The 1,067,455-nt window shown below is 47.1% G+C and overlaps 183 protein-coding genes, 4 long non-coding RNA genes and 23 other non-coding genes across 368 annotated transcripts; 112 read left to right on the forward strand and 98 right to left on the reverse strand.

The window, feature by feature from the left end:
- Positions 1-41,150: 41,150 nt before the first annotated feature.
- Positions 41,151-59,532, forward strand: LOC117891244 (tyrosine-protein kinase RYK). Its single transcript, XM_034796590.1, has 10 exons — positions 41,151-41,304; positions 45,982-46,109; positions 46,173-46,410; positions 46,479-46,647; positions 46,712-46,869; positions 46,933-47,081; positions 55,622-56,037; positions 56,107-56,247; positions 56,305-56,601; positions 56,670-59,532. Exons 1-10 carry the CDS (start codon positions 41,169-41,171, stop codon positions 56,779-56,781), a joined length of 1,944 nt encoding a protein of 647 aa, XP_034652481.1. The 5' UTR covers positions 41,151-41,168; the 3' UTR covers positions 56,782-59,532.
- On the forward strand, positions 48,463-49,550 carry LOC117891243 (sideroflexin-1-3-like). Its single transcript, XM_034796589.1, has one exon. It carries the CDS (start codon positions 48,570-48,572, stop codon positions 49,533-49,535), a length of 966 nt encoding a protein of 321 aa, XP_034652480.1. The 5' UTR covers positions 48,463-48,569; the 3' UTR covers positions 49,536-49,550.
- Positions 59,533-68,425: 8,893 nt separating the features above from the next.
- LOC117890225 (probable salivary secreted peptide) lies at positions 68,426-68,929 on the forward strand. Its single transcript, XM_034794963.1, has 2 exons — positions 68,426-68,633; positions 68,702-68,929. Exons 1-2 carry the CDS (start codon positions 68,460-68,462, stop codon positions 68,876-68,878), a joined length of 351 nt encoding a protein of 116 aa, XP_034650854.1. The 5' UTR covers positions 68,426-68,459; the 3' UTR covers positions 68,879-68,929.
- A 4,236-nt stretch (positions 68,930-73,165) lies between these two features.
- LOC117891352 (transmembrane protein 177) lies at positions 73,166-74,346 on the forward strand. The gene is made up of 3 exons (XM_034796783.1): positions 73,166-73,386; positions 73,449-73,905; positions 73,972-74,346. The coding sequence occupies exons 1-3, from the start codon at positions 73,214-73,216 to the stop codon at positions 74,317-74,319; spliced, it is 978 nt and encodes a 325-aa protein (XP_034652674.1). The 5' UTR covers positions 73,166-73,213; the 3' UTR covers positions 74,320-74,346.
- A 1-nt stretch (position 74,347) lies between these two features.
- Positions 74,348-76,406, reverse strand: LOC117891345. Its single transcript, XM_034796776.1, has one exon. It carries the CDS (start codon positions 76,326-76,328, stop codon positions 74,517-74,519), a length of 1,812 nt encoding a protein of 603 aa, XP_034652667.1. The 5' UTR covers positions 76,329-76,406; the 3' UTR covers positions 74,348-74,516.
- Positions 76,407-76,517: 111 nt separating this feature from the next.
- On the forward strand, positions 76,518-77,652 carry LOC117891351 (probable cytosolic iron-sulfur protein assembly protein Ciao1). The gene has a single exon (XM_034796782.1). It carries the CDS (start codon positions 76,606-76,608, stop codon positions 77,611-77,613), a length of 1,008 nt encoding a protein of 335 aa, XP_034652673.1. The 5' UTR covers positions 76,518-76,605; the 3' UTR covers positions 77,614-77,652.
- Positions 77,630-78,603, reverse strand: LOC117891353 (DNA excision repair protein ERCC-1). Of its 2 annotated transcripts, XM_034796785.1 has the most exons (3): positions 78,463-78,602; positions 77,989-78,432; positions 77,630-77,930 (listed from the first exon to the last, which is right to left on the reverse strand). In XM_034796785.1, exons 1-3 carry the CDS (start codon positions 78,574-78,576, stop codon positions 77,742-77,744), a joined length of 747 nt encoding a protein of 248 aa, XP_034652676.1. In that variant the 5' UTR covers positions 78,577-78,602; the 3' UTR covers positions 77,630-77,741. The 2 variants fall into 2 exon arrangements, with proteins under 2 accessions (XP_034652676.1, XP_034652675.1); XM_034796784.1 differs by having other exon boundaries at positions 77,989-78,603.
- A 42-nt stretch (positions 78,604-78,645) lies between these two features.
- LOC117891350 (eukaryotic translation initiation factor 3 subunit M) lies at positions 78,646-80,150 on the forward strand. The gene is made up of 3 exons (XM_034796781.1): positions 78,646-78,804; positions 78,942-79,121; positions 79,181-80,150. The coding sequence occupies exons 1-3, from the start codon at positions 78,760-78,762 to the stop codon at positions 80,117-80,119; spliced, it is 1,164 nt and encodes a 387-aa protein (XP_034652672.1). The 5' UTR covers positions 78,646-78,759; the 3' UTR covers positions 80,120-80,150.
- A 37-nt stretch (positions 80,151-80,187) lies between these two features.
- Positions 80,188-81,656, reverse strand: LOC117891349 (GDP-fucose protein O-fucosyltransferase 1). The gene is made up of 2 exons (XM_034796779.1): positions 81,496-81,656; positions 80,188-81,425 (listed from the first exon to the last, which is right to left on the reverse strand). Exons 1-2 carry the CDS (start codon positions 81,614-81,616, stop codon positions 80,335-80,337), a joined length of 1,212 nt encoding a protein of 403 aa, XP_034652670.1. The 5' UTR covers positions 81,617-81,656; the 3' UTR covers positions 80,188-80,334.
- A 34-nt stretch (positions 81,657-81,690) lies between these two features.
- On the forward strand, positions 81,691-83,607 carry LOC117891347 (cysteine--tRNA ligase, mitochondrial). Its single transcript, XM_034796777.1, has 2 exons — positions 81,691-81,805; positions 81,859-83,607. The coding sequence occupies exons 1-2, from the start codon at positions 81,795-81,797 to the stop codon at positions 83,549-83,551; spliced, it is 1,704 nt and encodes a 567-aa protein (XP_034652668.1). The 5' UTR covers positions 81,691-81,794; the 3' UTR covers positions 83,552-83,607.
- Positions 83,566-85,211, reverse strand: LOC117891348 (transmembrane protein 39A). The gene is made up of 4 exons (XM_034796778.1): positions 84,841-85,211; positions 84,539-84,771; positions 83,913-84,474; positions 83,566-83,854 (listed from the first exon to the last, which is right to left on the reverse strand). Exons 1-4 carry the CDS (start codon positions 85,108-85,110, stop codon positions 83,588-83,590), a joined length of 1,332 nt encoding a protein of 443 aa, XP_034652669.1. The 5' UTR covers positions 85,111-85,211; the 3' UTR covers positions 83,566-83,587.
- A 64-nt stretch (positions 85,212-85,275) lies between these two features.
- LOC117891354 (cytochrome c oxidase assembly factor 5) lies at positions 85,276-86,001 on the forward strand. 2 transcript variants are annotated; one of them, XM_034796787.1, is made up of 3 exons: positions 85,276-85,372; positions 85,596-85,822; positions 85,900-86,001. In XM_034796787.1, exons 2-3 carry the CDS (start codon positions 85,622-85,624, stop codon positions 85,939-85,941), a joined length of 243 nt encoding a protein of 80 aa, XP_034652678.1. In that variant the 5' UTR covers positions 85,276-85,372; positions 85,596-85,621; the 3' UTR covers positions 85,942-86,001. The 2 variants fall into 2 exon arrangements, with proteins under 2 accessions (XP_034652678.1, XP_034652677.1); XM_034796786.1 differs by lacking the exon at positions 85,276-85,372 and having other exon boundaries at positions 85,568-85,822.
- LOC117891343 (ATP-dependent RNA helicase DHX8) lies at positions 85,938-89,969 on the reverse strand. The gene is made up of 2 exons (XM_034796765.1): positions 86,634-89,969; positions 85,938-86,571 (listed from the first exon to the last, which is right to left on the reverse strand). The coding sequence occupies exons 1-2, from the start codon at positions 89,869-89,871 to the stop codon at positions 86,024-86,026; spliced, it is 3,786 nt and encodes a 1,261-aa protein (XP_034652656.1). The 5' UTR covers positions 89,872-89,969; the 3' UTR covers positions 85,938-86,023.
- Positions 89,970-90,030: 61 nt separating this feature from the next.
- LOC117891344 lies at positions 90,031-95,106 on the forward strand. Of its 9 annotated transcripts, none has more exons than XM_034796772.1 (8): positions 90,031-90,294; positions 91,410-91,717; positions 91,778-92,304; positions 92,367-92,812; positions 92,875-93,097; positions 93,247-93,300; positions 93,370-94,098; positions 94,166-95,106. In XM_034796772.1, exons 1-8 carry the CDS (start codon positions 90,139-90,141, stop codon positions 94,951-94,953), a joined length of 3,231 nt encoding a protein of 1,076 aa, XP_034652663.1. In that variant the 5' UTR covers positions 90,031-90,138; the 3' UTR covers positions 94,954-95,106. The 9 variants fall into 9 exon arrangements, with proteins under 9 accessions (XP_034652663.1, XP_034652664.1, XP_034652665.1 ...); XM_034796773.1 differs by having other exon boundaries at positions 93,385-94,098; XM_034796767.1 differs by lacking the exon at positions 90,031-90,294 and adding an exon at positions 90,470-91,192.
- Positions 95,107-102,132: 7,026 nt separating this feature from the next.
- On the forward strand, positions 102,133-165,063 carry LOC117891763 (SH3 and multiple ankyrin repeat domains protein 1). Of its 13 annotated transcripts, none has more exons than XM_034797397.1 (14): positions 102,134-103,191; positions 118,201-118,247; positions 134,597-135,127; positions 141,540-141,557; positions 155,730-155,855; positions 155,928-156,259; positions 156,324-156,492; positions 156,828-157,022; positions 157,228-157,294; positions 158,512-158,964; positions 159,492-160,113; positions 160,178-162,199; positions 162,269-162,935; positions 163,782-165,063. In XM_034797397.1, the coding sequence occupies exons 3-14, from the start codon at positions 134,951-134,953 to the stop codon at positions 163,938-163,940; spliced, it is 5,007 nt and encodes a 1,668-aa protein (XP_034653288.1). In that variant the 5' UTR covers positions 102,134-103,191; positions 118,201-118,247; positions 134,597-134,950; the 3' UTR covers positions 163,941-165,063. The 13 variants fall into 13 exon arrangements, with proteins under 13 accessions (XP_034653290.1, XP_034653288.1, XP_034653287.1 ...); XM_034797396.1 differs by having other exon boundaries at positions 162,269-162,932; positions 163,779-165,063; XM_034797398.1 differs by lacking the exon at positions 163,782-165,063 and having other exon boundaries at positions 162,269-162,433; positions 162,555-162,746.
- LOC117891785 lies at positions 135,320-136,028 on the reverse strand. The gene is made up of 3 exons (XM_034797456.1): positions 135,762-136,028; positions 135,582-135,705; positions 135,320-135,524 (listed from the first exon to the last, which is right to left on the reverse strand). Exons 1-3 carry the CDS (start codon positions 136,026-136,028, stop codon positions 135,433-135,435), a joined length of 483 nt encoding a protein of 160 aa, XP_034653347.1. The 3' UTR covers positions 135,320-135,432.
- LOC117891786 lies at positions 136,030-136,857 on the reverse strand. 2 transcript variants are annotated; one of them, XM_034797458.1, is made up of 3 exons: positions 136,676-136,857; positions 136,332-136,598; positions 136,030-136,266 (listed from the first exon to the last, which is right to left on the reverse strand). In XM_034797458.1, exons 1-3 carry the CDS (start codon positions 136,797-136,799, stop codon positions 136,199-136,201), a joined length of 459 nt encoding a protein of 152 aa, XP_034653349.1. In that variant the 5' UTR covers positions 136,800-136,857; the 3' UTR covers positions 136,030-136,198. The 2 variants fall into 2 exon arrangements, with proteins under 2 accessions (XP_034653349.1, XP_034653348.1); XM_034797457.1 differs by having other exon boundaries at positions 136,030-136,269.
- LOC117891787 lies at positions 136,873-137,548 on the reverse strand. Its single transcript, XM_034797459.1, has 3 exons — positions 137,267-137,548; positions 137,069-137,204; positions 136,873-137,011 (listed from the first exon to the last, which is right to left on the reverse strand). Exons 1-3 carry the CDS (start codon positions 137,486-137,488, stop codon positions 136,926-136,928), a joined length of 444 nt encoding a protein of 147 aa, XP_034653350.1. The 5' UTR covers positions 137,489-137,548; the 3' UTR covers positions 136,873-136,925.
- A 4,720-nt stretch (positions 165,064-169,783) lies between the features above and the next one.
- On the reverse strand, positions 169,784-236,655 carry LOC117891764 (neurogenic protein mastermind). Of its 4 annotated transcripts, XM_034797401.1 has the most exons (7): positions 236,378-236,655; positions 235,744-235,873; positions 216,303-217,331; positions 187,005-189,137; positions 172,477-172,780; positions 171,249-172,418; positions 169,784-171,174 (listed from the first exon to the last, which is right to left on the reverse strand). In XM_034797401.1, the coding sequence occupies exons 3-7, from the start codon at positions 216,987-216,989 to the stop codon at positions 170,510-170,512; spliced, it is 4,959 nt and encodes a 1,652-aa protein (XP_034653292.1). In that variant the 5' UTR covers positions 216,990-217,331; positions 235,744-235,873; positions 236,378-236,655; the 3' UTR covers positions 169,784-170,509. The 4 variants fall into 4 exon arrangements, with proteins under 4 accessions (XP_034653292.1, XP_034653293.1, XP_034653294.1 ...); XM_034797402.1 differs by lacking the exons at positions 235,744-235,873; positions 236,378-236,655 and adding an exon at positions 217,696-217,780; XM_034797403.1 differs by lacking the exons at positions 235,744-235,873; positions 236,378-236,655 and adding an exon at positions 217,668-217,686.
- LOC117891784 (RNA-binding protein 8A) lies at positions 172,708-360,293 on the reverse strand. Of its 2 annotated transcripts, XM_034797455.1 has the most exons (3): positions 360,131-360,293; positions 359,592-360,029; positions 172,708-172,726 (listed from the first exon to the last, which is right to left on the reverse strand). In XM_034797455.1, the coding sequence occupies exons 1-2, from the start codon at positions 360,189-360,191 to the stop codon at positions 359,593-359,595; spliced, it is 498 nt and encodes a 165-aa protein (XP_034653346.1). In that variant the 5' UTR covers positions 360,192-360,293; the 3' UTR covers positions 172,708-172,726; position 359,592. The 2 variants fall into 2 exon arrangements, with proteins under 2 accessions (XP_034653346.1, XP_034653345.1); XM_034797454.1 differs by lacking the exon at positions 172,708-172,726 and having other exon boundaries at positions 359,476-360,029.
- Positions 198,974-199,455, reverse strand: LOC117891790 (acylphosphatase-2). The gene has a single exon (XM_034797461.1). It carries the CDS (start codon positions 199,416-199,418, stop codon positions 199,068-199,070), a length of 351 nt encoding a protein of 116 aa, XP_034653352.1. The 5' UTR covers positions 199,419-199,455; the 3' UTR covers positions 198,974-199,067.
- On the forward strand, positions 237,282-238,975 carry LOC117891777 (high mobility group protein 20A). The gene is made up of 2 exons (XM_034797443.1): positions 237,282-237,976; positions 238,047-238,975. Exons 1-2 carry the CDS (start codon positions 237,546-237,548, stop codon positions 238,810-238,812), a joined length of 1,197 nt encoding a protein of 398 aa, XP_034653334.1. The 5' UTR covers positions 237,282-237,545; the 3' UTR covers positions 238,813-238,975.
- On the reverse strand, positions 238,864-239,487 carry LOC117891791. The gene is made up of 2 exons (XM_034797462.1): positions 239,325-239,487; positions 238,864-239,268 (listed from the first exon to the last, which is right to left on the reverse strand). Exons 1-2 carry the CDS (start codon positions 239,392-239,394, stop codon positions 238,997-238,999), a joined length of 342 nt encoding a protein of 113 aa, XP_034653353.1. The 5' UTR covers positions 239,395-239,487; the 3' UTR covers positions 238,864-238,996.
- LOC117891768 (macoilin-1) lies at positions 240,039-248,989 on the reverse strand. Of its 4 annotated transcripts, none has more exons than XM_034797416.1 (11): positions 248,854-248,989; positions 245,575-245,940; positions 244,589-244,733; positions 244,399-244,525; positions 244,196-244,322; positions 243,373-244,133; positions 242,534-242,896; positions 242,361-242,465; positions 241,625-242,298; positions 241,366-241,558; positions 240,039-241,302 (listed from the first exon to the last, which is right to left on the reverse strand). In XM_034797416.1, the coding sequence occupies exons 2-11, from the start codon at positions 245,652-245,654 to the stop codon at positions 240,674-240,676; spliced, it is 3,204 nt and encodes a 1,067-aa protein (XP_034653307.1). In that variant the 5' UTR covers positions 245,655-245,940; positions 248,854-248,989; the 3' UTR covers positions 240,039-240,673. The 4 variants fall into 4 exon arrangements, with proteins under 4 accessions (XP_034653307.1, XP_034653308.1, XP_034653305.1 ...); XM_034797417.1 differs by having other exon boundaries at positions 240,674-241,302; positions 243,559-244,133; XM_034797414.1 differs by having other exon boundaries at positions 240,674-241,302; positions 248,776-248,970.
- On the reverse strand, positions 250,041-257,532 carry LOC117891766 (SR-related and CTD-associated factor 4). 3 transcript variants are annotated; one of them, XM_034797406.1, is made up of 10 exons: positions 257,347-257,526; positions 256,443-257,045; positions 255,972-256,250; positions 255,689-255,841; positions 255,506-255,622; positions 254,177-254,507; positions 252,800-253,537; positions 252,261-252,740; positions 251,862-252,188; positions 250,041-251,623 (listed from the first exon to the last, which is right to left on the reverse strand). In XM_034797406.1, the coding sequence occupies exons 1-10, from the start codon at positions 257,374-257,376 to the stop codon at positions 250,617-250,619; spliced, it is 4,065 nt and encodes a 1,354-aa protein (XP_034653297.1). In that variant the 5' UTR covers positions 257,377-257,526; the 3' UTR covers positions 250,041-250,616. The 3 variants fall into 3 exon arrangements, with proteins under 3 accessions (XP_034653297.1, XP_034653298.1, XP_034653299.1); XM_034797407.1 differs by lacking the exon at positions 255,972-256,250 and having other exon boundaries at positions 257,347-257,525; XM_034797408.1 differs by lacking the exons at positions 250,041-251,623; positions 251,862-252,188; positions 252,261-252,740; positions 254,177-254,507 and having other exon boundaries at positions 253,365-253,537; positions 257,347-257,532.
- On the forward strand, positions 258,074-259,192 carry LOC117891780. Its single transcript, XM_034797448.1, has one exon. The coding sequence runs from the start codon at positions 258,157-258,159 to the stop codon at positions 259,111-259,113; it is 957 nt and encodes a 318-aa protein (XP_034653339.1). The 5' UTR covers positions 258,074-258,156; the 3' UTR covers positions 259,114-259,192.
- Positions 259,139-259,876, reverse strand: LOC117891789 (U6 snRNA-associated Sm-like protein LSm1). Its single transcript, XM_034797460.1, has 3 exons — positions 259,717-259,876; positions 259,465-259,649; positions 259,139-259,402 (listed from the first exon to the last, which is right to left on the reverse strand). The coding sequence occupies exons 1-3, from the start codon at positions 259,769-259,771 to the stop codon at positions 259,229-259,231; spliced, it is 414 nt and encodes a 137-aa protein (XP_034653351.1). The 5' UTR covers positions 259,772-259,876; the 3' UTR covers positions 259,139-259,228.
- LOC117891770 (general transcription and DNA repair factor IIH helicase subunit XPD) lies at positions 259,961-263,376 on the forward strand. The gene is made up of 8 exons (XM_034797426.1): positions 259,961-260,071; positions 260,131-260,588; positions 260,644-260,774; positions 260,839-261,059; positions 261,122-261,503; positions 261,562-261,843; positions 261,917-262,195; positions 262,443-263,376. Exons 1-8 carry the CDS (start codon positions 260,067-260,069, stop codon positions 262,992-262,994), a joined length of 2,310 nt encoding a protein of 769 aa, XP_034653317.1. The 5' UTR covers positions 259,961-260,066; the 3' UTR covers positions 262,995-263,376.
- LOC117891779 (GTP cyclohydrolase 1) lies at positions 263,999-271,063 on the forward strand. 3 transcript variants are annotated; one of them, XM_034797447.1, is made up of 5 exons: positions 263,999-264,426; positions 268,465-268,674; positions 270,120-270,285; positions 270,348-270,464; positions 270,677-271,063. In XM_034797447.1, exons 1-5 carry the CDS (start codon positions 264,228-264,230, stop codon positions 270,804-270,806), a joined length of 822 nt encoding a protein of 273 aa, XP_034653338.1. In that variant the 5' UTR covers positions 263,999-264,227; the 3' UTR covers positions 270,807-271,063. The 3 variants fall into 3 exon arrangements, with proteins under 3 accessions (XP_034653338.1, XP_034653336.1, XP_034653337.1); XM_034797445.1 differs by lacking the exon at positions 263,999-264,426 and adding an exon at positions 267,564-268,123; XM_034797446.1 differs by lacking the exon at positions 263,999-264,426 and adding an exon at positions 267,564-268,075.
- LOC117891783 lies at positions 266,302-267,193 on the reverse strand. The gene is made up of 2 exons (XM_034797453.1): positions 266,833-267,193; positions 266,302-266,766 (listed from the first exon to the last, which is right to left on the reverse strand). Exons 1-2 carry the CDS (start codon positions 267,157-267,159, stop codon positions 266,449-266,451), a joined length of 645 nt encoding a protein of 214 aa, XP_034653344.1. The 5' UTR covers positions 267,160-267,193; the 3' UTR covers positions 266,302-266,448.
- Trnaw-cca lies at positions 269,993-270,064 on the forward strand. Its single transcript has one exon. It is a non-coding gene; the product is annotated as a tRNA-Trp (tRNA).
- Positions 270,508-270,578, reverse strand: Trnag-gcc. The gene has a single exon. It is a non-coding gene; the product is annotated as a tRNA-Gly (tRNA).
- Positions 271,584-271,655, reverse strand: Trnaw-cca. Its single transcript has one exon. It is a non-coding gene; the product is annotated as a tRNA-Trp (tRNA).
- Positions 271,766-271,836, forward strand: Trnag-gcc. The gene has a single exon. It is a non-coding gene; the product is annotated as a tRNA-Gly (tRNA).
- On the reverse strand, positions 272,023-272,094 carry Trnaw-cca. Its single transcript has one exon. It is a non-coding gene; the product is annotated as a tRNA-Trp (tRNA).
- Positions 272,662-293,823, forward strand: LOC117891761 (helicase domino). Of its 7 annotated transcripts, none has more exons than XM_034797380.1 (16): positions 272,662-272,866; positions 273,493-274,144; positions 274,216-274,519; positions 274,736-275,021; positions 277,509-277,613; positions 279,021-279,827; positions 280,067-281,351; positions 281,679-281,865; positions 283,165-283,301; positions 283,366-283,552; positions 283,804-285,975; positions 286,250-286,468; positions 289,321-289,356; positions 289,454-292,561; positions 292,625-293,065; positions 293,463-293,823. In XM_034797380.1, the coding sequence occupies exons 2-16, from the start codon at positions 273,504-273,506 to the stop codon at positions 293,466-293,468; spliced, it is 9,921 nt and encodes a 3,306-aa protein (XP_034653271.1). In that variant the 5' UTR covers positions 272,662-272,866; positions 273,493-273,503; the 3' UTR covers positions 293,469-293,823. The 7 variants fall into 7 exon arrangements, with proteins under 7 accessions (XP_034653271.1, XP_034653269.1, XP_034653274.1 ...); XM_034797378.1 differs by having other exon boundaries at positions 289,454-291,886; positions 291,926-292,561; positions 292,625-293,823; XM_034797383.1 differs by having other exon boundaries at positions 289,454-290,575; positions 292,856-293,823.
- LOC117892773 lies at positions 274,555-274,662 on the forward strand. Its single transcript, XR_004648753.1, has one exon. It is a non-coding gene; the product is annotated as a small nucleolar RNA Me28S-Am2589 (small nucleolar RNA).
- LOC117892783 lies at positions 278,188-278,317 on the forward strand. Its single transcript, XR_004648763.1, has one exon. It is a non-coding gene; the product is annotated as a small nucleolar RNA psi28S-3316 (small nucleolar RNA).
- Positions 278,341-278,477, forward strand: LOC117892787. Its single transcript, XR_004648767.1, has one exon. It is a non-coding gene; the product is annotated as a small nucleolar RNA psi28S-3316 (small nucleolar RNA).
- On the forward strand, positions 278,512-278,644 carry LOC117892785. Its single transcript, XR_004648765.1, has one exon. It is a non-coding gene; the product is annotated as a small nucleolar RNA psi28S-3316 (small nucleolar RNA).
- Positions 279,877-279,985, forward strand: LOC117892772. Its single transcript, XR_004648752.1, has one exon. It is a non-coding gene; the product is annotated as a small nucleolar RNA Me28S-Am2589 (small nucleolar RNA).
- On the forward strand, positions 281,943-282,079 carry LOC117892786. The gene has a single exon (XR_004648766.1). It is a non-coding gene; the product is annotated as a small nucleolar RNA psi28S-3316 (small nucleolar RNA).
- LOC117892781 lies at positions 282,114-282,246 on the forward strand. Its single transcript, XR_004648761.1, has one exon. It is a non-coding gene; the product is annotated as a small nucleolar RNA psi28S-3316 (small nucleolar RNA).
- LOC117892784 lies at positions 282,269-282,405 on the forward strand. Its single transcript, XR_004648764.1, has one exon. It is a non-coding gene; the product is annotated as a small nucleolar RNA psi28S-3316 (small nucleolar RNA).
- Positions 282,434-282,578, forward strand: LOC117892778. The gene has a single exon (XR_004648758.1). It is a non-coding gene; the product is annotated as a small nucleolar RNA psi18S-841/snoR66 (small nucleolar RNA).
- On the forward strand, positions 282,599-282,743 carry LOC117892777. The gene has a single exon (XR_004648757.1). It is a non-coding gene; the product is annotated as a small nucleolar RNA psi18S-841/snoR66 (small nucleolar RNA).
- LOC117892780 lies at positions 282,775-282,919 on the forward strand. Its single transcript, XR_004648760.1, has one exon. It is a non-coding gene; the product is annotated as a small nucleolar RNA psi18S-841/snoR66 (small nucleolar RNA).
- LOC117892779 lies at positions 282,951-283,098 on the forward strand. Its single transcript, XR_004648759.1, has one exon. It is a non-coding gene; the product is annotated as a small nucleolar RNA psi18S-841/snoR66 (small nucleolar RNA).
- LOC117892770 lies at positions 283,609-283,718 on the forward strand. Its single transcript, XR_004648750.1, has one exon. It is a non-coding gene; the product is annotated as a small nucleolar RNA Me28S-Am2589 (small nucleolar RNA).
- On the reverse strand, positions 293,984-294,075 carry Trnay-gua. Its single transcript is given in 2 exon segments — positions 293,984-294,019; positions 294,039-294,075. It is a non-coding gene; the product is annotated as a tRNA-Tyr (tRNA).
- Trnay-gua lies at positions 294,614-294,705 on the reverse strand. Its single transcript is given in 2 exon segments — positions 294,614-294,649; positions 294,669-294,705. It is a non-coding gene; the product is annotated as a tRNA-Tyr (tRNA).
- Trnay-gua lies at positions 294,987-295,078 on the reverse strand. The gene is given in 2 exon segments: positions 294,987-295,022; positions 295,042-295,078. It is a non-coding gene; the product is annotated as a tRNA-Tyr (tRNA).
- Positions 295,427-300,136, forward strand: LOC117891765 (telomere-associated protein RIF1). The gene is made up of 4 exons (XM_034797405.1): positions 295,427-295,639; positions 295,708-298,219; positions 298,280-298,503; positions 298,575-300,136. Exons 1-4 carry the CDS (start codon positions 295,538-295,540, stop codon positions 299,943-299,945), a joined length of 4,209 nt encoding a protein of 1,402 aa, XP_034653296.1. The 5' UTR covers positions 295,427-295,537; the 3' UTR covers positions 299,946-300,136.
- Positions 300,735-309,859, forward strand: LOC117891762 (protein lava lamp). 2 transcript variants are annotated; one of them, XM_034797384.1, is made up of 7 exons: positions 300,735-301,119; positions 301,195-301,266; positions 301,336-301,428; positions 301,497-309,225; positions 309,293-309,407; positions 309,461-309,663; positions 309,718-309,859. In XM_034797384.1, exons 1-7 carry the CDS (start codon positions 301,054-301,056, stop codon positions 309,807-309,809), a joined length of 8,370 nt encoding a protein of 2,789 aa, XP_034653275.1. In that variant the 5' UTR covers positions 300,735-301,053; the 3' UTR covers positions 309,810-309,859. The 2 variants fall into 2 exon arrangements, with proteins under 2 accessions (XP_034653275.1, XP_034653276.1); XM_034797385.1 differs by lacking the exons at positions 309,293-309,407; positions 309,461-309,663; positions 309,718-309,859 and having other exon boundaries at positions 301,497-306,023; positions 308,434-308,675.
- Positions 311,448-330,934, reverse strand: LOC117891767. Of its 4 annotated transcripts, none has more exons than XM_034797412.1 (13): positions 330,392-330,933; positions 323,290-323,765; positions 317,308-317,378; positions 316,952-317,049; positions 316,070-316,885; positions 315,812-315,894; positions 315,546-315,758; positions 315,048-315,491; positions 314,413-314,985; positions 314,133-314,349; positions 313,846-314,066; positions 313,625-313,794; positions 311,448-312,628 (listed from the first exon to the last, which is right to left on the reverse strand). In XM_034797412.1, the coding sequence occupies exons 2-13, from the start codon at positions 323,519-323,521 to the stop codon at positions 311,966-311,968; spliced, it is 3,801 nt and encodes a 1,266-aa protein (XP_034653303.1). In that variant the 5' UTR covers positions 323,522-323,765; positions 330,392-330,933; the 3' UTR covers positions 311,448-311,965. The 4 variants fall into 4 exon arrangements, with proteins under 4 accessions (XP_034653303.1, XP_034653302.1, XP_034653301.1 ...); XM_034797411.1 differs by having other exon boundaries at positions 315,998-316,885; XM_034797410.1 differs by having other exon boundaries at positions 315,546-316,885.
- LOC117892680 lies at positions 331,398-332,137 on the reverse strand. The gene is made up of 4 exons (XM_034799085.1): positions 332,075-332,137; positions 331,839-331,994; positions 331,617-331,781; positions 331,398-331,553 (listed from the first exon to the last, which is right to left on the reverse strand). The coding sequence occupies exons 1-4, from the start codon at positions 332,135-332,137 to the stop codon at positions 331,398-331,400; spliced, it is 540 nt and encodes a 179-aa protein (XP_034654976.1).
- Positions 332,950-334,866, forward strand: LOC117891778 (5'-AMP-activated protein kinase subunit beta-1). Its single transcript, XM_034797444.1, has 3 exons — positions 332,950-333,871; positions 334,229-334,459; positions 334,544-334,866. Exons 1-3 carry the CDS (start codon positions 333,236-333,238, stop codon positions 334,688-334,690), a joined length of 1,014 nt encoding a protein of 337 aa, XP_034653335.1. The 5' UTR covers positions 332,950-333,235; the 3' UTR covers positions 334,691-334,866.
- LOC117891775 (phospholipase ABHD3) lies at positions 334,896-337,916 on the reverse strand. 3 transcript variants are annotated; one of them, XM_034797439.1, is made up of 4 exons: positions 337,731-337,916; positions 337,006-337,368; positions 336,544-336,721; positions 334,896-336,491 (listed from the first exon to the last, which is right to left on the reverse strand). In XM_034797439.1, exons 2-4 carry the CDS (start codon positions 337,200-337,202, stop codon positions 335,280-335,282), a joined length of 1,587 nt encoding a protein of 528 aa, XP_034653330.1. In that variant the 5' UTR covers positions 337,203-337,368; positions 337,731-337,916; the 3' UTR covers positions 334,896-335,279. The 3 variants fall into 3 exon arrangements, with proteins under 3 accessions (XP_034653330.1, XP_034653331.1, XP_034653332.1); XM_034797440.1 differs by lacking the exon at positions 337,006-337,368 and having other exon boundaries at positions 337,731-337,908; XM_034797441.1 differs by lacking the exons at positions 337,006-337,368; positions 337,731-337,916 and adding an exon at positions 337,369-337,495.
- LOC117891769 (DENN domain-containing protein 1A) lies at positions 338,044-347,122 on the forward strand. 8 transcript variants are annotated; one of them, XM_034797418.1, is made up of 10 exons: positions 338,044-338,479; positions 338,680-338,874; positions 341,129-341,399; positions 341,460-341,513; positions 341,595-341,855; positions 341,917-342,372; positions 343,888-343,920; positions 344,018-344,563; positions 344,911-345,426; positions 346,212-347,122. In XM_034797418.1, exons 1-10 carry the CDS (start codon positions 338,463-338,465, stop codon positions 346,722-346,724), a joined length of 2,862 nt encoding a protein of 953 aa, XP_034653309.1. In that variant the 5' UTR covers positions 338,044-338,462; the 3' UTR covers positions 346,725-347,122. The 8 variants fall into 8 exon arrangements, 7 of the variants coding, with proteins under 7 accessions (XP_034653309.1, XP_034653311.1, XP_034653313.1 ...); XM_034797420.1 differs by having other exon boundaries at positions 346,215-347,122; XR_004648656.1 differs by lacking the exons at positions 344,911-345,426; positions 346,212-347,122 and adding an exon at positions 342,648-342,815 and having other exon boundaries at positions 344,018-344,107.
- LOC117891781 (glutathione S-transferase 1) lies at positions 346,950-350,053 on the reverse strand. 3 transcript variants are annotated; one of them, XM_034797452.1, is made up of 4 exons: positions 350,050-350,053; positions 347,869-347,964; positions 347,748-347,796; positions 346,950-347,685 (listed from the first exon to the last, which is right to left on the reverse strand). In XM_034797452.1, exons 2-4 carry the CDS (start codon positions 347,961-347,963, stop codon positions 347,155-347,157), a joined length of 675 nt encoding a protein of 224 aa, XP_034653343.1. In that variant the 5' UTR covers position 347,964; positions 350,050-350,053; the 3' UTR covers positions 346,950-347,154. The 3 variants fall into 3 exon arrangements, with proteins under 3 accessions (XP_034653343.1, XP_034653341.1, XP_034653340.1); XM_034797450.1 differs by lacking the exon at positions 350,050-350,053 and adding an exon at positions 349,360-349,364; XM_034797449.1 differs by lacking the exon at positions 350,050-350,053 and having other exon boundaries at positions 347,869-348,013.
- LOC117891772 (E3 SUMO-protein ligase PIAS1) lies at positions 348,180-354,819 on the reverse strand. 7 transcript variants are annotated; one of them, XM_034797431.1, is made up of 9 exons: positions 354,521-354,819; positions 353,085-353,771; positions 352,771-353,011; positions 352,479-352,713; positions 352,235-352,401; positions 352,073-352,161; positions 351,856-352,006; positions 349,682-349,944; positions 348,565-349,641 (listed from the first exon to the last, which is right to left on the reverse strand). In XM_034797431.1, exons 1-8 carry the CDS (start codon positions 354,644-354,646, stop codon positions 349,682-349,684), a joined length of 1,959 nt encoding a protein of 652 aa, XP_034653322.1. In that variant the 5' UTR covers positions 354,647-354,819; the 3' UTR covers positions 348,565-349,641. The 7 variants fall into 7 exon arrangements, with proteins under 7 accessions (XP_034653326.1, XP_034653322.1, XP_034653321.1 ...); XM_034797430.1 differs by having other exon boundaries at positions 348,565-349,639; positions 349,678-349,944; XM_034797433.1 differs by lacking the exons at positions 348,565-349,641; positions 349,682-349,944 and adding exons at positions 350,216-350,430; positions 350,571-350,634 and having other exon boundaries at positions 354,521-354,818.
- Positions 354,931-356,737, reverse strand: LOC117891776 (phosphorylated adapter RNA export protein). Its single transcript, XM_034797442.1, has 5 exons — positions 356,617-356,737; positions 355,803-356,556; positions 355,645-355,736; positions 355,318-355,594; positions 354,931-355,253 (listed from the first exon to the last, which is right to left on the reverse strand). The coding sequence occupies exons 1-5, from the start codon at positions 356,659-356,661 to the stop codon at positions 355,045-355,047; spliced, it is 1,377 nt and encodes a 458-aa protein (XP_034653333.1). The 5' UTR covers positions 356,662-356,737; the 3' UTR covers positions 354,931-355,044.
- On the forward strand, positions 357,089-359,462 carry LOC117891771 (protein SDA1 homolog). Its single transcript, XM_034797427.1, has 2 exons — positions 357,089-357,641; positions 357,718-359,462. Exons 1-2 carry the CDS (start codon positions 357,165-357,167, stop codon positions 359,380-359,382), a joined length of 2,142 nt encoding a protein of 713 aa, XP_034653318.1. The 5' UTR covers positions 357,089-357,164; the 3' UTR covers positions 359,383-359,462.
- A 121-nt stretch (positions 360,294-360,414) lies between the features above and the next one.
- Positions 360,415-362,826, forward strand: LOC117891773 (phosphoglucomutase-2). The gene is made up of 3 exons (XM_034797436.1): positions 360,415-360,825; positions 360,886-360,987; positions 361,055-362,826. The coding sequence occupies exons 1-3, from the start codon at positions 360,665-360,667 to the stop codon at positions 362,661-362,663; spliced, it is 1,872 nt and encodes a 623-aa protein (XP_034653327.1). The 5' UTR covers positions 360,415-360,664; the 3' UTR covers positions 362,664-362,826.
- Positions 362,827-364,123: 1,297 nt separating this feature from the next.
- On the reverse strand, positions 364,124-367,071 carry LOC117891774 (vang-like protein 1). The gene is made up of 2 exons (XM_034797437.1): positions 366,424-367,071; positions 364,124-366,368 (listed from the first exon to the last, which is right to left on the reverse strand). The coding sequence occupies exons 1-2, from the start codon at positions 366,683-366,685 to the stop codon at positions 364,864-364,866; spliced, it is 1,767 nt and encodes a 588-aa protein (XP_034653328.1). The 5' UTR covers positions 366,686-367,071; the 3' UTR covers positions 364,124-364,863.
- A 218-nt stretch (positions 367,072-367,289) lies between these two features.
- On the forward strand, positions 367,290-367,382 carry Trnay-gua. Its single transcript has 2 exons — positions 367,290-367,326; positions 367,347-367,382. It is a non-coding gene; the product is annotated as a tRNA-Tyr (tRNA).
- A 67-nt stretch (positions 367,383-367,449) lies between these two features.
- Positions 367,450-371,969, reverse strand: LOC117890315 (tetratricopeptide repeat protein 37). Its single transcript, XM_034795102.1, has 13 exons — positions 371,804-371,969; positions 371,540-371,754; positions 371,290-371,482; positions 370,637-371,235; positions 370,502-370,579; positions 370,026-370,440; positions 369,787-369,969; positions 369,548-369,732; positions 368,702-369,490; positions 368,213-368,644; positions 367,982-368,156; positions 367,737-367,924; positions 367,450-367,667 (listed from the first exon to the last, which is right to left on the reverse strand). The coding sequence occupies exons 1-13, from the start codon at positions 371,894-371,896 to the stop codon at positions 367,508-367,510; spliced, it is 3,705 nt and encodes a 1,234-aa protein (XP_034650993.1). The 5' UTR covers positions 371,897-371,969; the 3' UTR covers positions 367,450-367,507.
- An 11-nt stretch (positions 371,970-371,980) lies between these two features.
- LOC117890317 (cytoplasmic tRNA 2-thiolation protein 1) lies at positions 371,981-373,223 on the forward strand. The gene is made up of 3 exons (XM_034795103.1): positions 371,981-372,103; positions 372,159-372,316; positions 372,376-373,223. The coding sequence occupies exons 1-3, from the start codon at positions 371,996-371,998 to the stop codon at positions 373,199-373,201; spliced, it is 1,092 nt and encodes a 363-aa protein (XP_034650994.1). The 5' UTR covers positions 371,981-371,995; the 3' UTR covers positions 373,202-373,223.
- Positions 373,199-374,677, reverse strand: LOC117890318. Its single transcript, XR_004648570.1, has 6 exons — positions 374,564-374,677; positions 374,278-374,330; positions 373,935-374,025; positions 373,677-373,750; positions 373,543-373,604; positions 373,199-373,295 (listed from the first exon to the last, which is right to left on the reverse strand). It is a non-coding gene; the product is annotated as an uncharacterized LOC117890318 (long non-coding RNA).
- Positions 373,819-373,893, reverse strand: LOC117892764. The gene has a single exon (XR_004648744.1). It is a non-coding gene; the product is annotated as a small nucleolar RNA Me28S-Gm3255 (small nucleolar RNA).
- A 598-nt stretch (positions 374,678-375,275) lies between the features above and the next one.
- On the forward strand, positions 375,276-377,857 carry LOC117889966 (putative uncharacterized protein DDB_G0282133). 3 transcript variants are annotated; one of them, XM_034794529.1, is made up of 4 exons: positions 375,276-375,408; positions 375,482-376,691; positions 376,740-377,040; positions 377,100-377,857. In XM_034794529.1, the coding sequence occupies exons 1-4, from the start codon at positions 375,369-375,371 to the stop codon at positions 377,148-377,150; spliced, it is 1,602 nt and encodes a 533-aa protein (XP_034650420.1). In that variant the 5' UTR covers positions 375,276-375,368; the 3' UTR covers positions 377,151-377,857. The 3 variants fall into 3 exon arrangements, with proteins under 3 accessions (XP_034650420.1, XP_034650421.1, XP_034650419.1); XM_034794530.1 differs by having other exon boundaries at positions 375,482-376,448; positions 376,545-377,040; XM_034794528.1 differs by having other exon boundaries at positions 375,482-377,040.
- Positions 377,199-380,107, forward strand: LOC117889969 (NAD kinase 2, mitochondrial). 3 transcript variants are annotated; one of them, XM_034794534.1, is made up of 7 exons: positions 377,201-377,821; positions 377,885-377,932; positions 378,394-378,640; positions 378,835-379,075; positions 379,129-379,335; positions 379,390-379,792; positions 379,851-380,107. In XM_034794534.1, exons 2-7 carry the CDS (start codon positions 377,893-377,895, stop codon positions 379,952-379,954), a joined length of 1,242 nt encoding a protein of 413 aa, XP_034650425.1. In that variant the 5' UTR covers positions 377,201-377,821; positions 377,885-377,892; the 3' UTR covers positions 379,955-380,107. The 3 variants fall into 3 exon arrangements, with proteins under 3 accessions (XP_034650426.1, XP_034650425.1, XP_034650423.1); XM_034794535.1 differs by having other exon boundaries at positions 377,199-377,932; positions 378,847-379,075; XM_034794532.1 differs by having other exon boundaries at positions 377,201-377,932.
- Positions 380,044-382,021, reverse strand: LOC117889968 (probable ATP-dependent RNA helicase Dbp45A). The gene is made up of 6 exons (XM_034794531.1): positions 381,883-382,021; positions 381,282-381,823; positions 381,051-381,217; positions 380,640-380,998; positions 380,424-380,577; positions 380,044-380,362 (listed from the first exon to the last, which is right to left on the reverse strand). The coding sequence occupies exons 1-6, from the start codon at positions 381,956-381,958 to the stop codon at positions 380,083-380,085; spliced, it is 1,578 nt and encodes a 525-aa protein (XP_034650422.1). The 5' UTR covers positions 381,959-382,021; the 3' UTR covers positions 380,044-380,082.
- Positions 382,022-382,058: 37 nt separating this feature from the next.
- LOC117889964 lies at positions 382,059-384,941 on the forward strand. Of its 2 annotated transcripts, none has more exons than XM_034794525.1 (10): positions 382,059-382,371; positions 382,427-382,590; positions 382,648-382,778; positions 382,836-383,059; positions 383,121-383,275; positions 383,329-383,434; positions 383,491-383,644; positions 383,738-383,912; positions 383,975-384,266; positions 384,320-384,941. In XM_034794525.1, exons 1-10 carry the CDS (start codon positions 382,117-382,119, stop codon positions 384,911-384,913), a joined length of 2,250 nt encoding a protein of 749 aa, XP_034650416.1. In that variant the 5' UTR covers positions 382,059-382,116; the 3' UTR covers positions 384,914-384,941. The 2 variants fall into 2 exon arrangements, with proteins under 2 accessions (XP_034650416.1, XP_034650417.1); XM_034794526.1 differs by having other exon boundaries at positions 382,060-382,371; positions 383,741-383,912.
- Positions 384,909-387,099, reverse strand: LOC117889965 (solute carrier family 28 member 3). The gene is made up of 6 exons (XM_034794527.1): positions 386,942-387,099; positions 386,590-386,884; positions 385,762-386,526; positions 385,381-385,708; positions 385,134-385,314; positions 384,909-385,070 (listed from the first exon to the last, which is right to left on the reverse strand). The coding sequence occupies exons 1-6, from the start codon at positions 387,069-387,071 to the stop codon at positions 384,961-384,963; spliced, it is 1,809 nt and encodes a 602-aa protein (XP_034650418.1). The 5' UTR covers positions 387,072-387,099; the 3' UTR covers positions 384,909-384,960.
- A 145-nt stretch (positions 387,100-387,244) lies between these two features.
- Positions 387,245-390,526, reverse strand: LOC117891240 (solute carrier family 28 member 3). The gene is made up of 8 exons (XM_034796586.1): positions 390,283-390,526; positions 389,470-389,523; positions 389,197-389,407; positions 388,930-389,131; positions 388,101-388,865; positions 387,716-388,043; positions 387,483-387,663; positions 387,245-387,416 (listed from the first exon to the last, which is right to left on the reverse strand). The coding sequence occupies exons 2-8, from the start codon at positions 389,521-389,523 to the stop codon at positions 387,334-387,336; spliced, it is 1,824 nt and encodes a 607-aa protein (XP_034652477.1). The 5' UTR covers positions 390,283-390,526; the 3' UTR covers positions 387,245-387,333.
- A 926-nt stretch (positions 390,527-391,452) lies between these two features.
- LOC117891312 (protein anachronism) lies at positions 391,453-399,141 on the reverse strand. 3 transcript variants are annotated; one of them, XM_034796724.1, is made up of 5 exons: positions 398,555-399,140; positions 394,356-394,708; positions 394,036-394,275; positions 393,051-393,123; positions 391,453-392,824 (listed from the first exon to the last, which is right to left on the reverse strand). In XM_034796724.1, exons 1-5 carry the CDS (start codon positions 398,845-398,847, stop codon positions 392,347-392,349), a joined length of 1,437 nt encoding a protein of 478 aa, XP_034652615.1. In that variant the 5' UTR covers positions 398,848-399,140; the 3' UTR covers positions 391,453-392,346. The 3 variants fall into 3 exon arrangements, with proteins under 3 accessions (XP_034652615.1, XP_034652614.1, XP_034652616.1); XM_034796723.1 differs by having other exon boundaries at positions 394,347-394,708; XM_034796725.1 differs by having other exon boundaries at positions 392,672-392,824; positions 394,040-394,275; positions 394,347-394,708; positions 398,555-399,141.
- Positions 399,142-406,488: 7,347 nt separating this feature from the next.
- Positions 406,489-407,712, forward strand: LOC117890059. Its single transcript, XM_034794692.1, has one exon. It carries the CDS (start codon positions 406,515-406,517, stop codon positions 407,673-407,675), a length of 1,161 nt encoding a protein of 386 aa, XP_034650583.1. The 5' UTR covers positions 406,489-406,514; the 3' UTR covers positions 407,676-407,712.
- A 1,853-nt stretch (positions 407,713-409,565) lies between these two features.
- On the forward strand, positions 409,566-422,976 carry LOC117890058 (putative sodium-coupled neutral amino acid transporter 11). 2 transcript variants are annotated; one of them, XM_034794690.1, is made up of 11 exons: positions 409,566-409,703; positions 409,989-410,301; positions 412,970-413,029; positions 417,367-417,681; positions 417,914-418,028; positions 418,100-418,352; positions 419,447-419,517; positions 419,609-419,770; positions 419,966-420,078; positions 420,199-420,390; positions 420,856-422,976. In XM_034794690.1, the coding sequence occupies exons 2-11, from the start codon at positions 410,245-410,247 to the stop codon at positions 421,117-421,119; spliced, it is 1,602 nt and encodes a 533-aa protein (XP_034650581.1). In that variant the 5' UTR covers positions 409,566-409,703; positions 409,989-410,244; the 3' UTR covers positions 421,120-422,976. The 2 variants fall into 2 exon arrangements, with proteins under 2 accessions (XP_034650581.1, XP_034650582.1); XM_034794691.1 differs by lacking the exon at positions 412,970-413,029 and having other exon boundaries at positions 409,567-409,703.
- Positions 422,977-423,143: 167 nt separating this feature from the next.
- On the forward strand, positions 423,144-425,601 carry LOC117890056 (phenoloxidase 2). Its single transcript, XM_034794687.1, has 4 exons — positions 423,144-424,206; positions 424,265-424,360; positions 424,417-425,178; positions 425,232-425,601. Exons 1-4 carry the CDS (start codon positions 423,223-423,225, stop codon positions 425,445-425,447), a joined length of 2,058 nt encoding a protein of 685 aa, XP_034650578.1. The 5' UTR covers positions 423,144-423,222; the 3' UTR covers positions 425,448-425,601.
- A 120-nt stretch (positions 425,602-425,721) lies between these two features.
- LOC117890057 (angiotensin-converting enzyme) lies at positions 425,722-428,000 on the forward strand. The gene is made up of 6 exons (XM_034794689.1): positions 425,722-425,809; positions 425,874-427,133; positions 427,195-427,412; positions 427,470-427,592; positions 427,663-427,841; positions 427,900-428,000. The coding sequence occupies exons 1-6, from the start codon at positions 425,762-425,764 to the stop codon at positions 427,908-427,910; spliced, it is 1,839 nt and encodes a 612-aa protein (XP_034650580.1). The 5' UTR covers positions 425,722-425,761; the 3' UTR covers positions 427,911-428,000.
- Positions 428,001-440,491: 12,491 nt separating this feature from the next.
- On the forward strand, positions 440,492-443,550 carry LOC117892681. Its single transcript, XM_034799086.1, has 3 exons — positions 440,492-440,548; positions 442,876-443,081; positions 443,112-443,550. The coding sequence occupies exons 1-3, from the start codon at positions 440,492-440,494 to the stop codon at positions 443,548-443,550; spliced, it is 702 nt and encodes a 233-aa protein (XP_034654977.1).
- Positions 443,536-447,859, forward strand: LOC117891669 (serine proteinase stubble). 2 transcript variants are annotated; one of them, XM_034797235.1, is made up of 7 exons: positions 443,536-444,975; positions 445,042-445,172; positions 445,434-445,664; positions 446,502-446,613; positions 446,680-446,933; positions 446,999-447,292; positions 447,357-447,859. In XM_034797235.1, exons 1-7 carry the CDS (start codon positions 443,552-443,554, stop codon positions 447,470-447,472), a joined length of 2,562 nt encoding a protein of 853 aa, XP_034653126.1. In that variant the 5' UTR covers positions 443,536-443,551; the 3' UTR covers positions 447,473-447,859. The 2 variants fall into 2 exon arrangements, with proteins under 2 accessions (XP_034653126.1, XP_034653127.1); XM_034797236.1 differs by lacking the exon at positions 445,434-445,664.
- A 36-nt stretch (positions 447,860-447,895) lies between these two features.
- LOC117891673 lies at positions 447,896-448,727 on the reverse strand. Its single transcript, XM_034797244.1, has 4 exons — positions 448,472-448,727; positions 448,325-448,410; positions 448,114-448,264; positions 447,896-448,053 (listed from the first exon to the last, which is right to left on the reverse strand). The coding sequence occupies exons 1-4, from the start codon at positions 448,710-448,712 to the stop codon at positions 447,902-447,904; spliced, it is 630 nt and encodes a 209-aa protein (XP_034653135.1). The 5' UTR covers positions 448,713-448,727; the 3' UTR covers positions 447,896-447,901.
- A 567-nt stretch (positions 448,728-449,294) lies between these two features.
- On the forward strand, positions 449,295-451,652 carry LOC117891671 (serine proteinase stubble). Its single transcript, XM_034797243.1, has 6 exons — positions 449,295-450,087; positions 450,141-450,454; positions 450,514-451,033; positions 451,092-451,199; positions 451,256-451,354; positions 451,416-451,652. The coding sequence occupies exons 1-6, from the start codon at positions 450,015-450,017 to the stop codon at positions 451,481-451,483; spliced, it is 1,182 nt and encodes a 393-aa protein (XP_034653134.1). The 5' UTR covers positions 449,295-450,014; the 3' UTR covers positions 451,484-451,652.
- Positions 451,653-451,948: 296 nt separating this feature from the next.
- Positions 451,949-457,955, reverse strand: LOC117891670 (ATP-dependent 6-phosphofructokinase). 6 transcript variants are annotated; one of them, XM_034797240.1, is made up of 9 exons: positions 457,163-457,954; positions 456,188-456,529; positions 455,970-456,124; positions 455,754-455,862; positions 454,222-454,410; positions 453,715-454,157; positions 452,807-453,649; positions 452,657-452,745; positions 451,949-452,201 (listed from the first exon to the last, which is right to left on the reverse strand). In XM_034797240.1, the coding sequence occupies exons 1-9, from the start codon at positions 457,307-457,309 to the stop codon at positions 452,167-452,169; spliced, it is 2,352 nt and encodes a 783-aa protein (XP_034653131.1). In that variant the 5' UTR covers positions 457,310-457,954; the 3' UTR covers positions 451,949-452,166. The 6 variants fall into 6 exon arrangements, with proteins under 6 accessions (XP_034653131.1, XP_034653130.1, XP_034653129.1 ...); XM_034797239.1 differs by lacking the exon at positions 455,754-455,862 and adding an exon at positions 454,985-455,093 and having other exon boundaries at positions 451,949-452,745; XM_034797238.1 differs by lacking the exon at positions 455,754-455,862 and adding an exon at positions 455,470-455,578 and having other exon boundaries at positions 451,949-452,745.
- Positions 457,956-460,522: 2,567 nt separating this feature from the next.
- LOC117891675 (14-3-3 protein zeta) lies at positions 460,523-468,261 on the reverse strand. Of its 4 annotated transcripts, none has more exons than XM_034797248.1 (8): positions 468,218-468,261; positions 464,078-464,306; positions 463,893-464,006; positions 463,657-463,783; positions 462,753-462,876; positions 462,486-462,649; positions 462,122-462,250; positions 460,523-461,419 (listed from the first exon to the last, which is right to left on the reverse strand). In XM_034797248.1, exons 2-8 carry the CDS (start codon positions 464,137-464,139, stop codon positions 461,264-461,266), a joined length of 876 nt encoding a protein of 291 aa, XP_034653139.1. In that variant the 5' UTR covers positions 464,140-464,306; positions 468,218-468,261; the 3' UTR covers positions 460,523-461,263. The 4 variants fall into 4 exon arrangements, with proteins under 4 accessions (XP_034653139.1, XP_034653137.1, XP_034653141.1 ...); XM_034797246.1 differs by lacking the exon at positions 468,218-468,261 and adding an exon at positions 467,019-467,158; XM_034797250.1 differs by lacking the exons at positions 462,486-462,649; positions 468,218-468,261 and adding an exon at positions 467,019-467,160 and having other exon boundaries at positions 462,122-462,285.
- Positions 468,262-468,603: 342 nt separating this feature from the next.
- Positions 468,604-469,694, forward strand: LOC117891676 (mRNA turnover protein 4 homolog). Its single transcript, XM_034797251.1, has 3 exons — positions 468,604-468,755; positions 468,821-469,068; positions 469,135-469,694. Exons 1-3 carry the CDS (start codon positions 468,728-468,730, stop codon positions 469,618-469,620), a joined length of 762 nt encoding a protein of 253 aa, XP_034653142.1. The 5' UTR covers positions 468,604-468,727; the 3' UTR covers positions 469,621-469,694.
- Positions 469,695-469,887: 193 nt separating this feature from the next.
- Positions 469,888-470,261, reverse strand: LOC117891677. The gene has a single exon (XM_034797252.1). The coding sequence runs from the start codon at positions 470,251-470,253 to the stop codon at positions 469,918-469,920; it is 336 nt and encodes a 111-aa protein (XP_034653143.1). The 5' UTR covers positions 470,254-470,261; the 3' UTR covers positions 469,888-469,917.
- Positions 470,225-471,443, reverse strand: LOC117891674 (transcription factor AP-1). The gene is made up of 2 exons (XM_034797245.1): positions 471,263-471,443; positions 470,225-471,164 (listed from the first exon to the last, which is right to left on the reverse strand). Exon 2 carries the CDS (start codon positions 471,136-471,138, stop codon positions 470,257-470,259), a length of 882 nt encoding a protein of 293 aa, XP_034653136.1. The 5' UTR covers positions 471,139-471,164; positions 471,263-471,443; the 3' UTR covers positions 470,225-470,256.
- A 1,073-nt stretch (positions 471,444-472,516) lies between these two features.
- Positions 472,517-483,555, reverse strand: LOC117892446 (histone acetyltransferase KAT6A). Of its 4 annotated transcripts, none has more exons than XM_034798689.1 (7): positions 483,419-483,555; positions 476,714-476,913; positions 475,950-476,213; positions 474,464-475,547; positions 473,951-474,391; positions 473,608-473,890; positions 472,517-473,536 (listed from the first exon to the last, which is right to left on the reverse strand). In XM_034798689.1, exons 2-7 carry the CDS (start codon positions 476,883-476,885, stop codon positions 473,342-473,344), a joined length of 2,439 nt encoding a protein of 812 aa, XP_034654580.1. In that variant the 5' UTR covers positions 476,886-476,913; positions 483,419-483,555; the 3' UTR covers positions 472,517-473,341. The 4 variants fall into 4 exon arrangements, with proteins under 4 accessions (XP_034654580.1, XP_034654581.1, XP_034654579.1 ...); XM_034798690.1 differs by lacking the exon at positions 483,419-483,555 and adding an exon at positions 479,042-479,210 and having other exon boundaries at positions 475,950-476,207; XM_034798688.1 differs by lacking the exon at positions 483,419-483,555 and adding an exon at positions 479,042-479,210.
- LOC117892448 (facilitated trehalose transporter Tret1) lies at positions 479,481-480,974 on the forward strand. The gene has a single exon (XM_034798693.1). It carries the CDS (start codon positions 479,570-479,572, stop codon positions 480,905-480,907), a length of 1,338 nt encoding a protein of 445 aa, XP_034654584.1. The 5' UTR covers positions 479,481-479,569; the 3' UTR covers positions 480,908-480,974.
- Positions 481,386-482,839, forward strand: LOC117892449 (facilitated trehalose transporter Tret1-like). The gene has a single exon (XM_034798694.1). It carries the CDS (start codon positions 481,420-481,422, stop codon positions 482,755-482,757), a length of 1,338 nt encoding a protein of 445 aa, XP_034654585.1. The 5' UTR covers positions 481,386-481,419; the 3' UTR covers positions 482,758-482,839.
- An 832-nt stretch (positions 483,556-484,387) lies between the features above and the next one.
- LOC117892450 (protein eiger) lies at positions 484,388-489,945 on the reverse strand. Of its 4 annotated transcripts, none has more exons than XM_034798699.1 (7): positions 489,019-489,945; positions 486,965-487,090; positions 485,582-485,889; positions 485,428-485,520; positions 485,295-485,371; positions 485,093-485,188; positions 484,388-485,025 (listed from the first exon to the last, which is right to left on the reverse strand). In XM_034798699.1, the coding sequence occupies exons 1-7, from the start codon at positions 489,184-489,186 to the stop codon at positions 484,655-484,657; spliced, it is 1,239 nt and encodes a 412-aa protein (XP_034654590.1). In that variant the 5' UTR covers positions 489,187-489,945; the 3' UTR covers positions 484,388-484,654. The 4 variants fall into 4 exon arrangements, with proteins under 4 accessions (XP_034654590.1, XP_034654588.1, XP_034654589.1 ...); XM_034798697.1 differs by having other exon boundaries at positions 485,093-485,206; XM_034798698.1 differs by having other exon boundaries at positions 485,295-485,383.
- Positions 489,946-491,691: 1,746 nt separating this feature from the next.
- Positions 491,692-493,640, reverse strand: LOC117892451 (putative gustatory receptor 59e). Its single transcript, XM_034798700.1, has 3 exons — positions 493,499-493,640; positions 492,160-493,437; positions 491,692-492,090 (listed from the first exon to the last, which is right to left on the reverse strand). Exons 2-3 carry the CDS (start codon positions 493,258-493,260, stop codon positions 491,983-491,985), a joined length of 1,209 nt encoding a protein of 402 aa, XP_034654591.1. The 5' UTR covers positions 493,261-493,437; positions 493,499-493,640; the 3' UTR covers positions 491,692-491,982.
- LOC117892682 (putative gustatory receptor 59f) lies at positions 493,398-494,875 on the forward strand. The gene is made up of 4 exons (XM_034799087.1): positions 493,398-493,450; positions 493,507-494,410; positions 494,461-494,613; positions 494,667-494,875. Exons 1-4 carry the CDS (start codon positions 493,398-493,400, stop codon positions 494,760-494,762), a joined length of 1,206 nt encoding a protein of 401 aa, XP_034654978.1. The 3' UTR covers positions 494,763-494,875.
- A 699-nt stretch (positions 494,876-495,574) lies between these two features.
- LOC117892445 (E3 ubiquitin-protein ligase ZNF598) lies at positions 495,575-499,020 on the forward strand. The gene is made up of 6 exons (XM_034798687.1): positions 495,575-496,073; positions 496,140-496,285; positions 496,347-496,910; positions 496,967-498,209; positions 498,277-498,474; positions 498,558-499,020. Exons 1-6 carry the CDS (start codon positions 495,795-495,797, stop codon positions 498,756-498,758), a joined length of 2,631 nt encoding a protein of 876 aa, XP_034654578.1. The 5' UTR covers positions 495,575-495,794; the 3' UTR covers positions 498,759-499,020.
- A 696-nt stretch (positions 499,021-499,716) lies between these two features.
- LOC117891662 (cyclin-dependent kinase 4) lies at positions 499,717-505,301 on the forward strand. 2 transcript variants are annotated; one of them, XM_034797218.1, is made up of 7 exons: positions 499,717-499,892; positions 501,153-501,367; positions 502,986-503,151; positions 504,275-504,410; positions 504,465-504,793; positions 504,849-504,984; positions 505,043-505,301. In XM_034797218.1, the coding sequence occupies exons 2-7, from the start codon at positions 501,265-501,267 to the stop codon at positions 505,124-505,126; spliced, it is 954 nt and encodes a 317-aa protein (XP_034653109.1). In that variant the 5' UTR covers positions 499,717-499,892; positions 501,153-501,264; the 3' UTR covers positions 505,127-505,301. The 2 variants fall into 2 exon arrangements, with proteins under 2 accessions (XP_034653109.1, XP_034653110.1); XM_034797219.1 differs by lacking the exon at positions 499,717-499,892 and adding an exon at positions 499,917-500,004.
- A 303-nt stretch (positions 505,302-505,604) lies between these two features.
- LOC117891661 (dolichol kinase) lies at positions 505,605-507,627 on the reverse strand. The gene is made up of 4 exons (XM_034797217.1): positions 507,322-507,627; positions 506,740-507,223; positions 506,026-506,677; positions 505,605-505,960 (listed from the first exon to the last, which is right to left on the reverse strand). Exons 1-4 carry the CDS (start codon positions 507,483-507,485, stop codon positions 505,743-505,745), a joined length of 1,518 nt encoding a protein of 505 aa, XP_034653108.1. The 5' UTR covers positions 507,486-507,627; the 3' UTR covers positions 505,605-505,742.
- Positions 507,628-508,985: 1,358 nt separating this feature from the next.
- Positions 508,986-535,037, forward strand: LOC117891659 (myosin heavy chain, non-muscle). Its single transcript, XM_034797214.1, has 13 exons — positions 508,986-509,077; positions 510,030-510,281; positions 516,342-516,557; positions 521,767-521,923; positions 524,620-524,741; positions 527,065-527,088; positions 528,211-528,303; positions 528,375-531,114; positions 531,190-531,494; positions 531,565-532,095; positions 532,164-533,459; positions 533,526-533,689; positions 534,310-535,037. The coding sequence occupies exons 2-13, from the start codon at positions 510,150-510,152 to the stop codon at positions 534,467-534,469; spliced, it is 5,940 nt and encodes a 1,979-aa protein (XP_034653105.1). The 5' UTR covers positions 508,986-509,077; positions 510,030-510,149; the 3' UTR covers positions 534,470-535,037.
- A 338-nt stretch (positions 535,038-535,375) lies between these two features.
- LOC117891660 (scavenger receptor class B member 1) lies at positions 535,376-540,235 on the reverse strand. 2 transcript variants are annotated; one of them, XM_034797216.1, is made up of 7 exons: positions 538,830-540,235; positions 537,440-537,736; positions 537,277-537,368; positions 536,989-537,216; positions 536,640-536,912; positions 535,984-536,575; positions 535,376-535,920 (listed from the first exon to the last, which is right to left on the reverse strand). In XM_034797216.1, the coding sequence occupies exons 2-7, from the start codon at positions 537,702-537,704 to the stop codon at positions 535,589-535,591; spliced, it is 1,782 nt and encodes a 593-aa protein (XP_034653107.1). In that variant the 5' UTR covers positions 537,705-537,736; positions 538,830-540,235; the 3' UTR covers positions 535,376-535,588. The 2 variants fall into 2 exon arrangements, with proteins under 2 accessions (XP_034653107.1, XP_034653106.1); XM_034797215.1 differs by having other exon boundaries at positions 537,440-537,711; positions 539,296-539,312.
- Positions 540,236-542,095: 1,860 nt separating this feature from the next.
- On the forward strand, positions 542,096-551,290 carry LOC117891641 (scavenger receptor class B member 1). Of its 2 annotated transcripts, XM_034797186.1 has the most exons (7): positions 543,829-543,967; positions 547,995-548,116; positions 548,999-549,251; positions 549,316-549,489; positions 549,564-550,135; positions 550,194-550,315; positions 550,373-551,290. In XM_034797186.1, the coding sequence occupies exons 2-7, from the start codon at positions 548,056-548,058 to the stop codon at positions 550,751-550,753; spliced, it is 1,563 nt and encodes a 520-aa protein (XP_034653077.1). In that variant the 5' UTR covers positions 543,829-543,967; positions 547,995-548,055; the 3' UTR covers positions 550,754-551,290. The 2 variants fall into 2 exon arrangements, with proteins under 2 accessions (XP_034653079.1, XP_034653077.1); XM_034797188.1 differs by lacking the exons at positions 543,829-543,967; positions 547,995-548,116 and adding an exon at positions 542,096-542,135.
- A 1,616-nt stretch (positions 551,291-552,906) lies between these two features.
- On the forward strand, positions 552,907-554,869 carry LOC117891642 (scavenger receptor class B member 1). The gene is made up of 4 exons (XM_034797189.1): positions 552,907-553,576; positions 553,636-554,038; positions 554,101-554,351; positions 554,419-554,869. The coding sequence occupies exons 1-4, from the start codon at positions 552,959-552,961 to the stop codon at positions 554,695-554,697; spliced, it is 1,551 nt and encodes a 516-aa protein (XP_034653080.1). The 5' UTR covers positions 552,907-552,958; the 3' UTR covers positions 554,698-554,869.
- Positions 554,870-556,845: 1,976 nt separating this feature from the next.
- LOC117891647 (ejaculatory bulb-specific protein 3) lies at positions 556,846-558,279 on the forward strand. Its single transcript, XM_034797194.1, has 2 exons — positions 556,846-556,989; positions 557,792-558,279. Exon 2 carries the CDS (start codon positions 557,803-557,805, stop codon positions 558,178-558,180), a length of 378 nt encoding a protein of 125 aa, XP_034653085.1. The 5' UTR covers positions 556,846-556,989; positions 557,792-557,802; the 3' UTR covers positions 558,181-558,279.
- LOC117891645 (m-AAA protease-interacting protein 1, mitochondrial) lies at positions 558,269-559,366 on the reverse strand. Its single transcript, XM_034797192.1, has 3 exons — positions 558,961-559,366; positions 558,612-558,907; positions 558,269-558,546 (listed from the first exon to the last, which is right to left on the reverse strand). The coding sequence occupies exons 1-3, from the start codon at positions 559,267-559,269 to the stop codon at positions 558,405-558,407; spliced, it is 747 nt and encodes a 248-aa protein (XP_034653083.1). The 5' UTR covers positions 559,270-559,366; the 3' UTR covers positions 558,269-558,404.
- A 1,546-nt stretch (positions 559,367-560,912) lies between these two features.
- LOC117891646 (60S ribosomal protein L19) lies at positions 560,913-562,046 on the forward strand. Its single transcript, XM_034797193.1, has 3 exons — positions 560,913-561,016; positions 561,279-561,385; positions 561,455-562,046. The coding sequence occupies exons 1-3, from the start codon at positions 561,012-561,014 to the stop codon at positions 561,952-561,954; spliced, it is 612 nt and encodes a 203-aa protein (XP_034653084.1). The 5' UTR covers positions 560,913-561,011; the 3' UTR covers positions 561,955-562,046.
- A 298-nt stretch (positions 562,047-562,344) lies between these two features.
- On the forward strand, positions 562,345-564,589 carry LOC117891643. Its single transcript, XM_034797190.1, has 4 exons — positions 562,345-563,850; positions 563,914-564,112; positions 564,173-564,370; positions 564,430-564,589. Exons 1-4 carry the CDS (start codon positions 563,125-563,127, stop codon positions 564,561-564,563), a joined length of 1,257 nt encoding a protein of 418 aa, XP_034653081.1. The 5' UTR covers positions 562,345-563,124; the 3' UTR covers positions 564,564-564,589.
- Positions 564,590-565,384: 795 nt separating this feature from the next.
- Positions 565,385-571,169, forward strand: LOC117891644 (dentin sialophosphoprotein). Its single transcript, XM_034797191.1, has 3 exons — positions 565,385-565,985; positions 569,565-569,706; positions 569,817-571,169. The coding sequence occupies exons 1-3, from the start codon at positions 565,945-565,947 to the stop codon at positions 570,474-570,476; spliced, it is 843 nt and encodes a 280-aa protein (XP_034653082.1). The 5' UTR covers positions 565,385-565,944; the 3' UTR covers positions 570,477-571,169.
- A 7,033-nt stretch (positions 571,170-578,202) lies between these two features.
- On the reverse strand, positions 578,203-584,405 carry LOC117891952. Of its 2 annotated transcripts, XM_034797812.1 has the most exons (9): positions 583,490-584,405; positions 582,928-583,229; positions 582,753-582,860; positions 581,897-582,722; positions 581,177-581,729; positions 580,670-581,092; positions 580,417-580,611; positions 579,723-580,357; positions 578,203-579,658 (listed from the first exon to the last, which is right to left on the reverse strand). In XM_034797812.1, exons 2-9 carry the CDS (start codon positions 583,174-583,176, stop codon positions 579,426-579,428), a joined length of 3,222 nt encoding a protein of 1,073 aa, XP_034653703.1. In that variant the 5' UTR covers positions 583,177-583,229; positions 583,490-584,405; the 3' UTR covers positions 578,203-579,425. The 2 variants fall into 2 exon arrangements, with proteins under 2 accessions (XP_034653703.1, XP_034653702.1); XM_034797811.1 differs by having other exon boundaries at positions 581,897-582,860.
- A 353-nt stretch (positions 584,406-584,758) lies between these two features.
- Positions 584,759-586,715, forward strand: LOC117891959 (dnaJ homolog subfamily C member 21). The gene is made up of 2 exons (XM_034797831.1): positions 584,759-585,485; positions 585,539-586,715. Exons 1-2 carry the CDS (start codon positions 584,880-584,882, stop codon positions 586,592-586,594), a joined length of 1,662 nt encoding a protein of 553 aa, XP_034653722.1. The 5' UTR covers positions 584,759-584,879; the 3' UTR covers positions 586,595-586,715.
- On the reverse strand, positions 586,633-588,222 carry LOC117891964 (LHFPL tetraspan subfamily member 2 protein). The gene is made up of 3 exons (XM_034797836.1): positions 587,125-588,222; positions 586,946-587,059; positions 586,633-586,885 (listed from the first exon to the last, which is right to left on the reverse strand). Exons 1-3 carry the CDS (start codon positions 587,534-587,536, stop codon positions 586,743-586,745), a joined length of 669 nt encoding a protein of 222 aa, XP_034653727.1. The 5' UTR covers positions 587,537-588,222; the 3' UTR covers positions 586,633-586,742.
- A 151-nt stretch (positions 588,223-588,373) lies between these two features.
- On the forward strand, positions 588,374-589,656 carry LOC117891965 (wnt inhibitory factor 1). The gene is made up of 3 exons (XM_034797837.1): positions 588,374-589,187; positions 589,241-589,351; positions 589,406-589,656. The coding sequence occupies exons 1-3, from the start codon at positions 588,781-588,783 to the stop codon at positions 589,506-589,508; spliced, it is 621 nt and encodes a 206-aa protein (XP_034653728.1). The 5' UTR covers positions 588,374-588,780; the 3' UTR covers positions 589,509-589,656.
- A 609-nt stretch (positions 589,657-590,265) lies between these two features.
- On the forward strand, positions 590,266-592,202 carry LOC117891966 (troponin C-akin-1 protein). The gene is made up of 3 exons (XM_034797839.1): positions 590,266-590,451; positions 591,352-591,671; positions 591,746-592,202. Exons 1-3 carry the CDS (start codon positions 590,437-590,439, stop codon positions 591,912-591,914), a joined length of 504 nt encoding a protein of 167 aa, XP_034653730.1. The 5' UTR covers positions 590,266-590,436; the 3' UTR covers positions 591,915-592,202.
- A 128-nt stretch (positions 592,203-592,330) lies between these two features.
- On the forward strand, positions 592,331-593,173 carry LOC117891967 (putative gamma-glutamylcyclotransferase CG2811). 2 transcript variants are annotated; one of them, XM_034797841.1, is made up of 3 exons: positions 592,331-592,772; positions 592,836-592,943; positions 593,010-593,173. In XM_034797841.1, the coding sequence occupies exons 1-3, from the start codon at positions 592,459-592,461 to the stop codon at positions 593,050-593,052; spliced, it is 465 nt and encodes a 154-aa protein (XP_034653732.1). In that variant the 5' UTR covers positions 592,331-592,458; the 3' UTR covers positions 593,053-593,173. The 2 variants fall into 2 exon arrangements, with proteins under 2 accessions (XP_034653732.1, XP_034653731.1); XM_034797840.1 differs by having other exon boundaries at positions 592,332-592,772; positions 592,836-593,173.
- Positions 593,075-594,544, reverse strand: LOC117891969 (protein CDV3 homolog). The gene is made up of 4 exons (XM_034797843.1): positions 594,309-594,544; positions 594,155-594,237; positions 593,713-593,989; positions 593,075-593,632 (listed from the first exon to the last, which is right to left on the reverse strand). The coding sequence occupies exons 1-4, from the start codon at positions 594,534-594,536 to the stop codon at positions 593,381-593,383; spliced, it is 840 nt and encodes a 279-aa protein (XP_034653734.1). The 5' UTR covers positions 594,537-594,544; the 3' UTR covers positions 593,075-593,380.
- Positions 594,545-595,630: 1,086 nt separating this feature from the next.
- Positions 595,631-617,191, forward strand: LOC117891956 (putative fatty acyl-CoA reductase CG5065). 4 transcript variants are annotated; one of them, XM_034797817.1, is made up of 12 exons: positions 595,631-595,871; positions 598,490-598,773; positions 598,834-599,259; positions 602,081-602,519; positions 602,594-602,725; positions 602,784-602,912; positions 602,970-603,034; positions 603,728-604,166; positions 604,228-604,359; positions 604,415-604,543; positions 604,611-604,718; positions 617,174-617,191. In XM_034797817.1, the coding sequence occupies exons 2-11, from the start codon at positions 598,494-598,496 to the stop codon at positions 604,702-604,704; spliced, it is 2,265 nt and encodes a 754-aa protein (XP_034653708.1). In that variant the 5' UTR covers positions 595,631-595,871; positions 598,490-598,493; the 3' UTR covers positions 604,705-604,718; positions 617,174-617,191. The 4 variants fall into 4 exon arrangements, with proteins under 4 accessions (XP_034653708.1, XP_034653706.1, XP_034653709.1 ...); XM_034797815.1 differs by lacking the exon at positions 617,174-617,191 and having other exon boundaries at positions 604,611-604,856; XM_034797818.1 differs by lacking the exons at positions 602,081-602,519; positions 602,594-602,725; positions 602,784-602,912; ... (4 more) ...; positions 604,611-604,718; positions 617,174-617,191 and adding exons at positions 604,955-605,153; positions 605,214-605,453; positions 605,510-605,641; positions 605,698-605,823; positions 605,882-606,122 and having other exon boundaries at positions 595,633-595,871.
- On the forward strand, positions 606,448-614,567 carry LOC117891955 (transient receptor potential cation channel protein painless). The gene is made up of 4 exons (XM_034797814.1): positions 606,448-606,509; positions 610,658-610,884; positions 610,940-612,934; positions 613,000-614,567. The coding sequence occupies exons 2-4, from the start codon at positions 610,666-610,668 to the stop codon at positions 613,528-613,530; spliced, it is 2,745 nt and encodes a 914-aa protein (XP_034653705.1). The 5' UTR covers positions 606,448-606,509; positions 610,658-610,665; the 3' UTR covers positions 613,531-614,567.
- Positions 615,607-643,687, reverse strand: LOC117891951 (sodium channel protein 60E). 5 transcript variants are annotated; one of them, XM_034797807.1, is made up of 28 exons: positions 643,651-643,687; positions 636,353-636,564; positions 632,213-632,421; positions 631,739-632,149; positions 631,457-631,676; positions 631,265-631,399; positions 630,472-631,198; positions 630,198-630,412; positions 629,967-630,137; positions 629,712-629,905; positions 629,546-629,648; positions 629,365-629,493; positions 628,438-628,452; positions 627,821-628,063; positions 625,608-627,760; positions 625,208-625,535; positions 625,049-625,149; positions 624,269-624,443; positions 623,857-624,153; positions 623,353-623,507; positions 622,381-622,514; positions 621,630-622,299; positions 621,154-621,513; positions 620,958-621,066; positions 620,719-620,900; positions 619,094-619,212; positions 618,365-618,607; positions 615,607-618,286 (listed from the first exon to the last, which is right to left on the reverse strand). In XM_034797807.1, exons 1-28 carry the CDS (start codon positions 643,685-643,687, stop codon positions 617,733-617,735), a joined length of 8,601 nt encoding a protein of 2,866 aa, XP_034653698.1. In that variant the 3' UTR covers positions 615,607-617,732. The 5 variants fall into 5 exon arrangements, 4 of the variants coding, with proteins under 4 accessions (XP_034653698.1, XP_034653699.1, XP_034653700.1 ...); XM_034797808.1 differs by lacking the exon at positions 619,094-619,212 and adding an exon at positions 620,271-620,371; XM_034797809.1 differs by lacking the exons at positions 619,094-619,212; positions 628,438-628,452 and adding an exon at positions 620,271-620,371.
- LOC117891970 lies at positions 633,366-633,967 on the forward strand. Its single transcript, XR_004648664.1, has 3 exons — positions 633,366-633,488; positions 633,611-633,709; positions 633,783-633,967. It is a non-coding gene; the product is annotated as an uncharacterized LOC117891970 (long non-coding RNA).
- On the forward strand, positions 634,158-637,718 carry LOC117892460 (mitochondrial thiamine pyrophosphate carrier). The gene is made up of 2 exons (XM_034798711.1): positions 634,158-634,237; positions 636,690-637,718. The coding sequence occupies exon 2, from the start codon at positions 636,708-636,710 to the stop codon at positions 637,716-637,718; it is 1,011 nt and encodes a 336-aa protein (XP_034654602.1). The 5' UTR covers positions 634,158-634,237; positions 636,690-636,707.
- LOC117891961 (loricrin) lies at positions 637,820-639,477 on the reverse strand. The gene is made up of 2 exons (XM_034797833.1): positions 639,328-639,477; positions 637,820-639,234 (listed from the first exon to the last, which is right to left on the reverse strand). The coding sequence occupies exons 1-2, from the start codon at positions 639,343-639,345 to the stop codon at positions 638,041-638,043; spliced, it is 1,212 nt and encodes a 403-aa protein (XP_034653724.1). The 5' UTR covers positions 639,346-639,477; the 3' UTR covers positions 637,820-638,040.
- A 76-nt stretch (positions 643,688-643,763) lies between the features above and the next one.
- On the reverse strand, positions 643,764-647,308 carry LOC117891971. Of its 2 annotated transcripts, none has more exons than XR_004648665.1 (5): positions 647,243-647,308; positions 646,795-646,799; positions 646,125-646,299; positions 643,897-644,366; positions 643,764-643,845 (listed from the first exon to the last, which is right to left on the reverse strand). It is a non-coding gene; the product is annotated as an uncharacterized LOC117891971 (long non-coding RNA). The 2 variants fall into 2 exon arrangements; XR_004648666.1 differs by having other exon boundaries at positions 647,238-647,279.
- Positions 647,309-648,208: 900 nt separating this feature from the next.
- LOC117891958 (angiotensin-converting enzyme) lies at positions 648,209-650,610 on the forward strand. Its single transcript, XM_034797830.1, has 4 exons — positions 648,209-649,362; positions 649,415-649,981; positions 650,042-650,355; positions 650,423-650,610. Exons 1-4 carry the CDS (start codon positions 648,338-648,340, stop codon positions 650,437-650,439), a joined length of 1,923 nt encoding a protein of 640 aa, XP_034653721.1. The 5' UTR covers positions 648,209-648,337; the 3' UTR covers positions 650,440-650,610.
- Positions 650,611-650,689: 79 nt separating this feature from the next.
- Positions 650,690-674,677, reverse strand: LOC117891957 (sodium/potassium-transporting ATPase subunit beta-1-interacting protein). Of its 9 annotated transcripts, none has more exons than XM_034797829.1 (8): positions 657,971-658,040; positions 656,865-657,303; positions 656,624-656,761; positions 656,445-656,525; positions 656,192-656,383; positions 656,072-656,132; positions 655,086-655,140; positions 652,017-652,174 (listed from the first exon to the last, which is right to left on the reverse strand). In XM_034797829.1, the coding sequence occupies exons 2-8, from the start codon at positions 656,922-656,924 to the stop codon at positions 652,162-652,164; spliced, it is 600 nt and encodes a 199-aa protein (XP_034653720.1). In that variant the 5' UTR covers positions 656,925-657,303; positions 657,971-658,040; the 3' UTR covers positions 652,017-652,161. The 9 variants fall into 9 exon arrangements, with proteins under 9 accessions (XP_034653716.1, XP_034653718.1, XP_034653719.1 ...); XM_034797821.1 differs by lacking the exon at positions 652,017-652,174 and adding an exon at positions 652,512-653,597 and having other exon boundaries at positions 653,675-655,140; XM_034797825.1 differs by lacking the exon at positions 655,086-655,140 and having other exon boundaries at positions 650,690-652,174.
- On the reverse strand, positions 660,327-664,352 carry LOC117891960. Its single transcript, XM_034797832.1, has 3 exons — positions 663,593-664,352; positions 661,651-662,602; positions 660,327-661,583 (listed from the first exon to the last, which is right to left on the reverse strand). Exons 1-3 carry the CDS (start codon positions 663,684-663,686, stop codon positions 661,076-661,078), a joined length of 1,554 nt encoding a protein of 517 aa, XP_034653723.1. The 5' UTR covers positions 663,687-664,352; the 3' UTR covers positions 660,327-661,075.
- On the forward strand, positions 665,637-666,276 carry LOC117891968 (leptin receptor gene-related protein). The gene is made up of 3 exons (XM_034797842.1): positions 665,637-665,654; positions 665,718-665,973; positions 666,037-666,276. Exons 2-3 carry the CDS (start codon positions 665,752-665,754, stop codon positions 666,142-666,144), a joined length of 330 nt encoding a protein of 109 aa, XP_034653733.1. The 5' UTR covers positions 665,637-665,654; positions 665,718-665,751; the 3' UTR covers positions 666,145-666,276.
- Positions 666,628-669,921, forward strand: LOC117891954 (TBC1 domain family member 31). The gene is made up of 4 exons (XM_034797813.1): positions 666,628-666,937; positions 667,002-667,115; positions 667,179-669,597; positions 669,668-669,921. The coding sequence occupies exons 1-4, from the start codon at positions 666,663-666,665 to the stop codon at positions 669,785-669,787; spliced, it is 2,928 nt and encodes a 975-aa protein (XP_034653704.1). The 5' UTR covers positions 666,628-666,662; the 3' UTR covers positions 669,788-669,921.
- Positions 669,787-671,245, reverse strand: LOC117891962 (cyclic AMP-dependent transcription factor ATF-2). Of its 2 annotated transcripts, none has more exons than XM_034797834.1 (2): positions 670,132-671,245; positions 669,787-670,074 (listed from the first exon to the last, which is right to left on the reverse strand). In XM_034797834.1, exons 1-2 carry the CDS (start codon positions 671,177-671,179, stop codon positions 669,947-669,949), a joined length of 1,176 nt encoding a protein of 391 aa, XP_034653725.1. In that variant the 5' UTR covers positions 671,180-671,245; the 3' UTR covers positions 669,787-669,946. The 2 variants fall into 2 exon arrangements, with proteins under 2 accessions (XP_034653725.1, XP_034653726.1); XM_034797835.1 differs by having other exon boundaries at positions 669,787-670,062; positions 670,132-671,243.
- A 19,736-nt stretch (positions 674,678-694,413) lies between the features above and the next one.
- On the reverse strand, positions 694,414-695,175 carry LOC117892683 (seminase). The gene has a single exon (XM_034799088.1). It carries the CDS (start codon positions 695,173-695,175, stop codon positions 694,414-694,416), a length of 762 nt encoding a protein of 253 aa, XP_034654979.1.
- Positions 695,176-711,686: 16,511 nt separating this feature from the next.
- Positions 711,687-734,297, reverse strand: LOC117891071 (homeotic protein distal-less). The gene is made up of 7 exons (XM_034796244.1): positions 733,346-734,297; positions 731,213-731,388; positions 729,007-729,200; positions 712,723-712,864; positions 712,559-712,663; positions 712,272-712,491; positions 711,687-712,164 (listed from the first exon to the last, which is right to left on the reverse strand). The coding sequence occupies exons 1-7, from the start codon at positions 733,474-733,476 to the stop codon at positions 712,146-712,148; spliced, it is 987 nt and encodes a 328-aa protein (XP_034652135.1). The 5' UTR covers positions 733,477-734,297; the 3' UTR covers positions 711,687-712,145.
- Positions 734,298-739,970: 5,673 nt separating this feature from the next.
- On the reverse strand, positions 739,971-740,512 carry LOC117890643. The gene has a single exon (XM_034795595.1). It carries the CDS (start codon positions 740,412-740,414, stop codon positions 740,184-740,186), a length of 231 nt encoding a protein of 76 aa, XP_034651486.1. The 5' UTR covers positions 740,415-740,512; the 3' UTR covers positions 739,971-740,183.
- A 12,011-nt stretch (positions 740,513-752,523) lies between these two features.
- Positions 752,524-752,942, reverse strand: LOC117892286. Its single transcript, XM_034798406.1, has one exon. The coding sequence runs from the start codon at positions 752,925-752,927 to the stop codon at positions 752,568-752,570; it is 360 nt and encodes a 119-aa protein (XP_034654297.1). The 5' UTR covers positions 752,928-752,942; the 3' UTR covers positions 752,524-752,567.
- A 380-nt stretch (positions 752,943-753,322) lies between these two features.
- On the reverse strand, positions 753,323-754,027 carry LOC117892287. The gene is made up of 4 exons (XM_034798407.1): positions 753,974-754,027; positions 753,764-753,919; positions 753,547-753,711; positions 753,323-753,472 (listed from the first exon to the last, which is right to left on the reverse strand). Exons 1-4 carry the CDS (start codon positions 754,019-754,021, stop codon positions 753,323-753,325), a joined length of 519 nt encoding a protein of 172 aa, XP_034654298.1. The 5' UTR covers positions 754,022-754,027.
- A 1,285-nt stretch (positions 754,028-755,312) lies between these two features.
- Positions 755,313-756,893, forward strand: LOC117892280 (origin recognition complex subunit 4). Its single transcript, XM_034798400.1, has 2 exons — positions 755,313-755,573; positions 755,631-756,893. Exons 1-2 carry the CDS (start codon positions 755,382-755,384, stop codon positions 756,807-756,809), a joined length of 1,371 nt encoding a protein of 456 aa, XP_034654291.1. The 5' UTR covers positions 755,313-755,381; the 3' UTR covers positions 756,810-756,893.
- Positions 756,894-756,973: 80 nt separating this feature from the next.
- Positions 756,974-757,962, forward strand: LOC117892285. Its single transcript, XM_034798405.1, has 2 exons — positions 756,974-757,297; positions 757,359-757,962. Exons 1-2 carry the CDS (start codon positions 757,115-757,117, stop codon positions 757,794-757,796), a joined length of 621 nt encoding a protein of 206 aa, XP_034654296.1. The 5' UTR covers positions 756,974-757,114; the 3' UTR covers positions 757,797-757,962.
- A 950-nt stretch (positions 757,963-758,912) lies between these two features.
- On the forward strand, positions 758,913-765,442 carry LOC117892283 (rhythmically expressed gene 5 protein). Its single transcript, XM_034798402.1, has 3 exons — positions 758,913-759,589; positions 764,149-764,335; positions 764,502-765,442. Exons 1-3 carry the CDS (start codon positions 759,476-759,478, stop codon positions 765,110-765,112), a joined length of 912 nt encoding a protein of 303 aa, XP_034654293.1. The 5' UTR covers positions 758,913-759,475; the 3' UTR covers positions 765,113-765,442.
- A 1,506-nt stretch (positions 765,443-766,948) lies between these two features.
- On the forward strand, positions 766,949-769,275 carry LOC117892282 (NF-kappa-B essential modulator). The gene is made up of 7 exons (XM_034798401.1): positions 766,949-767,075; positions 767,261-767,651; positions 767,722-767,824; positions 767,888-768,195; positions 768,385-768,546; positions 768,626-768,991; positions 769,054-769,275. The coding sequence occupies exons 2-7, from the start codon at positions 767,361-767,363 to the stop codon at positions 769,180-769,182; spliced, it is 1,359 nt and encodes a 452-aa protein (XP_034654292.1). The 5' UTR covers positions 766,949-767,075; positions 767,261-767,360; the 3' UTR covers positions 769,183-769,275.
- Positions 769,198-771,177, reverse strand: LOC117892278. The gene is made up of 5 exons (XM_034798398.1): positions 770,393-771,177; positions 770,163-770,326; positions 769,985-770,094; positions 769,469-769,928; positions 769,198-769,400 (listed from the first exon to the last, which is right to left on the reverse strand). The coding sequence occupies exons 1-5, from the start codon at positions 771,103-771,105 to the stop codon at positions 769,312-769,314; spliced, it is 1,536 nt and encodes a 511-aa protein (XP_034654289.1). The 5' UTR covers positions 771,106-771,177; the 3' UTR covers positions 769,198-769,311.
- Positions 771,178-771,246: 69 nt separating this feature from the next.
- LOC117892279 (tyrosine--tRNA ligase, mitochondrial) lies at positions 771,247-773,012 on the forward strand. Its single transcript, XM_034798399.1, has 5 exons — positions 771,247-771,466; positions 771,529-771,861; positions 771,919-772,493; positions 772,562-772,750; positions 772,810-773,012. Exons 1-5 carry the CDS (start codon positions 771,330-771,332, stop codon positions 772,968-772,970), a joined length of 1,395 nt encoding a protein of 464 aa, XP_034654290.1. The 5' UTR covers positions 771,247-771,329; the 3' UTR covers positions 772,971-773,012.
- On the reverse strand, positions 772,981-773,872 carry LOC117892284 (nucleolin 1). The gene has a single exon (XM_034798403.1). It carries the CDS (start codon positions 773,819-773,821, stop codon positions 773,054-773,056), a length of 768 nt encoding a protein of 255 aa, XP_034654294.1. The 5' UTR covers positions 773,822-773,872; the 3' UTR covers positions 772,981-773,053.
- A 608-nt stretch (positions 773,873-774,480) lies between these two features.
- LOC117890409 (larval cuticle protein 9) lies at positions 774,481-774,964 on the forward strand. Its single transcript, XM_034795221.1, has 2 exons — positions 774,481-774,587; positions 774,649-774,964. The coding sequence occupies exons 1-2, from the start codon at positions 774,576-774,578 to the stop codon at positions 774,913-774,915; spliced, it is 279 nt and encodes a 92-aa protein (XP_034651112.1). The 5' UTR covers positions 774,481-774,575; the 3' UTR covers positions 774,916-774,964.
- A 236-nt stretch (positions 774,965-775,200) lies between these two features.
- LOC117891437 (histone-lysine N-methyltransferase eggless) lies at positions 775,201-779,707 on the forward strand. The gene is made up of 8 exons (XM_034796910.1): positions 775,201-776,419; positions 776,484-776,601; positions 776,665-776,960; positions 777,016-777,277; positions 777,340-777,845; positions 777,902-778,627; positions 778,687-779,400; positions 779,473-779,707. Exons 1-8 carry the CDS (start codon positions 775,340-775,342, stop codon positions 779,677-779,679), a joined length of 3,909 nt encoding a protein of 1,302 aa, XP_034652801.1. The 5' UTR covers positions 775,201-775,339; the 3' UTR covers positions 779,680-779,707.
- Positions 779,708-780,380: 673 nt separating this feature from the next.
- LOC117891438 (epidermal growth factor receptor substrate 15-like 1) lies at positions 780,381-808,409 on the forward strand. Of its 4 annotated transcripts, XR_004648624.1 has the most exons (14): positions 780,381-780,751; positions 780,840-781,076; positions 781,168-781,928; positions 781,990-782,311; positions 782,371-782,460; positions 782,724-782,786; positions 782,985-783,182; positions 783,247-783,717; positions 783,781-783,969; positions 784,040-784,111; positions 785,926-786,487; positions 786,546-787,267; positions 800,363-800,365; positions 808,399-808,409. XR_004648624.1 is itself a non-coding variant. In XM_034796912.1 (12 exons), the coding sequence occupies exons 1-12, from the start codon at positions 780,686-780,688 to the stop codon at positions 787,175-787,177; spliced, it is 3,663 nt and encodes a 1,220-aa protein (XP_034652803.1). In that variant the 5' UTR covers positions 780,381-780,685; the 3' UTR covers positions 787,178-787,617. The 4 variants fall into 4 exon arrangements, 3 of the variants coding, with proteins under 3 accessions (XP_034652803.1, XP_034652805.1, XP_034652804.1); XM_034796912.1 differs by lacking the exons at positions 800,363-800,365; positions 808,399-808,409 and having other exon boundaries at positions 786,546-787,617; XM_034796914.1 differs by lacking the exons at positions 785,926-786,487; positions 786,546-787,267; positions 800,363-800,365; positions 808,399-808,409 and adding an exon at positions 784,485-785,642.
- On the forward strand, positions 787,645-789,483 carry LOC117891442 (glutathione S-transferase 1). Its single transcript, XM_034796918.1, has 3 exons — positions 787,645-787,740; positions 788,640-788,751; positions 788,818-789,483. Exons 2-3 carry the CDS (start codon positions 788,657-788,659, stop codon positions 789,392-789,394), a joined length of 672 nt encoding a protein of 223 aa, XP_034652809.1. The 5' UTR covers positions 787,645-787,740; positions 788,640-788,656; the 3' UTR covers positions 789,395-789,483.
- On the reverse strand, positions 789,512-791,323 carry LOC117891440 (neuralized-like protein 2). The gene is made up of 3 exons (XM_034796916.1): positions 790,718-791,323; positions 790,355-790,657; positions 789,512-790,285 (listed from the first exon to the last, which is right to left on the reverse strand). Exons 1-3 carry the CDS (start codon positions 791,211-791,213, stop codon positions 790,170-790,172), a joined length of 915 nt encoding a protein of 304 aa, XP_034652807.1. The 5' UTR covers positions 791,214-791,323; the 3' UTR covers positions 789,512-790,169.
- LOC117891443 (coiled-coil-helix-coiled-coil-helix domain-containing protein 1) lies at positions 791,358-791,919 on the forward strand. Its single transcript, XM_034796920.1, has 2 exons — positions 791,358-791,441; positions 791,503-791,919. Exon 2 carries the CDS (start codon positions 791,505-791,507, stop codon positions 791,865-791,867), a length of 363 nt encoding a protein of 120 aa, XP_034652811.1. The 5' UTR covers positions 791,358-791,441; positions 791,503-791,504; the 3' UTR covers positions 791,868-791,919.
- LOC117891441 (suppressor APC domain-containing protein 2) lies at positions 791,877-793,718 on the reverse strand. The gene is made up of 3 exons (XM_034796917.1): positions 793,646-793,718; positions 792,308-793,204; positions 791,877-792,246 (listed from the first exon to the last, which is right to left on the reverse strand). The coding sequence occupies exons 2-3, from the start codon at positions 793,196-793,198 to the stop codon at positions 791,935-791,937; spliced, it is 1,203 nt and encodes a 400-aa protein (XP_034652808.1). The 5' UTR covers positions 793,199-793,204; positions 793,646-793,718; the 3' UTR covers positions 791,877-791,934.
- Positions 794,194-797,536, reverse strand: LOC117891439. The gene is made up of 4 exons (XM_034796915.1): positions 797,110-797,536; positions 795,597-795,895; positions 795,177-795,515; positions 794,194-795,095 (listed from the first exon to the last, which is right to left on the reverse strand). Exons 1-4 carry the CDS (start codon positions 797,128-797,130, stop codon positions 794,453-794,455), a joined length of 1,302 nt encoding a protein of 433 aa, XP_034652806.1. The 5' UTR covers positions 797,131-797,536; the 3' UTR covers positions 794,194-794,452.
- LOC117891436 (ubiquitin carboxyl-terminal hydrolase 43) lies at positions 797,651-812,072 on the reverse strand. 2 transcript variants are annotated; one of them, XM_034796908.1, is made up of 7 exons: positions 811,064-812,072; positions 804,435-804,521; positions 802,198-802,422; positions 801,858-802,127; positions 799,939-801,793; positions 798,982-799,871; positions 797,651-798,903 (listed from the first exon to the last, which is right to left on the reverse strand). In XM_034796908.1, exons 1-7 carry the CDS (start codon positions 811,655-811,657, stop codon positions 798,853-798,855), a joined length of 3,972 nt encoding a protein of 1,323 aa, XP_034652799.1. In that variant the 5' UTR covers positions 811,658-812,072; the 3' UTR covers positions 797,651-798,852. The 2 variants fall into 2 exon arrangements, with proteins under 2 accessions (XP_034652799.1, XP_034652800.1); XM_034796909.1 differs by lacking the exon at positions 804,435-804,521.
- Positions 812,073-822,287: 10,215 nt separating this feature from the next.
- On the reverse strand, positions 822,288-823,673 carry LOC117890261 (segmentation protein even-skipped). The gene is made up of 2 exons (XM_034795018.1): positions 823,419-823,673; positions 822,288-823,344 (listed from the first exon to the last, which is right to left on the reverse strand). The coding sequence occupies exons 1-2, from the start codon at positions 823,549-823,551 to the stop codon at positions 822,380-822,382; spliced, it is 1,098 nt and encodes a 365-aa protein (XP_034650909.1). The 5' UTR covers positions 823,552-823,673; the 3' UTR covers positions 822,288-822,379.
- A 6,301-nt stretch (positions 823,674-829,974) lies between these two features.
- On the forward strand, positions 829,975-831,385 carry LOC117890924 (WD repeat-containing protein 89). The gene is made up of 3 exons (XM_034796055.1): positions 829,975-830,038; positions 830,090-831,062; positions 831,119-831,385. The coding sequence occupies exons 1-3, from the start codon at positions 830,011-830,013 to the stop codon at positions 831,354-831,356; spliced, it is 1,239 nt and encodes a 412-aa protein (XP_034651946.1). The 5' UTR covers positions 829,975-830,010; the 3' UTR covers positions 831,357-831,385.
- On the reverse strand, positions 831,377-833,276 carry LOC117890925 (eukaryotic translation initiation factor 3 subunit J). Its single transcript, XM_034796056.1, has 6 exons — positions 833,116-833,276; positions 832,861-832,949; positions 832,539-832,658; positions 832,180-832,477; positions 831,976-832,112; positions 831,377-831,905 (listed from the first exon to the last, which is right to left on the reverse strand). The coding sequence occupies exons 1-6, from the start codon at positions 833,129-833,131 to the stop codon at positions 831,843-831,845; spliced, it is 723 nt and encodes a 240-aa protein (XP_034651947.1). The 5' UTR covers positions 833,132-833,276; the 3' UTR covers positions 831,377-831,842.
- A 563-nt stretch (positions 833,277-833,839) lies between these two features.
- On the forward strand, positions 833,840-834,203 carry LOC117891263. The gene is made up of 2 exons (XR_004648616.1): positions 833,840-833,930; positions 833,985-834,203. It is a non-coding gene; the product is annotated as an uncharacterized LOC117891263 (long non-coding RNA).
- A 344-nt stretch (positions 834,204-834,547) lies between these two features.
- LOC117891903 (prenylated Rab acceptor protein 1) lies at positions 834,548-835,562 on the forward strand. The gene is made up of 3 exons (XM_034797726.1): positions 834,548-834,739; positions 834,800-835,006; positions 835,078-835,562. The coding sequence occupies exons 1-3, from the start codon at positions 834,654-834,656 to the stop codon at positions 835,367-835,369; spliced, it is 585 nt and encodes a 194-aa protein (XP_034653617.1). The 5' UTR covers positions 834,548-834,653; the 3' UTR covers positions 835,370-835,562.
- Positions 835,563-835,572: 10 nt separating this feature from the next.
- On the reverse strand, positions 835,573-838,674 carry LOC117891902 (peptidyl-alpha-hydroxyglycine alpha-amidating lyase 1). 3 transcript variants are annotated; one of them, XM_034797723.1, is made up of 6 exons: positions 838,442-838,674; positions 837,990-838,185; positions 837,686-837,926; positions 837,121-837,620; positions 836,607-837,062; positions 835,573-836,017 (listed from the first exon to the last, which is right to left on the reverse strand). In XM_034797723.1, exons 1-6 carry the CDS (start codon positions 838,523-838,525, stop codon positions 835,842-835,844), a joined length of 1,653 nt encoding a protein of 550 aa, XP_034653614.1. In that variant the 5' UTR covers positions 838,526-838,674; the 3' UTR covers positions 835,573-835,841. The 3 variants fall into 3 exon arrangements, with proteins under 3 accessions (XP_034653614.1, XP_034653616.1, XP_034653615.1); XM_034797725.1 differs by having other exon boundaries at positions 836,532-837,062; XM_034797724.1 differs by lacking the exon at positions 835,573-836,017 and adding an exon at positions 836,093-836,139.
- A 48-nt stretch (positions 838,675-838,722) lies between these two features.
- On the forward strand, positions 838,723-849,995 carry LOC117891904. Its single transcript, XM_034797727.1, has 3 exons — positions 838,723-838,997; positions 839,052-839,247; positions 849,984-849,995. Exons 1-2 carry the CDS (start codon positions 838,766-838,768, stop codon positions 839,213-839,215), a joined length of 396 nt encoding a protein of 131 aa, XP_034653618.1. The 5' UTR covers positions 838,723-838,765; the 3' UTR covers positions 839,216-839,247; positions 849,984-849,995.
- Positions 849,996-878,405: 28,410 nt separating this feature from the next.
- LOC117891900 (myocyte-specific enhancer factor 2) lies at positions 878,406-883,923 on the forward strand. 16 transcript variants are annotated; one of them, XM_034797705.1, is made up of 9 exons: positions 878,406-878,941; positions 879,694-879,897; positions 880,132-880,450; positions 880,777-880,875; positions 881,010-881,146; positions 881,199-881,395; positions 881,457-881,860; positions 882,308-882,376; positions 882,918-883,923. In XM_034797705.1, the coding sequence occupies exons 1-9, from the start codon at positions 878,888-878,890 to the stop codon at positions 883,130-883,132; spliced, it is 1,698 nt and encodes a 565-aa protein (XP_034653596.1). In that variant the 5' UTR covers positions 878,406-878,887; the 3' UTR covers positions 883,133-883,923. The 16 variants fall into 16 exon arrangements, with proteins under 16 accessions (XP_034653596.1, XP_034653597.1, XP_034653598.1 ...); XM_034797706.1 differs by having other exon boundaries at positions 882,939-883,923; XM_034797707.1 differs by having other exon boundaries at positions 881,223-881,395; positions 882,939-883,923.
- A 2,833-nt stretch (positions 883,924-886,756) lies between these two features.
- LOC117891899 (electron transfer flavoprotein-ubiquinone oxidoreductase, mitochondrial) lies at positions 886,757-889,488 on the reverse strand. Of its 2 annotated transcripts, none has more exons than XM_034797704.1 (6): positions 889,353-889,488; positions 889,084-889,227; positions 888,676-888,902; positions 888,032-888,603; positions 887,517-887,966; positions 886,757-887,457 (listed from the first exon to the last, which is right to left on the reverse strand). In XM_034797704.1, exons 2-6 carry the CDS (start codon positions 889,109-889,111, stop codon positions 886,920-886,922), a joined length of 1,815 nt encoding a protein of 604 aa, XP_034653595.1. In that variant the 5' UTR covers positions 889,112-889,227; positions 889,353-889,488; the 3' UTR covers positions 886,757-886,919. The 2 variants fall into 2 exon arrangements, with proteins under 2 accessions (XP_034653595.1, XP_034653594.1); XM_034797703.1 differs by having other exon boundaries at positions 889,084-889,222; positions 889,353-889,459.
- Positions 889,489-890,113: 625 nt separating this feature from the next.
- Positions 890,114-894,528, reverse strand: LOC117891527 (FMRFamide-related peptides). Its single transcript, XM_034797027.1, has 2 exons — positions 894,400-894,528; positions 890,114-891,579 (listed from the first exon to the last, which is right to left on the reverse strand). The coding sequence occupies exon 2, from the start codon at positions 891,572-891,574 to the stop codon at positions 890,504-890,506; it is 1,071 nt and encodes a 356-aa protein (XP_034652918.1). The 5' UTR covers positions 891,575-891,579; positions 894,400-894,528; the 3' UTR covers positions 890,114-890,503.
- Positions 894,529-897,033: 2,505 nt separating this feature from the next.
- On the forward strand, positions 897,034-901,072 carry LOC117891355 (putative fatty acyl-CoA reductase CG5065). 2 transcript variants are annotated; one of them, XM_034796790.1, is made up of 6 exons: positions 897,034-897,131; positions 898,960-899,138; positions 899,257-899,350; positions 899,436-899,599; positions 899,664-900,707; positions 900,772-901,072. In XM_034796790.1, the coding sequence occupies exons 2-6, from the start codon at positions 898,972-898,974 to the stop codon at positions 900,854-900,856; spliced, it is 1,554 nt and encodes a 517-aa protein (XP_034652681.1). In that variant the 5' UTR covers positions 897,034-897,131; positions 898,960-898,971; the 3' UTR covers positions 900,857-901,072. The 2 variants fall into 2 exon arrangements, with proteins under 2 accessions (XP_034652681.1, XP_034652680.1); XM_034796789.1 differs by lacking the exon at positions 897,034-897,131 and adding an exon at positions 898,587-898,591 and having other exon boundaries at positions 898,972-899,138.
- Positions 901,073-901,707: 635 nt separating this feature from the next.
- LOC117890030 (oxysterol-binding protein-related protein 9) lies at positions 901,708-911,226 on the forward strand. 2 transcript variants are annotated; one of them, XM_034794646.1, is made up of 15 exons: positions 901,708-902,137; positions 903,883-904,011; positions 904,342-904,569; positions 904,660-904,737; positions 906,121-906,346; positions 906,517-906,640; positions 907,875-908,270; positions 908,338-908,489; positions 908,546-908,647; positions 908,707-908,881; positions 908,944-909,079; positions 909,136-909,222; positions 909,774-909,895; positions 909,994-910,099; positions 910,163-911,226. In XM_034794646.1, exons 1-15 carry the CDS (start codon positions 901,940-901,942, stop codon positions 910,247-910,249), a joined length of 2,346 nt encoding a protein of 781 aa, XP_034650537.1. In that variant the 5' UTR covers positions 901,708-901,939; the 3' UTR covers positions 910,250-911,226. The 2 variants fall into 2 exon arrangements, with proteins under 2 accessions (XP_034650537.1, XP_034650538.1); XM_034794647.1 differs by lacking the exons at positions 901,708-902,137; positions 903,883-904,011; positions 904,342-904,569; ... (1 more) ...; positions 906,121-906,346; positions 906,517-906,640 and adding an exon at positions 907,494-907,543.
- On the reverse strand, positions 902,355-903,718 carry LOC117890033 (elongation of very long chain fatty acids protein 7). Its single transcript, XM_034794649.1, has 5 exons — positions 903,566-903,718; positions 903,386-903,500; positions 903,122-903,215; positions 902,795-903,041; positions 902,355-902,717 (listed from the first exon to the last, which is right to left on the reverse strand). Exons 1-5 carry the CDS (start codon positions 903,579-903,581, stop codon positions 902,395-902,397), a joined length of 795 nt encoding a protein of 264 aa, XP_034650540.1. The 5' UTR covers positions 903,582-903,718; the 3' UTR covers positions 902,355-902,394.
- On the reverse strand, positions 904,633-905,792 carry LOC117890032. Its single transcript, XM_034794648.1, has one exon. It carries the CDS (start codon positions 905,775-905,777, stop codon positions 904,755-904,757), a length of 1,023 nt encoding a protein of 340 aa, XP_034650539.1. The 5' UTR covers positions 905,778-905,792; the 3' UTR covers positions 904,633-904,754.
- Positions 911,227-912,043: 817 nt separating the features above from the next.
- LOC117890244 (protein transport protein Sec24A) lies at positions 912,044-918,022 on the forward strand. Of its 2 annotated transcripts, none has more exons than XM_034794990.1 (10): positions 912,044-912,217; positions 913,650-915,200; positions 915,265-915,391; positions 915,456-915,955; positions 916,016-916,241; positions 916,308-916,930; positions 916,988-917,214; positions 917,275-917,372; positions 917,436-917,574; positions 917,645-918,022. In XM_034794990.1, the coding sequence occupies exons 2-10, from the start codon at positions 913,668-913,670 to the stop codon at positions 917,754-917,756; spliced, it is 3,585 nt and encodes a 1,194-aa protein (XP_034650881.1). In that variant the 5' UTR covers positions 912,044-912,217; positions 913,650-913,667; the 3' UTR covers positions 917,757-918,022. The 2 variants fall into 2 exon arrangements, with proteins under 2 accessions (XP_034650881.1, XP_034650882.1); XM_034794991.1 differs by having other exon boundaries at positions 916,019-916,241.
- A 1,881-nt stretch (positions 918,023-919,903) lies between these two features.
- Positions 919,904-920,380, reverse strand: LOC117890251 (glycine-rich cell wall structural protein). The gene has a single exon (XM_034794998.1). It carries the CDS (start codon positions 920,360-920,362, stop codon positions 919,931-919,933), a length of 432 nt encoding a protein of 143 aa, XP_034650889.1. The 5' UTR covers positions 920,363-920,380; the 3' UTR covers positions 919,904-919,930.
- A 262-nt stretch (positions 920,381-920,642) lies between these two features.
- LOC117890252 (keratin, type I cytoskeletal 10) lies at positions 920,643-921,226 on the forward strand. Its single transcript, XM_034794999.1, has one exon. It carries the CDS (start codon positions 920,726-920,728, stop codon positions 921,125-921,127), a length of 402 nt encoding a protein of 133 aa, XP_034650890.1. The 5' UTR covers positions 920,643-920,725; the 3' UTR covers positions 921,128-921,226.
- Positions 921,227-921,812: 586 nt separating this feature from the next.
- On the forward strand, positions 921,813-922,291 carry LOC117890929 (H/ACA ribonucleoprotein complex subunit GAR1). The gene has a single exon (XM_034796063.1). It carries the CDS (start codon positions 921,848-921,850, stop codon positions 922,220-922,222), a length of 375 nt encoding a protein of 124 aa, XP_034651954.1. The 5' UTR covers positions 921,813-921,847; the 3' UTR covers positions 922,223-922,291.
- Positions 922,292-922,407: 116 nt separating this feature from the next.
- LOC117892684 lies at positions 922,408-922,772 on the forward strand. Its single transcript, XM_034799089.1, has 2 exons — positions 922,408-922,513; positions 922,567-922,772. Exons 1-2 carry the CDS (start codon positions 922,408-922,410, stop codon positions 922,770-922,772), a joined length of 312 nt encoding a protein of 103 aa, XP_034654980.1.
- A 452-nt stretch (positions 922,773-923,224) lies between these two features.
- On the reverse strand, positions 923,225-923,912 carry LOC117890586 (glycine-rich RNA-binding protein 2). The gene has a single exon (XM_034795523.1). It carries the CDS (start codon positions 923,707-923,709, stop codon positions 923,320-923,322), a length of 390 nt encoding a protein of 129 aa, XP_034651414.1. The 5' UTR covers positions 923,710-923,912; the 3' UTR covers positions 923,225-923,319.
- Positions 923,913-924,258: 346 nt separating this feature from the next.
- LOC117890588 lies at positions 924,259-924,723 on the reverse strand. Its single transcript, XM_034795524.1, has one exon. The coding sequence runs from the start codon at positions 924,695-924,697 to the stop codon at positions 924,326-924,328; it is 372 nt and encodes a 123-aa protein (XP_034651415.1). The 5' UTR covers positions 924,698-924,723; the 3' UTR covers positions 924,259-924,325.
- A 958-nt stretch (positions 924,724-925,681) lies between these two features.
- Positions 925,682-926,742, reverse strand: LOC117890605 (elastin). The gene has a single exon (XM_034795544.1). It carries the CDS (start codon positions 926,559-926,561, stop codon positions 925,710-925,712), a length of 852 nt encoding a protein of 283 aa, XP_034651435.1. The 5' UTR covers positions 926,562-926,742; the 3' UTR covers positions 925,682-925,709.
- Positions 926,743-929,016: 2,274 nt separating this feature from the next.
- On the reverse strand, positions 929,017-940,040 carry LOC117890791. Its single transcript, XM_034795865.1, has 2 exons — positions 940,013-940,040; positions 929,017-929,476 (listed from the first exon to the last, which is right to left on the reverse strand). Exon 2 carries the CDS (start codon positions 929,470-929,472, stop codon positions 929,110-929,112), a length of 363 nt encoding a protein of 120 aa, XP_034651756.1. The 5' UTR covers positions 929,473-929,476; positions 940,013-940,040; the 3' UTR covers positions 929,017-929,109.
- Positions 930,714-931,205, reverse strand: LOC117890790 (glycine-rich cell wall structural protein). Its single transcript, XM_034795864.1, has one exon. The coding sequence runs from the start codon at positions 931,156-931,158 to the stop codon at positions 930,766-930,768; it is 393 nt and encodes a 130-aa protein (XP_034651755.1). The 5' UTR covers positions 931,159-931,205; the 3' UTR covers positions 930,714-930,765.
- Positions 932,802-934,025, forward strand: LOC117890769 (prisilkin-39). Its single transcript, XM_034795838.1, has one exon. It carries the CDS (start codon positions 932,969-932,971, stop codon positions 933,728-933,730), a length of 762 nt encoding a protein of 253 aa, XP_034651729.1. The 5' UTR covers positions 932,802-932,968; the 3' UTR covers positions 933,731-934,025.
- Positions 933,989-934,335, forward strand: LOC117890803. The gene has a single exon (XM_034795877.1). The coding sequence runs from the start codon at positions 934,025-934,027 to the stop codon at positions 934,283-934,285; it is 261 nt and encodes an 86-aa protein (XP_034651768.1). The 5' UTR covers positions 933,989-934,024; the 3' UTR covers positions 934,286-934,335.
- Positions 935,041-935,674, reverse strand: LOC117892700. Its single transcript, XM_034799111.1, has 3 exons — positions 935,507-935,674; positions 935,271-935,441; positions 935,041-935,202 (listed from the first exon to the last, which is right to left on the reverse strand). The coding sequence occupies exons 1-3, from the start codon at positions 935,672-935,674 to the stop codon at positions 935,041-935,043; spliced, it is 501 nt and encodes a 166-aa protein (XP_034655002.1).
- On the forward strand, positions 936,952-937,458 carry LOC117890797 (probable H/ACA ribonucleoprotein complex subunit 1). The gene has a single exon (XM_034795873.1). The coding sequence runs from the start codon at positions 937,038-937,040 to the stop codon at positions 937,344-937,346; it is 309 nt and encodes a 102-aa protein (XP_034651764.1). The 5' UTR covers positions 936,952-937,037; the 3' UTR covers positions 937,347-937,458.
- Positions 937,573-938,968, forward strand: LOC117890751 (odorant receptor 47a). The gene is made up of 4 exons (XM_034795810.1): positions 937,573-937,910; positions 937,969-938,158; positions 938,212-938,827; positions 938,892-938,968. Exons 1-4 carry the CDS (start codon positions 937,601-937,603, stop codon positions 938,940-938,942), a joined length of 1,167 nt encoding a protein of 388 aa, XP_034651701.1. The 5' UTR covers positions 937,573-937,600; the 3' UTR covers positions 938,943-938,968.
- LOC117890787 (cuticle protein CP14.6) lies at positions 938,968-940,319 on the reverse strand. Its single transcript, XM_034795862.1, has 4 exons — positions 940,259-940,319; positions 939,666-939,847; positions 939,535-939,610; positions 938,968-939,455 (listed from the first exon to the last, which is right to left on the reverse strand). Exons 2-4 carry the CDS (start codon positions 939,842-939,844, stop codon positions 939,300-939,302), a joined length of 411 nt encoding a protein of 136 aa, XP_034651753.1. The 5' UTR covers positions 939,845-939,847; positions 940,259-940,319; the 3' UTR covers positions 938,968-939,299.
- Positions 940,320-942,463: 2,144 nt separating this feature from the next.
- On the forward strand, positions 942,464-943,397 carry LOC117890763. Of its 4 annotated transcripts, XM_034795827.1 has the most exons (3): positions 942,464-942,950; positions 943,020-943,025; positions 943,059-943,397. In XM_034795827.1, exons 1-3 carry the CDS (start codon positions 942,516-942,518, stop codon positions 943,260-943,262), a joined length of 645 nt encoding a protein of 214 aa, XP_034651718.1. In that variant the 5' UTR covers positions 942,464-942,515; the 3' UTR covers positions 943,263-943,397. The 4 variants fall into 4 exon arrangements, with proteins under 4 accessions (XP_034651718.1, XP_034651716.1, XP_034651715.1 ...); XM_034795825.1 differs by having other exon boundaries at positions 942,464-943,058; positions 943,146-943,397; XM_034795824.1 differs by having other exon boundaries at positions 943,020-943,397.
- A 235-nt stretch (positions 943,398-943,632) lies between these two features.
- Positions 943,633-945,859, forward strand: LOC117890736 (mitochondrial sodium/calcium exchanger protein). The gene is made up of 6 exons (XM_034795788.1): positions 943,633-943,898; positions 943,947-944,350; positions 944,408-944,764; positions 944,824-944,942; positions 945,003-945,308; positions 945,371-945,859. Exons 1-6 carry the CDS (start codon positions 943,639-943,641, stop codon positions 945,569-945,571), a joined length of 1,647 nt encoding a protein of 548 aa, XP_034651679.1. The 5' UTR covers positions 943,633-943,638; the 3' UTR covers positions 945,572-945,859.
- Positions 945,860-946,008: 149 nt separating this feature from the next.
- LOC117890777 (larval cuticle protein 65Ag1) lies at positions 946,009-946,604 on the reverse strand. Its single transcript, XM_034795848.1, has 2 exons — positions 946,503-946,604; positions 946,009-946,448 (listed from the first exon to the last, which is right to left on the reverse strand). The coding sequence occupies exons 1-2, from the start codon at positions 946,512-946,514 to the stop codon at positions 946,041-946,043; spliced, it is 420 nt and encodes a 139-aa protein (XP_034651739.1). The 5' UTR covers positions 946,515-946,604; the 3' UTR covers positions 946,009-946,040.
- A 1,139-nt stretch (positions 946,605-947,743) lies between these two features.
- On the reverse strand, positions 947,744-948,189 carry LOC117890795 (larval cuticle protein LCP-17). The gene is made up of 2 exons (XM_034795871.1): positions 948,158-948,189; positions 947,744-948,088 (listed from the first exon to the last, which is right to left on the reverse strand). The coding sequence occupies exons 1-2, from the start codon at positions 948,167-948,169 to the stop codon at positions 947,786-947,788; spliced, it is 315 nt and encodes a 104-aa protein (XP_034651762.1). The 5' UTR covers positions 948,170-948,189; the 3' UTR covers positions 947,744-947,785.
- Positions 948,190-951,288: 3,099 nt separating this feature from the next.
- LOC117890754 (mediator of RNA polymerase II transcription subunit 12) lies at positions 951,289-952,781 on the forward strand. Its single transcript, XM_034795813.1, has 2 exons — positions 951,289-951,932; positions 952,000-952,781. The coding sequence occupies exons 1-2, from the start codon at positions 951,504-951,506 to the stop codon at positions 952,684-952,686; spliced, it is 1,116 nt and encodes a 371-aa protein (XP_034651704.1). The 5' UTR covers positions 951,289-951,503; the 3' UTR covers positions 952,687-952,781.
- A 537-nt stretch (positions 952,782-953,318) lies between these two features.
- LOC117890713 (glycine-rich cell wall structural protein) lies at positions 953,319-957,576 on the reverse strand. 5 transcript variants are annotated; one of them, XM_034795751.1, is made up of 13 exons: positions 957,314-957,576; positions 955,641-956,277; positions 955,529-955,582; positions 955,247-955,363; positions 954,917-955,183; positions 954,707-954,823; positions 954,509-954,643; positions 954,353-954,445; positions 954,092-954,289; positions 953,921-954,028; positions 953,750-953,857; positions 953,598-953,687; positions 953,319-953,534 (listed from the first exon to the last, which is right to left on the reverse strand). In XM_034795751.1, exons 1-13 carry the CDS (start codon positions 957,326-957,328, stop codon positions 953,410-953,412), a joined length of 2,064 nt encoding a protein of 687 aa, XP_034651642.1. In that variant the 5' UTR covers positions 957,329-957,576; the 3' UTR covers positions 953,319-953,409. The 5 variants fall into 5 exon arrangements, with proteins under 5 accessions (XP_034651642.1, XP_034651643.1, XP_034651644.1 ...); XM_034795752.1 differs by lacking the exon at positions 953,921-954,028; XM_034795753.1 differs by lacking the exon at positions 954,509-954,643 and having other exon boundaries at positions 953,320-953,534.
- Positions 957,577-959,184: 1,608 nt separating this feature from the next.
- On the reverse strand, positions 959,185-960,268 carry LOC117890780 (troponin C). Its single transcript, XM_034795851.1, has 4 exons — positions 960,121-960,268; positions 959,882-960,056; positions 959,566-959,817; positions 959,185-959,322 (listed from the first exon to the last, which is right to left on the reverse strand). The coding sequence occupies exons 1-4, from the start codon at positions 960,130-960,132 to the stop codon at positions 959,294-959,296; spliced, it is 468 nt and encodes a 155-aa protein (XP_034651742.1). The 5' UTR covers positions 960,133-960,268; the 3' UTR covers positions 959,185-959,293.
- A 2,238-nt stretch (positions 960,269-962,506) lies between these two features.
- On the reverse strand, positions 962,507-962,981 carry LOC117890792 (cuticular protein 47Eg). Its single transcript, XM_034795866.1, has 2 exons — positions 962,961-962,981; positions 962,507-962,885 (listed from the first exon to the last, which is right to left on the reverse strand). The coding sequence occupies exons 1-2, from the start codon at positions 962,970-962,972 to the stop codon at positions 962,544-962,546; spliced, it is 354 nt and encodes a 117-aa protein (XP_034651757.1). The 5' UTR covers positions 962,973-962,981; the 3' UTR covers positions 962,507-962,543.
- A 493-nt stretch (positions 962,982-963,474) lies between these two features.
- LOC117890786 (trafficking protein particle complex subunit 2-like protein) lies at positions 963,475-964,275 on the reverse strand. The gene is made up of 5 exons (XM_034795861.1): positions 964,135-964,275; positions 963,910-964,079; positions 963,765-963,852; positions 963,626-963,705; positions 963,475-963,569 (listed from the first exon to the last, which is right to left on the reverse strand). The coding sequence occupies exons 1-5, from the start codon at positions 964,165-964,167 to the stop codon at positions 963,524-963,526; spliced, it is 417 nt and encodes a 138-aa protein (XP_034651752.1). The 5' UTR covers positions 964,168-964,275; the 3' UTR covers positions 963,475-963,523.
- A 16-nt stretch (positions 964,276-964,291) lies between these two features.
- On the forward strand, positions 964,292-965,519 carry LOC117890778 (protein Vhl). The gene has a single exon (XM_034795849.1). It carries the CDS (start codon positions 964,399-964,401, stop codon positions 964,963-964,965), a length of 567 nt encoding a protein of 188 aa, XP_034651740.1. The 5' UTR covers positions 964,292-964,398; the 3' UTR covers positions 964,966-965,519.
- Positions 965,520-965,523: 4 nt separating this feature from the next.
- Positions 965,524-968,499, reverse strand: LOC117890720 (WD repeat-containing protein 48 homolog). Its single transcript, XM_034795762.1, has 9 exons — positions 968,195-968,499; positions 967,886-968,105; positions 966,827-967,821; positions 966,665-966,769; positions 966,463-966,602; positions 966,202-966,397; positions 965,958-966,152; positions 965,795-965,900; positions 965,524-965,722 (listed from the first exon to the last, which is right to left on the reverse strand). Exons 1-9 carry the CDS (start codon positions 968,234-968,236, stop codon positions 965,679-965,681), a joined length of 2,043 nt encoding a protein of 680 aa, XP_034651653.1. The 5' UTR covers positions 968,237-968,499; the 3' UTR covers positions 965,524-965,678.
- Positions 968,500-968,755: 256 nt separating this feature from the next.
- On the forward strand, positions 968,756-969,385 carry LOC117890781. The gene has a single exon (XM_034795852.1). The coding sequence runs from the start codon at positions 968,849-968,851 to the stop codon at positions 969,308-969,310; it is 462 nt and encodes a 153-aa protein (XP_034651743.1). The 5' UTR covers positions 968,756-968,848; the 3' UTR covers positions 969,311-969,385.
- Positions 969,386-969,530: 145 nt separating this feature from the next.
- On the reverse strand, positions 969,531-973,739 carry LOC117890712 (F-box/LRR-repeat protein 6). The gene is made up of 9 exons (XM_034795750.1): positions 973,379-973,739; positions 971,972-972,871; positions 971,696-971,906; positions 971,450-971,625; positions 971,245-971,385; positions 971,017-971,184; positions 970,724-970,956; positions 970,529-970,663; positions 969,531-970,472 (listed from the first exon to the last, which is right to left on the reverse strand). Exons 2-9 carry the CDS (start codon positions 972,857-972,859, stop codon positions 970,262-970,264), a joined length of 2,163 nt encoding a protein of 720 aa, XP_034651641.1. The 5' UTR covers positions 972,860-972,871; positions 973,379-973,739; the 3' UTR covers positions 969,531-970,261.
- An 80-nt stretch (positions 973,740-973,819) lies between these two features.
- On the reverse strand, positions 973,820-975,045 carry LOC117890759 (UPF0605 protein GA14893). Its single transcript, XM_034795820.1, has 3 exons — positions 974,907-975,045; positions 974,438-974,852; positions 973,820-974,378 (listed from the first exon to the last, which is right to left on the reverse strand). Exons 1-3 carry the CDS (start codon positions 974,948-974,950, stop codon positions 973,863-973,865), a joined length of 975 nt encoding a protein of 324 aa, XP_034651711.1. The 5' UTR covers positions 974,951-975,045; the 3' UTR covers positions 973,820-973,862.
- On the reverse strand, positions 974,997-977,143 carry LOC117890741 (NADPH:adrenodoxin oxidoreductase, mitochondrial). Of its 2 annotated transcripts, XM_034795795.1 has the most exons (5): positions 976,857-977,143; positions 976,086-976,458; positions 975,857-976,028; positions 975,133-975,795; positions 974,997-975,101 (listed from the first exon to the last, which is right to left on the reverse strand). In XM_034795795.1, exons 1-4 carry the CDS (start codon positions 977,141-977,143, stop codon positions 975,146-975,148), a joined length of 1,482 nt encoding a protein of 493 aa, XP_034651686.1. In that variant the 3' UTR covers positions 974,997-975,101; positions 975,133-975,145. The 2 variants fall into 2 exon arrangements, with proteins under 2 accessions (XP_034651686.1, XP_034651683.1); XM_034795792.1 differs by having other exon boundaries at positions 974,997-975,795.
- On the forward strand, positions 976,577-977,076 carry LOC117890805. The gene is made up of 2 exons (XM_034795880.1): positions 976,577-976,690; positions 976,763-977,076. The coding sequence occupies exons 1-2, from the start codon at positions 976,588-976,590 to the stop codon at positions 976,837-976,839; spliced, it is 180 nt and encodes a 59-aa protein (XP_034651771.1). The 5' UTR covers positions 976,577-976,587; the 3' UTR covers positions 976,840-977,076.
- A 74-nt stretch (positions 977,144-977,217) lies between the features above and the next one.
- LOC117890801 lies at positions 977,218-977,771 on the reverse strand. Its single transcript, XM_034795875.1, has 2 exons — positions 977,623-977,771; positions 977,218-977,567 (listed from the first exon to the last, which is right to left on the reverse strand). Exons 1-2 carry the CDS (start codon positions 977,636-977,638, stop codon positions 977,299-977,301), a joined length of 285 nt encoding a protein of 94 aa, XP_034651766.1. The 5' UTR covers positions 977,639-977,771; the 3' UTR covers positions 977,218-977,298.
- A 223-nt stretch (positions 977,772-977,994) lies between these two features.
- LOC117890785 lies at positions 977,995-980,796 on the reverse strand. Of its 4 annotated transcripts, none has more exons than XM_034795857.1 (3): positions 980,575-980,796; positions 978,995-979,404; positions 977,995-978,244 (listed from the first exon to the last, which is right to left on the reverse strand). In XM_034795857.1, the coding sequence occupies exons 2-3, from the start codon at positions 979,311-979,313 to the stop codon at positions 978,141-978,143; spliced, it is 423 nt and encodes a 140-aa protein (XP_034651748.1). In that variant the 5' UTR covers positions 979,314-979,404; positions 980,575-980,796; the 3' UTR covers positions 977,995-978,140. The 4 variants fall into 4 exon arrangements, with proteins under 4 accessions (XP_034651748.1, XP_034651749.1, XP_034651751.1 ...); XM_034795858.1 differs by lacking the exon at positions 980,575-980,796 and adding an exon at positions 979,749-979,792; XM_034795860.1 differs by lacking the exon at positions 978,995-979,404 and having other exon boundaries at positions 980,575-980,789.
- A 941-nt stretch (positions 980,797-981,737) lies between these two features.
- LOC117890806 (cytochrome b-c1 complex subunit 9) lies at positions 981,738-982,147 on the forward strand. The gene is made up of 2 exons (XM_034795881.1): positions 981,738-981,958; positions 982,027-982,147. Exons 1-2 carry the CDS (start codon positions 981,827-981,829, stop codon positions 982,060-982,062), a joined length of 168 nt encoding a protein of 55 aa, XP_034651772.1. The 5' UTR covers positions 981,738-981,826; the 3' UTR covers positions 982,063-982,147.
- On the reverse strand, positions 982,129-982,844 carry LOC117890776 (39S ribosomal protein L18, mitochondrial). The gene has a single exon (XM_034795846.1). The coding sequence runs from the start codon at positions 982,739-982,741 to the stop codon at positions 982,154-982,156; it is 588 nt and encodes a 195-aa protein (XP_034651737.1). The 5' UTR covers positions 982,742-982,844; the 3' UTR covers positions 982,129-982,153.
- A 95-nt stretch (positions 982,845-982,939) lies between these two features.
- LOC117890746 (tafazzin homolog) lies at positions 982,940-986,100 on the forward strand. 4 transcript variants are annotated; one of them, XM_034795802.1, is made up of 5 exons: positions 982,940-983,376; positions 984,514-984,847; positions 985,084-985,320; positions 985,385-985,773; positions 985,832-986,100. In XM_034795802.1, the coding sequence occupies exons 1-5, from the start codon at positions 983,230-983,232 to the stop codon at positions 985,874-985,876; spliced, it is 1,152 nt and encodes a 383-aa protein (XP_034651693.1). In that variant the 5' UTR covers positions 982,940-983,229; the 3' UTR covers positions 985,877-986,100. The 4 variants fall into 4 exon arrangements, with proteins under 4 accessions (XP_034651693.1, XP_034651695.1, XP_034651692.1 ...); XM_034795804.1 differs by lacking the exon at positions 982,940-983,376 and adding an exon at positions 983,823-984,021; XM_034795801.1 differs by lacking the exon at positions 982,940-983,376 and adding an exon at positions 984,220-984,367.
- A 49-nt stretch (positions 986,101-986,149) lies between these two features.
- Positions 986,150-987,837, forward strand: LOC117890748 (proto-oncogene serine/threonine-protein kinase mos). The gene is made up of 4 exons (XM_034795805.1): positions 986,150-986,270; positions 986,330-986,478; positions 986,537-986,750; positions 986,808-987,837. Coding segments are annotated over exons 1-4 (1,200 nt in total). The 5' UTR covers positions 986,150-986,268; the 3' UTR covers positions 987,643-987,837.
- An 834-nt stretch (positions 987,838-988,671) lies between these two features.
- Positions 988,672-1,020,084, reverse strand: LOC117890723. Of its 4 annotated transcripts, XM_034795767.1 has the most exons (9): positions 1,019,493-1,020,084; positions 1,012,124-1,012,854; positions 1,002,674-1,002,872; positions 999,257-999,325; positions 992,226-992,278; positions 991,328-991,397; positions 989,936-990,475; positions 989,087-989,875; positions 988,672-989,027 (listed from the first exon to the last, which is right to left on the reverse strand). In XM_034795767.1, the coding sequence occupies exons 2-9, from the start codon at positions 1,012,156-1,012,158 to the stop codon at positions 988,788-988,790; spliced, it is 1,995 nt and encodes a 664-aa protein (XP_034651658.1). In that variant the 5' UTR covers positions 1,012,159-1,012,854; positions 1,019,493-1,020,084; the 3' UTR covers positions 988,672-988,787. The 4 variants fall into 4 exon arrangements, with proteins under 4 accessions (XP_034651658.1, XP_034651660.1, XP_034651661.1 ...); XM_034795768.1 differs by lacking the exon at positions 999,257-999,325 and having other exon boundaries at positions 988,788-989,027; XM_034795769.1 differs by lacking the exons at positions 991,328-991,397; positions 992,226-992,278.
- Positions 1,020,085-1,024,597: 4,513 nt separating this feature from the next.
- Positions 1,024,598-1,025,250, reverse strand: LOC117890782. Its single transcript, XM_034795853.1, has 2 exons — positions 1,024,892-1,025,250; positions 1,024,598-1,024,827 (listed from the first exon to the last, which is right to left on the reverse strand). The coding sequence occupies exons 1-2, from the start codon at positions 1,025,190-1,025,192 to the stop codon at positions 1,024,679-1,024,681; spliced, it is 450 nt and encodes a 149-aa protein (XP_034651744.1). The 5' UTR covers positions 1,025,193-1,025,250; the 3' UTR covers positions 1,024,598-1,024,678.
- Positions 1,025,251-1,032,574: 7,324 nt separating this feature from the next.
- Positions 1,032,575-1,033,908, forward strand: LOC117890762 (epimerase family protein SDR39U1). Its single transcript, XM_034795822.1, has 4 exons — positions 1,032,575-1,032,713; positions 1,032,786-1,033,228; positions 1,033,292-1,033,522; positions 1,033,582-1,033,908. The coding sequence occupies exons 1-4, from the start codon at positions 1,032,692-1,032,694 to the stop codon at positions 1,033,774-1,033,776; spliced, it is 891 nt and encodes a 296-aa protein (XP_034651713.1). The 5' UTR covers positions 1,032,575-1,032,691; the 3' UTR covers positions 1,033,777-1,033,908.
- Positions 1,033,909-1,034,371: 463 nt separating this feature from the next.
- LOC117890774 (general odorant-binding protein 67) lies at positions 1,034,372-1,035,302 on the forward strand. The gene is made up of 3 exons (XM_034795844.1): positions 1,034,372-1,034,481; positions 1,034,564-1,034,767; positions 1,034,826-1,035,302. Exons 1-3 carry the CDS (start codon positions 1,034,434-1,034,436, stop codon positions 1,035,216-1,035,218), a joined length of 645 nt encoding a protein of 214 aa, XP_034651735.1. The 5' UTR covers positions 1,034,372-1,034,433; the 3' UTR covers positions 1,035,219-1,035,302.
- Positions 1,035,303-1,035,419: 117 nt separating this feature from the next.
- Positions 1,035,420-1,036,581, forward strand: LOC117890758. The gene is made up of 2 exons (XM_034795819.1): positions 1,035,420-1,035,875; positions 1,035,934-1,036,581. Exons 1-2 carry the CDS (start codon positions 1,035,509-1,035,511, stop codon positions 1,036,575-1,036,577), a joined length of 1,011 nt encoding a protein of 336 aa, XP_034651710.1. The 5' UTR covers positions 1,035,420-1,035,508; the 3' UTR covers positions 1,036,578-1,036,581.
- Positions 1,036,582-1,036,628: 47 nt separating this feature from the next.
- LOC117890753 lies at positions 1,036,629-1,038,513 on the reverse strand. Its single transcript, XM_034795812.1, has 3 exons — positions 1,038,328-1,038,513; positions 1,037,676-1,037,859; positions 1,036,629-1,037,605 (listed from the first exon to the last, which is right to left on the reverse strand). The coding sequence occupies exons 1-3, from the start codon at positions 1,038,395-1,038,397 to the stop codon at positions 1,036,741-1,036,743; spliced, it is 1,119 nt and encodes a 372-aa protein (XP_034651703.1). The 5' UTR covers positions 1,038,398-1,038,513; the 3' UTR covers positions 1,036,629-1,036,740.
- Positions 1,038,514-1,039,078: 565 nt separating this feature from the next.
- LOC117890691 (nucleoporin NUP188 homolog) lies at positions 1,039,079-1,045,343 on the forward strand. Its single transcript, XM_034795683.1, has 8 exons — positions 1,039,079-1,039,226; positions 1,039,287-1,040,524; positions 1,040,584-1,040,693; positions 1,040,751-1,041,715; positions 1,041,777-1,043,832; positions 1,043,900-1,044,054; positions 1,044,109-1,044,322; positions 1,044,380-1,045,343. The coding sequence occupies exons 1-8, from the start codon at positions 1,039,201-1,039,203 to the stop codon at positions 1,045,262-1,045,264; spliced, it is 5,649 nt and encodes a 1,882-aa protein (XP_034651574.1). The 5' UTR covers positions 1,039,079-1,039,200; the 3' UTR covers positions 1,045,265-1,045,343.
- A 331-nt stretch (positions 1,045,344-1,045,674) lies between these two features.
- LOC117890710 (glutaminase liver isoform, mitochondrial) lies at positions 1,045,675-1,053,816 on the forward strand. Of its 9 annotated transcripts, none has more exons than XM_034795742.1 (7): positions 1,045,677-1,046,091; positions 1,048,589-1,048,689; positions 1,050,941-1,050,970; positions 1,051,658-1,051,897; positions 1,051,968-1,052,341; positions 1,052,398-1,053,425; positions 1,053,489-1,053,816. In XM_034795742.1, the coding sequence occupies exons 1-7, from the start codon at positions 1,045,870-1,045,872 to the stop codon at positions 1,053,636-1,053,638; spliced, it is 2,145 nt and encodes a 714-aa protein (XP_034651633.1). In that variant the 5' UTR covers positions 1,045,677-1,045,869; the 3' UTR covers positions 1,053,639-1,053,816. The 9 variants fall into 9 exon arrangements, with proteins under 9 accessions (XP_034651631.1, XP_034651633.1, XP_034651634.1 ...); XM_034795746.1 differs by lacking the exon at positions 1,045,677-1,046,091 and adding an exon at positions 1,048,208-1,048,338; XM_034795743.1 differs by lacking the exon at positions 1,050,941-1,050,970.
- A 572-nt stretch (positions 1,053,817-1,054,388) lies between these two features.
- LOC117890764 (probable ascorbate-specific transmembrane electron transporter 1) lies at positions 1,054,389-1,066,156 on the forward strand. 3 transcript variants are annotated; one of them, XM_034795828.1, is made up of 6 exons: positions 1,054,389-1,054,709; positions 1,056,242-1,056,412; positions 1,064,870-1,065,093; positions 1,065,170-1,065,392; positions 1,065,465-1,065,629; positions 1,065,683-1,066,156. In XM_034795828.1, the coding sequence occupies exons 2-6, from the start codon at positions 1,056,291-1,056,293 to the stop codon at positions 1,065,822-1,065,824; spliced, it is 876 nt and encodes a 291-aa protein (XP_034651719.1). In that variant the 5' UTR covers positions 1,054,389-1,054,709; positions 1,056,242-1,056,290; the 3' UTR covers positions 1,065,825-1,066,156. The 3 variants fall into 3 exon arrangements, with proteins under 3 accessions (XP_034651719.1, XP_034651721.1, XP_034651720.1); XM_034795829.1 differs by lacking the exons at positions 1,054,389-1,054,709; positions 1,056,242-1,056,412 and adding exons at positions 1,064,338-1,064,354; positions 1,064,717-1,064,815; XM_034795830.1 differs by lacking the exons at positions 1,054,389-1,054,709; positions 1,056,242-1,056,412 and adding an exon at positions 1,061,545-1,061,701.
- The last annotated feature ends 1,299 nt before the right edge of the window (positions 1,066,157-1,067,455 follow it).

Consider the following 1,067,455-nt stretch of genomic DNA (forward strand, 5'->3'; position numbering starts at 1 on the left):
GACAAACAAACGAAAGGCGAATGTGAATGGGGAAGTGAATGTGGGGGAGTGTGCCGAGTGTGTGTTTGCTTTGGGGGAATCTCTCTCTCTCTCTCTGTAACTGATTTAAATGGAGCAGCAGACATTCAGCCAGCAGGGCGCACTTCCAGGAACAACTCGCGAGGGATGGCAGGATGCCTGCTCCCCGCTTTGGTGGCTGGTGGTTCCACCATGCCAGTCGATAACATATTAACGACATCGACTCAATCATAATCAGAAATGGAGCGGAGTATTACAGGGAGCGGAGCAAAAGTTGAACAGTTTCTGCTTAGTCACTCGCATCATCTGTCAGTCTGCCACGCCCACGCCCCCCGCAGCACCAGCTCCAGTGCCAGTGCCAGCCTCGACTCCTGCTCCGTTTCGGTTCCAGCCAGTGACAAATTGAGCATTCGCCATGCGAACGGAGATGATGAGGCGAGATGAGCAGAAAATGAGGCAAGAATGGATGCGATATGCTGGGGGATGGTGGAAAACTTTTCAATTACTTGCCAGCAACCAGAAGGTGGAGATGCAACAGCCCGAGCAGTGGAAAGGGAGCGGAATTCTAATGAATAATAATCTCCTCCACTTCTCCGACCACGAAACATTTGCCATCCATTAGGGCATCGATGGAGAGACACGTTTTCCGCATTGGACGTTGAAGTTGTTTTCTTGGACGATTCCTTGCAGGAACAATATTGACTTTGCTCCTGCCGAGATGCCTGCCATAGTTCCTCATTCTCCAGGACAAGCGACAAGCAATTAAAAGGACATCGAAGGGCTGCCCTCTGACCTCCTTCTTTCAATTACAAAGTGGCTTTCCTTTCTAATTGAATCGTAAGCCCGAGTCCATTCCGGTTAATGCTCGTTCTCTACACCATCTCGGCACTCCACTCGCAACTGTGTTTGCTTTTAGCTGTTCTGCTGCCTCCTCGAAAGCAGTGGATGAACTCCCACTGAGTGAATGTTTGTTTGCTTTAAATGATTAACTGGTTTCCCGGCTTCGGACCATCCCAAGAAGAGCAGTAAAAGCTTCTCCGAGAAGGGAAATCAACCAATTGAGGTACCAAAATAATAGTTAAATATTAATTATATTTAAATTACATACAGAAACCACTCCAAGTTCATTCAACTTCCTATTCTAACTTGTTGTCAATGTTGTGCATGCTATAATTATTTAATTGCTAAGCAATAATTTAAATATTTGCGTAAACCTTCCATGCGCTTGGTGCAGAATCTGTGCGCCATGCAAACTGCTGCTCAATAAACAGCACAGCACAGCATGTCCGCGCACAAATTACAAATTGTCTATACAAATTAGTTGGCAAAACAAGAATACATCGATTTTGGGTGGGTTTACACCTACCCCTGATTTCCCGCTACCCCTGATATCCTCCACCCCATTGGAGTGGTCCATTTTCCATTTACAGGGACAACAAAAGCAAATGTCGCTCGTTATTTTTAATCAGCTATCAAAATTTATTGCTGTAAATTTGTCTGGCCGCTGGGCAGGTGTTTCCACTTTCCATTTTCCGGCTTCTTCCTATTACAGCTTTCGGTTCATTATAATTTGCAGAGTGGAAATATTTTACGCGAATTTAATAAACTTGGGGAATTGGGCAGCCAGCCACATTAAAGCTAATAGAACTGATAGGGGATGTTAGTTATGCGCTCTGCGCTCTGCGCTTTTGTGGTGGATGCATCGAGAATTTTCGATGGGGATTTTCGCTTATTCTCAAATGGAGGAGGAGTAGCTGGCAGCGGCTGCCAGTTTGAAATTTGGCCTTAAAGGCAAGAAGAAGTTGCACAAATTTAAATGCAATTTTCTTAACTGAAAGGAATATAATTTAAAGCTTCATTCAGTTGAGGACATCTGAACATATCTCAGAAATGGGACCACAATCATTGATTTATAGCCTTCCCAGTCAGGCATATTCTTTTCTTTGAGAGGAGAAATGGTTAGCAAAATGGTTATCAAGTCTCCCTCTTTCTCTTCCATCTCCTTGATTTCATGAGAACCCTGACTAATCTATGCGTATTTCTCCTACAAATAAATCCTTGCATTTGCAGGCGAAGAGACTTATTCGAGTAGTCCCATTGTAGTTGGTCGTCTGTTGTGGTTAATATTGTCGTTGCCATTGTGGTTGCTGTTGCTGCTGCTGCTGTTCGAGGGTCCAAAAGCACTTAGTGGCCATTCAATCAAGAACCCACTAAGTGGAGTTAGTGGACAGGCTCAATGGCCATAACGAAAGAAATCACAAGCAAAGGAGGGTCTTGGCCTGTCCACGGAAAAGTGTCCGAGCGTAACATGAGATTTGCATAATATTCTTTTATGGCTCACGGTTTTGCGGTCGTGAAACCCGCACTCCAGCGAGACAGCTGGATGGCTGCCTGTTTGAGGGTTCATTGGCTTTGCTGGGGCGTTTATTGAGTGGCTCTTAATCCCTGGCATATTTCAATTAGTGTCAACTTATTTTTTTTGATTTTCTACAAACATTATCCCAAGGAGAAGTTCCATTCTCGGCTGTCGCCCACCTCACTTATCATTTTGCTTTGCTTTGCGTTACTCTAATCTGTGTATCCCAGACACACACACAAACACACACGCACACACACACACAAGTATGAGGGTTGGTCACGCAAGACTGCGGTGACAAAAAAAGGAACATCGAAGGAATGTGCCGTATAGACTGCTGGTGTACCCTGTACAATTTATTGTTGAATATAATGTTCGGGGTGAAGAGTCGCCCTGCAGCATTTAGTGGAGTTTTTCCACATTTTACCTTTAGTTCTTTGCTACTTTAACGTCCGACACTGCCCGTGAAGAGGGTGTGAACAGCCCGAGACGCTTTTAGCATAAAACTTGGAGTCTCATATGCCTTAATGGACAACTATTGCGTTATGGAGTACAAATATTTGTATAGTTTCTTGTTCCTTCTGTCACCCTTCCATCTTCCATCTCGCCCTACACCAGCCATGCGTGTGTGTGTGTGTGTGTTTAAACAAACCCTTCAGCAATCAACTCGAAATGCTGACAACTAAGGTGGGTAGAATGGAGGGAGGATGGGTGGGTGGATGGGTGAAGGGTGAAGGGTGTCATGTAATCTCCGCTGACTCGCTGGCATTTCTCTGGGATTTCATTTCAAAGGTGTTTCATTACGGAAAGTAAAGCGGAATTGCTGCAAAGGTGCCTTGGCATCAGATGCTACAAGGGTAGCATCAACCCAACCCAACGCAACCCACATCCACGTGGATACGTGTCCGTATCCGTGTCCCATGCTTCCGGAATTTCACGCATTTCTGCGTGGCCTTAAAGCTGCTCCCCACCTCCCCGCCTCGCATCGATTGACACAGACACACCTCGCAGCGCCGACATGGCTTGGCGTTGTCAAAGGTCCGAAAGTCAAACCTTTGCCTTCCTCGAGGGCGCGTCCCTTTTTTTTTGGACAAACCGCAAGCTCATCAGCAGCAGGAAGACTGCGATGCCAGACCAGACTGTCGTTTGTTTACATAACAACGGAGCAGCGAGGCGGCAAACGCCAAGCGACAAGTGACGAAACGAAACGAAACGAAAGGATACCATTCCGAAGTGCGAGACCGGCCCGAGTGTGGGCACATGCGCACTTGACTCGGAACCAATTCAATCGTCTGCCCACACCCCCCTGTCCATGCATCCATGGCTGCTGCCTGCAACTGTTGCTTCTCTTTCTGATTGCACTGGAAATCGACACTAATCCAATCAGTCCGCATCAGCCAGAGTACGAGTGGGGACTCCACTGCGTGGCACAGCGGCTAATTGCACAACCAACGGCCGCAGGCAGCGACAAGAGATTTGATTTGCAGCCAGCCAGACAAATTGATGGACCTGCCCAATACACGGGCCAGCACTTATGTACATAAATGTACCGCTACGACAGCGATTTAGAACTCCCACAAATAGAAGTTCATTCAGACTAGTGGGAGATGGGAAACCCTTGCAGCTACTTTCCAAAATTAATTGAACATTTTGTTGGGCTTAAACCCTTTGCCGCACACGTGACTTAAATGGTGGCCATTAAGCTGCGACTCCCCTGATAAGAGACCACAAATCCCACAGTCGTGTTCTTATCAAGCATAACACACACACACACACCCACACCCATTTCCATTACTCTCTCAACTCATTCCACTCATTCCTGGTAATGACTAAAAAAAAGCTGAAAGTCTGAAAAAAGCGGCAAAAGATGAAGAAAGAGCAGCGCGAGAGAGGTTAAGCCAGACAGCAACCCCGCCGCAAACAATGCAACAAATGGCAGTGCTAAAGCGGATAACGGACACAATAAGCAGCCACAGTAGTAAATGGAAGAGGAAAGGGAACTGGAAGTGGCAGTGGCAGTGGAAGAGCACTAAACAGTTGCAGGAACTGCAGGGAAAGCTGCCACAGAGTGCCAAAGTTCACACCAACCCCACAAGGGAGGCGAAGGAGTGAATGGGAAAAAAACGTTGGCATGTGGATAATAATACGAGAGTAAAAACAAATATGCGGCACAGACTTGGCTGAGGCTGAGGCTGATGCCGAGGATGAGGAAATGGAAAATGGAATCAAATCGTAATAAAACGAAACGCAACAAAAATAAGAGAAGAGCTGGGAAAGGAAAACTAAACGGAATCCCCCTAATGCGGCATGTAAACAGAATGGGCACGTGACCTCGAAGGGTGTAGCTGGGCAGGGCAGGGCAGCAGGAGGCGGAGTCTGGACAGGATAAACAGCAAAGTTGCAGAGCGGCCAACAAATTGCCGCTTGAAAGTAATCCTGACAGGCTGCAGATTGTTGCGCCATCATAAAACCCCCTCGGAGGTGGACACGGACATTGAGACGGCGCCAGGATTCAGCATCCGTAAAGGGAAGCACTCTGCAAGCTTGCAGACATTGCACTGGCCAGAGGGAGAGGCTTGAGTTGTGCATTATTCACACGAGGACGGACCACACTGCCCATTGCCATTGCAACTGCCATTGCCCCATCCTCAACTCCGATTGCATCTGCAGTCCGCCCCGACTGGCTGTCAAATCAAACATCTTTGGAGCAATCTTCAACTGAAGGGCGAGGAAAAGATGACTGGCCATCGAAAGAGCATGCCCATGGCCATCTCTTCGTTTCCTTCTCAGCTGTCGAACCATTTTCTGCCACTTTTGAGGGTTTACTGCGTTGCTGCCACTTTCTAGGGCTGTCATTCATGTTTCTCTGTACTGTGAGAGGCGAAGGGAAGAGAATCTTTCCTTTGTGCAATTTTCGTTCGTTGCAAGGGCATTGAAATATCTGATATATTTCTGAAATTATTTTCTGGGCAGTTGAAACACTAACCGTATGCAAGTGCTGCAGGCCCTTTTCCATTGCTGAAACAATCACAAGAAGATCAGATAATCGTACAATGGATAAGCTTTACTACAGCCCACACATCTCGTCATCTTTTAAGATACTATTATTGTCGAGCCAAAGTAGAATCAAAGTCGCAGCCAACTTTCAGTGCCTCCGAAAGTCAGCCATGCAAATCGGGAAAGCCGCCTCGGGGGTGTCGGAAGTGACGGGAAACTTTCATGGCCAGACCAGACTCGAGGACAGAGACCAGTGGAGAGCAGTGGACGAAGCCATGACAGTATTGGGTGGCGGCCAAAGAGGATAAAGACAGCCGCAACATGCAAAATCTGTACATGGGATGAACCCAAGGAGAAGGCAAACTTCTTAGCTGAAGCCTTTTATTGGTCTCCTTGGCTGGATGTTGCTCCACTCAACACCACAGGGGAAAGAGGGAGTCCACCGAGTGGCGGAGCTGTACTAAAGTAAATGAAGCGTGACGCTTTGTTTTCCTTTGATTTAGTTTTATGAGTCTGCATCGGATGTAATTGAATTATGCAAGTTGGCGCCGCCGCCGCCGCCCGACGGCAGACGACTTTATTAGCATTCGATCGTAAAGTGTGGGTGAAGAGGGGGATGCAGGGGCATACAGGGGGTTACAGAGATACGGCTGAAGGGATGATGACACGGATGATGTGTCTGTGCAGGCCAGAAGGCAGGATACAGGCGGACTCAAACATGGTACGCTTTTTAGCAGTGATATTTGAATTTCAGATGATTCCCCTCCTCACTCGCAATGAAATGAGTTGGAAAATATGTGGAAGTGGAGACAGGATGCAGGATAACAGCGAAGGGAAGGCAAAATGAAAGGCACTGCCACAAGCCGTTGCACTGATAAGCAACCCAATGAATCCGCAATTCGATGGCAACGGATTCTCCATCGAATGAAATCGAAATCGGAATCCATAATGGAATGACAATGACAATGTGGCGTGGAACAAAGCGAAGCTCAGCCTAATTGACACCAATGGATGACGTGTGCTGGTTCCCGGGAAAGAAACAGAAGTCGACACTGAAATCGGACTCGGATGAATGGCCATGGAGCAGTCCAACAAGGGATTGCTCTCTGGTCAACTCTCTGGAGAATTCGTCGATTCGTCAACTGCCTCGAAGCATTTGCAAGGGGTTCTGTTTCAATATTCTGCGGCATATGCCCCTTCCAATCCCCTTCCATTCCCCTTCCAATAATTAATATGTGGGTCGCCATGGAGACGGGGTGGCTCAGGTGGAAGTCAGTCGGGGTGGAGTGTCTGTCCATCGAGTGTGCAGCTGAAGAGCATCATCCAGAGATTTGGAGGAGTACTCAGAGCGGGGAGAAGCTCTCTGGTCTGACAGAGACAGCCCCCTCCTGGGGCTACCCATTACTGTTTCGTGAACTGTCAAACCGATTTGCTCTTCACGAGGCTTCACGCTGGATAGGGATGAGTCGGAGGACACTCAGTGACAAATGGGAATCAGAAGCATGCAGCAGTGCATTCCATGCACCCTGATCCTGTTCCAAGGATGCAAGTGGTTCCAATTGGGAGCTGTTTGTGTCGTGTTCCGATTCGATGGGGTGTGTCCGACAAGGACTAAGCTGTGTCGGACGAGGCTGGGGTCCGGCATCAACAGGCAGACTGCAGAATGGGATGGAATGGGATCCAAAGGGGAGGCCATGGAACCGACAACAAGTTTAGGAGTAATCTGCGAATTCGGTTAACCATCGACTGGTGCAGTCATCAGCGAGGCAACACTGCACTTTCCATCCCTTAGGCCCACCTCAGCAGACTCCCATCCGAAGTTATCCTTCACGTGGGAAAGTTGCCCGAAAATGCTCACGTCCTCAGCACGTGACCAAAATGTTTGGCCGTAAACAAGGAAAATATGGAAATGAACAGACGAAGTCGGAAAATAATGTGAGAGAAGACAGAGCAGAGCTGAGTGGAGCGGAGAGGAGGAAGTTGGGAGTCGGGAGTCCGTAATCGGGTTGATATATTTATCCTCCTGAAACTTTGCACGCAGCGGAGCGGAGTCCTCTTCAAATATTCATCAAGGAGAAGCGCCAAGGAGTTGGCTGCCTGCGACTTGAGTTGAGAGGCGTGACCACGCCTTACTTCCCAGCTCCTGCGGGTGTGGACATTAACCCCAATTGGCTAAATGGCTCATTAGGTCAGTGGGGAGTTGTCGTTGTCGTTGCCTTCACGCCACCAACATTCAATGGAAATGGAAATGGAAATGGATGTGGAAGTGGAATGGAATCGCAACTGCGTTGCACTGCTGCGTGGTCAGTTATCATTAGGAACCCTATTGGGAGCTCACGAGCGAGCGATTAAGCGAAAGGATACAATGGAAACAACAGGAGGAGCAGCAGGAGCAGCAGCAGCAGCAGGAGCAGCAGCAGCAAGGCCAAGGCGAAGGCGAGTCGTAAGCGCTTCCACGTTGAGGATGGATCTGCCTCCCTTCGATTCAATAATATTAATTGACAACATGGAAACATTCCGCCGAATCGTTGGACTCGGGTTACACTCTGCCCATTGTCCAATTGGAAGTCATGTCCGGGATGGGGTTCGGTTTGGGGATGTTTGTTTAGGGACAGAGAAGGGCGCGGCCCTGCCTGAGCAAATTGACAGTGGAAAACGTCTCCTCCGCTTGAGCTCGAGAGTTGATTAATTGGCCATAAACCAAATGATTATCATTCCCAAAGGCAAACGCGGGGGATGCGCAGGGTAGATCCCATTCCATTCCATTCCATTCCATTCCATCCCAGTAGGACAGCTCTCTCCCCCTTTTCCCCTTTTCCCTTTCGATGCTCGAGTACCAGACATGGCTCTGGATTAGACGGGAGATTCTAAGTACACGGGGCATGTGGCATGTGGCATGTGGCATGGTGTGGGGGTAAATGCCACTTGTCGCTGGCTCTTCACTCTCTCTCTCTCGCTTTACGAGCGAGTTCCATTTCCATTCGCCTGGGCACCGTTTACCGTTATGATTGCAGAGGCAGACTTCCACCGTTGGTCTGTCGGTCGGACGCTCTGCCAGCTGGTGATTTCCCTTGAAGTTGCCCCACAATCAAAGGGATGGGCACGCGGTGTCGGTGGATGTGGCAGAGCGCCAGGCAGTAATTGCTTAATTTGATTACGTGCCGCCGTAAAAAGCAGAACAGGAAATTTGCACACACACAGGAAAAGGTCCGTTCAGGGTAATGAAGTTTGGATGTATGGATGGATGGATGGATGGAAGGTGGGAGAGTCTGGCAATCCTCCCTCCCCCACAGAATGCGGACGATTTTAAACTTAATCGCAGATGGCGAAGACTTCAATTCATGTTTCGGCTGAGCCTTTCGCCGCCTCCACCCGAATGTCGCAGGCAATTTGCAACAAGCAACAAACAAGTCGGTAGGTGTGGTCGGGGGAGGGGAGATGGGGAGAAGGGTAGCAGCAGGAACAATGGCGTCAAAGGATCGAAATGGGAAATGGGATACCGTTCGCCTAGTGCGATAATTAGAAGCGCCCCCCAGTGCACGCTCAATTAGAAGCTTGTAAGCTCCAGCCCGGAGTGGGAAGAGTGGAGGAATGGGGCAGCAGTACATGAACATGGAAACACTCTCTTCCACAGTCGTGGCTCTGCCACACTGCCACCCCATGGCTGTAGCCTGGATGCAGACACGCGATGATCCACAGCAGAGCTCAGAGCAGGGACCTGGGGGAGTCAGAGAGGAGAGGCTTGAATGTCTTAATTAACTGTTGGCTGCACTCTGCAAATTCAACAGGCCACTAGGAGGGTGGAAGGGGCAGGGGCTGCTACTGTTTGCCTCTAACTAATGTCGGGGAACGTTGTGCCTCATATTTATGATTTGCAATTATTCTACAGGATTGAGGCGGAGTGCGGAGCGAGGAGAGGTGGAGCCAGGAGTCGAGTCGGTGGACTGTTGCTGGCTGCCTGCGCCTGTGTTTAGGTGCCGCTTATCTGATTTTGGGTACACGAAGAGTGCACGTCCGGACGTGCACACGTCGCCATCATTCACACACACACACACGCACACACTTGCAGAGGGTGGAAATGAATTTGAGTTGTTGCTTTTGTTGTTTTCTTGTGTATTTTTTGTTCTTCCTGCGTTTCGGTAGAAACGACGCCAGACGCAGTCGAAAGTGTTTGCCAGACTAATGGAGCAGGGAGAGGGGAGCTGGTGGCAGGGCTCGCTGTAAATCCTGAGGATTGTGGGTTGCAGTGGCTGGTGGGGGGGCGGCGTGCATTACATGTCACTTGGCCATAAAAAAGTTTATGTCTGACATGAGCCCAAAAAACAATTTGCATATTTCTGCACTGGATAACAACTTAATTTAGGAGACCCAGAGATATCGCAGGGGGGCAGGGGTAGGCGGAACCTGCGCAACCAACTGGAACAGCGATGGCGGCGCCGGCAAAGGAGTAATTAAAGCTGACTGGAATGTATATTTCCCTAAACGAATGTGTGCCCGAAAGCGGATTCCGTGGGGAGTCTCAGGGAGGCTGCGATTGGGAGGCACCTCTTATGGGGCGCCTCTTTTTAGTGCCGGTTCTTACACCTTTTCATCGCGAACTCTGCGGGTGGCAGAGAATGGATTGAAATTGCTTTTCGCTTCTACCATTTACTTCACTCTGAATTTCGTTTGCTTTCATTTGTTCCTTGGCTCGCTCTGCGTTCCCTTTTTCGTTCGAGTTTCCTGCGCTGCAGGATTCCCGCTGGCCTCCATGGGATGGCTTCGGCTCCCGCTGCTCCAAGCCTTTAGCTACTTCTGGTGCTGCTGCTGTTGCTTTTGTTGCTGCTGCTGCTGGTGCTGCTGCTGCTGGTGGTGCTGTGGAAATGCAATTTATTTGCTGTCGCGGGCATTAAGCGCGCTGCGCTGACTTTTGACTGACGCCATATTTTCCGCCACATTTGCAATATTCGCACGAGCCGAATGCTTCCGCAGCTGCTTTATGGCTGCTGGTGCCACGCCCTTTGCGAACACAAACCCACTCCTGCCACATGCCACATGCCAGAGCATGGCATGGCCTGGCAAGCTTTCATTTTTCAAAACTGTCAGCTGCGCATATTTCACAGTCGCCTTTCCTTTTGCCGGAGCACTCACCTAACCACCGCAGTGCTACCCCCACACCCCCCCCGTTCTTGGGCCACATCACCCTTTGTCCTTAGCCATCGAAGTGTGGAGTTAATGGCCAGAGCTGTGAAGTGCTGCCCCAGAGGCGGAGGCGGAGTAGGAATATGCTCTAAGTGGAGTGCCCCAGCTCCAGCCAGTCAGAGCCCAAGAAAATCCATTTGCCTTCACTCCTCGACGCTTTAATTACGCAACGGCAACGGCAACAAGAACAACACGTGACCAGTGGGTGGAGCAGGACCAAGAACAAAAACCCAGAACAAGACCAAGACCAAGACCAAGATTATGCAGCATTTTTTCATTAGGGATGTCAGACGAAACGAAACGAAACGATTCTTCTTCAACTGCTCGCTCCCTGCGGCAGGCGGTGCGACGGAAGTGGATCGACAGGAGCGGCAAGAGGCGACCCTTTGTGTCGCAGCTCAATTCAGAGATGAAGGTGCTGCTCGGGTGTGTGCGTGTGTGTGTGTGTGCGCTCAGCTTCGACTTGGAATTAGCATAATCAACATGAAAAGGCAGAACAGCAACTCACTGAAGGCTCAACCCCCCCGACTGCAGCTCAACCTTCTCTTTGTGACTGTGGTCGAGTTTCTGGAGCTGAAGAGCTGGAGAGCTCCTTTAATTACACAGCACTGCACAAATGATGAGCTGGCAAATTTCCACAGATTCGTTGGACGAGTGGGTGTGGGCGCCTGTCTAGGTGGGCGTGTCGGGCGCACTGGCAGGCGGTGACTAAGAGTTTTCCAAAAATGGCCCGCAGCCATGGGAACAAGTCAAAGGAAGCGCAGAGAGAGAACGAGAGCAGAGCAGCACGAACCCCAAACGAGCACAGACAAGGCGATTAGTGTGTCCATGGAGTGCTGGCCAAATGCTTCGAGGGCTGGGAGGGACCGCTCCTTCGCATTGAGATGGACTTGAGATAAAGTGGAACAAAGGGAGGCCATTCTGCCACAGCAGAATTTGAATGAATCACACGATAAAGAGATGTCAGCAATGAAACGAATTAGGATAATATGTTAAGTGCCAAATAGATGGGGGGATGCGGAGGCGGAGGCGGATGCGGATGCTCACTCTCCATCAAGTCGAGCTCAAAACAAAGAAGGAAACTAATATAAAGTAATACTCGTTGGGAAGTTGCCGTAAATCTCCATTTCTGGTCGAGTGCCAGTGCCTGGACTATTAAAAATTCCAAGCTGCGATTGATGGAAGCCCAAAGAGGAAACTCAAGCCAAAGGATGATATCCGTGCCATGGCAGCAAAGCAAAGTAAGAGCCCTGCAAGAGCCGCGCACTGACAGGTCAAAGTCAAGGCGAAACCGCGGAATGGTACGGCTGACTTATTGCAGATTAAGCTGTCATTTCTCTCTCGTTGGCTTTGGCCAACTCCAAGGGCTGTCCGCAAGCCCGTAGCAGCTCTAACCAGCTGACAAACTGACAAAGTTTTGGCAAATTGCTTGAATGGCCGATTGCCTCACACTCGGCACTTCGAGCTGGACATGCAATTAAAGTTTGCGGTCCTCGGACACTCGAGGGACACCCATGTGAGCCGGGCAATCCCTGCAGCAATTGTACTTGCCACTTGAGAAGAGTTTCTCTCTCTCTCTCTCTCTATCTCAGCACTGTGAACTTCTGAGCTGCAAACTGCAGCAAGAACACTTTTAATTGTTCAACAACTTTCAAGTCCTTTGCAGTTGTAGTCCCAGTCCTAGTCCCAGTCCCATTGCCAGCCCCTTCATCAAAGATGCAAGTAATGTTTGTCCATGAACATGAAACACGAAGCATGAAAGTCGCCGCACAATGGCAGTGGCAAAGGCAAAGTCATGACAAAGTGAATTGCCTGCAAGTCGAAGAGAAGAAAAGGAGTTTCAGGGGAAATATTCGATGGCTGAGATGCACTGCGAGAAAGGAAATGTACAACCAAAGCACTCTTATGACTTGAAATGATGTGAGAAATTGACTCTAGCTGCCGCTGTTTCCCTCCGTGTGGCAGGGCATCTCCCTTCCTGCATTGTGAATGTAAATACATGTGCGAAAGCGACCACCTGAGAAATCAGCACGCCAGGAAGGAAGCCGCATGGAGCAGAGCACGCTGAGGGGCACCCACCGACTGCTCTCGGAGGTTACCAAATCGCTTTACCTCCGCCACAAGAAGCAATAAAAATGATACTGAAATGCCGCCCACTCATTGCGGCTGGCGCGAATCCTCCCGGGGCAGGGCCATTATGCTTGTGTATTGATCTAAAATTGAATGTAAATTGCGGCAACTCGAATGATGCACGTGGGAAAGTAGCAGCTGCCGTTGCCGAGACTGAGTCGAGGAGTCGAGGACTTGGCAACGTTACCAATATTGCTGGGCAACAGCAGGGAGCGGTCTGGACGCTGTCTGGGTGCACGGCAGGGTGTCGCTGTATCCCTTACTGCCGAGTCATTCGGCGGCCATTAAAGCCACGGCCGCAACACGTAACCCGGGCACGACTCCCTTTTGCAGCTGCTGCGAGTCTTGCACCCGTTGCATCGCAAGTGTCGTTGACTTTTGCGCTGGACAATGTTGCACCCTGGCCAGTCCGGGGTCCAGTGACTCGTAACTCTTCCAGATAAATATGGAGGGACATTCCGGGCTCCTGGTATCGGGTGTCGGCTGTTGACCGCCCGTGTGTCCTGCACCGAACTGGGCCATAAAGGGCCATTAAATCTTATCTTGGTCAATTGGCTTTTGCTTACATTTTTCACCTCTGCTGGGAATTTATGCTGGAGGGGTCGGGGTCGGGGCTGGGGCTGGTGCTGGGGCCCAGACATGCGGATAATTTAAATCAGCTGCTGGCCGAAACCAAAGTGAAACACCTGTGAAAATTCCGGACTTTCGGCACTTGCTTTGTTTAGCGGGAAAGAGGCAGAGGCAGAGGAGCGAAGGAAACGGAAGCGGAAGCGTATGCCAATGGAATTTGAAATATTCCATAGCTGGCAGCAGGCGAGAGCCCCCTCACCAGCCCCCCCGCTTGTCGTACGTCATGCATATTCCGCTTGTTTATGCTCTTTTCCGTCTTCCTTCTACACGGCTCCGCGCCGCCCCGCTCCTTGTTATTCTTTCCATTCGTTTGGCTTGCTTCCGTTTTATGACTCCATTTTGTGTGTGGCATCTCCATTGAGCTGTTGCCCCCAAAGCCCCCTCCCCACGTCACTGTCGTCTCTGCCACAGATTTTACGACCCTGATGGCGCATTAAATTTTATAACTTATCAAAGAGCCCAAGCCCCAGCCCCAGCCCCACCGCCTCACAATGTGTCATGTCAGAGTGATGATGGGCGGGCAGTGGGGTAGTGGGTGCGAATCCCTCGAAAGTCATTTAAATTTTGGTTAACTGTAAATTGGCTCGCTGTACCTCTCGCCACTCCCCCTCTGCGCCCTGCCTTTGCGTGCGTTAATTGAATTTTCCGTCAAACAAAAGACTCTGCGGCTGAACTGTGGCTTGTCACACCAAAAAGCGGCACTCCGGGGATGCGGATGTGCAAGTGGAAGTGGATGAATGTAGAATGAATGCCAGAACTGTGCTGGAGCGGGGGGGCCTCGTTTACTCATGTATCGCACATGTGACACAAGAGAGAGAACGGAAGAGAAGTTAACAAATGACATTTTGGACACAACTGTACTGTTTTTAAGCATCCTGTACTCAAGCTTCCTGTACCTAATTTCCGTTTATTTCTAAGCACAAACGTGCCGTTCCTTGATGAAGTTCGAATTATAATCTGGCTCATTAAAATCTACTTAATATTCCAGGACAAATCCACAATTTATCAGCCAAACTAACAGTTATTCAGACAAACGTAAATCTCCCAATCATTTGCACAGTTTCATTGTCTTTCTGTTGGTTCCCTAATTTATGAGAGCTCTGAATTTGTTTAAGCAGCAAACCCATATTCCGTTTCAGTACGTCACATTTGATTATTTGATTGGACAGCTTTCGCCCACCCCCACCCATCTGTGTCTCATTTCCCATTCCCGTAAACACACACACACACACACACACACACACACAGACCAAAAGTGCAATTGTTATTTTGCAATCAAAGCCAATTAATGGAGCCAACAACAGGATTTTGCGTCTGACATTGATCTCTGCAGACATGCCCCAACGTCCAGCTTCACCCACTCGACCACAAGAGTCAAACATATGCACGAAATACGAAATGTATTCGCATTAACAACCAGCCAACCAGCAAGCGAATATAAATGTGACCATTTGATTGGTATACATATATGTACATACATACACATACATAGGATGTGTACGTGTGTGTTCTGTGGTGGGGTCTGTATACGGGTACGGCAATTGATTTAAATTAAAATTTAAATGGAAATCAATTAATTCAGATTGCCAGTGATTTTAATTGAATATCGCTTTGTGTCCCAAAACTAAAGCCAAAATCCCGCAACGTATGAAGTTTCCGACGGTGGGCAGAGCAGGCAACTCCAAATGGGAAAATATCGATGGAAAATGCAAAAAAAAAGATGCGACAAGAAACTGAAACTGAATTAACAGTGGGTTGGGTTGGTTTGGGTTGGGGTTTGGGTTGGGGGACAGACAAGTCAGTTTTCCATGCATCGAGTCAATTACGTACATTTTCAATGACGATACAATTTTTGTGGCTTTTCTTTTGCATCGATGGACAGAATGCATTCAGAAGACCATGTACCATGCCCCTTTCCCGCTCATAAATTGGCTTTGGTTGCAAAATTAACAATTTCATTTGATAAATCAAAGGTTCATCCAGCAGAGAGAAACGCACACATACAGGCAGACAGAGAGAGATGGGAATTTGTTCACTCAGTCACATGTACAGCTGCAGTTGCCGTTGCATGCATCACTGGACAGTGGCAACCTTTTGTGTGTCCATATTCAACATGACACGAACACCCACGCATCGTGGAGCATTCATTATGCATTGTTGCTTACCCCTCCCCACACACACACACAGATACAGCATTTGCATAATTGCATCTGTCAATGGCATTGGCATTGGCTTGCTGGCCGGGCCTGGCCATCTCTTTGGGTGTGCTATCCACATCCCACACATCCCAGTCTCCAGCTCTCTGAATTTGTGTTGCACATTTGAAGCATTTTACTTTGTGTTCAATATGTTGAACATGCAACCTTTTGTTTGCTTTGCCATGCAAAATGCTGCACAAATGTTCCCACAAACGAAATCGCAGCGAGATCTCAACGGGATCAAATGCAACTGGAATAGCGCCACTTGTGGTGCTATTGGGAATAACCCAACCAGAGCAAAAGTACACAGTTTTTCGTGTACTCCGACTGTTAGTGTAAATATGTAATGTAATATTCCTATTCCTTACTAAACCCATCTTTGGGCTGCATTAAAGCTAAACATGAAAACATTTTGTCAGCTGAGAACTTTGTTGATTTTGTTATAAGTGCACTTTGGGGTCGGTACCCCGGACTCTTGTATTTGTTTTTACACTCTCGACATAAGCAAACACAATTTGGCGCAGACACAGACCCAAACCCATTGGGGGCGAGCAGAGCTGTCGCAGTCCGTGTGCCAGTCTGGCACTCGACTAAAATATATCTGGGGGAAAATGACAAGAACATTTTAAAATCATACGAGTAGCAGGTAAATATTGACTGAATTGACCCACACTCAACGCTTGTCTGCCATGATTGCCTCCCCACACCCCACACCCCACACACAGAGGCGGCACCAGAGGACCGTGCTTTGGGTTATCAGAATTTTAATTAAAAGACCCGAAAGTGTAGGGGCGAAATGTGCGCAAATATCAAAATATGCAGATGGAAAATACGCACCGATTCTGGCTGCATTTCCCATTGAGTTCGATTAAGTTTGTCTAATTTTGTGGCTGCATCAACTGCACTGCCAATCGATAATCGTTTATCGAACTGAATGACTCCACTCTAACGGGACTTTATTTGCCGCTGAATCATGAGCTTTTTCGTACTGTGAGGAGAACTTTTATGGCATTTACTTTATTTTGCTAGTGTGGGTGTGTGTATCCATGCATCACTGTAGCCATGTGTGTGTGTGTGTGTGTGTGTGTGGGTTATTGCATGCACTTCATTTATTTTATGCGTTCGCTGTATCCTTAAATGTTCATGCATTTTGTTAGTCACTCTGCCCTTCCCACGCTCCACACCGCTTCCCTTCGTTCCGCTGCATACAATTTATTTCGTTTTTATTATCATTTCGTGCACTGAGAGTGCCGTGCCGTGCCCCAGCCGCTCAGCACCGAAACCCACACCCACACCCACACCCACGCCCGGAAGGAACGGAACAAATTCAAAGAATCGCCTGCAATTGACCTCCCAGCTACCCTCCCCCCACCCACACGAAATGCTTTTCCCGGAGAATGAAAAAAAATGAAAGGGAAATAGTTTTCGCCCCCTTGTAAAAATATGTAAAGTTGCAACACGTTCGTTCTGGCTTGGCTTGGTCCTTGCTTTTGTTGTGCCTTAAAAAAATGGTGAGCCCCACAGAGAAAGAGAGGAAAAAGATGGAGGAAACAATGACAGACAGGCGGGTAGACTGAGCGGAGCAGAAAAAGACAATAACAACAAAGCACAGTGGCAGCGACAACAAGGACACCGCTTCATGGCGCTGGGACTGACTGACTGGATGGTGTGCCAGAAGCACGAAGTGGGGACACATGGAGCTGGTTCTGCACTGGGTAGTAGATGGGGAGGGGAGCTGGCACTACGTACACACATATATGGGATCCCCTGTCTATTTAAGTTGTTGGGGCAATTTTTTCCATTGTCGCAGTTGTAGTTTTCTTTATGTTTTGCGTTCAAATAATGCCATTTCGTAAATTGCTTCAATTCTTTCACCATCCGAGGACGGACCCCCAACATCCAAGCCCACATCCAACCACCACTTTCACCCTGCAGGCCAATCCCCCTCGGCGACTCCTGGCAACCGCACACCCTTGCTGGCATATTTTTTTAGGGCTTCCAACACAAAAACCGACACCGATATGTATAAGTTAATAGAGAGTACATATGTATCAGTATATATGTAAGTGTATATGTATATATATGTACCAGTATGTGTGTCTCGTTTGAACAATTCTGTTGTGGTTCTTTTCCTTTTTTATTTATTTTTTTGTCTCCATTCTTTTTGTTGTGCTGCCGGCCCTGTGGCCTTTTAGCTCCGGCCCTGGAACCTGGAGCCTGGAGCCTGTTTTCCCGGCTTCTGGCCTCCTTTTCTGTTCCTGCAGCTGTGGTCCTAACTGGCTTTTGTTTCATTTATCCAACACGGCCCCAGACCCTGGCACTGCCCCAGCACCAACACCTATCCCGCTACTATTCACACCCGACGTGTGTCCAGGTCCTTTTGAAACTTTGCCTTTTGTTTGCCGCGAAAATCAATTAACGCGCTCAATGAGCTTCAGGAAACTTTTGCCCCAACCCCACACGCAACTCACGGGACATGGGACCCACAACAAAGCCAATTTACAGTTAACCAAAATGTAAATGTCCCCGCCAGGGTGGAGGCAGGGTCTGGGGCAAGTGTCAACTGCTTTGATAAGCTGTTAAATTTAATGTGCCTCACTGTCATAAAAGTCTGTGGCAGAGACAGCAGCAGGCCCAGCCGCAGCCGCAGCCACAGCCACACAGCAGCGAGGAGCGAGGCGAGGCGAGGCCACAACACGAACTCAGGGATCAAAAGGCATATGAAGACATTAATGGAAGGAGAAGGCAACCAAAACCCACCACCAGCTCAACCAAGTGGGGGGGTACGAGTACTCAGGAGACAGATAGACAGAAAATCTGCCGATAAAAAAAATCTCTACAATCAGGACTTTAAGGACTTTGAAACAATGAACTGATATTTTATAAACCTCTCGTCAGATATAAGTATGGCTACAAATGTGCATGTGCCGTGCCTGCAATAGTTACTACCTTCAGATGCACTTCCCGGCATAAGCCAACAAGTGCAGCACAAGCCCAGCTCAGATGATAGCAGCTGGCCAAAGTTTGCGCTACAACAAAGAGCCATCCATCACCTGCTCGATTCCCACGTGCATCAGCGATTGAATTGGAATCGGAATCGGCATACGAATGAGCTTCAGCTGCCGCATTTACATTCAATTTCGAGATCAACGCGCGAACATAATGCGCCGGCATCAGCGGCCTCAATCCTCTGCAGCTTGAGGCGGCATCAATTTGTATTCTTTTATGGCAATGGTAACGGCGCCAATGCGATTTGAGGCCCACCCCAGAGAGGCGCAGTCTCAGGCTCAGGTGGCTGCATTCACACATGTATTTACATTGCCGATAAGCGGAGCTGGGCTGGGCTGGGCTGGCAGCTTTACACTCTGGATTGCTGCCGGATATTTGTTCGCCAATCGAATCAAGTTTCAGCTCAGTTTAAGGCAGGGCTCGGCACCCATACAATTAACGAACCGTTTTTGCGTTTGTGTGTGAAGACGCACGCAAAACGGAACATTGGTATTGGTGCGAATCACTGTAATACGCTTGTACGTGAGGGCAGCGCAGCAGCAGCGCAGCAGCAGCGCCTTGTCCCGCACCCATGGGATAGGGCCGTGCCGAGCCCTGGTTTAAGGGAACACTTTCAACGATTGCCTTGTGCGTCTCTGCATTGAAGGCGAAAGACAAACCGCAAACTTTAATTGCATGTCTGCCTCAAAAGCAAAGACAATTGACCAGTCAACCAAGTGGCTGGACTGGACTCTGGCAATTGTGTTTGATTTGATAGGCGGCTGTGTGCCGTGTGTGCCGTGCCGTGCCGAGCTCTGTTGTGCCTCCTTTGGTTGCGTTGCGTTGCGTTACTCGAGTTGCGTGTTTGCACAAATTGCGGTTTGTGGGCTAGCTCCCACTGCTCCCTCTCGCTACTCTCCACTCTCCACGCTCCACTCTCGCCATCTCTGCTCTGGACGTCATGTTTGTGTCTTTTGTATTGCGCTGGCTTTGGGTTCGGAATGCCATTTATTGGCCTGGCTCTGATATCCAAGGTTCTATCTTGCATTGTCATTGCCTTTTCCATTTTCTTCACACTCCCAACTGTCACACATCCACCCATTCACTCACACACTCTCTCACTCCCTTTCCATCTCACTCTTTTTTATCTTTTCCAAGCAATTTTCACTTGGTTTGTTGCCAAAATCGTTTGCTGCTTTCTCTCTGACGTCTTAAAAATGTGACTTATTGTCGGTTTTTTCTGTATTTTTGGTTTCTCCGTACGAACAACAATTAATTCCGATTTGTATTTCTTGAGCCATGAAATTAATTTCGGCTCCTTGTAGTCCGCCCTCATATCAGGCCTTTTGGGACTCGGCTTTTGTGTTGTGAAAAGTTTCATTAACTGCCTGCCTTTGACCTAAATCAAGTGTTGAAGGGAGTCCAGTTTATTCAGTATTCACTAGAAGCTATTCAGCAGAGCTGGCCAGGACTCTGGCCAAGAAAAGCAAACCAACCAGAGACGGCCAGCAATATGGACAGAAATTTTGGAATGTTATTCAGCCGGAATGAGCATTGAGCTAGCTCTGGTGCGGCGGCCATTGATACATCGTTTGAGCACATCGTAGACTCGACTTTTGAGTGGTCTTTCATAATTTCTGGTTTGCCGTTTCCGTTGCCATGACACAGGCCACCCCTCCACCCTCCACCCTCCTCCCACCTGCCCCTCTTGATCAGGTGCGCTCAGGCATGGCTGTTCCGTTCCACATGCATGAGTGCATCTTGACTCTCGATATGCCAGTTGCAAAATTGTTTTTCGTGCATCCCCACTCCCCAACCCCGCCTGACAGTTCGTTCGTCTGCACAAGCGGGTGTCGTGGCAACCGTCAGGCAGGAGCTGGAGGCAGAAAGATAACCTGAAGCTGAAGCTGGAGCAGCAGCATTTGCAATACAATCAGCCCGGACTCTCCACTGGAGTGGGCGAAGTGAAGGTGTTCCCAAAAGCTCCATCTCCTGTCTCCCCTCGCACTCAACGAATCTCTTTCAGATGCCCTGGACTGTGCTCCCATGTAGCCTTTGAGTGGCTCATCATTCGCTATTATACGGCTGCAGCGTCCCCTCTCGTGTGTCCGCTGCGACATCCGTTCCATGGGCTTCCAAATTGCTTTAAAATGCCCTCTGTGTGTGTGTGTGTTCGAAGCTGTTGGAATTATGGAAATGGCGCCGGACAAATTAGTTTAAAAGGCAGAACCAGCCGAGTTCCTGCTGAACAGCAAAAAAAATGCTAAATTAATTTCAATGCCTGTGCAAAAGGACAGCAAATGAAAATGGAAAATGGAAACCTTGTAGCTTTAGCTGGAACTCAGTTAAATTCCGTTTGACAGTGAATAAAACTGCTCGCGTTGCGTCTGCCAGTCCGTCTCTTGCTGGATGCGTGGTGCGGGGTGCGGGGGGGAAACGGAGAGACTGCCTCAACAAAATGCAATTCATTTGGCGCCGTTGTCGACGCCGTTGGGCGCCATTTTGCTGCTTCACATCCACATCCACGCCAGAGGGGAGACGAGAGACCCAAAGCCCCTTGCCATGAGCAACTTTTCTTTTTTTTCTCCTGCGCTGCTCCTTTTTCTTTAGGAAAAGTTTCAAGTTTACCAGGATTACAGTGTTCAAAAGTGGTACCCTTCACCCTCCACCTCACTCCTCGCTGACTGGGTGCCGTAATGTGCAAAGTTCGGTGCTAACGGCTGAGCAAGGCTGGCCAAGTGCACTAAGGCCAAAGTCGCCACCAGCCAGCGCTAGACCAATGATTCTGTTTGCTTTTAGCGCGAAAAAGGATTAATCTTCTATTGGAAAACATTATTTTGTACATTGGATTATTCTCGGCCTGCACACGCTGTCTTCTCTGTGGCAGAGCCCTGGCCTAATAAGGCAACCTAATACAGAGGCCCCAGAGAGACACCGACCCCACCCTGACACTGAGCAGCTTACGCAATAGTTAACTCCATTGCCCCACACCCGAGCAAGCAGCCAGAACCAATGAATACGAGTACGAGTCTATCCGAAATTATGTCGTTATTCAGCGTAAAAATTTATGCAAATTGTTTTCGGCTCATGTGAGACGTAAACTCGTTTTATGGCCAAGTGACATGTGAATCCAGCCAAGCCCCGTGCCCACCCCACTCCATTAGTCTGGCAACACTTTCGTCTGCGTCTAGCGTTAGTCCCCCCCCACCACCCAAGGGTAAAGAGAGAGAGAGAGAGAGAGAAAGAGAATTCCCAGTACGTGTGTGTGTGTGTGTGTGTGTACGATGGCGATGTATGCACGTCCGTGTACTCTTCGTGTATCGCAGATCAGATAAGCGGCACCTAAACACAGACGAAGCCCATCCACCCTCCTCCATTGCTGCCAAAACAAACTTCGACTGGAAATTGCCACCTCTCAATCCTCTCCATGGGCGAGGGCAAAACGCGCTGTAGAATAATTGCAAATCATAAATATAAGGCGCGACGTCCTCGACATTATTTAGTGGCAAACAGTAGCAGCCCCTGGCCCCGGCTTTGTTGCCTGTTGAATTGGCGGAACGCAGCCAGCAGTCAATTAAGACATTAAAGCCTGGAGATCGCGTGCCTGCAGCCATGGGGGAGAGTCTTTGGAAAGGGGACTGTGATTTTAAGAGAGTGTTTCCATGCCAGTGAGTGCCCCTCGGCCTTCCCTTCCTAATATTGACCAGCTCAAGTAAGCATCTGTCATGTGGCTGGGATGCTGGTCCTAGCTTTCTAGAGCTTCGGCTTTCATTTGAAATTCTCTGAAATATTTGTTGGTTTAAGTTGCAGACCTGCAGACAGAAGCCAGCGTCTGAGAACTCTGCCTTTCCGGGCGTGGGTCAGAATGCCCTGCGCGTTTGACATAATTTAGAGCAAAAAAACTCCTCCGCCCTCCATCAGGCACGGCCTTCTGCCTGCTCTATGGCCTCTTTATTTCGCAGAGTGCAGCCAACAGTTAATTAAGACATTCAAGCCTCTCCTCTCCGCCACCATCGCCGACTCAGTCAATTTCCATGCTCTGAGCTCTGCTTTGGATAATCGCGTGTCTGCATCCAGGCTGCAGCCATGGGGTGGCAGTGTGGCAGAGCCACGACTGTGGAAGAGAGTGTTTCCATGTTCATGGGCTGCTCCCCCATTCCTCCACTCTTCCCACTCCGGGCTGGAGCTTACAAGCTTCTAATTGAGCGTGCACTGGGGGGGCGCTTCTAATTATCGCACGAGGCGAACGGTATCCCATTTCCCATTTCGATCCTTTGACGCCATTGTTCCTGCTGCTACCCTTCTCCCCATCTCCCCTCCCCCGACCACACCTACCGACTTGTTTGTTGCTTGTTGCAAATTGCCTGCGACATTCGGGTGGAGGCGGCGAAAGGCTCAGCCGAAACATGAATTGAGTTCTTCGCCATCTGCGATAAAGTTTAAAGTCGTCCGCATTCTGTGGGGGAGGGAGGATTGCCAGACTGCGGTTGGGGAGTCACTCTCAAACCACTCGCCCACCTTCCATCCATCCATCCATCCATACATCCAAACTTCATTACCCTGAACGGACCTTTTCCTGTGTGTGTGCAAATTTCCTGTTCTGCTTTTTACGGCGGCACGTAATCAAATTAAGCAATTACTGCCTGGCGCTCTGCCACATCCACCGACACACCGTGTGCCCATCCCTTTGATTGAGGGGCAACTTCAAGGGAAATCACCAGCTGGCAGAGCGACCGACCGACAGACCAACAGACCAACGGTGGAAGTCTGCCTCTGCAATCATAACGGTAAACGGTGCCCAGGCGAATGGAAATGGAACTCGCTCGTAAAGCGAGAGAGAGAGAGTGAAGAGCCAGCGACAAGTGGCATTTACACCCACACCATGCCACATGCCACATGCCCCGTGTACTTAGAATCTCCCGTCTAATCCAGAGCCATGTCTGGTACTCGAGCATCGAAAGGGAAAAGGGGGAGAGAGCTGTCCTACTGGGACGGAATGGAATGGAATGGGATCTACCCCGCGCATCCCCCGCGTTTGCCTTTGGGAATGATAATCATTTGGTTTATGGCCAATTAATCAACTCTCGAGCTCAAGCGGAGGAGACGTTTTCCACTGTCAATATGCTCAGGCAGGGCCGCGCCCTTCTCTGTCCCTAAACAAACATCCCCAAACCGAACCCCAAACCGAACCCGATCCCGGACATGACTTCCAATTGGACAATGGGCAGAGTGTAACCCGAGTCCAACGATTCGGCGGAATGTTTCCATGTTGTCAATTAATATTATTGAATCGAAGGGAGGCAGATCCATCCTCAACGTGGAAGCGCTTACGACTCGCCTTCGCCTTGGCCTTGCTGCTGCTGCTGCTGCTGCTGCTCCTCCTGCTGCTCCTCCTGTTGTTTCCATTGTATCCTTTCGCTTAATCGCTCGCTCGTGAGCTCCCAAAAGGGTTCCTAATGATAACTGACCACGCAGCAGTGCAACGCAGTTGCGATTCCCTTCCACTTCCACATCCATTTCCATTTCCATTGAATGTTGGTGGCGTGAAGGCAACGACAACGACAACGACAACTCCCCACTGACCTAATGAGCCATTTAGCCAATTGGGGTTAATGTCCACACCCGCAGGAGCTGGGAAGTAAGGCGTGGTCACGCCTCTCAACTCAAGTCGCAGGCAGCCAACTCCTTGGCCTTCTCCTTGATGAATATTTGAAGAGGACTCCGCTCCGCTGCGTGCAAAGTTTCAGGAGGATAAATATATCAACCCGATTACGGACTCCCCGACTCCCAACTTCCTCCTCCGCTCCGCTCCACTCAGCTCTGCCCTGTCTTCTCTCACATTATTTTCCGACTTCGTCTGTTCATTTCCATATTTTCCTTGTTTACGGCCAAACATTTTGGTCACGTGCTGAGGACGTGAGCATTTTCGGGCAACTTTCCCAAGTGAAGGATAACTCCGGATGGTGGAACGAGAGGTGGGCCTAAGGGATGGAAAGTGCAGTGTTGCCTCGCTGATGACTGCACCAGTCGATGGTTAACCGAATTCGCAGATTACTCCTAAACTTGTTGTCGGTTCCATGGCCTCCCCTTTGATCCCATTCCATCCCATTCTGCAGTCTGCCTGTTGATGCCGGACCCCAGCCTCGTCCGACACAGCTTAGTCCTTGTCGGACACAGCTCCACCCCATCGAATCGGAACACGACACAAACAGCTCCCAATTGGAACCACTTGCATCCTTGAACAGGATCAGGGTGCATGGAATGCACTGCTGAGTGCTTCTGATTCCCATTTGTCACTGAGTGTCCTCCCACTCATCCCTATCCTGCGTGAAGCCTCGCGAAGAGCAAATCGGTTTGACAGTTCACGAAACAGTAATGGGTAGCCCCAGGAGGGGGCTGTCTCTGTCAGACCAGAGAGCTTCTCCCCGCTCTGAGTACTCCTCCAAATCTCTGGATGATGCTCTTCAGCTGCACACTCGATGGACAGACACTCCACCCCGACTGACTTCCACCTGAGCCACCCTGTCTCCATGGCGACCCACATATTAATTATTGGAAGGGGACTGGAAGGGGCATATGCCGCAGAATATTGAAACAGAACCCCTGCAAATGCTTCGAGGCAGTTGACGAATCGTCGAGTTCTCCAGAGAGTTGACCAGAGAGCAATCCCTTGTTGGACTGCTCCATGGCCATTCATCCGAGTCCGATTTCAGTGTCGACTTCTGTTTCTTTCCCTGGAACCAGCACACGTCATCCATTGGTGTCAATTAGGCTGAGCTTCGCTTTGTTCCACGCCACATTGTCATTGTCATTCCATTATGGATTCCGATTTCGATTTCATCCGATGGAGAATCCATTGCCATCGAATTGCGGATTCATTGGGTTGCTTATCAGTGCAACGGCTTGTGGCAGTGCCTTTCATTTTGCCTTCCCTTCGCTGTTATCCTGCATCCTGTCTCCACTTCCACATATTTTCCAACTCATTTCATTGCGAGTGAGGAGGGGAATCATCTGAAATTCAAATATCACTGCTAAAAAGCGTACCATGTTTGAGTCCGCCTGTATCCTGCCTTCTGGCCTGCACAGACACATCATCCGTGTCATCATCCCTTCAGCCGTATCTCTGTAACCCCTGTATGCCCCTGCATCCCCCTCTTCACCCACACTTTACGATCGAATGCTAATAAAGTCGTCTGCCGTCGGGCGGCGGCGGCGGCGCCAACTTGCATAATTCAATTACATCCGATGCAGACTCATAAAACTAAATCAAAGGAAAACAAAGCGTCACGCTTCATTTACTTTAGTACAGCTCCGCCACTCGGTGGACTCCCTCTTCCCCCTATTAGAGTGGAGCAACATCCAGCCAAGGAGACCAATAAAAGGCTTCAGCTAAGAAGTTTGCCTTCTCCTTGGGTTCATCCCATGTACAGATTTTCATGTTGCGGCTGTCTCCATCCTCTTTGGCCGCCACCCAATACTGTCATGGCTTCGTCCACTGCTCTCCACTGGTCTCTGTCCTCGAGTCTGGTCTGGCCATGAAAGTTTCCCGTCACTTCCGACACCCCGAGGCGCTTTTGCCGCCTTGCATGGGAGGCAGGCAATTTCCTTTGGCTGACTTTTGGGGGCACTGAAAGTTGGCTGCGACTTTGATTCTAGTTTGGCTCGGCAATAATAATATCGTAAAATGTGATTGTCGTGACTGATTGCACTGGAACGGAGCGGCGGAAGTTGGCAGCGTTTTCTTGCAGTGCACTTAACTTTATTATTTCCCCTTTCGCCTCCAACGCCACCCAAAAACTACTCGCACAAACTTGGCCTTGTTGCTCGGTTGAGGCGGCTGTCGGCTGGCGGCTGGCGGCAGTTGGCGGATTTGAGTTAGTGCCAAGCAGAAAGCATAAAGTGTTGGCGCATTATTATCTTTCGGACTTCATAACTTCTGGCCATAAAGTCCTGATTGGACGCCGGAGTAGGGCCAAGCGCCCAACAAATTGTCTGACATGAAATAACACATTTTGCCCCGGCCAAGAGCCATTGGCCCACTCGAAAGCTGCTTCCCAAATAACTTGCACGCCGCACTCGCTCATTATTTCCACATTTATCGAGCCAATTAACAGTTGAGAAATACGTGAGGCAATCCTGGCGGAATGGCAGTACGAAGCCCGGACGAGGATGGCCATCAAAACGAAAAGTATTTAAACTGGAAATGATATAAAAGAAGCAAACAGACAATGAGAGTGGCGGCAACGAAGGAAGTCACCAAATGCTGCCAACCAAATGGTTCGACAGTTGCGGAGGAAAGGAAGAGACCCTTTCGCTGGCCTGTCATCTTTTCCTCGCCTTTCGGCTGAAGATTGCTCCAAAGATGTTTGATTTGACAGCCAGTCGGGGCGGACTGCAGATGCAATCGGAGTTGAGGATGGGGCAATGGCAGTTGCAATGGCAATGGACAGTGTGGTCCGTCCTCGTGTGAATAATGCACAACTCAAGCCTCTCCCTCTGGCCAGTGCAATGTCTGCCAACTCGCAGAGTGCTTCCCTTTACGAAAGTCAATTAAGACATTAAAGCCTGGAGATCGCGTGCCTGCAGCCATGGGGGAGAGTGTTTGGAAAGGGGACTGTGATTTTAAGAGAGTGTTTCCATGCCAGTGAGTGCCCCTCGGCCTTCCCTTCCTAATATTGACCAGCTCAAGTAAGCATTTGTCATGTGGCTGGGATGCTGGTCCTAGCTATCTAGAGCTTCGGCTTTCATTTTAAATTATTTGTTGGTTTAAGTTGCAGACCTGCAGACAGAAGCCAGCGTCTGAGAACTCTGCCTTCCGGGCGTGGGTCAGAATGCCCTGCGCGTTTGACATAATTTAAAGCAAAAAAACTCCTCCGCCCTCCATCAGGCACGGCCTTCTGCCAGCTCTATGGCCTCTTTATTTCGCAGAGTGCAGCCAACAGTTAATTAAGACATTCAAGCCTCTCCTCTCCTCTCCGCCACCATCGCCGACTCAGTCAATTTCCATGCTCTGAGCTCTGCTTTGGATAATCGCGTGTCTGCATCCAGGCTGCAGCCATGGGGTGGCAGTGTGGCAGAGCCACGACTGTGGAAGAGAGTGTTTCCATGTTCATGTGCTGCTCCCCCATTCCTCCACTCTTCCCACTCCGGGCTGGAGCTTACAAGCTTCTAATTGAGCGTGCACTGGGGGGCGCTTCTAATTATCGCACGAGGCGAACGGTATCCCATTTCCCATTTCGATCCTTTGACGCCATTGTTCCTGCTGCTACCCTTCTCCCCCATCTCCCCTCCCCCGACCACACCTACCGACTTGTTTGTTGCTTGTTGCAAATTGCCTGCGACATTCGGGTGGAGGCGGCGAAAGGCTCAGCCGAAACATGAATTGAGTTCTTCGCCATCTGCGATAAAGTTTAAAGTCGTCCGCATTCTGTGGGGGAGGGAGGATTGCCAGACTGCGGTTGGGGAGTCACTCTCAAACCACTCGCCCACCTTCCATCCATCCATCCATCCATACATCCAAACTTCATTACCCTGAACGGACCTTTTCCTGTGTGTGTGCAAATTTTCTGTTCTGCTTTTTACGGCGGCACGTAATCAAATTAAGCAATTACTGCCTGGCGCTCTGCCACATCCACCGACACACCGTGTGCCCATCCCTTTGATTGAGGGGCAACTTCAAGGGAAATCACCAGCTGGCAGAGCGACCGACCGACAGACCAACAGACCAACGGTGGAAGTCTGCCTCTGCAATCATAACGGTAAACGGTGCCCAGGCGAATGGAAATGGAACTCGCAGCAGAAATGTTCCCTCGTGAAGCGAGAGAGAGAGAAGAGCCAGCGACAAGTGGCATTTACACCCACACCATGCCACATGCCACATGCCCCGTGTACTTAGAATCTCCCGTCTAATCCAGAGCCATGTCTGGTACTCGAGCATCGAAAGGGAAAAGGGGGAGAGAGCTGTCCTACTGGGACGGAATGGAATGGAATGGGATCTACCCGCGCATCCCCGCGTTTGCCTTTGGGAATGATAATCATTTGGTTTATGGCCAATTAATCAACTCTCGAGCTCAAGCGGAGGAGACGTTTTCCACTGTCAATATGCTCAGGCAGGGCCGCGCCCTTCTCTGTCCCCTAAACAAACATCCCCAAACCGAACCCCAAACCGAACCCGAACCCCATCCCGGACATGACTTCCAATTGGACAATGGGCAGAGTGTAACCCGAGTCCAACGATTCGGCGGAATGTTTCCATGTTGTCAATTAATATTATTGAATCGAAGGGAGGCAGATCCATCCTCAACGTGGAAGCGCTTACGACTCGCCTTCGCCTTGGCCTTGCTGCTGCTGCTGCTGCTGCTGCTCCTCCTGCTGCTCCTCCTGTTGTTTCCATTGTATCCTTTCGCTTAATCGCTCGCTCGTGAGCTCCCAAAGGGTTCCTAATGATAACTGACCACGCAGCAGTGCAACGCAGTTGCGATTCCCTTCCACTTCCACATCCATTTCCATTTCCATTGAATGTTGGTGGCGTGAAGGCAACGACAACGACAACGACAACTCCCCACTGACCTAATGAGCCATTTAGCCAATTGGGGTTAATGTCCACACCCGCAGGAGCTGGGAAGTAAGGCGTGGTCACGCCTCTCAACTCAAGTCGCAGGCAGCCAACTCCTTGGCCTTCTCCTTGATGAATATTTGAAGAGGACTCCGCTCCGCTGCGTGCAAAGTTTCAGGAGGATAAATATATCAACCCGATTACGGACTCCCGACTCCCAACTTCCTCCTCCGCTCCGCTCCACTCAGCTCTGCCCTGTCTTCTCTCACATTATTTTCCGACTTCGTCTGTTCATTTCCATATTTTCCTTGTTTACGGCCAAACATTTTGGTCACGTGCTGAGGACGTGAGCATTTTCGGGCAACTTTCCCAAGTGAAGGATAACTCCGGATGGTGGAACGAGAGGTGGGCCTAAGGGATGGAAAGTGCAGTGTTGCCTCGCTGATGACTGCACCAGTCGATGGTTAACCGAATTCGCAGATTACTCCTAAACTTGTTGTCGGTTCCATGGCCTCCCCTTTGGATCCCATTCCATCCCATTCTGCAGTCTGCCTGTTGATGCCGGACCCCAGCCTCGTCCGACACAGCTTAGTCCTTGTCGGACACAGCTCCACCCCATCGAATCGGAACACGACACAAACAGCTCCCAATTGGAACCACTTGCATCCTTGGAACAGGATCAGGGTGCATGGAATGCACTGCTGAGTGCTTCTGATTCCCATTTGTCACTGAGTGTCCTCCCACTCATCCCTATCCTGCGTGAAGCCTCGCGAAGAGCAAATCGGTTTGACAGTTCACGAAACAGTAATGGGTAGCCCCAGGAGGGGGCTGTCTCTGTCAGACCAGAGAGCTTCTCCCCGCTATGAGTACTCCTCCAAATCTCTGGATGATGCTCTTCAGCTGCACACTCGATGGACAGACACTCCACCCCGACTGACTTCCACCTGAGCCACCCTGTCTCCATGGCGACCCACATATTAATTATTGGAAGGGGATTGGAAAGGGCATATGCCGCAGAATATTGAAACAGAACCCCCTGCAAATGCTTCGAGGCAGTTGACGAATCGTCGAGTTCTCCAGAGAGTTGACCAGAGAGCAATCCCTTGTTGGACTGCTCCATGGCCATTCATCCGAGTCCGATTTCAGTGTCGACTTCTGTTTCTTTCCCTGGAACCAGCACACGTCATCCATTGGTGTCAATTAGGCTGAGCTTCGCTTTGTTCCACGCCACATTGTCATTGTCATTCCATTATGGATTCCGATTTCGATTTCATTCGATGGAGAATCCATTGCCATCGAATTGCGGATTCATTGGGTTGCTTATCAGTGCAACGGCTTGTGGCAGTGCCTTTCATTTTGCCTTCCCTTCGCTGTTATCCTGCATCCTGTCTCCACTTCCACATATTTTCCAACTCATTTCATTGCGAGTGAGGAGGGGAATCATCTGAAATTCAAATATCACTGCTAAAAAGCGTACCATGTTTGAGTCCGCCTGTATCCTGCCTTCTGGCCTGCACAGACACATCATCCGTGTCATCATCCCTTCAGCCGTATCTCTGTAACCCCCTGTATGCCCCTGCATCCCCCTCTTCACCCACACTTTACGATCGAATGCTAATAAAGTCGTCTGCCGTCGGGCGGCGGCGGCGGCGCCAACTTGCATAATTCAATTACATCCGATGCAGACTCATAAAACTAAATCAAAGGAAAACAAAGCGTCACGCTTCATTTACTTTAGTACAGCTCCGCCACTCGGTGGACTCCCTCTTCCCCCTATTAGAGTGGAGCAACATCCAGCCAAGGAGACCAATAAAAGGCTTCAGCTAAGAAGTTTGCCTTCTCCTTGGGTTCATCCCATGTACAGATTTTCATGTTGCGGCTGTCTCCATCCTCTTTGGCCGCCACCCAATACTGTCATGGCTTCGTCCACTGCTCTCCACTGGTCTCTGTCCTCGAGTCTGGTCTGGCCATGAAAGTTTCCCGTCACTTCCGACACCCCCGAGGCGCTTTTGCCGCCTTGCATGGGAGGCAGGCAATTTCCTTGGCTGACTTTTGGGGGCACTGAAAGTTGGCTGCGACTTTGATTCTAGTTTGGCTCGGCAATAATAATATCGTAAAATGTGATTGTCGTGACTGATTGCACTGGAACGGAGCGGCGGAAGTTGGCAGCGTTTTCTTGCAGTGCACTTAACTTTATTATTTCCCCTTTCGCCTCCAACGCCACCCAAAACTACTCGCACAAACTTGGCCTTGTTGCTCGGTTGAGGCGGCTGTCGGCTGGCGGCTGGCGGCAGTTGGCGGATTTGAGTTAGTGCCAAGCAGAAAGCATAAAGTGTTGGCGCATTATTATCTTTCGGACTTCATAACTTCTGGCCATAAAGTCCTGATTGGACGCCGGAGTAGGGCCAAGCGCCCAACAAATTGTCTGACATGAAATAACACATTTTGCCCCGGCCAAGAGCCATTGGCCCACTCGAAAGCTGCTTCCCAAATAACTTGCACGCCGCACTCGCTCATTATTTCCACATTTATCGAGCCAATTAACAGTTGAGAAATACGTGAGGCAATCCTGGCGGAATGGCAGTACGAAGCCCGGACGAGGATGGCCATCAAAACGAAAAGTATTTAAACTGGAAATGATATAAAAGAAGCAAACAGACAATGAGAGTGGCGGCAACGAAGGAAGTCACCAAATGCTGCCAACCAAATGGTTCGACAGTTGCGGAGGAAAGGAAGAGACCCTTTCGCTGGCCTGTCATCTTTTCCTCGCCTTTCGGCTGAAGATTGCTCCAAAGATGTTTGATTTGACAGCCAGTCGGGGCGGACTGCAGATGCAATCGGAGTTGAGGATGGGGCAATGGCAGTTGCAATGGCAATGGACAGTGTGGTCCGTCCTCGTGTGAATAATGCACAACTCAAGCCTCTCCCTCTGGCCAGTGCAATGTCTGCCAACTCGCAGAGTGCTTCCCTTTACGAATGCTGAATCCTGGCGCCGTCTCAATGTCCGTGTCCACCTCCGAGGGGCTTTTATGATGGCGCAACAATCTGCAGCCTGTCAGGATTACTTTCAAGCGGCAATTTGTTGGCCGCTCTGCAACTTTGCTGCTTATCCTGTCCAGACTCCGCCTCCTGCTGCCCTGCCCTGCCCTGCCCAGCTACACCCTTCCAGGTCACGTGCCCATTCTGTTTACATGCCGCATTAGGGGGATTCCGTTTAGTTTTCCTTCCCTGCTCTTCTCTTCTCTTATATTTGTTGCGTTTCGTTTTATTGCGATTTGATTCCATTTTCTTCTATTTGTTGTGGCTCGCGTGGCGCTGCTGCGACTCGCTCACATCCTCAGCCAAGTCTCTGCCGCATATTTGTTTTACGCTCGCATTATTTTCCTTATCCGCATCCGCATCCCTGTCCACCCTGGCCACCTCCCTGGTGGGGTTGGTGTGAACTTTGGCACTCTCTGGCAGCTTTCTCTGCAGCTCCTGCAACTATTTAGTGCTCTTCCACTTCCATTTCCACTTCCATTTACTACTGTGGCTGCTTATTGTGTCCGTTATCCACTTTAGCACTGCCATTTGTTGCATTGTTTTGCGGGGTGGCTGCTGTCTGGCTTAACCTTTCCCGGGCTTCTGCAGCCTTTGCGCCCATATTTCGTGCAATTGCCGGGAAGTGGAATGAGTCTCGAGCTGGAGGCGTGCTTGCCACGCTTTTAATCCCACGGTTGCACGCTGGGATTAGTGGTTTGGTCTGTTATCGGTGGCTGGTGGCAGCCCCTTGAGAAATCGAGGCCTTATCACTGCCCATTTACCTGATGCCAGCTTAATGGCCTCCATTTGAGTCACGTGCTCCACGCGCCAAAAGCTTTTTCGGCAGCGGATTGTCCTGATTGTGCATAGAATTGACAAGGGGTTGACACGGTGACCCGGACCCGCTGGCTGATGCCTGGTTAGCCATGAAAATTTCAATTATTTCGAAAGGCCTTCTTATGATCTGTAATTGGTTTTTCTTTTCGATTTTTTCTGCTTCGCGACGGACTTTTGGCCTTAATTAAAAGTCCAAAAGTGTCCCAGGGTGCGCTCTGGGTGGGGGGGACCATCCTGTCAAGGCGCTCCTCGCTTCGGTAATGAGGCATGCCCCACCGATCTAATGGCGAACTAATCAACCTTTTTTAATTGAATTCCTCTAGCTGTCCGCCCATGTCCCGTCCAGACTGGGCCGGGACGGGACAAGAGGGGACGGGGAACAAATCAACGAAAGTTATTTCATTAAAAAATTTTAATTGACATTCGTTCTTCCAGCAAATTAAGCATTTTGTCGTAAAAATGTTCGGGTCCCTCCCCCCAACACAGCGACAAGCTCGGGAATGGACATCTAGGCCATCTGTCAGCCGGACAGGACCTGTCGCTTCCCCTTCCCCGTTGCCAAACTTTCTGTTGCCAATCAAGCTGACAGAGCTCATATATACGAGTACGAGTACGAGTTCGAGTACGAGAAGTACATACTTCCATTGCTGTTCCTTCCTCTTTTTTGTTTTGCCTGAACTTTTGTGCAGAATTCGCTGTTTGGTTGTCCCGTGCCTGGCGCCTCCTCTTTTTTTATTTGTAGATATTTTGATGTAATTACTGCGACAAGTTGCCCAATTTGCTTAGTTCGGAGTTCGTTTTGTTTAATTAGTTGGAAGATTGTTTCCACGAGCAGGCCCGCTGGCTCCTTCGGCTGTTTCCAACACTCAAATCGTTCCGTTTCGTCGCTGCCTTTTGAGTGACAAATTGAATTTGCTGCTACGAAATAGAGGGCTACTTGGCAGGGCCATACATCCATCAGCCTCTCCACTCACACAAGCACCAGCAAAAAGGGACACATATCCCCCTGTACTTCAACAATTAGATAAGCTTTGGGCAGTCTCTGTGTTTGTGTGTGTCAAGTCTATGGTCTCTATGGCCACCCCTCTGCGGATGGGGCCCAAAACGCACTCGAGGGGCAACACTCTCATCCTTCACACGGAAACATGCCACACAACATGCCCCAAAATGCAACTGAAATCACTCTCGAGGGCCGCTGCGCTTCCAGCGTTTCCCAGTGTTGCTTAGCACCGGAACTAGTTCGCTGCCCCAAACGGAACTTAGAATTTCTTCTGGGAAGGAGAGTTTGAGGTAGCTAAGCGAGAGATCTGGCCGAAGTTTCTCCATTGTGTCACACTTTAACAATAAAATAAACATTTCCTTTTGGCTAAAAGGCCAACTGTGAACCAGTTCGCTGAACGGTTTCCTAACACGAACCAGAACTCGACACGAAATTAACGCAACTCGACACAAGCTCGAGAGTGCAATCATAAACAAGAACGACAACATTTATGGCTGGCCATTTGCAAAAAAAGAATGCGCAACAGTTGCATGTGGCAGACGGGCAGCAACAAAACAAACAATTGTCCTTTCTCCTGCCCTAAAACCCCTCTCCCAAAAAGGCCCCGCAGGCGTCAGAAAGTACTTACTGCCGGCATTTCGGCAAAGCTCCCCTGCCGCTCCTGCCCATAGCTCTGCGCATGTGCCCACAGCGGAGACGAGACGAGCCGAGCCGCAGCTCGTGGCAGCTTCGAAGAGAGTCCCAAAGCGAGTCGAGTGCTCGGCAGGATTCTGTTGCCTGCTGCCTGATTCAGTCGCTCGCCACTTTTTCGTACACACGGTCACTCGAGGACCTCGAGCAGCGGAACACACGCGAAACACTCGGAACGGAACTCGCAATCGGTCGCCATCGAAGTTGTCGCTGTCGTCGCTGTCGTCACTGTCGTCCGTCCAGTCATCGTTGACACAAAACAACAAGCTGTTCCCGCGACACCAAAAACCAAATAATTAATAAAGAAAATCCCGCCCTGCCCACGACATCATCAACATCATCATCGTTGTTGTCGCTGTCGTCGGAGTTTATCGTTATCATCCGTGTTATTCAGTTTGCGGTTATTTTGTGGTCATGCCCCAGAGGCGCTCCAGGTGCATCCCAGTGAATCGAAATAGGGCTCAGGCTCAGGGCTCAGCGCTCAATCAGAAACCATAGCCGCAAACAGAGCCGAGAACCAAGTGAGGTGTTGGTGGTGTGCGTGTATCAAGTGTCGAGTGCCGAGTGTCTGTGTCCAATCGCCTCGTAAAAGGATTAAGTCTGTGAATCGGCCCACATCATTCGAGTGCTGACAGCCGGAAAGCTGATTGCGTTTTGATAAGTAAGCATTTAATGTGTTTTGCTCGCCCTCGAGTGGCGACAAAACCCGCCACGCCCCTGCAACGCTTAAGCACCCCCACCCGCCCCCTGTCACAGTCAATAGCACCCATTTCAAACTTTCAACTGGAACTAAATAAATAATTTCATAGCCTCCCCAGCCCACTCTCAACCCAACCCACACGTTTTGCTCTCTCTCTATTTTTTATTTGCTGTTCTGTTGTCGCCTTGCGTGACTGTTTGAACTTACCCAAGGAGGAAGTGTGTGTGTTTCGTGTGTGTGAGAGGGTGGACATGGCGTCTGACACTAATTACAATGTGCGAGATTAAAAGCTTTCCTTTTGCAACGCGTTGCTGTCCCACACAAAGTGCTGAAAAGAAGGCAATAAAAAAAAGCTGTAATGCAAGCCCCAAAGTAGAGCTCCAAAGTGAAGTCCGAGTGGACCCATTGAAAGTGAGCAACCCAAAAAAAGTAGAGCACAAAATGCAAATCTTTCGTTGCGCTTGGCCAGCTTTGAATGGTGCAGACCCGCCACTTAGCACCACCCCCACACCCCAGTCCATTAAATCCCATCCCAAACAAATCTTTGCACGCCAACGCCTCGACACGACACGGAACGACAGCGTCTACGTCCACGTCCACGTTGATTGAATGCCCAAGTGCTGCCGGACCCAAACAACAAGAAAGTGAAAGTAAATGTCGAGCCCATAGAAAACTTTCTTCGTCTTTCAGCCCTGCCACATCCTGGCCACGTTGCTCCAGTTTATGGCGCACGCCCCGGCCCCTGATTAGGGGTCTATGGCAAAAATATGCATAGATTAGGCACGCTTTTAGCGCTCAATTGTGGGACACTCTGCTTGATGTTTCAATTAGGGGCATAAAGCTCAAAAGTATCCACAGAGAGAGGGTGGGGCGGGGGAGCCTGACCCATATACCAGGCTCAGATGTCTGAGCAGCCACCCAAGTCGGCCTGCCAAGTCAGATTTGCTCGTTTGGCTTTCAAAATATCATTTTAATAACCAAAATGACAGCCATAAATAAATGATTATTGCCCATTGTCTGGGCTGGGGATTGTCGTTGTCGTTGGCGTTGCCATCTTTCCCCATCCCGTTCCCCATCCCGTTCCCCTTCCCATCCCCCTTCCCGTTCCAAGGCTTTAAAATGGCCCTCTGTCGTTGAGATACTTTTATGGCACTTGGCAGATAAAAGTCCTGGGTGTTGTCGCTTAGCTCCTTTTCTGTCACTTTGCACAATAAATTTACGCCACATAATATTGAAAATTCCCATCAGAGATGGGACCACACCGCACGGTGTTGAGTTAAACTCGTAAAACGTAATTGAGGTTGTATTTCATGTTGAATGGCTGCCCGCCCGTGCAGACCGGGCAACCGGGCAGACCGGGCAGTCGCCTGTAAGCTGCCACTGGCCCAGGACCTGGATCAGGCACTGGATATGTGAGATGGTCATTATGAGGTTATTTGCCATGGAATCACTTGCATACGAACGAGCGTTGCTTACATCCAGATGCTGCTGGTGCGGTCAGTCCTTGGCTTCTCTGGCGTAAATTCTGATCTGGTTTCCAAGCGAAAACTGAAGCCTTTCGGGAGCAGTGCTCTGCCCACAGTTGTGGCTTGGAAATTGCCAGTTTTGGTCAATTTTATACCCGGCACACGGATAATACAAAAGGTATATGCTCTACGTGACAATGTTTGGGCAGTAACTAAAGGATGTGCTTCATTCTTTTCGATCAGAGAGATCATAAAGATATAAAGAATTTGATAAACATTTCGGTCAGGCGCTGGTTCATATATTAAAGCTCAACGTCTGACATCAAATGGCGTCAAATATCAATTATTTACCAAGCTTATGGGGTGCACAATTGCAATAGTTGCTGCGAACACACTTTGTAATTAGAGCAGCTTTGGCATTAAGTGGAAACTGTCCTCGTGCGAAATTGCACAAATTTCGAATTTAATTGCCGGGCCATGTAGTCGAGCCGAAACAGTCCACAGTCCACAATCAGGAATGCCTGTCATTATGGGCCGAGAACAATTTGGGGCATGTTTATGTACACGTATTTAATGGCCACACATGGGGGGTGGCGGGGCATGGGAGGCCAGAATCGGTTGCTTGTCGAAGCGCAGCGACAAAATGAAACAAAAAAGAAACAAATTGTTGGCCTGCCCCTCTCCCGAGTGCCCCATTCTCCCTAATGTAAATTAATTGCTGTACAAATTAGCCAGGCCAACGAACATTTTGGACATTAGGCCCAGGACAGGCAGGAAAACAAGTGGCAGGCGAGGGCTGTTCCCCATTTGGCAAACATTTTGGCGCATTAAACATACAACAATCCGAGCTGCGAATTGCGAATTGCGAAATGTCAGGTAAACAGTAGCCAACTGTCGCTCCATTCTTTTAATCAGTTATCCAAATTTATGGCCAGCCATTTGTCCTGCGGCAGCACGACGGGTCTGCGCGTATTCCAATTGCAGTTCACTTCATCGAAATATTAAGTGGAATATATTTGCACGAGTTTAATGAAGTCCACCCGGGGAGTCGCGCTTGTTTGCTCTCCAAATAAATCCAAACACCGAATAGCCACGGGAAATGCATTTAAATTTAATGAGACAGCCAATAACAGAGCAGTGCAATTCGATATTTTGTGTGCTCAGGGCCGGAAAACTATACGAAAAATGATCAGCCGCTGGCTAGCACAAATTGGAGGTTCAGCAACTTTTGCTCACTCGCATGCGAATTTTGTTTTTGTTTTCGTTTCCGTTTTTTTTGGGGATTTCATCCCGTCGCAGATTTAATAGTCAAGGAGATGGATATCCTAGGCGGATGCCCCACTCCCACTCCCACTCCCTAAGGTTGTTTATCGTTAGAAGGAGGCAGCAGGCACTCTCCAGCTCGAGAATGCCCCGCGGCTGTTGACTCCCAACAAGCAACAGAGAATGGGGCCACAAAGTGGGTTCTGGGGGCAGAAGCTGGCGTTTGGGGTTGAGGAACTGGAAACGCTAAGCAAACACACAGGGCAGGGCCTAGGCACTCAGGAGTGGAGGTGGGGATGGACGACTGTTCAATCGCTGGAAATAAAATATTAACTCTGCGCCAACCCCCCTGCCCCATGCCCCATGCCCACCGCTCCTCTGCCACAACCCCGCGATTCAATTAGAAGCGAAAGCCATTTTATAATTGAAACGAGCAGGCAAGGGAGCCTCGGGCCGTCTCGCTGTGGCAGCCTTTTCAATCTAGGCCCGCTGCGGTGAGAGGGGTGGAGACGGGTAAGCCAGAGAAAATAATACATATCGATAAATATTAGCAGGGAAATGGAAGCAGGCTGGTGGCAGAGGCAGCGGCAGCAATGATTATTGTTCATTAGAGATCCAACTTATGGTACAGCTCCTCCACCTTCCTCCACCCCCAGCCCCCGCACCAGCTCCAAGCTACAACTCGTGGCAAGTAATTGAAAAGTTTTCCACCATCCCCCGGCATTCATTATGGCTTCATCTTTTGCTCATCTCATCATCATCTTCCCTCGGTGGGGCAATGCTCCATTTGTCACTTCCCCCAAGAAGGCATATGGAGCTGCGGAGGCGTGGCAGACTGACAGATGATGCGTGTGACTAGCAGCAACTTTGGCTGTACTCCTTGGAATATTCCATTCCATTCCATTCCTGATTATGATTGAGTCGATGTCGTTAATATGTTATCGACTGGCATGGAGGAACCACCAGCCACCAAAGCGGGGAGCAGGCATCCTGCCATCCCTCGCGAGTTGTTCCTGGAAGTGCGCCCTGCTGGCTGAATGTCTGCTGCTCCATTTAAATCAGTTACAGAGAGAAAGAGTGAGAGATTCCCCCAAAGCAAACACACACTCGGCACACTCCCCCACATTCACATCCCATTCGCATTCGCCTTTCGTTTGTTTGTCTTTTGAATTATTAATGAATGCATTCGCTGAATGGCTTCGACAGCCCAAGGATTCGTCCTCCAGCAGCAGATGTGAATCCTTTTCCTTATCCTTCTCTGGATGTTGATGATGATGATGGAGATGGAGATGGTGGTGCCGATGGTAATGTTGATGTTGATCTTCCTCTTAATCAAGTGCCTTCTTCTTGGCATCCTGCGGCACTTTGTGGCCGCAGATAACTTTAATTAAAATGGCCGCAGAATTCGTTGGCCGCGCCCACTTTCCGCCCACTGCCACAACTATCTGCTGCTTGGAAAACTTTAAAATTTCCAAAATACTCAAAGCGGGAAAAGAGTGAAATGGGAAATGGGAAAGCGAAGGCAACAAACTTTTCCGATTTCGATTTTTATTGCCGCTAGAAAAAGGAACGGCAGGAGAAACAGAGCGAGAATGAGAAGAGGAGTGGAGCGGAGAGCATTCCCATGGAGATTTTGTGGCAAGTTGCGGGGCAGTTTCACAGTTGCTGCTGCTGCTGCTGCTGCTGCTTCTTGGCAACAATTTCATTTTAGCGGCACTCACTGTTCCTGTTCCTGTTCCCCAGCTGCCAATTCCATTGTCATGCCTACGCTGCCCTGCACTTCGCTCTCCTACCTGCCCCATGTTGCAGTTGGAATTCATTCAGGTTACCTGCACACGCAACCAGCAGGAATTGTTGGGGAGAGAGTGGGCTGCAGCGGTGGCAGGAGCAGCTGAATAAACAGAGCCACAGCAGGGATGGGGGGGAAAGGCAAACCACTTGAACCACAAACATTTCGAATGCCAAAAGTTGTTGTTCCCTTTCTGCAGTTCATAATTTATGCCAAACAAACACATAAATATTACCGCAAATTTATTAAAGCCACTTCCCCTTCCCCCGCTCCCACAAATGTGTGTGTGTGTGTGTGTGTGTGTGTGTGTGTGATGTAAGTGAATTCTGACAGAGTTTGCCCCCGAATGCATCCAGCCACCGGAGTCCTCTGAGCTGTTAATCTTTTCTTTAAGTTTATAATTACTTTTTATTCCCTGAAATTCGCATTTACAAATTGTTGACTCTGGCGGGGAATTACTCAACCAGAGGACCACAGGAGCACGCACTCAACCCCCAACTAAACCCCTCTACAGCATTCATCCGCTTCATCTGCATTTGCAACTTCTGTTGCAGCTTTTCGACTCGCAAACTAAACCCCTTTCAATTCAAGAGGAAGAGGACTTTAACAAGGACTTTTACACATTGAAAAGAAACCAGAGACGGGTAAGGGGCAGGGACAGGTGTTTAACGAACCCATCGAATGGTCAATGTGACAGGGGGAAGCCCAAACACCGCACACCAGAGCAGACAGCAGACAGAAGGAAGATCCGGAACAGGGGCAGCAGCAGTTGACAGGAGCTCAGCCAATAAAAGTCCTGCAAAAGTCTGTCAGAGTGGAATGTGGTGGACACACCGATGCGGCTTTGGTGCGACAGCCGAATCCAGACAGTGGCGCGGGAGGAGAAGCCAGAAAAAGGGGAACAGCAGCAGCAGCAACCGCAAGCAAAACAAAACGAAACAAGCAAAGAGAGGAGGAGCGGCAGAAAAGTTACAATTTTCGTCAGGCAGACATCGTCCTGCCATCCCTTCCCACCCAACTTTGCATCCGCAACTTTTAGCAGGAGTTAAAATTTGATTTTAACGCTTCTTTCAGAGCCGGAGTCTGCTCTTTGCGCGTCGTCTGTTTGTGGCAACCGCAACAGAGGCAACTGGATTCAAATCAGCAACAACAGGAAGCTTCCCCCGTGACGGAAGTGCCTGCTCCACCCGCTGCCACACACACACGCTGAGATTGGCTGGCAAAGAATGTGCCCCAGGGAGCAAGTGGAGCTGTTGAAGTGACGGGCACATGGCCCAACAATTTATAAGCTGCACCCACTAGGCCATCCTGCCCCACTGCAACAGCCACTGCATCCTCCGCAACTCGCTATGGCCAGCTACAGGGAACGCCAACATCCGCTGCCGCTGCTGCTCCTCTGCCTCTCGCTGGCCACTTGGCGGGCGCCTTTGGTCAGTGGCTATCTGAACATTTTCATCAGCCACCACGAGGTGATGAAACTGATGGGTAAGTTCACTTCCTAATGAAACCACATTTCGATTTGGAGACAAACCCCAGACTGACACGCTCCCCCCCCCTTCCCAATGCGCCACCCTGAGCGATGATTAATAGTTGGGGCACAAAGTGCGACAGGACACATTCATTGATCCCCGAACACAACACGGAAACACACAAGGCAAACCCCAAACAATCCCCCAAGTCCCAGCACCGTATCGTAGTCATTAATAGTTCTGAAATTATACTTGACCAGGGAGTGGGAGGGAGTGGGAGGGAGGTACTAGGTGGAGCAGTGTGAGGCAATGGAGCGAGGAGTGGCCGGAGTGGGGAGCCAAACAGAACAAATCGCACACAAATCGATTTCCGTTCCGTTCTCCCGCACTCCTTGCTGACAGCGGCAAGTAGCTTTTGCTGCCTCGTACACCCCCGCTTATCCACCCCACACCACTCCTCTTTCGCTCTCCCTCTATCTCTCTCTCTCTCTCTCTCCTCTACCCACTTTCCGTGTTGTTTTGCTTTTCGGTTGTTTGTTTTCTTGTTTTTCCGTTTGTTGCTTCACGCGAATTCCTGTTATTGATGGCGCCGGCTCCAGATCGAGCCAAGGCCAAGACGGCTCCTCTGCCTCTCCCCTCTGCAGTCTTTTTCCCAGCGATAGACAAGGCAGGATTCATTCAATATGCCACAGCGGCATGGCCTCGTGCCTGTCGTTTGGCTCGCGATTTTCCTGCTCCTCGCGTTGATTAATGGATCACAGGAATCCGAATGGAAATTGCGAGAGAGGGAGGAACACAGAAATTGTGAGTAGAGGAGAGGTGAGGAGAGGTGTCCTAGTTGCTGGCTACCCCCCGCCACTCCATCATTCATCGCTTAGTTGGTCACAGCATTTTCCGGCACTTGACCGTAATTGGAGCATAAAGGCCTCCATCTCATTATGCAGGCCTCGGCAGTGCCCACGCCACTGCCACAACCCCCCTGTATATTACCCTCTGCCCAGCGTTTCCTGGCTGCCAAATCAGAGGCACTTCAATTAGTTGATGGCCCAAAAATAATCCAAATCAACATCAAGTGGAAATGGAAGTGGAAATGGCAATGGAAACGGATACAACATGGATTGATGGATGGATGAATGAGCGACTCCTGCGCCTGCTTGTTCCTCACCTCGCACTCACTCTCCTCCCCTCCCCTCTCCACCCATCCACTTCACTCTCCTTTGTACGCTTTCGATTGCATTCGAGGTCGATGGGGCATGAATGCAGGACCCTTCCTGTCGCTTGCCAAAGAGACTCCACTTCACTCCTCTCATTTTCCCTCTCTCTTTCTCCACCTCCTCCCTCACCCCTGTCCCACTGACCGGCACATGCAAATCGGATTTCATTAGCGACAACTCAAAAGATTTTCCACTTTGTTTGTTGCTCACTGCAATTTCCTTTGCTTCGATTTCATCGAGATTCTCTCTGCTTTCGCGTCGTTCCACCACCCAACCGCCCCAACCCCTCTGTACCCTGTAGCTCGTTATGTTTTCAACTGCCAGTTAACACCCCTCACCCCTCTCCCTGCCCACACCAGCACCTTCCGACTGCTCTGTGGATTCGGGGTTGTTGCTGTTCCCATTGGAAAATTAAGTGTCAGCACGAAATCAAAGAAAACTGACCCGAAACTCCCCCTGCCAACACCTCCTCCCGCCTGAGCATGATTGCTCTTCCACTCAACTCCCATCAGTTCCAACTCAATGTGGAAGACTCTTCAGGTGGAAGAAAGACTCCAGACGCCTCCATCTTCCAGCATGTGGACTGGGACTCTCCACCCCAGCAATATGTTGCATCCTTTGGGCTTCTCCTTCCTTTCTTCGGTGTCTGTGAGTTTCGTGGAACTGTAAACAAAGTTCGACGATTGCCCCCTTCCACTTCCCCCTTCTCCCTTTTCAATGAAGTGACGACAACATTAAAATTAAATATTTTTTACGCTTTTGTTGAAGAATTTCCTGCTCTGAGTTCAATTTGGTTTCTGTTGTTCAGTTCTTCAGTTGCCCCAGAAACGAAAGCAATTTCTCCTCGTTTTCCGCATTCGTTGCCAGCGAAACTGACACCCACCCACACTCCCCCCAGCATCCTACACCCCGCATCCCCTTCTCCACCTCCACCTCCATCTCCTTGAAGACTTTCCCGGTTCAAGGGTGCGTAAAAATGCAATTTCAACAAGTTTCGCTTTGATGTGCACACTTTTCCTTTTTCCTATTTTCCTCTCTCCCCTCGGACCAACTGCCCCCTCTGCCATCCATCGCTCCCCCTTTGGGCCGACCATCAACCTTCGGAGAGGAAAAAGCGGAGGAAATTTCCCGTTGAAAAATGAAAAGTTAATGCAAAAGAAAATTATTTTTAATGAATAGAAAACAGTCCGAAAATCTGCAAATTAATGTGCCCCCACCCCACCTACCCATCCCTTGGGGTGGCTCGACACTTGGAATCCATCATGATTGCCTTGCCTCCGAGGGGGGTGTGTGGCGGGGGGTGGCATAAAAATCTGTTCCAATTTGGCGATTCTCGCCTCTGATTCGTGGGACAATTACACGGAAATGTCTGGGATTCCGATTCCCCTTTAATCAGCCGACAAGGAGTGCCACTGCACTTCCCGTGCATAGAGTGGGAGAGAGGGTGAGGGGTTAAGGGGTAGAGGGAGTGCTGTCTCCGCACTAATGACACTAATTATCCTCTTAATCTTTTATGCAAATTGTGTCTCTGTGCCAGAGCTGGAGAGCTAACACGGGACTGCCTTCCACCTGCCACCATCCAGCCACAGGCTGCAGCCAATCCTCTCCAGTTTCCAGTCTCTTCCCTTCCTGCCTCCTTTCTGCATCGCTGCCAGTTGCGGTTGCAGCGTCACGTGTGTGCGGCAGAGTCATTCAGACAATCGCAATCGCAGGTATTATAATTACGGCAAAGGGGGGAAAGGAGATTCATAAGCGAGGAAACTTTTGCAGGAAAAGTTCGGCAGCAACTGGCAGGATGGCAAGGGAAGTCGCAGGCGAGGGAAGAGCGCGTGATATGAAAGACGAGCAAAGTTTGACACGGCCACAGAGCGGAGAGGGAGGTGAAGGAGGTGAACGAGGATACTCCAGCGGCAGGTTGAACTTCGGCAGCGACAGTGGGAGGAGGAGGAATGCCAATTCGGGATACTTAAAGCGCAGTTTGAGTTAGACGATTGTTGCCCCCAAAGAGGCCAATCGAGATGAGGGAACTGAATTAATTGAGGCTGTCGCAAGTGCATTCCCCATCCACTCTCGTGTAGAGCAGTTTGTCAGGGTTGTCCTTTGACAGCAGAAATGACTGTCCTTTTCGTCTGTTTGTGCATATTTGATGGGGAGTCGAGTCACTTTTGGGTTATGTTTGGAGAGGAACCTTTCCCTGTGAGTGAGAGAGAAGTGCCACCAGCTGCCAGGTGGCTAGAGTACTCGCAACCGCCCAGCGGCAAAGCCAAAGGAGAGTGCCACAGTTGTCCCACTCTGTGCCACAGTTGTCCCACTCTGTGGCAGAGTTAGAGCAGCGCACGCTGTGGGGGGCAAAGCAATTTGAGACTCTAAAACGAATCCAAGATGAAATGGAAACAGAAACGGAGCATGGAGCTGGATCAGTCGGAAGACGAAGATGTTTAGAGTGGAGGAAACACGGAAGGACGAAGGATGGAGGATGAAAGCGAACGAAAAGCGCTTCTCTTATTCTGTAATTGGATTTAAAATTGTTTTAAGCAGCACGGGGAGCGCTTCGCTTTGTTCTATTCCAAGTGCAAGGTACACTCCTTCCTCCCTCCCTCTGCCACCCCTCCACTCTGCCAGTCTGCCGGAAGCGGAATCGCAACATTCAACATCCGGTGGAGTCTGAGGCGGAGGCACAGGCAGGAGGCGGAAAGTTGAAGAGACCAAACAGCATTCCCCGCTCCACTGGCTCCATGCAAAGCGGGAGAGGACGAAGCTTATTCTGATCCCCGGGAGTAAATAATGCACCACACAGACGGGGCAGGGGAGGAGCAGCATTGAAAGCGGATGAAGAAATTTAATTTCACGTCGTTTTAACTCAAGCAGGTCGACTTTCATTGGCATCTGGCAGAGAGGAGGAGGATGGAGGAAGAGAGGATTAGGAAACGCTTCAGAACTCTTCGGGAATCCAACGAAAGATGATTCCAGCAGTTGACACCTTTTAATACATCCAATCCGACCCTTCCCTTTCCCCATTCTGTCTCTGATTTGCTGGAGTCCCAGATCCCAGATCCCAGACCCGCATTGTCGCGACTTTCCCGCTGCTGCTGCTGCTGGTGACGGATTCGATTTCGATTATTATTGTGTCTTGGGTTTTGTTTACCCGCCAGTGTTGTCACCTTTTCCTTGCCTTCCACCTCTTCGCTCCGCTCTGCACCCTTCGACCATTCGTTCCCTTTGTGCCGAAGTGAAAATCAATTTCCGCTCAAGGGCGTCGGCAAGGGGACTTGAGGGGAGAGTAAACAGCAAATGCACAAAGTTTGCTCAGCAGGGGGAGTCCTGGAGCCAGAGTCTCCACACTAATGGCGGGGGTGTGCCACAGCAAATTGCGAGGAAACTTTCCCTTTATGTCTGCACTGCATCCGCATCCGCATCCGCACCCGCACCTTGGTTCTGCTTCTGATTTGGTCTCTCGCCTCTTCTCTTATCCTTCGCAGGACTCGAGGCGGATCTGTTCTACGTGCACGAGGGATCCATTAACACATACGCGATGCACTTCACCGTCCCGGTGCCCGCGGACGTGCACGAGCTGGAGTTCTCCTGGCAGAGCCTCATCGCCTATCCGGTAAGACACCTGACCGGACCGGACCAACCCCCAGACATGGACACTAACCAGTCCCTCCCACAGCTTCCCTACGCCATCAGCATCGAGTACGCCAACGACCAGGACGCCCTGGGCACCCCAACACTCAGCATCCCCCACAAGGGCCTGGTGCCGCAGGAGATCGAGTCCTTCCTGGTGTACCTGCCATGCACGGGCAACGCCAGCCTCCAGCTGCCCGTCAACGTCAACATGGTGGTGCGAGGACCCCCGCGCTTCAACGACACCAGGCTCCACTTCAAGCGCAACAAGATCTGTGCCAAGGGTAGGTGTCCATCACCATCAGCATTCCACACCCATGATCCATCACCATCCATCTGGTCCAATCAACAGGCATCTCACCCGAACCGAACCAATCGCCAGCCCCCGCCCACGCCCCCTCCCAGGGCCCTGCCCTGCTGAGTGCCGCAGCCTGTGCTCTCGGCCTGGTCCTGGCCGTGGGCCTCGTGGCCAGCATGATGTATTTGCGGGCTCGCAAGCAGCTTCGCCAGGACTCGCTGCAGTAAGCTTCCATCCATCCTCCTCCTCCAGTGCCATTAACACCTTCTGCTCCTCCTTTGCCGCAGTACGAGCTTCACCACCGCGGCCTATGGCAGCCACCAGAACGTGTTCATCCGCCTCGACCCGCTCGGACGGCCACCGAGTGCCACTGGCTCCTACGCGACCATCGCCAGCCTCAACAAATACCCCGGGGAGACGAAGAAGTCGTGCAGCATATTCGACCGTGAGTCCTCCTCCCTCCTCCTCACTGACCACTGCCGAAACGCACTCCAAATCCACTCTACAGGTTTCCGCAGCTCCCCCGTTCCGACGCCCTACGCCACCGCACTGCTCCCGATGGGGGACCAGACGCAGACCGGAGAAACAATCTACTCGAAGCCAGAGTCGATCTGTCCCTCGAGGATATCCTACTACGCCTCCTCGCAGCTGACCCAGGTGAGTGCTAGAGATAGATAGAGAACTATCTCCCCATTAGAGCTGCCCCAAGGGGGGGTTGATTTGGATTGGAAATGGGATTCAGATTCAGATTCAGGCTGGAACTGGAACTGGAATTGGGATTTGGAGGGAGGCTGCCCTCGGGGTAAATCAAAGCCTTTGAAATTTTGCGGCACGTGGCAGCCAAATGGAGATGGGAATGAATCCCGTTGAAGTCTCGATTCGGGGTTGCCATGGGAGCTCCGCTCCACCACTCTAATTTGTCCCAAGCACCACACGATTGCTCCCCAGGCCACGCTCTCCTCCATCCACTCCATCCTCCGCTGCGGCCACCTTTCCTCGATGATAAAAATTAAATTCTAATTTATATTTACGAGCTGATAAAGCTCCCGCAGTGCGTTAGCTCGAAACAAGAGCCAAGAGCCATTCATAAATATGCGGCTTTCCCTGCTACCTTTCTGCCCCCTTCCCCCGCAAGGACTGCTGACTGCTGGAGAGACTGAGTATCCTTTGGCTGGGGCAGGTTTTGTGCGGCACTCAGCCGGCACGTAGCCGCTCCTACCTCATGTGGGACGTGGGTGAGGACACGACACACAAACCCACTGCCTGGAAACCCAGGTGAAGGATGCGATGGGAGTACTCCCGTGTGGCTGAGTGGAGAGTGTGTCTGCCTCAGCAGATGTGGCGGGTGAGGGCATAAATGTTTAGATAAGCAAAAGGTGCACCATGGAGGCAGACAGTCTGCCGCTTCTCTGTATCTTTGCTTTTGTTCGCCCTTCACCGCAGAGTGCAAATTATCAACTCAACCCAAACTAACCCAAGCAGCCAACTTATCTAACCAATAAATCCCTTAGTTTTGCCTCAAAATTAACTGCCAAGTATCCCGGCACACAGCTCCACCGAATGATTGTGGCCCAACGTGGAATTTCTTTTGGTTTCTTGCAAAAATCTTTTAGAAATTAGAATAAATTATTTAGCAGCCTCGCAATTGTTGTCCTCGTAAACATTTCTAGCTCCGACTGTGACTTTTATTCGTAGAAATTCGACTCGTATCCTACCATGGAGCTCCTCCTCCTAAGGCATCATAATCCCCTGATGTCTGAGCCCATTTTCGTCACCAAGTTCCATCCACGCATAAATAAATATTCAATTTCCTTGGAGACGTGTCAGGGCCTGCTTCTCGGGATTGTTTGCTCAACGATTTCTGTTTGTTTAGACTTCAATTTCACAGTCATTATGGGGAACAGCTTCGTCCGTGTGTGGGGAGCTGTCTGTCACAGCTGACAAATAAATTCGACAGATTTTGGGAGCGATGTATTTCTAAATTTGCATTCGAGTGCGAGTGGAAGAGCAGAGCTCCCCTGCTGATACTTGTTAGCCTTCGATTGCAGGTCCATTTGGGTAAAACAGAGCTTATCCCCTGAAGAATGGAATAAGAAATTCCATAGTGAAATTTGCGGCGCTCTTAAATAGTTTGAAATTTGCGAAATGGCCCCTCTGCCCCGTGTGGATATTGATCAGCCCAAGTATGACCAGAGTACTTATGTGGGCAGGGCGAAGCACTTCTTCCTGGTGACCAATCCGCTCAATGTGCTCGCCAGCAACAAGAAGCTGGAGGAAGCGCGCCAGATTGTGCTGAAGTACAGGGCCGGCAAGGAGGTGCCCGAGTGCGAGACGATTGAGGATGTGTGGAGGGCCAAGTACCTGTACGATTCGGCCTTCCATCCGGAGACGGGGGAGAGGCAGATCATCATTGGCCGCATGTCGGCCCAAATGCCAATGAACACGCTCATCACCGGCGGCATGATGGCCTTCTACCAGAGCACACGTGCCGTCGTCTTCTGGCAGTGGTTCAATCAAACATTCAACGCCATCGTCAACTACACGAACCGGTCGGGTGCCTCGCCCGTTAGCAAGTCGCAGCTGCTGACCTCCTACTGCCTGGCCACCAGCGGTGCCCTGGCCACGGCGCTGTCCCTCAACCGGGCTGTGAAGATGATGAATCCGCTGGTGGGTCGCCTGGTGCCACTCGTGGCCGTGGCTGCCGGCAACTGCATCAATATACCCTGCATGCGCATGCAGGAGATTCGCAACGGGATCGTCCTGCTGGACGAGAAGAACACTGAGGTGGGCGTGTCCAGAAAGGCCGCCTGCCTTGGCATCTCTGCTGTTATCCTAAGCAGAATCAGCATGGCCATACCCGGGATGACCATGACGCCGGTGCTCATGAACGTGCTGGAGAAGAGGGGCTTCCTGGCAAAATACCCAAACTGGAATGCTCCCATCCAGACCCTGTTCTGCGGCTTTGTGCTGATCTTTGCCACACCCATGGGCTGTGCGTTCTTCAGGCAGCGAGCTGCCATCAAGGTGGCCAGTCTCGAGACGAAGGTACGCGAAAATATCCAAAAGAAACGACCCGATCTGGACACTGTATGGTACAACAAGGGCTTGTGAGGAGCAACACTTTCTTGGCTGAGACATTTATCTATCTTAAAGACATTTTCCAGACACAAATGCAAATACATACAAATGGCAGTTACATCAATTGAACTTTATCCACGCGCATTCGAGGCATGGGAGCAAAAGTCGTATCCATTCGTATCCTTTGCCAGTCAAAGTTCCGCCGAATGGTGCAGGGGAACTGCGTGTGGAGGAGTTGGAGTTGTGGTTGTTGGGTCTGAGGGTGCTTGCCATAATTATTGTTGTTCTGTTCCCCACTCCCCAGTCCACACAGACACAAACTCCTGCTCGTGTGTTTGAGAGTTAAGCGAAGTGTAGCACAGCATTCGGTGGGGGGTGGGCAGAGCAGAGGGTGGCAGGGTGGGGCTCACTCATTTAGTCAAACAATTACATACAAGTGCACACAGATACACCAGACTCTGCTCTGTTCACTTGTGTGGAAATATCTCATTTGGGTGTGCAGCCCACACTCCACACTCCACGCTCTCTGCGGCTGCCACATGGCTTGCCACTCCCCATGAATTCTATTAAATCAGTCTATAAATGTTGGCCAAATTGCTTTAATGTGCAGCAAAAGTTTAGCAAACGGCAGCGTGGTGGGGAGTGGTGGGGAGTGGTGGAAGTAGTGGAACATAACAATAAAAACGGCAGCGAAAACAGAAACCGGAGTACGACCATGGACTGCAGACTACAGACTACAGCTGCTGAAACATGGCTTTGTGCTTGTTTAGAAACACTTGCGAAATATTATTGCAGCTCCAACAACAAAAGAGAGTGGGCTCCCTGGGGGGTGGACAAGGGGGGGAGGTTGTGGCAGACACCATGTGCAGTGGCACCATAAGCGGCGTCGATTTGCTGCCAGTGAGGCATTGGGATATTCGATCCTTCAGTGGTCCCTTCAGAACAGGAGTTGTAAGGAAAGAGCATCGAATGTCTGAGGATGGCAAGGGCTTAGGGAGAGGCCAAGGACATAGCGGCTTAAGGAAAAGCCAAAAGAGACCTCCGAAACAGAGAAGAAAACAAAAGCGCAAAAAGGAAAGTTGTAAATTAATTGCCAAGGAGCAGCAGGAGCTTGTCGCGGTGTTTTATGGGGCTTACTGGATCAACAAATGGCAGTGGAAGAATGGAGACCAAGGGCAGGTGCTAATTTAAAATGTTGTCGTCGCGCCATTACAGAAATTTGTAATTAAACAAGCAAATGAAGCGCGCCGCATGGGGCATAGTCAACCCATTGGGGTATGGTGCTCCCCGTCCCCAGTTGGAAGTGGAACCTGGAGACACGTACTCTCTCTTAATGGACAGCCCCACAGTTGTTCTTTTTGATTAAAAAACATTATTTACACTTGCCACAAAAGCTTTATGTAAAGCAAGAGAATGCATGCCCTAGGATGGACAGTTAATGGGCATTTTGTGTGTGTATGTGACCGGGCAGGTGGCCTCTCCAAAGGGTTGACCTTTGAGCCAAAGGTTGACAAATTACCCGACGACCCGTCAGTGGATATTTTTTTCCCTTTTTTCGGCTGCACCTCCAAGCCAGATGTACCATCATTTATCCGCTGGCAAAGTGCGGCGGATGCTTTTGTCTGGCATTACACTATTGATTGCTTCCTGTCAGCCTCAGAAGAGCAAGCCGGATGCCACTGACCGAGTGGCGGATGTTTCTTTTGTTGCCGCCGCAGCCGCAGTGATTTTTTTCTGGCCCAACACTGTGGTTTGGTTCGGTGTGGAGTGCATCTACGCGGAGATAGAGGACCGCAGAGCCCTCCTAAGGCGTCAGATTGCGACAGAGCGACATGGAAATAATTCGTTCAGAGCAAGGAAACAACATTTGTCCATTAACCATGAATAAGAGTCCTGTCCTTGGTCTTCATTGACAGATTTCCAATAATATTTTCACACTGATACGCCAGATTTTCCCTCAGGTCATCGAACTGCTGTGGCAATTGCAAATTGATTTAATTTGTGGAGTCAACAAGCTGGGAGCTGGCAATCTGGCGCATCTGTAGGCCATTAACGTAAATATGTATAAATTGTGCGGTCATTGTAAAATGCCGACTGGGAGCGCTGGGCTGGGCGTGGCCGGGGCACGCGATGCCTAATTGAAAGGCAATTATGCGTTATTAAGTGCGTGTACAAGTAAGCGACGACTTGGGTTAAGTATACGCCACCTTTAATTAAGAGTAGATACCTGGCCCAACCCCCCGCCAACCGTCCAACCACCATTGGCACCGCTTTTCAATTATGCATTAAGCGAGAGCGAGAGAACCTTTTCGGTGTATGCGACCCGAAACGCTTATTAAATGGCGTGGCAAACGAGGCTGAAGCGAGGCTCATCAAAATGCCATGCATCAAAGGGGAACAAACGTAGAGAGGGGGCAGAAGCAGACGCAGGCTCAATCGATCAGGCATAAATCAAACGAAATTCAAATTAGTTTCCCCAGCAAATTAGAAGGCGCACAGGGCCTGGCCTGGCCTGGCCCGCCTGCCAGCATCGTCCTCCTCGAAATGGTAAAATAATGGAAGTTTCTGGCAGAGAGAAACCAGAGAACTGCCGGAAAAACTCTGAGCTCAAGCTGGGGCCTTGATTAAAGGCTTTACCAAAGACGGGAATAGGAAGGGAGCGGGGGGAAAGCTTGTTGTCAGGTAAATTGAAATATAATTGAGCCAGTCCTGGCCGTCCGCCCGACTGGCTTCGGTTCATCAAAGCTCCGCCTGCTTCCGCTTCAGCCATCAGTTCTACTAATGCCAAGGCGACAGGTCGCATGCGTAATATTCTCAACCCGCCCTGTCACTGCCACATCGGTGGCATGGGTAGGGGCAAAAGGAGCAGCATCAGCAATTTGCATAGTCGACAAGCATTTTGGGCCTGCACAGTGGCACCAGCAACACGATTCCACAGAGTTCTGCGATAAAAATTCCGAAAATTCATTGCTAGCAAATATCAGAGAAAAAACACTCAACTTCTGCACAATTATAGTCGTACTATTTCTTTGCCTCGAAAATAAATTTCATCAGCGGTTTGGTTGTCCAGTGAAAAGTTGTTCACCGCCGAAACTTCATTAAAACATTTGCCACTCTCTGACCGCAGCCCCAGGCCACTGTGCGAAAATGTTTTGTTGCTGTCGAAAAGTTGTTTCTGTTGCATTTTGGTTTGCTCGTCACTCTGACGTCAGAATGGCGCAGTCCTGGCCCAAAATTGTCATCAAGCGTTTTTAATTACAAGCAACGTGGGGGGCGGGGTGGCAGTGAGGTGGAGGAGTGAGGAGGAGATGGCTGTTGTTCCTGCGGGCAGCCGTAGAGCTGCAAGTGACACAAGCAAATCAGACGCCTGTCAGGCCCGTGCTTGTGCACTGGTGTGTGGGTGGGTGGGCTTTATGTGCTGCTTTTGTATGTTGTTTGTGCTTACGTCATGTGCAGGCCAACCCCCAACCCAACCCAAGTAACACACCACCCAGGGCAGCAGCAGCAGCAGCAGCCATGTGGTGTTGTCATTAGAAATGTCACAACAGAGCAAAGCAGCTGCAAGCCAACATCAGCATCAGCACCAGCATTGCCTCCACGCCTGTCATCTCCTTGACGCCCAGTAGAGAGACTAGCACGAGGACCAGGACCAGGACCAGGGCCAGCACCTGCACCAGGACCACAGTCAAGCGAGAGACCCCCTTCCGAGAGGCTGCTCTACCATGCAGCATAGAAACTCTCTTCCATCGTATCATAGAAATGGCAATTCGAAATGCGATCTCTGATGTGATGTGAGAGTGCGGGGTACTGTGGGGTTGGGTCCAGCAATTGGCAGATATTTCGACTCTTTGCCAATTTCGAATGAAAAGTCAAGCAATAATGTCTCCTGTGCTCGTTCGACATTGGCTTTTAATATGCCAGCCTAGAGTCAGAGCTCTCAAATGAACATTTTCACTGGCAATTTGAGATTGCCATTTAAGAGAGAAACTCGCATAAAGTGCAGCTGGGCGGGAGCCAGAATGAATGTTGCTTAAATTTATTGATCCAATCGGGAAAAAGAGAACACTAGCAATGAATCGATCCGCTGCCCAATTCCCATTGTGATGAGTTCAATGCTAAACCGATTACCTGAATTCTAATTAAAATTCTGCGGCCCCTCATTAACGCCAAAGCACACACATAGCAAGCAGAAGGGAGAATGAGAAGCAAAAGCTATCACCCCTGGAGCAGCAGCCGGATCAAGGTCCAAGGTCTGAGCGCATAAAAGCGTCGCCGGTGCAGACAATTGTTTCTGTCTCTCGGCTTGCGGCGTGGGGGCAGTGGGGCTGCTTCCAGTTTGCATGTTGAGCGACAGGGATTTATAGCCGCCCCACTGATGTCCTTTAAGGCAAAGCATGGCATGGAACCCCAACCACCATGGAGGACATGTCCCAGCCTTCAGTGGGAGAGGGAGAGGGCTTTGATGATGGAGTGCGATATTGTTGCGTTTTAATTGAATTTTCTTTGTGAAGAAAGCGACAGAAGCGGCAAAAGCAAAAGCAACAGCGACAAATACAATAAAGGACAAACAGCAGAAATCACAAACAAGCCACGAGTCGGGACGGGAGCTATAGGAAGGGCAAACAAGGGGCGAGGGGCTTCAGGAAAGTGGCAATGACGGCAATCATGAAATGAAATTCACTAACAAAAGGCAGCAAGCCAACCCAACTATTGTTTTTATTGCCTTTTGTCGTGGCTGTTGTCGTTGTGGTTATTGTTGCAATTGTTGCCAACTTGGTCCTGGCCCTGCCCTGGAATGCCAGCAATGTCCTTGTCGCCCTGTCTGGGCGAGCGCCTCCTCCCTCTGTTCCTGTACCTGTAGCTGCTCCCATTTGGCCACTGCCGCCGGACCACGCCAAATAATATAATTCCCCGCATATTGCTGGCGGTTGCTTTTAATAAAATTCGAATCCCCAGGCAGTCCGCGTCCACCTGCTGCTGCTGCTGCTGCTGCTGTTGCTCTGCTCTGATGAAGATTTAGTGTCCTTGGGATCCCAGAGGATCCCACTTGAGCCCCGCCACAGTTATGCAGATTTGAGAGCGTGTGAGAGAGGGAGAGCGAGAGAAATGAAGTGATTTCTCTTGTGTTTATTAGCCGGAGTTTCTCTTTTTCGGGTTTCGGGACTGCAAATGGTTTTATGAAAATAAATGTGCTGCGTAGGCTAGAATCCAAGTGGCAGAAGCGAAATTGGAGATGGAACTGGCTGGAGAACGGGAACGGGGACTAGGAAATGGGAGGATATCTGCTTTCCTGCTCCTCCCTGACTCCTTCCCGACTTCTGCTAGCATCTCAGACTTTGTTTACACAAGACGAGCTCGCAATTTCCTACAGCTGAGCTCCACTCCACTCCACTCCTAGCTAGGCAAACATTATGCTCGGCGAATTAAAGCTTTTTTGCCAGCCAATAAATTATTCATGCTCCAAGACAACTGAGAATGGGGGCGGAGGGGGGCACTAGCCGGAGAGCAAGACAAAATTATGGCAACGAACGTCTTGGGGGGAGGTGGCGGCAACGGGCGGCATCGGGCCAAGTGCCTCGGAGCGGAAACGGAACTCAATTCATTAAAATGAATGAGCGCAGGAGCTGGGGAGCGAGCCGGGCAGTTGGGGCACATCGCAGCCAAGTGCATGACTAACGGTAAACGGATGCAAACTGAAAGATGCAAATCCGGCAGCTGGAATTGCTGTTGCGACTGGCAATGTCTTTGCCTGTGCCTCTGCCACTGGGCCTTTTGGGGCTAGCTTTTGCCAATCTTTGAGCTAAATTAAACGGGACCCGGACCCCGACCCTGGCTTGTGCATGAAAATATGGAAATTTATACAGTTTCATCAACTATTCTTCGACACTGCCCTGGGCGGAACGGGACCATTGAAGTCCTGTAATTGCAGTTCGGAATATGCCAATATTCTCCCTCTCTCTCTCTCGCTCGTCTCAGGCAGCTACTAATCTTTATCTCTTTAAGATCTAAGGAGCCAGAGATCCCCAGAGGCATAAAATGGGGCCAGACTGTTGATTCGTTTTCGTTTCGTTTCGTTTTCATTCATAATTCATTCCCTCTCTCTGTATCTGCCCTTGCAGCCCTGCAGCATGTCCACTCCGAAGAGCAGCCGTGGCATTGGTGGCAGTGGCAGCCTCTTTGGGGGTTTCGTCAACGGTGGCAGCACCATCACCATGGCCAGTCACAGCGAGAAGACCAAGGACCGACTGCGCCGCATTCCGAGTGTCCAGCCGGGTGCCCTCAGCTACGAGCAGCTGGTCAAGGAGGGCACCTTCGGACGCATCTACGCCGGCAAGCTGGGCGACTCGTGTGACGCTCTGGTGAAGACTGTCATCGATGGGGCATCGCTCACACAGGTGGCTTGCCTGCTGCAGGATGCCTCGCTGCTGATCGGAGTCAGCCACCAGCACATCCTGGCCCCGCTGCTGGCCAACACCGAGTTGCCCGGCCCGCCCGAGATTGCCTATCCCTATCCGTCCAAGGGCAACCTAAAGATGTGAGTAGAGCGGATTGATTCGATTTAAGGGAATTATCGACTTATTATCGACTGTTTCCATTTCCAAAGGTACTTGCAAAAATCACGAGAGTCCAGCACTGCGCTAAGCACCCGACAGCTGGTGGAGTTCGGGCTGCACATCACCAAGGGATTGGCCTACTTGCACTCACTGGGGATCGTCCACAGAGACATTGCCACACGCAATTGCTAGTAAGTAGCAACGAGAGTAGCAGCAACCCGGCATCTGGCAACTCTTTCTCGTTTCAGTGTGGACGAGGAGGCGTACGTGAAGATCTGCGATGGCGCCCTGTCGCGGGACCTCTTCCCGGACGACTATGACTGCCTGGGCGACAACGAGAACCGGCCACTGAAGTGGCTCGCGCTGGAGGCGCTGCAGAAGAAGGTGTACGGGTCGCAGGGCGACGTCTGGTCCCTGGGCGTGCTCTACTGGGAGCTGGTCACCCTCGCCCAGATGCCGCACGAGGAGGTGGACATATTCGAGCTTACCAATTACTTGGCTGCCGGCTTCCGGCTGGAGCAGCCCGTCAATTGCCCCGATGAATTGTGAGTAACTCGATCCGTATGGATGCCACCCGCCCCTGGTCATGTCCTAATCATCCTCCTGCCCTCAGCTTTACCGTTATGAACTGCTGCTGGCACTGCGAGGCAAAGCAGCGGCCCACGCCCTCACAGCTGCTCTCGTATCTGCAGGACTTCCATGCGGACCTAGGCATGTACATCTGAATCTGAATCTGAATCTGAATCTCAAACCGAGCAGTAAGCCGGGGGATTGATGCTGGATGCGTCATAAGTGCTGTTCAAGGGTTGGCCCGGGGGCGAAACCCAAGATACTCGTAAAATAATTGAAAACTTTTACATTTTAAATGTGAGAGATTAAATGCGAATTTTCCTGTACGAGTTCGGGCACGCAAAAACCAATTAAAACAGAAGCCAGCTAACTTCAGATACGTAAGCAGAACAGATACGAAATAACACAGATAGAAATGCAGGTGCAGATACAGACAGGCAGACACACGCACGTAGTAGGAAAACAATAGAGTTTTGTGGATATCAATTCCACCATTCGTTGACATCAGCCCGAAAGAATGCTAAGGCAATAGCTGCAGGTGTATTGAGGGTGAGATAAGATTGAGCATTTAAGTAGATAGAAATTGAATAACTTCAAGAAAACACACACACACACACACACACATACAAGGGTAAACAAATAAACAAATCGGTAAATGATAAATGATATATGGATATGTGTATGATAAATGAATGTGAATTATTGATGTGCATATTTTATTGAATGTGTAATATACGTAAGCAAACGTCCTGGAAAAGAGAGCAGAGAGAGGAGAGCGTACAGTGTAAGACAGAGAGAGAGAGAGAGAGGGAGAGAGAAAGATGGCAACAGAATACAGAATCTTTTGTTCTCAAAATGTTGTCCTCAATTGTTAAAATGCGATATATTTATTTACCTTGATTATAATAATTATTATTAGTATGGCTATTGAGTATTTGATGATGTATTGTACCATAACGGGAAGTTCAAAACAGTACCAGAAATCAGGTGAAAGAGCACAAGAGCAACTGTTACGTGGATCGCAATGGATTAATGGCAGGAGTCAGTCAGGGGCGTGACCATTGCGATGGCCAAACAATGATAGCACACCCACACACACAGGCACACAGAGAGCACACACAGAGAGAGAGACGAGGCGGCATGCAGCACACTTCATTCACACCTCACTTTTTCACCACTCAGCCGATATCGCACTTTCGATTCATTTCGATTTATCCTTCGCTGTCAAATTATTTTTGTACTGACTCTGCGAGTAGTAGGGGGACTTGAACTGCATTTCTTAGGCCTAGCTACGAATTCCCTAGCTTAAGATGTTCTTGTTGTTAGGTTTGTGACTTTTAGTTGAATTTGTCAGGAATTGTTTCTGTTTCTATTTCTGTTTTATCTAGATTTACGTCCTTACATCTGTATATTAATTTGCCTTTTTGTTTAGCCAAGAATAGAGGCAACTAAAAGTTGCCACACCAATCCCCAAAGCCCTGGCTAATCGCAGGGCTATTCCTAGAAGAAAAAAATAGCCATAAAAAACGTAGTTTAAATGTTGAATGTCACAAAAATGTCACTAAAATGGTACAGTCCAAGCACGGACACAGCACACCACAAGATAACTAAGGAAGAAATAGCAAATAAATCCCAAGACAACTGCTTGCTTTTTCATCTACGAGTAGTTATTTAAGCTCTCTATATGGTTTATTCTTAAGCTTCGCACTTGAAAATGATAACGAAAATGTTACTAAGGCAATTACCGAACACGGCACGGCACTACTATCTCTCCATTTACGAATAATATACACAAACAAACACACACAAAATAACAATTACATACACACATACGTATGTACAGACTATGTGTATCCCGGTTGCTGCCAGGCAGCACTAGCTCATCCCCACCCCACCCACACACACACATACACAGCTACATGCATAGATATCCTACGAAAGCAAACAAATTTTATATAGATAATAGAGCAAACGAGAGAGAGAGAGAGAGAGAGAGAGAGAGAGAGAGAGAAGAGAGAGGGGAGAAGACAGTGCGCTCTTAAATCATCTCTGAATTCTTCACTGGTAGGGGTAAGGAAGAGGAGATAGAGGAGCTGCCAACTACTATAACTAACTGAATGTGTTTCATGTTTATCTAATATATGTATGTATGTACGTATGTACATAAATATGTATGTATGTATTTATGTATGTATGTGTATGTGTGTCTATATCTTTAAACGTCTATTTTGTCGTCTAATTGAATAATAACTGTAAACGCTATTAAAGCAAAACGAATGGAAAGGAGAAGGCGAAGGCGAATAAGAAAATGGAAAGAGCCCAAAGCACACACTAGCACACTCTACACAGACACACACACACGCACATCTCACACTCTCAGATATACACAGATATACACTCTGGGAAACTCATTTACATGTGTTGCCCGCCCCCAAAGGGATAACAAATTGTCATTCACTATGTCTATGTCTCACTCCTTAACTCTTTATATAAATGTATCTCCGTATCTGTCTAACTTTAGATATACTCTCTATACCGTATGATTGCATGTGAAAAAGCAAAACCAAAAGCAAATACCAGACTTAAGCGTATTCAGAAAATATTTGCTAAAACAAATACACGACACTTAAACACCGCCCAGGCCCACAGTGCCATCACCATTCCCATTAATCTGCACTATCCGAAGAGTCTAGTCTCTGATGGATGGTTTGATGGCTGGGTATGGGTGTGGGTGTGGCACTAGTGGCCAGAACGCATAACGAAAAGCGCTGAGCCACACTGAGGCAACTGAAAGAAACAGAAATTCAATTTTTGTGAAACGAGAGCAAGTTAAGTTAAGTAAAGCGAAAGCGAAAGCTAAGGCGGAGGCGATGAGCGAAAAACTAAGAACTAAGTAAATAAATAAATGTTCCTTTTGAATCATAAACGAAAACTGCAAACAGAGCAATCTCTGAGCTGGAATTAATGGTTTGGTTCGTATGGGGGCGAACTCTGCCGGGCACTTTCAGGCTTTCAGGTTGCATCTCTGGACTCTGGCATGTTTGCTGTGCGTGTCCAAAACTGAGAGATGCGTATGTCACCCACTCTCCTTGGATATCCGTCAGACTCGTTTGCACCCCGCTGTAATTATAAAGTACTAAGAACAACTGTCACGACATGGGAATACCGACTATGAAATTCACAATCTGCCCGTCACAAAATTGGATATACCCTCTGCATTCGGGAGGTGCTGGGGGGTAGTCCATTTTTTCTGACGTCGTCCTCAAAGCTGTCACTGAACCATACGCTTTTTCCACCCTTTCTCATAACGACTAACGACACGGACTTTGAGTGGCAGCCCCAAGCCGGGGGACCAGGAGCAGGAGAGGCTGCGTTATATGTTTGCTCTGCGAGCGGGCAAAAACGGAATCTGAAAGCAAAACAAACTAAATGGGAAAATCCGGAAGGAAGTTTGTCGTGGAACAACATCGTTGGCACTGCGTGCCGCCCCAATAAGTTCCGCCCCATATATCCTGACAGCACAGGCACCGTAGCGGAAATAGGACCAAGACCCCTACAGGTGGCTCCACCTCCCCCAAGGGGGTTACTTGTCTTCAATGTAGGACGTGAGGAGTGAGAGACGCCATTGTGCGTAGGATTATATGAGTAATTATTCAGATTCTGATTGATTCGGAAATCATGCGTGGTAATTAATGAGCAATTAGTGCTCGCAATGCGAGTGTCTGCCCAGATCGATTTTGTGGCAAAGTGTATTGATAAGAGCCCCCGATTAGTGAGAGCTGCAGCTGCAGCGTGGAAATTAGTTGCACTCTGCAACATAGTTTGGGATCGAAGAAAATCAAAGCTGTACTTCATGAGCAGTGGAATCTCCAGGAAGAATAAATGGAAACAATTCAATTTGAATTCACTATAAAATAGACTGTTGTTGTTCAAGTTGTGGCACGCACCTACACATGTAGATTTTAACAATAACAAATAAATAAAAAGTAAAAACTCACCCATATTAAGTCATATGTAATTCTACACTTTTTTCTGCAAGCATTTCGCCGCAGCTGAATTTCGTTTCTTTGCACCCTTTTCTAACAGCCCGTTCACACACACACGTGAACCGATTTGCAAATTGCAATTCCAATAGGAGCACAAATTAGGAGAATATTAATATCAGGTGAGGTAAGCCTCCACCAACACTGAGGGACATATTCCAAGATTCGAAATGCCGCACCTTACACAATTGTGACACTTGCAGGGAGAGCGCCTCCGCTTATTTTTTTTCTTCTCTCTCCTTTGTGCCTTTTACTTGATGAGTGAGAAAGAGACAACATTTCGCGCCTTTTTTAAGTATTTTCATTGACTCACACACACTACAACGCAAGATCTCGCGACCAAGCGCACATTTTTCACTTAAAAAAAAGATAATTGCGTACATGCATTTATCAAATATAAAAAAACATTTATTGCACTTCACTTTCACTTGCAAATGCACTTTCTCTGCTCCTTCTATGACATTTTGCAGCTAACCCACTGGATCACACACTTTTTCTTGCACTTAAAAAGCAATTTTGAGACATGTTTGGCGTTAATTCACTTCTCCACTTAATGGCACAGCATATTGACAATTTTTCTTGGGGATTTTTCACTATTTTCCGGCTTTTCACGACGCGAAACGCGGAGCAGACTTTGACAACGCGCTGAAAAAATGAATATGAGGAGAGCAGCTTAGTGCTCGCTCATTCCAGTGCTTCCATGCTCTCCTTCAGTTCCTCTTCACAATTGCTCTCTCATTTCAAGCGGATCTCTCTGCACTTCTTCTTCCACGCGAGAATTTACACGATGGAGTGGGAAAGGAACGACAATTCGCGCCTTTTTTAACATTTTTTCACCGGCGCACACAATTTGCAAGGCATCTCGTGATCAAACGAGAAGAGAAGTGAGACATCTCATGCCCCGAACGCTTATTTCACCGCACTTGCACATATTTCTGTAGATTTTACTCGGTCATATCCCTCTTTTATGGCCATTTTCCTTCCCCGCACTTGATCACACACTTTCTCTTCCACTTTAACATCAATTTTGAGAAATTTTTGACGGTAATTTACTTCTAAACTTCATTGCACAGTTGCGCGACAATTTTTCCTTATTATTTTTCACTATTTTCCGGCTTTTAACGACCCGAAACGCGGAGCAGTCTTTGACAACGCGCTGAAAAAATTAAAGTGAGAAGCGGTGCAGATTTGCATGCGTAGGAGGCTCAGTGGTGGCGCTCTCCGAGTTCCATGCTCTCTCTCGGTCCACTTTCATGCTCTTCCAGTCTGCAGAAACTTCCCCTCATTTGAAAAGAAGCGTTAACCCTAAAAAAAACTGATGTAGGGAGGGGCTTAGGGATTGAGAGAGAGTGTGATAATTAATCAGGAATTAGTGCTCGTATTGCAAGTGTCAGCCCCGATCGGTTTGTGGCAGAGTGAATTGATATGAGCCTATGATTAGTGAGAGCTGCAGCTGCAACCAGAAACTGAGTTACACTCTTCAACAAAGTTCTGTAGGAGCAAAAGTGGAAACCCTTTCAGCCGCATTAAATGCTAGAAAAATTTGTAAATTTCAGCTCTCTCATTTCAAACAAAAAGGCAACATTTAATTTTTAATTTAATTAAAATTCCCTAACCAATGGTATGTATCGACATTCCTAATGTACAATTTAATTATTTATTGATGTTTGTGAAGCATGTTGGACAGTGTGGGGACAGTACATGAGCTCGGGGGTGCTCAGCCCGGTTTTGACAGGCATAAATCAGAATTCCTGATTGGGCTTATCGGAGCAGTTTGGAATTTTAATCTATTTAGCATTTAATTGGCAAAGCCAAAGAGCAGGAATCGACATGAAATATGCAAACGCGAATTTAAATCATTTATGAGACTTTATTATTTATGAATTCTGCTGATTTGTGGCAAGAGTTTCGGTGCACTCGTGTAATCCCATCGCAAAAACCAATTAAACATGAGTAAACATATCAAAAGAATTTAGTGCCAATGATCGAATCGTTAGATTACAAATAATGCACATTTTATTCGGGTTTTCGTATCCCCTACAACCTCCCCTCTGTTCTTCTCCACTAAATATCGTGTGCCCAATCGGTTTAATTGTGTATGCAGTCCGCGTACGCGTGGAATGTTAAACAAATTGCGGTATCGCGGACATATTGGATTTATGCATACAAATATCTGGGATATATTATGTGCTGCAGATGTGTTTTTTACCACGTTTAATTAAAATGATGTCCAACCTAACCCCCCACATATGTATGTACGTCCATGGACGGGTACATATTTCTGTAAACCACAGAACACGAAGCCACAAAATAAATAGATTTCGTAGTGATGGAAAACAGCCAAAAAAAAAAAGAAAATAGTGCGATTATGTATGTTTACAGGGTTTTCCGCTCGCTCCGCAATCACTGGTTTCCGGGCTGACTGGATTGTTATTACAGTTTCCAGTTATGGCAATGGATTTTCCATTTGATTAAACGTAAATATTATGGGAAAAACATTTCCACAGCTGGACCAGGGAATGGGAGCCAACAAACTGTCGACTGGCAACTGCAAATTGAATTGGAAAGTTCATCAAATTGACAGGGAACTGTAGTTAATTGTAGACACAGGATGAGATGGATGGTGGCAGATCAATACAGCTCTCCGGATGTGGCTGAGGCTCTGCTCCTGATACTTGTGGCTATCCCGTTTGTGTTTGCTGGTGGTATGCCGAGAAGTTTGCATTAATTAAAATTTTACACCAGGCTGCACGAGTGCAACGATTGCAGCAGCAGCAGCAAAAGGGTAGAACTCAACTTGATAGACAGCAAAACCAACAATTAAACACTCACAGGAGGTGGGTTGGCACCAGCTACGATCAAATCTAAACTTTTGTCTGCCACAACAACAACAACAGAGTAAGTGAAAATAGTTGTGTAGCCATACCGGCCATTAGATACCCCCTACTGGGGGCTTCTATAACTTCAATTTAGACAACAAAAATGGCAAAGAGATTCCAGATTTCAATTGAATGCCATTTTCATCGTTTGTATGAAAACGGCATACCCTCGGCAGGGTACACAAGAACACACAAAAAAGCAAAACTTATCAGGCGGAGCAGCAGACTGCAGCTGTTTTGGCCATTTGGCTGAATAATTTGTGGCGTGGTCGGAGGGTTTGGGTATTGATAAAATGGCAGCAAGAACAGTTTACAAGTTTCAACTGTTTACTGCTGACAAAGGGTCACAAATCAAGTGGGACGACAAATGGTGGAAGCAGCAGCATGCCACCACTCCACCCGTTGGGGTAGTGACTAACCGGAAGTCGCCCAGCCACCACTTCCATACCCGAACAGGAGTTGGGATCGTGGGTCGTTCGCCTGCAGTGTTGCGATTTAATTAAAGCGCCATTAAGTCAGCAATTAACAACAAAAGCAAGAACAACATCATCAACAACAACAAAAGAAATATCAACATTCGAGCGAACACACAGAGAAGGGCAAAAGAAAAAAGGAGCAACAACAAAAGAGCAAGGGAATGGGGCAAACAATTTTGACGCGCCCTGTGGCTAGGGGTCTTACCAGCTATTGTTGGCCCGTTTCCTTTTGCCTGCCTTTACTCTCCGTTTTGTACTCCACCAGGAGGTTACACAAACGCACGGAGGAAAAAAAAACATTTTCTTAAACAAATGGAGTCAAGCCAGACCAAAGAAGTTCTGTTCTTCTGTGCGCAGCGTTCAAATTTAGATTTAGATACTATTTAGGGTGCTCAAATCTTCGACTTTCCTTTGTGTTTTTGCTTTTGTACCGCTTGGAGAATTCATTAACGATTACAGTTAGGCATGCGGCTGGGTATTTTTAGCTTTTAAACACCCTCTGATTTTGTACCGTTGCCAGAAACTGTTTTGCATATCGCAAATGACAAACACGGCAGTGTTGCTCCTACCTCCCACTTTGTCCTGCTGCCCAACTGCTCGCTCTCGCTTTGATGTTTGCCGGCAAACTGCACCATGCAACGCAATGACCTTTTGAATCCTTTGCGATAGTTGCAAGAAAAATATAGCCACCCTTGGATCGTGATAGTTTAAATAAAGAAAAATAAATATATTATTGTTAAGGTTACATTTTTATCCTGCACAAATCCCACGGGTTAAGTGAAGTGAACAAATTTTAAACTGAAATATTTGCACTTAATTAGCCCGCAAATTCAGCTAAATTGAATACAGCTTAAATTATTTATTTAGTATTTATTTCTGGGAACATTTAATGCTTATTAAACTCTCATGTTTTTTGCCATTTCATTGAATATTAAAGCGCCTATTTATACTGCATTTTGAACATTTAATATTAATTTGTGTGAAGTGAGCAACAAATTAATGCGAGGCGAGCAAAGATGGGAAAGAAACCCCACAATTTGTGTCAAATCAATATTTCTCTCTGGCAGTTTTGTTGCATATTAAAACTGCCATAAAGCTGCTGGAATATTTTATTTGATTTACACAGCATTTGGGAGTCTTTTAATTGGTTGTCATGCCTGAGCGTTGAAGGCCAAGTGAACTTCCTGAATGGAGGTTCCAGAGATTCCCTTTGAGATGAAATTGCAGGTCTGTTATTTTACCTTTTCCTCATTGCATTAGCATAGCAACTAGACTCGAATTCCCAATTTAGCAGGAGGAGCGAGATGTGTGTGTGAAGAGGGGGGGGGGCACAAAGTGCGCATTCAAAACATGAAATGCGAAATATAAAATAATATAAGCAAAAAAGCAGCACACGCTGCTGCCTTTCCACTTTGCCCCTTTTTTGTTGCTGTTGTAATATTTGACTTTGTTCTTTCGTTGCGACGAGAAAGTTTTATTAGGGGTACGTGTCAGGGTTGCCATGTCTCTGGGTGTGCGAGGGGATGTTTAGAGTTTAGAGCTGGAGAACTGGATAACGGGTGGCAGAGGCAGGCCGACTGTCGAATGAACTGAAACTGTCAAAAGTGCACATTCCGCACTTGACATTTTACCAGAGCGCAGCTTGAGCCCGTGCCCCTTGCCACAGCGCTTGCCCCTTGCCACACAGGGCAGGATGCCGTGCAACCGATTGGCATTGAAAGCGCAAATGAAAGGGAAGCCCCGTTTTTGAATGGCAGTGGCAGCTTGCGATGGATGGAGCGATGGAATCCCAGACATCCCAGAGGGGGCAAAACCAGCCAACAAATACCAACGGCACGCGTCCACCCCCCGCCCCATGCCCTCCGGGTCGTTGTCGACCCCCTGTCAGGCAGTTAAAAGCGGCAAATGGTAGCAAGAACGTCGTGGCACAAAACCCAGAAATTTGCTCTCTGTACGTTTATTGCTTTTAAATTTGGCAATTGTCGAATCTTTGCCTTGGGAGTGCATGTGTGTGCGTGTGTGTGGGGGGGGGCTTGTGGGTGTCGAGTCTGGAAATCCGTCCGCCCCCCCGCTTGCTACAACAAATTGCTTATCAAGCGGGGGCGCATGTAGCAGTCAATGTCTGGCGGGGTTGGACATGGAAAATCAGCCCTTAATTTGGCCAATTTAAAAATGGAAATCGATTCCCCCGAGTACTGCAGCCCCGCTGCCAGCTGCCTGCTGCCTGCAGCCGTCATCCCGCCGCCCTGCGAATGTGTCAATAAAATGTGATTAACAAGTTTCTGCATAAAATGCCAGCACAGAGACCCCACAATGACTGTCGCTGGACTGGCGGCTGGCTGCAATCGGATAATGGCGATGTCTCCCCCGACATTCCCCCAGGCATACATATCCTCGCATCCTGCGAGAGTTGCTTTGTTTCCCCCCTCCTGCCTGGTATTGTGACGTGTTTTTTTTGTTGTTGGGAAGCGTGGCAAATTATCCCTTTCATAAGTGACAAATATGTCTGATTCGAGGGCACCCACACCCTGCTCCTTGCTCCCTGTCCCTGTCCCTGTCCCTGTCCACCCTTATCAGCACGAAAGAGCTGCTGGGCTGCTGGGCTGCTGCAAGTAATGAGGTTTTATTTCGAAAGCAAGTGACTCGGGGGTTTTGTAATTCGCAATAAATATGCAGCCAAACCAGAGGAGAACAGAACTCAGTGGCAGGCAGTGTCAGGCGATAAGGATGAGCTTGCCGTTGGAGTGGCTCGTTGAATGGCAGGGCTGACACGCCCCTTCAGGGTCTGTGGAAGTGTAAATGCTGCTCTGCTGATTGTGGTGCATTCTGTGAGGGATTCATCACCACATCCGTGCTGCGGATAAGACTGGTACTTAATTAAATTCAAGCGTAATGCTCACAGATTGCCAACTGCCTTTTGGGGGTAATGTTAATGGCCAACTGAATGTATGTATGTACATACCTTGTACACATTGCACTTTCAAAGCTTCATATTTGTGTTTGCATTGCAGTGAAACAGAATTAGGTCGGTCTGCTCAAGGGGGGAGGGTGTACAATTCCGATGCAAGCTGCAGTACAATCGTACCCCATGGTGCCCAATGGTTTTACCATTCATTTGTGCTCAAAGGAACGTTTCATAGTTACATATGTCCATCGTATTTATATTTCTGCGTAATTTAAGATTATTTTCCAAGACTAGTACGACCAATAATTTATTAATATCAAACAAAACACACTCAGCTGGAGGCCGCAGTTGGAGACTGCAGAATTGTAACTCGAGTATTTTCACAGCTTTCATGTTTGTCACCTTTGAATGGCTTACGATTTAATTCGCATTAAATTTGCGGATTATTTTGCCATTAATTTAGATGTACAACTATCACCGTCTCGTTGTTTAATTGCTTGTTTGTTGCAAGGATTAAGGTTGCCCACACATATTCCAATTCCAGTTGGTTTGTCACTTCAAAGGACTCTTAGGTAACATTCTGTATCCAGGCGACGCATTTGTGTGTTTTAGCTTTAATGTGAAAGTGTTTAAAAGTGTTTTTAGTTAAATAAATGCTGTATAAAAGCCACACATGACCCTCTCTATTTATACCGAGGTACAATTCGCAGAAACTGTTTTATTTTCGCTTAGATTTAAATATTTGGTGCATTAATTACGCGACCCAAGTGAAAGTTGAAGTTATTTCACATTCATTCTGATGGGTATTAATGTGAAATATTTATTTTAAATATATTTCATGATTAATTTAAAGTGTTTTGTATTTATATTAAATATGCGCCGTATTACGAAAGAATTTTAATACTTTTATGCCCAAAATTAAAGCGAATTCCAATTGTTTTCAGTAAGTTTTATGCCTCATATTATTGTTACCATTCGCTTTTCTTCTCCGCATAGGGACCGGGCATGCACTTCAATCTCCGAAAACCCCCCCACGTTGATTGAGTGATTTAAATGATTCGAAGATTGGGATTTCTGTTGAAGCGACACTATCTTTCTGGCGAAATGTATCTGCTGAATTTTAGATTCCAAATCTCAAGAGCTTGCAGCGTTGATGACCAAGCAGAAAGTTGTTTTCCTGGAAGTATGTTTGGCCACCCTTGTATTTAATTCGGAACTTGGCAATTGTTTTCAACGAGCGCCGCGCTGCCGTGAGTCAGTAATCTTATCGGTAGTCTGATTCCGAGGCGCGGGCTTTCTTCAGTTTTGATTTCTTTTTTTTGCAAGACCTCGCCAGAGGTCTGCCGCCACCCGCCACCCGCCACCCACTCCCCATCCCGCTAAGATAAAGCAAAAGTTAATTAAAGACAAAACTCGCTGTAAACACTGCGTTACTCACGGCAGTTGGGCTGGTGGGAGGCGAGTGCCTGCTGCTATATAAGACAATGCGCCCCAGCAGCTGACACACCACACTTGCCCAGAACGCTAGCCATGAAGTTCCTGCTCACTCTCGCCATTCTCGCTGCCGCGATCTTCGTGTGCTTCGGCTCCAGCGCCACCTGGGGACGTCGCAACAACAACGACTATCTGCTCTCGCGCCAGGTGGAGGTGCGCAGTCCCATCAAGAACAACTACTGGAACGTCAACGTTGACTTCCCACGTGCGGTAAGTAATTCCCCCGAACTTCAAGTGGAATGCAGCACTCAAATCATACGATTCGCCACTGTTTGCAGGGCACCGTCAACTACTACAACATCTCCGCCATCTACGTGTACGATAACTTCAAGAACACCTCCGGCGCCACTCCCGCCCTGTGGTCCGGCGGTCCAGGCTACCGTTTCGCTCAGATCAACCTCCGCAGCCAGGTGAACCGTGGCCTCAACTCCACCATCGAGATCTATGGTCGTTAATCCAAGGATCAAGGAACACCGAATAAATTTGAATAGAAACCTAAAATCAAACTCAAAACTTCTATCTGGGATCGTTATTGATGTATGCTCTGATCTCTCAAATCAGCTGCCAGATGGACAATGTTTGTGTGGATATGGGCAAACATTTAATATCTACAACAGACTCTATTGATGTGTCTATGTATCCATCTCTGACCGCAGAGTATCTACTTATGCAGATATTAGCCTTCGGTCAATAGCCGAAACTCCCCCAAAATGTGTAGAGCTTTCGGTTTGTTGTGGAGGCCTGTCGTGTCTCCGGGCACAAAGGATGAAACTGGCATTGAAGAGGCAAAGGAAGAGTTTTTCTTTCTCCTTTTTTCTTTGGCAGCCTGCGGCGTAGTCATCTAGCGAGGCAAAACATTCAATATTTAATAAATATGTGTGATGGAGAGGTGGGCTGGAGTGGGGTGGGGTGTGATGTGCCGCAAAATCCTGTGTAGCTCAGACAGACTGCCAAAAAGGCTGCAGGGCAAACCGGAACAAAAAAAGAATTGAAAGAAGAACGTTTGGGGACGGAGACTTATTGGCCTTGGCTCATTTGATTCGAAGGGATGCATCCCTCCATCCGGGCGGTGTAAAATTTGTATTTCAAATTGCCGAAAGCAGCCCCAAACACGGTCAAAAGGATATGTCGAGGCGGAGTCCCTTTTTTTTACCCATTTCCCCAGTTATGTATCGAATTTAAATTTCAATTTTAAACGTCTTCGGGCATCCGTCTGGATCTGTTGGACACCGCTGCGAATCCCGGCAGCAGCATCCCAAACCCCAAATCCCCAATGCCCCGACCCCACACAATGTTGGTGTTCGGCCAACACTGGGAGCGATAAATATTTATACAGAGCGCACAAATGTTTGAAAAGCTGTCAACGAAATGTTTCACTTAGTTAATATGCAAAGCGCGCCGGAACTGCCACGGCAGCAGCCCGGATATGTTTACGGATACGGATACGGCCACGGCTGTGAGCTTGAGGCTGTCCCGGGTCCCTGCCACCACTCCCAGTGCAGTTGTCGCGGAGAGAGAGAGAGGGAAAAAAATGGAATTGGTCTCCAAAAAGTCACGTAACTGTGCAGTGCAGAAGCAACGGCAGCTGGGGGTGCATCCGAATTCGATTTGAAGTCTGCTGCGTCCACTCCACTCTGCCCTCGCCATGTGGCTTTAAGACTGGCGTCTGCCAAATGTCGCTTCCGGCCGCAGTCCCTTGTCATTCGCAACCCCATCGAACCCCAACGAAATGCCTAGCATAAGCCTCTTGCTGGCTAAGCTGACCGCCACACCAGTGTCCAGGGAAACCGAGCTGCCACATACAGTCCCCACACACACACACACCCACACAGCCTCCCCCTACTCGCTGTCAGCGGCAACAGCTTGCCCTGCAATTACTTCAGACTGCCCGGAAATGTCGCGTCGACCCCCTCCACCCCAAAATACAGCAGCAGCAGGACGAACAAGGGGCAGCAGCTGCTTGGAGCAGGTTCTGGCTCCGCCACGACACGATGTGGCATGGCATGTGTTGGCCTTTGGCTTGTCTGGGCCAGGACCAACTGTCAGCATCCGTTTACACAGCCCAACAGGGCCAAGAATCATTGCAATGTTCGGCTCCAAATCGCTTCTCAATTAGCAGCAAGGCAGGGGGGAGTCTGATCGGGGGAGCTCTGATTTTGTTGCACAGTGCTTACCGGATTTACCGGAGCAGGCACACACAGACCCAAAGCAGGACGAATTCACGGGTGTCGTTCAGGGCACTGAAATTGCTGATTTTCTCTTGTCCCTGCTGGCTGCTTGCTGCTGCCTGCTGGCTGCTGGCTGCTGCCTGCTGGTTGTTGTGTGGCAAGCAGCATTGATTTTTAATAAATAGAAATAGCAACTGGGCAAACCAATCTCAGTTGTGATTATTCTGGCGGCACGTTTCGGCCACGGCCAGGTGGTGCACGTGGTGGACAGGTCAGGAAAAGCATTTCAAATATGCAACAAGCTGGCCTGGCTGGCTGCGGCATCGTTCTCGTAGGGGTAATGAAGTATTTATGATTGGACTGATTGGCTATGTGGTGGACACCTTGGCACCTCCCGCTGGCTCCCGCTGCGACAGGCGCTGCTGGGGATTTGTGGCATAACAAATTTTTGTGCCATATAAATTGTAAAATACCACAAAATGGCAGCCAGGCAGGGAGCGGCACAGACCACGGACAGCGGCAGGACAGGCGGTGGGCGGTGGGCGATGTACACAGCAAACTGGAGCATTCGGCAATCAATATTGATGATGGCAGCAAATCAAAAGGCAGCAAACTTCTGCACATTCGACAGGAATTTGGCATTTCAGCCAGCCAGCCAGCCAGCCAGCTAAAACGCATCCCGTACAAACATTTGCCCCGACTGTTGCAGTTCTTTATTCCGGACTTGTTTGACCAAAATTCACTGAGCCCCTGCCCCAGCCCCAGCCCCAGCCAGAGCGTGGTTTCGGATGGATGCTCGTAGACATTACCTGAAAATTGGCACAGAGTTGAGCCAGGCAAAAAGTCCATTAATTCGGAATCCAACTAGTGAAATTTTAATCCATATCGAGACCATCAAAGCTGGTACATTTTTTGGAGCAAAAACACAGTCCACAAAGGTACGAAAAACTCGATCCTGTGGAAGATATTTCGGTCTGTTCTTTTTTTGTATTTTGTGGGCAGATTAAATTCTACTAAAGGAAGACCCTACATATGAAGAGACGAGCTACGCATTGGTTTATCAGTGCAGGGCAATGCACTTCCTGCGGGCGCTCTGATCCGCTTTCCGCTTTTTTTCCGTACTGCCCCTTTTTTTTCTGCCTTTTCCTCACCCACCTTAAAAATTCGTATGCAAAACACAAATAAGAGTGAAAAGAAATGGAATTTGGATAACGCATGAAACCTTATCCATGGAGAGCAACCTAAGATGTTTTATCGGTTAGCACTTATTCATATATAACACTTATTTATATGTATATCATTTGAACCGTTTTTGGTTGTTCATTGCAAACACACACACAAACACAGAAGCTTTTAACGGTGTTCATTTGTGCAGAAAATGTTTCATTTCGCTCATCAAATTTGACCAGCTACAAACTGTCTTTTGTTTTGCTCTCATTTTTTGTTTTAAAATGTACATTTGCTTATTTACCATAAAAATCAATTTACAGAAATGCAAATATGTGCGTTGGAGCAGAGCAATAGGGCAATAATTGCTTAGCGGCTCTTTTGGGGCTTTTTTCGAGGAGGTTCTTCGCTGCCAGTTTAAGTAATGGAGCTAATGGAGGCTATTTTTATCCAGATCTGGATGATTTGGCCAACATTGTTGTACGTTTAACAAAAACCGGATCAAGCACCAAATTATTCCATTTGGTAACTTTAATACATCGCGACTTTTGATGTTCTATGTAGAAACATTTGTTTATTTGTTTATTTATTATCTATTTAGAAATAGATTTAATTTCTTCCATTACTTTGGAGAGTATTCTTAGCGGGTTAAGTTCCTCCTGTTTTATAAATTGATACATACATATGTATGTATGTATGTACATACATTACATACACACTTGAACTACGCGCCCACGAATAAATTATTTGGCATAATCGACTTGCCATTCTGACAAGAGGTGACCGGTAAGGAGATGGAGTTGCAGATTTTGCGATTTCGACTATGGCAAAACGCAAAATCCGCAACATTCTTTTTCCCTGTATTATTGTTGTCCACCTCTTCTTAGCATCCACAATATTACCGCGCGAAGTGTACCTAAATTTAAATGCTACTGTTAACTAACATAAACTCTGTAATGTTAGCCCAACGGATGTTAAAGTTAACATTTTAATGTTAGGACAGGTAGCAATTAGCTGAATGGCCATTGGAAATTGGACTGGAACTAATTATGATGCACATAATCATGTGGACCATTTCCACCCACGTAACTTTAAATGTAGTTTACCTATTTCATGTAGTTGACCTTTATGATTTACCCCTTTTTTTGCAAGCAATCCAATAAAGAAAAGTCATGAAAATCAGCCAATCTTGTGGAGAATTTAAAGATGATTCGAGTAAAATTACAGTTTTAAAGCTGAGAGTATTAACTAGCTGGTAATATTAAAAAGAACATCAAAATCGAGGAATATGATTAAAGATTACGGTATATTTACGGTATATTTTAAAAATGAAAAGGAATATTTTGGTATATTTTTAAGGGTTCCTAGGTCACACTGTCAATTACACAACCTGCTGTTTCAAAACAACAACAAAAATATCAAAAATCAAACCTGCATTAATTGATAAAATACAATATGTATATAGCACCGAAAGCCGGTGGCGGCTTCTTTGGCTTCTTTAAGACTGAGCCTGGACGCCGATTAGTCTTTTACACAGCGGGCGCCACGACAGTTGGCCTGTTTGTCGGCAACTTCCTGCCTCACACATTCGGACTGAAGTACTACCGAGACTTTGTGCAGTGCTACCAGTGGGTGAGCTGCTGACTGCTGTGAAGAAGCCACTCTGATAATGTTAATTGCTTTATTGCAGCAATGGCGTGGAAAGGCCCGTGCCGGAAGCAGTACAGAAGCGGCTGGAGCAAGCGTTGGACAAACTGCAGGTGGAACCCTTTGAGCGCAAGTTCGTCAAACCCTTCACCGTGTTCGGCTTCGATCTGTTCCAAGCCGGGACCACCAAGTTGCGCTTCGGGTCCGCTTTGGGCATACCCGTGAACTACGCCTATGGCAGTACTGCAGAGATCAAGCGAGCCGACATTCGCTTTAGGGACCAGCAAATTAATTGGAGCTCTCCCAGCGGCAAGCTGCTGGAGCAGGCCATCGTGCTGACCGAAGATGAGCAGATCTTTGGCCTGAGCAAGGCCATTCTCCAGCTGCAAACGTACCGGGTGCTGCTCAACTCTATATTCCCCTCCGTGAGCTTCCTCATGGTCTACACCATCGGACACTACCTGAACCTGCGCCTCAATCTGTTCGCCCGCCATGGCAGCGTAAGTAGCGGGCATATGGGTCAAGAGATTGTTTAATCACCTCAATGACTTCTTTCTCCTGCTCAGGTGCGCTTTGTGCTGTACTCCATATTGGGTCTGTTCGGCGTCGGCAGTTGGACGTTCATGAAGGACTTTAATCAGGTGGCCACCGATGCCGAGATTGACAAGAAGCTGGCCACCCTGGGGCCGCAATTTGTGGCCTCCGGTGCCAGCTTCTACGACAAGCATTTAAAGAAGAACATTGCGCTGAGGGAGCTCATCGGGGATGACACCTACACCGCCTTGGGCAACGAGAACTACATGCTGCGCCAGAAGTCCATGCCGTTGACGGCACGCCAGTTATTCTTCCTGGAAAAGCTGCAGGAGCTGCAAAAGGCGCAGACACAGCAGCCACCTCCAACCGAGTCGCAATAAAAAATGCACACACTGACTTTTTGCTTTACACTTTGAACGATTTCTATGGTTTACAGTGGAACAGGAGAGTTGTCCTTAACACGTTTCGTATTGCATATGTCCCATAAATTGACTAGATTCATGCGCCCCGCCGGGAGTGGCCGCTGGAATGGTTACATGGAATATTAGGCTTACAAACTATAGAAAGGTATTTATATTTAAAATGTCTCATCGCCCACCACATCGCTGATGGTGGCGACCAAACGTCGGGCATGCTCCACGGCACAGGTGGTTGTGACCAGTCCCAGATGGATGCAGAACAACTCGTAGACTCGCACCTTGCCAGGCGCCAGCTTCGGGAAGCAGAGCTCGGCGAGATCAAAGTAATAGTCGACAGAGAGGGCACCGGGCTCGGTGGGCGCCTTTATGGCACTGCCACTGGATGCCGCTGTGGCCAGAAAATGGTGCTGCAGGTCCAGCGTTGGGCTGAGAATGCCGCCCGACTGATCCTCGAACCAGAGGAAGTACGAGTAGTGGAAAACCTTGTCCTTCCACATGACCGTAGTCTGGCCCTTCTTGAGATATCTGCGGGCAAACTCGACCATGTTCCACAGCTTAGTCTTCGTCACCAACTGATTCGTGCGGAGATCGGGGCCCAGCATCTGTCCACTGTTGCGATTCACATACATAAAGTGCACCAGGCCGGGAAAGTCCTCCAAGTAGGTATCAATTGAGATATTCCGGGTGGCCTTTACAGCCAGAAACTCGGCAAATTCTAGCAGCTTGGCCTCCACAATCGACGCCGACTCGTACAGCTGGTCCAGGTGTGCGCTGGAGCTGTCGCACGAGGCCAAAGTGAAAAGCTGCTTCAGCTCCTCCATGAACGCGGGCACGTTCGACTCAATCCTGACAAGCAGCTCCCGCTCAAAGTTCTTAAAGTATTCCATGTACATTTTGCGAAGATTCTCCCACTTGGCTGTAAACTTTTTAATGCAACTCTCCAGGTCATCGAGGTCGCCGCACGTCTGCTTCAGGTGCCGCTTCAAGGCGGCCAAGGTTTGCACGATGAAGGGCTCCAGATTCTCAAAGGCTGGCTTCAGAGCGTCCGAGTCGCCCTGGTGGTGCACCATGCTGATTTTCTGCACCACAAAGAAGCAGTCGTAGATGCAGCTGGTGAGCGGCATGTTCGCGTACTCGATGACCTGCAGCAGCACCTGGTTGCCGTGCAGGCGGGAGATGTGCACAATGGTGGGCACACAGCCAGAGTTCTCGTCGTGGGAGGCGCCCTGCAGGAAGACCGGCACAACACTCTGCGATGGAGAGTGCTGAGACGACTGAAGCGCACGCGACAAGATGCTCAGAAAGAGCAGATCGGCGGCAGCCAAGGGCACTGCGTGCTTGGTGCTATTGGCGGCCACCAGCTTGTGGGAGATCATCAGCAGGACATGGGCCCGGGGTAGGCCGTCCTGGCGCAGCTGCTCCAGCGTGGAGTCGAGTGTCAGGTGAATGGTGCGCTTCAGCTCCTTGTTGACCACCAGCTTGGGTATGGCCTCGATCAGATATGTCTGATCCTCCTGCCCCAGCAATGTTTCGTAGCACTCGAGGCATTGCGTCAGCAGCTCCTGTTGCATGGCCCCCGCCTGTGCCCCGAAGATATTCGCTCCATAGCAATACCGCGATATGGCTATGTTCGCTCCCATCTGCCGCGTCAGCTGGTCCACCGGCACATGTCCAATCTTCAGGAAGGTGAATCCCAGCAGTTCGCCAAAGACCAAATTGAATCCCTTCTCGCACTGGAAGCTGGAGTAGGCGTTGTCAAACTGGCACTGCATTATCTTCTGCGAGCTGATGATGGGGCTGAAGATCTGCACCAAGACGTTGCTGTCCATCGGACTGCTGGAATTAGGGGCGGGGGCGGATTCCAGCAGTCCTTGGGCGACGGCCACATCGGAGATCTTCTGTGTCAGTGGTGCGTTCAGTTTCTGATAGACAACATCGTTGCCGCTGTTAAACACAACCAAGCCGTTCATATTCGCATTATTTAATTGGCCAAATACGTGAAAATAAAATCGACAAATATATGTATACAAATTTCTTCACTTTCACTTGTGCTGGGTAACGGAATGTTGAACGCAACCAGTCATTTTACAGCACCCACCCACACATACAAAGCAGTGTCGTTCTGCAGCACTGGACAAATCAGCTGTTGCTGCTTTAGTTTCTTCTTCTTAGCACATGCGCTTTTGTTATCAATTATTAAAAAAATAAAATTCCGGGAAAGTTCAACTTCGTCTTTATAGTATAAGTATGGGACGTTTAATTCTGGAGCACACCTTGCAAGGCCACAAGGGACGGATTTGGGGAGTGGCCTGGCATCCGAAAGGGAACGTTTTCGCCTCTTGCGGCGAAGACAAAGCCATCCGCGTTTGGTCTCTGTCGGGGAATACTTGGAGCACAAAGACAATTCTCTCGGACGGACACAAGCGCACCATACGCGAGATACGCTGGTCGCCGTGCGGCCAGTTCTTGGCATCGGCCAGCTTTGATGCCACCACAGCGATCTGGTCAAAGTCCTCCGGCGAATTTGAGTGCAATGCCACGCTGGAGGGGCACGAGAACGAGGTGAAGAGCGTCAGCTGGTCGCGATCCGGTGGGCTGCTGGCCACTTGCTCCCGGGACAAGTCTGTCTGGATTTGGGAAGTGGCTGGCGATGATGAATTTGAGTGCGCAGCCGTGCTGAATCCTCACACACAGGACGTGAAGCGTGTGGTGTGGCACCCGACGAAGGACATTCTGGCATCCGCCTCCTATGATAATACCATCAAAATGTTTGCCGAGAGCCAGTTGGACAGCGACTGGGACTGCACAGCCACACTCTCCTCCCACACGAGCACAGTGTGGAGCATTGACTTTGACGCCGAGGGCGACCGGCTGGTCTCCTGCAGCGATGACACCACACTCAAGATCTGGAGAGCCTACCATCCGGGCAATGATGCTGGGATAGCCACGCCAGATAAGCAAACCGTCTGGAAGTGTGTCTGCACATTGTCTGGCCAGCATTCGAGAGCCATCTATGATGTGTCCTGGTGCAAGCTGACGGGCCTGATAGCCACCGGCTGTGGTGACGACGGCGTTCGGATATTCAAGGAGACCAGCGACTCGAAACGCGATGAACCAACATTCGAACAGCTCACCGCTGAGGAGAGTGCCCACGATCAGGACGTCAACTCGGTGGAGTGGAACCCCGCTGTGGCCGGACAATTGATCACCTGCAGCGATGACGGCACCATCAAGATATGGAAGGTGTCCGACTAGCACTCTGATCAATGTGTTCGTTCTAGTTTATAAGTGTTTCAGCAACGTGTAGTTTGATTTGTATACAAATGATTAAAAACATTAAATTACAGAGGAAGTTCCTCGCCTTTGCCCTACTGCAATTTATGCTACTTGCTAAGAAAGGGCTCTTGCAGGGTTTTGTAAAGCTTTTTGGCCTTGCGTGGTCCCAGACCCATCACCTGTGACAGTCTCTCCTCGCTGGCAGTGATCACATTGCCCAAGTTTCCAAAAGTCTGAAGCAGCGTGACGGCATCCGTTTTGTTCACGGGCTTGATGTTGGTCAGAGCAGCCACAAGCTGGGTTTAAGATCAAGATTGTAATGTTATGAGCATATTTTATGGCATTGTTGTGTACCTTTTGGTGGGGATTCGAGTCGACACGTTCCATGATCAGGTCGGGAGGACGCTTCTCGAACTGCTTGTAGGTTTCAATCATTTTGCCAGCCTCCTCGGCATTCCAGGCCAGCATCATGGTTAGATCTGCCAGCAGAGATATCCGCGTCAGGCTCTTGAGAGCGTTGTGCGGCTCTGGCGTGTCTACTTGCACCAGCAGGACACGCAGCTCGTACATCTTGCCCAGTGCCTTCAGGCGCTGACAAATGTAATCTGGATTCAGATTGTGATACTTGAGCGATAGGAAAAGGATGCAGGTAGTGCGGCCCACCACATAGTCGGGCACAATATCATCCCGATACTCCAGTGGAACGCTCTGTATGGACTTTAGGATCGGATTTCCTCGTTGCTTGCTGTGGACAAGGACGCTGTGGGGATTCGACGCCGGCTTGGCGACTGTGATTGAAGCGGGGGTGCTACTATTAGCGGTGGATGTCGTGGCCGCTGGAGCCAGGTTGTTGCTGGGCTGCACCTTAGGCTTCTTGGGCGAGGTGGGCATTTCCATGGACCCCAAAACATCATCAAAGGAATCGTCGTCGAAGTCATCCATCCTGTTCTTCAAAAATACAAATACAATGCTCTTTCTCGGTATATTTACGGTATATTTCTAAGGGTGAGGCGGTATGCGATCGACGGTCACACCTTTTCGTCCAAGACACCAAAGTGTGTGCGTGCGTGTTATTTTCAACGAGAATTAATTCAATAAATAAAACACATTTACCACAACCATACTATGACTTCGCATCCTGTTTTTATTGACCTCTCCTTGGACGAGCAGGTAAAGTTGGAGTTGCAGCTATGTGTGTGTCCCGTTCGTAGACAGTCTAACCCGAATTTGAGGTTATGTTGTCCCGAAAGGGTGCAAAACAAAACTACAAAAAATGAAACTATAATATTTCAATATATTCGCAATAGGTGCAAGAGCTGCGCAAGTATTTCAAGAAGTTGGGAGCCGAAATCTCATCGGAGAAGTCCAACAAAGGCGTGGAGGATGATTTGCACAAAATCATTGGCGTCTGCGATGTCTGCTTCAAAGACGGAGAGCCAGCCCAGATCGATGGCATCCTCAATAGCATTGTGTCCATAATGATAACGGTGAGTGAGAATCATCCATCAACCCAGATGTTTGGGTTTTAATTGCTTGCTTCTTGCAGATACCCCTGGACCGAGGGGAGAACATTGTTTTGGCCTACTGCGAAAAGATGACCAAGGCGCCGAACCAGCCGCTGGGCAAGGTGTGCCTGCAATCGCTGTGGCGTCTGTTCAACAATCTGGACACGGCCTCACCCTTGCGCTACCATGTCTACTACCATCTGGTGCAGGTGGCCAAGCAATGCGAACAAGTTTTGGAAGTCTTCACAGGCGTGGATCAGCTAAAGACCCAGTTTGCCAATTGCCCGCCATCTTCTGAACAAATGCAGAAGTTGTATCGTCTGCTGCATGATGTGACCAAGGATACGAACCTGGAGCTGTCGTCCAAGGTAATGATTGAGCTGCTGGGCACCTACACGGCTGACAATGCCTGTGTGGCACGCGAGGATGCCATGAAGTGCATTGTCACCGCCCTGGCCGATCCCAATACATTCCTGCTGGATCCGTTGCTGGCGCTGAAGCCTGTGCGCTTCCTGGAGGGCGATCTCATCCACGATTTGCTTTCCATCTTTGTCTCCGACAAATTGCCATCGTACGTTCAGTTCTATGAGGATCACAAGGAATTTGTCAACTCGCAGGGACTCAACCACGAACAGAACATGAAGAAGATGCGCCTGCTGACGTTCATGCAGCTGGCCGAAAGCAATCCGGAAATGACCTTCGAAACCCTGACCAAGGAGCTGCAAATCGCTGAGGATGAAGTCGAACCCTTTGTCATCCAGGTGCTCAAGACGAAGCTGGTGCGAGCCCGCTTGGATCAGGCCAACCGCAAGGTGCACATTTCATCGACCATGCATCGTACATTCGGTACACCACAATGGGAGCAGCTGCGGGACTTGCTGCAGGCCTGGAAGGAGAACCTCAGCTCAGTCCGCGAGGGTCTCACGAATGTTTCATCCGCGCAACTGGATCTGGCCCGCACACAAAAGCTGATACACTAGGCACCACCCCAACCATCCGTCAAATACCTAACGAAACATATTCGAAATGAGACACAAATTTCGTACCATTTGAATTACAATTGAATAAACTTCTAAGTAAATCGAATGTAAAAACAAAATCTCGTTAAATGCGTCCGGATTGGAATACTTTTCTAGCTTATAAACTACATAGAGAGTAGGTCGAGAGTAGTTGCTGAACTGTATTTAGCTGAGATTTATAGCTCCTCGTGCGCCTTGGACTGCTGGCGGTCCTTCTCCTTGGGGAAGGACCAAAAGTAGGATGGAAAACCGTGCGAATCCCTCTCACGTTTCACGAATGCGCTATACGATGAGATGCAGTTGCCAATGAAATGATTCGATTGCCCCAAAATGGCCAAGTCCAAGTAGGGATCATCTTCGGGCAGCCGGTGCACGCTGATGCCCATGCGACTGAGCGCCACGTTGAGCTCGCCAATCATGTGATTAGCATCCGAGGCCACAAACACGGACTTGATCTCATTGTTGGGCTGCGTCTGGCGCACGTTCTTGATTGTCCTCTTCAGCTGGCGCACTATGGACTCCTTGGTCTGCATGCAGAGCTCGGGATAGAGCGCGCCACGCTCGTTCTTGTAGCCTAGGCACTGGGGCGACGCGAACAGATGCTGGCTATCCTTGACATGCTCACAGGCCCTCACCCAGTCGATGCCATTGCGCAGGTGGATGCCCACGAAAGCGCCACGGGGCAGCACCTTGCGTATAAAGTCCCTGGCAGCGTCCCGATACTTGGCACTCCATTGCATGTGCTTCTGCAGCTCTCGGTTCTCCAGCTGGACGGGGAAGCTGGCTGGGGCGCCAGTAAAGGCCAACACTGGCCAGGACTCGGCTGGGTATTTGCTTTGCCACTTGGTTGCCATGGTGCTGTGGTGCACATCGAAATGCAGGGGGCCATAGAACTCCGACTTGACAAAGTCAATGTTGTAGGTGTCCCAGAAGGGGCCAAAGGGATTCCCATCCTTGGCATGGCAGTTGGGCTGGTCCGGATCGTTCTTCTCCTGCTGTAGGCTCTTGCGCTCCATGTAGCAGAAGGACACACGCTCCGATTCCGGCCAGACGTCGTCCGCCAGATGCCACATAAAGTCCGACATCAGTATGACCCGATGGTAGTCCTTGAGCGGCTCCACATCAAAGTACGTATTGAAGGGCACCTGGCGGGAACGCATCTCCCCCTTGCGGTACTCCACCCATGGCGGCAGAATGAGGGTGCGATTCAGACCCTTGGCAAAGGCCAATGAGCCCAGAAAATGATCAGCTTGGTTGCCAAAGCGCCCTGAGGGGGAGTACACAAAACTGTACGTGGAATATACAGATGCAACAGAGTCCAAATGTCAGAGACTTACCCATGCAGGGACAGTAGGTGAGATAGCCGTTGGGGTCTCGCTCCAAATTGGCCCATGCTGTGGCCCATGTCGCTGTGCAAATTAAATAAATAAAAGGCAACTTTAATTTAAGCCACTGCATTCTGCCGGCTTCGTCTTCATCCACTTCTGACCGGATGGCAGCGCTGCGTGCCAAGCGAACCGGATTCACACGATCTGGCAACCCTCGCCCGGCGAGTCAATTGTTGATTGTTTTGTTATTGTTGTTGAACATAGTTTTAGGTTTTTAAAATTCGTAGAAAATAGTTGAGAAAAGGAACATGTTGAGCCAGTAAGTGAGATGGCTTGGCCAAAACCATTACCAATCCCTCACTGTCTGCTCAGTTTCAGCAGGGAGCTGATCCTCAGACCCTGGTACTGGCAGACCTTGAGAACGAAGACAATCCGCCGCAACTTTAGCGATAGTGCCACAGAGTCACCGCCGTATCATTGGCAGAAGCCCGTCGGCCAGCATACGGGCATAACTGTCTACAACAATGGAATGCGCCGGAAAGTTCCCCTTGTGGTGCGTAACCCGAACATGGTCACCTGGTACACATGCGGGCCCACAGTGTACGATGCGGCGCATCTGGGCCATGCCAGCACCTATGTGAAGGTGGACATCATACAGCGCATCCTGCGGGACTACTTCAAGTTCAATCTGGTCACCGCCATGAACATCACAGACGTGGACGACAAGATCATCCGGAAGGCGCGCGAGTCCGGCTGCGATTGGCTGGGCATGGCGCGCAGCTATGAGGCAGAGTTCAGACAGGATATGCTGCGACTCAACGTGCAGCCGCCGGACATACGCACCCATGTGTCAAGCAACATGCCCGCGATCCTACAGTTCATTGAGGAACTCATCGGTAAATCGCAGGCCTACGTGACGGAGGACAATTCCGTGTACTTTGACGTGTCCACCTACCCGCACTACGGCAAGCTGCAGCGACTGGGCGGCATGAGCAGCGAGGAAAAGTGGAATCTGTTCAAGCAGAACAGCGCGGACTTTGCGCTGTGGAAGGCCAAGAAGGAGGCTGACGAGCCAAGTTGGGCGGCTCCTTGGGGCGGAGAGGGTCGCCCCGGCTGGCACATTGAGTGCAGTGCCATTGCCGGCTTGTTTTTCGGCAGCCAACTGGATTTCCATGCTGGCGGCCTAGACCTCAGGTTCCCCCACCACGAGAACGAGGAGGCGCAATGCTGCGTCCGCTACCAGACCGACCAGTGGGTCAACTATTGGATGCACACGGGCCAGCTGAACATAGCCGGGGACGAGAACAAAATGTCCAAGTCCCTGGGCAACGCCATATCCATTGCCGAGATGCTGCGCACGTACACCGCCGACGAGTTTCGAATGGCCTGCCTGTTGTCCAACTACCGCAACGCCATGCCCTACAGCGAGCAGTTGATGCTGACTGCCCGCCAGACGCTGCAGCGCTTCAAGAACTTCCAGGCAGATCTCAGCGCGTACACACAGTTCCTCAAGCCGATTCGGAAACTGGATGAGGGGGCACTCAAGGCGCAGATAGCACACATGGCGACCGAGTTCGACAACAGCCTGCGCGATGACTTCGATACGGCGCGTGGCATCAGCGTGCTGATCGATCAGATGACCAGCATCAGTCGCTGCATAAATGAGCAGCAGGCGGATGCAGTGGAGGAGCCGGCCTATTGCCTCGATCTCCTGACGGCAGCCGGCAACTTTATAAACCGAGCCATGCTCACCTTTGGCATTTCAAAACTGGCAGAAACCGAGCAGAGCCTTTCACTGAAGACACCTCTCCCTGCTGTGGGTGGTGGTGGCTTGGATCCCGCTCTTTTGATAGCGGACGTCCTGGCCATGCGCGCCAAACTGCGGCGAGAGGCGACATCCGGGCATCAGAAGAACATTCAACTCTTGACCGCATGCGATGAGCTGCGCAATCTGCTGGAACAGCATGGCATCCAGATACGCGACCACAAGCAGGGCAGCTCTTGGGTCTACGCCACTCCCGCTGCCATCGCCAGTGAGAGCAGCAGCAGCAGCAGCAGCAAATAGTGAAACTAAATGGCTGTGTCTATGTCATGGTTATTATTACATAAATTCAGATCTAAGACTCAGTTTGAATGGTCGCTCGGGTGGGATGCTGCCGTGCTCTGATTTGTACAGATCCTTGGTTATGAGATAGTCTCGGACTAGCTTGAAGAATGCTCCCATGCTGGTGAAAGCCACAAAGCTGATGGAGAGCACAAAATGCCACTCGATGGTGGCGGCGCTGAGAGAGGCGATCTCCACCAGCAATATGGCTGCCTGGAGTGTGGCAAGTGTCGAATAGATGACAGTGGGATTATGAAATAGTTTCTGTGGAGAGAGAGAAGTAAATATTTTGGTGGCCTATAAACCTCCCCCTTCCACTCACATAGAAGCGCACATGGCTGGCATTTCCGGGTGTGGCCACCGTCACCAGTCCCAGGCTGCGATAGAGTCCTCCATTGTGCTTCACCACAATGCCATGGCCATAGGCCGTAAACTTCGACCAGGTGAACGCACTGGCAGCCACAATTAGCTGCGAGGGCGCCGGGTCTCGGTCGATTCGCTGCCAGCAGCCCAAGTGCAAGGTGGCCCGGTGCAGGATGTCGCTGTACTTGGCGGGATAGAGGTACGCAGCGCACAAACTGAACGCACCCAGGCACACAATGATGCAGTGCTGTGCGGCCCGCATCACATTGTAGTTGATGCTCACGGCCAGGCAGCAGGGCACCAAGCCGCTGTAGTAGGCATTCAGCATGGAGGTGAATATTAGCTGCTTGAATCGCTTGTTAAAGTCCTGCCGCAGCGTCTCTATCTCCTCGCGAATGCGCACCGCATTGCTGGTGCAGCTGTGGACGGGCATGTCGTTTATGTAGACACCGGGCAGCTCGAAGCGAGTGCGCAGAAACGGCTCCAGCTGGAAGCCAAAGATGAGCAGATAGATGATCACCCTGTGTGGAGGAGACGTAGACATGTCACAAACAAACCCTCAATATTGATTTGAAGCTGGCTTACGGATAGGTCAGGAAGAGCAGCAATATGTAGCTGTGCTTCTGATACAGTTTCAGAGCACACAGGCCCAGGCCCAGCTGCACCAGGCCGCCAAATGTGTACTTGATCGCCGTGCGAATTATGTGCTGCGTCTTCTCGTTTGCCTTTACCTTGGCCAGCAGGACACAGTAGACCAGTCTTCGTGTATTCAGTATGAGTATAAGATATCGCAAATACGGATCGATTAGCTCTATGTTCTGCAAGTAAAACCAAACCAAATCTATCTTAATCTTCTGAAATCTTTTACTTTGGCACAGCAAACCCACCACCATGTGCCTTGTGTGGGCCTGGGTCAGCCACCAGTTCGTCCGATAGATGTTAATGAACTGCACAATGGCGGCACCGAGTGTGAAGGCGCACATTATCAGCTCGCTTAGCCACTCCGATGTGGTAGAGTGCTCCGGAAAGGGAACATGTTTTGGCATAGTGCTACCCGGCGTCTGGGACGGCGGCGTTTTTCCGCCCAGCATGTTCGCATAGGCATCCTGGGCTTCGCTGGAGCTGCTGCCGTCACTGCTGCGCTCTTCATAAGCCATTTTTAGTTAGCCAAATGTCTTTCCTAGGACTTGCAGCTACATTTAAACAATTTCAAGGTATTTAATGTTTTTGTGCGGGTGGAAAACAACAAAAATGTACTCGTAACAGTGCTGTTAAACGCAACGTGCGTGCCGTCAGCTGATGATGACATCTAGTACTGTAAGTGGTACGACAGAGAGACGCTTGGCAACACTCTTGGCCAGCCACAGTTATCTCAGCTGGATTTTGTTTTGTAACTTATTTTAATTTAAAGATTTAAACCATATTTCTCAAAAATTTAAATTTATTGTCAAAACCATAACAAATTCTAATTCTAGTGTTCGTTCGGCAAACAACTCTTTTTTGAGTACAAAATTCTCAGTAACTTTTTATAATATTCAACACAAAACTGAAGTACCTGGTCAATGCGGACTCATCTCTGCGACCAACCAATTTCGCTGTAGCGATTAAATATAAAAAAAAAAAAAAAAAAAAAGATTTAAACAAAAATACGCCTAGTCAAGCCCTAAAATGATGCGCTACGAGGGCAACGAAAAGTTGGCGGACGAAACAGCCTGTGCCGGAGTGCGTGCCGACTTGAAAATGTGCCTGCTGGAGAGCGATTGCTGTCGAGTAGACCGCAAGACGCCGCGCCAGTGCCTGATGGACAACAACGTTCCGCCCGAGTGCCAGGTGCTGCGCAACACCTTCTACGAATGCAAACGCTCCCTGGTAGGTGTCCCAGATGTCTGCTGTCTGAAAAATAATGCTAGAATTGAAATCTACTTGTATTTATTCCGCCATTTCAGCTGGACAACCGACAACGCTTTCGCGGACGCAAAGGCTATTGAGCATCAAACGGAATTTGATTTATTTTTAAGTGTTTAAAATACAAATAATTCTACAATGGAGATGGATGGAACACCAGTTGTATTAATTGCGACGCCGCCGCACGCGAGATATGCGCCAGGCATTGGGCTCCTCGTACTTGTTGTAGAGCGGCTCGAGGCGCTGGTTCTTCTTGAATTTGCTGAGCTTTGTGGGGTCGGAGAAGCGGAAGAAGGACGGCGCAAACTCCACCAGCCACTTGGGATCGATGGTGGTCACCTCGCGCATGTACTCCTTGGTGGTCTGCACCAGCTCGTGATAGATAACCCACTCCGGCTGGCGGTTGAAGAGCGCGCTCGAGGGATGAATGTAAACCACCTGCGAGTCGACCAGAGTGCGGTAGCCCTCCTGTGGATCCTTCTTGGCCGCATTGCGAAAGAAGCCCGAACAGACGGCCTTCTGGATGCGCACCGAGCTCTTGCCCGCCGACACAACGTCCAGCTTGTGCCTGTCCATGATGCCCAGCAGCTGCTTCCGCACATCCTGCGACCGCTTGAGTGTCCGAATCTGCACAAAGTTCTCGTAGCACCAGGCATTCGAGAACTTGTTGTTCTTCCAGCTGTTGTACACGGCCAGCAGTGTAAGATGATCGCCTGTGGGGAGAAAAGAGAGTTAAGCAAGGCATTCCATTGGAATTAGTTTATCTGTGACTTACCCTCGGCCTGGTTGAACTTTGCCTTCTTCTGATCAGCCAGCGCCTGCTTGTCCTTGGGCCTGTAGAACACATTCTGCACACTCAGCATCGAGACAATGGTGAGAATCTCATCGGAGCACTGCAGCGCCACCGACATGATGAGCATCTTGGAGAGATTCGGCTCCAGGGGGAACTCGGCCATGCGCCGACCCAGCCGCGTCAGCAATCCCTCATCATCGAGCGCGGACAGCGAATGCAATTGCTCGAGGGCCATGACCAGCGACTCCACGGGCGGGGCGTCCATGAAGTCAAAGTGCAGCAGATCATTGATGCCCATCGTCTTCAGCTGGAGCACTGTGGTGGCCAGATTCGTGCGCTGAATCTCCGGCACGGGCGTGGGCAACATCTCATCGCGGTAGGCGCGCTCCGTGTACAGGCGGTAGGTCTTGCCTGGACCCGTGCGTCCGGCACGGCCCGCCCGCTGCTTGGCCGCTGCCTGCGAAATGGGCGTGACCACCAGGGAGTCCATGCCCGTCTTGGAGTTGTACACTTTCTGCTTGACAAAGCCGGGATCCACCACATAGAAGATGCCGTCAATGGTCAGCGAAGTCTCGGCAATGTTGGTGGCTATCACCACCTTGCGGCTGCCGGCGGGTGCCGGATCGAAGATGCGTGTCTGCATCTCGGAGGGAAGTGCCGAGTAGACGGGGAGTATTATCAGTTCGGGCACATCGGGTCCGAGGCTCTTCATGCGCTCGTACAGGATCTCGCAGGCCGTGTCGATCTCCTCCTGGCCGGTGAGGAAGAGCAGAATGTCGCCTGGGGGCTCGCGCAGATGGATCTGCATCACGGTGATCAGCGAGGCGTCCAGGTAGTCCGTTTCCGGCTCCTTCGTGTACAGCACCTCGACGGGGAACGTGCGTCCGGGTATCGTGAAGATGGGAGCCTTGAAGAAATACTGCGAGAACTTCACAGCGTCCAGGGTGGCGGAGGTCACGATCAGCTTCAGTTCGGGCCGCTTCTGCACGGCAGTCTTCAGCAGGCCAAAGAGCACATCCGTGTGGATGGTGCGCTCGTGGGCCTCGTCCAACATGATCACCGAGTATCCACTGAGATCCGCCTCCATGAGGCACTCGCGCAGCAGCATGCCGTCCGTCATGTACTTGATGATCGTCTCCGGGCTGGTGCAGTCCTCGAAACGGATGGTGTAGCCCACCTCCTGGCCCAGCCGACAGCCGTACTCTTCGGCCACGCGCTTGGCCACCGACATGGCGGCCACACGACGCGGCTGCGTGCAGCCGATCTTGCCGCGCGCCGTGAATCCGCACTCGCCCAGATACTGGGTTATCTGCGTGGTCTTGCCGGAGCCCGTCTCGCCGATGACGATCAGGATTTGGTTGTCGGTGACGGCCTTGATCAGATCATCGCGCAGCTTGTAGATGGGCAGCGACTGGCGCTGCTCGACCAGGGTGAGGTCTGTCTTCTTGCCGAAGGACGACTTCTTGCCGCCAATCACGTGCTTCTTCCACTCGGGCACCTCCGCGGGAGCGGCGCCCATGCCGCGCATATTGGCCGCCAGATTGCGGGAGCTGTCCTCCTCGGGCAGCGGGTCAATCCAGTTCTTGTTGAGGTTCGTGGGCAGAGCCTCCATCTCCTGTTCGCGCTGCAGCATTTTCAGTTCGCGCCGCTCCTTGGACAGGGCCGACTGCATCATGGCAGCCTGGGCCAGCGAGCCGTCGGGATTCTTTACGATTCTCACGGGCGAGAGGTCGTGCAGCGCCCGGCCATGCCCCGAGAGGAATGGCGGCTCCTCCTCGACTATCTCAATCTCGATGTCCGCTTCGTCGTCCTCGTCCTTGGGCAGCAGACCCGTCTCCTCGTCAAAGTCCGGCATCTCACTCCTGTCCAGAACGCCAGAGCTAATCATCTGCTTGATCTCCCACCGCTCGGGACTGGAGATCCTGGTGACGCGCTTCCTCGACTCGCTCTCGTCCCCGTCCAGGCTGTTGCCCTGCAGATTCAGCATCGAGGTGCTGCTGCTGAAGGGACCATCCGGATTGCGGTCCCTCAGCGAGCCATCGTCCTCTGGGGTGTGCGAGAGGGGGTTCAGATCGCGTCCCGACTCCTGGTCGACCTCCTTCATGGACAGCGACACCTTCTGGCCCGTCAGAGACATCACCTTGACCCTCACCGTCTGATTGCGGGCGACCACTTCGGTGACGTCGGTGACTCGGCCCTCGGCTCGCAGCTGCGAGATGTGCACCAGCCCCTCCCAGCGCTTGCGCAGCCCAAATAGCTGGACGAAGCACCCGAAGGGCACAATGTTGGCCACCTTGCCGGAGTAGATCTTGCCAGCCTCCGGATCGTCGGCCATTACTGTGTTGGGAGGTGGCATTTTGTCATGGCGACGATCGCCACGATCTCCACGGTCACCAGAGCGCGACCGACTCCGTTGTCGACGCTCGTGGCGGTCCCGAGAGCTGGATCTGCGGCGACCACGATCTCGATCTTCGCGGGATCTGCTTCGGCGGCGTTCCCGATCGCGATGCTCACGTGATCTGCTGCGTCTGCGGCGTTCCTTGTCGCGAGATCTACTCCTGCGTCGCTCCCTGTGCCGGTCCTCGCGCGATTTGCTCCTGCGGCGCTCCCTGTTCCGCTCCCTATCCTCCCGTGATCTGCTCCGCTTTCGTGTGTCTCTGTCCTTGTCGCGACTTCTGCTGCGATCCCTTCGCTTGTGGGGTCGTTCTCTGCTCTCCTTCAGCTCCTTCTTGTCCTCGGTCTTGCCCTCGCCTGGGGCCAGCGCCTCCAGCTCCATCATGGCCGCGTCCACGTCACTAAGGTCTGTCTTCTTGCCCACAGCATGCTTCTCCTTGGTCTTTTCTTCCTCGTGCTCGTCCTGGCCCTCGCTCTGGCTGTACTTGTCGTTGGGCAAGGCCAGGCCGGGAAACATTTTCATCAGCTGCGATTTCTTGTCATCTTTGCTGCCGCTGCCCGAGCCCAACTTCTCTTCGCTTCCGCCTCTCGGCCGACTCGGGCGCATGAGGTTAATGATGCGCTGCAGGTTCTGGACGAGGGAGTCTGGAAATTCGGCCCCATTCTCGAGCAGTGCCTTGCGGAAGGCGTCGTACGATCGATGCTTGTTCTCCAAATCGATGATGAACTCGGCCAGGTCCTTGTCATTGATGCCCAAGTGATTATCGAGCTCTGTGCAGATTTTCGAGACCAGCGACAGGTACTCCAGTTGCTGCAGTTCCTCCATCTCGGCAGAGCATTTACTTTTATTTCGATTTTTTGTTAAATTTTCCACTGCAAATGCAATTACAAACAAAATGAAATGCACGCCGCCCGATCAGCTGTTTCTGAGCGGCAGTGTTGACTAACTGAGTCGGCTTTGTGTGTATGGTGGCAGCCCCATTTGAATATCAGTACGATTATTTGACTTGACGCTCGCCGTTTTGATGTTTCTCCGTGTTGTTTTACAAAGTTCATCAATTAATTATTGCTTCGTTCAGTTGTGCCAAACGTAATGGCTTCGTTCTTCGACTGCTTCAACAATTTCGTGCAAAAGGGCGGCAATGTGGAGGAGAATGTTGCTTCGGACGACACCAAGGTAGAGGGACAGCAGCCGCGACAGTCAAGAATGGAAACGACAGCTCCCCTATCTCCTACGCCCAGCAATGGTGTAAGTATATCCTCGCATAGTTTTCCCTTTCTAAGTGTACCTGTGCTGGCATGAGTTTGCTCACATTATTCGCAAATATTTGGAAATCTGCGACTTGCCTCGCATCTAGCAGCAGCCTGGTGCTGCCAGACCAAGCCAACGCAAGAGTTTTTCACAGTACGCAGGTCTGGCAACTCTTGCCGTGGGCACGCCATATTTTACCAAACGAATTGCGAAAATCACGTTGAAGTTGTTGAAAAAACGTCGTAGTTTCCCTGAACGAAAACTGCAAAGTTGAATTGCATGTGTGGGTAGTTGCATGTGGGCTGGCCAAGAATCGCGAGCAGAAGTTCAATAATTTCCAATCGCCGCGAGTGGTACAGCCAAGTGGAAGAAGAAGCAGCAGCTCGACTTCAGGCAGCGCAGCGAGTAAAACAAAATCCGAAACGTAAAGACAGAGACAGACAACAAAATGATGAAACAAACAGTAAACAAAAGCGGCAGCAATAAGCCGAAAGTGCAGTTCCCGCCGGCCACATCTTCGATTATAACATACAGTCCCAGTAAATTCCTGGCCAGAGTTGGTTCTTCGGAAAACACAGGCACACAACACACCCAAACACACGCACACACACACACAACGGCAACAACAACATCAGCAACATCAGCAGCGGCGGCAGCATCGCTCACGGGCACAGCGAAAACAAACAAATCGTCGGTGGTCGGTACACCCTCGTATTATGTGGTCAAAGCGGGCTCCTTGGGCAGCGCCGCCTCGATTTCAGGCGCACTCAAAATGAGTTCGCCGCCCAAGGCTCCCACGGGATCAGCCAGTGCCATAAGATCCCCCGCACAATCTATACACATCAGCCCCGGATCGGTGATAGTGACAACGGCTCCCTCAACGCCCACAGAGAGTGTAATTTATTACTGAGTATAGAGGCCACCTCCATCCGCAAACCTACCACCTGAATGTTCCATCCCATGTTCATCCGAAGAGAAAGAGACACCATTCACCATGTTTCATTTCTCATCCGATTAAAGCAACTTAATTTCAAATAGTTTTCGTTCTTGCTACACCCTGCACCCAGCTAGTCCAACTAATCCCATTTTCGGCCTCGCCTCTCTCCCTGTAGTCCAGCACCATTTCGGCTCCCAGTGAATCGTCGTTTGGCGAGAAAATGGAACACAGTTATATACGCGATGCGCCACGTTCCGAGGTATCCAATGGCCTGGCACCTACACGCCACATCCTGGTTAACCATCCGCCGCAGTGCACCAACTGCCACACATATCCGCAGCAGGAACAGGAGCCGGAGCAGACACATGCCCCACCCTACGATGAGATATCCGCCAAGGAATCGATGAACGAGTGCGCCAGAATCTCCAAGTATGTGAAGAACATTAATTCCGATGAGCAGGACTGGGTGGCACGCATAAATCAGTGAGTATAAAGCTGCACATCCACGATGGTCGTTTGTTAACACTCTTTTGCTCGCCGTAGATCTACCTGGAGCCCGATACAAAAGACACTGTTCGACCGGGTTAGCAGCATACTCGATCTGGATCAGTTGGCGCGTCTGGCGAACGATAAGCGTCAGCACGAGGCTGTGCATCGTCGTGTGAGCGTGGACAAGTCCGCTTCCCGGATGCGTCGGGCCTTGGGCAGCGTCGCCTGGGATCAGCGCATCACTCAGTGGCTGCATACACTGCTGATGCAGTCCCTGCCGCCCTCGTACATGGCCTCCTATCTGGACATGATGCAAACACTGAAAACCAAGCTGCCGACTCTGATGGACAAGCTGCTGTTTAGTCGGCCACTCAGCAATAACCAGGAGCTGCTCGCTCCCGTCATGAAGAAGCGTTGGGAGCCAATTATTCTGCCCAAGAATCGTCAGCTGCCGCACAATGCCATCATGGTGGTGCTGTCCAATATGCCCGCCAGCAGCCATGTGCCAGAGCGCATGAGCAAATGGTATCGCTCCCTGGCCACAATCTGTCAGGTTGTCCAAATCACATTGCCCAACACGAGTAAGTGCCACCGCCTCATGTGATAAAACAGAATATCTTAAGCATTTTGTATGACCCCGCAGACGATAGGATTGCCAATCAAAATCTGGATCAGGTGGCCGAAGTCATTGTATGCCTCACGCGTGTCCGCATCAACGAGCTGCGTGCCGAGAATCCAACACGTGGCATCATCCTGGTCGGCTTCAATGCCGGCGCATCACTGGCCCTACAGGTGGCCCTCTCTGAGAGCCTGGCCTGTGTCGTCTGCATGGGCTTTGCCTACAACACATTGCGCGGTCCTCGTGGCGCACCCGATGACCGCATTCTGGACATCAAGGCGCCCATTCTGTTTGTGATTGGGCAGAACTCGGCACGCAGCAGCCAGGAGGAAATGGAATCGCTGCGCGAGCGTATGCAATCGGAAACTTCGCTGGTGGTCGTCGGCAGTGCGGACGATGCCCTGCGTGTGCCCAAGAGCAAGCGACGCATCGAGGGCGTCACCCAATCCATGGTGGATGCCATGGTGGTGGTAAGTCAAAAGTCCGCCGAAGCCTGGAAATGTTCTCTTATCTGTGGCTATTCCGTTTACAGGACGAAATCTATGAGTTTGTGAACAAAACACTGATGGATCCTCCGGGTCCGCGTGTACCCACGGCCCTGCCCAGCCAAGGCATACAGCGCGGCCAATACAAGGTGCAGGGCCTGGCATACGACAAGGGAGGAGCAGGAAACCAGCAGAATCGCAAGCGTAAGGTTGATGGTGGGCTGGACGAGAGCGGAATGCCGAATGCCAAGAGCAAGTTTGTGCCACACAGTGAGTATCGTCTCGATTATTCCGATCATTATCCCACTACTAATACCTACCCGCATGTACAACTAAAATCCAAATCAAATCCAATCCAAATCAAATCATAAATGCCCCAAAAACCTGCAAATCAAAATCTTCAATCTCTGTCCAAAAAGGCCGCAGGCCGAAGGCAACGCGTCTTGTTGATCCATTTGCTCCCAAGCGAAAGGGTAAACTCATTCCAAGTGCAAACGCCATTCAGTTTATTTGAGCCACAGCCCCATTTCACCGACTAACAGTTTTACCCCCTCCAGTTGGAAGACCTCGCACACGCCCACTGCCACAGCCGAATACAGCCACTCCAGCTGGCTCTGGCTCTGGTTCTGGCATCCCGCACAATGGTGTAATCGACGCAGAGACACTAAATCAATCCATTGAATTCATACTAGATGACAGTCTGGACAGCGATGATGCTGCAACGGCAACTGGATCTGGGTCCCTAGCAGGAGTAGCTGCTGGATTGCTGATACCCAAGGTGACCGCATCCGGGGCTGGTGGAGCCATCAAGTCGCTTCCGACGACGGTTAACTTGGCCGCTGGCACCAAAATCAAGATGATACCCTCCAATCAGTTTGTCCAACTCAAATCCCTGACGCCTCAAAACAAACTGATCAATTACACGATGAACAAGCCCACCACAGCGGCCACCATTGGCAGCATTGTGAAGACTCTGCCCAGCTCCACCGCGGGCGGACAACAGTACTTCACCCTCAAGACGCCGACGGGGCAGACAACGAAATTTGTGGCCACCGCGTCGCCAGTTGGCGCTGCAGCAGCAGCAGCAGCAGGAGGAGCGGCGACACCGCAACAAAAGTATACGGTGTTCAAGAATGCCAGCGGCATGACCATGCTGCAGTTGAACAAGAATCAGTCAGGCAATGTGGATCTATCGAGCATCATCGATATGCCGATTGTGTTTGCCGACAATGAGGGCAACATACCCGAAGGGCAGAAGGATCCAAAGATAGGTGAGGATGGTTCGGGAGGGGTGTACGCTCTTTACATTGTTTCTTATCTAAACTTTATAATCCACAGTGCCAGCCACACCCGGTCGCACCTCCAACAGCAAAAGTCCGATCATAATCAGTCAGAAGATCATCAAGGAAAGCGCCAAGCCAAACAGCTCTCCGCTCGTCACTAAAGTGGGCAACAACATTGTCCTCAACAAGGGTATCCAGCAGCTGTTCACCAACACACAAGGTGGCACGACCACCACGATTGGTGGCCACAACAAGGTGGTCATTCTCAATCGGAATCAGATGAAGCCGATGGGCAATATGGTAACCCCAGGACAGCGCCTGCCCATACGTATTGTCAGCAGCACTCCGAAGGGTGCCTCTGTCAGCAGCAGCAGCCCTGGCAGTTCGCTCGTGCTAGATCCCGCCACAGGATCCCTAAAGCCCATGAATGTGCAGACGATAAAGTCGTCGTCAACAGCGTCGACCCTACCCTCGGGCACACTCCGTCATACGGGCAACATTAGCGTGGGCAACAAGACGTACCCACAGTTTCAGGTGATCAACAGTGGCAGCCCGGGAACGCAGCAAAAGTCCACAACAGTGGCGGGAGACGGCAAGATGCCCATGGGGAATGTGAGCATCAAGTCTGGCACAGGCATCAAGCAGGTCCCCGTGCTGATGCTGGCAAATCGTACGTCTGCTGGGTCGTCTCCAGCATCCACCACTCCTGGCGGCGCTGCCGTACGCCGTGTCGTCAACATTTCCTCTATGGCCAAGCTGAGTCCTAGCCAGGCCACCTCAGACTCGAAGGTTGTCAAGCTACAACCGACGAGCCTGTCAATTTCAAAGCAGAGTCAGAAGTAAAATTTAACCAGCCAGAATACGCGTACTTTGTGCGTACATCGAATCGTACAATTTTGTATATAATTGTGTACGATTCCCAATTAGTTTTAATGAGTTCTAATTTTTAATTCACCTTTGCAGCCGCCATGTAGATTGTTGCTTGATAAAATGTTATTTAACTGTAATAAAAAAACCACAAGTCCAAGATACTAATGATACATTTTTCATTTATAAGCAATCAATAGAGATTTCATTTGCTCCCAAATGAAGCGAATGCTGCAAATGAGAATGCTCCATAATTCCACAAATCATAGATTCTGATATAGAATTTTGGAGTATTCATTAATAAAATAAAAACTTACCGCTTATCAAACCAATTCTGGGAATATCTTAACGGAGGCAAGTGTCATCATTTCATATAAGTTGCACATTTGCAGAGGTCTGCGAATTCCTTAGCTTGGTTTTTGGTTTCTTTATTCATGGTCCGACCTTATGTACCTGTCCCTAGATAACAGAGAGAGAAAGAGATAACAGGAAGCTATAGCGGCGTGAGAAAATTATTATCCAATCACCAAAAATTCCATGGAATTTGAAAAACGTTTTTCCGTCCTCAAAGTGCAGTGCGTTCAGATAAAATAAAATAAAAACCAATGCCAAAGGCAAGCGGCCAAGACTGACGTTATGTAAGTACGTGTGTTCACACGACTTCAGCCAGAGACTGTCCAACTGTAGCATTTTTTGCTTAGAAATGCAATTCGTGGACACTTTTTGTGGTTGAAGCTAAAATTTCATTGAAGTCCCAGGGATTATATGTACATACATATGAATATGTATACATATGTACATATATGTGAGTTTTCTTGGTATTTTCATGCTCGACTCCGTAGACAACCTTAACCCTTTCTGTCAGTTAGGGGTCAGCAGTTAAATTAACTTAAATTATTCTTAAAGTATTTATTAATGCATGTATGTACATGGATAAGAAAAATATTTTAAGCGAGGCACACGAGTTTAGAATATATTTCCGCCATCCACATTATTATGGATGGATTCCAATCAATCTTTCCATTTCATTCATTTGGATTGCTGGGCTGTAAAGGGTTAATCTCCTTTTTGGCCACTAGGCAAATTTTCGATCGAGGCAAAAGGAAACAAAGAGCAGAGGAGAGCAAGGAGGGCACTGCAACTGGAACTGGGGAGTAATTTTAATATTTTTTGTAATCTGTTTTTTCATTTGCATTGTCACTCGTGTTTGGCATATATTTAATTACATTTTATGTACAGGAGTATATGTACATATGAACATATGTATACATTTGAATATATCTTTTTATGGAGTCAAGGGTAATGGCGACTTGGTCGAGTTTTGTGCACTCAGTACCGCGCCGTAGTTGATCAGCAACGGATCATTCGTGAATATAAGCCAAAAGCATAAATCAATGTAAGCCGTAGGACTCCAAACTTTAAACTGAGAAACTGAAATCAAAATATATCCAAATTATTTAAAGAAGAATCCATGCAAGTTTGGACCAAAAGTGAATTTAAATAAAAATTCAATACAAACCCCAAAATCAAACCCATTTGCCCGATGGGAATTTTACCCTGTTGGCTACTTTCTGGGACATTTTCCCAGCTTGTCTGCTTACGCAATTGGAATATTATGTGGAGAGCCCAGGCAATTGCCAGAGTCCGATCCGTAAATCGCCAAATGCCAAGACGCAAATCGAAACTGATTTAAAAATGTCTTTAACTGCTGCTGGTGGCGGGTCTGGACTGGCCAGGTCCTACTACCACCTGCCGGGGATTTTTGTTTATAGTTTTTGTGCGACGGTCTTAATTCGCGGCAATTTGTTCGAACCAGAAACCCACTGGGCCAGCGGGCAGGCAAGCAAGCAGCAGCCACATTCGGTTGCCACATGCTGGCCCCATGTGCGTTTCGGTGATTATTATTTTTTCTGTTTAACCTAATTTTCTGGCAAGTTTGTTGCACATTCGGCCATAATTCGTTCAACAGCAGTGTCTCACCAACTCCTGCCCGCAGTGAAACTGAAATTGTTCAACTGTTAGATTACCGCAATAGAGGATCTTCTATTTTAAAATTTTCACCTCTCACCAGCTTCCAATACTTAGATAAAGCATGGAACAAGCAGTTCATTCTACTTCTGCTTCTGAAAACTGCTTTGGTGAGAACAGTACACCTAAAACTGCAACCTGTGGTTGTACACTTAAACTTCTTTTGTTTTCTAAAACTCATCCATATTCGAATTTACTGCGATGATATGCTATGCTCTGCTAGTTTTGGTTTAATTGCAACAACTTTTCTTATACATTTTTAACTACCTCCAGCTATAAAATATATTTTTCGAGTGAAGCTCAATCTTTAATCTGCAACGAAACCAAACACTGCTTGTATTAAGCGCTCCGAATCCCAATCCCCTCAAAATGTGTCACTTTTTCGTTTCCCTTTTATGCGGTGGTTCCCTCTTCCCACAATTCCCTGTCAACTGCAATATTTGAGTGAAATGGCGCAAATCCTTCACGAATATCCTTCATCCTTTGCACAAATACTAATAAGCGGCCACTCGCGCGAAAAGCTGTCCGAAAAGAGGATGAGAAAGACCCAGAGTAGAGGGATGAAGAACACTTTTGATTTTGCATATCTACTGCATGTACAGAGGGGGTGAGGGAAGTGAAGCAAAAGCTGATAGTTTGGGACTAAAACCCGTTGCCTGGCCGCCTCTTTCCTCCTCTTCCCTGTTCAAATGGCGGCTAATAACATGCAAATGATGGGAAAATACACGGCAAAAGAAATCCGGGGATAGTTGGTTGGTGGCGGGGCAAGAAAAATGTTGCCGCTTCGTTCGTTTCACTCTCGCTCTCTCCTGCGAGCTCCTCCTTTCTGTTTACCTGTTGGGACTCAAGGTGTGTTACTGTGTGTTATTGCATCTCTTCTAGGAGCATCTAATGTGTGCCGCTTCACCTCTCCTGTCACGAACATCATCTTTGGGAGGCGGCCCTCTCCTTACAGCATACAAATTTCTTGTCTGACACTTTCAATATTTCCTCTCAGGAGGTGCATAGGGGGGCGATGGAGCAGGAGAAAAATCAGCAATATGACAAGCATAGTCAGCAGCAGAATAAAAAGCAGCTTGGCGAAGAGGGAGAGAGGAGGATTTTGCAGCCAGTCAACAGTCTGATTATGAAGAAAGGTGATTGTGCAGGGTGAAAACTGTGGGTGTAAGAAACAAAAAAATGGAAGCATAAATGTATTTTATGTCGCAAACGACTTCCGTTATTAAGTCTACCATTGAATATTGACAAAGCTAATTAGTTTAACCGTTTCTATTTTATTTTACAGGTTATAGACTTTGAAATACAACGTTTCGGGAATTGGCCACTACCTCGCAGTCACGTGATATCGAAATGCCAATGATCTATGTTATTTTGTGTGTTTCTCTTTGTATATTTCATGTGATGTGACGTAGTGGAACATTCCTGGCGTTGTCCACAACTACATACATTGACAATCATTAAGCAGTGTATATTTACATACATTCTTAAACTGTAAGCTTTCTATTAGTGTATTAGTGTCCCTTCAGCTGTTGGCAAGCAGTTCAACAAGTTGCCTGGAGTGTTTTATCAGCAAGGAAAGCAGTGGACCGTCAGCAACCTGCGTATGCTTTATTGCTTAAATTGTCTCCCCCATATCCAAAGTTTTTCCTTTCTTTGTCTTTTTTTAGCCCCACTGGTGAGCTGGGAGCTGCGATGGCCAAAAGTTTGACACAAAAAAAACAACGCGAAACGGGAAGGCTGCTTGCCATCTCCTGTCATCCTGCTTATCCTCCTGTCCCACCACTCCACACCAACCTTGAGGCCTAAAAATAGCAGCAACAACTGAAACGATGGCATGGCAATCCCCAAGGATTTGTTACCCTGCCTTGCCCTGGTCGGCTGGTCTGGGTCTGGGTCTGCTGGAATATTATGAATTACAATTTTCTCAGGTCGCGTTGTGAGTGCTGACATTGCACAGCAGTGGGGGAGGGGGAAACTGAAGGACATAAATTCATTGCATAATTCCCATTTGAACCCACCTTCTGCTGTGTGTCTAAATATTTTGCATAAATTCCTCATTAACTGATTACTTTTTGGGATACATTTTGGGAGTGCTTTTTGCTCTGCTCTTCTTTACATTTACAGTTACATTTACAGTTACATTTACATTTACATTTACAGTTACATCTATTCATATTCACATCTGACAGTGCCTCACGCGAACTTTTCTCAAATGGTAATCTCTCAATCATAATCTTGTTGCATAAGTACGGGAACGGGAGCGGGACGGGATGGGGACTGGGTACTGTAGCGGTGTGATGAAAACGAAATAAAAACTGAAATTCAATGCAGTTGGAAAAGCATTGCCAATCGCTAAATGCTTCTCAAAGCATTTCCTGCACTCTCAACACTTTTTGCACACTCTGCGATCACTTTCGCTCATTTAGCCCGGAATATCTGAGCCAATTTTCACTTTCCTCAACGTCCATTCAGATTTCTGGTCTCTCCGCCTGCTGCACTCGACGCATGCCACGCCCAACAGGCCACAGCCCACATCCCATGCCATCCTGCCCGTCGCCTGCCCCTCGCTGTCCCTCGTCTGTCAGTCAGTCAGGTTTGCGGTAAATGTAAATGAAAATGCAAATGTAAATCACGAGGTTAGTGAGATGTGAACGAAGCGACGGAGCGTCTGTGAGTCTGCGTCTGGCTCTGGGTCTGGCTGGGGGTCTGGCTGGGGGTCTGGTCGGGTCGGTGGAAGTCTTTGGACTTTCACTTGCCACAATTTCTGGGCATTTTTCTGCTTTGCTGAGCGCCAAGCATTGATCCATCTCGGACGCTCGTATTTGTCTGCAAGAAAGAAGCATCCTCAATCCCACAAAGTTTTCGATAATATAACATGAAGTAAAAGAAGTCTGAGATTTGATTTTTGGTTACATCGAAACTATTTAGAGTTTTTTATGGATAGATTTCCTCAAGCTAATGCGCTGCTCAGGTCAGCCCGAAGCTATCCCAACACGATCCAAGTACTGATTGTTATTTATTGTACGTACAAAATGTTTGTTCGTCTGCTACTTTCGGCCTGGTCCAGACGAAGCGAAGCTGCCACCCAGCGTGGGCCGTTATGAAAGCGTTGCCAGTTGCTAGTGGTGGGGGCGGGGCGTGTCATGCTTCATGCATGTTGCACCAGCAGCCAGAGCCCGTTGCAGTGGCCGGCCCGGCTCATAAATCGCGCATAAACAGTCATTGGTTGGGGGGTAACATCCATCTAGCAGGTGCAGTGGCTCTCAAACTGTTTTTCTTTCCACGCAACTGTCCAGAGATTAACATGTTGCACGGGTTGCGCATGTCAAGGCCATCGATTTGTATCAATTTTAATCCATATTGATAGGTATAGCTACAAGCGGTACAGTCTGATCAACAACACATGAAAACCTACACACTCTGGCAACTCTGCGAGGATGGGCTGTCAGGCAGTGGCAGAGACAGATAGAGGGAATGGAATGTGTGTTCTAATCCTTTGATGAATTCAACCGGAAAAGGGTGCCACGAATTGGAGGCAATTTAATATTGCAATTTCAGGCCTATCTACCTACCTTCACCCAAATTCTACTGCGTAAACCACAAAGCCTGTGGTTGGCTCGTCAATGGATATCCTAATGGAAATTCGCTGAATTATTAGAGGCACGAATATAACGGCAACAGCAAAAATGCAGCAAAATGCACTGCCTCCCACTGCCACTACCACAGCAACGCAACTGCCTTCCCTACTGCCATTATCAGCACTTCCCATCCCATGTCATCTCCACTCGGTGCTGACCTTAGGGACCTCACGTGTATTCAGTCAACAATTTCATTTCCTGCCAAACAAATGAGCTAAAGATTTACATAAAATAAAGCAAATAAGCAGACATTCAGCCATTCAGCAGGGTGTATTTATATAAATGTATAGTTCTGTGAAAATGTTTTGCTGACTCAATTTTGTTTAAACATCTTCCATTTCGGGTTATAAAAATGCCGAGGGATCTCGGGGACTGTCGGTGCCTTCCGAAGCAAACTTTAAGAAAAACAACTTAGGATAAAAACTAAAAAAGAAAATAGTGGAAAAAAAGAACTTTCATGTGAATGAAACAACAAGGACCGCCCCTTCTAATAGGGCCTGGCCACAGTCACCTGCACCACCCAAGGAGCTGAATGCATTGGCGGAATGTCAGGAAAATGATAAACGATACGTAGGAAGAGAGCAAAAAAACGAGGAAAAACCGTCAGGAAACGGACCGAAATGCCCAAGTGTCCCAAATAGGGCTAAGAAATAGACAGGACAGTATAAAACGCAATCAAATAGAAAAACGATAGTACAGGTTTTCAGTGAAGAAAATATGTCCCATTTGGTACATTTAGCTCATCTTAAGTTACCTACGTACCTTTGCCACATATATTCAATTTAATTATTGAAGGTAATTCTACGTAGGTCGGTTCTTTTCAAAGTAAGAGAATGCTGCCGCCAAACGGTACCAACTATCGATATTTTTCTGCCTCGAGCTCATAAATGTAACGCAAACATGTGTGAGCTCTATGGTTTGGGTGGATTTTACCTAGCTTGCGATGAATTTTTCTTTTCTTTTCATACCTTTTTACTTATCTTAACTTTTGCTGCAGAAAACAAGACGAAATTGATTCGTCTATTGAATAAAATTCTAGTTTTAGTTATAAGAATCCAAACTTGCTGGTAAAATTAAATGGAATATCAAAATTGAGAAAGTTTGTTTTTGTATTGGAAGTGTAAATGCATATATTTTTTTTGGTATATACCTTAAGTATTTTTGTGCTCATATTTGAATCGCAAAAATGAGTCCGGAAGAACGTCTGGCAGGAGAGAAATACTGGCTAGTATACAAAAATTAAAATAAGAATTAATATCTTAATATTAAATATGTGTACGCGTAATGTTCAAGTATTGAAAATATACAGAAAAGAAAGAACATACATAAAATTAAGAAAAGACATACCTTTTTTCTTATTATACCTTCGAAGCAAAAGAATGTCTCACAAAGTATGTTTTGATAATAATGTGGTACTTTTGGTATATTTTCACGTGTCAGGCGAGATATTTGATCGAAAACTACGCTGTCACACTGATAATATGGTCACACTAAAAACTCGCGCGAACACGAACGGACGGGGATAGTGTCGAATTTGTTTCTGAAATCAGAAAATTCCGATAAATCAGTGATAAAAATTGATAAATTTGAAAAGATAACGAAATTGAAAAATATATGCGTACATCAATTAGATTTTTAATTCCAAGAGGTTGATCTGCGCGTTTTCTTCTGTGCGTGCGAGTGAGACGGGAACACAGAGAATGCAAGTGCCTGATGAAGATGATAGAAAAATAACGGTGCATCAAGTATTGAAATAAGATTCCAGTGCAAGCATTTTCTAAAACCGTTTTGAAAAATATTCGAAAATGTTGTCTCAAAATCAATTGAAATTCGTCAAGTGAAGTGCAAAAACAGAAACGAAACGAAACCGGTTCGCCTCCGCAAAGAGCAAACCCAATAGCAAAACCAAAATCAAAGGCAGCGCAAGAATTTTTGTTGTTTGGCCAAAGTAGCGCTGCCGGCGTCGTCGCCGTCGCTGCCGTTTGGTGCGTCCGTGTGTTTGTGCGTGCGCGTGTGTGTGTGCGAGCATCTTGGAGAAAAGAGGCAAAGTCAACGGGCAAAGGAAAAGGTACGCAGTGATAGAGAGAAAGAGAGGCAAAAAACGTGGTAGGAATTTCTTGTTTTTAGACAGGCAAAAGGCAAAAGCCAAAAACAAAAGCAGAAACCTGTTCCCTGCAAGAAAACAACGACGACGGGGCTCTGCTGCCACAAAAAGTGGCACAAGTGAAAATTCCTGCCTTCTTGTTGTTGTCTTTTATTATGATTTTTTTCGGTTTTTTTGACAATTGCCAAAAGTGAAAATCAATTGGCCAAGGCGCGCGCGCACAGAGAGCAAAGGAAAGAGCGAGTGAGTCCTGTTTTTTACCCAACCCAAAAATCGGAGAACGAAAACCTGACGAAATAAAATACCGCTAACAACAAAAACAAATGTAAATCCTTAGGAGATTGCAACAAAAGTAAACAAATTTCAACCGGATTGCGGGGAAATTCTGGAAAAGCAAAAAAAATAAAAGAGAGAGCGGCAAGTGGTGGAGAGACGGAGAGAGAGGTCAGTATCCTGGCAATGTCAATCATCCTTTATGATTACCGATAGATACCGTATAGGAAAGATTATAAAAAGCAAAATGAAAGTCTAAAAGGGAGGAGAAAATATATGTATGTACATACACCCACTCACATGTGCATGTGTACATACATTATACATATGTATGTAAAATTGATCATGGATACTGGACTTTGTAGAAGAAGATGGAAATAGAGGGATATCTGTACGAGCAAGAAGTGCATGGGAGGGAATCAGTTGCTGCTGTTTACAAAATCAAGAGGCTAAACAAGAAACAAAGGAGAGAAGGATTAGAGTAAATGAAGATAAATAAGTCAATCATAGATTGAAATACTTTTGGATCGTGTGGAGACTTATACAGAAGGTGTTTGTTCAGTTACATAAAAATGCAAACAATAATGATTCAGTGCAAATGAATAACCATAGATAGCAGGTGTATTGTTTTCTATATTTTACAGTCAAGTGTTACATGCACACTTAAACACCCCCTCCATCACGGGTTCAACCTTCACCCCGCACCCCTGAAAACTGAATAATAGGTACCCTTTACCCTGACCATCGGTACTCGTAATTGCCCGCACACGGTCATGGTTACTCGATTGTGAAATGGGCATTAGGTGGCTGGTAGAAGAAGCTCCCCCTCACTCCCTTACATTTGAATTAAGTTAGTCATTGGAATCATTTGCTTTGCATTGATTCACGATTGGCGTTTACTTTGCTTTGATTGTGGGCTCTGTTTCTTTTACTGCTTGTTTATTATTTTTGCGTTTATTATTATTATTATTCTTTTGTTTCTGCTGCTTGGTTGAACTGCTACTTTTGTCCTTTTTCTTCTGCTGCTTCCAAACCTCTTGCCTTTGTTGGTTCTTATTTGTTCCATATTCTCTGCACTTCATACAGTGCGTCACAAAAGTATTGTGTGCAGTCAATTTCTGTATGTATTTACATATATGTATGTTTTATAAACGTTAATACATATCTGATTCTTATCTTTTTCCCTCTCAAAATGTGAGGTTTGGTCAATGAAATAACTCTCAAACTGTTTTTCATCTTCTATTTGTTTTTGTCTTCCCCTTATCGCAACTTTTTATGATCCGCTATTGACCTTCACTCTCTCGAGTGTTTCTTTTGTGGTCTCGTTTTCTAGGCAGTTTGATTTTTGGAATTGCACGCATTCCTCACGCCTCTTCCTCACTCTCTCTCTCTCTCTCTCTCTCTCTTTGTCTCTCCTCCCCTCTTTGTGCCTCTTGGTTGCTTTTCCCTGCCCAGCTGCAGTTTTGTTGTTGCTTTAGCTGCTGTAGTTAGTCATGACGTGACTTGTTCTTGTTTTAGCGCATGCCATTGCTATTATAATTGTTGTTTTTGTTGTTCCGCAAGCGTAACAATAAAATTTTAAACTGGTCCCCGCCACGAAATAGCTTAAACTTTTTATATGTGCTGTTACAATCGTGCTTTATCTGATAGTCATTCGCTTGCGGCACGTAAAGCCGCTCTTGCCGGGCCCGTTGCTCTCTGTGCGGTGTGGTGCGGTCTGTGGAGGGATAGGAAACACGTAGAGATATCTGAGATCACAGCCGAATGGGATGGATGTGTAATTGTTTCAACAAGTTTTAATATGATGCTATACACTGGTGTCCGAACAGTGGGTGGAAACAGCACATTTATCCAATACCTTTTCATAACTATAAATACCAGTGTACTCTCCCCTCTATGTATCGCTCGTTTCCTCCAAAAACAATTTACAACTTTCTGCTGTAAGCATGCGAGTGTGTGTCCAGAAATGTGTATTTTACTTTTGACCCACAAAAATTTCAATTTTTTCTGCGTTTTGTCCGGCATTTCAACCAATTTGCATAAATTACCAGAATTCGATTCATTGAAAAGGCCCAAATGCGAAAGACTCTACTTTTATGGTCACCCCACAGCGGAGGCAAAAGCAATTTTTGATTAATTTAATGTGAAAAATGTTGCTATTTTTCTTTCTCTGTTGCTCCGTAGGCGTAGATCTGAGATTTTGTGGCTGCTGTTGAAGTTTAACAAATTTTGAAGCAATTTTTGGTAGCTACTTTTGGGGTCAGTTAAATAGAGAACAAAGGGGATCAGATAGGGGGACAGATAGGGGGAGTGGACTCCAATATTTGAATGCCTTACAAATACATTCAAGCCATATTAGCCATCCTTCCAACCCTGGCACAGGACCCATCTCAGGGAAACATTAGCAGTTTCTCAACAAACTACAGAAGAGAGCGAAAAGAAAAAGTGGAAAACAAACGACGCATACACATAAAAAACGAGATTGGAATTAGGCTCGGGAGAGAGAGAGAAAAGCGAGCAACAAAGAAATATTACCAGCACAAGCCAACAAAAACAAGGAAAATCGATTTAAAACAGATGATTTGGCAGCCACCCACCTCCGACGCTGCGTTGGCTGCCCCTCGTGTTATGTATCCGTGTCCCAGGCCCCAATTCCAGTCCAGTCCCAGGGCCTTATATTTCACAGGCCGTTAAGATGTCGTCTGCATGGTGTCGTAGAGCGAGAGAGGAGAGGCTGCTCCTGCTGCTGCTGTGCTGTTCTGGCAAATACAGTAAGTACAGTGGAGCGGTGCGTGACCCGAAATGGCAGACAACGTAGCGTAGTGTGGGTGAAAACTAAAGTTATGTGGATAGAAAAAAAACTATACCGGAACATGCGAATACAAATAGGAAATTCTGTCTAAATAATAATCTAATCTCTTATATGTAAACATATTTTGTCCATAGAAGGGGTTGTAAATGGTAGGGCCTAACATTCCGCGCAATCCAAAAAGGAAATTTCCTTTGAAGCAGTAACCACTGTAATGCCCCTCACTTGCCCTTTGCTTGAAATGCCCGTTGATACTTGCTGTCTCTCTCCTTCTGAAACTCTTCAATTCCTTTTATTTATATCTTCGCCCTGCTGCTGTTGTTTTTTCTCTCAATTTCTTTGTGCCAAAATTCTCGTTGAAGCCACACAACACAACAGCTGTTCGTATATTCGGCCCGGGCAGACAGACTCTCTCTCTCTCTCGCCTGGGTTTACTCACTCTGTCTATCTTTACTCTCTTTTTCTGGTGTTTGTCCTGTCATTAACACTAGCAGCGATGCTGGCAGGGACGCCAGCGCCGACGGCGGCAGCGACTGATGCGGATTTAATGAGCAAATGATTAGCATTTTCACTTTCTCCTCCCCTTATCCCACTTCCACACAGCTCTTACTCTATTTCATTCTATGTGGCTGATCCTTTAAGTGCAATATATGTATTTTTCTCTTTTACTTCTGTCTCCTTCACTGTTCCTAATTTTGGCTTGCGGAAGAAGTTGAAAATAGTTGAAAATAACCCTGTCTGCCGCTCTTTTGTCCGTCATTGTACAGATAAGAGAAAGGAAGGTGGGAAGGTGATAAAAGGGAATCAGGGAACGCAGGGGGACACGTGCCGCATCAGGCGTATAGATAGAGTCCAGGAACATCGCCCCCTTAAGCGTGTCCATATTAATGATCGCCCGCCACATGCAGAGATTTATGGCGGACCAGATTAAAGAAAAAGGCAAAGGTAAAAGAGAAAGAAATGTTGGTGGAAAAATGGTTTACTTTACCCCTTAAACTGGAGGTAAGAATTATGAAAAGAAATCAGATAATTTATACTTACTCCAAAACGCTATGCCAATTTTCATGATGTGGAAGTCCTTTAGTGTTTCAAATTGATGCACTTTTCAACGATAGCTATCGGCTCTCATTCATTTCTTGGACGATGCAATCTGTGAAAATACGGAAAATTCCGACACTTGCAAAACAAGCTAAAAGGAAAGTTTGAACTTTTATCAGGTAACAACAATGAGAGGACGCTGTGCCCACATCCTGTCCCAAATTAAGTTACCTTCCCTGCACCACCCAAAACTACCCTGCTCTGTCTCTGTGATTTTCCTGCATAATGCAATTAAAACGGAACGTAAAAAAGCAAACAGAAAAATGATTTTCACAACAAACAAGAGAGAAACAAAAAAGGGCAAAAACAAAGAAAAATACGCAAAGGCAAATACAAAAAATCAATAAGAGAATGTGGAGAGTATGGAAAAAAAAAGAACCCAACCTGCCACCACAATGCGCAACAGAAACAACCGCAACCAAAGGGTGGGGAGTGGCAGAGGCAGGGCAAGAGTCAGCAAGGAAAATCAATCTGGCCCAAGGATTCTACCATGTGTAGTATATACGCATATATAATGCACCTGCGAACGTGATATATTGCAATGTGTACATGTGTATTTATTTAACCCCCCACTTGGAGACACAAGCGACAAATCCAAAATATTCAACATTCAAGTGTGGAAACATGTGTACAATGTACTACATAGTGAGTGTGTCCACTTTGAATAATTCATCAAGAAGAGTTATGTTTTCGATAGAAATTTGCCTTTGTGCAAGCAGGATTAGTGAAGATGCAAGCGAGCAAAACTGTGTCAGGATTAGATGGAAATTGCAAGAAAAGATTGCAGATTCTGTTGAGAATTTCTCTGGCTATCCTTGCACCTACCACTGTAACGGCCACATTGATGCTTGTCTAGAGTTTCGCTGATAAAGGATTCAGTTGTGTTTGAGGTTCCATGTTTTAAAGTCAACCAATTATAGGGCAATGGATTTTTGTTTTAAGCTATCTCAAAACCAGAACCAGAACCAGAACAAAAGGCCGTAAGCCGACAACAAACAGTCGGAAATCGCTGGCTCTAATTACAGTGCGCCTTTTGTTAAAAGCCGCCAATGTTTCTGTCTGGAAGGAGGTCTGCAGGAAAAGAGAGTAAAAAGTGTGTGTGTTAGCCAAATGGAAATGGAATGCATCCATCAAAGAGTGTCAATATTAATTACAGCTAAACAAATTAAATTGATGAATGAATCCAAAGTTTGCATTAAAATGGTGCAAATTATAATTTGTTGTATGTTTGTTAGCTATTTGTATTATAATTTAATAATGTTTCTTATTATCTGCGAATTTGCACACCACTAAGAGACTTTGTAGTACTTCCCAGCGATGATTCAGTGGGAGGAAATCTCCTATCGCTTTCCCACTGCCTTGAACATTTCACATCATGAAAACTTATTATTTCATTCGTTTATTATTGTCGTCCGATTAAGATGTTTCTGCGGAGGAGGAGCCCCACTTGATACATCCGCGCCACGCGAACTTCCTCTCCGGCTCAAGGCTAAACGTGTCCGCATTGTATTAAGATTGTTTTATCGACAGCAGGGCCTCTCCCTCTCTCTTTTTCTTTTACTCAAAAACTCTCTGCAAATTTTTGTTTTGGTTCTGCATTAATGTACTTACTTGCTCTCTGCGGCAGCTCTGCTGAAACATTCTGTGAAATTTACTTTGATATTTTAATGGAATTTGAAACAAACCAAATGGAATATCAGATTTGATGTAGGCCCGACTGTAGAGCAGTCGTTGAAAGGCTGTTAGATGAATCCAGAAGAGGACTGTGTAATACTTCTTTCTCCTTGGCCTCATAGCAAGGTCGCATCTTCGTCAAACTTGAGAGATTTATCTGAAATTATGAACACAATTATAGCAACATTAAATGGCCATTACAATTATGACTATAACAAAAGTAGGAGCTAAAAGTGATGGCCATTTGGGGGGCAGCGGCAAGATGTTCTTCCATGGAAGGTAAATCAGCATATTCATTGGCAGCAGATGCCTTGGCTTCACGACATTAATTTAATTCATGGTAGGGATGGGCCTCCATTGCTGCTTTGTGGGTGCCAACCCCCAGAAGCCAAAGCAGAAACAGAAGCCAAGAACGTGCCAAAGTTCAGAAAGTGCCTGATGAGAGAAAAAGTGAGTGAGGGAGGGAAGGGGGAGCTTTAGGACAGAGGAGGAAAGTTGAATCACGATGAAAGTTCAGATAGAACTTTCTCAGCTGTGAATTCAATTAAAGTTTCGTTCGCTCAAAGCCAAAATCCAGTTAATTTGCAAATAATTTCCACAATTAAATTAAAATGAAGATCTCACATCAGAGTCCCAGACCTAAACTCCTCGCCTCTCGACTGCCTCCACTGATCCAGTGCGGAATTATAATAAATTTCCCCATGAGCGAATCTCACATTAAAATGGGGGAAAAAACCGCAAACAGTAAAAGCAAAAACAAAACAAATTTCTTTAATCGGAACTTATTCCTCTCTCCACTCCATTCCCCTTTCCACTTATCTTCAACGTCTGCAGCAAACAAAAAAAAATAAAGAAAAAAAAGCTTCATAGCTTTATTTCCGCTTCTTGAATGCAACTAAATTACGCTAATTACTGCCGTCCAAGTGCAAAACGCAAAAACGATGAAAAAGAGTAATGCAAATAATGAATAAAACAATGAAAAACAGCTATGAAAAAGTGGAAACGAAAAAAGAGACTATAAAATACACTTTGACGGTCATTTGCTTCCTTTGATTGCTTTTTTTTTTCTGGTGACACAGCCTACCAAACAAATTAGTACGAGGAACCTGACATAATAAATACAGCCACAATTCTTGATAATTAATGCCGCACGTACCATTCGATTTCTAAAGGGATTAATTCCCGTTCGTCTATTCATTATCCATATGTACTTGTGTTACTCCTATTCAATCCTCTCCACGTCGTCCAGTTAACTCTCGCCCTTTTCATTAGACATTCCAATCCTTTCGGTACATCACACTTTTTGTACATCACAATGTAGCGAATATTCCCTTGCAAGGCTTGTCATTCTAGGGTATTAAAACCGACGTTTGGTATATCCAGAAAGGGATTCGTAGGGAAAAAGCGATGTAAAAACAAAATAATAAATTATGTAACGCTTTTCGCGATGATTTTTCAGCGCAGAAAATTTTGTTTAGAAAGTGTCGCCGCAGAAATAGAAAGAAAACCCGAAAGAAAATTAGGAAAAATTGGGAGGAAAAAAAGAGAAACCCAAAGTGAAGCGCAAACTTTAATGGCAGCAAAAAAACAATGAAATGGAAATCAAATAGAAATCAATGGACATAAAACGAAAGTGAGGAACGGGCAAGTCTCTTGGGGTGCGTTTTTGGGGCTTGGTCTTTGGTGTTTTATTGGTGGCAAAAGAGTGTCCAATGATGGGTATGTAACATTAATAATTAATTTTTAATGACAACAAAGCCAGCAGAATGGCTACGCTACAAAATTGGCTTAAATATTTTAAAAGCTAAGCGGCATTTGTCAAAAATATTTGGCACAGCGACGGCAGCGGCAACAGGAATAAAAAGTACAGTAAGAGCAGACACTTATTAACACTAGACAACAGGCTTTCAGTTTCCAGTTTATCTACAGAAGCAGAACCTCTATTTTCAAATATTTATCGGGTACTGTAAGCTAAGCAGAGACTTGTTTAATTTGGATACAGCAGAAACAAAAGCTACATTTTATTAACATATAATTCAGCAAGCTGCAAATGACACATCAAAATCCTGTTGGACAGGGCTTAAAAGCAATTTCCGAGCAGTCCCTTTACTCCACAGTCTACAGTCAAGCAATCAATCAATCAATGTATCGATCAAGAGCCATCAGTCAGTGATGGAGCCCCTCAAAGAAAAACTCAAAGAAATGTAATTTAAACGTGGGGACAGTCAGGCAGGGGGTTCCGTGTTCTCTTCTCTTTGCGGCTTCTCGCGAGCGCGGAGATTGGAAACCCGTTTGATGCCACAGCCAGAGCAGTGAGCTAAAGGTAGTGGAATCACAAAAAAAAATGCGCTAATAGAATTTTAACGGGGCAATGGAGGGGAGCTCTGGCGAACGCTGAAACGCCCAGTCCAGTAGTCCAGAAATCCCAAAAGGGCGTGGCATAAAGCCAGGCGGAAGGCAACAACTATGGCAACAGTTAGGCAGCAACATACAATCTCTAGAGCCGCAGCTACACAGTTGTTGGGTAACTGTAATCAATCAGAGCGGGCCAGGCCAGGCCAAGACCTAGGCCCACGGCTAATGAGTGGCCAGAAGAGGCGGAACCAGAACTAGGAGACTTAATTAACTACAAAAAAATGCTTACAAAATTCAAGCAACAAATTGTGTAATATTTTGTAGGCTCCTTCTACACGATACGTTTTCTGCCGATGGTTGTACCTTCTCGTCTACATGGGAGTATCTCCAAATGTAATAATTCTCTAGAAGAAGAAACATAAGAGAGAGTATTACATTTATTTCTATATGATTTTGACATATTTATAAGTGTCTCCAGTTCCTGTACAAATATTTATTCAAGTTATGTTCGAAACCATTTGGCAGCCCATTAAACGGAATTCTCCCGAATGGAACCATTCCCATGGATAAATTGCACTTGTAATCGATTTCCATAGGCCAGAAACTTCAGAAAAGAATAGGAGGGAGGGGAAATGTATCCAAACTCCCCATACATTCCATATATGTACATATGTATGTAGTATGTAGATTTGTATTTGTTATGTTTTTACATATTTTCGCATTAAAATGCAAATCACGTTACGCTTTGGCGTGGCCCATAGCCTTGCCAATTTGAGGAGCATTCTGGGTCCCATGCTCTCTTGCTCGTAGTCTCGTTTATGGCCAGCAACAAGAGATACACATTAAGATACAAGATACAGATACACACATTTGTCAGATACATGTGGGTGTCTGCACAAGTGTGTGTTAGGCATAGAAGATAAAGAAGTGGAAAAATAAAAAGAAACGAACAGGAATATGTTGATTATGCGGAGTGGACAAAAGGCGTGGCTCTTGCACTATGAAGGAAAACATCCTGTTAGGCATACAAAATATATGTACAACGATAATTGGAGGTTGGGGATCTTTGTTTGTCAATGGATGGTCAAAGGGCATCTAATACGGCAGTACCAAACCTTAGACCACTAAACAAAAACAAAATTAATCTGCAAACACTTGAATGGGGAATATTTACGACTACGGAAATGCTTATTGACTTTAAGGCTTAAACGGAAGCAATAAAAGCAAGTATTTATGTGCCTTAGTTGGACACTTTTGCTGTTCTTTTATGGAGCTTCTTCTTTATGCTTCTTAATCAATCGATATTTAATGGCATCATTGCCTGCCAATATAATATAAAATATTAACAAGCTCGCAACGAAAAAAAACACCAAGACGACAAGTTACACATCAAACAAAAGCGTCCAAGTAGGTATTCACTTCATAGGGGACTGAAGAGATGCAAACAAAAGGTCGACGAAGTTCTCTTGAATACTAAATATTTGTCTGTTTTGTTTGGGGTTCTTTCTAATAGGAGGTTTTCCATACGATTACACACACACACAATAAATAAGCAAGAGTCGGTCTCGAGTTAACATTTATAAGGTACATTTTCTATGTATGTAGATATGTACTACATATGTACATATGTAAGTACATACATACATATAGATATCCGTATACACATGGGTTTTGCGTGTTCTCTTTATATATTCTTGTAAATGTTTTCTGACAGGTTCTCAAAAAACAACAATGGCTCATATTAATTATGCCTTTAAAGGAATTTTTTTCAAACGAAATTACAGAACATTTATTACACACGTCAATGTCCATACATTCTTCACAGAATACTGAAATATAAGCATGGAAATGAAATATTTTAAACAAATATTCAAATGAAAGATGAGCAGAAAGAACACAAAACCAGTGGAAACCAGGATCTCCTTTCCTTCACCCATTGGAATTTTTGTGCGAAATATGTGAAGACTCCTACAATAAATGGCTCATGTTTTGTAGTTTTGTTAAACTGCGTTGCGTGAATACTTGGCCAACGGACAGCTACAAGTTGGCTGTAATGTGCCCAAAACAGCAATGAAACCTCAATTTCAATTCAACGTCTAATTTGTTGTGCTTTTTTTTGTTTGGTCAGATTGGGCCCACATGGCCTGTCATCCAAGCTTATGCTCGCAAGCTTTTGGCCATTTATTGATTTTTGTAGGCGGTCGAACAAGAGGCACTTTTTTATGGACTCTTGTGAGTTGCCAAATCAAAACAATGTCGAAAATTAATGTTTCAAAAATAATTTTGATGGATAATTGATGGACAAATGATGTGATGATGCGACAGGTGTGATGAGTGCCAGAAATGGAGGGCCATCGGTTGGGAAATAAAAATCAAGTTTAAATCGAAACAAAATAATTAACACGAAAATGCTGTTTGGCCACGAATAAACGAAGATTTACTTGTTTGCTGCTGGCTGGTCGGTCAACTTTCCTAAAGGTTCCGGTAAACCGGTTCTCTTTTTCTTTTTTTGTGTAAAAACAATTTTCAACTGATTTGAGTCTGGGGCAACACATTCTTTGGACCTTCTCTCTGCTCTCTCCGCATTCTGTCTTTCTCTTGTGGCATTATAAAACCGTTTTTCGTTTAGCGCCAACGTTACGTGTCCGTTAGCACTCAATAACAATTTTCTTATGGCGTCAAATGTTTCAATTCTCCACTGACAACACAGACTCGAAATGTAATTCAATTTTCGGCGAAAGAAAGTTGAATGAACTCCACCCCTCCCCGCTACAAGAAGGTCGTTGCGAATGCACGAAAAGATTAGGGCGCCCCCAAAAAAATTTTTATTTTTATTTGATTTGCTCTTTTATTTGGACTTTTTTTAAATTAATTGAATCAATGTCAATCACTGGGAATGCTGAAAAGGAAATTGTGATTGTGATTGGGTTCAATCAAGATAAATGTTTGGCAATTCAAGTTTTGCTTTTGCTTGAATAATTTATGTGGGAATTACGATTGCTGCGAGTCGCTGCTGTGTCTTTGCTCTTTTGGTTTTAAATAAGTTAAAGGGGAGTCATCTTAAATGAATTAAATTAATTTAATTGACATAAATAATATACACATAGAAATAGGTAAAAGAGTAACACAAGTTTTGCGGTGCATCATCTCTAATTTCAAATTTTCACTGAATGTTTCACTTTCATTGGATTTAATTTCTCTCGTTTGCATTGTTATCACCCTTTTAACCATTTGTCTGTCTCCCGCCCCGCCCCGTTCCATATTCCAATACACCATTCACCATTCCAATGAGCCATTTCTCTCTCACGCAGCTCAAATACATTTTTCTTTACTTCTGTCTCGGGCAAACTCCCCGAGCAAACACCACCTCGCCGCCACACCTGCCTGTCACACTCGTCTTCTCATTCTCCTTCTCCTTCCGTTGCTTCTTGGTTTCGCATTCTCTTTTATTTTTGTATATTCGGTTTTCCTTGTTTGCATGTTTTGCACTTTTCGTTGGCTCGGACCAAGTTTTTCCTGCTTTAGCATTCCAATTTCTGTTGATACGAAATAAAATATGTTTTATGGATTAGCCTTAACCAAGACAGGTATGTCGTTTGGGCTTGTAGGTTGCATCCATCCATTCACTGGTTATCATATGAGCAGAGCTCAGCGTCTTTGTTTTTCATTACACAAATATCGATTCCCTTTCTACTTCTATAAACTACTATAAAATAACTTGGCATCATGAAATACAGCGCCATGAATCAGCTTTATATTGCCTAGTCTTGGCTTTTAGGGTATCCCACATTCGGTATTACCTACCTTCCGTCTTCGGTGCCTGCCGCCTGGCGGCTCTTCTCTCTCTCTCTCTCTCTGCTGGTGGCTTTTGTTACTTGCGAACGAATCATCTGCTCTCAGCTGTCGGAGCAGCTTGAAATCTTTTGATGGCTCAGCATTTACATTTCATTTCGGATTGGAATTCATTTTTTTTTGTTCAGCTTCTCTTTTGGTGGGTTTCTGGTCTTTTTTTGTGTGGCGGTGGTGTGGTCTCTTTTTGTGCTTGATTTATTTCCAAACGGCGCTGCGCTTTTCATAGCCCCAACAAACGACGGACTGATTGGCGGCCCTGAGATGACGGTACTGGAATGAGGTGAAGGAGGAGGAGGAAACGCACATTTTCTTTGTCGTTTTGAAGGCTGTTTGTGATAAGGACTTTGAATAGTTTATTTGAATCCTAATTGAATGCATTCCTGCATTATTGATTACACACTAATTGATACCGACTGCAAGTCCGAAACCAAAACCAATCCAAATGCAAACTGGCAAAATGAATTACATTTTATTGCAGTTGCCTGTAATTATGTTAATTTGGCAAATTTAATGGCCCACTAGCACCATGTGTGTGTGTGTGCGTGTGAGTATTTTGTGAGCGCCTGTCTGTATTTTATTGAAAGCGACAGCTTTCAGGTACAGACACAGCCCGCACTTAACAAAAATTTAAGTTAAAAATAATTATACGCGTATGACTGACTGACTTTGGACAAGGAATGGGGAAATGTGAGATGTGAGTTGCTGATGGGCGTGAAATGAGTTAAAGGCTCTCCACTCTAGAAAAAGAAACGTGAACATAATAAATGATTTTTCATAGACAGACTGACTGGCCCTCGGGCCTCAGAATCTTTGGGAAAGTGTCTGCTCGATATGGGAGGAATATGAAAAGCTTTCCAATGGAAAGCCAAATATTTAGGCAGAGAGATAATGCTACTTCTTATTCTGCTAAGCATCATGATCGGGAGTAATTTATCATTTGATTTCTATGACTGTCTCAGTTTGGGAGAGCTTTTGTGCCTACCATGCCATGCATTGCATTCCTATCCATGTTACACATGAGTGTGAAAGCTTCCTGTACTCGTGTGTGTGTGTGAGAGCATAATAGAAAAGGAGAGAAGTATATCAGCTTAATAATTGTCAGGAGAGGCAAAAAAGCAACATTTTGCAATTAACACACGCGGCATGCTCGGTCGCTCGTTGAACGCGTTCCTCCAGTTCGTTGCGGACGGCGGGAGGCCCGCGGCAGTTGCCGATGCAGATGCAGATACAGAAAATCTCTGCATGAATCTCCGCCGAGACATTGACTCCAATTGAGCAAAGGCAAATGGAAGGGAAGGCAGAGGGGAGAGGGAAGGAGACCCATGTGTGGGCTTCATTTACAACTCACTCAACTTTACGTGTGTTTGGAGGCTGGCGGAGGAGAATGGAACTTGGGACTCGGACTGGGATTTGGAGCCTGGAATTGCAATTGGGAGTTCGCCCACAGAGTGCAATGCGTTGTTGTTGTTGTTGCTCTTATTGTTGCCTTCTTCTCCTACTCCTACTCCTACTGCATCTCCCGCTGTTTCTCATCCTCCCACTTCGCCTCACTCCTCCTGCTCCACACCACTCCAGTCGAGTGTCTGAAGTGTCGACATGAAGTCTGACAATTGCAAAAGTTGTTTATGGTAAAACAGAGGTGTGTGTACATCTGAATGCGAGTATTTTTGAGCTTTTATGTTTGTTGTTGTTTTTTATTCGGCTTTGACATAAAGTGAAAGATTGTGAGATTGAATGTACTCTTGAATGCTCTTGATGAATATTGAATCAGTGCTACCCACAGGCGGCATCAGGCATCATCCGTTCTTCTTTTGCATTAAATTCATCCATTTTCACATGGGGTAATATTTCCTGCACCCCGTATCCAAATGTATTTATATAAATTAGCGCAGAAACAAGTCGAAAACTGTAGATTAGTACGAAAACCGATTGAGCGATGCTCTAATACCCCATTCGGCAGCAGTTTGGAGTACTCAAACGAGTAAAACTTGTTTTTCTTCATTCTGGCTGTAGTAATTAACCGATTGCAATGATTTTTAGTGGCTTTGTGTTCCAACATGTGTTGGAAATTTGTTAATTTTCATTAAGCAAAAACAAGAAAAGAAAACGAATACAAATCACCCTATTTGCAAATGCTCCACATGTACAGGGAGGTGATGATGATGTTGTGGTTTCTGTTGTTGCATGCCCCATGGCTAAGTAAAGCAAAGCAAACGATGCAATTTTATGCGCAGACGCCTAAATTGAATGCAACGCGTAGCCGCAGCGGCAGCAGCAGCAGCAGCCGCGACAGCAGCCAACGAGCCGTTCTACAAAAGGGAGCCCACAGTTTGACATCCACTGTGTGGGCACACACACACTCTCTCCGCTCTGTCTCTCTCTTTCTCTCTCTGTGTATGCATGCTCCCTAGGCAGCCTCCTAGGGTCATTAACATGGCCAGCAGAAGCAACAGCAGCAGCGGAGAGCAGAGAAGGAAAAAAGAGGCAAACAAGCGAAGAGAGAAGCAGAGAATAAAACGTAGACGAGACACAAAAGCAAATGCAGGGTTAGTGCATGGTCTAGAGGAGTGGGGGTGAAGCGGGGACAGCGGATAAAAACGCGACCCTGGAGCCACAAAGCGCCTCTGCATTTGTGGGTGGGTCCGCCGCTGCTGCTGCTGTAAGGGATGGGTGGGGGATCAGGAGCTGGAGCTGGAGCTATAGCCTCCGCCATGCACTCTGCCTGTGATGAAGTTTTGTACTGGGGTCCCCGGTCCAAGGTGTTTGCCAATGCCTATTTCCGCGACTGTTTGTTGTACGTGCCGCGGGGACGATTATTTCTAGACAGCGGTTTGAAAGGGGACGGTTGGAGTCCGCAGGGATGCGAATGGGATACACACACAAATTGGATGTAACACGCTCTGGTGGTATCCCATTAATGGATATTAACGAGGGAATATCTTAATGGAAAATATCCGATAAATATTTAACGATACTTTAATCAGTGCTTCCTGAGCGAGTGCTAATTTATCTGACGATAATTGAGGCAATAATCGATGATTGTCGATATTTGAAACACAAATTGTTAGACACATAATATACAATTGGTCTAAAGGAAGCCACAAATTGCTTTAGCCATTTTTTTTAAAGTTGGAACTTATGACTAAATAAATACTTTGTTTTTTGCTTGCCCAAGTAAACAACGGTCTAAACATAGACCATCTCTAGCGCCTCCAGCACTTTAAAAGGGGGGAAACTCTGGGAAAAGTTGGAACAAATCGGGTTTTCTCGATGATGATTTATGGCAAAGTTTTTCATGAATAGTTAATCAGTTTAAAACTTTGTTTACGCTGCAGCAAGAAAACTCAATTTAATCGTTTTCTCCCTTTCTCCCCTTTTCTGTTTCTTTGCAGGTAATTAAATGGCAATTTCTCATCAATTTCATGGCATATTTCACGAAGTAAGTCTCCCCCTCCCCATTAATCTATCAAAAGGACAAAATATAAGTTGACTCCTTTGTTTGCAAATTTATTTTTTGTGTGGGTTTTTTGTTGAGTTCCTTTGAAACACGAGAACGCGCTTTGTGGTCCGGTCCGCTTATAAATAGTTATGACTGTGTGAGCATTATTTAATTATTTCATCATGGTGTGAATGAACTTTGATGGCTATTGTGTTACTTTTACTTGGTTCGAGGTCCAAGCTCCCGACACTTTCGCAGACCTCAGAAGACCCATTTCCTGTTCCTAATACCCGCCTCACATGCAACCATTTTCAAGCTTTTCATTTTGCTATAGAACATGGCGCAGAGACGAGAGAATGACCGACTATTAACTTCATTTGCTGACTTTCACTGATAATGTCTGACAATTATGTATTGCTATAGTCGATGGCTTTTGGCTACCAACTCTTTCCCTTCCATCTTTCATTATAATGTCATAATTAAGCCGCTTGACGTAGAGGTCAAAGGTTCCGAAGAGGGGTCAAGCACGTGTCTTTCAACCCGTTTAACCCCATCCTTCCAATTAGTATTCAGTGTGGAGCGCGAGGGAAGGTGACACGAACGTGTTAACTCGTCAGGTAAACGGAGCTGTGGAAAAGAACTCATCCCTCAGCCCAGAGACCTCTTCATCCGCATTGATTTGTGTACAGAATTAGCATTTTCCCCCCTCCAGCTTGGGAAACAATCTCAATCTCAATTTGTTCAGTTTCCGCTTGGCCGACTCCTCATCCAACTTCACTCCGTCTCGAAGCAGGGTCTAATGGCTTTTTAAAGTGACCAAAATTTGGCTTGTGCCCCGCGTAAAGTGGGTAAATTAAATGCTGACGCTTGGCCAAGAGGTGGGCCAACCGAAAGATTGGGCAACTTAAACAAACAACTAGTCAGGGGTACAGTACAACTCAGCTAAATGTTGGCCCCACAAGCTTTATGGGGCATATCTAGAAGTGCATTGACCAAGAACTCAGTAATTGTCGATGGGAATGGTTGAAATACGAAGCTAGTGAAAGGTGAAGGGAAATATAGAATGAGTAGGAGAGAGAGAATGGAAATGCACAAATAAAATTGATAGAACAATTTAAAAAATTGAATTTTGATAGGTAGAAAAGATAAATTAAGATAGATATGATAGATAGAATATGATAGATAAATGATAATAAACAGGAATGAATAATGGAAAATAATAATGAAACAAATTGTGCTTATGACTAATCCATGAACAGTCTGCAAAAGCATATTTTATCTATAATTATAAATAATGTATCAATTTTTTTATGAACTTTGGCGGATAAGTAATTTCAGGCTGTGTGAAATGGAAACGAATTCCACGTCCGATCTCAAACGAATGCGAGCAGTATTAAATGACACACCAGTCCGCTCAAAGATCAAAGTTCAAACTGCCAGCTAAAACAAATACCCAAATCGCTACCAAATGGCATTTTTGAGAGCCACTTAAACCCACCACGAATTTTGAATAATAAAAAATTCGATTGCTTTGGTTTTGCCATTTCCTGCCATCATTTAATTTCGATCGCTTTTATTAGCCATCTACATTTCACATTAACAATAATCGTGTGCCAGAACCAGTTCTCAAACACATTTCATAGCGAAAGTAATAGATTTGAATTGATTTAATGTATTCGCAATCTTCACAAAACTTTGCTCCACAGTAGCCAAAAATCGAAACACGCCAACAAAAGCTGAAATTGAAATTAAAATTCATCGCGAAACGCCAGATTTTGTCAACCACTTTTCGGTGTAAGAGATCGCTTAGTGGATTCCCTGTGTCTTTTCATTGTGCACTGATTTATGAATACACTCGAAGTTTGAGACTGGCTGGGGGATCTGGGGCGAGTGTATCTTTTGTCACCGGTATTTTTGGCACTAATTTGACAAGGTCGCCGGCCAGCTGTAGAGCTGTTGTGCTGTGGTCTGGCAGCCGCCGTTTATCCAAAGAAATCACGACACAAACACGTTCGAAATGATTTCATTTTGCGTCTAAGCTTTTATTTCGGCCTTTGTTTGTTGTGATTTTGTTGTGTGTGTTTATTTTGCATTTTGGTAGCCCGCCCCTCTGTCGCCTCGCTGTATCTTTGTACCTGCGAGTCTCCAGTCAGCGCATTTAAAACGATATTTGCATAAACATTTGACGTCTCTTGACATAGGTGCGAAATAGTTGCCGTGAAATGTGGTCATTCATATTAATTTAGTGGGTCACCCCACTGTGGCTGTGGCTGTGACTGAAGATGGTGACCCCGATCGTGCGGATTTCCTGTTAGAAAGGCTCTGATTGTTCCCAGTCCGAGAAAAGTCTCTTTGAATGGATAATGAATAGTCAAATTTGGCTTCGTGACTGAAACTGGCAGACAATTAACCCTAGAGCTCCTACACAGAGGAGCTCAGAGCTCTCCCCACCTGCTGTGGGCGCACTTTGAACCCGTGCAGCCCGTTGGTCCCTTCCCTTTGCTTCGGCTCTCCTTCATTTCATTCGTTATGTAAGGATGATTTTGGGGCGATAACAGCCCAGGCAAAAGGCAAAGCTAATTAAATTATAAGCCAAGAGTCCAAGACTATCCCCGAGATGCGCCAGTGAATGGGGTCACCGCCTTCGTGGCCTTCCCCCCGACCCCACCACACGAAAACTGGTTAAATAATATCCAAATGGATGTTCGTTGTTGGTGTTGATTTGACCATAAATTTTGTATGCTTTTGACGCCGAACCAACCGACAAACGACCTGCGCCTGCTCCAGCCCCGGGCCGGCCCATACCGCAAATAAATCTCCCAGCCCCAGAGATGAGGTAATGTTGCATGCAACTCTTGTAAGACTCTTGACACACAGTGGGACAAGGAAGCGGCAACTGTAGGAAAGGTGGTGCAAGCAAAAGAATATCAATATAAGTTTATTTAAATGTTGTATTCCTTTTTAATTCTTAGCGTTTATGTTGTCGAATTATGTATTATTTTATGCCATTTACATTTTCTTTCCATTTCTGCATATATGTACATCATATTGATCCGCTCGAAGGCCCAATGCATTCTGTCTGGGTTTCTGGCACATAAAAAGCTTCAGCTGCGGCCACTTGCTGGTCCACTTCATAATTAATTATTGTTTAATCCGGTACGAGTATTAAGAGTGGCAATTACTTGGAAATCTAGGTTCTAGTTTCACATGAAATATCTTCTACTGTTTCTTCCGTTCCACAAATTGGAGCTGTCCCACCCACCGTGCCTAGCCTGGCATGGGACTCCCCCATGAATTATGCGTAGACATTTTTTGATGGTATGTTTTTTGGGATGTTGTCAGGCGTTGTCAACGCTGTTCTTTTTGGGTACTGTCAACCGCACCATTTCGATTGCATTTTATGGCCATAAATAACCCCAATGGCTAAATGAATGATTTGTGGTCAAAGAGGCAGCATCGTAGTGTCGATGGAAGGCCTTGCAGACGTTGCAAATCCCAGCTGAACGTTTGCTCGGTCGAATGTTAGTTAGTTGCTGCACTGGCTAATAATCCGATCAGGCTGCCTCTTTGGGCCACTTTGCATACGAGTTAGTGCTCTAATAATGGCCGAGAAGAGTCTGTGGTCTGTGGCAGCCCGATGGGCGGTCCTCCAACCTCTGCAATGCAATTCAATTAATTAGCCTGGTCAATAGCGGTTGCCGTTTGCAGTAGTTCTTTTCTTATTTTGCTGCTGCTGCTGCTGCTGCCGTTTTTCTTGCCACACGCGTGTGATGAACATTTCCGCTGTGCAACAGCTTCACTGTGTGTGCTTGCCGCTGTTGCAAGCTGCAATCAAAATTAATTAAGGCACAAATGGAGGCAGGCACAGAAAGAGAACACAGTGGTGGAATGGGCGAGGAGCGGGAAGGAGCGGACTATTTGCATGGGACATGTGGCATGTGCAAGCAGGTGGGGGCATCGGCAGTTAGGCATCTCGCTCGCTGCTGTATGTATTCTCTATGGCGACCTGCCACTTTATTGCCTTTTACCGCAATGTTGCACCAATTTACATTGCACCTGCAGCGACTCCAGCTCCAACTACGACTCCGACTCCGACAATGTCTTTGTTTTTCCTTGCAGCAGCAGCAGGAGCATCGAGTGCATAATTAGATGCTGTGCTGCACGGCCAGTGATTGCTGCTGATCAGTTAGAGGCAACTGGCAACTGGCAACAGGCAGCAGTCAATCATGGAGTTGCCTCCGCTGCAAGTGAAGGCTGCCTCCTGATGTGCTGCTCTGTGTTGAGGGTGCATAAATTAATTAAGCCAGATGGCTGGCCAAACTGATGTCTACAGGGATATCGCTTCTGGTCTTTCCTCTTCAAAGGATATACTATGTACACACAATCTTCATCTTGCACACAGAATTAGTGTTCTGTTTTTGCAAGTAAAATCAAAGTCAACATAAATTATAATTTATTTTAATTCATTTAATAATCGCTGTCGCTCTCTTCCTTCTGCCTTTCCGACTGAGAGATATTGTTGTGATTGTTGTGAAACATGAAATCTGAGACGGAGAGAGAACTTTCCCATGGACACAGCACAAGGGGGAGGCGTGGGGGGAAGCTGGGGATCTGCATCTGCAGCAAAGTGAAATGCATAATGAGCATAATGTTGCCGCTGCACGATGCCACAGCAGATGCCAATGCCAGATGCAGATGCGAATGATAATGATAATGCCTTCCAGACGTCGTCGCACAGAGACGACACCTGAGCGAGTGCTGCCTGAGAGCCGAGAAAGACATGTGGACAGGGAGAAATTTGAGAAATGTGAACAGTAATTAAATGCAAAATTAAAAGCGCCAAGCAAGAAGACGTGCGACAGCTACAGCTACAGCTACAGCTTCAGGCAACAACGTCAGCGATTCAAGATAATGCATAATTGTGGCAGACAAAAGGAAATGTTGCCGAGAGAAGGAACTAGAAGGCTACAAGGGGTCTGGGTCTGGGTCTGGGTTTGCATGCAAAATATGAGAAGAATATCTAATACCTGGGGCGATGGATTCGCTTTCGAGTGGCTTCTCCCTACTGATTCTCCTTCTGTTGGCTGGCTGTTGCTGCTGCTTCTGCTGCCATAAAACGGTGTTCAAATTAATGGCCAAGTTTCACATGGCTGAGAGAAGCGGCGCAGATGCCACACAATTGCCAATGGAAATTGCTGCTATCTCTGGCATGTACTCGTGTCCCCTTGCGAAAGTTGTGTGCACAAGATACAAGATACACGCTCGTACAAGTGGCAAGATACAAACTAGAACAACAGAGAGAGAACATGGCAGTGGCATCTGCCCAACGAATATGGGATACTCTATGGCAAGTAAATAATAAATGGGAATGTCAATGCTAGTTCGAGTGACTTCTTCCATTCTTTACTCCCTGCATGGGTATTATATTTTCTTGGTAATATTATTTGGAAAGTGCTTCTCTTCCTTCGACCAAAAGTCTTACAGAAGCTCTTGTCTGGCTATTATTTAACAGCCACTGAGGAATGCCACTCAAAAACAATATTCAATCACATATCGAAATCGACACGAACGAACAGTGGCAAGAACAGATGCGGAGCAGAAGATACCACAAAACATTTACGAACACACTGTACAAGAAGTTATAGAAGTTATAATTAATGGTGCCAAAAACTTGGATATTGCTGCTTCTCTACTCTTGCCACTATCCTTTTAGGCCATAAAGACTATTTGTGTGCGTGTGTGTGTGTGTGTGTGTGCTTTGCTTTTTGTTTGTTCCCGCTCCTGGGAGGAGAGGCCGTAAATACAAAACAGAACGCAAGAAACTTTATTTGGGTTAGCGATTGTTCAAAAATGCATAGCGAGTAGAGGAGGACTCTGAGAGCAGGGATAACTAGCTCTGGGGGTGGCCTGGAGGGTATTTAAAGAGCTGCAAGTGCCGCAGGAAAGTGGCACGAACTGAATAAAGCTCCTGCAGGAGCCCACTCAAGAGGCAAAAGGAGAAATAACACCAAAACCAAGCTAAAAGCTACTGAAAAATGTGGGTGTTAATGGCGCACAGCGAGGAGCGTTTCCACATTCATTTTCTTAAGAAACTACTCCCGAGAGAGGAGGAGTATCCCGTGATTAGTTACACAAGCCGCTCGTCAGGCGGCAGCAGCCCTCGGTTGCTAACAAGCTCTGGCTTTAAGTGTGTGGAGAGGGAGTCAACAGCATCTGGAGGGACATATGCAAGCGAATATTAGTAGCTGGTGGCACCGCTTTAAGCGACACAAATACATATGTGAGCATATAAACTTGTGCAACTCTATTATTTATATGTCAATCAAGCGTTGGCTTTGAGGTACGAGTATTTAAAACAAGCCACCCACTGAAAACCGCACAGCAAAAGTTTTTAATATTTAAAATTATGTCTTGGCCTGGCCAACTAAATTGCTTTCTCGGACAGAGACAGAGACACATAGAGAGAGAGAGAGAGGAAATGGAGACTGTAGCAGACACAAAAACAACACAGTGGGTGCCACAGCACGAGTTGCAATGTGGGCGAAAGTAGTTCAAGTGGTTTTTGCATCCACCTGATGACCTGACTTTCTTGTCTGTGTGTCTGTCGGTCTCTTTGTCTGTCTGTCGGTGAATGCAATTTGTATGAAATTGATTATTAATGGCTTTGTCATTGAGCAAATTGCGAATAAATGATCTTTAATGTTTATTACTCTGTGCAAGTATCGAGTATCGGAAATTGAGAGTATGGATACACATCCATTTGCATATGTATATCCACCTACCTATTAGTCGATCTATTAGCCATCGTAGTTCCCTGTATTGTTTATTGAGCTATCTGCTAAAGCTGTAATATTTTTCACTGGGCAGTTCTTTGCGTGTCCCTGGGTACTTTTCATTCGTCGCTTGGCAAACAAATTTTCAACTGAATAACTAGAAAAGCGTTTCAAGAAAGAACCGTTCTTCAAACAGGTACGAGTTGAACACAAGATGGTGTAGACACTGCCTTTTGGCGCACAGAAGCCGCTTGATGGGCTCTTGGACATTACTCTTCGATATCGGAACATTATTAACGTCAATTAATTCTAACTGCTGCAAGTCGAAGGCTATCTATCCATTAAGTGCTTAGCCACTAAGTGAATAGGGAGTGGGGAGGAGAACGGCGATTGAATCGATGGATGGGATGGGATGGCATCCCGGGGGAGACCTGTTTACCCGCTGCTAAAATCCTCTGCCCCTGAAAGGTAGGTTTTCGTTGTATTTTGTTGTTGTGTGTTTAGTTCTCGTATTTTCTTGGTATTATTTCGTTGTGTTCCTCTTTCCTGGGTCGTCGTCGCCGCCTCACGATTCCCCCCCAAATCCGATTATTATCAGGTCTCACGTGAGTGCATGCTTCATTGTATTTTCCACAGTTGCAGCTTTTGTTGCTGTTGTTTTTTTACAGTTGTCGTTTTCTTCTGTGGAAAATTGCTTTGAACTTGAAAAGTTTCCCACGTGACGCGAGCAAAATGAACAGAGAATCAACAATCCCTCCTCGTTCCTGCCTGTCTTTACCTCTTGCGATTTTGGTCGTGCCACATGTGGCAGAGCTGCACTTTGCATGTCATCGTCAACGGTGGTAAACACCTCCTACCTGCCTCTACCTCGGCTAACGGTGCCGCTCCTGTGCCCCTGTCCCCTCCTTTCCTTTTCCCCTTACAGTTTTCCATGCCCTGATCTTTTGTCTCTTGTTGTGGCAAGTGTCGATTTTCAGTTTCGTATTTAATTGGATAGTTTTTGCTTCGTGCATTTCGTATTTATTCTCCATATCTTCTCTGCGGGGGGGTGGAGGAGGTCTTTTAGGCAAAGTGTTTGCGGCTCTCATATTCGTGAGCGTTTTCTTTTATTTGTTTTTAATTTCTGTGGGAATTGAAATTACTGCAGGATATTATCATCTGCTGGTTGCACAGTTCCATTAGCGGATGTTCATGAGTGAAGCTTTCCATTTGTTTATGGGAAATTTGTACAGGGAATCAACGGATCACCGATAAAATAATTCTTTAGTGCATCTACAGCTTGAAATTACAGTAAACGCTGATCCACTGACCACTCGGGGTAAAGAGGTCCAAGAGGAACTGCATTTTTGCATTGGAGATGATTTTGAGAAGCACTGGAATGCATTTGGCTGTGAAAGAAAACGAAGTTGGCTGCATAGGAGCCACATTCCCGCATGGCCATTAAAGCTCTGGGGTGACGCTCATGCTTCTGGCGTGCTTCTGGTTCCATCTTTGGAGCACTCTCTATAGAGCGCCGCAGGTTCGTGCCGTTTCTTCTCCACTCGCGAATTTAGTGAAAATTTGCAATAAAACCTTCCCATTTCCTTGTCCCCTTGCAACTTACATCTCACACGGAGCACAGTGAACACTCTGCGAGCACGTTCCAAGTTAGCAAAGCGTAAAAACAAACAGCTTTTTACGATTGCAGGTCAGGGCGGGAATCGGCCAAGACTTGTGGCCAGTCTGACTGCCTTTTTCCTATCCGATGGCAATTAAAAAGAACTTAGCACATGGTCGCGACACGGCCGCGACATGGGAGCTAGGGATAGCTCATAATTGTCAAGTTCAGGGTTAAGCTGGGCCAAGGGGCCCCGGCCTTAGGTCTGGGTCTGGGTCTGTCCCTAGGTCTGGGTCTGCGCCTTGGTTCTTGACAGAAATCACCTGTCTCGCTGTCACTTTGAGTAATTAATTTGAAGGCCTTTTAATCTATCAAACCACGCACACACCCCTCTCACCTTCTCGTTGATGTTGGGAACCGCTTCAAGAGAATTTTACTTCTGATTTAATGAGTTTTTTGTTACCGTCTTGGCCAAAGAAACGATTGAAAAGATTTTATTCTTAATGCAAACAGTTCAATGAGCTTTGTTTTAATTAAAATCTAATTAAAAGGTGTTTAATTTTATTCTTTTTTGTGGAAGTTCTTTTTACGAGTAGAAGGGAGGATGTCTTACAGGGTTAAGGCTGTATGAAATGGCACAAAAAGCGTAGATCCAGCGAAATCCGACACCCAGAGAGGGAGCATTTTTAAAATAAAATCAAGTGTTTTATCAATGTTTTTCTGATCCGCCAAAGCCTTGGATGCACTCTCTGGTTTCAAAATCGACTACAGCCGGCTCCTGCCACTGCTTCGGCATCTTCCCTAATGTCCTCTCTAATGGCCGCCCATCACAGTGGCGGCCCCTCCATATGGTCTTCTGATGATGATGAAACCTAAGCGGCTTACGATTCAGAGACCTCTAAACGCACAGAGCTGTGCTGTGCTGTGCTGTGCTGCGTAATCAAATGCATGTAATTTGAGTTTAATGAGTGTCAAAGTTATTAAAAATCATTTGCTGTTTGTTGGCCGCCAGTTATGGCAGCCGCCAACTGGATTTTTCTGCCAAACTGGCTTTCAGCTTTCAGCTTTGGGCTTTGGCTTTCGGCCAAGTCAACTCATGTCGAGTCGATTCGATTCAAGACTCCATGAAAGGCAAAAAGTTACAAAATTATTTCGAGACATTTTTGGGCACGTCATCAGGTCTAATTACTATCCAGCACCCCCTCTCTGTTGAAACGTTCTGGCCAAATTTAATGTGTCAATAGATTTGAATGGCGTTTGGGTTAAAACCAAATTGAGTTATTAGTGGGACACGGCCGAAACCAAAGCGAGATCTCTCAATAAATCTGTTTTTCTCCATCAGATATTTGTTATGGTGGCAGCAGCAGACAGTGTCGGACATTGGCAGTTTCGCGTATATCCTCCATTGTTTTCTAGTCAAAAATTCGTAATGAATGTTTTGAAAAGATCTGTTCTGGCTGCCATGAATCAATTTGAAACAGCAGTGGCAGTGGTGGTAACATTTATTGATACATTCCAATGGATCTCCTTCTACAAGTGTATGGCAATTGGTTTTAAGTTACTTTTATCGTCAAGGAGAAGAAGGGATGTATGATGGAGGTGGGTCTGCCCATTGGAAAATTCAATTTTTCTGTTCAAGTTGTGGGCTCTGTGTGGATACTACACCCACAACATAGCACTTTGGCCCTCGCCTCGCTCATACTCGCACTCCACTCCACTCAATCACTGATTTGATTGTCGTTAGCCGCACGTGTGCGGCGTCTGCATCCAGCTGCCTGCTCAAAAGGCGTATGATTGATGGCGCAACAGACACAGGCACTAACAGCAGCAGCAGGAACCAAATGATGAAGATGGAGTCCTTCACCGGATAAGCTAGACATAAAATATGAAACTATCCCTGGCTGCTGCTGAGCTTAAACGTAAATTTAATTTATTGAGGAAATTGACAGAAATCATATTTACACGTTAAATAGAAATTAATCATGAGAAGGCACATAGAGAGAGAGCTTACTGGTTTCTTCCGTATTGCCCTTGCAGTTACCGCATCGAACAGTTTGAGCTGCACTTGATTTAACGTCTTTCTGATTAAGAGGTGTGAGAGAGAGCAGTGTAGAAGTTTTGAAGTCTCCATTTCTTACTTCTCCAATTTCGTATTTCGCCACGAACGTAAGTAGACGCAGTTTGTTGTTGTTCTTAATGCCGATCGTTTCCTCCTCATTGATTGTGCTCCCTCCCAATTCGGTCATTCCATTGCTCTCTCAGCAACAACAATGCCCTCACTGCTTGCAAGCGGGAGAGGCTCTCTCTGCAAATACGGGACTATCGTGGGAAGCAAACGAAATAACAAACGGGACGCTACTCTTTCTGCGTAACAAGCTTTGCCTTTCATTCTTTTACTTATTGCTCGACTCAACAATTATTAGCACCCTTTATTTTAATTTATAAAAGCCTGACTGTATGCTTGTGGTGCTACCATTTGTATGGTCATGTTTCCAAGTCGTTTCTGTTACCTGTCTGTCGGTTGCCATTTGTTTTTGGTTTTGCACTCGGAAACCGGTTGAATCGGTTTACTGCGACACACACACACACACCATACACGTCATTTTTGCATTTGCATATCATTTTGTTTTGCTGGACTTTTTTTCCGCCCGATTCAATTTCGTTTCATTTGATTTGATTTGATTGCACAAATACAACTTTTTGTTGCTCTCTGACGTAATTTTTGAATGCTGAAATTAGTGAAATTTCGTTAGAGTATTGCTCCTGTGTCGGCTTAATTAATTGATCTCTTATCATTGGATAATCAATTCTTTTTAGAACTTTTCAAATATTATAAACACATAAATAAACATTGAGGTTAGCCAGTTGAAGTTTTAGTTCCTCTCGAATGTTTATGTGCGAATACTTTATCCAGACACTGTGGTTTTGGCTTAATTCCATTGTCGAAAATGTTTTCCCAATATCCAATGACTACATTTTGTGCATTTTGTTACACCAACTTTTCTTCATTATTTTCTTTTGCTATGAAATGTTGCCAAAAACGATTCCGAACTATGCTTCCCTTTAAGTAGAACTACCCACAGATGCAGCATCTGTGTCTACCTTTCTAAGAGGAGGTGGAGTCCTGTAACTGGATAGGGCCACCTTCGGTGTACCGAATAAGTTGTGCGGTTTTTGCTTGCTTTCAGTTTTAGTTTCAGTTGATTTGGCAGTTGATTTGCTGCTGCATTTGCTGTTGGTGGTCTCTGTGGTGGTTCTGATGTTCTCCGACAAAGGACTGATTGCTGCCCCCAAGAAAGAGTTAAGGGCATGGGGTAGGGGCCCTGACTCTAGGGTCAGAGTTAATTTTTCGTATTGTATTGAGCATTTGCTCCTCCCACTGCTCGTATTGCTCCTCCCACTCTCTGGAGGCTTCTCCCTTGAGGATTCTTATTCCATCTTCAGTTTGTTTGGGAGCATAATGATGCCACTTGATTGAAAATGAACGTGACTGGAAAACAAGTGTCGGGGTTAAAGTTTTCTCTCTTCTTATTTTGCTTTCGATTCGCTACGCTTCGTTCCTGCTCCTCCTCTGCTGCTGTTGCTGGCTCTTGGAATAAACAGAAAATGGCAAAATAAATTAGCCAAGAGATGCTTTCAGCCAGAAACGTCTTTGAATGTACTCAGCCTGAGCCTCAGCCTTAGAGTCAGGCTTGTTTTGTGGGTGTGGGAGTGAAGCGCCAGAAGCTAGTCACAATTCCCGGACTAAATTGCATTTAATATTATTCAATTAAAGTTTCCATCGCTACCAGCAGCTCGGGCGCCATTTTGTAGCATGTTTCCTAACCGAATTATGTGCGCATTTCCGTTTCCGGCGCACGCAACACTGCGTCGAAGGGAGAGGGAGTCACAGTGGTATGACAAAATATTAAAGACCTGGAAAAGTTATAAAATGGCAAATCTTCCCATTAGAATACATCATAAGATGTTTTGCAAGTGCATTTTTTAATCAAGTTCTCCTACAACCTTTTCGCTCCACAGTGCAGCGTGAATAATAATACTCGTAGTTTACCATTCAGTGAAGTTTTCCATGCGGGTGGACTGTGGATGGGATTGCATTTTGCATTCGTCTTGACGCTTGATGCTGGCAGCCACAACAAAGTGGACGGGCGCAATGAGTGGCTATCCTGGAGCCTGGTAACCACCAACCTCGTCCCCAAAAGGTGAGACGACAGAGTCCCACTGCTCACGGCAGCCAAAGGCAATTTCAAATGTGCATGGAGCATTATGCATAAACGAATGTATTTTCCGATTACCGTCAAAGCGTGTGAGAGTGTGTCTCTGTGTCTGTGCCACATGCAACTGCAGCACTCGGGCGCATTGTCGCAGTGGGGGCTGCTCTCTCCACTAACCCACTGAAATGGGGTCTCTAGAGAAACTGCAGGGCCTGCGCTCGATGCTGTAACTAATCCAACAACCAAAGCCCATCCGATGTGGCATATTTGAAACTCAATTTACACACGGATGACCTCTGACCCCACACAACCTTTAGCCTGTCGCTCTCTCCATCTCACTCTTTCCGGCTGACTCGTGTCATTTCCAGTTTGTCGCACTTTTGCCAAAATACAATTTCATCGCCTTCCATAAAGCCTTGAGAGAGTGCAAGTGTCACAAACACTTAACTCAAGGAGGTGGTGACCCGTTCTGCCCCTGCCCTGGCAGGCAGGAAGGCAACAAGTGCAGGAAAGAACCCTTAAGACCGCTGGCAAGTCGCTGTCAAGTAGGCCAAAACCTCGCAAACAAAAAATAAAGAACTGCTGACAAGTGTTGTTCGCTCAACATTTGTCATGTGCCAAAAATCCATGAAAACATTTCGCCTGCAGATGGCAAATGGAAAATGAAAAGTGCAACAAGAAGTTGAGCCAAAAACCAGAAACCAGATGGAAGCAGCAGTGCAATAAATATTTAATATGTCATTTGGTAGAAGTAGAACACAAATTAGAATTAAACAATCGATAGAAACAGTGGGCATTAAAAAAGTCTACTAAGAATAGAAAAAAGAGCTAGCTGAAAACGAGATATCTCTTTCAAGTGGTAATGGAATTAATAAGAACGAAAGGAGTAGGTCCTTTAAAGGTCATCAATGAAATACAAATCTATAACTTTGACACTCTCCCACATGTGCGGTGGGCTGTGTGTGTCCCCTCTATGCAAACCAAATAAATGTTAGACCGAAAACAACAGACAACAGACAGTAGACAGGCAGACACACCAGACAGACAGCTGATGGAAGAGGAATTGGTAGTTCAGGCACAGGCACAGGGACACGTTGTTTTGTGCTAGAAATTTGTACTTTGACAGCCGCAAGACAGCTGTCTGTCCAACTGTCTGGAATGCTCATACCCTCGCCACTTAGGGGTTGCAAACAAATTAACACAAAACTCACACAAAAAGGGGGGCAAAAAATGGCAAAATAAACTTTGATTTACTTTACTGACAGTTTGTGGAGCACTGCAAAGCACCCCAGCGACCATTCGCAAAGGTCGAGCATAATTTTCCCATTAGTTCAAGTGAAAAATCGCTGGCAATCAGTGAATGGGCGAGCGTTGTGAGAGGAGGGCTCACGCATGTTGAGTCCAATTGCTGTCCAGCAGAATCAGATCACATTATACATATATCCAAAACACAACTTTTCAAATTAAAAGTAAAAAAAAACTGAAAAGTCAATCAATGCAATCGCTGACTGACCGGAATGAATGGAACCTATAAAAAAATCAATTGAATGGTAATACCAAATTACATACCCAATAAAACCATTGACCTGACCCGTGTTACCTGTGGAATTGACTGTCTACTGGCGGCAGTTAGCGCCAAAAAATAAGATCGATTTTTTTAGTTTATTGTAGGCTACTAATTCAAATCAGAACATATTAAATGTGAGTGCCCTGCGCTTAACTCCATTAAACTTCCACATAATCCCACAGATTTTGTGCAGCGAATCAACTTGGTCTTTATTGGTCTTCGGCTTTAATCTTTCTGGCTTGATTAGGAACAGCATTAAACCCCCCGTGAATGACCTCCAACCGAATGATATGCGCCAGCCACGTGGCGTGTGACTCGACTCCAATTAAATACGCGTTCTTCGAGGCTATAAGCACAGCGCCACTAAAATCCAAAACCACTTTCGGCTTATCAACAGTTACGATGGCCCCTTTGCCTATCAAATATCAATGTCTTGGCCACGTTTCCCGGTCTTATCAAAAAGAAGTCTACCTGTGTTTGTGTGTATTGTGCCTCTCTTCCCACTTCGCACGATTGTTTTGGTTGCGTATTCATTGGCTGATAATTTCACTTGAGCCATTCGAGAAGTATTTATATTTGGGTTTGATTGACAGGTGCGTGGTGGCCAAGGTAACGGGCCTTTTGTCTCTGCCTCTGTCCTGAGTCTCACCTGTTTAAACGCAGTCTTCATTTCGTTTCACGTATTTACGTACTTACTTTATCATTTAATTTATGGATTTCGGTGAAGTTTTTTGACCGTGACATCTTTTTCTTTCTTTCTCTGGCTTTTTATTTATTGTTTGTTGTGAACCAGGGCAGTGAACCAGGCAGGGTGTCACTCATTCATTTGTGCACACAACAGTCCGTATATTAATGGGAGAAGGTTATTATTAAATATAAATGGAGCTGAGATAAAGAATGGAAAGCCTGTACGAACTCAATTCATTCGAGAATAATTCTTCAACTAAATGTAACATTTCCAAATGCCATCTAAATGCTGTTAAAGATGCATTAAAACCATTTAGTTGTAATCTTTGAAAGTCTCTTTGTGTCTCTTCAATGGATGGCAGTGACGCGAATTCCCTTTCATCTCTCATTTAATCCCCGCTAACGCACACACACACATGTATCCTGGATGGCACATCCTCATCGCACTCATTATGTTTCAATGCCTGCAAGCATTTTCTATATTCCATTTTTGCACCCACCCCCTTCTCTCGCGTAGTGGTAACTAGTTGAATGCAATCATCAACACGCTCCGCAATTAAATGCGACAAAGTGCAGACTTGTTGGTGGGTAACCCGTTCCGCCCACAGTGTGCCGCCAGCAGTTACCTCTGCACCGGGCCCCGCACCGCTCCTCCAGCCTGTGTCAGCACACAAAGCGACAACTGTCAGCGCGCGGCACACTGTGGCACACATTTGCATGCTCTGCTCTACATACAGCCACCACCCCCTCTCCACATACCCTCTCCTTCGCCTTCGCGTTGGAGCTTAGCGTGTGAATTTAATTTGTGCATAATTGCAGTTGCCACTGCAATTGCCACGCAATGTGGCAGATACAAAATGTCAATATCCCAAAACTACTGCCACAAGAAATGCTTTATGCGGTTTTCTTTCCCTCTCGTTTTTATCGCCAGCTGAAACTGTCTCCCAGTTGTCAGCCGCGTCCTCCAGCCAGTCTCCATCTCCATCTCCTTTGGTGAGTCTGAGAGACGCATTGACAGACGACAGATATTGCGTCGACTCCTCCAATTGATGGAGGGTTCTGCGTTTCGGTTTGCTGCAAATGTAAACCAATTTACAAATTAAGTATTCAGCAACGCCAGCAGCCAGTGCTGTGGAAAACGGGTTTCACCTACATATGTACGTGATGGGGGAGACAGTGGGTGGGAAGCAGTACGGGAGGAGGGAGTCACAGTCAATGGGTTAAATGGTTTGTCTTATGTGAATATGTGAATGAAATTGCCATGGAAGTGCATTTATCCAACAGAAAAAGATAAATAAAAGTGAAAAATTAATGTACAAAGTTGTTTTTCAAGTGGTTTGGGCCTTAAATGATATAACCATTAAATAGAGAGATTATAAATTATAAGTGCCAGTGCCATATCCAATGTTAATGTATCTCTTAGAGAGAGAGAGAGAGGTAGACACACTCTCAAAGCATCTTCGTGTGTATTTTTAATGTTACTAATTTCATAAATTTGTTGCTCGTTTTAGAGATCCATGATGCGTCCCAGTCAACGGAAGAGTACTAAAACCTTCAACGAAATGTCCAAACGAAACGCGTTCCACCAGAAAAAGGCACCAACCTACCGACCAATCAAATAAGCATTCAACTTAAGCGAAGTGCACGAGAGAATACCATTAGGGAATCATCGAATCGATAAATAGTAAGCCGCAAAAGGAAGGAAGGATAGAAAGGAAGGAGAGTGTTTGCACACAGGAGAAGAAGCCCCTGCCTGCACACAGGGGAACATTGGTAGAGATAGAGAGAGGGAGTTGGAGAGAAAAGCCGTCAAAATTACGACGTATCACCCACCAACACCGAAAGTCAAACAGAACCCGGCCAACATGGACGCCACGTCCGGGCCGGGTGCGTTTGACGATGAACCGCCGCCAGAGCCACGAGACGGATGGCTGCTGGTGCGCATCCATGTGCCGGAGCTGAACGTCTACAAGTGTCTGCAGTTCCCATCGGAGCGTCTCGTCTGGGATGTCAAGCAGCAGGTGCTCGCCTCGTTGCCAAAGGTATGTACCATCCCATCATCATTATCTCTTCATACTGTATATAGAGCGAAATGCAACGCGTGGCATGCTACACATGTTTGACCTGGAATGACATACCTAGATCTATGGCAAGCGATAGACAATCATAACATGAGTCTCTGTCTCTGTAAAAGTGATATTTCGCCTTCTTTCGCATGGAAAAACTCTTTGCCTTTTCTCATACAACAATTTAGAATAATTTATTGAAGTTCAATTTAAACGAAACATAAATAGAGTCATTTGAGTCAGTGCATTTGCGTTTAGGTATTCCAGGTATTAGCTGGTCTCTATATAAAGCCTGGTGGCAGCTCCTCATCGTAGGCGTAGATCAGCTCAACGTAGTAGGAAAATATAACCAGCCAGGCGTAGATCAATAAACCTATGAGCGAAATGTAACTATAAATCCATGGACATGTAGCCTTATGCAGATTATTACCCGATGTGACAATTGTCAGTAGAACTATGACCAGGACCAGGTGGTACATGAGCAGGACCAAGATGTGCACCGCTATCCAAATTGGTGTGAAGATTAGAAAGGGCGTAAAGAGCATTTCGTTGTTCTGCGAATGAAGTATTAACAACTGGGTGGATAAGGGTCGGGTCTCTCTCTACTCACATTATGCACTCCGATGCAGAGCAGGGCGGCTGCGACAATGCCAAAGAATGAGAAGACCATCGTTGTCTTGAGGGCTGCCGGAGCGACGAGTGTCTTCTCCTGGTACTCATTGGGGAAGATGCACTCCATCATGAAGGCGGTGCCGGCCACGATGTAAACGAACCACGTGAGAAAGATGCAACCAAAGAGCAGTGTCCCGGTGCGCAGCGCATAGCAGAAGCAGCAGCTGGAGAAGATCTTCTTCAGATACTTGCAATGACAGGCCATCTTTGGTGGCAGTTACTGTTGCTCAAGGAACTATTTTAAGGGAAACAATTTCAATTTTTAATTTTTAGTGTGTGAGAGGCTTTATGTTCTTCTACTGAATGAACCCAAACAAACATTTTAGATTGAGATTGTTGACAGGCGGGGAGATGGGAAGATGATTGGCTACTTGATCAAAAAATGTTCTCATCCCTCAGCTCAAAGTAGTGGGAGAAGACGACCAAATAGGCATACAAATGCACTACTGAGGAGTATTAAATCTTAGATCAGAGCTCTTAATATCATTGGGTAATGCGCAATACTCACGCAGGTTGAATGTCTGAATGAAGGGTCGTCGCATGAAGCCAGAGCCAACGTGATTCTCCTCCACATTGTCCTGGGTGGAGCCCGCAATGAGGCTGCCGATTAGAGCCAATATAAGGACAATCGAAATTACGCCAAACGTTATCAGCCAGGGGAACAAGAGATTTTTCTTTTTCTTCAGTGCGCCCACGAACAGGACTATGGACACGGCCACACCGATGGCGCAGGGAACGGACAGAAACAAGTAGAAGATCTGGCTCTCGGCGTACTCTGTGTGGGCGTGGGCGAGAGGGAGGATCAGTGATCAGTGATGGTTGCACAGCCGCTGGTGAATCATACCTAGCCACCTTCAATGAATCCATACATCAGCAGGGCCACCAGCTGCAGCGTATAGGTGAGGGCCGTGTACATGGCAACCAGGAAGCATCCGTACCTCAAGCTACAGCAACCGCAACATGTTCTCAATAACATGCTCCAATTTGGGGCATACTCGTGTCTGTTTCTCGAAAAAGCTGTGAAAATCTGACGTAAAACTCCAGGGTACTAAATATACTCGTATATTTTGATAGTAAACCGGAGAACAGAAAAGGATGCTAATCAGGGGATAAACGGATCGTCGTCGCTTGCGCGGCCAAGAGCCTTGTAGAAGGAGTGGACTACCATTAGCGAGTAGATCAATGCAACTGTAAGGGATATTCATTAGTTATGGAACAGATATTACATGGTGTCAATGACCTCACCAATGATCAATATCTGTACGAAGATGGCACTCGGTGGCGGATTCTCTGCAATGATATCGACAATGCACAAAATGATGTACAAAAACAGAATAATTGTAAAGACAGTCAGCCAGAAGCGGACGGGTCCTTGACGTCTCTGAAATGAAGCAAAAAGAAACGGTATTCAGACTATTAAGACTGAACTGGACTGGGACCCACCCTTTTGGCACCGTAGATTAGCAATCCGGAGGAGATGATGCCCATTGTTAGGATTCCCGCCATCAGGATGACTGCCCAGCTCTTTTGGGATGTATTTCTCACGAAAAGGCAATCGTTGGAGTGGGTAATCATCTCGCCCACGTGGAAGCTCAAAAAGAACAGGGCAATGATGAAGCAGCCACTGTCCAGCGACAAAAAGAAGCAGCACTTCTTAAATAACATCCTCAGTGAGAAGATTCTATGCCAGAAATAAAACTCAATATAATTTTGACTAAAAACTTAAAACTCAAAGCTCAGTTGACCCCAAAAGGAGGGAATGCATTACTGTGTACAGAAGGCAGGTGGCAACTCCTGTGTGTCGAAACTCACGTAACCTAATAGCAGGATAATCTCTGAACAGCCATAGCTAGATACATATATCGATGCCTCTTGGTATGATAAGCAGATGAAACTAATACTCTTAATTTCTTCAAAGGAGCAGACTTACCTCCTCTACCATGGTGGTAATAAATCAATTTGCAAACAAATAAATGCAGCCTTTCATTGATTGGCATTGCATCCAAGCCAGAAGCTGCCACGTGCCCTTAAAGCTCGGCCACGCCCCTACAAAGTCCTCAATTTGAAGTTCAATGCAATCAAGACCCAAGACCGGACGGCCAGAGTCGTGCCCGGAAAATCGTGACGCTGCAGATAGAAGAGATATTTGACAGTTGAATGGCAGTCCGCCTGTCAAGGGAAACTCCAGAGTCGTAGAGAAAGAGAGAGAGAACTTTGAATGGATCGAAGCTGCCGATACCGTGGACTTCAAACTATTTCCACTGTCGATACTAATCCTCTTCACCGTGGATCACTTGTCACGGTACCCTTTAGGGGATTTTAGGTTTTTCCATGACGGAAACGAAACGTCCGCTTCAGCAAACCCTTCTGGCTCAATCCTTTGTCGCTCTTCCTGTGTTAATTAACGCCCAAACAATGGCCAATCGATTCGTACACATTTAATAACAAATTGCTGGACAAATTGTTGTCCAAACAATGTCAAAACCGATGCGGGGGCCGGACCGGGCCAGGCCGCGCCCATTCTGTTATTGGAACCGCAAAACCATTGCAAATCGAACGGAAACTGGACCGAAACCGAACTGTGCTGAACATTCAACGTGAACTCGGTTGAACCGAAACACAATGACCTCCAGCTAATTGCATGGCCTGGTCCCGGTTCCGTTTTGGGCCAACTCAGCAAGTGGCAACCGGGGACATGGGGGCTGGGCTGGCGATGGCGATGGAGTTGTTTTAGTGGTGTCTGTTTCGCTTTTTGGTGAATTATGTTGTAAATTCTGTGCAGTGTGTTTGCGGTGTGGGAAAACAGAGCGCTCTGTTTGACTCTTTATGTGTTTATAGCGTTAGTTTCAGAGGATTTACTTGTTTGTTATTTAATGTGAATGTGAATTCTCTGCATCTTTAAGTAAAAACTATCATTTCACTTGAGTTCTTGTATCTTTGGAAAGCATATCAGGTTCTTAGCCCATTTCCTGCCTTCACAGATATGAAAATATACATAGCTACATATAAATCAATCATCAGGCAGGTCACATATCTTATCGCGGCTTTACAGCACAGAAAGAAGAGCGAGAGAGAGAGAGAAAGAGCTATTTATATCTATGTACATACTCGTGGCAGGTGCCATAAAGAATACAATTCATGGCATCATGGTGCAAATATTTGCACCTCAATTGAGGTGTTGCTTCGTTTTGTGATAGCCAGGAACTGAAGAACTGAGTCAAACCGAACGAGTCAAAGACCAAAGACACAATTTTATCGGATTCTCAGCCATTATCTGGTTTCATCAGACATTTATGGCAAAAGAAAAGTATTTATTTGCCTGTCCTTTATCAGGCCATCGGCGAGGGTTGCTTCAGCTTTACATTGCACACAGCACCAGAGTGCGTCAATCAATCCATCCACCAGTCAGCTCGGAGTGTCAATCAATCAGTCAGTGCTACACTTTAGAGCAGGGTGTGGGTGGGCCTCTTGGAGTTCACTTCCGCCTGCTAATCAAATCAAATCCAATCCACTCAAAAGCGAAGCTTTTTTCTATGATCTGCTGCTGTACAGTACGAGCTGTATCTGTGTTTCTTTCTGGGTGGGCGATACGTACCGGTTTCCATTTAAGTTGTTTTCCATGTAATGCTCAGGGCTCTGTGGATATGGTTATGGCTATGGCTAGAGACTTAGTTATTAAACCACTTTGCCAGATAAGAAACCAGTAAGCAGATCTTAGCCAAAATGTGGCCCGTTGTTCCTTGGTCGATTGACACGTTATTTGGTATACACTTCATTGCAGCCAACTGGTGACGATGGAAGACTCGAGACGCACAAGCGAATGCTGCTAAAGAGACTGTCACAGAATATTTAACTCTTAAGGACTTTATGGTATATCTCAGAGGAACAATTGGTAATGGGTTCTTTTCGATATCCTATTCTTGTTCTAACTATTCCCTTATTTTCAATTGGACTGCTCCTCTATTGAGTGTCTCTGCCATGCCATCAATAAATTGTAACGCTGACAAAAACTTCTTAAGCTGCAGATAAAGTTGTGCTAAAAGTATATTTAATTGAATGCCACCAAGCAGAGACAGTAAGGATCCCCTTGACAGGCTAGAGTTCATGAAGCAGCAGGCAGAGTGACAGACAGGCGGCGTAGAGCGGGGTCTTTAAAGCGAGAAATTCATTTTAGCCGAAAGGAAAGAGGAAATGTGGTCAGCGTGCCCCCCTCAGGACTTGTCGCGGTTCAGATTTGTGACCAGAGCAGAGCGCGACTTGATTCAATTGAGAATTGGAAATTGTACGCTGCCGAAAAGAGCCCGAGCAATGTCAATTAGGCAATGATATAATGGGTAATCCCTCAATTAGGCCAACTTAATGGGTAACACGAGTAGCAGGCACATCCTTTGCGCAGTGATGTTTCTATCAAAAGTTTTCTAATGCCATGGAAAATGTAGACATTTTCGCAGGGCCTGCTGTCTCCGCTAAAACCCTTGACGCTCGTTAGATTTAATGATGCTGCATAGTTTGGGCACGCACGACATCATTTCAGCGACTGGGTGGTGCCCCATTCTGTGTCCCATTCTCGCTCTTGAGCCTAAGTGGCATAGAGACCTAGTTATACGCGAGGACACGATGACATGTGTGTGTGTGTGTGTGTGGTGTGTGTGTGTGCGTGTGTGCCTATCTTTGAATCTCTGTCTCTCCATTGAACCGTTAATTCCGGCAAGAACTTAACTTGCAACATTGTCATCCTCTCCCTTTCTGCCTGTTGTGTCCTCGGTGCTCTGTGGCTCCTCCATTTAAGAAATGTCACATACTTTTGTGGATAATTTAACCCCACAGTCGACCCTGCAAGCGGGAGCGAACTTCTCCTTGAGGTTCAGCCATTGTTCTGAACAATAAAGATGCCGCCGATAGGCAGGCCAAGTGTAGTGGCGGTCCCTACACTCGATTGAAAGAGAGCAAGTAAACCCAGTTGATGGGAACAATGTATATGTATGAATGAAACAAATATACATACATACATATGTAAAAATGTATCATCTGGGGCATGCATGTAAAGGTCATGTGGGAGCCATGATTTAAAGCGTTTGAATATGCGTATATCTGGCATGCCAAAAATACAATCAAGCATCAAAATATTCACAAAATGTACAAAATCATCTGCCCTGAAAAATTGCTTATGCGTAATATGTAAAGGATGTGCCAGACATGAAAATGCAATGTACATGCATAAATACATATGTACATACATGTACATATACAAAGTTATAGTTATACAAGCGGCATGTGATGCGAACTGACAGCCCCAAAACCACACCAGCAACCAACCTGCAAAACAAAACAAAAAAAAAACCACCACATTTTACTTTTTAATCATTAATTCAATTTGTTTTCTGTTTGAATTAATTTGTCGTGCTTTGGGAATTTTATTTAATTGAATATTCCACAAAAAACAAACTTTACAACACAACAACTGATGACAACGCTGGGCATGGAATTGGAAACGAAATGGTGCACCTGGCAACCCCTGGCATCCAACCCATTACGTGTGCGTATACGCAATGTGCTTGACCTTTTGAACCGTTGCTGTACCGTCGCATGTGATGTAAACAAATGAATGATGAACCATTGGAACAATGCCATCGCTGCGGATTCTTCTGCTGCTGTGGCTGCTGCATTCGTCTTGTGTCTTCCACTTGAATGAATGATTCACGGCGGCGTGGCACAGGTGGCCTTCTGGTTTAAGGTTGGTGCTTGGTTCTCTACCTAAATTCATTCAATGACGGGCTTAACGCTAAAAAAGCATCTACATTTAACTCTGATAATATTAATTTCCCATATCTAGATGCCCGCCCAAACTCCCAGGTTCAAAGTGTGAGTTTTCCATAGAGTGTTTTGCCATTCGGTTAGGTAGGGCCATGCTCCAACGTCTCATTGAATATTTATTAATATTTAAGCTTAAGTTTAATTGTAATGGACACGGGGCCTGCAGCGGCTCTCAAATACACTTATTTACATATTTGCTTTTATGTAAGTCTTTGTGTACAGTGAATACACCGCCTACGCAAATACTTAGCCGGCAACAACATTTGGTTTACTCGCCACAAAACGGGCCAACTTCAGTTCCAACTACGAAATGTGTCAAGTACAGCAAACAGTTACAGATTTATGGCTCGAAGCGACCACGCGACCAGGAACTATTTTTCCCTCCGTATCGTTGGAGCTCTGGTGGTGCACTCCGTCCTCGAACAAGCACAGCTCCTTCTCCCTCCCCTGCCTACCCGTGTAATTCAATTAAAATGCAAAAAAGGAAAAAAAGATTTTAACGCTTCAGGCGTCAGGCGTCAGGCTTTCTCAAATGGACCACGAGAGGAGGGAATGGGAGTGGGAATGGGAATGGGCATGGAGCCATGTCCCTGTCCACTTCACACAGAGTCTGTGAGTGGTTTCGGGTCGCCATTGGACAGTTCTCGATAGCATTATCATCTACAGAGGGACAACCGCAAAGAGGGAAACCACAAAATATTTCAACTGCATTTCTGACGCATTTTTTATCAGTAGGGGCGAACCATATACTTTTTGGGAAACAAACTAATAAAAAAGAAGGAGGGAGATTCCCAAATATTTCTGTAGATATTGCGGTTAGGTTTCATTAATTGCTTTTTGTTTTTTTTACGGAATCCGGGAACAACTTTTCGATATACGCCATTTATTGTAGATATTTTCGTGCCGCTGTTAATTTATTTATTTCATCGCATAAAACAAAAACAGACAGAGCCATACTTTGTTTCTGAATCAATGCTAATTATTGTTGCTCGCAAAGTGAGTTTTTTTAACAGTTCATAGAACTCCAACCAGCCCCAGCTCACGACCCAGAACAACACCCAGCTGCCGGTGTCAGCCGTCCTCCAAGCGACCTTGACTGTGAAATTATTTGCTCTCTTTTTGTTGTTTCTGTCGTTTCTGTGCCTGTTATTATCTCTTTGGGAATCAATGAATGTTGCATAAAGCAACGGTAATTTACTCGAATACAATGGCAATCGAGCAATGAGGGTCGGGAGTGCCAACGTTTATTACAAAAGTCGTTCACAAAGAGTAAGCCAACCAGAGTGGCTGCAAAACTGTCCACGAAGCAAACAACAAAGCGCATGCGACAATAATTGCCAGCTAAAACCTGAAAACCAATTTCTTTCGAGCTGATCTTCAAAATGCGTCATCAAATTAATAAGTGTAATTACAGGCATACAAATTTACATGTCGCGGGGTTACTAATATTATTGTTTGTCAGGTTTTCATTTTATTTTCATCTAGAGCAATTGACGTAATTAATTCGGAGGAGAGACAGAGGATTAACAGAAGATCAAATACAAATAACGGAGAAAAGACACATAAGAAAAGAAAATATTCCGCCAGCATGTGTTACGTTGAGAATAATCTTTTTGTCAAATTAATAAAATACACTGATTAATGCATAATTTCTCTTATTTATAAATGACTCGTAAGCAGCCGTTTCCAGTAGATGCAAAAATGCGTCGCTTTGTTGACGCCATAAAATCGCACTTTATTATCGAAAATTAAAGTAAAAACTGTTCAACATTTATGCAGCTGTGTCAGACAGTGGCTCTAAGACTGCTCCATGATTGCAAAAAGCATAAAGAAAACGAAAAAAATCATTTTCGGAATTTAGCTCTTGTGCACACAGATTAAAATAAATCTCTAGGCTAATATTTTTCTATTTATAGTTTTATTCTATTCTCTATTTTGATTGCCATAAAAAATCGTTCAACATCTACTGGCAGTATTTTCGGCTTTAGCCATTTCTACAATCATTCGCAATCAGCGATGAAAGTGTGCTCTGTTGGATCCCGTGATAAAACCTTCTCTAAAGCTGTACAACCAGCGATTTAAAATCTCTGGGAGGTCGCCTCGTAAGCTGCAGGCAAATTGAACAGTACACACACAGACACACACAGACTCAGGCACTCAGAAACGCACCCGCATCCCCTCCATGTGTGTGGCACTCTAACTACATTTTTTAATGGCAATTTTATGTTGTTTTATTTCATTTAATGCTCGGCTACGTTCATTTTTTTGTGTGTTTTTGTGCAAATTTAAATTTGATGTTGGTTTTGGGTTGCTTTTCAATTTCCGTCGCCCCAACACTGGAGAACAATGAACCATTTCCGCTGGCTGTCGGCGTTCGAGTATGTTTTGTGTGCATCAATTTGTTTTAAAATATAAAAATGTTTGTGTGTGTACGATAATCGAGTAGATGGTGTGGGGGGCCATGCCAATCCCAGCCCCCAGCATTTGAGAGCAGTCGAGGGAGCAAGAAAACATTGATGCCATAACGGATATTATAATTATAATGAATCAAGTGTTAGGGAGGAGGGCGGGGCTAGTGTTATTTCCAACACCATACAATTATTAACCATTATCGAGTAAACTTTATCGTTGTTGTTTTCTCTTTTTTGCTTGCAGGTAAGAAACGAATAGAACCCGACCCAACCCGTATACGTATACGAATATGCCCTGAGTGCCATTGAGTGAGTACAAAAGTCGCATCGCAGAGGAGTTATCGTCAAGTATCTCAATCTCGCACTTCAGCCATTTATGGCGTACTTAAATCACAGCTCAATTGGTGCCATTCGAGTCGTGTCGACTCGACACGAGAGCTGGCATAAAGGAGGTGCCCGGCACCGACCAGAGTTCCCTATGACCAAATGCAGACGAAGAACTCTTTTTAGAGAATAAAACTTGCGTCGGGAACTATGCCAAAAGCTTGGTTGGGGATGAGGAATTCTGCTGTAGTGCTTCTCCTAGTTCTCATATTGGTCCTCACTTGGTTGCAATAACTTGAGCTATTTAAACGTTGTGGCAACGTGGCAAAGAGTGGGGGTCGATGCATTTGCCTTCATGCTGCTCCATCCCCAAATATGCCAGCAATTTACAGGGCGTGGCCTGCCTCTAGCCCTAGTTGAAAGTAACGCCAAAGAAAAGAACATTTGACGCCAGCGAAAATGCTCGCAGCGCCGAATGGAGCAAACTCTGATGAAAAACGGGGAAAAGGGGAGGACAGTCAGCCACAAGAGAAAAAGATGGAGTAGGAGAAAGAGGATGAGGATGGGGCAGATCGTAGGAAAATATCTCGAGTTCATTTCTGGCAAAATTGACTTCGGCTAAAAGGAGCAGCAGGAGGAACAGCAGGAGGAACAGAACACAGCCTGGAAGCCAAACAAGACGCAGATTTTTCGATACAATTTTCTGAACGGTTTACTCTGGGGCCTTCTGCTCTCTCCACATTTCTATGCATACCCTGTAAATGTCTTGGCCGAAAGAAGGGTGTGTGCCTTAGCCGTACTTTTTGGCTTGCCACATTATAATGGTAGCTTCTTTCGCATTACTACAGGGTCTCAGAAATTCCCTGCTTGTCTTTCCCCCATTCCATTTGTGTTTCTTCTAGCCTCTTGCCACGTTGGTTTTTCCTTACCTATCGCTGGGGACTGGGCTCTGTGGCATTTTCTGTTTTCGCGCAGTTTTTCCACCTCATTTACGCGGCGACGCCAGAGAGGCCGGAGAGTGTCCTTCAGTTGCAGGCTGCCGTTGCATAGATATCTTTTGGATGCAAGCCGCCACTGCCGCGGCTGCTTCGGCTGCTGCTGCTGCTGCTGCCATGTGGCTGGCTAAATTAAAGTAGCAAAAACCCGTTTGCAGATACCGCGCACGTGCAGCAGTCATCGAGACCCGCAGCCTCTGGTTTGGGTTCTCCAATTGCATCTCGAACCGACTCTGCCACACCGCTCCGCACCGCACGGCAGTCCAGCAATTTGGCAACATGCAAGAGGAAAAATGTTTGGAAAAAGAAAAAAGATTTCGCATTTGTTTGGTCTTTGGTGGCATAATTCGCGCGCCTGGCGACGCCCCAAAACGTACACAGATGCTGGCGGTGGGGGTGTGACGTCTATATGTCTCTGGGGGGAGCTGCCATCGATTTACGAGCTGTGAGATTTCATGCACTGCCGCCTTTCCCAACCAATTGGCAGTATTTTTTGCGCCTTTGATGGCCAGCTAATAGGGAAATTGTTGCCACATCGGCAGCTAAGCTATGAAATGTTCCCTAATTACAGGGCCCTAGTGATGAGCCCTGATATTCGATCATTTCTAGGACTAAATCGTATTCTTCTAGGCACAGTGGGGGAAGATTCTAGATGGTCTGTCCACATTTTTCATTATTGAAGTAGAATTTTCCGTGTTCTTTGGCATTCCTTTTGGTGCTCTCATTGCCACTTATCCCTGCTCTATTTTCAAGTGAAACAAATTTATTATTAGATATAATTTTCTGTGGCTGAGTGTTTTTGCTCTCTTTTTTACCTCAAGCCGCCACACTGGACCGTAAATAAAGGGCAGGCAGGCAGGCATACCGCAGGTCTGCCCACTTTCCTGGTCAGGGCTTTCACAAGAGGGAGGGAGCTGCCCCAGAGATTGATTTAATGCACTCCAGTGGGAGCAACCAGAACGAGAACGGAGCGAAGTGCGGAGAACGGGCAGAGCTCAGATGCTGCCCGAGCACGTTCCGTTGTCAAATATGGCTGCGGTCAGTTTTTGCAACGGCATTCATGGCGGAGGAAACGGCAGCAACTGGAAACTTTGCTGCTACTGCTGCTGCTGCTGCATAAATTTTCGTACTCTAGTTGCTTTTACCATTTGTGGGCACCCTTTTTGCCTCCATTTACCGTAAGCTGCTGCTGCTGGCACTAACATTCAAATCGAGAGAAGAGCACAAGGCAAATATGTAGCATGAGCCGTGCATTACGTACGTAAACTCCTGCCTCTGTCTAATGGAACTCTAGCAAATTAACCAAAAAAAAAATAGGAAAACAAAACCTGTCAATGGTTGACAGTTATTGCAGCTGTTTCGACTAGACTAGTTTCCTTTACATATTTCCGTCTCTCCATATCGTATCTCTGTTGTTTTTCACACTTGGCCAGCAGCTGGATTTTATCAGCCAGTGGGCCATGTGTGGCGGAATAGTCTAAAAATATTGCTGCAATTCCTTGACTCCACCACCCGCCACCCGCACAATTCACACCTGAAACTGAAACTGAAGCAATTGCAAAAAGACTTCAGAGTTTTAGCGATTTTATTTATGGAGTGGAAACGATTTGAAGTGAGCTCCCATTTGCCGCATTCTCACGTTAATTGCTGCGCTGACGGATAGATTTGCACTGGGTAGATTGGATTTGTATTGCAGGGCATTCAGCATTCAGATGCTACGCTTTAAGTTATAAATATCAGAAATAGACCACCAAATGGACTCCCGTTCTTACATCTCTGTTTGTTTGTATTTCGCCACGAGCGCAGGTAGCAGCATCTTGTTGTTGTACTTATTGCCAATCGTTTCCTCCGCACGCTCTCTCTCCCAATTCGTTCATTCCATTGCTCTCTCTCTCTCTGCAAAAACAATAACAATGCACTGCTTGCAAGCGGGAGAGGCGCTCTCTGAAAATACGGGACTTTCGTGTGAAGCAAACGAAATAACAAACGGGACGCAACTTTTTCTGCATAACAAGCTTTGACTTTCATTCATTTACTTATTACTCGACTGGTTTTGTAATCTTCAATAATATATTTATGCCTCAGTTGATGGCCAAGTTGAGTGCCACTGCCACACAATACGAATGGGAAGGTCTCATCTGTTTTGATTGGATCCGATGATCTGTTTTGATCATTCGATTAGAGACCGAAGGGCTTCAGAGGCTCAACAGACAGCCCCGAGCTGTCATCTGATGTTGATTTTTTCAGTTTCAGGTGACAACTCGCAGCCACTCGGCTAATTGCGGCAGTGCCCCATTGCGGCTGCCTCTCTGTACACCTTTGTTGCGCTTTCTTTCCTGTGGCTGCCAACTGTTGACCGATTGGAGTCTATTTGGGTCACATGAAGCTTCCAGCAGTAGGCTGCATGGAGCTAGCACAAGCAGCACATCACATCAGTCAGAACATGCCTCGTGCCGCATGCCGCTTGCCGCTTACTGCCTGCAACGTGTCGAGGCGCACTGAGACGGAAGTTTGTTTGCCAACTTGTTTGCCAGTCAGTTTGTTGCCAGTTTGCTTGGCCGTTTGTCCATTTGTCCGCTCGGTGTTGCATTGATTGGGCGAATGTCTGCCAGCATCGCTAGCGGACATGGACTCTGACACGGACACGGACACAGAGGGGCTATGGCTATGGTCTGATCCGGTCCGCTCCGAAAGTAAATCTAGAAAGGGGTCAATGGGCACGTGGATGGCTTGGATGGTTGCTCTGTATTTATTGTTGGTTTCGAAGGGAATCAAAGGCACTGAAGAATGAAAATGGTTTAGTTTTTGAATTTAGATGAAAATTCTTGTGCTCAAACGAAAAGTTAAGCAAATAAATGTCCATTGAGTTGGTTTTTGTCATCCAAATAGAAGAATGAGAATGCGCCATCCTTCAGTATATTTGTTTTTTTCTCCTTCCTGCATTAAAATTGTTTCATTTTCATTCACTTTTTGTGTGAGGGTTGTTAGTTTGGGTAGCCCTCCCTTGTTCTGACCAAAGTGGGGCAGAAACGGGCAGCCTGAATGGTGGTGGGGATGTGGAAAAACCCACAGTAATTCCACACAGTCTGGCCATAATGGAATTAATGCCCAAATTGCTTTAGAGGTTTGCTCAAACGAAACCAAAGGAATCCACTGTTGAAAGGTGGATGACAATTACGTGGTGGAGAGCTGGAGAGCACACCCCCCTGTGCCTGACATAAATTACCCTGGCAAATAGAGAGAGAGAGAGAGAGAGAGAGGAGAGAACGTTCGAAAGAAAGTGGCCAGAACAAATGGGTGAAATGCTTGGCCCAATGCGGATCGGATCGATTGGATTGGAACCGCGATCGGATCGGAGCGCACGTTTGGCATCAAATCGATTAGCGATTTGAGTGCTCCAAGCAAATGGTCAGTGAAAGAAAATGATCACTGGACTTGGACACGTTGCGCATGTCCGAGGCGACTCATGGTCATCATGATCATGATTGCATTTGTCATTATCATTATCAGGCCTCGCTCTTGCCTGTCTGTCGTGTGTTGTGTGTCGACGTCTGTCGTGTGTCGTGTATCGCTTAGTGGCGCATTGTATTGTTCTACATTGACCAACGGGATGGAATGGAATGACTTTGACATACAAATGGAAATGGACAATGGAGAGTCGACAGTGGTGGCCTCTTTGAGGCCTTTCACTGGGCAGGCTCATGTTCCCTTGCTAATTTCTGCTCTTGCACCAGGTGCTAATGCAAAATGCACTCCCAAATGGATTTTTCAGAACTTTTTCCAGCACCTTTTCCCCAAAACGGAGAACTCGAATTGGTACATGTATCGGATTTTGCGTCACAAATAGATCTGATCCAATGGATGCAACGGAATCTTAAGGAAACTCATAAATACCGATGAATGCTTAGACGGAGGGCTTGAAAAAGTCTCTTTTGAGTTGCTAAATTTCATACATTTGAGTCTCTTTTGTAGCAGAGTTTCAAGAATTGTTTGACGGAAGCGTGGGTGCCATAAGAATCTCGTGTCATAGTAATATTTACTTAAGTGTATCCTATGTTCGTTGCGGTTTACATTTTTGCGCTCTCCCTCTCTCTCTCTCTCTCTGGTCTTTGTTTATGCTTATTTTGTTGTTGTTTGCCAGCCACACTCTTTCGTTGCTCCCTTCCCTTCCCTGAGCTCCACGATGGCTTACTGTGTAGATGAATATGAAAAAATGCTTGAAAGCATTTCCACCGTTCTTTAACCCCCAGCGGGAGCTAAGAAAACGCCAACGAGGAATACTTGGAAGACCCTTTACACTCACCACCGTTGCAGGTGCCCTGCCCCATCAGAATTTGTCGCATGTTTCTGCCCAGACAGCAGGAGGAAAGGGGAAGGGATGGGATGGCATGGGGAGAGCAGCATACAGAGGAGTCTACTTATCCCAGTCATAATCGGGTACGGGAATATTGCAGATGGATGTACATATGTACATACATATGCACATACATACATATGTTCTCTGTCGGGTTTTTGTTTTTAATGTCTGCTTTTGCTTGTTTTTGTTTGTTGTTGCTGGTGCTGGTGCTGCTGCTGGTCTCATGGGCCTTCCTTGGGGTCTTGTTTCTATATAAATATTGATTTTCCCCGGGTTTTGTGTGTGGAATTTGTTTAGGTTTCTGGCATTTACTGAATGTAAAATTATAGATACTCTATGGCTGCTCGCCCTAGAATGATTTTCTACTGCTTATCAAACTGTACAGTTGAAAGTTAACTGTACTGCACAAGCTTTAAGCAGCAGACGATCTCCTCTGATGCAAGTCTCGAATGGACTAATTCTTCCGCTACTTGGAGAACTATGTAGGTGGAAGTCTGGCATGCTGGGAACCGGAACCCGCCACTAGCACCACCCCCGCCGTCATGCAACAAGGAGACGAAGCATAACATTGCCGGCGACATGAAAATATCTTTGCAACAAGAGATTCTGTCATGGTTACTGGCCTTAGCTGTGGCTTGGCTTGGCTTGGGATTTTGGAAGCTCTCTTTGGAGGGGGAGGAATACTGCCACATTCCGTGCAACATTGTCAACGGTTAAACTCTGAAAGGTCTCGTCTCCTTTCTCTTCCGCTAGTCTTCAGCAGCAGCAGCGTTTCCCATTCCTCTGCTGTTTTGCAGAAGTTTTATTGCAAATGCCTGTCACCTGCACTCACAGTTTTATGCTGCCTGCCGCATATCTCTCTGCCCCTCGCTGATGCATCTACTGTGAGGCACGTCCACATCCACATCCTTTGACTGCAACTAAATTCCAGCAATTTGTGCTCTTAGTTCACCTTTCGACGCTGTCTGTCGAATGTTCCTTTGTGCCTAGTCCTAGTGCTGGTACTCGAGTACTCGCGTAGCATTCCTTTAGCATCCCTGCCATTCCTGGCCTGTTTGTCTAAATGCAGCAAAGTGTAAGAAATATGAATGGCTGATGGGCGTAACGATGTGCTGCTGCCACGCCCCCTCGATGGAGGCAAGCATGCTGCAGAGACGCAGAGAAGTTCAATGCACTTGACTCAGATAAATGTTCAGTCAGCGGCAACCCAAAAGAAGTCTTCAACTTCAACACTTTCTTCTGCAGCGAGAAGACGAAGCCCTCTGCAGCCAGGCGAACAATCTGCACAGCCACAGAGAGCTCCAGCAGGCCACATCTTCGGCTGTGCTAGCTCTAGTTCTCCTTTGGCTAGAACCGAATCTGTTGCTGTTTCTGATGCTGGTGCTGTAGGTGGGCATGACAAGACAAACATCTTGGGCACCGCCAACAGACAGACAGACAGGCCAAAAGAGGCGCACTTTTGCCCACGAAAAATGTAGCGAAACGAAACTAGTTTCGAAACAGAGGAGGAGCTCCCAGCTCCGGCGCTGTTCCCCCTCTGCGACGACTACTTTATATGATAACCAAAAGCTGTACAAGGAGCAGCAGAGACTTAAGGGTTCCCACTCGGCCTACGATGGGATCGAATGCGATGGGTTGGGTTGGGATGGGTTGGGTTGAGACGGGATGTTGCTTGTAAAGTTTGCTGAATGGCTTTGACTTTGAAGCAGCTGCAGGCGGCGGCAGTCAGCAGGCAACACGTCATTGACCTCAACGCGGGGAGCGCTCCATTTCGTGCACTGAGAAAATGCAGGGCCAAAAGCCAATCAACTTGAAATTAATTACAGAAATCCGTAGTCAATGCACGCATAAATTAATGTGCAACACCCAAATTAATGCGATTGTCAACTTAGAGGGGTAAGAAAAGGGTAAAGCACAGTCCAGATCCAATCCAGATCAGAGTGCCCGCACCGGAGAAATACATCGCCAGGTCCAGTGGCTCGAAATTGGCCAAGAAAATCGAGCACGAAACTAATTTCCAGGCGGGCAACCGGTTTCCAGAACGCAACTTGGGCTCAAGTCACAGCCAGGCATTGTTCGGCTCCAAACTCCAATTCAAAGTGGGGGCTGCTGCCCGGCTGGGACGTGGCTCTGTGGCTAACCACAGGCATCCTCCAGCTCCTCCTACTGCTCTGTTACTGCTGCTGCTGCTCCCTTTTGGCCAAACGAGCTTTAAACTTATAAGATGATGTGACCAAGTCCAAGCCCCAAAGCCAAAGCCTTGGCCCGTATGCCTGCCTGTGTGTTTGGAAGAATACATAAATTGATGTTGAAGCTTCAAGTTGGGACTGTGGCTGGCGCTGGCTGCAACTTGAGAAGTCGAGGCATCAGCGGAATCGGAGAATGTGCCAGAACAAAGACCGCTGCACAATGGGCGAAGGAAGTGCCAAAACTTGAATTCATTCTAACAAAAGAAACGGAATTTTTGCTCTTTAAAGTTCCCCAAGCTCCAATCTGGAGCTAATGTAGAGGAAGTTCTCCCATTTAACCCTAATGGCACTGAGGTAAAGAATGCTTTATTTTTCTTTGCTTTTCTATGCCCCATCCCCAAGGCGAAAGACTCTATCTGAATAAATAAACCCAAACCCATTCTCGGACGGTCGGACTCTGACGCACACAGCCGTGCGGCTAATGTGTTCTTTAAACCATATTTGCTCTAAAAATGGATTGGATATCTTTTTTGTCTCAAACAAATGCACGAGTCTATTTGCACAAGTGTTTAAATATGTATTTGCTGATAGTTCAAGCAAAATCGGTAATTGGATCGAGTGCTGCGAGAAGCCACGTCCCCTCTTTTTTTTGCGCAATTTTTGTTCATTTATAGCCCATGGTGCAGCCTCTGCTCCCTGCTCTGTGGCCTGTTTCCGTTATCATTTCGACTCTCCTCTTTCCTTTCTTTTTTTTTATTTTTGTCAACAAATTCTGTTGTGGATCTTTGGATATTCGATACCTTTTGAGTGCGAGTTGGATAGTGATGGGCATGGCATGAGCCTTGTGGGTTGGATGGTAATGAGAGACTGTACCGTACTAAAACCGTCTGCATTCGCATTCAGAAGCTCCCAAAACGCCGGATAACATTTCCAACCGAAATGCTTAAGCTAAATAAAATAATTAAATAAGCAAATGAAAATTTTGCTGACGCTAATGAGGCCATAAATGTATGTATGAACGAGTGTAAAAGACTTGACAAAAGCCGCAGCCAAAAAGCGAAGCAAATTCAAGCCCTGACTTCAGCTGCAGCACAGTGCAAGCAGTGCCACAGCTATGTCGTTGCGACTCTAATTGCTGCCACAGAATGAGATTACGACTAGGCAGCAGCAACTAGCAACAGCAGCAACAACAACAACAACAACTAGAACCGACGGCAGCAGCACCAGCAGAGGCAGCAGCTCGAGCAACAGATGGTCAGTGATCGGAGGCAGGCGACCCACTTCCATGCTTGGGGTGGCTGCTGTCCAGTCCATTGGCTATCCATGGCTATTTACTTTTTGCTGGCACTGTTTATGCTTACCTGCTAAGCGTCTCTCCGTGCTCCGCTCTCTACCGCTCTCTTCGCTCTCCTCCCTCTGTTTCTCTCTGTTTCTCAGCGTTGCTTTCAATCAACAGGCAAACAAATGCAGCAACAGCAACACAGACGCAACAAAAAAGTCGCAAGCACATCCATCCACTACTGTTTGACAATGTTTATCAATGATTTCTTTTGTTGTTGCTGCTGCTTCTGGTGCTGCTGGTATCTATTGTTGTTGTTGTTGCCAAGTGGTTGCCTTGGGGTCTTCTTATTGGAACAGGAAGTCGCTTATTTGCTGGCAAGTGCACATCGCACATCGCGAACATCACATTGACATTTACTTTGGATTCTATTATCGCAGAGAGAGAGAGAGAGGAGCTTGACACTCATCTGCTGCCCAGTTTCCGTCCAACTGTGCGATGCTCACACTGTGCAAAAGTTCCGCTATACCTGCAATAAAGTGTCTCTCAAACTGTCAAGCGCGCAAAAAAACTCCACTCTCAAACTGCTCAAACTGCATTGAATGGAAATTTCCATGAATGGTCCTTCGCGATGCATTGGGTGCCCGTCCAGTGGTTATGTTGCATGCCCGATGCAGTTGCAATTTCGCAATGATTTATGGAGAAATACCTCCCCCTTGGCACTCCCCATGGAATGCATGGTATACACATTCCGCATGCCCTGCCCCACTTTGTGGCAGAACAGAATTTATCCCCACCCCCTAAAACTGGTAAGAAAAATGGGAAAAACTGTTTGAAAAGTGTTTTAAACCCAAAAAGTTCTAAATTACTTTTGCAACAGCTTCCAGCAGGGAGGGGGACACGGCCAGGAAATGGGCTACCTCGGATTACAAAGATTGAACCCCAACCCTGTGCCCCTGAACGTGGATGTTTTTTTATGAGCCGTCTTACGGATTGCAAAATCGAAATCAGAACTCATAAAATTGCAATTTGCGCAAACAACTTGACTTTGAGCCACATACCCCCAGATCCTGGCTGCCACGACAGGGTAGAACTTGGAGCAGGGTAAGAAAGGGTGGGGCAGGGCAACCCCCGAATGCCGAAAGTTGGACCACTCCCTAGACCCGTGGCAGCCTGAGGGCAGGCGGCGTGTACGCGTATTCCCTTCTCATTGGGGGTCTAGGGCAGCGACGTGTCTGCAATTTGCATGTGCATGACTGAGACTGAGACTCGTACTGAGAAGGAGACGGAGACACAGATGGGTGTGATTTCGAAAGGAAAGAGGAAGGGAGAGGGAAAAGGGATGGGCATGGCATGGGGTGGCGCCATAAAAACCATTTGGCGCAAAGCAGTTAACGTGTTTTGTTGTTTTGTGAAGGCAGAGGGTGAGTATGCACTAAGGGACGGGGTTTACTGCTACTTTTGGGGGGCGTGTTAGTTTGTGCGGTTGATACATACACATTTATGCGGCCAAGGGGTGGATTGTGGTGGATTTTCCCCCCAGATCTCTGGGATACAACTATCTCAACAAAGTAGCGGGTTACGTGACTGGCAAGCGAAACTGCATCAACTAAGAGATGGAGACTCACTACTTAACTGGTTCTTAGAGTTCTGCAGCTAAAGTGCAGGTTGAAGAGATGATTGAGTGTATTCCAATGAAAATTTGAAGCAGGATAAATAGGAAAAAAAAGCAATGGATGAATAAATGTACAACTACCGCATAAAAGTGCTCCCCATTCGGAACTGTCGTTAAATTATATTCTTATGTTTAATTTGTAATTATTATTGTAATAACTGTCGCCCATAAATGATGTGCCTGATGCATTAACCAACACTGGCAAAGGGGAAACTCCCAACTGCAAAGAAACTTCCTCTCTAATGGCAACATTTGGCACATTATGAGACAACATGCACACCGCCTGCCTCTCAATGCCCAGGGGCACTTGCCACACTTGCCACTTGAGGGGGCGTAGAGCCCAACGAGAAGAGCACACACGCAGTTTGCATAATTAATGCAGTGGCAGAGAAGCAATGCCAAGCCCGTTATACACTCCACGCAGGGAAGAGTAACGGCAGGGAGAGTTCTCTCTCTCTATCTCTCACTCTTTTTTTTGTTTAATTAAAACAAGAAATTGCCACTTAAAGGCAACGGTAAATTATGAAAGTCTCTGCCGCTCTGCTCCCGGAAGAGAAGGTGGAGGCTTGCAGCAAGCAGTCGCTAGATGGCGCTCCAGTCACACTCCTGTCTCATTAGCGGGCACATTGTGAAGGATTCTCTGAACAGGAAGCAAACAAAACACATACCTTTGCACATATGTATTGTACTCGTAGTACATAAATGAGAAGCAAGTTCGCCCATTGGCAAGCCGGAAGTCCTTTGTGCGACTCTTGCACACGACTTGAGCCACGTGAATGGAGCTTCTGATTCGCACAGAGAAACATCCAAACACACTCGCACATTTACACCTCCACTAACACTTTTGTTTTGGTTGTTGCAGGAACTGAAGGAGAGCTTCAACTACGGCCTCTTTGCACCGCCCTCGAACGGGAAGGCGGGAAAGTTTCTGGATGAAGAGCGTCGGCTGGGCGACTATCCATTCAACGGGCCCGTCGGCTACTTGGAGGTGAGTTGAGTGTGTCTTTGCCTCCTACAAATGTTCATCCTTTCTTTTTGTTTCTATCCTTTCCGTGTGCAGCTCAAGTACAAGCGACGCGTATACAAAATGCTGACCCTGGACGAGCGCCAGCTGAAGGCGCTGCACACGCGTGCCAATCTGCGTCGCTTCCTCGAGTGCATCAACGGCGGGCATGTGGAGAAGATTGCCAAGATGTGTGCCAAGGGACTGGACCCGAACTTCCACTGCTCGGAGAGCGGCGAGACACCGTTGAGCGTGGCGACCGGTGCCAAGAAACCCAACAAAGTGCTCATTGCTCTGGTCAATGGCGGAGCTCTGTTGGATTACCGGACCAAGGACGGCACCACGGCACTGCACCGGGCTGTAGAGCACGACTCCCTGGAGGCGGTCAGGTTGGGCAGACTCACCCTCATGCGATCCCACGATCCATTTTCTAATCATGCTCTACCCTTTCAGTACCCTTCTCGAGCTTGGTGCGTCGCCCAACTATCGCGATGGGCGTGGCATCACTCCCCTTTACATCTCGATCACCAGAAAGTGCGAATCGAAGATCACGGAGAGCCTGCTCCATGACCATGCGACGCTGGGCATCCAGGATAGCCAGGGCTGGAACGAGGTCCATCAGGTGAGTCGGTGGCGGTCCATTGAGACGTGCCAGTCTCGTAGATTTGTATCTGCAAACGCTTGCCCCCTCCCACGTCCAACGATTCTCTGGTGTCGCCCTCCAAACTGGTGTCTGCCCCGCCCCAAAGTTGCTGAATGCCAATTAATATTTGAATTCTCTCTCTGTTTACTCTCTCTCTCTTCTCTCTCTCTAACTCAACTCTATAAACAAACAAAAAAAACAAAAAAACGCTTGCTAACTCTTTTGTAACCCGCGGGGGTTGTATCTGCAAACTGCCTCTGCACCTGCATCTGCATCTGAATCTGAATCCTTTGCGCACTGTTCGAATGGGACAGGCCTGCCGGCACGGGCTGGTTCAGCACTTGGAACACCTCCTGTTCTACGGTGCTGACATGGATGGCCGCAATGCGTCCGGCAATAGCCCGCTGCATGTGTGCGCCGTCAACAACCAAGAGGCTTGTGCCCGAATGCTTCTCTTTCGGGGCGCCCAGCGCGGTGCCCAGAACTTTGCCAACCAAACTCCCTATCAGGTAAAACAAAAGCCCCAAAATGTATCTCTAGTGAATGGAATTTACAAGTAGTTGGTAGTTTTTTTTTCTCCTGCTGCTGCTGCTGTAGTTTAGCATTTAAGTTTAATTATATTAAGCTCTAAGTTAGTTAGTTGCTGCTGGTTTTGGGTGTGCCGTGCCTGCTCTGTGCTGATCATCTAATGCCTCTAATGTCTATTTTCTATAGGTGGCTGTCATAGCTGGCAACTTGGAGCTGGCCGAAGTCATTGAGAACTACAAATCGGAGGATATTGGTAAGTCATCACCACTCCAGGGTTCCATTCGCCATTTGACTCTTAAACACTCGACTTGTGTACTCGCCACAGATGTTCATATGTTCATAATCATATTCATATATTTAATTCATATTCAAAGTTTCCGAAATTACAAATGGAACGGAGCGCTGGCTGCCGATAAACCAGTTGCCATTTTCCATTTTCCAGTTTTGTTTTGTTTTGTTTTCTTTTTTCTCACGTTTCTCAGTTCTCTGTTTGGATTTGTTTACTCTCTACTCAATCTATTCCTTATTATACATATATCATAACATATATCTTTAAATATATACATATATTCACCATCAATCACGCCGGACTTATCCGTATAGTTTCCTTCCTTTCTTCTGCCATTGAGCACTGCTCTCGTCATTTCATTCATTCATTCATATTAGTCATCAGTCATCAGTCAGGTCTCCCTCCTTCATATCAATGTATATTAGTCCCATGTATAATTATTAATAAATAAATATGCGTATTATTCCTTACAAGTTCTAACTTTTAAATGCAACTAAAATTACAATTATTCACACATTTTCGTATGTTGCATTTTGCATTTGCTTGTTTGAGATAAATACCCATAAATACCCAATAATATTTGCTCTATAATTGTTACCGTTTACCGTTACCGTTACTGTTACTGTATCCAAATAGTTTTCCATTACCATATGTGTACCATTCCATTCCATATTCCATACTCCATTCAATTCCATTCATTTCACTCTGCAGCCATTTTGGCTGTTCTTGTTCCTTGTTTTTGCTAGTGTTTTGCGCTCTCTCTCTCTCTCTCTCTGTCTCTCAGCGAAGTTTGTTTGTTCTTTGACAAGACATTGCTAGAATGTCCTTAATCGAATGCTTTCTTTGTTAGAGTCGTTTGTCAACCTTCACATCAGATCAGACATAATATGTACCTACATATGTAAATATGTAAATATGTATGTACGTGCATTACATGTCCTTTGGCTCCAGTAAGTAAGAGTAAGTAAGTAATCCACAAGGATGCTCCGCCTTAGAATCCCAAGAAATAGATTGAGTAGAGCTCCAACATTTCTCCAACAGAGAGGTGAAGGTGTTAATTCGGACGGATCCCCAGCCACGATTCCCACACACACAAACACTACATGATTCACCGTACATACATACATACATACATACATACATATAAAGCGAATACTATCCTTACTATCCTTACACCACAGTACCCTTCCGCGGACCGCCGCGCTACAATCCAAAGCGGCGCTCGGGCATCGGTTGGCTGAGCGCCAATGGGGCCGCCGGTGCAGCTCTGCTGGCTGCGGCTGGCGGTGGTCTTGGTGGTGCAATGATCAATGGCAATGGCATCGGAAGTGGCAGTGGCAGTGGCACCGTCAACGGCAGTGTTGGCGGTGGGGGTCTGATGATGATGATGATGCATCAGAACCACCAGCAGCAACAGCATCAACACCAACAGAACCATCCCAGCAATCCACATCATCTGCACCACCAGCACCAACACCAGCACCAGCTTCAGCTGCATCAGTTGCAGCTGCACGGTCCGCCCTCGCCATGCCCCTCGGAGCATATGCTGGGCGCCTACAGCTCGGCCAGCTCCAGCCTCTCCGAGGGCTCCTCGGGACACCGTTCACACGAGGACGACATCAGCATTGTGACAGGTAATCCCATCATTTGCTGCCTTTCATTTGATTTGCATTTTAAGTTTAAGTTTAAGTTGAGTTTCTTAATTATAAAGAGTTTCGTGTAAGGAAAATTACTCTGTACATAAAACATAAATCAAAACCACAACGAGCGGCTAAGTATGTACTCCATTCCATTTCTTTTATGATAAATATTACTACTCGTATATTGTGGGCATGCATTTCTTAGTAGATTTTTGCATGTTGATATTTATTTATACGAATCCTCATTTGAATGTCCCACTCCAGCGGGAAACCCTGTGATCCTCTGTGATCTGTGACTGAACAGTTGATCCACTGTTCCTCTGATTCATTCGCATTTCATTCACTCGTTCACTCGAATTATTCACACAACAGTTCCACATCTCTGAGCATCTCTTAGCCACATTCTGCAACCGCTTGCCAGAGACTGTTCGCAAATGTGTTCGAATGAGTGGCATCCACTCTGACCCACACTCTGACCAACAAACTGACTCTCATTCTGCCCTTGACTTCCACCCGCACAGACAAATCGCTGGGCGATACGAGCGACATCATCAGCGACTCGTCGGGTGTGGGCACCAACTCGGACTCGGCCGCCTGCTCGATTGGACACCCCAGCACCACTGTGGTGTGCATGGAGCCGTATGTCGGCAACACAGTGGGCCACATCCGACTGCAGCCCGGCGACGTCATCGAGGTGGTGGGCAGCACCGACTGCGGCCTCCTCGAGGGCTATGTCAGGGGCACCAATCAGTCGGGCTTCTTCCCCGCCGACTGCGTCCAGGAGGTCAATCTGCGGCAGAAGCACATCACCAATGTGATGACCGCCAGCACGGGCATGCCCGCTCCCCAGCAGGCTCCGCTTCAGCCCCAACAGCAGCAGCAGCCATCCTCCTCCGCCTCGTACCAGGGATCGCCACAGCTCAGCCTTGGCGGCCACTCGGGCAGCTCGAGCACCCTGCTGCAGCAGCCCCACCACTCGCCCTCGCTCTCGATGACCAGCAACGGCTCCTGCCAGCAGCCCCAGTCACAGTCCCAGCAGCAGCAGCAGCAAGCAGAGAGCAACGGCGGAGCTGGAGCCCCTAGCAACAACAACAACTCCATTGGACAGTACAGCAGCGCCACGGCGCCGCGTATCAAGAAGAGGTATGAAGATGCAGAAACCCCAAAATCGAATCCAATATCATAAATAATCCCTGTCTCTTTGTAGCGCCTACAATGCCCCACGATCGGTGGTGCTGCACCGTGCCAAGCGCGGCTTCGGCTTCATTTTGCGTGGGGCCAAGGCCAGCTCCCAGCTGATGCAGCTGCGACCCTCGGAGCGTTTTCCGGCTCTGCAGTACTTGGACGACGTGGATCCGGGCGGTGTGGCGGACATGGCCGGACTGCGGCCGGGCGACTTCCTGCTGACCATCAACGGGGAGGACGTGAGCGCCGCCTCGCACGAGCAGGTGGTGGAGATGATCCGCTCGGCGGGTGCCCTGGTCAATATGACGGTGATATCGCCGCAGTTCCCCCACCAGATGCAGGCCACTGTCCAGTATCTGCCCAGCGGGGCCAGGGCAGGCAGCCAGCACTTGTCGAGTGGTCCGAGCACACCGCAGACTTCGCACCGCCAGTGCGCCACGCTGCCACGCAAGATGTCAATGGGACCGGGCAGCCATGGCGGCTCCTCGGCCGGGGGCAGTGTGCGGATGGCACCCATGCCGCCGCGAAGGGACCCCAAGACGACGCTGAGCGTGGGTCGTGCCAGGGCCAAGTCCATGGTGGCTGGCCTCGAAAACGGCGGCGAGAAGGAGGACGATGTGCCGCACACCAAGTCCAATTCGGTGGAGTCCATTGCCACGTCTATAGCGGCGTCGGCGTCCACAAGCAACGGCAACGGGAACGGCAATGGAAATGGCAACAACAATCAGACGGGACCCGGCACCCCCGTCCAGCTGCGCACGGCCAGCATCAAGGCTCGTCCCACGTCCAGTCGGATTACGGCCGCCGAGCTGGAGGAGCTGTTCCAGCGGCAGCAGGGCGATGGCAGCGCCGCCAATGCCAGCCGCTATGCGACCATGATGACCAGCTCCCGGTTCCAGTCCGGCACAGACAGTGGCGCGGCCACGCCGCCCGCCACGAACGGATCCCCCATGCGGAGCGGACCCCTGGTCTACGGCAGTGTGGCGGAAATGAAGCGCAAGACGGCCAGGAGCAAGCATGGCGGCATCATCGGCACTGGCAACGGTACGTTGCGTGGCAAGCCAGTGGCCACGCCCACAGTGGGTGGAGCTGGTTTAGTGGGCGGCGCTGGGGGACGCGACTTGAAGCGATTCCACTCGACGCCCGATCTGCACGGTGCCCAGCTGCACGGCTCAGTGTCGTCCATCTGGCAGGCGGCCGGCAAGGGTCATCACTCGCAGGACGATGTGGCCACGCTGCACGCTTCGCTGCAGCGTCTGAACACCATGGAGGGCAAGGGCGGAGCCGGACAAGTGCTTCCCCCACCCAATCATCCCCCACCGCCACCGCCTGTCGGCCAGGTGGTCAAGGTGGAGACCCGAAGCAGCGTCTCGGAGTACGAGAGCACCGTCTCCCTGCAGCAGAAGCTGAAGAAGCGGGCCGAGAACGATGCCGTGACCAGTGCGGCCATCGATGGCGTCCAGAGCAGCTTCAATCCCTCGGCCAACGCCAAGATCTATGCCTCGCCCCAGGAGCTGCGCAACGTGATGGCCTGGAAGCTGCGCCAAGCGCAAGAGAAGCCGCCCCAGGAGACCTCCGCGAGCTCACAGCAGCAGCAACAGCAGCCACAGCAGCCACAGGCACAGCACCAGGTCAGTTCCCAGTATGCAGCTCCCACACAGATGCGTCCTCAGCAACAACAACAACAACAACAGCAGCCACAGCAGCCCACTGGAGTGCCCGCCTCCCACTATGCGGCGCCTCAGGTGCAAGTGCAGCAGCAGCAACAGCAACAACAGCCTTCACCCCAGTCCCCGCCTGCACCACCGCCACCACAGTCACAATTTCAGCCAGCGCCTGTTGCAGTTCAGCAAGCAGCACAGAATGGAAATGGAAGTGCCAGTGGAGGTGGAGGTGGAGCACCACCCATACCAGAGCCGGACTATAGCTGCAGCGAGTCGGATGGGGAGGACGAGAACTCAATTTTGGTGGCGCGCAACACGAAACTCAACGAGAAGATAGCCCTGTTCGATGTGCCAGAGACCAGCGGCAACAGTCAGGCCAGGTAAGCCCAAGTCAGCGGTGTGCTATCGCCATGTTCTAATCGATCCTTCTGTCTCGTCTCCCCCCACAGTGGCAGCAGCTCAAACTCTGGCAGTGCGTCCATCTCGCATTCGTTGTCGGTGGAGGAGATACAACGCATACGCAGCAATCTCAAGACCTCCAAGTCATCGCCCAACGGCTTCGCAAAGAAGTCAGAGGAGGAGCAACAACAGCAGCAGGTGCAACAGCAGCCACAACCACACCCAGTAGCAGGTCCAGGCGAAGACGAGTGTGACACTAGCAGCTCGGTGGTAGGAAACGATCAAGAAGGTTTGATGGCCATAGCAGGAGCAGCAGCAGGAGCAGCATCTGTAGCTGCGAAGCCCACAGACACCATCAAGAAGAAGCCGACAGTGACCATTGTGGAGGAGCCGAAGACTATACCCGATCAGCCCATGACCAGCAGCAAGCCCATGGCCAAGACCACAATCAGCATAGGAGGAGCAAGTGCAGGAGCAGCCACCACAACGCTGACTGTCAAGCAGTTGGTGCAACAGCAGCACGCTCCCGCTATACAACAGCAGCAACAACAGCAACAGCAGCAGCAGCTCGGCAGCAAGCCGACAGCAACAGTGGCCACAATGGCCAGCAACATCAACATGAAAGCTCTTGGCGGCAACAATGCCACATCAGTGATGAGTCCGCAGGTTCTGGGACGCATACCCAACGTGCATCACCATCAGCAGCAGCAGCAGCAGCAACTGCAACAGCAGGCTAATCCCAACCAGAAATTGATTGCCACGCAGCAGCAGATTCTGCAGCAACAGCAGCAGCAGCTGGCCCACCAGCAACATCTTCAGCAGATCCTCAAGGCGAAGGCAGCCGCCGCCGGGGGAGCTAGCAACACGGCCGCCTTGGTGGCCAAGCATCAGCAGCAGTTGCACAAGGGAAACAGCGGCCACGAATCGGAGATGGAGCAGCGTTCCGACCTAGAGGACGACGACGGAGAATTGAGTCCCTCGCCGCCTGCTAAGGCATTCCAGCGGCACAACTCGCTCACCCGCAAGCAGGCAGCGGCCATTGCCATGCAGCGGGGCGTGACTCGCACCTCGGCCGTCTCGCTGATGCAGTTACCGCCGCCCTTAGAGGCCGACAGCGATGGTGAGCCTTCACAGCACACACTGCAACGTCAGCATCCACATCCTCATCCGCACCAGCTCCAGCTGCAGCAGCAGCAGCAACAGCAGCAGATCCAACAACAGCAGCAGATGGCCACGCATATTGTGGGCGTATTGCCCAGCGGACAGTTGGTAGCTGTTGCCTCTGGTGCTGTTGCTGGTGTGCCGGGCGGAGCGGCTGTGGCGCAGCCTGGCAACAACAATATGCAGCTATGCACCGAGAACTTGGTCCTGGCGCCACCGCCGCAGTTCTGCGATTGTAACGATGCCAAGCACGCGCCGCAGTCGCAGCCCCATCTGCCTGGCAGCCAATACCATCCTCAGCAGCATCAAAATCAGCAGCAGCAGCAACTCCAGCAGCATCAACTCCAGCAACAGCAACAGCAACAGCAGCAATTGCAGCAGCAACAACTGCAGCAGCTTCAACAGCAACAGCAGCAACAACAACAACAGCAGCAGCAACAACAGATGCTGCACCACCACCAGCGTCTGTCTGGTGGTGCTGGAGCTGGAGCGGTGGGCACCTTGGGACGTGTGCGCATCGTTGGCTCCATGCCCAAGGCCAATCACCATAGACTGCACTAGGCTGGGCTGTGAGAGCTGCAGGAGCTGCGGGAATCAAATCAAACATTTGCCAAATCGTTAATTCGTTAATTAGAGTTAGTCAACAGTCATTGCCATTCACAACGAATAGCAGCGGCTGCCTGCAACCGATGAAAGACGCCACAAGTAGAGCATTAAGCAAACACACATAAGGGGCACAGCAGGAATAGCAATGAATCCGTTTCGGATACAAAACCAATCGTTGCTACTTCTGTATATTTCAAGCAAATACACAACATTCAAGTTCAAAGCGCTAAACCCACAAGAAAGTAATTATAAATTCAGAAATTGTAGAACTAGAGGCAGAGATTATGTTCATGTGTCTCCAATTTGCCCAAGGAAACGCAGGAAACTAAACGAAACACAATCTTAAATTACATTTATTATATTTATTGCGTGTGATATACATTTATGTAGGCTGACCGAGACCAGCAACTAAACAACAATATTTCTAATCTAATGACAGAGCAAGTGCAGGATGCAATGTACGTATGCAATATTTTATTATGTTAGTCACAAAAACCAATCGCACTCCTTTTCCAACCATTGAAAACAAACTGAATCGAACTGAATGTATTTCGTTTCTTTGGTTTGCTTTCGATCTGCACAATTTCAATGAAATGTCCCCATAGAAATAACTATAAACACACATGCATACATACTGACATACAAATATGCATAAAATAACCGATTTAGTTCGTAATGTAGGGGGCCGCCAGGGCAAGTTCATTTCTTCAGTATCCATCCATTGATCATTCGTGTTCGTGTTCGTGTTCGACTAGTGCACAAAACATTTAAGCGACATTAACATTATTAATCCAATACACAACTAGCGTAGGTTTTATATACTTACATATGCCTAAAGGAAAGTAAAGGAGAATACAATACGATAGAAGTTGCACCGAGTAACAATAATATTTGAATTTGAGCATTTAGCCGAATATCCAGTCAAGTCAAGTCAACTAAACTAAATACTAAACATATACTAAAACTTATAATGTTTTTAAACATGAATATGCGAGTATATAACACGATATTCCATACGCGGCAAATTTCATAACCCAAAACGAAAACAAAAACTAAAAGCATATTGGAAATCGAAAACGAATACAAAACGTAAATTTTTGCTAGTAAAATTTACAGATTTTTACTTTTAAACGATTTTTTGTACACTTGTTTTTTATAGAAAAACCCCTTAAACTTGCCGAAGTATTATGAAAAAGAGAACACGACGGATTTAAGTAACGTATTATATTGAAAGAGGTTCTCAAATGTTTGCCAGCGCTTAACGCAAATATTGTCATAGGCAACCCAATCTTATAGAATGCGTTTTCACGAGTAACATTTATTATAACTAAGGCTGATTTTATTGCATAATTCATACAAAAACACAACCACAGATAAAGATACAGTTACAGATACACATATAGGCACTGAGGCAGTAACAGAATCATAATTCACACAAACATAAATAATGCAATTAAAGAATATCGAAGTACGCCTCTCACCAAACAAGAGATTGATGCATTTACACTGTTTAAACGAGGATGCAGGCTCTTTGAGATATTGCAAGAATTGAATGGTAATACGAGTATAGTGAAATCTTTCCCATTGGCAGGCCGCACCATTTCCCTAGCATTTAAGTGTTGAAAAGTTAGTACACATAAAGCTAAACCACAAACATAATATAACTTACATATGTACAAGTAATTATTGGCAGACCTAGCATCTAACTAGATTCGATTACACTTTTTAGTTCTCGCAATAGTTGCTAATTATTTGTAAATTGTTTTAGTTGAAAAACACACACATACGAGCACACACCCTTACATATACAGAAATATGGTAAGCCGTCAAGCTTGTTAGCTTTTAAGTTAAACTGCCTGGGGGATATCCCTGTGGTTTGCTCAGTTGTATAAGTCCTACAGACGTCTAGACACGCATCCGTATGTAAACCTATAATTATGCCCATTACATGTAAACCAATCTACGTTCAGCTGTTTAGCGTTCAATGTGAATGCCGGAAGCTGCACGAGCATAAGGGAATATTGAATATGCATACACCACAATGATAATGTTTAACGATTAAAGCACTCTACCCTACATACAAACACAAACACACACACACACACACACACACTTTAAAAGCATGTATTTAAAATTATGTCAAATATCTATAAGTCGTCAAATATGCAATTATGTATGAACATGCGTATGAAGAATCAATAAATATGAATGAAAACTTTATTCCCTTCATGTCCTCTGGATCCTCCTGGAAAAAAGGTCCTTTTACCGATCTGGAACTAATTGCCCGAAACATAGCGATTCAAGGCAGCTAAGGAAATCCCAGATCGGCCAACAAATAACGGGGAAACCGAGTTTTCTCGATTTTTAGATCTGCTGATAGCCGGCAAGCAGTAATTTTAGCGATTGCACACAAATTGTGTAGCATACTTTTAGTTACTTCTCTGAAAGCAACAACATACAAAGTTGTGGCATACTTTAGGTTACTTCGCGATTGAAAAAAAAAAATTCCGTTTCATAGCATCCAGCTCTTGACACATAGAAAAAACATAAAACCAGCTACTTTCTGCTGATTTCTGTTGGCCTGGTACTCGGCTTGAAAATTTTCTGGTTTTCGGCCATTTGAGGGAAGCAATTTCAAAGGATGTTGTTGTACAAAACTATGACAACAATAACAAAAACAACTTTTGTTGTACAACAACAACAACAACATAATTTAACAACAACAATAGGCCAGATTTGTTTTGTCGTTTTCTCCTTTATTGGTATGCCGATCATGACATGCCACGCCTCCTCGTCATCGGGACAATGTCCCGGATCGCTTTCAGTCGCTTCGGGTGCCAGGACATTAAGGATAATGCCAATTTACCGTTGTTTTTATATACAAACTACAGAATGCTATAACTCGGCTGTATCCTGTCAGATCAGGACATGCAATGCCTCTACGTGATCGGGACAATGTCCCGAAGGGTTTGGAATCACTTCGGATTCAAGGACATTAAGGATAACGCTATTTTAACGATGTTTATAGGTCGAGTCCCTAACTCGGCTGTTTCCTGTCGGATCAGGACAAGCCACGCCTCTTCGTAAGTGGATGAGTCTCCTGAATCGTTTGAAGCGTTTTAAGGACCTCAGAACTGCAGGACATGGCTGTTTTACGCTATTTTGTAATATGGATCATTTCATCCTGAAAGTATGCCACACTTTTCAGAATCAAATCAGCCCCCAAAAGATACCCTGTTAATTTAACTTAAATATCAGAGCAGCCCAAAAGTATGCCATACTTTAATTTTATAAAAACGGAGCACAATGAATTTCAAAATTTTGAAATTGGCGGTTTCTTCTCTGTGTGACCACGGTCTTATCGATAAAATATACAGTCTGACCCTCAGGAGCATACCGAAATATACCTTCTCATAAACCGATGAAAATCGTATTCCTCGTTTTTGATGTTCTGTTCACTGTCGCAAGCTACCTGAGACTCTCAGCTCTGTAAATATAGTTTTGCTAGATAAAAGAATCAATTTTCTAGAAGATTAGCAAGTTTTGAGACTCGCTTTTGTTATATTAATTGCTTTTTAAAATATAAAAGTGCTTCAAAACACATAATGAAACTATCGATAAAATAATAGACATATCGAGTATATGACTGATACTTGACACAAGCTAGCCGCCATGGAACGATGGTGCTTATGACATTCAAACAAAAATGCGGCGTTGACCATTTAAAGCCTGCTCCTTTTCGTAATAGAGATTTTGATTTCAATCTGGATCCTGCTGTATCTCTGAAAAGTTGTTACAACCGGTTATAAAAACAAGTTACAATTTATTTACAAAAGTAATATTTTTCTATTTTATTTTGTTACTTTCGTTCTGTTTCTTTAATATTAAAAGAACATCTATAAATGTTTGATTTGCTTCCCAACATTTTCTTTTTTTTCTCGGAGGACAACAAACGGCAATCAGAAGACTCGTAAACTTGCATAATCCTGCATAATTCAGAGACGTAGGCTTGAAGACAATATATCTCTCGTTTGCGATACGCTCTCGCAGCTTTCGTGTTTTAAATAATTAGAGTTTTGGTTTGCCGCTGGCAGTTTGCCTTCTCGTTAATTGATATTAAGTTATGATTTTCTCTTTTTTTTCTGGCCGGGATGGGGATCGGGCGCAGGCGTCGTAGAGAAACTGATCAATGGAACTGCGTGGCGAGGTGGAACCTCAATCAATAACCTCCACTTACGATCTAGCTCGCTAGTTTGTTTCGCGTTGAAATATATATGTAATAATAATATGCCGTATTGGATATACATAGGTAATAATAATATGCTTGTATATATATAATATATAATTTGTATTTAATAATATTTGCGGTTTTCGTATAATAATTATAAACAAATCTTCATCTCGCATCCGTATCATTTAGCATTAGTTACAAACTACAATTCGCGTATTTTTATTCATTTATAATTGTAATAGTAAATTTTGTTAGATTTTTCCTTAGTTTTTGTTTTTCTGCGGCTTAAATACTTGTTCTTTTTCTTTGTTAGTTTTTGTATGCGTGTGTGTGTATATGTTTGTATGTGTGTATGTATGTATATCTTTTGCTAGGCGTGTGCTGTGGAATCGCTTTTGCTTTTTCCTACATATTCCTGCCGATCCATCCGAATCACGAATCTCGGCAGACACTGCAAAAATGGCTGTGAGCTGTCTGTATGTCTGTCTCTGTAACTATATATGGTAAGTAGATCTGTGGAAGTGGCATCTGGGTGCCTGATTCAAAATTTCTATGGCCTCAACGGAACATCTAACTTATGGACTTATGGAATTGCTCTAATTAGTTGTCGTACAATAATTTCATTGCTGGAATCTCTGGCGTTTTCTTTTGCTTATTTTTGTTGCTCAATAGTGTTCATCCTCCTCCTCCTCCTTCTATTCCTTTTTATCGTATTCTGTGTGGGCGTGGCATGGCATCACTTTGTAATGCGGCCAGGCGCATGCATTAAATATAAATTTCGATCTCTTAACCAAAACATTTTGTGGATCCCTAGTACTAATTATACATATACTCGTAAATCGATAGCGCTGCTTTTACAAAAGTCAAATATATATCTATATATGTATGTATGTATGTGTGTGTATATATCGAGTCGCGTATATATGCGGATGTGTATGTATGTTTGAATATTATGTATGTACGTGTGTGTATATATCAATTTATTTAACAAACTACTAATAATTACGTTTCACTACCAAAAACTACGCATAGGTGTATATATAATATATTCATATACAATATATGTATGTATATATGTATATAGTGTATATCTGTTAAATATGTTTTGTTTGCGCTGTTCGCGCACTGTTGCTTCGCTTTTAAAATTCCATTTAAAAATGAACTCCATTAAAAAAATTAATGTACAATAATAATTATAATTATAATAATAATAACTGTTTCTCATTCTCGAATGAATTCTTTCGTTTCTTTTTTAAAAGTTCTCCCCCCCTTTCCCGCGGTTTGTTTTGTGTTTGTTTTTTGCCTTTTGTTGATTTATTGTTTGATTCGAAATTTCTCGCTTATTTCTCAATTTTGTGTTTAAGCATTTAAAATATCACCAATATTTCTGCTCATTCTGCGACAGATTCTCGTTTCCGGTGCCCCGTTTTTGTTTGTTTTTTTTTTTTTTAATTTTTGTTGTTTTTTGTTTGTTTGTCGATTTTTTGTTTTATAAAAACTAAATAAAATTAAATACAATATAAAATGTACAACTATTTTGTGTTTTGCTTTTGTTTTGTTTATCCATTTTGTTGTTGGTTCTTTTGCTTTTGCTCTCCATTGTTTTTAGTTTTTAGTTTTACGTTCTTTGTTCTTTGTTATTTTTTCTTGTGGCTTTTGCTTAAGTAATCAATTCAAGTGGGGGCGGCGCACTACGCACTACGCACTGGGCGTGGCACAAACATTTGCATTAAGTACAAGTGCTTAAGTTTTCTGATTTTGTGGTGGCGTGAATATTGGTTGCTTTTAAAGTACTTGTGAATACTTTTGATTTTCCTCAGTTAATGGCCTGGCATTTGGTTATGTATATGGAATGTCTTGCGAGCCCTAGCCGCTGCCACGCCCAGCGTCTGCACGCCCTGCACCTTGGACCTTGGACAGCTCGGAAACGATATGATGCGGTGCGTTACAGAGGAGCCAGCGTGAAACTAGAAATTATGGTACATAGACGAACAAACTTAGCTTAGGGATCCTCGTACACCCGCACGAGTGGGTTAGGTATAAATTCACACACACAATTAACGAACAAAATAACTTCATTGGCAGGGACGGGGCATTGGCATGGGCATGGGCATGAGCCTGGGGCGGGTTGGGTTCGGTTTGGGATGGGATGGGGCTGGCCTAGACCAATAACAACAATAGGCAACAAAACAAAAATTGTGAACAAAACTGAGGCAACAATGTGGTGGTTAGTGGTGGTGTGTGGTGGTGGTGTATGTGGTGCTGGTGGATGGTAGAGACTACTTCAACGAATCTACGGCATATTGAAGTCCTGCAGATTAAAGTTGTCGTTGTCGAGGGAGTTGATCAGATCCTGCGTGGAGAAATTGCTATCCACGGGCAGGTTGTCAAGGAATTCGAGACACAAGTCATTCGAGTTGGCCACCACCGAGTTGATCGTCTGGCTTATCGAGCTGGCGCTGGCAATCGTGCTGGATGCATTGCCACCACCCGCTCCCACCCCACCGGCATTGACGCCAACGCCGACACCGACGCCACCTCCATTGTTGTTGCTTGCCGATCCCGGGCCGCCGACCTGTCCCTGAGCCTGACTCTGCATCTGCAGCAACTGTTGCTGCTGGTGCGTGGTCGTGGTGGTGCTCTGGACAAACTGCTGCTGCTGCTGCATGGTGATCTGCTGCTGCGTCTGGGTCATGTGCATGCTGGACATCTGCATCTGGCTGGCCATCATGTTGCCGCCACCGGCCGCCGACTGCTGCTGCTGCAGGAGCTGTTGCATCTGCATATTGCCGCCGCCACCGGCACCCATGTGCTGCTGTTGCTGGCGCATCAGTTGCTGCTGCATCTGCGCTGGAGTCAGCTGCATTTGCGGCACATTCGGGCCGGACATCATGCCGCCGCCTCCGCCATTGGGTCCGCTGCCAGGCGCATTGGGGGCTCCGTTGGGCATGAAGTTTCCTGTTAAAGAAAGCGCAGGGGAAACCAATCAAGTTAATAATCATCGACATGGATCCCGTGTTTATTTCACTCACCACCATTGAAACCGCCTGGGCCCTGTCGCATGGGACCGCCGGGTCCGGGGCCACCGAAGCCCATCTGCGACTGCTGCTGGGACATCATCATGTGCCGCCATTCCTGCTGCGATCCCATGGGCATGCCGTCGGGCGTCACTTGGACATTGGGTGGCCGCTGCTGGGGTCCACCCATGGGTCCGCCTGCCCCGCCGCCGTACGGGCCTCCCATTCCGCCACGCGGGCCGCCGCCAGCTACGCCGTGCTGCTGCATGTACATGGCCGCGTGCTGGGGCCGCATCATCGGTCCGGAGGGAGGGATCGGCTGCTGAGTCATGCGGCGCATGGCCGCCGCCTGGGCGGCGCTGTTGGGGAAGCGCCCACCGCCGTTTCCGCCTCCACCGCCCACTCCTCCGACTCCGCCAACTCCGCCGACACCGCCGCCACCCACCGTCTGCTGCATCATCTGGGCCTGCATCAGCTGCGCTTTGGTGGCATTGTACTCCGGCGGAGGCGGACGCGCGCCGGACATGTGCTGCTGCTGCTGCTGCTGCTGCATGGCCTGGGCGCGCATCATCTGCTGCTGCTGCAGGAACTTGGCCTGGTTGGGCCCTGGGCCAGGAACCTGGCTTGGTCCTGGTCCCACTCCACCTCCGCCACCGCCCATCATCATCTGGGCATTGGGGCCAGCCGCATTCGGGTTCATCTGCATGGGGTTCATGGGTCCGCCCATCTGCATGCCCGGCATGCCGCCCATCGGTCCTCCCATCTGATTCATTGCACCATTGCTGGGTCCACCGGTGGGCCCATTGCTGGGCATGCCGCCACCGCCGCCATTGCCCACGCCCACTCCGACACCCACCCCAACGCCCACGCCCGGACCTTGGGGTCCCTGTTGCATGAGCGGGACATTGGGTCCGTTGGCATTTGCCGCTGCCTGCGCCTGTGCGGCTGCCGCCGCCGCTGCTGCAGCTGCCGCTTGAGCCTGTGTCTGCCGTTGCCGCATGTTGGGTGGCACCTGCTGCTGCTGTTGGGCGGCTGCCTGTTGCTGTTGGGCAGCTGCTGCTGCCGCCGCCGCGGCTGCCGCCTGTTGCTGTTGCTGCTGCTGTTGCTGTTGCTGCTGTTGCTGTTGCTGCTGCTGGCTGAAGCTCATGCTTTGGCTTTGGGAGAGCGAGAAGCCATCGGAGGGTACTGTGGAGGGGGAAGGGTTTGATATTGGCTCTACAAAAAGAGAGGGATTTGCACTTACCGTTTGCGTTGCTCATATTTTGATTTGGTTGCTGCTGCTGCTGTCCGGAATTGGGCCCGCCATTGCCCACGCCCACTCCAACGCCAACGCCCACTCCAGCTCCAGCATTTCCGCTATGCGGTTGCTGCTGCTGCTGCTGGGGATTGGGTCCGCCATTGCCAGGCTGCTGCTGCTGCTGCTGTTGCTGCTGTTGCTGCTGTTGCTGCTGCGCCTGCTGCTGGCTGAAGAAGACTCCTTGTTGGGCGGCCACGGAGACATTGCTCTTCATGTCGCCACTCAGATGCAGGTGCTGACCAGCCGACACCTGTGGGGAAAGGGAAAGAGAGAAGAGAGAGTGTTGCGGATTAGCATGATTATTCATATGTTCATAATTGTGCGTGGAGTCTATCGCCCAACCAGCGCCCATTCCTGGCACTCTCCTAATTTGCCATCCAGGCGACACATTTCGGAAGCCAAGACCTGACACATTGCTTGGCGTTCACATCCTAAGCCGCAGCCAGAGACAGATCCGCAGTGGCCACCCCAGCAGCTCCTGCTCCATTTGAGGCTGTCTCATTTGCTGTCAGCTCCATGTGTCACACACACACTCGCAGCCAGAGAGAAACAGACACAGAGACAGAGAGAGAGAGTGAGAGGCTTTCAAGCTTATTATAGCCATCGCGATGGCTTTCGAATCCTCATTGACTGACAAACACACACACACAAAGAGGGAGAGAGGGAGAGAGTGAGAGCAGGGAGGACGACGAGAGCAAGGCATAAATCTTTCGGCACTTTTCATAGTCAACTTTCGTGTGTCTGTTCTGCTCCGTTCTGCTCCGTTCTGTTTGCCTCTCTCTTTCTATCTGCTACTGCTGCTAATACCGACTCTGCATGGGCGAGCAGCATACGAGTATTTGCCATTCATTTGTTATTGTAATGGGCCCCAGACAGCGGCGCAGCCCAAATGCAAAATAAATGTAGCAAAGAGGTGGTAGGGGAGCGATCGACCTCCGCTCTGCTGGCATTTGCCATCATCCCTCTTCTCTCCGCGCCACGCCACGACGCTGTCCTCGCTGCTGTCCTCGTCTCGGGTATCGTCCTCGTGCCTGCCGACTCCTCTCCCACTCGCACTCGCTTGCTCTTCAACCAGACGCATCAGCAGAGGCAGCAAAAATAAATCTTGACGCCGCAGCAACGCTTGGGTTGAGCAGTGACCACTGTGGAACCACCGAACACCCTGGATTCGAAGTAATCTACAGGTAATCTTCATGGCTTTCATGAGTCCCTCTGTGTGTTTTCGAGACCTTAAACAGTTTGTCGCAACATTGATTGCAACATGTTGTGGCTCTTTGCTGCATTTGATCTACAGTAGTGGTTGCTGTTGGCATTTGCATTGCCGAGAGTGCCGAGAATTAAGTATTTACACCTATTCTGGATCAGCAAAATCTGTCGATTATGGCAAAGTGCTAGGGTATCAAGAGCTTCGTCCACAAAGGTTTTTCGGGCTGTGGCTGTGCCTGTTATTGTTTTAATTTATCGCGTGTGCGTGTGTGCGTGTAGGTGTGTGTTTTTGCACACTCCACGAATTTTCATTTGGCGCTCGCTCGCGTGTAAATGAGAGAGCGGTCGGCCGGCTGCTCGGTAGAGAATGAGTGGCGTAAAGTACACTGATTAAAAGTCATGGACTCTCGTCGGGGGCTAATTGAAGTTTAGTGCCTTGGCTTTGGCATTGGACTGTTCTTGCTCTTGCTCCTGCTGTTGCTGTTGCTCCTGCCCTTGCCTTGTTCGACTGCGTTCCATAAATCATTTCACCCGCTACTGCGCCACTGAGCCTGAGGTGTGAAAGAGCCGCCCTGCTCGTGTGTGGGGCATGGGGCATAACGCAAGTGTTAGCCAGCGAGTGTGAAAAGTCTGGGAAGAGACGAAGAGGCCGAATAGCATACATTTTGGGAGCAGAGTGCTGCCTTATGGGCATCTCCTACACGTTTCGCCACACAATTCCCAGCAGCAAATGGAGTCGATGAGCTTTGGTTGAACATCGATTGGCGTAAGGGTAGCAGGGTAGCAGGGCAGCAGGGAAGATCGAAGGGAACAAGTTCATAAAACAAATCATTACTGCAGCTTTCATAAAAGAGCAAACACACATAGTACGCCCGCTCACACCGCTCACACACAACGCCCACACACACCGCCCACACACAATGCCCATACATAAAATATCAATAACAAAAGTTTAAAGGTAACTGCCGAGGACGACGACGACGGCTTGGCGGCCATGTAACCACACCAGAAGCAGGAGCAGGAGCAGGAGCACGAGCAGGGAGCTGTGGATCTGCAGAGGGGTGCTGAGGCTTCTGGGGCAAGCCGGAGACGCCGCACGAGCGCGTAAATCCTGCAGCTATTACCCCAGCGCCGCCATATTGATTGCGACGGAGACAACCGCACACACATCCACACACACACAAGAGTAAGGGAGATAGAGAGAGAGAGACCAGCAGCAGCAGCAGCAGCAGCAGCAGCAAGGGCTCTTCTTCTAAGCAGGAAATGCGCATTTGACAAGCCAAAAAGATTGCCGCACGCCCCACGCGCTGTCAAGGGAATGATATCCTAGTGGATGGTGGGGGCAGCTCAAGGGGCGGCGGGGGGGTTACTGTGTGGATGGTTGTGGGTGGGTGGGTTGTTTGGTTGGTCCGTTGGTTTGGGTATGCCTTGCATATAGACTTGACAATGATATATGTGACTATCCTGCGTGTGCCTGTGTGTGCTGTGTGTGTGTGTGTGACATATGTAAGCCTGAGCGCAAAAAGGAAACGGAACCAAACCGAATGAAATAAAACTCCAAAAGAAGTTCGGTCCCCTTTCAAGGGTTCGAGTTTAGCGGTGGAGGTGGGGGAGAAAATGAAGAACAGAGCGGCACTGTACACTAAGCTGACCAGGCACAACTGTACAACTGGCATTCTGCGGGGTAGTCCTTAAAAACTTCCGCAACCAAAGACTGCACTTAGGCTAATCGAAAGTACCCCCAAAGCAGGTGCGAAAAGTCTCAACAAAAAGCTATTTTGATTAATTATTTTACAGACACAAAACCCTCCCCCTGCAGTCTAGACTCTAGACCACACAGCCGCACACACACACCCACCCCCGCATCCTGAATAAGCCTCTTTTCCATGCCAAACTACTGGTGTAATTGAAGTTACTTAAAGTAAGTAGAGCAGCAGGCAGCAGGCAGCAACATCCAGTCCACACTTTGTGCCGTGCCGTGTCTGGCAACGGACCAAAAATTGAAGAGTCAATGAAATTAGCAAAGAGAGCCGGCCACGCCCACTGACGACGCCCACTAACAACTATCCAAAACATGATTTAGTCTGCGCTTTGCTTTAGTTTCGCTTTTCGCTCCCATTTTCCATATTTCTCCTGCCCCTTTCCTTCTCTTCCCTTCCCTTCTCATGTGTTTTTTATTTTTGGCACTGAAGCCAAAAAATCCAAAATGAAGCCAAGAGAGTGTACGGCAGGCGTACAGGGTGGGTGGCTGAGCCCCCTGGAGACCGAGTGGGGGGCACCCTGTTGGGTGTCTGTCATTTGATATTTGTGCGACATAAACTAGCTGCTGCCTCTCCACTGCTCTCCTCTCTCCTCTCTACTCTACACTCCTCTTTGTCTGTGTTCTTCAACAAAGTTATGACAAGCAAAGAGAAAGAGCGAAGAGGAGCTAAAGAAAATCTCATTTGGCAAAGCGTTAAAGCGGAGCGAATTTGATTTTTAATTGTCAGCGACAAGCAGGCCAAAACAGACCCTGAAGCTCACAAAACGGGAAAGTCATAGAGGAAAATAATTTGAATACAAAGGTATAAATATTCCTCTTATGTCATTAGTGTCCAAGGTTTCATTTCCTGTTGACTAACTGACTGACTGATTTCTTGGCATAGTTCAATCTTTCTCCTAATCGAATCGCTTTCCCGGCCTAACCTGCAAGTGCTCTCTGCAAAGCTCGACAGGCTCGACAGGATGCCAACGGAGTGGTTATAACTTTCACAGAGCTCGACCTCGACAACAACAAGAGAGAATCACATATCCATTCCCATTCTCATGCACTGTCCCATCATCATCGTCAGCATCGTTGTTGATGCCGGCATATCAGCTAACTTTCCACGCGGCAAGCGGCGGGCTCCACTCTATGCCAGATCCCAAAGGATGCCAGGCCCCATCCCCAGAGTCCACATGCACATATGGGTGTGCCTGTGTGTGTGTGAAAACTTTTGAAACAGTTGCAGTTTGCACACAATGCCAGACAATCTGCAACCAGCGAACCCCAAACTATGGGGGGGTGGCTAGAACAGGGGTAGGATGGATGGACACAATAGCTGACTGGTCCACACCCAATACCCCCACTCCCGCTTGAATGCGGTTGCTGCAACATCGGTGTCCGTGTCCATTTGTGCTTGTGTGTGTATTGGGGCTGCTGCTGCTGCTGTTGCAGCATGTCAATGATCATAAATTAAACTTGCAATAATTATAAATTAAATTTTGGCATAAATGGCCCATACCCTGCCCTCCCTCCCATACCCCTCCCCCTTCATCCGCTACACATACAGACATAGTAGAAGGACAAACCATCCACCACCCATGTGTGCCACAAAATGAACTGCACTATATGCATATGTCATTCGGTCGGGAAGGCGTAGTGCACGACGGAGCTCGCTTAAATTGCTGGGGTTTGGCGGCAATGGATCGATTCGATTCGGTTTGTTTGCTGTGCTCTGGGTTTCCTCTCCCAGCACAGGCACAGATACAGATACAGATACACACCGGGCACAGCAGAGCTTGCAACTCATGCACACCTGTGTGTGAAATTTATGAAAACATTTTAATTGATCGCCTGTCAGAAAGTTAACTCAGGCCAGGCCGGACTTTCCACCTGTCTTTCTCTTTGTGTGAAATTCAGAACTCCGCAATACCCTACCACTATCGGCATATCGTGGTTGAGAGCAATGAAACCCATCTATGGACTCAAAACAAATACCGAATGTACAGCAAAATGACACCAACTGAGTTACCAAAAATAGTATTCGTCAGAGAGAAATGGCCAGACGCGAATCAATAATCTCTCAGGGAATGCGCAATGTGGGAGAAATTGACAGATATAGAACTCTGTAAATCTGAACAGTGATTTCATTACTTAGATTCATGTAGTGGCATTTTGCTTGATTTAATTGCGAGTACAAGGCGGAAGGCAGAGCATAAACAATCAAAAGGCATTTCGCAGTTCGTTATTTCCATTCGTTGCATATTTCTCTTGATGGATTTTTAAATTATATTTAATTTGCAATTGCATTTTTAATCTGTTTGCAGTTTCAGTTGCAGCTGTAGTTGTAAACGTAGTTGGCTTTAATGGCCCCAAATGCCACAAAGCCTCGAGCCAAGAGACTCATTCGCAAGTCATTTGGAGAGCGGAGAAAAGAAAACGGCATCGATTTAGTACAAATATTTTTGCGTGGCGTGCCGGCTTCAATATTTGATTTAAACAGTAATTTTCCGTGGATAATGCAGCAGCAGCTAATTGGCATCATTAAGCGATCCGATCCAATCCCAATCATAATTGGATAATCATATTTTTCCCACTAACGAGCAGCACCCAGAGAAAAAACCCATCAGATGATCAGGTCAGATCAAATCAGATGAGAACCGAGTATATGCTTATCGCCATTGGTTGGACTGGCCGATAAGAAAGCGGAAAGCAGCAAGCAGCACGCAGCACAGTCTCGGGGATGAGTCACAGGGCTAGCTGGCTGGCTGGCTGGCATCTGATAGATAAAGCAGCTGCATGGCTACAGCTACAACAAAACAAAAGAGCGATGACAATGTTGCGGTTCTACATCGAAATAGCAATGAGAAGAATTCTTCCACACCTCCTACTCCCCCTTTCGCTCTGCCGAGTGCATCTATGCTGTGCAAAGCAGATAAAAACGCCACAGAAACGCGCGAGACTCGCGCCACTGACTCAGCGCGCGCGACTTGGCGACAAAGCAGAACGTGACGACATTGTGCCATGGGCGAGACAGAGAGATGATCAAGAAAGGTATGAAGGGGGCAATGAATGACACACGAAAAGCAACAATTAAAGTACAATTTTGTTTGATACATTTGCTTAGTATTCCCTGATGGTTTTATCAGATGTTCTGTGTCTTAAAAGCGATCGATCTACGAAACAAAACATCGAATTTGGTATCAACCAGACTCGAGTCGAGCGGCGATTACTACACGGCGCGTAATTTGTTTGTTTGGGGCAATGGGAACAGTTGGGTGCTTCAAAAAAGTGCATTTACATCCACATGTCAAAGTTAAACTTTCCATTGCTGCAAGACTTCTTCGGCAAAGGGAAAATGATTACCTCTGTGAAACATTTTTGGATTCGTGTACGTGAATCGACAAAATGGAAAATCAGTTTCCTATCTAAAATTGTAGGCTTATGTGTATACATATGTATGTACCTTATTGCTGCTGCATTTGTCTGCACAAGGATCAACATTCGTTAATATTATTTACTCATCACAGGCACACGCACACGCACAGTACAGAACGCACACACAGACAGTTTGGCAAATAGACGAATGCTAACAAAGAAAATTTGAGAAGGAAGAACCCACAGACAGAAATGTTGCAAATTTTGCCAAAATAATCGAACCGTTGCTGTTCCCTCTCCCATGGTATCGGAAAATTACCTGCCTGAAAACGTAGCATCCTGAAACTTATTTAGGTATTTTTCAGAACAAGAACAGAGGCGGCAACCAGATGGGAAGGAGCAAAATAAAGCACAAAATGCCAATTGTGAATCGTGCAAAGAAACACAGTAAATAATCGAGGGATTATCGTTCAAGTTAATTATGTGAATAATGTGATTAAAACCGCAATAATCTTCCATTAGAGTAATCAACAATTATTAATAATAAAAGCAGCCACGAAAAAGGTCCAGTCCCAAGCACTGAAAGGGAATTAGGTAAAGAAGATCTTTAGAGTCACCCACTCTCTTTCACTCTATGGGTTTCACGCTCGCCATAGAAAACTATACTTTTTTTTTGCACAGCCAACATGCCGCCCTTCATCCCGCATCCCCATACCAGTAACCTCAACCATTTACATTTTCAATTACTTTGGCTCGACGAGCTTTCAAGTGACGGGCATTAGACACGCACCGCAACCACTCGCTCCCTCCGCCCTACACTCCCCACCACAGCAAAGATCAGATGTGCAGAGCAAAACTAGACGAGACGAGAAAATTTAGAGAACATATAAGGCAAACGCTGAGAGGTTGGTTAAAGCTAACGAGAGAGTCAAGAAAGAGAAGACATTACAATAAAGAATAACGAGTGGAGTGGAGGATTAAACACCAGATGGAGAATTATGAGAAGATTTGAATAAATAACACATATTTGTGAGAGTAAAAAAACCAACATTCCAATGGTCTAAGCTTACTTTTTTGAGAGCATTTATCTAAGCTTCTCCTACGGTTAGTCGATAGAAGGGTAGGACAAGAGATGGCAACTCAATTTGGGTGTGGATAAACTAATGAAAAAATAACCCTAAACACTGGAAGTTCTACAGCGAAGCTTTGGGATATGTAAATTCGTTTCAAATCGGTTGCTGAGTTGTCATTCGAGTGCAGCAAAAGGGGTAAACTTTGGCGGAACAAATAAAACAGAAAAATTACTTTACTATTTAGCGTGACAGTAGGCGCCAAATGGGGTGGGCATGTAGGGGACAGTGGACTGAATTCTCGTCTCGTTTTTATCGATTTTCTTAGGAGCAAACTTTTTTAGAATGTTCTATTTTTAAGCAAAACGGAACTGCAAAGGAATTCATTGACGTCAATATATCTCATCCACGTGAGGAATGGCAACGAAATCTAACTCCGAGCAAAACGAAGAGAGAGATGCAAACGTGATAGATAGATACACTTCTTGCTGAGAGTATGAGAGGTGAAGGACGATCAAAGATCGCTACAAATCACATCTGCCAATCTAATCGGAGATTTGCCAGTTCAACAATTCCATAATTACCGACTGATCCCTCCCTGATCCCACCCCCCTTGGCTAATCCCTTTAACGTTTTACGTTTTCCGTTTTCCGCAGTCTGATTTCGTGTTAAGGCCATAAAAATGTGGCAAATGTACAACAACTTTTCCGACCACTTGGCTGTTGTTGTGCTGTTGACCTCTCGCCTTGCAACTGGTCCTTCCTCGCTGCTGCTGCTGCTGCTACTACTACTGCTGTAAAAGTAATTAATTTGATAAAGTGGCCAGGCAAAACGTTTGTGGCATGGGGGCATGGAGCACGGGAATTGGTATGGGGATGCCCAAGGTGTCGTTATGAGGGAGCGAGAGTGAGGGACTCGTTTGGAATAGCAGACATATTTATGACTACACACACATGTGTACACACTCACACACAAGTGTTCTAGGGGCAACAGATTGTGCGTCCAGGTTGGGGGGCAGTTAATGAAATGAGTTTTGTTGTCAACGCGCGAGGGAAAGCAACCCAGTAATATTATTTTGTGTGTGACCAGAGCAACACAATTTAATGGAATTTGAAATGCTGTTAGTGCCGTTAGCACATCTCCATCGCCTCAACCCCCTCTCTATCTCTCTCTCTCTCTCTCTGTATTTGGCTACAATTTACGCTTGACCAAAGCTCTTTTTACTAGGTTCCTGTGCCTGGGACGCTTCTCTGCCTTTAAGGGAGATATTTTACAGTTGCAGCTTTTACATATTCCATGAGCTGGAAGGGGGGAGGCCATGAAATGTAAACAAATTGTGCAAATACTTGGATTTTTACTCGCTTTTGATATGAACGTACACATGTAAACCGGACTGCAGTCGGTCGGTGATAACAAAACTTTGAGCTCGTCTTCTAGGCAAACGAAAAGGGAATTAGCTGCTCCGACTAACTGATACAGCCCAAAAGAAAACGGGCAACGACTATCTCTATGTCGACCATCTCCAGATGCCCCAACTGGGGGGGGCGGCAAAACATTTTGTAAATCTTTTTGGCAAGAGCCAGGGCCTCCAGTTGGAATAGCTTTTTATGCCATGGCAGCCTATAAATATGGGACGTGAGATGTTTGCAAAGCACATACCCCTCTACCACTCTACTATCTCACACGGAGAAAGAGAAGAAGATGGAAAAGAGTGCTGCGAAAAGTATAGCATACTTTTTCGCGTCCGCAAGGATTTGTTTTCGTTCTTGGACGCTCTTTGGCTAAGTCGAGATTAGAAAAATTAAACTAAAAGAGAGTGAGAGAGAGAGGGCAGGACACAGCAAATCGGAAGCAGAGCGAACAGCAAATTATAGAAGATAAAATGCAGAAAATGTTGAAATGTAGAAGGAAAACTTTTCTCTTTGCGAATAATTTCCATTAAAATAGATTAAAAACTGAAATATTTATATCTATCTGTGTGTGTGTCTACACCCAGCCAATACGCAGCCTTCTTCAGGTAACTCCGGGCGATGCCCGGAGACGGTGAAAGTATTAAAAGTACTTGCCACACGGCTTAGGCTGCCACCTTCCTGCCGAAGCTCGTGTTCGTGTTATGTATAGCAGATTACACCGTCACAATAATCCAGAAGAAAATGGGAAAACACACATACATCTGTAGATTTGGTGGTGGTATGGAAGGAGGAAGGGTTGAAAGCACATGCGCAAATTTTAAATGTTACGCCAAGAAAAGCGAAAATCAACGAAGCAGTTGAGAAAAAATGGAGTAATCACTACGCAAAAGTGGCCACGAGGCCCCTAGGAAACGGGAAACAGAAATACAAGCGTTAAATGCTGGCAATGTGTGAATAAACCTGAAGGACATTTCTGCCATATGATGATAAGATAATCCTCAAAATCAAACAGTACACTTGTACATACATATTTGTACATGGAAAGCTTAAGCAAAAAGCTCCAACACATTAACCCCAAAAGCTGTACAGAAGAGGATCAATAACCAGCAAAATATTCGCACATAGTTGTGAAAATTCACGAACGAAAGGAAAGGGAAAGGCAAAAAGAAACAGAAATGTAAAGAAAAGGTAAACGAACGTAGCAACGATCAAAATCTTTTAAAGCTAAATAGCATTTAATCAATAAATGGTGAAAATAAAGGGAAAACCTAAAAAAAAACTTCATAGATTTCAGTACATTCATTTAACCCCTTGAAAAAGCGGTCATAGTTCAACTGTTTCTCCACAACTCAGCCCACCCATCCTGTCCATTGCCAACACTTGCAAATGGATGGGAAATGCAGGGAAAAAACAGCGAAAGAATATCAAATGAAAATATTACGAAATATCCAAAAAATAAAGAGAGACCATGAGCCAGAGAAGCAATCATTTTTGAGCAACAATTTCGATGCGCCAAAAAGCATCGGCGGCATCGGCGGCTTTAATGTACCGTCCCCGTCCGCGTCCCCGTACCTATCCACCTATCCCCCGGTAACTGACACGAATGGGAGTAAATAATGTGACCTTTGAGAGCATCAAATGCGTTAGGTAATGGCAGGGGCCTAAAAACAGAAATGAAACCAGAAACTGAATCAGAAAAGAAGCGAAGAGAGACAGAGGTAGAGAGGCAGAGAGAGAGAAAAAAAGAAAGAGAGGCGAGACAGAGTCAGCGGGTAGGCAAGCGATGAGTTCGAATCTTTTGATGTGGTGGGTAGGGGAGTGTGTGGCCAAACAGTCTATACAACATGGCTACAACAGCAACAATTCGTTGAAATATGAATGCATTAAGACGTGTATAAAGAGGAGAAAGTACTTGAGAAACTGGCAGCACACAATTCCCACCATAAGCATGTGCTCTCTCTGTTTTATAGATAACTTTTCTCTCAGTGTTCTGCTATTAGTTGGACATAAAAGTTCATACACATAAATAGGTTCGCGCTTTGCTCCCACTCGCTCTCTCTTTTTTTTCGGAGGGGGCTAAATTTATAGAGGTTAATCCCGTAATACTCGCATAGCCAATGGGCAAATGGGCATTGGAGTAATCAAAAGGGAACAGAAGCGCGAATTATGTGAAGAGTTTGCTAGCATCTTTGTATCTTCGTTTGTCCTTTGTGACTTTCCAGGATTTGTTTTTATTGCCTTGACGCCTGCGCATTCACTGTATGCTGCCGATGCCTAGATCTCTCCTCTCTGCTCCTGTGGTCCATCGTTGGTTTTGTCTTTTCCGTTTGCTTTTCGAGGTTATAAATTATTTATTGTTTTTTGATACAACATGATTTCGAATTCGAAATGGAGTTGGTTTTGCGGCTGCTTCTGCTTGCTGTTGCTGTTGGCCTGGGCCCGGCGCTTGTGGGTGGGATACGTGGGGGGTCGGCCGCATGTGTTACTCGTGTTTTGTGCTACTTCATTAAGTCGCCCAGGGCAGGTCATAAAATTTGATATGACTCTGTCTCTCTTCTGCTCTCTCTCTCGCTCTCTTTTGTACCCCATACGTCCTGGATACCCTGCCACCCAGGCAACCATCCTGGCAAGTATAATTTCCGCACATTTTCACGTTTTGCACATTTCCGTTGCATACTTTTGTACGCTCCGGCATTTTGATGACGCTTTTGGCCAGGATCTCTCTCTCTTCATCGTTGCCACCAAACCCCACCTCTCTCCTTTTCCACTTTGATGGCAAAATATTTTATACAAATTTGTTGGTTGCTAGAACTACAGTTCTCGTGGCTGTTGTTGTTGCTGATTGCGGATTGTTGCTGGCATTTTAACGAGTTAATGCAGAACATGCAAAATGGCCAACATTTTTGAATTCATTGAACTTTTGTCCTGTCCTGCCTGCCAGTACTGCGTTTCACTTTGACTTCACTTTGACTGCGTTTCATTGTGCAACTGCAGCCAGAAGAAGTATTCAGAATGCTCCACTTAGAGCATTCCACTCACGATAAAGGTTCATGTGTAGATTTCTGATCTAAATTATATTTCCTTTCCACAGATAGACTTTGGATTGCACTCCGCCTTGCTGATTATATTTATTGAAAATTATTTTCTTCCATCAGGTCCTGAGTCTTCGTTTTCGTTCACAATCTCTCTCATTCGTTTCCTTCTCCCATCTTTCTTGTCATACTTATTCTAGTGTACATTTTACGCTTTGTCTGTTCATTTCATGTACTTAAGTGTTTACCACTTCCACTTCCACTTCCACCCCATTCCATGCCATCCCAAGCTTCTCCTCCTTTTCCGTTATTATTATTATTGGGCAAAGCAAAGGGGTAAAGGAGAGAGAAATGGAGCACCCCACTCGTTGAATCCGATGCTGGTTTTGGCTTTTTGCAACCCTCTCGCTGGTCGCAGTGCCTGCCGCTGTTTTGGGGGCTTTTTAATGAGTCCTATGCAAATATATCGTTAGACTTGAGTGTGTATACTGTGTGTTGTCTTGGGATGTGCCTTGTACTTGATAAGCAGCTGAAGATGTGGCAAAGAATTTATTCCCCTTTGATTATTGCCACCAGCAGCAGCAGGAGGAAAGCCAAAATGCCTCAAAGGAGCTAAAACTGAAACCCGATGCTAATATTCTCGGGCTTAAGGAGACGGCACCACCATATCCAGTGGACAGTAGAAATAAAAAAATATTATAATAACCCACCCACCGACCGGCCTCAGAACAAATTTCAATCTCAATCGTCAACAAGTTTTCCTGTGTCCCTAGCGGCTCGCTCCCTCCATCTCCATCTCCAGCAACTTCTTCTTTTGGCCACTCTCAACTTGCTTCAACTATTTTTATATTCACAGAGGTTTGACGCTGCTGGGGATAAATTGTGGCAGGGTAGGGGTTGGGTACTGGGTACTGCTGAGGGTTAATGCATGAACAAAATTCATGGCAAAACTTGAGCTGAAATGTGCCCGGAATGGGCTGGCTTGGCTCGGACCGTTGCCGTTGCCGTGGCCGAAAAACGAAAAACCGAACCCGCTTTCCAGAGCCGTATCCTTTTTCGCCAAAAACCAAACAGAGCTCCCTCTACCCCACTCCCTCCTCACTCACTCACTCTATTCTCTCTCTTCTCTTCGCTTCTCTTCTCTCTTTTCGCTTTTCGTATTTTTTTGGCTGCTTGCTCTGATGAAAACTACTCAGCGACATGGAACTTAACTTAAAAAGTTTTGCACTTTCATTTTGTAAATGAAATGTAGTTGCTGTTGCCGTTGTTGTTGCTTTTGCTGCTGGGAAATAGCAGGAAAACAATTTGGAGCGGATAATGAATATGGGTTAGGTTCTGCCTCAGTGTGAGCGTGTGTGAGTGTGTGAGTGCATGTGGCTAGGGAATATTGCTTTTGTGAGAGCACTCCTTTAGTTTAGGCTCCTGCTGCTGTTGCTGCTGCTGCTCTTCCACATGACAGAGGTGGCAGCCGCTTATGTGGGGCCTGCCTGCCCATGGAGGAGAGACAAAATAAATGATTACAATGTTCGGTATTTAGGATTGTAGTCTGGTTTTAAAACGAGTGTGAATGAAATAATGTGCTCATGTAATTTGATTCTTTTATCTCAGGTCGAATTTACTGCACTTCTTTTTGCATGTTGGCTAATGACATCTTCACAAGTCGAGCTTCTAAAGTTTTCCTTGCGCTCTGAATGTTGAAGATGATCTTTGCACAAACAGAGAATGGGAAGAGCACACACCAGAACCTAGCCCGACTACCTTCAGAAACTTCCAGAGTAAAAGCAGAAGCAGCAACAGCTATTCATTTCATTCTAATTTTTCTGTTTTCCTCTGCCCGTGGCTCACGTAATGAAAGTGGTGCACATAACGGACATTGAGGAGGAACAAGCGAGAGCATTTGACAATAACGAGACGGGCCACAGCACACGCCACTCGTTTCCGAACGGACGAAACGAAGCCGAATGCCGAGAGCTGCCAGGCAATTTTTTGAACAGATGTGTGTGGTAATATTAATGGACAGAGATAAAGTTGTGCTTGGAGCAAGGGGCTAAGGAGGGTTAAATGTTCAATGGCAGCGTGAGAGTACAGTCAGAGAGAGAGAGAGAGGAAACACACTGAGTATGAAAGAGAGCGAGTGAGTGGGAGGGAGGGAGGTTGGTAGGATGTCGAAATGTTTGCGTGGCGAGGCTTGTTTGCCCAACATGATTTATGATCCCCAGCCACAGTGAAAGCTGAACTGAGTGAAAAACTCCACATTAAGAGCGAGTGCAAGGGGGAGGACGAGTTGAGTGAGTGTGCGCTGCGATTTACTCAAAGAGAGCAAAGAACCAACCCCCGGCACAAGCTTTTCTCTTTCGCACTGTTCGGCGTGTACGATGTGTGTGTAAGTGTCTCGTTTCGGGACTTTGTGGAAAAGCCGTTGACTTCGTTACGCTGATAATTCAAATATTCATGGAAATTTACATACGTGTCAATGGTATTAAGTGGCGTTATATTACGGGATGCCATGGGACTGGGAATGGACTGCAATCTGGGCCTGGCGGCAGAGTCCATCAGAGTGCCAAATTACCCTGGGATACCCCTCTTAGCTTATACATAATGCTAGGAACACTTGATGTCTGAGATCTCGACTCACCTGAATGCCGTGCGCTCCTCCACCCTGCTGGCTGATGTGCAGCTGCTGCGTCTGCTTCATCTGCAGCGTTGTTGTAGTCGGCTGCTGCTGCTGCTGCGCCGCATTGCCACCAGGACCCGCATTGGGATTGTTCTGCTGACCCCCATTGCCGCCACGCTGCTGCTGCTGCTGCTGGGGACCACCCTGTGGGCCGCCACCCGGCTGCTGCTGCTGTTGCTGCTGCGGCAGATTACCAGGCTGCTGGTTGCCATTAGGACCGCCACGAGGCGGACAGTTGAGGAAGTTGGCAGCGGCAGCGGCGGCGGCTGCCGCATTTGCATTTTGGTTGCTGAAAGGCGAGTACTGCTGTTGCTGCTGCAATTGCTGCTGCTGTTGTTGTGGCACCTGTTGCTGCTGCTGTTGCTGCTTGCTGAAGTTTGGCAGGCCACCCATTTTGGGGCCATTCGGGTTGGGATGCTGCTGTTGCTGCTGCTGCTGCTGGTGATGTTGCTGTTGCTGCTGTTGCATGGCCTGCTGCTGCTGCAGTCGCTTGAGATCGAAATCGTTCTGAGAGGAATAAAAGAGCTCCTGCTTGATGTCTAGGAAGTTTTGTTGGACATTCATGCCAGGACCAGGACCGGCACCTGGCCCAGGACCCTTCTGGTGGAACTGCGGCGGCAGATGCTGCTGCTGGGGCTGCTGCTGCGGTGCATTGGGACCCAGGCCAAAGTCGTTGGGGAAGCCGCCCCCATAGTCGTTGTAGCGTCCGGGCTGACCCTGGCCAGGACCACCCATCATCTGGCCATGCTGCTGCTGCTGGGCCTGCTGCTGCTGTTGTTGCTGTTGCTGCTGTGCCTGCTGCTGCTGCTGCTGCTGCTGCGGTTGCATGCCATGCGGAGGACGGGGAAAGCCGCCCATACCGCCCATAGCGCTCTTGTGCTGATGCTGCTCGGCCATTTGCTTGAGAGTCTGGGCGGCCAGCGGATGCTCCGACATAAGATTTCCGCCACCAGAGGCCTGTCCGCCTCCCCCTCCGCCTCCTGCACCAACCACGCCACCGTTAGGGCCATTAGGGAAGCCGCCGCCGCCACCACCACCAGCGCCGCGCATCTTCATGGCCTGATTATCCATGCCCATTCCGACGCCGAAGCCACCAAAGCCATGGCCCAGACCGCCCTCGGACTTCACATTCAGGCTGTTGATAAGGTCCTGGGCATTCGGGGGCTCCACCTTGATGCCGTCCTCCGTCTTGATGTCCAGCAGTGGCTTCTCGTCGAAGCCGTCAAGGAAGCTGGGATTGAAGTCCTGCAAATTGTTGATGAGATCCTTAAAGGTGTCGTTGTTCTCCGAGTTGTCATCGCCCAGGAGATCGGGAAAGCCGGGAAACTGCCCATTGCCCCCGTCCTTGTCCAACGAGCCCAGGTCGGGGAAGTCGTGGTCGGGCTCCCGCTTGCACTCCACTAAATTGGCCAAATTGCCGAGGGCCGACTTCTGTTGCGCGGACATCATGTTGGGTCCCATGCCCATTCCGACGCCAACTCCAAGGCCACCGAGTCCACCGCCGCCGGGTCCCTGGGCCATTCCGCCAGGACCCCCGCCACGCCCATTATTGCCGAGGCCACCCAGTCCGCTGCCTTGTTGGTGCTGGTGTTGATGTTGCTGCTGCTGTTGCTGGTGCTGATGTTGCTGCGGATGATGTTGCTGTTGCTGCTGCTGCTGCTGCTGATCGCTTCCGTTGTTGTTGCCACCACCGCCGCTGTTGCCACCGCCTCCGTTTCCACCACCACCGCCGCCACCGCCCACTCCGGGTTCGCTTTTCACCGAGGTGTTGGTCAAGGCCTTCACTGTGACATTCGTGCTGATCTGCTGCGGCTGCGAATTGGCCGCAGAGGTCGTGAACTCCAGCTGCTGGACGATTTCCACTGAGAATTTGGTTAGATTTTCAGAGCCGTTGTTGTTGTTGCTGTTGCCACTGTTGCCGGTGTTGTTGCTGCCGCTGTTGCCGTTGTTGTTCCCATTGTTGTTGGCATTCGAGCCGTTGTTGTTGTTGCTGTTGCTATTGTTGTTGTTGTTGTTGGGCAACTTATGCGGCGGCTCAAAGTTCTCGGCGCCATTATCAACATCCTCCGCTGGTCGTTTAAGGAATTTTTGTTGCTATAAATGGAAATGAATAGGGAAAAAGAAAGAAGTCAGTTGGAATCGTTGATAATCGTTACAAATTAAATAATCAATAAATAAAATCTAATTTAAAGTCAGTTTTGAGCTTCTGGAATAGAACCCAAGATTCTCCCTTAAACTAATGGCAGGTTTATATTGTTTAAATGCATTCAATGACACAACTCTTACCCAAATATTCATAGATAGTTCGTTTATAGTTTTTTCGTTGGGTTTAGGCAAAGTTCAGTTCAGAGGCGATATTTGGACACACTTCGTTGTAGATTTAGATTGGAGTTTGAGTTTCAGGACGCGTTTTTAAAAGGTTCGATCCGATTGTTTCGTGGAGAGATTTTAGGCTTTAGCCTGACGACAGTGTGAGCAATGTCGTACAGTGTTAGTGTTGAGCAAGGGCGTCGACAGTGTTGGATAGCAATGTCGACTGCTTTGCATTTTGTTGCGTTTGCTTCGTGGGCGCATTTGGGTTTTTTTGTATGTTGATTTTTTTGTTCTCTTTTGTTCGTTTTTGGTTTGTTTTTTTTACAGAGTTTTGTTTTTTATTCTTTTGTAATTTGATTTTCTCAGCTGCAGCACACACACACAATAAAGAAATTATTCATATAAGCTTGTTTGCATGAACATATGTACATATGTATGTATGTATGTATTTATGTTTGTATGTTCTTTCGAGAGCCACAATTCGATTAACACTCTGGACAAAAGCTCGACGACAATAGCAGTAACAGCAACAACAACAGCATTGGCAGAAGCAGCGCTGACTTGGCAAAAGTAATCAAAAGAAATTCACTCCCAGAGACGTGCACAAATTATTGAAAGTCTACAACAAAAGCGACAGCGACAGCAACAGCGACATTTTGTTGAAAATCGCAAGTGCAGAGCCCGCGCCAATAACTTAATCCACCCAGTCCACCATACCGACTAAGAGATACCCATCATGCACCTCGAAAACGTAAGTGCATTTGTTTTACTACAGAAACATAAACAAGGAAAAGTACTACTGAAAATATCTTACAAAAAATGCAAACGAAATACTTCCATCTCCATAGATTATTCGATGCAACCTTGCGAGTAAAGGGTACAGGGTATAAACATAACAGAGAGGCCAGGCGAATGAGAGAGAGCAGCAGCAGCAGCAATAACATAAAAGCCAAAGACACTTCTAATCAGTGGCGTAGCAGAGGGGGGTCGGGCGGTCGGTTGCCGCAGCGTAACTCTGGCTCCCGACTGCAAAGCTCTCTGAGAGCAAAAGAGAACAAGAGCACACGCAACTGTGTGTGCGATGTGCATGGATGTATGGGTGTACATGTGCATCTGTGTCTTCCCGCTGAAGCAGGCGCCGACACGTTTTGTTGTTGCTTCTGTTCCGTTTTCTGTTTTACTTGTGCGCCGTTCGCTTGTTGCCTGCGTTCTGCCAGCGTGCTGCCAGCAGATAGATAAAGGGTAAATCGAACATAAGGTAAGGCAGAGAAGACTGCACTTGAGAGCGCTACACTCTTCCCTACCCTTCCATTGCGTATGCCCCGAGAGCGGAACAAGATAAGAGTTGGGTGATGCAGGAGGCCAAAGACGGGGAAAGCAACACTAAAAAAACAATCACATTTAAATCAGAATGGGTTTTCTTTTCAGTTGTATATTTTCTTCCCCCCACCCGACCGGAGCGTGACGGGGAGCGCACGCGGCTTTTTCTGCTGCTATTCTGCTTCTAATTAATGCAAAATGTATACAAAATAACCGCGAATAGACGCAGCAACATCAAAATGTGAGTGAGGGGTGGAGAATCCACAAGAAAAAGAAATAGCAGCAACAGCAACAGCAGCTCAAGCTCATGCTGAGGACTCTGATGCAAAGAAAGTTTCAAAATGCAAATTCTAAATGAATAGCGAGTGCATCCACATGTCTCGTCTCTGGGATGGGGTGGCACTACTGCACTCTGACAGTGGATATATGTAACTCAGGAGTGTTCATGAATGCACTCACAGATGTACAGAGAGCAAAAAATTATTGGAAAATCATTGCACGAGTGTAATAAATACACCAAAAATATCATCAAATAGTATGTCAAATGCTAAACGAACAGGGATTCTCTTCCAACTGAATAACAAAAGCGGATCCCATTCATTATGCATTCACATTCATGCACACACACACAGAGATGCAGCATTCAAATCTAATAAGTTTCTGACGCTTTGCAACACTCGGACTGCAATTCAAACCGTGTCCGGTTAGCTCCCTGCCCACTAGACTGTCATGATACCCTACCTTCGATACATGCGCCAACAGTTTTCCCATTCGCTAAAGCTCATTATGAATAAATGACGTTTCATAAATTTGCTTCTCTGCCTCTTCAGCGCCCGCCCATCTATCATGCACTCTCTCTCTCTCTCTCTCTTTCTCTCTCGAATATCTAGTAGCCGCATCTCTTTCTTGCTAGGTGCTGGCTGCCTTTTTTGTTGTGTATCTCTGTTCTGGCATCTAGCGATGGAAACGTGACACAAAGAATGCAAACCTGCGTTGACCACAGTGGTTAAGGGGGAGTGTAAGCAGTGGCACAATATGTCAGAGATAGAGAAAGAATTACAGAGGGATAGAAAAGAGAGAAAGAGATGTAACATCTCAGAGCGGAATGTTCGTTCAAGCAGCTCGCACAATTTACAAACTTAAAAGTAATTTAGTTTTTTACGACTCCACTGCGGTAATAAAAATGCTTTGCCCCCACACCACCAACCCACCAATCTAGTGCCATCTCTTTCACCTATAACTTAGCTGTACCCTTTACCCTCCACCCACCCAAACACCATTTCCCTTCTCTGCTCCTCCTACTGCTTCACACTGCACATTTACATTTATCGATGTCCCCATCTCCTTCGTCGAGCTCTTCTCTTTTTCAGTACCTTTTTAGTGGTGCTGTTGGGTGGCTAGGGGCAGGTCTGATAACTTTGTTGGTGGGTCTCGTCTCATGTCTAGTGTATGTCTGACCGAAATCTAGGTGCGAACGAAAGGGTGGTGGGGGGCCGTGTGGGAGTTGTAGAGCTGTGAAGAGATGAGCATGCTCAGAGCGATGGAAATCAAGACAAGTGGAAATCTTTCGTTTGGAGAAGAGATGAGCCTCTTCACTGATTGCAATTGCAGCTCCATCGATGGTTTACGATACATTACATCGATTGCATACGAGTACGAATATCGATTGTTAGCCAATTCTTTTCACTTCTTCAAGTAATTGGTCTTACATCAAATTCCTTGCCGCGTATATCTTTTTTTTTCTTCCTTCCCAACAATTTCTTGTGTGACATTTTTCATGTTCTATTTGGTTCGGTAAGTTAAAGAGAAAGTCAAATATTTCACAGCTTATGGCTCGTTTCTCTATCTCTCAGTTAGCGTACCCATCTCTCTCTCTCTCTCGTTTTCTCCCGCTCTGTTTGCCTCTTTCTTTAATAATATATATGTATTTTTTCTGTTTGCTTTAAGCGCAAATGAAATAAAGCAACAGAAATTATGCCGCGAACCTTGACACATTAAAAATAAAGCAACAACAAAAGGCAAGCGCGTGAGCAAGAAGACGTCGCCGCTGCTTCCTCCGCTCCTCATCACTCCCTCTCCCTCTATTCCTCTCTGTATCTGTCTCTTTCCCTCAGACAGTCAGTACATTTGTTTGCGTGTAAAAATAAAATGTGGAAAAGCTTCTTTCCACGTTGACGACGCTCCACCGTTCATTTCAGTTTCTGGTTTCTGGTTTTGTTTTTTTTCCTCTTCTCGATGCCAATGCACAAACAAAAGCGAGCGTCCAACGCGTCGTATGATTAATGCGAATTAATGGCCAAAGCGAGAGTCCCAACACTCAACAGTCTCTCGAACACTCCACCGACGACGAGCACTCGCCACAAAAAAAGAGCACCACCCAAAACGGAAATCGTCTCGTTCCGTTTCGTCTACCCAGCAGCAGAGCAACAACGAAAGAAAAACATCAAATCAAATGATTCGTGGAAAGCCTTCGAATCGGATTCGTGATGATGGCTTGTTGATTACTGTGGGTGCTGAGAGAGGGGCGGCCAGCAACTGTACAAGCCGTGAATAAATATCACTGAAGATCTGCCTTCACACAAAAAAAGCAATACAAATCGAGAACTGATTTCGATAACAGATTCCTTCGATAGCTGGATAATTGTTTGCAACCTGATAAGGGTAGATCGATAAAAGCCTGATGAGCGTCTGCAGAAATCAATAACAGCAGCAGATTTCCTCTAAAATCATCCAACTCATCCATTTATTCAAAATAATTAATGAAGAAGGTAGCTTTAAACGAGCACTGAAGTGTCAGACACCCCAATTCCAATCCGTGCTGCTGTTTCAGTTTCTGTTCGACAATCATCAATTAATTCCTGGCTATTTCTAAACCCGTTCCTTTCCTGTGAAACCACTCTACATATTGCCCCGCCCACACATAATGTTTTGGCCTTGTTTAGCGATGTACTCCCTACATTCACACTGCCCGCTCACGCAAAATGCCCCTACACATTCCCTCGTTAGCTCGCATTTCATTTTCCATCCTATTTATTTGTTGTGTACATTATTAACAAGAAAAATGACCACAGGAGAGGGAGAAATATGGAAGAAAATTATAAATCATTATTCAACTCATTTAATGTGAAATTATGTTGCCCGAAAATTAATTAAACAACAGCAGCAACAGTAACAGCAACAATTGCAATAAAAGTAAGATTAATGTAAGCCAACACATTGAAGGCGGAGTAGAGCGCCAGAGTGTCAGGCAACGCAGCAACAATTTCCGCATTGCCAAAAGGCTAACCGCAGGGTGTATTAAATAGAAGGTAAGGCAGTCCAAGGAATTATTTGGTAAACTGATAAAGGAAGAGAGAGCGAGACTCTGTCTTGTCTGCTGGTCAATCTTTGGGCTAAGATTTTCCAATTGAGTTTCTGTCTGCGGCTTGTTGCTCGCTTCCAGCCAATTGTTCCTGTTATTGCTATTGTCGCTCTTGGGCTCGAGTATTTTGTGTACTGTGTTATACGTACATATGTATGTACATATGTATGTATGTATATGGATGCAACTATTGTCGTTGTCTCTTACAATTCCCATTGGAATGGTCGAAGATGGTAGACACTGTACTACTCTGCAGGAAAAATGTAAGTCCTAATAATATTTGGCAGTTACCCAAAAATATGGAAGATGGAGATCAGTCTTTGTATTGGGTATAAAAACAATGTGGAACATCCTAATATATGTAAGTTAACCTCATACTAAGTTTTTACACCTCCGGAAATTCCTAAGTGTTTCTTACACCCAAGATTTTATTTTATGGAGAAGACTCATTCCCTTCGACTGTTTGCCCACAAATTTGCATAATTTTCAACCGCTAGTCAATCCAATTGTTCTTACAAACATACACACACACGCACATACAGACCGACTGAATGTGGAACCAAATGAATAAACGAGTATGTATGGAAAAAGTATAATTGCAAATGTGCTCTACTTCATGGCACTGTGAGCATGCCCCACATTTGGTGAGGGCATAGCAAACGACCAATTTCTCGCTGGGATCTGTGGCCAGCTCCTCCTTCTCTTCACTTCTTGGCCCCAAAAGCCCCAAAGCAGCAGCCACTCATAGAGTACTCACACACACACTCGCATAGAAATCAAACAGAAATTTAAATGATTTTCTCTGCACACTTTCGGATTAAACAAAACTGTTCGTTCACTTTGATATTTTAGCAGGCCACTGAACATATACATTTTAATTTATTCACAATGTTATGGAGAACGAAATTCGGCAGGAAAACTGAATATGTTATGTACATAAATATTTATGTACAAATTTCTCCAATTTCTTGTCCTTTAATGTAATTAATGCTGTTAATAGAGCGGTAGATACAGGGATACAGGCGACAGGCGCATTTTTGTAAATTTCCTGTTGATTTATTTTGAAATTTTGATTTATGTATCTTAATTCTTGCCGTTTTTACGTCTTTGTGCTGGGAATCTTATACAGTCTGCACCTAATAAATTTGCATTTGCCATGCATAATTGCACACAAATATACACACACACACAGACACGCACGAGCAAGGAGGAAAAAATGAAGAAGCAAATGTCAAATAAATAAACCGAAAAGCTACCCCTTCTTCGGAATAAATATTTATATGGGGAAACAACCTCAGCACAGATCTTTGCACAAAAAAACTCGGAATTCCCATGAATTACTGAGCTTATCTCACATTATTTTAAGAGCAATTTAAATATGTACATATGTATGTATATTCTGCATAAATATTTCACCGGAATACAATCTTTTCAGAATCATAGTTAATCATAATTATTAGTAATTGTATGATCATGCGTAAAATAAATAATTTGCTTTGTTCTTTGGCTTTGATTTTCTATTTAAGTGATCATTTTTATCCCAAAGGTTTTATTGTTTTTATATTTATGAAGTGATATTCAGATTTTACTGAAGAATTTAATGGAGTATTATATAAATGTGTTCCATACACTTAACAAATTACAAATTGTCCTTTCTTTTCACTTTATTTATTTCATAAAAACCATTTTTAGTTCCAATATAAATAGTTTTAAAAGCTGCTTTTGTATTTTAACAGATTTCTGGAGGGAGTATTGTATTTGTCGGAGAAAATATCTTTAATTATTTTGTTAAGTTCCATTTTATATCACTCTTTGTATTGCTTAAAGATTATTCAGTTGCTGTTGCGGTTTTAATTGGTTTTTGTTAACACTTTTTAGGATTTTGCCCTGCACCTAATGCCACTTTATGTTGCTGCTGCTGCTGCTGGTGATGCCATTGTTGCTGCTGCTTTTTATCGCTGAGGAAACGAACCGCAATGAAAACTACACGCGCACAACAAAAAAACCGACAGCTTTTCTTTTGCTTTTGCTTTAGCTGGTGCTGCGGCTATTACTGCTCCTACTGCCACTTGCCACTGCTGCTGCTGCTGCTAGTGCTGCTGCTGCTTGGGGCTGCTGCTTGGGTGTCGTGCGCCGTTTGGCAGTCGGTTGAGTACTGGCACGAGCCACTGTCAGCGAAGCCCCAAACGGCTCGAACAACGAGCGACCCCAACGAGCAACGGCGACAGCGACAGCGACGGCAACGGCGACAGAGTCAGAGACGCCAGCAGCGAGAAAGTTTGCGTTTTGCATTGTTGCAGCGACGCTGACGGGTGCTCTGCCAGAGTGTGCCTGTGTGTATTTTTTGCGTGTGGGGGTGTGTACGTGTGGGAGGGTGACTGTGAAGCATGTGTATGTTAGCCTTAACAGCGGACTGTTGATAAGCCTCCGACTCTGCTGCTGCTGCTGCTGTTGCTGCTGCTGTAACCATGTTGCATGTCAGCTCAGTCGCCTGCCTCTCTCGGTGCTCTCGCTCGCTCGTTTCGGCTTTCATGTTGAAACCAATTCGTTTGTCATTTGTTTAATGACACAAATATTTGTACAAAGTGTTTGCATTTATGTATGCCGCGACCCATGCGATGGATGCCAACCTGTACGGTGGGGCTCTTCCCCCGCCCCTTCACCATTCACCTCCTCCGCTCCACGGCATTTTCAATTTCCATTTTTCTTGGCGGCGTAATAATTGTTGGCGACATGAAAGTTGAGTGAAACCCCCAAAAGTTCGAGCCATCAATTTGATTGCCACTAATAGGCTAATAATAATCCTAATAGTAATAATATTGCTCATAATGCGAGCATTTTTTCCCTCTCCTTTGGGCTTTCAGTCAAATTGAATTCCATTCGGAGAGCTGTTAAATTAGGTTGAGCCTACAAGGACACTTGACTCCCGTCCTGCCGCCACACGTATACTCACACACACACACAGCAACCAAAATGGAAACCCTTACAAAAATTGGACAGCGTTCCTCCAGCCAACCCGTCCACCCCTTAACACCACTCCACTCTCTACGCAAACAACAATATTAAACAAGTAAGTAGACAATAATCTAAGAAACCCGACTACTAGATACCCTGTCCTACATATGTATGTACTTATGTATTGCATTCCCTTTAGCCTATACCTATACCCTATGCCCTCATGCTCTGGACTATAACTCATCTGACTGGAAATCAATCAGAAAATTTATAAATAAAAGCTTTTAAAATCGAATCGAATATACATAGCTCCAGACTATACGCCGAGCGAACTCAAAATACCCTTTGTGGAAGACGAGAGTACCAGGTATGTAGATATACATATGTATATACATACATGTATGTAACAACTAAATAAGGAAGTGACACCGGAAACAGGCAGCGACGTCAGCGTCGGCAGCGACAGCATCGACGCGTGGCAGAATACGCAAAGGAATGCGAGGAATGGAGAAGGGAGCCTGAAGCTTGGAACGCAGGATAAAGTTGTTTGGAGGAGAAGGCGTTAACAGCAGCCCACGGGCAAGGAATCACTCAAAATTGAGTCGAACGAGAATGAGAGAGAGAGAGCGAGTAGCGCCTCATCCTCCATCCATTCATACTCTCCGGCATCGTTCTCTTTTTGTGTTGCGCTGGCTGTTCTCTCACTCGGGTTACAAGGCAACGACACCGGCCGGCTGAAACTAGTTAGAGCCCACCACCAACAACCCTACATTCTGGTCACAGCTCTGCTCTGCTCTGCCTGCACTCATCCTGCCACACACTTTGCAGCTTAACCTATAAAACTTCCGCAACAACAACAACAAGAACAGCAACAAATAGGAACAACACTGCGGATGAGAATATGTTTACTTTGCTCTCGTCGCTCTTTCTCTCTCTTTTCTCTTTTCCAAAGTCTGGGCTCCTGTTACACACGCAAAGAAGTTCCCAACACACATGCGCACACACACACACACACACACTGTTAGTTACGAAGCTGTTGGCATTGCTGTTGTTGCTGCTGCTGCTGCTGCTGCTGCAGCGCTGTCGTCTCTGTCAGTGGCGTACATTTATTTGATTTTGTTGTGATTATGCGCGATGGCGACGCCAAAGCCAGCGCCAGCGCCAACGCCAACGTCAGCGTAATCAGCGACCCATGGAGGGCATTCGGCGGTGTGTGCCAACAGAAACTCACAACACTGGCAAGGGGCAGAGCAGGGGCCCCCAATAGCAAATCCGAAGTTCTGATACACTTGATAGGAATGCATGTGGAAATTTTCCAATATTTTAGGAGTTCAAATTTCATTAGCTCCTACAACAACCATCCCCTGGCACAAATTTACTCTTTTGTTCATGGCTTCAAAGTCGTCAACTTTTGGGTTGAAAATCTCGATGTGTGTTAATGTTACGCCAAATCTTGTACTTCAGGATGCCGCCTGCCACCTATTTTGTTTTATAGATTCAGTTAAAGGGAAGTTCGATACTTTAGCCATAATCTTTGTGGCGGGTTAGTGTATCCACGATATATATCGTGTCTTTTTTGTTGCTCTGTTGTTGCCCGTTGTTCTGTTGCTTCGACGCTGTTTGGCCGTGTCGTAAAAACTCATTGCCAGTATGGGTCGTCGCTCAACTGGAAATGTGGCCGACCAGGCCAGAGAGCCAGCGGCTGCTGCAGGTGTCTGTCTAACCAAGTCTACTAGTCATCATTTAGTATACATGTTCATACATACATACATATGTACATAGATTTGTACATTTGTATGTATCCTATGTAAAAATATGTACATATGTATGTACATAGATGTACATACATACATATACCCGTATGTAATTGAGTTGAGCATTTCTTTGTGATGCTTAATTAGCAGCTGGCAGCCTGTTTTCCACTTTTGAGGTTTACAAATAATGCTCGATGTGGCAGTGGCAGTGGCAAAACTACAACAGCTAATAAACTATATATGTATGTATTTTCTACACAATTTCAAGGCCCAAAAGACACAATTACAACATGCATGTAAGACTATTGCTCCAGTTACTTCTCATCCTTTGCTACAGATCGAACTGCCGAATGATTCTGGTGGATTCTGGTGGTAGCGTATGGTAAAACCGTTAAATGTATGGGTCGGTATCTCCTTGGTGGGCGTAAAGTCTGCTCGCTCGATGATGGAACGCGGACTGCCAAAGTTGAGGAGCCAGAACTTCAGCTCGTTGACCTTGGGCAGGGTGCCCTCCAGCTGGCCCTTGACCGTGCCCTCGTCAGTGTTCATCACCCAGCCGCGGACATTGTTCAGTGTGGCCAGATCGCGCGTTTGCTTGCGCAGGTGTACACCCTGCACTTTGCCAAATACCTCGAATCCGCAGGCGAAGATCTGCTCCGGTGATCTTAGCATTTTCGATTAAGGAAAACAAACAAATTTCGTGTTGTCGTAACAGAACAATTTTTGATTTGTAATTCTCGTTGTAATGTTGCTGTTTTTTTTGGTTTAACTAGTACAGTGGCTAGGCAACCTGGGCATGTACACATTTACATACATATTTAAGTACACATGTTTTATCTACTCTACGATTGATTTCCATCCTCACAATTGTCATTTAAAGTCAAGACTTTTAAGCACTCTTTTAATTTTATTAAATTACCAAACAATTGTCAGTATCGGTACTACTACCGGTAACTTCTGCCTCGGTATACCCTCTGCATGAAAAACAGCAATGACTATGGAGGAGTCCCGCTAATGACATTGTATCTCGTATTGTACACTCGTATCTATCGCATATCCCTTATCGGCACGGGGGACCTATAAATCATACCCCACACACACACAGTTCATCTCATGGCAATCCAATCAACTGGCAGTGGCCACAAAAGTTTTGCAACCACCAAAACAGGGGCCACACAAGCACCCACCCACCCATCCCCATCCTCCCGCACCGGCACAAACTCCTACGTATGTATGTACGTATGTATGGGTAGCCGGCAATAACTAGCGGCGGGCTAGAGATAAACAGACAACATTTGGCGCTAATGCAAACGCGCAACGTCAGCGTCGACGTCAGCGTATGGAGCGATTCTAAGGCAAATCTTTAATATGATATTTATGGGCCAAGGCGAAGGAGCAAACGGACAGCAATGAGAAAAAGAGAGAGCGAGTTAGAGGCAAGTGATAAATGACTACAGCTACATGCTTATGTATGTGTGTATGTACATATGTATGTACATCTCAACTCCAACAGCAGCAGCAGAAGCAGAAGCTCAAACTCCAATTCCAAGTCCAACTCCGACGTCGACGTTGCTCATTCAAATGTAAAAGCACGAGCCTCAGTCACAGCCACAAGTCTCAGCCTCAGCCCGTTGTCGCTTCGCTTCGCTGTCGTTGAGCCGAAGGTGAGCAAGTCCAAGGTGTACTTATCTCTAAGGTGAGAGGGACTCCCACTCTACTCTTGTGTATGTTTTGCATCGAGAGTACCGGGAGACTGTTCCCGAAGCGTATTTTTTAAAAATTGTGAGAGTGGACTCTGAAATGGCTCACCTTACTAAATTCACCTTGAACAAGCCAAATCAAACAAACCGAAACCAACACACGAGCACACACACACAAATAAAATTGAAACGCTTCAAGGGATTTCGCATGGCTTAGCTCAGTATTACTGTTGCTGTTGTTGTTGTTGCTGCTGGTGGTGATTGTGACGGCTGGCCCCAAACTGCTCTTCAGTTGTATTGTGCATCAACAAGCTCGAAGGCAGTGCAGTGAGAGAAAGAGAGTGGGACCCGATAGAAAGAAAAGATCAGCCAGAGGCAGGTTTTAACCGTTTCAATGGAACTTCTGGCTGTGAGACAGATCTAATCTGCTTCTTTCCTCGAAGGATCTTTTCCTAAGGTACTACACATTTTTACGTATGTATGTATGTATGTATGTATGTATATTCCCCTCTACACATTTATGTAAATTTAAACAGATAAAATTCCATAAATGAATTTTCAGCCTTTCCCATTCCTCCTCTTTCACAAAAATGACAAACAGCACTGATTAAAATTAAATGTATGGAAAAGTACTGATCCCTAACAGTCCTAAATAGGCATTTCCCGCAATTCCATTTTGAAAATTGAATTGTGATGCAAAGCTAAAATTAGCTTAAAATAAGTGTGGCAGATACAGCAACAATAGCAACATGAACCAGATGTAAACACTTCCCCAACAAGAAAGCTGAGAGAAGCCTGCAGACAAATGCAAATGAAATGGGAATAATGAGACGACGAAGAAGCAGAAGCAAATGCAAGAAGGAGTGGGTATGAACGTAGTGGAGTGGAGTGTAGAGTAGTGTAGGGTAGAGTAGTGGAGAGTAGTGGAGAGTGTAGAGTGCTGTAGACTGCAACTGACCGAACGGAACAGCAACTGAAGGCTGGAAAGAGAGCAGGGAGTGCAAGTGGGACAACAGTGTCGGCTCCGGCTCGGCATGGCTCTTAATATCACCAAACACACACATACAAACACCGCTCGGATTGGATTTGCTTACGCGGTGACACAATTCTAAATCCGTGCCTGTGCATACATACATATGTGAATACATATGTATGTACAAACATATGTACATACATATGTACAGCTGCGGTCAAAATAATAGATATAACATACTGAATAATATGAAATTCTCAATCAAACAGAAGTTTACAGTTATAAAAAATAAGAATACTGCACTGTCCTCCACTTATTTGTTGATGCTATGTATGTACATACAGTGGCTCCATCGCATAATCGGACAGCGGTTTCCTCTTTACGAATGTGCTCAAAAAGTATATAGAAATGCGTTAGACCAACCGTTTTTTCACTTTTTATACAACTTAATAGTATTAGCTATCCAAATCATAAACAAAAAGTCATAATTTTTAGTGAGAACAGTTAGTTTTAATCGAAAAACCAAAAAAAGTCATGTTTTGAGACTCAACGCATAATCGGACAGGGCAAAAATGCCAAAGGAAAATCCCGTTTTTTTTTCCAAAAATCTTTTCATAGTCCCGGTTTTTCTTATCGAATGTATGCCATGGATGCCTGGATATATACCAGACAAAACAAAAACATTTTGTATGCCCCCCCCAGGAGAGCAATCCTTTTTCGAAATTTCGCTTGCTATAGACATAGAACACGGAAGGAAAACTGCTCGGAAAACCGCCAAATGGATTGGAAAAGGCTAAACTATGGTTCACTAAATAAATATAAGGATCCATAATAAGTTTAGGCTGGTCAAAATTGTTCGGGAAGGCCACGGCTAACATATGAGCCAAAAGAGCATTCGATATTAAAAAAAATTAGTCAAAATAACTTTAAAAATTCATAAAAATTAGAACCTACTTCAAAATTGATCGGGAAAAGTGGTTTTCCCAAAGAGGGGATCTTATACATTGGAAAAGTACCATTTGTATGAGAGATTTCCCCGACCTAGTACATTTGTGGGCTCTAACATTGAAATAATTAAGTCGAGAACTTGTACTGAGAAAATTAATTTATCGAATAAGGCATTTTGATGCTATATCATCGTAAAATCAAACTTTTTTGGTAGCATTCATTCAATAATATCTTTTAATAATAAACACTATCAAAAAAATTGGAATTTTAGAGGATATAGCATCAAAATGCCTTATTTGATAAATTAATTTTCTCAGTACAAGTTCTCGACTTAATTATTTCAATGTTAGAGCCCACAAATGTACTAGGTCGGGGAAATCTCTCATACAAATGGTACTTGTTCAATGTATAAGACCCCCCTCTTTGGGAAAACCACTTTTCCCGATCAATTTTGAAGTAGGTTCTAATTTTTATGAATTTTTAAAGTTATTTTGACTAATTTTTTTTAATATCGAATGCTCTTTTGGCTCATATAAAAGTTAGCCGTGGCCTTCCCGAACAATTTTGACCAGCCTAAACTTATTATGGATCCTTATATTTATTTAGTGAACCATAGTTTAGCCTTTTCCAATCCATTTGGCGGTTTTCCGAGCAGTTTTCCTTCCGTGTTCTATGTCTATAGCCAGCGAAATTTCGAAAAAGGATTGCTCTCCTGGGGGGGGCATACAAAATGTTTTTGTTTTGTCTGGTATATATCCAGGCATCCATGGCATACATTCGATAAGAAAAACCGGGACTATGAAAAGATTTTTGAAAAAAAAAAACGGATTTTCCTTTGGCATTTTGCCCTGTCCGATTATGCGTTGAGTCTCAAAACATGACTTTTTTTGGTTTTTCGATTAAAACTAACTGTTCTCACTAAAAAGTATGACTTTTTGTTTATGATTTGGATAGCTAATACTATTAAGTTGTATAAAAAGTGAAAAAGCGGTTGGTCTAACGCATTTCTATATACTTTTTGAGCACATTCGTAAAGAGGAAACCGCTGTCCGATTATGCGATGGAGCCACTGTATGTATATAAATTTATTTCATTGGGTTCCCCGATATTGTCTACCTTAATTTATTAATTGATTTCTTTCTCCTGAATATACTCCAGAATAAAATTAGTAAGCTATTCAAATGACTGAAACTGTATGCAGGGACTGCATTTGTGTGTTTACGTTATAATAACAGTGTCAGATGTGAGCTTTTGAAATTATTGAGATTTTGATTGCGATGCGAATTCAATGAGAAACGTATGCCATACATATGTAGATATAAGTTGCTCCTTTGGTGAAGCGCTTTCTTGGCGCTAACTTATCTTTAGTCCCGATCCATTCATTCTCATGTTTACTTACGGTTCCATCTGCCCCAAATGCATTTTTACACGACCAAATAATGTCAGAACTCACCTGCAACGAAATAGAGAGAGATACATAGAGTGAGACGGAATGCTGATTAGCAACAATTGCAGCGTAAACGCAGTTCGCATGATAATTCAATGGTCTAAAAATACAGCCAGCAACAACAAAACAGCGTCAGCGGCCAAATAAGGCAAACAATTGCAAAAATCTGCATGTGGCTGGCTGCCGCTGCCTTCTCCCAATGACGCCGCTGCCGCAGTCGCTGCTCTGACGTCGCAGTAGACGACGACGCACAGCAAGCTAAAAATAATTGACGCTGTTCGCTTAGAAAATCCAAAATTAGCCATTGCTGAAAGGCACAGTGGTCAGCATTCTTCCAAAAGTAGGCAGAAAATAAAAGGGAGTCTGATGCCCACAAAATAAGAGGTAGAAATATTTAAAATATCTCAAATTAGTTCTGACTGTACTCTACGAGTAACGGGTATTTACAAAAGATAAAACATTTCCGCAGAGATTTTATAATTTTCGTGCAATTACTGTTTCAGTCGTCACTGTTGAGCACGGAGAGACGTGCGCAGTGACGTCGACGGCGAGCGACAGCAGGTTGGCAGAAAGTCTGCCACTGATAACGGGAAATGGCATGCCATGCCACAAACACCAGCAGCCACAATAAGGAGAGAGCCATTCCACATTCGCTCTCCACCCCACTCTATTGCCGGTACGTACGTTTCTCACACACACACACTCGTTCTCTTTCTCTCTCTCTCAGGCTTTTGTGTGTCTTTCTTCAAGCTCTCTCACGCCAAAATAAGCAAAACAAATGTAAAGTGTGCCTCCTCCCCCTCTGGAAATACTTCGTACAGAAGCCCCACCACCCAGCACCACACCAAACATCCCCTCTACCGACAACCTAGGGCATGAAAATAAAAATGTGGGCACAACAAAAATGAAAATTGTACGCGAAATGTGCCGCAAATGGCAGCAGATTTGCCATTAAAATTTACAAAGGTTCTCGCTCTCGTCATTGAGAGAGACAGAGAGCTCCAACCGTTGGGTCACAAGGTATAATACGCTGAAGGTAGGGTGGTGCCAGTAAACCTGTTCCCAGTGTAATTCAATGTTCACAAAAATTGGTTGCAAAACACGAACGAGTGAGAGCGGAACCGACCCTAGCCTCAATATATTTTATGCGGTGCTATGATACCAGACAGAAGCAACTCCAGAGAGAGTGGGAGACAAAAAGGGGCAGAGAAAGAAAATCAAAACAACAGAAAGAAAAGAATCGCAAATACATGCATAAAAAAAACGAACTCCCTGAATAACGTACTGACTAAGTGACTTGTGCTCTCTCCATCTCTTTCTGAGGACTGTTAAATAACAGCTGAAAATTAACAGCGGGTGTTTTTAGAACAAGCAATTAAAGCTGTAATCAAGCAATTAGAAGTACAATTACCAAAAAGTTTGAGCAAATTGTTGTGTGCGAAGAAAGAAGCTGTGAAACAAACTAAACATTTGAACCATTTTTGGAGAAAACTGCAGAGGGATATGAAAAAGTGCGGATTGTATGCGAATTATTGGAATTCATTTCAGTCCATTAAAACGATATTAAGATTCAAAGCCTTGGTTCATTTGTTTCCATTTGTTTGATCCTGGAGTCGTCACCAACAGAACTTTGTCATAAATCTGCTGCCACATAACCCATACTCAGAGTGTTGCAGCTGCAGCTTCAAATTGCAACTGAAAACTGAAAACCTTCCTGTGGTCACTTTGTTGTCAAGCGGCACCAAAAACGTCGCATATGTTTTGTAAATTGTTAATTAATTAATAGTATATTCTTACATCCATAAAGTGCAACACAACTGAAAAGTGCTAAATAAATCATTGACAGTGACGGAAAAAATTTACATTTTTTCACAGCAACAATTTATGAGCACCGACCATATTATATATCATTTTAATTTTTTGATTTTTGAAGTGCATTGTAGCGCGAAAATAGTACATAATTTCATTATGAATGAATGACAGTGAGAAAACCATATAATGACAGCCAAACAACAATTTGGTAGAAGGGACACACCACAGGAGAACGGTAACGCAAAAGGAGCTCAAAAATTCAAGATATAATTAACTTAAAAAAAAGTCTAATCTAATTCCATTTAAAATTGTAAATATTTGAAAGGAAAATTTAATACAATTTCTAAATTGAATGTCAGTTTGTGCATACATATGTATGTATGGACAAATGTTTACAATATTCTGCAATATTACATATACAAATTTTGTATATTCTTACTCATGTATTTTCTTTTAAATCGTGACTTCATCCACGCCTACAGAAGTTCCTTTAGCTGCCTACTTTACCATACTATTTCTGGTTTAGTTTGGTTAGTTTTTGTACTGGCATTTGTTGCTGTACGAGCATCTTTCATTTTGACGGCAACGATTTGCAATCAACTTAATTGAATTCTGTTCGATTGCAATGACAAAGACATGGACAGAAGAGAGAGACAGGAGGAAGAAAGGGAGACAGAGTGTGAGAGAATGGGCTGTCAGGCCCTGAAATTGTCTTAGCGTCAAGTGGATTTCCGATATCAGAGACTGTCTGATGCAGTAGGTCTGTGTGACACAACCAAAAGACTCGCTCAACATGATATTGGTAGCTCAAAGAATTCAGGTGTCCCACTGTATGCTTTGTACAGAAGAGATCGGTTGCAAATTTACTATTGGTTATGATGCAAATCCAACAATCCCATGTGCATTTCCTGGAAAATTTGACAATAGAGCTATGAGGGTATCTAAGCCTTCGTTGCTTGTTATCTTGCTTGTGTTGCTGTTGCACGATATTCAATTAAGCGACATCGTCGCCATCGTCACTTTGGTGGCATTTAATCAAATGAAATTTGCACTCTATTTATTTATTTTGTTTAGTGTGAACTTTTGTTTGTTTATGTCAACGCACCAGCAAGAGCAGCAGCAACAGCAATAGCAATAGCAGCAAAATCAGTTAATTCAATCTGCGGAGAGGGAGCCCCGGATTCGGCTGAATGGCTGAGGGGTGGTGGCAGTGACGGTGCGGCAGGGTGGGCCAAGAATGGGGGCAATTAACAGAGACAGGCAGGAATAACTTAAAACCCCAGGCAGAAGGCAGGACATGCGCACTTAAGCCCAGAACTTTAAGCCATGCCACAAATTGTTGAAAGCTGTGCGGGCTTCTGCTACACTCGAAGAAGGGTGCAGGAACGGCCGTTCCGTCCCTTCACACGGACCACTACGGAGCGTAGGTGGACGAGAGGATGGCCTCGAATGGTAAATACCGTTAAGATGGTAACCGAAAACAGACAACTTCAGATAACCCAAAGATAGTTGTCAAAGGGAGGGACGGGGATGTAGGATGGAATTTGCGGCATATGCCAAACAAAAACTGTGCAACATTTTCCGGGTGCTACTCTACTCTACTCACTCCCCCTCCTTCAGCTAATGTAGACAAATTTTTATCGCCTGCTAAAGTTTTGTGTTGGGAAATTGGTGTTTTTTTCCCCTTAGAGTACGGGTTGGTTCTTCCCTGGCGTTGAGAGAGACAGAGAGAGTGTGTCCTAGACGAAGAAGATTCTCTGCTTGTTGTTCACGCTAAATAGGCTCGTTTCTGCGTCGTTAATAATAATAGTTATGATTATGATTATGGTGATGCTGACGCTGATGACGATGATGTTGACATTGGTGATGACGGGAAGGGCTGATGAGAAAGTGTTGATGGCACGGGAGGGGGGCGGGATAACAACACGATTAGAGGAAGGGAGTCCAATGGGAATCTCAATCAAAATTATTAATTTAACAGAACATCCCTAAAGCTGTTGATGACAGGGCAAGCAGAGGGTCTTTAGATGATGACGATGGCTGTGATGACAGAAAAACTAATTTTTTGTCGACATTTTCAAATACATTAAATAAATCCTAATACATACATATGTACATATGTACGCATATACGCATATTATATACGTATATAATGGATATTCAAGGAATTAGGAATTATTTTAAAAATATTTATGTGGGTCGAGGTACAGTACTTGGATCCACAAAAATTACACACCTTATTCCCTTTTGCTCTTTCCATTCTAATCAACAACAACAGAAAAAGTCAAATCCAAAGAGAAAACGAAAGGAGTCAGCGACAGCAAAGCAAAAGAGATCCACCGCCGCCACCCGCACTCCATAGGGAGACCATGGCTGATGCAGGGCTGCAGCTGGTGGGTTGGGCTTTCTGGCTGGGTGGCTGACGGGGTAAGGAGGCTGCTTGGAAGAAAGAGAGAGTGCAGCTAACAAGCAAAACGTCAACAGAGACGCAGACGCAAACGTTGCTGACGAGCGAGCGACAATACAGCAGCAGCGGCGACGTTGCAGGAGGCAACTTCCAATTATTTTTTATATTTCTTCCCAACAACAAAAAGCACTGTGCGGCATGCCACGGGAGGGGATCTAGCTGTAGGGTTGATTCAAAAAGTGGATTATGCGGCTGCTTCACCAAAAAATAGGTCCTTTTTTCTCCGTTTTAGCTTTCCTTGCACATCTTGGCTGAAGGATGGACGTGTGTGATGAAAAGTGGGCGCGGCACTCAATAGAATGGCATGGGATTTTCAGTGGGGAAGCGAAGGTGGTACCACCGCCCCACATGGGGGTTGGGTTTCGAAACGGGGAGTTCCCCGTGTTATGAAAATTAATATCAGGCGAAATGAATGTTTGAACATGAGGAATGAACAACGAGGAGGAACATGGTGCCGGTGCTCAGTCTCAGTCTCAGTAATTTATATTTGTGCCTTATGGTTCGTTCTTATCTCCTCTTTTTTTAATTTAATGTACTATTATTAACAACTAATAACAATTTCGGGAAGGGAGGGACAGACAGACCGAGAGGCTACAAATATTCAAGTCCTTCGTTCCATGGTGCCAAACAAAGCTTTTAAGCTTCGTTGAGTTTACATAAACAAATACACAGGCACATCAAGACACACACCCACATAGACACAGACACGGACATGCCATCACACATGCATATATCCGCACTCACCTCTTCACACACCCCCTTTGTACAAAAAAGCGAACGAATAGCGGCGCCCCACTACACAGTAGCTTCAGAAGGCAACCAACAACAAGAGCAAATCAGTGGGGTGTAGGGTGTTGTTAAAAAGCATGACCAGAGGAGCGAGGGAGAGAGTCACAAAGAGCACAACACATTCAGCACGAGACACAGAGAGTGTGGAAGAGGCAGTCAGTTGCTGCCCATGTGCGACACTAGAAATGGGAACGAGAGACGAAGAGTGCCAGGGACCGGACTCTGTCCGACACACTGCGTGCATAAAGTTGCTCTACACTAATATTTATTGATGTTTGTACACGTAAAAACAGTTTTCATTTTAATTTAAAATGGGTTTTCTTCGAATAAAATAGAATATATTATTTTATTCTTGATTTTTTGTTATATTATTCCAATCAAAGCAGGCCGCTTGTCCAGCAACTTTTCATTTGCACTGTACGCACGCCAAGCGTCCGTCCCTATACTTAACGTTACATGAGCTCTTACTCTCTCCCACTCCCGCTCCCACTCGCCCCCTCTGTCTGTTTCTGCTTTGTTTGCTGCCGCTTCTCTGTCTCTGCTGCTGCTGCGCTTTGCAGACAAATTTCTATAAATTATGCATTGTGTGTGTAAACACGACAAGTTGAATTGAAATTACGGATTTAAATGTGAACCAAATATATTTTATAACTCTCAGTGCACAAACGTATGTACATACATACTTACATACGCACATACATACATACATACATACATATGTGAAGAAATTCGACGTTTGGGTATCTGAGAATTAAAAGTCTCCGACTCTCAGCAGCCGATAAAGTTTGCCAGGCAGGAACGGTGTCGGATTGCCTTTTCCCGACTATGGGATACTTAAATATACTCGAAGAGTGCGTCTCTTTTTTGGACTCATAAGGATAGTATTTTCCTTTTCTTTCTGACGGCTATCTCTGCGAAAACATTACACCCTCAAGTACCCTGTAGTACATACAGTAAGCAATCTCATAAATTTAATTGCTTAAAGCGAATTCTGCCGACAATTGTCAAGCTATACCCGCCACCCTCGGGAAACCCCTCGCCCCTTCTTGATATTGCCTTTCTGGTTGTCTCCATTGTCACCTTTTGAACTTCCGGCGGCGGCATCGTCGCTTTCGAGTGTATGCATCACCCTGTCCGGTTTAGCGGAATATACAAAAACAAAAAAAAAGTTCACTCAAACGTAAATTTGTTGTCCACATGTCGGATGGACTTCATTGTCTCAAAACGACAACCCTCCACCCGCATCCACCCCATCATCGTTCTGTAAGTCCCCTTGCCACACGATTCATTTAACATTTATACATACGAGTCGTATCTGTTGCTGCGCTGCTGCTGCTGCTGCTTCTGCCGCGAGTTTTGTTCGTTTGAAAACATTTCGTCATCGGCTGACATTGATGACGATGACGTTGCCCCTCCAGCTGCCGATAGCCACAGCCACCTCCTTTTGTTGACTCTTTTTCAGTACGTTCGCTTTGTGTTTCGTCGTCAAGTGTTGAAAACGTACTTTTATTTTCGCATTTAACGTGCAGTCAACATTCGACAATAAAAGGTAGAAGACTTCAAAGAGGGATTGTTCCAGGCTAAGAGAAGTACATACAAAATATCTATCCACTTAGTTCATACTTAATGTATGTACATATGTACATATGTACATATTTTCTATGTTTTCCCAATGGCATTCTAAAGATCCTTAATGTAATGCATCAATATAAGTAGAAACGAAAATTCCCTTTCAATCTATCTGTATTTCACAGCTCGCCTTGGAGCCAAATCCGATCACCGCTCTTTTGCGAGTCCCCGAGTCAATGGGGCAGTTTTTGGGTGGTGGGATTGATGGGCCACAGGGGTTGGCTGATTTTGTGAGATTTTCTGCACAGAAATGTGCAGAACAAATGAGCATGCCCACACACACGCACACTTGTCCGTGTGTTTGTGCAGTTAATTTGCCATTTCCGCTCCAGTAAAATAATGAAAATGGTTTGTTTTCTCTCTTTAGCGCCCACACTTTGCTGCTGCTTCTCCCCACCAGGCATACAATGGTCAAGAGTCTTTCCATTGTATTCCAGGATGCCAAGGGATATCTCAAAGCTAAGCTGATTAAAAATCATGGTAAATATCACGCATACGCCGCTCATCAGCTCATTTTCGACTTTTAGTCTTTAATTTCGAAGAGGGAGGAAAGTTCATCACACACAGAGCCTCCCTCCAATGCTGGCTGGCATTCTGAAACGAGAATCGCAGATGGAAAAGTGCAAACAGAGTCCACTGGCAAATAATTTCATTTGGATTCATAAATTAACAAACTGAAAGGAAGAGCACACAAGAAACTAAAAGGGATGTGAGACTGAGCCGCCTGGACTTCCATACAAAACTCAGAAATTGTCTATAAAAATAGTCGCCTTCTCTGTCACATGTTGTGCATCCTTCTACACCATTTTCTATTGACACAATACCTAGGAGAGATTAATCAATATACACTTATTGCTGTTTAATGTACATATAATGTATGTAAACCAATAATCCTTAAACTTCGTTTAAACTTTACATCATTAGCTTTAGTTTTTTTTTGTATTTATAACTAGCGACTCGAATTTCTCATTAACGAACAAATCAATTGAATGAACATTTGCCTTTGACACAAGAGCCTTGTGCTTGTGTTAATTTTCCTCATATAAGTGCATTGCTCTGTATCGGGTCCCTTTGCCCCGCCCCTCATGCCTCTGACAAGAGCTCATTTCATGTAATCGATACTCAAATTGAATGCAAGCCTGGGGTTGTGGCCTCGGACACGGCCGAGGCGTTGTTCGGGATGCCAAAGAGGGAGTTTATGCGCCTCGCGCCCAATGTAAGGGTTAACCACTATTCCCATCAACTTCGCATAATGGGGCAGGAATTTGGTAAGCTCCTAGCGGAAGCGTTGTCTTAAATTTGGCAAACGTTTGAGCATTGAAGGGACAAATTTAGGACGTAATCGTAGAAAAGTTCTATAGAAATCACAGGATTTATTTCTTTCTGTATTGAAGGCTTGCGAATACCACTTAATAGAGTTCCGAATCTTTTTCGGTTATCGAGAGGCTAGAAGCACTCTGCAGAGTGCAGAGTCGAACGCTAACTTGCCGCGTCATGCACACGCCATGTGTTTGGTTTTGGGATTCGGTATTTCGCTTGTGTACATATCTGGACGTTGTCGGACGGTTGTGGAGATTTGGGATTGGGGGGATGCTGCAATGGCTAGTAGGCGCATAGAAAATAAAAGTAAGCACAGTCTATCCATGTTCGTATGTACATACGTATCTGTGTGTGTGTGATTTCTTGACTGGTGCCTGTGTGTGGCTGTTGGTACAACTTCAAAATGAGTTTATCGATTTTTAAAGGCAAAACCGAAAGAGCAACGCCAGGCGCACAAGAGGCAAGAGCCACGAAGGCAAAGGTATCATAAAGGTAGTAGGGGGCAGAGCCTTTGGGGGTGGGATTGGGATGTTCGCCTGGCTTGTCTTCTGCTGGGAGGGACCTTGTTGATGATGTGAAGATGGATGGCTGGCTCAGTGTAAGGCCACGAAAAAAAGTAAAATAAATAAAAGTAAAGACATGAGCACAGCTTCCAGTTGCCTCATTTGTCTTTTATCCTCCCTATCCCTACCCCAGCAAGCACTTTTCTATGAAAAACCTCAAATAAAAACGTACAAAAAACAGAACGTTTATCATACGATTATTATTTAAGGGTTAAAAGTCTACCTCCAATCACAGGCGTAGTCTGCCTCCCCGACTACATTTAGAATGTGTTACGCCTTTGTCTTGTTTATTATTTCTGTCCTGGCAACAACAGCCACAGAAACAACAACAAATGCAAACAGCAAAACGTAAAGCAATTAAAATGTTTCGAGACAATTGACAAAAAGCCAGATTCAGCCCGACGAACTTAAAGCTTTCATTGTAGTACCATCGCAGGGCAAATGCGAAACTTGGAAGGGCAGGCGGAAGCAGTGGAAATAGCGGGATGTAGCGGTGGAGCAGGTTGGACAGTGTAATGGGGAGGAAAAGCGTCCTACCTCTTGTGGAAAATTGCATCTTTAATATGCAATGAAATTTGCCAAACATAATAAATAAAATATGCAGAATTTCATGTTTGAGCAGCAGCATACACACACAAAGCCTCCCTCCCAAAAAACGCCACCCTCCCTCCGCCACCCGCCCATTTGTAACCCTTGCCGGACCCCGCTCACACTGCCACAAGGATATCTTGCACCAAAGAGGAAGAAGCCTTTGAAGTGCCACATGGCGGGATGGGTATGGGAATGGCAATTGGGGATGTTGCACCAGCGAACACCCTCTCCCACCGAAAAGTGCAGGCCTGGGCATGATGTGCGAAACTTTGGTGGAAAATTCCGTTTGGCCCCATTTTGCTTGGTGCAATAGTGAAAAAATATGGGAAAAGTGTAAGTTTTCTGCTCAAAATGATTGCTTAGAACTGCAAAAAAGAATAGAAACCAATCCCCCTGGAAGCCTATAGTCTCCTATACGCTGTATCCACTTCCAAGGTGGGGAATACAAGCCCGCCTTTACGCTTTACTTTCTGCATTTTCAGGTTTCCTTCGATTTTCTGCTCTCTTTTTCGGGTCTTCTTTGTCGAAATGGAATCGATTTTTTCGAACCAGCCCAAAACTCTTTACTCCACCCCACCACACCTCACCAATAATTCTTCCATGCTCCTCCTCGTGCGCACATCTCTCATTTGGGGCACGGGCCCAAAGACAGTGGAGACACCCACGCAAAGCGTGCAGACCGTTCAGGTGAATCGCGTCTGCTGGTGAGGGCTTGAAGATAAATGAAGTTTCATTCAACAGAAAATTGCAAAGTTCTTAATACATCAGTTATAATTATTGACATATCTTTAAGCATGAATTTAATATTGTTTATATCTCCCACAATGATTAGTTGAATTTTGAGTCATTCAAAGTTTCATTCGAAAAAAATGCTGTTCCCCCTCCACCCATTTGTGTCCATTGCTTCGTGGAATATGAATAAATTATGGATGATCTGTAATAAGTTTTCCGACCCTACGGCTTAGTCCCTGAGTACTGGGTAAACAATGCTACAACAGTGAAGCAACAACCAAACAACTAATCAAAGCTTGCAACGATACGCCAATAATATGTTGTCACTTGTCAATCAAGATGCAACAGCAGAAGCAGCGAGCTGGCAGCAGGGAGCAGGCAGAAGGAGCAGGAGGTGAAGGCACTTGAAACAAACAACAATCTACTCGTGTGCTCTAGAGCTGCAGCCATATGGTGGAGGGGTGGGGCAGTTTGACGGTTGCACATGCAACAACTTTTGTTTCGTTGGCTGCGCTTTGAATGACTGACTGACTGACGGCTGTCAGAAAATGCCACACGACCCCCAAGTGAAGTGAAAATTGGCAACAATGACTGAAAGGAGAGAAACGAACCCTCTCCCCGAACACCCCCCCGACGAAGCCAATAAAAATGAGAAAAAGTGCAACAAGATGAAGAAGAAATTGCAACACGCGACTTTCCCAAAACACAATAACAACAAAGCACACACACACACACACACACAACACAAACACAACGCATAATAAACAATATCTTTTTCGCTGTGTCTTTCTGCTGCGGCTGTTGCTTTCTTGTTTTGCATGTTGCACCGGCTTCGATGGCCTGGCCGCAATTTGCAACGATTTTCACTGCCGCAGTTGCAGCCACAGCCACAGCAACAGCCGCAGGCGGCAGTTAAAGATTTTCAAAAACAGTAAAAAGCTGGCAAATAAATGAAAAGAAAAGTGAAAAGCAGTGTTAGATTAGGCGCCCCATCCATCGAACCATCCCATTGATGATTAATTCATTCGAGAGATGCCACAGCAACGTATGGACCGCGAATAGAGAAAGAAGAGTGGCCGGATCTGATTTTGGCAGCCAATTTGCCATTTCTATTTTAATTTTTTCAAAATGCAGAAGAAAGTCTCAAACGAAATAAGTTGTCTATGCTTGTAGCCGTTTGCCTATGGTACATTTGTACAGCGACTCATTCAAACATTATTAAAAACTCTATTCACAAATGTCTGGAATAGTTTTAAACATATTTTATTTTACGCAGTTTTAAAGCAAAGTTTTTCCTCTGCCTTCTGTCACTTAATGTCGTTCTCTCACTCTCTCTCTCTCTCTCTCTCTCTCTACATATCTCTATATATTTTCCTTGTGGCCTCTTGTGTTCCAAAGACCTGACTAAGCAAACTTTTTGCATATGAAAAGAACTTGAATTAAGAGGGGAACGGAACCCAAACAACAAAAAGCCGAAGCCAGCAATGAATAATTATGAGGTGAGGCGGGGTACTGACATTGGCAGGCGGATGCGGAAAAACTTTTCCACTCAAAACTGATCTCAGAATAACTCACGTTCTGGGTTTGTGCGACAGATAAAAGATGTTTGTACGTTCGTATGTACGTTTGTATGTGCTCGTAGAAGCTCGACTCGAACTGGTGTCTGGTAATTACAGAAACAACAGCAAGAACAGCGATGATTAAGTCGCTTTTGAAGGATTGTCGACAGAACTAACAATTATATAAGACTGCAGAGTGTGCAGCAGCAACGAGTCTTGCATCATGCCACACATCACATGGAAACAAATCAAAATATACCATAGTTTATAGGTTTTGTTGTTGTTCAAGGTATTTTCAAATGCAGTCCACTAAGTAGCAGCACCTACAAGACGAGTACGAGCAAAAGCAAAAGCTTGAAAAAACCAACTGCAGATACAGTAGATGGTGGCTACAGCAAATATGTACATACAGTAAGTTGTATCTTGTGGCTGGGCTACAAGTTTGAGGGAGGCTCATGCAGCTCGAATGCGAACTCTGGGTGAAACTGAACCGAAAAATGAAAGAGAAAAAGACACAAAAATCGCTGACCTCATTATTACTTCTTGTGTATGTGTACATATGTATGTGTGTGTATATGTTGCCCACCCCTCTCTTCTCTTTTGTACTCTGAAGCTCAACGCTCCACCATGCACCAATATGAAGCAACTATGCATTGATGAGCGTCACCCCACTCAGAGTATCTGCATCTGCATCTGCATCTACTGTATGCGATTTGCATTTGACGAGAAAATGCCCAGACTCTTTCCCAATACAAATTCACAGTCATTTCACAATTCCATTTCAAAGAGAAGTCACTGCCACTGAAGTGCTGCTGCTGCTGGGGCTGCTACAGCATTTTTCAATGGGTATCGCATGGCACTTTGAGCACTTTTCTATGGAACATCACATGGAATCATTACCGATTATGGCTAAGGTGATGCCTGCATATATTCTTTATAGAATTTAAACCGAAGATCGTACAAATGGAGACACATAATATTATAAATGAATAAAATATTAAGTATTTGGATAATTAAGACACTCACCACATGAACACTGCTCTGCAGTTGTCCGGCTAACATCGTCTGTGCCGCCTGTTGTTGATGCTGCTGCTGCTGATGTTGTTGCTGATGTTGTTGCTGCTGCTGATGTTGCTGGGGATCGGGCAGCTTCTTGTCGGTCTTCTTGGCCGCCCGCTTATTCTTGCTCTCAAGGAAGCGCTTCTGCAGGGCCGTGGTCTCCTGGTTCTGCTGCTCGCAGACGGTGCTGAAGGCCTGCTCGTATCGCGGCACGCAGTCTGTCTGTCTTCGTCGATAGTTCTCCATGCGGCGTCGTAATCGGTCCACAATGGGCTGTCGCTTGGGAGGAAGGGCATCGCTAGGCGATGGGCCGCCCCCGCTGTTTGGTCCAAGGCTGACTCCTGGATTTGGAGGGCCGCCAGTTCCGTTTCCGCCAGCAACATGGCCGCCGACAATGCCGCCTGTTGCTCCCAGGTTGGCATTGTAGGGAGAGTGCTGCTGCTGTTGTTGCTGTTGCACTTGTATCTGCTGCTGTTGCTGCGCCTGTGCATTGTGTTGCAGTTGCAGTTGCTGTTGCTGTTGCAGGTGTAGGCCCAAATGCTGCTGATGCAGTTGGAGATTCAAATGCTGATGCTGCTGCTGTTGCTGTTGTTGCTGGGCGACGGCTGCGGCTGCTTGGCTGGCTTGGAAGACTGGCAGGCCGCCCGCATCCATAAATGCGTCCGTGGTGAGGCTTTCGCTGTGCTCTCGTTGCTTCGCTGCTCTCGTCTCAGTCGGCGTCGAACGCTGACAGCGACGAAATCACGAAGAACAAGACGCAGGGCCAAATCTATATGTATATATATATATATATATTTATATATATATATTTATGGTATATCTATGTCTATAACTGATGTATGACTACTAATGGCAGTGGGCTGGCGTATTCATTGGGTGGTTTCCTCTGTATGGAACTCCGTGGGGGTTTCACGTCGATCGGTGCAAAGGAAGCTGGAGAAAGTGGAACCAGCCAAACTTCGGCAAGGTCGTCATCTTGGTGGTTGGTGGCAAGCTCTGCAGAACGGAACAGAGAAAGGAAAGGGTAAGTGTTGAATACTTTTGAGATTGTTCTTTCAATTATTGTATGGATTATGTGAAAACAGAACGTGAAATTTGCTGATAAGAACCGACGACCCCACAACCAAAGAGAGAAAGAAAGAGACAAAGATCATAGCAAAAAACCCCAACAAATTATGAACAGAATAGATCAAAGAACTGATAAGAATGCATCCGAAATTCTCCAAATATACGGACGGACGACATGACTGGTAATAATGAACAACAGCGACAAAAACTGATTAAAACATTAATCGCCAGCGAAACGCGAGCGGCTGTCGCGCGTTTTCTTACACACAAACACAGACACACACACAACTACAGAAAATCGCGTGTCCAAAGCACGGCGGCGTCGGCAGCGGCAAGAAATTGACAAACTGAACAACTGCCCTGCGCTGCGTCTGGCGCTTGAATGAATGACTGAATGATGGACGATGGAGCTTTGAGTGGGGGAGTCAACGGTCGTTGGGTCGAACGATGGAGTGGAGCCCGAGCCGAGCCGAACACGAACACAAATACAAGCGCGACGACACCGTCGGCGAATGAATGCAAAGACGACGAACGCGAACGCGAACCCGAACGACGAACAACTGTAGATGTTGCAGAGGCGAAAATGATAAAAGAAACGGCAAAAAACAAAACCTTTTGCAACCTTATGCCTATTGCAATACCGCACGTGGACTGAAGGGAGAGGTGGGAATCTGAATGGAAGGACTGTGACTTGTCCGCGGTGGCGCGGCAAGCAAATTAAGCTGTAAACAACAGGCTATGGCTAACCTAACATAAAGAAGCCCCGCCACCCCGTCAGAACCTTTCCAAGAAAATACAGACACAGACATCAGACACTCAGTACGAAGAAAAACAGGTTTCGACAAAATCGAGCATTCGAAAACATCGCGACTTTACTCGCGTTCGATTCCCCATACAAACGAACGGCGGTTCGGCCGAACGTTTGAACAGGCGCCCAGCAGCAGCAGTAAGCGTGGGCGAGAGAGAGAAAGATAGTGAGCGAGCGGCGAGTGTGAATGAACGAGACTACAGAAGAGAAAAATTGAGAGCGAGAGCATTGTTTACATTTGCCTTTGCTGTTGCTCTCCCTCCTCACAGGTGGGAGTAAATGAGATAGTGTGTGTTTGCGTGTGTGAAAGAGAACGGAGAGCAGAGCCACGAGAAAAAAGGTCAAACTTGCGTGGATTTGTTTGCTGTTTTTGGCTAATACTGTTATTGCTATTGTTGCTTCTGCTGCTGTTAGCTTTTTGCGTTTAATTAGAAAAAAAGAGACGTAGTGAGTGAACTCATTGAGGTAGGCGTTGATAAGCGTTTACAGTGTAATAAAAAACATTTGTGACGTCAAGAAATAGCAAGAAATCATTGATGGCATTTTATGGTTAGAGAAAGAGAGAGACAGAGAATCTTGGAATTTTTAATTAAATTCTCTGACTGCCGTTCGGTTTGAAATCATTACTTTTAGCACAAAGAAATCGATGAGAGTCATGAAAGTTCAGGCATAATAAATCCTTCGTGCAGTGAAGATATTTTACGGTAACTGTAAAAGTGAACATAAGAAAATTCACTCAAGACGAGCAGTAATTCGAAAGGGGCACCAAGCAATGATGGAGGGGCTGAAGCAGCGGCGGCACGCACACACACAGATATTTTGCAATCAGTGGCAACATTGTAAACGTCATTATTATTATCAATGCGTATGTGCATATATACACACATATACACATATTTATGTACATCTTCATCATCGTGGAGAGAACAAATAGAAGAGAGATAGACCGGAACAGCAGCAAAAATATGAGAGCGGAAAGAGAGCGGGGGCATTTAATGTCTGCGTGAATCTGTATGGTACAGTGGAAAAAATCAGTTCAGTGCATGTACCTGAGGACAACATCACATATGTATCTCTCTCATCCTGAAAAATGTATTTTTCGATAATTCCACTTCCAAATGATCTTTTTGGTCTCCCCCCTCAGTTGAGAAAAAAACACAACTGAAGGCGCACAAAAACAGAGCCACGGCACAGTGAGAGCAAAAGCAGATAGAGAGCACAAAATGTTAACTTTTCTGTTAACATTTACAGTACTGGGAGCAGCACAGAAACATTGCAAAATCGGCGCGAATTAAAAAATTGCCGGCGACGACAAAACCGCGGCATATCGTTGGAGCCGTCGCGCGATTCTAACCGCCGCCGACCACCACTCAGTCGACAGACAAAATTTTCAAAGAAAGCACCAAACGCGCCAAGCATCAAATGCACGACGGCGACTTTTCAGGCAAAACGGCGGCGACTTACGTCGCGCGTCTATCGCAAAAACGAACAGGCGATCAGGAGGCGTTAGCAGCGCGACTGCGGGAGCGTTTTTACTCGGCAACGAAGCACTGTTACTGTTAAATGGGATTGAGAGAGATTGTAACAACACAGAGAGAGTGACAGACTAAGAGAGAGAGAGAGAGTGTCTATCTGTCTGACAGAGCGTGTGTTTCTTCTGAGTGTCGGTCTGTGTGCGTGTGTATGTGCGGTTGTCTGCTAATGCTGTGAACCAACAACAAAGAGGCAGAAAAGCGTCGACAAGAATTGATTTTGTTTTTATGGCATTTGCATCTTATTAAAATTTTATGAGCACACTCTACATATCTATGTATGAATACATACAAATACATACACATTGTACATGGTATTTAGTGCTTATAACCATCTGGTTCTGATTTTGATGTACTATTTATCTAATAAATTAACAAAAATAAGTAAAGAGAGCGAGAGAGCGTGCGACATAAAACGCGCGCGTTTCCAACAGCGTCTCAAGGCTGCGCCGCTCGACTGCGGTTAAAAGCGCGCGGTCGTAAAGACGATGCCAGTGCCTCTGCCCGTGCCCCTTGCCCATTTCCTGCTAGCAACAAACAGCAATCGATGCGCTGCCACGGCTGTGGGCCCATTAGAAAACGACGCCAAACAAAATGGTGCCGTGGCGAGCAAACTGACGAAAGCGACACACGACAAACGGTAAACGACAAACGACAAACAAAAAGTCAATTTTATCGGAAACTAACAGGCAACAAGCAAACACAGCCAGAGTCCCCTCAATGAGGCAGAGACAGAGAGAGAGAGAGAGAAAGGTGGAGCTAAACAGAGAAAAACAATGTTGTCTCTGCCTTTTCCCGAGTTTTGTTTATGTTTGTGTGCTTGTGTGTATGTTTGGGGCCGGCCTGGAAAAAGCTCTGTTTTCCATCCCCCTTTTTGGCACGCTGAGCGCCTAGTCCAAATTGCGAGAAAGATCCGCTTTTCGAGCCAAAAACCCACCAGAAGAAGCCCAAGGAGTTGTCGCACTCCGGACTACGCATAAAATCACCAAAAAGCACGGCTCGTCCTCCGAATGCCACATGCCACAGCAGGATCCCGCAATGGACCGCAGCATCCATCCGGCGGCGCCAAAGGCAGAAGCCCGACTAAGTCCGTTGAGAGCGAGCAACAGCAAAATCCTCCTTCATCGCGATGGGAGTTCCAAGGAATGAGAGTGGGTGGGTGGGTGTTTGGAATGAGTCTCTGCTGGTCCAAAGTGTATTTATACGGGGTGAGGCTTTCCAGAGAGAGGAGCTCCTCCTTGAGGACCAAGAGGGTCCTCACCTCACCCTGTCGTTTATTGCCATTATCTGGATTGTACCTGCACATGCGCTTTGGCGGAAAACTTTGAACAACTTTGCTTCTACCTCCACCCTTCGAAGTTATTTTTATACAAATCTATTTGCAGTTCAAATGTTTAATTTAATTTTTACGAGTTGACTGTACCGAGTACCGGAGAGCGGCCCAACGTCAGGAATGATTTTGCGGGACGAAAAAAATCGTTTTATTCAAAGCATTTTTATTTTCTCTTCGAGCACTTTTTTTCTCACTCTCTGAACTGCATCCCATTCGGTTTGTAATTCTGTTCGATTCTATGTCTTCCATAATTTGTCACAGGATTCCTCCCTGGCGGTTCCTTTCAGAGATTTCTGTTTGGTTCACACGCAGCAAAGAAACCACAAGACGAACCCACATACCACATATGCACGTATGTATAAATAAATAAGAGTTGAGGAAAGCCCACAAGTTAAATGCAAATTACCAGGCGAACCTGGGAGCTGGGACCCGGACTGCTGTTGTTGTTGCACAGCTGCCTGCAACAGCAACATCAAGCAGCAAATACTGACAACAGGTCCCGAAACAGATGTCGTCTGCAATTGGCATCACTGGCGGGGGCAGAGCGGAGCGGAGTGCAGCAGCTCAGGGTGGGATCATGCACATGTGGCAAGCGACCGACCAACAGCTGCAACATGCAACAATATCGTGCAACCTGGGGGCCCCAAGTGCTGCTGCTGCAACATGGCAGTGGGCGCCACTGTTGTTGTTTCGTGCCACCAGTGACGCGGCGCACAGCAAACGGCAGTCGGTAGTCTCCAAGTGGCAAGTGCCCCATCCCGATGTACATATGCACATGTATATGTAAGTGTTCCCCCACGTGTGTGTGTGTGCATGTGTGCAGACGAATAAGGAAAATTTGCAAAAGCAACAAAATATAACTAAACAAGAAACAGGGAATCAGGGAAAAGCTGCTTGGCGGAGGGCCGAAGCCTCGAATACCCTTTATACAGATCGCTCCTGTGGCTGTTTTGTCAGATTTGGTAGAAGCCGTGGATTCGTTGTATCAAATTTTCCATTAACAAAAGGACAAAAACTATGTAGTACCCCACAAATGATTAGGAATTTGGTGCAGTGCGTGTGTCAGATGATTCGAAATCCTGCCAGAGCTAAAGCTGATTCAAATGATTATACCCAGAGAAAAGGGTATTATCCACGACAGAAGCAAACATAGCAACAGCAAGAGCCAATGGAACCGGTTAAGCCCCAACGAAACTATCACAAAAAGTAGGCAAAGTAAAAGAAATAAGGTGGCCGACAGGCCGCGACCAACCAACCTCTGGATAAAATTGTCTTCGGTCTTCGTCTTCTGCTGGTTCGGCGTTTGCTTGAACGTTCGTTCGTTGCTGAGCTCCCGACTTGGACCAAGTTGAAGGCGTTTATTATTTATTTCTTAAGAAGCACTGTTGATGTACATATCTTATTGGTAGAATTAATTAGTCATGTCCATGCAGGAGAGTAATGATCTAAGGAGTGCGTCGCCTAGGTACAGACGTTCCATTCACCATCTCGTACGAATGAGGTTGTGACATCCAACTTAACCCATTAGTATCTCCTCCGATCACTGCAGTTAGCTCCAGCAGCAGAAAGACCAGCCCGAGGAACCGTTGCAAAAGTATATTTGTTTCTGTATGATTGATTTTTTAACAACTGGCACGAAAGGAAAGCGAAGCCCTCTCTATATACTTCGACCAGATGAGCGTTATCTGGTTGGTTGTGTATGTATACTAATTATAAATCTTTGCCAGGGTTATCAGCATGGATCAAAAGGCGTATGTATATCAATAAGCTATCAACCTACAAAAACAAAGTACAAACTGCCCTTGAAAGTGTAGCAAATAAAGAGATGTCAACGAGAACCATTTCAGTTCAGCCCATTGCCACACCTCCGATAGTGCTGCAACATCGAAAGTTATTCGTTCTACCCCGCGAATCGCTTGTTGTCAATCGACAATCGACAGGGATAACAGCAGGAATAGAAAATTAATTAAAGTTAACTGAGCGAACTGCGGAACATTCAATAGAGGCAGGCAGGCAAGCGGGCAGGCAATCGGCCATTTATTCATTATTCTATAACTTTACGGGAGGTTTTCCTCCAACCATCCGCCTTTGTGCGAAAGTCACCCCTGCGTGAGGCAGGCAGAGGCAGAGCAGGCGGCGGTGGCGGCGTCATGCCACTGCGTCCTCAACGAGTGGTTAGATGTTTAAATGTTGTACAACACGGGTTAAACGGGCGCAGCTGTGTGGAGGATAGTGATGTCCACCGGTTTGTGGAAGCCCAAGAAGTGGCAGCAACAGACAAATCGACTGCCGGAGGAAGGGTGGGATGGGAATTAAACAATTCTCGAAAGCAGAAATCCAATACGAAGTTGAGTACATACATATTTATATGTACATGCCTACATAAATAAAAATGAAATTGCAAACAAAAGCGACGCCAAAAAGGTTATTTCACTCACTTTCCATGTTCCCTAATATTTTGCCATTCACATTCAAAGTATTCGCATCGGTGATAATCCGATGGAATTTTTACAATACCAAAGAAAAATTTATTTCACGATGCCTCCCAGAATTGTTATCGAATTTTTGAGTATTCTTTGAGTTTTCGTTCTGAACTTTGTGATTTCTTTTCAAGATTAAACTATTTATTTTTGTTATTTTCGTTCAGTGTTTTGCCCATGGTGCAACGGCGATTCGGGCTACCGCGAGTCTTCAGACAAAAGGATATGCGATATTTTTAGACTATCCTCAGAATGAATGCACGATTGGTGGCTGAGCAGGTGCGAGTTATCCTTTGAGAGAGCACCAAAAACAGAAGGACAGAGAGAGGGAGAACCACTCAAATATATGCATACATATGTATGTATGTATGTACATATGTGTGTACATATGTACATACATGTGCACATATGTATATCTTTTCATATCCTCGCGAGCATTTCCACTCTCCTCCCCTCTTACCCAACACTCCCCTTTGCCGCTAATAAAGTACTAAATTGTTCGCCATTTCGGCATGCTTTTTGCTAAATGAACATACAGCACGCGGGGAACTATAAAAAAACAGAATAAAGAGTAAACCGGCCTCCGGTCGACTATAAACTGTACTACCCTAATCCTTTTAAATAAAATATTTATGAGTTGCACGATGAGGAGAAGCATTAAACGAAGGAGTCCCTCCCAACAAACGTAAGAAATTAATATACATATGTACATATGTATGTATATATGTATGTACAAGTACATTGTAGTGTTAAGAAAATATAACAGTGTCTATATAGTCTAGGAACAGATAAAATAAAGTCTTTGGTGAAATAGAAATTGATATTATGTACTAATTAAAATCCTGATTCCTTATATTTAAAGGAAAGGTGTTGGGCTGGGCACACCATCGTTTTGTATCACATTATCGGATCGTTAGGGTTTGCCCTGCCCCTTTCTATCCACAAAGTGTTAATCAACTTTGCCCCAGAGACTCGTGCTGCAATAATAAGTAATACTTCATACACGCGTAGTTTCTCCAGTTTTTTTTTGTTCTATTTATATTGATTTTTATGGGCCTCAAAGTTGATTAGCGTTAATTAATGCATGCTGTTGAAACAAATTGAACTAAACGAGATGTTTGAGTGCCCCGGAAATGCACACACGAGAATAGATAAACAAAAAGATACAGATACATATGTACATACAATATGTACATACATACACGCATACGCATTTACATACATACATACATACATAAGAGTATGAACGAAATATTTGACCTAGTAATTAAGCCAAGAGTTTAGCAGGAACATCTAATAAAGCTAATTAATGAAGTTAACTTTATAGCGATTCGGACTCTACTCACTTTCTTTCCCCCCTCTCTATCTTTATCTATCTCATTCTATTTATTTATATGTACGTATTTTTGTACATAAACATACATATGCACATTGTATACATACATACATATGTATGTATGTATGTATCTGGTTCTTCTTCCTCTATCTATCTCCCTCTCTGGCTCTATTCCAGTTGTTTGGGGCAACCTGTTTGGACCCCCGTCTTGTGTGCACAACAAAAGTAATTTCATGGAAAACTATTTGTACACCCGGAATGGGCATGTAATTGTAAGGTTAAAGGGGTATATGTTATTCGAGCAAGATACAGTTGTGTTCAATGAAATAGTAGTGCCGCGCCAGACAATTTTCTCAACTATTTTTGAAACCTTTCCAGTCTTTCGAATTGAACATGTGATACCTTTTTGGAAAGCCTGATATGTACACATTATAACCCAGAAAGAGTCCTGGAACATTTGCATTCCATCTTCTTGTTTTACATGACTTTAGAAAAACACCCATAAAAAATGCTGTTCAATAAAATAGTAGTGCTGGGTGCAAGTATTAAAAAAAAATTTAAAAACAAATTAAATCAATTCAAAAAAGTTGCCATCAGTAAGCTTAATTTATATATTGAATATTTTGATGAATGAAATGTTTAAATGTAACGGTACTTTTGTTTTTTGAGCGTAGAGCGTAATCATTGAACGGTCTAATATGAAGGACTTAAGAATTAGACTAAAAACTAAAATCAGGAGGTATAATGGAATTCAAAACTAATTTGAATGTGCTTTTACTGTTATATTAAATAGTTTAAACTAAAAGAAGCACCCTGAAAAATGATTTTTTATGCGAAAAAATTTTCTTTTAGTAGATGGTCGAAAATGGTTGAAGGCAAGACCATGGTCTTCAACATCCTCAAAAGTTATGAAAACAATTTTATATCGCTCTGAAAGTGTTTTGATAGTTAATACACGACTGATTACACATTATTTAGTTGCAAGAGGTCCCCGGAAGCTACGCGTTTGAGAATAAAAGCACATGGGTACACGACTCATGTTTTGAAAAATGAGGACATGAGGCATGTGGACTGGGCCGTGTCACAGTCCAAAAAATACTTTTGACAGATGAGTGTAAAGTTGTTTTATATGGTAAGAAAGACTCAAAAGAATATGTTTGGTGTTCACAGATATCTGATAACTGCCCAAATTCTTGAAAAAAACAACATTGGGGATGTTGAGTTGACCCTTATGGGCTACAGCCCATATGAACTCTTACTTCCTAGCCTTATACTGACGTATTTCATAAAGTGGTGTGTGCCAACATACTTTTTAATACAATACAGTAATATTACTATTGAAAAATGCCTATCAAAAGGATCTGTCATCAAGATAATGATCTGAAACACGCAAGAAAGCTCGCTAGGAATGGAATTTTATCCGAAGAGGTCGACACTTTTCCATGTCTTGCTCAGTCTCTAGACCAAAATCCCAACGAAATCTTATTGTAAAATGTGAAATGTGTTATTACTATTACAATTCCGTCAACCAGAGCACAGTTTTGTCAAGGTGTTTAAGAATTATAGTCTCAGATCTTATTTAAGCTTGGGCAGTACCTTATTTACACATGACAGGTGGGCGTAAGGCCATAGTGAAAACAAATTTGATTAAAAACTACATATTAAACCTCAAGAAACATATAGAACATGAAACATATGCATTAATTCCACTTTCGTTGTTTTTTTCGATTTTCTAAAAAAAAACTACTATTTTATTGAACAGCAGTTTTCATGGGTATTTTTCTAAAGTTATGTAAAACAAGAAGATGGAATGCAAATGTTCCAGGATTCTTTCTGGGCTATAATGTGTACATATCAGGCTTTCCAAAAAGGTATCACATGTTCAATTCGAAAGACTGGAAAGGTCTCAAAAATAGTTGTGAAAATTGTCTGGCGCGGCACTACTATTTCATTGAACACAACTGTAAGTGTATCATAGATAAATGTAATACATACATATATAAATACGTAGACGGTAGAATATCACCCTGACAAGGTAGACAAAATAGGAGGCAGGTATCAATTAAATTGGAATCTAAATATGATACACATTGGAACTGTCCGAAATAAAAACTGATAAAATCATCTGTATAGTGTAGTGAGTATTTTGAAGTCGTTTCTTTTTGTAGTTTATCTTGTATTTGTTCTTTTTTTCATTATTCGGTGGAATGCAATGCAGCTAAAACGCTCGCATGATTTTTTTTTCCAAATTTGCGAAATTTTGAAATGCACTTGTAACAATGCAATGTGAGCAAACAGAAGTCTGGATGCAAAACTGGGTTGCTCTTGCTTATATGGTCTCTGAGTACTAGGCGCACATCAGAACAGACAGACGGACGGACAGACAGACATGGCTATATCGAATCGGCTGCTCAAAATACAATATACCCTATTTAATCTTCAAATAGCGGGTATAATTAAACGCAATCCAAAGCGTCCGCAAATGTAGCACAGGGTGAACAAGAAGAAGGAAAGGAAGGAGCAGAGACACTGCACACACAACAACAAGAAGTAGGAGAAGAACAACAACAGCAGCAGCAGCAGAAATTGAGAAGAAGCCGCACAAAAAAAAAATTTCAGACAGACGGAACGGCCATGGATGGTAAACGAGGCAAAAGAACGTCAACGATAGCAGCGACGCATTCTGAGAGTAGCAGCAGCAGCAACAGAGGCAGAGACACAGCAGATAGATAGCAGCAGCGTGGGAGTTTCGTTAACAGCTGTACCCAAAAAATGCTCTCTTTGGGTTCGCTCGCCACCTCTCCTTCCCTCTCGATATGCTCTCTCTAGCTGTTGAGCACGTAACAACATCCCTGCGGATGCGTCACACGGTATTCTCTGTCGGTGCTGCTGTTGCTGCCTTTTTGTCACAGGTCGTTGCACTACAGAGGCATACACACACAGAGAGAGAGAGCGAGAGACACGAATGATGTTCGGTATATGTACAGTGACCACATGCAGGCCACGACTCTGCCGACGACGCGTCGTCGACGCGACGAGTGCTGCCAGACTGTCGTTGACTGCTGCAGCAGCAACTAAAACAACAACATCAACAACAACAACCTCTGACCAGCTAAGCTCCCATATGCCCTCCTTTCTCACCACCCAAGCATGTAGGATGCAAATCTGCCATGTGTGATTGTATGTATGTATGTATGTACATATGTATATATTTTCAGATCTATTCAGAAATGCGCTCTTGTGCCTCTGGTACTAAATAAAAGGTACATTTAAAAGAAGGTACTGCAGTTTGAGTGTGGCTGGTTTTTATTTTACATATAAAGAGCGATATAAGCTTAGCTAATAAGGCTACCTGGACTGGACCCACAGCCTTACACTACTCTTAAAATACATAAATACATACATATGTATGTATGTATTTACATATATGTGTACATGTGTCCTTAATGCCCTTCATGACATGGAAATGGACCAAAGGAATTGCTCTCAATTGCTCTCGCTCAATCTCTTGCCAAAGGTGCTGGTGCTGCCCAAATATTGTTATTGTTCTAGAATCTATTATGCATGTCTATTAATCACCCTTAGTCTGAGCTGAAAGTCCTTGATTCTTTGGTTGTATCTCCATTGGAATTAGTATTTAAGAATGAAGTAATATTTTTATGTTGGATTCGACTACGTGATACCCTAGAGCGGATAACCTATGAAGGCGTTCAAACTAGGGTGATGAGGGCGTACGAATAATAAGTGCGCCACTGTATCTACATTGTATGTACTATATAATAACTCAAGTGGCTACGGGCCCTCCTACTTTCCCCACGAACACCAAAAAAAAGTGCCAATTATAACCGAGGGGTAATCTCAGTGGCGTATCAAGGAGTAAGTGTTTGCTGGAGGTGTGGATGTGGGGATTGGAGGTTGCGGGCCACCTGTATTAATACAAATTTGTTCGTTGTTTTTGGCCCAGTCAAGCGAAAAAATATGCTCAAGTGGGGACTGAACGAATGCAAAGGCAGAATATTTTTTCTTTTTTGTGTATTATTATGATTTTGTGTATCTCGCAGAGCATAAAAGAAAAGCATTTAAATGAACTTTCCTCGCTGTTGCTGCTATATTTTGTTGTTTTTGTTGTACGTGGCACAAGTGCGGCCGCATGCTCAAGCTCACACACACCTACACACACGTCGCAGAAGTAACCAGAAAACGTGTTGAGTGGCGGCAGACACACAAAAACAGAAAAACACTGCAAAAAAATACATTTATTCCGACTATGGGATATCCCCTACAGCTCGTTTAATTTATATTAATTCATTGTAAATATAATAAAGACTCTGCGAAATTCAAAATAATAGATTAGGAAATGTAATATTGGATATATGTATGTATGTAGCCCTAGCAGCTTTCGTGTATATATGTACATAGGGTATAGGGTATAAAAACAAGTCTAACATTTTCATATTCTTTCGCTTGGCCAATCCCCCCTCGTATTATTTATCTCGTGCTTCATGCAAACATTTTCCATGCTATGTAACACACAGATGAAAACGCCGTAAGATGCGCCTCGCAACGTTCCCCCTCGTTGCATTTGTACATATACATATACATATGTATGTATGTATGTACATATGTATGTATGTATTTATTTTTTGCAAGTCGCAGCTTCACTTTAAAGTTCTCTCTATCTGTAAAGTTTTTGATTTTAAATGATTAATGCTTTAGTCGGGTGTCCCGTACAATGATTGATTAATTAACGTTGACAACCAAACAGGAGGCAACAAAAAAGAGCCGACACAAGCACACCCTGGCATACAGCATACACAGAGACAGAGGCGGCATTTGGGTTGTCCAGTTTTTCATTTCTGTTAATAAATTGCCTTCCATTTTCGTTACGGTATGTCTTATCCCCTTCCCACATCTACTATTCCCACATGCCACCCAAAAACATTTTCCTAGGAAATTCGAAACGATACGATACGATTTATTCCCGCGTGTGTGTGTATATTGCCAGGTTGGCCGTCGTGTGATTGATTTGTCCAAGTCTCCGCGGAGAAGCTGAAACCGAGAGGTTCAGAGAGAGATACAATGTATGTACATACATATGTATGGATGTATGCACATACATTTTACCTTTACAGTTTACTGTCATTCCTCTCTTCTCTCGATTTCTGAACGTGTCTCTTTTCAGAGGTGTACACGCAATTAATTATTTTGACAACTAAACATGAATTGAAACGTTATCAGCAGTCAATCATCGAATATTAATCGATTGTGACAACCGCCCAGGCATTTTAGGACTATTAAATGCTAAATTGCCTAAGAATTGATTAAAAGATACGAAAAAATATGTACAATGTATGGTTAGAAATTATATATGTATGTTCATACATAGATTCTGGTTTGTCGATTCCAGTCTCTTTTATACATAGGAACGATCATTGGGAGGAATATTGCACTCCTTGAAATTTCAGACTTCATTCCCGAAGTTATCCTAAACTGAATCGCAACGGGCCGACAGCCGCCTCAACCTAACCCGTCTTAAGGTGTTGTACAGAATTATGAATTTATTCAAAAAGAAATTTACCGGGAACAGAAACTGGAATCCATCCGTTGATCATCTTTTCTAGCGTACATATGTATTCCGTTCCCCTAATATGGGTCCCAAATACGGATTCCATTCATTAACTCAGCTGCTCTAGCATTGCATATTCATCAATATGACTACCAGTTTTGGGGTATTGCAACAGTTTTTGCCCCAGTCAAACCCCCTCGATCAACGACCTCTCACACCCGCGCGCTTTTAATTCCATAGGCGGCCATTCATCTTTACGTAATTTTAATATCACAGCAAAGCGGAGAAGCGGACCGTAGTGTGCGGGAACAAAAACAAACAAACAATGAGAAGACAACAACAGCGAACAAAAATGTAATCTTTGAAACAAAAGCACGAGCAACAAAAGTGAAAGTCTTAGAGGCTCTCCGTGTACAGGGGACCCCCACTAAAAGGCAACAACAAATTCAAGTGACGATGGAGTGGCGGAATACATATGTACATATCTACATACTTAGGTAGATAGGGCACAAAACTAATGAATGGATGAATAGAAAATGTTAGGGCAGATTGAAGAACGTTCCGCTCCACATTCATCCATCTCCTTCCACCCATTAAAATCGAAAGTATATCAGCATTTTATGGTTCTGCAATTGTTTCCAGATGTTTGAAACCAGTTTATTTGCCAAAGTCAATTCGAAATCTATAAAAATGTTTATTTATATTTGTATATATGTACATACATACATATGTATGTATGCATGGACATTTGCTTGTGTGTATGTACCATACACAAATACACACACACACATATCCGTGCGATACATTCGATCAGTCGAGCTGTTGTGTTGAGTTTCATTCGATGTCGAGTAGCAGTCATGAATATGTTTAAAGGAGAATTTAAATAAATCTGATAATCACAGCTCATCTGATTTTATAGATAAAATATCCAGACATGTTTAGATATTTAAAAAGAGAATGCCAGAGAGACTTATAGATGCACTTCACATGGTAAATAATTAGTAATTACTAAACCACTAATAATTAATTAGTATGTACATGGCTCTATTCCAGCGATATTCAGAGTCGAGAATAAATGTTTTAAGATTCTCGGAACTCAATTCTCTTTTGCTGCATTCGCTTGTGCAAAGTTTTAATTTATTTTTAAGCAAACATTAAGGAAGATTTAGCAAAAACTACCAGAAAAATACCAGATGTTACTCTTACAATCTGACTAGCAGTGAATGCCAAACACACTATAGAAAATACATAGAAACATACATGTGTATATTTTCCCACGCGTCTTGCCAATCTAAAAATCGAAGGTAGAGCAAGCCGGGCAGGTAACTCAACTATCATTTTATAGCACGTCCCCACCTTGTCTTTGGATCTAGCATAAAAGTGCAATAACTAATACAACAAACTAGCGAATTAAAATACAATTAGTACCTTGTATTTATTAATAATAACAATAGCCAATATCCCTCCCCTTCCTATTTAACTGATGTTGTGGACAATCTAACGGGCCATGTAAAATGTTCAGACACATGTACCTACACATCTATGTACATATGTATGTACACATACATACATATGTATGTACATTTATGCATGCAAAATGCTTTGTATCCTCATTTTTTGGTATCTCCCAGATGGCGTACGCGTGCCGTGAACATTCACAATTTCACATCAGCCGACACACACACGTACGAGTATACTAGCTGAGACCGTAAGCAAGATCTTTGGCTGTATCTCCGTATCACCGTACAACTAAATAAATATTCGCTGCTCTCTATGCTGCTGCTTTTCTCGGACTGAATGTGCGCCCAGCACTGATGTATGTATATATGTATGTACATACATTTGTACATACACATGTACATACATACGTTAAAAAAAAAAAAATACCAAACCAAAGAATCAAATAATATTGTACTACGAGACGCACGTTTAGTGTTGTTTATCGATATGTACATATGTACATCCGTATGTACGTACACATGTGAGTATGGTTGTTGCAAGTTCAACAAAGACAACGACAGCCAAAACGACCAGAAAGTACGAGAGTATCTCGTGGTCGGTCTCTGGCTTCCCGACGCCACTCAGCCACTCAGCACGTTCATTATGGTATTTTGTCAGATACAAATTTCAGAGTCGCTCTCGCGCTGTACCCTGTGGCTGCTTATGATTGTACGTACACACATACTTATGTACATATGTATCTATATTTGAATCTGAGTGTTTGTGTGAGAGTGCTGCTGTTGCTGCGGTTTGTTGCGCGATAAGCATACGGATATGTCAGTTAATTATTTGTTTAAATTTCGTATTTCATCGTTCTTCCAATGAACAAAATGTACAATAAATACGGGAATGCATACATATCGTACATATGAAAATATGTATTCAACTTTTGCATATGGTATACGTACATATGTATGTATGTACATATGTATGTTTATGTACATATATTTATTTATACATTTCGTATACGATTTCTTGCTGATTAAAGCATAAAATCTCACTCGATTCACATTTTGATGGGGCCCGTCAGCAGACTGGCTATTAGATCTGACCCAAGCCTTAGCTCTCGTTCGAAGTTCGGACAGTGTTCTTGTTTCTTTTTTTCGTATCGCATTCGTATTTTCGGATCAGTCGTTTGGCGAGGAATTCTGTGGTCTGCAAGGAACCGGGAGGTAGCCTGCAGCTGTAACCCCAAAGCTGCTGCAATCGTATCATGGCACAGTAAAAGCAGCAGCAATGCAGCAACGGCAGCAGGCGATAAGGAAGAAAGCGCAAGCAAACGGTAAGGTGCGGGGGCATGGGACTGTGACTGGAACTCCCTCCTCCGGCTTGGAAAACCGGTGCAGAACTCGCTGTGGCCAGCGCTTGTTGTTGTGTCTGTGTGTGCTTCTCGCCACCGTTTTCGTGTGTATGGTGTGGTGAGAGCATGCAACACTTGCAACACCAAAACTGCACGGCAATCGAATAAAGCCTGGCAGCCACAGCTGAGCGCCTGATACCTTGCGCCGGCTGAACACCTGGAATGGGGCACAAAATACAACATTTCGGGATAGGCTGGGTCCCAAAACTATGCTTGGCAATCCCCAATCCAAAGGAGGCACGAAATACACTCCTCAGATGGCATGTGGGGCCGGTGGTGAGAGGAAAATGTAGACTGTCGAAGGGGCGGTTTACGCGTGATATTTCTGCATTCAGAAGGGATGTTTTGCCTGTGTCCGTTGAGAGGGTTGGGATTACGATTGGCATGAACGAGTAGTGACTGGGACTGGCACTGTGGATGAGGTGGCGGTGGCGGTGTCTTCGTCACCAGTCATCGAACGCTGCACAGAGAAAACTCGAATATTTGTATACCCGATTTCAAATATTTCAGTGAAAACACATACAAATAATGATCTGTTTGAAAATCAAAAGCTTAATATTTGTAAGACGATAAGATGAAGATAGAAAGTGTGAAGAAATGTGCAAACAAAATTGACACTCAACATTATTAAAGCCTTATATATATCAAGAAAATTATGTTTGGTTTAAAAAGGAAAAAGAGTGTTGCACAGTGACTTCAGATTAAGTAAAATGCTGCTTTAGTTTGAGCACAATTTGATTAGGTATTAAAGGGTATACATTAGCCTGCTGTATGGTGGGAGGGAGTCCACCTTTCTTGTTGGAAACCTGTTTGCCCAGCCAGCCAGTTAGCCAGTAAGTGAGTCAGTGAGCAAAGAGCAGCATTGACCCCAACTGAGTCAACAACAAAATATTCCATTGCCAGAGACAGGGGGCAGCAGCGTCAGATCCGCTGGGGCCCCAGGGTCTTCTCTTGGTCTTCGCTGTCCTTAAGGGATCTCTCGAATCGAAATATTGCAGAACATGGTGCGAAATATTTAATACAAAAATGCTAAAAAGAAGTATGAACTGACAAAAAATAAAAGAAGACTACTGCAGCAGCAGCAGCAGCTGAGACAGGGGCCAAAGCAAGAGCAGAAATGTACAGCGGCAGCAGTGTGGGCACGGGGCACGAGCGGGAGGCAAAGACACAAACCTGTTCATAGTTGAAAGAATATTCGATGTGAACTCTTTTTCTTTTTCGTTTGTAGTTAGTTCAGCCTATAGGTTGAGAGCCCGCTGCCACCTATAATGCGGCAAGACGCTGTGTGGTGTGTGGCTAAGCTTCGGTTTTGGGCTGGACTTATTTAAGCTTAATTGGGTCATTCACACGCGCCACTTGCTCCGACTTATAGAGAAAGAGAGGGAGATATGCTGTATAGCGTGATACTAGTGAATGAAGAGCTAAAGATAGAGCGGGAGATCTAAGAGGTTTTGAAATTATTTATTAAATTTATTCCGAGATCTACTGCTTAGATCTGCAGATAGAAGGTCTCTGTGTATGTGAACTCAACGAATACTCTATTAGTAAACCTTGTTGAGGGGACACAACGTTTTAGCTGACAAAACTTCCGGTGTTATAGACGAGATTACGAAGAAGCAAGAGAGAGAGAGAGAGAGAGAGAATAGCGGGTTATAGGAATTTGAACCCCTAAAATATGAACATCGAATTGGTTGTATGGAAGATTCGAGAGACTGTCACTTTCCACCTCTCTTTCTCTCTCTCATACTCATTCCCTCTTCTACCTACAGAGGTGCAAAGGATCTGGGGATCCAGAATTTTTCTGCAACGAGTGATCGGGGAAAGGAAAGGGACGGAAACGCAAACGCAAACCCAAGGCAAAGTCAACAGCCCAGCAACAAAGCAGCAAAGCCAAACAAACGAAAAGAGAGGAAGAGAGAGAGAGAGTAAAAACCAAACCGACAGCTTCTGAGAAACAGAAAATAGAGAGAGAGAAGGATGCTATGCTCTCTCTCCCCGCAGCAGCAGCGGTACATTGTACATCCATAATTTTTTCTAGGCATTGCAACAACAAGAATGCAGTCTTAGCCACATTTATTTGGCAATTCTTCAGTTTCTCAATATGAACCACAAAAACTACAACCACACACACAAAAACTGGTCTTGATCTATTTTTAAATCCAAGCTTCAGATTGGAAGCTTTTGCTCGAGCTTTAGGCAACACACAAGCAAAGTACATGAAGCATAGAAAGAAAACATCAATCAAACGAAGTTCCTAGCTGCGCGAATGGCTCAAGGTCTGCTCGAAAATAAACCCCGAAACGGGTTTCAACACCACCCACAGCAAGAGCAAATACCGACAGGAAAGAATGTGCACATTTTGATACCCTCTGCCATACCCTTCGCAGGGGGTATCGTGCTATAGCGATAAGAGATGCAAACTTACCCCAGCAGCTAGGCGATAATCCAATTTGATTTTATTTACTGAATACAGTATTCCATTTGTTAGTTAATTGCTCGTAGTATTTCCACACAGATAATTGTAGTTCACTTTTTGTTTTTATTTCATTTTTGAACTGCAAGATACAAACATATGTAAGCAAAAACAACGAGAGAGAGAGAGAGAGATCAAGTTGGATCTCCCTAAGACTCTTCGCCAAGGTGTATTTTTATTGCGTGAGGCATTCCACTCTACGGTAATTGCTTATTTTTATTCATTTAGGAGCACACTTTAGTGCCACAAGGAGAGCAAAAGAGACAATAGGCAAATGCCTCACCTTACATTCATACACCTTATGCCAGTCAATGTGTGTGTAAAACTCAAAACAAAACAAAAACACTGCAGGACAGAGAGAAAGAGAGCGAACATTTTCTGGGATTTTTAGTTTGCCTTTAGTGGCTTTTATTGTGGGCCCTGCAACATGTTGCATCTCATTTTTTGGCCGTAACGGTAAAGGCAAAACGCTGCTCTTCGGGGGAGGGGAGCAAAAGCAAGAGAGCGGAAATAAAAAAGGCAAGCACACACACACACGCACACACATTTACTGGCATGGGATATCGCGGGGGTTGGTTTAAATTACTTGTAAATAATATTAACAACACTATAAACAATCACTTAAGTCACTTTTGTTGTAAGTTATTTATCGCAAGTCGCAGAGCTAAACACAAGACAACTTATATTAAAGGCTGTGATTAAAAATGTTGTACCGGAAACACTTTTCATTATTATTTTTGTTTGTTCCGAAAGTCACAATAAGCATCCGAATCCGAAACAATATTCGTTAAACATAAATATTTTATTTATATTTATTTCTGGCGGTATTTTCGTAATTTCCCGTTGTTGTTTTTACCGTGCCGACGCGTATGTGTTTTTTTGTGTTTTGTCCAGTGTGACCGCGGAACTATTGATCAAATATACCGACACACCCTCGGGAATATACTGAAAAATACCCCTTCATTTTCGAAATATACTGTAAATATACCGTAAACCTTAAATCATTCTCCTCGACTTTGATCTTCTGTTTAATATTATCAGCTTTCAGCTTTAAAGCTGTATTTTGATTGATTTGTTTTTGCATTGAGATTTCCAAAATTTCCTCAATTCGAAGATCTTTCCAAGGGTACTAAATGTTGGGGATCGGTGCTGCTCACTTTCACAACATGTTGCTGGCCCATTGATTTTATGTTGCTAACGGTAAAAACGCGCCGGTGGGGATGGAATAAAGACTCACTGTTGCGATGAAAATTCTCAGAGAAAGCAAGGGAGGTTTTTTGCTGCAAAATTGGTGTAAAAAATTAATGTGGACCAGTCCTCAGATGCGCTCAAATTTCACATCAAAATCGAGGAATATGATTTAAGACTACGGTATATCTACTGTATAGTTTAGTATATTTTTGAGGGTCTGACGGTATATTTTATCTATACTTCCGCGGTTACACTGACACTGACCACAATCAAACAACCAAACACAATTCACTTGACCAGGAGAGGATTTCCCTGACCGTTTAGTCACAGGAGAGGATTTCCTTGACAAGAAAGTCCCAAACCCGAACAAGCGTAAACAAGTGAACAATCCAACACTAACAACTCCTTTTGAGTTCAAAATTTTCAGTAACTTTTTATAATATTCAGCACACAAAACTGAAGTACCTGGTCAATGCGGACTCATCTCTGCGACCAACCAATTTCGCTGTAGCGATTAAATATAAAAAAAAAAAACTACCAAACAGTAAAAAGAGGATACAGACATGAGCGAAACAGCCAAAGATGTACCAGATGAAGCCGAAGAATCGCCCGCAGCACGGCCCACAGCCTCAGAGTCGCTGGGTTCAGCCCCCATAGAAGCGCACAATGAGGAAGGAGATAAGCTGCAGAAAACGCCCACTGGCAAAGGGAGTAAGAAGAATAAAAGCTCTAAGGCGGCGCAGTCGGTGTCCATTGCCGTGATGGACCCCGAGATAAAGAAACTCACTCAGCGCCGCATCAATGTGGCTGGAGCCCCCAAAATGCCACTGAATGGTTATGTGCGATTCATGAACGACAGACGAGAGGAACTGCGACGCGAGCAGCCGCAGCGGACGGCACTGGAGCACACGAAGATCATTGGCGAAGAATGGCACCTGCTGCCGGAGGAGCGCAAGGTTCCGTACATGGAAGCGGCCGCCAAGGACAAGGCTTTGTAAGTTACGAGATATTTACAGTGCACGATGATTTTCTGATTGGGTTTGTCCCTTTTTTATACCCTATAGGTACCAAGAGCAGATGCAATTGTTCTTTAAGGATAATCCTGAAATTGTGGCCAAAGAGTTGGCTAAGGTGAAGAAAGCTAGCAAAGGGGACAGTGCCTCGAAGGAGAAGACACCCAAAACGGCAGCCAATAACGATGTCAGCGTTGCCAAAGGAAAGAAGCCCAAAGCGAAGGCCGCAGCAGCAAAGAGACGTGCAAGCGAGAACTCTCCCGACCCAGATGATGTGCCGCTATCCCAGGTTAAACGAACGCCTACGCCACCACCGCCGACACCACCTCAACAAGCACAAGCACCAGCTCCAGCGCCAGCAGCAGTGGCAACCAGCATTGTCGTTGCACCGCGTGTCCTTCAGCCAGGCGAGATACCCATTTACACAAACGAGTTCATCGAGCACAATCGCAGCACGGAGAACGAGCTGCGAACGCTGCGCAAGACAAAGACGGATCTGGAGCAGCAGAACGCCGTGCTGGAGCAGCATGTCGACAACACCAAGGCCGGCTATGCCAAGGTGATGGGCGAGGTGGCCGAACTGAAGGAGGAGAACGTGCGTCTGGAGGCGTACGTGAAGGGTCTGCGCCAGAAGCTGGTTGCAGCCCTAAGCGGTGTGCCACTGCCTCCGCTGGAGCCGTCCGGTCCGACCGTAAACAACATAGACAGGTACATGCACCACCTGGCCGGCCTCACTGGCCAACCCCACAATACCATGCTGCTCAAGGCGCGAGATGCTCTGCGCAAAGTGGATACTACCACGCTGCTCAAGTCCTAGTATCAAGTTCTCCTTTTTAGATGAAACGATTGTAGAGTGCAGTATTTTATAATTGATTTAGTCTTAGCAACCATCCACCACCACAGCCGTACCACCACATGTGTATGAAGTATTATTGTAGGAGACATTTTGTGTGTTTAATAAACCCGTGTGAAGCGTGTAATTGTGGGAGTGCGTTGCTCGTTTAGTCCTGGGATGTGTCACCTACGCTATCGGCTGCGGAGAAGCTATCCGAGCCGCGTGGCGGTGTATACATGGCGTAACGCCTGGAGTAGCCCGACCCGGACTCGTCGCCTGGAGTCTTCCGGGTTGAGGGACTTCGTGGAACGCCACGACGCAGCAAGACGCGGTTCACCATGAGAATCCCGGTTGCAAGCAAGGGTAACACCATGTACGGGTTACAAATCAGACCAACAATGAACAGGCTGAAGGACATCATCCAATTGATAAGGCTTTCTGTGGGATCAGACAATAAAAACCGCATCATCTTTATCATCTTTTATCAAACTCACGTTCAACCTGCCAAATGGTGGCCACCGTAGTGTAGATGGCCGTCGAGATTGCCACCAGCATGGCGTACATCTTGATTTATTCTGTTTCGCCTTTTTCGTATTTCAAGCGAGAACTGTGGGAAGTCTGTTGGCCAGACAGTTTTCCACTGGAATGGCCTACTATGTTACAAACAATGAAAAATTATAACAAAATCGAAAGTGATGTGTACTGGCTTCACGCAGCAAAAAAGGAAAGGGGTTTTTTCTTCTTTTATTATTAAACAAAATGGTCGTCTCGTCTCGTCGTTTCACTTCTTCGTTAATGAACTTAAGCGTTTTTCTTCTTAATGTTTCTTTTTCTTTTTTTTTCGATTTGTTTCTTAGGAACAGCAAAAAAAGTTAAACAAAAATAAATTAAAACTTAAATAGAAAATAGTTTTGTTTGATAGTTGTTGTTGTTGTTGGTTTGAAAAGTATTAAATTCTAAATTATAGCGTACATTTAGGGTTTTATAACAAAAAATAATTTAATGAGATAATAAATCAAAGGCGCAGACTTCATAAATATTCCATTGAGTCGGGGGGAAAGGTCAACGCTCGCCATCCCCCCCATATCAAAGGCCATCACTTAGGTTCGTCCAACACTCTCACAGCGTTTGGTAAAAAAGAAAAAATACATGGTTCAGGGGCATCCATCCTAGTTATCATCAATTAAAAATACGAATCGCGATTTTCATGTTTGTTATTATTTTTAGAAATTTGTGTGTTTTTCTTATGCTTCCTCTTAAATGTGATTTAAGTTTTGTAATCATTTTGTTAAAGTAATCTTTTACTTTCCGTGTTTCAAGTGGGAGGAGGCAGAGACTCTCCCAAAGGTGTGTGTGTTCGTGTGTTGCGTGGGGAGGGGCATGATGTGGATATGGACGTGGGATAGAGCGACTGGCTCAAAGCAATGGCTTGACTAAGATAGGATCAGTGGCTCTTTAAAGTAAACCATTCAAGGATAATTTCAATTGGAATGCCAATTTGCGTGTGGGGTAAACGGTTAGGAATCTCTTCGTTCAAATGTGACCAATGTGGCGCGGCGATGTGTTCAGTGTTTGAAAGAAACTGCTTGCTTATTCTTCTTATTCTTATTACGGACATTCAGATATTTGCAGGCGAGCTGCCTCGGTTCGGTTTTAATCTTCGGTTGGGATCGCTTGTGTTCACAGGCCGAATGGATTGCTGCGACTGCTGCTGCCTTCGGCGGATTCTCCCTCCCTCATGTAAAATATAATCTCAGAGTTGTCGTCTTAGATGGAGATGCGAGGACGATGACGACGACGACGACGACACCGTCAAGGGCTGCTGCTGCTGCTTCTGCTGGCGTCAGGCATCCGTGCCATTGGGGTTCATGCCCACAGGCGACACAACCATCATGTTGCCTGTCTTGGGCGTGTAAACGCTGGCATTGGGATCCAGTGTGGAGTTGCCATTGTTGCCGTTTCCATTGGCGGCAGCTGCATTGGCAGCAGCCACCTGCAAAGCAGCAGCCACACTCACCGGCACCATTTGCTGCTGGTTGCAGGGAGAAACCCCCTGTTGCTGCTGCTGCTGCTGCTGCTGCAACTGTTGCTCATGCCTTTGCTGGAGATGCTGATGCTGTTGATGCTGCTGTTGCATCTGATTCCTTTGCTGCAGGTGCTGCTGATGCTGATTGCTTTGCTGCTGCTGGTGCTGTTGCTGTTGTTGCTGCTGCTGCTGCTGCTGCTGCATCTGATTCCGTTGCTGAAGATGCTGCTGATGCTGTTGATATTCCTGCGCTCCGCTCAGGCTGAGCATCGGCGATGACGGTCCTGGGCCCGACTGCAGCGGCGGTGTGTCATTCATGCGCAGAATGCTGCTGCCCGGTCCATGGGGGCCTGTGTTCATGCACATGGTGTCCGGCATCACGGCCAGAAGTTGGGCAATCTTGGCCTTGAGATCGATGACCTCATCCTCCTTGGAGCGACGATGGTCTGAAGGCGAAAGCGTTGTTAAAACTCGAGCTTAAATACCACTACCACAGCTTCAGTACTCACTGTCAGATATTTCAATCTGGCGCTTGGCTGCACCCAGAGCCGAGAACAAGTCCAGCTTGACTCTCGTCTCTGCGGATAGATTCTTCTCCAGCGTTGAGTTCTTGTCCTGCATGGCAGCGAGGGCTTTCATGAGCATCTCGGCATCGGGCTGCGACGATTCGCGGTTGCGTACATTCACCTCCAGCATGCGATACTACAAAAATGGAATTAATTAAATACCCTCTGACGTAGGGTACAAGAAATATAAGTTCCTGCATACCTCTTGCTCGTATTTGAGTCCATGCTCCACGGCCAGTTGCTTGGTCTCCTCCGTTTGCTTGAGGTCGCACCGCAATCGCTTCAGCTCATCATCCATTTGCTGGCGCCGCTGCTTGCACTGGGTGCTGCACTCGGGACGAGCAGCCTTCTCCTCGGCTGCCTTGCGTGCCTTTTTCTCGTTGGCCAACTGAGCCTCAAGCGATTGCTTCTGGCGCCGCTCCTCGTTGAGTCGCCGCTCCACTGTCTGAAGATTGAGAGCGTCCGCGTGCCGCACATTGTTCAGCTCCTGGACGCGCTTCTCGAGCTCCTCGCATTCCTTCTGCTTCGCCTGCAGACTGGACTTGCTGGTCAGATTGGTGTCCAGCTTCTGGCGCAGTTCGTTCTCGATTTGCTTCATGTGGCTTATTTCTGCGCGATATTTCTTCACATCGGCTTCCAGCTTGAGACACGTCTCGCATATTTTGGACACTACTTTGCTGGCCATGTGCGCAATGGCATTGCTCGATGTGGAACTGGCCGACGAGGATACGGAGCTGGCATCGTTATTGTTGTTATTGCTGGCTGAGTTCTCCTTCTCCTTGTCCTTGTCCTTCTCTTTTTGCTGGTGAGCAACCTGCTGTTGCTGGTTGTGATTGTCCTTGGTCGCATTATCCTTCTTGCCACGATTACGACGACCTACAAATGGATCAGCGGGATTAGTTTATGGACTTGGATTAGCCCATTGCCACTCAGCATACCCTTGGGGGCCTTCTCAATCTGCGGTGCTGGCTCCACGCTCGCCGCCTCCTCTGCCTCGGCGTGAAGGGCATTCCCATTGGGCATCACGTTGTTGGCCTTTTTATCTGCAATTATGCATAAAAAGAAATCAGTATGGGTTTTCCCCACAGATGCTAAATGCAGCAGTACTCACCGTGCTTGTCCTTTCCCCCCTGTGGCTGTTGTTGTTGATAGTTGGTGCTACTATCCCAGTCTGACTTCTCCTTATCCTTATCCTTACTATTATTACTTGATGGGGCTGTTGCTGATGCAGCTGCTGCTCCTGCTGCCGCTCCTGCTCCTGTCGCAGCACTGCTGCCATCGACCTGGTGATAATTGTTGTTGCTGCTGCTGCTGCTGCTATTTTTACCCCCATGCCGCTGCTGCTGACCATTGTTGTGCTCATTATCACCAGCGTCACCCTTATTCCGATGCTTATCCTTGTCCGTGCTGCGTCGATTGTTCCTTGAACCACCGCCGCCACCTCCACCACCACCAGCGTGACCATTGGAGGTTGCTGCAAGTGTATATTTAGAAAGGTTAGTATACATTTATTTATACATTGATTATTAAGCTTGATATCAAACATAATTGCGTTTTATTGATTTTTTGTATGGGGGGAACTTGAGCTTTGCGGGCTTCTATGAGTGTTGTGAAGTGGAATAATTAGTCGCTCTGGCCCCTATGCGCATTGGTTCCCTCCCATGGAGGTTCTTTCGGTTAGGTGGGTAGATGTGAAGAATGAAGGAGATGAAGATTTCGAGATGCCGACTGGTTGCTGTGGGTTAGTTAGTTGACACTTCGTCGGCACTTAATGGGTGAGTTCAGTCTCAATTGGTTACATTACTCTTGATGGATTCGTAAGTACATGCGCATACACAAAACAAACAAACGGAAATATTACTGGTTCTGGTACTGTTACTGGTACATAGATTAATGTGTGTGTTGCCGTTGTGAGGAGGGACGGCTGAAAGCAGCGTAAAGTATTATTACCACCACAACAACCATCGGCATCAGTGGAAGCAGAGGAGCTAGTAGAAGAAGTACAAATAGAAGATGGAGATGCTGCTGCTGCTGCTGCATCTCCCGTTTCTTGATGCTGTGTCCCCGCCAAGCTGGCTGTGGCTGCAGCCTGCATGTAGCTGTATGAAACAGGAGTGGTAGAAGTAGTTGCTGCACCTGTGGTTGTTGTCGTCGATGATTGCTTGCCCCCTGTCGACGCGGAGGAGGAGGACGAGGGTGTTGATGATGACGCCGCCGTGGAGGCCCCTGCCCCTGCAGAGGCTGACGAAGGCGACGACGCCGTTGTGCTATTGTTGTTGTCAGTCGTGCTGTTATCCTTGCTGCTGCTGTTGTTATTATTGTTGTTGTGATGGTGATGATTATGGTGATTGCTATTGCTTGAACTGCTGCTGGCGCCGGCGCCGCCGCTGTGATGATGCTCATGATGGTTTTGTGCTTGGGTTGCAGATGCCAAAATGCCATTGGGATGCCCCGCGGACGATGCGGCTGCAGCGGCGGCGAGTGCCGCCGTTGTGACCGACCCATTGGCGACCACAATTGTGCTCGAAGATGCCGTGGCTCCAGACGCATTTGCCGCCTCATCGGTGGCCTCCTCGGCAGGCAGAGCCTGCTGCAGAAGCTGCATGTAGAACTCATTCTCCTTGGCCACCTCGCGTTGCTTGCGCTGACGCATGCGGTAGCCCACGTAGCTTTTGAAGCCGAATCCAAGCGTGACAACCGGATAGCCAATGCTGTAAGAGTTACAGATTTGAAAACATGTGATCTAATGGCATCATCCACCTTCGAGGCTCACCAATGCGCCGCGAACGGCCTGCAGAGATCCAAGTGCGGCATGTGGCGACTGTCTTTCCATCGAATGCCCACCTCGAGGTAGACAAACAACATCCAGAGTATGATGGTCGGCAAACAGATACCCTTATCTGCAAGAAACGAGTAAATATTTAGCTGCCTGTCCGCTCTTCCATAGATCCCCGAGTGATGGCCGGGATGACGTACCTGTATGCCAGACGTACTGCACCCAGACGTATGTGCTGGCCGCAAAGAGCAGCCAGTGAACGGGTATGAAAAATAAGCAGACCAGATCCGATGTTATCGCAATACAGACGAATAGCACGGAGAATGCCTGCAAAATAGTGAGAGCACATTAACATGATTATAGTGTCTGCCATCGCGTCTATCTACTTACCAGGCCCTTGTACTTGAAGGAATCGTGCACGGAGCGCAGGAGCAGCCAGAATGGCCACAAGAACTCAAAACGGAACATGAACATGAAATCGGCCACCATAACAATGGCCCACAGTATTAGAAATTTCATGTACAAAACAGTCGTGCTATGGAAACGGGGATACAATAAATAATTAAAGTCTTGATAATTATCAAATTGTACTAGGATTGAGATCCCGATCTCCTCAAGATTCGATTCACAACGTAACAGACGGTAAACCGTGATGCCAGTGATGACATTCTTTAGAAAGCTAAAATATCGAAAATGATCAAAGTAAATTCTTAGGGTAGCGCTTTTATCCGTGGAAGGTATTTGGATATATGATTAAAAGAGATAGATCACATGCTTTACTAATTATGTAAGGAATTTTAGCGGCGTTTTTATTGCCATCTTATAAATGGCTAGAATGTCCACGCATCGCTGCTACTTTTGCAAGTCCTACCAAAAAGCAGCCGAGTTGGCATCACTGTTCTCCAACTGCACACATAAATTGACATTCCATCAATCACTCAATAGAAGTTGTGAAATGGGATAAGCACGAGGCGGGCGTCGAATGACGAAGCAGAAGAGCGAACAGGAGACGGACAGCGCCAAAAACAAGTAGCGTCCAAATACAATACAAATGCATATACACACGTATGTATGTATGTATGTTCATGTATGCATAACATCATAAAACAACGGCAATAAAGTGAAATCAAAAAGTAAACAAACATATAAATAATCAAAAAGAGGAGAGAGGAAAAAAGAACGCTCACACGAACGGACAAGCACACTCACTCTCGTTTATTGGCTGTGGATAAAAAAATTCTAAATTGTGTTTGCTTTTTGCGCCTCCGAATATATTTTGTGGTGGCGCCACATCAATAATTTCACACTAATAAAACATTTTAATTTAAAACCTATGTTTTATCGCACCTTGAGGATTAACAATTCTGAACACTCACCTGCCGTACATTCCCTCTGTAATTTTGTTGCGTTTCATCGGACGCCGCAATTTCCCGCAGTCTGCGTTGCGTCGCTTCATTTTTGTGGTTTAATTCGATAACTGCAGTCGTAAATTGTATATTATTGCTCTCTAGATTCGCTTTTTCTCTTTCCTTATTCTTTTATCAATTTATATTATTTTATCGAACGGATTTTTAGCTCCACTTTTCACTTAATTATTGGATTTTAGCCGCTGGGTTCGCTTTAATTGTAGCTGGTGCTGCCGCTGGTGCTGCTGCTGCTGCCGGCGTGACGGCATTTCATTACATCTCGTGCGTATGACAAACACAATTTTTTACCTCCTGCTGAGTGGCGGCTTCTATATACTGCAAACATAAAGAGGAAGAGAGAGAGAGATGAGTGATAAGAGAGGAGGGCGATAATGTTAACATTGAATTCCCAGAGGAACAGCAAAGTTGCCCAAGTGATGGCGCGACTGTTATTTAAATGTATTCCTCTAACACACATATAAATACAAATTTACATTTGTATATGCAATAAAATACTATTTTTAACCATGTTATTTTGTTGATTGCATTTTCGCTTTGTTGTGCCTTGGTTTGGCTGGCTAATGGCAAGTGTGGGCGGGTGAAATGCGGTCAGACCGTTTACATTATATATAAATAGAGTTAACTAAATTAAAAAAATATAAGTTTTACATTAATCTGTACAGATTAGCCAGATAGCCATTCCCGATCTTACACTTGTCAGAATTCGATTTACCCTTTCTTTAACAGGACAGATATGAGAGAGCCTCACCCTATATTAATACACCTTGAAAATTCAGCATGCATTCTGTTATATTTCTCTGTTAAAACAGACAGAAACATGTATAAGATATGCCGTTGCTTTTTGGGATGCTGCTGCTTCTTGAAATATTTGACATTCAACTTGAACCATAAATCTACCCCGAGCATTTGAAATTCGTTCTTCCTCTTCTTCATTCAATTTCATAATTATGGAAAAATAATAAAAAGCCCGGCTTATCTGGAACTTAATCAATGATAACTATTTGCACATAAATAATGGCAACCGCTGCTATAGTGTGTGTGTTAATTTTTCAAAGGGATACTATTAAATTTGTAATCTTTTTAGATTTTATGTTTTCAATAGACTATAGTCAATGTCAACAGGACTTTCAAAAAGCAAATGCAGACAACCCGCTCACAGACCCACACAAGTAAACAAATCAATACAGTGACGGATTAAAGAGCGGAGAGTTTGAGTTGACAGACGTAACAGTGAGGGAAGTAGAAGGGGGAGAACCATCATGCATAATGGGCACGTTTCTCAACATGTGGATGTGGATGCTGCCCGGTAAAGTAGCCAGTGGAACGTGGAGCCACAGCATAGCACACACAAACACACACACACGAACGCTGTTGCGCCAATACATGCTTAGAAATTGAACTGCGACTGCGCCAGGCCCATCGCATAGCAGAGGCAGCTCAATCGGAAGCGGAACTATGCAGATTTCAAGGAAGCAGAGCAGCAGAATCAGAGATTCAGAACTGTTCTTTGGCTGTGTGTATGTATACGGTTGGAAAACGTTTATAAATAGCATCCAAAAGTGGAGCGCATCTACATATGTACATGCATAGACACACATACAGAGAGCAGCGGAAGCTCCGCTTACCGATGACGTCGGATGCCTCTGTTGCTGTGTCTTGATTATCCTATGAGGAATGGACAAGACCCAGACACCAGGCCATCACTCGGGCACCTGTATGTATGCATGTCCGCCATTTTTTGGAGGAACTTTAAACTGGACATGAAATAATTTCACATTTAAAACCAAAAGGGGTTTGGTTTGCCACCCCAGGACCAATGCAAAGGTGTCTAGCCAGCCTTTGTCTGACTATAGAGAGGATGAAGTGCCGGTGTTGCATGACTTTAAAATTAAATTTTTGGAAAACACACACTCTTATCACTGCGTGGGCATCACCCCGTACAGGGTGTGGGAGAGGGAAACCAAACTGATTGAAAAGACTTTTCCATTAACTTAATCAATTTAAGGCTGTATAATCGAAAAACGGTTAATATTAAATCAAATTGTAATCAAAATCATCGACCGTTTGGTATACAGAGCTCAGTGTCGTACAAAGTGCATTTTGCCAAATTGCATTTAATGCGTACAACAAGATCGAACATGCACAGTCACACCATTACGCTGCCTTCTTAGTATGTGCATGTGTTTGTAGATTTACAGCTGATCGTCGCGCGCGCTTCGCATTTAGAAACGAATTCTGCAACTACAACAAGAAGAGGAGCACGAAGCGAAAAGGCTAAGGAACTCTGATAAAATGCCATACGACCCGCTGTATTCAATTTTGTGGCTGCTTTTTTTGCATAACGCGTACGGTGGAGAGGGGGATTTGATCTGATAAACGCCGCTCCAAAATGGTTTGCGGTTTACTTTTACGTTATCTACGGACCACTAAAGAGAATAATGACTTAATATGGGTACAAGTTGAGTACGAGTCGAAAAGTATTCATTGATGATGATGCCGGGTTCTCGATCACCTTCGTATTCCAAAAATAGCGCCTGGAATAAACCAAAACATTTGTGTGTAGCTTCACTTTAATGTGTGTGTGTGTGTATGCTTGAGCAAAAGCGAGCGAAAACTTGCTTCTGGGGTGGGGGTTATGTGGATGGGGGTGAGCTTTCGAACAGCATCCACAATGGCAGAGCTAGGGGAAAAGGGGAAGGTTGCCAGGAAAGGAAACAAGGATATGCTGCTGTCTCTGCCAACAGTGGCAGCGGTTACGTTCGCTCTTTCCATCGCATGCATGTGTGTCCTAGTGTGTGTGCTTTTGCTTGTGGGAGCACTGGTGGAGAGCAGAGCTGCTGTTGGTTTGTTGGCGGCTGGCACACGCACAGGGACACCTATGTATTTTTTCACACTCCTCACCTACAGAAACACACACTTATACTTGCTCAAATCATGGCAAAAATTACACACGTTTTTCAGCCTTCTTTTGTTACTCTTTGCTCTTTTAGCCACACTCGACTTGTTTTCGATAATTTCACTAAGCGATGCACACGTTCTAATGTTCAATTTATTTACTTTTAAATGGATATTTTATACAATTTGCACATTTCCTACAACTGCGCTGTGTTGAGTGTGTGTGTGTTCATACTTTTGAGTTCCTCTGCTTACGTTTGTGTATGCGTGCTAGTAAATTCTTTGGTAGCCGAAAAATATTTTTAACACTTGGTTAACTGCGCTGATGCTTACATTGAATTAGCATAACATTATCTTTAGTTGAAATTGTTGTGGTTATATTCCTGGGTATTAATATGTTGTAGTTTATATTTTTTGTTTTTTTAACACGAACTCTCGAACAGTGTGACCGCGGAATTATCGATCAAATATACCGATAGACCCTCGGAAATAAAGCAAGATATATCTTCTCATTTTAAAAATATACCGTAAATATACCGTAGTCTTAAATCAGATTCCTCGATTTGTATGTTCTATTTGATAATACTAGTTAGTTACGAGTCTCAGCGCTACAACTATAGTTTTATCCGATTTATCAATCAGTTCTCCACAGGATTGGAGTTTTCACGACTTCCTTTCATTGTAGTATGTTCAAATTAGGTTTAAAACTAAAAAGCTCTACCAACAAAAATATCATAAAACGCTACGTGAGTGGGAATGGAATGTTACGTTTTGACAATTTGTTGCTTGTCAACTGGAAGGTATGGTATAGAATGGGCATTTGTATACCCTATTGCCATAAATTAATATCAAAATTTCATTTTCATAGCTGCTCTCAAACATTAATAATTACTTTATCTTAGACTGACATGTTTTTAATAGGTATATATCGATCAGATACATTGTCGATGTCTATAACCTGCGAAATTTCGTTGAGATAAACCTCCAACATAGATTGAATTGTTTTTGCATTGATTGGAGCCTGACATTTCCAATACCCTACATAAAAGATAGAAACTCCTCGAGGGACATTTGAAAAACATGTGTAGTATATAATATACCTTAAATGGTCCCCCGTGTGACCGCGGATTTGTCGAAATATTACGACTGACCCAAAAATGTACCGAAAATTTGACCTTGTTTAGGTCACCACCTTGCATTTTTCCATAATTTCTGAGTATTTTCTTGTTTTCCAATGCATTAATGCAGAAAATCGTAAAAAAAAATGTTTGGTTACTCAATGAAAAATTAAAAAAATTGAACATTGCATTTTGTATAACTAGAGATGTGAAGAGCATAGCTGAATCTGAGTTTAGCTAGTATCGATAGTCTTGCGCTTAACAGTGGGCTGCTAGGCTGGCTGTTAATTTTTGAACACGATAACACGATTTGTATGACAACACTTTCCCTCTCGTGAACGGGTGGGAAAATAAACCACATTATTGAATTGTAATTAATTTTTCGACACTTGATAATACATTTTTTGTTGTTTTTAATAGTATTGATATATAATATAATTGTGTTTGAATTGTACACAATTATGTACCTAGAATCTGCGCGTTATAAACAATCCGAGTGTTAAATAGACCCTTAAAACTAAATACATAACAAAATTATAAACACTTCAAGTTATCTGCGATTGCCGATTTGTTTCCGCTTCTGCGTTGTTCTGTCAATATCTTTCCTGTCCTTTGCGTCCGTCCAAACTCTCACATTCTCTCCTGCTTTTGCTAATTATTTTCTATATCCGTGTGTGAATTTAGTCCACGTAGTCATCCTGCGCTCCGGTCCATGCGGAGTTCCTTCCTATTGTATTCCTATTGTACGAGTAGAGAGTGATTCACCAAACCAAAAATTCTTGTTTGCTGGCGCTCAGCTTAAAGTACGTGAAATGCCACGAAATCTCAGGTTTTAAAGATTGAAATGGGTTCGTATGTATGGGATTTTACACATGTGTGGGTTACTCGGTAAGGAAAATCATAGGTTACAATTTTCTTGAGAGTAATTCAATCAGAATTCATCCAATAATCCTTTTGTTCCTGCTGCTCTGCCGTTATCTATGCTTCAGCCTCGACAGCCACTGCTGCTTGTTCGCCACCTGACTCCACCGTCAATGGAGCTTCTGTCTGTGTAGCCTCCATTTGTGGGGCTTCTTCTTGTGTTTCCGGAGCGGGAGCTGGTGCTGGAGGGGGTTCGTCTTTGGGCCCAGCCTCGGTGCGAATAAATTCAGGGATCTGTGGAGCGGCTACTTCTGCTTCTGCAGCTGCCTCCACTCTGCTTTCGGGCTCAGCGGGCGCTGCGGCTGGGACTGGTGCTGAGGGTGGTGGCAGCTCATCGTAGAGAGGCGTGCAGGCGGGTGAAGCATCTGTTTGTTTTTGTGCCGGCATCTCGCTCGACACTTCTGCTGGCCTCGCGAAATCCTCCACCGGCGACCGAGAGCCTGTAGTTTGCTCTTCAGTAGCTGGAGTGTCCTCTGGGGCACCTCGCCCGGCCTTAGCTGCCTGCTCCGCCTCCATTCTCGCCTCATAGTCCTGCAGCTCACGGTCCCAGTCCTCCTCCGTGTCTGCCCCATCAGCAGTCGCTGTGGCAGTGGCAGTGGCTGTGGCTGGCGTTGGCGTTGGCACTGACAATGAATTGGTGCTGGATGCAGCCGTCTCCGGATGCTTTTCCTTGGATTCCGGCTCCGATATGGGCTTGCTGCTTGCTTCATCCGTGGAACTTATCGAATGGCGACTACTGTCGTCACGCGAGCTGCGTCTATTACCAAAGCCTGGACGGTCACGTTCTTCTCTCGGTCCGCGTCCGCCACGTGCATTGTTGCCGCGGCGCTCGTCAGGATTGTCGCCTGCTCGGTCTCCACGGAAGCGATTACCGCCAGGACCTCCAGGACCGGCGCGGCGCTTATTGAAATTGTTGCCGCCTTCCTCCTCATCGTCGCTCCAGCGTCCTCGGCCGCCGACACCTCCACCTCCCATTCCACGGCCGACAGCACCACCGCCTGCACCACCAGGGCCGCCGCGTCCCCGTTGATTATCATTGAAGGGGTTCCGGGGATTGAAGAAGCCTGCAAATAACGGAATTGGTAATGAACAACATCTACTAACGCCTACAGAAACTCATCCAACTCTTCTCTTGTTCTATTTATATTTCTGTACATAAAACATTTCCCCACTCCTAATAAAAAAATCAATCGAGGTCAATCGAATGCCGACGATGTCTTGAATTGGGCTGCCATTGAACACACTTTGAATATCTTGAGTCTTGAGTCTTGCGTGAGTCCCTTCTTGAGTCTTGCATCTCACCTGGTCCCTGTCCCTGTTGTCGTCCACCGGGTGCACCGCAGGGGCCGCCCACACCAACGGAAACGGCACCGCCCTGATTGCGCATGAACATGGGTCCCACGGCGCCGCCATTACCAGCATTGCTGGGATTGGGATTGGGACCACCCATGCGCTGATTGAAGGCCGCCGGCGGCGGTATACGCATCTGCATCAAGCTGGTGGGCTGATTGAATCGGCTGTTGTTCATGTTGGGCGAGAAGAAGTCTCCGCCTGGTCCTCCGCCTCCATTCAGGTTCCCACTGCGTGGCCCCATTCCACGTGGACCTGGTCCACCGCGATTATCAAAGTCTATAAAATAGATGTGGAAATGAAAGGCAAGTAAAATTCGTAAGCATGCTTATTGTGCGGGTTGTTACTTACCCACGCCCATAAAGTCTGGTCTTTGCATTCCATGCTCTAGGGGATTCAGGTTGAGCCGAGCTCGCGCCTCATTGAATGCGGCATTTGGTCCAGCTCCAGGTCCAGGTCCACCGCCATTTTCGGCTCTCCAGCGTTCGGCAGCCTCGGCCACGTCATCGCGTCCGCCCCAACGTGAGCCACCGCCCCCGGGGCCACGGGAACGCTCCCGTTCCCGCTGGAACATCTCGTTGGCCGCGGCAGCCACCACCGCCTCCACATTGTTTGGATTGGACATGGGCGGATTGAAGCTGGCCTGCTGCTGGGGCGGCATAGGGGGCGGGGCATCCTCCAGTTCCATTTCAATGTCCATTTGATCGTCGCTTATGTTGCCACTGCTGCCCGAGGTTGGGGCGCCGCCTGCCATGGGAGGAGGCACTGTACCGGGCGGCGGGAAGGGGCCTCCGGGAGGCATACCAATTGGATGAGGAGGTCCACCCATGCCTGTAACATAACGGATTGATATTCACTTTCGACGCATAGAAGTATGGGAGAAATAGTACCTGGAAAGCCGGGCGGCATCATGCCAGGGGGCATCATCATTGGTGGCGGCATGTTTGTCGTGGGCATCATCATCGGTGGTGGCATATTTGTCGGTGGCATCATCATCGGTGGCGGCATGCCTATCCCCATGGGCGGAGCCATCGGATATTGTCCCCTCACCATGCCCATGAGTGCTGGCGGTGGCGGTGCGCCAGGACCGTGCGGTGGTGGACCAACTGGACCCACTGGCGGCGGCTGCGTTGTATCGATGCCGAACATCATTCCTGGTGGAGGCCCTGGCACAGCCCCCGTAGCGGTCTCTGGTGTGGACGCCGAGTTCTTCTCCTTGCCGACATTTTTGGCCTGATTGATCTTCTGCTTGATCCAGCTGGGCATGGTGTCCTCGTCGAACATGCCGCCCTCCTCGAGGGTGTCGAGATCCGTCTCGGGACTCAGCTTGTTCCAGGGTATATACGTGACGCCCAGCTCCAGGTCCCAAAAGTCCTTCCACTCCTTGCTCTTCACCCCCTTGCCGGCGGCCCATGAGATGGTTATGGCCCTGCCCTGTAGCTTGTGATTCTTCAACGCTTGCATCGCCTTGTGTGCATCCTGGCGACGATTCATCACAATGAAAGCGCATCCGCGTGGCACAATCTGATCGATGCTCACTATGTCACCGTACTCCCCAAAGGTGTCCGACAGCTCTTCCTGATAGACTAGCTTGGACAGATGACCCACCCACAAGGTGGTGCTGCAAACTGTAAGATAAACGCGATATAAGAATATATATTTACATGTTTATATGTATATAGATCGGTTCTATCAAAAAGTAGGCGTGTGTAGGCGGAGGAGCCCCCCAGCTCGTTGAGCGGTGCGTGTCGTCAGTTGAATCTTTAGTTTTTCCAATCAATTTACGACCACATTTTAGTGGGATTCATAATGTATCCAGTGGCTAATATATATGCTCTTAAGCACTGTCTTTTATATATCTTATTAGTTAAGAATGGTAACGTATCATATCATATGGAATGTGTAGTATAATCTTTAAAAACATTGCTCGAAAACGCATGACAGGGGGATGGATCTAGGAGTGGGTCTAGGGTTTCAGTAGTCTTAAAATATGCCAGAGATCAAAGTGCAAGAATCACTAAAGCTATAACACACACACACACACACGTCAACACGAGCCAAGGAGCTGCAGGAATATAGAGGAGAGAACTCTTTCGGATTAGCAGACACAAAAAAGAAGAAAAAAAGCAGTAAACAAAATGAAAATGGAAGAAACACTACAACAAATCATGTCCAAAAACAGTCTCCAGCTAACGAACTTTTTGCAGGAGAAAAGAAACGTTTTTGGGAACTGTTTTTTTGGTCCATATTGACGACGACATATTTACCACTGAGGTGATCCTTCTTAATATCGGGCAGCCCCTTCTTGCGTCGCTCACGCTCGTGCTCTCGGTCACGCTCCTTGTCCCGATTGTTGCGATCCATGCGATCACGATCCCTTGATCCTCGCCGGCGACTGGAACGAGGTGAACGACTGCGCGATCGGGATCCGCGGCGACGTCGATCGTTGCCATTGCCGCCACCGCCTCCACCGCCGCCGCCTCCTGTGCCACGTCCGCGTGGGGAGCGAGTTCGACTGCGACTGTTCCTCCGGCTACGCTTGTACCTCTCCCGGTCGGGCGTTGGACTACGCGAATCGGCCCCATCCAGATTGATCACCTATTGGAGTCGGGAGTGTTGGCAAGAAGTTTGAGAGAATTGATTTTGTGATATAAAAACGTTAACATTTGCGTAAGCGTAAAAGGAAAAAGGTTGGGATGAGGCGGGCAGGAATGGAGGAGATTAGTAGAGGGAATCTATGAAGAGGCTGATTCGAGGACGAAAGAGGACTACAGAAAGACGAGAAGAAAACGAAAAAAAAAAAAGATATATATATATATATATAAACTGCATTCTCTGGCGTGTGTTGACGTGTGGTTCGACGATTCTTAACATTTTCGTTTGTCCTGTTTTGGCATTTTCGAGCAAGTTTTTTGATTCTTTGGTTTTGAATGGTTTTTTTTGGTACATATTTAGGAGCACTTACCAAACGTTGTTATAGCATCGGGTACGGGGGGGTTGTTCCGCCGGACATAATATTTCTTTAAAAACCTTACCTTTGGCTTCTCTTCTCTTCTCATTTTTTGTCATACAACATAAATCTTTAATCTTTAAATCAACTATTGCAACTGTTTCTTATGTTTTCAAATAATTTTCAATGATTTATCAAAAAGTATCTACACTTGTGGCTCAATAATGCCCCTCATGGGTGCAACCAATTGTTGAGCCACATTGTAGTAGTAAAGTTATTGCTTAAACGAGTTGAATTGTATCCCAGCTATAGCTATAGTTAGATTAGATTTTAAATTCGAAACATTTCTAGACCACTCGCATTGGTTATAACAACATTTTGGGCGTACTTCTTGTGTGTGTTTTGATTTATTTTGGACAAACTCAGACCCAACTGCACGTCAGCACAGTCCACCCCGTCACGCTCTGGGGAGTGTGTGTGTATGTCTTCGCGATAGGAACAACAACATCAGGTGTTGGATGGGCGACTCGTTTATGCTTTCGACCCACACAGTACGCACAATGAGCGGGCGCGAGGGGATCAAAAGCATACACGAGGCCGAAACAAACAACTAAGATAGATAAGAAGATAGACAGATTCGGTATACCTCAATCGACTGCTGCTCCGAGATGAACTCCACGTCCTTGTTCATGTCCTGCCCATCACTGTGGTTGAGGTTCATGCCCATGCCCATACCCATGCCAGGAGGCATGCCAGCAGTGCCCTGGAGATTGAATTGTCATGCTTAGACATATTACAGATTACCACGGACAACACAACGATAATATACCTTCAGGACGTTCTGCAAATGCTGTTGCAGGGCATCATCCTGGTAGCGCATCTTTTGATTCTCCTCCTGTTGCTTGAACTTCTGGAAATTCTGCAGAGTTTGCAGCTGCCGCAGCACATTCGGATCATTGAGTAGCTGCTTCAGATTGTTGTTCTGCAAAGGACAGACCAGGGATTAGGCAAGAGTATCTCAGGGAAGGGGCAGCAGGGCAGGGCGTGTTAATACAAGAAACTAAAAACTAAACAGAAAAGCGAAATGAGATCGACTGGGGTTCGGGCCATACGTCTAGCAAATTGGATGATGTCGGGGGCGAGTCGTCGCCCATGCAGTGATGGTGATGATGATGATGATGATCATCGGCCATCATTCGCTGCATATTGTCCTCCTCATCGTCCATGATCGAGCGCACATCGTAGTCGATCTCATGCGAGCTCTTGCTGTATTTGTGATGATGCGACTTGCTCGACGATCCCGACTGACGCTTCATATAATGCTGTTCCGAGTGATGACGCTTTGAGCTGCTGCTGCTGACACCGCCACCGTAGGATTTCTCATGACCCATCTGGGTGTTGCAAGGACGAAAGATGTTGGTTAGCACAAGACATGAAGCAAGAGACAGCGAACAACAAAGATTGAAAGAGATTGTGAGTTAGTATGCGTAAAGGGATACACAATATCACTTCGATTAGTTTGGATGTTTTGAGTGGGTGGAGTCGGGTCGTTCCAAGCCCAACCATTCGGACAACCAACTCACCGATAAATCGGGCACCCCGCCCATCTTGTCGTCTCCCTGGCCACTGTTCATGCTCAGGTCCATTTGGCTCAGTCCAGAGGTGTTGAGTCCATTCGGCCCGCTGGAGATATCGGCCAGGCTTAGCGCTCCACTGCTGCTGGGACCAGGCCCCACATTTCCACCGGGTCCGCCGCCACCGCCCATCTGCATTTGCATTTGCATTTGATGGTAGATGGGATGATTGGGATCGGCCAGATCGAAGATGGGCTGGATGACGTCCGACTTGAAGACGTTGTTCTTCTGCCAGAGATTGAGAACGCGGATGATGCGGCTCTTGTCCTCGGGAGCGCATCGGAAGAGATTGGCAAAGGTCTCTGTGAGGTTGCGCTGGAAGCGGGGCGCGAATACATCCTTCTCGGGCCCGTACTGGTGGCGCGATTGACGCACAATTGAATCGATAACATACAGTCCCGGCACCTTGTACTCTGGCTTGCACTTCAGTATGAACTTCTCCACACTCTGGACGACATGCTTATAGAACTTGATGGCTCGCATTGCCGACTTGGTAATTGCGGCCATCTTAGCCTTGGATATGGGCGGTCGGCTGTCATAGAGTCCGGAGAGCTGGAACGGAAAGGAAGAACAAGTGGGCATGGGGATGTGGTTATCGCAATCGTAAACGGCAAGGGCAACATGCAACCCTGGGCGGTGCTGCGCTGCGCTTGTATGAAAAAATTTGGGGCATTGGCTAGAAATAACTATTTGTTGTATATACACATATTCACTGTAACAATTGCATTTGTTCAGTGGTTTGACGTTGTATAACCACCACACCACAGCACGCTCCAAACAATTTGCGTACTTTTCAGTGAGTCGAGTCTCTACACGCAATCAGCAAGCGGCGGCTCCGCAGCCTCGGACTTACCTCATTGTTGAAAGCCACAACAGTTTCCATGTTCAATTGTTGGTTTCACACAATTCGAACACGCACTAATTTCAATATTGCATACTTTCGCAAGTATCCCAAGACTTTTACAACTCTTTTTAATCTGTTTTTAGACTTTTCTGCCTTTTCCACTTTTTACACAAAGCGTGAAAAAAATGGCTGCCCGTAGGGATGTTAGATATATATTGATGACAGATAGATATATCAAAATATCGATATTTACTCATGGGCTGACAATATTTTTGTAACTGATATATGTCAGGACTGGCATATGCATTGAAATAATGCATTTTAATCAACTTATTTTATAAATTACGGGAAAACGAGACTACTTTTAAGTTGCTTTTCACGGTTTCAAATCATATATCTGAAACTTTTAATTGTACTTATCGATACACAGGGATATCGGTATTTTTCGACGCCTTAGTTTCAGTTTTTTTGAGTGCGTCTCTAATTTTATCACATCACCCTTTTCACGGGGCTGTTACAAGCCAATGAAAGACAGTCATGAAGACTTGCCAATCTAGTAGACAATTGATTTATTAATCGGATAAAATTTGATTTTGTTTGGAGTGAGTCTTTGCTTTCTAGTAATGTGAAACAGACTATCAACATCGAAGAAATACAATTATCATTATATTTATAGTATAGAAAGTGAGAAAGTGATTTCGGTATATTTTTGAGGGTAAGTCGGTATATTTTATTTAGAAATCCACGGACACACTGACCATCACTAAACAAAACACGAAACACGCAAAAAAAAATTTTAAATACTCATATTTAAACAAAATGAGCTCCAACCATCGACCCCTGGACGCATCGGATATCCAGCTGATAGAAACCATACGCGCAACACCTTCGCTTTATGATCCGCAGCTTCCCTCGTTTCGGCTCTCGCAGCGCAAAGAGGAGGACTGGGCGAAAGTGGCAGGGAGTTTGAGAATTTCGATTACAGATGCTCGACGGCGTTGGACCTGTTTGAGGGATCGCTACTCGCGTGAACTCAAGCAGATGCGCCTTCATCCCACTAGCGAATTCGGACGCAATGATTTCTTCAGACAAATGGATTTTCTGCGGGAGTTTGTTAGAAAACGACGCGAGCGCAACAGAAGAGATCAGACGCCCACTGGTTGGCTTAAAGTGGACGTGAGGAGAAACAAGAAAACAAAGATTTCGCATGACTCGGACAGCATGATGGAGGACCCGGACTCGAATGTATACGAGGAGAGCGATGATCACAACTACGACACCAAGCTGGAAGTGCAGACATCACACTCCGAAACGTACTCGGTGCTGGTGGAGGCGGACGATGGACAAGAGCCCGAGCAGGAGAGCTTTGAGGAACACTACATTGCGGATGGTGAAGGTGAAAGTGAACACAAGCCACTGCCCATGCTAACATCAGGGCTCAACCATATCGTCGAAGTTCATCCAAACGCCACACCGAACACATCTGCACAAGACGCTGCGACGGCCGAATCTGACGACATCAAATATATGGACTGCCTGCCGAGTGTGAGTCAAGAGCGGGAGCAAATGGTTCCTTCTATGACCACCTCGACGCCAACTAGGACAGAGACCGAGGACGATTACTTCTGTAAATCGGTGGCTGCCTACCTGAGGCAGCTGTCCCGAGTGCACAAGATCAAGGCCAAGGTAGAGATGTTCCAAATACTGGAGAAATACATTTTGTTCGAAGAGGAGTGCCGAGGCGCGAGTTCGGGCCCGGGGCCAGGGTCGGGATAAAACAGGTTACATGGCAATTGATGTATATAGGTTTTAAAATAGTTTTTAATGCAGTACAAATATACAAAGTGACGAAAAATCCCTTTATGCTTAGTCTATTTACTTTAGTGGCTTCCTAGCAGAAGTCCTCATTGATTAGTTCCGCGTTTACGGCCAGGCCGCGCTCCTTGAGTGCCTTGGACACTAGGCGATGCTTCTCTTGCCGCTGCTCCTGCTCGCGTCGTTGGGCATCCAGGATTTCGTCCACAGATATCTCTTTGAGTGGCAGCTTTTGTTCCTTTTCGCGATCCTGTTGGGGGGTGTTACAAGATCCGGTATTAAGTAATCGTAATTTCGGCCACGTTCACTCACAATTTCACCCAATAGGACCACATTCTCCCCTCGGATTATGAACACTCCTCGTGGAATGTCGCCATACTGATTGCCCACATGTATCCTCTCAATGGTGCGCTGCAAAACCAAGTTGGCAAACTGATCCACCGATCGCAGGTAACCAATTAGAGTACGACCATCCCGCAAGAGCACCATCAGCTTCTCTGTAATTTGATTTGTCAAAATTGAGAGAGACCCTTGTTCATCCAACCGGGGGCCGGAGCCACTCACTGTCCACTTCTTCCAGGAGGTGAGCTGTGCCCGCCAAAGGGTTCAGATCGTCCATGGCAGTGATTGCTTGTGTGCAGAAAAAAGAAAAACAACTTTGCAATTGGAATCAATTTGGACCAAAATAATTTCTGGCTTGCACGCTAGGGCTGGGAAAACATCGATAGTATCAATGGTTGTACAAATTGCCGGTTCTCGATTGTTTTGGTTAAAAGTCGTAGTCTTTCCAGCCCTAGTCTGAGCTAGTCTTTGAAATATACCGCCTGACCATTAGAAATATACCGAAAATATAAGGAGCCGGCATGCGGCCACCATTGTTTTGAAATTACAAATTACCTCGAAATAGCAAAAAGATGAAGTAAGAATGGTTTTAATTATATTAATTTGTTGCTACAACTAATGGAAATTCCCCAATAGGCTCAGTATTGACGGCTTGCTCGTCTATTTCCCGTACGAATACATCTACCCGGAACAATATGCGTACATGCTGGAATTGAAGCGAACATTGGACGCCAAAGGACACTGTTTGCTGGAGATGCCCTCGGGCACGGGCAAGACAGCCACGCTGCTCTCGCTGATTGTGGCCTACATGATAGAGCATCCAGAGACGATTCGCAAGCTGATATACTGCTCCCGCACAGTGCCTGAAATCGAGAAGGTAATAGCCGAATTGCAAAACCTGATGGTCTACTATGAGCGGGAATGTGTGAAGCCGCCTGCCATGACCGGCCTGGTGCTGAGCTCCCGCAAGAACTTGTGCATCCACCCGGAGGTGAGCAAGGAGCGCGAGGGCAAGGCTGTGGACGGCAAGTGCTATGGCCTAACGGCCAGCTACATACGCGATAAGCATGAGATGGACACCGAGACGCCCATCTGTAAGTGGAGCAGAGCTAGGTTGTATAATCGCTTTTGTTAATTGTTGACTTGCAGGTCAGTACTTTGAGGGCTTCAGTCTGGAGGGCAAGGAGTCCACCCTGCCCGTTGGAATCTACAGCCTTGATGATCTCAAAGAATATGGACGCTCACGCAACTGGTGTCCGTACTTTCTGGCCCGCTATGCTGTGAGTGAAGAGAAAACTAGTTCATTGTCTATCCAATGATATTCATTATCATCATCCTTGCCAGATTGCACATGCCCAAATTGTGGTTTACAGCTATCATTATCTGCTGGATCCGAAGATCGCGCAGGTTGTGTCCAAGGAGATGACGCGCGAGTCCTGTGTGGTCTTCGATGAGGCGCACAATATCGACAACGTTTGCATTGATTCGATGAGTGTGAAGATCAACAGACGCACAGTGGAGCGCAGCACAAACGCGTTGAATCAGCTGACCAAATTGGTGCAGGAGTGAGTCCCAGTCGAACCTCTCAATTCCATGCCACTCACCACCTTAAAACTGCTTCTTTCAGGATTCGGGAGGAGGACACGAACCGTCTAAATGAGGAGTACCAGCGGATGGTGCAGGGCCTGAAAGATGCCAGCGTCCAACGAGAGACGGACATGATTATGGCCAATCCTGTCCTACCCAACGATGTGCTGACCGAGGTGGTGCCTGGTAACATACGCAACGCGGACCATTTCCTCAGCTTCCTGCGTCGCTTCATTGAGTTCATTAAGACGCGACTGCGCGTTCATCACGTGGTGCAGGAGTCCCCAGCCGGTTTCCTAAAGGATATCTCCGCCAAGATATGCATTGAACGCAAGCCATTGCGCTTCTGTGCCGAACGTCTGTCCAGCCTCCTGCGCACACTCGAGATTACCGACATGACGGAGTACGGAGCTCTGACACTAGTGGGTTGTTTAATCTTTGTGGGATTCCTGTCATATCTAAAATGCATTTTATCCATAGATCACACACTTTGCCACACTGGTGTCCACCTACACGAAGGGATTCACCATCATCATTGAGCCCTTTGACGATAAGACACCCACCGTATCGAATCCTATACTGCATTTCAGTTGCTTGGACTCTTCCATTGCCATGGCGCCGGTATTCTCCCGCTTTCAAACAGTTGTCATCACCTCGGGCACCCTGTCGCCGATGGACATGTACCCGAAGATACTCGACTTTGATCCAGTTGTCATGAGCAGCTTCACCATGACACTGGCTCGCCCCTGCCTTCTTCCTATGGTGATACTTGCTGCCAGCATTAATGCCAATAGAACACATCTTGACTGACTGCCTGTTGGCATTCCCCCCACAGATTGTATCCAAGGGAAACGATCAGGTGACCATTTCGTCCAAGTTTGAGACCCGCGAGGACACTGCTGTCATCCGGAACTATGGTCAGCTGCTGGTGGAGGTGGCCAAGACAGTTCCCGATGGCATTGTCTGCTTCTTTACCTCATACCTGTATCTGGAGTCTGTTGTGGCTTCCTGGTACGATCAGGGCATTGTCGACACCCTGCTGCGCTACAAGCTGCTGTTCATCGAGACCCAGGACAATGCCGAGACCAGCTATGCCTTGATGAACTATGTTAAGGTGAGGCCAACATACCCAATGCCATCGATCTATGATACTCCTATGGCTTCTCCACCGTTGTACTTGACATGCTCTTGCCTTGCTACTTGCCTCGCTCTCATTTTCAACCATACCCAGACTACCCTTGCAGATTGAGGTGCTGTGGAATTGGTTGGATCGCTGGCAGCACTAATCTGTTGTAGATCCGAATCATGTTCCCTCCCATAGATATTTCCACTGACTTTTCATGCTCTCATTCGTTTTGCAGGCCTGCGATTGTGGTCGCGGCGCTGTGCTGCTGGCTGTGGCGCGTGGCAAGGTCTCGGAGGGTGTGGATTTCGACCATCATTATGGTCGCGCGGTGCTCATGTTCGGGATACCTTATGTGTACACGCAGTCGCGCATACTCAAGGCTCGCCTCGACTACCTGCGCGACCAGTTTCAGATACGTGAGAACGACTTTCTGACCTTTGACGCGATGCGGCATGCAGCGCAATGCGTGGGCCGGGCGCTGCGCGGGAAGACGGACTACGGCATCATGATATTCGCGGACAAGCGCTTCTCGCGCCAGGACAAACGCTCCCGTCTACCCAAATGGATACAGGAGCATCTGGTGGACAGCTTCTGCAACTTGAGCACCGAGGAGGCGGTGCAGCTGGCCAGGCGCTGGCTGCGGCGCATGGCCCAGCCGTTCACCCGCGAGGATCAGCTGGGCATATCCCTGCTGACGCTCGCCCAGCTGGAGAACATGGAGCAGGAGAAACTGGAGCGGCAGGCGCAGGGCAAAGAGGGCGTGGGCGGCCAAGTTCAGGAGTTGTGAACGCAGCGGCAACCGGCTCGCTGCCACACTTCCTTCCGGGAATAATTAAACACGATTTTGCGCCAGCTTTTCAATGACATTGAATGGCCATTAAAAACGGAGCAACAGGCAGAACAAACTTCAAAAGTATACCTTTTTTGGATGCCATGCAAATGAGACGTAAACGTCCAATTAATGGCTAATTAATATTATTAATAATTTTGCGGGCATGACTAACTCCGCTTCCAATCCACTCAAGGCGGCGAAAGGGCGTCAGCGCATGCGCAACGGGAGCTTTGCGCTTTTGTATTTGTATTAATTGTATTAATGGAGCTAAGTCGAGACGCCACTATAAACAGCATTTGTTGTAACAACAATTATTACACTTACACTGTGCAGCAAAGTTGGAGTTTTCAGTTGATGCCTTGCAATTCATAGATGCCTGAGAGATAAATTAAATTTAGGGGCTCGCAATCAGTCGAAATTTAAACTTAGTTTATGCATTATTTAAGCTGGAGAATGTAAGGTGATTGTTGTGGCTGCAAGTCTCGTAATTGCCAGTTAGTCGCCAGGTTATCAATGCAATTATTTCAGTACTGAATGTTTGCTTAATGGATTTGATTTTGCGAATGTTTATTCTGTCAGCATGTTTTTAATTGAATTGAAATTTGTGAAACTGAAACTTTTCCCACTCGAATTACAGCTTTTGGGGCTCTCGCATTTCCTGAAGTCCTCGTGTGGCTGACACGTTGGAGCTTGTCGGGAAGGAACACCAAATCGAAAGCTTTTGCAAACAGACACGAACGGCCACGGCCATTACTCAGAGCAGAGCGAAGCTTGAATACAGTTAAGGCAGCACAGCACAGCACAGCAGAGCAGAGCAGAGCAGAGCCACAGCACAACCGCAAAAGCGAGATAAAACTCACTGGCACTCCAAACGTATTCGCATTCGCGCTCACTCTCGCACGCGCTTGCTCTCCGACAAAAGAACTTTCGATTTTTCATAATAAAAAGGTTATAACTAAATCTCGGGCCGTTTAGTCGGGTAGATGCTTAGGAAAGGAGCGCGACACTGAACACTTAACGAACACTCGCGTAGCAGAGCTGAGCAGCCGATAAATAAATTCAACAAAAACAATTAATAATTCAAAAGTTCATTTTCCGACAATCATCGTGATCCATTCGTACGCTAGAAAGCCAAATCAAATCTACGTAAATCGTTTAGTTACTATCCAAAGCCAATTCAATTCAAAAATGAAGCCCCAAACCAGTGAACAAAATGGCAGCATCCCTCAAAATGGCGATGCCTGCGCCGCGGATGCAGCTTCTGTTGATGTTGAAGCCGCTGCCGCGATCCCCACAGCGGCTTCAGCCGGCGCCGTCGTCTCCGTCCTAGGCGCCAAAAACAGTCAACAGCTGAAACTGGAAATGCTCAACATGGGCAACGGAAACGGTGAGAACAGTTTGGAAATGGATCTGTAAATCTTTCTTCCTGTTTGAGTCACAGATTGAAGAGAGTGACAGACAGAGAGTTTGTCATTTGGTAAAGCTAAAAGACAGAATTTCAGCATTAATAGCTCCTCTTAGATAACTCAAGCTAAGGCTGATCGGACATTGTTCTGTCCAGTATTTCCGCTCCCGAGAGAGATATGTACGTCACACCTTCAAGGCTGCAGGTGGCGTCTGATTGTAATATCGACCAGATATTGCATCACTACATCAGAGGCATAGATTAGAGAGCAAAAATGGAATTCAATCCGATGCGCATAATGAGCCGACTCCAATTTCCGGCGATGCTGCACATGTGCACACATAAAACCGCTGCCTACCAATCGCCTTTTACTCCACAGTCTGAAAACTCAAATATCAGTGTTTAGTCTTTAAATGATCAAACCACACACACACAGAGACACACAGAATGCCGGAGTTTGAGAGGAGGAGCATAAGCATACCAATGGTGAGGGCTGGACGGGAAGGGAAATGGAAATGGAAATGGACTTTACGAGTATTGACATTGACATTGAAAGATTTGCTTGGCACTTACGTTAGCGCAGATCGGATTGGATCGTATCGGCAGATTCAATGAGAGCGTTATGTGAGGCTCTGGGCCATGGGCCATGAGCCATGTACAAGTACAGAGACAAAGCCATGGCGAGACGCATGAGCAGAGTTGGACATGACAATAAACTCCTCGTCTTAATCCGGTATTTGGCCAACGGACGGGCTTCCAATCGGAGTGGGAGCGTGTAGTGCAGAGCGTGTACTAGGGGTAGGGTAGGGGAGCAGTGGGGAGGGAGACCTGAACTACTTTTGTGAAGGTTAAAAAGCGTTTAATTGCGAGCCCCGGCCAAACTTGGCTTCGTGGGCTGCTTCGATATTTCTGTGGCCGTTTTCAGTTTCTTTGTTTGTGTGACTAATAAGCCCCCCCTCAGCACCGGCCCCAGCAGCAGCAGCAGTTGGCAGTACTTCACATTTGAGCGATTGCGGTCAATAAAAAAAAATATATATACACATAAGTAATATTGTATAAAATCGAAAAAGAGACCTGCCGCTGCTAATTGTGGCATTTAAAAAATTCTCTCAGCAAATGCCAGGCACTGTCGGTGCTGGTGGCAACCCTAGCCGCTGAGAATCCCCCAGAGTATGGCATTCCTTGAGCCGTAATGCAGATCGAAAGACTGAGAGAGAGAGAGCGAGGAACACCTGCCCTTTGATAAATGTGAATAATGACTTAATTGCATGGAACATGCCGCAACAGGTTGACTTGACTCTGTAACAGAAATGAACTACATATGCCTGTCCTGCAACCCTGGCAAGTGGACTGACTGGTGATCCATCAAAGATTACATTCAAATGGTTATGGTTCCTGGGAGTGGTTCGGGCAACGGTTTTCCCGCAAATTTCTGTGAAATCTAAAAGTGACTCCCTGCCCAACCCCACATCTCAATGAATGACTCAAGATGCAAAAAGTAAAGTACACTCGAGGGAGGAATCACTGTGGCCAGAGCTCGAATAGAATTCCCAATGCCTATGTCATCTGCAGCTGTGGGCTATGTTCCGATTATGTAAACAAGACGACCGCCTTAAGCAATTTCCAGATGAATTATTCCGTACTGTCACTGTCTCCGATTGAATATCAGTCAGTCACAGTCTCAGTTTCTCAGTACGAGGCGACACAGAGCCAAAGATTGACCGAATTTGCATGTTGTGAGTGGCTTTAGAATTGGGTTTGGGATTTGATATTGATAAATTCGGATTTTATGCAGGGAGCACTCTAACCATTGGCAGTCAGCAATCACTTGAAGCCCCACATGAATTCCATTTGCCATTAGCGGGTTTCGGTACTCACACATAGAACCCTTTTGTTAATATCGAGCCAATGATTTTCACTTTATTTGCCACTAAAGTAAGGAATATTATGTAAAGTTCTTCACTACATCCCCTCATGGCTGATGCCCGCACCCTTTAAACTATCTCACATGATGGTCTCCTCCTCCAGCATGTACTCGGTGAGGTCGCCGTTCCCCGAGATCATAGTCACGGGCACTCGATTCATCTGGGCCACCCGCTGGCTGGGCCACACCATAATGTCGCAGCAGTTAGTGAGGACCACGACGTTCGTGTTGTTCGTTGAGGTGCACATCAGGTTGCTGCTCTTCTCCACGTCGTTGCCGTTGGCCTTGCGCCGGAAGCGAAACTTCACGGGCAGGGAAGTGCCCATCACGGTCTCCTCGTCGAAGTATGTCGGCAGTCCCTGGTTGTACACCGGATTGGTGGTCGCTGGCGGCGTGAGCTGAAGAAATAGAAGGATTATGTTAACTTGGGTACCTTATATGCAGATCGCAGATTCGCGTCGAACCTCTTCCAGCACCACTGATGTCTTGAGCCGCTGGCACGGATCACAGTAGTTGGGAACACTCTCACCGTGTGGTGTTCTGCTGGTACAGGGATCGTGCCCATTCCCATTACCGTTCCCATTGCCGTTCGTTTTCTTCAGCTGCTGATTCTTCGGCTTCAAAGGATCCTCGCCACGATCCACACACTGCTGCAGAAAGTCCTCCTCGATGTCTATTAGCCGCTTGACGGCACAGTCCCGCTTCAGGAAGTTCTTGATGACGGACAAGTCGCGCGGCACGGCGCCAATCACATCGTAATCATCGCTGCGCGGCTGGACGCGGTAGCTCATGATGTGGCAGACAGATTTGGACAGGGGCAGGGGCAGGGAATTTGGAATTGTTTGTTGAAAGGCTTCCTATCGAGTGATGTGGCAGAGTCGACTCTGTAGATTGACATTTCAACACTTGACAGAGACTAATGCTACTCCTTGAAGAACCTTGAAGATGAACCAGTTGACGCCAGTCTCAGACCCCCTTCTCCAGGGAGAGAGCGAACCAGCAGCAACAAGTCCGCACCAGAGCAAGAGACTGTGAGAGAGAGCTGCACAGTTAAGCAGCCACTGGACAGCCAACTGCGCTCTGTTGCGTGGAGCTCATGAGTCGGGGTCGGTTCGGTGGGGGAGCTTTCTGGCGCTGCTCTCAAAGCTCTGCTTTGGGGGGTTCTTATTGCCACTGCTGGACCCAGCAGCCACTCAGTCGAGCAAAGCATTCCAACGCGCCAGCACAAAACGGAGACAAAGCTTAAGGCAAAGTTCAACGAATAATAGAAAGAATCGAGTGAAAAAAGTTAAAAATTTTGTGTATTTACTATCGAGACGCATCTTTTTTTGTTCAAAGTGACAAATATTTGAGCTCCATCCAGCTACGCCACCGCTCCAGCTCCGCCGTCGCCGCGTTTCGCAATGAGCTTCACACGCCAACTGTCCGAGATGAGTGCCAGCGAACTGAACGACGCCATCGACGACACCAACTTCCCGCAGGCCCACATCCTGTCGCGCGGCCGCAACAACAGCGTCTGCTCAACAAGTAGCACCTCGGGCACCTCCTCCCTGGCGGACCGGGCGCTGTCGCAGCCGGAGGAGCCCGTTGTGCCGCAGCCAGGATCCGCTGTGGGCACGCCCACGGATGAGCTGGTGCCGAGCGGTGGAGCCACAAATCGTCCCCGCCTGATTCTGAAGACGAACGGCAGCATTCCGGAAAACGACGGTACACAACCGACAACACCAATGACACCGCGTACATCGACAACGCCAGGTAGTGGGACGTTGGAGTGGGGCTGCGTCTGTACGACCCGATGTGGGCAGGGTGTAGGCAGGCGAAGAGCTAACCAAAACACATACAACTCTTTGCCGATAAGCAGAAGGGAACTCATCCCGGTGCCGCCTGGCAATACGACTACATACTGATACGGCCCGTCCAGAGAATTGTTTGGGGTCAAGGGTTGGAGATGTGCTTCGATTTAGAACAATTTCATTATCTCCATCTAGAGCCAGCCGCACACAGACGCCAAGAGGGGGGCATTGTCTCCTTATCTCTCACCATAGCATAATTTGGTGATGATGATTTTAATCTTCTGTCTCCTTTCTGCATTGCAGGCCACGAGAAGTGTACTTTCCACCACGACCTGGAGCTGGACCACAAGCCACCGACGCGAGAGGCTCTGCTGCCGGACATGGCACGCTCCTACCGCCTTCTGCTGGGCGGCCTCGGCGAGAATCCCGATCGCCAGGGCCTAATCAAGACCCCCGAGCGGGCAGCCAAGGCCATGCTGTACTTCACCAAGGGCTACGACCAATGTCTAGAGGGTACGTACACCTATCACCTGTTTGTCTCGCTTTCTGGCAATTAGCACCAGGTCACTGATCGTTCCCGTTGTTTATCCTGTGCTGAGTGCGTCATAGGTTCCATGGCGTTTCCCAAAAGTGAGATCTAAAACTAGTTTCGTGGACAGTGATTCATGAGCTTGGTCTGCGAGGTGCTTCACTTTTATCGGGGGTTCCTAAGTCTGTTAGTGCATTAGTCTAATTGCTGTCCGTTTGAGTTACAGTTGCTGTGGAAGTAATCATAGGTCTAGTTCCCTACCTACAGGGAAACAATATAGCGCTCTATCTATGTATGGTCTAGTTTAGTTTGAGGAGCAATCTTTAGTAGGTTAATCTGCAGTATTGAATCAATATAGGAGTATTGTTTAGAGAACAACATAAAAAATGTAGAAATTTATGTTGAACAATGTATGCCTTGTTCTAAGTCCAATTCTTTCAGTAGCCAGCACTATTTATATGACCTCAGCTGTACCTATGTATGTTAAACCCGTTGTTGAAATTGACCGTTGCAAGCCTTACCTTACCTTATATAGTATTTTCGATAATGGGATGGCCCAATTTCGTGGCGTTTTTCATGCGGTTTCTCCGCCTTCCAATTGGAATTGCATTTGAACTTGTCATGTAATCAAACGCTTTGAACGAAACAACATTGCAAATAAACTGATACGCGCTCCGTCGGACCGGTTCTTCGAGATGAAAATCAGGTTCTACCGTTTGTCAAATAAAATCGCATGTAAATTGAGCAGCAACAGGGGCCGCCGAGGCACGAGCGCGAATGTGTTGGCCGTTTGAAAGCCAAATGAGAGAAGCGAAAGTGAATAGCCTTCGAAAATGGAGTGATGTTGTGGATATTCCAGCCAAATTCATAGAACCAAAACCCAACTTCAAGTCAACGTGACTTGCGAAACTGACATTGAAATAGGTAGACGGTGCTGGGAGTGAAGATGTTGGGGGGTTTGGATTTCCATCCGGAAACACACTAGAGAACTAGAGCTTTTCTGCATGTGTACATATGTTAAGAGGGAGAAAGAGAGAGAGAGAGAGCCAGGAGTGGGTGGTAGGTTGCGCTACTTAAAGCATTTAAAGTAAGTGTTGAGAAAGCTCCCTCTCCTCTCCATAACAACATAACAACGCCCATCCACACCCCCGAACAGTCTATTGCACACGCATGGACACACACACCACTTGAACTTAACATTCATTTATGCTAGCAGCAAATAAATCGCGCCATAAATCACGTGTAAGTCCCAGACAGTGAGGCTTTTGTGGAAATTGGGCATTTGACGACTTAGAATACAACGACTCCGTGGCGCAACGGTAGCGCGTCTGACTCCAGATCAGAAGGTTGCGTGTTCAAATCACGTCGGGGTCATTTCACTTGGGTAAATTTTTATTTTTTATTATTATATTGTTCCTTTATTTTGCAGATGTACTGAACGGTGCCGTTTTCGATGAGGATCATGATGAGATGGTGGTTGTCAAGGACATTGAAATGTTTTCGATGTGCGAGCACCACTTGGTGCCATTCTACGGCAAAGTTTCCATCGGCTATTTGCCTTGCAACAAGATCCTGGGACTGAGCAAGCTGGCACGGTAAGACCACCCCAAGAAAGAACGTTAATATATGGCAATATACATTTTTATCACTTTTTCAGTATTGTGGAGATCTTTTCGCGTCGATTGCAAGTGCAGGAACGCCTGACAAAGCAAATTGCAGTGGCTGTTACTCAGGCCGTTCAGCCTGCAGGCGTAGCCGTTGTTGTTGAAGGAGTGTAAGTATTAAAGTGGGCAAAATAAGAAAGACAAAAAGTGTATTGCATCGGCCGGGAATCGAACCCGGGCCGCCCGCGTGGCAGGCGAGCATTCTACCACTGAACCACCGATGCTTGTGATCTTTGCTTGGCGAAAGCTCGACATCCGCACTAACCGAAAGATCAATGAAAAGACTGGATTAAATATTTTCCATGTTTTTGCGTATTTTCAGACACATGTGCATGGTAATGCGTGGCGTGCAGAAAATCAATAGCAAAACTGTTACCTCGACCATGCTGGGAGTGTTCCGTGACGATCACAAGACTCGCGAGGAATTCCTGAACTTAGTCAATAGCAAATAAATTGTGGTAGTGGGACTTGAACAGGCGAGACCAAGAAATCAACTAAATCCTACAATATTTTTGGAGGCGCATGCATACTTACAATATACATACATACATACCTACAATATACACGAAAAGAGAAAAAGAAACACTGGGTCCAATAGTTTGTGTTTTTGGGATTGTTTTTTCTTAGTTAGTGCAAATACTGCAGCCATTTTAATTGTTGACTCGTGTGAAATTGTTGAAAAATTCTGTTAGCCAAATACGTTTACCTAGAAAAAGGAAGATAAATAGAAAAGAGAAAGATTGATAGTACGCAGAAGAACAGAATTTAATGCTGGTGTTGGGTAGGATTATTTTGAATTTTATATTGAAATTTATGGCACTTAAACGATGCGCTTTAAAGCCAACATATGAACATATGTAAATGTGTAAGTGCATCGCGCAATAAGGGAACAACTACTGATAATAAATCAACGCAAACGCAAACCGTTTAGGGAATTTACAATATAATCGTATACAGAGTACTTAACAAGTAATCGAATACCTATATACTCATATCTGTATTTATATATATATACATACAACCTAATCGTTAAATCAAAAACTATCGTGAATATTGGCGATTTTAAATGTTAAAACTACTCGTAAATGCTCATAATGTTACATGTTGTTGCTTGTAGTGAATTGAATCGAAGCTGCTTATAAATTATACAATAAATTATATATTTAAATACTGTTGAAATAGTTCGTTTAAAATATATCAAAAAAAGAATGGGAGAACAATTCTCTGATTGACCCCGACGTGATTTGAACACGCAACCTTCTGATCTGGAGTCAGACGCGCTACCGTTGCGCCACGGAGTCATATTGCGGGGAGGGTGTCCAGTGCCCCATATACCACAACACCAACAGGTTGTCAAGGCCGACGATACTACGTGTAAGTTTATCCCGGCTTAAACTTAAGTTTGCAACAAGCATCGGTGGTTCAGTGGTAGAATGCTCGCCTGCCACGCGGGCGGCCCGGGTTCGATTCCCGGCCGATGCAGCAATCATTTTTTGTCTTTTTAGTTGATACTTTTGGAACGTAGTTTATTTGTGAAACCCACATGTTTTGTATCAGCTAGTCAAAAATTGTTATCTCTCAATTTATTTGGTTTGTCCACCATCTGAGATAGTTAAAGCCACAGAATACACAAAAATAAACGAAACAAAAAAAGAGACTTAAATTAACTGACCCCGACGTGATTTGAACACGCAACCTTCTGATCTGGAGTCAGACGCGCTACCGTTGCGCCACGGAGTCAATGGAGCCTCACTCTTATTTTTCCCATATCAGCAGGTATGCCCCAGCGCCACCTTTTGTTGAAAGCGGATTTTCTCATCGGATATAAAATTGTTATTTTCAAAATATAAGGCAAATAAATTAAGCTTATCGCACACAAATACCGAATATTATATAAATGCTACCCTGTGCTGCGATAAGCAGAATCAAAATATATAAGATTTAAAACTACAGGAAAAATTGTGTCCTTTGGTATGTATTTAGAAAATTATTCGGTATATTTATATTTCGGTCTATCATATAACATCATCCAGGGTGTCCATTTAAGGTAATCATATGAACTTCGGGATAATTTAAAGAAATAAAAACTAGCCAATCATGTGGAAAACGAATTCATCAATCGTTTAAAATTCTATTTTTAGTGCTGAGAAACCCAACTAGCTTGTAATATTTATCAGAATATCAAAAACGAAGAAAATTATTTAGGATTCGGTATATTTTACGGTATATTTTCGAGGCCCCGACAGTATATTTTATCGATAATTTCGTGGTCACGCTGTCCAAGTCATCATCAGACTGATGAACGGTCACACTACAAATGTCTCTCAAAAATTGTGCGCACGCTTTTCCGCAGAAAAAATAATTTAATTTTAGTTTTTAGAGCGGAAAATACGGTTTAATTTTGTGATAATCGAGTGCGGCACGATATTTACAACGCGTCCGCATAACTTTTCTGCAAGGATGCATCGCAGAGATGTGGATATTTTGTGATTAAAAATTCTCCCCATCTGAGGTAGGCATAAGAAAAATTGTGAAAAAAATGTCTGACCAATGTATGAAACTGCGCACACCAACACAAAGAACTGACGCCATGTCGTATATATGGTGGTCTCTGTCTGACTGCCGCGTTTTCGCACGTGGCTGTGTGTTTAAGAGAGATAGATGGCTGCTGATTTTAGGAGTTCGAATATCATGAAATTTAAAAGAATTCAATTCTTAGAATAAAATGTGAATGAATTATATGTGCAAGTGGTGGTATTAAATCACGTAATATGGCTTTAGAAAACGCGTGTGTCAGATAAATGAAAGAAAAATCGAGGCTATTTGCAAACACAGAGTTGCATTTTCGGTGCGTTTGTGTGCAGAAAAGGGGAAAAATGAGTGATAAGCTCATTTGAGGATGACTTTTATTTTATTGCTCTGCTTTCCCGAATACTACGCTCCACACTTCAGATTCACATAATGATGTAAATGTAGAGTTTTAGCAATGGAAAATTTTAACAGGCATATTGCCGCTTCCGACGGAGCATGTGCTCTTCTGGCGCGTGGCCGAAACCGGCAAATGAATGTTTCCCGCCAAATTAATGATAATGCAAAGTAAAAGTGAGTGTAATCCATATCGTCTTGGTGTTCTTGCAGATGTCTCAAACATGAATGAAGGTAATTCAGCAGGAGGGGGGCATGAAGGGCTAAGCCCGGCCCCTCCTGCTGTGCCAGACCGCGTAACTTTACACTCTACGGAAAAATCAGTTGCCCACCCAAAATTGAACACAACTACAACTGCGGCTACAACAACAACAACAGTGACTAGCAATAGAACATCAGCAGCAGCCCTACCGGCTTCCCGCTATTCAGCGCAACCGAAAGGAGTCCGCAGCATCAGTAGACAACACCAACAGCAGCAGCTGCCCAGTGCGCAGCTGCCTGTGCCGCTGTCGCCCTTGCCGCCACAACAGCAAACGACAGAGGCAACGGCAGCCACGCCAGTAGCAGCACCACCTTCCAGCACACTCATCTCATCCGCCTACTCCGCCACCACGAGCATCATAGAAGCCTCCGCCTCGCCGCCGCAGGCCAAGCGTCAGCGTTTGGACAACAGTCCGAACTCGAGTCAGGCGAGCAGCATTGTCGGGAGTGCCAGCAGCAATATCGTTGGCTCCCTGCTGCCGGCTTCTGTGGCCTCCAGCAGCGAAGTCGGTGGGGTATCTTCGGAAGCCCTGCAGGACTCGAATGCACTCAAGAAGCGCATTCTGCAGCAGAAATTGCAAATTTTGCGTACTCTTAAGGAAAGGTATAATCGATCAACGCCTTGCAGTACATAGTGGGAATATTCGTATTCACGCTTTAAATTTCACTCCACAGACATCTTGAAAATGTGTCCGAATACTTTTACCTACAAAACGGCGGCAGTATGATGGACTACCCTGCGTGGCGTAAAAAGACACCAACCCCGCAATTCATCAGCTACAGCAATGCAAATCGTATAGATCAGCTGGTACACGAGGAGAAACCGAGCACGTCAGCGGCAGCCGGCGCGGCTCAATCCCAAGGAATACCAACGCAACAAGCAAGAGTGGAGACGACGCTAACGGTGGTTAGCGGAACAAGCAGCACAGGGACGACTGTACAACAGGTGCACGGAAGCAACAATAGCACAGCGAAAACGGTTAGCAAAAATTACTTAGAATGCGTAGATAAGTTAGCCAAGTGATGTCAAAACTCAACTGAGCGCTATTATCGATCTATTTTTGATTGATTTTGGCTGTTAAAAGGATGTTCGCAGTTGCGAGGCATTTGTCTGATGGAATATTGTTATCAAGGGTTCCGCTATGGATTTTCTATTGAACCGAATACTAAAGAGCTCTTATCTCTTGTCCCACAGAATACGCAATCTCAATTGCCAGAAAAGATTGGCAGCAACACAACGATCACTCCCGCAGCGATAGCAGCAACAGCAAGCCAGTCGAGTAACAGAAGCAGCAGTAGTCCCGCCGCAGCTGCAGCCACAGCGGCAAGCAGTATATCTAACACCACAAGCAGCAGTGTAGTCGAGGCAAGCGGTAATGTTCATCCACCGGAGGCGGAGATCAAGATTCCAGCAGTGGGCGCCACACCAGTGGCCATTTCGACAAAACTACCCGCCGCTGTTGTCCAGTTAACGCAGCAAGGTAAATTTGATGAATTCAGTGGATCCAATGGATCCCCCAAATCAAACCTCTCATTGCTATCATTATTTTTGTGTTTTTGTTGTGTTTGTTCGACTGTTCGACCAAAAGAAATTGTATTTTCTGTTACAAGATGTACAGTGGCGGAAAAAATAATAGAAACGACAGGCGATTCACACTTGAATCCAAATATTTCTATTTTGGTGAAAGATGTTTACATCAAAGCAAGTGTACTTTGTTGCAGGATATTAGGGCTTTATATAGGACCCTCTTTACGGCTCCTTTCGTAAGTTTTTTAGGTAGTGTAGCCTGATTTGTATGAAGACCACGCTTTTGTCTTGGAAAAAATAATAGAAACGCAGTCTAATTTGTTTCATAACTTTTTTTAAAACGGTTTAAATTGAAATATATTGGTAACAATTCATAAACTAACGGCCAAAGAAGATATAAAATAACTTTTCCCGTTGATCCGGTTGTGTTTGTTGTTGTTAGAGCTTCAGATTGGCTCGCGGAGGACATTGTGCGGATATTAACAGAACAAATATCCTTACACCAGGATATGAAGGTCACACAACGTCAGATAGTGTTACTATTCTAAAATGGGTTTAATAAAAGCTTTTCCGACGATTAAGGACAAAAAATAACGAAACACACGCGGAAGAATGCACGCAACATCGGCTTGGTTCGACACACCACCTTGTTCAAAAATCAAAAAAAAATTCTTTCTCTCTTTGGAAAATTTGAAAAACGATCTCAATGCATCGGTTAGTGGTCGTACTATATGACATAGGTTGATTTAGGTCGATAAAAAATTACACAAAGCTAAAGTGGATGTATATACTTACGAAAATGAGATTCAGATAGGTACTCAATGCCTCAAGGTGCATTTATTTCGTATGGTCAAAAAAAATGTGCTGTAGGCAAATGAAACTAAAGTCAATTTGCTCAGATTTGTTAGGAAATCTCATATTAGGCACCTTAATACAACTTCCCACGACCAAATGTACCCAGGACGAAATAAATGCACCTTGAGGCATTGAGTACCTATCTGAATCTCATTTTCGTAAGTATATACATCCACTTTAGCTTTGTGTAATTTTTTATCGACCTAAATCAACCTATGTCATATAGTACGACCACTAACCGATGCATTGAGATCGTTTTTCAAATTTTCCAAAGAGAGAAAGAATTTTTTTTTGATTTTTGAACAAGGTGGTGTGTCGAACCAAGCCGATGTTGCGTGCATTCTTCCGCGTGTGTTTCGTTATTTTTTGTCCTTAATCGTCGGAAAAGCTTTTATTAAACCCATTTTAGAATAGTAACACTATCTGACGTTGTGTGACCTTCATATCCTGGTGTAAGGATATTTGTTCTGTTAATATCCGCACAATGTCCTCCGCGAGCCAATCTGAAGCTCTAACAACAACAAACACAACCGGATCAACGGGAAAAGTTATTTTATATCTTCTTTGGCCGTTAGTTTATGAATTGTTACCAATATATTTCAATTTAAACCGTTTTAAAAAAAGTTATGAAACAAATTAGACTGCGTTTCTATTATTTTTTCCAAGACAAAAGCGTGGTCTTCATACAAATCAGGCTACACTACCTAAAAAACTTACGAAAGGAGCCGTAAAGAGGGTCCTATATAAAGCCCTAATATCCTGCAACAAAGTACACTTGCTTTGATGTAAACATCTTTCACCAAAATAGAAATATTTGGATTCAAGTGTGAATCGCCTGTCGTTTCTATTATTTTTTCCGCCACTGTATATTTTTCGTTTTGTTTTGATTCCATTTCGTTATTCTTCTGTTAATGCAAAATTGAAATTGTCAAATCAATGCCAAAAACTTTAGCCAACTGCATACCAACTCGAACTCCTGTAACCGAAAGCGCAACCCAAATCCTAACCGTTACCGAATCGTGCCATCTGCCAACGCACGTCCTGCACTCACTAAAAACCCAAAAATATACAAATAACACACCTTTATATTGTGGCCGCCATCTAAAACTATATGTATCTACTCGCAAAATTCTGTTGCTAATTTTGTTAGTTTATTCACACACAAACACACACAGAGAAACACTAAATTAACAACCCAGTGGGTTAAAAGTTTTATTTAAACGTGTGGAAATGATAAAAAAAAAAAGATTCGAAAACAATGGAAAAATTAATCATTGACAGTATTAAGATTTTAACCACTCATAAATTATTTTCTAAATGACTTTTGACGAGTCTTAAATCATCGTTCGCGGTTTTTACACGTTTACAAACATTTTAAGATAATATTGTTTTTGATCCACTGGGATATGGAACACATTTACTTTGTATTTATGAATTCTGTATTTTTTCTTTTGTTTTGTGTTGTATGATTTGGTTCTCGCTCTCACATAATTGCCAATCCGCCCCCCCACATACTTATGTACATCCTCCTATAACGCACTCACTCTCAACTCACCATAATTGTATCGTTATCGTTATAATATAGGTCACATACCCGGTAGACCTTTAGGAGGTCGTCACGGTATGGTATTCGGTCAAATACCCGCTCCTCCTGCTGCCGTAGGAAATTCTTCTGTACCTTTGGTGCCAGGTGCTTATCGTTCGCAAACTAAACACAAAACAAAACTACAAAAATATCAAAAAACAAAAAATGATAATACTCTCAGCAAATCAAAAAAGATCGTTATCGTTTTGATTGAAATTTTTATATAACTAAACATTTTGTCTGTTAATTCTTGAATATTGATTGAAGCCTTTTATAATTTTCCAAGCAAAGTAGTGCATTCATTGATGTGCCTAAAGTTTAATTTATTTATTCGTTCCATCCTAGAATTGGTGTCCTTTTGTCCTTAGTTAGTTATTGATTGGATTTGGATTGGTATTGATATTGATATTGGTAAACCTGCTTAAAGTTTGATTTACGTTTGAATTGATCAATAACTGAATTGAATAATTGATGAATGTACATTTTGATTGATTCGTTGATTTGTAAGCAAGTTAGCAAACTTAAGCATACTTAGAACATTTGATAACGCGTTGATATTCACATGATCCATTATCCATTGGGGTTGTCCCACCACCAGTTGGGCTTCTTCACCACTCACAGATCACCCACATTTTACCCATCACTAGCTTTAGCCAAGCATCTAGTTATTTAGTTGTCCCGCACCTAAAAGCGTTTTCTTGCCAGCCCATTAAGTGCTCTCGAAAATCGTAGATGTGTGCCATAGTAAGGCTCAGTTGCAAGTGATTCTATTCCCTCAATGACAGAATCACATTAAGCTGTCTACAGATGATACCACCGGGTAGGGGATAGCAGCACCTAAAAGCGTTTTCTTGCCAGCACATTAAATGCTGTTGAAAATCGTAGATGTGTGCCAGAGAGAACTTCCCGCAATAGCAAAGTGATCGGAGATCCATTGATGACTCTTGTCCGTTTACGTTGTGAACATTCATTTTAGAACATAGTCGGAAGTTACGATCCCAATAGCACCTAAAAGCGTTTTCTTGCCAGCCCATTAAATGCTGTTGAAAATCGTAGATGTGTGCCATAGCAAGGCTCAGTTGCAAGTGATTCTGCCCCATCGATGGCAACAGAATCATAATATACTGGCTACAGATAATCTCAATGATGTGTGCGAAAGAAGCCCACTGGCGACTGCCCGATCCTCGACTGTGGTTTTCCTCACCGGTGTGGAAGACCAATCGGAGCATGCAGAGTCGCATCGATGGCCCAGCTAGTGCTGAGCACCATACTAGGAATAATTTTGCATGCAGTTGCCATCTATTATTCTGTTTGTTTAGCAACCGATTCGCAAGCGTTTCTTTCTCATGTTTACTCCATTCATTCCTATTGCTTTCCTGGTAGACCAGATCTTTTGTAATTGATGCACCTCCACCCTCCAGCATGCCACGAGGGGACCTCCTAATGACTTGATCTTGAGTTGCAGCTGAATGGCCATGTGTTAATCAAACCTATTTTGGCTTCTATTCAAAGGTGGTACTCCGCTGGTACCCTGCAGTACCGCAGTCGGTTCGACGACTCTCCGACGCACCCAGAGTCACAATAATGCCGCAAGTGGAAGTGGAAGTGCAGCCGCCGCAACGGCAGCCACATCAACGACGCCGCTGTACACGGGTAATGGTCCGACGAGCAGCGGCAGTGGAGCCATCACGCCCGGCACTCCAAGTGGAAGCCTGCTTAGCCCAGGCCTTGCCCTGGCTGGCGTGGGCACACCGACCAGTGCGGCGCAAGAGTTTTCGTTTAAGGCCAAGCAGGAGGTGTACGTGATGCAGCGTATATCCGAACTACAGCGAGAGGGATTATGGACTGAACGGCGGCTGCCAAAGCTGCAGGAGCCGAGCCGACCGAAGGCGCACTGGGACTACCTTCTCGAGGAGATGACCTGGCTGGCGGCTGATTTCGCCCAGGAGCGCAAATGGAAGAAGAATGCGGCTAAGAAGTGCGCCAAGATGGTTCAAAAGTACTTCCAGGAGAAGGCGAATGCGGCCCAGCGGGCCGAGAAGGCCCAAGAGCTGCACCTGAAGCGAGTGGCCTCCTTTATTGCCCGCGAGGTGAAGCGCTTCTGGACGAATGTGGAAAAGTTGGTGGAGTACAAGCACCAGACGAAGATCGAAGAGAAACGCAAGCAGGCCCTCGATCAGCATCTCAACTTCATTGTCGGCCAGACCGAGAAGTTCTCCCAACAGTTGGTGGAGGGCATGAACAAGAGCATGGCGGCCGACACACCCAGCCTCAGCCTCAATTCCAGCCGCCTTACCTCGCCCAAGCGGGAGTCTGATGGTAAGAATATTACCAATAAAACTTTTCCTTTCAGCAGAATCGGTGGAATCAGCATGTGATGATAAACTACAAACTGAAACGTTGTCGTGGTCTATTTTTGAACGCTTCGATGTTAACCTGGGATGGTCGCATTTGCGAGGCATTTGCCTGATGCTTTTACCTATCGTGTTGGCTGCCTCTTACCGAGTGCTGGGAGATTTAAACAGGTTGCTAATTATCGATTCTCCATTCATTTGCAGTTGAGTTTCGACCAGAGTCTGGCTCTGAGGATGATGAGGAGACTATTGCCAAGGCGGAGGAGGAGGCGGCGGACGTCAATGAGGAGGTGAAGGCTCTCGCCAAGGAATCGGAAATGGATTTCGATGATTTCCTGAACGATTTGCCCCCCGGATATCTGGACAATCGTGATAAGCTCATTAAGGAGGAGGAGCATACCAGCGCTGCGGTGAACACGGAGGCTGTCGGCGAGGAGGGCGAGGACAGTAACGACAGTGAGTTTGAGGCGAAGGAGGCAAGCGAAGACGATGAGAACACCATCAGCAAGCAGGAGGAGGCCGAGCAGGAGATCGATCACCAAAGGGAGATCGATGAGCTGGAGGCCGACAATGACCTGCCGGTTGAGCAGCTGCTGAAGAAGTACAAGTCTGGCAGAATCAGTGATCAGCCGCCCAGTCCCAAGCGACGAAAGCTGGAGCCTCGTGGCGCCTCAGAACTCGATTCGGATGACGACTCGACGGCAGTGGATGATGAGTCTACCGATAACAGCGATGTAGATGCCAGCGAAGAGGATGACGACGAAGATCTATCCACAAATGAAACCGAAACTGAAGTGGATGAGGAAGATCAGGAAGATGGCCTCAAGAGTCTGTTGACAGATGAGACCGCCGAAGCGGGTGGAGCAGGAGCGTTAACAGCTGGCAATGCCAGTGCAGCTGATGCTACTGCTGGGGCTAATAAAGACGACATGCTCAATGATGCCGCCGCTCTCGCCGAGAGTCTCCAGCCCAAGGGCAACACCCTGTCATCCACCAATGTGGTCACTCCTGTGCCCTTCCTGCTCAAGCATACGCTGCGCGAGTATCAGCACATCGGACTGGATTGGCTGGTCACGATGAACGAGCGCAAGCTGAATGGCATCCTGGCCGATGAGATGGGGCTGGGGAAGACCATTCAAACGATTGCCCTACTGGCTCACCTTGCCTGCGCCAGGGGCAACTGGGGACCGCATCTGATTGTGGTGCCATCGTCTGTGATGCTCAATTGGGAGATGGAGTTCAAGAAGTGGTGTCCCGGCTTCAAGATACTCACCTACTACGGTTCCCAGAAGGAGCGCAAGCTGAAGCGCGTCGGGTGGACCAAGCCCAACGCCTTTCACGTCTGCATTACCTCCTACAAGCTGGTCGTCCAGGATCAGCAGAGTTTTCGCCGCAAAAAGTGGAAATATCTTATCCTCGACGAGGCCCAAAACATCAAGAACTTCAAGTCGCAGCGGTGGCAGCTGCTGCTCAACTTTTCCACAGAGAGGTAAACCCTAAACTACACCAACACCAAACAAAGCCTCTTGTAGAGTTAGTCCCATCAGTTCTTCGTTTTTGTTTTGTTATATTTGCCTGCCCAAAACGCACCAAAAATCAGTAACCATGCGACTGCTAACTAGTATGGGGACTACGCTTGGGTGCTAAAATTAATATCGTTATAATGCCGCATACTAAAACAGAGCATGCTAATCCCGCCCTAGAATGCTTGTGGCCTTGTTCTGAGACAGCCCAACCACCAACACCACCTACTCCCACACTTTTATCGAGTGCACTCGAAATAATCATTTAATATTTTATGTCTCTTCTCCCATAGACGCCTGTTGTTGACGGGAACCCCGCTGCAGAATGACCTAATGGAGCTGTGGTCTCTGATGCATTTCCTCATGCCCTATGTGTTCTCCTCTCACCGCGAGTTCAAGGAGTGGTTCTCCAATCCGATGACCGGCATGATCGAGGGAAACATGGAATACAACGAGACTCTGATAACGCGTCTGCACAAGGTATGAATATTTTATCACAAGATCAAGGGTTCAGATACAGGGTTTAGGGTCACAGCTTGTCACGCGGGAACGATAGCCGCACCTAAAAGCGTTTTCTTGCCAGCCCATTAAATGCTGTTGAAAATCGTTGATGTGTGCCAGAGAGAACTTCTCGCAATAGCAAAGTGATCGGAGATCCATTGATGACTCTTGTCCGTTTACGTTGTGAACATTCATTTTAGAACATAGTCGGAAGTTTCGATCCCAATAGCACCTAAAAGCGTTTTCTTGCCAGCCCATTAAATGCTGTTGAAAATCGTAGATGTGTGCCATAGCAAGGCTCAGTTGCAAGTGATTCTGCCCCATCGATGGCAGCAGAATCACATTAAGCTGGCTACAAATGATACCACCCGTGTATAGCAGCAGCACCTAAAAGCGTTTTCTTGCCAGCCCATTAAATGCTGTTGAAAATCGTAGATGTGTGCCAGAGAGAACTTCTCTCAATAGCAAAGTGATCGGAGATCCATTGACAACTCTTGTCCGTTTACATTGTGAACAGTATAAAACCAACACCTTTCGGATATTTTTAGGCAAATGCACTCTGTGTCACATTGAATTACAGCCACATGTGATGACAATTTGTTAGTTTGCTAGATAAAGTGGGAAAGGTGCGTCTTATCCATGTGGTGGATCTATAACTAAGATTATCACATTGAAAACGCATCGCACATTCGAGTATTCTTAATCAAATTCAGGCAAATGCACTCTGTGTCACATTGAATTACAGCCACATGTGATGACAATTTGTTAGTTTGCTAGATAAAGTGGGAAAGGTGCGTCTTATCCATGTGGTGATTCTACAACCAAGATTATCACATTGAAAACGCATCGCACATTCGCGTATTAAATTCTAATTCTTATTCCAATTCAGGCAAACGCACTCTGTGTTACATTGAATACAATCCACATGTGATGACAATTTGTTAGTTTGCTAGATAAAGTGGGAAAGGTGCGTCTTATCCATGTGGTGGATCTACAACCAAGATTATCACATTGAAAACGCATCGCACATTCGAGTATTAAATTCTAATTCTTATTCCAATTAAGGCAAACGCACTCTGTGTTACATTGAATACAATCCACATGTGATGACAATTTGTTAGTTTGCTAAATCAAAGTGGGAGAGGAGCGTCTTATCCATGTGATCAAACTCCAAACCATTGGAGATCACATTGAAAACGCTCCTTACACTATTTCACCTCTATTATCATTTATATGGTTCGAAGCTTAATGTAGCATCTTCTTCGTATCTTCTTGCAGGTGATTCGTCCGTTCCTGCTGCGACGCCTCAAGAAGGAGGTGGAGAAGCAAATGCCAAAGAAGTACGAGCATGTGGTCATGTGCCGTCTGTCGAATCGCCAGCGCTATCTGTACGAGGATTTCATGAGTCGCTCCAAGTAAGTGCAATCAATTGCGACCATCTAATTCGATTTGTAATTTGTATTCCTTTTGCTATTACAGAACGAGGGAAACCCTGCAGACGGGCAATCTACTGAGCGTAATCAATGTGCTGATGCAGCTGCGGAAGGTGTGCAATCATCCGAACATGTTTGAAGTGCGTCCCATCATATCGCCGTTTCAAATGGAGGGCATCACATTTCACACGCCGCGTCTCGTCTGCGACATTATGGAGTATGATCCGTTCACGGTGAGTCCACAGGTTGCAGGCTACCCCAAACCTTTACGTCTTTTAGCCACCTTTGATTGAAAATGATGATAAACTGTCACTGAAAGTTGGGCTCAATCTATTTTGGAGCGGGTCGTAAACTTGTCCCAGGATGTTCGCATTTGCGAGGCATTTGTCTGATTCAATCCAGTAGCTTTTCCCCCCAGCAGTTGCAGTTGTCCAAATACGAATATCCTAACCGAATGGAATTCTTCTCTACCCTCTACCTCTAGCAAATCAATCTGGAAACTGTGAATCTCTTGCTGTTGCATCTGGAGGAAACATTGACCGCATACGTGTCGCACAAGTGCCGCCTGCTCGCACCGCCACGCAAGCTGATCGAGGAGATCGACAGCGCCCCACAGCCGCCACCGCGCTGCCCCAATGGCAAGTACCGGTTCCACATACGAGTGCGAAGTGCGGAGCTGGCCCAACGGCTCAAATTTAATGCGGTGCGAGTGGGCGCCAGTCCGTCCATGCGGCTGGAGGGCTCCAAAATTGTGCCAATGAGTAGCCTCTTGCCCAGTGGACGGTTCTTGAAGCGTGTCAGTGGCTCCATTAACCCCATTAATATGTCCCTCAAGCCGGTTGTGATCAACAGCTGTTTAGTGACAACGACTACGCCGCCGACGACAACGACGACGCCGATGGGATTGACATCCTCTCCAGGGGCATCGCTAAACGTCTTGGCCAACTCGAAGATGCTAAGCGCACGCTCCCATATGAATGCCCCCACGCCAGCCAAGGTGGCAAAGACGATGCAGGATGGAAAACCCTTTTTCTACCTCACGCCAGCCACAAGTGCCGGAGGAGCTGGTGCCCGCTTGACTCTCACCAGCAAGACATCGTCGTCGCCATCGTCTGTCGCACCGACCGTTGTAACGTCCGCCAGCAGCATAACGGGGTCATCGGCCACGGGTACAGTATTAACATCTCAGCAGCTAACCAAGGAGCCCATTTTAAGGGATCTGGCCACGCATGTGAAAAGCACGGCGGAGAAGAAGGCCATAGCCAATGGGAGCACAGAGTATGAGGAGCAGGATGAGGAGGAAGCAGAAGATCCCTACAAAGTGCAGGAACTCATACAGATGCGCAAGGAGCAGCGTCTGGCCTCGCTCAAGCGCATGGCCACGATCAATCGTCGGCGCACCGACGCCACTCCCATCTACGGCGCAGACTGCCGCGTGGCCATCCAGCGATGCATGCAGTCGACACGCACCCTGCGACGTTCCACCTGGCAGACTCGGGGCTTTTCCAACTGCTGCACGGCGATGGTCCATCGCGACGGCTGGTCCCTTAATCACCTGCTCAAGACCTTTGAGCAGAGGTGTGCGGAATTAGCTCCGATCTTTAGCAACTTTGTGATTTATGTTCCTTCGGTGTGTGCGCCGTTAATCCGTCGATACGTCCAGAATCTATCCTCCACGCACTGGCAGTGCGAGCGGCAGATCGAGAACAGGGTGGGGCAGGCCCTGCTGCCAAAGCTGGCCCTTCTGCATCCAATTATCTCGGCGATGACCACACAGTTTCCGGATCCGCGGCTCATTCAGTATGACTGCGGCAAGCTGCAGACCCTGGATCGTCTGCTAAGGCAGCTGAAGGTCGACGGCCATCGTGTGCTGATATTCACCCAGATGACCAAGATGCTGGACGTGCTGGAGGCCTTCCTCAACCACCATGGTCACATCTACCTGCGACTAGATGGCTCGACGCGCGTCGAGCAGCGTCAGATCCTCATGGAGCGCTTTAACGGGGACAAGCGGATATTCTGTTTCATTCTATCCACACGATCGGGCGGCGTTGGCATCAATCTGACTGGCGCCGATACTGTCATCTTCTACGACTCGGACTGGAATCCCACCATGGATGCCCAGGCACAGGATCGTTGCCATCGCATTGGGCAAACACGCGACGTGCACATATATCGCCTTGTGTCCGAGAAGACCATTGAGGTGAACATACTGAAGAAGGCCAATCAGAAGCGAATGCTTAGCGACATGGCCATCGAGGGGGGCAACTTCACCACGACCTTCTTCAAGAGCTCCACCATCAAAGATCTCTTCACAATGGACCAGACCGAGCAGGACGAGACCACCACGCCTCCCCAGGAAGTCATCAAGTCCGAGGAGAAGATTGTCACGACAACGACGGCGACGACGACCGCGACCGCCGTTGTGGAAACGGAGAAACAGTCGCTGCGAGCATTTGAGCATGCTCTTGCCGCCGCCGAGGATGAGCAGGATGTGCTGGCCACCAAGACGGCCAAGGCCGAGGTGGCCGCAGATCTGGCCGAGTTCGATGAGAATATTCCCATTGCGGATGATGCCAACGCTGAGGCAGTCGCCGGCTCCTCTCAGGTTGAGATGAGCAAGGCCGATCTGGACATGCAGAATCTTGTCAAGCAGGTGAGTTGTGATTATTGATTGACAGGTTGATGGATGAGAGGTATGGCAGCGCTTGCAATTTATATTGAATACCGTATCAAGATGCGCTTTCGATGCAGCGAGCATTGCCGAGAGAAACTTCCCTTCGGGGAGTAGACGTTCAGACATAGTCGAAGCGACTACCCACGCTCGATTATATCACTCAACGTCTAACATTGCAATGTCCTTAAATGTTGATGGATCCAGATCTGTGTCGTGTACTAATAATTATTACATTTCCCTCCCACACCTGTAGCTGTCGCCGGTGGAACGCTATGCCATGCGCTTCGTGGAGGCTACTGGAGCTGCCTGGACGGCGGAACAACTGCGTGCCGCGGAGGCCGAGCTGGAGGCACAGAAGCGGGAATGGGAGGCCAATCGACTGGCTGTTATGCAGAAGGAGGAGGAGCTGCTAAAGCCGGAAGCCGAGCCGGAGGAGCTGCTCACCTACAGTCGCAAGGATTCGAGTAATCAGGTTAATGTTAATTCCAAACAAGATTCCCATTCATCCAAGAAGCGAGCCCTAGCCACTAGGTCTCAGCGCAACAGGCAGGGTCAGCAGAAGCAGCTGAGCAGGAGTATTAGTAGCAACAGTGGCAGGGGACAAAAGAGATCAGTGCCGCCAGCGACCAGTACTCCGGCGCAGACTTCATGCCGGCGTCGTGTCAGCCTCAATGTGAGTGCTCCAGTAGTGTCGGCGTCGGGGTCAGGAATAGGGAAAGGGACAGGGACAGGTAACAGCAAGAGGCTGACGACTGGGGGCAAGAGCGGCTCGACTGTCGGACGGTGCACGCGACTCCGTTCTCTGGGTGTCCATGTCACCAACATCCATACGCCGCCCACTAGAAAGACAACACGCACAGCCCTGGCCGCAGGTCTGGTTGCAGCTGCGGAGGAGGACTCTCCTGCGATCGCCGGAGAGCGTCCCAAGCGGCTTTCGGCCAACATAGCCATGAGCAAGATGATGAAAACGCCCAACCTCAAGTGTAGTCAAGGGAGCAGTAGTTCGAGCACCACCACGCCCCCCAAGCGAGTGCGTGGAGACAGCAGCTCTGTGTCTGTGTCGACCGCTTCTCGGCGAAGGCTGTTGGCGAGAAGAGCGACAATAGCTGTTCCTCTGGCTATAGAAAGCGACGATGAAGATGAGGATGGGGACGAGGAGGACAATACTTCTGAAAATGAAGAGGATCAAGTTAGTGTGGTAGATGAAGACGATGATAATGAGGAGGAGGATGAGGATGAGGCGAGTGTAGAAGATGAAGACGATAAGGCATCGGTCTTGGAGGAGACCACGCAAACTGAATCCCTAAGCGACAAAGGGAACGGGGCTAATGAGGATGATGATGAAGATGAAGAGGTGGAGGAGGAGGAGGAGGAAATGCACGTTGAGATTCTCTCCGATGACTCGAATGCGGATGGAAAGTCGAGCAGCTATGCCACAGCCGGAGGCGAGGGTGAATCAAATGCCAGCTTGGATGGCTGGAGTGCCCATGATCAAGTGCAAGACACTACCATGACCAGCTCCACATACTACAACGTGAGCGAGGAGTCGGACACTGATGACCAACCCAATGATCCCTTGGTCGAGGCCAAAGAGCGAAAAATCCTTCAGCAGCAGCAGCAGCAACAGCAACAGTCGGATAAGAGCGATGAGAGCGAAGCTGTTGGACACACGCCCCGCACTCGATCTCGCGGCTCTGTGAAGATCAATCTGTGGTCCCTGGACATGAGTCCCGTGGCGAGCACCCTTAACCGCAGTGGCTCAAACAAAAGCGCCAAGAAGATCGAGCCGACGCCCCGTGAGACGCACAGTGAGCCCAGGCGCAGGGAAGCGGTGAAGCGAATAGGCAACACGGTTGACAGCAACACCAAGCCCGTCAACAACAAGCCTTTAACACAGCACAAAAACACGGTTGGAACGCTGCATCCGTGGATAACCAAGGTGCCCAAAGTGATGATACGATCCACGCCGCTCCCTGCTTCTGCAGCCCAATCAGCCGCCTCAGGAGCAGCCTCCTCTTCAAGTGGCACAACGAATCGGTGATAACAACGAATGTTTGTCAGTATTACCTGTAGTATTACATGCCAGACCAGCTAGCTATGGGCTGTGTGTTGTGTGCGTTTTAGTTGGTGAATCTTCCTCAAAGAGAGAGAGGAGAGGAGGAGCGAGCGAGCGTGTCGTCTGTCCATCATGCATCCTCGAGCTGTTTAAAGAACGAGTATTTATAGACTGTAACAAGTTTCCTTCTATCATGCATACACACTATAGATATGGGCTAAGATTAGTTAGTGGCAGATAATTCTAGGATAACAAATTCACTTGGATCGTTAGGATAGCCAGGGGGGGTGGGGATCGGGAGACACTCCATAGGAATGAATAGAGCCAGTAGATTGTACATAGATATACCATATATATTATAGATGTAAAAATAATGAGCCACTCTCAAGTCTCCACGCGTTAAAATCATAAAAGATTTCATACTTATCAGCATCATCATGAGAACTCTGTTTGTGGGGAAGGGGGGGGAGAGAGGGCCAACAGATGTAGGACAACCCCAAAAACTGTTTTAGTTCGTAAGACGCGAGGTATACCTGTAATCTAGTGTTTACGAATTTTGCATTTGATAATTTATTTTGTACTCTTAACTTAACGAAAGCAAAACGAAATCTTAACAAACTTAAGACTAGAATTGACTAACAAAATAAACCAGAACTCAAATCGTGCGTTCCATTGTAAAAATAAAGATGGATTAACTATATAGATCTATCTAAAAAAAACAAACAAACAAACAAAAAACAAGAAAACGAAACGGAAACTAATTCAAAACTCAAAGACGTTGTGGTTTTTATTTACGGACACATTTCGTGCGGTAGCCCCAACATTCCATTTAGAAGAGACAATTGCACAAAGTTGGAAAAGAATAAGCGCGTAAATCTCCATTCAAAGATTGTTAAATATTATTTTCTCCAAAGAAATGTAGAATTCTGTTTTGGTGTCGCAATATCCGCAAATCTCATTACCTCTCTCTCTGTCTGAGATCTGTTCTTTCCACGTCCGCGTCCCTTTAAGAAGTTCTTGCCATAGAGAAAGAGAAATTAAAACCGAATCAAATTACAACTACGAAAGATAGAAAGAAGAAACTGTTCGGAATGAAAGCTACAACGCCTATCAATTAGCAAATTTTCAATTCAATTCAAATCAAATCAAATGAAAATAGTTTCTAAGCCAACACCAAAACAGAGTTTCTATATCATGAAAATAATGTGGAACGTGTATTCTTTTCTTTAACTTTCTTGCTTCTGCCTCTGCTTGTGCCCCGGGTCCAGGTCTGGATATCACGCAACACCATGGAACAGATGCCGGTAAGTGGATCAAGTCTCCGACAGCTCGGAGTTAGCATTGCCTTGTCTGATTATAAATCATATTAATCTGATGATATCTTCTTCCGGGAATGTGCAGATGTGGTGCCCGCCCACGCCACCGCAGGACAATGATAACGATATCTACATCGACCACTCGCTGTCGTTTATGTACGACCTAGTGCCCATCGCGGAGCTGGACCTGCCGCCCGTCTACGTGCGCAAGGAGAACAAACGGTCGCGCTCCGAGGCCGGCTACGACGGCAATCGGCGACCCAACAAAATGCGACGGGAGGACAACTGTGCGCCGCCCAAGTCGCTTTTCGATCGTCCCACGCCGCAGCTGTCGCGGCTGCGTCGTGAACTGAAGAACCAGCGCTTCCGCGGCAGCTTTAAGCCCAACTCCCCCGTGCTGGGCATGAAACCACAGGTGCCCGTCAAGCCACTGACCGAGCCGGAGGCCATGAGCGAGTGGTGCATCTTCGAGGACATTGCCATACTGCACGTGCTGGTCAATCTGCAGGGCCTGCCCTGCAGCCTTGTCCAGCTGGCGCCTGGCCAGACGCCCAACTGGGACCTCGTCTCGGAGATGGTCAATTTCTGCTCGAAGACGTACCGCTCGGCCAGGCAGTGCCGCTACCGCTACGAGACCCACATTCAGCCGCGTGAGGAGGGCAAGGTGGTGGAGAGTCCCAAGAAGCAGAAAAAGCTCAAGCCCACCCTGCGCACCGAGTACCTCAAGAGCCCGCTGCGCTATCTGCGCACCACCCAGCTCTATGCCAGCGACAACAACGCCTCCTTCTACAAGGTCATGCGTTCCAGATTCGACAGCATCAAGACGGCCTACCTGAAGAAGGCACCACCCCCGAAGCGGCAGTTCAGTGCCCCCAGCCTGATGAATCCCAAGCACATGGAGGTACTGCAGGAGTTTGGCATACAGAACTACGACCAGCCCGTGCCTCCGCAGAATATTGCGGCGATGAAGGCCAATAAGATCCGCGAGAAGCAACGTGGTGGTCAGCAGTTGCCGCCGCCACAGTCTCAACAGCAGCAGCAGCAACAACATCAGCAACAACAGCAGCAGCAACAACAGCAGCAACAACATCAACCGCAGCAACAGCAGCAGGCGCCGCAAATCCCACAGCAGCCCCAGCAGCAACAACAACAGCAGCAGCAACAGCAGCTGGCCATAGCTCCACCCGTTCCCCAAACACTGCCCGTACAACAGCAGCAGCAGCAACAACAGACTGTGGAACTGGTGCAGCAACAGCAGCAGCCCATCAACGCAAACACAACGGTGTCGGTTCCCTCCGCCGGGCAGCTGCAGCAGTTGCAAATCCAGCACCTAACCAGCGCCAACGTTTCGCCCGGCCAACAGACAGCCATTCTGCTGCACCAGCCTCAGCAGCAGCTGCGCACCCACCCGGCACAAGGACCGCAGTCCACCACGCAGCAGCTGGTGAAGACAATTGTGGGAAGCTCTTCCAACCTGACGGCTGGACAGCTGCAGCAGCTGGCCCAACAGTCGGCCGCTGCCAACCCGGGCCAATCCAGCGTCAGTGTGGTGCTGACAACGCCCGTGCAAAGCTTGCCGTCCGTTGTTCAGACGCAGTCTGGGTCCGCAGCTCAGATCGTGTCCATATCGTCCCAGACAACGCTCCCGGTAAACAGTGCCCCCCAACTGGGAAGCATTGTGCAGACCCAGAGCCTGCCCCAGGTCGTCTCCGTCAGCACACTGCCCACTGTGGGCTCCGTGCTGACTACCACTGCCAATCAGCAGCAGCAACAGCAGCAGCAGACCACGTCTGTGACCACCCTGAACACCGCCATGCTGCGAGGTCAGCGCATTGTGTCCGCCTCCACGGGAAACACGCTGCAGCAGCGCACAAATGCAGCCGGACAGTCGATTGTGTCCATGCCCAATCTCGGCCAGGGCGTCAGTCCCGCCCAGTTCCAGACGCAGCTTCGTCTGGCCGCAGTGCCCACATCCCCAGCCACACAGACGCAGCTGGTGACTGCCAAGGGCATTCCGGTGACTGCCCTTCAGCAGGGCGGCAAAACAACGGTCATTCCGGGCACCCAGCAGCCAGGAGGTGCGCACATCCAGCTGTATCGCCAGCGCAGCCTGAAGGTGTTGCAAACGCAGCCGGCTCCCGGTGGCGGGGCAGCTGGCGGCGGAGTAGCCACCGCCAATCTGGTGCAGACTGCGGGCACCATAATCCAGGCCAGCGGCATGCCCACCCATGTGACCAGCCAGAAGGTTGCCGTCTCAGGAATGCCGGGAGCTGGCACCGTGCAGGCGGGCAACGTCGTTAGCAGTGTTCAAATGCACGGCCAGGCCCGGACGCAGTTCATCAAGCAAATGGCCAGCAAGCAGGGACTGCAGCGTCAGGTGATATCAGCGGACGGCAGCACCACTTCGGCGGGGGCCGGAGATATGCTTCTGGTCAAGCGACACAACATTTTGGCCGCCCAGAAGGCCCAGCAAGCTACGGGCGCCCTTTTCACCACCACAACAGCCGCTCAGCAACAGCAACAGCAGCAGGGACAGCTGCCAGTGGCCGGTCAGGGTCAGGGACAGCCTCAGCAGGTCACCCAGCAGCAGATTGCATCGCTGGTGAAGGCCTCCACGGCGGCGGCCGCCAGCGGGAGTAGCGTGAGCGCGGGAGGAGTCACCGTCTCGGCCACGGGACCGACCGTGCAGGCAGGCAGCGTGAATATCCCCCTGCCGCAGCTGAAGCCCGGAAGCCAGATCAAGGTTACCATGCCCAACCAGATGCGGCATCTGCAGATGCAGCAACAGCTGACGATGCCGCGCAAGATCAGCCGAATGACGCAGCTAGTCAGCGCCAGCGGCCAGCCAACGGCCACCAACATTGTGTCCGGTCCACAGCCACAACAGCAGCAACAGCAGCAGTCGGGGGGCGTGACCGTGTCCGGTGGAGGAACGCTGCCAACGGTTGCCGGCCAACAGCAGCAACAGAAGGTGACTACCACCGGTGGAGGCAGTGTCCAGGCACAGCTGCTGCACATTCAGAACACCAAGACGCTGCCCAGCTCGGTGACGGTGCAGCAGATCCAACAGGTGATGCGCAGCGGGCAGCAGGGGACGCTGGCCACCACTAATCTGGTGCTGGGCAAGACAAGTGTCGGACGGGTAATTCCCGTGTCGGTGGCCTCGCAGGCTAATCAGCGCCAGACCATCCAGGTAGGTTACCTCTCCAAGAATTCCTCTAGAGGAATCAATCAACACTCCTCTCCGCTCTTGCAGGTGGTATCGGCCGCCTCTGCCCAGGCCCTTGCTGCCGGCAATTTGCGCACTCACGTGGGTAGTCCGGGCATTGCCAGCACCCTGAAAGTGGCGGCTGGGGGCCAGACCACGCAGCAAACTCTGATTGCTGCCCTTCAGCACAATCAGCGGCAAAATGCTAGTCCCGTCCGACTCCAGACCACTGCCGGTGGAAATCTTCTGGCAGTTGTCCAGCAGCAGCAGCAACAACAGCAGCAACAACAACAGCAGCAGCAGCAGCAACAACAACAACAACAACAACAACAACAACAACAACAACAGCAGCACACCAGCATCGCTGGGCCCACATCAGGGCCAGCTGAGGTGATGACCATAACGCAGACCACCACGACCTTGCCAACGGTGAGCGGTATGCAGCAGCAGCAGCAGCAGGGCGGCGTGTCACAACCCACAACGCAACAGGTACGCAAGCTGGTGCAGAAAAAGATCATGATCCGCAGCGAGAAAGAATAACATTTAGCGCATTGTCGATCGCAAAGAGCCGCCAGGCCTCGCAATCGGCGGAGCATCTCGAGCATCACCTCCACCGTCGCTTCCACAAACACCTCCAACTCGAACTCGAACTCAACCTCAAACTCGAACTCCAATTCCCACTACACAACCGCAACCACAACAAGCACAAGCACCACCAACTCAGTCAACTGCCAATCAATTTGAATCTTTCGAACCAAACCAAGTTTCGACCAAATTCCAAACACTCATACCACGTCGATCTTCATGCATTCAATCAATCAATCAATCAGCCAAATAGTTCAGTCATTGCTAAATTGATCTCAATTTCTGTCGATTGGTTTTGCAGCCATGAGCGATGGCGATGGCCGGTCGCTCGACATCTGTTGTGGATAATGGGGAGAAAATCGTGCTGATGACGATGACGATCGCTTCAATCAGCTCGGGGCGTGGCCACCGTTTTAATTTTACCAATCATAGTGTACCGTAGCCCTATTTTAATACGCAACTACTCTTAACGACCTATAGTAATTACTGGCAAACTGCCTGCTTTAAATATAACTTGTAAAATATTAGCCCTCTAAGTTATCCCCTCACCTCTCCGCCGAATGTACATTTGCAAATCCATCAGATACTACATACTACAAACCCATAAACATATATTTAAGTTTAGACACTAATTACTTATGCTTTAGGATAAAGAACAAATTAAATAAAAAACAATACAAATAAATATAAAAAAAATGGTAGTATTAGTTTTCGACTATCGATTCGACTACATAAAAGGATTGTGCAGCGTGTGTGTTAAGTCTGTTAAACTACACATACAAAAATTGTTATTTAAAATTAATAAAAAAAAATCGACACAAATCCTTCGAGCCGGATTTGAACCAGCGACCTATGGATATCTTCGGTTCGAAACTTTCTACAGTCCACCGCTCTACCAACTGAGCTATCGAAGGCGACGAGACGAGTCTGTCCAAACGGCAACAACAGACAGAGCCTTTTTTTAAGCTGTACAATTTGTAATTCCAATTGTAGCAGACGACTATAAATATTGCAATTAATAAATTGCATTAATGAATAATCCATAAAATTCCAATATTACGGTAAGCTGGTGTGGAAAAGATCATGATCCGCAGCGAGAGGTAATAATATTAATCGGATAGTCAATCGGAGGAACATCTCGAGCGTCTTTTTAAAACACTCATACCACGTCGATCTTCATGAATTTAACAAATAGTTTATTTGTTGCTAAATTGATCTAAATTTCTGTCAATTAGTTCTGAAACCATGAGCGATGGCATTGACTATCGCTTCAAAAAACCAAAATAATACATATACATACATACATACTATCTATACAAAAGTTGTACTCTACTCCTAGTTTTCGACTAACGATTTGACTAAATAAACAAACGGCTTATGCGGCGCTTGTTTTACAATAAACAAATGTAATAAGATTTTGTAATAAAAAGATAATAAAAAAGAAGCCACTAATCCTTCGAGCCGGATTTGAACCAGCGACCTATGGATATCTTCGGTTCGAAACTTTCTACAGTCCACCGCTCTACCAACTGAGCTATCGAAGGCGATGAGGGAGGCTCGTCCAATCGGCCTCAAGAGATAGAGCACTGTTTAGCGAGTGCTGTAAAATGTTTTTTGGTTGTGTTGGTTTGGGGAAGAACGTGGGCGTGGCGATCGTTAAAAAAATATAAATATTAAAAAAAAAAAGTAGTACTGTGGTTGTACAATTTTTGACTTACAATGCTTCTACTACACAAAAAAACATTCCGTTTTTGCTGAGTTTGTGCTAAGCGTGTTAGCACATAATAAAAATGTTATTCAAAAATAACAAAAATAATTCACACAATCCTTCGAGCCGGATTTGAACCAGCGACCTATGGATATCTTCGGTACTAAACTTTCTACAGTCCACCGCTCTACCAACTGAGCTATCGAAGGCGATGAGGGCGGCTCGTCCAAACGCCATCAACAGACAGAGCACTTTTCGGCAAGTGCTGTAAAACGAGTAATTCTAGGGAGCAAACGACTATCGATTTTATCGACATTGTATTTAATAAATTTGGTAAGGTTTATATGTTTCTTTTATAATATTATGTGTATTATTTATCATTGTGTAGTCAAATTCTTTCCCTTATAGCAGAAATAAACTGGAAAATAAAAATCGGGGGAAAATTTAAAAAAAATAAGATTCACTGTATTTTTACAGTATATTTTGAAAATGCAAAGGTATATTTCGGTATATTTTCGAGGCCCTGACGGTATCGATAATTCCGCGGTCACACTGGTGCAGCAGTTCGCGCGCTTTTCTTCATTGTGAAAAAAAAAACCTTGTGGCATTAACTTTTGCCCACTTATATATTTAATAATAGTCAACTAAAAGATAACGCAAACACAGAAATGGATACCGAAGACGTTGCAAAAGCGGGGGAAGCATACCACACCGTGCAGCTGTCGACCAAAGAAGTGCTTTCGTCTGGTCGTCGTCAGAATTATTGCACCGTAAGTAGAATTTCGTTCTTTGGCCGAAATGTGCCAGTAGTCATTCAAACAAACATTGGTGCCCTCAGATGATAAACTTGCTGGCCAGCAGCTGCAAGACTTCGGGCCTGATAGGCACTTCCTTCACTGATAATGAACTCGTTGAATTCTGGCTGGGCGAAATCCTACCGCTGATGTTCGACGCAGACCGGAACATACAGAACTGTGCCGTGGCCGCGATGGCGGAGGCTCTGGTGGCCCTGGACGTGAGCGTGATACATGCAGCGAGCTGTTGGCAGCAATTGAGGAGCGACTTTGTCAACAAGTACATACCGCTGATTGGGGAGATGCGAGATGCAAAGAACCCAAACTGGCACAAGATCTGGACACTGTTGGTGCAGATAATGGACGAGGAGCTGCTGCGGGGCTGCACCTACATCAACAAATTCCTGTCCATCGTTGAGCTGGGCTTCCGCAATGTAGACCACGCAGTGCGCTCCGAGTCCTTCCTCTGCTGGCGCGTGCTCATAAAGATTTTCGCTGCCTACGATGAGCTGGCATCCTCGAAGCGCCTTCGCCTGCTCTTGATACCCCTGCGCACCTCTCAGTCGCGCTCCTCTCATGTGAGCGGAATCAAGCTGAGGGTCTGGTGGTACCTCATCACCTGCCTGCACTCGGAGCTGCCAAAGACCTTCGACAATGCCGTCGAGCACTTCCTCAGCTTCACATTTGGCGGGGGCCCGCGAGGTCTTGCCACCGGATTGGCCCATAACTATCAGTCATCCCGGGAGCTCGCTCTGCCCTGCTTGGTCTCGCTGTGGAATGTAGACTTCAGTGAGCCCCTGCAGCGTCTGATGCGTGACCTACGCCTGGAGACCCTCGCCCAGCCCTCACCATTGATGAGTGAGGAGGTCCTGCAGCAGCACTGGCGTCCCCTGCTGGCGGCCGCAGTGGCCGGCATGAAGCTGCTCAGCGAGAACGACTCGACGGAGTCGGAGCAGCTGTTGCTCCAACTACTGATGCGCAACCTATGCCTGGCAATGTTCAGGCTGGGCGTTGCACCCTTCAACATAGCCTGCTGCGGGGAAATCGAGTCGAGTCTGCTATACGCTGACGGCTCAACTGGTCGCGTAGTGCGTGCCGTTTTCAACACCATAGCGAGCGAGACCCTAGAGATGAAGCGTGTGGCCGGCAGCGACTTCCTGGACGTCCTCGAGGCGTACCTGAAGCTGTGCCTCAAGGCCAAGAAGGAGGTGCCGCCGTCCATACTGCAGAGATGCATATCGTCGATTTTCGCCACAAACAACATTGATGCCAGCAACCAAAATGAGTTTCGTTTGCTCAGCTCGTTCGCGGAGCTCCTGATGCAGCCCAACGAGGAGGAGGATCACGAAGACTTTGCCGTTAAGCTGCACATCTGGCGACAGGTGTCACAGGCCATGACCAGCTACCTGCGCGACAATGCGCTCGAGTATCGACTGCCGCATAATGCCGCCCTGCTGGACACTTGGGTGCTGTGGCCTCTGCAGACCTGCGCCGCCTTTGCCGGCCGCCGCGTGAGCAACGTCTTCGACAGCAGCTTCTGCGAGCAGTGGCGACAGCTCATCAACGCCGGCCAGAACGGCCCCGATAGGAAGAAGTTCTTGGGGGACCTGAAGACGACCTTGGTCGATCTGCTGAAGAGCAAAGATGAGCCGCTCTTCTACGAGTTCTTCGACGCGTATGTGTCCGCAGTGCTCAAGCTGGGCCTCTGCAAAGATCCTCCCCTGTACAAGGATGTATTCGGCCTGCTCCAGGCCGTGTTTGAGCATCCGACGCAGCCGATCCTGGAGGCCTGCCTCAATACGCTGCGTAATGTGATTCTTGATTTGCGCCAGAACGAACTGATGGTGGTCTTTGATGCCCTAAAGCCGACTTTAACGGCTGCCATTCAGTGCTGGAACAAGCAAAAGTGCGAGGGCAGCTTTCTGGACGAGTGGAAGCGGTCCATTCAGGAGAAGTTCCGCAAGCTGCAAATGAAGACGATGGCCAACCAGCTAAGGGATATCTTCAAGGGCGAGGATCTGTTCGTTATCATACCCTCTGTGTGGAGCTTGAATCCGGAGAAACTGACGGATCGCCAGAAGGAACGCTTCGCGGAGAAATCGGACATTCCCGCTCTGTACAATGACATGAGCCAGTCCCAGGACTCTTCCTCAATTAAGCCGTGGACGCCCAAGAAAGTGGTGATTGCCAAGAGCAAGCAGGGCGAACTGGCCATCGCAGCCGAGGATAATAACGAGGATGATGTGATCGTTATCTCGGAAAGCCTGCCCGTCGTCGAGCCGGCCGTCACTCCCAGTCGCAAGAGACAAGAGGCTGCCAATCCCGGTACCGATCCAAGCACAGAGAATAAATTCCGCAAGCCACGCACTCTGGCGGAAACATTGGAGGAGCCCAGTGAGGAGTTGCCTATGCGTCAGACCCGGAAGCGTGCAGCGATGAAAGAAGCGGAAACACAGCCACCACCTGCCACGCCCGAGCGACAGCTACGGTCGCCCAAGAAGACACAGCCACTGCCATTGCCACTGCCAGTGGCTTCCCCCTCTACTAGTTTAGCAGGTAAACGAAACTGGTCTGCCCAACGAACGATATGTGAGTAACCTTATGCCTCGATTTCAGCTGTCGGCAAAATAAGGATCGCAAAATCCACCCCCATGCAAAGCGAAGATTTATTCCCAGAGGCAGCAACTGCTGCTGCTGATCCTCTGGATACCCAGTTAACCCCACCGGATATGCCAGTGGAACCGATAGCCTCCACTCAATTCCTGCCCGGAAGCAGTGCGGAGGCAATTCCCGCTTCAGAGACCTCGCCAAGGAAACCCAGTGCTCGCTTGTGCAATTTGGTGACTACAGAAAGAAGTCCAAAGCATTCCTTCCACTGCTTATACTAATGCTTTTCCCTCTCTGCTTTCAGAATTCTCCACCGGATCGCAAGCAGACCAACAACTCCACCAGCCCCACACTGCGGCCGAAGCCAACTGGGCACTTGACCGGACGTGGGGCTCAGCTGATCAATATGATTCGCAACAAGAAACTGGACGGTGGCGGTGGCTCTATCTCGCCGTATGCCCCCCTGTCGGGTCGTGTTCAGGTCACTCCGGCCCGTGTGCTCGACCGTGCAGAGCAGATGTTCACGCCCACCAGTGAGCTGAACGAGCTGACGGGCACAGAGCATACGTCCACCCCCATACACGCCAAAGAGTTGCTGGTGTTCTCGAAGCGTCTGCCCTCTCCCTCGGCCAGTCCGTCGGTGAGCATCCTGAAGCGAAAGTTGCGCTGTGAGAGCATCGATGACTCCATGTCGTACGAGTCGCCAGCCCTGAAGCGCAAGCGTGTAAGTTTCCACGATCCACCCGTGTCTGTGACCAAGGAATATCTGCGGGACGCGGACGAGAGTCGCAGCAGCAAGCCCAAGCGCTGTCTGCTGATGGACAAGATCGCCCAGACATCCGCACTGAAGCGCCGTGGTCGCCTGGACAGCATCATTGAGATTGAGAGGTTTGCCCACGAGCAAACGGCCAGGTCAGCCACAGCGGACAAAATGCTTGACAAGTCCACAGATGTTGTGGAGGAGGAGGCTTTCACCACCCTCAAATGGAACGACTCAACAACGACGACCCCCAATTCCAATGCCGGGGCAGCCAACACTGGGGAGAGCCACAAGAAATCGAGGACAGAGACCGCAGTCTGCCAGGATCTGGCTATTATGGACACAGACAAGGCGCTAGATCTGTTGGTGAGCCAGTGCCCCCTGGAGACCGTTCTGCAGCGCTACTTTGACGAGGCCGCAGGCCCCCCTCAGAAGAGTGCCAGCATTGTGGCCAAGTTCCTGTCCAGCCAAATGAGCAATAACGATAAGCTCAAGACGAATGTGCTGGAGACACTTTCCGAGAATCATTCCAAGGACTTTCTGGACCACGCCGTGCGCGAGAACCTCTCGTCGGTGGTGTGTGATCGGCTCAATCTGAACTCGGTGCTCGACTACATATGCGCCAAGTCCAAGATCAACAACAACTGCCGTAACAGCCTGTTGGCCCAGGTCCCTGACATCCTCCAGAGCGGCAATCGCTCCGACACGGAGCGCTTTGCTTTCGTACAGCAGTTGCTGCTCCAGTGCAGTCCCAGCGATGACCAACTGTTTGATCTCATCAACACCCTGATACGTGCTCGCAGCGAACGTAACACAAACAGAAGCAGCAGCAGCGCCAGCGGCAGCGTAACTATTGCCAGCGGCAGTGTAGACAATGTGGCCGAAACAGCCGCGGACTCTTCCTCTAATTTGTAGAGAGATCCTGACAGAAAACATAAATAAATGTATTTATTGCTGTCGAAGGATACGTACTACTTGGATCTTAGTTTAGCTTTAGGTTTATCTTTAAGTGGATTATGCTAATACCATAAGTTAAAAGTTTCGCATTTATATTGCAAAGTTTTGAATAAATCAAGTTTTCAATTTTTAAACCTACAATTTTGAAAGAAAGTGTAAAAGAAGCCAAAAATCAATGGATGCATGTAATGAGCTCACATTTAGTACCCTGGGGAAAGGATATCCTCAAATTGAGGAAATGTTGCCAATCTCAGGCTCCAATCAGTGCAAAAAAATTGAAAGGTTTTAGAAACCGAGAATGTATCGAGATCAACACAAAGTCATTCGTAATGTTTAAAAGAAACTTTGTAAACGAAATTGTAATAGGGTACAAAAACGTCCATACTATACTATCGGTTGACAAGCAACAAGCGGTCAAATGATGTAACATTCCATTACCACTCACGTACGTTTTATACTATTTTTTTTTGGTAGACCTTTTTAGTTTATTCCTTATTTTGTAAGCAATCCAATAAAAATAAGTTATTCAAACTAGCCAATCTTTTAGAGAATTGATTGATGATGTGGATAAAATTTTAATTTTAGCGCTGACAATGCTAACTAGTTAGTAATATTAAATAGAACATCAAAATCGAGGAAAGTTATTTAAGATGTACGGTATACTTTTAAAATGAAAAGGTATAATTTGGTATATTTCCGAGGGTCTGTCGGTATTTTTGATCGATAAATCCGCGGTCACACTGCACGACATTTGCCAAACACTACAACACACGTCATTTGCCTTTGCCACGAATTCCAAAAACTTAGATTTCCACTAGAAATATGTATATTTTGATATGCTAAACAAACGTCGGTTGATACGCTGTCGTTGCATCCATTATATATCTGCAAATGTCGATAGCTAGCGCAGCGAACTTCATCAACGACGACACACGACATTGGACATATCCTCCAAGGAGATAGCCAGTGCCTAATATTTGTTTTTTCATTACCCAGTTTTAATTGTTGGTACTTAGTTAGGGTGAACTGTTTGCAATTGACGCGAGTCGACGACTAACACGACAACATGGCTGAGAACACTGCCACAGATGCTGCTGGCCTGGAAAGTTCTTTGGATTTTTCCATGGTCCAGGTGTGTAATAAGAGCTCCTTTGGAGGGACTTTTGCTGCTAGTATCTGCATATTAAACTCCTTGTTCTCTTTGCAGCATAACGAAAACGAAGATGCCGAAGGATATATGCGGTTAACGGGCAGCTCGAATGATTTGTCCCTGTTGCAAGTGAGTGGTGGAACAAGTTCCATTTCCCTAATTGCAGAACCCAATTTATTTCCTCTTTTACCCTCACAGAATGTATCCACCAGCACAACGATAGGCGGCGGAGGTGGAGGCGGGAGCAAAGGTCGCCTGGACAGCCTAAAAGAAAATCTATCCAAACAGCAGGTGACTAAAACCCCTCAAACCCACTTTCTCCTTCCATTCACTTTTGAAGCTACGTTTCATTGCCTTAGGAGCGTTTGCTGGAACTGCGGGAGCGAGCGCAGCGCCGGCCCAGCAACAGTGAATCAATGGAATCGCTGAAAGTACTGGGACAGCAGCTGACCATGCTCAAGGCGCGTTCGGGGGGCGGCGTCTCAGTCGCTGATGCCTCCACCCCCCTCGTTACGCCCACAAAGGACACAAAGGACAAACCTCAGCTGCCTGCCAGTGCCAGTGAGAAACTGTTGATGCTCACCCAACGCACGGAACAGAATCGAGCGCTCCTCGAGCAGCGAAAACAAGATATGGCCAAATCGCTGCTCTCCATCAGGTCCAGCCTCAGTCAGAGCCAGAGCCAGGGCCAGGGCCATAGCCAGAGCTTCAGCCACAGCCGCACCACTGCTGATCTGGGCTCCTCGATGACTGATCTACGGCATGCGGCGGTGCCAGAGGCCAATGCTTCCGTCTCCCGACATCGCTCGGCCTTGGATCTGCAGCAGCAACAGCAGCAGCAGCCAGCAGACGCCTTGGACGAGACGCGAATGAAGTTGCTGAAGAACAGAATGAAGATCACCGAGCTCAAACAGAGCCGGCAGGAGCAGGAGGTAGTGGAGTTGCGCCAAGAGTTGGCCAGGCGGGCCAGCCTCATCGAGCAATTGGAATTGTCCGGGGCCGAGTTGCAGCGCACTTTAACGCGGAGAGACGAAGAGTTGGAGCAGCTGCGTTCCGATGCGGTGCCCGAGAGAAACAGCCTGCAGGAACAGGAGCACTCCCGCCTACACTCTGAGGTGGTGGCCATGAAGGAGCGCCTGTCCGAGCTGGAAAACATTAACGACATTCTGGAGACGACGCGATGCGAGCTCACCGACGAGCTGAGCACGGCGCGGGAGCAGCTGCAGGAGCAGCAGCAGCAGATCAGCCAATCCGAGTCTACTAACACAGAGGTTCAGGTCAATGAAGAGCTGGCCAAGCAGCTGAGCACCCTCCAGGCAGCCTATGATGAACTGAGACGCGAAGCCGACTCTCCCACAAAGCTGGAGGTGAACGACAGCAACGTCTCCGAGCGTCTGATTCAGCTGGAAGCGACGATTGCCGCCCAGTGCACGCAACTGGAGCAGCAAAAGGCTGCCATGGCCGAGCAGAGCGAAGAGCTGGCCGAGAAGACAACCGAACTGAATGTGCTCAATGTGAATCTGCGCCTGCTCGAGGAGAAGCTCGCCCAGAGCAGCCGGAGCAAGCCGCTATTTCTGGACGAGGAGGACCACTCGGCCAGCGAGCAGCTGAGGGAAGAGCTGCAGCTTCTCAAGCAGAAGCTGGACGAGTCCAACAAGGCCAACATCAAGCTGAAGCTGAAATGCAAGCAGGCGGAGAAGCAGCTGCAAAAGATTCAGTCGGAGGACAGTCAGCAAAAGTTGAGCGCTCTGGCGGCACAGAACGAGGAGCTGCAACAGCGAATCACTGTGCTGGAGGACGAGAAGGGCCAGTGGCAGCTGTCTAATATGCAGGAAGAGGGAGATGGAGAGGGGGAGGCAGATGAACAGACGCAGCACGAGATCAATCCTCTGCAAAGGGAGGCCGTTCGGCTGTTGGAGGAACAGAAAATGGAACTCCAGCAAGCCCTTGAAGCTCTGCAGCAGGGCAACGAGTCCGCCCGCGTGGAGTCCGAGCTGAGCGAGGTCCATATGGAGGAACAACTCTCGCAACGCGTCCAGCAGCTGGAGCAGCAGGCACAGGAGCAGATAGACCAAATACAGACACTCCAAGCCGAGAAGGAGATCCTGGACAAGAAGCTTTCCCGCTACGTCAACGAGAACATGGAGTTGCTGGACAAACTGGAAAAGATTAGCTCCTCCAGCTCCGCCGAGTCCATCGAGATTGTCGAACGTCCCTCGCAGCAGCAGCTGGAAAGCTTCGAACCGCGTCGTCCGGCCAGTGAGGGTGATGCCCAGGAACAGAAGCAGCAGCAGCAGCAAGAGGAGCAGGAGACAGCGGTGGCGCCCATCCCCCTGCTGCCCAGTGTCGTGAGTGAACTTACTCAAACGGATCTCACGCCCGATGCCAGCGAGAGTCTCAACCAGCTCAGGGAAGAGCGCAGCGAACTGCTCCAGAGGATCGAGCTGTTTTCCAACGAGCGACGCGAGGTGCTGGAGAAGATGGAGCAGCTGGTGGCGGAGAATGGGGACTTCCAGGCGAGATTGGATGACCAAAAGGAGCAACTGCAGCGCCTACAAGCTGACAACTCGCGGCTGGAGTCAAGACTGACCGAAGGACATCAGGAAAAAGAGGACCTGCAACGCGAGAAGGAGCAGCTCTCGATGCAGCTGAGCGAGCGGTCGAACCTCTCGCAGGAGCTGAGCTCAATGCAGCGCTCCTCGGAGGTGGTGGCTGCCTTGGATGCCGGCGAAGGGGGCCCGGCGCTCTTCGACAAGTGCGAGCGATCCCTCAGCAAGCTGAACTCGGAGCTGGAGGCCTACCGCAAGGCCGATCGCCAGGCAAAGATCAATGCGTCCAAGAAACTGGCCAAGGAGGCCAAAAACTGCCACACCCAGCTGACGGAGCTGCTGCAGAAGGTCAAGGAGGCCAGCACGGCGGTGGAAACGGTGACTGTCGTGGAGACTGTGGTCGCTGTAACGGCTCCCAATGGCAAGGCTCTGGCCGAGTATGAGAAACTTACGGCCCAGAATGCCGAGCTCAAGGCAGAGCTGTCCAGACTGCGCCGAGAGCTGGAGGAGCTCCAGGATAGCTACGAGCCAGAGGCGCCCCAGCTGGCCATTGCAGCAGTCGACGAACAGCAGTCGGAGCTGGCGCAGGAACTGCAGCAATTGCAGACGACACTAAAGGAGCTGCAAAGCCAAGAGTCCGAGCAGCGCCAGCAGATCGAGGAGCACGTGCAGACCATAGCCGATCTTCGCAGCGGGGAATCCGAACACCTGCAGTTAATAGCCTCGCAGGAGGCCAAACTGACGGAACTCCAGTTGCAGTTGGAGCAGCTCCATCAGGTGTTGAGCACCAAGGAAATGGGCCACGAGAAGTACATGGAGCAGCAGACGCGCATTCGACGGGAGCTGGAGGCACGCGCCGAGTCCATGGAGGGGGAGATGAGCATACTGCAGGCCCTGGTGGCCGAGCAGAAGCAGCAGCTCATCGAGAACCTCAGCGAGAGCGAGCATACGCTGAATCTGAAGATCCTAGAGCTTCAAACCGCGCAGGCGGAGCTACGGGAGCTCCGCAGCAAGGAGGAAGATCCCGGCCATCTCAAGGAATCGCTGAGGGTCAGCAAGTCGCTGGCCGCCCAGCAGGTGAGCGAACTGGCGACCAAGCAGGAGACGATCGATGCCCTCAACCAGCAGCTGCAGGAGCTCTACCAGAGTCTGGACCAGGCCCAGCAGGAGGAGCAGCACAAGCACCGGGAGCTGCGCGAGAAGCTGAAGAAGTACGCACTCAACCTGAAGAAGCGCAGCCAAGAGAACGCCGAACTGGAGCAGAGACTCAAGGAGCTCACAGAGCGGCCCCAGGAGACGCCCATAGATCATGAGCTGGTGGAGAAGCTGCAAGAGCAGGTGGCACGCCTCAACGAGGAGCTGAAGGCCAAGATTCATGTGAATTTGGAGAGCCGCGACGCCCAGCGTCAGCTCAGGCAGCAGCTTCAGGAGCAGGAACATCTCCTGCAACAGCGCGACGAGGAGCAGCAGCGCCTGCAGGTGGAACTGCAGAACACGGTCCGTGCCAACACTGAGTTGCGACGCGAGCAGTCCCATTGGGAGCAGCAGCAGACGGAGCAGGAGCACAGCCTGGCGGACTTGTACCGCCAGCTGGAGCAAAAGTCCACCAAGTTCGACAAGTCCAAGGAGCTGATCAAGCACCGCAATGCCACCATTCAGGCACTGCAGCGCGAGCTGCAACAGTTGCGCCTCCACGCCGAGCAGGACAAGACGGCAGCCGTGGCAGCAGAGGAGCCACGCGCGGAGGAGGCGCTGCTGCGGGCCCAGCTTCAGGCGGCAGAGGAGCAGCACTCGCTGCTGGCGCAGCAGTATGCCAGAGACAAGGCCGACTTCCAGGTGACCATTGGCCGGCTAGAGACCATCCACGGAGGCATTCAGGCCAAGCTGCAGCAGGACGCGTCCTACATCGAGTCCCTCGAGTCGCAGAACACGGAGCTGCTCGCCAAGAGCGCCGCACTGGAGGAGCAGATGACCAGTCTGGCCAACCAACAGGCCGCAGCCCAGGATCGGGCCAATCTGTTCGAGCAGCAGCTGCACCAGAACTCCTCCCAGCAAAAGGAGCACGAGTCACAGCTCCGAGAGCGCGTGCGAGAGTTGGGCGAACGGGAGCAGGCGCGCAACCGCCAAATAGAGCTGATTTCCAGCGAGTCCGAGGATGCCCGCGAGCAACTGGTTCAAGTTCGGGCGGACTACGAGGCGCTGAGGATCAAGCACGGCCAGCTGATGGCTCAGGCACAGGCGGAGCGCGAAACGTTGAGCAGCCACAGCGAGGAGGAGTTGGCTGATCTGCGCGAGCAGCTGGCCCTCAGGGAGTCGGAGCTGCAGCGACAGCGGCAGGTGTACGATGCCAAGCTAGCCGCCAAGGCCACGGAGCTGGACGAGATTGAGTGCGACCTCAATGCCCACATGGAGCGTTCGACTGCCGAGAGCCGCGAACTCACCCAGCAGCTGGAGCGGGCCCACGAGCAGATCAGTCAACGGGGCGAGGACCTCAGCCGCATCACCGAGGAGCTGCAAGAGGTGGAGCGAGAACGTTCCGCCCTGAGCCGTGAGGTGACGCTGCTCCGTTTGCAGCAGGATAGCGCCGAGCAAGACGTCTTGGAGCTGCAGGAGCTGCGCATGCAGGTGATTCAGGACAAGACGGAGATGGACAATCTGCGCTCGCAAATCGACTCGCTCTGCGCCAACCACACCCAGGAGCTGCAACTGCTGCAGCAGCAGATTGCCGAATGGGACACCCTTGGCCAGAACCAGACCGACGACCAGGTCTACATCGAGACGGAGAACAAGCGGCTGACGGAGCAACTAATCGAACTTCAGGCGCGACTTGAGGAGCAGGCTGCACAGCTAGCAGCCGCCAGGCAATCATCAGCAGAGGCATCTGTTCCCGCTCCCGCTCCCGCTCCTGCTGCATCCTTTTTCTTTGCCAGCGATGCCGCCACAGCACCATCACCCTTCGACGAGATTATCCAGCCTCTGAGGGTGTCCAGCCATCAGTTGTCGGCTGCACCTCCCTCCCAGCCCCAGCCCGCGCTACCGCCGCCTCCCACCATCGAGGATTTGCAGCGAAATGTCTCGGATTTGGAGAAGCACGCCCAGGATCTGGAAACAAAGCTCGTGGCCCGCAATCAGTCGGTTTCCGAACAGGAGCGCCGGCTGGCTGAGTTTGAGCGATTGCTTCACGAACGGGAGCAGCAGCTGGCCGAGATTAGGGCCGCCGAAGAGGAGCGCGAGCGACTGGCAGCCCTCGAGAAGCTCATCCAACCGACGGGCGCGCCCTCGCTGGACATGTTCTTTGGCGTGGGTGGCCCGGAGGAATCTGTGCCGGCGCTGGTAACCCAACAGCAACTGGACTGGGGCCAGACGCAGGCGGAGCCCGTGGTGGAAGAAATCATAACACCAAAGAAGGCGTACATCTGCCATCCGCAGCAGGAGCAGGAACCGGAGCAGCAGCTGGCAGTAGACTGGGGTGTCGACGAGGATCCCTGGGCCAGTGCCGCCGCTCAAGCTACCCAAGATTCGACTGAGACTCGCACACAGCCCGATGGTGAGGCGATGCACGCGAGGATTGGGCAGTTGGAGCGGCAGTTGGCCACGGCCGAGCAGCAAAAGGCCGAGCTGCAGACGAAAACCGCAAAGCTGCTGAAGCGGCTCAAGGAGTACAAGAGCAAGGCGCTGGCCCCAGTGACGGCCTCCGACAACGATCTGGACGGGGCCATCATCGAGGAGCTGAAGCATCAGCTGCAACTGCAGGAGGCACGTCAGGCGAAGAGCGAGGAGCTGGTGCAGCAGCACGCCCTCGAGAAGGAGAAACTGAGCAAGCGGATCGATGTACTCACCGCCGGCAATGATCGCATGGCCGAGTTGAAGGAGCGACAAGACAGAGACGTGCAGATGTACCAGGCGCGCATCCGCGAACTCCAGGAGAAGCTCAGCCAGATGGATCAATGGGATGTGCCAGCTGCCACAGCCCCACCTTTGGCTGCTGCACCCAGCAGCAGCGATGCAGAGTCCCTCATTAAAATTGAAAATCTACAGGCGGAAAATGCTGACTTGAATGCCGAGTGCCAGGAACTGCAGTCACAGCTGCGGGAGGAGAGGCGACAGGCTCAGCTGGCAGAGGAGACGGCTGCCCAGGCGCAGGCACAACGGGAAGAGCTCAGAGAATATCTGCAGCAGTTGCAAGCGGAGCTGGACGAGCTTAGAGGCAGCCAAGTCGAAGCCAATGAGCTGCAGAGCCTCAAACTGGAAGTGGAGCAGCTGAGGAGCCGGCAGTCGGAGCTAGAAGAGCTTCGGGCACAAAAAGTGGCTGTGGAGCAGTGCCTGAGCCAACGGCAGGCAGAGATTGAGGAGTTGCGACAGACGCAGCGGCAATCGGAGCAATCGGTGGCCACCTCAGTCTCGGTCAGTGACCAGCAGATGGCTCAGCTGCAGGAGAAGGAGTCGGAGATTGTGCACCTGCAGCAGCGAATCGAAGAGTTGCGACAGACGCAGCAGCAATCGGAGCAATCAGTGGCCAGCTCAGCCTCGCTCAGTGACGAGCAGATAGCCCAGCTGCAGGAGAAGGAGTCGGAGATTGTGCACCTGAAGCAGCGGATCGAAGAGCTGATGCGCGAAGATCAGACCGAGAAGTTGGTCTTTGAGATACTAACCAAGAACCAGGAGTTGCAATTGCTGCGCTTGCAGATCAAGCAGCTGAAAGAGGAGAGGGAGGAGGTCTCACTTCCGGCCCCGGTGGCAGCCACAGAGACAGATCAGGAGCTGCAACAGCTGCGGACGCAGTGCCAGCAAATGCTATTGGAAAAGTCCGACATGGAGGAGGAGCTGCGTGTGCTGAACAATCATGTTTTGTCGAGCCTGGAGCTGGAGGACAAGATGAAGCATACCGTGCTCGAGCTGGACACCAAGAACATTGAAATAGCCGAGCTGCGCAAGTCCCTGGAAATGCTTCAGCAGAGTCAGAGTTCGATACCTGATCTGGATGCGCTAAACCAGCAGTGGGAGGCGTTGGTGGAGCAAAAGTGTGGGGAGGTGGCCAACATATGGCAGGACCATCTGTCGCAAAGGGAAGCTGCGTTCAAGGCTCAGCTGGAACAGGTACAGCAGCAGCTTCAGCAGCACCAGCACCAGCAGCAGCAGCAGCAATATCCTACAGAGGCGGCAGCTCCCCAGTCAGAGGACAACGACTCGTTGCTGAAAATGCAAAAGGCACTGGAGACGCAAGAGATGGAGATTGTCACGCTCAAGGAGCAGCTGGCCATACGCTCGGCAGAGTATGCTCGTCTCGCCGCCCAGTACGATCCGTTCCGGCTGCAGCATCAGGGTGCCGGCGGCGCTGTTGGAGTTGAAACGCAGTCAGAGTACGTGCTGAAGGCGGACCTCGACTATGCACTGATGATGCTCCATCAACGAGACATGCGTGTCGAGGAGATGATACTCGAGCTGGGCCAGTTGCTGCAGGAACGCGATCACCTGCAGCTTAAACTGTCGGACACTCTGAGGCAGCTGGAGACCGAGCGCGTTCGTTCCAGCGACGATCGTAAGTTCCACATATACCTAGGAGATGATTCCATATCCTCATTATGTTCAACGTTTTATCTTTGCAGCTGCAGTGGCTGCCAGCGCCGCGAGCAGTGCCAGTACTCCCAGAAAGACGAGCAACGCCAGCAGCACCGATCTGGCAGTAGTCACCAATACCAGGGGCAGTGACTTGAAGCAGAAGTATGTCGCCATCTCCGCACTGTATGTCGTGACTATATTTATTTCTCGAATAGATTGGCCGAGCTGCAAACGGTGAAACACTCAAAGGACAAGGCCATCGTGGACGAGCGTGAGCAACGCCTGCAGCAAATGGTTCAGCTGCAAAGGGACATGGCCAAGCAGGCATCAGGATCGGCGGCAGTAGCCACTGTAACTCCATTTGGAACCCCAACAGCAATAGCAGCAGCCGGTCCACCTCCTCCTGGCGTGGATCATTGTGAGTAACAGCATCTTCCCTGCTTTGCTCAGCATTTACTTTGTTCATTTACAGCCCAGCCCACGCCGCGTTCCCCTACGATGGGTCTCATGGACTGGATACTGGGCAACAAGAGTGAGGACGACAGCCAGCACGCCTCCAACTGATGGCAGGGGCAAGGGCGTTCGGCTGCAATTCTTCCCCAAAACGAATCGATTGCATGGAATACTAAAACTAGATATTTAACTACGAATCATTACTATAATTTCGCCTCCAACACGTTCGATTCCTTGGCGATGGCGACAGCGTTACTGTTTAAGATTCGATATTGCGTACCTTGGCTAAAAGAAAGCCACTCGAAGGATCGGATCATCCCCAAAGCAGAAGATCGTTTCACGATTAAGAGAATTCCGATTTGTTCCACTGCGTTAGGCAGTACCTTTTATGTTGTAGATATGTAAAAATTGTATAAAAAAAATAAGCAAAACGAAAATACAAACGAGAAGGGACGTGTGAGACGCTTCTTACGCGTCACAACTTGTATACCCGGCACTCAGTACTACATCTGCAACTTAGCGGTTATTTGTCAAATTTTACATTTTTTCTTCATCTGTCATCTACATCAACAACACTACTCACGCCAACACGCTCCTCTAGCTCGCCACCCTCCCCTAGAAACACACACTGCAGAGTCAGGGCAGAGTCGCGCCAGAGGCAGCGGCAGAGACGTGTCAGGGGCAGAGGCCAATAAACTGAAGTATCTTTTGGGGGCTGCTTTTGTTCTCAAAAGTATAGCACACTTTCAGGCTGAAAAGTTCCCAATTACAAAATAGCGTAGGACAGCCATATCCTGCAGTCCTTGTGGTCCTTGATGGACTCAAGCGATACAGAAGACTCGTACCTTCGCCAGGAGGCATGCCATGTCCTGATCCGACAGGAAACAGCCGAGTTATAGCGTTGAAGGGGATTATATAGAAAAACAATATTCAAATGGCATTATCCTTAATGTCCTAGCACCCGAAGTGATCCGGGACATTTTCCCGATCCCGAGGAGGCGTGACATGTCCTTTTCGACAGGAAACAGCTGAGCTATAGCCTTGTAGAGATTAAAAAGAAAAAACAACGTGAAAATGGCATTATCCTTAATGTCCTTGCACCCGAACTGGTCGCAAAGGATCCAGGACATTGTGCCGATCACGAGGGGGCGTGGCACATCCTGGACGAACTACAAATAAAGGAGAAAGCAACAAAACAAATCTCTCCTGTTATTTTTGTCAAATTTTGACAGTCACCTCTTTGCACAGTGGCGCCCACGCGATGAAGACGGTCATTTCTGGAACTAAAATAACGTAGTTCGAGAATTGGCCGATCTGTGTTGGGACGCCACTGTGAACTTTTGAAATTGCTTCACTGAAATGGCCGAAAACTGGAACATTTTCAGACCAAGTACCAGGCGAACAGAAATCAGCAGAAGGTAACTGGTTTCCATGTTTTTTCACTGTGTCAAAAGCTGGATGCTATTAAACCGCAATTAATTTTAGTTACTTGGCGACTGAAAAATTGTAGATTTGGGAGGTTTTCGCCCTTTTGCGATTTCTTTCTGTGCGTTACATACAACCGTTATCCGCACAAATAAAATATACCCTATTTACTCTTCGAGTACCGGATATAATAAGCAAAACGAAAATACAAAAAAAGAAAATTGGAAAGTAAGAAAACAAGAAATCATTTTACTCGCCCCTTGGTAAGTGAAGACCCTTGAGCACACAACTCCCAATAATCGTGTGGAAATATAAGGATATTTCTTGTACTTATTTTTATTTAAATGTACTTAATGCATATATTTAATTTGATTAAATACAGTGACTATTTGTTCTTTGCACATTTAAGAGAAGACAATGCGAAAACATTCGGAATGAACGTGCACGTACGAGTACCTAATTACAATGCTTGATTTGCTTGAATAGTTTGTGTGGAGTGTTGTGTTGTTGTGTGGTGTTTGTTTGGACCATTAATATCTATGCAATATATTTACAATTCACTATACTTGTGGATCATGCGTTGTGCGTTAATTGTAAAGCTTGCGCACCCGGAAACGCCATCCTGGGGAGCGTAACGCCATCTGTTCATCGCCGCCCTCCCCAAGCGCTTGCAGTGGAACTGCTTTATGGCAAAATCGAAACGAAATAGAGCACGAGAAGGAGAAGGAGAAGGAGAGTGGGTAAAGAGGACATGGGGCACAGGCACAGATATGTTAAGATGTTAAGAACTTAAAACGAGCTTTAAATAAATCTCTACGCGCGGTTCACCACTGGAGCCACTATTAATGCTTCGGATCCTTGTTGTAATCCACATAGACGCGAACCACTTCACCGGAGTACTTGCGCTGGGAGGGCATGAAGTAAAAGTCGGGTGTGTCCGAGCCCCCGTTCTGGCGGGGATCGTCGCGCGATCGATCATAGCCCGAGTCTCGGTCCCGCTCCCGCTCCTGACGGTGACGTCGCTCCTCTTCCCTCTCCCTGTCCCGGCTGCCCTGGCGGGCGGTGCGACGATCGTGGGTGTAGTAGCCCGACGGCTGCATACTGGTCGCGTTCTGTTGGTAGTTGTGGGTCTGTCGAGGCAGGGAGTAGGCCCGCTCCGCGTAGGAGCTGCGCGAGTAGGCCGCAGGTGCGCCTCCCACACTGCTCTCTTGGCGACCATTGGAGGCGCGGCTGGGGTGGCCACTGCCATTGTTATTTCCATTGCTGCCCTTACCCTGGCCATTGGTGCTCTCGTAGTACATCTGGGACTTGCTGGTGGGCGAGTGGGACATGGGCAACGTGGTCTGCTGGCTGCTGCTGGTGGACTGGTTGCGGTGGCGAGACTTCTCCTTTGCCGCTGTGCTGGTGCTGGTCATGTGCTTCTCCTCCGTCTCGCCGTAGGGGTCGAAGGCGTAGTTGGTGTTCGAGGCGAACTCCTTCCAGGGCGAATTCTGGATGAGTTTCTCCTGCAAGCACAAATAGGTATCAGCATGATTATGGCCCGTTTGGAACTCTCGGCGCCCAACCAGTCAGCATTTGGTATGGTAAGCAATGTTTCCCCAATTCAACGAGCTCTATTCTAATCATCTGCTCTGGACATGTGTGCCTTGTGCCGCCTGCGTTTACGTTTACGTTTGACCCGGGGAACTCATTCGTGTAAGAAAAGGAAGAATTGTGTTAATAGTAGTCGAAGAAGACAGCAAGAGTTCTACACAAGGTTCTAGTCAATGTTTCGGAGAGAGTATGCAGCATATATCAAATGCCGACTGGTCAAGAGAACCCGCGCACGCACAGATATTAAACGATTAGCGTATGAGTGGGTGGAAAATTAGACAATACTTCAAAGCCCTGGAAACACAGAAATATTTGTAGGTTAAAGAAAAGACAGATGTGGGAGGTACACAGAGAAGAAGGTTTGGGTTAGCGGGTGACGTGTTAATGCAACAAGAACAGAAATAGGAAAATGCAAAGTCAATTACCAATTCAGTTCTAGATAGTCGTAAGATTTGGATAAACGCAAACAGCTGGCAAATGGGTACACACGATCGAGAGAGCTTTCCGCGTGGACTAACTATAGTTATAGGATGGGATTCTGTGATCCTTAAATGCACTTAAGGCAGCTGTAGAGCTGTGTAGCTGATGTCTGGGTTCTCGGAGAATGATCTTGACGATCGGATGATCGGGCAGTGGCTGTGACAGTGATATGTATTTCTGATTGGAATGTGTTTGTGTGTTTTTGTTTGCTTGACGGCATTGAGTCTTATAGATCGCTAGAGGGCTGGTAGTAGCGCTGGTGCTGTCGCTGCTGGTACATGCGCCACTCCTCGGGTATAACGTAAACCAGCTTTAAACGACACGGTACAATGGATAAGAGATTATTAGAGCTGTAAGGATTCGACTGCACTCTACGACCAATGCCAACTCGATGGGGGTGCCGGTGTCTCCTGATGGTTCCAGCTTACCTTTGTATTCTTGCTCTTGCGCGACGTCTTCCAAATGGTGCAGAAGGCCTGGATCAGAGCGATGAGCACCAGGGCCGCAATCAGACCGAGTACAATGTACAAGCGCGTCTCGGACAGGTCGAAGAATGAGAGCAGCGTCTCCTTGGCGTTCGGTTCGGTTGTGCTCTTGTCTATGGGAAGAGTGTCACTAAATGTGTTGGCTAAGTTCAGTGGCGACTTACATTCCAAGGCCTCAAAGTCAAGGTACTGCGGATCCACAGTCAGAGAGCCCACGCGGCCGGTGGCTATCTGATCCTGCAGCGCCGCGCGGATCGCATCGGCGTTCTTCAGGGCGGCTCCTTCGCCGCTCTTCTCCACCGTATTGTTGTCCAGTTCGTGCAGCTTCTCCACATCCGCCTTATCGAACATAGCCTGCACCTTGGCGACCATCGTGCTGCCCTCCCTGAAAAACGATTCGCACATTCAGAAAGAGAAGAAAGGAGAAAAGAGTATGTTGTGGCGTACGCACTTTTCAAAGCCCAGAATCTCCGTCTTGTAGTATCCGGGCAGGGGACTGAGGATGCCGTTGAAAGAGTCCGAGATGGTGGCAGCCAGGTTGTTGAACTCCACGGTGCCCGCCTTGGGTGCTTCGTAGGACTCGCCCAGGTTCATCAGCTTCACGCCCACAGCGTAGACCAGGCGGCTGGGCGCCGGCGTACTGGTGCCCACAAACACAGCCTCCAGTTCTGCAAGGCGACAACGAAATTGGAGAGGGTATACCTTGAGGGGAGTCGGGGAGTGTCACTCACCTTTGCCACAGGATTTGATGCAGACGCGGCGCGAGGAGACTGGCGGCACCTGCTCGTGCTTGCGGATCTTCTTGTTGACCACGTTGAAGGCGCCGCCCAGAACGGGGAAGAACAGATAGAGGCAGTGGTCGTCGGTGAAGGACAGATCCTGCTCATCGTTGCTCACACGTTTGCGGTTGAACTCCAGGATCGTGACGCCCTTGTCAATGCGCCCCGAGGCATTGTAGATGTCCTGGCGATCGTCCAGCTTGGGCGGAGCGTAGCCCAGCACCCACGTGTCCATGAGGAAGGGTCGGCCGTTGCGCTTGTCCACCCAGCCGATGATGGCGTCGGTCTGCGACATGCGCTGATCCTCGCTGAAGCCGATGCCCGTCCAGGTCTCCGTGTTGGACGTCTCAATGTGCCAGCGCATCTCGTCGCCGCGCCCGACCGTCTCCCAGGCGGCGTAGTACTCGCAGGTGTGCTCCTGGGGCGAGCAGTTGGACGGATACTTCCAGTGGCCGTAGCAATCGTTGTCCAGCACATTCGTGGTCAGATCATTCCGGTCCGCACTGGCGGCGGCCTTCTCTTTCTCTGCAAGGGAACGGGGCATGAGACGGCTTCCAAAGGGTGGGATCGGTTCAGGGAATGCTCACCAAAGAAATTGATCTGCGTGAATCCGCGCTGCATCTTGTGGCCGTGGTACTTCAGCTCGTCCGGCTGATAGAAGTCCTTCACGGTGGAGGCTTGCGTCTCCAGCCCAGAGGCTGGCACGTGCACATAGCTGCCCGGCTCCTGGCCCTTGGCCCAGATCACATGCGTCAGTGCATCGTCCAGGGTGTGGTCCGTGGGCTCCGTGGCCACCAGCTTCTTCCGGAATATGATCGTGGTCACGCCGTTCTCTTCGAAGCCAGTGCCCAGGGCCAGGTTCGACTTTCCGCCGTAGAACTCATCGCTGCGCGGCGTCGATCGGTCCCTTGTGTAGTAATCTCCCACCCGACTGGCCATTCCACGGGCCGCTCCAATAACAATGTCCGTGCAGTCCATCGGATTGAAGTCGTGGATCGGCGTGTACGCGTTCAGGCGGTACTTGGGCGTTTCTACAAAAAGAATAATTAATATCTCTCTGGATGGATCTTTTGGAATATGCTTACCTGTCGCCTCGCGGCGGCTGCGCTTTGCGTTGCTGCTGACGCGGTAGGAGACGCTTGTGGCGACGGCACTGACTCCGTCCATCTGCGCATAGTCTCCGGCGACTCGTTTGCTCTTTGAACTCTGGGCCACGGGCTCAGGCACACTTTTCGTTTCCGGTTCTGGTGTGCTCGCAGGCTCTGGTTCGCTTGTGGGTTCTGGTTCGCTCTTCGGCTCTGGCTCGCTCTTTGGCTCTGGTTCGCTCTTGGGCTCCGGCTCGCTCTTGGGCTCCGGCTCGCTCTTAGGTTCTGGCTCACTCGTTGGTTCTGGTTCACTCTTGGGTTCCGGCTCGCTCTTCGGTTCCGGCTCGCTCTTGGGCTCAGGTTCGTTTTTAGGCTCAGGTTCGCTTTTAGGCTCAGGTTCGCTTTTTGGCTCAGGCTCGCTCTTGGGCTCAGGTTCGCTTTTCGGCTCAGGCTCGCTCTTAGGTTCTGGCTCGCTCTTAGGCTCAGGCTCGCTCTTGGGTTCCGGCTCGCTCTTGGGCTCAGGCTCGCTCTTAGGTTCTGGTTCGCTCTTGGGCTCCGGTTCACTCTTTGGCTCAGGCTCGCTCTTCGGTTCAGGCTCGCTCTTCGGTTCAGGCTCGCTCTTTGGCTCAGGCTCGCTCTTTGGCTCAGGCTCGCTCTTGGGCTCCGGTTCACTCTTGGGCTCAGGTTCGCTCTTGGGCTCCGGTTCGCTCTTGGGCTCCGGTTCGCTCTTGGGCTCCGGTTCGCTCTTCGGCTCCAGAGTCGTAGTCAAGTCACCGATATCCCGTATCAGAGGGAAGTTCTTGCACTCCGGGGTAAGACCGCGCGGGCGCCAGCCGAATCCCGCCCAGGAGGTGCCGTTCACCTTGAGTACTACCTCGATCTCCTTCTGCTCCTCCAGGAGGCGCCAGTAGATGTGGTAGTCGGCCGAGAGCTCCTTCTTGGCGTAGGAGGAGAGGTCTAGGTCGGTGGTCTTGTAGGGCGATCGCTGGTTGCACCCCAGCCCGAACCAGCCGAAGTTGCAGTAGCACTGGCGGCGGGGCAGCGAGGTGCCGCCGAGGTCGATGCACTTTCCCTGGGCACCGCAGTCGGAGTCGGCGGCGCACTCATCCCGGTACTGGCACTGGGCTCCGTAGTAGTTCTTGTCGCACCTGCAGCGCGAGGGGTAGTACTTGCCGTGCCCGGAGCACGCTTCCTTGAAGTCTTTCCGGGGCTTGATGTCGACATCGGCGCACGACCAGAACCGATAGCTGTTGGACCACTCGTCGGCCTGTCGCAGCAGGCGCAGGGTGCAGTTGAAGCACTCAAAGTCCTTGGGTAAGTTCACTGGATACGCTTGGGCGCTGCTTAAATGAAGAAGGAATCTCTGTCAGGCAGGAGCAAGGACTGACGATTGATAATCAACTCACGTGACGTCCGTGCGCACAAATTCCGAGTTGTTGACGTGCGGCGTCAAGTCCAGAACGGGCCGATCAAGGGCATCGAGCAATTGCAGCCGAAAGCCGCCCTGGAAAAGATTGCTCTACTGATTAGACCTCTCTCAGATGATCAAATGGAGCCACGATCAGGCCGAACAATGACTGAGAACTTGCGGCCCGATCTCGTGCTGCATTCACAAAGATGGGAACTTGACTCTGACTCTACGCGTGGTGTGCATGTGAGGCAATCACTGTGCTTCGAGTCGTGCTTCTCGGCTAATTAGCGCCCCGATAAGGCGTGTGTTCCGCTCCCATTACAACAGAACGCAGCGGCCCCGTAAACTTACCTTGTGTGGATAGGCCAGGTGCCAGGTGACATTGAACATAGAGCCGGACAGCAGCGAGGTGCGGATGGAGCCTGCAGAAGGGAAATCAGAGCATGATCAGAGCCATGATTATAATGATTACAATGATTACCCAACGATGTCCCCAGCAATTCCCATAGGGGGATGGCACATGGAGTCGTCGCATAATTAAAGGTTTGCTCTGCTGCACAACTGGTTCTGCATTGACTGGCATCGAGTGGAGTCTATTCAGTCATTCAGGGCGCCATGCACCTGTGCATTAGCTCTGCAGCTGTGGCCCTGCCCAAGACTCAAGCGCGTATATTTCCAGACATATTTCATAGTTGCATAAGAGAGAGCCATGCGGTAATCTCCGCCATTGATGCTGACCAGCTGTAAAAAGGCCACAACTTGAAGATGCAGCCTCGCACATCGTTGGCAGCCAATACACGACGAACGAGTCGCTAATTGAAGCCATTAAACGTTTATAGCGAGGCTCGGGCCCATGCAGACAGACAGACAGAGAGACCCTGCCAGGGAATGCCTAGATCTCTGCGAAAGCGAAAGCGAAAGGAGGAGGAGTGTCACTCTCCCGACATGCGGCAATTGCAATTGTCGACAAATATGGAAGCTGAAAATTATGATTACTGCTGGCACGGCTGCAGATTGCACAGCCAGTTAGCCAAAGACATAGAGCTGTAGCCAGAGCCATCCTAAATGCTTGGCAACACACCAACACGACGAGTCCGAGTGACCACTTGAATCATTCAATTGGCTGGCGCTCGATGGTCGTGCAGCTGCCAGTTTGGCGGCCCAATATGGTCAGACGATGACAGCCCCAGCCGATGGACATGACGTGCAGTCACTTGGCTACCTTCGACTAGGGGTTTATACAGTGCGAAGTGCCTGCGCTGCTGCCTGGCATGCTGGGTACTCTGCAGTCGATTCCCCAGCTGCCTGCGGATGGACCGCAGCTGTGCGGTGATGTATGTATCTTTTGTGGGTCAGTGGATGTTCTTTGGCAGCAAAACTCTTGATTTCAGTTGCGCAACTACGCGAATCGGCAGAGAATAGAAACGAACAGATCCACAGATCTCCATTCATGTGGAAACTCTGGGGGAAATGCAAATGCAAAAGCAGTTCGATTCGAAATCGGATCATTGCATTCTTAACATTCGAATGCACCTGCAATCTGCATCTACCCCCCTGCCCCTACTGGACCACACAGCTTCGCTTCCCATGGCCTACCCCAGATTCGAATTCCACTAGATTTCAGTTTTCTTTTGTTTTGATACGAAAAAGTGGTCAAACCAGATCGAAAATGGGTTAAGCACAGGCAAGGCACAAATATGTGCGACTATCAAGGGATACATACTCGTGCATACATCAAATGTTGTTCCCATTAATAAATCGAGACAACGGATCGGATCGGATCGGGTCGAATCGAGGTGGATCGTACATATTATGCCAAAATATGGGGCGGAACCCGTCGAGTCGCTCTGCCCCAATCTCTGAGTCCCCACACCACACCCCACCGCATCCCATCCCAATGCACCCAAATTAGCAGGTGTTTCTCGGTTTTCGGTTTTCTGTATTTTTTTTTTTTTTTTGGGTGTTTCTCATGTGGCCATGCCGATCCGATCCGATCCGTTCGAGAGGCAGCCCCAGGCCTGGTCAATATTTTATACGGTTGTGTTTTTTTTTGTGTTTTTTTCTCGTATTTCTCGCCTCTATGCTTGTCATATTTCCCATGAGCAGGTCGCGAAAGTTGTTCACCTTTGCGCCGTGCCGTGGCTTTGAGGCTGTCTGTCTGACTGTCTGTCCGTCTGTCTGTCCCTGTGTGTGTAGAGAGTATCTGTGAATCTGTGTGCTGGTTGAGCTTGAACTCGCCGACATCGTCTGGCCATTTCGAAAGTCTGTCCCGACTGCCAAATGGACACAGGTACAGGTACAGGGGCGTCTTCTCTGGCGGAGATTCGCGTGAAATCGGTTTATAATTGATTGAAAACTCAACTAATTTGGCTCGCACGTTGGAATGCCACAGCTGGGAGACAGAAGATCGAGAGAGAGAGAGATGGTGCATCTAACAGTTACTAGATCTGATGAGAGAACCCATCATTTGTTTGTGTGTTGCTCGCACGCAAGGTTCTTGTTTTCTCCTGCTTTGCTTTTGGTTATGGGTGGCGTTGCATTACATCATGATACCATACCAAACATACCCCCCATCTCCCCACACCGCACAGCGGCGAACCTTGAGGCAATTCGCTTGTAAACAGAAGAATGTTCGCTTGCATGCATTCTAATTGCATGTGCCACACACCAGAAGCAGTGCAACAGCAGCAGCAACAGCAGCAGCAGCCAAATATGGTGTACGCCTCTCACGTAGCCGTAACAAAGACTTCCGCAATGAGCAGCCGAGTGGAGGAGGTGGAGGTGGAGGAGGAGAAGGAGAAGGAGGTGCAGTGTACAGTTTACAGTGTGCACTGCCAAAAGGTTGACAAATAAACTTCAGGCAAGCGGCTAGGCTAACGAAGCGTTAAGCATGCGCCGTGGAGAGCAATACATTTTAGCGGCATAGCAGAAGCCGAAAGGAGAGGCGGAGGAAGCAGAAAGAGGCATGCCATAACATGCCATAAAATTCATTTGGCTTTGGCAACTCCGCCACAGAGCCCAGCTAGCTGCCTGCCGCATGCCGTCTGCCACTTGCCACCGTTCGACGCCAAGCGGTTAGCGTCTCGATATTTGCATTGGTTGTTGCTGTTGCCTCCACTTCTGTGGTCAAGGAGTTTCGCTTTAGTTAATTGCTCGTGACGCCTGCCCCCGTGTCCCACTGCTTATCCCTCTGCTTGTCCAGTGGCAGGCACTTTGCAGTTTATGCGAGCGCTCGTATTTATGGCATGTCTGGCCCGGCCGATACCACGTCTCCCAGTCAATAGATGCAGATATTTGCAGTGCATGTGAAGCTGCAGCTAGTGGTGCTGGTGCAGCAGATATTTATGGGTTCTCCATTACGATATTATTACGTATACGTCGGCTCGCGCTCGGCTCGGGTCCGTGTCCGCGTCCGCGTTTGTATCTGCCGCTTAAATGTCACCCTCATTGATATTCTGAATGCATGACAATCGCAGTCTACAGGATTTGCCTATAAATAAGCTTTCGGTCTAGGTCTGAGACTGCGCGACTGCCATGACTCAGATATTGATGGATGGCTCTTGAGACTCTTTTTATTGGATCCCCTATAGGGCGCACGTTGGACTGCTGCTGATGGCTCTTCTAATTATCGACAGCAATGGTTTGTCAACCGTCGATTGCCCAACCGACAATCCGTCGAGTGTGACACAAGAGGCGACCACAACTTGACCTCCATTTGAGGCAGAGGCAGAGGCAGAGGCAGACGCAGGCACAGTCAAAGCAAAAACAAAGTAACGACACAAAAGCAGTTGAAAAGAGTGTCAAACACGAAACAAATTGAGATCGTTCAATGGGAGATCGGAGGGAAGGAGGGGCATGGGTAGGGTAATGCAAACAAGATGCAAGAGGCGGCCCAGAGGTCAGCACCGATAGAAAGGGCAGAAGCATCTCAACAACAACTGTAATGAGCGATGCAGCTACATTCAGCTGTCACTGTCAGCATCAACAGCAACTGATGAAGATACAGCCACAGAAACAGAAACAGATACAAATACAGATATAGTGGTTTCCATTTTGGGCATGCCGTAACCACCGAGGATGGGATGGTGGCCCGGACTCTGGTTCCCGGCGGCTTCTGTGTGTGCCGTAATGCACAAGTGAAAGTTTCCCCACTTGCTACAGCATGTTGCATTCCACTTTGCCTTTTCTCGGCGCATACATCAGCAACATCAAGGCAGGCAGTGAGCCACAGCAGAAACCACAGCAGCCACAGACGCATGGCTGAAGCATCGATGCAGCAGGCTGGCTGCAACCTGCTTGGCCAATTCAATTCGCGTTTGGCAAGCCGCAGGCGAAGGCAAAAGTTGTCATGCCCCGAAATGGGTTAAACGTGCCACCGATCGACCAGCTACCAGCGACCAGCGACCATCGACCACCGGACAGGCCCAACCGGCGGCCCGCGTTGCGTATACGCAACGCAACGAGTGTGTGCGCGTACCAGTACTCGTACATCCACTCGCACTCGTATATAATTAACGGCCAAGCCAAAGAAAACAAAATGAAACTGCCAACGAAATCGAAAATGAAAGACAATCCTCAAAGGCCGAAGCTATAGCTACCCTTTCCTGTAACATTTCGTGGGTAAATGGGAATAAAAATTGCCAAAACTAATGCCAGATCATCAGTGGAAGGAGCTAGCTGGGAAGAATCTATTAGCTCACTGACAGGCTGCATTGGCGACTATTTAGATATCCCCTTTCCGAATGTGGAAGAGTCTAAAACTGTGGCTCTTCGGCTGCTTGTCAGCCGTGCGATAAGCCCACAAAGCTGCAAAGTGGCAAGGCAAGCCAAGGGAAGTTTCTCCTCGCATTGAAAATATGGCAAAGAGACTCGCAGCAACAAAAATGCCGTTCGACGGGTTGTACCATAAGTTTTTAGTATGTACAGATACTTTATAGACATATCGATGGAAATTGATTTGGCATTTTGATGCGGCACACGTGTTGGTAGCCGCTGCCGCTGTTGCTGTTGCCAATTACCACAGACAACCAGTCAGCCATCTCTCAAGGCAATTGTCGGCTTCGAGGGCACATAATTGATATGCAAACAGTATAAATATATGGCCAGCACCTGCATAAGCACCAGCACCACCCCTCACTCCTGCCCCGCCTCCTGCTCATCGCACATCAAATGTCAAAATCGTAGGGCCGCCTGCACATGTGTCGTATGTGTTTTTTATTCGATTTTCGAAAGTGCATTTAACCAAAAATCATAATCAAAATCATAATACCACTCATAATCTCCACGTGTGTGTGACCCAATTTCGGGGGATTGGGATTCACGCACACACACACACACACACACAAACAAACACAATGTGAGCGAGCAAGTGAATGGCCCCCAAAGTTTTGCTTCTTTCTCTCTCTGTTACAGTGCTGCTGCTGCGCTGCCTGTTGCTTTGCTCGCGATATGCAAATTAATTGGTAACACTTTTCAGCCGCAACAACAACAACAGCAACAGCAAGTAGCATTGAGCAAGATGCCACACAAAACAACAACAGCATAGGCATACTCATAATATGCACGGGCATCGGGGGGAGCTGGCACATGTGTAGGTAAAGTGTTATGCAAGCAAAAGCAAAAGCAAAAGTGCACGTCTCTCTCAATTATGAATTTCAACTAAACAAAACAAAACAGCAAGTTTCAAAACTGTAAATGAACATCACAAATTGCTCTCTCGCTCTCAAATATGCGTTTGCCGCGAGCAGTTACAGTTGCAGTTGCTGCGGTATGCAGAAGTGAGAGAGGTGAGCGACAACAAAACGGTTGTTTACAGAGCTTATCTCATCTCCCGATCAGCAGAAACCATTGGGCAGGCAGGCAGCAGCCAAAACTAGAAAACAAATAATTGCAAAGGCAGAAACCTTTCGGCAGTAAAAGAATCGAATGGATTGAGTCTCTGTCTGGGTTCTGGCATTCAACAAATCAGAAATACCCACCATGAAGGCATTTCGGCAAACAGTTGTTGTGTAACGCACTGTACCGAACGTGCTTGACCAATTGCTACTACTACAACAAAGCAAAGCGGAAAGCAGTAAGCAGAAAGCAAAAAGCAAAGCAATAACAGCCCATAATGAGCCATATATGTACATATTACGATCGAGGCAATCAGTTATCGATGGAATGGGGAGCACGCGCTGGAGGAGGAGCTGAATAAGCGAATGGAATTGGGAAATGGGAAATGTTACTCATCGCAATGCTGCAGCTCCGGACAGCGGACAGCGGACAGCGGACAACGGACAACGGACAAGAGATTCCCCAAATTGCTAGCAAAATGCTGGAAGAGAGACTCACCTTTGGGCATGCCACAGGGCGCCTTGGTCCGGGAATTGTCCAAAAAGTCCAGATCGTATTGCCGTGCTGGTGGGTAGGTGAGGGCCACGTGTGCCTCGGCCATTTCGAGGCAACACCAGGTGGCGAGCACTGCCAGCAGAGTGCTCCAAGCGAAGCCCTCCAGGGAGCGGCTGCTGGAGCGGTGCTTCGGCTGTTGCTCCGGCTGGGGATCTTTCCCCCTATTTATAGACATTTTGTGTTGGTATAATTGATTTCTTTACAATTTCTGGCGTTTGTCGGGGAGTTTCTTTTCGCATTAGCACCGCGTCTCTATTCAATTACTTCTCCCTCTCTTTCTCTTTTCTTTTTTTTTTTTGTGGAATGTTTGATTTTGCACGGGGATTTTGGCGGTATATTATATAATAATAATAATATATGTATGTTTGCTCAGCACATCTTCGGGTACACAGCGATGGTAGGGCCACTCATCTCAGCACCTGAAAATTACAGAAATATTTATTAGTTTAGCCAGAGAATTGCACAATTTTTGGGGTCTTGGGATGGCGATGGAGATGGAGATCTGTGAAAATGATTTGTTGCAACGTCCAAAACAATGACAAGGAAATTTCCCAGGCAACACCACCGCTGCCGCAGGTCCATTAAGAGATTCGTTTCGTTGCAGAAAGTGTCGACAGATACGACGTTTCTCTTTTTTAGATGGATACATAGTAAGTACATATTTTTTGGTGGGACAGACCCACCCATCGATGGGAGCTGCTAAGCTGCGTGTGAAGTGCTGGCAGTTCAATGCTCGACGGGAACGACGCTGCCACCCCCGCTCCATCCGAGTAGTGCAGAGAAATCGAAGGCTTTGGCGTTCAACAAACTAATCAAAGATCCCAATGACAGCTGTCGGGCCAAACTTCAACTTGAGACCGACAAAATACCCAGAAATCTGGCTAATGATTTGTCATAAATAAGCAGAGCAAAACCTAATGGCAGCTACCTGCCTCCATGCCTCCAAGCACTCTGATAAATGGCGCTGAAATGGGCGTCAAAATGTGGCACGGCACGGCACGGCACACCAAACCGCAATATGCCACACCGACAATTGTTGTTGTTGTTTTTTTGTGTGTGGTGCCACAGTTTTGGACAGGCAAATTGCATGCTGCATGAAATTTGTGCTGTTTGTTGTGGCCCCCAAAGATAAATCAGCGACAATTGGTGTTAGTTGGTCTCGTTCCACTGTCCGCTGTCCACTGTCCACTGTCCGCTGTGCACTGTCCGCTGATTGGCAAAAATTTCTACCACTCCACGGGAATGAGAGCGGACAACCTCTCTTGACCATTCCGCTGCTGCTGTTGCTCCACTTTTCCAAGTGACATCTCTTGGGTGGAGGAGAGCTGGCGGAGAGAACTAGAAGCAATACCGACAACAATTAAGATTTGAGGCAGCAGGCAAAAGCACAACTTAATCTCCCAGTCAGTGTCCAATGCCAGAGCCCGCAGAAATATGTTTCTATCTTGTATGCCATAAATGTACATGTATTGTAGATATTTTTATAAGCCGCTACCGTTACGACAACTTCCGAGCAAAAGCTGAGACAGCTGCTTTGGCTTTGGGTGACCGTCTCGTCTGGTTTTGATTACTATTGCTCCCAGCCATCCATCGCTGGCTCGGCCATCGTCTGGCATTGGGAGCGGACAGCAGCGACATGGCTTGACATTGAGGCGGCCAAAGCGAAACCAAACCAAATCGAAAAGCATGTAAAAAATGTTAATTAACACAATAAACAAACACACACACTGTGGATGGCCAACCAAATGAGCTCAAATAAGGCAGAGACGCGTAACTGGAGCAGCTAGAACAAACCACTTGGCCGAATGGGGAAACTTAATGCCAGTCGGCATTTATTTCGGGGCACAACAAAACCTCGAATCGAGCGCACAGCTGGACAGACGCAGCTGTGGGAGACCTAGGGGCTGGCCATGTATTCTCCGAATGGGCCTGCGTGTTCCAACTGTTGCCTGTTGCCATCATGAGTTGGCCAAATTCCCGCTAACGAAGAGAGGGCACCTGGAGCTGGATGGCAGTAAAGTGCCCAGCAATTACTTGAATTGAATTGAGTCTCGAGTTCCTTGGCATTTGCATTAATTAGAACTGAAATGTAATTAGCAAACTGCTCTTCAGACCCCAAGCAAAACAGACCCCATTCAAATGCAATTCACACGCAATTAAACTGAAAATCTTAAACTCAATTCGATTGCACTCCACTCCACTCTGCTCGAGGCACACACAGCACTTGGGAACAGATGGGAGAACACTTGACTTGGTTTCGCACCAATGGGATATCGATTATGGCGCGGCATAGCTGCGGACACAAGCATTTGGCCACGCTACTCCATTTCCATCTCCATGCCCCCCGCCGTCCCACAGCCCACAGCTACGAGTAGAGACGAGTGGAAGAGTGGAAAAAATGCAGTCCAACTGGTTACGAAATATTCGAAAAGCTCATTCATGTCTCGGGCCTCAGATACAATTTTCAAAATACAAACACAGCCACAAGAGTATTTTATTTTTGTTGCTTTCTTGTATGGGTTTCTGTGTCTGTATCAGTGGCTATTTCTATTTGTACCGGAAACCGGTTACTGGCCCCAAAACAAAAATATAGTCAACTATTATTGGTATGGCGATAAATCGATGCTATCGGGTGGCTCCGACTTAGACTCCCAGCTCCGACTTCGATTCGGGCGTCAAGTGTATTGCCTGTGGCCGCTCCTACTCGTGGCAGCCAGCAACGAAATCAAAGCCCGCAAGCCCCAACACTTTTGACCAAAATACTTTAACGAAATTATGCGCGCGCGCTCCATTTCCATTTGCAGTTGGCCAAAATTAGAGAACAGACTCGAATGGCTGAAAGCACAGCCACGGCACAGTTAAGTACAAAATTGTTAAGTAAAAGAGTTGAAATTGATTTTAAACGGAATCAATTGCGCCAGGCAGCGCGGGGAGAGGGGCGATCGATTGTGTAATCAAGGGAGAGATCAGGAGCTGCCAGCTGAGATCTATAGTACAAACGCTCCTCCATATTAGCAGATTTTTATTATCCAATAAAAAGTTAGCCATCCGAAAGGCATATTTGCTTTTGGGAGGATTGGCGACTGGCCGTGCACACAAACTTTCTAATCATGCCTTGTTGATGAACGATGGGCGATGAGCGATGAGCGATGAGCGATTTGTGTGTTCATGTGACTCTTGCTGCTTGGTTTGGGTTTGAGGCTACTACTGGGAGGTGCGAGGTGCCATCTCCTCAGACGATAATGCGAGCGCTGCTGCGGCACTGCTGTTGGCGCGAAATTTCCCAACTTTAATGTCACGCAGCACACGATTTCAGTTCCGAAACCCAGTTGGTGGCTGGTCGTCTATGATTGTTTGATTGACAAACATTATTTGAGTCCATTATAAGTATGGCCTAGAGCAATGGATCTGGCAATGGATCGGCAAACGATCGCTGGTGGCAGATCAGATCGTGTGGCAAGTGCTAATGCTCGTTAATCAATTTAATTAATGAAGTCCATCCACAACACTCGACAGTGAAAGTTGACTCAGGTCCCAGGGGTTTTTCATTGATTGTTTTCTTTCAATTTGTGTTTCTATTTCACCTTCGATTTCGACTCGAATGCCGCGGAATGCCACGGAATGCCTCGGAAAGCAATACCTACGGATGGGTAAACAGAAACTTGTCACTTTCGATGGTTTTCTATCAATTATGAAAGCGATATGAACGAGTGGATCCAGCGATGTCTCTTTCCGTTGAATTTCCGTTGATTAGCGGACGATCCATGGCAGTGGAAGTGGAACCGTCGTTTAATCTTGTGGAACTTGAGCAGCCGCCTCTGGGTCTTTCGCTTTCAGTATGCTACCCAAATCAAATGATTTTCGCTTAGCATTTGATTTCCAACCCAAAACTTTCACAAGAATCCGGCAGAACGAGCTACACGGGTTTGCTGGGTATCATGGCTAGGACTGGGGGTTAGGCCAGGGGTTCAGCCTGCCGCCACCAAACAAGCAACCAAAATGTTTATTTTGCTTGCCGCTTTATGGCCATTAAACTTGATCTCTGGATGTGCCCCTGCAAGCACACAATTTGTTCGTTGTACCCGCCGTAAACTTTGCCTATAAGATCATATTTCAGTCTGTCAGGCAGTAACAGAAATAGCAAACAGTCGCGAGATTAAATGATGGCCGTCTCGGCTGAGTGGGCTCTCGGTATTAGAAGCGAGCGTTGCGACAGGGAAGGGGTACATATGAATGTACATATTTATTTATAATAGCAAAGGAGGGACATCGCAGCTCCACTTGATCTCAGCGTAAATTATATTTATAAACATTTAATCATGCCCTTCCCCTTGACGCGGTTTCATCGTGCAATTCATCTTTGGCTTTACCTTTGGCTGGGGCTGGGGCTGGGGCGTTACAGTCGCAGTCACATCCACCTGTTAATTTATTAATGAGTTGCAAAACCTGTCCAGGCTTTACATAAATACTCACAAATACTCGCATATACATAATCTTTACAAAGTTGTTGCTCAAAAGTCGTTAGCGGCAAATTCCATTTCTTCATTTCTATCATTTGTTCATGGCTGCTGGGGGAGGGGCAGGGGAACGGGGATAGCATCTAACTTTCATCCAACTTTGAGTTGGGTTGATGAAAACTCCGCTGAATAGCTTTCTGGTAAACTCTCTTTGGACCAGCAATCGGTTTGCGATTCTTTGCTTTCTTTATTGTTTCTCTGTGCCATGTTGTTGCGTGTTGGCTAATCGTTTTTCCTAGAGCAATTGGGTCTGCGATTCGGGCCAGCAATCCAGCTGCCAGCCAAGTGGCTAAGGTCAGAGCGGACTAGAGATGGACCTCGAACGCTTCACGCATTTGTACGAGTAGCAGCCAGCCGAACCGACCGACCGACCAATACTCGTAAATTGATTGCTGTCCGTCCGTCGCATTTGTTTTGGCTCTTTGCGTAATTGGATGGGCGATTATGGCCGTTTACACGGACCGCTTACAAATCTACGCGTATGGCCATGAAATGTACGCCGTTCAAATGCCAATCTCCAAAAATCTAGACCAAAGCGAAAGACTTAGGCAACGAACTCAACGGCAGCAAAGGAAACATCATCTCGCACTTGCACTCGCAAGCGTAAACAGAATAATAAAATATCCAAGTACAAACCATTTGGCTAACGATTAGGAATGCGATATGCTAATCACTGTACAGAAATATTGCACATACGATCGAGACACGGATCTGGATGGGTAATGGCAATGGGAATGGGAATGGGAGTCGGGGGAGCAAGTGCATAAATTACAAATTGATCTCTGTTCGACTGTGACAGTCCCAAATGACTTCTGAGAGGAGCCAAGATGCGCCTCAAGGTGGAACCAGCACCAACACCCTGCCCTTCTCCTCACTTCGACTTCGACCGACTTCGAGGTTGCCCCTCGCAGTGCCGCTGTGTAGAGTGTAGAGTGTCTATCCGTGTATGTGTGTGTGAGTACTCTTAACCAGTTTGTTTTAGCCAAATGTGATGTGTGCCTGAACGCCCCAGCCCTCCCCCCGCCGCAGACCATTAGAGAAACCTGCCCCGACAACGATTCTGATTCTGGTTTCGTTTGCCTGCGCACATTCTCACTTTTAGTTGTTTTTTCTTGGCTCTTTTGTTGTTATTTTTCGGGGCTGTACGCGGCTTATTGGCATTTTTTGTTTTGTTTATCGGCAGCTGGAATTTGTTAATAAAACCTAATGCGAGAGTCGTCGGGTCGGTTAATGCCTCCATAATGCCCCTAAATATGCTATGGAGAAGAGAACCTGCGTGTCCGTGTGTTGTGGTGTGGGCCGCCAACAGATATAATACAGTACATGGAAGTGTACGAATGTATGTGTGTTAGACATTAGACGTTAGATGTTATGTTGGTAGATGCCATCCGGTTTTGGCCTTTGCTTTGCAGCTGGCAATGCTGCTCGGCTGCATTCCGCGCATGACTAACCGATAGTCGCGAGGGGTGATGCGGGTGTCGCGGGTGAGTTATTACCCTCAAGGTCACTTTTTCTGTTTCTTCTGTGTGGGAGAGGGGGGCTTCCACCTGCGTTCAATACTAAGATGACGCTGCGGTTTGGCCCAATCGATTACACTGAATCGCTGAAAGACCTCCACATATGCGCTTCAGATGCGTATCGGTCATTAGCCGGCCAGCATTGGCTTGAGACAAACACTTACTGATGGAGACAAAGGAGAATTAATTAGATTCCGCTGCCGAACAAGCGATGGAATGAGAGTCAGAGGCAAAGATGCGGAGTGGCCGGCCCGGTCAGCATTCTTCAAATGACTAATGAAAGCTAAGAAGTTCTTGGATTCTGGATTCGGTTTTTGGGATACAGGTGGCGGTGACTCACAAAGCCAGAAACAACACTGGGATTGGATTCGACATCTCTTCTTTGCTGTTTGATTAATGGCTTTACAAAGCGCATACAAGATCTTTGCCTTTTTGGCCATTGTTTGGGTCTTTGCGCGGCATCGGTTTTAGAAATGATCTCATCTGTGCTGGCATCCGCTGGCATCGGCCCACATCGATATACGCAGAACAATCCCAATAAAATCAAATCCCATCCCCCATGTTAATATGCACTACAAATATTTGTTGTGTGTGGGTCTGTGCCAATAATTACAAAAGTTGTGTCGTAAATTTCGCATCTTCCGCTTGTGGCATGTGCAGGGAACTCGCAATTTCAAAATGAATGCGCATCGGCATTGCCAATTCCAGTGAGCATTTCAAGAAAACTCGTGAGGTATTCTGCTTGTTGGAGTACCCCGTACTTGTTGAGACCAAGGCGGTTTTATGTATGTTTTTGGATGAAAAAAGGATCGAGCATTCCATAGAATCTACATTAATTATGAGTTTTATTTATGACTATCTGTATATGTAAGTTCCCCATCCTATTGAACAAACACTATTTAGACAATTTTCTGTATGTAGATTATATATCCTGAGGGTATCCCAAAGTCGTGCTTAATTATTTCAGCTCTTGTATTCCCTGCGAGAGGATAACTGGCATTCCACACTCACCTCCGCAAGAACCACAACAACAAAGCAACGGCGAGATGTGGGCGGCGATAAGTTACGAAAATCGCAAGCAGCGCAATGTTCCAAAGAGGTGCACTGCAGTGGAAGAAGATCCAATCCGTTTCGACTCCGACGCCGAAGCTAATCAAAAGTTACAACACGCACGCGCGGCAGGGGCTGGAGGGTTAGCAGGCGGTGGACTCCGACACACGATCAAAGTCGCGCGGCACTTTTTTTATTATTATTAACGTTTGTTTTTGGGCAACGATGATGATGATGCCCTCCCACACAAAGCAGTGCTGTGCAGTGCAGTGTGTATATGTGAGTGATGTGTTAATCAATCAACGATCGCCGCATCGATCGGTGTTTATTTGGTGCATTGATTTGTATATTTTTGTTGGTTTATTTACTGCAACGGCAGGTACGGGTACGGGTACGTGACTTGCCTTGCACTTGCACAACAACCGCAAATCGAAATAATCCACGCTTCGGCAGCGATCGAACCGACGACAACACAAGAAAAACAGTAAAACAAAACTAACCAGTCCACTGCGAGCGCGGATATAGTATATACTGTATGGTTAGTGGCGCGGCCTTGCCGATCAAATATCGAAAATTTACCGATATTTTCCAAATATATCTCAAACATACCGATAGTAATTATATTCCTTAAGATTGATATTCGATTAAATATTAAAAGCTAATAAAAGCTCTGCACACTGAAATCTAATTGTATCCGATTGATTAATTAATTTTAAACAAGAAGGAAATTTTAATTTTATTTTTACATACATAGTAACTACACGGTGACTCTTGTTTTGATATTTGTATATCGAAAGCTCGCTCGTGCAACCGCAATCGAAGTTTAAACTTTTAGGAAGCTGTGATCGATCACAGCCGAAGACCTCTTGTAGTTCTCTCTCCAATTCCTGCTGGTACGTTTTTGTACAACCTCAAATACTGTATGGTTAGTGCTTGTATAAGGTTATAGAGCTAAAAGCGTTTCAATTTACGAAATGCGAACGTATACCGCGATCTCAGCTCGTGGTATTCCACGGTACGAGTATTCATTTTTGACGCAGTATTCACCCTCCGGGAATGGCCGAACCCTGGTGAATTTCTCGTTCATAAAGCTGATCGGAAGCTTCTCTACAAATACGTCATGCTGTGGATATTAAAGTGGAAATCATCAATCGAGTGGCAATGTATTATAGGTATGTAAACTCACATCATAGGGACAGGAATGGTTCAAGTTCGAGTAGGGGGCAATCAGCTCAAAGAAGAATCGAGTCGTCGGATTCATTTTCCCAGCCAATATCATGCAGGCGTCGGTTGTGAAGTTAAACAGGAATGGTTTGTAGCCGTTCAATCGCTTGAGCACCTGCGTCTGGATCTGGAATGACACAGGGTGGTGAAAACGATCAAAGTTTAGGTGGAGAAAACTACTTACGGTAGCACTGTTCAGCGGAAGCACGTGGATCTTGGTGCTAACGGTGAGGTATTTGTAGGTCCGGTTGTAAGACTTCAGAAAACACTTGTCAAACTCTACAAATTCGCTTTCCAAGGTCGTACATTTCAGGTTGGTGAACTCGAATTTGCAGCTGACCTGAAAGAGGAAGCCAAATCCAGTTAGCAAGTGCTTTCCGAAACAGAACCCACAGATCCTTGGTCCGTCTTCCTCCTTACGTCAAAAACTGCACATGCAAGTATAATCAGAGAAATTTGCGAAAACGATTTGAGCGCTGCCATTGTTCCTTTGCAATTGGAAAGCCGTGAATCAATTCATTTTAGGTATTATGTATTGCGAAAAATATAATCTTTCCCAACCCGAAGCATAGATGCTCTTAAACTCCATCGTACGCTGGAAACCATTCCCTTGGATACGAGCTTTGGTATGAAATAATGTCCCCTACTGAAGAGAGAGGGCCTAATGAAAGCGATTTAACTGTTCAAGCATGAAATATACCTGCTCGTTAGTACAAATATACATACATATAACTGAACGTTTGTTCATAAAGCAATCGGGCACTCGAAAATAAATAAGAAAAAACTGGACAGGATAGAAGATCCGGTGGAGACTCTGTTGGGGGAGGACGACTCTGGCATGCATTTATAGAATTTATATTGGAAAAAGTATATTTTGATATATTTTCTTGGTCTTTTAAGCTCTACTGAAATTTTCAAAATAAAACGGGAATAAGTTATCGCACAAAAATACCGATACCGAGTTATCATGTACAAAAAATAACTTTGTTGGGCTTTCTTGCTAAACCCTTATTTTATAAAGAATCGTAACAAAGGGTGGACTTAAATTTAACCAATCTTATAGCCAAACTAGGTAAAAATCGCATAAAATTACATTTTCAGTGGTGAGGGTACTAAGTAGCTTGTCATATTAAGAAGAATATCAAAATTGAGGAATAATATTTTCCTCGGTATATGTACGGTATATTTTGTAATGGAAAAGTTATATTCGGTATATTTTTGAGAGTCAGACGGTATATTTTGTCGACAAGTCCACATACTGCGAATATACATATGTAAATTGTTTATAATTAGCCATTTTTGGCGAGACAACCGATTAAATAATGCAGTTTTCTGCGTATTAAATGCCAAATATTGCTTTTGCAACGAAACAAATCGTAACTCCGAGCCGTAAAAAGTGTATTGGACCAAACAAAACCCGGAAACGGAAGAGCGAATAAGCCAAAAACGAGAGAGACGAGTCAAGGAAAACAAAGTAAAGTGCCAAAACAGCAAGAGAATCGAGAACCGAGTTCGTCAAGAGGCGAGCCGAGCCGTAACCTTCTAGAGAGACTGCGACAACGGCAATAACTGCACTACAAAATGGGTAATGCGGGCAGCTCCACCGTCCATATGCGAGAGCGCCACAAATCCACCGACCTCTCAACGCCAAGTTCTCCCGCACATTTTCGTGACTCGGTTTCAAGCGCGGCTGGGGGTGGTGGGGCGGCTGGGACACATGGCGGGAGTGCAGCTTTGGCTGGAACTGGAGCGGGAGGCCAAGCTTTCTCGTTCGACAAAAAACATACAGCAGTCTTGAACGAAGGCTCATCGCAAGACGACGACGACCCGTATTATACGGGCGCGGGGGCGGCAGCAGCAGCAGCAGCAAAACACACAGCTGATAGCAGCGAAGCAACAGCTGTTCTACGCAGCGGCAGTGGAGAGAAATTAATCATGGATAACACCGAAGAAGAGCAGCAGACCGCTGGATCACTGCTGGACCCAATTGCTGGGATTGGCGATGACGACGACGAGCCACCGAAAACGGCCCTGCCCACAGTACTTCGCTGGGATGGCGGCGGCAAGAATGTGACCATCTCGGGCACCTTCTCCAACTGGCGGCCCATCACAATGGTCCGCAGCCATGGCAATTTTGTGACCATAATCGATCTGCCCGAGGGCGACCACCAGTACAAATTTTGTGTGGACGGCGAATGGAAGCACGATCCAAAGCTGGTGAGTCAATTAGGGAAAATCGATATTCTATATGTATGTACATAGTACATATGTAGATTCTTTGGGCTCCACTCGAATGACGCAGTTACTGATTTTCGTTGCTGCTGTTGTGTAATCGCAGTAAACAAGAGCGAAAGCCCCAGGGTAATCACTATTGGGTGTCAATGTGGGAGATGAGCATTTGGCCATTTTTCCTCCAAATTTTTAGCCATTTTTTTTAATGGCAGAGAAATGTAAACATTAGTTAACAATACATACAAATGGAGTGTGTACGAATATTTATAGACACCACTGTATTGAAATGGAATGGAATGTAATTACTATCAATTGCCATTACTCATTGGTTTTCCGTTACAGAAAAGCGTGGACAACGATGAGGGAGAGAAGAACAATTTGGTGTCTGTGCGGCCATCCGATTTCGAGGTATTTCAAGCTCTGGCCAAAGACAGCGAGAACGTGACCAACTATGCGGAGAAGGAGTACTCGCAGGAGGTGCCGCAGGCCAAGCCCTGGGAGAAGGTGTCCGGCCCTCCAGTGCTACCGCCCCACTTGCTGCAGGTCATCCTAAACAAGGACACTCCTCTCTCGGTGAGTTACTGACTGCAGTATCCGCAGTATACCGATAAGCATCTCATCTTAATGGGATCTCTCTTTTACAAATCGTTGTTGCAGTGCGAGCCCACATTGTTGCCTGAACCGAACCACGTGATGCTGAATCACTTGTATGCGCTGTCCATCAAGGAGGGGGTCATGGTGCTGAGTGCCACACATCGCTACCGCAAGAAGTACGTGACGACGCTGCTCTACAAGCCCATTTAGACGGTGGCCATCCGTCTGTTTAGCTGTAAGAATCTGGTTTAAATGAGTGAGTGTTCATGGTAATCCATGTTCACTCATATCTCGCCTGTCAAATCGCATGGGATGTGTATTTTATTTGTTCTCTTTATTAAGCGTTGTATTTTTTATTAGTTAAATATACGGAGTTTGTAAAAATATAAGATTATTGCATTGTGTCATATATATTTTGAATCTACCTCTAAGAATCGTAAAGCTTTTTGTCTCTATTCCAATCTGATATGTACCTAATGTCACGAATACTATTAATAATTTAAGCATCTCTACATATGCATAACAATTGTCGAACGTTGTCCCTGTTCTGTTTTGTTCCCCTAACTGACCTTTGACTTACTGAGTATAACAACACTTTGGATTAGGATTTTGATCAATTGTTTGTTCCATACAACTATTCATCTATCACATGTGTTCGGAAAGTCTTCGGAATCGCAAACGGAATTCATGTATGCGCAGGTAATTTTGTTTATTTTTGTTTAGTTTATCGTAAAGAAACGAAACGCCTCTAGTTAGGCAATAGTTGAGCAAGATTATTGCGAGCATCATCAAGCAGCTTCTACATGAGCTTAACCTTGTGGTCTAGATGCTCCACCACTTCCACCTTCTTGTTCAAGAGCAGCGGGGACGCAGCCAGGGCCAGGGTCTGTTTGGCCAGAAAGCGCTCGTGCATTTTGTCGGAGGTGTGCTGAAACTCGCCATCCACGTCAAAGAGGGCCTTGGTAAAGTACTCCGTGAACAGTCGACCCATGTATTGATCCCTTGTGGACGGCCACCAGCCCTCTAGGAAACCGATGTGGCCTCCGCGCGCCGTGATAACAATTGCCACATGGGTGCACTGATTGGCCGCCTTGACGGGGATGGCGTCCAACGGTTGGAACGGATCATCGGCAGCACTCAGACAGAGGAGCGGCACTGAGATGTGATCCAGCTTGTTGTGCAGCGTGGCATCCGTGTAGTAGTCGTTGACATGGGCATAGCCAAACTGCTTGGCGGTGAACAGCTCGTCGAACTCCTTGATGGTTGTGCAGCGCAGGATGCGCTGTATGTCAATGTCCGAGTCCTGGTAGATGTCCCTGTAAATTTCCAAGTGGTTGGCCAACGTGCGGCACAGGCTGCCAGCAAGATGGCGACCCAGCAGGCTGTTGATCACTGGCTTCTCAATGCTGGCGCTGCCCTTGTGGACATCCCACGGCACAGAGATGATCTTGGCCGCCGACAGGATGCTACGGGCCTCCTCGCTCTTGCGTGCCAAATAGTTGCCCAATATCAGGCCCCCCATGGAGATGCCTGTGGCACCCAGTTTGCAATGAGACGGCAGGACCTTCCTCACATGCTGGACCACCTCGCAGAGGTCCTCACAATTAGCTGCACAGTAGAGCCGTGGCGTCTTCAGCTCAATGCCACCGAGGCCGCGATTGTTGAAGACCACCACGCGCATGCCGGACTGCTGGGCGGCGAGGACCAGACACTTGATGTATTCCGCCTGCGACTCGCCGGTCAGTCCGGGCAGTATGAGAATGCAAGGAGCGTTCTCGTTGCAGCCCTCGTCCATCCAGTCTAAGGCCACCTCTCCGCCATCCTTTAGGCTGAGTATCTCGCGGCGGTAATTGATTCGCGGCAGACTCTTGGAGCGCAGCAGGCTCGCAAGAACGGTCTGGGCACGGCTCTCAACGCACCAGAAAGTAGGCCAGTACTTGTTCTCCAGGGTGGGCACCTTCCGAATCAGGTATTGCTTGAACGGCCCGTCCGAACAAGCGATTATCGGTCGCTGTAATTATATTGAATTAGTCAGCCACGGGAAATGACGACATCGCACTCACCTTGACCACCTGGATTAGGTAATAGACTACATAGGCAATAATGGCCAGGCCGAGCACATGAAGACGCGGCAGGTTTGAGAGGTACGCGTACATGGAGTAGAACATCGCGACTGGCTCTGAGTGAAACGTTCTTACTGCTAATTTGGAACTTTGTGCACGAGAACGGGACGAGCGGCAACTGGAAGGGTGGAATCAAATCAGGAATGAAATCATTTATAACAATTGTTGTATGAATAGCATGAATGAAATTGTCCACAGTCACTGGTTGTTATGGCTAAGTACGAAAGTACTTGGACAAGGAGGTGGCATATCTAATCGTGGCTGTGTTTAATGTATGCATATGGATTTTGATTGAGCGAGTCATTATCAAGAGCGGGCATGGGGCATAGAACATGGCACTTGGCACATGCCTTGAATGGGACACACAAGTTTGTTAACAGCTCTCTTATCTGTCTCACTCACAGCAGTTCTCGGTGGGGTTGTAGTTGATGATGATGATGTTGGTGCTGGTGGCTGCTGTTTCTCCTGCTGGCACTGCCGGACGCCAGGCGTACAGCCTGGACGGCACAGCCGCGACTTGTGCATAGCAAGTCGGAGAGATTGTAGTAGACGGCCGCCACCTTGAGGTGGTGGGGTCCGCGGGCAAGAGCACACAACATGGCTGGCAATCAAGCCGTATCTAAACTAATGCTTATCACTACTAAAATTCGATACTGTGAAAAGAGTTTACGCTACAAGTGATATGGCTATTGCTATTGCTACAATTTAGTGTCCGGTCACTGCCAATTTTACTGCTTTGCATAACGGTCCAAAAAGTGCGCTTACCTTGAAAAATGAAAAATATAAATTTTTAAATACAATTTAGACAATAATTTTGAATGATTTTTATATTATTGAGGTGAAACACGAGGGAGACGAAAGCCTGTTTGAGTTAGCTGCAGTGGGTGTACTGATACTAATGACTGACCCCCGTTCGAGGTGGCTTCGAACGGCATCATCACGTGCACCAACCAAAATCAATAGACAAACCAGACGCGGCCATGGGTGCGAGTGGGCAACCATTGGGTACTCATCGACATACATATGTATTTAGTGGGTGTTATAGGTGCTGGCAATTACCGTGCCAAGAATGACGAAACCAACCAACCGAATACATGCGGATGTATACTATAACATTCTTTGCTTACTTTTTTGCTGTACTTTTTGTCGCTGGGCACAGAACAATTCTATATAGCAAGCAACTGCTGGGCAGACACGCACTTATGTAACCTTACAAATATGATGCATTTTATTGCGCACAAACAGCTAAACAATATTAACAAAAACCCATTTGTTTGTTTTTGTAAATAAATGATAATGTGCACACACAAACTAACAAAAACACGCCAACGCCAATAACTCAAATCGAAGCACCAACAGCTGATCTGCTGCACATCGAATACGCCCGCGATACCATCGATAGCTGCACAGCTGTTGCGATATTTCGATGCCAGCATATTCGATAACAGGGCCCCGTCCATGTCATTTCGGGTGCGTTTCGCGTTTTTTTTGTAGCCTTCCGAAATTGCTTGCATAAAAATAAGGGTTTCAAGTGAATTAATAATATATTGTGGCTCATCGTATGTGTGTGGCAGCATTTTATTGTGAAGTGATCCCCTCCCTCCGTGCAAGTAGTTCAGCAGGGCAGTGAGTGAACGTGTAAAACAAGAAAACAACGAAAATGATTCAATGACGTCGCGAAACGAATCCGAATCGACAAAGAGAAAGAGCAAGAAAAGTGGACTGTATCTGCTTCCCACCCGTATGCTGGGCTGGCTGACAGCATAATCAGTATTAAAATTGTGTAAAAACACCAACAAACTTAAAATCAATACCATTGAGAGAGGAAAACATGTGCTAAACACCAACTACGCTTCAAAATGGGATCGCGTATCAAGTGAGTATATTCCCATTCAACCTGCGGTTTGCCTGCTTGCAGTGGGCGTTTCGCTTGGCTGCCGCCTGCCTGGCCAGTCAATGATAGAACCGAGCCGACTTTTCGCCCCCTGCTACTACTCTCACGAGTCGTGCATAATAATAATATTTATAAATGACAACCCCAACTTCATAATTGCTGTGCTCTGTTGTCATCGACAGGAACGATGTAAAGAAACTCTTTGAGTTTTGGTGCGAAATCAAGCCCACACCCGGCCTGGAGCGCGGGACAAGCCCACGGAACGGCGCCGCCGCAACTCCGGCTGGCGTGATCGTGGAGAGCTTCCCAGAAGGATTCCGCGATAAAGAGGTGCTAACCGGCATACCATCGTTTGCGTTTCCCTGCGATCTCGAAAGGTGCGTATTTCACTGCTCCCTCCCTCCCTCACTCTATATGTGAGTATATCCCTCTTTGCTCTTTGCGTGTTTCCGGTCACTTGGCATTAGTCAGAGACGTCCATTTATAAACAATATGCAACACACTGGCGCTGCTGCTGGTGCTCGCTGCCTTTGCGCAAGTCTCACCGTCGACTTTGGTTGGCATCGCGATCATCCCATAGACAACGGCCACAAAAACAGAAACAGGCAGCTGCCTGTGAATGTTCCATTGATGATTCATATGCCCCGCTAAACAACCCGACCCGACCAACCACTACCATTCCACTCTACTCCACTCCGTCCATGAAGCGTACGTACAAATGTATGTATAACCTGTTGTGCTGTTGTGTTTTTGGCATTTGTTTACACGGCCTGCTCGCATAATGTACGATCATTATTCAATGCTCTTTTTTGTTGAGCACCATTCGTCATTTTATTTCCTGGATTGTCGTCTGCAACTGTATCAATCTGCTAGCTACGCTACGTCAGCCGCGTTCCTCAACCTCCTCACTTAGTCATGCCCGAAATCGTGGCAACCTTTCTACATTCGCAACCCTTTTTATTCTTTATCTCTGCAGCTGGTAGTGCTCAGTACCAGTACCAGGAGTGGAGTACCCTTCTAATCACTAAAAAACTCTGGAAAGCCAACAATTGAAAGCAATTATATTTTCTGTTCTTTGCTACAAATTAATTAGACCAGCAAATATTGCCTGAAACCGCTTTGACCTACAGCTTATCAATTTTTGTTGATTTTCTCCAACAAAAGCAGTCTCAAGCACACGCAGAGCAGTAGCAGTCGTAGCGATAACGAAAGTCAAGTCCAAGTCAACGTACCGTCCATCCGTCCGCACATCCAATTTCCTTGTCCCAACACCCGCATGAGTTGCGCTTTGTTTGTTGTTTGTCGTTGGCCGGTCTGCCTTTGCATATTGAATTAAATAATGACACGATCGGATCCGAAACACTTAAATCTAACAACTCTTTATGTAACGCTCCGCAAAGCGCAGAAAACACTCGACTCGAGACATATGCAAAGTTAGTGGACAATGGGAAACGTGCTCTCTGGTAATGAGACTTTGCTCCATCATTGTGGCTTAGACTTGCGAAATTGCGATTTATTTTGAATGCTTAAATATGAAAGAGAGACACAATCTATGCAGAAAGGGTAGCTTTGGTGCTCTAGATACTCTTTATTCAACATCTTTCCTTCCCTTTAACTTGCACCCACCCACACTTATATCCCGCTCCTATATCGAACAGAATAACGGACAATAACGGACACAAGGCAAATAAGCAAAGAGAATATTTCCATACGCCGAGAACCATTTCGAATGCAAGCGACCAAAATACACTTAGATAATAAGTAACAGTGTTTTACGCTTTAAACTGTTCCTCGATTTCTAATTAATTGATAAGAAACATTCTTGAGAAAGTTATCTCAGTTGTTGAATCACTAAGAAAGTTGTTGATCAATGATAGAAAACGATCACAATAACTGTAATAATTGCAGTTAAAGAAAAAATAGTATAGAAAGGGTATTGTAAGAGCCGCTTCAATTAAATGCTTAAATCACTGGAAAGCTTAACGGACGGAGTGAATGAAATTCAAATGATTTGTATGTTTTAATAATTAATTTTGAATTCACATCAGACGTTTTGCGCGGCTTTTCGCGTTGTATGTGTGTACAGACGAGTAGTTGTTGTTGGCGTGGTCAGTGCGCTGCAAAATCGCTTTTATGTGGGTTAAGAGTCGAAATAAAAGAAGACGAAAGCAGACTTAACGCGCCAACGGTTAGCGTTAGTCATTGAAGTGAGTCTCCAAGAGGGTTTTGGGGGTCTGTTCTTCGCATGTAATACTTTGTACATCTGTTCACAATTTAACAGCCATGGCAAGCCATTGGGCAACGCTTGACGAGGCCATGCGATGGACGATGAGGCGTTCCCAAGCGGATGCAAGCAGGGAAAACGATTCATGAATGACCTTCCAGGGGAATTGGCGAACTTTGGACCACTTTTGATCTAATACAAGTGATGCAAAACTGTCCGAATTAATACATGTAGATCTGTTGCATTAACAACGAGCATCTATGAAGCAAGAGTCTCTATACAAAAATAGCTCTGTAGCCTACTATAACTGATGACCGAGATTTGCAAATGTTTCTCTAGATTAAACCCAATTGTGCTTCATTCTTCATTTACTTATATGTGCATATCATCTTTTATCATCCACACAGCGAATCGGTGCAATCGTATTCCTTTGTCCACACCACCGGCGACTCAAAATGGCGTTTTGGCTTCTGTCGACACGATCCCAAGGCGAATACAGCGATGGTTCTGATCACCTACTTGCCGTGGCACGACACCTTCCTGAAATTGTTGCCCGTGCTAGCGGAGTTGAGGCGAACCGATGCGACTGGCTTTAAGACGTTCCTGTCGGAGGCCTACAATCGTGGAGTGCCCGACTCGGGCGGCAGCTTGACGGTGTTCTACAACAGTGGACGGAGTGTAAGTCCAAAGTTATCCGATTAGATGTTGTAATTAAATTTCTATTTAATTTTTGAACAGCACTTTATATTCGAGCGTCCGCTGCAGTTCCAATTGCCAAGCATGCCGGAAAACGTGAGTCTCAAGCATTATCGAGTTAAATATTTAATTAATTAATCTGTTATTCGATTATTGGTTATTGGTTATCCGTGACAGCACAATCTCAGTCTGTACTACAACTTTGTGGATCCCAAGGAGATGATTGCTGTGTTTGCGGCCATGCTGGCCGAGCGGCGGATCATATTCACCTCGCGACACCTGGATCGCCTCTCCTCGTGCATACAGGCGGCCAATGCATTCCTATTCCCCATGGTCTGGCAGCACATATTCATTCCGGTGCTGCCGTGGGAGTTCAAAGACTACCTGGGTGCCCCGATGCCATATTTAATTGGTGTGCCAAAGCCAGTGCTCGAAGCCGTACGTAGATGGACTGCCCATAGTGCTGATTATGATGATTGTGTGTGTTCTCTTTCATTAGGTATCCGAGGATGAGCTCGGTGAAGTTGTGATCTTAAACTGTGATACAAATACATTTGAGAGTCCCTTTGACGATGTGCACGACATGCCCGCGGAGATTGTGTCGCAGCTGAAGAAGCATCTAAACCACACGCAGGACCACATCGGGGATCGCATCTCGAAGATATTTCTGAATGCGCTGGTGCAGCTGATTGGCGGCTATCGGGACGCCGTTGAGTACCACGAGACCAGCAAGACGTTCAACCACGACAAATTCATTGAATCTCGGCCGGCTCACTTGCGGCCTTTTCTTGCCAAAATGATGGAGTTACAGATCTTTGCCCAGTTCATCGATGATCGCCTGAAGATGCTCAACAGCGGCCTTGGCTTCTCCGACGAGTTTGAGCTGGAGACCGTGCGCTATGCGGAGAAGATGCGCAAGCGTGGCCGCAACTTTCTCAAGAATGTCAAGGACAAGGTGAGCCGCGGAGGAGAGCCAGGCATACGATAGCCGCTAGCCGCTAAGCCCATCACCATTCCCTGCAGCCCATCCCATCCCACAGCACATCCCCACCACCAAAAAATCATCCCCATCAAGTCGGGTTTGTCGGTTTTGGAGAAGGAATGAACAGAACAAAGCTCTGCCGCTAACAGACCCTGCCTGCTACCGCCCTACGCTTAAGTTTCCCATTACCCACCCACTATTTCCCACCATATGATATTCTTACATTTGATTTGATCTCTATTTCGCAGTATTATTTGGGAAAGCGAAGTGTGTCGCGAGTGTTTGCCAAGAACTTGTATAGAGTGCCAAATGCCATGACAATACAAAGTCCATCAATAGCAAATACCAATATCCAAACGAGTAGAATGTAACTCTCTCCCCCCCAAACCAACACCTCTACCTCTCTCTCAACAAATGTTAGTTCAATATAAATTATACGCCTAAGCGATTTATCGTCCTAACAACAAGCGTATTCGATCGCAAACGCAACTGCAACTGCACTTTCTACTTAACTCCACTTAATTTCTGTTTGGCAAAAACTAAAACCAAATCTACAGTTATCTACAGTTTCTTCCGTTGATGAAATAGTTGAATGTTTTAGTTAGTTTGTGTTTTGTCTGTCACTGGCTTAAACATGATCCGTCAGTCTTCATTTAGTCTGCAGTACATTTAAAAAAACTTCTAGAACAGCGGTGGGCACGTCCATGCTGTCACATGAATGCTCGGTACGCACAAGTGAAAAGAGAATTGCCTCTGCATGATGCTCGTTTCGAGATTCGTTGATAAATGTTCTTTCTTTTTGTTGTTGGACTGCTTCCTAATTTCATGCCCACCGCTGCTTAACAATATTCTTGGTTATGGTTTTTGTTGAAATAAACGCAGGCTTCTTTCGTACTAATACAAAAACACTCTCTGTAAGGACTAACGAACCATCTATTCTAATTGTACGCTACATCTATTTTTATGGGTAGCTACACCCTTAATATTGCCATCTATCCTAACTTATTCTTACTCTATTTTGCCTCGGAATTCCCCTCACTCTGTAGTCTCCCAAAAACTGTGTACTAACTCATACATATGCCCATCATTAACATTCTTTTTAAGCTGAAAATCCATTCAGAACTGAGGGACACAGGTGACTTTTACCTGTCCCCCTAGCTCTGATCTTGATCTCATTCATCACTCGACAAGCCTCATTGCTCTCGTAGCTTCTATCAGCAGTGCCATCGTAAACATTAAACTGAGTGCTAGTTTAGGCGTAGCTTTAGGCTTAATAGCCCAGCATTGGGACATCATTATCTATCATTCACATTGTATATCGCCCGTATCCGTGTCTCCGTCTCGTCTCTCTTTCATATGCCGCTTGGATATCTCTCATGCCACGCACGTAATCCGCACCCGCTGTGTAATACTGTGCTACTGTGCTTCTTCTGTACTACTTGCTCTCGTTTCGTTTCTGTTGCTTCGGTTGCGACTCCGCTCTGCCAGACTAATCCCGCTGTTAAGTCTGCCGTCAAATCGGTGAGTGGTTACAGTCCCTATGTCTCTATGTGTGGCCTTCTGCAAATGGTTACAGTCCCCTTGCTAACCTGTGTGTGTTTTGTCATCCATTCGACAGGTGAAGGACGGCTCGCGGGGCATGAAGACCGCCTACAAGGGCTTCAAGACCAAGCTGCGAGAGAACGGCAACCAGTTGGGCGGAACCAACTTCCACTTTGGCCTGGGCTCGCCCACCCACTCGGACCGACCGGACGGCGGAAGTGGTGGATACGTGCGCAGTGGCAGAGGTCTTGGAGCAGCCCACCACTCGGCACCCAGTTCGCCAGTCACCAGCAAGCGGCTAGACAATGGAATCGGAGGCACTCACGGAGCGGGTGCCATCACAGGCACCGGCAGCAGTCACACAAACGGCTCGCTGGCCAGAGAGCCCCGGGAGTACGGGGCACGACGCGGGCCCGTTCCACTGGCGATGTCTAGCTCGAGTAGCCACATACAGCCGAACGGTCATGCGTACGGGGCGCACGCTGCTGCTCATTATGGTCATCATCTGGCTGCGTCTCCTGCTGTCAGCTCGGCGAGCTCGCTCTGCTCATCGTCAGAGATGAACCTGTCGCAGGAGCTGCAGAACCATCCGCTCTTCAAGACGCCGGCCGTGGATCGCAGTGTAAGTAGCCTGGTGCGGGCGTACGAGAGTCGGCTGCAGCTGCAGCAGCTCCAATAGCTGCCTGACGTGCCAATTCTTGAGTTGCCGCTTGCCCTGCCCCCAGCTAACTCGACTCCATGCGTGTCGTCCGTCACTCATCTCGATGTACTGTGAAATTTATGTTATTCTCACGCTCTTCTTGTTTTTGTTTCCGTGTTTGTGTCGTGTCTGTGTCCAACTGTCTGTCGCTGTCGCTTCATGTCTCTCACAAACATACAAACACTCAAACCACAACCATACACATGCCACATGCACATGCCACAACACCACATCAACGACATAAACATCATCGCCATTGACCCGCGCAGCTTAAGCCAAGCTCAGAGCACCACACCACACGCACTCAGCGAGGAGGAGCGCCGCCGGCTCGACCACCGCCTCCCCAGTCTATGCAGCCCACGCAGCCAGCCTCCGCCTTTTACTACAATCATCCGTATGCCACGCATCAGCACGTGGAGACGAAGCCGCCGCGCCACACCTCCACGCCGACCAAACCACGTCAGCCACTGCCCACCACGGACTCCAGCTTTGATAGTCCACCGGATGTGCAGTCACCGCCCATTCCACCGCGAAGGCAATGCGGCTCCAATGCTGTGGCCGCCACAGCAGCTGCCGTCAGTGCGGAGATCAGCAAGCTGGAGCGTAACTGCTGGCAGGATGAGCCAGCAGCCACCAACAATTCCGTACGCAACTCCAACGCATCTTCGACAACATCGACATCGTCTTCCTGCTCCTCCGGCGCCTCCTTTGTGACGGCCGCCTCAACGTTCTCGCATCTGAATGTCTCCGATCCGCCCATTCCGACACCAAGGGCCAAGAGAGAGGTACACCAGCTGCGGCGTTAATTAACTAAGAACAGAAGCCCATCCTGGTTGTGGCCCCCCCTTACCATCTCACACTAACACACACATGACGTGCCCCCTCCATCCATGTAGAGACTGACTCCTCCTCGGCCTCCTCCACCTGCTCACACGCCTCATTTGGCCAACGTAGCTAACTCACTTTCAGTTTCAAATCCGTTCATCTGATGCACGCGAGCAAGTAGTTTTCCTTTTGATCATTTAACGAATTAATCTTCTCATAAAGAGTGTAGTAGTAGACCCCCACATAAAGTAGAAATTTGTGTAATTCCTTGATCACCATTAACAGTCAAAATTGTATGGAAACCATTTAAATTCGAGATCTTTCGTGAGTTTACTTCCAGAAGATATATATTTTCAGTGCTTCCATTCAGTGGGAAGGGAAATATCTCATTGTATTTTGTATATTGTATATTTATCCATTCTCTATCTCTCTTCTGTACTGTTTTTGGTGCATTTTGTGGGATATACACTCGTGTCCTGTTTCTTTTCTGTTCTGTATCCTTATTCCTTCTCAATGCGAATCTAATCCCATCATTCATACTCGATGCTTTCAAATTGTTTTTAATTAATTTACTCGTAGCTGCTTGTAACTGGTAGAAAGTAGTCCCCAATTGCCATTTTTGCATATTGTATATCATCCACTTGAGAGCACAGTTGAAATCGAAGCATAGAAAACATCCGCACACCCTCTGCTCTAACAGTATTCTAACCAATCCCAACCTATGTCTGTGCCTACCTTCCCGCAGCAGTCCCAGCAGCAGCATCACCACCACCACCATCAGCCGCTGGAGGACAGCATGAACGATCTGATATCGCTGGACGATAGCAACAACACCAGCTTCGACCTGGAGGACTTTGACCCGCTCAACCAGAATGCACGGCCAATGCCACCGCTGGGCAAAGTCTTCAACAAGAAATCCTGTACACTTCCAGCGGGCGTCAACAGCAGTGTGGTAACCGCAGCGTCGTCGGGCAACAGTGTCAGCAACCCACTCTATCCGTATTTCGCGCCCAAGCACATGGCTACAGTCGCTGCTGTGACCGGAGGTCGAGCCCCTCCGTTGCCGCCGCAAATTCAACGCAACACCATTGCCGCCAGGCCGGACGATGACTTCGAGCTGCTGCGCAAATACGGCCTGGATCAGTTCACGTTAAATGCCAACGCAGCGGAGAAGCAGCACCAGCAGCAGAAGCCGGCCATTATCACGGCAGGAAGTGCAGCTGGCAAGGGTATGAACAACTGGACGACGTTCGATTAGAGGGCAACCGCATCCTGCTAGAGATATATACCAAAATAAGTGTGATTCAAGTTCATTCAAATGTGTTGTAAATAGCTAGGAGATAGGAGATAAACGGAAGTCAGGATGGGATCACGAAGATCGAAGATCAATGACCGATGACTGCAAATTAACATTTAGAAGTCGAGTTCTTCTCAGTGGCCCGTTCTTTCGTTCAGATCAGATCAAAGTAATTAAGAGTCTTGCTTGTGTAAATAATTGTATTTAGTAGGTTGCATGAAAAGGAAGCTATATAAAAACCACGAATTGTAAATTTGACTTCCAAAAATCAAAAGACAGACAGAAAATATTGTAGAAAGGATTTAAACCAATTAGCCTAACAAAATATATCAATAAATTCGAGTTCAATATACAACAAACACGCTAACTGAATGTGTTCCTCGTGGAGGGTCTACTTCAACTTGTTTGCGGCCATGCAGCTCCTAATCCGTGCATTCAGCGCCTCGGCTCCCTTGAGATTGATCTCCTCGTTGTCGGGTATCAATGGGTGCATGCGCTCGAGCCAGGCAGCAATATGTGGATAACGATCTGGATCCGGCGGTATAAGCAACTCCAATGTCACGAGTGTGGTATGAATCGAAACATCGGCCACGCTCAGCTCGTTGCCTGCGACAAAGTTCCCCTTCAACAGAAAGTGCTCGAGGTCTGCGTACGCATTGTGGCAGAGAGTAAGGGACCTCTGGTTGAGGTCACCCTCGCCGCCATAGATGTTGCGTGCCACAATGTCCTTGATTACCTGGAATAGCACCCCGTTTTCGTAGTGCAAGCGGTGGTCAATATGCGCCCGTCTCTTTAGATCCTTCGGATACAGCTGATCGTCCTTGGCATATTTGGCCACCATGAAGCATATGATGGCATGGCTGTCCACATAAACTTCGCCGTCGGTGTCCACGAATACCGGAACCTGATGCTGGGGATTGAGCTGCGGGAAGAGTTTGCAAATCTCTTAAAAAGTGAAAGCTAATACTAGTCTGTGTGGTATACCTTTAAAAACTCCTCACCGCAATGCTCTTTCTTGGTGAAGTCGACAAGCCTGTTTGCAAAGAGAATTTACTTTTGTAGAAATCGATGAGATGAATGGCAGGCAGTTGCGGGGGCGACTTACTTGAGCTCCAGGTCCAAGCCAATTAGCTTTGCAGTAATCATGCAAGCCCGTGCTGGAGGACTGAACAGAGCGTAGTACAGAATTGGCTTAGACATGCTAAAACTGCTTTGAGATTTTCTTAACAAAATACAACTAACACCAACAGGTAAAAGTACAGACCTGTGGGGCTGCCAGCCTGCGCGAATTTAGGGGAGGTGGCATCTCTGCAAAAAAAAACAGCTGTTCGAACGCAAACAAACAAACGGATACTGAAATCAAATTTATTCCTTACGTCTAGCTATTTATATGGGGAGTGTTTTAAGCTTAATCAATACTCTTATGAACTTGTACTTTATTGAATTTCAGACCCAATGTATACATACATATACATATATAATAGGGACAAGTCTAAATTCTTTGGGGGTTCTTAACAGTGAATATCAGAATCTTACGAACGGGCGTGCGGCGGCGGCGCTGTGCTAACGTTAGGGCGAATCTAAAAGATCAATAACAGAATCCTCTTTGCTCTTGACCGCAGCAACCAATCCGCTTTTATCCTCTGCAAGTAAAGAAAAAGTTTCGGATGTGCTCAATAAAAACAAGATTCCAAATGATAAGTTACATAAAAACTACAAACAAAATGTTGCTCCGCTTAAATTAGGAATTCTAAATGGACCGCCCCCTCGTGCAAATAAAACAACATGACCTTGTTTGGAATTTTTTTTTAATAATATAGTTGAAGTACACATCTTATTGTACATTGATTTCATGTTTGTTCATTCAGTTAATTAAGATCGAAACTTAGGGGTTTGGCATCCAATCAAAATCAAAGCAGTTTTTATACTAAATTGGGGTTCATTATAACTTAAGGCTTAAAAAAAGAGTTAAAACTTTAATAGGGTTAAGTTAGTGATTTGTGATATTTATTGTAAAATTTGAATTCCTACTTAGTCCGAACTATGTATTTTTTTGTTAGTTGATGCTTCTCTGTGGTAAACAGAACTTATTCGCTCTGATGTGCTAAACATAATATAACCAAACGCACTTGGGGAGCGAGCACTCGGCAGCAACACTCTATTCCACATCATATGATAGTGATAACTAAAATAACTTAATTAGCTTAATTGTCTCCTCTCGATTAGTGCATAGGAATACGTCCAAATTGCATTGGTAGGACTTAAATATTAACATTTGATTTATGTTTACTAATGTTAGTGGTGCGTAGGGCTATTACATTCCGCGATCGGCCATTCAAAAGTGAAAAAATAAATAAATTACGATTGTTACCTATTTTAATTTCTAAGGGGGGAGATGCAGTGTTTTTTTTTTTTTCGTTTAAAATCCGTTTTTGGGTAAAGTGGAGAACCCCGCGAGATGATTAAAAATAGGTGCAGACAAGAAAATCACAACGGGCACAGAAACAACGAAAAAGGGGACATGGACACAGTTTGGTTTACAGTTTTGCACACATAACGTGGTGGCGGGCAGGTCAGCAATAGTCTCTACTGCAACTTCAACTAGTTTGGTCTGCATCCTGCAACACATACATAAAACAATTTAAAACATCAAGTTCTGCCACGCGATGAATGGATGCCACCGAATTGATGGAATTTATGCAAACAGCTCCTCGAAAGGTGGCCAGCCTCTGAGGTTAAAATAAATATGATGGCGCCAAATGAGACACGAGTGTGCGAGGGGAGGGAAGACCAAGCCAAATTAAAAGAGAAAACTAACTGTAAATGCATATAATAATCGAAAATGATAGTTCGAATGAGTGTGTGTGTGTGTGTGTTTGTATGGGGGTGTGACAAAATGCATGTGTTTGTGTGTGTTTCTATGGACCACCATTTTGACTTTGCCCGGACGACGCTGACGCTGTGGCAGCAGCAGCAGCCGCAACTGCAGCCAGATCCAACAGTTGAAAGTGCTTTTGATCCGCTACCGCAGCAGCCAGGGATTCCAGTAGAGTGGTATGCACTGCTGATGCTGGCTGCTCGTTCTGTTGATGCTGCAATTGCAGCTGCAGTTGCTGTTCTAGTTCTAACACTTGCTGCGACTCAGACGATTGATGTGCCATTATTTGCTGGTCTGGGGATTCTACGCATCGGCGGCAGCACATAGTCAAACGATACACAAAATGGGAGAGCAGCGGAGAAAGAAGAGAGAGAGAGAGAGAAGAAAAGACAAGAAATGCACAGTTACTTCAATTAGTACATACAATTACATAATCATCATATCAACACAACAATTGACAAAACCAAACAAAACCAAACAAAACCAAAAACGCATTGACACGTGGGGCAAGGGAGTGGGAGTGTGGCGCATGGGTGCACGCCGTACATACAAAAAAAACCCTCAACTGGCGAACTCTACTAAGATAAATAACATTTTATTTGATGCGGGTACATTTGATAAACTCGATTCGACAAGTGACAATAAAATACAGAGTAAAAGAACAGACTATTTTGTTTACAAAATTAATAAAATATATGGATTCTTGCTCATCATCAACCCACGTTTGGATGCCTCAAACCGGAACCACCACCGGAACCGTCCTTGCCGACTTTTCTCTGATGGGTTTTACTGCAAGAGAATGAGTGCACAGAAAGAGATTCATTTCGGCGGACTCGACCTGATTACGTTTATGCGACGCACTTTCGGATATCGATAAAATCACATCACAGTAAAGCGTTCGCATAAACGAAAGCTGGACCTGAACCTACCGTGAGCGCACCCAGTTCTGTAAATTGACACGCTTATAAAGAGACGAATGCGCATTTCCAGCAACTACAATATAATCAAATAAAATAATAACAAGATAGAGACAAGAATATGAAGACACCAAAAATTTAGACATTAGCAGCTATACTCTTCTTCTAGTTCTTGACCGTCGCCCAAGGGTATCTAGCGAACTCTAAGTGTAAGCTGCTCCACTCCGCGATGCTTGACAGATGGTGGCGGTCTGTGGTCTGTGTTGGTACCAGCTCTACTGCCAATAGCATGCATATTTTGCACACTCTTCATTATGACTGACTGCCAGCCCTGGGACAGTAGGATTCCTAAGGCAAAGGCCAAAGCCAGAAGGAAGCGCGCCTGGTAGAAGGCTTTGGAACGCAGCCAGAAGGCGAAATGTGGGGTATTGTACACTAGGTATTCATTGTTGGCCATCAGGAGTGCGTGGGTGGTATACTCGCACACGATATTCAGCACAATGAGCATTGGAACCCAGATCTGCACCAACATCAGCTCCACCAAGCCCACGATGATCATCAGCTCCAATATCAGTAGGAACAAATGTTGCGAACGAGTCGATGCCATCAAGTTGCTCCAGCCAGGGCGCCATTGAGTCAGCAAAGCCAGCAAGGTCACGGCCACCAACAAGGAGGCTGCGTTCGGCATGAGCACTGTGGCTTTATTATTGAGTGCCGAAATAAGGCTCAAATTGCTCAAGTGCATAATCGCCCCGACGCCAACAATGCAAAAGTCTTCCAATTTAAGTATCTCCATGTCTTAGAATTTTCAAAGCTTTACAATTTACAGGGCGCGTTTTTTTTTAGGAAATTTTTCTATACTTTCTCACACAAACTGAAGCGGAACAAACAAGTGAGAATTTAGCTCGTTTAAAATGGGGAAAACTGACAGGCTACTCTACTAAGGGTTCCCTAAAAGAAAGCTAACTTAAAAGAGAAGAGTCTCCCGTCAGTTGGATGAATGCTAAAACCAATATACTTGCAAGGAACAGGACGAAACTGGCAGCTTGCGACTCTAACGCTACGATTAAAATGTCTTAAATGTAATATGTGGGGATGAGTTGTGTGTGTGACTGAGTCTGCAGTGTGGGTGTGTAAGTGAGTTGGGGGAGGTGTGGATGGAACCTTATATATAGATATAAATGTATATATATAGTCTACAAACAGCACTTTATAAATATATATATAAAGAATTCTTGGCTATACAATTATTATTGGTTTACTTATTGCGCTTATTGCAAAAATGGATCCAACATACCAGATTGTTGGGCCTGCTGGGCTGGCGTGTAGGCACGTTGGCCGCCACCACCATTGCCATTGGAAGTGGAACTAGCGGCGGCTTGCTTTGCAGGTGGACGACGCTTGGCCAGAGGCATATCGTCGTCGGAATCGCTTAACGTCAGATCGACCTGTCAGATCAGATTTCAGAATTACAAAAGAGATTTGACAAGATTTAAGTTGCAGACAAAACTTACAGTTTCACTGTTTGACGTTGACGTTGGCTGGTCATCTGGTGCCGGGGACAAATCACTCTTCACTGGCTTGGTCTCGTCCGCGATTAGCTCTAAAAGGAGAGAGATTTATGGACAGCAATCAGGTCAGTTCGGCTCAGATAATAAGTAACTTAATGTTCTCACCTATGTCGTCCGATATGACCTCAACCTTTTGAACGGGTTTGGAGGGTGTATCCAAGATTTGAGCTTCGCTGCGCAGCCCCGGGGTACTCCATGAGCCATCTTGATGCAGCTGTATTTCGGTGTCGTCACTCTTTAGCAGTGTCGAGTCCAGGACCTCCTGGAAATATCTGTTGGGAGTACACAAATTTCACGTTTGATCAGTAACTTTCATGTCGCTTGATCACAGAGATTTCTGTTCACATACCCATCGATAACCAGGTTGTCATATATGGCCGGCTTGTCGCACACCGGGCAATTCCAGGTGGGCTTGCGCTCATTCATTTGCAGGTAGAGATTGGCGTCGAAGCACTGCAAGTGCGAACACGTTGAAGCTCGGCACGGCAGCAGCATCTTCATCTTTCCCAGCGGGCAGTTGAGCGATACCTTCAGCATTGTAGTGGCTATTTCACAGTCGGCATCCTCTGTTAACTTTTCCTTGACTACAAAAAAAGATTGTGTTTAATTTTTAGATGGATTCTACCAAGAGGTATACTTACTCAGGCCTCGTGTATAATCTGCCGGCTTCACGCCCTTACTCTTCATCCGCACCAGCAGCTGTGCGGATGTCAGCTTCTTCACCAGATACACTGCCAGGCAGTAGCTGCGCGTGTAGTCGGGACACCACTGAACCATAATGGTGTTGGTAACGGTTGGGGACAGCTTCACGTTGGAGGTAACGTTGACGGGCCGTGGCGGTCGTTTTGGCTCCACATTTGGTCGATTTGTTGGAATGACATTCTGGTGGTGGGAAAGGTATTAGAATTGTGCACTGTGAGAGCTTGGGGGAGGAGTTGAAACGATTCACACTTACAGGTAGCTGACACAATTTGTTGTTCACTTTGACATTCACATTGGGGGGGAAGCAGTCCTCTTGGTCGCATGAAGTCTCCACCAGGCAGAAGCGAAGCTGCACTTGAATGGCGTGCTCCACCTTTGAACTGTTGCGAATGTCGCGATTCGATGCGATTTCGGTGGCCTGCTGGGGCGTTAATGTGAAGTAGAAAGGCACCTCTTGGACGCGTTGTGTGCTGCGAGGCACGAGCGTCGACGGCTTAATCAGTGTGCCGAGCACATCGTAGAAGGCAAGCTTTTTCAGTCTCACATCCGGGTGTATGGGTAGCTGGTTGCTGTGCGTATGCAGAAAGGGCATAACATTGGTTGGCATCTGCGAGGCCATCTGTGCGGACATCTGCGCACCCGGCACCTGGCCTGATCCGCCGCCCACCAGACCTACAGAATTCGGCTGCACCGAAGGTGGCATCTGCAGGTGCGAGTACATTCTCGCGCTATCTATGTATTGCAGCGTGGCGCTTTGTTCTTGCACGGATTGAGCGTAAACTTCTTGTATTTTTGGGGCCAAGAGCTCCAAATTGGTGCGCAGAAATGACAAAATGCGGCTTTGCAGATCGGATTTTCGTCCAGCGAAGGAAATGTTAAGGAACGACAAAACTTTTTGCAGCTCTACGACACGGAGCATCTGCACCATTTGCTCACATTCCTGTAAAGAAAATGGGAAAATCCAATGTTGATCAAATCGCGGTTGCAAAAAAGCGGGACTCTACACCAAGCGCACTCACACTCGCACAATCGTTCACACACATATGTATGTATATGGCATATATGTATGAGCATTTATGAGCTTAGACGCGAGCGTGTGCTATGTGTGTGCTGAAAGGGCGTCCGGCATGGTCTCTTCTCGTATATTTAATTAGCTTCTTGGTCTTGGTCTTCACTTTCCGCGAATCCTCAGGTAGATTTCAACTTCCTTTTTGTCAGCCGGACAGACACAGGTCTGCGTTGACAGCCACTATGTACATGGGAAAAATTGTGGCATGTCCCGCAAAACACATTACCTTGCTGGGCAAAAATGGCGTTCATAGAAAGCGCTGCATTTCACTGAACCGATGAGCTCCTCTGATTAGTTGCCCCCCGACAGAACCGTGCATGCAAACTACAGTTGACAAGATATTTGTTATTTCCTGTAACTTGTTAATACAAACGCCCGCACGGAATTCTTTTTGTCACAGCAATTTTGTTTTGTCCGCACGGTCTGAAATAATATGGCGGATGGCAGTGTTGACAAACTTCGAACGGGCTTCGTTTGTACTGCTTTGATTGCCTTTTCGTACACGAGGTGGCGCCACAATATTATTTGCTTGTGGTCACCCTGCTTGCTTATCAATCATCCAATATTTATTGAAAATTGTTTTGGGAATCTGCTGAATTAAACTTTCGGGGAAAACTTACCTTGTATTTGCCCACATCAAAGGGGTTTATTGTTGTTGGCGCAGTCGACGTTGATTGGTGTCCGGCCGCTGGGGATGTTGCGGCATTTTCCGCCTGCGTGCGAGTCTGCGAGCGGGTCTTTCGCATTACTATTATTTGTATTCCTTTGATCGATTACACTGTCAACACACAAGTTGCTAGCTCAAGAGCATTAGTCTAGGACACGCACAACACATAAATGTAAACAGTATTTCCTTAATTAATATAAAAAAAAACGCTACAACAAAATATTTTAAGCGGCGTCCGTCGTGAGTTCGACTAGAGTTGCCAACCAATCGATTTTTCGATATCCTAACGCAACAAGCCAGCAACAGGGATACCCTAACGCGTTTTAGCAATACCATAACGGGTTCGTTTTTGTTTATATTTAATTCCGGCGTCTGGGGCATTTATTTAAATGTACAAATGAGGGTCTAACTATTTAAATTTAGTACAAAAAGGGACCCACGTTGGGGTCCGACTTCACGGAAACGCTATGCGTTAGCCTAGAAGAAGTCCATTTCTCCACAGTTTACATCCAAAAAATCGTCATCATAGCTAACCAGCTCCTTAAGGGCCGCCGATGACGCCAAAGCGGCCGCCTTCGATGTAGATGGTAGTTCAGCATTGTCCACTAGATTTATGTTAATCTCGTGTGTCTTATATTCTGGGCTCTCCTGCTCGTGCCCCACTGGCGAAGGCGGAGGGTTCGATACTGTTTGGAAAAATATTCAGCATTAGTGCAAAAGATCTTCAAAGTGTATCCATACGTTGCTTACAGCTGCCAGGCTGACTCTGGGCGCTCAGCTCGTCAGCTTGCATATAATGCTCTTTGCGCTGGCACAGCGAAGGCAATTCGGTGCTTTGTTTGCTTAAACACTTCTTCAGCTCCTCTACTTTTCGGTCACGCATCAGCGTCTCGATCTGCTTGCGAGACTTGTTCATATTCTGGCGATCTTCATCGAAGATGGACTTTTGTTGCTCTGGCGTAATATTGTCGTGGTGCTTTAGCAAAAACAGAAATACACCGCCTGGTGTACGTCTTCGCCTGCCATTCTGCAAATTAAATCATCAGTAAAAAGTCTTTCTTCTTGGCAGCTACTTACTTTGATCATCATTCCGCCATCCGCTTCGATCCGCTGTGTTTCTTTGTACAGCTCCAGGGGCAAGTCCATTCCCAGAACTTCCACCACGCGGACTAGCAATTTGAATAATTGGATTATCATCAGTATTGTTTGTATTTTAAAGTTCCTAAACTACTCACTTAGCAACTCGTCTTTTTCTTCGTACAGTTTACTGGCCATCTCTGTTGCCACATCGGATGGATCGCGTCCAGCTATATCGTTTAGGTCGAGAATATGTCGAGGCTCGCACGAATTGTCAGATGAGCCACTGGTTGACGATGCGCCGCGCCGCGCACGATGTCCGAGGCGACCCTTGACCGGTCCCCGCTGAGGATATTCTTCCGTGGGGCGACTCGAGGGCCGGCCCCTCTTGTGGGCGGGATGTGACGACGCCTCATCCTCCGATGAATTGGACAACCGTCGCTTCAGCCGGTTTTCGCCGTTAAGCCGGTACCTCAGCGAGAAGTCATAGTTCTCAACGTTACGGTCCCGGCTACTGCGAGTAACGTCACATCCACGCATATTCTCACTGAGCGCATCTTCCTGAAGGGCGGCTGTCCACACATTGTACTTCTTGAAGCGCGTGCGATTGGGCAGCATCTCTGTGTCTGTGGGTGGAACTCTCCGCATGACCGTGCGCTTGATTCGTTTCTTTCGCTTCTTGTGGCCGCTGTCGGGATCTTTGCGAAGCTTCTTTATGCATCCCTCCTCTGAGGACTCGCCCGACGAGGAGTCGCTGTTGGTCTGGGACTCATCATCATCATCTAGAGCGGTTTGAGTTGGGTGGCAAGTAGTGTGAGGGCTTGCAACATTCTCGGCACCTGTACCCGGCGCGGGAGTGGCTGCAGGTCGTTGCAGCGGTGTATAAATTCCGTCGTCGTCGCTTTCTGATAGCTGCAGAGGGATTTGGGTTAGCAACCACAATGTCCTTGGTCACTAAAGAGTTTTACTTACCTCGCCATCCTCTAAATCAACGTCATTCAGCTGCAGTTCCATCATTTTGCAATAAGAAGCAGTGTGACCGCAGATTTATCGATACCGCACGACCCTCAAAAAAATATCGAAATATACCTTGTCATTTTCACAAGATACCGTAAGTAAGTGTACGGTGACTCTAAAATAATTGTTCCCGATTTTGATGTTCTATTTAATATTACTTGCTAGTTAGGATTCTCAGCGCTTAAACTATAATTTGATGTAATTCATCAATCAATTTTCCACAAAATGGGCAAGTTCATCACATTTATTTATTGGATTGTTTACAAAATAAGGAACAAACTAAAAAGGTCATCCAAAAAAATTGTCAAATTGATTATAAATGTAAACATGAAATTATCAATGTACAAATGATTTGATCGGTACCGATAGTCGATTAAGTATATTTTGGTGTATTTTTGGGGGTCGTGCGGTATATTGCGCTATTCTCTTTGATCGATAAATCCAACACGTGCATCTTTTAATTTTACTTTGATTTTGGAAAATTGCAATTTCTACGGCTCACCATGGTGCGGCCCAACAACAATCAACTGCCGGAAAATCTTCCGCAGTTGCAGAACCTGATCAAGCGTGATCCGGAGTCGTACAGCGATGAGTTTCACATTCAGTACCAGCACTTTCTGAGTCTGCTGGAAGTGTTCGCTCTGAACCCGAGCGAGGAAAACAAATCTTTGGATGACACTGTCATGTTCGTGGCCCAGGTGGCACAGTGCTATCCGGCTGCCTGTGAGCTGTTTCCAAAGCACCTGGCCGATTTGCTCAGGAACTACGCCACCGTGCTAGATCCGGCCATGAGGAATTGTTTTGTGAAGGCGCTGATTCTACTGCGCAACAAGAACCTGGTGCCAGCACTGGACATATTGGAGCTGTTTTTCCAGCTCCTGCGTTGCCCGGACAAGAACCTTAGGACCTTTCTGCAGTCGCACATTGTGACCGACATCAAGAATATGAATGCCAAGCACAAGGACATGAAGCTCAATTCGGTAACAAATCATTCGACAAGCACTTGTTGCTGACTACAAGCCACTGTTCTTATGTCTCAATCTAATAAAATTGCAGAGCTTGCAAAACTTCATGTACTCCATGCTGAAGGACGCCAATCCGAAAGCCGCCAAGATGTCTGTGGACATAATGATCGAGCTGTACAAGAAGAACATCTGGAATGATCCCAAATCGGTGAATGTCATTGCCACAGTGGGTTGCTTCTCCAAGGTAACCAAGGTGCTGGTCACATCGCTGAAGTTCTTCCTTGGTCACGACGAGGAGGACGAAGAACCGGACACGGAGAGTGAAAACGAGGTGGATCTGAAGGGAGCTCTGTTGGCCAATCGGGTTAGCAAGAAGACCAAGAAGGGCCAGAAGCAACTGCAAAAGATCAAAAAGCAGGCAGTCAAGGCACAGAAGAAGAAAAAGAATGCGCCAGCCTTTAATTTCTCTGGCATTCACTTGGTGCACAACCCCCAGGGCATGGCCGAGGGACTGTTCAAGCAGCTGCAAGCCACCAACGAGCGATTCGAAGTCAAGTTGATGCACCTTGATGTAATATCCCGTCTGATAGGCATTCACGAGCTCTTCCTGTTTGGCTTTTATCCGTATATAACTCGCTTTCTGCAGCCCCATCAGCGCCAGGTGACCCGCGTGCTCCAGTTCGCCGCTCAGGCGTCCCACGAGCTGGTTCCCGGCGACATCATCGAGCCCATCCTGAAGACCATCGCCAACAATTTCATTACAGAGCGCAACTCCAGCGATGTCATGGCCATCGGCTTGAATGCCACGCGAGAGATTTGCATGCGCTGCCCCCTGGCTATGGGCGAGGACCTGCTGCAGGATCTGGCCATGTACAAAACGTACAAGGAGAAGTCTGTGATGATGGCGGCTCGTTCGCTAATCACACTCTACCGCGAACAGTTGCCGGCTCTGCTGCATAAAAAGGATCGCGGACGGCAGACAGAGGCCCAGGCGGAGCGGAAGGTGCGCGCCTATGGAGAGCGCGAAGTCCATGACACAGTACTCGGCGCTGAGGCGCTCCTCAAGGACTCCAAGACCATTGACATTGAGAGCGATGAAGATACCGACTCCAATGATGGCCAGTGGGTGAACGTGGCCCACAGCGATGGGGAAGGAGGCGGAGCAGAAGAAGACGACGACGAAGATGAGGAAGAGGATGATGAGAATGAAGAGGATGACGATGACGAGGACAACAGCGATGAAGGAGAGGAGGAGGGTGACTCCAACGCGGAGGAGGATGCAGCAAGCGACGAAGAGGCAGCTAAACAGAAAAAGGAGAAGAAAGATGTGCAAATTCTGAACCAAAAGGAGGCTGCCCAAGAACTGGCACTGACACGCATCTTTACGGACGAAGATTTCAAGCGAATCAATGCTGCTAATCTGAAAAAGACCGTCACAAATTCGCGCAAACGTCCGCTAGAGCAGGATCGGGCCGAATTCGTGAAGCTGAACAGCATCGAGATGATCTTCAAGAAGCGCAAGCACGACAAGGAGTCGCGCTTGGAAACTGTGCAGGCTGGCCGGCAGGATCGCGAACGTTTCGGCTGGAAGGATGGACGTGTCAACGAGCACTGCTCCAAGACGAATAGCGAGAAGCGCAAGACCAAGAACTTTGGCATGATGCGCCACAAGGCGCGCTCCAAGGTGAAGAAGAGTTTCCGGGACAAGCAGATATCCCTGCGGAAGCATCTTCTGCACCAGAAGAAAATGAAATAGTCGCGAAATGTACAAGTTTGTAGATGGTTTTTACCCCCAATAGAATTGTATATTAAAATTATAGGACATACCTTTAGTAATTCGGCTTCTATGTAAAGTGTCAACTTTGTTTATTTCATTGGAGTGTGGACTCTATACTGTTGCCTATGCATTAAACTAATTGAAAAAGTATTCGTTTGGATGAAATGGCCTGGCCTGGCCTATCGCCGCCTATCTGCGACGTTTCTCGGACTTTTTCACACGCTTGGGTCCCTTCACAAAGCACCAGTCCACTTGGATGGTCTGTCCCATGATTTCGGCGCCATTGAGAGCTTCTTTTGCGGCAAGCGCCTGCTTGTGCGTTTCGTACTCAACCAGAGCGTAGCCTTTGGAGAAGCCCGTGCGACGATCCAGATTCAAATGTATATTCTTGATCTCACCGTAGTCGCAGAACTTCTCCTGGATCTCATCCTCCTGGGCCTCCTCGTGTATGGAGGTCACAAACAGTATCCAGCCCTCGACCGAACGCTGTGGTCCGGGCTCCAGCTCGTCGTCGTCCTCGTTGCGCACTCGCTCATAGCTGTGTATAGCCTCGCGGGTGTTGCTGTCGCTCCCGAATCCGCGTCCTTTGCGGTGTTTGGCCTTTTCTTTCAAGCGCACTATGCCCTCTGTGTGTGGAGCAGGGTATTGGTAGTTTAGTTGCAGCGTGGGAGAGAGAAAATGAAAGCCATGAGACCGGCGAGCCACAAAAAACCGGCAGCATACTCACGATCACCGTCTTCGTCGACCTCAAACTCCTCGGCGTTGTCAATGTCCAGTACATCAGCCATTTTTAGTCAATAATACAAATCAAACAACAGAAACAAATCTTTTTATTTTTTGTTCAGCGTCGGCCTGGATTGTCACGAATTTGTCAGGGATGAAAAGTAGGGCTGCTAAACAATCGATGGAACTATCGATAGTATCGCTGGTTCTGCAGCCCTGGCTCTGCCTCATATATAAACACACGGGTACTCGTACGATTTGATTTGTTTTGTGATTAAGCTGAATTTGTTGGCTCCAAGCGACCTCCCGCAGAGCGTTATCAATTAAAAGTGCCCGGCCCATCGAAGCAGCTAGTTGCTAATGCGAGTGTGTGCTTAATCAGCCGTTCCGTGTGTCCGTAGTCGTTTTCGTGTTGTGAAATTACTGTCAATAGTTCCATTGCTCGGCCTGCCCCCCCTTTTTCCATAGCATTCTTCCAAATTAAAGTCATCCACTCATAGAAATTCAGGCGACTCTCGGCAGAGCCGTCGTTTTCAGCATGTGTCAGCCAACGTCGCAGATGATATGCCAGCTCAAGAATATGACTCTGTCTGGCGATCCGGAGCTGGATGGCCAGATCCGCAAATGGATACGCTGGGACCGGTGCCCCAGCACCTCCGCCCAGATTATGGACGCCGTAAAGGCCCAAGACTGGGAAACGTAAGAATGTTCCCCCGTAAAATAATAGTTTTCAACAATAATTTATGCATTAACGACCAGGCTGAGGAAGAGACTGTGCAACCGCATAACCTTCGGCACGGCTGGATTGCGGGCCTGCATGCGCGCCGGCTTCGATTCGATGAATGAGTTGGTGGTTGTTCAGTGAGTCCTAAGCAAACATAAACCTTGTAACCGGCTCGATATTCATGAAAAATCTCAATTGTTGCAGAACCGCCCAAGGCTTGTGCGAGTACATCAAGGCGCAGTATCCGAAATCCGAGGATTGGAAGGAGCGCGGCATTGTCTTTGGCTACGATGGACGCTACAACAGCCACCGCTTTGCCGAGCTCTCGGCCATTGTCTTTCTGAACAACAACTTTCGGGTTTATCTTTTCAAGCGCTTGGTGGCCACGCCCTTTGTTCCTTATACGATTCTTAGACTTGGGTGTCTGGCCGGCGTAATGGTGACCGCCTCGCACAACCCCAAGGAGGACAATGGGTATAAGGTGTATTGGACCAACGGAGCTCAGATTATTCCGCCGCACGATGCGGGTATACAAGAGTCGATTATGCAAAATCTGGAGCCTAGGTCCGAATCCTGGGATGAGACGGCACTGTGTTGCTCTGATTTCTTGGATGATCCCTACGACGCCGTTGTTCCATTCTATTACGATGCCCTAAAGCGGAACTTCTCCTGTAAGCTATTGGAGATGAATGCCAAGTGCCCGTTATCCTTCACGTACTCAGCCATGCACGGCGTGGGACATCCCTATGTGAAGCAGGCATTCGAGAAGGTGCGCCTCAAGCCTTTCGTTTCAGTGGTCGAGCAGGCCGAGGCAGATCCAGAGTTCCCAACCACTCCCATGCCCAATCCGGAGGAGGGCAAGACATCCTTGCAGCTGTCCATAAAGACAGCAAAGCAGAAAAAAACCGAAATCATCCTAGCCAACGATCCGGATGCCGATCGCCTCGCCGTTGCCGAGATTGCAGAAGACGGCAACTACAAGCTCTTCAACGGCAACGAGTTGGGCGCCTTGCTGGGCTGGTGGTGCCTGGAGAACTACAGGGCACGCAACCCCGATGCGGATATATCCAAATGCGCCATGATCTCCAGCACGGTCAGTTCGAAGTTTCTTGGGAGCATGGCCAAGCAGGAGGGCTTTGAATTCTACGAGACTCTGACGGGATTCAAGTGGATGGGCAACAAGGCCATCGATCTGCAGCAGGCTGGCAAGACCGTGTTATTTGCTTTCGAGGAGGCAATTGGCTTTATGGTGGGCACCGCCGTTTTGGATAAGGATGGAGTAAGCGCCGCAGCCCATACGGCAACCATGGCCTGCTACCTCCGCTGCACCCAGTGCATGACTCTGCAGGAGAAGCTGCGCGAAATCTACGAGACATACGGCTACCACAACAGCATCTGCTCGTATGTCATCTGCCGCTGTCCGCCGGTTATAGAGCGCATTTTCCAGCGCCTGCGCAACTTTGACAACGGCCAGCCCAACACCTATCCCAAAAGCATCCTAAATGGCACGTACGAGATCGAGCACGTCCGTGACCTTACCACTGGCTATGACAGCAGCACCAGCGACAAAAAGGCCACCCTTCCGACCAGCTCCAGCTCCCAGATGATCACGTTTACCTTCAAGAACGGCGTGGTGGTCACTCTGCGCACCAGTGGCACGGAGCCCAAGGTGAAGTACTATGCCGAGATAGTCGGCAAGCCCGAGGAAAAGAACTGGCTAAAATTGACAAACACTCTCAATACCATGGTCGAGGCCATAGTCGAGGAGTTCTATCAGCCAGCAAAGAACAACCTGGAGCGCAAGAAGGACTAGAAGGAAAAAATTTAACCTCCCCCAGACATCGAAAATCGTGATAAAACGAAACGACGACCTGGCAAGAATTAACCAACAACCCACAATTGATAAATGCACAAGCCAAAAAAGCAACTGCGCCAAAAGCTGTTGTCTATTAGCCATTAAATAATAATATACCATATGTAGTTTATGTACTTATATTTATACTAGGGCAATACATATATTTATGAATGACATAAAGACCAGGCAGCGACACCAACAAAACGTGCACATATGTTTTCAGTTCGTTTTCACTCAGCCGTTCGTCTTGAGATGCACAAGGGGCTGAAAGGGGCTTTTCTTGTTGTTCAAGAAACCAGCTCCAATTGATAGTTGAACAATAATTGATGCCTTGGGGGATGCACAAAAATTTGTTTTCAATGAATAATTATGTTAAACACAGTCCCAGTGATCCAGATAAGGGCGAATACAACTTGGATTCTTGTTTCCCGAAGAGCTCCACAAAAGTACGAGTAATGTGAGGAAGGGGCGGGTTCGTCAACCCGCACTTGAAGTAATTGAACTTGATATTTTAATCTTGGAAACTTGAGTGCCAACGATACGGCAAATCTAAACAAAATCGATTGCAGGAACTGATTGATAGGCGTCCAAATCAGGGAGCGTCATTTAATGGGCCTTATTCCTGCCTTGTTTATAGGAAATATGAAACCGCCAGCTGTATTGATCGATTAGTCAATTCAATAGACAAATTTTCGTGTGATTTTGATGAATTTGAGTTTAATTTGCTGAATCCACCGAAGAAATCTAGTTTCAAACTAGTCCCATAAGACTAGGATAACCTTTAAGTGACCCTCAGAATTCGGGTTTGTTCCAATCAGCTGAAGGCTTAATGAATAAATTACTTGCAGCAGCATATGGCGTCAGCACACATTCGTTTAAAGCTGTTAAAAAAGTGTTTTCTGTTTTATTAATACGGAATGGGAATGGGATTGGGTTGGGGTTGGGGTTGGGCATTCCATAAGCTAATTACTCTTACAACAGAATACAGTTAGAGAGAGAGCTGTTAATGTATATGTAATATATAAGGAGATGTTGTATATATATACCCATATGTTTGCTATATGTATATGTTCATTGGGTTTCCAATTGCTTTAAGTAATTGCCATAGAAGTTGCAATGCAAAAAATGTGCTTTGATAATAAGCATTTAGCTAGAAAACGAAACAAATATCATAAACATATGTTTGTATCTTAAGCGAAAGAGATATCTAAGTAGCTGCTGTGTAAATGTATAGATTGGGTTGTTCACTGGAACGTACATTTATGTGTGCATGTATATGCTCGAATACGAATACAAGTTCTTATCACTATAATTTTGCTTCTAAAAATATTACACATAAATATGTGTGTATGCGTGGTTGCTATGCACAGTACAGTGGCTTGTAGTACTCGCGTTCTATTAGTTGTTGTTGGCAATTATTTCTTTTGTTTGTATAAAATGCATATCAGGCAGTCTCTTTGCTTAAAGTATTATGTATTTGTCATCAGTTGCATTCGAGTTACAGTTTGTTTTGTCATCTGTTACAGTTAGGATTAATCGGCTTGAGTTTCGGCTTAAAATGTGCGTCTATAAAATCGGTGCGAGTCGCGCAAAGAGTGGATCATTGAGTGAACGAACCACTGTCGGCGCAAGTCCAAGTCTTGGCTAAAATTCCATCTGGAATATCATCTCTCAGGGGTCGGTCGTCATGGCTGCATTCCCCATTCTCAATCTTAAGGGCTACGTATGGGTAGCAAACCCAATTTACACTAGATATATTTTCTAAAATAAAAATCGTGTATAAAAGAGCTACATTGAATAGCTGCTGCATTGATCTCTTCGCGAAGAACCATCATCATTCTTATAATTAATACTTTGGGAACTTTTAAGTCATGTTTCGAGGGCTAAAACGGATACGAGTGATATGTGTTCGTGTCGGTTTAGGATGATAGATACACTGGGCATTTGAGCATTGATTTGATTGATATTCTGGTGTCATAAGTTCGATTTCATAGCTAATTGATGATCCAATTTGATTTTTGGGATGATATAAATTCATCCAGGAATGAGAATTTCTTTAGGACAAGAACACAGCTCATCAGACAAAGACATGCAGGTAGGATGATTGTGTCTGATTGCTGTGCGTGGGCGTGATTATGGGCGGTGCATTGTGATGGTGTCATACGGATGTCTCAGAGTTCAGCTTGAGCACAAACTTGTTGCTTTTCGGATCGACCACCTCCTCGGCCAGATTGAAATGCGGCAGCTTGTGCACGGTGACCATGAGGGAGACATCGTTTTGGATCAACTGGAACGTGCACTCGTTACCAATAGGCCGGGAGACGATCTCATCGCAGATCAGGGACCACGACTGCACCCAGCGGCGTTCCTTCTCGCTCTGCATCACCGGCGACTCGGTCAGATATGGTTCCAGGAAGGCTCGGGGCGACAGATCATGCTTCAGACAGTGGGCCAAGTGCTTGAGTATGCTCTCAAAGGTGTGCCGGGGCTGCTGTCGGGTCACACGTAGATACTTCTGCAATGCACGGGCCATCGACGGAAAGACAGCAGACGCAGCCTCCTGTGGATCCAGCGGCAGGGCTGGGGCGGGCTCATTGTGTATGCGCTTGATGTGGGTGAAGGCTTCCTCCGCGGCGGTGATGAGACGAGCGCGACGCTTCTTCACCCGTCGCTCGTACTCGTGCTCCTCGTAGAAGCGTTCGTTGTGCGAGGAGTCGCGGCGCCTGGCATTTGCGGCCAAAACGGCTCGACTCTGGCTCTGCTGCTGCGAGTTGCTGACACCATCCACCTCGTAGTACTTAAAGCTGTTCGATATTTTGTTGCGTTGCGACTTGGAGATCGAAATGGGAATGCGCTCGAGATACGGGTTGAAGATGGGAAAGTCGACGTAGTAGTGCTGCAGCACCCAGACGGCAGCCCTCTGTATGCTTAGCTGGCCGAGCATGTAGGAGCGCGACACTCCATCGGGGGAGCGTATGATCTTGACATAGTAGGTGGGCTGCTGGTGACGCAGCTCCAGCAATACCACGGCCACGTAGTGGATGAACAGCAGCGTATCCACAAAGTTTGTGGCATAGGCCACCAGCGACTTGTAGTCGACAGCATCGCCGCCTGTTTCCACCACAATCTTGGCTCCGTTCGTGACCTGCACGATGTAGAAGAGCCAATAGGCGAATGTGCAGATGGTAACCAGAAGGAGGACTATGGCCCGATATAGAAAAATGCGCGGCATGGTGGCTGAGGTGCGGCGCATGAATACCGCCCACAGACCGATGGCCAGGAGCAGCAATCGAGCAGCCAGCGACACAAGCTGGCCCTTGCATTGCTCACTGCAGGCCAGAAGCTGGGTGCGCACCGTCTGCGTCAGCTCCGGATGATCAAAGGCCGACGGGAAGAATCCCACGTACGGCATCACGACCATGGCTACAGGTGAAAAGAAGGTCCCACAGCCGAGCAAAAAGTAGAAGCTCGACTCTATATAGCGACGACATGCGAAGCCGAAGCCTTTGTCGCTCTCACGATGCCACATGTTGTTGATGTCCTCCATGGATATGCTCTGCTCGGAGGTGTTGCCAGTGACGGCCGTGGTATTCTCCCCCCAGTTCTCATCCTGGGGCAGAATCTGCACCTCTATGACCTCCTGGCCGTCACGACTCTCATCACCTACAAATAAAACGGTTATTTTAATGCATCTCATTTCACTTCTCACTCTTCTTACCGGTCATGTTAACACTGGTCTGATAGGGGGCCATGTCGCCACGTTGGAACCCTTTGCCCGACTTGGACGAATGCGTGCTGCGATGGGAATGACGGGAGCGATCTCGCTCCCTGTGGTAGCCGTTGTTCACACTTCCGCCTACGCCTACTCCTCCACCGCCACCACTACCGCCTCCACCACCGCCGCTATTACTATTGTTGTTGTGATTTCGAGAGCGTCTTGAGCGTCCACTGTGTTCGGACTTGACGGATTCGTTTTCCATTGCAATTGCAACCGCGTGCGTGGGCAATGCAGTCCAGTCGCCACGCTCTCGCTTTGTTCCTTAATTATCTCAACCTGACCGTGCAGCTATTTTAGTGTCTAACTGTAATTACGGCCGACGGCAGCAGGTTTTTCATATGTAGGTATGCAGGGCAGGGCGGAGTCGGGTCGGTGGCAGACGCCGTTCGATGTGAGCGCATTGGAGACGTTGCAAATCGTTTTATTGCGAGTCCTTCTAACTAATAATGCAACACATTATCACCACTGTGCGTGTGCATAATTGTTTCATTCACATTTTCACTATTTCACGCACATTTTCGCTTTTTATTTTCTTTTTGTACGAATTTGCTTCACCCCCGACGCAGTGTGGACACAAACAAGAAGCCGAAACCTTTGGTCACACTGATCAAAGAACATCTATTTTCCAACACTGGCTAATGAAGCCAACAAAATGTTTGATCCATGTTTTGGAAAACAAACAAGTAACTACATTTTTTGTCTTCAAAAGTATTAAATATTATTACGTTTCTGTTGGAAAACAAAAAACTGATTTTTAAATGAATGCAAGGTGATCATTCCCGCCCACATCCGCTCACCTCCCAACACCTTCGATAGCTCAGTTGGTAGAGCGGTGGACTGTAGAAGTGAAAGCAAAAGTAGACATCCATAGGTCGCTGGTTCAAATCCGGCTCGAAGGATTATATACGGGAATATATAAGAATATTCCTTTTTTTTGCATTCTACGGAAAAAATATTTTCTTTAAATATAAATACACATCATATTAACTTTATTTTCGACACAAAACACAGTAAAATAATTCATTTAATGGGCAGAAACGGTTGCCAACATCTGTCTGGCTTGCTGATTAGTTGGATTTAATTTTATGGCTCGCTGGATGAGCTTCAGGGAACACACCTTGTCGACAGGAATTACAGCCCGACTGGCATAGATTAGCGTTTCCGCCTCCTCGCTGGCCTTTATGCTGCAAATAGATTGATCCATTTGTAATTTGGCTAGAGACCGGAAAGAATATCCCACCACTGCGACTTACCCATTTCGCAGGCTTGTGTGGCCCAGTGTTATAGCTCCCAGGCCGACATTCGAGGTGGCCAGTCGATAAGAAACATCATCGGCGAAATAATCAAGAAGAAACTTGAGCAACACCTTGCGAATACCCTCAGAGCGGGGAAACATGCGAACACGCTTCTGCAAATAGCGAAGCGCCTCTAGGGCACCCTCCTGAAAAGATGTTCAGATTTGTATCCACGAAATTGTAGATTGCTTTCGTTTACTCACATTTATGAGAATATAATGGGCGGTTAGATAGGATATATCCACGCAATACTTCTCATTGAAAGCGTACGCCCTGAGTTCCGACATTACGGTCCGGTTTAGTTCGTTATCGCGATGCAGAACGCCCAACGCACAGGATGAGTAGAGGGCCTGGATGGGCGCGTTCTTCGTTAGGATACTGGGCAAAAACAATATGATTTATAAGAACACACAGCATTAAAAATCGATACAGACCACTGATAGAGAAGGGTTTTGGTGTCCGCCTCGCCTTGGAAGGCATAAAGCATGGAGGCCATGGCCACCAATATGGTTGCCGCCTTGTCGTCATCTTGTCCCGCCACATTGTTCAGTACAGAATTGTATATCGAATACGATTCCTGCAGCTGACCCGATCGGTAATATGCCAGGGCCAAGCCAACGATGGGCTTGAATGTGGCGTGGGACACCGTATTCAAAGCGTTGACTGCCTGATCCGGCTGGTCCAGCTTCAGGTACAAGTAGCCCAGATTCGTGTACAGTGTGTCCCGCGCGGCGCCAGGTTCGCACAACTGACAGGCGCGCGTAAAGGCTTTGATGGCCTGATGGTAAAGCTGTTTGCGGGCGCACAAGAATCCCTGGAACGTGAGTGCCGCTATGCTGGCCTCCGACTCTTCATTTTGAACATACCTGCGTACAAATATACGTTAATTTCAAAGTACATTTCGGTTGAATAATGCAACGTACCAATTAATGGCATCCAATGCGTAGACATCCGCATACATGTGCCCAATCGCATGCCTGTTGTGAGGCTTGGATCGGGCGATGGGATCGGAGAGCACCTCACAGACCCAGTAAGCGAATCCGAGTGCCGCCTCCGGATGATAATCAAACTGCTGGCAATGACGAAACAGATCGAATGCCTCTTCTTGGTCGCCAATCAGTTCCGCTACCATTGCCTGTCCTATCCAGGCATTTGCATAGATCGGACTCGATTGCTGGGCGCGCTTGAAGGCCTCATTGGCCAGTCGAATGTCGTTCGCTTTGATGTACAATACGCCGAGGTTGGTCCATGTCGTGAAGGATTTGCGATCCAGATTCAGTGCCTGGATGAAGCAGTGCTGGGCCAGAGGCCAGTTCTCGTGCTCCGCATGCATATTGATGACGCCGAGGAGGTTCCAGTTCTGCCAGCGATTGCTGCGCTCCTTGATCGCCCGCTTGCACACCTTGGCAGCCGTTTCCAGGTGGCTCGTTGCCTCTTCGGGAATGAAAATAGCACTGTAATAGCTGGCCAGTGCCAGCTCGTACCACAGATATGTGTTCTGCTTCAGTTTCAAGGCGACCAGATAGAAGCGCTGCGCCAGCTGCAGGAGATCCTTGCGTGATAGATAGGCAATCGCCTCCTCGCGCTTTGCCAAACTGCCAGCCACGTCCAAGTTGGCCAGGGAGGCCGGCAGCTGTGCCGTCTGTAGAAATACACTGGCCGTGAGGCGCCACAGCCAAACCATACCCTGCGCCTCCACTTGGGTGAATGCGCTGCAAGAGATTTGGACGTTAAAATAACCCTAAATTTATGACGGGAAGGTGTCCAACCTTTGCAGATGTCCCACAGCGGATTGGAAATGCTGTTTGGCTCGTCCGTAAAGATTTTGGGACTTCAGATTGTTGGCCATGCCGATGTGCGCCTCTGCGGCGCCTCTCAGGCCCGGCAGGTAGTTTGGATTGAGCTTGAGCAGAGCATCGAAGTCTTCTATAGCCTCGGAGTACATGCGAATCGTCTGGAAGGCAAAACATAATCAATAGATAGCCTGAAATGGTTACCCTCTTCTTACCGTCTTGATCACGGCTATCTGGAGCAGAGCATAACAGTTGACTGGGGACAGCTCGAGGATTTTCTGGAAGACACGAATGGCCGAGTTGTACGAGCCTCTGGCTGCATAGGCATCGCCCAGTGATTCCCAATAGACCATGCACCGAAAGTCGTGCTTAATGGCAATGCGAAAGCATTGGATTGCCTAGAAGAAGAGCCTTAAACTCTGACATGTGACATGTGCCCTGTGCCTGTACGTACATTATCCCATTTCTTCACTTGCAGAAAGTGCAGGCCCAGTTTGTACTGCAAGCGAATGGACTCGTCATTGCTCAAGTACCGAAGGGTGTTAAGCAGGAGCGCCTCATTCAGATCTTCCTCGCCCAGCTGCTGGTAGATAAAGCTCAAGGCATCCACAGCCTCCTCCGCCAGGGCATTGAGGCTGATGCACTTCTCATAGCATTTGCGCGCGCGTGCCACATCGCCAGTTGCCAGTGGATACAAGCGACCCAGATAGTCGAAGCACTCGGCAACATGTGGCCGCAGCCGAGCGGCCCTTAGCATGCAGCTTAGCGCCTCTTCATAGTTTTTCTGCTCCATTTGCTGCTTGCCACACAGAAGCAGCGCCTCAAAAGACTCATCGATGCCAATTGCCTGAATGGCTTCAGCCGGTGATCTGGTTAATAAAAGGCAATAATATGGGCAAACTTTTCCATAAAGATTCCCCCTTCGCTTACAAGAGAAATTCCGCTTTGGTGAGTGCATCCATTGGCAGATCTTTGAGCAGCTGCGTCTCGCCCAATTTGAAGTAACAGCTGAAAGGAACGACTTAAGCTATCCATTTTATGGTCGAATATGGTAGGTTAGCTTACCGAGCCAACGCTCTAACATTCGGCTCTGATTTATCGTATCCCAGCAGCACTTTGACGGCTTCCCTCAATTTGGTTTCATCTTTCTCATAGGACAGACACTGGGCCACAGCAACCTCATGTGCTTGGCCGAGCTGCTGCCAGAGTTGCAGTGCCAGTTTGAAGGCCCCAAACTCCATGTGGATTTGGGCCAGGAGCTCCAGCGACACCTTGTAGGTGGGATGGCTCTGATGTGCTTGCACAGCAAATTGTCTCGCTGGAACATACTGTCCCTGCGCATAGAGATCGAATGCCTTGATTAGCAGCGCCAGGTTGGAGTTGGGGTTCAGTTCAAGCAATTGTTCGGCATATGCTTGGATGGGCAGCTTCAGCTCCTGCTGCCAGGCATCATTGTCTGCCTGATTGCGGTTTTCGCAGTATGTCTTGCATATCCACTCGTAGCCATAGACATCCTTGGGATGGGACACGGTCATGTTGCAGGCGTGGCGCACACAGGCCACATAGTCCCTCTGCTTGTACAGCCACTTAAGGTAGCGTTTGTACAACAAACTTTTCACACTGGGCTCAGAGATCTCCAGCAGCGCTTCCATCGTTTTGGTGTACTGCAAGTTTGAGGGATTATTTTGTGTTTTACTTGCTATGGAATGGATACCCACGAGTGCATTATCTTCTTCCGATATCTCAAAGTCCTGTGCAAACCAAATGCGCCCCAGATATTCTTGGATTTTGGCATAATGGGAATCGTCTGGATTCTGAGCCCGCTTTTTGAGCACTTTAAAGCACAGGGGGGCCACAGTTACATCCGAGGCCAGCGCGAAAAGCTTCTCCCAGTAGTCCAAGGCTTTTTCCCTGAAATTCGCCGATTAGCTCTTGCATGGGGGGTCCATAATTTCAACAGTTTCTTACGGTAGCAGATCCACAAGCTCATCATAGATCTCTGGCAGCTCGGCGTTGGGCGCGCAATTGGCGAGTCCCTGCAGGGCAACGGTAGCGGGGCCTTCCGTGAACTCAATCGATTTTCGCAGGCTCTGTGCTGCCTCTGCCTTGTCCACGTTCTGATAGGCAGCACCCAGCAACAAGTATCCCATTGCATTGCTCTTTGGGTCGGCTTTCAGTAGTCGCTGAAGACAGAAACTTTAGAAATGCAACAACTATATGACGTGTACGCACCTGGCACTTGTGAATGGCGTCCGCATGCTTGCCAAGCTTGATTGTCTCTCGAATATCCTTGATTAACGCCTTAGATTCTTTGGAACTCATCATAAATCATAAATAATTGTCTTTTGTGTTTATAATTTTGCACTTTAAACACAGTGTTGTCAAATGTTGGCGTGTGACAACTGGCTAGTGCTGGTAAACTCGATGCGCTGTTGGTCCACTCCACAACAATCACAATCACGAAATCCGAATGTGCTTTGTAAAATGCCTATAACTTGTAAATCAAAATGTGGCAAAGCGGCAGCTCTCAAGGTAAGTGCCAAGTAATGTACCCCGCAATTAGTAACAAAGTGTTTCGTTTACACAGCGCCCAAAAACCGGAGATGCCCTGTGCAAGGAGTGTTTCTTTGCCGCCTTTGAAGCTGAAATCCACCACACGATCACCTCGAGCAAGCTGTTCCGGCGGGGCGAGAAGGTCGCCGTAGCAGCAAGCGGTGGCAAGGATTCGACGGTTCTGGCACACGTGTAGGTTCATCTTGTAACCCCCCATTAAGCACCAGTTAAGTAAGGTGTTCACATTGCAGGATGAAGCTGCTGAATGAACGCCACGATTACGGGCTAGAGCTTGTTTTGCTCTCCATCGACGAGGGCATTACTGGCTATCGAGACGACAGCCTGGAGACGGTTAAACGCAACCGGGACGATTATAAAATGCCACTGAAAATCTTGTCCTACGAAGAGCTTTACGGCTGGACCATGGATCGCATTGTATCGCAGATCGGACGCTCCAACAACTGCACGTTTTGTGGAGTGTTTCGCCGCCAGGCCTTGGACAGGGGTGCCAAACTGTTGTGCGTCGACAGCATAGCCACTGGTCACAATGCGGACGACATTGCAGAGACCGTTTTGATGAATGTACTGCGTGGGGACACGGCTCGTCTGCGGCGTTGCACGGACATCCGAACTGGTGGGGGAGAAGACTCCATACCACGTGTCAAGCCACTCAAATATAGCTACGAAAAGGAGATCGTCATGTACGCGCACTACAAGAAGCTCGTCTACTTCTCGACAGAATGCGTCTTTGCCCCAAATGCTTATCGCGGTCATGCCCGAGCTTTCCTCAAGGATTTGGAGAAAGTGCGTCCCTCCGTTATAATGGACATTATCTACTCGGGCGAGCAATTGCGATTCAAAGACACTGTGAAAATCCCTGTGCGCGGCACGTGCAATCGCTGCGGTTTCATTTCGTCCCAGCAACCGTGCAAAGCCTGTGTTCTGCTCGAGGGTCTCAACCGCGGACTGCCCAAGTTGGGCATTGGAAAGAAGTCCAAGGGCGATCGCATGATCGCCAGGCAGGACCAAGAGCTGGCCCTTCGAGAACGTGCAAATTTAGTAAAGAACGATTTCTAATATTTAAAATAAAGTCATTTATTTATCAGTTATTATGTGGACATATTGCTATCGGGGATGGACACGTGGGACGCTACTGTGAGCCGTGTGGAACCTGCAAAGAGAAAAATGAATTATTAGCTAGGTGCATTGGACTTCTTGAATATTAAAATGTTACTATATGAAGCTCAGTGCCAATTTTTTAACCATGGTCCATACACGGTCAAGCAAGGCTCGCTATCTCCAAAAAAATATTGAAGAAGTTTGCCTACACTTAACTTTTATATGGTGTCTGTGAATGGTTTAAGTGATCATCATTGAAATCCCCACAATGCTACCCCAAAACTTCAATCAATACTAACCTAAATTGGTCAACCACATGTTTTATTTCCCTGAGGCTCCGTCTGCCACGAAACCAAAAGATCTGCAAAAAGGAAAAATAACTATTTAACAAAGCTTATCAACAATTAATCATTGGGAACTACTTTATAATTACCATTTAGATCAGCATAGGATTTGACACTGCAGCCGTCTTCATTGAAGTGAAGATTCTATGTATCCACCGATAACCTACAAAACAGAAATTGACAATCGTTAGTCAAATGAGTTACAAGAAAAGCTACATTTCATTTAAAATCGACTTCAGTAGTTAATTATTGAATCACAACGGTTCATAAGAGATGTCAGAAAATAGTTATATTCATCAGAGTATCTAGTCCCACTTCCCCCCTCCATGTATTAATTGTATAATTACCAGTGGATCGGCACGCTTGCTTTCACATGCATTGAAGTGCGTCTACAGTCGACGAACACGTGTTGGGGATATCAAGACTTCCATTTTGTATCTGCACAGAAAATAATGGCTTGTTAGTACAGTTTGGGTGTAATTTTTAACACACTAATTTTATATGGACTCAAAATGTCGACTTTGCAAAGAAAATATGCACCGCAAATTTAGATATCACAAATTTGGGTTATGCTTGGGCAAAGTACAATTGATCTACGAACAAGTAAAAAGCACTAGCTAAAGTGGAGAGTTCTTTACACCAGCGACTCGTGTTCGCGCATTTAAACGGAGAGCGTCAGCTAAAACTTACCCATTTTCAATTGCCATGCGTACAGCCGCAGCATCCCATACACAGGAAATCACCTGGAATATAGTTGATCATATTAATTAATGGATTTAATAGCAAAGGGCTGTTTAAGCAGCAGACGATTCTAGACCACGTGACTGCAAAGAACATTGCAATCGGACTAGTAACAATTCTCTGCGGACGCTAAACTTAATCTTGCAACATTGAGTTCTGCAAACAAGTTTTATGTACCAATTCGCAGTTATATTCGATGCAATAAACACATTCTTTGTTAAATTCTCACACTTACATTTTTTACAGTTGTTCCACGCCCCGGCTTTGAGAAAAAAGTGACGAGCTATCAGTGACCGGAAGCTAGTGTGACCGCGGACTTTACAGCATGGCCCTTGAAAATATAATAAAAATACCGTAAATATACCGAGAAAAAACCCACATTAACCCACTTAACCCCGCTCCATTAAAGCAGTTGAATAGATCAGTTATGTCCCAAAAAATAATGCTGCAAAGAATCTATACTTCGCCCTTACTTACAAACTAAAATAGCCACCGTATCTCTCAACTGAACTGCGCTTAAGTTCTTCAGGTTTCGTACTCTTTTTGAAAAAAGGGTTAATAGTTCCCCTGCAAAGTGACATGCAGCCGGTATGACCGTGGATTGACGGTCGAATTAAACCGTCTGCCCCGCAGAAAAATACCAGATGATGAACAAATATTCCATGCCCGGAAGCAAGGAAATTGGCTGAGCTCGTCTATCGATAGTATCTATTTTTGACAATAGCCGAACATCGGTTATGTCGGCATACATCGATAGTATCGCCCGCCAAAATTGATCATCCACTGCAGACTATATTGTCCAGGTCCATTAAATTGCCTTTAGCACTCAGCAGATTCTCCTCTTTTCCCACCGCATAGTTTTAATTTTAAAGTCTTGAAACGATGTCACTATCGATCAGCGCTCATTTTTAAACGATATTGGTAAGTTATTGAAGTCGACAGTGACATGCAACCCTGTCTCATAACTGTAAATCTCCGTCGGTGCGCTTCAGCGCAAATAAAAACACATTTGTTTCTTTTTAACTTTTAACCAAAACAAAATGACGGAGTTCAATGCAAACACCGTACTTTGGAGCCTCGGTAAGGCTTCTTCCCATTAGTTTTCTCTCTATAAAAGGAAACGCTACGTAAATTGTCATATTCGATTTTGCAGATGACTATATCAAAGTGCGCAAAGACGAAATGTCAATTAACAGAAAAGTAAAGCAGAAGAAGGAGGCAAGCCGAGGCACTCGACAATCTGCGCATTTGCAGTCTTACAAGGACACCGACTTATCTCAGGACGAAGACGATGATGGCGAATCCAGTTTTCCAGTGGAGAATAGCGTAAATTTGGACGATGCCGCACATGCAGCGAATATGAACCAGCTGAATTTTGAAAAGAATGATTTCGATCAGCTAATGTATGATGATCGTTCGGAAACATATCATGTGGATTCGATTGCTGAACCATTAGAAGCACCAAACCCAACGCCACGACGTCCGAGCGTTAAATCGCGTCTTGGCCTGAGGCCGTGGGCAAACGGGGGCACTCGCTGGCAAGAGCCTCTGCTGAAACAACACGGAACGACTCAGAAGCGCGGCGGAGCTTATCCTAACAATATCAACAAGCGCAACAGAAAGAGGTCAAATTTCAATCAAAGACGTGTGCAGACGGGTGCCAATGTGCAGAGTGGTCTCGACCTTTCGTTCGAACAGAAAATGTATAACGCAAACATTGGTCAACTGCAAAACGTATTAAATAGCGCACCAAATACCTACCAGAATAATAACTTTTCTCACAATGGCTTACCGTTCAATGCCAGTGCCAATAATAATAATTTACATTTTAACAACAACAACAACACCATGATGCCCTTGAATGAAATGAACGCTTGCAATTCGAGCAGCATCGGCGCGTTGCTGCAAAACATGCAAGGATCTGTCAATCCGAACATCTGCGGCGGGCTATTTTTGAACAACCAAGGACTTGTCAATTCGAACAGCAACGGAGTGTTGCTGCAGCATACTCAAGCAGCCGCCAATTTGAACAATTTCGGCGGAATGGCTCAAAACCAAGGAGCTATCAATTCGAACGTCTTCGGCGGTGGTTTCCAGAATAACCAAACACCCGTCAATTTGAACAGCTTATGCGGTGGTTTCCAGAACAACCAAGGACCCGTCAATGTGAACAGCTTCGGCGGAACGCTTGGAAATATGCAAGTCACCACCAATTCGAACAGCCACGGCGGGCTGATTCACAACAGCCAGGGATCTGCCAATTCAAACCGCTACCCTGGACTTTTATCGAATAATAAAGGATCTTGCAGTACAAACAGCTTCGGCGAAATGCAAGGAACTGCCAATTCGAGCAGCTACAGCGGAATGTTTTCAAGCAACAACGTAGGCATGTTCTCGAGCAACAACGGCGCGATGTTCTCGAATAATGCGAACAGCATCAGACCCAATATCATTGCAAACAATTGGGGCAGCAGTGCCGAGATGCGCTCGAAAAGTCCAGTCAATGTCAATGCACGTCAGAGTCGTCAGGAGCCATCGGTCAAGGGCAACCTTGAAGCATTGTTGGCTTCTCCAGATCAGCCAAAAAGCGGTATGTTTGTGGGTGAGGCGCTTGGCATGAGTCTGAGCGATTGCAAAACGGCCGACTTCCGTACTGTGGCCCAGAACGTATTGTTTTTGCTGGCTACTGCTGAAAATGATTCCCAAACCAAGGTAATATGTCTAATATATGGACTCTGAATTGGTATATAATAAACGAATTTTAATTTCAGCCAGACTATGGGGTCGTTAATAAAAATGTATCGCAGGATCGTCATTTGTGAACCTGGATGGAGTAATGGGAACACGCTGCGTCGCTGAAATTATAATTAAGAATTTATCATGACAATAGGTTTAGTGTAACAATTTCAAAGTAGACGAATTAGCGGGAAGCTGCCAGCCGGTCGTGCCGGACATGTGTGAATGCGCGTTGGTGTTCTATGAGGTAAGAAGAAGAGTGGTTGCTGTGAATGTCACATCAGAGAACAAGAGTTGAGATTTTCTTGTATATGTACACAAGTATGTACTTTCGCTGATAAGAACATGCTGAGCTGCTTATCAGCAATGCACAACGAAAAGTACTCATGGACAGCCGAGCCGAGCCGAGATGTGAGAAGAGAAGCGAAAGCGGACGAAAATAGAAACAAACGGCGATAAATTTACAGCAAAAGGCGAATGTTCATACCGAAGCGATTCGCCGATGGAGGAACAGCAAAGCAGAACGCAGAACAGAGTAAAATAATAATCAATCAGTTAATCTGCTCAATAGTTAAAACGTGGAAGTGACATAGCCGAATGGAAATGGATCGTGTAGACAGGCAAATCGAGTGATAAAGTTCGTTTATATCGAGAGAGCCTCATCAAGTGAATAATTATTTTGATTTCTGGTCGAATGCCGGCATACGACCCACACGACAATTATCTGAACAAAGAAAATCCAATTATTTTTAGTTTTGTAAGTGCAGAAAGAGCAACAAATAAACGTATAACACTCAAATAAATGTTTGTTGTTCGCCAGTGCCCAGCATGTTGAAGTCGAAGCAATTCCTGCAGAGATTTTCGAAAGGTAAGGACAGTTCCTATCGGCAGAGGTGGTTCTAGTTCACTTTTGGTGGCAATCTCTGCCTCAATCATTCGGCTTTACTCGTACCCACACACACACACACACACACTACTCGCTGATGAGTGTGCACTTGTTACTCCACCATTATCATTATCTGCTTGGATTGGGCATGTGTTTTGGCATTGCATTGCAAGGAATCCAAATTGTTGCTCTGCTGTCTGCCTATACAGTCCAGAGACCCGTCGAGACGCTCCTAAATAAACTTTCACCGTACTTTGACCTGTTCCACATTTGATCACATTACCCCCTGGTAGGCTAAGCAATTTCTGTTGAAAATCATCAACATAATAATGTTCCTGAGAGCAAAGCAGATTGTACCAGAGGGGCTGAGTATATTATCCGCCGCAGTGGGGGAACTAAAAGGATAAACTAACCAAGTTTTAATTGCGCTCAATTGGTTCCAGAATATGCCAAGTTTACGCCTGCGAACTTCAAGCTTAAGCGGGCCCTGGTGGTGACCAAACTCTCGCGCTATGAATTCGAGCAGCTGCGCCATCCGGGACTGTCGAAGGAGCAGCTGGAGCAGAAGCTGCGCGACCGGGGCACCGATGTGGAGATGGTCCTCTATCTGCACAATCTCCACAAGGACTTCGAGCGACGCATCGTGCAGAGCTTCCAGGACGTCGGTTGTGAGGTGAAGCTGTCCAGCAGGTGCGTATCGCTACCTTCAATGTGAGTGCGAGTGTGAGTGTGGCTAACGTTTGTCAATGTTTGCTGTGTTTATGTGGTGCTTGTGTCGTCGCCGTCATAATACTCGATTACTACCTACTACAATTGTATTTCCACCATCCACATAATGTGTCTCTCATGTGGCCCCCTCGCTGTTGACTTTACTAAACGAGCAGACTTGAATTTAGAAGCTCTTTGAGCAAAGATGTCATGAGCTGGGCGGATCTCATCGTTCCTGTGGGCGGTGACGGCACCTTCCTTTTGTCCGCGGGCCGCGCCAGTCCCCTCTTTGCGCTTAGCCAGCAGAAGACACCAATCGTGGGCTTCAACTCGGATCCGCTTCACTCGGAGGGTCGGCTCATGCTGCCGAAGCACTATTCGGACAATCCTGCCGATGCAGTGGCCCGCATCAAGAGCGTAAGTTCCCTTCTGCTTTATTGTAGCTTCTGATTTGTATGTGTTCTTCATAGGGTGACTTCAAGTGGATGCATCGTTCAAGAGTCCGCACCACGCTGCTGGGCAGCAATGGCAAGATTCCGGAGTCCACGGATCTGTTTCGGCACACAGAAGTCAAGATGGAGCAGGTGACAACGGATCCCGAAATGCTGGACAGTCACATGGAAAGCAAATACAAGGCAAAGATGAAGCGCATCCTACCCTATTTAGCTTTGAACGAGGTGAGTGGCAAAGAGTGCAAGGCTGAAACTATTCATGGATCTAATTATTTTCAGGTGTTCATTGGCGAGCACATTTCGTCCCGTGTGTCCCATCTGCAGCTTGTGCTCGATCATCAGGATGTGGTGAACAAAACAAAGTGCTCGGGTTTGTGCGTTAGCACAGGCACCGGCTCTACATCTTGGCACACAAGCATCAATCGCATCACAAGCAGCGACGTGGACGATTTGCTACGATCGCTGCCCAACAGCAGCTCCGCCGATGTGCTCCGGCTACGAGAAAATGCTCAGGAGATCGCCCAGCGGTACAACCAAGGGCTGCTCTTTGCACCAGACGATCCACGACTCTGCTACTCGATCAGGGAGCAGATCTGTGTGGGCGTTTGGCCCTCGCCGAAGACATTTAAGGAGCGCGACTTCGTGAAGAATGTGTTTGTGAAGTCGCACTGCATCGATGCCAGTGAGTAGTCGATGGGAATCATCTCCTTGTGGCATTTACAATTTTCATTCGCTTGCAGATCTGGTCATAGATGGAAGCATATCCTATCCATTCAATGATGGCGCCAAGGCACTGCTTGAGGTCCATCCCGAGGATGCCCTCCTGACGATCGCCCTAGACTGATTCCTGATGCCTTAGCCTTAGCGTGTCTGAAAGTTTAAAATTAATTAAGTATGCATTTTGCAGTCTACTTAGAAGTTTAAGCTCAAAAGTTATTTTGTTACTCTACAAACATTTATTTAAAAATGTCCCTAAACTCTTCTTTTCGATTTCAAATTCTTCTGTTTGCCCAATGAAACCTTGGGTTTGCTTCTAGCCAGCTTCTTTGGTGGCACATCTTGGTTCCCATCCTTAGTAGGTCGGCTCTGACTCCGGGCTTTACGGGTTTTCTCGAATCGAGCACTGTCCACGGACTTAAAACGTTCGTCTTGCAGGAGCACCTTGCCCTCTTCACTAGTTCCGGTCTCTGCCTGCTGAAGCTTCCGTTTGCGACGAATTTCCTTCAATTTATCCTTTTGCTTTTTGCGATAGCTGCAAACATAAATGAATAGAATTTATAAATGTTTTCATAGAGGCACTTTCGACAGCTTACAGGGCTTCCATTTCATCTGGATCCTTGCCCTCCATTATCCACGTTTTGCGTCTGTAGTTTTGGGCACGCTCATCAAAGTCATTGTTGTCCAGCTGCATCTCCGACTCACGTCGCGTCACATTCACCTGCATGAAAATTCGCTCCACCATCCGCTCTAAAATATGCAAAACAGTGGCTTAACCACGGAACATTTAAAAAGAAAGACTGATTACATACGATCTATTGGATGCTCTGTAAGCTTTGTATTGATCTCCGCCTCAATGGCACCGAGGAGTTCCAGGTCGCGGGGAAATCGAAATATGGAAATGGACATGCCTTTCCGGCCAGCCCTCGCTGTCCGACCCACGCGGTGAATGTATTCCTTGGGCGTCCTTGGCAGCATGTGATTGATCACCAGTTCCACGCTGGGTATGTCCAGGCCGCGCGCAGCCACATCCGTGGCTATCAGTGTGCGAATGTGATTGGACTTGAAGCGACTGAGGGCAGCCACACGCTCCTTCTGCCGCATAAACCCGTGCAGACATACGTTGTCAATGTCCATACTCTTCAGGGTCATCGAAAGCAGTTGACAGTATCTGTAATTGCACATTTGAGTGTTGTTTCTGAGGTAAATGGTATTGCACGTACTTTTTTGTATTGGTGAATATCATGACATTCGAGTTTTCGTTCTCCTCGCGATATTTGCGAAGCGACTCGATCAGAACCATGTCACGATCGTAGTCGGCACAGAGCAAGTATCGCTGATCCAGAGTGTCTACGGTGGCCACATTAGAGTCCTGCGACCATTCGAGACACTAAAAGCAAAGAAAAAGTCAACTGTTGAATGGAACCCTTTTTTTCTCATTGGCGTCTACTCACATCATTGGCTATGGGGAATATACTGGACTCCTTCATGAAGTCCTTCATTGTGGCGGAGAAGAAAAGGTTCTGCCTGGTGCTCGGCAAACATCTCTCGATAATGGCCAGGCTCTCATCAAAGTCGCCGTTCAGCATGCGATCCGCCTCGTCCACAACGAGATATTTTAAATTATCGAATGAAAACGTGTCACAGCCCGTCAAGTGATCGGCCAGACGTCCGGGCATGGCCACGACAATGTGGGGACGCTGCATTAACTTCTGGCTTTCGATCATCTGGTCGGTGCCGCCGGACACGACGCACACACGCACACCCATTGGCTGGCCAGCCACCAGAAACTGCTCCGATATTTGATAAGCCAACTCATGTGTGGGGGTTAGAACCAAGGCAAAGTGGCTCACAGGCTCCTCGCTCAACTTCTCCAGTATGGGCAGGGCGAAGGCAAAGGTCTTGCCCGATCCCGTCTGGGCGGCGCCAATGCAGTCCTTTCCCGACAATATCGCGGGTATGCAGTTCTGTTGGATGGGCGTTGCGCCTTTCAGGCCTGAAGCAACGAGTTCACACATTAGCTTGCCTTCCCGAGTGGAAAATATATATAGTTACCTAGTTTTGTCAGTTGCTTGACCAACCAAGGCCGCAATCCCAGGCTCTGGAACGGATTTGCTTCCTTTCGCTGCATTTTTGTAAATAAAAACACAACGTGCGCGACCCCAAAAAGTGAACAGTCACACTAAATTCGGTCGCGTTAGTACATTTCTGTTATACTCGATTTGTTATCGAGTGATTTTTGGCGCCAATCGGTCCAAAACATTAAAATATAAATATATCACTATTGAAATGGCTGGAAACTCAGGGGAACAAGAAATATCTGTGGCATTCAGTGAGTTAGAGAGCATAGACCAAGAAGACATTGTTATCCTTATCGATGTTGCTTCGGCGTTAAAGCTCTGCAGCGAATGCATAAGGAATAAAAGTGTCAAGACTGGGGGCGTGCTGGCATTGTGGCTTAAAAAAGTACTCGGGGCATATATTAATGAGGCGGTATGCTGTGTCCCTGCATTTAAGCAAATGTGTGATTGGTTTCAAACGATGGTAAGTAAATGCACCCTGTTTACTACCCGTAAGCCAATCTTGAAATCATTTTCAGATGTCATCAAGATCAGTGGACGGCTGCGATCTGATCACTGTACTTGCGGAGGCCCTGCATTTTATGACAACGTCCAAGGAAAAATTGCAGAAGGCAGGCGGACGTCAGGTACACGCAGCCGCCTTCTTCCTATTTTCCATCGTGCACGGCTACCTGTGTGAAAGGTGAGTTGCCGATTCAGCTCCATTTACAAGACTAAAACACATTGAATATTCCTGCAGTGAAAATAACACTAACCGCAATGTACTGAAGGAACATATTCCAGATGCCATCGGCCTACACTCGGCTGTGCTTTCTCTGCTCACAGAAACCACCGCCAGTGCAAAGAAAGTGAATCCTCGTATAACACCGCGTAAGTCATTGGAAAACTTTCCGCGAGACTGCTCATGCATAAGGTTTTCTTTTACAGTGATCAAACAGATGAGCGAAATAGCTGGATTCTTGGGCACTAAGATAATCCATCTGCAGGCATTTATAAAAACAAGTAAAACTATGAGCTATATTTGCCTGCACTACATGCAGTATGTCGATCGTGGCCAATGGGAGGTTGGCACCATGCCTGATTGGCTGAAGGAAACCATCCTGCATCTGTGCGACACGGCTCTCAACCAAATGGAGACAATCCAAAAGGAAGTAAGTACTCTTCAGAGCGTTTGATTAGTTAAAATGTACCAAAAGTCATATTTTTTCACAGGAAACACTGACTGTGCCTCTGGGAAAGGTGGAAGAGTATCTGAAAGTAACGCATACATATCTATTAATGCTGTTCGAACTCTTTAAGACTGAGTTGAAACACATTGACGTTTCTGTTTCGGAAACCCTCATAGATCTGCTTATGTGTGGCGCAACGTATGTCGGTCCATTTCCACACTTTTCTCGTATTTCATAATGCTTTGTTCTAGGACACAAGATCTGGGCACGGATATTCCATTACTCGTATCTAAATATATACGACCGTGCTTACTGAAACTCAATGAGTTGGCTTATCCATTGCAGGACTTCCAAGAGGCAAGTTGTAACCATATTTTATTGAGATGTTTTGCAATCGAATGCCTACATTTTAGCGGCTTGTTGCTTCACTCGTCGACCCGGTGGAAGCAGAACATGACTTTTTTGATCTGTGCTTGGATTTTGTAGCTGTTGTCAATTTGGACAATGCTGTCGTGACGCCCTATACGTGTCAAACATTGCAGAAGATTTTTGAATACATATTTAGAGGTATGTATGTATATTCTGGTGTATCTATGTATATTCTGGTGGGGTACAAAACTGAACATAGATCATTCTTGCTACATTTTTGTATTTTGCCAGCAGATGCCGCACACTTTGTAAATGTTGACCACTACGAACGAGTAATTGAAGCCTTTGCCAGCCTAATGTGCTTGGCGGAGAGCGAGGAATTAAACAACTACTTTTGCACTGGTGTATTCCAAGAGGATCCCGTCACATCCAAAGCCTGCGCAGATATACTAATGTTATCCTTTCGGTTGTAGCACCCTTCTTAATTCCCTTTTCATTCAGGCTATAACCAACCTATCTTTGTTTCAGGTTGGTTGAGATAAATCCGGGCTGGAACAGAAACACACTAATCCAGGCCACTGATTACTGGAACAAGTGCAACAATGCGTATGCAATGTTCTCTCACAACCCGAGTCAGACGCATGTGCAGCGCTTCCTGAAGTATTTCCATGGCTTGGGCAAGCGTGAGCTACCTCCATTCAGTGCTCAGAATTTCCGGTATCTCGATGCTGTTGCACCTGTAGACAGTAGATATGGGGACATTCTGTTGGAGCGATTGGGGAGTGACCCACCAAATAAAATAGAGCTGTACTATGCACAGGTGAGTAGAGTCGTACTTGGAGGTCGGATATCTAAGTTGTGGTTCACCCACAGGTCGGACTCATGGAGCTCTTGGCACAGCAAACGAAGACAGACTGTTCCAAGTGGCTTCAGCAGACATTTAACTTCGTGCAGAAGCTACTTGGTGATGAAAAGTACGACGCATTCACCAGCGTTTACTTCAAACTGCTGAGCAAAGCCAGCCCATCCGTGCAGCTGCAGTTATTACGGGGACTAGCTCCTGTTGTCGGCCACTGCAACTGGCATGTCCAGAAGTTTCTGCATGCCTGCAAGATCAGCGATGATGCACAGCTGAGGGCATTCAGTGTTCGCCACGCCATAGCTAAAGAGTGGCAGCCTCTGCTGGAAACAGTGCTGCAGAAACCATCGCCAGGGACCAAAGCAGCGGTCACAAACTGTAAAGTGTTGGCGAAATTAAGCTATAAGCGTGAGACGGGGCACCACTGTAAAGCGCAGAGTCTGAAGCGTAAGCGAAGCGAGAGAACACCCAAGGAAATCATAAGCGAACTCCACGACACTTCGCTGCTGCTGGGCCAGAGTACAGCCGGCTTGGATGCTGCGGATAGGGAGCAGGTGAAGAGAGTCGTCGACAACTTGTGTAGCATTCTGAGAGCCGTAGATCGTTGATAAGCTTTAATAAATAGTCCTCGAACATGGAGAACATTGAGATCATGCTATACAGTCAGCATCTGGTGCTCGATGTCATCTACGGACGTATGGGACTCCAAAAAGCGTGAGAATCTATTGCTTATGGTATGCAGGTCTCGTTCTTGAATGAGAATACCTAATAAAGTGAGAATGCTTCTGTATGACAGCCTGCCAATGCTCCAGTTGAATGCAAACTTACCCGCAAGCGATGCCGATGTAAAGCTGACAAAACTGCCAGCGAAGAAGGCGCGCACCGCCACTTGCGTTATGTCTGAGCGTCTAGATGGTGCCATGGCGCTGAGAGCTGCTATTAGAATGCCCAGAGAGCCCGGATTGGCGAATCCGCAGAGGGCGAATGTGGCAATGCCTGCGCTCCGACTCTGCAAGCATAGGAACAGCTGAAATGTTTCGATTCGATTCGATAGCTTGGGGAGAGGTGAGCTTACATCAACTTTCTTTTCTTTAATCAATTCGCCCAGGTGCTTGTAGGCCACGAACTCGTTAATGAACGTCTTCTCGGCCACCACAAGTCCAATTCGCTCACAGTCATAGGACGGCACACCCATGATGAAAACCAGTGGGACGAACATCTTACTAAGCAAATAGAGCAAAGTGATCTCCTCCTGGCCAAGCATCTCTAGCGACCACTCGATGACGGCACTGAAGAAGTAAACCATGGCCAGGAATGCAATTATGTTCGATACAATGCCCAGGACAATCATCAGAGCTGCTGCAGCGCCGCTGATTGCTGCATCCAGAATGGAAGTGTCCGGCCTGCAGACGAACACCAGAATATCAGGATGTTGTTAAATAGTAATGGAACTTACGATTTCTCCAGCTGAATGTTTTCCGACCTAGTTTGAGACTCCTCCGTCTCCGGATAGAAGAGTTTGGAGAACGCCAGCGAGGCCGGAGCCGCCATCACACTGGCCGTGATGAGATAGGCTGGCGACGCGCCAAAGGATATATATGCACCCAACACGGTTCCCGCCACTGTGGCATAGCCAGAGGTGCAGATCGTGTGCAACTCGCTCCTTGTGAGTATATCGATATACGGCCGAATGAGCAGAGGACTCTCGGACATGCCCAAGAACACATTGCCGGCCGCATTGACGCTCTCGCAGACCGTGGTGCCGACCATGGACTGCAGCAGGAACCCGAACGCGCCCAGGATGAACTGCATCACGCCCAGATAGTACAGGCAGGAGGTGACAACGCTGAAGAAGAAGATGACCGCCAGTATGGCAAAGGCAAACACGAACTCATCGCAGATGCGATCGCCATACACAAAGCGGGCTCCGTGGCCGGCAAAGTTCAGGAAAATTGTCACCTTCTCGCCAGCGCAGTCAAAGAAGTCCCGCCCAAAGGCCAAGCGTAGGCACAGAATGCCCAGCAATAGCTGGCCCAGGATGCCATGCGTGACGATTCTCCATGGAATGGCCTTGTGATGCTTTGATGCGGCGAACCCGATGAGTAGGAAAACCACCGGTCCCCCAAGTCCCACCAATTTTTTCATATCGTCGCGGCACTCGAATATCAAATAGGCCACCGCCAGGACAATAACAATGAGCAGCATTATCAACGAGATTATCCTGCGAGGGTTTTAGCATGTTCGCATTTAAGGACCGGATCAACAAGCAGGAAAGAAAACTCACCTTCGGCGACTGAATTCAATCCATTTGTCGAGGGCCGGATCGATCTTCTCGTCATATAACTTTTGCCCGATAAACGGCTTGAAGACCCAGTAGTACAGCCAAAGGATATAGAAAGTAACAAAGATAAATATGAGAAACCCGTAGCCATGGCACCAGTTAATTTTGCATAGAATAAACGCTTTAAATTTGGTCTCGTCCTCCGAATCGCCGTCACTATCTGTTGCATTCGCAGTGTTGTTCGAGGACTCCGGCTCGTCTGAGCTGCTCGGACTTATACATTTGCGGGTGTTGCTGTCTGGGCGTGATCATGACGTACCACAAATCAAGCAAACAAATAAGTTACGTCACTTACCATATGTTATGTAAACAACTGTTGCGGCAATGAAGTACGAAATCAAGAAAATGTGAAAGAATATATGGAGCAAAAGTTTTGGAAGTCCCCTCTTTTTGGAGGGTTCTTCCTCGGCATCTAGTGTTTCCATTGCTTCGGATTGATCAGTGTTCGTATTAGTGTTTATTCCAAATGGAATGAATGTGTTTACTTATACTGTGTTTCGATGTTAGATGTCAGGATAGCCTGATGCTGTCACCATCTACCAGAGTAACTAGGACTTATCCTTCAACAACTCAATGAAGTGGTTTATTTATCCTCTGATTTGTTTCATAAATAATGGTCTTTTTTTATTATTCTTAAGTTGATCAGCTAATTATCCATAAAGATCTAAGATCTAAACCTGTGTATGCCTAAACGTGGGTGGAATTACGACCCAACTTCTGTATGATCTTGTTGTAGTTCGTCCTTTCGTCGTCTTCTTGTAAAAGTATGCCTGAAAGAAGCGTTGAAGGAACATTAAATCGTGTTCATTCTGTGGTTAAAACTATAGTCTGCTGACCTGCAAAACTGGCGGACACAAAGCACACAATGCTGCCAACGACAAAGGCTCTGAATGCCACCGATGTGATGGTGGAGCGTCGATGCGGGGCCATGGCACTCAGGGATCCAATGAGGATGCCCAACGAACTGGGATTGGCAAAGCCGCAGATGGCAAACGTGGCAATGCCAGCGCTGCGAGCCTAAAGCGATTCATTGACGATTACTGGATAATCAAATATTGGCAAAACTTACTGTGATTTCGCCCGATTGTATATATGCGCCCAGTCGTTCGTAGGCCACGAACTCGTTGATTATCGTCTTTGTGGCCACGACCTTGGCAACGAGATTACAGTCTTGGCTCGGCACGCCCATGGCCCAGACGAGCGGAATGAACAGCTTCGAGAATATCCACTCAAAGTCGATATCGTCGACACCGACCAGATATCCCAGCCAATTGACGATGCCATTGAGGAAGGCGACAAAGGCCACAAATGCCACGATATTGGCAATGATGCCCAGGACAATGGGCACGGCATTGCTGGCACCGCTGGACGCAGCATCCAGTAGGGACGAGTCCTGCCTGTGTGTGTGCAAAAGGTCAAGCTGCTTTCTCTCAATGGATAATTGAGTGACTTACGATTTCTCCAGCTCAATGGACTCCGATGTGGTCTGACTCTCCTCGGTCTCGGGCATGTAGAGTTTCGAGATTGCCAAAGTTGCCGGGGCAGCCATTACCGAGGAGGTTATTAAATGGGCGGCGGATGCCCCGAAGGACAGGTAGGCCGCCAGCACGGTGCCGGAAACGGTGGCAAATCCGGACACCATTATGCTGTGTATCTCGCTCTTGGTCAGCTTGTTGATGTAGGGCCGGATGAGCAGGGGACTCTCGGACATGCCCAGGAAGATGTTGGCCGCGGCTGTCACGCTCTCGCATACGGTGGTGCCCAATATCTGCTGCAGAATCCAACCCAGCTTTATGACCACCCACTGCATGGCGCCCATGTAGTACAGAATGGAAATGAAGAAGCTGAAGAAGAATATCACGGGCAGGATGGCGAACGCGAAGACTTCGGCCTGAATGAGGAAGTCGCCGAAGACGAACTGAGCACCATCTTTGGCGTAGTCGAGGAACGTGGCCACCTTCTGGCCCAGACAGTCGAAGATATTCCGCCCAACCTCCCAGCGAATGCAGAATATGCCCAGCAGGAACTGGCAGGTGATGCCTGTGATCACAATGCGCCACTTGATGGCGCTGCGTTTCGTGGAGAAGCAATAGCCACACAGGATGAAGAAGCAGGGGGCCACCAGCGACACCAGTTTCTGCGGCTCATCCTTAGTCTCGAAGTAGAGAAAGATGGCCAGGCAGAGCAGCAACAAGGCAATGCACACCAGCGAGACAGCCCTGTGAAGCACAACATAATGTTATCAGTGCTGTGCTCATTCGCGAATATATCAAAGTACTTTACCTGGTTCTGCTAAAGGTGTGCCACTTCTGGGCTGCCGGCTTTAGGTACTCCCTGTGCAGCCAGAGACCCACTCTGGGCTTGAATATGTAATAGTAGAACAGGCCAAGGTAGATGAATCCCAGCAGCAGCAGGAGCATGCCATAGCCAGAGCAGAAGTTGATGCCACAAAGCGGATTATATCCCCAGTAGCAATCGTAGTTCTCTGCAAAATAGAAAATAGAATAAAGTTCAGTTGGGGGGACTATGAGTGATACGATTCGTGCTTACTGAGGTCATTATAGTGATAGGTGGCATACGAAAAGTAGCCCACGACCACAAGGTGCAATAGAATGTACAATGAAATCCTCACGATGCGTGCAATTTTCGGATTTTTGTTGAAGAATCCCTTCTCGTCTTCCATCTTTGGTCGCAGGTTTTGCTCCAGGCCATCCTGTGGGATTTCCTTGAATGGTTCCACACTCGCCATGTCCAGTTCCCTCTGCAAAGATGAATAAACAATTAGCCAGTGCTCATGTGGCTTCTATATCTATCTATACTTACGTGATCCAGCTCGTAGCCATTGTTTATGGCTCCCTTTGCCGTATCCGTTGTCATCTGCAAGAAAAAAGATCCCCAAAATGGTCATTCGACATCGTAATCTTCGTATTATCTGTATCACAATTTTAGCCTCAAGTGACCGCCGATTAGGGGATTTTGGCTTCAAATCACGATGGGACAGCTGCACTCCAGGAGCGGGCGATAAGTCAGGAAATCAGATTGCATAGCTTCACGTGGGCCTGTCCACCACTTGGTTGCTGCTGGTTGCCAACACATTATCTAAAACTGATCCTGGATCGACACTTTAGCCACTATCTAGCAAACTCGTGTTAAGGTTGAGGGCGAATCATCGATCGTAAACCACTCTGTTTTGTGCCGTAAATATGCCACTTCAACTGTCACTCGTAATATAGTTAGTATATGTTTTTAGAAATTATTTCCTATGGATTTTATGGCTCTGCCCGGTCGTGTGGTCGTTCACTTAGAAGGAATTCGTCTTGAAGGCCGCGAAAGCGTTGTCCGAGCTGATAGCAGAATCAAAATTCCTTTAATCAGAACTCGTGAAAACCCCTAATCATACACTAATTTATAATCGCACACTAAAGTTGTGATATATCCCCGTTCCAAGGAACCATAATTCCATTTATTGGCCATAATATTATTAGTCACTGGAGAATATACAGCTTACAGCTGTAACCAAAACAGAGGCGATACGAGTGGATATACGGTTTGAATCACTTGTGTAAATAATATTCAAAATCTGCCTATATGTAGTATAATTTCAGCTTTGCATTCGTTTTACGCCAGTTAATTCACCTTTATACTCTGTTGTTGTTTTCGTATTTGTGTTTGTGTTTATTTGTGTGTTTAATTTATGCTATCGTTTGTAGCGGCACAAACGAGTTTTCAAAGTCGTTGAAACGTGCGTACTGCCCGAATACTGATGGATGTTTTTAGTGCATTTGCTTCGCTTAACTGATTTGGGCGACGGGGACTGCGACGACGGGGCTAACTGCTCTGCTCTACCATTGTTCTCGTTTGGCAGTTGCGGCCATACTAAACTCTCCCAACTTCATTAGGGCGCTTAAAAAACGTACCCTAATGAGCAGCGTACCCAACCACCCAACCGAGAGTGCGGAGCATATCAGTTCCATATAGATTGTCGCAGGCCCAACCAAGTATTTACGATTAACTAATCTGTATACTATATTTTGCGACTAGAAACGTTCAACGTAATGCCATACCAGAAGAGGTTTCTGAGATAGGAAGGAACTATATATAAACGATCTTTTGATTATCCATTCAAGTGTAGAAACCCTGTAATGACTGCTTTTTGCTGCAGTATCCGACAGTCGGTACTTTGCTTTTTGGCCATACACTCAAAGAATCAATTTAGCTTCTGTGGCGCCCCCCCTGCCTGGTATACCCAAACTAATTTAATTTGCAGTTCGTGCGATCGCAGTGTAGCGTTGAAATGGCAATAGAGTTGACATGTTTATTGCTTTATCAGGTGGTTGTTAAATGAAAACGAAGCACACGAGAGCGAGAGCCGCTGGTGGGCCATATAACTCCCCACAGATTGCTTGTGATAACGATGACGTTGGAGGAGGCAGCTGATTGGGATTGTGATATGCTGATATGTAGTGGAGCTTGCACATTCCTTACAGGCTCGCCAAGGTGGCTGCGATTAACCAGATGTCACAATTGATGGCCCAACCCAGAAACTGGGTGCCATAAATATGCAGGGCGCTGTAGATCGCCAAGTGCAAAGTTGAAGTAGCTCTATCTAATCGGGATTCGCACGAAAGGAAGCATATCTTATCGTTCAACACGAGCCCCTTTATCAGATCCAGTAGCTCAACGTTGACTGGATGAGGATAATGGTGCGTTACGCTACAGTCGCTTGTCCCCTCTGAATAATTGACAATTAGTACAAAATAGTTTACGTTTACATGTGTATTTATATATTGTATTAGATCTTTTGTTTATAGATTTACAAATGTACTTAGTTGCTGATGATCGAGTGGTATGGTATGGTTAGGTATTGTGTGGAGGATTACGCATTTAATAGCTATTGTTTGACTTAATGAACATGTGTTCGCATTCAACTTAAAGTTCATTATGGAGTCCTAAAAACAAAACAAACAGAAGCCCTTTACTAATAGAAATATTGAGATTAAGAACAGGGAATCTGGCTCTGGGGAAGGCACTTTGTAACCTGGTGACTTACATAATATGTATACATACTATAACAAATCTTTTGAATTCCTTCAGCTTCATAGGCATGGGCCAATGTTCGTTGATGAATCGCAAATTAGTCGAAAATGCATGTCCTCTGGGGGCGGGGGCTTGTGCAGAAGTCTAGTATGTATTCTAAGGGATAGCAGCGATTAATTTTGGGCTAAGGCAAGGGCAAGTCTAAGTGTAATTAATAATTATATTCGTATAAAATGTTTTCTTGTGTGTGGGTTCCATTAATTTGTTGTATAATTCAATTGTAGCAAAAAATTGGCAAATTCGCAACCACATCTAAATCACAGACTCCTAATATAAGAGAGATTTAATCCATTAATAATACAAATTTCGACCAAAAATTTGTTTAACTTAAAACGAATTGTAAGTTATAATTACTATAATTGTATAACCCTGCTCAGGGTTCGCGTTTATGCGTGTGCTTATGCGTTTGCTTATGGTTGGGTTAGGAAAACGAAGAACTAAAAACTAGTTAAGTCAACTGGCCCTAAAGATACAAACAGAAAACAAAAAAAAATATAATAAGACCAGCATATACTATGTATTATGTATGCAAGTATGTGTGGGCGAGGGAGAGACAGAATATGCGCGTGATATGGGGCTGGGCACTAGGATAACGCAGCCGATCTACTCCTGCTTGTGGGCCATCAAGTGGTGGTGCTTGTGATGATGGCGACCGCTGTGATGATGGTGCGTGGCGTGGTGATGGTTGAGCACCCGATGCTGGTGATGATTGGACATCGGTTCCATTGGCTCGCTGTTGCTTGCCGCTGCCAACAGTTCCTCGGCCTCCACCTCGCTCTCGGTCTGGTCTGCCGCTGACTCCGATTCTGCTGTGTGCTGCTGGTGACTATGGTGATGGCGTCTGTGATGCTGGTGGACCAGTGGGACCTGTTCCCGGTCTCGCTCGCGCTCCCTCTCCCGCTCCTGTTGGCTCTCCGTCTCACTGGTCTCGTCAAGCAAATTGTCCATTGTTTGTGTATTGGGAGTGGTTGATTCGGGGCTGATGTGGCTCTTGCTCTTCGGAATACTGTATATGCTCTTCAAGCAGTTATTGAGCGATGACGATGTGCTGCCATTAAAGCCAACATCTATCCTTGGGTATCTGTGGGGAGACAGAAACATTTTTTATTAATTTTATGCACTTCGCGCCAACAGACATGGGCTAGGATGACAAAAGCTGGAATGTATGATACCGGATCCGTATCGTAAAATAATTGCATACTTTTAGGCTGGCGGAAGAGGAGGCGAGCAAGTTATTTCTGCCTCCAATTTCCTCTTATATCGAACGGTTTCGGTAAGAGTATGACGTGGCAATGGCATCTGCTTACCTGGGCATTGACCGACTTTCCAGATAAGGCACAAACGTCTTTGATCCGTATGCGTTCCATGGGACAGCAGGGTCTGAAAGATACACGAGGAGGGATCCTATTAATATCGCCGGATGGTTCGGTGCTGCTGGAGCTCGAGGCATGCAATGCAGTGAGAAAATCGCTCAAAAGATCATCATGCAAAACGACAAAAGTAGCAAACGCAACAATAAGAACAGCAAGCTGGACGAAGCCAGCAAAAAGCGCCAACAAACTGAACAACACATAAAGCCGAGCATGGCATGGCAAAAGAGCTGAGCGCACAACGGTGCGTATAAGCGATTAGTATTACATCGTAGCTAAATCTTCAGCTGAATCCGCAGCTGACGTGTGTGCGAGTGTCTTACCGATCCATTAAGAAAACTCTCAATTCATGAATAAAACTCGGGGCCTTTGTAAGTCCAGACTTTACTTCCGCTCCACTTTTACACCTCATGAATTTCAAATTCAAGACGGACGAACGGACAGAACAACCCTGAAACCACCTCGTAAGCTATCCAGACTGATTTTGTTGTTGTTTGTATGCGAGACTACTCGAATGCGGACTTTTGCTGACTGCACACAGCTAGCAGACAGCAGACGACAAGGTTTTCCCTTCCTCCCTTTTATTTTGTTGCTTTTCTTCGGTGGTTCGGAATTTTATTTTGATTTGTCGCCTTATCAGCACAATTTTGGGTGTCTGCTTTGTGTCCGGCCCCCCCAAACCGCTCTCTGAGTATTGACCTTTCGAGAATGTAAATAAATTCAAATACGCTCTGATGGGGAAAAGGGGCCTGTCTCGGCTACTCGGCTACTGACTGAGCGAGCGAGAGAGTGAGTGAGTAACAGAGAGAGACTGAGAGAGATACTGGGAGATGGTGAGAGAAAGATAATGAGAGTGAGAGACTGGGAGAGATCTACACCCGGTCTTGGGGAGTTAGTTAAACATGGCAAACAACACGCTTACCTGCCTGATCGCAAGTGGGTGGCTCAAAGTAGAGGCCCGGCTTGAGGGGGTTCTCCTCGTCGTCGTGGACCTCGATCATTAGCATTCCCACAACGCTGGGCAGCAACTGCTGGTGCTGCTGCTGCTGCTGCTGGCGCTGCTGCTGCTCCCAGTAGGCCAGGGCGCACTTAACATCGATCTCTACCCATCCGGTCATGCCTGCGCTGAACATGGTGGTGTTGCAGGTGCGCTTCTTGCGCTCTGTTGAGGAGCAGATGGTTCCGGTGGATTAGAGGGACTGACAGACGGAATATACTGCTGGCTGCACACACCTAACTTACGTTTCTTCTTCTGCTGATGCACAATGGAGACGGTCACTCGGATCTGGGGACCGACCTGCGCCTGGTCTGGGCAGAGTGTGGCCGTGGGCTGCTCCGTACTCTCCTGGCTCTGGCTCTGGCTGGGACTTTGCCCGGGATGCGTCTTGTATAGACGCAGCAGGGCGCTGCTCGGCCGGTCCCCGTTGTGGTCAAAGACGCTGCTGGCAAACTGAAGGGTGACGTTGTTGGCTTGCTGCCAGTTGGGGATGCTCGTCTCTCCATTGCAGATGGGATAGCCGGCTTTCTCCGCTGACCTGTTGACATTGGGCTCATTCGAAATTGCCTTGTGCAGGCGCTTGAATATCTCGTTCAGCCTGCAAAGAAAAAGCCACAAAATGTTCGATCATTCGCGCCTCATAGTTCACCATTTCCATCATTGCCTATTTCCACTCGTATGCCCAGTCCAGCCTATTGTCCGTCCACTGAAGAAATTTAGTTCAAGTGTTTATGTAAAGCTCTCTTAATTGACATTTGAGCGCTGCCGCCATTACATAGGCAAGAGGCAGACCGACGGCAAGAGGCAATCTGACAACTGGAAAAGTGCCACTCCGGTTGCCCCATTTGATTCAATTTAACCAGACATCAGTGAATAGGCAAATTCTAATTCTAGATTTAATATACATATGTATTTTGGGTTGGTATTGTCTCGAGCTCCTTCGATTAGGATTGAGGGCAGTGGAGTGGACCGACCCGGCTCTAGGAAAAAACCCCAATGAGCAAACACTATTTCCAAATAGTATTCCACGAGACCGACACTATCGTGGCCCCCCGCACAATCTACTCGTACCTGTGCGATTTACCATTGAAATACAAGCACTGATTATCACTATTTTTTGGGCTTCTAGAAATCAGTGTTGCCGAGAGATAAGCGGCCAACTTTGGACCTAAGTTGGGAAAATTATTCAATTGAAATAGTTGAGATAAAAGAAGTTTCGGTTCATTGGCTACTTAATTGAGCCTAATGGATGATAAAGCCGCAAGGGCATTGGCCATACCATAGATTAGAGCTATTTCCAATATCTAAATATTTCAACTACAGCAATGGCATGCCAAATGAACGTTTGTTTTCGAAACTGGAACTGTGGAACTGTTAAAGAGTGGCGCCAAGAATAGTTCATAAATTGCCTAAAATTAGTACATGAAATAAATCGATTAAAGAGGCCATCAACTATAGCATAGCCTGTGCTATTGTGGAATATAGGAACTAGTCCGAGGCACTTGCGCTGATTAAATGCCTCCACTCCCCTCCCTTGCATGGAATCTGGCTTATTCGGGACATTTTCTAAAGTTGATTATGAGCTAAATGTGCATAGTGGAGCAGGCAGACTTGTGTCACTTAAGAACCCATTGAGATCGAGACAAATAAATGTGTGTCTGTTGTGCCGGTTCTCCCTCCCCCTTGGCATGGCTCCTCTCTCTGTGGCAGTGGAATCATCGTGACCACAGGGCAGACCACAGACGAGAGACCATACCGGACAAGATAAAATCAGAGTGGGGCAGAGCAGAGCAGAGCAGAGCAGACAAGACAACAATAGTTACTTAGCTATGATCTAATCTGTCCACACCGCACTCCCGTTCTCCACACACACAGAAAATTGGACAATTGTATATGTCTGGATCGGTAATTGAGACGCGCCTGGCCAAAGTTGATGAAACGACTTTTTCTTTTCTTTTATTTCACTTTATTATTATACCTTTTTTGTTGTTGGGATTTGACCAGGAACAGCAATGTGTGCACACAAAAGAAACCGAAATGATCAAAAAAGTGTGCGAAAATAAGAGATTAATTGTTTTTTGGTCATTTGGAATTGCCTGAGGCGCAGTTTGTCTAGCCGAAAAAATTATGAAACATGTTCAGATCTGGTCGGTTGGCAGTCTGCACCGAAACTGAACCAAGTGGAGTCGCGTCGAGTGGGAACGCCTTTGGCGTTTTTTGGTTCATGTTTATGCTACGATCGCATCGAATCTGTCTGGCCAAGAAATTCCAGACAACATGGCCCGCTGTGGAGTTGACTTGCCTCAGACTGTCTGGAGGTGCTGTGGCATGAACTTGAAAACCCGTTGAGTCGTGCCGTCTGTCTGGGCACCCGTCTAGACATTCACACATACATATTATTGGTCTGTCGGTCTGGCATTCTCCCAGTCCTAGTCCCTGCTTGCAGCCTAGAGGAGCTGTATCTGTGGATGACTTTTCGTGCGTGAGTCACGCAGGTCATCTGCATGAATTCCACATTGGGCATGCGCACAGCCAGAGTTCAAGGCATTGGCACAGGTGCATAGGCAGAAAGAGCGAAAGATACGATACGGCAATAGACTGAGACCAAAATTTGCATTGGCCTCCATTCAAGCTGTGGCCTGTGGCCTGAGGCTGAGGCCTGAGCCTGAAGTTAAGTCTGAGTCTGAGGCTGGGCCTCTCAAATATCTTTGAATGCATCGCCTCTGTGTCTGGGTCTGTGGTTTTGCAGTCCGTTGCCTTTGGCCACAGCAGCAGCAGCAGCAGAAAACGGCTAGACAGTGTCTCGCCGGTTGCACTTCATTATCATGCAACAAACAGTGGTCGGGCAGACGTCGGGCGGCGGCAGTCAGTCAGTCAGTCAGTCAGTGAACGACTCAGACCGACAGCGTCGCTTAGTAGCCACAAAAGTACGCCTACAACTGTTTGCATTCAGCTGCAAGTTGGATGACGGTGGCTGATGGTGGCGAGGGGAGTGCGACTGCAGGAACGAGCACAAACATGTCTGAACACTGACTGTCTCAATATTACTCATACGTCATGCATTTCGCTCTGTCTGTGCGGAACAGAACTCTACTCTGCCAAAGCAATCAAATAAGATGAAACAATTTAGATATCAGCTGTTATACTCGTACTCGTACGAGCGCCACACACACACACACACACACACATTTATATGTTTGAGCCAACACCATTCATAGTGGGCGAATTGTGCATACATCTGTACATATTACATACATATGTATGTACATACACATGTTTGTGGAAACGTAGACGGTCTCGCATAGCAACGACCTACAAAAAGTTCATTAACGGAGCCGGAGTCAGAGCCAGAGCTGGCATGGCCCAGACTGCTCCCAGACATTTGCCAGACACCCGGCGGGCGCACGGATGGACGAGTGGACGAATGGACAGACGCTCACAAAGATACAGAGGTCGCCGCCGACTGCGACGGCTGCAACATGCAGCTGTGTGTGTAAGTGTGGCTGTGTGAGTGTGTCTGCATTGTGCAGCGGCGTCGCGACAGTTGTACTACAGTATCTGATGGATACAACAGATACCATTGATAGATTTCCGTCTGAGAGATGTCTGTGGCAGCATCTCATTTGTATGGGCGATACAATGTCTCACGGATTGGCAGCCATTGAGAAGGGTTCCCTACCCTCTTGGATGCTTTTGCTTGGCATAAACTACTAGTGGTCATCAGATGACTGAATTAAGATAGAAAACCACTCAATAAAAGGTTAGTTTTCGGGTCCATCTGGCATGAAAGCCTTTCCATATTTTTACATTGCAGCAAATGTTTTCCATATTTTAATTGCAGCTGAAAATATAATAATATTAGCACGTGCGGAAATATTAATTGCAGACAGAATTTCCAATTTGTGTAGACATTCATTTATTCCCTGCTGGATTTTGGCATTTGGAAAAATCGTGTTAGCGTGTTAGCCGAAGCGCAAGATGAACAATTTTCAATAATATGCGAAGCACACGTTTCAAAATTCGTTTGAGGTGGTTGGCCCCATTCGAGAATTGCATAAATGTGTTTAGCCTTGAGCGGATTTCAACTTCAAGATCTGCACTAATCGCGCACGGAGAAAATTGCGAATATTTTTGGTTGAGAATCGACAGCTGAAAAATGTGTTTACAGATTGAATTCGGCCCACTCTAGGTACACACTCGTATTCGCCGATTCATTGCAATGTGCATTTGTTTTAAAACTTTGTTTACAATTAACTTTTTTGCTAGTACTTTCTGAACACATTTATAAATGATTTAAAAAACATTTGGCTCTGCTGGTCATTTGCCCGTGCCGCGTACTGTCTTTTAATAGATTTCTATTCTCGGGACCTAATAGGCGGACCAAAATGATATGATTGACAGACGCTTGGCAAATGCTTTGACAAGTGTCGAGCCGGGTACTCACCGCTGCGAGGCGACGTGCTCCAGATATTGATGGTTGGAGGACTGGGTGGCCTCGTCCTTGGTGTTGGGATTGCTGCGATTCTGAATGCTCTGGATTTGCTCCTCGGTCAGGTCGAACATGTTTAGGATGGTGCGATTGTAGGGATTCACCACCACCGACTGGACTCCGTCCATGAACGCCGAGTGGTTGAAGCGCGATGCCTGACAGTCCCTGGACATGGACATCAGCACCACCATCAGTAGGAGCACCCTCCTGATCCGGCCGCACTTCTCACAGCACTCAACACTTGACATCTTTCTCGTTCCTGATTGAATCGAAGTCAAATCGCTTTGCCTGATTTGTAATTGAAAGTTTATTGTTTTCGGGCACTTGGATGCACTGGGGCAGCTTCTAGATCGCGAATCTATAACTTTATGCACATTTTCCCTGGCGGCACACAAATTTCACTTGAATTGCATAGTTGGTTCGTATGGAAATGTATTTTTCTTTTGCTTGAAGCCGCTTTCGAATTTCTTGCAGTTTCAATTTTTCGTTTCTGACTCTCCCGCGGGTTCGATGTGGTCGCTCTAAGAACCAAGTATGAAGTGATTTGCGCGAGTGTTTTTTAGTCTTAAATAACAAAAAATTTGTGGTACTTTGTTATGGTCGTAAACGCTGCGTTGCTGCCGACACTGCAAGAAATTGCAGCTGTGTCTGTGATGTTGGAGCTCTCACGTTCGTTCAAACGATTCCTGAGTCGAGTGTTGTACTACTCTTGGATATTTGCAAAATGTAAACCAATGATTGGTTTAAAAAATTGATAAAATGGATATGGGATCACAGAGGATCTACAGTTACAATTTCCACTGGTATTTGTCAGGGTTTCTGTTAATAAAATCTCTGCTCTTCGCTGTTTATCGGAAACGATTTGCAGTGTAATGTACTCGTGTACTTCGGCTGATTGTTCGGCTGCCATTCGGCGCTGGCGACCAACCAATCAACGTTGCGTATCTGCATCTGTATGTGTATGCGTGTGCGTGCCGGTGTACCCGGCAGTGCATGTGTGTATGCGGTCTCGCGCGACGGCTTATCGCTCCTACTCCTACCATAGAAAGTGATATTCCTGGTCATAACCATAGTGGCATAGAGGTAGGTTTGCTTCAACATTCGTTTCACCACTATCAATCCCTGCTAATAATTGTGTTTTTGCTTGGCATATCTGTGGGCCAGGCAGGCAGGGGAATACGAATACTCCAAACAGTAAAATTCTCGAGTCGCAATCTCTGTGCAAATCACGACACGCTTCACACATGTTATAGATGTGTGGAAAGCTTAAACAATTCCTATTATTGGTGGGTGCGTGGGCGATTAGATTAATTTGAAGCGATTCGGGGCGACCACACAATTAGTTGTGACTTAATAAAATTGTTTTGATACTCAAGTTTCGTCTGTTATCTCACTGGGCTTGGGACACATGCGATTTATATATAAATTGGCTTTGCCGTTGCTCGTGGCTTCGCCTAGATGCGTCGCTTAGATATTGTGCGTGTGGATTAATCAAACTGGAAGGAAAAAGTGCGTATTGTAGTTCTCATCTGTGGAGTGCTGAATTAGGCGGATATATCCTATTAGAGGTGCGTGGTGCCTGGTACGGAATTAACCCCAGAAAGCCCTAAACAGAAACCCCTGTCGTATCCCAAGGAAGAATTATTCGTTCGGCTCTGGCAATTTGCATACGATACGGAAATCAAAACAGCGAGACTTCAAGGACGTTCTTGATTTATTTATTTATTTACTTTTGTTGCTGTTGCAGCATCTAAGCATTATCATCATTAAGAGTTCCACCATCATCATCAGCATCCACATCTCCACATCATCATTATCAACGTTTCGTCTGGACCAAAATTGAATTTCAAAATGATTGTATAATTTGAATCACTTTGTGAAGTCTGGATTTCTCACCGTCTGCTCGTCGAGTCTCCGTCTCCGTCTCCGTCTGCCTCGACATTCATCTGATACGTATTATATGTACATATGTCTACACATCGTTTAAGCTTCAAATGAAACACCTACAAAGAGAGGACACAAGGAGGGACGGAGACGGACCCCAGACGTGTGAGAGACCCTCGTCCCCCCGCAGACGGCGACTGTTATGTAAAATTGCAATCGCATCAAATGCCCCGAATCATAATCCCACTCCCCGAAATACAAAAAGGAAAGAGGAACGAAATACAATAAAAAAAACACTCGTGTGGAACGGAACTAAGCGAGCTCCCTTGTCATCATCAGGTTTATATAATAATGTTTGTTGATTTGACTCGCCCGAGCATTCGGACAGAATTTGTCCCACTTTGGGGACAATGTAGACGGATAATCAAAACACCCACGAAAATAAACACCAGACCGCCACAAAGTACAGACATCAACAAGAAGGTATGCACATACATATTGGATACTACAAACGATTGGAATGCGAAATGAGTCAAGTCAAAACTAAGACAGAATTTGGTTTCAGTTTTTGATTTTTCATTAACTTTTCAAGGCTGTTGTCTCGCCTGATCCCGAAGCATGCCACTTTTTCTGGTTCCATCCCAGCAGCCCAGTAATTGGCAGTTAGTTGTCGTTGTCGTTGTCTTTTTCTTTTGATCTTGATCGATGGACATTGGAGCCGCAACACACTTTTTGGCATTTCTCTGAGTATATTTTCAAAACCAATTTTCTGGCGAATTCGTACCACGAGTATGTCTCACGCTCGGGCCACTTTAGGCAGCTTAATTTTAAACGGTAGCCGGCAATACCAATTGCCGCCAATGAGCAACAATTCCGTCCGCCTATCAGCAGGTGCAGGCACGTGGGGGGTACGGCGTTTAACACCAGTAGCACCACTATCAGAGCCGCCCTACCATCAAAAACATCTGGCTGCTCAATAGGCCTTTAATCGATTGCTCACACTTAAGTTTGAAGTGATTGCAAGACTGCCAGCGGACAAACAGCAGCTGAATAGTTACAAGTTGCCACTCGAGTTCTGGCACCTTTCTATAATTAGGCCATCACATTCACACCCCAGCAATAGGGGGGCCCTAAAGCCGATAAGGTAAACTGATTTGGGTCTGCCTGCTTATCGGAACAACATGTTTGAACAAGACATAAATAGTCTATGTTGTTAGTTGCAGAGATACGACCATGATATGACCTTCACCGTAAACTTCGAGATCGACACGATGGGTTCTCCTTGACGTTTGTCATGGATATGATATGCGAACTTATCACGCATCCAACTATCTCGCAAGATAATCGAAAACTACTCTTATTAATTGACAGGTGACATGGAGATTACATTAGCCTCTTATCAATCCAGCCACAGACGGCCTTTGGAATTCTCCGCTTGACTTTTATCGGTTCGTTATAAAATTGAGTGATTTTATAGTTGGAGGTAAATGTTTGGATGGATGTTTGGATGTTTATTGGGAGTTCCTCAGACCAAATCAATTTGACATTGCCAATCCTTGCCAAACGTGGAAAAGTTGAAGACTCACCCAATAATTGATGGTATTTAAAGAATTTCTTATCTAGACATGTACACATCATGTCTGACACAATGTTTATGGAGGAAGCATCGAAAAACTATCACAGCTGCAAATCATTAGATTAGTTAGTTAAAGACCTTGAAAGATCACGTGATACGGATGAAAATTGTTTGTGAATGTAAGATCTTGAGCACTTGGTAACATCATAAATCATATGGAATCAATAAGGATGAGGGGATACAATGTTAGCATCCCATTCCACTCCATTCCAAATTGCATAACTCCCGTGCTATTGGGGAGAGTAAACACACTCCGTACAATCAAATCCCCGTGGTCATTAATTATGCAAGTACTGAAGGAAAATTATTTAACCATCAATATAACACGTAATTAACATAATTGTACCTCACCCGCAGGCTGGGCGATGCATGAGGGATCACAAAATTCTCAAGTTGGCTGGCTGGCTGGCTGGCTGCAGTCATCTCTCATCCGAAGACACCAAAAGCAACAGATACGAGCATGCATGGACAAGGAGGAACATTCACTGGACTGGTGGTGGCAGGTCTATTAAAAATACATGACGTTCGTCAGGCAGCAGCAACAGCAACAGCAACAGCAAGAGCAAGAGCAACACCAGCAGCACCACCGAACCAGACGTGTCAAGACAGCACAAATGCAGACCCAGTCCCCAGTCCCCAGTCCCCAGACCCCAGACCCTGTCCGTGTCCCCCATCTCTGTATGTATGTACATATGTATGTATGAATATTGGTTAGTTAGCTGCTTGCTGGCTTGCTGGTCGAGCATGCTCCGTGGGTGTTACCATGTCGGTGCGTGCGCTCACTTGTTCGAAGCCAGAGCTAATGGCTCTCGGCCACTGCTGCTGCTGCTTGTCAGATCCCATCCCGGCTGCTGGCTCCTGGGTACCTTCTACCGGTTGCCGGCTACAGGCTACCGGCTACAGGCTACCGGTGCACCCGCCAAGTGCAGTTGCCGTGATTGTTGTCTCAGATTGCATGTGGAATGCAAAGACCAGAAGCCAATTTGTTATTGTGTGGTTGTCTGCACGAGGTACGATCGCATTCGCTGCTACGGTTCAGTTTCTGCCACTTCTTCGGCTGTAGCTGCTCTTTTCGAGCTACCCTGCCACGAGAATGGGTCTTATGGTGTGGCACTGGGTTCACCGAAAGTGAACATCTTAATAACAACTTACAAGCTTCATCCTACGTAATCTCAAACATCCATTTACATATCTAAATACATATACATATGTATGTAGTATCTCCCACATAATACAGAGTCTGTATTGGTACGAGTACGATTAGGGTACAAATACGTCGTTAGAAATATTTAGTTTCTGCCTCTGGGCTCACTTTTGAATGTTATTAATTTTTGTGAATTTTCGTTTTCGGTTTTTAAGACTTTCGCGTGCCGTCTCTTGGCTTCTGTTGATGTTTCGACAGTCGGCCCCGCCCCTTTTTCAGACAGATACAGAAGCAGGACCGAGACCGATACCGATACCGAGACGCAGACGGCGACCGAGACGGAGGCCGAGACCCCGAGCCAGACAGCTCGTCGCAGTTCCAGTGGCAGCAGACACAAGTATGTAATGTTGATGTTGGCATTTAACCAGGCGTGTGTTGTAGTCGCATCTTGTTGATAGTCAAAATTGACAATGAATGCGTTTGCCGGGCCAGGAGATGCTGATTGGGGTTGGGGACAGAGACTGATGGAGATGGTTATGGAGATGGAGTTGGAGATGGAGATGGGGCAGAGACCGAGGCTGACCCAGCCATGTGTGGAGACAAGTGCATGTTACTCTTGTCTGCAGTTTGTCTGGAGGCAGTGGCAGTGGCAGTCGCAGTCGCAGACAGTTGCTGCCGATGTCGATGCTGTCCTTAACTGATGCAGATGCAGATGCAGATGCAGATGCGACGCAGTTGCTGCAGTTCTCTACTGCTTGTTGCATCCAAATATGGACCATGGCTGGTCTGGTCTTGTGTGTTCGGGTCTGCCACTCAGCCAGGCTCCTTGGATAGTTTGTGGCCAATGCTGCTGCTGCTGCTGCAGTTTCACACATTGCGTTTCGAAAAGTTATTTAAATGATATGCACATGCAATGGTGGAGCGCTTCTGGTGCTCTGTCGTCCGTTTCGTCGCGTCGCGTTGTCTGGTAGCTGTAAACTGAGACTGAGACTGCGTCTGTCTTCTTGGAGTTTGCCTTTGCCAGCAATTATGAGCGTCTGGCCGTCTGGCATTTTACAATATTTTTAATTATCTCGTTTTTTCCCAAGCACAGATAACCATCGCATCGCATCGCATCGCACATTCGAGTTGCTTCTTTTGCCACTTTTTTTGAATTTCAATTTGAGCCACAACATGCCAAATTGTCGCCGCTGTTAATTGCCTTCGGTCGGCCATCTTGTCGGGACCATCGATGACTAAGCCAAGAACGAAACTTGGGCTCCTGGCCGCTGGCCGCTGGCTCCTGGCTGTTTTTAATGTCGTAAATCAATGCAGATACGAGCAGTTAGATGTCCACGTCCAGACATGGCCAAGACAGCCAAGAACCCCCGATTTGTCGTGTGGTAGTAAAAGTGAAAAATAACTCCCAGCTCCCAGATTGGATCACAATCGTCAGCCACTTTGTCTATCGAATGAGGCACCTGTCGCCAGACCATTGAGTGATAGAGCCTGCGCTTTGGATTCAGTCACCTCGATGTGCATCGAGATAGCCCTTCCAAGGTAATCAAATAAATGAAGATGCAACCAGTCCATAAATGGCATAAATACCTTCCATACCCTAGCATTCTCCACTCGTTACGTGCGCACCACAGGCACACATACAATGTATGTACATATGGCTGCTGTAGAAGTATAAATAAATAATCAAATCGGTTTTGGGTCTGCAGCGTATTTATAAGTACCACTGGCACGTGCCGGCATGCCAGGATGCCAGGATGCCAGTATGCCAGACCCAACCACGATGACGGGCACCAGGCGGTTGACAATGTATTAATTGTGGGACAGGGACAGGCCACAGCTATGGCAATGACTAATAAATGAATGAAATGTCGTTTATGGTAATTTTGGCCGTGGCCAAGTATGTGCTGCGAGTTCTCGAAACTATGCCAATGATGGACAACTTTTTCGACTATGGTAAGCTGCTCCAAAATAGGCAAATAAAATCGGGCACGGATGCCATTCCTTTTAGCATACAAGACAATCTCGGAAATGGGGTAGACTTCTCGACTGTAAATAAACAAGAAGGGACATACATATGTATGTATGCACATCCAACTTGGCCTATTTTAAGTTTAAACTTTAATTGTTTATATACCACTTACAATGTGGTTATGTACATACATATTTGCACTTTAGTTGTCCTGTTCTGCGATGTGAATATGGTGCTAGATTACCCCGATTTGAGTTTGCTAAGTATTTGGATAGCCGCAGGTGTTTGTTTTTATGGTTAATGGTCTATGAATGGTGAAATATTTCTATTCGATTCATATGTAAATACATTTATTAAGAAAAGACCTGTATATACGACAGGATATTCAATTCAAATTTCACCGTTAAAATGACTGTTTTTTACACAAATTCTACATTTTGTAGCCATGTAATGTACCACACAACCATGAGAGTAAATTTCTTTCCCGCCTGAAAGCATGCTTGATGTACGCGCAGTTTTGTGTAGAATTCAATTAAATTAAAGGCATTCTGGCTAACTCCGGGTTTCACTAACTTTTGCGTTTTACATCTTCAGCCAAAACGAAATAGTGGAATTTTTTATTTCGTGCTCTACGTTGACTATTCAAAACTTCTTCTAAGAGAGAGCTGTTGGCTTGCTCTGCATATCTCTCAAACGAATGATCAACAAATGGGAACTAAATCACATTTATCAATCCCCAAATCTTGATTGAATGGATTGCCTCACCAACAGAACCTTTACCTTTTCACAATTATTTATTTGATATACCAGAACAGGAATTAAAACTGATTAACCTTTTATGTTATAGTGCTAATTACATATACCAATACTTTCAGGCGCGTTTTCTGCAAATGTATATGGCTACACACACACTTACGTATTTCGTCCTATACGCTGCTATGCTGCTGAGTTAACGGTTTTCATATTTGAACTGTGGCGCCACTGAACACTGTATACAGCATGTACATACGTAGATATTCGTGTAATGTAACGAGCTGCGTGTGTAGTTTACTTCGGTTCGTGTCCGTTCCCCTACCGTTGGGAGCGTATTTCGATACTCGGCAGCGGAACACCCCACATATTCATATTTCCTTATTCAAATTACTAAGCAAAGTGTTTTAATCCACATTCTACACTGATACACCCAAGCGGATATTGTCATAACAAATTCAACAGAAACTAGTTTAATTTTCCATTCAAATTACACAAATATTAAAAGAGCTTCTCCAAAGGATCAGCCAGGATGTGCGACATAGGATTGCCGTGCGGGTATGATCCGGGTCGGTGCATGGATGCACCGCCTGAGAAGCGCCGCTTGTTCACGATCTTACTGCTCTACTGCTGGCAGCGGGAGTACAACAAACGACCGTACATGAAGTTCCAGTTCCGCAGATTGGACTTTGAGGAGCGCTTGGGACGGAGCTACCATTGCACTCGTGACTTTCGCATCATAGTGAACTTTTTGCTGAGGCGACCGCTGCAGGAGGTGTCCATCTGGAGCGTGGTGGTGAGCAACTGGGATGCCAAGCTGCTGCAGCAGTTTGCCCGCTCGCTGATTCCCGTGTGGAAGATCGAGCTGAAGCTGATGCAGTTGCCAACAGAGTTCTTTGTGATGTTGCGTCTCAATGCGGCACAGATGCACGTCAGCGAGCTCAATTTGGAGGGTACGCCCCTCAGCGATCAGAATGTTCGGCTGCTGAGAGAATTTCTGCTGGTCAGCAAGACCCTGCGCACCCTCAACGTGTCCCACTGCAGTCTCAGCCAGTACAACTTTGCCCTGGTGGCCGATGGCGTCCACAAGTCGGGTGTTCGCAGCCTGAATGCCAGCCGCCTCGTGGGCCTCCAGCTCAGCCTGGATACGGAGAAGATTGCCTCCATAATTGGCTCGCTTCTCATGCAGAACGGCCTGGCTGTGCTCACGCTTCAGCACTGCGAGTTCACGGCCCAGGACATGCAGCCCATCGCCGAGTATCTGTACAGCAGCAAGTGCGCCCTGCGGCAGCTCAATCTGGCCAGCAATCTGATCTCCGCCGATGGCACCCTTCTCCTCATGCGAGGCATCGCTCAGGGCGGCGGTCTGGAGCTGCTGGACATTAGCTGCAACAGCATTGGGACCCATGGCGCTGAGTGGATCGCCATGTATCTCAGCTCGTGCCGCATGCTGCAGCACTTGTATCTGAACCACAACGCCATTGGAGCGTCGGGCATCAACCTCGTTCTGCTGACCATCAAGAAGGAGTCGAAGATGAAGCGCCTGAATCTATATGGCAACAGCTTCGATGCTCGCTCGGCCATGATCGTGCGGCGACTGCTGGACGCAGAGGTGGTGCTGCACGAGGAGATCGATATAAGTTATACCTACGATGAGGCTCTGCAGGACTATCGCATTGTGCCCTGGCGTTGACTTGCCCATTGGTTGTATTTTTACTTAGCTGTGCTAAAATTATGTATTTATTTCAAAGTACATGTGAATAGGAAGAAACAACTAACTTAACTTAAATGCTAATGTTTATTAGGGGCTAGTCCCTGGGGTCCGTCAAGCTCACCATCATGCTCAGCACCCAGCTGAATACTTGAATGGCTGCAGGCCTGTGCGACATTATTTCTGGATGATTTGTGTTTATGGTCCGGAATACGTTGAGAATATTGACTCTGAGGGATTGTCCGAAAACCTCATGCTTTCCACTATTGAAATGTGCCAGGCTGAATGGAATTCCATCCAGGGCCAACTTGCGTCGCAGTAAATCCTGAATCTGCGTCAGCTGCGAACGTGGACGGCGTGCACATTGGCCGGTGGATTGATCGCCTCAATGGTTGGGAGCTCCTGCTCCCAATTCTCCCCAAATGTGCGAGTGTATATGTCCGTTAAGTCAATATCCCAATGGCGGTATTCTAGCCACATTGTTTCCCTCAATTTATGGAGGTCGTACAGGACGGGATATCTCTGCGCGGCGTACATCATTGCCTGCTCGTTGGCAGAGCAGCCATCGGCGACAACGGCCATTAAGTTGTGGTGCAAGTTGCGGGCCTCCAGGCAGCGTAGCACCTTCTTCAAGGCGTCGAGGATCTCCATGCTTCCCATCTGCTGGACTCTCAGCGACGCCACAGCCAGATGAACGGTACGGTAGTGGGTGCCATCAATACGGCATAAAGCTATTGCCACCGCCTTCCACTCCCTGTGCTGATCCTCTCTGCCAATTGAGGAGAAGTGGTACTCGTCCATGACCAAGAAAAACGGCTGCCTGTAGTCCTCTAGGGCGCCAAATCGGTTGATTTTGCCTTGCGCTAATTGCTGTTCTTGCGACGTCCTCCTAACTTGCTTGTAAGTGCGGTTGATGTCGCTTTCTCGTCCTCGGAAAATGTCCAGATCAAGGAAGATAGTCCGCAGTGTCCTCAGATCCATGTTGCTATTCGAAAACTGAATACTGAATACTATGCTGGTCCACTATTTATACAAGAAAATGTAGGTAGAAACTCGATTCAGCTTGGAAATTCCACCAGCATTCTTGTAAAACTGACCCGTAATAAAGTAGTCTAATTGTGGTCGACGTTTTCGGTGCCAACCAATAGGCGCAGGTAAGGGCAAGGCTCGGCTCAGGTGGTTATCCGTATATATTCTGGATTAACCGAACATGCAATAAAAACTAGTGGCGTGGCGTAGCCCAATAAGAATTCAGGTGGGAAAAATCCACTACCTATCTCCGTTGATCCCACCGATACCGCCGGATCCGTCGATGGCCAGTGGAATCCCTCAGGGATTCGAAGATTGCGCCAGGGTTCGTCTATGCGCAGCAGTGCCCAGAACATTGCCTAGAAGATCTTAAGATTTACTTCCCATTACATTCCATTCCCGCCATGTACTTTGAAATTCTATATCGAAAATAATTACTTTTAATACTTTTTCCGATTTTTTACGCGTTTTCAACTTTCAACCAAACCAATGAAAAACCTCGAAATTGTTCGACAGGGTTGCCAGAGTGTCCTGCGTTTATTGAGTTGTGACGTGACACAGCTTAAAGCTCTTGTGGAACAGCTGTGCGATGTCTGGCAACTTTCGCTTTCGTTTCCGGCTTTTGCTTTGTTATTGTGAGAGAGCGCTCTGCTCTCTCTTGCATGGAAGCGTGTGAGTGCGAGTGTGTGTGTGCGTAAAGTGTGTCTGAGTGTGTGCATTATTGTTGGCAATTTCAAAGTCAAAAACAACAATAAGAGCATTATGCGCAGCCAACAACTGCGGAGCATTGAGAACAGAACTTGAGCAGCGAACAGCGCACACGACACGACACGAGGCAGCAGCAGACACCGAGATGGCCGCGACGACAGGACAGCGCCAACGTTATCCTTGTTGAGAGTTTCGCAATATATTTGTATTGCAGCAGTCAGTCTCAACGAAAACGTCGAACCAACCCAATCGCATCGAACACCCGATTGAACGGTCAGAAAACTTTAGCAAAAAATAAATGCAATGCAAAATTCCACATAAATAAAATGATTTAAATACAAAATAAATTTAAAGAAAATAATTGCTGGACTAGAACTGTTGGTTGTGTACTCCCACGTGCCGCAAATGAAAAGTGAAAGTGCTAATTCTTGTATAACTTTCCATCCAACTTAGCAACAAATTGAGGACAACTTTTATGCCAAAATTGTTCGGCTGCAGAATTGCAATTTGTCATTGAGTGGCTCTTCTCTTAGGTAAAATTTGTTTATTTGCTTGCAGACGGCTGCTGCTTCCTTTGAGCGGAAGCTGGAGCTGAAGCTGAAGCGACTAACTGACTACTTTAATAAAATCACGCCAACAACCCACCTAAACTCAACAAAACTAAAACAAGCTCTGCCGGAGCACAACTAAGGGCAAACTCAACTAAGAAAACTCGACTAAAACTGAAGCAAGAAGCTGGTAAAACTTTTACTATTACTCGCACAAGAACTAAACCAAAGACCAGCCAAAAGCCAGACGGGGCCAACTGAGCAAAATGAACGACAGTCGACGCAACACGGCCACAGAATTTAGCTACATTCTTCAGCGTCAGGTGAGAGGCCAGAGTCACAGTCAGAGTCGGAGTCACTAATCATTCGCGCACAGAGTCCATCCTGTAATTATATGGACTTAAATGTAGTTTGAAATGAGCTTGTTTTTGGACTCCCCACCCCCGCTTGCATACCAGCCGCTCTTTTGTTGCACCCTAATTGCACACACTCGGATACGCCAGCCAGCGCAGGAAACCCCACTAATTGCACACCCACACGAGCACACACTGACTGTACCTGTGCCCCTTTGCAAACCATTGCGATTCCACAGATCAGCTACAGGGCTACAGGGCGCCTACAGGGCAAACGTAATCAAAATTCGCTGTTGTGGACGCAACAAACCCAATAAATATTACAATTTATTTCGTCAACATGCTCTGGCTTGTCAAATGAATTGTTAATAAACAACAGACCCTGTCAATCCATCAAAATGTAACCATCCATGTCCTGGTGGGTGTAACCAGCCTTCTCCCTCAGGCATTTTGCATAAACCGAATCTGGCTGGAGGCAGCTTTTGGGTCGGCAGCTGCCGATGCTCGAACCCCGATGCCAGAATGGATTATGCTCGATAATCCCATAAGCTCGTTATGGATTCCTTTCCGTTCGACAACTGAAATTGGCTTGCGTGCCCGCCCACACACACACACAACCACACACCCACAGACTCATGCCCGTCCAACACACAAGAGCACAAAAACTGTTAAATCAATTTGTTGGCACTTCCCCACAGCCAACTGGCACGGAACGCGCTTTCCCAGCCCCCGTATTCCCACTACTCCCACTCGGGCAATGAATGACACATTACAATCATCAAATCGTGTTCTTGATTGAGTGATAATCCAAATCACAATTCACAACATGCCACGACACTGGGACTCGCATGATTAATGGATGCGACGACGCAGGGGCAACAAATGGCAACAAACTCGAAGATTCATTGTCTATCCCTTGACCTTTACAGGGCTGGGATATTTGTTGGGAAGATGTAAACTTTCGAGGAACTTTAAACTTGAGTTGAAAATTAAATCAAGCCTCAAGCTCCCAAGCGGGCCGTCCGCATACTTGATAACAAAATCAATAAGAGGCAAGAGCGAGCACGACCTTTAATTACACAACACATACTCGAGTGGAGGAGGATTTATGAGGCCTGCTCCACAGACCGATGAGTGGAGCCTGACTTGCACTTTCCCCGTGCCCCGTGCCCCTTGCCCATCCACTTAATCGCCACGCTTAGTATTCAAGGCATGTGGCGCCCTGGCATCTGCTGGTTGGCCTTGGCCAGGCTGGCTGCTGGGCCAGCTGAGCCATCAAATAAGAATGTCAGCAGCAGCAACAGGAACTGTGACAGGGATAGGAAGTGGGAGAGGGACAGGGACAGCGGGAGGGACAATGACAATGACGCCCACTTGGAGATGCCAGAAATCAATGTCAGAGAGGCATCATCAGCCAGTGCACTGGCTTTTGCCCTTCATTCCCACTCCCACTCCCACTCACTCTCCAGCAATTAACTTCTATTGGAATTTCAAATTGGCCACTAAGCCCTCCATGACCGTTTAATTCCATCAGAATTCCAATCCCAATCGACCCAATTCAATCAAACGTCGCTCGCACTGCACTGCCCAATTTAAATAAATTCGAAAAACCCAATGGCTATTGATGGCTGACAACGGACCCGCTCCAGGCAAGGAGACTACTATTACGCCCACGACAAAGTGGATGATGGAGTGTGCGACTAAGTGGACGAGTCGTGAGTGGTGTGTACCAGGCACTCGGGCTGCAAGTGAATTATTGTCGAGCAAGTGTCAAGTGCACATTGTGTGTGTGTGCGTACGCGTAATGTCAGTGAAAAGTTATGCAATGCACACAAAACTGTTGCATAGCTTGATGGGATGGATGGCTACTACTGCTAGCAATCAAAACGTCTCGCAAATCTCATCCGTGGTCGGTGGCAAAGGTGCTTTAGGCCGTCGTCGTCGTCGTCGTCGTTGGCAGGTTCCTCAATCCATCTCTTGGGGATCGGTGGGTGGTCTGCATGCATTGTGTGTCCTAAATGGTTTCGATTTCCAGTGTGCCTGCCAAAGCGATTTTATCTCTCTCTCTCTCTCACTCCCTGATGGATTCTTCCTCTCCCGCCGCGCGTGTGTATTGTTGGGGGGAAGACAATAAAAGCAAACGCGTTCTGGGCCACTGGGTATCTGTAGCTGTAGCTGTTGCTGTTGCTGTGTGTGTTTGTGTCTCGAAAAGTGACGGGGAAAACGATAAAAAGGAGAGATATTCCAGCCAGCCACTGAACCACGCGAATAATGGAGGTGGCGCTCAGATATATTGTACATGTACATACATAAGTGTATATGAAAACACGTGTTCCATAAAGATATATGCACATGCTCGTAGAAAGATAGAATATACGGATTTCGCTGGCGAATAAATTGGAATTCGTTTTTTGTATCCGACTTTCCCCCTACGATATTTTTGTATGCAATGCACACACTCTTACTCGTACACCCGCATGTTTTTTTATATTTATTATAATTTGGTTTGATACATCCTTGTGTTTGATTTGTTTTTATGTGGCGTGGAGTGGGGCTACTGCCGTTGAGCACCAAATCAATGGCTGTGGAGTGAACTCCACTTAATGGCTAACAATTTGATTCTTACTCGTTTATGCAGGGCAGCGATGTGTCTGTTGCCGAGGCCTATGCATTCGATGACTTCAACAATCTAATGAAGGTAAACTTTGACCCACATTCTCTTATCCGTACTCGCTGCACTCGCATCGTCCCCATTCGCAATAGTCGTATCCACACATTCACATTGACATTCACACTTGTATGTACTATTCCTCTTCGCATTCATTAAATTCCAAGTGCCGCACTGCCAACGAGAAGGCGGTCGGACAGACAGGCAGACAGAGTAGGAAACATTTCAGGCATTCTGGCCGCGACCTTTACCGAGGTCTTTGGGGCGGTCCAAATTGCTTTTGGTCTCTGGCTCTGGACATCAAAAGAATGTTCTTATTAAGAAATATTTCCCAGCCGCTGCGCTCTGTAGACTTTGCCTTCGTGCTCGCGCGAGCATTATTAAATAATGCATCAAACAAAATCACGTCCCGTTCCAGTTGATAATAATGATAAATTGCCGTCCTAAATGTTGTATCCTTGTATGCCTTTAAGCGAGCAGAGAATATTCATTCTAGTGAAACAAAAGAGAAGAACTAGTGGTAGCAGTCTCTGTGCAGCTCCGTGCTGGGTGATGGCCATCCTTTGAATTATTACTAAGCTGATTAGGAAGACACCATTGTGGGTTGTAGGTGCATATGACCATACGAAAAGGATGTGACTTCTCAGTAAGCCAAAGCTTGGCCCACAAACAAATAATAGAGAGTGTCAGCCACAAGAAAGGATTTCCTCGACACGATTTGCTTGCTTTTTGCCCTGTTTTGGTTGGGAAATGAAAGCAATAAATGTTGGCCTAGAACTTGAAGAAGGGAACATTGTGTAATATTTGATGCATTACCATGCATAAGTAAGGAATTTCTCCCACTCTCCCACTCTCTCTCTCTGCTTCTCACTTTCTATAGCTCGCTGTGTGTGGGTGGGTGGCTTTTGTTGTTTTCTTAGGCGCTCGCACCGAAAGTTTTGCTGTTGGCGAAGCCATTAGGCATCCAAGGCTGTCCGAATTCCAGCATTAACAGTGCCTGGAATAGGGGTACGGAAAAAGAAACCCCGGACAGCAGGCAGCTCTGATTGTTTGCCCAACTAATGGCCGGGTTGCCACCAAAAGCAAATTGCCAATACTTGAGTCGCTCTCAGCAGGCCCACCCACCACTCACAGGTTGCTTCTTAATTAGGCATTTTATTTGAGGAGGCGAAACAGCTGTTGGCTTCAGTCGAAGATGACTGATTAATTGCGCTACGAGCATAAAGAGTGGAAACTGAACAGAAAAAAGTGAATTAAACACTCAAATTGTCAGGCAAAATGTGAAGGACAGATCCAGAACGAAACCATTTCAAACCTGACTAGAGGGCAGGCCTGTGACCGTGCACCATTTGGCTGCCTTGCATGTTTGTGTTTGCTTTTGCGGAGAGACATCGGGGAGCCACGGGGCTGGCGCTGCTCAGCTTGTCTGTCCCCATGTGTGCAACCCAGGCAACGGTGGTGGCAACAATTGCAACGTTGTCGACACGTTGTGTCAATATCCCCATCCCCAAGCCCATACCCATCCCCATCCCGACACGAACTGCAGTGCAAAAGTTCAGCAATGCCTGCGGCGAGTGTCACGTTAACATTTTGCCACTCGCATAATTATTTGTCGTACACACGTACACGAAAATACATATGTGGACACCCTATTCCCAAAGCCCATGACCAACGACACACTGTTTGCCTAAACGTTTCCATTAAAAGGAAAATTGTTACTCCCATTGTGTTGCTTTCCTTCTCTAATTTCATTAGAGAGGCCATTCGGCCAAATATGAGTCCACTTTTGGCCAAACAACTTCCTTGGGCTATTGAAATACCGTTCATGGGGCATGTTGCCATTTTGTGAGGCTTTTGAGGTTGGAAATTGATTGATCCCCATCCCCACAAAACACTCTAAAGGCCAGCTATGGATGAAAAATAAATCACTATATACGAAGCACGAAAAGAGCTGCTAATGGATGCGCTGCAAAGGATATATTTGATTCGATCATTGAAGTTTGTGTAGCCTGTTAGCCTGTGCTGTTTTGTGCCAGCAACAGGAACTGAGAACGAGGATTTTAGGGGAACGTACAGCCAGAGAGCAGTGAGTAAGGATCCCAAACACACATGAGTGTTATTAATTAAAATCGTGCAGTGCATAAAATGGTTTGTTTGCCATCAGGCCCGCACCACACTTTGGACCAGGTTGGGAATCGTTTTGGCTTGGCTTTTGCTGTTCTCTTGGGTTCGCTTCTCATGGAGATTGCCTTCAGTGCTTCAGGTCTCAGTGTTCGTATTTGTGTTTGCCTTCGACAATGTTTGTCTTTTATTAGAAACGTTCTGTTAGACAGGACAGGTACATATGTACATGCTTTTGATGCGAGGAGGCCTATCCACCCTACCCTGTGTGAGAAAAAGCCCAAAACAATTTTCATCTCTTGTTCGCAGTTCACAGTTCACAGTTCAGACTTTCCTTTCTGTCGTGGTTGCCTTTTTTCCCGCTTCCCACGCTCTTTCCCCATTTGAGGCTCGACTGAGATTCCCTTCTGCCATTTTCCTTTTCCTTTTTAACAATTAATTGGATTTGCAAGGTTTAATTGCTTCCAAGGGAATACCGACAAATTATTTATGGGAATTTGCGCTGAAAATTTAAGCAGACTTTAATGGGCTCGCAAAGCTTCACCTGGACCAAAGTGTGCACAGCGCAATTGTCCTTCATCAGACTTCCGGCGTAAGCCGGCAGTCGGGCCTTTTTTGCTATATGTATGAATGAATAATTCCATTCCATTCCCAAAAATATGCTCGATTGCACAACGGAAACAGATTTTGTTCATTCATACGAAATCATTTATTCAGTCGAGTCATTTATTTATGATTTCTGATGTGCCCGGTTAGTTTCTGTAAGGATAGTTTCACTTTCAAGCGTTCTCTCCTCCCGCTCCATTCATGTTGAGCGACACTGGCGATAAAATTGTAGTGTAGGGGGTAATGTTTGCAAAGATAAAATAATCAAAACAACTGGTGGCCATCAATTATCTGGGTGAGTGTGTGGCATCGTATCACCCGCTCCATTACGTGGGTTTCCACAGCTGTGAAACGCAAGGATAGCGCACCGCCTGCAGCTATCGCTGCTCGTGGGTTCCTCTGGCGCTCGAGATTAACGTTGGCCCATTTGCCTTCTACATTTGCCATTCGACGCCGCAATTTGTTCTTCCTATGCGGGGGCAACGGGTGCAAAGGGGTCTAGGAGATAGGACAGAGGACAGAGGACATCTGACAACGGACACTTTGTAATTTCATTTGGCCGCAGCTGGTGCGGCCTTGCCTGGATGCTCGCTCCTTGGCACTGAAGTGTGTGGCGAGGCCCAGGCTCGTGCTTCATAATTAGCCATTTTCTTTTGATACTCGACGGCACTTTGCCCTTGCGCCGCACGGAACGGGTGTCCTCCACTCACTCAGAACACCTCGAGGAAGGCGACCTTTGACGCCACTTAATTGAATTGAAAACTCAACTCAACTCGCGCGTAATTTTCATTTGGAAATGTTCATTACCCATCGCCTGTGCCGACACCTACACCTGCACCTGCACCCACTACAAACGTTTTAAACTAGTGTGCGGAAAATATTTACAATTCCCGCACTCTTAAAGAGGAAGTGCGGAGCGGAGGGTTCCATGTTCTTGGTGGGGAAGTTGCCTTGGCAAGTGCGAAACTTTTTCGGCTTCTGTTTGCTGTTTCACTGTTTACTGTTTACTGTTTGTATGCTCCAAAGTTAAGTTGTGAAAACTTCTTTAATTGCCAGCTAGCTGGCAGAACTTTTGCCTCAAAATTCGGCTCTATCCCTTCTGCTTTTCATTTCCTCGTTTTAGTGTTTGGGGCCATCCCCGTCCCCAACTGTATGCCGCCATTCGTGACTTTATGACGTGGCTGAGGAATTTTATTTATGTTTATGTTGGAGCTCTTGATATAAAATTGTCTTTTATGGCAGGCGGCTGGCAGCTGGTGGGAGCTGCTGTGCTGGGGTGTTGCCAGCAGTGGGGTAGCAGTAGGACTCCTTTGCCTGTTGGACTCTTATCGTATCGTAACCATGGCAAAGGAAATACACATACCATAACCGAGGTATTCTGGCACAACCGCAATTTACGGTACGGATACGAGTTTACCTTTGCCAGGGATGTACGGTGCGTATACGCAACGTTGACTGGCGGCAGCTGGGGTGGCTTTGCTTTTGATGTAAAGAGCCACTCGAGGCAATTTTGCGCTCTTATCCCAATCAACGTGCAATATTACAGAGAGAGAGAAAGAAGGAGGGAGGGAGAGAGCCCAAGAGAGACCAATTTCTATCTTTCCCCATTGCTTTTGTTTCTCCTCTTTCCCATTGCCCAGAACAACCATCAGGCAACACATCAGCAACAGGGACAGCAGCCACAACAACAGCCACAACAACATCATCAACAGCTGCAGCAACAGCAACAGCAACAGCAACAGCACCTTCCTTCCCAGCAACAGCAACCACAACATGATGCCACGCTGGGCGACACATTGTCCTCGTTGCCACAGGCCTCGTTCAACTATATCAACTCCATTGTGGGCAGCGGCGTCATTGGCATACCGTACGCACTGCATCGTGCCGGCTTCGGCATGGGCCTGGCCCTGCTCATCCTGGTCGCCTACATAACCGATTACTCACTCATCCTAATGGTGAGTACAGCCAAATGCTCGTTAACTCAGCTGAGCAATCAAGCCATCAAACTGCGCAGATTTGGAGCAGCGCCGAAGCTGGTTTTAAAGCGAAAATTAAGCCAAATGCACACCATATGCCCCTCCGTGGGGCATTTGCATTTGCATATTCTGCATAATTAATTAATGTCCAGCACATGCACGATGAAACGAGTGTCGGGCAGAACCGTTTAATCCCCCACTTCACTTTCAGGTCAGATGCGGCCACATTTGCGGGCGGTTCAGCTATCCGGGCATCATGGAGGCTGCCTACGGGAAGTACGGCTACTACCTGCTCTCCCTGCTCCAGTTCATGTATCCCTTTCTGGGTGAGTAAACTCTTCCGTTGGTCGCCTTGCCTGTCATGTCCTCTCCGCCCCCCAATCTGCGCTCTTTTCAGCCATGATATCCTACAACGTTGTCGTGGGCGATACCCTGTCCAAGGTGCTCGTTCGATTCTTCCCCTCCTGGGGCGCCTCCATGGGCGCCGTTCGACTGGGCGTGGTCTTCTTTGTCAATGTCGGTGTTGTGATGCCCCTCTGTTTGTACAAGAACGTCTCCCGCCTGGCCAGAGCCAGCTTCATCAGCCTGGCTTGTGTCGTCTTCATTCTGTTTGCCGTCATCATCAAGCTCATGTCCGGCGATTATAAAGTGTAAGTGTGTTCGTTCCCCCTCAACTGTGTTTCCTGAATATAATACACACACATACACACTCGTGTGTATAAATATATTTATCAATCGTCATAAAGAAGCGTGGGAACGTGGCAGCGTGGCAGGTGATAGACAGGTTAATAGTTTTCCTGATTGGATGCAGAGGAGTTTTTCCTGTTGAAAATTGTTTGGAGGTCACCTAAAAGTTCCTTCGCCCTGAGTTATTTCGAATTTTACCACATCAAGTCAATTAAAATGTTAATTGGCAACTGAAACTGATTTATTTGCATTTTAATTATAAATGGTGTGTGCAGCTCCCCTCGTTTTCTCGCACCCCTAAGCGGGATTGGTGGCGGTGCTTCTGGGCCTTAGTGCTAAGTGCCGCTTTAGTGCTTTCAAATCTGCGGCCACTGCCCAGGGCGGTGGCTACTGTTGCTCGCACTCCGACCTCCGTACTGTGCGGGGCTGCTGCTGGGAACGCTCAGCACATAAAATTTAGTGTGCCACTTGTTTGGCTTTTATGGCTTTTCATTAGTCGACTCGAGTTGAGTTGAGTTTGAGTCTGTTGCATCGGCAACTTAGTTGTATGCATATGTACATACCCCGAGCATATACATACATAAGTACATACATTTTACATATGTACATACATACATACATAAATGTATGTACATTCAAGTGTGAGTGAGGGAGGTAGAAGTACCCATGACCAGCAGCTTAGCCCGGCCACACTTTCTCTTCCACTTTTCAGGGCCAGCGCATGGGGGAGCTGCATATTCAGATTGGACTTTAGTTTCAGCTTAAAAAAAAAGTGTGTGGGGGAGCAGCTCGGTTCACCCTTGAATGTTGCGTCTGTTGCGGGGCATAAAATTTAAATAAATTTCCAATTTGCGGCCTGCCTCACTGTTGCTTCTTATCTTCCCTCCCCCCCACACACCTTTTGTTTACTTTTTCCTTTTTATTTGGACCATTCTTAGAGCCAACGAAATGTTAATTTGGTGTTAACTTTTATGTAATATTTCTTGGGAAAACCCTTTTAACACTCTCCATTCCCTACTTGCACCCTTTACATTTCCCTTTTTTCATTTACTTACAGAACGGACACTGCGGACTCATGGCGCTTTGCTAACTCTGATATAATACCAGCCACAGGCATCATGGTCTTTGGTGAGTGTTGGCCGCCTGCCGCCTGCCTCCCATTCATTTATCAATGGTTGTCAATTTCGTATCTGTACTTCTTGGGAACTGGGGACTACAGCTTTCATGTGCCATCACAATACATTTCTCGTTTATCAATCGATGCGCGACGCGACCATGGAGCGCTGGGAGAAGGTCACCCACATTTCGATTGGTTTCGCCTGGACAGTGGCGGCCCTGTTCGGCATCGCTGGATACTCCACCTTCCGTGCCCTGTCCCAAGGTGAGAGTGAGCATGAGAGCGAGAGTGAGACGAGTGAGGACTTGTGGGATTGACGTAAATTGCATTTAATTGCATTGACAGGCAATTTGTAGAATTTCCTTGCTCGGCTCGATTATATTTTCCTGCATGTCGCTTATCTGTCGCGTGGATGTGTTGTCCATCTCTCATCTCACTGTTTGTTTGTTTGTTTCGCAGGCGACTTGCTGGAGAACTATTGCTGGGATGACGACCTGATGAACTTTTCGCGTGTCCTCTTCTCCATATCCATTCTGCTGACCTTTCCCATCGAATGCTTCGTTTCTCGAGAGGTTAGCGTTAGCCCACTTATCCTCCTGTTTATTTCGACAGTCACTTGAGAAAGTTTTCTGCTACAATCATTTCCCTTGCCGCTGCTCTGCTCTGCCATTTATTTTCGTTCTCTTGCCCAGATTGTGCGCGCATTAGTCCATCGGTTCGTGCTGAAGGAGCCCATCAGTGAGTTTACCCAGGACAAGGACCCCAACTTGGAGAAGGGAGCCATAATCGATGAGTACTCGAAAGCCATTACCATGGCCATCGTTTTCAGCGCCTTCATCATATCGCCCATGACCGACTGCCTCGGCTCAGTGCTGGAGCTCAATGTGAGTATGATTTTCCATCCCACCCACGCCTCTCGACTCGAACTTGACCCTTTCAACCTCCCGAATCCATTGGCCAGTAGCCGTCAAGTATGTAATTATGCTTCCTGCCATATCTTGCACGAAAATCAATCGATTTCAATCCGAATATCCTGTTCAAATAATGAGTTTCGAACTTAAATGCTGCCCACGGCGCACCATAATTCTCCATGAAAATCTTTACATACATTCGATATGCAACACTGCAGAGTTCTCTCTTTCTCTCTAGTCGATTTCTCTATTGAGAGTTGGGAAATGTTTATGAACTTTCCATTTCCTCATGGACTCTGGCCAAGGGTTTTGGTATTCCCAATATGCCCGATCCCATGCCCAAATGACCGCACACAATTTTAGGCCCATTTTCGTTTTGCATTTTTATGTAAATTTATGACTGCACACACTCACACACATACACACTCCCTTTTTTAGGGTCTGCTGGCAGCCATACCCTTGGCTTATATACTGCCCGGCCTGGCCTACATCCGGATGGAGCCGCACGCCCTCTTCAGCCGCGAGAAGCTGCCAGCTCTGGGCCTGGTGGTGTTCGGTGCCCTTGTGACCATCCTGGGCGCCGCGGTGCTGCTGCCCGGCCTAATGGGCGACGAATGTCGGTCGGATATTGTATTGGGCTATTGCCGGCAGGAGTTCCAGAATGCCACCGCCGAGGTGGCCTCCACAAAGATGGTGAACTAATCGCACGGGAGGAAGGGTAACCAAATCGGAATCGAAGCCAAACTCACATTATTTAAGGCCATTAGCAATTGGAAATTGGAATTGGCGGGCTGGGATTATTGTTTTTAAGTTCTTAAGTATCTGAAAATGGGTCGGAAGTCTTGATTTAAGTCTCGGTTTTACAGCTGCACCTTCGCAAAGAAAGAAACTTGTACCTGAGTCGCAGATACTCGAGAGTGTCTGGGCGAGTGTAAGTACATAAGTACATATGTATGTAAGTGGTAGGCAATACAAAGTATTGTATTCGAGTGTGGAAGTGGAAGTGATACGAGTGAATCTCAGTACAAAGGCAAGCAAATCTCTCTCTGAACGAGTTACCCTAGTTAAATGCACCCCCACCCATCCCGGAAACCTATTCTTTCTGTACATTTCGTTGGATCCCTCCTGATGTTGATATTGTTGAGCCCCCCTTCCCAAATATTGATGTAGCGAAAGTTCCTCGATGCACACATTTATTGCATGCATGAACTTGTACTTGCGACAATTCCGAATCAAAACCAAATCAAAACCAAATCAAAACCAAATCAAAACTCAAACTCAAACCTAGAACTAGATGTTATTCGTAGCTTTAGCGTATTCTGAAACTATTTGGGCACCAATATACACATGCAAAATACTCCACTAGGAAATATGAAACCCAAGTTGAGAATCCAATCAAAATCAAAATCAAAACCAAAGTATTATACCAACAAATTTGTAACTATGTATGTAATGTATGTAATGTATTTGTTATCAGATCATGTAACAACGTTTTATATATATATGTGTACAGCTCTACAGATCGTAGACACTTGCATATTTGCTTTAGCTCCCGGACACGAAGAAGCTTTATCCAAAACATAATCCTTTTTCATATACAACTTCTACTCGCGTACACATCGATCTGGACAGGACAACAGTTTTGAGTTGTTAACGGCACTGAATTCTATTTTGAATTTACTTACACTTACTTATATACAACAGACATTCAGAGACATTTATATACATTGTATAGACGAGATATATTTTTGTACAACTCTTGATTTATATTGCACGATTTTATGTAGATATGTGTGTATGTAGGGAAGTGATTAAAGTTTTTTACATTTACACACAAAGCTCTCTTCTGTCACTTCTTATCTACTATAACTCTGGCTGAGGGAAGACGAGACCCAGACCACGTCCCAGATCCCATCCCAGCTCCCTAACCCCCGATTGACTCTACTCTAAGAGCTTAGACATAAAACATATCATGGCCAAGGAACACAGGACACAACTACAACCAACAACAACCAACAACAAATGGCTTTTCTAAGATACTATTTACAAGATCTAACCAACTGAAACTATCGCTTATACACACAAGGAAACATTTCTCCTGTATATACACTCTATACAAATGCTCTTTCGTATGATAATAGAATCTATATCCTCATATCCAAATCATTCTCGTTGTTTCCTTACTCAAAATAAACATACATATGAGCAATGATGTAGGGACAACTTGTTTATCGTTCGAACACAACCAAATTGGAATCGAATCAATGTGTTAAGATGTATTTGTTATTAAGTGTATTATGCATGTGCTCGTAGTACGTATACCAAATACAAATATATATTTAATATATAGCCAGCTGTTTAGAGTCGATGAAGAGAAGGAGCTATAATTTGTACTCATGCGAGTATGCGAGTGCCATAAGCCAGAGATAACCAAAGCAAAAGCAAAATCAAAAGCAACAGCAAACTCGAATCAAATTTGATTCCAATTGTATGCATAGATAAGCATATGAAAGTCAACCAGATATACTCGTACTCGTACTTACAGCAATAAAGAATGTATTTTAGAAATATGCTAAAACCAAAACAACAAACTCTGCGGTTTTCCTGCACAAACATTTCTCCGCTCCAGACCGCATTCCCAGGCTCCTTCTCTCTGTGGGTGATAACAGGAACCGGGCTTGGGGTGCTATAAAACGGCTAGACTTTCCACTCTTCAGTCACAGTTGTGAAGTTTCATCGCTTCCAGTGACACCATACTCCACCGACAATCCAAGTGGACCAGGCTCCACATTCAAATCATCCAAAATGGCTGACAAGAAGAATCTGCTGCTGCTCTTCGACCATCCCACCGAGCCCGTCTTCATGGACAAGGGCAAGAAGGTGACGGTGTTCGATGTGCCGGACTCCTTCCTCACCGACCGCTACCGTCCCATCAGCAACGAGGTGCAGAGCCGTGTCGGCGAGAAAGTGGAGCAGCGGGTGCCGGTGCGAGAGATCTCCATTCCGGATCTGCGCATCCCCATGTCGCTGGGCCGCGACGAGCAGTTCTCCCTGTTCCTGCCCAAGCACCGACGCATTGCCGGCCGCCTGATCGACATCTTCATGAACATGCGCTCCGTGGACGATCTGCAGAGCGTGGCCGTCTACGCCAGGGATCGCGTCAATCCGGTCCTCTTCAACTACGCCCTGTCGGTGGCTCTGCTCCATCGGCCGGACACGCAGGGCCTGGACCTGCCCTCCTTCTCGCAGACCTTCCCCGATCGCTTCATCGATTCGCAGGTGATGCGCCAGCTGCGGGAGGAGTCCTTCGTGGTGCAATCCGGCTCGCGGATGCCCATCACCATTCCCCGCGACTACACGGCCTCCGACCTGGACCCCGAGCACCGCCTGTGGTACTTCCGCGAGGACTTGGGCATCAATCTGCACCACTGGCACTGGCATCTGGTGTACCCCTTCGAGGCCACCGACCGCAGCATCGTCGCCAAGGATCGTCGTGGCGAACTCTTCTACTACATGCACCAGCAGGTCATCGCCCGCTACAACATGGAGCGCTTCAGCAACAACTTGTCCCGTGTCCAGCCGTTCAACAACTTGCGCGAACCCATTGCCGAGGGATACTTCCCCAAGATGGACTCCCTGGTAGCCAGTCGCGCCTGGCCGCCACGCTTCGAGAACACCCGCCTCAGCGACCTGAACCGCGAGGCCGATCAACTGAATGTGGAAATCGGGGATCTGGAGCGCTGGCGCGATCGCATCTACGAGGCCATCCACCAAGGATTCGTCATGGATGTGAGTGAAACGGGAAGATTCTGCTAAGCAGAAACATTAATTTGAATTTGATTCTTAGGAGCGTGGCACACGCATTCCACTGGACGAGGCCAGGGGCATTGATCATCTGGGCAACATGATCGAAGCATCGATTCTGTCGCCCAATCGGGTGTTGGTAAGCAGCACATGCCCCTCCCTTTCTGTTGCCCATTACTCATGGAACCTTTTCAGTATGGAGACTTGCACAACAATGGGCACACATTCATCTCGTACTCCCACGATCCCAGCAACAAGCACTTGGAGTCCTTCGGCGTGATGGGCGATGTGTCCACGGCCATGCGTGATCCCGTCTTCTACAAGTGGCATGCGTACATCGATCGCATCTTCCAGGAGCACAAGTCCCGCCTGCCCGCCTACACGGACACCCAGCTGAACTACACCGGCATCTCGATCACGGGCATTCAGGTGGCCACCAATGGGGGACAGGCCAATGCCCTGAGCACCTTCTGGCAGCAGTCGGACGTGGATCTGTCGCGCGGCTTCGACTTTCTGCCCCGCGGCAATGTCTTCGCCCGCTTCAGCCATCTGCAGCACCTGCCCTTCACCTACACCATCAACGCGAACAACGAGGGAGGAGCCCAGCGCTTCGGCTACTGCCGCATCTTCATGGCCCCCAAGAACGACGAGCGTGGCCAGCCCATGCTGCTGCGCGAGCAGCGCCTCATGATGGTCGAGCTGGACAAGTTTGTGGTGTCCCTGAATCCCGGACCCAACACCATTCGCCGCCGCTCCACGGAGTCCAGCGTGACGATTCCCTTCGAGCGCACCTTCCGCAATCTGGACGCCAATCGCCCCACCACCGGCTCACCCGAGGAACTCGAGTTCAACTTCTGCGGCTGCGGCTGGCCCAATCACATGCTCATACCCAAGGGCCTGCCCGAGGGTCTGCCCTGCGATCTGTTTGTCATGATTTCCAACTACGAGAACGACAGGGTGAGTGATCGAGCACTCTCTGGTATTCATATATCTAATTGCTTCTCCTCTAGGTTGACCAGCAACTGGTGGGCCGCTGCAGCGATGCCGCCTCCTACTGTGGCGTTCGCGATCGCCTGTACCCGGATCGCCAGGCCATGGGCTATCCGTTCGACAGACTGCCCCGCACTGGTGCCGATCGTCTGGTGAACTTCCTCACGCCCAACATGAGCATCGTGGACGTGAGCATTCGCCACGAGAACCGCACGGTCACGCGCCAGACCCGCTGAATCCGCTGACCCACAACCGCAAATGGACATCCACCCTGACGACGGCCTTGCACATCACTAGATATACTCGTACTCTTATTACTTTTAGCAATCTATTGCATCTTTATTGAGCCACTAGCCCCAGAATAAACAAGACATCACGGCATTCCACAAAGCCACTTTTGTTCTCAATTACGAACACTGCGATGGCCTCTGGTTGCGCTTATCAGCAGCCTCGGGGGAAAAAAGCTTTAAATGTTTGCCCCATGCCCATGGGCGGCTCAGTGCTGTTCCAGCACATCCAGCGTCAAGTGCGAAAGTGAAACCGATTTGAGATGAGCCACCTCCAGAGTCTATCCCTGGTGTTGATAGCAGCCATTGGCGTAAGCATCCAACACCATCGCATGGAGATTGCCTAATCTGTGCCTAATTCCACACTCTCACCAGCTCTCATCCGCCGCTGCCAACTATGACCTCGAGGCCAAGACGTTCATTGATCAGTCGAGTGCGCGCTACTACAAGTTTTACAATGAAATAGCCGCCGAGACGTACTCGGCCAACAATGAGGACGACTTCGAGGCGCTCTTCACGAAGCTGACAAATGTGAAGCGGATCGCCGACGAGCTGGTCAGCATTTCGCGGCAGTCCGGCGGCTTCGATCTGAGCAGAGTCCAAAACGCAGAGTCGAGGCACGCTCTGCAGGAACTGCGCAGCGTTGGCGATCTCTTTGTGCTCGGGGATGACTACTTTTCGTCGGTGCAGATGAATCTGGTGGCCCTGCAGACCCTCTCCACGGACAAGGACATTGAGCCGTATCTGGGCGGGGCCAATATGCCCGACGAGGACGACAGTCCCATTGCCTACTACCCGGACATACAGCGGATCGTGCAGCAGAGCAAGGACGCGGACGAGTTGAAGTACTACTGGGAGACGTGGCGCGAGAAGAACCAGCTCTGGGCCTCCCTCAATTTCTACACCATCGTGCAGTCGTATCAGAAGGCGGCCAAGATCCTGGAGGTGCCCGTGCACAAGCTCTGGTACCGCTTCGACAGCCACGAGCTGCTGCAGCAGATGGAGCAGGCGATGGCGGAGCTGAAGCCCTTCTATCAGCAGCTGCACTCCTTTGTCCGCCAGCAGCTGTTCAAGAAGTACGGAGCCGATGTGATCGATCCCAATGGACCCATACCCGATCACCTCTTCCAACAGGTACTCGAGCAGGCCTGGGGCCCCGACAGTGTGCTGGAGGAGTTCTTTCCGCGCTCGGAGCTGCCGCAGTACGATGACTTCGTGTCGCATCTCAGTGCCAAGGCGCTGATCAATGAGTCCGAGAGCTTCTACACATCGCTGGGCTTCCAGCCACTCTCCGCCGACTTCCACAAGAATCAGATCAGGGAGCCAAACGAGGACAAGCCGGACGACGACTGTCGCCCCTCCATCTTCGACCTGACCCCGCACGTTTATCTCATGTACTGTGAGAAGGTGAGCTTCAGGAAACTGATGCAGTACCACAGCCACATGGCACGCGTCTACTACGCCAACCAGAAGAGCCGACTGCCCTCGTACTACTTCAAGGCATACAACCTGGAGTTCCCCGTGGGCGAGGCGGTTGTCCTCTCTGCCTCGTCGCCCGCCCATCTGACCGGACGCGGACTGGCCAAGGGCGTGCAGTTCACCGCGAAGGCTCTGATGAATCGACTGTTTCGAATGGTGAGTGGTGGCTTCAGCTGAGTTTATGCTTCGACTAACGTAAGAATCCTTCTCTGGCCAGAGCATCCACACGGTCCTCAACATTCCCCTGTACTATGTGCACACCAAGGTGATGCACGATCTGCTGAACGACACCGTGGACATGGACACGGTCAACAGGCACTACTGGCGACTGCTGGAGCTGCATGCGGGCATTGAGCCGCCATCGGACCGCGCCGAGGGAGCCATCGATTTTCCCTACAAATTCTACGTGAACATCGATCAGAATTTCCAGACCCAGTGAGTGGCCTTTCAGTGTGTACAAGAAAGTGTTTAAAGTCGATCCCTCGCCTGCAGGAAATTCATCTCCGAGATTTTGGGCTATCAGTTCTATCGCGCCCTCTGCCAGAAGAGCCACCACACCGGGCAGCTCCACAATTGCGATTTCTATGGAAACAATGCTGTGGGAAATGATCTAAGGCAAGGTTTTCCTTCTCTTCCAAGTGGAACTTGCACTTTAATTCGGTTTATCATTCCATTCCCTTCCCAGATCAATGATGTCTCTGGGCTCCACGCGGCCCTGGAAGGAGGTTGTGAGCAAAATATTGCCAAATAACGCCAGCCTCAGCAGCGTGGCACTTCTGGAGTACTATGAGCCCGTCTTGAATTGGCTGAAGAATCACAACAGGCAGGCAAATGCCAAAATTGGTTGGACCTCCACCAAGAAAAGTGAGTAAATTGGTTTTGCTTCATGTATTCATGCCAATGATGTGCTTTCTATTTGCAGAAATTGTTTGAGGTGTGCCATTCCACAGTCAACATTTGTTCTTTGAGTTATATGCAATTTTATCGAAATATTAATAAAAGAAAACAAAATTCAAATTTGAATTCAAGCGCGCGTTACGTTACGTTTTTGTTTGTTCACAGAACTAGTTCATGCCGCTACTGCCATCCCGCTTGCACTCTTGCCTTATTGCGCTTGCACATGTACAAAGGGCGAACACGTATGTGCGAGGGGGATGAAAGCAGTGCTGTTGAAGGCGCGCAGAATCCAAGATTCAAATTATTTTTCAAATAAAATAGCGTCCGACCAGCGTATTTTCAAGGGCATTTCATTTGTAAATTGCCTTTATTGCCTAAGAACAATTTGAATATTGCCTAAAGAGTAAAGTTTCGCAGAGATTGAAAGAATTTCTCAATTGAGTGCCAGTCAGCCGTAAAATTTGTTTCGGCCATTGGCCATTTTGATGTTTGACCATATATTTGATGGCTACCCCGGCCACAGCGGATAGCTGGCAACCTGTGGCAGTGCAGGGCGGAGGTGGTGGCTGCTTTGCTTGAGTTGAAGTGTCGCAATCCGAGAGCCATTCCGTTCCGTTCCCGGCTGAAGCTCATCGAAGCGCACCGCCGACCGCCGACCGCTGCCCGCTGTGCGTTATGCTCGCCGCTTGATTGCGTCCACATCCACATCCGAAGCACTCTTGCAGCTGTCAACATTTAGCCAAGCCACAGGCTGGATCTCAGGCAGCGCCAAGCTGGGTCTCCGTCATACCGGACTTTGGGCTGGAGTGGTCGGCGCTTCGCTTCAGTTGCTGCGCGTCAAGTCGCGTCCATGCACAATGCTCGGACTCGAACTGGCGAAAGGTCAGCGATTCTGTGCCTCTGTCTCAGTGTCCGCCTTCGTGCGGTCATTAGCCACGACAAAGTCCAAGCCCATCAAATTGTGGAGCAGTCGGCGGCGCGGCCGCTGCAAGGTCGGCGGAGCCCTTCCTTCCACTAAACACTGTCTCCCCTCCTGACAGCTGCCTGATGGCGGGCGTTTCACATTTAGCCGGACGAGTGCCTTTTCCCTCGATTGGATTTCCTTTTTGTCTGTGGGCGTCAGTGGGCGTGGCAGCTGCATGCATTGCGTGCGTGAGCCCCTTGCCTGCCGCTTGCTAATTGCGCCAAAACGCGTCCTCCAAGCGGAATGAATGGTCGTGAAATTGAATCATTTCCAGTTGCAGCCACAGCCACAGCCACACACGAGCCGAGTCCAACTTTGACATGGCACATTGCACGGCTGCCAGCCCCGCAACGGAGTTGAGTGAAAGGCACCCACGCCATCAGTCAGGCATTTCTCTTGGATTTACTCACTGCCTTACCCATGTACGTACGTACGAGTACATTGAAATGAGGAACACCGAAGCGGCATGTACGCTGGCAGTAGTTTCCAGCAAACGCGAAAAGGTAGATAGCCAAAAAGATTACTCTACAGACGGGAAACCTTCCTTCAAAGCTGGGCATACCCTCACCAAGAGCATAAAGACTTAAGTGCCCAATTTATGCATAAATATGTACAGCTGTGTGGGTACGTGTGTGGCAGCTGCCGAGGAGAAAAGAGCAAAAACGGAAACCGCAAAGGGAAAACAAGTCAAATTAAATTTGCATTTCGATGTCAGACAATTTGGTGAACTTTTTTAAATTGCCCATCACCGAATGCATTCACATTAACATTAGCATTAACCCAAAATGAGATATATATGTACATGAATGTACAAGTATGTACACATTTATGTATTTGTGTGGGGAAGTGTTATACGCGAATTTTGTTTACATATTCATCAGGCACGTTCGCCGGCAAATACTTTAACATTGATCTTGTCCACAGAAACCGAACAGCGAACTAGCGAGCAAACACAAACGGAATTCAACTCAAGTTGGAGTCCGAGTGGCGGATTCGCAAGTGAATAGTTTCTGTTTTTGCGTATTGTGTGTGGGGTATCACGGAGGGAATGGACTAAGCCCCCGAAATGGCTGCGTTACGTGTGTCCATTGTTGAGTGAAGATCTTCCATTGACTAAAGACCATCAGCTTATAAGGAGGATCTGCCGAAGTGGCAAGAGAGAAATCCATTGGCTGGACCAGCGTTGATGGTGGGATTATTATTAGTTTTATGGGCAGTGGAATGCCTTCGTTAAATTAGCATAAACTTTTATGTTATTCTGCCACAACTATTCTGCCCATGCTGATGCACCCATGCTGCTGCCCATTACTCGTGCATTTTCTCCGATCAAGCCAAATGAGGTTTGCGATCGCTTTTATAGCTGCCCCATCTGTGTGCAAAATTGAATTCGACCAGCCTGCCGCACAGTAATTACGCTTTGCTTCAGCCCCAGACCTAACTTTCATTGCGAGAGACTCTGCTTTGAGTGCTTTGAGTGTGTGTATGCAGATGCAGGAAGATGGAGCCGGAGAGGAAACTGCAGATCATCATCAGCGTCACGCGTTCGCGCAAAAATTATGATTATTTGACGAAATCTCATGCTGTGCTTTCTGCCAGCTGCCGCAGCGAGGCGCCCCAAAAAACCACAAGAGGAAAACCAGAAGAGGCAACAGCCACAGCACGTCTTGGACCCGGCACGGCCCGTCCCGGCCAGACACTCTTTCAGCCCAACCAAACCAAACCAAACCGAAACCAACCATCACCACCATCATCCAAGACCACAGCTGACCCCAAGCAATTAAGAAATTATGTATATTATGACGCGCGCTGTGATGATGGCAGCGCGGCAGCGCGAATAAAAAACAATAAACAATAAAATGTTACAGCCACAGAAATCCGAATGCCAGATGCCAATGCTGGAGCCGATGCTCGAAATAAACATTATGTAGACGCACTGCTGGAAGGCGGCAACGGACCTCGGACTACGGAACCTGCAGGCACTTTGTTTTGTTTTTCCCTCATCTCGTTGGTTTTCTCGTTTGATTAACCTTTCTTTTTGCTGCGATTACAACGACAAAATCACTATCATTTGTTGCATTTCATTTGATTTACTGCAGAGACAGCTTCGCTCTTGTTGATGTTGTGGAACTTGGACCACCTCCATTATGCTCAGAATATACTTCTCATGTTAATGCAAAGAGCTAAAAGCGTTTCTGCGGTAGCTTCCCGGCATGGCGAATGCCGCAAAAACAAAAGACTGAAGGCACGAACATGGGGTCGAGTGGGTCGGCCAGGTCTTATGTAAGCGCGTGCTCGCCTTCAATTAAAGTCCACAATCAGGCGCTGACGACAAGGGGTCAGAGTAGACAGAGGCAGAGAGAGAGAGCGGCACAGCCCGCTGTGTAGGTGGAGAAATTATGTTGACATCATCGCCAAAAAATGGCCAAGAAGCGAGCGATGCCGAAGCCCACAAGCTGGGTGCCTCTTGAAAAACAGAAGAAAAAAATGTATTTTACTTTCATTTTCGCTCATTTCTTTCAATTTTAATGAATATTTTGTTGGCTGCCACAAAAAAATACGGCGGCAGCGGCAGCCGTAGCAAAGTCATCATATCCGCAACTATTTTGGTTGTGGCTTGTGCCACTTGAACGAGCTGATTGCACTTTGATTGTCCGAGACAGATCGGTTCCGTTTGGCCTTTGGCTCGGCTGGGATTAGCTCTTGAATTGGTTTGTCAGCAGGCCTGTCTGCCGTTGACTAACTGAAACTACGACTAACAAACTAACTGATCGATCGATCGATCGGCTGGCAGACTGATCGATGAAGTAAGCGGCTGCTGCAATGAGGAAATGTTTGTTTATGAATATCCCAGAGCATCGCATCGCATCGAATGAATTGTATTAGTTATCAGCCATCCAGCAATGAAAGGCAAAAGCGTTTGCCGTTTGCAAAATTGTATTTTAATAGACCAAAACACACAATTTCCTGGCCCGATGCCAAAAACGGTTTTACTACGCCAAACTATTGTGAAAAGCGAGCCAATTTTATTGCCAGTTTCAGCTGCGACTTATGAAATTCCTTGCACTGTCAGCGCGTTGGGCTGGCCAATTTTCTAGGTCCCAAATGTAGACGTAGTTGGAGAAGGGCTTACGAAACCTGGGCGCCATTTCCCTGTGGATATGCCTTATCGTCCCACGCACTAATGTGCAAATTAAACGTCTTTCCACATAGGAGTAAGTGAGTATGAGATTGGCTGGCATCTTCCCTCCCAGACAATTACGTTTTACTCAACATAATTTCTTGCGCTTAACTTTATGAGCTTTTTAGGGTGCTCAACGAGCGCAGACGACTGAGATATGGGCCGCGGGGAGGAGTCGCTCCATCTCCGAGTGTGTGACAGCCGCCATATACATATTTCTTGTCATATTTCAAAAGGAAAATGCTGGCATAAGGCCGCATAAAGCAGCTGCACACAAAACACCCTCGGTTACGCATGCATCCCATCAAAAGTCTGCGTTGTATAAGCCCCCACTTGTCCCACAAAAATGTGTCGCAGCCAGAGCTATTCGTATTCGTATTCGTATTCGGATTCGTATTCGTACAGCTGCCAGCATAGAGAAAAAAACAACTCTCTGCAGAGACAATTGTGTAATTAGCGAAAAGAAATACAAAAAGAGAGGAGGAAATAAGAAAGAGTAGGGAGTGTCGCGGAGATGCAAAACAAAAAGATCTAAATGGCTATTCATAGCTCCATCGATAGACAATATTTCCAGCTGCACGATTGTCTGCTGGCTGGAAATGCCATTTGGTAATTCCGATCCGACTAAGCCGCAACGGAATGCGATCTGCTTGGCGTCTCTCTTCTTTATCTTCTGCCGCTGCTTCTGTTTAAATTGATTTATGATATTTTCATGTGGAAAATACTTATAAAATCTCAGCTGAGATTCAATTGATCTTAGAGCGGAGTGGTGCATCGATGTGGAAGTGTCTTAGAGGCAATAGTTCTCATTCTAAACTGCTTAATTATATCTTATTTCGAAACGCACAAGAGCATTCCAGATACGTTGACTTTTCGTTGACTTTTTGTTTTTTTTCCACGGCCGCTCACTAATTGCCGCGAATTTTTGCGATCGAGTTTGGCTCGTGGCACAGACCGGCCGAGACCCTATCACCATTGAGTGACTGACTGCCCGACACTACGATGTGATTAACAGATCAGATCTCTGGCTCTCGGTGCACACTCGTACATATATCTTCACACAGGAATGGAAAGTTTTTAATGTCCTAGCCACGCGTCTCTTCCCGTCTCGCTTTCGCCCCCCTGGGTCGCTCCTTTGACACCCGAGCGCTTCTTAAAGTAATTCTGATATTTATTATTTGATATGCAAACCGAAGATTTGCTAATTGTTTTGGCTAAATGTTGGCAATTTGTCAAGCGTCGCTAATCGAATTAGAAGGTGTTATTGACAATCGTTAGAAGCGATCGTGCAAAAACAAAAGATCCGAACAGATTAGATCAGACGGGGCCCAAAGGTTCTTGTGTTGGAACTGGACTTTGTGCGTGCTAAATGGGATCATGGGTTTCTGGCTCAGCATAGAGAGGATAGTAGGTTACAGGAGTTAATGATCCGCACGTTCGTTTGGAGCAGCTGGAGATCATTACAGCAACAAAGCACTGGACAGCTGTCAATGCAACTGCTGCTGCTGCTGCTGCTTCTGCTTCTGCCCATGACGAAGTCAGGGACTGGGTCTGGGACTGGGACTGGGACTGCGGCTGTGTCCATTATATCACCTTCAGGTGAAAGTGATGATGGCATTCGCAAGGCCTCAACGCCAATACCCGTTTGCGGATCTTTTCCTGCATGTGGCACACAGGGTGTGTGCACCTCGCTGCCGACTGGAACACCCTCGTGGCTGCTTTGGGGGCTTGGGGCAAATGGATGTATGCTAATGTTGCAGTTTTGCGCCGCCAGCAAATATTTTTTTTCAATTATCGATTTTTGTTTGCCTTTTACTTGGAGGTGTGAGAGGCGTACAACAACACGAAATTGCCACTTCCTCATTGCAATTCCACGTCTGTGTTGCAACAATCTGTGGTGTGTGTGGCGTAGAGATGGGGCAAGCGTTTTTGCGTTGCTTCAATTGCCATTGATTTGCATGGCGGCGGTGAGAGAAATCGCCAATGGCACACGAATTCCTGGTGCCAAATCAAATGTCTATCTCCGCAGACTAATGAATATTCATAATTATGGACAGGCCAGAGCCGAGAGCGCCCCTTTGGAAATTGTGCCACACGAAATTAAGAGCAATTGCTACTCGACTTTGCGGTCTCTGCCGGTGGCAGTGTGTGTATGCAAATATTTGCCCTCACCGCATAAAAGTAAAGCTACAGAAAACACTTTCCAACTGTCCCAAGCATCCGCCAGCAGCAGCAGCTGGACTCGAGTTGAAGTTGATGTTGATGTGGAAGCTGGGGCAACATCAGCATCAGCATCAGCACCCGCACCAATGCCAATGCCATGCCATACCCCCCAGCAACATCATCGCAAGGGGCAGCTGTGGCCGTACCAGCCACAGATACAGATAAAGAAATGTGCCGCTGTCGATGCTGCCGCTGCCGCTGCTGCTGCTGCTGCTGCTGCTCCTTTCACTTTCGACTTGCCTTCAACGAGTGTTCGAATCCAGAGCAAAACGGACTTTTAGCTCCGCTAAATAGCAAGGGGCAGCCACAAAAGCAGCAGCACCAGCCCCAGCACCAGCAATCGAAAAACAAATAGAAGAAATCCACGAAAAAAAGTCGTTGCCGGATGATTCATCCGAAAGCGGCGGCGGATGCGATGGATGCCGATGGTAACCGCTGCGTGGTTTTCCAAAGGCCAGTCCACGTCCGCAAGCATGGGCGCCACTCGCACACACTCACGCACCCGAATGCTGTGGGGATAAACCCCGTGCCACCCTGTTTTAAGATCAAGGCTCCCCTGACCAGCCTTGACGTTGAATTGTTAAGCATTCGCATTCACGGTGCGAGCTTGAACGCTCGAGTGGAGTCTCAAAGCGATAACAGATGAAATGAACCATTGTGGGGCCTCCCACAGAGATCATCAGTTGTTGAACTCCCCCGAAAGAGTGTTGGCCGCTGTGGAAGGTCTGGGAACCAATGCATTCAATTAGATTTACCTTCCCCCATTACAATCCAATTGGTGGTTTCCTAAACAATTTCATTTAATGGCTTTGTAAGCTCTTACAGACTTTCTTCTAGTGTATGTTCAGCTATCGAATGCATTCCGGTGCAGTTTCAGTTTCAGTTCCAGTTCTTCCTCTCCTCTCCTCTCCTCACCCGACCCGGCCATGAGCTCTGGGCCGCAGTACCCTTGTGCTCTACTCTGAAAGTCTGCTCTGCAGCCGCAGCTGGACACGGCGCACGCTTCCACACCTTTCAATCAAATCAAATGCAATTTGCTGTCAAAGTCGAGTCACAGCATGTCACAGTCTGTCAAAAGGCATTAAATGCTGCGACGCTTTTGTGATTTGTGGGTTCTTTTTTCTGTGTTTTGTATTTTGTGGCCGAAGGCTTTGGACAAATATGAACTGAAAATGTTTAATTGGCGGCTGTCATGTTTGGGCAGAAAAAACAGAAATAAAACGATGCCCGGTCTTGGACTCGGACTCGGCCGCCTGGTACTTACTATTGACCATGGCGGCCAATGATGCTTTACGACTTCATATCATAATTACAGCTTACGAAACGGGTGCCGGGGCAGTTGATTGATGGGGAGGGAGGGAGCGAGGTAAAAGATGGTGGGGAAGAAGGCGAAGTCGCCGTCTGCCGGCATTGAGCAATAATTTGTATTATTTGTACAATGCGGTGGCTGTTACAGTACGAGTACTCTTCTCTCTCTCTCTCTCTCCCCATCCACGTCTTTCATATCTTTTACGCTTGTCTGTGCATTTATTGTTGCCTAATCGGTGATGGGAGACAAAGGTGGAGAGCCGAAGCCGAACGGACAGCTGTTTTCCAAGCTCTGCTTTGCTTTGATTTTTCGTGCAAACGCACTCTACACTCCACAGGCCGAAAAAAGCGCAGAAGAGTAGGAAGACAAGCAGCAGCAACAACAGCAACAGCAACAACAACAACGAGGGAAAGAGCCGATCAAGCAGCGACTGCGCAGCAGCTAGCAAAGCTCGGCAAGCTAAGCTTACTGTCGCTCGGCGCCTGCGCTTCAATTCAGACTTCTTTGAGACTCCGCTCAAGAAGGTCGTGTCTAGCTCCAGCTCAGTTCGGCTCGCGTTCGTAATTACCGCTACACACGAGCCTCGTTCGTTGGCTGTAAGTGCATGAGTGACTCTGTGGGTGTGTATGTGTGTGTTTAGGATAAGATAAGACGCAGGACCTAGAGGCGTCATCAAACCGCAAATTAAGCTGCCCCAAATGATAGGAGATATTAGGAGTAAAGTAGTTGCAGAGCTCAATAACTATAGTGTTGGTGCAAGTGTGAGTGCTACGGATTGGATATAGCTCGCATTCGCCTTCAATTTCAAAACAGCAACTCTCTCGGCGCACCACTCTCCTTCGATCTCCGCCTGACAGTGAAAGTGATTTGATTTTGCAATTGGAGTCCGAGTCGGAGTCCGAGTCGCAGTCGCAGTTGCTGCTAGCGAGCGACTTTGAGCAATATTTCTGCTTGTTTGCTGATCCGATCAGCCAGCAGTAAAGAGTTTTTGCCTTTATTATTACTATTTTTCGCCAGGCAAAGCAAAGGCAAAGCAAACCCAAATCCAACGAAACTAAACGCAGCAAAACAATAAACAAAAGTGCAAAGAAAACAGAAAAATAGTAAACGTAAATTGCAAGCAATTTGTAATCTGGATCCTAATGCAATTTCTCTCTCTCCCTCTGCACAGTCGTTCCACTGTGGCCAAAACCCAACAAAATACCATTAAAAACTCATCTTCAAATTGGATTAATCCTCTGCAGATCTTTACCCTAACTAAAGGTAAGTCAGCAACCAAAGATAGTCAGTCAGCCATCGATATAGATAAACCAATTAAATCGAATCGACACTTATGCGGCAACACTTACCGCTGGCAGGCGATTAAATAATTTGCACATTGCAACATTCGCATCGCGCACGAACTACAGAAAAAGAAACTATTTATGGTGCAAAAGTAAAGCGTCATTATCTAATAAATCTTACCATATTCACTCGTATCGCATACCCACACTACGCCTCTTTCGGGTGCAGATACTTGCACCAGTAAATGCATAAAGCGCAAACCCAGACATGGGTGCATGGCGTGGTCGGGGGGTCTCTTGCTAAACTTACAAAATATTTGCAATCGAATGCTTGCCACATGCCTGAGTGCATAATCCGCTGGAGTCAATTTGCCAGGGCTGTCCCCTGGGCCAGGCAGCATATGTGGTATGCAAATATTTTAATGACTTTTTGATAGAGGAATTTTTGCAGTCTACTGGGAAATTTATTTTCCATTACTTCATCTATTTGACACTTGGCTATGCCAAAAACTGATGGGAGTTCAAGGGAATGTGCTTTTAAAAAGATCGACTATCCCATGGGAAGATTCAATTGCCGCTTTGAACTTGTGACCCAATAACACAATTAAAAGTAACATTTTCAACAATATTGCATTGCAAACGGATTATTTAATCCATTTCCAAATGAACAACGCGATTATTATTATATAAGCAGTAGCAAACAGACTTTGAATAATAAATAGGCTGCTTGAAGACGAGAAACCATGTCAAGTCGCCAATAAAGCAATTAAAGCCAACGAAATGCAAAAACGAAGGAAACAACAAGCCGGAAAACATAAATAGTCGGACAATAAAAGTGCGTGAAAGAAGGGCAAACGAAATGGGGAAGAAGAGACAATGGAGAGATGTGCAGAAAGAGAGAGAGAGAGAGAAAAGGAGAAGCGACGCATTGAGGCAACTTAACCCCAATTTGGTTAACTGCAGCTTGAGCCACAAATTATTTGGCAACGTTTTTATGGCTCCGTCGACGTCTTGTCTCGACTACACAATATATTTACTATAAAAGATATATATCGCTGTGTGTGTAGGGATGACATGAACTTCATTATCAGCAAGCCCGAACACTGAAGCCGTCTCGTCTCGTCTTCTTTTTTGTTGTTTTTGTAACATCTCTTTACTTTTTTTTTCGTTTTCCTGAAATGGTTTTATTTTATTTTGCTTTTTCAATTTAGGGCTGACTTACGAGTATTGCATAAGCGGAGAAACTCGTATTGCTGGGCTGCTCTCTGGAGCATGTGATACATATGTACATACTATACATAAAGCTGTGCATGTATACATATGTACACAGTAGGTGCCATATATTTATTACGGTTGAGAACTTTCTTTCGGGAGTGACACAAATTACTTAATTTTGAGGAGCTGCTGCTGTCTCAGATCCGGTTTGTTTGTTGTTTTTTTTTCGGTTTTTGGGACTGTGATCTGACCCTTTTCTCATCATGTAATAAAACCAAAAATATACGATCTGTTGTCGGAAAACAAGTTCCGCCAAATTGTGACCGTGGCCATGGATTTGTTAGCTTCGTTTGCTTCGCTTTTATTTTCTTTTTTAATGCTTTATGTAAATCTTATTTTTCTTCTTTCTTTCTTTCTTTCTTTCTTTCCTATCTGCCCCCTTTTTTGTTTTTTCTCTGGCTCGTGCTTATGTAAGTCAATCGAAATGCTCGCCATATGCAAATGATTTCTCAACTTGTGTTGCTCTTTTTCAGAGTTTTTCCTCTTTTGGTTTGGGTGTGTGTATGGGTTCAACTCCAATCGATGATTATGTATTCAGATTGTTTTGTTTAATTATTTGTTTTTGGTTAATTGGTAGGCGGGTCGGAGGAGGTGACCATAATAGCTACTGGCTATGCGGATCACCTAATTATCGGGGCAACATTTACATATGCTTGGGTTCACCTTTTGGCTGCCTCCAGTTCGTGTCTTAAGTCGTTTGTTTTTCGGATTCCAATTCCGGTTCGGGGTTTCCCCATTTCTCTGGGGCTAGCGACTAGCGGCTACCGGCTAGAATCGGTTGTATTGCCACACTCTCTGTGTCCATTGATTAACATTACGCATGCGCCTTGTGTGAGTGTGGCGCTAATTGCATAATCATCATCATCATCCTCACCAATACGATTTGCATGCCATGCTTCATATACAAATGAAGCGGCTTTTGTTTTTGTTGCCATGTCCGATAGTCTGGCCGAGCCACTGCCACTTCTTGACACTTCTACACCCGAACGCCGCCGGCGTTGACTTAACACATTCGTAACAATTGCGCAGCAGCCTTGTACGATGAATGCTAATTAGCACAATCCCCGCTACAGCACACGTCACAGTTGCCTTCTTTCGGCTGCCCGATACGAGTATTGATTATGTGGTCAGGCGGGTGTGCTGTGGCAACACCCCGCCCCGTGCTGCCCGCAGCCCTCTCTTACAACGGCACTTACCTTACCCAACAACACCTTGGCGCGGCTTTCATCGCGTTGCGTTTGCGTTTGCGTTGCGGCTCTAATATATTTCGTTTGTTTTCGTTTTCGGTTTTTCTGGTTTTTTTCTCTCTCGTTTGTTTTTTGGCTGGACAAAATGTGCCAATGGCATGACACCGATTTCCATTTAATTTGGCCAGGCCAAGACGAGCGCAGCTGTTTGACCCACTTGGTGGGTTTGGTTGGGTTGTTGGTGCGGCTGGTGGCTGGTGGCTGGACGTGGTGCTGCTTGTGGGAAAGTCAAATAGCTTTAACCTTTTGGCTTGTGCAAACAATTGGTAAATTCAATTGGTAGCAATTCGAAATAATTGGGCAAATCTATTTTAATTCAAGTTTGCCAAGAAGAGACAACAATCGAAAGTGGCAGTGGCGGTGGGTGTGGGAGTGATCAGTGCTGTGGGGTGAGGAGTGCCTAAGTTGATTACCTCTTGATTGTTCGACTCAACTGCCATGAAATAAATAAATGAAAAATACTATGGTTAGGGAAAAAGTTGGGGAAATACTCGCGGCACAGCTATTCAAGAAGGGGAAACAAATATATCATAGAAAGGGAAAACATAAACGACCTTTGGGGGCAGCTCTTTTCATTTATCTATCGTTTTGCTTCTGCTTCTTTTCTGATGATAAGCTTACCTAAGGTTCTCTTTTGTTTCTCTCCCGAGAGAGAAGCTGCCTCAGGCTCATTTATCGCTGTTGTTGCCATATCCACTCCAAACATAAATTAAAATTAAGCTGTCGTTGGCTGCTTCTTTCTATTGTGAGTTTTTTCTTTAATTTATTTTTCATGCCTGGGTCTGGCTTGGGTCGCTCCTCCATAATTTAGGCACTTTTCCCCCGGATTCAACAAAATGCATACAAATTTCCTTGTCTCGCATTCATTTTATGCGCAGCTCATCAGCCAGCGACAAACGAGAGACAACGAAAATGACAACTTTTGGCTGAGCTTTTGTGTTGCGTTGCCCCGTGCTGTTGGCGGTGCTGTTGCAGCCACTGCCATTGTCATTTCGCGCATTAGGCATTGTCTTTTAACATTTTTCTAGTCGTCCATTGTGGCGAAGGAGCGGGAATTGCTTTGAATTATGCGTGAACCGAAGAGAGAAAAGTTTCTCGGGATTTGTGACGCACAATCAACTCTGATGCGAAGAAGTCCATGCCCAATGAGGCGGGCACTCAGTATCGCATCTGCATACGCAACTGCAACCAGTTGGTCTCTGTCTCTGTCTCCGTCTCTGCCTCTGTCTCTGCCACAACTGCAGCTGCGGTTGCGCATTTAAAATGCATTTATCTCAATTACGAACAGAAAGAGCAACAAAATCGCTTGTTTACAGCGAAATGAAAACGAAACGAACGAAAATGAACGACGCATTGTTTTGCAGCAGAAAATAAAAACTTTCACTGCCACGAAAAACAGAAAAAAAAACTTAAATAACTAAAACAAAAGTAATCATGTTGCGGGCGGGTGGCTGGCACAGCGGATAGGAGAGGAGAGGAGAGGAGTTGTGCTGTGCCCCGAAAACAGGGAGAAGCAAAAGCAAAGCCCTGGAAAAGTATTGTTAATTAAAACAAATAAACTGAAAGGCCAGGCCCGGCCAGCGAAATGATTGTAAATTGTGCGTTGCAGGGGAATTGGAAGTGTGAACGAAGCAGCAGGCAGGCAGAGAAAGAGAGGGGACAAAAGAAAGACAGAAAGAAAGAGCAGCACAAAAGGCAAGCGGAAAGTGAATGCGGCAAAAGCAACAGCAAAAGCCAGTTTCCGGCGTCCTTCACTCAAGGCCGTTGCAATGGTAGCTGCACGCATGCGCCAGCATTGTGGCCAGTATTGTGGCAGCTGCTGTGCTGCAGCTTTTCATGCAGATGGTGATCATGATGATGATCGTGACGGGGATGGTGTGCTGGTGGTGGCGGGCAGCTGTCCACGAAATGAACGTTTATGTAATCCAGAGGATGGATAAGCTCTGCCTGCAACCAATTTCCAGCACTGCCACGACAAAATTAAAAATATGTAAATTAAATTTCTGCAACATGTTGCATCATTGACGGGGGGTGGTGTGCAGGGGAATAAGCTAAAATACCAGCTAGCGAAACCAGTTGAGCCGCCAAAAAATATTTCATAATCAACATCCCATCCCATGCACAAAACAAAATGCCCGCAAAATGTGTTAAATGTTATGCAAAACCGTCTTCCACGGCTGTCGATGCTCGATGCTGCAGAGTCGCGTCACGACTCGGTTGGCGTGCACCAGGAAGCAAACCTACCTATCGAACTGTCCCTGCCTCTGTCCCTGCCACTGCCTCTAAGGCCGCAAATCAAGTTCAAAATGTCAAGTTTGCGCCCGCACAAATCAACCGAAAAGGAAGCGGAGTAATGCCGCAACAGCGCAGCAGCAGCGCAGTGGTGCTTGAACTCGAAATGAAAGTGAAAATACGCCAGCAGCGACGCGCACGCCGACTGCGACCGCGACTGCGACTGCGCATGCAGCTGAGAGCAGCGCAGCTGAGCGAAAAAAGCTCGCCAACTCTTACTTTCAAAGCTGCTGACTAGCCTCTGCAGAAGGGCAGCGCCAGCAAGAAGTCGACTATTGAAAACCCTTTCCAAGTTTAATGGCATTAAAGGCAACACTTAACTGGAAGCTTTTTAGGGAAGAAATTTCTTTTGGGGCTATATTTACTTATAGTGTGTGTTGAAACATAACCACAAACACAACCCAATGGAGTTTGGTGGATAAATAAAGCTCCTTCCTGCAGCTATTGCCCTGAACTAATATGCCCTGTGTTATCTTTGGGAGTTTTATTGCACCTTTTACAATCACATTCATTCATTTCCTTCTATCGTTAAACGAAAAAACAAAGCATAGAAAACACTAAACAAAAAATAAAAAGTGAAATTAAAAAAACGCTGCGAATTTCCAGCTGCTGGTGATGGTTTTTCCAGTTTTCCCAGATACTTTTATCTCGCCAGCCCAGCCAGCAACTCGTTTGCTTTACCAAAAACCCCAGCAGCTGTAGTTGGCGACCGAGGAAACGCGTGATGCAGTTGCCGCTGCCGCTGCCGCTGCAGCAACGCTGTTGCAGTTGCTGTTGCAGTTGCAATTGCAAGTTAAAGCGTAAATGATGATTTAAAATTAATTTTTTGAGCGATTAATGGGAATTTAATGCGCAAAGCGGAGATCAGACGTGTATAGCTGCCAAGATGAAAGCTCATTTGGGCATTTATGAGTTTTACGATGATCGTCGGCGATGGGCGTTGCATGCAACCGCAACACACCCATGCGCCCACATCGTCGGCGTAAAGTTAATTGCCAAAATATACGAATACAAAGGAAAAACTAAAACCCGTTCCTCTCTGTTTATATCTTTCGTTTATCTGCGGCAGGCAATTAAGGAAGTAATTTGTGGCCGAAACTCTTCGTGGATGTCTATGTGGATGTCGCCAGCCAAATAGCGCGATGCGATTGCGATGCATGCAACCACACGAAACCGCTTAAAAAGTCGCTGTTAAAGCGTCAACAGCAATTGCCATAATTGCCATTGGAGCATCACACACATACCCAAGCACACGCACACAGTACCAAGGAGTCCAATAACCGCTGGACAAGCATCCAACAACCAGCAATCCAACACCCAACCCAACGTGTCCGTGCCCGTACCCAAACCATACCCGCACCATTACCAGCACCCGGACCAATTCAGCCATCAAAACGAAACTTGCCACACGAGCTATCCGAGGCAGGCACACTGAAACACACTCGCACACTCACACACACACACACACACACACCCACAAATCCGCAAATCCCACTGAATTGTAACAGAGACGAGGAGCCAGAGATAGAGATAGGAGTCGAGCTTGAAAATCCCCAAAGCCAAAACAAAGTCGAAGACCAACAGCCAGAGCAAGAGCAAAAGCAAGAGCAAGACCAAAAAACCAGTGAGGAGATCAATGAACGCAGCACGCAGCTGACAGCACCAGCAGCAACTCAGCGGAGCATAGGAAAGGCGCCACGGACGGACACTACTCGGCTGGGGCGTTCAAGTTCAAGCAGCAACTACTCCGACGACTGCAAGCAGGAAGTGGCGTGGCTGCACCTTAATTGGAGGCAGTGTCATTACCACCAGAGCCACAGCAACAGCAACATCAACATCAACATCCCAATCAATAGCAATAGCAACTGCAACTGCAACAACCAGCGCTCATCCTGCTCGATGTAAGATGTTAGTGACCGACAACAGCAACGAGCTCCACACAAGCAACAGCCGCATCTGCATCTGCACCTGGAGATGGAGATGGAGCCTGATCCAACTGTTTGCCCTCTGCTCCCTCAGTGTTGAGGCGGCCACACCCACCACAGTGTCCACGGGCCAACTGCTGGCGGGACATCAGCTGCTGCCATGGCAGGCGACGGCGGCCACATCCTCCTCGCCCCACGCCACAGCCACGTTAGCGCCCACGGCCCGCAATCTGTTCGCGCCTTACCAGCGCTTCAGCCAGCAGGACGACATCAGCTTCAAGGATGTGCGCCAGCGCAGTGACGGCACCATTGTGCAGTCCTTTGGTTCCTATCGCACCGCCCGCCAATCGGGCGGTCCAGCTGCCGCCGCAGCCCAACGCCGTTCGGATGCCGCCGTTGAAATCATTCCGGCGCCCTCGGTGGAGCTGCCCCAAGGCGAACTGATCACGATACCAAAGCAACTGGTGCCCACGATGCCCGAGAACGTGACGCGGCAGGGCAGGCAGCGTAACTACATGTACATTCCACTGCAGACGGAGGCGGATCCCGACTCGGCTGGAGCCCTCCTTCAGCTGCGTCCGAGCCGAAATGCCACGCTCTCCTCGCTGGGACCGCCGGCAGATGGAGTAGCCGCTGTGGCCCATCAGTTTGGAGCGGAACTGGCCACTCAGGGCAGTCCGGAGCAGCAGCCGCTGGAACTAGACCCAGAGCGCACGGAACGCAGTGATCTGGTGGCCTCCGCCAGCTCCACGGACACGCTGGAGTACGCGGAGCCAGAGAACACCAGTCGACGCGTGGGCTTCCAGTTTCCCAGCTACAGTCTCAAGCCCGCGAGCCCCTTCCATCCGCAGTCCTATCGCGAGGACAACCCAATCTTCGGGGAGACGAGTGCAGCGGGATTCGAGCCGCAGCCATACAGCGAGGATGCCTCGCCCACGCCCACACAGTACGAGGCGCACGAGACGCGCCACACACGCCAGCTGTACTTCGACTCGGATGTGTCGCCCTCCAGCTTCGAGTTTCCGGGTCTGGCGAGCAACTCCAAGCCCCACGGCCTCAAGCTGTATCGGGATGATGTGACCAAGTTTGGCGACGTCAATGGACCCATCACAGCCCTGCCGCAGCGTCCGCAGCGTGGCTTCTACTTTGGAGACACGGAATTCCGGACGGGGCCGCCTGCACCCATCCGCCAGTTTGGGCCACAGAAGAACTTCCAGGAGTACGTGGGACCCAGCGACTATCAGGGCTCCCGCAAGAGTCGCTACTATCCGTACAAGTCATCCCGCAGCCCCCGTGTGGTGTTCCCCTCCAACGACAATGTGGGAACGACTGGGGTCAGTGGTCCGGCCAGCAGCAGCGGACCCTCCGGCACAGGAGTCTACTTCAGCGACAACCTCGCCTTCAGGTGAGTGGCAGACACAGAATGAACCATCGATCAATTGCTGAGCTGTTTCCCTCTGCTTCCGTTTAGGGATCAGAACTTTGGCATCAACGAACTGTCCGCCGTGCAGGATGTGCGCAACGATTACAGTCTGCAGGAGCTGGACAACGCCTCGGAGGCCACCAGCAGTCCGCAGTCGGCGAGCACGTTCAAGGAGAAAGGTAAGTCCATCCCAGCCCGTACCCACCAAGCCCCGAGCTCCCAGCTCCCAGCACCCCAATCCAAGCGGAATCCCCATCCCCGCGTTCAGTAGGGCATAAGTTAGAGTCGCTACTGCCGATGCTGTCAATGCTGCTGCTGTCACTGCTTGAACTAGGCGAACATAAAATCACACACCCCCTCCATCCGCACACAAGAAGAACAAACCGAAACCCATACCGATACCGATACAGATACCGATTCCAATGATTCCCATCCGACAGTCGACATCACAACGGACATGGAGTGCCAGAACCGAGGCGGCACATGCGAGTTCTTTTTGGGCTGCTGGCTGTCCGGTGGCCTCATTCAGGGCACATGCAACGGAGTGCTGCGCGGCTGTTGCCACCGCACGGCCAAGTCGGCCAATCTGCGCAGCTCGGACTATGTGGGCAATACCGTAGATCTCACAGATCTGCCGCAAAAGAACTATGGACCGGTCAACAACGAACCCAGTGAGTGTGGCAGCCTCAGCTCGAACCAAACCCAAAACCCAAACCCAAATCAACTCCCAGCACGTGCACACACTAAAACCCCACCCTGCCCTCCCCACCCCATCCCAAAAATCGGTTCAACGAAATAGTTGAGAAATAATTTGCATGCCACGAAAAACCTAACAAATTTACGTACTTTGTTTTGTATTGTACACGTTTTGTATGTATAAGTATTTTGTAGTTTGTTTTGTTTTGCTTTGTTTATCTCTCATCTCCATTAAGTATATTATGTAGTTATGCACTCGTAATTCGGACTCTTAAGTATTTGTTATAGTTACACTCTTGGCTAGGTTTCAGCGCCCAATTAAGCTGCAATCTCTAGGGTGGTGTACGTGCACGCTACTAAAAACCGAAGCGAACCCACTGCCTCTGCCCCTGCCTCTGCCCCGGAGTAGGCAGAAAGAAAGGCTGGAATAGAGTTTAATTGCCAGGCATGAGCATGTTAATTACCACAGCACGCTAATGATAATTAAGCCATATTACACATAGCTTAACGGCATTACGCTCCATCTACAAGACACTCGTAGACCTCGCATACCAACGAAACTCCCAAAACCCCGAGTCCAGGTCCGAAACTGAAACTGAAACTCTAGAAAGCGGAGACAGATACCGAGATCAAGACCTAGACCCAGGCAGTGGCAGGTTTCATCGCGATGCTTTCGTTGTGTTTGTTGTTTGCCTAATTGCTTGCTTGCTTTGTGGTCACCCTGTTTAATGCTTCACTAATCCCATATATCCTTCCGATCCTCTGCGATCTCCACCAAACTGAACACGTTCTCCGTTTGCTTGCCATTCCAGGTTGCGGCATCTCGCTGGCCAAGCAGACCGCCCAGCGTCGCATCGTGGGTGGAGACGATGCGGGCTTCGGCTCCTTCCCCTGGCAGGCCTACATACGCATTGGATCCTCCAGGTAAGCACCCAAAGGAGACTCGAGCTGCTTCATTACCGATTCGAATATGGTGTCCCCCTTTTGCAGATGCGGTGGATCGCTGGTCTCGCGGCGTCATGTGGTCACCGCCGGGCATTGTGTGGCTCGGGCCACGCCCCGTCAGGTGCACGTCACGTTGGGCGACTACGTGATCAACTCGGCCGTGGAGCCACTGCCGGCTTATACCTTCGGTGTGCGACGCATCGATGTGCATCCGTACTTCAAGTTCACCCCGCAGGCGGATCGCTTTGACATCTCCGTGCTGACGCTGGAGAGGACCGTGCACTTCATGCCACACATCGGTAAGTCCACCATTGAGCTGCCCTTCAATGGACTCCTCATGCTGATCATCTGCTGACCCTTGCAGCTCCCATCTGCCTTCCCGAGAAGAACGAGGACTTTCTGGGTAAATTCGGCTGGGCTGCCGGCTGGGGTGCCCTGAATCCGGGCTCCCGGCTGCGTCCCAAGACGCTGCAGGCCGTCGACGTTCCGGTGATCGAGAACCGCATCTGCGAGCGCTGGCACCGGCAGAACGGCATCAATGTGGTGATCTATCAGGAGATGCTCTGCGCAGGCTACCGCAACGGTGGCAAGGACTCGTGCCAGGGCGACTCGGGTGGACCGCTGATGCACGACAAGAACGGGCGTTGGTACTTGATTGGTGAGTGTCCCGCAAAGGAACCTGCCAGCATCTCCCTATACTCATTTTTATCAACATCTTCCAGGTGTCGTCTCGGCTGGGTACTCCTGTGCGTCGCGTGGCCAGCCAGGGATCTACCACAGCGTGAGCAAGACCGTCGACTGGGTATCCTACGTCGTTGGCCTCACGATGAACATCTGATCTACTACTAATTTATTCTCATCGCATTCGCAATCGCACCTGCACCTCAATGGTGCATGATTTTGTACATAATTCACTTCATTCTGCTCACTGAATACTGAATTCTGATCAATGCTAAAACCCCTATTTATGAATACAACACAAAACGAATTATAACATTAAATACAAATGAACAAATTAGCGCAGTACAATTTAGCGGATAGAAATGGATGTACATATGTATGTACATATGTACATATATGTATGTATGTATGCAGAGCCCTAAACTAATTATAATTAATGATTAATTTACGTAGTCATATGCGCTGTTATGTAATTTTAATACTATTTATGAACTACTACATTTCGTGTGTAAATCAATTATACAACAATGAAATTAGGTCCAAATTTATTGTACTGAAATGTCATGTATTCGATTTTGTAATGCAGCTACTGTTTGAGGGGAACGTAGACCTGTTGGCAGGGCACACAACCATGCTCCGCATCCTTGTAGAAGACTCCGCCAAGGGGCGCATACTTCGATTGCTCTCCCATTACGCGGAATAGGGTGAAGACCTCGTGATAGATCTTGTAAAAGATCACTTCAGAAATGTGTAAATTAGTTGAGTTTAGGGTTTAGTTTCTCTTCGAGAAGAACTTACCCAGCACAAGGGTGAATACCAGGAGGCACATCAGAAAGCTGGACAGATCAATGAAGAGGCCCAAAGTGGCATAGAAGACGCCCAGATAGAGGCCAAAGCCATAGAGCACGCCATGGAATATCAACCAGGGATACAGCAGACAGCTCGTGTCCTTAAACGATGACAAAGATGAGGAGAAAGTCAGGCAATAATGTACGCAAGGGACTCTTACCCGAGCCACGCCAATGAGCAGCAGTAGGCTGACGGCCGCGTTGATCAGCGACAGTCCATATGCGACAGAGCTAAAGATGGTCAACACTGCAGCCGGAAATGGAAATTCACATTAGCTAGAAAGGGTTTGTCAGCGGATTCCACTTACGATTCATCAGAAACTGCTGCTCGTTGTCCGCGGCAATGCTGAGGAGCCCTTGCTTGAGCAGCAGTCCGATGTTCGGATGCATGTGGAGGGTCAGCATGGAGCTGCCCAGGGTCACGGACGATATGATCACGCCCAGCCAGCCCAGAATTATGACGTTGTACTTGAGATTCTGGCACTGCACGTACGATATGCCACTGGCACATGCAACACTGCCCTGCTGAGATTTATCATTACGGCCCATGATTAGATAATGATTCTGTGCTACTCGTTCCCAATCGTCAGTGTGTGTGTGTGTGTATATGAATTTTTGCTGTTTGCTGTGTGTGTTAACAATAGAACAAACTGCGATGAACTGAATAGAGAGGAACTTTTGACAGACAGAAGAGAGAGAGAGACCCGAAACAGCAAAGGCAAAGGCCTGCTGGGAGAACTATTCGTACGAGCTGTATACGGCACTCGTAGTATATGTTTTATTATGCTAATCTTGAATTAGAAAGTTACTTCATAAATGGATGGATGGCTTCCCTCCACCTCTGGGTCAGTGGTTCGCCTTTGTCTGGCGGAGGTTTAACCCAAAAACGCTGAAGCGCTGGAACGCTGAAGCACTGAAACGCACCTACAGCCACCAGAGGTGTTCCCATTCCGAGAGATGCGGCGAGATGCCAGCTGCCAGTTGTGGCAATTATGTCGCATAAAATAATTATAACAGACCTGGAGCACATTTCCTGCGCCGCTGGCATCAGCATCATTTCGTAATAATTAGTAGAAGCTGAAGAAGATGAACAGCAGAGCATCCCCATTCACAAGCCAAGTCGAGACAAACCAGAACCAAGAGCAGACCTGTTGCTGCGGAAGCATCGGCGCCCAGTTCGAGTTTGGCCAGCGGCGCGTGCGGTTGTGGCGGCGGCTCCTTCAGTCCCATCGACATCTACAGATCATCTAGAGAACCCAGAAGCCAGCCCAGCTAGCGGACAAGTTTGTCGGAAAATGTGTGAATCGTGCGGGGAGCATCAGTAAAAGGAAAACTGCAACGAAAACTGTGCCATGTAGCCAAGAGAATTGGCACACTTCCCATTACGATGATTGTTATATCAAAATCCATTAGCCATCCACAGTGCGTGTCCGTGCCGTACAGCCGGACAGGTGCCCCATTTAGCGGGTGACCCCATAACTCGTATCTCGTTCTCGTATCAAGGACAAACATCCACAACTCTCGGCCGTGAGTCATCCGCAAGACAAGCCCATAGCCATACCCATAACCAGAGACATCATCAAGTAAAAGTGGAGCAGCAGCAGCAGCAGCATTAACAGCAGTCGTAAGAAATCTAAGTAGAAGAAAGAGCAGAAGACACCGACCGCAGCTACTTACATTAAAGTGAATAAGATATTGTCATGCTTTCGTTGGCACCCATCGCAGCTCATGTCAGGGGAGATTTAACAGTCCGCAAATTGTGCTAAATGCCTCAGCGCCCAGCAATAATCAACTACTCAACCGAAAAGTGAACAGTGAAGAGTGAATACGAGTGACAAGTGGCTGAGAACAATGAAAATGAATCTGCTGCTGTGGCTCTTAGTGCTGCTCCTGCTCTCCTGCCACATCAGCCGCGGCCAGGCCAGTGAGTAAGTGCAAGAGTCCCCCCAACTTCATACTGATCCTGATCTCGTTCAGATATCCTCAACACGTTGCTGGGCGTACCCGCGGAGTGTGTGCACCAGAGCGGTATCTGGCCGTGCAAGCTGAGCTTCTCCTGCTGGCTGCAGGGCGGCAAGCACGCCAAGGGCTGTGGCAGCAACAAGTGGCTCTTCAGCTGCTGCATCGCCGCCGATCCCCAGCATCCGCATCTCCCACAGTCACAGCTGCCGCATCCGCAGTCTTCTCTGGCGAATCTCATCGATTATGGCAAACTCAAGATGAGTCTGCAAAGCCTGCCCAAGCGCATCATGTTGCGGCGTCGCGACGACAATGAGCTGCTCAGCGTTCAGGTAAGTCGTGTGGACACAAAAGCAATGGATTCATTCAGCTAGCCTCCAATCCATTGCAGCCCGAGTGTGGGGTGCCACGAACGGCTCAGAACACGCTGCAGAAACGCATCATCGGCGGTCGTCCGGCACAGTTCGCCGAGTATCCGTGGCAGGCGCACATCCGCATTGCCGAGTACCAGTGCGGCGGAGTGCTCATCTCGGCGAACATGGTGGCCACGGCCGCCCATTGCATACAGCAGGCGCAGCTGCCGGACATTACCGTCTATCTCGGGGAGCTGGACACCCAGGATCTGGGCCACATACACGAGCCGCTGCCAGTGCAGAAGCACAGCGTCATGCAAAAGATCATCCATCCGCGCTTCAACTTTCGCATGACGCAGCCAGACCGCTATGACCTGGCCCTGCTGAAGCTGGCCCATCCCACGGCCTTCAGCGAGCACATCCTGCCCATTTGCCTGCCCCAGTATCCCATCCGGCTGATAGGACGCAAAGGCCTCATCGCGGGCTGGGGCAAGACTGAGGCCCATTTGGGGCATGCGGGCACCAATATGCTGCAGGTGGCCAGCGTGCCCATCATTAGTGAGTAGCCACATCTGTTCAGAATTCCTGTCTGCTGTCATCCTCTGCCATTCCGCAGCCACCTTCGACTGCATTCGCTGGCACGAGAGCAAGCAAATAAGTGTGGAAATCAAGGCGGAAATGTTCTGTGCCGGACACTCGGATGGCCACATGGATGCGTGTCTGGGTGAGTGAGTGGCAAGCAGAACAAGTCGGTTATTCAAGTTCCCCTATGCTTTACAGGCGATTCCGGAGGCCCGCTGGTGGTCAAGGATCGCGGACGCTTTGTACTCGTCGGCATCACCAGCGCCGGTTTCGGTTGTGGCGTCGATCACCAGCCAGGTACGTCATTCGGCATTAACTAATGTCATGATTGGAAAACTAATTACTGAATCTGATTTAGGCATTTATCACAATGTTCAGAAGACAGTGAGGTGGATACAGGAAGTGGTGACGCGCAACGAATTGTAGCGATTGCCATGGACAACCTGGAACTATCCCGCGAATCTGTGGCATGACACAAATCTCATTAGTTTATGGGTAGAAGCATTAGGCAATGGATATGTGCAATCCAAACCACATAAGCGACACATTTAATCGTATTTATTAAATATTTAATATTTATACTATTTAATGGGAATTCAATTAGCTAATTGCCAATGGGTAAGATCCTGTTTTCAGATAATACTTGGAGACAGAATGTAAAATAACTCGTTTTCTGCAGAGACTCTGGCTTGCTGGCTGCTATGTGACTAAACTCTAAACTCGCTGCCAAAAGGTGGCTGCTATTTGCTTGGCTTCATTCAACGAACAAAACTTGCTGCTGTGTCACTACCAAAACCTACTGATAGACCGATTAAGCACTACTCTGTTATAGTGAACGGAAACCCAAAAAGAAATACAATCTATCTCGTCAACAATTGTTATACACGTGACTAAAGGTCTTTGAGTATGTATATATTTAGCTTTTTGATATAAATATTTCATTGTTTGGTTCCATAACAATACTCGGGCAAAACATTTGGTGTGGAGTAACATTTTTGAGAGAGTTTTTCCATACACTACGATAAATTGTTGTATAAATAGTTTAACATTTAATATATAGGCTGGGCGTAGATGAACCAACAATTTACGATAACATGCGAATGGATCCATTAATAGACGGTGCTGTGTAGACCGATGCGAGCAGCTGCAATGTAGAATCAACTGTTAGCGGATGTGTATCCTGATTAATCTGATTTTTCGATGAAATGATTTGCATTCAAGAGACAAATTCGACAGACTCAACAAAAGTTGTGTAGTAGGAAGCGAATCATAGATGTATGTAAATAAATTATGTATTTATAATGAATACTTTCGTATGCTATGCGTGCGCTGTCATGGACCACTCTGAAGTTGACTCGTCGACCAGCAGAGATGACAAAAACGGATACAAATGTATTTAAAACTTAGGCCATAGCTTGTTGCGTTTGTAAACTAAAAAACAATCATTGAGATAGATTCGAAGGATAGAAGAATAGATGGTGCTTTAGCAGGTTACACTGGGCAATGAAAAATCAAACGGGGATGGACATCTTCATCATTGTGAGCGCGTCTAGGCAACGGCATCGGTGGCGCATTCCTCCTCGACGGTGATGTACATACCCTCCTCCTCGTAGGCAGAGTCGTGCTTGGCAAGAATTCTCAGGAGCGGACGCAGACGCAGCCACCATTGCTTCTTTGGGATGCGTTGACTGGAGCAGAGAAGTGATGCATTAAAATAGGCTCAACAACTGATGCTGGTGGAATACTCACTCGAAGTTTGTCTCGCCAATGAGATCGACCAGGGGAGTGAAGCGGTACTGGCGCGACACAATGCCCAGCAAGGTGGCGGTGTCGGGAGCCTTGCAGGTGACCTCGCCGTTGGCGTTGATATTCGCCTTGATCTGGTCGGCCAACCAGTCCACGCACTTGGCCGCCATCTTGGTGCCCATGTTGCGGTCGAAGGGTGTGGGCGATCCTCCCTGCTGCATGTGTCCGAGGATGTTCATACGGCAGGTGAAGAGACCCTTGCCCTCCTCCGAGTAGAGGCGATAGATGAAGTCTGTGCTGTAGTTCTCGCAAGCCTTCTCATTGCGCAGAATCAGACCGCGGGAGACGCCCTCGGCCATTTTGCTGGCCATGTGGTAGACATCCTGCTGCAGGTCCTTGATAGAGAACTTCTCCTCGTAAATGTACGCGGCATCCGCACCACCGGCCAGACCCGCGAGCGTGGCCAAATAGCCGCAATATCCACCCATTGTCTCGATAACGAACACACGCCGTTTAGTGCCCTGGGCCGACTGACGGATACGGTCGCAGATCTCCGTTATCTCATTCAGGCCCGTGTCGCAGCCGAGCGAGAACTCCGTGCCGGGCACATTGTTGGAAATCGTCGAGGGTATGACCACGATCGGGATGCAGAACTGTGGATAGTTATCGCGCTGATCGGCAATCTGTCCGGCGGCATGGTAACTCTCGAATCCACCGATGATGAGGAGACCCTGGATCTTGAACTCCTTCAAACGGGCTGCGATCTCTTTGAACTTTCCCTCGGGCAGGGTGCGCTTGGTGCCCAGATATGCGCCGCCCTGGCCCACCCATCCACTCACATCCGACCTGGAGGGGAATATGATTCCATTAATTATGCACTTCGCTCGATTCTGTATCACAGCCGGACTCACCATCCCAATTCGCGCACATTGCCAGCAATGAGACCCTCGACACCGTCGTGGATGCCATAGACAACGTCGCCACGATAGATGGCATTGCGCACGAAACTGCGCACGGCCGCATTCATGCCGCAAGATGGGGCACCAATGTGCATGACCGCTAGCCTGTAGCCCTCGATGCCCTTGCCATCGGCATCGAAGCACTCCTTGGGCGGCTTCAAGCGGGTCAACATCTTGTATGTCTCCAGATTGCGTTCGAAGGAGCGACCACGCAACTTGACGGCATCCGCCCAGCGTCTCTCCTTCATGGCCAGGGCCACTGCCTGAGTGCGCTCCACGCACTCCATCAGCGGCACACGCACAGCCTGATTGCCATCCAAAGAGATGACCACAGGCACCGAATCCTTGGTAGCCTCCATCAGAGCCATAGTCGCTTCGGCGCCCATGCGGCATGCCTAAAAAGAAATCGCATTAGGGAATTCTTAAGAAGGGAGCACAGCCGCTCATGCAGATACGAACCAAAATACGATCGAAGGCGCTGGGATTGCCACCGCGCTGCACGTGACCCAGGACAGTGATGCGGGCATCGTGCTTCAAGCGTTCATCGATAACCTTCTTCACATCCTCAGCGGTAATGGGATTACCCTCACGGTCCATGGCGCCCTCAGCCACAATGACAATGTTCAGACGCTGGCCAGCCGATCGTTCCTGTTGAGGGATCATAATAAACAACTATCAGTATTTTCCTCATTATAAATAGAGGCGGGTTGGTCGCCTAATGCATGTACATACATACATACATACATTAATATGTAATTGATGTGCGGTTTATGTATAACACAATTTGTGGCATCAAGCAAATGAAGTGAGGCTTTGACTACTGTCTTGATGGCTTGAATTTAATCAAAAGATGTTGCACACACATATATAGATGTATTTTTGTATAAAAAGCACAAGCATAAGCCAACAAAACCAGTGTAAAGTAGATGAAGGCCAAAAAGAAACGACGCGACGGTTTAAAGATCAATGTGAGGATGAGTGTTAGTTAAACTGGGAATGTTAATAGAAACACACAATGAAAACATGGAAATAATACAGTAGAGACCCAAGAACCCAATACAATTAAATAACTGAAGCTGTTGCTTCACCGCGAGAGTTTAGAACCACATTAAATTTCAGAACGAAGCGTTAGAGAATGTTGGGAGATTCCAACTTAAGACAGCTTTAGAGTGAACGCTTAACAAACGAATGAAGGTAGTAGGAGGAGGGCAATCAGCCTGACCTGATGGAGTTTGATACAGAGATCGTCCTGCCACGTGACTTCCGCTGGCTCTTCGGGTATAAACATAAAATCAGCCTCTGTGGCTATAGCCGCGGATATGGCTAGGTAACTAAAAACAAAAGGATTAAACACAAACAGAAAGAAAAAAGAAAAATGTTGACAAACGTTGTGAATCGATGAGAGGGTGTTGGGGATAGCTTAAGATTATTTACAACATGATATAGGGGATACGGGATAGGGATACAGGGATACAGAAAACGCATACGTTAATTGTGCATAAATCAGAATCAACCAATGGATCGGATCATACTAAGTTGATGGAAATAATCGTGTGCAGGAGTTAGCGTAAAATAAGATAAAGCTCTTGTATGGCATGTGTCGAACTCCTTCGTCCATGTGTCTATAGAACTCATGTACTACTACTATGCATTATTGGCTGGAGATCAAAGAAAGCTAGTGGAAAATATTTTAGTTCAACATCTTGCCTGGGCCAATTGGGTGCACAGCCTATCTGGCCAATCGACTTTCGGTGGCATTTCCGGAATGAATATGAAATCAGCTTCACTAGACAATCCGGCAACAAGTGCTAAATAACTGCAAATATATATATATAATTTAGAATACTTATTAATCATAAAAGGGAGGGGAGTTGGACTGGATAGGGTATCCACAAAAAGATCGATTGATACGAGCAACTCGAGAGGCATTCAATGATGACAGAAATGTGCAAAATGAATGAAACATTCAACAGATCTCTGTTCTGGCTTGCCTGTTCCAACTTAAGCACTAGTTTAGCTGGCCAATCGTGGGGCGGAGGATATTCAGGGAGAAAGACATAGTCTGCCTCGGATATAATGCCAGCCACAACTGGTAAATAGCTAGAGGTATTCAAGGATTGACATTAGGAGAGAAGTATCATCACGTTGTCCCACTTAATCACCGCCCCTATGTCTGTCAGAGCACCCGAAGAACCACCCTCTCTTACCCGCAATGACGACCCATAACCTCCATGATGAAGGTACGTTGATGTGAGTAGGCCGTGCTCGAGATGGCGTCAATAGCCTCGATGATGCGATGCAGGGCAGAGTCCGTACCAATGGTCATGTCCGTGCCACAGAAATCGTTGTCAATAGAGCCCACCTGAAAGCACACGAAATAAGCATTAGCAAGGTCATTCGAATGCAGTGTTCCATATTTCCATACCAATCCCACAATGTGCAACACACTGTTCTTTTCCTGTTGGGCGGCAGTAATGGTGCCATTCTTCACCAGCTCATCCAACAGGCTGGACCACTCCTGACGGAACAGGTTGGCTCCGGTGAGGGAACCATCGCCGCCAATCACCACCAGGTTGGTGATGCCCTTCTGCACCAGGTTATTGGCGGCCTTGAGGCGACCAGCGCGTTCGCGGAAGTCCGCACAGCGGGCGGAGCCAATAATGGTGCCGCCGCGATGGATGATGGAAGACACCGAGGCCCAGTTGGCCTCCTGAATGTTGTCACCGCCGTCTACCATGCCCTGGTAGCCCTCGCGGATGAAGTAGGCCTGTGGATGGAAAGGTAAATGTTAGTTTTAGTTGTGCCAAAATTAAGAGAGACTGTTATGAGAGAGTGTCCCCAGGCAATCAGACCATCAATTTCACTTTCATTGACCCAAAAAGAATACAAATTGGCCATCAAAATTTATTCTAATCAATTTCAATTACGCACAATTGGAAATATATTTGCATATTTTAGGGAGGACCAGCGAAAACTTCAAATTCAAACGAACCAATTAGTTGGATCGAAGATGTTAAATGTTAAAGCTTTGGGAAAGAGTAACCGAAAATTAGAACAACAAAAACCGAAACAGAAATTAGCCGAAGAAATCGCATGTGAAATGCCCAAAATAAACTCAATGTCAATGCGCACAGACACATACACCACAAGTGTGTTACATACACTCGGCTGCTTCTGTGTGGTGTGTCGCTCTCTATTGCTGGCTATGCTTAAGAATTTCTTCGTTGGCCTGATAAGTATTATCTAACTATTAATCCATTTGCCTAAGTTCAATGCCTGCGATAAGAATGGTTTACATTTATAATTCGCGGAACTTAACGTAAATTACAGATCTAGATTGTGGAGATGGGACGGGTGTAAGAGCTGGTAGTAAAAGTACTTGACAGAGGTCACCACTCACCTTGCATCCCAAGTAGATGGCCATACGCACGCAGGCACGCACTGCGGCGTTCATGCCCTGGGAGTCGCCACCGCTGGTGAAGACGGCCAGGCCCTTGTCCTTCTGCGAGCCGCGCGCCAGAAAGCGTTGATTAATTTCAGAGTTCATGGCGAGTTTCTTTTTTATTTGATCAACTTTTAATTTCGGATATTAACGTCTTTCTTTGCTACCGGTAAGCCCGTACACGCGCACACACACACTGGCCCCGAAACAGTCACTGGGGGGTGGGGAGATTCTGGAGATTGAAGCGACCAACTGTTATGTTATAGACACCCTCGAAAGTCCTTTTCGCCAATAGCGGAGAAAGGCAGTATGCTGACTGTCACTGGAGTGCTGTATTAAGTCAGCCCGATATCCAAACAGTTATTAATACTATTTGATTCGTTCCGTTCCGTGGCTCTGTGTCAGCGAAGCGTTTTTCAGTTACTACCAGCGGTATTTGGCGTACAACTGAGAGGTTTCGTTTTGACGTTTCAAGGTGACCTTTGGGCCAGACGCATACACAACACTCACTGCAAACGGACACACACACTAGCAAGCTATCGTACAGCCCAAATGCTTTCGCTGTAAGCGCGACTGATATGCGTACTGATGCAATGCTTGCGTGGGATGGTTAAACTGCTTGGATTTACACGGCACTGACTCAGAGATAAGGTTTATCTCTGCAGATGCTAGGGCGATCACCTTAATGGTTTTTCTCGTGAATTAATGAACGGAAAAGAACGATTAAGCACTCTGGACTCGTTTTGTTTACGTTCAACCCGCATACAATTGTGTGTGTGACTGAAACAGCTGTTGCTACTCAGCTGCTCGGAGCTTTCTCAGAGCTTTCTCTTCTAGTGATGGTCGACGGGTGCCAGCGGTGTGTGCAGGCGGCTATCGAGTTTTCTTATTGACTTGTTTTCAAATCGTAACGGAACTTAAAAGTTGAAATGAATAATTACACTTACATAGAGGTTGCGGTTTATGCGACCGTATTTATAAACTTCCTTGCAATATTGCAGGTGTAACAATCGTGATTCTCGTTTCTCGAATACATTTTCTAACATCGTTGCCTTTCCGAGAATGCTGTTGTTCATTCTGACATCGCTTAAGGTCTGCGGAATAATACCCAATATATCCATACTCGATTCAGGAGGAATATGTTTCTTCCCGGGAAGTTTAGTTAGATCTAGGGCAGGTGTGTGCGGAAGTTCCGTTTCAATGGTGGCACTTGAATCCTTGTGTTGGTCGTCCAAACCTCTGCCATATCTCAGGATCGAAACCACTTGAGATGGGTTTTGGCAAAAATAACGATAATACAGTTCTACATTGTGTTCCCGCAGGGCTAACAAAAACTCGTACTTCGTCTCCGAACATATCGTCTTGTCCAAATAGATTTTGATTTCAGACAATTCCTTGTGGATACCATCGCCGTGGTCCTTACTACAGCCATGTATCCATCGATGTTGGAATGTTGCCGGGGTTAACTAAAATGTATCCAATATCATCATCTTATTATAAATGTTAGGAGAATGTACATGAATATATACAACTCACCTTATACCTTTGCTGAAATCCTTGGCCCATCCGATTCTGGGCAATCGGCGGGGATAGTTGTACGTAGTAGGGCCGAGACTTTGGTATCCGATTTGATTGAAACTTAATTGATTTGGATTCGTAATTTTTTTGGAATTTAGCTAATACTCGAAATTTGTTTAAATGCATGCCCATTCAGCTAACGATTATAATTGTCCACAAGCATACATCTATGTTTGTCCATAGACAATGCTTAGAAAATGGCGCATTTTATTTTTTGAATTTGTTGTTGAATTTTCGATCTTGCTTGACACTTTATGTAAAAGAGCACTAGGTCCGAAATTAATTTCTACATACATCCCACATTAAAACACAAAAAAAGACTCGATTTAGCTGGTTTTTTTATGATTTATTTAATTTTTTTGTTTTTTTGTTGGTAATTAAGAAACTGTAATTTCAATAAACTTAAATTTTCCACTCATACATCAATCTTTGCCTCTATTATATGCATACAATTTACGTCTACACCCGGGTTTCCGTCTGGTTGTCGTCATTTACTCTCTTTTACTCTGTTTTGTCGTTTGTTTCATTTATGTTGTATGTATTGCAGTTTCATTATATTATTATGTTCTTGTATTCGACTTATTAGCGTTGCGGCAAAAAAGTGTGTTTGGTTTTTATCATTTATTTAAATATATATTTTTTTATGCCTCACATTCATAATATAGCGATAAATTCAATTGCGAAAATATACATTTACTTATATCATACACACATTTATATGCAGTTGCACATATGTATGTATATGGAAATATATACATACACGCAAGTATATAATGCTCAGTATGTTTACCGTTCTTGTTGTTTTGGACAATAAGATATATATATGTATTATATATAGTTTATTGCATATATATTTTTGCTTTTTTATTTTTGGTTTGTTAATACACATGCAAAGTTTTATAATGGAAATTAAAACAAATTTGAATAGTTTTCGTTTACAATATTTATGTATTTTGATTTGTATTTGGATTTTATTTCATTTTATTCAAATATTTCCATTGTTATGTGTAGCCTGCGTTCGCCAAAAGTTTAAAAAGTAATCTGTCGAAGGCTTGGAAGTCGAGAATTGTAAGTAAACTGACTAAAACGGAAAATTGCGAAAGAAATCTTTGATATTAGGAACAATTGATGGCTGTTTTCTTACAAGGAAAAGTTAATTTAGATTGGGAGATTCCCGTAGAAGCCATAAAAATAGTATAAACCTTGTGCAACCATTGCGCACAATAAAACTCGTGCCTAAAGCCTTGTTGCACAGTGTGAAAATGATAATGACTTCCTTCACTTTCTAGTTTTTTAGGTGGCCGAATCAAGTTCGCAAGATTTCTCGATAGACAGTTGGTTATATTTGTGTATGTATTATATGAGTTTCACAATTATAGTATAATACCAAGAGAAGACAACAAGGAAATTTGTAATTGTATTTTTTTTAACCTTTTGTTTATATGTAAGACATGTATAAAAAATAGCAATGAACAACTATATTTTATTCTGTATTTCTCTCAATCTCTCACTTTCCTTTAACAGATACGGTTCCCGTTTCGATACGCTCCCCCTGTGGAAAGGGTGGAATCATGCCAAAACCAAGTTCCTCACATGCATTATAAATGCAACCCTGTGTTTGCTGTGTCTATGTGTGTGTTTTCTTCTTTCGGTCTGACTCTGTAAGTGTGTGTGGATGGGGAAAAAAACTTAGCAAATGAAATCAAATTTCAAATAAAATAAACAACAAAAAAAGGGAAATTAGGTTTTTTTGGTTTTATTTGTTTAGAAAAAGAATTACAAATAATACATAAGTTTCTGTTTTACTTTTGTTTTTCTCATTTGGTTCGCTTGGTTGTTGATTCTAGTTTCTGCGTGTTCTGCTGCCTGACAAAAATTAAATAATTAATTTAGCTTCTTGCAAAAATGTATAAAAACAGAAAATAATCGCTTTAATTTTTTTTTATGTATACAATTAGGAATATTATTTATTGGGTGTTGTTTTTTGAATGAGGAAATCCACACGAGCAGGGCACTATAGCACAAAACCGAGCATGCGTTTTTCTATTGATGCTGCCTTCTATGTGTGAAATTGTATGCTCAAGCAGTTGCTGTGGATACATTTGATTCGGATTAGTGGGCCTCCTACATGCACATACATACAGATATGTATAGGTATACATATATAGGCAATTAAAACCTTAAAACCTTACATTTCTGTAGAGCTCACTCTATCCTGCCCAGCCCACAATCGGCCTCAAATGAAAAGCATTCTGCATGTAATTTGTATTAAATGTTGCATATGATTCCTCTTCCTGCCTGTCTCCTTTTGCTGTCTGCCTGGTATTATCGTTTCATTTCAATTTGTTGTTTGTGTTTTTTTGCTTTGCGTTTTGCATTTATATTTGTTTCTCTTTGCTGTTTCTGGTTTTTGTTTTGTTTTGTTGTATTACTGAATAATATTTGCATAGTCAAAAAGGAAACATTTTCTTAGTTGTTTGGTTAGTTGTCGCCGCCCTCCTGTGGCTCATCGCCATCGCCTTGGGTGTCGCTGGTCCAGAGAGTCAGGTTATCCCTCAACAGTTGCATGATGAGTGTCGAGTCTTTGTATGAGTCCTCGTTGAGTGTGTCCAACTCGGCTATCGCATCATCGAATGCCTAAATCGGGAACAAAAATAATTCATTATTAGACAACGTTCTTAAGCGGGTTTCTTCTTCATTAGAGGAAATGTTTGGCAAGGCAAAATCAAGTTGGTAAAACAAAAGCATTTTCAAGTTGCGTTAAAATCATCAAACATTCACAATTTCTTGTTGCTTCACTTAATAACTTTACTAAACTAAACTTCAAAGCGGAATATATAAACCAAAATAATAAAAAAATTGACCTTAACTTAAGAAAGGAAAAAAAATCAAAATTGTTCACCAGCAAAGGCCGCAGGTAAGGAAATCGGCAGTTCGGTTGTTAAATTACAGACACAATTTTATTAAAGCACTTGTCATGCGATTCGGGGAAGAGTGGAGGATATACGCAGCCTTCCAGGACTAAGTCATCATAGGATAACGTTTTTTCAGTTTTGAAGTCTTGGAGTCTGGTCACAACCCTTTTCCATTGTCCTGAAACGCTTTGTTCACGTACGTATGCATATGTACAAATATCCTTCAACGTGGCTTGGGATTAAGCCCTTTTAAATTGTGGTTTTAGTAATAGCTGGAAATGCTTCTCTCAGTTTTAGTCACAAAACAACGACAACTTAGGTGTGTGTGTGTGTTGGATTAGTAGTGGGGAAAATACAATTAGAATCGGAAGCTGGATTAGAGCATACTTAAGACAGAGAGAGATATGCATAAGTTGAACTGAACCTGTTTAGCTAAATGACAAGCCCTCGCTGGTGAATTGATAATTTCGTAATAGAAGACGGAAAAGTTGAGTGCGAGCCCTAATCTGATTGGATGTGTTGGCTGCATTTTGGTTTTTGCAATATCGAACGCCTCCTGATAGGCTTTTTTCGAGTCCTCAACGACGGCTTAACAATTTACACGATTTTTTAATTACAATAATAAAAGAAACAAAATGTAAACAAGTTAGGTAAATATTGAAACAGTTGAATAGTTCTTTTCTTATATGGATAGAGATAGGGAAGTAGTAGAATGTTTTTGTTTGCTTTGCTCGCTTGCCATACATTTCCAATGAAGTTCATTGATTCATTGTCGTTCAAGTATTAACCTGTTTAGCCAGCTGGCAAGCTTTGTCTGGAGAGTTTAAGATCTCATAATAGAAGACTGAGAAGTTAAGGGCCAGACCCAAACGGATTGGATGTGTTGGCTGCATTTTACCCTTGCTAATGTCAAATGCATCCTGGTAAGCGGTTTGCGAGTCATCAACAACAGCTGTATTTTCAAGAATATTTCGGATTTGTTTATATATATATCATGTGTATAATGATTTTGTATAGGGGGATATACATAAAGGGGCTCTGATCGATATACTTACTATTGCGTGCATCTCCTGTGGCAACCTCGGCCAAATACCTGTAATAATCGCCCTTCATCTTCAGATAGAACACCTTGCTCTCGGGATTGCTGGCTTTTGGAATAAGATATTTGTCCAGAAGTCCCTGTAAATCAAAAATGTACATTTAATAATAAATTGAAGACAGACAATTTATGTACAACCAGACCGCCCAGTAAATGTAATTTTAATAAGCTATAAAAGCTGCCAAGATTATCATAAGCCCAGGCTACAATTTTCCATTTTAAATTTAAAATTCCATCAAGTGCGAGTTGAGTTTAGGCTTACATAAGAATATCAATCAACCCCAGTGGGGATAAGGGGAAATGCCAAGCACCAAGCCCAAGGAAAACTCAAGTTCAACCCTACCCATTGTCTATTTTTTGATCCAAGTATTTATGGGGGAAATACGGGTATACACGTGTGCACCACCTATTTTACAGGCCAAAGCCACTCTCAGAATGTGTGGGGAAGAGTGGAAAACGTTCATTTTAAAAATAGATTTATTGATTGAAACAAATTTGATATTTCACAGGGTAAAGAGAAAAAAAAACGGCTTTCCACGCCAACCACCACACCACAGCCCCCGTTCCCCACACCATCCGACCGACCGACCGACCGACCGCCCGACAGCTGAGCTCGTTTGGGGCGCTTCTATGCGGTGGAGCGGCTGACAGGTTCGAGACTTTGGCCTACAGACTTAGCCAATACATTTAGATGAACAGCACACCGTAAATTGTGTGTATCGGCTGAGTGATGGTGAGGATAAAAATAATTAGATGGACCAATTACACCCCATAAAACAAGGACAGAGGCATGACGGGCTGACAGGCTGACGGGACAGGACGGACGGACTTGCGCAGTCCTTCGAGTGTGTGTTACTTACCAAAACTTCATAGCAGATTTCCCGCAGCTCCTTCTCCACCCGCTCTCTGTACTCACGGGCAAGCTGTTGTTTTCTAGCAGATGCTTCAGTTTTCTGCTCAATGGAGGAGATGACGCGCCACGATGACCTGGTTTTCAAAATTAGATGGGAAAGGAAGAAATAGTTAAGTGTCAGCGTAAAATATTACATTGATGCATGTTTAAAGACATTAATCAAGTACGGTTCGAACGACTTACCTGCGAGCACCGACCACATTTTTGTAGGCAACGGAGAGCAGATTTCTTTCCTCATTTGAGAGTTCGACGCCCGTTTCTGTGACGGACTTCATGGCCTGGGCCATGTCATCGTAGCTATGTTAACAAATACGCAAAGTTCAGTAAATATTTGAATGAACATTCCATGCTGTTTCGTCATTGCTTACCGTTCTGATTGCTCGGCCAGTTTAGCCTTCTGGACCAGTTCTTCCTTATCGACTGTCGACATTTTGTTTGTTGTTTTTTTTCAATTACTTCACAAAACTAAGGATGTATGTGGGGTGTGTCTGTCGTTCACACGGTGTATATATATAAGATTGTGTATATATATAGATCCCAGAGGAAAAATCAGTTAAAGCAACAGGAATACGCCACAAAGTTGTTTTTATTGGCTTTCTGCAAAAAGATTATTCAAGTAAACATCAACAAATTCATTAAAATTTCATACTATAAACATACAAATAGTTTGGGATAAAATAAAGAATTCAGAGAAAGATTGCCTTAATCCAATATTAAATTACAAACTCCTATTGATTGAAAAGATCCTTAAACATTTTAATTTGATATGGATTGACCAAAGTAATGTTAACATATCGTGCAATCGCGAGGCCGATATAAATGCATGTTATTTCGACTAACATGCCATCTTATACCAAATACACCCTGATTGTGCTCCCACTAACAAGTACAGGGTATGCCACATACATTAGTTTGTTGTCATGCTTCCGCTGAGCGAAAGTGTCAAGTTTGAAACTTTTGATGACTCACAGAAGGCCGATCGCTGATGGAATGGCTAATTTACAAGGCAAATACAAATACAGGCATTGAAACATGTACGCACGTGCGTCAACCACTTTAAGCTTAGTTTAGACTCTAAACTTTTGAGTCAGTTAAATATTACGAGGACTATCTGATCATCTGTATACGAGGAGTGGATGGAAATGTAGCAAAGACGAGTAAAACACAAGTTCGACAACAAAGATAAAAATAAATCATGAATAAAAAAGAATTCTGCGAGAGGAAGAGAGACGGAGAAAAAAATAGAGCAAAAGTCGGCTCGCCTCTGTGACTATCTGTGTGTTCGTGTGTTTTTTAATAGTGTGTATTTGAGTGTGCCAAAGATAGATATTCATGTTCGTGCATACATTTGTATGTACGATACATACGTTTGATTGCAAGTCGTACACAGTGATGCACTCCATTATTTGCACAGTAAGCAACCGGCTATCGATTCACAGCGAATCAGTTATTAACAAAACAAATTTTGCAAGTAATCTGACTCACATAATCCATTTAGAAAATGTTTCGTGTAAAGCAAACAGGATCAAATTTTATCGTAGGATCAATTTTCCTGTTCCTTTTGACAGGAAATCGATTAATTTCCGCTCTCTGTCTAGAGAAAGCTCGAATCCAGCACGATGAAGTGAGGGGTAGTCAGAGAGGGTTTGGGAGGGAGGAACAAATGCTGTGTGTGTGTGTGGGGTGGGGGAATGCATGTGGGCGTTGCTGGTATTTTTAGACAACGGCCGCTCTGGACAAAACTTTTTGTTTTCCGTTGATGGGAAAGAGATGGAAAACGCCAGAGGAAGCCTCGACAATCAAACAAGAATGCAGTAGCAATGACTGAAATCTCCGGTGAGAACTTTCCATGTTCTACCGCCCCACCACCACCAAGCAATCCATAAATTGGATTTACATTGTGTTCCGGATTACGCCGGCAGCTATCGGCCTCCAAATCAAAAAAACATTGACCCTTTGTGTCAATGCAAACAATATATCCAAGTACATAATAGACGAGTGGGTGGGTGAGGGAGAGGCACAGAAACAGACATGTAGAAGGTTTGGCGACCAACTCGTTTTTGGGTCAATGACGTGTTTATCTGGCGCCCTAATTGCCAAAATATTAAGCGAGGCGTAACGTAACGCACCCCAGTACATGGGGTTTTCAATGGAGAGACCTGTACATATTTTACTATATTGCTCGAAACTTGCCCCGACCACGCAAATAACAAACCTCTGATGATGATGATCATGAATCGAGAAGAGGAAGAATCGGCGCTAACATTGCTAATCCCCATGCATTCCGCACGCACACACATGCATCTATTACAAAAAGTTCTCTGACACACCAGCCGGAGACGGAGGGAGCCGCATCGAGCGAAGTCTACAAAAGTGTCGGTCGGCATGGGGCAGACAATGATGACGGCACTTTAAGCACGCTCATACTATATTTGTGCAAGTGTATGAGTGTTCTTGCGCCGGCCCCATGAGCCAAGAAACGGTGAATTGGACACAGCATGCGCAGTAGCTAAAAAGAATAGAAACGTAGAATGTAGAAATTCCTCTACATGTAGACACCCAGCTACACGTCTCTGTGTGTGTGTGAGGAAAAAAGTTACTAACTTTTGTGAGTAATGTACGAGTATTAGGCTCTTGACGATGGCGGTGGGGTGCTTGGGCAATCGTGTTTCCAAGTGCGGCGCTACAGAATTATAAAAATATCCGAGAGCGATGAGAGCGAACGCGTACAAAAATACTCTCGCACACACACAGATAGCCGCAAAGGCGGCGAGAGAGAAAATGTATCTACCACAGTCGGACAAAAGTGTGTTGAGTTCAAAAACACACCTAACCGCGTGTCCCCATCCAAGTTATATATATATACATGGCATGGGTATATATGTTGCTATATATATTGTGTATATAGAAGTCGGCTATGCCCGCCGCCTACAATTTAACCGAGCTGATGAGACACGAATCTCACCGCATCACATACATACACCAACACCCTGGCAACTCGGGCACTCTTTTTTTCGCACAAATTCACATTTCTACGTTTTGCGTAGGATTTTTTTTGATCGATCTCTTATGGAACGATGCGTAAAAAGGTAGTACGCTTGGTACAACCATAGTTGCGCCGTGCGGTATATGTGCACGTACGTTCTGGAAAATTTTCCATCATTTCTCGTACTCGTTTTAACCGATTTTACACGTGTTCTGGCATATTTTCCGTTTTAAATTTTCAGCATATACGTGCACACATTCGCACAAATATTCCATGTATGCAGTGCACACATACTTTTCGGCCCAACAAAATATGTTACTTACATTCTCGATTAACTTGAAACGACGACGAACACTACCAACGACCGAATGAAAGCGACGGCAAAGGTTGGTTTGCCGCTGTATCTGTGCTGCTATGATGTGATTCTGTTAGAGTGTGCGTTGGAGGCACACATACACAGGCGGCGCATGCCCGCCACTTCAGGGTTGCCAACCTGACGGTGCCTGTAGTGTTGCCAGGTGTGCACTGCTCTGCGTCAACCGATGCTAAATATTCAAATTTTAAGCAACATACTTTGCCAAGCATAGATATGGACATGGAGCTCAATAAAATAAATATGTATAGATACATCAATTAACACGTCTGCAGCATGGTATTTTGATGACATGGACTGTTTGGGACTAACAGAAACAGCAACATCGCCCATCACTGGCGGCGTCAATTGTGCGCAATTGCCATTTAATGGTATAATTTGAATGTGGCGTAGACAGACGGGCATTAAGTGCATTGAAATTAGGAATATGAATTAACATTCATGTGCTCACACATCCTCTGTGGATGTTGAAGAGTTTTCGAGAACGATAGTTTCGCGTTTCCCCACTACCTGTTGAAACTTTGAGGCGGTTATCTGCTCGCAGATTACGTTTTTATCTTAACTTTATGGCCCTGAAGGAGGTACCTAATCGGCAGATGTATAATGTTGATAACAAGCACCAAATTGCCTTAATTCTAATGTGGAAACCATCGAATTTTCGGTCTGCACAAGCATATGGGCTGGTCTGGCGAGATATCACCTCCACTTATGTTTCAAAGAGTAACTGAATTAAAGTTTTTGTTGCTGGCAACGCTGTTTACTTTTTACTTGGCAATTCACAAAGAACAAGACGGAAAAAAATTACGTCATCGGCGTCCTATTCTCTCACACACATATGCGGTAATTCTACTGGCATTTAGCAATAGTTGTTAATCACACGTATCACTTGAGGACAGGACATTGCATTCGCTCCAATTAGGCAACAAAATTGATAATTATGTACATATGGGATTATAAAAGAAAATTAGGGCCGCGCCGCCGACAATATGGCGGTCAGAAGCCGACGGACGATTCACAAGTTGCATGACTCACTGCGCCCTCGCGTTATTATAAATATTGGCAACAGACACTTGCCCCGATTTACGAATGCATTAAATTATACTCTACTTTTTCCTTTAATTTGTTTAATTAATTAAAAATGACTCCCACCTTTCGACTCTTGCCAGTGTGACCGCGGAATTATCGATGAAGTATACCGTCAGACTCTCAAAAATAAACCAAATATACCATCCCTTTTAAAAAATACACCGTAAATATACCGTAATCTTAAATCGCATTCCTCGATTGTGATGTTCTATTGGATTTTACTAACTTGCTGAGACTTTTAACACTGAAACAATAATTTAATCCGATTGAAGAGTCGATTTGGTTTAATATAAGTACTCACTTCTATTGGATTTTATACCTTATGACCATAAATTTTACAAAGTAATTAACCACGAAGCGAGTGTTTTTGAAGCGTGCAACTGGGCTTTTGCGTGAGTGCTACTTGCCATCTCTAGCGTGCAACCTGCCATGGATGCATTCCGATACAAGGTGCACCTATCGATACCAGCGTGGCAGTCATCGATATATCTCACGCTCCGCACGTGTCTACTGCACGCATTATTTTGGTTTTTTCAACTTCAAATTTAAACCAGTCCTTACCTACACATAAAAATGCCACGCTCCAAACGTGATAAGAAGGGTACGTCTTCAACTATTAATTGAAACATTTGTAGCAGGTCTAAGCCCAGAAATCGTCTGTTACAGTTTCGTTGACAAAGACCGACCGCAAGGGTCTGGCTTGGAAACAGCGATTCGTAGATGATATCAGATTCTGCGTAGGAAAGTACCCCAACATATTCGTGTTCCAGGTGCAAAACATGCGCAACAGCATACTGAAAGACCTGCGACAAGAATGGAAAAACAACTCGCGCATAATTTTTGGTAAAAACCGCGTAATGCAAATCGGCCTGGGGCGCACAAAGAGCGAAGAAATGGAGGCAGGTCTGCACAAGGTAAGAGTGCTCGTCAATCTATAAATTGATCCACTAGCATTTATAATCGTGTGTTTGTTGAAACAGCTCGCCAAGCGCCTCAACGGCCAGGTGGGTCTACTGTTCACAGAAAAGTCCAAAGAGGAAGTTCTGGAATGGGCCGAAAACTACTGGGCGGTAGAATACGCGCGAAGTGGTTTCATCGCAACCGAGACGGTTACATTGCCAGCCGGTCCCCTCGAGGACTTTGCCCACTCCATGGAGCCGCATTTGCGCTCGCTGGGCATGCCCACCAAGCTGGAAAAGGGCATCGTAACCATCTACAGTGATTATACCGTGTGCGAAGAGGGAAAGGTGCTAACACCCGAGCAGGCGCGTATACTCAAATTGGTGGGCAAACCGATGGCCAAGTTTCAAATGACGATGAGATGTTCCTGGACAAAGAGTGATGGCTTCCAGTTGCACGTCGAGGACGGTATAAACGATGAGACCCAAGTCGACAGCGCCGTAGAAGAGGATGCAGAGGAAATGGACGAAGATGAGGATGAAGGCGAAGAGGACGAAGCTGAATAAATTAGTTTTAAGTGTAGAATTAATTGTTTATGTATATATGAAGTAAAAATATATATGCACATACTTTTATCAGATATTCATACTCTTTATATATATAGATGGTGTATTTGACATTATATTATCTTACGATCAACACAGATAATACTTTACTTGAACATTAAGCTAAAACTAAGTAAACGAAAACACTTAAGAAGCATTTGTGTATAATATTGCAGCAAAGTCAAAGCCATTTCACGTTGCGCAGAAATAAAAGATAAGCAAAGGCACTCCGGGGATCCGATCACATTCGGACCACACTCAACTCGCAACCGGTGGATCGCAGCCATTTTCTGACACTATGAACAGCACCAGCGGCTGGTCATCGCCGTCTCCGTCTTCCAATTTATCTACACCGACGACACCCAGCAGATCGCTCTCCGACATGGATGGGGCATGCGAGGATACGGTGTCTAGCTCTAGTGCACTTGTGGTTGCGCTTAGAAAAAGTTCCAAGGGGATGCCCGACTCCAAGAGCTCTGGATTCGGATTTTCCGCAAGCGTATCCTCATCCTCAATGCAGTGTGTCCTCAAATCCATCTGCCCATCATCCTCCCTCTCTGCTGGCAACGCAAATGGCTCCTCAGTGGTATCCATATGTTATTTGCCCGATAGCACGGCTGGCGCCGAAATCGTTGGCACGGTGCATCCGGCTTCCATATGCTCGATGACCTGCTGCTTCAGCTGCGCCACATGGTCCTTGAGGCTCTTCACAATGCCGCCCAAATCGACGTTTTCGCCCTTCAGAATCTTTACACGGTCTTCCAGTTTCGAGATGCGTTCCAGCTTCCGCTTGCGGCACTTGGATGCGGCAACGCGATTCCGTTGACGTTTGCGCTCAAGCTTGATCTTCTCCTGGGTTTCCATATCGATTGGACTCACTGTTGGTGAGCCCGCTGGGTTCTGGGGCTCATCCTTGATGACCGAGAAGCCATCGCCCATGTTCGCATAGGTAAAGGTTCCACCGCTGATGCCATTGTTCACTGCCGTCATGGTGGTGCCAGTGACGGTTGGGTTGGCGGCTGGATTGCTGGGCGGGAAGGCCTGCGAGTTGGTGTGCAGGTTCTGCAGTGCCTCCTCGAAGCCCTTTCCAAAGGCTTCCTGTTCAGAGGTAACCGGTCCCACCTTGGTTGGAAACACTTTGCCTGGCTGCGGCGTTTGGATCATGTTGTTGGAGAGCAGTATTTTTTCCAGGTCTGGTGTGTTCAGGGTCTTGGCTTGCAGATCTGGCGAGTTTATCACCAGCGGCGCAATAATGCGCTTGTTTTTCGCTGCCTTGTTGTTCAGATCCAAGAAGCCTGGACGTTTATTCGCGTTGGGCGTTGAGGTGAGGCCAGGTGTTTGAAAATCCAACGACATCGCCGAGTTCTCTTCGTTGCCTACTGGTTCTGTCTTTGGCACAATCGGTGCGGCGCCCGATCCAGCATTGCCGCTCGATGCATTCGCATTGGCTAGGGAAGCGGCGGACACGGGGGTTTTCATCTTTGCCCAAGTGAGATGACGTCAGACTGATTCCAATGAAACGAAATATAAACAAGAGGTTCAACCTGATAACTCGTTTCCACTTGATGACTCATACAAATATGTTCCTCTTCTTCTTACTCACCCGAACAAAATAAGTGCTGAGCAGTGACCGTATTTATATGCGCACGGTGTGTGGTGTTCCTTGATTCCCCGGATATTTTATAATTTTCTGCCGTAATTTGAAATAGCTCAGAATTATTTCCTGCACTTTAATAATTAATTTTATTATTTTTTAGTTTTGCGAAGTGGTGTTTTGATCAGTGTGGTGTGGCCGCGGATTTATTAATAATAGATACCATTGGACCCTCAGAAATATACAAAAATATATTATCTCAGTTGAAAAATATACCGTAATCTTTAACCATATTCCTCGATTTTGATGTTCCATTAGATATAACTGGCTAGTTAGAAGTCTCAGCACTAAAACTCGAATTTCAACAGATTTATCAATAAATTCTCCACAAGATTGGCTAGTTTTCACGACCTTATTTTGCTGCATTGTTTTCAAATTAAGTTGAAAACTAAAACTACCACAAAATATACTAAACACTCTTAACCCACTTAACGCCCCTATTGAAGTAAACCGCGAAGAACGTTAAAGTTTTGAAGGCTCCTTGTAGCTCAATAGTTTATATTTAAAGGCCTATGATTAAAAATTATCCCGCAAATCTGGTAAAATTGTGCAACTTTATTATTGATATGGAAAGTTCTCGCATCGAAAGTAAAAATCAGAGTTTTTGGAGGCCGAAGCCAATTTTATTTGTTTTAAATTGATGATAACTGTGTAGCATAAATATGTTCCAATACGTTTCTTGGGTTTTCGCAAATTGTAGCATATATGTACATACATTAAATTTAAATGCGTATATGCATGTATGTATATATGGTACACATATGGAAATACATTTATAATATTTTGATTTAATATAATGAATATATTTTAACCAATCTGTGATGCAGTACAGCGGCTCATTTCTCACTTATTTGTAGTAAGTTTCCATTTCCCTTCTCCTTTCTCCTTTCCATTGTAGTTTTGTATATTATATAATCACATCACATCTATAGATCTGTTAAGAACGTTAAGAATATTTGTCTTAGTTATGTCCATTTATTGTTTTTACACTGAAACACATTTAAGTATGTATATGTTTATTCGAAGACAAGTTGAAATATAATACCATACCATATAGTTATGTGTATATGTAGAGTTTTATCTCTGATAGATTAGTTTTTGTTGTGGACAACCCATAAGCTGACACTTGGGACCCTTGCTGTGAGACACTTTGATCGGCTCATTCTCTCCTCTACAATACAATCTAAATATATAGATATTAGCATTTTTGTTTTATGTATATTTCTGTCTGAACTAACTGAACTCAAAGCTGTGGCTAAGCATTTGATTCTCGACTGGTGGCTAGCTGCCTATTTGGAATTCGCTCTAATAATCTCGCTCTGGAGAACAAAAGGAATAAAAAAGGATACTGAAAACTTAGAATGTAAATATTACATACATTTTTGCGCGTAAATGTCTTTTGGTTTTTAGGTTTGATTATATATGTAGGTCCTGTGGATATATAGAGTAAGTTTGATTATGACGACCTTTGTTTGTACACCAACACGTATATAACATTAAATATGTTTAGCAAACTTCTGTATTTGGACATGTACGAGTAACATTCAATAGTTGTGTTGTGTGTGGTTCAAAGACGCTTTTTAAATGGACTCTCGCTCTCTATTGTATTGTATTCTCCGGGTTTCTGTTGAGTTTGTTCCATCAAATATGCACACTTTGGTTAAGTGTTTAGTAGGATGTTCTTGTTCTTTTGATACTCTGGCATTTTCAATGAAAATCCGGTCATATTCGGTGTCAACTGCTGCAGGTTCAAGTGATTATAAATGTTACATTTGCAATTAGCATAAGTAGTACTCTAGGTTGCCCTCTGCCACCGCCTATGGAGTGGTAGACAGGAAAATACACACATCAAAATATTCCATATATTTGGTTTTGGTTTTGAATCAAACGTTTGATCTTTGCTAGTTCAGCATATTCGTTTTGGTTTTTGATTAATAGTACTTGGGGCTCCCTGCTCTCCTGTGCAGCTGCCTTTTTGATTATTCCTTTTGAGCGCACACTGAGAAGTTGGGAATGATAGGAAAGCGTTTATAGCCCGATCTCACGCATGGCCCTGTACAGACATGGATTCTTCAAGCACTCGCGCGGTCCCAGCTGTCGGCCGGGCGTGCCGCGAAGTATCATCAGGATGGAGCGTGCCGCCGACTGGCAATCATTGCTGCTGCCACAGATGCTGTCGGCCTCGGCCAAATACTGATAGTCGCAGGCCACCTGCGAGGCTCCCTGTAGGAAAATTATATGACCAATTAGAATATGCCTTTACAGCCTTGTGGAGAGGGTCGGCAGATACTTACACAGAGGTAACAGATCTGATGGACACCGCAAAGCGGAAGAAGCTCTTGGTTAATGTCTCCTGATATCAAATCTACTCCCCGGCAGCGCTCCGCCATGGACTCAATGACGGGGCACTGGTTGGAGCCGATGATGTAGTTCTTGTTGCCAAGATAGGCATCGTTAAGGGTCTCGTAGGGGACACTGCCAACGGCGAGGGCCTCCTCCATGTTGTTGGGCTGCTCCGGATAACGCAAGTATCCGCTGCGCTTCCTCTTCTCCATGTCCTGCGCCGGCTTGGCTTCACTGAGTGTTCACAGAAGAGACATAATAAAGTGAGGAATATTGAACTGGGACTTGGCTTACTCAGCCTGCTCCTTCTTGACGCTGTAGCGCTTCTTGGCCGTCCAGTAGTTGTGCTCCAGGGTGTTCTCCTCCGACTCTGGCTCAATGGTGTTGCGGATCAGGTGGTTATCGTTGTCCACCGACTGCCGCAGCTTGTCCAGAGCACGGCGCATCTTCTCCAGGCTGTAGGCCGTGGCCAAGCGGGACAGGACGTGGTCCTTGATCTTGCGTATGTCCTCCCTGCTGTTGACGCCCTCGTGGGCACCCGTGTACTTGATGGTCTCATCGATGATGAAGTCTTCGATCGACTGCAGCTTCCTGTCCATGCTCTCCAGCTTCTCCGGGTCCATGTCCCGCTTCTTCTTCTTCTCCTCCTCCTCCTCCTCTTCCGGCTCCTCCTCTTCGTTGTTGTTGTTACTATTGTTGTTTGTGCTGTCTTCTTCTAAACGCTTCTTCGTTTGCCTATAATAAGTGGGGATGCAATGGGAGTTACTTTTCCTGCAAGATCCTCTGAGTCCCACAATCAAAACTCACTCAGTTATCTGGGCAGACTTCTTCTTGCGGTCCAGGTCCAGACCAAAGTACTGGGACCAGTCGATCGACTTCTTGGCCCTCAGCATCAGATGACCCACAGTGGGAGCCCGCAGATGCTTGGAGTGGGCGCCACCGCCGACTGCTGCTCGCTTCTTCTTGCGGCGCCGCTCCTCGGCATCCGTCTCGGTGTCCGGCTCGACCTCGCCCTCATCCTCATCGAACTCATCATGATCGTCCTCGTCGGAGCTCTCTTCACCCTCATCATCGTGCTCATCCACGTCGTGCTCGTCACTGTCCCTGTGATGGACATGATCGCTGCGCTTGCGATGGCGGTACACCGGACCCATGCCGGGCACGTGGTTGCCATGGTGGCCGGCGTGTCCGCCATGCTGGACCATCTCGCCAGCTCCAGCGGCAGGGGGTGCGGCAGTGGCTGGCTTCTCCTTGGTCACGTTTACGCGCTGAAAGTTAATCTCCAATCGCATGTCACCCAAAGCCGTGGTCGTGGCTGCTGGCATCTCCGGGACATGGGCGGTGGTCGTGGTATTGGGCTCATCGGCCGAACGCTTCTTTTTCTCGTCCGACTGTTCCTGATGCGGCTTCAGGTGAGAGTCGACGGGATTGCCGAAAAGCTCGCTCAGCTCCTGGGCCACTCGCTCGTCGGTCTTGCCCAGCGGCATCTTCTCCTGGTTGCTGCCAATGGCTCGCTTGGCCACTGGGAAGCGCTTCTTCTTGTCGGCATTGTACGGCAGCCAGGGAAGGACCGGGTAGGAGCGCTTCTTCTGCATCAACAGGTAGTACGGTGGCACCCGCATCCGCTTCTTCTGTTCGAACAGCTCGGGATCCAGGTTCTGTTCCTGCTGCAGCTGTTGCTGCTGCTGCGGCTGCTGCACATCTTTGGCGAGTTGCTGGCGCTGGTCGAAATGATGCCACCACTGACGCACTGCATCCTTGTACCGCTCGTTGCGCTCCTGCTCGCCGGCCTCCTCGATCTCGCGCAGAAACTGATCGGCCAGCTCGTTATGCGTGGGCTCTCCGCTTAGCGGCTCGGCACGCTCACGGAACACGGACGGAGCTGGTGCATCTGCAAAAATGAGCGAAAACCAATGATGAATTAACCCTGTGACCTTGAAACGGAATCTCAAACAGGTTGCCCCGAGAGGCAGTCAATAAATCTTTCACCCAAACGGACATGCATCAAGTTGTTGGCGCCCTGCGAAAGCCATTAAATCTAATGACAGGAAGGCAGGAAGGAAGGCAGGCAGGCCGGCAGGCCGGCTCTGCTTCCAGCTGACTGCATTCATCATCGACCCACATAACACCCGGCCAATGCCACTCACAAGTTAATCGGAGCTAAGTGGTTTTAGCCGGGTCCATTGTTATGCCTTATCCACTCCAATCCTCCATATATTTTCGGCCCAGCTTCTCGAGTGTGCGTGCGTGTGCGTACGTGTGCGTGTGTGCTTGTGTGTGTGCTTTTACTTACCAAGCTGCTCGTCACGTTCTCGAAAGAGGGACGGGGTGGCGGAGAAGCGCTTCCTCTTCTCGTCGGCAAAGAGATTATTGCGACCGTTGTCCACATCCTCGCTAGCGCCAGCGCCAGCGCCAGGGCCAAAGTCATAGCCACTGAACGGTGGGCCCAGCGCCCGATCCGGCTCAAAGTCGTCCGAGTCGCGTTCTAAGTACTTGGCGAGCACTTTATTAACTCTATGCCGATTACGATTCTTGCTCTTTCCAAATAGGTCTGCATCTGGGGCAATCGTGAGAACACAAAAGAACGGGACCACAGGAGAGCGAGCAGAGCAGAGCAGAGAGGACAAAAGTAAAAGAGAAACAGAAATGAAGAAACGAAGAAAGGAAACGGTAAATGTGATTGTCAAAGTGCGCTGTGCTTTAATGTGCTGCTCAATGGGTCAGAGTGGGACGGGTGCTGTGTGCACGGGCACGTGCCCGTTGCATACATAGTATATCGGACTCCCTCTACATTATTGTGGGATATCATCAGTTCCAGATGACAGCCCGTGCTTCCAGGCATCTGACAGGCACCTGCGTGGGTTGCCAGCATCGCGTAAGTTTCGCGGTTTTGGTCACTTCAAGGTTCAGTTCAATCACAGTTACTTGTTTCTGTCTGGAGCAGACATGTGATGGGTTGGTGACAGCTAAAGTGTGGTTGTGCGTGTGGTTGTTGGCGTTTTACGTAAGCAGGGAACTACGCTCTAGCGGAATTTGTATCCTTTTCCCGTCACTTACCGTCTTCCCAGTCATCCAGCGGGGGTGGGGCATTTAACGGATATTTGGCTGCCTCGCGACGATGCAGTTCGTCGACGGCCGCCTGAAGCGAGTATGCGGCAGTCCGCTGTGGTGTGGCCCAGATGCACTGCAGCAGCAGTAGCATCACCAGGCTCAAATATCGCTTAGCCATCCTTACTGTCGCTGGCTCACTTCAACAACTAAAAAACAAAGGGAAGGAGATGGGTTAAAAAAAGGGATACGGTTGAATGGCTGAAACATAACCGCATTGAAAACGATTTTATGCTCAACACGTTCCATGGCGGCACGGTAAAAAAAACTTTTAATTACATTTACACTTTAAAGCAAACCTTTTACAACCATACACATACATACATGGATGGCCATGTTCATGTGTATGTATTTTGTATGCTCTTTGGGGTCTCATGAAGCGACAGCTACTCTACTTTATGGCGTGTGAAATTCCATTTTACTTTACTTAATTATGCAGATCACCATCATCAGGTAACCAAATTCCGCCCGACAAAAGGTATTTGAATAATCTTCCCATTTGGTTCCGACTATCTAATGAAGAGCATCCTCTGCTTTACCGCCCAACCACGCACATAACAGGACCCGTCGCCCCCTTAGAAATCAATAAAATTCCAATGTGCGTGAATATTTTCATCATATTCAGTAAATTGGAGGCAGAGAACTTAGCTTCTCTCCACAGAGCTTGAACACGTCTTTGTCTGCTCCGTGGGCAGAATTCTTGGTCACTGACAAACGCCAGAGTTGACAATTATGTGAAAGTTGAATGGTTGGTGGGATGCCAAATTCCTTTGAGTGCGAGGCACCCATTCCATGCCATACCATGCCATTCCTCATTCTGTTTCTTAACGATGGCGCACATAAGTATGCTATACATCCCTAGCTTTTAAGAGAGAACGGGAATGAATCGCATTGAATGGACGCCTTGGATGTATTATAATCGGATGGCCAACAACCCACACAGCACCACAAATGCCTATCTGCCTGCCCCGTACCTGCGCAACGTTTGCTTTTCATTTTTAGCATTAAATGTCAAGGCAGTCGACGTTTTTCCTTCCTTTCTTTGGACTTTCCTTACAACTTTGCACCTTCTGTGTCTCGCTGTTGGCTTCATTATTCTTGGTTTAGTTGCTGCCTTCATTATATTATTGCTGTATGGCTGGCTCTTGTTTCCTCCCTATCTAGTCTAGTCGTTTGTTCCGGCTTAGAGGTGAGTGCAGGAACGCAAATGCAATAAACGGCTTTCATTTTCATTGAATTATATAAGTTTGTTGTGCTACGTGCTCTTTGGACTGCCTGTTGCTGCCTGCCACTTGTCCTGTGGAGTTTTCCGCAGCGGAAAAAAGACAACTTTACTTCCCCCTACAGCTGCAGCTGCTTCGTATGATTGAATATTGATTGGAGTCTCAGCTTTTGTCTTGGTTGAATATTCTAAAGAACGCAGCTGGGTTCAATCATTCATTCAATTGCAGACTACAGGATTTCCCAGAAAATGAATTTTGTATCCCTTGCTGCAAAATAGCATCCATTTGAAAGAGTGTAGAAATGGCAGCAGGAGTGGATGGCTGACCCAGCAGGAGATTCATATTAGCGAGATAATTGAATTTGTCGCAGTAATTTTGAAACCATGGACACCATGCTCTGGATTATTTATTTTCTCTGTTTTCTCTGTTTTTGCCTGCAACAAATTGGGGCAAATTGAATTGGGCATTCGCCGACGGCGAATCCAAGCTAATAGAGTCGCGTCCGGGATGCATTTTGGCAGAGGAAGAGCTGCTGGCAGTGTCAGTGACTAATTAGGCTGCTGGTGGAAAAGCTTTTTGGCTTAAAATATTTAAATGGAATCGTGTTGGGACACTACAATTTGGGCCGACTGCTGTTGTCCCATCTACTTGTGTCGTGGGGCCGACTTCCGCGACAACAGCAGGACCAACTTGTTTGTCAAGCTCGAGTCCAAGCTGCCCAACGAGTGCGAGGGTGAGTGTGTGTGTACAGATGTGTGTGTGTGTGTGTATCGTTTGATGTATGAAAGTTTCAGTCATACACGAATGCTTGAAGCACTCGCAAACAATTTGTGAAATCAAGCGAATTGCAATTTACAATATCTAATTAGAGACAGGAAATGAGAGAGTGCTGCGAATCCAATTTACGCAATATTCGTGGCGTCTTTTTCTTCGCCCTGGCGTTACGCCCACCCACGCCAATCGTCAAAGGAAAAACAAATCAATGGAACATCCTGCACAGAGTTTGCACAGCTCTCAACCAAATAAATACGAGTTTGTTGGGTTTTCTACTCACTTGATTTCAATACGCAATGGTTTGTGGATTGCACTTTTTCTCGAGTATTTATCAATTTTTGCTCAGACACTTTTCACAACATGGCGTCACGTCACGCCTACGCCAGAACACTGAAAATACGTAATACGGTTCCTGCTTCAGTCCTAAGTCAAGACGGAAACAAGAGTGGCAGACCACTGGGACAGGCCTCGGTATTTTATACAGCAAGCAGTCAACGAGCACCGACCGAAAGCCTCTCCGAAAGCGACACGAGCGCAGCCAAAGTTTCGGGAGAGATGGAGAGAGACCAGTTGCTCCGGAGCTTTCGCTCGCCATGCACGCACTCTCTTTCCCCAGAGCGAGAGGGAGGGGTTTGTGAATGCCTGAAACTTTTTGGCAAACAAAGTGGGCCTTTCCGCCACCCCCGTGTGTGTATGTCTGTGTACGTACTTTTGTCAGTATCGCTTTGGTATTCCAAATTGAAACATATCAAAACTCTATAAACACATATCACAGAAATATATTAAGTAATTTTTATAGTTTTCAAAAATGAGCGGCTGGAAGCAGTACTTGGCTGGCATTACAGCCGCTTTGGGTGCGTTCTGCTTGGGCTGCTGCATCGGATGGTCGGGACCTGTTGAGAAGGAAGTTAGAATGGGGGCCGCATACAAGTTCGCACCCAGCTCCATGGAATGGGGATGGATATCCTCGCTGATGACATTGGGTGGTGCCGCCTCGTGCATCCCTGTTGGCATTCTAATTGGCATCTTTGGACGTAAGATAACGATGCTGGGACTGGCGCCCCCCTTCATGGTTGGCTGGCTGCTGATCATCTTTGCCCAGAAGCCTTATATGCTAATGATTGGGCGCTTCATTGTGGGAGCCTGTGGGGGAGCCTTCTGCATCACGGCTCCCATGTACAACACGGAGATCGCCGAGCTGAGCAAGCGCGGCGTCATGGGCTGCTTCTTCCAGCTGCTGATCGTTCACGGCATCCTATACGCCTTCATCGTGGGCGCCTTCGCCAAAGTTAAGTTGATGAACATACTCTGCGCCATCTGGCCGATCGTTTTCTTTGTGCTCTTCATTTGGATGCCAGAGTCGCCCGTCTATTTGGCTCAAAAGGGCAAGAACGAGAAAGCGGGGAAGGCGCTGAAGTTTCTGCGGGGCAAGGATGCCGATGTCACTGCAGAAACCAATCAAATGGCCAGCGAAGGCCAAAAGGAGAAGGTCAAGCCGATGCAGGCGCTCTGTCGCAGGAGCACTCTCAAGAGTCTGACCATCTCCATGATGCTGATGCTTTTCCAGCAGGCTACGGGCATCAATGCAATTCTTTTCTATGCCACTGGCATATTCACAGCTGCCGGCACTGGATTCACGCCATCAACCTCTACAATCATCTTGGGCGTGGTTCAAGTTATTGCCACAATAATCTCCATCGCGCTGATCGACAGAATTGGCCGCAAGATTCTGCTGCTCGTCTCCGCGGCGCTTATGTTCGTTGCTACTTTGTTGATGGCAATTTACTTCCAGTGGCTGACACTGAAAGATGTCGGCTGGCTGCCCGTGCTTGCTATTTGCGTCTTCATTATTGGATTCTCCTATGGATTTGGACCCGTTCCCTGGCTGCTGATGGCTGAACTGTTCGCCGAGGATGCCAAGCCCGTTGCCGGAGCGATTGCTGGCACTACAAACTGGGTTTTCGCCTTCTGTGTGACTCTGGCCTTTCCTCTGATCAAGGACGAATGGGGTCCTGCTGCGTGCTTTTGGATATTTGCAGCCGTCTCCTTTGCCGCCATCGTCTTCGTTCTGTTCCTGGTGCCCGAGACTAAGGGCAAGACTCTGAACGAGATTCAAGGATTGATCGAAGGCGGCAAAAAGGATTAGAGATAGTCCCTTCACATTTTCGTTGTGATTTGCACTTGTAGCAAATTATGTTAATACACAAAACAAGATGCATTGATTCTCTGTCGATTCTCATGATGGGGACTTTGGGGGACATACAAATGTGTTATAAATAGTTTGTGTGAGAAATACTATTAAAAGTTCAGGCTCGATGTAGAGATAGATCTTATTTAGTTTGGAATTGAATTATCTTATGCGTATCTTTAAAGGCAAAAGGATCTCAAAATCTAAAAAAATCAATTCAGATTAAGCTCAAAATACACAAGAACAAGAATCAGATTCATGAACAAGGCTGGCTACCGTTTTCATTCATGCCGTTCTGAGTGCTTAGCAGTTGCCATGTCTCATGACAGATAAAACTTCCTCCTTAAAATATCATAGAGCAAATCCTAAAGCAACGTTTTGGTTCAGTAACACTTTGATATTCCAAATTGAAACATCTCAAAACTCTATACACACATTTCACAGAAATATATTTTAAGCAAATATTAAAAATGAGCGGTTGGAAGCAGTACTTGGCTGGTGTGGCAGCCGCTTTTGGTGCCTTCTGCTTGGGCGCCAGCATCGGGTGGTCGGGACCAGTTGAGAAGGATGTTAGAATGGGAGCAGCTTACAAGTTCGCTCCCACCTCCTTGGAATGGGGCTGGATCTCATCGCTGCTGACATTGGGAGCTGCCGCCTCGTGCATCCCAGCTGGAATTCTAATTGCTATCTTTGGACGTAAGATAACGATGCTGGGACTGACGCCCCCCTTCATGATTGGCTGGCTGCTGATCATCATTGCCCAGAAGCCATATATGCTAATGATTGGACGCTTCATTGTGGGAGCCTGTGGGGGAGCCTTCTGCATCACGGCTCCCATGTACAACACGGAGATCGCCGAGCTGAGCAAGCGCGGTGTCATGGGCTGCTTCTTCCAGCTGCTGATCGTTCACGGCGTACTCTATGGCTTTATCGTGGGTGCCTGCGCCAAAGTTAAATTGATGAACATACTCTGCGCCATCCTGCCTATCATCTTCTTTGTGTTCTTCCTTTGGATGCCGGAGTCGCCCGTCTATCTAGCCCAGAAGGGAAAGAACGACAAAGCGGAGAAGGCGCTGAAGTTTCTGCGTGGCAAGGACGCCGACGTCAGTGCAGAGGCTAGCCAAATGGCAAGCGAAGGACAAAAGGAGAAGGTCAAGCCGATGCAGGCCCTCTGTCGCAGGAACACTCTCAAGAGTCTGGCCATCTCAATGATGCTGATGGTGTTTCAGCAGGTGACTGGGATCAATGCAATCATCTTCTACTCCACTGGGATATTCACAGCTGCCGGCACTGGTCTTACGCCCTCGACCTCAACCATTATCATCGGGTTGGTTATGGTTATTGCCACCATCATCTCCATCGCTCTGATCGACCGAGTGGGCCGCAAGATTCTGTTGCTCATCTCAGCGGCTCTAATGTTCATAACTACAATGCTTATGGCCATTTATTTCCAGTGGCTGACACTGAAAGATGTTGGCTGGCTGCCCGTGCTTGCCATTTGCGTCTTCATCAGTGGATTCTCATTTGGATTTGGACCCGTACCCTGGCTGCTGATGGCTGAACTGTTCGCTGAGGATGCCAAGCCTGTGGCCGGAGCCATTGCTGGCACAACAAACTGGATGTGTGCTTTTCTAGTGACTCTGGCCTTTCCTCTGATCAAGGACGAATGGGGTCCTGCCGCGTGCTTTTGGATATTTGCAGCCGTCTCCTTTGCCGCCATCGTCTTCGTTCTGTTCCTGGTGCCCGAGACTAAGGGCAAGACTCTGAACGAGATTCAGGGACTGATCGCTGCCGGCAAGAAGGATTAGAGGGGGCATCTCAATGTTTTCGTTGTGATATACACTTGTAAATCCCATTTATGTTAATACAAAACGGCCATTCTGGTTTGGCGAAAATCAACGCTGTTGATTCTCAGTGTGCATGGGAACAAGGGAGCTTTGGGGACTTTATTAAGAACATTTTGTATTTATTAGCCTCCATTTCTATTAACACTTTATTATCTTATGCTCTAATTGATAAGTATTCATAATTAATATTTATTAACACATTGATTCAGAGTGCACATTCATAGATGAGGCTGTCGCTTCTTTTTTGGGACTGCCATAGATACAATCATGCCAATTTCTCCAGAAGACGATTTTTATGACAGATAAAACATCAAATATTATGTTTCAATTATAAAGGCACTCCCAACAAATTTCTAAACTAAAGGCGCTCCCAATTTATAACCATTTTGAAGATTTTATTCCTATGAACAAAAACGTCTAGGCAAGTGCGTAATTTGATTGAAAATGCTTCTGATTTTCTCGCCTAAGGTAGATACACATTTTTCGGCTCATTTCATCATCGATGAGTGGGTTGCAATATCTACCACCTGTTGTTGTTGTTGGTGTTCGTGTCGAGTTTCCCGGGCAGCTCCTAAAATCAAGGTCGAGGTACGCTATAAATAGCTGCAGCTGCAACACTTACCATCCATCCACTGTACTCTGCCTGCAAGCTCAGCAGCCAGACCGAGCAACAAACACTTCACTGCACAGAACTGCACTGCACTGAACTGATTTGTTCCGAAAACACAACCTCACTCTGGTAAATGCAGCTACAACCTGATGCAATCACTTCCAAATTGCAGCCGCCAGCCGAAGGATTGAAAAAGCTTCCTGCCAGATTTTTGGCCGATGCCTGCGAGCTGTGCGCATGTCCGTTCAATTTGATTGGAGCGTGGGGTTTTCGGATATGTACAAGCTTATGTGCTGAACATATGTATGTCTAGGGTGGCGAACTGTTGCTCTCCCACGCGAGTTACAGCCAAAGTTCCGCTACAGCTACCGCTACCGCCATCGCCATCATCTCCACCACCTGTTACTCGGACGCGACCCCTCAGCTTGCGGAATGCATTCGTTTCGACAATTATTCCCGATGATCTCTTCGGGAGTTATTGAATATACCTACCTACCTGCACATGTAATACGTACTATGTACATATGTGAGAGCTAGGTATGTACTTATGCCTTGCACTGATTTCGCTGTACTCGCACATAGATGAATCTCCGCTCCGTTTGGCACTGCAGCGCATCGGCAATCTGTTTGACGTCAAGTCGCATTGCTGTCGCTGCTTGTCCAACTGTACCCTCCATTTATGGTCCGATATGTCCAATGCGTGTACATTGGCATTGATGGGGCTGCTGACCAAATATAGCAAAAAGGTGGGCGTGCACTGGACCTGGCCGTTGCCATGGTTATGAATAACCTGCCCGGACCAGGACCCACAGCCAACACCACCGCCTCTTTGGTACGTGCGGCTTCAGTTTTGCACAAAAGCAGAAATGCAGATTTAAAGTAATTGAAAGGAGCAATGTAAAAGGTGCACAATGGCAACCATCAAGCTACCAATCACTCCTTTAAGGCATAATCTGTGTTGTGTTCATGTGGAAATGAAAGTTTACAAGTTGAACTAGATTTTTATTCACTTTTTCATGGTATCGTAGAGGAATATATTTACAAAATAAATATGATTGATTTCTCCGTTCATTGTGCATGACTCGGCTTGAGATTATGGGTAGATTATGAGTGTAACTAAGGCTAAGAAGGGCTACAAACTAAGGGATCCATGCAGGCGATGGATCGTATTCACGAGCAGTCCACCGCAGGGACAGGACTACTAAAGCTTAAACTGGCCACGAGGCGGCTTGGTCTTCGTTCTCCAGCCTACACTTTGATGATGCCAAAGTAGCTGCGATTGTTGGAGTCCCTCAGCAGTACGTTGCGATCGCGATGAATGTCACGCAGGTGGATCGACTCCTGTTCGCGCAGTTGGATCAGGCCGCTGGTGTGGCACGTGTGAACCTTCTGGGGCATGTTCGTGGGCACCGTGTTCAGGCACTGAAGGAAGGCGTTGTGGCCATGGAACACAATGAACCCGTTCTGATCGTGCGTGTTGTTGTAGCAGATCTGGGCATACACGTAATACAGGCCCGGCTGATGCGCCGTCAGTACTCCGTTGCTGACACTGAAGTACTCCTGCCACGCGGTGTCGCTGCCCGCTGTGGCATGTCCAATGTACATGTCACCCTGGTGCGCTGCGGAAAATCAGAGATTAGCATCAGAGCTCCTTCAATGTGGTAGGAATGTGGGTGTGGCACTTACAACTCAGTTGAATGGGGGCATTGTGGTGCGACACCTTGCGATTCAGATGGAAGTGAGCGGCTGGGGTGCGGGAGCCGGAATTGGTTGTGGATTTGGCTGAAATAAGAGATTCACCTGCAAGTTAACAGAGACACAAATCAAATAGAGTTTTGGGTTTCCTTTTGGAATTAGTTCAAAGCCAATTGATTTTGCGGTTACACACCTTTCCGGACCAGAACCCGCTGGCGACTGGTGCGGGGCCTCAGCTTGCGGCGATGGTGATGCTGCACTGATGGTGTGCTGGAAAAATGTCTGGTTAAATGTGAATTCTAGGTGTCTAGGTGCTGGGCACTCACCTCTCCTTGGCCTCAGTCTGCTCCGTTTGGTTGGCCTGGGCTGTCTGCAGCTCATTGCGGACATCGGCTTCAGCAATCGAGCGAGACTTCCTCCTGTTGGACACATCGATCAATAAAAGGATTCAAATTCAAAGTATTTGTGAGTCTTGCTTACCCAATCTTCTTCTTTTTGGAGTCGTTGTAATTGGTAAAGTCTTCGTAGACATTGTCGTCGTTCGAGGCAGATGAGGCGCTGGTGTTGCCATCCGGTTCCTCCACATTAGGCGCTGGCGTGGTGTCGTCCGGTTCATCGTACTCGTCATAGAGGCTGCTGGTTTCATCTGGGTCGAAGTCGGGGAAGCCGTCCACCTCATCATCAGCATCTGCGTCTATGTCCTCATCACCATCGCCATCGCCGTCGTCGTCATCATCGTCGGGGATGCCATCCAGCTTGTTGGGAAACTCAATGAGCGCATTCTCGTACTGCAAAAGGAGTAGGTCCACATTTGAGGTCAGAATTACGAGACTTGGCCCAGTACGGGTACGTGACTGCAGCTAGCCCGCAGGTCCTGCTCATATCTTAAATTCATTTGGGAGTTCATTTATAGACGCGACGCATGACCCAAAGCCAAATGCTGTTTCATCATCATCTCTAATTGATGGCGCCTCGCGCCTCTCGCAGCAACAAAAAGTCAAAAACGCAAAAAAAAAACACTCTAGAGAATTGCCTGCACAGATGCCCAGCCCCAGTCCCAGTCCCAATTTCCGCAGACACAAAAATTGTATAAATAAATCTTAAAACGATCTCTGGCCATTAGGCCATTTGATGAGATCAGATCAATCGTCACTTTTGGCTGCAAACGCATAAACCCAACAGCAAACTCTTGCCTTGAACGGATACGGATCCATCTACATATCAATTATTATATATACATATTGTATATCTGCCACCCGTTGGATGGAATAGAGAATTATTTGGGCTTTTGCCCCATGTCACTGGGGGGCTTTGTGGGCCATAAATTTACTGTGACCGGCTGGCGCTTCGTCGTCACCGAATGTATCTCATGGTTAATTGAGTGTTCTTTCTGTTCTCATTATACGTATTATCATAATCTATCACTATTCGTTTGCGGCTTTTTGTTTTTGCGTTCGTAAAACGTAAAAAGATGAAAATTCTTTGAGAATATATTTTAATTTTAGCAGACATTTCTATAAATATGTGTGTGCCACACTATTGCCACACACATATACACATCGTAGGCATATTTTCGAAAGAGATGAAACAAATGTCGAGTGAATCCACTCGACTCAGTTGTACCCTATGCTACCCCATGGCTATCCCATTCTAGTAGCTGTGTTTAAGCAGCCACTTTTGCTAGTCCCATGTACCATTCACGCACAGGGTAATGGTTCACACAAAAAACAATAATATTTTGAACGCTTTGAGGCCCACAATTGCTTGACTTTGTATTTACCAAAGACCAATGTTACGACTTCTCTCTCAATCAGCTGCAAACGCTACTTGAATAAGCAAGTTATAGTTTGTTTATTGACTCACCTCCTTTTGGAAATCGTCAAGCTCGTCCAGATATTGTATGCCCAAACGCTGCTGAAGACTGCTGACGACCCGCTTAAGACTCTGCAGCTCCTTGTCCAGATGCGTGACACGCGACGATTGCCAGATCTGAAAAGTTGCACATATAAATATATTATTAGGAGGCGACTGATCTAATCCAAAACTATTAAACACTTTGGTGTTATCTCCAGCACTTTCGCAATTAATTTAATACGCTTCAATTATGGTCGATAGACGGTGCTTCAGCCCCACACATCATATAACACCCAACAGCCGAACTTTTGACACCCACAAAAACAAACGAAAAATAAAATATAACTGAACAAACAGATAGATGGACAGGCAGACAAAGTCAGAGAGAGAGTAGACAGGCCGGGGAGAGAGAGAGAGATTTCATAAAGAAACGTCGACGGTACCGACATCGCCACTCAGGCACATAATCTTTTTAATGGATCATTAACATTCGGGGCGAGCAGCCACAGAAGAATACATACGAGTACATTCACATATACTCAAATATATTCATATTTCGACTGCGACACCCGAAATGGAAAAAAAAGAATGGCTCAACTTGAGCCACTGTACGGCAGGGACAAAAAAAATAAAAATAAAACTTGTACTGAATTCTTGTATAAATTATGGACAGTACATCGGCCCAAGAAACTTGTTTCTCGCGAGCTTGTGGCTCGTGGCCGGGGGCTGCTGTTTCCAGTGAGCCACTTTCCATTATGGGCTTATCTATAGATCGATTGTAGCGCCTGCAGTTTGTCACTTTCACGGTGCCCTGATGAGGGTCAGTCGCTGGTCGCTGGTCACTAGTCAGGATGTGGGAAGGGGGCTCAAAATTGAATTGGAAAATCTTAACAAAGATTTATGGAGAAAACAATAGTTGGTGGCTCACGTCAAGCTGAAGCCAAGGCAAGTCCAATCATTTACAAGTCAATTGACAATTGTACGATTTCCGTTCACTTAAGCCAAAGTTGAGATTGAGTGTGTCAAGGAGTAGTCCGTCTGGAATGGGCGCTATACATACATACATAAAATGTACATGCAAATGTATGTAACTAAAAACTGCAGCAAGCACAGCGTTGTATAACTCTAAATCTAAGTCTCGTATTTCTTTAGAATTGCAAATTTTGTTGTCGAGTTTTGTAGAACAATTCTGCAACAAGCTATCAGAGGGAAAATACATGATCCAACAGTCCCCATGGCAGATGAAGTCATGACAGAGCAGAGATTTATTTTATCGAGTGAAAACAAGCTCGAAATGCAGAGCAGAACAGAACAGAACAGCGGCGGCAGGGCAGTATCATCCCCAACTAAATCGGTACAACAATAACAAACAAAAAGTATCTGATAAATGTATACGAGAATTTGCATCCGCTGCTGTGTGATGTCTTGCGGCTTGTTTGGATTAGTTGGATCATTAGGAAGCGATTTGGCCCAAAGACTTGTTGGTGACGACATGCCACGGATCAGACAACGACGTCGACGAACCTAAATATAGTCGGGTGCCAAATTAAACAGACCCAAACCGTGAATTCATATGTATCTCTGACGGTCACGCCTAATACACTCTGCTTTTATATTATATTCATTTGGCATAAACAAAGACTTAATGACAAACATCTTTGGAGGTAGAAGCGTGCCAGAGGTTAAATATTCATTTTGAGATTACGATTTTGGGGGGAGGAGAGGTGAGTTTAAATAAATATGTACAGTATATAGAAGTTCAATTTGCATATATTGTTGTGTTAGATACTGGCAGGCTACTGAAACAATATTTCGCTAGAAATGAGTGGGAATGTGAACCGGTTTAAAGTGGTTCAATGTGGTATCTCGTCTCGTAAATTATTGGTATCCCTTCAAATTGCCAATCAAGTGGACACATTTATGATACGTAGCTACACTATTTGGAGTAAAAAAGAATTGCAATATTCTCATATCAGTGGGGAATTCTCGCTGATTGCGGATTGCTCACACCTTTGCACGCTCAACCAATCATCGATTAAATCAATTTTTCGGCTAACACTTACCGTTAGGCTGAGGATGGCAACAACCAGGGCCAGACCCACGACACTCAAGACAATTGGGATGATCTGTCGAGTCTTGCGCTGGGCTTTCGCCGCGCTCGATTGCTTGGCCGGAAAACTGCCGGCGGCACTCGTTGGTGTTATAAACGGTTTGAGTGTCTCAGCTGTCATAATGGATGCGATACGCACAATTAATCAAGCGGAAGAGTAACTTCTGGCAGCCAGGGAATGGAATCTCAGTTAGACGATCTGATCGCGGAGCGTGCTCTTGGGTCTGAGCGACTGTCTGTCTAGTCCACTCGGCTGCTGTATTAGCTAGAGCTTTGGCTGTGCACTCACTCGCACTCACATAACACACACAGCACACTCCCGGCACGAACACCCTCACTGAGAGCTCTCGAGGCGACGCGAGATAAGCTTTGACATCAAGATAAACCGCTTGGGCTGGGATGCGATGCCCTTAGAGACTTTTCCCTACAAGCGAACTCGTATATAATTTTGTATGTACAATGTACTATGTAGATACTTGTTTATTTTCTTTGTTGGCTGTTTGCTGCCGTTTTCCTTCTTTACATATAATTGATCGGCAATTTGCACAAGAGGCTTCTCGAAACAAGTTTTGCCCTGTGTACATTCAGTAGAGATAATGTGCTCTGTTCTTCCCACTTCCTCGTATGTATGTATGTTTGTGGCTTTTTTTATCAGCTCTCGTCTGATAAAAGAACAGAGACAATTAAATTCTGATTTGAGCAGTTTGCACTTATTTTTAGCCGCGTCACAGAACACCACACCACAGCACAGCACAGAGTTATAAGCTTTGGGTAAACTAACGCGAAAAACGGTTCACTCTTGTCCACACACGCACGCACGCGCTCTTGCCCGATATGTTTAACGGTTGACGCGACTGTTTCTGTCGACGAGTCGAATGGATCTGAGCGATGTGGGCTGTGGGCAAAGGCAAAGCAAGACATGATCGCTCTGGTCTGTGCATGCAAGAAAAGAGGGAGACAGCGCGTCATAGTCGTCGCTCTCTCGCCTTCTTGGTGTTCGCTCTCTCTGCCTGGGTGGGTGAGGATGTGATTGCGCTGCGGTTGCGGTGCGTGTATAGGGGCGCATGCGCCATTTACTTACACGAGAGTAATTATTTTGGCAAGCAACTCTCCGTGGGGGGTTGCAGTATTCCATATGGCGATCGATAGCACAGCACAGCAAGAAAAAAGCGTCTTTGACTTTTGCGCAGTTTTTTGTTCCCTCAGGCGTTTTTTGTACATACGTTTTGTTTACTTAAACCTCCCCTTATGGCCTTGATTGTTCGGCGTTTTATGGGGGTTGCTCAAGTTTATATGGCATTGATTGCTGTGTTCATATTTGAAATCTGCACCACTACAATCCATCCCCCGGTAACATGTGTGGTATGTCCCTCTCTATTTGGTGACATTCACATTAGACAGATTCCCGGAACGCAACTAATTGGATTTTGAACCAGACCCCTGCAGGGGTCGAGCCCCAGAAGCCGATAAGCTGTATGAACTTTTAGGCTTCCATTAAAATCGAATTTATTATTACTTCTAGCAATCCGGCATCGGCTTATCAGCTGAAGACTGAGACCTGAGGCCTGAGGCGACCACAACGGCGACTAGATTGACGAATTTCCCCAAAACGGATTCTAATTATAGTCGGGGAAACCATTAAACAAATGCTGATCTTCATCTGCATCTGCCACCGTCTCGACAATCTGTCTGTCCGGCTGCCAAACTGCCCGTATCATAAATCTCTCTATTCCGCAGTGATTGTGTATTGCACACAGATGCAAATGTGCGTCGCTTGCCCGCTAATTAGTTTTGAATCGATGGCGACGACAGGTAGCGACAGGTTTTAGGTAGGATAATGTGCCACGCGATATGCAACAGTCTGTCCATGCCGGGCACACGCTTCCGGTCCGCCACTCTACTGCTGATCTGGTGCACCAAGAGACACCACTTAACCCGAGACTCGAGTCCAGACAAGAGTCGAGATCTGAGAACCGAGAACAGAGATCTCAAGGCGCACTTTTCAAAGTCAATGTCGGTAATTGACGTTGCATATGTACATATGTATGTATGTATGTATGTATGTATGTATGTATGTATTTACACATGTATGTATGTATGTTTGTATATCGCACAACAGTATTTGATTCGTTTCATTTAATTGCTTCATCTCTGCCACTCCACGCTGCGCCTCTCGGCTTAAGCATTTTACAATTCTTGGGCATATAGTAGATTCTTTATTTGCAGACATTTATAACGCGAAATTTATGAGACTTCAGCGATGCTTGAAATTAATTTCTTTTTAGCTCTATCTCTTCCTTGTCACTGTCTGTCTCTCAGATCGATTTACTTGGAAGTCATCCTCCAATCGTGTGCCTGAACATATCTATATCGCTGTTTGGCGTAATGAAAATTCGTTCCGATAATTAATATATGACAATCTTACATCTATACGTGTGTATATGTGTGTGTGTGTTTTTATATCTGTTTCAATGCCGGAATGGCAAGTGGCGTCTGTACAACGTTTCAAGATAATGGCATTCATTTACCAAACGATCACATTGCACCAGATGTCCAATTGAAAACAATAGAATGCTTATCAAAACAACTGATAAGTGATTGTATTAGCAGAAAAAAGTAACGGGAATAACATATGATAACATAACAAAGATTGTGGTTCCACTAAATTAAAAACCAATTAATTAGGCAAGTGCGTAATTACTCGATATAAAAGCGGTTATTCATTAAATTGAAAAAATAAAACGGCGACAACTCTGGCTGCTATCGAAAGAGTTCCGTTATCGAGTACTTTGATCGATACCAAGTACATATAGCAGTCAGCGCAAGTGATCGTTTTCAAACGAACCATTCCAGCCACTGCGTTCTCTGGCACCACGCAAAGAACTGCCCAGCCTACCAAATGGTTGAGGCATTTTATTCAAACATATATCCAGCTTGATTGATTGAGGGCAACGCCCATTAGTGATTTATTACCCAGTCCGATTTGAATTAGGAATATCACAATGGCCATCAGCACGCCGATAAACTGTCAAGAAACATCAAAATCCGTTAATTGTTTCAACTAAAGAGTTAATTGATTCGGTCGGTTCCTTACCCCACCCATTGCCAACGTGTCCAAATCAATGACGCCGCACGCGAGCAACGGTTGTCCGATGCTCGTCTGGAGCTGCACCAGGAAACGATTAATGGTGCGTTCGAGGTGGCTGCCACACACCTCCAGCTGGTTGAGCTGAAGACACAAGTGGCACTCCTGCTCCACCAGCTGTTCGTTGACGGCCAGGATGATCCAGATGCGTCCGCCGTGCATGACGAGCCACAGTAGGCGGTAGAACAGTAACATACCCGCTGCCCATTGCGGTTGCTCAAAGAAGTTGAAGACCATGTAGAGCTCCAAGCAGAAGCTGCAGAGAGAGTTTCCAAAGTTGAGCAGCAGGAAGGGGCCAAACTTGTCCAGCAACTGCCTGTGCTGGCGATCTATGGCAGTGTACGTTGAGCGCAGCTCCTCCAACACCTGAGAAGAGCATCCGCCAGCATCCACCAGGGCTGCAAAGAACAGATCATAGCGCGCGTCGAGGTTTACGATACCTTTGGGTGGCCTTTGACGCATTTGAAGTTCCGCCAGACGGTGGCAAAGATGCGCCTGCAGCAGCCAGAGAAAGTGCACGGCGAGGGCATATTGCAGCACACCAAGGCTGATCATCAGAGCAGGCAAATTGAAGACACTATTGCTGATCCATGTGGTCCACCAGTTGAATTTGTAATTAACAATATCCACCACAACGCAGACACCGTGGAACACGATGGTGTACACGAGCAGGAGGCGAGTTCTCTTCCCGTGCTGCTGGTAAATTCTCTGTGCCACTGCCACATCCTGCTCGCAGATTAGGCGATGAATCTGCGTCTCCACTTCCTTGGCGTACGGACTATTGAGAACAGCGTGGTACACCAGGAGGCCAGTGATCGTTATGTTGCCTGGGAACTCCATCAGAAACAGCAGCTTCTCGATGGTCGGCATTTCGGCGTCAAACACAACGCACTTCCAGATGCAGCCGGTCCACACGTAGCCCAGCAGAACCACGCACCAAAGACAGTGGATCCATCGAGCAAATCCCTTCCGTGCCGTGGGAGCCACGGCCAGGCAACGGCTGATGGTCAGCAGGAGAGCTCCCCAGCGATTGCAACTTGAACTGCTCATCTGCACGGCAGTTTCATTAATGATTAAGAAACAGGTGAAGAAACATCATTTGGCTGGATTGATTAATGTCCCTGTGACAGGTCAAAGCATTTGGAAGGATGCATGAAAGAGTCCTTAATATACTCGAAGCATTCGACATGTGGAAGCCGAAGAAAGTACCACGCAAGAGTCCAAAGCCTTTGCCAAGAGGGTAAAAAGAAGATTAATAGACTGAAACTTGCATATAATTGTTTCTTACCATTTCAGTCATCCGGCGCTTCAGCAGGAGTATAAAGTGAACTCCAAGCGGCTCTACAAAGGCTTGCAGTGGCTACTTTGGATCTCTGTGCTGGCCAACACCGCGCCCATTGGTGTGCTGCCTGGTCGCCAGGGCAGAGTCTACCGTCATCTTCATATGTGTTGGATGATTGTGTGCTACGGCTGGTTCTGTCAGGCCTCCTATTGGGAATTGGTGCTCAACACCCTGAACAAGGTATCCCTCGATTGCTATTTGAATGCCGTGGAATCGGCCATCTACGTGGTGCACATTGCCTCAATCTTGATAATCACATTTCAATGGAGACACAGGATTCCCGCCGTGCTTGATAGCATCGTGAAGTCAGATCTGGAAAGGGGATATACGATCAAGTGCCAGCAGAGCAAGCGATTTTTGCGGGTACAGCTGTCGCTGGTCATGGTGTTGGCCTGCTCAGCATTTGTCATTGATATTTGCAGCCAGAGATTTGTTGTCTACAAGGCAGTACTCAGCATCAACAGCTATGTGATGCCCAATATCATCAGCAGCCTCTCCTTCATCCAGTACTATGTCCTCTTGCAGGGCATCGCTTGGCGCCAGTCTGCAGTCACTGGCTCGCTGCAACGGGAGCTCCAGCAATTCCCACGTCGGTGGGAGGTACACAAGCTGCGCTTGCAGCACACTGAATTGACACGCTTCACCAAGCTGGTGAACACAGCATACCAATATTCCATTGTCTTGCTGGTGATTGGCTGCTTCTTCAACTTTAACCTCAATCTGTTCCTTGTGTACAAGGGCATTGACGTTCCGGAGATGACAGATTCGACCAGGTGGCTCTACCAGGTGTTGTGGCTGGCCATGCATATGGGCAAGGTGCACAGCATCCTCTACTTCAATCACAAAGTGCAGCAGGAGGTAGGTGTCCAAGTTCCCATTTAGAACTGCACTAAAAGTGCTCCTTGCAGCAATTCAAATGCTTGGCCCTGTTGAATGGTGTGCAGTGTGTGGACCCTGATCTTCTGGAGACCCTCAACCACTTTATCCTCCAATTGCAAACAAATGTGCGACAGCATGTGGTCTGCGGCGTCATTGCACTGGATCTCAAATACCTTTCGGCTGTAAGATTATATCTTAATCAGTGAAATCTTAAGCTTTCAATTTTGATTTACAGCTTCTGGTGGCCTCTGCAAACTTTTTTATATTTCTTCTGCAATACGATGTCACCTACGAGGCCCTGTCCAGGCAAGGCAATTCTTCAAAAACGTAGAATCTCAGTTCCGGTGAAAGATAATTTCCCTGACCATAATGTGAAAAATTCAATATAATAATAATAAGAATAAGTAAGTACCCTTGGAGGGAAGGATGTCCTCGAATTGAGAACATGCTGGAAATCTTTGTCTCTAATCAATGAAAAAAATGAATGTAAATCTGCGTTTTAGAGATATATTAACAAATTGTGCATAAAATAAAAACATTAGGGCATTATTATGTTTAAGAGTAGCTTTGAAAACGAAATGTTTATATTAAATAATGGAAACAGGGTACACAGAGGAACATACTACTGGGTGGCCAGCAACAAATTGTCAAATAACGTAACAAAATATTCTTATTACGTAGCGTTTATTTATTTCGTTTTTTGTAAACAATCCAATAAAAGAAGTCATGAAGAGTAGGCCAACCTTGTGGCAAATGTATTATACAATCGTATAAAATTATAGTTCAACGGCTGAGAGTCTAAGTTGGATTGCAATATTAAACGGAATATTAAAATCGAGTAAATATGTCATTGACCGAAAACGATTAACCTACTGTTGACCAATGGGTGTTTAAGGGTAAACTAAGAAATTAATTAAACTTAAAGATTTTTAAAGCAGTTTAGCTGAATGAAACGGTGCCCATTCGAATTTATTCGTGAGCAGAGGGGATGGACGGCTATAATAAACATTAACAAGCAGTTTTATTTCGCCAATTTGGACATAGTGCTTACCTATTTAAAAGGGGGGTCTTCAGTGTGTTAAGTTTGAACAGTCAATCGGAATAAACTATTCGATTAAATACAACAACAAAAAATACCAAAAAAAATTAAAAAATTGTCGTCGTGTTTCCTCGTGTTGTGGAAAATATTAAATAAATCAGATTTTAAAGGTTTTTTTGGTGCTACACACCCAAACGCAAGCTAAATAGGCTGCGACATCTGGAAGAACCCAAGTTCACAGTCCATACAACACACCAGAAGCGTTTTTAGACTCGCAAATCAAAGACCTTGGCAACAAGTAACTTTCCCCCTCTGGCCGACAAAATGCACAACTTTAAGCAGAGAGGCACGAACAGGGGCAATCAGCGGCGACCAAGGGCCAGCACCAACCATGCTGGTGACGTTGTTGCTGCAGTTGTGAAGCCCGCAGAGATTACACTGGACACGACCAACGACGACAACGCCTGTGTAGTGTGCTTCAAGAACTTTGACATTTACTCTATTGGAGATTGCGACCACCCCGTGTGCTATGAATGCTCGACGCGAATGCGGGTGCTGTGCCAGCAAAACGAGTGTCCGATTTGTCGCCACGTTCTGTCCAAGGTAATAGCGTGTTGCATGCATCTTCAGCACCTGAAATAAACCCTTCTTTGCCCATAAACCATGAAGGTTCTGTTTACGCTGGAGAAGCTGCCGTATCGGGAGCTGGAGGCGAACAGCCGCTCGGATTTCTACAGCAAAAAGTATCGCATTGGCTTCTGCACAGCCGAAATTCAGCAAAAGTTCTTTCAGCTGCTCGATCATCCGTGCCCAAAGTATGTAATCGAGTTGCTCGAGGTAATTTCCACTCTATAGCTCTGCCTTTGCCCCACTTAGATGCGAGGCGCCTCCATATCGGACGTTTGCAGGACTTCGCAATCATGTGCGGAGTGAGCACAACTTGCATTACTGCGACCTATGCGTGGAGACTCTGAAGATATTCACCTTCGAGCGACGCTGCTACACCCAGAGCGAACTGAGCTTGCATAACAACAAGGGCGACCCAGACAATCGCTCCCATCGCGGGCATCCGCTGTGCGAGTACTGCAAGAAGCGATACGTGGACAGGGATGAGCTGTTCCGCCACTTGCGACGGGAGCACTACTTCTGTCACTTCTGCGACGCCGACGGCTGCAACGAGTTCTACAACGACTACACAGATTTGGCGGACCATTTCCGGCAGGAGCACTTTCTCTGCGAGGAAGGAAAGTGCGCCACGGAGCAGTTTGTGGGTGCTTTTCGCAATGAGATTGAGTACAAGGCCCATGTGGCCAATATGCACAGCAAGACGCTGAACAAGCAACAAGCCAAGCAGACACGCACTCTACAGCTCGAGATTACGCTTGGCCCGCGCGGACGCAGCGGACAGAATGAGCAGGGCATTGCCAATATGAGAGCGAGGTGAGTGGGTCGCTGACTCTGTCATCCATCATCCATAAACGTTTTCGGCATTTCAGGAATGACGAAAACAACGACTATTTGGATGATTTTGCGCCGTCGAGCTCGCAGCAGCGAGGCGGCCATGCTGTCAGCATCGATGCCGGCAACGAGGAGCAGTTTCCAACACTGCGTGGCGCTGCCGCTGGTCCCAGTGTTTCATTGGTGCGGCCGCCGCCGCCGTCAATGCGCAATCTTAGCGGCAGCTCTGGACTGGCGCGGACCAAAGAGAACTTTCCAGCTCTTGGCGGTGGCAACGCTGGTGCCGTAGCTGCTGGTGGTAGCAGTCTGGCGGCCAGAGCCGCTCAGTCTCAACATCCCGTGGCAGCTGTCTTCAAGAAGTCGGCGAGCGCTGCCTCTGGTGGCAATCGGGCTGGGCAGCCCAACAACGGAATGCTTTTGCATGTATCAAATCGTCCAGCGGCGAGCAAGAAACCAGCCACACCCCAGTTCGATTTCCCCGCTCTGCCGGCGGGCAAAGGAAAAAAGAACATGCGAAACTTGGAAGAGGATATGCTGCCGAGCACCTCTGCCGAGCACATGACGAATGTATCGGCCAAGCATCGCCTTCTGGTGGATGACTACGTGTCGGTGGCCAATCCGAGCACCTATCACAAGCTCCAAATGGTGCAAAAGGAGGAGTCCGAGGCTAATGCACGTGCGGAGGCAATGAAGAAGAATGCACCAAAGCTGACATCAGCCGAGTTTCCCACCCTGGGGCCATGTGCCAGCACCAGCAGGGCAGCCGCCCCAAGGCCAAGCAACGGATCGGCGGCCTTAAATTGGTCCAAACCCACGTCGGAGAAGAAACAGCGAGAGCTGGAGAACCGCAAAGCGAAGGTGGCGCCTCCACCAATGCTGCCGACACCCAAGAGTGTGCCGAAGGCCAGCAACAACAATCAAGAGCCGCAGCCAAGTAAAAAGGATAAAAAGCCAAAGGAGAAGAAGAGCAATCAGGAGAACCAGCCAAAGGTCGGTCAACCGAAGCAGAAGGAGAAGAACAACAACAATAACAACGAACAAAAGCCACCCCTCAATGGGAATGCATCAACTCCGGCACGTACTCCGCCTGGACTTGCCGGTCCTGGTGCTGGTGCTGGACCCCTTAAGCCGCCGCCTGGATTTATCTCCAATGTGACAGTTAACTCGGTGGCCAAGTTACCCAACAACCTGACATTCACCAGTTCGCTGGGCGAGTCCTATGACATTGTGCCCAGCACATATTCCTACACCGATCCACCAGATACCCCAGCCAGGAATCAGGTAAACAAATCATTTTGTGATGAGATACCAAATCCTAATCTACATTTTACTTCTTTACTGTCTTTAGAATTTGGTCGACAAGTTCAGAGAGATACTCAAGACGCCAGAGGCATTGAACGAATTTAGATCGTTGTCCTTCAAGTTTCGGGACGGCTCCTGCAATGGTCAAGCGTACTACGAGCACTGCCAATGCGCCATGCTAGAGGCATTTCATGGCCTATTTCCGGAACTGCTCGTGATGCTGCCCGACATCAACAAGCAACAGGTGACCACCGACCACCGACCACCGAGTTGAATTAATGAATTCCTCCCCCATCAACCCCTCGCTCTCTCTTTCTCTCGTTCCAGGAGCTCTATCTGGTGTACAAGCAGAATCTGAGCAAACTATCAACCGGCCAGCGCAAATCCCTGCCCAGCTTGGAAGTGTGTGCTGTCTGCAAGCAGGTCCTTTTGTCTGCCGACTTGGATATCCATCAGCAGGCGCATGCAATGTCACAGAACTTTCCCAAGCTGGGAGGGAGCTCAAAACCGAATCTACAGCGCCATTGAGATTGGGACAACACAACAGCCGAGGACAACAAAAGCTTTATCCTGTATATTTTAATGTATATATATATTTTTTTTTGACAGGCCCCCTGAATAATGTTGTATATGAGAATCAAAATTGTAAGTTTAATGCCCAACTATGATTTCGAACTTTGGATTTGGAATGGTTTTTATGAAAGCGTTGAAAACGTTTCATGCACCCCCACAGTTCAGGCAGCAATGCGTTTTTAAATTTTATCTAAAATGGCGAGCTTTTTGTGTATCAGAAATATCCGCAACCGAATACAGTGCAAATCAATAAAAAGTTGTAATGGTAATAAGCCCACGTGGGATATAATCGTACCTGATATAATCAAATGGTGGCATATGGGTAGATGAGTTGCCGATAAGCTTATCATTTAATCAATAATTTCCAATATGGAATGATGAGCTCTACCCTGGCCTGTTTTACCATTTCAAATTTAGCGCCAAACAGAATGAAGTCTCCACTTAGCGTTGCCATATCTAGAAAAAGCCTTGACTCTCTTTGCATCCCTGGCCCGGGCTGCCAACCTGTTTTTGCAGAAAATAAATCGATCTGCAACAAAACGCCAGATGGCGGGTCAAACCTTTCGCTATGTGACGATAGATGGCGTTTTGGTGTCACTGTTAAACTTAACATCACTGTCCGTTACAAGTTCGAAATCAGTTCACTGCGCGCGAACTTTTGCTTGCCGTCAAAGGAAAAAAGTCTGTCCTTAGCCTAGGGGACTTGGGGCATCCAAATTAGTGCAACTGTAACCTGAAACTGTCTGTCGAAGCTGTGCGTGGTAAGGCGCTTTGTTTCGCCGCAATTGCAAAGAGCACACATTTACGGCTCTCTCTTAACAGAGCTGTTGCGCAAAGCACTCAAGAGAGAGCCATGTTAGCAATATCGTAAACGGGGCGCTTTGAGTGGCCATTTGCAGGCGTGAGTCAAAAGACTGCAACCAAACGACTCGACTCTTTCGACTTCCTCGCCGTGATCTTACAAATATTGTTAAATTGTTAAATCTATGTTTTAAGAAACTTAATTAAACTGCTGCATGGCCCCAACCTAGGCCCGCGTCGGTGTTTGCTGTGCTGTGATCGCGGTTCGGTTGCTTGCTGATTAAAAAAGTAATTTCCAAAAAAGTTTGTTCGGCAACATTTTTTTATTCATTTATGTGTGTGCGCCTGTGTGTAGAGATCACGTCTGTTTTAGAGTGCGATCGCACGCGTGTGTGTGAGTGTGAGTCGAGTTGGTCTCTTGACAAATAAAAACACATTTATTTTAATATTTAACTAATATCATGCACACACACACAATTCACATGTGTATAACACGACATTGACATTGAAATACTCTGTATGTTTAACGCGAAGCCGGCCAAAAATTGTTAGCACCGGAATAACCAAAAAAAGATCCAACACATGATGCGGGGGCTGCAGGAAGAAAGTCCGTATTTGTGCGTGTGTTCGTGTTCGGGGTGTATTATCAGTGGAGCTGCAAAACTAACTGTTTAGCAATTTCTTGCTTTCCAGATTCCTTAATCCATTTCATCCATACATGCGCATAAATTAGAGTACATGAGCAGTCGGTCGTCGTTGGCGGTGTTGGTGCTCTTAGCTTCTGCTTTACTCTTCCTCTTTGCTTCTGTTTTGTTGCTTTTGCAGCTTTTGTTGTGTTTGTTTTTGTGTTATTGTTGCTTTTTACCGTCTCGCGATTAGAATTAATTGACAAATGGAAAAAAAATGTCGGTTTGGTTCTCTATTTCGGTACGAAAGCAACCACAGCAACATTAACTTGTTTGCTCTCTCTCTCTTTCTCTCTCTGTCGTTCTTTCACTGACTTTGAGAGTAAAAGCAACAGGATGCATAAGAGAGACGAGTCAGAAAGAGAGTGACGGACGACGGACCAGGAGGGAAGCCAAAGAAAGCCACAACAAAGAAGTGGAAGAGCGAGCAAGCAACAGTAACATGAATAAATCATAACTAAAGCTAAGTAAAGCCGCTCTCGCTCGATCGCCTGAGCATAAAATATAAGCAATAAAACGGAAAACATTAACATTAGCTGGCACAGAACCCCCCCGAGGTTCAATGACCTCAGCAGCACCAGAGCGGAGGCGTCTGTTCATAGAATAAATATAGAGGCGGAGTATTTCGGGCCTATTAACACCTGTCACACGTAGCTTTATCGCAAGTTTGGTTAGGCTATCAGTGCAGTAGGCTCTCCGTCTTTGGCTCTCTTGTGCCCCACACTATTTCGCATTGATAAACGGTCACACTACACCACTACTCACGGAAACCAAGGACGCGGTCGAGGATGCTTTCGTTCGATAGAAGAGATGACAGTCTTGCAAGTGTATAAATTTAATATATGGATGTTTTTCTCAATAGTGCAGTCTCATGTCCAGCCCTTTATGTGTCGATGAAAGCTCGTGTCCCCCCGTAAACCCACGTAACTGTAATATCCCAACCAAGAAGCCAAATCCAAAACAAGCACATACACATGTCACAATCGCCTCAATACAAGCGCCAGAAGATGTCCCACGGAAAAAACTTTGGCGACGGGGACCCGTTCAACTACGAAGAGCTCAACATCATTGGAACAGGTATGTACGCAAAGCGGATTTCGTCTGCTGTAGACCGTTGGGATAGGTCGGGTTGGACTCGAAGAACGAATCCAGTTGATGGGTAGTTAATACTGTTAGCACTGTTGTTGTAGGTCATACTAGGTGGGTGTGTAGGCTGCTTCCAAGTATTTTCCCCATAAATATCGATTTGCGAGTTGCAGATCGTTCGCTGTGAACCGTGACTAATTCGCTGCCCAGGGGAAATAGTTATACCTAGAGTCTGGAGTCTCGTGAAACTTCCCCTATTGAGAATCAGTAGTGCCCTCTCTCTCTCATTTCCTTGCATACTTTTCAGGTTCATTTACAGGGGCCACGTGGTTCCTGGTCCGTAAATAGGTACCGATCTCTTGAATCCCAGCTCGATGCTCGGTCAAGAGGCTGCCACACGCATTTTGGGGATAATTTCCGAACTGTTTCGGTATATAAACTTAAATAAATTACGTCACCGAGCCGGGAGTGAAGCTTTGTGAATGTTAATGATGGATTTCGTTACTGGTTTGTTGTCTGTAGGCCTTTTGGTCAGGGGCGAAACGCATTGGAACTGGCCGGAATGGGGCTGGCGGCGGGCAGCCTACGCGTAAGCAGGTGGAAGCGGAGCGTAAAGAAAACTGTTGCTCAGTCGGAAACCCCTCTGCCATTGGTGGCCCTTCACCTTGGGTTTTAACATTGTAAGACCTACAAAATTAAATTTCATCTATTATGTTCACGAGTGCTGCACACACATGTCGATACATTTGTTGTACATGTACAAGCTTTTTCGCATTCATTCAATTATTGCTCCTCTTCTTCCCATTAGCTCTCGCTCTCCAACCTTTCCGTTTAGTTGTTGTTTTGATTTGTGCAAAATGTTGATTTTTTTCGGCAAAAACGAGAAAAAAGCCGAAAACGAGTCGTCGAATAGTCGAAGCTGAATGCGAAGTCGAGAATGAACTGTTGTTTGGAGCTTGGCTTGGCCTTGGTGCTTGGCCCAAGGTGAATTTATATGGGGTGAAGCGTATGGCCGCTATTGTGAGTCGATCTCACCTAGCGTTAATACGCTTTGCGCTTGATTCCTTAAACAGCACGGTGTACACGGGCACACTCTCTTATCCCCTCTCTCCCTCTCTGTACATATACTGTTCTCTGGCTGTTTTTGCGGAATATGTCTCGTCTGATATGTCAACGAAAATAGCTTCTGGCTTGTCCCACGCATGCCATGCCTCTGTCTGGGGTGATAAATTTCCGGTGACAAAATCGTGTATTTTCCTTAGCATTTGAATCGATATAGAATCGCTCTTTCTCTTTGCTGCTATCTCTGCTACCTGCTTTCGTCATCTTCCAACCTCGAAACTCAATCGAAATGGGTCGTGTTGGTGGGTTTATCGCGAATCAGCCGGTTCTTTTTTCTACACTTGCTATCAACACAGCTGACTACTCTCTCTTTCTCTCTCTCTCCTCTCCCCCATCCATGCGAATTTCGGTAATTTCACTTGTTCTTATCTGGCCTTGGCGTTGCGTTTGTTTTTTGTTTTTGCATTTGCTTTTGTTTGATTAACATTTAACATTTCCATTTGAATGTATGCACCCTGTTCTCAATTTGCGAATTTCACTCTTGCAGGCGCCTACGGGACTGTCTACAGGGCTCGGGACACAGTTACGGGCAACATTGTGGCCCTCAAAAAGGTCCGCATCGCCCTCAATGAGAACGGAGTCCCAATGTCCACGCTGCGGGAGATCTCTTTGCTGAAGCAGCTCAATGCCAGCGATCACGCCAACATTGTCAAGTGAGTATAGTGTGGCGACCGTTATCACAGCGATTGGGAATGGGGCCGGCCGGGTGGCGCCCCAACTACATATTTGTCAACTAATATTCGCAATGGCGAGCCGGAGCAGCTGATTACGGCCAACGACAATGTCAGCGCGGATTGTGTGCGGTGGGCGGTTCGTGTCGTTCACTGTTTATCTAGCACTTTGCCTCTATGCAGGTAGCAGCCATGGGACTCGTCTCGCTTGCTGCATGCATGCGATGTGTGGGTGGTGTAAGGGGGAAAGAAATGGCGGGGGCACACACTAAGAGAGTGACAGAGAGAGAGCCAAGCCACAACAATGTTGTTTCCCCTCCCGTCTCCCAGTATTTCTGCCTGTCTGTCACTGTCAAACAGTGTGGCGCCGACTGTTACGGCTCGACTCTTTTCTGTTGATAACGTACGCTTCGGAGAACCAGAGCAGCGAGCAGAATACTCTCTAGCACTCAACGGCTATCGTATAATACACACATACCATATGTATACACATACATATGTATATATAATAACATTGTTCACTCATATACGGTAAAACGATCCAGAGAGGGAGAACACTCAAACAAGTTGCTTTGGTGTTTCTGTTGTTTGATATCAAACGTGTTGTTTGGTATGAGCAACCGGCAAAATCAGAAACAAATGCCAGACAAGGCACAGATTGACGAAATAGCTTTTGCTGAAGAATTTTAGTTAGTTTCTCGTGAAACTTCAGAAGAAATCTTGAAATGTGTGCTAAACGTAGAAAAAAGTAGTTTGCTTTATGAAAATATATAACCGGCAAAAAAAAGAGAAAAAACTGTTGTCTAACAGAATGTTAGATGCCGCTCTTAAGCACCGCAAGCGTAAGGTGTTCACTCATTCTCTCTGTGTGTGTCTCTCTCTCTCTCTCTCTCTGCTTGATCGCAATATCGTAGAAGTGGGCTTGGGTCTGTGTGGAGTGAGATTTTCGTAGTTCAAGAATTGCCCACAGTATGGCTACTAGCGCTTTAGACAGCGTCGGTCTAAGGTCTGTATCGCAGATATCTGGCAAAATATTCTCTCGCCCTCTCAGCATGCACACACATCCGCACGTATAAAGCATTTCTGATTTCCCCTCTTCTTGCAGACTGTTCGAAGTATGCCAGTTTCTAGAGCGAGACGGTCAACTGATGATTCTACTGGTCTTTGAGCACCTGGAGCAGGATTTGTCCGACCTCATCGAACGCCTGCCAAAATCGGGCATGTGCCCCACCACAATCCAGGTGAGTACACGGAATACCTCCAAAAGGCAACTAATCGAACCTATCCTATGGCAGCGTCTGTCGCGTGAACTCTTAACCGGCGTGGACTTTCTGCACTCTCATCGCATCATCCACCGCGATCTGAAGCCACAGAATCTTCTGGTCTCCGCGCAGGGCCATCTAAAGATCGCCGACTTTGGCCTGGCCAAGACGTACGACTCCGAGATGAAGCTGACTTCGGTGGTGGTTACGCTGTGGTACCGCGCTCCCGAGGTGCTGCTTGCCCAGCCCTACAACAGTTCCGTGGACCTCTGGAGTGCCGCCTGCATCATCTTTGAGATGTTCAACCGGAAGGCTCTGTTCCCGGGCACATCGGAGAAGAACCAGCTGGACCGCATATTCGAGTGGGTGCAAAATCGACATCAACGTCTAGTTAGTAGCTAAAACTCTCATCTGTAGGCTGACGGGACGACCCACGGATCAGCAGTGGCCCAAAACCATCTCTGTGGCACGGGAGCATTTCCCCCACCGCCCTCCCAAGCGGCCACGTGACTTCTGTCCCAACCTCTGCGAGTACTCCGACGACCTGTTGAATGTACGTTTTGTCCGCTCTTTGTCGATGCATTGGCTAATCTGCGTCCTTCTCCTTCCAGCAAATGCTGTCATTCGACATAGGCATGCGGCCATCGGCTCTGGTTTGCCTGGAGCACGAGTACTTCACGCAGGAGCCGCTTTAAGGCATGGCCACCGGTGGATGCGATGGACAGAGCTCCCAGACGTGGTCGGGTGGAGTTCGTACCCATTGGATGGCCGCAAGCAGTGTTCTGTTCTTGTCATAATGTTCCTTTAAGTGCAGTCCAGCATGTCGTTCATTTTCCAGTCCAGGTGGGAAGCAGTCCTCCTGCAGCAGAAGCAGAATGAATACCTTAATATGTTTGTAGCCAGTAAGTAGAGTGTAGAACGTGCGCTATAAGTCCCCAAAAGAGGAACGATTCTCGGGGGAGGTCAGTCCCCATCCGAAATGTGATACAACAAGTTCAGGAATACATTATACAACTTCAAAATTTTGTGCAGCAACCTCAAATCCATATTTGTGTGTGCATAAATGTGTACATAGTGTACATATGTACTACATGCCTGTATGCATTGATACTTCATTTGTTATAGATCTTAAGAACCACAAGTAAAAGTACAGCCCCTCATTTGGGAGGTGTGTATGAATGTATGTACGTATATTACATCAATGAAATGTTCTGAATTCAGACATCAATTCTACAATATTATCGCTAATAGACACCGAAGAGTATTTATTGGATTCACACTGGGGGGGGAGGAATGTGTCACAGATCAGAATCAGGCCAGGCCAACGAGTATGTAGAAGACTAGAGGCAGCACCAGATTGTCCACCTGATCGGTGAAGGCCTCCACCAAGGCCGAGTTGATGGCCGCGAAAATGGTGGCGAACCACTTGGCCTGGGTCATGGCCAGCAGACCAGTCGCCTCCAGCAGCCAGACGGACAGCAGGATGGCCACCACGAAGGCGATGGTGCCCTCCAGGGAGCGTGAGGAGTCTGCAAAGAGAGCGAAACGTTTCATCAGTCAAGCAGTTCAATGAGTTCAATCCGTCCATACTCACTTCCCCACATGTTGCGTCCCAGCTTGGAGCCCACCACACTGGCCGCGGTGTCGCCCACGCCCACCGCCAGGATGCCCGAGAGCAGGAGCAGAGTATCGTTTCCGGAGCAGGGGCACGGAGTCAGCCAGAGGGGCATGGAACATCCAATCAGCAGGCAGAACGGGGTCAGCGCCAGAGCCCCAGCGTCTTTTTCATCCCGGAACGAGTGGAATGCCTCAGTCAGCCTTTCGGAAAATGGAGGAATCTCCAGCAGGCGCACCAGCTCCAGGACCACAAACGCCGCCAGGGCTATGCCCGTGGCCAAGTAGAGCAGAGCGCACTGGAAGAGCACTCCCGGGACAAAGACGAGCACGATCAACAGGTGGAATATCTTGCGGACTCGGGTGTTGGCTTGAACAGAGTGGCGCAGCTGCCAGGTGACGGTGGCTCCGGTGAGGACAACGAGCACCAGGTAGAAGCCGATGATCTGCAGTCGCTTGGGGTCCCTGAAAATGAACTGAAGCAGCGCCACAATAGGCAGCGGACTGGTGACGGGAGCACAGGTGACCGCCACTATGAGGAGGCCCAGCAACAGGTAGAAGGGAATGGGCCCACGCAGCCGTGGCACCATGATCACCAGCAGGCAGAGAACGAGCAGCCACATCAAGGCGTTCTGTGAAAGAGTGGGTTCTGATTAGAAGAGGGACTACGGGGAAAAATTGTAGCCAGACCCACCAGCATTATCAGATTGAGTCGGTCAAAGTCACCAAGGGTCTTGGCATCCGCGGAGCACAGGTCGTAGAGGCGATAAATGACGCTCACCACGAACAGCATCAGACCTTGGAACAGAATGGAAGCCTCGCCATAGGTGAAGCAGCGCGAGAAGCCACGCATCATGCAGACGTAAAAGTGCTGGTAGCCAGCCATCATGAGGAAGCCCGCGACGACGGCAAACAGCCAGGAGGTGCCCAGGCAGAGGCCAAACCCGAGCGTCGTGAATGTTCCCGGCAGCAGGCTGATGATGCACTTGGCCAGTATGCTCGTGTCCGCGAAGAAGTACACGAAGAAGCAGAGTGTCTCCACGCACATCCCAGCGGCGGTCACCGTCAGCATCAGGTGGAGGTGCACCTGCTCCTTGCAGGGTGGAGCGTTCAGAAAGCGCGACGCCAAGGCCAGCGGCACCAGGAAGCACATCCAGCCGCCACTCGACGCCCAGGGTCTGTCGGGGCGATTGTGCGATAAGATAAGATTAATTAGCGTCATAAGTCCACACTCCATTGGGAACTTTGCACCCGGGCAGAGGCAGGCTTGACTCACCTGGGCAACATGACATTGTCTCGCCTGGCGCTGGGGTCGAGGAGGGTAGCTCTGCTGCTGTGGTGTCTATCCTCCTGCTCGCAGTCGCTGGAATTGCTCTCCGTTGTGGCGCCGGAGGACAGATCCGATTCGGAATGTTCGGTTTCGCTTACGGAGCGTCGCATTGTGGATTGCTTGTGTCTCAGCTTAACACATACTTCGATATGCTAGTTTTAGTTAAACTTTTTCCTGGACGCCAAGGCAAGGCCGTTTTACAAACAATTTACATCTCCCAGCACCACCCCCTCACACTCTGTTATGCCCTTAACATTATGTTAACTCAGATGTGTTTTGCTTTTGAAATATCGGGTGCCAATAGTTTAGAAAACAAAAATATACTATTTTGGGTATATTTCAGCAGCATGTTGCTGAAACTGTTCCATACAGTTGAAATGTATATAAGCACGAATTGTAGCAACATTGTAACATCGTAGAATGAATTTTACCTGTTTTTTGGGTAATGTGAACTTATTGTTTTGGTATTTGTTTGGAGTATTTAAAACTAATCAGGTACTCATCCAAAGTAGCTCTGTTAATGAAAAATACTAAACAACCAAAAATTCACTTAATTCAGTTGCTTTGGCAAGGTTAAAAAAATACTAACAAGCAACCTCTGTTCGGTTAACATTTAAATATGCGTTAAATTTCAAACGTGTCAGAATATCAAGTTATATACAAAAAAAAATGTTCAAGTTAATGGCAGACAAGGTTTTGTCTCTTCAATTTCATGTGTCTTTAATCAGATTAATCTTTAATCGACAGTTTATCTTTTAAATACATATTTATATTTTGTGATTCTGTAATAAATATGTTACTGATATGTAGTACGCCATCGCACTTTTTCGCATTTTATTTGTTCAAACCACAACACATATAACGCTGTAACACAAAAAATAGTAATTAAAATAAGCTAAATTGTAGGGAATTGACTCATCAATCGTGTAAAATTGTAGTTTCAATTTTAAGAATCCTTACTTGCTGGTAATAATAAATGGAATATCAACATCTAGGAAAATGATTTTAGATTTACGTTATATGTAAGTGTGAACGAACATTTTTTTTTGTATATTTCTGTGGGATTTAAAATGAGAAGATATATTTTGGTATACTTTATGCATAGTTCCGCTGGAAGCTCGGGTTGGGAAAACATCGATAGTGGCCACCATCGATGGTGAAAATAGTATAGGTATCCTAGTAAAAATAGCTACAGTAAAACTGTAATTCAATCGATAGTCAAGGCGCCTGAAGAGAAATTAATCCAACTCATACTTAACAGACGAAATCCACCAATCCAATCCAATCAACATGGACAAAGCCTTCACGAGCAACTTCATTGTGCACTGGATACCCGTTCACAAGAACATTGCCAATAATAAATATACAATATACTAGCAAAATCGGCCGCTAGAGTAGGATAATATTTAATTCTATTTTTTTAATTTTTTTTATTTTAATTTGTTAAACTCTTACACACGAACACATCTTTTAACTAAGCATCATATTGTTTGAATTAGAATTTGAATTTGAAGAACATTTCCAATGCAACACCATGCATGCCCTCATCAACAACCATCGATAGCAACACTCATCAACAAATATCGACACAAGAAAATATCGACGCTCCATCATCGAACTGCAGTACCTGGTCAATGCGGATTCATCGTCGTGCCACCATACCATTAAATACAAAAAAAAACGACGCGTCGCGCGTCGAAATGTGAGTTCCTGCGTGTGTATGGTGTATGTGTGTGTGTGTTGGTGCGCTAAAGTGCAGCTGTCGCTTAAAACAAATAAAACCGCACAATTTCCATATAAAACGCCATTGCAAAACGCAGCTTGCCAGCAATATAGTCGGTAGTCGGGATCCATGTCCCAGTCAGTGCGAGAAAACTTCGAGAGCCGGAGGCGAAAAGCAAGCGCGACAAGAAACAAGAAATGCATGTAGAATAATTTTAACGCCCAAAAGTCGCCGGCATGTCGCCGACGCTGACGCTGACGTCGTCGCGGCCGCTTGTTAAAACAAATGCAACGAAAGACGTGCATTTCGGTGAAAATTTAGTTGAATTTGCACAAATGCAGTGCTGACAAAGTGAAACAAGAGAATAAAAAACAATATTCGTGTGTAAAATGTGCGAAAAACTGCCTCGAAATATAGAGAGCGCAGAACAGTGGCACACAAAAGAAGGAAAGAGAGAAGAGGAGAGATGGAATGATGGCCGCGTATACCTGCTTTGCTTCGGAAAAAAAAATGAAACCGAAATTAGAGTAACCAGCCGGCTCTGCTCCTGCTGCACTCTTCGGAATGCAAACTGGTTAAAGGTTCATTTCCAGACACTGCCACGGCTACGTAACGCTATTTTTCCGCTAAATCGTCCGCCCTTCCACCCCTGCAATGCTACCAGTCCCCCGTACCGTCCGTCGGTCCGTCCGTGCGGCCGACATGGCTTAAGAAACTGTGTGGCCATATTTTTTCTTCTCTTGCGCTCTTCCCTTTTCAAACTCTTCGTTGTGCTTGTGTGTGCTGTTCTCGCCGCCTCCGTTTTGTGCCGCACTTCTAAGATAAAGAGCGCGCGTCTCTCGAGATAAATGCGAAAAATATTGTATCTCAATGGCCGCAGTGTTAAGATTCAACGAAAACGTATTCATTTTGTGTTTGTTTTGCTCAACAGAAAAGTGTGTATTAAAAAACCTCTGCAATAGCCCCCTCAATACGACAAGAAACCCCAAACGGCAAAACCGCAAGTTGAATTGAGTGAGAAATATAGAGAGAGAGTGAAAACAGCGCAACAATGTCGGAAGAAGTAGATCGCAACGATCCCGAGCTGAAATACCTTTCGGTGGAACGGAACCAATACAATGATCCGGCCACACAGGCCGAATGGACACAGAAGCGTCTGGTCTGGGTGCCCCACGAGAATCAGGTGAGCTCTATAGAAGACCCTTCGCCCTAACATCATGCAGTTCCTTCTTCTCTCCTGCTTTCACCTAAAGCGACCTGAAAAACCTGTAGAGCTGGGCCAGCATTGGCGTTGGCGTTGCCGCTGGCTTCGTTTCGTCTTGCTCAGTTCTTGACCAGTTTTTGAGCTGCTGTCCCAGTTCAGAGCTCCAGCCTTTTGGGGAATAGTTTTGAGCTGATAATTTTGGAAAAATGTTAATGGAGATATTTTAAGCCGATTAGGCCAGGCAGCAGCAACAGGCGAAAACGAGGCGCATACATAAAGTTTTTCCTGCCATAACGATATGGTTTTGGGAACCACGCCCGAAACACGGAATTACCTGACATAAAACCTATTGATAGAAGCCCCGAAGCCCGAAGCAAACTAATCAATTTGCGCAGTGTTTCGTTTGTCCCTTCTCTGGGGCTGGGCCTTATCGCACTCTCGATGGTTCCGAGTCATCGCGGTCGCCGTGCAAATGAATCATACCTCATTCATTTCATTTTGATTTCATTTAGCCGGGCCTACTTGTTTGAATTTAGCATTACTTTCGCGCTGCGGTGATTAAATTGAGTAAACATCCGTCGAAGAAATCCAACACACTAAATGCTCTTCCCTCTGCTGATTCATTCATTTCTCTGCTGAAATAATCATCAGCGTTAAGAGATGCCACAGTTCTTCTTCAGGTTGGTCAAAATCCAAATCAATTTGCCGCTAAAAGGGTTTTGCACAAAATTTCATTTCCCAATTTGCATATCCAGCCACTCTCTGACTCACTCACGCCTAACAAAAGAGAACGAAAGAGCGGGAGAGCAGGGCCAGGGATCCAGCGATCCAGCGAGAGCGAGGCAAAACAAGTTTTTAATCTCGGTCCCTGTATGTGTGTTGAGATATGCTTTGCATGTGTGTGTGTCGAGTGTGAGTGCTGCCGCCAGCGAACAGTCGCTTAAGGCGAAGGAAGAGTATGTACATACATATGTGCATCGAAGAAAAGATCGATTACGAGATATACATACGTATGTATTTTCTTAGTCAAATTTAATATTCTACATATGTAAAGTGATATTGAAAATTGTTTACGAGGTGTATCTCTTATTAAAATCAAAATCCAAATCATTTTGCTTGAAATTATGCGATTGCGAAATCTTCGTCGGGTGGTTATTGGCAGCGTAGCACATGTGTGTGCGTGCGAGAGAGAGATGATAACAAGTCAACAAACGTTTCTGCTCTTGTGTCTCTTTGAATTGTTTTGCTAATTCTGCCTCACATCTTTCTTCGCAGTTCTTTCTTTTATTTGGGGGGATGGGAGATGAGAAAGAGATGTTTTCTTTCAGGTGTCATTCAACTGCATTCCTTAGTTTTATTCCCAAGTAATAAACGGAGAAAATTAGCAGCCACGTTTTTTTTAAGTTACTTGAATTGCTTTATTTGCCCGAGATAATGCTCAGCATGAAGAGGGCAATGAATGGGGATGGGAAGATAGGGCCATAGAATGGTAGCACTTTTTGGGTGACTTCCATTTAATAAAAAAAGGCACTGAAAAACAAAGAAAAACGAGCAAACAACTCCACATTTTTTAGTAATTACGCGTTCACTTAAACAGACATTTACTTTACAATGGAATCTCAAATGAAAAAAAAACAAAGATAAAGTCAAGAAATAAACACACAAAAAAAATAAATAAAATAAAGAACTCGCCGAACGGCACGGCTTCGCGAACGGTCGATTGTCATGACTTGTCAGCCAGTCATTCAGACGGATGGACGGGCGGACGGATGGACAGAAAGACACATGAGACGGAGGCAAAGAAATGTTAAGAAATTTGCATATGGTCGGCCCAGCCACAAGCTGTTGCCCCGCTGGAATGTCCAACTACAGATACTGCGACAGATACAGTTCTGGCAAACACTCGAGCGCTTAACGGGAACGGACTCGGCCAAAAGGGTATTCGCCAATTGTGTCAACAAGCAGTTCGTTCAGCCCCGGTTCGTTTTCGCAACTGTTTTTGGGTTTGCTTGACAGCCAATGTGTTGGCAGTATCTCCCCCATATGGATATCCATCTATTTACTTTTAGATTTACATACATACATATGTATATACAATGAAACTTATTGTTTAGGCTCGTTCACGTTTGTTTACTGATCGGAGATAGTTTTTGTGGTCATGTGCTGGGGATCTGTCGCATGAATTTCATGGTGATTCACTAGCTAGTACGGGGATAGCTTTCACAGGCAGGCAGTCATGGCTAATCACTGAAAATCTTCAACTAGGATTATTTAATGCTCAGAAATATTGGAACAGCAAATAGTGCCCTTCGCCGTGAATTCCTATGAATATGAATCAGGGGACCATTTGCTAACGTTCTTATCACATATTTTTCCCAATTCCAGGTTATTTCATTGTCGTAAATTTCTCCTTTCAGTCTCTCCTTATCAACTATTCCATAAATTCAGAGCATTCCAGTAATACCAAATATCTTTCCATATTGTTAGCCAAATTGAAGTCGGGCTTAACCTTCGTCATAACCAAAGAATCGAATCGATTGTTTCCACAGTCCGTGGCTGATCATAAAGGGGTCTCCGCTTATACACACACACACACATACACAAACACTCTTACCTATACACCCACACTCCGCATACACACAAAAATGTACAAACGCTCAGAATATCGTTTGTTGTCTTACTTATATTTATAACCGCCAGAAACCACTTTGGACTTTGTGTCTCCCTCTCTTACACTCACTCACTCTCTCTCTCTCTCCCTCTCTCTCTTTCACTCTTCCACTCTTTCTGTTCTGGTGGAGATGTCTTGTACTCTGTTGTTTTTTTCGGTTACGCCAACGACAAACGTAGCCAGCTTTCGGCTTTCGTCCGTCGTCCGGTTTACGGTCAACGAACCTGTGACTCGTATCTCGTATCACGTATATGTAATATACATTTCTTACCCTCTCTCACTCCATATCTATCTGTCTCTCTCTGTAAGTGTCTCTCTCTGCATATGCGTTGATCGATTAAATGAAATGAATAAAATAAACGAATAACAAATTATTATGGGCCTCAGTTCCAGTCCCATGCCCCAAGTCCATCCATCTATCTTATTTTCAGACTTTAAGACTGTATGACACTTGCTGCAAGCTCCTCTGACTAATTAGATTGATTCATTTAGAGTAAGCGCAAAACGGTAATTGGTTAAAACACAACAGAATGCTCCAAAACAGCTGATCTCATAAAAATAGTGTCATTTAATGATCAATGACTGTGTTGTGGGACAGCTGTTTTGTATAATAATAATAATAATTAAAATGGCTTACAAAATGTTTCAAAGTAAATGTCATACAGGCTTGAGTCTCGGCTTCACAGAGTTAGGTAGAGAGAGAGGGAGAGCAGGTTCAGGAATGCGATAGAGAGAAAGAGAGAGGAATAAATTCTTTTGACCGCCTTATAGTGGTAAAATAAAACCCCTTTTACGGTTCATATTCATTATACATATTTACAGTTTGGGTATCAAAATGTAAACAAAAGAAATTGGCGAAAACCAGACGTTTCTTCCACCGAGTAAATAATGAGAACAGATATAGATCGGCTATACACATATGTATGTGACGAGAAGTATGTGTGTCTGTTTACTAGCTACTTTTGGGACCTACAACAGGTTCAAGGTTGCATCATCCGCTTTCTGGCCAAGCGAAACATTTTAATATTCAAACTCCCAGATCACGGCTTAAGGGAGCTGCTCCCATTTCTTTGGGTCTCCTCCTTCTTCATCTCACGCTTCTGTGGGTCTACCTACTCCTCCTTCCTTCCTTCTCGCCTACATAACGATAGGCGTTTGATATTTCTTCTTTGGTTTTGCTTCACTGAATCCCTGGAATGCCAAAAAGAGAGAATGAGAGATAGATGATGCCGTTGGAAGAGAGAATTCAAGACTGATGACCTCACATGCTATGCTTCAACTCCCTCTGCCTTCATCTCTGTCTGTATGTTTGCCAATTTCTATGGCTCCATAACTACAATACTTCTTCTATCGGGAATTTCACACTCTCCCCACCTCCCAGCGATTATCATGAGTCATAAACGAACTCCGAACAATGTTACAGCTTTTTGGTCTTGCCTGATTTTCTGGTATGGTAAATGCTGTCCGCTGTAGTGTGTCCAAACTGTCAATTGGCCAACGTTTTTTATGCGCAAATGTTTTGCACAAGTGACAGCCCACAAAACAGACAAACGGCAGCTAAACGGAGTTTTTGCTCATGGAGAAGGGGAAAAATAGGGGAAAATAAATAAAATAAATCCTCCACATATAATTATTGTTTACAGTGTACTTGTTTTTACTTTTGAAGCTCGCAATTTCTCCATATAGCAGAGAATACATATGTACATATGTCTATTCGGTTCATCGATGAATCGATTTTCTAGGGTTTACTACACAAAAATGAACAGAAGGTCTTAATAAAAGTGTTTAATGGAGGTATTTGATTACAACATTCAACGAGCAACTGTTCAGAAAACAAACCTTGTATGGTGTTCCATCTTGATATTCAGGCGTTTCCTTCGATCAGTACTTTAGTTAAATAGTATTGGTTATACCCTTAGGATCGTGCTCCCCTGCAAACATCAGAAATTATTCATCATATCCGCTTGGATGGGCTGTAAGTGGACTAGGGATAACGACTTTCTTATGACTGTTTATCTTCTGGGCCGGAAAAGCACTAAGATAACACAGCAAAATGGAAAGAGCGGTAGAAGAGAGAGTGAGAAAGAGAGAAATAAAGCAGGGTGAGCGGGTTTTTCCGAATCCGATCGTTGGGGCGTGTGCGTGTTTAACTTAATGGAGCCGGTCGTCTGGGATGTGTTGCAGATGCTGTTGCGCATTCTCTTCTCTCCCTCTAGTTTTCCTTCTCTTTTACTGTGCTGGCTGTTGTTGTTTTTTTAATGCATTTCTGCTTTGCTGGCGGCACTTCACTTCACCCTTTAATGACTGAATTACGGTTTAGCTGACTGCCGCCTGCCTGCCTGCTGCCAAGTGTGCTTGCCCCTGATTTGATTAATGTCAATGCGCCGCATGCACCATGCTGCATGCTTCACCATGATCTCCGTTGTTGTTGTTTCACTTGAATTCTAATTGAAGCAACAGCGGCTGCAGCTACTTATTCTGCACTGCTTGCATAGGTTGTGTATTTTCGTTTTATTCAATTTCTGCAAGTAGAGTGAGAAATTCCTGAAAAGTTCATTGAGTGAATCACAATCAGCCCCGTTGTTTCCCATCCAACGCAGATTGCTCATCTTCTTGAGCCAGAACTAGTTCAATCGACACACTCATTAAGACGCTACGGCCATCTCACTTCAAAATGAGTCAGTTCGTAACGGAACAAGGTGAAATGATTAAGATTCTCGCTCTCTCACGAGTTTCCTTTTTGGGGTCTGTTCGTCAAGCGGTGACAGTCGCGTACACCTACACACACTCAATGGATAAAAGAAGGCAACTTTCAGAAGAGAAAAATCTAGCCTCACCTTACACAAATACACTTTGGTACAGCCAAGCAAACAGAGCCTTGAACTTGTGAGAGTAGAGGAGTGGGGAAAGAGAACGAGCTACAGACAAACAGTTGCATCTGCCTCCCGTTGTTCTTGGTGTCGGCGATGTTTTGTTTTTGTCTGCTTTGGCCACTTGAACGGGTGCAGTTTTTGTTGCTGTCGCCTTCTGCTTGGCACTTGTGAGAGATGCAGATAGAGTGAGTGGGAGTCGGAGAGGGAGACTGAGTGAAAGAGCTCTTCTTATGTTGGCGCTTGACTCATGCTGCGCTGCCAACGCGAGACAAGAGATGCACTCAAAGGCAGCAGTAGCAGCAGAACTTACGCTACATTGTTGTTACTTTTATCGCCTACCCGCTGAGATAAAGCAGTGCTCACACATACTCATGTACCCATTCACTCATACAGAAAATAACATTTTGATTTGCATATTTTTCTTCCTGGAAACAGAACCGTTAAAGTTCAAGTGTGACTAATCGAATGAACATTTTCTTTTCTCCTCCTTTGCAGGGCTTCGTGGCCGCCAGTATTAAGCGGGAACATGGCGACGAGGTCGAGGTGGAACTGGCCGAGACCGGTAAGAGGGTCATGATCCTGCGCGACGACATACAGAAGATGAATCCTCCAAAATTCGACAAAGTCGAGGACATGGCCGAGCTGACTTGCCTTAACGAGGCCTCCGTGCTGCACAACATCAAAGACAGATACTACTCTGGCTTGATCTATGTAAGTATTACACTACATTATGTATACATATCTAGGTTATCGCTGTCTTATTCCCCTGTCGGTTCTCAAAAATGTTTCTAAAATGGAGTTCCTTCCCTCCACATTGTATTTGTGTTTGAAGACTTGAAAGTTCCGCAGCTGTTTGCAATATGACGACAACAGGCACCATGAGGCTAATGGTGATAATGATGACGACTCTAAGTAAACAGCAACAACATATGTTCAATCCCTATCCCTCTCAAACTTTTCTGGAATTATTGAAAAGCGAAACTCTGTCCTTAGCCCAGGCGGTTCGTCTCGTTCTTGGTATTTGCTTGAAAGCATCGCAAATATTTGACACTCAAATACTTGAATCATTCGATTGCAAACTCTGCTATTCTTCCCCTCCTCACATCCGCACTAATTTGGTATGCCAAAAGCGTTTTTTGGTCAAAATTAAAATTTGCTGAAAACAGAAAGCCTGAAAACCAGAGATTTCATGCGGCGCATATGAATGGGGAGGGAGGCTATAAATTCAAGTCTTCGTTTGTTGCATCTGTCTCCCCCTATTTGTTCGTTATATAAATCATTGAATTAGCTGCCTCAATTGCATCTTCAATTAATATCGATTTATCTGATCACATAAATTAGACCCGAAAAGATGTTTGGGGGAGTGTGAAGTCTGCAACATTGTTGAGAACTGCTTGCATGATGTGCTAATCAACTATTTACACTTAACATAATTTCTTCAGCTCTATTCCGTACAAAAAGCTTAAAAATGCATTATATATGGTTGTCTTTCAGTCTCTGTTAACCCCTCCCTGGGTCATTATAACCCCTCGCACACATAACTTAGAGATCTTCTCTGTCTCAAGGCTGAGCTCTGGCAACATGTTGCTGGCTTATGTTGATAAACTGCTTGATTTGAGCGGGGCATGAGCCGTGGGTGTTTCTCTCGCTCTCTCTCCATCTCTATCTCTTTATGCCTTCTCTTTCGCTGGCCATGTGGCAGCTTCGTTTGCGGCTCGGTGTTTTTTTGTTTTCTAACAAATTATGTGCCGCTTTTTTACATATTTTATGTGCCTGTTGCTGCTACTACTACTTATCTTACTCTTCCCCTCTCTCCATTTCGTGCTCTGTATCTGTCTCTCTTTCTGGGTTGGGAGTTTTAATTTAATGCCCAAACGGTTGTTTCTGCTGCTTTTTGATGTGGGCGCGAACTGCTTTAAATTTGTTTAGATTGTTGTTGCTGCTGTTGTTGGGCCACGCTTCAGCGCACTTTCAGGCATTATTGCTGCTGCTATTTTATACCCTACATACAGAGTATTTCGGGTTTGGCCAGGCGCTTTGTAAAAGATTAGGATGCCAATTTCAAATTTGATCGGAAATCTGATGACTATATCAATACTTCTGTTCCATCAGTGCACGTTTGGTAATATCGAATGGACGTAAGATGTAACAAAACAAATACAATATTAAAGAGTATTAACAACTTCGTAGCGTCATTATTTGTTTTGTTGGTGCTGTCAGCGAATTGCTGTGTGCCCGCTTACAATTTACACAATCATGCCACGCACTTTGTTTCGCCTCTCTCTTGCTCTCTTTTCCTTTTCCTCTTCCTCTGCCCCTATCTCTTTCGGCCTGTCCCATTTAATTTGCTTGCCAATTGTTGCTGACGTGTTTTAGGCCGCTAACTTGTTGCATGGCCCCCACTGCGGTAAAGAAAGAAAGAAAATAAGAGAACGGGAAGCAGTGAGTGACACAGGAGGAGATTGAAAGAGAGTGATAGGGGAGGAGGAACAGAGGCGCTGTGTTTAACGGCATAATTATTCTAATATGTTGACATTTCAGTTGATTTTTAAATTTCATTTAAATTAATTCGACTGGCAGCTGCCTCTGACTTTCTGACTGCCGGTAGCTTGTAGCTTAATTAATATGCGTCGGCAGGCAGGCAGGCTAGAAAAAAAAGATTATTACACTCACACACACGCACACAATTGCATGGATACAGTATGCAAATCAAAGTGTCAACACCTCTACTGCAACAACAGCAAGAGCAAGAGCAACAACTGCAACTGCAACAAATATGGCCAATTTGTTGGACATGAAAATTTTTGCAGCGAATTGATTTGGGCGGAGAAAATGTTGTGTCAGCAGCCCACCAGACGGCAGTGGCAGGGACAGGGGCGGGAAAATGGGGGACGAATGAAACTGGCCAAAGACCTCCCACAGTCCAGCCCCCATGTCAAGCTCCTTCCTCCGCCGCCCGTTCCTTCATCCGACAATTAGTTTCAGCCGATTGCAAATGAAATGGGCTTTGAAATATTCCACAACACATTTCAGTGTTCTTTATTTAATTTTTGTACTCTCTCGGATGGTATTAATCTCTCAATATCAACCAGCAGGCCCATGAGACCATATACTATTCCTGATATTTATTAGTCGTTGAAATTTGATTGAAGAGAAACATACTTACAAATATTATCATGTAAGTACCGCAGACAGGATTTCCCTGTAAGGGTATCTAAAGATTCGGCCTTCTTGGATACGCCTCTATGCTACCATTTTCTTGCAATTAATTGATTTATGTCCATCGGGTGACTGGGTGCAATTGCTCGACTACTGAAGCATCGACTGCAGAAGCGCAGAAAATTGCAGTTTACATTCGGAATCGCTTTTGTTTCGGCCCATCCCATGCGTTGTCAGATAAATATAATTGTACTTGACGCTGCCTTCCCCCAGCCACAGGGAATATGACGTTGGTGCCTTGGCAACTGTTGCAGGGTTGTCCCACCTCCTGCTCCTCATCCTCCTCCTCCTCATATGATTGCTCATTCTCTATCCCTATTCCGATCCCATTCAGCTCTAACTATCTTTGAGATACGCTAATTGAAATGGCAAACGCAGGCGACGCAGAGCCGAAGCAAACCGAATCTTGTGTGGCATTTTAATATGGGAATTCTGTCACTTAATTTGCTTTGCCAGATTTAAAATTTTAGCCACGAGCGAGTGCAAATATGCCACATGCTGAGGCACATAGACAGCGGCAGAGCGCCAGTGCAAAGGCGGCTGCTGGCTTCTGGCTGCTGCGTCTGTGGCCACATGAGGCATGCATTTTGTGGCAAATGGGTAAATGGGTGGCGTAAATGGGTGGGGATGTGGATGGGGTAGGGGTACAGGCAAAGGTGTCTTCGAGCACGTAATTAACATGAAAGACGCCGCCGACTGTTTTTTTGTTTGTTTGTTTTTGCTGGCTGCTGCCCTTGTTTGCTTGTCTGTGCCCCTCGCTATGCTCTGCTTGCAACACGTTCGAACACACAAATAATAAAAAGCTTGTGACCACAAAAGGAATGAAGCGGAGACTAAAATGGTTTCCATGCTAAATGCCTGACAAATAAGGCAAATGCTTTCCATGAGACTAAATGGTTTTGTTTTTCGGTTTATACATATATTCCCCCATCTCTCTCTGCCACCCTCTGTTAGCATATAATTGCAGACAAATTCTCCTGCCTATAGCTAGAGTGAGATGCAACACTGTTCGAACTGCTTTCATCTTAGAAGTTTCAACTGCTTGTGCTTTGATGTAAACTGCTTGCAGCGCAAGCCCACAGTTCTGGACACATAATTTCTCACCCAAAGCTTATTCTCTTCCTCTGCCTTTGTGAGCTTAGCTCAATTGATAAACATTTCACGTTTACCTGTGCGCTGACTCGCCTTTGTCACCTCTCTTCCCCCATACTCGTGTAATCACCTCTCCTCCCCGTAATATAAATAAATCTCGCTGTAATTTAATTGCTTCTGTCGCTGTTTCTGTTGCTGTGGCTGGTCACAGATTGGTTGAGATTTACATAAATTTTATGATTTTGACTTATCCGCCGTCCATATAAGGCCCAAGATCAAGGCAGGTCACGCAGGCTCCATTGATTGATGATGGTCAGTGGCTGCCTGCCTGTATCATTCATCAGGATAATGACTCAGTGCAGCAGCAAAAAATGAAGTGCCTCGAAAGCGTGTGGAGAGTCGAGATCCCAGATCTGAGGGTAAACATTGCCGTCACGAGTGACGGCCACTTCTAAACGTTTGCCAAAAAAAGCGAAGAAACAACAGAAATAAAAAACAACCGATTTCTTATGCCATTTTTGGATGCCTGACACACACACACACACACGTACACAAACACATTTATGGATACCAAAGCAAGGTTACTGATTGCCGAGACGTGATTTTGTTGTTTCTTCCAAGAGGCTCTCATAACTATGTGTATGAGTCAGTAGCCCACTCTCTGCTCTGTCCGCTGCTCCTCCACTCAAAGAGAGATTTTTGGGAGATTTACTCGGGGCCTGTACTTTCCATTTCAATCTTTATCTGTCCAAATGAGTGTGAGTGTGGGTTGTCTCCTCCTCCTCCTTCCCTTGTTAAGTCTATTTTTTTTCCTTTCTTATTTTATGTTTGCTGGGTATTTAAATGATACAACAAATAGCAAAAAGCCGCATACTTAGTGCCCACGCCTCAGTCGCAGTCACAGTTATGTAGGCTGATAGATACCAGCGGATACAGATACAGCCATAGATACAGATACAGCAGCGGATACAGACACGGAGAGGCACAGGGAGATACAGATACATGCGTTTGCTGTTTATGGTGCTGGCCAACTTTAAAGCACATGTCTTGCTTCAAGCCCATGTAGTCTCTGTGTGTGCGTGAGATAGAGTTTGGGCAACACTAACTAGGCCACTGAACATCAGCCGCCGGCTGCTGCCGTTCGTCGTTAGCCCCATGGGTTCTACAGCTCCAGCGACCAACACATGCAACACATGCCACACATGCCACATGATGACATGCCATCGAAAATGACTTGAAAACTTTGCTAAAAACTTTCAGCCTGACACCGAATGTGTCAAACAACCAATCTATACTAGAAGATCGATTGTAATGGACGTCGTAACATAAAACTAGATCTATATTCTGACAATATGAGCAAAGGTTATGCATGGCTAAAGCTTAGAAAACTTACTTTTAAATACAATTCTCGAATCATCCCCTTCAAAGGTAGGATATCTTTTACCAATGCCAATGCCAATACCAATCATCTAAAGATCATGAAAGTGGGGGACTTTCCTTACCAACCGAATTTTAAGCATATGTAAAATCTACAGTACATACCCATAAGATTAGAATTTCTATTATAATTATTATTACTAATTGTTACGTTATTCTCTTTCCTTTTCAGACATATTCCGGTCTCTTCTGCGTGGTGGTCAATCCGTATAAGAAGCTGCCCATCTACACCGAAAAGATCATGGAACGGTATAAGGGTATAAAGCGACACGAAGTGCCACCGCATGTGTTTGCAATAACGGATAGTGCCTATAGAAACATGCTGGGTGGTAAGTACTTGCTCTGGCTATATGTAACTCATCTGAATGATATGAATGTGTATGGAATGCAATAAGTATATATACTTTAGCATTATCAGCTCTCTTCTCGCGCTGCTTCATGTTTGCCATTTTTGGTGTGTTTGCTATCGAAATTCCATTCCATTCCCGCATAAACAAGCGAAAAATGGTACTCAACAAAAGTTGAGATTAGATAAAAGGTCGTCTCTCTGTTCCCCTTTTATTTTTCCACGAACTGCGTGAGTTTTCAGCTGCATGTCTCATTGTGTGTGAAACTCCACCTACTTTTGTTGCACTCCATTTCCCGACTGTGTAAATCCCTGGATGAATCATCTTGACTCTCTTCTAATTGACGGCCCCCCCCCCACAAAAACTGGTTTACCTTTTTCAGCCTGCTGCAACTTTTGCAGCCTGCTGCTGGGTTTTGGATGAGGTTTTGGCTGCTTCAGTGATTTTCGATGGTTTTGCATGTCCGTTCCAAGCGTAACGTCTCGCCGGTGGGTGACTCACAGCAATTCCCCTGCTCTGACTGTGACTCCAAACTGAAGGCATACCTCTCTTTGTATATAAGTAGTATGTGTGAGTGTGTGTGTGTCTCCCTGGCTGAGTTTTGGTTAACTAATATTGCGTATACGTGTCATTACCATATTTGGATCTAAAAACTCAACTTTGCTTCAGCTCGGACTCGAGTTTTACTTGTGTGCTTGCCCCGATCCCCGTCATCATCATCATCGTCGTCGCCGTCGTCGCAATCTCTGTTGAAATGTTCAAACAAATCGTCACCTCACTACGGGCCTCACCATATTTGACGGTTAATAAATTTCTGCTTTATGCACATTTACTGGATTGTTTTTCTTTTTCCTTTTTTCATTTTTTAATTTTCTGTGAGAATTTACCTCACAGTATCAATGGCGGGAAGACCTTCCCATACCTTTGGGGTGTGGCAGTTTCTTTTGATTTATTTCGCTGTATTTTTATAATCTCCACCCATTTTCCTGCATTGCCACCATTCCTCTGGTGACTCCATTGCCCTGAAACACGCACCACAAATGCAGGGACGTGTCCCAGAGATTAGGGGGCATTGAAGGTGGGGAACTGGACACACAAACACACCCACACCGCTGTCTCAAGGCAATCGCAAATCTCTCAACTCTGGACAAACTGCAATTTTTATGGCATTCCATTTCCATTCCACGCGAGAAGCCATTCCATATTTTATGCTGCAGCCCCAGTGCCCAATGTCAAAGGAGTGTTGTGGCTCTCGTTCATGATCAAATGACACGCCTTGACATTGAAAGTGTGGATACATATTTTTCTTACATAAAACTTGTCTTTTGTAAAGGGCAAGTCGTTGAAGTAAACAAAAGTATTTAAAGAGAAATTCAACTCAGTCAACTAACAGATTTATGAGTATTTGAAATTGCTTAAACAAATTATAAACAATATTAAACAATTATAATTCAAAGAAAGGAAATAAACAAACAATCTTCAGCAGATATGCACTTTGAATTTTTCCAAAGAATGATTTTAATTGAGAAATAAATTGCCCCCTAATCTATATCAATAATGAGAATCATAATAAAAGTGAACACCCATACAAATATGGCGCCAAATTTAATGCCTTTTGATTCGTGCCCATTCCTACACTCCCTGCTGTTCAGCTGCCACATTTGTATGGCTCTCTTTCGCGCTGAATGATCTTCGCTGTTGCATAAGCAATGCATAGATACATCCATCTATCTACAAACCAAATATCTATCGTATGTGAGTCGACTTTTGCTGGAGTTGTTCAACTATAAAATTAATCTCAACCCAAAGACACACAAAAAATAAAAATAAAGAGCTTGACGAAAAATTCCCATAAAATGAAGTTTGCTAAGATATATAAATTTCGATCCATCTATGGTTAAATAAATATATGTATGTTTGTATACGTTGCACGGCGATCGACCGACCGACCGACCGACCGACCGACCGACCGGCTTTGGCCATAATAATAAATAAGTACGGGGTCGTTATGTGGAAGCTGCGTCGAAATGTACGTATCCGACTCTCTGACTCTGTCGCTGTTTCTGTTTCGGTTTCAGTCTCTTTCGGTTTCTGTCTGTATTTTGTGGTTAGCTAAAATATTGGATCGTATGACAAGGCTGTGCTGTGGGGTATGGGGATGGGGGCTTGGGGATGAGGGATATTGGGGTGCAGTGCAAATCTAGTTCGAACGACTCTAGGCGGGATCACTGGCGCCATATCAATAGCGGGGCAAAAGCAATTTACTGCCATGCCGATGATGCTCGGTGATTGTATCTACTATGCGAGTACGAGTACCAGTACGTACATCTCTCGGATACGCAACTGTTTTTTGTTTTCATTTTCAATTGATGTATGTTTCATTTTATGCCTCTCCCTCTTCCTCTTCCCCGCTCTTCATTTTATTTTTGTTGCTGTTTTCTTTTGTTTTTGCTCATATGAATTTGGGTCAACAGAAATTTCAAGCTGAGCTTGCGATTTTTTCCTTCAACATTTTTTTCCAACATTTTAATTTCATTTTTTGTTTTGTCAGCAGGCAAATTGTTGCTTTAATGAAGTGTGTCACTCATGAAATCCCCATCCCCCTCTCCGACTCTTACTCTTAAATTGTACTTATTTTTATACCCCCTTTTTTCTCATTCCCTCTATTCTCTCTGCAGATCGCGAAGACCAATCGATTTTGTGTACTGGCGAATCGGGTGCTGGCAAAACGGAGAACACCAAGAAGGTCATCCAATTTCTGGCCTATGTGGCAGCCTCCAAGCCCAAGGGCTCCGGTGCGGTAAGTACACGAAAGAACTCTCGTAGACTCAAGCTTAATAAGATAAATGAATCCACAGCACAAACGAATGCAAAATTGTAATTATGGGGAATATAATAATCCAAAATTAATGGAAGGTCAGAGAAAGAGCAGTGTATATGAAATTGAGTGCCCAAAGAAGATATCATTAGAAGAATGTGTTCCAGTGGAGGTTTTTCCCTCAGTGTATCATCTGTTTGGTGTTAAATGTGGTGGAGAGGGAGATATGTGCTCCCTCTACTCGTAGATACAGTCCCATTTTGGATTGGATATGTTTGCTTATAAAATGCTTATTAAACTCACATTAATGACACGCAAGCTGCTCTCAACAATTGTTATTGTTTGCCATTGTAATTAATTAGAGAGAACGTTCAAGGGAGGTGCATACAGTCAAACATTCACTTATACTTACGAGTATATTTATACATAAATACATACAGATATGTATGAATGTATCTAGTGTAGTTGTTGGAGTCGGCGAATTGTCTTTTATACGCCCTCGCAGCCATGACTTCTTCTGTGGGTGTTGTGCGGCAAATCAATTTACAATATTAATGTAAAAATTGTTTTTCCCCCGCTACCTGTTTTGTGTCTCAAGTTACCAAAAAATAGTCAGAGAGGCTACAAAATTTGAATTAAAACATATAAAAAACAGCAAAACTTGAGTTGGATTCAGATCTCCAGTTATGAGCATACTGATGGATGCTGCCCAAATGGTAGGATGGTTTGATGGTCCATGGGTTGACTGATTCTTTTGGAATAATTGGATGATTCGTTGGTTGCTCAGTTGCCTGCCCGTCGGGGGGAACTAAGTCAGAAGGGAGGGGGAGCACACTTCATTAATCAACTGAAGCCCTGCTGCCACATACTGCCACAAATAAGTTGCTGACAAATTTTTGTCATTTACAGCAATAAAATAAACACCATAAAAAACAAAAACAGAAGCGAAACGAAATTGAATTGCAGCGCAGAGCAGTCGGAAGAGGAGGAGTCGGCGATGAAAGGGGAGGGGCAATTGATAAAAATTGAAAATTAAATCACTCGAATTGCGACATTCAATGGGGTTTTTGTTTTTGTTTTTGTTTTTTATGTGTCTTCTCCTTTTGTGGCATGGCAACTGTTGCCATTGCTGATGGTGATGGTGATGGTGGCGCCCCAGTTCGTGCTTCTTCTGTGTGTGGTGCAGCTTCTGTTTGCTTTGGTTCTGGTTCATAACCATAATTGGGGGCAAAACCAAACAAATATCTATATGTGTATACATTATTTGTGTATTTCTTTTGGGCATACACGCAGTCAATCCTTTTCAGCACAAAAAACAAGCTGCTCTTGAGCTCCAAACACACTTTTCATTATGTTTTATGCGTTTACTGCCTGCCTTATATGAGCCTGATGCTGGCTGGAGGCTACCGCTGCTGGGGAACGTGATAAGCTGCAAACAGACTTAAGGCATTTATATTGGTCTCATCCTAAACACAATCAAGCGAGGTCTCTAAAGAACCATGGCACGAGAGAAGATACCTTGACTGCTGCGAGTAGTTCTTCAAAAATTGAATTGCAAACAAATGTTTGTGTAGCTGGTAATAATAATTGTGATTAAAACTCCCATAAATAGACGCTGATGAAGGTAAACGACTACGATTGAATCATCAGTTGTATCGAAGGGAACTCATTCGTTTTCATTCGTTCGTTTGATTAGAAATTAGTTCAGACTTACACTTCTCCGGTGTGTCTGTGTCAACAACACGATATTTACCAGGTGCTGAGAGGTTTCCTTATCAGGCACCCTAGATAAGAGATACCAAGAACTACAACCTGGAGGGAAAGAAAGAAAAAAAAAGCAGAATTAATAATAATACTTTGAGCACAACTTTGCATTCGTTCTGGGGAATTTATCTATATTTCGTATACTTTTTGTGCACTGCCATTCCTACGGCAAAATATGACATATATTTGCTATCTATATACATTTTTGATTTATTTATTGATATTCTTTATTTTCATGTCCTACTACACACACACAAACACACAACACACCTATAAATACACGCACACAAATACAACACAACAAAACACAAAAAACACTCGTTGTACATTTGGACTTTGGTTGTTGTGTCTTCACTACACTGAACTTTGTACTCGAATTATCCCTACATACCGATATCGACATATATATATATACATATATATATTGTACATTCCTATATGGTATGGTGTATATATATTTTGCTGCAACCAAACAACCGAAAAACACCCGAATACCCGAACAATCAACCACACACCAATAAAAAACCAAAACCCAAAACAGGTGCCGAATCCTGCCATTCTGATTGTAAGTATTTCCAAATCCAAATCCAAGAAGAAACGAACGGTGGAAGAAATGGATACCAATATTAACCCATATGTTATGTTACGTTTAATGTTTATTAATTAATATAATTTGTAACCCTTTTTGCTGTCCCAAAAAAATCCCACTTTGCATTTGTTTTACCATTGAAATTATCCGCGTATTCCATTTGTGGAAAGCCTCTATAAAATGAACAATAATAAGTAGGAAAACTGACATGGTTTTTCCCTCTTATTTGGGTAATTTTATAGGTTTTTATGTTTGTTTGTATGTTTTGCTTATGCAGTCCCACAAAAGTTCCAAAGTGTGGACTCTGCTCTTTGCACCCATTTAATCGTATTCATTATTTCCCTATGTTAATATCCAATTGGTATCTGCTGCTCAAGACCCACACAATCATCTATTGAAAATCATCTCTCTGCTCTGCTCTCTTGCTCCAAATTCCATGCCACTCCATTTGCCTACGCATTTTTAGAGTAGTCAAGAGGCATTTTCGGTAAAGTATGCTCCACTACTGTACACAACCATTTTGCATACATGTGAATAATGTGAATATAGGATTTTCAGTTGTAGACAAATATAATAGATCTAGATACATATGATTTTGAGACTAGTCGTCACTTGTTGTACCCTTAACCCCATTATCCCACAACCTACCCAAACACTCCTGAATAATTACAGAACTTTTTGGTGATAACGAAGAAATCTGTAACCGTCAAGATAATGGGCCACGAAAATGATCAAAATCAATATAAATATCCAAGGAATGTCTATGTAGAGATGGAGAGTAACAGAAATGATCCTGAGGTAAAAGTGGAACCCGCCGGAGTCGTCGCCGAACGTCACCAAAGCTGTAGAGGAGATTTAATTTGTTCCGCGTCCAGTGTATTCGTAGTGTAGTCATTGCCGTTGTATTTCGTAGATTAATCCTTACATTTTGACTGTAAAATTGATAGTATTTGCATGTGGTTTGAGTTGTCCATTGTCCATTGTCTATTTGCATGTGTTTTATGTGTAGTTAGTGTGTTTTTGTTGCTAACCCTAGACACCATTTGAACACTGAAGTTCTTGTGCTAATCCTTTTCTCTTGTGTCTCCCGCTACTCAGGGCGAACTGGAGCAACAACTGCTGCAAGCGAATCCCATACTGGAGGCCTTTGGCAATGCCAAAACCGTCAAGAACGACAATTCATCGCGTTTCGTAAGTCACACACTGATAGATAATCCCCAAAGAGAGTGTCTCTAACTAATGTTTGTATTCGTTTTTGGCAGGGTAAATTCATACGAATCAATTTCGATGCGTCTGGCTTCATTTCGGGTGCCAATATCGAGACGTATCTGCTGGAGAAGTCGCGTGCCATCCGTCAAGCAAAGGACGAACGTACATTCCACATCTTCTATCAGTTGCTGGCGGGCGCCTCGCCGGAGCAGCGCGAGAAGTTCATCCTCGATGATGTCAAGTCGTATGCATTCCTGTCCAACGGCAGCCTGCCGGTGCCTGGTGTGGATGACTATGCCGAGTTCCAGGCCACCGTCAAGTCGATGAACATCATGGGCATGACCTCGGAGGACTTCAATTCGATATTCCGCATCGTGAGCGCTGTCCTGCTGTTCGGAAGCATGAAGTTCCGACAGGAGCGCAACAACGACCAGGCCACGCTGCCCGACAACACGGTGGCCCAGAAGATTGCCCATCTGCTCGGCCTGAGTGTGACGGACATGTCGCGGGCGTTCCTCACGCCGCGCATCAAGGTGGGCCGCGACTTTGTCACCAAGGCCCAGACCAAGGAGCAGGTGGAGTTCGCTGTGGAGGCCATTGCCAAGGCCTGCTACGAGCGCATGTTCAAGTGGCTGGTGAATCGCATCAATCGCTCGCTGGACCGCACCAAGCGGCAGGGGGCCTCCTTCATCGGCATTCTCGACATGGCCGGCTTTGAGATCTTCGAGCTGAATTCGTTCGAGCAGCTGTGCATCAACTACACGAACGAGAAGCTGCAGCAGCTGTTCAACCACACCATGTTCATTTTGGAGCAGGAGGAGTACCAGCGCGAGGGCATCGAGTGGAAGTTCATTGACTTTGGGCTCGATCTGCAGCCCACCATCGATCTGATCGACAAGCCCGGCGGCATCATGGCGCTGCTCGACGAGGAGTGCTGGTTCCCCAAGGCCACCGACAAGTCGTTTGTCGACAAACTCGTCTCGGCCCACTCGATGCATCCGAAGTTCATGAAGACCGACTTCCGGGGCGTGGCCGACTTCGCCATCGTCCACTATGCCGGACGGGTGGACTACTCGGCGACCAAGTGGCTGATGAAGAACATGGATCCGCTGAACGAGAACATTGTGTCGCTGCTGCAGGGCTCTCAGGATCCGTTTGTGGTGAACATCTGGAAGGATGCGGAGATCGTTGGCATGGCACAGCAGGCCCTGACCGACACCCAGTTCGGGGCACGCACCCGCAAGGGCATGTTCCGCACCGTGTCCCACCTGTACAAGGAGCAGCTGGCGAAGCTGATGGACACGCTGCGCAACACGAATCCCAACTTCGTGCGCTGTATCATACCGAACCACGAGAAGCGGGCGGGCAAGATCGATGCCCCCCTGGTGCTCGACCAGTTGCGTTGCAACGGCGTCCTCGAGGGCATCCGCATCTGCCGCCAAGGCTTCCCCAATCGCATACCCTTCCAGGAGTTCCGCCAGCGGTACGAGCTGCTCACACCGAACGTCATCGCCAAGGGCTTCATGGACGGCAAGAAGGCGTGCGAGAGGATGATCCAGGCGCTGGAACTCGACTCGAATCTGTATCGAGTCGGTCAGTCGAAGATCTTCTTCCGCGCCGGCGTCCTCGCCCATCTCGAGGAGGAGCGAGACTTCAAGATCTCCGACCTGATCGTGAACTTCCAGGCCTTCTGTCGCGGCTTCCTCGCCCGCCGCAACTACCAGAAGCGGCTCCAGCAGCTGAACGCCATCCGCATTATTCAGCGTAATTGCGCCGCCTACCTCAAGCTCCGCAACTGGCAGTGGTGGCGCCTCTACACCAAGGTCAAGCCCCTGCTGGAGGTCACCAAGCAGGAGGAGAAGCTCGTCCAGAAGGAGGATGAGCTGAAGCAGGTGCGCGAGAAGCTCGACACGCTGGCCAAGAACACGCAGGAATACGAGCGCAAGTACCAGCAGGCGCTGGTGGAGAAGACCACCCTGGCCGAGCAGCTGCAGGCGGAGATTGAGCTGTGCGCCGAGGCGGAGGAGTCGCGCTCCCGTCTGATGGCCCGCAAACAGGAGCTCGAGGACATGATGCAGGAGCTGGAGACGCGTGTCGAGGAGGAGGAGGAGCGTGTACTGGCCCTGGGCGGTGAGAAGAAGAAACTCGAGCTGCACATCCAAGATCTGGAGGAGCAGCTGGAAGAGGAGGAGGCGGCGCGCCAGAAGCTGCAGCTGGAGAAGGTTCAGCTGGATGGCAAGATTAAGAAGCACGAGGAGGATCTCGCTCTCACCGACGACCAGAACCAGAAGCTGCTCAAGGAGAAGAAGCTGCTCGAAGAGCGGGCCAACGATCTCTCGCAAACGCTCGCCGAGGAGGAGGAGAAGGCCAAGCATCTGGCCAAGCTGAAGGTCAAGCATGAGGCCACCATCGCCGAGCTAGAAGAGCGCATGCACAAGGATCAGCAGCAGCGCCAGGAGACGGACCGCACCAAGCGTAAGATCGAAACTGAGGTCGCGGATCTCAGGGAGCAGCTGAACGAGCGACGCACCCAAGTGGACGAGATGCGGGCGCAGATGGTGAAGCGCGAGGAGGAGCTTACCCAGACACTGATGCGTATCGACGAGGAGTCAGCCAGCAAGGCCACCGCCCAGAAGGCGCAACGTGAACTCGAATCGCAGCTCGCCGAGATCCAGGAGGATCTTGAGGCCGAGAAGGCGGCCCGCGCCAAGGCCGAGAAGGTGCGTCGCGACCTCAGCGAGGAGCTTGAAGCTCTCAAGAACGAGCTTCTCGACTCCCTGGACACTACAGCCGGTAAGCAGCAGAAAAGAGTCCATCCAGAGAGTAAAACATAATAAAACATGTTCCGTCTCGATTCGTCCCTTTTAGCCCAACAGGAATTGCGCTCCAAGCGCGAACAGGAGCTGGCCACGCTGAAAAAGTCGCTCGAGGAGGAGGGTGTGAACCACGAGGGCGTCCTGGCCGATATGCGGCACAAGCACTCGCAGGAGCTGAACGGCATCAACGATCAGTTGGAGAACCTGCGCAAGGCCAAGTCCGTGCTGGAAAAGGCCAAGGGCACGCTGGAGGCGGAGAACGCTGATCTGGCCACCGAATTGCGCAGCGTCAACAGCTCCCGGCAGGAGAACGATCGCCGACGCAAGCAGGCCGAATCCCAAATCGCAGAGCTTCAAGTGAGTGATAAAAGAAGAATGGAGGAGATTTAGGAGACAGAATCATTAATCATTTTTCTCCTTCTTGCAGGTTAAACTGGCCGAGATTGAACGCGCCCGTTCGGAGCTGCAGGAGAAGTGCACAAAGCTGCAGCAGGAGGCGGAGAATATTACCAATCAGCTGGAGGAGGCTGAACTGAAGGCATCGGCGGCCGTCAAGTCGGCCAGCAATATGGAGTCGCAGTTGACGGAAGCGCAGCAGCAGCTGGAGGAGGAGACACGCCAGAAGCTGGGCCTCAGCTCCAAGCTGCGTCAGATCGAGTCCGAGAAGGAGGCGCTGCAGGAGCAGCTCGAGGAGGATGAGGAGGCCAAGCGGAACTTTGAGCGCAAACTGGCCGAGGTCACCGGGCAGATGCAGGAGATTAAGAAGAAGGCCGAGGAGGATGCCGACCTGGCCAAGGAGCTGGAGGAGGGCAAGAAGCGGCTCAACAAGGAACTCGAGGTGTTGGAGCGACAGGTGAAGGAGCTAATTGCCCAGAACGATCGTCTGGATAAGAGCAAAAAGAAGATCCAGTCGGAGCTGGAGGATGCCACCATCGAACTGGAGACGCAACGCACGAAGGTAGGAGGTCTCAGACCATGGTTCACATGGAAAACCCTTTCTAATTCACTTCATCCAATCATAAATAGGTGCTCGAACTCGAGAAGAAGCAGAAGAACTTTGACAAGATCCTCGCCGAGGAGAAAGCCATATCAGAGCAGATCGCACAGGAGCGCGACACTGCGGAGCGTGAGGCGCGCGAGAAGGAGACCAAGGTGCTGTCGGTGTCCCGCGAGCTGGACGAGGCCTTCGACAAGATCGAGGATCTCGAGAACAAGCGCAAGACCCTCCAGAACGAGCTTGACGACCTGGCCAACTCCCAAGGCACCGCCGACAAGAATGTCCACGAGCTTGAGAAGGCGAAGCGCGCCCTGGAGTCGCAGCTGGCCGAGCTGAAAGCACAAAACGAGGAGCTCGAGGATGATCTCCAGCTGACGGAGGATGCCAAGCTGCGTCTCGAGGTCAATATGCAGGCCCTGCGTTCCCAGTTTGAGCGTGATCTGCTGGCCAAGGAGGAGGGTGCGGAGGAGAAGCGACGTGGGCTGGTGAAGCAATTGCGCGATCTTGAGGCGGAGCTCGATGAGGAGCGCAAGCAGCGCACTGCAGCCGTGGCGTCGAAGAAGAAGCTGGAGGGTGACCTCAAGGAGATCGAGACCACGATGGAGATGCATAACAAGGTGAAGGAGGATGCTCTGAAGCATGCCAAGAAGCTGCAAGCACAAGTCAAGGATGCGCTTCGCGACGCCGAGGAGGCCAAGGCTGCCAAGGAGGAGCTGCAGGCGCTGAGCAAGGAGGCCGAGCGCAAGGTCAAGGCCCTGGAGGCAGAAGTATTACAACTGACCGAGGATTTGGCCAGCTCGGAGCGTGCACGACGGGCCGCCGAAACGGAGCGCGACGAACTTGCCGAAGAGATTGCCAACAGTTCCAGCAAGGGCTCGCTGATGGTCGATGAGAAGCGACGACTGGAGGCCCGCATTGCCACACTCGAGGAGGAGCTGGAGGAGGAGCAGTCCAATTCGGAGGTACTGCTCGACCGCAGCCGCAAGGCGCAGCTGCAGATCGAGCAGCTGACCACGGAGCTAGCCAACGAGAAGTCCAACTCGCAGAAGAACGAGAATGGACGCGCTCTGCTCGAGCGCCAGAACAAGGAGCTGAAGGCCAAGCTGGCCGAGATCGAAACGGCACAGCGCACCAAGGTGAAGGCCACCATCGCCACACTCGAGGCCAAGATCGCCAATCTGGAGGAGCAGCTGGAGAACGAGGGCAAGGAGCGGCTGCTGCAGCAGAAGGCCAACCGCAAGATGGACAAGAAGATCAAGGAGCTGACGATGAACATCGAAGACGAGCGGAGACATGTCGACCAGCACAAGGAGCAAATGGATAAGGTAAGCAATCCCATCGAGAGGAAGTGGATATGGAATAACAATTGGTTCTTTTATTTGCTCCCACAGCTGAATAGCCGCATCAAACTGCTCAAGCGCAATCTGGACGAGACGGAGGAGGAGCTGCAGAAGGAGAAGACGCAGAAGCGCAAGTACCAGCGCGAGTGCGAGGACATGATTGAATCGCAGGAGGCCATGAACCGTGAGATCAACTCACTCAAAACTAAACTACGGTACGTGGTGATCCCTGTTGGACCGCAGCTCTGTTGCTGAATGGGTGAAGTCTCTGTAGAGCCATTTCTATTTCTCTCTCACTGCCGGGATTCAGATTCTTCCATTATTGTTTTGACATTTTTCTGTTTTGGTTTAAGCTCCATCCAAGTGGCCGAGACCGAAAAGGCCAAGGCGTATTCGCCCAAAAAGGATGCCGCACTCATTATGAATTGTGAGGGTCTGCATTAGGTTTCGAATCGTTTCGCTTCTTTCTCGTAGGCGCTGTAAGTGCTTCTGGCCAAGATTCATAGTCAGAATCCTCTCCTTCCCAATGAATGTGAACCAGAAACCAATCCAAACCAAAGAAACCCTAGCAACCACACCCCTGTGTACTTCTCTCTCTCTCTCTCTGCATGTTAGGAACACACAATCAATCAAACAATCATTCAACAGTGCAAACTAATGCCGTTCAAACTCCTCTTGCAAATAGAATTTAGTTCGTGCACCCCGTCCTCTGTTTGTTACCTTTTTTGTGTTGCCCCTGCATTGCACGTACAACCTGAACTATCTATCGTATTATCTATATGTCTGACTAAACTGAGATACTAATCCTGCATTTTGAATGTCTCCATTCCCTCAGACGCACCGGCGGCATGGGTCTCAGCTCCAGCAGGCTCACGGGCACACCCTCATCAAAGCGCGGAGGAGGCGGCGGCGGTGGTGGCGGCGGCGGCGGCGGCGGTGACGACAGCTCATCGGTGCAGGATGAATCATTAGATGGCGAGGATTCGGGCAATTGACGCGTTAATTATTAGGTCAAGATCGAGAATAGGACGGAGAAGTGATGAAGAGAAGAGCAAATTAAACGATTATATTTAATGTTTCTTTTATATAATTTCTCTGTTATTTTTTATATAAACTATTATACATACTTAAATTAAAAACGTAAACCAACAAAACCAACATTTTTATAACGACAAAAACATAAATAATGAAACAAAAAAAAGCAAATGCAAAAACAATGTTGTAAAACACTCCAATTCCCCCTAAATTTATATAAAACAACCATAAACACATAAGAAACTTATTCCCCGCAACCCTCGAGTGGCTGCCAATCGGAGCACGCATCGAAAATAAAAACGACATTTATACAACACAAAAATAAACTTAATAACTCTTCCTTCAGCATATAGAGTCCTCCACACAACCATCAGGAACACACTTACATACTTCCACATTGCAATCTTTACATACATACATAAATACCTAACATAGAACCCATAGCAATACGATGCAAAATATGTAATTCATGCATTTAACAACTAAAAACGGTTTTCAAAATGGAAACCTATCCGAAACAGAGCTGAGTAAAAACAAAATAATATCAAATGTTGAACAAGCAACTAATCTACGAATTTAATTTCGTTTTTGTTTAGAACTAAACAATAAAATTTGCTATATTATATACATACACAATTGTATACTTTTACGTAGTGGAAGTGTGCCTGCCAGATGTACTTCTTGAAGGGCGGAGGTGCCTCGCTCATCTAGCATGATCGTGAGAACAGCTATCGATACCATCCACGTTAAATTTCATTGCATACTTTGGAGCATAAATCTCTGAGAGCTTCAGCGTATGCGTGTGTGTAATTTTAGGGGATTGTAGAAACATCAAACAATGTCCAGGTAATCCAGTATTAATAATGCAATGTACGAGAGAATAAAGTTTATTAACATCTTTACATATTTACAAACTGAAGGCTACAGACTACAGGTAACTGACTGACTCTTTGTAAACTAAGGTTGTGCATTTAATCCTAGGAAAATTCGAAAATCTCTTCAAGTCTGGACAACTTTCCCCCGTTCCCGCCCCTTAACTAACTAACTAACTAATTAATGGCACTGTTTGGTCACGTGGTTTACGCAGAGGGGGCACATGGTGCTGGTAAGTTGAAGTGCTGCACCTGCACCATCACGACGCCACCGTTCAGCGCCTCGAGCTCAGCAGAGGACTTGCTCTCCTGAAGGCTCTCCTCTCGCTTGCTGTTGAGATAATAGACCCCGGCCACGATCAGGCTGAAGGTGGTTACGGCGATGAGCAGCGTGCCATATTTGAGGGCCAGTTGAATGGCATCTAGACCGAAGGTGCTCACGTAAAGCATGTGCAGCACCTCATCTGAGAAGTCGCCCGACGTTATTTCGATCCACATCAGGGGCAAGATGGTGGCGTTCTCCAGTCGAGCCCCCTGATCTGAAATTATCAAAAATGTTCATAATCAGAATGGTCAAAAAGGCATGGGTTTCGATTACTTACTCCTCAGTAAAGGGGTTTTGTCCAGCATAATGTTGATCTGGACGCGCGAAGCTCCGCTGATGGGGAAACCGAAGCGCGGATGAATATCGGCGTACGTCTGATGGAGCTCCGCATCGGGCTTGATGCCATCGAAGATCTTGTACAGGACCGGATCGCCGGAGAAGAAGTGTGGGAAGGAGGGGAAGATGGGTGAGTCACCATAGCATTTGGTGGCATTGATCACTCCGCTGGGCAGGCAACGCTCCGTGTTGGTGCAATAGCACTGATTCGCCGGGTTCTCAGACGGATGATCAAACACGTCCATGGGCGTTCGGTAGCGAAGTACATCGATGTCGTCGTAGATGGTCACCTCCTTCTCAAAGTGGAGTGGCACCTTGCGGCACAGCACTTGCAGAAACACGTGAACTGTATCGCGAGTCTGCAAGAGATTCGGGGAGAACATCGAGGGCTCTGAGCCATCAATACGATTGCACTCTTCCCCCTCCCAGTAGTCCAACTGGGGCATGCCATTGAACTGGGTGATGGTGCTGTACTTGGTGATGTCATCTTCGCCGGTGTTCACCTGAACCGAGTCCACGCTGGTTCCGTTTCGCTGAGGGAGAACAATTCTGTTGGGGCAGAGCTCTTGCAAAAGGATCGAATCGTCGAATACTTACGCTCATCAGCAAACCGAAACGACGCTTGCCCTTGCCCAGACTCTTCAGTTTGATGATCTTGTCCTCGTAGCCCCAAAGATACTCTGCCGCCGTAAGATTCTTGAAGAGGGGCTCGTTGAACCCGTTGATTAAAATTCCTGAGAGAAGCCGCGTGCCAATTGGCATCCGCTTCACATGGCCGGCGGCACTGATGAGCGGCACATTTGGAACCAGCAGCACATCATCCTCCCGTATGCTCGACTTTTCCGGCAGAAACTTGTACGACTTGCGATCCTATAGGGGAATTAGAAGAAGAGGATTATTAGTGGTAACTCCTGCCTTGGTTTACAAGTGTTTGAGTAAGCCCTACCCTGAAGGTGACCGTGAAATTCTTGTTGAACGAGACCTCGTCCTTGACCGTGTGCTCTTGGTACACCAGCGGCCCCATATCGCGTATCTGTATCTTTTCGGCCCGCCCTGCCAGATAGTCCTGTATGTTGGGGTAGTGGAAGATGTGAGCCTTCAGCAGCGTATCGAACTTGGGGTCTGGGTTGAGCCAGCTCTTGGCCGTGTCCGAGTTCTCGGCCAGCACCAGATTCTAATGAAGGTTTTCGCATAAATTAAATTCAATTCTGGCACAGGATGCTAAGTATCTTACCTCCAGCATGGTGTTGTTGTAGTACTCGGTGAACCACATCACAAAGAATCCGGTAACACTGATCACGAAGAGCAGGAACATCACACCCAGCACTGCAAAGTGTGTCAGGTTAGTCAAGGACACGGTTGAGTATTATCATCGCAATCATCCGCGCTCTACTTACTTATCAGTGTGCCAATATCCTTGGACGTTGGCTCGCGCTTCTGGGATTGATTGCGCAGGCCGAAGGCCTCCAATATCATCTGGAGTATCGTCAGCTTGTCGGACCCACTCTTTCCGTTGCTGTAGCCCCCGAAGGTTCCAGTTCCTCCCGCACCGACCCCATTCCGCTGCGAGTTCAGTGTGTTCGACTTGGACCTGCTCTGGGCCACTGTGAGATCATCTTGAGTGGGTGGCAAGGCCACATCATGGCATGTGGCACGTGGCATTCTGTGTCTGTGTGTGTGTGTGTGTTTGTGAGCTGAAAGTGTAGTAAGCAAGTGTTATGCTGGGCTCTTATCATTGTACTGATCGTAGTATGTTGCTGGCTAGCTGGGAGCCTGTAAGCTAATAGCCACGAGGGGCAATGGCATATCAGTAAATAGATTCCATTATTGATACTCCTTGCAGTTCTTGAAACTGATTCTTGTTCACTGATGTTAATAATATGTATAATTGAATGTTATCTTTGGGATTGGGAACACGTGGCACAGCAAAGGGATCTATCTGCCTGGCCCGATTATGGGCTTATCAGGCTCGGTTCTATATTAATAGACTTGTAGGAATCCAAGAGTTCATCGAACACATAAGTGTTAAACGATTGTTCAACAAGTTTTCCCCCATTGAAGGAACTCAAATTCAGTAATACCTTTTATACTGTTATTCTATGTAATTATATTTTGCACATGTGTGTGTGTGTGTGTTCGAGTATTTGATTCAATCGGAACAATTTTCCGGGGAGTACAGATTATTAACCATGCGATCGTTTACAGAAGTTTTCACCAACTAATCTGGGTTTCAGCACTCAGAGCCTTCGCATGCTGGGCCCCAGCTGAGGCTTCTGCCTGTGCTGAAATCAAAGTACAACCCATATGTATGCATGTACTGGGCCTTATCAGTAGCTTCTACGAATATATAATACTTATACTTGTGTATGTACTGTAGCTAGCAATTCATAAAATTATGGAAACAACAAGTTGAGGAGGTAGCAGTGTGTGACTGTGTGTCTGTATTTAATAGAGTTAAGCACTCGAAACTACCACTTGTGGGGGCTACGGGCACTGATACTGATTCGCCAACTTTGAAAACGGGTCAACGCCACCGATAAGCCCCAACTGGGGCGTCAAATTTTCCAATATTTCAGCTCGATCTTGAACTTACACCAATGTGAACGAACGGCTTCGATCGGGTTCATAGATAGAGTGATCTGTAACTGCTGTGATGGCAAATTGAATTGATTTTGAACTGCGATAAGACTTGGCCTGAGCAGCATGAAATTACGCATTAGGCTCGCCACTACCCTCCCCCACACATTATGTTTGTTGTTTAAATTAAAATATGCAAATGAGACCTACGCTTGGAGGGTGGCCCTTCGTCTGGGTTGCGTTTCTCCCAATTATGGATGTGTTTTCTTAACCGTTCCGCTCTTTCTCCGTCTGCTTCTCTCCTTTCTGCTTGTGCTAAATTACTTGCAGAGCACTGTCGGGAGCAGGGGGGGTGCAGGCAGTGCCATTGACTGATAACGGCTCGGATTGGAGATGATGCGGGTGTGAAACGACCCAAAAATAGAGAGTGGTTGAGTGAGCGGAGAGCGGAGAGAGATCGTGTGCACAGACAGCTGTTCAGGTAAACGGAAAACAACACACTCACACAAGCACAAAGTAATTGCACCCGCACTTCTCTCTCTCTCTCTCTTTCAGCGCAAATGCTCGCCGCCTCTCTGGTTTACTTTGCCTCCCGCCACTCTGCTCTGCACATGCGACGACTGCCAAACATTTGGCGTCTTAATTAACAATTTTGTCGTATTTACGCTGTGTGCACACCATTCGTATTGAGCTTTTTTGGGGGGTTTTCCTCTCTCACTCTGTCTCTCCTAATGATGTTGATGCTGGGGCTGCTGCGCGGGATCTGTCCTAGTCTCTCTCACTGTATCTTGCAGCGACACACTTGAACACTCGAATATCAGTATCTCTATGCGACAGAACGAACTCTTGTCGTTGTCCGTTGTGAACGGCTCCAGTTCGGCTCTCCTCTCTCCCCTCTCTTTTCTCGTCTCTGGCAGACACTCTGTTCTCTGTTTTTCTTGGCTGGTGTTCTTTGTTCGCTTGCTTCTTTGTTTTGTCGCTATTCTCTTTTGTCAGCTCGATCGTTGGGGCTGCTGCTCTCTTGTTGTTGCTTTTCTGCAGTTCCTGCTTCGATTTACAAAAAACATTGGAGGTGTAACTGCAGCTGGAGCTGGTTTTCCATATGGAATGCACTCTTCACTCTTCCTTCTCTCTCTCCTCAGCTTCTTCTTCTTGTTGTTGTTGTTTGGCGTCTTCCACTGCACTGCACTTGGAATCGATTCGGTTTCTGGTTTGTCTTAGTTTTTCCAACAACTGCAAAGACACGACCGAACAGGGAAGGAAACACACAACGACGAGCACTACATATTTGCACCGGCCGTTGGCTTGATAATCTCTTTCGACCGTTTGGCCGCCGAAGTGCCACTGGATCAACCACTTGTCCGTTGGGGTATGGTATTTATTGCGGATTCCGCGATTAGAGCCCACGCACTATCTGGCCGGGAGAACCGATTAGATTTCGCTTTCTGGGGGGGTGTTTGTAACTCGACTGAGAGTTTCGATAGACTCTGGAAAACACTGGCACTGGACACGGGGGACGGGACTGACTGTGGTTGTGGCTGTGGTGCGTGCTGGCTGCCCTCCAAACAAGTTATTACTACGACGAAATCCGCTCCGCTCCGCTCCGTTCGGAATCAGCAGCTGTTTTGTTCTCTTTCCTCGTTCTACGATCTTGCTTGCTTTCGGTGCCTGCCCAGGCCGCTGTCTCTGCTGCAGCTCTGCGCTCTGCCATTGATAAGCGTGTGGTCAGCTATGATTGCTGATAACCGGGATTTCTTGCTTACTACGTAGCAGCGCAGCCATTGTGCGTGTGCCACTTTCTGTGTTTGTGTGTGTAATGAGACAAAGTGCAAATTTAATCATCATTTATACAAAGGAGCCAGCCAGTCGCAATGATACTCACATACGCACAGACACTCTCAGGGGGAGAAGAGATACATGGAGAGCAGCCATCTGCAGCAGCCCCATCCATCCCCATCCCCGGATTGCTTTCTCTCAGCGAGAGAGTGGCGACTTCATTATTATCGAATTAGATGAGCGGCGTGGACGAACATGCGGAGAAGGGGCGAAGGGGCATCCAGAAGCGGGCTTCATTGTTTCTCCTCCCATCTGCAATACACATGGAGAAAAGGGGAGCCGGCCGAGAACCTTCTTATAGATACAGCACTTCGAAACAGTGGAATGAACGCTGAAGTGTCGTCTGATCAGAAATATATGTAGTCAATATCGGTCTATATATAGGAATGTTCAAATGGCCAAATGCAAATAAATAGATATTTGACTATGTATCGGTATCGGTATGTTTTCGTTAATCACGTGCCAAAACAATTTAATTAGCACTAAACCAATCAATTAGCAATGGACAAAGGAAAGTGCATGCGCCATTTCGCTCAGTGCATGGGTGCTCAAGGTGCGCTACCTCTTTCTTTCCTTATTTACTTACTGCTCGTTGCGTTCTCTCTCCTCGGTTTCTGTTTTCGTTTTGCAGTTCTTGGAGCATGTGAGGATATATTTAGATTACCTTATCTTCCAGCTGTCAGAATGCTCATTTCTTAAGCTAGCAGAAAGGCCTCAAGCCCCGCATCCATCCCCATGACAACGTGATTGCTCGCAGCGCAGATTCGCCCCCGGGAGGGAGGAGAATCGCGAGTTATTGAACCCCACCACGGCCGGAGACCACAGGCCCCAGGGCCCAGGCCCAAGCCTCGATTGTGTGCTCAGCATTTATCAGTTTAGTCAAGAGTTTACAATTAATCTGTTGTACTATGGCGCGGGGCTGGCTTTCCATACTTTCTGTACGACTACAGATGTGAAGTGGCGGCCCCATCGTGTTTTGCATCAGCCTCGATTGATAGCCTCTCTGAACTTTTTGTTTTTCTAGAAGGCGGAATGACGCGGATGAAGCCTCCAATGGCTCAATCGCTGTATCGCTCCGTGTCGCTAATAGCTTTCCAATATGTACTGTTCCCCTGTAATGCCATGCCTGCCCAGTCTCCGCCCCCTAGCAGGTCTCAAGAGCTGCGCTTCAAAGTCTAGTGTACGGCGGAGGATTTGACTGGAACTGACAACTTAAGTGGCCCTAACTCAGCCGCGCTTCAACTAACTGCAGTTTGTTTGGGCCCGACCCTCACATAAACTACCTTAAAAAGCCGTAAGAGTGCAAGTCATTTCCATCATGTTAAATGTAGAGCTGTGCCCTCGATTGGCACCCAGTTCCCGCTTCCTGAATGCTTGCTTGCTTGTAGGGAAGGGATCTTATCAGCTCTGACGTATAAATAAGGGGGGCATTATCAACAACCTGGGTTGCCGGGTCGTCAAGTGCCAAAATTAGTTCTTATATACACAAATACATACACAAGAATCACATAGAATGAACCTACAAATGAAATAAGAAAAGTTCTCCAGAAAGTAGAGCAGCAAAATCATCGGAAATCAAGAATCTGCACATCGGAAATCTGCCCTTACTAAGGTAGTTCTTGAGAAGATCCCGTAAGGGACTGCTGATTGCTGACATGCTGGTGGCCAACATTCTGTACCGTAAGTGGAAACAAATTTGGATTTTGTTAGCGTTGTGGTGGTGGCGGCAGCAGGTGCTGCGTCGGCGGGGCAGGGGCAATTGATGACACGCAACAACATTTAAATTTACATGTGCGTATGTTGTTGTTGCTGTTGCTGTGCTTTTATTATTATTTATTGCATCACTTACAACAAAACTGCGCCACTTTGTACGACAGTTTACATAAACAGAAAGGTCGCATGCAACCCGGTTGGCCTTATTGGCATGCAAAGTCGTCGTAGAGTTAGGCATTGGATACGGGTCGACGTCGGCCCATCCACAAGCACAAAATCTTCGTGCGTGTGTGTGCGTGTGTGTGGTTGGTCTTGGAGCGGAATGTCGAACACATTGAGGCGATAATGTCTTGGTTCGCCTTCTAATAGTAGTCGCCTTGTCAGGTTAAGGGAATATAGTTAGAGCTGAGTTTCTGGGAATGGGCATTATGAATTGAATTGCTCTCTGCAAGACCTTCAAATCTTACCATTTCTCTTCTACAGCAGGAGCTACTTAGGATTTCACAGCTCTATCTAAATATCTGAGATTTAACCAACCGAACTTCCCACTGATTCATTTGAGTTGGGGAAAACTCTTCTATTTCTTCAAACCTGGGCATGCTCTCTGTGAAGTTTTCTTCCAGTGGACTGGGACAATTTCTTGAATCACATTTCCTAGACATGGTCTGAAATGATTTCCCCCCCGCTGTTGTTGGTTATGCAAATGCAACATGTTTTTGCCGCGTGTTATTTCCACCGTTTGCGCATTTCCCAAAAGCCAGTTTATGCTTAAGCACGAAACGAAAGCTTTTGCGAGATTCCGATTCTGGAGGCAACAACAAACCAACCCATAAACCTTGCGCAATGCCAACCACCGAAGCTGCAACATTCAGTGGCAATAACAATAATTTGTGATCATTGGAGCTGTCAACTTTTGCATACATTCAGCGGCTTCAACTTGATCTGCCTTCGTTATTGTGGCTACTGATTTTTGGGGGGCGGCGGAGTTGGGAAATGCAACCGCTGCCACCAACAATCAACATAGAAATGAGTCACTTGCGAAAACAACAACAAAATGTATCAACAATGATCGTTTAGTTTATTGCGGCCAATGGTATTGGTGTGGCAATCAATGGGAGGGAGATCGCTGTGCCTCTGTGTGCAACATAAAACGGAACGGAACGCAACCAAAACGAAAGACTTCAATGCAAAAGCTACAAACTTGTTTTTATCACCAGCCGCCACCCATTCCCCGAAAGCAACAGAAAGAGCGACAGAGAAAGAGAGAGAGAGAGAAACAACAGCAACAAGCAACATTTATTTCGAACCGATCGAAGTCTATTCGAATATCCAAAAGCTTTAATCGCATGCAATGCACTGCATTGAGCAAAAGCTCAAGTCGCACACTGACGGCGCAGAGCACAGCGCTAGCTTACTCTCGCTTTTGCTTATGCCTCTCCCCTTGAGCACACACACACACACACACCTGCCTTCGTAGCTACATACGCACACAGGTGTACCTGTTTATCAGGTTTTCGAGTTTCGCTTTGTCGCAATGCCAAGCCAAGCTGAGCTTCAGGTTGAAGCTTTCGCCGCACCAACATCTTACGTTGTGGGGCCACTCGAAGACATCGACATTAGTTTCTCGGCGGCTTTGCAAGCGTACAAGTCGTGCCCGTTTTTTGCCGGCGGTTTGGTGTTGCGTTCCACATTTTGAGGGCCCCCCTAAGAATCTATCTATCCACATAACAGCGCCCGTACGTACTAAACTTGCATCCGTGTAAACGGCCAATTTCGACGACTCCGATTCCGGCTCCCGTGTGAGTGCCTTGTCTGTGTGTTAATATAACTATTTTGAAATGTCTGCCGATTGCGACTTCGCCTTGCGACTTGCGGCTTGTGGTCTGTCCCTGTCCCGCTCAGGCTGGACAGGTCTGCGGCTGCCTTACGACTCTTGTGTCTTTCACAAAAGTCAGCCAGCAACAAGTGTGTGGTGTATTGTTTGTGGTATGGTATGGTGTGGTGTGGTGTGGTGTGGCAGTAGCACTCACATTCCAGGCCTTTTGCGGCAGTAAAAGTCCATTTGTTGTTGCTACTCGCTGCATCGCTGCATCGATCATTGATAAACCTTATACGCAGATGCGGTCGGTCGCAGTCTCGTCGCAGTCTCAGCATTAAGCAAGACCTTGCCCACTCAGCCAAAATGAAACCACTTCCATGGTGGCGGCTCGATGGCTTGACGGGGCGCTTAATAGCTCTACAAAAGCGGAAAATCATTGAATTATGCTTTGTGGCTGCTGCTGATGATGTTGCTGCTGCTGCTGTTGCTGTTGCTATTGCTGCTGATTATTCCTCTTTCCCCCTGGAGCCAGCGGCAGTAGCTAAATGCTGTCTACGGCCCTGCCAAAAGCGCATTTTACGAACGTGCATAGTTTTTATGATTACTTGTGTGGAAAAAGTGAAATTTTCGCTCTGCACAGAGCGCTGATTGGCGCTGCCACGAAGCAGCGACTCAAAACGAAATCAAATAAAAAAAGTTTACTTAAAAAACACCACACCACCACATACACTCGGCCAAGATCCAAAATCAAAATTTAAAAATGTAAAAATGTAAAAATCAAAATGAAGCGTGTGCCCGGGGCAGAAAACCCCGCAGAAATCAAATCAAACTAAATAAATGCATAAATAAGTGAAGAGTGCCCGCGAAAGCTCTCTTTGACCACATAACGATGACGATTATGTGAAGGTTGCACCAGCAGCGGCAGCAACAGCCACAAGCCAGAGTAAAAGCTTTGAATCATCATCTTCATCATACATATACGACGACAAGTTGTATGTTATCTCTTGTGTATTGTGTCTTGTGGCTCTGCTGCTGAAGTTGCTGCTTGATTTCGTTGCCAAGTTGGTCATTAAATGGAGGCGACAATTGCCAGGCTTTGTCTTTGCTGAGCTGCGCTGCGCTGACACATTTCACTGCGAAAGCAAAAAGGCAAACAACTTCAGCTTTGTACTTCAGCTGTCTCTCTCGCTCCCTATCCCATGTACTCGTGCCCCTGTCACTGGGGTAATTGCCACCAAAACTGACCTACTGAAACTCCAAGATGAGCCCCGTCGCACATGTCTGTCACGCCATTGACAGCAGCACAGCCGAGCATTGTTTAACGCACAAAAATTTAAAAATCATTTCATTTTGTATTATCAAAAAAAGGCAAAGCGAATTTTGTCAGCAGTTCAGTTCGCTTTTTGGCCAGCCCAGTGTCACAGAGGCAGCAACTACAGCCACAGTCACAGCAACAGCAACAGCCACAGCAACAGCTCTGAAATTGGGTCAGGGTAATTGTTTAAAATAAGTAGCTGCTACCGCTTGTATTTATTTGTGCAACACTTAAACGCAGTGAAATTATGAGACGCGACTCCACGTTGTCTTCGCCTTTACTTCATTTCAATCCAAGAGCTCTGCCAAGCTGATCAGCAGCAACAACAGCAGCAGCTGGCAGAGGGGCGGCGGATGTGTTCGCCGAGATGCCGCTTTCAGTTCAATTCATACAAAAAAACGTGTGTTTAGAAAGTAAATTTCTATTGAAGTTGGGATTCATTCTGCCTAAGCCATATAACATTCAACACATGCCCGCACAGGCTGGCGATTTCACGTTAAACACAACACGTTAGCCGCTAATTGAACAGCTGAAAGAGCAAGCTGAAACTCCAACAACTAGCGAGATCCGAATCAACAAATCAACAAATCAACAAAAAGTAAAATGATTACATCAGTTATCGCATTTCATTGGAATGGAATGCCAAAACTGCTGAAATCTCGCCTGTGATTCTCATAACAAGCTGCTTGGATTGCGTTGTTTTTGTTTAGATCTAGAATTTCCCAGTCACCCCCAGTCATTCACTTGCATACTTCTTGGGGATATGGCTCAGGTTTTCTGTTAGTAACACAAATTGCATTTCCCTAGAATGAATTAAGATACTGAGTCACGCTGCTCCATGCCATTCCATTCCTCGTTCTTTGTAAACATTTGTAATGCTGAAAAGTTTTTTATATAATCGGCCAGGGCCTTAAGTGGTGTCCGCGAACAAAGCGCAGCGCAGCGCACAATCAGCAATCAGAAAAACAGCAAACAGCAAGCAGCAAGCAGAACAGAAATTACTAGTGTACTCAGCCAAACAATTCCTGATGGAATTCACTGATTTATGGCTCGATGACGGGTGTCACCGAAAATCATTTGAAATAATTATGGGCTAATTGGTATTCAATGGGCATCGGTTGAGCAGAGAGCCAACAATGGTGGATCCAATGGTGGATCCAATGCTAAACACACAGCACAAATCACAACAAGCACACACACGCAGTTATTGGAGTCGAGTCCGAGTCGCCAGCTCGACCTTGTGCCGTTCAGAGAGCGCAGTAAACTCGGCAAATACTAAACAACAAAAAAAACCAAATACGAAAAACTTTGTATCCACTCAGCTGTGGGCAAGTGGGGAGGGAGGTGTCCAAAGTACAAAGTTTAATGCTTTTTGGCCGAAACCGTAAAGCGAAAACATCAAAACTGGTTGTGTGTAGGCCAACATTTCCGCAGAGCATCAAAGAATTTCATATTCCGCGTCTAGCTCTCGTGTTCTCATGTTCTCAGTGCGTTCTTCCGAATCGCATGTGGATGGGAAGGTGTGAACGTGCCCAAGCAGCGATCTCCCACTGGAGTTCCAGATTATCTCGTTCGCGCCGATGCCAATAAACGACAGTTTGTATGCACTTGAATCTGAGAATGATCTGCGGATTGCCCGATCGAGTGGGGGCAATTAAAACGTTTCGTTTCTATTGTCTACGACCGTGCGACGCCTGCAAATGGCCCAAAAGCCATTAGCCGGATCCCCATTTAACTGCGTTGCGTTTCGTTTATGAATATGAATAATGGCTTGCCGGGCTGTCTGCCAGGAATTGTCAATAAAAAAATCGTTGCTGTTTACGCACGAGTCCGAATATTAAAAGATTTATATGTAAGCACAGCACAGCGCAGCCCTGGCCTCGGTCAAGGTTTCTTTCCAACATTTTGTTATATGCGAAACCTCACCGTCAGAGAGCTGGAGCTCAAGCTGAAGCTGGAGCCTGTCAGTCCATTAAAAAGTGCTTAATTGCCTGAACCGAGCTGAACGGCAGCCAAGGTCTGTCCCTGCCAGGAAGGGCGCCGCGCAGCGCAGTACTCGTATCATTGACTCGACTCGAGCAATTATCCAGCGCACAAAAGTCGCGCCACAAAAGAGCCCCAGCGAAAAGTCATCGTTTTGCTGACTTGAAGGTTCTGGAGACAGCCAGAGTCACTCGGTCCGTCTGTCCCCCCACCGCCAAAACAAGATTGCAGATCGGTTTTGTTCGTCTGTTTTGTTTTGTGTCGAAGCATCGCTGATAAATCAGCTTTTGGGCAAAACTAAATACAGACAGAAACCACCACAGCCACCAGCCACCAGCCACAGCGCGAGCGTTGTCAAGCCCCCACAAGGCTAACACGCCCCGCAACGTGTCTGAGGTCTGGGCCGAAGTCGGGGCATCTCTCCGCCACTGTCATCTTGTTGTGTTGTCTCCACAAGACATAAGTAAACATATTGAAAGAGTGGAGAAAAAGAGGCACAAACAGAAGATGTTGATTATGATCATGATCGTGAAACGCTGATCGAGAGCCAATGTCGTCTAGAACTTTATGATGTGATTATCAAGCGATATTGAATGATTGCATTCCTGTTTGCCTGGCTTTTGCCCGATAATTATAGATTAACAACTTAACCGGTATTACAGCTGGATCTCTGTCTCATATATATCATTTTCTTGATTTGCTTTTCCAGCTAACGACTGCAAGGCGTTCAACTCTTAAAACAACACAACGACTCCAACAACAGCAACAATATGAACGGTCCCAAACACAAACTCTGCACTAAACTGTCCAGCACGTATCTGAGAAAATGGTGTAAGTATTCAAAGAAACCCAAGAGAGAGTTTTCCACACTGCCATTAGCATCTGATTAGCCAGCAGCATTCTCTTCCCATTGTGAGAATTTCCAGTTGGGTTTCCGTATTGATTTGATTTGTGCAATAATCCCCGCAAACAATTTATGCAAAACGCAATGGGTGGTGGAAGCACACAACTATCCACCGACTGACTGAGCCAATCCATTTATCGCATATACAATATGCAATATATAACTCCACGTGCCATGCCTGATTCTCGATTTTGCTCTATAGATAGCGGTTGGCTTTGCTTTTTGTTCGTTTGACTGGTTATACAGGTATTTGCTGTTGAATTTCTAATTGATTCCGCTGGCAGTACGCGGAGGATAAACTTGGATCTTTGTTTACACAGATAGCCATCCCAGCCCATCCCTTTCTTCTAGTTTTCTGGAGTCTATTGCGTAGTGGGTATATCCAAGGACTGGGAGCTGGTTCTGGTTCTGGTCGCTGTAGTTTAGCGTAGATATTCCAGTTCTGGCGCTGCCACTTGTGTAATTAAACGTTAATTATTCAATCACAACTAATTGGGGATCGGATCTATCTCTCTGTCCATCGGGTTGTATAAATGCTAATTGGATAGCAAAGTGTATAAGGTCAAAGGGTCACTGGAGAAGTGATTCATGTGCCACCATGCGATATGCGACTGTTCGTTCTATCCGTTCGATATATAAATATTTATGCCCAGCGGTCCCCGTCTAGTGCCAACTCAAATATTTGTCTCCATCACAAGTTCCCACCTTCCCGGACGGACTGACTGACTGACTGACTCATCCTCATCATCCAGAGATGTGTGCAATCGCTGTGCAATCGTTGAATAATTCGATTTGGTCTGGTTTTCCAGGGATTACGATCGCCATTGCGTCAGTGTTGATTGTGGGTGGCGTTTTGGTGGCCTGCCAGTTCTCCGTGCTGATCAATGCCATTGTGGACCGCATGGTGGCGCTGCGTCCCGGTGCCAAGACCTTCGGCTGGTGGGCCAAGCCGCCGGTGGAGCCCCACATCAGTTTGTACATCTACAATGTGACCAATGCCGATGACTTCCTCAGCAATGGCTCCAAGGCCATTGTCGACGAGGTGGGCCCCTATGTCTACAGGTAAACGATTGCTAAACTGAATCTTAACGTCAATGCTTATGCGATCTCCCTCTGTGACGTGCAGCGAGAGCTGGGAAAAGGTGAACATCGTGGAGAATGACAATGGCACGCTCAGCTACAATCTGCGCAAGATCTACTCGTTCCGCGAAGATCTGTCCGTGGGCCCCGAAGATGACGTCGTGATTGTGCCCAACATTCCCATGCTGAGTGCCACCTCCCAGAGCAAGCACGCGGCCAGGTGAGTGCCCCCGCGTGTGGCTTGAGCCGCATGAGCTCATGTCTGATATTAAATGTGATCTTGCCCCCGCCCAGATTCCTGCGCCTGGCCATGGCCAGCATCATGGACATTCTGAAGATCAAGCCGTTCGTTCAGGTGTCCGTGGGACAGCTGCTCTGGGGCTACGAGGATCCGCTGCTCAAGCTGGCCAAGGATGTGGTGCCCAAGGAGCAGAAGCTGCCCTACGAGGAGTTCGGCCTGCTGTACGGCAAGAACGGCACCTCCTCCGACCGCGTCACCGTCAACACGGGCGTCGATGACATCGAGAAGTATGGCATTATTGACCAGTACAACGGTCGCACCCACCTGCCCCACTGGACCAGCGACGAGTGCAATCGCCTGAACGGCACCGACGGCTCCATCTTCCCCCCGCACATCGACCACGACCGCGTGCTGCACGTGTACGACAAGGATCTGTGCCGCCTGATGCCGCTGGTCTTCGAGAAGGAGGTGATGACCTCGAACGAGGTGCCCGGCTATCGCTTCACCCCACCCGAGTGGGTCTTTGCCGATGTCGAGAGCCACCCCGAGAACATGTGCTTCTGCCCCGCCGGCCAGCCCTCGTGCTCCCCCAACGGCCTCTTTAACGTCTCCCTGTGTCAATACGGTACGACTCCTCGCTGCTCCTCCTCTCAGATCTCTTAATGCATTGTTTTCCCTTGCAGATTCCCCGATCATGCTAAGCTTCCCCCATTTCTATCTCGGCGATGAGAGCCTGCGGACACAGGTGGAGGGAATCTCCCCGCCCGAGAAGGAGAAGCATCAGTTCTTCATGGATGTGCAGCCGGTAAGGGACATCAACTCCTCCTACTCAGTTCTCCTCTAATCTCTGTGCAATCCTTAGAAAATGGGAACCACTCTGCGTGTGCGAGCTCGTGTCCAAATCAATCTGGCCGTCAGCCAGGTGTTCGACATCAAGCAGGTGGCCAACTTCCCGGACATCATCTTCCCCATTCTGTGGTTCGAGGAGGGCATCGACAGCCTGCCCAACGAGGTCACCGATCTGATGCGCTTCGCCGAGCAGGTGCCGCCCAAGATTCGTGTGGCCCTGATTGTCGGCCTGTTCGCCCTGGGGGTGGCCCTGCTGCTGCTGTCGACGTTCTGCCTCATTCGCAACTCGCACCGGCAGAGCACCCTGCATCTGGAGGGGTCCAACTACCTGGCCACCGCCCAGGTGGACATGAACAAGAAGCAGAACAAGGACACCCAACCCGCCAGATACTAGAGATTATCGTTATTTGCATGAAGATATGATCAGCGGACGTGTCGAGGGGTCTCTGGGTATCTTAATTTAGTGTAGATAGGCAACTGGGACTAGCCCATTCCATACCCACAACCCATCCCCCGCCCTCATTTGGTCCAAGCTGATCCGTTGGGGGTGTGTGTGTGAGTGTCTGTAGTCTAGAACAAATGGAGCTGGGAAGACTTGTATGTATTTTGTATGTGTATCTGTATCTGTATTTGTATCTGTATCTGTATCTGTATCTATTGTATTGTATGTAGGTTAACTTTGTAAGTAATCGTTATGAAATTCTGATAATGATGTGTAGTCCTACGCAACAGTCGTGATCGCTATAAGGCTCAAAGCTTCGACTTAGCTTAAACTTTGATTTGTTATACCAAAACTGAATGAATATCTCCCGCCACCACCTTCCCCTGTGCCCCCCCTTTAGCAACCTGTTGAAATTCGATGTCAAGACAATCAAGTCACAAAACCCGAAACGTTTCTCAAATAAAAAATAAAGCAATGTTCCGTCCTCCATACAAATGTGCCTCATTATCAATCCCAAGCACTCGTATTTGATGGCAAACATTTATTATATCCATATGCAATAAATTACGATATTATTTTAATAAGGCATAGACCGGAATCCCTTCTACCCCTAGGCCAAACTAAGCCCGCAAATTGCTTATCCTATCCATTAGCAGTAGAACATTTGCTGGGTTCCCAAAACAAAGGAACATTTTGGAAATAATAACTGCAAGAGCAAAATTATATTAAGAAATTAGTTTTGCCATAGGTTTGCTTTATTGCTGAACATTCAAGATTTTATAGACATCAATCCGTTCCGGAATCGGTTGGAAACCCAAAAGTATGCAACGAAGGAATGTCTGGAATGACGGAGTAATTACCAAACGAATGCGTTCTACACGTGTGTCCTTCTATAGGTATAACAAATGGTTTTTGCTGAACTCAATCCAATGCATTTCAGTGGGCGCTAAGTACGTGCAAATCTCCATTAAAAATCGATAGCAAACTCCTTACCATCGCATACTAAAGGAACAAGATGTATTCCTTGTGGACATCAGCTGCACCCTTGAGACATCTTCCCATGTTCTAGCCTCTAGCTCGATCCCAAAAGTATGCTGCCCAAGGGACCAAGATCAAAGGAAAACGAAAACGAGAACTGAACTCGAGACAGATTACGCTTATCTCTAGATCAGTTGATGTGCGAGTTCCCTTTCAAAAAGGGTTACAGTGGCTGCGAGGTCATACAACATAGAAACAAGAAACATTAAATGGAAATTAAATGTTCAACATATAATGAGGGCCGGCCCGAGCCGCTTATCAGCGGAAATTAATCTGAAAATGCCAGATTTTGGATTTTTATTTTCGATTGGATGCATTGAAGACCTCCAGACACAGAGACAGACACAAACCAGACCGGATTCTGCAGCAGGGCCATTAAAGCGTCTATTAATACTGGACTCCACGATTGTTATTGCGGATCACTGTGCCTGGACCAGAGCAGACCAAGCCGGGACAGACTTTAATGGCAAGTCATTTGTTTCGCTGCACGTTCTGCTGCTGATAAGCGGACTGCCGTCTGCGTCTGTCTGTGCCTGATAAGGCAGCCTCTGCGGTGACCCAAGGGGCCGGCAATCGCCACCTGCCAACGACCGAGGTTAACCATGAAACCACGCAGGGGGCACAGTCACTGGCATTTGGCAACAGGTGATCCAATGAGACGTCATTCGGCTCGATGGAGCTGCTGAACGGCAGCATCAGGCGGGCTCTTCGGTGCAGACACCCTTAAGTGCAGCTTATCTGGAAGCATGAAAGTTTTTATTGGAATGTGCGTGAATTGTACGATCGGGTCAGAGATCCCCCATTATCGCTGCTATTCCCCAGAGAGGGAGCAAGGGAGAGCACAGCCCGGAGTCCGGCTGTCGAATCAGCCTTAGCCTCAGATTCAGATTTAGACTCAGCTTCAGCTTCAGCTCCAGCTCGAGGGCTTAGCTGATAGCCTTTCCGTTATTTTGATTTTATATATTTTGTTTTCATTTCATTGCGTTCCGCTGGCCAAGAGCCGTGATAAGTGGACAGTATCACCCAGTGTCCAAAGCGCTTAGATTTTAAAGTCAAACGAATCGCGTGTTTTCCCTCGAACGGACGTGGTTCTGTCTCCAAAGATCTCTCAGCCACATAATGAAAGCCGGACAGAAGCTGAGGATAGTTCTCTACACGTTTCTCGGCCTGTCGTGTCTCTATCTGTTTTTCCTGTCCTGCGTCTGGGACTATCGCGTGCTGGTGGCCCGGGAGCATGTTCGCTTTCGCCAGGAGATGCCCACCATGGACAGCTGGATCAACTCGCCGTTTGGCAAGCTCAAGAGCTACCTCTTCAACGTGACGAACGCCGCAGAGTTCGAGAGCGGCATCGACAAGCGGCTGAAGGTGGACCAGATCGGACCGATCACCTACAAAATCGTGGGCTTCAACGACATCCTCAGTCGGAATGAAAACAATGTGACGTACCGCAAGAATCGCTACCGGCACGTCAAGTTCCTGCCCGAGGAGAGCGTCGCGCCCGATGTCCTCAACTGGACGATTGTCTCGCCCAACAATGTGCTGCTGGGCGCGGCGGCCAAGTTCAAGCATGTGGCACCGTTCTCGGTGCTGGGTTTCGATGCCATCACCAGGTTCGAGGACCTGTTCATCACCGGCTCCGTGTACTATTTCCTCTGGGAGTTCACGCGTCCCTCCCTGCAGCTCGTCTCCAACCTACTGCCCTTCGCCCTGTCCGCCAACTGCGGGCCGCTGCACAATGTAAGTGATTCGATTCCAATTCCCATGGGGATACGTTTCTAATACGTTTCCGCCTGCAGGCTCTCAAGGATAAGGAGGAGGTGTACACGGTGAACATTGGCCCAGAGCAAGGCATCGAGAACTTCTTTCGCATCGAGTCGCTCAACGGCCAGCAGATCATCAAGGAGCAGCTGCCGCGCAGCGAGCAGTGGTCCGACGAGGCCTGCCCCTACAACGTGAGCGGCGCGCACGACAACTCGCTCTTTCCGCCCTTCCTGCAGCCAGACACACCGCTGAATGTGGTGGCCATCGAGTCCTGCCGCGTGCTGCCGCTCGTCTACCAGCGCCCGGAGCGCTACGCCGGTCTCGACACCTACCGCTACCTGCTGCTGCAGCCGGGCCAGGAGCCACCAAGGTGCATGGACACCACCTACGGCATCAAGCTGCACAAGGGGATGTTTGACGTCTCCAAGTGTGTGATAAGTAAGTGGCCACCGACTAGCCAAGGGATCGGCCATTGCCAACATATCTTTGGTCTGTTGCAGACGATGCCCCGTCAGCGTTCTCGGCGCCCCACTTCTATGGCAGCAGCTACAACTGGAGCGAGCACTACGAGGGCTTCAATCCGAACGCCGAGGAGCATGAGCCCTTCATCCTGATGGAGCCCACCACAGGCATACCCGTGAACGAGAAGTACCGCTTCCAGTCGAACATACCCATGCCGAATCTCGCCTCCTACAGCAGGAGGCTCAAGAAGTTCAGCAACATGCTGCTGCCCACGTTCTGGTATGAGTTTGTAAGTGGAAACAAGCTTCTAGCCATGGAAATTTCCCTGCCACTGAACCCATTGAACTTTCTTCCAGGAAATGGGCGAGCTGCCTGACTTTGTGCTGTGGCTGATGTGGTTCAATGTGAAGGTGCTGCCCCACGTGCAGGCACCCTGCATGGCCCTGCTGCTGCTGCTCGCCCTGTGGAGCGCCCTCAAAGTGATCCGTGTGGCCTGGGGCGATCTCAGTTACGTGGATCTCTATCGCAAGATCTGCGGCCGCGGCTCCACAAACGCCTGCCTTGAAACGGTGTTTCCGACAACCGATCGCCACCTTACGCAATGCGGCCAAGACTCTGATGAGGCTGTCAAATAGTCTCTGATTTGGGTTGTGATTGCAATCAGTTCCCATTCCAGTTCCAGGCCCACATACGAGCTCTGGACTAGTGTACATACAAACATGCATAAACATACAAATACTCATAGTTTTAGGCTAGAGGTGCGGTCTGGTCTGCCGCTGATGTTGCTGCCTGCCACTGCACTTATCAGTTGTTTTCATTTCTTTATAATATACTTACGAATAAGTTGAAAATTGAGTGTGCCTCATTTCACCTTATCTGTCAGCGGAGAGCCGAAAGCTCAGCCTCAACCAAAGCCCAACTAAGCCGCAGCGATCCTCCTCCATCTCCTCCACCTCCACCGATTCCACCTTTGCCGTGTTGACTGCTTTGAGGTCGCGGCTTTTGTTTGATTCGTCTCGCCTGCTTGTGTCGTGTGGTGGTGGCAGCTCGCAGTGACAATGAAAACTTGGGCACGTACCAAGTGGAAGATTTATTTTGCGCTTTATTCAATCTGTACATTTAACTTTTCGTTGTCATTATTTCTTCAGCTCCTTCTTCGTCTTCCCGCTTGGTGTATCTTGTGGTTTTGCTTACCCTTGAAGAGGGTCGCCACGCATTGTCCAGGAGCTTGCAACGCTTAGAAAGAAACTTAATCAGTGTATTTTTTCAGGATCGAACATTGGATCAAACCCTGCAAATGGGTATAAAATAAGTCTAAAAAGGGCATTCAATGCTTCGATCCGTTGTTTCTTGTTGCTTCTTTTCTTGTTTACCTTTTATTTTATTGTTTTTGTTTTTTTTTATTGTTGTTAATCTTTGCTGAACCTGAACTTTTGCACATGCCCATGTCTCCCTCTGTGGCTGATGCCCTGATGCGGTTTCAAGGTAAGCAACCCAAGCCCGAGCCCAATCCCAGTCCCAACCCTTTGCCTCTTTTCCTCTCGTTCCTGCCAACGGTGTCGTGTGTTGAGCGTATTTCTTTTTTTTCCTTTCCCGAACACTCTCGATTTGCATAAAACGATATACTACATACGTATGTGATTGGGCTGCTCGCTTGGGGCAAAGGATGCCCCAATTTAAATGGTAATCGCCGCCAAGCAAGTCGAAAGTTGCTTGTATAATTCATTCGGATGTTATATCACAAGTGGAGAGTCGGGTCAACACCGGTCGAGCTGATTTATTAACCTTTTCGCGGCGAGTCCAGCTGATCCGTTGGATCTAACCAAAGGCAGCAGACGATCTGTCTTCATATTCATGATTATTTCGCTTGTTCTAGAGTCGCCTGCGTCATTGTCAGTGCCATAAAAGCAGCGAAAGTACATAATTAAACGAATATAAAGTGTATTTTTACTTTTTATAGTTAATTGTTGTTGCCCCCGCCAAAGGGGCTAGAATTATCAGACTGATCAGAGCTCGAGTTCCGAATCCATTAGCATGTTCCATGCACAGTGGAGCGACCGTTGAAGCGAAATACATATCTGGCAAAGAGGTGGAAAAACCCCCTGGTCATGGCTGAGATGTCAAAAAAACAAAACTGCATGTCCACCCAAGGCAGTGGGGTAAATCCCGAAACCATTCGGATTGAATCGCCGCAAAAGCTTTCGCAATGTGTTCGGCTCTAGACTTTGTGCGTACGATCCATGCTCCGAAAGATAATTAAAAGGGAAATGGAAATGGAAATGCATAAAAGCGATTACAAAATACAGACAAAAACAGCACCAGAAACAACTAAATGCGATCGTTAAACCGCGTTAGAGTCAGAGACCAAACTCAGAGCAAGATCTGTGAGTGTCTCCACGCTCAGCTTTTCGCTCTTGGCTCTGGGCCAACTCCAGCTCGAAACTCGACACGGACTGGCAAAATCAACATTTAAATTTATATTTTCACGTACGTCAATGTTTTTCCTACGAATTTCGTACGTGAGAGCCGCCAAAAAAGAAAAAAAACAAAGTAACGATCAAATAAACAAACAGCAGTGATATGGGAAGGGGCATGGCTGGGAGTGGACAGATGAATCTGTGATAAAACTCCCATTTCCATTCCACCCTATGAACTGTTGGACTGAACCGACAGACTGTTTGACTGCTTGCCGAAAAATTCAGCTGAAAAAACCTTAAGTCAGTCATCGAAAATCCGGTTCCCCCATGCGAAAGCTCCGAGCGAGCGGGGCGAGCTGCTGGGAATTGCGCTCAGTGTAGTGTTTGCGCCGTTAAAGCTCCTTACTATAAAAGTCAGCTAAACAGGCTAACAGCTCGCAATCAAAGCTGCACCGTTGTACGCACAACAACCCAATCACCGCCCCAAGCCACCGATCAGCCAAATAAGAAGTGAGTAAAGCAACCAGTGAAAATGGATGTTTAGTAGTGCTCTTCCGAGTACGAGCACCCGTACTCGTACCCGTACTCGTACCACTCATACCGGTAGTCAAGTTGTGTACCAAAAAGAAAAGAAAAGGAGACGAGGAAATCAACTCAAATCTGGCTGAAAGTGTGTCCGACCTGTCGTCCACAATTGTTGCGTAAATTTGGACCAAGCACGGGCCGCTCTGCAGCAGTTAAACAAGAGTTTGTGGTGACACGGCTGCACTGATTTGCATAGCCAGAAGAGTAGTGTAGAGTAGAGTGGAGAAAGAAGTGGTGTATAGAAGGGAAGAGAGCCGGGGAGAGGGAGGGAAAAGCAGACAAGCAGCGACGTGGTCTTCGGCTATTTGAGAAATTGTGAAATCTTCTGTGTAAAATATCGAAATTAAAATAAACACCAATTAGTATGCATATGCGATATATATGCCAAGGGCCATTAATAATGCATGACAAAGTGGACTCCGCTCCGAGCCGATCCGTACCGTTCCGCCATCGGGCGACTCATCGCGATCACCTCAGATGATTCTTTCGGAGACTGGGCGGCGACGCCTTTTACATATATTAGATTGGCATTTGCATGTTCGAGCCGATTCCAGATAAGCAGAGTCCGCAGCCATTCCAGGAAACCATTCCGAATTATTTGCACTCTAAACAATTGCCTCCATAAGCATCGGGTAAACAATAGCAGCGGGAGGGACTAGTGTTTACTTTGCCATTACCCGAATTTGGGGACTCACCAAACATTCTCCTCCTCCTCCTGCTTTTACAGCACTCGACAAGATGAAAGCTTCGCTGGCCATTGTGTTGTGCGTGCTCGCCGGTCTTGCGGCCGCCGCTCCGGACCAGTACACCAACAAGTTCGACAGTGTCGATGTGGATGAGGTGCTGACCAATAACCGCGTGCTGAACAACTACCTCAAGTGCCTGATGGAGAAGGGCCCATGCACGCCCGATGGACGGGAGCTGAAGCGCCTGCTGCCCGACGCCCTGCAATCCGACTGCTCCAAGTGCACAGCCGCCCAGCGCCGCAACTCCGAGAAGGTGATCAACTTCCTGCGCGTCAACAAGCCCGGCGAGTGGAAGCTGCTCCTCGACAAGTACGACTCGAAGGGCATCTACAGGTCCAAGTACGAGGCGGCGGCGAAGAAGCACCACTAAGCGGAGGTCCGCTCTCCGCGGTCTACAACTCATTTCACACGAACTTAATTTAAAATCAGAAGCTCCACAATTAAAAACGTCATTTTTTTATACCTTAAATGCGGCAAAACAAAACTTTTATTGCAACGTGTTTGCAACGTGGTGGAAGGGGGATGCGGATGAGCTAACAAATATCAACTAGGGCTTAACGAACAAAAGAAGCTGCACTGTGGCTGGGGCTTTTGTTATTTCGTTTCGGTGATCAGATCAATCGCCCTGAAGTGATTCGCCACATTGATCGTCCAGTCCGACTGTTGGCCGGCAGTGAATTCCTTGATGAAGCGATAGTTGCAAATGAAGACTTTATCCTGATACTCTGGCAGAGTTCTGTAATGAAATTGAAGTGCCATCAGTCGGGGGGATCTGTGAGAAGAATGGCCGACATTACGAACCCCATGTTCCAGGGTATCTCCTCGCCGCGCTCTCGCATCTCGGACAGGCCCCGCATCACATGAAAGACCATCGTGACCTCAACAAAGCGCTTCTGCAGCTTGTCGTTGGCCTCGTCGAACATGATGCCCACCTGGTAGGGAAACGAGAGGTAGATGTCACTCTCCTTGATCTCCAGCTGCCGGCGTTGCGACATCGACAGTTTCTGTATCACGGGCTTCAGTTCCGCAATGGCATCGGCCGACACCAAGTTATCCAAGGAGTCCAGTTCACCGCCCATCAGTTTGGAGGACACAACCTGGTGGAAACTTGAGTTAGACAACCGATCAATGGGCCAATGGCAAGCCGTACCTGCAATGCCTGCTTGGCGCCGAAAATGAAATCCTTCAGCTGGAACTCGCTGTCGAAGTAGGGCCGGATGATGAACTGGATGGTGATCCAATTCTTGATAGTGTTCAACGCCGAGGGCCACACAACCTCTGGGAAGTCCATAAGGCGCGGCAAATGATTACGGTTGGACCTCGCCTCCTGTTCCTTTTTGTTTTCCTCTTGCGGCACTGAAGCGAATGATCTTCTCGTTGCGACGGCGATGGGACTAGGATACAGGCGCAGCAGGGGCGTTTGAGCCATGCCCAGGCAACGTCTTAGTGTGTGTTGCATTGTAAATTTCCTTAGAAGCAGGCAATTATTCGGCGTTTTATAAATTAGCCCTGGATTTCTTTGTTGTTGCGAAGATTATGTGCAGTGTTGGGTAACGGGCGCTGTCGATCAGCTGATGCCAATCGATGTTTCAGAGGATGCATTGACTAAGTTTGTCATCCCTACTGTCCGTATGACACTAGAATTAACTAAATGACTTATCTAAGACAGCGGTAGACGATTTGAGACGCTAATAGCTTCCTAAAGGGACAAAAGTCGGTATTAAGTATTTAAATTTTATATTTTATATATCGTATTCAAGTATATTTAGAGGGTTAATATCATATAGGAAAAAATCTTAAATCAACAAGTTAAATGCTAATCTTAATCCTAGTCCTTAGGGTGCTAATATCAAATGGGAAGAAATCTTATATCAATAACTTAAATTCTAATGTTATTTAATCCTAGTCCTTAGGTGCTGGGGTCCCTGGGTTCCGTCAAGCTCACCAACAAGCTCAGCACCCAGCTGAATACTTGAATGGCTGCAAGCCTGTGCGACATTATTTCTGGATGATTTGTATTTATAGTCCGGAATACGTTGAGAATATTGACTCTGAGGGATTGTCCAAAAACCTTATGCTTTCCATTGATGTACCTACCTACCTATGTATCTCTGTTGATCCAGTGGCAAGTTCAACGCCGCCGCCTCATAACTGCCGGTTATGAACTTCTGCACACCGACAAGATCAACAAGCGCAGGACACTGCGAATATTGTTTTAAGACTGTTTACTGTTTTTGTTTAATATTTGACAATTTAATCGATTTACCCTCCGGTTTCAATAAAACATTTAATAGCAACAACAGTTGACAGTCCTGGCTGTCATTTCAATCAAGTTGACAACAAATTAAATGCATAATCTGTTTACTAAGTTTTCGGCGCTCTATTCAAGATTCTCATTTCTCACACACACAAACTCGCCATTCTATCGATGATGAACAATCGATGGTCGGCTTGTTTTCCAACCATTGATAGTATCGATGGAGCTATACATTTTTCTCCCAGCCCTACTGTTTCAGCCCTATTTCCGTCCGTCAAGTTTTTATTTCCTTACGTTATTGAGGTATTTTAAATACGAAAATTAGTTCAATGCTTTTTTTTTATATGAATGAATTTTACCCATCTATTAAATTCCATTTTTAAGGTATTTTCAAGAATGTAGGGTATCGATACTTCCATGTTTTTCAAATGTCCAGAAACATTCTGCGAAAAGTGAGCAGCATTGTTCCCCAAGATGGCCCCAACATTATGATTCCCCTGGAAAAGGATATTCTCGAACCGAGGAATGTTTTAGATTCAGGCTCCATCTCACCAAATTTCGCAGAATATAGATACCGATATTTAAATCGATTGTCAAAGCGATTTTTGTTGTTGTTTAGCTTATTAGTTTGATCCTTATTTTGTAAGCAATACAATAAAAGGAAATCATGTGAACTAGCCAATCTTGCGGAAAATCGATTAATAAATCGGATACAATTATAGTTTTAGCGCTGAGGGTCCTAACTAGCGGGTTATTTCAAATAGAAAAGCAAAATCGAGGAAAATGATTTAACATCTACGGTATATTTTTAATATGACAGCGTATATTTTGGTATATTTCGCAGAGGGTCTTGCGGTATATCTTATCGATAGGTCCTCGGTCACAGGGTTCGCAGCCCTATTTCCGCCTGTCAAATTTTTCTTTCTTTCCCAGGCCACGACAGCATGAGGTACATTTGAGTGTAAATATGTGTGAAATACCAGAATTTGTGGTGCGAAAAGATGTGAAAAGTGCGGCGGGGCGATGGTGCAGCACGGTTCGTGCCGCACAACATGAGTGCAATTCATTTTTCGGACAATAATTGTGAAATAACCTGAACGCGTGCCGCACACGAACGTCGTATGCACACATACACACACACAAACGCAAAAGCGCAGAACCAAGCACGCTGTTTTCATGAACTAATTAAATGAATCTCCATTATTTTGCAGTTCTCTAAAGCTCCAAAAGAGGCTCGCAGCCTCTGTTCTGCGTTGCGGCAAGAAAAAAGTTTGGTTGGATCCCAATGAAATCAACGAGATTGCCAACACAAACTCGCGTAAGTGCTCGCCGGACTGATATATGTAGGCGCATTGAACCCATCTAATGACTGCCTTTTGTCTTACAGGTCAAAACATACGCAAGCTGATCAAGGATGGTCTGATCATCAAGAAGCCCGTCGTGGTCCACTCCCGCTACCGTGTGCGCAAGAACACCGAGGCTCGTCGCAAGGGTCGTCATTGCGGTTTCGGTAAGCGCAAGGGTACAGCGAACGCTCGTATGCCCACCAAGCTGGTGTGGATGCAGCGTCAGCGTGTGCTGCGTCGCCTGCTGAAGAAGTACCGCGACAGCAAGAAGATTGATCGCCACCTGTACCACGATCTGTACATGAAGTGCAAGGGTAATGTGTTCAAGAACAAGCGCGTCCTGATGGAGTACATCCACAAGAAGAAGGCCGAGAAGCAGCGCAGCAAGATGCTGTCCGACCAGGCCGAGGCCAGGCGACAGAAGGTGCGTGAGGCCCGCAAGCGCCGCGAGGAGCGCATTGCCACCAAGAAGGCAGAGCTCGTTGCCCTGCACGCCAAGGAGGACGAGATCGCTGCCAAGGCTGCTGCTGCGGCTCATTAAGGAGTCCACGCTTCGCTAGTCGAGGCACATAATATTGATAGGAATTTGTTTATCAACTGAATAAAACAGAAACTTTAGTTTGGACGAAATGATTTTGTACAAACGCGATAACCCATTTGTCTATGATTTCCAATGCGAGCTCTACGACAAGAGGATGTCTGCTTGTCTCTGTTTGGAATTGAATTCCCCATCTGACTCAAGAAGTTGGTGGTGCTGTTCTACCTTTGATTACTTGTAATTTTAAATAGCCAGCTATACTTTAACCCACCCACGCCCCCATCCAGCTGATTTTATAGACAAAATGCCATAAAGCGATGCAAGCCCGCGTTGTGTTCCGATAAAGCTATCGCTGCTCGGTTGCGTTTGCCCATATTTAGTTCATTGGTTCTCGTGCTCAGTCATATGGTAATAGTTATTCCTATTCATTTATTTATATTGGCACCGCTGAAGCGCAACCAAATAGTAAGGAACATATTTTCTTAAAATGAGGGTAAACAATCCTTTGGACAAATGTCTCACTAGGCATGGCCGTAAGTACATAGACATTAAGGAGACGGTAAGAGCAGAATATGGTAAGCACTTCGAGACACTTCACACAACCATATTTCGAATAATAAAGGAAGATCCAACGCTGGCGTATCTTATTGTGGATTTCAATTTGGAAGGTACGACCCATTCTCTTCAACATCATCAGATTTTTTTTCTCTTCCCATAGCTGCCCCATATGATGACCCCTGGATCTGTCCTCTGGCCCTTGAAGTATCTATGTCTATATATATATCTTATCTATCTATAGTTTTCATTTTAGAAGTGCAACACTGAATCATTTATTTTTGTATGGTTAGTCATAATAGTTTTGCTTTGTGAGGTAATCGAATTTCTTAGAAACGCGCAATGAGGCTGTGTGTTCGTGTTAGATTCGTAATTTTTGCATTGTCCGGTGCATTCCTTCCGTTCCTATTCCGCGTGCGTTTAATAATAATACTCGTCGGTATCCTCGTTCTCGTAATACTCGTCGTCTCCCATCGTCAAGGGGCCGTGTTTGGCTCGCGCGAACCAGTCATAATCGAAATAAATTATATCCTATACCCATACTAAAATCGCGTGCGCCGTTACGTCGTTATTAAATAGAATAGTGTCTGAATTGTTCTTGCAGGAAGCTCGGGAGATATGTTAAAGATCGCGAAACCTAACGAATTCGATTTGGTATTTAAGCTCGGGATTCCGCACTCCCGGGAAATAATTGTGACGCGAGATTCGGGAATGCCAGGAAACGTTTTACTCAATATGACGCGAGTGCTGCAACTACTTGAAAACGATCGTGGCGTGGATCAACAGAATATTCACCGACTGTTAAAATCACTTGTAAACGCGCAGAACTTCCTCGTCGTGGAAAAGATGCAGAGCTGGCTTCAAAGCCGCTTCCGTCGTGCTCTCAACAGGCTCAAGCATTCAATCGTAGTGGATGGCAAGGCGTCTAGACTTAAATATCGCATTTGTGGGCCGGCCCATACCGTCGAAGTCGAAGGAATGGATTATTCTGTTGATTTTGTTCCTGCCATCCGACTGGATGCCGAGCAGAACGTGTTTCGGTCCGAGCAGCTTGTTTACTTCGAGAACATACCCTACTGGGATGCTATACCCAAACCCTTCAAAAACCCTCTCATAACCGAAAGCATTTCGTTTCGATCTTCCCACTACAAGGCCGAGCAGGCCGTCTTGAGGGGTAAACATGAAAACTGCCGGAATGCAATCAAGTACATTAAGAAGTTTCGCGACGTTAAGACAAATTTACACAACTTAAAGAGCTACTTTATTAAGACCCTGTTTTTGTGGAAGATTAGGTCCGAACCGGAGGCTTACTGGCACAAGCCGCTCACAGTAATCTTGATCGATGTATGTCTGAATTCAATCCAAACATCCGATCGACACTTGCTGATCCACGCCACTTTATTTCAGATGTTCGATGAGCTGTCGGAGTGCTTGTGCCATGGAAGACTAGACTTTTTCTGGGATCCCAAGCTAAACATGCTCGATATCTATACAACGAAGCAAAAACTGGAAATGTTTCGATGTGTCGAAGGTATGTCGGGAAAGCTAAGAGGTGCGGCTAGAGATCCCACATACCGAAGATTGTTGACTGTCCTGCAGGCTTTCAGTAAGTGAATCGCCAACGGAAAACAGGTTTTGTTCGCTCATTGAATTATATTTTCGACAGGTCACAAGGACGAAGCCATTGTTGTCCCCAGATATGACTCCGGAAAGTCATATCCAAAACGTCTGAGCAATGGGTCCTACATTAGCCACCTAGCGATTAAATATTACACAATGGATCAAACAATCGAAATGTTGCAACAGGATAAGACGAAAGATACCTCATGTCGTAGTTTGTTGCCTGTTGTTTTGCAGGCTCTTAGTAAGTGAATCCACAAGCATAAACCGGACAGATTCCCTATACAGTTATATTTCCCACAGATCAAAAGGAGTGCATTGCTTTTGCAAGTTCTTACCCACGAATCTCTTATCCCAAACGGAATTGCGTCAAGCGACTGACTAAATCACGCCCGTTGATGTCGTTTAGGCTTATTATATGCAAAAATGATAAATAAAAGCTTGGTGTCGCTGGGTCCCTGGATGTTTAGACCATTGCACGTTAGGGCTTGGAGTATTAATACTCTTAGAACACCATTTTAATATACATTCTCGTTTACGCGCGGAATTCACTTTAAAGGGGAACAGCTGTTGGCTCATTCGATAGTTTAGTATATTCAATCGATAAGTCCCCGGTCACACAATATACATCCATATTTGACATGACATCGCAGTATACGGCTTTCCAAATTTCCAAACGCAAAAATGAGCAACCTTCTCATTCTGTTCCTACTTTCTGGGGCAGCCTTCTGTTGCCTTGCACCTACACCTACTCGTACACATCGATCCATTAAATGATATTTCACTATATATTTTGTTAAAATCTTACACGCGACCACATTTTAAACTAAGCATCATATTGTATAAATTATAAGAACATTATCAACAACTATCGATAGCAACACTCATCAACAAATATCGACAGGGACACCGAACATACTATTTTCAAGAAAATCTGAACTACCTGGTCAATGCGGATTCATCGTCGTGCGACCATCCTATTCGCAGCGAAACATTTCCTTCTGTGCGTTAAATACATCCACTTCTCTGCATAAATACAATATACCCTATTTATTTATTTAGATTCATACAAATGTGGTTAGTTACCAGACATAACTTATCAAAAAATATCTTAAAAAATATCAATATATTGATATTCTGGCAAAACAAATATCACGATAGAAATATATTTTAATTGTGAAAAATATCGATATATTGTTATTTTGATATATTTTTGCCAGCCCTATTAAGCATTAAACATTTAAAATTGCTGCTTTGCGGTCGTTGTCAGTGGTCATCTTCGTCAGCGTCATTAGTCCAACAGTTCAGCAGCCGTGCGCGTGCAAACTGTTTAGAATTCTGATATACAAATTAATTGAATCGGACAAGATCATCAGCCATAGGCCGTCCGCCTGTCCAATCGAACACCGTGCGTGCATGCAAATTTTTTGGCATAAAACGGCCGCGACTTCTTGAAATCCGCGCAATAGCAATCACGCCGGGGCAACAGCCAGTACAAGCTATCCAGCCACTAACTAAACGAATCCAAACTAAACTAAACTAACTAAAACACGAGCTGCAAATCAAACTGAACTAAACTACCTGTAACTGCAGTTGGACAGCGCATTTCGTAATCTAAATCCAAAAGCAAAGCAAGAATACGGGTCCGAGAAACAGCTGAAGGCAACGCAACGCCAAGTGAAAGTGCGCGTGTATTTGTGAAGAGCGGAGGCAACCAGAAAATTTCTTATAACAATTATAACCTGCGTTGTCAGCAGAAGCATCAGAAGCAGCTGAAAAATAGCAGCCCCCAGCACAAAAAAGCAACAGCAATTCACAATGAGCGGATACACAGACCTCACCAAACTGGAGACTAGTCGGTAAGCATCGAATCCAGTTCGCTAGTTAAAGTGCTTAAGTTCAATTTAATCAAAACGATGCTAAATTGGTGGAGAGCACAGTGCAGCTGGACAGAGAGCCAGAAATTCCTCTCTCTCTCTCTCTGTCTGTCTCTCGGCAGCACCAACCGCACCCCTCCATGTGTGTTTTCTCTTTCGTTTGCACCGAAAACGAGATACAAGAAATTTATCGTACGATTTTGTTGGACTCGCAGACGGACAGACGTATGGACAGGGCAATTCAAACACGAAAGAAAAAAAACCAAGCCACCGCTCTGCCCGCTGTTCACTGTCCACTGTCCGTTGCCTGCTGCTAATATGACACAATCAGCTATATCTATATATCGTACACCTCTCTGCTCTCTGAAATATGTAAACGCTGGCTGCGAGCGTCTGTCTGTGGCTACGTACACACATAAATAAATACATACATATGTACATACATACTTATGTGAGCGTGTTGTTTGTTTAAACTTTAAACGTTTCAACTAAACTAATACCAGAGCCAAAGCGGAGATCAGCGATAAGGGTTTATCTTTGCTGCGGCGCTAACTTCCTCCGTCGCTGTAATCAACGGACACCTCGCCTGCCATTTGCCGATAATAGTTATTACTCATCCATAAACATACGATGGCTATATTTGCCACATGAGCAGACCTGGCCCGGCCCTCCTCCTTGGTAAATCACAAAAAAGTTCTCTGATTCATGGCTATACAAATGTATTTATGCATGTATTGATAGTTTTGTGTGTCACTGCGATTGTATTACTATTACTAACAACGCTTTTGTGGCAAGTGTCGCCTTGAACAGAAACTTACGGCGAAACCCATCTCCGTTACCCCCTACTCTGCCCTCTGTCGTATTTATGCACACCTGTGAGTGTGTGAGTATGCGTGTGGCTGTGTGGCCGCTGGCCAGTCCCGATCGAAGCTAGAATATCAAATTTGTAGTGCGCGGGGGCGGCCATATCAAATATCGATTATGTTTAGTAGGCCCGAACCCAAACACCGCTGCAGCGATGGAGGTCAGGCGAGGGGCCAAATCGAAGTCAAGCAAAGGCAAAACAAAACCAAATATTGGTCAATTCGGTTCAACAAAAAAAAAGAGTGTATTGTAAACTTATGTTTATGCATGTATGTATGTATGACCATTGCCCAACATTGCAAATACGAGAAATACCACAAAAAACATACCACTAGCAGCAGCAGCAACAACGACAACAATCACAGAGAAAAGCATCGGCATCGCCAAACGATTTCATTCATCACACGCTCAGCTAAGAGGAGGAAGAGTGAGGGGAAGGGAGGGATATATCATCAGTAGAGAGCGTCAGCCGCTCTAACAATCGCCCGTACAGTTGCTCAGAAACATCACGCCACATACACGATTCCCAGCAAAGAGAAACCCGCTGTACAGTCAAAGAGAGCAACACCGCCCGGCCGCTTCCTCTCTTTTGTGGCAAGAGCCAGCTTGCGAATGCTGCAACCAAACAACGTATACACCACCACCCACTGAATGAAAATAATCGCCTGATTTCGGCGTTGTATGCGGTACATGCCATTTCTCTGTCCTCTGCCTTTACTTTTGCGCATGTCGCGTGACGCCTCGACTCGTCTCCTCCTCAGCTTAGCCCAATTCTCACAGTCAGCCAGGTGTGCGTGAAGGGGGTAGAGTGGGAAAGAGCACTCTTTAGTTGTTATATCAGAGACGGAGAAGATGGGGAGCCAAGCCGATTTCTGTTCATGCTGCTCTCCAATTGGCTGGCTCAATGTGGCGTGTTCTTCATGCCGGCATTTCTTCTTCTTGCACGGCCAGAAAGAGGGGATATCAAAAGGGAGCAATAGGGAAGAGCTATTGTATTTATAACAAAAGGTCAATAGCGTGAACCCTCGCTCCCTCCCGCTGACTGGCGAGCGGCCAACATCCGATTGTCGCCTGATTAGAACCATCTAAGTAAATAAAGCCACAGGGGTGACAGGGTGGCACTGCGGTGTCTAAAATTCCTCGCAAATAATTGAAACTAAATTGAGATGATTAAACAACAATCAAAAAAATTATAGTATCGCCACCTGGGGCCACTGGGGCCTTGTCTATTCGAAATTATGTGCCTCACAAGTGTCCGAGGCTGGAAATTGTTGATAAGATGATAATTATTTTTGCATTCCTACGCTCTCCTCTCTATGTGTCTGTCTGTGATTGGAATTCCGCTCAATTACGTTAATTAGTCATTTGTCTGAATACTCGTAGGAAAGTCACTGCCTCTCCTCCTCCCCTAGACAGCGTTGCCAGTTCTCCGGCCCTGGAACTTGCATGCCAGACAAACCTTGACACAAGCGGGTCTGCCACTTGTTCTGCTTCTGCTGCTGGGACCGATAGCTAGATATTTATCTACCAGTCGGTCAGGCGTCGGAGCACGCTGTGGTCGCGTGGCCCGCCCCCATCCCTCACTCACTCGCTCGCTGTTACACCAGAACGAACCATCAATATACAAATACATACATGTGTACATATGTATGTACATACTTACATACGTATGAATGTGCTTTCCCAAGGCGGGTGACGGTGGTCTTTGAATGGCGCACTCACTGAAAACTAAATTTATATCAGTTGCTCGCTTTTCACGCTTTCAACTACAATAGTTGTGATCACGCGGCTACCCACTGACTGGCCTGTCGGCCGTCGGCTGTCGCTGTCCCAATCTTCACCCAAACAAGAGCCAGATACAGATACGCAGCTACGTACTTGCTCCTCCAGCTGCTTTGTCGTCTGGGGTCTGTCTGGCGGCGATAAGCCGGGTCGGGACTTTGGTTTGTACTAGTTTAAGCTCTCGCCCTGGGGGGTTAATGGCTGTCAAGTGCTCGCGAGTTGCGAGTGTTTTTTTTTATGGAGCTTGACGGGGGGAATGACTGTTACGCGATCCCAACGTGAAATTAGCTCTTAATGAGAGACCCCGCGCTGACCGGCGAGCGTTGCATAAGATGTCCGTTCACAGCACTCTATTTGGTTCCAAGCTGCGGCTCCAGCTCTGGTCTTGGGCTGGGATTGAGCTCTCTTTTCGCGCTCGCAGCTAAACACGTGGCTGGGTCAAATTGGCTTTTGCGTCCAGAAATAGAAATCTTTCGGTCCGTCCACCCGTCAATCTGGGCTTTGTTTTAGACCCGCACGAGCACTTTCGGGTACAATAGCAGGCACAGGCAGGGCGGCGGACGGCCAACAGGTTTCTCTATTTTATACAAATTCAATTTGCGACAACGATTCGCTTATTTGCATAAAAACCAATTCATATCTGTCCAAGCGATTGGGCGCACCGCACCCATGCCAGAGCCCCCCCATCCGAATGAAAGAAAGAAGATTTCGGCTTTCGAGTGGCGGAAGTCTGAACGCCGCAGACTTAACGACGCTTGAGAATGGCCAGCGTCTGGTATGGCCTGGTCTGATGTGGCATGGGTCCCCAATTATGGTATCTATTGTCTCAAACTGGTTTCCCCCCACTTTACTGGTTTGCCGACTCAACTCAAGATCATCTTTATCATCGTTCTGCCTCTCTTTTGCTCTTTTCAGGAATTGCCTGCGCCGCATCGCCCGCCACGATGAGCAGCAGTTCTCCAAAGACAGCATCGTCAATGTGATGGAGAAGTTTGTGAAGACTGTCAACATTATGGACGACACCATACTGGTGCCATGCAGGCTCATGGATCGACAGGTACAGCATTAGACCCTGAAACAAACTCCCCAAGCTCCTGCTCCTCCTCCCACTTGATCACAGCCCCAACTGATGTATGCCAACCTCTTTGCTTGTTTGCTCTTCCGCAGATCGGTGATAGCACTGACATTATCCCAGCCTCGGGCAAGGACACTACCGCCAACCAGCTGACACAGAGCTCCAGTGCCCAAGGCAAGCGGGGAGCCGCCCACTCGAAGAACGTGCACGACTTCCTGAGTGCCTCCGAGCTCTTCAATCTCTACAGCATGCTGAACGCTCTGAAAAAGGATCTGCTCTGGACCGCCAATCAGGAGGACGATGAAGCTGTCGAGATAGAGTCCCACCAGCAGCAACAGCGCAATGCCAGTCCCGTATCAAATTCCAGCGAGAGCAAGACTGAGTCCAGCAACCCGAGCACAACATCCACATCGAGCAGCATTAAGGGCCATGTGCGACGCACCTCCACCGCCTCTATGATGTCCACCACGTCGGTGAGCAACATGAGCGACTCGGACTCGGATATCTCGCAGGAGAACGACTCGGGCCTGGAGTCGGACGGCAACAAGAGCGATCATGCACAGAGCAGCGATGGCAGCGATATTGTGGACGATGCCTGCCCCAAATCGAAGCAGGCCTCCGGGGACAAGGCCACGGAGCTGGCGAAACGTTGCCGGAGACATCTGAACGGTCTGTACCAGTGCCTGGAACAAATGACAGAGGCGGCCAACTATCTGACCGCCAGATACCAAAGTGATATTGGGCCCGTTTAGGAGGTCCAACTCAACACCCTCTCCTTCTTCTCCTTCTATAACTAACTAATACTTCGAACTGGTCGGGGCTAATCTACATACATACATATATACACCATAGTCTGTTTAGTGGGCGGGTCTGTTTACTCTCATTAGTATCGATCGAGGCAAGGGCGAGGTCTAACTCCCACTGTTCGAGTGTCTGTATCTATAACTATATCTATGTCTATATCTATGCCTATACCTAAAACTATGTATATGTACACGAGGGGGTGCTATGTGAGACACACGGGGAGGATATATGTGTGCCAGAGGAAGATTGTATAAATGTAAAACAGTTGGTAGTTATAATATTAGATAGCGCAGCAACTAAAGCAACAAATCAACACATTTTCTATTCAAATTGCAATAATTTCGTTTTTATCTATTTGTCTGTATCTGTATTGGGTGTAATTGGAATCGGAACGAGTCACAGAATGCAAAACGAATCAACTCTTGGCATTCCTCCGCTTCGAGCTTGGGGCTCAACTGTACTCAAGTCTAATCTTAATATAGAGGGAGCCTCAGGCCCATTGATAAAGTATGATTTATGTTTTGTCTTAGCCTATGCCAGATTGTATCTATTTAAAGCTGCTAAATGGGAACTGCAAACAAAAAACAACCACTGAAAGCAAACAATGTTCAACAAGTACAAGAAATCTAATTTCTAACAAAATACGAATACGAATACGAGTGAAGTGGGGATGGGGTTGGGGTTGGGTTAGGGGATCACAATCACAATAAGAATGGGGGTTAGGGGGTTTGGACTGGAATGGGTTGGGAAGGGAGGATCCCACTTCACTCTTAGCCTGTATGCAAGTTTATACATACATAAATATATTCCAAAATTGTTATTGTAATTGTTTAAGCCAACTATTTTGTGCCGTTATTGTGTTTCGTTTGATTTTTGTCTTCGATACGGATCAGCGATTAGCAATTGTTTATGCTCAAGGGGTTGGGAGGGGGGTAAAATCCCTCCGAAAAGTCATACTGAAACCCATTTGCATATCGCTGGCCCGGCCATCGAAGCACACAGAGAAAACTGTAAATTACTAACGTTAAAAGCGCTTGTGCGAGCTAAATGAGAATTATTTATACATAATAAATAAATTTACTTAGAAAATACAACCATTCGGTGCTTTTTTTTGTTTTTTCTTCATTTTCTCTTCATATCTTTTGTGTGCGGGCAAAGAAAGTGCCAACGCTGCTGAAATTGAATGAATTTTGGAGTGGCTCGTGCGATGGGTGCAAAGGCCAATTGAGTCGGAACGGGCGGTGGACAGGTGGCAATAGTCATCGTTAATGCACCATATAGATTACAGTGAAAAACCGGCAAAATGTACTCGGATTTTGATATAGGTCTGCTATAATTTTCATTATCGTTTTATAGGTTTTTCATTCTACGGAAAGAATGTTTTGTATGTATGCTACTGCTCTTTGATATTTTAGTAACAGCTGCCCTATATCGATGGCTATTCTATCTTATCTGAGTGCAATTTTAAATACACAAAAGAAAGGTTAAAATTAATTATTTTTATGTGGATATCAACCAACCAAAAGTTGTTTCTGTATCTAATCTCTATTTTGGAAGGAAAACAAATGAATCATTCAAAGAAATTATAGAAACTAGATAGAATTTGAAGGAAAGGAAATACACAGATTCCTATTGATTCCCCTTTTCGGAAAAGTGTTTTCCAGTGCTATCCCAATCTACTATCTAATCAGTGATTCTAGCTTAACTGATTGCGGATGGCGCGTGTCAATGATGGAAAGTCATTGGGTTTATTCCTCCTCTTGATTCTGATTAGTTATATATTTTGTAGACGCCGAAACTTTCCTCCACACTTTGATAATCACGGAACGGAACCGATTGATCTAAGCCCCAGTGCCCTATCATGTGCTCAAGACGGGAAAGAATGCTTCAAATTCGAGTGCATAGTAATTCCCAAGCCACGTCATAGCCAATGCCCATGAAAGCAAATCGATCATGGGGCTGTCTCATGGCCGAACCTACACTATAAGCCCGCAGCTCAAGTTCAGGACAGAGCAAGGGTAAGGTAATGTGAAGTGAATTGAGAGTGCTCGAATTCTTGGTACTTGCACCGCGGCTGAAGATCAATACAAACATTTCCAAATGGGTATCTTCAGGTTGCCAAGTACTTATATGGAAAGCACTTCCTTTGGCGTATGTCCCCAACTTGAGATTATGTTTATTAACAGCGATTGGGGGCCAATAGAATGTCAGGCCATTCTGGCATGTATCTGGGCCAAGATAATTCTGTTTTCTGCTCTGTCCTCTGTCCTATACCGATGCCGCTGCTGTTGCTGCTGCTCTTGGTTCGTGTTTGTTTCTATTTTGGTTTCTATTTTGGTTTCGGTCGTGGACATGGCCTTATCGTTGATGAGAATTGCGACAAATCTAATGGAAGCCATGAACTTGTTTCGCCTTTATCAGCAAACTCCACTTGAGCGGTTTCCAGGGTCCCGTCCCCGCCTCCACCATCACGGCTGAGTCAGAGGCAGACGCAGAGGCAGAGTACGACGCTGATTCTGATTCTGATTCTTAGGGGTTCGATTCTAGTGGTCCCAGTCAATCAATTAACGCTTTTGCTATGGCTTCCGCATCGCCGGATCGTGAATGGAGGGGGAGGGGGTGAGGCACGTGGATTTCTAAAACGCCAAGCCATTTGCAAATTGCGTCAGTCTCCTCCGCATCAGCACCAGCTACAGTTTCGTTTTCGTTTCTAAACCCAAACCCATACCCTTGCCGAAGGTATTGGAGCTTTACCCGGAAGATTGCAACATGATTTCCCAGCCAGCCAGCCACTGACTATAAATATGCACACGAGTTTATCATGCTTGTCCCCGCATTGATAGCAGAGTCCATTAGCTGGTTTCTATGCATAGGAGATTGCAGTGTGAAAGATAAATATGTACATATACACCAGTAGCTGTAATAACCCTTTTTGTTCTAAATTATTTACAGATTATTCATATTCGGATGGTACAGTTATTAGATCCACAAGGGTACTTGGAGCTTCGGCCTGCAGCAGCTACTCTTTCTCACCTGATTGTACGACTACTTCTACTACTATGTATATTTGTTTTGGCGATTGTCTCGTATTTTCGGCGGCTGTGGGGCAAAACTTGTTTACGGTTCTAGCTCTGTGCTCTGGGCTTTGGCTTCCGCCTCTTGTTGCCGGCGGTTCGCCTTAACCCGCGACAGAATTGGAGATAGACGGAAGTATCATAACTCACCAAAAATATCGAAGACAGAAGATTCGGTATATTGTGATTTTGATGCTTCATTTCCGTTTATTGACCCCGCGGCCGCTGACGACCAAAGGCGAACCTTGAGCACCCAACCAAGTCGCACCAAAGAACTGGAACCAGTTCACATGCTTTGATCGCTTATTCCCCATCCCGATGCCCGAACCAGATCCCAGGCAGAATTAGCATAACCAATATCGCATATCGACCTGTTCTGCCACAAAAGAAAGTCGAAATCGTCGTGATTCAGCAGTTTGGGCAGCTTGTAACTTCTCACGCCGTTTCGTAAATGCCCCAAGGTCTCTGCAGACAGAGAGGCAGTCAGGTACAATGAGTCTCGTCTCCCAAGGCTGCATGGTTCTTCGGTTCTTCAGCATTGAGCTGCAACAGTGGCACCAGCGGCAGAGGGGGGTGGGTACATAAATCACAGAAGCAATGCGGACAGTGGGGCCAAACTCGGAATCACATTTAATCACGTGTCGAACTCGAATTCCGAAAATAACTGCGCATGCAAATCGAAACGAGCAATTAATTAATAACGGCACTTCATCTTCAGTCTCCGCTTTAGATTAGCATGAGGCATCCGAAAATATACTGAATACATACATACATATGTACATGCATACGTACATAAATACATCAAGAAACACTTCCGTTTGACCCCAGCCTCAGATTCAGCACCAGCCCTCCCATTCAAGGCGGAAACGCAAAGATCTTTGTTCGGCTCCAACTATTATCGAACGGTTATTAACTAACAGCTGCCTCCCCATCGAGTCAGTAGCGTGGCCGACTTCCTGCTTGCCAAATCCAAAGCTGATCACGGTTGATCTCGCTATGGAGCACACATCATATGCATTGAAATGGCTAGGGTTCTGCAACCAAATCGGGAACAGAATTCCGCATTATGCTGTCATTAGAGTGCGTCACATTGTCGGAATAATTAGAGCCCCGCGCCCCATTCCGATCCCACCAATAAATACTATATGTACATACTTACATATGTATGTATGTACAACTACCCATCCCAGCTGGGAGCTGTTTGGATAGATGGCAAACCACTCTCTGCTATATATCACGATCACGTTAACCAAGGGAGTGGAGGGGGTTTGGACTTGGACGGTGCCCGTGTGTGCTGGCGGCCAGTCCAGTGCTTGAGCTGAGCAGAGCAGAGCAGAGCGGAGCGGTTCATGGCTAGCCACTGGTACAAAGTCCAAAAACTCGAAATTCCACACTTACACACGAACAGAGATAGAGACGAAGACGGAGAAACGCAAAAACATGAATACACTCGTGTGTCTGTACATAAAACAGATCTTACAAAGCGCTAAATCATGCCAAAGATTCATTCACGAACATTCTGCGACAACTGAACTGAATATTGTTGATGTATAAAAAAATGGTACGCCTCCAACTGGTTCCGGGATGCACACAGGTGAGCGGCAGCGGATGAAACAGTTTACCGAGGTACTCGAAGATCGTCTCGATATCCGATCAGACTCGATGGGAAATACACAAGCGCTAATTGAGTATACTCGAAATTAATTAGCTTGGCCCACTCCACTCCACACCACACAAACACGCTCAAAGCACACCCGACTAACGAAAGGGAACACGCAAACACAGGTAAACTTGGCTCAAGTTCAAAGAGCGACGTAGTACTGTGACGTCAGACCGGGAAGGTTTCCCAAAATAGTCATAAAATAACAGCATCTGATTCAGAGGCACTTGGATCTAAATGCGAAGAACACGAACGTGAATAGGGTCAAAGAAGAAGGTGGAGCAGAGGAATCATGATACTCAGCATGATCTGTCAGAAAAATGAATGCTAAAAGCTGGCTACCGTTTATATCATCATTATTAGCATCCCAGTGTGACCTGTTTACGGGGAGAGAGCGGCAAGAGGCGAAACAGTAAGAGTAGGAGGAGATGATCAATGCAGAAGGGCCTTCCCACTTGGGCTAGTTGTGCCACTCTCCTCCCGATCGCACTCGCCTCCTCTTAGAACCGGACAATCAGCTACGCAGCAGACAACGCTAATCTTTAGTATGACTCTGCTCTTTTTTCCTTTGTCAACTTTGATTTGTATGTTCTCATCCTAAAAGCTCACTCTCTCTCTACTGCTCTCATGATCACCTCTCCATCACCTGCTCTCTGTGTCATTACGTCCAGAGAGAGGTATTTGATACTGCGCACATTTTGTCTCACGTTTTATATAGACAGCAGAAGTGGGCTGATGAAATATTGAGAACTGGCAGCGAGTCAGCAGCAGCAGGGCACGGGGGGAAGCTTTGTGGGACTCCTCAATGGTTGACAAGCATTTGGCTCAGAGCGTATCTTTCACGAATTTTCTATGCAGACAACACACAAAGCGATCTGCGAGTTTCTGTGTAATTACAAGCTTACAAGAAGACGAGGCAAAGGCAAAAACACAAAGTTGGCACTCACACTCACACATACAGACACCACCAACACACACACAAATGCATACAGAGCGAGTCATTGGACTAGTTTCATAACTGCCAAAACAACAACCTGCCCCCTTCGTTCCCCTTCCAGACCCCTTCACAGCGACTCCCCCTTATGTCCATCACCCGTTTAGCGTTGAGCGCAAGCGCAGCCACGCCGGGCCGTGCCGTGCCGCAGCGCTTCGGCTCGGACTCGGGCCGGGCCGGAGCTCAGGTGAATCTGAATGCCATATACCTGGGCATGACCTTCACGGCTAAAAACAGCAGCGACGGCTCCGTCGGCAGCGACTGCGAACAGAGTCAACACAAAAGTAACATTTTACGGCAAAAAAAGCCACTGCCTTAACGTTGGAAGTACCAACAACAAGAATCACAATAATAATAATAACAATAATCGAGAAAGACGTTAAAAAGCAACAAAAATCTCAACAGACAGCAATACAAAATCCATTGCTCAGCTCGCTCTCCCGGCACTTTTTCCAAAGCACCGCACATGGGAATACCCTAAGTAAGAGAACATTTTCATGTAAAATGTATAATTGAGATAGTCTGTAATGAAAATATATCCCAGATCAGAAGAGATAAATGTGGTCCTCATTTTCTAAGCAGAACTACCTTCGGCATATATCTATCATACTCTTTCTACTTAGGGTATAACAAAGGTATGTTGGAATGTGTAAGCTTTTCGAACCAGCCCCCACCTTTCCCATGGCTTTCCATCTCCTGGCCGGCGACACTCAAAAGACGTGGAACCAGTTTTGTCCTCGTTGAGTTGCATCTCCGTGGCCGTCCCAGCAGGTCGTGCCTCCTTCACTGGGCCACCGGCCCAGCCAATGCCTCATTTGGTAGACGATTTTTTTCTGGCTTGTCCGTATTTTTGCCCACTTAATGTTGAATTGATGTTTTAAGCGTGGCCTGGTCACTTGGTATTCCACTTGGGCACTTCCTCACCCGCTCTCCGCCTCGATTTGCATAATTAGCATCAGAAGCGGCAGCAGCAGCAGCCAGAACAGCAACGAGTCCATGATCTGTCTGCTAATTTTCCATTGTCCATGCTTTTCTGGGGATTTTTAGAACATGTCAAGTTTATTTTTACCTTTTTACAGCCAGACATTATAATGAACGAGATGACAAGAAACGGGGATCGGAGGAGTCTCGACTACGTCGCCGTCTCTGGAAATTCCGCACTCAGACTCAAGGCCCCTGCCAATTGGGTGCCAATTAAGATAGGAGGCTGGTCACAAAATTGGTCCTTTATTATAAGTAAGTACAATAATTATACGAGTGTAGACTGTAATAGGATATTGGATTCACATCCATAACGAGGGCATGGCGCATGCCACACGTGATACGGGGATTTACATATGTGCACCCATTAAAAGGTGAATCCCGCTGCAGTCTTTGTCTACAATAGATTTTGTTTTGTAAATTGTCTTATCAGAAAGCTCGTTGGATTGTCTTAAGGTCGCTTCACATCGGAAATCCAATTGAATATTTTGAATTTAGGGCGCATAAATTAATTAACATGAGAGCTGAGACCTAAAGGTTCAAGCCGTCACTCGGCTTCAGTTCCGTCGACGTCCCAGACTGGAACTACGCATCGGCGTCCAAATTAAAGTTCGATACAATTTCTTCGTACGTCGATCGGTGTCCCCGTCCCCCGGTCGATGTTCAAGTGCCGCGTTTGGGTGAAACTAATTAAGTAAATTTAACACCAGTACACCACTTCCCAGTCCCCTGACTAGCAATGATCGACTGTAAACACTCTGTGTGAGCTAAGGCTCGTACGTAAGCGAAAATGAAAACTAATTGCAATTTCAATTACAATGGAAAACAGGGTACACAAAACTACAAAGGGTAAAACGACGGTGTAAAACAATAAATCACAATTATAACTGTTTAGCTATAACTATTCTATATACGCTACATGTACATGTACATACTTACTATGATTGCCGCTTTAATTCAGGGTCTTGGGGTTTTCATTAAGTTTATTATCACGTTACATTATTGACTTAGATTAAGTATGATCGCTATTTGTGGGTTCTATAGCGTCTATATGCATATTAATGGGGCACACAACACAATATTACATAATTCCGAAAAGAACTAGTAGAACAATTGATTTATCCAAATTACAACCAATTTATCCGAATTGGAAATCAGCATAACATTTGCCAATTGCAACAAATTTAAAATTCATGGAACACAATACGATATCTGTTCGTCTAAGCAACTGAGGAAACAGAACAGTTGAACAATCTCTCGATTTTTTTCGATTAAACTACAAACAATTTGGCTAAAACAAACAATTTTCATTTGGATGGATAATAATTTGGTTTACTTAAAGGTCTAGTTCCGAATACTCTTCGATAATGATGGTTAAGTGAATCATTCTAGTAATGAATAGAGTTCTATAAATCTCCAGATGTAGGCGCTGTTTATGTGGGATATGCTTAGGATTCAGTCTCCACACTCGCACACAAACGCTCGATAATTATAACTAAGGATAAGTTATATCAGTTATTGACACATGTAGTTCCATATAATGTCTAAGATCAACGTATTCAAGCTAAGATTTTTGGTATAGTATGGTATGTGTGGGTTACATAGTTACGTAAAGAGTGCACCAGGGATGTGGTGTTTAGAACACCTTTCCAGCGTGTCAACCCAACGAAATAATACTATCTGATTTGAATGATATTCATGTAAAAAAATTAAATGAAAATCTAGAGATCATACTTGAGTTCGAGTAAAAAATTACAAACAACAAATAACAAAGCTAAAATAACAAAGCTCAGATGGATCTATGAAATATCCTCCGGTTTGAACAGGGAAAAGCAAGTGTTAAATCAACAAATTAAAAAATAATATAACCCTTGTGAAATATCTACGATTAAAACACACAAATTCCATTGAAAAAAAAATTATAAACTACATTCTACACGTATTTTAGGGATAACTTTCTGCACCAGTTCATAGATTCCATTGCGACCCTTGAGTATATCGTGTAAATAATCGGGTTCGGTTCTCTTATCATTTAGAAAGTTATTGCGCTCCATTTCAGTTTCTAGTCTGAGGGATTCGGTTGGACTTGTTAGCTTAGGCCTTTGCAAGCTATTTAGTGTTTAGAATCTAGATTATGCATGGGTTACGTATGATAATGATGATCTTAGCCTCTCTAGTCAGTTCACGCTCAGTTCTGGTCACCGTTCAAGCCGCTCAACTGATGGCTCTGATTCTCCAGACTCCGCTTCAGATCCACAATGGTGCTCAGTATTAGCTTATGCTTGTGGTTACTCCCTCCGCCGCCCATTGCCTGAGCATTCGTCTCATTACCCGTCACATCATGCATCGAGCTCTTGGCCGAGACGGAAGTCAACAACTTTGATTGCGAACGTTCGTTCGACTTGCTGCGACCGCTTATTTCTGTGATTTGGGTAGTAGAAGGATGAATCATAGTAGCAGGGCAGGCCGCATGCACGAGACTTACCTAGCTCCAAGTCAAAGTTCTTCTTGATGCGCTCAAAGGAAGAGCTGCCCTTGTAGACCTTTCGCTTCAGCGGCTCACTGTGTGGACAGTAGAAATTGTTGTTATTGCCAAGAGATGCTGGCAGAGGCTCCTCTACGTTGTTATTGCCCACATCCTCCACAGCAATGCAGTCCATCTCCGAGTCGTCGTCATTGAAGCTGAACGTTGTGGTCGTAGTCGTCGACGTCACAGTCATCATGCGTCGCTTGCCCAAGGGACTCTCCTGGAGCCGCCTCCCATTCAACTGCAGCTGCGGTGAGAGCGGAGCAGTTACCGTTGGGTTGCCGTTTATTTTGCGCGGCGGCAACTCGGGCGGAGCATTCTGATTAATGAAGTTGGTGAGATGAGTCTTCCGGGGACTGCAGCGGCCAGGTTTGGGACTATTTGGTGGCGATGATGCCGTCGTATTTTCAGCAAACTTCAGCATCTCGATGCGCTTATTGATGGCGGCGGCCAGCTCATGCTCCGACGGAGGAGTGACCGGTGGCGCCGGCTGCTTCTTTGAGTCCACCTCACTGTGCTTAAGCATTTCCACGCGCTTGTTGGCTAAGGGATTTACGCGCCTCGGACTGGCGACGGGTGTGTCCCGTGGAATACTGAAAATATTTCATTAGTAGAATCCAATCCTCTATTGTAGGAATCTTGTAGGCGTTACCTCTGCAAGCTGTTTCTCATTGACTCCAGCATTTGTTCGGCCTCCATGATGAGCTGCTTGTACTTGATGTCCGCCTCCAAGTCAGCCTTCAGCAGCGCCTTCTCGCTCTCGGCAATGGTCAACGAGGGTTTCTCATTGATGCTACCAAAGATCAGCGAATTGGAGCGATTCGAAAGCGGCGATGTCTTGTAGATCCTGACAGTCAAAGAAGAATATTTTATAAAGCAATATACTGTCAGACCGATCATCTTACCTCTCCTTGGGGCCCAGCAGTTTTCGACGCAGGCAGACTGGCGTTCCGCCCACACTACGCGAACCGCGAGGCTGACGCAGTGGTGATTCCGGGAGCTTCTCGCGGTTCTCACAGCTCTTCTTACGTGTCTTGAGGAAACGCTTCCGCCGTCGCTGCTGCGAACCATCGGCGGCCTCTTGTCCGCTTTTCCGTCGGGAGCGGGTCGAGGACTTGCGCTTGATCAAGGGACTGATCGGCTGATTGAAGTAGTACTGGCAGCTTCCCAGATTGCGGGACAGATCCTGACGGTCGAGGACCACCTCCTGCATGGACGAGGTGTCAATAAAGTCGATGTCCAGCAGCTCATCAGTATCACACTCATCGCCCGCATCCTGCCCGGTGTCCAGCTCCGAGGCACAGTCATCTGTGGGATCAGAATCGCTGCTGCGGGGTGTGAGACAAGTAAGCAAATTAATGAAGAAACACACGAAAGGGAGTACTGAAACTGGGACTGCCTGACTGACTTACCTGAGTATGTCTGTCTCCTTTTCGTAGATGTAGCTCTCGTCAAACTTGCCAATCATCTCGTTGAGTGTGGCCTCATCATCGCTGAGCATGAAGGAGGTGGTGGTTACTCCAGCGCCACCGCCAGCAGCCACCGGGGCTGAAGTTGTTGTCGTCTCCACCTGCTCCAAGTGGCGCCGCTTTATGGTGTGTGGGGCATGCAGATTTTCCACTTCAGTCGACGACGAAGAGCCCTCCGAGGACTCGTAAGCAACTCCCCCAGCTGCCCCAGGTGCAACGCCACCCTCCACACCGACTCTAGCAGACTTTCTGGGAGTGCCTCTGCAGCTGGTGGTGGTTGCATATGCTGTTGCCTTTACTGTTTCTGTTGTGGCTGTTGTTTTGGCAGCCGGAACTTCCAGCTCATTGCCCGACTTAATGCCCGACGATGTGGTGGAGGTGGTGCTGGTGGCATCCAGCTCCAGACGCGTAGGCGCCGAAGAGGAGGGTGGCATATGCTCGGCAGTGCTGTACCACGGATTGGTCCTTATGCGACAGCGCTGTCTCGGCGAGGGTGCTGCAATGGGAATGGGGATGCGCCACATGTGAGTAGGATGACACTTGAGTTGAGCCGCGACTCTAAATGGGTTAATTGCTCAGTTTGTTGTTGGGTGGGTTCTCGATTAAAAGAAAGGGCGAGCACTCCAACAACGGACCTGACCAAACTTTACATTTTTCACTCACATTCAAATAGCTTTGGCTGCTGCCGAAGTGCCAAGGGACTGGGCGACGACTCCAGGCCGTGAACGGCATTAGCAAAGTTGCTCTTGGGCAACGGGTCCATGGGTGACATTTCCTCGATGCGATTCAAGCCGAACTTGTAGCGCTGAGCCTCGATGGCCAGCGAGTTGACGCTCTTGGGGAAATAGTGAGTGCCCGAGCGCATGTTGATGTAGTACTCGGGGGGATTGTAGTTGCTGGCGGCGCATGGCGAGGTGCCGTCAGTTGAGTAGCCCGTGGAGTAGGCGCTCTCCGGAGATGGCAAGCTATGGGGGCGCGGTCCGGGCATGAAATTAGTGCGTTGCACTCCCCGTGGTGTACGAATCCTTGAGCCAGCGGATGCAGTGGTTGCAGCGGGTGGAATGGGTGTAACACCAGTGATCAGGCTGTCCACAGAATCACCCAGTTGAACAGGTGCCAGTTTCGAGGGCAGCAGACGGCCATAACGAACATGGTTGGAGTTTGGTTTGGTCTCCTCCTCGTAGATCAAACGCATGCCGGCCAAGTTCTCCGACTGCGGACGCTGATAGTCTCTTATAGGAGCCTGGGGGCGCAACAGCAGAGCGCCTACCTCCTCGTACTCCACCTCATCTTCCTCTTCGGGTGGAATGTGGTATTCCCCATTGGACTGCTGCTCCTTGAATGTTGTTTGCTTGCCCGACGAGGGCTCCTTGGATCCCGTCGACCAGGAGAGCGACGAAATCGACGAAGAGGAACAGTTCACTTTGGTGGGTGACTTTTCCGCACAGGAGATGTCCTTGCAGTTGGGCACGCTCAGGTGATGGGCCTGGTGCTGTTGCTGCTGATGCTGCAGCTGCTGATGTGGCTGGTAGCATTGTGGGGCATACAGCAGATTGTCCGATTTTGGCGATGTGATGACGTATGAATCTTCATCTGGTGACTGCCATCCATACCGACGACTGGGAGGCTACACAATTTAGAGAGCTTCGTGTTAGAGCTGTTTACACAAAATGTACCCAAAAAATTACACTTACATGGCACTGAATGGGAGATACTTCGCGCCTCCGCACTGGACTGGCGATGCTGTGGCTTCCGCTACTTGTCAGAACGGGGCTGGTGAGGTTGCTGCCCTGTGGAGGCAGTGTGCCCGCCTTCTTGCCATTCCCTGTGGAGGTGCTGCCACTGTGCGAGGCCTCTGAGGCGGCCTGCTTGTGCTTGTTTCCCTTCTTCCGCGGACGCACGATGTGCGTCTCCATCCAGGAGCGCAACTTGGATCCAAACATAGTGATGGCTTCTAATCTTAACGAAATTGGACGGACTGTTGTCTGTTGTATAACTGAAATGGCAGAGAGAGCAGATTGTGGGTTGGCCATTAGGGTGTGCTCTGTTTCAAATGCAATTCAGTTGCAACAATAGAGGCCGAACGTCCTCCTGGGGCCACTTTGGGCTGATAAGAAAATCCATTTATGACAGCACAAAAGCCCTCCCGACTTCCAGGCAGGGCAGGGTCACATTTTCAATAGTTTTTGCAATTCCCATGCTTCCTATAATGTATGTACAAATGTGTCTGTGTGTTGGAATTTTATGCGAAATTACCTTATTCGCAAATGCGGCTATCTTTGTCTGCCGCCTCATAATATCATTCCTTTCCTTCCTTTTACGCCTGTTTTTATTGAGGCGCACAGAAAAACACACGAGAACGGGAGATGAAGACAGACGAACGGTAAATCTATACGCTGGCTCACACACACTAACATGCGTGCATACAGACAGCTTCGCTTGTTTATTTTTTGTTGGCGGCTCTTTTTTCCCCGTTCAGGCCGAATAACGACGCACCCAACGGCTTGGGCCACGGTGTTGGGGGTGGTTTATAAGCTGTGATGCTTCCTGGCCTCCTCTATTGCCTAACGATGCTTCAAGGACTGTGACTCCACTCCTCGTTTCGTGCTGTGCGCTCGAGTAACTGTATGCGTGCGTGTGATTGTGTGGGCTGTCTGTGTGCTTTGGCAAACCTCCCCCGCCGAAATCAACTCTGCACGGCTGACGACGGGTTGTAAATCCGACGTAACTGTGAATTTTTATGTCAAGCTATTTCTCTCCATTTTCCCCCCTCTTCACTTGCTGCAGACTCAAATGTTTTACGTTATTTTGGCACTTTATGTGTATTGTTATTGTTGATTGGCGATGGCAAACTTAATATGTGTATTTCATGCAAATTATTTGTAAATGTCTCAGCAAATTATATGTAAAAAAGCAGAAAAAACCACTGCAAGATTCCTTTAGTTTATTCACTGTGCTCCTGCGGGTTCCATTGACACTTCGTTATTTTAGTTGGTATATTATGCACTTGGTTTGCTTCTACCTTTCTTCTTTTTATTATATTTATTTTATGTGATGCTATGTACTGTTATGTATGCAAGTTTGCGGTACTGTCGAGAAAAGCGTGCGGGTAGATGTCTGCGAACGAATGCGCGGCAACAGAGAAAAGGAGCTGAGCGTCCGTTGCCGCCGAAGAAAAAAAAGCTAATGAAGGATGCGCGGCGCAGCGACAACAACACTCACGGTATCCGTTGCAGGTTTGAAAATTTTGGGAGCTACCATGCGTTGCAATTAATTAATTTTCATTAGTTGGCCATAATTTTAAATGAGATTATGGAATGTAAATAGTTAACTGTTCATGCTTTAAAGTATGCAATTTATTTACGGTGCTTTTGACTTTTTGACGCACAAATTCGAAAGCAGTGATAGTCTTAAATGCCTGCAGTCAGAGCGAGAGAAACATATGTATACGTCTGATTGGACTGAAGCTCTATCGATTGTTATCGCATCGTTTTACAGCACTAAAGGTGCGACGCATTCATGAGCAACAGCTGTTCCGAGTATTTTCGCTGCAAATCGAAATTTTTTGTCAACATGCTCTTTTAAACGTGGTTTAAATAGAAATTACTTACGTGAAATTTAAAGAGCCCTAATAACTTTTGTCAAGATGCGCTGCTACTACGAGGAGCTCGGGCTGCAACGAGACGCCAACGATGGTGACATCAAAACAGCATATCGTAAACTGGCGCTCCGCTGGCATCCCGACAAGAATCCAGAAAGCTTGGCTGAGGCCAAGGAGAAGTTCCTGCTGATTCAACAGGCGTATGAAGTGCTCTCGGACGCACAGGAACGGTCCTGGTATGACAACCATCGCGAGCAGATTCTGCGGGGCAAGAATTCAGAGTACACGGAGAACTGCCTGGATGTGTTCCCCTACTTCACCAGCTCCTGCTACAAAGGCTACGACGACAGTGCGAAGGGCTTCTACAAAGTCTATGCCGATGTCTTCGTGAAGATTGCCTCCGAGGACTTTGAGTTCATGGACAGCGATGACGAGATGGACTGCGCACCCCCGTTCGGCAATTCAGAGAGCAGCTATGAGGAAGTCGTGGGCCCGTTCTACGCCTACTGGACGGCCTACACCACCAAAAAGTCATATGAATGGCTGTGTCCTTACGATGTGAGGGAGATCAAGGAACGTTTCATCTTGCGCAAGGTAGAAAAAGAGATGAAAAAAATTGTTCAAGCCGCCCGCAAGGAGCGCAACGAAGAGGTAAGCAACAAGTTTCTCGAGATATCTTTGTTTTATGCACTTTTTCCCTGCAGATTCGTAATTTGGTGAGCTTTGTGCGCAAGCGGGATCGCCGTGTCTTGGCCTACAGACGTGTGCTGGAGGAGCGAGCCGAGGCTAATCGGCTGAAACAGGAGGAGAAGCGTCGGGAGCAGTGGCGCAAACGCAAGGAGGAGATGGCCGCCGCCAAGGAGAACAAAGTTTTCAATGAGGGCTACGAAGAGCAGCTTAGGCAATTGGAACAGGCATACGGCAGCGACTCGGACGACTACACCGATGAGGAGGATGACGACGAAGACGGGGACGGCTCGGAGGCAGACAGTGACGAGAATTTGGATGCCGAGGAAACCGAGTATGAGGTTGAGTATGTTGACGACTTATACTGTGTGGCCTGCAACAAATCATTCAAAAATGCCAAGGCCAAGGCCAATCACGAGGAGAGCAAAAAGCACCGAGACAATGTAGAACGTCTGCGCCAGGAGATGGAGGCCGAGGAGGAAGCCTTCAATCATGCTTCACCCGAAGATAGCCTCAATGATGTCGAAGAAACACTGGCTGCAGTGCTGCTAAACGACGAACAGGAGGACGCCCAAGAAGATGTGCTTAGTGAAGAGGATTCAGCGCCGATCAAACGCAGCAAGAAAAACAAAAAGTCAAAGAAAGCTGTGGCCCAGCAACAGCAGCAAGAGGACAGCGATGCCCCTAGCGATGATCCTATTCCCACAGAGCTCAACCAAGCCAAGAGCGACTCTGAAGACGACTGGAGCAAGGGAAAAAAGTCGGCCAAGAAGAGCAAAAGCAAAAAGTCAGCGAGCAGCAAGGGAAAGTCTGCTGAGCAAGTGGCAGAACCACCAAAGGAGGTCAAAGCCACACCAGCAGCAGTCGCACCCAACTACGAGGAGCGAGAGGCACCCGACGCCGATGCAACAAAGCCACAGCACAGTTGCGTCACCTGCCGCCTTGTGTTTGACTCGAAGAACAAACTGTTTGCGCATCTGAAGAAGACAAATCACGGCGTCTACATCCCAAAGGCCCAGCCGGATGTGTTAGGCAAACCGCCAGGCAAAGCCAAGGGCAAGCGCAACAAATAGAAGCATGGCACTCCGCCAGATGTTGTACATTGTAGAAATCGTAGAAATGTTAGAGGTTTATTTATGCTATACTAGTTTCAGTTAATTCGCAAATGAAGTTAAGTATTCTCGCTATATGGAAGTTCTCAATTTTCGAGGGTTGCTACAGCTATGGAATGCAGACCAGCTTGCTGCCCTCCTCGACGCGTCGACGAACGCGCGTGCGCATGTTGGAGGACTCCGCCTTTAAGCTGATGCCAGCGGCGGCGAATGTGAGGAGTATGCCGATGACGCCGCAGTAAAATGAGATTCCTGTGGGGGGAACGTGTTAATTTTAGCTCGCATTTTCGGAGAATCCCATTTAGTATCTACCTATACTGCAGTCGGCAGGATAGAAAGGCTCTGCCTCCGGACCACACAGCCGCTGGACACGAGCCGCTCCCCAACCCATTGGATGCAGGAAAAGGGCCAGCATCACGCTGATTCCTGGAATAAACGTTTTAGTATATACAAACTCTTGTCTGTGAACAACTTCTGGAGCAATTCCTCACCTGACACCACTTGAGCGCAGGCGGTCATGTTGTGGATGCTCTTGCCGAACGCCGACTGTCGGCAGCAGGTGAGCAGAGTCAGCAGAACCGTGACCGAGAGCAGGGCGAATCCGAGGGAAATGAAGAACATGGCCGCCTTCCATTCGCTGGGATAGACGCTGCTGTCTGTCGCCAGGCCATCCAGGTCAAAGCGTCCGCAGTGGTAGCCCACCTGGTGCATCACCTTACAGCGGGTGTAGATGCCCACGGAGGAATGGCGCTGGCTGGAGGAGACGGAGGAGAGCCCATTCACGGGCTGGGCGGGACCAATCAGCCACCTAGGCGTGACCAGGGCCGCCGCTATGAGCATGTCCGCAACCAGGGTGCAGAGAAACCAGACTAGACTGCCGCTTGTGATGATAACGTAACACATTTTGGATGATTCGTTTTTGCAGAGTTTAGAGAATGTCCGATGGCGATGTCAGAACGCGAACGCGTCAGCACTTGCCGGATACATAATAGACTCTAAGCAATAGCTTTGCGTGAGCACGCACTTCCACACAACGGGCACATCCCACAGCACAGCACAGGCCCACACCCACACCCACCACCACTGCTACGCTGCGCCACCACCAGCAGCGCTGGGGCCAGAACTTCCTCCCAGCTGACCGCCCGAAATGGTATTGTTTATTTTATGCTTTCGCCCGTTGTCTGTTTTATGTTATTCACCCCATACACACACACACACACACACTCGCAAGCACGACGAGTATGACGGAGGGAGAGTGGGAGAGAACGATAATCAAGCATTCAATTTATAATTGCAATTGAAGCGGTTCATTCGTCGTTGGAAGGAGAAGAAAAGCCACGGAAAATAGAGAACAGAACTCTGATGCGTTTGCGTTTTTATTGTTCTTCAATATACACCCAATTGCGATGCGAATTCGAGATCGCACTCCAATCACCGATTGCCTTCGATTTTGCAACTTTGTGCCACACTTTGAACTTCCGTTCGTTCGCGCAGGCGTCGCCGTTTCTGTGGTGCCGCTGACTTTGTCTTTATCGTTGCCGTTGCCCGATCGGAACTGGGAGGCCCGACATTGCTCTCAGACCCCAAAAGACTGAATGAATGGGGCGCATTCAAACCAGCTGCAGCTACAGTTGGAGTCGCTGTCGATGTCGTAGCCGGGGTCCCCAGTTGTAGGGCAATGCGGTGTGGGGGTGACTGCGGAGACGCCACCGAGAGACCGAGCCAGCCAGAGTGTGAGGAATCCAGACATTCCAGAATTGCGCTCTTATTGGGTCTCCCTCTCTATCTCTAGCTCTCGCTGGGTGCTCTCTCTCTTTCTGTCTCTCCGCCCCACCACTATGCGCGCTCCCAGCAGCAGCTGCTGCGATGAGTAATGCGGCGTCGGCGTCTGTTGGCTTCGTTTGCATGCAAATGCTTTTGTTGTAATTTAGATTGAGAGGCTCTCCGGGCGAGCGGTTATCAGTTGTCCATTGCATCATCGACGTAATGTTTACACATGGCGGGCGATCGTGACCGCCGCAATAACGGGACTAATGGATTCTGTACACAAATTGCGCCGCCTCCGGTAATCACTTTCACTCTCGTTGCCCACGCCGGCCCGCATCGGTATCGTATCCCATGGAGGAGATCATTTCCAATTGTCCAAGATGCTGGGCCGGACGGTCTTCCTTCAACTGGTGCTGCAGTACGTCTTGGTGCAAGGCTACTACTACTACGATTACGGCTACTGGGAGATCAATGAGCCACCGCCACTGTGCTCCGATTACGAAATGCTGGTCGTGAACACCCGGCAGTGCGTGCGACGCTGCAACATTGTCTGCCAGGAAGGCGTGTGCTTTGAGGATGGCGATTGCCCCTGTGCCGATCAGTACCTGGGCGCCAATCCGGATGGACTTGTCTGTGCCGCCGAGTGTCTGCCAGGCTGTCGAGAAGCGGGTGGGTACTGTGCCGCGCCGGATCTGTGTGTGTGCCGGAAGGACAGGCACAACTACTTTGATGCTCTTTCCCGACGTTGTCGTCACAGGACTGCACGCCTCCTGGACCCATGCCACGGGTAAGTTGAATTGCAGTTGGATAAAAGATGATCCCTAAACGTATTCTCTGCAGGCGATGCACCCACGGGCGATGCTCATACGATGGACAATGTATTTGTGCCCAGGGCTATGAGCTCCGCGCCACCCTGCTCCACGGGCAGCAGTGCACGCCCATCTGCAAGCAGTAAGTACATCGATCCTTATCTTTGCTCCAGTCTCATATGTGAATCCTTTGCAGCGATTGCGGGCCCCATGCCTACTGCTTCGCGCCCAACATGTGTGCCTGCCGACACAAGCACCACCATTATGCCTACAACGGCATTTGCACAAAAGACTATTAACCTTGGGGACAGACGGATGCAGTCGTCTCGGTCTGTTTTGAGTTCCCTTGCTGCTGACGTCACTCGTTCGAATTTTTCTCGATTTGCCATTGCAGATTCTATAATTAAATTATTTGTATTTCGCTTATATAAACATCTGTTGAATGCTATACTTCTCTGCGCTCTCTTCGAACTGATATGCCTCAACGCAACGATTGTAGGGCATCCAAATGGTGAGCGCACACAAGATTGAGAGAGGCAAAAATAGAGAGAGAGAGAGCGAGAGCGGCATTCAACGCCAAATTACAATACGAATTGTTATTGTTTCTGGCACATGGAAGAAGGGCCCGTCGCTAGAAAAATTGAATTAATTATATCTTTAATCGGCTACTGATCGACGGAAAAAACTAGAGCTAAGCTGACAAAAGTAAAACATGCGTACGTGCGCTCCAGAGGCGTAGCTGTGGCAGAGTGAAAGGGACAGCTACCTGTTTGCCTGTGTGTGTGTGTTGTCTTGATTTTCCGATAAGGCCAATTTCCGAAAATGTGTATTAAAATGGGACTAGTTTTTAACTAAATCACAGTTCGGAATGTCTGCTAACTGCAGGGTATTTGTTAGATAAAGACTAAAGCAAAGAATTGACATCAGCAGCGACGTCGACGGCGACGTTGGCGTCTTTAAAGGCGCGCGTGTGGCGTGTTTTCATATTTCTTGTTGTTGGAGGGGGACCGACCAGGCCCAACAGACACAGCACTCGTGTTCCGTTTGTTCTCCGTCGCGTTTTAGTTGGAGTTTTGCTTTCCAACGGCGCGGTCTTTTTTAGCTGGAGCTTTTTCCCCACATCGAGGAGCGTGTATTTCTTGTCTCTCTTGTCAACTGCAGCAATTTGCAATTTTAATTAACTTAAGACAGCCTGCTGAACAACAAGAGACGCCATAAAAGCAAAAAATGGGCCAAGTCAAGGTACGTAAAAGAGACGTCGTTGCACACACACATACACATGCTCACATGTGTGCGTATCCTGTTGTCCTTTGGCTTTGGAAAGTTGAAAAAGTTCCAAAAAGGAAGAAAGCGGGGGAAACTTAAATTCAAGATTTAATTTTGTTTCGTGGAAAGTGCTACTCTTGATGTTATCTTTAAGGTGTATCTCGTGTATGCTAATATTTGTGTGGGTGTGTTATATGTGCGTTTGTTCTGAGAGTTATGTAAGCAGATGCCTCAATGCAACGGTTCATTTAGTAATGACATTGATTGAAGGCCGGATAAAAGGTTGTGTGGCGATAGCGTGTGGTTTCCATTTACAGCAAATGAATAGACCGATTCAAGCAATTATTTATGCACCTATTAATACTAGATATGTACATATATATCTCTAGCTCTAGTACATATGTATGTATGTACATATGTATGTACATATGTTGATGGAGGCGTGTGTACATAGCTGCTGCGCAGTTTTGGTGGAACGAACCGAAAAAACGCTTTATTAGCCACAATAACACAATGGGGGCTATAACACACAAAAAAAGTGTGAATGCACCAAACCGGTTAAACCAATCAAACCCATCATCTTCCCCAGCAGCAGAACAACGCGGCACAAATTTTAAAAATAAATACGAAACGACCGAATATAATCGCGGAGACGAACAGACGTGTGACTCGTGTGTCGAGCGTTATCAACAAGTTGGTAGGGGGGCTTTTAAGAATGGAAAATACTCAGATCAGTGATAAGCTTGACGAAGTGTTCGATATTAAAATAGTCCTGGGCAGCTGCCACACCTGTTTAAACCCTGAATATCGGATCTTTAACCTAACCTTACTTCTGCCCTCTCCCTCTCTTCCGCCACCGATGCCACACCCACACAGAAAGCATCAACTGCTCTGAGCAAACTTTTCGTCTATGGAGCTCTGAAGTACGGACAGCCGAGCAACTCGATCCTCGCCAGCTCTAGCAATGGATTTGCCAAGTTTTGGTGCAAGGCCACCACCACAGAGAAGCTGCCGCTGGTCATTGCCACGCGCTACAACATTCCCTTCCTCCTGAACAAGCCAGGCATCGGGTATTATGTAACCGGTGAGATCTACGAAGTGGACGACCGTATGCTCAACTCCCTGGACAACCTCGAGGACTGCGAAGACATCTACACCCGTGAGAAGCAAGACATGAACATCGGCGTGGGCGAGGGGTGAGCATTGACGTCATACATCTGATCGGCATATAATTTATTTACGTTCATAAATTTATTTCACTTCTTTGCAGCACCATCCCGTGCTGGGTATATCTACTGCAAAAGTATCCGGAGAAGCTGCTTTCCCTGCAGTACTTGTCCAGCTACGAGAACAGCTCCACCCATCCGTACATCATGCGCCACCGCCGCACCCACAAGCATCCTGCACAGGACGATCTGAGCTATGAGGCCCAAAACTAAATGGTTTCCCCCTTGGATGTGCTCTGGGAAGCCTGGCCAATTATTAATATAATGTTACCGGTAGTTGCATTTGTAGACCGTACAATATTGATTCCCCCCCTGGGGAAACAGACTTAACAGATTGATATATACACGTATATACAAACATACATACATTTATGGGCAATTGATATACACAATGATATGTACTGTACGCATTAACTAGATTTTAGCGACCGTAGTTTGTAATTTCATAAGTTTTCGACAAAGAAAAGCAAATAAAACTGAAGCAATTCGAAGTAAATTTAATCGATGATGTTATATAAACATAAATATGGACATATGATATGGGGCCAGCACAGTAATTTTCCACTTGCCCCCCTTTGAGGATGCCGATTTCTCCCAGTGCATGGCAACAAGTCGCGCGGTGAATGGCAAACGACTGCCAACAAAGAAGAAGAGAGAACGAATTGCGACGACTGGACAAACTTTTGGGGCGAAATGGATGGGCAAGATAACCCTCGCAACTGATAAGCCCAGCGGAAAAGCACACTTGTAACCTGTAATGCTGAGAATGTCAGCGAGAGTCTTTGTGTACGGCACGCTGAAGAGCGGGGAGCCAAACCATCACTGGCTGACCAAAAAGGAGAACGGCCAGGCACGATTTCTGGGCCGTGGGACTACGGCGGTGAAGTTTCCACTGGTTGTGGGCACCCGGTACAACATTCCATTCCTCTTAGACAGACCTGGCGATGGCAACAACATACATGGCGAGATCTATGAGGTGGATGAGGCCATGTTCTCCAAATTGGACCAGCTAGAGGACTACCCCAACTACTACGATCGCGAGGAACAAACCATACGAACGGAGACAGACGGGTGAGCATCGGTTCCTACGAGTGTTCCCTATATGACGTAATCCCTATCTGTGTGTTGTTGCAGAACAATGCAGTGCTGGCTATACCTAATACGGAACTTTCCGGAGAAGATGCTGTCCAAGCCGCAACTGAGTTCGTACCACAACACGCCTGAGCAGCCGTACAGTGAAAAGTCAGTGCGGGATCCCGCCATTTCGGCCAAAGACGACCTCTCTTACTGATCTGCACTCTCTTGCAGCTATGCGGACAGCCGTCCGGAGGACCTTGTCGAGGATGATTAACACAAAACGAGAACCGGCGAGGTTATACAAAAGTAACGTTTATAAACGGATTTCAACGCATGGCTATTATTCATATTCTGTTACATTGACTCCATACTTCAAAAATGCAAAACGAAATGAACAATAGTGTATGTGGTATAGGGGTAGGAGTAGCAGTAGCAGGAGGTGGCAAAGATGAATCAAAAAGCCTAGAAAAAGTTGACATATGCGTGCGTACACTACGAACTTGTAAATGACTTGCTGCCGAATGTAGCGGCGAGCTCAGCAGTGGACACAGTGGTAGAAAACGGTTTCTTGGGGTAGCAACAGCGTCCGCATTAGCTGGCACCTAGCTGTCCGCTTCATCGTCGAGCGACTGGAATCGATTGGTAGCCGCCACGGGTGCGGTTGTCGGCTCCTGTACGCGCTGAAAGCGTCCGCCGTGGCGGACTTCTTCGAAGGCGGGTTCGTTTTTCTTCTTTCGCTGTTCCTCCGGGCGCGCTGCACTGAGCGTCGGGAAGAACTCAGTGTTGGTGATGTCCGGAGCAGTGCGTCGCGCACGCGATCCGCCGCCAATGCCACTGCCAAGTCCACTGATTTGCTGCCAATTTTAATTGGAAAGGGAAGAGGTAATAAATTAAATTAGTTAATGATAAAATCAGTCAGTTGATCGCAACTTACGCTGTACCGTAACGCGGGTGAAACATAGGCCTTTGAGGATGACTTTTCAACCTCCACCGGCACTGGGATTTGCGTAACATCCTCGGCTGGTATTAGTTTCTTCCAGGGTTTCTTACCGCCGCCGCCGCCACCTCCGCCGCCACCACCACCACCGCTCTTTCCAACCTGCACGTTCTCATAGCCATTGCTATCATCATCGTCATCCTCTTCGTAGTTGCCAGCGTCGTTAGCGGCTGCAACTCGGGCTGCCCGAGCCTCCTCGGACTCCCTGGCAGAGCTGTCATATGGAGAAAAGTGGTTAGCATGCAATTTGGACTGTTCAATCTGGGAGAGAAGTTGCTCGCTCGTTGGAATCACGCGACTGCAGCTTGCAAAGATTGTCATTGCCCACTTAATTGGACGCATACGCATACACGCACAAGCAGAACAAAACGAAACTCACTTTGAGCTCAGCTGGCCAATTTTCAGCCCGCTGTAATCCTTGCGCTGCTCAGGTTCGATCTCATTCCACTCCTCTTCGACGGGCTGCACACGAAAACAAACGACAGCAATTGTAATCAATTAACTCTTCGATATGCTGATTTCACCAGGCTTACCGCTACGGACTCTGGCACCTTGGTGTCGGTCTCGTTTTCGCCCACTACTGCCACGCCGCCATCGACTGCTGCAGCTGCTGCTGCTGGTTCGGGTTTTTTTGGCTTGACCACTTCCCGTTTGGTGCTGTCCTCCAGGTTCTTGACCAATTCGTCGGCGGTCACAAACTTGGTCTTGTTCTTGCCCTTCTTCTTATCCTTTTTCGCGAAAAAGTCATCAAGTTCGGCCATGTTTTGCAATTAAAATTTGGAACAAAAATTTGCGACAGCGAACTTAGCACGTTGAGTTGGTAGAGGCGGGGAACTATTGATAGCACTATCGATAGCAGCTTAAGAATTGGTGGCGCCACTGAGCATTGGAGTTCATGTAAAATTTATTTAGGTTGGCAGGTTTAGTTTTCGTTCATGATATGACGAAATTTTCGTAGTATATATTCTAAAAATACATGACGTAACTTGAGCAGCTATAGATGATTTCTTTGTGTTTTCTCCATAAAGAGTGCGATTGTTACCATTGAACTTCGATATATTTGTTGGAAAGACATCGATACATCGATGCACAGAAAAAAATAATACTATCGAGTAGTGTCATCGCACTAGGAATTTATGTGCATGTGGCGGCCTTTTCAATATTCGAATTCGCAATAATAACGGAGTTGTTGTATATTAATTTCAGCAATAATATTGGCAATTCTCTAAATTTATGTTTTTGCAAATTCGCAAAAAGCAGAGGAAAGCGTAAGCATTGATTAAGTATATTCGCAATATTGGGAAACAAAGCAATTTGCATAGGAGATTGATAACCACCTAATTAGTTTTAGCAAAATGGAAATCACAGCAGCCACAGTCGCAGCAGCAAGCATTGTGTAATGGAGACCGAATCCGACCATGGCTAATTTTGCATCAATAATGACCCGAATATGCATGCAAATTTATCTAGAGCCCGCAACAGAGTTCAAACATCGCTGCAAAGCCAATAAAATCTCGGCAAATTGCGCATCTAATTGTCCATCAAATATGTTTACATGCGCCCTGGGATGTGGGAATGTTTTAGCCGCGACTAAGTGCCAAAAGGCAACACTCCTCCAGCACTGGAGCAGTCCAGAGCAGAGACAGTTCCGCCTAAATTGGCCAAACTAATAGATATATGGGTTTCTGTACCAACAAACACCTTCGCTCCCCCAGGCCATTTAGATTTCGCCTCGTTTCGCTATGGTTTGCCACATCCCATAGCGAGTGCCTCAACTTCAACCAGTTGGGCCAGAGCCAGAGTCCCCCCCTCAGGCCAGCCCACTCAGAGACCCATTCATATTGGCAAGCATTGGCCTGGCCGCGTTCAGTCTTCTGTCGAGTGTCGTAGCGTGCACATCGAGTGTCTTCTCCAGTCTCAGTCTCCATCTCCACCTCGATCCGATCCGATCCGATTCGATTCGAGCCGATCTGATCCGAACTGTCTCACTCCGCTGCAGTCTCTAATCTCGCATCGAGTCGCGTTCGCGTGTGACGTGTTTGTTCCAACGATATTGCAAGCGTTTTAATTGAAGAAAAGAATCCCAGCCACTCTAGGTAATTGAAACACTTGAATGCATCAAAAATATTCGCCATAAAGCGCCTTGGTGGTCCCTTGCAGATGGTTTTGTTTATATTTCTACGTACAATTGTTGTTGCCTTTTGATTGAGGTATTGTCTTTCGCTTTTCGAGGCAATTGGTCTGCAGCAATGGCAGCAGCAATTCGAAACATTTACCTGCCCAGCGAAGCGTTTAATTGGAGATTATATAAACATCTTTGTATAATCGAGCTGCTTGTTGTCTGCTCTACTGCTACTTGCTCATGATCGTCTCAAGTCTGTCTGTGTCTGTGGATGTCAGGGTCGTGTCATGAACTGTCGCACTAGATACAAAAATAATAAGTCTTTAAATATTTTAATATTCATACACATTTTGCTGGTACATTTCCGTGAGCGTGGCAGTGAGGCCCTTGGGGGAGGCCCTTTGCATAAATTTGATTCGGAGCTTACACGTTCCTCTGTTAATTTTATGTCCCGCCTGGGCTTCATCTCATTTTTGTATCAATGGCTGATCCGATACAAAAAGCAATTTACATATTCAGGGGGGGTTTTTTTTCTTAATTTTGTTGGTTTTTGTATTTGTGAGACCTGCCACCAAAGGCCAAATGGGGGGGAATGGAATGGAAGAATTGCCAAACATTTAAAAATTTGTTCGATTTCATGGTGCCTCGAGCGGTTTACTTAATGATCCTACACACAAAACTCACGATTGCCATCCGAGGCACTCTTCTGCTCGTGGCAGAAGCCTTAGTCCAGAGGTCAATCAGTCAGTCAGTCAGTCAATCATTCATTTTGCTGCAACTTCAGACACATAGACAGACAAATTGTGGGACTGTGTAATGCACATTCGATCGTTTTAATGGACCCACTCCATCCATCATCGATAGCCAGTTCTGAGGCCGCAGCTAATATTTGCAATATGCAAAACAAGAGGAAGCCAGACAGACGGACAGATAGACAGAAAGACAGACAAACACGTACACACACAGCTAAAGTTAATCAAAGATTTAAAAATGTTTCTACTACTTACAAATGCATGCCTAACCTAACACAACCGGTTTCAAAATATGACAAAACAGAGGAGCGAATCCAAATGGCATACATTTATAAGTATATGGTATAGTGTCGCTTTTAGTAGGGTCAGTTATTTTCAAAAACATTACAATAAGTGTGTCAACCAAGTGGCTCTTAAGATCCAAACTTGTGAACCACTAGAAACAAGTTGCTGATTGATTGATTTGAATATTAAGCAGCTTAAAAGTGGCCTCGAAAGATAGCCAAAAGTACCCAAAACTATGCCAAAAACTCAAGCTAAGGAATATGTTTTACTTTCTTCTATCTGTTCCTGCCTCTCATTAGAGGGGAAGTGCAACAAACACTTAAATGTCGCTTCCTTCCTTGCCACTTCCGCTCCTTGGGCGGCTTTCTTTCAAGTGTATCCGCACATCGCCCTTCCCTCAAGTTCGTTGCCCAAGTCTATTGTTTGGTGTCAATCCGACAGAGCTGGAGACGGAGACGTGGACGGTGCTTCGTTGTTTTAGCTTGGGTTTGTGTGGTTATGCTTATGATTTTGGCTTTGACAACTTGCTCGACCTGGCGGCTGGCTCTATTTGTGGCTCTCGAAATTTGGCTCAATGTGTGCCGCTCGATGCTTGCATAAGTTGCAGGCACCAGCTGCCGCTGACTGTTCGGCTTCACACATTCGGCAGACGCGTTTTAATTGGCAATAAACCCCGAAACTGAGGCTAGGTAACAAGCCCCCTAAAGGCAGGTGCTAAGTGATGAAGGAGAACCGCAATTTGCCGCACAGCCACAGCCACAGCCACTGCTGGAGCTCCATCTCTAACACTTGTCTGTGAGTCTCAGCCCCTGGCTGTGGGCTCAGCCTTAGCTCCAGCTCGAGTGTGTAGTTCAAGGTGTAGTGCTGCAAAGACAGAGGTGCAGTGTCATGCTCTCATTGCAATTTTCGCCCAAAACACTTAGCTCGAAGGGGGAAACAGATACAGATGCAGATTAAAATGTGGATATGTATATGGCTATGATAATGGGTTATGGGTTATGGGTTATGCTTGGGCGGATGCCAAAAAGCAAACACGTCCGCTCGTTGTTGCATGAAATGTCGTGACATGGCCAAAGTGCAAGAGATCGGCCAGAGATCGCTGAGAGGTGGAGACACAGATGTGGCCAAGTGTAACGCGGATGCAATCCAAGCCGAATGCAGATTGGGCAACGTCCACTTGCAACAGTCCCCGAGCAGTGAGCGTGGAGTGGGGGCGATATGCTAGCCCACCGCCCGGTCCATTGCATAATGGCGCAAAGAAATGCGAATCCACAGTGCAGGCGCAATCGAAAACCCAAATAGAAACTGAAAGTCCAATCAGAAAACCCGTTTGCAGCAGGTTGCTTTTGTGGCAAGAGAGGCACGCGTGCCGCAGACGGGGGCAGCCAGGCCAGCTGAGGCACAGAATTAGCCCCAGTTTTTCCAGCTTGCCGCTTGCGACACTCTGCGAGTCGATTGCGATTTTCCTTTGACTGGTTTTTGCCTTCCCGGAATGCTTCTTGCAACAGCCACAACATAATCGACCATCTCCTCTCTCGCTCTGTCTTTGTTGCAGCAAGATGACGGTGGATCTATCGCCTGTGCAGGAGTACTACAAGGACAAGACGATCTTCATTACGGGAGCGTCTGGGTTCATGGGCAAGGTGCTGCTGGAGAAGCTCCTCTACTCCTGCCACTCGCTCAAGGAGGTGATCATCATCTGCCGCCCGAAGCGTGGCAAGACCCCGGAGTCGCGCCTGGAGGAGATGTACAAGCTGCCCATCTTCCAGCGCATCAGGGACGAGCGACCGCACATGCTCAAGAAGGTGACCATCTACCAGGGCGACGTTACCTTTGATTGTAAGTACTGGAAGCGCATCCGAGTGTGGGCTGCAAATCCTCATTCACATTCTCTTTCAGTGTTGGGTCTGAGTGGAGACAGCCTGAAGCATGTGACGGAGAACACCAACATTGTGTTCCATATGGCGGCCACCCTCAAGCTGGAGGGAAATCTGCGCGACGCCATCGACATGAATCTGGTGGGCACCAAGCGCGCCCTGGCAGTAGCCAAGCAGATGAAGCACCTGGAGGCCTTTATCCACCTGTCGACGGCCTTCTGCAACTGCGACCAGGAGGTGATGTACGAGAAGGTGTACGAGTTCCCCCACAAGCCCGAGGATCTCATTCGCCTGGCCGAGTGGATGGACGTGAAGACGCTCGACACCATCACCCCTGATCTGCTGAAGCCGCACCCAAACACCTACACCTACTCGAAGCGCCTGGCCGAGATCCTTGTGCGCGACCACTACGAGTCCATGCCGGTGATCATCGCTCGTCCCAGCATCGGTAAGTGATCTTTTTGGCCCCTAGCGGCTCTCTGTGGTGGCCTCTCCATGTATTTTTATGTTGCTTTGGCTTGCAGCTTTATAAGATTTATTTATGTCATTAATTTGCTATGTCTATGGCTATGCCTTCGGGGGGGCAAGTGCCATCTAAATGGCAAAACCTGGGAAATGGAAACTGGGAAACTGTAGTCACTGACGCCAGCTGCCAGTGCTGCCTGCTCCTGCTGCTAACTAATCTTGCGCCTCCGCTTAACTTGCCTTCGGTCTATGTCTATGTTTATGTCTATTATTATTTTGTATCTCTTGGGTCTATGGCCATGATGCCCCGAGACATTTGCTTATATTTTTGTTGGCCACCTGGGGCTATTTCTTGAATGTCTCTTTGCTAAATTTACGATTTGTCTGTCAATTTAACTTTTCGATTGGGAATTTTGGCAATACGCCAGAGGGAGAGAGAGGGAACGTCTTTAGTTTTGATAGTTTTGTAACCCATTGGGCAATAAATAATTATAGATTATTATACACATAGTAAAAATCACCTTTATGGGAAGCCTCCAGATCATCTGTATAGTCGGAGGGGACACGCGGCAGTTCTTCGGTGGTTTTGAACCTGTTCTCCCGTAGCTCCCGTCTTCTCATCCGCAAAAAGAGCGATGAATTCTGCCTCGCTAAAAGTTTCTGGGCCTAATCTTGGCTCTGACTGCGGCTGAGAACGGCCTGTCTCTGTGTTCTCCTGGATCAAACTTTCTTGCATATCCATCTGCAACTGGTATTCGCAAAGAGCGGTCCAGGCTTCGGCTTCGACTGCGTCTCCGACTCCGTTTTGATTTTAAGGCCCAAATATGGGTACGCTTTTGATGTTAGCCTCGGATCTCGAATGGACCTCAGACTCTGCTTGAATGGGCGCTTATTAGGCGGCGGTAGAAGTTTCTTGATCGGCCAGCCGCCGTTCTTGTTCTTTTGATATTCTCCGAGCGGAGTGCGAGTGTCCTCCTTGATGTGTTGCATTTTTCCCTTGCGACTTTCAACTTTCAACTCCTCTTTTGCCACTCAGTCGCCGTATTCTTCGAGGTGCAACGAGGAAGTCGGAGGTTCCTGGCTTCAAGTTGGAGCTGAAAGACAAGGTAAAGCCGGAGTCTCTTGTTGTCAAAGTAGAGCCAAAAGCTGATGTCTATCAATATGATACGTCATCTATGCATTAACTTTATTACGGTATCACGGTAAACGCAGAGTCTGGCTTCAGTCGGAGTCGGAGACACAATCGAAGGCGAAGGAGGCACCAGCTGTACCTTGACTTTCGGCTCCAACGAGCAGCCGAATCCCTTGATGCACCCCGTAGAACACGAGGTGGTACTGGGTGGTTTGTTGTTGTTAGTTATTTCATTTTGAGCTTACTTTCTTCCGCAACAACTCCTCAAAAGCACGCACAAAATAAAAATGTGCTCCGCCTGCTGGCATTTTTCAGAGGAGCCTTGAAGCTGTATCGATAACTGAGTTATTGATAAATATACGGTCAGACCCTCAGATATATACCGAAATATATCCTTTTATATGCAAAATATACCGTAAATATACCGAAAATCTTAAATCATTTACATTGACTTTGATTAGTTAGTAAGTTAGACTAGTTAGGATTCCTATTGATCATTGATAATTGAACAAACGAATGTAATACGTACTATACTGTATCTATATATCATTTCTAATGACAGTCCGATTTTATGGGTGGAGAACTACATATAACACTCAATTTGCCCTAAAGCCAAAGCCATAGCCAAACGTGTTTCCCTAGAAGCCCTCTCCCTTAGCCTCTAACTGGTTGCAATGGGTATTTCCACTTGGGCATATGCTCTTTATAACGAGGCAATCAACGGCTCATGGCCTGCAATTGATGGCACATGCCTAGCTGTAACGCCCCTGTCTAGAAGCTCTGTCTCCATCTGTGAGTACCTCCGGATGGGTTCAAGGCATTGATGACCCCCTTAGCATGGCAAATACACCATAAACATTGTCAATAGCGTCTTCATTTGCTAATCAGCTGGCAACATGGCAGCAAAGTTTAGCGATTCCATGACGATGAATGTCTGAGCAGATGAATAGACTAAGGGAGTGGCCAGGGTTGGTCCGCGCGGCATTTAGGGGCTACATTTAAGATGCTTCTTGCTGCCTTCTGCTAATTGTTTTGAGTCGTGTTTTTATGCTTTTTGTGTGTGTGTGTCCGACCTCGTTCCGCTCCTGTTCACCCATTGCGCTTACGCCTGCTCCACCACCAACACCAACACCAACGCTGCAGATGCTCCTCCCCGCTGAGAAGCTTCTCTATAAGAAAACTGCAACCAAAACGAATGTGTTTAAACAGCAATCAAAACAGAAACAACAGCGCTTAACCAACAAAAACAAAAGAAAAAGTTAAATTATGTACATGGCGGGGTTAAAACATTGCTTAAACAACAACAACAACAACAACAACAACAGAAACAGCAACAGAAACCACAGCCACAGCCACAGCACACAGAGGGGTACGACGGGCATCGTCATTGACCAAAAAGTTCAATGAGCATGCAATGCAAACAAAAACAACAACTGCAATCAGCCTCGCTTACCTACATACATACCTACCTCCCGCCCAACCACCACCCCCCGCCTGCCTGTTCACGCTGCTGCTGCTACAGCCAAGACCCAGCCAAAGACTTTGCATCCGTCTCCGTCTCCTGCTGCCTGAGCGGAGAAGCACAGCACGCATACAAATTGCTCGGAGTCCCCCGCATCCGCAGTGTATCCTGTATCCTGTCCAGATTGATACCCAACGTTCACTGCATCAGTGTCGCCATCGGCCTACGAGCCCGTGCCCGGATGGGTGGACAATCTGAATGGACCAACCGGCCTGATAGTGGGCGCCGGCAAGGGCGTCATCCGCTCGATGCTGATCGATACGCGCCATCTCTCGGAGGTGATACCGGTGGACTACGCCATCAATGGGCTGTGCGTGATCCCCTACCAGTTCACGGGACTGAAGGAGCGGCCCGCGGAGGTGCCCGTGTACAATATCACGTGCGCGGACCACCGCAAGATGCAGTGGGGCGAGGTGATCGACATGAGCAAAGACATTGGCTATCGCTATCCGTTTGAGGCGGGCCTCTGGTACCCGGACGGCTGCATCACCACCAACAGGCTGCACCACAAGATCAACGTGATCCTGTTCCACTGGCTGCCCGCTTACTTCATTGACTTTATGCTGCTGCTGCTCGGCCAGAAGAGATTGTAAGTTTCGCCAGGGGCACAGAACCAGCCAGGGCTGACAGTTTCCTCCTCCCTCCCTTCCTTCCTTCGGCTAGTATGGTCCGCATTCAGAACCGCATCTCTGTGGGCCTCGAGGTGCTGCAGTTCTTCACGATGAGGGCCTGGTTCTTCAAGTCGGACGCCTACTCGTCCCTCTGGAACATCATGAACGACGTGGACAAGAAAAAGTATGTACCCAAAGAGTACGGAGTGGCCGAAGTTGACTAAATGAGATTCACTCGAAAGCTTCAACATGGACATGGACCCCGTGGAGACTGTGCCCATGTACATCGAGTCGTGTGTCGTGGGCGGGCGGCAGTATCTGATGAAGGAGTCGCCCGACAGCCTGCCGCGTGCCCGGCTCCAGCTAAAGCTGTAAGAGTGCCCCACAATACTTGCACCCCACAGATTCCAGATCTATTTCCATTTTAGCATGTACATCTTGGATCGTGTGTGCAAGACGGTCATCGTGGGCTCCCTGTGCTACTGGACCTACGGTGTGGTGGCACGTCTCTTGGGCATCTAAGGTGGTGGCCTCCGACTTCGACTCCGAGTTCGAATTCGAATTCGGACCAAAACAATTCTCAAATTCATCTGCGCGCATTCCTCAATCAAATCAATCTCAAACTCTGCTTAGGTTCGCTTTGGGGCACTACATTCGAGGCACCACTCGAGTGCCTCGAATCTGGTTTTCATTTTCTAGTTTAAGTGATATTTTATGTTTCATGTGAAATAAAACAAACAAAAAAACCAAAAGCAAGAAAAGCAAATCACAATTAAATGTGCTATGTGTCATATGTGTGTTTGTGTGTGTTCCAAGTGTCCAAGTGTTGATCCAGTGTTGAGGACCATCCGCTGCCGAGACAACACAAACAACACAAACAGAACAAACTACACAACACAACACAACACAATCGATCGCCACACTCTCTCCCTGTTGACACGAATATACAAATTACATAAATATATTCCTACATACACTATTCATTCATTCATTGAACTCTCAAACCACATTCCCATTCAACAAACAAACAAACAAACACTCAAACTCACACTCCACACACTTAATACGGCTTCGGTGATCATCATTCTGGTGCTTTCGTGGTATGTAGAGTCAATCAATCACTTGGAATCTCCAACGTATCCAATTGATCGCCTTCTAATCGGACTCCTTCGCCTCCTTCCCGCAGTCTCGCCTGCTGCCTATGAACCGATTCCTGGCTGGGTGGACAACATGAATGGACCCACGGGTCTGATGATCGGCTGCGGCAAGGGCGTCATCAGATCTGTGCTGGTCAATCAGGACTACAAGGCGGAGGTCATACCCGTGGACTACGCCATCAATGGCCTCATCGTGATCCCCTACGAGTTCAACAAGCAGGCCAAGCGCCCCGCCCAGGTGCCCGTCTACAACATCACCAATGCGGAGCACAGAAAGATGACAATGGGCACCGTGGTGGAGCTGAGCAAGCGCATCAATAGGCAGATACCCCTCAACGCAGGCCTCTGGTATCCGGATCCCTGTGTGACCACCAACAAAGTTTACCACAACATCAATGTGGCGCTCTTCCACTGGCTGCCCGCCTACTTCCTCGACTTCCTGTTGCTTCTGTTTGGCCAAAAGAGATTGTAAGTAAATCTAGCTGAAAGCTGGTCTTTCCTACTCACTGAATCTGCTCTACCCCTTCAGCATGGTGCGAGTGCAGGAGAAGATCTCGACGGGCCTGGGCGTGCTTCAGTTCTTTACCCTCACAGCCTGGTCCTTCCGCTCCGAACTTTATTGCTCCTTGTGGAACAAACTCAACGAGGAGGACAAGGCGATGTAAGTACCTTAGATTCGTGCTCAGAGTCTGTGCTAATCTTCATTCCAACGGCAGCTTTAACATGAACATGCACGTGAAGGAGACCGAAGACGATTACATGGTGCAGTGTGCCCTCGGTGCGCGCAAGTTCATACTGAAGGAGAAGGACGAGGATCTGCCCACGGCCCGCATGCACATGAAGATGTGAGTGATCCATCCACAGGCCAGAACTCAGACCAGAATTAACTCTCACGTGTCTCTCCCTTTGCAGCCAATTCGTAGTGGATGTCGTGTGCAAGACTGTCATTGTGGGTCTGTTCCTATATTATGTCCTCAAGTGGACGGGGGCCTTGGCCCTGTTTTGAGACCAAGGATTCTGGATAGTCGTTGGATTCTCGTTGGTTTGGTGGTCACAGGCATTTACTTAGTCACAAATCTTAGTCATAGTTACGCATATTCGAGGTTATGATTCCAAATAAATATGATTCCTAGGTTGTTGTACATAAACATCTATCTCCATCCAACGTTGTTTGCTCTTCTTGACCCTTGCCTCCACTGATACTCTTAAGGTGCGAGTCTGTTCGACTGTAGTTGACATCTTTTCTGTTCCACCAGTAACGCCCGCTGTGGCTGAGCCCCTGCCAGGTTGGGTGGACAACATGAACGGACCCACGGGCGTGCTCATTGGCGCCGGCAAGGGCGTCATTCGATCCATGATTTGCAACGGTGACTTGAGGTCGGAGGTCATACCAGTGGATATAGCCATCAACGGGTTGATTCTGCTGCCCTACCACAACAGTTTCGTGGAGGAGAGGTAAGTCTTGGACACGACGCACTTCCCGCGGGTTACTAATAGAGCCTGCCTTTGTCACAGGCCCCTGCAGATACCAGTCTACAATCTGACCGTGGACGATGCCAAGAAACGCACCTGGAAATGGGTCATGGACGTGGGCCGGGATCTCGGCAAGAAGTATCCCTTCGAGGTGGGTCTCTGGTATCCGGATGGCAACATGACGTCCAGCAAATTGTACCACACCTTCTGCACGATCATGTTCATGTGGCTGCCGGCCTACATCATCGACTTTCTGCTCCTCATCTTCGGACAACGTCGCTTGTAAGAGCTGGCATATCCCACTCCTCATGGTGTACTGACTGTTCCTCTTTGCTTAGCATGGTCCGGGTACAGACGAAGGTCTCTGTGGGTCTGGAGGTGCTCCAGTTCTTCACCACGCGCAACTGGGACTTCAAGTCCACGCATTTCCAGCAGATCTATCAGAAATTGGGAGAAAGAGATCGGAAAATGTAAGCCACACGAACATATCTGTACTCTATTACCTGTCTAATGAGATCTCCCGTAGCTTCAAGATCAACAGCGACGATGTGGACGACTATGAGTACATGAAGCTGAGCATTTTGGGCGGTCGCCAGTATGTGATGAAGGAGCCCCTCACCTCCTTGCCGAAATCGCGCATACAGCTGAGATTGTGAGTAGCAGTTCTGCAATAATTATTATGCAGCTCTTTAAACCAAATCCAATTCCAGCTTGTATTGCCTGGATCGTATTTGCAAGACGTTGATCATGACGGGCCTGCTGTATTGGTCTTCTCAGAAGCTGGGACTCATCGAGCTCGTCCGGAACGGCCTCTTTGTGTCCAAATGAGCTCGGACGGACACTGATGCTCTGCACATAGTTAATCCATTTAAGAGTTGCGTTCAATTCGATTTTACTATTTTCTTCGTTACCCCAATGTTCATGTGCCTCTTGAGATGTTTTCACCTTAATTCACTTTGTACAAATAGTCAGGACTTGTATAATTAACAATATATATTAAAGGACATTTGCAATGGTATGTTCTTGTTGTTTTACTAGTCAGCTGTTGTGATTTCAAATGATATTAAATGATTTCAGAGCTCAGAAGTCGAAAATTGCGAAAGCCCCGAGGTATGTTGTGGTTTGTCTACGCCATGCGGTGCACAGTGGCGCTCTTTTGCTACTCGTGACCGAAGCTCGAAGCTTTTGCCGACTATCGATAGCGCAACTATCGATCGAAAAGCCCTCGACCGATCGAACGGCCGTTTTATTTAGACGGCCCGCCAAGTATTCAATGCTTCATTCGTTCGCTGGATTTGACAGAAGAAAGTAACGTGCGTGCCATCAGTGCTGATCGATATAAATATCTGTAAGAATTTTAAAAAATATTTCGAAAACGGAGACTTAAAAAAACCCCTGAGGTGTTTCCAAAAAGCAAATCAATGAATCATCCGACGATTATGTAAATCAGGACTGAGTGATGCTGTGCTGTGACATGGCTTAAGCTGTGAATGCGACGATGATGAGTCGCGGAGAGATTTTAATTTATTATTAGTTACTGTGAATGAATCATGTATGTGTGTAATGCAGGAAAGAGTAAAACCGCAGTTGCAAAGATCAGCTCACTTCCAGCCCACTCAGCAGCAATAGCAGCAGAGGCAGTGAAAACAAGTTTTAGAATATTTAACGTCAAGGTTAAAAAACTGCAGAAAAACGGCGCCCACGGCGCAAGCAACGAAAATATAATACAAAAAATCCTCTTTTGTTTTAATGACGTCGCCGGCAGCTAATTAATTGATTGAATTGCATTTGATAAATGATTAAAATATTGAATTAACACTCATACTGTGACATCATCGCCAGAACGAAGTTTTCGAAAAATGATTTTCTAATGTGGGCCGTGCCCGTCAATGGTCACGATCACTTTTATGCTGATGCCCTAAAAGGCAACACAACGCCTGCGGTGGCCCGTTTTCTCAAGTGTTTATTGTGCTTTGGTTTCTAGCAAGAAAATAATCAAGTAATGAAAATAATGAAGAAATAAACGAACTAATCGTGTCTGACCGTCACTCGATCCCCTCCCGTTCGGATTGTGTGCAACAGCAGTAAGTGGAGTCCAGTCCCAGTTGAGTTCGGGAGTAACCGAAGCCTCGCTTCATTTGCATTTACTTTGGGCGTCGAGTGCTTCCGTTCACATTACACATGTACCGAGTGCTGAATTTGCATTCTTTATTACCAATTACCAATTAAATAATCCATCGATTAGGCGATATGTGGAGACACGACGAGTGACAGGGGTCCCAATTTCCCCTAAGACGGCCGATCGACTACCTAAATCGTTGGCTGGATTCATTCGTTTGCCGATTTGGCTCCGCCCACAAAGCTTATTTGTTTATTCGTTTTTTTTCTACTTTTAGCAGTGCACAAGGGCGTAGTCCCAAGAGGGGCGGCCAAGAGATTCCATTACAGTGTAAATCAAAGTGATATTTAATTAGTTTCTCGGGCATCTTGGCACTCGTAGGGCTCTTGGGATATATATTGTGAATTGAAAGTTCCGGGGAGAATCGTGCCTGCCGCCTCATGTGGACTTAATTAAATGATTCGAAATTATCGAAACGTGCGGGGCACTGACTGACATCCACGCCCCCCTCTGGCACACCACACACCCCTCTCAAATCTTTTGTTGTGTTTGGTACGAGTACATGATGTAGGCCAGCCAATTGTTTATGAAGTGCACAGCGAGTACGAGCGAGTGGTATACTATATCCAATATATAGAGCATGTACATGTGCTCCATGTGTGTGTGTGTGTGTGTGTGTGTATCCACTTTAGTTAAGTTAAGCATGTGTCCATGTGTTTGTGAGCTGTTGCCAGCTAAACATTTCTTTTCTGGTGTACAACTAAATTTTGTTGCTTGTTTTTTGTCTGCGGATGCCACTCGGAGGCAGTTCGGCATGAAGTCATGCTTGGGCTCAGCTCCACGCCAGAGCCCCAGCTCCTCGCACGCATTCATCTTAATTATGAACTTTTTTATGATGACAATTTCGGGGCTGCGTTTCACTACAGAAAACAACATCTTTTGTAGATCAAGATTTCAGTTTGTTTCTGCCACTCCCAAGTAGTTTTTGCTGTACTTTTTTCAACGTACTGAAATAGTTGGCTATTTCCTTTTGTTTTTCCAGTCTTAATGCCAAGTGTAAGCACATCGTCTGGTCTGTTCTTCAGTAAATGCAACAAAACATGCTGAGAATGTATAAAATTCTGCCATAAATTGTATAAACATGCGGAGCACAGTGTGCCAATAAACAGACTTTATGGACAAGTGAATTAGTTTAGTGTTTACTCTGATCTGATCTCCTCCTCCCACGACTGCTGGAGGGTCTGTCTCATTCCGAATTTCAGCACTCGATCGGATTTCGTACTTCTTGACAGAACCGACGGATAAACGCAGCTGAGCCTGTTGAGCTGTGCTCTTATATATAGTTTATCGCATGCAGAACTTTACATTAATCCCGACCCCTGTGGCACTTCCTCTTAACGAAGAGCTTTCACATTTGCAGCTCTCCAGCAACACAAAGAACTGAAGAGCACTGGGAGCTAATTTTGGAAATTTCAGAGGCTCCAGCTCTGTTTGCAAATTCCAGATGTTCCAACAGACTCCAAGCAGATAAATATATAATCCACACAGAGAAAAAGAAATATATATATTTTTTGAATGGAAGTTTCCTTTCTCAGTGCGAGTACTTTTTTGGACAGTGTATTTTGATTTATCTGAGAGCAGGGAGCACAAAAATGCTGACAATCATTAAACTTCTCGTGATACGAGTATATCCCCCATCCCATAACATTTGCTGCTTGCAGCTGAGAGTTGTGCAAGACTTCCCGTTAGGTGCAATTATTTTCATACCCGACTCTTTTTTTTTGCTGCATTTCCCTGCAAACCTGATCAACGGGTTTCTTCTGGCAGGCTGTGTGTGTGCATTCCCCTCCAGACTCCGGATACTCTGCGATTTCGACTGGTTTCCTTGCTTACGTGCCACAAATATTGCGAAACAAATGGCAGAGTTTTCCCCCAAAATGCATCAATATTTCCTCAGGCAGTGCTCCTATTACCTAGGTTCAGATGCGGCTGAGAGGGGAATGGCTCACTTTGAAAATTGTCTTTAGTTTTCTGTTAATTATTGCGAGTTCGAGTATTACGCCATTCTGTCAACCAAAGACTTAGTAAGACTTTGGGTCGAGCTTCGGCTTGGGCAAACAATGAATCTGTTTGTTTGTCAATTGCTTGGACAAATACTCGCAGTCGCACTCGTACTTGTACTCAGGTGAACAAACAAATACCAGACTCGAGGAAAGAGGGGGTTAGATGGGAGAACAAGTAAAGACCAAATAAAGGGCCAATTAAGGAAGGTGATTGTGCGATTCTGTTTATCTTATCAGCGACAAATTGTGGCCCACCAGGGGCCTTATTTACAGTCCACAATTTGTTTGCATACATTAGCCAGAGAGCTACCCACAATGGAGGAGAAGATGCTTCCTGATTACCAATTCTTAGGCTATTGATATACAATCATTGGAGGAATATTCAAATTAGCTTGGTCTGATGTGTGATTAGCCGATTTCTCACACATTTCAAGCATCAAAGCAGACAGCACAGAACGGAACAGAACAGCGATGGAGATGAAGAAGTTGGAGAAGATCCCACAGAAGAAGCCGCCTTGAAATTTACGAAAAAAGCCGACTATAAATCGCACGATTTCAGCACTCCCCCAGGGCTCCATCTAAACCCTCCATTCGGAACAGCATTCAAAGCGTAAAGCGTAACCAATTGATTGCTAATTGATATTGATGTGTCGATTATTTTATGATTATTCTTTATGATCGTTAAATTTTGATATCCCAAAAAAGCGGCCGAGTTCGAGCACAAAATTTGATTCAAATTTGTAGTTCACTTTAACCAATCACTGGCCACATCTCTGCCTAAGTACTTCTCAGACCTTGTCTTGTCTGCAGTTGTATTGTTATAATTTAATAACTACACGGGAGGGCACTGGTACCGTCGTACCACAAAAACCACTTAAAGACGCTTTCTTTAATTGCCCCAAAAACGAAGATTTGGTCTTTTGTTTTTCGAGAAACCTGCGGGGCAGCTTTCGGCTGTGGCTCTCGGACTGTGGCCACCAGCTGCTGGTCAGCTCCATGGACAGAAGCAGACAGACAGACAGTCATTTGTGTGAAAATCATCGGAGCATGAAGCGTTGTCAAATGCCGTTTGTTGCGGGGGTCCACTCTCATGCTTTGTTTTGGCCATTTCAAGGTCTAGCCAGAAGCCGTCTGTTGGGTCGTACGTCCAGTGACCAAATCGGAGCACGAGCAATGCGGGTTCTGGCATCATTTCCATAGAAATGCCATACGCAGCGTGGGTTGGAAAAGATTAGCCAAAAGCCCACATAGTCGTAGACAGTAGACATTGCTCATCCGCCCCATTCTCGCTTGACTCTTTGCAGACAGCAAAATGGATGTGAAAAACTGCGGCTTCATCGATCCGCAGGGACAGCTGAGCGCAGGCCTAGCCAGTCGGGATATAAGGGAATTCCACACGGCCCTGGACAACGGTGCACAGCCGAATCTCCAGGACGAGCGCCACACGACGCTCTACGAGAAGGCGCTGTCCACACCGGGATGCGCACAGTTTATCGAGGCCTGCCTGGCCCACGGCTGCAATGTAAACTATGTAAGTGGCCCATTCTCCAGCTATGATCTTCTGCTAAGAGACTCTCATCCAACAGATAAATCAAAAGCTCAACAAGGCTGCCCTTAGCTATGCCGCAGACTCGCGGGATCCCTCGAATCTGGCCGTGCTGCTGCGCCATGGGGGAGTCCAGGTGGACCGCAAGTATAGCCAGCTGACGCCCCTCAACTCGCTGGCCAAGAATCTCACAGCGGAGAATGCCTCAACGGTGGGCTCCTGCATCCAGCTGCTGCTCGAGCACGGCGCCTCTCCGAATGTGGTGGATCAGGGCGAGTTCACGCCCCTCCACCATGTGCTGAAGAACCGGAAGATTGAGGCCGGCACCAAGAAGGAGCTGATCGGGCTGTTCCTGACCCAGCCCCAGCTGGACATTGACAGCTATCGGAACGGGCAGGTGCGCCAGATGCTGAAGGATCAGTATCCGGAACTGTCCCTGCCAGAGCTGCGCGAGCCCGGAGCAGAGATCGACTGCGAGCGACTTCTCCGCACGCTTCGGGATGGAGACGAGACCCAGTTTGAGCAACAGTTTGCGGAGTATCACCAGAACGTGAGCGGCAACGCGGACAACCAGCGCAACGCCAACCAGGAGGAGTATCTGTCCCTGCTGGAGGAGAGCATTAAGCGGGGCAAGCAGCGAGCCTTCGAGGCCATCCTCGAAACGGGCATCAACATCAATCAAGCGAAATTGAATGCGACCAGCCCCGTGGAGCTGGCCGTGATCTGGGGCAACCACAGGGCACTGGATGTGCTCCTGAAGCACCCGCAGCTGAGGCTGAACTCGAATGCCAAGCTGCTGAATGCTGTGATCAGTCGCTTGGATGAGCAGCCACTGGACGACTTCTGCGACCACCAGCGCTGCTTGCAGCTGCTGCTCGAGAGCGATCGTGTGGACATCAACGAGGCGGACAAGGGTGGCCAGGTGCCGCTCTCCTATGCGGTGAAGTACCGCAACATCAAGGTGGCACAGGAGCTTCTCCGACATGGGGCGTACATTGGGGCCAGAAGCGCGTTCGGGGATCTGCCCATACAGGAGATGGACCCGAAAGTGCTCGAGGAGCACTTCGATTCCTGCATCACCACCAACGGGGAGAAGCCCGGCGACCAGGGCTTCGAGATCGTCATCAACTACAAGAATCTGATGCGACGGCAGCAAGAGTCCGGGCAGTCGGACAAGCGGACAAGCATTCCACACCAACTGCAGGACGAGATGACGCCAATCGCGTACATTGCCGAGTCCAAGGAGCTGCGCCACCTGCTGCAGCATCCGCTCATCTCGAGCTTCCTCTTCCTCAAGTGGCACCGCCTCTCGGTGATCTTCTACCTGAACTTTCTGCTCTACACGCTCTTCACTGCCTCCATTATCACGCACACGCTGCTGAAGTTCCACGAGAGTGACCACACGGCCCTGACGGCACTCTTTGGGCTGTTCTCCTGGATAGGCATTGTGTATCTCATAGTCCGAGAGGTCATTCAGTTTGCCATGTCGCCGCTGCTGCACTTCTGGTCCATCACCAACCTGATGGAGGTGGCTCTGATCGTCCTCTCTATCCTGACCTGCATGGAGGCCAGCTACGACAAGGAGACGCAGCGCGTGCTGGCCGTCTTCACCATTCTGCTGGTGTCCCTGGAGTTCTGCCTGCTGGTGGGCTCCCTGCCAGTGCTCTCCATATCGACCCACATGCTCATGCTGCGCGCCGTCTCCAGCAGCTTCATCAAGAGCTTTGCCCTCTACTCGATCTTTGTGCTGACGTTCAGTCTGTGCTTCTACATACTGTTTGGCAAGCCGCAGGTGGACACGAAGGACAGCACGCCAGAGCCCGCAAAGGAGGGAGAAGACGATGGGCACTTCAACACCTTTTCGGTGCCCATCGAGGCGCTCATCAAGACGATTGTGATGCTCACGGGAGAGTTTGATGCCGGCGACATCAAGTTCGACAGCGTCTACACCTATCTGATATTCCTGCTCTTCGTTTTCTTCATGACCATCGTGCTGTTCAATCTGCTCAATGGTCTAGCCGTGAGCGACACTCAGGTGGGTGCACATTTCCTCTTCATTTCCGGATTTACTCAACTACCGATTAATCCCCTCTCCCGCAGGCGATCAAAGCACAGGCGGAGCTGAACGGCGCCATTGTGCGCACCAATCTGCTGACGCGCTACGAGCAAGTTCTCACTGGCCGAGACGGACACGCTGGCTTCATTGTGGGCAGCGAACCGTTCCGCAGCATCTGCCAGCGATTGATGAACATCTACCCCAACTACCTGAGTCTGCGGCAGATCTCGGTGCTGCCCAACGACGGCAACAAGGTGCTGATACCCATGAACAATGGCTTCGAGCTGCAGCCCCTGAATGGCAAGAGCCCGACCAGCTTCCAGCAGCTGCCCACGAGCGCCACGCAGAAGAAGCTGCTGGATCCGCCGCTGAAGCTGCTGCCCTGCTGCTGCTCCGTGCTGACCGGCCAGTGTTCCCAGATTGATGGCCGGACCGTGAAGCTCGCCCTGGCCCTCATCGATGAGAAGTCCAGTGCGGAGCAGAGGCGTCAGCGGGACCAGATTAGCGATCGACGGCTGCAGATCATCGAACAGAAGCTGGACCATCTGCTGCAAGTGCTGCAGGAGCGCACTTAGTCGGGCTCTGCTGGGGATTGGGGGACTCAGCTCTAGTATTTATTTAATGAGTAATTGTTTAGCATTTAACATATGTGCGTATAGCCCGCACTCAAAGCAGACTCGCAGCTTAAGTTAGTCAGAAATTGTTTTTATTAACATACGAATAATGAAATTGAACAAAACCCTTAATAATCTGCTTGTTGTCAGTAAGTACATAAGTAGTATATAATGGTTATATAGACAGTAAATATTGTATAAACGAATACCTTTACTGTACGTACCATTTTGTACCCGAGTAAATATTTTGAAATTGCAAATGTTAGATTTATGCATTCTTGAATTTTCATTTCGTTATTATAATTATTATCTTTAATTGGTTTTCCGTTTTCCGTTTTCATTTTGTTTTTATTTTGTTTTGTATCTGATATGATTCGGTTCAAAATGTGAGTGTATTGTTTACCCACATATTATTATGTTCTTAATGGTTCTTAATCTTTTGCGTTTCTTTTTTATTACCCTTTTGTTTTGTTTTCTAAATTAATTGTTAGCAGCGGAGCTGAGGAGCGTAGCGGATCAAATCAATCAAAAGTTGATGGCTCTAAAGGAAGAGCTAACGAGGCAGTCAATGGCAAATGGAAATTTATGCAAATGCAAACCATGCGGCAATAATTTGTTAACAATTTGCTGCCCAATTATCGTTTTGATAGAGACAAATTAAGCGAAAATTTTGATTTCATCCGTTGGAGCGTGCTTGGAGCGAGTGAGTGGAGCGCAGGCAATGGTTAAGCTAAGCTAGAATTGGAATTATTATAAAACTATGCATTGTGTGTAATATTTAATTGATTTTTGATTATGCCATAGCTGTTGCTGCTGCGATTTTAGGACTAGGACTAGGACTAGGGCTAGGACTAGGACGACCAATAAGGCGGCAAATCAAAATAATTGACTTAGTTCTCAGAGTGTGTTAAGCAATTGTGCGCCACGCCACGGCACGCCACGCCTGCTGCTATAGCTTTTGTTTTCGATTTCCTGTACGTAATAAATATCTATCTGTATTGCTGTTTCTTTTTGTGTTCCTCTGTTTCCCTTTTGTCTGTACGTTTTGCGTCCAACCTCCTCCCTCATCATTCATATATACTTTAATCTCAACAATATGTATATATAAATAAAATCGTGTATTCTGTAAGGCATGCCTAATCAAACCAGCCGTTTTGCTAACTATAGGTATATCTGTATGTACTATACGTAATCAGCCCCTAGTCATCGTCTCGTCTGCTACTAGGAGCTTCTGTTCCTGCTGCTTCGGTGCTGAGCTGCTGTGCCATGAGCTTTAAATGCATAGGACTCGGTTCTGTTTCAATTTCTGCTGCTATTGCTGCATTTGCTCGATTGATTTGGTTCTTGACTCGACTTGAATGGGATCGAAAGCATTATCTACTGATATTACGAGTTATATCTAAAATCTAAATGTTGTTAATCATCATTATTCGCTTTCTGTTGCGCTGTGTATGGCCTGATCTGTGTTCATTTGAGTTGGTTTCGGTTTTTGGTAACGATGTCTATATAATTGAATATGCCTCATTCATTTTATTGTCGTTATACTCTATGACTAAATTAAACCTCCCACATAATTGCATCGGCTCGTCTCGCGTCGCTCACTAATCGTAAATATCGTTTGAAGCGATTATTATTGAAAGAGAACTCAAATGAAAGCTTCCTTCCTCCTCTGTTTTGGGTTGTCAATTGCTTTGATGATTGGATGAGAGGTTCTATTGCTATTTCGTTACCGTTAATGTTAATCATTATCGTTTATCGTTTATCGTTTATGTACAATCGAATACGAGTACTAAATATTGTAAATCCTATGTCATACAATATATAATCCTTGCAACTGTTAGGCAATGTACCAATATTAAATATCACTTAATTGACGAGTGTTTGGTTTCTGTCTGTTGTTGGTTTTTGGTTTGTTTTGCGTTTGCTTTTCTTTTCTTTCGGTTTTCCCATTGGTAAGTTTTTTTTCACATTTTCCATATTTCGCCTATCTCTGTTAACATTTCTAATTTAAAATTATGATTTTAGTTTGGTTTTTTGTTTGCTTTTGTTTCATTTTTGTTTGTTTTTTGTTATTTTTTGCGTTTCTGTGTAAAAATTGCAGTTAAAATCACAATTAATTTGTTTGTGTGTACGTTATTTTGTATGTTCTTGGAGAAAACGATTTAGTTGGTACCATAGAATTTCAATTTACTATCAATCGCTGTCTGATTGTCTGTTGTTAGGTTTCGGAAATAGATTAAGAGTAAGTGTAGAGTAAAGTCGAGAGGAGTGTGTGCTGCTGCTTTGGAGGCTGCTGGTGTACTTCGGTTTCGGTTTTCCTCGTATAGTACTTACTATGTATGTACATAATAATCGTAAATAATCATACCCCAAAAATCCTGTTCGATGTGTAAACTTAATGCGATCACAATGACGACTTAAGAGCGAGAGAACAACACTTAAAATGTAACAAAAACACGGCAAGTTTCTTGGAAACTTGGCCCCGGGCCCCCAAACAAACCCCTATCAAAGTTGTACAAAGAAGTCACGTACATTCCATGGGTGTAAAGTGTAAATCATTATGTTAAAATAGAGTTGTTGTGGAAGCTTACTGGTTTGTTCTTTTGTTTCATAGGAGACCACAATTGTTGCAACTTGGTTTTGATTTAAGCTACTCTAAATCATATAATAAGTTAACTAATCATTAGTTCACAACAATAAAAGTTATTCGTTAGGTAGGACTGCGGTTCATCTGGCTGATTGCTGATTGATTTCGATTTGGTTTGGTTTGGTTTGATTACGATTCAATTCGAGTTCGATACTTGTGCTGGCTGGATATATAATTTCCCGAATGGGCTTAAGATTGGATTCACTTGACATTGTTCTATGGCTTAAGATATTACTGAAGTATGCTGAAGAAGAGAGATGTATAGAGGGAGAGAGAGACTTGTGTACGAGTAAGTTGATGGGGTGTGTGGGTGTGGATAACCAGATACTCGTATGTACAGTACATAATAATCAAATCTACTAATACTTCGCCTTTGTACTTCGAACAATCGGTAATGGATAATAATCGTTTATAGTTATCGCTAGCGCTATCGTAATCGTATTGGTAATCGATAATCGATAATTGATAATCGGTAATTGTATGCGTTATCGTAGTCGTAACGAAAAACCTTTATAAATATTTCATTAAATTTGCACTAACTAATGTTATATGTACGTATGTTAAGACCTCGTACGGCGTACGCTATGTAAAGGTTATCTATCCCCTATATCTAAAAGTATAGTATTAGCTCATTAGTTTAAAATACTTCCTTTGGCATATGTACAAAATATATTCATATGTATGTATGTATCATTAATTGAGAAAATAAATCTACTTTTATGAGCCTAGATCCGACCGCGATAGTTTGTTACATATGCACGTTTGTATGTGTAAATGTGAGTGTGTGTACTGAATGCTCGAGTAGGCATGCAATGCCAATCTTTTTGTAAGACAACCTTCGAAAATATCCAAGAAAATACCCCGGTATGACTACGACTAAGAACCGAACGGCCGGTAAGCTATTGACATTTTGCCCTTTTCTCCGATTCGGATTCCGATTGTGATAAGTTATTCTATGATTCTGGATTCTTGCTTTTTTTGTTTTGTTTTCTTTTTTTTTGATTTGATTAGCGTACTTTACGTGTACACAATGTACGGTTTGTTAATGCACGTTTTTGTTAACACAGAGTTTAATATTGATTTCTTTTCCACCTCCTGCATGTTCTGGCCATCGTAGATTGATATTGTATATAAATTTGGATAGTTCCGTATATGTATATGTATCTGTATATGTGTATATATCGTATAAAGCGACTTATATATATATATATATATATATATATGTATGTATGTATGCATGTATATATAGGTAATCGACTATGATAACAAAGGGGCACCCCGGCCCCGCCTATGCCTAAGCCTAAGCCTAAGAAACTACGAGTTCAGAGACAAATGCACACAGTAATCGGCATCGGATTCGCGTTCAGGCTGGAGGTTGTCAACTTGGACGCCGACCAGCGACAGCAGAGGATGTTGATGTTGATGAGGAGCAGACACTGATCCGGCTGCTGGTGCTACTGCTGCTGCTGCTGCTGCCGCTTTTGCTGGAATCCTGCTGCCCACTGTTGACCGAAGGTCATCTCTGCTGGTCCTGGGCTGGAAGTGAATCGGCTTCGCTTTCTCTTGTAGCTAATGTCTCCGTCTCATCCTCTGCGAGTGTGTCCATTTCGATAATTTCGTTGCCAGTTGCCTTGTCGGGATTGTAGTCGTAGAACACCTGCGATGTGTCCCCCTGCACATTCACATCGATGGGAGATGGATCCACCTCCACACCGATCGCTGTGGCTGTCGGTGAAGCAGCCAATTCTGTACTGAAATCGCCGCGTGGCGGCTCCTTGGGACTGTCCACCATTATCTGCACGGTGGGCATCAGACACGTGTCCATGTGGCTTTCCGACGAGCCCGTGCTGATGCGTATCTGCGGCGGCTTGGGCTTCTCGTTGCCATTGCCATTGCCAGTAGAGGACAGGCTGCCCTCGTCCTCCTCCTTGTACTCCTCGCTCTCGCGATGCACCAGCACATGGACCAGTGTGGCATTGTCCGGTCGCAGGCCGAGGGCATGCATGTGCGGATGCGTCTGCTGATCCGGCGATGGCCGCGTGACAATCACCTCGGGGGCAGGTCCCTCCGCTGGAAGTTTGGTAAAAGACAACGACTTTAGTGGGGTTTGCTCTGAGGGCGGGGATCTCACGGACAAATTACACATACAGACAAATGCGTTCTTGTTAACTCTTAAAGCGCTTTGTGCTGACAAACCTCTTTCAAGGGGGGGTTTCTTGCGTATGAAACTAGAGGCGCGCTTACGTGAGCTAGCCGGCCCCCCCACCACCTGTTGTCTGTCGCTGTCGGTGGCGGATGCTGCTGTCGCAGTTGAGGTGGCGGAGGCCGCACCAGAAACGCTGGCGGACACAGAGGCTGAGGTGGTGGTGTTGGTCGTGGTATTTATAGCAGCTGTTGTGGGTGAAAGGCACGCATTAGTGTTTGACATTTGTGGTGGGCACAACGCACAGAATAATACAAAATAGGTTGTGTGGATAGGTCAAATACAAGATACAATTACAGTTACAGAGAGAGAGAGAGAGAGAGAGAGTGGGTGGGTGGGTATACAAATATATAGAGTATGAGGAAAAACTGATAATTATCGGTAGAGAGCGAGGGGAGAGGTTACAGATTGCTTTCAATGAAATGCATCACAATGAGAAGTAGAAGCCATATGGATATGATCTCGATTGATGCTTGAATTGAGATTGAGATTGAGATTGGGGTGCAGTGGTTTTGGTTCAAGGTGCTGTCGTTTCAGTGGTTTCAATGGCTATGTACACAGAGAGAGCGATAGATAGAGAGAGTATTTACAAATAACAAACGTGGTGAGTGAGTGAGTGATTAACTGACTGAGTGGATTGGTGGATTTGTGATTAGGCACTTGTCAATAATTACTTTTTCTATGTACTGAAGGTGAGGTTAAGCTGTCATCGACAGCATCCTGATGACGCAAAAAGAAATTATAAAAGCTTCGGCGACGACTTGCTCTAGGCGCTTCCACAAATATGCTACCGCTAATAATAGTAATAGTTAAGTAGTTGAAATAGCAATAATAGTAACAATCATAAACATGAATTGGTCATTTCATCTTGGTTCGAATTGGAGTGTGTGTAGAATGTTCGGGTATGGCAGGGTATGAGTTAGATTAAGGATAACATTACTTATAGCTATAGATCAAGAGCCAGCCATTGTTTTGTAGCAATTTTGTATGTTTTCTGCAATTTTTCGACGACATTACATAGAAGAAAATAGTTGTTAAGCTGTACATCATTATGCATGAACTTGGATGGGGGGGTTCTGTTCTACGGGTTTTCAGAGCTCCACAATTCCGAATTTACCTGGTGAGTTTGGATGGTGGTACGGTATCAATGCTGCTACAATCAAATCAACTGAAAATATTTAGCAACACTAAGGAATAACGATCTATTTAAGGGCAGGCAACCAATAAAAAATCAACTCAAATTGCGCATTCTCGATGCCGTAGAGCGTCGGAGTAGTCGGGTGTAGTCGGAGGTGGGAGTGGATCTACAAGTTCAACGATTTCCGGTTAGGCCACTACTTACAAATGAATAATTGTATCAAATTTGTATATTAGAACTGCAATAAATTATTGTTCAGATAGTTGTTTGGAAAATTGTTGAATAGTTGTTGTAGAGAGCGTCGTAAACGGCTAATGAGTATTTGACAGAGGCTTTCGTTTGCTTGAATGATCTGAGTTTAAGCTGGAGTTGAGTTAAGTTGAGTTTAGAGTCGGGAGTTTGGATGAAGAAACTAGATAAGATACATTATTGAGCAATCGACTGGTACGAGTACTGGATAGTGGAGGAATCAATACATATAGTTATACTTAATATAGCAGAGTATATAACAAATGTGAGTGAGCTATAGACGAGAACTAAAAACGAAGTTTTGTAAGATTGCTTTTTGCATTTGATTGAGTTGATTTGTTTTCTGTTTTTTCTGATTGTTGTTTTTGGTTTCTTAAGACTGTACGTTTGTGGGTTGTTGCCAGCTAAGCTAAGCTAAGCTATGCAGCTATTATAGGATAGGATAGGAGTGATTGAGCCTTTACCTAGGTAATTCAAGCCACTAGGCTGGGAGTCACTTCTGAGAACCGCTGTGACCATATCTGCGAGCAGGGACTCATAGTTTAGGGAGATACAAGAGGATATGCTAGAAATAGGGCTTAAGTTCATATAGGTACACTGTGGACACACAAAACATTAAATTTATCGAGCATGGATCGCCGGGTATGTTATCTGGTTATTTGGTTAATTGGTTTTCTGGTTGCATGGTTGTTGCATGGTTGGAAGGCGGCATGAGCATGGAAAGCCTTTCAATTTCGTATTCGTCTAAAAATTGCATTTCAAATTCATCGCAGCCATGGATACACATACACATATATATGGAACGTCTGTGTGTGTGTCTGCTGAGTGAGTGTGTGTGTGTACGTGTGACTGTGTGGATGCAGTGTGTGTGTGTGTGGTTGGGTGTAATTGGTTGGATCTGGGGATAACTACCGTTTGCCCATCTCATCGCCCTGCTGCTTAATATCCTTAACGACATCATCGGCCCCCGAGACGAGCATCAGCGGCAAATTCAGCCAGGGCCCGGCTAGTTCACTCAGATCGGAGCCATCAGAGGCACGTGAAGACTTCCGCGATGAGGCACGACTGGAGCAGGCAGTTCCCCGACGACTAACCTGCAATGATCCGGAAAGTTATCACAAAATAGTGCTACAAATCTCATGGCAACTCACCTGCAGGTGGAAAAAGTTGAGGGCCGAGAGCTTCGATTGCCATCCTCCGGGGCTGGAAGTTTGAGTGGCACTGTCGCCGGAATTGGAGCGCTCCTTTTCATTCTTGCGCCTGCATGGAGTTAGACAATAGAATTATAGAGAGAGAGTTCAATGTGTTCAATATAGAGGTTGTGTCTTGTGGTGTAGGGTGTAGTACCGCAAATAGTCCTTCCAGCCGGTCTGTATGGTCTTGGCCGCCTTTTCCTGGCGCTTCCAGATCCGCGTCGACGAAACAATTTCCAATTCTTTGCGCGTTGGAAACTGTTTCTTGAACTTGACATCCATTTGTTCCTGCAACTGTTTGAAGTTATCGGTCTCCTCGACATGACCTAGCACGTGCTTCACGAGCGCGTGCAAAATATCGAGACAGTGTATTTTATTACCCTTAGAGATGGGCAGATTAAATGACACTAGAGCGACATTATTAGGCTTCGAGATGCCCAATGGTGGATCGAGAGAGGCAATAAAATCGGACAGTTGCGAGAAGTGTATAAACTGGGTGGCATGTGGATCATATCTGAAACGAAATCAATTGCGAATCCATTAATCGACATCGCTCTCTATCCACTTAAGCCGCAATCATAGCTGCTGCTGCTGCTCTTCTGCTTCTACTCTAATGGGGGAAACACCTACTTGGACCAGCGTATGTAAAACATCTCCAAGTCGTCTTCGACGATCCCGATCTCCTCTTCCTGGTGCGCCTGGTTGAAGTTCTCCAGAATGATGGCAATGTACATGTTGATCACAATCATGTAGCTGATAATGATGAAGCTCGTAAAGTAGGTAATGGCCAGCAGAGGGTGGCCGCAGTCGCCATTAGTCTGGCGGTTGAAGAAGGGATCGCAGTCGGGCGGCTGGATCATCAGCGACTCGAGCACGTCGTTCCATCCGGCCGACGTCATCAAGCGAAAGAGCAGTTGCATGCTCCGCCCGAAAGTCTGGAAGTTCACCATGTCGTCCAAGGCGCCCTGCAGCTTCACGTGGCCAAAGAGCGACATGCCCAGTATGGCATAGATGAAGGTAATCAGTCCCAGCAAGGCACCAATGTTGAAGAGAGCCGGCAGCGACACCACAAGGGCAAACAGCAGCTTCCGTATACCCTTGGCCGCTTTTATCAGGCGCAGGATGCGCCCTATACGGAACACTCGCACGACGCGCAGTAGCGTCGGACTGATCGGCAGATCGATCATGATGTCCTCCATCAGAATGCCGAAGATGGAGGCCAGCACCAGCAGGAAGTCGAAGACGTTCCAAGGGACCGTGAAGTAATGATAGCGAAGTCCCACAATCTTGACAATGGCCTCTACGGGAAGAAATATATATGCAATGGGATTAGCAATAGATCCAAGTGATTCCTTTGCTGGTTGCCTGTTCGCTCTCTTACCCAGACCAAAGACCGTGGTGAAGAAGGCGTTGCTCACTTCCAGGATGAAGAAGACCGCATGCGGTTGATCGTAGTGCTCGATGCCCATGGTAAGCATGTTGAGAAAAATCAGTACAAAGATCGCAATCTCGAACCTGCACATCGTCAGAGAGACACCACAAAGGTCCATTAATGTTTTTCTTCAAAGCGGAAGCTTCGGGGGAGCCGAAGTCGAGGTGCTCCTCATAGATACAGACAGGAAAGGGGATATTTACAGGCAGGGGGAGGAGCACCATGGGTTTCTAATAGATAGATTTATAGAGAGATAGAGAAGTAAACTAGATCTAAAACTAAGTAGTACGTATATACATGCTGATTGCATTAAAACACACCAAGAGGTAAAACCCCACCCGAAACGGATGACTTGAACAGCCCCAGGACAGCTACTCATGCCCAGAGTGCGAAAGGTATTAGGTAATGGGTATCAGGTATTAGGGGAAATGTCATAGAATATCCAAGTATCGTAGTATCATAGTAAATAAAAGTGCTCTACATTTATTACTTAGAGAATTATGCATCGGGATATGGGATACGGAGAGTTGGGTGGCATTTTTGATGGTGTTTGGCCGGGTCTCCATCACTGAAGAGGCGGCAAACACCTTGGTGATGATCAAAAATGCTGGGAATTTCAAGTGTTCAAATGATTTTTATCACCAAATCAGAAACAACCGAGAGTTGTGTGAACGCCTAACCGGTATAGACAACTAATAGTTACAGTTACAGTTAGAGTTAGCGTTAAAGTTAGTTTTAGTTTTAGATTTAGATTGAGAGTAGAGACGAGAGACAAGAGACAAGAGACTAGAGACAAGAGAGAGCGAGAGTAATAGTAACTAATAGTAGGCATAAACTATAAGATACTCGTAGGGATACGTAATTTGCTGGTCTTAGATTGAGCTGGTTTGTAAATTGGATTTGATCAAATGGTTTGTTTACCTTCTCGAATTGGATAAATCATAAAACATAGCTAAAAAATGATTTATAGGTCGCTTAATAACTTTCTGTGGTTTCTTTCGTCCCAATTTTTTCATAGCCGTGTAATAGTGTTTTTGAGATTCGGTGAGAAACATTTCCAACACTCCTCCTTCATACTATATAAAAGTGATGAGAATAGAATGAACATTTAATCATATATATACAGTCCACAGTTAGGTAACGTAACACTCTAAGCTCTAAGCTCTATATACAACTCGGCACAACATTATCATTATCATTATCAGCAATACATTAACGATCGGGTGTGGGTACACATATGGAGATGGAGTTTTCGTTTCTTATCGGGATGTCAACGGATAGAATGGTATAACAATCAAACAGATCGGTGATGACGAATGTATGTATGTACAGATTATACATTTACATAAAGATATACGTATATTTATATAAAGGGTTTCGAACCATGTGCTGGGGCCCATATTTACCATAGGCCAATGGACTTACCTTCTTCTTGAGCATATTGAAGTTATCAATGATAACTCCAATGAACAGATTGAGTGTGAAGAACGATCCGCACACAATAAATATTACAAAATAAATATACGCATAGAGATTGGCCTCCCGCTGCGGCTGCAGATCCACTCCACGAGCGTCCACGGCATCCGCCATCACCTCCATCCAGCCCTCGAAGGTGGCCACCTGGAGCAGGGCCAGGTAACCCATGCCCACATGATCGAAGGTGATCTTCGAGTTGATCCACGTGTAGTTCTGCTCAATGCAGTCCCACTTGTCGTTCACCTCCTGCACACAATGAATGGAGAAGGAAATATCAGTTAGTTGTGTGTTTTTGGTGAGAAGCACAGGACACGTAGATCCTCCTCCTGCTCCTCCTTGGGAGTGTGTGTAGAGTACTCACAGTAACTGGCAGCAATTCTCCCATTTCATTGACGCACTTGAAAAACTTCCCACCAAAGAACTGAACACCCATTATTGAGAAGATCAACCAAAAAACCAAACAAACCAAAAGTACATTGAAAATTGATGGTATTGCATACATGAGAGCGTTTACTACAATCCGCATTCCTTGCCACCTGGAATAGAAATGGAATGGATGAAATGCTAGTCATTACTGGGATGGATACTGGAGATCGTCGTCGCGTTTGTTGCATCTCAATTTGTTTTTCTTTTACTTTTGCAATGGGTGCTAATTGGTTACGGTTACGGTTCTGGTGCATACAAGTGGAATGATTCTCTTCTAACTATTACGAGTGTATCTATGCATATGTACAGTGTCGTCTACTTATTATAAATTTGAGCATATATACAGAAATTATATGTGAAGTTTAGTTTAGTTTATGTGAAGGTAGAGGATAGACAAGTCAAGGCTGCAGGCTACAGACAAAACAGAGGCGAGGAGGATGCAATGCAAAGTGTTCTACGTATTTCTATTCGAAATCCATAAAGAAGACGAGATTGTATTAAACACTGCACAGCTCTGACGAAAGCCGGATCGACGACTGACACCGACTTATCCCAGAAATAGTAAGAGACTTAAGAAAGTACGAGTAGCAAGTAGCAGTAGTTGCAAGAGGCAAAGAAGTGGCCTACGTGGACAGCTCTTGCTTCACTGGATGCACAGATGTTTGAGAAGGTTATGGTGCAGCCTATAAACTAGACCAGCGACTGGTCAACTTACCGGGAGATGGCTCTCAGGGGTCTCAGGGCACGCAGGGTCCGCAACGAGCGCAGAACCTTCAGGTTCTCATTCTCTTCAATGAGCAGCGAGAAAACCGATACCTGAGGAATCACAACCTCAATCAGAGATTGCGGATCAAAGTGCTATAGATGTACTCACAAACACTATGATAAAGTCAAGTATAGTCCAGAAGCTCGTGAAGTACTTGGAGAAGCCCAGCGCCAGCCACTTGAGTATCATTTCCACCACGAAGATCAGGCAGAAGGAGAAGTTGGTCCAGTAGAGCACACGCTTCAGCGTCTTGTTGCTGTCCAGATAGATGTCCTCGAAGCAGAGCGTAATACTCGACGCAAAGATCAACACTAGCACAAACCACTCAAAGGCCGGAGTATCGACAACCGTCAAGACAGCCGTCCTAACGCGGGTCCACTGCTTGGCGCTCGGCGTGTCCATGCAGGACATAAACCAAGGGCAGCGGAAGTAGAAGCTGCCAGTTCGAAAGGGGAAAACACGGAAAAAGCATGACAAGATGTAATTGTGATGCAGCTCAAGTACTCACTGATCGTAGCACTTCTGGGGGAAGCAGTCATCTGGCACCTTCGGCGGCTTCGCCTGCCCGTAGCTCGGAAAAGTCATGGGATCATTGTAAGCGCCCTGCGAGTTACGTCTCCCACCGACAGTGAGGTCGTCTACGTAGGAAACCAAACAATGCCATGGTTTTTCGGTCAGTCGTGTGAATGCCGACGGCTTCTGTGCCGCCTTCTCCGGCTGATCGGATTGCTCAGTCTTGTGGGTGTGGGCGAGAGCCAGGGCCAGGGCCGAGCTGGAGTCGGCGGCGCCCGAGCTGTGCGACTCGGTGCGCGCGGACTGGAAGGAAGCGGCTTTGTCTAAAGTCGATTGTGGATGCTCCATGGGGCGTCGCCTCTGCCCAGCCGTTGGGTGTGCTTGTGAGTGGCCATGGCCATGGCCATGTCCGTGACTGCGACTGTGGCCAGACCCATGGGTGTGCCCTTGGCCGTGACCATGAGAGGGGGCCGCTTGGATGCTCGTGGCATGAAAGTGCTGTTGGTGCTCGGTGAGGGCGGCCAGCGGGGGCGTGGGCGTGGCCTTTAGCGATGAAATTTGCGCCAGTGTCGGTGGCTCAATGCTCGACTTCAAGGAGGTGGGTGGCGTGGCGGGTACGCCAGTGGACAATGGAAGCACGAGCTTCTGCTTCTGGATGAGCAGATTCTCGTACGAGTTGGTGCTCTTAAGCGATAGACTGTCGAGGCGCAGACTGTCGCTGTTGTGAAACTTGCGCGGCATCTTTTCCGACTCGATGCGTAGCGTGGAGATTGGCTTTTCCTCCTCCGGCAGCTCCTCCAGCCGCTCGATCAGCGAGAGCCGCTTGAAGCGATCGAACTGTACCGTGAACGGGTCGATCTTGCGGCGCGTAAAGGGCGACTGGCTGGCGCCCGGACCTTGACTGGTGGCTGCCACTGCCATGGCCTCCATGGCCACGAAGGGCGCATGGATTTGATCACAGATTTTGCGTATTTCATTCGATATGCTAAAGTCCTCGTCGATCTTGCGCTGCTTCTCCAGGCTGCGACGCTTAATCTTCACGGACTGGCGCTGGGCGGCGGAGCTGACGGATTGGGAGCGTCTCGGCACGCTGGACAGGTCGTAGCTGTCATAGGGATTGAGTGGATGCACTACCTCATCGGCGGCCGTGCGCTCTGAGGCGCCCGTAATGATGGCAATGTGCTCCATGATCGCTTTGGTGGCCTCGTCGGCTGCCGGCGAGGGCTCCGATAGGGTGGAGAGCTTACGCTCCAGCGAGGTGGTCGAGCGCTTGATCTCCTCCAGCTCCTTCTCGAAGCTCTGGATGATGTTATCGAACTCCGAGTGCTCCGCCAGTGCCTCGCTCTCTTGCTGTCCCTGACTGGAGGATCGGCGCGAGCGCATTGGGTTCGACGAGATGTAGCTAAGATTGGACTTTGGCATCTCGTCGTCCTCCTGCAGGAACTGAAAGAGCTCCTTCTGTTCGCAATTGAGCAGCTCCTCGCGCAGATTCCCCCCCTGCTGCGAGAGCAGCTCGTCCTGCTCAATCGATATGGAGTTCAGGGAGTGGCCACTCGAGTGCCTTCGCATCTCGGCCTCCTCCGACTTGAGCAGCGAGCGCTGAGAGTGGCCGCTGGACTGGGATAGCCGGTCCAGGGACTTCCTGTAGCTGGGTGAGCGGGTCAGCAGCGACTTCTGGTACTTGAGGTAGGCCTCGTCGTGCTCCTCGCTGCCGTAGCGCCGCGAGGAATTGTCCTGAAAAGAGTCGCCGCGGTTAAAGGAGCCGCTCCGCTGATCGTTGGCATAGGGATCTGTGTCCGTGGAGTTGTACTGGCCCAGAAGGCGCAGCTCGATCGACTCCGTGTAGGTGGCCTCGTCCCTGGAGTCGTTCTGTTGAGTGCTCACCCCCGAGGAGATCTGGTGTTGCAGCCGTCGCTCCGCCAGGGCGAACGGAGTCAGGTTGTTGCTGTGTGTAGACATGATGGCCGTCTCGTATGTGGGCGGCAGCGAGTCTGTAATTGGTGGCAGTGGCTGGTCCTGCAGCTGGATCTGCTCTGGCACATCCGAGGCCTCGTCGTACTCGAGCCCATCGACAATTGTGTGCAGACCGTCCCTCAGGGGTATCTGGAAGCCAAAATCCGAGCCCGAGACCGGCCGATTCATAGACTCCTGAAAGAGAAAAGGGTAAGTTAGTGTGGCCGCAAGGAGACTTCATTGCGAGACACCCACCTGGTAGCTCAGTCTATGGAACTTGGTCTCGGCCAACAGATTGGACTTGTCCATCTCCATACCCTGGAGCTGTGCCTGCCCCTGACTTTGAGCGTGAGCCTGAGCCTGGGCCTCGAGCACAATTTGCTGGAATTTTTCGGCAAACTTCCGCTCCTTACGATCCTTACGCTCCTGCCTCTTCTTCCTTATCAGATCGCGCACCCGCTCAATACTCCTCGCCAACTTAGACTCCTCGCCTACTTCCTATATCGAGGGAAAGAACACAAGTAGATCGTTAGCCAAGATATCGAACACGGGGCAGAGCAACAAAAGAGATCGCTACAAGAGTTTGTTTTTTGGTTATTTTTGATTAGACATTGACATCGATACAACGACATGGAGTTACAATCAGAATTCGGGGTTCCAATGCATACAAAAGTAAGGTTTAAGGGCAGGCAACACAAAAGATTATCACATATATGTATATATAGCTATGTATATATTGCCTGATCAGCTTTGGGCTACTCTAGAAGTATATACAGATTTATTTTGTTTGGGATTTAGATTACAGTTTGGCTAACTTAAACGAAGCAAGCAAGTTTAAAGCGAGTTTAAAATGATTTAGTTCGAAAAATTACCTTCTTCTTGAATATCTGTTTATCGGGTTTTTTAGTGTATTTAAATTGTTTCGGTTTGTTGGATTTGGTTTTCAGGTTTAGTGTATGTGTGGATGTGTGGAGTAGGTGTGTGTGTGTGTGTGTGTGTTTTGTGTGGCAAGTGGTTAAGATTAAGATTAAACGCATGGTGCAAAGTTGACAACAGAAGATTTGGTTAATTCGATAGAGGTAGTCAGTGCATATCAGAGATACTTAGAGACAATAGACATACATAGATAGATACGAGTACAAGTACGTGGAGTACGAGTACCCCATAGTCACACAATTCGAACAGAGCCGAACCGTAGAGCCCCAACAAAAGGCCAGTTCTTGGCAGACCTTGTGCTGGGTCTTGATTATAGGATCAAAATGAAATTCAAGTTTAGTTTTAGTAGAGTACAAACATTTAGCACATTTAGTAACGTAATGCAGAGTGTGATGGTTTTTAATGGGAATTTGAGCCATAAGAGTGAAACGTAAAGAGAATTTGCTTGTCCAGAACAGAAGAGTGCCAGATCGTATGGTGTATGATATAATTGTTTCAATTGTGTGGTGCCATCGGTCGATAATACTATGAGGGCTAAGATTGAACACACACACACACAGAGAGATTAAGGATCAGACGCACACACAAATAGAAATACCGGAAATCACATCAAAGTGCAAAAAAACATTTAACTTCTAACCAGCGATCGTCTGATTAAACACATATAAGTATAACTTTTCTTTTAGTGGTTTGATTTTATGACAAGGAAAGGAATAATCCCTCTCCAGTCCATTCCGGAGCTATTCACGTTTAGTTGTTAGATTGTTTAAGTAACTTTTGCTGGCACACACCAAGACATACGACATTTACATTCACAAACGTTTAGAAATATCGAAAAGGGAGGCGGGGAGCCTGTGACTTGCCTCTTTCTTCGACTTGAGCTCCTCGGAATTGAAGCTGTTGAGCAACAAGGCCAAGAACAAGTTGAGCACCATAAAATTTCCCATGACCAATGTTGGCAGAAATATGGCAAAGCATGTAGAGGCACCTTGCTGCAAGATATAGTCAGTACATGTACAATCTATGTCTAAGCTGTCTACAAACCTCCTCTTCGGCTCGCATACAATCCCAGAGCGGTTCGATCCATTCCCCGCACAATATGCGAAAGATCATCATGAATGAGTGAAAGAAGTCATTGAAATTCCATCTGCAAATGAGGAGATCAAAGATTATAAACGAACATATAAAAGAGAAAAAGTTTAGGTCTTGCCTTGGCACTGGGTCTGGGTCAAACTTTTCGGGTGTGTAGTCTTTGGAGAACAATTGCATGCCAATGACGGCAAATATGTAGATGACTATGACCAAGATCAGCGTGAGGTTACCCAGCGCACCGATTGTCGATATGATAATGCTCAGCAGCACCTTCATTGTGGTCCACGACTGGGCCAGTTTCAGCACACGCAGCTGCAAACGGAGCAAAGGTTAGACATTTAATTTATGCATTTCGATTTCAACGTCGCAGTACCAGTCGCAGTCCCCTCAAGACACTGAGGCCATCGACCAGCTCGAAGATGATGTCCAGCAGACTGGCCGTGACTATGAGCAGGTCGAATATATTCCAGCCGCACAGAAAAAAGTCCTTGGACAAGGCCATCAGCTTAACAATGCACTCAAAGGTGAATATGGAAGTGAAAACCTGTGGAAAAGAAGCGAATTTAGCAGTTTAGCAGTTTTGCGCGATTCTTCGTCCACTTACCTTATTGCCCACATCCAGGGCATTGCGAAAGCTCTCGCTCATGCCGTGATGCTCCATGGCCAGGAAGGCTGTGTTCAGCACAATGCACAGCGTGATGGCCAGTTCGAAGAGCGGATCCCTCACCACCTTGTAGAGACAGTTCTGGAACTGCAGCCAGCTCTCGTAGTCGGCGCAGCAGTGGACACAACGATCGCAGTTCCGGTCGGGAAGATCATCTAGGCCCAAATAGAATCAATTACAATTCGTATTCCAAAAAAAGTCGTAGACTCCTCACCGATAACCACCACCTCCGAGGAAAACTCCTGATGCAGGGCATAAACGTTGTGATTCTTAATGCGGGCTATGTTCCCATTGCACTTGATGAGACGCACTTCGCGCGGGGATAGCGCCAGCTCCACGGTGGACACGTGGCCCAGCTCGTGGGTCGGATCCTGCTCCTCGTGATCGTCGACCACGCCGGAGTCATCCTGCGAGGATTCGCGATTAACGCCGCTTGAGGTGGAGCTTGCCTGACGGCTGCTGGCGATCAGCTGTCCCTTATAGTCCGAGGGATACAGCATATTAGGGTTCTTCTGCGGCTCCTCGTGGAAGCTAATGCGGTTCTTGGAAGTAGCAGCCGCGGGCTCTTTGGCTTGCTGATGCTGCTGCTGCTCCATCTGCTGGTATTGCTTCTGCGCCTGCAGCGTGAGGGCGGATGGACGCTCTGTGGCACTGTGACGTGGACTTGGTCCCGGGCTGGGCGTGGCGGAATGGGATTTATTGGCATCATTTTCATGGCCATTGCTGCCGTTGCCATTCCCATTGCCATTGCCATTAGTCTCTTTCCCACCTTTTGTCTTTTTTCGGCGCGTCTTCTTCTTGCTGTACGAGGCCAGGAGGACGCCCTTCCGCGAGTCGATCTTCTTCTTGTTATTCTTGTTCAACTTCTTCACATTCAACACGGACGGATCAAAGCTGAACGTGGAATCATCGCGATGGTCCAGCAAGTCCTTTTTCCGCTCCTGCAAGGTGCAAAATCGGTTAGATCAGAGGATCAGGCTGCGGGAAAGAGCTGCGTGGGCACTCACCTCGTTTGTTATCTCCGCCTCCTCCTCGTAACTCAACGCGACTACGGCTAGCATCAGGTTAATCAAGTAAAATGAGCCAAAAAACACAACCACCGTAAAAAATGTGACACTCATGGGACCACAAGTTGCCAGCACCTGCGGAAGGGACATGGATTAGCTCATCACGATAATGGGAGCCAGAATTACACTGACCATATTGTAGACGTTCTCCCAATAGTCCAATGTAATCAGCTGAAAGGTCGTTAGCATGGACCACATGAAATTGTCGAAGTTGGTGTAGCCATGATTGGGATTCTCGCCGACGCAGATGCACACATAGCCGAGGGGGCAGTGACGGGCGCCAGTCAGGTTGCCACAAAGCATGGGCATCTCCTCATCGTCATACAGCCAGTTGTCCGTGTCGTTGACCCACCTGAAAAGGACAAACCTACAATTAGCATTCAACTTTAATCATGAAATAACAATCCGACATACATATGCCAGTCGAGATGGGAGACGTTGGTCCACTCGGAGGGCACCTGACGCACACACTTGTTGCGCAGCTCGCCCATATAGACCTGCAGTGCGAAGAGGGCAAAGACCATCAGGCAGAAGATGGTGAGTGTCATGACCTCTGCCAGTTGACGGAAGGAGTGAAGCAACGCATTTATAATTGTCTTCAGTCCGGGCATGATGGAAACCGTCTTGAGGGCGCGCAGCACGCGAAACGTACGCAGCCCCGCCAGGTTGCCAACCTCCATACCAATGGTGGCATAGCCACTAGTTATGACCACAAAGTCCAGCCAATTCCATGGGTTGCGCAGATAGGTGTACTTGTTGAGCAGAAAGCCTTTGGCAATGATTTTGATTACCATTTCGATGGAGTAAATGGCCAAAAAGATGTACCTGCGGATTGGCAAATTTTAAGGTTAAACAGACTGCGCGTACACTCGAATTTGCAGTACTTACTCAGCCTCCTCCACCGTCTCGGTCATGGCTAGGAAAATGCAGTTGAACAGAATGGTGGCCATGACGCAGTAGTCGAAGAATTGGTTCGTTGCGATATAGACGCACACGCGCCGCGCTGGACTCCATGGATAGAAGAGAAATAAGCTCTTGGTGCCTGTGAAACGATGGATGTAGTTCTTGCGGAAGCGTTTCGAAACCACACAGAATGTCTGAAATTGCGAGTGTCTTGTTAGGGTTTTTGGCGAAAACAAAGCCGGCGTCAGGCGCGGAAGAACCGTTGGAAACAGGGCTGCAAAACCAATCTAATTCCTCTTATAGCAGCAAATATCGACTAACAAACAAATTGCACTCGATATATAGTCGTCTTTCAAAGAACTACGCGATACTCGTGCTGGCAGAGACGGCTGCTCACAGTCGTTTCAGGGCTGGTAAATTTTTCAAAATATCAAGATCAATACATTTTTAATTAGGACCCTTGGAGGGATGGATAGCCTCTTATTAAGGAAATTTGGGAAATCACTGGATCAATGCAAAATCTAGTCAAACTTTATTGTTAAGTTTTCTCAACCAAATTTGGCAAGTTTTCGATACCGAGAATGAATATGAATGAACGCTGGGCCTTCGAGCCAGACCTATAATATTGTAGCAATAGCAGAATGTTATATATTATATACGGCTGTTCCCTAATTTCAAGTTTGCGCCCACAGACAATTAACTTTTGTTGGCGGCTATCGCACGATAATATCGATATCGCATGGAAATCAACCGTGAACTCGATATTTAGGCGGCAGACAAAGAACTACTCGATATTTGTGCCATCAGAGCCAGTGCGACCATTTAAGGTATATTATATACTTTTCAGAATATTTTGAATACGAAATTGAGTTCATTAAATATTTACGGTATGTAGGTATATTTGATGAATTTCATCGGTCTATTAAATTCCATTTTTAAAGTAACGCATACTTTTTCAAATATCCCTAGAGGACATTCTATAAAATTGTAGCAATAGCAGAATGTGAAATATTATATTCGACTGTTCCCTAATTTTTAAGTTAGCGCCCACAGACAATTAACCTTTGTTGGCGGTTATCGCACAACAATATCGATATGCATGGAAATCAACCTTGGTCTCGATATTTAGCCGGCTGTCAGAAAACTACTCGATATTTGCGCTGTCAGCTCTGTCACCAGGCCTTCGAGCCAGACTTCCGCTCCACCATCGTTCTTTCGTTCTCAACCAGTCAAACCGACCAGAAGGAAAATGAGAGCTAAGGTAAAAATCTGAACACCAAGTGAACTAAAGCCAAAAGATTTATTGCAAGTGCAAAAAACTTAGTAGTGAAAGTGGATGCTTATTTAGATTGCCATTTAATTGTGCTTTTGTCTCGTTTTCAGTGGCGTAAGAAGCGTATGCGTAGGTTGAAGCGTAAGCGCAGAAAGATGCGTGCACGTTCCAAGTAGACGCAGCACAGCACCGTCGTCGACCACTAAATGGTAAGTGCCCGCTTGTCCAGAGGAGCCCCAGCGACACGCAATATACTAATTTGCCGTTTTCTGCTTGTTTCAGGAACTTTTGATTACAAGCACACTACTGAAACATGCCGTCTGGGAACCAAATTGAGGCCCGAAAGTAATTTTGCAAAAGCAGTTCACGCAAAACAAGAAAATGTGCATTTTAAATACACTTCAAAATTTCAAGTTTAAATTGCTTCCAATAAAAATTACTGGATTTTCACAAAAGTTCCAACCGAATCTAATCATGTGTTCTTAATAGGAGAGTGGAAAAAAAATAGAAAAAGCGTGCTGCCTCAACCTAACCACATTTTTATCTCATGTGTATGCGTTAGTGCACAGAGCACGTTTTGTCTAAAATGTTATGCTTTGTTTTCGACAGTTTGATTATTGTGGAATCTAGTTTATCTTGGAATATCAAGTAGTTTTCGCTCAAGTTTGGATGTTAATGACGCGGTGCCGGCAGACAACAGGAGAGCGTGGTCGCTTGAACCAAGAAGATTAGTGAGAGTGAGTAGCGTTTTGCGGTCGACGGCGCCAAGTACCAAAACCAATCCAACCCAGTCGACGCACCGACCGACTGACTGACCACATTAAACATTGATCATCGTGTCCACGGCCAAGGCAGTAAATTTCCACTAAATCGGCTAATACAATTATTCAGACCATGGGCTGCTGTTGCTTGCCCACCCGCCCTTGCCTTGCCCCTTGGGAGCGCGTGTCGTGCGCTCGTCAGATTGGCCGGGCTGCGCTCCGTTCCGTTCTGCTCCTTGGGCACCATTCGGAACTATCGATTTGTTTGCCGGAGAGGAAACCAGAGCGAGCCGAGCGTTGTTCATTAGCGTCTTGATTTCTTCAATTATATATGCAGATGTGCCAGTCGGAACAGCCTGCCTGCCCGCCTGTCTGTTTTCCATGCTAAGGATGATGTTTCTGTCTGTCTGCCCGCCACTACCCCCACTATTCTGAAGGTCGTTTGTCACTGTAATACACACATAAACGTCGCTCAGCCGAGTAAGCAGAAATTTTAATGTAACAAGCAAAAATTACGATTGGGTGGCAGTTTGCCATTTACCATTTTGTGTGCCTTTTCTGTAAATTTGCATGTGCCTTTGGTTACGCTATGCTGCCGCTGTCGTCGTCGGCGTGCCCTCCACACCACACCACATCCACCCCGCCCTGCCCAGCCATTCCAAGGGTGGCGAGTGGAGCTGTGGAGGATAAGCCTGTGTACTTTTAAGTGCACGGAATGAAAAGTTGTGTAGGGTCTTGTTCGGGCAAACATGCGGTGTCTGTGTCTGTGGCTGTGTCTTATCATTGGAGCAGACAACTGTCGTCGCCATCGTTTGCGAAGTGAGGCAAGGCAGTTCAGTTGTTTGCTTTGCCTGGCCGGCACTTGCCACTTGCATAAAGAGTGTCCCATTAAATGCAATTAAGCACTTTGATTCTCCTCCGCCCGTCATCTGTATAGGTTTTTGTCCCACAAACACACACTAACACACTCACACGTGCATGAGTAAACATTGCATTGGCGTTGCCAATGGACGCGTGTAAATGTCCGGCAACATTGCGGCACATGTTCTAAACAGAGATGAGCAGTGCCGTGATTTTACAGTCACGACTTGGTCTTCCAGTGGCTGGATCAAGCATTGTTCGCTATTTATTTTTGGTTGACTAAGCTTTAGCACACAATAAGATTTAATTATAGATTACCACAGACTGTTTGCCTTTTACTTGACTTGCGAGTGCTTGGCCCAATCGATAAGGAACATCACTCGATGTCAGGTAAGTACTTGGTCACAGGCTGGCTCATCTCCCATCCTGGTCACTTGCATGTTTATTTTTCCAGAGCCGGTCTATGTATGTGCCGTTATTTGAAATTATTTCGCCACGACACGTGGCATGAAACGCCGCCAAGTCTTGAGTACACTTGCATGTTCGTCTATAATTTGTCCTTTTGCGGGCTGCTGCGGCTGTGTTGGCCAGTTTTGTTTGAGTCACGTAAATACGGTTGTCAACTTTGCCTCTCCACTGCCCCCAGAGTCCGTACCGAGTCCACCCCGTGCATGGCATGACCCATATTCCCGCCAGGAAAGTTCATGTGAGTGTGTGTGTGTGTGTGTGTTTTGTTCATTGTTTGCCGTAGCTCCAAAAATTTATTCTCACTTTTGAAATTTAACGAGCCCGCGCGACGGCATTTACGCTGATTTCCTTTTCGGCTTTCGAGAGGGCCACGAGGGTCGTTCTAGGCGTTTCCATTAACCCCCGCCTCTGTCCGCGTGCCAGGAAAAAGTGCATTTCCACTTGTGCACACACAATGCAAATGCAAATGCAACAAAATCAACAGCAAAAACAAAAACAAAAGCCAAAGTCGCGTCGCGTTCCATTTCCGTTGTGCCACTTGCAGTTGCAATGCCCTGCCCATGCCCATGCCCGAGCCAGCGCCCCTGTCCTCCCGCCGCGCCCATCGATTGTTGCCCCTGGCTTGGGACTGGGTCGCGTCTGTGTGTGACTTTTTAATTAATGGCAATGGAGGCCAAATGGGGTGGCAGCAAAGGCTTTGCTTGGCCTGGCTTGGCCCCGGCACATTTTGGGTCTGCAGATAATGGAAACTGAGCCACTTACCTCCTCGTATATGAAGGTGTCAATCTCCTCAAGCGGCTTGCCGTACATATCCTCCGGAAAGGGCTCAAATTTTCGCGGCAGCACATCCCCATCCTCCACGGAGGCTTTGGTGCGTGGGTGGAAGCCGTACTCACGCACCAGCTGGATGTGCCGGTTCTCGTGCTTGACCTGCGACCTCTGCGTGTAGGCAACGACCTGGTGTTTGGCAACAGCTGAAAGGAGAGGAAACACAAAGATGATCAATGGTTGATTGGTTGAGTATGGTTTGGTTTGGTGAATATAATTTCCACATCCCACCCCACCCCAATTTAGCTAATCTGTCTCCGTTCTCTTCCAGGAATCAGCGATAAATAATATGACCGACAATTCGGCGACCGTCCAAGTGCTGCAGGCATTAGGCGGAGGTGTCGCCGGCGGCTTGACGAGGAGCTTGGTGCAGCCGTTCGATGTGATAAAGATTCGCTTCCAGATGCAAGTGGAGCCGGTGGGCAAGCACGAACACATGTCCAAGTACCGGGGACTGCTGCACGCATTTGGCAACATCTACAAAGAGGAGGGACTGCGGGGAATCTGGCGTGGTCACAACTCCGGCCAGGTGCTGAGCATTAGCTATGCAGTGGTGCAGTTCTGGTCCTACGAGCGGTTCCGAGTCATTGCCCACAAGATGCCTTTCTTCGACGACCGACCGCTCCTCTTGTACTTTCTGTGTGGTGGATTGGCCGGCTGTCTGGGCACGATGGTGGCCCAACCCTTCGACGTGATCCGCACTCAAGTGGTGGCCGCCGATCCCAGCAGCAAGAGGAGTCGCATGGGTTCCCTGAGAGGTTTGCGCTTTATTGCCGCAACTGAAGGCCTGCGAGGCTTGACCCGTGGCATGTTCTTCACCCTGGCGCAGATTTTCCCGCTGGTGGGAGCCAATTTCCTCATCTACAAATACCTCAACGCCCTTGTCCTCTTTATAGTGAAGAAGTCGAATCCAGACCACAACATTCCCGGCTTCTGTCTCTTTGTCAATGGAGCCCTAGCCGGTGTGGCGGCCAAGTTTCTGGTGTACCCCGCCGATCTCATCAAGAAGCGTATTCAGCTGCATGGATTTCAACAGGATCGACAGACGTTTGGTCGGAATCCCGTTTGTCCGACGGCAAAGCAATGCTTCATGAACACCCTAAAGGATGAGGGCCTCTCCGGATTCTACAAGGGCGTCAGCCCCACGCTGCTAAAGTCCGGCATATCCAGTGCCTTCTACTTCACCATCTACGACTACATTAACCGCTACGTCATCCATCCCGCACAGGACCGGGAAGAGAAACGACGGAAGGAGGAGCTGGCCAAGAGGGCCGAGCCCAAAAAGGCCAGTTGGACCTAATAAAGATGCCCATGTGGGTGATGCCAGACAGAGACTCTGCCTCGATTGTGAACCCCAAAACATCCCACAGACACAAACAGATCCAACACACACAGAAAAGGTTTAAATTATTACACTAACATGATTTATTTTGTACATCGGCAACGTTGTGGAGCGGCAGAAGGAGGCAGGGGAGCGAGCAGTTTGCCTCCTTTCGATGTGGACATGTGGAATGTGGATGAGCGAACGAGCCAGACGAGAGTATATAAGTTAAAAGTCCAATGGAATTGGGTGAATGAGCAATAGACTAGATGACCGGATGGCCAATGCGTGGCAGCAGAGCCTACGACCAGTTGGAGCCAGATCCCGACCAGCCACCAGCTGGGGGCGAGTAATTGTAACCGTCTCCGCCGCCGGAGGATGCGCCGCCATGGGAGCCACCGCTGTATCCTCCGCTGGAAGCGACAGCAGCGGTCACCACCTGGCTATCGTAGCTGCTTCCTCCGCCAGAGCTGTAGCCGTGTCCTCCAGAGCTGTAGCCTCCTCCTCCTCCACCTCCTGAGCTATAGCCACCGGAGCTGTAGCCTCCGCTGCTGTATCCGCCCGAGCCAGAGCCCGCGCTAGATGCAATGACCGCAATCTGGGCATCATCGTGTCCGCCAGAGCTGTAGCCTCCTCCTCCTCCTGAGCTATAGCCTCCCGAGCCGTAGCCTCCGTTGCTGTAGCCGCCAGCACCCGAAGAACCGTGAGAGGAGGAGTCAGAGCTAGCTGCAATTGCCGCAATATTGGCGATGGCATGGCCAGAGTCGTGTCCGCCAGAGCTGTAGCCACCGGAGCTGTAGCCTCCAGAGCTGTGTCCACCAGAGCTGTATCCGCCGCCACCCGAAGATCCGTGGGAGGAAGAGCCAGCTGCAGCTGCAATAGCCGCAATCTGAGCATCATCGTGTCCGCCAGAACCATGTCCGCCGGAGCTGTAGCCACCTGAGCTGTAGCCCCCAGAACTGTATCCGCCGCCACCCGATGATCCGTGGGAGGAAGAGCCAGCTGCAGCTGCAATAGCCGCAATCTGAGCATCATCGTGTCCGCCAGAACCATGTCCGCCAGAGCCATGTCCGCCGGCGCTGTAGCCACCAGAACTGTAGCCTCCGGAGCCATGTCCACCAGAGCTGTAGCCGCCTGATCCACCGTGGTTCTCGGTGATTATGGCATAGGTACTGACGTGTCCTCCGCCGCCACCACCACCGCCTCCATGGCCACCGTCATGGGAGTGAATTTCATAGCCTCCTCCGCCGCCGCCACCACCTCCATGGCCACCGTCATGGGAGTGAATCTCGTAGCCTCCTCCGCCGCCACCGCCTCCATGGCCACCGTCATGTGAGTGAATCTCATAGCCTCCTCCTCCGCCGCCACCACCGCCTCCGTGATGATCACCATGATCTCCACCGCTTTCGGGCAGGTGGATGCGAATGTGGACGTGCTCCCGTCCAAATGAAGGCTTGCCCCACACCGCCGGGCTGGCGAGCAAGAGCGCGCTCAGCTAGATGGGGGAAGGGAAGGGAAAGATGACACTATTAGGATCGGAAGCGCACTCGCTCGCAGATCAGGTGAGTGGAGTCCACCGCCAACTCACAATAAAACAAGCTGCCATTTCTCCTGATGTCGAAAGTTGCCAAGGATTCGGATTGTAGCTCGCCGGCTGCTGGGCTACGAACTATGTGACTGGAAATGATTCGGCAATCGTCTCTGCGCGCTGTTTTATACGCGCCGCGCACTACGAGCAGAGCTCTCGAGCTCTGGAGTTGAGGTTATGTAAGTGGTGCGGCGCGACGGTCGCTGTGGCAAGTGCAGGCGATAATCTCTCCGACGACGAGCTGAATTGAGCTGAACTGAACTTGTGGCATGGGCAGGGGGGCAGGCGGCTGCAGTTGGAGTTGGAGTTGGAGTTGGGGCTGAGGCTGGGGCTGCGGCTGCGGCAGAGCTACCACCAACAAGCACGACCCATTGAAGGCCACATTGTTTCGTTTTACCTTTTCTTTCTCTCCACTCTCCCCACTCTCTCTCCCTCGCTGGGCGATCGGCAAGAGTGTTGACCTCTCACATCAGCCTCATCATCGTAGCCATCATTAGCTGCCCTTTTGCAAAAACTCTCTCTCTCTCTCTCTCACTCTCACTCTTCATCTCTCACTCTCTATCTAATGCTGCTCTCGCGCCGCGCTTTGCCTCTCCTCTGGTTGTGCTGCTCCACTTTCGTTGGAACTGGGAGAAAATCCGAATGGCCCTAAGCCGCCGCCTATTAGTGGGCTGGCTGCCGAAAATCGTTAATAATCATCGAAATTCCAGATCCAGTTTTAGTTTCGGTCTTGCCCAGCTCTTGGCCCAGGGCCGGTGGTCCAGTGTGGTTGTTAACCGTTAGTTATGCAGCGTTCGTTCATGTTTATGTATGTATGGTTTATGCATGCTTATGCAGATACGATACGAACTTCCTATTGGCAATTCCTTATTGTTGGATGTGTCTGGCACTTGCATAACGGATTGGCCAAGCCAAGGGTCTGCCTGCCTGCCTGCCCGCCTGGAGGTTGCTGCTGCTCGTCGTTTGTCATTAACCCATTGATGGCCATTGCCATGCCGTACCGTACCGTGCCGGAAATTAACCCGATAACATTGTTTACTCAGGGGCTTTACTCGCTGGAGCGAAAGTATTTCTCTTTCCCTCTACCTCTCGCACAACAGACTCACACACAATAACAGGTTTTGTTCTATTTATGGTTTATTGGGTTAGGTCATTGTCTGCCGCTTCTTCTATAGAGCGTTGAGAGCCCCTCAGACTCCCTCCCTCCACCGCCATTCGCCCGTTATTGGGTTAAGCTTCGCCTGCAGCGGATCTCCAGCGCCAGCATCAGAAAAATATCTTGTCATGCTCGGGGGCGCTGCAACACTGGCGAAACAGAAAGAAAAAAAGTACCGTAAGCTCATCATCTCGCTCTTACATCAGCGGAGAGGCGAGGTCATGGCCAGTGGCCGCATTGGACGCCCTGCGTCTCTTTCGCTATCCCTTCCCTGGGCATTGTTTTGCTTTCGCCGCTGATTAGCTACAGTTTTCATTAGCATCGAGTGGTGGGGAGTGGAGTGCGGTCGGGGGGAGCTGCAATTTTCATCGGAAACGGGGCCATATGGCAATTTCGATTACGAACACCCGTCGACAGTTGATTAACATGCCTCATCTTCCATCTTTCATCTTCCCATTCCCATTCCCATTCATATTGCCAAATCAATTAAAAGACATTAAAATTCAGTCAAATTTGTAAACAAAAGCGTGGCATGGAATGGCACCTCAATGTTTGGATGGCTGCTTACATAAGGGACGGGACCAGTAGTAGTGCCACCAGAGCGACGCCAACGCAACCAGCTGTTGCCAATCAAATGATGGTAATGATAATCATCATGATGATGTTGCTGATGGGATATGTTCGACTGGGAATCGGATCGGAGTCTGTGTCTGTGTCTCTTTCTGTGGCATTCGAAAATGCATTTCATTAACAGGAAAGCTGACGTGCAACATTCGATGGGGATTACATCTTCGGGCAAACCACCAACCGAGCCGAGGGCCACGATGCTCATGATGATGATGATGACGACGGGTCTCTGGGCAACCGGTTGGCGGTCGCACATTAACATTAAATGCAACAAAGACGCATCTTCCCCGTATTGCATAATGGTCCCACCAGGTCGGACCGCTTTGCCGCGCATCTTCATGCGGAAGCAAAGTCATTCTCAAGGCGGCCAAAAACAAAAAGGAAATTACACACAGACACAGAAAGCAGCCAGTCTTTTGGTTTTCCCAAAAACCAGTTGCATCTAACCAACCGCCAAAGGGGGCGTCGCGACGTTGTCGGGAGTGGTGGCACGCTGTAGTTGCCGTGGCCGTTGCCGTTGCAGCTGCGCAGACCTTTGCACAAGTTCAATGGTGACAGGAAGTGGGAATACGATTGGGATTGGAGATGGATGAGGCTGCAGACTGTGGTGCAATTTTAATCCATGGGGATGCACTTTCGATTAAGGCTCAAGGTAAACTGCAACCGAAAACTACAGCCCCAAAGACTAGAAAATCTGTAGCAGTCTTTTCGTTTTCCAAAAATCCAGTTGCATCTAAGAAACCGCAAAAGGGCGTAGAGAGTGGTAGCACAAAGGTCTTTTGGGACGGGAAATGGTACTGAGATGGAAATTAGAATTGAATTAGTATACATAGGTGATGAGTAGATGAGACCACACACTGCTGGGCCAAGAAACAATGGAAATTACGCACAGGCATGGAGAGCGGTCAGTGTTTTGGTTTTCCAAACATCCAGTTGCATCTAAGAAACCGCAAAAAGGGCTTAGGTAGTGGTGGGAAATGAATTGCAATTGCAGTTGCAACGGCGCAGACATTTGCAAAAGTCCTTTGTGACGGGAAATGGTACTGAGATTGGAATTAGGATTCAATTATTTACAGATCTATGAGTGAAGATAGGTGTTGAGCAGAGGAGACCACAGACTGCTGGGCCAATTATTTACCAATCATTAGTCTCAAAGCGTCCAAAAACAAAGGAAATTACCCATAGGCATAGAAAGCGGCCAGACTTTTGGTTTTTCCCAAATCACTTTCATCTTAGCAACCGCAAGGCCCCCCCTTGTGGTGGCACGTTGCAGTGCACTTGCTCAGCTCTTTGCACAAGTTCAATGGTGACGTGAAGTGGGAATGCGATTGGGATTGCAGATGCGAAATGGGCAGACTGCTGTTGGGGTTTCTCTCCATGGGGATGGATGTAGATTTCTATGGGGCACGGATTCTGGCCCCATGCGAATCCAATTCGAGGCGGACAATGAGGAAAAGAATGCGGCACAAGGTAAACTGAAACTGACAACAGGCCGAAACGAAAAACGAATAAAAAGAATAGGCCAAAGGAGGAGGATAAAGGCAGATGCAGCCATTGCTCTACATATTTAATTAGTTTCCGTTTCCGTTCATATTCGTAATCCGCAGTTGGCATTGTTAACCCTCCCCCCCATGGATATCCTCCAATTACAATGGTCCCGTCCCCATATCGCCATTCCGCCTGCCACCGCCACCCACCCAATCCAGCGCGAGAGGACAATTTGTCTGTGCTCCCTGGCCCTGTCCCTGTCGCTGTCCCTGTGTATTTTGCCTGTGGAAAACGATTGCGTAACTTATGGCCAGTCATCAGTCGAAAGTTTGTCCGGCGGCTGGAGAGGGAAGTGCTTCCCATTTTCGATTTGTTTATCATTTATTTAAATGCCGCTGGCCTTAGGGTCGGGTCCAGGGCACAAGTCTTGGCCGCCATTAAGCTGCTTCGATCCACATTTTATCGGCCCAGACATACATAGGAGCAGGACCCAGACCCGTGCTAAACCAAGGGCACACACAATGAGCAATGCTATTTAATTATGTTGATGAGCACTGGCCGAGCAGGAGCCCCCAAAAAGGAAAAGGCAACACGCACAAAGAGCAAATTCCTTCTTCTCCTTCTATTGAATCTCCTCCAATCTTTAGCTCCTGCACAGTGGTTGTCGTCTGAGCGATAGTGAACAATAGACCCAGGAGAAGACACTCTCAGGCAACACTCTGATGACTCTGGCCACTGTGCCGCATGTTTTGCTGAGTTGGCGTGCAGGTGTCGCTGTCAGAGTGTCAGAGGAGGTGGAGGTGGAGGAGGAAGAAGCCGTTTGGCCCTGCCTTCGCCTTTGGCCCTCTTTTCGTATGCATGCCCTCGTATAGTATCCAGATTTGATGGCTCGTCCCACCTTCCCTGCCCACCTCAAGCATAACATTTATGTGGCCGGTGGGGATGTGTAGAATGTGAATTTTGGGGGTGGGTAGCAACTGTGCTTGGGTGGTGGAGTGGAGTGAAGGCACAGAAAACTATCAATGGCTGGGAGTTTCATATTTCAGACTTACCTTTTTCATCATTGGCCCCGGCTTGATCATCACTCATCTTGACTGATTGTCGTCGTTTTGGTTGCTCTGTGGCTCTGGCGGTTGTTGCTGCTGCTGCTGCTGATGCTGTTGTCTCCTGTGTCCTATGTGCTATTTATATATCCTATATCCTCAGCGCAGCTGCATGTCGCTCTTCCTCTCGAAGCTCTTCTTTCACTCGATAACGGAATGTATTGTATGTATGTATGTAGTACCAAACATGCATACATACATACATATGTATGTATATCTTCTCACTATCTCACTCTCACTTTTCATGCATGCGGATCGCTTCGTTCACCGTTAATATTGTCACCGTTCCCTTTGTTAACCATTTTGTTGCTATTTCTCCTATGATTGTTGTTGCTCTTACAGATTCAGTTTTGGATTTTGTTGTTGCTGTTGTTGTAGTGCTTATCACGCTGGTGCTTTTCATGATGCTACTACTATTGCTATAGTATGCAAATCTTATAACTACGACAGTTTCCAATAATGGCATTTGGCATCGCTGCGGCGGCTGCTGCTGATGCTGCTGCCACTGCTGCTGCCCAAATCCAATCCACTCCTCTGCTCCTACCCAGCACTCTCCTCCCTCCCGGCAATCTGAGCGAGCCAAGCGGTGGTGGTGCTTTTTCTACTTCTATTGTAAGCTTTTGCTGGCTTTTGTGCTGATTATTGCTTTACATTTTGTGATGCGTCTGTTTGGGAAAAAAAGAGGGAGAGAAGTAGACGTTAGAGAGTTTGGAGAAATGTGCTAGTGGAGAGATTTGTACTTATGCAATGTCCCCATCCCAAACCAAACCAAAGCAACTGGAAGAGTAAAAGTAAATTAAATCTGTTCTCTCAGGTCTTTAGCCCATGGACGCCGCAATTGCTCTTCGTGTCATGTAACGGTAATTGGCAACGCGCTAATCCTAGGCAGCTTAGGGGGGAACTGCTCACTAACGGTGCGCTACATACTCGAGCACACATGTGCTACGTAACGACTTACTCACATTACTTACAAATGTACATACTTATGTATATGCATGTATGTGCGTAACGGAAACGATAAACACACACCCACGAAGGTGGGACGGAAACGGCGGAGAGAGACAGAGAGATGCTGAGACTGAGAGCTGATGATTGAGACGAGGGCCTGAGACGTGGCGGACGCTTTAAGACTTAAAGCTTTAAAAGATAAAGTTAATTAACATTATGGGCGTCAAGCAGCACACGCACAAGCACACACACACACAGCCTGGCATCCCTTCATATGTATGTATGTATGCACGGTATGTACTACTTACTCGATGCTCGCACAAAGTAAGATACAAGAATTGATAAATGGGCGCACAACCGAAAGCAATGAGGTTGCGTGGGCAGTGGCGTAGTGTGCGAATTTCTGGGCTCTGGTGGTTGCGGGGGGGAGGTTGCGTAAATGAGGACATGCTTGGAAGCTGCTCATTGCTCAGTGCACAGTGCTTTGTGTCTGTCGGCGGCTGTTCTTCTTGATGTGCCTCCTGCTGCCATTGTTGCTGTTGCTGTAGGCCTTCTTCCTGTTGTGTTTTACAAACTTCTTGACACGTCTGAGCACGCTGCGAGCGCCACTGACGGACGGGCAAAAATGGAAAAACGTTAGAAGAAGGCGCCCATAAAATATTCAATATCAAGTTTGCCCCCTGCTCCTACACTCTAACACCACTCTACCACCTTGCTCCTGTGATGGCAGGCCGTTGATGTTTTCTGGCGGAAATTTGCTGTGGGCGGTGTCGTGAGGGTGAGTCGGGGGGTGCGTTGGGCCCGAAGCCATTAGGCGCCCGAGATGCCATAGAAGATCTCCTACCTACAATCCTCACCTGCATCCCTGTTTACTTAGCACACACAAATCGTCAAAAATATTTTTATTACAACAATAAGAGAAGAGAAGAGCGGAGAATGCCTACAAAGGCATTAAACAATGTGTTGTTGGCTTACAATTTTACGAGGGGGTCGGGGATTGGTCGGAAAGGGGGCCTGCCCTGCCCCAAGGGGCAAGTACTAGGGGGTTCTGTTGTTGTTTCCGTGCTGCTGTTTTTTTTGGGCGTGACCAGCGGTTGGTTTTAAAGTTGCCCCATAAAAGGGGAAACAGTCGAGTTCTCTGTGCCACGTCGGCCCCCAAAGTTGTGCTACAAATTTGGTTGTGCCCCCACTGACGGTGCTTCTGCCACATGCTACAGCCAGCTACTACTACTACTACTACTACTCTTTGTTTGCTCTCGCACGAAAGCGAACGAAAAGTGTGGCCGCCTAGTTAAGTGCACATCAAGAGCTAATTTATGGCACAAACCTCGTGCCACACCACACTATGCCGCACACAATGCCACACCACCACATGAGCTGTGGTTGTTGTGGGTTGCACAAACACTCAACCAGAAGCATTCGTTTATCCCCTCTCCTTGACTCCGTCTTTCTCTTTAGCATTTGTTCGATTTTACCTTTAAACATTTTCCTTTAATTGTTGTTTACTTTCAGTTTGATTCAATTGTTGTTTCCGTTTTGGTGTTGTGTGTTGTGTTGTTGTCGATGTGTTATAAATGATGATGTTGCCACTTTATGTAATCGTTGAACGTGAGTGCAGTATTTCTATTTTTGTACACGCGTTTTATTCGGCTGCATGACACACACCACACAAACAAACAAACAGCGAAAGCCCCGCAAAAGGAGTTTCGTTTCATGCGTTTCTCACACGTTTTGCATTTCACTTTCACACAAATACACTCGCACTCGCACTCGCACTGGCACTATGCCTATTGTTGTTGTTGCTGTGTTTTATTTGATTTTATTTTACATTAATTACATTTTTATTTAGCAAACAATGTTGGAGCGGGCGGGGCTGATAGCGGGGGCAACCACTAAAACAAAAGCAAAACCAAAGGTAAAAACTTTAGGCACGCACATTGTTTGACACACATACACTCTCGCTCGCTCGCTCGCACACAGTCTTCGCCCTGAGAAGTGTTATTACAATTTACTGTTGATTTCTTTTGCGAGAGAGAGCGAGCGTCACAGTTGGCTCTGCACAAGTTCTATTAAATACACAGTACGGCAGTCCAGCTCTCCGTTCACCTGCTCTCCTCGGACTGCGTTACCTCCTATCGAATATACCTTGGCTCTGCATGAGCGCGTGTGTGTATGTGTGTGTGCGAAAGCGTGCGAAAGAGCGCGAAAATGTAGGTTAGTTTCCGTTATATCCCCGCTCCACTCCTCTCCGCACTCCCCACTCCACACTCCTCCTTTCCTGCGCTGTCCTACAGCAGCAGCAGCAGCAACAACAACGGCACTATCATGCAGCACATTTCACTCTATTTTTGGGCGCTGAAGAATTTTTCTTTGCGCTGCACTTGTGCGTGTGTAACAGTATTTGCCAGCATGTACATCCACGTGTGCATGTGGCTCTGTGTGTGTGCAAGTTTGAGGCTTCCTTTTAAACATTCTTTTTCCGCCTCCTCCGTCCTTTCTTTTTATACAAAAATTCCTTGGTCTTTCATTTAGTTCCTTTTCAATGGGTATGCGTGTGTGTGTGTGTGTGAGTGGCAGTTGAGGAATACCGTACGTTCTAAAGGACGCGTGCGTTTACTCTAAGGTTCGTCGTGTGACTGAGCTGTAAAACGGGTTTTCCATGCCGTTTGACGTAATCTGCAGAGCAACCGCGATGCAGAGCGATGAAACAGCAACAGTAACAACAGCAACACTGGGAGCCAATGAAAATTCCCCCCAATGCCCAAAAAGGACAGCCTGGGAAATTCTCTCCCACGCTCTCTCTCTCTTTCGCTCACTGTAACTAAAATGTCAGCAAGCGAAAGCGAAACGAGTCCTCTTTCTTTTCCGCTCCCTCTTCTCTCTCTCTCTCTCTGTATATCTTGGAGGCCTGCCGGCATAAACAAATGCCATGCCACATGCTATGCTCAGGCAGAACTTCCCACTATTCTGCTGCTGCTGCTGCGGCCACTGCTGCACCGCGGGGCGAATATTCAGGCTCCCTTCCTCCTGCCGCCGCCACCAAGCCCTAAGAAAATGTCAAAATGATTAAGCTTGAATATGGGCCACTGGCTAACAAAGCCAGTAGGAGGCAATGCTGCCCCTTCTACTGCTGCAGCTGCCACTGTTCATCTGTCTCCATGGAAAGTGGGCTCGGGGAATAGGTCTGGTCAGTAATTCAATTCGATTTCCGTTTCTTAAGGCGAATGCGGCGTATACGCAATGCCACAATGGCTCGTCTACGTAATATTTATTCGGAGAGATCTAAAGATCAAGCTCAGAGCGTTCTCTTTCATAACCGACGCTCGACTCGCAACCCTGGTCCAACTGATAAGCGACTACAGTGAACATTCAACTAACTAAACAAAGCGTTAATAAGTGGTAAACCCTTCCCTTAAATACATCTAAAATTTAGATTCTAAATCCAAGAGAAATATTAGGCAAATATCCAAACTAAAAGTCAGAATTTGGTTTTCGGTTAACCCAATCGATAGGGCACTGTATGATTCAACAGAATTCAAGCCGTTGACAGCACTCAGTGCTCAGTGCTCGTCGCAGTTCCATTCGATTCGGAAGAAACAGCGCAAAAAGCAGAGTGAGCAAAGCACAGAGCGTCTAAGAGTGATAAGCTTATCAGACCCCAGCCCCAGGCACAAGAGCGGAAGCCAACATGGGGCTCTCCACGAAGAACCTTCGATTGATCCTGGTCATGGTAGTGGCCCTGATTCCGACCTTGGCATACTGTAGCTTCAATAAAGCCACCTCCAATCACTCGGCCAACTATGAGCAGTCCACACGGGAGATCCTGGCGACAGCCACCGAGCGGATGCAAAACATTTGGAACATGAAGCAGCGGATTTTCCTCCAGCTAACATCCAAGGGAAAATCGCCGCTGGGCGGACAGGCGCCCACCAAGCAGGAGGTCGAAAATGAGACATATCATCTGATGTACGAGCTGGCGGCAAATCTGAGCGTGGTGCCCGTCAATCAGTTGGAGGATCCGCTGCTGCGACGCCGCGTCCAGCGCCTGGCCAAACTGCAGCTGCGGGGACTGCGCCCACGGGACTACGAGCAGGCGAAGGATCTGTTGCGTTCCATGAGGAACTTTGTGAGTGGCCCGCTTGTCTGCATCTCCGAGGACTGCACCACGCGTCGCCCCCTGGCCATGTATCCGCACATCGTCAACAAGAACATGCGGGCCAAGCACTACGAGGATCTGGTTCTCAACTGGTTCAGCTGGCGTCGGGCCATCAACGACAAGGACACTGCCAAGTCCACGTTCATTGACTACGTGCGGCTGCTCAGGATTGCGGCCACCTACAATGGACATGTAACGCCTTCGCGGACATGGTACCTCAACTACGACACGGAGAACTTCCAGGCCGAGATGGAGGCAGTTGTGTGGGAGATAATGCCGCTCTACCGCGAGCTGCACGCCTACCTGCGGCACGAGGTGCAGATAACCTACCCCAAGGCGGACACGAAGAGCGATGGCGCTATTGTGGCACCGGTTATGGATCAGATACTGTCCCAGGACTGGTATCCGCACCAGTTCTTCCGCACTCCCCACCCGAGCAGGCAGCACCAGCTGCCGTCCGTCCATCGGCGGCTGGAGGAAGTTCTCGTCACGCCCGTGAAGATCAACAAGAAGGCCGCCGAATTCTTTGAGTCGCTAGGCCTTAACCACATGTCCGAGTGAGTACAAACCGCAAACGTCGAGGATCTCTGTTACTCTGTTCCTCTTCAGTGGGTTCTATGACCGCTACTCTCGGCGGATGAACGATGATGAGGGCGGGCCGGACTGCAAGTCGCAAGTCTACTACTTCCCGCCGAATGTGGCCCTGCGCTACTGCCCCAAGTTGGACTACAAGAAGATGATGCAGATCCATGGAACGATGGCCGAGCTGCAGTACAACATTTACAAGCGGGACCTGCCCTTTGGCCTGGACACCGAACCGTGCCCGGGCTTCGGAGGAGCTCTTGCCGAGACTGTGGTCCTTGCCTCGGGCACCGCCCGGCACCTGCACCGACTGCACATTTTGCTGAACGACAGCCTCTCGGAGGAGCAGTCCCTCAACCGGCTGTTCCGCATGGGGGTGCACACTCTGGTGGCTGTGCCGCAGTACTTTATCAACGACAAGTTCCTGGTGGACGTGATGGATGGACGGATCGGGGTGAAGGAGTACAACTGCGCCTACTGGCGCCTTCAGGACAAGTACGCCGGCGTACAGCCTCCGGCCCTGCATTCATCGAAGGATTTTGATCCGGACTTTAAGTTCTATCGAGGCATGAACCCCGAAACCTCCAACACCAAGTGAGTTCATCACTGTCCCTTAATTAACTCAACTAAATAAGTAATATCTTGGGGATGCAGGAAATTCCTGTCTGAGATCTTGGGCTTTCAGTTCTATCGCTCCTTCTGCCTGGTCAGCGGCCAGTACAAGCCCGGAGATCCAAAGTTTCCCTTGCACAATTGCGATTTCTACGACAGCAAGGAGGCGGGCGATATGATGCGTGAGATGATGAAGCTGGGCGCCACACGTCATTGGCGGGATGTCATGGAGATTGCCACTGGGGAGCGTAAGTTGAGTGGTCGCGGCATTCTCGAGTACTTTGCGCCGCTTTTCACGTGGCTGAAGGAGCGCAACAAGCAGCTGGACATCGAGCCGGGCTGGGATGCTGACGAGTGTGAGTATCTGCCGAGTGTGTGATGTTTGAATTATCCTATTAATATGTGTCTAACTTACATGTTCAGTATGCCGAAAGGAGTAATAGCTGCACTTCAGAATGCCGTCGACATACAACCTACATATATCCCTTACGTATTCTATTAATCTTCCTCTTTGTGTATCAATTAAACTGTTGGAACATTATTCAAAACATTCTTAACATGGATACAAATATAATTCTTAGAGCTTTCGATGCACTTCACTGATCTATTAACATAGCCCTGCTCTTTTTTTTTGGATTATAATAATAGGAAAACAAATTCTTACATTTTTTTTTCTTACAAAAGCATCGATTATTGTTTAGATGTTTATTTACAAAAGGCACTTTGGTAAAACGAAAGACACTTAGATCTACTTTAGGCACTACACATGTGTACGTATGGTTAGGGGATTAAGTATACACTTTCTATATGGTTCAAGGCACTCATACAGTTGGGCTCCTGGCTATGGATGTGGCTTGTTGCACAAGTATAAATAATTTCGGGCTGGTGATGATGATAGTGTTTGGGGCTCCATAGATTCCGAGATCCTTGATAAAGTTGATGTTGATGGACATGCAGTTCGGCTTCACATTGTTGTCTCCGAGTCCGGTGGCGTGTGGTAATTGAGATTGTAGGCGGGCGGTCCGTTGTTGAGGAAGGCCATGGAACGGATGCTTTCCCGCGAGGCGGTGCGCTTGGAGAAGGACATGGCGCTCACATAAGCCGGCGCTGGCTCCATAGGAGGCGGTGGAAGATATTGATGCTGTTGCTGTTGCTGCTGTTGCTGCTGGTGGAGTGGATGCTGCTGGTAGAGAGGTGGCGTGCAGGGAGGCTGCGGCGGACTGGCATTGGCTCCACCTAGTCCGACGAACACGTTTTCGCCCGCATTGGCGTAGGCGGTGGACAAGGGCCGTGACCCGTGAAAGTTGGAGTAGCTGGAGCGCACGGAGGGTGGACGATTGTTGTATACCTCGTCGCCATGGCCAACATCGTTCAGGTGGGTGGTAGAGTGCTGGTAGCTGGGATTGTAGTGGCCACCGCCATGGAGGGTCGTTGCTGGAGCTGGCACAGCTGGAAGCGGCGGCGGTGGGGGCAGCATGGTGGGCGTAACGGGTGGCTCCTCTTGGTGCTGGATCATGCCCTGCCCGTTGGTGTTGTAGTAGATGGGATCGAGGGGAATGTTCTTGCGGTAGCTGTGGTAAAAGTGGCCATTGTTCTTGGCTAGGCTGCCTAGCTGGCTGCCGGGTATGTTCGTGTTGTTGAGCATGTCATCGTTGAGCGACTGCAGATTGGAGACGGTCAGCGAGACCTTGTCCTGGCGATGGAACGAGCCAAGGTGGGGCTGCTGCAGCTGCTGTTGCTGCTGTTGGAGCTGCTGTTGGTCGATCAGTTTGGTCACCGGGTTCTGTTGGTATTTCCTGCGGGAGCTGCGCGTGCTGCTCCTCACATAACTGCCGCTGCTGCTGTCCCCGGCTGCACCTCCATGACCGCCGCCACCATGCTTGGATCTCAGTGTGCCGCTGGATCCGTGATGAGAGCGCCTGCTGCTGCCTCCTCCTCCACTAGATTGCCTCCCCTGGCTACCCCTGGCCATCACCGATCTCCGCTTCACGCGCCTTGGTGTCATCGGCTTGGGGCTCAGCTCGCCGCCATCCTGGTCGCCTCGTGGATCTCCCAGCCCCAGTCCCATGCCCATAATGGTGTGACTGCTGCCATGCCGGATGGTGTCGCTGCTGCTGCAAAACTCCATGGAGTACAGCGACTGGCGGTGCTTCGACTGCTTGCTAATATGCTTCACTACAAAAAGATGTCAAGTCAGTGAGGGGATCGTGATGCGTACTCTATAAGTAACAATATCTAATGGCAGTTACCTGGGGTTAGGTTTGATAGTGTGTGTGTGTTTGGTTTGTTTTTGTGTGCTTGGAGCTGTTAAGTAAGTTTTATTAGCTACTTGGCGGAGAGAGAGAGAGTCGTTAGCGATTGGTTAGAGAGCCACAAATGCTACAGAAAGCCATCTACCAGGTGATACTACATATATTGTAGAGCTATCTATATCCATTTACATTGAGAGAGAATTACAGATTAAAAATAAAGAAAGTTACAAGAGAGAGAGAGAGTTCAGACTTCAGACAGATTTGGTGTAAATGAACATTTATTGGAAACGCTTTCGATTCTCGTCAATAATTGGCACCACAATCCGCACCATTCTCTGGATTAGAGGCAATCTATAAGATAAATATTTAGATACTCTACTAAGCTATGGATTGGATTTGCTCTGCTTGGCGTTGCTTGCGCGACTAAAACTACTTTTTTGTGTGGCCTCAAGCTTAACACTAAACTTAAACATTCATATATGCATGTCTATGTCTGTATATATATCTATATAGATCGATCGTTTCAATTTAATTATTTGTCTATATATCGAATCTCGCACGAATCTTATTCCATTAGGCAACTTCTTTGTTTCACAAACTAACTACTAGAGATGTTGTAACGCTTGGTATATTGTATTATTTGTATTGTAAATCGTATTTTAATTAGTTAAACAACAAAAGGCAGCAGAAGGCGGGAGGCTGCGCACTCCCCCTTACATTTTGTAACACATCTATATATTTCTTTTTTGTATATAAATCTCTAATCCATTCTTAATCCAAGGCATCTGGTTGCAATTGGCTCTATAAATTTCCTTTCGTTTCATTTCAATTTCAACAAATTTGTTCAACGTTTGTTTTTGTGACACCTTCGCTATATGTATAATTAATCGTTTTGTCGTTCTTTTTTAGAGTTATCACAGATCAACATAAAATTATGTAGGCTCTCTTGTGTTTTTGTATGCCTTGGGGCCTTTCCGCACTTCGACTTCCTATCACAAGTCGACGGGAAAGACCCTCTATGTACTCGTACATAGGACATGCGTGTGTGTGGTGTGTGTTCTGGCTGATACAATAAATACTTGGCATTGGTTCAATTAGACATTAGTTAGACATTTGCTAGGCCGAATCCGCGTCCGAATCGATGAGCACTCGCGCTGGAAGCTTATGGTTGCGGTTATGGATATGCTCCCTCTTATGGGGAGAAGGAGCCATCAGCCATGGCTGGTTAGGCACAACATAGAAACAACAAAATGTATGTACGTGTAGTATATGTGGGTGGATCGGAGGAATCGCACCAGTTAAAATTGGCAGCTGGCAGGTGACACAAGCAGCAGTGGGCCCAGCACCTGCACGGACAGAGAGAAGATTACAGAGAGGCTATTTCAGATAAGAGAGTGGAGTGTAGGTAGGAAGCTGGACGTACTTGGATCTAGGCCTGTACGCCCACAATGGAGCTGCAGAAGGAGCGGGGACGGGTCTTGTTGTTGCTCCGGCGATTGACGCGAGGAGCCGCCTCAGTCTGCTGATCCACCTCTACCAGTCGATCGTCGCTATGGGTGCGCACCACGTAGCCGGGCGGAGGGGCGCGGATCTGATCGCAAAAGTTGGCCTGAGCCGGAATGGCGGGTCGGTGGCGGCGATGGGTGCGTCGCACCATGGGCGAGCCGTGGGGCACCGGAACAGGAATGGAGGAGGGCACGGACACATGCTGTGTGGGCATGGCGTACTTCTCGGCTATCTCGGGCGAGAGATCAGGATAGGGCGCCTGGCCCAGGCGCTGATGAAATATGTGCGGACGGGGCACGGGCGGAGGCGGTGGCGTGAGCATTTGATCCCCATTCACCTCCTCATCCTCGTCTTCGTCCAGCACGTGGCAGGTGTGCAGCGGCACTGTAGGCAGCGGAATCTGTGTGGGTCGCCGGGCCTTGGGACTGGGTCCCACACGCAAGGGAGAAGGCAATCCATTCTGCTCATAGGGAAAGGAGACATTGTTGTTGGGACTAGAGCGCGTGGCAGCGTTGAAGACGATGTGGGGCTGAGAATTGTTGTTGTTCTCATGCACGAAGAGAGTGCTGGGCGTGGGGCTCCTGAAGGGCACATAAGTGACGCCATTTGCCCCATTGGAGAGCTGCTGCATCGAAAAGTTGTCCTCCTCCTCCTCGAGATTGCGCGAGAGACGTTCGAGCGGACGGACTGGGGAATGGACTGCCATGCCAAGGCCTACACCTGAATCTACACCCACACCTGGGGATGACATGAGTCCCGACTTGGGGGTCTTGGCCTTGTGGTGGATGCGGGCAAAGTGCGTGCTGCTGCCCCCACACTCGGGGATGCCCTGGAAGATGCTATAGTTGCTGTTGCTCAGCGAGTTGGCCAGATAGGGATTAGAGTTGGAGTTCTGCAGCGAGGCGTACGAAAGCGAGGGTGTGGTCTGCGGGGACATGGGACTGGGACCGGAGCCACTGGTCTGCCGGTGGCGCTGGCGCCTCAGGCTGCTGCTGTTGCTGTTGCTGTTATCGCCACTTGTGCGCTGGGTTAGATGGTTGACTGATTGGTGGTGGCGTTGGAATGATGCGTTGTGGTTAATTGTTGTGTCTAGCGGCGGCTGAGGCGGCGCCTGACGCTGGTGAAGATTATTGTTGAGTGTATTATTATTGCTGTTGTTCAGTTGGTAGTTCTGGTTGAAGTGTGGTACTTGTTGCTGATGATGATAGAGTTTCAGTGAGTTTTGCTGCTGCTGCTGCTGCTGGCTCTGCAGTTGCAGCTGCAGATGCTTGTTTGATTGCATTGTGGCGCTTGCGGATGTTGTGGGTATACTTGTATAGCTCACGTACATTGGATGCACCACTGTGTGCTGGGGACTCTTCGCGTCGCCGTTCATGAAATCGACTGTAAACCAGAAATTGATTAAAGATGCTTTAACAATCCAATAGATACATCGAATATCGCTCGACACTGTGCAACAACAGCGACAACAAAATCGAACTCATTTGTGGGCTGATTCCCGCACTCGGTACACATGCTGGATTGAAATGAATTTAGTTGCACTCAAATATGCATTTCTGTGACTAGTCTCTCTCTCATTTGATTAGTTTTCAATGCCAGAACATGCAACATTAAATACACACAACTATCTTCAGTTCATTTACATATCTACGACAAAAACTGAATCTCTTGGATCCCTCTGACAACACTGAAAATGTACAAAATTTCATTAAAATCCCAGTACCGAGTAGCTATCTCTCTTTTGTGTCGCCTCTTGTTTGTTTTGTGTGTTGCACAGTGTCGTTATCGATAAGAAATAACAATGTTGTAGTTGTTCTTGGTGTTATGAGTGGATGGCGGCTTAAACATATAACATGGATTACAATAACGAGTATACATATAAATGTACGAGTATATATGCATAGATATGTATGTATTTATGTATGATTATGTGGCGTTGCTCACAGTTCACATGGATAGGATCACAATGGGGTTTTAATCATGGATATACAACATGTACATATGTATGTACATATATACATAAATGTAGATACGATACAATCGCATTCAGGGGTAGGGATATTGGATGCCAGGAGCTTACACATAGATAACTTTAAGTACGTTTTCGACATTCGGTTTACGTTCGATTCACCTTAGGAAATGCGGTTTAGGTGACCAGATGGGGAAGAGGGGCAAACAATAGATATGATGTACCAGTACCGTGCAGAACAGTAATACACAAAAGAGGATACAGATGCTGTTAGATAGTGGCCGATCCCAAGTAATGAAAGAGTATGACAAACGACATAGAATAGAATTGTTGGCTGCCACTTACATCTGTCGTCCTCGTCCAGAAATATGCAACTGATCAGAATCGCACCGAGTATACCGAGCAGCTGGAGAGACGAAACAATTTACAACAATTCAGGGCACTTAAGGCCTGTTAACCACTCACCGCCAGGCCGCACTGAACTCCCGAATGAATAAGCTCCACCAGCGTATAGTCGAGCAGGCAGCCCTCTACGCTCTCCGGCCGCTGTGGCCGGAACGGATCATCCACCGTCATGTTGTAGGTGGGTCGGCAGCCATAACCGTTCGCCTCGAACCAGGAAACGCTGCCCGTGCCCAGATTCAGCAAGTCACTGTCCTGCTTTGCACACACATATTGAAGAGTATCCAGAATTATTTATTGCTTCATTTGTACTCACCCTATCCAACTGCCCCACATTCAGATAGAAGCAAATGAGAAAGGCGTTCCAGCCGATCCATAGGAAGTTCCATATTAGATACTGACACAGTCAAACGCAAAAACAAAACGAAAACACAATTTGGGTTATCGTAGAGATATGATAATGGGGGCCCCAAGGGATTGGGGCAGGGTACTCACGGTGATGATGTATTTAACGCGAAAGTGATATGCGCCATAGAATCCGAATATGATAAATAGAATGTGGAAGAAATTCACCAGTATGGGAGCCCACATGTATCCGAGAAAGTCGAATACCTGGCGTTCGATAATCGTTATCTATAGATTGTGAATTGGGGAGGCAGAAATGCAATCGATTTTTAATATGCAGCTAATTGGGACAGCAAAAAGAAAAACGGGTTTTTTTCCAGCAAATACTCACCACTTGCAGGAAGCATATTGACAACAAAAAGTGTCGCCGCGTACACGAGCACGAGCCCATCACATATTTATTCCATTCAGAAATGTATGACAAAGGTTCTCTGGCTCTGGCTGTCGCTCTCGCTCTATCCCTCTTCCAGTCCTTTATGGCGGTCGCTGGAGCTATTCCGCTTCAGCCTGATCGCATTGCCTCGTTTTATCTGGTTTTTTGTGTGTTACGCTTTTATCTGCAGGTTCCGCATCACATGCAGGCAGCCTGCTGCTGCAAGTTGAATGTGGTCAAGTCAAGCGTGGCAAGTGCAGCCACTTGTCCCTCTCCTTCTCTCTTTCTCTCTCTCACTGTATGGCTATTGCACCTTAGAACACTCAAGTATGTTAAAGGGAGGGACAGACGCTTGGAGGGTAAGGAATGCAGCTGAACAAAACCTGATCTGTGTGAACTAAAAGTAAATAAAAAGAAATTATAACGAAATGAAGCAGCAGCTACCGAGAGAAACTTTGCTCACACATGCACTCACACACAGGCGGATAGCATAACTACACAACTACAACTACTACGCGTTGGGCTCACGTAACGTAACGTAAACCAAACACACGCACTACTTTTCGCCTTTTGCCCAATTTCTGGTGTACACATATGTATGTACACACATACACAACACATATATTGTTGCTTTCGATTCGGTTCTGGTTCTGGCTAGTGTCCAGGTCAAGTATGAGCAATTAATTAATTAACACACAGCAGCCCTCTCTCGCTCTTCAATTACGCCATGTCTATATTTGTTTCTATAGTTTTCTGGTTTCGCATACTAATTCGATTGTTTGACTGGCTCTGGCAATAAAATTAAAGCCTATGGCTCCAGGCACAGCAATAATTCAGTATAAAGCGAATGACGCGCTCGGGGGTTTCGTTTATGAATATTATGAGTCAAACACAACAGAATTTCATTTCGTTTGGGGACACGGAAGCCCCACACTGTCTCACACTCTTACACACGCACAAGCATCACGGAACTGTCCACTTTCCATATGTTCTGCACTTGTCCACTTTACATAAGCAGGCAGCGCATTTTATTATCACTTAAATGAACAATTTTTTTGGCTTACTCGACGAGGAAAAACGGGACTTGCGGGCGACAACAAATAAAATATTCAAGTGTGACCGCGCACTCAAATATGCGGCCTGACCTTTGAAGAAATACCAAAATATAGCTTCTCATTTTAAAAGTCTACCTTAGTCTTAAATCGTATTCCTCGATTTTGATGTTCTATTTGATTTTACTAGTTTGCGATGGTTTTTAACACTTAAACAATAATTTGATCCGTTTGAACAATCAATTTTTCATATTATAAATACTCATTTCTTTTGGATTGTATACTTTATGACCTTATATTTTACAAATTTGTGTTTGACTTTTTTATTAAAATCACCCCTTATGGAGGCAAGGGAGCTTTGCTTCAGTATGTAAATGTATGTAACATGTAGAGACACAGGTATGTTAACTGATATCATAAACATTTTTAAAAAATAGTGCGCCAAACAAAAAAAAAAAAAAAAAAAAATTATAATGTTTTTCTGAAAATTGCAGAAAGGGAACATATGTTAATATTTTAATAGGTTCGGAGTGGTTTAAGGGCAGTTCTTCTATCTTTACAACATAATTGGGGCTAGACTCAAGTTTTTACATTGAAATTACACCTTTCTTTTGCCAAGGAACACCGGATAATGATACAAAATCATCATTATCGTCTAACTGGATACCCTATTTTTATTAATACAAATTTAAGTTTACGATCATGGATCGGTGATCAGGTTGTCCTGGCGAACGAATATGACGAAAAATTGTAGTTACCATGTAAGAACTATAAACTTTTTAACCTATGAAATTAATGTTACTCTTTATTTATCTTCTTTTTAATGTTACTGCAAGCTAATGAATAAATTCTTCACAAGATTAGCTAGTTCTTCTTTTCGCTTATCAAATAAGGTTTAAACTAAATGGGAAATACAAAATAAATTAGCTTAAAACGTAGAATGTAACTAAATTGTTGCGATGAAAATTCCCTACAGAAAAAAGAGATCTCAAGATACCCAACCAGTTTGTCCGATAAATGGAAACCATACAGATTACCCGTATTGTCATTATCGATGTTTGCGGCAGTTGATGGCGCGAACAGAGAATCGCCTTTGAATTATATAAAATGAAGCATGAAATAAGGGAATGTGGGATTAAAAGAGATATCTTACCTTTTTGCAAAACTTGCTTAATCTAACTTTGTAATAATGTTTAAAAAGGAAACGCTGTTTTGGGTTAGTTTAGTTTATTTTGTATGCATATTGTATAATTTGTGTTATTACGGTTATCATACATAAATAAATGAAATTATACTCTTTATTCAGAATATATGTATGTATGTAGGGCTCTGTGTCGCTTTTACTTTTTTTTTGTTACATTTTTTGTTGTCGTGTCTTTAGCCAAACACCATAAAATATATATTCAAACTCAACATTACGCTCAACGTACATATGCTGCTTGCATTTTTATTGTTGCCGTCAGTTTCGATTTAAATATCAAATTCAATTTCCAATGTCTCCCCTCCACCGAATGCTTTGCATGTTCTAGTAATCAATCAATCAATTGTGACTGCTCTATTATTAATTTTTTTTGGTTGGTTTTTCAACTCGTAAGTTCTTCAATTCTGTTCTGTTCTGTCTTCAGTGTAAGTATTGTTTCGGCCGCAATGGTTTTAGCCCAGCTTTAGCTGGCACTTTGTCTACCTCCTCCTGAACGCTTCATGTTTGTTTCTTTTTTATTTACAGCAATTGGGGAATATGTTATAATAATAGTAAATGTTTCGCTACAGATTCTTATAATTGTTTCTCTTTGGGTTTTTCTGTTTTGTTTTGTTTTGTTTTGTTTGTTTGTTGGATTTGTATGCGCTGATAGTTGGGTTTTCTCTGCTAATCGCTCGCTAGTCAGTAAATAAATTGTACTCGTATCTCTCTTAGTCGCTCCCACATTTCATTTCGTTTTCATTTTTTCATTTTTGTACAATAGACGAGTGTTATCTATCTTTTGTGTGTGTTATCAGTCGTTTTTCATTTACTTTACATGAATGTGCAGGGAAATTATTGTTAAGTTTTACTTGTAAATAATTCACTTCACTTCTCCGCTAAACACTCGCAATTTCTCCCTCAAAACTCGTACTCTCTCTTCTCCAATCTAATATACATACATAAGTAGTGGAGTGTGTGTGTTGGATTTGGTTACCAGAATTGTATTTCTAAATTGACACAGATAATTTAGGATTCGATCACAAAGCGTAGTAAAAAAAACAAATAAAAAGATAGTTAATAGTTACGAAGTAAAATGTAAAAGGGTTTCCGCTCCCGCGTATATGTATGTATGTATGTATGTATATATGTTACAATAATTACATGAATACAGTATATATATATATCTATCAATATGTGTGTGTGTGTGTGTATAATTATATAATATGTTAGTTAGCATTTTGCATTTGGTTGCTTGCCCTGCGGCCCTGTGGCCCTTTGCTACAGACTTTGAAGTATGCTTCCCATATAAATTGATTCCAGTTGCAGACACCAAAAAAGAGTTTGATATACAATATATAATATACATATATAAGAGACACACTCGAGCATGTGTGTGGGTAATTGTCCCATGACATAAATAAGTACACATCTTGGATTGTAAAGAGAGAAAGAATCAGTTGCACCTGAATGGGCACGGCGTTGGATGCCAATGCCAGAGCCTCTGCCTGGTTTCCATTGTGCAACTGACAGCTGGATTCGATTGGGGTTTGGGGGGGATTGCAGACGCGACTCGCTGGGGGAGGCTTGTCTTATACCATAGGGATGCGATTACGATACAATGCAATGTCATACATGTAATAGGACTTACTTATGCGTGCTTACTCATAGGGAAGATACATAAGAGGCAGTTGCCTTGTGGTGTTGTGTCTGGTGTGTGTGGGGTGTACGCTTCCTTGCACTCGAGCGAGCTGCAGCCGGAGGAATTAAATTCCATTAAATACGAGTATATCTAGTCTGGTCTGCGTTTCTGTCTGTGTGGGGGAGTGTACTCTGCATGTGTGTGTGTGGTGTGTGTCCTTTTTGGCTGACAATGGATCAGTCAAACTTTACCAGTTGCCACGACCTGCGGGCATTTCCAAGTCCAATCTCCCAGCTTACTTCTTGCTCTTGCGCTTCTGCTTCGACTCCTCGCCAGCAGCAGCGGCAGCGGCAGCTGTGGCGGCGGCATTCAACAGATTCATGTTCGGCTTGACTGTGCCCTTCTTCTGGGTGGGCGGCTGCTGGGGAGTGGCCTGGGTGATGTTGTTGTTGGTAGCTGCCGCCGAGGAGAGGTTGTTGGCCGGTGTGGCCGGCGTCTCGTCCAGGAAGAGTGGATTCTTGACCTCCATCTCGCCGGTGGGCGCCAGGCCGGGACACTCGTAGACCGTGTAGTCGCCCTCCTCGTTGTCGTCATCGCTCTCCACGTCGGACATGCCACAGCTGCCATCGGTCGCCTGGCAGTTCTCCATGGCGATGATCTGCTGCTTCTGATGCTGGTAATGATACATCTGGGCGCTCTGGGCCAGCTTGCGATCGCCCGAGGGCGAGACATCCTTGTTGGGACCGGTCACACCATACGCCGGATAGTCCACGTCCGCTGCGGCTTTGCTGCGATTGTGGACCCTGCAAAAGAATTTTCATTACTTCTTACTCCATTCCGTCTGTTTAGGCGGCTGTGTGGATGACTTACCAGGTCACTCCTAGCGCTAAGAGTCCCACAGTCACCGCAGCGCTCATGCCCGCTATGAGGGCCACAATGTAGACGCCCATCTCGCTGCTCATTCCCATGTGCTGGCGCAGAACAATCTGCTCGGAGTTGGCATCTCCCCCTCCATTAACGAGCGTCACATGCGGGGACTTGCTCTGCTTCTGCAGCTTGCTGATCAGGGCATTCAGCTTGTGGGGGGTTTGGTCCTTGCCCTGTGGAATACTGACCCCGGCCACGGCTGCGGCGGCCGCAGAGTTTGGATTGATGCGATGGAAGTTGGCATTGGCGGCATCAAGCAGCTTGGGCGGCTCCACGGGCACCGGTGCAGGAACTGGCGTATCGATTTTGGTCTTGCTGGTGGCCGTCGCCACCTCGGGTGTGGGCTGGAGCGGAGCATACTCCTCGTAGTCCTCCAGGGCTCGCGAGTCCATCTCGCCCGACGGATCGCTGGGGTTGTCGAAGAAGCGCGCATCGTTGGGGCCCACGGCGAAGGGAATCTTCTCGCGTGGCACACTATTCCGACCCAAATTGGGAAGACCGTGGCGGCTGGGCAGACTCGGAAGATTGGGAAGACTGGGCAGATACATTGGCGCGTGGACGTCGGGCAGACTGCTGATGGGACTGCCGTAGCTGGGCTCCGCCTCAACGTTGTCGTACTGGTCGTACTGCTGGTTGTTCAGATTGTTGAGGCCTCCTTCATAGTCGTCCTCCGCCTCGCGCTCCACCTGCAGCTCCTGCTGTCGCTGCCGGAAGCGCTCCATCTCGAGCAGCTGCCGCTGGCGCTCCAGCTTCATGTTGATCTCGTGCAGCTGCTGGTCAAATTGATGCTGAAGCCGACGGCGTGCGTACTGCTCCATCATTTGGGCCAGGAACGCGTATTCCTGCTCGTTCTGCGGATCCATAACGGGCGGCTGTATGGGTCGGCGGCGTAGTCCTGGCAGAGTGGAAGGTACGAGGGCAAGAGGCAAAAGGAGCAATTGATTAGTGGGCGTTGGCTTGACGAGAGGCGTGGTGTGATTATTTTAATGACAAATGTCCTGCGTGTCAGCGTTCGAGAAATAGAAAGCAGTCGGAAAATAGAAAGCAGTCCGAAAACGAAACGGAACGGTCTGTGACCCGCCGCCGTCGCCACCTCACACCCAACTCCCCCTGTCACGTTCTTTGGGCCAAGGCAATGCCAGAAAAAGGATTCAAAATAGACAAACAAAAGTCCATTTAATTGCCAATGGCCTAAAAATAGACCAATTACACACGCGCCCAGGCCAAGCCAAAGGCAAACACGCCAAAAGGTGAGGGGGGAGCCGCGAGGGGTCGCTGTGACGTGCTTGGAAAAGTTTATCGCGTTTGGTGTTCCGGCATGTGTTGCGCTCACAATGGCGGCAGGACCTGGGAATGGGGGGTGGGGTGCCACTTTGGAGCTGCCCAACGGATATTATTGTAGGTTTAAAAAAAGAATTCTAGCGGATATCCCCTTTAACAGAGCCAATCTCCCCACCTGTACATATTACTGTAAATCGAATTATATTTATGGCTGTATGTGTGCTCTCTGACGCTGCAATTCATATACATATTTAGTATATTAGTATGTGTGTGTGTGTGTGCATGCCTGGGTATGTACTCGGTAAGGCTGACGTGAACCCGAAGTCAAAGGGCGCGTGGGTGTTTTGGTTTGATTCGTGAATATTTGATACATACAGCATACATAAATACATGTACATACATATATCTACATGTACCTATGTATTTTTAGTGCACGGTATACACAAAACGAAGTGGCAAATGTCCTGCCTTGGCTTGGCTTCTCGTTTTCTCGTTCGTTCGCTTCTCCTGCGCCATTCACGACGCACAAAACTTAAAACTATATAGTATATGATTGAGTGTGTGTGTGTGTGTTAGTGTGGATTTGTGCTATTTTTAGGCATACCTGGGTATACGGACATTTCGCAATGACCCACTATGCTGCACACCACAGCTGCAAGCAGCGCAATGCTAACGTTGATTCCCAATCTGGACGCCATATTGCAGCGGAACGCCTCTCTGCCACTTGATAATTGTACAATTTCTAGGTCCTCAGGTGCTTCTCGATTGCTTCTTTATGGATCCCCTGCCTCCTTTTATTGCGATTCTATGGCAATTTCCTAACAATGCACAGTTGCCATATGGCCGGTTAACGGCTGCCACTGACGAGTTGACGTTGACGGGTTTGCCCTTTCAGAGCAGAGCAGAGCAGTGCAGAGCAACGACGACGACAGAGTTTATTGATTTTCAGCACACACACTCAAATTTCTGCCAGCTGCTGCCAGTGGTTTGGTTGCTCCCGAGTAGTCCGTCCGAGCTGCACTGAACGACAAGGTACAACCGTATACCAGCGAACCGTATCGCACCGTAACCGCACAAGTTTCGTGACGCGTGGGCGTCCACTAAGTATTCTCGACACTTGACGGAACTTTTTCGCTCCACTTTGAATGTCTGGCGTTGCACAGGATGTCGTTGCAGTGTCACTGGATGGTTGAAATGTCACAAATATTGCAGTTTTCTTTCAGATTGCAGAGGGGAAAACTTGGTCTTCAATGGGAAACAGATACATATGGAAGGATGTGGATGGTTGTGGGATGCGCAAGTCCGATCCGATCCGTTTTGCCGTGCGTTGCCTTCGTTCGTCGTTGTTTGAATGAGGCCTGGCGGCGGCAAAGACAGCAACAGCCACCGAGCTGTGACGCAAATGTTATATCCGTTTTGTCCGCCCCCGCGCTGTTAAATGTTGCGGGTAGCTTTTCCAACAACAACAGCCAGCACCATGGAGCCCTTCGAGAGGCGCCTGCGCGAGCCAGTAAAAAAAAAGAAGAAAGCTCTGCACGTTCCACCATGTTTCTTTGAATAAACACGGACCGCATTCATGAAAAAGCCGAGCCGAGAGACTCGACTCTCCATCAGCTAGCAGGTGGCTGCCACAATCACACACACACTCGGTGTCTGGAGGCAGTCTCCCCCTGCTCCAGGAGACTTTTTCGGTGGGCACGCGCGAACCATTTTCGCTTGGGATAGGGCATACTTTATTTTTATCAATGAAATTTCCGCCCGAAAGCTCTGCTATGCAGATGAATGTGTAAGTAGGACTGGGAGATCCCTAAGCAGGCAATTAGGGATCCGTAATTAACTGTGCAGATGCAACCGAAGTATATTAGTGCAGAGGATAACTTTTCAATGAATAAACGTTTTCTGAGCGAGCTAGCCAGAAAAAACGTAAGGATATTACCGGCTTGGCCCCAACTCCTGTGGGATTACCCATTCATAAAAAGGCTGCAAATGGACAACATGAACTCCGCAGTTTGAGGATATTATGCAAGGCTAAAAGCTGGACGGGGCTTGCAAAAGTTTAGCTAAGATCCAACCCCAGACTTACATTTTAATTAAGGCTATGAACTTTCAGGAATAAAACTGATTCCGCGTGGGGCCAGTTCCTAATGTAGTTCCAATGAATCGATACTAGATTTTGGTATACTATTTTTCCGAGGGTCAGGAAGTATATTTCATCATCTCTACTGTAACCTTGTTTTGTAAGCAATCCAATAAACAAAGATCATGATAACTAGCCAATCTTGTGGAGAATTAAATGATGATTCGAGTCAAATTAAAGTTTGAAAACTGAGAGTCCTAACTAGCTGGTAATATTAAGCAGAAGATCAAAGTCAAGGAAAATGATCTTAGATTTACGGTATATTTACAGTATATTTTAAAAATGAAAGGGTATATTTCGGGATATTTCCGAGGGTCTGTCGGTATCATCTCTAGTGAGTCACTTTCGGTTCGGCCACAAAGAAAAAAATCAATCATAAACAAACACAATGGCTACTTTAAAAGGTAATTATGCAGAGTAACGAAGTTTGGAAATCATACGAAAGTAAATTCTCTCTCCTCCCATGCTAATTCTGCACGCGATGGCACTCCTATTGGACTGGCACCTGTCTCGGAAAACACAATACAGCGTAAGACGTGCGCACCTTACCCACCCCCTTGCGATTGAACTAACTTTGATGGAGTCTTTGCAGGTTGATTATATGCGCATTTCTCACATGCCTGGGAATGACCTTTCTAATCTTGGCCTGTGCCGTGCCCACACCAAAGATATTCTACCCGTTCTTTGTCCTGCTGTTCTACGCACTGTCTGTGCTTCCAGTGTTCATTGCTAAACGCACAACGCCGGTGAATGAGACAAATCCAAAGACAGAGTTTGCCCTGTTCCTCACGGCTGGCATGGTGTTGAGTGCCTTTGCCTTGCCCATCGTTCTCGCCCACTCGGCAGTGGTGAGTGTTGAGTTCAGTACACCTTGATGCATTCCCTCATATTCCACATTTTTACCTGAACAGATCACTTGGACAGCGTGCACCCTGACACTTATTAGCAATATTATCAATTATGTGACCATTTTCGGCTACACCATGCGCGATGAGGAACCCTACGGAAGCATGTTCTAGGAAGGGGCTGGGTAATAAACGCATTTTTCCAGAAAGCAGGCATTCTGCGCACTTCCCTGCAGACATAAACCAATCTCATATATAATCAAGTGTATTCAAAATAACATTAAACAAAATAAACTGTAGTTAAAACAATTCGGTGACATGGTTCATTTTGGTAGTTCGTCGCTAGAAGGTTCATTGAACTGAAAAATGGTATATTTGGAAAATAAGAAAGTATATTTTTGAGTATCGGACATGCATATATTATCGATGAACCACGGTCACACAGAATTTATTTGTTTTCGCCCGCAAGTCCAGTTATTCCGCGTCGAGTAAGCCAAAAAATGATTAATTTATGTGATAATAAAATGCACTGCCTGCTTCTGTTAAATAGACAAGTCCATATAGCGATTAAGCACTTCCAAACAAATGGAAACAGGTAGTTCGATATGTGAACCCCAGACGGTAGTTCATTCAGCGATGCGGAAATGACAGTTCATTGAACTAGGAAATGGAAATTCTATTATTTTTTAGAAATGAATAGACTTGGATTGGTAGCAAAAAATCCAGAGTACAAAGGGAGTACGACCCTCCGAGGACCCTCTTTTTTTGAGAGTAAAATGAAGGAGGACGAAAGTGAAAGCGAGGAGAATTCATTTGAGGCCGACTTGGAATTGGAAACGAGTGGTGATCAGGATCTGGAAACAGAGGAAAAACTTATCCCCTCGCAGCTCAACATTTTGCCGAGCATACCCTCAGAAGATGATCCAATGCGCAAATATTCATTCAAACTTAAGCACAACGAGTCTGGGTAAGTTACAGATCAACGAAACAAAATTGATGCATTGTTTAATCCATTGTATTTCCAACTCTAGCAATATCCTAACAGTGCATCATACGGTGACGGAGGCTGGCCAGCGACTGCGCATCCAGATTGCAGCCTGCTGCTTCAATGACCAGAGCAACAAACTGGTGGTCATTGACAAACGGTAAGAGCAAGACATGAGCTTGTAATGTTTCCTTGGGAATAATCAGATTCTTTTTTTGCGCAGTGGCAACATTTTCGTTTTTGATTTTGTTAGCAAACGCTATTGGCGTCTCAGTATTCGCATGCCCAAGGCAAAACTGATTCGGCCATCGCCCCTGCACAGGAACGACTACATTGTGGGCAATAAGCTGGGTCAAGTCCACGCAATCGATGTGGACAACTCAATTGTGTCCGCCAGCAGCGAGGTGGGCAGTGGAGCTATCGAGGAGTTTAGCTGGAGCAGCAATAGGCTGCAGGGCGCTCGCAAGTGCACCACTCTGATGCGCTTTGGCAGCGAAGCGGTCTTGGTGAATCTCAAGACGCTGAGCGTTTCGCATCAGCTGGAGTTCGATGAGTCGCGCTATACCCTGAAGTTTGCCGGGTTCCTGCCAAACTCGGATCAGTTCTTCACGTGCTTCACCAACGATTCGCTGCACGTTTGGTCCTCGCACTCCTTGGGCACCTTGCGGTCAGCGCAGCCCATAAGGGCGAGAGATCGCAGGCTGAGGCTGCTGCCCGCTGGAAAATCCGTTCCAGAGATCACACTGCGTGGCCCCAACGACAGTGATGTTGAGGACGAACTGGCATTCGAGTGCAAGGACCACGACTTTTCCGATGGACTCTTGCTCGCCTATTGCTTCACACCCGATGGCAACAAGCTGTGCTTGAGCACCTTGGATGGCTATCTGCTCGTGCTGAGCACGGTTTCTTTCGACCTGGAGAAAATGTACCGGCTGACTGACTTCATCCTGAAGAAACTCGCTTTTCTGCCGCAGCCCAAGGAGCGTATTTTGTTCGGCATAACAGCCAGGAATCAAGCTGTGATGCTGGACCTGGCCCACACGGATGAAAAGTTGATTGTGCAGCGATTGAATGCCACCAATTTAGGCTTGAGTCGGGATGGGAAACTGCTCAGTATTATCTCCAAATGCGGCGAGGTAAATGTCTGGTCCACTTGCCGACTGTTCAATGCGCTGCAGGCCCACACAATCTGCCTCAGCAAACTGAAGTCGACGTTCAAACAGCAGAAACCTCTGCCCACCTGCACTGTCAGCGGCTGCATGAACCAAGAGGTGCGGCATCTGCTTAAGCCTGATCGCCTGAAGGCCATGCTCAAGGAATACGGCTGCTACCCGGAGAAATATCGCTTTCTCATATGGACATCCGTCTTGGAGCTGCCGTGCAATGGAAGCCAGTTCCAGTCCCTCATCAAGCTGGGTACACCGTCCAGTGTCAGTGATAAAGGTCGGAATCTGAAAATTCGCAACGATTCCCAGAGACGTGGAGTGATCAAGGTATGGGGCTGTCTCTCCCAGTGGTGCAAGGTCATTGGCTATGCGGACTTTGTGCCGCATTTTGTCTACCCTTTCGTAAAGCAGTTGCCAAAGAACGGCCTGGTTTCCTTTGAAGTTGTGGCGACTCTCATCCTGAACCATTTCCACTTGTGGTTCGAGTTTCACCCCTTGCCGCCTTCCAACTATCTGGCCATGTGTGAGAATCTCTTGCAGCGATGCGACGAGAAGCTGTGCAAGTTCTACAAGTCGCTAGAGCTGTCGTCCATGGATTATGCCTGGTCTCTGTTGAGTAATGCCTTTTCGGAGATCCTAGAGGAGCAGCAGTGGCTCATCCTATGGGACAATATTGTGACGGAGCCACCTTTCTTTCCAATATTTCTGGTAGTGGCCTATAATCTGATACAGCGAGAGGTTCTCCTTCGGCTGCCAGACAAGCGGGCCATCGTCGCCTTCTTTCACGATCAGAATCCGGTGGATATATCCAAGCTTGTTTCGAAAGCGCGCAAACTGGCGGCCAAATGTGATGTCAACCTGCATCCTCAGCGCTTCATTCAGCGATTCACACCCATTCCAAAGGGTGTATATCCCAAGTTCCTCAAGTATCCCAGCGAATGGATTGAGCAGCAAGAGGAACAGACGGACAAAATCATGAAGTCACACCAGGAAATCGATGCACGCATAAGACATCTGGAACTGGAGGAGGTCAAGATGATGGAGCGTCTGGAAAATGGTCTCAAACAGGAAGAGCACACGCGACGCGTCAAGAAAATGGAGGAACTCTATGCACACACCATTAAGCGGGAGGAGGAGCGCCTCACCTGCCAGCGGAAAATGCTGATTGCATACCAAATGGAGGTTCGTCGTCGCAAGAGCGAGGTCATGACAAAGCTGCAAGAATCCGAGCAGCGACGCAAGGTCATGGAAATGGAGAGGGACATAGACGTGCTCATGCACAACATCGAGCGGGAGAGACGACGCCACAACCAAGAGATGCAGCTGGCCGAGGACGAGATTCACAACCAGGAAATGGACCTCTTGGCACAACGATACAACAATGAGTGCGAGGGTGCCCCATTGGCCGATAAGTACTACGATAAAATTCAAAAACTGTGCCAGGAGCGGGACCTGCTGCAGCAGAGCTTGCGCAAGGTTTGTTTCACTTTTGTTTGTTGGCAGTACATCAGCTCTGCAGTCTGTTTAATTGAAATCTTCCTTTCAGATGACCATAGAAACAGTGCAGCCCACGGGTGGGTCACCGCTGCTGTCCATCGAAAACTCCATTGTGGAAATTCTGCAAGAGTTCGCGGACATAATAAACACTGACAGATCTGGAACGTGAACGCAATACTTCTTCTTAGATGAAAGCACAACAAAATAAGGCCTTAATGTACAAATACATAAATGTCTAAGCTAGAATTATTATCATGGCACCATAGCATTAAAATATGTAAATAAAATCAAACAAACTCATAATTCGTTTACATTACACCCGTGGAGGTTACTTTGTATCCCCACTCGCACTCGTGTTGGATGCAGATGAAGGCACTAGCATACTGGGCACATTGATGAGCAGGTGAATGCTCGAGGGAGGAATTTTTAGTTGATTTGCCACAACTGCATACAAGACAGGAAAAAGCGAGAATTAGAAGGTATCCCAAATGGCCAATAAATGATATTTATTACCACCAGCCATGCTGTTGTTGTGCTGCCGCAGTTCCTTCTCCAGCCTGGCTATCCTCTCGCGCAGATCCTGATTCTCCTGCTGCAATTGGGCGTTTTGCTTCCGCAGGTCCTTCTGCTCGTTGCGCATCTTGTTCCTGTAGCGGCTGGCAGCCGCTCGACGTCGCTCCATGCAATCCTCGTCCCGATCCGGCTTTACTCGGACACTTTTTTGTTGTGCGGAGATGCTGCGCTTTTGATTGTTGCTGTGTAAAATGGCTTTCAGCCGCTCCTTAATGGGTAGCTGCGATGTGGGCGTCAGGCTGGCGCTGCTCGGCTCGGGTGCCGCCGGATTGCTTGACACCACCAACGGAGCCGGGGTAGTGCGCCTTGCACTGGGCTTGGGAAGTATAAATGGGCGGCCAGATTGCACGGGAATGGAATTGGTTAGGTTTTTTCCACGTGGCAGTTCTGTTGTTACGGGCATTGTCTGAGCAGGCAGCACCCAAGCGATAACTTGGGGTTGAATCAACTGTAGGGGCGGAGGAGCTTCAGGGCAGACGACTGGAGTGGTAGCTGACATTGGTGTCGCACTGTCACTGGCCAGCAGCTGCTCCACATCTATCGAACTGCCGCTCACGCTTCGTATTACCGCTCCTACTGGCACAGGAGCTGGGGCAGTTGTGTGAACCGAAACCGTTTCCAGAGGGTACACTTGTGGTGTGTGCAGGGACTCGCCATCGTTCTGTGGAGCCTCTGCACGATTCGGCGTGCCACTCACATTCTGCTCGGCCGCCCGCTGGAATCCGATGTCGAAGGGATTGACATTGACATGCTGCAAGTCCTCAAAGAGGCCCACTTCGTCGCAGTTCTTGATGAGGCGCGTGGGTGTGGGCGTTTGATCTGCAGCAAACAAGTTCTCCTTGTGTCCGGACAGATTCAGTGTCATGTCATGCTTGCTCTGTTGTTGTCCATAGCTCTCGTAGCAGGGCGCATCCTCCTCCGTGGTCTTTGTCTCAAAGTCGGCGAAGGAGACGCTGGCCAAGTCCGCCATGCCGGCAGTGTTCTCCATGGCAAATTAATTGGACAATAACAATAACATCCAAAACTAAAAAAATAAAAACAAACAATATTCGAACCAGTGTGACTGCGGATTTTTCGATTAAATATACTGTCAGGGCCTCGAAAATATACCAAAATATACTTTTTCATTTTCAAAATATACCGTAGTCTTAAATCAGATTCCTCGATTTTGATGTTCTATTTGATATTTATAGCTTGCAAAGTCTTTTAACGCTAACACAATAATTTAATTCGTTTGAAGAATCAATTTGACGTATTTTAAATACTAATTGTTATTGGTTTGTATGCCTTATGACCTTATATTTAACAAATTCAAATATTCAAATCACCCCTTCTGGAAGCAAGGAAGCTTTGTAAACAGTATGTAAGTGTATGTAACAAGTGGAGACACATGTATGTTGACTGATATCATAAACATGTTTGAAAAATAGCGCGGGCAACCAAAGAGATAAGAAATTCTACTATTTTTCTGAAATCGAGAGGGAACGGGAACAAGAACGTGCAGTTCTTCTATCTTTATAACATATTTGGGGCTAAACTCCGATTTATCGGCCCGATATTGGAGAACAATTGTGTATGGCGTCCTCCATACAAAGAGCAACACATTCATGTTGAATCCGCTCAAAAACAATTTATTATATTCGCCATTCCATTCCGGTGGCGCCCTTTAAATTACACGGCGATTTTCATCCTACGCAATGTAAATTCTCCAGGAAATTCTCTCCTGTGTCTAAACGGATAGGGAAATCCTCTCCTGTGTCTAAACGACCAGGGTAATCCTCTCCTGCCAGACGCTCTCGCATGCACTATTACGGATCCTTTAAACAGGTGCGAAAAAGGTGGGAGCCTACAAAAGCTCGTAGTTTTTTACCTGCTTGCCATACCTTGCCGTCACATGCCAACTAGTATCGATAAGTCGAGTTTTTAGATTTGTGAATTTGTTCGTTCTTACTTGTTGGTCACACCTACATCTATTAAAATGCGTGTTGAAGGCTGGCTACTATGAAACTCGGCGCGCATTTTAAATTTGTAAAATAATTTGTTACCTCTTTTGGACTTTCTGAGGGAATAAATATTTACGGAATCGGGGTGCATCTGTTGTGGCACCATCATCAGCATTGCCTGGGCATTCACTTTAGAGTCTGAGAAAATAACTTGGTTTCAGGCCTCGTCTTGGCTGATGTTTTGGGACCCCAGAATTGCGTGTTATGTAACCTCTCTCTCTCTCTGTCTATCGTCTCGACAGCTTTTGACATTCAGCATTTCCGCCACAAAATTGCGTATCGGTCGCCGGCCGCATGGCGTCCGTCCCAAGTGCCTCGGAGAGTCTTTCGCAGCACGTATGAGCAATCAAAAACAACGAAAACATTTTTGGCAGCCAAGAAAACCCCATAATTTAAAATTTGGTATCTTTTAAATTAGATTTCTCATTGGGGGAAGCAGCAGACACACAACAGAAAACCGAAAACCGAAAACACGCAAAATGTTTTCGAGTCGGTCGCATTTTGGGAAAGATGCACGCAACGGGCAATTTTCTAAATCTCGGCCCCACAAAAAGCCGCAAACTCGTCTTGTGGGTCAAGTTCAGTGTTCAAATCGTTCACAGCTTCACTTCCCAGGCGACAAGATGGTGGAACAGCCCCCGCCCTCTTCTGCCGCTGACTCTGACTTCGAGTTCGCATCCTCATCCAGCAGTCCAGCAGTGGAGAAGGAAGAGCAAGAAGATGCACAGCACAGCACAGCATGAAAATTAAGAAAAAGTGATGCGTAATTACAGTCATTCTCTTTCACTGCAGCCAAACGGGCTCTGCTCTTCCATAAAGCCATGGTCCCAGTCGCAGTCCCAGTCCCAGTCCCATCCAAGTTGCATGCAACAGACGCGCGTTTTTCGGACAGAGCCAACTCTGGCTGCTCTTCAATGGTCCATGGCTGAGACTGGGACTGCGACTTGGGTCTTAGTCTGGGTTTGGGTCGGGCTCTGGCTCTGGCTCTGGGTCTGGGTCTGGGTGCTGCTGCCGGTAGAAACAATCAGTTTGAAGTTCGTTCGCATAATTATGGGCAATTTTCAAAGAACATGCGTTCCGATGAACATCTCTCTCTTGCTCGCATTCAAAGTATCCTGCCCCCTCCTGCTGCACCTCTGCATCCCTGCCTCCTGCTGCAGAATCGCCATTTTTCTTACTGTCTGTTGGAGTGTTTTTTTTTTTATCTTTTGTGGTTAGGCTTAAGCGGATTGGATCGGTCTGTCCAAAGCCAGCCTCCGCCGATACAATTCCAGTTTAGTTTTGCATGGAAGCCACAGGAGAAGTGTGCAGTAGATTTCTCATAGATCAGTCTTCATCAGCACAATCTTGTGCAGGACAACAGGTTGCCCAGAAGATACGCCTCAGTAATCCCCTCATAACGGCATGTGTTTGGAGTGCCGATCGCTGGCACTGATGACGCAGGATCCCCCTCAGCATTTCATAAATATTCAAAACATTCCCCCAGTCGCAGTTCCCAGTAGAACGCCCAACATTTGTTTAATTTTTCACTGCTGCATTTTGGACAGGACATTTTGTTTGTTTGCCGTTTGCCGTTTGCCACTGGCCCCCAGCGGCAGTTTTGCATATAAATTGTTGCCTCATTTTTACTTTTTCGAGGGAGGACTCTAACCAGAGAGAGGTAAACGACCAGAGCAACAGAACTTTATTTATTTTCAGTTGGTATCTCAATTCCATCATCGAATATGAAAATCGAAAGGTGAACCAGGGAACAGTCCTTATTTTTTCGCTTTTTGTTGGCCACTTCCACGGCCCGAGGGTCCCTAACAAAACTTCCTGTGCCGCTGCCCAACGATTTTGTGCTTTTCCGACGGCACACAGAATTTGGCGCAAAAGACACAGATACAGAGGAGATACATTTCGTGGCTGCGGCTGCGGCTGCGGCTGCCCAAGCTTGGCGCTCCAATAATAATTTCATAATTATGGGTTATCTGGCAAGTGGCATTCGTAAATAATAAAAGAAGCCAAGAAAGGGGGAAGCAAAATAAACTACAAATCGCGGCAAAATATAAAACCAAAACATGCGCAGAAAACGTTTTTTATACACATTTATTTTATGTTATCAAAAGATGTTGCAGCGTGGCCGAGATTGATTGTCGCTAATGGGCGTGCGGGTTCCAGCGAAAAGCCATCTCAGACAGTTGGATCCGAAGAGAACAGTAAGAGAACAGAACCAAACCAGACAGCGTCTCATTCGGAGCCCCATGGGCAGTTCCAGGTTCCCGTAATTGTTTTAATTGCCCTTCGCCGCTTCGACTGTGGTGGCTTCAGAAGTAGATCAGGCGGCACCAGAAAGATTCTGTATCTGTATCCAATTAATTACGACCTTGACCGGGGACTGGGCCCCCGGCCCCGCACTCTAGCTGGATTATCTAACGGTTGCTGCATTCGAAGTCTTTTAGCTCGTGCTGCGAACGCGCCAGCTCCGCAGACAGCTCTCTTTGGTCATCATCATAAAGGATGGAATGGAAGGGGACTTGTCGGCGCTGCTCTCATCACGCCGTGATTCGCAACATGATGGATTGCGTTCACTTTTGATGTATCTGCCACTTTCGACTCGAAATTTAATGCTCACGTCCAAGAGGCGCTGCCTAATTGCCTCACTGCCTCCCTGCCTCGCTGCCTCCCTGGCTGCCACGCTGCCTCCCTGCCTGGCCAAGCAGCCTCCTCCTGGCCGCTCTGATCATTTCCATTTCCGTTAAGGCCGCCGGGCTTCGGGCTTCAGTTGGCCCAAGACTTAGGCAAACTTTCGCTTTTGCTGCTCATTTCTTTGGCTTTTGCTGTCTTTTGGGTTGCCGCCGTCGGCTTCTAGCGCACACATCCTGCCTGTCCAGCTCTCAGCTCTCAGTCCTGCATCCTTGAGCCGGGGCTCTGCGCATAATTGGCGTCTGGAGGCGGGGCTGACGACCACAAGGCTTGTGTCCAACATGTGCCAGGCAAAGGGCTTAGAAGGCGTGTTTGGCCTGTAAAGCCGAAAACCCTTTGAAGAGGGACTGCGGTCCTCAGCTCTGGGGCATCTTGGGGGGACTTCGCTAGGAGAGCATCCCCTAACGGTACTCTGCTCTAGACATTTGTTTAATTGCGCGTTCCTGCGCGACTTCAAAGGAATTTCAGGCATCCATGTCGCAACATGCAACATGCCGCAGCAAATGTGATTCATCAAATGGCAGCCGTCAAATGTTTGGGCCCCTCGCAAAAGCCCCTTCTCACTAAGGGAAAGGTGCCACAAATCGGCTAATTGTTCAATACTATTTTCACCCTCCTCACTCACTAATTGATGCGCTCAGGAAATCATAATGAACTTTGTGTCCGGCTGGAGCCAAGCGAAGCCATTAGCCTCAAACTGATGCCAAAAATTCATCAATGAATTCTAAAATACGCCAAGAGCTGCGGACTAACATCTATCTCTCGGAGCTGCTAAACAAAACCGAATCGAATAGCTGCGAAACAGATGCGAAGAAGCCAAAATGAAATCAATTTCAGCATTTTGCGGGCTGACAACTTTTGATGGCTAATAAAGAACAGCGTCGTGGTGGGTCCATCAAAACTTTCTACTCATGTACATAAATGTATGAAATGTGTGTATGTCCGATCGTAGTACAACGCGGCACGAAACTATAAGGCAGCAGCAATCGAAAAGTTACGCGACAAAGCTTTAGTTTGTACTACACTCTCCGCTGCTTTCCATTTGAATTAAAGATTAAATTAACTTGATTTAAAACAAAACCGTAGAACTCTTTCTGGCACAACTCCATCTAGACAACTCCATCACATTGAAGCCATTCGCTGGCACCCAGCTGACCTTTGCTGACTCGCAAACAGTCGAATTCTCATTCTCAATTTCCAGTTTCCAGTTTCCAATTCCCAATTGAGAGTTTCGGTATTCACGACCTGCGGCCATCTTCAGCCAGCGTTCTGTTCTGGCCAGCGCTCCGTCGGGCCTCGTCTTTGGAGTCGGGCCATGCCATTGACAAATGATTGGCAACAGTGCAGTGATGGAAGGGGGTAGAGGGGAGGGGTGGACAGGGGACAGGGGACAGGGGCAGCGGCAGCAAAAACTCATCAATTAAATGTGCTAATGGCTATCATAATGATATGTTAATATCACTTCTAGCTATGGCCATTCTGCTTTTGTTTTTGCGCTCAGCTCGGAGACGGGGTAACTGCGTTTTAGTTCAGTTAACCTGGCCGAAAGACAGTCGAGTCGAGTCGAGTCGAGAAAAAAAGGTAACACAGCGGAACTCTGAGCCCAGAAAGAATGTTGGTGCATGATTAATTATGCCTTGGCGACTTTTTGGCGGTCTCTCGCGAAAAGCGCCGACAACAAAACGAAAAGCTGAAAACCCAAAAACTTAAAACTGAAAACCGAAAACCGAAAACCACAAAAGCCAAAACACATTTCTCAGCTTGCTTCATTAGCGCATTTCTTCCGATGGTAGAAGGCAAAAACTAGAGGGTTTAAAATAGCAACACAACCGGCCGACCGGGCCGACCCTTGATATGTGTCAAATTAATTAAGTTTTCTGGCACAACCGTTGGGTCAGAGAGCAGAGCAGAGCAGGTGAGAGATCTGGCAGGCATCTGGCTTAGGGAGTCTTCCCAAGTTCCAGCTCCAATCCAGCTCCAGCTGGAACATTCACAGCCGATGTTCGGTTCGGCTCTGATTTATAAGTTCAATCAAACTCATGAATATGCACACAGCCAGGCCCGAGGCTCTAGGATAACTGATTTATGACTGAGAACGGGCCACGTACGAGTAGGAAGACTCACAGATGCAGATACAAAGAGTATGCAAAAGGTCGACAGATCGGCTGGGCACATTTTTCACCATTTTCAGATTGATACGTGCTGGAATTTCGCAGTCAGTCAGTGCACTCCTCGATCCGCGATCCGCGATCCTCGACCAGCTCCACCATCCGCGTCAGCCGTGTGATATATGCGTCTGCCCGGATCAGGGGTCGTCTTCGTGCGTATGCCTAATGATTGGTTTGGCTTGACTGGGGGTTAAGAATTATTGGTGAACTCCCTGGCGGATGTAGTGCATCATTTGCCAGCTCTAATGATAGGTCAGCCCCAGCTCAGCTCAGCTCCGCTGATCGCTGATTGCTGACTGCTGGCAAGCGTCAAGATTTAGATTTAGCATTTTAATTGTTGCGATTCTTTTTAGGCAGCCAAAATTTATGCATCCGTCGGATCCGTGCGCTTTTCCTATCCTTTCCACTGCTCCCTTTTGCCTGGGAATGGCATTGAGTTCGAGTCTCCTGACTGGTGTGAGACACTGGCGGCCAGGCAGTCAGTCCATTGCGTGCCAGCAGACCATCACAGAATTTGCCAGCCAATTGTAATGCAAAGTTCTATGCCGACTTGCAGCGCCCACGCCAACGCCAACGCAGTTTGCCCCTGGGGCTTGGGCCAATTTCTAATTTAACTTCTCTTTTTATCAGCCGTCCTGTCTGTCTATCTGTCTCTCTCTAACTCTCTCTCTCTCTTTCTCTCTCTCTGTCTGTTTGTGGCCAAAACTTTGGTTGCATCTGTTGTTGTTTTTCGGGGGTTTGGGGGGTGCTGACTTTAGTGCTGTGGTGGTTCAGCCGGGTAACAAGTTTGGAAAATTTGCGTTTCCGGCATTTGCAAATTTACAATTCGCGCCTTGCATTTTGACAGAGATGCATGTCCCTTGCGAGGGGGTGGCTGTTGAGGCGTCATGGAGGAGGAGACGCCAAGTGGCATGGGGCGGGGTTTGAGGTTGTGTAAAGAGGCGCACAGTCAGAGGCAGAGGCAAGGGGCTGTCAGTGATGAGTAAGTGCAGCGGGGGGGATTATTTGGGTTTGACTTTTGATTGGAATGTGTCAGTTTTTATATGCATTACACAGATACATTTCTGGCTAAGTTTCACTTGCTAATCAGATGAATGGAATTCTACATCTTCAGAGGATTTCTGCATTGAGTTCTTGAATATAAAACTTTAGCTTTCGGATGGAAGTTCCGCCAAAATGTTGCTCATCTCTGCTGATGTGTGGGCGGCGTTAGGTGTTTTCGGGACCTGTCTGCGGTTGACTGGCTGCATGCCCCGCCGGACTGACTGACTGCCTATTTTGGGCTGGAGTGGTAGTGGATGGTGGATGGTGGGGTGTTCGGGGGGTTGTTGGTTGTGTTGCCCAGCTAACCCGTTATATAAACGTCTTTGCGCGCCTTCATTTTGTGGTTTCTGCTGGAAGTTTTTGTTTTTTGTTTTGGCCAGCAAATGTTTATGGGCTGTGGGCTAACTTCCTTTTAACATGCAACAATTTATGCCTGCCGCGGCTCAAATTGCATGCGTCTGTGACCCCAAACCAGCAGCAGCAGCACCAACCCAGTCCCAGTCCCAGTCCCAGTCCCCCACCCCGATGGCCCCCCTGCACCTGTCGAATGGCGGGCGCCAGGCCCGCACCAAATCTCGCACTCTCGAACTGCGACGTGGAGCGGAAACGCTGACAGCTCATGGCATTGCAGCTGCTCCATTGAGAGGAAAAGCCCATAGATTTACTAGTTAAACAAGCTGCCCGCTCGAGTATCGGTCGCCTGAATCGCTGGATCGTTGGATCGTTGCTGGATGGCTGATCGCTCGATCGCTCGATCGTTAGGCTAACCCCGCGACAAGATCAACTGCTTTTTGTTCCAGTCCCGCTCCCATATAAATCATAAGCTGCCGCGGAGCGGGCTGGGCCAAACAAAACGAAACGTCAAATTAAAATGCAAATTTAATTGATGTATCGGGCCAACTAGTTTCCAGTCGGAGCTAAGACTATGCATACATATGTATGTACATATGTATGTGCAATGTGCATTAGAGAGAGAGACTGATCATTAGATGCAAAAAGCTGAAACTTAAAGTTAAAGTGCACAGCACACAAAACCACACAAAACCACGCCACGCCACGGCAGAGCAGGGGCAGAGCAGGCTGCCGCAACGGAAATTATACGAGAAAATGCAATCTGGTTGATGTGGCTGTTGCTGTTGCTGCTGTTGCTTCTGTTGGCTGCGGCTCTTGGAGTTTGCAATTTGAAATGCTTCAGCTAATTACACGCATTTCGCATATGGACAAAAGGAGCGCCGCGCCTGCTGTCCATGCCCATGCCCATGCCCAGGATACATGGCCATTGGCTATTAAGTAATAGTTGCGGCCCCTTCTAATAGTGGCTGGGTGCAGCAGCAGGAGCAACATTTGGGGGCAGCTGTCCTACCGGTAGGACATCATCATTAGCCAGAGCTTGTCATCTGCCAGTTCGCATTTCATATCTTTGAGATACTTACGTTGACTGAGTGTCGATTGCAGGCGAGCCAAATGATTTATGCAATGGTTTACACGGAGAAAAGAGATGTGCAATCGAGGAAAACACTCGCTTGAAAATGAATTCAGCAGCAGAGCTCACAAAGCAGCAAAGAAATTGGGACTCCCTTCGACTTTCTTTGCAGTTCTTTACAGAATTTGCCACAGCATTTATGCTTATATGATTTGAAGATATTCTAACTTATATCTTACACCCCTTGCAGTTGCCAGATTTGACCATTTCCCCCTGGTATCTTAAGCCTTTCTTGCAGCAGTCAAAGTTCAGGCTGCAAAGTCGAAAGGTGTCGGGTGTCTCTCAATGTCAGGCGAATGGATGCCAGAGGAAGTCCCAGAGACAACTTGAAGTACGAGTATTTGGCAGAGATAGTCATGGCAGCAGACCTTAAGACAAACATTGATCGATGCGAGGAGTCAGGCCGGAGACAAGCCAGAATGCAGATGCGGCAAATCCGTCTGACAGATACGTAGACTGCGCCATGCAACAGCCATGTATCTGTCCGTGTCTCTCTGTCCATCTGTCTGCCTATCTATCTGTCTGTGTGTTCTTGAAAAAGAAACAAAAAAAAGCAACAACTTCAAATTGGCTGAGGCTGAGGCTGCTGTTGCTTTGCATGCAACTTGCTGTTGCTGTTGCAGCTGCACAGCCATCGGTTGAGGGCCACGGCAGCAAAATGGCTGCCAAAGCCATGGACCCATGGCAGCCATGGATCCGATCTGCTCTGCTCTGCTCTGCTCTGGTCCTGTCCTGCTTATTTTTCATCTTATTTTCCCTCTCAGCTCCGTTCCGCTCCCCTTCCTTCCCGCTCTGTTCAGCCTGTGCCGGTGCCTGTGCCTGCCCCTTGTTGTGCTTTATCGTCTGCTGGAAATCTGCGCACGTTTCGGCCGGGGTTATTATGCGCGCCTTGGTTGGCTGCGGGGGGCCCTTGAAGACCAAAAAAGATACAAAAAACAGAAAAGCAACGAAGCTCTCCTCCATCTTTGGCCCGGCTGCAGTGCAGTCGTTTCACAAGAAATCTTCAGCGTTCGCTGCCCTCGCCAGCACTGCACTCCCCCAATGCCGGCAAGCTGTCAGCCACTTGGCAGCGTGTTTGTTAACATATTGTATTTTGAAGGCGTGGGAGCCGCAATGCAGCCGAGACCCAAAGCCGGGCCAAGACCGAGACTCTGACTCTGAATCCGCAGAAGAGGAATCCACAGATAAAAAACCAAGAAGGGAAACCGCATCGAAGCTACAGACACTCTCTGCAGATCCATTGTGATGGGATGAAGGCATTTACTCAAGGGCTTACTAGAGCAGAACATGGCCAAAGCCAGCATACCCCCAACAGGCAGGGTATTGGCAACGTTTTTAGACATTGTTGCTGTTGGCTTTTGGCTGCGGCAAACGCCATTTTTCCCCTTGACTTCGTTTTGCTTTGTTCGGTTGGGACCCGGCTCGGAGGTTCTTCGTTCGCTTCGCATCTTTCTGTGCCCCCGTCAGTGTCTTCCCCATGGGCTGTCTATTTTTCTAAGCCTTGCTGGCCATGTTATTTGTCAATGCATGACAATTTTATTGGCTTATTTCTGGGCCTGTTGCAGCCCAGTTTGCCCTGCTCTTGCCCTGCTCGCTCTTGGCCTGCCCTTCCTTCTGCTGCGACGTTGATGGACGTTTTGCGGTCTGCAGACACTTTAATTTGGGCATGGCCCAAACGGCTGCCCTCCATCGCAGCTTCCCCCCCACCGAATCACATCACAGCACATCTCCCAACACTGCGTGCACAGTGCCAGGGCCTGGACACGAAGTAAATCACATCACGACACAGGCAGAGGCAAATCCGATCCAATCCGATCCGATCCGTTGCAATCCCATCTGAGGCGATCCAATCGAATCCGCTTTGCATCGGGCTAATTGTGGCCTTTGATTTGTGTTGTCGATACTCGTATTTTCGGCGATTTGGCGCTAAGCGGCGGATCATGATCAACGGGGTGTTGGAAAAACTCCAGGAAAACTCAAAGTGAGACAGCGAAAACCCCCCAGAGAGAATTTAACCCACAAGCCACAGATTTTAAGCTTATTTTGAAGCCTGAAAATGCAGATTTTTAATGCAAATTATTCAGATAAAATATTGAAATGAGAATAACTTTAATTTTATTTATTTCCAGCTGCTGTTTGGCTTAGCGTGTGTATAATTAATGCATAAAATGCATGGAGATCTACTCCAGAAATGGGAAAACTTTTATGGCATTGGTTGTGAGAGGGTTAAGAGCTGCGCTGCGCTGCTCTGATGGCTTTGTACTCTTCATACGAATGCCGCAAACGCTCTAGGAAAGAAATCACACGGAATCGTGCTTTTATCTATCTGCTGGCCACAACTCCCACTACTTTATTTTTCACTTTCGGTTGGCTAACTACGACTGTAAGCGGCCAAGAACTCTTTTGGCCTGGTTGGCCAAGTCGTTTCCGTCTATCCAGTGCCCTGAGGTTGCAATTCAATTTGCCTTTGTGGCAGTTGCCGTTTGGGGTTTGCCTTTGCAGTCGCCATTTGCCGTTTGCCTTTAGATTCTCGTGGCATGCATTTTTGCATATTGACGCGCGGCATTTTGTGTGGCAACATTTCACATTGCAATTGGCATCGACAGAGCGACAGAGAGCCCCGTTTCGTGCCAAGATAACGAACTACAAGCACAACAGCCACACACACATGAATGATGTAGAGGTAGAGGTATTGTATGCTGGTTGTAAGGGGCTTGGGCTGGGGCTTGGAGCTCCTTTGGCAAATGTAGAAAATAACTCACGACATCTCGACATGACTCATGCAAAGTCCCCCAACTGGAAACAAAAACAACAAAAACAAGCAAAAAAGCAACGAACACGACCCAAGTCAGTCCGCAAATCAACGCCAACACAACACAGGCGATAACAACAAAAAATAGCATGCGGCACTGCATTTTATATAGTACATATGTATGTATGTACATATGTACATATGTACATCTGACTATATAACATTGTAATGCAACTGGCATACAACAACAAATAATAATAATAATAAAAGCAATAACAATAACAACTACTGACATTTTTATTGAGTGTCTATTTGATGAGTTGTTCCACACGACAGGTTTCGTTTTCAGTTGCCGTTGCTGTTTCCAGAGCTAATTCCAGCCATCCATCCAGCCAGAGTGCCCCAAAGCAGTACTGGGATAAGCTGAGAGAAGACCATGACTTCTCAAGACTATGACCATGGGCCATGGGATAAGTGTGTGCACAGAGGAAGGGTTTAATGCTCATTAGTGCGGGTCAGGAGTTGGTTTTTTATTCGCTTGGTCATAGGTTCCATTTCATCTGCAATTATTTTTGAGAAATGTCCATGAAATATAATATTCAACTACCAAAAGTGCGCTATATCCGGCTTGGACATGCTCCACTCTGTATGCAGTGTTTTTGGAGCTACTCCCAAAGCTGGAACGTGATTTTATTGGCGGACAGAGAGTGCAGTGGAGCAGAGTTGCTCCTTTCAGAGAAGCCTGCGATTCCGTCGAATCAATAACCATTCATCATACAGGTCCGAGCCTGGATCCATTGCCACACGATCGGGATGCAGAAGAACGTTGCAAATTTCTTCATTGGCCTGGACAGAGAGGAGGCGGAGGAACCCTTTTGGGTGCCTCGTTTCATTCGGTATCGGTATTCGTTGGATATGGTTTTGATAGGACTTTTGATTTATTACAAATTGAAGTTGATTTTAATCGAGTGTTTGCCAAAGTCCGCACGCTCCACGTCCGACGTGGGGCCGGCCCACTGCGAGACAGGACTGGGACGAGGACTGCCACTGGGGCTGATTGATGAGTCCGAGCAGCTGTCGAGCGCGTTTGAAATTTATGACAAAATATATGAGCCGCACTTTATCAGCTCGCGGTGATCGCGGCACGCAGCGAATATTAATTGGAGCGACTCGATAGGAAAGTGTTTTCCATTTAAATTGAATCTGGAGTGGGCCAAGACGAACTTGGGGATCTTCGGCATCCTTCGCGGGCATTGCATTATTTTATTATAATGCGATTATTTATGCTCTGACTGGCGACCGAAGACTGGAGAGGACTGATGGAGCTGAGGCTCAGACTGATGTTTGACACCCGATCGATCGCTGGCCCATGATGAATCCCGCGTGGTGGCATGCAACGAATTGATTTCAAAATTACAGTAATTTTCACAATTTTCTAATTATTTAATCGATTATTGATTTTTGATGTGCGCTAAGTGGCTCACTTAGTGCGTGAGAAATTGATGTGAGAAATCATTTGGCAGCGCCTCTCCCAGTCCCAGCCTCAGCCTGATCTCCATCTCCATCCTCATCCGCATCCCGATGAGGTGTTGATGTGCCAAACGATCTTCAGTTTCGGAGCGCAGCAGCTGCTAATGGGGGCACATGTGTGGGGAGGGAGGAACGTGCAAAAGGTGTGTATGGGACGACTGTAGGTGTAGCAAATGGAATGCTAAGAGGTCACCACCGGCTAATGACTCAATTAGGTCTAGAGCGGCAGAGAGCCTACGCATCGATGGGGCACTGAAGCTCTTGGAGTGGGCAGCCGAAGATTGGAGAACTCTCACTCATCTCTCTCTACACCGAACTAGCCCGTAAAAAGTATTCCCGCTCGCAAGTAGGCCTATGAAATTGCTGGCAATTGAGTGAGGAAAGTGAAATGTGGACGGGCGGGCATCGGACAGCATCAAATTTGGCGCCAAGTGGCAGGCAGCACTTGAGGAGGAGGCCAGGCCAAGAGCAATTTAAATGTCTCTCCTCTCTATTGACCAATTTCATTTGGCGGCTGCTACACATTCCCGGCTGAGATCAAAATCGAGGATCGTTCGATGGTGGCGCGCGTTCTTGTCGTGCGTCCCTGGCTGGCGCACAGGTTCGAGGCTCGGACCGCTTAAGATCGAATAAGATATAATGATAATGCTCTGATGACGATGACGATCGTAATGAGCTGCAATTGTTGCGCTTTGGAGTGTGCCACACGACTATGCCTCAGCCGCTGCCTCTGCCTCTGCCCCTGTCTTTCGACTCTGATTACACTTAAGTGGAGTGGCCAATGTGATTTGGATTTTCTGGCTGCCGCTGCCGCTGCCGCTGCCTCAACTCTTGTTCTCTTTTTTGTTGCGGCCTGGCAAAGTGGGCTGTGGTTGGGTATCGTCTCCGCCTCAGTGGCTGATCTTGAAGATCGCTTGACGGCTTGCAGGTCTTGTGTCGATTTGATGCAATCATTTCATGGTTATCTTTTGCATACGCATCCCAGCCACAGCCACAGCCACAGCCATAGCCCAGCCATGAAATTGCTGAAATTATTGCGGTACTCGCACGAACTGTCACAGCAAAAGTCATCAGCGAATCGAATCGAATTGAGGCGGCCCATCGTAAGCCATTCGGCAACTCATTAGAATGTCAACGAAATTTCGCTGACAACAATTTGGTAAATTGCCTTGACTTGGTTCGGTTTGTGTCGTTTCATTTCGTTTCGTTTCGGTTTGGTTTGATTTGCTTTATTTTGATGTATTTGTTGTTGTGTGCATATGAATGCAATACGACACAAATGTCTGAAGGTAATTACTCTGACCAGAGTGAGGGGCGCAGCTATCAAAGGAGCTGGACACATGTCCTCAATGTCCAAGAGTCGGAGCTGCAGCTTTGCACAATATTTGCTAAATAATTCAGATTGTGGGACCATTTGACATAGCCTGGTGGTGCCTTGTCGGGACAGTGCGTAGCCCTCTTTTCAATAGTCCCATAACATTTGAAATCAATTTGCATTGAATTATTTAACAAAAGTGACGCACTCCTTTCTCCGCTGCAACCCTTGGAGTTTTCTTAATATGCCTCAGTCATAAACTTGTTCAAATATTGACGCCCAATTATGGTAATTTGCATTGGCCCTACCAGAATTGCTTATGGATAATTTTCATAATAAAAGTCATACACACACGGCATAAGCCCTCTGCCATATGCTGGACCGACCTGACTGGCATTTTCAATACCAGGAATCGACATCAAAGTCGATTCTGGGAAAGCGACTTCGTTTGATATTCAATTGTATTTTGCAATCTCAACCTCGCATTAACTTAAAAGGTTTTGAACGTTAAAAATAATGGTGCAAAGCAGTAAATTAGTCTTTATGAACCCTAAAAAGGTTAAAAATATATAGTGCTATTGAAATTATAGCAATATAGGGATATATTTGCTTGGAAAATGCGAATCTTCCATTTAATTTCCATTAAAATACGATTTTCTCTGACCGCATATGAATTCAAATGTTCGCGCCAACCGGTTGCACAGCTTGAAATATGTCCTGCTGTCAAGCAGAAGGAAAGCAGTGCAGACAGTCTGCAAGCAGTGCGAAACGGTTGGAAACGGGTTAAGAGCGCCAGCAAGCAGTCGAAACTGAAAGGAGAGAGCGAGAGCAGAGCCTTCTCCTACTTATGTTGGTGTTTTTAAAGGAACATCTATTATTTATTATTTATTCAAAAAATTGCATTAAATATTCCAAAGTTCCCGCAATTAAACACCTGTGACTTAACCCAACTGCTTGCATTTTAAATAATATTTCGAGCAATTTAATTGGCTGCCAATTTGTTAACTTGTAGCGACAGTTTCGTTTCCAAAGCAAAGTTGAATTTTCTTGGTGGCTAATAAATTAATTATGCGCTTTAATTGATGCGAGACAGAGGTGGCAACAGAGAGTAGGAGCGTTCCTTTTTGTTTTGGCGTGTGAACAAATTAGCCGGCAGACAGCGGACTTTGCTGCAAGCCCAGGCCGGGCCAGGCCAGGCTTAGGCGAAGAAGTTACCTGAATTTAGTCAGGTGTTGGAGCAAAAACAAAGTCATTAGCGGCTATGAGCGGGGCGGGACCGCCGTCTGCTGGCATGCAACTGCAATCTCGGCGAGATGTGAGATGCGAGATGCAGTTGCTCTGTCGGTCACTTCTTTCAGGCCGGGCCGAGCTATGTGACATTTTTCAAATGCTGCCGCCACCGAGTACAAAGACTGCGAGAGAGTACGGTTAGGTTAGCCGCCTGGCCTGCCCGGCCCTGGCCTGCCCTGGCCTTGTGCATTTCCTCGCTTTGGTAAACGTGCAGAAATGCCGACGCTCCACGCCACGACACGCCACTCCACTCCGCGTTGGAGTCAATTGCAATTGCAATTGCCATTGCAGTCCGAGATGCAACTCACGCACCGAACAGAATTCGGCACTGGCCCAGTCGGACCGTCAATGGCAAAGATGGTGTCGGATCCATTGGATGATCATGACCAACCACTCCGTGTTCTGTGCTCCGTTTTGTGCTCCATTCGCTCGGCTGTCTTGTCGCCGCAGATGCACATGTACTCACGCCTGTCCAAAGCTATTTAAGCAACATTCATTCAAAGCTCCTCAAGGCGAGTCGAGTCATTCAGCTGGACGACGAGGGCTTGGCCAGCCATTGTCATGCGAGTTGTCCAAGCTGGGAGAACTAGTTCGTGTGTCGTGGCAGACCTGAGGAGAGCTTTCTGGCCGCTGCTCTGAGCCCTGTGCCAGCTGCAGCTCCAGCTCCAGCTCCAGCATTAGCCTCAAATCCCAATCAAATGTCGCCGAAGAGAGCGGGGAATGGAGAGAATTTCCTTTGTGGCCGGACAGGCCTCGACGGATGGCGTTTTGTTAACAACAAACAAGTGGAATGCAAACTTTCAGTTGCAACAAAAGAGGAGAGAAAAAATAAAATAATTTCGGGCCAGTCAGACGAGTCGAGCGGACAGGGAGATCCAGCTAGCCAGCCACGTTGACATCTCATCTCCACTGGCACCGGCCAGCCACATCGAGGCTACTCAATGCAATGCCTCCCTCTCCCTGCCGATCTCTGCACCGCACCGCACCGCACCGCTCTGCTCGCCTCTGCTCTCCTCTTCTCTGGCGGCAACACATCAAAGATGAGACTCTGCCACTGCCGCTGCGACGGCAAACGCGAACGAACTTTTCCTGGCGTTTCTCTGTGCCGCGGCATGATAAGAATTTCTCGTGCCTCTCTGCGCTCTGCAGCTCCCGGCGCATTTCGTTAGCGGTTCCTCAGTTCCTGAGTTCCTCTCCGGTCAGTTATTCGGCCTGACGAACTGCCCGACCATTCTCCAGACCCGCCGAACCCCAGACACCAGACCCCGAGACCCTGCCCTGCCTGCCTCTTGGGTCAAGTTTATTAACCTTCTGTTTGGCCCCTGCGCCCCTGCTCCCTTGCGGTGCGGTCTTTTGCATTTGGCGACAAATAAGCCAATTTGTTAGCCGACCCAATCGGGTTCATCATTGATAAGGCAATCAGTTTGTTCGGTTTTGGGCTCTGGGTTCTGGGCTTTGTTTGCCTCGGTTCAATGCCTATCGGGCGATTGCATCTGGGTCTAGGCTCTGGTCGGGTTCCATTTTGGCCCTGTTTCGTTTTTTTCGGGCTCTGCAATTAGACACAATGGCTGCGCTTAGCGACTAAGCCCACTTTGTCGATGGGCCCCCGATGCTGTTGTTGCTGTTGTTGCTGTTGTTGCTTCGGATATATTTAGAAGCTATTTGAATATTATTAACGGCAGATAATTATAGACACGAACATGCACACCCACACACACAGACACACACACACACCACACACGCAGATGTGTCTCTGGTTCTGGCTCTGGGTCAGGCGATGCGAAACGCAAAGTGCACGCAGGCAGGCGGCTGAGATGACAGAGAGAGGGAGAGAGAGGGAGAGAGAGAGAGCGCGGGAGAGGCAGTGCGGAGAGAGCAGACCTGGATCAAACAATGACATAGAAATGAGACTGGACCTTTTGTTCGCATGCCGCCCGGGCACAGTGTTGCCAAAGCAGTGAAAAACTGTTGGAGTGCAGCAAGAGGTACAGGGAAATCGCAGCTCTGGTGCGAGAGGAGGTTTCAATCGGGAGGCGAAATATATGTTAAGACCATCTTCAAATTGCCACTGTAAACCACACTCAAGTGCTTTTCGTTCCACTGTGCACTGCTGCTGCCGCCGCTAGTGGCAGTTTTTTCTTGTTGTGTTTTTTTGGTTTCTTTTTGTTTTGTTTTTGGTTTTGGTCTATGGAAACCTACACTCACGCAGGTAATTATAATAATTATCTGGACGGATGCATGAATGAGCAGGGCAGGGTGCGGAGAGCAGAGACAAGAAGTCCTGGTCCTTGCGGGCCCATCCACATCTAGGGAATCCATCTTGTCCGCGACCCCGACCCCGACCCCGACGCCGAACCACGGCCAGCCGGCCTTCGGTTGGAGGAGGCGTTGCCCAATGTAGTAACAGCTACAACGACAACCAAATGTGACTCCGCAACTGACACTAATTACACGGAGGCGGCTGCAGTGGCAGCGACGTCGGTGGCAGCCGAATTTCTGCTCATCCTTGTCCGCATCCTCGTCCGACCATCCGGTAGGTGGTAACCTGTGCCGCCATCTAATTGCACCACCACCACCAGCAGCTCTATGAATTATGCTGCCTTCCTTTAAAGTCCTCAGTCCTGGCCGAATTTTAAGTTGTTCCCAGGGACTCTACGTCTACGTCTATCTCAATGTTGCCGCTTTCCCCTGCTGCCGGGGCCTTTGAGGTGGCGGCATCACTGCGCACGTGCTGCAGATTACACGTTTCAATGACTTTTGGCGGCAGCGAAATAAAAGGAATTACAAATGCCTTTCCCCACACTCTCCACGCAACGGCCCTCCGCCCCTCCGCCCCTCCGCCCCGTCTCCCCTCTTTTTATTGCACGATCCAGAGTGAACTTCAAATGCCCGACTGCTGTTTCAATTTGTTGCCCATTGTTGGTAGTTGGTCGCTTAATTAAGTTGACGCCGCAATCAAATCAAATCAAAATCCAAATCGCACGCATATGCCGCACCACAGGACAGACGGGCGGAGGAGTGAGAGAGAGAGAGCGGAGTGCAGAGAGAGTATAGCATGAGGCATGCCACCACCGAGAGCAGAGTGTATGAGCAAGCGGGATGGATGGATGGACTCTCAGCCACCGCCTTCGTCTCTCAAGGACTTTCAGCATATGCTCCCGCCGATTCCCATTTTTCCGAAGCAATCAGCAATCCAGAGTCTGGGGGTGGTGCCGGAATGCCCGAATGCCTGGGTGGGTGGATGGACGGTCGTTTCGGGTCGGGTCGAGTCACGCGTGTGGTCTGCTAATTCGCTTTAAAGCTCTTCAGGGTCGTTGGGCGCCTTGATAATGCCCCTTTTGTTGACATTCACAGCATCATCAATGACATCGTTAAGTCATTCATTCAATTGATTCATTTTCCTCCGCACTAACTGTGACACGACTTGAAAGGACCCAGTGGATCGTACAATTACGAGCGCACAATACATATTTATATTTATTTACAAATATGGGATAACAGATCTTTATCTATTGGATGATAGCTTTATTCTCTGGCATTCTTTGGGCCACTTTTTTGGAGGTAAATAATCGCATTGAATTCCTGTACATCTTCCTACCCGAAACGTCAATTAATTTGATTTATATTTAATTAATATTTAATATGAAAATAAAGGAACGAAATCTCTGAAACTATTGCTGCTCTCTGGATAAACTTTTGTTGCCTGAAATTAGCCGCATTATCCAGCATTCCCCCAGCCGCCAACCACGAAGATCTGTGTGCCTCCCTCCATGTAGAGTGGGCTCTACAAATTAGAGACTCAAGTCTCCGTGTGCTCACTTCAAATTAGACATGGAAATGGTAAAAATATTGGACACATACCCCCCAACTTCCCACCGAAATGCTAATTCGAGTGCTCCACATGCGGTTGGGGGCAGGGGCAGGGGTAGGAGTACCGAATTTGGGATTGTAATTGGAATCAACTGTTGGATGGCTGATTGGATGGACATGGACTCGAATAAACTGCAACTACTCAAAAGGGTTGTGTTGCTCTCGGGTTCTGGTTCGGTTTGGTATGGTTTCGGGTTGCCTGTTGGCCCATAAGTAGGCTAGCATTGTCAGTGATTTTAAAGGATCTCCCGCTCCACTCGAATCAATGCAAATTGGTGGGGAGGGGAATGGGAGAACGGATGCGTAATGCCGTCACTGTAAATGAATGAGTCCGAACTGAACTCCACTCTACCCACTCTACTGTGTGTATGTGTGTGTGTGTGTGTGTGTCCGTTGTGGCATGGTGGCAGGGAGTGCGTGCATTGAATGTGGCTTGTTTTACACTCGAGCGCATTTGAATACGTTGCTAATGGGATTTTGATGATGACAATGTTGCCGATGCCGATGCCGTTGCCGTTGCCTTTGCCTCTGCCACTCTTTCTGCCCCTCACGCCATGTCTCTTCCTTTCATTTGTGACACTTCTAGGTCTATTTTCAATCGAATTGTCACTACCAAAAAAGCCAGCCAGTCCAGCAAATGATGATGATGGCTTGGGGCAACATCCTTGCTGCAGGCAAATTTCACTGAAAACTTAAACCGCACTGCGTGCAGAGGAGTAGTTCTTCAACTTCTTAAACAGTTTGCTCGGACCAGGAGGGCTACGAGAAGAGCCAAATTATGTCGCTCTAATGCGTACAAGTACATAATGGCCAAGGCACAAACAGAGGCCCCCCCTGGTCTTCTTGGTCTTCTGCCCATCCAATTACAACCCCCACCAGACACGGGGGCATGCCACTTCAAGCTGCCTTCTGACGTTCTTTCAAACCCCGGAACGGATGCCCCACGGAAAAGCAACAGCAACAGCAAAACGAAAGGCTTTCCCTTGCTGCCGAATCTAAGGACACACTGGCAGATCCAACGTTTGAGTCGTTTTAGTTGATTTTTAATGAATTATTTTGGTTTGACTTAAAAGAAGAACACTGCGATAGTTAATGTGGCAACGGGGCATCGAAATCATTATATCCTTTGGCAGGGTATAGCGACAGGAGCATGTCAAGCAGCGGCAACATAATGTGCCATTCACTTCCGTTCGCCCAGGCGACGGTCCCCAAAGAACGTCAAAAGATTCAATGGGCAACTCCTCTTTCTCTTTCTCTCTCTCTCTCTTCCTCTCCCTCAATATCTGGCTTTCTGTCTAGAAATTGTACTTTTTGTTATAGCCGTTATGTGTACATGTGTATGTATGCATTATGCCTAGACACCTACACAGGGGGTAGCATAGAAGACAGACCGGACAAGCGGGCAGGCGGCGGCGGACTACATAAGCAAACGCCTGCTCCTGCCTGGCCTGTTCCCTGTTCTGTTCCCCTTGCTTTGCCGCCTCTGTTGCGGTTACATTTTCATGCCATTGCGCGCCATTGCCGCAGCCACAACCGCAGACACACTCACAGATGCAGACACACACACCCACCTATGGGAATATCCAGCACTACCTCCACCTTCTGCTCCCACTCCCACTCCCACTTGCACTCCCTCTCTCTGCCGCTGTTTACTTTTTACAGGTTGCGGGCTGCGGTCGCTCACTCGCTGCGCGGTGGTTGGTTTTCCCTCTAAGGGTTGTCCCTCCCCTCCCCTGCCACCCAGTCGAGCGTTTCCCTGAACTGTTTTCCATGTTTTCAGTTTGCCCTTTGCCAATGCAAGTTGTACGATTTGGGCGTGTCGTTCAAATACCGCAGCCCGTGGGTGGCGTCGTACCTCCATCCATAATACTCGATCCACGCTTCCCTCCCAGACGGGTTGCTCACGCAAACCCAAAAGGTCCCAAAAACAGGGGAAACTTTCGTACAACAGAACTGACAGCCAGAGTTGGAGACAGGCGGAAAAAAAGCTAGATTTATTTTTTAATCCAGAAATATTGCAAGTAGAAGACCTCTTCGACTTGGATTTATAAACATTTTGGCCATGTACCAACGAACTTTTCGAATAATAATCCATCAAATGCTCTCCTGAACTGCGGAATTTGAATCCAAGCCAAAATAAATGCCAGCTCTGGCTCTTTTCCGGCCCATCACTGATTGAGCTTCAGACATTTGCATAGTTTTCCGTTGAGTGGTACGATAGGTGGCCCCTTGGCCTCGACAACTTTATTGGGCTGCCTTGTCGCCTCGGCCGCCCATTAGCAACCGCTGCTACCAACTGGCCCCCCGCAGCCTTGTGGCCATAACCAACACAACCACAGCGCGGTGTGTGTGTGTGTGTGTGTGTGTGTCAACCCTCTTGGCCAGACAATATGGCTTATTATTGGCTTTCAGTGTTGGCACGTTCGATTATTTGTGTCTTAATTAGCGTTCGTTCAGATTTGTTGTTGATGTAATAAACTAATAAGCAACCTCAGCACTTGTCTCCCCCTGCCAGTGAACCTTATACGCCTCCGCCTCCGCCCTAGGAGTAATTGCAATTCAATTGTCCATCGGCCACGGCAAAAGTTTTTATTCAATCTTCAGCGATTGGCAGCAGAAACTGTCAGAATAATTGGACAGACGAGAACGAGCGAGCGAGCGAGCGAGTTTAATAATAATAATTTAGGCAGCTGATTAGCGGAATCAGTGGAACCCGGCTCGTTTCCACCTATTCAAGCCCATTCACACACATTCATGCCACCTATTCATACCTTTGGCTAATTTGTGTATTTGTGGCTGTCAATTGCCCGCCGCTCTGTGGCTCTCTGTCTGTCTGCCTGTCCTCACAATTGGAAAAGCTTTTGGGCTGTAAATTGGCCAGAGTTTTCCACGTCGCAACGCCTCGCATCAATTAGCACTTTATTTTGGTTTCCAGTTCCGTGAATCAATGCACGACTGATTGAATATGACCAGAGTACTTGTGCCGGCCACAACATGAATTAAGCGATTGTCAGGTGTATTCATATTCCGTATTTGCCTACATTTCCATGAGATGTATTTGATGTGCGGCAGCAGTTGACTTAATATATGCAGGTTCCCCATTAAATAGAGCTCATTAGCTGCAAGAAATGCTTCAGAAATTGCCACAAATCTCTTATTGATTGGCCGCACTTGCGGATCACTTGCGGTCCCCCATCCGGTGGCCGTTATGGAAATCGCCATAATGCAAACTTATTAATTGCAATTTGAACCTAAGTAGGCTCATTCCGATGAGCGGGTCGAACGGCTCTGTGATCCCCTTGCTGTGCCTGTCAATTATACAAATGAGCACGATCCGCTGTGGTCCGTTTCATTGTCGCCAGATCATTGGCCAGCCGCAGCAGCTGGAGCACGTGTTAAGTGGCGCTTTAACTGCACTTAATTTATCTGAAATTAGTGGCAAACGACTATCGACGGGATATGAAAGTTTACAATGGCCAGAGTGACCCGTGCCACGGTGGTGGCCCTCCAGCAGCTTCCTTCCGCTGTGGGCACAGGAACAGGCAGCCCAGCCAGAACTCTGGCAATCAATGCAAATCAAGGTGCCTATGGGCAGCAATGGACTTTAAATTAGCGCGCGACAAACAAAGTCAACAAACGGAAGTTGCCACTCATCGGTGGATCGGTGGAAGGGCCCTTGGAGTGGTGCAGCTAGCAGTAGGCGTGGTCGTGGCACAGCGAACTGTGGTGCAAGTGCCATGAAAACAACAGCCAGAGTTTCCTTATGCTAGCCACCTATCTGTGTCTTCCTCTCCGTTAATCGTTCATCTAAGTCTGCTTGTGGCCATCTACTTCCACTGCTCTGTAGTTCTGCACCCACTGTACTCCCATTTACATGCGGCCTGGCCACAGAGCAGATTTGCAGCTGATATCTTCATTCGCCCATCGCTCATCCGGTTTGGGGCCGGCCCAAGGAGGGTTTCCTGACCGGCTGCATGCAGCGGCCGCATCCACATCAACGCTTGTCTTACCTTAACGATTTTTAATTAATATTTTAAACAACTATTAAAAGTAGTAACAACTTCCGGCACCCAGTGCAGGGCTCACTTGTTCATGGCGCTGACGATGAAGCTGCGCGCCCGATGGATGCTCGTGTAGACGCCAGGATAGTTGGCATTGGCGCAGCCTAGGCCCCAGGAGACGATTCCGCAGAGCTGATTCCTGTAGATCACACCTCCCCCCGAGTCGCCCGAGCAGCTGTCCTTGCCCGAGGATCGGGCGCAGAAGGTGGAGGCGTAGAGTGTGTCCTGGTACTGGTACGCCCGTTGGCAGACGGTCTTCCGGATAAGCTGGATCTGCACGGTGCGCAGTTGGTTGGAGGGCTGGCTGCTGCTGGATTGTGTGGTGCCCCAGCCAGAGACGCGCATGTAGTCGCCGGGATTCCACTGCGCCGAACACAGCGGGATCGTAGCGATGTTGCTGCCCGTCATGGAGCTCTGCAGCCGGATCACGGCCACGTCCATGTTCAGTCGAGAGCTGCTGTAGCTGCCGGGCACATAGGTCCTGGCCACGCGTCGTATCACACCCGTTTCCGAGAGCCTGCTCACTCCGCCCTGGACCGTCATGCGGCTCGCCTGGTAGCCACTCACGCAGTGTGCCGCCGTCACCACATACATCCTGGTCACCAGGGAGCCGCCGCAGTAGAAGGTGCCATCGTAGCGCAGATTCACCACATAGCCACCCACTGCCGACTGGGTGGTGGTGGTGCCTCCCACGATGCGGGGCTGGATGCGCTGGCTGCTCACCCTCACCCGCCACAGGAGGAGCAGCTGCAGGAATATGATAGGAAAGAGATCGCACCTCATGGCTGCAGCAATTAAATGAGCGGCAAGTGCCGGAGCTGTCGCTTATATGGCAGGAAAGAACTTCCACTCGCAGATCGGTTCAGCTGTGTCAACAAAATGGTTTGACTTTCGCCCAGTAAACCACTGACGCAGGCCGGGACTGGGTCACACGTGGGGAGAGCTCTCTGCGAGGTCAACATGCGGCTGAAGACCTTGCCGGGTTCATAGATAACAATTCAAATGGGAAACACAACCGAGGTGAAAGAAGTGAACTACTTCAGTTCCATTGGGGCTTAGAGCTGGCAAAATAGAGACTTGATAGACAGTTGATACCATCCAGGGGTTATTCTATTTGTCTATGACTCATGACAACTTTGCCAAAGTATGAGGCAACTTGTTAAGCATTCATTGACAAACGCTGAGAACTTTTTAGTCTGTAGTTTGTCCGCTTTGTTAGCGAGTTTTACAGCCTCATTCCTCAAAGTCTTACAGCAACATTTCCTCCGCGAAAAGACTCACAAATGCCTACCATTCCCAAAGATGGGAAGACTTTTTTAGGATGCCCAAATACAGAAAGAACTTTTATCTGCCATCAGCACCTACAGAACGAACCCATCCTCGCGGTGAGTCATGGAATTGGGCGGGATTGGCTGTAGATCTGCCTCGCAAGATAAGACTGCCAAAGCCAGAGACTGACTTGGAGTCGGAGTGCCCTTTGGCTTCATTTTGGCCAAAAACGGCATTCCAAGGCGGCCAAGGGGAAAGCCAACTCGAAAATGCGGGCCCTGATGTGCAGAAGGCTGCTACCATATTGGAGGATAGCTGGAGCTTGGGTTTGGATTCCTCTTGGCGTCTGGCTTTGGCTTTGGGTTTGCGTTTGGGTCTGGGCCTGGGCTTGGGTTACACCTACCAGCCCGCGACCTTATCGCACCCATTAATCTGGCAGCGCAGGGAAAGAAATGAGCAATAACGAACCAAATGAGGCAAGGCAAGATGGTGGATGTCCCCTGCCCTTCCCAGCGTTCCCCATCGACCGACTGGGACAATATGGCGCATAACCATCAGCACTTCGAGGCGTATATGGAATATGAAGGAGAAGCCTAATGAAAAGCAACCCCGAAGAGGGAGCAGCAGGAACCGCATGTTAAATATTATGACCAGCTCAGGCTGCTTCGCACTCCCTCTCCCTCTCCATCTCTCTCTCGCACACTCTTGCCCCATACGCAGCCGACAAAACAGAAAAAACAGAAAGGAAAAAAAATATGAATTCTTTTTTTATGATCTCAAGTCATGCAAAAAGCGAAACGAATCAGAACGCGGCGCGCATTGGACGTGAGTCGCGAATGCTTCGTGCGGGGCGATGATGGCGGCCATGGTGGCTTAACCCCCCTCTGCCAGTCAGCACCTCTGCAGCCCTGCACCCCCTGCGATGGCCATCGTCTGTTGGCCACGTTTTGGGGTCCCGTCCCGGGTTTTGCACTCCTTTTTCTTGTGTGCGCGCGCTCGAGATAAGAAACTTTTTGTATTTTTTTCCATAATACTTTCGATACCCGGTAATCGGGGTATACCGGGTATAGGTTTGGTTTTACTTGTACAAATGAAATGTTCTTTGAAAGCGTTTAGTTTAAAGGCAACAGAAGGTTTTGGCTCCAACTATTTCCACTCAAATGTGAATAGCGGGTATCCTGAAGTCGGTTTCCGATATTAACATTCGCATTTCTTTTGGTTTTCATTTTTTTGTTCGTGGTGTTCAGTTCGTTTTCGTATTCCGTGATGGCGAACATCACGGGGCATGGAACCTCTGGCGGAAATGTTTGACAGACACGTAATGCCCTCCGCTACAGTCATAAATTTTTCTATTCTTTGCATACACTCTCTCTCTTTCACTTCCACTCTATCCCTATCTCTGTTCAACTCTATTGAACGATTTTCTTCATATGGAAAAACGAAAAATGGAGAAGCAAAAGGAGTACTCGTAAGTGCTGATGGAATTTTATAATGAACATTCAGTGGGCCTTTGAACATTTTGTGATGCTAAAGTGCAGTTAAGGAATAATTGTTGTGCTGCAAAACAGCAACGAAACCCATAACTAAGACCCCAGGGAAAGAGAGAAATAGAACTTGCAACTGCAACAAAAATGTGGCAAAAAGTGGAGAAAACCCACACAATGGGTGGGACCACACAATGAGAGAAAGCCAGAGCCAGAGCCAGAGTGTGAGTAGTAGTGGGAGGAAAAACTAACTGCTTGGAGAGAGAGAGAGAGAGAGAGAATAGCATTTGAAAACAAAGTGACGAGAAAGGTCGTAACATCCAAAGGGAGCAATCATCGCACATTGGATTGACAGAGACGAGGTGGATAAGAAGTGGAAGCGGATATCCAGCAGGGCACAACAATAGCCACGAAGGTATGCAAAATACCCAACCCTACCCTAGGGAGACATGAAGGGAGACAGAGACTCACCTTCACTCACCGGCAATATGAGAATTTCTGCACAATGTGTCTGAAATTTGAAAAATAAACTGACATAAAATATTAACAAAGCTCCTGTGACTAAGCTTGGCTCCTGCGCTCCAGCTATCGAGTGCTCTTCTGATAAAAATAAACTTTGACTTGTTTTTCCGTAAGGCTAATTGATGGTACACAGAAAATAAAGGCATATTTGATCATGTGTAATTTGGTTACTAGATAACCGAAAGGCAAATAGGAGTTCCCAAGGCTATACTTGCAGGAAGAGTTTTAATTTGCTTAAATTATTAGATAATAGTCTCAAGGATAAAGTGAAATAGAAACCATTGATCGGCTGTATGTTACCAACATCTTCTTCAAGTGCCCCTTGTGCACTTTTTAGAGGGTATCACGGGAAGAAAATGCAAATGATGTACCACCAGAAGCTTTCACAACTTGACTGTGCGACTGCGATGGCAGACAGACACCTTTAAGTAGTACGAATATGGCTCCGGAGCTGGAGCTGGAGTCGAACCAACCAACAAACCTAAGACCAAGCCAGGAACACCCTTCCGCGAGCAGCAGAGGGAAATACTCATACGCCCCGTTTTAGTTGCGCCAACAACAATGGCAACCAAACGTGGCAAGAGGGCGGGCTGCGTCGGGGACTGTGTACAGCCTCAAAAGCTGCTTCAACTCTTTCGGGGGAAAAAAAACAAAAAAGAAACGACGAGGTAAACAACAAGAGAAACAGTGCAAACTCTGGCACCCAACCACTTGCAGGGTGGTGATGGGGGGAGGGGAGCTGAAACCCGAGAAGAGGAACGGGTGTAGTGCAGTTGGGGGTGGGGTCGTGGGGAGGATGGAGGATGGAGGCGCAGTCGCCCCGGCATATTCGTGAGCAATTTCGCGTTTGACGAAACATATAATCTTCGCACATTTCTATGGAAATGAATGGATTGGTGGAATGCTTTGCTTGATGTATTGATAGATGCACGGCGGGATTGATGGATATATGGCTGGTTGGATAAATTGGATTCGTATTGGTTCTTTTTTTGCTGTTGCTGCTCCAACAAGACAAACGACAGAGAGCAGCACAACAACGGAGAGAGAAAAGCAAAAAAAGAAGAGAAAAAAATAGGTGGCATATTTCTTTGGCAGTTGCATTCGCTGCAGTTTCTACCTCTGCATGCAAATTGGTATCCCCTACTGGCTCTCTCGTAGCTCCCCACCCCTCCCCGACCATTGCACCATGGCACGGCCACACCCTCAACATCTCCCATTCTGCAAGAGGCAGGCGCCTCAACGTCGCTGCCCGTTGCGCTGTCGATGGTCGCATGGCCTTTTTCCAGTCATGTTCTACTTACACAGTGTGTGTGTGTGAATATATGGCTGTACATATGTACATGTGTATGTATGTGCATCAGTGTGTGTGTATTTTCTGTGTTTTTCTGCTGTGCGCCTATGCAAATATGCAATTAAGTCGGCCTGGCCCCGACTCTTGCCATGGAGCGGCATGTTTGCCGTCATCTAACATGGCATTCCATCAGCAAACGGAATCGGAATCAGAATCAGAATCACAGCAACAGTCGGAATCTGTATCTGAATCCGATTCAGAGAGCCGCAGTCAGAGCAACATCAATACGCTCATCGTCGCAAACTTCCCCATGCGGGGCAAAAGGAAAGGGGACTAGGACTAGCACTGAGAGTAGAAATGGACATGGCCATGGAAGTGCAAGTAGAAGTAGAAGTGGGAGTGACACGTTGATGGCCAGCATGCGATTGGCCTAATAGTTGGGTCATGTGTGAGTGTGGGGTGTGTGCTGTATGCCATGGCATAGCCGATTACACACGGTGTACGAGCTCCAAGACAGCCAGCGCTGATTATATAGTTTAGAAGATTGAAATGTCCATAATCCATTGCCTGAAACAGACACTAGTTTGGCTGCAGGATCAATAGAAGTTTATGCAGTTAACTGAATGAGGTAATCATGATTTGCTTGGGCTTCTAAATATATTGATTTATCTGTACACTTATAATAGATTCAAGGGGTATCTTGTTATTAATTTTTTTAGTCTATTAAGTGCTCAGCTTTTCTGTAATATTAAGTCTGATATTCATTTAATTATTAATAAGAATTCTCCATATCCAAATCCAGATTATCTGCAAATGCCAGATCTAAATACATTTTTGAACTTTGTTAAAAGTTTCTTAAGCTGTTTCTTTGGCCATAATATTCGGCACCCTTAAACCCCCTGAACTCCCTACAAGCCATGTGCATAGTTTCTTAGCTAAGAATTTGCATGAAATATGCAAACAACAAAGTGCAGAGTAAATTGTAAGAAAAGCAAAAACAATGCTGAATGATTACAAAACGTTAAGCCGCAAACAAAACAAAAACAACAAAAAGAAGAGAAGAGAGAGGGAAGGAAGATGAGAAAAAAGTGCAGGGCACCGCAACAGAAATAACAACAAAAATGCAAGCAGCGAAATTCCAACGAAAGCATTGCTGCATCTTCGCTTGCTCTTCTTTGGCTTCCTCTTCGCCTTCGCCTTCTCCTTCTGTTCCTCCTCCTCCTCCTCCTCCTCCTCCACCATATAAAGCGTGTGTGTCGCTGCTGCTTGCCATCTTCTTCTGTCTTATGGCCTGCCTGAAGCTTCTTTCTTTTCTTTGCTGCTCTTAAAGCTACTGATGCTGCTGCTGTTGTGTTGCTTTCCTTCTTCATCGCTCGCATTTGGATGTACATATGTACGTATGTTATGTATGTTTGTAGGTGCTGTGCTGTTGAGTGTGTGTGCGGCGAGGCGACGCCATGTTGCGTGTAGTACGCGTGCAGAAAAGACATAAATACAATGTAAGCATGCATGTATGTACATATGTAAGTATCAATGTAAGTAAGAAAAAACTAAAAGTATTAAGACTTACATATGTACATCTGCATGCGTATGTATGAATTGTAGGATCAATGTTTATATAAGTACAACATTGTATGTACACACAAGTATGTACATATGTACATATATGTATTTATGTACATATGTATGTGTAGTAACTTACATGCATGTGTAGGCACGTATCGCAACATTTCGCATTATGGCCGTTGCCGAATGCTTGTGGCTATGGCTTTTGTGGCACGAAGCCCCGTCATTGTAGTTGGTGTTGTTTTGCGTGCCACCACCACCATCACCACCATCACCATCACCGCCACCCAACCCAAGCCAAAAGCCCAAAATAAACCCAAGAGCAACAGAGAGGGAGTCACCGAGAGAGCGAGAGAGACAGCGGCAAAACCGCATACAACTTATTTTGCTACTCCGTTGCTGTGCGGTGCGGTTGAAGCCAAGAAGATAAAGTCAGCCAAAAGAAAAACCATGAAAATGAGGGAAGGGTAGAATAAGCAGAGGGGAAACCGAAACTGTGGACTGGATAAGCTGTGCTCTGATGGCACTGCAAACTGCAACTGGGACTGGCAGCTGGCAGCTGGGAGCTCAGGCCTACACAAAACTCCCAGGAGCTAGTCTTGTGGCTGTGCGAAGCTTTTGAACTATTTCAAATTAGTTGCCATGAAATTTTCAATTAATTTTCAAATTTCAATTTAAAAATCGACCGAACAAAGCTGAATGGCTGCTGCAGTCACAGCCATGGGCCGCCACCTCTGAAAGTGTGATGAGAAATTTCATAATGACTTCTTAGCCCCCACCCGTTTCAGTACCACTCCGCGTCCCACTCCCAGTTGGAGTCGGCCTCCATGGCTATAATAAGTGCAATTAGGCAATTGATGGTCTCGTCAGCTCAGCTCGGCAGAGCTCTCAAAGCGGATGTGAAGGTGAGTCGAGTGGACTCGAACGGAGTCGTGTCTCCCAGCCACAGCCCCAACGCCAGGCCGAACTCTGCAGCTCCTGCAACTGTCGCCTCGCCTCGTTAGCCGGGTAGCAAATTTTCAGCGTCTAACATGGCCGGTCGCCATGTTTAATCAAATACGTGACTTGATTTCAATTTGGGCAGCGGCCCCACCAATTCACAGCAATTCACAGCAACAGCTTTCCACATTTAAGCATTTAAAAGCATCCGACAGATGCGACTCCGGTGCGTATCTAGCGCCGATTTGCTTACATTTTTACTCGGGATAAGCTTTTATCAAGCAATGGGATAAACTTATATTCATGTGAAAATTTCTTAAGTAAGAAACCAAAAGGTTTCCCATTGATAAAGTAATTAAATAGCTGAACTTATTGTTTTTGATATTCTTAAAACCCATTCACATGGTCAACTTTTCTGCTCTGGCATAGTTTTCAACATATAATTAAACATTTCTCCAACCGATAAATGTCCCTAGCATGAGGTTAGCTGCAATAGAAACTGTCCGACAAGTGTTGAGCTAATTACAAGATTAAGGTCTCAGATTCTACACTCTTGAAAGACCCACATACAAATGTACATATTCATGTCTATACCAGCCAATGGTTGGGATGCCAAAGCCAGGCCACTCCATCTCCATCTCCATCTCCAGGTCCAACCTGTTCCGCATTTCAGCAAGTCAATCAGAAGTCAATCACTTTGTGTGTACGGGTCTTCGGGGTTCGGTTCGGTTCGGTTCGATTATATATGAGTATACGAAATGTCCGACAACGAGCTCTCTGACTTCAGTCTGTTGAAAATAATAATAATAATAATAATGTAGAGAAGCAGCAACAACATAATTGCAAATTGGCCCGAAAATAAAACAACAAAAAGTGAGCCACAACAGCAACATGATAATTTAATGTTTGCCAAATGGGCGAACGGGACATACACCACACCACACACATATACACACACATACACACAGACACATTCAAACACCAGGCCACAGAGGGGAAAAAAAAGTAAATTATAGACTGTCTGGTGACCTTGAAAGTGAAATGCTCCAATCCCCCGGTAAGGAGAAAGAGAGCGTCGAGAGGTAGATCATCGTGTGTCTGGCTCTGGCTTTGGGCCTGTCTCTGGGTCGGGGGGGAAGGTGCCTGTGTGCCTGCCCAGAAATTAGTTACTCTGCGACCATAATGCCCGCTCTAATTGCGTAATTGACTGATCCGACACGCTAGTGAGCCGAAAGCAAACAATTGACTGACATTCGCTCACACATTGAGATACATATTTTGAGATAAATACACGCTTAGGGCTGCGACAATCTGTATCTGGATCTGGGCATCGCCTCAAGACTGAAATTCATCTAGGGGTGGCTGCTACAGGACAAAAGGTGGCACGACGGCTCCCTTCTAGAGTTACGCAGCCTTGCTGCTGCGCATGTACAACATAAATATATTCCAAACACACACAAACACACTCGTACAGCTCCCCATAGCTGCACCTTCGCCTTGTGTTTTTTATGCAATTGTTTTATATTTCGCCCAGCCCCACTCTCTTTCCTTTTTTGTTGTGTGTGTGTGTGTGTGTGTTTTGGTTTTGTTAAAAAATGCTCGAATGGGCGTGAACCAAAAATACAATTTTTGTTGTTGCTGCTGCCGCTGCTTTCTTCTCGGGTTTTTATTTTTTTTTGAGCTGATTTCCGGCGCGTTTTGGATTACACAATGCGGCACAAACGGCTAGCGAAAGGTGAGCGGATTTGTCTGGAGCGGACGCTGGAGAGGAGTAGCCGGGAGCAGCCGGGAGCAGCCGGGAGCCGCCAGGCTGCCAGGCAAGCGAGTGGCAAGTTCCGCCCAGCTCGACGGTGCACGATTCCTGTGTCGCCGTCTTAAGAATCCAATTTGATTCTGGTGCTGGGCTTCACCCGGAAGCCATCCGAAACAATGCCCTGGCACTGGTGGAAGCGCCCTTGCAGTACCACTGCCACTGCCACTGCCACTGCCACATTTGTTGCGCCCTCGAGTGCGGCCTTTGTTGTGCTGGCCGAGATCAAGGGTCCTTACCCCGTTGTAGCGTTATAGCGGAACGCTGCCCCGCCCGCCCCAACTCGATCAACTGTTCGGATTTGTCAACTCTCCTTCCATCCTGCCCCGTTACAATCGGTTTACAGTTAATCTGCTCCCAGGCAGGCAGCTGCAGGAGTAGCCGCTGCACAACTGTTACCATCCGCAAGATTGGAGTTGCCAAACAAACAAAAGCTTCATAGAAATCCTATTAGTAGTCGGTCGGGTTTCCTGGAAGTTCAGAGAGCGTTGTGAATGCGATTAGGGAACCCCGAACTTGAGCTCTAATCTCCCACGAACACAGAGGTGGCTGCAGAAGCTAACCCGCTGGAGATGCGTGGCTAAAGCTCCCAGCAGGGGGCCAGTTCGGGGGAAATTAATCAAAACTAAACCAAAGCAAAGGCAAAGGCTAAAGCAAAAGCTCAAACGCACAAACCTATGGGCATACCGACCATTCACACATCTGGGGTCCACTCGTGGGTTAGGTTAATCTTCGCTGGATCAATGGGGGTACTCTGTGTGGCTCGGTCGGACAACTCAAACGTCCGCTCAACAATGAAAGTGGCAATTAACCAGAAGCCGAGCATTAAATTACAAAACGCGATCGGAGCAACAGGTTGGTTTGCCGCAGCGATCACTCGATCACCCCATCACCCGATCGCCGATCCCCATCAATTGATTGTAGTAATAATAATAAAAGAAAGAAGAAGAAAAAACAGACCAGCAGCAACAAGCAGTGTTGAATGAATGGATTTTACCGGGGACTGCCACTTGGACTGGTTCTCTGGCTCTGCCAGTATCTTTCTCTCTCTCTATCGATGTGCCTTGGTGGCCAGGCCAGGCCAGACCCACTGGGCTGCTTAATCGATTTCTTGAACAAACCCCGTCGCAGCTTCTTCCAACAGCAATTAGATGGAGCATTGGATTCTCACTATCTCTTCCGCTCTGCGGGAGACTTGCAGCTTGCAGGCAGCGGTCCCTGCACGTCCCTCTGCACATTTGAGAGCAGGCCCTCGACCTCGACGTCCCGCTGTGCCTTCGAATATTGATTGAAAATTGATCTATTAAGAGCCTCTGAAGTGCGACATCGATAATCCGCAAGCGAAAAAGTGCACATGCTCCGAACAATAGAGCGGCAGAAGGAAGATTCATCCGTGGGCGTGGCCGCAGTACTCTAAAACCTAAAAACCCAATGGGACTTCCCATTCCATCCATTTGTACTCGCATTATCCGATCTGTGTTTAGTGTTTGCCCCAGCAGGGAGCCCCCGGCTCACACCTCATCGCTGCGCATCGCATCGCATCGCCGTTGGAGTGTTCTCCGTTGATTGACAGTTGGCGACACCTTTTTATTTACGAGCACTGCTACCCGTTGGATGCGGCTGCATTTTTAATGATATCACGTAGTTTAATTTGCTCTCACCGCTGCTCATTTCGGTTTTTATCTGACTCTCTCGCTCTCTCGCTCTCTCGCTCTCTGCTGCAAAATGCAAAAAGTTTTCCAATCCAAACACCATTCATTCATCGCATGGCAAACGTTATTTCCTTCCTGTTCTTTATAGCTGCATTGGAGTGGAGTGTGGAGAGGGGAGAGGGGGATAATGTTATGGCATGCACTGCATTTGCTCATTATTGTTTGCGTAAACATTTGTGGTTTTTGGGGTCGGAGGTCATTTGGGTTTCGGCATTCGTACATGCATAAAATGTCATCGATAGCTTTTGCGGCTTGCACTTAAACACTTCAATTGATTGCCGCTGCGCGCCGCTTGGTCCCAAATGGCATTGAAAAACTTTAAATATGTGTGGGAGTTTGATTAGTTTTCATAAGTTCCAGTACCCCCAACTAAATCGAATTAAAGTTAATCCGCAAATTTTCTGGCAGCGTCTCACCCATTGCCAGGGCTAATAAAGTGGTTAAAGTGCTTTGATTGTCTGAGATGTCAACCCCTAACCACAAGCCCCCATCAGACCGCGACGATATCCATTCACGTTCAGCCAAACACTTTGATTTGTCAACTCATTTGGGACCCACTGGACACTGGACATGGAGGCACTGCTGCCGGCTGCCTGCTGACTGCTGACTGCTGTGCGGCTACGAGTGTGTGACCTTAGGTTCAACTCGTTTGCATGAGCCACATCTTGATTAGTCCAAACACTTTCAAAATGAATGTCGTCAGCAAAAGTTGTTGCCTGTTGTTGGTTTATTTTGTGGTTATTGCTTTGCTTCTGTTGTTGCTACCCCCTTTTGTGGTAATCGAATTGTTTCAGCGCCGCTCGGCAGTTGTCCGCAAATCGAGTCAATTTAATTGACCTCCAGAGGTCAAGCTGTTCTCTACACTCAACAGAGAGAGAGAGAGAGAGAGAGAGAGAGAGATGGCGAGAGACCCTCATGGAAACGCTTTCTTTCTTTTGATGATCCCCAGTGTCCAGTGGCGACTTGTTTTTATATAGAGTGTGGGATCCGCAACAGAATCCAAAGGCAACACAACGAGAGAGAGAGAGAGAGAGAGAGAGAGAGAGAGAGAGTGGGAGAGATACACCCAGAGTGAGCTTCTTCTCTGTTAATGGATTTAATTGAATTTTGGCTTGTTGCTGCGTTTTATTTGTCTTAATTGTCTGCGAAATAATCATAAATCAGTTTTGTAGACGACAACGAAAGCAGCAGCCACAGCAGTCGGAGACAATTCTCTGCCCTGGACTGGGGGGCGCGAGGGCAGCCAGCACTTGGGTCAATCAATTTATGACATATCCCCCAAGCTCAGGGTCCAGAACTGAAACGCACCGCAGCGTTTGCCCAACTCAACTGAGCAGATCTCAAGCCAGTCAGTCAGTCAGTCAGTCGGATGATGCGGCACTTTCACAGTTCTGCCTGGGAACTGGGAACTCTGTCGCGACGAGGCCGCGACTTGGGACATTGTTTTGCGGGCACAACCCTCCGTTTTGTTTGGGGTTCTTTGCGTTCGGTTCTTTTGTCTGAGAGATGGTGGGGGCGCGAATCACCCACAATTGGCGAGAGAGAATTTCAGATGTGTATTTTCATGCTGGTTCGAGCATCCGTGCTAGAGATTTAGTTAATTTAACATAGCATCGAATCGGATGGGAGTCGTCTGCAAAGTTGGACGCGGTTTTGCCTTCTGCGGCTGCTGGGCCGTCGCGCGGTTCGAATCAAAGCCAGCCAGAGGCAGCGCTTCCTGGCCATGTTGACAACTAAATAACACGTTAATGTGTTTATTGCGTATGCTACAATGTCCCCAGAGTGTTGCATAAGTCCCAGGTAGGAGCTGGGGCCAGAAACGGAGCTGGAACTGTGGCTGTAGCTGCAACTGGGCTCCAGCATTCGACTTGTGTTAGGTGTCGCGGCCAACACATTCGCGCTGCTCAGCTCTGCTCTGCTCTGCTCTGCTCTGCTCTTGATCCGCTCAACACTTGCGCATTAAACATGAGGCGACCGCAGCACGGCGGACTGGAAAAGAAACAGAAAACGCGTTTCACGCCACCACGGGCCACGGGCCACGGGCCAGGGGCTTGGGCTTTGGCTTGGGAAAGCCTCGACGACTGGTTGCACTTGAGTCCGGAGCTTCTTAACATTTATTTATGTATTTATGAAAACGTCAAGAGGCCAGTCGATTCACCGATAATCATATGCTACCCTGGTCAGCATACTATCTCCCCCCCCCTCCACCTCTAATGTCAGCCCAGAAATGCATTAAACATTAGTTTCCATAGAATAAACATTTGGCGAACATTTTGCAGTTGCATTCATTCGTGTTTGAGTACTCGTAGATCTCACTGTCACTCGCCTCGAATGTGTAGCAATAAAATTCTGAATTATTGGGGAGAACTCAGATGGATTGAACCAAGCAGGAAATCTATGTACGCGGGCTGATGGAGGGGGTGAGCAACTGCTGATGGATGCTTGGGAACTTTCAAGTTTTCCTTTCGGTAAAAGGCTGACAACGGAAATGCAAGCCCTCCTCCTGCTGCTGATTGCTGCTCCCTTGATTAGATCTGCATTTTGCGAGTAGAGTTGCCATGGCTATTCCTCTGGCCTCACAGGCAGCTGCATCTTGTGTAATGGGCAGATCAAACGCTCGCTTGTCACGTGCCTCACGTGGCACGCCCCCAGCCTGATTAAATTAGCAGAGTTTTCGAGCCACTATCGACAGTCGGAGAGCTACAAATGTGAGGTAGGGAAATAAAACCCAGTTTCGCGTAATTGCCCGTTTCGGATTTCGAAGCTTGACACAGACACAGAGGCAGGCCAGAGGCAGGCGCAGGCGCAGCAGCTGAAATTTGTGAGACATGCCCCCGTCTGTCTGGCACTGCAGCGACCTCACACCCTCTCTCCATGGACTGTCCCACTCAGTTACAAATGTCTGACGACCTTACGCAGCACGGGTCTGATGTTTGCCGCCAAATGTCACTCAGAGTCAGAGGCAGAGAGTCACAGTCAATGTCTTCGCTGAGCCGCTGAGTGAGAGAGAGCAAATTAATTCATTTTCAACACCTATTTTGACAGTTCATAAAATACATTTGTCATATCGGTCAGAGGCAGCAGCGACCACTGCCACTGCCACTGCCAGTGCCAGTGCGGGGCTGCCTGCCCTCAGACTGGTCAAGATTTATGTTGCCTCATTGAAAATGCAATTCAGAAAAAGAGAGACTACAAAAGCCACAGTCCAAGTCCCAGCCCGAGTCCCAGTCCGAGTCGGAGTTCGAGTCCGATTTCGATTTCGATTCCGACTCCCTGCCACATCAAATTTGTCCCTTGCTTTTTTTCCGGGATTTTCGTTGCGTTTTGTTTTTCGTTTTGTGAGAAGCGGCCGCGGCCAGGGCAGGCCCCAAAGCGAGTTGCAAAAATCTTAACAAAGTTATTTTAGCAAACGGTACGACAAAAAATGTCATGTCCTTAAACATTGCAACAGAGGACCAGCGGAGGACCAGCGCTGCTGCATCGCACTGAACCGAAGAGCTGAAGTGAGCTTTGGTCCAGTGCTCTGCAATCGATATGCGTGCAGATGCTCCACTTTGATCAGGTCATCAGCGACACATCGTTCATCATTCCAAGCGGACGGTGCGCAGGAATGCGGCAGGGACAGAGGCAGCAACGGGGACAGCAGCAGGAGGAGCTATGCATGACCAGTAGCCAGGTTCAAGACAATGGGCAAAAGCCATGAAAGGAACGCTTTTCAAGTTTTACGCCAAAGACCCAATGTCTGGGCTGGGTTCGGGTTTGGGTTTGGGTTTTCGGTTTTCGTTGTACTGAAGCTGAAGCTGAGACTGAGACTAAAGCTGAGGCAGAGGCTCCCAGGGCCCGTCGCGACTTTGACGGATGAATTTCACAAATAACTTCAACTGCAGCAGCTTCTGGGCTTTGGTCTGTTTTTTTCCGTTGTTGTTGTTGTTTGTTTAGTTTTGTAGTTCCTTCTGGTGGCTTGCGTTATTTATTGTACGAGTATTTGGCATGGACTCACGGACACACCAATACCAATTTGGTATTGCGAGTGCGAGTGCGAGTGCGAGTCAGAGCCGAGAGCCGAGAGCTGAAGCTAAGGCTGGACGTTGGAGTTGGCGTTGACACAAAACCTTGTTGAGTTTCGGAACGCAACCGCACGAATGACAGCAACGACAGCATTGGATGTCCCCGTTGTGTCTAAGTTTGGTATGCGTCATTTTTACAAGGAAATTCCTTTGCCCTTGCCTTTACCTTTGCCTTTGACTCTGACTCGGAGTCGGACTCTGACTTTTTGTCCTCCTGCTGCCGCTGGCTGGGATCCTCCTCCTTCATTCCTTCGATTTTGCTGCTAATTTATGTAACAAAGTAAGTACAGCCAGGGCAGTCCTAGCTGCCGAAAGCCTGGTCTGCTCCCTGCCCCCTGCCGTCTGGCTCTCAACTCTCAATTAGAAACCATTGAGTACTCCTGAGCTGAGAGAATTCGCGAATTCTTGTCGGAGATTTTAAATTGAAATCGCAAAAAGCGTTCCCAAATGCAAAAATCCTCTTTCGAGCTGAAATTCCTCTTCTTGGCCATTGTCTCTGAGGGTCCGGGTCGAAAAGGTGTTGATTTAATGAGGCTGAGGGCCAGCAGTGCCAGTGCCAGTGCCAGGACCAGTACCATTCAGGGCCTCCAACATAACCAACAGAAGGCGACAGCTGAAGCCTGTCCTGTCTGTCCAACCATTGGGCTGTGCTTTTTATGTGCCATTCGATTGCCGAGGGCTGAGTGAATCTGGAATTCAGCTTAAAACTAAACCAACAAAATGTGTGATTGACATTCCCAGCTTGGAGACACTTTCAGGGACTGCAAGATACTTCTGCGAGTGCGAGTGTGGATACTGCTGCTGAAATGTGTTTTCCTAGCTAATTGTGCAACGAGTCAGTGCGTAACAAGGGAATGCCACACTCTATGAGAAGATAATGCACAGCTTCCACTCGCACTGTATCTGTATCTGTATCTGTTTCTCTCTCCACTTTTGGGTCTGCTGCAAAACGATGCTGCCTTGAGGACATAATGGAACCATTCATTGAGCCTGTAAAAGCCTGCCAGCCTCGAGCATATCCTGTTGCGTTCTTTTATGATTAATGGAACAGATTTTCGCGCTTCCTTCCGCCCTCGCACACACACACACACCCTCACACCGATGCACAGATACGCCGCACACACACTCATCCGTTGAAGGCCACTTAACTTTTTGAAGTGTAATGCATTAATGTGTGGCATCTTTCCCTGCTCCTGCCTTGAATGACAGCCAATGTCCCTGAAAGTGGCCCTCTTCCCCCTGCCCCAGCCTTTTCATCATGATTTTCACAATTTTATTAAAATGTTCTTTATATATTTTTTATTGTATTTTTCGGGTTTATTTTCATTTGTTTGATTCGATTTTAAAATAACTTTAATTGCTTAAAATTAAGGAGGAAAAGGAATGGGGCATATAGAGGCAGGGTGGGGAGGGGCAAACGAATCGCTAGGCTTTACCATTTTTGTTGCCATTTACTAGATTAACACTAATTAATTAAATGCTAGCACATGATTTATTTATTATGTTTTTGTTCCTTTCAGATTTTCTATGAATTTGATTTTTGTGTGTTTTCTGAAACGTAATTTTACTTTATTTGCTTTCACTTTCTAATTTATTGTTTCTCTATCATTTAATAGTTTACAGTTCAATCACACACACACACACACACGCGCACAAACAGTATCTTACACATACCTATACACAAATATAGACAGACACACACGCACGCACTTTAAATGTTAAACTATGAATTAATTATGAATTAATTTTGCTGTTGGTATAAATTAAACTAGAGTGAAACACACGCACTAACTACCGCTCATAATCTACAACTAAAATTAATCCATAATTACAGCTACAGCAAGCTCAAAATCGAATCGAATCACATCGCATCGAATAGCATTTAAGAAACAGAATTCATGTTCCCATTTCCATTTCCATTTCCATTCCGACTGGGATGGAGATGCCAAACGATTATTGGATTAGCGATTCAATTGTGGTCTAGACACAAGTGTACAATACAATTCAAGTGGTATTTTGGAGAAAAGGGGGAACAATATAGTAATATTATTATTGCACATTAAGTGAACGAAGGTGGTGAATGGGTAGGGATATGGGCATGGGTGTGGGTGTGGGTGTGGGTGTGGGTCCTCTTCCAAGTGCAGTTTTTGTGGGATCAAAGAAACAAGGGCAAAAAACTACAAACAAACAAAAAAATAGTTGAGAGAATCGAGGGGAACTCTTCTTCTTGCATTTGAGATCTGATTTTACTGATTTTTGTTGCTCGTTTTATTTCGAATTTTCTACACAAGAACAAAATATTTCGAAAGAAACTCTTAAGATCAACAGCTGATTTCTTTTTTTTTTGTGTTAATTTCATTTGATTTTTATTTACGATTTACTTTTTAATGCTTTTCTGTTTTTGTATTTTGTTGCTTCTGTTGCGCACTATATATATGTGTAGTTTATGTTTTTGTTTCATATATATAGATAGGTTTATACATAAGTTAATTTGCTAAATTAAACAAAATTAAAGGACACGTTTCATACTTGCTGCTGTGTTTTTGTGTGTGTTTCTCTTGAGGAATGTTTTTAAGTTGTGTTTTTCTTGTTTTTTTTTTGTTTCGTTTTATAGATTTTGTATTTGTGTGTGTGTTTAGATAGTAGCTAGACTAAAGTTTAGAACGACTTTATTCACGTTGGTAAACATATTTATATTATTTTAAAATGTACAAAATTCTCGCTTTAGCTTTTAAGTTTTCTTCTCTTCTGCACTCTGCTCTTCCCTTGTGTTGGATTTTGTCAATTGTTTTTTCATTGATATTTTACAGGTTGCTATCATGGTTTCGTTATTGGCTAAGATATTGTGTGATGCACTGGCCCACCCACGCCCACGCCCACGCCACCGCCACCGCCCAGCGTCCCGCTGGCATAGTCCTGCCGATGCTGCTGGAGCTCTAGCTGCAGCTGATGCTGGTGCTGGTGCTGCTGCAGACCCAGATCTGAACAGGATTGGTGGAGATGCGACTGATGTTGCTGCTGCTGCTGCTGCTGCTGCTGGTGGTGGTGATGATGCTGCATCCAGGCAGCCGAGGGCAGCGTGCTCGGATGCTGTTAGACCGCCGGCCAAACGCTGTGGATTGCACAGAGCAAAAAAAGGTAACAGAGGAGTTGGTTAGCTTCATTCTCGAGCGACTCTATGGGATATAGGTTACAGCTAAGATGGTGTGTAACACTCACGTTAGTAATGATGGATTCGTCTCGGGCTGATACCAATACTGGGGCACGTAGCCACCCATTTGGGGTGGCGGGTTGTGGTGGTGCGACTGCGGATGTGGCGCTGCCGCCGCTGGATGAGGTGGCTGCGGCGTCATTTGCTGTGGCGGCTTGTGGTCGATCCAGTGGGGCTTCTGGTCCCACGGCGCTTGCGTTGGCGGACTGAGACCCGTAGGTGGGAATTCTAAAAGGGGAGGGTCAAAGGGTTAAAGCCAAGTGGAAGGAGAGACATCAGGGCAGATGCCACTTACCAGGTGATAGCTCGGACACGGGCGTACTCGATGGCGTTGGACTGTGTCCGGGAGGTAGATAATGTGAGGGGGAGCCGCTGTTTGAGCCGCCGCCGTTATTACCGCCTGCGAGAAAAGAGATCCTTTAGTGGCTGATTCCCTTTAGAGGGACAAGGACTACTCACCACTGTGCATTTGATTGGGACTATGCTGACCAGGATTGGGGCCACCTCCGCCCAGAGGCATGCCACTGTTGGTGCCCGGACCCTGGGCGGCCTTCATCATCTTTTTGTACTTGGAACGTCGGTTCTGGAACCAGATTTTCACCTGCAAGACAGAAAAAGGGGAAAAGAGTTGATCATTATGAGGCTCGGCCAGTGGGGGGAATCATCGCTAATTAGACGCCGAATGGTGAGTGTCGACGTCAGCGTGAGTCGCACTTTATTTGATCAGCGTGTGAATAGCGATAAATGCAAATGAAATTGTCTACGGCTAGTGCTAGAACACGCTAATGCGTATCGACAGCATCCTTAGGCCAGAGCAGAACCCGAGTAATAGATACAGCCACAGCCAGAGATACGATTACAACCATAAAAACTATGGCAAAAGAGGGAAAGGGAATGGGAAGGGGAGGTGGCTGCTTCTCAAACAGCTTTTCATATACAATTACGAGTGAATGGTCGTGAAAAGCAGCTGGCAGGAAAATGGCTCTATAAACTATAGTTTTTGGCAGCGTGCGATACACATAAAGGCAACTGAGAGTCTAACACACATGTCTTAATCGAATGTATTTTATCGCCCGAGAAACTCGTATCTTTGTTGGGGCAAATGCAAAGCAGACACTTGAGCCAACGGCCAAAATGTACTTTCAGTTTTCATCTTTGAGTGTCTCCCGCTCCCGCTCCAGCTAAAGCTCCAGCTCCCGCTCCAACTGCTCGTAGAACTAATTGTGCGCTGAGCTGTGAGCTGGCGGAGCACTTCACTTTTTTGAAAGCCAGCCCCAAGATATCCCACAGCGAGTCTGAGTCTGAGCTGTGACTCAAGCAGAAGTATCTGCGAGCGAGTATGTTTAAATATAGATGCAAGCATCAGGCCACAACGACGCGTCTCTAATGCTATTTATGCGCACTCTTAACTGTAGATACAAATCTGCTGCCTGCAATCTTGCATGGCGTCCGTCCACATTGTGCCGCACATGTACTAGTCTATCTGCATCTGCCCGTGCTCGTGCTGTATCTATGTATATGTATATAGATACAGCTATGTATATAAACTTGCCCGGCCAGACTTGCTCAAGGTCGTTCTTCGCGGTTGGTTGGATTTTTGTAGCGCCGCCGCTCCAAGCTCCGCTTTTATTTTCCAACGTTTGGCAAATTTCACTGACTTGGCTCATGTTTTATTTTATTTTAGCTACTATTTTGTGTATTTCGCTTTTTTTCCAGCCCATAAAAACAGTTGGAGGAGATTCGGTCTTTATGTGCATTCCACAATGAGCGCGAGCTTGTGTGCTGGAGGCCTGGGCCATCGATTTCAATTAGCCGATAGCCACCAGAATTGACTGTTGTCGGATGTTTGATGGGGGGCTGAGGTAATCCATTGTCGGATCATTGACACTGGCATCCCCAGTGCCCCTGCGCCGCCTCAGCTTCGTCGACGAACGGTAGCCGAAATCCACAAATAAAATCTTCATTTCCATTTCATTTTAGTGCTCAATCAAGCGGTAAGCATTTTGTGAGTCTGGGCTCTTGGGCTAGATACATTTAGTGGAAAAGCACAACAACTAAAGACAAGTCAAAGCAGAGCCTTGATCGCTGTTGGTTTTTGGGGGAGGCATGAACTTGGTAAGATTTCAAATACTAAACATTTAATAAGTACATTTGTAGGTGTTCCTTTATACAGATACGATATGTATGTACATGTGTATAGCTGTTACGCAAGGGAGGCCAAGCGAAAAATCTGCGCTGAATGATCAAATATTGTCGAGGTTCTCCTTGCAGCCAAACAGCAGTCCCCAAAAACTGAACTCGGGTTAAATATGGCCCCCAAAAATGTTCCTCTGCTCAGTATTACACATTTCTGGTTTGCTGTTCGTCGTTTTGCGCTAAAACTAAGTTAAGCAAATGTCAAAACTAATGGCCAACAGCCTCTCAATTGTCAGCTTACAAAAATCTCAACAAAAAAGTACACATCTATATGAGTAAATGTAAATGGATATACAAACGAGATATACATGAAATATCAACTCAACAAGTTCCCCTGCGAAAAAGCGAAACACTGCGAAAAATAGAGGGGCAGAAAAGAGTTTGCATGAGAGTAAAAGTGTCTTTGGGAGATCTCAGACAGTCTGTCAAATGTCAATCAGCCTTATGGTGTCCCACCGTCTGCGTCTGTCTGCGGGCACTTGTGTCTCCTCTCTCTCTCTCTCTCTCTCTCTCTTTGCATGGCTCTGAATTTGTACCACTTTCATATGAACAAATATGGCAAAAAGCAGCAAGAAATTAGCATGTCACTGTGTCAACTTGAGGCAGCCACAACAGAAACAGCAGCAGCAGCAGCAGCCACAACAGCAGCAGTAACAGCAGCAGACAACAGATCGAAGTCGTCTCTGTGGCATTATCCTTTTAACCCACTTCGAGCGGCTGGTCAGATGGTCAGATGGTCAGACACTTGCTTGATCACTTCCGCAATATGTCACTTGGCATATAATTTATGCAGTCAAAGGCAGAATTGATGGCTGGCTGGCTAGCCAAGAGTCTGACTCGGGCCTGAGAGACACAGTCGGACATCTAGTTGGAGGCAGATTACAGATGAGTTTTATGACGACGGGAACGCGCTTCTCCTTCAGCCAGTGTTTCGGCCAGAGTTCCAGCCAAGTGGAAGTGGACTGTAAAATACGATGACGATCGCAATGATGATGATGATGATGATGATGGAGCACAGATGATGCTGAGGTAAGGCGAAGAGTGGACACCACTTGGGGCTGCCGCTGACTGTTGTGGGCTTTCTAATTGTGAACACTTGCCGTTCGAGCGATAAAACTTACTCACAAAAGATACGTATATAAGCAGGGGAACTGAGGGGAAGGCGGGAAGGGGTACACAGAGAGTGAGAGAGTGGTAGACACCTGCGTGGCTGTTAACTGGTTTCGCCGGGCATTGCCAAATGTGTCCCCAACCCCAGGCACTCCGCCCCTCTCGAGACAGACTCTAATTCATTTGACAGTTGAGCATTTAAAACGTGGGAAACAGATAAGCCAATTGCCCAGAAAACTCTAATAACTTCATCTGGCCTCCATTCGGCCATCGATTGATTTGTGTGGGAGAGCGAGAGACCGGCCGAAAAAGGCTTTTCCATTTGCATTTTCCTCGGAAACATTTCACAGCTTTTCCCTGATAAATCATCGCCCAGCGAGCTGCACGCCCCCTCTGTCAAAGCATAAATATGGGGGAACTCCTCACACATCTTTATTTACACTGCGCCAGCAAATAGAGAAGACAGCCCTGGACAGGGCCTCGGACACGGATGCCTCCGCCTAATGACAGCCACAACGCCCCAAAAAAATAAACCATGGGATAATGTCTGCGGATACTCTCTAGCAAGAAAGAAGTGTAGCCTGGACTGGTGAAGCATTGACCAAAGCTGAGATTGGATTATCCATGAATGATGCTCCAGCCTAGAGTCCATCTTCTTCTAGAGTGTCTGTGGTTCCTGCCTGATGACTTGCTCAAGCAAATTCATTTCCACTTCGAACCGGGGAGGATGTCTGACTAAAAAGCAACAAAAATGTTTATGGCTTTTCCCGGCGAGCAGCAGCAGAGGCAACAACAATAGCAGCAAACACAGCAATGGCAAGAGCACATAGCGAGGCATGAAATGGTCTCAGTTTTGTTGCCACAAATTTATGGCTACCAAACAGAGTTTTCCCCTCATTGTTCTCAGCTTGTTGCTTGTTATGTTTGCTGATGTTGCCCCCGCTGCGGCTGCCCCGGCTGCTGCTTGCTGCCTTGGTTTTCATTCATAAATTCCGTGCAACAAGATTTTAGCATTTTTGCTGCACATTTTTGGTGCGAGAAATTTCAATTTGCTGGCCAAAGCGGTTAACATGAAAAACAATTTTCGGCGGCTTCTTTCAGCGGCAGCTTTGAATTACGGCCCGGCCCGGGGCATTGTCTTAGCCGTTGATTAATGGGCTGCAGGCGGATTAGCCGGTACACTGATTCCCCGATTATCGATTCCCGATCAGCAGGCGCCAATTGTACACTCAGCTTCAGCATCAGATTCAACTTCTATCCGCACTTGAAAGTTACATCCCGCTCACGCCCTGTTAGATGTGTTAGATTAGCGGCCTGTGATCACTTTCGTTTAACTTCTGGCTCTACCTGCTCTCCGCCTGCCTCTCTATTAACTTTAATGGCCAGCAACTTTCCTCTGAGACGCTTCCAGCACGCGCCACCTGGACAAGCGGTTGTAATCGCACTGCAATCGCCAGCAAAACGCGCGCAACCCGCGCGGCAATTTTTAATTTATGCAAAAAGAAAAAAAAGAGCCAACAAAAAATCACGAAAATCATAAAAATTCAAATAACAGATAGAGCGTGTGTGAGTGCGAGGAAGTGTGAGAGAGAGAGAGAGACGGAGAGGGGTAAAAGACTGCTGGGCACGGGGGAGTTGGGGCTGCGCGAAAATAAAATAAAAATTTTGATTTATGATCTTGTCGCTGAAGTTGTTCGTCAGCAGCCGACGATGGCAGGTAGCTGTTGTTGTTGTTGTTGTTGTTGTTGTTGTTGTTGTTGTTATAATGTTGTTGTAGTTGAAGTAACATTTGTTGCTTTTGTTGGTGAAGTTGTTGCTGTTTTTGTTGTAGTCCTAGTTGTGTGTTTGCTGCTGAAAATAGTGCGCTGTCTGTTGTTGCATCTGTTGTTGAAACCGCTATAGCTTTTGTTGTTGAGTCTACTGTCTTTGCTGGTGCTGAAACTGCTGTTGTTGTAGTCTCCGTTTTCAAGTTGCTGAAGCTGCCCATACAAGTTTGTTGGCGCAACAAGTGCTTTCGGGCAGTATAACTCACTCGTCGTCTGGCTTCCATCGTACACCGTCCACCGTCCACCGTCCGCCGTCCGACAAATTGCAAATTGCCGATTGCAAATTTGAGATTGCCGGCGCTGCTGTTGCTGGAACATCGGCAATTGTTGCGTGTGCTGAAAGGCCTCCAAAATGGGACCCAGTAAATCTCAGCCCATCACCCACCATCCTACCCTGCCACATCAACAGACTGTTTCTTCCACAACTTCTGCTGCTGCTGCCTCTTCTACTTGTATCTCTACTCCTCCTCTCCTCTCCTCTCCTGTCCCTCTTCTCTATGCTCTTTTGACTGCCATGGTTGACGGATTACGCAACTTGCCGGCCGTAGCATTTTCATTTTATTATTGTTATTATAAACTCTCCTCATTGTTGCTGCCGCTGCCTCCCGCTGCTGCTGCTGCTGTTACTGCCTGCTGTCGGTGGCGTTTTTCATTGTGCCCGGAAAATTTGTACATTGCATGCGATTGTTTGTTGTTATACGTGGAGCGTACAGCAACAGCAACAGCAACAGCAAAAATTTGTTTATAATTTTGAATGCAGCGAGCAGCAGCAACAACAATCGCCTCGAGGCAGGCAATGACTTCGAAACATATACAACAATGCCATGTCGTGGCAAAAACTAAAAAAAAGTTTTCTTTTGAAAAGGTTTTTGTGTTTCCCGTGTGCCCCTGTCCCAGTGCCTGTCTCTGTCCCTGTCCCTGTACCAGTACCAGCTCGGACCTGCCCTAGAGTCAAGTGTCACGCACACTCTGCTCCACAGAACCAGCCGCAGCCCCAACCGCAGCTCCAGCTCCAGCCTCAACATCAGCTTCGACTTTCAGCTCATTAAAGCCAAAGCCACATGCTAAAAAGTTAGTTCAAGTTCGCTGCTTAAGTCTTTCGTTCTTGTTAGCAGCATGAGCCGCCAGAAAGAGGGAGATATGTATAGCAGTGGAGCATGAGAGGGACAGCGCGAGGGAGAGCTGAGCAAGCTGAGCAAACAGAAACCTTCGCCCGAGCCCTGGCTACGTCCCAGAGAGGTGCAACCAAAGTGATTTCCAAATAAAATCGTTGCGGGCTGTTTTGGGCAACGCCTTCCCGAAAAAAAAACCTTAAGAAAAAACGGTAGAAAGGAAAGCGGCAGGCAGCGGCAGCAGCTACAGCAACAGCAACAGAGTTTCGACAAAAAACGCTCAAAGGCTTCAAGGCCAACAACGCAACAACGCCTTGAATCTGCTACCCAGCTAGAGCCCCGACTCCAGCTCCAACTCCAACTCCAGCTCCAGCTTCAACTCAAAATGAACGCACGTTAACACTGCCTGTGCCCCAAGTGCAGTCCGGTCCAGTCCGATCCGGTCCGGTCCCAGCACGGCACGGCCTGAACCGAGTCGCCGCCAAACAAATTGAAAGCAAATCGATGCGGCAACATCATCAGCAGCAGCAGCAACAGCAGCAGCAGCAGCATCGCTCAGAGTTGAAACACGTGGATGGGCTGCAGCTTTGACCCCGCAGCAACGTGGCGAGACTTGTGGCAGCCGCTCGTTTGTGGCACGCACGTGGGGCAGCTACCGTACACCATTCCAGCCCTAGCTGCTGCTCAAACAAATTAATGGCCCATTTGTATGGATGGTTTATATGGATTCCTGCATAGCGAAAGTTCACTGGGGCTCAGTGGGGCTCACTGGGGCTCATTGCAGAGGCAAAGTATGCCGTCTGATGACCATTTTTGGGTCACCGCCGGTGCTCAGCTCTCTACGAGTGATTCCCCCAGGGGGCAGCATGCAGCCATGTCCCATGCACTGCTATGCCATTGATCTTTATCAATGAAGTCAGCGGAGAGAGAGAGAGATGGAGAGAGAGAGAGATGGAGAGAGAGAGGGGGAGGTGGCAGAGCACATACTATACATAGATAGAGTCGCCAGAGTGCCATGAATGAAGCTGGAAGCGATCTTGGCTAGATTCATTAATTTATGCATATATAGGCAGTGCGTAAAAAGTGAATGAGATGAGGGAAAAGCAGGAGATGGAAAAGATTGCCAGCAGAGGGAGGTGCACTCTCGGAGAGTGTGTCCAGTGGCTAGTTATGAAGCTCCGCTGGCGGTTGAAGAACTCTGCTTAATAAACAATAAATATGCAATTAAGCAAGGCAAGAGGATGGCTAAAAGGCAGCTTGCAACCGGCAACCGGCGGTAGCCACTGCCACGGATACTGCTGCTACTGCTACTGGAAGAGCAGCTGAGCAACCTCAGCATATCCCCCTGCCTATTCTATAGCCGCTCTAATAGCAATTAACGTAGCGCTGGATGCTCAGACTTGGAGCTGGTCTTGGTCTTGCACTTGGACTGGACTGGAACGAAGACATCGCGATGCGATCGCTGGCGAGCGCTGCTGTTAATGAGAAACGCCAACGAGGAGCCAAACAATTCCAATAGCCATCGATATATACTATAAGTATATAAATAAAGATATTGATCTAATTTCTATATAGACATTGTCCATAGAGCCAGTTCTCTGCGATGATTGCTCAATCGCCGAGCGCAGCATTTCAACAGCTTTCAGTCGAGTTTTTGAGATGAACTCAAATTAAAATCATATTAATTATGTTGTTAGCCGGTTTAGATTGGTAACGGATCCTGAGGCAGAGCCAAGACAGAGACAGAGAGTCTTAGGCCTGGACACAACTGAGGTCTCAGCTGAGATTCTGGCTAAAACAAGTGACAAGTGCAGCCGCATGCCAACTGCCAAAGTTAGCCTGAGCCAAGGACAAATCGAGCATTATACTAACTCAATTAGTGCTTAGCTGGCCAGAGAGAAGTGCCTCGATTTGCCATTTTGAGCTTGCGTATTCACAGAAACAATTAAAGAGGCCTGCTCGAGTTGGTTCGGGTATAGGAGGCAGGAGCCCATGAGATGAGAATGGGCTGAGATGACGCTCATCCGGCCTGCAGCTATTGACAAGCCAGACGAACCCAGCTTTGGCATCGCATTCGGACTCGGATTTGGACTTCTTAAAGCGTTTGTTTTCCCTTGTTCGCGGCCAACAATTGTGCAACAAATTGTCGTTGTCAAATCCGGAAACTGTTCCCATGTTCAGCTAACACAGCGCGCTGTGAACTATTGAAACAAGCCCCGAACAACCGAACAACCGAGCAGCCGAACAACGGCAGCAGACGCAAACGGACAGCAACTAAAGCTGAAAACTGAAACTGGCCTGGCAATTGGTATTCCGACTAAAAGATACCCGCTATTCGGAAGATGCGTCGGGTTTGGGTACAGCAAGTGGAGAGATTCCTTCTCCATCGAAACATGACTCTCATAAAAGGGGCTCTTATGAGCAGATAGACATTCGATACAGCATACCCCTTCTACCCTTTGAGTGCCGAGGGTATAAAAAAGCTGAAAAAACGCCCCAAAGCAGCGTTTAAAGTTGGTTTTTTGTTGTGTTTCTGACTGAATGGCATGCAATGTGAATGCGATTGTGAATGCGACTGAGGCTGAGGCTGAGACTTCGACTTCGACTGCGAATGCGAATGAGAATTTTTGCGCATTTTGATTCACCTGCAAAGCCTTGAAATTTTGTAATTCTAATTCGCGGCTGAAACACTGACTCAGTTCAACTTTTGTAATCCATCAGCCACAGCCAGCAGCAGCGGCAGAAAAGTTATGATGAAAAAAAAAGTGAAACAACAGCAACAGCAACGGCAGGCAGCAGCAGCAGCGGTGGCAGCAGCAGCTGACGTACGAAAATTGTTCAACAATAAATCGGCGGCAGCATTTGATCAGAAATTGTCAAGGTGAGATTCTAGCAGATACAGATACAACGCCACAGCAGTGGCAGTAGCAGCGGTAGCGGCAGCGGCGACTCATGACGACAACGGCAACAACAAGTGCAATTCCAAGTAGTTGTTGCCCAAGGGGTGGACGCGGACGGAGAGGCGTGTACGAAAAATAAGTATGAGCATATGTACAGCTGTACATACATACATATATACCCTTTATAGAGGGTATTGCCACTTTCACTTCAACTTTGCATCGGAGAGAATAATGGTAATCCCCTGTAATCCCGATTGTACATAGTTAAGACAAATATAATCCCAATCTAATGACCATTTTATAGCCTTGCCGAGAGTATCTAAAGCCTCGTTCCTCCAGAGCTGCAGCAAGACCCGACTTAGTCAGCGCTGCTGTGGCTGCTGTACTTTCAGTGTATTATGTCTAAAACGCTTTTTACAGTCACTGCAAAATATTAGTCATATTTTAATTTAGTTTTTCGGCTTTGTAGCAAGTGACAGTAAGAGTCGCTTGTGCACTTTGTCTAGTTATGTCATTGGGTTTTGATGGCCAGAGGGAGGAGCCGAGATCGACTAACTTTTTTGGCCAAACCGTAAAAGATTTCCGCTGGCTGCAGCTATGGCCTGGGGGCAGTGGCAGCGGCAGCGGCAGCCAGGGGAAAACCCCGAAACTTGTTTAATATTTATGCGGTTCTGCTTAAAGAGAAAAAAAGAGAATAGCAAATGCCTGAGAGTAGATATCACGTGTTGTATGGGAAGCACCGCCAGCGGGTCATAGCTTGGGAAAGATAGCCAGCCAGCCAGCCAGCCAGCCAGCCAGCCAGCCATATCCGTAAGTTTGAGTCTTACTGGAACTACGACTTCTAGAACTCCCCTAGAACTCACTGCACTTTCAATTACCCACCCGACCTCAATTAGATGCTCCCAATTATGGCCATTGCCCGTGAAGAGGTCCCATCAAAGGGCAATTGAAGGAACACATTTTCCACATGGCTGGGCCTGTGCCTGGGCCTGGGCCTGGGCCTCCCATCGCCCAGGTCCCCCATCTATCTGGTGGAGGCAAAATTAAGTGAAGACCAGACCCTACCGACTGGCGACCACCGACCCTCTCGACTATGTAAAAATCATTTTTGTGGTCAGATCCCATCAGTCAGATAATGACAAAACAAAACTAGGAGGAAAAACGCTAACAAAAAAGTGTGGCGGTTAATTGTGCAATTTATATAAGCGCATTCTTTTCAAGGGGTTTCGTTTTGGTTTTTTGTTGGGTCTGGGGTTGGGGTTGGGTTTGGGGTTCGGGGATTGTAATTTAAATATTATTTGTCTTTTTTTGTAGCCAGTTTCTGTTCGAGTCAGCAAAATGAAATCATGGTCAACTGACTATTATTTGTCGCTTACACACAGCATTTTCCTATGCATTTTCACAGCGAGATCATGATAATGCTGGAAAACAACAAAAGAGTGGAAAAAAAACAAAAATTAAACAAAAACAACGACAGACCCGGGAGTTAACCAAGCGTTAAAAGTTGGTTGTCTGCCATTGTTGCTGTGGGGGGGAAAACCTCGAAGGAAAATCCGGAGCTAAGTTGCTTTCCGATCTGCCCTTCGCTCTCGCTCTCTCAGTGCCAGTGAAACTATCTCTGGACAAATCCCTCAGTAATTGGTGTCAGAGAACAGGGCCTTAGGTTTCTGGGTGGTGGTAGCAAGGATATTCGAGCCCGGCTAATTGGCATCGCATTTACAAGGCCAACAAGTGCAGCCGTTCAGGGGGTTGGGGTGGCGCTCAACCCGCTCGATACGAGTATCTGCAAATTTGAGAACCAATTATAATATGAGACAGGAACCGGGACGCGCTCTGGCCAACCACCCACTAGAGCGGGGCTATCCTGTCATCATCATTATGATTATCATCATCGTCTTCGGTTGTAACTGCTCAGAGACCGCAGCAGAAACCAGTTGAGGTTCAGCCCGACGACGACGGAGTGCGCAGTCTTGGTAATAAAATAATAATTATTATTATTATCGCATCGGAGAAATCTTCAGACCAAATGCATCCTTGGGGCTGGGTTGGGGCTACCTTTCCGCGGTGTGTCAACGCAACGAGACCGTAATTAACCCAGCCTTGTCGGGTCTTGGCCCACTCAACCCCCGAGTAACACTCGCATTGTTGGCCAATAGAGCGGCCGTGTCGCCGTGTCTCCGTGCCTCCACTGGTCCACTGGCACTCCAGCTATGAGCAATAATCATAAAATGTTATTTATTTGAATACTCTCACTTGGCCCGGCTAATAACGGTCACTTGCCACCGGCTCTCCCCTCTACCACAATCCCAATTTTGTAATTTCCTGAGCATTTCTGTACGCAATGATTTTGATCGAATCGTTGACGGATGGGGCTGGCTTTGGGGTCTGAGGCGGCGGCCGATGTTGATGCTGTGACTGTGACCAGTTTTGGCGTTTTGAAAGCTGCAAAAATATTGTGAATGAAACGCAAAACTTGCTTACACCAGCAGGGATCCGTTCCGTTCCGAGCCAAGCCAAGCCGATCCAATCCACAAGTTGTGTGGCAACTTGATGGGGTCTGTGGAGAATGGAGTTGATGGTCGAATGCTAATGGCTAGAGGAAGCTATAAACGGTCATCGGATGGGGTCTGGCCTGGAGATGTTATTCTCGTTTTTTCTTTCATTTCTGTGCATTTTGGCACGCTTTGTGGGTCAATCTCCGTGTGTGTTTGATCTCTACATGTTACAACGAATTATGTCAACTGCCATCAAGATGGTGCCGACAGCACGTAAGCACTCTAACTCGTAGCTACAATCTCTACACATACTTATTGCTACTGGCACGAGCCTACCCAGGTTCCTTGATATCTTTTTCTACTCAGTTATGAGTCCCTGCCCCTCTGCATCTTTTGTTTGAGTCTCCAAATATAACTCTTAACCAATTTTCTATATATTTGAACCCTCCAATACTTGTATCGTTTGACAGGCATTAGTTTAAGCTCTCTTCAAGATGCAAATGCGGTCAGAGAAACAGAGAAGAAGAGAGAGAGATAGAAAGAGAGGAGGCCTGGTGAGAAATTGAGAAACGAGCCCCGTGCCTGTCTCTCGGGCCATGCATCATTTCTGATGGCTGAGCAACTTGTTTGTTGTCGCGTCGCTGTCGCTGCTGCCATCGAGCTGCCGCTGCCGCTGCCTCTGCCTCTGCCACTGTTGTAGTACCAGCATCAGCATTGATCAAACTTAATTCAAAGTTCCTGTTACGAGAGCTGGCGGTGCAAAAATTTCGACATAGGGAGGCAAGGAAGCAGCACGATGTTGATGTTGCTGCTGTTGTTGTTTGCTGCTGCTGCTGGTGGTGGTGGGGCTCTGCTGTTGCTGCTGCTGTCGTTGTTGTTGCTGTGGTTTCTGCTGCTGCTGCTGCTGCAATGTGCGTGCGATTAAGACGTGAGTGTGGCTGCTGCCTCCACTAAGTTACATTGTATTATGTGCCATAATTTAATTGACATTGCTCGCGTAAATCAGGCAATCACTGATACACGACGATGTGCCTCTGTGTCGCGGAGACCGCAGCATAAATGAACGTGAGCAGCGACGCTTGGAGCAGGGGTAGGGGCAGCGGTAGGGGCTGCGGCTCTGAGGCTCTATGGCCACAGAGCATTTAAATGCGGTCAGCCAGTTTTTCATTTTTTCTCGCTTAGTCGTTGATACTAACTAGACACTTGTATTATTTAAATCAAGTTGTGCTAGTTTTTTTTCTCTCTCTATTTTATCCCGCCCTCTCGCCCGCTGACTTTGCTCTTTGTTGCTGTTGCTGATGTGGAAATTAATTTTAATTTCGTTACAAGTATTTTATTTGGCCTGAAATTCCAGCGAAGTATCATTTTTTCCCCCTTTTCTTTTTGGGTTTCTCTTCTTATTTTGGAGTCCATGACCTTTGAGAGGCTCCAGAGCATGGGCCACGGCGTTGCACGTTAGGGGTGGAGCAGACTTATCGCAGCAGCCGGGGCAAGCAACAAAGCGAAGGTGTGCACCGTGGGCGATGCGTCTGTGGCTGCGGCTGCGTCGTCAAGGGGCGACGTCTGCGTCTGCGTGCAGCAGCGACAGCCCAAAGATTCGCAAAAGCTGCGATCGCAACGGCATCGGCAACGGCAGCCCCACACACAAAGACAGAACCCAGACGCAGAACTACACACACACACACACACAGCTGCAGTCGAACACATAAAGCAGGCGTTGTTGATTTTTGAAGACAGGCCACGGCAGAGCAGAGGCTGTGGCTGAGTCCCAAAGCAAAATGTTGGTATATCAGTAAAATTATATCAAAATAGAGAAGACTTTTTCCCTACATTTATGGACAGATATTTGAAGGAAGATAATCTTTACAGAATGGCTTAACTGTTTTGTAGCCCCATCATTTCTTATAGCAAACTGTGTACCAACATTTTGTTGCTGGGCTTTTATGGTGTACCCTTTTGGTGCTTCCACAAGCGCCGTTTTGGCAGTTCGTCTGCCAAATCCTTTGTTTTCAGCCAGCGTGGCCTCCTACAAATCTTTCGTGGCTGTTGCGCCCTTCTCGAGAGGAGCTGCAGCCGGGGAACCAGATCAAAATGTGCCGATATGAGCTCATAAACACGCAGTTTAAAAGTATTTTTGTATTCTTTTTATTTCATTTAACCTTCTTAATATTTTTGTGGTTTTCTTTTTGTGTTTTTTGGAGGGGAACAAAGATCAGAGAAGCGAAGTCTGTTGAAGGGGATCTGTTTCTGTTCATACACTTTTGTCTCGCGCTGTCAGATTTGAGTGTGCAGTTCGTTCTTTTTTGGGTATTGAAAACTTTTTGGCAATCGTTTCAGAGCCGTTCTATGTAATTATTCAATTAGGCGAAGTGGCAACAAGCAGAGAGGGGACAGAGAGAGAGTTAGAGGCAAACAGTAGCCAAGATTTTGCTCTAATTGAAACTTAATTATTTGCTGAATTTGTTCGTATTTTGTTTTATACTTTGGTACCTATGTATGTCTCTATCTATGTGTGTATGTTTATGTCTACAGTAGATACTCAGGGGTCTGGGGGTCCGCAGCTCATTAACAGTCACCGGATGCACTTTCAAATCAAACGAACAGCAAGTGGCCGAGTGAAAGATGCAACTGGAAACAAGTTTTTTGTGGCTGAAGATACAGCAGCAGCAGCAGCCACAACAGACACAGCAGAAACTACTACAAAAAAAATCATAATAAAATTACCATAATTATAAAAAAAAGCTGTAAAACAGCAAGCAATGTGCCACAGTTTTTTTAGCGGTAATATTAACATACTATAATTTTATATGCATACTTATATTTATATATGTATATGCACATTTATTATATACTATATATATGTACATACATATGTAGATACACACATACATAAGTACATAAATATGTACATTTATTTATATAGACCAGCTTTTGTTGCTGCTGCTGCTGCTGCTGCTGCCTGGCAGGTGTTAGAACGTGTCTCTTGAGTCGGACAAGTTGCTGTCAGGCCAAACGCTCAGGCCACAAAAACCGAATTGTATAACACGCCCCACAAAAAACAACAGCCCCCTCCCGAACCGCTGCACCCCCCTCGGGCTGTGTGTGGCTGAAGGCCATTAAGCTCGGGCTGCAGTACGCTAACTGTTTGCTGTTTGTGTAACGCATAAATCTTTTGGGCCAGGCACAATGGTCTGTTTGCACGTCTCAAACATTGGCGTGGTGTGCCGGCGACTAGCCTCTGTGCGGCTCCACGTGGCCAAAGGTCCGGCTTTGGCCATCGCCAGGTCCTGCTCCAGCTCCTGGCCTGGCTCTGGGAGCCGGGCAAATCAATAAAAAACTTCCGCCACTTCAAATGGCGAGGGCGGTTTTAATTAACACGCGGCCCAAAAGTTGTGTTCCTTGCGGAAAGCGAAAGCAGCTAAAGCCTTGGGGAGAGGGTCCTACAGCTACACTGAGCGAAAACCCAGAGAGATGCCATCCAAGTAGATAACTTTAAGTTCGTTTCCAGAAGCAACCCCATTTTGTTTCGCAGTGTAGCTAAAGTTGGTAGCACCCTAAAGTGCAGTCATAAATTTATGCTTTTGGCCAACTATTTAACCCCTTAAAGGCCAGGCCAAGATAGACCGAAATTGATTGTGTCGCTGCAGGCGCTAGGGGCGTGGCTATTTGTTTAGTTGCCTCGATTGACAGCTGCCACAGTCTCGGCTTTCGGGGAAATCAGCGTCTTTCCTCTTGCTATAAATATATGTATAGGATAGATACTTTATATATGTATAGACAATTTCTGGGGTGACTCAGGCCAGTGAGGGGAAACTCTGGAGCAGAATTTATTACACAGCCGCCGTGTGGCACGCCCGTTCTAGACTGAGTGACTCTGCGCCCCTCTGCCTGTACCTCTGCCTCTACCTCTGTCGCTGCGCCTGCCTCTTGTCAGATATTCAAATATGTATCTTGATAAACAACTTGCGGTTGAAGCAACACCCACGCAACCAACACAGATACACTCCAACACACACACACACACACACACACACAGAGGTATGGCACAGGGTCTTCAACTTGTTTTACAAGTTTTTCTTTACAACATTATTCTGGCTCTCCCTCTGACTCTCGCTCTCTCCATCTCTGTCTGTGGCACTGCCACTGCCCCGGACTGTGGCTGGGCACATGAACTTTTGTGGCACACTAATTCAATTAGGAAGCCCACGCCCACTATCAATAAATTTCTCTAAAAACGAGACTCATTCACAGCTTTTTGTGCCCCGCTAGCTTCTTCTTTAGCATAGTTTTTATGTGCGAATTGTTATTGCTCGAATGGGAAAAACTATTAAACAAAAGCAATGAAAAATGGGGCTCGGGGGTGTACACTGGGCATTGGGGCTTGGGTGGGTGTTGTCTGTGACAATGCTGTTATCCTCTGCCGCGCTGGAGAACAAGGCGAAGTAGCAGCAGCAGCAGCAGCAGCAGCAGAAACTTTTCATAGAATTGACATTGACACACGTGGAGGAACGACAGAAAAAAAAGAGCATAATAGTATTACACATTGCATGTTGGATGAGTGTATCTATGTGAGACTGCAGCTGTGGCTTTGTGTGCGGTTGTGTGTGTGTCTGTCAAGTGAGAGGGTCACAGGCGTAGGAGGCAAGTCGCTTTTGCTATTGTTGCAACGCTGTGTCTCTGTGGCTGTTGTCTTTGCTCGTTTGTCAGTCAACATTAGAGGCACGTCAACAATTCAATTTGAAAAATGCTAACCAACTGCCAAGATAAAGGCTAAAAGGATTGCTGCCACAGTCAGGGGAATACATAGCTGCCCCATCTGATGATTGTAGGAGGGGCAATTATTCATAAGGAGTATGCAAAATAATTTATCCTAGAGCTAATTTGCGAAATGTTGCATAAAGTTAATTAACCAAACTCTATGCACTTGATTAAAGTGCAGCTGCCTTTGCAATATCGATTGAGAGTTGAAATATGCGGAAAGTTTACTTTAATAAGTTTACAGAACAGAATCTATGACCCAAAATTATCCTTCGTATACTCCAACAGTGTCTATTAATTTCATTGATTAACTTGAAACTTAATGTGATTATAAAGTTGAACTCACCTGCGTTTGCGTGAGGCCGAGACTCGCAGCCAGCTCAGCCCGCTCGGGCAGGGCCAGGTATTGGGTGCGCTGGAACCGTCGGTTGAGCTGCTGGAGCTGCAGCGAGCTGTAGATGGTGCGGGGCTTGCGCATCTTCTTTCCCTTGCCGTTGACCCGGAGGCCGGACTCCTCGCACTTGTCCGAGATGGAAAAGTCTGCAAAAAGCGAACAAAGGCATGGAAACCGTCAGTCGGCTGGCTCTGTAAATGGCAAGCGACTTTGCAACGATGAATTTATAATTAGGCTATGAAATTATGGCCAGAATGGAGCTGTGGCATGGGTGGAGCGGGAGCATGCTGCAGAATGCTTGGGGAAGTCGAACACTTAACCCTTTTTTGTGTATATTGTGTGCGCCGTATGCATATTTATGAGGAAATTCCCCCGACGAATAAAATGGAATGGAATGGAATGGAATGCATGAAACTGTTACATTTATGGACCTGAATTAATTGCCGCTGCAGTCAGCCCATAGACATCACGAAAAGACTCATGACTTCGGCTCTGACTCCGATATTGATTTGTTAAGTAACTTGTAAATGTCAACGAATTATAGTTAATTGCAGAAATGAAAGTTCAAAGCACTCCGCACTGTATCATCATCATCATGATCGGAATCGGCATCGGCATCGGCATCAGCCGCCTCCTCATCAGCACTATGATGATGCGATGATTATGATACGTAGAGCTCAAGTTCAATGAGCGGCGGGCTGCACCGACTGTTGACGTTGCTAATTGTTCAAAAATAACACACGATGCCGCCAAACTATTATTAAATGCCAAATATGGTTACAGGTGTGTGCCTCGAGTCTCCCTGTGTATCTGTGTGTCTCTCTGTGTGCTCTGTGTGTAGGCCGAATTTATTTGGCGCCCGAGCAGTCAGCACGTGCTGCACACTCTTAATGACAAAATGGCCAGAGCTAGAGACGTGGCAACAGTGCAACAGAGATGGCAGCAATCATTGTCATTGTCGACCACCCAATGGCCCATTAGTCAGCCCGGCCACTGGCTCCCTAGTGTGCGTGAAGTGTCGGCAGAAGTGTGTGTGAATGGTGGGCTCCGGCTCTTGGCCAACGGTTCTCTGCCACACATTCATCCATCAGGCAACTACGCCAAAGAATGGTGTAATTAATTACGCCAAACGAAAGCCTAATTACTGCAATTATAATTACAAACAACTGTTCGCCAAGAGAGAGAGAGAGAAAGAGAATGAGAGAGTGGTAGGACTTTCCTGAATCATCAACGGGAACACTAGGGAGAATATACTTAAAGCTGTACCATGTGTGCATATATGTATACGGATAACGATCAGCTGTTTTGCCCGATCTATTGGCCGACCAGGCTGAAGCAACTTCAAGTGCAAGCAGGGATGCCTCAAGGTTAATTGGGCAAACGTTGCGTAGGGAAGACAATGTCTGGGCCTGAGACTGGAACTGGAACTGGCACTGAGGCTGGCACTCACTGTGGCGTTGGCGTTCGCATTCGCATTGCTGTTTGTCTCCAGCCACAATGGCCAGCCGGCAGCCACAAAAACAAAAACGAATTGCTTTTCACTCACAAAATAGAAACTGCTCAACCAAAACGCATCGAAACAGCAAAAAAAATATAAAAAAGTTGTACAACAAAACGCGAGAGCACCGACGACAATGAAAACAGCAACAAATTGTCACAGTCAAGCGCGCAATTATGCCAGTGACTGAGACTGGGAACAACATTTGCCAAAAACACATTCTACAGAAAAAGGTCTGCAAATAAAGCAAGGAAAATCTCAAATAAAATAAGAGAGGAAAACCCAAGAGAAGGGGTAAAGAAGAAGCCGAATGACAAACTTTTTGGAATATGTGTACATAAGTAAAACAAAGGAAATCCTTAGTGGAATGCCAAAACTATCTTTAGATTATATTGTAGAGAATTGAAATCTCTTAAGAGTTTGTGAGTTTCGGAGACTGAATGGAGACAAGTCAATCTCGAGATCAGCAGGCAAACAAAAACAGCGCTAAAGAAGACAACAATGGCACTCGAGAAGCGTCGCGCTCTCGAGCTGAAGTGTCGCCAAAAAATAGAAGAGGATGCTGCCAAGAGATCTCTCAAAGATCTCAACAGAAGAGCCCCAGCAGGCGGCCTTAAAATATAGATTTGAATGTGAGGGGGATGCCACGGGGTCACTTACCATCCTTGGGCGGACTGGAGCAGGGCGGGGCGTAGCTGCCCAGGTGATAGCCGGAGTAGGAGTTCTGATGCATGGGCGGGAACGGGTAGCCGAGGGCGCTTCGCGGACTGGGAAAGCCCGAGTCCTGGCCACCCTGTGGACCGAAATGTTGGTAGGTGCTCCGTATGCCGCCGTACCTGAAAGAGCAGAAAAAGGTCAAATTTATATAAAATCAATAAATGGTTCAGTAAAAATAGAGTGCACAGGTCCCTCAGAGGATATCCTCTATAAATGAATCGTGTATGGTTGGGACACAGCAACATTTCCTTTCCCATTTTTCCCCATATACAGAGATATGTGCATGTGTGTAGTTTGCGTGTTTTGTCTACACTTTTCACTATTAAATTCAAACGTCGCCGACAACGAACCACAGAAAAAAAAATAAAACAGAAAAAAGTATTAGCCTAAAATGTTTCATGTTTAATGCAAAAAGCGTCGAAACGAAAACTTTTTCTTTCACAACAAAAAATTAGGCCCGTTCAGGGAGCCCACAAACTTTTGCCATGACTTCATTTAAACAGAAACAAAACTAAAACCAAAGCTGAACTTGATGCGGTTAAATATATCAAAGAAAAATCAATACAAGTGTCAGAGTTTTTGGTTTTTGGTTGTGTAGTTCTGGTTTGAGCTCTTTTCCCTCCTGTGGTAAATATTTTGTTAACACTCTGTGGCAGGAACAGTTGAGCGAGTTCCCATGCATTATGCTAGGGTTCCTAACGAATTGCATCAAATATTCAATGTTCTCTTGGCCCTGGAGCACGGACGATGGAACACGGAACACGGAAGCGGAAGCCGGTCGAAAAGCCAGACGAAACGCAACAGAAACCGCAACGCACAACGGAGCGCGGAAAGCGGACAGGGTGCAACGGACACTGGGAGATAGAACTCCTGCGGACTGCGACCGAGACTGGGACCGGGACAGGGACCGGGACCAAGCAAGCCCAGCGAAGCATTCCAAACCCCAGAAGTTAAACACGCACAGAGCCCGAGAAAGAGAAATGACAGAAGAACATGGAGGGAACAAACCGCAAAAACCCGGGAATGCAATGAAATATGTACACATATAATGAAAAATCGAATCGTGCGTTCGAAAAACAATTGGCGGTAGTAAGCAGGAGTACATAATGCTGAACTTGCATACATATGTACATATGTCTCTACATTGTACCTACCCTCGCCGATTATGATGATGATGAAGAGAATGGCGTTGGGAACCCCATGGAACTCACGCTTTATTTAGCACATGGACTGCCAGAGCCTGGAGTAGATTCAACTAAACTTAATTGAATTTATTTTTGGCTTCCGTTCGAAGCGAGTGGCACCAGCATAACTGCACGCCGGCAAGTGCAACTGAAGTGATTTTCTTAATCAAAACTAATAATGCCGAGACCTCAACAAGGGATCGATCCGACCAACTTCCTATTCATTAAACTGCAAAGCTTTCCCTTCATAAACTCCACAAAAAGAATATTTATAATTTATGGAATGTAAGCGGCATTCTGCTTTTTAATGATTCTCTACAAATGTTAAACGAATTTTAAAATGGACTTTCAAATGATAAATACCCATAAAGAATCCAAAGAGAGAAGAGTTAAATCTCTTATTCCATTAAAGATTTCGCAGGCAAGTCACAAAACACTTCCAGTAAATAATTAAAAGGAAAATCTGATGGCAAAATGCAAAACCGTCTAATAGAATATTCCTATCAAAACCATTATTATATTTTAATAATCCATTTAAAAGTGGTGCTATCCATCTCCCATTTTTTAAAATATCTATCTCTCATATCCACTTTTAGCAATTAATAATATGGGTTTTATCTAAACTTAATTTGCCTAACCAGGTACTGCCCTAACTCCCAGCATTTGTTGTTTCCTTTTAGGGTGTGGTTGGGTTGGGTTACAGCACAAATTAGATCGAATTCGGATAACTGAAGTGTTGCAAGAGTCGACCCGTTTGAGTGGCAGTCAGTCAAAGACTCCGGCTCTGAGTTTGGCAATCCTTGACATTTCCCTGAGAGATCTTTCAGCTTCCGATAAGCTCCCTGACAATGGAGTGCACCAACCAAATGGAGTCCAATCCTGAGACACTCACCCGGCGGCGGCATGTTGCTGGAGCTCGACAAAGGCTGACTTGCCGGGTATGTTGACGCCGGGCGTGACGCTGGCCGCGGTGTTGCCACCGTCCATGTATTTGGGCGTGTGGGGGGCATCGGGAGCGTCCATGCCCGACTGGGGTGTGCTGGGAGGCCCCTCGTAGGGGCTCCCTAGGTCCGTAAAATTGAGCGTGTTGGCGCCTATTGAGGCCACTTTATCAAGAATTTTGAAGGCTTTTCTGGTGGCTGGATCCGCGGCAAGGAAATCCGATACAATCTGATAACGATCAAGGCTTCAATCGATGTTTGCGATACTCGTTAATGGGTGTGTATTGGTTGACTTATGTGTTTGTGTGGGTGTGTGTGCGTGTGTGATTGATTTAATTACACGTAAACAAAGTTTTAATTGCAGTTCAGTTCGGCGTGGTTTCTCTTTGGGTTTCTATGTATAACTTATGAGCGCGTAAATCCTTTTCCAGCTGCGAGGTAGCAATCCGCTTTTCTTTAGCACTTTAACTCTATTTTGCACTCTCTTTCTCTTGATCTCTTTTTCTCTCTCTCTCTCTCTCTCTCTATATATATCTTTGATTACTTTTCACACTGGTCATGAACGGGGGGAGGAAGCTTGTATCATTTGTGGCTGTGCATTCATTCAGCACTGGCTTTTGATTTAGCACTCAGTATTCCCGATTACAGCGACGGCAACATTCCGAATTCGAACTCAAACTCAAACTCAAATCCAAAGCAAATCAACTCAAATCAAATCACAATCGACGGCAACGCGACGTAACGGATCGGAACCCTTCTCAGATCGGCTCGGTGCTCGATGAAGTTGGTTTTGTTTTCGATTTTAGATCCGACGCAAAAGACTACGACGACGGCAGCAGGTAGCAGCAACGGACGACGACCGACGACGACTGCCCTCGAACAAAGTGCCGAACAAAGTAAGGCCTCCGCGTCGCGATTGCGCGCTGCCTGCCCGGGTTTGTGCCCGAGCCCGAGTCCGACTTGTTTCGCTGTCGCTTTGTCGCTCTGTGGCTGTGGCGTGCGAGCTGGACAGCAACCACGAGCTGCTCGGTGATGGTCGTGGGTCGAAGCGGGACGGCTGCTGCTGCGATGCTCGTAACCGCCAATCGTTTGTAGCGTTACCGGTTCCTGGTGTCGGTGTGCATTTGGTGGTGTTGGGACCAAACCAATACCATCAATTTTCCCACTAAGCCCAGTTGCTCCGGGGGTTGGTGAGGGTAACTCTCCGTTTTACTGTCTGGTCTGTCATTTCTGCCTATTGTCTAGGTCTAGGGCTCCGTATTGAGGCGTGGCCTGTCGCCCCCCATATTCGGATTTTCGGGATTTTCGGTGCGGGGGCCTCTCTCTTCAGCATTTGTATGCAAATATGCTCGGCCAAGGTGGCAGCGGTGGCTGGCAGAGGGGGCAGGGCCTGGCTGCCCATGGAAAGTGCAAATATTTTGACGTTTTAAATAATGTTGATTAAATGCAAAAGGTCTCAATTATTAAATTGATTGTTGAACCTGTAATTTTGTCTGTTTCTTCTGCTGTTGCCGGTCTTTCGGTTCAAATCGGTTCGGTTCAAACTGTCCCACCGATTTGTGGGTGCCGTCAAAAGATGTGGGAAAATTCTTATTTCATTTAACAACTTCTTTTGGCATTGGGAACATTTTCCTTTTGTGATGATAGCATTGGTGTTCAAAATATACTCAAAAACTATGCAATTTTTAATATTTGAAAATGCCTGCGACAAGTTTAAAGTTTTCTGTGAAACATCAAAATTTGTTTTGTTTTTTCCACTTTGGTATGCGTGGCGCCATCCAGTGGCCGCACTTGGCAGCTGTAAACCTGTCTAACAGGCCGACAATCTGCTCACCTGCTCCAACGCACACTTGTGCCCTCACACGCACACAAAGAGAGCAGAGCCGCATGCCACGCCCTCCACTGCGACTGTAACTCCAGAGAGCGAACGAGAGCGAGGGAGTAGTAAGAGAGAGTGAGAGCGCACGCGTAGATTCAATTCAAAATGGCGTCCTTACCAAAAAGTTGTTGTTGGACTTTGTGTCGCTTTGTAGCCAGGTCCGGCGACAGCAGGCCGCATTTCGAGCGGCATTTTTCATTCACAAAGTCGGTCGCCCGGAGACGGAACCAAAGACGAAGACGCAGAGAGCCCAAAAGCCAGAGAACAGTCATATTCGTTATTTCTTGGTTTTCTTTCAAAATAAAGCAACAAAAAAGCGACGGCAGAGCGGGCTCCCTCTCAACCACCTCTCTCTCGCCCAAGAGACAGACAGTTGTCACCTGAGAAGGATTTCCGCTAAAAGTTGAAAATGCATATTCATAAGCCAGCGACAGAGACAGAGACAGGCCCAGCGTCAACGTCAGCATCAGCGCCACAGCAATTAACCAGCATCAGGGAGGGACAAAAACCAACTAAAAGTTCATTTACACAAAGTAAATAGATCCAGATCGAACATCAAGATAATGCCCCAGAGAGCAAAACAAATTGTGCGCTGAGCAGACAAGGTTGATCCGATTGAAATGTTAATCCCCTTATGGTCCGGTTCGGTGCGGTGCGATTCTGTTTAGTTCTGTTCCTTATCGAGTATACTCTTACACAAATATTATTTGTAGACTTGTCTACGAAATGGTTATGTTCTTCATTGGATTATTATTTGATGATTTGCAGCTCTCAAAATCCTTTTAGCTTGCAGAGTATCCGTATGTCGTGCCTCTTATATTCTCATCCAAATGAAATTCTGTTCTAGGTTCTGTTCTGTATGGTAGGGCATACCGCTCGCTTCTGGTGCACGGTTCTCTTCTGGGCCAGCCTTGTAGGTCGGCTTCGCTGCACTAATTTGAGGGGAACAGTTCAAATGCACGTAATTGTTGCAATTACTCAATGAAATATTTATTAAATGCAAATTATGATTAGGCCAAGACTGCTTTTGCCACTGTTCCTTTTCCCAGCCAGTGTCTGTGTGAGTGTTCATTTGTGTGTGTTGTGTGTGTTGTGAGTATCTGTGCGCGGCTATTAGTGTGTGTGCGAGAGCTTCCATTGGGCCACGATTAATTGCCCATAAATCAAAATCAAATTACCGCCACACGAGACACGTGCAAATATGTCAAGCCAACACGTTTGCAAGTCAATCAGAACTGCGAATAAATTTATCACATTGTCACAGCTACGAATACTGTATATTAAAGTCATAGATCAAGTCAACGGCTTCATGTATCAGACAGATATGGGGCAGATGGACTTAGAGAACAATCGATATTTACATAAGTAAAAATTTATTGAGTAATCTGCTTGGTGGCTGCCATTTAAGTTTAGATTTTCTTGCAATTTATGAAGTGTATTTTAGTGCCAACTCTTTCTGTATTTGTATTACCTAATACCCTCCAGTCTACCCGCTTACCATTGACCCTGTTCCTTCCAACACTTCTGTCCGCGTTCATCCATTAGCCACTGCCATTATGTATTACGGAGGTCGCCATAATTCCACTTGATTATATTGAAAGTACCAGCAGAGCTTTACTTTGATATCTAACTTGGCCAAGAAATCACTTCAGGCAGAAGCGAATGGGAACGGAGAAAGAGAGGGAGAGAGAGAGAGGAAGAGAGCGAGCAAATACGGAAGCCAAATCGATTTTGTTACCAAATAACATTAATTCCCGAATTAAAGCCGAGAGCCAGGCATTTGTACAAATGAGACGATTAATTTCGGGTCAAGAGAAACCGAAGGAGAAACGCAGTGAAGGAGAATCAAACGGAAAATTCGAAATGAACAGCACAAACGCCCACCGAGGGAGGAAGGGCTGCCTAAGACGAGGAAAAACTAGAAGACGAGGGAAAAGCGCAACACGGAAACACCCACGAAACTAAAGGCGGAGACGGGTCTGGCAGGAATGGAGGTCCCGGCCATAAAGGGAAATGCAAAGCAATGAACAAAGTTCCCGACCAAATACAATTTATCATTCAAATAATAATGTGCCACAAATGACTGAACCCTCACGCGAAAGAGAAGGCAACAGCCGGGACGTGAATCAATCAAACTCCGGGCCAGAAAAGGACAGCAAAAGAGAGCGAGCCAGAAAGAGAGTTGGTCAGAAGTCTAGTTTCGGGTCGAGGGTTGTTTCGGGCTCAATGAAATGGAAACTGACTCCACTCCGAGTGGCATTTGCTCACTTGACCGTCTCTAACTTACATCGGCTCCAGGCCAGGTCCGTCTCCGAGTCTCCATTCAAATGAAATGCGAAGCAACGCGTTCAAATTACTTTTTAATGAGTCCAAGTCCAGGGGTTGAGTTGGCTTGGAGAGCGGTCAGCGGTTAGCGGGCTGCGGGGTATTGTTCTACTAGCAAAAATCAAACTGCAGACCAAAACCTCACCTTTGGAGCAGAACGAGGCAGAGAGAGAGAGGGAGAGGGAGAGGGACAGGACCGAAGCCATTCGATGCGCCTTTCAACGCCATAAACTGTGGAGTTTGAAGTGCAACGCGAATGGGGCAGCAGCAGCCACCACAGAGGAAGAGACGGCAAACTTTTTATGAATTTGTTTATGATGTACGAGGAGGCTAATGAAAGCGCCACAGCAGGCGCCAAATTGGGTCAGGACCGCCTGTGGTGGGGCTCCGCTTTTCGGGCACTTCGCCCATGAGTCCACATGGACCCACATGGAGACGGCACACAGCTGCCGTGTGTGCGTGTATTGACATTCAATTCGAAATAAATCAGGGTTTACGACTCCACCAGAAGAGCCAACGACTTCATTGCAGCCACCCGCTCCCGCCCGAGCCACTGCCGGTGCCGGTGCCAGTGCCAGTGCCAGGGCCAGTTCCCAGTCGGCTTCCTTCAAAGATCGTCGCTGGTGGCTATAACTCGACGTTTGGCTGTTAGCCGCTGGCCCGTTGGCTTTCATCCTGGCGTTAATTGGCAGCACCGACACTGCCCGAGCCAATAAATTTCCAGCCGAATGGCCCCGACTGCCCGACTCACTGTTCGTTGATGTATTCATTGAGTCCTGGGATTTCTGTGGATCTCCGCATTGAACGAGGTGAAGACAACACGCGTGATCTCTGGCCTGCTCTGAACCTACCTACACATGCGGTGGGGAAATTCCAACTGGGCCAATTAGCCACCAAACACAATGGAAATGGACCTGCCCAGGAATTTCAATTGACTTTTCAGCCACTGAATGCTGATGGCTTCATTGCACTGGAAAAACGCGAAGAAGCATCAATTAGTTAATGCAAAAACAACAAGTATGAAGGAATCTTTGGGAGGATAAACTTTTATTAGCAGAATACAAACTGAAGGGAAATACTCGTAAATCAGGTCTAATGGTGCCCCAACCTCTGCTCTCCCATCCGCCCCACTCTTCTCTCCGTGGCTCTCAACAATTTCACACTTTGGGAAACATTTTAAGCAGCGTCACTCGAAAGGAACACAAATAAAAAGCCACACAAAAAACCATCAACAAAAATTGTACACCCAAAAACACACAGAAACAACGAAAAAACAAAAAAAAAAACAAATGAAATGTTTTGGAAATTTGAAAATAATTGTTGACACTTTATTATTGTTGTTGTTGTTGCTGCCACGTAACAAGTGTGTGTGTGTGTGCCCCCTCCTTCCACCTACACCCGACACTCTTTGTGCACCTCTTGGCTGCACATGCGCAGGCCCAAAAAACTTCCGGCACCGCAGCCACAACAAAATATTTGAATAGGAAAAAATTTAGTTGTGTCACATTAAAAAGCAATTATCACCTTAAATTAACCAGCGGATCCGAAGCTGCCCCCGTCCGTGGTCGCGGGGAGTCGCGTACATTGCCATCGAAATATTCAAATTGCTCGACTCGACATTTTTTCTAATGACTTTTCAAAAGGAGCCACAAAAACAGGTGACAGTGGAGGGGACCTTTTAAGTGGGGAGGTGGGGGCACGTGGGTCTTGGCTCAAATTAACTTGTTGCTATTCTCAATTGGATGCGTTCGACTCGGTTCGGTTCGGTTCGGTTCGGTTCGGTTGGGCTCGTCTGGCTACGATTTTGTTTTGGGCTTGGGAGGTTACGAACGGTTGCGCTTTTAATTCGTTTTAAATTATTTTGTAGCTGGAATTTTGAGGTATCTTTCTGCAGGGGAGGAGAGTAGCACTTCTTGGGTTAAAGTTTAATTCAGCAGAGAATCGTGTTTGGGCATAGCTCCAGCACAGTGGTGCAGAATCTAAGATAAAAGGAAACTAAATTGGAAACTAAAAGAAGTTTTCCAGACAAAGCAGCGATTCATAAAGATTCTTTATCCCGAATGCCTTTTCTCCAAGCCAAATGGGATGTTCTTAGGCTATAATTGGCCTGCAAATCCTGAGATTTTCTGCAATTTTAGCTCTGAAACTGTTACTCCAGATAATCGAGAAACTTTTCTATCTATTTGTCACACTCTTCCCATATAACTCGCACCACTGCCATGCGTGAGTGTGTGCTGGGTGCTCTATGGGCGCTGCACTGAAACAAAAACAAAATGTTTTCCCTTTTTTTTTGTGTGGATGTTTTGACGGAAACATTTGTCAGCGATTTTCCAGCACCAGACCCGAAAGCTCAAAACGCGCTGGAAAACATTTGAACAATTTAATTAGAATCGTCTCCACCCGACCCCCAGCCCCCAACCCCCTTGACAAATTATCGTGTGTGGCAAGAAAAACAGTTTCCAGTGTGATTTACGTGCAGCATGTGTGACATTTGTCGCCCCGTTCGAGCCGGCTCCATTGTTGGCTTACATCACCACCGGCAATTAGCAAAGGAAGCGGGGCAACAGTTGAGGGCGGGGGTCAGTCTACAGCTGGAGCAGCTTCACCAGCAGCAGCAGGAAGAGGCTCTCCAGGAGCGGAAACCACCAGGGCATCTGCAGCCGGTGGGCAGTGACACTCTGCAAGGGATGAGGTCGCTGTTGCTGGCACAGGAATGACCGGGCGGAGACCAGGCACCAGTCCATGCCAGTAATGATCTCCTCTTCCATTTCTTTTCTTCCAATTTCGATTAGCTTTCGACCATTTACAAGAGTCATACAACTCTCCAAAGACTTGGATTTACTTCGTGTGAATATTTGTGTCTAGTTGTTCCTTAGAGTTCCATATAAATATTGAGAATTTCGTATAAGTTCCCACAAATGTTAATGTTTGCTTTGAGTGTGACAACAAATACGGAAAGTGTCTCAGGGAGAAGGTAATGCGGAATCGGAAATAATGTAACCATTTGCCACTGAACTAGAGACTTCTTCTGTTTTGGAATGTACAAATCTATTTGGATATATTACCAAGAAGTTATCCTCTTCCAGAAGTGCACAGGAAGACACTCTCAATGGAAGGGCAAGTTAAGGCAGGGGCACGAAAAGGTGTCCATATCGGAGATGTACAATTAATTAACAAAGGATGCCACAGAGGGGATATGGCACTCCCCCTCTCTCTCGATCTCTCTCTCGGAGACCACTCGCTTTGTGTTTGTGTGAGTGATATGATTTATATTGTCTCCCTGGCCGGCGCCACAGTCCAAATCCTCTGCGGGTCGGCATCTTTAATGTCTCAGAGCTCCGGCTTGATGTGTGTTTGCGTGAGTGCCAGTGGATGTGGATGTGGATGCCCCTCTAGATGTGGATGTGGATGTGAATGTGGAAGAGAGGAGTTTTTGAGGCTCTGGAGGATGATGCTGATGATGATGAGAGGCGGCTGCGCTTTTAATTCTTTTCTGTTGCTGCCGCTGCCTGTGCCGCTGCCTGTGCCCCTTCTCCGATGCTCAACTCTGACTTCTCGTTCTCAGTTTTCAAGAATTTCTGCAACGAATTTGGCTGACTTTTCACACCTCTCCCGCTGTTGCCGCCGCTACGCTCCAGTTTCAATCGGAGTTCGACACTTCCCCCGCAGCTCTGCTCTGCTCTGCTCTGCATTAAAAAGAGATTTGCCAGAGAGTTTGCTAATTATAATTTGGCACTCAGCCACACACCTTTCCCATTGCATTTCGCTTCAGAGCTACCCTTACCCCTACCTGGGTGGGTGGTGGAAGGGCTAATGAGCGGACCTGCCCTTCCGCGTGATGCTGCGGCACTGCAGGAAGGAAGGATTAAGCCCGACACAAGACGAGACGATGCGAGACGGAACTGAACGGATTTTACGGACTTAGGCTAATCCAAGGTCGTTGCCTAGCGCCGGCCGAAAGTTCGCCCTCAATTGGACTCGGATGCAGAGTCTCCGCTGTGCCGTGGCCCAGTTTATGGCCCAATTTCGAGTGCAAATGCAAATGAGGCCTAAGCTCACAAGTCAGCTAACGGTGCCAGTGGCTGATGTTGGTTCCACTTCATCTACTGCTGATGTTGCGCCTACTGATGCCGCTGCTGCCGCTGCTGCTCTGGTTGCTGCAACACAGCAGCAACGCCCCCTGGTAGATCGCTCCGGGTAGTCCAAGTCAGCATCTATCAAACAGAGAGAGAGAGAGAGAGAGAGCGGGAGAGAGCGAGAGCCATGTTCTTGAGGTATTATAAAGTGCATTGTGGCTACCAGTTAAGTGCATGTTGCTGGCCAGAGGGTACCACAGACGGAGCACGGAGCACGGCCCAGCCCATCCCAGCCCCAACCTCGGTAGGTGTGTAAACTATGTTGCTGCTGCCTGCTGCTGCCTGCTCCATCTCTGACTGAGCAGTCGGCAGAGAGCCAACCCATCAACAGCCAAAACGCCACGGGGTAGGACCTTTTTCTTGGCTCTTTTCTTCGCATACTTTTCTGCTACCCTGGCAGAGAGTGTTCTGTTTTCGTGGTGCAGCTTGCCAGCACCTTGAAGATATTCTAATATCAATTCTACATAGCAATGAAGAATACATTGACTGATAATTGTATTCTTCCTGATCCGCATTGGATATCTATGGGTATTCCATGCTTCGTTTCATCGGGATGCTCTCTCCTTGCATGTTCATATCTCCACTGTGTTCTGTGTTGTGCTCTGTGTCTCCCTGCAGCTTGGCGGCCTAACAGAGTGGGCGCGTACCCGTCCACGTCCAACGTTCACCTGATGCCACGCTGCAGTAGAACAGCTTCTGTTTAGCATGGAGGGCAGGAGGTGCAACGGCAGCAAGAGGTAGAGGTAGAGGCAGAGGCAGCAAGACAAACTGGCTTTCTTTCCATTCATGCAGTTGGGCCTGGCTGGCAACAAGTTGCCAAGCTATAATTACTGCATCCATGTCGCTGCAAGTTGCTACTTCATAAATTAGCATGCTGCTGCTGCTGCTGCTGCTGTTGATGTTCCCTCCTCTGCTCTGCTCTGCTGCAATGTTGCTGCTGCCTCCCTCCATTCAGCGTTCAGGCGGTTTGTCATTGCCATAGCTTAGGCCTAGAATGCCGCAGCGTTTTCCAGGGAAACCGAAACAGAGCCCGAACCCAAAAGCACAAATCACAAATCATATTGCAAGCATTAGGCTTCCGTGTGTTGTGTCCGAGTAGAGTCGGAGCCAAAGACAGAGGCACAGACAGAGACAGAGACAGGGCCCCAGACGAGGTCGTTCCCCGCCTACGGGCAGGCAGGCTACTCATCCCCATTCCCCCTCCCGACACTGCTGTTGCTCCTTTTTCTGTTTCTGTTTCCCTTGAATTCCTTGAAACCACGAAACGCCCTCCCAGCCACAGCCACAGCCACAACCGAAGATCCAGCTCGATCCTCATCATCATCCTTAGTCGCATCCTCGACATTGTCTTCGTCCTGCCCTTGTTAGGGTCGCCCTGTCTCCAGCTCTGACCCACAAACAATTTGTTTTTGCATTTCGCTGGCGGGTAGCATGATAGCCACCACCCCAAGAGAAACACACGAGACGAAAACTTGCTCTCAACATCATTATCACATGGGCGATCTGGGCAAAAACGAACAGCGGCGGACAGCAGCGGACAGTGGCGGACGGACACCCTTTGCGTGTCTCTCTGGCAGCTCGCCGCTCGCAGCTCTCGTCTCAAGGTTTCGATTTCAGGAAATCAATCTTGTTTTGGCATTTCGTGTTCTCCACTCTACAAAAAATACCAACTTGGTATATTGCGGCAGGCGGCAAAAATACCAGAAAAAAAGCAGAGAGGCTGCTACTCTGGGGATCATCATTAGCTGGGTCTCTTGGCTCGGGACAGACAGGAGCTGGCACATGACCCCAGGGCAAGGCTTCAGCTCTGGAGTTGGACTCGAAGTTGGACTTCTTTCGTGGTTGGTTAACACCCAAAACGAAATGAATGAGAGGCCGAAGCAGAGACAGAAACCAAGCCCAAGTCCGCGTCCAACTCGCAGAAGGAGGCTGATGATGTGGCTCTGTGCCCTGGGGGCATCAACTCGTAAGCGTTTTTGAAGACCTCCAGAGCAGCACGCGATTTATATACGACACCCAGATAGGGACCCAAAGGAAATGGCAAAGGCTGGGCAGGGGAGGGGAGAGGACAAACCACTCTCTATAAATCTCTGAAAACTTTTATTATTATTATTCCCTTATTAATGATTTCACTTGAACTTGTGTGAGCATCTACAAGCCCAAGCCCAAAACCAGATCAATGAAAAATTTTATTTTAATTGGGATTAGGCCAAGCTGTAAACAAGCCCAAAACAACTCACTCAGTGCGGCCCGGGCACGGACACGGACACGTGCAACACATTGGAGTGGAGTCTGTTTGAAATGCTAATAAAAGATAGATTTATCATCCGATGGATGCAAGCCAGAAGGCGCTACCATAATCATTACAGCAAATACTCGTAGTCAACATAGTCAACATCTTCAGCTTAAGCCGGGGAAGAGCAGCCCCAGAACAGAAACCGCTGCATCATGGCCAGTGTGACGAGGGTTCCTGCCTGCTGGAGTAGACCAAGACAGACCGATGCTCCAAGACCAGCGACAGGCCAAACACTTGCGTGTGTCACTGTGGTGACGCTCAAGTAGTCGACTGGCTCCAGCAACAGCAAGAGTCTCACTCGGAGCCACCTGATCAAGTTGGGTTAAAGGTGCCCATGCTGCACTGAGAGAATTTTCCCATAGATTGTGCAATAGATATGTCCGGAGGTGGCAACCTCAACCAGAGGTTGATTTCTTACAGTGCAGACTAAAGTGAAAATTAAGTCATCAAGCCCCACCAGTCAGAGGCAGAGTCCCAGAGTCCCAATGTCTTGGCTAGGTGAAGTAGGTGCTGGTGCTGTATGTTGGTTCCCCAAAAATACGGCCAAGACAGAGATATATGTGTATGAGCCGCCAGCCAGACACTTCTTGATGAGATTTGAGCTCATCAGGCAAGAGTGTCTGGCGACTGTTTTGCTACCTCTGTCTAAGAGAAGTCTGTGCCGTAGCTCCGTACGTACCTCTGTCTCTGGTGGCAGATGATGATGAATGGGCCCAGTTGACATATGAGGGTTTTAATCGTCATAGAAAACCTACGCATGCGATTCGAGCATTAAGAGTTTGAGAAACCAGAAATCAGAAATCAGGGAACGCAGAACAGATTCTTGCCTCATTTGGATGATAGGAAATTTGGCGGAGGTGGGGGAAGGGTTTTGGTTCTTAAGGCTGACTTAGGGCCACTCCCACGCTCTCTTTACTCTGTGGCCTTGTTATCCTGATCGCTTTGTTCGGGACAAATTGGCGGCATCCTTTTTAGAATGTAACAAAAACACTTGACTTGCAACCAAAAATGATCAGCGTCATCATACTCATCCTCATCCTCATCCTCATCGATCGGTGGATTGGTGGATCGGGGGATTGACGAGCGCCTCATCAAAAGGATAAATCGGCTTTCAACAACTTTTTTTCGCCTTTTGTTATGTTATGTTTGAGGGAAATGCCGAAAAGAAACCAAAGCCAGTGCCTGAGATGGAGTTGGAGTTGGAGACTTGGCAACAGCAGCAAATGTCAGTCAAGGGGCATTGATTATGATCATCAAATTATTGAGCGCCTATGAGCAGAGTTGAGTCCGGTCCGGTCCGGTCTGGTTGGGCTGCCTGTCTGTGCCACAAAACGCCCCCTTCCGCAGCAAAATGTTTGCCAGATGAAGACATGTACCACATAGATACTATATAGATGGAGATGTATGCGTACAAAAATGCTGACACAATCGAAGCAATTAAATCGTATGACGCTGCCCGAAACCCAAAACTCGAAAAACCAAATGCAATCGAAGCCCGAGTCCGAGTCGAGTCCAAGTCCAAGTCCGACTCCAGAGTCAATCGAAGAGCAAGAGCCGGGTGAAGACCTCTCGAGGAGCGGCAGGCGACGATCTCAACAGCGATAAATTGTTGTTTCGAGTCTTTACAACTTTAACAGGTGAGAAAATGGGTTCACTGTGGCTGCCTCTGTTGTCTCCGTTGCCTCTGTTGCTGTGGCTGGAACATGCTGATCTCATGCCTCATGTCATGCGTTGACTCCGCTGGAGTTGCTCATTCATGAGTCCTGTCCCTGCGCCTTGCCCCCTGCCCACAACTCTTCTAATTCGATTGTCGATGCCCAACTGATGCCAACCAATGAACGACCGGGCCCAGAAATCTCTTTCAGATCTCTCATCTCACATCCACAGCAGCCAGCGGCCATTTATTTCCACAACGCAGCAAATCTTGGTCCACTGGTGCGGCTCTCGTTGGCCATGTGTGTTGGGGACCGCTAGTGGATAATTTCACCCATAAATTGAGCCCGACTTCCGTTTCGATTGCGTGTCCGCGATAAAGGTTTTCCACTCGGTTCGTGTTCTGTTTTCGGGTTTTGATTTAGCCGAGGCGAGGTCATTCATGAATGGTAACTAGAGTGGAGGGTGGAGTCGATCCGCTTAATCTTTGATCTGTTTCAGTTCAATTGGTAGTCGGCAAAGGGTGGAACTAGACGAAATTCCACAAAGAGAGAGTGAATGGAGTGGTTAAGTGAATTTTCACAAACATTTTAAGCTGCATTCAAATGCAATCTAGGGAGCGATTTATTTATATAGACCATGTCTTCATATAGACACAAGTTTTAAGTATTTGGAAATATATTTGTTAAATATTTGCAGCTATTTTTAAACGAATGCTAAAGTAAACAGACAGCAAAGAAGAGATTCGCTCCCCCAGAAGTAGGCAATAAAATCTTTCACTTTTTAATGTAAATTTCAAGTGAAAAATGATTTAATAATTACTCGAAGCTTCCCTATTAACAGCATGTACTAAAGCTTGCATTATTGGATAATTAACCAAACTAATATCAATACTTAATTACATATATTAAACGTGGCAGGCAGCATTCTATATTTGTGATAGAGTTTCTCAAGTCTAAAGATTGACATGATTCACTTTTGCGGATCCGCCTCGATCGAGTTATGAGTGCAAATATTTTACAAACAATTCCACACGAAAACAAGTTTCAAGCTGTTCTGGACTTCATTCAATAAAAAACAGAAAAACAAAACAAAGATCAAAGCGGAATCAATCGGCTGGCAGCGGTGTGGTTTATGCAATCGAATGTCTCACTCCAAAACAAAGCCAATTACATTAATTACACATGATTTTTATTTCTCTCGCTGCCAGAACAATCGTATGATAACATGTCAGCATATCCACATTGAGGCGTCAATATTTTAGGGATATATGTACCTATATGAGTATCAGAGATTCAACTAAAAAGTATGGGAAATATCCAACAACGCAATTGGTTTATTTGTACAGTTTTGTTTTTTAGATTCTTTTTTTAGTTTTCCACGCTGGCAAGGCTAGCCTAGCGGCAAATTGGCGGCAATTTATTAATTCAAAATGGCCAGTAGGAGAAAAAAGTTCAAAAAGAGAAAAACAAATTTGAAACAAGGAAAAGTTCCGAAGCGTTAGATACCCTTGCAGGTCTTCATCTGATGGAGTAGTTGCCCAAATTGGCTAAGCCTTAACCTATATAAAATAGTTTAAGGATGCATTTTGTATGGTAAACTAATTTGATCCTGTAGGCTGCCAAACATCATGATTTTCGCTGGAATAAGTTGTTGCAACTCCATTGTCCATTCTCTGCCTTTCCAAGCACTCTTCAAAGTCAGCATACCCCTCAGGTATAGGCTGCACATCAATGTGGAGAAACGCAAATCCTATTTGTCAATTTATTTGAGCAAGTATGCGTGCAATCGCAACGAGCGGCAAACAACTGAGCGCAGAGCCACAGCCACTGCCGCAGCCACAGCGGCAACAAATGTCAATTGCTTAGGCAAAATTGCGCATAATTGACATTTTTCCAATTTGCTCATTCGTGCTGGAAGTGCTGGGGGAAAGAGAGGGAAGAGAGTGCGGAGGGGGAGAGAGGTCATTGTTAGATAGTTTTACCCCCCAACACACGAGCTGAACTCCTCGATTCCCTTCGTCACGCCCTTGGCTATAAAACTGTCTGCGGCAATGATTTAATTTCCCAAATATTTTCGAACATAAATTTGTAAAATGGGCAAAGCGGACCCAAGAGCAGGGTGTCAAGTAGTAGAGAAAGAACAAGATGCCGCCAAAGTCGGAGGGCATGAAATCAATGTGCAAGATTTCCAATGGTTTATGGTTTGTTTTGCGGCCACTCATTAGCCGGGCCAACTGGCTAGTCCCGAACCGAACGCCTCTGCCAGCGAGGGTTGCCACAGTCCCTCGTCCATGTCCCTCGCTCTCGAATGTGTCGCATTGTGTGGCTTCCATAATTATGAACCTTTTGTTGCTCAATCTGCTGCAACACTTGTTGCATTGTCCTGCGCTTTGTGTGTGGGTTTCCATAATTTCCGCCTAAAAGGATTTCACAGCTCATAGATAATCCCATTGGCATTTGAATGGCAATCTAAGGGGGAATGGGACTGCGACTGGACGTTCTATTGTTTCTGCCAGACAGAGGCGGTGGCTCCCAACATCAAGGGCTCCCCGTGTGGATTTTCCTTTCCAGATACTTTAGGATATTTTAAAGTGTATTTCCATATGCCTAAAATGGGTTTGAATCTTCAGGGATATCAGCACATTATGCGAATGTTTCCTTGCCTGTTTCGGTATATCTTTTACGTACTTGTTCCTGCCTTTTGTCTTCCTGCAGTCTGATCTGTTTGTCTTTTTCTTGGGCTGCTTAAGATCCTGCAGATTGGTTGCTGTTTCTCTTACATTTAAATCCTTGCGTTGGGTTTATGTTGAGTGATTTTACTCTGTTGTTTTGCATGGCAAATATATTGGCTATAACCTCTATAAATATATCTTTGAATGTACTTCCAGCTCCAACCTCTAGTCTCCATTTTTGGATCCTCTTGCCCGCTTCCGAACTGCCTCCCCGACTGCGTAGGGCCTTCTAAGGCTGCGTGAGATGTCTCCAGTCGTCGTCTGACAATGTCATGATGGCTTCTTGAAAAAATTGAAACGGAAACGTAGATGAAATACAAATACATTGTCTGACAAGTTGCCCCTTTCCTGCCCCACGGCTGTTGGCCATAGCGTGCGTGGCGTGGCGTGGCAGCGGCAGCGGCAGCAGCAGAGGCAGAGGGAGCGGCAGTGGTGGCGGCAAAAGTGGCCCCTATCATTATGGCTGTCGTCTTAGCCGAAATTGGTCGAGGAACCAGCCACAAACAACAAAAGTTTCTTACTTTGCGGATGCTCTTCCAGAATGGTTTCCTCTACCCTCTCCCCACTCTTTTTCTCTGCCCCTTCCCTGCCTATCCCTGATTTCTAGGCCTAAACATATTTGAGCCAAAAGATTCAACATTTTTCCCCTACCGAGTGGCTGTTTAATTTTTCTTTTTGTTTTTGGTAGACGAAAAAATTGATTTACGACTTCCTCTGGCAATGAAAATTCACTTTGAGGCTTTGAAAGCACTTTTGAGCTACTTCTGTCCATGCATGGGTCCGTGGTGGTGATCGCCGATTGAGCGCTCTAGCCAGAGTCCGAGCCCCAGTTGGGTCCCGAAGCCGGGTCGCACCGGGGCTCAGGGTGTTCATTTTTATAGACTCATTTAAGGCGATTATTTAGCAATTTTTTTAAGAGATTTCTTCACTGGTAGCTGGATGATTTTTCGCACACACAGAGACAGAGACTCTTGCAGTCTGTGCGCCAGTTAGTGGCGAAATTTATGGCTCAGAAAGTGAATCATTTAAGTTAATGACTTTCAAACGTGTTTCACACTCAAGTGCGAGCGGGACACCACACACACACTTCGTGGCTGAGTGGCGATGGTGAGGGTGAGGGTGAGGGAGATAGGCGATGGCTGATTGACTTGACTCACTGGGCAAGACAAGTAGCCGCAGTGATTGATAATGCGCTGATTGAATTATGGCCATAAGTGTAATTTGGCCAGTGGCAGTGGCAGTGGCCACAAACAGGGGTCACCAAATAGGCGCTGATGAAGATTTTCTTGAGCTAACAATTAACTTCTAAGGATTAAGAATGGAAACATAGGGGAAACTTTTATTTGGGGAATGATTATATCAAAAGTTAATGGATCATTCCCCACATGTTGCATCCCCCTGCACAGCTACACCCCTGTACTCGCTCTGAGCAGCGATTCCTTGGTCTTGGCCACATATCATGCTCGTATTTTGTTGCTGCTTTACTCCTAAACAAGAGACTCAAATGGAAGTTGGAAATTTGGGTTTTGTCTGCCCTGCCTGGGGGCGTTTTGGTTTCTTTTTCTGTTCAAATCTGAGCTGAGCTTTGGCTGAGTTTTGTTGGTTACGTTTTTCCGTCGTTCGTCTTGTGTTTTTGGCGGCAAATCAAAACGAGCTGAAGAAATTGGCAAATTGGCTGATGGCCAGTTGTCGGCGAAACCAAAAAGAGTTTTGCCTTTTGTGTGTGGCTCCAACTTTGGCTCCATCTAAATCCAAGTCCAAGTCTGAGGCCGAGTTGCAGATGGAGATGGAGTCCTCTGTCTATGCGTGCCAAAGTGCCAATGGCGTTTTAATTGGAAGTTGAAGTTTAGGACGGCGTCAGCTGCCGCCACAGACTGGGGGGATCGTTTATGAGCTGCCGACTGCTGTTGACTTTTATTTATTTAATGTTTCGGCTTTAGTGTTTGGTTTTTGCTTCGTTTTTTTTTTTGTTTATAATTTTATTTGGCTTTTCCTGCCCCGGACACGGAAAGAACAGGGCACGAACCTGTTCCCGATCCGGCTACCTGCAAAACAAAAAGAAGAATAACAGCGACTGAGTGGAAGATCGATGCAAAACTGGATTAAGTCCCTTTTACGCCCTAATCCACACTGAACCTGGCCGCTGGGACTCTCGGGTCGTCGTGTAATGGCCAAGAGTGTGAGAGGGAAAGAACTAGCACGAGTGGGTTGGAGCGAAAGAAAGAGCAAGAGCGCAGGCGAAGCCTGACCGAGACATGGCGCCAGTCAGTCAGTCAGTCAGTGGCCATTGTCATTGTCCCTCTAATAGGATCAGCAATGCTGTCTGAGCCCTGGCGTGAAATCCGCAAATCTATGTTTACCTTTGGCCCAACGAGGACCCGAAAAGGGGTTGGCCCTGCCGCTCATTCCTATTCCAATTCCCACTGGCAGCCCACTCCTTGTGGCAGTAGGTGTCTCTGTGTTTATTTGTTTTGTTTCCTTCCATTGTTTTTACAGCATATTCGCTCGCAGCAGTTACCCCAAAAATAGAGACAGAATCAGCCTGATCTTGGGCCGTGGTGAGTCAACAGAAAAACAAGACGAAAAATATTTGAAAAAGTTCGCATCGATGTTGATGGGAAAATTGTGCAAACAATAAGAAGCGCGAAAGGCCCGCAAAGCTCTTGAAACTCAAAATCAAGATATGGCGCACACACGCACACACGCACACACACTCAAGTGTTTGTATGGAGAAAGATACATTGTATTTATGAGAGTGTTCTCTGTACGAGTATATATGGATCTGGGCATCATTATGGCTTTCGATAGCAATTATTTGCTACCGTTTAATTGCGCGACGAGCGATTTTGTGGGCCGCTGTTGCCGGATTTTTCACACGCATTCGGGCCAGCACCTGTCTCGTCTCCCTCCCCATGCCCAGTCGAGAACTCCACTCCCCCCCTGTGTCTAATGAGTCGCAAATACCTACGCTCTTCCCGCTCCATTTCGCACCCAGTTCCGAGGCAGAGCTTAAAGTTTTCCTGCTCTTTGTGTAATTCGCACACTTTCCATGGGCATTTTCAAGAGCCTGCTGGACGATGTAAAGGGACTGGGTGGGGGCCTGCCAACTTTGGCAGTAATTTGCATAGGAAACTTTTAAATCATACCGATTGAAAATGCACCACCCATGACACCTGAGTGGACAGCCTTGGGCGGTGGAGAGCAGCTGCCACGATGGACACATTCATAAATATACATTGCCATATAAACAGATTCTTGGAACCAAAGGAATCCACTGAAATACAAGTTTAGATTAGGAATTCATTTAGCTCACTAATCGATAAGTTATTTAGTCGCGATGGGAGCACATCATTAAGAACATTCTGTACTGTCTGTCTGTTCATTCACTTTTACCCCCAATAATGCACTACTTAACTGACGCCTGCTCCTTGCTTTAATTTCCGTTTAGATCCCAACTGATCCCTTTGAATCCATTGCCAATATTTAGATCTAAAATATAGTTATGTAGCAATATGCTCAGCGGTTCCTTCTAATCGTTTCACTCATTCATTTCAGGCTTCCATTACTGAAACCAAATCTCCTGCCACAGATCAGCTCGGTCTACATATCCATAATTCATCAAATAATTATTAATATACTCGTACTCGTACATATTTATGGACACATCATACTCGTATCAGAGCACTTGTGGAATATTTCCCATTTTATGGGCCATATAAAAAACAGTTTCCATACTGAACAAACGAGACGAGCAGAGTCGAGTCGAGTCATTCCGGACTGACGCGATCACTTAATTACCTGTGCGAACTTTTCAACCGAACTGCCGGTGAGTAGAAAAAAACCCCCCCAGTCCACAGATGCCAGGCCCCGGAGCCAGCAGTTGCACGGAGAGGAGGGCTGGACTTCTACTTCTACTTTCAATCATCTGGCAAAAAGGAGAACCGGTTGTCAGTTGGGCTGACATTTTCACCTTGTTAATTATGCGCACGGTCATGCAAATCTCGTAATGAAGTGACGGCCATTGAGAGTTGCATTGTCAGCAGGCAATGATATTTTAATCGGATGCCTTGTACAAATACAGGGGAACTTAACTACGAACTTAAATGCCAAATACCTCCAGCTGGAGATGGAGCTGAGCTGTAGCTGGAGCCTAGCAAAAGTACTGGCGTGGGGGCTTGACGCGGCCGTACTCTCCGTACTCTGTGGGTGGAACCTTAATGTTCATTGAATCTGCGTCGAGCTTCTCCTGGCGCTCCGCCAGAATCCGCTCCGCATCCTGCTGGGTCACCGTGTGCTTCTGGAGCAGGCGATGGCGACGAGCGTAGCGCAGAAAGTGCTCGTCCCCGTACATCTGGCGGCTCTCCAAGTAGATCTGCGGAAGCCGACCATAGAGTTTGGCCTGCATTTGCGGATACCACGACATGCGCTCCTTCCACTGTTCATCGATGGCCGACATGTGAGCGGTTATGGAGCGCTGGCAGCGCTCCGCTGTGACCACATCTGATGGCATGGTCAAACAATGTCAATTTCGCTGTGGTTGTAGTGCAGAAGTAGGCCTCAGATGTGCCTGTCCGAATGTCAGTATCTGGGAATGTGCCAACTTTGGATGAGCACTCGACCTGGGCACATGTGATTGGCAGCTGGGGCGAGCGTTCCGTTTCCCTAATCGCATTAGCAGAGCCACCACTTGACAAGCGACAGGTGCCTTCGGTGCAGGTCCAGTTCAGCCGCTCCTAAGCTGCCACCGCCAGCTGTGCGAAGAAAACTCCCACTTTTTCACTCACATAACCCAGAACAGCATTCTGGCAGAATTCGAACAGTCCTTGGGGCAGGAGAGGCCTATGCTTTGAGAGGACTAAAAGTCAAATTAGAGCTGCATTCTGGTTTCATGCCCGATGCTTTTATTTAGCTTTTGGTAAAGTAGACAACCAAATCGCAACGCGGAATACCGTCTACAGACCAGGTGCTATTCAGATAGTATCGGCCATCCGGCACTACCGACTGGACGATCTTGTTTATATGCTGAACGGGAACCTTATCCAAGATGATATCGTGCTAGAACCGAGGAAAGACAGACGACACTTTTCGCTGTAGAATTGAAAGATTTGATTGGATTGGACTGCACTCACGTGGTAGGGACAGGTGTGGTTGAGGTTCGAGAACTCGGAAAAGGTTTGGAACATCCAGTTGACAATTACGTTGCTGCGATCCCGCAGGAACTTGCAGGCGTCGAAGCGGACATCGAAGTTGTACAGGATCCTCCTGTTCTCGCGCATCCTTACCTGGACACTGGTCTGCAAAGAGCGAAAGTTATGTGGCTCGGCATGTTTGGAGAATGATCCTTACCACGGTGTTGGTAATCGGAAGCTTGTGCAGCTTGGTTTTCAATGACATGTATTTGTAGGTGCGATTCACAGATCTCAAAAAGCAGTAGTCAAATTCCATGAACTTGCGATCGCGGACCAGGCAGCGAACATTGTTGAACTCAAAGTGTCCGCCTATCTGTTCGGATACAACTCCTTAGCTCACACTCGAATATATATTTGGATTCCTTACTGCGATCGGTCCCATGGCAATTAGTATAAAGTACCGCAGAGCATTCATTCTGGAACAAGACTGCGAATGAAATCCACATACTAACTCAAGCGACTATCAGTGCTACAATTAAAATGTTTCGCTCCATTAACGTCATTAGTTAGCCTACCCAAATATCGATCTCCGAAATGTGTAAGCCCATTACAATAGTGTGCTTATGATTTTAAACAACAATAATTTTGATCAGTGCGAGTCTGATGATCCACGAAGTGAGAACTAATAATGCAAGCAGTGCAGAGACTTTCCACATAACAAAACCGATACACCGATTTTGGGGAACGTAAGCTGCTGTCATGGGTCGCTGCTGTTAAATTGTTATATTTTAGGGATAGATCCATACCTTCAGGAATGAATGCATGGACAAAGTTGAAATAGAACAGTTTCATGCTGGCCAGCTTTTGACACAATGTTACAGCGAATATTCGATATAAATGGCGGCTCAGTGGCGCCAAGGTTGTCATTGCTGTCCGTAACGCCACCATGACTACAACATGAGTTCTACATTATACAATTACATGTATTTAATATTATGCTAACATTTCACATACAATTCTTAACATTTTCTGATTTTACAAACAATGCAATCAAAAGATTTCTTCAAAACTAACCCATCTTGTGGCAAATTGATTGAAGATTATGTTAAAATTATAGTTTTAAAGCTGAAAGTCTTAACTAGCTGGTAATATTAAACAGAAGATCAAAATCGAGATCCCCACTTACTTATTTTACCGTTGGCAATATAATTTGTATGGACCAGCAGCATGCTGCGAATACTAAGCAGCACTGTTCCCCAACATTTTCCATGGAATAAGCAACACTTAGTACCCTTGCAGGGAATTGAAAATTGAGAAAATGCCGGAAATCTTTGGCTCTAATCAATGAAAAAGCCAGCAAATATGCGTTGGAGAGATATCTTAACAAATCTTGCATAATATAAAAACATTGAGGCATTATTATGTTTAAGAGCAGCTTTGAAAGTCTAAGAGAGTCTAAGTTGGATGGCAATATACAACAGAATATTAAACTCGAGTAAATATCACATAGACAGAGACCGATTAACCTTCTGTTGACCAATGGGTGTTTAAGTGCAAACTATGAAATAAATGAAATTTAAAGATTTTTAACGCAGTTTAGCTGAATGAAACGGTGCCCATTCGAATTTATTCGTAAACAGGGGGAATGGGTGGCTACAATAAACATTTACAGGCAGTTTTATTTTGCAAAATTGGACAAAATGCGTACCTATTAAAAAGGCGGGCCTTCAGTGTGTTAAGTTTAAACAGTCACCCGGAATGAGCCATACCAAAAAAACAAAACAAACCACAAATTCGGCGGGAAAATCGTTTTAAAAAGTGAAATAATAATAATAATGCCGGATGATGCACAGGAATGGCGAAAAGCCAGACGCTTCCTTAAGGAGCGCCTGCAGCGGGACTACACAACGCTGCGGGGCTACCAGGAGGAGCGCTCCAACGTGCGCCAGTTGCTGCAGCGCACCGCGGAAATGGGAGAATCAAACTCCTTGCTGTTGATAGGGCCGCGCGGCGCTGGAAAAACCACAGTATGATCAAATGACTATGCCATTATTTGCATCTAAAGCTTACCAGAGTCCTTGCAGCTCATCAATGCCGTGCTCACAGATCTGCTGCTCAACAAATCGTTCGTGGACAACACGCTGATAGTGCACCTGGACGGGAATCTGCACACGGACGACCGCATTGCCCTTAAGTCAATTACGGTGCAAATGCGGCTGGAGAATGCAGCCGATGGCAAGGTCTTTGGCTCGTTCGCCGAAAATTTGGCCTTCCTGCTGCAGTGCCTCAAGGCGGGAGACAAGAAATCCAAGAGCGTTGTGTTTTTTCTAGAGGAATTCGATCTGTTCTGCACGCATCACAACCAAACGCTGCTGTACAATCTTTTTGACGTGTCGCAATCGGCGCAGGCCCCGATCTGTGTGCTGGGAGTGACGTGCCGCCTGGACGTTATCGAGCTGCTGGAGAAGCGCGTCAAGTCACGGTTCTCCCACAGACAAGTGTTTCTGTTCCCCAGTGCCGATCACTTTGAGGAGTACACAAAGCTCTGCCAGGAGCTCCTCTCGATACCGAGCAACAGGGAACTTAAGGCCATGGCCGACCGCATTGACAGCCTGGAACTGCTCAAGTCGGATGCCCTCAACTTTCATCGCAACCACTTCGACGGCGTGGAGTACGAGTTCGACAACAAATTCGTGGACAGCTGGAACAAGCACCATGCCAAAATGATCACATCCTCACAGGCCCAAAAAAGTCTTCAGATGCTGTACGATTTCGACATCAGCGAGGCATTCCTCAAGAACTTCCTATTTCGCCTGGTGGCGCAACTAAAGCCAGACGTTCCCCACATCACTGTCGACCAGCTCACGGCGCTGGCGGCCCAATGCGAGGGTGATGATAAGATCGACCTGCTCTGCGGACTCTCTGTGCTAGAGCTGTGCCTCATCATAGCCATCAAGCACCACTCGGAGATCTACGATCGGGATCCGTTCAACTTTGAGATTGTATTCGCGCGCTTCTCCAAATTTGCCAAGGTCTCAACCACTATGCAGAGCGTGGAGCGTTCGATTGTCCTGAAGGCGTTCGAGCATTTGCGCATCGGTGAGCTGATAATGCCGCTCACAAACAGCGGCGCGGGCAAGGTGCAGAAGGAGTTCGAAATGCACAAAATGGCACTGACTTATGGCCAGATTCAGCAGGCAGTGCAGCGGTACCAGGCTTTGCCCACGGAGGTGGCACAATGGGCGCAGAGCTCGCTTATCTAGTGAGGGGTCGCTACTTATCCCTGAAAATTCCTTAATCATTGATCTTATTTATTTATGTAATAAATTAGGCTTTTATATATTGAACTTGTTCTTGTTCTCGCTCTGTATATATTGAACAATATGTGTATGTACGAATGTATTCAGGTCAGGCCTGAGGTCTTATCTGGTCCGAGTCGAAACTGATCGATAATGCTAATTCCTGGAGCCAGCCGCATGTGGGTGCACCAAAAATGTGGGTGACTTTCCAATATAAAAGCCGTTGAGGTGGGAGCAGCAGTGACAGGCTAACTTGGAGTGTCATCAGCATGAGATCCTTAACTGTCCTAGCCGTTCTCCTCCTGCTGGTGTTCGTGGCCTTCAGCCAGGCAGATGACAGCCCGGGCTTCTTCCTGAAGATCACCAAAAACGTGCCACGTCTGGGCAAACGCGAGAGTTTGGCAATGAAGAACCTGAAGACCATTCCACGCATAGGACGAAGTGAACAGCAGGTGAGTGAGCCATTAAACCATTCCTCAAGCATTCCTCTCGAGAGTATTGCCTGCCTTTCAGGCCGCTGTGACACCTCTGCTGTCCTGGCTGTGGGATTTGGACGTGTCGCAGCCCAGCAAGCGGCGCCTGGCCACAGGGGAGCCAACTGGCCAGGAGCGAGAGCTGACCGTGGTGCAGCCGGTGAACTCGAACACACTGATGGAGCTCCTCGACAACAATGCCATTCCCAGCGAGCACGTGAAGTTTGTGCATTGGAAGGACTTTGATCGTGCCCTCCAATCGGACACGGATCTGTATGCCAAAGTCATTCAACTGGGCCGCCGTCCCGATCATCGTCTCAAGGAAGATCTCAACTTCAGCAGCTACGTGCCCATCTTTGACAGCAACGGCGACCAGAATACCCCCTTCATGATGTACAACAACAACAACGAGGATCGGGATCTGTATGGCGGGGCCAATCGCTACGATCGCAACTTCTTGAAGTACAATCATTTGTAAGGCCAGAAGTGACTTATCATTCTACAGCGAGAGCTCTCTTTGGACATCGAGCTCCAAGAGATCTGTCACAGCTTATACCATATGCGTGTGTGTGTATTCGTTTTGTGTATTGCTAATGTCTTTTTATGTGCGCAAATCTTGAAGTAAAGTCGAGAATACCAAAGAACATTGCTCTGGGGAGCCTTTCGTTTATCTGGATGTGGTCCCGTCCCGGAAGGCAGTCCAGTCCACAGCCTCTGCTCTGACTGATAGCAGCAGCCCATTAACGGTCCTTCTTCTGTGGCACATTACAATCGCCCTGCGGATGTGTCAACAACCTAACGGCTCGGCTCTCTTCCTCCTCTCTTACTTTTCTTTAGGAATGACTCAATGGAACGATTTCTGCTTATCAAATTTATGTGACATTATACATATTAGGGAATTCCACCAGTCTTTAAATAAAATCGCATTCCTACGGGATGGAGCTTTGGTGGATGCTTCACCGGGACTGGTTCACCGCATTTCGCTTTATAATTCAATTAAATGAAGTTCAAATTGAGTTCGCAAACAGGATTGTGTCCGTCTGGCGCCGAAGCATATTAGGATTCAATGTATTTATTTTGTTTAATTAGCGATCCGTTGTTAAATATTTGACACGCTATTGTTGCTGTTGACCAGAATTCGCCAGACCAGCCCAGCCTGGCAATTAAAAGTCCATAAAGTAAACAATTGGAAATTACAATCCGGCCTCGTACTCTGCTCTGCTCGCCGGAACAGACTCCATGACGCGACTCCACAAACTTGACTTTGAAATTTTTGCAATGGATTCCCGGCGTGGCTGTTATTATCGATTTTTTTCTCAATTTCTATTTTCAGTGCAAGCGTAGAACAAACAAGTTTGCCACGAGAGCGAGAGAGAAAGACGGAGAAAGAGAGTGCGAGAGAGAGAAACAGCAGCTTACAAATCAGCATGTATTAATGCAAGGTGAGGCTTTCTTCAAAAGCTCTCTTCGAGTCCCGTATTTTTTCTCATTATGCACGCTAGCGACAGAGTACCCGGCGAGCGCGGCCTTACCTTAATTTTAGTGTACCTGCGAGCAAACTTCGCCGCTTTGGCGCATAAAAACGTGTGCGCTTGCGGCTTCGACTGAAGAAGAATAACAGACGTTGTCGTCGTTGCCGGTTTTTGTCATCAGCGCTGTTTTGGTGTTTAGTGGAATTTCGACGGATATACGGGTATACGTGATCGTGTTATAGGCGCCTCCCTCCCACTCCACCGCACGCGTGCTCCACTGATATGTGAAACGAGCTTTTTGCGTTTCAAGCTGGGACAAACAAAAGAGGCAAAGCAAAGCAACAACAAAAACTATAGATAACACGAAATTAGCCACGCTTGTTTTTTTCTGTCGCGCCAATTCAATTAAGTGCGAACAAAAGAAAGTCCAAGCCCAGTCCCAGTCCCGGCGACCAAGTGATAATCTATCAAACGGACCACAAAAGCGTTTCCTAATTAAACCCGAAAACACAAGCCCCGAAAAAGAAAGTCTACGCTGGACAGGCATTACACAACAAGAGCGTGCAATTGACCCCGACTACGGATCATACGAAGCTGAGCACGTCAACCTATTGCCTTATCGCCTAGTGTGCAGTACGCAATAACTGCCAAGTAAAAAAAACAACAGTTATTCCACAACACAACTATGACGACTACGGTGAAAGTAATTTTGGCCTGGTGTCTGGTGAGCGCATTCGCCATGCAAATGAGCTCGTCTTCGGCCATACCCATTTGGGAGTTTTTGACACGCAACGAAAAGGTGAGAGCACAGATGAGACCTGAGAGAGATCGGTGAGATATTCAATATATGTTTATTTTACGAGCCGGCATTCCTAAAATGTACATTGAACATTCACTACAAGGTTTTAATCACTATTTTGAATCAGCAGCTAATTTGGCTATATAACTTCCTCTCAAATTTGGCTAAATTAATTTCCAACAGTTGGAACAGCTACAGGAAAACTCTTTTGGCTTGTTCTACATTAATTTAATTAAAACTTTTGCTTTAAATTGAACTACCTTAGAAAACTTTTCAATCTCTAAATGTTTTCAGTCAGCACTTCTCGAACACCTCATTTCCACAGCGAGAACAGCTGCTAGCTACTAGTTGCTCCAGTTATGAGCGGAATCACCTGATTGTCCTTGGCATTGTGCATCTGTTGAATCTGGCACAAAACTGAATGCTTAAGTGGAACATAATCGATATTAATATTGAGTTTTGATATTGTGATAACTTCAATGAGCATCATAAAACACAAATGTTTGCATATTAACGGAGCTTTCTGCTGCTGCTTCTTGTCTTTTCTTGTTGGCTCGTGGTGGTGGCCGGATCGGCGATCTAGCAGAGCAGAAAAAAGAAGCAATCAAAACAAAAGAAATTAATATGGAATATGAATGGATAACGAGCCTCAGCTCCGATGCTCGATGGCGTCTTCAAAGTCAGTTGGTGAGCGGTATTTGGTCGTTAATTTGCATAACTTTACCGTATTCGGCTGCTGCCCCCCTTTGGGGGCGATGACAAAGAAAACAATACATAGACACACTCGTATATATCTACTTGAGATCAGAAGAACACGGGCACAGTCCTTGGCATAAATATGCACCAAGCAGACTCTGAGTGTCACTGTGAGTGTGATCTTGACATTGTGCGTTATCAGAAATGTGGCAAAAACTTCGGGCCAGCTGCCCATGGTAATGACCATCGTTAGAAATACCGGCTGAGCCGGTCTACCTGTTTCGTGGTAGCAGACTTTGAGACTTCACGCGATTCCCACTTGCATTCCCCTGGCTTGGAGCAGGTTCGACTCTGATCCTCAGCTCCCAACATACCTCGTTTTCTAAATCGATGAGCTGTTGCTTCCCATAGAGCTAGCCAATCCAATCTCCAAAGGCCTTCCGATTTAGCCAAAAAAAAACACAGGTGGGACGCAAATGAGCTACGAGCGGAGTCACCAGAGCATGTCCCGAACATTAATTTTCATTTATGGGAAACAACGGTTTCAATTTACATTTGCAATTGCTGTAAATTGGCCGAAACCCCCCACCCACCCCCTCCGTTTCGAAAGGATGAAAAAAAACTAAAAGCTTTTCACTTTTCTGCTCAAATGTTTGTGCAACAAGGCGTGACAACGCTGCAGCAATTTTCTCTTCTGTTTGCTCAGTTTTTTGTTTTGTTTATTTTTGGTTAATGAACTCCAAAGGTGGAGTTTGTTTAAAGATAAATATAAATATATTTGCTGGGATTTTTTCTCTACCTTGTGGATATTAATTAGTTGCTGTACGAGGTGTGTACATATATGTATGTATGTATATAGCAATTTGCCAGTCATTAGACCTTTTTTGCGTTTTCCTTTTTGGCGGCGCATCAATCTGAAAACCTCTGTTTTTTGTGTGTTTGTGCTGGTGCTGACCGCTAAGCACGCGAACTGCGCCTTAAAAATCAAAGCACCGAACAATAGAGCCCCAGAGAACATAGCAGAACAGAACAGAACCGAACAGCACACAGTGTAAGCTGATCCAGCTAGAACCGATTGTATGCCATATCCGGCACCCACACACCACAGGCGCAGCTCCCTCCCGTAAATGAGAAAATAATCTCGGAGGGAAAAAAACCCCATTAAATGCCAAAAAAGAATTATAAATAGAAACGCCATTTGCGATCCTAAAGCCGGGAAGAGAACAAAACAAAAGTTGGGGATACTGATGATTATATTGTTTATGTAAATCCAATCTCTAATTGCAATTAGAATTCACTTTCCACCGCTACGCTACCCCCCGTGAGATCTATTAATAGACGCGATTTCTTCTTCCTGTTTTTTTTTTTTTATACTGAAGTCTCGATGATGCTACTTTTTACCGTTCGCACAGCTTTCGATTTTTCGATTGCAAAAAAATAAAACATCCATTCCATCGGCTTTTTGGGGTCTTTTATGTTGTTTATGGATGCAAACGCGTTTAGCCGGTTTGCGGTTCGAACCGTTCAATAAATAAATTATGTTCGCATTACTTTATTTTTCGGCATTTTACGTAAAATATGTTAAGATATCGCCACACATGTGTGTTTATAGGAGGAAAGATACAGCTCGTAATGGGAGCGAACCCTTTTTCCAATGCAGCTAATCGAACGGGACCAGGTCCATGGCATTCCATTCCAGAGGAGACTCTCCGCTCCGGAGTGTCATTACGATTTCTTCGATCTGCTCTCTGCTCCGTCGTTGGTTTTTTGTATGTTATGAAATGATTCAGTTTTTTGTTGATTTCTTTTGTTGGCAATCTCGATGTTTCATAATGTAACCTGCGCATATCAACAGGTTATTGAACCGCTGCCGCCACGGCATTTGGGAAGGAAAGATCTTTGATAGCTTTGCGAGACGAGTATTTTTTAGTTCGGGAAGCTACCAGATACCTGAATAGTGACTGCTTAATGGGCATCTTCTCTCAGGTTTTGTTTTTTTCCGTTTTAGTTGAATATTCTCGATATTTATAAGGGGAAGTCGAGTCAGAGATCTAAGATTAGTTTGCGGGGCGAGAGAGATGATTTTAGGCCAAGATCAATTCATTCTCTAGACGTTCCCGTAATTGCATTCGATGTCAGCTTGATCACTTAGTTGGAAGGCTAATAAATGACAGCCTCCGCGACGATCTTAAATCTACATATCAACATTATATACAAATATACATATTTATGTATAAGTATGACAAAATTGCATACATTATAGAGGTGTATTCTGTACGTGACTTTGACAACTCCCACAAAAGGCTGACTGGAATTTTTACCGTATATTTTTACAACGTTTATATGCCATAAATTATTTAGATAATATTTTGTTTTTGCACAAATTTGTTTCGTTGAATGTTTTCATTTTTATTTTATTTTGGAGTTCTGGCTAATTATTTAATTGTGTCAGGGCCTGGACCATAAAATGCCGACAGAGTTATTCGAATCAGATAACGTGCTGCGTGACGTACTTTATTTTAAATTTAAAAATAAACTAAATACAGTGAGTTTCATAGCGCAAAGAGAGCATAAAAAAGAGTTTATATGAATATACGATGAGAAAACTTTTCTAGTTTCGTTCTAGTCCGTTTGATAAACAAACTGTTTGGGCAATCAGATCGATCTTTAATATTTGAATTGATGATTCATGAGAAATCTTTAGATAGGCTAAAACTTAAAGCTGTACGTGGATAGCCTCAATCTTTTGCGACGTGCTGTACTTTTGCACTTGTCGGAATTGAGTAATTTGTTGTTGCCACAAGTGCATGAAGCATTTAGCTGTAAAAACACAGAAAACACAAAGCGATAGAGATGGAGAGAGGCAGAGAGACGGGGAGAGAGGGACAGAGGGTGATGCATATTCGTATCAATTGCATTTTACATTTTGCACACGTTTCTGTGCACACTGCTGGTGTTTCGTCTTGGCCTGGCTTTTGGCTCTTGGCTTGCTAACGGTAATTCGTAAGTTGAGCTTGCCCCAACCCCTCCCCCATCCCTAAGCTGCTGCTACCGCTGCGGCTGATGATCGTCTCCTCCATTATGCAAACGGCGTAAAATTGTAAAACCCCGAAACGAATCCAATGCAAATGAAGCTCTTTCGTGCGCGCCACAATGGAAGGGGCTCAAGGGTGCACACCGGACAAGGGACACTAGACACTAGACACCTCCCCAAAAGCAAACCAAAATAAATAGTGACCCAGAATTGATTCCACGATCAACTTACTTTCTTTATGCGTGTTATCTGTTTTTTCCCGTTTGCCGTTGTTGTTCTGTTTGGGATCCGATTCCTCGTGCTAATTTGCGAGAGGGAAGATCCGGATTGGGGAGTTTCTGCAAATTGATTATCGTTGGATTAGCAGCTCAACCGCTTGACGTCACCTCTGAGCAGATGGGGATATCTGTGAAATTCCAGCGCCACCAGAGACGCAAATGTGTCATCCAAGTAGAACATTCGACGCTAATTAAAAGTCCATTCAACGCTCCGCTACCCACGAAGAATAGACAATGACGGGGGGCCGCTCAGTTTGGCTACTGAACCGTAAACCCATCCACAGCAGAGCCAGCACCAGCGGCAGCCCCAAAGTGGAGCACACCCACACCCCATGACACCACCTGGCCCCTAGCCCGTGGCCCCTGGCATCAGCAGGGGATTGCCCAACATGCGAGAGGCTTTCGAAATGCATTTCGTTTGTGCAACGAAAGTGCAACCATCCCAGCATTCCCCTGCCCTGCCCCACTGCAACCGCTGACGACACCACACGCACTGCTGCTGCTACTGTCATTGCCTAATCCACCCTCTGGCCTCTCTTTTGTCTTTGCAGATGTCTTACCTGTACTCCACCTTTGCCCAGCTGGTTAGCGTGCACTGCAAGTCGACGGTGGGCGGCGGACTCCCGGTGAATCAATGCAAGCACAATCTGCTCGGCTACGGCTACGAGAAGCTGCAGACACTCTCCGATGCGCAGCTGGAGGCACTCGATCCCTATCAGCGCGATGCCAATGAGCTGAGTAAGTACTCGTGTCGCGTGGGAAGCCACGCCAGACCAGATCAGACCAGACCAGAGTCTGGCTTCCGCGTCAGAACTTCCGCAAAGCAGAAGCAACGTGTGGTCCAAGTAGTACGTGATCTGATTTCTGATTAATGTTTCTTTTCCCGTCCGCTTCTTCTCCGCAGTCTGGTCATCGATCATGCGGGAGCATCCAAGTGCCACGCTGATCACCACGCGGAAGCCGCTGCCGCCGGTGCCTACGCCGCCAGCCTCCTCGCTGATCATCCTCACCCACCAGCAACTGCCCCAGCAGCAGACGGCTGAGTCCAGCGCCAATCCGCTCTTCGATAGCAACAACGAGCAGAAGCACCAGTATGCCATGGACATGGATATGGCCTACGGCTATGGCTCTTCCTCTCCAATGCATTCCCAACAGCAGCAACAACAGCAGCAGCAGCAGGCTAGCAGCGAACTTCCAATGGCTCTTGCCCTGACAGCAGAGCCGCCAAAGACCTACCTGAGCGGACCTCTGGTATTCCGACTCCGTCCCGATGGCTCACCCGTGGAGGAGGACCAGAACCGGCCGCTGCCCCGCGACGATGACCTGGACATCTTTCGCCTGGGCCTGGCCGCAGCTGGAACCGTAGGCCGGCCGCGCTCCGCAATGCCCAACAGGCACCGAAAGATTGCCACAATCAGTGCCCTGAAGCAGCAGCACTTTGCCTCCATCCTGCAGCGTGATCTGCAGCCCCCCCACCAGATACAGAGGCGCCTGTTCCGCCAGCAGATGGCGTAAGAGCCAGACGCCTGTTGGCGTGGCGCTAGATCTAAGTCTTTTGTGTGATTGAATGGATTGAATGTGATACCATATATATCTGCGTGCATGGCTGAATGCGTGTGGTGGAGTGAAGGGGAGTGTGCCTAAGGACGAACCTTCCCTCGTTTTAGCTGAGGAGGGGGATCAGATGGAGACACTTCTTGGATGCACCTTGAGCTTTAATGAAATTTCGACCGTATTCGTACAACGTTTAAGTTTTCTATAATTTTATTTATTCGCGTGCATTAGCCGTAAGATCAAACACAAGTAGAGATTCTTGAATAATAAACCGCATAATTATTATCATTATTATTTTGAGTGTCAGTTCTTAATGCTTGGAGCTCGTCTCGTCTGCACTTGACGATCCCAACAAAGACGCTGCTCTGGGAACCGGTTGGACATGTTAATGATGAAAGTCGCATCTTTGGCAATCCAGTTCCTTGTCGCACACACCCATCGCATGCCCATAAGCTGCACGCGAAAGTCTTATTAACCCACATCGGGCCTGGAAACCCACTTAAAGCCGAACAATGGAGATGTGCAGCTCGCTCGCTCGATCGCTCGCTCGATGGGAGGCCAGGTCCGGTTCGGCACTCTCCTAATCCCCCAAAACAATTAGAACCCGTCAAGTTTGGCAATTACATTTCGATGTAACTGGTTGGGCCGGCTCCAGCGCATCAATCTTGGATATCCGACAATGCCGCCTTAATTGGGAGTGTGTACGTACGTCACCACAGTTGAATGAATGATGGGCTGGAATTTCCATAAGGCAATTGGCTTACAAATCCCATTAACTGGCATTATATTATTTATTTCGATTCGTCAGTTGAAGGAACGAAGGCACGTACTAGCCTATCGATTAACCCTATCGACTGCACGGCTGACTGCGATTGTTGATCGTTGCCCAACACCAAGCCGGACCAGTTAATAGAATAGCTAAACAAAATAATGACAGGGTGACCATTTAAGGTACATTATATCCTTTTCATGATGTTTTAACTGCGAAATTAAGTATATGTATATACATTATACATACATATTATTATTATACATATGTATATGTATAATGTATATGTACGGTATATTGGTATATAGTGGTGCATTAAGTGAACTTCATCTGTCTATTAAATACCATTGTTAAGATATATTCAATAATATAGGGTATCCAAACTCCCATGCGTATGTTTTTCAAAAATCCGTCGAAGACTTTTTCTCTTTTCCGCTGGAAATTTTCTCTCTCTTTTGGAGGGATATCTCTCTCTCAACATGGCAATTTTTTTTTTTCGCCTATTAAAAGCATAACATATGTATGTTTTGCCAATAGTTACGTTTGCATTATGCGTTTAGAAGTTATGGGCGACGAAAGTCAGCTGAACATGTACTCATCATTGCTCCCCACTGTATCTAGATCGATCTAAAAGCATGTCAATCTAGGATAAAGACATTATTAATATTTAAAAGCCGATGGAAAAATGTAATTTTAATATTAATAGGTGGAAATAGGGAAAAAAGCGCCCATACTATACTATACTATCGGTTGTCCACCAACAAATTGTCAAATTAAGTAAAATTCCGTTCCATTCAATCCAATAAAAGGAACTCATGAAAACTAGCCAATTATAATATGTTATACACTCTTACTCTTACACACTATTAACTAAGCATCATATTGTTTAAATTATATGAACATTTCCAATGCAACAACTTGCATGCCCTCATCAACAATCATCGATAGCAACACCGAACACTTTCAAGAAATATCGCCCCAAGCCACAATATCGATTCATCGTTTTAGCGATTAAATACAAAAAAAAAATTAATAATAAAAATAAACAATAAAAAGTAAATAGAACCGGGGATATTTGTAAACAAGAGCATGAACGTTTTCGTAAATTAGCCAGATATCGAGGCACAGCAGTGATACGGACGGACAAGCGATAAGGTTTGTACTTCCACGGATTCGCTGAATTTAAGCCATTACACCAAACGACGCAGAACAGATATAACACTTGTGTGTGTATGAATCACGCATTTACATCTGGGAAATCACATAAAATATATATTTATACGATACGGTCACATGCACATATATCAGCACATGTTTTTTTATCTTTGTGCATTTACCAGATATACTTACATGACAAACATCTGCCACGAGTCGGTTGGTCAGATGAATTGATTTCGGGGACTCCCAGGTAAACTCTAACTGCTGCACACAAGCTTGCTAATGATTAGTTCTGGGCCAGCCAGTGCTAGAAGCACCATGTCCGAAGAAGAGTCGTTCGTAATTCTCGGGAGCTCCCCCGTCCCGTCGCTCTGCACTGACGGCTCCCTTCTACTTGCTGATGCAATGGATGCTAGTGATAGGCCAGTGCCAGTGACCCAGGAGAGGGATGGAGCTGACGTGTCTGCCGCTGGATCGAGCTCAGGGCCACTGTCCACGTCGGTTGACAGTGACAGACACAAGTCTCTGGCCGCCAGCTTCATCATGGGTGAGGTGAAATCGGATGTTCTCAAGGTAACGTAGCAAAGCGTCTCTGTAGTCCGTTCTGAAAGATCACCAACTAACCCTTGTGCTTTCATTACAGAACAGCGTATATTCGCAGTTTCCCAGTCTCTGTTCTATGCAGGCGTCTGCCGAGGATGTGGTCAAGCTGCAGAACATGATGGAGGAGTACGTTTCGTTAAAGAGTATGTCAAGCAGGGATATTTTAGAGAAGCTCTAGTTCAATAATGTCCAAATCCTTCATACAGAAACACTGGATATGGTCAATCGCACAATGATGGACTACCACAAGCTGACCCAGCAATGGCGCCAGGAGGCCGCCGATCGAGAGGAGCAATGTAAACAGCAGCTGAAGGAGTGCCAGGAGCAGGTGGAGAAGCTACGAGCAGAAAATAAAGCGCTCGTGGCCGAACTGGAGACGAAGCTGGTGCAGATCGAACTCGTACAGGACATACGGCAGAAGGAGCAGGACGAACTCAGACAAAGTGTGTCGGAGAAGGCGTCACTAATCAACAATATGCGTGTTGAAATTGACAAGCTTCAGCAGATCGAACTGGTATGTACATATGCACTTGGTGCAGAGTCCACCGCTCCAGATATCAGCCTACGCATATGTATGCATATGTTCTCTGCATGTGTATGTGTACTTACGCAACTATCAGCGGTCAGCAAATTGAGCTTTGCACTTTTCCATGATGAAAAGCACTTATCTTTTGGGGTTTCACCATGCCCTTGGTAATTGCAGAATTCTTTCGAGTTTGTACCTGATGATGACAAGAAGGAGGCGAAGGAGGAAGTGAGCAATCCGCTCAACTATGTGCAGCGGGAAGAGCATGATCGCCAGATCCGAGAACTGCAGCGGGAGCTATCCAAAATGTTGGCCGAGAAGCTCGAAGTGACCGATATGGTATGTATACCCCGAAATGAATAAGAGATGACCTCAACATTAAGGGGAACTTTTTGCTAATGCGTCATATATTTTTTAGAAAAAACTATACATACAGGAGATCGATTGCTTGAAGGTGAACCTGACAAGCGCCGAGGAACTAATGCACAAAATGGAGCGCGATATTAATCAGCTAAAGGCCAGGGACATCCAACGACAGGAAGAGATTGAACATCTGCAGACACAAAACGAAATCTACCGGAGGGACTTTGAAATGGAGCGAGCCGATCGCGAGAAGAATGCTGGCGAAAAGGAGCAGTATCTGTTGGATCTGCGATCGTTGCAAAGGCGCAATCAGGAGCTAATTGAGGCTCTTGCCGAGTCCCACAAATCCCCCAAGTCCGGCTCGCCCTCGCCCTCTACTTCGGGCGTGAGCAGCCTACGCGAGGACCAGAGACCAGTAAGAGTATGTGTTAGTAATTACGGCATCAAAATCCTCATGCTCATATTGATTATTTCTTGTATTAGGTACTAGATGCTAACGGCGCCGACGCTAGGCCAGCGGACAGTGCCTTGCGCTGCCCCATTTGCTCAAAGGGCTTCAACTCCCTGAGCGTGTTGCAGAGTCATGTCAATGATTGTTTGGACAAGAACTAAACACTTTAATTAATCACTTATTTATGGTATAACTTTTATTACTGCGCCGTTAATGAGCCAGCAACTTTATAAATAAACACATTATCAATTACAGTTTTAGTAGCGTTTAAAGGTGCACAATAGCTTGTCTCAGAGTTTGCTTTGTATGGGCGGCATTTCCAAAGACCACACCCGATGCACATCCTGGCTGGCAACCAAATTGTTGAGCACTTTCACATCTGCAAAAGGGAAAAGTTTGGTTACTCATTGGTGAATGTACATAAACCAGTAATTGTTGGCGACTCACCATTGGTGCGGGCAAATTGCTGCAGGGTGTAGCGTATATCACATATGGGAATGGCTGTGTTGATGTTCGGATAGATGACATCGTCCATTTTTATGTTGGAGACGCAAACACCCAGAATGTAGCCGTTCTGGTCGAACATTGGGCCCCCGCTTTGGCCGGCCTGCACGCTGCCATCGGACATGATCGCTCCCGTGTCACACTTGATGATCCTACCTTGGAATATTGAGGGATTGAAGTCGTACTTGAAGTTAAAGTTCACATAGTAGGGAAAACCCGCGTTGTATACGGTCTGGCCGAGCGTGGCCGGACCCTTGGCCAGGCGTACGCAATGGCGTTCGGGCACATCTTCTGGGGCAGTCAGCAGGGCCAGGTCGTAGGGACGTTTGGAGTCCGGATTGCACCAGATCACATCCGACTGGAACTCTCGATCTGCTGCGCGACAGTTAACCTTGGCATTGGGCTAAATAAGATACATTTTAGATCTGTGGCCAGACTGTTTACGGAGTGCTTGTTTACCTGTCCCACAACGTGTGCACAGGTCAAGATAAAGTGCTTGTTGTGGACCGTAATAAAAGTGCCAGTGCCCTGTTGACCCGCCGAGTCAATTACAACAATTGTGCGCTCCCCTGCAGTATAAATATTAGCAATTATCATATAGCAAGCGAAGCCGTCAGCCGTTAAGTGTATTTCTCACAGGCAAAACTCGAGGGCTCCCGTGCAAGGTTGAATGTTGTTGTGGGAATGCCCAGCTGCTCCATAAAGTTCCTCAAAAGGTACCCAAAATTAGCGGCCAGCGTTAGATTGACGTTTTCCTGCTGCCGCTGGAAAGATGTGCATGTGACAATGCCAATCAGTCGCCTAGAATGAATGAAGATAAAGAAATTCTAAAATGATTCAAAATACTCTGCCCCGTCTCAGTCATACAACTTGTTGTTAAACACGGCCGATCCCTCACAGCCCAGCGGCAAGGCATTCGAGATGGCAAACAAGCAGCCGCTGCGCCCCATCACGTTCGAGACCTTGCCAATGCTGATGGTCTTGTAGAAGTTCTCCAGGCCGAAGGGCGAGCACATGACCAGGACATCGTCCAGAGTGTGTAAGGGCTGTAGGTGCCTCAAATAGTTGCCAATTAGCACCAGGAAACGCTCAAAATATTCTCTCTCCGACGACGGCCGCATGCTCAAGACTACGAAGCTGGAGCGGAGCACCCAGTTGTCGTCAGCCGAGTCCGCAGATATCAGTATTTTATGCAGATTTCGAGACACTTCCGAGGCGCAGAAGACGTACAGAGGATGGGCCGTGTAGCGTGCCAGGATGTGGCTCTGTCTCGAGCTGGCAGCCGCATTTTGTTGTGGCCGTTGGCTTTGGCGATCAAAGGTCACCAGGAAATTGAGCGAACGAATAAATTCCCCTGCCCCGCTCTCTTCATCCTGGGCATTGATAAGCTGGCACTGCTGTAGACCGCTGATGATTCCATTCTTCGCCTGGCCTTTGTCTCCATCGGTCCCCACACGGCAGTGGGGCTGTAGAACGCTACCCGAGCTTATGATAATCTCATTGTTGATTATGATTGCAGACTGCTTTGTGGATGGTGGATTGGTTATCTCGAGCAGGGCATGCCTTATTTTAAGCAGCATTATCTCGCGGTGTAGAGGCTCTTTAGCCGATTCCCGACATGTCGACAGCAGAACGCAACGAAAACCAAAACAAAGGCGCTTTGTTTGCAGTTGAGACTTGCCAGTCACAGCTAAACGTTGCAACTGCTGTTTCTCGTCAGCTGTTCGCAGCCAAAACAGTCTCAATCTAACCTCAACGAGTTTTTATTTCAACCAACCATTTGAATTTAGTGCACTTTTGCATAATGTTGCAACTAAGATGGAGCCTGCTAAGGCCGCTCCAAGGCGGCTACCGCAACTATCGGAGGCACTTCGCACACAAGAACCTGCTGGACCTGACGGATCGAGGTTTCTTTCAAGGCATTTTCCCCGACACGGCTGCGTAAGTTTTATCCCTCCCGAGTATAAATCGCCTTTTAATGTATGAAAATGTTGTTCCGTCAGGCCCAAGATGAAGCAGCTATTCACAAGTGGGCAGCAGGGCATATATGCCGGTTTCGATCCTACTGCCGATAGCCTGCACGTGGGAAATCTGTTGGTTATCATGGGCCTGCTCCACTGCCAGCGAGCCGGTCACAGGCCTATTGCTCTAGTCGGCGGAGCCACGGGACTGATCGGGGATCCAAGTGGACGCAAAACGGAACGCAATCAACTGGGAGAGTCTGTGATAGAGAGCAATCTGAGGGCAATCGAGCAGCAGCTGACGAGAGTGTTCGAGAACCATGAAAAGTGCCTTTGGGACACCCGTAAAAACAGCGGGCCCCTCCAGCCATTAACGTAAGAGAATAGCCAGAAGTCAGAGCGAATGATAGCCTCTTCTTTATTCCCCCACAGGATCGTCAACAATGCCGAGTGGTACGCTAATTTGCAACTGATAGACTTCATTGCCAATATGGGCCGACACTTTCGCATGGGCTCTATGCTATCGCGGTCGTCGGTGCAATCGCGCCTAGAGTCTGAGGATGGCATGAGCTTCACGGAGTTCACCTATCAGATATTCCAGGCCTACGACTGGCTGCACCTGCTGCGCAAGCACAACTGCCGTTTCCAAATGGGTGGCTCCGACCAGACGGGCAACCTGATGACCGGCCACGAGCTGATCAGCCGTGTGGAGCGTAAACGCGAGGTGTTTGGCATGACGCTGCCCTTGGTGACCAACGAGGAGGGAGACAAGTTCGGAAAGTCGGCGGGCAATGCTGTGTGGCTGGACGAGAGCAAGACATCGCCCTTTGCCCTGTATCAGTTCTTCCTGCGCATGCCAGACTCTGAAGCAGAGAAGCTTCTCAAACTGTTCACCTTCATTCCCCTGCCCGAAATAGAGCAGCTGATGCGGGAGCACGAAAAGGAGCCGGAGAAGCGAAAGGCCCAGACGCTGCTGGCGGAGGATGTGACACTCCTTGTGCATGGCGGTTCGTTCACCTCGGACAAGCGTCCTTCCTAATCGATCAGCTATCATTGAAACGTTTTAATGTTGCAGAAAATGGGCTGAAGCAGGCGGAGCGAGTCACCAATGCGCTGTACAAAGGGAAGGTTGATGGCTTGGCCGAACTGAATTATGCTGAGATAAAGCAGACTTTCCAGGGCGCCGCTGTAGTGGATCTACTGACAGAGCCGGGCATGTCCATTCTGCAGCTGGCCATGAAGGCCAAGTGTTTCCCCACAGAGAGTGAGTAGCAAACAGAAGGCGAAAGACAGACTGCTTATTGAGTGAATTCCTTTTTGCAGCCGATGCCGTTCGTATTATTAACGCTGGCGGCTTCTATGTCAACCAGAAGCGAATCCAGAACATTGCCGAAGTGATAACTGCTGGCATACACATACTCCGGAATGGCGTTTCCCTGCTGCGAGTTGGAAAGCGAAATTTCTACATCGTGCGCTGGCAATAGTTGTCCTCAGTTTTGTGTTAAATAATCATAAGTTTATCTATATTTAGGGAGACTTGTGGAAGGGCTGGGGCTGTTTACACTATTTAGTTTGGTCTGGGAGCGGGCTTGCGCCAGCGCTTGCGCGCCAGGAACTCCTTGGCCTTCTCCTTCTTCAGGTCCTTGTCGTAGAACTTGCCACTTTTGGTGAAGGTCTTCTGCTCGTTGCGCATCTCGGCCAGCTTGCGGTTCTTCTGCTTTATTATGTTCTTCTTGTTGGCCGACTTCTTCTTGCCGGCTTCGGATATCTGCACCTTGATGCGACGACCCTGCAGCTCTGTGTTGTGCAGCTCAAAGCCGCGCTGGAAACTCGCCAGGTCCATCATCTCTACAAAGGCAAAGCCACCGCGACGTTTTTTCGGAATTCTAATGGATTTCACCAAGCCAATTGCTTCAAAGTGTCTCTCCAAGTCGTCTTTTGTCGTCTCAAAGTTAAGATTTGTGACGTACAGAACATGTCTGTTTGTTTTCGACGCTCCACGAAGCAAAGAGTCCAACTGATCTTTGGTTAACCGACCATCCGACGGGGTTTCTGGTTCCTCCTCCTCTGACTCGGAGGCCGCACTGCCAGAGGGTGGTGCGCCCTCGGCATCGGAGTGGTCTTCTTGGTCTCCATCCTCGCTGTCACTGTCCTCGGGATCACTCGGATTTCTGCCATCCTCCTTGTGCACGTACGTTCCATCGAGTATTTCCTTTCGTTTCTCGTCGTCGAAGTTGCCCAGCAGATCGGCACTGTCATCGTTGACCGCCCGACGCACTCGTTTCGGCTTTATAAACGCCTCCACCTCATAATCACTGCCAGAATCGCTGGCCATCGCTGCAATTTTTTTAAATAATTTTTAAATAATAATTTTTTTATACCAACACAACACGTGTGAGTTCCATGTGAATGGCAATTAATGGCCAAGTGTTTGGCAATTTCTATAAATGTGCAAACATGGCTTGTGGAGCACTGGAACACTTGGCGGCACGATATTCAAATGTTTGATTTGATCTAATCTTATATTTTGGAGGTCAACTGGCTGCAGTGGCAAAGATAATTTTTGTTTAATAAGAACCGGTCCGAATTCGCGGGCGCCGAAACAGACAGATAGCGGAGTTATCTGCAAATTATGCAAATGTGTGTTGTCGATAACAAATAAATAGCAATTCATTTGCGATTTGCGTTATGCTGGGTACCGGTTTGCACCTATCAAAGTTTTGTCAATTTGATCGTGCCTCCATATCAATCTGGTGGATGATGAACATCCAGGTAAAACGAGAATATTCCGCAGATTATCATAGATTGGTTCCTCTGGACTTGAACAATAATTAATGCCTGTCACACGCCTTGTGCAGATCCACAATGACTGCACCAGCGTGTTTTCTTTAATTAAGACAAAAGTCCATTTAAATCCAGTTATGAGACAATTTATACGCTTTGCTAGGCTGCCCTGCCGGCTGCTGCGCTGCCGCAGTCGTCAGGTCAGTTGCAAAATGTCAAAAAATCTGTATATAAACGACTATTTTGGATGGCATTAGTTAGATTTGCTTCGCACTCTGTCAGCATACATATCCTTATCATTCAACATGAAGTTCGTGGTAAGTGAACATCTCGAAATATATAAAAAAGAATATCTTCTAGCAAAGTGTTCTCCTACAGATTGTTCTTGCCTGCCTTTTGGCCCTCGCCTATGCCAACGAAGAGGCTGATGTCCTGAAGAGCGACTCCGAGGTGAACGTGGAGGACTTCAAGTATGCCTATGAGCTCTCCAACCACATCAAGGCTGTCCAGTCTGGTGTGCTGAAGGAACATGACAACTGGGTGGTTTCTGGAGAATACGAGTATGTGGCTCCCAACGGCCAGCTGGTCAAGGTTGTCTACACTGCTGATGAGACCGGCTATCACCCAAAGGTTGTCGAGGCATAAGCTCTTAACCAATTCATTCCCAAAATAAAATCAAACGTATAGCAGAAAATAGTTCGTTGCAATTCAATTGTGAAATTTTCGGTGCGTTCGTGTGCAAGGCAAGTTGTAAAGCGAGCATCCTTTATATTCAAAATTTGATGATTCGAGTGAAATCGGCGCCTATTGCCCGGAGCGAACTATTTCTCAACCGACAGCACTGTCCTAGGCCATCGTTGTGAATGGTATTTTTCTTCTTCAGTTTTCAGTGTTGCCTAGTGTTGCGAAAATTGCTGGTAACATTTTTGTGCAATTTTGTTTACCGTCTCATCTCTGCGGCCAACCAATTTCGCTGTAGCGATTAAATATCAAAAAAAAAAAAAAAATTTGTTATTTTTGCGTTTGTGTGCTAAAATCTTTTCAAAGAGTTTGAAGGAGTTGTTAAGCCATGGCTGAGTCCGCTGCCATGGACATTTTGGACAGCCCGGAAGCCTCTTTGAGTGAGGCTGCGACAGCTATTGTGGAGGAAGAAAAAAACGCGCAGCCACCGGCAACCGGCGAGAACTGCTCTGCATCGCCAGAGAAAATTGCAAAAATGGATGTGGATACTGAAATGAAGGATCTGACTATTGACATTCCAAAATCGAGCAAAGCGCTAGAGAAGGATCCGGAGGCACTTGAGGAGGCCAAGGATCTCGAAGCCGACAGTAGCTTCGAGTTGCTGAGTAGCCCCACACCGGCAGAGGCTTTGGCGCCAAGAACAGAGTCGGCCAACAGTGTAGAGCTCCTCGAGAGTCCCCTCAAGTCGCCTTCCTCAAACGACGTAAACGAGGAGGAGTTACTGCCCCTTGAAGAGGATGAGGAGCAAAAACCAGGCGCCACCAAGAAGTCTGAGCTAAAGGAAAGTGAAACCGACAGCAAGGAGAGCAAGGAAAGTGACGCCTTGGCTGACAGCAGCATTGAACTAATCAGCAGTCCAACTTCAGATGATTCCCTTGCCAAGGAAAAGGAGGTGGTGCCGCCAGAGACTGCATCAAAACCTGACGACAGTATTAAAATGGATGATGACACAGCCATGGCAGAAGATGTACCAGTGGCCAGCCCAAAAGCAGCCCAAGAAGCAAAGGACAACCAAAAGTCTTCCGAAGCTACAACTCAGTTGGAGTCGCCAGTTGATTCCAAGGTGAATGGAGTGCCAGTCGAGCCAAAAGTTAAACCAAAAGATAATGTCGACTCAATGGAAATCGACGAATCTCCCAGTGACGCCCCCAAAGAAGCTCTCGCGGTTGTGCTAGAAATTGGTAATCCGCCAAAGAAAGACGAAGAGGAGGAGCCCAAAGGCGACTTTGCCTGGGACGGGGTGATCTCCTACAACAAGGATTGCATTAACTGCAACTGCAAGCGGCGACACAAGCAGTATGTGCTGGCATGCGTGGCTATCCTGAACTTCTACAAGGCTCCGAGGAAGTTGCATAAGACGCAGTACATATGCATGGGCTGCTACGACACAGCCGTGGACACCTATGAGGTGAGGTCGCAGCTTCTAGTTCTACTAGTGGATCAATGTTTTGTATACAAAATGTCCCTTTTAGGAGTACGCCGGTCTTCTGTTGGCGAAGCAGCCGCTGTTGCTGAGGGAATTCAAGCAGGAGCAGGCTGACTTTGTGACCCTGGACAGCAGCGACGAGGAGGAGGATGAAAAGCCACCAGGTGCAGCCATCCAACCAGCTGTTAAGAAGTTTATATTTTAATATTTTCTTTGCTTTGTTGTAGAAAAACCCGAGTTTTCCAAGAATGTATTGAATCTAATCGAGAACGAACTGGAAGATGCCATTAAGAAGACGCTAAATATGGTGGACTTTGAAAAGCAACTCAACTGGTCAAAGTCCATCATTGAAGCCAGAATGGAGCGCTTGGGGCAGGAGTTCGAGGAGGTGGACCTGAAGCTGGCAAAGGTCCAAAGTTTGGCGGACAAGATGCACTGCTCCGTATACAACTCATGCCAGGTGGTGCACAAGCAATTGCCGCCCCTGGATCTCCACCAGAATATCTGCACCAGTGATTATAAAGTGAGTTAATAGCGGAGGAAGATGGTGAACAAATTTTGATATTTTGATATTTTAGCGCCTGCAACACCTGCCTGCAGCTGGTGAAATCGAACGGCCGCCGATCGAGGTGGGGGAAACCTACTACGCCGTGAAGAACAAGGCCATTGCCAGCTGGGTGTCTGTCAATGTGGTGGAGATCTGCGACACCACCACCGCCGGAGGTGTCACCGTGAAGGCCTATAAGATCAAGTATCAGCACATGCCCTATCCGATGATGAAGACGGTGACGGCAAAGCACTTGGCCTACTTTGATCCGCCGACAGTGCGTCTGGCCATTGGTGAGTGGATGCAATCCTTCCTTCAATTACTCTCTGAATAAACTGTCTTCCCTTTCGGTCAGGCACCCGCGTGATCGCCTTCTTTGACGGCACACTGGTGCGTGGCAAGGAGAAGGGCGTGGTGCAGAGCGCCTTCTATCCGGGCATCATTGCCGAGCCCCTGAAGCAAAACAATCGCTTTCGCTATCTGATATTTTACGACGACGGCTACACCCAGTATGTGCACCACAGCGATGTGCGCCTGGTGTGCCAGGCATCTGAAAAGGTGTGGGAGGATGTGCACCCCGCCTCGCGCGATTTCATCCAGAAGTACGTGGAGAAGTACGCGGTGGACAGGCCCATGGTGCAATGCACCAAAGGACAGAGCATGAACACCGAGTCCAACGGCACCTGGCTGTATGCCCGCGTCATTGAGGTCGACTGCAGCCTGGTGCTGATGCAGTTCGAGGCCGACAAGAACCACACGGAGTGGATATATCGCGGCTCGCTGCGCTTGGCCCCCGTCTTCAAGGAGACGCAGAATTCCCTGAATGCCGACAGTGCCATCCACCAGATGCGGGTCCCTAGAGTGAGTTTGTTATTCATTAGAAATTGCTGCATATCCAACTAACTTCGGACTTGCAGCGCACTGAACCCTTCATACGTTACACCAAGGAGATGGAGTCGAGCAACAGACAGGTGGATCAAAAGATACGTGCCATAGCCCGCAAAAGCACCGCGAAATCAGGATCGACAAGCTCATCGTCTGCATCCCCTTCAGCGGCAATGGCATCCGCCTCCGCTGTCCGTCACCTAAACAACTCCACCATCTACGTGGACGACGACATCCGTCCCAAGGGCCAGGTGGTGCACTTCACTGCCAAGCGGAATCTGCCGACGAAGGATTTTAAGACCCACAAATGCAACCCGGGCTGTCTCTTCACGGTCGTGCATCGTCTGGACAGCTACAGTCCGCTGTCCAAGCCACTGCTGTCGGGATGGGAGCGCATGATTATGAGGCAGAAGACCAAGCGAACAGTCATCTATCGCGGTCCGTGTGGCCGGACTATGCGCAACATGGCCGAAGTGCACCACTATCTGCGGGTCACCAATAATATCCTCAATGTAGACAACTTCGACTTCACTCCAGACCTTTGTTGCCTGGCCGAGTACTACATCGAATCGACCATCGTCAAGGAGGCGGACATCTCCAAGGGGCAGGAGAAGATGGCAATTCCCCTGGTTAACTACTACGACAACACTCTTCCGCCGCCCTGCGAATACGCCAAACAGCGCATTCCGACCGAGGGCGTGAACCTGAATCTCGACGAGGAGTTCCTTGTGTGCTGCGATTGCGAGGATGATTGTTCGGTAAGTTCGAATCTGCATTGCATGATCCAAGCATAATTGAGGAGGTGTTTCATTTGCAGGACAAATCGAAGTGCGCTTGCTGGCAGCTGACCGTGACCGGCGTCCGGTACTGCAATCCCAAGAAGCCTCTTGAGGAGATCGGCTACCAGTACAAGCGTCTGTACGAGGGCGTGCTGACGGGCATCTACGAGTGCAACTCGCGCTGCAAGTGCAAGAAGAACTGTCTGAACCGTGTGGTCCAGCACTCGCTGGAGATGAAGCTGCAGGTGTTCAAAACCTCGAACCGTGGCTGGGGTCTGCGCTGTGTCAACGACATTCCCAAGGGCGCCTTCGTGTGCATCTATGCCGGCCACTTGCTGACTGAGGCGAAGGCCAATGAGGGCGGCCAGGATGCAGGGGACGAGTACTTTGCCGATCTCGACTACATTGAGGTGGCCGAGCAGCTGAAGGAGGGCTACGAATCGGACGTGGAGCGCTCGGACCCGGACCCCGAAGACGACAGTTACGGCCCCGATGCGGAAGACGACGATGACTTCCGACCCAACAACTATTACATTAAGAAGAAGGACAGGCTGCGCTCCTCACGCAGCAACAGCAGCAGCACGCAGAACACCGAATTGGACTCGCAAGAGCGGCAAGTAATTAGCTTCAATCCCAACACTGATCTGGATGAAACAGTGCGTGAAAACTCTGTGCGCCGCTTCTTTGGCAAAGACCAGACCCCCTTCATCATGGACGCCAAGACAACTGGCAATTTGGGACGCTACTTCAATGTGAGTTTTCAGCTCAGCCGCGCGGCATGTTGCAATTATCTTTAATTAATGCTTATTCCTCTGCTCGTGCAGCATTCGTGCAACCCCAATCTGTTTGTGCAGAATGTCTTTGTGGATACCCACGATCTGCGCTTCCCCTGGGTCGGCTTCTTTGCCTCCTCGCACATTCGCTCCGGCACCGAGCTGACCTGGAACTACAACTACGAAGTGGGCGTGGTCCCCAATAAGGTTCTCTACTGCCAGTGCGGTGCCGCCAACTGTCGCGTTCGCTTGCTCTAATTCTACAACACACATAGTCAGAAGCCCCCAATTTGAATTTCAAATCTCACTTGGCTGGCACAACGATACCGATAGTTGACTGCTCTTGGCGCTGTCATGTCAATCTCAGAACAATTGAAAATAATTATTTCAGAGCAGCTTCGAAAAACATGAATTTAACATTAATTAAACGAAATAGGGTATACAAATGTCTATCCTCAAAATGAAAATCGTTTCATTCCATATTTCCGTATTTTATAACTAATCAAAACAACAGAAGCTCTCAAAGCTGGCCAATTTGGCGGTAAATGTATGCATATGTTGGATTAAATTATATGAGAAGTCCTGAAGATTCTGGTTAGCTAGAAATATTAAACCGAATATCCAAATCGAGAAATAGGAATTCGGATCATGGGCACAGAACGATTTAACCCATTGTCGAACAGGGGGTATTTCAATTTACGCGCGAACAATATAAAACTTGAACCATTTTATCACAGTTCAGGAAAAAGAAATCATGGTCATTGGTATTGTTTAGTAAGGACGAAACATGTAGCTAACAGGATCATTTACAAACAGTATTGTTTTCCGAGTTTCAACTCAAGGTGTTCACTTGTTTAAATAGATGGTGTTTAAGTGGGTTAAGCTTATTTTATTTCTCGGTATATTCTGCAAATGAGAAAGGTATATTTCGGTATATTTAGGGTCGGGCAGTATATTTTATAAATACAAAAAAAACTAAATTCAGAAGTGTATTGTATTCGATTTTCAATTGCAATTAAATGTTAAATGCAAGACCGAAATGCGCGCAGCAATATTGTAGGTGGCTAGAGCAACTGCCCTCGTGGATGCAACCCGTGGTCGGCGCAATATAAGCGTTTGCACACTCGCTCTTCAGGAGTTCGTTTCCGTTCCGCCCTCGTCAATAGGAGAAAAATCGATTTTGTGATAACAGACTTACGCTTACGCGTTCTCGTGCTCGTTCTGCAGCTTAACTCGTGAATAACAGTGAGAAAATTTGGTCAAAATGAATTTGGATTTTGCCAAGGTGTGCAGCAAGCACATCGGCATCTACGAGGCTTACTACAAACAGGTAAGGACGCCCAGGCGTGGCGTCGCGAAGCGGGAATATGGCTTGGGCTCGTTTCGGTTTTCTTGCAACCCCCTATTGATTTTTGCAGATCGACCCAAAAGGCACTGGGGCGATTGAGGCCATGACGGCGGCCAAGTTTCTGAAGAGGTCGGGCCTCAGCGATGTGGTGCTCAGTCGCATTTGGGATCTGTCCGATCCAAATGGGAAGGGTTTCCTCGACAAGCCCGGTTTCTTCGTGGCCCTGAAGCTAGTCTCCCTCTCCCAGGCGGGTCAGGTGGCCAACATGAACAACATTTATGTGGACACTGTCAACCCACCGAAAGTGGTAAGAGAATCGGCATAGAGATTGCACCAGTTACACAATAGCCAGCCACGAACTTATGTGTGTCACACGAAATGTCATTACTTACCCCCAGGGTGAACTACCAAAAATGGTGCCCGCTCGCATTCAAACAGGTCCCGTTGCGAGCGGAGGGGCGGCCACCGGCGACTGGTCAATCAGTGTCATCGATCGGCTCAAGTACGAGCAGCTATTCCAGTCGCTCCGCCCCCAAGACGGCATGCTGCCCGGCGACAAGGTGAAAGGCGTGCTCATGGAGTCCAAGCTGCCGATGAACATCCTCGGCACCATCTGGGACCTGGCCGATCAGGACAAGGACGGCAACTTGGACAAGCACGAGTTCATTGTGGCCATGCATCTCGTCTACCAGACGCTCCAGAAGCGCACTGTGCCCAGTGTCCTCCCACCTGAGTTGCGGAAGGCCGGAGGCGCTGGTCCGCCACCCAAACCTGCCATGCCGCCGCCACCAGCTGGTGCTGCCATGCCACGCGCCCCCAGCGGTGAGGGATTCGGCGATAGTGGCTTTGTCGCCAACTTCCCCAAGGACATAGCTCCGCCGGCGGCTATTCCGATGCCCGTGGCCGTGCCGCCCATGACCCGCATTCCGCCCGTGGGCGCGGTCAGTTCCCAGCCTCTGATCCAGACCGATCCGCTGATACCGATCGGCGCCCCAGTGACGGCCAGTGCGGACTGGGTGGTGACTGCCTCTGAGCTGAACCGATTCGAGGAGATATTCCGTCAGTCGGACCTCGACAAGGACGGCCTGGTCTCTGGCCTCGAGGTGAAGGACATTTTCATAAAGTCGGGTATACCACAACGCAGTCTGGCCGATATCTGGTGAGGATTGCAGCTATAAACCATATTCGAGGGAACCCTTTACTCAAACGTTTACTTTCAGGGCTCTGTGCGACACTAATCAGTCGGGCAAGTTGACTGTGGAGCAGTTCGCCCTGGCCATGTGGTTCGTCGAGCGGAAGCAGCGCGGCGTGGATCCGCCGCATGTACTGACTGCCAACATGGTGCCGCCATCAATGCGCTCGACTGTGTCGGGCGTGGACATGCAGCTGCAGGAGACTAAGCCAACGTACTCCAACCCCGAGCTGGAGATGATCTCCAAGGAGATCGAGGAGCTGGCGCGCGAAAGGCGTGTGCTCGAGACGGAGATTGCCCAAAAGGAGGCCGATGTGCGCATCAAGAACGGGGAAGTGCGCAGTCTGCAGGTCAGTGAATTCTGAAGATTCGACACAACGATTGAGACTAATCGGAAGTGACTTTGCAGAGCGAACTGGACACATTGACGGCTACACTGAAGCAGCTGGAGAATCAGCGTGGAGAGGCACAGAAGCGTCTGGACGATCTGCAGGCTCAAGTATTTAATTTGCATGCATCTACGCCATAAGGCCGCTGCTTCACTTTGCTTGCTCTTTTGGGTTTAACATTTTAATTTTAATTTGAACTCTGATTTCCCTTTCTTTGTCATGGTTACGCCACACTCCAAACTCCAACCTACAACCTACAACCTCCACACTTCCACATTCTGTTAACAAATTGGCTAAATGCAAAACGAAACCCCTACTAAATCGGTGATTGCACTTTAAAACTTATTCACACAACTTGTTCCGATTTCATAAGGTTAACCAAATTACGGCCGTGTTGGCCAACGTAAGTCTTGACATATCCGCCACAAGCAGCCAGGTTTGTTTCAGTTCCTCACTTCTTTATGTTTTTTGTATGTTTGTTTTTATGTTGTTCATGTTTATTATTGTACACAGTATTGTGTATATGTGTGTATATATTTGCATATTTATTGGCCTTAATGTTGTGCACACTTTGGATATGTCAGAGAAGCATCTAACACTCATCGGAATCGCATTTGCAAATGTGTTTTTGTAGGTAAACAAGATACGGGACCAGTGCCAGAAGCAGGAGGAGACCATCAACGAACAGGAGGGCGAACTGAATGCCAAGCGCTCCGAGCTGCAGAAGCTCAAGGATGAGGAGACGTCTCTGCAGAAGGAGTACGACGACAACAATCGCGAACTCTCCAAGCTGACCAAGCATCTGCAGAACACGCAGCTCCAAATTAGCTCGGTAAGTGGTTTACATTCCTTTGGCATTCCTTTGGCGCTTATGTTCATGCTCCCCTTTTCGAAAGGTGCGTTCGATGGTCACTCAATTGATGGAGACGCAGCGCCAGATGACCGATGCGCTGCTCATATGTCGCGCCGCCATGGAGACCCAGAACGCGGAGCTCGTTTCCGAGTACCAGCTGAAAATTGAACCGGAATTCGATGACGCTCGCAAGACACTCAACAAGGAGATCGAAATGCCCAAGGACGACCCCTTCGACGAGAACAACAGCGGAGCGGCCAATCGGGCCAACCAGTCGACCAACGGCTTCGGCAACGATCCCTTTAGCGGCCAGGTCAGCAAGCCAGCCATCAATGCCGGCTTCGATGACAGCTTCACGATGAGCTCCGGCTTTGACAGCGGCTTCGATGCGTTTGGCCAGAGTGGAACAGGCTTTGGCCAGACAGGATCATCAGCTGGTTTTGGCCAAACGCAACGCGATCCCTTTGGTGCGGACGCATTCGGAGGCAGCAAAAGTAGCGCCATCACACCGGAGGTAAGGCCGGGCATTGGGTTTAGAGGGAAGCCCGACGACTCACCCACCGATCATGCATTGCAGCCTGGGAAGGACGACTTTGGCAGCGATCCGTTTGCTGCTCTGCACGCGCCCACCGGCCAGGGTCAGGTGCTTAGCCCCAACGCACAGAGATCAGGCCCACCGCCACGACCAGAGTCACCTAGTCCAGCATTGCCCCCAAAGAAATCCAAGGTGCCGCCACCCAGACCAGCCCCACCACGAGGACCACAGGTAAGGCAGGACACTTAGGAGTTGCTGAGAAGATTATTAATTAAAGAATTGTGTACTCTTATTCCCACAGCCAACGAGTGGTTTCGGAGGCGGCGGCGGCGGGGGAGGAGGCTTCGCTGACTTTGAAGACTTTGACAATAAGGTTGGTACCCAATTCAATGTACGCTGGGATCGGTGGTAATGCATGCCCACCGTTCACCCGCACCTGTAGCTGTGCTAATTCAAGTTTGGTTTCCAATAACGTTTATTTACTAACAATTCTTAAGTTATTTTGTGTAGTTTAGAAATAAACATATTATTTTTTGAAGCACTCACTGACAAAAGTAGAACTTTGAGTATTTATATTGGTTTTACTTTGTTTATTGTACACTTGAGTTATTGTTTATTGCCACTCCACCTCGTACACCCCGTGAACGAAACCCTATTCCCGCCCAGTAGTCAATGGCCTTTGGCTCGTATGAAAACTAACCTTCTGGTCTCTCTCTCTCTCATCTCTTGCAACTTTTTACTTTCAGTGAACATCTTAAGAATAATCACATTTCTATAATGCATATATATATACATATACATATATATACTCGTATATAATATACATAATATCAGTACTATCACAACACACACACACACAAACAGTCAGTTAATGGGAGAGCCTCCTCCTCTAGCAGCATTGCAAATCGATTTGAAGCGTACAGAGAAAAGTTTATGGCGAACCACACCACATATTAAATTACACAAAAACCTAAACATACTCGTCTCGTATTAGTCATGGTACATGCATGGCAGAGGAGAGACAGAGCCCTGCCCATACAGACTTATCAATCATGCCTCCAATTAGCTAAATGTACTAAATCAATTCAAAAACTCAAACAAATTCCAAGCGTTACGTCTCGTCGTGTTATAAATGTAGTCAAAAACCAAAAGAAAAGAAAACTAAACGAAATATATGGATAGAAAGATGGGAGGAAACGGATGGATAAACGTAGCTCGATTCAAAGTTCGATTCCGAAATGTTGTGCAATATATTGTATTTAGCTTAATATTACGATTATGTTATGGAGACTTCCCTCGAATTGTTTAAATATCAATGATCTCAACTGGAGGATCTTAACTAGTCATACATATGTACATTCTTGGATGGTTTGTTCATTTGCTAGTCAAGAGAAGGATCTCTCTAAAGGGAATTTAAATGCAAGTTGTTTGTTGTTTCTGCATATGCGATAATACCTACATACAAACAGATATTGACAACATTTGACATCGTACACTCAAAAACAATACATTTATTATGGATTATGAATGTAAACTGCCGCAGAATATTTTGAATTTTATGGGGGAGTTGGCCTGAGCGTCCCCACTACTATTTAACGAAATTGCATCAGAAGAGAATTAAAACCAACATATATTATAGGAATCTATGCGGTATAGCTTAGCCTCCAAGTACCCAGCTATATAATTGTCAGATTTTGATTATAATAAAACCCACATAACACACACACAAGCTTCCCGTGCATTGATTTTTCTGTGCATCACATGGGTCCGTACATATAATATAAATATATCCATACACACGCATATAAAGGGAGCCCGCAACCTAACCGATACCCAAAATGTAACAGAGAAAACGTTTTGCATTATTAATAAAGAGAAATATCTATGTTCGACATCATTCCACGTACGTCAGAGAGAGAGTTGTATGGGGAGCAGGAGAGGAATGCTTTCCCTGGGTTCTGGTAATGGTAATGCTAATGGTCGTGGTCCTCCTCCTCCTCCTCCTCCTAAGCCACCACCTTTGCGATGTGTGCTTTAATGCTTTCGTTTGACTTTTTTATTGTATTATCTTTTTGTTTATAAGTTTGACTCGATTCGATTTGATTTCAATTTGATTTACTTTTAATTTATTTGATTTTTCCTCCACACACACGCACTCGTACAACCTTCCCGCACACATCCGTACAGCTCCAGAACATTCCAAGCACGCCCGCAGCCACGCCCACGCCTATGGGCACGGCCACCCCTATTCCAGCGATCAATGCCTCGCTGCTAGACAGCTTCTCCCTGTTCGATGATGCGGCACCGGGCTCCAAGGTCGCCAGCACACCTCTGCACCCCATACTGCCAGCGACATCCTCATCCTCGTCGACAGCTCCAACAATTCCCGCCCTCACCAGCACCACCTCCACCATATCCACCACCTCAAATAACCAACACTTGTCGCGTTCCAACACACCGCTCCAGGCGCAAGCCCCAACGGGAGTGGGAAACCCTATAAGCCTAGGCCTGGAAGCGAGTCTCTTTGATGCCTTCGGCGGCGGCAAAGGAAACGTCAATGCGAAGACACCAACGCCAGGCCTCATCACGGGGCCCACAGACTTCAAGGATGATCCGTTCAAGGACTACCGCTATGAAGACCCGTTCAGCATCAAAGACCCCTTTGCCGATGACGAGGAGGAGGATCAGCAGGTCGGCTCCAAGGGAGAGGCCCACAAAAAGAACTTTGCCGAGGACTTTAGCTCAGAGGGTGCGTATGCATAGTGCACTTAACAGAATCTCATCTTGATAGCATTTCCATATTTCAGATGAGATGGGAACCGCCGCTGTGAAAACCCTGAACAACGTAAAAAACATGAACATCAACAACAGCACCAAACCGAGAGCTGTAACGCCATTGAACAACGATATAATGCAGCAGTTCGATGCATTCAATCTGAATGCGAGTCCGGCCCCATCCTCGCACCACTCGAATGCCTCACAGAACCACACGAAGTCCCAGACGGCGCTGGATGCGTTTGCAGACTTTGATGACTTCGGATCGGGATCAGTTGGAGCTACAACCACAACCACTACGACGACGACGATGACCAAGAAACTCAACGATTCCTTCTTCGATGCATTTAATGATAACTTTAAGCCTAACGAAAACTCAATCACAGCCACCGGCTCATCGCCGATAACGGCCACAAAAGCTTTGGGCAGCGATCAAAACAGTGCGAGCAGGACGGCGGCCTTCGATGCCTTTGCCGTTAGCAGCGACGCCTTCAATGACAACTTCGAGGACAGCTTTGGCGGCAGCAAGCCGGCCAACTCCACTCAACTTGACAACAACTTTGCCAAATTTGAGGCCTTCGATGTCCATAACTTCTCGAGTGACTTTGGCAAGGGCTTCCCGGAGGGCAAGCAGAATGGCGGGGCCAAAAAAAGATCAAACTAAGGATAGATACGCGGCGGACTACTCAAAGCCGGAGAGCTTTGACGCTGACCTGGAGGAGGCGCTCAAGCGCAGCATGCTCGACAATTGAGGGTGCAAAACGAAACAGAAGTGTGTGATCGATCAATTAGAAATCTCCAATTAAGTGCATATAATGTTCTATACGACACCATTTTATTACTTTAACTTATAATCGCTTGATTCAGGCTTCTAGCCTTTTCTTGTTCCTCTTCTGGGCTCAAGGAATTGCGCGTCTGCCGTGTGCGGATGAAAAACGTTGGTATTACTGCATATCTATGTATAAGCTCTTTAAGTACGTTCGCATATTCGCTATATACCATTATTAAATTACCGGCAATCATATACTCGTAGAACCTAAACATATTGCGATTTAACCTGTACCAAAAGTTTATGAATTAAAGTCTATAACGAATGAAACAGCATGATAAACAGCTGTGTCCGTAGCCGCGCTTTCGTTTCGTTTCGTTACGCTGCTGCTCCAGGTTCTCTCTGACATTCCCACATTTACTTTTCCGAGTTTGCAGCGAGCGGTCATAGAAAATTGTGTGAGTGTTTCGCTGTGTTGTGCTGTGCTGTGCGCTTAAACAAATGTGAAATAATAATCTCTAAAGGGGACGGGGATGGGAGTAATCAAACGCTAACAGCGTAGAGTCCGTCCCCCCTACTCACACACACTCACATGTATTCTGCTGCAATAGCACTATAAAACAAGAGGGGGCGCCTGACTTCGGGATGCCGACCATTTGATACCCTGACAGATACAATACCACTGCGCGCTATAAAAAAATTGAGTGAATAAAAAGGTTCTGTGCAACGTTCCATTACGACAGGGCTGTAAAACCACGTTATTGCATCAACAAATTCCAAATGTATGCCTCGCAGGATCGGAATGTGGCAAGCGTTTCAAACACCTGGCGAAGATTAATATCCTCTTCAAGGGTATTGCAGTCTGCCGGCAAACAAACGTATATATGTACGCTGCGAGAGAGAGTGAGCCAGCAAGAGAAACACACAAAAAAGGCACGATCTGTACTTTTCCAACATCTACATATACTTTTGAGCGTGTTCAAGTATGGACTGTGTGTGTGTGCTTGGACCGCTAATTACATTTGTTTTGTAAATTTAATTTCCCAGTCCCAGGGATAGTTTGCGGGGTTACTCATACATGCTTATGTGTGGGGACAAGCGCTGACGGGGCTGCCAGTAAAATTCCTACAGGTGCTCGTTTCTATGTTGAGTGCCCTCTGATAGTGACTTATCTTCATACATATATATATATATGTATATATTTATACTTATGTATGTGTGTATGTGCATCTTTGTTTGTAGCTTCGAGGTTATCTGATATTCCCGTGGGGTAAGAGTGTGTTCACTCTGTTTAATGAAGTTAAGCGCGTGGGTGGCTTCTAGAGTTCGTCCAACTAATTTCACCATTTCCCGACAGATATTCACAGAACAACCATGTCGAAGCCAGCCCTCTACTATGCCACGCTGAGTCCTCCCTCTCGCGCCGTTCTTCTCACGGCCAAGGCGATCGGCCTTGATCTTGAATTGCGGTAAGTTCCCACAGCTATAGTTTCCCATATATAAACCAATTAACCGAAGATTTTCCACCCGTCCAGGCCACTTAACCTGCTGAAAGGTGAACATCTGACGCCAGAATTCATAAAATTGAACCCCCAGCACACCATCCCCACCCTGATCGATGGGGGTGCAACGATAATCGACTCGCACGCCATTTGCGCCTATCTGGTGGAGAAATACGGAAAGGAGCACCAGCAGCTCTACCCCAAGGACTTGGTGCAGCGCGCCAATGTCGATGCGCGTCTGCATCTGGACTCGGGTCATTTGTTCGCACGCCTTCGTTTCTTGTATGAGCCCATCCTATACTTCGGCTCGACGGACTGTTCCATTGACAAGATTGCGTACATCCAGAAATGCTACGAGATTCTGGAGGGCTTCCTGAAGGATCAGCCCTACTTGTGCGGCAGTGATCTGACCATTGCCGACTTCTGTGCCGTGGCCACAGTCACTTCGGTAAACGAAGCTGCTCCAATTGATGAATTCAAGTTCCCCAAGGTCCAAGCCTGGCTGAAGCGTGTGGCTGAGCTGCCCTACTACCAGGAGGTGAACGGAGATGGGGCCGACGAGCTGAAGGTAATTTTCAAAGCCAAGTTGGCCGAGAATCGCGGCAAGTAGGAGGCCCCCTAGCGTCGGCCTATCTAATCCTCTATATCTTTACATACATACAATTATCTTTGCTTGAATAAACGACTTTAGTGTTGCAACCCCTAGGGGAATATGGAATTCGACGGATTACAGCAACTTCGTTCGGTATTTTATTACACTCTTAACTTACATTTAGCAACAATCACTTAGGAGTAAAGCAAACGGAAATAGTCTTGAATGGATCGGAACCGAAACGCTAAAAGGCAGGGCGGTGTGTTGGGTCCGGTCTGATGCTCTGCAGCTGGAAGATAATCGTAAATGTCCTCCCAGATAGGGGCATGGCATCCTCTCCTATTGAGTCGGATGACGATTGGTTATGTTCTCAAACATAATTTTCTTCAAAAATATAATTAACGAAACCAGCCTGATCAAAAATATAACTAGAACATTTTACAATTATACGCCCGCCACAGCAAAGGAAGGGTGACCTGGGGAATGATATTGTATAGCGTTTAACTGGGAAGTCGTGGCTAACGGAAGTTAGCGGAGTGCATCGGCACCAATCCAATCCATTAGATGCGGCCCTCGACGCCTGGTGTCTGGAATCAAGAGTCAACGTACGGGCACTTCAGTTGTGGCTGCTACTGCTGCTGGTACTTGTGTTACATGCTTATAAAAATATGGGTAAACAGACTATCACGATCCACGCTCATGCATACACACTGTCTCACACACTCTCTCTCTCTACATTCACACGGAACTCTATTACATAGAGCCATAGATATATATATATATATGTGTGACCCTAATCTCGACGCAGCAGGAATCTTTTGATGCTTTCCGGCAGTGGCAGGTGGCCAATCGCATTCTCTGGAACGTTCTCCAGGATGACATTGCGACAGGCGCTTTGCAGGGAAAGAACTGTGGAATCGAAGGGGTAGATGGTTACAAAAATACGGCAAAAACATCGACTCGATTCACAGCACTTACTGCCCTCGAGCTGGATGATGCGGATCTGCTTGGTGGTGCCGTACACATCGATAACAACAAACAGGGGTGCCATATTCAAAGGAATTTCTCTGGCGACGGGTCCACGGGACACGCCATTAATGATGAAATGAAGCTCGCCTCTGGACGGGCTGTTGCTTGAGGGCACGTAAATAATGCCGATGCGCGAGCCTCTGTCGGTGAGCAGAATGTCAGAGTTTCCCTTGCCCATGGCCGGACGCAGCAGTCTCTTTGGCAGCAGGCCACGCGGCGTCCTTATATGTGGGGCATCGCCCAGAAGGTTTCCTAGAGGAGCAGGAGCGTTACCAAAACAACTTCACTGCTAGATGGCTTTTGTCTACTCACGGTGTGACTGACTATAGGTATCCGGCTCGATGATGTCGACGGGCTCCTGCCGCTGATTCATATCGAACTTGGATATCGGGTATATCCAGCTGTTGCCCATATTGGCCAGGTCTGGCAGGGCAAAGTGCGGAAGGCCCTCGGCGCTTGCCTCGATCACATTGGGAGCCAGCTCGGTGAGGCCCAGGCGCATGTGGCCGGACCATCCGCGCTCGATCTGCTCAATCTCCACTAGGAATATGTCGCCGGGCGCCAGCGGACGCTCCGAGAAGGCCAATGCATCGGCGAAGCTCGCCCTGCGATACGCGACAGTGGCATCGTCATCCAGCTGAATGTTTGATCCATGATATGGATGGAAACGGCTGATCTGGCGCTTCAGACTGCCCACACTGTTCGACAGCGGCTGTTGGTGCGGCTGGTGCGTCTCCTCCTCATGCACCGCGTCTGCTGGCCCAACGAGCTGCTGTGCCGCCTGTTCGGAATTCTGGGCGGCTTCCATGACGCGTGGTCGTTAATAAGTGGCGGTCCAGTGATGGCCTCTGTCTCTTGGCCTTCCTTTCCGTGCTTTTTTTTACCCTTTTCAGTAATATTGTTGCTAAAATACAAATACAGTGTTGTGTAGCGTCGTTCACTGTAATTGTGAAAGTGTTGTAAAACACACATACACGTGTTTGACGTAACCGGCACAGCTGACTGAATTGAAAGACGAAGAAAACGCATATTATTGGTAAGAATTACATTTATTTGACTAAAAAAGCAAGAACTGATTGATGTGGTGTTTTCCGTAGAAATGCGCGTACCCGGGGCCCTCTATGCCGCACGTGGCAGAACGCCGCAGAAGGAGAAGGATGTGCCATTCCAAGAGATTCTGCCCCTGCGCCTGAAGAACACGGTGAGCGGCAAGGCGGATTCCGGCTCGGATGTGGCATGTCTGCAGGAGATGGGCGTACTCTTCGCCTGCATGAAGGACAACGAGTTTGTGGAGAAGTACTGCGACAAGGAGATCCAGAAGTTTCAGAACTGCTTCAAGTGCTACATGGACCGCAAGTTCGAGGCCAAGAAGACCATCAACCAAGGCGTCGTTCAGCCGGGCAACAACCTCAACTACAAGCAGCTGAACAAGTATATGCGTCGCTTCCCCAATCCCCTCTAGACTAGAACAGACTGTTGAGCCATTTAATAATACACAAACTATTTACAAAGTAGTCCAGTTCCTGTTCCTAGTAGACCACATCGGCGTCGCCCAGACCCGCGGACGACTGGCTCTCGGGGGAGGGCTGGCTGAGGACGAAATTTGACATGGCACGCATATTGTGGAACTGCTGGAGCTGGTGCGGATGCTGCTGCTGCTGCTCGTAGAGATTGCCGCGTTCCAGCAGATCGGAGAGCTTGGACGGCATGGCCAGATTGATGTGCAGCGGATATCCGCCATGCTCCCATGTGTCGGCCAGAATGGCCAGACTGCGGTTAGCCTCCAGAACGCGTGCACGCTGGAAGTTAAGACGCTCCTGCTGCAGCTCCGACCATTGATCCTGCAGTGGATAAAGTTGATAGTCAATTTTGGAAGCGGCCAAGCGACCTTATTGTACTCACGAATCTGGTGCCGAGTCGCCCGAAATACTTGATCTGCTCCTGCACGTTGAGCACCTGCTGCATGTACCAGTCCCGCGCCTTCTCCACCCCGTCCAGGCCGAACAGCAGCAGCTCCCGCTGCTCCTCCAGGTGCTTGAGCCGCTTCAGCATGTTGTAGTCGATGCCGTTCTGCAGCGTGTGTCTGCGCGACTCGCGTCGCTTGCTGCTCGACTTCTTCGGTGGCAGGGCCAGGCTCCAGTCAGTGGCCGAGGCCGAGGTGGATGATGAGCCACCATCCGCGGACCCGCGATGCTCGAATTGCTCGCGGGCTGTCTTCAGCGTCAGCGACTTCTGCTTGACTGCATTCGCACTCGCATCCCGCTCGCTGTGCATCAGATTCAGCTGCCAGTTCTGCAGGGCATGGCGAATGTCTGCCTTGCCCAAAGAAGCGGACGGCGATGTGGCCACTGTTGCTGTCTGACGCGGTGGCTTCGGCGGTGGTGCTGGCGATCCGTACTCCAGTTCTGCGCCCAGACTTTGCGGCTGGGATCTCGGCCGAATCTTGGCCTCGCTCATCTGTTGCTGATTGCGCAGCAGGCAGAGCTTCAGTCCGGCGCAGAAGCGCTCGAAGGAGAGCAGGCCACAGCTGGGCGTGACACGGCGCAGCGAGTCGAGGACACCGCGCGGCAGTCCCTTCGAGCCGTCGTCCTGCCAACCCTTTTCGATATCCACATACCTCACATAGCCACTCTGCTTATCGTCCAGTATGTCGAAGAGCTTCTTCATGGACATCACAAACTGCTTGGGGAGCGCATCCATGTCCAGGGACTGCCCATGGCTGGGGCTGTTCCCATTGTGCGCGTCGTTGGTGTTGAGGGCCAGCATGCTGGTGCTGGTGTTCTGCCGCAGCATCTTCACCTGCAAGAGAGACCCAAAATGGAAAGTGTGTGCTCGGATTAGAGATGGTCCCACGCAGTGGACTCAATGCATAACTTGAATATTCATGTGAGGCCCCCGTTTGAATCTCTCATGATTCAGTCAACAAACGAAGACGGAGCAGCGATGGAGCTGTCATGGAATGTATGCTGGGAAAACCAAAGAGAATTGCCTAACCCGTGGCTCACATCATCTGCCACAAGGAAAGACTCACGTCATGAACTGTATTTCAACACCCTTGCAGAAGGCGCACCAATGTTTGCATTATAACATCACATAAATGTCACTGAAACGATGCAAGCTGAATGGTTATCCTTTTCAACTTTATCTTGGCACAAGTTTGATGGATCCTTGAACTACAACTTTTGATGTTAAATTCCCATTGGCAAATGCAATTCAAAACCAAATTCTTTGAGTACTTACTGTGCCAAGTGCTATGCGGAAATGTTTGGACCAATTCCGAGTCCGCTTTTTGTGTGGCAGGCAGCCTTTTGAGGCCGTTCGTCAAGGCTTTTTGCGCAAGTTAGTTTTGCACCTATTCTCGAGTGGCGGCGGTGGCGTTGCCTTCTATGTGTATGTAATGAATTGAATGCACTTCCAGTGCTCAGCGTCGCTTCAGTTCGGTCCAGCGCCCGGCCAAAACACCCAAACCAAACCAAAGCAAAGCAAACCCAACCGACTGGTTGTGCTGCTGACTGCACACTCGACGACGACTATGGGTCTCGAGACTGTGGCGGGCACGCATGCGCAACTGGTTGACTGGCGGCGGGACTGGTTTCTGTTGTTGTTTTTGTTTTTTTCGGTGGATCTTTCAAACTAAACACACACACACACACACTTACACTAGCCCAAAGATACTCACGAAGAGCACAAGGAGACACACACACTTGGCCATCGGAAGCGGTTTGGCCTAGCCTAAATCCCCGCGAGCGAAACGAAGCGGAGAGCGAGCGCAGAGCAGAGCGCTGGCATTTTAGGAGAAATATATTTGTATATTTATTTATTAGTCGAAATTCAATGCGCCTGGCTTAATCAGTCAAAGAGGGAGCTAATCGCCTAAGTATAGTTGTGTGTGTCTGGTATCTGCCACGAACTGCAGACTCTACGCAATCCCAGTGAATCCTCCGCTGGGATCACTAGAATGAGCACTTCATCTCGATCCATCACGCTTAACTGCTAAAGAGTATACTTAATGCTAGGCTAAGGATCGAAAGATCTCTCTTGGAGCTCTCACAAATCGGCCACCGACTTCCGGCGCACGTATTTGGCAAAGTAGTCTGGGCGCCAGCACTTGCAGGAGCCGGGTATCAAGAACCAGTCGTAGTAGAGGCGCACCTGGAAGCAGCCCAGCTCATCGTGGCCATCGCAGTGGGCATCCGGCGGCGCCGCACCCGCTCCGGCGCCATTGGGACCCGTGGAAGAGGTGCCATCGGAGGCGGTGGCCACGCCGGCCCGCTTCTGCAGGTACTGCTGATAAGCCTGGAAGTCCTGCACGGAGGGCGTCGGTGTGGTCGTCGAGCTGGTGGGCACCGTGTCCTCGGCATTGGGATAGAAGATCTCTGCCACCAGCAGGCTAACCCAGCGCGGCGAGGAGAGGCACCCACCATCCAGATAGTGGCACCTGGCCTGGATGCAGCGCGTCACCTCCACCGTCTGCGTGAAGTAGCCCTCGTAGGGTATCTGGACCACATAGCGCCAGGCGCCCTGGTAATTCTTGGCGAACACTGGCGTGGCATACTCCACCTTGGCGGGGCAGGGTGTGGGCGGACCCTCATACCTTATGGGTCCCACCTCCTCCCGTCGCTCTGCGGTGGGCGTGGCAGCGGCGGCACTGCCACCATCACCCTGAATGGCCCGATACAAAGTGCAGAATCTAAGGGAGAAAGTTTATTGAGGGATTAACAGAGGGATTCTGTAGAAGATCATTGGTATGTGTGCCTCCAGCTTTACTTACACGCCACCGCCATCGCAGAACTTTCGTGGTTTACGCTCTTCGGCGGCTCTTTTCTGTTGCTGCTCTCGCTGCTGCTGCTGCTGCTGCTGCTGGTGTCCGTCCTCCTCGTCCAGAGCGGGATCAAAGTAGCTGTACTCATTGGATTCTATGCCATCGGGCAGACTGCGACGAACGCGTGTGGAACCAGAGCCGGGATAGGGCCTGTCGATGTTGTTGTTGTCCAGCTGCTCCACGGGCTCGTCGCGTATGATCTGGGTGACCTTGGGCAAGGTGTCGTCGGCCTTCAGCACGGGCAGAGTCTTCGACAAGAACTTCAACGTCTGATTGCGTATGAGCTCGCTGTGGGGGGGAATAGAAATGGGTATGGGAGTCCCTTAGGAACGCTGCTCACGAATTCTGAGGATCGGGTGGAAGACTTACAAGGGATAGGGCTCGCCGAGCACATTCTGTCCGAGTGGATTCTTGGGTATCTGTCCCTTGTTCAGATCCCCGCAGATGTTGTGCACGGAGACGGCCGACTTCTTGCCCGCCGCCACATCCTTGCAGTCCGCATTCACGAAGGTGTACGGCGGTGGCCTGACCCTGGGTGGCACGGCATTCGGGGACTCCACAAAGGCGTAGTAGCCCTCGGGCGGCTGCTCCTCGCCGTAATCCGTCGCAGGCGACTGCTGCGGCTGGCCAAGACCCAAGTGGGCCAGCAGCAGAAAGCTGAGAATTTTCTAAGAAACAAAAAAACAAAAAGAGTGAAGGCAGTCACAGAGGGGGACAAATAAATCAAATTAATTGTCGAGTTGAAGTCAAAGTCAGCATGAATGGTCCCGCATTGTGCGGAAAGAAATTCTCTCTCTTTCTCTATCTTTCTCTGTCTCTCCCCTTCTCTCTCTCTGTCTGAGATATTTTTTTGTTGTTTGGCGAAAGCGCGAAAGTTGCGGGCTTGAAGATAAACAAACCCGACCGCTGTAAAATGAACTGAAACCCAAACTGAAACTGAGATCCAAGACTGCGACTGAGGCTGTGATCTTTGCATCTTGATGGGCCTCGTTGCTCACTTGACCATTAAGTGGCGTGGCCAGGGGCCAGTGGACTGGGGAACTTTCCCTGAAATTCTGGCCACTTCAATGAAATCAAAAGTTCAACAAAGAGATTCAGGTCAAGACGGCAAGTAACATCTCTTTTGTGGCGGTGCGGGCGGCTGGCTGCAGTCTTAGAGACACTTTGGAATTTCGCTGTCACTGCCACCGCTGCCCCTCACTACCCCTTTTGTACGGCATCTCCACAGAGCCACACTGTGGCTGGCTGTTCATCTCTCGACTTCGTGACATGATTCACGGCACAAATTTGAATTCCGTATAAAGGGAAATTGGGTCAAAGACTCAGTTCTTTTGTTTCCCTCTGCTGTGGGACATTCTAATGAGGCTAAAACTCGTTTCTTACCAAAAAAAAAGAAACAAGAAAGACAAACAAATACACACACACACATACAGACAGATAAACAACAGGCAAGAATTTGCATGGTAAATATTGGTAGCCTAATTGCAGATTTGAGATTGAGATTGACCGCATTTCGGTCGACAATTCCCGAGGTGCCACCTCCAGCCAGAGAACTCGTTGGGGTGGCGTGTGTGTTCTGAATGTGTGTATGCCGTGGCTAACGGGAAAGTTGCTCCGGCACCCAAGCTAGAAGAGCGCACATCAACGGCACGGAACGGAACGGAACCGACCAGAACAGAGCCAAAAGCCCCACTCCCTGCCACACCACTCGACAGTTAGTTTAATTCATTAGCATGCTCCAGAATCGCATGGGGCCATCGGTTCCCAGCCATACAGCAGTACCGTAAGTGTTGCAAAACAAATGACTTGGCCAACGAACTTGAGGCTTGGACAGAAACAGTTAGCACCAGCTACCCACTCCCTTTCCCATAATGACACATACCAACAGTAAACGATAATCCATGCTCTATGGGACAATCTTTGTCTTCTGGCAATCAACTTCTTTCCGACACGCACACAACAATGGGTTCTCGGTCTCAATTTTGGCCTCCTTGGGAGCCGGGGTTGGGGTTTCACGGTTTTCTTTGATCCGCAGCGCGAACAGAACAAGACGCGTCAAGTGCAACAACTGAACTGAAACTGAGCCAAGAGTGTGGCAGCCAGCAGACGTTGAACCTCTACCAGTGGGTCTCTGGCTTTGCCGCCTGCTATTGCTTCTTCAGGCCCGGTCAATGAGCAAGAGCGTGCCGCAAGAAAGTGGAATGAAAGAAAGCTTTGCCTTGAATTTAGCATACAAGAGAACGCCACAGAGACAGCGAGAGAGAGAGAGAGAGCCTCAAGTTTGGAGGCATGCTGGCACTTTTTGTAGCGGACTTTTCGGCTGTCTTTGCTTTAAGATTCTTTTGTCCATTTGCAATGAAGATTTTCATATCTGGAAGCACCACATTCCGTCTAGCTCCCACGCTTATAACTTATAGTTTCGATTATTTCCAACAATTTCACGTTTATTTATGAATTCAATGAACATTACACATCGTAATAAAGTTCCTTCCTCTTCTCTAGTTCTTTCCAACTGCTCCATAGTCCCGGTCCTTGTCCGCCGTTCCGTGTATACATGGATGTGTCGTGTATATATATAATACATACATACATAATATGTATGTATATGTAGAGTACAGTACGTATATATGTATAATAAACATTTTGCAAAAACAATGCCGTAGAGTCTTTAAACATTTGTTATCAATATAATGTTTTGGTGTAATGCTTTTTCTACATGTACAATACACTATTTATAAAGTAATATGTTTCAGTATACATTCTATACATGTACATACAATGTATATTTAATATTATTAATATCTGGCATATAGAACCAATGTGAATCGAAAGAAATACATACATAGATATATGGGGGCTTTCGTGTGTGCTTACAAATCTTACAAGTTTTAGGCAAATCGTTTGGTAAATGGCAATTCAAAGTGTGCAAAAGAAATTAAAGAATAATAAAGGTAGAACTATATACGAGGATGTCTGTAGGTATCTATGCGTAGAGAAATGTTCTTTGAAACTTGGTTTCGTTTAAAAAGAAAGATCTAAAATTAATTGGTAATGCCAAGCACTTCATCGATACACATCCGAAATGGATGGAGGAGTACTATATCTAAACAGAGAAGCTTGTACGGGCAGGGGCGAAATGTGTGTGAGGGCGGGGTGCAACTAAACCGAAACGAATCGAAATTGTACTTCACTGTTTGTTTGGCTTAGTAACTAATTTTATAGTTATACAGAATATAATGCAATGTCAATTGGTAAAATATGAACAAGAGTCCTTCTCGTCGTTGGCATTAGAAACGGCCATCAAATCAAAATAAATAAACTTAAGCTTAATGAATTCCTAGAGAAGTTTTCCTCTCGACTTTACCACTTAATGCCATATTGCAGCTATCGGATTATCTTGTATATATATGCATGTATATATAATATATATCCTACTAAAGTAAACCGTGTTGTATAACGTCCTCGTAATGCTTATCGATCGTTCTCTTAAACGTTAGAAATATCAATATAAAGTAAACTTTAGACTTATGGCTATAGTGCGTTTTTGTGTGTGTGTCTGTGTCCGTGTTCTGCATCCTGTTTCCTGCTTCCTGCTTGTGTTTTGTGTGTTCTGTGTCGTCGCAAATTAATTCTTGGGCGAAACTGTAATCAGTTTATGTGGCGTCACTGGGGATATCTGCATAAGGGACATTTAAGGCGACATTTAGTATGATTTCAATAGGTAAAATGAATTTCTCGCTGGAGTGGAACTCACCCACAAGGATCTTCCCATATACGAATCATCGTCATCCTCGATGAGGCCTGACGTGTGATGATGGCTCTGCTGATCAATAAACAGCAAAGTGTCCTTGCTGCACGTATTCGTCGAGTTGCGCAGCAGCGAGGACAGCGTCTCGGTGCACTCGCGCAGCTTGTAGTTGGAGCTGGTGGAGAAGGAGTGCCGCAGACTGAGGCTAGCCGCCGCCGCCGCTTGCTGCTTTTGCTGCTGGTGTGTGGCATTCTCCACAGCCGAGACACTGCTCCGCGATCCGTGCCAATTATGGTTGCTCAGCACCTGCCGCGTGAGCTGCAGGCTGGATGATAGCTGCGGGTGCGTGCCATTCACAGTCGCATTCCCATTTCCATTCCCATTGAACATGCCCGAGCATGCGGAGTTCATGTGGCCATTGAGTTTGCTCTGCAGCGTAGATGTCGCCGTCACGGATGTGGTAAGCGAACGTGGCGAGGAACGCGACGAGAGCGAGCTCTCCGACGAAGCCGAGCTGGAGGAGGGGCTCGCATGTCCATTGGTTCGAACCACTTCAGCGACTGGCAGACTTTCGGGCAGAATTTCGCTGCCGTTTATGACCATCGACAATTCCATGGGCTCCTCTTTCTGCTCCTCGTCCATGGCAAATATGTGCGTGACTTCTTCAATAGTTGCTGCCGCTGCCGCTGCCGCTGCAGCTTTGGGTTCTGTAGCTGCAGCTGCACTTATTTGGCTTGGCTCTGGTGTAGCTTCAATCCTCTCATTCTTGGTATCTTCACTCAAACTAACATCCGCATCGGCATCGGCAAAGGCCAACTCCTCAATGTTGAGTGGCAGTTCGTGGGCGGAGAGTTTATGTTCCTCCTGTACCGCAGGTTCTGTGATTTCGGGAGCAACTGAAAGCAGGGTTTGCATACAGATTAATATTCAAGCAAGGGTTGCTTATACAGCTCATTCTCTTACCTTCTTCACCCACAAGTGGAATATGCACGGGCTTGGACTGAGCCTTCTCCGCGGCTGGACCACTTTCGGCCACTTCGCTGGAGCCAGCATCCGCCTTGAGAGCTGCTCCGTCGTTCTCCTTGCCAGATGTTGAGGCGGCCGATGAAGAGGTTGCCGAAGCTGGTGCCGGGGCAATGCGGGAGACCCAGTGATCCCCAGAGTTTGAGCTGGAGCCGGAGCATTCGGCGGCATCGACGCTGCGTCGCTGGTAGAACAGCATATACGCCTCGTTATTGATGATGTCCTGTTCGATGTCGTCCTCGGGCACCTTGCTGACGCGCTGGTCATCGAACTTGTACCACTGCCGGTCGTAGGGGTTCTTGCAGGCCGCCGTATAGTGGCCCGTCTCCAGAGTATCGCCCTGGTGGTAGCAAACGGCATACAGATCGTACCGCGTGTCCTTGGGGTCGCAGCGAGAGTTAAGGGTGGAGGAGCGCGAGTCACCGGAGCGGGCCCGCTTCCACAGATTCGAGCCGCGACCACCGCCGTCCAGTAAGCCCAGTGAGCTGCTGGTTGCACTCTCGTGAACACCCTTGGCCAGGTGGGGGGACATATCGAAGGCGGTTAGCGGGAACTTGACCATCGTGGTGAGCTTTGCCGCCTGCGGACCCTTCGACTGGTGCTGGCGGAAGCGCTTGAAGTGCACCACCAGGATGTCGGGCAGCGACCACAGGCCCAGCGTCTTCACCACTGGCAAATACTGCTGGCAATGGGGACAGCGCCAGGCGTCCTCCGCACTAAGCGTCTCCGCCTTGGTGTAGTGCTCCAGGCACTGCTCCAGCGTTAGCGCGGCGGTATCTTTGGCCTTGCTCGCGCTTAGCCGTGCCACGCTCTCGTGCTCGACGACGGCCTCATCGTCGGTCTCCTGCTGGCGGGCGAGGAAGTGTTCCTCGGGTGAGCTCCATTCCAGCAGGAGCTTAATGTGCGGCGGACCCGCCTCCGAGGCGAGCACTGTGAGCGCCATGTCGATCATTTCGGTGAGCAGCGGATGCTCCACCTGCTCCAGGTAAGTGTCGGGGTCCGCGGAGGGGTCCTGCAGTCGTATGCGGAACATATCCGCCAGCGGCGTGGCATAGGAGAAGACCTCCGGCTTGAGCAGTGGCGACATCTCGCGCAGCATCCGCTTCTGCAGATCCTGGTAGGAGCAGTCGCGCGGCGCTTTCATACTGAATGGTGCCCCGAATCGGGTCATGTCCTTGCCATCCTTTGCTCTGTAAACGTTGGCCACTAGGAGGAGCAGATCTGCCTGTGGGGCAGCTGCTGTAGCAGGGGCAGATGTGATCTTTTCTGCCGCTTCGGGCGCCGACGGGGAGGACGAGGCCTTTGGGGTTGCGGCGGTCTTTGGCTGGGGTCGGGGACTCTCTGCCTCCGCTTCCGGCACCTCGATGCAGTAGATGCTTTCAATGCTGCTGAGCGTCTCCACCGGCTGCGTGTCATAGAAGACATGCGTGAATCCCTCGGCATTGAGGTCCACCAGCACCATGCGCGACCCCGCAATGCCCGTGTCCGTCTGCAGCTGCTCCCGCAGGGCCACAATCGGCGATCCAGCCGGCACTCGCAGCCCCATCTTGATCTGTCGCGGCTGCTGCTTCATGTACACCACCGTAACGAAGATCGTCTGCTGTGTGAGCTGCGGCAGCTGCACGGAGATGCAGTGGAAGGGATCGAAGGTGTTCGACTGCTTCTTGCAGCGCGGGCACGTCAGCGAGGAGCGGAACTGGGCCTGGAACACGGCCTGCACAAAGCTGTTGTTGCACCGGATGTGATTCGCCAGCGTCTCGGCGGCAATGATCTCGTCCGACCGGCCATAGGAGTTCTGTGTGTGAGGTACAAATAAGAGATATTAGCATAGATTTTATTCTGATTTGATTTCCACGTACCTTGATGCTCTTGTAGCGTCGCTTGCTGGCCGTATTGAGGTCCTCGTGCACCTTGTCCAGCAGCCAGAAAAGGAACTCCTGCGCATCGTGCTGCGTGGAGCTGCGAAACTGCGTCCCATATCGATCCACCACCGCCTTGAAGCCCGTGCTGTGGTCGCTCTCGTTGCGGCATGTCCACAGGGCCTTCAGCACATTCGCCAGCTGCTCGGTGAGCTCTCCCTTGGTGCCGAACTTTCGCGAGTTGATCTTGTTGCGTCGCTTGAGGTCAGCCTGTGGCATGGAAAGAGTGAGTATTAGAAGTGATATCCTCCAGTGTCCAACGATTCATTCAATCATTTACCTTGTACTGATCCAAAACAAAGTACTCGGCTAGTATGTCCGTGTGGCTGAGGCACTGCAGCACGGCGTTCATGAAGCAGGTGTTGCCATGATTCTTCAGCCCCATCACTCCGGGCGTCTGATCCGGCGGCCACTGATATCCCCCAATGGGAGGCACTCGATCTCCGCCGCCGCCGCCGCCGCTGCTCGCCGATCCCAATCCATTTGTTTGCCGGTGTTTATTCGCCTGGGGAAGGAGAGAGAGAGAGATTGTGTTAGTTGCTGTTGAGTACAACAAATTGATGGCTGAAAGAAACCCGTTTGCCAGCCCAGCCTCAGCCTCAGCAACGGATTGGATGGGGTGAGGTGGATTGGGGAGCAAATGGGTTTCAATTTCGCCAATTAAAAATTGTTTAGCGCAGCTCTCGGACATCAATTTGCGATAAATGAAGAAATATTTTAGTTGGAAAATAAGAAAATACAAATAAAAACCAACAACAAGGAACAAGAAAGAAAAAAGCAAATCCAACTAAAGACCGAATATTGAAATGCTCTTAATCTGCACTGACACTGGCATGTGGCAGAAGGGAGTGAGAAGGAGACGATTCTACAAAAAATGTAATGTAAAAATAAAAACATTTCCTCGTAATTATAATTATAATAATTATAAAATGTTTCTACTATGCAAAGTGTTTGTACATTAATTCCAAAGACAGTTCTATATCTTATTCTAATATTTGTCGAATCCATTATCGGTACACATATCTCCATTTCGGAACACAAAATATAATCGTGCAAGAGCTAACGAGCTACGCAAACGTGGAGGATCAATGATGTGTGTTTGTGGTGTGTGTGTGAGTGTGAGTGGATCAATTTACTACAAAGACTTGTGTGCTCAAGTGATCAAAGGAATAGCATTCCGAATTGAGTCACGCAATGAGAGTTTCATCCACAGCCTAAAAATGGAAAATTTTCCATCAGAAATTAACTCACAAATATAAGAACGATTATGCCATTAAATCTTGCAGGTTTTTAGTTTCTTAAAGTCTTAAATCCACAGCGGAAAATCACGTAAAAACCAAAGAACCAAAGTCTAATAGGTTGAGTTCCATTCTCCAAAAAGAAGCTACAGACAAAAACAAAAGAAAATTCTTAAAATGGGCGAAAACAAAAAGGAAACTTTCTTTTAAAACTAAAAAAAATAAAGAATAAACTTTGGAATTTTCCACATTTTGCTGGGCGTGTCCACCTGCTTTGTGTGTCCACTGTACTCGAATTAAATGCAACTGGAGCAACACCTCTTGAGAGAGGTAGTTCGGGGGGCTGTGGGCTTTTCAGTCAAATATGAATTTACGATATTATAAACATGCTTTTTTGGAAACGAATCGCAACGAAATCAAATGAAATGTGGGGCTATAACTGAGGCTAAGACTGGGGCTGGTGGCTGTGCCTATTGCTGGGGGCTGAGTGCCTTTAACGGCAGTGAAATTTTGTGGATTATGAAATTGGCAGCCGCCAGTGCGAAGCGAAAAGCGAAAAACTGCGGGGCAGCGAATGGTTAAAGGTCACTGGGGGTCTGTTGCATGCGACGTACGTATGGGTTGCATGAAGATGCGATTGCAATGGTGGGTCTGCGGTCAATGCTAAGTGGGCTTATTTCGTGTATGCACACACAGATGTTTCCTTGTGTAGTAGGAAGTGAAAGACCGAATGACGGAGGCAGAAAACAAAAAGCAGCAAACCAACGGTGAGTAAGCGAGAGACGGAGACAGACCCAGACCCAGAGACAGGGCCATAGATGACAGCGTCATAGTTTTGTCTAGCAAATCGATGCCAAAGCTCACAACGTACAACAACAAAAACGTACAAAAAAGAAACAAAAACTGTACGAATAATGGAATCAATAGAGAAGCAAAATCATAGATGAAGACAGAGACCCGCAAAAGCGGCGCACAAATCGAAAACAAAGCCGGTTATATTTTTACCAATTTTTTGTGTTGTTGCTGAAAGCGAAAACCCACGCATCAGAGATCCCCAAAACAAGAAAGAAAGAAAGAAATCCAATGGCAAATAGTAAATTGGCCAAACAAAAAGCAGTAAGAAATAAAGAAATAAATCGCTTTGGGTTGTCTGCTTGTGGGTGGGCGTGGTGTGTGGATCTCTGTCGTGTGGGGGTCACTGGCTCTACTCCTGATGATCATGACATTACCAGCATGCGATGCACTGTACTTTGAATGTGAATGTGTTCTGGATTTATACCTCTTTCCTGCGCCAGCATCCGGTGTAGAAGGGAACGATGTCTATCAAGTTAACACGACTTGCGGCGGCAGAGCTCTGCTCCTCCGACTTGGAGATGCAGCAAACGAAAAGGTGGGGGGAATCGAAATGTTAGTTCAAAGAGCAATAAAGCACAGTTCAAATAGTGTATGGTTAGCATCGATATTTTTGAGAGGTTCCCCACAAAGTTTGCATAGAAAGTTCGCCCTGAGACACCTCCGAGCCAGATATTGTTGCCAAAGAAAATTGACATTGAACTGACGGTTGCCTGCTGCATCCGACATTTGCCTTATTCGGAATGGTCCATACTTGTATTTGGAAGAGCAAGAGAAACTATATTGAATGGCAGCCAAGTGGCTGCTCAAGTGCCTGACAAAGAAAGATGCCACCAAAAAGGGCATGAACTTGAGGCACAATTTAAAGCGCTTCCAACATCTGTGGCAAACTTTAAGTCGCAACCCCTGGACTGACCTTCAAACCGTTCCGTTCGATAAGCGGATTTTGTTTGGGAATATGAGTGGCGCCAGAGCTCCTGCTCCGTGGCGTTAAGCCGAAAAGGTTTTGCATTTAAGCACAAGCTCTGCTCATTAGACAAACCCCATTAAGTCCCATTCCACGGTGATGTAAACCGAGGAGCCCACAGCCCCGCGGCAATCGGGGCATCTGTGGCTGTGGCAAATAAATTGAATGGAATTTTTTAGTTGCCACAAACGCATGTCCAGATCTTCTTTCTGTATATATGTACATATGTATTCAGCGTTCATTCTTTATACGTATACATATTATATGAATGTTTGTTTGTGGCTGCTGCTGACCTAATCGCGTTGTTGGTCCGGCTGCCATGTGAAGCATTTCTCACACAGCTGGAGATCCAGACTTCGAGACTTGTATGTTGCGCATACGACGCGTATGCCGTTGCCGTATGCCGCAGTTCAAATTTCTCCTTTCTTTCCATACCTCGTGCCGTGTCCGTGTACCCCCGCCTCAGCTTCTGTTAATTGAGCCGCAAGCAGGGCATAGAAGTAGCCATCGGCCACTTGTCTCAATTTACCCTGGCAGCAATTTTATCATCATCTACATACAAATGTTGTATGTACATCGTCAGTGCGTGGCATCGTCATCGTCATTATTATTTATAAATTTAAGCACATTTCTGGCTTGTTTTGTTTGCATTTGAAGTCTCCAACAAGTGGGCACCCATCCCAAAATGTTTATGCATATCCACAGGGTGGTGTCAGGTTTTGTTTGGTGTATGGTTCGATTGTCGATTGGCCCGGACCGCGCTGGCTACTTCTGTGGAATAGTCCAACATATTATAGTCTAGCAGCAGAAGTTGGTTTCCCAGTTCGACTTTCCCATTAGCAAGCGTACACTTACGGCCATTCGCCTCCAGTTGTCGCTATGTTCCCCTGTTACCTTTTGTACCCGATATCCCTTATCGTATCTTCTTTTACAGGGTAATAGATGCTTCGAGCAGCATTACCCGAACTCTGTGCACGTCTTGTTTACAATTACGTAGCAGTTAACAAATTCTCTTTAACTTGATTTATCGAATTATTTTGCTAAAGTCTCGAATTCTTTTCGGCTTCGTTCGGCTTCTCGCTATGTGCCACCAGAAAATTCCATTCTCGTATGTTGTGTTTCGTGATAAGCCCGCCCCCCACACGAGAGATCGCGATAGCTTGCGAGCATTTTTGTTATAGATATTGCACTGCACTGCATTCTCGAGTATTTGTTTTACTTTTTGCGTAACCCACAAAGGAAAGAAAAGCAAAAAAAAAGGGCAACAACAAATATATTTCTTGTTAATGTTTTTGCAGTTACGATTACGTTTTTATTAAATAATTGTAAATAATTGAAGATAATTGCATGGGTCATGTTGTTGTTGTTGTTATTGTTGCTGCCATGACGCTATTATTACTTCCCAGATCTTGTCTTCGAACATGAATGAAATTGGCTTTTGGATTGGGCCCCCCCTCCATCCCGGCTGAGTCTGTGACTAGGTTCTCCTACCGGTTAGACCGCATTTTATTAATGGAGCCACTCGACACACAAACTATTATTAGCGTTAGACCTCTCTCGATCACTCTCTTCCAGTACCTATGTACTGTCTCTGCCTGGTTCTCCCTATCGATAGTCGTTTGTCATGCGTCGCCTAATCATAAAATCGCATTTAAAATTCCCTCAAGTCCGGCGGGGTATATTCTGAAGTAAAAGTTTTGCTGCGGCAATCGATCACGTGACACACATATGCATAAATACTATGTATAACGATCGCGTCATAAGCATTGATTTCGAAATACGATTCCCAATGGATTTACGGCCTTTTACTGCGCTGAAGCTGAAGTTGAAGCATTTTTCCACGGCCGTGATTTGGAGAATCTCGTCTTGCCTGTCTCTCAGATAAAACACAATCATTTGACAAACATTGGAGATTAAGATATAGCTTAGTTAGCGGCTTAATCAAGTGTCTGCTACGCTACCTTTTCCGTTTCCATTGTTACCCGCTCTCTATGGAACCCTTCTTCCTGTGCTAATTAGATCTTGTTGTTGAGATCTACTTACGTAAAGGCGCTCTCGCACGTGGCTAGCAACTTGCGATGTGCACTGAAAGTGGCACGCCCCTTTTGGTTGCCTCGATTACGACGTGGAGGAGAACGGAAAAGCTTTGTCAAGGTTGTCTCTTGGTGTCTACAATGGGGAGCTATAATCAGGCCACCTTGGAAATATATAGAGTGCTTATCATACACGTCTATGGGCCCCATATCTACATAATGTACAGTGCGTATCGCAAGTGTAGGGATATTTGAACAAATTATCAATCAAATGAACAAGTGATTCATTGAAATTATTTGTCAGGACTAATCAATAAATAATATAAATGGATTTACCCGAAATATTTTTAGAAATTCAAAGTGCTTGCGTCTATGATACTTGGAGTACATATTACGAAAGGAAAAGAAAAATACGCATGACTTCTGTCTACCCAACTGATATCTAAATTTAGTTTCGACTGAAGTATTCCCAGGGACCCGGGCCTTGGGCAAGGGCAAATAGGTTTCTGGCCTACAGATGGGGCATACATTTTGCACCTTCTCACTTAGCCTCAGTTTTAGGGTCGCGCCAAGCGAGAGTGTAGACCTTTTGATGACAGCTTTAACAATCTTTATATGGCTCCACAATATCCACCATATATCACAGGGACTGGGGTGGGGTGTTGGGGATTATCAAAAGGAGAGACAAAGGCAGAGAGTAATTACCGCGGAGTGACGTGAATAATTTCGGTTGCTGGCCGGACGGATGGACAACAACAAAAGCAAAGAGTGATGGAAGCAACGGCTAATTGGACAGCCTAAGCAGCACCGAAAACATTATTTATCCCCTGCTCCTCTTAATGGGGGGGAGTGTACCACAGACCCACCCGAAAAAATAAAAATGATATGATTGTTTATGAAAATAAACATGCTGCGAGCGGCAGAGATGCGAAAATAAATGCAGAGTCTAAAAATTCTAAAAACATTTTTTCAATTAGTTTGATCTCAATTGATTTTACCTTGAAAATAATTCAGATAAAGAGAGAAAGAGAGAGAGAGAACGAGAACAAGGGAGAGAGAACGATAGAGCGTGAGAGTGCAAAACGTGCGAGGCAATCCCCCCCACCACACCACCGTGAAAAGAGGCAAAAACAGCAACAACAGACAGCGATTCGCAGTGTTGTACTGTAGCAACAACAAACAGTTACGTGTGAGCCAGAAACAGCGGAAATACAAATAGGCGAAAGGCCTCCCGCCTCCGCTTCCTCCCTTGCTATCACTTGCTGCCGTAGCAGCAATAGTGGTACATAGTAGTATATCGTGCACTTGAATATCATAGAAATTCAGCAAACAGTAGCGGAACAAACACACATTTCCCAGCACGCAAGGGGTGTGGGTGTGGCAGTAAGGAGGAGGAGGGAAGCGGGCTAAGTTACGTACTAATCTCCCCATCAACAAGTGCAGCAGCAACCGCAACGTGAGCCACGATTTCGTGGGTGGCTGCAAAGCATACGGAAATAGACAAATCCAAGGTGTATTGAAAGTAGAGTGAGCTATTTGCGGAGACCGGTTGATTGTTTTGGGTCAGCTACAGTTCAAAAATAAACCAAGAGAGAGCAAGCTAAGTGTATAAAAATGAATTCCCTCACCTTCCATACAATTCACCTTGCACAAAACTGTACATTACATATTCATGTACGTACTATGCACCTGTGTGTGTATAATATAGGCGTGCCTCCTCCATCACGTGTTAAGAGATCGTCTTCACAGAGTGTCACTTTTTACTTTTACACTCACTCACTCACTCACTCTCACTCTCTCTCTCTCTCTCTCTCTCTCTCGCTGTCTGTGCACCTTTTCTCCCTCCACTCATCCGTTCTTCTTCGCGTCATTTCCATTCATTTGTTGCTATTTGCCATATTTGGCATGCAATCTTTAATAAGGCGGATTATTGTTGTTGGTGCCCTGCTGCTGTTCTCGCTTTTGAGCTGAGCTTTTGAATAAAATCAATGGGAGATGAGGAATGCCTGAGGCATGAATCATAAATCAGTGCCAGCAATTGTTTTTCATGAGGTAATCTCGCAGCAGTAGCGTAGTGGCGAAGCATAACAGCAGCAACAATGGGCAATTGCCTCATAATGTCATTAAAAAAAAAGAAAAGAGAAAAACAACAATAATACGCTGTAGTTGTTTGCCGATTTGCTTTTGCTACTGTTTCTTCTGCTGCTAGTGGTGAAAGGTGCCCGAAAAAGACGGAAGAAACAACAACTGCACAACAAGTACAGTTAAAGCTGAGCTTTAGCTCACTGCAGCTTCCACTGTACACTCGATATCGGCTTCGGGCAGTCAGCTACTAGATATACGGTTGTTTTCATTGAGCATGACGTGCTCTTCCACTCCCCTTCACCATCCCTTCCGCTGCAATGCGCTTTGAATGAAATTCTGACTGATTTCGTATGCAGTTAGCGTTCTGTTCTGGAATTCACAACTCAAAAAGGTCAACTGCAATACGTTCCTAAGGTCTTGCCCCCCACAATTAATCAACCCATTACAACAACAATTTTGTTTTGTGTATGTGTAGTATGTATGTACATGTATGATGTGATATTATTAGATCAAATTGAATTCCATTGGGTTGTAGGCGAGGGGATTCAGTGTGCCATGGCGCCCTGCACTTGTCTTCGCTCTCTTTTGTTTTTGTTTTGCCTTCCTGACAAGCGCGTGGCACACATTTGTCAGCCAGCGCCTTGTCGGGAGCAGAGCAGTCAGTTAGTCTCGACTCCACTCGTGCCTCCCTCAGTGTCCCACTCTGTCGCAAACTTTTGTCTCTCTTTTCTGGCGCGGATTTGCTCCAACAGCTTTCGGACTGAAAAGTATTGTTGCCGTTTGTTGGAGTCAGGGACTGTTTTGTTTCTGAATTTTTGTTTTATTATAGCACGAACAGGGCAGAGCAACAAATGCTGGCAACATTTACACAAAAATTGTTTGAACAATTGTTGTCAGCGAAACAAAAGGCAAAAGTTCCCCCTCCTACACCTAGTTACAGCTTCAGCTCCCGTCCCACTTATCTCCCCACCTTCACGCTCCAGCCACACACAGCTACCTTACGCTCCCCTCTCTCCACACAGCCCAAGCAAAACAGAAACACAAAAATTATGATAATAATGAGACAGCAATTGTTCAAAAATACAATTAATTTCCATGCTCCGTCCTCGGGTACGGTAATTGTAAATTAAATTCTGTCTGAGAACGATGAAGCAGAGCGAAGAGCATTTGCTATACTTACACTTCGGGAAAACAAGAGGAGGAACAACAAATTATTTATAGTTGTATAAACAAAGGATTTATATCGAATGGAATGCAACTGTACATTGATCGTGCATAGACAAAGTACTCCCAAGGCACCCCCAGCAAAACAAAGAGTGGCCCCAGGCCATATAGATTAAGGGAAGACTGGATACTCTTCAGGCCTGACGCACCTTCAAAAGTGCATTGAGAAAGAAAGCCCGATCCAAAGTCCCAATAAGCCTCATTTCGTGCCGCTGTACCTCTCTGTTATCATCGAGCACGCAAAATGTGACTCAGTAGTGGGAAGGGGTACTATGGAAAATAAAACATACGTGGCAAAGTGCGATTTGTGGCAGGCCTACCCAGTGGGTGGCGGGAGTGGAGGAGCACTCGTATTGTTTCAGCTCTGTTCAAAATATTCAAATATGCACAAGAGCATTGCACAAAAGAAAATGCCGAACCCAATTGGAGTAGAGTGCGCTCGGGTAGTGTGCACTGTGGAGTGTGGGGGAGGCACAAAGAGAGGCAAGAAGACACAGAAACCAGACACGAGCAAAACAAAGTCAACGATAACGCACTAAGCGATGGATGCCGTTTTATAAATATATTGCTCTTGATAAGAGAACCAGCAGGCGGCAGCGAGCACGAAGCTAGAAGCTGCAGCCTAAGCAGAACAAAGAAGGAACCAAAGAAAGAATGGTGAAAGAGGGGCAAAGAGTCATGTTCGAGCATGTCCCACCACACCAATATTGTGGGGAGAGTAATTACACATACAAATCGAATACTTACTCCAACATTAACCGTTGCGCTCAGATGCTGGGCAATACGATTGAGAAATTTCTTGAAGGACGAACGGCGCAGAACACGTGCCCGCTTATTGCTGTTAATGTTACTGTTATTGGTGTTGTTGCTGCTGTTACAATTGGCATTTGTATTGGTGGTGGTGGTGGCTGACGCGTCTCCGGGCGCCGCCTCGTAGCTGCTCAGCGAGACAATGCTGCCGCTGCGCCCCCGTCCACCGCTTACGCAGGACGAAATGGCCGTATGGCTGCCTCGACGCTCCCCGGCTTTATCCTTGCCGGCTCCAGACTCCGCGTCTGTTGTTAGTGCCGCCGCTGCGGCCGCCGTCTTGAACTTGCGCGACCAGCGAAACGGATTGCGTGGCATGGAGAAGGCTCGGCGTATCTTTTTGGCGGCATTTGTGGCCATGGTCGAGCCCTGGGCAGCAGGAATGATTACTACTGACGGTGTGGGCAGCGTCTTCGCCTTCTCTTCTTCTTCCTCTCGCCTCTGATGTTGCGTTGGTGCTGTGTGGGTGGCGCCCACGGCCGCCGCTGCTGCTGCGGCGTCGCCTTCATTTTGTTGCTCTTTTGTTGTGCCCATTCTCGCTCTTTCTCGCTCTCACTCGCCCACTCTCTGCACGGCAAAACACTAATTTTCGTCACATATATAAATTGCACTGGCGGGAGTTAATAACTAATTCAAATTGACCGTTTAGCAGTGATTTTTAACCTATTTCTAATGCACTTTGTTTCCGATTTTCTCCTCTTTTCCGCTTCGTTTCGCTTGTTTGTCTGCCTATGCTTCTCCTTCCTCTTCTTCCTTAGTGACCCACTCCGTTCGGTATGCAAATACTTTCACTTTTGCTCGCTGCTACTGTTGCAAGTGGCATTAATAATTGAGTGCTTTCCGCGTTTGCATTTTGGCCGCAGGCAGGCGAAACTGTATCACATTGTTCACGGTTTTGATTAATAATATTAACTTGCGACCGCAGAATTCCACCCCCCGCACCAGTGTGACCAGTGATCACTTTGTCTTGTTGATTAAATATACCGCCTGACTTTAAAAATATACCAAATTATACCGTTTCATGTTACAAATATACCGTAAATATACCGTAGTCTTGAATCATATTCCTCGATGTTGATGTTCTATTTGATATTACCAGCTTGCAAACACTTTTAACACTGAAACAATAATTTAATCCGTTTTATGAATCAATTTGAGTCATTATAAATACTCATTTTATTGGATTGCGCACCTTATGACCTAATATATTACAAATTTGTATTTGAATTTTTTTTTAAATCACCCTTTCTGCAAGCAAGAGAGCTTTTTCTTCAGTATGTAAATGTATGTAACATGTAGAGAGACATCTACGTTAACTGATGTCATTAAAAATGTTTGCAAAATATCGCGCGCAACAAAAGAGGACAAGATATTCTATTTTTTTCCTTAAAATTGCACAAAGGGAACATAATTAATAAGAATAATAAGCTCGGAGTGGTTTGGGGGGCAGTTCTTCTATCTTTACAACATAATTGGGGCTATACTCCGGTTTATACATTGAAAATATTCCTTTCTTTTGCTAAGGAATACTTGATAATGATGAAAAAATCATTATCGTCTAACTAATCACTGATTTCTTAGATTATATTTACTCTCTTTTATTTGTATATACTTTATATTTTCTATGGTCAAACATTAATATAATTTATTACCTGGCGCCAGGTAAATTACACCGGCGATTTTAATCCTACGTGGGATGTTCTTCCAGGGAAGTTCATGGAAATCCTCTCCAGTGTCTGAACGGACAGGGAAATCCTCTCCTGCCAGATGATCTCGCATGCACTATTACGGATCCTGTAAGCAGGTGAGAGCTTCGAAAGTTCGTCCTTTTCTACCTGCTTGCCATACCTTGCGGTCACATGCCTAAGAGAGGATTTTTCATCAAAGAGAAGATTAGATCAACAGCAATATAAGCACAGAAATCCCACAAAAAGTATACAAAAAAAAATATGCGTGCACACTTACATATACAAGCACTATTCCTCAACTTTGATGTTCTATTTGATATTACTTGCTTGCATGGACTTTTAAAACTTAAACAATATTTTAATCCGATTGAAGAATCAATTGTGCTTATTATAAATACTCCTTTTTATTGGATTGTATACCTTATGACCTTATATTTTACAAATTTGTATTTGAATTTTATTGTTAAATCACCCCTTCTGGAAGCAAGTAAGATCAGTATGTAAAAATGTATGTAACACGTAGAGACACAAGTAGGTTAACTGATATTATAGACAATTTTTGAAAAATAGCGCGCGCAACAAAAGAGGAAAAGAAATTCTATTGCTTTCCTGAAAATTGCACAAAGGGAACATAAGTAAATATTACAATAAGCTCGGAGTGGTTTGGGGGGCAGCTCTTCTATCAACTATCAACATAATTGGGACTTGACTCCGGTTTATACATTGTAATTACTCCTTTCTTTTCCTAATGATAAAATCATCATTGTAGTCTAAATAACGGATTTCTTTGATTTTCTTTATTTTCTTTTATTTGTATGTATTTACTCTCAATCATTTTCTAGTCCTAGTGGCCAACTTAGACTTTCATAATGTTTGTATGTAAATTGAAATATCCACTGTTCAACAAGGGGTTACGTTAAGCGTTCTCTGTGAATTTTCCTCGATTTTTATATTCGTCTTGATAATGCATGCCAGCGAGTATTGTCAGGACTTCTCGTACAATTTTTTACGATCGATAGATCCATTTTCTTGCTCATTGGCTAGCGTTGGAGACTATTTTTTATTTTATTATTTAGAAAATATGGTTTAAACAAAAAAGGTTAACAAAAATGTCATAATTTTACATGCCAAATACACCTTTTCTACTTTTCAACAACTTAAGTCAGTCAACGCCAAGCATGTGTTGATGCTGCCAGACTGTTGGGGTCTGCTAACTGACAATGTCTCGATGCTTTACAAATGAAATGTCCTTGCAACGTAAGAGTCTACGATAAATGAAAGTGTTGCATACTTTCGGTGCCAGGAGATGTAAAATAAATTTAAAGAAATTAAAATTATTTTTGCGTTTGCTAGAGCCCACCTGCAGATGAATCAACATGAATCCTGTCCGTTCTTTTGGGGCATCAACCTGGCCTGTCTGATGATGCTGCATATGGCATACTCCCGCTCGACTCAACTGCAGCTTATTCTCGTAAAAACTTTTTAGTATTCATGGTTGCGGCATTAATGGCAATTATGGCAGCGTTTTATTTCGCTTTACTTTATTAGCCATAAGCAGAGCAGCGACAGCAAAAGCAGCGCGGCAGAGCAGCCATAGCAGCGGATACAGATACAGTCCCCGCCAGTCTGCTGTAGCAATGGCTCCAAGCAACGCCCCCCCTGACAGCCAATGAGCGCGCAGTCTCCCTCTGTGCCAAGACGCATGCGCAAGAGAGCGGCCCAAAAGAGAGAGAGTGTGAGTGTGTGCAGTGTGAGAGCAAGAGCATAAGTTTGTATGCAAAGAAGAGAGCACAGAGAGGGGTTGGGGGCAGGGGAGTGTTTGGGTACATAAAGATGGCCGTCGCTTGTCTCAAAGTCACAATTATGGGGCACTCATTCATTGCGGTGTATGATGCAAAGAGTGTACTTTGCCGCGCCCCAACTTCCGCGCTGTCGCTCTCCCTCTCTCTGGCTGCCCCGCCACCTAATCTGACAGCCCCACCCCAGCAATACTTAATCAGAAAGGGAGCAAACGGAGCACAGGGATCCTGAGGGAGCGCTCCTCGTTGACGAGTTAACAGCAATTAGACGTCGACGCCTCACGCTGGATTCGCTTTATTGAAGGTTTATTGTCCGGAATGCTTCCCTCTGTAACCCCCTACCCAGCGTTTCTCTCACCCTTCCCCCCTCTCTCTCTCTCTGTGGCGTGGGTGGTTTGTTGCTTTGTTGTAATTGTTTCTCGGGGTTGGGCCCCGGATGGATGGGGTTGCTGCCTGCCTGCCTGCCTGCCTGTGTTTGTGCGTTCACCCGCTGACATTAATTGGATGTGTTCAAGCCAATTTTGGTGTAAAAGGCGCTAAATTGATTGCCCTGCGGTTTTAATCGATGCGCATTCATTCCAAATCACGCACATTTATCACCCGTTCGCAGATCCTGGAGATATAGAGAGGGGAAGTGGGAGTGGGAGTGGGTGCATAAAGATGCGCCGCATCTGCGTTGTTTTATAATTGCCGGCAATTGCTGGCTGCCTGAGCAATTAACTGAAGCTGAAGCTGAAGCTGAGTCTGAGGCTAACTCTCTCAACCTTTCTTTGCCAGACTCATCCTCATATAAACCCGTTATATAACCGGACAGGACCTCATCTTGCGTGGTTTATTGCGAAAGGATCTATGCTGCCAGGTATGCAATCTTTTCTCTCAGTGTTTTTTATTTGCTTTTTTCTTTCGCGGAAGTGTCGGAGCTGTTTTTTAGCCAACGGATTGGCAAGAGGTAAAAAGGGATAATCGCCAGGATGCTCGTTCCGCGAAACGCATCCGCATACCACTTACCGCCGCGTAGGGTTATGAAATTTTACGCAAGCTGCTGCAATGCCAGCAAACGGCGTGGAAAACAGAGGCCGCGTCGCGCTGTCCTTGGGCTGGACAAAAGGGGTTCTGGGCTCTCAAAGGATTTAACAGGAAGTTTGCACTGTTTCGCAGGATTCGGGAGTCGTAATTGCACGCAATCAACGCATAATCCCCGCATCATCTGCGCAATGAGCGGAAGACAAAGTTCGGCATAAAAAATGCACGCAAATAAAGGGAAAATTCTCAGCCGACTTGTTGACTTTGCGGCCTTGGAGGGAGTCAGGGAGAGCGAGAGAGAGAGAGAGAGTAGAGCCTGTGTAAAGGATGCAGGACAAGACACAGGTTCAGGTATGGCCAAAACGGATTTGATGCGCTCGCCCCCGCAGCCCCGACCCCGCATCAAATCGCGAAACTTAATTGCCAGAAATTCTCAAAACAAACGAAAACAAACAAATAAACAGAGAGATCCGCGATCGAAGGATCTCTCTCTCTCTCTTTCTGTGTGTGTGTGGAGTGGGAGTGGAACGGGGCCGAAAGGATTGACTTGGCTGCGCTGCGCTGCGTCGTTTCGTGTTCATTAGGCCCGAACCAGATTGACTTTCTGCGGATCATCTGGGGTAATCGGCGATAATCCGGTTACAGTCGCTGTCGCGGAGCCTGTCCCCGAACGGGACGCAGCTCCTTCGCGGAGGGCAGGGGATTAGGGGCGTACTTGGCACAGAAGTCAGTTGCAAATGCGAAAGGATTAGACGGCAGGTCGTCGGCGAGCACCTCGCAGTCGGTGCAGTCAAGCGTCCTCCTGGACGGCGGTTTCTGCTGCGGGTAACGCCCAGGGCGAACGCCCTAATCCGTCCACGCCTCGAAATTAATGCAAACATTTAGAAGGATTATCGCCCTAAAGGGGTTGACGCTGCCTACGATTCGGGAGAAGGGCAGACCAGCAGACCAGCAGCCAGCAGCTAGAGCCGTGGAAAGGCAAGAGTTGGGCAGGCCATAAAAGCATGATAGGATTGCTAATTCGCCGCTACTTGTTGTCCATTCTGCGGGGCATTGTCCCAGCCGGGATTTGCCAATCTTTGTGTCTTGCCAGGAGCGTATCAAAAGCCACGGCACAATTATGCATTTCAGGGAAGTGATTAGGGCGCGCAGATTAGAGCCAAAGAGTTGACAATATTTGTGGATTAGTCTCGGACTTGCTGCCGGCATCAGGTACAGATATTCCGACAAATATCAGAGCTCTCCTCCATGGAATTATCATTAAGGGATCGGGCTAGTCGGAGCCCGCTCAAGGACATCAGGAAGTGACTTCCGCAGTGGACATGTCCTCAAGTGGATGCCGCTGGAAACGCTGCCATCAGCTCGGATCTGCAATTAGCAGGCGCCAGCAGTCAGAGTGGCTCTCAAAGGCCACCGCAGAGGCATGTCGCAGCGACATAAAAAAGATACACACGATAGGGGAAGATGCAGATACTCAGATATGCAATATGTGTGCCTGTGTATCTGTGTCTTGAGTGTGCTCCGAAAACTGTGAAGTGAAGCAGCAATTATGTTGTCGTCGCTTTGATCTGATCCCAGCCGCAGCCTCCGGCCACTTACAGCTACAGCTACATCTGGGAGCTGCCTCTCAAGTTGATTTCCCTGTTTAAGCATTCTTTAATTGTATGCTAATTGATGGCTGCTTCCATGGGATATTTCTGGATCCGGATGCATTTCCCAGCTGCCAGTGGGGAGTCGCCTCCCCCTCTCATATCCATATCCATCGCCATCTTGTGGAATGCTCTATTAAAAAGTTGTCCACAGCAACGGCACCTAAAAGATGCATTAGGGGAAAGCGCTTAGCGTTTTATGGAGGATTGAGGCTGCGAGGAGAGGGCCATAAATGCTCTAATCCCACTCGGATTCTGGCTAAGATCGCGCAGATTTTTAGCATGCCAAATGTTAAAAAGGACACAACACACACACACACACACACAGGCACACATGCAGGGAGCGAGAGGGACATCAGAAGCAGGCGCAAATTGCCTGTGAAAAAAAATAAGCAAAATCAGGGAAGAACAATAAACGATCCCTGAAGGTCACGACTGGTGGCAGTGGCAGTGGCAGTGGCATTGGCGGTGACTGCAACTGTGGCTGCTGCTGGGAGGTGGGGCATTGATGCGACTCCCTAATGGGCATGACCACTGGCCGGGAAATCATTCGCTTAATTTGCATGTCAATTTCAAAGGTGGAAATGCCGCTGCTAATCGTGTGAATCTGAATCCCTGGAAGCTGGAGCTGCGGCGGTCTCGAAAACTTTGATGTGGAAGCGTCCTGCGGCTTTCCCCGTAGCGGGCACGACCTTGGGGCATCAACGGATCTCTGCCAGAGAGCAGAAGGAGGACCAGCGACTTCGCTCGAAGCCAGAGACAGGGACAGAGAAAGGGAAGCGAAGCGAAGCGACTTTGTGACTTACTTTTTTAGCGGTGGAACCATAAAAAGATCATTTTAGTGTCCGTTCTGGCACTGCTTTGTGTGCTCTTCTTTTTTATTCGTTTACGATGCAGAATCAAAAAACAGGATCGACTGTTCAGAGTAATTTCTAAAAAATATCCAGCACACCGCAGCGAGTCAATTTTTTTACGGCCCAGCACGAGGAGGCAAGGTCAGGCGCTGCTTAGCGGATATTTGGCACTCGGTTCCGTGTTTTGCTTCCGAATTCTGCGAATTCGCTACGAGAATCTGCCCAGAGTCCGAGGAACTCTGGAAACCTAAAAATCTGAAACTAGAACTAGAATTCCAATGCAGTTTTTTTATGCCGCCTAATTTGTATGGCCTAAAAAACGGAACAGCACCGCGAGAGCCTCACAGACTCGCCTAACAGAATTATCATCTCCGTCATAAAACCCCGCAGGACCTAGGTAGCACTCGAGGCGGGGAAAAAAAGCAATGCCGAGTGTGCAAAAAAGGACGGGCAATGGCCCAGGACAAAGAGCCTGGACACAGTCGCCTCTGCGAAATTCGAGAAAAAATGATTTCATTTTTTTTAGAATCAGTTCGCGAAATGTGAACCACCGATGCCGCCCTCCTGCTCGCACTCACGGAGATAGAGAGAGAGAGAGGGAGGGGAAGAGAGAGCGGAGTGGTCGCAGGTCCTGCGGCTTTACGATGGCCATTAAAGCCCCTAAAAAAATAACGCGAAAAAAATGAGAATTGTAAATCACGGTCGCAGCAGAACCTGGGACCTTGCATCGTCCTGGCCATGGCTATGGCTCCGACTGTGGCTATGGGCTATGTGGAACGTAGCCGCTGACTTCTCGAGGGGCAAAGTCAAACCGCAATAAAGTTGACACCGTCGTGCGCAGGATCTGAAAGTCCTGCAAACTCTAGAATCGGTAATCGGCAGCGAGACAAAACAGCAGAAAAGAACACCACAGAGAGAGTGTCCCTCTCTACATTATGTATTCTATGTACTGGCCATGGTCCTGGTTGCTGTCTGCTGTCTGCTGTATCCTGTAGCCTGTATCTATCGCTATGTATGCGGCTGGGACATGCGCAGAGTGAGTGCACGCTCCACCTCTGGCAGGGAGTCCTTTCAGCCACACCAGTGATTGCCGCAATCATTCTAGTTTCATTATCTCAGCTGCAAATTTATGGCCTGTCCTGCGGCCCCCTCCTTTGGCTGACCCTAAAAACTTGCAACTTTCTCGGACAGCCGCAGCATCCATCAAGGGGCAATCGATTTGATTTCCGGGGCATTTCATTGTCAATTTCCATTGAGCATTCACCATTTACAATGAACCCTGACCAATTGCAGTCGAATGCGGCCACCCTCTACGCTCTACGCTCTACGCTCTAGCCTCTACCCTCTACCCTCTCTCTCGGTATGGAAATGTTGGCTAAACAGGGCCATTCCAGCTCCCCCCGCTTGTAATTGGATTGTTGCGATTATCAGTTTGTTAATATCCATGAAAATGATGAGGCTGGCAGAATGAGTCCGAATGAGATCCGATAAATGGAATGGCGCATGGTCTCCATGCTCCGTTAATGGACAGCGTGCAAATTGCCACAGCACATCCAATGGATACACAGACACATACATACATAGATACAGAAGAGTAGATACAAATTGTTGTAGCTGCGCCGAGTCATATTTGTGGCGACAAACGGGTTCTACTCGGACAACTCCGTCTGCTGTGTGTGCTGGAAATGTGTGAAATTATTTCCATGCTCCATGCCCCTGGCATCATCATTTTACAAAGATGTTTATTCATGGGATAGCTGATTGCAAAAGCCCAACCCCCACCCCCGCACTGGGGGTACACATCTATTGGCACAACCATAAAACATTTTTCGACTTCGTTTAGCGCTCAAAAAATCGTTGGACTTGCAGTTATGCTGGAAGTGAATGGGAATCGGGGAAGACATTTCCATGCCCATCTTTAGATGTTTGCCGTGTGGATTCTCCTGCACCCTTCGGTGGCTGCAGCCAACGTCTGATGATCACTTTATATTCATTGACCGTTAGTGTGAAATTCGTAGCTCATAAAGAGAGGACCGAGAGGACCGAGAGGACCGAGAGGAGACTCTCTGGATTGCGGTCGCCTTCAGCCACGCACAAAAGCTGCCTTTTGTCGGTCTGCCAGCCCCAGCCATAACCCCCGCTTGAGGAAAGAGGTGCTAATTCACTATTAAAAGAAATCAGAAACAGAAACCGAAACCAAAACCAAAACCAACGTCCACTCATCACGCCCCAATAAAACTTAACTTTGTTTGCACATCGAGGCAGGAGGAGACTCAAACTGAGGCTGAGCCTTGCCTTGGTTAATGCTATTGAATAATGCATTGTTTTGCTCTCTCGTGGCAGACGTGGGAGAACTTCGCATGAAGTGGCTGCCATTCATTGCTTTCCGTGTGTATCCATCCATCCATCCATCCATTGATTGCCCCACCATAAAACACAAGATCTCTCGAGTTGAAATATGAGCATGGGATGAGTCGTTGTCGGAATCTCAGTCGCTGTCGAACTCAGAGACAATGCCGAATTAGATACAAATGCCTAATTGATAATAATATCGCATTTATGCCCACGACTAGTCTGAGAATCGGTCAACTCTTTTATGAAAAGCGCAGCTGCTTCCCGCACAGACCGAGATAGACAGTCGAGGGTGGACGTTGGTGTCTCCCAGCTGGTGTGTCCTAATCCGTCCGCATAGTCGCATAATTTTTCAATAAACAACTTGATGATTGGTACATTTCCAACAAGCCTAAGCCCTAATCCCCACATGATTAATTATCAACCTGCACAGCCCAAAGCTAACACTCTGCCCAGCGTCACCCACTCCAGCCACACCCCAATCCAGCAGAGATTTTCCTGTTTTGCTGTTTTTTAATTTACTGTATCCGAGGCATTCCCCAGGGCAAAACAGAGCTCATCCTCCTGCTGCTTGTGTATCTTTATTATCAAATCATAAAATGTTGCCACTTGTGTTGCATCCCCCGAAAGGGAAGAGCAGCCAGCAGCCGCAGCCACCACACCACGAAAGGGGTGTCACGCCAGAAGGGGCCATCGACTGACTCCGATGTTCCGGGTCGAGCACTTCACAGACCATTTTTTACGGCTCGCTGGCAAGTGTCAAAACATGTTTTGATACGAACGCTCAATTAGATATAGTACCAGGGGTTGTTGGATGTCCTGCCTGCCCTCTGTTTTGTCCTTTTTTTGCCATGCTATGCTTTGTGGAATTATGAGCAATTGACACCAGCCCAGCCCACACACCCCTTTGAGGGCTGCTCCTGCTGCCGCTGCTGCTCCTGCTGCTGGTGCTGCAATTGAAACACATGTTTTGTTTGGCAATTAAATCCAAATTTGATTGCTGCCCAGGATACGCTTTCTCCTCGTTTATCTCTCTCTCTCTCTGTTTGTTTGCTATTTTTGCCAATGATTTCTCAATTATGACAATTGCCGGAGCACAGAAGGCCATAACTGAGGCACAGCACAGCACGGAGTGAGCACACAACGGGTGAGGTGACAATTAATTAGCCGAGCACAATTCGAGGACACTGCAATTGATTTTGACTCGCAATGCAACCTGACGCGTGGCAGGGAGCAGGCTGCCACATTCACATCCATATCCAAGGCTGCTGCCTGGCACTGCGGGGTCGAATCGCATTAATGCGATCCCGCCTCGAGCACCGACGGAGCCCAAACTCTCTGCTGTGCTGTGTGCTGATTTCTGGCTTGTGCCAAACCCCCGTGGATGTCGTTGTCCTCGTGCTTGTGGGTGGCCCAGCACTGCTCTTCCGAAGGCCACTTCGCAGGCACGCTTGTCCCCGTTCCGCCTCGCAATTTGCACACCGTTTTCCCTCCCTACGGGCGAAGGTCGGGCCAGGAGTCGAGGAGCAGCATCAAGCAGCTGCCGTCGCTGGCTCGATGTTTGTGTTTCTCCACGGCTAATCCAAGAGGCCAGGTCCATAAACATAGAAGCGCTGACAAATCCAACGCTCAGTTGGATCGTAAATTGCCAGGCAACTCTCACCCATCAGCCAGCGGACCCTCAGGTAGCGGAGATCAAAGATGTTTGCATATAATTTTCGAATTGTTTGTAGATTTATTTTTGATTTCGTGTTGGATCTTCAATGCTAATTACTTGGTTTAACTACAGCTAGTACATCCATCCAGACGGGGCATTCAATAAATAGGATTTTGGGTGCTAATTCTAATTTGTACAATCCTCAAAGGGGGAGGGGGGAGACGGGAGCTGGACCTACGCCTCAGTCTTGTAGGGCTTGAAGAGTTTCGGCTTGGGCTCCGCCAGCACCGTGGTCGGGGGTGACATCTCGGAGGCGGGACGCTTGGCGCTGGTCATCAGCAGACCCGGAGCTGGCAGCGGGCTGGCGGTGGTGTTGCTGGCCGTCGCCGGGGCCACGGGACTGCGGTCAAACACTTTGGCGTGGTCCGAGCCGACGGGGCTGAGCGAGAGCGTGGAGGAGTGCGGCGAGGAGGAGGACTGCAGATCCAGCGGCGGCGTCTGTGTCTTGGGCACACTGAGGGCGGCATAGCAGGAGGCGGTGGGCATGGCGGCGGCAGCGGCCATGGCTGCACCCGGATATCCCATCGCGGAGGAGGCGGCCGCTGCTCCCATCATCCCGTGTGGGTGCATGTGCGGCGCGTGGTGGGGGCGGGCGGGAATGTGGTAGGGGCTGTAGCGGTACTGTCCGTACGGCGAGGGTGCGTGTCCCCCGGGGACGGGGACCTGCATCTGCTGCATGGACTGCATCTGCTGCATCTGCTGCATCGACTGCATGGACTGCATCGAGGGCATCGCTGTCATCGTGGGCAGCATCGGATTGGAGGCGGCCGCGGCGGCGGCAGCGGCGTACGGGGGATAGGGCATGCCCACGCTATTGGCAGCCGCTTGCAGGATGGAAGCGGCGAAAGCGGGGTCGGAGTAGACGGCGGCGTACGGCCAGGCGACGGCAATGCGCTGGCGCTTGTCCTTCATGCGGCGGTTCTGGAACCACACCTTGATGGTGGACTCGGGCAGATTGAGCTGGGCGGCCAGCTCGCAGCGGCGCGGGCGGGAGACGTAGTTCTCCTTGTAGAACTCCTTCTCGAGGCGTCCGAGCTGATCGCGTGTGAAGGCGGTTCGGTAGCGTCGAACCGACGGATCAGCGGGAATCTCGGAGTTGCGGCTGCCATTCAGCGAGTTGTCCGGACTGGATAGGCACTCTGCAAGCAGGAGGAAAAGCTTGGGTTAGTCATCTGTCGAAGGGGAATCCATTGAGGGCTGTGAGACAACTTACCATTTGGCGACGGCGGCGGCGTCTGGGGTTTGCCGTAGTGCGTGGCCATCAGATCGACCACGAGGGGCTTCTGGTCGACGGCATTGGAGTCGTGATGGTGGCTCTCCATGTTGTAGGTTCGGTATCCGTGCATGGCTGAGTCGAATGTGTGAGTTTTCTTGGCTGGTTCTGTGCGTGCGGGGCGTTGTCTCTGCGACTTCTCTTCGAATTTCTCTTTGCGGAGCGGATCGAGTCTCTGGCTTGACTGTGCGACGGTCACAGTTCGAGTGTGCCTCTCTCGTCCACCCCGCGGCCCTTATATACCGCTGCGGCCGTGCCTGCAATGGCTGCCAGCCGCCGCACTGCAGCCAATCAAAGCAGGCAGCCGGGCGTGCGAGCGGGACAGCAGATGAGGGTGCTAATCTTGCGGTGCTTTGAGAGCGGAGTCGCTGCTGCTGCTGCTGCTGCTGCTGCTTGCTGCTGGCTGACAATTATGCGACGATGAAGGCAATTACGATGCCGGAACAAAAGGGAGGAAGAAAAAATAACTGTGTTGCGGATGCCAAGCGGGGGGGCGGGCAGCGGAGAACATAATCAAGTTATCATGGAGCTCGCCTCGCTCTTCGGTCTTGCTCTCGCTCTCTCTCTCTCTCTCTCTCTCTCTCTCTCTCTGTGTCTGTGCACTGCAAGAGAGAGGAATGGAATGGAATTTGGTATTCATAGCGGATGAGCGAATCTTTTGTTTCGCTTGTCCGCAAGCAGGCAGGCGCCCCAGAGCGAGCGAGACGTGAGGTGCCCCCTTAATAATGCGACTTTATCGGCTTCATCAAGTATGATATGGCATAATGCTGCTCAGCAGCAGCAAGTAGGAGAAGCAACGGAAGAGAGTGCAGAATGGTATGGCATGGCAGGGTGGTTGCTTGCTTTCACCATTCTCCCATGTACATGGCCATGTAAATACATATTTATGTACGTTGAGTATATAGCATTTATCGATCGTTGTTTGTCCCAGCAAGTTATTTGCTCTTTTACGAAGTCTTAATATAATGCTGCACGTTTAACGGCCTCACACTTGCCGCACACACAGACAGCACCCGGCTGGAGTTTGGGGATGCCCATTACCATTTTCCGGGCTGGGATATCTACGATAATGGAGCACAGTTTCGGTGGATGGGGAGTTGCTTTGGTCGCAACTTAATTTGAAAACTTTTCTCGGTTTCAGTTTCGTTGGGAAAAACATTTATTATGATGATATAATCATCCAGAGAGGAGGCAACTGTACGTACGCCCAGTTTTTGGGTGGATAGTGGGGTGCGGGAGGGGGGAGTAGCAGTAGCTGTAACTGACATCGATTTATGTACCTGCTGCGGCTCACAAGGGGTTAAGCTTGTGGCTTAGGGTTAAGCTCCGCTTAGAACGGCAAAAAATAACCCAATTCCGTTAGTCCGTTAATGATGCGCGCTGCTGCCTGTGCCTGTGCCTGTGTGTGTGTGTGTGTGTGTGTGTGTGTGTGTGTCCCTTAATCCCTTCGACATCTCATTATGATGTGTTTTTATGACTTTCTAATGAAATTGCCAAATGGGATCGGTTTAGGGATCAAGATAGGGCTAAGGATCCGTCGCGCAAAGCCCTTGGCTTTGGCTGGGTTCCAAGTCAAGCCCTCGGCTAATCCCGGGCTGGAAACAAACAAACAAATAAACAAACCAGCAAAAGCGTTGACTGTGGAAACTCCTGAGCGGCGGAGAGACGGAGTATACGGAGAGACAACCCTTGGACCCTCGCAACGAATTCCGCCGAACCATTCGATTCAATTGAGGCGAAAGTAGAGCAATCTCCTAACCCTGGCCGCGCAGCATGCTGCCAGTTGCCAAATGCCAGTTGATTGTTCAAGATGCTGCAATAAAATCTAACTCGTCGCCAGGGGCAGGGGCAGGGGCATCCACATGAGGCAAGAAGAAGGAAAGTGAAACCAAAAGCAGCGACTGCAAATATGAAAATTGACTAATAATCTTGCTGATGGCAAACGGATTAACACAGAGCAGAGCATCGCCCGAGAATGGTCAAGGAACTCCGCGGAACCCTGGTCCTTGCCCATTGTTATGCATTCCATTCCCGAGTAACGCATCCTTCCTGCAACATTTCACTCTCTGCTCTCGTTCGCTGCATCCGCTGGGCACTGCGAGCTAGTTCAAATTATTGGGTTATATTGCGCCGCAATTTGCATTAGCATTAACTCGCCAGAGGCTCTACTGCTCTACCTGGAGCGATCTCCTCTCTCCTGGCCGCACTGGGAAAAGGCCCAGTGCAAGCCTTCCCGATCCGGCCAGAACCCTACCCACAACCTTGCCTATTGTGCCACCATTGTCTGTGACTCTGTGTGTCCGCGAGAGTGTCCCTTTTCGGGTTGGGTTGAGTTTGCAACTTCAACCAGCCATAGCCATAGCTGCTTCAGGCGACACTGCGGCAGCGACAGTAAATACCCTTTATGGACAGACCTTTCACCAGGCGAAAGTGTCGAGCAGTGTGTACCTGCCCATTCCACGACTCGACTCAATCCACAAACACTTTCTGGCCTTTCGCTGCGGAATACCGGGAAGCCTCCGCCAGGATTCGCTCCTCCCGTTGTTGCTGCTTTATTGCACATTTTGCACGCACAAAGCGCCGATCCGATCTCGCTGATTATGTCCGTCATCATGGGAAGTAACTGGCGAATACACACGAGGGAAGGGCGGGGGAGGGGAGACGGGTAACAGAATTGGCAAAAGCCATAGACATAGGACTCTCTCTCGGTGCGTTGTGTGCTGTGTGTCTGTGCAAAAATTGGCCATAAAAATGCCGAGCAAATTGTACTGCGATGATTGCGCGTTGAGTAATTTCCGCAATAAAATAATTACACAAATTTATTGTTTTTTGCATAAATGAATACGTAAATAAATAAACAGAATGGAGAGCAATACACAAACATATTTTAGTAGGTGGAAAATGCGAAGCTGAGTGCAAATAATTGTGAGAATCTTGTGCCCTTTTCTATGGATAAACTGTCTCAGATGTTCCGCGGTTTTGGCTCTAGGAATCATTAAAATAATACTACATTTACTTGTGTTTTTTATTGTTGTAGAAAGTCCTTTAATAAATCACAACAATCAACCCAAAAGTAAGACCAAGTTTATTCCACTTCATGATTGAAAATTTCCTCCACTTTAAGACAAGACTCCACCCTGTACGAGTATCCCCCGGGAGATGCTCAGTTCCACCCCCAAAAGGAACTACAATCGAGTGCCCTGGAACGCCGCAGAGGCTTCCAATAATGGACAATTTCGTAGCAAATGGGAAAACAAACTCAAATAATTTATGCTCGAGGAACATGGCTCATAAAAATATGAATGCCGCAGCGGAAAAAGAATACAGAGGGAAAGCATCTTAAAAATGAGAGCACTGAACGTAGATGTGAGTTATGGCCACCATTAACAGGTAAATGGAACGAGCCTAACCTTGTGGATGGTCCTGCCAGTTTTTCCAGGAGCACAATAAAAACCCGTGAAGAATTAAAAAATTAGAGCAGTTTGCTGCGTTCGGGGAAAAAAACTAGCGCAGCGAAAAAAGCGCACAAAGGAAACAAAAAACTTGATCTACTTTCCTAATACATGCTCCGAGCGTCCCGGTCGAGGTCCCAGCGCTACAGGATACGTGGCCATTCCGCGAACTAGATCACCCGAGAGAGCCCATAAAAATCTGCATATAACGTACACGCCATAATTCCCGTCCAGAGTTTGTTTTGCGGCCGGACAATGGCCAGGGGAAGTGAAAATGGAAATGAAAATGGAAATGGACCATAAACCATAAAGCATAAAGCATAAGGAGAGCAGGGCACAAAAATTAGAACAAAAAACTGATCTAGTTTTCTAATGCAGGCGAGGTCGTGGCCATGGCCAGGATGCATGCTCGGGAGCAGCATCCTCGCCGTTGTCCTGCGGTCGTCGCGCTCTCAGTTCCGCCGAAGGTGCACCAATAAAAAGGCGCGCCCCTGCGGCACTCTACCTAGTTTTTTTTTCGTTCCAATTTTTAGTGGAAATTCGAGCGCGTAATAAACTGTAGTCCCATGCAGGTCCCTTCGGGAACAACGACTAACTGCCGTAATTAGGATGTTTGTAGGGCACCAACGAGGATCGCAGCCCGCCGAGGAAAAAACCGACAATGGGCAATGGACAATGGTAAAAACTCATAAAAAGAGCAACAAAGTGGCCTACAAAAAAAAAATTGGCTCGCTTTTTGTCGAGTGTCGGAGCGGGGAACAAAAAGAGGCCACAAAAAGTGTCCACGAGCCCGCGGCTCACAATTGAGTCAAATAATTAGGCTTGGCCAGTGGATTGTTGCCGCTTTGTGTGTGCCAAATGATTAGCGGTTTCTTTTTTAAGATGATCCTCAGGCAGGTCCCTGATCCTGGGTGGCAGTCAGGCAATCATCAATGGAGGGAAAACCATCTCTAGAGTGGGGTTGGAAAATGGCTAAGGCTTTGGCTATGGAGTTGAAGTTGAAGTTGAAGCTTCCCCTCCATTGGGGTGGCCAATCAATTGTGCACGTTTTCTATAAATACAGAAAAGTGCGGTGCGGTGCGGTGGGCAGCCAATCGAGTTCCATCTGTGACAAATTCTACTTTTGGCAGGAGGAGAGCAACAGCAACAGCAACAGCAGGGGCCACCAGCCAAGGGATAGATTCGCCAACAAACACTGCTGGAAAGCCGCAAACTGCAGACTGCGGAAAATGCAAGACCAGCGGACACACAGGACACAGAGTGCCAAGAGTCGGTAGCAGTAGTCCACCGCATTGACGAATCACATCAAAGTGGAACACATAGGGTCCTCTGGCTCAGGGTCATGCATGGCCCATAGGCATCCTGCTAACAGACATGTCAAATCACAAGAAAACAACGACGACAGGACACAGTGCCGCCAAAGGAGACACAGGCAGAGAGAGAGAGAGAGAGATGCTACACACACACAAACACAGATGCAAGTGGCCAAAGGAGAAGGAGATGTCGAGACCCAAAAGCAGCATCGACTTACCGCAGCAAATTCGCGCTGGCTGTGCGAGAACAGCGGGGAACACCATAATATTTTGGTTGCAACGGACATGGAGAAGAGACAGCAGCGAGCAGCGAGCAGAGGAGCATTGCAAACAAATTTTCAATGGAATCCGAGTCCTGCACAGCGAGGACCTTTATTGATGAGCAATTAGCCACGGTGAGTGGCGGTTTTCGAGTGAGCTACAGGACTCTGGCTACTCGCAGGACTCTCCGACTCAGCGACTCAGCGACTGCGACTGGGATTCGACTCCGCTACGAATTTGTGGACTCGGCAGCTCTGCAGGAGCAAACCCACAGCTTCAGTGGCGGCGTCGAGCAATCTTTTAGTTTCTGTTTCTGTTTCTGTGTTTCCATTTCTGTTTCTTGGTTTTGGCGTAAATTTGTGAAAATTGAATCGTTCCGCTCGCAGTGGCCGTTGCCGTCTGCCGTTTTTAGGTGGTACTTCTGTAGCAATTTTATTTGTATCGTAGGTGTTGTATTTGTCAACATTTAGCCAGGACTAGGCACAGATCCGATCCGATCCGATTCCTAGCACACCAGAACGAAGTGGAACGGAACGGACATGGGCGGTACAGGCAGCGGCACAGGCAGCGGCAGAGGTCGGTGGCAGTGGATTAGACGTTTTGTGGGCACGGATTTGAAATGCCTACTGCAGCACTAATTGGGCTACACTCTCCATGGGTGATGTAGGACTGGCTGGAAGGACTGGGAGTGGTAAGAGGCAGTTCTAAGGATGCGTTTATCTGCTCTGAGGATGTGCTAATTTTTTTTTTTTCTTTTTTACTGAACAGAACGGAGCTTGCTGTGACTGCATACGCTGGCAACGGGAAGATGGGAACGAAATTATCAGCATCATGAGGAGGGTATTATAACACAGTCCTGTAGAAGGAAATTGAAGGTTTCCTGGGCCCATAATATGCCACCCATAGGAATAGGAGTAGTTTTATGATTGGCTTTTTTATTACATATGTTAGTACAGCATGAAAATGACAAATCTTTTGTTGACAAATATAAATGTAACATCCGATGTAGTTGCTATGTTTCATGTCATTGCACACTTTATGTTACAAGCCTTTGCGGTATGCAACGCTTTACTTTACTCAATAACGTAACATTATTAGGCCAACGATTTAAGCGCATCGAGCCTCTGACAGTAGGCAAACAATTTCTAGCCATCTGGCAGCACAGCATGGAACATTGTCGTTCTTCTTTCCTTCACCCATTCTACACTCTAGTGTTTTTTTCTGGTTGACCTTCTTTGTTTTAGCCATTTGGCAGTCAATCCAATAAAGATAAGTTATGAAAATCAGCCAATCTTGTGGAGAATTTAATGATGATTGGAGTGAAATTACAAGTTTAAAGCTTAAAGCCCTAACCAGCTAGTAATCTTAAACAGAAGATCAAGTCGAGAAAAATGATATAATATCTACGGTATATTTACAGTATATTTTGAAAATGAAAGGGTATATTTCTGTATATTTATCGATAACCAACGCACGTGCAGGAACGAAGACCACAACAAAACGAATATGACTGATTTCGACAAATATTTGGAAGGTGAGCGATAAATACCATATCGTGTGACTATTAACCATCCTGGCATTACAGAGGCTATCACCACGGACCTGCCCAGCTCCGAGGACGAAGCAGACATCGAGGACGAGGACACCTGTGGCATTCAAGAGCTTGCTGCCAATTTCCGTCTGCAGTACATGACCCAAGATGAATCGGTGGTGTCGCTGAAGCGGGACTATGTACTCAGTCTATGTGCAGACCAGAGATTCACCCGGATAGCAGCCGGTCTGTCCAGCACAGCCATTCAAATCTACGATCTGCAGGAGGGCGGAGGACTGAAAACCCTTCAGGAAATACCCCCCAAGGAAAAGCCGGAAACGGGCGCTGTCACCTGTGGAGTGCAGTTCCTCGATGAGGGCTCCGACAACCTGCTTGTGGGCACCACAGATGGAGTGGTGCGTCTCTTTGATCTCCGAACCACTGGCGAGCAGGCCAGATTCGAGTACAAAAGCGACCCAGCGGCACAGATGCCACAGGTGCCCAAATCGCTGACTTGCTTCGAGCGGAATGCCAATGGCAGAGTCATTTGCTGCGGCACAGAGCAGTATCTCGGCATTGTCCACCTGCTGTTCTTCGATGTGAGGGAGAGCAAGCAGCTGGGCGGCTACCACGAGAGCCACGAGGATGACGTGACCTCAGTGCGCTTCCACGATCGAAATCCAGATCTGCTCTGCACCGGAGGCACTGATGGCCTTATCAATGTGTTTGACATCAAGCAGCCCGACGAGGACGAGGCCCTTCAGAGCACCATCAACACGGAGAGCAGTGTGCACCGCCTGAACTGGCACCGCAATGTCTACGACAAGGACATCATCTCGTGCATCACCCACACGAACGATTTCAAGAGCTACGAGTGCGAGGAGGGTGACGAGGTTGCCTCGTTTGAACGATCCGATGTCACTGCGGCCATTCGACGCAAGAATGCTGGCAATTTCAACCTGATAAATGCCCACAATCTGGAGGACAATGGCGTGTTCCTCCTGGCTGGCACCAACTTCAACCGCGGGTGAGTTCTAACGCTTCAATTTGTGTGTTCCTCGTTTGATAACTTCTCCGTTGCAGCGAGATCCTGCGTTCTGTAAGCGTCACATCCAAGGAAAAACTTGACCCGCTGGCCAATTTCTTGGGCAATAAGCAAATCGTTCGAGAAAGTCTCTTCGATGCGAAGCGCCAGTTGCTGGTGACGGGCGGCGAGAGCGGGATTGTCAGCGTGTGGACACAGGATGCCACTGGAAATGTTGGCAACAGCAGTGGCAAGCTGAAAACCAAGATAAAATCACACAAAAAGACGCCGTATTGAGATTAAGACAACAATTGAAATCAGTTTAATATCGCAATGAAGTTTTATTTATACAAAGGTGAATTTTACAAGAAGCCATTCCTAGTTGGTAGTTGCCAAGGGTAAATGTTGTAATTTGTTTGTTCCTAAATAATCTGTTGATTTAGCATGTTCGAAAGAGGTTTCGAGGCTGAGGGTTTCCTGATCTGATTGCTTTACTTGACTTGACCGTATGCTAGTATATATATGTATATGTATGTCTCTCTCTATGTGTCTACCGATGCTCTATATGTTTGGTAGGGTCATACAAATATATATATGTACAGGTAGATAGATATATATATATATATTCATTTAGTTTTTGTTTTATACTTTCATAACCAACAAAGTGTTTTAATTCCTGCGCACTTTCTTTAACACGAAGAACTCTTCAACAAGCAACTATGTATTCAATAATTAGATATATGAAGGAGGGGGTAACTCTATATATACTCGGTTATCGCTTATTCACATAAAGTCATCGTAATCTTCGGAGAAATCATTGCCATACTTCTTGTAGTCATCAATATCCTGCAAAAGAAAAGAGTGAGTTCCAATTAGTCACGTCTTTGGGGACCACTTGAACGTGTCGTGAACCTACATCGCTCTCTGCGCGAAGCGTAGCCTTTCCCTTGTTCTTGCCAGCAGCTTTCTTGGCACTGGCCTTCTCCATTTTGAGTTTTTCCGAGTGCAAAATTTCCACGCTCATCTTGACCTTCTTAATGTCAGCGGCGCTCACTTGATAAGGGGGAAATGGAATTCATGTTATCATTTTGTCGATCTCAAGTCTCCGACAATCACTCACAGTGTATGCATAGACCGCGCACCAAATCCTCGACGAACTGGGGGAAATCGGCAGATTCGCGATACTGGCCCACCTTCCAGCTGAGCGCTGAGCCGAACTCTTTGAACTGCTCCTTGGTTTCCGGGTTGAAGGCGTCGAGGCCGTTGCCGTTCGTTTCGGCCCGCGTCACTCCGAATGTGTCGAGGGCGTGGTTCAGATCCGAGTCCTCCTGGATCTTTTGCAGCCGCAGCTTCTCGGCCAATTTCTCCTCAGGTGTGAGGCTGGCCAGCCGTTTCGCTTCCTCCTCCTCTTCAAGTCGCTGTTTGCCAGAGGGAAATAATGTAATTCTTTGAATTAGAGTTTAAGATTCGGCTGCTTACCGCTTGTTCTTCTAATTTGGCTTTGAGCGCTTTGCTTGGCTTGGTTTTGACTGGCACATCTGTTTTTGTGGGCTTCTCGTTCTCCTCGTCCTTCTTCTCCTCCTCATCCTCCCAGCTCTCCTACAGCCACAGAGGTGAAACAATCAATGGTGAGTAATCAAAAATCAAAAGTGTACACGTGTTCAGGCCACAATGAAAGTGAAAACTGATTAACAAAAGCGCAGAGCGCACGAAACAAGTTTCGATTGTTGCTTTCGTTGCGCATTCTTGTTGTTGTCTGCTGGATGAATTGCTTGTCAAATGATTTACTTGGTATGCGCACCTTCACATCGTCGTCGTCGTCCTCTCCCTCCCACTTGTTTACGGTGCTGGCTGCATTTTGAAGTATGACTTCACTGTCCGCTGCGGATTCTGTGGGGGTGCCACATCATGGGCGAAAATTAAAGAAACGTCAAATATGGACGGTTAGCGTAGTAGACTGGCTAAAAATACGCATCAAGGTTGGTGGCATGCCATGGCACCGAAGCGACCACGTTTATTGTCCACCAGCGACGCCCACTCGTCCCGCACCACTCACCCCAGTCGTCGGCCATCGCTGTTTACTGTGTGTCCAAGTGGATTTGCCCCGTTGCCTGTTCGTACAATTTGCGTCCACACAAAATATCACACCGTTCCAGCAGCGCTTATAATTTCGGGAATTTTCTAAATCCAAAAAATTGGACAGATATCAGCAAGTGTGACTGCGTTGATCAAATATACCGCATGACACTTAAAAATATACCTTTTTAAAAAATACCTCGAATGTACCAAATTCAAACGAATGTTCGTCTATTTTGAAATTCGACTAGCTACCGAAGCCCCTCAACAACAGAAGCCCTGGATTTCCTCCAAGACTCCAAGCCGTTGAATAAATACATATGCATGCATATACAATTTATATTTTCATTTGTTTTAAGTCAATAAGTCTGAATCGACGTTAGTGAACTTTGCATCAACACCCGATCCATTTATATTATCATTAATTATTTGAGTTCAAAAATATTAATATTTGCATAGCTGTATTTAATTATCAGCTCAAATGAAAGTATAAATTGGGGAGTTGAAGGCTTGCCATTTCAGTTGGTTTATAGCCGCATCAAATCGTGTCTGCTCAAAATGTTTTATTGCCTCAAGCTAGTCGTTTGCTGTCTTCTTATATTGAACTCTACAGCTCAGGGGCAAGAAGAAGTGAATCTACATCAACATTTAATTCCTGGACAAACCTACTATTTTTATAATCCTGAATATCCCGTCTATACCAGCCCAGATGGATTAACCTATAGGGTCCATGTTGAAAAGCAACCTGGTGGAATCTTCTTGCTTGACTGTTCGAGTATTAACCTGCCTCCATCGGTGAAAATTGTCCCATTAACCGAACACATTACTCAATTCCTTTTTATTTCCTAGGTCCTGGGGACGTGCACAAGAGCATTTATGACAGTAAGGAAGGGTTTATCGCTGATTCCTGAAGTCTACTGCGGACATGGGACGTTTAATACAACAAGTACCCAAAAAGACCTGATCGTAATGGTGAATATTCCGCGCGGCTTCACAGGGAAATTCTTTTGTTCCGTCAAAGATAATTCCAAGACTACCGATTAAATGAAGCTCAATATTTTATTTGAACATCAATTTGAATAATATCACCGCTGATTTTTTTTTATCAAATATACCGTCAGAAATATACCTTATTTTCTAAATATACCGAATATACCAAGGAAAAGACGAACGAACGAATTGTAAATTTTACTCAAGTTTACTTTGCTATTCAAAATATGTCATTTAAAACAATAGCCTCAACAAATTAAAAGTGTCAGCCAGCAGTAAGAGAAGAGGCTGTGTGTGTCTGTTTCTCTTCACATCGATGTAGTGGGCCCTTCGACTTGACCTAAACACGTCAGCGCCCGAGAGTTTTGTTTCCTCTTTGCCGCAGCATCCGCCGCCGATAAAAACAACGCCACACCAGCACTGTGAGATAAGTGAATATCTTTCGAGCCAGAAACGATACAATATCACCAAATCGGAAGCTACTGTCAGCAGTTTAAGGACGGAACGAAAATCAAAACGGTACTTGAAATGGCCCAAACAAACGTTGATGTGGGCGGACACATGCAAGTGCCGCCGCAACAAGGTGGTGGCAGGTTCGCCTTCGATCTGAACAGGTAAGGCCTCTACTCTACTCTTATCTAGAACATGCGCTAACTTTGTTCCTTCTCATGAAGCCTGCCCAAACTGCAGAGCTTGCCCTCTCCGCTGGAGCTCATCCAATTGGTCCGCAGCTCCATGCGCCCCTGGACAGTCTTCTTCAATGTGCAGAACTTCAAGACGGCCGTCAGCATGCAGCGCTTGACCGGGCGCGTGAAGCGCAATCTCTCCTATTTCCAGAGCAATTACATATTCGTCTTCGTTGTGCTGATGATCTATTGCCTGTGAGTATCATCCCGCGATGAACAGCAGCAGCAGCAGTTGTGTCAACACTTATTGTCTCCCAATGTTACAGTATTACATCGCCGCTTATATTGTTTGTGCTGGGGGGTGCCGCCTTCCTGTGCCACAGGCTGCGTGCTCGCAACACGAACATCACCGTGATGGGCAACCAGTTGACGCCACGTCAACAGATTATTGCCGTGAATCTGGGAGCGACGCCTTTGCTCTTTCTGGTGGGTGCGGGCGCAGTACTATTCTGGACACTGGGCGCCTCCTGCTTTGTCATAGCCTCCCACGCGATATTCTACAACATCGACGCTATTGTGACGGAGGAGAACGAGGGCTTTCTAGCCGAAGTTGTTTGACCTCCAACCACACAACTTGAATCTTGAGAGAATCTTTGAAACAGAGAAGCAAAGAATGTGCCGCAACGGGGCCTTATTAGTGGATAAACTGCAATATACGATACACACCGACGTATTTATAACGAATTTAAATTAAGTTTCCGTAGTCTAACCATCGTAGACTAACAATTAAAACCAAACAAACACACACACACAAGATCCGATGGAGTTTCATAAGACTACAATCAATATATTCCTGTTTCGTTTGGCAAATCAAAAGGATTGAGCTCAATCGCAGTTAGAAAATGCATTAAGATACATCAGAAATCAAGTGATCTCGAGGGGGAGAACTTAAACCGTTCGAAGAATGGTATAAAAGAGAGTGTAAAAGTGCGTACAACTAAGTCGAATCTCTGAGGTACAGGTAGTTAGAACTAGAACTAGGCTAGGAATGATTTCTCAGTTAGATGTACATAAGTCTTGGTCCTGCTGCCTAGGCGTATGGGGCGGCGGCACTCGACAGTGTGCTTGTCTCTTGCTCCTCATCGCTGGCCTGCTGGTCGAGCTTCTCGAACCCGTTGCGATCCCTGTCCAACAGTCCGCCCAGCTTGAAGCCTTCCGCCTTCTCCCAGGCATGTCGCCGACTGCGTGCGCCAAACGGCAGGCAACCTGCGAATGTTATAAATCATTGATTTTTAATGAGTTTTCAGGGCATTAAATGGCTAAATCATGCATGGCACACATCTCTTATCTTACATGCGCTCTTGTGGATTAATTGCTTGCATTTTGCACTGAAACAAACCAAACTAATCAAACGAAAACAGAACACACTTAAATGTTTAGACATGTTTGCATTGTATATTGTATAGAGTGTAGGAGGAGAGAGTCTCTTTTGTCTGTCTACATGTGTTTTATATGTATATATTTTGTATAAAAAAGAAAGCACCAAAAAGGCATAAGGTGTGGGATTAGCATGTAAATACTTGTGCGGCCGGAAATCAACTTAAAATTAAATGCATTACAAATTATAAATATCAATTCATATAGATACAAAGATGCATGTATATGTGCACAAATCGGTTACGAATGGAACACCACAACTACGATTACATTTAGGACATTGAGCGAGTGTGATTGGGATTAGGATATGTGTACTGCATGTACTGAGATTGTTAGCACAGACTCTGGTTGGATGCAGTTAGCTTGCGGTAGACCAGATCGCTGGGCGGGGCAGCTTGATTGTTGATGGCTTCATTACCTCGTTTCCGCCGCCTGGCCATCATCAGGGCCAGCGCAAAGGTGGAGCCGGAAAATATCAGCATAAGCGAGGCCACCAGCACGGCCTTGCCACTGGGATGGTGTGTCGTCGTCGTCGACGCCGTCTGGCTTGGGTCCACTCCCGCTGCCGGTGTCTCGGCGGGCACACCTCCAATGCTTTTGCCCTCTTTTGTGGCCGACAGTGACATGGGCTTGGCCATCGATTTGTGCAAGAACTTGTGGATGCGCATGGGATTCAGTTCGGCCACATAAATCTCATTGCCATCGGCTGTTACGGCCACATCGTGTGGATTCTGGAACTCCAAATTGTTTGGCCCAAATTTGGACACCAATTGCCGGTTCCTCATGTTCATCACAAAGCCATGGACTTCGTTATAATGTTCCGGATGGATGCCCAACTCTGCACTGGGACCATTGACAATGACCAGTTCTCCACCTGCAAGAGCAAAAAGAGATTGTAGACAGGTAAAGCATCGACTCGAGGAGAGACCCACCTGATGCCGGGGTATAGGCCATGCTGAACAGGCGATCGCCAATCAGTTGATTGTGGTACTGCGAGTGGAAGGTGCCGTTTCTCGAGCTGAAGCACTGCACCCGTCCGTTCTCCCGGTCGGCGGTACACAGCAGCTCCAGCTCTGGCACCAGAGTCAGGGCATGCGGAATGGCAAAGTAGTTCTGCGGTGCCACGTCATAGGAGACGCCGGCAAAGGAGTTTTGGCCCCATGACAGTATCAGCTCGCCCGACCTGGTGTACTTGAGGATGCGGGCATTGCAGTAGCCATCCGCCACAAAGAAGTCCCCGTTGTCCAGGATGGCCACAGAGGTGGGCTTGCAGAACTTTTTGCCGGAGCCCGGCTGGAAGGCCACCCCGAGCGTCAGCAGTGGCTTGTTGCCAGCGCCGCGTGGCGCATATTTGAACACCTGATGCATGGCCACATCCGTCAGCCAGACATTGTCCTCGGGATCCACGGTCAGGCCGTGTGGCATGTAAAAGCTGCACAAAACCGGGAAATATTGGTTTAAGGTGATCCACAGGTATGGCAATAATTCAGGGCTTACAAGTTTTTGCCCCAATCGTATTGCACGCGGCCGGTGGCGGGCTCCAGGGCCAGTACAGTGCTCTCCCGAATGGGCCCGCGGTACTTCTCTCGATACTGATTGGCATTGTCGAAAGTGTCCTGGCCCCAGATGCGGTCCACCCGATGGAAGATGACCACATTGCCGGCCTTGTCGAAGCTCACGGCCGTCACAGCGCCCAGCTTCACATTGTTCGCTGGCCAGGCATTCTGGTAGATATAGGCTGTGAGGGGGAAAGGGATTAGCACGGATATCCTTTCTGCATGGAGTATGCAATGCCACTTACTGGTATTTAGTTTGGCTAACTCAGTCTTAATGTCGGGTATTCCCTGCTTGGAGCGTGTTGGCCAATTGATTTGTGTGGCGCCCGCTCCTGCTCCCTTCAGGATCTGCTGCAGTCTCTCGTTGTTGTTGTTGTTGCTGTTGCTGGCGTTGCTGCCGATGTCAATGTTTTGCAGATAACGTGGCGGCGAACTTTGACTCTGCGAAAGGGGATTTGAGATAAGCCAGGTATGCAAACTATCAGGTGGGCATCACAATCTGCCACGGGAGCAATTGCACAAAACCCACACACACAGATACACACGCACACTGCCAGACAGCAGGCACCCACACTCACACACTCCGTACAATCAATTGGCACGCATATGTTGCTTATTTTACGCACTTTGGATGGCACCAATTTACACAGGTGATCCAGGGATCTCGTTTTCCTGGAATACTCAAAGAATTAATTACCTCTGAATGCGTCTGTTGCAGGAAGCAGAAGCAGGCCAGCAGGAAGATGACGCTGCAGCGTTTGCTGACGTTCATGGAATGCATTGCGAGTTAACTAATTAAGTAACTTGTCTGCCAGAGATCAGATCTCTCAGATCACGTCTACTGGGATGGGGGGTGGTTCGATCTCAGAAACAAATGTGCGAGAAAACAATTTAATTACATTTTTTCTGTTGCATGAGATACAGCTGTTCGGCACGCGTTAGCGTATCACTTCTGCCTTTGCTGTGGTCACACTTTTTAAATATTTGTTTATAAAAATCTTCCCTTTTTGTTTTATTCAAAATGTCCAACTCCGAGTTGGATAAAAGCATAGAGTTAATCACCAAGACGGAGGAGTTGGCTGACAAGATATTGGCCAACAAGCACGAGCTGACGGTTTTGGACAAGCGACGCCAAGCTACACGGGAGGCATTGCGTCTCGTGGAGAAGTCGGAGGAAAAGAAGGCCTGGATCACCATTGGCAGCATGCTGGTGAAAATGTCCAAGGACAAGGCAGTGGAGCTGCTCAAGAAGGGTATGTAGAGTACCGTCATTCCTTTGGTTCGATCTAATGAAATGATTCCTGCAGATCAGCAGCAGATAGACACGGAGATAAATCTGATTTACTCGCAGCAAAAGGTGCTGGTAAATAAGCATCGCGACCTGGAGTTCAAATCGCCATTTTCGGGCACCAACATCAAGGCACTGTACAGACATGAAATCAGTGCCCTGAAAGCTAATCTTCACTTGTAATTTAAGAAACAAATTAGAATAAAATGAAAAATGTTCAAATGATAACGATATACTAGCGCTACATATGTATATCAAATCCCAATACCGATATTCCATGATGATTAATGGTCAAGTTTTTAGAGTTGTTCAAACAATCATTCATGTATGTTCATGCTAAATAACGTTTCATCAGTTGTTTAATCATGTTCATGGTTCAATCAGGCATTGGAGTTGCATTGGACAAGAGGGTGACGAATAGCGCATTTACGAGCTTAGAAATAGACCAAACACAAGAAAATACTCAAAAAGCTATGAAAAACGCAGGTGTGTGACCTAAACAGGGTCGAAGTAAAAGCTTAACTGCATGATCAGAAATCTAATTGAGTTGAGAATTCTTATTGATCTTACCAGCAAGCAAGGTTATCAGCCCACACACAGTTGGTTCATCAATAGGATTCAATTATATGGTCAAGACAGAGAGTCTTAGCTTGCTTGTAATATTAAACAGAATATCAAATTGGACAGTATTGATTTTAGTCGGTACATGTACGGCATATTTTTAAGCTTTTAAGGTATATTTACGGTATATTTTGAAGATGCAATGGTATATTTTGGTATATTTACGAGGCCCTGACGGTATATTTGATCGATAATTTCGCGGTCACACTGGTTATGTTGTTGCCCGCGTTCGTCTTGTTGTCGCCAGCCAGGGCTGTTGTTGACCTAAAGTTCCATTTAATTACATTGAGCAAGTTTGAAAACGTATAAATATTCGACTAACAGCTGTAAACTTTCGTTGAGTGTCAAAAATAGTCCCGAGTTTGAACCACAGATTTCATATCTTGCGAAAACGTGCGCTTACGTCGGTTTGCGTGTGAGAGAGTGTGTGGTGAATTCTCCCACATACCCCCCCAGTGCCCCTCTCGGTTTGTCAGCGCGCAAAACGTAAATTTTACTGCAAATAAATTGCTCTGCTCTTATCTCGAGGCGCGCGCGCTCGAATGATGAGTATGTGTGTGTGTGTGCGAGGGAATGTTGTTAATTAATTTACAAAAGTCGGTCCTGAAGCTCCCCTCAGTGCAAGATCCCCCCTATATCCATATTTGTTGTTGATAGAGCGTTGGGAAACGAAGGGCGCCCCAATCGAAAGTGTGGCCTTACAGCAATAACAACATAACTACCGTTGCAGTTTGAATGCATGCGGGGCAGCCGCCCAACCACCCGACCTCTCCCCCCAACTACTGGCTTAGAAAACGAAAGTAAAGTTATTTTTTATGTACAGTGTAAACACACTCTGTCAGTGCGCCAAGAGAGAGAGGAAAACGGAAAGAGCGTGGAAACAAGAGAGCGCCAGGCCAGAGAGGGAGGGACTTGAACACTTGGCCTTGAACTTGTGCGGACGGTAAGTTGAATTCAGCTTTTTTCCCTCGTCTTCTTCGCCTTCTTTTTGGCTTGCATTTCTTGTAAGTTGTGTGCGACAGAGAGAGCTATACAACACGTTGCAGTGTGCTTGGAAAAGTGTTTTCCGATTCCCCACCGCCTGCCTGGTACTTTCTCCTGCCCTCTTTTGTTGTTGAGCTTAATAGAATTGTTGTTGATTTATCCAAATGCAGCATGGAATTAAGTGGATGTCGCTGTGGCTGTCGTTGTCTTTGTCTCCCTCCGTTCTCCGCCCTCTCCTCTGTTATTGCTCTCTCTCTCTCTCTCTCTCCTCTTGATGAGCTTCAATGAGTGGAGAGGCGACGACAATTGATAGTGGGACTAAGAAGCTTACACTAAAGTGCCGGGCATTGCCTCCGCATTCGCATTTCATTCTCTCCCTCTCCAGATAAACATTGAGAGAAACCAGAATTAGATAAATATGATCGAAAAATTCCCCGCAAAATATCGTGCAATTAATCTGGGGATTTTTCAATTTCGTTAATTTATTTTAATTGAATTATTTCCATGCAAAAGATTCAGCGTAAAATTTCCATTATGCATGTGGAAAATCTGTTTTCCTTCTGCTAATTACTTGTACCCAATCAAGTTTTAAAATTGACTTCATCATTTTGCGATGTTAAAATATGTACTGTGTACATATTTCCTAGAAGTTCGGTAATATTGTTTAGGGGCATATGCAATGTGTTGAAATCTTCACAGCAAGAAAGACACGAATTTCTTTTACCGAAATCAACGGCATTCTGTAACATGAACTGTACTACTAGCAATCAGTTCATTTGAGTTCCCAAGCAGTGCATAAATCATGAGCTCTCTTCATTATTTCCCATGTGATGCTTTTGATACATGGCGTGAGCATGCAGCTCGCTGGAGCCTGCCAAGTTACAGTGCCTCCTTGAGCTTGTCATCCATTTGGTTACAGTGCAGCCCATAAATCGACCCTAATTATAGGGTAACCAAGATTCGCTCAGCTGAAATTTTACCATTTCCATAGTTTTTTTTTCGCCACAAAATAATTGTTCAGTAAGCTTACAAGTGACCGCAGCAACAACAAAAACAAACATAAATAAAACAAGTTTTCGCAGTACACGAAATATTTTGAATTGTTGTTGCTGGTTTCTGGTTCTAATATCTCATGAATGTATGTATGTACATATGTATGTATGAATGTATGTATGTATTTATGTATGTGTCCGGTGAGTTCTAATATAATTTGTAAAAATATGCGAATTAATGTTGAGAGGGAAACAAGTTTCTCACTTGTTCAATTTGTATTTGAAATTCTCTGGAATATGTGAATAATTTTTGGAAGACTGAAGATTAGGTAACAAACAAATGAAATGCAGAAATGCCATTTCTATGATAACTCAAAACTGATTGCTAAAAACCCTTTTAGCTGTCCAAAATAATGATTTAAATGGCAACAAAATAGAAAAGAAACTTTATCGGTGTGGTTTAAACTCTAGTCCCATGCAATTTTCAGTAAGCATTCTCTAGGAATTCATATAGTAGTGATCAGTGGCCATAGGAATTATCGCACAAAACAGGAGCCAAAATTGTGTAAATTGTATGTCTGCTGCTTGGGAGGGTATGTAAAGAATCGTCTACTTTTGATTGTGTATTTTCCCCTATAGCATGTTTTTGTTTATGTTGTTGCACATTAAGGATCTCCTGTGCCGGCAACTTGCTGTTGAGGAATTTTCATTTTCATTTTTTTTTTTTAGTAAAATATTGTCGGCCAGGCCTGATTAATTATGGCTTGTCCACTGCTGCTGTTGCCTGCTGTTGTCGTTCAAAATGCTCAACTAGGCGTCGTCTCTTGTCTTTAATATGTATATACAACATACAAATATATATTTTTGTGTGTGTGTGTGTGTTACAAGGGGCGGGGCCGCCTTGCAGTCCGGTTTGGGCCTGGCCGTTGCAAGTGCAGCGCCTATGCAGCTTAATGAAACGGTGTGGCTGTTGTTCCGTGTTGATTTTGATATTGCAATTTGTTGTTAAAATTTCAGGCACGTTGCAGGTTGTCTACAATACCTTTTGTTGTTGCTGTTGTTGTTGTTGCTCCCCGAGTTTTGCATTAATTTGTGGCAAAACTTTTCCATCTTGTGCTTTTGAGCACATGCTTTTCGGGTTTCCTCTCTTTATTTTCTGTTTGTCGTTTGTCAATATTGTATGTTGAAATTATTTAATAATTTTAATTATGTTTGCTTGGACCTCTGCGAATGAACGCCAGCTGATTTGGCAGCTGACAGGCAACGTGAGAGATGAGAATAGGAAAATGGTAGAGTAAGAATACGAACAAACAAACAAATTTGTTAGACTAACTGTCGGAAAGGCATTCTAGGCAGGCATTCGAAACAGAAGGGCGGGGGAGATAAGGATTGGGGTACGGGTTATATCAATATCTGCGCCGCACTTTACACATGCGTCACACACACATACGCACACACATTTACACACTCATGGAGGGAGAGCAAGAAATTCAATAATAAAACGCAGAATATGATAATCAAGCTGTGAAAGAGGAAGACAAAAATCCACCTCATCAGACTGTTTATCAAAGAGAGTAAAAGAGAGCGAGAGAGTGGGAGAGAACATTTTTTGTGACACACAGACACAAAAAACCGAATTGAGTTAGGAACAGGTCAACCCCCCCTGTCCCATCAAGGCACAGCTGTGACACTTGTTGATGAGAGAGAGGGAGAGAGAGTAAGAGAGTGCTATCAGAGAGAACGAAACCCACCACACTGGTGGGGGCACATCGATTGTGGTGGACTCTATAAGAGAGAGAGAGAGAGAGAGAGAGAGAGAGAGATGGGTGAAGCTCCTTCGTTTGGCTCTTCCTTTGGCGTACGCTCTCTCCCCTCGCCCACCCCAAATCACACTCTTTGCCGCTGCTTCTGCCGCTGCCTGCTCTGTTGTAAAACTTATCAAGGTCGTTGCTTGCCTTGGCGTTTTTGCTGCTTGATTTTTTTCGTTGCTGTAAGCGGGTTTTTCAGCCCCCAACCGCCGCTGACAGCAACAGCAGGCAGGCCCGGCCGCCTGCCCATCACCATCATCATCCTTTTGGGCTCCAAGTAGGGAAGGGAACAGAAATTCTTTTGCTTTTATGTTATTGGGTTTCTCCATGCTTTCTGCTGCTTCGCATGCCTTTGCCCTGTTGTTTTTTTTTTTGCTATTTTTCCGAGCGCCCTCTTTGCTGCCTTGGTGTTATGTCTCCCTTCTGCTTTTGTTGTCGCTATGCTGCCTGTTTTTATATCCTTTTTGTTAGGGTACTAGGACTTTAAGGCGATATTTGTAACTCGTTCAGTCGATCCATTTATGCTTGGATTCACGAATCCTATCACCATATCATATGTGTATAATTCAACCAATAAAACTATATATTTCAATTATATTCAAAAGAAGAGGGTATCAAAAGCTTTGGCTCTCTCGAGTCTCAAGTGTCCCCCTCTCTTTGGGGGTACCTTTTCTTCTTTTTTTAGTTGTTGGTATTTAATTTACTTCGTTTACCTTGTCCCAAACGTTTATATTGCGCGTGTTCCTGATCCTTGGCTTTTCCCTCGACTTTTGCGCTCCCAAGCCCCACCAACTATACAACTACGAGTATTTGTCCATTGTCAACAATTTGAAATGCCACTGGAACTGAAGGGAACTTAACTTGACTAAATTGTTTGAAATTATGTTCTCTCTCTGAGCTCTCTCTCTATATTTGTCTGTTTCCAAAGATGCCACGGAGATTTTCTGGGAGAAAGGAATTCCTGCTTTGTTTTGTTCTTCAGCTGTAAAGGGACTGTAAGAGAGAAGGGCAGAAGTAAGGGCTGGGAACACTGTTACCTAGAGACCGTTTTTTATTTTTATATATTTTTTATCTCATATTTCCCCCAATTAGATCATGAACGATTCTCTTTGCCGTTCTTTGGAAAAACACGCTTAATACATATCTCCAACCTCATCTTGCAGTCGTACAATTTCGTTGGCTTCTGTTCTGAGGATCCCCCAACAAGTTCCACGAACAGAGCGTTCCTGGCATACCAGAGAGTACCTGCAATACCTGTTATACAGCCGCTTAACTAGTGCACCAGTAACAGTGGCAGTGGCATCCTCTGATAACTAGATTCCAACAGATTATTTGGTCCACAGTGTCGTATACGTCATATCTTGAGAGCTGCCTCCGCATATCTCTCTCTCTCTCTCTTTATTCCACACTCCACTTAATGCACTCCAATCCCCCCCACTCTGCCTGAGCGCTTTAATGCTGCCTGGCCTGCCGTTTACCTATTTTTAGCCATTTCTAATGAGCGGTGTCTATTTTTAAATCTCATTTTGGCTGCTGCTCGTGTGTCGGGGCTTTCGCCTCGTTTTGGTTTCGTTTTCCATCGCCGCAGAGGACGGTGGTCGGTATCTGTCCAGTCGATGGATGGACGGTCGGGTGCAGAGTGGGAGCACGGAGCGCGGAGAGGGGAGCGCATAGAGACCTGTCCAAAGTGGTGGCCACTCGATTGCCGATCTTTAGGCTTTTGGTCTCTGTTTTGGTGTGGCTTTTGCCTCGATGTTGGAGCTCTATGGCTTGTCTACCTTCTTCGCTGCCCTCTGCCTCTGCTTATTCTTTTTTGTTTCGTTGTTTGTCTTCTTTTTGCAAGATCATTATCATCGCTGGGCATTGCAGTTTTGTTTTGAGACGGGGTGGGAATGGGGCCTGGGATAACACTGAAGGGAGAAGAAGGAAAGGGGGGAACGGACTGTGGAACTGTTTTTGGCCATCGCCTGGTAATTGTCTTTTGATGGCATTGATCACTTGAAACAGACAGGGTCTAGTTGAACGGGTTTTATTGAGCGAATGCCAGACTTGAGTCTGGTTTATTAGGGAAGGGTATACGATGGAATACGCTAGCATATGATAAGAGAGGGTTATGGGATAATAATTATGGGTGTTTGGTTAAGGGTAAATTGAGAAGCATTCTGGCCTTTAGTTTGGAGAAAGAGTTTCATTTTTTTCTGGTATAATAATCCAATAACTTAACTCCTTTTGATGGATGTACAAATGATTCCTGCACAAACCCTTCGTTCCTTCTGTTCCCGCCGTGGATTGGATAGAGCATTTGCCAATCCACAATTATTTCATAGATTTCCTCTAAACTTTAAAACTCGAAAAAGCACAGACTCAGACAAACAAAAAAATACTTCATTTGTTCCACTTGTGGCACTGCTGTTGAGTGCCAAAAATCGCCAACATCATAATGTTTGATGACTGTGAAAGTTTCCAAATGTCCGAATGGTTCATTAAGCCGCTTAAATGCCCAGCGATTGTGCGAGTGTGTGTGCGTGGAGTACAGTTGTGTGCGTTTCCCCCCTTTTTTTGGCCGAATCATTAGAATTTGAGCAACGGGAAATGGGAAATGGTCAACACGTGGACCTAAAGGCAGACGTTAACCATTAGCCGAGGGCCAGTTAATGATTGCAGGATTAACCGCACATTTTACACCAAAAATTAGCAAGCAGATCCATAAGTAGAGTGTCTCTTGTATCTGTTTCGGTATCTGAATTGATGGAAGTGCCACCACCAATTTTGACCATCGAAAATAACTGGATTTCAACCTTCATGCCTTAAAATAGATGGAGTAAATATAGCAGCACAATTAGGGACACAAATAAAGTATAGAGAGCGGCCAAGGAGGGGAGCTAGGGGTATGGAATGGGCAGGGGGCATGGAATCAAAGATTACCTAAATGATAGGTCACATCCATAAATGCTTGAGAGCCGTAGCACATGAACGTGCATATATGAATGAATGAACAAAATAACAGACAATTGTGTAGGTGGGTGGATACAAGGGTACGCGGAAGAGAAAGAGCGAAAGAGAGCGTGTGTTTAAGGATTTGAGCTGCCACTTTTAATGACAATAACAATGAACTTTAGTCCTTCAGCCGATTAATTGTCGTGGGAGCTGAACCTATTTTTTTGTATTTTTGGAATCTATAAAAATAAAAGGTTTCCCCATTTCAAACATGATCGGGGGAGTTCTAAAGGGGCGTTTTAGATGGGCTTTATTAAGGGTTTACTTAAACATTTTATCAGGTGAGTTTTCGGAAGTGAAACCAAAACTATTACTCTTCAAGGCTTTCATGCTTTGAATTCGATGTTGAAGCCAATTTCTTGTAATTTTTTCTTTCGTCATTGAGCAAAACAACTGTGAAATGGCGACAAAGGCGTCCAAAAACTTGTGCCCTTAAATTCCATTAAAAGTAAGACCCTTACAAACATTGAATCATTTTCAATTTGTAGTTTTAAGTTAAATGCAAATGAACAATGGAATACGAGCAATTGGGGCGGCTCTGATGCGTAGAAAGCGAAAACATTCTGTGCTGTGGCGAGAGATGCCTTTTAAGGAACCGTTCGATTGATTGGAGGAGCACTCGATCAAAATCACAGAAAATTACAAATCATCTTTGCACTTGGAAAAGTATTTTGTTATGTGTGTTTTTTTTTGTTTTTTTTTTGGCAAGTTTCTAGTACGCTCTGAACACGATTCTCTTCTCTGTTTTGTTCAGGTGTTTGGCTAGCCAAAAAATTAAAAAAATAAATATTTATCTTGGTTCTCTCTATAATGATGGATTTTTTTCTCTCCTTTGTTATGAATTTATAATCAAATATTAATAAAATTATAAAATATAAATAAATAAATAACAATGAAGCTTTGCGGAGTATTACCTTGAGATCATTAGCGATTCGATGTGGTTGTTTGCCAAAGATGGAAGGGGTGGGCTGTGGAGGGGCATGCCACGTCATCGTCTGGTTGTCTTTTCAAATCTTTTGGCAAAACTACAGACAGTAAAACTCTTGACGAAACCCAGCGACCCGCGAGACTTGATTTAATTGCTTTCATTGGGTTAACAATTATAAATGAATGCGCGGAATGCTTCGGCTCTGAGTTTTTTTAGCCTACTCTTCTTTTTGCGCTAATTGTTGCCTAACGGGCATCTGTCTGTCTGGCAGTCTGCGAGATAATGATAAAGATAACACACTTCCGATAAAGATAACTCTATTTTTAGTTAATTTCACTCTGTTGAGGGTATTTTTGGGCATCTGCACGCAGTTTGGTTTTCTATAACTATCTAACGGATATAATTTAATGGATAATTGTTTGTTGTCTAATGGATATTGTTTATTTTGTATGAAGAGTACTCTTCTAATTCTTGACGTCATTGTTGGAGTACGTACCACTCAGAAAACTTCTTTTCCACTCAAAAACAGCCGCCAATGAACAAAGCAAACACTTCCATTTGAAGAGTGGAAGCGTAAAGCATGGGCTTGGGGATACCCTATAAGCGAAATATCATCAAGTTTCAGGGTAAGGAAACCTTTGTGTAACCATTTAAAATTTAGCAATAGATATCTAGGGTTGTTTTAAGGGAACAGGATACTCTCCCCTGTAGAAAGAGGTTTCTCCTTGAACCACATTATCAGCTGATTTTATACAATCTGCTGTAAATTATACATTAATATCTGTACATAAGTATATATGTATATATGTACATACATGCACAGATATTACATACTTACATAATATTTCGCTTTCATTTGCATCATACGAATCGCTTTTGGCGGATGGTCATTCACCTGTTTAAAATTTGTAGAAAAAATTGTATAGCCATTCGAGCCATACAATTTCTATGCTACAGGGTATCCTAAATGTGTACAATACTCGCATGTTGACAGCATCCCAATTCCAATTCCAATCAGAAGGCATTATTTAAAGACAAGAAGATTGGAGGGGACAACAAATAAATTCTTTGCTTTGACAGCGCTTTCAGGCTCTGACAATTTCTGCTCATGATTAAGGTGTCAATTGTGTGACAGAGAGAGAGAGAGCGAGGTAGATAGGAAGAGAAGAGCAAGAGCAAGTAAACACAGTTAAGCTGACATCAAAATCACATAAGAAATGAGTTTTTAAACAACGGGCAGCAACAGTAGCGCACAGGCAGCAGTCAAAATGGCAATAAAATGAAATGAAACAAAAAACAAAAAAACAAAAAAATGGTTACGCACAAGTCCCCACCGCATATCCCCACCGCTTCAAAAGAAGTGTGAAAATATTGAGAGCGGAGCGACGGGTGGAGCGCGGGGCCGGAGGAATGATAAAGCAGCTAAGCAAATAAATCAATAATGAAAATATTAGAGGCGACAGGTTCACCGAAAAAAGTGTGTTTCATATGATTTGTGGCCAACTATCTACCTCTCTTTCGCTCTCTCTCTCACTTTAAGTCTACTGCTAGCTCTCTCTCTATCTAAGAAGCAAAACAAGAAAGAACACGAGCAAGCGAACGGTTAACCGGTTCTCAAGATATTTCACGCGTGAATCGTTAAACGTCAATTAATGTTAAATGCGTTGTCCGCAAAAGATCTGCCAAATGTTTTCCGGCTCATCCCTCCCCGCCCCGACCCTCCCTTTTTCGGCTGTCCAACCATCCGTCTTGAGCTTTGAGTCCGTGGCGCACACGTGAAAAAGAAGGGTACCGTCCCCTCAACGAAAATATGCGCATGCTCACCCGCGCTCTCCTCTCTGCCCCTCACCGATCGCCGCTAACAAATTAACTGTTAACAAATCGTGCACACGCTGATGTCATATGGTGGAAGCTTAATCTTTGGCTCTCTCTCTCTGTGCTTTGACTGCTGCTCTCTCTCTCTCTCTCGGCTGTTATCGCCGTTGTTGTTGGTGTCAGTGTGATGTCATTATGCAGCGCCGTCTTTTTTTTTCTGTTTCTTGTTGCAAAAATTGTGTACGCTTTGCTCTCTTTGGTGATCTGTCTCTCAAGCTCGCTCTTGCTCTCTCGGTGTCGCTCTGGATTTATTCTAATTGGATTCTTTGCGGTGCAAAGCTGGATATTTGTTTGTTCTGCTTTGCCCCGTGCACAGTGAAAGATCAGTAAAAAGAGCCCATGGCTGTACTTTTAGTATGGGACTCCATTTAGCGAGGTACTACTGTGCATCACTTTATCTCTTGCAATAAATACTAATTTGTAGCATTCGAAAATTACACGTGACTTTTGGTTGAATGTTTCAGCCATCTCTTTCGCACAGTTAGGAGCACGCGAATGTGTACTTATGTACACATGGATGTATGTATGGATGCGTGTGAGTATTAATGTATGTGTTGAGTTTTTAGTTTTACTTGTGCTCTTTGTTTGCTTTCTCCTTCGTCGCATTCTCTTATTGACTTTTCATATATGCGTAATACGACGCGTATGATGACAAAACAACAATTGCCAAGTGTTGTAATGCAAATAGCCTACAATCCTAATCGAAATAATCTATGTACATATTGTTGTTACATTTGTGAATTGAGTAAGAGAGCTACGCCCCACTTGGGTCAGGAGGATGAGAAATAGGAAACGACAAATTCTAATGTTTATATTCAGGCAAATATTGCACAGAGGATGCCTTCACTTTGCACAAAGTTATGGAACCCACAAAACAATGGCAGGCAAAAGACAGACAAACAAACAGTCGGGGATGTCTTTGGTTCCCAATGCTCTACCCAAAGCTCTTGCTCAGCTCTAACTGTTCTACCTGTTTTTTGCTTAATTTTCCTTACATCATTTACACCCTTCACTTCAATGTGTAATCTTCGTTTGGTTGTAAAATGCATAAACTAATTAAACAAAGCAAATACAGCGGTCAAACAGAAAAGCGGTCAAAACAATTGTGTCACCGAATTAGTTGATTTCCTTTCGTGCCCGTTTTCCCCACGACCATAATTGGCTATTAGTTTTCTTCTCTGTTTTTTTGTTGTATCTTTAGAGGGAGGCCTCTATCGTGAAAGCCTTTTCCCTTTGTGGCAGTCGGAATGAAGTGTTTACCCAATCGAAATTAAACAATTAGTGACGTCTCAAGTGTTTGCTGAACCTGTAATTGCCCTCCGCGCCAACCTGCTCCAGTCATTATTCGCATGCAAGAGGTGGTAAATGGTAAATGTTAAATGTTTTTCTGCTTTTACACTTTTTCTCCGACCTCTTCCGTTTCTTCTTACTTTTCCCCTGTGTTTTGTAGATTCAAGGACAGTCGGAGGTGGCAGACATTGCATTGAACTTGAACGGGGGTTGCACGTCGCTTCGCTCACTGGCTGACCGTTTGGGGGGCGTGTTCTTTAGCCATGACATGAATATGCGTGCACTCAGACTCATTAACACTCTCTACTCTCACTCACGTGGCATAGTTTTACTCACTCAGTTGCGTGCAAGCAGTGCAATAGAATTTTCAACTCACAATCTGAGCACACGACCGCCGTCGCCTTTGGGGTATGCAATGGAATTTGCATTCCACTCACACAATATCGCTCTCTCTCTAGCCCTCTCCCTTTCCACTCGCATGGGGGGTGTCATGAGCTTGTTGTGTTGTGCATAAATTAATTCAGTATTCAAATATTGCACTTTTTGTTTTCCCCTTCAGTTTTTGCCAAAAGGCGGCTGACGTCACGAGGATGTTACAGAGCAGTAGGCGTGTGTATGTCTGTATGTGTGAGTGTGTAGACCACTTTAAACTTTAAACTTTTCTGCTAAATTTAGCGCGCGGCTATAAAAAGAACCCAAACAAATGTGAAATGTGAATTAGAGTCGATTTTTCTTTTCGTATAAAAAGTGCTATATACTTTGTGGCGCCAGAGAGAAAGAGGCAAAGACAAAGGACGATAGAGGGAGCGGAGGAGTGTATGCCAGAGGGGACTTTGAATATCATTCAATACCAAAAAAAAACCGAGACATCAGACGGGGCCATTTCCTGTGACATTTTCCAAGTGAAACCCCAAGTAAAACTGAAAATCGTAGATTGGAAGCTCATTACGAATGCAGCAGGGCATTCCGACTGCATTTTAGCAGGCTTAGTGTTGGGACCAACCCCCTCTCCACTTGTCGAGAACTCTACGACTTTTCCCTTTCTTTGGTACCCTTGAAAAAAAGGCAAAACAACCTTCACTTTTTCAAGCAACGTTTGGAATTTATAGTAGAATTATAGATTTGATAGTGTGTTGTGTAAAGAATAGAAAAAGATATACCATGGCAAGAGATACGATACTGTGAGAGTGCTTTATGTGGGGAACTGAAGAGGTGTTCAAACAACTCTCTTCGAAAAGGAATTCGTCAACCCGCCAATTCGCCAATCTATTAATATTTTTCTCTATTAGGAATGTAAAAAGTTCTATCTGACTTGCGTATATAAATAAATATTCCCGTATATTGCCTAACATCAAAAGAGTATCTTCAACTGCTGTGTAGTCATTTTTTTGGATGGGGCTACGCCCTCTTGAATTATCAATTAATTTGAAAATGCAACCACAACCGCAACTTGCAAAAGGGAATTGGAAAATGCAAACCACAAAGAAAACCAGAGTCAAAGTCAGTGCTGTGGCAATTGTCAGGGCCAGACAGCGAACAGCAACCGAAGTTTGGGGCGTGGAGATTGTTTGCCTCTTTGCCACATTGTCTCATATCCGTGCACCATTCCCATTACCACTCCTGCAATACACATTCACAATCGCCTTTCAAGGACATTTGGTATGCGTCAAATGGTGTGTCCACCGCCATGCACCGTCTTTGCTAGGACAAAAACTGGCCAAATCGAAAGTGAAGTTCGGCTTCCAGTCACGTTTCGGATTCGGCCTGTGTGCTGTGGTCTCTGCGGCTCTCAGTTTTGGGGCCTGGCACTACCTTGGGAGGAGGGTACTGCACTAACTGCATTTGCATACAAAGTTATTGCTGTTTTCAGTTTGTTGTTGCAACAGAAGTTGCTGTTGCTGTTGCAGTTGCAGTTGCAGGTTCTCATCGTCGTCGGTCTGTCGCAGCGGAAATGCCATTGCTCGTTCTCTTTCTCCCCCCTCTGAAGCTATCTCTTTCTCTATTTCTGTGGATTGATTGACGCCGCACGCAGTTTGAATATTTGATGGCCTGGAAATGGCAAGTAAATTGGTTTTATCTAACCAAAACACACACAAATATTGTAGCTAATATTCCGTATCCATGCCACTCTCTCCCACTCTATCGTAAAATGGGTATAATGCCTGGATGAGGCCTGCTATGTTGTGATGCTCCAGCAACAAATATTCTCGAATGGGCTTGGTATTTAAATGTCGATAGACCTGCCTTTCCCTTTTCTTTTTATCTCTTGTTTTAGCCATAAAAGTAAATTACAAAAAAATGCATTGGTTTTATTATGTTCGATTTTCACGCTTCAATTTTCAATCTGCAATCTTCATAAATTGGCAAAAGACAGCCTGGAAAATGCAGAGAAACTGCAGGGAAAAGGAAGGCAAGCAAACATAAATTTGACGGGTGCCAAGCACCTGATGGCACCTCCTCCACACAGCATAGGAATCGGAATCGGGTTATTACCTATTCAGATATCCATATGTATGAACGAATGTATGAATATGTAAAGCGCATATACACATATACATACATACACGTTTTTCTTTTCCATTTTCCATCTACCGTTCTTTTTTGTGTGTGTTTTTTGTGTGCGCGGTTTTGACAGGCAGTGTAAGTTATTGGTTTTTAATGCGACTCTCGTGCTCCCGGGATATGATATGCTACGGAAAAGCGGATGAAGGTGGTGCACTAGGGAATGGGTTTCGTTTCTGATAGGCGGCCCATCAATAACAATGATATGAAGAGTGGCTCTTTGGGGGTCTCGTGTGTGTGTGTGTGCGCGAAATAAGCCATCAAATGTCTGTCGATTATGCAAATAGGCAAATTACACGTGTAAAATTGCATGAAAATGTAAATTATATATGTATTTCCAAATATTTAATAATAATAGAGTAATTTTGTATAACGGAGTAAGAGCAAGAGTGCTTCTAGATAAGCTCGCCCTCAAGTATGCAACATATTTTTGATGATAGAGGATCCTGGGAGATCCCTTTCTAATCCAGAGAACACACATCCAACTGAGTTAACTCTTTACCCCTTTAATCTCATGTCGAACCTTCTGTAATCCGTTCCATCTCCTTTTTTATTTAATTGAAATTCATAATTGCTGTAATATTCCTTATAGGAATCGTCACAATCCAATTGGAAACTAATTGTGGTGTTGTGTGGGGACTTTGCTAGTTCATCGAGTTGATAAAGACACTTGACGGGAGTCGAGGAGCGTGCGCCCACTGATGGCTGGATAATGGGGATAGGATGGGATGGGCTGGGCTGGAGACGGAGGTGGGGGTGTAGTTAAGGACCCTTTAGGTCGTGTCTGATATTGTTAATGTTCTCGCAGCAATGCCTTCCAGTTCAATAGGGCGCACCGAGAGCCATTCTGTTCGTATTTAATCATTTAACGCCTCATTAATTCATCATTTTCAATCAAATTTTACGCTCATACGAGCTCCTTATACATTCTACAGCCACAAACACCACCCCCACGCCACAGTAAACGCAGGCACACAGGCAGGTGTGTGGGTAACTGTGTCTCCGTGGCATCTCTATCTGTGTGTGAAAGTAGTGTGTCAAAGTGTTGGGATGCGACCGCAGCGACCAGGATATCGCTTCATTGGCCACAGTAATGGTGCCCTCCTCCTCGCTTCCTGGTACCCGATTTTCCTGGTCAGAATACGGCGTTTCATATAAAACATTTATCCCAGGAGTAGAGAATAGAGTTCCCCGAATTAAAGGGTGTTTCCGATCCTCTACCATTGCTTTAGTTGCTTCTCTTAATATTCTCAATTTTCATTTCCTGAAAACTGCGTACTTCAATCCCTCCATTAAAAACTGTTGCATACCCACAGGAAAATGCCGAACGGAATCGTTCCTCGGCTGCGATGTGTGTGTGAGTCTTTTAGCCACGTGATAGAACCCAAATTTCTGTGGTTTATATAAGAAATAAGTAGGTTGTTGCTTTTGGCAGGCCTAAATTGCGTAAAATTCCGAGAAAAATTATGCGAATGTGCGCAAATTGCAGATGGAAATAGATTCCGAACCTTGCTTTGACAACACTTTATGCAGGAGCAGGAACAGAAATAGGAACAAATGTAAGCAGCGAAGAGAAGTCCTTTTTAATTATATTCACACATGAAGTGGTGCTAATTTTTGCAATAAGAATTTTGCACAACTTTCGAAATAATTTGGCATTGTTTTGGCCAGCGGCTGGGAATGGATCCATGGGCGAGCGATTTCTGCCGAAACTCACGAAAAGCATTTCAGTGCTGGGGGCGGTCGGGTGCGGAGGCCGTCTTCGAGTGAACTGTTGTTTAAAAATAACTCCTTGTTTTGTGTGGAATTCCCATGCCATGGAAATCACATGCACATCGGGGAAATGTAAAAATATTGATGTTTTCAGTTTCAGTGCTAATTTTAACTGAAATTCTGGTCTCTGCTCTCTCCGCTCCTTCGCATCCGTTGGTGCGAGAGAAATTAGCAAGAATAGTAAGGGATCATAAGTATGTATATATGTACATATGTATGCATATGTATACATTGTATGTAAATATGTACATATGTATATGTTTCTCAATGGGGTACAGCATGGATTGAGTGGGCTGTGTGGGGTGTGTGCTCTTGGCCTCGTGGTTATAAAAATAAGTGAAAATTTATTTAAAAATCATCGCACTTACATTTCGAATGCAGCAAAAGGCAGCAGCAGCCCAACAGCCCAGCAGCGGCTGCCCCTTGAAAACAGATGCTCAGAAATTTCCTTTCTTTTAGTCGAAGGAGATCGCCAGTGAAAGCAACAACTCAAAGCATAAAGTGCACAAAAGATACAGAGAAAAAGGCAGAATCAGAATCGGAATCAGCACCAGAATCGGAGAAGCATATATCCGAAAAGGCGACCAAAATACTTGTACAATAACAAAAGCGAAAACCACAAACCCAAAAATAATACATTTTAAAGTATATTTCTCAGTGTGCGGGATGGACTGTCTGTGTATCTGTATCCGTATCTCTGTTTATTTTCCCATCCCTGTGCGCCTGTGTGTGTATGTTTCGATTTATTTTCGAGCGATCGGTCAGAATTAAGAATTAAGAGGTTTATTAGCGCATCGCATGGCATCGCATCAGTCGTCGGGCAATCACACGCGAAGCATCGCACTGCCGTCGAGGAGCCCACGCGTTACGTTTTACCATCACTAGCTAACTAGGGCCATCTCTAAGTCTACCTATCGATGCTCTGATCAATGATAACTACCTAAACGCGAAATCGAAGTGTTTGTTCTGTGTGTGTGAGTGGGATTAAAGAAAATAAAACCAAAACGTTTAAAAATGTACAGAATAAATGAACAAATTAATGATGATTTGCACCAGATTATCTAAACTAGAAAATCTATATAAATACAAGATGATTGTTTCTGTTTTGATTTTGGGCACACATGCATTTAAAATTATGTTATGTTATGTTATGTTATGTTAGCGTTACATTACGCTTCTCACACTCTTGTTGAATACATAATTGTTCGCTTAATATGATTCCCTTGTAATCTGATTAGCTTCCCTTGGCTTTGGTTTTCGTCTCCTCTTCTTCGTACAAAAACATTAAAAGGCCAGCTTCTCCGTGCCCCGACGCTCAAAGTGGAAAAAGCCGCAGGAAATCCTTTAAGCATACACACGCACAAGCGTCGCACTAGTCACACACACACACACACACACACACAGATAGGCGCCACTCACTCGTTTCTATGAAAATGGCATTAAAGCACTTTGGAGAGTACTTTAGGGGCGCACGCTTAACTCTCGAATGCTCATCAAAAAGCGATTCAGGGAGTGGGAGATTGAGCGGCGGGGAATCCCCCCAGACAATGATTTCTTTGGCCTTTCCTTTAGGAAAGGAGTTACCTCAAAATGTATCAAAACGCTCAAAACCAAAAGCAGATGCAAACAAACAATCAAAACAGAAACAGTAAGAGAAGATATCAGAAAAGAACAGATCTGAACAGATACGAGCGAAACGGAACGGAACCGAACAGAACAGAGGCACAAGAAACAAAAAGCGTTTTTTATAGAACATTTATTTATAATTATACATTCTCCTCCTCGTTTGTTGTATATGCGATTTTGTTCTTCAGCCTCTTCTGCCAGTAAAATTGAAGTGTAGGAAATGCTACAAACATATACACCTACATACATATGTGGGTATACACACGTTTATGGTACACAATATTTTCATTCGCATTCAATCCTCAATTCGATTCAATCGGCACGCTTCTGCCACACAAAGGGTGGCCAATTCGGGAACCAATCAATCAATCAATCAAATAGTGCAAAAAATGATAGTGCTGTGCAAATAATACATCCCACTAAAATTACCCGAAATCTTTAAAGTGTAGTGCAGAAAAGTGCAGATTTCTCCATCGAAAGTCATTCAAATTTCCCAAAATAAAGTGAAGAAAACATCTGTTTTTCGAGGTTTTTATCGGGAAAAATAATAAATACAAAAAGTATTCAAAATGTTGCCGGCAACAGCTACCGTTAGCGACATGCTGCTACATGAACGTTGGCCGCCAGATGTCGCCATGTGCCGGTTGATCAGGCCAACAGTCGGCGCTCTCACGATCACGAGCTGCTTGCCTAAACAGCCTACAGAGGGAGCCACAAGAGGAATGTAAGAAAAACAAATAAAATCAACAAAAGGGAAACGATTTTCCCGCCTTCGGGGTGACATGCCGCCTAAGAGACTTGGCATTGGAAAAGCTTATCACTTATCAGCTTATCACCTTTGGAGCCTAGACTTTTGTGCTTAGGGAAACAGGGAGAGCATTTGCCCTGGAGGTGGCTTAAGCATCAGAGAGAGTGCTGTGATGCGGTGGGGTGGATAGAGGAGAGGATATTGGATGGGTGCTAGGGTATGGCAAAGCACTCGAACCATTTCCGTTTCCGTTGTGGAAATTTAATATGCCGTCTGGCTGTAGCTCCGGCTCTGCCTCTGGTTCTGCCCGTGGCTCTGCTCATGGTTCTGCTTCTGGCACTGACTTCGTCTGCCACTCGCACCCGAATGAGATTCTACTCCGTTCTGTGGGCCTTCTAAGAGCTAAAAATATTTTACGTGTCCCCCTTTTATTCTGTTGGTTTTTTTGTGCAACAAATTTAATGCATTAACGTCTAATTTTGTTTGTTTTGCATATTCCTTGCTTTTCTCCAATTCGGGTATGCCTCAAATTTCGAATCAGCATAGATCACGTTTTATGGGAAAATCATGAGATTCATACGAAAAGTGGCCATAGTCTAGGGGAAAAAGCTCTACACATTTTGTTTTGGTGCTGGAACTACAATTTTCCAGAAACTCCAAGATTTGTTGAACATTTTAATTCATTTATTGATTTATTATCTAATTTTCATCTAGAGTCTCCAAAGATGCGGTTTTCCAACAACCAAAAACTTTTCCTATATTCATTTTTGTTTTGTTTTTCAATTGCAACAAAATGTTGTTTATTTACCCAAAAATTGTATTTGTAGACTTTGGCCAAAAGCCAACAATAGCCAATGCTGAACAGCGAAAAAGCTGAAAACTGCACGAAAAATCAACAAAAAATAATAATAATAACAGGAACACGAGCCCCAATTACGATTATGTTTTTGGTAATATTTACAGGAATAATTAAGATGGAAATTTCGACACACAAAAACAAAAAAGCAAAAAAAATAAAACGAGAATGAATAAATACATTCATTTATGAGGCGCATGGACGAGTGGGCGGTTGAGAAACATATTTATGTATTTATAGGGAATGTTTGTCATCAATAGAGAGAGGAGAGACACGTAGAGGAAGGCAGCAGCACTCATGGAGGTGGGCACCGAAAGAGTGAGAGGAAGAATGAGGAACGTGATTTTGTTGGGGGCGAGGGAAATTTATGAGAGACAACTGCAAGAGGATTTTCTTGTGGGGCATTCAGCATTGAAGAATCGGCTATGCCCTGCAGTGGGTGTCCACCTATTTCTCATCTATGAACACAGAAAATATAGGAATATTTACACATTGTGGTAGAATAATTTTCAGTGGTTTCCGCTTAAAATGAATGCAGGTTTCCTATGAGGCACATCCCACAGAAAATAAATCTGAAAATGTGGGGGGAAGATCTCTGCCAAAGTTACCACATTTTTGTAGAGTCGCGTGTTGTTTTGTCAGGATTTATGCAGGAGGTTGGAGGTGGAGAAGGGGTGGATTGTCTACGGGGCACGCTCTAGGGGCACACACATGCTTTCCTCTTCCCTGCATAAACAAGAGCCAGCAGCCAGCAGCATCCAGCCAGCCATTCATTCCACTTGGAGGCGAGGCAAACGGCACTGCCATGGCAACAACACAACAAAAGGCAGCAGCACCACAGGCAACACGCAGAGAGACACTTGCATACATATGCAAAAAGCACACGCAGAGACACACACACACACACACACACACACATAGAATGTGCGAGATACAGGAAAGCTGATCAAGTCTATGGGTAGGGTGATGGTTTGGATGCGGCTGTTGCTTGTTGTTCGTTGAAGCATTTCATTAGCCACCCACGCATTCCTACACTCAAACACACACACAGACAGACAGACAGACAGACAGAGATAGAGAGAGAGAGAGAGATGCACACACAGGCATACATAGGTACACACACACACACACAGTGTTTGTGTGGGTGTGGGTGGTTTTGCTTTTCGTTTTTTTAAAGCACAGCACGCGCGCATTTCCCCATACAACGTCAGCAAATGAGGAATCCTGCAAGTGACTGTCGTCCATCCCCCCTCCCCACACTTTCCTGATGACTTGTTGCATTCGTCTCTCGGCGAAGGCGTCGTCTCGATGCAGCGGGCCATGCGACATGTGTCACAGATATACCCACAGATATACAGATACGCAAATGATTGTGCAATGATTGATATCCGTCCCCAACTTCCCAACTCATGCAGTCTTCCACTCCATTTACTTTCAGCTACAGAATTGCGCAACAGGCACGAACATAGGCACGGGCAAGCCTCAGGTGGAAGCGACAGAGGAGACACAGACACGTCAATTGCCAGAATGTGCGTACAATAAAACGGATTGGAACGCACGGAGCTACAGATACATACTGCAGATTTATCTCTGGTATGCCCTGGAATCTGTTATGTATAATAATCTGCAATCGAAAGTGGTGGGAAACTGCAGGAACAGTTGACTACTTCCCTGCACATGCTGCACATCCTTGAATCAAGGTGAGTAATCTATAAAACTGGACCTTTGATGTGATGATTATGGGATTACAATGAATGGAAAAGGATTAGGGATATAGATAGAAGTTACGCTGCTTTGCTTTATTCTGTTTTTAATTTAGATGTCTCTCAATCTGTTTCTATCTCCCATTTCCACCCTTTAATCTTTTGAATTGAAATTTAACTAGTTTCTTGCTCTGGCGCAGAGAAGCGAGAAAAAAATGAACTCGAGGCGCAAACCATTTTAATTTGCCAGCCATAAAACAAAATGAAAACCAAAACAAAACAACAGGAAAAAGCCATAGAAAATGTTGCAGAACACTAGAAAATTGTATCTAGCCTTTTGTTTTTGTTTTTGTTTAATTTGTTGCTGCTGCTGCGGTAGCTGTACCTCATGGATGGGGGCATGGTTGATGGTTGGATTGTTGGACGGGGCACTCTGATATTTTCACGCTTAATCACTAACAGTCCCTCTGTGTGTATGTGTGTGTGTGTGTGTGTGTCGTCTGTGGCATGGCGACAAAAAGACATGAATACAGAAAAAAGCAAAAACATTTTGGCCCAAAGCCAAAAATACTTAAAGCCGCAAATGAAATGACAGAGAACGGACGGACCAAGACGAAGACAGAGCCAAAAAAATGAAGAGGAAAAAAACCCCTGCTGCAGAAATGTCAAAGGGGGAAAACAGCACCGCAGAGCCGCAGAGAGAGAGAGAGAGAGCGAGAGAGAGAGTGAGTGGTGCCAGAGTGGTAGGAAGAGGCGGAGAACTTTAATTTTTCCTTTATTGCTGCTGTCGAGGGCAATAATAGAGTGAAAACATCATGGAAATTCTGATGGACTGCAATTTGCAGTCAGGTGAAAAAGCCCTAGGTCTAATGATGGTAGGTGGTATTTATATGAATTCTATGGTGGTTTTGCGTATTGCTTAATTACAACATTTCCAGAACATCCTACGGTGTAGAAGTTTCAAGGAGTTTTCTCTCTGACAGCCAACAGAAACCTCCTCCCTCGCATTTCGCTGGGCTGCAACTGATATTTCCCTTAAAACCAAGATAGTGCAATTAATGAAACAAGGAATCAATTTCTGCTGGCGGTCTATGCAATGCTTAGAATGCTCTTGGTCAGTGCACCCAGCCCCCCACCTCAGCCGCTGGGCATGTGCTACACAGCTACCCCCCGCCTCCGCCATTGGTGGTTGTCATGGGGGAAATTCCTTGGCGCAAAATGTTTTACGTTAATTGAAAGCCAATGCGAGAACAAAATGTTATCCGTCGAGGGATGCTTGTGTGTGCAAGAAGTGTAGATACAAAGATACGTACATAAGCATATGTAGTTACCATATGTACATATGTATGTACATATGTATGTAGAGCATAGGCAGCTGTTGTTGTAGGTCTTGTTCGGTCTGGTATTCCGTGCATCCTATGCCAAAATATAACTTGAGATGGCACTTATCACTGGGTTTCAAATTAACGACAAGAAAGCTCAAAATTCACATGGGGTTTCCTTTATCACGTGTTGAATGCAGTTCTAATGGGAAAGATTCCATTTTCCAATTGGATCGGCAAAGATCAGATCTTCAAAAGATACCAAAACGGTCATCCCTGATTGATTTCTGTAAATGATCTTATCCTATCTTAGTGTGATTCCCATCCACCTCTTTTCTAGTATGATCCTCATGTGCGATCTTTGTTCTTCTTGAGATATTTCGCATTTCATTCTCATGCATATACCCAGCCAATATCGCTTTTGAAAATATCGCATAACCCCCACAGATCATATATCGATCATATATAACGATTTCCATGTGCTCTGTGATGCTTTGGAGTGGGGGATTACGGATTCCACACACACACAAACACAACAAATAACGAATGAGAGAAAGATACATGCAATATATGTACTTTGTTTATGTGAAATGTCAGTGTAACAAACACATCCTCTTGCTCTATCGAGACTCTGCCTGTCTATCTCTGTCTCTGTCTCTCCTTCTATGCCTCCTGTCGCTGGGGACTGTATCTGTATTTGTTGGAATCGGTCCATATGTGTATCTGTGTCTGTTGTATCTGTATCTGCAGCTGCGCAATTGGCGACGACAGACATCAGACGCTGACATGGACAGCAGCAACTGGTAGAGCGATTCGAGCGAGCGGCCACAGGTCGTGCACGGGACAGACGAGCAGTGGGAACAGAGATATGGGCGGGAGGGGCATGCCGCATGTGTCACTTTCCCGTTACCGGGTCCCCTGCCGTCTGCCTTTGTCCCTACCCAGATGCTTCTGTTGCTTTTGTAATTCCACTTTGGGCAGGCGCTTTCGTAACGCATTTTGGCAGCACCTGTCTCTGTAGAACCTCTGCTTCCCCCATTCTTCATCCACCTTCTTAGGCCCTCTTTTTCCTCATTCTCACCCCTTCTATTCTCCCTTCTCTTCCTCACTTTTCAGCCTCTTTGATGATTGCAAAATATTGTGTAGAAAGATTGAAATATTCCGAAGAGAGAACATTTTTCGTAGAAAACTGAAAACTGAAATTTAATCAGCGAACCAATACACCGACAAAACACACAGCTCCCCCTCCTGCTGAGAGATCGAGAGAGAGAGAGAGAGAGACCGTCAGAGTGGAGCAGAAGGGGAAAGGTAGAGGAGGGACCAAAGCAGCGCCGCACGTAACGTGAGCACAAAAACAACAGCCAAGAAGGGGGGATAATGGGAGGGAGAGTCGGGGAGATGGCTAAGAAGAGGGTAAATATTGGTAGTGCGGGGTGTGGCGGGGACAGTGGAGAGGTAGTAGTGGCAGAGGCATCAGCAGACGATGCTCTGGCGATCGAGGCGAGCACATTGTCTATATTTAGACAGAAAATGCAAATGGCGTATGGCACACTCGCGTACGTACACACACACACACACACACACGATCGCTGGCAAAAGCAGAGAGCGTGATGTATGGATATATAGAGAGCGAGCGAAACAGAAGTACAGCCAGCAGAGAGGTGAAAAAGCGCACCCTGAGGTGAGTTTTTCCCCGATGTGTTGGTATTTTTCGCGCATGCGCAGAAAGGGGAAACGATCGCCAACGGACGCCATTTTGTGTCGACAATGCGATGCCGTCACTAGGAAACAAGAAAATACAAAAAAAAGCAAACACAGATCGAGGAAAAAAGAAAGTTGAACAATTTTATAGATAGAATTTTTTAAACTAAATTTAAAATTTTTGTTTTGGTTTTTGTTTTAAAATTAAACATTTGTGAATGAACTGAAGGAACACCTGAAGCCACCAGACAACCACCCCCCTTCGGAAATCTATTTTGAAATATTATCATCAATTTTCTGCAAGTAAACACAAAAATCGATTCAGGCTGAAAAATACGAGTAATGTTATTGGCCCCGCAACTTATTTTTACAGCCAGCAAGCAAAGATAGATCCTGCATACACATGCGGCGTGGCAGTGGCACGTGCCGCAGCTAAAATCGGACAGAAGAATCATAGATATAGCCAAGCAGTCACATCGAGAGAAAGAGATTTAGATATAGTTTTCCATAGTTTTCTGGCTGTCCGTCTGTTTGTCTGTCTTTTGTGTTGATTCCCATGTTTATACAGATTTTATGTTTGCTTTCGTTACTGGGTGGGGAGGGATTGCAGGGGGATGGAGGCTACTGCATTCCCCAATCTGCTGGTGGTCCACGGACAAAAGAAGGCCCGTCCAGATGGGTTGAATATTGATTTGGGACGACTTACGGGATATATTCTACGGGGATCTCTTTTAGATGATTTCCCATAACACTTTCGGAAATTTTAGACACTAATCAACGATAATTAACATTCTCAGCCCCCAAATAATCGATTGTGTCGAAGATGTGTCTCCCTCTGGATATCTTTCAACTATATTTAGGATTCCCATCCTTCCTACCTTTAGCGTCGCTGAAGAGTGTAACCCCAAACCAAAAACATGAATGACAAAAGGAATTATTGAAAAATTATGATTTACGGAAGGGGCTGTCGCTGCCGAAGCCGTGACGAAGAACAACAAATGGTGGGAGGAAGGCAGCGATGGGAGGGTGTGTAGCCATAGCCAAAGGATTGGCGCTGCCTCTCCTTCTGCTTTACCCTAAGTGCATTCCCTCTACTCCACACCACTCCCCTCTGTTGCCTTTGTACCTTCAGCCGCACGATCAGGCCCCAAACTGCAAATGCCACATAGAGAACGCGTTGTGTCTGTGTCCGCTGAAAGATCTCTTTCCCCGCGCGTGTGTGTGTGTGTATTGCCACGGATTACAAGGAGATGGGAGATGTCTGTGCCTCTGAGAGATCTCTACGGACCGTGCCGTGCCGGGCCGGGCCCCTTCTCTGCTTTCAGTTTTACTAATTGCTTCCGTTTTGGATGCTGCTACGTTTTTCAGGGGTTCTAGAGATTCATTTTAATTGCATTTCTTTTAACGGTAACATCAGTGGAAGAAGTGGCGTGCACTCGTACCTCACCCCACCCTACAGGCCCAAGCCCTGTCACCCTCTGCCTCCTTCCCTTTGTCTGCTCCGTTTGGCTGCTGCTTGGCTGCCTGTCAGTCTGGGCGTCGGTCTGACGATGCTCCTTCCACTGTCCTCTCCTGCTGCTGCTGCTGCTACTGCTGCTGCTCCACCATTCCTGCCATGTCAATAACATTTGCGTACACGGGAAATATCTTTCTTGGGTTTTCTTCGGCATCCAGGGGTGTGGCAAAAAGGGGATCGTCAACCATAGAAATGGCTGAATCAGAATTCAATTATTCCATCCTCGCTGATGCTTCCCCTTTGTATGCCAACCGCCACCGCCTCTGGCTTTTGCTTTTATTGTTGAAAAAACAACAGAAAAATCAAAGGAAACATTGCACAAATATACAGATATGCATACATATGTACACACGCACACACACACCCATACGTATGTACATATGTACATAGATACATAATACTCAGAGAAGATCTGTGCCTTATGGCCGATGCTGCTGCTGCTGCTGTTGCCGTCTGCTGCTGCTGCTGCTGCTGTTGGGTCTTGAGGTGAGAAAGACAGCAAATGAAATGTGGATGCAGAGGAGGCTCTCTGGCACACACACACACACAAAGATACCCACACTAAACGATACAAATACAAAGCAATACAGAGATAGAGATAGAGATACAATGGAGGTGCTGCTCAAGTGCGGCAACCATTACATTGGCCATATAATCCACACTCGAAACTCGAATGTTTCTGACTATGCCTCTGGCCTGTGAGCTCCTGCTGCCACACAACCAGGAAGCTGCCTCAACATCCAGAGGATGCAACCACTTGAGACGGGGACGCAGCTCCGGAGTCCAGTTCGGGAGCGGGAGCGGGAAATGTGCCTCATTGAGTTAGGGGATTTCCTCAAAAACCATTTATGCAACAAGCAACCGATTGAGAGGCATCCGAGTGGCAGGAACAAGAAGCCAGAAACCATAAAAAGGAATAAGGAAAAAGGAATTTATAACAGATTATCGAAATACATGCAAAGTTGGAAGAAAGGAAAGGGAAAAGGATACTCTATCCACATTCCATCTATCTACCTTTTGTCTATTTCTCTTCTAGCAGTTGGAAAATGTAAGGCTAAAGTTCAAGTGCAAGAAACACTCAAGTGCTTCCAAATAGTTTTTAATTGTTTATAGTTTCTGAAGAGTTCAAAGACCAAAGACCTTCTGCCAAATTGCATTGTCTCTAGCTAAGATCGAACTGAAACTTCTGATGGATAAAAATAAGTGTAGATTTTCGCGAATAAATTATTGCCTTTCTAGACATCGTCGTCGGCTTTGGCTTCTTCACTCTGCAGTGTGGACAATAATTCAGAGCCCGTTTAGAAGCCAAGATGATGATGATGTTGTGGCTGCCTCGGCTCGACTGTCGCTTTGCATCAGCTTGCAAGATTTATGGTATCCTTTCAACTTTAAACTCGCTTTGAGCACTTGTCTCCAGCACAGCTCCGTCGCTCTCTGTCTCTCTGTGTGTCTGCTTCCAAGTTGGGGGCATGCCACGCACACATGCCGCATATGTGGAAAGAACAGTAGCAGAAGAGTTGTAGTGCGTCCGGGCTTCAGGGGGGCGCAATGCGTTGCAGGAGGTTAACGCGTGTTAAAACGCGTGTGCACTGAGCTGCGCGCGTCATAAATCGCCAGCGATATTCAAGCGTTTTCTTGCTAAAATTCTGCTTTGCTTCTATGCTTAAATTGACTACATTTTAATTTGGCTTTTTCCGCTTTTCTCTACATCTTTGCACGGAAAATATATTTTGTACCTGTTGTTGGTCGTCGTCTGCCGCCAAAGGCAAGAGGCAGATACTTCTTCCGCTAAGGTGAGTCCCGGTCCCGGCCGTCCCCCAAAAGTTATCCTACCTTCCAGCACGTGCCACGCTTTACGAAGCTTGCCACACACTGTGGCAGAGTGGCACTGGAGTGTGTGTGCGTCTGTGTGCACAAGGCAAATATTTACACTCAATGGAACATAATAAAGACATTAAGGGAAATATTGTGCTCTATATGTATGTGGGGCAATAACTCAAGTTCTTTTGGGGGGGAAGAAATTATATAAAACTTATCCATCCATCCATCCACTCTCGCCCCCCCTATTGGCAGTGGGTGTCTCTGCGGGTACTCTGTGGGCGGGACACTTTTCTTTATTGCTCTGCGAGTTTCCGTCAATTTCCGTGTATCTTTTTGCCTCTGTCGTTTGTCTCTGACTCTGCTCTGGATGCCTCTGGATGTCTCCGTCCTGTTCCGGTTTCCCCTAACAACCAAAGGTGAGTTGAATCGGAATATTCAACAAGTTTTAAGCTTGCAACTGCAACTTTTTCCTAACGAAAAGTTGTGTAGTTCGTTCTTTCGAAAAATATGGAAATAATGAAATGCTGCTAATTGGTTTGCAGAGCCCGTTCAAAGTCGACTTTGTAAAACGATTTCCAAGGAATGAATGCATTTATAATGTTTCAGACAGAAAAACAGAAAAACATATTTCTAGGTAAAGGGCTGAAGGAATTTCCAAAGAGCAAAGGCTTTCATTTTATTCGGATGATGGTTTTATAATAATTTTTTGTATAGCATACTTTGGTGATGCAAATGCCGGAGCTTGCTAGCTGGAAGATAAGCTTAGAGTTGCATTTAAAGCGGTTCACTTGTCAGGTATTTATTCCATGTACCTATATGATACTTTATTTGATAGGAAATACTCAACTCAATCAATGTCTTTTATTTAATGGCTTTGCCGCACTCATTTGAATGTGATTCTTGTGGCGTACATAAAGTCCCGAATTCATAAATTTAAGTAAAGCTCACCTGAACATCGCATTCATCCATTGTCCTTGGCCCCGAAAAAGTGCATTAAATATGTGCAGCTCTTCATCGTTTCACGGTGAAGCATTTAAAAGGAAAACTGTGTGTGAAAAGTGAAAAATGGTTGACAGTTTCCAGATAGGTTTTAGTGGCATGCGGCAACTACAATGAGTGTGCCACGTGGATTATTTATAGGGGAATCAATTAAAAAGTTAGGCAACTGTCAGACGCAATTAGAGAGACACGAGAGAGAGAGAGCGAGTTTTGTACCAAAGAATTGTAAGGCATCTATAGAGAAAGGCTTTCTCTCAGGGCCATGCCATACCATACCCAGATCTCGCTCCTCCCCCGAGGGGCTGTTCTCTCTTTCTCTGTTTGGGGAACTTATCATTCATGCAAACAGTGAAATGCTTTCACAGCAGTGCCCCTGCCCGTACCCCCTGTCAATGCCTGCTACCTTCAGTGGCACACGTGTTAAGGTGGAATTTATTCAGGATGACAGGCAGACGAGAGACTCCTGGAGGCATCAGGCTTTGACTTTTCTCTGAGAGCGTGGGCAAAATTGATTAGATTATTCATCAGAGAGGGATGGCAGGCAGAGGCAGAGGCAGAGTGGTTAAGGCATTATTTTTTACCCTCCGCTGCGAGTGTCCTTAAGCCGACATTTAATCACATTTAAATTGCACTCCAATGCTTGGCCCAAAATTGATTCGAGATTTTCCTTCCTTTTTTTATTATTGTAAAAGGAAGTGAATTGTGTGCCGAGAGAGGTGCCACCTAAAGCCCTGTTTAAGCCCAGCAATTGAAATGTAATTAGGCAATGCTAATGCCACTCTTTAAATACAGATACTCTCGCTCTCCCGAGACCCATAATTACTGGAGCTGCTTCTTTTCAGGATATTTGCATAATTGATGTTCCGCCGCAAAGACATTTTTCAATTTCAAATTTCGAATCTCATTCTCATTCTCCCGTCTTGCAATTAAAAATATGTTTTACTTTGTGTTTCCCTGTAATTCCGTCAGGGAGGGGGTACACAAGATACACGGATACAAGATGTGATGCCGCAACCAAAAGATACTCTCCGCCGTTTGTTTTGTTTGTGGGGGGAATGAATGAAATTTATGAATATTACCTACGCAGCGCAGAGTTTGAAACAGCAAGAGCAGACTATAGACCATGGGGATATCCTTTAATTCGAAAGCAATTTACTGCCTACAAATACAACATACCCCGTGGAAACACTGCCATGCAATGGGTAATGGGTGTAGTGCACGAAAAACACAGCAAATGTGAAGTGCACAGTGAAGTTTCCACGTGGTCCATGGATCGTTTCGGAGTTGGTTTCTGGCTTGGCTTGGGGTGAAGATCTTTAATGGAAACCCCTGCAACGGCAGCGGTATGGTAGGGGCACTGGCAGTGGCAGCGGCAGCGGCAGTTAAGTCAGACTCAAAAACACATTGAGGCTGTGGCTGCTGCTGCCGCATGTTGCACATGTGTGTCCACATGCAGCGTGAGGCAGGCAGAGACATGGACATGGGCACATGGGCGAATCGCTGAGCGGCGTTTATTGAATTAAGACTGTCGACGACTGTTTGCAGTTGGCAGTTGTCGCACCCTTCGCTTGCAACAGCCGCCACCAGGGGCAGCCTCTGGAGAGGCCAGAGGCGTTAAAAGTCACAAGGACATCGACTGAGCCACGAATGTGCATTGCATGTGCCAATGTGCCACATGCTGTACGAAACGAGACGAAACGAAACGAAACGAAAAGAAGAAGCTGTGCATCGCATCGCATCGCATCCGTCTGCCCTGCCCCTGCCCGTGCAACATTGTGTGGCGCCGCTGAGAGGGCGCAGAAGGGCGATCTCTCGAGAATCATAAAACGGGTAACATGGTCCCGCTGCACTTGGGATCGGTTATGCGTGATTTTTACAGAAAACCATTCCAGGCAGGGAGGGCGTGGAGGTGCAGCAGCATCTGGCATTTGCATATTGCTGTAAAAAAGTCACGTTAAAGATTTGCCAACCATTTAACGTGCAGCAGCAGTAGTAGAAGCCGAAGCTCCCCATTGTACTGCTCACGCCCCTCCAGGAGATCCTGTGCTCTTCCAGAGGGTGTTCAATTCCAAAAGAAAAAGCAATAAGCGTACATTTTTGTGCTGTATGTGATACAATCTTAACCAGAAGTTAGCCCACTTGTCTGAATATTCTATAGCATCTTTTATTTCCTATTCCCATGTACAACTTTCCATCGAATCTTAGGCAAAACAATCGTATTATTTATGATTCCAATAACAAATTTGTGGGCGGGCCTCACATTAGACTGGAGAGCATTCCATTCCGAAACATAACTAATATTCCGTTTAGCGGGACAATCGCCAAATGATGAGGAGAAAAGGGAGTTACTCGCCTTTAACGGAGGGAATGGAGGGGACTATGCGGAATGGAGTGTCATGCAGTGGAATGGGATGGAATGGAATCTACTTAGTTATGAATCGCATTTACAAATTGAATTCAATTTGCCAGCACAGCGCTCTCCCTCTGCCACTGGTTCTCTTTTTCCCACTCGCTCTCTCTCTCTCTCTCTCTCTCTCTCTCTTTCTGTCTGCTGTGTGAATAGGCCATCATCAATCGAAGCAGAAACAATGAATGGAAATACCATACACGATTATACTTCAAAAGGACTACCCACGTAGTCCCCCAACCACCCGACCAACAACTTTCCTACTCCATCCTCCTGTTCTCGCTTTCCTTTTTCCTTCTCTCACTTTCTGTTTTGTTGTGCTCCTCGTTGGCAGCTTTGAATGCTTTTTTATGCTACTGCCAACCACAGGTCACAGGTCAACAAAGTTTTTATTAAGCCTCCTCAGGAAGCAGCAACTAATAGTGCGGCAAGCAGGCAGCAGGATACCACGGAGTAGGAGGAGCAGGAGCAGCAGGAAGAGCATGGCGTGTGTTTGTGCTTAAATTGGGGTGGCTCTCGATGCGGATGGTGGAGAATGGTGAGTTGTTTGTGTGCGTGGGGGGCTAAGAGGATCCCCGAAACAAGGACAATGTGTTGTCGCACGAGAACCCACTAAATGATGAGGGTAGAGAGAGTGTGGGAGGGGAGAACGGAAAGCAAACCAAAGCAGCGCATTAGTTTCGGTGGGAGGGGGGTTCTTTCGATAATTAACATTCATGAGTCGGCGACAAAGTGAAACAGGAAGGCTTTTTTCCCACCAAACAGAAGCATGAACCATTCTGATACCCTCTTCCCTAGGCTAGGATTTGCCAACGTGAAAGTCGTATGCTTCTCGCTCTCTCAGTCGCTACAAGGGGTATTCCCAAGAGGAAGACGAACACATAAAATCGAAGTAGCACCGAAAAGGAATCCGGGGAAAAAGCAAAAGAAAAATTTGTAACTGTTGCTGTGGCCGCCTCACGAAAAACGGCTGATTGATCAAATATATATACATACGTGTCTCTGTGTGGGTGTCGAAGCGTCTGGGACCTCGTCGGGGGCACAAACAAAAACCATATGTTTCATGTTTGACTCCCGCAAGCACGCACTTCCCTTCTCCCCCTCTCCCACACACGCCGAAAGTCACTCAACTTTGCTTTCGTTTCGAGCATAAACTCAAACAGCAGCGCCTGCGCGAGCATTTATTCTCTCCCAGTCTCTTACTCACTCACTCTCTCTCTCGCGCTCTGTGTGTGTGTGAGATATTTTGTTACACAAAAAAGAAATGAAATGAAAATCGAATGGAATCTGCAGTAGAAGCAACACACAAATACCATCATACGTACCGTTAGAATCAGGCACACTCGGCCCGAGAGGTGTGTGTGTGTGTGTGCATTCAACTCACTCTTTCTTGCTCGCACTCTCACTCTCTCCCCATCTCTCTCTCTGTAGCCGCATCGGTGTGTGCTCTGCCTTAGTATTGGGTCTTTGCTGTGTGGTATTCGCGCGGCCGCCTCGCATTACGACGTCAACGACGTCAGTACGTTTGTACGCGTCCGCAGCGCCGCTTCTTCAGTTTTTTTCGGGGATCTGCCGTGCGCGCTTCTTCATTGGACTCAGATTCAGATTCAGACTGTATTCTTGAAATTCGTTTCGTTTCGTTTCGGGCCCATTCTAAACGATACAATTGGATCGGATCTTTCGGATATTTCCTTCAGACGGAAATTGTTGCGCGAGAAATGTGCTATACGGAAATTATGTTGCCACCGCCGATGCTCTCGCTCTACGCGCAATAATTTATTTATACTCCAAATCTATAAACAAATTTAAACGTCTATTTCCATAAATAAATTGCAAACAAACAATACACAATAATACAAATAGAAATACAAACAAAATAGAAAGACCACGGGCTCGCCTCGCCACGCCACGCCAACCGTCGGACAATTATACATTTTTATTTTTAACTTTTATTTGCCGCAACGCGTCGCCAGAATCTCCTCCGTCCTCCGCCGGCTCCAACAATCGGATTCACCTTTTGTTTATATTTACAAATATCAATTTGATTGTTCGGTCAAACACAAATAAAAGTAAAAGCAACAAAGTTTCAAAAGTAAACAGCAAACATATCACAGACATTACTCGCATTATGTGCCGCCGCTGATGTTTATCAAACAAAGCCCAACAGTTGTTTAACAATAATATTTCAACAACAAAAGCTCCCAGCGAGCGCCTTCAACAATTCAAACGAATTTGCATTTGAACTTCCCGCGGAATTATTTGTGCAAACCCTTTTGAGGGACTTTGGAGACCCATCCGCCCGCCACTACACACAAAAGGAGGTTTGAGTTCTTTTAGGGGAGAGCATTTGGTCCGAGTTGCGTTGCTCTTTTTTAAAAATGGATTCATGTAAGTTTGTGTGCAAAGAAAATTCAAGAAAAACTAAGAAAATTGTGTGATATTTTTTCTGTCTAACATTTTTTGTACGAATTGCTACAAAGAATGAAATTGATCTTTTTATTTTGTTGGGAATTTCAATGTCTCCCACACACACTCTGGATTTATCAATTATTTACATATGAAATTACTAATATAATAGGTGCTTATAGACCGCTTTTCTGGTTCCACTAATACTGGGGTCATATTTTCATTATCAATTATTTACGATTACCAATAGAGGAGGAGCACGGGCCCCATCAATGGTGAGAGCCGGGGAGCCGGTATAGCCGAAACACCAGAACTGACGTCATTCGATTCGCGCGATTCCAGCAGAGAGATATCGTTGGGGCTCTATTGGGGATTCGTTCTACTTCCACTTTGTTTCGTTTCACCTATGGAATTCCCTTTGATTTGTTTGCTTCTCATCCCATCCAATGTTTCAATTCCACTTCCACCTCCTCTTCGATATCTTGCCAATATTTCAATTTACACTTTTTTAATGCTAAAAGTTCTCTGGCACACGCACACAGCAAACTTCTTTAAAAGTATATGTGTGTACATGTAAATACAATTGAAAACTGATAACAGTTATTTCGTATCAATAGCAGGGGGACAGACAGAAAGAGAGAGAGAGGGAGAGGGAGGGAGAGGCAGAGCGAGGAAAGCACTGATCGTGTTTCCAGCGAAGTTCAAATCCATTTCCAATGTTTCTCCCTACAGACGCCGCATTATCATCAGTCGAGTTCGAGTTTGAGTTCTTTTGCATTTAGTTTTTATGGTACTCGCATATAGTATAATGACTGGCTGTTTGACGGCTTGACGGAATGACGAACTGCCCGACTGATTGGCAAATTTACTGATAATTGTCTGCACTTTGTTTCAGTTCTCGCCCCCACTCCCTCTCTCCTCCCTCTGGCTGCCAATGCAAAAAGAAAAGAAATATGGATTTCTCTTATCGCTGTGGGTCTTGCTCTCCCCCCTCCTCTCACTCTCTCTTCGTCATGCCATACTCCCCCCCGTCTGTTTTTGCCAGCGGGACATGCGTGCAATGCACTTTGACACCTACAACACGCAGTCGGAGGCCCCACAGGCAGAATCTCCAGAGGATTGGATTGGATTGGATTGGCATTCCACCAAACAAACAAACAAACAAAGCAATTGAAAGGCGATAATCAATCGCTCGATTTTGGACTTAGTTTTCTGGACCTGGCCAAGGCGATAATTGATAGACGATAACAAAACAAATTTCGGGGCAGTGCATTAAAGCGATAACAGTAGTTGTACGTACCTAAAACCCGCCCAAACCTCCACTTTAAACAAACGAAAGCGAAAAGCCACAAAGAACGCAACACAGGAGAAAATAACACAAATTCTTATCACGGAAACACACACCTAAAATTTAGTTGAATTATTTCTTCTGCTTCCACTTCTTTCGCTGTCTTTCTTGTTGGCGAATTTTGTTGCTGTCAAATAGTGGGGAAGTGAAGTGAATGTTCTGGCGTTGTTTTTATTGTTGTTTGTTGATAAGAGAAATCCAACAAAAAATTCGCAATCAAATTTTGTACTATCTCAAAAAAAAGTGAAAAAAAATCGAGAGCGAGAAAGCGAAAGTTATTTCTTATCACCTGTGTGGGTATTGGTGTAGTTATTAAAAATATAAATATTACTTTTGGCAATTGCCTGCCGTGTGTGTGTGTGTGTGGTGTGTGGTGTGTGTGTTTCCATCACTGATCTCTCCGCGTGGACAATCTCGTCTCTTCTCTCGCTCCCTATCTCTGTGTAGTGTGTTGTCTGTGATAATTATGTTTTTATTGCTGGTTTTTGTTGTATAATTATTATTATGTATTATTATTGGTGTTTTTTGTTTTGTTCTCTGTATTGTGCACTCTCCACGTCCGCCCTTCTCCCACTTCTCTCTCTCTCTCTCTCTCCCTCTCTCTCTCTTTGTGTTAAGTGTGCGTTTAGCGATAAGATAGAGAGCGGACTCAAACGTGTGTGCTGCCGTCTGTCGACTACCTTAACATGGGAGACGGCGACGCCGCCAAGCGACGCGTGTGAGATTTTTTTTTGTTTGAAGCAAAAAAGAACCTTGAAATTTGCGGCATGGCCTGCAGGAGAAATACCACAAGCCACAGCAGTTGCAAAACTTGTGGCAGAAACGGAAAACGCGTAGCAAAAGTTTGCAAATACAAGAGCCTGTCTGGGCAGAACATTTTGAATGGAATTTCTCTGAATGACTCTATCGACTTGTAGAGACAAAATATTCTCCTGGTATTCCTATCTTGGGGGTTATCTATCAACTCTTCATTATAATCATGTTCGCACCATAATTTATTGGGTTCTAAACTGTTAATTTGCTCCCCGCACTTGCTACATTCCCGAACGCCTCCCAGCGTTGCTCCCCACTGCTGCTACAGTTCCGCCTCAGTGGCCGCTTCAAATGACGCGTTTTTGTCGCGTTTTAAAGCGCGCGCGCGTGTCTTTAATTAAGTCAAGATTTATAACCAGAGAATCCTCCCGCCAACGAATGAACTGCCGACTGGCAAGTCTGCCACGAGGAGAGCTCCCCCGAAAAGTGAAAGTGAAGCCTGCACCAGAAGTCGAAACGCCTATCGAAAGAACTTAAGCAACAAAATAAGATACAATTCTATCAAGTAAAAGGAAAATAATCTCCCCCTTACTTATGTATATAAATATGCAAATTTGTTACATATAAAGTTTAATAATTTATATAATTATTAACGTGAGTGACAAATACTTTCGTGTGGAGTTTTTTAAACTTGAAAATTGGTCGCGGCAGCTGCCATAAAAATGAAATTTATGAAAGGTCTCGGATTTTGCTCTCCCATATTCCCAGACGTTGCATTCTCCTCCGATGATCTCCAGTCATCTGAAGTCAGCCCATTCCCACAACTGGTTTTCGGGGCGGGAGTTCATTCATCCAAAATACGGAAAAAGTTTAACATTTGCATACATTTATTTACAACAAATGCTAATTGAGGGAGCAATCAAAGCGGGCAACAAGTTTTCGCGGCGTTAATGCGTTCATTTCATCAAAGAAAAAGCCACAGAAAGTGATTCATGTTCGAAAATCAAATCAATTTAGGGGGAGATTCCTTACTACCGAAATCAGTCGATTGAACAAAAAAACAGAGAACAGAAAGCAACATCCAGAACAGTAAAACAGTAGCAGCAGCCAGCAGCTAACAGCAGAGCCGTTCAGCATCTAAAATATACAATGAATCAGATACTAACTACCCTACAGATGTGGATGATATGGATTCAATGAGATACTCACTTGGTAATCAATTCCCTCATCTATTGGACAGTTCTGAACTCTATACTCCCAGCCCTTCGCTAATATATCATTGATTGAGGATGGCTTTGGCACTTTTGAAGTATTCATTTGACTTTTTGGATGGGGTGTGCATGTACCTATGTACATACATATGTACATTCACACGAGTGAGTATGTATTTGGTTGGTGTGTACTTTGGCCATTTGCCTAATGATGTCGTCTTTGCCGCCGCACACTTTTGGTGGATGAATGGGAAGGGGGGCCAATTAAATGGAGAAATGTGTGGCAGTCGGCAGTCGTTGCTACGTTGCCACGTTGCTTAATTGCCCCATGCCGCAAGAAGACAAATGTCTTGACACACATCTGCATCCAATGAAACACACGAAGACACACAGAGGTGCAGCATTGGGACATCCACTGCACATCCTTCCTTCCTTTCTTCCTACCTTCCTTCCACTCAAGTGCTGACCCACAGCAAGAAAGACGGAGAGACGATTCCTTCGGTTAATTGTTGCAATGAAAACCGTGTTAAGTTCTTTCAGCCTTTGGGGCACATCCATTTACCTTTTGTTATTTGTTTTTATGTCGCAGCCACACATTCCATTGCATTGCATTCCATTCCATTCCATTGCGCCCTGATTAGCCCACTCTCCTTCTTTGCTTGCAATTAGTCAAATATTCTCTGCTGCTGTGGCACCTGCACATCTGGCAGCACTCGAGGAGTCGGTTATTCCCACCACCACCCCCAAGTGCTCGTGGCTGCAGTGTGACGTCAACATTTCCCAATAATTTATAAAGAAAGTGAAACACTTTGGCAGCTCGAAATTCTTCAATGCGATTAGATATTAGAGGCCCCGAAAGCGGCACGACTGAATGCAGATTTGCGATAACCACAACAAAACAATGCCAAAAAGAAAACACAGAACAAAACAGAGATTCCAAAAATGTGTCGCAAAGGTTGCCACAGAAACTTGATTTGCAGCAGGAAAAGTGTTTAGTCTTTTGACAATTTACTTACTGGAAGCTTGTTAAAGTCTTTGCTTTGCTGTTGTTCCATTCACCACTCTCCACACTCCTATCTCCACAATCTCCTATTCTTCTAGCCCATCCTTTGCCTCAATTGCATGCGCTGATAAGTATGCTACGCATTTATAGCAGCCATCCTGCTGGTTGGTTGCTTCTCCGCGATGCTGTGAAAGTTACAGTGAGACTTCTGAGACTGACATATGCCCTGGGATTGGGGGTTTTCGCTTTCAACTAATTGACTCACTTGAGTGGAGGGGCGTGGAGTGGCGTGGCGTGGAGAGAAGAGGTGTGATAAGCCAGCAGCGACACATGACACAGATATCCCTCTGGCCATGCATCGTCATACCCTTTATTTGCCTTTCAGTCCTCCTTCCTTTCCCTTAGGTTTTCCTTGAAATATTCATGATTCCCCGACGCACTTCCCGCCCCACCGATTCCCACCGCTTATCGGCTCTGTTTGAGGTTTGCATTTAACGAATAAAAAAGAAGGAAATAAAAGAGAGACTAAATAAAATATGATTTAGCGAAAAGAACTCTCGACTGTGTGGGTGCCACTTGAGCAATCTCGAGTCTCGTGTGTTGGCTGGAGAGCTGTGGCTAAGCCTAAGCGGATTAGGTGTCCCTTAATTATGGGCCCAAACGCTTAGCCCAAAGATAAACACAAGCACAAAAGCAACAAATTAGGATTTTACAAAATCGAATATTGATTACAAAAAGTGGATAATTATCGGATGGGCAATCGCTGAACCCTGAACCCTGAATCGAGAATCAAACTTGTCGCGTCATCAATGTCATTATCGATTCACATGCCGCACTTCGTCCCCCCACCCACATTTTATTTTTACCCCAATTTATCTCTCGCTTTTCGCTTTCCTTTCTTTGCGTTTTGGCCTCTTCCTTGGTATATTTGTTCGTTTCGTTTCGTTTCTTTTCTTGTTTCCATTTTCCATATCAATAATGAATGCTCGAGTCACCAAAAATACAAAACTCACGCATAATCAGGAGGGGGGCAAGGACTGTGGCTCGACTTGGTTGAGTGTGTCCTGCTGCTGCCTCCCTGCCCCTCCCTCTCGTTGCGTGTCTTTCTGTGTGTGTGTGTCTGGCTGTCGCACACACATTCGTCAAGGCTAAAAGCCCAGAACCCCACATTAACTCCCACTGCCATTTCCATTCCCACTCTGGAGTTCTCTCCGAAACATATTGCGTAGGTCGTCGTCGTCGCTGTTGCTTTTTCATGTTCTCTGCGTGGAGCGAAGGCAAAGTGGTGCCAGCTCCTGTCCACTGTCCCCTGCCCGCTTTCCCGCTTTCCCTTTTGCACATTTTCTTTTGGGTTGCCAAGACAGGAAAGCAACAGCAACCGACGATGGAGGCAAATGAAATCTATCCGCCTTCGGCTCTCTCGTGCTCCTCCCCATGTTGCCTCGAAGAAGTGCCTGAGGCAGCCACGTGCCACTGTCATAGCAACGGCCGAGACAGAGTGCGAGAGAGATGGAGTGCTTGTTGTTGCTGCTGTACCCAGCTTCCACTTCCACTTCCTGCCACTTCCGGCTCTTGTTGGAGGAGTGTTTGGCCCCACAGGCGAACACACAATTTGATACGACGCATCCGTTTCCGCTTTAAAAAACAGTTGAAAAGTGAAACTGAAACTTCCTTATTGATTCAATCTTCCATGTCCTGTATGCTGGAAGGACATCAAAGTGTTGGCTCGGTGCTCACATCGGTGGAGTGCGCTGGAGGAGCAATCGCGCATCTAATCATGCGTGGGATGTGAATGCTGCCAGTCGCCACATCAATTAACTGAAGCCCAGCTGATGAAATAGGTCAACCTTGAGGTTGCCAGTGGGAGTGGGAGTGGGTGTGGGAGAAAGGAGCCTCCTATTCTGGCCCTATCCATTAGGGCAGTGCATTGAACTTTCAACGCCAGTGGAGCGAGGGCAACATCTGTGTCCCTCCACCTCTTTGGGGACCAGCTGGAAACCCTTTTGAAGTCGCCATCTAAGTGTAAATGGGTCAGCCAGGGGTTAATTACTCAATCGACCCCTCCTAGCATCATTCTTTCAGTCTTCGGTCACTCATTGTGTTTCCTCTCTGTCTCTTTGCAGCTACCTGAAAACAATTTATATGGAAACATAATTATATAGAGAAAGATATATACAATATACATGAAGAATTTGCTGTTCTGACAAGCCGTCCACTTATACAACAATAACAAGGAACAAGAGGGAACCCCCCTATCCATCTACAGGATAATATATGCATGAGTGTGTGTGTGTGTGGATACAAATACATATTAAATATGCCCAAAGGCTGCCACAATAGCAAGAGAAACAGCAGCAGCAGCAGCAACAGCTACGCGAAGAAGAGGAACCTGACGAATAATTAACGAGAGTTTACCTGACACCACACTAGAGACACCCAGAGAGAGAGAGGAAGGAAGGAAGGAAGGAACCCAGGAGCCCAATAACCATTCAAGCTTCCAGCTAAAGGAACATACTGGGAGACACCAGCCCCCGCCACCCGCCATCCACCATCACCATTATTATAATAATCGGAGAAGCGAAAAGAGGATAGGAAAACTGTTGCCATGGGTCGCAAAAAAATCCAGATATCACGCATCACCGATGAACGCAATCGGCAGGTGAGTCCCCACCCCCTGCCCCTACAGTGAGCAACAATTGTATGCTGCAGTCGGCAGTGCCAATTGGTTCTTTGCTATGGCAATCGTCCATCCTCATCAAATGTAATAGAAAACTTTATTAATTAAGGACTAGGGATATGGCGACTAGGGTATCGAATCGATTTACGGCAATTAAACCGAAATCGCACACCTTTGTAGAGCTATGGCTGCATTTAATTGTGTCCCTGACGCTAATTAGATGGGGACTTGTCCCTTTGGGTAATATAAAGCCATGAAAGTTGAGATTTGTATAGGCGGAATTTTTATTTCAATTTTTTGTCACAATTTACAAGCAATTTCTTGTGGAATTAACCATTATTTACTCATACAAATTTAGTAGTTATGGATTCCAGTTGGAACTAGTTCGTAGGCTCGTTTGTTCCGTTCCGACAGCTGCGTGTGACGCGGCTGAATGGCTGACTGGCTGAGTGAGTGAGAGGGTTTTCCGGGTTGCCTTCAGTTCAGCTGATGTCGCAAACGCGTCATCGGCAGCACAGTTAGGCGTGTGCTATGTTGTTTATTGTATGGGCCACCACTGTAACCTTGACTGGGCGCCATAATCGATTCATTCAAAAGCCCTCGGCTCGCTCCGCCTAACAGAAAGGGGCCTGAGCCTGAGGACACGGCCACTTGTGCGTCTAATTACATTCGAGGCGCATAAATATTTGAGCAGAGCAACGGTAATTGACAAACGATTCCTCCTCCGTATCCAGGTGACCTTCAACAAGCGGAAGTTCGGCGTTATGAAGAAGGCCTACGAGCTATCGGTGCTCTGCGACTGCGAGATAGCGCTGATCATCTTCTCGTCCAGCAACAAGCTCTACCAATACGCCAGCACGGACATGGACAGGGTGCTGCTCAAGTACACAGAATACAACGAGCCGCACGAGTCGCTGACCAACAAGAACATCATTGAGGTAAGTGCGGAGCTTAAGCAAGTGAGAGAGAGCAGAGTGCTGCTTCCACTTGTGGCTGCTGAAAGAGCAGCTTAAGGCAAAGAGCAGCAGCAAGGAGGAGGGCATGCAATGCCGGCGGTGTATTTTGCATTTCAAATGCAGAACTGCTGCGCTCACCTTGTCTCTGCCTTTCGTGGCTACCGCTTCCATGGCACCATTAATAACTCTCTTTCTTTGTCTCTTTTCTGAAAACAGAAGGAGAACAAAAACGGCGTCATGTCCCCGGACTCGCCCGAAGCCGAAACAGACTACACGCTAACACCACGAACCGAGGCCAAGTACAACAAGATCGACGAGGAGTTCCAGAACATGATGCAGCGCAACCAGATGGCCATTGGGGTGACCGGGGCGCCGCGGCAGCTGCCAAACAGTAGCTACACGCTGCCCGTGTCGGTGCCAGTGCCAGGGTCCTATGGTGAGAACCTGCTGCAGGCCAGCCCACAAATGTCCCACACCAACATCAGCCCCCGTCCATCCAGCTCGGAGACGGATTCAGGTGGGATGTCCTTGATAAGTTAGTACAGTGTCTCTGGCAGAAGGGTGCACACACATTTTTCTATCTTTCAGTTTGTTATCGTTATCGTTATCGTTACCGTTACCGTTATTGTTATCGTTCGATTTTCGTTGTTTTCTTTTGCATGTTTTTCCCCCTAAACCCTAAAAATTTCTAACAGAGAATGTATTTCGTTTGTTTTGTTTTGATTTCCCTCGACTCACCCGCCATGAATCTAACCCCCCAGAGTTCCAAAACTTCCAATATTACATATAGAGTGTTTCGATCGAAAGTCTAAACGTATCTGTGCATTTTCTTATCTTCTTGTTATCGATTGGTGCCATCAGTATATCCATCGGGTTCCATGCTGGAGATGTCGAATGGCTATCCGCATTCCCATTCGCCGCTTGTGGGATCGCCCAGTCCAGGCCCCAGTCCTGGCATAGGTGCGCATTACGACCATGAAGACCCACCCCATCCATTACGACCACACCATACAATCCTCCCATCTGCCCAAAGATCCCCCCAAACCCATTCTGTGTGGCATGAGATAAACCCTTTTAATCGTAACTCCTTACAGCCCATCACTTGCCCATCAAACAGCAGTCGCCGGGCAGCCAGAATGGACGTTCTTCCAACCTGCGGGTCGTCATACCGCCCACCATTGCACCCATACCGCCCAACATGTCTGCGCCCGAGGATGTGGCCTACACAGATGTGAGTAGAGGGCGACCATTTGAGAGATAACAAGGGGAACCCCGCAATTAAGATCCCTCCGTGCTCTCCCTTCCAGCAACGACAGAGCCAAACATCGCTGAACACGCCCGTGGTGACGCTGCAGACTCCGATACCCGCCCTCACGAGCTACTCCTTTGGGGCGCAGGACTTCTCCTCCTCCGGCGTCATCGGCAGTGCGGATATCATGAGCCTGCCCCAATGGCACCAGGGTCTGGTGCAGCACTCTAGGTAAGAGCCGCCGCTCAACCATAAGCGATACCTCTCATCTGGATCATTCTCTCTCGATCAGTCTCTCGCATCTGGCTGTCTCGAATAGCACACCGCCGCCCGCCACCTCACCCGTCTCCATCAAGGTCAAGGCCGAACCACAGTCGCCGCCGCGTGATCTATCCTCGAGCGGCCATCAGCAGAACAGCAATGGATCGACGGGCAGCGGCGGCTCCAGCAGCAGCACGAGCAGCAACGCCTCGGGCGGTGGCGGGGGAGCAGGCTCCTCAGCCGCCAATGCCGGCAACGTCATTACGCACTTGAACAACGCCAGTATCCTCGGAGGCGGTGGTCCCCCAGGCGGAGGCGGCAGCAACGGGAACGCGGAGCAGGCCACCAATCTAAGCGTCCTGGGCCACTCACAGCAGCACCTAGTGATGCCCAACTCGAGGCCCTCGTCGACGGGTCATCTAACACCCACACCAGGTACGTTACTGATGCACCCCTCATCCCTATGCTGACCCCCGCGCGCTGTCTATCTTTCGCCCACGTGTTCCGCCAGAGGATTTTCGCTTGCAAAATGTCTGCAGTTTTGTTAACAATTTTCTTTAGAGTTGAGACAAAAGTGTTCTCCGAATTGTTTTTGTCGCGGCATGTTTCCTAATGCTAAAATGTAACTCTCTTTATTTTCCAACTCTCTCTCTGAAAGTCAGATGGTGCGTATACGTAATGTGTGCACAGACAAATATTACGTATGAGCTCCGATTTGTCTATTGAGAATTTCCTAGAAGAATCGACTCTAGTGCCGATTGCCTTAATATTGTTATTGTTATTGTTATAATCTATACATAATACGTTTGTTTGTTTTTTATATTCGCATTAACCACAACAACAACAACAACCACAACAACAATTGTGTGATAATATTTTTAGGGCATGATAAGTATGAAGGATATCCGTACCGCGCGCTAATGGGTCACAATCCTAGATGGAATTTTGCCGGTAAATTGGCCTCAAAAACGAATTTCAACACACACAAACACACACAACAAAATACATAAAAGACACACACATGTACATACCTCTACACACACATATGCTACATACATACATACATACAAACAAATATCTAGCAAAATTTGTGTACATACAAAAAGAAGAATTTCTGTTTCTGCGGGAACGGGCGGGTTTTTCATCTTGAGTTGATTTTTTCCTTCAGTTTTCGACTACTTTTGAGGGGGAATTTTTGAAGAGAATTCTAACAATTCTAAAGAAATTGCAAATTATAAATTGCTTGGCTCTTGTTTTAATTTTAATTTTGTACTAACAATTGATGCGATTTCGTTCTAACCCAAACAAAAAACACTCATCCGAAAACACTCACACCACTCACACAGTCATACACTACTCATGCCGGGTGCGGACTGCCCCGAGATCCTCCCCAGATCTACCCTACAGCCCGCCTGAACGCCTGCGAATGCCTGACCTCTGCCTTTGTCATACACACACGACCATTGAGCAAATCGAACTAATAGTTTAACAGACTTTATCATCTTAAACGCAGGTGCGCCCAGCAGCGATCAGGATGTGCGCCTCGCCGCCGTGGCAGTGCAGCAACAGCAGCAGCAGCAGCAACAACAGCAGCAACAACAGCAGCAGCAGCAGCACCAGCAACACCAGCAACAGCAGCAGCAGCTGGGGGACTACGATGCACCCAACCACAAACGTCCCAGAATATCGGGTGGATGGGGTACATAGCCGGCACGTGCAGGCGGTAGCAGCAGCCACTACAAGCAGCAACACAACAGCAACAGCAATGGCAACGGCAACGGCAACGGCGGCGGCGGAAGCCACAAGAAGCAAGGAATCCACACGAACATCAGCGACATAGACGATCTGGCCATGATGCCGCCGCCGCCTCGTAAGGACGTGGCCGCCGTACGGAGTTCGTTCAGCATGTCTGCTTCTGGCTATGACTGCTATGGCCAACAGCAGCTGGCGGTAGCCTATGGGACGCAGCAAAACCAATAGCAGGAGGAGGAGGAGGTGGAGAAGGAGAAGCAGCCGAAGAACCAGTAGGAGCAACAATTTCCAGACCAGTGCAATAGTTCAGAGAAAAGTCAGCTGGAAATTGTGGCAGGAAGAAGGGAAGGAAGAAGGAGATAGGAGCTTTGTTTTGTTTTCGGTTTAAGCGAACAGTGACAGTGTCATATCTATAATTATTGTAAGTTAAATACACCCACAAACAAACACACACACACCTACGGTAATAGTTATAATTCTAAATTATAAATGCGAAATTAGGCGCCCCCTCCCCATCCCAGTCCCAATCCCAATCCTAATCCCATTGTGGGATGGATGGATGTATGATGATGGGGTGGAGAAGGCCCAGAGATAAGTTGTTTGGAGCGTTGGAGCTGATTTAGTTTAGTTACAATTACAACTAAAGTTACAGCTATGGTTAAAGTTAATGTTAAATCTAATCTTAGGACAAAAATGCTGCATACAAAAAACAAAGCGAAAGCGAAAGCAAAAGCAAAAGCGATAGGCAAAACGGAGGAAATGTTTTCTGTAAATACTTGATTTAGCATAAGTTTTAAACTTAGTTTGTAAACCCATTACAATATACGTACTAGCACTATCAGATGAATGCTTGAGTATGGATGGATTGAACACACATAAACACACAGACACAGACACAGAAAGGAATGTACTCAATGTTCAATCAATATTTGTAATTTCGTGCAATTTATCAATAATTTTTATTATCAGTTCTGTTCGTGTAAGAGGAGCAAGGAGATTTGGTTGATTTTGAAAAAGGAAAAACACATAAATGCATAAACAAATAGATTTAAACACTTGATGATTATGATTTAGTTTTGATTTAAGCTTGATCTATTTGCTAGACCTCCTTTTATCTTCATCTCTTAAGCAAAACGAAGTCATATTTTGTAATTTACGTTTAAAGTGGATTTCTATTCAAGTTTTCGTGCCTAAGTTTTGTATTTTTTACATTTACAAGATGTTTGTACAACAACACCAACTACAACAACCACAACAACAACAACAACTACAACAGCATCAACAAACAACTCAACAAATATATAATTTAAATAAAATTATTCAAGAAATTATCGTTTATTTTGTGCACTTTCTGTTTACAATATTTTATTTACATTTTGTATATTTTCTGAACCCTATTTGCACAGGCCCCAATGTGGATGAGAGTGTGGGTGTGTCTCTGGGTCTGTTTTAATGTCAATTCCCCATTTCGATACGATACGATTCGACTCGATGTTTCCTGCAATATTTGACCAAGAGGTAAACGAGCTCAGCAAATATTCTATGACCTGTTGCACTTTATACAGACGCGAACAGAACAGAACTCGTAGGAAAAATATAATATTTATGTACATATATATTTGTATTCGAGTATTACTCTGGCACTTCTCTGTGTCCGCCTCTGTCCGCACACTGTGCAACTGTGTCCACACACGCAGACATGCGAAAAACAGTGGCAGATGAGATGCCAGGAGTCAGACGAGAGATGAGATGAACAGTAAACAATAAGCAAACATACACACTTTACAGGTTTCCCCCTTTGAACAGCTTTACACATACATTTATAAGAGCCGGTGAGGAGTACGAAATTATATGTCTACCATATAGAAAGAAACCGAAACACTATACATAGATGATATTTTCTAGAAATATACTTATGATGATATACATAAGCAAAACAAAGGTGAACGTAGAATGCCCCAACCTGAAGCGGAACTGCAGCGAACTTTTACCAGCAAAGCAACTCATCCATAGGGGAATGGGTATATTTTGCTTTGAGATGATAATAGATTATGTAAATAATCATATACTTACATGTTATGAATGTACACCCCATATTAGTGAGTACAAATGTTGCACTCTCCTTGAATGTTATAGAGTTGAGTTTTCATATGATTTGCAAAAGACTTTTCGGAATTTCCCAAAACTTATTCTTTTGTTTGAATGTACATAAATCCTGGTATGTAACTTCACTGTGTAGTGTTGCCTTAAAAACAGTGCCTCTTTTTAATAAACAATCGAAAACTATAAAAAAAAACACAAAACCAAAGAAAGGAAAATAATATAAATATAAATAAATGTTGTACTATGAATATTAATTGCAAATGATAATGATAAACGAACAACTCGATGGTGAAACATTTCGATACAGGTGTTAACTGTGCTATTTAATTAAACGTACGAGTAGATAAATCTGAAAACTGATGGCTAAATCCCTCACAGAAGCTCCGCCACGAGACAGAAACTCGAATTAAGAGCAGCACGTAATGTACAAATTGGCATTGGAAAATTGTTCAGAGGGAAGAGGGAGATGGCTTATCCAGAGAAACATGAATCTAGTTTAGGAAAATAATATATTGATAATGGTTTATAAAGATATATACACATACATATATGTATATGTATGAGTAACAATGCACTGTACAGATGGCGGTCTACAAGACGATGTACGGTCACAGGGACCACTCACAGCACAGACAGACCACACTAACTGCGTGCGTATGGTACTAGATGTAATGTTCAGAATGTGAATTCGTATTCGTTGTACCTTTAGCGTAATAGATAAATGTTGAACCTGTTGCACAGTTGTAATGGGATTTTAATGGCACCTGAACAGCATCATATAGTAATTAAACAAAGACTCGTAACGCATCCAGCGGGAGCTCCAGCATCACGGCTGCCACAATTGCCGTACCCCGAAAAGTACCAAAACTTGTCCCCTGCCCGCTGATAGCGCTATGGAATGTTAGTGTTAAAGTTACCATAGCTACAGCAAAGTTCTTTCAATGTATTTCCATGATTGTTGTCCAATAAATGTTTCTGTGGCAGCCGTGTGCCGCCAGCCCACACAGCGGATACATACATATATGTTCAATCTATAGATAGGTCTAAGAAAACGGATATGAGGAGGCACACAAGCATTGGGAGAGGCAACGGACCGGAGTACCCCTAAATGTAAGTGTATCCATCGATGTATCGTCTGTTCAAATAACAATTAATAACAATTATACAACTAAATCGTAATTGTAGGCTAAGCAAACCATTGCAAACCATTTTGGTGAAAAACAAGATAGTATATTATACAATACATACTTATATATACATTTATGTGAAACTATATAAAAAGAGAACAAGTTTTATCCGTGCACTGAATATATATGAAAGGTTTTGAAATTGAAAATTGATTGTGGATTCAATATTTACCTATTAAGTTGGTGTTTTAAACAAGAAACAAGAAAACAACAAAGAACAAAGAAAACAAAAAACAGAAACCAAACAAAAACGATAGTTGAACATTTGAAATAAAACCTTTTTGGCAACTGACTCTCCACTTTTATCTACAATTTACAATTTATTGCAACTTTTCAGCTTAAATTCCAAATAGTGTTCTCGAATTTTCAATTTTATAAAACTAATCAAATGCAATTGCGGTACAGGAAACCGGTTTCCAATCTCAATCTCAATCAGTATCGATGATTGACATTCACATGCCATTGTAGGCGGGGCCGCCGCCACCCTCGGGCACCACCCAGTTGATGTTCTGTTTGGGATCCTTGATATCACAGGTTTTGCAGTGGATGCAGTTCTGAGCGTTTATCTGCAGCTTCATGTTGCCGCCCTCCTCGTTGGGCACGTACTCGTACACGCCGGCGGGGCAGAAGCGCTGCTCGGGACCCTCGTACAGTGCCAGGTTGTGATCGACGGGAATGCGGTCATCCTTTAGGGTGAGATGTGCTGGCTGGTCGCCCTCGTGATTGGTGCCGGTCAGGGCAACCGATGAGAGCAGGTCGAAGGAGACCTTGCCGTCGGGCTTGGGGTAAACAATGGGTTCACTGGCACTCGCCAACTGCAGCGATTCATGATCCTGGGGTCCGTGCTTCAGGGTCCAGGGCTCGCGGCCGCCCATAAAAATGGAGAAGCCACTCAACACGAGTCCGCCGTACAGGCCCAACGGATTGTGGAACGAGGGATGCACATTACGCACTTTGTACAAATCCTTCCACACAAATGAATCCTTGATTCTGCATTGAGTGAGTTTGATTAAATACATTTCCATTTAAAACTAATCCTTTTCACTCACTTATCTGCGTAGGTGGTGGGCTCCACGCCAGCTGTGGACTGCGAGTCGGCATTAATAGCCTCCAAGGCGCTCTCCGCCGCCAGCATGCCACTCTTCATGGCATAGTGGGAGCCCTTGATGCGGGGCACATTCAGGAAACCAGCACTGCAGCCCACCAGGCAGCCGCCGGGGAAGGATAGCTTCTGGGGTAAGCTCTGGTAGCCTCCCTCGTTGATGGCACGCGCTCCGTAAGCAATACGGGTGGCACCCTCGAATATGTCGCGTACCTTGGCATGCGTCTTGAACCGCTGGAACTCCTGGAACGGACTCAGATAGGGATTCTTGTAGTTCAGGCCGACCACAAAGCCCACAGCTATCGTGGGTGTGGGCTCGTTCAGGTGATACAAGAAAGATCCTCCATAGGTGAATCGATCCAAGGGCCAGCCAATGGTGTGCTCCACCAAACCGGGCCTGAAATCGGGTATAACATTATTATAAGATACGTTTCTTTTCATGCTTATAAGGCAGAGACTCACTGATGCTTCTCGGGGGCGATCTCCCAGACCTCTTTCAGACCGATTCCATAGGCCTGTGGCTCGCTGCCCTCGTTCAAGTCAAACTTTTGCATGACCTGCTTGGTGAGGTGGCCGCGGCAGCCCTCGGCGAAGATGGTGGTCTTCGCATGCAGCTCCATACCGCGGGCAAAGGTGTCCTTCGGCGCTCCACTCTTGGCGATGCCCACATCGTTGGTGGCAATTCCCTTGACGCTGCCGTCCTCGTGGAAGAGCACCTCGGACGCGGCACAGCCGGGATAGATCTCCACACCCATGGCCTCGGCCTGATCACCAAGCCATTTGACAAGGTGGCCGAGGCGCACGACATAGTTGCCGTGGTTGTCCATGGGCCAGCCCTTGAAGATGGGTATGGAGATGCGACCCGAGGAGGTGAGGAAGGAGAAGGTGTCCTTGCTCACGGGCGTGTTGAGCGGGGCGCCCTGCTCCTGCCAGTCGGGTATTAGTTCGTTCAGCGAGATGGGATCCACAACAGCTCCAGAGAGTATGTGTCCACCCACCTCCGCTGCCTTCTCCACAACGCAAACGCGAATTTCCTGTAGGTATGGGAAATGGGAAATGAAATGGTCAGCATATCCATCTGCTGATGTTCAATGCCCGCTCCTCACCTGATCCTTCTCAGCAGCCAGCTGCTTGGCCCGAATGGCTGCCGACATGCCCGCCGGTCCGCCGCCAACAATGACAATGTCCACCTCCTCGATGCAGCGCTCCATGTCGACCTCCTTCCACCGTCCATCCTTCTCGCGGGGATTCAGGGTGTAGTGTGTGGTAATCCTCGGATACTTGGCGGCCTCTGACACGCTGCGCACCAGTGCGGGCGTGAAGAGCCTTTGAACTGGTCAGGGGGAGACAAGAATCAACCACTGTGATGAGGGGAAAATTCCATGGCCTGATAAGAACTGACCACAGACTCTGTCTCTGTCTCTTGCAATTGCCTGATCATCAATTCGGTTATGTAATCCACAAAATTGTTGTCGAGCAAAAGAGACTGCCAAGTGGCAATGTTCCCCACTCACCTCTGTTCATTTTCAGCAGCGCCGACATGTTCCTTCCTCTTGGCGGGCACTTGCAATGGTTTATATGGCGTGGAAAAGGCAGCCACTCACTATGCTATGCGGCTTTCCGGGTATATATATGAATATAGCTTTATTTACACTTTTCTAAAACATACACAAGAGAGAGGATCAAGAAGATGATCAGAGCGATGCAACAGGTTGGACTTTAGACCCTCTATATGGAGAGTGACGTAGGCGCCAGGGCTAAAGTTCGCTTGCAGTATGTTTACCGTTGATTAATGCGCCAATCCACTTCACCTATCAGGATCGAGTTTGGAGTCTATTGTTCGAATTTTGGCAATAAAAGAGTAGCAAAGAAGCGAACTCTTATCACGAATTATCAGTCTGGAAAATAAATCGAACTTAACCCTCTTAGCCCCCCTGTATTTAAACAGGTGAGCAGCTGGAGTTAAACCGCTGAAAATAATAATGTTTGTAAACTGTTCTTGTAGACCCCTTCTTCCATTTTAGTTACAAATATAATGGCAACGATATCTTTCATCTGAAATGCCCAAAACATTCTTCAAATAAAATAGTTTTCGTTAGAAAGTGGAAATTACCACCTGGTCGACAATGGGTTATAGGTGTTGCTTGTTGATCGGAATTCATAATTCTCGATTTTGATATTCGGCTAAACATTGCTAGCTAGCTAGGACCCTCAGCACTAAGCACATAATTTTATCCTATTAATGATTACATTTTCTACTAAATTGCGTATTTTTACGGACTTCTTTTTAATTGCATTGCTTATGAAATAAGGTTTGAACAAAAAAAGTCAAGTTATTGTATGTGGGCGACAACAACAGCACGAACGTTATACCCAAAACAGGCGAGGCCCTCCCTCTCTCGTGACTCACTTCCATCTCTATCAACAAGTGGCGCAGCGTTGCCAGATCCTTGAAAACAGGAAATGTGACAAATATTGCAAAGCAGAACGAACGATGTTGTGCTTTTTGCCGCCCTTCAACCACTTTGACCACTGAACACATTGACATTTATCATTGACATTTCTTTATTTTGATTCGAAAAGGACTTGTTCACAACATTTCAATGCATTTCAAACTAAACTATACATATAGTACATATATACTCGATTAGGTGTGTATTTATAGCTAGTATGTAGGTGTGGGGAGTGCCAACTTTTAATTTGATCAGATCAAAGCGTGGTGAATTTTTAATCCAGCCCCATTAAAAATTCACACCCTAGGCATTTATCAAGTGTTCGACGAGGGAAGAGGGCAAAGGCTATACGTATTTTGAGTATTTTCCTTAATTTCATTACATTTCATATCATTATCATTACCATTACATTCCGAGCGAGCCGCGTCTTGTCAGTTAATATTTACATAGAGCCACAATTATGGAGGGGTAATATGTCTATCTATTGGGCGTAGAACTGTTCTTGTTCCACGCTCCCATCCTCCGAGCTATCCGCTGCCTGTCCGCTCTTCAACTGCTGCTGCTGCTGCTGCTCCTCTTTCCTGAACAGAATGGTCATGGCCTTGTCCACGGGACTCCGTTCGCCCGGCTGGTTGCTGGACGTCTGCGTCTTTGTCTGGTTCGACTCGTTAGCAGCTGCAGCGGGCGCCACAGCCGTATTGACGCTCTTGCCAAAGCGCATAAAGTTCGAGTCCATCTTCCCATAGCGCTCAAACTCTGGCGGGGCAGATGCAGAGCGTCCAAATCTCATGAAATTGTCTGGCCGGCCGAAACGCATAAAGTCCTGCTTGGGACTGCGCAGCTCCTCGTGAGGACTACGTCCGAAGCGCATGAAGTCCGAGGGAGTCCTGCCGAAGCGCATGAAGTCCGAGGGAGTCCGCCCGAATCGCATAAAGTCCGAGGGAGTCCTGCCGAATCGCATAAAGTCAGAGGGAGTCCTGCCAAACCGCATAAAGTCCGAGGGAGTCCTGCCAAAACGCATAAAATCCTCCTTGGGATCCCGGCCGAAGCGCATAAAGTCCTGTTTCGGATCCCTGCCGAATCGCATGAAATCCTGCTTCGGATCGCGGCCATAGCGATCCATGCCGGACCGTTTCCCCACACCCCCTTCCCCATCGGAGCCATAGCTCTCTGCTGGCGGCATCTGCTCCACCTGCCGCTTGCCGAAGTGCATGAAGTTGTCCTGCAGGGACCTGCGCTTGGCCTCCAGCTCCGGATCGAGCTTAAGGCGCTGCCTGCGGCCGTGCTTCTGGAAGCGCAGAATCACCGAATTCCTGGCATAGTCGATGCCAATGGCCGAGATGGGGTACCGAAACTCCAGCTCCGTTTGGTCTCCCGCCTCTGGCCGGATTTCCCCCTCCTCCCCCGGCTGCAGCCTGGAAGCCCCCTGATCCGCATCCGGGTCCGACTCGAGCAGGGCATTCGCACCGAAGCTGGGCGACTCAATGATCTCGCTGTGGATGGCCGACTGCATCTGGTAGAGCGCCAGCAGGAACATCAGGGCGATGCCCATCCTATCTGAAAGTCGAACAAAGAAAGAGTCGAGATTAATTAATAGCAAAGAGCTGGCCAGCCAAGATGCCATCGCGGATTATCTATTGCAACTTTTAATCACATTAACGCCGGCGGCCGAACGTTCATCTTACTTACGGGGGCCAACAGCAGCGTGGCCAGAAGATGTCTTCACCTACATACATACATCTTCCCCCAACTGCAGGCAAAGTGTCCCGCTAATTAGCCATCATAATATTTATGGCTGGACAACTGCCTGTTAAAAGTTAACCAACCACATTAAAGCCACAGCAGAGCACAGCACAGCACAGCAATAGGAGTCCGCACATAACCGAAACATCAGGCGAAGTGGATGAGGCGGGGGCTTTACAGGCATTAACACTTGTTGGCCAAGACAAGAGGCGCTAACCAAAGGGACTGCCAGTGGGTGTGGATGGGGGTGTTGATGTATGACGTCCGGAGGATGCCACAGCACAGCCCATTAGAGATGCAAATGATTATGGCTTTTGGATATGGTGACGGTGCTCAGTGCTCAGTGCTCGGTGTTATTACGATGGTTCCTGTGCCTGTGCGTGTGGCTGTGGCTGTTACCCCCTTCTGCTTATGGCCAACCGATCCGTTGAGTGGCATTCAACTGAACGAGAAGGTGTTGTGTTGATGCATGTGCATGGCAAAGGCAAAGACCCTTCCACATCATCATGATGATGAGCAGATGATGAGCAGCCGCCGCACACGTAAAACCTTTGGCCAGCCAGGGGGCCACATTAGCACTCTGCCAAAAGACTTCTCTCTGTGACTCGGTGACTCGGTGATTTTGATTGCTCTGTTTTGTGGGTAGACCGAAGTTTAAAGTAGAAAACTTGTCACAGAACAACGAAAAAACTTGACCTCCAACTTGGCTGATGAGCAGCGGACTTCGCAACCGAAGCGGACCGAGCATTAGCATACATTTTGTCGGAGTTTGTGTCTGCGTCTCTGTACTTGCTTAATTTTGAGTTGAGCGCTCAATCAGGGCTGGTATTCAGGCAGCCTCGCAGCTACAATTTGGTTACAAATTTGACCAATTAATAGCTGTTCACACCTCAACAATGGCCACGGGCAATGGCCAACTGCAAGTGCAACGATCTCTCGCTGTGGTTTTGAGATTGCAACATTGGGGGTACGTACTCAAGGGTCCAGCTGCAATAAACCAACAGCCAGCCAGTAAGACAGGCACCGAATGGCCAAATGTGTTGCAAGCAATGACATGACGCACTTCTGGACAGACGGACAGACAGACAGACACTCCAAAAGGCAGGAGTCAACGATTGTGAAGTGGGTAGACAGTCGGCAATTGCCAAATGTCTGATTGATTTGCGATGCCGAAATGTGCATTTAAAATTCATAAATATGAGCCGCTACGAGTTATACGACTAAAAGTGTGTGCCTTGTGTGCGATCTCCTCATTCCTTCCCCCACACAGTGGAACAGTGGAGCTGGATGCTGGCTGCTGTTGGCATATCAATAACGCGCTCGTTAATTTGCTTAGCCATCGATATGTTGGATGAGACTTTGTTGTTTTGGGACAGGTGTAACCTGATTTGCATGGCATATGAGAGTACATGCGACATGGGATACCTTTGAAGTGGCTCCTGCGACAGCACGGGCCGAGTCGTCCTGCTGCTGGGAGCATTTAAAAAACATTTGTCAGGTGGGACAAGTGCCAAGACAAATGATACTCGCGGGCCATTCCGCTTGTCCGGATAAGATGTGAGTTGAGACAGGGCGAGATGAGCTGCTATGAGATGAGCCACTGCCACAGACACTCGTAAATCAAAAACTGTGGAACAGAGAGCTCTGCGGCTCTCGAAGCTCTCTCTCCTGTCTACCGTCAGCACCCTTTCATATATGTACTACATATGTAAACCTTCTGTGGCAAAAGTGTGAATGCAAATGAAAATCTAGGGACGCTCTGCGGCTTCAGCTGCGACTGTCTGCCGTGTCCCTTGCCCCTTAACTTGCCACCAAAGTGCAGTCATAAACATTTCAATTTGCTTTCATTAACCAAAACGACGCTTGAGGTTGCTGACTATTTGACTCTCTCGTGTATCGTGTATTCGTAGTAAGGGGGGGCGGGAGTGGGCAGAGGGAGTGTGTGCATGCACACTACACCCCCCTTTCTCCCGTTCCTTCATAAGTGGGGGTGCTGCACACGTCCCTCCCCACACAACTCAAAATCCCCACAAAGTTCGAGAAATGAAAATTATAATTGTGCTGCCTTACGTTTTGACTGGGTAATTAGCAAAAATTATGCTGAAGTGGATATTAAATGTATATTTGGAATTCAGTGGGTTGCGTTTAGTGGGTAAATGTCAGTCTGAACAAAATAAAATAAACCAACTTGTTATAAATAGTTAAGTTAAAACCTTAATGAGCCAATTTCAGAATCTAAAACTACCCTCAGAGGCTTTTATCCATGTGAACGATTTCGTAGACTTTAAGTCTCTTTAAATTACTTGTAAAAGCTGACAAAAAATGCACTGATATTTTTACTAATTAGAAAAACGACAGCCACTGGAAATATCTTCTAGAAAGAATTCATATTTCTGTTGGTTAATCTTCTAAATTTATTGTCAAGGGCCAGTCGTACCAAGATGCAACTGAATTTCTGTCAATTAATTGGCTAATTAAAGAACTGGACTCAGAGTCGCACTCGAAAGCTGTTCCTGTTGCCTGTCTTCAAGTTCAATAGATTTTGTGCAATTAGCCCCCGCAGCCGCAACGCCTTTTTTGTTGCAATTAATTTCAAATTTCACAGTAATGAGGCTACGGCTATGGGCTACCCACCTTTCTTTTGGCTGCCTCTGGAGGACTAGAAACTGGAAATGGTTTTCCGCTCGTCCTCGACTCTTGGTGCCACAAACTCACACACACAAACACACACTTGTTGCCCGGGCGAATGTGAAACGATTCTGTGCCAATGTTTGGCGAAACATCCTGTTTTATATGGTGTCCTTTTGTGGGACACAATGGACAAGTGATGCTGCTGCTGTTGCTGGTGCGTGTGGGCGCAAGCAACAAGTGTTGCAGCAACATGTTGCCCGAACGGCGGCAGGCCCAGCTTTTGGGAGCGGAATGGGAATTCGTTAGAATGGGAATTGCATGCTCTTCTGGGATATCTGTTGGCAGTATGAATGGACTTTTTTGACTGGTTAAATGCAGATTACCTGCGACAACAGCGCTGGGGGAGGGAGACCTTGACATTGTCCGCCTGTGGTCTGTGGTCTGCCCTCGCTCTGATATGTTTGTCATGACTGTCATGCATCCTCCCCACACCCCGCAGTGCACTGAGTGCTGTCAGACAGACAAAGGCACTGGCCGGCCACAGCATTGTGTGTGCCGTGGCGTGTTGGCTTATTAGTGTACTTCATTCAACATTCAGTGGCAGCAGCAACAACAGCAACAGCTAAAAAACCAGAATGACGTAGCAACATTTTGACGCCAGTTTGCTGGCCACCGGAGCTCCAAATTGTATGCAAATCGCCCACAATTGTTATGTTACGCCCACTTTTAAGTTTAAGGCAGCTTCCAGAAGGACCAGCAGCAAACAGCTAGGGTGGGAGCAGGGGCAGGGGCAGGGGCAGGGGCTGCCTCGCCTTGCCTGGCATGTCCAATTAGCCATCGGCGAGTGGATCGTCTACGTGTCCGTATGCGTTATAATTTGCCCTCGGTCGCATCGTTTATGGAGCTTTATGGCCGTGTAACGGGATACGTTGTGGCGCCTGTGGCAGGCATCCTTCATGCCCATGTTCCCCTGTCCCCCTGTCTGTCCTTGTACCGGGCCCCTCCTTTTGGGTGGGGCTGTGAAACTGTTCAAAGGCGGAAGTCTGTAATTACGGCCACACTTTGAAAGCCCAAAGTTTTGAAGACAAGTCTCTGTGTGTGTCTGCGTTTATTCGTTTTACTATGCCCGTTTTATCAATGACTCTGTCCAGTACGCATGATGGAGCAGAAATGTGTCGGGTCCATTGTCATTGTTGTGTATCTGCCTGTCCGATTCTCACTTAACGATCGCCCAAAATCAATAGAAACCCGTTCGAACACTTATCTCTGCCCATGCTGATGGCTTCATTTGCATAAATAGCTGCGGAAAACGAAACCAAAGTCACTGGGAGAGGAAACAGAAATGACGATCGTAAAAATCAACTCAAGTTCAATGCGGTTTCTTGACCAAGCCACGCTCTCCGATGTGTGCCAGTCCCCCAGTTACTGGCCAAGATGCTGCTGCTGCTGCGGCTGCCCTCAGACGAAGAGTTGAGCTGAGGTCGACTTTGAATCAATTGTATGCAAAGCAACTGTTAAACAACTCCGCTTTGGAGACACTGTCCCTGTGCGGCTTGACAACCGAAACGATACATGGCTGGGCTTTTGTTCAATGCAAATTCAGCAAATTCTTCAATTTATAGACACTCAAATGACTTGAACTTCTCTCAAGATGGAACCAGTCTTCATGTAATGCCAATTGACATATAAATAAACTGCCAAATGTTGTTGCCAAGGGTAACTAATGCTTCGGAGAGCTCTCCTTCTGTTTTGATTAGCCCTGGCTAAAAATAAAACCAAAGCCACACCGCGATGATATTTCGATGTCAATGCCATTGTCAAATTTTCGTCTGCTCTTCTTTCTGTCCAATCCACTGCGTAGCTCCAATCCAACGAATTTAATTTATGACTGTGTGCCGAATGGCGCGCATTTGCCCAACAACTGTAACTAACAAACTCTGTCTAATTAATGGGCAGCGCAATGGAGATTTATGCGGGCCATAAAGCCGGAGCGGACCGGGTCGGATCGGATCGGGCCGTGTCAGATTGGTTCGGATTCAGTAGCTAAAGCGGCCGCAGATTTAAGACGATTTCCCTATACGGAGGGGAGCACACACACTGCGTATGCGCAACCAGCGCTTGGCACAGCAGTTTCATCATGTTCTGAGTGCATGGCATGCCGGATGTGAGCATCCAATGCAAAATGCAGCCGCTGAGCAGCTAAACGTTGACCGTTTTCTTCGAGCAGAGTCAGAGTCAGAGGCAGGTGAGAAAACGCCGCACAGTAGTCGAAACCTCTGACCGTTGACTGTTGGCGCTGCTGCACAGTGGAGCGGCACAGCTCAGGGGGGAAGAACGCTCTCTCATTGCACGCTCTTTGCATACTACACGTTCGTGTGTCAGTCTGCTCTCTCCCTCTCTCTGAGTGGCTCTCTTCTGGGTTTGTCTGTGTGCCTGGCTAGTTTCTGTAGATCTCTGTGGCCCCTCCATCGCCATCTCCATCTCCATCTGTGTGCGGCTCTGTGTGTCTGTGCTTTAACAAGCTTCATACAAACTTATAGTTTGGCCCAAAGTTGTTTTCGTTTTATTTTCTATTAAGTTTGTGTCGAGTGCACGACTCTTTCTGTGAATGCGGCAGCCAGATCTGATCAGTTTGTGTTTAGCATTCGGTGTGTGCAGGTCAACCTCAACACCCAGAAGAAGTATCCGCATCCGTAACTGAATCTATCTGTGTGTATTTTTTGTCGGGCCAAAGGGTTTGTGTCAACTGTTTCTTGCTTTAATAATTGTGTAGTTATTAATAATTGTCATCCATTTATCGGCTGATTAATTACTTTGTTTTGCACAATTCTGCATAACATTTAGGACCAGTTCAAAGGCGCGTGAACCAATGTGTAGAATCATAAATCTAAGAGCAATGTCCTTGGCTTAGTTTTAGCTGTTTTGATACGAAAGAAAACCCATTAAACTTTTAGTTCAATTAGCCAATAAGTTAAGTTTTCCACTCCTTGTTTATTTATCGCATCGTTGACATCTCTGTTCGGGCCAAACAAAAACTGGTTGCCCAACCGTGGCCAAAAGAAAAGAGACACACGCGGAGCAGAAAGCATTTTTCGGCTATTACGAAACTGTTTCTTGGCTGCGACTAGGCGGACTCCTGGCTCCAACTCCTGAAATCGCAGTGCCACTTCGAGTACCCCCTCATGTGACTGACATTCTGCTCGAGCGGCTGCAGCTGTTGACTGCATTTGCTGCACCAACAATAACCACTGCAATAAATGCTAGATCCCCGCCACTAGACTTGGCGTCATGACTGGCACAATGGTATGCCTGACTCAGATGCAAAAGATGGAAACGTTTTCCTGCCTTAGGAAAGTTCCGATGATGGCAAACAGATTGTAGATCTGAAATTGCAATAATTGCTACATCGAGCAACGCGAGACAAGCGGGTCAACAAGACGGGCACACGTCTAATCTTGTCTGGCAATCGCTGGCTAACCAGCCTCCAGCCAGCCCTCTCAGCCCAGTCTGGAATTTGGGCTTCACTTTCGAAACTCGCGTTCGCTTCTCGCGTCGCTTTGGTTTTATACGCGGAATTATATGCATGGTCTGCAGCTTAATTGTTTTGATCTTGGCCTGGCCCCCGGGGGCTTTTCCATTCTTGTGGCCACTGTCGTTGTCGCTCTGCCAATGCTACAGCCATTAACGCCTTTTATTCGGGGGCTCCAAGACATTCAAGTCGCTTACAGAATTGCATCAAAAGTTGTGTAGCCTGGCCATAAAAAAGTAGATCTCAAATTAAAGCCAAGTTTCGTTTTCGTTTTCGTTTTGTATGGCCAAGTGCGAGTCCGAGTCGAGTACGGGCTTCAGTGTCAAGTTTCAGTAGCAAGTGGAGCGGCGATAGGTAGGCGTTTCGCATTATTAGTTATCCCATTTCTCATTGCTCATTGCGGCAGATTATTGTGATAATATCACACAGGGTGGGTCCAGGGTCCGAGTACGTTAAGTCCAATTGCCGCATGCTGCCGCTGCTGCTGCTGCTGTTGCTGCTGCTGTTGTGGGTCAATGTGTCAGTGGAGTAACGGCTTTCGATCGAACTGACGTTATAAAACAACAACTTGAAGGACACAACAACGCCAGTGATGGCGCCCAGGGCAGGTTTTCGTGTCCGCTCGAGCGCAGTGGCAGGCAAGCTCATGGCTCATATCAGCCAGCGGTGTGGCATGCGGCTTAGATGTGGCAATGTGGCAATCGCCCAAGTGCCGTAACTCAAAATCGGCGTCTGTCGGTTCGCTTGCCCACTCGATGGTCACTGCGCGGTTGACACTCTCTGCGCGGATTGGGGACAACGCCAACGGAGTGTGGCCGGCGGAGTGGCAGCGCTTTTCTGCTCTGCGTTTGTCGCCTGGCCACCGAGTCCGAGTCAGACTGGTTGTTGCCACATAATCGTAACTGGCCTGGACAACTTTATGACCAAGATCAAATGAAATTAAAAGTGCACTTGGCTGTGGCTATTGCTATTGCTATTGCTATTGCTGTGATGTGACAATTACGTGACGAGGCTTCCATCCATTTCCATATATGACAGACAGAGAGATGACCGCGAAACCGAAGTTTGTCTACGAGAAGGATGACCTGGCGACCATAGGCGATGTGGATGAGAACGAAGTGGATCGCATTGCAGCGTGCTTCAAGGGCCGCAGTTTGTTCATCACAGGAGGCACTGGCTTCCTGGGCAAGGTGCTGGTCGAGAAGTTGCTACGGTGAGTGGGCGTTGGGGGTCGAAAGGTCGCAGGGTGCTGCTATGGCCTCGCACGGCGCACGGCGCACCTCAATTAATATTAATCGTTGCTTATGATGCACAATTATTAATTACCGCAGCTCGTGTGGCGAACTGAAACACATTTATCTGCTCATTCGCCCCAAGAAGGGAAAGGATCCGCAGGAGCGCATCAAGGATATATTCCAGAATGTGGTAAGCATCGGGAAACAATGAAAATTCATTGCCTCATTTACCTTCATAATGCCACGTTGCATATGTTCGTGTGTGCCTCTTCCAGCTGTTTGACCAGGTGAAGCAGCAACGCGGCGAGGAGCGCATCCTGCAGCAGGTGGTGGCCATTGCTGGCGATGTTCTCCTGCCCGGCCTGGGCATCTCCGAGCAGGATCTGGCCACGCTGCGCGAGGAAGTGTCCATCGTGTACCACTGTGCGGCCACAGTGCGGTGAGTGGACCAGAGCGTAGCCCCTCCCTGGGCTCCCTGACTAAACCTCAATCCTCCTCACCAGCTTCGATGAGCCGCTGCGTAGTGCTGTGTTCATGAACACGCGCGGCACCAAGTACATGCTGGAGCTGGCTGGCAGCCTGAAGCAACTGGAGTTCTTCGCCTACTGCTCGACGGCCTACTGCCACCTGCACGTGAAGACGCTGTACGAGAAGCCCTACGATCCGCCCGCAGACCCACACAAGGTGATGCAGGCCTGCGAGTGGCTGTCCGACGACGAGGTGGCCACCATTGAGAAGAAGGTCCTGGGCGACATACCCAACACGTATGCCTACACCAAGTCCCTGGCCGAGGCACTGGTGGTGGAGAAGTTCGACGAGCTGCCAGCCGTCATTCTGCGCCCCTCGATCGTGATTCCCATCTGGAAGGAGCCCATTCCCGGCTGGACAGACAACATCAATGGGCCGACGGGACTGCTCATCGGCGCTGGCAAGGGCGTCATCCGCACCATGTACTGCAAGTCCTCGGGATACGGTGACTTCCTGCCCGTCGACGTGGCCGTGAATGGCATTCTGGTGGCCAGCTGGAGGAACATCACAGCGGGCACCGACACCACCAACCGCGTGGCCCACATGACCTCCTCGAACGACATCAAGGTGTCCTGGGCTGAGATCATCGAGCTCGGCCGCTGGGTCATCGAGAACAAGGTGCCGCTGAACGGCGTGGCCTGGTACCCGGGCGGATCCATGAAGTCCAACTACTGGGTGCACTACATCTGCATGATCCTCTTCCAATGGCTGCCGGCCCTCTTTGTGGATGCGCTGCTCTGGCTGCTGCGCTACCCGCCCGTCCTCTGCCGCGTCCAGAATCGCATCTTCAAGGGCTTCGAGGTGTTCGAGTATTATGCGAACAACGTGTGGAATTTCGATAACTCGGAGGCTGTGAAGCTGCGGAAGCTGATGAACAACAGAGAGCGCAAAACATATGTAATAGAGAAGATCGAACTCGATCTGATTGATTACTTCACCAACTGCGTGCTCTGCGCCCGTCGCCTCATCCTGAAGGAGTCGGACGAGTCCATTCCAGCGGCCCGTCGTCACATGAAAGTGTAAGTGTACTTTGGAATTGCAAAGAGAATGATCCACTGATCTCAATCTTTCTCGATCTTTCAGCATGTGGGTGGTGGACAAGGTCTACAAGGGCATCTGGCTCTTTGGCATCCTCTACATGCTCTACAGGTGCCTCTTCGCCACATAAGCGGCAGCTGCACCCGCATGGGATTTGCTTTTAGCTAAGTTAAGTGCTTGAGACCAAAATTCGTGCCCCTTCTCCAACCAAGCCGCAGTTGATATGTTTTCTTCGTAGCTCCTAAGTGTTTTAGTGTTTTAGTTTTTAGTTGGTGCTGTTGAGCGGGAATGTAATTGATTGGAATTGCAGCAAATAAAACGTTGGTTTATGTACTTATAAATGGAAGCAAGTCTTCACAAATAAGATTATCGACATTGCTGTCCATTTTTGATTGTTAGAAAAACATAAAAATTGCCACTTAAACTTTCGCGCCTTTCAAAATTCACGTTTAATAGTTTTTGGTGCCTGTTTTTAAAAGTCTACGGCAGTGCTGCCAACTTGTTGGCAGAAAACAAACAGCTGAATTCTCGAAATAGAAAACTACAAAAATTGCCAACAACTGCTAGTTTTAACAGCAAATTTGTTGTTCTAAACTAATTATCTCGTATTAATTATTAAAACTTATATTAAGTCAATCTCTGTTGCAGAGCCTTATCAAAGAATTTTTGCAGATTATAGATAATTCAACTTCATTTGGAAATATTATGACATAAGGAAGTCATGAAAACTAGCCCATCTTTTGGAGAATTTATTGATATTTCGGATACAATTATAGTTTTAGCTCTGAGAATCCTAACTAGCTGGCTATATTCAATAGAACATCAAAGTAGAGGAAAATGATTTAAGACTAAGATGTATTTTTAAAATAAGAAGGTATATTTTGGTATATTTTATCGATACTTATATAATATAATACGATAAGTATATTTCGGTATATTTTCGAGGCCCTGACGGTATATTTTATCGATAATTTCGCGGTCACACTGGCCCTAATGCTTTGTTTTGCAAAAAAAAAATGATTTGACCGGGAAAAGTGCAAGGAGGAATATTGCGTCATCAGCATAGCATCGTTTATCCAAGAGCCAAAGGTTCTCCAATTGGTTGGCGCGAGCGCCAGCGGCACGGAAAGGTCCAGGCAAGGCAGTCGTGGAGGTGGAAGAGGGGCGAGCTCTGGCTCAGGCTGCAGATACTGAGACTGCAGCCGCTGTAAAAATGGCCAGCACTCCTTCGAGTGGGCCCAGCACGGGTTTCGGAGCAGGACCAGGAGCTGGAACCGGAGCTGGAGCTAGTGCTGGCGCCAGCGCCGGTACACTGGAGGGCACCCTGAGCAAATGGACGAACGTGATGAAGGGCTGGCAGTACCGCTTCTTTGTGCTGGACGAGAATGCGGGCCTGCTCTCCTACTACACGGTGAGTGTGTGTGCCAAAGATAGCGCGAGCTCTGTATGTCACCAGGAATATGAGTAATAGCATGCCAATAATATTTCTCCACCCATCACGGCTGAGAATCGGGCGACTCCACTCCCCAGCCAGAATCACGAAACGATGGAAAGCAAACCAAAATGCCCAGAACTATTATCTTATCTGCATTTGGATATATGTACACATGTATAGAGACAAAGGCACATCAACTTGTTGGTTCGCATGTATTGTTCAAACTTATATATTTACTCCACAGAAGCGTGGCTCTTGCCCTTCGGCGGGCTCTGGTAGGCTCTCGTATAAAAGTCGTAAAAGCCATACAACATGACCGTGATAACAAACGTGAAGTAGCCTACGACTACCTTCGGGATGCCGCAAATAACAGTCTGGAACCCCACCTGGGTCAATATAAGGCAGAACTGCATCATTTGAATCACAGTGATGGACTTCTTGACGGGCGTGAGGGCGCGGATAACTTTCTTATCGGCCACCGCTGTGACTAAGTAATACGAGTACATGATGATGTGCACAATGGAGTTGAGGAATACGACGTAGTACGCGGCAAGACCTGTTGACGAAGCCAAATGGATTGGATAACAAAAGCCTTTGGATCACTGGATGGCAGATCAAGTTCCTTGACATTACCATTCTGGTTGTGGTGTATGAGAATGTAGACCAGTGTCAGGGTGGACAAGTGATGGAATATGTGCAGATTCGACACTTGATTCTGCTTCTTGCGCAGCACAAAGATCACCGTCTCCAAGAGCTCCGACGACTTCAGCCAAAAGAGGAAGTATGCCAGCTCAAAGTAGCGCTTCACCATTTCGGGGCTGCTGCCCAGGTCGCGGCATTTCCAGAACATCCATATGGCATTGTCTGACAGATAGAAGATCTGTGAAGGATGCAACGAAAACAAACACACACACACAAGAGTAGAGAGTAGAGAGCCCACTCGCTCTGTCACTCACTCACCTCTCTAAGGACGTAGATGCAGGAGACAACCTGAATCACATTGTGGCCTATGATCAGCTTTTTGAGCTCGTAGGGCTTGCGGAATTGCATAAATCTGAAAGTGGACAACGGATTGGATTGTATTGGCGCGCATCCAACTGGCTCTTGCATAATTGTGCCGCCGGCACACTGAATCGCTTAAATTAATTTCTGCCAGAGGTTCAGCGGGGTTCAGTGGCATGAAATGCAAACGAGACGCATTAGCATTAGCATTGGCAGACTTACAGTGGACCCACCGACGTAACGAAGTACAGATATAGTCCCAGTATGGTGACCATGAACCACGGATCCGCCATCATCCAAGGATGTTTCAGATCCACCGCCACACTGGCCATTGTACCTGAAATGCAACAGATTAGATAGGAGCTGGATGGTTCCTAGTCCTGGGTGCTTGTTGGCGCTCACTTTTTGCCGCTTCCATTGTTGATCGTTTGTGTGTAGGGTTATGCTTCACAGCCACAAATGCGCTCCTGGAGATCCTGCCGCAGCTATATAGACAGAGATATCACCGATTGCACGTTCTATTGCCTCCGACTGCTGGCGTACATCTAAGCGGCTCCCTTCCGCAGCACATTATTTTTAATTCCACAGTAGCATTGATTTGAATTCATTAATTTCGGAACCACCGCACTCACCTTTGACGCAATCCCGTCCAAAGTACTGGACGGGGGGACTCTGTTTAATGAGCTTACCCAAATTTCAACGCATTTCTCTGCTTCCAGTCCAAGGAGAAGATGATGAAGGGCGTGCGACGCGGCTGTGTGCGACTCAAGGACGCCCTCATCGGCATCGATGATCAGGAGGATAACACCTTTACGATAACTGTCGATCACAAGACATTTCATTTCCAGGCAAGTCACAAGTCAGTCAGTCAGTCATTCAGCCACTCAGCCACTCACTACCCAGCACGTGTGTGCATAAATTAGCTAAAACTACTCGTTGTAAACATATATGCATAAGGCGTATGTCTTGACGCACAGATATCCCCCTGTCCCTCGCTGACCCTTGATCCTACTCCAGTCAATTTCTTGAATGGGAAGTGCGTCACTTTATATGCAGTCGATTACAAAACTCGAAAGAGTATACGCTCTTCGACTATCCCTGTCCCTCACATTCTTGGTCCGCTTTGTAACGATAAAACTTTTATTTTCCCTCTCTCTCTCTGGCGTCTGTGTATGCAGGCGCGTCACAGCGAGGAGCGGGAGCAGTGGGTGAGGCGTTTGGAGGACACAATACGACGCCACGCGAACCGCTCACGTCTGTGGGACAGTCAGAGCGCCTTCTACATTGCTGGCGGCTACACCAAGGAGTCGGGTCACGGCGGCAAACGGCCCAACCATCTGGAGCTGCTAGCACGCCGCGTTTCCGAAGCGGATGCCTACCTTCAGCTGATGATAGAGCAGACAAACGTGAGTTGTCCTTCCTCCCTCCCTCCCCTCCTGCATCGTTTTCCACGTAATGCCAACGAATTATGTAATTTAATGTCTGTTTTTTTGCAGTTGCTGGAGAAGCGCATCGCGGAACTGAGCGACCCCGAGGAGCAGGCCAAATGCAAAGCGCTACAAGACAACGCCAGTGTAAGTAGGAAATTATGTTACGTGGTCGGCGATGCCTCTGTGAGGCCGATCTCCAGCTGTAGCTCGTCACGAAAGTCGTTTGAGAGCCTTCGCACTTCGGCATACGTCAGTCGCCAGTAGTTGGTGTCCAGGGGCATGAAGCAGTGCGTGTTCTGGCTCCGGTTGGCACGCCGCACGCGGATCACACTGCAGGCCCTGACAGCGGCATCGCGACCGCTCAAGTACAGCGTGGCATTCAGCTTGCGCCTGATGTTCGGCGTGACCAGCCAGATCACGAAAATGTTATCCATGTGCTTGTCCTCCTCTTGGCTTTGGCGCGTCTGCCGCGTGTCCGAGAGCATGGCACTGGGCTTCGTTCTGCAAATGAGCACCACAACGGGCACGTCGCTCTCCAGGTGCGAGTGCTGCTGCGGCAGGAAGCTGTTGTAGACCGCCCGGCGCTGCGGCCCCTTCTGTTTCACGAACTGCTGTTCCACCGTGCCGCAAAAGGCCAACAGACCCAGCACCTGGTTCGCGCCAAAGTCGCAGCTCGCTGCCTGAAAGGACAACACCGCGCGTTGGCCCTCGTTCAAGCGGTGCACCTGCTGAACGCCCGCACCGTCCTGCTCATGGTCGAAGAGGTAGTGCAGCAGCAGCAGCTGGCTGTCAACTTGCCGCTGGCAGTTCTCAAATGGGCACTTGCTTTGTCCAAAGCGAATAAAAACGATTTCGTCATGGCCTTCCGCTGCTGGGCGGTGCTTTGACTCCGCCGTCGCGGAACCATTTGCCACTGTAATGGCATTCGGCTCCAGGCGCGCCATGAGATCCCTTTGCAGCTGCTGGTGCCGCTCCTGCTGTCGCTCCAACTTCTCCATGCCCTGCCGAATGCCAATCATATCGAAGTTCAGCGCACAGAAACTTTTCTGCAGATTGAGGCTGGCCATCTTGAGTCGCACGTCCTTCTCCTCGAGGCGTCTCGTGTAGGCATCGATGCGGGCACTGACCTCAGCCATGCTGTGCTGGAACGGATCCAGCAGCTCAATGTCCGAATCCTCCGCCATTTGGGTGGTTCAAGTGTAAAATTGTAGACTAACAATTATTGTAATTTACTCAAATTACGAATTTACGAGAGCCTAGGCAAGGCACACTAGGCACCCTCCACATCCCCATCGATTTGAAATGCAAGTTCAGGGTTAGGCCCGTGGCCAGATGCCCGAGCTTGGGAGAATGTCAACCGCCTAGCAGCTGACAGTGGTGGGGTCTGCTAGCCAGCTGTCCAACCAACAGTCGCTTCTCATTTCCTTGCCAAACTTTGGCGCAGGCGAATCGATTGGCCTGCCCTGTCTGCAGAAATAAAATAAATAAAAGGAAATCCTGCCGACACTCTTTTCTTCTTTGTTGCAGGCCATGCTGGATCACATCAAGCACTCGATTGTTAGCCTACAAATTGCCAAAAACATGGCCCATCCCATCAACGGCATATACAACGGTCCCCAGACGGCCCACTCGACCACCTCTTCGGGCAGTGGCGGCGTCTCCATCGTTGGCGGTGGCCTGGGGCTGCCGAAGGATGTGCTGGCCGGCAAGGGCGAGCCAGGGGACGACGAGGATGATTCAATCACGGAAAACGGTGAGTGGTCAAGGGCTGGAATGCCACAAAATTTGTTTAGCATTGTAAAAATATCTCGGTGGTCAATTGGAGCTCAGGGTCAAGTGGGCCTCTGGTCGATTGCTCCTCGAGTTCTATTCTGAGCTGCTATTGCCGGCTTATTGCTAATTCCGATTTTCATTCTCAATCAGCCACCACTGCGCCCCTTGGTCTGGTTGTGCCCGAGACCTCCTACTCGAGCAGCGAAGGTGAAGAGGACTTTTACGATGCCTACGACGATCCCTTCACCAGCCTGGGCAGCTCTCCGATTGGCTGGTGAGTAGAAGCAGAGTCTGAAATAAAAATGCTGACGACTGACAGCCGCTGGAAGTGTCATCTATCAGAGATCAGAGCTGAGTTGCGGCCGCCGCGTAACTTGATGCGTACACAAATTACGCACTCATTGGTCTGCCATTGAACCATTGCCTTGCCTCCTCCTCTCATATGACATATGCCGCTACTTCTCTTGCCCCACGCGTCACGAGCCACCACCACCTCCTGCTGCTGCTGCTGCTCTTTCATTTCGGACGCATGCGCCTGAGCCTGGTCCCTGCAGAATGCAATGCTTGACACCTTCCCTTTGGTAGTTCGTCGCAGTTGCAGCAGTTCCGGAGAAGTCTGTAATTTCGGCCAAGTCGCGTGTAAATAATAAATACAATTCCCCCGCCGACCCTGTCTGAACTGCTGCCCACCGACAGAGGAGGCCCATTCGTGGCGACACAGCTGACGCGGCCAAAGCTTTCGTCTTCGTTTTCGTGGTGGCTTGTCGCCCGACGTTGCCTTCGTCTGCTTCTGTTTGTGTCTGTGGCTGTGTCCGTGTCGGTGTCCGTGACTGTGTCCATATAATCGTCCTGTCAGTTGTAGTTTGCGTTCGTCATCGGCTCGCAGCGCGTGTTGAAGTGCACCGCCGTACGCCTCACCCTCTTAACGACGGGCATTTTCAATAGTTTTTTTTTAGCAATGGCCGAAATGGCCTAGGCAACGCACAAATTAGCAGCGGCTTTCCTGCCTTTCGCTTCCGTTTGTTTTCCACACGATTCGTTGCCTCCGCAGGAGGATGCACCGCGGGGCTGTAAACCGCTTGGTGCACTGAAGCTGAAACAGCAGAGACAGCAGCAGCAGCCTCAGCCTTCCCTCCCACGCCATGTTCAAGAAGTGGGTCCGACGCGTGAGTCTGAGGTGAGAGCAGAGCCAGCCCCCCCATCTGCATGTGCCAACATTTATAGCAATCTTTGGCTGTGTGTCTGTCTCTGTGTGTGTATGTGTGTGTGCATGTTTGCGTGTTCTGCTGGCTGGCTGGGTCGCTGTAAGTGTTTCGTTTTATAAATTGTAAATGAAGCAAGCAACAGAAGAGGGAGGGGGGGAGGATGAGAGGAGGCTGTCATCTCCCAAGTGACGCAAACCCTGACATCATGCTGGAGGATTTATGTCAGCGCATTATTTATACCCAAGCGCTCCGCGCGATGTCTGAATCCTAATCAACAAGTTCTGATTCGTCTTCAATTTGCAGCGCCACGCGGGGCTTCGCGGAGCCCACATCGCCCACCCACGATGGGGAGGCCACTGGGTCGCCGACTGAGACGGTTGCCAGGACACTGCCGGAAATCGAGGAGAGCGCTGCGGACGGGGATGCGGTGGCGAGCAGGGCCACCAAGTCGGCCAAGACCTCGATGAGCTCGCGCAGCGACAGCTACGACAATGGCATCGACTACGATGCCCTGTACGAGGAGGAGGAGGAGACTGACCTCAGCATGGAGGCGCACGGCTCGATGATCACCCATCTGTTGTCGCAGGTGAAGATTGGCATGGACCTGACCAAGGTGGTGCTGCCCACGTTCATCCTGGAGCGTCGCTCCCTGCTGGAGATGTATGCCGACTACTTTGCCCATCCCGATTTGTTTATCAAGTGAGTCAAAGCCGACCCTTAAGCAGTGATGTAACAGAAACTAAATGATGCGTCGTACGACCCACAGAATCTCGGAGCTGGACGACCCACGCGATCGCATTGTGCAGGTCTGTCGCTGGTATCTTAGCGCCTACCATGCCGGACGCAAGAGTGCGGTGGCCAAGAAGCCCTACAATCCCATATTGGGTGAAGTCTTTCAATGCCACTGGGATCTGCCTGGTAAGTAGAAGGCTTCTCCGGAAGGTCTTCTGTTGACTGATTCAAATCTCTTTTAGACGAAGCTCAGGACACGAACGAGGTGCACGACGGTCCCGTGCCCTGGTGCCGTCGGAATCAGCTAACCTTCTTAGCGGAGCAGGTGTCCCACCATCCGCCAAGTAAGATAATTAATTTCCTGCAAAACATTTAAGCGAGTGCCTCCTTCTGTTCTTTGCAGTTTCGGCCTTCTATGCTGAGCATTATAATAAGAAAATTACTTTTGCGGCCCACGTGTGGACCAAGTCAAAGTTCTTGGGCCTCTCCATTGGCGTGCACAACATCGGCGAGGGTGTCGTCACCCTGGTGGACCGCAGCGAGGAATATATTGTAACCTTCCCCAATGGCTACGGCAGGCAAGTGCTTAACCCATTCCCCCCATTTTGACTTCTTCAACGTGGAGTATTCTTTCTCGTAGATCTATTTTAACGGTGCCTTGGATTGAGCTGGGCGGCTCGGTGGAAATCAAATGTCCTCAGACGGGCTACCATGCCAATGTGGAGTTCCTCACGAAGCCCTTCTATGGTGGCAAGCGCAACAAGGTCTCCGCTGAGGTTTGCCTTTTGCCTTTTATTAAATTTGAGCATTTAATGAGTGAGATTATTCGCAGGTTTACGCGCCCAACGAAAAGAAACCCTTTGTGTCCATTGCCGGCGAGTGGAGCGGCCTGATGGAGGCCAAGTGGCACGATAAGAATGTAAGTTGACCGCTGCCTCTTCTTGCCTGTGTGTTGTCATCTATGTAGTCGTGTATTTACTGTACTTACTCATAATGTTTTTGTAAATGTTGAAACCTATTTACATGTATGTACTTATCCCCCTTAATGCCTACACTGCGCCTAAGCTGCTGCAAGAAACAACCCCACGAGTTGGCAGCCACATCCTCTACACACTCTACATTACCCTCAACCACCTCTAACTGTTACCTGTTACCTGTACCTCTCTACTTACTTTTCACGGTTCTTCTGCTTTTCTCTTAAATAGTTTGGGTGCATTTCCTGTGTATTTACTTTGTTTATCTAGAAAATTAATACTCTGTACCAACTGCTCACTACCCCAACTACAATATTAATCTAACCATGTGCTCGTATAGCTACTACTCCACTACTCCTACTGCCTGTCTGTCCAAACTGTTGCTAGACATATTCTATATGTTGTGTGTGTGTTGAGTATTAGAGCTGCTCTGAGTTTTGCTGTTGATCGCCGCCTAGTGACTGACCCGTGTCTGTGTGCCTCTTGAATTTTCTAGAAAACCGAAGTATTCGTTGACGTAAATCGCATACCAATATTTAAGAAACAAGTTCGACCAATCGTTGAGCAGGATGAATACGAATCGCGACGCGTTTGGAAGGAAGTGACAGCGGGACTCAAGTAAACAGATCACCAATATCCCAATCAATCAATTAAGCCCGCAATACGGACACCAAATAATCTTTATTCTCTTTTTGCGTTCAATGTTCTTCCCACAGGTTCAACGACATTGAACGTGCCACCAATGCCAAATTTGTTGTGGAACAGCAGCAGCGCGAACAGGTCAAGGTGCGCAAGGAATACGATCTGGCCTGGGAGCACAAGGTAATCCAATCCAATTCCCATTCCTATGGCCAATCGCTGACAGAGCGTATCCCTTTCGTGCAGCACTTCAAGCCCGTGGGCGAGAACTGGATCTATGCCAAGTCGCTGAGTCAGCGCATATATATGCAGGAAAAGGAGGCCAGAAGATAATGCATGCAACTGGAGGCGGCTGAGGAGACATCAAGAGCAACACCAAAAATGTTTATACATATACATATATTTACATATATGATTCATATCAAGAACGAGCCTCAACTATATGTATAATTTCCACAAGTGCGCAAACCCCTGAACACTGACGATACAACGTAACATATGCAGGAAACGATGATGAAGCAACAGAAAGTCGGAGCAAACTCCACCGGAGTCTGTTCATTAATTGTAAATAAAAAATGTGCCCAGAAGCGGAAAACAGAAAACAGAAAAGCATAATCCTAGGAAGAATCAATCCATGGATTAATCAATCGAATAGCAAAGCTAGCAGAGCTCTTCTGAAACGGGTTGCAATACTTGAGTGATAGAGCGGCGGACACTCACTAGAAACTAACTACACGCTACACACACACAATTAACAATTATTATTTCCTAAGTACTAGTGTGTTTCAAAGGCAATCGCAGTAAGCTGCACAACAAAGAACACCATTCAATGAACCTTTTACATAACTAACAAACTAACTAAAAGTAACAGAAACGGAAAATGAAACCAATAGTGGGATATATCAAATGCTGTAGATTACGAACGATAGAGAACTAAGCATAGAAATTCTATTTTTGAAATAAAAGACTCTGCTATAGACGAAATACAATACTGAGAGGAATGTATGGATGCATGCGTGTATCTGCATCGATGCTACATCTAACGCTTGTTTCCAAAACCCAACCTAACACACACTCCACAAACAGTGCACAATGATAATGAGTTGTCCCACTTGCATAGTTTTTAAATCAAGTACGATTATATTATATATAAATAGACACAAACCTCTACTAGTATTATGTTTCGAATTCCAATTGTCACAATGATGAATAAAGCTTTACTAACAGCCCGCAACTAACACTCCAACGAAAGACATACACCACTATACAGTAATATTATGAAACTAAATTAAACTTACATTTTTCAAGTGCATTATCCTAGCTTGCCTTTAATTTACAACTTTCCTAAGACCTAAAAACACCACACCCACTGCAAAGCTACCGAATACTCCACGCAAAGTTAACGAAAAGTGAATCGAATACAAATATACGCTTCGATATTTAAAATAATATTAAACGAAAATAGTCGAACTCTATAGGATAACAAATGTAGTTTCCCTAGAGGAATAACAATAACCCAACAACAATAGCTAAAACGGTGTTGGAGCAAATGATAGCCAATCCAGCCGTTACCGTTACTTACAGAACTTGTATATATTTTTTCGAATTCCTTTTGAAACCGAAATGTTAAACATGTAATAGAGCAAATACTTTAACAAATTGATTGTAATGGAGCCCAGATATGATTATTGCAAATAAAACAATTTATTCTTAAAGCAATCTACGATTATCCACAGATCTGTTTAATCAAATATACGCAAGACCTCTGACATTTACCGAAATTTAGTTTTTTATGTCCCACTGTGAACACAACATATGGCTGTTGCCCAGCTGATGTGCGCTTGAGTGGCATCCCTGCAAACAATGCTGCCAGAATTTCAGAGTCAAATTAAGCTAGATATATATATATAAAATATGGCTAAAACTAAGCTTTATTATTGCGTTGTTGTATTTTTGTCATTTTAAATTCATATTTATATTTTTCAATACCGAAAGCTTAGGTAGCACTTGCCTTTTCTGCGAAACCTCTTTGTTTCCCCTCTCTAACAAATTGTTAGATTTAGCTTTAAATAAGCCACAAGCACAGCACTGCCTGCCACACTCTTCTCTTCAACCCCGATAATGTTGTTCAAAGCAGACGGTCACACTGATTGACGTGGCCTCAAAATTTTTTGTTCCTTTCGGGTTCGCAAAGTTGTAAATTTTTGTAATTTGTGATTAGCATTGCACAGCAAGTTAGTTTAACAGCAGCTCCATCGACGTTGGCGTCCACAAACTTCCCCACAAACGCGAAAGACGCCAGTGAGTAAATTAAAGAGAGAGCGCAAGGCTGCGCCGTCACTGAAAGCCCCAACCAGACAAATTTCAATCGTTTGGCCTCTCGGAAGTAATTGCCAATTAATAAATAACCAGAACTGCAGCGCAGGGACCCCACCCCTTTGTAAATAACAAAACTCCTGCTAGAAAAATAATTACGAAAACGACGGCCAAAGCGCAGTGGTCCTGCGTTCGGTGCGTGCGTGCAAAGAGCGAAAATCGCCAATCAAGGGCGGAAGAGGAAGAGACAACTACAAAGTGCAAGTGCTGCCGCTGCCTGGTCAAGTACTAAGTGAAAAACGCGATTTTCTTTGGCCTGCGCCCAATTGTGAGTGTGTGTGTGTGTGTATTCTTGTGGCGTTGCATGCCTCTTGGGGACTGCAGAAAGGTGATGGGTAAAAGTTCACTCAATTCTATAATTTCTGAACGGTAGCAACAGCCCGAACGAGTGGGTTGTGTGCGGGGCGGGGAAAGAACGAATGACTATCCAGAGACAGAAAGAAAGGGTAGGGCAGAGCAGGGCAGGGCAGAGCGGTAGGCAGGCACGTCATCAAAAATGTTGATTTGTTATCTGTTTTAGTCACTGCCGCGTGAATGAAAGTGATTTTCACGGAGTGCCCAATGGGAGTTCCTAGTTGCCAGTTGCAGTTCCTTCCTGCTTCCGCTATGTGGGTCGTCAGACGGCTGTGCAAACACCTCCCCACCGCATTGAATGGAGCCTGTGCTGTGCTGTGCCAGTGGCCTTTGGCCCACCTGCTTATTAGCGAGCATCGTTGATCATCGCTTGCTCCGAGGTCAAGCACACACAGCCTATAACACGCTTAATCGGAGCTTTTTTCACGTCTCCGACCGTCGCGTTGTCGAAGCTGTTTAAATAAACGAATTTGATACAAATTTCCAACTTTTATCCAAATAAATGTTGACGCAGACACTATAAAGCAAACACACAGCCAGACATATCGGTATATGCACACACACACACACGTACTCGAATTGTAGACAGTGTACAATGGGCCCATAAAAGCAATAATGATAGCATTTGGAGACGAAGAAGCAGCTCGTTACGCTTTCCATATTGCACTCTGATATGTCGGCTGGCATTGCATGCAATTAGAGGCCACAAGCAAGGGTTTCCTCTGCCCCATTCCATTGATTCCAATTGGAATTCCGATCTGGAGTGAGCAATCAGCCGCGCACGTTCGGCCCTAGAGCTATGCCAGTCCACATGTAACTCGTACTCTGACATTGAACGATAAGATAGCAAAGCTGTCAACGGGTAACGGTAAAGAGAGCGCAGAACCCGCTGTTAGGGCCAATTTAGGTGCGACAACAACTAACCTTGAGGGAGATAAGATACTGGCACAATCACTGGCTAAAGAAAACAACTTACAGATCGCTTCTCTCTCTCTGCTTTCAGAACGTATGCATTAGCAGAATGTCCGCCTACAATCAGAACTTTGTGCCACCCGCCGCAGGCACTGCAAACGGCAACCAGGGCATCAGTCTGGTCAACGGTCTGCCCGGAGCAGTCCCGCATCATCAACAGCAGCCTCCGCCAGCGGCAGCCGCACCAGCATCAGCACAGCAATATCTGCAGCAGAAGGCACAGCAACAGCAGCAGCAATTCCAGCAGCCACCAGCGCAGCCGTATCCAGGGATCAGCAGCAACAGCAGTCTGCCTCCGCCGCCTTTGCAGTTCAACAGCAACATTGCGAACAAGTTTCTGCCGCCTTCCTCGACGAGTGCCAACAATGGGGGGCCACCGCCCAGCACTCTGCCGCAACACTTGCGTCCACCCACCGCCAATGGACCCACGTCCCTCACGAACGGCAGCAATGGAGCGCCCAGCGCCAACTCTTCGCGCACTGCCTCGCCCGGCCTGATAGGTGCTCCTCAGCTGGGAGGGCTGCCCGCGATGCCCCAAAACCCCCAATATGCGCACGGAGCTCCCCTGCCAGCAGCAGTCCCACAACAGTCCCAATCTGTGGCAAGTCTGACGAGCAGTATGCACCAAATGAATCTGAATCGGACCAATGGACCATCCGCCAATACTGCGCCGCCGCCGCAGCAGTTGCCACCACAGCAGCAGCAGCAGCAGCTGCCACTAGCGAACCCTATGGCTGGATCCTTTATGGGCAGCAAGCCTCCCAATCTGAATCCAAGTGCGTCGAGAGTGATCGGAGGTCCGCCGACAGTGGGTGGTGTCCAGCCAGCGCCCGTGCCAGCTGCAGGCCAAAGGATCATGTATGGTGGGGCGCCTGGGAGCAATGAGCAGCAGAGCCAAAACCAGCAGAACAATAATCTTCAAAGGGCCGCACCGCCGCCTGGAGCAGGAGCAGCCTGGCCGCCAAGTCTCCCAAAGGCAGCCGTGCCCGGACTTCCCCCTCCAATGCAGACGCAGCAGCCACAGGCACAGTCAGCGCCGTTCGCTCCGCAGCAGCCACAGAATGCGGCACAGTCAGCTCCGTTCGCTCCGCCGCAGCAATATCAGTATGGCCAGGCGTACCAGCAGCCGCTGCATCAGCCGCCGCTACCACAGCAACAGCAGCATCAACCGCCACCGCCCACTGGCATGTTCGGAGCTCAGCCCAGCAGCACGCCTTTGCAGTACCAGTCGCAGCAGCCACCTCCATCGATGCAGCCCCAAGGGCAGCATCCCTATGCCCAGCCACAGCCCACGTCCGGGCCCCCGCAGCTTGGCGCGCCGGTTCCGTTGAATGTGGCCCAGCAGGGCTTTAGTCGGCTCTGGGGCCAGGACACCATCGACCTGATGCAGAACCGACACATCCTCTCGCCGGCCACATTGCCGGCGCCCAAGGTGGTGCTTCACAATCAGTTCCACGAGTCGATCAACTGCAGTCCCAGCATTATGCGCTGCACCGTCACGAAGATCCCCGAGACCAACTCGCTGCTGCAGAAGTCTCGCCTGCCCCTGGGCATAGTGATTCATCCGTTTCGGGATGTAAATGTAAGTTTGAGGATCTCCTTAAAACCAAATTTGAATTATTCAAAACAATTATTGTAATCCACAGAATCTGCCCGTGATACAGTGCATCAACATTGTGCGCTGCCGTCTGTGCCGCACGTACATCAATCCCTTTGTCTATTTCGTGGACAGCAAGATGTGGAAGTGCAATCTCTGCTATCGCGTGAACGAATGTAAGCGGCAATCGAATCACTTATCTCCGACACGAAACAACATTAAATAAACTCCCTCTTTCAGTGCCCGAAGATTTCCAGTTCGATCCGGCCACCAAGACATACGGCGATGTCACCCGAAGGCCAGAGGTGCGCTCCAGCACCATTGAGTTCATTGCTCCATCTGAGTACATGCTAAGGCCTCCGCAGCCGGCCATGTATCTGTTCCTCTTCGACGTGTCGATCATTGCGCAGCAGAGCGGCTACTTGGAGGCGGCCTGTTCGGTGCTCAACAGGCACTTGGACGAGATGCCGGGCGACGCACGCACCCAGGTGGGCTTCATCTGCTACGACAGCTTCGTGCACTTCTACAGCATGGCCGAGGGTCTGAATCAGCCGCACGAGATGACGCTGCTGGACATTGATGATCCCTTCCTGCCGCGTCCCGACAGCCTCCTGGTGAACCTCAAGGAGTGCAAAGAGCTGGTGCGTGATCTACTCAAGCTGCTGCCCAAACGATTTGCCCACACACACGACCCTGGCTCCGCTCTAGGCGCTGCCTTGCAGGTGGCCTTCAAGCTGATGGTAAGTGACTGGAAGACTCGGCGAGAAGCAGATGACATTCTCTTTTTATTGCAATCGCAGCAGTCTTCTGGTGGACGCATCACCGTCTTTCAAGCGTGCCTTCCCAACAAGGGACCCGGGGCTTTGGAGCCCCGCGAGGATCCCAACAATCGCTCGGCCAAGGATGTGGCTCACCTGAATCCGGCCACCGACTTCTACAAGCGCTTTGCGCTGGAGTGCTCTGGCTACCAGATTGCCTGCGACCTCTTTCTGATGAACCAGCAGTACAGCGACATGGCGACCATTTGTAAGTATCTCCTGCACTCGAGCGATCCTCCTTGAACCGTCCACTAATATTTGCATCTCCTTGCAGCTGGCATCAGCAAACACAGCGGCGGCTGTGTCCACCACTTCCCGCTGTACCAGAAGACCAAGCAGCATATGGTGGACTCGTTCAGGATGTGCTTCAAGCGCTATCTGACACGCAAAATCGGCTTCGAGGCGGTGATGCGCATCCGCTGCACTCGCGGCCTGCAGGTTCACACATTCCATGGCAACTTCTTTGTGCGCTCCACGGATCTGCTGTCGCTGCCCAACGTGAATCCGGATGCGGGCTACGGCATGCAAATCTCGTACGAGGAGAGCCTCACCGACGTGAAGACGATCTGCTTCCAGGCAGCGTTGCTCTACACGAACAGCGAGGGCGAACGACGCATTCGGGTGCACACGGTGTGCCTGCCGGTGACGTCGTCGCTGCCCGAGGTCATGCACTCCGCCGACACGGAGGCGATTATCGGCCTGCTGTCCAAGATGGCCGTGGACCGGTCAATAGCCTCGAATCTGTCCGATGCTCGCGACGCCTTCATCAATGCAACCATCGACGTGTTCAATGCATTTAAGATTGCACAAAATCTGCCCTCTGGACAGTCCGGCCAACTGATTGCGCCCCGCAGTCTGGCATTGATGCCCCTCTACATCCTGGGCTTGCTAAAGCATGTAAGTATTTCCCTCGATTCCCAGCCGGAAATCATTAAGTGAAACTTCTGCTTTTAGCCTGCGTTCCGTGTGGGTACTAGCACGCGCCTGGATGATCGTGTGTATGCCATGGACTGCATGAAGACCCTGCCGCTGGATCAGCTCATGAAGTTCGTCTATCCGGAGCTGTACAAGATCGATGGGCTCATCTACCATGCCCGCAACTCTAATGCGAGCACGACTGAAGAAGACGACGAGGAGGATCCGCTACCGGAGTTACCGCGCCTGCAATTATCTGCGGAGCAGTAAGTTTAAAGGGTTTGAATATCTGCGAGCGGAAAGCTGATTAATCAATCAAATTGCAGCCTGGACTCTCGTTCGATATTCCTGATGGACTGTGGCCAACTGATAATGCTCTATGTCGGCCTCAATGTGCCACCCGATGTCCTGGAGGCAGTGCTGGGTAAGATATCGATCGTGTGGCTGTAGAATGAAGTTCCTGGGCTTAATCCCGCTCTCATTTTAGGCATCAGCTCAACGGCGGAGCTGGGCGACTACGTCTATGGCTTGCCGCATATTGTGAGTGCCGAGTACGACATACTGCAGCGCTTCTTGTTGCGCCTGAACTACGACAAGCCCTACTCGGCGCTGGTACAGATAATCAGGTGAGTGATTGAAAACCCTCTAGAAGAATGATCAATTTTCTAATCTCCAATCTCCTTCTTGGATCCACAGAGACACGAGCACGGCCAAGGGTCAGTTTATAGAGAGATTAACCGACGATCGCAGTGAATCGAGTTTATCGTACTATGAATTCTTGCAACACATTCGGGCTCAGGTTAAATAGTATATAAGCAGAAAATCCTATTATTATGGCATACAGCATAAATGCGAGTCCACAGCGACTCTGGTGTCTAAAGGCAGGAAGTACGAGTGGAGAACAATATATGGGATATAGGCAGACGAGATAAGAACACAAGGACTAGTTCTCTGATCCACTAACCACTGATCACATCCACACATCCTCATCCTCACCCTCCCCTCAAATCGCGTAACTTAGGTGTAACTTGTAAGTGCATGTATTTATTTATTTGTTGATTTATTGCACTAAAATCACTAGAAAAACGAATGCAACAGAAAAGAGAACAGCGAGAAATATGATATGTGTATGTATCCTGTCACAATTTGAAACTAGATCGAACCCACACGAGTCAGTAGGCCCCTCCGCCACTCCCCCGCAAGCGGACATGCAATGTTATTTATTATAGATATGTTATGCAATACACCCAATACAATCCCATCCACACACACAGCCCCGCCCCGCGCGCTATTGTAAATTATAATTTATTCAATGCAATTTTCCGTTGCTTCTGTCGAGCTGCTTCCAAACATTCTGCAAAGAGGAACGAACACCCGCAGCTGTGGCGGGCTTTTCCCTTATGCTTTTGCTGTTTTCAATAGTATTTAATGCCCGTAAATGAGAAACTGAATTATTGTTTTGCAAGTGTATTTATTTATAAGTGAGAATGGGCTATTTGCAGGGCTTTTTGTTTCAATGTTTGAGTACGATTACGATACGAGTAGCTAGCCAACTTATTTAAAATGTGTGTGTGTGTGTGTGTGTGTGCGTTTCGGTATTGTGTATGTCTTACGCCTAGAACGATTATTAATTATACCATAACAAAAGTACATTATATATACATAGAGTCAGAGTCCCACAAGTTAAGGGAGGGCCCTAGGTAACGTAGTTTGTGCGAGACACACGTGGAACGGAAACGGAAACGGCAAACGGAAAGAGCTGCAGCAACAAGACATTCGTTTCGCTACCCGGAAATTGTTAACTAAACGAAAACATTATACATATGCTGTACCATACTTTATACACTTACGAGTACGTCAAAAATAAAAGCTAATTAAAGTTTTATTTAAAGCATAGAGCTGCGGTCGAGCTAACATCCAAATTGCTCATAATTTTAGCATAAATCTAGACATAGTAGTCCTTGAAATGTGTCAAATAGCAGATCAGGGGATCAGATTCGACTTTTCCGCCAAGTGTAAATGGAAATTTTACTTTCGTTGGAAATTGATTCAAATTCGGTTCACGACTTTTCACAAATTGAATTTGAAATTTTACGCTCTGTTGCCCTGCGTTTTGTGAAGCCTTGAGGATGTACCACGCGGACAACTACCACATGGGCTTAAACAACCACGAAACAGCTGAAGATCACAGCCAGATCGACGCTCTAAGTACCGCTGATCCGAAAGTGGGTGTTTCATTGACATCCAACGATAGACATCGCTCGGTCGCCGAGGAGTGCCGACGGAAGCAAGCGGGAAATATTACTATGTGGCCGAATACCCAGACTGGTCCGGCTCCAGCCCAGTGCCCGACAGAGACTGCTGATTGGGGTGTGACTGGTATTCCCGTCAAGTGGCTGGAGGTGAGCGGCTTTCCACGACAGGCCAACGCGAACATCCTGAAGTCGTTCCACGCCGTAAGCAGAGTTGAACGGATGCGAGAGACCCCGGAGGGCTTCCGACTGCGCTTCTTCGACCGAATTGGACTCTATCGCGCCCTGCAGCTCGATGGCAAGCGCATCGAGGGATATCACGTGGTCGTTAAGCCTCTCTTGGGGGATCCCCTTGGGTTTGAGCCCATCGTACACCCTACAAAGCCGCAGTTTCCGTACATGCAAGAGTCGGGGATCCAGCGGATGGTTAGAACGTGCAGCTGGAAGGGAAAAATGCAGCTAAGCATCGACTTCATGTTCTTTCTATGGTTCACATTCTTCATGTGGTGCGTGATGTCCATTCGTAGGGTGCAAAAGTGGTGCCACAAGGCCTACCACATGAACGTTAATCACATAATATTCCCCCGAGAATCATTTCCCTAAAGACGAAGGAGGACTCAACCACAAACACGAAAATTACATTTGGTTTTTGTTTGTTGCGTTTCGTTTTATTTAAATTGTATTAATTAAATGCTATTATTGACTTATTTATTCTAAAACAAACTACAATTCAGCCTAGGAGTCCGCCACCCGCTCCGCCTATTGCGCCGGCACCCCCTGCCGCTCCGAAGCCTGCAAACCCGCCGCCAATCTTCTTGTCGTAGCGGGCACGAAATCCTCCGCCCAGGCCGCGACCTCTAATCCGGTAGCTCTCCCGATAGCGTCCGAAGCCAGCTGCTGCGCCAACGCCGCCGCCAATGCCGCCTCCAATCAGGCCACCACCGGCAAGTCCCAATGCCTGCGGCTGTGGCTGCTGCACAATGGGCACTTGCTGCACAATGGGCACTTGCTGTACAATGGGCACTTGCTGGATGTACGGTGACTGCTGCACGTAGCCACCTCCCGCGACGGCCACTCCACCCACGCCACCACCCACCAAAGAGTGGGCACTGACCGTCCAGGAGCAGATGCTCAGCAGCAACAGTTGCAGATCGAACCTCATCTTTGTCGCGTGGTCAGATACGTTGTGAGATGCGAGAGGAGAGTCTGCCTGGTTTTTTATGCACACCTCACGAAGGCAGCATTACATTCCCCACGTCGTGTGTACCCCGACCTTCACGATGTTGTGGCAATGATGACGCAGATTAGCTGCTGAGGTGCGAACCGCCCAGAGGGTAAACCCATGAGCATCGCTAGAATCAGCAACAGTGCTGGCCGCTGTCATGTTGGGGATTTTTGGCGTTCGATCTGTCAATTGGTTGCACAAACAGCTTCGAGTCGAGTGGCCGGAGTGGGAGTGGACTCTAATTAATTTGCATAAATAAACGGCCAGTTGCCGGGGCCGCCTTAAACAGTCCATCGCATCATGCTGTGGAAGACGGTTTACCTGGCGCTTGTCTTGGCGCTTGCCTCGGTCACGTCCACACCCATCAGAGACAGCAGCACGGATCTTGTGAGGAGAACCCGGCACATTGGCGGCATCGGAGGCGGCGGCTTCATCGCTGGCGGTGGTGTGGTGGCTGCTCCTGCCATTCAAACGGTTCCCCTGATTCAAACAGTGCCCGTGATCACCACTGTGCCGGTTATCTCGACCATTTCCACGGTGCAGACGATACCCAGCTACGGCTACGGCTATGGATACAATGGCCTCGGCGTAGCTCCTGGCGGTGGCTTTGGTGGTGGTGGCTTGGGTGGTGGAGCCATTGGTGGTGGCTTTGTAGGTGGCGCCGTGGGATTTGCCAAATTTAAAGGCGGCTTCTTCGGCTGACTGGTTCTCGAGTGTAAACAATTAATAAACAACAAAAAAGCCAGCTTCATTTTCTGTGTGTTTGAAATCAACAGATTCGAGATGAGATTGCGTAAATTACTTAAACGTGTTGTTATTGTTGTTGGTGATATTTCTGGAATGGTCTTTGGCTGCCTTGTGTGTTTACCTACTGAATGTCTCGCAAAGCGAAGCGAATGGGATCTAAGTGGCGAACAACAAGCCATTGAAAACAGATACAGATACAGAGACAGATACAGTGGTTTAGATTGGGCAACCACTAGAGTAGATTGCAATTTAGTTAGACTTGTTAAATCTGATATTATTTGTTGCACTTGTGGCACATTCGATAGATCTGTAACACCATTGGAGCTACATTGGCATGTAAATCAAAGTGTCCTAGGAACACACTCTTCGACCCACTGTATCGCACACTTCCGCCTCACATCTCGCTCCATCATCTCATTAAGATTGGGTCAACTTCATCCAAGTCTATAGTTCGTTTATTTTGGGTTTTTTCTACCAATAATTATTCTCGCTCGCTCAAAATTGAAATTAGACGAGCACGAAAATGGGTAGAAATAAAAATAAAACAGAAATGGCAATCAACAATGCCAATGAACCTCCTTTGTTAAGGTTCTTGGAGGGGCGGACAAATGTTTGGCTATAAATTAAAGGCCAGGTCGGAGCTCAGTTTCAGTGTTTGATCAAGTCTTAGTGCGAATGCGACTACCAATGGATTACAACAGAGTATTCCTGCTGTTCTGCCTCAGTGCATTGATGCTGTTCGGTGCTTCGAAGGCAGACCCAGAAGCGGAAGCTGCAGCTGAAGCGGGAACGGCTACGGAACTGAGTCCCGTTCCGCTCTTGGAGGCTGGAGAAACTGACCAGAGCGAGGCGGGAGACGAGAACGTTCGCAAGGTGCGCCAATACTTCGGCCCGCCACCCTTCTTTGGACCACCCCCACCACCCTATTATGGAGGTTATGGCGGCTATGGTGGCTACGGTGGTGGCTTCCAGCGCACTCGGGTCATCACACGCACCCGCTATCGCGGCAGAGGAGGCTACTACGGCGGCGGCGGCGGCTTCTATGGCTAAGAGAGATCGTCCGATTGCGATGCTGATTTTGTGATTTTGTGATACTTCAATAAATGTTAACGTTATGCAAGCCAATCGAGTTGGGACTTTATGGCCTACAATCAGGCCTTTGTGGGAGTTTCATATTCGAAGAAAGCAGCTGACAGAAGTGCTTATAAGTGGACCGATTGGGGGTGCTTGCTAAAATGTTGACTCTGCTTCGCTTGCTGCTGGTGTGTGCCATTCTCGGCCAGATCCTTGGTCTGGATGAGCGGGAGTACGATCCACAGGTGGCACCACTAGCCACAGCTGGTAATGGATGGATTTCTGCCAGGTTCCCATCTGATTTCTGCTTCCATTTTCAGTTCCAAAACCCTTTCAGCTGTGGCGCAGCTTTGCCAATCAAGTGCGAGTCGCCTTCAGACGCTGGCAGCCTCAACCCACGCCCAAGCCGAAGCCGCAGCCCTTGGCCAGCTCCACAGTCAAGACCAGAACGAGGAGCACCACAACTCAGCCTGAACTCCAGTTCTATGGTGCATTAAATCCCATTTACCAGATGGGCAACTTTTAACATTCACTTAAGCAATCTTAATTACAAAATAAACTCGATTTATGGCCATGCCTGATCAGGCCTAATTTTTAGAATTAATTAACAGTTTCGTTTATTTTTGTATGGAGAGTGTGTGTATTTATTTCAAATTAATTTTTGCCCAGGCCCAAGCAGAACTTACAAGTGACGTCTTCACCACAGGGAAGTCTCTCTATCCCTTTCTAGCGCTTATCTTTTTGCGCGTGGTGAATTGGTTCTCCCACAGCGGACAACGTCACCTTGTTAATAATTTCACCATGCCCAGGCCCGCGTTCCAGAATTAACAGTTTCCTTTATGGGTTTTGTGTGTTTATTTATTTATTTTTTAGCTAATGCACAAACAAATATTTTACTTAATTTAATATGAAATAATTATTTATTTTTAATTTGAATCAAAGTCATTTTAGTTTGTTTTGTTTGTTGTTTGTATTTGTTTGTATTTAAAAACCGCATATTTAATTTAAACATGCGAGTGCTTAATGCTACTATGCCAAATATCTCTCAGTGCAGGACATCTCGATAGTCGGCATTATCGGAACTTCTTGTCGAACAATCCCTTGAAGCTGCCGAAGCCACCTCCAAAACCGTGCCCACCGAATCCGCCACCAAAGCCGTGCCCCAGTCCTCCGCCAAATCCTCCTTTGAGTCCACCCAGGCCGCCAAACTTGCTGCCGAATCCTCCACCTCCTCCAAAGCCGCCCAGTCCACGGGCCACACGTTCGCCCGCTGGCTCATCCCCCAGCGGCTGCTGTTCTGCCTCCAGATCCAGCAGGCTGATGGCGCTGGGCTCCAACTCCACGGGGAGGCTCCAACTGCTGCTCACGGCACTGACGACCACGATGAGGGCGAGACTGAGGCTGAGGAAATTCATCTTCTTGCTGTGATAGATGCTGGGCTGGTACTTAATTCCAAGTGCCATGACAACTAGGTTTATATACAGACTTCTGGTCTGCTCGTCTGCTCATCTGATGGTCTGCTGCTGGTGGTCTGGTCTTGGTCTTGGGCTCGTGCGGAGAGCTGCTAATTTCTCTTGTCAACATCGCGGGCCCAGCTCTGCCCAAATATACTCGTACTTTCATTCATCCAACATTTTGTTAGACTTTTGGGATGGGTTTTGGTCTGGTCTGGAGTGGGTGCGCAAACAGAGTCCGCGACTGGCGCTAGGTTTGCTCACATCTTTAGCTGGATCTGCGGATAGTTACATCATGTTTGCCAATCTGTTTACCACGTTTACCATGTTACCAATGGTCTATGCTCTTGAAACTTTGCCGGATTGACCTTAGCCAGCGTCTCTGGTCTCTGTTTGCCTCGGACAAACATATCAGCATATCGTGGCCCAGTTCAAGAACTTGTTTTAGGATCTACACAATCTGGAACCATCTTCAGACTGCTGCTAATCGAATCGAGTCAGGCTTCTGCTGACGCGCGCGCGACTCCCCATCCAGCTAAAAATAAAACTGGCTTGTTCGGGCCCTCTTCTTGGTCTTTTGTTTAATAATGCTAATTACTAGGAACTAATGTACGCTTAGCACCTCCTAATGGCGATGTGTGTATGAGAATGAATTTGGATACTGATGCCGATGGGTCTGCAGGTGGCGCTCACGTGCCGCCAGCTTGCGGCGCCTCTTCAGGAATCTCCTGTAGCTATTTCTGTCCACAAAGTGCAGGGGAGCAGCCGTCGGTTCGGGAGCTGTGGGCGTGTGGTACCACCAGCCGGTGGACTGCTGGTGACGGTTCTTGTTCCTCCGGGATGTGCGTACTTTTTCCTGGACAAAGGCACGAGACCAGGCCACAGGATCCAAGCTGGCATCGTAGCCGACATCGTTGGAGGGCCACCAAGGCTTGGCTGCACAGAGTTCGAGTATCACAAGAGGAAGTACAAAGAGCAGCACTGAGGTGCAGTGCATGTTGCTGGTGCTGGTGCCCTTGCTGATTGCAGACTGTTGCACTCTGACCCCTGCGCAAGGCTCTATATATACAAGACAGTCACGTCCATTATCGGATTATCCCAATCCCATTCGAGTACTCCTACCTGCAGTGCACTCAACAACAAATCACACACTCGCACTCGCACACTCGTTGCAGGAGAGGGAAGCTATCAATGGCTTGGGTTTGTGTGTCTGCAGGTAGATGCGGTAGATCGTAAATCAGAGTGGGAAAAGGTTCTCATTCCATATAGATAGACTCGCATTACAGACGGATGGCTCTTTATCTGGCTGGCAAATCGAGAACGGGATACTGTCAAAGACGCAGCGGGTGCGAATCAGCGTGTTCCATTTCACTTTCAGCCAGAATGCGTGACCGAATGGCCCCGATATCGAGTACTGGTTTCCCGCTGGAGTGCAGTGGAGTTGCGTCGAGGAGAGCCTTGCACTTGACACCTGCTGCTTAATTGGCACACAACTCTCTTCGGGATTCGCTGTGATATATGAGGAGTCGGATGGAGGACAAACCCGTTTGCCCACTCCCAGACACAGGCTGACACTCATCCAGAGTTGGATGGCTGAAAAGTGGGACAGAACATGGCATAAAAGCTGCAGCTGGCAGCAGGAAGCCTCCAGTTGCTGGCCAAAGTTCTGTCCACGATGAGGCATCCACTGCTGCTCCTGCTGCTCCTCCTGCCGCTGCTGCTGGTCCTCGTTGAAGCTGGACAAGGGATGAGACTGCGCTTCCCGAATGGCTACCGCCTGCGCCTGAGCGGCCTGCCTCCGCAGATCGTTGGCAAAGGTCAGGTGATTGCCAGCCGCTCCCACATGAACCATCGACCACAACCTCAGACACAACCTTAGCATCCCTCCCGCTGGCTGACTGGAAAGAAACGCAACTGACGAGGCAGATCCTTCTGGTTAAATGCTCTTTTAATTGGCTAAATAAATAAAATAAATAAGCCCTTAAGTTTAAAATTCGAGTGTGAATCCCTTAGAAGGCGGGTGCATAGCCCTGCAGGTTCATGTAGCCTCCGGCGGGTGCATAGAGGCCTCCCAGCTGGGGATTTTGGTAGAATCCTTGGTTAGATCCTCCCAATCCCTGTGCATTGGCCATGTTCACGATGTTGTTTAGAGCCGAGAAGTTGTCCACTGATGGCTGGGGCGCAAATCCATTGGGCAGCTGGGGACTGGGATACGACGACATCGGATTGCCGTACATGAGAGCGGAAGGGCTTGAGGCGCCCGGGTAGCTGCCAAAGCCGAAACCAGGAGCTGCACCGAATCCAGGGGCTGCACCGAATCCAGGGGCTGCTCCGAAGCCAGGAGCTGCTCCAAAGCCAGAGGTTGAGCCAAAGCCAGGGGCGGCACCGAAACCAGGAGCTGCACCGAATCCAGGAGCTGCACCGAATCCAGGGGCTGCACCGAAGCCAGGAGCTGCGCCAAAGCCTTGAGTTGCTCCAACCATATTTGGATCTGGATAGGAGGGATAATTGTTGGCTATGTTTGTCTGCAGGCCATTCAATCCACTCAGAGATCCCTGAGCCATGCCCGGGGCGTATATCAGTCCAGGATAGTTGGGATACCGCACCAGCTGGGCGCCGACTGCATTCAGGGCCATCTGATTCATCGGCAGAGACATGCCCATGCCCATCTGCATGGAGTTGCCTGCCGCTGGCGTAACATTGGCCATCATCTTCACATCCGCATCCGTGGTGGCGCCTGGTCCGGCCTTCAGCTGTCGCTGCTCGCGGCCGTGGTGCTCCTCCAGAGGTTGTGCCTGAACCGTGCCCAGCAAGAGCAGGGAGAGCAGCAGGAGGGCTTTCTTCGCGATAAAGTTGGTCATTTTGGTAGCGATCTCGTTGGGTGACTGTTTGCTTCCGGCTCCCCGGTATGGCCTTTTATGCCGAGGCCGCAGCTGAGGCCGCGAGTCGGACCTAGGGAAACTTTCTTTTGGCAATTATCCGCAGCGTTGGTTTTCTTTTAAAGTGATGCCTTTTTTTATGTTTTTATGGCAGCAAAAGTCGAACACTGCGGCCCACAGATCATTTTGTCTTCGTTTTGTAATCTCTTTATAAACAATTCACACTTTTAGCCTAATGCCGAAAGCAAATAAGGTGCGAAATGTCTCAGCGCTCCAGCGAAAGATCGAACAGCCGTAAGATCGCCTTGCAGAAAATTACGCTTGCTCCGGTGGGTGACGACGCCGACGACGACGACCCGCTATGTGGTGAGTACATTGTTTATACATATGTGTATGTACATACATATGTACATACATACATATGTATGCATCATGATGGTGAAATTGTGATGCGGCTCAAGCGAGAACTGTTACTAGGCTGCTATTCTCAGACAAGTTTCCCTTAACAGCTAGGACTAGCGTTGCAGCAGGTTCCAGATATGGAAAATAAGGAAAAATTGGACCATTTACACGGCTATTTCCATGAATGAAAGTTTTTCCTTTTCAGCTCAAAAGTATGTTTTACTTTTTGAATCTGTAAATGTACAACACATGTAGAATGAACATTTAAAGTTGTCTGCAGATCGTGTAAACACCCCCATACACCTTACAGTGCATGGACACAGGATTCACAAGCCAAAGCAACGACAATAAGACAACTCAGAAACTCTCTTACTACATCCTCTCAGCGTAGGTCCGCTCTTCCTTCAGCCACTGCGCCTCTCACATTCTCCACGGGTTTAGGTCATTGCACTGGTTGGTAAGAGAGAATCAAAAGCAAGAACTCTTCAAATAACTCGTCCAACAAAAACTTATTGTCGCTCTTGAATCAACTCAGCAGTTGTGCTCTCTTAAATGTTAACGATTGCAAAAAAAAACATCAAACCACTCAGCGAATTTTCTCCCGCTCTTAATTTTGCACCCTCGCTTCAGGTCATTGTACTAATATCACAAGCAGTAAAAGCGGAGGATCAACGGTAAATAAAACTCTTCAAATAAGTTGACGTTTGTCTGCCCCTTCTAAAACATTCGCAAACGCAATGCTGGAGCAATGCTGCTCTCACTTGCTCTCTTTGATTGCAGTCAAATAAAATTGAGTGAAAAGAGAGCAGCAGAAAGAGATAATCTAAAACAAGCCACCTACGCACTCAAATCTGCGCCGCTCTCTCACTTTGAATTTCCCTGACCGTTTAGACACAGGAGAGAAGTTCCCTGACCGTTTGCAAACTCCACCGACGCGGCGCGTGCTTTTTAATGTTAAAAAAGTGTTAAATAATAGTGGAAAGGCTCGGAAAATACTGGAAAACCCGTGTGATAAGTGTAGCTAGTGCTTAAAAGTCAAATCTGCCGGAAAAGTGATAAAATATGTGGAAAACAGACGGAATAGCGAAGAAAAGTTTATGGAAACAGCGCAAAAAGTGCAAAAGCTATGTGGGCAAGAGCCAAAGGCCAAAGAAAATTTTAAAAAATATCACAGCATGTGTGAAAACAATAATATCAATGTTTTTTCTGCTCGAAAATATTCCGAAATATGGTAATTGCGTCTCATTTTAGCGCTGCCTACCCCGCTCTTTTCAAGTCATGAGAATTCCAGCTGAAAAGGGGCAAGGAAAAATAACGGGACTATGCATGGTGTGATGCCCTTTCACTTGAGTTGTTTGTTTTTGGAGTTGTTTTGCTTATGTTTTGTCTGAGAGAGTGAGTGTTCGTGTAGTCGTTAGTGGCTGCGGCAAAAGTGAGTGAAGTGTGAGAGTGAGTCAAAATTAAAAACAGTTGAATGTCCCGCAAGACTTAAGAAAGAGCGGAAATTAATAGTCTCACTCAGTGTTCAGTGCAAGTGTTTGTGCAGGTTCGTCATTATAAAGGCAAGAGAGCCAGGCGGGTTCGGCAAAAAGTTTGAGTCAAAAGAAATGATGATCACAAGAGAGAATAACCTAGCAGCAAGTCAATTAAAATGGAAGGTGAGCTTAAATCAGACTCTTATACATTATATTATATTCTACCTTATATCCTATTCTTTTATATTATACATTATTATTATATTCTTTATTTGAGTTTACATGAATACATTTTGCATTCAATTATAAACGATTGGGACCTTTTTTTCCTAAATTTTTCAACTATCTCATCCTACTCCCGATATTTTATTTTCTGTGCCTTTTGTTCTTCTTTCTCTGACTCTAACTTTTCCTGATCTGTCCATAGTCAAATGATGGAAAAACTGTTTTGACATCGAAACTTTCCCTTTCCGGGATCTCGACAGAGAATTGCTGTTGGGATGTTTGAAGACATTTCGTACCAATGTAGACTTGTTTTTTTAATTTTTATTTTTTAAAACAGTTTTAATAAATTAATAAACATATTTTGTACAACTCATAAAGCTAGACCTGTGAAAATCCTTAGCACTCAAAGTGCTTGTCTGATCAGTCGCCTATTTGCCGTAGCTATCAGTGTAGGCGGCGCGTCTGGCATCGGCTCGATCCTTGCGAGCTTCAAAGGAGTCATCGGCCAGGCGGCGTGGTGGACTGGCCACAGAATCATCCGAGCGCCGCTGGGAGCCTCCGTAGGCATTGCCGTAGACCTCGCTCTTGGGATAACAGATGAAGTAGTCGCCCTTGTAGTAATCCGCACTGGCTCGCTTCTGACGCACAGCCTCACCGCTGATATCGGTTGGTGAGAGGATGGCCCCTGAATCGCTGCTGCTGCTGCTGCTGATGGGTGCCCCTTGGGTCATGTTTGTACTGAAGATTAGGGCAATCACTGCGATCACGGAAAGGGAGAGTGTGCACTGCATATTGTTGTTTTGGTGGTTTGTTAGATTGGATTATCACTTTGTTTTGCTTTTGATTTTGGGTTTGGGTTTGGGTTTGGCTTGTCCGCTCGTGGTGGAGTTCCTTTGGGTTCTGTGTCTGGACTGCGGCTGCCTTTGCCTTTTATACGTGCGATCTGCCCGAGGATTATCCACTACGCGCTAATTATTATGACAGACCCAGGCAGCACCCAGCACCCAACACCCCAACACCCATTTGTGATGACAGTGTAGTGGGGCACTAATTTAATTTGCCGTGCATCTTTCATTTCAATTAGCATCGCCAGGTCGCACAACATTTCCGTCAGAGTCCAGCCTTTTTGGCCGGTTTTTGACCACAGTGACGACAGCACTGGGGGCTGATCAATTCGGGGGCGGCGCTTCAGATGTGAAGTTGCGTTCTGCGGTTTTGTTGTGGTAGGCACCGCCGTTGAATCATCCTCTGGATTTGGCCACCTCCGAACATAGTTTCACCATAGTCTGATGACAAGTATAAGCAAGGGAGGGCACTATATTTAAATCTTTCACCACCCATCCAAGAGCGAAGTTCTGCTGGCGCCCTTTCGTGCTCTATAATTTGTATGTACATATGGACGGGGCGTTAATTGAATGCCAGTGCAGGAAAGTTGACATGAATCACGTTGACAGTGCGCCTGTTGCCGCGGAAATGAATTCCACAATCGAGAGTGGAAAATATTTGCGTTTGTTAATTAGAAGTCCGTGAGTCATCTGTGGCCCTATCCCTGTGTGGCGTGGCCCTACCCTACCCCAAGCTCGAGGCTCGAGTACGCTTCTGGTGAAAGTCTGACTAGCAAAACTAAAAATCCCAAGGTCTATTTACAGGTCTAGGGTGAGTGGAAACCACTGAAAATAGCTACACATTTCATTGACGTATCAATTAGAGTTTGACTCGAAAACAAGTTACACGATTCCAGAAAAGACCGCTCCTTATCGCAGCATTTCACAAGCGACTGCCAAATCGCGGCTCAAGCGATAAACAATAATCGCCCTGACTATCTTGCGGTTCCAAAACGGATCGAATACGATCTTTAATACTGTGGAAGATTTTCAAACGGGAATAATATGATGACGATGGGTCTGCAACCAGCGGTAACCGGTTCCCGTTCTCAAATTAGGATTCGCGACGTAGTTCTCCGCTCAAGTGCGTAAGAAGTGAGTTCCCAGCCAAACAAATCCCCTTCCCACCCAGTAAAAACTCTCGTCTGTTGTTGTTTTTGTCTATTTTTGGCATCATTCGTACACAAAATGAAGAAATTATTAGCCATAGTAGTTGGAGCTAGCAGAGGCTGAAGCCGAGGCAGATGCGCTGCCACCGCCATAACCACCGCCGCCTGGATAGCCACCTCCGTAACCGCCGCCAGGGTAGCCACCTCCGTAACCACCGCCGGGGTAGCCACCGCCCCCAAAGCCGCCTCTGCGGTAACCACCACCTCCACCGCCGCAGCAGAAGCCGCCACCTCCTCGGCCACCGAATCCACCGAAGCCTCCTCCAAAGTGACGGGCTGCCCGAACGCCGGCTCCCTCATCGTTCACGGGCTGGGCATCGGCGTCCTCCAGTGTGAGCCTCTGCTCCGGGTCCTCCAACGGATGACCATAGACCAGGGCCAGGGCCAGAGTCGCCACCAGTGCAAGCAGCAGGAATTGTTTCATATTTGAGTCTTGAAATGTTTCTATTGCCAGTTCGGATAAGCACGGGGTCTTTTATAGTCAAACAGAGCGGGGATGTCCCGCCAGAAGATCGGCATCATCATCCTTTGATTTCGCGACCCAAGTATCATTAGTTACCGCCACTCGGCAATTATCTGGTTTTCGATGATTTCAGCAAAAACCTGTAAGTGCCCGAGGTCAGTGGAATTCCCAGACCCCAGAACCGCTGCCTCCAGAACGAATCTCTCAAAAATAGAGATAAACAAAAACAAGCACCTGAAGCACTTCACATCCAGCAGGCCTCCAGGATGGGGGTTCACTTCTCCCGCTGGTAAACCCAAACGTGTCTGAAAGCTCCCATGTGATCACTGACCTGAAGAAAGTCAAAATTTGCGCAGTAATTCAATGGCGATCTATTACTGGAGATCGGGTTTACTTTATGGCCAGCCACAGCATCGAATCTGTTTGGCTGCTTTTGCTTTTTGTATGATAATAAGCGTAAAGCACATTAATTACACGCCGAAACGATGGTTGTTCTGTTTAAGTGTTGTTTAATTCTCTTCAAAAAAAGCTAATTTAAATTGATGCAAGTGGAACTCGTTTAAACTCCGGACCGAAGCTGCAAATACACTGGCAGAGAGAATGTTTTAAAGGCTAATGACACTCTCTTATCCTAGCAATGTTGCGCAGTTTTGAGTTGTTGATGCTCTAAAGTTGGTGGAAGTTCGGTCTGTTAGGGTATGAAATCAAAGCTTGAGAGGATCGTGAAAACAAAACAGTACAAGTTTTGATCAAAACAAATCGTACATCACTTGGTTGAAGCCAACCGGTTCATCGGAATTAAGATTAAGACGCGGAGGGTAGACGTAAATTGTGACACGTTACTGTCAGCTTAGGCAAATTACAGCATCTTCCCAGTGATTATTAATCTACAACTACATAGAATACATATGTATATACAATATACATTCCCTTTCCCATTCACATGTGCGATGATTAATCGATTGCTTTGATAATCATTTCGCCAGACGTCAGGCCAGACATACATAATCAAATTAAGCACCAGAGATTTCCATGTCTCGGAAAGTCTCCCCAATTAGTGGAGATGTTATAATTCGCGGCAGTCTACGGGTGCATGGCAACGCCTAGGGAATATCTGGGGAACATGAACTCATTTACTAGGCATCTACGAGTATGTACATAAGATGATTCAGAACAGTAACTCATAGATCAAATGGGATGCACCTGTTAATGGTTGATTGGATACAATGCCCCCACTCGAATGGTCGCTAATTTACTTTGCTATTGACAAACTTTATTGCCACAATGGCTCTGCGAATACGCCCCCAAAACTGGTAAAAAACAAAAGCCGCAAAAAAACCCGCGGAAGTAAGCCATCGAGTTAACGGTGTGAAACAGTTTTCGGACTTATTTGGCCAACATTTGGCAAGGTCAATGTCGGGTGTGCCGATGACGATGCCATGCCCAAAGCAACTCCGAATCTGCCGTCAGCTGAAGATCATTTGAGCGGAGCATGAAAGCCATCTGGAGGCAACCAGTTGATGACGTTTCGGCCAAGATTTACGCTTCGTTTCGCGTTGCGTGTGCGTGCAAAGTTCCGCTCGCTGGCGCCTGGCCTGGGGATTGTCATTTTTGGGCCCGGTGAAGGTCTGCAAGTTTTGCGGCAAACAAAGTTTTGGAAATTTTGCCCAAGAACTTTTCCGCTATATAACTTATTTTGCTCTGCTGGCTAGTCTTCAGTTGACTGTGGACTGGGCCACAGATTAGTTGCACCTCTTGGATACGATACGGAATGAATCTGGCAGCGCGCTTGGCTCTGCTGAGTCTCCTTCTCACTGCCGTCGTGGCGCAGAGGAGTAGCAGAACGAGATCGGATCGCCCGCAGGGACGCACCTTGGGTCTGTTGACGCCCCTGCTGCTGGGCCTCGGTGGTGGGGGTGGATCTCTCTTCGATGTTCCCGTTGCGCCAGTGGCTCCACAGCGACCCGTGGGTGGCGCTGCAGCAGGAGCACAGTCGGATCAGTACTACGGCAGCAGTTATCCCAGCTACAGCTACAGGCCCAGCTACAATCCGTACGGATACACGAGCAGCTATCCAGGCTACGGCTACGGCTACGGCTATCCGGGATTGGGTCTGGGTTACGGATCCAATTACTACCGGCCCAGCTACAACTACGGTGGCTATCAGCGACCCCAGCCATATACCGGCAACTACTACGGCTACAGGCCAACCTACAGCGCAGGAGGAGGAGCAGTGGGCGGTGGCTATCCCTCGTATGCCAGCTACGGCAGTACGGCTGGAGTTTCAGCCACGCCCGCGTCATCTGCATTGGGAGTGGGTGCTGGAGGTGGGGCGGGAGCTGGAGCTGGAAGTCCACAGCTATCCACCGAACAGACAGCTCAGTTGGCCGGACTCTTAGGCCAGGCCCTCGGCAGTAGTCTGCGACCATACTTGGCCAACGGAGGTGCAGCAGGCGGCGGAGGAGCAGCAGCAGCAGGCTTGGGTGGGGCAAATCCACAGGCACTAAGCGGTCTGCTGGGCCTGCTCGGCTAGACAGGCCTTAAATCATTCAGTATTACCGATGTCCAATGGAGGGTGGGTCTTTCCATAGAGATCGCTTTGTTAAAGCTTTGCCGTGCGCTTTGAGTCTGGTTTTTCTACCTCTTCAGGCCCATGCAAATTAGTGTTAATAAAGATTGTTAATAAGAATCGAATGGTGGATGGGTCAGGGCTGAGATCACCCCTGAAGATGCACTACAAGTGCACTTCAATTAGAAGTGCGCGAAGTGCAGGCGAGTATAAAAGGTGTCTGTGACCACCGGCCGGCTCACAGTTACACTGCAGAGGATGGCCCGAATGCAACTCATCTTGGTCTTTGCTTTCGCTGCACTTCTGGGCGCAGCACTGGCCCAGCCGTATGAAAATCGGGAGCAGCCCATAGCCCTGGAGGATGTGGCCAATGCGGGTGGCCAGCATGCAGAGGAGGGAGCTCGTCCAGCCCGTTGGCTATGGGGCGGCTGGGGCGGAGGATGGAACGGAGACTGGGGCGGCGGTTGGCGTGTTTCGTATCGCCCCTGGGGCTATGGCTATCGCAGCTACTGGTGGTAGCCACTGAGCAGCCTTCACCAAAACGACAAATAAAGCCATTCCCAACAACATAAGCAGCTTTTTCTTGTTTGTTTGTTTACTGCCACGCAAAAGCTCCCAGTTTCGGATAAAGCGCAGTTAAAGCTCCGCAAAGTGTTCCAACTGCGATTCAAATTAGTTCCACGAATTGGGCCATCGAAAATCGCAGTTTGTTTGTGTCGCTGGCATTTTATTGCAAAACATTAAATTTAATCTAACATAAATGCAAAAAAATAGTCAACAAGAACAGGAATAACAGGCGTGGGCTCCAAATAAAAGGCCGCTGCTTGGGCTCAGCCATCAACAGTTGCTCGCAGCACATTGCTCTCAAGCTTACAAAGAAATTCTCCAAGAAAACATCCTCAAAATCAACAACGACCCAAGATGCGTCTAGTTCTACTCGCACTCATCGGCTTCCTCTGCCTGGCCTTTGTCTACGGCCAGGATTTCCTGAACGGCGACGAACAGGTGAATCTGCTGGACGTGGCTGACGAAGGAGCTGCCCATGCCAACAGCGGGGATCGCGAGGCGCGTGGCTATGGAGGCGGAGGTCATTACGGAGGAGGAGGACACTACGGAGGAGGCGGACACTACGGACATGGCGGGCATCATGGTGGACACCATGGCCACTACGGTCGCTAGACCCCTCTCGAGATGTTTCTTTTTTTTCCGTAAATAAAAATATATATTTAAAGGCAACTACGACAGAGTCTGCATATCTTTTGCTTGTCAACTATTCAAGTCAGAGTTACATAAAACTGAAAAGTAATAGCCTTGCTCTTGATGTCGTCTTTAGCCCAGTGGCTTTCCAGCAGATAGTCACCCTCGGGGAAGGGCAGAAGCGCTGTGATTCGATGATTGACAAATGCCGTAGACATCTTATCCAACATGAGAACTTTCTGGAATGCGAAAAAAACCCATAAATATACAAGTGATATCGGAGGGTGTGGAATAACTGTTAACATACATCATTAATGGGGCACGAATGGTTTAGGTTCGAGTGAGAACTTATGAAATCATAGAAGTAAGCAGCAACGGGATTCGATTTTGGATTCTTGACGAATCTGCAGGCATCGAGTGTCAAGTTGTAAAGGAAAGGCTTGTAGCCATTAAATCGCTTGTACAAAGCAAAGTTAACCTGAAATGTTAAGAGAAGATTGCGATCAAAGAATTAACTTCGATTATTTAAATGACAGTGCATACCCAGAGCTTTGTAATGGGAGGTTTTAGTGTGTTCAATTTCAACGTCACATATTTGTAGCTTCGATTGATTGACCTTAGATAGCAGTCTTCCACTTCGCATACGTTCGCATCCAGGCAATTGCATTTGATGTTTGTAAACTCCACCTTTGAGGCGATCTTCAATGCCATTACAGAGATAAATCTCTCAAAGTGCCAAGATACTTACCCCTACAAATAAATACAGCAACACAATGAGTTTCTCCTGGATGTTCATCATTGTGTGCCTATGTATTATGGATTTTGAAGAGCCAACGTGCACTGAAATGACTGTGTTGGACCTCGCATCAAACGTTTATCGAAAATGGCCTAATAATTATTGGTGGCTATTAGTTGGTATGCCAAATTAAGCAATTATTAAGAGCGCATTTACGAGCACATCTTGATTAGATTATGAACATTTAAGGGCAGTCGTGGAACGCGCTACCAAACATGAGGGGCTTGTCCCTATGCTGATCAATATTTTACAGTGATGAACGGAAGAATAATGGTATGAAAATTTGAAAGCTTTTCATATATGTACATACATACATATATATGTATTTGCTCTATTAAAGTCTCAGCAAACTCTCTTGTTAAAGCTCGGCTTATACTCTACACATTTCTGCTAAAGCTCAGCCGAAAGCTCTGTTCAGCTCTCTGTTATGGCATATGTTATGCATATTATCGTATCTCGCACGAGTTGCTGAAAGTTGTTAAGTTATTGTTTATTTTTTGGCAAATATCAAAAAAACACTTTGAATGCTTCCACAGAGAACCTGTTCGAAATGCATAGAATAGGTTCAATGGCTTATAAGTTCATACCTCTTTTGCTTTCTTGATCGACATTCGTTCTTGACATTCACCAAACAATTAGAAGAACAATTTCCATAAGAATCCTTGTGAATAAATGCCAAAAGAGGTTTGCAGAGAGTCAAAGATTGCGCATTTCTATGCTAAATATTTAACTAATTATTTCATGGGCTATTATCGTATCATTTATGTGTCAGTTGGTGACTATCTCGGTGTGAAAGTGGAACCCAAACAGGTACTACGCCAAATTAGAGCGCATTTGAGCAGCAATCAAGTGATCAATGCATCAACCCAACCACTTAGGAGCCGCACAAAGCAGCCCAAAATGAGACATTAGCATTTGAAATGATTCAACGACAATAACGACTTGGGTGTAATAATCTCATGGTGAAATATTGCCACAAACAAACAGAACCCGGTCGAAACCGAAAAAAAGCCCCTAAACACTCGGCTGTCTATACCAAATATTCTCTCACAAGTGTGGATGTACATACGTACGAGTGCACCTTGGCTTGGGTTGGGTTAGGCACTACCAGAGCTGCTGGGCTTCGTACTGATGATGCGTGCGAGAACAGGAACGACAGCTCATCCCAGCGCTCGGGGCAGCAGATAAAAGGCCCCTGGCCGAGAGGACAGATCATCAGTTGCACTCCAGACTTCAGTTCAATTCAATCGGCAACAAATATCCCACAACTCGAAGAAGATGCGTCTAACACTGCTCGCCCTCATTGGCGTCCTGTGCCTGGCCTGCGCCTATGCCCTGGACAACCAAGATGACAACCAGAACAACGACCAAGTGATTGGACTGCTGGACGTGGCCGACCAGGGAGCCGCCCATGCGAACGAAGGCGACCGAGAGGCTCGCCAGTGGGGCTACGGAGGCGGTGGCTGGGGACGCGGAGGATATGGCCGCGGTGGATGGGGCGGCGGCCGCGGTGGATGGGGCGGCGGCCGCGGTAGATGGGGTGGCGGCTACGGTGGATGGGGTGGCTGGGGCGGCTGGGGCCGATAGGCTGGCACTGTCATCCAAATGGATCGACAACCGACCACGCCTCTCGCATCGCCACATCAGGATGACACCTCCAGATGTTTGGGCGCCAATAAAGAACATTTAGCAATGCAAATGCCCCGACTTGTCTCTCATTTACAATGCTCGAAGAGGTGTCAGCGTGGACGCCCTACAATTAGCCATGTCCACAGCACACGCACATCACAGCCATAAAAGGACAGCGTCGACCTGCAGATGGTACAGTTTGGGGCTGCAACATGTCGACAACGGAAAACTTTCTCCTGGTGCAGAAGGCCACCATTGCCATGCTGGGCTTTGATCTCTTCAGCGGCTCTGGCGAGATGTGGAAGTATCGGCACAGGGGCATCAATGTCTACTCCATTGCGGCCATCTTTCCGTTCATCGTGGCGGCAGTGATCCACAACTGGAAGAACGTGATGCTGCTGGCGGACGCCATGGTGGCTCTGCTCATCACCATCTTGGGCCTCTTCAAGTTCGGCATGATAATCTATCTGCGAAAGGACTTTTGGCGCATGATTGACACGTTTCGCCACGTGATGACGCATGGTGAGTGGAGGACTCTGTACTTTTGGTCCTCTTATTGATCCCCAATCCGTCTGCTTAGAGGGCGCACAGGGCGATGAGTATGCGCAGATCATAATCGCGGCCAATAAACAGGATCAGCGAGTGTGCGGCATCTTTCGGACTTGCTTCCTGCTCGCCTGGGCCCTCAACAGTGTCCTGCCGTTTGTGCGAATGGGTCTGAGCTACTGGCTGACGGGACATGCCGAGCCAGAGCTACCATTTCCCTGTCTGTGCGTATCTTTTGCAGCATGTGGAACCCCATTTATTGAGTCATTCCCCGCAGCTTTCCCTGGGACATTCACAACAATCGCAACTACGCGCTGACCTTCTTGTGGTGTGCCTTTGCCTCCACGGGCGTGGTGCTGCCAGCCATCAGCCTGGACACCATCTTCTGCTCCTTCACGAGCAACCTGTGCGCCTTCTTCAAGATTGCCCAGTACAAGGTGCTGCGCTTCAAGAGCGGCACCCCGGAGGAGTCGCAGGCGAAGCTCAACAAGACCTTCGCCCTGTACCAGACCAGCCTGGACATGTGCGCGGAGCTGAATCGCTGCTACGAGCCCATCATCTGCGCCCAGTTCTTCATCTCCTCGCTGCAGCTGTGCATGCTCGGCTACCTCTTCTCGATCACGTTCACCCAGACGGAGGGCGTCTACTACGCCTCCTTCATTGCCACCATCATCATCCAGGCGTACATCTACTGCTACTGCGGCGAGAACCTGAAGACGGAGAGCGCCCTCTTCGAGTGGGCCATCTACGATAGTCCCTGGCACGAGAGCCTGGGCTCCGGTGCGGACTCCTCCGCCATTTGCCGCTCCCTGCTGATCAGCATGATGCGTGCACATCGCGGATTCCGCATCACCGGCTACTTCTTTGAGGCCAACATGGAGGCGTTCTCATCGGTGAGGAGAAAGGTTAGCCACAGAGTTTCGTTTCCTGATTTATGTTTCTGTTTATGCCACGCAGATTGTGCGCACCGCCATGTCCTACATCACCATGCTGCGCTCTTTCTCGTAGAGGAGAGGATCGCTCGATGCTGTTATTGGCGCAATATTTGTTTTATTGCTGAGCGAATTTTACATATCTTACAAAAATCATTACGTATCTCACACAGTTCGTAAAGCGCTAAGTATTAGAGTAGATTAGAGATGGGGACTGGAAGACTGTGGATGCTGGATGCTGGATGAAGAAATGCACGAATGAAGCACGAAGGGGGGATGTGTTGTGTCTCAGCTGGAAGGGATTGATGGGTGGGAATGTATGCATGTACCTCTCTGATGAGCAGCTGCTCGCTCTCTCTCTCTCTCTAGCAATCTCTTGAAGCTCTCCAATGCAGAACTTGAAGATGGGGAACGACTCATGGGTTGGGTTTGATTACTTGAAGAATCTGCCAGGAGCGCCGGCGGCACGGACGGGAGGTGGTGTTGGTATGTGGGCGCCCTCGGCGCGGTATCCGTTCTCATCAGCAATGTAGGTGATGGTGTAGACGACGCCATCGGGTCCGGTGTAGGAGTACGAGCCCTGCATCACCTGCAGCACAGAGAGAGTTTGAATTGCGCCTCAAACTATGCCAGCATCGAGTGGGGCCACCACCCGAAAGTAGACTCACCTGAGCCTCCACCTGTGTGCCGGGATTCTTCAGGTAGCCCGCCTCGTCAGCTCGAATGCCATTGCTCGTCTCGTAGCTGTCGGGAATCAGTGGAATCAGTTGTGTTTTAGCTGCTAATCGATTCCACTCACTTGTACTGATACGATCCATCGGGATTGAGGTCAAAGTTCTGCTTCAGTATCACAGCGTTGGCGTCGAACGAGTTGGAGCGCGGTGGGGGCAGGCCGCGCTGGGGCTGGGCGTGGATGGCGCCCAGACAGCAGAGGACCAGGGCCAGGGCAAGGAAGGAGGCGTGGGTGAGTGTCTGCATGACCTTTTGAAACGAAACGGGCGTTGGTTAAATAGAGTCATAACTGATGGCTCAGCCGCGATGGAGCTGCCCGAGGCGATGCTCGTTCCCATCAGCTTTGAATGTCAAACTCGTTGCTGTGCAATTAGTCGATACAGATATGCATATACATATATGTATGTATGTGTGGTTGTGTGTGTGTGTGTGTGTGTGTGTGTGTGTGTGTGTGCATAACTGATGCATCGATTGAGTTGAGCGATTTTTGAAAGTTCTTCAAAGTTGATGGATGCTGAGTGAAGGTCGTGGGAAAATTATCCATAAAAGGCACAAGAGCAGCTCTTCTCTCCAGTCCAAGGATGCTGTGGCATCTGGCTAGGATCTGTTTCACTTTAAGGATCGAGAGGAACACCACGAGAACCACGATGGGAAACTCACTTCGAGTTCGCGACTTGATTCCGATTAATGCGCTGGGGAGGCTCGTCAAAAGTGTTTTGACTTCAATGCAGTTGCCACAAACGTTTTTATACCAAAACAAAGAGTGCCAGAGACTGCAGTTCGCAGTCGCAGCAGCCCAAGCGAAGGCAGTGGCAGTGGCAGAGGCAGTTGCAGCGACGCCAGCGGCATCCGCCACGAGATGCAGTTGGAAGAGGAGCAGGTTGGGGGGCAACAAACAGTGTTTGTCCGCCTGAAACAGCGGCAGAATCGGAAGAGCTGCTGCTGCTGCTGCTGCTGTACCACTCGGCGTATGCGCAACGCCCATTTGCATTTGAAACTCGTTGCGCATACGCGACGTATGCCGAGATCGGTTCCCCACATCTACACGGGCATTAATTTATGTGAATTAGCAATGCGAACTTCATTTGATTAAGGCCTCTGCCTGTGCCTCTGTCTTTGCCTTTGCCTTTGCCTCTGTCTCTGCCTCCGCCGCTGGAAGCTCCATTCGCCGCAATAATTCTCCAGCTCAAATATTAATTAAAAGATTACTGATGTTGCAATTGGATTTATTTTGATGAATTGGCCACTTGGCCACTTGGCCACTCGATTGCCAATGCAGATCCATAAAATATTCGCGGCATTTCTATTGGCATTTGAATGGGCAGGCGGAGGGCGTGTCGGAGTCGGGGCGTGGCCAGCTTGTCCATTTGAATGCATCGTTAAAGAGCATTTGGTGGCTTTGTTTGCGGTTCTGGGATCTGGACATGTCTAATGTGTCTGCCCTTTGGTCGAATCTGCTCAATCTGCAATTTCGCTGACCGGGTCAGGCCTGGCACTCCTCTGCACCAGTTGCGACTTGCCAGAGCTCCCCTTTTCGCGAGCCGCTCTCCAATGCAAACCAAACCGAACCATTCCCGGTTTTGCCGGCCGGCTAGCAGTGCAATTTTCGGCTTAAACTTTAAACTTTTGCAGCGTGTAGGAAATGTCAGTTGCAATTCATAAAAATTACAGCAATAACTGCTGCGGCCGCTGCAAAGCTGCAAACTGAGCAGTGAAACAGCTTCAACTACAGCTCCCGCCAGTGCAACAAAGATGATCACGAAACATGATGAACATCGCCCGAGATTGCACCCTACGCCCCTACCAGCCACTCATCTCCGTCTGCAGTCGGTGTGCATTTTCCCTTTCGTACGTTTTCCATGTTACTTGGCCAATTTCGCGGTTGCCCGCGTTTTACTTTTGGCCTTCGCCACGTTGAATCTGCAGTCGAAGTCGCAGTCGAAGTCTGGCCGAGTGTGGTGCGGAGTGGAGCGTAAATTCGACATACATCATTGACAATCCCCCTGGCAGAAATCTCTGGGATTACTCATCGTTTAGGTTATGTTTCTCATAACACTCCACAGTCGCTAGTTTCCCGTGTGAGATGACTGACTGATGCATCGCATGCGGGCCTCATGCCGATCCAATCTGAGCGCATTTTAAGTGCAGCTAAAGTGCATCTTAATTTATGCCCCTTTGTCTTGTCGGTTCGCAATGCTACCCAATTCTAGCCTCTATGCTAATCGAGTGCAGTTTCCTAAACATTCGCAATCAATCAGCGATACACACAGCGAGACTGAGATACTGGGAGATATTCGGGCATTCCAGCTGATGGATTGCCTTCCAGCAGACACTTGAAGCTGCTTTATAGCTGCGAGCGCCAAACTTGTTTGTGACGTGTTCCGAGGGTGCTGCTGCTGCTGCTGCTGCCGTTTCTTCTGAAGATGATGAGAAATGAACCTGTCCAGGCAGCAGTTTCTCTCTGGAAGCGACACACATCATTCGATGATTTTTAAGTGTTTTATTCGATCACACAAATCGCACTCATTACATGGCTGCTCCATCTGTTGACCTTTAGCTCTCCTCGAGCTCTTTCTCCTTCTCTTCGCTGAATGTTGAATCATAAATATGCAAATCCCATGGCTCTGTGGCTCTGTGGCTCTGTGAGTGTTTTATTGAATCACATTCTGGCCGCTTCCATAGAATTTCTTTGGTGTTTTTTCCAACATGATTCGTTTTGTATTTTTGTTTTGTTTTGGTTTTTTCCTTTTATTTTGGGCAACGGTGACGAGATGGCGTAATGGGACTGGAAGATGCTAATTCGCGACTGCTGCGCACATTTCACATCGATATAAAAGCCTCGCGTGCCGTTGTAGTAGGCCAAGTTGAAAGCCAAACTCCAGCAGGAAAGCAACCACCAAGAACTCTCACTCCCAAAATGCTGAAGATCACAATCTGTTTGTTGGCCCTGGCCGCTGGAGCGTGGGGCGCCAGCATTGGTAGCACCACCACCGAGAAGCGCGAGATTGTGCCACTGCTGCGCTTCGAGACGGAGAAGAACCCGGACGGCTCCTTCCACTTTGAGTACGAGGGCGGCGACCAGTCGTACCGCCAGGAGCAGGGACACCTCCAGAATGCCGGCACCGAGGATGAGGCCTTGGAGGTCTCTGGCTCTTATCGCTACATTGATGCCGACGGCAACACCGTGGAGGTGCACTACACGGCGGGCAGGAACGGATTCGTGCCCATTGGCACCATCATTCCCAAGGAGATCACAGCTGTGGCCCAGGCTGCCGCCGATCTGCCAAACATCTCCGAGGAGGAAGAGCTCAGGCTGAAGCACCGCAGAGCTCGCTCCCAGGAGGTGGAGAAGGTGGACACTGTTGTGGAGAAGGAGCAAGCTCCCGCAGAGTCCCAGGTTGTGCCCGTTGTTGTGGAGAAGGAGGCTGTGACACAGCTGAAGACTGTGGTGGAGAAGGAGGCGGTAACTGAGAAGAAGGATCAAGTGCCCGCCGAGTCCCAGATTGTGCCCGTCGTCGTGGAGAAGGAGGCTGTGTCGCAGCCGAAGACTGTGGCTGAGAAGAAGGAACAAGTGCCCGCTGAGTCCCAGATTGTGCCCGTGCAGGTCGTTCTCGAGTCGAAGCCAGCGGCAGAGCCCAAGAAGGCTGAGACCACGACTGCCTAAGACCTCGCAATCCTCTGCGAGCTCTCCCCTAGATTCTACTTACTTTAAGTATTGTTACCACTTAACCATGAAATCTGTGCACTCTAATTTAATTGTCTAGCAATAAAACGATTCCCCGACCGAAACGAAACGAAACGATGCCAATTGCATGCCAATTGAGGATTGGAATGTACCTCTCGAGGGAGTGCAAGATGAGTCCATAGTCTGCATATAAATGCAAACGTTTAGTGCTAATTTAAGCAGAGGAATCCTACGGATAACAGAGCGGGGAATAAACTGGAGCATGGGGGAATGGAAGACCCAACCTACTGCTGTCCAAACAGTTGATACTTTATCCAGTTAGTAGGCGCAGCCAACTCCCTCACTTCAATCCGAAATGGCCTATGGTATTTGGATGCGCAGTTTGCACCAAGCTGATGCCTGCAACAAGGTCAACCATCTGCCAGAGCCACAGCGCTGCCAGTACGTGAAGGAAACGGCGGACTGCATGGACAACATGTATCTGATCAACTACCTCACGTGGCACTACTGCCATGTGGATTCGCGCAACAAGTTCAATGCCTTTTGGAGCATGCTGGCCATGACGGTGGTCGCCACCTACATCTTCTGGATGATGCAGAAGTCCGTGCGGGCATAGTGAGTCGCCTTCAGAGGAGTTAACTTGGGTTCATGTTCCTCCCGCAGCTTCTGTCCCACGCTCAAGGTGCTGGCGGACACCTTCAGCATGAACGAGAACGTGGCCGGGGTGACGCTGCTGACCATTGCCAATGGATCGTCGGATCTGTTTACGGCCATTGCCGGCATGCTGGTCTTCTCCAAGTGGGGCTTCCTCATGTCCATGGCGCAGACACTGTTCCAGCAGACATTCGTGGCGGGCCTGGTGATGCTCACGAGGCCCTTTCACGTGGAGCCGGGCTACTTTCTGCGGGACTTTGGCTTTCTCTTTCTGAACACAACCTTCATGGACTTTATCCACAAGCGGGAGTCGGGCATCACGAAGCTGGGCGCCATTCCGGGCGCACTCATCTACTTGGCCCACGTCCTGGTGGCCGTCATGGATCAGCGGCTGCTGGAGGCTCGCGTTCACCGTAGGCAGCTCCACTCGTAACTCCTGATTCTTTGTACTGACTTGAAATCTCCGCCAGAACTGCAGAAAATTGAGAACAGCGAGCTGCAGGCGGAGCAGCTGGAGGAGCTCATGCGGCAAGCGGATCTGGGTGTCCATCGGGAGAAGATCGATCGCAGTGCGGCCCGACGTCACGGTGGCGCCAACAGGCAGCTCTTGCAGCAGTTCTGGGCATCGATCTTCAGGTTCGACAAGGACCAATTCCGGCGCGGATCCTTCTGCGTGCGTTTCTATCTGCTGATCAAGGAGCCCATGGAAATGCTGCTCCGTCTGCTGGTGCCTGTGGTGGACGTGGAGAAGCCCGACTACGGCTGGTCCAAGCTGCTCTGCTGCCTGCAGTTCATCATTGCCCCCACCTACATCTTCTTCATATTGCGTGAGTGTGAGACTTGCTCTGGCAGGCGACTCTTACTCAGCGAATACCTCCTCCTGCAGTCAAGGATGTCTCCCTTTTGGGCACGGCCGCCTACATCATGACCTTCTACGTTATGCTGCCCCTGGGCTGCCTCATCTTCTGGCGCACGCGCACCGACACCACGCCCAAGTTCTTCAGGGTAAGTTGGCAGCAAAAGCAGCAAAAGTTGCTCCCCCAAGTAATCTTCCTTTGTGCACAGTTCACGGCCATTCTGGGCTTCATTTCGGTCATCTTTCTGATCTTCTTTCTCACCTCGGAGGTGATGGCCATGTTCTTCACCATCGGCACCATCTGGCACATGAGCCAGTCCTTTGTCATGGCCACCGCCATCTGCTGGGGCCTCAATGCCGGCGATCTGGTGGCTGGCATAGCGCTGGCACGCCAGGGATTTCCACGCATGGCCTTTGCGGCCACCTTTTCCTCTCCAGTGTTTGGGACCTTTGTCAATCTGGCCCTGCCCCTGGCCCTGGAGACAACCGTGCGCTCCGTGGCCAATGCATTCCCGGTAAGAACGCCCGAAATGGGATCCCAAAATGATTTTTGTGACTGTAAAACATTTCATGACAGGTGGAAGAGGGCAGCTTCGGGGAGACCGTCTGCATCTTCGTGGAGGTGAGCCTGGTCATCTCCCTGATGTCCGCCCTGACGACCAACTTCCAGATGCGTCGCGCCTGTGGCATGCTACTCGTCGCCTACTATCTGTTCTTTCTGGCCGTGCTGGTGCTGCTCGAGACCGATGTGATCCATGCCTACGGTGTGGATAATTAGATAAAGAGAGAGGGAGACAGAGGCAGAGTGTTCCCATGCTGCCATCAAGTATGCAAATTCCCCTTGCGAGATGATTTATGCCTCATTAAATGGCAAATTCGATTCTTTTGGCTCTTGATTTCCTCTTGTCGCAGCAGCTTCGCGCAATGCTAATGGACTCTGCGAGTGTGCTATGTAATGTGCCCCGCGGCAGTCCAACGCAACGCAAGCCTCACTGTACACCCCGAAAAAGTGGACAAACGTGTGCTTAATCATACGGAATCATTGCTGGCTGTGGGTCTGCTTTCAAGGTCCCATCGGGGCGTCGGGGAATGTCTCATCGAAGCCTAAGCAAACACCTCGATGCTGGGATATGCAAAGCAGGAGGAGATTGTGGCTGAAGACAACAGCAAACAGACTCGAACAATTTCATAATTTCTATCAATTTTTCGTTGTTGTTTTTTTGGTAGTTTATTTGGACGCTGCAAACCTATGGCTCACGCAGTGCTTTGGGCTTCAGTTCGGGCTCCTTGGGCAGATCCTTGGCGGCCTCGGCCACAGCTGTGATCTCCGGGTTGATGATGGAGCCGTAGGGCACGAAACCGTTCTTGCCCGCCGTGTAGTGCACCTCCACCTCCTGGCCATCCTCGTTGATGTACTTGTAGCTGCCCTTCACCTCCAGCGCCTCATCCTCGGTGTCCTTGTCGACGACGCTGGCCTCCTCGTGCCGGCTGGTTCCGTCCGCCGTCGAGTACTGGGAGTTGTAGGAGCCATCCTCGAACTTGTTCGTCTCCGAGCTGAGGATCTCAATCACTTCGCGTTCGCGTTCGCGTTCGCGTTCCACGGGCAGGGCATGGCCACAGGCCACACAGAACACAGCCAGGACGAGCAGAGGAAGCTACAAGAGGAAATGAACATCCAATCCCTATGTCTTCGGGTAATCCACACTTACGAATTTGTACATTTTGTCGCAGCAGAACAGAGTCCAAGTGGCGCAGGGCAGAAAGCGAGAGTTGGAACGCGTGTGAGCACAAAGTGGATCAGCCAGTTGGCTTTTATACTCCCTCTTGGCCACACAGATCCCGACATAGATACGCAATATTTCGGTTATCATCCGGCAACAGCAGCAGCAGCAGCAGCAGCTGCTTCGCTCTGCTCTTTTCACTTAAACATGCCAAACATGTTTGCATCCCATCCCGTTTTATGTGGTCTACCGGTACGTCCGAAAACTTCCAATTGGCTGCAAATGTCAGGGTCGACACTGGGTCAGTCTGCACCAGAAATGTGTCAATCAGATCTGGTCTGTTGCTCCCCTGAGACTTGCCTGAGTCAGATCCGGGGCCGATGACGCCGCCGATTGATGACACCGATCATTGCCTCCATTAGCGGGCTCAGTGCATAACTTACACGGCTTCACCCACTCCCGAGGTGTCGCGATTAATCAATCGCACCTCGCCTCGTTCCGTACCAAGCCCACAAATGTTTCCACTTGCCATGTAAAATGTCAGCATTGTTGCAATTTATATTATGATCTGTGCACTGAGACGAAATGATTGGGAAATCGAACAGAAAGCGATCCAAAGATCAGCAAATACTCTCCCGATTGCAGATTGGAAAGATCTTTTTAAATGAACCTCAATCATATTTTATTTTGAGAATTTCGTGCCTGGTGCTGTGGCTGTTGCTATGTTTTTTCCACAGTGTGCACAGTGTCCCCTAACGAACTGTAACTCGCCCTGTGACGATCATCTTCCCGCTGACAAATGCCTTGAATTAGAATTTTGATGCGGCGCATAAAGCACTTCCATTTGCATTGCGCTATTAATTCAATAAGCAGAAAATTGTAGAACCACTGGGGAGTTCCGGGGCCCCATTATAAACGATCGTGTTGGCATCGGCATTAATTTGATAGGGTGATAAATACGGATTCAATTGCCCAGCGACGACAGCGACATTTGGTTCGTTTGGGAAAAGGGCAACCATGGCCCGCAGTGGGAGATGCTGGCCAAGACTGCTGCAACTGCCACAATTTATAAATCTGACAGCTTAACTAATTTTGAAAATCTCCCAATTGGCGATGTTTTGCAAATTAAATATCCCATCTCCCACAGCTGCTCCGAGCTGGAGCGGACTCGGGGCACTCCTCTGCGATCTTCTTGGCTGCTGTCTGCTTCTGTAATTGTGCGAGGAATGTGTGCGCCATCAAAGTAAGTGGTTATGCGCCAACTCATGACTCTATAAAGGTTTATTTATATTCGATCCAGCTCTGATGTGGAAGCCTCGCGGCACAAAGCCATTCTGGTCCGCCACATAGCTGACCTCCACTCTGTGGCCGCTGTCGTCGAGGTAGCGATAGACGCCGGACACCTCCAGACTGTCCTCCTTGACGATGCCCACCTCCTCGCGATAGTTGCCATTGGCCGCCTCGTAGGCAAAGAAGTAGGAGCCATCGCTCTGCTGTTCGGCCAAAGACTTAACGATGCCAATCGAGGCAGCACTCTCCGCTGGCCAGCAGCAGCAGCAGGCCAAAATGAGCGCCTAAGAAGAGAGGTTTACAGGGGGAATTCTGAGTATGTTCATTAGCTGCCAGCTGCCGCTTCTGCTTACCAATGCGAACATGATTTATGCTAATACTGGGCGCGGACAAAAGATTCTGCGCTTTTTATAGCACTCGGCCTGCCCGAGCCAAGTGATTTTAGACAGCCAATTCTGGCTCTTGGTTATGCAATAATGCTGCTGATAATATTGGCTTTTTGAGGTCAGTAGAAAGTAGCAGCAGCAGCAGCAGCAGAACGGAGAAAGATAAAGAGAAAGAGAGTTTGTTGAACCTGCAGACTGGCGGCTGGGCTGCAGATTTGCAATTCAAATGATTCAGAAGAGATCCGAGATCCGAGATCCGATCTGTGTGGCTCTGTCATGTTTACACGCTGCAGATGGAGCGTAATCTTTGGATCGTGTGGGGGCTGAGAGGTGCAGCACTTGGCAGGCAGTTAATAAAATGTTGTCAATTTTGGCTGCGACTGTGTGGCATGCCCCCGCAGGCGAGAGCGAAAGGTGCAGAAATGGTAACGGCTGAGTGACTGCAAAACGTTCCGTTCTTCCATCCAACCGCTCCCCCCTACAATCTTGTGGATGGCAGACTTCCATGCAAATTCCGCACCAAATGTCGGACTCTCTGAGATGGAGCTGTTGGCTTTTGGCGCTCCATCACAGCTGTTACAGTGGGTGGGCACCTGGCAGTGTGGCACTGCCGCCACTGAGAAGCGACTAACATTTATGTATGCCAAAACGGCAAGACAAAAAGAATTCAATAATAATTTCCAGCAATTTCGCAACGCCAGAAGTTGGATTTTTGGCATTTGCCTTGGCCCGCCCAGTTCCAGATTCAGTTTACAAGTTCCAAGTTTCCAACTAACCAAGTTTCAGCTTCAGTTTCGGTTGGAGATTCAGTTTCGTGGGCCTCTCGGGCCAACGTGTTAATAAATTGATTCTCAGCTGCACAGGCGTCTCGCCCATTCGGCATGGAAATGCAATAACTTTCTGGCACCACACTGTTGCACAAATAGAAACCCATTAATGCGCAGATGCAATGCCAACGAGGTCGTAATTTAGAGCGGCGACACATTAACCTTTACAGAGTCAAAGTGGCACTTGCAGTGGCAATTCCTCGAGCCGGAACCAGAAGCTAGACGAGATCTGCACTCGGCATTACGCACAGCCTCGGGCATCAGGTCTCAGTCTCAAAGAGAATCAATTAGCTGCGCTGGCGGCCATAATTTCTGGCCTGGCCTGGCCTGGCCTGGCCTGGCAGTGCAATTACACAAATGTCAAGCGCGTTCTCTCCTACCCAATCTTGCCGACAAAAACGCCACAATTTTGCAGCGTCCGTGGACCATTAATAATCCTCGCAGTCGCTGTCCAAATTGGAGTTACACTCGGTGGCAGCGGCGTGGGAGGAGTGTCCGCCTCTGTCCGCCAGTCCTCTCTAATGTAGTTTGCTCATCGCGCCACACTGTGCGCTTGTCTCACATTTCTGCATAAATTTCGGGACGGGCTGGGGATAACAGCTTTTATGTTTCTCTTGGGGCTCTTCCAGCCTCGTGAATTATTCAAATGGCAGCAACATCCCGCGAATGTTGTGAAATGTGGGGCAGCATGTTCATAATTAATATTGATTCGCTGCCTTGTGAACACCTCAATGGGAGATTGATACAGCCATCCCGAATATATAACCAGACCAACGGCAAGAACCTTTCATAACTCTGTTCAATTTCTTAGCAGTTGTCCAACGTCTAACCATACAAATATTCCAACTAAAATTAATTGAGTCGCAGCTTGACTGATTTGTCGCATCTTTCTACATTTTAATTTATATCTGGCATTGGCAATAGCTCTTCTAAATATAAATAAATATATATTTAATTTAATTAGACAAAGCAATTAATTGTTACACCAAATCTAGCACCTTTGGCTCCATAAATATTTCCTGTGTAGCGCACACAAAGGTCGCGTCTGCTTGCTGTGGATTGTATTGTATTTATTCCATCTACAATTATCGAGCTGTAGAATACTTTTAGGCAGCTAAATGAAGCTAGCAACTAGCTAGTCATTAACTAGCCTAAAGCCAGGCAGCAGAGAATGATTTCTGCTGTCGTAGATGGAACGGAAAATGCCACAAAATTTGCCAGCCGAAACTCCGCCACATGGGAAATGACTTCACATCCAGCATGACTTTTGTTTTGAGTTCACTTTTGGGCTAGCCACCTCATTGCCTTGATTCAGAGTGGAAAACCTCATTTAATCTACATTTGCATAAATGCAATTAAAGCTGAAAACATGGAACAAGATGCGAATATGTTCGAATTTTTAATGCCTGCGCGAACAGATGACAAACGAGATCGACGGGCTAGGCATTTACAAGTGACTGATGGCTATGAGCAAGCACAGAATGATGAATGGTTGTGGCATGGAGACAATGGAACAGCCCAGGGGAAACTCTCTCAGGCTGGATAAGGGTTCCTGGTGGCTAGATATGGCCTGATAAATGATATTCATGGCACTTGGAGATCAGCTTGAGGTCCAACAACCACCTTGACCTCTGGCCAGAATGGCTTACGGTTGGGGGATTGGGCGGGGGGAGTTGTATGTGCTGTACTGTCAGCACATAACTCACATAAACACCTTAGCAGCGCCTCAGGTGGAGACACGAGCTGGAGCAAAAACGCATCATTTGCATATGAGGGTCGGCAGCAGCAGCAGCAGCAGCAGCAGCAGCAGCAGCAGCAGAACCAGAAGCCACGCTGCAAGCTGCCACCGATGGATGCATCATAAATAAGTGCGCGCATCGGGAAAACGCCGGAAGAGGCCAACGGTGGGGTTGGTCGGCCGGTCGGCTGGTCGGCTGGGCTGGCCACCATGAAGATATCAATCAGGCAACGAAATTCGTTTGTCCTTCTGTCAATTGCCGATAAAAAACCAATAAAGCTGCCATCTGTGGCATCTTGTTAACACGACTCGCAAGCCGCAGATAAATTACACGCCACTGGGCCAAGCGCAAGATAACCATCGAGATAGATCCAGTCCCCCGCGACCCCCCTGGTTGGAGCAGAGGCTGAGGCACATCGGTGGCAGGAAGCAGCGTCGCTGGGTCGATTGTTCTTATGATTAGGCCGCGCTTTAGGGCCCAGCTTGAGGCTCCCAGTCTTGCTCGAGATTCGCATAAATACGGGCCGCAGTCGGTGCCGCAGTTGCAGTCGGGGCACGGCATTCGTTCAGTGACTTCCAGTCACATCAGCAGCATCACATCTCAGATCCCAACAGATCGCGGCTCGGCTCGGCTCGGCACTTCAATTGGAATCTGTTTTCCCACCACAACGAAAGCGAGACATCAGGTTAATCGAGCGTGTAATTTGTGGGACGTTCGCGGGATTTACGAGCCACTTCATCCAGCTAAATGCCCGCTCGCAGCCACATGAGGCAGCTGCGCTGGGTGGCCTGCCTCCTGGCCGGCCTCTGCCTCTCGGCGTGTCGGGCACAGCTGCCGGGCACTGGCTTCGGGCAGCGCCAGCAGGGAGTCCAGCAGTCACCGTTTGGAGTGCGCCAACCCCCACTGGGCCAGAGCCAGGGTCTCTTTCCGGCACAGCGCAGTCCGCTGAACCCGCTGGTCAACCCTCTGGCTCCGCCCCTGGCCGGAGCAGCTCTCCAGAATCCCTATCGATACAACCAGTACCAGCAGCAGAACTATGTGCCCATCACGGCCTACCAGAACGAGCTCAATCTGGATGGCAGCTTCTCCTACGGATACTCCTCTGCCGACGGCACCACGGCCCAGGCCCAGGGCTATGTCAAGAATCTCGGCTATGGCGAGGGCGTTGAGGCACAGGTGGGTACCCAGTGTGTGGCATACTTTTGGGAGGGCATCGTGCAACCTCGTTTCTTGTTCGCCGCAGGTCATCCAGGGCTCCTACTCGTACACCTCGCCCGAGGGCACGCCCATTACGGTGCGCTACATTGCCGATGAGAACGGATTCCGAGCCGAGGGCACGGGCATTCCAGCCACTCCGCCGCCGTACTTTGTGGGCGCAGGACAACAGCCCTACCAGCAGCAGGGCGTGCTCAATCCCAATCTGAATCCATACCAGACGCCCTTCCGCCAGCTGCCCTCACCGCTGGCCACGACCCCTTTTCGAGCACAGGGACCAGGGCAACAGCCGCTGAATGCGTTGCAACAGCCGCTGAATTCATTGCAGCAGCAGCAACAGCAGCAACAACAACAGCAGCAGCAGCGAAACTTCCAACAGCAGCAGCAGCCAAACTCTGGACAGTATCAGCCGGAGCAGCCGTTCAATCAGCTCCACTCCGGACGCCTGCCAGCCCAGTATGCCGGGCAATTTGGTCAGCAATTTGGCAGCAATCTCACATCCCAGCAGGCACAGCAGAATGCCAACAACCAGCAGCAACAGCAACAGCAGCAACAACAGCAACAGCAGCAGCAACAGCAGAAGGAGCAGCAGAACGAACAGCAGCAGCAGCAGGCGCTGATTACACAACAATTGCGGGGCAGATCGAACCAATTGGTGGATCCCTATGGTTACAATCAGTATGGCAGACGCTTCAAAAAGTCCCCAAAGAAGTGATTACACCCAACGATTTGACCAAATTGATTCTTACATTTAGTCCATCTACTTAGTCGCGTTCAAAGGCATGAAATACATGCAACAGAAAAGTCAAACTGCTGTCCATAATTATTTTCCCTTCAATAATTCTTTTGGGAACACAAATAAGTCGCACGGACGAAATACTTAAGAATGCATCTGCACCTTTTTTGCATTTACAATTTGCGATTAACTGCAGCAATTTAGTCGAGTTCCGCCAGAACTAGGTGTGTGTCTCCGCTGTGGGGAGTACCACTAACTTACTCACCACGGTCAGCGAGACAAGCGCTGGCAGGAAAGCGAGACAGAGAAATCGCCCTGTGGGGAAGACAGTTCCCTTGCACCAGAGCTGCCAATGTTTTGTGGTCTGTTATTATTATTATTTTATTTATTATTATTAACTCAATTCCTTTACTATGAGTTTTCAACTATTTTTCTGATGATAACTAATTACCTGGTCATACCAAAGCAAACGAATTCCCTGAACACAAATCAAAGGTGCTAAAATTAGCTAAATTCATTTATTGCCTTGTCAGAGAGAGTATTGGATCGGGGCTAGCTTACACAAATAATTAATAACTTAAGCGCCACACTCGGTGGCACGAGTATTCAAGGCAGATTGCGTTTGCGTTTGCGTTGCACTGAGGTTCCATCGATCGGAGTGATGTGGTTTTGGCTGGAAGGGAAGCGAGCCCGTCGGTGGGCTCAGTAGCTGTAGCCAGTCTGGGGATTGAAGTCCCCGCTGCCTCGTCCACCACCAGGGAGTCCGGGTGGGGGAGGGATATAGCCGCCACCTGGAGCACCACCGCGTCCTGCACCACCGCCGCCACCTAGGATCAAGAAAACGGATAAGTGAAATTGCACAGATACAAATTTATAAGTCGTCTTCCTACCTTGGCCACCGCCTCCACCAGGGGCGCCACCAAATCCGCCTTGGCCACCGCCTCCTGGGGCACCACCGCGACCAGCTCCACCGCCGCCTCCTGGGAAAAGGAAAGTTTTTGTTTGGGATTGCAAGATATTCCTTTATTAATCTTCTTCTTACCTTGGCCACCGCCTCCTCCTGGTGCGCCAGGACCACCTCCAAATCCTCCTTGGCCACCCGCTCCACCGCGACCGGCTCCTCCGCCATAACCTGCGCCACCGCCGCCTCCTGGGATGCGGAAAGTTCAATATTGAAATTTCAAAGATATTATTTTATTAATCTTCTCCTTACCTTGTCCACCGCCTCCACCAGGGGCGCCACCAAATCCTCCTTGGCCAGCGCCTCCTGGGGCACCACCACGACCGGCACCGCCGCCATAGCCTGCGCCTCCGCCGCCTCCTGAAGTAGAGCAAATTTTAAACTGCAATCCCAAGAGTATTCCTTCATGAATCCTCTCCTTACCTTGTCCTCCGCCTCCTCCTGGTGCGCCAGGACCACCTCCAAATCCTCCTTGGCCACCGGCGCCTGGGGCACCACCGCGGCCAGCTCCACCACCTCCTCCAGGACCACCAGGACCACCGCCATATCCTCCCTGGCCACCGCCTCCTGGTGCACCACCACGACCGCCTCCACCGCCATAGCCTGCGCCTCCGCCGCCTCCTAGGAACAAGAAAATTTGCTGTGAAAATCTAAAAGACATTTCAGAGGTAACCTTGTCCTTACCTTGTCCTCCGCCTCCTCCAGCTGCGCCACCAAATCCTCCTTGGCCACCAGCTCCTCCAGCACCACCGCCATAACCTGCTCCTCCGCCGCCTCCTGGGATGAGAAAAGTTTAATATTGAAATTGCAAAGAAACTCCTGTATAAATCTTCTCCTTACCCTTGCCACCGCCGCCGCCTGGGGCGCCAGGCCCACCTCCATATCCTCCCTGGCCACCCCCTCCCGGAGCGCCACCGCCTCCCGGGGCACCAACGCGGCCCGCTCCGCCGCCATAGCCAGCACCACCGCCGCCTCCTAAATTCGGGCAAGTTTTATTTTGAAATTGCACGAATATTCCTTTGTTAATGTTTGCCTTACCTTGGCCACCGCCTCCTCCTGGTGCGCCAGGACCACCTCCAAATCCTCCTTGGCCTCCGGCGCCTGGAGCACCACCACGACCTGCTCCACCGCCATAGCCTGCTCCTCCGCCGCCTCCTAAAATTGAGAAAGTTGTCGGTGAAAATCTCTAAGATATTTCATTCTAAACTGTACTTTTACCTTGTCCACCGCCTCCTCCAGCGGCGCCACCGAATCCACCTTGACCACCGCCTCCAGGGGCACCACCGCGGCCAGCTCCACCGCCATACCCTGCGCCACCGCCTCCTCCTGGACCGCCTGGACCACCTCCATATCCTCCCTGGCCACCGCCTCCCGGAGCACCACCGCCTCCCGGTGCACCGCCACGACCGGCTCCACCGCCATAGCCTGCGCCACCGCCGCCTCCAGCGCCGCCACCAAATCCTCCTTGGCCACCGCCTCCTGGGGCACCACCGCGACCGGCTCCACCGCCGCTTCCTAGGAAAAGGGAAGTTTTATTTTGAAAATGCAAGAACTTTCCTTAATAATTCTTATCCTTACCTTGGCCACCGCCGCCACCTGGACCGCCAGGACCTCCTCCATATCCTCCTTGGCCACCGCCTCCTGGTGCCCCACCACGACCTCCTCCACCGCCATAGCCTGCACCACCGCCGCCTCCTAGGACCAAGAAAGATTTTCAGATGCAATTTTGAGGTTAGGGTAAACAAAAATTATTCATAAAAGTTCCACAAGCTTTATGGCTCTGGTTGTGGTGTCAATTTAGTGTCGATGCATCAATGAGTCATCTATTTTCTTCCTTTTATTGCATTGGTGATTACTTACCTTGGCCACCGCCTCCTCCAGATCCTCCCCCATATCCTGTTCCGCCTCCGCCTCCTAGGAAGAGTAAACTTGTAAGCAAACAGAATCCGTCAAGCGATCATCTAATACTCACCCTGGCCACCAGCTCCTCCACTGAAGCCACCACCCGGAAGTATGTTAATGCCCTGGGCAGCCAGCGCCTTGGCAATGGCCTCGGGCACGGGCGGTGGCGTGGGCAGGGCTGCTCCGGAGGGCACGAACCCGTTCTCATCGGCCGTGTAGGAGATCTCGACCAGCTCGCCCTCGGGATTGGTGTACGAGTAGGAGCCCATGACGGAGGGGATCTCGCTGTCGGATCCCTTGTTCTTCACGGTGCCCTCCTCCTGCGCCTTGATGCCGTTGCCCGTCTCGTAGCTGAAGCGGTAGTTGCCGTCGCCGTCGTTTTCGTTCACAAACGACAAAATCGGAATGGGCGGACCGGCCGGCGGGGCGCCACCCGCTGGAGCACTGGGCCGTTGAGCGGGTGCCGGTCCAATGGGTCGACTTGGGCCTCCAGCGCCCGAGAAGCCACCCAGCCCGTTGTTGATGCCACCCAAGCCATTGTTGCCACCGCCACCAGCGGCACCGCCTCCCCGGCCAAAGCCACTGCCAGGTCCCTGCAGCCCGGCGCCCGGACTGCCACCCGCGCTGGCCGCACTCGCTGGCGGCGGCAGATATTTGTTGTCCAACTTGGCACTCCGCGCCAGCGTCAGCATCGCCAACAGGAGAGCCTAAACGGGAGGAGGAGACAGCGAGGATTACACACAAATTGGGGGCTGGCGCGGCAGTGTGTAAAGTTCAACCGAAACCCAATTGCCATCGCGATGCACGAAGCACTCATGATCCCAGGGAGAGGCTGCCAAATCCCTCCACTCACTCCTCAATGGGCTCAAGAGTAGTAGACAGACGTAACTGCCATTTCATTAATAAAATATTCACTCATTGAGGGAGTCGCATCGCATCTCCACTCCACTCCACTCACGTTTTCCATTGTTGCCCGCGAACTCTGATATTTATGGACTTCTTGTTCGAGCGAAGATGTCAGCTACTGGCGACTGGCATGCCACAGCGTGTGAACAATCACAGAGGAGACCCAGCTAAGGAGGCTCCAAGCCGAAGCTGAAGCTGTTGCCACTGATGATGGGAAGGTTAAGTAAATGTAGCCTGGCCTGGCCGGGTGTCAAGTTGAAGTTTAAACCGTTTACGAGCAAACGCTGCCCATAAACGTAGCAGAAACAACTCCATCGACTGCTGCATCAATAATAATGATGATGAGCTCACTGCCCTCCCCCCCAGCCACCAGCCCCCAGCCGTGCATCTGCGCTGCCGAATAATGGAAATTCTGACATTTGCGGCACTGAATCATCCATGTTGCATGCTGCCGCCGTGGCAACTGCATTCTCGGGCTAGTTCGTGACCGGAGCAGTTGTCCCAAGAGTTGTGCAAGCAGCACTGGCAGCCACCCAAAAGTACTCGTCGTATAATTGTGGTAATTCCAAATGGGCTGCCAATTGGGTCGCCACTGCATCACTTTCGGGCTCCGTCCAGCTGATGATCTGCCCCAGCTGTAGGCGGGGGCGGACACGAACCAGAGCCACAGCCACAGCCACGATGCAGATGGATTCTGCTTGGGCAACTTTGCGTGCTGCGAGGGTTTACCTCAGCATTGGCTATCTCTGATTGTAAATGGCCTTTTAATTTATGCGTTTTGTAATGAGAATCGTATTGGGGATTGGGAAATCCCATGCTCTGGCAGGAACTACTTACCCATCTAAGAGCCATCGCTGATTGCACGAATATATTCCGAAAGCCTCAAAGGGGGTTCTTGTGTAGCTTTATCCTTGGTTGTCCTTTGCCCCAAACTCTAATCACAGTTCCGCACACACACACACACACACTGGCACACACAGTTGCACTCTCGCTCGAAAATAAATTAAAAATCCATGCGAATCCTTTTGGGTTTGGTTTCTGCAGCTGGCGCCTCCGCGTGTCGTGGCTCCTCGTAATGTCACGGTACTAGTGTGCCGATCGCAGCCGAGGTTCTGCAGCTTTTATACTCTGTTTCGGCGCCAAAATGCAGTCAAATGGAATGGAATGAACGAAAACGCTGCCAAGAGCCGAGGCTGCACTCAAGCCGGAGAAGCCGGAGATGCTGACGCAGACTGAGACGGCGACGAGGATGGAGAGACGGAGAGCCGCCTGAGTGCTGGCCTGGGTGCTGAGATTTTGATACTTTATGGCATTTATTGCAATCGTGTGCAGCTGTGTTGGTTGCTGGCACAAGCAACTGCATGCCAAAGGGAGACCCATGGCTGGGGCTGTGCAAACTATTGTCTCAGCGGCGGCATCTCGTTTACCCAATGTACCTTGTCTTGTTGTTAAACATACTCGTACCGCTCTCAGCCACATCTACATCTACGAGCACATCTAAGTACTCTCCCCAAGTCCGTAAAATTAGCAAGTTTCTGCCGAAGCTGATGCCGCTGCCGCTGCTGATGCTGATGCTGATGGTGCTTTGGTGCTCTGATGCTCGTAAATTGAAATCCAATCGAAACCCTCAACGCTTGAGTGCATCATCATGATGGCAAACGACCCAACTCATCTCATCTCATCTCCATTGAATTGCACGTTTGGGAAACAATGTTAATGCGCTTCAAATGCAATCGGAATTGGCGTCAAGAATCGCATGTGGCGGTGTCTTCTAATCATGCTCCAAGACCCACCCCAGACGGATATCCACAAAACTTGGACCGGTCGCTGGGTCCAGTCTTTGACCTTTTCACCCACCGTGAAAACTGAGGAAAACTTAAATCGAATTGGTAATAAATAGCGCTAATATCACCATCGACACCCTGGGGCAGCAACAAACAAAAACCCAACAAAAAGTTCGCCACAAGTTGCGCAAAACAAGTTGCTCCATTTGGTGGCAACATCCATCTGGCTGGGCGCAGAAAGGGCAGTTGCTTCTCTTTTTCATTTTTCGGTTGAATGTGAAAATTCATTCAGTTTAGGCCTTCGGCAGCCAGCAGCCAGCAGGCAGCAGGCAGAAGCAGCATCAGTTGGAGAATGCTCATTGACATTTTGCCCATTTAGAAAGGCAGCTCCACCGATGAGAGAGACACACACCACACGGACGCACGGACAGGGGGCCGTCGACAGGTTGTCATCGCGCGGCAGCGCTCCCATTCTTGGTGGCATGGGATGGTCGCCTTGGGTGTTCGTGGCGGCACAGCTGCGCGCACCAGAACGGCAGCCAAGTGGCAAAAGGAATGTGTCACGCATGCGACCAGGCTGAGAAAAAACAATAGAACAGACGCGGGCCACGTTGCGTATGCGCAACGTCATGCATTGGCCTTGCCAAATTAACACACAAATGAGCGTGTGGCACGCCCCCATCCTAGCTGCAAGCGTACATAGATATTATCGAAAATATTAACCAATGCTTGGGGGGGCGTCAATTACGATGATTCATGCAACTCGGATGCGGTTGCCGCTGCCGTTGCCGTTGCCGTTGCCAATGTTTGCCGCGTTTTGGGTTTTTCTATTCTATCGTGCTGTAGTTCCTGTTGCTGATGCTGCCTGCTGCTGCTGCTGCCTTCTGGCACATTATTTATAGCGTAATTATGATTACTCAATCGTAGAAATAAAATAGAAAATGTTTATTCAAGCCTCAGAGTTCGTGCGGGGAGTGGCTTTCCCCTATCTGCTAGCAGATATTTGTGTGTGTGTGTGTCCAAGAGTCTCCGCTTATTCGCCGGTCATCATCTCCATGAATTCTGTGGATCAAATGGAGGGAAAGTGGAGCAATTAGTGGAGCATTCAGGGGCCGGAAGCCTAAAAATAGTCAACCACCAAGGGCAGGCAGAGCATTGTGTTCCCTCTGATGGAAAAGAGCGCACGGCCAGAGCCTACAAAATTGTTATAATTTGCTGCTGCTCAATGCTCTGGCATGGTGCCAGAGCATTTGGGATGCGATGAGGCATGAGGCAGGCTGCTAATTGGTCGGTGTCACTACTAACCATCAAAGTCCACGGTGCCGGAGCCGTCAGAGTCGATTTCCTCGATCATCATGTTCAGTTCCGTGTCGGTGAGCTGGTCGTCGAGCTCCTTGAGGATCTCCTTCAGGCAGGAGGTGGGAATGTAGCCGTTGCCCTGCTTGTCGTACAGACGGAACGCCTCACGCAGCTCCTTCTGCATGGCCTCGTCATCCTCCTCGACGATGAATTTAGCTGCCAGCTGCACGAACTCCTCGAACTCCAAGCGGCCAGACTCTGTTCAAAGATGCAGTTTAGTGATTTGGCATGGAGTGGGCATGGTCTGTGAGGGATTACTTACTGTCCTCGTCGACCTCGTTGATCAACTCCTCGAGAATCTGCCTGTCGAAGGGCTGACCCATGAGGCGCAGGATATCGGCCACCATTTCGGTGGGGATGCTGCCGGTCTTCTGGTGATCGAAGCTGTTGAATGCCTTCTGCAGAACGGCAATCTGCTCGGGGGTCAGGTCCTCATCCTGCAAAGCAATTAGAGTCGCAATAGAAACATTCGGTTATTCCTCATTCTCCCTCTCCACTCACAATGTTCTCCATGCTGAAGTGTTGCTCTGCTGCTGCTGCTGCTACGGCTCGTTGTGCACCAAATAGATCACCGCTAACGACTGAATCGGTTGCCCAGATCTTCCCATTCTTTCAGCCGGAGGGGAGGCACATCCACACACCCACACCAACACACCAACACACCAACACACTGCCAGAGTACAGAGGCATTCCAAAAGTAACAGGCTAATTTATGGTTTTCAGCGGCATCTCAAAAATAAAACCCGGGAAACAAACAAACAAAAGCAGAGGCCAACCAATGGAAAACTTAGAAATTGTGTTTAATTTGTTGCTATTGCCTTGCTCTGGGAAAGTGAAAAACGAAAAACGAAAAACGCAGACGCAATACAAATGCGAAAAGCACTGTAAAAACCACCGAGCACTGGCTGTACCCGTGCTGGCCAGCAGCAGACACCCAGAGCCCCACCCACGCCCTACCAGAGCAATTCCATTTTGTAGTGGTTTGCGAAGGCTTTACGTGGACTTCGATGGTTATTTTTAGCCGACACTGAAATGAAATTTCAGAGTTCACTGGAACTCAAAAGGCAGAGTGTTGAGGGTGTCAGTAATTGCATAAATAAATTAAAACTATTTCCCACAAGGAGCACCACACATTGTAACCGCAACATCTGGACTTCTCTCAGTGTATAGCCAAGTGACAATCACTTCAATATATATCCAATCAATCCTTGCAAATATGATTAATAAATGGTGGTCCACGCTTATTGAATCAATCACTTCTGCTGGCATAAATTGAGGCATTTTATGGCGCAGGCAAACTAACAAGAAATTTAATGAATCTTTAAATTAAATGGAGAAAAATATCAAAGAATTCTACTATAAATATATGTGTACATGTATGGTAGTGGATGGTGGATGAGGTGGTGGTGGAGGTGGAGGTGGAGGGGAAACACACACATTTTTATAAGCGATTCGAATTTTATTGTCTCTTGCGGTTCGGCTTCCTATTTAAATTTAAATCAGCTTCATTATCATGTTTCGCTGTTGTTTAATGACCGAATAATATGCAAATTGATTTATATATTCAGCTACAATGTCTGTGCTTCATGTGACACACATTTCCAGAAATATACACAGCAGCAGAGTTAGGTATTTGGAAAACTGAGCAAAGGAAAGCCAAAGGAAATCGGTTTACCAATTATGACAGCGGCGCCTGAACTTGACGTCACTTTGGCACATTGACCGTTTGTTTATAGCGTTATTAATTAATTAGCAGATAAAATATGATGCCAATAACTCAAAATGCCACACATAACTAATTGCCAGCAGCTGGGGAGCTGTGCACGAGAGATGCCCCAGAGGATCTCCCATGAGGGACAGGCGCCGACAGCGAATCGTCAGTCGATGGCAAACTGTTTTCAGTCTGTCGGCATTTTCATGCAGCATTTCCCAACCGATTGGCCTCAGAGAGCCAGAATCTGAAGCTGTTTTGCGAGTCGGTAACCGGAGCGCCAGAGTTTCAATGTTATTTTGACATTTGTGTGGCGGCGAGGTGTAGTGTAGCCTTGATCATCGCCAAGACCACTTTTGCCCAGAGTTTCAGGCAGCCGGCGGATAATTGATGGAGGCATTCACTTTGCCCGTCGTCATAATTGCAGTGGCATCTGCATCAACGAGTACGCTAAACGCTCTCCTAGAGGCCCTCCTCTCGCCTCATCGGATCGCTGTCAAAGGCGATAAAGCTTAACATTTGCATTTGAAGTTATGACAACAATAAGGCTGCTAGATCGGATCCATCCCATCGTGATCACGTGATTCGATGTCGCGGGCACACTTAAATGTCTCTGCCAGCATCTCCCAAGCGGACCAGATCTCAGGTCGGATTGCCAATCTGTTTTGAATGCGAAGAATACATTGAATACATTATTCACCCGTCATATGGGAAGTAAGCCTATGGGCGTGCTATTCGTGTCTGGGAAAGAGTCTCACTCGCAGCTGAATCTTGCGTGTGTGCGCTTTGCCACTGCGTTTCATGGGCAAGCGACTGAGATCAGCCAGCAGCGAGGTTCGCCCAAGAGTTTGGTATACAAATCTCCGCATCGTTGAAGAACGAAATCGAAAGCGATGCAACACTTTCCCTGCGGATGTCCGAGCCAGTCCACACTCAAGTTCAGGGCCGAAAAGTCAAAGATTGAAGACGCATAAATATTTATGGATGGATGCCTCCCTTCTTGATTATCTCGTCGACCTTGGCATTTGTTGGGGGACGCATACATTTGGGGGGAACTCGTTTCTGTGTCCGCTAATTAGTTTCGTTTGAATATTCACTTTTTGTCAGCCAGCAGGCCGTGACACAAACGATTGATCCTTCGATGGAGGGGGGAATGTGAAGTTCGAAATCAAAGTTAACTTTTAACTGCTTTTATTTTTTTGGTAAACATGACTTATTCCTTAGAGGGGTGGGCTGCGATCCATTCCAGGGCGCGCTGGATGGCCTCTGGGATTGGGGGAGAGGTGGGCAGAGGGGGGTTGGCAGCGAGAACCTGGTATCCGTTCTGGTCAGCAACGTACTGAATGGACACTGCCTCACCCTCGGGAGATGTCCAGGCCTGTTGTCCCTTGACAGTCCACTCCTCACCATTGAGCTGACCCTGCTGCTCAATATCCACAGAGTTGTCGAGCTTCAGAGCGTACTTGAAGCTATCAACGTTCACTTCCGCATCATTGCGGAGCACACCGGCATCCTCGTTGGCGCAGGCCACAGCCAGCAGGCAGGCGAAAGCAATCTATAACGGGGAATCGGAGAACAAGTTAGCGATTATCCTGCGAGGATCGTTTTTTGGAGTGTTTAAGCCACTTACGATGAACTTCATGTTGTTTGTTCGAAGACTTGAATAGACTTACTGATATCAAACTGGAACTTCTGGCATCTTTTTATATGCTGCGATAAGCCCAAGTTCGGGTCGTCTGACGTAGAGGACTTTAAATTCCACTAATTATGCATATGATAATCAGAAATACACGTTTTCTGCTTGTCCACAGATCACACCGAAATTCATAACGAGACCCCAAACAGGCGGAAGATGTGTCTGCGACGGAGACATTAACCATGTTTCTCGGCTACTAGAAACATTGTAAAGATAACATATAATTAATTCTCGTCAAAAAAAAGAAGCAAAACTTTGCATTTTAATACAATTTGTTCGTCTTGCTCCGGTCAACCGGTTCCACCAATATTGTGCGCATTTTGTGTGTAAATATAGACGTTGGTGTTAGCTGCGGGCGTGGACAAGGCCAGACGTCAAGATTGACACCAGCACATCCCAGCATCTCCCGTCAGTCGCCCCCGCAATGCATCAATCTGAACATCTCTTCTTTGATTATAAATAATTTATTTTATTGGCCATTTAGTTCTAATCTAAAGCTATGCGTTGCCGCTCATTAACTTCTGCACAGCTCGATCGAATTTCCTGCAAAAATAAATCTTGTGAGAGTTCGAACATAACCCAATTATGGCTGGACTTACTTGGAGGTCAGGGATTCGCCCGGAATGTAAAAAGGATTGCAGACGGCATCCGTGTAGAGGATGTGCAGGTTGCGAAAGATCTGGAAAAGCATTGAAAGTGGCATCAGTATGTCTGAGACCCATGGGAAAGGGAACTTACCGCCCGCACATCGTTCTCGCGCAGAGCAACGTTGCTGGAATCAATGACCACTATGAACTTCACCCTGGAATTGGTGACGAAGCCATATCTAAGAGCAAAGAAGACACTGATTAGGTTTAATGGCTGACCAGCTGCGTGTACCCACATAATGTGATTCTCCGTGGAGTATAGCAGGCCCAGGTAGAGCTCCTTGGACTCGGGCGCTCCCTTGCCAATCAAACACTTCTCCTCCACAACGTCGAGAGCTGCGTGCACATGGTACTGCAGGTCGAGCTCCTGCTCCATGTCGGAGGTGGTCAGGTACATCGGGGCATTCTTGAAATGTTTGAAAGTGTAATAACAGCCATTGTTTAGTTCGAATTTAACTTACATCTTTGCCAATAACTGCAACACAAAATGCCATTTTATTTATTTATTTTCGTTGGAACAGCTGACGGGCGGTGGTATCGATGGTATCGGCAACAGGTCTAGTGTTGCCACACTTTCGAATTCAGCAGGACCGTATTTGGACAAGAGTTTTGCCACAAATTGATAACGCCAGCAATTTTATCTATACTCATTGTGGTGGTTGGAGAAAAACAGATTAAAAATTGATATCATAGCCATTACTGATCGGCTTAGCACTCTGCTGGAGATGGCGTTGCAGATTGCGCATAATAACCGTGGCAATCCGCGCGCGCTGCATCCTCCACCAGCCGCCGAGCTCGTCGAGGTGTTTGTGCTTTTTGTCAACACAACAAATCGCACTGTTGATCTCTATTGGGTGTGCGACCGCGACACCGAAAACATGTATCTCAGCCTAAAGCCGTTCGAGGAGGTGCGCGTCAACACGTACAACACACACACCTGGCTCTTCCGCGACTACTACACTGGCGAGCGGATGCACGTTAAGTCCAGGCGCATATTCGTCCCCGTTCCCATGCGCGTCCCCAAGAACCCCCAACATCCCGAGGAGCTGTGCGATGTACGCAGCCAGGTAAACATACATTTTCCGATGCGCAAGCTCAAGGACACCTGTCTGTGGCTGCTGGCACGCTACCTAAATCGCACCAGCAACCAGCCCCGTCGACTCATCAGCAACTATATGATACCTTCGACGCTGAAGCAACAGTTGTTCGTCATTCTAACCACCATGGAGTCCTACTCGAGGACGGCTCGCATCAGACGTCGTCGCGTCCGCGAGATGATAAATAATATCTAAATTGTGGCATAAGGAAGGAAAGCCAAGCTTGATTTCCAAATAGTTTTAATAATAACTTTAATTGATTTTCAATTGTATCTTTCGTTTCTTTTCATTCCTTTTGTTTGTTTGTTTCGTTCGTTACTTATGTACAAATTGGCTTGCATAGAGCGTTTTATAGGTTGGTTTTCTACAATTGCATTGATTTTTGTATTTTCTAACAGATTACTTATAATTAAATATATATATAATGTGTTCTATGTATATATGTATTAATATATATATATATGGATAAACCTAGTGTAAAACAAATGTGAATATTACATACATATATGCGCAATTCTCTAGATCTAAATGTTTTCAGATGCCAGATAATTAATGTAAATGGTATGTCTGCGTTGTTCCATGCAAAATGTTTATCTACTTGTGTGTTGTGTCGCAAACTTAATCTCTTTTAAGTCTGAATCTGAAGTATATATATATATGTATATGTATCTGAAATAATTCCTAAACACAAGAACACTGAAACGGCACAGAGCAAACAAAATACATAGCACGTTGGTGCATTTACATCATATGAATGTTTAAACAGATTCTCTCTTAAATGGTTAGTCCACAGGACAAAGTAATTACGAATAAATTACAAAGTACATACAAATGGTTAATCAAAACTAAAACTTAAATCTTTCAATTTAGCTCACATCGGCTAGGAGAGAGAGATCACATGCCGTCGTTCAATACTTTCGCGTCACGCGCTCCAGACTATCCCCGATCGAACCTATTCCATGATGTGAAACACAAAAGGGACTCTTAGTGGGTCTGAATCAGTTCAAATTCGATTGATCCTTACCATCGTAATTGAAGTTCTGCTTCGTTTTGTATTGAAATGTAAGATCTGTTGATTGCTTCCAGATGAAGTGGCGCACCGTACGCAGGTCCATGTTGGGATCCACGACCTAAGGTTAACCAATTGCAATGGAGTACATACGGATGGAGTTGCAGCTACAACTTACCACATCGTTGCACGACAGTTCAATGCGTTCCTCCGCCGGCAGCTGCGAGCCTTCCGAGTTGCCGTCGCTTTGGCTGTTCTGCAAGGAATTGTTTGCGTTGGCCCCGCTCGGGGTTGTCTCTGCATTGAGCACCTTCTCGAGAACGTGCTCGCACACCTTGCGGCACTGGATGAACTCATTGGCCACCAAGCGATCCTGGAAAATCAGAGGTTAAAAGGAGATTGATGCCAGCATTCGATTCTACCTTTTTGGTGCGCTCTGGCTTGGTCATCTGTGGATGGGGCTGCAGGAAGAACGGTATTTTGAGGAACTTGGGTATGTTTTTCTCAATCACCACATCGGTAACCCACTGGGGTGCTGTCTCATGTAGAAGAGTGCATTCGCTGTCGCCCGCTGCGTCGCGCACCAACAGACGGCAGACAGTCCGACCGCCCACTTCGCTGTTTGACGATGGACCAACATGAAAATTATTGTGGTGAATGTGGAAAGCGACTAAGCGACTCACCTGAATATGACTGGTGTATGTTTGGGCACCTGAAAGTAGCCATTGCCGTGCATGTCCGGCTCCAGTTCGTTTGGCGGTATGCTATGCGGTGGTGTCCAGTACTCAAGCAGGGCCTCCAGCAGTAATTTCCCATAGTTTATCTGCACAGAAATTATGACAGTTATGAACAAGAGATGTCATCAGATATTCGCATAATTTATACCTTTATCTCTGTGGTGGGATCGACGCACTCCGGTAGTCCAGCTTCGATGGACACCCAAGCCGAGTAGCAATCTACCTCCTCCTGGCCCAACACAATCGTTGGCATCTGCAATGAGAGTTATCCGATAGAGAGATATGATTGATGGTGGTGTAGTTCACTCACCCCAGTTTTCAGATCCACTGTGAACCAATTTGGAATGTAGACTTGCTTATTGCGCTTCTTCACCTCCGCCTCGTAGTCGATTGGGCCCAGAGTGTCCTTCTTGACAACTCTTAGCACATCGTAGAGCACGACCTGATCTTGGGAGTCTTTCGTTAATATGTAACGCTTGTCGTTCAGCACAGTGCACTCCTTGATGGCGGCCCCGCCCTTGATGCAGGCCAGCTCCGTGCCACCCTGCGTCCACTGTGCATCCAGGCCGCCCGACGAGTTCAGGGTGCCCCTGTCGTACATGGGCAGCTTCCAACAGCGAATGTCGGAGTTCCAGGTGGTGGCCCACACGCCAGTCTTGTCCATGTTGTAGCCCAGACTGAGCACAGGCGCCTTCTCCTCGCACACGAGCGTCTTGTTGCTGGGATTACGCATCTCTGTTACAATAATATTCTTATCCCGGCTCCCCGAAATGATGTACTGAAAGTTCTCGCTCATTAGCAGCGACCACACGCCCTCCTTGTGCACGTGTATGGTCTGAACGCAGCGCTGTTGGCCCAGATTCCACACCTTGATGGTGCCATCAGAGCTGCCGGATACAACCTGATTGCCGTCGGGGGAGACTACAAGGCAGCGAACGTTTTCTGTGTGTCCGCGGAGCTTCATGCTTCGCATACAGGTGCGTGGATCCCATATTCGCAGTATATTCTCGGTGGATCCGCTCACAATCACGGTGCCAGAGGGATTCATGGCGAGGCTGTAGATTGAATCCTTGGACCCAGTCAGACTAGAGGTTGTCACGGTGTTGTTGCTGGCAGTGAGCGCTGTTAGTGTGTTGACATCCCACAGGAATATTGCCTTGTCCAGTCCCGCGCTGGCTACTTGCTCCCGATCCTTGGCATACGCCAGAGCCTGCACATAGTCGCGATGTGTTCTGAGGGTCGACATGCAGAAGCCTTTCTGTGCATTCCACACCTTCACCGTGGTATCACAACTGGCGCTGATAACTGAATGGCCAAATGGTTAGCCACTTTATACCACCACTACATAATTATTTATCATCCGACTTACGGTTCCTTCCGTTGCAGCACAGCACTATGTCGTTGACCCAGTCGTTGTGATGCTCCATCGACTGTATGTACTTCTCGCTGGACTCGGAGCGCGTGTTCCACACCCGGATGATCGCATCGCGGCCGGCCGAGTACAATTTGCCATTGTTTGGATCCAACTGCAGCGAATTGACACCATTCCGATGCTGTTTCTCCTCGGCGTCTCGTATCACAAAGGAAACCTGCAGAGTGCGATGCAATGCATTGTAAACTCAACTCCCTGGCCGCTATCTATGTTCTGATTAGGCCACCATGCTGTTTCCCCACTCACCTGCATTTTTTTCCGTGCCTGACAAGTTTTGTGCGTCAACATGTCTTCCACGGAGCTGGACTGGCTGGAGGATGGCTGGCTGTGTTTTTGTGTTATGTTTCAAATGCCTTCACGAGGTGGATGTGGATGCGATTGTAGTTGATGGCTGCTGCATATGAGGCACGCACATTTAGTGTTGCTGCTGTCTATTCAGTACTTATTGGCCCTCTGCAAAGCGAAATCTAAGAATTTCCAACCTAGTCCAAAATTTTTCGCACCTATTTCGTTCTCTTTCTCTCTAAATTCTTTCCTCCTTCTCTGTTTCTCTTGGTCTTCTCACTCTCCAGCGCCGGGTAGTGATGCCACACAGTTTTTCAATGTGTGCCGGCTGTTGTTAAGGATTGACAGCTCTCTCCAAAAAAACTTGTTTCTAAGTTTTATCTTTTAACCTCCATCCTAAAACTAGAACAGATGGGCATATAATTTAATGTTTTTACTCTCAATAATTTGTGAGTTCCGAAACAATTGTTAGAAGTTAGCTAAATTCGCAGCATAATGACCCGGCATTATTCTTAGGACGGCAACACTACTCTTTATATAACGAAGAAGAAGAAGTCTTCACTTTCATCGCCGGAATATTATTATTACGTAGAATTTGCATTTGCATTAAAAATTATGGCCAATGGACCAAATAACGACGCGTGCAGCTTGTGCGAGAGAATCGGCTTGAGGCCACTCACCAGAGAAAACGTGTTCAACTACTACATACCACTGCACGGGCTGGTCAGCTACGGAGCCCTGTCGGTCAATGTTATGAACCCCCAGATTGTGCCCAGGCTACTGCCGAAGAGGGATCTTACTAATGTGTTCTTGATTTCGTCTGCTGTGGGCACGGCTTTCTACATTTACGGCCGTCCTCACCTCAAGGACGTCAAGACGAACAAACGAGTGGCGTATTCGGCCCTCGGTGGAGTTCTATTCAGTATGGGTTCTGTACTTGCCTGGGCGCTCCTAAAATCTTCCCTTGCTGAGGATAATGCTCTTCTCGCCACCTTGGTTGGTCTGGGAACCGGCGCGGCCATTGTCAAGGTTGGCACCGAATACATCAAAGATGTTGATAATCTGAAGAAAAACTAAAGAATGGACTCCGATATGTGAAGAGTAGATGTGGCCCGCATATTTGAATAAAATTATACATAAATAAATTAATCTTGAAGAACCTTTGACCTTTTTTCGGTGGTAGGAATACGAAGCAACTATACAAACAATAGAGATTGAAAATGTTTGCGTTTATTATAAAGTAAATGTACCTTTAATTGCCTTCTCTTAACTACAAATAATGCCTAACAATTGAATTGTGTTAATTAATGTTTATGTGTGGTGTAGCATTTATTAATGGTTAATATTGAAAACGTTCAATCAGAGCGCTCTCAATCGCCAATATGTACATTTTAATCGTGTTAAAACATTCTACAAATTGTCTTATTTATCGACTTTCAATTGACGACTACTATCTTCATGGTTAATACATACATCGATTTGTATGGTACTTATTCTAGATTCTTGCATACTATACGTACATACTTTACAAACACACAATGGTCGGACTTACTAATAATGAATTCCATCGTTCATTTAACAAAAAATCATTAAATCGTCCTCGCAAGTGGTTGGTACTCGCCGTTCTACAAAAAATTCGAATCAACTAAATTATGAATACATATTGCATTTACAAAAGATTGCAGCGGCCGCTCTCTCAGCGGATCCTTTCCTGTTTCTTGTTTCGGATGCAGAAAGAGCAAGAGAACGGAGCGCCTAGAATACTAAACTATTACAATTATTACACACTACCGCCTATAAACAAGGTAAGCATAATTGGAAGATGCAAGCCATATTGCAACTGATCGTTCTGATCGCTCATATTGCAATATTTTCGCGGACTACAATTAGAAAATCAACAAAATTGCCGAACGCCGCAGCGCATCTCCTGCGCGTGCAGAGTATGGGGAAGCAACAATTTAAATTACATTTAAATGTGGCCTGCTTGCTCAACAATAAAACCGATGTGTGAACTGGCACACTGACTGATTAGTTGCTCCCACTGCTGCGGCTGTCTTTTAGCTGCACACCGAGAACTTCTCGCAGCTCTCGCAACTGCTGCGCTCCTTGCATGAGACGCTTGACCCCGCGCGGCAGTCCGCGGCATGAAGCCAGGTTGATTGAGCTCATGTTGGCGCAGTTTTTGAGTATTTCCTTGACTGCCTCATCAGACACGGACGAGCCGCACAGATTCAAATGACTGCAGGGGATAAGGTAATGAGATTTGTGACATTTATCGAGATTCCAAATACTTACGCCAATGGGCACTCGCTCCCCTTTTCGGCAAGAGCGCGCAGTGCATTGTCTATCGGCTGCTGCACATTTGCCCAGGCCAGATCCAGTTCTATGAGACTATGCGCCCACTTGGAGGCAATGAGTTCCAGACCCGACCTACAGAGGAAACAACAATAAGCCTCAAATTGTGAAAACTGATTGGAGATCTGGACCTACCCCACATCGCGCGTAACTGAGCAGCCCGACAGGTATAAATGCTTAATATCCCAGGCTGGTAACCGGATGAGGCTCTCGTGCGTCAGCCGAGTGCAGTTGCGCACATCTAGCAGCTTCAGCTTGGAGCTGCTCTTTAGCAGGCGCTGCAGGTGATCATCGCAAATGATGCGCGATTCATCCGTAGTTGCAGCCACGGAGAGCTCTTCGAGATTGGGAAAGCCAGGAGAGTCCATCTACAATTAGTTAAAGCCTAGAGTATCTTCTTTGCGACAAGCCAAATGTGAAAGCCTTACAATCTCCTGCATTCCTGCTGTGCTCGGTGTGATGTGCGAGTTGGTCACCCGCAGAACCTTCAACTTTTGGCAGCCATGCTGCAGTTTCTCAATGTGCAGCACGCCGTGGGATGTGGCCTGCGTGGTCACATTCGAGAGATCCAATAGCTCCAGATTCGGACAGTGGGCCTGAAATGCATAATTTAAAATTACCAGAACCTATAATTAGGGGAGACTGCCAATACATACCGACAGTACGCCGACTATTTGCGGTATGCCCGCCAGACGATTGTGCGCCAAGTGGAGATGAGTTAGACGACTGCCAATGGTCTGGAGCGCATTGCACAGAGAGATCATGCCCACAGCGGTCTTGCTGGCATTCATCTCAAGCTGTAAGATGGTTAAACAAACACAATCAGCAGAGTTTCCTTCAGAATATAGGACTTAAACTTACGTTAATGGAGCTCAAGTCTAGCCGTTCCAGTTTCTTCATGTTGTCCACCAAATAGGTTAAATTGTCTGAGGTGAATCCTTTCCAGCCGGAGAGCGTGATACCGGTCAAGTTTGGACAACCGGCAGCCAACTTGATGAGGAAGCAATTGATGGATACGTCAGATATTTTCCAGTTGGCTGCAAAAACATAACAAAGAACCTTTCGGTTAATGAAAAGGGTTCAGGATGGTCGTTTTTGATCACTTACAAACATTCAACTCGGTGCATGCACTGCAGCGGTTATCCACAAACCACTTGAGTTTTAGTTCTGTGCGATATTTCTCCTTGATCCATGTAGTCAGATCCATTGTGTGCCACAGCGAGGGGGTTAGAGAAACCCGCCGCCACAGGGAGCAGACTCGTCCCAGGCGGAAGAGTGTCGGCAGGCAGCCGTCCTTCTCAATAACGTGTTCGAAAATCTAAAAGTAAAAAAAACCTCATTGAGTCCTCTCTTTCTTGTTTGTCTTCAGCGCCTTTCACTTACTCGGAAGAGGACTTCCGCCGGCAGCCTTTCAGCCCAGACACTCTGTTCGACGGCATCTCCCTCTACTGCTTCTGCTGCACCGCTCGTCGAGACCTTTTTCTTTCGCGGCTCACATTCACTCTCGTCGCTGTCCGGCTGCTTCGGCTTGCGAACGCGCTTGCGTGCCGGCTTTGTGGCAGCAGGGACGGGGACGGGCGGCGATGCTGCTGATGGTGTGGAGTCTCCCCCAGCAACGCCATCCGACTTTTTAATGCACAGCTTAATGCCGACTTTGTTGTCGCTGATCTCGCTCTCGTACATGGGCAGTGCCTTCGGCTTGCGAGATCGGGAGGCGCGCGGTGACGTGGATGCCGACTTTTTGAGCTTTTTGTTGCTTAGCGCTGTGGCCAGCGGCTTTCCCGACTTTGGTATAGAGCCATTGACCGCCGATGCCTCCTCTTGCTGCTCCTGCTTCGGCTTCGGCTTCAGCGTCGGCGTCGGAGCTGGCTGTTCCCCCACGGGCGAATGCTGGCCATCGGAAGCTGGTGAGCACGACGTTGATGTGGCCGTGTTGGTCTCATCAGTTTGTGTTTCTGACTTTGGTGGCGACAATATATTGTCTGGTATGACGGGCGCTGTTGCTGCCGTTTCGGTAGCCAGCAGCTGTGGCGGCGTGTGTGAGGGCGTTGATGGAGTCAGTGTGTTGATATCCACCGTGGTCGATTTCACCTTATCTGTCGGACTTTGCTCCTTCTGCAGTTGCACACTTTTCGCTTCCACAGCCTCCCTGCACGATCCTTCCGAGTCCTTGGCAGCAGGCGCACTCGTGCACTCATCAGCTTTCTCCTTTAGGCCATCCTGCTCGGGCATTTTCGTGTCCTCCACGCTTGGTGCGACCTCTTCACTCATCACTAAAATGTTCTGCAATTAAATATACCAAGTAAATACAAATTTTTCATATTTCGACCGGGAAAATCGATGCACAACCCATTTTGGCGGCTTTTCACCCGTTTCCTATGCGTTCCCATTCTTGTTGTCGTTCTCATTCAAAAAGCTCTCTCCGAACTCAATATGCACTCGTAAATCTCACCTGCTACAACAAATTACACATACATATATTTTTTTGTTTTTATTTTTATTCGTTGTTCGCTTTCAATAAACAAGTTGGGGTCGGCTCGCAACGACTTGTTTGTGACCTGTGCGCACGCTCCAACCAATTTCCCGCCACCACAAAATCAACACACAAACACCCTATCTAAATGGACGCTAAGAGATGCCCAAGAGACTGCCAGAATCTCTGATCCTATCTGTTGGGGTTTCACGTTTCACCGCTGTATGCAGTGTGAAAAGTCTACACTTGATCGCTGCACTCATATGCTGCTCGTCAGTTGGCGTGCAGGGTGCATAATCGGCATTCATTCAACTCACCACTTGAAAGAGAGGTAGGTACACAAATGTATGTTATCTTCAGACCGACTATTCGACTCGCTCGCACGCACTGCGGTACTGTACTACGTCTGTAGTGTGTGAACAGCACGGCACTATGTGTGTGTGTTTGAATTGTTCGATTTCGATTCTAAAGATTTTTTCCTGTAGCGTTTCGTGGAAATTTTCCCCGTTTGCGATGCCAAACTGCCACTTTTACATTGTTGCCAAGCGCTTGAGGCACTGGATACAAATTGGTCACGGCATTGAGAACAATTGGCCTATTATTAACACACACAATCAATTAAAACTTATTTCCACGAAAAAAACGACGTAGAAGAAGCTAGGGATGTTGTTGTTTTCGTATCGATAAGCAAAACAATCGGTAGTGTGACCGCGCGGGAGTAACGCGCAAATCCAAGAGCCAAGGGAATTGTTTACTAAAAACGTTACATTTCTGTGGCACTTTTTAATTTAATTATATCAACTAATAGGTGTAATCAAGATTCGACACCTCCGGCAGACCGGTAAGATCCTTGTGAATTTCCAGCCAGCGCTTGGCATTGATCGTTGTCTTTCCGTAGGTGCGTCCAAACTTGTAGAGCTCTCCCGGCACATGACCCGCGTAGCTGGGCACCATGCCGACGTCGTCGTGATAAATGACAAAGTGTCCCACCGGCGGGCAAGTGACTGCCGGCCTGGTCAGGTCCTGGCCGCAGCACCAAACGTCGCGCTTCCTCTTGTACATGTAGTCGGAGAAGCTGCACAGGGCCCGATGGGTGAGTACCTGGTTTGACTCGCCAAATCGGGTAACGGCCATGGGTATGTGAGCGGCATATCCATTGATTATGAACTTGTCGTCGTCATCATCCTCCAGGAAGTGCGGGGACGTGAACTTGCTGTAGCGCAGCTTCTCCACCTTGGGCGGGCACTCGCCATCCTTGACGCCCTTGGAGCGACCGGTGACGGGAATGAGTGGCGAACGGTATCTGGCGTGCGGGAGCTGAGGGAAGGAAGCACTCAGGGGGGACTACTTTATGTTGTGGGGGTTGGAGTACGCACCAGACGCTCATTCAGCTTGCGTTCGAAGAGACCTTTGCCACTCTCCAAGAGATCGCGATGGCGAAGTGTACGATTCTCGCAGCGATATAGCTCCATCAGGGTCTCATGTTGGGCGACACCCGCAGTGGCAGCAGCCACATAGCGCTTACCCGTCTGACTTGCCATATTCGGCACGAAGCCGGCATAACCTGGGAGTAGGGGATACCGGTATACAGCATCCACAAGATCCTCACGGCGACGCAGCACCTGCAGCTCATGCTCCGTGGGATAATCCTTGAGTCCCTGCTTAGCGTCTATGGGCAATACGATCAACTCGGGAGCATGATAGATGCACGGATCGATGAGCAGCTTGTGCGTCTGCTTGCCATACGTCTTGCCCACGCGCTCTCGGTTCTGTGTGCAGTGGCCGGTGTACCTGAGCACCCACAGTTATACGATGGATAGATGGATATCAGTCTGAATAGCTTACCCTGGCACCAAATGCGGCTCCGGCGTAATGGTATCATTCATCATTGTGACGCTCAAACTTTTCTTAACAACAAATTTTGGTTTCTAAATGTTCACTTAGAGCAATTTACAATTGTTTAATAATGGAGCATGGAATAACAATAATTTACAAAGGCCTCGCCTGACATATCCCTAAAAGTTGGGCAGTTGTGGAAAGAATAACAAAAAGGTTGAAATTGGAAACATAATACAAAGATTTCGTTAGACACCGGCGACTCGCAGCATTTCGGCTATGCTGACTATCTTCTCGCGTGGCTTTCCCTTTGCCTTGCCCGTTTCAATCTCGAAGTCATTGATGCGCCGCCAGCCGTCCCATGTGACCACTCGCTTGTCGTCCGCCTCGAAGCCAGGCTTCGATGTGCTCGTTTCCAGGGCATTGGTTGCCATGTCCTCGCAGATGTTCTTGGCCACAGCAAACGCGCCGCTCATTGTGGTTAATATAACACCAGTTGGGCCAGTGCCCAGCCATCCTGCCACATACAGGCCAGCATCCACGCTGTCTGACGCATCCACCTTCAGGACGCGACCCTCTCGATTGCGAACATGGCCCCGACGAGCATCAAAGCTAATGTCAGCGTCAGCACAGCTCGACTTGTAGCCAATGCTGCGTAAAATTAAATTCGCTGGCAGCCGTTCTATGGCAGCTGTGGGCACTGCCGCATCCTGCTGAAGTTCTGTGACGGAGAATTCCATTTCGCACTCAGTGATGGATTTTGGGGCACGCAGAAAAATGGGCAAAAATTGCTTGGAAGCGGAAGAGGAAAGCTTTTCCTGATCGTTTAGACTCTTAAGCATCAGTTCCGTGAGTCGCTTGCGTGGACGCGGCAACTGTTCCACTTGGTTGGCAATTCCTGAATCATATACATGTGGCGTCAGTGGTCTATAGCGTGAATTTGTAGACTGCTTTCTTACCTGAGAAATCGTCCGAGCGCCAGCGTGTTTGAACATTGGGCAGCTTGAGCATTTCGCGCAGTTCCTTAATGGTGAAGGCTGCCTGCAGGGGACCGCGCCTACCCACCAGATGCACCCGCTCCACCTGGCTGCGTGAGAGTGCCTCCAGGGCATACTCCGTCGTGTCTGTGGACTACCCAAAACAGAGTGAGCATAATTAATGCCTACAGTCAGTCCTCAATTATCTTACTCTAAGTGCATCCAGGGGACTGAGCAGCATGCGTGCCACATCGACAGCCACATTGCCTTGGCCCACAATCGTCACATCGCGTCCGCTCAAGTCCGGCTCGAGGTTCTCTGCGCCCGGCAGTCCATTGTACCAGGCCACAAACTTGCGGGCTGATATCACATGGCTCTGCTGCTCGTTTTCCAGCTGCAACTCGCGATCCTGATCGGAGCCGTAAGTGAGCAGCACGGCGTGATATTGGTTCCTCAGCTCCTGGAGGCTCACATCTGTGCCGAGTGCGACATTGCCGAAGAAGCGAAGACGCGGATGCTCGGCCGTCTTTGTGAAGGTGTTGATGACGTTCTTGACCTCCGGATGATCGGGCGCAACGCCAAAGCTGGAATGTCGATTTGCATAATGGGACATGTCATTAGTCGATAAGTGTCAAAGTGCTTGCCCGACACACGCGACCACGCTTAGATAAAACCATCAGAGACCCAGCCGACGGCCACAGTCCACCGCCAAGATGCGGACGATTCGTTTCGCTCCGCTGCTCGCTTGCTTCTTTGTGCTCGGGTGTCTCTCCTCTGTGGCGGCCAGCCCCGCCTGGAGCTTTGACCAAGTCGGCGGTGAGTCTTCTCGGGGGTGCGCTATCCCCACAAGCCAGCAATAACCAAGAATCGTCGTACTCGTACTTACAGGCTACTTCAATGGCATTTTGCGCTCCGTCTTCGGGCCCCTTTTCGGATTTGGTAACACCACCACCAACTTTAGATAGCCTAAGAGTCCTCTTACCGCACCAGACCGAAGGGAACCGGCAGCTTCTCAACAATATCCACAACGCAGTCGCTCAGATTTTTCAGCAGATATTGGGCCGCATAGAAACCGGCGGGTCCGGCACCCACAATGCATATCCGTTTGGTGGGCGTGGTGCTTTGGATGATTTGTTGTCTTACGGAACTCGTGTGAAGGCCACGCCTACAGATATTCAGTAAATTAGAGGTCATGTCTGGTACTTTTCGCTTTCTTCTTTTGTCTTTGGTTTGTTTACGTTTTCGCCTTGTAATCGTGAATGGGCACATTCCGCCAATCGGCGGCTGTTATCGGTGCTGGAAAGTAATTTCAATCTCAGAGCAACCCTGATGCAATACGCGGGTAATTTGAAATTTGAACGCAGAACAATATTTATTGGGCATAACACAGCTAATTTGACAATTCTAGAAGAGATTTAAAAAACTTATTCGCGGTGCAGGGCCAGCCAACGCTTGGCGTCGATGGTGGCGCGTCCGTAAGTGGTGCCGACCTTGAAAATCTCGCCCGGCACATGTCCTCCATAGCGCGGCACCATGCCAGTGATTCGTGGATAGATCACGCTGTTCGTGTTGGCAAATGAGCGACCCACACCAGCGCTCTCCAACGGCACCCACTCGGCACTACGGCGAAAGAACATGTCGTCCTTGGGGTAGCACCAACCCTCATCGGGCAGATGGAAATCAAAGCCAAAGCCTAGGTAATCATCAGACAGTCAGCAATTGCCCATCAATAAGCTATGCATACTTACGGCTAGAATAGGACATTGTATATTTTCGTTTTAAGTGCTTGCCGACACGTCTGAATCAGACTAACGAGCGGAGAGACTGAGACTGGATATAAATATTTGTTTGCTTCGAAGGAAAGGGATATACGGACAAAATGATTTGTTTACTTGTCATGGCAACGGAAGCGAGGGAATTCGAAAAGCATGCCTGACTATAATATGCCAGCAACAAGTTTGGTGCTGTGGTATGGTGTGGTAGGTTGGTAAACACGGTCACGACATGATTTCCTTTTCATTCCGATGGTGGCTTAATGGCGTTTATAATGGTAATTAATGCAGAGACCCAAGACCCGTGATGGAACCATGCGATGACATTTTAAAACTGCTCCATAAAACTATGTGGTAATAATTAATTTATTACGTTTACTGGTACGCGATAATTTTTGCATTTACAGGGAGCGGGGGGACCTCTTCATATATTGATTAACAGATGGGAAAGTCATGGGAAGAATCTATTTGTTTTTCGGCATCTTTTCCGTGGTTCAGTTCGACTTCTTTGACTTCTTCTGCTGCTTGGTCTTCAGCTTCTCCTGTTTCTTGAGCTCCTTCTCCGTCAGCGACTTGTACAGCTTGTAGCCAAAGAGAGCTGCAATGGAAGGAAAGCGTTTCGATTAGTTCAAGCGTTCAAGCGGGCGAATCGCGAGGCTGAGTCGAGACCAATTATTGAGAAGAGGAGAAATATCACAGCTGCCACAATGGAACTAGAGTATGTCTGAGCAAAGTGTGCGTGCTGCGTCAGTCTTTGCTCGATTCGCTCAATGGTCTCCTGGAATTTGCCCTTCATTTCCGCGAGGAACAGGTGCCGATCGGCCTCGGTGAGGGACTCCAATTTGTGCTGCATGTCGCCGATCTTCTTTACCAGATCCTGTGCGAATTTGCTGTTGGGTCCCGTCTTGGCCACAATGGACTCCACAGACTGTTTCAGCTGCTCGACAATGCCCGCCGCCGACTCCTCACCGACAAACGAACTCATGTTGGGGGGGAACTACAAGCTAAAAGGCTAACACGGGGATTCGTAAAACAACTTCTGCCCGCTGGCCGGCATGGGTACCGATTCAACACTGTCTCTGTCAACGCGTGGCCCACGCGATGGTTTGCCTGCTGTAAATTTGTTGTTCCGTGGTGGATTTGGAGTTATCTTATCGAAAATCGAACGCCTATAAAGCAAAGCAAACATATCTGTGTGTGTGTGTGTGTGCGCGAGTGTTCTGGCAGGGCACCCTAACAGCACCTAACAATACGTCTATCTGGAGCTGGAGATACCGTAGACCTGGAGATACAACCGATAGGTTGTTCTGTTTCTGTTTCAGTCGTCGGCTGTCGGTTTTGTGCTTACCAAAGACGAGCAGAATCAGGGCCAACATCACAAAGAATATCATATATTCCCGTGAGCTGTGGCCCGGCTGTCCGTACTGGCGCATAAAGTCCTCCGGCGATGGCGGCTTTGGATTGAATATGCTCTCGCGCAGCTCGTCGCGCTCTGCATCCGAGATGCCATCCATGCTCTCCACCAGCTTCCAGATTTCCTCGGCGCTGGGCATTTTGAAGTCGGGATGGCCCGGCCCAGCACCGGCGAACCCCTCAGGGCCGCCGGCTGCCGCCGCCGCCTCCACATCCTGGGCGAATGCCTGCTGATTCAGTGGATCTTCTGCCATATTCTCTGTTCAATTCACTTCTGGGCTCACTTAGTCTCTGTGGCTGTGGCTGTTGTTGGGGGAGGTTGTGCCTAGCCTTAACGGTTCGCGTCTGAGAGGGGTTGAAGGGGGGTTATAGTATCTTAAAGTAATTGAGTTTCCTCTAGTGTAATTACTGGGGGGAATACGCTAAATTTACGACACTTTGGGAGAGGTGTTAGGGCAAACAAAACGGCAAAAAACACAACAGCAAACGGCAAACACAAATGGAGAACAGAGAGAGAGGTGCAACGTGGCAAACTCAACGGAAGGGAATCATTCACGTTGCTCGCGATTGATAGTTCGATTCGGTTCGGTATAGATGGAGATTTAATTCAAATTTCTAATAATCCAATCCAATTATTATTCCTCCCAGTACACACACAAAACAATTTTGGCTACTGGTCACTGGCTTACGTGTGCTGGCTGTTGCTTCTGCTGCTCAGGAGTACTGAGCGGTCACTAAAAATCATATTTAAAAGTATATACAGAAATTGACACTCGTCGTCGGGTGTAATCAGGTGCTTATAATTCATTCTTATTGGAGAGGAGATATGGTTCTGCTTTTCGCTGCGCTTTTCGTTCTGTTATTCGCGCCATCGTCAGCATATTATTCCAAAGGTAGTCCAAAGAAGTCGGTAAAAATAAGTTGGCTGAGCGATAAGAGAGCCTCTCCTCCACACGCTTATCAGTCCACCCCGGACACAGGCACAGGTATAACTGTACATACACATATGTCCAAACCAATAGGCATGCATTGGCATTGAGGGGATAAACCGTGCAACTACAGCATAAAACAAGGATAACATTGAGTCCCCACACGTGTTCCTTCGACTGTACCATTCATTTATGGGAATGGTGAATGGCTGGCTGGACTCTTATCACTCGAGCCACTCACTCTTATCGCACTCGAACCCAAATTGGCTACGTACGCAAGAAAACCGGAATAAGTGGCTAGATAGGAACACGTAAGACTTGCCAAAATGCTGCAGAAATCATACCAAACCATAAATACAACAGATAAGAACACAACAAACGATAGCCAAAGGGGCAGGGCAAATCTCAACGCATTCCAAACAAACAAAACAAAACTTTGTATCATGGCGGGGACTGTAGATGGGCGTGCGGGCATTGTAGTTTCTTGCTTGGCTTGGCTTGGTGAAAGTCTTTTGACCCGCTTTTCGGTGGAGTGGAGTGGTGAGGATTCTAGGGGGGTAGGGTGGGTAGAAGTTGAAGCACTTACCTGCCAGAGTAAACACAACAACAGCCGGTACATAGAAGGCGAGATTGGGAATGGATTGCTGGAACGGAGAGCCGGCGTCAGTTAGGTCAACCATTATTGTGTATTTTTATTAGAATAGCTTCCGGAAGTGGGCACTACGAGGTGGAGTCTGAGCTGGTCTTTCTCTTTTTCTTTTTTGTTTCACGAAGTTTATCTCAAAATGTTGCTGTTTTTCCAACCCAACTAGTTTTCAGTGAGGCCGCACTATCGACCAAATATACTGCACGTCCATCATAAATATACCACAATATACCTTCTAATTTTAAAAATATACCATAAATCTTTAACAACTTTCCTCGATTTTGATGTTCTATTTAATATCACTAGCTAGTTAGAGTTTTCAGCGCTAAAAATATAATTTTATCCGATTTATCAATCAATCTTCCACAGGACTGGCTAGTTTTTATGACGTCTTTTTATTGGATTGTTTGCAAAATAAGGTCAACAAAGAAAAGCATAGCCCTAGTCTGGATCTGGTTTTCAGTGAGACCGCACTATCGATCAATTATACTGCACGTCCATCATAAACATACCACAATATACTTTTTATTTTTAAAAATATACCATAAATCTTAAACAACTTTCCTCGATTTTGATGTTCTATTTAATATTACTAGCTAGTTAAAATTTTCAGTGCTAAAACTATAATTTTATCCGGTTTACCAGTCAATTTTCTACAGGACGGGTTAGTTTTTATGACGTCTTTTCATTGGATTGTTTGCAAAATAAGGTCAACAAAGAAAAGCATAGCCCTAGTCTGGATCGGGTTTTCAGTGAGACCGCACTATCGATCAAATGTACTGCACGTCCATCATAAATATACCACAATATACCTTCTAATTTTAAAAATATACCATACATCTTTAACAACTTTCCTCGATTTGGATGTTCTATTTAATATCACTAGCTAGTTAGAATTTTCAGCGCTAAAAGTTTAATTTTATCCGATTTATCAATCAATCTTCCACAGGACTGGCTAGTTTTTATGACGTCTTTTTATTGGATTGTTTGCAAAATAGGGTCAACAAAGAAAAGCATAGCCCTAGTCAGGATCTGGTTTTCAGTGAGACCGCACTATCGATCAAATATACCGTCTGAACCTCAAAAATATGTTTAACGTTACCGAACACTACTTATCATCAGCTGTGTATTTGGCGTGCAAGCGTAATATTTTGCCAGGAATTATTTAATTCGATTTGGGAGTCTCGCAAAAATGAAGGTGATCTACAATACCTTGTTCAAGCGTACGTCCACCTACGCCGTGGCCATCATCGCGTCGACATTCTTCTTCGAGCGCGCCATCGATGTCTCCGCGACTGCCCTGTACGAGTCCATCAACAAAGGCGTAAGTTGCACTCGCCTCTTATGTAAGACCAACTAGAAATAAACGAATTGCTCTTTTTCCTGTTGCAGAAACTGTGGAAGGACATCAAGAGCAAATACGAATGAGCGCAGTTGTAAATAAAACAATGCTTTGTTTTAATTAGCATAAAAATGAACGTTTATTGTAAACGATACGAAAACTAGAACCGAACGATTTTCACTTTTGTTTTGACTTGATAGCGTCTGTCTTCGCTGGGGTCGCAGGAATCGATTTCTCCGAAACCTCCCAAGGCTTTTCATGCCGGTACGCATCCCATGGCTGGCTGTTCACCAATCGCGTGGGCTCCTGGAATGACACCCCATTGTCCTGGAGGGTCTGCAGCAATTTCTGAAGTTTGCTGCCGGCCACTGCGTCGACATTGCACGTCATCTCGGTGATGCCCGACTGAAGGCACCGCTGGGCCAGCACTCGCCCCAGATTCACAAATGCCGAGGTGTCGTTGGTCTTGTACAGCTGCTGTTTGATGGCCCATTCGGCGGTGCTGGCGCTCAGAATGGTGCCGTTCTCGTAGTGCTTCACGTCGGCGCTGACATAGCGACCGCTGGTGTTGATCTCGAGCGTGTGCCAGTAGGAACGACCGGGCTTCTCCAAGTGGTAGCCGCTGGGCTTGTAGGCAATGCGCAGCCTCTCCAGATTCCTGGGATTCCGGTTAACCACAAATTGTTCACTGCTTTGCGGCGTGGTCAGCGCCTTAATCTTGTGCAGCACGCGCGCTGAAGTAAGTGGGCGGGCACTGCGAGACATCCTTGCTCTAAAATAGTAGATTTAAAACCGTTTTTATTCAGATTTCCACTGGATTATGGAATCAAATCGTAGTTTCGCTGCAACACACAACACACCTCTGTCAGTGTTGAATACCGACTGCAGCAGTTAGTGCTGTATAATGCTCCGAATGGCAAAAAGCGAACAGCTGTTGCCGTGAAATTCGGCCTTGTTTTTATTTAATTTCCAATTTATCTAGGTATCTTTCGGCCTTGGCAGCTATCCCGGCCCGGCCTTTTAGCAATACAAATTTTCACGAACATGCGCACATGTAATGTTCCGTTACCCACCAGTACGCACATGGGGGTCTGAACGCGCTGCCGATGGCCAGATGATGACGCGGTGCTGGCGAAACTGAAGAGTCCAAAATTCGGAAGTGTATCTTACGGATAAACAAAACAAACGGTTATGTAAAACACGCGCCGGTGCAAGAATTAAAAGTCTGCAGAACATATCATATAGTATTCATCATGTTGATGGCGGTGTGTGCAAATCTGTGCCGCTACAGGCACGTGCAAAGTGCAGCGGCATGTGCCACGCGGAGTCTTTATTGGGGACGCATACACCTGCCACTGGCAAATGGCCTTCATCCGAGCATCTTTGCTTTGTCGGCGAGGGTAAGTGGGGCCATTATTAATTATTGGATTTACAGGGTATTGATTGCGGTCGTGCCGAATCTCACCTCCACCTCACCCACCACAACAATGTCAACAAGTGGCGCGCAATTCAAAAGCCAAACCTCATGCCAATGCCCGACTTACGTATGTGCTTTCGTGTCTTATCTCAAAAGTACACGTATCGTGTGTATGTATGCAGTGTGCGCAATGTGAACATCTTGTGTGGAAGCGTGCTTAGTTCAACACTTTGGCTACTAACTGATAATGCCGGAGCACAATCGGCCTCTTGACTGTTGCTCTTCTCTTTCTCTCTCTTTCTGTATCAGTGTGTCAGGTGTATGGGCCTCTCTCTCTCTCGCTCTCTCGCCCTTGCTGTATTGGGCTATACCAGTGCTTTTTGCCGTATTTGAACTTGAGATATTTCGTAGAGACGAAAATCAGTTAAACTTGAAAGTTCCCGCCGCCTGGTCGCTGCTCGTGCAGTTGTGCATACACAGAAACAGAATTCTTTAATACGTGCGAGAAACGATATTGAGACGACGCACAAAATGTCTTGCATCAGCTGAAGGCCACACGCGAGAGATACAAATTAATTGCAAACCAAACCGAATGAGTTGAGCCTTGAGCGTTCTTCCGTTCCACAATGTGAGTGTTGTGTTGTGTTCCGCCTTTCTTATCGCGCTCTTTGTGCCGCCCCAAGATGAGATGCAGCAATTCCATTTGCGCTCTTTCTATCTGTCAATCCCATTCCGCCCTCATCCACTGGTGCTGGTAATGCTGCTGCTGCCCAGTGCGCATGCTGGGGACCTGTGGCACAACCACAACACACAGTTCAGGTCCACACACAAAGTTCAGTACGGGGTCGACTGTGTTCTCGTTCTGGTTTGACATTTTACATCAAGTAGAAATCAAATACGAAATATTATTCAAAATGCGTAGCAGTGTGCGGCGAGCCAAGCGAAAACAAAAGCATTCCAGTAGTTTCAATTCCGTAAGCCCGAGATAAGATAAATAAATAGGTTTCCATGGTTAGCACAAGGCTTTGCGTGTTACACCATTCCGCGTAGCCATAGCATAAGCATAAGCATAGCCATAACCACATTATATAGCATTGCTGAAGCATTTTGTACTCTGCAGCAATACGTGCAAGCGCCAGAGACCCGCCCAGTGCCAGATGAGAGATCGACGGCCGGACTGCAGAAGCAGGAACAGACGGAACCACGTCCGGCCACTTCCCGTCATCCCGTCAGTCAGCAGGCTCTGAGCAGCCAGCCAATCCAGACGCAGCCGCCGCCACCACAGCCGCCCACAATGTCGGACAAGGAACCGCGGATGAACATGCCCACGGATGTGGTGATACCCTACAACATCGATTGGGTATTCGAAAGGATGCGCTGCCCGTCAAGAGTCTGGTGGCTGGCCAGCCATTTTGTAATCGCTGCTGTCGGCATCTTCAGCAAGATTCTACTGAGTAAGTATGCCCATGACCCCCGACCTCGTACAACATTCGGCGGCAATCACTGCCCGCTCCTCGCTAAATGCTATGGCTATGGGCTCTGACCGTGATTCTCTGACCGATTCTGTCGCTGTATTCGCATTCAATTGAGGTCAAGCGTGTGCCATATTAATTGTTTGCCTTTACATAACTTACATGTGCAGATGCTTTGATCTCTGCTGATGCTCGTCTCTGTTTTTCTCCTTTTACAGTGATCGTGAACAAAACCCGCGTATACAACAAGGAACTGCTCGTTGACCTGATATCGAAGCGTCCCAAGGGTGTGGGCCTGTTGACCGTCTCCAACCACTACTCCTGCCTCGATGACCCCTGCCTGTGGGGCATGCTTCCACTGCGTCAGGCATGCAATACCAGTTGCGTTCGTTGGTCGATGGCTGCCCACGATATCTGCTTCACCAACATGTACCACTCCATGTTCTTTATGTTCGGTAGGCAGTCGAGTCGATCCCTTCACAGATTATTTATACTAATTGATCTACCCCTTCTGTGCAGGCAAATGTATTCCTGTTGTGCGCGGCTATGGTGTCTACCAGGAGGCCATCAATCTGTGCATCGAAAAGTGCGCTACGGGCCAGTGGGTGCACGTGTTTCCCGAGGGCAAGGTGAACATGGAGAAGGAGGAGTTGCGACTGAAGTGGGGCGTGGGCCGCATCATCTACGACTCCCCCAAGGTGCCCATTATTCTGCCATTGTGGCACGAGGGCATGGACGATGTACTGCCAAATGTTGAGCCCTATGTGCCGCAGTGGCGCAAAAAGGTCACCATAAATATCGGCCAGCCCCTGGACCTGAATGACTTTGTCCAAGATCTAAAGAATAAGCAAGTGCCCGAGCAAACGGCACGGAAGCTCATCACCGACAAAATCCAGGAAGTATTTCGAGTAAGTTCCTGCTTGATCCTCCACAGAGCAACGTTAATTGAGAGTATTTTTATTACAGATCCTGCGGACTGAGACGGAGCAATTGCACAGAGAGCGTCAGTAGAGATTTGAGAATGTATTTCCAGCAGCATTCATATTTTATATTATTTATTGGTATTGTATTAAGCCCAAAACGAAGACCAGCCTGGAAAATCCTAGACATGCGCGTCCATCGATTACGATTAACATTTGACGTGTGTATACATTGTGCGATTTTGGCTATTAGTCTTGGCTGAAGAGACCTCTTTAAGTGAAACAGTGTGCATTATTAAATAAATAGTTTAAAATGAAAATATTAAACAAAACTAATTTTAAAAACATAAGTAACAGTGGCGCCAATCCGTGCGATGTTTAGCGCGTTCGTTCCATGTACCATTCATATTTTTCCGACAGTCTGGCAGCGCACACACCGAGCACACACAGCTGCTCAAGCAAAAGCACCGTTATACTGTAAAAATGTAAGCAGTGTGAAATTAATTAAAATTAACTAAAATCTCTCATTATTAAGCAAACGCAGGTCATTTTCAGTAGCTAATCGAGAAAATGAGCTTGTGCTTACCACGCCGAAGCGCAATGAACTGCTCAAGGATGGTCCCCCCGTTCGCACCAGGTGTCAGGTTCTGGGCCGCGGTGCCTATGGTACCGTGTTCAAGGCCATTTATCGCGGTATGTTTTAGACTATAAAGCGGATATATCTTAGTGATCGGCTGTGAATTATGAACAGATCACTCCGTTGCGGTGAAGATCATCAAGGGACAGGCTGTCTCCACGCTGCACAATGAGTCGCATCTGCTGAACTTGGAACACAAGAACATTGTGCGCCTCATAAAAACAGAGTCCGCCGTTGCCTTTGGAATGGTCATAATGGAGTGCCCAAAGGGGCAATGCCTTCAGCAGATACTGGAGACGCTGGCGTTGCCACTATTCCACAGAGTGTTGTATGTGGTTCTGCATCTCCTGCTACGGACTTACATTTTAACTATTTTTCCGCATAGAATCACGTTGGACATTGTGGCTGCTCTGCGCTACTGCCATTGGAACAAGCTGCTGCACCTGGACGTCAAACCAACCAATATTTTGGTAGCTCTGGGGCCACGACCCTCCAGCATGGGTCATCATTCCTGCTACCAGCGCAGCTATATGTGCAAGCTGTGCGACTTTGGATCGTCCATTAAAATTGGCGAGTACTGTGCCCGCCGGAGCCAGAACAATGGCAGGGGCACCCTCAGGTACATGTCTCCGGAAGCCCTGCGGTCGGACCCTCTGTCAGACGCATCGGACATCTACTCCTTGGCCATCACCATGTGGCAAATGCAGTCGCGTCGATTGCCCTATCACACGCTCACCTGCAACGAGTCCATCGCTTACCAAGTGGTCAAGCACGAGCTGCGGCCAGACAACTATGAAAAGCTGAAGGCCCTATCCGTCGACTACCCCAAGAGAGCACCTCTCGTCGGCTGTAACTGGCTGTACGTGAATGAAAGCAGTTCTCAGGCGATGTCGGGCGGCGACCTTTGCAGAAGGGCGAATATGCTGGCGTGCCGCAATCTAAATTTCGAAACAACGTGCAGCAGCAGTAGCCGTGAGATAAAGAAGAAGCGCAGGCAGAACCGATTAGCGCTGTATTTTGATAGTCCGGTGCCACACGCAAGCACCAGCACGTGCCTGGAGAGCTCTTACACGGATCTGTACAGAAGCTGCTGGGTCAGCGTGCCAGAATTCCGCACAAACTCTTTTCTGCTGAGGAACAAGCTGGAGCTCATCTTGAGCAGAAGCTCACCCACCGGTCTGCTTTTAGATGGCAGTGATCGTGATTGTGTTCGTTTGTAATTTGTTTGAATTTTATGCTATTGATTAATTGTATTCTTATTCAATCTGTTGATTGATGGATCAGTGTATTAGATTAAGGGCAGGAAACACACAGTTTTGGGTCAAAATTTATATTTTGTAACTTCTTTTTTGTTTATTTTTGTACTTGCTACGCTAAGAAAATACATTTATAATGTTTATACGAGCTTAAAGTGATACCTTCTCTGACCTGCCGAGCATAGTACTATAGTGCGTTCTGTTCTCTATGTATTTATGTATATGTTTTATGTGTAATATCTATCTATACGTATTTATACTTAGGATGCGGGCTGCTGCGATTATTATTATTATTAATTAGTCGTTGGCAGCAGCCTGAGGAGCAGAGCAGAGCAGATCTAACGCTAACTACTATACGTATAGAAGAGGGATTTGAATCGACTTCTTTTGGGGTCGGGTCTGTTATATACAGGCTTATTGTTACTGCTGTCGTTTTATGTTCGCTTAGAAACCATACGCTTGTGTATATAGTATATATATGTATGTATTTAACGTACCTAAATGCATTTTATATTGCAATTTCACATCATATATATTTCACCCTTAAATGCAAATGTCCAACTGTTGGTTTGGTAGTGTGATAACCAGATACTACAAATGCCTACTGCGAATACACTCGATTTGTGCGGAAGACTACGGTTTTAGTTCATCTAATAGTAGTATTGGTAGTAGTTTTGATTGGCTCTTTGCCAGCGACAAAGAGTGGCCCTATGCTGTATAATATTTTTAGTTCTACTTAAAGCCCGATTCTTGGGGCTGCAACCGCGATGCTCTACAAAATACTTGACATAGAGCAGGGTGAGCCCTGGGCGTCTCCAGGGAACAGTTGGCAGTGCCGCTGCTTACAAAGTAAAACATTTTCCAAAAGTCTACAATATACAATACATAAATACTCGTAATTCTTACATACAAAACCCGCTGGCCGCTGGCTGCTGGCTGCTGGCTACAGACTGCTCCTGGCACTCCCACTCCCACTTCCACTCTTCCTCTGTGTTTTGTTTTTGTTTTTTTGTTTGTTTGAATATATCACAATTTAGTCTTTTAAATCTTTGAATATTTGTTTGCTTGACGATTATTCAGTTGAGATTTCGCTGCGGTGCCGCAGCCACTTAGCTCGCATAGGATCGCCGCACAGGAACTGGCGGAGGAATTTTCGACTTGCGCTGCTGCTGTCCTGAGGGTTTTGGCTGCTGCTGTTGGGGCGACTGTGGCGATGGAGACGAAGGCGAGGGCGAGGATGAGGACACCGAAGAGGTGGATGACGTCGAGGAGTTGATGCTCGTTGGAATTCTGGTGGGCACCGCCTTCGGCAGGCAACTCTTTGGCAGCTCCGTCGACTTGGCCTGCTTCTGCAAATACGTCGCAGATTAGGATACGAATGCATTCTGGTATCTGCAGATGTACTCACCTTCTTTGGGGATGCTGCCGCTGGTATCTGCACCGGGGATGTCACCCGCTTCCAGCCGTTGCTCCTGCGCCAGGGGCTCGATGTCGGCGGCGCGGAGAATTGTCGGTTCAACATTCGCTCCTTGAGCTTGGACACGATCGCTGGTGACGGGGGCGTTGCCTCTTTGGAGATTTTGGCCATCAGGGCACAGCTTATGCTGTCGCTGCGCACCACGGTGGACTCCAGCTCGCGACGCTGATTGTGGCGCAGAATGCAGCTTGGCTCCTGCTCCTCCAGCACCGACTTGGACTTGACCAGCACATGGGGCGGTCGTCGCAGCTCGCTCTTGATGATCTGCGCTATGCATTGCTGCTCATTGAGGGGCTGCAAGGGCGTGGCGCTCATAATCAGCGGCACGTCCTCGATCTCGATGTCGCTGACGCGCCGCCGGCACTCGTCAATGACCGCATAGTCGGGCTCTTCCTCCTTCTCCTGATGCGACTCCGTCGGCAGCGGCGGCGGTGGGTGGCTGATCGAATTTTCGTCCGTTTCGCTGGAGGAGCAGCTGGTCAGCTGGGCGCGTCCTGCCTCGCTGGGCGTGGGACTGGCTGCGGCCCGGGCCGTGTGTGCCGCTTGGCTCTCGGACATGCTCGAGTCTGCCTCCTCGTCGTCATCCTCGTCCTCGTCGTCCGTCTCGCCCTCGAGGTAGGAGTAGAGGCTGCGCGACGAATTGGAGCGGATGTTGACCAGCTTGTAGAAGTCGTTGGTGAAGTCCGTGCACGCCACCTCCTCATCCTCCGAGTAGACAATCTGCAATAGAGAAATCCTTTATAGAAACCAATCAAAGGAAGGAAAGCATCTGCCGCTCACCTTTTGCTGCAGCAGCTGGGCAATGCCGTCGCCAACGGAGTCCGTCTCGACGGTGGTCGAGTTGATGAAGTCACTCGAGGGCCAGAGCCAGTCGTGGTCGCGTTTCCTTCGTTGATGCTGCTGGTGGTGCTCTCGCTCGTCGTCGAATGTCATCACAGCCAGCTCTTCCTGCGACATGCTCCAGTCTTCCATTTCCGTCGAGCAGGGCTCTGCCGGCAGCAGCCACTGCTCGGGCTCCTCGGGCAGGTCCTCCAGGTGGCCGTTCGACGGCTGCGGCTGGCCACTGCTCATCGTGCAGTAGCCCTCGTCCCGCCCCTTCACCGGACTGGCGGACAGCGCTGCGTTCTGCGCCTCCAGATCCCGCACACGGCTCTTCAGCATGCTCACCTCCTCGCGCAGGTTGTCCTCGGCCACAATGGCGTCCACCACCTTGCGCATCACGTCGTCCAGACAGTGCTCATACTGCCGGATGCGTGTGAGCAGGGATCGGTTCTCCTGCTGCATGGAGTGCAGCAAACTCTCCTGGCGGGCGAAGCGCGTCTGCAATGGAAGGGGGGAAACAATGGATCAAGTGTGTGCCTGCAACAGTGGAGACCTTCAGCCTTGTGCCACCCAATGACAGCTGCATGGGCGCCCCGCACTCTTGACGAGGGTCACAGACGTACCGCTCGTTCATCAACTTTTCAGAGTGGAGTGTCAGATCCAAAAGTGCTAAGTGAGCAGTAGTTACAAGTCAAACCCCCACCCCAGGCCCCAGACAACAACCACTGAATGCCCCAATCTCTATTGATCGAAGCCAACTTGTTAACTGCCCCCCGAAGGTCACTGCACGCCATTCAATGCCCCAATCTGTGTGATGAATGGGCAGGGGGAAACCTTGGATTCATTAGATGGTCTTTACAAAATTGGGTTAGGCTCGGATCGGATTGTTTCGTAGCGAGACGCAAATAAGATTGCCAGAAGTTAACGACGTAAAGGGAAAGGAAAGGAATCTCCATCTACCCATCTACTACCTCAAACTCCCCTGCCCCTGGCCCGGCTCAATGGAGCGTCCCTAATGCCAGCCGCGCGTTCAATCAATTCCGGCAAAAAGTGCGCCCAAGCCAGGCCAGGCCAGGCCAGGCCAGAAGCAATTTTCAGCTTCCATTTCCCTGCTCCACGGATAAGAGACAATTTGTATGCGCCAGAATGGGAGCAAGGGGAGAGATTTTGTTCTTAAAAATGAATTTATGCGTTTATTTATGACTCGGGAACTCCTCTCGGCGGCGCTGCAGAGGGAGTCTCGACTCGACTCTCGCTGTGCAAATTGATTTTCCACATGCTGTGTAGACGTCTATCCCAGCTCTTCCCCGCTCCCGCTTCCGCTCCAAACTAGAGAGCCACCATACATACCTGCAGTGCCTTGTGATCCCGACATGTCTGCATTTGTTTGCGCTCTTTGGATTTCATAATGCGACTCATGCTGCAGGTGTGAGCGAGAGGTGTAGTGTGGAGATGCGCGCAAGTGAAAAGAAAACGAAAAAGAATAAGCCAAAGACAAATATAGAAATAATGAAAGCGAATTGCTAAAAATCAACGCAATCAGTGTGTACTCGTAGGTGTGTGTTTGTGTGTGGGTGCGTCTGAAGCGATGTTTTAAATTAACAGTTAATGTTGTCCATGAAGAGGAGAGAGAGAGCGAGCTTTGAGAGAGGCAGAGTCTTGCCTAGAACCAAAGCTATGTGCGCTCAAATCTGAATAGCTGTAATTACACTGGGGCCACGGGTGCGAGGGTTCACTGTGATTGATGGGTTCGCCGCCAGTAAGTGTTTCCTGCTGTTCGTTGTTCTTCTGCTTCTTTTTCGTGTTCTCCTTGCACTCCCTCCTTGGAACAGCTCTGGCAATTTGGAAAATTGCATTTTGGGTGCCGTTAGCTCTCAGGCCGGCCGGCCGGCCGCGGCTCCAGTCTTTTGCTGTGCGTAATGGCGCTGTCCTGGCCAGGAGGCGGAGGCGTGGCTGGTCACGAGTATGAATTATTTACGTAGTTTTTTGCCAAAAGCAGTGCAAAAACTATATCAAAATTGCATAATGGTCCCGAAAAGGGTGTCTGGCGGGAAAATTAAATAAATATTTTGCCAGTAATTTATTGTACAATGGAATGGAATGCATAAGAAAGCATTCCAGCAATGAATTGAAGTAACGGAACTATTCTTGCTCTCTCTCTCTCTCCTGCTAATTCTGGCTCTCACACTAGCACACCCACAGTCACGGTCCTTATCGTGATTAACAATTTAGCTTGGATGACACTTACTTCTCAATTTGCTCGCGCAATTCCTTCTCGAACGTTGGCGACCCGCATTGGCTCTGGAAGAAGTACGTTTGGTGTGTGTGGTGTGGTGTGTAGAGTGGCGGTGGCGGGGGGCAAAATGAAAAGAGAAAATGTGGAAGAAAACATTAAATGAAAAGCAAAAGAAATTAAACACAATAAATTAGTGCACTTTGTGACGATTAAGAGCGACAATTTAATTTTCCGTATCACAGTGTCAATCAGTCTCCGTTTACAAGCTAAATTGGAAAGCGACAAAGGCGACAGATCAAAGGAGCAGGGGAGGGTCTGGCCATGGACGGGCATTAGAAACACATTCTGATGAATGCAGCACCATAAATCACCAAGTCAACAACCGGCTCCGTCTGCCTCCCAGCCCAGCTACAGCCCCAGCCACAGCTCCATCTCTGGCTTCGTTTGGGGGGCACTATTGGCGTGAACTGTAATCGATAAAAAATTACATCACGACGATTTCATCTGTGTGACGTGACCGAGTACTCAGACACACAGACACTCGTGGAAGGGTGCAGAGCGGTGTAGTGGGGCACTTGTTATAAATCGCTTGGCTTAGTGTAAACATAATGAATGACAACGAGAACAACTACAGTTTCAAGTGTAAACAAAACGGAATACTTATTATTGAAGTGTCATCGGCAGCGCCAGACGGAGATTGGAACACGAGCTAGACACCACAGAGATGAGCGCGTGACACGAAGCAACACCAGATCCATATCATACACTCAATTGTCGTATATTTGTAGCAGGAAACTCACACACAATGGAGCCCGTGCGCATCTCCAATCGTCATTATCTATGGGATTTCGATGTTTGCTTAGCCGAGAGTGTATTTGACTCAACGACTTCCCTTCCCTTCCCTGTGGGGTCGCCACAATGAAGTGGGTGGGGAGAAGGTCTGAAGAGCAGGGCAGAGCAGGGCTATTAATCAATTTGATTATTCATCAGAAATACCCAGATTCCTGCCATTCCCGAGAAGCACACAGAACTCCAATCTCACATTCCTTGGACTTGCTGCAGTTCTTTTGTTGTTCGCCCTAATATCTATGGAAATATTTCTAAAATGCTTTCATCTGCAGCTCTGTATTCGGGTGGAGGGGTTGTAATAAAGCACTCCGGGGAGCTGGGGCAGGAGCTGGGGATCGGCGATAAAACGCAGCAGCACGCGCCACGCCATTCAAGAAGTTGCCCCAGCAACCTCCCACTCCCATGACGACTTCTGCTGCCCAGAATTACAAATATATGCAATAATTTTTATTAATTCGCCTTCATGCATGTACCGACGAGTCCCAATAAGAAAATGTGCCCCCCTAAACATTATTTGGAGCAACAGCAGGCGGCAGGCGGCTCACAGCTCCCAGCTCCCGGCCAGACAGATTGCCGTCCTCGGGCGCCACTTGTCCCAGCCAAAGCCAAAGCCAAATGGCAGTGGAATGGTGGGGAATGATGAACGTGTTAATAAAATTAGAGGGCCAAAACGGTTGGGCCACTCTCTAAGCCTCTCCGTCTCTCCCTCACTCTCTCTTTCTCTCTGTGTTTGCTCCCCACCCAAGACGCTATTTTGGGCAACTGGTGCGCCTGTCGGCAGCTGTCGGCTACTGCACCCATCGCCCCACCACGTCCTCACCCCACCCCTCACCATACCACATCGCATTTCCCATTCAAGAGGCGACGCGCATAAATATTCATTGTGAATTTTGCTCATAAAAGTGATGGAAGAAGGAGGAGTAGGAGGAGGAGTAGGCTCTGGAGGAGACCTGAGTGGGGCAGGCAGTGGACAAACGGTGCCGACAGCGGTGCTGCTTATTGATGAAGTTATAAAATCAAGCATGAATTTTTTATTAATTAAGGGAAAAGGGAGAAACCATGGATACTTGGAGTTTCGAATGAAACTCTGCATAAATTTCAATTAGCATAAGGCCCACAACGAGGGTGGCCCAAAAACGATTCGGGGGGTGACTGTGAACCCCAGCGTAATCCACAGACCCAAAACAGAAATTAACCAAACAAATCCCGGCAACATGTTGCACCCGTGTCGTGGGATAAAAAGCGAGCCAAGCGGACTACACAGGGTTGCACATCATACGGCCATTTGCACCCGCAAACGCACTTCCGTACCTAAGACGTAACGCTGGTCCCATCCATCCATCCAGCCACCCACCCTGGACAACATGCTTTGTGCTGACGTGTGGGGGGGAGTTTATCAAAGTGAAATTCCTCTCAGATGGATGGGAGTCCCTCAGGCAGGGGAGAGAAATATGGACACGCTTATTATTAATTAACATGCAGATTGAGCAGCGGGTGCCCGGCAAGCATCCTGCCAACCCACAATGTCACAGCTTTACAATCCCCAATCGATTCTTACCATTCTTGTCCCTTGGCGTGTCCGTTATTCGAGTGCCATCATTCCTAATGGGATTATTCCAATGATTGTTGTTCTTGTTGCTGGTTTAAGCACAAACTTTCGAGACCGACCAACAAAAGCGTAAGAATAACAGCAAAGTGGGATGTATGTAACTTTATGTCCAACCAGACACCAGCACTGGCACGGACAGCGCCCTGTCCCCACGGCACGGCATAAATTTTCGGTAAAAAAAGCAAACGAAAATAGCGACAAAGCGTAACTCAAATTAGAAGAAAGGATATAATTTCCAGGAAGACCAGCGACACAACAACGAACAAAAAATAAAACTTTCAAGAAAAAAACCGTACGTCGCGACGGCGGATGGCAACCATTTGAAGTTACGAATAGCGGCATAGGATAACAGTATAACAGTAAAGGAAAACAACCACCTCGGGCGCCGGCTGCGGCGAGAGAGAGAGAGAGAGAGAGAGCACCAATTCGCCGCAGCAGGACTCAGACTCAGCTGTTTGTGGCTGCTCTCCCCTACTCTGATCCTGCGGCAACAGCCGGCACAAGTAACCGGAATAACTCTCACTCAAACCAACTTTTAACTCACTCTCGCGCTCTCTCTCTCATCCACTCATACTCCACTGCCATTCCCCTCTCTCGAAGCATTTTTGATGTATTACTTTGAATTCGTCTACGAATTGGCCGTTTTTAATTTAATGAACCGCGACGGAAGAGGGGATAGCGCTGTGGATGAGATGGACAGACAGACAGACAGGCAGTCGTCCCCACCCTCCGAAACTCATCCTGCTGGCTCTCTTCCATGGGTAAACAAGAAAACAAACATTCTGCAGATGTGCGAGGGACAGCGACCAACCCTGGGACTGCTCCTGGGGGATGAGTGATGTGATCCGGATCCATTCAAATCGTGAATTTTTTCGACTGCTGCTTCGAATGCAAACACTAAAACGTCACTTGAGCAGAGTGCGGGCGAGAAAGAGAGAGAGAGGGAGAGAGAACAGCAATGCCTTAACAAAAGAGTGTGAGTGAAGCCTTCCACTGCTACTCCTCTTCCCCGTACCACAAAAGTTTCGCGAAAAATTAATTGCATTGCACTTTTTTGTCAAGGGTACACAGCAGAGCGTGACGAGGAGTGTGAAGTGCGAAAGGGGATGGGGAGAGAGGTGGCGAGAGTATATAGAGCTTTATATGTAGTGGTGGTAGTTTCCACACATTCATATTTCGTTTATTTCGGCTGGCTTGAGGGGGCGTATGAATCATCATCATTCGCGTGGGGTTTAAAAAACACATCGCGAGGGTCCTGCAGGTCAAATCCATTTTGGGGGTAGTATGCGAAAGGGTGGATTTTTAGAGAATTAATGGGCATTAATAAGTATATGCAACAATATAACACTAGGGCTGACCTACCCTAAAGATTGGAATATACCATATACAGGGCTTTGTACATAGAACTCCCCCAACCAATCTTTGCCAGGAGATGTGCCAGCGGCTCCACGGGTGGTGCAGCGGCATTGGTGCCTTCATTTCCGTCTGAGTAAACCATCAAACGTTTGCGACAGAATTATTAGCAATTCAAGTTGGACGACAAACGCGAATGATGATGATGATGATGATGATAGAGCCAGCAGCGGTTGGAGGGCCACACGCTGATGTTGATGTTGATAATAAAAAGTGCTCATGCTGGGGGATACTCTTGCCACGCCTGCGGGCACCACCTTCAACTCTAGCTCGGAACTCCTCTTCGTACTCGCGAAAAGCTCTTGTAAGCGACCAAGTGCCACTCAAGACAACGGTCCAAGTCCACGCCCCCCTCCGTTGACAGTTGACAGTTTTTCTGCCTGTTCTCTTTATTCTATTCAATGCTCTTCTTGCTCTCTACTTTTTCTTGCTCCCCTTTCTTCTGCTCTTCTGAAGATGAATGCAATGGAGCTTATTAAAGCGCAGATTTCTCAAAGGGACAGCAAACGAGGGAGCAAGCGAGATGGATGAGGGCTGCTCTGGCTGGTCTGGCGTTGGAATTAAAAATTGAGCACGTGCTTTCGATGTGAAAGGAGCTCTTCATTGTTGACCTGACAATGCATAACGCCCCAACCTTCCCTTTGTGGAGCTGCCTGCTGAAAAGGGGGCGTGCCCGGGCATGCCCACTTCTAGGGAGACAGACCCCGGGCTCCATTAATCAGTCTTTCATTAGCCAAAGCCAGATTTGGATGAACGTTTGCCCAACGCCATTGATTAAAGACATACAAAAATTCCACTCGTTTACATTTTGTCATCTGTTTTGGCAACATTTCATACGAAAACTCCAAATATAAATATTTGAGGACACGCTGCAGTGTGGCAGGAGCCGAAAGGATTAAGTGTCGTGTCAGCCCGTGGCATGTCCAGCACTCGACACGAGGACTACTTCCCCTCCTCCCCTCCACTGCTGTTGTAACCAAATACAAGCGCAAAAGCAACAAGAGAGGAACAACAGAGAACGGAACGACCCACAGTAAAGCTTTTGGGATACCCTTTGCCACACATTTGATACAAAAATGTACCCTAAACGAATAGGCAACAAGGGTGAGTGATCAGCAGGGAATATACAAAGAATCATTGTTGCATTGGCAACAGTCTAACGAAAAGCAACACGGCAACAACAGCAACTGTCAGCCATTTGAGAAGGGTTCAGAGAGAGCGAGAAAAAAAAGGAGAACTTTGCAAACGACACTCAGATAACCTGGGCAACAATACGGATAATCCCTTGGAGCACTTGGAGCACCCGCCTTGAATGCTAGTGGATACTTTTCCATCAATTAGATGACAATAATCCAAGTCATTTTCTGCTGCCACTCCGTTGTCTGGGCTTTGGCAAATCAATTACATTTCCGATTCGCAAATAATTCACCAAAGTAAACGTTCTGCTCCCACTCTCTGATGGCCTATCCCTCAAATTAGAAACAGATGAGGATGATGATGATGATGATGATGATAGGGAGGGGCATGCCGAATCACAAGATGGATATTCATTGAATCGTGCCATTTATTGCCTGCCACATGGCCAACAAGCTGCTGCTGCTGCTTTCTGCTGCTGCTTTCTGCTTTCTGCTGCCTGATGTGCTACTTCTACTTCACGGGTTTCTGGCTCGTCTTGGCCAATTCTGCAACATTCACACTTTTGGTGGCTCGACTTGTCAATGGTCTCTGGTCTTTCTCTCTGCCTCTCTCTCTCTCTCTCTATTTGCCAATAACAATAAAGAAGACACACACACACACTCGGAGCGGGGGCAGGGGAATCTGACTAAGTGAAACCAAAGGAGCTGAGTGGTGGGTGGGGCAGCAGCATAGCATAGTTAATCGTTATTTACAGACAGATAAAGTGCAGAAATATTGCCACACAGGAGGCTGGGCAGGCAGGGGCAGCAGCAGCGGTAGCGGTAGCTCATGTATCCACTTCCCCATCAGCTGCCGCATCCTCCTTCCACTCTTGCGAGGAAAGAAAAGGGAAAAAATATCCGCATACGCCTCGAGTAATCGGATTCCCATGCATGGGGGCCACACCACACACCAGCGAAACCTCCGCCTGTGTGTCTGCAACGTTGATAAGGAGGAGTCTAAGAGATGCGGCGGGGGAGGAGGCGGGTGTGCCACGGGGAAGTGCCATTGCCATACTCGTAAATTCTCAAACCAAGTTGGGACGCCTGCCAAAAGAATAGAAAATCAGGCAATGGCCAGGGCCAGGGCCAGCGCCGGGCCGGGCCACGCCAGAATGTACTTTTCCTCTCGACGATGGTTCTGTCTCTTCCTGCCGCTTCCTGTGGCAGGCAGCGGGCGGCAATTTCGGTGCGGAAATCATTGGCCAGAAGATGTTAGATGGTGCGGAGTGGGAGTAACTGGCACTGGAACTGAACATGAAGCTGGAGCCTTAGATGGGAGCTGCTTAGGCCACACGCTGTTTCTTTTCACACCATAAACCCCGGGCGGGGTCTTTCTTCAACTCGTTATGGTGGAGTTTTTTTTTCCTTTTCGGTTTTTGTTGTCAAATTCAATTACCTAAAGCCGGAAGTGCGTATGCTGCCCGACCAAGTTCCGGCCATTAAACTTTCCTTTGGCTCCATTTTGATGGCAGTTTAGATCGAGATTTGCGCCAAGTTTTGATCTAGTGTGCAAAAAGGTGTCGACAGGAAGGGGGCAAGACGAGCCCAACGCCAAGCTAGAGTTCTTCGGCGCTGGCTCTGTGATGTCAACTTGATTTGGGTACATGGGGCTGGCTCGTACTGGTATGCATGTAATTCAAGCTTGTAACTTTTAATTGCCCACTGGGCAGGCGACCTAGGACTGGGGCACAGTCGGAGTAACAGAGCCAGAGAGAAAACCACACAAACCGCACAGAGCGAGCGTTGGAATGGCAACAACACGATTAATGACCCTCAACCCATGTCCACCCAACGCCCATGTGTGGTGCTCCCTCTACTTTTCTGGGTCTGAGATCTCGCTCACACTCTGACCGCACAGGAAATTAAAATGCTTCAGCCGGACCCCAAGCCCCAACATGGAGACATTAAACTGAATGTTGATTTCAGAGAGCAATGTCCGGTCTCGGGTGATGGGAGGAGCATAATGTCTCCTTCAACTGGCATTTGATACTCACTTTATGGAACTCCTCCTGCAAACGCAGCAGAGCGCCTTCCACTTCAATCATCCGCTTCTCCAACAAATCCTGCAAAGAACAACAAAACAGAAAAACCGAAAACTAAAGCACACGCACTGAACAGGGGGAAGGGAATGAGCCCCAAGCACTACGTACATACATATGTATGTATGTATGTATGTGTTTATGTACATAGATATGTAAATGCTATGATGCTAAGCCATGGATGAATGCCCAGAAAATAAAAGTTAAAGCCAACTTTTCAAAGTGCAGCAAATGAATATATGAATGTGGATGGTGAGTGTGTGGTGTATGAATATGTTCAGTGTGTGTGTGTGTCCAATGAACCAATGGTATGTGTGGGTGAGTGCTGAAATATTTGTTGTTTTTTGGGGATTGTTTTTGATAGCTTTTAATAGACATAAACATAACTGCAACCATTTTAATCGCTCGAATTATTAGCTGTCTGCAAATTGAAATTTATTTATCAATAGAAATCGATTGTTTAGCTTCCTAAACTATTTTATTTTGCTTTTTCAATATTCTAGCCAGAACATTGCTTATATGTAGCTTGTTTTCCGTTGGCATCACTGAAGCGAATGAATGTTAAGAGCAAAGCATGAAAAATAATTATAGCAACTACGAAATGAAAAGCCATTGAAATTAATTTACGATCTTGTCATTGCATTGTTGGGAAAAACGGATTTGAGGTGTAAAAGCAATTCATTGAACTCTTTTGGGCACAAAAGTCGGGCTCCATTTCGAACTGCACCGAATGCAACAGCAACAGCAGCAGCAGCAGCAGCAGCAGCAGTGGAGGAGGAATGGAATGGAATGGAGCGAATCGGAGCGACGAGTCCAACACAATAAGTCTGCTTTAATCCGCACGCGATACACGGAGGTCTGGGGCAGGTGCAGATTGCAGCAGCAGGAGGAGGAGGAGGAGGAGGTATGTTGCAGGTGTGCATGGGCAATAATTCACCGGCACCGAAGCACCGACATGCTGCCACAAAGAACTCCGTGGCACACCCGAACTGGGGCTATAGAAATGGACAAAACAGGACAGGACAGGACAGAGCAGGCGAGGCACCAAATGAAATCTATGGATTCATGGAGATACTTACTCGTACGATGTACATGTAAAGACGAGTATGTATGAATGTACATATGTAAATATGTACAAATGTATGTATTTACATACATACATTACATTTACAGGAAGTGGAAATGGCAATTACCAAGTTTCATCCACCACGTGGAAAGCGACAAACTGGGCAACTTGTGCCACTAAATATGGCCAACAAAAGTGTCTCTTTGGCCAAAAAGAAACTGAATAACAAAACAACAACAACAATTGTGACGCCATTCGCTCGTAAAACACGCATTTTTCCAGCTCTTTTCCTTTTTTTGTTGGATTTTTGTAAACACTAAAAATTAGTTGTGGAAGTTGTAAAAATAATTTGTATAGCTTTTAGAAAATTGTCTCGTTTGTTGGTTTATTGTTTTTCTGCTTTAAGCATTTTTGCGCAATAGACAAATTGATTTTTGTTGTCGCAGCGAGAGGGTACAAGATTAGGATCCAAATGCGATCCGTGATTGTGGACGGAGAGTGTTGGCCATGTGCGAGAATGAATGCCATGATTTGTGGCAGGAAATAATCCAGTCTCAAGTTGGACCGAGGCTACCACAACTACGAGCGTTCATAGTGGGCACCTATAAGCGGCTACGACCATATATCCATATGCTAATGCGAGGCAGGCAGGCAGTGGGGCAGTCGGCAGGCAGTGAGGCATTGAGATGGCGACAACAATGGCAGCCCATAGACTGTGTCTGTGGTGATGCCTTCTGTGCCAGCTCCAGCTGGCGGCAAGTTCTGCGCATGTGCAACAGAAACGGAATCAGAGGCAGAACCAGAAGCACTGAGAGATGTGTATGCGGGGGGATGTGGGGAGCGGCTGGAGGAGCAAACATAGCAAATAAATAGCAACAGGTTCGTTGAACTCTCCTCAATCACACAATTGCAACAGAATGGCAGCTTCAGCTGTGTGGCATCCACGCATTGCATGGCAAGAACGTGACTGGGTTCTGATGATGCACTGCAGCAGCAGCTGTGGCAGGTCTCTCTGTGTGTGTGTGTGTGTGTGTGTTTCTGCAGCTATAATCGAGATGCCATTTGGCAAATTTGTGCCCTGACTGTTGTCCGCCAACTGTGAGTGGGTGTCTTCGGATCCAGTTGGTGGCACCAGCAGCCTCCTGGCTTTTGCCTCTCATTGTGTTTGGTAATCGATACACGCAATGTCTCGCCGAGATTCGTGCTGAACCATGTGGAACGTGCAGAGAGAGCCAGTGCTGCCCCTTCAATTAGCAGGACCCCCAGCTCTGGTCATGGCTGGCCTTTTACAGAACAGCTGCTGTATAGAGGAATTCTGGGAAACATTACCACGTCAACTACCATTTACATAGAGGAGTTACCACGTTCTACCTCTCTCTGAACTGCTGCTGCTGCCTGGGAGCTGGGCCTCATTTGCAGTCGCTTATGGACCACGGCTGATGGCTGTAACTACCATAAATCAAGTGCTCAAAGCCGCGCATGCGCCATACTTAGTGCTATTAAAACGTCACGGAAGTCGCAACGTGATCGGTGAATGAGGCTGAACGAGATGCCGTGGCGCAATCACCGTCTGGGAAACGCTCCAACCAGCCGCAGAACAGCATGGAACATGATAATTGTCAACATTTATACGTCTGCGAGTACGAGTACGAGACGAGTACGAGTACGAGTTCGAGTATATTGCGATCAATTAGAGTTGGCAGCGTAGAGAACGTTGCTGGAGTAACCCGACCTGTGGGTCGACCTCCAATCCTGCACCGCGGGAAAGTCAAAGTTGAGCCTAGCCTAGCGTGATGGCATGTCAAGAGGGCATTTCGTCTGTGCATTTCGATGGCTTGAAGGGGGTCGCGCTGCACCGCTTGTGATGTGTCTTAAATGGGACGTTAACGAGTTCAAGTGGCCGCCAAGGCTCTGGCCCCGCCACGGGTTCAAAGGTGTTTGTTCCAGCAACCAAGTTTGCATGCCCGCCACTTGGGGAAATTCTCCACACGCCACAAAAGGCCGACAGCCGACGGCCAACATCAACAATGGAAAGCGATTGCTGGTGCTGGTTCTCTTTGCTTTCCCCCCACAAGAAATTTGGGTTAACAATCCACAAGGAGCACACGGGTATGATGGGTATACGAGTGGGTTTGTGCCATGATTTGTTTCGAGCTGATTGTCTATAATTGGGTGGGTTTTCTACTCCTTTTCTACTCCCAAACTCCCAAGCGCTAGGTGCTACTCCAGGGCAAGACCAAACCGAAGCGGGGGGCAGGAGCGTGGAGCAGTTACCAACACCGGAAGCGTCTGGGTATTCAACTCACCTTATCACAGCCGCCAGAGCCGAGGCTACCGCCGCCATTGATCCGCTCCAGGGAGAGCGTGCCCGTGTCGGAGGGGTCCGGCGTACGCGGCTGATGCACCAATTGGATTCTGCCCTGCGAGATTTGTATGAAATTGGGTGGCGGCATTATGTCGTGCACATCGTCCTTGTCATCCTCATCGCAGTCCTTTTCGTTCTGCCTGCAAAATGTAGAGAGAGTTTCCAATTAATATCGCCTGCAAGCCTACGATCGTGGGAATGTTGCAACATGCAACAGAGCCGACAAAAGAATTACAAAAGTTGGTTTCCATATCGCTGTGTCCGTTGCCCATAAAGAAGTGTCAGAATTCTGTCCAGCAGCTGGCAAATCGCTTATCGGGCAAACCGAACACTGGACAACATTGCACAACACTGAAATAATCGAGCGGCAGGGTAGGGGTGCTGAAAGTTGCAAGTGGAGTGCAAGAGAGATATCAACTTGGACTGTTTATGGGTGCAGGGGTAAGTGGTTCGTATCACCTGCCGGTGCTGTTGCCTGTGCTGGTGCCCCGGGGGGATTAGGTATTGGGAATAGGAATAGTGTCCTCGAGCGGCCTGCTCAGGCTAACAAACGAAAATTCGCCTCGTTATTTCCAATTGAATTTGCAAGCTAAGTGCAAATAATTCGATAAAATTGCCACTTGAAGGCATTCGAGTGGGCAAACGCCAGCCAAAACACCAGCAAAAAACAGCAACAGCAACAGCAGCAGGCAACAAGAGTGCCCCAAAGAGCTCCGACTTGCCAGCTTGTCTACGTTCACATCTACCTCGGCCCCCCCCTCTCTGGTGGCACTTGGAATCCAGTTTTCACAGAGTTGGCTGTGCCTTGGACTCCATGGTGCGGTGCGGAGTGGCACACAAACTGGAGTCAAATAAATGGACACAAAGAGCTAAAAACAATCTTACAAGCTAATCGCACAAAATGTTTCGTTTCTTGTTTGAAGTGGAGAGAGCCCCCGTGCCCCTCGTTTCCCCTCTCGTGTCGCCAGAGTCTCTATGTCTCTCGCCATGTCTCTCTATGACGTTGACATCGGACAAGTGGGCAGTGCAGTGCTTTGAATTGCATTGGATTCAACATCGATATCGGTGTCTATCATTGCGTATCACTTTGCCAGTCCGAGTTCGAGTTCTTTTTTTTTTTTTGTTGGTCCACGGCCCACGTTCCTAGGCCTAGGCAAATAAAATTCTCATTCCGCTTTGATTTATAGGCATCAAATAAAGCAATCAAAATCAATTTAACTGTTATCAAGCTCGGCAAATGGCAGCTGGTAATTAAGAGAAGAGAGAGAGACGAGACGCCACGCCAAGCATCGCACATCGCATGTGAATCAGACATTCAGCGAAAAGAGACTCCCGGTCTTCAGAGATGGAGATGAAGGCTCCCTCCCCCCTTCGTTTTCGTTAGACGCAAAACTTAATTAGCCAGACATCACAGTCGCAGTCGCTGTCTCCGTCGCCCCATCATTGGCAAGTCAAAAGGCCAACTAATGACATTACAGGGCTTTAATTAACGGCCACGCCAATGCATCCTCTCCTCCTCCTGCACTCCACCGCGCGCGCCTTCCAATTAATTGACAGCGAAATACTAGCGCTCTCAGGCGGTGACGCTGACGCCAAGGTGCAGAGTGCAAATGCTGCACTTTAGGCACACAATTAAAGCGCCTGTGAGTCATGCATCGTTCTAGCCCTAAGTTACGCACAAGTTTTATTTGGATTTAGCAGTTTTATTATCAACTCGATTTCCGTTGCTTGGCCACAAATCGTCACATGTTGAGTAAACACACACTGACACACACACGCAAACGCACATGCACTGATAGCGCCAGCGTTGAGTATTGCACATTCGTCACTTCACTGACGGAGAGAGAGAGAGAGAGAGGAGCGCATGGAATGGGATGGTGGAGCAGACAGTTGTTCCAATAACTCCGTTCCAGTGGGCAAAGCTCGGTCATTCGGTTAATCCCTTATTCCTCTGTGCGCTACTGTTTCTGTTTCTGCTTCGCTTCTGCCATACTCTATTGTGAGTTATTATCATTTGTTGCTGAGTTTAAATTTGCACAGCGTGCATTTGTTGTATTTATTATTGTTTCTAATCTCTCTGACTGACAAAAAAAGTTGCAACGATGCTTCTCTTATCTACTTTTACTTCTAGAATATATATTAGCATGCATAATCGTTTGCTTAGGGTATCTAAAGCTTCGACTTTCGTTCTCTTCTGCTGCTGTTGCTTTTTGCGGCGCATTCGTTTACTGATTATGCTTTTTTATGCGACGACCATAAATTTCCGCTGTCGGTGTCGCTGTCTCCTTCCTGCTCTGCTCTGTTCTTTCCGTTCTGTCCCATCCACTCCATCCAAGCTCTCCACTGTCCAGCGACTCTTATCAATCGCCATTGCAGTTGGCATAAAAATAAATATTGCACAAATGCGTATAAAAAGTAAATAAAATAAAAGGCAGGCAGCCTGAGGGGGGATTTCGTTTTATGCGACCTACAAATAAGCCCCCCCATAAGAAGCTTTACTGACGAGCAGAGGCAAAGGCAAAGGCAAAACCTCTTAAGAGCGATTTGTGAGGCATAATTACGAGAACGCTTTGCGCTGGCTTCTGGCATAATTGAGGGCTGGGACTGGGACTGGTCGCACCGATAAGCACCCACGCATAACTGCAGTCGCGTCTCGGAATGTCTCGCAGATAAGCAGATGCCAGAAGACCTTAAGCCGCAGTCCAAGCAGTTGATGCTTTCCCAGTGATACTCGTGAGTGGGGTTTGGGCGAAAAGCATTCCACTTATTGATCATTTTGTAGGCACTTAAGCGTAACCCCACAAAATGCTCCATTTGCATAAAATCCATCGAATTAAATGGCCGCATGTGGCATGTGGGAATATTTATACGCAGAAACACACTCACACACGAGCTGTTGCAGCGGCAGTTGACAATGAGGTCGCTCGACGGTGCAAATAATTTACAGTTCTATGCAATAATTGCCATAATTTTCGGACTGGCATTCGAACAAGGTTTTTCCTCCCACGACACATCCCCCACCCAACCATCCGACCGCACCGCCCCCCTTCCTGTCATGAATATTGAAAATCGAAGTTGGAGTTGAAACGCCCAAACTGTCCAAATGTCCAACTGTCAGAGTCCGGTCGCTGCTCCGTCGCTCTGTTTGTGGGTGCTCCACTGGCATGGACGTGGGCGTGGACTGTCTGGCATGGACTGGTACTATGGTTGACCACACGCAGATGGAGTTGCAGCCTCCTCGGGGCAGCAGCGGGTGTTGCTTTTGTTGCTTTTGTTTTGTTTCAATTCTTAGAAATCGTCTAGAGTTCGGGGGATCAGGCTACTGTCTGGGGCTTAGTGCAGGGCTGGGCCCATTTACGCCTGTGAATTGCACAATTTATGTGCCCAAAGATCGATTAATCGCTGATGTGTGAGTGTGTGCCTGTGTGTGTGTGTGTGTGTTGATAAAACAATGCAACTAAAGTGGAGTGCAAGTATGTTGCATAAACTTTGAGGGGCTATTTGGGTGTATTATTTCATACAAGGAAAAGTATCATAAGTAGAAGCCGAATATCTTGTTAGAGATAATCCAATAAAGCTCTAAAAATCGATGTCTAACTTAACCTCAAAGCCTATAACTTGCCTAGAAAAAGAGTAGCGTAACCAGGGCGCGAGTGTTTCTGCTGCCTCGGCCCCCGAGGCAAGTTCTAGTTTCTGTTTTTTTGTTAATTTATTCATGAGCGAAAGAGCGGGCTAAGCTTCCGTTATAAATCCGCGCTTAGTGCACTCCACGCTTCGTTGGACACATACCCCCGGCTACTCCCACTGCTTGTGTTTGCTTGCCAAAGGGCCCTCGTTCGTGCAACGTGCAACCCATTTTGCGAGCGAGTTGCAACAAATCCGGCAACACATAACCCAAATAAGCGTGTCTCTCTGTGCATTCTGTCTCTCTGTTTACGTTAGAATGAAAGTCGCTTCCCTCCCCCTTTTTGCATATGCATATGTAAGCCTTTGTGCCCCAAAGTGTTCAGCAAAGTCAAACAAGAGGTTGGCTGTCGGATGCATCTGCATCTGCCCGTTTGCCAGTTGCCGTTCTTCCCATTGTTTCCCAGGGGCCTCGTTGCTGTTGCCTTAGCTGCTGCTGCTGCTGCTGTGTGTGTGTGTGTGTGGGTGTGATTAATGTAATGAGAAATGTGAGTAGTGTAGCTGTGTGCCGCTTGCATCTCATTTCAACACTCTCTTCATGGCTGGATGTTGATGTTGATGTTGCTGTTGATGCTATCGATACATCCATCGATGACCCAAATCTCTCCCAAATGATATGGCACCCACACACACACACACGCACACACACTGCAGTCGGGATATTTGCATAATTTGACGACAAGTCGGGGCAAAACTTCAAGATTTATTACAAGTTATGTGATCCCAGCCCCGAATATGGTTAAGAGCCATCGCGGTCGTCTGTGCTGAGGATGGATAAGCATCAAATAATTGTACTGCCGCTGCGGTTCGTTGTGTGGATTGAGTTGAGCAGGAAATTACGACGACATAATTGGGTGCGAATCGTAATGAGAGATCTCTCTGGTGATCGGAGCGAATAAATACGTTTAATCCCGAAGTCCAGGAGTGGTTTCCCCTGCCGCTGGCACATGTGTAAATATTTATGCAAATATTCGCAGGGACAGCGTACCCATAGGTAAATATTACGACTCCTCCACAGGATAACCTCTGTGTGCCACGCGTGCGGTTCGGGTTTCAATTCCGCGAAATCCAAGAAGGAGCTACGGCTGGCCACGTCCAGCCAAACGGAAGTCAAGTGGACACTTTGTGCTGGCCTGGGCAAACACTTGGAAATGTGTCCACTGATTGACAGGCCACGAGATTTGCATATTTGCATATTGCGACCCGCGAAAGGAAGCCGTCAAGGTGCAGCCACATCACTTTAGAAAGTTATTTGCATGCCACAAAGAGCCGCCTGCCGCCTGCCTGCTGTCGGGTGCCCAGTGCCGGGTGCCGGGTGCCGGGTGGTGCCTCGCCTTGCCTTTGAGCCGCTGTCTCTTGGCAGTGTGTGTGAGTTGCATGCAGATTTTTGATTGGCACATGGCCAGGAGGGGCCACCATCGAATGCCAAGCGGAAGCGGCAGCGGCACCCAGCGAGATTCATATCAGAGTTCAAGGACAATGGCATGTTAATTAGAGGAGAACCAACGACAATATGGCCCGAAAATGTTTGCCCTCGTACGCACCCTAATGACCCATAAACACTGGCTCAATAGGCCACATCCGCGTCGTGTCGTTGCCAGATAACGTTAAAGCATTGGACTGCCGCGCGCGGGCGGGCAGTGTCAGGTGCCAAGGGGCCATAAACCATACTCACCCACATAGAAATTCTATTTATCAGCAAACATTTTGGCCTGGCACAATGGGGTTCGGTGCTTGCGATTGGGACCCTCTCAACGGCTGTAAAACGTGCGGCACCCCCCCCAAACAAAACGAATGTGGAGCTCCGAGACTGGGACTGGAGACCCAACCCCGAAATAAAAACAAGTTTGCGTTTAAAGCGAACGTTAAGGGCAAAGTTTTAATTAGAAAGCAAGTACGGTCAGCCGGAAAATGGCATGGAATGGCATGATAAGGGAGTGGAGTTTTTGTTTCTGTTGGACTACGGAAACTAAATACGTGAATATTTCATTTACGGACATGTGTTCGCATACCACAACAGAAGACGGACGACGGACGACGCACTTCGCACTTTGCATGTCAAGAGCCAATAACAGAACAGAACAGAAAAGAACAGAAAACTCTGGGCAATCGAGAACGACAGAGTGAAAGAGAATAGGAATGAAATGAGAATGAAATGAAGTACTGTGGTAGGTTAGGATCGTTTCACGCATCGGGGCATGGCTGGCTGGAGGAGCCGAGTCCGCTTCCAAATGATAAATCGCCGCGACGGCTGACATCGCAAGCCGGAGCATCCCCTTGCCCCGTTTCCCTCCTGCATATTCATGTGTCAGCTGCTCATTAAAAAGGTATTCATCATTGCCGCGCTGCGACGCGTTGCGACGCTGCAATTGTCGCACCCAAAGACCTGGCTGCGAATCGGAGCTGTCTCTGCATCTTATTCTCCACAGCTGGCGGCATGTTTGCTGTCAAAACCGCCTGGCAGCAGCGGCTTGCTTGCATCTCTCTCTCTCTCTCTGAAGACGTTTTTATATTGATTTTTGCTAGAGAAGTTTCCATAAGGTTTGACAGTTTTTGCGCTTGATCGATGGGAAAAGCTTTCGCTCGATGAATAGTATTTTATTTGCAATGAAATAAGTTATCTACGAGATGATTTTTCAACTGTTTTTGGTTCTTTGATCAACAGATTGGAAGTGAAATTATAAATCTTCAAAAGTGTATCCAAATATTCGTTATATTTGCTTCTTTTTCTGGCTTTCTTTTCTCAACTCATCTGTCTGCTGGCGTTTAATATTTTCTTTTTCTTATTTTACTTTTTTGTTGAGAAATTGTTCAATAATTTTTCTCTTTTTCTGTGGGGGGCGGGCCCCCTTCTTGTGTGCTGCGTTATGCGATATGTGCGCCACTTTGGCATATGATGGAATTGACACTTCAGTCTCTGTGACAGACATGGGGCAGGCATGGGTGGGGCATCACAAACACAGACCCTGGCACTGATATACGGAATACTTCTCTCAACAGTGGAGAGAGATGGAGCTGGAGATGGCAGATAGTGTGGCAGACGACGGCGACGCACTTGAAATGCATAAAATGGCATTTTCCTTTGTGCAGTGAATGGCTCGCCCCTCAACTCCTCGTCTGCTCTGGTGGTGGGTGTTGCTGAAGTTGATGCCCAAATGGAGTTGAAGATGCGTTTGTTAGCGTTAATGGCGCATTTATGACAGGCCTCGGGGTTGCAAACTAACATTGCAACACCAACAGCAACACCAACAGCAACATCAACAGATACAAAAGAAAGCTCACATATCCACCCTTGCCTGCCTCCTGCCAGTTGTGTGGTCTATCAGTCCATCAATTTGTACTTTTATCACTTACGAAAACAAACTTAAATTCGAGGCTCTGGCTTCAGATTACTTCAACATTTCGTAAAGTTTTCGTTTGTCGCTGAGGGTTGGGTGGGGGGCGGCACATCCGCTAATTGCTGTAACTGTGGCAGCCCCCAGGGGTTCGCCTTGGTTCGGTTTCATTATTTTCTGTTTGTGTGTAATCTAAGCGGCGACTGTGTGTAGCACGCTTTGTTGCATCACATTTCCTTTAACCCATAAAACTGGCGCTGTGCCTATGCAAACGAACGACGTAAGTGGCACACATGCGCAGCGTCACAGAGAGATGTAAGAGATACATTTTTGATAGCAAAGTTGCCCCTGGCATGTACATACACAGAACAATGAATGAAGGAGTCAGCCGGCAGTCACAAAACCAAACCCCCAACGCCTGTGGCCATTGTCGCTCTGGATCTGGTTCGTGTGTGTGTTCTTGTGTGCTCTTTCCCGTATCAATCATAATTAGGCATACGGCACGATAGTAGGATAGAAAATGTTGAAGAAACATTAACGTTTGTGCCTCCCAATGCGTAATTACCATTGGAAAATGTTTACGTTCGTGAGAATTCATCATCATTTATGTATGTACTTTGTGTGCCCGGGAGTACAGGGATATAAAATAGATTGGAAGATGCACAAATATCATAACGATGGAATGCTCTTCTCTGCTGTATGTCTATGTTGACTAATCTAAACTTTAAGCTACCCCTTGCACACCCAATAAACCTTATTGCGAAGTACTCTACAGTCGGCTAAGTCCGTTCTATCTGGTTGCTTTTTTTTGGGGCCAGCCACGTCTGCATCTCTGCACTTGGCTTGGCCTAGCCCACATCACAGCATCACAGCACAACGCAGCACATCAAATGTTTTAGTGCTTAATAAAGTGTGTTATGTCTTTTGTAATTATTTTCAGCTTTAGTCGCGCTTGATTGCCGTAGGAAAAGCCTCTCTGCATCCGCATCGTGGCAGGCGTTCGTTCCGAAAATGTTTTTATTTCCAGCCAAACATTTATTCCATGTGTGGGCCAGCACAGCACACATCAGATCTCAAGCCAAGCCACGAAATCAGACATCAAGCAAACACTCTCTCAGAGATATACTTATGTACATACATACATAGCCTTATACATATTTGGGAGTCTGAGTATATGTAAATGTGTGAGGCAGTGCCACCTACAAGGTGCTCTTGGCTTTTGGGTTTCTATTTGCACAGGTGTTTTAGCACCTGGGCTTGGGCAGCGCGGGCATCAGGTACGAGTATTATCATCAATTTAGGGCTGCACCGGGGGCGTGTCAACGATAAGTGCTAAAAGGCACTGGTGACTGCACTTTTCCCGTAATAATTAGCACATCATGAATAAGTAAATAAAGGCCAACACCGGTGATGGATGCACCACATCTGCTTCGTGACTCGAACAATAGCCGCGGAAGGTCGTGTTAGAAGTGAAATATCTACGAGAACATCACAGACTTCTGTGGCTTCACACATACTTTGTAAGCATCTCTGTGGCTGGTTAATATTTTGGTTATTTTTGCCTAATATTAGCTTTCGAAACAATCTCCATTGCTGCATGAAAATTCGATTGTATTTCCTTTTTTGGTTAGTTTGGCGGGAACTTTCTTTTGTGTTTGCGCCTCCACGGTGATTGCTTTTCCCACGAAAATCATTTGGCAGATGGTTTTTTGATTGCTTCGAAGGCTAATTTTTGGGTAGAAGTAATGACTGAATGATTCCGCCTGCCCCCAAGCCATTTGAAGACTTCGTTCGGTTCGAACTTCGAGTCGCATTGGAGCATTATTCAATTTTTCAAAGTTTTACTTTGTTGGACAAATGAAAACCGGTCGGCAGCGGACAATCGCTTAATAATAAAGATTTTAAACTAATTGGCTCATTTAGCGCACAACCCACAACAACAACAAACATTAAACATTATAATAATGAAGACGATGACGATGACGATGAGTGATGACTGATGATCAACGCAAAATCATGGCTCATCGGCTGAGCGGGGTAAGTCACCAGCAAAAATTAATTATACAAAAGTAAATTTTGCCATTGCAATGGTTTTTTCTCTCTCTCTCTCTCTCTCTATTTTGTTGTTGTCAGCGATTTAGCAACTCCAAGCCCCAAGTCTTGGGGTGTTTGCTCAACCCCTGAACTTTATCGCGAGAGTCATTAAGCAAGGAATTGGGAGCATGGCAGGCCATGGAGCACAGGAAGCAAAAGGAGAACATTGATAAAAATGGAAGGAAAGACATAAAAGCCGCTGTGCCACTGGACATAATCGTCTCCAAGGGGAGTCTATAGATGGGGACTGTGTGTGGGGTTTTTTTTTCTCAACTTACTTGCGTGCCAGGCGTTTTCGTATTCCGGCAAACATTTTTCGGGTCCTCCTGCGCGCAGCGCCCTTATCCACTTTTATGTCGGTACTAATGTTGTATTGTAAATTAAATTGCCGATTTCCGTAGCAGTCGTTCGCCCGCTCCTGCCGTCCGTCGAGGAGGGCAACAAAATACGGCAAACACTTAAAATTAATTAAAAAAATAGCAAAAAAACGCGCACTTTCTGTTGTTTTTTCTGTTGTTGCTGCTGCTGCTGTTCATTTGTCGCGTTGTTTTTGTTGTTGTCATTGGCAGCTTTTGAACGCCTCATTGCAGTGGGAGAGGCGCAGAAGCAAACATTCAAACAAACAATCACAAAACTCGCGAGGAAACAACGAAATCAATTAGCCAAAGTAGTTTTCGAGGGGCTGGGAGAGAGAGAGAGAGAGAGATGTGTCTCCCCGATTGGTGTTTTTCGGATTGTGCAATCTATAATTCCAAGAAATCAATAATCCTCAGCTGCGGATCGCGAACGAGCATTTCCCAATGCACAAACAGAGACACAGAGAGAGACACACAGCCTCACACACATGTGCATGCACTTTGGTTTCCACTTTTCACACTAGCTTTTCTTTTCTCTTCTCTTCTCTTCTCTTTTCTTCATTCACTTCTCATTTCACTTCCACTGCCACTCCTCCGTTGACAATCTTTTGTGTGGGAACTGTGGGCGACGATCGGAGTCTGTCTCTGGGGGTCTGGAAAAGAGAAGAGAAATTCACACATTATTTTCAAATTTATTTTCTGTTCATTTGTATCAACAATAAGCCAAGCCAAGAAATGCTTGTGGACCGGACCCCATAAGCGATTTATATAATTGACGTGTCGAGTGACAAATTCAAAACATTTAATGCCAACAAGTCGTTACGAATCGGAGCGGAGCGGCTCCGACCCCCAAAAGAGCAGTGGAAATTTCGTAATTCTGACTGAGCAAAACATTTGCTGAGTTGTATCCATAAATATCACGTTTAACATTTGTTTTTAAGCGCAAGAGATAGGAGTTGGAGTAAGAGTAATGAGCTGCTTGCTGTCACTGCTTGCTTGCTGCTTGAACTGCTTGGTAAGCTGAAGAAACGTAAAGAAACTGTAAAGCACTGCTTGCAAGTGATTGCTTTCGCTGTTAAACTAATTAAAACATATTTGCAGGCAAAGATCGGTCACAACACTTGCTTAAAGTGCATAAAATCAGCGCAGACATGCTGCTACATGTGGCAATAGGCGATAAGGCTGAGTAATTGCCACATTTACGCTACTTCATCGATTCATGAGGCGCTTTTTGCCCGCCGTATAGAGTATTCTTTTATTCTCATTTAAACTTTGAGCGGGAGAGTTACGTATAATTAGCAAACATCTCTTAACGAGTTTAAGAGCTGCGTTCAAGAGTCATTTCCTAGGCTGCCCGCAGAACCACAAGATTTATGGCCCGCAAAGTTGATGGAATCTGGCAAAAAAGAGATGGAGCAGCGGCCTGCTGCGGGGGTGTGCAAGTGGAATCTCAACCCAGACATTTGGGATGTTCTGAGCGATAAGGTGAGAGCAACGGTGGCGATCTCTGGGCCCCACATCAATCATGGCCTCAATCTGTGTGTGTGTGTGTGTGTGTGTGTCGGTGTGTGTGTCGCTGTGGACAGAACGGATGCAGATGTAATTATGGCCCATTCCCGTCTCGTCTCGGCCGTGTTCTGTTTTGTTTCCCATTCCCCGCGCTAATGGCCCAAGTATTTGGTTACAGTTTTCTGGGGGGTGCGAGGCCAAAAACGTTTTCGGGCCGTGCACTTGGCTCACATAGCCACGGACACAGATGCAGCTACTGCCAGAGCCACAGATACAGATACATTTTTGTTCAGAGGCAGCTTCGTGGAGCGGGCCAAGCATGACAAAGAACATGTTTTTGTTGCATGTGAGTGAGAGCGTGAAAGAAGCAGCGGAAAAGGCAGGCGGCAGCAACAACTCGGAACTTCTCACGCACGCTGCTGCTGCTGCTGCTGCTGGTAGTATCTGAGTATCTGTGTGTAGTGTATCTGGGAAATGTTTGTGCGTAGAAACGCGCTTTGTATATATTGGAGATTGCAACACGTACTGCGCGTGCATATTGCCCCGTTCCTGTTCGCCGTTCCCCATTCCCATTGTCCCACCCTTGTTATGGTTCATGTTCCGCATTTGGTTGTGCCGCTATTTTAGGTCGTTCCCCTGCTGCCACAGCGGAAACCTGCAACATACGATACGCTTCAGCGAGCGTGCAATTACCACCGCAAAACATTGCTCCCGATATTTTGTAGCCTGAAAGTGGAAGCACTCTTTCTGATTTATGGCCCATTGTAACTGACAGAAATGCTCCAAACCAAGAGCGAATTCGGAAAGAACTGAAGAAGCTCCCACTGAAGTGCATAGAGCCGAAGGAGTTGCTGCTGCCCCTAGACACTGATTACAGTGCACTCTGCCCCATAGATTGAGCAACAAAGAGGGCACACGCCCACACCCCTACACCACTGCGGATCTTCATGTCACCCACATGGCCCACACGGCTGATTAGAGTACAATTCAAAGTGTTCAAGTGGCCAAAGAATGTGGCCTCGCGGGTGTCTTAATAGAATTATTTTTGACTTTCATTTGTGGGCTTGAAATTTTCCGCTTGCGGCATGAAAAACGAGCCAAGAAAATTGCGACGAGAAATGTGCGAAATAACGTGAAATTAGCGCAAATAACTTGAATGCAAATGCAATTTGGCCACAACGTTGCATGGAGACAGCAATGAGGAGCACGTGGGGCAGCAGGCGGCAGGCGGCAGGCAAAACCACTGATGAGAGTCCGCTGAGGATGATGCCGGATGAATGTTGGCTGACTGACTGCAATTCTGCAGTTGGCGGGTCGCTTGGCTGCCCATAAACGAAGCAGCAGCTGCAGCACAGAACTTAACTCCTTCCACGCTGCCTCCCTACCCCTTTACCCCTACCCGTAACGGGATTTATAATTAAACATCAACTCAGCAGACTCGCCGACTCGCAAGACTCTCCACAGCAGCAGCAGCGGCAGGCACGCACGCGGTCTCGTAGCTAAAGTCCATTTATGCCAATAAGCAAAAGATGAAACATAAAAGCGCGTGCCTGCCATTTCGGGCATACTCGACCAGGGGATACCCATTAAGCACTTACAGTGTTTGTCATGTGTAGAAAAAATCAACCACAGAGTGAACTCATTCTGCACTCTTCTTTGACACCCCCAAAGCCAGTCACAAACACAGCATACCCTCTCCCTCTTTCGTTTCACAAATATTGGGTACAAAAATAATCTTTCGAGTGCGCTGTCTGCCGCTGCCTTCCTTTGGTGCTTTGCTGACAGCAAAGTCTCCGCGCGAATGTGTCGCCAAGTTGGCTCCCTCCCCAGAAGAACCCCCATCCCCTTGAACCTCAACGATCTGCACTATCCGCAGAGTATCGAGAAATGAGAGCGAAAAATAAACAAATCATAAATCTGTGGAAAATATGTTTTATGGCTTTACGACCACCCAAAATATCGCAGTTCTATGCACAGATGATGCCCCAGCAGATATAGAGAATAATTCTATATGTGTGTGCAGCCCATAGACACTTTACAGTTACTTCTCTTTCACGCCGTTGTCCTCCAATTAAAAGAGAAAAGGGAATAATGCCTGCGCCCCTGACTGTCCTCCTCTTTGTTGTTCCTGTCCCGTTCCTGGTTAATCGAAAACGAAATGCAATCAAATTTACATTCGGATAAAGTTTCGCCCCCGAATCGATTGGCCAGAGAGTCAGTCCATAATAAATGCCAATAAAACTTCACATTTAACCCATAAAACTAGCATCGGGGGAGCGCAGCTGCCAAAAAACTCAATTTCAACTTTTATACGCGGAGTGGGGGGGCAGCAAACAAAAAGCAAACTACGGAAATCCTCTCGATGACAGGTGTGTGTGTGTGTGTGTGTGGCGGACAGGTAGTTGCCATGTGCCATAGGTGAATATTTCGATATTTAAACAGTTCTCTGGTTTATGCAGCCAGCAAGTGCTTGAGGCGAGGTGCTAAAAGCACTTTAAAATGGAATAAATCGAATCGAATCTATTTAGGAGCGGCCTACTCGTACGTTAACTATTAGCAAACACTGTAGAAGTAGCAACGACAATTATTAGAGAGTTTATTTATAGTTCAGAGTTACTTTTCAGCCAGAGCTAACCTCAAGTCTGCCTCAAGTTTGCTCCCCACCAGAAATGTAGTTCAATAACCTTTTGGCAACTATGTCTTATATCTATGTGCCGCACTGTTGGGCCCCCAAACCCAATCAATTGATGCGAAATTGCCACAGACTAAGCCCCGAGAAATCTCTCAGCTGTAAACTGAAAACTGTGCGTGGAAATGTAAATACTTTTATGCCAGGCAAAACATTTCCCAGTGCCCCAAAAGTGCCACAGTGCCACACCCCCCACCCAAATCCCGTGTCGCAGTTGTTGTAAATCTGTCGCTGGCTTTATCTGCGCTGGAGCAGCGGAGGAAATGCGGCAGTCAGCAGAAAACTATGCCAAGGCAAGTGAACCCCAGAGAGCTATGCTCCAGTATGTTTTTTTTTCGAGTTTATTCGTGGATTCTAGTCGGAGATTAGCCGCAGATAAGAGCCGAGTGGCGGCTGGGAGGGCTCTGAAGAGGCTTAGTGGCAGTGGCAGTGGCAGTGGCAGTCATAAAAATTCGATATTGCTGACTGCGAATGTGGGAAGAAAGAGACGGCAGAGTACGACTACGAATCAGTCGAAAGCCTCCAGCCTCAAGCCTCAATTATTTGCTCGAATAATTAGCGTAAATTTTGGGGCCCATAAGCCAGGCCGAATGCTGGCCCAAAAGTAATTGCATTAAGTAGCAAATTGAATAATGAAATGAAATAACCAATTAAGCGTCACCCAGGAAGTGGCAACGAGCAGACCACAAAAGCAAACACACCACAGACAACATATGACACCATCGGCATTAGCCGCCCCACATCATTATGATCATCGTTATTGTTGTCTTTTGCTATCATTATGTGAGCATATCAATGGCCAAACCAGTTACCGGTTTCGGCAACTTGAAGGCGACGATGTTCTTGTTGCCAAAAATTAACAATAAAACAGAAAAGAAAGCCAAAAGCTGAACTTTGACAGAGCGACAATGCGAATACCCTAAAGGTTAGCTCTGCTTGGACTCTTTTTAAGTCTTGCTAGATATTAGATGGGTAATTGCAAATTGAATGAATTCCTCAATGAATTGCGCTCCCAGTTGCCAGGCAGGAGCTGCTAGGAGAGTGCCAAGTGTGGGGTGTGCGAGCATTATGAATTTTGTATATCTGACGGAATCAGAACCAGTTCGACAAGTTGTTTGCGTAGCCAACAGCTAACAAAAGCCTACAAATAGATACTCGTATAAATGCAAAGATATCTGAGAGGGTTAACACAACACAGAGACGAGATACGAGCCACGAGAGCGTTTGTTGGGGAGTGCTGGGGCCGAGCTTTGTATCAAAGTGTTGATTTCAATTGTTGACCGTAAAATTGTTGGGCCACAGCAGCAACAACAACAACAAAAACAAAAACAACAACAAACAAACAACAAAAGGTGTCAAAGCAACCTTGCTTGGGCTTTTGGGCTAAAATTTAAATTTAATCAAAAGAAATCAAATGAAATGAATTACCATAAACGCGAAACGTGCCCAAAACTCAAAACTGAGCCAAAAACACTGAGCTCTCTGTCTGCGGCTCTGACTTTGAGCCAGAGACTACGAAAAAACAAAATTAGTGCGTGTCTGCCAAAGGTTTTCCATGCGATTGCGCCCCATGGAATTATGAATCAACAAAATGGCAACAAAATGAAGAGGAGCAAAGCCGCCTCTCCCTCTGTCTGTGTCTCCCCTGCACTCTATTAATTTATGATATGAGCCCAAATGAGATATGGTTATGGTGGGGATGTGTTTACGTCGTCAACAACAAACAGACGGATAATATTCCCAAAGCAGTGCGAGAGAGAGCGAGAGCGAAAGAGAAGTTTCGGTAGTTTAGATATATGACTGGGATAGCACCCACTACGCTGCTCCTGCTGCTGCTGCTGCTCCATATGCGTATGCTAATGTTGGCTTATGTGGAGCACTCAGTGGAGCCAAAGTCAGAGCTGTGGCGCTTGCTGGCTCTAGCTGAGGTCTGAATTTATTTCCCAGCGACACGTAAACTCTTTTCTAAAGAGAAATTTCAGCCAAAAGATACACAAGTGCATTCCTCTCTCTCTGCATGGAAGTTGTATGTTTTTCCTATTGGATTTTGTGTTCGCTTTTGCTGCCCTTCATTCATTATGCAAATCGAATAATTGTACATATGCACGGACGCAGGCGCACCTCTTGTGTTTCCGGTTTCCAGCAGCACGTGCGTGAAAATTACGCCAATTGTTGGGGCATAGATGTGCACAGGTACACAGGTAACCCGAACCCATTATGATTGTTGTGGCAACAGCCGCAATTAAATTGCTGGAAACTATGGCCATAGCCACGTACAACCATATTTTGGGGTGCTGTTTCTTGGCGTTTCTTTATGGCCGTTGGCGCTAAGGTTGCATAATGCCACAAGGCAACACAAAGAGTTCTCACTCTCACTCTGACATTGTTTTGTGCAATGATCCAGTGGAATTCATTAATAATTTCCAATGAAGCGAACCGAATGCGGTCCTAATCTTATCAGAAATGCGTTTGCAGAAGCACAGAGTGGGGCCAAACATTACTCATGGGGCCCATTAGGGTTGCGAAATGGAATTGGAAGCAGCAGTGCCAGTGGCAGTGGCAGCTCCAAAGACCATTCCCCCATTGTTGCTGTTTGTTGTTATTAATTGAATCAATGACAAACCAAAGCCAGAAATTTAATACAATTTCCGCAGCCCCTTGTGGAGGGCGCCATGTGGCCGGGTGCGCAATATTACGCATTGTTCGTCCAAAAGATTGTGCAAGGCGCGTCTCGTCCGCTATCGCTCTCCGCTGATAGGCATCGATGACAACGATAATTGACGGCAATCACTGAGCATTTGACAAGTTCATCATTTAAGGAACAAAACGCAAACAGAAAGAACCTTTTACGAGGCGCCCAAAATTAACATATTCACCGATTGGTGGGGGTAATAGTTGGGTAGCGAGATAATTATGTGTATGTAAATGAGGCTTTTTTGTCGCCTGACGCCTGTCGCTGGCTGGGCTGGAGCATTGTTATCAGTGGGGCAGCAGCAGTGCCAATGGCATAGTGGGGTTAAAGGGTGCAAACTCATTAAGTCTGGCATTAAGTCATTGAACTTGTCCAATAGCTGAAGATAACAAACAACTTACTCGTCTAGCAACGAAGAAGAACGATCCTCTCTTTTCTCTTTTGTTTTTTTTCTCCAGCAAAATCACAATAGAAATCTCTCCCTATCCGCTGGCTTGCACTTTTCTTCTTTATTTATCGTTGCTTTTGGCGTACAACCGGCAAACGGCAGCAGGTGTTTGTGTGTGTGTGTGTGTGTGTGTTTTAGCCGCTTATTTGGTTTATTTGCTGTGCTGCTTGTCTGCCTGCCTCTGCCTCTGCCGCTTGTGGCCACGTTTCGAATGCTGCTGCACTTTGTTTTACTTTTTTGCAGCTGTCAACACGCACAAAAAAGCGCAAAATTATCTGCCTCTATGGCACATACGCTCGTACACCACTCAACTGCACAAAACAAGCCACAAGTTTTTAATTTTTTAGCTGTATTTTATTTGTAAAAATATTTTCTATGGCTTTTCTTTATTTCGTTGCACTGACACTGGCAGTTAAATTGCTAAACAATGAAACGGGGCATCACTTGCCAAGCACAGACCACCACGACAAACGTGCATTTTACGTATTTTCGAGTTTCTTTAATTTTCTTATCTTTATCTACACGCGCGCGCACAACCGCAAAGCTCGAGTGTTGAATTTTGAGTGTTGTTAGATTTGTTTGGGTTTGGGACTTCTTGTCAAGGAAATCCTCTCCTGTGACTAAACGGTCAGGGAAATCCTCTCCTGTTACAGAAAGGTCAGGGAAATCCTCTCCTGCAAACGGTCATGTTGTAAATGGAGCCATCGATAAAATATACCGACATATACCCTCGGCAATACATCGAAATATACCCTTCCAATTTCAAAATATACTGTAAATATACCGCAATTTTAGCAATTTCCCGTTTCTTTCCTCATTTTTGCGTGTCAAATATGAGCTCAGAAATATACCACAAATAATATGCGTTCACACTTACATACATATACCGTACATCTTAAGTCATTCCTCGATTTTGATGTTCTACTTAATATTACTAACTAGTTCGAATTCACAGCGTTAAAACTATAATTTTAACCAATTGAATATTCAATTCTCCACAGGATTGCCTTGTTTTCATGTTTTCTTTTTATTGGATTGCTAACAAAATAAGGTTCAAATTAAACAGGTTTACAAAAAATGAAAGCGACTAGAGAGAATCAATTTCGCCGCAAGCAAACCGCGTGAGAGGTTTTGTGTATAAGAGTGGTGGCAGTGTATAAGACGGCGCTCCAAAAGTGTTCTACTGGAGAATACCCGTTTTTTTTGCTATTCATCGTAGTAATAACGCGACTCCTCCACCCACCCAACCACCCACCCCTCTGCCGACGCTCATTAGATGGCAACAGTGGCGGCTGCCCTGCCCCCACCACACCGCATCATGCCAGGGCATAGTAATCAAATCATTTAGCCAAAAACTTATTCAAAATTCACAATGGGGACACGCTCAAATGCACACCCTGCAGCGGGGCAGAGACGGCTGCCACAGGACCGTTGCATTGTTGTAAACAATCCATCATTATCGCATACACTTCCTTTGCCACTGCGGGGCAGCAGTAGCAACAGTCCTGCCCACATTGCATTACAATTTGTGGCACACAACGGACCCGGGCTGGGGTCGGTCTGTTTTCGGTCTGCTCTTGCAAGTCGTTGCCTTCGTCCTGTCTGCACTCCAACACACACACACAGAAACTCACACAAATTGCACGTGTCTGGCGGCGTTTGTTGGGGATTACGGATGGTACGGACTGGCGGGCACCGAGGGGCAGACATTGTGGCAGTGAAAGTGAGACGCGGCAGCGCCAGGATCCGGCGCCCAAACCCTCCAAAATGTTGCATTCCCCCGCAGTTTTCCTTAAATACTCGTTTGCTGCCATACATTTTTTGGGGTTGCTTTTGGGGTTCGGTTTCCGGGTGTTCGGTGTGTGTGTGTGTGTGTGTGTGTGTGTGTGCGTGTGTTTGGGGTAAATGCGGTCTACGGGGCTACTGCGGTCTATGCAAATTAGCAAAGTTAACATTTACCAAATTGTTGACAAAAAATTTAATTTCATTTCGGTTTCGGTTTCGCCCACCCAAACTGGCGTAGGTGGAAGGTGGAACGTGGAGCATATGCGGAAGTCGCAAAGTCGAAAAGTCGCCAAGTCGAAAAAGACTCGAAAAGAGAGCTGTGAAATCAAAGCATTTTCGGATTCTTTTGATCAGCAATGTGTTAGGATATAGACATGACGACGCCCCCTTCCGAGAGGCAGTGCCACACCACAGCACACAGCACACAGCACACTCGAGGGCATGCCACGCATCTCCCATCTTTATTAAGTCAGATCTTCGGTTGACACCCAGCCCAGGCGGCCCACCAGTGACAGAGTGCACCTGCACGACGGCGTCGCCTTCGTTGCAGCAGCACGTAGAGAAGGAGGGGCCGAAGGCGGTAAGGGAGGAGGAGGCGGTAAGTAAACTCATAGTTCGTTTTGGAACTATCTATCATAATTAGATTTTGTTCTGTGCTGAAATGTCGGAACGAGAACGAAATGCGTGGCCATAAATTAAGTGTGGAACGGTCCCCAGTCCCCAGTCCCCCCCAGTCGGAGGCCTTCAGCCAGCGGTCCCACCATTCCCCCACTCGCCACAAGGAAGCAAATAGAGCGCCTAATGGGGTTTTATTTAATTTCCGTCGCCCAAGGATTCGCCTAATGAGTTTTTTAACCTTCCCCCTGGCAAGAGGAGAGAGCAGAGTTGGAGCTCGTCAAAACTGGGCCCAAGTGAGCCATTCGCCTGGAATATTTGAACAGAAACGAGCTCCAAGGGAAGATGGCAGATGGATACCATCAGGTGAGAGACTGAGAGGGAGGGAGAACACGACAAACAACTAAGAAACATTAACACCACAGATGACTCCGACTTGTGTTTGATAAACAGTTCAGAAAAGGATCCTTTTATCCTTTGTCTTGCTTCGAGCTTCTGCTCTTCCTGTTGCTACTTCTGCTGCTGCTGCTGCCGCTGTGCTTTCTGTGTGTGGCAGAGTTGAGCGAACTTGGCGGCACAGACATTGCTGGGTCTTCCTTTGTCTGTCTGCCCCAACCAGTGGCATCAGACAATGACGCCCCAGCCACTTGCCATGGGATCGCACTTTGGCCCCATCATACGCTCTGTTTCTGTGTGAAATTTATGCTGCATTTTGGCTAATTTAATGCTTTTTTTCCACATTCAACATACAAGAAGGCAGGGGAAGTGGAGTGTGGGGGAGGCACCTGCCGCTGCCGCTGCTGCTGCAATTAACTGCAAGCGCAATTGATATGATTTGTGTTGAGATTTGCATAAATTATCATACAATGTGTGGCAGTCACTGCCACTTGACTATAATTAGATGTAGTCGCTTCGGTGGCAGGTAATTAAATGCATTCCCCGGCAAGACATCTTTCTCCTCGCACTACAGTGCGGTACTTGCGGTACCTTGCGGTACAAGAGAGGGTGCAGGAGAGGGTGCAAAGTGCAGCTGAAAAGGTTAATAAACTGCATGAAGAATTCTCTAAAAATTAGCTGCTGGCTTTGTCCAACATCTGCCTCTTTTAATGAGTAAACAAATTCATGAAGTTTTTTTAGTGTTCAATCACAGCTAACTCCATGACTTTAATCATTTAAAAACACATTCGATGGCTTATGAAAAGTCCAAAGTTGCTTTAATTTTGAGACCCATTTATGGACCTTTTCATCCCCATTCCTTGTGCTTCCATTCTACGCAGTAAATTCAATCACTGGCGAATCCTTTCACGCTCTCGAGCACATCTTGTATTTGCATTTTTATCATTCATTCAAAAGGAAATCTCACCCCTTGGACAGAAGAGAACTATGCCAGGGGCTGGGCATGTGAGCAGCAAGGATTATGAATTCATTTATAATAATTTAGTTTGAGTTATGCCAGAAAACACCGAAAGACACTCAGCGGCGGAATCCCATAATGAGCATATTCTATTAGGCGGTGCGGCGTTTCGTTCCACCCTTAAGCTTTCCTCCCACTCTGCCGCCCTTGTGGGGGGGTGGAAATTAACAGACGCAAATCCTGGACACATGTTGCATTCAACTGTAGTTGGAGTTGGAGGGTGGGTAATGCCGTGTTTTGACAAACCCCAAATCACCAAAAACTGACGACGCTGAGGAATCCCTTTGAAGCTGATGAACATTTGCACCCGCAACCACCAAGCGACAACGACAAACAGCGACAACAATGGAGAAGGCGGAGAAGGACACTGACTGCATCATCATACTACATGGCAAACATCCAGTCAGACAGACAGACAGACAGGGAGTCACAAGGGGTTAGATTGGGCGGGAAGTTGCTTGGTCGGGCATCAAAAAGCTGAGGCACAGACAGACAGACTTCCCCCCCAAAATATTTCTGTGGGATTTCCCCGAATTTTCTGATAGCTGACACGCAGAAGCAACAGAGGAGAATGGAGACAGAACAGAGTTGGTGTTTATTTAGCATAATGGATTCGGGGCATTCAGAGTTCGGTGTTGCTATAATTGAAAATCGAATCAAATCGCTTGAAATTTAATCAACTTAAGAAGGAGTCTGGAAGGCTGGCAAAGGGGTGGCGGACATGGATACCCGAGAGGGCAGAGCTGTCCAAACTCCAATCGAGTCCCAAGTGAGCGAGAAAATGGGAAAATTAGCACAAATCCATGTGATAAACTGGCGACTATTTGCCTTGAATAGAGTTACAGCAGAGGAAACCACCCAAAACTTCCACCCCCACAGGGCAGTGGCAAACCCAAACCTCGAGTAGGAAGACAAAGCAAAGAGTCCGCTAAGCGCATAGGAAGCCCTGGGTTGCCCTGGCTCCCTGGCGGATGCCACAGCATGGCCTCCAGCCAGACTCTAATGCACGATTAATGCCCAATCCCAAAGGCAGTCCGGGGCTTGGGGGCGCTCCGTCATTCGATGTGCATTTGCGTGTTTGGCCAGCAAATAAACCTAGACGAGGTATGGATGTTCATGTGGATGTCCATTTCGTGAAATTAAGCCCTGCCTGTAAGCGGATTTCATGCGACTTTGGCTTTGACTCTGTCTCTTCCTGGTGGAGCCACGTATGAGGGGTAGTACTGCAAATACTTTCACTGACAACCATTTATTCCATTCGATACCATCAAAGTCCACAACAGCTGTGTAAGTAGATGCTTTAGATGATTTGTCCCGCTCTCCGCCTACTTGCTGCGGCGGCGGTAGTTGGAGAAGATGCGCAGGTGCTTGCTGCGGGACAGCTCTCGGGTCTCGCGCTGGCTCAGCTCGTACAACTCCGTGTCCAGGGCCTGGATGTGGGCCACCATGGCAGCAAGGGGCATGCGACTCAGTTCTGGGTGTGGGAACCACATAACAATAAGTGCTTTAATCACCTTTGCTGACCTTTTGTGCCTCACCCTCCATGCTCTTGAGATCCTCCGCAGTAAATTTCTCCTTGGCGTTGTCCTCTTTCTCGTCCTTTTCCTTCATTTCAGCGAACATGGAGCTGACTCCAACGGCGGCCTCCTGCTGCCCCGACTCGCCCTCATCGGTGTCAACCTCGTCCTCAGTCTCGACGTCAGATTGGTTTTCGCTCGCATCCTCCTCCATTTCCAGTTTCTCCACAGATAGCGACTCCTGTTTGGTCCTTGTCGTCCTCTTCTTGGTTAATTCATTCTTCTTTGGTAACTTTTTCTGCGACGCTGTTGGTTTCTCCATTGCGACAAATTGCAAAGTTTTGAGATGTCAAACGAATGACTTGCTTTCTTCCACTATTTTTCGCTCACAGAGTTGCACTGGTGGGCAGGGTTGCCATCACACCTTGTCAACAGAAGGGTTGTTTCCGTTCTGCCGAAGATTAGCTATCTGGCGGGGCCATTAACTTTTAAGCACTCTCCAACTATGTAAAACCATTGAGGACCAGAGACCCAAGCCATTAACCCCAATTTGTAGCGGCATAAAGCCAAAATGGGTACTTTCAAATCCATATTTTCCCCTCACCGTCCCCCCACCGCACTGACAAGTTTTCAAGCCTAATGAGCTGCACAAAATTAATTGTCACACCGAAATCACCGCAGGAGGGATCCGAAACTCCGCAGCAAGTGATATTTCTAAACCATCCCTGAATCAGGGGGCTGGCTGGCTGCAGTCCACAAGGTCAACGAAGAAGCCCTGCAAGACGACCGAATGGCGATTAGAAAGCGTTTTCAAAGGACTCGAGTTGCTGTAAACAATCCATCAACAACATTGTGTGTCCCCCTCCATTCAGAGTTCACCTTCACCCCACTCGGCTGTGGAATATTCTCCCCCTAGCCTGGGGCGCACGTGTCTATTTGCTTTGGTGGCGGCTTAAAAGCCAACGAACGGGATGGCATGGAATGGAGACAGAACGGACCACACCGAATGTGTGTCGTGCCGGGGACAAAGGACGCGTGCCCATTATTCCCCTGTCCATGTGTTTTCTCTGTCGTCTGTTGTCGTCGTTGTTGCTGCTGCTTTATGGGCAAAAGTTTTTAGGCAAAGTATCGTTTATACTTTTTGGCCGCGACTCCATGCAAATTGAACAAGTTAAACTTTTAAGAGGGTATACAGTCCTAGTCCCCATCTGCCCCTTCATTCGCTGCTGTGTCTCTCTGCCTCTGCTTGGATGGATATTGCTCCCCGGGGTGGCGGCTACACACTGTTTGCTCTGCTACAATGGGCCATCCGCATTACGTTGCAGTTTATTTGCAAGTACTCGTATCTGGGTGTTCCATGTTATCATCCGTCCGGGCACGTGCCGCAAGGAGCCCTGCTGCTGACTTTGATTTGTTCAAATCGCTGCTGCTTAATGGATGTTTACATGGCAGTGGAGGACACAGCATAGTCTGTTCATTCCACTGTTCCGTACACAGAACACAACGGCTTGCCCCGAGGCCTCTAAGCAACACGAACAAAGAAACGGGAGGCCAAAACAAACGCAAAAACAGCCCAGACGGGCCGCCAGGATATTGTCCTAAATCCGGAACTCAAGTGGCTGCAACTCCGGCCGGGAAACTGCAGCAGCTGTGGCTGCAGCACTCCTTGAGCAGCGTTTCCAATTTAAATGAACAACATTCGTGCACATTCGCACAGTTGGCATATGCAAATCGCCCGCTTAATTGGATTAACGCACATTTCCGTTGCGTACCGAGAGACTTGGGCCCCCTCATTTATTATTTGCTTATGTTTTCTTTATGTTGCATTTTAATTAGGGGCAGAATGAGTGCCATTGGAAGTGTGCCACGGCAGCAAAAGATTATGCGGATGTGCGCCTCGTTGCATTTACAGTTAATAAAAACAAGGTGCTGCTCCCGCACAGTGCTCTCACGAGAGACCACCAGTGAGCGCAGAAAGCTTTCAAGCAAGAGAGCGGGCGTGGAGTGCAGCCACCCTGCCTAATTATACCTTGATTGCAGTTACTCTCTTACTCTTCGCCTCTCTTTGAATTGATTTACTGTTTCTGTGGTCCTCACGTCCAATGCAACTGTCGATTGCAATCGATACCCTTTCTTATGCTTTGCCTTTGATTGCTTCTCCTTCTCCCTCTCCCTCTCCATCTTCGTCATCCCCGCCAGCAACTGACAGGCTGGTGCGAATGGATTGTCTCTCGTGTGTATCGTATCTGATTTGGGATGAATGTGCAGGTAATTTGAAGTCTTGTTTGCGGTTCGCTAATTTCTGTTTTCAGTGTGCCTCCAAGTCGATTGCAACGATTGTTGTGCATCGATAGCCGAAGTGGAGGCAGGCAAGTGAAAGTCGCTGCGCTGCCAGCTTATTTATGATCACTCATACCCTGCCAGAAGCGGCACATTACACACGGATAAAGCAGCATGCTGTGCATAGAAACGGTTAGTTATTACCCAATTAACTAGCAGTGGGATATACTTATTATATTTATATTTTCTTTGATATCTTCCAGTAGAGTATTGGAATCATTCCCATCCCCTTGCTGTTAGCATTCTTGTGCTCGGTTTGAAAGTTGTTATCGTAGTGCAAGTTTTTTTGCTGTATTCTCAGCAAGCAATAGCTGCAGGAATTGTGTTGGCTGCTTTCAATTGTATGAATAACTTATTTCTGACGCTGTCAAGTTGAATGATGATGAAGAGTAGCAGCAGCAGTCGCCGGTGGCCGGCTCCAACGAGACTGAAAGTTGAATGGATGTTGAATGCTGCCCTCCCCCACGCCGCAAGTCTTCGCTTGTCTGCAGCTTTCCGCTGCTGAAATTTGGACATTTGGACCCATTGTATACAAGAACTCTTTGTGCGAGAAATATTGGAAAATGCAACCCCCCAATTGGCCAAAAAGTTTGTATGCGGAAAATTCGAGGCGGGTTCGTTCGGCTTGTAATTTTATATGTAGATAAGAATCTTTCACCCTTTAGTCGATGTCTGGAGCGCTGAGGGAACTTATTTATATTTACGGTCACATTTCTGTCTTATTAATTGCCGGCATGCACGAACCTAAATCCTGTCAAGCCAAGGAGTCTCTGCGGCCGTGTCCTTGGCGGCCTGTCGCCACCAAATGCAAAACATAAAAAGCATAAATATTAAAAGCCTAATTAATTTTAGGTCACTGCATACCATTCCACTGGACTTGGGGTTTTATTACACTGCACACCGCTCCCCTTGCCCTCCTGCTGCTCGTCAATAATTGCACGTAGGTCCTGTGCAGGTGTGAATAGTTGCTGGTTCTCGTTCACCTGCCGCCAGGACAGGATCGCTGGGAGGGAGAGCGAAGGTTTGTCACTTGAACATGTTGTAAAAATTGTTAAATAATTAAAGCAATTTACAAGGATTTCTGTGGGCAGCAGCTGTTCAGCTGCCAGCGACATGTTTAGCGACAATTTGCCAGGACATGCAATTAGCCTGCCCCGAGTGCCGGCTGCCCTGCATCCTTCCTTGGCAGCCTTTTGATTGATGACGGCCAGGTTCTGCTTGCTGCAATTGAAAGTGCATCTCAATTAGACCTTCGACTGCCCCAAAACAACAACAAACCCGGCTCAATGGGGCAGTAAAAGTAGCTCCACTTGTATGGCAATCAATGTACAATGTATCGACATTGCCGCCAGCAAGTCTTGCAGCGTTGCAGCACTGGAGCATTGCAGGTGCAGCAGTCGCAGCCATTCACCGTTTGTGGCTGGCTATCTGCGATATTGATGGATAACAAGTTTGCCTCTGCCGCTGGGAAAGTGGGTGAGTAGCATCTGAATGGCATGAATAGTAATTCACTTTTCCATTAATTGCTTGCAGACTGCATTGTTCATATGACACAGAGGAAAAATCTCAACCGCATCCAAATCGTTTAATTCCGATATTCAATCTGCTGCTGCTGCCTTTGATCTGCTCTCTGGGTGATCCCAACTGTCAGATCAGATCCTTTTAATCAGCATCAGCACTCCCATCCATCCCAGGGCTCTTCTTTGGCTCCCTTTGAAGTGCTGCTGAGAGTGGAAATAATGCTGTTTGGACATCTAATTTTAGGCGGAACTTCTGCTTTTGCTGGTGGATCACACACAGGATGCAGGAGAGGAAAAGTCAGCGGGTAAATAGCTTCCCAAAAACACATTAAGTGTAATTTTGTTTTGCAAAAGTTTTGCTCAAATTGATGGCTCAAACGATGCCGCACGACGACTTTTGACCCACATCCCCGACTTGCTCTTGGAATTGTCACTTTATTCGTTTTCCCTACACTCTGCCACGTCATCAATGGTAAGGGAATGGCCATGAATGGGTATGGGATGGAGACCGAGTGAACGAGACGGGCGGCTGTGGCTGAGGATGGCAGACCACCAAGACGGCGATGTCTGCGACGACGACAGCAATCTTTTGGCAACGTCGCCGCTGCGTCTGACCCAGTTTTGGCTTGTGGCAGACAAATCGTCGTCTGCGCGATATGTTTGCCGCCTGCCCCACAGATTGTTTATGATGCTGTTGAACTTTTCTTCAGCTAAAGAAAAAGAAGTCGCAAAATCCAACTGCAAGTCGCAAAAGCAAAACAAAAACCCCATCGCGGGGTCAGCAATTTGGCTTCGGCCAGGTCAATGTGCAAAGGAAGGAGAACTTCAATAAAGAGAAGGGAAGCTAACCCCACACCACAATATCCAGCCGACGGAATTGTTACTCTGCCAATTAGTCCGGCTTGGCCTGGCCAAATTTCAATTAAAGTCAAGAGCAATCAACGAAACTTTCCAACCCAGGGAAAAAGGGAAAAACTTTTTGTGCATCAGCAGCACCGACATTGACACGAACTTTATTCCATTCTGGGGCGCTTTTCAATTATTTAAAAACCCAAAACTGAATGCCAGCTGCATTCAAGTTGCATAAGCCCGAGATGGGGAGATGGGGAGATGGGGCCTGGCCGACGACAAACATTCAAAACTTGTTAGCCACATCGTAATTATGACAGAATTAAGTTTTATGCCATGTGCAGCAGAAATTGCCAGCCAGTCAGCCAGCCACTGAAGTGACCAACTGTCAGGCCATGTAGCTCTAGCTAATCCTCGTCAGACAAACCGCAAAAAAGACACACACAAAAAAACACAAACGAAGAGCATGGGGGTCTCTCCGCACATAAAACTGACTGTCAAAGTCGGCATCGGAGTGCGGAGTGCGGAGTGGTGCCAATATGGAGATGGCAGGCCAGACCCCCACTCTGCCCCACATGCTGCACAAATCACTCCATCGCCAGTGGGTGTTTGGGTGCATATTCGGATATTTGTTCATGTTGTGCCATTGACTTTGCAACTTTGTTAGTGATACGAGGAGCAGCAGCAGCAGCAGCAGCAGCAGCAGCATCACAGCCAAGAGGAGTGCTGACAAACTGTCTGTTTGTCAATAAAACAAACAAAGAAGTTTGTCCAGCCTCCACTCCAGTATTTGTAGAGATACACGCGTGTATCTGCATCTCTATCTGCATATGCACTGGCACTGGCACTGGCACTGTCAGTGGTGTTGGTATTGGGCACACTTCAGCACCGCCACCGGAAGTGCAACTCAAACAGCAACACAGAAGACAACTTTTCCGTACCGTCTCGTCTGCTGTATGTCGATCCTTTTCATCAGCAATCATATTTTCTTTTGTCTGGAAAGTTTTGCCGCCCATCCTCCAGCATCTCCTACATCTCTGGCTAGTGTTGAAAATTAAAGTACATTTTCATGGAGGAAACTCATTAAACGGATACCAGGGAATAATTCGATGCTGATGACTGACAGTCAGCCCTGCTTTGCACGCTCTGCGGACGTTATTCAGTTGGCGGTACGTGCTCGCTGGCTGATTGCAGGGCTAGATAAGAATGTAGCCAGAACCCTGTAATTATGGTCCTTTTCCCATCGTTGTCCCTTTTTCATTTGCACTCAATGAAGCGCAATAATTGCTGCGCTTAATGCAAATTCTTTCTCCCAAAAATGGTTCAAAGGCAATGCCAGCCGGCGGGCGACACACCCACATTCCGGGTGGATGTGTGAGCCGGAGGAGAAAGTAGTGTCAACCCCTTGTACTGCAGTATCGCCGACCCGACGCGTCGGTTAATGCCGCCACTGTATATGCAAATGAGTTTCCAATGACTTGGTCCGAAAACAAAACATCACCAAAGGAAGGATGTTGTCTGCTGCACTTGAACTTGCCTCGCAACACAACGCCATGCCATACTCATGTCTCCTTCTCTCTCTCTCTTCACTCGTATCCACATCTATATCGCCGTCTCTCGCTGTGGCTAGACGCCGTCGACCACCATTAACTTAGCCACATGCGTCTAGCTGGTCTTCTGTTTGGTGTAGTGTTTGCATACGGAGTGAAAGGCATTTTATGCGAAATTTGCACTTTTATTATGGCTGGTGCTCCTCCTCCTCCTCCGTTCGCCTTAAACGCTCAACGCAGTGCCTCATGCGATAAGAACCTGGCCATTTAAGTTTAATGCATGCCCTTTATTTCGCTTATCGTTGCACTTTGAATGTCACTTGGCGACGGTGTGACGCTAAAAGCTTCAGGGGACGCGACTGCACAAAGATTATCGAGCAACACACACATACAAACGAATATAGTTACTACACCTTGACGATCTACGGCGTCGAGCACTTTGGATCACTTACCGGGTGGCCAACAAATTTATTGCGCTGAATATCTTCGCGCCCTGCTTTCAAATAACTTCTGACCAGTCTGGCAACACCAAAAGATATTTGTGTGGATCGTTTGTTCTATTTACAAATACATTTTTAGTTTTCCTTATTTTACAACAATCCAATTAAAGAGAGTCCTTAAAGTTAGCTAGTCTAGTAGAAAATTGATTCATCTATTGGTTAAAACTACATATCTAGTGCTACGAGTCCTAGCTAGCTAGCAATATTAAGCCGAACATCAAAATCGAGCAATATGATTTAAGACTACGGTATATGTTTAAAATGAGAAGGTATATTTTGGTATATTTTATCGATAGTTCCAGCAACATTTAGTACTCTTGGATGGAAGGATGTCCTCGAATTGAGAAAATGCTGGAAATCAATGCCTCTAATCAGTAGAAAAAACCAGTAAAATCTGCGTTGGAGAGATATTTTAACAAATGTTGCATAATATAGGAACATTGAGGCATTATTATGTTTAAAAGAAGCCTTGAAAACGACATGTTTATATTAAATAATGGAAACAGGGTACACAAAAGCCCATACCACTGGGTGGCCAGCAACATATTGTCAAATAACGTAACCAAACATTCTAAAAACGTAGCGTTTATTCTTTTCTTGTTTTTTAACCCTTTCAGCTAAATCGTTATTTTTGTATACAATCCAATAAAAGAAGTCATGAAGAGTAGGCCAATCTTGTGGCGAATGTATTGTACAATCGTAGAAAATTGTAGTTTCACTGCTGAGAGTCTAATTTGGATGGCAATATTAAACAGAATATTAAAATCGAGTAAAAATGTCATTGATATGTAACCTTCTGTTGACCAATGGGTGTTTAAGTGCAAACTAAGAAATTAATGAAACTTAAAAGTGTTTAACGCAGCTTAGTAGAATGATACGGTGCCCCTTCGAATTTATTCGTAAACAGGTGGGATGGGTGGCCACAATAAACATGTAAAAGCAGTTTGATTTCGCCAAATTGGACAAAGTGCTTACCTATTTTAAAGGCGGGCGTTCAGTGTGTTAATTTTGAACAGTCACTCGGAATCAGCTAAAATAAAAACAATAATAATAATTGCATAAATGTCTAAACATACGCTGATAGGTAGGTTCAATTTTGAGCCCAGGACCTGGAGCCAGGTGAATTAATCACAGTTCTTGGTTATCCTGCTGTCAGGTGGCGGCACGGGCTTCATTGGCAAGAACTTGTCTAAGCACCTGTCCCTCAAGGGCTATGACGTCACTGTCATTTCCCGCATGCCGGGGCCCAAGCGCATCACCTGGCACGAACTGGAGAAGAATGGCATACCGAACAGCGTGAACTCCGTGGTCAACGTCACTGGCCAGAATGTATTGGATCCGTCACGCCGCTGGACTCCCGGCTTCCAGCAGAACGTGTGGAACTCGCGCATAAACTCGTCCAAGGCTCTGGCGAACGCCCTGACCGCCGCCCCGCAGGTCACTTCGTTTGTGAACCTCTGCGGCGTGAGCCACTACCAGCCATCCGCCTCGAAGATCTACACAGAGGACGATAAGGTCGAGAGCTACGACTACATGTCCCGCCTGTGTGTAGCCTGGGAGGCGGCAGCACACACTGGAGGCGAGCACGACTGCAAGTGTGTAAGTGGACAGGTGGCTCCTATGGACTTTTCTTTTCTGATTTCTGTTCGTTTCCTCTACCAGGCCATTGTACGTACGGGCGCAGTGGTTGGACTTGGCGGCGGCATGATCGAGTCCATTTGGTTGCCCTTCAAGCTGGGCGTTGGTGGTCCCCTAGGCAGTGGCCAGCAGATTATGCCTTGGATACACATGCTGGATCTGTGCAGCCTCATACAGCACATCATGGAGAAGCGCGAGTCGGGCGTGTTCAATGGCGTTGCTCCGGAGATAGTCACCAGCAAGGAGTTCTCCAAGGCAAGCAATTCTTGGTTCCCATTCGACATTCCATTTCTGACTATTTGCTCTTCCCTCAGGCCTTTGCCAAAGCGCTGAACCGACCCTGCCTCTTCAATGTGCCCGAGTTTGTGGTCCATGCGATCTTTGGCAAGGAGCGCGCGGCGCTGCTTTTGAGCGGAGCCAAAATCCAGCCCAAGAAGGCGCTCGCCTCTGGTTTCCAGTTCAAATATCCCACGGCCAAGGCGGCTTGTGCGCAGTTGGTAGAAAAGTGAAGAGGATTTGCCTCAAATGTGCTTAAGTTCGAGGAACCCAAACCCTCCTGTTCCCTTATGTTATATAGAATAGCAAATGAAAATTAAAACCAATTTCTGCCCAGCGCAGATCCATGAATCATCCCAAGATAATGGGCCTTGAAAAATGCCATTTAATTTGTTTACTCATTAGTTTTTGGCACCCAGGTTTTGTTGTCATTATTGACTTAATTTATTTCATAAAAGAGTTAATTTATTTAATCGCAGGTACGTCATGTGCCCCCGCCGCGAACTATTGTCATGGATCCATGCGATAATCTTCGCTTTTGGGCGGAACAATGCGGCTCGTGTATGCCTCCAAGAAAATTCCCCTTACAGAATTAAATTAAATGTGCGGGTGTGAATGAATAATGCGAGATCAATCAGAGCCCTTGGCTGCTTTTGGCCAATTGAAATAATTACGGAATAAAAATTGTCAAATAAAAAGCTTAATTGACTTGCACACGCCGCTGGGCAACGAATACGAATAGGAATACGAGAATATACACACGTAGTTATAACCATCAATCTGTAGTAAATGAACGTATCGTTTTTCTGCTGTACCCGTCGTACCTTCTATAAATTCATGACTCCAATCAGGTCGGAGCTCAGTATAGTTTGAGGCTGCTAAATCGCAAAATGCTCCACAGGTCACAGCTTTTACTGGTCGTTGTCGGGTTCTGCCTGGTATGTCTATGTTGACTGTACACAGTCTAGTGCTGGCACGCGATGGAAAGCTAACGAGCTTTGCTCACAAATCTATTAACAGAACGCAGCCGCTTCAGGGGATGTCGACTGCAGCAAGCGGCCGAAGTTTGTCGATCCGAAGACATGTTGCCCCATGCCGGATCTCATCACCGCGGAGCTCAAGGAGAAGTGCAAGGCGTCCGATGTGACACCTCCACCAAGGCCCACCGATGCTAGCGGTTCGTTCGAGAGCAAACGTCGTCACCACCATCCCCATCCACCACCGGTAAGCATCCAAACTTCCCACAGGGGACACCCAACTAATTGGATTGAAAACCTTTCAGTGCCTGATGGAGTGCATCTTCAATGAGACGGGCATCTATCAGAACCGGCTTCTGGACGAGAGCAAGCTCGAGGCCTACGTCACGGTGGTGTTTGCAGACAGCACTGATCTCCAGAATGTTGCCACGCAGGCGTTCGTCACCTGTGCCGAGAAGATAGTCGATTTCGAGGCCAAGCTGAGTGCCGAGCAGCGTCCACGCCCCTCTCTGCCGCCGGGCATGCCCACTTGCTCCCACGATGCCGGCCACCTGATGGGCTGTGTGTTCAAGAATCTGATGAAAAACTGCCCCGACTCCATTAGGAACGATGCCCAAGAGTGCACCGATATGCGCGAGTTCTTTACCAACTGCAAGGGACCTCGCGGTGGTCCACCATTGTCCTCCGAGAAGGTCTAGACTCTCAGGCAAGGCAGGACACCTAATGTCCTCCACCCAACAATTATTTTAGGGCACGCGACCCAATAAATTTTAAAGCTCAACCAGTTCCACGGCTTCCGCTGGGGGCATCCTTTGTGCCACTTATCGCAATGTTGCACGTCTGGGCGCGCAATGAATCAGAAAATTAGATTTCCTCAAAGCAATTGCTTGTAGCGCGCGCATGTGCGAGGCGGAGGCGAACCACTGTATCCGTGTGGGCTGCTGGGCAAAGGATTCATTCAAGTTGCGTCCGGTGGCGGGTAAAGAACATGGAGAAGGAGCTGGAACAGTTCTTGGGAGATTGCCGCAGGCAGCAGTTCAGTGCCAAGGAAATGCACACCATATGCCAACCTCTGATCTGGCAGATACGTCGGGCCAAAGCGATGCGATGGCTGCGCCTCTTGCTGCCCCTTTTGGTGGTTTATCTGCTTTGGCAGTACTGCGATGCCTTTGCCTGGTGGCTGAGCGCTGTCGGCAGGCTGCTGCTTGTCCAGCTGCTGCCCTACTGGGACTGGACACCACACTACCAAGGAAAGTGCCTCATACCGCAAGGCGAGCAGCGTGTGGCGGAGCAGGGTCCAGCTCTGGGCAGACATGAGACTCTGTGGGAGAACTGCGTACTCTGCGAGTCGCTGGGTGAGCTCTGGGAGGGGAAAACGAAGCTTTAAGTCTCATCCTTCTCATTCCCTTTTAGAGGGCATAGCCACCACATCCAATGTCAGCTACTCCATGCTGGAGTCGCAGTTCCTGGAGCGCGGCCTACCCGTCATTGTCACCGATGTCGATCTGGAAGCGGATCTGGACAGCCTGCTGTGGCTCATAGGTGAATCAGCGCCAGAGATGATCTCCAGCGAGCCCTGCGACGTGTCCAGCAATCTGCTGCTGAGGAAGCTTTTCAGCATGGATGCAGCTCTGCAGAAGATTCGCTCACTCCAGGCCCAACCATCTACTCGTTGGCATCTGCAGCTGCGCAACTGCCAGCGGAGGGCGGTGAAGGCCTCGAGGCTCTATCTGAAGCGGCCCTACTTCTACCCGCTGCACCTGGAACCCTACTACTCCAGCTGGCTGCTGATAGCCCACCAGCAGGAACGACCGCAGACGGAGATCGATGTGCGAGGCTTGATCTTTGTGCAGCAGCTAAGCGGACACTTTGAGCTGGTGCTTCGACCCAAGAATCCGTGCGACGATGGACTATGTCCAAGTCTAAGGATGCGCCTCAACGCAGGCGAGGCTTTGGTCTTCTCCACCGACTTGTGGCTGCTCAGCTATGGCCTGCAAAAGCCCAACCCAAAGCAGAGTTCCATTGCCAGCATATTCGAGGTTGATTGGCAGTTGTAGATCGAAATTGGGTTTAGTTTTAAAGTTTTAGATGCTCAACTGTTGAATAGCTGGAATATAGTTTGCCGAAATTGTATTTACACATGACCAGGATACACTCAGAAGGAGGCTACACATCAATTCAATTAAAGATACACAACTACAGGGGGGAAGAAATAGGGATCTAAGCACGTCGGCACTTGGCTTCGACGAGCTTTTGCAGGGTGCCCGTCAGACTGTTTATGGCATCGATTTTCATCCGCTCGATACGCTCCTGCTGCACCATGGACATCTTCTGGATCTGCACCTGCTCCCGCTGCAGACTGCGCTGCAGATCAATCTTCTCACGCTCCACATCCAGCTTGCGCTCGAAGTAGTCCTTCCACCAGATATCGTCCGTCAGTGGCTGGCCCTGTGACGGAGCCATGTCAAAAATCTTTCCGTTGGTGGCCTCCAGCTGCTGGCTGCTGTCGTTGGTGCGTTCCGCTTCGGCGGCCTGCTCCTGGTCCGCATCGTACTCGAGCTTCGGCTGACGCACCTCGGACAGACTGTTGCTGCTGTCCTCGTCGAATTCGTCGTTGGACTTGCTATCCTGATTCATTTGCTCCTGCAGCAGCACCTGATCCACGGGCGTAATGTACGGTTGTCCCTCCTTCAGGAGCGTGATCTGTGGGGTTCCAGGCTTTGTCTGGAACTGCACTGGAAGTTCCGCTTGCGGCTGATGCTGCAGTTGCATCTGTAACTGTTGTTGTGGTTGCTGTTGCAAAAGTGGCTGCTGATCCTGCTGGTTCGTTTGCTGTACCTGTGTCTGCTGTGGCTGTGGTGCCGGATTCGACTGCGACATGTCGGCCTTCTTGCCCTGCAAGTACTTGAACATCTCCTCGAAGAACTCCCAGTGGACATAGCCAGACACATACTTCTTGGTCAGATTCTTATTGTACGTGATGAGGATGTTGTGCCACTTCTTCTGCACCTTGGCCGCGCTGTAGCGGAATCCCAGACGCTGCAATTGGCGCGTGCAGTGCAGCCAGAGGGCTGTTCGCTTTTGCCTGTAAAGCCGGATATCAATATTAGCAAAAGATAACCTTTACCAATTACTGGAGTGGAGTGTGTACATACCTGCCCTCCGTGAAGTTGCCCTCCATGGGGCCGCGTATGTGGATGAGGGCTCGCGTTGCATCTGTGGTCCAGGCACGCTCGTATGGGCCACGCCCCAGGCTGTTGGCGCCGCCCGGCAGCTCGGCCTCCTCCAGCAGGCAGTCATCGTCCAGCTCGTCCAAGTCGGTGTCGCTGATTTGGTAGGCTGCAAGAGGAAACGGAAATGCAAACGGAAATGAAGAAATTACACCACTTCACGAAAAAAACAAAACAAAACAAATACTTGTTGCTTTTTTAACTAGATGGCAGCGCTGGCACTCTCTCGCTCAGCATCCTTCACCTTCCAGCTTCCACCTTCCACACACACACTCTCTCTCTCGCTATATCTTATTCTTTGTGTTTGCTTTATCTCTCTCTATGTGACCTTACCACCCACCACCAGCCCACATCCTAGCACGGGAATATGCTAGCTCTGGCTGATGGTGCTGCGGTTTAAGTACATCATAGCCGCAGCCTCGCCTCAGCCTCAACACAGACTCTTACCTCGCCTCGCCCACTTGCACATACAAACTTGCAAAGAAAGTTTCGAACTCTATATATAGTATATAGTGCACCGCTATTTACATAAAGTATGTATGTATTGTTGGCTGCTATTACTGGTATGAGGACTTACGTTCATTGTCGTCCATATTACTATTCCCATTGGATTGCACATTTGCGCCATTCAATTGTATTTGCGCCATTTTAGTTTGGTGTTGCTGTTGCCTGTATCACTATGCCACGATTTAAGTTTTCAACTTTTTACTCTGACGGCAGCCAGCCTTGGGTGGATTTTAGACCTTTCGCCTGTCGATAGTTTTCTGTTACTAACAGGACATTTGGCTGGCCGCAGCTTCCAGGCAAAAATTTGGAAATTCGCCTCTGCGCCTACTCTCTGTCTCTCTCTGCCTCGCGCTTCGTCATGGGGCCCGTATGGCCTCTCTCTCGCCAGCTCAGATCTGTGGTGTGGAAGCTGCAGCTAGAGAAACAGCATAGTGTGCGGCGTGCGAGTATCTAGACCAGCGCTGGACTGTGGGTTGGTGGGTCGTGGGAGGTTCAGCATCTGCGCACTCTGCACACCTTGGCAGGTCTTTAAGCAGCAGCAGCCAGCAGCCACCCTGTTTACGTGAAGATAAGATGGAATGTCTAACAAAAATATTTCTAGAGAGGTTATTCCATTCTAGTACCTATTGAATTGCTAATTACACTCTAAAACATTTACATCCATGGCATGGAAAAATGTTCATTCTTCATGGCAACAGCTATTTTATTTCAGTTATTCTTTTCTAGTGCCTACTGTATCATAAATTTTTCTCTTTTCAAACTGTAACGAGCATTTCATCATGACAGCGTGACAGCACTCATATCGATATATCGATAGCTGGGCGTAGCTGTCTGGCAGCGCGCCTGCTGCCAGGTGGCAGCACGCAAAGCCGCGAATTCGCGCGTGGAAATTCTTGTTTTGTTTACAATCTTATAATTTAGGTGTTAGGCGAGAACAAAGACAATGCCCATCGTGGAGAAGTATGTCATGTAAGTACTAGCAACCCTCTTGTGTCGGATCAAATGTAATAATGCCGCTGTCGCCTGCAGCAAAGACTGGAAGCGCCTGTGGCAAATGGTGTCGGGCATCCACCATGAAACTCCACGGGCAATGGTGCGGGAGGAGCTGATGAGTGTGTGCAGTGAACTACAAGCCGGCGTACTGCAGTTCAAGCCCAAGAGCGCATCCGACGTCCAGCTGGAGGCTCTTCTGAGAGACAAGAAGCAGGAGAAGCTGCTGTCGTTCACAGAGCGCCTGCAGGATCTGCTCAACATCGAGTCGGCACAGTGCTGGGAAATATTATGCTACTATCTGACCCAAGAGTACCGCGGCTCCGCCAGTCTGCTGACGCAGCTGATATCCACAGAGACATCTATGGCCAAGCTACTTGCGGATATTGGACACTACTACTCCCTGGAGCGCATGATCGTGCTGAAGATTGTGAAGAACCTGATCGTGTTCTACAATGTGCCCAACCACCCGTACCACAAGGAGTACCGCGAAGTGGTGGACAAGCTGACGCTGACTCGCCTGCGGGACTCGTACCTCGATCAGCTGGAGAGTCTGATCGATGAGCAGCCACCGCGAAAGCTGGCAGCGGGCGAATGCTTCTACTCCACCGACAGTCTGAAGGCTTGGTCCGAGCGAAACTCGCGCGAGATTAAGGAAGTTCTGCATATCCTCCTGCTGATGACCGAGCACCTGCCGATGGGGCTGGAGCAGATCAAGAGGCTCTTTTCGGTGTTCAAGCAGCACTCTTTCGGTCGCACGCACAGGACCCTGGACGAGGGCAATGCCTACCATCAACAATTGAGGCGGAGCCTCACCTACTCGGAGATGGCGCTGCTACTGAGATGCCTGGACTTCGAGGAGCCCCGCGAACACAGCGAACTCATTGAGCAACTGGTCGAGTGTCTCGATGTGGACATAACCAGCATGTACCACCGGCAGGAGCACGGACCGCTGCTGCTATTCTGGATGCTCATGCGTTTGCGTGGCACCAACGACGCCGATGATGCCTCCAGTTTGCTCCGTTGCCGACATCTGGGCAAGCGCGCCGTGGATCTCAAATGCTTTGTCGAGCTCCACTCGATTGTCACACATCCAATGTTCTCGGACGACAGTCTGCTCTCTCGGATTGTGCGCAAGACCGTCTACAACCAGGTGGGATACATGTGCGACCTCTTCGACGGTGACGGCAGCTGTGCCCGCTACGAGGGCATCTACGAGTTGCTATACGAGCTCCTGTCCTGGCCGCAGCTGGCCAAGGATTTCTGCAGTCGTGAAGGTTCGTATTCGAAGTGAATTTCGAGGATTTTGTTAATTAAATGAACCCTTCGCTTGCAGAGACTGGTGCGCGTTCGCTCTACACAACTCTTTTGGAGAACTTTCCCCTGGACTTTACGAATCTGGCCAAGCTGGGACAGGCACTGACCAAAGGCGGACAGCGCAACTATGTAAGACATGCGAGCAGTGGTTTAGTTTATCAATTCTATAAATATTTGTATATTTAGATCAAGAAGCAGCTGGAGTCTTTGCCCATACTGGCGCTCATGTACGACGAGAGGGAGCACAAACTGAATGAAGTGGGCACGGATGACTTTGAGCTGACGGCCAGCGTGCGTCCGTATCCGCGCATAGACTTCACCATACCCGCGGGCACCAGCTGCACGGCCGTGCAACATCCCACGGGCTGCTACATGCACTTCCGCACGCAAGTTAATTTCTTTGACTCGCTGCACCACGAGATGAACTGCCTGCTGAAGGAGACGGGCCATTTGCACGGCGATTTCGAGACCAACGATCGCATTCGTCGCGTGGAGACGGGTCTGAAGTTCCTCGAGTGCGCCGTGCAGTGCACGCAATCGGTTGCGGGCATCAGTGCCGAGATGGTGCATCCCACCGAGATGTGCATCGATCTGCTGAACAAATTCAAGACGGTGCAGTGCCCCCCCGTGGGGCTGTTGTCCACATGCCTCAAAGTTTGCACGGCGCTGCTGCCGCTGGTGGACGAAGAGATATTCGCGCGCGTCAGCAATTTGGGCATTCTGCCCAGCATTTCGGATGGTTCGGTGGCTGACTACAAGCTCTATGCCAGTGGCAGTGCCGCCTGCTTTCAGGCGCGCTTTCTCGGCTGCATCATAGACAATGTGGAGAAGAAGCTCGAGCGCTACGACTTTCTGCTCGCCTACCTCGCCTTCCTGCGCACCTACACGAAGCTCAAACGCAATCGCTACCTGCAGGTCGAGCTGCCCGGCCTGATCTTCGTGCTGCACGACGTCTTTCCCCACGTGCATGCCTGGCACTTTCGGTCGGATCAAGACAAGAACAAGATCTACTTTGAGATTCTCAGCTACATCTGCGACATACTCGACCTCGTCAGCACCGGCAGTGCGCCGCGCAGCGAGGACCGTGAGCTCCTCCTGAAGGTGTGCATCTACTCGCTGCTGAATCTGGAAAACGGAATGATTCTGCTCAGGTGAGCTTATCCTTTGATTTCAAACTGAATTTGACTTTATTTACTCTCTAATTTTGGTTAGGTTTGTGGGCGTGGGCAATTCGTATTTGCAGAACTCCATGGAGCTGGAGACGAACTGGATGCAGCAGCAGCCGCAGGGCATCATGATGCTGGTGCGTCTCTCGATGCGCATTCTGATGCAGCTGTTGCGGCTGAAGGGCACGGTGTATGGGGACCACGAATCACTCTCTCCGCTGGAGGCCTTGATATACACACAGCCGAAGCAGCGGGACACGCTGCGCATCATTCCAACGGTGTGCAGTTATATGAGCAACATCTTTGACAGATTGCTGCCCATCCTGTCGTGCCGCCTGCTGAAGCGCATTGCCTTGGAGTTCAACATGTCCCTGCTGGCCTGCCTCGACATGGAGCCCGACCAGATCCGGCTGACCTTCATACAGAAGCTGCCGGACGAGCTGGAGAGCGACTCGATCAAGATAGCCATTCTGGAGCTGGTGGATGCCTGCATAGCCAAGCAGCCGGGCGTGACCGAGGCCTTCTTCAAAGTCAACTACGGCCAGGACAAGAGCTCGCGCTCGTTCTTCGGCAAGGAGTGCCAGCCGACCATTGGCGAGAGCATCGTCACCTACATGCGGGAGTTCCTCGATGCCCTCGAGCAGGAGCCACTCACCATACAGCAGGCGCTGCCCCGCAAGATCATGAACATCATCCACTCGCTGTGGAAGCACAACCTCCAGATGCTGGTCAGCGATCTGCTGACGCAGTCGAAGTTCTGGCAAAAGCTCTGCTCGCCGCTCCTCGGTCAGTTTGAGCCGAACATCCGCGTCTACACGCAGATCCTCAACATCGTGTCCATCGAAGTCTACACGTGCAACGGGGAGAATGCCGCCCTCAAGGAAGTGCTGACCAAGTTCTTTGAGATCAAACACTTTGGGCAGTGGCTCAAGTATGTCTTTGACATACCCAAGGCTCCCGCCGTTGTCACCTCGAGCTCCGACGAGCTGCCGGACTGGATTTGCTGCCTGCAGGCGTTCAAGGATCTGATTGTCATAATGCTGAAAAAACAGCCGAAGCTCATGAGCATCCCGGAGCCACAGTTCAAGCTGATGTCCAAAAAGTGCCTGACCGTGCTGGTCGATCGCTCGCATTACCTCGAGGACATGCGTCCGTTTATAATGCTGGCAGAGCTTTATGTGTTCATTCTGCTGAAGCTGAATCACTCGTACACGAACAGCGACAAGGAGGACGAAGAGCTGATGGAGCAATTGCTGCAGCTGATGAGCCGCATCTGCTCCTGCTACGAGGACCTGCACGTGCGCGCCAAGGAGGCCTGTCTGGCCATCATCACCAAGAGCGCTCACCTCTACACGCGTCTGCTCATCCGCGACTCATCCATATCGTTGGGTTTCCTCAACTCTGTGGTCAGCATCATCTGCGCGGAGCTGCAGAGCATGGAGAACTCGGTCAGTCTGGACAGGCGGCAGTCGGTGGAGAGTACGGAGAGTACGGGATCCACAAACTCTTTGATTCTGTGCCTCAACCTGCTCAAGACCGTCGCCACGACATTTCACAGCGAAGGACCCGGCAACTGGGATCTGCCCTTTGTGTCCGTCCGCCTGTTCCAACGTCTTCTGCGCTGCATCGGCCACACGCTGCCGCTGCACAACAAGCATGTGCTCACCGTTCACCTGCTGGACGTCCTCATCGTATTCGCCAAGAGCCATTGCTCCGTGGAGTTTCTGCACTGCGACATCGGTGAGTACTTGTGGCTGAGCCTGCAGCCGCCCCGCGAACTCGTCCAGGCCAAATACGAGTTCAACAAGCCCACGGCGGATGCCGAAAGCTGGACCCCCGAGCACTGGTGGCCTGTCTACGCCCGGGGCATTGAGCTTGTGAATATAATCTACGAGAAACACAAGGGTTGCTTTCTGAAAACTGCCCTACAATTTGTGGGCATACACGAGGTGTATCTGGTGGATGCCATGCTGCTGAGCAAGCAGTCACTGGAGCCGGCTGCCATGCAGCTGATCAAGGCCACCGTCTCACTGGTGGCCAGCCTGACGGAGCACCACAAAGAGTGGGCACAGGAGCACAAAACGTCGCTCATGAATATAATGGTGAGCAGAGTGTGCCGCATTGGGTTAACGACTTGACCTTGACCCATCTTATCTTCTGTCCTTGTAGCGTGCAATGCAGAGCCTGCTGTGCCACGTCTCCACCCTGTTCCACCAGCAGCGCAATCTGAAGTGTCTACTGGCCGGCAGACACTGCCAACTGGAGATCATACGCAGCACCGCAGCGATTGTCATTGACGATGACCTCATCTCCGCCTGCAACAAGTGAGTTGTGACTGTCTTGTGGATAATGTGGATATATTTTTGGTACACCCACAGCCTCACGGACATCATCATCTACTGTGTAAAGTCGCTGCTCCAGTTCAGCCCCGATTTGATGGAACTAATCTGCTCCAGCGTCTACGAGCCGTACAAATGGTCACCGCTGCTCGACGTGAAGTTCGGAGCACCCAAGCTGAGCGAGGAAAATGTAACGCTCACCTTTAGCATGATCCTCAACCTGGTCAGCATTTATGTGAAGGCTCTCAATATGGTATGCTGCCTGCCCTGTCCGTTTGCGCATAAATCACTAATCTCTTTGAATCCACAGCAAAATCATGGCTTCAGCGAGGTGCCCCTTAACATTCTGCCCAATGTCAGCCAGGAGGTTGGCGAGGCGTCGGACATGGAGAGTGCATCAATGCTGCAGACCAACCGCACCTTCTCCAAGACCATGTCGAGCACCTCCATTGTATCCGCCAGCTGTCCCGCCAGCGAGCTGCTCTCGAACATGGACAGCCACCTCTGCCTGCTGGCCCTGGAGCACTTGCTCATGTTTGTGGCGTCGCAGGGCATTTACATGATTCGCTCCGCAGAGCTGGAGCCGCGCTGGAAGCAGGTTGTGCGGCGGGACATCAGCAACGAACTCCTCTGCTTCCATGAGTTTGTGCGCCGCAAGGTGATCGTCGACAGCCGCGACTCGCGTTCCCCCTGGCTGCGACGCAAACACGGGCTCTTCAAGCTGAGCTTCCTGGATCCCACTCGGAGCTCCAGCTCCCCCAGCAGCCGTAGCACCGATGTAGTACGCCGCACCAGCACCGCGCCAGCCAACGAGCTGCGGGTGAATGTGGTCCGACGGCTGCATCTCCAGCAACAGCATCGCACACCGGCTGCTGGCACGAATAACTTTGATATGACGCGCGAGCTGAGTCCCATTCCAGCGGGACACGGTCCGACTGGAGCCCAGCACTTGGCCACTTCGTCCACCCCGCGATTGGGCATCGACGGCAGCTCCAATGATGGCTCGGGGGAGTTGGGCAGCAGGAAGCGCCTGTATCCGGGTGAACAATTGGATGAACTGTCGGCCCTGGAAGTGCAGTACTTTCCCCCTCCGACGGAGCCCGGCTTCGGCGAGCAGTCCCAAGTGCAGTTGGTGGAGGAGGACTACCTCAAGCTAATGTCGTTGCTCTTCACTGTGATACCGACCACTGAATGAGCCATCCCTCCATCGTTGCTTCTGTTTCTCGAGTACTTCTGCAAGTTTCAATAAAGTTTCCACACAGTCACACATCGAATTCACACAAGTATGCGAGTGACGTCATCGTGGGCCATGACAAATGCCAAACGTAGACGACGAGCCCCCGGCAACGTCATTGTTGGGTAGGAGAACACAACGAACACGTGCTAACAATGTGGGAGGCACACACCGAAAGCGAGAGAGAGAGAGGAGAGCGAGCCAGCTGGAAGTTTACCTCTCTTGTTGGTAGCTCTTGTACCCGGTTAGACCTCTCTCGTGTTTCCGCCTGCCGTTGCTGTTGCTGCCGCTGCTTCTGCTGTGTGCCGGTGGCAGCGGCGGACTGTGGCTGATTAAAAGTTTTGGGCAGCTGGTTGTGTTGGGCTTTTTAGTACCTTTCGAGTCGCCCAAAGAGAACGAACGCATGTGCAGAAGCGGACACGCACAGAGCAGAGCACATTATCCAGAAATCACGCGTACAAAAGAAAGGTTTATAAAAGACTGACGCAGCCACCGTTTTGGGTTCGGGCTGATTGAATTGGCATTGCGAAAGTGCAGACAAAAAAGAGCAATAAGTGATTGTGATAATGTTCAAAGGTGTACCCACGCTAGCAAGCCAGAATCTTCGCTTCCTGAGGAGCCACACGGAGCAGGCCGCCCTGGGCCTGGCGAAACGCTCAAAGGCGTCGTCTGCGAAACTGGCCGTGGAAGATTCGACCGATGTCCAAGCTCCTGGGGAGCCGAATCTCTTGAATCGTGTCAAGTTTGGCCATACGGGACAGCAGGTGAAGCAGAAAATCGCCACTGAGGTGAGTCCGATGCGAACAGCTGATGAGGAGGAGGGATGAAGTCTCGCATTTTTGGGCCATGAATCGCGTTTCTATTGATTTTTCATGCGGTGGCACAGCTGAAGTGCAAATCCCAAAGAATCCCCTTGGTGCGCAGTTTCCCAGCAGTAAAGCAAACAATTTGCACACGTCCAAGAATAGATTTTTATGGAAATTAAGAAAAACAGTATGTCTGTATGCCAGACGTACTATGAGCATGCAATGGACTCTGTGCTCCAGTCTGGCCTGGAAGTTCTTTCATTACGAAGACAGAACTGACAGCGCCGTATTCCTGGTAGCTGGCAATAAAGATAGCGCCCTGTCGGCGGGATTTAGTTTAATTAGATAACCGTGAACCACGCCGCACCATGATTGGCGCAATCTCTCTGCTAGATAAAAAGCCCAGCCCATTCACCCGCACGCCCACAGTGATAACTTTTCTTTTGGTATCTTATCACGTGAATCGGTCTGGACAAAAAGAAAATTGTGAAATTGTCGTGACGATTTCTGATTACGCGCTAATCAGGTGCAAATCAAGTGACACACAGAAACTACTGGTCCTTACTTCCTTCTTTCATTCATTAATTTATTTAGCAACCAGTTCTGTAGCACCTAAAAATTTGGGAGTTGTCAACAAACCAATTAAAATGTCAGACGCCAGACGACGGGGCTCGGTCCCAGACGCTGACCGAGACATTGGAAACTGATTGGGAATATTCATTTTGTATAGCCGCAGTAAATCTGCTTTAAATTAATCTTTCACGCTCTCTATCGGAAATCTTTGGTGCGGTACACACACATGAATCACTTATTCCATTCCCCACAGACTCTCAGCGTGTCAAAATCACGCGAAAGTGTCAACCAAAAATAATTTAAATAAACGTGAGCGCAGCATGGCAACCGAAGAACAAACAAATTGGACTTTAGCAGGTATTCTGGTCGGAATTATCTGTTGTACTCTTAGTGCAAACGATATGCTTGAGAAGCAGCAGGTGCTAGTTATCCAACAAGCAATTTCTGAATAGACAAGATAAGGTTTGGAATCACTGGCTTTAGTAGCAGCGATTTATTGCAACTTTTATGGCAGTAATAATGCGATTGGCATGATTTTCGGTAGATTGTTTGAAAAAAGCCCCAACCAACTGTGAGACAGTAACGGTACGAGTACGGTCGTGAGAGAAGATCTCTCTCACTGTTCTCTTTCATCTTATTCCATCACTAACGGTGCTGCTGACGCCGCCGCGCTGATCGTTTTGTGCATGTTTCGACATGTCGTTGCCATGGAAGAAACGAACACTCACACACACACGCACACAACGAAACGCACATAGAATTATTCGCGTGTGTATATACTAAAAATTCAGCTGACACAACAACAAGGAACCAAGCCCCTTCGCCACTCACTCGCTCACATGGTTTCTTCGCCTTAGAAAGAGAGCACTGGACGTTCCGTTCTCGAATTTTCCCCCAATAATTTCGTTTCTCTTGTGTTCGTGTGGTTCTCTTTTGGCGCTTGAGCACTTCCGTGCAAATTGTGCGTCAAATATTTCGTCAACCTTCCGAATTTCATTTGGAAAGGTGTCAGTCAGGTACGTCCCACGCAAAAGGCGCCGCCGAGCCTCCCACCGCCACCTCCACCTCTGTCTCTGCGGTTCCGCTTGACCAAAACTTGTTTGCGAAATTCTTTATGAAATTATTATTTGTTATATTTTTATGCCGCATCTGCTGCTGCTGGCGTGTTCACATGACTTTCTTTCCGATCAATATTTAATAATGTATTCCTCACAAAGCAAGTGCGAAAACAGCTGCTCGTTAAGAACTGATTTGGCATGGAAATAATGGAAGGCAGGCAATGCCCTGCTGGGGTTTCACCTCTCTCTTGGGAATAGAAAGAATAGGAATGGAATTAGTTGATTTAAGGAATGTTTGAATCAAATTAATCAAGATATGGCGGGCTATCTTCCCCCCAGACAGTTGAAGGAGCGGAAGCGTCTGCTGATGTCATGCGCCTTTTGGGTTGGGTTGGGTAACCCAATGGGCATTAGTAGGAAGTATTTAGTTACATAGAAACTACAGTCCAACTTGAATTTAAGTGAATGTAAAGACAGTAGGCCAGGCTGTATCTTTAACTGCACAAATTATGGCGTAAATGGAATCATGAAATCAATAAGAACTGCAAGGAAACTGGTGCAAAGGATAGGCGATTCGACTCCAATTACACAAGTAAAGGTACTAAGCCATAATTAAATGTTTTCCGCAAAATAAAACCGAGTATATAAGCTGCTGGCTTATGGGTTGAGTCCGTTATTCAGCGTTCAACCCAGCAGCGGAATACACTAAAAATTGGCCTTAAATATGTTTGTACGTGTCGAACACTGTGAGATAACACGAAATACGTGACTCAGGGGACATTCCTAGCCGGAATGCACACCTCCACAGAAATTAAATGTGTTTTAATATATTTTCTTGGCTTTTTCAGAAGAAACTGCGCGCTCCGCCGCTCATGAATTTGGTTTTTGCCAATCGCAAGTTATCCTTCTATGACACCAGCTCCGGACGCAAGGAGGAGAATGCCAAACTGTAAGTAACCAGCAGAATCGAGTGCAACATTTGCCACTTATCACACTCCAGAGCACCCACCCAACCGAATGCATTCGGCACACACTAACAGTTAGAATCGCAAAATATTTACACCACTCATTCGCACTTGCTCTTTGGCTGTTGGCTGCTGTTGCTCCCACTCCTGCTCCCATCCATGCCACGTGGCTCAAATGAGTTGTGTCCACAGGCTCTGCGGATCAGCGGACACTCGGATACTGGGATACCAGGCCAGATTCCCCATTTATTTATAGATTTCTATTCATAGATGGCCAAATATTGTTTTCAAAAACTGCAGCCAGAAACAAAAACGAAAACAATTTACAGACGCAATTAGCAGAAAGAACGAAAAAGTCCACAGAAATGTGCCCTGCCCTGTTTTGCAATAACATTTCATGACTGCATTGAGTAAATAGAGTACACATTTTGTTGTCAATCTGTGCAGACATATTCACTCTTATTTTTTGGAGGTGCCCTTTGTTTAATGTGGAATACGGCCTGGAATTCGGGTACGGCCTGAATCTGTATCGCAGAATGCGCTAATTGCCGGCAATCGCGTGCGCATAAAAATAAATTAACATACGTTTATTAAACGAAGATAAAAATCGAAATTCGCTCAACTCTCTGGCATCCATGTGCCTGTGCGGACAGACAGACATATGAACATATAATGTTGGTGTAGCCGTTGCCCAAAACTATAAAACCATTGCCCGATCGCCGATTGCGCTCATTTCGTGAGTGACGGGCCACAAGTTTGTACAGAGAGCAGGAATCGTGGTATCGTAGCCAAACGGACAACAGACACAGATGAGCATGGGAGATCGCAGTTGGAGCCTGTTGCAGTATGCAACGGAGCAGGCGCCCATCCCAATGGACGGCTACACCGCCGAGGAGGCGGCCCAGTTCAAGGATGTCATTCGCCAGCGAATTGTCGATGATCTCAAGTCGATGACTGGCGAGGAACTAATCGAACTGGTCAAGGAAAATGCAGCCAAAGTGGTAGAGGAAAAGGCAGCCACACAGGCAACCCCCTCGACGCCCATTGATGGCGTGGCACGCGTACAGGACGATGCGGATCTGATCGATGCGGGCATCATAGCCGAAATGGTGGCGGGACTGTGCACCAAGAGCCAGAAGGAGACCTTCGTCAAGGTGATAACGAAGTATATCAGGTAAATGTGACTCACTGGAGACGTGCCCACCAGCAGCACCATAAGCTTTGGGCCTTATCAGCATGACGGAGGCGTCTCAAAGGTTCCTCAGCGTCATGTCCTCTTATCGTACCTGCCCAGAGCATAGCTGTATGTGCCGCAGACGGGCAAACCCCAGAGCCATTAAAATGCCATAAATCCTATAAAACACACAGCTAGACAGACTCTCGCGTGTGTGTGCAGAGTGTGTGTAGAAAAAAGGAGTTAATTAATTTATTTTATTGGCAATAACATGATTTAGAAATTAGCACCTCGCGGCTCGACTCTGCTCGACTCTCTGTGGTTTACTCTCCGCCCCTGTCCCTGCCACAACCTCCTGCTCCCTTGCAGCGCCGCTCCATCTAAGTGCTCCGAACAGACCCAACCGAAAGTCACACATTTCGATAATGTATAAAATGCCGGCGCGCTTACAGTTGTTCCCATTAAAGTTGCAACAGTTCAGCGTTCAAGTCAGGGCAAAAGCGAGTTCCAGCGCAACAGACACACTCGCAGTAAACAGATAAATAAATAGCTGCAAATAATACCAGTAAACGATAGCAATGGTGAAGAGCAAGGAAGTGGCTGAAGTGCTGCAGGAGCTGAAGCGCCAGAGCGAGGATGGGGAGGCGAGCAAGGAGCGCGAGGAGACGTACAGGCGCGGCAAAGAGCAGGAAACCACAGAGACGGCGGCCATCATCGAGGAGATCATCGAGGGCATCTCACTGCAGAATCGTCGCGGCACAATTGTCCGTACAATTTCCGCCATAATAAGGTAAAAATAGAGCCAACAGACAGCGAGGAACAGCGCCAGGGCCAGAGCAGGAACGCCAAAAGGTTGTCATAAAAATAGATAGTGCCAGCAAGCAGAACACACCCACACCCACCCAACCAACCCACTACAATCTCAGCCCCCACACCCACACCGACAGACACGAACAAACAATGAGCGTTGATTGACGCTCATTACAATTAACATATGGAAATCGATTCTATATCTACAATAACGATTACGCTCTGATCATCCTGTTTATCACTCCTTTTAGCAATCAGCGACGCCACTATTCGATGCGGCCGTGAGTAATCAAGTTTATTGTGCTCCCACTCCTCTTTCTACTAGTCCTGCGTAGATTTGACTCCTTCCTCCATCAAAATTAACGATAAAAAACCCAAACGATCAAAGCCGATCGCTCAATCAAGCTCTCAACTCGACCAAATTGAAGTTGATTGAAGTCTGCAGAACAAATATTAATTTAAGCAAATTGACAGTTCCAAAAATTAATCAATTATTGGCAAAAATCTATAAATACTCCAGACTGGATTCGTGCAGTTTGCGACCAGAGCCCCTGGCACGTTGCTGCATTAGCTGGGATGTCTGTGGGGAAATTAGCACCTGGTGTCCAGCGCCACAGCAGATCCCCCACACCAAATGGCATTTAGTAGTTGTAGCAAACGAATACCCTTTACTCTAGGGGTATATCCAGATTGGCACTTGCTTTTGCTTTGTCTTTGGTGCCCGAATCTGAAATATTGGATATCTTGGCGTCGTTTAGTTACATTTTGTGTATTTTTTGGTCGGAATTTTGCTTTGCTTTTCGACACACGCATGCTAAAAGTCGGAGATCCGTGCCTGCCGCTCAATTAGCGTGTGCCCTAAAATTCCAATTGCTTTCGGCATTTGCGGGGGTTACCATTCCATGCCGATGCGATGCCGCTAATTGTCCAACCGTTAACCGACTGTGTCTCTCTGTCTATCCGCACAGCCATCGGGAGCAGGAGCAGCGCAATGCGGAGGATGTGCTGTTCGATATGTTTGCCAGCGAGACGACCGGCCTGATCTCGATGGGCAAGTTCCTCAATGGCCTCAAGACCACCGGCATCAGGCGCAATGATCCACGTGTGCGCGAGCTGATGGACAACCTCAAGAAGGTGCACAAGCTGAACAACTACGAGACGGGATCCTCGGCGGAGACGCAGCACCTCAACCGAGAGACTTTCAAGGCGTAAGTGGACAATCGAAGAACTTCCTGCAACTTCCACTTATCCTCTGACTAATCACTAATCACTCCACAGCGTGGTGGCTCCCAATATCGTACTGATTGCCAAGGCATTCCGACAGCAGTTCATCATACCCGACTTCTCGAGCTTCGTCAAGGACATTGAGGAGATCTACAATCGCTGCAAGATCAACACCTCGGGCAAGATCGCCGACTACATTCCCCAGCTGACGCGCTACTGCCCCGAGTCGTGGGGCGTGAGCATTTGCACCGTCGACGGACAGCGCTTCTCCATCGGCGATGTGGAGGAACCGTTTACACTGCAAAGTTGCAGCAAGCCGCTTACCTATGCCATCGCCCTGGAGAAGCTCGGTCCGAAGGTGGTGCACTCCTACGTGGGCCAAGAGCCCAGCGGCAGGAACTTCAATGAGTTGGTCCTGGATCAGAATAGTAAGTGGAACTAGGGGGATCCCGTATCAATAATAATTGATTATTTCCCCCCACAGAGAAGCCACACAATCCCATGATCAATGCGGGCGCCATTCTCACCTGCTCGCTGATGAACGCGCTGGTCAAGCCAGACATGACCTCTGCCGAAATCTTTGACTACACCATGTCGTGGTTCAAGCGTTTGTCCGGCGGCGAGTACATTGGCTTCAACAACGCCGTGTTCCTGTCGGAGCGCGAGGCGGCTGATCGCAACTACGCCCTGGGATTCTACATGCGGGAGAACAAGTGCTTCCCGAAGCGCACCAACCTGAAGGAGGTGATGGACTACTACTTCCAGTGCTGCGCCATGGAGACCAACTGCGAGGCCATGTCCGTGATCGCGGCCAGCATGGCCAACGGCGGCATTTGCCCCACCACCGAGGAGAAGGTCTTCCGGCCGGAGGTCATCCGGGATGTGCTCTCGATCATGCACTCCTGCGGCACCTACGACTACTCGGGACAGTTCGCCTTCAAGGTGGGTCTGCCGGCCAAGTCTGGCGTCAGCGGCGGCATGATGCTGGTCATCCCCAACGTAATGGGCATCTTTGCCTGGTCGCCGCCACTCGACGACTTGGGCAACACCGTGCGCGGCCTGCAGTTCTGCGAGGAGCTGGTCAACACGTTCAATTTCCATCGCTACGACAACCTGAAGCACCTGTCCAACAAGAAGGATCCGCGCAAGCATCGCTACGAGACGAAGGGTCTGTCCATTGTCAATCTGCTCTTCTCGGCGGCCAGCGGCGATGTGACGGCCCTGCGCCGGCACCGACTCTCCGGCATGGACATCACCCTGGCGGACTACGATGGACGCACCGCCCTGCACTTGGCCTCCTCGGAGGGGCACCTGGAGTGCGTCAAGTTCCTGCTGGAGCAGTGCCACGTGCCGCACAATCCCAAGGATCGGTGGGGCAACCTGCCCGTCGATGAGGCCGAGAACTTTGGCCACTCGGACGTCGTCGAGTACCTCAAGGGCTGGGCCGAGAAGGCCGCGACAGCCCCCGAGTGCACACCGGAGGCGGTGACCACCAAAACCGAGGCGGATGAGGTCAGTTCAGTTCAAAGAGTGAAGCCAACTCCAGATAAAAACAATTCCAATCAAACATTTCAGGAGCTGTGCAGCACGAGCGACCTCGATCGCAGCCCCACCACCAGCCCCATTCCCACAGAGTGCGGCTCGGGCCTGTCCAGCCCGGCGCCCTCGGAGGCGGGCAGCACGGCGAGCATCGCCAGCGATGACAAGACCAAGCCGGGTCTCTAAACAGCCAGAGATGGTCCGCCACCCACCGGACTACCCGTAGAATCTCTCCTTCGCTCTCGATCGCCTGTGTCTAAATTATTTGCACAACCATTTAGTTCTTACGAAGCCTTAGCTTAGGGTTGCCCAAGCTGATTGGCGCCTAATTTAATTGTTAATAAACCAAAAACATCCCATTTAAGCCAGGTCCCCGCTGCAGCTCGAGCGGCATTGGTACTTACCATCGTTAGTTAGCGACATCTATTCCAGAATATCTAACTGAAACAATGACAATAACTTAACAAATAACAAGTACACATAAATATTTGTATTTATCTATTTACTAACCGATTTTTGGGGTCTGCGACCCTCCATTACAGTATGCTATAGTCAATTAATGTTTCTATGTGTGTTGTATGTATTATTCTGTTCAGATAAATCAAGTTTACATATATAAAGTTAGTGCACAAAACAGAGAAATTCATCAAACTTTTACTTGAACATTCAAAATGATTATTTCCCCAGTTCTACATCACTCTTTACATCCTACATTCCCACACATGAATGTATACATTCGAGCGACTGCTACATGACATTCGTGCGGTACTTTACAGGTACACGAAGTTGGTGTGGAGCATTCGGCTCTCGGCTCCCCATGCTCGGCACTGTGCGCTCCATCTAGCTGCCGGCCAATTCCGAATTTTGATTCCAATTTCAGTTCGTTCACAGCATTCGTGGAGCTCGCACAGAGCCAGAGAGAGAGAGAGAGCGAGGGAGTGATTCGTTTCGGTTTGTTTTTGGAGTTTCCATCACGGACTCATCAGGAACGTCGTCGTTGCCGTTGCCGGTCCGGGAATATGTGTGTGCGTGGTGCAGCTGCGTTCCGTTCGCTCGTTTCACTGCAGATGAATTAATTGGTGGAAATATTTACAAGCAAATTCATTGGAGCGACCACAAATCCAATTACACTTAAACATATTCATATTCATTATTGGATATTCGTTATTCGTGGAGTGTTTTTTGTGTGTGTAATTACTTAATTGAGCATCTAAAAAGAGAAAAGGGTTTCGCTGCCACACGCCATTACATCTTGGGGTAGGTTGTGTCTTGGCCCGGCGTAGAGTGGCAACAGCAGCAGCAGCAGCAGCATCGCTGGGTGGCATCGTCTATAGCTGCTCCACTTCCGGTTCCGCCTGTCCGTGTCTGTGTCTGTAAGCCACTGAATTCAGCAGACCCAAATCGGATTACTCAGTTTGTTGCCACACAAAAAGGATGTCTATTGTGGCTGCCACTGGCTCTCCCTTTCTCTATCTCTGTCTCGTCCGAGGCTGCCCCAAAAACTGACAAACTCGGCACATTTTGCTGCATATCCGGGGCATTCTACACTCGGGAACGGTTTCTTTTGTGACTGGATTTTTGGCTGCTCGTTTTGTTTGTTTGTTTTGTGTGCTTCCTCCACAGTCGCGACAGTCGAGACAGTCGAGAGGCCCGTATCTGCAGCGTTAGCAGCTGTGGAATTGCATAATGTCCAGTTTCCTCTTCAGAACGCAGCTCAAGCGATAGCATCTAAATGGGGGAATTTGGGGCTCGAGAAGTCTAAGTATGTCTCTGGAAATTGAACTCATTTACAAGCAGACAGAGTCTCACTCTAATCGGGAAGCCAATCAAAGCAAATGGAGCACTCTCGCAGCACCCCCTCACCCTGGCACTTGTACTTCATACTGACAATAATTGTCAGAGCATAGCTGCCAATAATAATCGGCAAGGGAATGCAAATAACTTTGGAGCCAGTGTGTGTGTGAGTGTGAGTGGGTGGGCGGGTCAGTCAGTCACTCGATTGGAATCAGTCCAGTCGTGGGAAACGGACACATGTCGGTGGGGGGCGGACATTGTAATGCAAACAAGTCGCAGGAATCCATGGGAGAAGGAAGTTGGCTTCGGCATCAACATTTGCTATGCATTCATGTGTCCATCAAGTGGGTTCAATGAACTGCCAAGAAGTGGAGCGGCCAATAAGTCATTGATTGGTGTAGGAGATTCCCACTCGCTGGGGACACCAGCGGAAATTGGCGTTCTCCTTAGAACCCAATCGGACGTGTGATGAGACAATTTCAGACACAGCAGCAGAACTGCAACAGAGACAGAGACAGCAAGCAGAATGCAAAACCAAGTCAAGTGCATTGCCCTGCCCTGGCTTCAGCTCCTGTTGACGCTGCACTTTTGCCACCTTACGCGGCATACTCTCGTGGAGTGGAGTGGCCAAAAATAAAAACCAATTCCGATTCCCGGCCTCAGCATGAATGTTGTGCATGGCTGGACTGTAGGCGGGGGCCCCCGTTCCCATTGTGGCCAAGGAAGGGTCGGGGAGTTCGCGCCCAGCCTCGGCCCATTCATACGTAATGAAAACTGGCATCTGGCGGCGCCGCAATTCATCGTCAGATTGTTTCGGTAGGGAGATGCGGAAGAGTTCTTTCTTTGCAGACACAGATGATGCGGTGGGAGGATGCGGATGTAGCTGTGCTGCAGTTTGCTGCTGTTGCTGTTCCCTCTATGAATATGCCGCACATAAAACATATATTTACTCGTATAAAAACCACACCACATACAAATCTTTCTACACTTTGTAGGGGAACAAACAGAGAGCAAACAGAAACCATCAAAATTGATTGCTTTAACATGGACTCGAATTCGGTGAGCCCCCTGCCGCCGCTGGAGGCACCATTGGCCATGTTGGACAGCGAGAAGACACCGCCTGGGACCCCGAACGGCATCGAGATGCCGCCACCGCCAGACGAGAAGTAAGTTCAAACCGATTCCCAATCGCACAACATTTTCTCACTGGCATCATCAAGCAATCAACACAATTCACAGCTTCCCTGCCTCCAAAAACATTTGTGCATAAATATTTAAGTAAATTGTGTCACTTAGAACACAGATTTGCAGACAGACAGACAGACAGACACATCCCACAAATGGCCCCAGAGAGCACAGAGCAGAGCAGAGACAATTGGAGAGCTGGCAATTGGTTCTGTTGCTCAGCTGGCAGCTGGATTTGTGTTTTGTGTTTCCACCGACTAAGTCTCAGGGTAAACTCTGTACCAGTCTTATGTGCCAGCCCCTCGTTGAAGCCTGTCCTGGCCGTTAATCGATTCTAATGGCACCATGCGGCGTATGTGAATGGGATTGGGGCACGTTAGCATTACGCTCTGCCCCAAAAGGCTAAGGCTAATTAACAACAACAACAACAACTGTTGACGCCTACACACCCTTTGACTTGTGGGGTGTACTCTGGGTTGTTATTTTTACGCGCCAATTTCCTAATTCACATATCTTTGAAAGTCGTAAATTTCATTTTAATGCGACCTCGCTCGCAAATCACACACAAAACTCGGGCACATCCTTCCCCCCACACAGAGACACACACACTGACACACAGACACACACACATGCAACAGTTGATCGCGTGTGCGCGTACAGTTGCCTCCGGTAGTAAACATTCCCATCCCATCCCCTCCCACTCCCACTCCCTCCTTGTCCTTGTCCACCAACTTCAAGTAATTACGAACATATTTTCCAGACGAACGCACATCTGCCCTGTGTCCTTAGTTGGCTTCAACCTTTTCGCCGCCTTCTTCTGGCACATTTTCATTCCGTTTTCATTTGCTTTTCATTTTCATTTTCATTTTCATTTGATTTTAAGTAATTTTTTTGGGCGCGCTCCCACTCCAAAAAAAGGAAATCCACCAGCAGAGGGCTCCACCGACCTCGAGTAATGACCAAAGCCGGGCAGAGCTGAGCAGAGCCACTAACCAAATAGTATAATAGATATCCAGCTTTGAAGAAGCAAAACGTCACCGCAAAATGTGCGCCTTGGAGTCCCAGGCCTCTGCCTGGAGTCCCGGCTACAAGTATTAGTGCATGTAGAACACGCAGCAGAAGCCCAAGCTACATGGGTATTAGTGTTTGTAGAGCGCGCAGCTAGAAGCTACATTTGTATAAGTTCGTGTAGCCAATGATTTTGTAGCGCTCCAAACCGGTTTCACACGGACACTGCAAGCAATGTATGTGTTGGTGCGTTGACTTCCTAAACTGTGATGAAACGAAAATTCGTTTTGATGATTTGATTTTGTTTTCGGGGCTTGGCGTATGAACCTGACCTGCCGCAACATGTGCAGAATGAGGGGTGGGGGTTGGTGGCCAGACCCTTGGAAAAAATAAATATACCAATAAAAGTTGTTATTGTATTTGAATGCTGTAATTGTTTTAAATGCAGATTTTATACTGCTTTATTCAAAATTGTATGCATATTATGGAAACGCCGTCGCTTCTCGACTTCGTTGCTGCCGTATTATCAACATTGTTACCAAATCCATCTTTTACAGACAAATCATTTTATTTCATTTCATACAACTTTTCAACTGCTGTTTTCGTCGTCGTTTCTGTTCTCGACTTCATGTGCGCTTTAATTGTTAGCGCTTGAAACCTTTTCATTTTTTTTTTTTTTTGCTTGTGAGCTAACATACCATTTAAAATGAAAACCCTCAAGACTTTATGAAGTAGCTTGCCCCTCAATATCAAAATAAATTTGTTTTGTGTGACCTTTATATGCTTTATATAATTTAGGGTGAAAGGGGTAACGGATATTAACATCTGAATATGTATACAAATAATGAATTGCGGCAATCGACTTTGCGATACAAATATTTCCCATTAGAGTATTCAGAGTCACGGTGTGAACAAGCAAGAAGTTTTGACGGAACGGGACATGGAGACATGTTTGATGGCAAGGCGGCTGCCTTGCACATGTACACACACATTAACACTTGCACATTTTCCTCCGTCTCCCATCGGCAAATCGAGATTTGGACAACTGACCTCAAATTTGATGCCCAAGCAAGGCACTAAAATCTGCATAGACCCACCGCGTACTTATTATTTTTTTGTTTTATTTGTGTACATAATTTACATATGTATGTATAATGTACATACATATGTGTGTATGTACAATTATTCATATGTTCTTACATAAATATGTATGTAAATTTGTACATTTGTTTGTATTTATAATTTATAATTAAGCTGATCGTTAGCTCATTGTGCACAAATTTACACATACATAGTATGTACATTATACATACATATGTAAATTATGTACACAAATAAAACAAAAAAATAATAAGTACGCGGTGGGTCTATGCAGATTTTAGTGCCTTGCTTGGGCATCAAATTTGAGGTCAGTTGTCCAAATCTCGATTTGCCGATGGGAGACGGAGGAAAATGTGCAAGTGTTAATGTGTGTGTACATGTGCAAGGCAGCCGCCTTGCCATCAAACATGTCTCCATGTCCCGTTCCGTCAAAACTTCTTGCTTGTTCACACCGTGACTCTGAATACTCTAATGGGAAATATTTGTATCGCAAAGTCGATTGCCGCAATTCATTATTTGTATACATATTCAGATGTTAATATCCGTTACCCCTTTCACCCTAAATTATATAAAGCATATAAAGGTCACACAAAAACAAATTTATTTTGATATTGAGGGGCAAGCTACTTCATAAAGTCTTGAGGGTTTTCATTTTAAATGGTATGTTAGCTCACAAGCAAAAAAAAAAAAAAAAAAAATGAAAAGGTTTCAAGCGCTAACAATTAAAGCGCACATGAAGTCGAGAACAGAAACGACGACGAAAACAGCAGTTGAAAAGTTGTATGAAATGAAATAAAAATGATTTGTCTGTAAAAGATGGATTTGGTAACAATGTTGATAATACGGCAGCAACGAAGTCGAGAAGCGACGGCGTTTCCATAATATGCATACAATTTTGAATAAAGCAGTATAAAATCTGCATTTAAAACAATTACAGCATTCAAATACAATAACAACTTTTATTGGTATATTTATTTTTTTCCAAGGGTCTGGCCACCAACCCCCACCCCTCATTCTGCACATGTTGCGGCAGGTCAGGTTCATACGCCAAGCCCCGAAAACAAAATCAAATCATCGAAACGAATTTTCGTTTCATCACAGTTTAGGAAGTCAACGCACCAACACATACATTGCTTGCAGTGTCCGTGTGAAACCGGTTTGGAGCGCTACAAAATCATTGGCTACACGAACTTATACAAATGTAGCTTCTAGCTGCGCGCTCTACAAACACTAATACCCATGTAGCTTGGGCTTCTGCTGCGTGTTCTACATGCACTAATACTTGTAGCCGGGACTCCAGGCAGAGGCCTGGGACTCCAAGGCGCACATTTTGCGGTGACGTTTTGCTTCTTCAAAGCTGGATATCTATTATACTATTTGGTTAGTGGCAGAGCAGAGCAGGGTGTGTTTGCAGTAGTGAGAGTGGTGGGTGCTTCTCCTTACCCCCCACCCGTAAGTGCTGACTGACCCAGAAGCAAAGTTCTTGTGCCACAAATTGGGGGAAGCCTCGTTTCCATAAATATTTGATAGGCTCCCAGGCTGCTGCTGCCAGGTGTCTTGATTGATTCATGCTCACTCAGCCACACATTTATTTCATTTCACCCATTTATTTATAGATCCAACCCCAAGACACTCACTCGTACGTACATGCGTATTATTGATGTACAGGTGCCCCATTAATTAGGCACCGAATTGAGGCAACTACTCCTCATACACTTGTTATGTACTTTTGTTTGTCCACTTTTGGTCACATTATTTATGTACTTTTAATCTGTTGGCGTATGAGTCGCGTCTTGACTATCTTTTATCTTTACAATATTTATCTTAGCAATAGGAGCCGCTGCAGGCAGTAATAATCTTGAAAGTCAAAAATTGTATAATCCAAGGCCTTGGCTTTGGGTAGATAACTTTCAAGTACATTTCTGTTGGTTATATCAGCGTACATATGCATATAAATGGATTAGTAAGGCTTACAATGATTTCCGATCTTCTCATTACAATTTAGTTCTGTTTGTTGTGTATTTTATTCAATTTAATTTGTTTTTTTTTTAACAAATTACATTTCATTGCACCTTTGAATTCTTACATTTGACATGCAATCTACACGCATGGTTTGTGTCTCGACTACACTCGAGCGATCTTTATCAAAAACACCCTAACGCGTCGTTCGTCGTTTTCAACGATCTGGCGCACGGCTACACAACAGCTTTGGGCTGCCGGAAAATTGAAATTTTGTGCTTGTCTTGTCTCGATCGCCCGTTACAACAGATATCTGTTGTTCCCCGTGTATATACTGTCGCTTGTCGCTGCTTGTCGTTTCTCGATACGTGTGAGGATAGCGGGCGGCATTTGAATATCGTTTGTGTGTGTTTTGCTGCTGGTGTGTGTCTTGTGTCTCTCGCTCTTAACAAAAGGAGCAACATAAACAAAAGAATAACCGAAACCGGCGATTTTATAATTAAAGCGTTTTGTTTATACTCTTGCGGAGTGTGTGTGTGCCACTTTTTACCAACTTTAGATGCTTCCAATTGTGTAAAACACACAGAATTCTGTGTGGCTTTCTTTGGCTCTTTCGGTGTGCTGTAAAATTGAGAGTTTTTCGGTGCCTAAATCGAAATTTGCATCTATAGAAATCGCATTAATTAAAGCCGCTGCGTGTGAACTTTTCTGCCCCGCATGAGCACACGAATAGATAACGAATCTGCGGCTGTATGGGATCGTTTATGGCAGAACAGAACTCGAACCTCGAATCGAACATTTTGTGATTGACAAATTAACGCATTTAAATTAGCAGCTGTATCTGTTCGATATCTGGGTTCTGTTTCAGTAGTTTCAGCGATTAACGATCCCACCAACAGTCAGATGACAGTGCCAGTGTTCCCCCTACTCTACCCCCCTTTCCGTGTCACAATTGTCTATAAATTGGCATTTTGCAGCAACCCAAACTCAATTGCGGAAAGCTTTACCCCATGAGCGATCTATAGAAAACTAATATATAGCTGTATATATAGTGACGCATCATTCAGATCGTTTCTAGTGGGGGGTGCGACAAAAAAAACAAGAAGCCAAACACCCAGCAGTTTTGTCAAGTAATTTCGAACACTTGACTAAATGCGCGATCGTCACTTGGCCAAAATGCCGCGTGGAGGAACAACAACAGCGTAAGTGAACCCCTTGCAAAACACGCACACAAGACCCCCAATCGAGTGTACAATATTTATTTAAATTAAACAATTGCGGATTAAGGCGAAAAACACTGGCGACGAGTCGGGCGGAGTTCATCTGAGGATCGCATTCGTTCCCGCAGTTGTGTCGCCTCTGGTTATGGCACCGCGAATTCGATTCTATCTTCAAGATACAATTTCAGAGGCACATGTGTGTGTGCGTGTGTATATTTATGATTGTATATGCAATCATGTCGCTTAATATGATCGGACACCCGCACTCTGGCGAGCCGCAATTGAGACTCCGAGACGACGCGCCGTCTCTAAACAATTGTCGGGCATTGTAAAATAAAACCACAGCGCACTTCACTCTGCTCTATCCACATAATTAACCCGCAGGATACATACAGACATATGTATGTACATCCAGCGTGTTGTGTATGGATTTTCAGTGGTGCGTGCTGCTGCGGGGGCCAACAAATGTTTTAATTTGCCTCCAGTTGCAGACTTTTAATTGTGCATTCCGCTCCGGCTCGTTATTTGTTACATCCTATGGCTGCTGTAATTGAAATATGCCCAGGCTTCCTGGAGTACTCTGAATCCTCCTCAGTACTCCGCCTGCCCGCACTCTTCGCGCTGTCTCCATGTTGGACAGTTAACGCTGCTCCAGTTACCGTTGGGGAGGCGGCCTGTGCCTCCGGCAACGTCTTTAGCGCTGCGACAGCAGTTATGGCCATAATTAGCCTGCTTTTAAGTACAGATACGGACAGAGTGCTCTTCTGTTCCTCTTTTTTTGTGCCTGTGGCTGCTATTTGTATGGCGACATCTTGTGGCCATGGCAATCGCAGACAGAATCACCATCACATGATCTTATCTCTTCGCGTGTGATAAGAAAACATTAACATTTGTCTAAGCTTTGGGCTGATGCTGTGTGATGACGGATGCCTTGCCCCTGAACTGTGCAGCTACACTTTCCGCATTCCCCTCTCTGTGCTGTGCTGTGCCATTTGCAGCAATCAACGGAATGAAACGACTTTAATTAAATTTGCATCTATCAAGAGGTTGATTGGTTGCCATCTTCGGCCAGCAGCCTTTGTAGGGTAATCCCCTGCAATGCCATTCGTGTGGAGGATGCATCTGAGAACTGTCCACTTGTGCGGCGCTTTCTCTGTGGCACTGTGCCTGCGCCTATGCCTGTGGGTGCCCAGTGCCGAGTGTCAACAGCCTCCTTCGCTTCGCTTCGCTTGGATGACCCATTATCCACAGCCATGACTGAGGTTCAGGTTCACGTTCAAGCCCGGCATCGACTTGCAATCCAAAACAGGTGGCGGCGGCACAGGCAAAAACAAGTTTTCCATAAAGCGAAAAGCTTTTAGCGAAAATTTCTCAGACCAGCAGCAGCTCGCTCCCAGTTGAAAAGTGAAAGAGATACACATGCACACATGCAGATGCATAGATACAGATACACAGCGCCGATGCACACCCATTTGTGGGCCCGACTGCTGTCTGCAGTCTGCCGTCTGCTTATTTGCTGCGGCAAGTGAAATGTGTGTTAAAGCAAACACACACACAGCTCTGCCCCTTCTCCAATGTGTTGAAAGCTAAATGCCTGCCCCAACCACAGAGGCAGCCACTGCAGCAGCCAGAGAGGCACAGACACCGAGCTGTAGGAGTACGAGCAGTTGCTGCTGTTGTGGCAAGCATCGTTCATTGACATCGCCATCGAATGTGTCTGTCTGGGCTTGGGCTCTCTTTCCACTCAGAAGATCTTTCTCTCTCCCCCTCTGTGGCTCTGTGGCTCTCTCGCTGTCAGTGGATTATTGTTGCATGTAAATTAGAGCATTCATTAGCACTATCACCAAATGTTGCAAGTGGCACTGGGAAAGTGAGAGTGTGACTGTGACTGCGACTGCCAGTGATAATAGTACTTAATAGTTTCCCATTTGCTTTGCTTTTGCTTTCATTATCGCAGCATGAGTCAGGGGTGGAGGGGGTATACGGGGTTGTGGCAGGGGCGCAACGCACTATTAATTTAAATAATCATTTTGTTTGCTTTCGTTTCGCATGCCACTGCAATGCATTTCACTTGAAGAGTTGTCCGCCTGTCTGTCCGCCTGTCTGACTGCCACTGGGCCTGGCCAAGAGCTGCACTTGGGACTGGAATGATTAAGCGCCTCGTTGGCAGCCAGCAATGCGCCTAATTACCCCAGCCTCCAGCGCAGCCCCCACAGCCCATAATCCAGTTTGTTTGTTGGCTGTTTACATTGAACAGATGGCCCGCGGATTTGCTGGGGCAGCTCCTTCACCCTGCTGGGTTGGGGGAACTTCTCACAGAGCAATGTACCAGTGCAGCACCCATGCCCATGCTCTGATGATGGATATGTTTCGGTGATGATATCATTCCACCCATCATGGGATGACATATGATCGCTCGACAAGTGATGAAATGAATACTCGTGCACCCCCGGCCACAATTGAATTGAAACCATCAAATTTTGACTCCGTTGGGGGAGTGGAGTGGCAAAGGAAACACTTTCCCAGCTGTCATACAGAATTAATCAGTAAATTAAACTCTCACACTGCCGTACAAATCCCCCAATGGGCAACAAATTAAACAAGCTGCGGTCCATGTTTAAGAAGAGGTGAAAAAAGCAAGTACCAAATATTCAGCTGGCAACACAGAGCTGGCTCCACTGCACAGAGCTGGGAAATCTGGGGTAGCTTCAAAGGAAATGGGAAATTTACTTAGCAAATTAGATAATTGCAGAAACTCTCTTAATCTCAGTGATTCCACTTGAGGGTCTGGCTGGCTGTTGTGCATCAATTAGGCCGATTAGCAGCACATTCAACCCGCAATTAGTTCAACTAAATCTCAAGAGAATTTCCATAATTCCACAGCAACATTACAAATTATGCTTAAATGGGGAACCATTTACATGTGGAACAGTTCTGTGTTGGGCAAATCTCTGGAAATGTTTAATTTTTGACCATGTAACACCTCCCCACGAAAAGGAACTCCAGCAAAATGAAAGCCATTGACAAACCCTTTATCGATGAGCTGAACCGAATGCTATTCCGTCGACCCCGTCTTGGCATACTGCCCAAGAAAGAGTAACAGAATTGAAATTGAAATTGTAATTAAAATTGAAAATTAACTCCTTGCAGGCGCTATGAGGAGGATCCGGATAATGCCTGGAACTGCTGCTCCTGGTGCGAGTACTTGCTGATCGTGATACTCTCCACCATTCTGCTGGTGGGTGTCCTGGTGCTGACCCTCTTCTGGGTGATGTTCTATCGCGATGGCTTCGCCTGGTCCGAGAGCCCCAAGCAGCAGTTCAATCTGCATCCCATCCTGATGATTGCCGGTTTCGTCACTCTCTCTGGATTTTGTAAGTCACCTGCCATTGTTTTCAGCTGTTGCACGATCTCATCATGATTGTCTCTCTGTATCTTCTGTCCGCGCAGCCATCTTGATCTATCGCCTGTGCCGGTGCGTGAAGCACATCTATGTGAAGCTGATCCACATGTTCTTTCACGCCATTGCCATTCCGTGCATCGCCCTGGGTTTCCTCTCCGTCTTCGACTCCCACGAGGCATTGCAAAAGGTGAACTTCTACAGCCTGCACTCGTGGCTGGGTTTCGTGACTATGGGCATGTTTGTGCTGCAGTTTGTGATCGGATTCTTCAGGTATGTCCCATACACCCCCCCCAATGTCCCAATCCCGCATACTAATCACCACATTGCCGATGCCTACATTAGCTTTCTGGTGATGCTCTGCTGTGAGAACAAAACCTACAGCTGCCGCTCCGCCATGGTGCCCATACACGCCAGTCTGGGTCTGGCCAACTTCTGGCTGGCCATTGCCACATCTGTGACGGGTCTCATTGAGAAGGAGCGCGAGACGGTGGCCGAGACCAACGTGAGGTGAGTGTCTGTCTCTTTGTGCTTTTATCCTTTCTAATTATTCTATTTTGTAGCGCCGAGAACAAGCTCATCGAGCATTACATCACCAGTGCCATCGGCATTACTCTGATCTTCATCGGGATCATTGTCACCTTTGCGGTGCGACGATCCAACGCTCCTGCCTCGGCCAAAGTCTACGTAACCGAACGCATTTAGGATGTTCCAGCTGGACCCAGCCAACCACAGCCAGTGCAGGAAGAACGTCTCAAAGGAGACGCATCCAAGGACTCAGAGCTTTGAACCATTGTCGTCCTGTCGTGAAAGGCTTAGCACAAAACAGATCACGCTTCTGCATACTCTATCCTATCCATTCATACCTGTTATAACGTTTTACATCCATATGTTGTATATGCCAAATTTAATTCCCTCTACTGCGTAAATCAAAGAACCTTTCTCACCCATCCAATGGCAGTTTAAACTCCTAAGTAGATTTGTAGGTTTAGGAATCTCAAAGCATTACCGCCTCACCACTTGGTAGTAGACAGTAACAAAAGTACCCGACCAGATCGAATCAGAACCGACCGAGACCAAAACAGGCAAACTAATCAAAATTCAAGTGTTCAGCTGAACCTATTCGTACATACAATACATACAATGATTAGCCAGTTTTTTGGTACTATAGTAGAATTTTGATATAAGCCAATGTATGATGATACTACTAATCTATGTACTATACCACATAAAGCGTACACTTTACACATTTATTGTAGATTCATATTGTCGCATTTGATGTTTCTCAATATAAGCTGTAAACCAATTTTACAAATAAATAAAAGATACTTTCCCCAGTCCGGGGCTCTTATAATATTTGATACAGATCTTAGTTTTATAACCAAACTGATGCAATTTTGATCAAATTTGAATAAAATTTCATCAGTTTAGCTCAATGTTTAACTATTTTGATTAGTTTCGATCAATTTTGATCTACTTTAATACATTTTAAACTTTTTTTTATTAATTTTGATACTTTTTGACCAATTTCCATTAACTTTCATCTAGTTTCAATCGTTTAAATCCGTCAAGTACCTCAAGGGTTGAAGGATACTCTTTTCCTGTTTAACGCTCTTTGGTAATAGAAAGGCATGAATGCAGCAGCCTGAAAGTATGGGAGGGCGTGCCCTACCTTCTGGGATCGCGAACCATTGACCATTTCTTTGGTTTTATTCAAATTTTCCAAATAAAAATCTCGCCAACCAGAACTTATTCAAGGTATTCAAAATGCATTCTCGCTTATCATGGTATCATTTGGATATCTATTGTTTGGCGTTAATAACTTTCAATAAGACATTATCTTATGAATTTGTCCAGCTTTATCTTTGAGTAAGCTTGATAAATATAAATTTACATATTTGTTTGGTTATTTTATTCAGTTTTTTATGCATATATAATGCAATATAAGTACTTGAACCACGTTTACTACATTTTCATTTCAAACGATTTTTATTTTATACTTTTAACAATCGATAGTATGATGGTTCCCAACACTTTCTGCCAGAAAAATGAGCTCCCTGACCGTTCGACACAGAAGAGGATTTCCCTGACTGTTAAGACACAGGAGAGGATTTCCCTGAGAATTTCCATCACGTAGAATGAAAATCGCCGTGTAATTTACCTGGCGCCACTGGAGTTTTTGTTACGCATTTACCTTCTGTCGACACCTTAGTTTTTGGTACAAATTTCACACCATGAAAGCTCCCTTGGTTTGTTAACGGAGTTTTGAAAGCTCTTTTCCTTTGCAGGGAAGTTTGAACAGCTAATGATAACAACTAAATATAAAATAAAATATA

Source organism: Drosophila subobscura, chromosome E (assembly GCF_008121235.1).
Source record: "Drosophila subobscura isolate 14011-0131.10 chromosome E, UCBerk_Dsub_1.0, whole genome shotgun sequence".
Classification (NCBI taxonomy): domain Eukaryota; kingdom Metazoa; phylum Arthropoda; class Insecta; order Diptera; family Drosophilidae; genus Drosophila; species Drosophila subobscura.

Coding starts and splice junctions, on each gene's coding strand:
- LOC117891244 (XM_034796590.1), top strand. CDS start 41,169: ATGGCCAGCTACAGGGAACGCCAACATCCGCTGCCGCTGCTGCTCCTC. Junction 46,411..46,478: donor CAACAAGATCTGTGCCAAGG/GTAGGTGTCCAT, acceptor TCCAATCAACAG/GCATCTCACCCGAACCGAAC. Junction 56,248..56,304: donor ATTGCCACACGCAATTGCTA/GTAAGTAGCAAC, acceptor TTCTCGTTTCAG/TGTGGACGAGGAGGCGTACG.
- LOC117891243 (XM_034796589.1), top strand. CDS start 48,570: ATGGCCCCTCTGCCCCGTGTGGATATTGATCAGCCCAAGTATGACCAG.
- LOC117890225 (XM_034794963.1), top strand. CDS start 68,460: ATGAAGTTCCTGCTCACTCTCGCCATTCTCGCTGCCGCGATCTTCGTG. Junction 68,634..68,701: donor ACGTTGACTTCCCACGTGCG/GTAAGTAATTCC, acceptor CACTGTTTGCAG/GGCACCGTCAACTACTACAA.
- LOC117891352 (XM_034796783.1), top strand. CDS start 73,214: ATGTATATAGCACCGAAAGCCGGTGGCGGCTTCTTTGGCTTCTTTAAG. Junction 73,387..73,448: donor GACTTTGTGCAGTGCTACCA/GTGGGTGAGCTG, acceptor GCTTTATTGCAG/CAATGGCGTGGAAAGGCCCG. Junction 73,906..73,971: donor TGTTCGCCCGCCATGGCAGC/GTAAGTAGCGGG, acceptor TCTCCTGCTCAG/GTGCGCTTTGTGCTGTACTC.
- LOC117891345 (XM_034796776.1), bottom strand. CDS start 76,328: ATGAACGGCTTGGTTGTGTTTAACAGCGGCAACGATGTTGTCTATCAG.
- LOC117891351 (XM_034796782.1), top strand. CDS start 76,606: ATGGGACGTTTAATTCTGGAGCACACCTTGCAAGGCCACAAGGGACGG.
- LOC117891353 (XM_034796784.1), bottom strand. CDS start 78,576: ATGGATGACTTCGACGACGATTCCTTTGATGATGTTTTGGGGTCCATG. Junction 77,931..77,988: donor ACTCGAATCCCCACCAAAAG/GTACACAACAAT, acceptor TCTTAAACCCAG/CTTGTGGCTGCTCTGACCAA.
- LOC117891350 (XM_034796781.1), top strand. CDS start 78,760: ATGACTTCGCATCCTGTTTTTATTGACCTCTCCTTGGACGAGCAG. Junction 78,805..78,941: donor ACCTCTCCTTGGACGAGCAG/GTAAAGTTGGAG, acceptor TATTCGCAATAG/GTGCAAGAGCTGCGCAAGTA. Junction 79,122..79,180: donor TTGTGTCCATAATGATAACG/GTGAGTGAGAAT, acceptor TGCTTCTTGCAG/ATACCCCTGGACCGAGGGGA.
- LOC117891349 (XM_034796779.1), bottom strand. CDS start 81,616: ATGCAGTGGCTTAAATTAAAGTTGCCTTTTATTTATTTAATTTGCACA. Junction 81,426..81,495: donor CACCTACTGTCCCTGCATGG/GTAAGTCTCTGA, acceptor ACTCCCCCTCAG/GGCGCTTTGGCAACCAAGCT.
- LOC117891348 (XM_034796778.1), bottom strand. CDS start 85,110: ATGGCTTATGAAGAGCGCAGCAGTGACGGCAGCAGCTCCAGCGAAGCC. Junction 84,772..84,840: donor CCCACACAAGGCACATGGTG/GTGGGTTTGCTG, acceptor TTTTACTTGCAG/AACATAGAGCTAATCGATCC. Junction 84,475..84,538: donor CTGCTCTTCCTGACCTATCC/GTAAGCCAGCTT, acceptor TCCTCCACACAG/GGTGATCATCTATCTGCTCA.
- LOC117891354 (XM_034796787.1), top strand. CDS start 85,622: ATGATGCGCTACGAGGGCAACGAAAAGTTGGCGGACGAAACAGCCTGT. Junction 85,823..85,899: donor ACGAATGCAAACGCTCCCTG/GTAGGTGTCCCA, acceptor CCGCCATTTCAG/CTGGACAACCGACAACGCTT.
- LOC117891343 (XM_034796765.1), bottom strand. CDS start 89,871: ATGGAGGAACTGCAGCAACTGGAGTACCTGTCGCTGGTCTCGAAAATC. Junction 86,572..86,633: donor AAAGTTCAACCAGGCCGAGG/GTAAGTCACAGA, acceptor TTCTCCCCACAG/GCGATCATCTTACACTGCTG.
- LOC117891344 (XM_034796767.1), top strand. CDS start 90,746: ATGATGAAACAAACAGTAAACAAAAGCGGCAGCAATAAGCCGAAAGTG. Junction 93,098..93,246: donor GAGCAAGTTTGTGCCACACA/GTGAGTATCGTC, acceptor CTGTCCAAAAAG/GCCGCAGGCCGAAGGCAACG. Junction 94,099..94,165: donor GCAGAAGGATCCAAAGATAG/GTGAGGATGGTT, acceptor TATAATCCACAG/TGCCAGCCACACCCGGTCGC.
- LOC117891763 (XM_034797386.1), top strand. CDS start 134,951: ATGGACGCCACGTCCGGGCCGGGTGCGTTTGACGATGAACCGCCGCCA. Junction 155,856..155,927: donor GGCCCGTCGGCTACTTGGAG/GTGAGTTGAGTG, acceptor TTCCGTGTGCAG/CTCAAGTACAAGCGACGCGT. Junction 156,260..156,323: donor GACTCCCTGGAGGCGGTCAG/GTTGGGCAGACT, acceptor CTACCCTTTCAG/TACCCTTCTCGAGCTTGGTG.
- LOC117891785 (XM_034797456.1), bottom strand. CDS start 136,028: ATGGCCTGTCATTGCAAGTATCTGAAGAAGATCTTCTCCAGCTGCTGC. Junction 135,706..135,761: donor TCTGCATCGGAGTGCATAAT/GTGAGTAGAGAG, acceptor CTTCATTCGCAG/AACAACGAAATGCTCTTTAC. Junction 135,525..135,581: donor ACTGACAATTGTCACATCGG/GTAATAATCTGC, acceptor TTTCGCTCATAG/GTTTATTGATCTACGCCTGG.
- LOC117891786 (XM_034797457.1), bottom strand. CDS start 136,799: ATGTTATTGAGAACATGTTGCGGTTGCTGTAGCTTGAGGTACGGATGC. Junction 136,599..136,675: donor GATGTATGGATTCATTGAAG/GTGGCTAGGTAT, acceptor ACGCCCACACAG/AGTACGCCGAGAGCCAGATC. Junction 136,270..136,331: donor CATTCAGACATTCAACCTGC/GTGAGTATTGCG, acceptor AATACTCCTCAG/TAGTGCATTTGTATGCCTAT.
- LOC117891787 (XM_034797459.1), bottom strand. CDS start 137,488: ATGTTATTTAAGAAGTGCTGCTTCTTTTTGTCGCTGGACAGTGGCTGC. Junction 137,205..137,266: donor TAATCTACGGTGCCAAAAGG/GTGGGTCCCAGT, acceptor GCTTCATTTCAG/AGACGTCAAGGACCCGTCCG. Junction 137,012..137,068: donor CGTACAGATATTGATCATTG/GTGAGGTCATTG, acceptor TATCCCTTACAG/TTGCATTGATCTACTCGCTA.
- LOC117891790 (XM_034797461.1), bottom strand. CDS start 199,418: ATGCTAAGATCACCGGAGCAGATCTTCGCCTGCGGATTCGAGGTATTT.
- LOC117891764 (XM_034797401.1), bottom strand. CDS start 216,989: ATGGATGCGGGCGGCCTGCCAGTCTTCCAAGCCAGCCAAGCAGCCGCA. Junction 172,781..187,004: donor GAGGAGCGCACGGCATTCAG/GTGAGTCGAGAT, acceptor CTTTCCCCACAG/GTGTCGGCTGGTCAGCACCT. Junction 172,419..172,476: donor AAATATGAGCAACGCAAACG/GTAAGTGCAAAT, acceptor CCCCCTCCACAG/TACCCTCCGATGGCTTCTCG.
- LOC117891777 (XM_034797443.1), top strand. CDS start 237,546: ATGAGCGAAACAGCCAAAGATGTACCAGATGAAGCCGAAGAATCGCCC. Junction 237,977..238,046: donor GCCGCCAAGGACAAGGCTTT/GTAAGTTACGAG, acceptor TATACCCTATAG/GTACCAAGAGCAGATGCAAT.
- LOC117891791 (XM_034797462.1), bottom strand. CDS start 239,394: ATGTACGCCATGCTGGTGGCAATCTCGACGGCCATCTACACTACGGTG. Junction 239,269..239,324: donor CACCATTTGGCAGGTTGAAC/GTGAGTTTGATA, acceptor CTGATCCCACAG/AAAGCCTTATCAATTGGATG.
- LOC117891768 (XM_034797416.1), bottom strand. CDS start 245,654: ATGAAGCGACGCAACGCAGACTGCGGGAAATTGCGGCGTCCGATGAAA. Junction 244,526..244,588: donor CCTTCAAGTACAAGGGCCTG/GTAAGTAGATAG, acceptor ACTATTTTGCAG/GCATTCTCCGTGCTATTCGT. Junction 242,466..242,533: donor GGGGGGAAAGGACAAGCACG/GTGAGTACTGCT, acceptor GCATAATTGCAG/ATAAAAAGGCCAACAACGTG.
- LOC117891766 (XM_034797406.1), bottom strand. CDS start 257,376: ATGGAAACTGTTGTGGCTTTCAACAATGAG. Junction 255,623..255,688: donor ATTTGCAGAACGTCCTGAAG/GTATATTATCGT, acceptor TTCAATCTCCAG/GGCACTGCTGGCATGCCTCC. Junction 252,741..252,799: donor GATGCCGCCCGGCTTTCCAG/GTACTATTTCTC, acceptor GTTATGTTACAG/GCATGGGTGGACCTCCTCAT.
- LOC117891780 (XM_034797448.1), top strand. CDS start 258,157: ATGAGCTCCAACCATCGACCCCTGGACGCATCGGATATCCAGCTGATA.
- LOC117891789 (XM_034797460.1), bottom strand. CDS start 259,771: ATGGACGATCTGAACCCTTTGGCGGGCACAGCTCACCTCCTGGAAGAA. Junction 259,650..259,716: donor CCTCCTGGAAGAAGTGGACA/GTGAGTGGCTCC, acceptor ATCAAATTACAG/AGAAGCTGATGGTGCTCTTG. Junction 259,403..259,464: donor TGGTCCTATTGGGTGAAATT/GTGAGTGAACGT, acceptor ACCCCCCAACAG/GATCGCGAAAAGGAACAAAA.
- LOC117891770 (XM_034797426.1), top strand. Junction 260,589..260,643: donor GGACACCGAGACGCCCATCT/GTAAGTGGAGCA, acceptor GTTGACTTGCAG/GTCAGTACTTTGAGGGCTTC. Junction 261,844..261,916: donor GCCCCTGCCTTCTTCCTATG/GTGATACTTGCT, acceptor TTCCCCCCACAG/ATTGTATCCAAGGGAAACGA.
- LOC117891783 (XM_034797453.1), bottom strand. CDS start 267,159: ATGAGCTACCGCGTCCAGCCGCGCAGCGATGATTACGATGTGATTGGC. Junction 266,767..266,832: donor CATCAGTGGTGCTGGAAGAG/GTTCGACGCGAA, acceptor CTATTTCTTCAG/CTCACGCCGCCAGCGACCAC.
- LOC117891779 (XM_034797445.1), top strand. CDS start 267,772: ATGAGCTTCACACGCCAACTGTCCGAGATGAGTGCCAGCGAACTGAAC. Junction 268,124..268,464: donor GCGTACATCGACAACGCCAG/GTAGTGGGACGT, acceptor TCTGCATTGCAG/GCCACGAGAAGTGTACTTTC. Junction 270,286..270,347: donor GGACTGAGCAAGCTGGCACG/GTAAGACCACCC, acceptor TCACTTTTTCAG/TATTGTGGAGATCTTTTCGC.
- LOC117891761 (XM_034797377.1), top strand. CDS start 273,504: ATGAATGAAGGTAATTCAGCAGGAGGGGGGCATGAAGGGCTAAGCCCG. Junction 274,145..274,215: donor TTGCGTACTCTTAAGGAAAG/GTATAATCGATC, acceptor TTCACTCCACAG/ACATCTTGAAAATGTGTCCG. Junction 283,302..283,365: donor GATTTCATGAGTCGCTCCAA/GTAAGTGCAATC, acceptor TTGCTATTACAG/AACGAGGGAAACCCTGCAGA.
- LOC117891765 (XM_034797405.1), top strand. CDS start 295,538: ATGGATACCGAAGACGTTGCAAAAGCGGGGGAAGCATACCACACCGTG. Junction 295,640..295,707: donor GTCGTCAGAATTATTGCACC/GTAAGTAGAATT, acceptor TGGTGCCCTCAG/ATGATAAACTTGCTGGCCAG. Junction 298,220..298,279: donor CCCCTCTACTAGTTTAGCAG/GTAAACGAAACT, acceptor CCTCGATTTCAG/CTGTCGGCAAAATAAGGATC.
- LOC117891762 (XM_034797384.1), top strand. CDS start 301,054: ATGGCTGAGAACACTGCCACAGATGCTGCTGGCCTGGAAAGTTCTTTG. Junction 309,408..309,460: donor GGCAGTGACTTGAAGCAGAA/GTATGTCGCCAT, acceptor TTTCTCGAATAG/ATTGGCCGAGCTGCAAACGG. Junction 309,664..309,717: donor TCCTCCTGGCGTGGATCATT/GTGAGTAACAGC, acceptor GTTCATTTACAG/CCCAGCCCACGCCGCGTTCC.
- LOC117891767 (XM_034797410.1), bottom strand. CDS start 323,521: ATGTCTATAAATAGGGGGAAAGATCCCCAGCCGGAGCAACAGCCGAAG. Junction 317,379..323,289: donor GCCCTGTGGCATGCCCAAAG/GTGAGTCTCTCT, acceptor TCCCTTCTGCAG/GCTCCATCCGCACCTCGCTG. Junction 314,986..315,047: donor CACGCAGATCAATTTCTTTG/GTGAGCATTCCC, acceptor GTTCCCTTGCAG/AGAAAGAGAAGGCCGCCGCC.
- LOC117892680 (XM_034799085.1), bottom strand. CDS start 332,137: ATGGCAGCGCTCAAATCGTTTTCGCAAATTTCTCTGATTATACTTGCA. Junction 331,995..332,074: donor TTGCATGTGCAGTTTTTGAC/GTAAGGAGGAAG, acceptor TTCCTCTTTCAG/GTCAGCTGCAAATTCGAGTT. Junction 331,554..331,616: donor ACCATTCCTGTCCCTATGAT/GTGAGTTTACAT, acceptor TAATATCCACAG/CATGACGTATTTGTAGAGAA.
- LOC117891778 (XM_034797444.1), top strand. CDS start 333,236: ATGGGTAATGCGGGCAGCTCCACCGTCCATATGCGAGAGCGCCACAAA. Junction 333,872..334,228: donor GGAAGCACGATCCAAAGCTG/GTGAGTCAATTA, acceptor TTTCCGTTACAG/AAAAGCGTGGACAACGATGA. Junction 334,460..334,543: donor ACAAGGACACTCCTCTCTCG/GTGAGTTACTGA, acceptor TCGTTGTTGCAG/TGCGAGCCCACATTGTTGCC.
- LOC117891775 (XM_034797439.1), bottom strand. CDS start 337,202: ATGTTGTGTGCTCTTGCCCGCGGACCCCACCACCTCAAGGTGGCGGCC. Junction 336,722..337,005: donor CAACCCCACCGAGAACTGCT/GTGAGTGAGACA, acceptor CCACCCTTCCAG/TTGCCGCTCGTCCCGTTCTC. Junction 336,492..336,543: donor ACCTAATCCAGGTGGTCAAG/GTGAGTGCGATG, acceptor ATATAATTACAG/CGACCGATAATCGCTTGTTC.
- LOC117891769 (XM_034797418.1), top strand. Junction 341,400..341,459: donor TCTACAACAGTGGACGGAGT/GTAAGTCCAAAG, acceptor ATTTTTGAACAG/CACTTTATATTCGAGCGTCC. Junction 343,921..344,017: donor TTAAGTCTGCCGTCAAATCG/GTGAGTGGTTAC, acceptor TCCATTCGACAG/GTGAAGGACGGCTCGCGGGG.
- LOC117891781 (XM_034797452.1), bottom strand. CDS start 347,963: ATGTCTAAGCCAATTCTGTACTACGCTCTGTTCAGTCCTCCAGCACGG. Junction 347,797..347,868: donor GGCTTGGACCTGGAGCTCAA/GTAAGTCGCCCC, acceptor CTTTGCAAACAG/GCTTGTCGACTTCACCAAGA. Junction 347,686..347,747: donor GCGGTGAGGAGTTTTTAAAG/GTATACCACACA, acceptor CTCTTCCCGCAG/CTCAATCCCCAGCATCAGGT.
- LOC117891772 (XM_034797431.1), bottom strand. CDS start 354,646: ATGCGAAAGACCCGCTCGCAGACTCGCACGCAGGCGGAAAATGCCGCA. Junction 352,714..352,770: donor AGATTATACACGAGGCCTGA/GTAAGTATACCT, acceptor CTTTTTTTGTAG/TCAAGGAAAAGTTAACAGAG. Junction 352,162..352,234: donor GGTCATATCGGACGACATAG/GTGAGAACATTA, acceptor CTCTCCTTTTAG/AGCTAATCGCGGACGAGACC.
- LOC117891776 (XM_034797442.1), bottom strand. CDS start 356,661: ATGATGGAACTGCAGCTGAATGACGTTGATTTAGAGGATGGCGAG. Junction 356,557..356,616: donor TTGATTTAGAGGATGGCGAG/GTAAGTAAAACT, acceptor ATCCCTCTGCAG/CTATCAGAAAGCGACGACGA. Junction 355,254..355,317: donor CCAGAGTCAGCCTGGCAGCT/GTAAGCAACGTA, acceptor TTTTCCAAACAG/TATCGAACCCTCCGCCTTCG.
- LOC117891771 (XM_034797427.1), top strand. CDS start 357,165: ATGGTGCGGCCCAACAACAATCAACTGCCGGAAAATCTTCCGCAGTTG. Junction 357,642..357,717: donor AGGACATGAAGCTCAATTCG/GTAACAAATCAT, acceptor ATAAAATTGCAG/AGCTTGCAAAACTTCATGTA.
- LOC117891784 (XM_034797455.1), bottom strand. CDS start 360,191: ATGGCTGATGTACTGGACATTGACAACGCCGAGGAGTTTGAGGTCGAC. Junction 360,030..360,130: donor GGTCGACGAAGACGGTGATC/GTGAGTATGCTG, acceptor CTCCACACACAG/AGGGCATAGTGCGCTTGAAA.
- LOC117891773 (XM_034797436.1), top strand. CDS start 360,665: ATGTGTCAGCCAACGTCGCAGATGATATGCCAGCTCAAGAATATGACT. Junction 360,826..360,885: donor AAGGCCCAAGACTGGGAAAC/GTAAGAATGTTC, acceptor ATTAACGACCAG/GCTGAGGAAGAGACTGTGCA. Junction 360,988..361,054: donor AATGAGTTGGTGGTTGTTCA/GTGAGTCCTAAG, acceptor CAATTGTTGCAG/AACCGCCCAAGGCTTGTGCG.
- LOC117891774 (XM_034797437.1), bottom strand. CDS start 366,685: ATGGAAAACGAATCCGTCAAGTCCGAACACAGTGGACGCTCAAGACGC. Junction 366,369..366,423: donor GACCAGTGTTAACATGACCG/GTAAGAAGAGTG, acceptor TTTTATTTGTAG/GTGATGAGAGTCGTGACGGC.
- LOC117890315 (XM_034795102.1), bottom strand. CDS start 371,896: ATGATGAGTTCCAAAGAATCTAAGGCGTTAATCAAGGATATTCGAGAG. Junction 370,441..370,501: donor ACCAAAGCGGAATTTCTCTT/GTAAGCGAAGGG, acceptor TTTATTAACCAG/ATCACCGGCTGAAGCCATTC. Junction 368,157..368,212: donor AAAACCCTTCTCTATCAGTG/GTCTGTATCGAT, acceptor GTTTTTGCCCAG/TATCCTAACGAAGAACGCGC.
- LOC117890317 (XM_034795103.1), top strand. CDS start 371,996: ATGCGCTGTTGGTCCACTCCACAACAATCACAATCACGAAATCCGAAT. Junction 372,104..372,158: donor GCAAAGCGGCAGCTCTCAAG/GTAAGTGCCAAG, acceptor TCGTTTACACAG/CGCCCAAAAACCGGAGATGC. Junction 372,317..372,375: donor TCGACGGTTCTGGCACACGT/GTAGGTTCATCT, acceptor TTCACATTGCAG/GATGAAGCTGCTGAATGAAC.
- LOC117889966 (XM_034794528.1), top strand. CDS start 375,369: ATGACGGAGTTCAATGCAAACACCGTACTTTGGAGCCTCG. Junction 375,409..375,481: donor CACCGTACTTTGGAGCCTCG/GTAAGGCTTCTT, acceptor TCGATTTTGCAG/ATGACTATATCAAAGTGCGC. Junction 377,041..377,099: donor AAAATGATTCCCAAACCAAG/GTAATATGTCTA, acceptor TTTTAATTTCAG/CCAGACTATGGGGTCGTTAA.
- LOC117889969 (XM_034794532.1), top strand. CDS start 377,893: ATGTTGAAGTCGAAGCAATTCCTGCAGAGATTTTCGAAAG. Junction 378,641..378,834: donor GAGGTGAAGCTGTCCAGCAG/GTGCGTATCGCT, acceptor CTAAACGAGCAG/ACTTGAATTTAGAAGCTCTT. Junction 379,793..379,850: donor GTCGCACTGCATCGATGCCA/GTGAGTAGTCGA, acceptor ATTCGCTTGCAG/ATCTGGTCATAGATGGAAGC.
- LOC117889968 (XM_034794531.1), bottom strand. CDS start 381,958: ATGCAGCGAAAGGAAGCAAATCCGTTCCAGAGCCTGGGATTGCGGCCT. Junction 381,824..381,882: donor CAAGCAACTGACAAAACTAG/GTAACTATATAT, acceptor TCGTTGCTTCAG/GCCTGAAAGGCGCAACGCCC. Junction 380,363..380,423: donor CCAGATGAAATGGAAGCCCT/GTAAGCTGTCGA, acceptor TTATGTTTGCAG/CTATCGCAAAAAGCAAAAGG.
- LOC117889964 (XM_034794525.1), top strand. CDS start 382,117: ATGGCTGGAAACTCAGGGGAACAAGAAATATCTGTGGCATTCAGTGAG. Junction 383,060..383,120: donor TGGAGACAATCCAAAAGGAA/GTAAGTACTCTT, acceptor ATTTTTTCACAG/GAAACACTGACTGTGCCTCT. Junction 383,276..383,328: donor CTGCTTATGTGTGGCGCAAC/GTATGTCGGTCC, acceptor GCTTTGTTCTAG/GACACAAGATCTGGGCACGG.
- LOC117889965 (XM_034794527.1), bottom strand. CDS start 387,071: ATGGAAACACTAGATGCCGAGGAAGAACCCTCCAAAAAGAGGGGACTT. Junction 386,527..386,589: donor ATTGAATTCAGTCGCCGAAG/GTGAGTTTTCTT, acceptor AAACCCTCGCAG/GATAATCTCGTTGATAATGC. Junction 385,071..385,133: donor TACATCGGCATCGCTTGCGG/GTAAGTTTGCAT, acceptor TCACTTTATTAG/GTATTCTCATTCAAGAACGA.
- LOC117891240 (XM_034796586.1), bottom strand. CDS start 389,523: ATGACAACGGATACGGCAAAGGGAGCCATAAACAATGGCTACGAGCTG. Junction 389,408..389,469: donor ATGGCTACGAGCTGGATCAC/GTAAGTATAGAT, acceptor TCATCTTTGCAG/AGGGAACTGGACATGGCGAG. Junction 389,132..389,196: donor CTATCACTATAATGACCTCA/GTAAGCACGAAT, acceptor TCTATTTTGCAG/AGAACTACGATTGCTACTGG.
- LOC117891312 (XM_034796723.1), bottom strand. CDS start 398,847: ATGTCAAGTGTTGAGTGCTGTGAGAAGTGCGGCCGGATCAGGAGGGTG. Junction 394,276..394,346: donor GAAGAAGAAACGTAAGTTAG/GTGTGTGCAGCC, acceptor GCTCCTCAACAG/AGCGCAAGAAGCGCACCTGC. Junction 393,124..394,035: donor ACCCACTTGCGATCAGGCAG/GTAAGCGTGTTG, acceptor TGTATCTTTCAG/ACCCTGCTGTCCCATGGAAC.
- LOC117890059 (XM_034794692.1), top strand. CDS start 406,515: ATGTGCGACATAGGATTGCCGTGCGGGTATGATCCGGGTCGGTGCATG.
- LOC117890058 (XM_034794690.1), top strand. CDS start 410,245: ATGAACGACAGTCGACGCAACACGGCCACAGAATTTAGCTACATTCTT. Junction 410,302..412,969: donor GCTACATTCTTCAGCGTCAG/GTGAGAGGCCAG, acceptor TCGTTTATGCAG/GGCAGCGATGTGTCTGTTGC. Junction 420,079..420,198: donor AATGCTTCGTTTCTCGAGAG/GTTAGCGTTAGC, acceptor TCTCTTGCCCAG/ATTGTGCGCGCATTAGTCCA.
- LOC117890056 (XM_034794687.1), top strand. CDS start 423,223: ATGGCTGACAAGAAGAATCTGCTGCTGCTCTTCGACCATCCCACCGAG. Junction 424,361..424,416: donor TGTCGCCCAATCGGGTGTTG/GTAAGCAGCACA, acceptor GAACCTTTTCAG/TATGGAGACTTGCACAACAA. Junction 425,179..425,231: donor CCAACTACGAGAACGACAGG/GTGAGTGATCGA, acceptor CTTCTCCTCTAG/GTTGACCAGCAACTGGTGGG.
- LOC117890057 (XM_034794689.1), top strand. CDS start 425,762: ATGAGCCACCTCCAGAGTCTATCCCTGGTGTTGATAGCAGCCATTGGC. Junction 427,134..427,194: donor TGAATCGACTGTTTCGAATG/GTGAGTGGTGGC, acceptor TTCTCTGGCCAG/AGCATCCACACGGTCCTCAA. Junction 427,413..427,469: donor GATCAGAATTTCCAGACCCA/GTGAGTGGCCTT, acceptor CCTCGCCTGCAG/GAAATTCATCTCCGAGATTT.
- LOC117892681 (XM_034799086.1), top strand. CDS start 440,492: ATGCCCAATGAGGCGGGCACTCAGTATCGCATCTGCATACGCAACTGC. Junction 440,549..442,875: donor TACGCAACTGCAACCAGTTG/GTCTCTGTCTCT, acceptor TTGCCATTGGAG/CATCACACACATACCCAAGC. Junction 443,082..443,111: donor TCCGAGGCAGGCACACTGAA/ACACACTCGCAC, acceptor ACACACACACAC/ACACACACCCACAAATCCGC.
- LOC117891669 (XM_034797235.1), top strand. CDS start 443,552: ATGTTAGTGACCGACAACAGCAACGAGCTCCACACAAGCAACAGCCGC. Junction 445,173..445,433: donor GAGCACGTTCAAGGAGAAAG/GTAAGTCCATCC, acceptor CCCATCCGACAG/TCGACATCACAACGGACATG. Junction 446,614..446,679: donor ATACGCATTGGATCCTCCAG/GTAAGCACCCAA, acceptor CCCCTTTTGCAG/ATGCGGTGGATCGCTGGTCT.
- LOC117891673 (XM_034797244.1), bottom strand. CDS start 448,712: ATGGGCCGTAATGATAAATCTCAGCAGGGCAGTGTTGCATGTGCCAGT. Junction 448,411..448,471: donor GCAGCAGTTTCTGATGAATC/GTAAGTGGAATC, acceptor TTCCGGCTGCAG/TGTTGACCATCTTTAGCTCT. Junction 448,054..448,113: donor GGTATTCACCCTTGTGCTGG/GTAAGTTCTTCT, acceptor ACATTTCTGAAG/TGATCTTTTACAAGATCTAT.
- LOC117891671 (XM_034797243.1), top strand. CDS start 450,015: ATGAAAATGAATCTGCTGCTGTGGCTCTTAGTGCTGCTCCTGCTCTCC. Junction 451,034..451,091: donor GGCCAGCGTGCCCATCATTA/GTGAGTAGCCAC, acceptor GCCATTCCGCAG/CCACCTTCGACTGCATTCGC. Junction 451,200..451,255: donor CCACATGGATGCGTGTCTGG/GTGAGTGAGTGG, acceptor TATGCTTTACAG/GCGATTCCGGAGGCCCGCTG.
- LOC117891670 (XM_034797239.1), bottom strand. CDS start 457,309: ATGAACTCTGAAATTAATCAACGCTTTCTGGCGCGCGGCTCGCAGAAG. Junction 455,094..455,969: donor GTTATGGGTCGTCATTGCGG/GTAAGAGAGGGT, acceptor TTTTGTTTTTAG/TTACCTAGCCATATCCGCGG. Junction 452,746..452,806: donor ATTGGCGAGACAAACTTCGA/GTGAGTATTCCA, acceptor TCTCTGCTCCAG/TCAACGCATCCCAAAGAAGC.
- LOC117891675 (XM_034797248.1), bottom strand. CDS start 464,139: ATGTCGACAGTCGATAAGGAAGAACTGGTCCAGAAGGCTAAACTGGCC. Junction 463,784..463,892: donor AATGTGGTCGGTGCTCGCAG/GTAAGTCGTTCG, acceptor TTTGAAAACCAG/GTCATCGTGGCGCGTCATCT. Junction 462,251..462,485: donor CTTGCCAGCTGGCTAAACAG/GTTAATACTTGA, acceptor GCCTATCAGGAG/GCGTTCGATATTGCAAAAAC.
- LOC117891676 (XM_034797251.1), top strand. CDS start 468,728: ATGCCACGCTCCAAACGTGATAAGAAGG. Junction 468,756..468,820: donor CTCCAAACGTGATAAGAAGG/GTACGTCTTCAA, acceptor CGTCTGTTACAG/TTTCGTTGACAAAGACCGAC. Junction 469,069..469,134: donor TGGAGGCAGGTCTGCACAAG/GTAAGAGTGCTC, acceptor TTGTTGAAACAG/CTCGCCAAGCGCCTCAACGG.
- LOC117891677 (XM_034797252.1), bottom strand. CDS start 470,253: ATGGATACCACTGAGGAGCCATTTGCGTTGCCAGCAGAGAGGGAGGAT.
- LOC117891674 (XM_034797245.1), bottom strand. CDS start 471,138: ATGAAAACCCCCGTGTCCGCCGCTTCCCTAGCCAATGCGAATGCATCG.
- LOC117892446 (XM_034798689.1), bottom strand. CDS start 476,885: ATGGCTAAGCGATATTTGAGCCTGGTGATGCTACTGCTGCTGCAGTGC. Junction 476,214..476,713: donor GCTGGATGACTGGGAAGACG/GTAAGTGACGGG, acceptor CGATTGCCCCAG/ATGCAGACCTATTTGGAAAG. Junction 473,537..473,607: donor ATCAGATCTGTTACCTCTGT/GTAAGTATCTGC, acceptor ATTTTCCTACAG/GGAGCCTCGCAGGTGGCCTG.
- LOC117892448 (XM_034798693.1), top strand. CDS start 479,570: ATGAGCGGCTGGAAGCAGTACTTGGCTGGCATTACAGCCGCTTTGGGT.
- LOC117892449 (XM_034798694.1), top strand. CDS start 481,420: ATGAGCGGTTGGAAGCAGTACTTGGCTGGTGTGGCAGCCGCTTTTGGT.
- LOC117892450 (XM_034798695.1), bottom strand. CDS start 489,186: ATGACAGCTGAGACACTCAAACCGTTTATAACACCAACGAGTGCCGCC. Junction 487,091..489,018: donor TTGCCATCCTCAGCCTAACG/GTAAGTGTTAGC, acceptor GCAACTTTTCAG/ATCTGGCAATCGTCGCGTGT. Junction 485,890..486,964: donor TTGACGATTTCCAAAAGGAG/GTGAGTCAATAA, acceptor CTCCTTTTGCAG/TACGAGAATGCGCTCATTGA.
- LOC117892451 (XM_034798700.1), bottom strand. CDS start 493,260: ATGAGCAGTTCAAGTTGCAATCGCTGGGGAGCTCTCCTGCTGACCATC. Junction 492,091..492,159: donor ACACGTTGGCAATGGGTGGG/GTAAGGAACCGA, acceptor GTTTCTTGACAG/TTTATCGGCGTGCTGATGGC.
- LOC117892682 (XM_034799087.1), top strand. CDS start 493,398: ATGTGGAAGCCGAAGAAAGTACCACGCAAGAGTCCAAAGCCTTTGCCA. Junction 494,411..494,460: donor ATCACAAAGTGCAGCAGGAG/GTAGGTGTCCAA, acceptor TGCTCCTTGCAG/CAATTCAAATGCTTGGCCCT. Junction 494,614..494,666: donor ATCTCAAATACCTTTCGGCT/GTAAGATTATAT, acceptor TTTGATTTACAG/CTTCTGGTGGCCTCTGCAAA.
- LOC117892445 (XM_034798687.1), top strand. CDS start 495,795: ATGCACAACTTTAAGCAGAGAGGCACGAACAGGGGCAATCAGCGGCGA. Junction 496,286..496,346: donor CTCGATCATCCGTGCCCAAA/GTATGTAATCGA, acceptor TGCCCCACTTAG/ATGCGAGGCGCCTCCATATC. Junction 496,911..496,966: donor ATTGCCAATATGAGAGCGAG/GTGAGTGGGTCG, acceptor TCGGCATTTCAG/GAATGACGAAAACAACGACT.
- LOC117891662 (XM_034797218.1), top strand. CDS start 501,265: ATGTCACAATCGCCTCAATACAAGCGCCAGAAGATGTCCCACGGAAAA. Junction 504,794..504,848: donor CAGCTGGACCGCATATTCGA/GTGGGTGCAAAA, acceptor TCTCATCTGTAG/GCTGACGGGACGACCCACGG. Junction 504,985..505,042: donor ACTCCGACGACCTGTTGAAT/GTACGTTTTGTC, acceptor TTCTCCTTCCAG/CAAATGCTGTCATTCGACAT.
- LOC117891661 (XM_034797217.1), bottom strand. CDS start 507,485: ATGCGACGCTCCGTAAGCGAAACCGAACATTCCGAATCGGATCTGTCC. Junction 507,224..507,321: donor GACAATGTCATGTTGCCCAG/GTGAGTCAAGCC, acceptor TCGCCCCGACAG/ACCCTGGGCGTCGAGTGGCG. Junction 505,961..506,025: donor GGGACGCAACATGTGGGGAA/GTGAGTATGGAC, acceptor CTCTCTTTGCAG/ACTCCTCACGCTCCCTGGAG.
- LOC117891659 (XM_034797214.1), top strand. CDS start 510,150: ATGTCGGAAGAAGTAGATCGCAACGATCCCGAGCTGAAATACCTTTCG. Junction 516,558..521,766: donor ACTACTCTGGCTTGATCTAT/GTAAGTATTACA, acceptor TTTCCTTTTCAG/ACATATTCCGGTCTCTTCTG. Junction 524,742..527,064: donor AGCCCAAGGGCTCCGGTGCG/GTAAGTACACGA, acceptor AACCCAAAACAG/GTGCCGAATCCTGCCATTCT.
- LOC117891660 (XM_034797215.1), bottom strand. Junction 536,913..536,988: donor ATTTCACGGTCACCTTCAGG/GTAGGGCTTACT, acceptor ATTCCCCTATAG/GATCGCAAGTCGTACAAGTT. Junction 536,576..536,639: donor GTTTCGGTTTGCTGATGAGC/GTAAGTATTCGA, acceptor GTTCTCCCTCAG/CGAAACGGAACCAGCGTGGA.
- LOC117891641 (XM_034797186.1), top strand. CDS start 548,056: ATGAACGGTCCCAAACACAAACTCTGCACTAAACTGTCCAGCACGTAT. Junction 549,252..549,315: donor GTGGGCCCCTATGTCTACAG/GTAAACGATTGC, acceptor TGTGACGTGCAG/CGAGAGCTGGGAAAAGGTGA. Junction 549,490..549,563: donor CAGAGCAAGCACGCGGCCAG/GTGAGTGCCCCC, acceptor GCCCCCGCCCAG/ATTCCTGCGCCTGGCCATGG.
- LOC117891642 (XM_034797189.1), top strand. CDS start 552,959: ATGAAAGCCGGACAGAAGCTGAGGATAGTTCTCTACACGTTTCTCGGC. Junction 553,577..553,635: donor ACTGCGGGCCGCTGCACAAT/GTAAGTGATTCG, acceptor TTCCGCCTGCAG/GCTCTCAAGGATAAGGAGGA. Junction 554,352..554,418: donor CCACGTTCTGGTATGAGTTT/GTAAGTGGAAAC, acceptor ACTTTCTTCCAG/GAAATGGGCGAGCTGCCTGA.
- LOC117891647 (XM_034797194.1), top strand. CDS start 557,803: ATGAAAGCTTCGCTGGCCATTGTGTTGTGCGTGCTCGCCGGTCTTGCG.
- LOC117891645 (XM_034797192.1), bottom strand. CDS start 559,269: ATGCAACACACACTAAGACGTTGCCTGGGCATGGCTCAAACGCCCCTG. Junction 558,908..558,960: donor GCGCCAAGCAGGCATTGCAG/GTACGGCTTGCC, acceptor AGTTTCCACCAG/GTTGTGTCCTCCAAACTGAT. Junction 558,547..558,611: donor GAGATACCCTGGAACATGGG/GTTCGTAATGTC, acceptor ATTTCATTACAG/AACTCTGCCAGAGTATCAGG.
- LOC117891646 (XM_034797193.1), top strand. Junction 561,386..561,454: donor GATTGCCAACACAAACTCGC/GTAAGTGCTCGC, acceptor TTTGTCTTACAG/GTCAAAACATACGCAAGCTG.
- LOC117891643 (XM_034797190.1), top strand. CDS start 563,125: ATGTTAAAGATCGCGAAACCTAACGAATTCGATTTGGTATTTAAGCTC. Junction 563,851..563,913: donor TCACAGTAATCTTGATCGAT/GTATGTCTGAAT, acceptor ACTTTATTTCAG/ATGTTCGATGAGCTGTCGGA. Junction 564,371..564,429: donor TGTTGTTTTGCAGGCTCTTA/GTAAGTGAATCC, acceptor TATTTCCCACAG/ATCAAAAGGAGTGCATTGCT.
- LOC117891644 (XM_034797191.1), top strand. CDS start 565,945: ATGAGCGGATACACAGACCTCACCAAACTGGAGACTAGTCG. Junction 565,986..569,564: donor ACCAAACTGGAGACTAGTCG/GTAAGCATCGAA, acceptor TGCTCTTTTCAG/GAATTGCCTGCGCCGCATCG. Junction 569,707..569,816: donor GCAGGCTCATGGATCGACAG/GTACAGCATTAG, acceptor GCTCTTCCGCAG/ATCGGTGATAGCACTGACAT.
- LOC117891952 (XM_034797811.1), bottom strand. CDS start 583,176: ATGTTTGGATCCAAGTTGCGCTCCTGGATGGAGACGCACATCGTGCGT. Junction 580,612..580,669: donor CTGCTGGGCCCCAAGGAGAG/GTAAGATGATCG, acceptor TTTGACTGTCAG/GATCTACAAGACATCGCCGC. Junction 580,358..580,416: donor ATGAGAAACAGCTTGCAGAG/GTAACGCCTACA, acceptor AAATATTTTCAG/TATTCCACGGGACACACCCG.
- LOC117891959 (XM_034797831.1), top strand. CDS start 584,880: ATGCGCTGCTACTACGAGGAGCTCGGGCTGCAACGAGACGCCAACGAT. Junction 585,486..585,538: donor GCAAGGAGCGCAACGAAGAG/GTAAGCAACAAG, acceptor TTTTCCCTGCAG/ATTCGTAATTTGGTGAGCTT.
- LOC117891964 (XM_034797836.1), bottom strand. CDS start 587,536: ATGTGTTACGTTATCATCACAAGCGGCAGTCTAGTCTGGTTTCTCTGC. Junction 587,060..587,124: donor CTGCGCTCAAGTGGTGTCAG/GTGAGGAATTGC, acceptor CGTTTATTCCAG/GAATCAGCGTGATGCTGGCC. Junction 586,886..586,945: donor TCCTGCCGACTGCAGTATAG/GTAGATACTAAA, acceptor TTCCCCCCACAG/GAATCTCATTTTACTGCGGC.
- LOC117891965 (XM_034797837.1), top strand. CDS start 588,781: ATGCTGGGCCGGACGGTCTTCCTTCAACTGGTGCTGCAGTACGTCTTG. Junction 589,188..589,240: donor CTCCTGGACCCATGCCACGG/GTAAGTTGAATT, acceptor TATTCTCTGCAG/GCGATGCACCCACGGGCGAT. Junction 589,352..589,405: donor TGCACGCCCATCTGCAAGCA/GTAAGTACATCG, acceptor AATCCTTTGCAG/CGATTGCGGGCCCCATGCCT.
- LOC117891966 (XM_034797839.1), top strand. Junction 591,672..591,745: donor AACATCGGCGTGGGCGAGGG/GTGAGCATTGAC, acceptor ACTTCTTTGCAG/CACCATCCCGTGCTGGGTAT.
- LOC117891967 (XM_034797840.1), top strand. CDS start 592,459: ATGCTGAGAATGTCAGCGAGAGTCTTTGTGTACGGCACGCTGAAGAGC. Junction 592,773..592,835: donor ATACGAACGGAGACAGACGG/GTGAGCATCGGT, acceptor GTGTTGTTGCAG/AACAATGCAGTGCTGGCTAT.
- LOC117891969 (XM_034797843.1), bottom strand. CDS start 594,536: ATGGCCGAACTTGATGACTTTTTCGCGAAAAAGGATAAGAAGAAGGGC. Junction 594,238..594,308: donor AGGTGCCAGAGTCCGTAGCG/GTAAGCCTGGTG, acceptor TTTCGTGTGCAG/CCCGTCGAAGAGGAGTGGAA. Junction 593,633..593,712: donor CACCCGCGTTACGGTACAGC/GTAAGTTGCGAT, acceptor TAAAATTGGCAG/CAAATCAGTGGACTTGGCAG.
- LOC117891956 (XM_034797817.1), top strand. CDS start 598,494: ATGACGGTGGATCTATCGCCTGTGCAGGAGTACTACAAGGACAAGACG. Junction 598,774..598,833: donor GGGCGACGTTACCTTTGATT/GTAAGTACTGGA, acceptor ATTCTCTTTCAG/TGTTGGGTCTGAGTGGAGAC. Junction 603,035..603,727: donor CCTGTGCTACTGGACCTACG/GTGTGGTGGCAC, acceptor TCCTTCCCGCAG/TCTCGCCTGCTGCCTATGAA.
- LOC117891955 (XM_034797814.1), top strand. CDS start 610,666: ATGGATGTGAAAAACTGCGGCTTCATCGATCCGCAGGGACAGCTGAGC. Junction 610,885..610,939: donor ACGGCTGCAATGTAAACTAT/GTAAGTGGCCCA, acceptor CTCATCCAACAG/ATAAATCAAAAGCTCAACAA. Junction 612,935..612,999: donor TAGCCGTGAGCGACACTCAG/GTGGGTGCACAT, acceptor CCTCTCCCGCAG/GCGATCAAAGCACAGGCGGA.
- LOC117892460 (XM_034798711.1), top strand. CDS start 636,708: ATGACCGACAATTCGGCGACCGTCCAAGTGCTGCAGGCATTAGGCGGA.
- LOC117891951 (XM_034797807.1), bottom strand. CDS start 643,687: ATGAGTGATGATCAAGCCGGGGCCAATGATGAAAAAG. Junction 627,761..627,820: donor TCCATAGACTGAGCTACCAG/GTGGGTGTCTCG, acceptor TTTCTCTTTCAG/GAGTCTATGAATCGGCCGGT. Junction 623,508..623,856: donor TCAATATGCTCAAGAAGAAG/GTAAGTCCATTG, acceptor ACTTTTATATAG/TATGAAGGAGGAGTGTTGGA.
- LOC117891958 (XM_034797830.1), top strand. CDS start 648,338: ATGGGGCTCTCCACGAAGAACCTTCGATTGATCCTGGTCATGGTAGTG. Junction 649,363..649,414: donor GGCCTTAACCACATGTCCGA/GTGAGTACAAAC, acceptor GTTCCTCTTCAG/TGGGTTCTATGACCGCTACT. Junction 649,982..650,041: donor CCCGAAACCTCCAACACCAA/GTGAGTTCATCA, acceptor TTGGGGATGCAG/GAAATTCCTGTCTGAGATCT.
- LOC117891957 (XM_034797824.1), bottom strand. CDS start 656,924: ATGGGCTCGTGCTCGTGTACGCGGCGACACTTTTTGTTGTCAATATGC. Junction 656,762..656,864: donor CAATATGCTTCCTGCAAGTG/GTGAGTATTTGC, acceptor CACAATCTATAG/ATAACGATTATCGAACGCCA. Junction 655,141..656,071: donor TCTGGACGAGGACGACAGAT/GTAAGTGGCAGC, acceptor TCTGGTTTACAG/TCGATTTCATGAACGGCGAC.
- LOC117891960 (XM_034797832.1), bottom strand. CDS start 663,686: ATGGCGTCCAGATTGGGAATCAACGTTAGCATTGCGCTGCTTGCAGCT. Junction 662,603..663,592: donor CGAAATGTCCGTATACCCAG/GTATGCCTAAAA, acceptor CCACTCTGCCAG/GACTACGCCGCCGACCCATA. Junction 661,584..661,650: donor TTAGCGCTAGGAGTGACCTG/GTAAGTCATCCA, acceptor ATTCTTTTGCAG/GGTCCACAATCGCAGCAAAG.
- LOC117891968 (XM_034797842.1), top strand. CDS start 665,752: ATGACCTTTCTAATCTTGGCCTGTGCCGTGCCCACACCAAAGATATTC. Junction 665,974..666,036: donor TTCTCGCCCACTCGGCAGTG/GTGAGTGTTGAG, acceptor TTACCTGAACAG/ATCACTTGGACAGCGTGCAC.
- LOC117891954 (XM_034797813.1), top strand. CDS start 666,663: ATGAATAGACTTGGATTGGTAGCAAAAAATCCAGAGTACAAAGGGAGT. Junction 666,938..667,001: donor CTTAAGCACAACGAGTCTGG/GTAAGTTACAGA, acceptor TTCCAACTCTAG/CAATATCCTAACAGTGCATC. Junction 669,598..669,667: donor TGCAGCAGAGCTTGCGCAAG/GTTTGTTTCACT, acceptor TCTTCCTTTCAG/ATGACCATAGAAACAGTGCA.
- LOC117891962 (XM_034797834.1), bottom strand. CDS start 671,179: ATGGAGAACACTGCCGGCATGGCGGACTTGGCCAGCGTCTCCTTCGCC. Junction 670,075..670,131: donor CAACAACAGCATGGCTGGTG/GTAATAAATATC, acceptor CGCTTTTTCCTG/TCTTGTATGCAGTTGTGGCA.
- LOC117892683 (XM_034799088.1), bottom strand. CDS start 695,175: ATGAGGTGCGATCTCTTTCCTATCATATTCCTGCAGCTGCTCCTCCTG.
- LOC117891071 (XM_034796244.1), bottom strand. CDS start 733,476: ATGGACGCTCCCGATGCCCCCCACACGCCCAAATACATGGACGGTGGC. Junction 729,201..731,212: donor CTCCAGTCCGCCCAAGGATG/GTAAGTGACCCC, acceptor CGCTTTTTGCAG/ACTTTTCCATCTCGGACAAG. Junction 712,865..729,006: donor TCGGCCTCACGCAAACGCAG/GTGAGTTCAACT, acceptor TCTGTCTTGCAG/GTGAAAATCTGGTTCCAGAA.
- LOC117890643 (XM_034795595.1), bottom strand. CDS start 740,414: ATGACTCTTGTAAATGGTCGAAAGCTAATCGAAATTGGAAGAAAAGAA.
- LOC117892286 (XM_034798406.1), bottom strand. CDS start 752,927: ATGCCATCAGATGTGGTCACAGCGGAGCGCTGCCAGCGCTCCATAACC.
- LOC117892287 (XM_034798407.1), bottom strand. CDS start 754,021: ATGAATGCTCTGCGGTACTTTATACTAATTGCCATGGGACCGATCGCA. Junction 753,920..753,973: donor TTGCCATGGGACCGATCGCA/GTAAGGAATCCA, acceptor GTATCCGAACAG/ATAGGCGGACACTTTGAGTT. Junction 753,473..753,546: donor ACCACACCTGTCCCTACCAC/GTGAGTGCAGTC, acceptor CCTCGGTTCTAG/CACGATATCATCTTGGATAA.
- LOC117892280 (XM_034798400.1), top strand. CDS start 755,382: ATGCCGGATGATGCACAGGAATGGCGAAAAGCCAGACGCTTCCTTAAG. Junction 755,574..755,630: donor GCGGCGCTGGAAAAACCACA/GTATGATCAAAT, acceptor GAGTCCTTGCAG/CTCATCAATGCCGTGCTCAC.
- LOC117892285 (XM_034798405.1), top strand. CDS start 757,115: ATGAGATCCTTAACTGTCCTAGCCGTTCTCCTCCTGCTGGTGTTCGTG. Junction 757,298..757,358: donor TAGGACGAAGTGAACAGCAG/GTGAGTGAGCCA, acceptor CCTGCCTTTCAG/GCCGCTGTGACACCTCTGCT.
- LOC117892283 (XM_034798402.1), top strand. CDS start 759,476: ATGACGACTACGGTGAAAGTAATTTTGGCCTGGTGTCTGGTGAGCGCA. Junction 759,590..764,148: donor TTTTGACACGCAACGAAAAG/GTGAGAGCACAG, acceptor TTGTCTTTGCAG/ATGTCTTACCTGTACTCCAC. Junction 764,336..764,501: donor GCGCGATGCCAATGAGCTGA/GTAAGTACTCGT, acceptor TCTTCTCCGCAG/TCTGGTCATCGATCATGCGG.
- LOC117892282 (XM_034798401.1), top strand. CDS start 767,361: ATGATTAGTTCTGGGCCAGCCAGTGCTAGAAGCACCATGTCCGAAGAA. Junction 767,652..767,721: donor TGAAATCGGATGTTCTCAAG/GTAACGTAGCAA, acceptor CTTTCATTACAG/AACAGCGTATATTCGCAGTT. Junction 768,992..769,053: donor AGGACCAGAGACCAGTAAGA/GTATGTGTTAGT, acceptor TTCTTGTATTAG/GTACTAGATGCTAACGGCGC.
- LOC117892278 (XM_034798398.1), bottom strand. CDS start 771,105: ATGCTGCTTAAAATAAGGCATGCCCTGCTCGAGATAACCAATCCACCA. Junction 770,095..770,162: donor GGAGCCCTCGAGTTTTGCCT/GTGAGAAATACA, acceptor TTTATACTGCAG/GGGAGCGCACAATTGTTGTA. Junction 769,929..769,984: donor GTGCACACGTTGTGGGACAG/GTAAACAAGCAC, acceptor TATCTTATTTAG/CCCAATGCCAAGGTTAACTG.
- LOC117892279 (XM_034798399.1), top strand. CDS start 771,330: ATGTTGCAACTAAGATGGAGCCTGCTAAGGCCGCTCCAAGGCGGCTAC. Junction 771,862..771,918: donor GGGCCCCTCCAGCCATTAAC/GTAAGAGAATAG, acceptor ATTCCCCCACAG/GATCGTCAACAATGCCGAGT. Junction 772,494..772,561: donor GACACTCCTTGTGCATGGCG/GTTCGTTCACCT, acceptor TTAATGTTGCAG/AAAATGGGCTGAAGCAGGCG.
- LOC117892284 (XM_034798403.1), bottom strand. CDS start 773,821: ATGGCCAGCGATTCTGGCAGTGATTATGAGGTGGAGGCGTTTATAAAG.
- LOC117891437 (XM_034796910.1), top strand. CDS start 775,340: ATGGCTGAGTCCGCTGCCATGGACATTTTGGACAGCCCGGAAGCCTCT. Junction 777,278..777,339: donor GACAGTGCGTCTGGCCATTG/GTGAGTGGATGC, acceptor CCTTTCGGTCAG/GCACCCGCGTGATCGCCTTC. Junction 778,628..778,686: donor ATTGCGAGGATGATTGTTCG/GTAAGTTCGAAT, acceptor TTTCATTTGCAG/GACAAATCGAAGTGCGCTTG.
- LOC117891438 (XM_034796912.1), top strand. CDS start 780,686: ATGAATTTGGATTTTGCCAAGGTGTGCAGCAAGCACATCGGCATCTAC. Junction 781,929..781,989: donor CGCAGTCTGGCCGATATCTG/GTGAGGATTGCA, acceptor GTTTACTTTCAG/GGCTCTGTGCGACACTAATC. Junction 783,970..784,039: donor CCCCACCACGAGGACCACAG/GTAAGGCAGGAC, acceptor TTATTCCCACAG/CCAACGAGTGGTTTCGGAGG.
- LOC117891442 (XM_034796918.1), top strand. CDS start 788,657: ATGTCGAAGCCAGCCCTCTACTATGCCACGCTGAGTCCTCCCTCTCGC. Junction 788,752..788,817: donor GGCCTTGATCTTGAATTGCG/GTAAGTTCCCAC, acceptor CCACCCGTCCAG/GCCACTTAACCTGCTGAAAG.
- LOC117891440 (XM_034796916.1), bottom strand. CDS start 791,213: ATGGAAGCCGCCCAGAATTCCGAACAGGCGGCACAGCAGCTCGTTGGG. Junction 790,658..790,717: donor TACCTATAGTCAGTCACACC/GTGAGTAGACAA, acceptor CTGCTCCTCTAG/GAAACCTTCTGGGCGATGCC. Junction 790,286..790,354: donor CATCATCCAGCTCGAGGGCA/GTAAGTGCTGTG, acceptor TCGATTCCACAG/TTCTTTCCCTGCAAAGCGCC.
- LOC117891443 (XM_034796920.1), top strand. CDS start 791,505: ATGCGCGTACCCGGGGCCCTCTATGCCGCACGTGGCAGAACGCCGCAG.
- LOC117891441 (XM_034796917.1), bottom strand. CDS start 793,198: ATGCTGCGGCAGAACACCAGCACCAGCATGCTGGCCCTCAACACCAAC. Junction 792,247..792,307: donor GGCGACTCGGCACCAGATTC/GTGAGTACAATA, acceptor TATCCACTGCAG/GATCAATGGTCGGAGCTGCA.
- LOC117891439 (XM_034796915.1), bottom strand. CDS start 797,130: ATGGATTATCGTTTACTGTTG. Junction 795,516..795,596: donor CTCGGCGAGCCCTATCCCTT/GTAAGTCTTCCA, acceptor TCCCCCCCACAG/CGAGCTCATACGCAATCAGA. Junction 795,096..795,176: donor TTCTGCGATGGCGGTGGCGT/GTAAGTAAAGCT, acceptor TTTCTCCCTTAG/ATTCTGCACTTTGTATCGGG.
- LOC117891436 (XM_034796908.1), bottom strand. CDS start 811,657: ATGGGCACAACAAAAGAGCAACAAAATGAAGGCGACGCCGCAGCAGCA. Junction 799,872..799,938: donor TCCACTTGTGGGTGAAGAAG/GTAAGAGAATGA, acceptor CCCTGCTTTCAG/TTGCTCCCGAAATCACAGAA. Junction 798,904..798,981: donor ATATGGGAAGATCCTTGTGG/GTGAGTTCCACT, acceptor TCCCTTATGCAG/ATATCCCCAGTGACGCCACA.
- LOC117890261 (XM_034795018.1), bottom strand. CDS start 823,551: ATGCACGGATACCGAACCTACAACATGGAGAGCCACCATCACGACTCC. Junction 823,345..823,418: donor GCCGCCGCCGTCGCCAAATG/GTAAGTTGTCTC, acceptor TCCTGCTTGCAG/AGTGCCTATCCAGTCCGGAC.
- LOC117890924 (XM_034796055.1), top strand. CDS start 830,011: ATGACTGATTTCGACAAATATTTGGAAG. Junction 830,039..830,089: donor TTTCGACAAATATTTGGAAG/GTGAGCGATAAA, acceptor CTGGCATTACAG/AGGCTATCACCACGGACCTG. Junction 831,063..831,118: donor GGCACCAACTTCAACCGCGG/GTGAGTTCTAAC, acceptor TCTCCGTTGCAG/CGAGATCCTGCGTTCTGTAA.
- LOC117890925 (XM_034796056.1), bottom strand. Junction 832,113..832,179: donor GCGCGGTCTATGCATACACT/GTGAGTGATTGT, acceptor CCCCTTATCAAG/TGAGCGCCGCTGACATTAAG. Junction 831,906..831,975: donor CGCTTCGCGCAGAGAGCGAT/GTAGGTTCACGA, acceptor TTTCTTTTGCAG/GATATTGATGACTACAAGAA.
- LOC117891903 (XM_034797726.1), top strand. CDS start 834,654: ATGGCCCAAACAAACGTTGATGTGGGCGGACACATGCAAGTGCCGCCG. Junction 834,740..834,799: donor TTCGCCTTCGATCTGAACAG/GTAAGGCCTCTA, acceptor CTTCTCATGAAG/CCTGCCCAAACTGCAGAGCT. Junction 835,007..835,077: donor GTGCTGATGATCTATTGCCT/GTGAGTATCATC, acceptor CCAATGTTACAG/TATTACATCGCCGCTTATAT.
- LOC117891902 (XM_034797725.1), bottom strand. CDS start 838,525: ATGCATTCCATGAACGTCAGCAAACGCTGCAGCGTCATCTTCCTGCTG. Junction 837,063..837,120: donor GGCCTATACCCCGGCATCAG/GTGGGTCTCTCC, acceptor TTGCTCTTGCAG/GTGGAGAACTGGTCATTGTC. Junction 836,018..836,531: donor GCTAACTGCATCCAACCAGA/GTCTGTGCTAAC, acceptor TAACATTCGCAG/GTTGCCTGCCGTTTGGCGCA.
- LOC117891904 (XM_034797727.1), top strand. CDS start 838,766: ATGTCCAACTCCGAGTTGGATAAAAGCATAGAGTTAATCACCAAGACG. Junction 838,998..839,051: donor AGTGGAGCTGCTCAAGAAGG/GTATGTAGAGTA, acceptor TGATTCCTGCAG/ATCAGCAGCAGATAGACACG.
- LOC117891900 (XM_034797705.1), top strand. CDS start 878,888: ATGGGTCGCAAAAAAATCCAGATATCACGCATCACCGATGAACGCAAT. Junction 881,396..881,456: donor GGTCTGGTGCAGCACTCTAG/GTAAGAGCCGCC, acceptor TCTCTCGATCAG/TCTCTCGCATCTGGCTGTCT. Junction 882,377..882,917: donor TCCTAGATGGAATTTTGCCG/GTAAATTGGCCT, acceptor ATAGTTTAACAG/ACTTTATCATCTTAAACGCA.
- LOC117891899 (XM_034797704.1), bottom strand. CDS start 889,111: ATGTCGGCGCTGCTGAAAATGAACAGAG. Junction 888,604..888,675: donor TGGCTGCTGAGAAGGATCAG/GTGAGGAGCGGG, acceptor CCATACCTACAG/GAAATTCGCGTTTGCGTTGT. Junction 887,458..887,516: donor CCCACCACCTACGCAGATAA/GTGAGTGAAAAG, acceptor CACTCAATGCAG/AATCAAGGATTCATTTGTGT.
- LOC117891527 (XM_034797027.1), bottom strand. CDS start 891,574: ATGGGCATCGCCCTGATGTTCCTGCTGGCGCTCTACCAGATGCAGTCG.
- LOC117891355 (XM_034796790.1), top strand. CDS start 898,972: ATGACCGCGAAACCGAAGTTTGTCTACGAGAAGGATGACCTGGCGACC. Junction 899,139..899,256: donor CTGGTCGAGAAGTTGCTACG/GTGAGTGGGCGT, acceptor TAATTACCGCAG/CTCGTGTGGCGAACTGAAAC. Junction 899,600..899,663: donor CACTGTGCGGCCACAGTGCG/GTGAGTGGACCA, acceptor CCTCCTCACCAG/CTTCGATGAGCCGCTGCGTA.
- LOC117890030 (XM_034794646.1), top strand. CDS start 901,940: ATGGCCAGCACTCCTTCGAGTGGGCCCAGCACGGGTTTCGGAGCAGGA. Junction 906,347..906,516: donor TGATTCAATCACGGAAAACG/GTGAGTGGTCAA, acceptor ATTCTCAATCAG/CCACCACTGCGCCCCTTGGT. Junction 908,271..908,337: donor CATCCCGATTTGTTTATCAA/GTGAGTCAAAGC, acceptor TACGACCCACAG/AATCTCGGAGCTGGACGACC.
- LOC117890033 (XM_034794649.1), bottom strand. Junction 903,216..903,385: donor GTTACGTCGGTGGGTCCACT/GTAAGTCTGCCA, acceptor GTCCACTTTCAG/ATTTATGCAATTCCGCAAGC. Junction 902,718..902,794: donor CATACACCACAACCAGAATG/GTAATGTCAAGG, acceptor CTTCGTCAACAG/GTCTTGCCGCGTACTACGTC.
- LOC117890032 (XM_034794648.1), bottom strand. CDS start 905,777: ATGGCGGAGGATTCGGACATTGAGCTGCTGGATCCGTTCCAGCACAGC.
- LOC117890244 (XM_034794990.1), top strand. CDS start 913,668: ATGTCCGCCTACAATCAGAACTTTGTGCCACCCGCCGCAGGCACTGCA. Junction 917,373..917,435: donor TGTCCTGGAGGCAGTGCTGG/GTAAGATATCGA, acceptor CTCTCATTTTAG/GCATCAGCTCAACGGCGGAG. Junction 917,575..917,644: donor GCGCTGGTACAGATAATCAG/GTGAGTGATTGA, acceptor TTGGATCCACAG/AGACACGAGCACGGCCAAGG.
- LOC117890251 (XM_034794998.1), bottom strand. CDS start 920,362: ATGAGGTTCGATCTGCAACTGTTGCTGCTGAGCATCTGCTCCTGGACG.
- LOC117890252 (XM_034794999.1), top strand. CDS start 920,726: ATGCTGTGGAAGACGGTTTACCTGGCGCTTGTCTTGGCGCTTGCCTCG.
- LOC117890929 (XM_034796063.1), top strand. CDS start 921,848: ATGCGACTACCAATGGATTACAACAGAGTATTCCTGCTGTTCTGCCTC.
- LOC117892684 (XM_034799089.1), top strand. CDS start 922,408: ATGTTGACTCTGCTTCGCTTGCTGCTGGTGTGTGCCATTCTCGGCCAG. Junction 922,514..922,566: donor GGCACCACTAGCCACAGCTG/GTAATGGATGGA, acceptor TTCCATTTTCAG/TTCCAAAACCCTTTCAGCTG.
- LOC117890586 (XM_034795523.1), bottom strand. CDS start 923,709: ATGGCACTTGGAATTAAGTACCAGCCCAGCATCTATCACAGCAAGAAG.
- LOC117890588 (XM_034795524.1), bottom strand. CDS start 924,697: ATGCACTGCACCTCAGTGCTGCTCTTTGTACTTCCTCTTGTGATACTC.
- LOC117890605 (XM_034795544.1), bottom strand. CDS start 926,561: ATGACCAACTTTATCGCGAAGAAAGCCCTCCTGCTGCTCTCCCTGCTC.
- LOC117890791 (XM_034795865.1), bottom strand. CDS start 929,472: ATGCAGTGCACACTCTCCCTTTCCGTGATCGCAGTGATTGCCCTAATC.
- LOC117890790 (XM_034795864.1), bottom strand. CDS start 931,158: ATGAAACAATTCCTGCTGCTTGCACTGGTGGCGACTCTGGCCCTGGCC.
- LOC117890769 (XM_034795838.1), top strand. CDS start 932,969: ATGAATCTGGCAGCGCGCTTGGCTCTGCTGAGTCTCCTTCTCACTGCC.
- LOC117890803 (XM_034795877.1), top strand. CDS start 934,025: ATGGCCCGAATGCAACTCATCTTGGTCTTTGCTTTCGCTGCACTTCTG.
- LOC117892700 (XM_034799111.1), bottom strand. CDS start 935,674: ATGGCATTGAAGATCGCCTCAAAGGTGGAGTTTACAAACATCAAATGC. Junction 935,442..935,506: donor CTCCCATTACAAAGCTCTGG/GTATGCACTGTC, acceptor TTAACATTTCAG/GTTAACTTTGCTTTGTACAA. Junction 935,203..935,270: donor ATTCGTGCCCCATTAATGAT/GTATGTTAACAG, acceptor TTCGCATTCCAG/AAAGTTCTCATGTTGGATAA.
- LOC117890797 (XM_034795873.1), top strand. CDS start 937,038: ATGCGTCTAACACTGCTCGCCCTCATTGGCGTCCTGTGCCTGGCCTGC.
- LOC117890751 (XM_034795810.1), top strand. CDS start 937,601: ATGTCGACAACGGAAAACTTTCTCCTGGTGCAGAAGGCCACCATTGCC. Junction 937,911..937,968: donor TCGCCACGTGATGACGCATG/GTGAGTGGAGGA, acceptor CCGTCTGCTTAG/AGGGCGCACAGGGCGATGAG. Junction 938,159..938,211: donor GAGCTACCATTTCCCTGTCT/GTGCGTATCTTT, acceptor CATTCCCCGCAG/CTTTCCCTGGGACATTCACA.
- LOC117890787 (XM_034795862.1), bottom strand. CDS start 939,844: ATGCAGACACTCACCCACGCCTCCTTCCTTGCCCTGGCCCTGGTCCTC. Junction 939,611..939,665: donor GATGGATCGTATCAGTACAA/GTGAGTGGAATC, acceptor GATTCCCGACAG/CTACGAGACGAGCAATGGCA. Junction 939,456..939,534: donor GCACACAGGTGGAGGCTCAG/GTGAGTCTACTT, acceptor TCTGTGCTGCAG/GTGATGCAGGGCTCGTACTC.
- LOC117890763 (XM_034795823.1), top strand. CDS start 942,516: ATGCTGAAGATCACAATCTGTTTGTTGGCCCTGGCCGCTGGAGCGTGG.
- LOC117890736 (XM_034795788.1), top strand. CDS start 943,639: ATGGCCTATGGTATTTGGATGCGCAGTTTGCACCAAGCTGATGCCTGC. Junction 943,899..943,946: donor CAGAAGTCCGTGCGGGCATA/GTGAGTCGCCTT, acceptor TTCCTCCCGCAG/CTTCTGTCCCACGCTCAAGG. Junction 945,309..945,370: donor CCGTGGCCAATGCATTCCCG/GTAAGAACGCCC, acceptor ATTTCATGACAG/GTGGAAGAGGGCAGCTTCGG.
- LOC117890754 (XM_034795813.1), top strand. CDS start 951,504: ATGCCCGCTCGCAGCCACATGAGGCAGCTGCGCTGGGTGGCCTGCCTC. Junction 951,933..951,999: donor GCGAGGGCGTTGAGGCACAG/GTGGGTACCCAG, acceptor TGTTCGCCGCAG/GTCATCCAGGGCTCCTACTC.
- LOC117890713 (XM_034795751.1), bottom strand. Junction 955,364..955,528: donor TGGAGGAGGCGGTGGCCAAG/GTAAGTAATCAC, acceptor TCTTGGTCCTAG/GAGGCGGCGGTGGTGCAGGC. Junction 955,184..955,246: donor AGGTGGCGGCGGTGGCCAAG/GTAAGGATAAGA, acceptor CCCTTTTCCTAG/GAAGCGGCGGTGGAGCCGGT.
- LOC117890780 (XM_034795851.1), bottom strand. Junction 959,818..959,881: donor CAACGAGGTCGACGAGGACA/GTAAGTAATCCC, acceptor ATCTTTGAACAG/AGTCTGGCCGCTTGGAGTTC. Junction 959,323..959,565: donor CGGCACCGTGGACTTTGATG/GTTAGTAGTGAC, acceptor TTTGATCCACAG/AATTCATGGAGATGATGACC.
- LOC117890786 (XM_034795861.1), bottom strand. CDS start 964,167: ATGGCATTTTGTGTTGCAGTTATTGGCAAAGAT. Junction 964,080..964,134: donor TTGCAGTTATTGGCAAAGAT/GTAAGTTAAATT, acceptor AAACATTTCAAG/AATGCCCCGATGTACCTGAC. Junction 963,706..963,764: donor GCGAGAACGATGTGCGGGCG/GTAAGTTCCCTT, acceptor ATGCTTTTCCAG/ATCTTTCGCAACCTGCACAT.
- LOC117890778 (XM_034795849.1), top strand. CDS start 964,399: ATGGCGTTGCAGATTGCGCATAATAACCGTGGCAATCCGCGCGCGCTG.
- LOC117890720 (XM_034795762.1), bottom strand. CDS start 968,236: ATGTTGACGCACAAAACTTGTCAGGCACGGAAAAAAATGCAG. Junction 966,603..966,664: donor ATCCCACCACAGAGATAAAG/GTATAAATTATG, acceptor ATTTCTGTGCAG/ATAAACTATGGGAAATTACT. Junction 966,153..966,201: donor AGCCAGAGCGCACCAAAAAG/GTAGAATCGAAT, acceptor CTGATTTTCCAG/GATCGCTTGGTGGCCAATGA.
- LOC117890781 (XM_034795852.1), top strand. CDS start 968,849: ATGGCCAATGGACCAAATAACGACGCGTGCAGCTTGTGCGAGAGAATC.
- LOC117890712 (XM_034795750.1), bottom strand. CDS start 972,859: ATGAGTGAAGAGGTCGCACCAAGCGTGGAGGACACGAAAATGCCCGAG. Junction 971,626..971,695: donor ATGCACCGAGTTGAATGTTT/GTAAGTGATCAA, acceptor ATGTTTTTGCAG/CCAACTGGAAAATATCTGAC. Junction 970,957..971,016: donor CAGCAGGAATGCAGGAGATT/GTAAGGCTTTCA, acceptor AACTAATTGTAG/ATGGACTCTCCTGGCTTTCC.
- LOC117890759 (XM_034795820.1), bottom strand. CDS start 974,950: ATGATGAATGATACCATTACGCCGGAGCCGCATTTGGTGCCAGG. Junction 974,853..974,906: donor GAGCCGCATTTGGTGCCAGG/GTAAGCTATTCA, acceptor GTGGGTGCTCAG/GTACACCGGCCACTGCACAC. Junction 974,379..974,437: donor GCAAGCTGAATGAGCGTCTG/GTGCGTACTCCA, acceptor TCCTTCCCTCAG/CTCCCGCACGCCAGATACCG.
- LOC117890805 (XM_034795880.1), top strand. CDS start 976,588: ATGCGGACGATTCGTTTCGCTCCGCTGCTCGCTTGCTTCTTTGTGCTC. Junction 976,691..976,762: donor GAGCTTTGACCAAGTCGGCG/GTGAGTCTTCTC, acceptor TCGTACTTACAG/GCTACTTCAATGGCATTTTG.
- LOC117890741 (XM_034795795.1), bottom strand. CDS start 977,143: ATGTGCCCATTCACGATTACAAGGCGAAAACGTAAACAAACCAAAGAC. Junction 976,459..976,856: donor GTTCCCTTCGGTCTGGTGCG/GTAAGAGGACTC, acceptor TCGACATTCCAG/CTTTGGCGTTGCGCCCGATC. Junction 975,796..975,856: donor GCGCTCGGACGATTTCTCAG/GTAAGAAAGCAG, acceptor TATATGATTCAG/GAATTGCCAACCAAGTGGAA.
- LOC117890785 (XM_034795857.1), bottom strand. CDS start 979,313: ATGGCAGAAGATCCACTGAATCAGCAGGCATTCGCCCAGGATGTGGAG. Junction 978,245..978,994: donor CCTGATTCTGCTCGTCTTTG/GTAAGCACAAAA, acceptor CTTCCATTGCAG/CTCTCTTTGGCTACAAGCTG.
- LOC117890806 (XM_034795881.1), top strand. CDS start 981,827: ATGAAGGTGATCTACAATACCTTGTTCAAGCGTACGTCCACCTACGCC. Junction 981,959..982,026: donor ACGAGTCCATCAACAAAGGC/GTAAGTTGCACT, acceptor TTCCTGTTGCAG/AAACTGTGGAAGGACATCAA.
- LOC117890776 (XM_034795846.1), bottom strand. CDS start 982,741: ATGTCTCGCAGTGCCCGCCCACTTACTTCAGCGCGCGTGCTGCACAAG.
- LOC117890746 (XM_034795802.1), top strand. CDS start 983,230: ATGTTGATGGCGGTGTGTGCAAATCTGTGCCGCTACAGGCACGTGCAA. Junction 983,377..984,513: donor TCTTTGCTTTGTCGGCGAGG/GTAAGTGGGGCC, acceptor TGTACTCTGCAG/CAATACGTGCAAGCGCCAGA. Junction 985,774..985,831: donor AAATCCAGGAAGTATTTCGA/GTAAGTTCCTGC, acceptor TTTTTATTACAG/ATCCTGCGGACTGAGACGGA.
- LOC117890748 (XM_034795805.1), top strand. Junction 986,479..986,536: donor GTTCAAGGCCATTTATCGCG/GTATGTTTTAGA, acceptor AATTATGAACAG/ATCACTCCGTTGCGGTGAAG. Junction 986,751..986,807: donor CCACTATTCCACAGAGTGTT/GTATGTGGTTCT, acceptor TTTTCCGCATAG/AATCACGTTGGACATTGTGG.
- LOC117890723 (XM_034795767.1), bottom strand. CDS start 1,012,158: ATGTTTGCCGGAATACGAAAACGCCTGGCACGCAA. Junction 989,876..989,935: donor CCCAGCTGCTGCAGCAAAAG/GTGAGCGGCAGA, acceptor TCTCTATTGCAG/ATTGTCTACTCGGAGGATGA. Junction 989,028..989,086: donor CGGCAGCATCCCCAAAGAAG/GTGAGTACATCT, acceptor ACGTATTTGCAG/AAGCAGGCCAAGTCGACGGA.
- LOC117890782 (XM_034795853.1), bottom strand. CDS start 1,025,192: ATGGAGAAACCAACAGCGTCGCAGAAAAAGTTACCAAAGAAGAATGAA. Junction 1,024,828..1,024,891: donor GGATCTCAAGAGCATGGAGG/GTGAGGCACAAA, acceptor TCCCACACCCAG/AACTGAGTCGCATGCCCCTT.
- LOC117890762 (XM_034795822.1), top strand. CDS start 1,032,692: ATGTCTAAACATACGCTGATAG. Junction 1,033,229..1,033,291: donor GCGAGCACGACTGCAAGTGT/GTAAGTGGACAG, acceptor TTCCTCTACCAG/GCCATTGTACGTACGGGCGC. Junction 1,033,523..1,033,581: donor CCAGCAAGGAGTTCTCCAAG/GCAAGCAATTCT, acceptor CTCTTCCCTCAG/GCCTTTGCCAAAGCGCTGAA.
- LOC117890774 (XM_034795844.1), top strand. CDS start 1,034,434: ATGCTCCACAGGTCACAGCTTTTACTGGTCGTTGTCGGGTTCTGCCTG. Junction 1,034,482..1,034,563: donor TCGTTGTCGGGTTCTGCCTG/GTATGTCTATGT, acceptor ATCTATTAACAG/AACGCAGCCGCTTCAGGGGA. Junction 1,034,768..1,034,825: donor ACCATCCCCATCCACCACCG/GTAAGCATCCAA, acceptor AAAACCTTTCAG/TGCCTGATGGAGTGCATCTT.
- LOC117890758 (XM_034795819.1), top strand. CDS start 1,035,509: ATGGAGAAGGAGCTGGAACAGTTCTTGGGAGATTGCCGCAGGCAGCAG. Junction 1,035,876..1,035,933: donor CGTACTCTGCGAGTCGCTGG/GTGAGCTCTGGG, acceptor ATTCCCTTTTAG/AGGGCATAGCCACCACATCC.
- LOC117890753 (XM_034795812.1), bottom strand. CDS start 1,038,397: ATGGCGCAAATACAATTGAATGGCGCAAATGTGCAATCCAATGGGAAT. Junction 1,037,860..1,038,327: donor TAATATGGACGACAATGAAC/GTAAGTCCTCAT, acceptor TTCCTCTTGCAG/CCTACCAAATCAGCGACACC. Junction 1,037,606..1,037,675: donor GGCAACTTCACGGAGGGCAG/GTATGTACACAC, acceptor CCGGCTTTACAG/GCAAAAGCGAACAGCCCTCT.
- LOC117890691 (XM_034795683.1), top strand. CDS start 1,039,201: ATGCCCATCGTGGAGAAGTATGTCAT. Junction 1,040,525..1,040,583: donor GGATTTCTGCAGTCGTGAAG/GTTCGTATTCGA, acceptor CTTCGCTTGCAG/AGACTGGTGCGCGTTCGCTC. Junction 1,044,323..1,044,379: donor ATGTGAAGGCTCTCAATATG/GTATGCTGCCTG, acceptor TTGAATCCACAG/CAAAATCATGGCTTCAGCGA.
- LOC117890710 (XM_034795739.1), top strand. CDS start 1,049,515: ATGAGCATGGGAGATCGCAGTTGGAGCCTGTTGCAGTATGCAACGGAG. Junction 1,051,898..1,051,967: donor AACCGAGAGACTTTCAAGGC/GTAAGTGGACAA, acceptor ATCACTCCACAG/CGTGGTGGCTCCCAATATCG. Junction 1,053,426..1,053,488: donor CCAAAACCGAGGCGGATGAG/GTCAGTTCAGTT, acceptor CAAACATTTCAG/GAGCTGTGCAGCACGAGCGA.
- LOC117890764 (XM_034795828.1), top strand. CDS start 1,056,291: ATGGACTCGAATTCGGTGAGCCCCCTGCCGCCGCTGGAGGCACCATTG. Junction 1,065,094..1,065,169: donor CGTCACTCTCTCTGGATTTT/GTAAGTCACCTG, acceptor CTGTCCGCGCAG/CCATCTTGATCTATCGCCTG. Junction 1,065,630..1,065,682: donor GTGGCCGAGACCAACGTGAG/GTGAGTGTCTGT, acceptor TCTATTTTGTAG/CGCCGAGAACAAGCTCATCG.